At 30.7% G+C, this 1,153,433-nt stretch overlaps 89 protein-coding genes, 3 long non-coding RNA genes, 2 other non-coding genes and 1 pseudogene across 163 annotated transcripts in view; 51 read left to right on the top strand and 44 right to left on the bottom strand.

Moving 5' to 3' along the window:
- LOC109600555 (protein germ cell-less) overlaps positions 1-2,342 on the bottom strand; it is a 4,449-nt gene extending 2,107 nt beyond the window's left edge. Inside the window, exons 1-3 of one of the 2 annotated variants that reach the window (XM_020016718.2) lie at positions 2,261-2,342; positions 391-611; positions 1-329 (exon numbers count right to left, since the gene is read on the bottom strand). The exon at positions 1-329 is cut by the window's left edge and continues 121 nt beyond it. In XM_020016718.2, coding sequence (XP_019872277.1) covers positions 1-329; positions 391-469 — 408 coding nt within the window. In that variant the 5' untranslated portion in view covers positions 470-611; positions 2,261-2,342. Of the gene's footprint in view, positions 330-390; positions 612-1,777; positions 2,136-2,260 lie in introns of those variants that run through there. The other variant, XM_020016717.2, reaches the window with a different exon arrangement.
- A 44-nt stretch (positions 2,343-2,386) lies between these two features.
- LOC109600542 (cytochrome c oxidase assembly protein COX18, mitochondrial) lies at positions 2,387-3,741 on the top strand. The gene is made up of 4 exons (XM_049962380.1): positions 2,387-2,983; positions 3,034-3,306; positions 3,363-3,473; positions 3,530-3,741. Exons 1-4 carry the CDS (start codon positions 2,504-2,506, stop codon positions 3,719-3,721), a joined length of 1,056 nt encoding a protein of 351 aa, XP_049818337.1. The 5' UTR covers positions 2,387-2,503; the 3' UTR covers positions 3,722-3,741.
- A 108-nt stretch (positions 3,742-3,849) lies between these two features.
- LOC109600553 (transmembrane 9 superfamily member 3) lies at positions 3,850-8,139 on the top strand. The gene is made up of 7 exons (XM_020016715.2): positions 3,850-4,091; positions 4,190-4,385; positions 5,366-5,721; positions 6,646-6,944; positions 7,000-7,434; positions 7,498-7,728; positions 7,783-8,139. Exons 1-7 carry the CDS (start codon positions 4,020-4,022, stop codon positions 7,925-7,927), a joined length of 1,734 nt encoding a protein of 577 aa, XP_019872274.1. The 5' UTR covers positions 3,850-4,019; the 3' UTR covers positions 7,928-8,139.
- A 2,742-nt stretch (positions 8,140-10,881) lies between these two features.
- Positions 10,882-29,035, bottom strand: LOC126264489 (titin homolog). The gene is made up of 3 exons (XM_049962690.1): positions 25,638-29,035; positions 12,438-12,749; positions 10,882-12,379 (listed from the first exon to the last, which is right to left on the bottom strand). Exons 1-3 carry the CDS (start codon positions 28,795-28,797, stop codon positions 12,186-12,188), a joined length of 3,666 nt encoding a protein of 1,221 aa, XP_049818647.1. The 5' UTR covers positions 28,798-29,035; the 3' UTR covers positions 10,882-12,185.
- A 561-nt stretch (positions 29,036-29,596) lies between these two features.
- On the bottom strand, positions 29,597-34,869 carry LOC109600560 (cleft lip and palate transmembrane protein 1-like protein). The gene is made up of 6 exons (XM_020016727.2): positions 34,574-34,869; positions 33,912-34,518; positions 33,671-33,859; positions 33,417-33,616; positions 29,772-30,023; positions 29,597-29,714 (listed from the first exon to the last, which is right to left on the bottom strand). Exons 1-6 carry the CDS (start codon positions 34,816-34,818, stop codon positions 29,630-29,632), a joined length of 1,578 nt encoding a protein of 525 aa, XP_019872286.1. The 5' UTR covers positions 34,819-34,869; the 3' UTR covers positions 29,597-29,629.
- Positions 34,870-35,799: 930 nt separating this feature from the next.
- LOC109600561 (sprouty-related, EVH1 domain-containing protein 2) lies at positions 35,800-76,702 on the bottom strand. The gene is made up of 7 exons (XM_020016728.2): positions 76,543-76,702; positions 41,600-41,909; positions 41,192-41,360; positions 40,358-40,431; positions 40,156-40,297; positions 38,536-38,929; positions 35,800-38,292 (listed from the first exon to the last, which is right to left on the bottom strand). Exons 1-7 carry the CDS (start codon positions 76,560-76,562, stop codon positions 38,073-38,075), a joined length of 1,329 nt encoding a protein of 442 aa, XP_019872287.1. The 5' UTR covers positions 76,563-76,702; the 3' UTR covers positions 35,800-38,072.
- Positions 42,014-42,999, top strand: LOC126264741 (cleft lip and palate transmembrane protein 1-like protein). The gene is made up of 2 exons (XM_049963979.1): positions 42,014-42,649; positions 42,702-42,999. Exons 1-2 carry the CDS (start codon positions 42,383-42,385, stop codon positions 42,966-42,968), a joined length of 534 nt encoding a protein of 177 aa, XP_049819936.1. The 5' UTR covers positions 42,014-42,382; the 3' UTR covers positions 42,969-42,999.
- On the top strand, positions 43,014-44,128 carry LOC109600564 (cleft lip and palate transmembrane protein 1-like protein). Its single transcript, XM_049963980.1, has 5 exons — positions 43,014-43,190; positions 43,244-43,445; positions 43,498-43,685; positions 43,740-43,939; positions 44,032-44,128. Exons 3-5 carry the CDS (start codon positions 43,554-43,556, stop codon positions 44,072-44,074), a joined length of 375 nt encoding a protein of 124 aa, XP_049819937.1. The 5' UTR covers positions 43,014-43,190; positions 43,244-43,445; positions 43,498-43,553; the 3' UTR covers positions 44,075-44,128.
- Positions 76,703-79,030: 2,328 nt separating the features above from the next.
- Positions 79,031-80,211, top strand: LOC109600563 (tubulin polyglutamylase complex subunit 2). Of its 3 annotated transcripts, XM_049963978.1 has the most exons (3): positions 79,031-79,086; positions 79,289-79,768; positions 79,829-80,211. In XM_049963978.1, the coding sequence occupies exons 1-3, from the start codon at positions 79,043-79,045 to the stop codon at positions 80,148-80,150; spliced, it is 846 nt and encodes a 281-aa protein (XP_049819935.1). In that variant the 5' UTR covers positions 79,031-79,042; the 3' UTR covers positions 80,151-80,211. The 3 variants fall into 3 exon arrangements, with proteins under 3 accessions (XP_049819935.1, XP_019872288.2, XP_019872289.2); XM_020016729.2 differs by having other exon boundaries at positions 79,289-80,211; XM_020016730.2 differs by lacking the exon at positions 79,031-79,086 and adding an exon at positions 79,175-79,232 and having other exon boundaries at positions 79,289-80,211.
- A 1,018-nt stretch (positions 80,212-81,229) lies between these two features.
- On the bottom strand, positions 81,230-84,936 carry LOC109600558 (UV radiation resistance-associated gene protein). Of its 2 annotated transcripts, XM_020016721.2 has the most exons (9): positions 84,829-84,936; positions 84,644-84,723; positions 84,404-84,590; positions 83,697-84,226; positions 83,474-83,642; positions 83,130-83,363; positions 82,908-83,073; positions 82,336-82,850; positions 81,230-81,946 (listed from the first exon to the last, which is right to left on the bottom strand). In XM_020016721.2, exons 2-9 carry the CDS (start codon positions 84,716-84,718, stop codon positions 81,390-81,392), a joined length of 2,433 nt encoding a protein of 810 aa, XP_019872280.2. In that variant the 5' UTR covers positions 84,719-84,723; positions 84,829-84,936; the 3' UTR covers positions 81,230-81,389. The 2 variants fall into 2 exon arrangements, with proteins under 2 accessions (XP_019872280.2, XP_019872279.2); XM_020016720.2 differs by having other exon boundaries at positions 84,644-84,917.
- Positions 84,937-84,990: 54 nt separating this feature from the next.
- LOC109600559 (actin-related protein 2) lies at positions 84,991-87,623 on the top strand. Of its 3 annotated transcripts, XM_049963603.1 has the most exons (9): positions 84,991-85,149; positions 85,216-85,326; positions 85,406-85,420; positions 86,026-86,046; positions 86,134-86,292; positions 86,345-86,473; positions 86,526-86,714; positions 86,768-86,992; positions 87,206-87,623. In XM_049963603.1, the coding sequence occupies exons 1-9, from the start codon at positions 85,102-85,104 to the stop codon at positions 87,527-87,529; spliced, it is 1,221 nt and encodes a 406-aa protein (XP_049819560.1). In that variant the 5' UTR covers positions 84,991-85,101; the 3' UTR covers positions 87,530-87,623. The 3 variants fall into 3 exon arrangements, with proteins under 3 accessions (XP_049819560.1, XP_019872282.1, XP_019872284.1); XM_020016723.2 differs by lacking the exon at positions 86,026-86,046; XM_020016725.2 differs by lacking the exons at positions 85,406-85,420; positions 86,026-86,046.
- A 178-nt stretch (positions 87,624-87,801) lies between these two features.
- Positions 87,802-94,601, top strand: LOC109600556 (RNA polymerase-associated protein Rtf1). 2 transcript variants are annotated; one of them, XM_049963602.1, is made up of 9 exons: positions 87,866-88,021; positions 88,190-88,230; positions 88,279-88,646; positions 89,644-90,047; positions 92,677-93,026; positions 93,083-93,295; positions 93,348-93,632; positions 93,942-94,164; positions 94,219-94,601. In XM_049963602.1, the coding sequence occupies exons 2-9, from the start codon at positions 88,210-88,212 to the stop codon at positions 94,311-94,313; spliced, it is 1,959 nt and encodes a 652-aa protein (XP_049819559.1). In that variant the 5' UTR covers positions 87,866-88,021; positions 88,190-88,209; the 3' UTR covers positions 94,314-94,601. The 2 variants fall into 2 exon arrangements, with proteins under 2 accessions (XP_019872278.1, XP_049819559.1); XM_020016719.2 differs by lacking the exon at positions 88,190-88,230 and having other exon boundaries at positions 87,802-88,021.
- Positions 94,602-95,595: 994 nt separating this feature from the next.
- Positions 95,596-104,590, top strand: LOC109600544 (cofilin/actin-depolymerizing factor homolog). Of its 2 annotated transcripts, none has more exons than XM_020016704.2 (3): positions 95,596-95,744; positions 103,786-104,108; positions 104,170-104,590. In XM_020016704.2, exons 1-3 carry the CDS (start codon positions 95,742-95,744, stop codon positions 104,288-104,290), a joined length of 447 nt encoding a protein of 148 aa, XP_019872263.1. In that variant the 5' UTR covers positions 95,596-95,741; the 3' UTR covers positions 104,291-104,590. The 2 variants fall into 2 exon arrangements, with proteins under 2 accessions (XP_019872263.1, XP_049819561.1); XM_049963604.1 differs by lacking the exon at positions 95,596-95,744 and adding an exon at positions 99,411-99,437.
- Positions 104,591-106,759: 2,169 nt separating this feature from the next.
- LOC109600550 (mitochondrial import receptor subunit TOM20 homolog) lies at positions 106,760-107,748 on the bottom strand. The gene is made up of 2 exons (XM_020016709.2): positions 107,362-107,748; positions 106,760-107,295 (listed from the first exon to the last, which is right to left on the bottom strand). Exons 1-2 carry the CDS (start codon positions 107,486-107,488, stop codon positions 106,964-106,966), a joined length of 459 nt encoding a protein of 152 aa, XP_019872268.2. The 5' UTR covers positions 107,489-107,748; the 3' UTR covers positions 106,760-106,963.
- A 146-nt stretch (positions 107,749-107,894) lies between these two features.
- LOC109600551 (zinc finger protein ubi-d4 B-like) lies at positions 107,895-123,006 on the top strand. The gene is made up of 8 exons (XM_049963210.1): positions 107,895-108,024; positions 109,439-109,820; positions 109,879-110,001; positions 110,055-110,181; positions 114,526-114,984; positions 117,935-118,390; positions 122,246-122,358; positions 122,521-123,006. Exons 1-8 carry the CDS (start codon positions 107,960-107,962, stop codon positions 122,644-122,646), a joined length of 1,851 nt encoding a protein of 616 aa, XP_049819167.1. The 5' UTR covers positions 107,895-107,959; the 3' UTR covers positions 122,647-123,006.
- Positions 123,007-124,986: 1,980 nt separating this feature from the next.
- On the top strand, positions 124,987-185,569 carry LOC109600552 (protein BTG2). Of its 4 annotated transcripts, XM_020016713.2 has the most exons (6): positions 124,987-125,147; positions 130,468-130,644; positions 162,391-162,579; positions 179,569-179,827; positions 180,524-180,596; positions 182,940-185,569. In XM_020016713.2, exons 2-5 carry the CDS (start codon positions 130,523-130,525, stop codon positions 180,578-180,580), a joined length of 627 nt encoding a protein of 208 aa, XP_019872272.1. In that variant the 5' UTR covers positions 124,987-125,147; positions 130,468-130,522; the 3' UTR covers positions 180,581-180,596; positions 182,940-185,569. The 4 variants fall into 4 exon arrangements, with proteins under 4 accessions (XP_019872272.1, XP_019872271.1, XP_019872273.1 ...); XM_020016712.2 differs by lacking the exon at positions 180,524-180,596; XM_020016714.2 differs by lacking the exon at positions 182,940-185,569 and having other exon boundaries at positions 180,512-180,591.
- A 983-nt stretch (positions 185,570-186,552) lies between these two features.
- LOC109600546 (uncharacterized) lies at positions 186,553-188,951 on the bottom strand. The gene has a single exon (XM_020016706.2). The coding sequence runs from the start codon at positions 188,810-188,812 to the stop codon at positions 187,211-187,213; it is 1,602 nt and encodes a 533-aa protein (XP_019872265.2). The 5' UTR covers positions 188,813-188,951; the 3' UTR covers positions 186,553-187,210.
- Positions 188,952-189,107: 156 nt separating this feature from the next.
- LOC109600543 (uncharacterized) lies at positions 189,108-192,703 on the bottom strand. The gene is made up of 2 exons (XM_049962959.1): positions 191,286-192,703; positions 189,108-190,236 (listed from the first exon to the last, which is right to left on the bottom strand). The coding sequence occupies exons 1-2, from the start codon at positions 192,634-192,636 to the stop codon at positions 190,127-190,129; spliced, it is 1,461 nt and encodes a 486-aa protein (XP_049818916.1). The 5' UTR covers positions 192,637-192,703; the 3' UTR covers positions 189,108-190,126.
- Positions 192,704-193,135: 432 nt separating this feature from the next.
- Positions 193,136-195,938, top strand: LOC109600547 (uncharacterized). 2 transcript variants are annotated; one of them, XM_020016707.2, is made up of 6 exons: positions 193,136-193,840; positions 193,894-193,944; positions 193,998-194,048; positions 194,105-194,549; positions 194,611-194,926; positions 195,331-195,938. In XM_020016707.2, the coding sequence occupies exons 1-6, from the start codon at positions 193,399-193,401 to the stop codon at positions 195,826-195,828; spliced, it is 1,803 nt and encodes a 600-aa protein (XP_019872266.2). In that variant the 5' UTR covers positions 193,136-193,398; the 3' UTR covers positions 195,829-195,938. The 2 variants fall into 2 exon arrangements, with proteins under 2 accessions (XP_019872266.2, XP_049819256.1); XM_049963299.1 differs by lacking the exon at positions 195,331-195,938 and adding an exon at positions 195,077-195,215.
- A 283-nt stretch (positions 195,939-196,221) lies between these two features.
- On the bottom strand, positions 196,222-201,279 carry LOC109600545 (DNA replication ATP-dependent helicase/nuclease DNA2). 2 transcript variants are annotated; one of them, XM_049963429.1, is made up of 17 exons: positions 201,190-201,279; positions 200,939-201,131; positions 200,326-200,884; positions 200,055-200,274; positions 199,864-200,000; positions 199,673-199,809; positions 199,431-199,615; positions 198,768-199,375; positions 198,530-198,712; positions 198,243-198,476; positions 197,818-198,116; positions 197,520-197,764; positions 197,272-197,465; positions 197,032-197,218; positions 196,771-196,980; positions 196,521-196,712; positions 196,222-196,469 (listed from the first exon to the last, which is right to left on the bottom strand). In XM_049963429.1, exons 1-17 carry the CDS (start codon positions 201,223-201,225, stop codon positions 196,275-196,277), a joined length of 4,014 nt encoding a protein of 1,337 aa, XP_049819386.1. In that variant the 5' UTR covers positions 201,226-201,279; the 3' UTR covers positions 196,222-196,274. The 2 variants fall into 2 exon arrangements, with proteins under 2 accessions (XP_049819386.1, XP_049819385.1); XM_049963428.1 differs by having other exon boundaries at positions 200,326-201,131.
- A 126-nt stretch (positions 201,280-201,405) lies between these two features.
- Positions 201,406-308,523, top strand: LOC109604619 (cAMP-dependent protein kinase type I regulatory subunit). 5 transcript variants are annotated; one of them, XM_049962440.1, is made up of 5 exons: positions 201,406-201,707; positions 306,993-307,349; positions 307,403-307,745; positions 307,800-307,968; positions 308,081-308,523. In XM_049962440.1, exons 1-5 carry the CDS (start codon positions 201,543-201,545, stop codon positions 308,163-308,165), a joined length of 1,119 nt encoding a protein of 372 aa, XP_049818397.1. In that variant the 5' UTR covers positions 201,406-201,542; the 3' UTR covers positions 308,166-308,523. The 5 variants fall into 5 exon arrangements, with proteins under 5 accessions (XP_049818397.1, XP_049818399.1, XP_049818400.1 ...); XM_049962442.1 differs by lacking the exon at positions 201,406-201,707 and adding an exon at positions 207,813-207,890; XM_049962443.1 differs by lacking the exon at positions 201,406-201,707 and adding an exon at positions 241,749-241,922.
- LOC126264454 (uncharacterized) lies at positions 214,529-229,564 on the bottom strand. The gene is made up of 2 exons (XM_049962444.1): positions 229,392-229,564; positions 214,529-215,512 (listed from the first exon to the last, which is right to left on the bottom strand). The coding sequence occupies exons 1-2, from the start codon at positions 229,546-229,548 to the stop codon at positions 214,737-214,739; spliced, it is 933 nt and encodes a 310-aa protein (XP_049818401.1). The 5' UTR covers positions 229,549-229,564; the 3' UTR covers positions 214,529-214,736.
- A 692-nt stretch (positions 308,524-309,215) lies between the features above and the next one.
- Positions 309,216-317,933, bottom strand: LOC109604630 (leukocyte receptor cluster member 8 homolog). The gene is made up of 6 exons (XM_020021156.2): positions 317,756-317,933; positions 314,695-315,775; positions 312,216-312,810; positions 310,679-310,877; positions 310,409-310,616; positions 309,216-309,940 (listed from the first exon to the last, which is right to left on the bottom strand). The coding sequence occupies exons 2-6, from the start codon at positions 315,765-315,767 to the stop codon at positions 309,778-309,780; spliced, it is 2,238 nt and encodes a 745-aa protein (XP_019876715.2). The 5' UTR covers positions 315,768-315,775; positions 317,756-317,933; the 3' UTR covers positions 309,216-309,777.
- Positions 317,934-318,225: 292 nt separating this feature from the next.
- On the bottom strand, positions 318,226-320,808 carry LOC109604627 (U3 small nucleolar RNA-associated protein 6 homolog). The gene is made up of 8 exons (XM_020021147.2): positions 320,461-320,808; positions 320,095-320,407; positions 319,622-320,036; positions 319,220-319,570; positions 319,013-319,166; positions 318,708-318,960; positions 318,445-318,655; positions 318,226-318,387 (listed from the first exon to the last, which is right to left on the bottom strand). The coding sequence occupies exons 1-8, from the start codon at positions 320,547-320,549 to the stop codon at positions 318,284-318,286; spliced, it is 1,890 nt and encodes a 629-aa protein (XP_019876706.1). The 5' UTR covers positions 320,550-320,808; the 3' UTR covers positions 318,226-318,283.
- Positions 320,809-321,884: 1,076 nt separating this feature from the next.
- Positions 321,885-322,561, top strand: LOC109604628 (alpha-crystallin B chain-like). The gene has a single exon (XM_049963774.1). It carries the CDS (start codon positions 321,951-321,953, stop codon positions 322,422-322,424), a length of 474 nt encoding a protein of 157 aa, XP_049819731.1. The 5' UTR covers positions 321,885-321,950; the 3' UTR covers positions 322,425-322,561.
- Positions 322,562-322,714: 153 nt separating this feature from the next.
- LOC109604629 (uncharacterized) lies at positions 322,715-331,565 on the bottom strand. 13 transcript variants are annotated; one of them, XM_049963762.1, is made up of 24 exons: positions 331,380-331,563; positions 330,241-330,645; positions 330,056-330,181; positions 329,888-329,995; positions 329,684-329,747; positions 329,210-329,242; positions 328,971-329,021; positions 328,680-328,718; positions 328,575-328,628; positions 328,411-328,461; positions 328,225-328,284; positions 327,975-328,079; positions 327,833-327,907; positions 327,673-327,777; positions 326,923-326,946; positions 326,768-326,818; positions 326,633-326,704; positions 326,228-326,443; positions 326,151-326,172; positions 325,640-326,098; positions 324,953-325,580; positions 324,269-324,889; positions 323,822-323,914; positions 322,715-323,376 (listed from the first exon to the last, which is right to left on the bottom strand). In XM_049963762.1, exons 1-24 carry the CDS (start codon positions 331,434-331,436, stop codon positions 323,236-323,238), a joined length of 3,660 nt encoding a protein of 1,219 aa, XP_049819719.1. In that variant the 5' UTR covers positions 331,437-331,563; the 3' UTR covers positions 322,715-323,235. The 13 variants fall into 13 exon arrangements, with proteins under 13 accessions (XP_049819719.1, XP_049819718.1, XP_049819723.1 ...); XM_049963761.1 differs by having other exon boundaries at positions 322,715-323,379; positions 331,380-331,562; XM_049963766.1 differs by lacking the exon at positions 331,380-331,563 and adding an exon at positions 330,933-331,096 and having other exon boundaries at positions 322,715-323,379.
- A 468-nt stretch (positions 331,566-332,033) lies between these two features.
- On the top strand, positions 332,034-332,804 carry LOC109604618 (calmodulin-like). The gene has a single exon (XM_020021140.2). The coding sequence runs from the start codon at positions 332,306-332,308 to the stop codon at positions 332,741-332,743; it is 438 nt and encodes a 145-aa protein (XP_019876699.2). The 5' UTR covers positions 332,034-332,305; the 3' UTR covers positions 332,744-332,804.
- A 147-nt stretch (positions 332,805-332,951) lies between these two features.
- Positions 332,952-335,817, bottom strand: LOC109604620 (cysteine sulfinic acid decarboxylase). The gene is made up of 4 exons (XM_020021142.2): positions 335,118-335,817; positions 334,013-334,380; positions 333,515-333,675; positions 332,952-333,456 (listed from the first exon to the last, which is right to left on the bottom strand). Exons 1-4 carry the CDS (start codon positions 335,784-335,786, stop codon positions 333,020-333,022), a joined length of 1,635 nt encoding a protein of 544 aa, XP_019876701.1. The 5' UTR covers positions 335,787-335,817; the 3' UTR covers positions 332,952-333,019.
- A 4,112-nt stretch (positions 335,818-339,929) lies between these two features.
- LOC109604622 (neo-calmodulin-like) lies at positions 339,930-340,678 on the bottom strand. The gene has a single exon (XM_049962616.1). It carries the CDS (start codon positions 340,676-340,678, stop codon positions 340,163-340,165), a length of 516 nt encoding a protein of 171 aa, XP_049818573.1. The 3' UTR covers positions 339,930-340,162.
- Positions 340,679-340,702: 24 nt separating this feature from the next.
- LOC126264475 (uncharacterized) lies at positions 340,703-341,161 on the top strand. The gene has a single exon (XM_049962618.1). The coding sequence runs from the start codon at positions 340,703-340,705 to the stop codon at positions 341,159-341,161; it is 459 nt and encodes a 152-aa protein (XP_049818575.1).
- Positions 341,162-341,257: 96 nt separating this feature from the next.
- Positions 341,258-341,724, top strand: LOC109604623 (calmodulin-like). The gene has a single exon (XM_020021144.2). It carries the CDS (start codon positions 341,258-341,260, stop codon positions 341,705-341,707), a length of 450 nt encoding a protein of 149 aa, XP_019876703.1. The 3' UTR covers positions 341,708-341,724.
- Positions 341,725-341,763: 39 nt separating this feature from the next.
- On the top strand, positions 341,764-342,251 carry LOC109604626 (calmodulin-like). The gene has a single exon (XM_020021146.2). It carries the CDS (start codon positions 341,764-341,766, stop codon positions 342,202-342,204), a length of 441 nt encoding a protein of 146 aa, XP_019876705.1. The 3' UTR covers positions 342,205-342,251.
- Positions 342,252-342,312: 61 nt separating this feature from the next.
- LOC109604624 (uncharacterized) lies at positions 342,313-342,855 on the top strand. The gene has a single exon (XM_049962617.1). The coding sequence runs from the start codon at positions 342,345-342,347 to the stop codon at positions 342,786-342,788; it is 444 nt and encodes a 147-aa protein (XP_049818574.1). The 5' UTR covers positions 342,313-342,344; the 3' UTR covers positions 342,789-342,855.
- On the top strand, positions 342,839-343,360 carry LOC109604617 (calmodulin-like). The gene has a single exon (XM_020021138.2). The coding sequence runs from the start codon at positions 342,839-342,841 to the stop codon at positions 343,337-343,339; it is 501 nt and encodes a 166-aa protein (XP_019876697.2). The 3' UTR covers positions 343,340-343,360.
- Positions 343,361-343,391: 31 nt separating this feature from the next.
- On the bottom strand, positions 343,392-343,928 carry LOC109604616 (uncharacterized). The gene has a single exon (XM_020021137.2). It carries the CDS (start codon positions 343,926-343,928, stop codon positions 343,392-343,394), a length of 537 nt encoding a protein of 178 aa, XP_019876696.2.
- Positions 343,929-344,362: 434 nt separating this feature from the next.
- Positions 344,363-345,921, bottom strand: LOC109604621 (brain protein I3). The gene is made up of 2 exons (XM_020021143.2): positions 345,804-345,921; positions 344,363-344,937 (listed from the first exon to the last, which is right to left on the bottom strand). Exons 1-2 carry the CDS (start codon positions 345,853-345,855, stop codon positions 344,621-344,623), a joined length of 369 nt encoding a protein of 122 aa, XP_019876702.2. The 5' UTR covers positions 345,856-345,921; the 3' UTR covers positions 344,363-344,620.
- A 25,667-nt stretch (positions 345,922-371,588) lies between these two features.
- Positions 371,589-545,892, top strand: LOC109604968 (Down syndrome cell adhesion molecule-like protein Dscam2). 4 transcript variants are annotated; one of them, XM_049962901.1, is made up of 27 exons: positions 371,589-371,871; positions 481,191-481,517; positions 485,463-485,624; positions 499,203-499,349; positions 508,426-508,543; positions 511,889-511,992; positions 515,705-516,046; positions 523,319-523,463; positions 528,405-528,556; positions 528,787-529,059; positions 530,673-530,957; positions 531,590-531,709; positions 532,086-532,259; positions 532,315-532,539; positions 532,598-532,804; positions 537,295-537,762; positions 540,647-540,799; positions 540,950-541,105; positions 541,159-541,455; positions 541,507-542,208; positions 542,296-542,439; positions 542,497-542,637; positions 542,686-542,802; positions 542,857-543,032; positions 543,082-543,229; positions 545,190-545,280; positions 545,344-545,892. In XM_049962901.1, exons 1-27 carry the CDS (start codon positions 371,799-371,801, stop codon positions 545,585-545,587), a joined length of 5,691 nt encoding a protein of 1,896 aa, XP_049818858.1. In that variant the 5' UTR covers positions 371,589-371,798; the 3' UTR covers positions 545,588-545,892. The 4 variants fall into 4 exon arrangements, with proteins under 4 accessions (XP_049818858.1, XP_049818856.1, XP_049818855.1 ...); XM_049962899.1 differs by having other exon boundaries at positions 530,295-530,957; XM_049962898.1 differs by having other exon boundaries at positions 530,295-530,957; positions 543,082-543,235.
- Positions 403,825-413,203, top strand: LOC126264530 (uncharacterized). Its single transcript, XR_007547227.1, has 2 exons — positions 403,825-403,995; positions 412,823-413,203. It is a non-coding gene; the product is annotated as an uncharacterized LOC126264530 (long non-coding RNA).
- Positions 419,473-422,036, bottom strand: LOC109606632 (uncharacterized). Of its 3 annotated transcripts, none has more exons than XM_049962905.1 (5): positions 420,949-421,204; positions 420,637-420,893; positions 420,137-420,592; positions 419,827-420,083; positions 419,473-419,774 (listed from the first exon to the last, which is right to left on the bottom strand). In XM_049962905.1, the coding sequence occupies exons 3-5, from the start codon at positions 420,428-420,430 to the stop codon at positions 419,555-419,557; spliced, it is 771 nt and encodes a 256-aa protein (XP_049818862.1). In that variant the 5' UTR covers positions 420,431-420,592; positions 420,637-420,893; positions 420,949-421,204; the 3' UTR covers positions 419,473-419,554. The 3 variants fall into 3 exon arrangements, 2 of the variants coding, with proteins under 2 accessions (XP_049818862.1, XP_019878726.2); XM_020023167.2 differs by having other exon boundaries at positions 420,137-420,584; XR_007547225.1 differs by lacking the exons at positions 419,473-419,774; positions 419,827-420,083 and adding exons at positions 421,483-421,739; positions 421,791-422,036 and having other exon boundaries at positions 420,402-420,584; positions 420,949-421,433.
- LOC109605688 (DNA-directed RNA polymerases I, II, and III subunit RPABC2-like) lies at positions 456,532-456,995 on the top strand. The gene has a single exon (XM_020022282.2). It carries the CDS (start codon positions 456,600-456,602, stop codon positions 456,993-456,995), a length of 396 nt encoding a protein of 131 aa, XP_019877841.2. The 5' UTR covers positions 456,532-456,599.
- On the top strand, positions 464,476-464,871 carry LOC109605687 (DNA-directed RNA polymerases I, II, and III subunit RPABC2-like). The gene has a single exon (XM_020022281.1). The coding sequence runs from the start codon at positions 464,476-464,478 to the stop codon at positions 464,869-464,871; it is 396 nt and encodes a 131-aa protein (XP_019877840.1).
- On the bottom strand, positions 465,379-477,459 carry LOC109605686 (DNA-directed RNA polymerases I, II, and III subunit RPABC2-like). The gene is made up of 2 exons (XM_020022279.2): positions 477,446-477,459; positions 465,379-465,830 (listed from the first exon to the last, which is right to left on the bottom strand). The coding sequence occupies exon 2, from the start codon at positions 465,801-465,803 to the stop codon at positions 465,384-465,386; it is 420 nt and encodes a 139-aa protein (XP_019877838.2). The 5' UTR covers positions 465,804-465,830; positions 477,446-477,459; the 3' UTR covers positions 465,379-465,383.
- Positions 467,722-468,947, top strand: LOC126264529 (uncharacterized). The gene is made up of 2 exons (XR_007547226.1): positions 467,722-468,448; positions 468,515-468,947. It is a non-coding gene; the product is annotated as an uncharacterized LOC126264529 (long non-coding RNA).
- LOC109605689 (DNA-directed RNA polymerases I, II, and III subunit RPABC2-like) lies at positions 474,416-474,812 on the top strand (annotated as a pseudogene).
- On the top strand, positions 476,022-476,598 carry LOC126264528 (cytochrome c oxidase subunit 6C-like). Its single transcript, XM_049962907.1, has one exon. The coding sequence runs from the start codon at positions 476,107-476,109 to the stop codon at positions 476,368-476,370; it is 264 nt and encodes an 87-aa protein (XP_049818864.1). The 5' UTR covers positions 476,022-476,106; the 3' UTR covers positions 476,371-476,598.
- A 659-nt stretch (positions 545,893-546,551) lies between the features above and the next one.
- On the top strand, positions 546,552-548,076 carry LOC109604966 (acyl-coenzyme A diphosphatase NUDT19). Its single transcript, XM_020021520.2, has 5 exons — positions 546,552-546,725; positions 546,815-547,243; positions 547,294-547,523; positions 547,571-547,778; positions 547,832-548,076. Exons 1-5 carry the CDS (start codon positions 546,635-546,637, stop codon positions 548,008-548,010), a joined length of 1,137 nt encoding a protein of 378 aa, XP_019877079.1. The 5' UTR covers positions 546,552-546,634; the 3' UTR covers positions 548,011-548,076.
- A 181-nt stretch (positions 548,077-548,257) lies between these two features.
- Positions 548,258-554,676, bottom strand: LOC109604969 (nuclear pore complex protein Nup205). Its single transcript, XM_020021523.2, has 5 exons — positions 554,554-554,676; positions 554,339-554,499; positions 548,636-554,189; positions 548,456-548,580; positions 548,258-548,400 (listed from the first exon to the last, which is right to left on the bottom strand). Exons 1-5 carry the CDS (start codon positions 554,564-554,566, stop codon positions 548,317-548,319), a joined length of 5,937 nt encoding a protein of 1,978 aa, XP_019877082.2. The 5' UTR covers positions 554,567-554,676; the 3' UTR covers positions 548,258-548,316.
- Positions 554,677-554,903: 227 nt separating this feature from the next.
- LOC109604967 (dysbindin protein homolog) lies at positions 554,904-556,015 on the top strand. The gene is made up of 3 exons (XM_020021521.2): positions 554,904-555,467; positions 555,526-555,687; positions 555,741-556,015. The coding sequence occupies exons 1-3, from the start codon at positions 555,011-555,013 to the stop codon at positions 555,833-555,835; spliced, it is 714 nt and encodes a 237-aa protein (XP_019877080.1). The 5' UTR covers positions 554,904-555,010; the 3' UTR covers positions 555,836-556,015.
- Positions 556,016-556,726: 711 nt separating this feature from the next.
- LOC109604970 (two pore calcium channel protein 1-like) lies at positions 556,727-570,846 on the top strand. 2 transcript variants are annotated; one of them, XM_049962902.1, is made up of 11 exons: positions 556,727-556,938; positions 557,238-557,341; positions 567,442-567,732; positions 567,792-568,105; positions 568,159-568,258; positions 568,310-568,490; positions 568,557-568,775; positions 568,824-568,943; positions 569,001-569,340; positions 569,393-569,804; positions 569,858-570,846. In XM_049962902.1, the coding sequence occupies exons 1-11, from the start codon at positions 556,848-556,850 to the stop codon at positions 570,041-570,043; spliced, it is 2,358 nt and encodes a 785-aa protein (XP_049818859.1). In that variant the 5' UTR covers positions 556,727-556,847; the 3' UTR covers positions 570,044-570,846. The 2 variants fall into 2 exon arrangements, with proteins under 2 accessions (XP_049818859.1, XP_049818861.1); XM_049962904.1 differs by lacking the exon at positions 556,727-556,938 and adding an exon at positions 556,956-557,174.
- A 78-nt stretch (positions 570,847-570,924) lies between these two features.
- LOC109604965 (myosin regulatory light chain sqh) lies at positions 570,925-572,008 on the bottom strand. Its single transcript, XM_020021517.2, has 3 exons — positions 571,868-572,008; positions 571,506-571,698; positions 570,925-571,455 (listed from the first exon to the last, which is right to left on the bottom strand). Exons 2-3 carry the CDS (start codon positions 571,693-571,695, stop codon positions 571,121-571,123), a joined length of 525 nt encoding a protein of 174 aa, XP_019877076.1. The 5' UTR covers positions 571,696-571,698; positions 571,868-572,008; the 3' UTR covers positions 570,925-571,120.
- Positions 572,009-573,005: 997 nt separating this feature from the next.
- LOC109604964 (sushi, von Willebrand factor type A, EGF and pentraxin domain-containing protein 1) lies at positions 573,006-610,140 on the bottom strand. Its single transcript, XM_049963252.1, has 16 exons — positions 609,927-610,140; positions 590,928-591,104; positions 590,397-590,702; positions 588,295-588,417; positions 583,839-584,129; positions 579,208-579,357; positions 576,070-576,246; positions 575,722-576,020; positions 575,431-575,665; positions 575,205-575,378; positions 574,969-575,148; positions 574,678-574,917; positions 574,268-574,621; positions 574,037-574,213; positions 573,875-573,983; positions 573,006-573,822 (listed from the first exon to the last, which is right to left on the bottom strand). The coding sequence occupies exons 1-16, from the start codon at positions 610,003-610,005 to the stop codon at positions 573,546-573,548; spliced, it is 3,348 nt and encodes a 1,115-aa protein (XP_049819209.1). The 5' UTR covers positions 610,006-610,140; the 3' UTR covers positions 573,006-573,545.
- A 1,506-nt stretch (positions 610,141-611,646) lies between these two features.
- LOC109605154 (ras-related protein Rac1) lies at positions 611,647-616,604 on the top strand. The gene is made up of 4 exons (XM_020021726.2): positions 611,647-611,964; positions 614,249-614,501; positions 614,561-614,695; positions 614,858-616,604. The coding sequence occupies exons 1-4, from the start codon at positions 611,930-611,932 to the stop codon at positions 615,011-615,013; spliced, it is 579 nt and encodes a 192-aa protein (XP_019877285.1). The 5' UTR covers positions 611,647-611,929; the 3' UTR covers positions 615,014-616,604.
- Positions 616,605-617,243: 639 nt separating this feature from the next.
- Positions 617,244-624,146, bottom strand: LOC109605148 (zinc finger protein ZFP2-like). 4 transcript variants are annotated; one of them, XM_049963484.1, is made up of 10 exons: positions 623,864-624,146; positions 623,572-623,656; positions 623,221-623,520; positions 623,060-623,104; positions 622,731-622,992; positions 622,192-622,633; positions 620,219-620,790; positions 618,056-618,348; positions 617,677-617,995; positions 617,244-617,625 (listed from the first exon to the last, which is right to left on the bottom strand). In XM_049963484.1, exons 2-10 carry the CDS (start codon positions 623,653-623,655, stop codon positions 617,510-617,512), a joined length of 2,433 nt encoding a protein of 810 aa, XP_049819441.1. In that variant the 5' UTR covers position 623,656; positions 623,864-624,146; the 3' UTR covers positions 617,244-617,509. The 4 variants fall into 4 exon arrangements, with proteins under 4 accessions (XP_049819441.1, XP_049819442.1, XP_049819439.1 ...); XM_049963485.1 differs by having other exon boundaries at positions 622,192-622,618; positions 623,864-624,145; XM_049963482.1 differs by having other exon boundaries at positions 622,192-622,636; positions 623,864-624,144.
- A 321-nt stretch (positions 624,147-624,467) lies between these two features.
- LOC109605153 (BUD13 homolog) lies at positions 624,468-626,494 on the bottom strand. Its single transcript, XM_020021725.2, has 3 exons — positions 626,251-626,494; positions 624,775-626,192; positions 624,468-624,712 (listed from the first exon to the last, which is right to left on the bottom strand). The coding sequence occupies exons 1-3, from the start codon at positions 626,349-626,351 to the stop codon at positions 624,540-624,542; spliced, it is 1,692 nt and encodes a 563-aa protein (XP_019877284.1). The 5' UTR covers positions 626,352-626,494; the 3' UTR covers positions 624,468-624,539.
- Positions 626,495-626,609: 115 nt separating this feature from the next.
- LOC109605151 (tonsoku-like protein) lies at positions 626,610-631,430 on the top strand. Its single transcript, XM_020021722.2, has 11 exons — positions 626,610-626,730; positions 626,785-627,042; positions 627,098-627,260; positions 627,307-627,560; positions 627,616-627,786; positions 627,838-628,449; positions 628,501-629,172; positions 629,228-629,494; positions 629,547-630,057; positions 630,108-630,977; positions 631,029-631,430. The coding sequence occupies exons 1-11, from the start codon at positions 626,718-626,720 to the stop codon at positions 631,342-631,344; spliced, it is 4,107 nt and encodes a 1,368-aa protein (XP_019877281.2). The 5' UTR covers positions 626,610-626,717; the 3' UTR covers positions 631,345-631,430.
- Positions 631,431-632,736: 1,306 nt separating this feature from the next.
- LOC109605152 (xylosyltransferase oxt) lies at positions 632,737-635,827 on the bottom strand. Its single transcript, XM_020021723.2, has 4 exons — positions 635,193-635,827; positions 634,995-635,140; positions 634,770-634,939; positions 632,737-634,713 (listed from the first exon to the last, which is right to left on the bottom strand). Exons 1-4 carry the CDS (start codon positions 635,825-635,827, stop codon positions 632,917-632,919), a joined length of 2,748 nt encoding a protein of 915 aa, XP_019877282.2. The 3' UTR covers positions 632,737-632,916.
- Positions 635,828-635,973: 146 nt separating this feature from the next.
- Positions 635,974-641,097, top strand: LOC109605150 (WD repeat-containing protein 3). The gene is made up of 12 exons (XM_020021721.2): positions 635,974-636,277; positions 636,330-636,539; positions 636,595-636,792; positions 636,847-637,023; positions 637,072-637,271; positions 637,328-637,705; positions 639,326-639,485; positions 639,539-640,036; positions 640,092-640,331; positions 640,393-640,580; positions 640,634-640,856; positions 640,907-641,097. Exons 1-12 carry the CDS (start codon positions 636,107-636,109, stop codon positions 641,069-641,071), a joined length of 2,808 nt encoding a protein of 935 aa, XP_019877280.2. The 5' UTR covers positions 635,974-636,106; the 3' UTR covers positions 641,072-641,097.
- Trnal-uaa (transfer RNA leucine (anticodon UAA)) lies at positions 638,417-638,500 on the top strand. The gene has a single exon. It is a non-coding gene; the product is annotated as a tRNA-Leu (tRNA).
- Trnal-uaa (transfer RNA leucine (anticodon UAA)) lies at positions 639,062-639,145 on the top strand. The gene has a single exon. It is a non-coding gene; the product is annotated as a tRNA-Leu (tRNA).
- A 254-nt stretch (positions 641,098-641,351) lies between the features above and the next one.
- LOC109605155 (protein spitz) lies at positions 641,352-821,888 on the bottom strand. 3 transcript variants are annotated; one of them, XM_049962747.1, is made up of 7 exons: positions 821,665-821,887; positions 813,052-813,096; positions 707,091-707,210; positions 681,524-681,616; positions 645,496-645,667; positions 645,372-645,433; positions 641,352-643,742 (listed from the first exon to the last, which is right to left on the bottom strand). In XM_049962747.1, exons 3-7 carry the CDS (start codon positions 707,197-707,199, stop codon positions 643,396-643,398), a joined length of 783 nt encoding a protein of 260 aa, XP_049818704.1. In that variant the 5' UTR covers positions 707,200-707,210; positions 813,052-813,096; positions 821,665-821,887; the 3' UTR covers positions 641,352-643,395. The 3 variants fall into 3 exon arrangements, with proteins under 3 accessions (XP_049818704.1, XP_049818705.1, XP_049818703.1); XM_049962748.1 differs by lacking the exon at positions 707,091-707,210 and having other exon boundaries at positions 821,665-821,888; XM_049962746.1 differs by lacking the exons at positions 813,052-813,096; positions 821,665-821,887 and adding an exon at positions 719,512-719,994.
- Positions 821,889-822,703: 815 nt separating this feature from the next.
- On the bottom strand, positions 822,704-823,938 carry LOC109603993 (probable ribosome production factor 1). The gene is made up of 3 exons (XM_020020501.2): positions 823,669-823,938; positions 822,966-823,609; positions 822,704-822,912 (listed from the first exon to the last, which is right to left on the bottom strand). Exons 1-3 carry the CDS (start codon positions 823,840-823,842, stop codon positions 822,735-822,737), a joined length of 996 nt encoding a protein of 331 aa, XP_019876060.2. The 5' UTR covers positions 823,843-823,938; the 3' UTR covers positions 822,704-822,734.
- A 356-nt stretch (positions 823,939-824,294) lies between these two features.
- LOC109603990 (mitochondrial import receptor subunit TOM40 homolog 1) lies at positions 824,295-825,753 on the top strand. Its single transcript, XM_049962744.1, has 5 exons — positions 824,295-824,634; positions 824,685-824,947; positions 825,006-825,235; positions 825,289-825,476; positions 825,537-825,753. The coding sequence occupies exons 1-5, from the start codon at positions 824,484-824,486 to the stop codon at positions 825,674-825,676; spliced, it is 972 nt and encodes a 323-aa protein (XP_049818701.1). The 5' UTR covers positions 824,295-824,483; the 3' UTR covers positions 825,677-825,753.
- A 308-nt stretch (positions 825,754-826,061) lies between these two features.
- LOC109608249 (retinoblastoma-binding protein 5 homolog) lies at positions 826,062-828,179 on the bottom strand. Its single transcript, XM_020024661.2, has 9 exons — positions 828,019-828,179; positions 827,539-827,966; positions 827,306-827,487; positions 827,132-827,251; positions 826,885-827,078; positions 826,633-826,808; positions 826,484-826,582; positions 826,295-826,427; positions 826,062-826,244 (listed from the first exon to the last, which is right to left on the bottom strand). Exons 1-9 carry the CDS (start codon positions 828,035-828,037, stop codon positions 826,162-826,164), a joined length of 1,434 nt encoding a protein of 477 aa, XP_019880220.1. The 5' UTR covers positions 828,038-828,179; the 3' UTR covers positions 826,062-826,161.
- Positions 828,180-828,296: 117 nt separating this feature from the next.
- Positions 828,297-837,953, top strand: LOC109607230 (cyclic GMP-AMP synthase-like receptor). The gene is made up of 10 exons (XM_049962743.1): positions 828,297-828,365; positions 828,401-828,471; positions 828,894-829,011; positions 835,653-835,906; positions 835,962-836,124; positions 836,178-836,339; positions 836,392-836,535; positions 836,586-836,711; positions 837,169-837,349; positions 837,404-837,953. The coding sequence occupies exons 3-10, from the start codon at positions 828,925-828,927 to the stop codon at positions 837,805-837,807; spliced, it is 1,521 nt and encodes a 506-aa protein (XP_049818700.1). The 5' UTR covers positions 828,297-828,365; positions 828,401-828,471; positions 828,894-828,924; the 3' UTR covers positions 837,808-837,953.
- LOC126264497 (uncharacterized) lies at positions 831,784-832,500 on the bottom strand. Its single transcript, XM_049962750.1, has 2 exons — positions 832,340-832,500; positions 831,784-832,309 (listed from the first exon to the last, which is right to left on the bottom strand). Exons 1-2 carry the CDS (start codon positions 832,415-832,417, stop codon positions 831,902-831,904), a joined length of 486 nt encoding a protein of 161 aa, XP_049818707.1. The 5' UTR covers positions 832,418-832,500; the 3' UTR covers positions 831,784-831,901.
- A 55-nt stretch (positions 837,954-838,008) lies between the features above and the next one.
- Positions 838,009-843,662, bottom strand: LOC109603986 (uncharacterized). The gene is made up of 3 exons (XM_020020497.2): positions 843,361-843,662; positions 838,366-838,731; positions 838,009-838,160 (listed from the first exon to the last, which is right to left on the bottom strand). Exons 1-3 carry the CDS (start codon positions 843,395-843,397, stop codon positions 838,024-838,026), a joined length of 540 nt encoding a protein of 179 aa, XP_019876056.1. The 5' UTR covers positions 843,398-843,662; the 3' UTR covers positions 838,009-838,023.
- LOC109603987 (uncharacterized) lies at positions 838,738-839,780 on the top strand. The gene is made up of 3 exons (XR_002191847.2): positions 838,738-839,120; positions 839,197-839,504; positions 839,581-839,780. It is a non-coding gene; the product is annotated as an uncharacterized LOC109603987 (long non-coding RNA).
- A 1,148-nt stretch (positions 843,663-844,810) lies between the features above and the next one.
- On the top strand, positions 844,811-850,096 carry LOC109603994 (ER degradation-enhancing alpha-mannosidase-like protein 3). The gene is made up of 8 exons (XM_020020502.2): positions 844,811-845,272; positions 845,331-845,477; positions 845,966-846,118; positions 846,206-846,359; positions 846,560-846,957; positions 847,073-847,582; positions 847,639-847,894; positions 848,573-850,096. The coding sequence occupies exons 1-8, from the start codon at positions 845,151-845,153 to the stop codon at positions 849,800-849,802; spliced, it is 2,970 nt and encodes a 989-aa protein (XP_019876061.2). The 5' UTR covers positions 844,811-845,150; the 3' UTR covers positions 849,803-850,096.
- A 751-nt stretch (positions 850,097-850,847) lies between these two features.
- On the bottom strand, positions 850,848-911,568 carry LOC109603988 (GTP-binding protein Di-Ras2). Its single transcript, XM_049962749.1, has 4 exons — positions 911,383-911,568; positions 858,811-859,126; positions 855,731-856,039; positions 850,848-851,254 (listed from the first exon to the last, which is right to left on the bottom strand). The coding sequence occupies exons 2-4, from the start codon at positions 858,942-858,944 to the stop codon at positions 850,927-850,929; spliced, it is 771 nt and encodes a 256-aa protein (XP_049818706.1). The 5' UTR covers positions 858,945-859,126; positions 911,383-911,568; the 3' UTR covers positions 850,848-850,926.
- Positions 872,407-877,040, top strand: LOC109603989 (zinc finger protein 791). The gene is made up of 2 exons (XM_020020499.2): positions 872,407-872,469; positions 876,436-877,040. Exon 2 carries the CDS (start codon positions 876,465-876,467, stop codon positions 877,005-877,007), a length of 543 nt encoding a protein of 180 aa, XP_019876058.1. The 5' UTR covers positions 872,407-872,469; positions 876,436-876,464; the 3' UTR covers positions 877,008-877,040.
- Positions 911,569-914,389: 2,821 nt separating the features above from the next.
- LOC109608184 (brachyurin-like) lies at positions 914,390-916,476 on the bottom strand. The gene is made up of 4 exons (XM_020024601.2): positions 916,421-916,476; positions 916,171-916,367; positions 915,783-916,115; positions 914,390-915,132 (listed from the first exon to the last, which is right to left on the bottom strand). The coding sequence occupies exons 1-4, from the start codon at positions 916,469-916,471 to the stop codon at positions 914,820-914,822; spliced, it is 894 nt and encodes a 297-aa protein (XP_019880160.1). The 5' UTR covers positions 916,472-916,476; the 3' UTR covers positions 914,390-914,819.
- A 429-nt stretch (positions 916,477-916,905) lies between these two features.
- On the top strand, positions 916,906-917,405 carry LOC126264498 (uncharacterized). Its single transcript, XM_049962751.1, has 2 exons — positions 916,906-917,147; positions 917,198-917,405. Exons 1-2 carry the CDS (start codon positions 916,952-916,954, stop codon positions 917,344-917,346), a joined length of 345 nt encoding a protein of 114 aa, XP_049818708.1. The 5' UTR covers positions 916,906-916,951; the 3' UTR covers positions 917,347-917,405.
- Positions 917,399-918,827, bottom strand: LOC109608185 (brachyurin-like). The gene is made up of 3 exons (XM_049962745.1): positions 918,761-918,827; positions 918,427-918,623; positions 917,399-917,972 (listed from the first exon to the last, which is right to left on the bottom strand). The coding sequence occupies exons 1-3, from the start codon at positions 918,809-918,811 to the stop codon at positions 917,402-917,404; spliced, it is 819 nt and encodes a 272-aa protein (XP_049818702.1). The 5' UTR covers positions 918,812-918,827; the 3' UTR covers positions 917,399-917,401.
- Positions 918,828-919,053: 226 nt separating this feature from the next.
- Positions 919,054-920,203, bottom strand: LOC109604894 (NADH dehydrogenase [ubiquinone] iron-sulfur protein 3, mitochondrial). Its single transcript, XM_020021442.2, has 5 exons — positions 920,047-920,203; positions 919,927-919,989; positions 919,625-919,872; positions 919,328-919,573; positions 919,054-919,277 (listed from the first exon to the last, which is right to left on the bottom strand). Exons 1-5 carry the CDS (start codon positions 920,102-920,104, stop codon positions 919,119-919,121), a joined length of 774 nt encoding a protein of 257 aa, XP_019877001.1. The 5' UTR covers positions 920,105-920,203; the 3' UTR covers positions 919,054-919,118.
- A 521-nt stretch (positions 920,204-920,724) lies between these two features.
- On the top strand, positions 920,725-925,172 carry LOC109604892 (nuclear valosin-containing protein-like). 2 transcript variants are annotated; one of them, XM_020021440.2, is made up of 13 exons: positions 920,725-920,956; positions 921,005-921,232; positions 921,428-921,562; positions 921,772-922,067; positions 922,118-922,373; positions 922,508-922,727; positions 922,787-923,069; positions 923,125-923,506; positions 923,662-923,886; positions 923,943-924,110; positions 924,222-924,344; positions 924,403-924,831; positions 924,889-925,172. In XM_020021440.2, exons 1-13 carry the CDS (start codon positions 920,810-920,812, stop codon positions 924,970-924,972), a joined length of 2,976 nt encoding a protein of 991 aa, XP_019876999.2. In that variant the 5' UTR covers positions 920,725-920,809; the 3' UTR covers positions 924,973-925,172. The 2 variants fall into 2 exon arrangements, with proteins under 2 accessions (XP_019876999.2, XP_019877000.2); XM_020021441.2 differs by lacking the exon at positions 921,428-921,562.
- A 228-nt stretch (positions 925,173-925,400) lies between these two features.
- LOC109604898 (polyadenylate-binding protein-interacting protein 1) lies at positions 925,401-928,958 on the bottom strand. Of its 2 annotated transcripts, none has more exons than XM_020021450.2 (5): positions 928,839-928,958; positions 926,450-926,886; positions 925,868-926,310; positions 925,675-925,812; positions 925,401-925,620 (listed from the first exon to the last, which is right to left on the bottom strand). In XM_020021450.2, exons 2-5 carry the CDS (start codon positions 926,855-926,857, stop codon positions 925,518-925,520), a joined length of 1,092 nt encoding a protein of 363 aa, XP_019877009.1. In that variant the 5' UTR covers positions 926,858-926,886; positions 928,839-928,958; the 3' UTR covers positions 925,401-925,517. The 2 variants fall into 2 exon arrangements, with proteins under 2 accessions (XP_019877009.1, XP_049819024.1); XM_049963067.1 differs by lacking the exon at positions 928,839-928,958 and adding an exon at positions 927,007-927,119.
- LOC109604896 (conserved oligomeric Golgi complex subunit 6) lies at positions 927,215-930,143 on the top strand. Its single transcript, XM_020021446.2, has 6 exons — positions 927,215-927,480; positions 927,530-928,167; positions 928,221-928,441; positions 928,495-928,655; positions 929,225-929,776; positions 929,831-930,143. The coding sequence occupies exons 1-6, from the start codon at positions 927,400-927,402 to the stop codon at positions 930,062-930,064; spliced, it is 1,887 nt and encodes a 628-aa protein (XP_019877005.1). The 5' UTR covers positions 927,215-927,399; the 3' UTR covers positions 930,065-930,143.
- A 35-nt stretch (positions 930,144-930,178) lies between these two features.
- LOC109604902 (26S proteasome non-ATPase regulatory subunit 9) lies at positions 930,179-931,034 on the bottom strand. Its single transcript, XM_020021456.2, has one exon. It carries the CDS (start codon positions 930,965-930,967, stop codon positions 930,314-930,316), a length of 654 nt encoding a protein of 217 aa, XP_019877015.1. The 5' UTR covers positions 930,968-931,034; the 3' UTR covers positions 930,179-930,313.
- A 1,543-nt stretch (positions 931,035-932,577) lies between these two features.
- On the top strand, positions 932,578-956,777 carry LOC109604895 (serine/threonine-protein kinase N). Of its 3 annotated transcripts, XM_020021443.2 has the most exons (14): positions 932,578-933,118; positions 940,041-940,371; positions 942,809-943,032; positions 943,399-943,617; positions 951,292-951,782; positions 951,839-952,004; positions 953,124-953,312; positions 953,708-953,908; positions 954,117-954,275; positions 954,753-954,874; positions 954,954-955,542; positions 955,602-955,709; positions 955,766-955,906; positions 955,968-956,777. In XM_020021443.2, the coding sequence occupies exons 1-14, from the start codon at positions 933,080-933,082 to the stop codon at positions 956,109-956,111; spliced, it is 3,123 nt and encodes a 1,040-aa protein (XP_019877002.1). In that variant the 5' UTR covers positions 932,578-933,079; the 3' UTR covers positions 956,112-956,777. The 3 variants fall into 3 exon arrangements, with proteins under 3 accessions (XP_019877002.1, XP_019877003.1, XP_049819015.1); XM_020021444.2 differs by lacking the exon at positions 954,117-954,275; XM_049963058.1 differs by lacking the exons at positions 953,708-953,908; positions 954,117-954,275.
- LOC109604897 (uncharacterized) lies at positions 945,678-951,024 on the top strand. Of its 11 annotated transcripts, none has more exons than XM_049963064.1 (5): positions 945,678-945,903; positions 948,065-948,462; positions 948,521-948,797; positions 948,848-949,157; positions 949,313-951,024. In XM_049963064.1, the coding sequence occupies exons 2-5, from the start codon at positions 948,129-948,131 to the stop codon at positions 950,801-950,803; spliced, it is 2,412 nt and encodes an 803-aa protein (XP_049819021.1). In that variant the 5' UTR covers positions 945,678-945,903; positions 948,065-948,128; the 3' UTR covers positions 950,804-951,024. The 11 variants fall into 11 exon arrangements, with proteins under 11 accessions (XP_049819021.1, XP_019877008.2, XP_049819022.1 ...); XM_020021449.2 differs by having other exon boundaries at positions 948,057-948,462; XM_049963065.1 differs by having other exon boundaries at positions 945,678-945,912.
- On the bottom strand, positions 956,647-957,850 carry LOC109604903 (uncharacterized). The gene is made up of 4 exons (XM_020021457.2): positions 957,708-957,850; positions 957,579-957,657; positions 957,353-957,524; positions 956,647-957,015 (listed from the first exon to the last, which is right to left on the bottom strand). Exons 1-4 carry the CDS (start codon positions 957,720-957,722, stop codon positions 956,805-956,807), a joined length of 477 nt encoding a protein of 158 aa, XP_019877016.1. The 5' UTR covers positions 957,723-957,850; the 3' UTR covers positions 956,647-956,804.
- Positions 957,851-958,153: 303 nt separating this feature from the next.
- LOC109604900 (40S ribosomal protein S6) lies at positions 958,154-959,654 on the bottom strand. Of its 4 annotated transcripts, none has more exons than XM_020021454.2 (2): positions 959,525-959,654; positions 958,154-959,038 (listed from the first exon to the last, which is right to left on the bottom strand). In XM_020021454.2, exon 2 carries the CDS (start codon positions 959,029-959,031, stop codon positions 958,291-958,293), a length of 741 nt encoding a protein of 246 aa, XP_019877013.1. In that variant the 5' UTR covers positions 959,032-959,038; positions 959,525-959,654; the 3' UTR covers positions 958,154-958,290. The 4 variants fall into 4 exon arrangements, with proteins under 4 accessions (XP_019877013.1, XP_019877014.1, XP_019877011.1 ...); XM_020021455.2 differs by having other exon boundaries at positions 958,154-959,049; positions 959,525-959,650; XM_020021452.2 differs by lacking the exon at positions 959,525-959,654 and adding an exon at positions 959,100-959,510 and having other exon boundaries at positions 958,154-959,049.
- An 11,482-nt stretch (positions 959,655-971,136) lies between these two features.
- On the bottom strand, positions 971,137-976,479 carry LOC109606335 (UDP-glucose 6-dehydrogenase). Its single transcript, XM_020022892.2, has 9 exons — positions 976,340-976,479; positions 974,687-974,855; positions 973,493-973,630; positions 973,247-973,442; positions 973,019-973,185; positions 972,822-972,969; positions 971,769-972,067; positions 971,483-971,638; positions 971,137-971,428 (listed from the first exon to the last, which is right to left on the bottom strand). The coding sequence occupies exons 2-9, from the start codon at positions 974,843-974,845 to the stop codon at positions 971,252-971,254; spliced, it is 1,440 nt and encodes a 479-aa protein (XP_019878451.1). The 5' UTR covers positions 974,846-974,855; positions 976,340-976,479; the 3' UTR covers positions 971,137-971,251.
- An 88-nt stretch (positions 976,480-976,567) lies between these two features.
- LOC109606334 (uncharacterized) lies at positions 976,568-979,093 on the top strand. 3 transcript variants are annotated; one of them, XM_049963141.1, is made up of 4 exons: positions 976,568-976,706; positions 976,764-976,842; positions 976,896-977,067; positions 978,477-979,093. In XM_049963141.1, the coding sequence occupies exons 1-4, from the start codon at positions 976,692-976,694 to the stop codon at positions 978,670-978,672; spliced, it is 462 nt and encodes a 153-aa protein (XP_049819098.1). In that variant the 5' UTR covers positions 976,568-976,691; the 3' UTR covers positions 978,673-979,093. The 3 variants fall into 3 exon arrangements, with proteins under 3 accessions (XP_049819098.1, XP_049819096.1, XP_049819097.1); XM_049963139.1 differs by lacking the exon at positions 978,477-979,093 and adding an exon at positions 977,122-977,400; XM_049963140.1 differs by lacking the exons at positions 976,568-976,706; positions 976,764-976,842; positions 976,896-977,067 and adding exons at positions 978,015-978,063; positions 978,124-978,202; positions 978,253-978,424 and having other exon boundaries at positions 978,477-979,082.
- Positions 979,094-1,014,154: 35,061 nt separating this feature from the next.
- Positions 1,014,155-1,049,410, top strand: LOC109601886 (LIM/homeobox protein Awh). 2 transcript variants are annotated; one of them, XM_020018184.2, is made up of 6 exons: positions 1,014,155-1,014,310; positions 1,044,246-1,044,427; positions 1,048,279-1,048,493; positions 1,048,552-1,048,791; positions 1,048,851-1,048,955; positions 1,049,013-1,049,410. In XM_020018184.2, exons 1-6 carry the CDS (start codon positions 1,014,305-1,014,307, stop codon positions 1,049,072-1,049,074), a joined length of 810 nt encoding a protein of 269 aa, XP_019873743.1. In that variant the 5' UTR covers positions 1,014,155-1,014,304; the 3' UTR covers positions 1,049,075-1,049,410. The 2 variants fall into 2 exon arrangements, with proteins under 2 accessions (XP_019873743.1, XP_019873740.1); XM_020018181.2 differs by having other exon boundaries at positions 1,048,276-1,048,493.
- A 736-nt stretch (positions 1,049,411-1,050,146) lies between these two features.
- Positions 1,050,147-1,053,034, top strand: LOC109601885 (cilia- and flagella-associated protein 58). The gene is made up of 13 exons (XM_020018180.2): positions 1,050,147-1,050,236; positions 1,050,460-1,050,541; positions 1,050,594-1,050,645; positions 1,050,695-1,050,772; positions 1,050,826-1,051,054; positions 1,051,108-1,051,374; positions 1,051,427-1,051,545; positions 1,051,600-1,051,723; positions 1,051,778-1,052,100; positions 1,052,156-1,052,368; positions 1,052,420-1,052,529; positions 1,052,581-1,052,683; positions 1,052,745-1,053,034. The coding sequence occupies exons 2-13, from the start codon at positions 1,050,468-1,050,470 to the stop codon at positions 1,052,811-1,052,813; spliced, it is 1,761 nt and encodes a 586-aa protein (XP_019873739.1). The 5' UTR covers positions 1,050,147-1,050,236; positions 1,050,460-1,050,467; the 3' UTR covers positions 1,052,814-1,053,034.
- Positions 1,053,035-1,053,227: 193 nt separating this feature from the next.
- Positions 1,053,228-1,054,233, top strand: LOC109601884 (ras-related protein Rab-21). Its single transcript, XM_020018179.2, has 3 exons — positions 1,053,228-1,053,432; positions 1,053,484-1,053,770; positions 1,053,828-1,054,233. Exons 1-3 carry the CDS (start codon positions 1,053,298-1,053,300, stop codon positions 1,054,048-1,054,050), a joined length of 645 nt encoding a protein of 214 aa, XP_019873738.1. The 5' UTR covers positions 1,053,228-1,053,297; the 3' UTR covers positions 1,054,051-1,054,233.
- Positions 1,054,234-1,054,503: 270 nt separating this feature from the next.
- Positions 1,054,504-1,057,732, bottom strand: LOC109601880 (S1 RNA-binding domain-containing protein 1). Its single transcript, XM_020018176.2, has 8 exons — positions 1,057,519-1,057,732; positions 1,057,081-1,057,467; positions 1,056,796-1,057,031; positions 1,056,400-1,056,731; positions 1,056,077-1,056,350; positions 1,055,821-1,056,020; positions 1,055,571-1,055,760; positions 1,054,504-1,055,294 (listed from the first exon to the last, which is right to left on the bottom strand). Exons 1-8 carry the CDS (start codon positions 1,057,546-1,057,548, stop codon positions 1,054,598-1,054,600), a joined length of 2,346 nt encoding a protein of 781 aa, XP_019873735.2. The 5' UTR covers positions 1,057,549-1,057,732; the 3' UTR covers positions 1,054,504-1,054,597.
- Positions 1,057,733-1,058,131: 399 nt separating this feature from the next.
- Positions 1,058,132-1,069,669, top strand: LOC109601896 (SIN3-HDAC complex-associated factor). 2 transcript variants are annotated; one of them, XM_049963464.1, is made up of 5 exons: positions 1,058,132-1,058,259; positions 1,063,939-1,064,052; positions 1,064,419-1,064,572; positions 1,065,391-1,065,779; positions 1,067,078-1,069,669. In XM_049963464.1, exons 2-5 carry the CDS (start codon positions 1,063,979-1,063,981, stop codon positions 1,067,394-1,067,396), a joined length of 936 nt encoding a protein of 311 aa, XP_049819421.1. In that variant the 5' UTR covers positions 1,058,132-1,058,259; positions 1,063,939-1,063,978; the 3' UTR covers positions 1,067,397-1,069,669. The 2 variants fall into 2 exon arrangements, with proteins under 2 accessions (XP_049819421.1, XP_019873752.1); XM_020018193.2 differs by lacking the exon at positions 1,058,132-1,058,259 and adding an exon at positions 1,058,329-1,058,520.
- Positions 1,069,670-1,070,827: 1,158 nt separating this feature from the next.
- On the bottom strand, positions 1,070,828-1,102,628 carry LOC109607528 (protein phosphatase 1 regulatory subunit 12A-like). Of its 8 annotated transcripts, XM_049963450.1 has the most exons (20): positions 1,102,100-1,102,624; positions 1,095,417-1,095,666; positions 1,093,119-1,093,281; positions 1,092,923-1,093,067; positions 1,092,647-1,092,869; positions 1,092,475-1,092,558; positions 1,091,011-1,091,190; positions 1,090,890-1,090,956; positions 1,090,128-1,090,253; positions 1,089,562-1,089,681; positions 1,089,373-1,089,498; positions 1,089,016-1,089,184; positions 1,087,713-1,087,904; positions 1,085,492-1,085,666; positions 1,085,159-1,085,280; positions 1,085,033-1,085,101; positions 1,073,972-1,074,163; positions 1,073,712-1,073,798; positions 1,072,845-1,072,943; positions 1,070,828-1,072,061 (listed from the first exon to the last, which is right to left on the bottom strand). In XM_049963450.1, exons 1-19 carry the CDS (start codon positions 1,102,346-1,102,348, stop codon positions 1,072,845-1,072,847), a joined length of 2,838 nt encoding a protein of 945 aa, XP_049819407.1. In that variant the 5' UTR covers positions 1,102,349-1,102,624; the 3' UTR covers positions 1,070,828-1,072,061. The 8 variants fall into 8 exon arrangements, with proteins under 8 accessions (XP_049819407.1, XP_049819408.1, XP_049819414.1 ...); XM_049963451.1 differs by lacking the exon at positions 1,072,845-1,072,943 and having other exon boundaries at positions 1,102,100-1,102,623; XM_049963457.1 differs by lacking the exon at positions 1,087,713-1,087,904 and having other exon boundaries at positions 1,102,100-1,102,622.
- A 753-nt stretch (positions 1,102,629-1,103,381) lies between these two features.
- LOC109601895 (zinc finger protein on ecdysone puffs) lies at positions 1,103,382-1,108,279 on the top strand. Of its 2 annotated transcripts, XM_020018191.2 has the most exons (8): positions 1,103,382-1,103,530; positions 1,103,683-1,103,706; positions 1,103,769-1,104,033; positions 1,104,273-1,104,326; positions 1,105,107-1,105,504; positions 1,106,738-1,107,335; positions 1,107,394-1,107,953; positions 1,108,027-1,108,279. In XM_020018191.2, exons 2-8 carry the CDS (start codon positions 1,103,687-1,103,689, stop codon positions 1,108,127-1,108,129), a joined length of 1,998 nt encoding a protein of 665 aa, XP_019873750.1. In that variant the 5' UTR covers positions 1,103,382-1,103,530; positions 1,103,683-1,103,686; the 3' UTR covers positions 1,108,130-1,108,279. The 2 variants fall into 2 exon arrangements, with proteins under 2 accessions (XP_019873750.1, XP_019873751.1); XM_020018192.2 differs by lacking the exon at positions 1,103,683-1,103,706 and having other exon boundaries at positions 1,103,398-1,103,530.
- A 317-nt stretch (positions 1,108,280-1,108,596) lies between these two features.
- Positions 1,108,597-1,149,748, top strand: LOC109601882 (E3 ubiquitin-protein ligase MYCBP2-like). The gene is made up of 44 exons (XM_049962505.1): positions 1,108,597-1,109,040; positions 1,109,108-1,109,768; positions 1,110,260-1,110,745; positions 1,110,795-1,111,539; positions 1,111,591-1,111,852; positions 1,111,911-1,112,091; positions 1,112,144-1,112,303; positions 1,112,409-1,112,731; positions 1,112,786-1,113,044; positions 1,113,101-1,113,888; positions 1,113,945-1,114,670; positions 1,114,727-1,114,954; positions 1,115,009-1,115,203; positions 1,115,258-1,115,464; positions 1,115,517-1,115,654; positions 1,115,707-1,115,885; positions 1,115,937-1,116,171; positions 1,116,227-1,116,636; positions 1,116,694-1,116,953; positions 1,117,007-1,117,148; positions 1,141,233-1,141,641; positions 1,141,696-1,141,872; positions 1,141,925-1,142,131; positions 1,142,193-1,142,902; positions 1,143,062-1,143,189; positions 1,143,240-1,143,358; positions 1,143,413-1,143,725; positions 1,143,784-1,144,341; positions 1,144,396-1,145,054; positions 1,145,113-1,145,275; positions 1,145,336-1,145,537; positions 1,145,591-1,145,765; positions 1,145,820-1,146,022; positions 1,146,077-1,146,398; positions 1,146,461-1,146,578; positions 1,146,633-1,146,988; positions 1,147,043-1,147,306; positions 1,147,362-1,147,733; positions 1,147,789-1,147,972; positions 1,148,028-1,148,434; positions 1,148,494-1,148,679; positions 1,148,732-1,149,049; positions 1,149,107-1,149,374; positions 1,149,446-1,149,748. Exons 1-44 carry the CDS (start codon positions 1,108,970-1,108,972, stop codon positions 1,149,559-1,149,561), a joined length of 13,590 nt encoding a protein of 4,529 aa, XP_049818462.1. The 5' UTR covers positions 1,108,597-1,108,969; the 3' UTR covers positions 1,149,562-1,149,748.
- Positions 1,117,166-1,121,489, bottom strand: LOC109601888 (uncharacterized). Its single transcript, XM_020018185.2, has 3 exons — positions 1,121,130-1,121,489; positions 1,118,631-1,118,802; positions 1,117,166-1,118,539 (listed from the first exon to the last, which is right to left on the bottom strand). Exons 2-3 carry the CDS (start codon positions 1,118,790-1,118,792, stop codon positions 1,117,364-1,117,366), a joined length of 1,338 nt encoding a protein of 445 aa, XP_019873744.2. The 5' UTR covers positions 1,118,793-1,118,802; positions 1,121,130-1,121,489; the 3' UTR covers positions 1,117,166-1,117,363.
- Positions 1,123,355-1,139,647, bottom strand: LOC109601890 (uncharacterized). The gene is made up of 5 exons (XM_020018188.2): positions 1,139,392-1,139,647; positions 1,128,594-1,128,845; positions 1,128,253-1,128,423; positions 1,127,906-1,128,198; positions 1,123,355-1,125,126 (listed from the first exon to the last, which is right to left on the bottom strand). The coding sequence occupies exons 1-5, from the start codon at positions 1,139,536-1,139,538 to the stop codon at positions 1,123,878-1,123,880; spliced, it is 2,112 nt and encodes a 703-aa protein (XP_019873747.2). The 5' UTR covers positions 1,139,539-1,139,647; the 3' UTR covers positions 1,123,355-1,123,877.
- Positions 1,125,210-1,126,153, bottom strand: LOC109601891 (cytochrome c oxidase subunit 5B, mitochondrial). The gene has a single exon (XM_020018189.2). The coding sequence runs from the start codon at positions 1,125,690-1,125,692 to the stop codon at positions 1,125,333-1,125,335; it is 360 nt and encodes a 119-aa protein (XP_019873748.2). The 5' UTR covers positions 1,125,693-1,126,153; the 3' UTR covers positions 1,125,210-1,125,332.
- Positions 1,149,749-1,153,433: the final 3,685 nt, after the last annotated feature.

Below are 1,153,433 nucleotides of genomic sequence, written 5' to 3'. Positions count from 1 at the left end.
GTAGAGATCAGGATCAGCCACAAGCTTCGTCATCAACGATATTGGTAACGTTCTAATTTCAGACAACGGATGGTTGAAGTAATACGGCATCAGATTGACGAGGAACCATTGAAAGCAGACCTGCTGCAGCTTCTTGTCCCCGTATTGACAAGCTGCGTTGTAATAATCGAGGGAAGTCTTCGGATTTATAGTCTCCAGCATGACTTCAGTGCATTTCTCTATCAGTCCGTCCAGCTGGAACATGGTGGCTGTCGCCAAAATAGGTACGATTTCCATAGGGTTCAAAGTTATCTCGCAGTTGTACAGGGACCCCAAAACAACTTTGAGCGCTAAAAACCACGATCGAATTATTCTTCCTCACTTCCCTAATGACTAGAATGTGGTTCTTACAATCTATAGTGATTAATTGATCTACAACGTCGATGTGGATGTATTTCTGCGTCGTTTCCAGCCACGACCCCCCAAACATGCTGGCAAAGTAAGGACTCTGACACAGGTATATCCTGTGCAGATGGAACTCCTCCCCGAGGGCGCATACTGTCACGTCGGAGTTTTTGCCCTCTTGGAACAACGCTTGGTATATGTAATTTGCGGTTGTTGTCAACTTTTTCCTTAAAAAATGACACCAAATTATAATTGATAAATTGTCGACAAAACATGTTTTATCTGAACAATTTTAAAACTGATAATTATATAACATTGTGTAATTGTAAGATGAGTCACTAATAAAAATATTAACAAAGATTAAAGGATTATTTAATATTAATTTTATTGTGACAAAAGATACATTCCATTTTGGCTAAATTAATGAAGTAAACTGAATTTTTATGCTTATTAATCTTTAATATTAAATTTAACAATACTTTGATGTAATATTAATTTTATTGTGGCAAAATATACATTCAACTTTAGCTAAATTAATCAAATAAATTGAATTTTTATTCTTATTGATCCTTTATATTAAATTTATTTTGTTTTTAATTGAACTTAACAACACAAAATCTCAGACAAAATTAAAAACATTGGTAATTATTAAATATTCCTCAATTAAATATTAAAATGACTTTAGAGTTCAATTTCTTGTTTTAACAGTAAACATATGGCAAATTAAATATTAAAATATAATTTAGTTATGGGTAATTAAATATTTTTGTCGTAAAAAAGGAATTTTTATACATTTTAAATTAAATAAATTAATAAACATAAATATTAATTGTTTACAAAAAGCACATATTAATAAATATACATAATAAACTTTATTTATTGTACACCCACTACTGAATAACTAATTAAAATTGAAATTACCATGTTTTCTCTTCAATTTGCGACATTAATTAATTTTATTACAAATAAAGAATAAGTAGAAAATAGGTGAGTGCAGTTATATTAACCTAATTAAATGTGTATATTTAAAAAGCATACATAGATGTTTATTTGTTCAAAATATAGTTTATTTGGAAATTATTTCCTACAAATTAATTTAACAGATGCATTTTCCAAGTTAAAAATAACTTTCACAAGCCAATCCTTGAACTTACAACAATAACAATTCATGCAACTGGTTTTGTTTCTGAAATTTTATTTCACAATGGATTACTCAGAGTTAAATACATAAACCTAATCTAATTGGAATCTAGCTCAAGTGTAGGTGCATGTTTATTACGCCATTAGAACATACACTGCACTATGTGCACTAATAATTAATTATTATTCCGCATTAAAAGGTTGTAACTGATTTGTAAACAAGGTAATCACATGCAAATAGCAATAAACAAACCTTTTTGGAGTATGAAGAGCAATATCAATGATTTTGTTTACTTCCTCATCTTCTGAGTCGCAGTGCTTACGTTTCTTACCAATTACGTATTCGGACACATTTTTCATAATATTCTCAGTGGAAAAGCGTATTCCCATTTTTCACAAAAAAATAATATATATCCCAAAACCTTTACCAAAATGGGTCAACGTTTTTCGATCAAGTTTTATCGATATTTACACCATATTTATGCACATTAGAGTAATTTAACACTACATATTAATCACTTAATATTAAATAATATTGAAAAAAATCACGTATACTTTGAGCGTGACGAAAACTTATTGAAATAAACGTTAAAAACTGACAGAAACATCAACTTTCTCCACTTGTGTTTATACAGTACGACTCGTCAACACACAATTTTGTTGTTCTAGGTCAAGGCTATTCAATAAAAGAATACTTGTAAACTGTGACAATTTAATTAGTATATCTAATAATTACCTGCGTAAGATATTAGTGTGTAATTAATTAACAAAAAGTCGAATGTCCTAGTGGAAATCGTAAATTATTTCGGCGCCACTGATTTTTCGTAACACGTCCTGCATTACCGGCCACAAATACAAAACATCTGTCAGTGATGAAACTAACCTCACTACGTCATCTCTTAAAATATCCGTATTAGTGAATATTAATAAGCTTCCGGCTTTCTTACATAATGTCATAGTATTTAACCAAAACAAAGCCATGTTTACTTTACGTTTAATTCACACGTGCAATGTTAGGTTGCATAGCACGAAATTTTTGAACGCAGCCCCACATTTAAGTTACGCGTTTCACCACCCTAATACTTTAATTAAAAGTAATTCTAGTCAACGCAGAGATTTTTCCCTGCAGTCAACCATTGACTCGATTGCCAAGACCCAAACAGGTGTCTTTAAAACAATATCTGAGAGCACACCTGTAGAGTACCTGCAAAAATTGCTGTTAACTTTGCACGACACAACAGGATTGCCATGGTGGGCTTCAATAGTGTGCACAACAGTTCTGTTGCGAACCTGTGTAACTTTACCCTTGGCTATTTATCAACAGTATATTTTGGCCAAACTCGAAAACCTAAAACTAGAAATGCCAGACATAGTTAAAGAATTAAAACGAGAGACTGCCATGGCTGTGAAAATATACAACTGGGATGAAAGGATGGCGAGAATAACTTACAATAGATCAGTAAGCTCAGGATGCTATTAATGAACTTGGATTGAGTGTGTGTATTTTAGGTGAGGAAACAGTGGAATAATTTAATAGTTAGGGACAATTGCCATCCTTTTAAAGCGTCCCTGTTGATTTGGTTTCAAATTCCGATGTGGGTTTCGTTTTCAGTTAGCCTCAGGAATTTGGTGTACATGTTGCCAGAGAAGACTGTGCAGGCACAAATGACGTTCACCGAGTTGACTCTTGGGGGATTTGGGTGGATCCCCAATTTAGTGGCTGTTGACTCTTCATTGATTTTTCCTGTGGCTCTTGGTTTGTTAAATTTGAGCATCATTGAGGTAATTTTTAAACTTACCCATCAGGATTTATAATAACATGAATTACACACTTTTAGTTGCAAAATTTGTCAAGAGTTAACCCTCCTACTAGACTGCAAAAAGTTTTTGTTAACTTGTTCAGAGGTTTCAGCATTATATTAATCCCAATTTCAGCCTCAGTACCTTCAGTAAGTTCCAAAACTTAAAACTTAAAATTGGTTTTTAAATAAATTCTGTATTGCAGTGCCTTGTATTATATTGGACCACTTCAAGTGCATACGGGCTGCTCCAAAATCTTGCGTTGATGTCTCCTAAGGTGAAAAGGTTTTGTCGAGTGCCTCCCACTGTTAAAGAATTGGATCAACCCTATCAGCAAGTCTACAGTCGGCTACAAGAAAAGTTAAAGATGTTACCCAGTAGTTCTAAAGTAACATAAATATACGTAAAAGAATTTTATTGTCTTACTTTTTAACTAAGCAACATATAAAAAGTTAAATTAATTTATACTATTTCCCCCCTAGGCTAGGCAACCAAGGTTACGCAGGATTGTTTGTTTTGGTTATCCTAGTGATTTCCGAATTTCAAAAGGAAGTTGTCATACCTGCCTGTCAAAGTTTTTCTTGTCTACGTGTAGGAATGCATAATATTTGTGTATTCCGGTGATTTATGGAGAAAAACGTGTAAATCAACGTCGCATACACAGATAAATAGTGCCGCCGTCGACCGGGTCGAAAATGCACCTCCTTGGCAAACTTTTGGTTTTATCACTTGCAATAGGGGCGTTCACAGACGAACACAACCACATAGTAAGTCCGAATGTGCCGATTTACTTTTGATTTGTATCGATTTAATATCACGCCTCGACAGTTATTAATTATTTACAATTACAACGTGTACTTTTTAGTATGATGACAATGAGGAGATCGTACTGTGGATGAACACAGTGGGGCCATACCACAACAGACAGGAGACTTATGCGTATTTTTCGTTGCCCTTTTGTGTAGGCTCTAAAGAGTCCATCAGTCACTACCATGAGACCCTCAGTGAGGCCTTGCAAGGTGTCGAACTGGAGTTTAGTGGGATTGAAATCGAATTTAAAAGTAAGTAAATGTTTTCTTATCTAACATATTTATAAATTTTTCAATGTGTGTTGCCATGTGGTTTGGGTTATCACTTTTATGGTAATTTCATGGTGTTTCAAATTGGGTCTATTGTATACAGTTGTTTATAAACTATGAAGTGATTGTTCCAATAAATATATTGCTTGTTTATAGTCAATATTTGAATAATACAAACTGTTTTTAGTTTGTTTTTTAATGTGAAAGTGTAATTTACACTTTCATTTTAAACATATCTTATCAAAATTATAGGTTGCCTAATGTTAAATGTATGTTATTACCATAAATTGTATGTATTTAATATTCACTGATACCTTTAAATCACTTTTAAAGTTCAAACCAACAATTTTTAATAATCTCGTAATTATAATGAGGAAATACTTATAAGGAGTGTTAATTATGACAATTTTTATTAGTTTCTAATAAGATATTAAACAACTATTATCTTCAGTAAGATTTAATAAGTAAATTTAGATATTTATGACCTTTTCTCATTTTATATTTTACTTATATCTTAAGTGATGATAACAAGATAAAATTTTAAATGAGAAAATTATTAATTTTTGATTATTTCTCATATTTATGTTACCCATAAAATAAACACATTAAATCCATTCAAATCCTTTAAGTGTTGATAACAATATAAAATTAAATATTATATAAATGATAATTTTTATTGTTTTTGTTTAAAAATATTATACTCAAATAATTTTTGTTTTTCGTACATTTCACTAGATATGATATTTAAATTTTCCTGGCACAATTCTTATTTACAAATAAAAAGCATTCAAGGACTCTTAACTATAAAATGCCACTAATTATAGAATACGCAATTCTGGTTGTGAAAGTCCTGCAATAAAAATTATAGGCACATCTATGAGTTTATTTTATAGTCATTTTAATGAGTACCGAAACTAATTCGTTAATTTAATACTAATTAATACGTTTTTTACTATTGTTAGATAACATGAAAAAGGGGGTGTACTGCGCCCAGAAGCTGGACGAGGAGAAATACAAGGCGTTCGTCTATGCCGTGAAGAACCACTACTGGTACCAGATGTACATTGACGATTTGCCCATCTGGGGCGTCGTGGGCGAGGTGCGCGACAACCAGTACTATATCTGGACGCACAAGAAGTTCGAGATCGGCTACAACGGCAAGCAGATCATCGACGTGAATCTGACGTCCGAGGATAAGGTGCTGCTTAAGCCTAATGTCATGCTGGAGTTCAAGTATGAGGTGATCTGGAAGCCCACCAACACCAAGTTCGAGGACAGGTTCGACAAGTATCTGGACCACAACTTCTTCCAACACAGGGTGCGTATAAAGGACGAAGTGTATTATTTTTTTAGTAACAGCAGACTATATAAAAAATATCAAATTCACTATCATAAAGTTACTCTCAATTATCGTGAACGCCTTTTAAATAATCCCTCAAGTCACAACAGTTTTTAAAGAGCTTTTAAAGCTATTCTGCTTGTAGTAGCCTTTTATTAGTTAATCAGTTACAGAAAGTAGATAAAAATAAAGTTTCTTTAACATATTTTAAATGAATTATTCTCAAGAAAGACGAATTGAATAAATGTCAACTCGCAGCAACAATTCCAACTGTTTTTAAAGGGTTTTAGAAAGTATTCTGCTGGCAGCAGTATATTAATAGTTATTGGTAATAGAAAATAAATATTCACAAGGTTTCTTCAATATCTTTTAAATGTATTATGCTCCTAGGAAAGAAATTAAATATTTATCAACTTGCAGCAGCAAATTCAACGGTTTTTAAAGAGCTTTTAAAGCTATTGTACTTGTAGTAGCCTCTTATTAGTTAAGCAGTTACAGAAAGTAGATAAAAACAAAGTTTCTTCAACATATTTTAGATGAATTATTCTCAAGGAAGACGAATTAAATAATTGTCAACTCGCATCAACAATTCCAACTGTTTTTAAAGGGTTTTAGAAAGTATTCTGCTGGTAGCAGTATATTAATAGTTATTGGTAATAGAAAATAAATATTCACAAGGTTTCTTCAATATCTTTTAAATGTATTATGCTCCTAGGAAAGAAATTAATTATTTATCAACTTGCAGCAACAAATTCAACAGTTTTTAAAGTGCTTTTAAAGCTATTCTACTTGTAGTAGTCTCTTATTAGTTTATCAGTTGAAAAGATCTTTTAAAAGAATAATGCTCATGGAAGAACAATTAAATAACATATTTTAAGTAATTTAATTTATAATATTTTTCAGATTCATTGGTTCAGCATCTTCAACAGCTTCATGATGGTAATCTTCCTCGTGGGCTTGGTGTCTATGATCTTGATGCGCACCCTGCGCAAAGACTACGCCAGATACAGCAAAGACGAAGACATCGACGACATGGAACGTGACTTGGGCGACGAGTACGGTTGGAAGCAAGTGCACGGCGACGTGTTCCGTCCCGCCTCGCAGTCCCTGGTGTTCTCCGCCTTAATAGGCGCCGGTCATCAGTTGACCACCGTCGTCTTCAGTGTCATTGTTTTCGCCATCCTGGGAGAGTTGTACACGGAGTACGTTGTTGCTGTTAATACGTTGATTATTATTAATGTTTTTGCGTGTTTACAGGCGTGGTTCAATGCTTTCGACCGCCATGTTCGTGTACGCAGTGACCTCCCCCATTAACGGCTACTTCGGCGGCTCGTTGTACGCACGTATGGGCGGCAAAGTCTGGATCAGACAGATGCTGGTGTCGGCGTTCATGATCCCCGCATTCGTGTGCGGCACCGCCTTTTGCATCAACTTCATAGCCATTTATTACCACGCGTCGCGTGCCATCCCGTTCGGCACCATGGTCGCCGTCACGTGCATCTGTCTCTTCGTCATTTTACCGCTCACGTTGGTCGGCACGGTGCTGGGCAGGAACCTGGCCGGGCAGCCGGACTATCCGTGCAGGATAAACGCGGTGCCACGTCCCATTCCCGAGAAGAAGTGGTTCATGGAGCCGGGCGTTATCATCATCCTCGGGGGGGTGTTGCCTTTCGCCAGCATTTTCATCGAGATGTGAGTTGGCCCCAGGTTAATTAATTAATTAAGCAATTTACACGTGAGGTGATTTGTTGACAGGTACTTTATCTTCACCTCGTTCTGGGCGTACAAAATCTACTACGTGTACGGGTTCATGTTGCTCGTCTTCATTATATTAATGATCGTGACGGTGTGCGTGACCATCGTGTGCACGTACTTCTTGCTAAATGCGGAGGACTACCGTTGGCAATGGACTTCGTTCCTGGCAGCCTCGTCGACGTCGGTCTACGTCTACATTTATGCCATCTACTACTTCTTCTTTAAAACCAAGTGAGTACCCTAATTGTGTCTTGTAACTTAATGTTAATTTGTTGTTTTTTGAAGGATGTACGGGCTATTCCAGACAACGTTTTACTTTGGTTACATGGCTCTGTTTAGCGGAGGCCTGGGCATTATGTGCGGCACTGTAGGTTACATCGGCACAAGTATATTCGTCAGGAAAATATACTCGACTGTTAAAATTGACTGAGGTGATTGAATGAGGGGAACAGTCTGTAAATAGTTGTGTTTATTCGTTACTACTGAGTGGACTTAACATCGTCTTAGACCTTGGGTCACGTAGGGCCGACGCGTGCCCACTGATTACTATAACTAAGTGAATGTGTTATATATATAGTGCTTTTCCATTTGTTTTCTTTGTGATTTTAATTAAATATTTAATATTAAAAATATAAAACTTTATTTATAACGTTTATGTTTTACTTACCTATCATTCCAGGCTGTTTAGGTTTTACGGACGTTACTGTAGTGACAACAAAATTATTATTTATTAGTTATTTTATACTGGAATTGTAAATTTCAGAGACTGTAGTTTAAGTTATCATGTAAATTTATTATTCAGGCGTTCTCCGAGATGTACTGACTTCCTACTGTCAGGTGAAGAGTTGCGGAACAATATTTTATTGGTATTTATGTAATTATTGTTTAGGTGATTAATAAATCCAATGAAGAGCATTGGGGTGTAATTTGAATTTAATTTACCCGTTTCCTTACCTAATTAACTTACTGAATTTCTCGTACTGATATCACAGAGCCGACTGGCGAAGACACCGACGACGACAGTCAACAGACGGCCCAAGGAATGGTCCAGTTGGGTTCAATGGGCTAATATCAGCAAAGTGAAGGCGAACTTGTTGAAACCATTGTGTTTAAAGGTATGTAATATATTGATTCATCAAGAATGTTTATGTGATGAGTACTACTTCTTACAGATAATCCAGACCGGACTCCCTAGAAAACAGGAAGCAGTACCAGTGGATCCACAAGATTCTGGAGTGAAAATACACGATGATCTAGCTGTCAGTGAGAGCGAAGATGAGGGAAGGAACGTAACTCAAGAAACAACGCAGGAAGAAGAGGAAGGAGTTTAGTTTTAATTATAGTTTAGTAACAGTTTTTTATAATTATATGATTGAATTTATAGATATATATTTGTCCGATGTAAAACTTTTGTGTATAAATGGGTATTATTTTCGTAATTCATTCACCTAAGTCATAATATCCATAATAATGTCATTTTAATAAAAAAGTTACTATGTCGCATTTTGTTATCCTAATAAAAATTGTAAATTAGTTGTTAATAAAAAACTTGTTTCAAACTTTAATTATTGCCAACCATATGTTTCAAGTGTGGCGTCATCTGCTTCAAATACGATTAACTATTACAAAACGTAATACAGGTTCCTGTTATTCATTCTGAATGAGTTCGACATATTCCGTATAGAGGGCGACGAGGCGCGTACTTGGGAATGTATTATTTCTTCAATAACTATTAGAATAAAAGAATATAATAAGGAAAAACGTCACACTTTTATATTTGGCGGGTTCGATTTATCAAACTATTAAATTATCGTTTAAATAATTAAATTATTGTACGGCTTACTAGTGACACTTAACGGATGTATTAGAAACTACTGTCATGTACATTACAGATTACACGAACTGGTACACCAATAGTTTAGTTTAGTACGGATAGAGGGCGAAAGTTATAGTTTCTGTTTAATTAATTTATAAATTTCGGAAATGTGATAATTAAAAAGAACGTTTGTATTGTAGAAATGTATTGTGTATTAATAAAGACATATTAAAATTAATTTGTTGTTTTATTTAATAATATTAACCTAATACAGAACAGGTAAGTGAAAATTTAAACAAACGATACACTTTTCTGTCATCCTGATAAAAACATAAAAAATTCGTTGAATTCTGACGGTCTGTGCTAACGAAATGTGTGGAAAAGTTAAAAATCTAAATTACGTAATAGGATAACAGAAATGAGAGGAGGTGAGTAGCTCCTAATACAAAAATGGCGGGAAAATTCAAATTTTTAAAAAAGGGCGGGAAAACTCCTGATACATTTTTGGCGGGAAAATACCTCCTCGAGCTTCTGTGATCCTGATACAAAATCGCAAAATCGCCAAAATTTCGTGAGAAATCCGAAATATCAAATTTTGTAACAGGATAACAGAAATGCGAGGAGGTGTGTTGCTCCTAATACAAAAAAGGCGGGAAAATTTAAATTTTTAAAAAATGGCGGGAAAACTCCTGATACATATTTGGCGGGAAAATACCTCCTCGGGTTTCTGTGATCCTGATACAAAATCGTGAAGTCGTAAAAATTTTGTGAGAAAACTGAAATTTTTAACTTTGTAACAGGATAACAGAAATGCGAGGAGGTGTGTTGCTCCTAATACAAAAAAGGCGGGAAAATTCAAATTTTTAAAAAAAGGCGGGACACAGATGGCGATCGGGACTTGCTAGTGACATCTGTTGCATTTATGCAGAACTACTCAGATATACATTACAGATTCCTTTATTGAACGTGTTAATACGTTAAGGTTTGTTTCTACTTTATATTCTCTAATTTAAGATTCTAATGGGGGGTTTTCAGAATTTATCAGAAATAAAATAATAGGAAAAATAAAACAAAAATTAAAGAGAATATATTTTTATTTAATAATGTCTTCATACATACATTTTTTAAAAAATTAGATAAAAGAAATTCAATATTCATATATTTTATATTTTATTACTGAATTTCTCATCAACTAAAGAAATTAGTATATGAATATATTTTAATATAATTGTATTACAGCAATTTATTAAAATATATTAAGAATATGAGCTATACTACTTGAATTGAATTTTAAAAAGTAGTACGTTAAAAAACGTTAATGAATTATTTTCTTCCTTTTGTATAAGATTTCGTATAACTAATCAATTTTACTCAATTTTTGGCTGCAACAAATGTTGTAATAGACCTAAGTTGAATGATATGGATGATGTGTCATGCACAGAAAAATTTCTTGTCTGTCTTTTGAGTTATTAATCATCAAAATCGACTTATAAATAAAAAAGTTATGGGGATATTTCCATATTAAACAGGCTTACCTAAAATTTCACCCACTAAATCAATAAAAGTCATTACAGTTTTATGGTTTTTATTTTGTAAAAAATGCGGCGCATAACACCGCCAGAAAATAATATGTTTTTTCTGGATTAAATTAGAACATAGCACTTAAAAATATGTGTAATAAACTAATCCTTAAATAATACATATCAATACTAAGAAGTTATAAATAAATTATATATGTTTTCAATAAGAATGACAAAAAGGCACATGTATTTTGCTACAGTTCAAGGCACTCTTTAATTTGTTCTATGTATCACAATAAAACAAAACCCTCGTTCCAAACCTAAATATGACCATTGTGATTTTCTACATACACGTACGTTTTATTGCTCGAACAAAAATAGCCACTCCGAGAATTTAGACGGGACAAAACTAACAATTAATATTCAACAACCTAAACTGATTTCTTCAGTTCAATAATATCCAATTATTTAATTAACAAAATACATATGAGCACCTTCCATGAGTTAAATACGATCATCAGGTTTCCAATAACTGATTCTGTCTCTTTAATAAAATAGTTGGATTGGTAAATAATCTGGCAATCAGTTATTAAAGGCCTGAGCTCGGTACAGCGAGATTAACTTCAATGTGTATATTTATACAATCACTAGTTCTACATGGTAGAACAAAATCACAACAATCTATGTACATTATCCACCACTTTTAAACAAGGTTTATGTATTTGTCGCTGAGGTAAAAAAATTGCTTTTTAAGCTCGTTTATAATTGACCACTGTGTATAAAGCTTATTACATGCATGATTTGAAATTATAAAAAATTATATGTATTATTTATTGTAAGGCACAATTCTAGTGATTTTGGTAGGAAAATATATTTTATAAGTACAAAAAGTGGATATATGATAACTCTAGTTATTGCCTAACGTTATTGTCTATTGAAAAATACAAACAAAAGACGATTATTAATTTATTTACAGTTGACAATTCGTAGATTTAATAAAAATATTATTGCCCTATAAGTTGGTCATAACTATTTACTTTTAGAGCAAACAATAATCAAGGAATTGATATGTAAAAACCAGCAATCCTTGTTCTTGTATCGTCGAATAAAAATATACTACTTGTACTTACTTTTATAAATGTAAATAATAAGTTGATGCTAAAAATATTAAGCAAAGATAGTCCACACAAAAAATAATATAAAATGTATAATGGTTTACACGTTTTAAACTACAGTCTCACATTCAGTTCGTTGATAAATTGTGAGAACTTTCGTAAAGTTTTACAATCCAGCTCCGGAGTCAAAAATAAAAGATCAAGTCTTACTCAATTGTCAAAAATTTTAAGATCGCCCTAACTGTTGGCAGCGACCGCCTCTTGAGCTGGAGCAGCCTGAACTGGTTCCGTCGGTAACTTATCCTTGTGGGCCTTCTTAATGTGCTTGTCCATCTGGATCTGCCTGATGAAACCCTTCTCGCAGTAGGAGCACTTGAACGGCTTCGTCACTGAGTGCGTGAGCAAGTGTCTGTTCAGTACGTCGTTCCTTCCTGCAAACAAATCAGTATTTAATTGTGAGTTTAACTATCGTGGGTGTGGGTAACGCACCGAAGTTCTTGTTGCATATCTCGCACTGGAACGGCTTGAGGTTGAGGTGGGTGATCAGGTGCTTGCTCAGGTTGTACGACTGCTGGAACCGCTTGTGGCATATGTTGCACACGCTGGGCTTCTCGCCGGTGTGCACGCGCATGTGCCGCTCCATGTCGCACAGTTTGCCGAACTCCTTGGCGCACATGTCGCACCTGAACTTCTTGTCGACCGCCTTCGCCTTCTTCAGCACGTGGATCGGCTCGTGCTTCTCCAGCTCCTCCTTCGTTTGGAAGCCCTTGTGGCACTTTTTGCACATGTAAGGTTCTTTGCCTATAAACATAAATAAATATATTAAGAAAATTATTAACATTTTGATTATGACAAATGATAAACAACTTTTTATTATTCATTTATACGAATTAATCATGAATTACAGAAAATATTTTATTTGAGTTTGTCAGTCACAATCATTGTAACCATTTATTATTTAAATTAAACAAATATAAACTAAAAAATTGAATATTTTTAATTATAAACTTTTATAAAATTGGATGATAATATCCAAAAATACCAGAAACAATGAATAAATTAGTTAATTTGGAACCAGCAATATTTTATTTGAGTTTGTCAGTTTAAATTAATTGTAATTAAAAATGTTTGGCATTAAAATACATGATTTAATTATAAATTATGATATTTTTCTTATAAATACTTATAAATATTGATGATAATATCCAATTGTCACAGAAATAGTAAATAATTTACTAATTTAACAGTCTTTTATTTGAGTTTGTCAGTCACAATCAATGTAACCATTTATTATTTAAATTAAACAAATATAAAATAAAAAATTGAATATTTTTACTTATAAACTTTCATAAAATTGGATGATAATATCCAAAAATACCAGAAACAATGAATAAATTAGTAATTTGGAACTAACAATACTTTATTTGAGTTTGTCAGTTTAAATTAATGGTAATTAAAAATGTTTGGTATTAAAATACATGATTTAAATATAAATTATGAAATTTTTCTTATAAATTCTTATAAATATTGATGATAATAACCAATTATCACAGGAATAGTAAATAATTTATTAATTTAACAATCTTTTATTTGAGTTTGTCAGTGACAATCATTGTAACCATTTATTATTTAAATTAAACAAAATATAAAATAAAAAATTGAATATTTTTACTTATAAACTTTTATAAAAATGGATGATAATATCCAAAAAAACCAGAAATAATAAATAAATTAGTAATTTGGAACTAGCAATACTTTATTTGAGTTTGTCAGCTTAAATTAATGGTAATTAAAAATGTTTGGTATTAAAAAACATGATTTAAATATAAATTATGAAATGTTTCTTATAATTTCTTATAAATATTGATGATAATATCCAATTATCACAGGAATGGTAAATAATTTACTAATTTAACAATCCTTTATTTGAATTTGTCAGTCACAATCAATGTAACCATTTATTATTTAAATTAAACAAATATAAAATAAAAAATTGAATATTTTTGCTTATAAACTTTCATAAAATTGGATGATAATATCCAAAAAGTCAGAAACAATGAATAAATTAGTAATTTGGAACTAGCAATATTTTATTTGAGTTTGTCAGTTTAAATTAATTGTAATTAAAAATGTTTGGCATTAAAATACATGATTTAATTATAAATTATGATATTTTTCTTATAAATATTTATAAATATTGATGATAATATCCAATTATCACAGGAATGGTAAATAATTTACTAATTTAACAATCTTTTATTTGAGTTTGTCAGTCACAATCATTGTAACCATTTATTATTTAAATTAAACAAAATATAAAATAAAAAATTGAATATTTTTACTTATAAACTTTTATAAAAATGGATGATAATATCCAAAAATACAAGAAATAATGAATAAATTAGTGATTTGGAACTAACAATACTTTATTTGAGTTTGTCAGTTTAAATTAATTGTAATTAAAAATGTTTGGTATTAAAATACATGATTTAAATATAAATTATAAAATTTTTCTTATAAATTCTTATAAATATTGATGATAATATCCAATTATCACAGGAATAGTAAATAATTTACTAATTTAACAATCTTTTATTTGAGTTTGTCAGTCACAATCAATGTAACCATTTATTATTTAAATTAAACAAATATAAAATAAAAAATTGAATATTTTTACTTATAAACTTTCATAAAATTGGATGATAATATCCAAAAATACCAGAAACAATGAATAAATTAGTAATTTGGAACTAGCAATATTTTATTTGAGTTTGTCAGTTTAAATTAATTGTAATTAAAAATGTTTGGCATTAAAATACATGATTTAAATATAAATTATGAAATTTTTCTTATAAATTCTTATAAATATTGATGATAATATCCAATTATCACAGGAATAGTAAATAATTTACTAATTTAACAATCTTTTATTTGACTTTGTCAGTGACAATCATTGTAACCATTTATTATTTAAATTAAACAAATATAAAATAAAAAATTGAATATTTTTACTTATAAACTTTCATAAAATTGGATGATAATATCCAAAAAGTCAGAAACAATGAATAAATTAGTAATTTGGAACTAGCAATATTTTATTTGAGTTTGTCAGTTTAAATTAACTGTAATTAAAAATGTTTGGCATTAAAATACATGATTTAATTATAAATTACGATATGTTTCTTATAAATACTTATAAATATTGATGATAATATCCAATTATCACAGGAATGGTAAATAATTTACTAATTTAACAATCTTTTATTTGAGTTTGTCAGTCACAATCATTGTAATCATTTATTATTTAAATTAAACAAATAATCAATATAAATATTGATGATAATATCCAATTATAAAAATTGGTGATTATATCTAAAATTAACAAAATTAAAAAAATATATCAATTTAAAAGTAGCAGTTCTTTATTTGAACTTGTTTCAATTAATTGAAATTATTTGTCTATAAATAAAATATTATAAATTTGATTAATAAATATATGTATTCAATAGGTCAATGAACTTTGGCAACCCTTCTCAACCCCCAAATTAATTTAACACCTCCCTCACTATTATATAATAAAATTAAAAACTGATTTAGCTACAGATAAAATCATTTAACTAAGTTACAACCAGAGACGATTAAAAATTACATAATATGTATGTAAAAAATTTAATTTTTAAAAAGAAAATTAATAATTTAGTAAGTAAAATGAACATAATCATAATGAATCGCAGTTGATCGTCCCCTCCATAAATTGCCACCCCTCAGCCTTCCACCCCAACCGTTAAAACACACGCCGACCGGCCACCCCATCCCGAAACTGGACGGGGGTGCGTGCGCAAAATCGCGCAAGTGCCACTGTGTCAGGCGCAAAATAAACAAGCGGTACGTACATATTTTCGGGATGTGCGACCGAATCGGCAGGCCGATCAATTGGTGAACAAATTTTTTTTAAACAAACCGCATGTCAAAGTGCGAAAAGGGTTGACGCGGAATCGGTGTGCGGAAGGTAAAATGTCGGACAGTATCGATTTTGAAAGTGAACGCGGCGATTCGGACGACGTATGGATGATGCCCCAGTTCTCCTGTCTGGACATCACTTTAGAAGAACACGGTACGTTGTGTTTATACGAAGAATTTTTATTATTGAACTAAATTTGGTTGAGATAAAGTTAATTGAGAGCACGTACAATCATTTATTTAAATTAAGAGGATTTTATTTTGATTATTTAAATCTGAATGGTGATTGCAAGATCAATTTTTTTCATAATAACAGAATAAAAATGTTTTCAATTTGTTTAATTCCAATATTGTAGTGTCAAAATTATTTGTATTAAACATTTGGAGTTGTGAAAGATTGTAGTAATAATTTTCTATTATTTTCATTTGTTAGCTTCACTATTATTATTATTGAATATTTTTGTTCATGAATTCTTTCAAAAATTCAGGATAATATCCAGTTATATCAGAAATAGTGAATATCTTGCCAGTTTAGTAATAAAAAGCTGTTATTGGAGCCTGTCAGGGATAATCAATTGTAATTACTTAAACTATACAAATTTAACATGGATTATTGCATATTTTTGTTCATGAATCCTTTTAAAAGTTCAGGATAATATCCAGTTATATCAGAAATAGCAAATATCTTGCCAGTTTAGTAATAAAAAGCAGTTATTGGAGTTTGTCAGGAATAATCAATTGTAATTGCCTAAACTATACAAATTTAACATGGATTATTGAATATTTTTGTTCATGAATCCTTTTAAAAGTTGAGGATAATATCCAGTTATATCAGAAATAGCAAATATCTTTCCAGTTTAGTAATAAAAAGCAGTTATTGGAGTTTGTCAGGAATAATCAATTGTAATTGCCTAAACTATACAAATTTAACATGGATTATTGAATATTTTTGTTCATGAATCCTTTTAAAAGTTCAGGATAATATCCAGTTATATCAGAAATAGCAAATATCTTGCCAGTTTAGAAATAAAAAGCAGTTATTGGAGTTTGTCTGGAATAATCAATTGTAATTGCCTGAACTATACAAATTTAACATGGATTATTGAATATTTTTATTCATGAATCCTTTTAAAAGTTCAGGATAATATCCAGTTATATCAGAAATAGCAAATATCTTGCCAGTTTAGAAATAAAAAGCAGTTATTGGAGTTTGTCAGGAATAATCAATTGTAATTGCCTAAACTATACAAATTTAACATGGATTATTGAATATTTTTGTTCATGAATCCTTTTAAAAGTTCAGGATAATATCCAGTTATATCAGAAATAGCAAATATCTTGCCAGTTTAGTAATAAAAAGCTGTTATTGCAGTTTGTCAGGGATAATCAATTGTAATTGCCTAAACTATACAAAATTAACATGGATTATTGAATATTTTTGTTCATGAATCCTTTTAAAAGTTCAGGATAATATCCAGTTATATCAGAAATAGCAAATATCTTGCCAGTTTAGAAATAAAAAGCAGTTATTGGAGTTTGTCTGGAATAATCAATTGTAATTGCCTGAACTATACAAATTTAACATGGATTATTGAATATTTTTATTCATGAATCCTTTTAAAAGTTCAGGATAATATCCAGTTATATCAGAAATAGCAAATATCTTGCCAGTTTAGTAATAAAAAGCAGTTATTGGAGTTTGTCAGGAATAATCAATTGTAATTGCCTAAACTATACAAATTTAACATGGATTATTGAATATTTTTGTTCATGAATCCTTTTAAAAGTTCAGGATAATATCCAGTTATATCAGAAATAGCAAATATCTTGCCAGTTTAGTAATAAAAAGCTGTTATTGGAGTTTGTCTGGAATAATCAATTGTAATTGCCTAAACTATACAAATTTAACATGGATTATTGAATATTTTTGTTCATGAATCCTTTTAAAAGTTGAGGATAATATCCAGTTATATCAGAAATAGCAAATATCTTGCCAGTTTAGTAATAAAAAGCAGTTATTGGAGTTTGTCAGGAATAATCAATTGTAATTGCCTAAACTATACAAATTTAACATGGATTATTGAATATTTTTGTTCATGAATCCTTTTAAAAGTTCAGGATAATATCCAGTTATATCAGAAATAGCAAATATCTTGCCAGTTTAGTAATAAAAAGCTGTTATTGGAGTTTGTCTGGAATAATCAATTGTAATTGCCTAAACTATACAAATTTAACATGGATTATTGAATATTTTTGTTCATGAATCCTTTTAAAAGTTCAGGATAATATCCAGTTATATCAGAAATAGCAAATATCTTGCCAGTTTAGTAATAAAAAGCTGTTATTGGAGTTTGTCTGGAATAATCAATTGTAATTGCCTAAACTATACAAATTTAACATGGATTATTGAATATTTTTGTTCATGAATCCTTTTAAAAGTTCAGGATAATATACAGTTATATCAGAAATAGCAAATATCTTGCCAGTTTAGTAATAAAAAGCAGTTATTGGAGTTTGTCTGGAATAATCAATTGTAATTGTCTGAACTATACAAATTTAACATGGATTATTGAATATTTTTGTTTATGAATCCTTTTAAAAGTTCAGGATAATATCCAGTTATATCAGAAATAGCAAATATCTTGCCAGTTTAGTAATAAAAAGCAGTTATTGGAGTTTGTCTGGAATAATCAATTGTAATTGGCTAAACTATACAAATTTAACATGGATTATTGAATATTTTTGTTCATGAATCCTTTTAAAAGTTCAGGATAATATCCAGTTATATCAGAAATAGCAAATATCTTGCCAGTTTAGTAATAAAAAGCAGTTATTGGAGTTTGTCAGGAATAATCAATTGTAATTGCCTAAACTATACAAATTTAACATGGATTATTGAATATTTTTGTTCATGAATCCTTTTAAAAGTTCAGGATAATATCCAGTTATATCAGAAATAGCAAATATCTTGCCAGTTTAGTAATAAAAAGCTGTTATTGGAGTTTGTCTGGAATAATCAATTGTAATTGCCTAAACTATACAAATTTAACATGGATTATTGAATATTTTTGTTCATGAATCCTTTTAAAAGTTCAGGATAATATACAGTTATATCAGAAATAGCAAATATCTTGCCAGTTTAGTAATAAAAAGCAGTTATTGGAGTTTGTCTGGAATAATCAATTGTAATTGTCTGAACTATACAAATTTAACATGGATTATTGAATATTTTTGTTTATGAATCCTTTTAAAAGTTCAGGATAATATCCAGTTATATCAGAAATAGCAAATATCTTGCCAGTTTAGTAATAAAAAGCAGTTATTGGAGTTTGTCTGGAATAATCAATTGTAATTGCCTAAACTATACAAATTTAACGTGGATTATTGAATATTTTTGTTCATGAATCCTTTTAAAAGTTCAGGATAATATCCAGTTATATCAGAAATAGCAAATATTTTGCCAGTTTAGTAATAAAAAGCAGTTATTGGAGTTTGTCAGGAATAATCAATTGTAATTGCCTAAACTATACAAATTTAACATGAATTATTGTTTTTTTTTTCATAAATTCTTCAAAAAATTGTTGCAGATGACGAAGACAACGAGGTGTTCGGCTGCAAGAAGTGCCACAAGGGCTTCCTCTCGCGCAAATCGCTCGAGACCCACGAAAAGACGCACAAACCCTCAAAGCCGAAGACGACGACGAAGAAACGGTTCAAGTGCGACCAGTGCGGCAAGGAGTTCGGCAAGTTCTGCGACCTGGAGCGGCACAACCGCGTCCACACCGGCGAGAAGCCGAGCGAGTGCACCATTTGCCACAAGCGGTTCCAGCACGCGCACAACCTGAACAAGCATCTGGTCATCCATTTGCAGGTCAAGCCGTACCACTGTCACGTGTGCAAGAAGCAGTTCGGCAGGAACGACGTGCTGGCCAGGCACATGCTCACCCACTCGGTGGACAAGCCGCACAAGTGCACGGTGTGCGACAAGGGGTTCATCAGACAGGTGCAGCTGGACCAGCATCTGACGCGACATCACAAGAAGGGCGGGAAGAAGAGTGCGAAAAGTCAATAGGGTGTATACGGGTTTTGTAATTATTTGCGATTGTGATAAATTGTTTTGGGTTTGAGTGTAACTTTCATGTAATAAATGAATGTGTGAGTAAGGTGTTGTTTTTCTTCGAAGCTCCTCCACCATTCTCTATGACAATATGGGTGCAAAATTCACTGATTCCTCTAAATTTAATTAATAAAATGAATTTTTATTATTCAATCATATAAATTGGTAATAATAACCAATTAAATCAGAAATAATGTAGTAATTACTAATCTGGAAGAGATAATCTTTAGAGAGTGTTAGTGACAATTAATTACACTAAAAACTGCCCTTTATTAAAATATATTAATTTAAAATGATTTACAGAATATTTTTACTTATAAATTCCAATAAAAATTGGTGATAATAACCAAGTAGTAAATCAGAAACAATGTACTAATTACTAATCTGGAAGTGACAATCTTCATTTAGAGGGTGTTAGTGACAATTAATTACACTAAAAACTGCCCATTATTAAAATATATTAATTTGAAATGATTTACAGAATATTTTTACTTATATATTCCAATAAAAATTGGTGAGAATAACCAATCAAATCTGAAATAATGTATTAATTACTTATCTGGAAGTGACAATCTTCATTTAGAGGGTGTTAGTGACAATTAATTACACTAAAAACTGCCCATTATTAAAATATATTATTTTGGAATGATTTACAGAATATTTTTACTTATAGATTCCAATAAATATTGGTGATAATAATCAATTAAATCAGAAATAATGTATTAAATACTAATCTGGAAGTGACAATCTTCATTTAGAGGGTGTTAGTGACAATTAATTACACTAAAAACTGCCCATTATTAAAATATATTAATTTAAAATGATTTACAGAATATTTTTGCTTATAAATTCCAATAAAAATTCGTGAGAATACTCAATTAAATCAGAAATAATGTATTAATTACTTATCTGGAAGTGACAATCTTCATTTAGAGGGTGTTAGTGACAATTAATTGCACTAAAAACTGCCCATTATTAAAATATATTAATTTAAAATGATTTACAGAATATTTTTACTTATAAATTCCAATAAAAATTGGTGATAATAACCAATTAAATCAGAAATAATGTATTAATTACTAATCTGGAAGTGACAATCTTCATTTAGAGGGTGTTAGTGACAATTAATTACACTAAAAACTGCCCATTATTAAAATATATTAATTTAAAATGATATACAGAAAATTTTTACTTATAAATTCCAATAAAAATTGGTGATAATAACCAATTAAATCAGAAATAATGTATTAATTACTAATCTGGAAGTGACAATCTTCATTTGGAGGGTGTTAGTGACAATTAATTGCACTAAAAACTGCCCATTATTAAAATATATTAATTTAAAATGATTTACAGAATATTTTTGATTATGAATTCCAATAAATATTGGTGATAATAACCAATTAAATCAGAAATAATGTATTAATTACTAATCTGGAAGTGACAATATTCATTTAGAGGGTGTTAGTGACAATTAATTACACTAAAAACTGCCCATTATTAAAATATATTAATTTGAAATGATTTACAGAATATTTTTACTTATAAATTCCAATAAAAATTGGTGATAATAACCAATTAAATCAGAAATAATGTATTATTTACTAATCTGGAAGTGACAATCTTCATTTAGAGGGTGTTAGTGACAATTAATTGCACTAAAAACTGCCCATTATTAAAATATATTAATTTAAAATGATTTACAGAATATTTTTGATTATGAATTCCAATAAATATTGATGATAATAACCAATTAAATCAAAAATAATGTATTAATTACTAATCTGGAAGTGTCAATCTCCTTTCAAGTGACAATTAATCACAATAAACGTTGTCATTATATAAAATGCATTATATAGATTCTATAAATTTTTATAAAAAATATATTGTACCAGAAACAATGAAAAAACTTACTAATTTGATAACGTCTAATTATTTTAGAGTTTGTTAGATAATTACAAAAAAAAAAACTCCCTACTACTCATTTACACCAATTTAAAATGCATTTATATAATACAATTACTAATCAAATTAAAAACATTTGTGATATACCCATTTATATCATAAATAGTGAATGTTTTGCTAATTTAGAAATAGTAATCGTTGAATAGTGTCTGTTATTGCCAATTAAGACCAATGAAAATTATTTATTATTCAATTATAGATATTTAAAATAATTTATAATAGAATATTTTAATTTATTAAATAAAAGCTTATCGGTTTCATTAATTAAATTATATGTGAATAAGTTATAAAATCTCATCAATATTATTGATAATATCCAATTATATCAAAAGTAAGGCATAAATTATTAATTTAGGGCAGAAAATAGTTTAAATCACTGTCAACCAATATATTTAGTAAAAAACCGAAAACTTCTGAATAAAGTAACCATTGCGAAAGCTTATCACATTAAGCAAACCGTAGAAATCGTGCAGTCGGACTATTTTTAGACAAACAAATGTTTATGTTCGTAATTACCACGATTAATACTAAACACGTGTCAAACACACTGTACGTTTTCCTTTGCAGGGTCCAAAATAAATTTTAAAAATCATCAAAAAATTTTTTTTAATTGTCACCGGCGCATTCACCAAATTATTCCTTAGTTAATAATAATTGGTTTAGTAGTCAAGGTTGTTTAGTTGTAATAAATCATGTGTTCCATCAGGATTAGATTGTAATATTGTAAACATAAATCTTCATATTAATCAGTCAGTGTTTATTTGTACGTTCTAAATTTAATCTAAAGTGTGTTAATTAAATTTCAATAAGTAGGGATAAGTTTTACATTAAGGTATTTGCCTAATAATATTATTTGGACATTTATTTTGGCTTTTAGGTAATGATGGAAGTTTCAATAATCAACACACACACACACAATAACAGTAAACATTCATAAAAATAAATGTATGATGTAAACTTGCAATGCGTTCAAATCTTTCACTTTGCAAGTTCCACTGACCCAGATAAAATGGCTAAACTAAATACTATAGTTACTTATAGTTGTGTGCGTCGCAACAAAACATCAAATAATAAAGAATAATATTAATATTTAATGTTGTTTGTGAAACGTATGACTATTTAATTTATTTATTTGTTGGCCGCCTATTATTGCAATATTTAATCAAAACGGAAAGAATACAAAATAAATATTTGCGGTTTCAATCTAATCTTATCGCTTAATTTTATTTTAAAGCTTTGCCAAACGTTCGAAACGTGCACGAAAATAAATCGAAGCTTTCGAGACAACTTAAATATTAAATTAACTTGCTGATTCGTCACAAATATACTACTCGTGATAAGCGTGGTGGTACCAAGAATGTTTGTGTTGTGGATTCCTCAAGGTTAATTCATCGACACCGACGATAAAATATTTTACAAAATTTGTTTTTTACAGATTATATGTACGTGATACTTAATACGTGACACGACTCAACCGGAAGTGACATTATTAACCATGTTCTTAATTTTAATTTATTAAATTTAACTCCCAATTTATTTGTACAAATTTTATTAATTTAAATTTTAAGGCTTTTTAATCTAATTATTCAATTTTATAAGTTAATTTTTAATTATTAATATTTATATATTATTTAATCCTTTTACTATTAATTTTTTAATTTTATTATAATTTTATTAACTTAATTTTAAGTTATTTTTATTTTAATTTAATTTTTTTGAGTATTTTATGCTAATTTTAATTTACACTCAATTTTTTATAATTTAACTTTATTTTAAGTGTTTTATTCTTATTATTTAAAATTGTATTATTAATTTTATCAGTTTAATTTAATTTTAAGTTATTTTTACTTAATTTTAATTTACTCATTCAATTTTTTAAAATTTTATTTAATTTTAAGCTATTTTTATTTGAATTTAATTTTTTTAGGTTTCTTATACTAATTATTTAAATTTTAACTTTTTTCTTCGAATTTTTCTATAATTAACTTATTAATTTTATTATTTTATTCTAATTTTATTAATTAAATATCTAATTTTAAGTTTTTTAATCTAATTTTTTAAAATCTAACTCTTTAACTTTTTAATTTTGTTTTATTTATTCTAATTTCTTAAATTTCCTTAATTTTAATTTATTTATTCAATTCTTTAATTTGTATTTTTCAAGTCATTTATTCTAACTTTTTTAATTTTAGATTTGAATTACTTATTCAATTTTTTTATTTAATTCAAGTTATTTATTCTAATTTTTTTATTTTGACTTTATCTTTTTAATATTTTAAATTTATTTATTAAATTTTATTAATTTAATTTGTTTTTCAAATTATTTATTTTAATTTCTTAAATTTTAACTTTTTCCTTTTAATTTTAACATTTTAAATTTATTATTTTATTCAAATTTTACTAATTATATATCTTAATTTTACGTCTTAAAATTTTTTTAACTTTAACTTCGAATTACTTATTTTATTTTTTTAAATTTTAACTTTTTCCTTTTAATTTTAAATTTTTTATACTAATTTATTAATTTAATTTGTATTTTTCAATATATTTATTCTAATATTTCAATTTTAACTCTTTAATATTAATATTTGATTCTAATTTTACTAATTAAATATCTTGATTTTAAGTGTTTTATTATAATTTTTTTAAAATTTAACTCTAACTTTTTAATTTTGATACATTTATTCATTTTTTTTAATTTAATTTGTATTTTTCAAGTTATTTATTCTAATTTTACCAATTAAATATCTTAATTATAAGTTTTTTATTTTAAATTTAATTTGTACTTTTCTAGTTTATTTAATCCAATTTTTTAAATTTTGAACTTTTGCCTCATAATATTTTAAATATAATTTTTTAATTTTACTAATTAAATATCTTAATTTTAAGTTTTTTTATTACGTTTTTTTTTTAAATTTAACTTTGACTTTTTAATTTTGATTTACTGATTCAATTTTTTTATTTATTTTGTATCTTTTAAATGATTTATTCTAATTTTTTAACTTTTAATTTAATTTTATTAAATTCATTTCTTAGTTTTAAGCTCCTTATTCCATTTTTCAAAAATTTTAGCTTTGTAATAATATAATTTTTTCGATTTATTTTAATTTAAACTATTTATTTTATATTTAACTTTTTCTTTTTAATATTTAATAATTTTTATGTTTTTTAATTTGAATAAATCAAGATTTTTGAAATATTGTAATTTTATTAATCTAATTTCTTATTTAACTTTTCAATTTTTTATATAATTTATTGCTCTTAATTTTTTGAATAAATAAATAAATAAATAAATAAATAAAGATCAATTTAAAAATCAAAAGTACCAGAATTTTATGAATATTAAAAAAAATGTTACTTCTGGTTAAGTGAATCACCACGTATATGCAAGTAAAAGTAAATTTTTGTTTTGCTGAATGATTCAAAATTCTGGCTCACACTCAGATAAGAAAATGTAAGTGCGTAATTTAGTTGGAATGTTATTCGATTTTCCTTTATTGTTAAATGATGCAAGATTCCAACCAATGAATAAAAATACTGCAATCAAACAATTAATAAATTGTTCCCTTATCTGCTACGCATTCAAGTCAATTTAATAATTAGAGATATTACAGTCATAAAATTATAAAGTGAGTTCCTTAACTTACCTTTGTGTGCCCGCAAATGTGCGTTGAAGTCCTCGATGACGCTGAAACTCTCCGAACAAGTCGGACATTCGTACGGCTTCTCCAACGCCTCGTGCGTCCTCTTGTGCTTGTTGAGCCTGTAGTAGCTGGAGCACAGTTTCAGGCACACCTTGCATTTATATATGGCCTTGTAGGCGTCGATCTTCTTGGCGGAGAACTTCATCTTGTACTCCGCATAGTCCTCGGGCAGCCACTCCTTGTTGCTCTGCGTGTCGTCGTCGTAATCGGAGTCGTCTCCGTCTCCGTCGAAGAACTGGCTGTTGGACTCCATCAGGGGGGACTTACCCACGCTGTCGCTCTTCTGGCGAGTGGTATCCACGGCGTTTTCCTTGGGGGAGGACTGGTTGTCCTGCGGTGGGCTGGGCTTGGTGAACACGGCGTCGATTTCCGCCTGCTTCTCCTGCTTTATGCGGGCTGCGGCGAACATATCCTTCAGTGACTGCTGCTTTAAAGGCGACTTCAAAGGCGATTTAACCGGGGAAGCTGGTGCCTTAATTGGTGAAGGCGCAGTCGGGGGCTCGACAGCCACTGCCACCGTCTCCGGCTGTTTCGCCGGTGTTTTATCGTTCACCAAGTCGATGAAATCGGTGATGGGTCTCGTGTCCACCAACTTTTTGCCCTTGGAGGGCCTACCCTTGGCCACCTTGGCGGTCGGTTCAGTCTTAATGTCCGGAGTGTCCCCTGGCACCTTCTTCGGTCTGCCCCTCTTCCTAGCCGAAGGCTTCTCCGAAGGTGACTCGTCGGATGAGGCGTTTTCGTGCTTTATGGACTCGTTGGACTGGTCCTGTTTCTTGGGGGACGGCGTACGTAGAACCAACAGCTCCTCAGCTTCCGACTCGTCGAATTCGTACAAATCCTTCTTGGTGCCCTGTTCCGGCTCTTGCGGCTTGTCCTGCATCATTATGGGCTTGACCCTGGCCACCTTGGAACTGTCGTCTTTGACCTCAGTTTTTTCAGTCTTGTCGTCGCCGACGATTTCGATTTCCGGCGACTTGTCCACGTTTTCGTCCACCACCAACACTTTACTTGCGGCCTTTTGTTTGAGACTTTTCCTTTTGTTTTTGTTGCTTGGTTCCTGTTGGCTCTCGCCCGTTGGGTTGGACCTGGTGACCCGGGAAGCCTTTTTCGACTTGGCGTCTTGTTCCAGGTCTGCCACTTTGGCCACGATGGAGTTAATACGTCCGGTGGTTTCCTCAACATCTTTGCTGATGCTTTCAACGGCTTCATCATCCACAGTAACCTCAGGCAGAGACTGGATAACAGGTTTATCTTCAGGCTCCGACGATTCCGGAGGCTCAACTTGTTTCTCCATCTTATTGTCGTCCTCGTCGGGACACTCGTCCTTGGGCTGCACTTCAGACAGCTTGAACGACTTCCTGCCCCGCTTTTTCTGCACACTCAACGGCTTGGAGTTGTCGTTGACGTCGGGGATTTGTTTGGGCACATCAGTTTCGGGATTTAATTTAGCGTTCGGGTTTAAGGACCTCCTTTTGGCCCTATTGTTTGAGTCGGACGTCTCTAGTACACAATCAGACTTCAGTGACTGTCTTGTGAGGCGTCGTCCAGCACTTTCATCCCGCTGAGGAGACCCGATTGACTTCCTCAACACTTTCTGGGGTCTTACTTCTTCACCTTCAGTTTTCAACTGCTTCTTCTGTGCTTTACCCGCCGGAGTTTTGTCCTCCACAGGTTTGTCCTCAACTTTAGTATCCTTGTCCAAGGATTTGGTCCTCGGAGAGGTCCTTTCTTTCTGTTTCTCCGGAACTTTGGGCGAATCATCCGGCTTTTCAGCCTTAATCCTGGGGGAAGTGCGTTCTTTGACTCTAGGAACTTTGGCGTCCTCACCCACCAAAATAACGTCGTCAGGCTTAGTCTGCACCGTCAGCGGCTCGTTCTGAGTGGCGTTCCACAATCTGGGCGAGGTGCGCTCCTTGATTTTCAAGCTTTTAGGGCTCAACTCCGTACTTACGTAGATGACGTCGTGTTCCGGCTTTTGCTGGACGACTTGGAGGGTTTTGGCCGACTCGATGGCGGAGGGGCTGGGCAACTCGTCCGGTATTATAATTATGTCCTCGGATTTGTTGTTGTTCTCCGCCTCTTCGTCCAGAGTCTCGGATTTGATTGCCAAGGCTTTGAGGTCCATGGAGGTGTTCGACTTCCTGCCTCTGGGCTTGGGCACCTTCTCCGCCTCCGCCGGCACTTTCATCAGCGTTTCTTTGGTAAGTTCGTCCAGTCTGGGCCTTTTGGGGGTCTTAGCCGGCTCAAGTTTGCCACTCCTTTCGGGCATCTTTTTGTCTTGCTTTTCGACTGGTTTGCTTTTTACTGGTTTTTTGTCGGTTGTTAATTTTTTGGCTGGCGTCACCTTTTTGCTGGTGGTTGCAAGGGTGTTATCGGATTGTTCTGGGTTTGAGTTCAACAAGGCATTCCGGCATTCAGCCTGCTTTTGCTTCATTTTGTTTATTAAAAAGTGTACTGGGTTAATTACCTCATCAATTGGCACCTCAGGGACGGGAAGATCTTTGATGACAGTCGCCAGCAACTTTTTGGGCGAGTTTATGATTTTGTAAGTTTTCTTCTTGTTGCTGAAGTTATCCTTGTCAGGGACAGCCGGTTTGGGTTGTGGTGGTGTGGGAGACCTGGACTGGCTTTGCTTTGGCTCCATCTTGGGCTTGGGCAAGTCCTTCGGTTTCTCCTTTTTGTTCACCGGCTTGTCTTTCGTGGGCTTCTTCTTTGGTGTGAGTTTGATTTTGATCAGATTCTTTTTCTTGACCGCCTCCTTGACTTTCTGCGTGTTTTTCTTGACCCTACCTTGCGCCCCTTGCTTTTTGTTGTCCGACTTTTTGATGTCGGGTTTGGTCACCACCTTAACGGTCGGCTCACTTTTGATTTTGGCGAGGGTGGCAGCGTTCACGGGCCTCAAGTTGGCCTGTTTGGAGGGCTTGACGTCGGTCCTGAATATGCTCGGCACCGGCTTCAATCGCAAAACACCCAAAAACACGCACTGGGTTATTTGTTTGTTGTCGAAATGCAGGTCGTTCTCCTTGAGGTTCCTGACGAAGTGACGGACGCTTATCGAAGATTTCCCGGTTCTCTTGTACAGTTCCGTTTTTTTCTTCGTCATGTTTTTGATATTCAGCGTCGCATTGGGCGATCCAAGCCGTGGATAATCAGCTGGGGCTTGGCGCTTTCAGGCGAACATTTTCAACGGGGCCAGGACCGCACTACGCCCGCGACCGCAACGCCCTAACATCACAACACGGCACGGGGGAGTTTTTTCGTCACACACGTGGATATTTTTAGTAATTTAACACAAACACTTGTTGCGTTCGTCCACAGAATTTGCTGATGACATAAAATAAAATAGCGTAGATGGCGCTTTGGCGGCAAGGATTTCACGGCGTTGTCGATTCGCCTACCGGCCCGGTTTTATTACCTGAGGTCGCTTAAGGATTTAGCTAATTATATTAATGTTTTCATGGCTTACAACATTAATCTTGCTTCAACTAAACAAACAATTAATTCAAAATTGTCCAAAAGTAACGAAACATTGAATTATATCATTCCGCCATTTTGTAACAATCAGCAAAGAATGTGTTAAATTTGGATGTTTTTGAACGTTTATAATCAGTTGTAGTGACTTATGGCAGTTGCAAATGATTTAACAACAACTAATAATTGATTAATTATTAAATTAAAAATGTGACGTCACAACCGGTATTGTGATCCTGTTGGTCGCAACCAGGTATGAAATGGCTCCTAACAGCAATTCCTTTATGAATAATTTGGATTTTTCAACGCCGTTGTCTTTGATACAATTCTATTTTTAGTAATATATAATAAGTAGGTTGTGGTAAAAAGCACTAATTAATTAACAACTAAATAAGTTGCGTGCGGTAAAAGGGAAATAAAACACCTTCAACTAAATAAATAAATATTTATTAAATTCAGCAAAATTATTCCTTTTTCTTTTTAGTACCTTCCGGTACGGCCTCCTCCCCAACTTGATCATCAGTCCTGGTCTGATCCACAGGATATAACCTACAATAGAAGCGTTTAAAGTTAAGTTTGAGGCAACAGTTGTCAACAACAACAAACCATCTTTGGTACAAGTAAACAAGGAATATGATGTCGTCCCTGAAGCAGGCCACCCTGTGGGCCGTGGGCATGGTTATGATGAAGGCAAATATGTCATCGATGAAGGTGTTGAAAGCCCTGTAGGTGAAGGCACGCCACGGCAACGCAGCCACCGATTTAAGTCTGTAGTTGATGAAAAGTTGGGGCAACATAAACAGGAACCCGAAGGCGTAGACCCCATTTACTAGGCTGTTGATCGTCCACGAGTACCAGCTGGAAACGATGCCAAAATAAAGAACGGCGTGAATACGAAAGCGGCCGCAATAAATCAGTTTATGAACCGTAAAAGTTTTACGCACTTTCAAATATGGCGGATGCGCTGGCGCATTGACCTTTGGGGTAACTGTTGTGGGTTTTTTCGTTGATTTTTCATTCGCAATCGGGGCATATCCGTTTTGGCGTGTCGCCGCGGATGGAACAATTTTAAACTATTGCGGAGCACTTGATTTGGAACGGGGGTATCGAATATTTGGCGAATGCGCCACAAACAAAAAACACTTTGATAAATATTTATATAGTCCATTTAAACCTTGTGTTAATATTATTTATTGCGAGCAAAGTGCAGGGAAATGGTTTTCTATTAAACCAAACTTTATGTTAGTTCGTTTAAAACTTATACGCCAATTTTCTTGTATGAATATTTTATGAATTATTCAATTACTTTTATTATCTGTGTAATTTATACAGTTTTAGTACTGAAATACACTTAAAACCACAAATAAATACTAATTTATGTCCCAAGACCTTCTGAGAAAGCAATGTCAAAGACAATTTGTAGTTTTTCATTGTATAAATATAAAATACGTGTTAAATATACAGGGTGGTATGATTTATACTATACTATACTAGGAGACTAAAAAATATGTTTTAACTAAACTACCTTTATAAAAAATAATTAATCAATATGTAAAATTATATTTTATTATTTAAGTATCAGTATTTGTTTTAATAAAAATTTGATTTATGAAAAATTTAGACAAATTGACTTAATTTGACATAAAAAATAGTATAAAAAGATACTAATTTATGTCTCAGATCTTTGAGAAAGCAATATCAGAAGCAATTTATTGTATAAACATAAATTATAATAGGTTATATATATTAGGAGACTAAATAATGTTTTATTCAAACTACCTTTATAAAAAAATAATTAATCATAACGTCAAATTATATTTTATTATTTAGGTGTCTCTACCAAAAAAATTAATTATTTAAAATTTTATTTTATTATTTGAGTGTTTTTTTATATAAAAATTTGAACTAACAAAAATTAAGACAAATTGGCTTAATGTGACATAAGAAAGTACTATTGAAATATCTAAATTAAATATGTTTTTGTGTATTTTAAATTACTATTTTAGATTTTATGCCTTCCTTTTAAAAGATAAACCATAAAAGAAGTTATAAATAAAATAATCACTTACTGGTGATAACCAAGAAGGTCCTACAAATTGAAGGAAATTAAATAAAATTTACTACAAATGATTCAGAAAAAGAATGAAATAATAAATACTCATTGAACAGTTGTTAAATTGTGTTTGTTAACACAAAAATAAAAGAACACAAGATAAGATTTGCTTAGCCAGTTTTTGACTGTAATTAATAATAATGCATGTTATGTAAAATACGTTGTAAACAATTTATTTTTAGAACATGTATTTATGTAAGTTTTAGTTTTTAATACAGAGTTATTGCATTTATTTATAGTCACCATAAAATTATTTAGATGCAACAAAATACAATGATTTCATGAGGTGTTCAAATAAATTTAACTTATTTTTAACGTAAATTATTTATGTTGTTGTGAGCTTAAATTTATGATGGGCTTTAGTAAATTAATTTTAAAATATTAACATGTACAAAATGTTAGAGATTTTATTTTCAATTCTGACTTCAATAATTCATTTATTTTATGCTGCTATAAATTATTTAAATGCAACACGTTTTATGATGTTATTAAATGCTTTTTATTGTTTTATTTTTAATAAAAATTAATTATGTTTTTGAGAGCTTTAACTAAGTTAATTGGTTTTTAAAAACCTATATCCTAAACAAATTATAACACATTTGTTTAATACATTTTATAGTGGCTGTAAATTAATTTAAAAGCAATAAAATTACAACAATTTAATGAGGATTTTATATGAATTTTATTGTTTTATTTTATTTTTAATCAATATTATTCGTGTTTTTGAGAGCTTTATCTAATGTTGAGTATAAATAAAGTGATTATTTATTATACATATTTGTTTAATATATTTTGTAGTGGATGTAAATTAATTTATTTGCATCAAAATTATGAAGTTTTATACATATTTTGATTTATTTTTAATTAAGATTATTCGTGTTTTTGGGAGCTTCAACTACTGTTAAAAATTATTTATTTTTGTAGTCAAATGTATATAAAATCTAATTAAGAAATTCTAATTTGTTCAAGTACTTAAATAAATACTTAATTATTTTAAACAATAATTATATTTTATTTCTGTAAATAATTTACTGATATAATATTGAATAAAATATATATTCTAATTAATATTTTTGCCTTTTTTATCCTCCCAATCTTTAAATTAAATAAGAAATCAGAATAAATATGGAAGCGAATAAATTTATTCGAATTATCCGTTTTCCAGAAACAATAACGTGTGTAACAGTAAACATGTTTTCGCGTCGTAACTGCACGTGAACTTTGCACGTCCTTCACATCTGGCAACGGGATGTTTGGGTGTCGGCCGTCACGTCTGCAGTTTCTACCTGCGCTTTTTAATAGTCGTCGGGGTACGAGCCGGCCCAGGTCACAGATGCAATAAATCCCCTCAACAAAAGAATCCTCATCTGTCCCGTCAATGTTCCCCCTAATTTTTATCTCTCCATCGGGGACCCAAAAATGTAAGTTCAAACGGTCCTTACATACTCTATTTAAATTGATTTACATGATCAATTGTAGAAATAAAATATATTTTATAATTTTACTACTAAATTTATATTTTTAATAGCTGAAAAGCAATTTAAATGACTGGTAATTATAATTAGTTATGTACAGCTTCTTTTTCTGTAAATTTTTACGATTAAATTACGATTTAAGGCTGTATATAGTCAAATATAATTGTTTCTTAAGTAGTTAATTTGATTCTGTAATAAGGTTTTAATTATTATTTAATTTGTTTGTATAGTATCCCATTATTATTAACAAAATCATTAATTATACTTAATCCATAATAAAATTAAACTAAGTAAATGATGGAAAATATAAAAATAAATAAATATAAAGTGACTAATCCATCAAAATCTAACAAATGAAAAGATATGAGATAGATTGTTCGTTACTTTTAATTTTGGCGGTTTAATTTTTCATTTAAATATAAAATTTGGTGGATGCGCACAAGTAGGTATTAGATATGGTGAATGCGCATTATCTAATCTCATAAATATTATAAACACCTTGAATAAGTTCTCAATGTGTCTTCAAAGATGGCAGTGGCAGACAAAGAATTGGGGGAATTACTTGATTAATATTTAATATAAAAGTAAAATAAACATACCACAAAATATTTACCAAAACAGCTAATATCACAGTAATTTTAGAACAATAATTATTTTCATTACCTTTTATGTGACTGATAAAGTAATGAATACATTGCTGCACCAACACAAAGTGGATAGAGCAAGTAACTCAAATACTTCATGCACTCCTCATCATACTGCCTGGTTTTCTTCTCTTCTGCTGTTTCTTGTTGCATTTTATTAAATGACAGACCACTTCTCCAAGACAAACTGGTCTTTAGGACTTTGCTAACTTTCCAGAACTATAATGTTCATAAATTTGTTTACATTACTCACAGTTTTAAAAAATTTGTTACCTCTATTAAAGTGGCCACACCACTTGGTACTAAAACTAACAAAGATGTGCCTTCATCCAACAGGTACAAAAATATTATAGTCTGAGAAAAGGCTCTCCAATATAAGGTGCGAGAAGACAACCCTGCCATTGATTTCTGTGACTTCCAGAAGCTGACGTCGTTTTTGAACGACAGAAAATCCAGCAACAACTAAAACTACAACCTGACACAAATGGTGCACATTATAAATTGATTTCCTTACATGTATACTTCCAATTAACACAGTGGCACACAACAAATACAAATTAGTGTCGGCGAACACCCCTTTAACTTCATCCAGGTCCTTCTCAGTGAAGCCCAACTGAATGAACTGCAGCAAAGTGGCCTTAATTTGCAGCAAAAATCTCATTTTGCCCAGTGAAGCCGGCATGTAAGTGTATAAAAACTCAGTTTTCCTAGTATCCACGGTAATTTCCTGCAAGTCCCTCAGACGCATTTGTAAGCTGTCTTCTTCGGCAATGGGCAAAAACTCCTTCCTCATATTAACCCTAAAGTACCTGAGAAACTCATTGGGAATCTCAGCATGGGGTATATTTAAGTGTTCAGTCATCATCAATAGTGCGTATTTACTTTTCAAGTGTGTGACTGGTTTGTACTGTTCACTCTTAGTGTTCTCACTGAGTAAATTAAAAGTTGCACTAAGAGGCACTGCATATCTCGTCAACCTATTTCTAACATAGGTGGCATCTGGACTGTCAATTAATTCCCTCAGGGAGGGGTTTTTGCGTGGTTTACTGGGCAGGATAACGTTGTGAATGTACAGCGACCCATTATTCCTTGCTGGTTTTGACAGCTCAATCGGCACCACTCTAAAATAAATCAAAATTGACTAAAACACCTTGTTGTAAGGTTTATTGTCGGTACCTTTCGAACGGGGTCGTGTAGTTGAACTTCTCGAGGAATAGGATCTGGTCGAAATTGCCGGACTTGGAATTATCAGATAAAAACACGTAGAGATCTAGGTTAGGAACCTTGTTTAGGAATGATTTGTAACATATGTCGTGTTCCGCGCATGTTGGGGCCCTGTATATGCTTAGAAGGCTGTAGATGGATCTTAATATAAACAAAAAGAATAGGGCCGTAAGTATATAATTAATAACAGCCCTCATTTCAGACAGGACACGTCAACATGTCAAAACAACCGGCCATAACTTAATACAATAGACGTCTAAAGTGTAGATCTTGTAAACAAATCTATCTACCTTTGATAGGTTATGTTGTTTATATTTTTGTTTCTTGTTATAAACAATGCTTTAATTAGAACAAATTGAGTCTTATTTATAAAACTGTTGTGTGTAATAACTATGGACACCTTTTAGGGGTTGTTTAATGTATTTCATGTGATGAAAAAGGTGGGACAAAAACTGACAATGACGTTTACAAGGCATGTAATTTATTTTGTTGCTTAATTTTATTGTTTAAAATTATCGAGAAAGTGTTTTATTTATTTATTAGAACCTTGAATAAATTTTCGCTGATTATTTTACAAAATAATTATTATTTAAACTTAAATATTTCACTCGAAAGTATTGCACATCTTCTGGATCATACTTTTAAACGTTTTGAAACTGTTCACCAACAAAAAATTACTTTATTTGCACTCATATTCTGATATTTAATGTTAGAAACAGGACGTCTTTGTGCTTCACAGGTCAACATTCTATGCACGGAGTACTGCTGCTGCCATCTTTGGAGTAACAGCGACGACTTATTTAAAATCCTAAATATATTTATATTATATAATAAAAGAGTGAATTATCACAATTTTTAATAAGATTTGAAGTTGTTGTGTTTTATTACTGTTCTTTAATTATTTTTTAGAATTAAATATTCAGTTAATTGAATCTGATGAACGAGAAATGGTGAATAAATAATAGTACTTTACTTTGTAAAACTGCTTAAATAAATATTAATTTATGTGCAGATCAAACACGCATAGATTTTTTTTTGTAAATTTCTATCCCAAATTAATTTAATTAATTAATTAAAGAAAAGGGAGTAATATAAAGAATATAATAGTAGTTGAGCTACACAGAAACGGGGGAAAATAAAAAGTAAATAATTAATATTAAGAATAAAAATAAAACTCATTTATATTAACATTGTTTGTATTCTTAATATATTTAAAATATCATTCACACACATAGCGCTTCCACATATATTTACAGAGAACATTACACTGATCCTTTTAAAACTATGTAATCAAGTAAAACCCGATTGCATATATTACAATATGAATGGTGGTAAGAGATTTAAATAGTTACACGTGTAACGATTTAAATTTATTACGACAGCAACACCACAAACTTTCAAGTGAAGTCTTATTATATACAATTAGTAGTAAAAATGCAGCGTTGTCCATGTTGTGTAAATGACTTTTATTCGTGAAAACGTTTAGTTTTAGTTCCTACGGAGAATAAGTTAATTTGTAAAATACACTCTAAAACTACAATGTATACAATCTCAATTTTACACACCAACTTTTCAATATTATTCGTAAAAATTGAGACACCTATACTGAGCCCTAGAATAAGTGAAGCCAGGTTTACGACGTGTTCAACTTCTCGAAAGATTGTGTTGTCATATGTAACACACGTATGTGACTGTACATGGCTCGAGATGTTTGAAACGTTGTGCCAAAACAACACTTTCAGGCATCCCGAGTTCACTTAAATACGGCAAAAGGGACCCTGATACAATTCTTGGTATCATATATTACATGTATGTTTATCGAAAGTATTTAAATGCAAAAGAAACTGGATTGGGTAGATACACGTGTGAACAAGGCAAAAACAACATCGAAGGGTTGGTGCCGATTTACAATGTGATCCCTTTCAACATTGCTTTTTCTCATTTTTTTTTTAAAAAGGCGACATACCCGTCACCCCGAAGATGGTACATCTACAATATAAAACATTTAATGATATATGACGAACATGTCGCGTGTTTTTCTGGTTTATTAAAAACACATTCCGAGTTTTATATCCCTTTAGGTCGCCCCAAAGTCTTGAACACTCAAGGATTAGGTTTTGTCATGATTTTGCTTATATTGGTTAAGCCGTATTGTCATTACTATGCGCCATTTATATACAATATACGAATTTGTTTTCGGGTTTGGCAGTACATAGTACAAGTTTTTATCCGAAAAATGTCGGTTTAATAAATACAGTGTACATATATTGGCGTTAATTTCGTTATAACAATTTATTAAACAATGCATAAATTATATGTAAAGCCTTAATCGATTGGAACACATTAACAAGTTTAAATCTCCACGTGGAAACAAACTCAGACCACTAATTTCTTTAGTTTTTGATATACAATTTGATATACTTATATATATTTATATAAACGTTTCTTGGTGGCGATCTGGTTTTGTTCCGAGTCAAAAGGAAAAAATAAATAAATGGGATTAAAAATTTTTAATATTCACATTCTTAGCATCATTAAATGCACACACCGGATCTACTTGAAACACGAAACATACGCTCCAATCACTAATTTAAACAGTCTTTAACTTGGCATTAGTTCTTCAGGTATCATCCAAGACATGTGATAATTGTATGGATATCGCCGTTTTCAAGTAACGCCGTGCTGCTCTATACAATAGAAAAATCAACAAATAAACAGTCTTTGTTTTTAATCAAGTGATACACTTAGTTAATTTATATTTAGTGTTCACAACCCTCCAACGTTGAGCACTGTAAAACCGTCCAAACACCACACGTCTTATTTTACGATATTAATGTTCAAATAACTAAATGGACTTACGACAATAATAATAATAATAATATTAATAGTAATAATAATAATAATAGAACGTAACGGATCTTCCAGGTTGACACAGTCGAAATTAAAAACTCTAATACTATGAAAAACGCTTACATTAAAATCACAGACACTTTTCTTTATTTATATTTACGAAGTGTGGACTCGTGCCGACCCACCCCCACAACGCCGGACCAATAAACGATGGGGAACGTTCGATGTGACCAAAAAATGGAGGTGCTGAAGCGACGACGGGGAGTGGGTCGACCCCATGGAACCTATCTCACCGTCAGCATAAAAAAATAGCTTCTGTGTGGTCGAGGGGATTGGATATATAAGGGGGATGAAGCACGGCGACCGATTAACGCCTCCACGAACCTAACGGGGGGGTCGGTTACGAGTTCGACACGCCTGTACAAAAATAAACTGGTCGGCCACCGATTCCGGGGAAGGGGAACAAAGAACGGTCAGGTACTCTCGTCGTCGTGGATTTACTAAGGGGGTGAGGCATGGGGATCGGGTTGGATGGGGGTTTACACGTAGAAATCTAATATCGTAAAACGTAGATGTGGTGGAGGCGGTGCGCGCGCCTCGATCAGATGGCGTGACGGCCGCCGCACGCTCCGCACCTCACGCCGCACCAGTGGCACAGCTTGAGCGGCGGGTACAGCCACAGGCAGGGCACGAATAGAGACAGCACCGCCAGGCAGCACCACCGTCGCGCGCAGCCCTCGTCCGCCGTGCAGTCGCACGGGTGCTGCGCAAAGTCGCCTTCTCCGTCCGATGCGCAGTGGTAGAACGCGCACTGCGCACAGCTGGAAACAAACCAATCATCAATAAACTTATAATTAGACAATTTTTTAATAGAATTCAACTAAATTTTGTGGTAAAATAGACATTTTAACTTCAAAATTTCAATATTTCTTAGAATTTTTGTCGTAAAATCGATAGATTTTAAGGTTTTTCTACAGTTTAACATTATTATTCAGTAAAAGTCACAAATTCTGTACTAAAATGCACATTTTGGAGGATATATCGGTTTGAAATATGGTACTGACCATAGACAGCTGATCTTGCTGATCGCGGAGCGGCCGAGGTCGGGCGCGAAGTCGCACGCGCCCTTCGGGTTCTGCTCCTCGCTGAATATCTGGTTGCAGTAGCGGCACACGGACTGCGCCGCCTTGCCGCCCTTCTTGGTCGGCGCCGACACGGTGGCCGGGCCGCCCTTCATGTGGCCCATGCCGGACAGCGGCGGCTGACCGAGGCCCGGCGGCTGCACCAGCTCGATGCCGACGATGCCGCCGCCCTGGCCGCCGATGCCCTTTTTCAGGCTCGACGACGAGTCGCGCCGCACCATCGTCGACTTGAGGATGTGCGGGTGGTGGTGCTGTTCCTCCGCCGGGTAGATGTACTCGTGGACCGGCTGCAGCTGCACGTACGGGTAGTTTTCGCCTGGAATTGCCAAATTAAACCTTATAATTGTTGTAACACTTCAAGTTTTATGTATAAGTTATTTAATAAATTCGTATATTTTAGTTTTTATCAATATTTATTGTCATTATTTTAATGTATGTAAATAAGACTAAAAATTGTTGTCACTCAAAAATGTTATTAAATGAAGGAACATGTTAAAATTGACTAAAAAAACTTAAAATAGCCAAAGAAAAGTATTGAAAATACTAATTTTCTTTATAAAAGGATCAATATTTATTATAATTAGATTAGTATAATTAATTTTAATGTGTGGAAATAAGGCTCAAAATTGTGGTGACTTAAAAATGTTATTAAATGAAGAAACATGTTAAAATTGACTAAAAAACTTAAAATAGCCAAAGAAAAGTATTGAAAATACTAATTTTCTTAATAAAAGGATCAATGTTTATTATAATTAGATTAGTATAATTAATTTTAATGTATGGAAATAAGACTGAAAATTGTTGTCACTCAAAAATGTTATTAAATGAAGGAACATGATAAAACTGACTAAAAAAACTTAAAATAGTCAAAGAAAAGTGTTGAAAATACTAATTTTCTTAATAAAAGGATCAATATTTATTATAATTCGATTAATATAATTAATTTTAATGTATGGAAATATGGGTGAAAAGTGTTGTCCCTCAAAAATGTTCTTAAATGAAGGAACATGTTAAAATTGTCTAAAAAAACTTCAAATTACCAAAGAAAAGTATTGGAAATATCAATTCTTTTAATAAAAGGACAAAGAAAAATATAAAAAATATTAATTTCTTAATAAAATTCTAAAATTTATTGTGATAATTAATGTTACAGTATAAAAATAAGGCTGAAAAATGTTGCCAGTTAAATATTGTGTTAAATGAATGAGTAGAATAAAAGTGTACAGAAAACTTCGGCAGTATATTCGTGAAAGTTACTTTAATTTAAATTACTAACTTTATTAAAAACTGTATAACAACATAACTAATTAAAAATATTACTCGTATGATAAATGAACGAGTAGAAAATTCGAATGAAACTACGTAATTGTTGACGTGAAAAGTGCTGTATGAAATTACAACAATACGAAGCGCTTTAATTAGAAACACAAGTAGCTTTTTAATTCAAAACGTTTGTAATAAATTAACAAAACGATGTTCCATGTGAACTATTTCGAACTCGTAATTGAAATCCTGGATTTAATATATGAACGAATAAGTCACCTTTGCTGGGCTCGTACGTAGGTTGTCTGGGTTCAAGCGGTTTGTCGTGGAGATAATAGTGGATTCGATGGTGGTCGGACCCTTTGGTACTAGAATCGCTCGAACTCCTCGAATCCTGAGGTTCCTGCGGAAGATTCAGAGTCTGGAAATTAAAGCAAAATCAATATTTTATTAATAATTTCAATAAATTCAAGTAAATTACCATGAAGACATCGTCGTCACCCACGTCTTTTGGACATTTCGGCAATGGTGATGAGGGAGAGGTTTCCGCAAAACCTAAAACATCAATTTTAACATATATTATTATTGTCCCAACTAATTTTAATGTTTTATTAAGTACAATTAAGGTGATTAAAAAGAGAACAAAAATATGTCAATTTTCTGTGTTAAAACTCATAGTGATAATTAAGATAAATTAAGTAATTTAGATAAGTTAATTAACAAAAAGTTAAGACCTTAACTTGTTCTAAAAATAGATAATGGCAGTCATACGTTCGAGAAAATTAAAATGAATTAGTCAACGGTTTTTCTGTCTCCTTAGATTCTTGAAAAGGAACGTTTCAAATTCACGCCCATGCCAAAACTAAATATAGCAGTTTTATGAACGCCTTAATTTGATTATATACCATTTTTTACTCACCATGTAGGAATCCCGTAGTAGGAAAGCAATGAAAAATGTGCAAATAGAGCAGATAAGAAATATTACACCCTAAAGATTTAGCAAGGCCCATTTTATGAGAAACATTAAACCACACATTTATTAATATTAATTTATGTGGTACTAATTACAGTACAGATTGATGAATGTGATGGCCATGAATCTCAAAATCGAAATTGTAAAATCATTTAACATCTAACACTTAAAACAGGGACTATTAAAATGTCCATTCTGTCATTCTGGACTTAATTAAGTTGATTATTAAGGTGAAATAAATCATTTCAATGGTCCCTTTAGGTCACAACACTGAGAACATGGGCCGAGGAGCAGTTCCAAAGAGTTAAAACACCAAGATTAAGTTAAAGGAAGTCCCCTTACCGTCCAGCAGATCCTCAACGGCTGTCCTGACTCCCTTGTCGAAGGCCCTGGCGTCGGCGGCCGCCTGAAAGGTCAATCCGAACTTCTTGTCCCCGGTTTTCCAATGGTGGAACGTTGGCATCACTTTGTTGTACTCGAAGTCCTTCTTGATCGTGCAGCTCAACACAATCTACAAACAAAATTGGGTTAATCAATCTGAATATTGGTTGATTGGTTTATTATAGGGACGTCCGTCTAGGCGGGCACGTGTAGCCTTCCTGCGGGAAAAAAACCCGGTCCCCAGGTGACCCGGCGTTTGCGTGACGCACTCCTTTCGACTGAACAGTCAATTGAACACGGCCATCGGATTAAAACGGGGGAGGTACAGACGCGTGAACACATCAAAGGACGTTCAAAATAGACCCTCACCGAGTTGTCGGAGATCCTCTTGCCGAAGATGAGGTAGTCGTGCTTCGGTTTGGTGTCGGCGGCGGGCGCGTTGCCGGCCGTTGTGGCCGACGTGGTGTTGGTGTTGTTGGCGCCGCCCGTTGTCGTCGTCGTGGTCGTGGCGGCTGCGTTGGTGACGGACGTCTGTTGCGCGGTGGCCGGCTGCTGCTGGGGCCGCGGCCTCTTGCGCACCGACACGTTGCTGAGGCCGCCGCCGCCCAGCGGCACCCAGCCGCCGCTGCTGTCGTCCCGCGACATCACCTGTGCACGCACGCGCACCAGGTAGTTGCCACTGAAATAAATAAATAATAAATTAATCAAATAAATTAGTAATGTATTGATTTGAGGACGGAATTCCTGCCCATTGCCCTAGAATTACTACTAATTAAGGCCACTTTGAGTGAAGTGTGCAGATTTGGTAAATATTTTGTGAAAAGTTGTATATTGGGACCTTGAATAAGTTCTCGCTGTTTTTTTAATATTAAAAAAATTTCCAGTTTTGATAAATATTTTGTGATAAATTGTATATTAGGACCTTGAATAAGTTCTCGCTGTTTTTTATTTTACATAATAAAAGCTTAATTTAAAATTTAAGGGACCAAAATATTTCACTAGAAGTTTTGCCCTTCACTAGCCACTACTTTCTCCTACTTTTCTGGCAGTATATAAATCCCACGTGGGAAAATGATATGTTTTTTGAGGCTATCCAATAATGGACCAGTTTTTTAGTATCTGAAATTCCCAAGAAGTTTCTTCTGAGTTAATATGGGGAAGCAATTCCTGTTCATTGCTAAAGAAGACTGCTTACAAATACGACTAAGAAATTTACAGGAAATCACCATGGATATTAGAAAAACTGAGTTTTTATACACATCACTTGGCAAAATGAGATTTTTGCTGCAAATTAAGGCCACTTTGCTGCAGTTCATTCAGTTGGGCTTCACTGAGAAAGACCTGGATGAAGTTAAAGGGGTGTTGGCCGACACTAATTTGTATTTGTTGGGTGCCACCGTATTAATTGGAAGTATACATGTAAGGAAATCAATTTATAATGTGCACACTTTGTGTCAGGTTGTAGTTTTAGTTGCTGCTAGATTTTCTGTCGTTCAAAAACGACGTCAGCTTCTGGAAGTCACAGAAATCAATGACAGAGTTGTCTTCTCACACTGTATATTGGAGGGCTTTTTCTCAGACTATTATATTTTGGTGCCAGTTGGATGAAGGCATGTCTTTGTTAGTTTTAATGTCGAGTGGCAGTTCATTCAGTTGGGCTTCACTGAGAAAGACATGGATGAAGTTAAAGGGGTGTTCACCGACACTAATTTGTATTTGTTGTATGTCACTGTGTTAATTGGAAGTATACATGTAAGGAAATCAATTTATAATGTGCACACTTTGTGTCAGGTTGTAGTTTTAGTTACTGCTAGATTTTCTGTCGTTCAAAAACGACGTCAGCTTCTGGAAGTCACAGAAATCAATGGCAGGGATGTCTTCTCACACTTTATATCGGAGGGCCTTTTCTCAGACTATAATATTTTTGTACCTGTTGTGTGGTGTGGCCTCTTTAATAGAGGTAACAAAATTGTGAAAACTGTGAGTAATGTAATGCGGCTGAAAAATTTGCAGGAAATCACCATGGATATTAGAAAAAACTGAATTCTTATACACATTAATAGGCAAAATGAGATTTTTGCTACAAATTAAGGCCACTTTGCTGCAGTTCATACAGTTGGGCTTCACTGAGAAAGACCTGGATGAAGTTAAAAGGGTGTTCACCGACACTAATTTGTATTTGTTGTGTGCCACTGTGTTAATTGGAGGTATACATGTAAGGAAATCAATTTATAATGTGCACACTTTGTGTCAGGTTGTAGTTTTAGTTGCTGCTAGATTTTCTGTCGTTCAAAAACGACGTCAGCTTCTGGAAGTCACCGAAATGAATGGCAGGGTTGTCTTCTCGCATCTCATACTGGAGACCCTTTCTCAGACTATAATATTTTTGTACCTGTTGGATGATGGCACATCTTTGTTAGTTTTAATACCAAGTGGTGTGGCCACTTTAATAGAGGTAACAAATTTTTTAAAACTGTGAGTAATGTAAACAAATTTATGAATATTATAGTTTTGGAAAGTTAGCAAAGTCCTAAAGACCAGTTTGTCTTGCAGAAGTGGCCTGTCATTTAATAAGATGCAACAAGAAACTGCAAAGGAGAAGAAAACCAGACAATATGATGAGCAGTGCATGAAGTATTTGAGTTACTTGCTCTATCCACTTTGTGTTGGTGCAGCAATGTATTCATTACTTTATCAGTCACATAAAAGGTAAGGTAAATAATTATTGTTCTAGATTTAATGTGACATCAACACATCAAAGAATGTGGAGTTGTGGTAAGTTAATTATACTTGAATTTTAGGACCTTGAATAAGTTCTCGCTGTTTCTTCAAAGTTGGCTGTAGGAGTACTCCATGCATGAAATTTCGCATGGTATTGCACCCACAAGGAAGTACTGTATCTAGCCTTAAAATTCAGTGTATGGTAAGTCACTTTAGTATGAACAAAGTAATTTTTTACCAAATAAAGTGTACTGGATGTTAGATTCTGAGGGATTTCTCAACTTTCTACGTCCCTGGATATTTTTTAAAACTATGAATATGCACGTATTTAATCAACACATTAAAGCAACAAGCGAAATATTAAGTTTACATTAACTCAATCAATCAAAGGCGGAAACGTTGCCCGGATTTATTATAAACGAAGCAGCCACGAGCCAAATATTTACACGCAAAGTCGGATGTGACCGTTGAAAAGATCTTAGAACACCAACCTAAACTGACCCGATAAATGATCAAAAGTGAAAACGCAACGAGATGTTATGAAGATTTTAACCTGTGAATGTGCGCGAAAATAAGTTTACAAAACAGGAGAACGTGTGTTTATTTTGTTAATTACGAGCGCTGTCGTAATTGCTTTATTTTCATTCATCCGTGTTCATTTACACAAAAAAGGCATGTCAAAAATATATTGTGCGTAGTTTTATGTTCAAAGGGAATTAATTAATTATATAAAAACATGTTTGATCAATTTATTTAAGAAGCTAAAACCAGAAGTCAAAAATTTTATTTAGTTAAAGTTATCAAAATTCGATATAAAACAAGATTTCCTCAAATAAGACATTTATATTTAACACTTTTAATTCATAATAAAATTTTGACAGATTAAAATGTGTTTATACATTAACTTAAGGCTAAAAATCATATTCAATAATTATTTCGAAGGTCCAATTATCAAAACTGTGCCTAACAAGAGTTAAACTTGTGTAACAATTTAATAAAATTATTCAAGTTCAAAACAAAATTTACTATATATTGTATTTCTCAAAAAAATATATTAAAATAAGGAAATGATTATTTATATAAATTGTCTGAAACTTAATAAATTAATTAATCTATTAAAAAAGAAACAAAAAATTAAAAATGTTGAAAAAAAGTAAAAAAATATAAATACAAACGTGAAAAAACAATTTTTATATGAAAATTTAAGCTGCATTCAACACATTTTATTACTTTCACATTCAAGTACAAATATTTTGGAGATTAATCAATATTTTTTTAGTTAATTTATTAAAATATATCAATTCAATTATATGTTTAACATATTTATGTTTAAAATCTTGATTAACATTAATTCAAAAAAAATATATATATTAAAATAAGAAAATGATTATGTATATAAATTGTCTAAAACTTAATCTATTAAATAAGAAACAGAAAATTAAAAATGTTGAAAATAAATAATAGTAAAAATATAAAAAAATATAAATACATACGTGAAAAACCAATTTTTATATAAAAATTTAAGCTGCATTTAACACATTTTATTATTTACACATCCAAGTACAAATATTTTGGAGATTAATCAATATTTTTTTTAGTTAATTTATTAAAATATATCAATTCAATTATATATTTAACATATTTTTGTTCAAAATTTTGATTAATATTAATTCAAAAAAATATATAAAATAAGGAAATGATTATTTATATAAATTGTCTGAAACTTAATAAATTAATTAATTCATTAAACAGGAAACAGAAAATTAAAAATGTTGAAAATAAATAATAGTAAAAATATAAATACATACGTGAAAAACCAATTTTTATATAAAAATTTAAGATTTGGAGATTAATCTATATTTTTTTAGTTAATTTATTAAAATATATCAATTCAATTGTTTGTTTAATATATTTATGTTTAAAATCTTGATTAATATTAATTCAAAAAAATATATTAAAATAATGAAATGATTATTTATATAAATTGTCTGAAATTTAATAAATTAATTAATTCATTAAACAGGAAACAGAAAATTAAAAATGTTGAAAATAAATAATAGTAAAAATATAAATACATACGTGAAAAACCAATTTTTATATAAAAATTTAAGATTTGGAGATTAATCTATATTTTTTTAGTTAATTTATTAAAATATATCAATTCAATTGTTTGTTTAATATATTTATGTTTAAAATCTTGATTAATATTAATTCAAAAAAATATATTAAAATAATGAAATGATTATTTATATAAATTGTCTGAAATTTAATAAATTAATTAATCTATTAAACAGGAAACAGAAAATTAAAAATGTTGAAAATAAGTAATAGTAAAAATGTAAAAAATATAAATACAAACGTGAAAAAACAATTTTTATATGAAAATTTAAGCTGCATTCAACACATTTTATTACTTTCACATTCAAGTACAAATATTTTGGAGATTAATCAATATTTTTTTAGTTAATTTATTAAAATATATCAATTCAATTATATGTTTAACATATTTATGTATAAAATTTTGATTAATATTAATTCAAAAAAATATATTAAAATAAGGAAATGATTGTTTATATAAATTGTCTGAAATTTAATAAATTAATTAATCTATTAAACAGGAAATAGAAAATTAAAAATGTTGAAAATAAGTAATAGTAAAATATATAAAAAAATATAAATACATATGTGAAAAAACAATTTTTATATAAAAATTTAAGGTGCATTCAACACATTTTTCTATTTTTTTAATTAATATAATAAAATATATCAATTTAATTATTTGTATAACATATTTATGTTTAAAATCTTGATTAACATTAATTCAAAATAATATATTAAAATAAGGAAATGATTACTTAAATAAATTGTCTGTAATTTAATAAATTAATCCATTAAACCAGAAACAAAAAATTAAAAATGTTGAAAATAATAATAAAAATATATAAATACATACATGAAAAACCAATTTTTATATAACAATTTAAACTTCGTTCAATACATTTTATTATTTACATATCAAAGCACAAATATTTTGGAGATTAATCTATATTTTTTTAATTAATTTATTAAAATATATCAATTTAATTATTTGTTTAACATATTTATATTTAAAATCTTGATTGATAATAATTCAAAAAAAATATATTAAAATAAGCAAATGATTATTTATTTAAATTATCAGAAACTTAATAAATTAATATTTTAATAAAGAAATAAAAAATTAAAATATTTGAAAATATTTGAGGGATAAGGCAATATTTAAATAATTAAATAATTAATTAATTTACTAATAAATTATAAAATATTTTTATAATTTTTTGTAAACTGATAAAAACTAAATAATTATTAATTGTATTCGAAATTTTTAATAAAAATGATTTAAGCAGTGATAAACATATTAAACACCATATTTTCAACAAAAACTCACATGTTCTCCCTAGTGTTCTGGATCCTCATGGTCGGCTCCGTCGAAAATCGAAATCAAAAAAGAACCAACCACCTTCTTAATTTAGAATTTACAATCGCAATGTCACCCGCGTCCTGAGCAGAGATGAGCAGAGACCGCAGGACCGGCACGGCTTTGTCGAAGTGCCGTGCATCTATGGCGGCGAGCGCGGGCCCCCCCTTCCCCCGTCCGCCGCAACGATGACGCCAACCCACCCCTGACTGACGTCATCTCTCCCCACCGCCGGCCGGCGGAGCGCGCCTCCCCCGGCCGCGGCCGGCCAGCACGTGCCCCGCGCCCCGAATGTAGGTAACTGGGTAAGTTCAACGAACGTGTTCATCCTTGGGGAGAGTGCAGCGGCGGCGGCGGCCGCTTCCCGCTCATCCGTTCCGGACGGGCCTGCAGTTCTTTTATTTTTTACCTTCAATGGAGTCGCAACCGACGCCGCAAGCCGACCCGATCTCCGACACCGCACCGTTTAGAGGAGGCTTTCCGGACTTGTTTTATCCGTTAAATGTTTGATCAAAAGGAGAGTGAATTATAAAAATATGTATACTTTTAAATTAATTGATGAAATTATTAAATACATAAATTAAAAAAATTGAAGATTTTAATTAAATTTGATTAATAATTACAAAATATTACGGTCTAATGAAAATTATGTTTTAAAAATGTATAATAAATAAAAAAACACAGTAAGAAAATCATTAAAAAATGAAAATTAAATATCTAATATTTAAATTTTATTTATATTTAAGACTAAAAATTATCATAAATTATTAATTTTAATGAAAAATATGTTTTAATATATAAAAAATATAAATATCCAATATTTAAAATTAATTATTTAATATATAAATTATAAAAAAATGAGAATTTTAATTAAATTTTATCAGTAAAGTCCAAATGTTGTTATAAAATATTAATTGTAATGGAAATTATGTTTTAAAGACGTGTGATAAATAAAAAAATATTTTAAATACTGTAAGAACAATAAAAAAATATATAAAAAATGAGAGTTTTTTATTAAATTTTATTAGTAAAGACAAAATATCATCATAAGTTATTAATTTTAATGAAAAAATATGTTTTACAGATGTATAATAAATAAAAAAAACATTTTAAACACTGTAAGAAAAATAAAAAATTATAAAAAAAGAGTTTTATTTAAATTTTATTAATAAAATATTATCATAAATTAGTAATTTTATTGAAAAATTATGTTTCAATGATGTGTAATAAATGGAAAAATAAATAACTAATAATTAAATTTAATTATTTAATATATAAATTATAAAAAATGGGAATTTTTAAATAAATTTTATTCCAAATATTGTTATAAAATTTTAATTGTAATGAAAATTATATTTTAAAGATATGTAATATATAAAAAAAATATTTTAAACATTGTAAGAAAAATAAAAAAAAATATATAAAAAATGAAGATTTTAATTTAATTTTATTAATAAATACTAAATATTAATATAATTTATTATTTTTAATGAAAATTATGTTTTACAGATGTGTAAGAAATAAAGAAATATTTTAAAAATTGTAAGAAAATTAAAAAAAATTGGGTTTTAATTAAATTTTATTAATAAAGACAAAATATGATTATAAATTATTAATTTTAATGAAAATTATGTTTTAAAGACGTGTAATAAATAAACAAATATTTTAAATTCTGTAAGAAAAATAAAAATATTATAAAAAATGAGGATTTTAATTAAATTTTATTAATAAAATCTAAATATTACTATAAAATATTAATTTTAATGAAAATTGTGATTTAAAGATATGTAATAAATAAAAAAAATAAATATCTGATATTTAAAATTAATTATTTGATATATAAATTACAAAAAAATGAGGATTTTTATTAAATTTTATTAATAAAGTCTAAATATTATTGTAAAATATTAATTTTAAAGAAAATTGTGATATAAAGATGTGTAATAAATATTTTAAACTCTGTAATAAAAATAAAAAAATTAAATATCTTATATTTAAAATTAATTATTTAATATACAAATTATAAAAAAGTAATATTATAAAATATTAATTTTAATATTTTAAAGATGAATAAAAAATTATTTTAAACTTTGTAAGAAAATTAAAATAAAAATATCTGATATTTAAGTCTAATTAATTAATAAATATATAAATTATGAAAGAAAAGAGTTTTTATTAAATTTTATTGATAAATAAAAAAAAATAGTATTTTTTTTAATTACATTGGAAAAAATTATTGTTAGTTTATTAATCTTAATAAAAAATATATCTTATTAATTTATAGATGAAAATTATAGAAAACAATACAAAACTAATTAAACATTATTATGTTAAAATTTAAAAAAATAATAATAATTAATTGTATGAAAAATTGTATCAATTTATTTCGTTAAAATCGATTATTTTGATTTCAAAATAAATTGATTAAAACAAGAAGTTAATTCATAAATATAATTTTAAGTAATGTTTAACAAATAAATGTATGTTACATTTAAATAATTAATTAATCAATAGTTTATGGTCGATTAAGTTTGTTAAGACAATCATATTTTTAGACACAAAACCAACTTACTCATCAGACATCCTCACTAACATCCGGTGAACAACTAAACTTCCGCCAATAATCTAAATTAAAAACTACCTGATTGTTGTAAAACCACTTCCCGTCTTAAATTTGAATTTGATTGTACAACAATCAAAACTCGACTAAATATAAATTTAGGTACTTTAGAAAATTTAGTGTGGCCTTTTATTATGTAAATTACATAAAATTATGGCACAAATTGTGTTGTGAAGATTACTCAATGAAAATATAAAAATTGTTAATAATTACTGAGATATTTTAAACAAAATTCCAAATTAACTGAAAAGAATTATGTTATTTTATTATTCTTATATTTATGTACAAGTTTGTTTATTTAAAATCTTGAATTTATTATTAAAAAGCATTGAAAAATAAAATAAACTAATATAATTGATTTTTTAATTGTTTAAATATCGTTTTTTATGCGCCAAGACAAAGTAATTAATAAAAAAAACCAAAGAAAAAAGTTAAATTTATGATTGAGGGGTTAAACACCGGTCGAGCCGGTGACGCGGGACGTCGGGTCGTGGCATTTTCGGCGGTCCCCGCGGCCGCCGCCGCCGCCGTTCCCCCCGGGGCCGTGCCGACGGTGCGATATAAGGTCAAATGCGACGGCCATTATTCGGGGGCTAAATAAAATAAGGCAGGCGTGCGTGCGTGTGGGCGTCCGCCGGTTATAAAGTCTCGTCCCGCGACACGTCTTCCGAATTGGCCGAGTTTTAATTGAAACGGATTCCGGGAGACGACGGCGTTCCCGGAACGCGGATCCGGCGGGACTGATTTGTTGAACAGGTGCATGCATAATGCATTATGGTCGGGTTAAATGGGTACCGTTTGTTTGTCTGGAATTTTATAATTGTGTTGATTAACTTGGCTCATTGAAAGATGTTTTCGTTAACTCTAAATTAGCACTTTATCTTGTAATTAAGGATGAATTAAAACTTTTTTATCAATGAACATTAAGAGATATGTTAAAGAATTTTAATTATCTTGGAATTTCCATTCATAAACAAAATTCGTTGCAATTAAACGTTTCAGTTAATTGAGTATTTTAATGTAAAAAAGTATTTTAATAAATAACATATAATCACAAAATTACCATCTTAAATCATGGAGAATTATTATTAATTCTTGACAGAAGAATTTTTGAAAAAAAAAGAATAAATTTATTTAAATATTTCTAATAAATACATAAGTAATTTTATACACTTCTAAAACTAAATTTGAAATTTAAGTAAAGAGTTATTGGTTTTATTTTGACCCCTCTATTATTTATTTTATTGTAAGGAATACAAAAAAAAAATAAATAAACTTTGTAAGAGTATTTAAAAATTTGTTTTGTCCCCCTTTTATTTATTTTATTGTAAAGAATACAAAAAAAAAATAAGTAAAATTTGTAGAAGTATTTAAAAAATATATTTATTTCAATATTTATTGTAATAATTACAAAAATAATTTTACACACTTCTAAAAATAAATTTGAAATTTAAGTAAAAAGTTGTTGGTTTTATTTTGACCCCTCTATTATTTATTTTATTGTAAAGGATACAAAAAAAATAAGTAAAATTTGTTTGTATTTAAAAAATATATTTATTTAAATATTTACTGTAATAAATACACAAATAATCTTTACACTTCTAAAACTAAATTTGAAATACAAGTAAAAAGTTGTTGGTTTTATTTTGACACCCTTATTATTTAATTTAATGTAAGGGATACAAAAAAATAAATAAACTTTGTAAGAGTGTTTAAAAATTTGTTTTGACCCCCTTTTATTAATTTTATTGTAAAGGATACAAACAAATAAGTAAAATTTGTAAGAGTATTTAAAAATATATATTTATTTAAATAGTTACTGTAATAAATACACAAATAATTTTATACACTTCTAAAACTAAATTTGAAATATAAGAAAAAAGTTGTTGATTTTATTTTGACACCCTTATTATTTAATTTATTGTAAAGGATACAAAAAAAAATAGATAAACTTTGTAAAAGTATTTAAAAATTTGTTTTGACCCCCTTTTATTAATTTTATTGTAAAGGATACAAACAAATAAGTAAAATTTGTAAGAGTATTTAAAAATATATATTTATTTAAATAGTTACTATAATAAATACACAAATAATTTTATACACTTCTAAAACTAAATTTAAAATACAAGTAAAAAGTTGTTCGTTTTATTTTGACACCCTTATTATTTAATTTATTGTAAGGGATACAAAAAAAATAAATAAACTTTGTAAGAGTATATAAAAATTTGTTTTAACCCCCTTTTATTTATTTTATTGTAAAGGATACAAAAAATAAGTAAAATTTGTAAGAGTATTTAAAAATATATATTTATTTAAATAGTTACTGTAATAAATACATAAATAATTTTATACACTTCTAAAACAAAATTTGAAATACAAGTAAAAAGTTGTTGGTACCCTTATTATTTAATTTATTGTAAGGGATACAAAAAAAAAAAACTTTGTAAGAGTATTTAAAAATTTGTTTTGACCCCCTTTTATTTAGTTTATTGTAAAGGATACAAAAAAATAAGTAAAATTTGTAAGAGTATTTAAAAATATATGTTTATTTAAATATTTATTGTAATAAATACACAAATAATTTTACTCCTTTTTATTGATTTTATTTTAAAGGATAACAAAAAAAAAAAATATAATTTGTAGGAGTTTCTCATTTTTTTAAAATCATTTTTAATTTTTGGATTTTTACCCTTAATATGATGAATATTATAAAAAATTAAATAACACTTTATATGTAGAAAAAAATTAAATATTTATACTAATTTTATTCTAATTTTCAGTTTAAACAATGTAATAGTACACAGAAAAGAATGAAAGGAACATCCAAACTGCCCCCACTGATAAACATACTTATTCTATTAGTAATAGGTCACAGCTAAATCTGTGATTGTTTAAAATTTATGTAAAATAAGTGGCAAATATTCGCATTCTAAGACGCCCTCCTTATTTCCTTAATGACAAAGCAACACGTTAAAACATCTAGTCTCGGTGACAGTCCCGCAGTGGGAAGGAGTGAACTGTCGGTAGGTTCATTAAAACCTTTTCGGCGGTGGGGTGGATAGTGACGCAATCGGCGGGCGGCCGGAGACCGGAATGGGGTACGGGGACGGCTAATGCCCGACCTGATTTAATTGTCTCGCAAATGTCAACGTCGAAATTCGCGAATCGGTCGGCACAAAGGCGGACTGATACCTACGTCAATCATCGTTCGAGAGTCTCTCTTTTAATTATTGTAAATGATGTGCAAAAAATACTGTCCTTGGTGGATGATAATGAAAATGTTCTTTCTGAGATTATTAACTACGTCATTTTTTATTATTTTAATACAATCTAATAATTTTAAACAATTGTATATTTAAATATTGTTGAAATTATTTCGTATATCTTAACAATATTTATTCCTAAAGGTGTTCAATAGGGTTTAGATCGGGGGAATGAGACGGACATTCAAGCACAGTTAAGTATTTTCATTAGAAACCACTGTTTAATAATTTTAGGGGTGTGTTTGGGATGGTTGCCTTGTTAAAATATTCAACGAAATAGCATCTCTTGAAAACATGGTGTTTTTTGGTATTGAAAACGTCCCTCTACTTGAATCAAGGGTCCAATAAACAAATAATATTCCATACTTTCCTCCATAAATATAAATAATTTCGATTTATTGAAAGGTAAAATGGGAGAGTTGAGCTATTTTTTTACAAAGAGAATGTATTCAAGTCCTTGAATATTGTTTCAATCGCTCCACAGTTAAGAGAGAACGTGGGCAGACACTCTATGTTCCCGTGGAAAAATGTCATTTATACCGTGTACACTGTTATAATAGTTGCTGCCTTGAATTTAACAAGTAGTAGATACTAAAGGTTACAATGAAGAACCTTTATCAGCATTTTACTTGTGTTTACTCAATAACGCCACGTATTTATAAAGCACTTTATTTGATATATTTAGCGTCACACAATTGAGAATAGAAAATATCCAATTTACTTCGAGACAATGCAACTTTTATTACAAATTAAAATGCATAAATACGTTACGATTTGAATGGAATCTGGGCCAATCGACCCGAAGCCAATTTCCCAACTTAATTATCAACTCAATCCCCCCAACACCCACCCCCCAAACAAAAACAGGCCGAGAGAAAAACCCAACAAACATCGATTGGAAGTTTCCGAATGTGGAAACGCACGTAGGCAATTTCGCATTGTGATCGGCGAGATACAATTTCGAAATGGGTCAGGTCGAAAATAGGGGAAGCGGCGTGACGTCAATTGACAACTGAGGTAGGTCAAAGCGTGCATCAATGATGGTGCGGCCGGAGGCGCCGCGGCCCGCTCCAATTCAGTTTTATAATGCGCCCGTTTTGCGATTTACGTATAAATAAAACTGGCGGCGGGCTATGCGGATTGTTTCGCTCGGATTTCATAATGTCACAGGCCAACTGAAATGGATTTTGTTTTTTTCTGCTGCGGGATATGGGATGCAGACTGATTGAATTGTTCCATTAAATGTTATAGATATTTTTCATGTATGTTATGAGCATAATTACAATATATGGAAGCAAATTGTTGTTTAATATATTCTTGTACATAAATCAGTCTAAGGGGGCCTACCCCAGAAGAACTGAAGTATCCCCAAAGCATAATTGAACCTCCACCATGCTTCACCGTGGGTATAACCAACTATTTGTGTAGTTTTGTCCCTGTAGGACGTTTATCATGAGCAGAAACAACTTGTTGCAAGTTTTTCGAACTCAGTCAAATTTTTCCTAGCTACCACTTGGGCAGGTTCTCTAAATTATTTAATAATATGGAAAACGATGGACTTATTTAGTCGTAAACTCTTTTCTTGTTTCTCTCGGTCTTGGTAAAGCTGAATTATAATTTTTCTCACAGTTTCACTTCAACCAATGTTTAAATAATTGTAATAAGCAAAAGACTGGCAGTAAATAATTGATTTAAATTCACAGAGAGCAATGAAAGTCATAAGGAAACAATTTGCCATAATTTTGTATGGGAAACATGTGCTGAACATTTGTGAGGGTGGGCCAAGGCACCACCTAAAGAAGGAACCCACAAAACTATCACAACTGCCTCGACTAATAATTATCAAAGGTATTAATTAATAGGAACAATAGACATAAATGTACATAACCTAACCTATATTTGGCAATAGAATTTGTACCACTTTCTGAAGGCTGAATAAGCGACCACTCCATCCAACTGGAATACAGTACATCATCAACATCAACGTTAACTTTGAAGCAGGTTTAACAGACCCCCAAATATATTTTTAAATAAATTCTTAACTTGGTATTTTTGTATCGTGTTTTTTTTATATTAACTAACATTCAGAGCCTATAACTAGTAATGATATGAATGGAAAGTATATAAACAACATAAAATAAAACAAATCAAAAACTAGATCTAATTAATTAATAATTAATTTAAAATTACACCGGAGCTGTTGACATTAATTGAAATATCTACTGGTCAGTGTACCAAATGTGCACAGAAACAAATAACTCCAATACCTAAGTATAGTGAAACCTTTTGATTAAATGGAAATTAGCACAGATGCAAAAGCGACCAGAACATAAAGGGTGCGAAAGTCTTCTGTCGCATTCCGGCCATTAATTCAGCAACGATCGGGAAGATGGCGTCGGATGAATGATGCAAGACATTTAATGGCATCGATCCATGTTGCAACGATATAATAACAAGAAAAATAAACGTGCACTCAAATTACTCCTTTTCCAGCTTGTTTGAAAGTAACTGTGTATAAAAATGTAGCAGCACTAATGATGTGACATTTCTTTGTAGGCACTTACGGGAATAAATTCAAATTACAAATTGTCTTTGATTGACCAAAGATAAATTATTCTCAGAATTGTTGAGTAAGGTAAATTTTCTTGGTAACGCACTCTGATGAATTTCCAATAAAATGTTGTACTGGGACTTCATTTTAACTTAATAAAATTGTCATGTTTAGTAAATATCTAATGAAAGGTAACTTTTTTAATTACAAATTAATTCCACAAACTCAGTAAGGTACAATTTAAATAATTCCTGGAAACTCACATTATATAATCAATTGAAATGTAGTACTAATCGCTTTTTAAGGAATGGTAAGGTTAATTAAATTATGTAATATCTCAACAGTTTTGAAGTTTAAGTATTTAAATACGTGGTTAGGTTAAGTTAGGTTATGTTATGTTAGGTTAGGTTAGGTTAGGTTAGGTTAGGTTACGTTATATTAGGAAAAAATATATATAAAAAGAAATTTTTCCTCTTCAAATTTTCATTTTTTGTTCAATTCAAAATATTTAAATTAAAGAAAAATGTTATAAAACTAAGTAAATATAAGAACAAATGGTAAAAATGTAAATAAATAATTTTACAATTAAATAAAATTCAAATTAATCTTCCAAACTATATCAAAAAAGAATTTTTTAAATTTAAGTATTTCCCAAAAATTTGATTAAATATTTAATTACTTATATTGTTTAAATATTTTATAAAATATATGTATATTTAAATTATCTTCTGTTATGAGAAAATGAAATATTTATTATGAAATGTGTCCATCAATGAATGCTAATGTTAATTATAATCAATCAATTTTAACCTCCAGTAAAATTTATTACGTGTTATGGTAAATAATCTAATCAGAATCAAATCAAAGCATTAGTAAGAAATAAACATTGGCTTTGAAATTGCGCATCGAAAATGAATTCATTCCATATTGAACGTAAACAACACGAAGATTCCATTCATTCATTCATTAGTTTACCAACGTTGAGTCTTCAATGAAATATATTCTGATGTCATCAAACTTGCTGAAAATTTTATTTGACTTTATTTTAATCAACTGTCCAGTTTAATATTTAGTTGGTGTGTAATATTTGTTTTAATAAATTTAAAAACAAGTGAAGAAATTAGAAAAAATTTAAATTAATACTTTTAAAAATTGAAGTTTTAATAAATTTTAAAATAAATAAAAGGAAACGATATAAAGACTAATTAAACAACATTTTCAAATTATTTAAAACAAATTAGTTTTAATAAATATTAAAATTAAATTATAAAATATTCAAACTTTAATAAATCTAATTACAAATATTTATTAAAAAAGCAAATTAAAAATTGTTACAAATAATTGAAAAAATTAAAACAGCAATTAAACTAATATTTATAAGAAATTTTATATTTTTTTAATTAATAAAAGGAAATTCTAAATAAATAATTTAAAGAATTAATTTAGATTAATAAAAAATAATAAAATTATTAAATATAAAAAAGTTAATTAAGCAGAAAAAAACAAATTCAAAATAACTATTTTAAATTAAAAAAAATCGAGCTTTTAATAAAATTAAAAAAGTTTAAAATAATTTATTAAATATTAAAAAAGGAATTAAATTTATAATGTCAACACAAATAAAAAATTATTTTACGAAAATTGTTTAATACAATTAAGGACAAATTTAAAACAGGAATATTTTATTTAATAAAATATTTTAAGGTCATATATTATTAATAAAGCAAAAAAAAAGGAATTTAAAATTTTTGTCTATTAAAATTTATTATTGTTTATAAAATATTTAATATACTAATATTATTAAATATAAAAAAGTTTATTAAGCAAAAAAACAGCAAATTGAAATTATTTTTTATTTATATATATTAAAATATATTAATAAATAGTTTAAAAATTTGAATTTTTAATAATAAATAAATAAATTTACAAGAGAATATAAGGGCAAATATTTAAAAAAATTAAGAACAAAATATATAAAAATTAATATTTTATTTAATAAAATATTTAATAATATTTAAAATATAAAAATATTTTAAAAAGATAATTAAGCAAAAGAAGCAGATTCAAAATATTTTTTTAAATAAAATTAAAATTTATTAATTAATAATTAAAAATGAATAATTTAAAAAGTTGTTATTGTTAATAAAATATTTAATATATTAATTTTATTAAATATAGGAAGATACGAAAAAGAAAATTAAGCAAAAAAACACATTCAAAATAATTTATTTATTTATTTAAAAAAAAGTCTAATAATTTATTTATAGTCAACATAAGGACAAAAAAAATAATTAAGTGATTTAACTAATAAATGCAAAAAATTGAATATTAATAATTTTAAGAAAATATAAATAAATTTTGAGAAAATTTTAAAACAAATATAAAAATCTTTAATTACTATTTTATTATTTATTATTATTATTCAAAATAAACAATTTAAATATAATAATTATTAATTAGTTTTTGATTTTAATTTAATAATTTTAATAATAAATAAAACATTTAAAAAAATAAAGTTTTATTTGAAACAAAAAGAATAAATTAAATATTAATTTTTTAGAATTATTAAAGTGAGTTTTCAATAAATATATTAAGCTTTAAAAATTGTAAATGTAAGATAAATCATTCTGTACTAAACGTAAACAACACGAAGATTCCATTCTTTAATTTACCAACGTTGAGTCTTCAATGAAATATGTATGAAGTCATCAAACCTATCAAAATTTTATTAATTTTTTTAATATTAGCTGTTCAAATTAATATTTGCTTATAAATATTTCATAATTCCTGTCTCTTTAAATAAATAATGAAGTGTATTTGGAGTTTTACAAATTGAATTGTCAGATTCCATTCTTAAAAACGGGGCGAACATCCGCCGCATTCCGTATCAGCAAAACCGAAGCCATTGAAGAGGAATCATCGCCGAGCCCGCACCAAAAACTAGAATACGACTGACGTCACCTCAACGGCGTGCCGTGGGGGGGTCCGGAGGTTCGTCCCAACGTTTGGGGGGACTTCGCAGCTCTCCCCCGGATTGACCTAAATAAAGGTATGAATGGCCTCGATTTTAGGCTGACAGAACCCCCCCGCTCGCCACCGTCGAAATAGGTCAACAGCCCGGAGTTATATTTAGAAAGCGGCACCCCGGAAACTGGGCCACGCAGGACCTGCAGCATCCAAGACGCTGGACCACCATACATCAGTCTGTGTGTGAGTGAGTGTGTATTAATAGCCCCGACTGGATGCCGGGCTGGAGGTGAACGTCGTCCCGGTCGGGTGCACGGATTCATCCGGGCCCCGGACCCGGTTCACGGTACGCGGAACCTTCGGCGGTCCAATTTCTGAATCGTCTCCGACATCGACGTTTCCACGTGCATCTCCTGCGCCCGGGTGGGGGACGTGACGTCGCCGCCGACCCGTCAGGGGAAGCGACCCCGCGACGAACGCCGTTCGTCGGTCGGACGGCGGTGGGCGTGCCGCCGCCGGCGGTGGGGACGCGTAAACAGAATGGAAAAGCGGCCGCTGCAATCCACATGACCCACTTTCGGTATGAATGACTGTGCTGCAGAGGGTATCAACCCCCGGGTTGGCTCCCGCTGCTTGGGCAAAACTGGGTCGCGGTGTGTACATGCAAACGCAGGAGATGCGGCCGGGTTTGCTATTTTTAGCGGAGACGACCCCCGGGAAGCATGAATGGGTGCCCCCCCCGTGTGCGGTCCGGGTCGGACCACACACACCGCGGTGGCCGGGGAGGGTTTGGCGATGAGGGAAAGGACAGCGGGACGAACATGTCGCCGCCGCCGCACCGCCTTCATTCACTTTCTCGGTGCCCGGCTCCGCAACGGGGAAAGAGAGAATGGGTTTTAATTCATGGCGGGGACGCGGTGGGGTTGACAATTCGACGGATCCGGCGACGGGGCATTCGAAGGATAAACGCACTTCGGTTGACGATCGATGTCGCTGCGTTTATTCGATTAACGGGGGATTGTTAATGGATTTGTAATCGTTGAGTGTGAAAAAGGATCGTCATTCACTAAATAATCCGATATTTATAATGAATATCTTAGAATTTTCAGTGTTTATTAATTTAAAGCTTAATAAAATAATCGGTGCCATTAATAACAAAAACATATTATTAAAAAAAGAAAAAAATAATGGCTTACGTATAAAAGGCAATCTTGGATACATATTTACTAGTAAGAAATACACAATAACAACTACATAAATTTTAATTTCAAGGAAAATATGTGGCATTAATTTAATTTTATCAGTTTTACAAGTTTCTATAAAATTCTGAAAGAAATTTGAAAAAAATTTAAAATTCTGTAAGAAAACTGAAAAAAAAAACATTATAGTATAAATATTTCTTGAAAACATTAAAAATTTTATAATTTTAAGAAAAAAATTGTTAAAGTTTAGATATTTTTAAGAAATTTGAAAAATATATTTGATATTATTAAGGACAAACATTACTAAAATTCTTGAACAACAAGAAAAAATTAAAATTTTATAAGAAAACTGAAAAAAAAATGACAAAAGTATAAATATTTCTTGAAAAAATTGAAAAATTTTACAGTTTTAAGAAAGAACTCGTTAAAATTTAAATAATTTTGGGAAATTTGAAAAACATATTTAACATTACTAATGATAAATATCACTAAAATTCTCCAACAACAAGAAAAAATTAAAATTTTGAAAGAAAACTGAAAAAAATCATGAAAATATAAATATTTCTTGAAAATATTGAAATATTTTACAATTTTAAGAAAAAATTGTTAAAGTTTAGATATTTTTAAGGAATTTGTAAAATGTATTTGATATTATTAAGGACAAACATTATTAAATTTCTTGAACAACAATAAAAAATTAAAATTCTATAAGAAAACTGAAAAAAAAAAATGACAAAAGTATAAATATTTCTTGAAAAAATTGAAAAATTTTACAGTTTTAAGAAAGAAGTCGTTAAAATTTAAATAATTTTGGGAAATTTGAAAAACATATTTAACATTACTAATGATAAATATCACTAAAATTCTCCAACAACAAGAAAAAATTTAAATTTTGAAAGAAAACTGAAAAAAATCATGGAAATATAAATATTTCTTGAAAATATTGAAATATTTTACAATTTTAAGAAAAAATTGTTAAAGTTTAGATATTTTTAAGGAATTTGTAAAATGTATTTGATATTATTAAGGACAAACATTACTAAATTTCTTGAACAACCATAAAAAATTAAAATTCTATAAGAAAACTGAAAAAAAAAAATGACAAAAGTATAAATATTTCTTGAAAAAATTGAAAAATTTTACAGTTTTAAGAAAGAAGTCGTTAAAATTTAAATAATTTTGGGAAATTTGAAAAACATATTTAACATTACTAATGATAAATATCACTAAAATTCTCCAACAAGAAAAAATTAAAATTTTGAAAGAAAACTGAAAAAAATCATGGAAATATCAATATTTCTTGAAAATATTGAAATATTTTACAATTTTAAGAAAAAATTGTTAAAGTTTAGATATTTTTAAGGAATTTGTAAAATGTATTTGATATTATTAAGGACAAACATTACTAAATTTCTTGAACAACAAGAAAAAATTAAAATTTTATAAGAAAACTGAAAAAAAAATGACAAAAGTATAAATATTTCTTGAAAAAATTGAAAAATTTTACAGTTTTAAGAAAGAAGTCGTTAAAATTTAAATAATTTTGGGAAATTTGAAAAACATATTTAACATTACTAATGATAAATATCACTAAAATTCTCCAACAAGAAAAAATTAAAATTTTGAAAGAGAACTGAAAAAAAATCATGGAAATATCAATATTTCTTGAAAATATTGAAATATTTTACAATTTTAAGAAAAAATTGTTAAAGTTTAGATATTTTTAAGGAATTTGTAAAATGTATTTGATATTATTAAGGACAAACATTACTAAATTTCTTGAACAACCATAAAAAATTAAAATTCTATAAGAAAACTGAAAAAAAAAATCATTAAACTATAAATATTTCTTGAAATCATAGAATAATTTTACAGTTTTAAGAAAGAAATCGTTAAAATTTAAATAATTTTAAGGAATTTGACATTATTGAGGATAAATATCACGAAAATTCTTCAACAATCAGAAAAAATTAAAATTTTGAAAGAAAACTGAAAAAAAATCATTGAAATATAATTATTTCTTGAAAACATTGAAATATTTTACAATTTTAAGAAAGATATTGGGAAATTTAGAAAAAATTTTTGGCGTTATTAAGGTTAAATATCACTAAAATTTATCAATAACCAAAAAAATAAAATTCTGTAAGAAAACTAAAAAAAAAATCAATAAATATAAATATTTCTTAAAAATATTGAAAAATTTTACAATTTTAAGGAAGAAATTGTTAAAATTTAAATAATTTTGTGGAATTTGAAAAAATATTTGACATTATTAATGACAAATAAGAACAACCATTAAAAATTAAAATTGTCCAAGAACAGTGAAGAAAATCATTAAAATTTAAATAGTTTTGAGGAATTTGGAAAAATATTTAACAATATTAAACACAAATATCACTAAAATTCTTCAACAATCATAAAAAGTTAAATTTCTGTAAGGAAACTAAAAAAAAAACTCACTAGAATTTTAAATTTTTGACAATTTATTAAAACATTTTACAAACTAATTATAGATTATCATTATTATAAGGAAAAATACTATTTTTAAAGAAATTTGGAAACATATTTGATATAATTAAGAGAATAAAGAACCACTGACATTTATGAACGTCCATAAATAATTAAAATTCTAAAAAAAAATTGAAAAAAAAACATTAAAAATTTATATTAATTAAATATTTAAGATTAGTAAACTTCAAATATGTGAGAAGATAAAAATTATTAGAATTAATCAAAAAACAAGGTTTTCAATAAATTCCATTAATTAAGTAACAGCAAAAATGCACGTATCAAATATTAATTCGCAGCTTCTTCAGACTCGTAAGAAAGATGTCAGCCTTGATACCAACAAGCCGTTTTATTCTAGTTTTTCCTCCCCGTAGACGCACACTCACACACATACTGGCACATCGGACAGGATGTTGTAAATAATTGAAAACAGGAAACCGTATCTGATTAAGTCAACAATTATTGCCTATCGGGCATTATCAATGTGTTCGGGTCGTCTTTTTTTTTTTTCTCTCTACCCCGTCAGACAGATTACACGTTTGCACTTTTAACGTCCGTTGAGATTATGCGGGCTAATTACACGTTAATTATGTGATTGTGCGGGACTCCTAAGAGATTCATTATTTAACATATTTCTTTGTTCTTATTCATAATTCTTATAAAACTATTGTTTTTTACATGATCTTGTGCCATGTAATTTTTTTGTTTGGCCTAATTGTGGGAAACTTATCCAGTCAAGTATCCTTGAAAATGGCAAATTTGTAAAATTTTAAAATGATTCCAAAACATTCATAATTTTCATATTTACCCAAATTCTTCAATAATTTTAAATTTAAAATATTTCTTATTTATTCTGGTAAAAGTTGAAAGAAAATTTAATAAATACATATTTTTCAGTCTAATACAAAAATTAGAATTTTAATAACATTTTCAATTTTCTTTTTAAATTTAAGTCCTTTATGGATGTTTCTTACAATACTAAAGTTTTACCGATAATTTTCATAGAAAATAAACTTTGAATTATAAATTTATGTTGATATTATCAAAAAATTTAAAATCTTAATTACTTTTTTAATTTTATTACAGAATTTTAATTATTTTGGACGTTCATAAATTTTAATAATCTTTAATCTTAATAATATAAAATATTCTTCCAAATTTCTTAAAATATTTTAAATATTAATGATTTTCTTTTTGCATTAATAAAATTTTATCCAAAATGTTTACAGAACATTATTTATAATTTGTAAATTTTTTCCATTATTTAAAATTTAACGATTTCTTTTGTATAATTATAAAATTATACAAAGTTTTCAAGAAATATTTATATTTTAATTATTTTTCATTTTTTCTTATAGAATTTTAATATTTTATGGTTGTTGAAATATTTTAGTGATATTTGTCCTTAATAATGTCAAATATTTTTTTCAAATTCCTCAAAATTATTTAAATTTTAACGATTTCTTTCTAAAAAGTTCTAAAATTATACAAAGTTATCAAGAAATATTTATATTTTAATTATTTTTTCAGTTTTTCTTATAGAATTTTAAGTTTTTATGGTTGTTTAAATATTTTAGGGATATTTGTTCTTAATAATGTAAAATATTTTTTCCACATTCCTCAAAATTATTTAAATTTTAACGATTTCTTTCTAAAAAATTCTAAAATTATACAAAGTTTTCAAGAAATATTTATATTTTATTTATTTTTTCAGTTTTTCTTACAGAATTTTAGGTTTTTATGGTTGTTTAAATATTTTAGTGATATTTGTTCTTAATAATGTCAAATATTTTTTCCAAATTCCTCAAAATTATTTAAATTTTAACGATTTCTTTCTAAAAAATTCTAAAATTATACAAAGTTTTCAAGAAATATTTATATTTTAATTACTTTTTTCAGATTTTCTTACAGAATTTTCATTTTTTATGGTTGTTTAAATATTTTAGGGATATTTGTTCTTAATAATGTCAAATATTTTTTCCAAATTACTCAAAATTATTTAAATTTTAACGATTTCTTACTAAAAAATTCTAAAATTATACAAAGTTTTCAAGAAATATTTTTATTTTAATTACTTTTTTCAGATTTTCTTACAGACTTTTCATTTTTTATGGTTGTTTAAATATTTTAGTGGTATTTGTCCTTAATAAAGTCAAATGTTTTCTCCAAATTCCTCAAAATTATTTAAATTTTAACGATTTCTTTCTAAAAAATTCTAAAATTATACAAAGTTTTCAAGAAATATTTATATTTTATTTATTTTTTCAGTTTTTCTTACAGAATTTTAGGTTTTTATGGTTGTTTAAATATTTTAGTGATATTTGTTCTTAATAATGTCAAATATTTTTTCCAAATTCCTCAAAATTATTTAAATTTTAACGATTTCTTTCTAAAAAATTCTAAAATTATACAAAGTTTTCAAGAAATATTTATATTTTAATTACTTTTTTCAGATTTTCTTACAGAATTTTCATTTTTTATGATTGTTGAAATATTTTAGTGATATTTGTCCTTAATAATGTCAAATGTTTTTTCCAAATTCCTCAAAATTATTTAAATTTTAACGATTTCTTTCTAAAAAATTCTAAAATTATACAAAGTTTTCAAGAAACATTTATATCTTAATTACTGTTTTCAGTTTTTCTTACAGAATTTTCATTTTTTATGGTTGTTGAAATATTTTAGTGATATTTGTCCTTAATAATGTCAAATGTTTTTTCCAAATTCCTCAAAATTATTTAAATTTTAACGATTTCTTTCTAAAAAATTCTAAAATTATACAAAGTTTCCAAAAAATATTTATATTTTAATTACTTTTATCAGTTTTTCTTACAGAATTTTAATTTTTGCCGTTGTTGAAATATTTTAGTCATGTTTCTTATACGATTTGGCTTCTCTGAAAATATTAAAATATCAATAACTAGTCCAGGAATTTTTTTTGATTTGATTAAACCTAAACAGAAGAAACCCCGATAACAAACATGCGACCGAATTCCGACTTGCCAGTTTTCCGAAACGGAAAGCTCAAAACACTTGTTCACGTCCGTTTCCCACTAATAAAAGGGAACGTACAGGACGTCAGATATGACGATTCCACGAAACACGAATAAACTCCGCTTTTGTGAACTTGCAAATTGTGTTGCACATTTGTTTTTGTTTTTTTATTTATTTTTGACGTGCTTCTTGGAAAACCTTAAACGAGACAGAAATGTGTATTCCGGTTGACGTTCGAGGAAGGTGCTCCGGGAGAGAAAATAGAATAGTCAGTAACTTGTTACTGAGATTTCTAAAAATATTATTTATTTGGATTCTGTGAATCGTTTGATATATGCTGCATTTTGCTTCAAATGGAGACAATTGAATTTACTCCCACAAAGTGGATCACCAACTTGACACACCCTGTATAGACAGGCATCTTAAAAATATTGTATTTGTTACTGTTAAAACAAGGAATAAATTGAATAGAAAATGCTGTACTTTGGTAATAGTAACATCTAAACCATGGTACTACTTACAAACCCCCATAATGGTAAGTCACTTACCTGAAACAAAAATAAAACATTAACATATAATATAAATTTTGCAAAACAATTTGATTCATTTCTCAGGAAACTAAACGTCCATAATAAATAAAAGTGAGAATATTCCCATAAGAAATATAAAAATACCAAAACCAGTTCGTCGGGCACACCATGTTATTGGTCATAATGGCCTGATTAATTCATTAGTTAATTACGTTACTGGGGAAGTGTGTTAAACTCTTAATTATTTTAATGGTGGGAATTAAATGAAATTAATTAATACAACGCCACGGACGGATTTTTGTCATTAAGAGACATTTTCTATTTATATTTATGTATTAATCCATCAATATAATCTGCATGAATGAGATGAGAGAGAAGAGTTTTTAAGCCGGTCCCACGCAGCTTCGAATGTATCTGAACCGGCCATGGCAATATTGTGCACGATCTATTTATGTACGTTAATTAAATTTTGTTCAAACGAACTGAACGTAAATACAGGTATTCATTTTCAGATTGGCCTGGTTTGTTTCATTCATGTTTTTTGAGTGGTGAAAACCACGACGGTACCTCCGATATGACCGCAATACGGTGACAATGGTGGTGCAGATAAAAAATACTTGATTAAGCAAATATACAATACTTAAATATTTTAAACAATAAAATAATTTATGTAACAAATAATGATATAAAATCAAAATATAATATATAACATACAAGATATTCGATACTGGAAACATAAATATAATAATTTTATTATTAATTATCCAAATAATTGTCAAAAATTAATAATTATCCAGAAAATGTTCAACTCTTTGTATATTAATAGATATTACCTTGCTTGAAAAATAAAATATAATTTAAATCATTCTATAATTTTATTTAATTTAAATTATAATCAGTTTAATTAATTAAAACATACTGATATTCACAAAAATCAAGGAAAAAATTATTATAGGATTAAGTAATTATATAATAAAATGATTTAATTTACAAATAATGACATAAAAAACAAAAATGCGGAATTAGAAAAACACAAAGATTGTTGATTATTTTTTAAATATTATACTTTTAATTAAAATAAATTATAATCAGTCTTATTAATAGAAAAATATACTGATATTCACAAAAATTAACGAAAAAATTATTATGGGATTAAGTATTTGAATAATAAAATGATTTAAGTAACAAATAAAGACACAAAAATCAAAAATTTAGAATTAGAAAAACACCAAGATTGTTAATTATTTTCTCAAATATTATATTTTTTAAATTAATATAAATTATAATCAGTCTCATTAATAAAAAATATACTGATATTCACAAAAATTAACGAAAAAATTATTATGGGATTAAGTAATTAAATAATAAAATGATTTAAGTAACAAATAATGACACAAACATTAAAAATACGGACTTAGAAAAACATCAAGATTGTTCATTATTTTTTCAAATATTATATTTTTATTTAATATAAATTATAATCAGTCTCATTAATAAAAAATATACTGATATTCACAAAAATTAACGAAAAAATTATTATGGGATTAAGTAATTAAATAATAAAATGATTTAAGTAACAATTAAAGACACAAAAATCAAAAATACAGAATTATTATTTTTATTTAGTATAAATTATAATCAGTCTTATTAGTAAAAATTATATTAATATTGTCAAAAAATTCAACGAAAAAATTATTTTAGAATTAAGTAAATAATAAAATAATTTAATTAACAAATAATGTAACAGAAATAAAAAATATAGATTTAAAAAAGCACCAAGGATACTAATTATTTTTTAAAATATTATATTTTTATTTTATATAAAATATAATCAGTTTCATTAATAAAAAATATACTGATACTCACAAAAATCAGCGAAACAATTATTATGGGCTTAAGTAATTAAAAAATAAAGTGATTAAATAAGAAATGGTATCACAGAAATCAAAAATAAAATTAAAAAAAAATAAACATTTATATTGTTTATATATTTTTTTAATATGTTTTAATTTAATATGAATTTCATTAATAAGAAATATACTGATATTCACAATTAATTTACAAAATTTAAATAATTAATGATATAATTGTACAAATTTTGAGTTACAAATTAATAATCAGTTTATGTAAATTTTATTGGCATAAATATTTTTTCCTGAAACTTGTACAAAAAAACAAAAAATTCATAAAATTTTCAAAAATACATAAATAATTCTCTTTAATAATTTACGAAAATTTAAATTTTTTACATAAAATTTAAGTTATAAAAACATTTATTGGTCTCAATAGATATAGAATATAGAATATAAAATATAAAATATAAAATATAGAATATAGAATATAGAATATAGAATATATAATATAGAATATAGAATATAGAATATAGAATATAGAATATAGAATATAGAATATAGAATATAGAATATAGAATATAGAATATAGAATATAGAATATAGAATATAGAATATAGAATATAGAATATAGAATATAGAATATAGAATATAGAATATAGAATATAGAATATAGAATATAGAATATAGAATATAGAATATAGAATATAGAATATAGAATATAGAATATAGAATATAGAATATAGAATATAGAATATAGAATATAGAATATAGAATATAGAATATAGAATATAGAATATAGAATATAGAATATAGAATATAGAATATAGAATATAGAATATAGAATATAGAATATAGAATATAGAATATAGAAATGGATTGTTTTTTTCCAGTTTTTATCAGTCACGTGTAGAAAATGAAAATTTATAATTAAAATTTTAAAATTGTTCTTAATTTATTCAATAAATTTTTATCAATTTGTGTTAAAACTATTTTATAATACAATTTCTCTAATTTTATAAAAGTTTTATGTTTAACAATGAAATTTAATTTACACATTTATCAAATAAAGAAATCTATATTTTATTTTTTAATGTTTAATTAAAATGCTTTGAACTATGAACTATGCTTTGAACTATTTTTATAAAATGCAAATTAAAACATTACTTCTTTATATATAATTGTAAAAGCAAATTAAACAAACAATTTTTAATATCCTTCAGATTTTATTGCAACTTTTTATCAGCCATAAAATAAAATTTATATTACAATTTTCTACAATAAAATAATTGTTTAAAAATCAACAAAATAAATATTTGCAATTAATTAATAGAAATGTATATATTTACTTTGTATATTGTGATTTCCATTTGCATATCAAGTTTGTCTGTTTATGGTTAATTCTCACATACATGATTTTATTTTTTAAAAAAATATTTCATTTTATACTGTTATATAATATTAAACTTTATATAAATAAAATATATTTTTATGTTGGTTATTTATTTATATTTGATTGAGATGTACATAATTAAATACCCAAGTTTTACTATATATAAACATCACAGGTAAATAACCAAAGTATCTCTTCAATAAATAAGACAAATACATAAAATTATTTAAGACACGAGTATTTAATTTTTGAATCGACCAGTATATTGGCAAATTGGTGTGATTACTGCTGAAGTATCCTTGAAATAATCTAAAAATACTTAATGGAAAGAAAATATACATATTATAAAATTCACAGATAAAAATAATTAAAGTTGTTAATTTTTTACAAACATAAACATTTATTACACAAATTTGTAAACAATTTACATGTACAGGGTTATTGGTCACATTTAAATACCCCAATTATTTTTTTTTACACTCATTATATGAGATACAATGAGGGGGAACCCCCTAAATATTACAATTTTGAATAGACTTTTCTTATTGAGACTTTTTATAAAACAAAATTTGATGAACAATGAATGAATTGAAGTAAGAAAATATATTTAGAAATTTTTAATTACAAGTTTTTATTTGACTTAAAATTAAGTTAAAGGTTTTAACTTAATTTAGAAAGGTAAATAAATATTTAAGTTACTTTCATCAACAATTTTTAATATATTTATTGGAATAAATTGATAAATAACTTTCTAAAAGCTTCGAAATAAATATTAAAGAGATTAAAATAAATCTAATAATCTGGTTTGAAATAAAAGTTTTTAAACTAGATTAAATAGTAAATACAAATACCTAAAGTTAATTTGTGCAAATAATAGGTGACCTTTATTCATTAAAACTTTTAATTACACAAAAAAGTGCTAAGAGCTGTTCATTGTCCGGCATTTAATCCCTTTAAAAAAGCGTGAGCCTTTCATAAACCGCCAAATCCCCTCAATTAGGGTTCAACCTCTGGAAACCACCTTTCCCCCATCCCGGCGATTTTTCAGGAACACGTCATTGTGCACGGGTTCCGGGAACGACACAAATACACCCTACACACATACAACAAGTTCCGATGGTTTTAAACAATTTCGGAGCGTAACACCGAAATGGCAACTTCCAATTGTGATTTCCTGAATTTGATCATCGAAACGAATGGAATTTCTCGAACTTATTAAATTCTGAGAATGTTTGTGTGTGTGTGCGTGCGTGTGTGTGTAATGCTCCAAAACGGTGATTCACTCTTTGTTTCCATTTGGGATGGGAAAGTTGCGCAATTAATGCTGATATAATAAATTGTTAATTGGTCACATTGAATAGGACTGAGTTCACACACTTTTTATGTGTTACTCTATGAGTTTTATAAAAGAATATTTAATTTTAAGTAAGGAATTTTGTTCAAAAACAAGTTATGATGTAACAGGGTATCCCAAATTGGTTCATTTTGACTGTTACACAGAAAAACTGACTTAAGTTTCCAGAATGTTTCTCAGTTTCATCAAAATATAGTAAAATACACAATAATTAATATAATAATGATAATACTACTAAATACTGTGGGTTTAATATTTTTGGAAGTGGTCTCAAATACTTTAAATCCCCGTTACACATTAATTGTTTAGATATTTAATTAAAATCAGTTTTCCTTTGATTTTTTAATGTTGGGTGAAGTATAATGAAATTATTTATGGAACAACATGTTTGTGTCTCAGCCTCATCAAAATATAGTGAAATACTTCTTGTATTCTATTAATATTGTGGGATAAAACAGGATAATTAATGCAATAATGATAATACTAATATAAACTGTGGGTTTAATATTTTTGGAAGTGGTCTCAAATACTTTAAATCCCAATTACATATTAATTGTTTTGATATTTTATTAAAATCAGTTTTCCTTTGATTTTTTTATGTTGGGTGAAGTATAATGAAATTGTTTATGGAACAACATTTTTGTGTCTCAGTCTCATCAAAATATAGTAAAATACTTCTTGTAATCTATTAATATTGTGGGATAAAACAGGATAATTAATACAATAATGATAATACCAATAAAAACTGTGGGTTTAATATTTTTAGAAGTGGTCTCAAATACTTTAAATCCCAGTTACACATTAATTGTTTAGATATTTAATTAAAATCAGTTTTCCTTTGATTTTTTAATGTTGGGTGAAGTATAATAAAATTATTTATGGAACAACATGTTTGTGTCTCAGACTCATCAAAATATAGTGAAATACTTCTTGTATTCTATTAATATTGTGGGATAAAACAGGATAATTAATACAATAATGATAATACCAATAAAAACTGTGGGTTTAATATTTTTAGAAGTGGTCTCAAATACTTTAAATCCCAGTTACACATTAATTGTTTAGATATTTAATTAAAATCAGTTTTCCTTTGATTTTTTAATGTTGGGTGAAGTATAATGAAATTGTTTATGGAACAACATGTTTGTGTCTCAGTCTCATCAAAATATAGTAAAATACTTCTTGTAATCTATTAATATTGTGGGATAAAACAGGATAATTAATACAATAATGATAATACCAATAAAAACTGTGGGTTTAATATTTTTAGAAGTGGTCTCAAATACTTTAAATCCCAGTTACACATTAATTGTTTAGATATTTAATTAAAATCAGTTTTCCTTTGATTTTTTAATGTTGGGTGAAGTATAATGAAATTATTTATGGAACAACATGTTTGTGTCTCAGCCTCATCAAAATATAGTGAAATACTTCTTGTATTCTATTAATATTGAGGGATAAAACAGGATAATTAATTCAATAATGATAATACTAATAAAAACTGTGGGTTTAATATTTTTGGAAGTGGTCTCAAATACTTTAAATCCCAATTACATATTAATTGTTTTGATATTTTATTAAAATCAGTTTTCCTTTGATTTTTTAATGTTGGGTAAAGTATAATGAAATTGCTTATGGAACAACATGTTTGTGTTTCAGCCTCATCAAAATATAGAGAAATACTTCTTGTATTCTATTAATATTGTGTGATAAAACAGGATAATTAATTCAATAATGATAATACTAATATAAACTGTGGGTTTAATATTTTTGGAAGTGGTCTCAAATACTTTAAATCCCAATTACATATTAATTGTTTTGATATTTTATTAAAATCAGTTTCCCTTTGATTTTTTAATGTTGGGTAAAGTATAATGAAATTGTTTATGGAACAACATGTTTGTGTTTCAGCCTCATCAAAATATAGTAAAATACTTCTTGTAATCTATTAATATTGTGGGATAAAACAGGATAATTAATACAATAATGATAATACCAATAAAAACTGTGGGTTTAATATTTTTAGAAGTGGTCTCAAATACTTTAAATCCCAGTTACACATTAATTGTTTAGATATTTAATTAAAATCAGTTTTCCTTTGATTTTTTAATGTTGGGTGAAGTATAATGAAATTATTTATGGAACAACATGTTTGTGTCTCAGTCTCATCAAAATATAGTGAAATACTTCTTGTATTCTATTAATATTGTGGGATAAAACAGGATAATTAATACAATAATGATAATACTAATATAAACTGTGGGTTTAATATTTTTGGAAGTGGTCTCAAATAGTTTAAATCCCAGTTACATATTAAATGTCTCAATATCTTAATAAAATTAATTTGATTTCTCTCATCCTTTGACAAGAGGAAGTTTTTCCACTGATCTAATTTAGAAATAGTTATAGCAACTATTTTTTCATGTAACTTTGTTTAAAAGTGTAAAAATAGCATGTTTTATGAATACCTTATACAAAAAAGCTGATTTCAGAAATATTTATTATTTATTTGCCTGACACAAATATAAATTTGTCTACAAATGTAAAAATAGCATCATTTATGAACATTGTAGACAGCTTACAAAAAATTATAATTTAAATGCAAAACTACCTATTTGCAATAGATAACAATTACCTTGAGTACATTTAGTTAAAATTGTCAGCGTTGAATCACCACTGTAAATATTATATTTAATTTATAAAAACTATATTGACAACCAACTTTTAAGTTTGTTTTCTTAAAGATTTGGCAATGGGAGACACGCACTTTTCAGTGGTTCTTATTCACCGTTTCCGTTCAGATCGGATGTGACATCATTCACACGTTCACACACTGTTGGAATTTGAGAAACACAAGTGTTTCCTTAATGTTATATATTTTAGTACTTTTTACTAAATAAACCACAAAAACGGAAGTTATGAAAGTGTTTATAATTATATCATAACAATAATAAATATTTAATTAATAAAAATTACAAATTTATAATGACGAGATTGACAATGACATTCAAATTTTATAATTGAGGATTGAATTATGTACATAATATATTATTCTTTTAGAATTGCTTTAGAAAATCAAATATAATGATATAAAATTAATAATACAATACAATATAAAAAATAATATTGTTAATATATTTAAACAAACTTCTGTTGGATTTTGTCAAGTATTTAATAAATTATTTAAAAATATTTAATAAGAATCATTTATTTACTAAAAATAGTCAATTTTATGTAAAAATTAATATTTTAAATCAACAAATAATCACACAAACTACAAAATGTTTTAAAAAGAGTTTATTGAGATTAATTAAACTGTATGAAAATAATATTAATAATAATTTTAAACAAATTTCTGTTGAATTTTGTCATATATTTAATAAATTATTTAAAAATACTTAATAATAATAATCACACAAACTACAAAATGTTTTAAAAAGAGTTTACTGAGATTAATTAAACTGTATAAAAATAATATTAATATTTTTAAACAAATTTCTGTTGAATTTTGTCATATATTTAATAAATTATTTCAAAATACTTAAATAGAATCATTTATTTACTTTAAAATAATCAATTCTATGTAAAAATTAATATTTTAAATCAACAAATAATCACTCAAATTACATAATGTTTTAAAAAAAGTTTGCTGTGATTAATTAAACTGTATAAAAATAACATTATTAATATTTTTAAACAAATTTCTGTTGAACATTGTCATGTATTTAATAAATTATTTAAAAATACTTAATAACAATCATTCATTTACTTTAAAATAATCAATTTTATGTAAAAATTAATATTTTAAATCAACAAATAAACACTTAAACAACAAAATGTTTTAAAAAGAATTTACTGGGATTAATTAAACAGTATAAAAATAATATTATTAATATTTTTAAACAAATTTCTGTTGAATTTTGTCATGTATTTAATAAATTATTTAAAAATACTTAATAAAAATCATTTATTTACTTTAAAATAATCAATTTTATGTAAAAATTAATTATTTTAAATCAACAAATAATCACACAAACTACAAAATGCTTTAAAAGAGTTAACTGGGATTAATTAAACTGTATAAAAATAATATTATTAATATTTTTAAACAAATTTCTGTTGAATTTTGTCATGCATTTAATAAATTATTTAAAAATACTTAATAAGAATCATTTATTTACTTTAAAATAATCAATACTATGTAAAAATTAATATTTTAAATCAATAAATAATCACTCAAACTACATAATATTTTAAAAAGAGTTTACTGGGATTAATTAAACTATATAAAAATAATATTATTAATATATTTAAACAAATTTCTGATATATTTTGTCATGTATTTAATAAATTAAATAAATATTAAGTATAAAAATACTTAACAAGAATCATTTATTTACTTTAAAATAGTCAACTTTATGTAAAAATTAATATTTTAAATCAACAAATAATCACACAAACTGCATGTTTTAAAAAGAGTTTACTGGGATTAATTAAACAGTATAAAAATAATATTAATAACATATTTAAACAATTTTAGTTATAGTTGTATTTAGTCATGTATTTAATAAATTATTTATAAACACTTAATAAGAATTATTTATTTACTTTAAAATAAACAATTTTATGTAAAAATTAATATTTTAAATCAATAAATTACCACATAAACAACAAAATGTTTTAAAAAGAGTTTACTAGAATTAATTAAACAATACAAAAATAATATTAATAATATATTTAAACAATTTTCTGTTGTATTTTGTCATGTATTTAATAAATTATTTAAAATACTTATACTATATATACTTATTACTTAAAATACTTCATAAGAATCATTTATTTAGTTTAAAATAGTCAATTTTATGTAAAAACTAGTATGTTTAAATCAATAAAAAGAATAATATAAAAGGAAAAATATAATAAATTTAAACAAATTTCTATTTAATTCAATCAAGTATTAAATAATTTAATAACCTTATTAGGATTTTTTTATTGAAAAATAATTAATTTTATGTGAAAAATCAATAATTAAGCAAGTACGTTGAAAAAATTAGTAACTTTTTCACTTCCAATAGTTTTGGACACATTATTGAAACATCAAAACGTGGGAACCCCCAACAATTAACTTAAAAGTGAACCTTTTAATAAACAATACGAAAAGGAGTCCCCTGATTGGCCGGCGCACTTCCCTACCAACACGATAAACAAAAACTCTCCAGCGTCCAACAAAATAGTAAACAAATACCGCACAAATCGCAATCTTATCCGAAACCGCGGCCGCAAAAACAGATTAATAACACCATCCATTCACAGAATCAGAAATAATTAATTGAATGAAAACGGTGGGCGCGATCGGGCGCCGCACCAAACAACGAAAATAAGTGTCGCGGGGGCAACGAGGCGTGTGCCCGCCGTCCTATACCTGTGTGTACCCCCTTTTTACATAACAAGTGCACCACCCGAGGACGCGGGGCAAGTGCGGCGGAGAAAAAAATCGAAAATAAATACAACAGTGCTCCATTCACAAGTGTTGTTTTTATAATATGCACGAGGTGGGCGTAGAAATGTATAATAAACAGTGGTGGACCGTGGCGGGCGCCCGTCCATGGTATGCAGTGCAAGAAAACAGTTTATGAAGTGGAAATATTATGAATGGAGCCCATTGATTACTATACAATGAATGATCATGAAAAGTTATGACACAAATCGTATCTGTCGGACTGGCCGGACTAGTGCGGCCAGCACGTCGTCCGCACCAGCGAGAACCGTCTAAATTGCGGCGCGTCGGCCCCGCAATTGCACCGGTTTCCTGTTAAAATACGGCCGAGTGGCCGGAATGATGGCGACCGGGGCTTTGGGGTTGCAGGGGTGTCGACTGCGCCGGGGTTAAGGCCGTACTTACTCTTCAGATGAGTCGGTCATGATTTGTCTTGTGGAATATCCTATTGCTGTGAGTCCATTTGTTGTTTGACAGCCACATTTTTGCACAACATCAATCAAAACCAACTCAACAACACGGCAACGACCATTGAACTAAAATTACTGTTAGTCTGACATCTAGCGGTGCGGTGCGCGTGCGCCGACGTCTCGCGCCGACTTGTTGGCTGCCTATTTTAAAACGGCCCGCCACAATTATTTATTGATTTATTTTCGACCTAATTATAAACAATGAACAATCAACGGACGATCATTTATAAACAAACAGTACGCAAAAGGACCGACTCACTCACACTCGGTGCACGTCGTGTTGTCTTTCTTCTATACACCAAATTAACACTTTTGATCTTTGATAACACGTCCTGTATATATATATATATATATATATATATATATATATATATATATATATATATAGTGATTTATGGACAAATACGTGTTATCTATGAATTATGTATCCCGAAGGAAGTTACACAGATTTATGTTAATCAACTATTTTTGTAAAATGACAACAATAAATAAACCAATTATTTTTATTATGATTTCAGAAAATTATCATATTAAATAAATAAAACAACTAAATTTCAATAAAATTATTATATTATAGTATGAAAGTTTAATGTATATTATAATATTAAATTAAATCCTCTGAAATTGTTTAATTTTATGTAAAAATGACCACAATTATTATAATCATGATTAAATAAATTAAAATTAATAAGATTGTATTAAAATTTATTGTTTAAAGCAACCATTGTTTAAATTTCTAAATTGTATAATATTTTTAAAACATATTTTCAAATATTTAAACATAAATGAATAAAAAGTATTATTTATTTTAATTCACTAACAAAGTTAATAAGAATTAATTCTTATTTAATGTTAATATCTAAATTTTTATTGAAACAACCACATAATGGTAAAATTTTATTGAATAAATTTAACAACTAATATTTTACTTTTAGACTCATTGCAAAAATATTTAAACAAATCTTAGATTTGGTTTATATAAAATGTCTATTAAAATATTGAATTTAATTAATAAATTTTAATAAAATTATTATATTATAATATGAAAGTTTAATGTATATTATAATATTAAATTAATTTCTCTGAAATTGTTTAATTTTATGTAAAAATAACCACAATTATTATATTTATGATTAAATAAATTAAAAATTATAAGATTGTATTAAAATTTATTGTTTAAAGCAACTATTGTTTAAATTTTTAAATTATATAATATTTTTAAAACATATTTTTCAAATATTTAAACATAAGTGAATAACAAATTATTATTTATCTTAATTCACTAACAAAGTTAATGAAAATTAATTCTTATTTAATGTTAATATCTAAGTTTTTGATTGAAACAACCACATAATGGTAAAATTTTATTGAATAAATATAATAATTAATAGTTTATAAAATTTGATACACTAATTTAAGAATATTTTAAAACTACAAAATAATACTTTAAAAATTGAATTGAGTATTTCAATAACTCAACTGTTATTTTTAAAATTGTGTTTTATTAAATTATTTTTTTTAAATATATTTAATAAATTTTTAAAAATATTAAAAACTAGATATTTATTCTGCTAAATTGTAGACACATTATTAAATCATTTAAACAAACTTTTGTAGAATTTAGATAGTTGTCAAAATATTTAAAATATTTATAATTTATTTATAATTTATAATAATAAAAATATAATTCAAATATATTATTATTAAATTATTTTATTGAAATTTATCCTTTTTTTTAATTAATTTAACCTCCATTTTTATTTTTTTTTTTTTTCATTTAGGTTATTTTTTACTATTAATTATTTTTATGTTAAATATCTTAATTTATATTAATAAAACAGCACTCAAACATTATTTTTAAACCCTTGTTTTATTAAATTACATTTTTTAATATTTTTATTTTTTTAATTATGTCATTTTATTTATTTATTTATTTAAAATTATTAAGATTCAGTTTCTATTTTTAATCTTGGTTTTATTTAACAATTTCAATTAATTCAAAATTAATTTATCACTAGTATATTTCAAGAAGTAAAAAGTTAATTTGAGTAGAGTTTTAAGTAATTAATTTATAAGCCTTTAATCTAATTTAAAAATAATCATTGGTTAATAACAAAATTATATTATAATTAATAATTAACACTTACAGTTCCTGCAACTATTTGAGCTTGTAAATTTTAAATATAACATTTAATTATAATTACGCATAAAGTGACTCCTTTGAATGTTTTGTTTAATCTCAAAGGTACAGTTGTATAAAGAGACATTCCTGTAAGACTACATTACTGTTTCAGTATTAAAATCTATTTTAAAGGAATACATAATTATGTGAACATTTTAGTCAGAATATAAATACTTTACAATATAGTTTATCATTTGAATAAGTTATTAAAAGAATTTAAATGGGTGAGATGTTTGATCGACTGTCGGTTGCTATGATATCAAAAAACACCATGTTGCAAGAGGCAGCGTGCATAATGTAAGCACCATATTTATTTATTGTAGCTTTGTCATATAAATAATTAAACAATGGCACATTTAAACTACCAATTATTTTATCTATTAAGTAATGTCATAACATTCCTGACAATGACTTCTGTAAAATTTCTAGTTATTTATTATGGAGTAAGAACCGATTTAATATATTAATGAGATGGATAAAGCGTAGCTTTGTGTTTTAGTAAAACCGGATTCGTGGTTGATGAAGTCTCCGAGGAATCATTTTATCAAAATTTACTGTTGGGCATCACAAAAACGTTGGATGCCAATCCCTGCGTCAACAACATTAACTTGAAGAGGATACGCGGCCTTAAGGACACGGACATCCGGGCGTGGGAGAGTAACAACGGTGTGCTTCTGTCCGAAGACCTGAGGAACTTCTATTCGTCCACCAACGGCTTCCTTTACACGTACAACTTTTCGTACGACTGCACGGACGGCTCCGTCATAGGTGCGTTGGGCAAAATCGAGATGAATCCGTTGGAGAGTCTCGTCAGGACTTACGGCTACGAAACTAAGCCGAAGGCGGATGTTGAAAAAGTCGACAATAAATACAAGCTGTCATTGTCACGTGAGAGCAAGGTGTTCGAGATTTCGAAAATAGACGAGGCGAACAAGGTGGTACTGGTCTATCTTAATCAGCACAACCCCGCCAGCATCTGGTTATTTTGTTCCCCGTACGCGTTCTACTTCCTGGCCGAAAACTTTACGACTTATTTCAGGATGTGCATCGCCCACCTAGGAATACCTTACTGGCAGTTCATCGTGGCGCCCGAAGGAGTGCCGGAATGGTCCAGGGAGATCTTCCAGGTGATCGCACCGGGTGTTTTACAGGAAGACAGGAACTTAATAGCTGCATACAAACACGAGCCTGAGGAGCTCAACAGGATAGATGTGAGCATATTCACGGTACAAAACCAATTCATTGAGGTCGAGAACAAGGCGATGGTCAAAAAGCAAGTGTCGCCGTTGATGACCAGAAAAAAGCTGAAAAAGTGCACCAAGACCTCCACACACAATGTCAGGCACAGCAAAAGAACGTGAGGATCAAAATGTTGATTGTAGCTATTGTGTTTGTCTAATAAAAGAGTTTCATTTATAATAACACTGGCCATCAATTATCTATAAACTTTTATGTAAAATGTGTAATCATATTCATGTTTTCAATACCAAATACACCATAAACAATAAAGTATGTAATTAATAAACTTAAATATAATTTAATTAAGATTTAAATGTTATTATGTTGTTTAATAACTTTATTCAATAACTCAAATTACTAATTTCAATAAAATAATTTAAATACTTAATTTTTAATTATTTACTTTTTTGTAAAAAATGTAATTTAAATATATTCCTTAATTATTTAATTCTAATATTTTTTTATTCTTTAACTAAATTAATATTTTGAAAGTTATTTAATTTTATATGAAAATTAATAAATTAAAAATGTACTATTGCTTGATTAATGTAAAGTTCTTAATAATTTTATACACATTAAAGAGATATTTAAATAAATTTTACATGGATTTATCTATTTTATTGAATAATTTCTTATTTGACGTAATAAAAAAGAATTAAATTTAATTTTTAAATTAATATTTTAGAAATTATTTAATTTTATGTGGACATTAAATAAATAAAACAATTTAATAAGTCGCAGTCGCCTTTATTTATATCACACCATCAATTGCAATTAAATATTAAATACTTAAAATTTACAGGCTTAAATAATTGCAAGGACAAAATTGAATTCTATATTAGCATATAAACAATATTATTGCAATTTAACAGTTTATTATTATGCTATTTTTATAACATACTAATCAATTCTGTCAATAAAACACAGTTTATAACAATATTTTCAGTTTAATAAATGCGCTCAATAAATTTGCGTAAATGCTTCGACGTCAGAGATTTTATGTTATTTTAAACGACCTCATAAAATATATTAAATAGATGTTGTTATCCAAGTACATAAAACATTAAAATAAATTTCAATATGTCCAAAAAACTACATTAAATTTATAATAACGTAAAACGCACGTGATGAAGTAATAATGGACGGTTTTATTATTCAATTAATAATTCAAAAGGTCAACAAACAAATAAAACAAAGGTAATAGGGTCCTAATTTATTTAAATAAAGACAACAGTACATGATGCATAAACAACAAATACGATTTATTATATATTACATCCATAATTTTAAAAAGTAACCTAGCCTTAACGTCGCATATAAAAATATCACATAACTGAATTCTATTAGAATGAAATAATTCCCTATTGTTTCGGTCTCACCAAATTGAACGACTTGGTGTTCATCAACGCATCGGTTCTAGCTGTCAGAGGTTGGGTGGAGAAGTTCAACGACGTGCTACCTAAAATCTCGTCTGGATACAAACTCTCCTCGGAGCATACCAAATTGGGGCCGGTTTCCAGCCACTTTTCCAAAAACTGTTGCTGCCCTTGCAGACTTTTCACCTCGTCTTTCGAGTCGTTCGAGACGTTCAGCAGAGGTTCAGAGCCCAGCTCGAAACTCGTACGCAGTTGCAGGATGGTGTCTTCTTCAGTGTAAGACCCCAACGATCTGCTCAGCCTTCTGTTTTGCTTTGACTCGTCCTTTGGTAGTTGATCAGTACTGTGAACTCTCACTGTTGTCGACACTAAGGTGGACATATTCGATGATGGGTCCAATGGGTCTGTTCCTTCTTCGATTGTGTCTGTGTTAGTGTCGTGGTTAACGCATATATCACAGCTTTCAATGTTAGCTATTCCTATTTTGTTAAGGTTAATTGTTGAACTAGTTGAGGACGATCGAGATGCCGTGGAGCTTTCACCTGCAACAAAACGATACGTTATACAAACACAGAAGCCTTCTCTTACAACATTTCTTCTCAGCAAATCAGGGCAACCAGTCTACAGTTATAAATTATACGTCTAAAGGTACTTAATCTGTTTGAATTGGACAAAAATTTAAAATTTGCTCAAATTTTGACAGGTAGGTAACTAACCTAACCTAACTTAACCTAACATTTTGATCCACCATTCTGGAGACTAATTATCTAAAAACACACATTTAAAACTACAAATATACCGTTTTGTGTGTGAATTAATCAATTAAAAAATTATCTGATTATACTACATCCAAACTAGCTTGAAAAAAATGCAAAAGTAAGTGGTTTAAACTTGTAACCGGTACAACAAAATTTAAAGTTAATTAACACACCGCAGCACAGCAAGTTGCTGCACCCGTCAAGTGCCATGTTCTTGAACGAATCCTTGCTGATCTGCCTGTTGAGAAACGCCTCCGGTATCGCCAACTCCTTCGAGCACTGTCCCGTCCTCGTCCTGTGACTAACCGGACTGGCAGACCTTTGTTGCAGTCGCTCGTGTTTTAAGCAGTCTAAAATTGGATCGCATATATTCGGACTCGAACCAAAGCTACGTAAACTAACGAGTTGCTGGCACGGCAGGCCGGACGTGGAGGGCGAGTGGCGTTTGGGGTCGTCTTCTAGGCCGGCGCAGCTGAGCGTGTCCAGCAGGCCGGCGCCCGAGAACGGGGTGGTGAGTTCGACACGGTCGCGGGGGCCGTGCAGCAGACCCAGGAGGTTAGGCAGGGTTGCCTTCAGATCTGGCGTGTGAATGTAGTAGAGCCAGCGGAGCTGGGCTATGTTCTTGTTCAGGAGGTACACAGCATAGGTAAACTGCATCTTGTCTTTGCCACGGGCAAACAACGGAAATCTATCAATAAATAATCGTTAATTCCTGCTGAATCTTGTATGACTAACCTACACTTACTCCCTTTCTTTGTCGGGCAACAAGGGTGAGACATTGTCTGTTATGTACGACCTAGAACCGTAATGCAACATTGGATATCTCAAAGGTACTTGCAATATTATTGAACACATTGTTAAAATGTGTGTCACATATCCTAAAGCTACCGATAAGCCAACATCTGAACAATCTGAAATAAACAAGTAATTACAATTTCAAAAGTATTTATGAACCAAATAAACAGACCTGTAAGCACATCAGAATTGGGTAAATAAATATTGTGTATAACATATTTATTTTCTGCCTTCTTTTCTATGGGATAAATACACAGCAACTGTCTCATCAGTTGGTTCCTTCGAAACTGCACATGTGAACTCAAGTGCCGGAATATTTCCCTGTGATGCAACAAGTTTCTCTTAATCTCCTTCAGTTTTTCAGCCTCCCGACTCAAAGCATGGTAGTTCTCCATTAATTCAGAATCTATAAATATATGTCATGAATTACTGAATTACTGGTATATGTTTGAACACCATTGGATCAACAGTTACAGAAATATAGGAAAAATGGAAATTCAATCAATAAAACCTTACTCTTAATATCATTTTCTTCAACACGTGCTGCATGTTTCTGCCTCAGTTGGCGTATTAGCACCAATTTCCTGTCCCTTTCAGTAGACAACAACTTTGTCCTATAACGTGTCCGTTCTATCTCCTTCTTGAGTCTTATCATTTCCTGCTTTTGTAATGTGGTGGGTCTTTCCTGTGCAAACGAACAGTGAGTCACCAGTCAATGATATGATAAACAAACGTATACCTGCAGCATTTTATTAAGCGAATTCATTGTCAGTAGCTGCGGTTCATATCTGACATTATTCGCCCGACTAGAACTGGTTTCTGCAAACTGAACACCCTCTTTCACGTTGCCCTCGCCCTTCTGCACGTTGATCTTATCCTTAATGTGTTCCACATCCACCGCCTTATTCCTGATAGCAATCTGCAGCGCCTGCAGCCGCCTCAGCTTCTCCAACGAGTAGCTTTTGCACACCTCATTGCTTTGGGTTTTGACGGACGTTTTCCTGTACACTTTGCCCGTGCCAACGTCGCCGCAGACGTTTACGTTATCGATAAACGGGACTGGTTTCGGTAGATCGGTACGTATCGTGCGCTGGCTGCTGAAATAGCCGCCGGCGATGCAAAATATCACAGAATTGTTTTTGAAATACGAAGGCAGAATCTCGACGGCTCGGTTGCCCAGGTAGACCAGGCCGGATAAGTTGATCCCCCATGTTAATACGATTTTGTCCATTTCATTGTCTCGGCTCTGCCAAATTCTTAACACCAGAGCTGGAAAATATATAAACATTGTTAATTTTCAATGGTGTTTATCTTATGAGATAACTTATGTGATGAGATAAGGCTTAAAATCTATTTATTTTTAAAAAACAATAATATTATTACTAATGCTATGATTATTGGCAATTGTCTACACCATATCTTGTATAAACTAACTGAAAAACTTACCAGATGCAGAAGTATTGATAGTGTTTTTAACATTCAGTTCAGTCCATTTGAGATTTGGCCCTTTAGTTTTCTCACTAGTATAAAACGGTGCACACATTGGTGTCAGATGGAACGTAAAGTAGAAACTATCTGATTTCTTCGACGTAATATTGAATGCCAGTATGTGAGTGATGTGCCGTAGTCTGAGCTGTAATTTGATACAATAGGAGGACCTCCAAACAATTTAACCCGCGCACTTACTTGTTGGCTCAGTAACGGGACCCATTGTCGAGACCTTTGTCTGCCCAGTAATAGCTCCGTTGAAGGAAAATTCATGACATCTAAAAGGGAATAACATTCTTCATGATGCGACAAGTTTTTCATAGGTTATGATGACGCGACCGTAGTTTAAGGCCGATTTGATAATTTATCCTTGGATAACTCACTTTATTTCCTGTTGTTACTTAAATGTGGAAGCGAATTTAAATGATTAATTTGTTGTAAACTCATAAATAACTTCCTAGCACTCAAACTGGAGCTGTCACTTTTAGATGGCGCTGGTTTCTTTATTGACAAATAAACGGGGCGTAAGTCTAGATAACTGTTTTATCAACAACAAACGTCAAATTTGCTGTCAACTTGAGGTGTGGTAAAAAAACGAATGAATCACACGTAAAAAAATTGTTATTTAGGATAAATTAGTTGTTAAATTTAATATAATGGATAGTCAAGGTAGAAAAGTAATTGTTTGTGATAATGGCACTGGGGTGAGTCCTGAAATTCATTAAGAAATCGACGATAATTAGATAAAAACATAACCTTCTTCCTTTTAGTTCGTTAAGTGCGGATATGCCGGTAGTAATTTTCCTGCTCATATTTTCCCTTCCATGGTGGGACGACCGATAATTAGAGCTGTAAATAAAATAGGCGACATTGAAGTTAAGGTAAGTCCCAACATTAAAATCCTCCAGTCAACAGGAAGTTGTCAGTTATCGATACTCATGTCTTCTTTTTATATTCTAGGGTTTACATGTAGAAGTAAGTTCACTGATGTGTATTTGAATGTTTACCCCATGTATTTTTCCCCCTACTAATATTTTACACTGTTAACTTTTATAAACAAATGCATGTTTTGTTATTTGGGCAATTACACCTAATTCTTTAACATTGAAATTTACAATTGTCCTCATTGAATATAACTTAATAATTGTTTTTATTAAACTTGGCAATGAAGGAAAGCTTTGTGATATTTTCTAGTTACCCAAATACCACTATCTTATCTTATTGGTAAACATTTTGTTATCTTACAATATATAAACATTTATTATAGTTTTTACAATGAAGTAATTTAATTATGTTTACAAATTTAAATGTAAATATTGCACTTTTATCCCTAAATAAATCCAATGAGTTTTATTAGTTGAAAAATTTTATTTTTTATTAATGTAATGTATCAAAAAATAAAATTTTTCAACAGCCTGATTGGGTTAAACACTCCATTAATAAACCAGATTATTACCAAGAATGCGTGTGTCCCTCCAGTGATTTCTAGCTTAGTACCCCGCCCTCCCGAAAACAATTAACCACCTGAACGTAAGCGCAAAAATTTGTTAATTCTGGGCTAATTATTACATGCTTAACAGGGAGTAGCAAGCACACTTCCTGTAAGTATTACCACTTTTCCCATATCGTAGTTTGTTGCCGACAACAACGAAATCCCTTGAATTAATACGTTCTAACGTGTTTTTTAGGACCTGATGGTAGGCGACGAGGCGTCCCAGCTCAGGTCGCTGCTGGAGGTCAACTATCCGATGGAGAACGGCATCGTCCGCAACTGGGAGGACATGTGCCACGTGTGGGACTACACGTTCGGTCCCAAGAAGATGGACCTCGATCCCAAAGAAACAAAGGTGACTTGACATTAAAGTGTCTTAGGGGAAGTTGTAACTCAACTGGTTTCAGATTCTTCTGACTGAGCCGCCGATGAATCCGCTGAAGAACAGGGAGAAAATGATCGAAGTCATGTTTGAGAAGTACGGATTCGCCGGCACCTACGTCGCTATTCAGGCTGTGTTAACTTTATATGCTCAGGTAACGACACACAAAAGCCAAACGTGGGTGATAGTTACACTGTGAATTTCAGGGTCTGTTGTCTGGGGTCGTTGTAGACTCCGGCGACGGTGTAACTCACATTTGTCCCGTGTACGAGGAATTTGCACTGCCACATCTTACCAGACGACTGGATATAGCCGGTCGCGACATCACACGCTACCTAATCAAGCTCCTTTTGCTCAGAGGCTACGCATTCAATCACTCAGCCGATTTTGAAACTGTATGTAAACAATACATAATTAATACATAATATACGGTTATTTATTAATGTAGGTGAGGATGATGAAGGAACAACTGTGCTACATTGGTTACGACATCGAAACTGAACAACGTTTAGCTCTGGAAACAACAGTTTTGGTTGAACCTTACACATTGCCTGATGGACGGGTTATTAAAGTGGGAGGCGAACGTTTTGAGGCACCCGAGGCTTTATTCCAGCCCCATCTGATCAATGTTGAAGGGCAGGGAATCGCAGAACTAGTTTTTAACACAATTCAGGTAAATAACATCAAGATTCCAATAATCACCTCATATTACAATACAGTACAGTGTTTGTTTATTTGATATATCAAAAGGTGGACTTACAGTTAACAAAAATAAGTATAAAATCAATTGTTTTAAACTGTTTCTTTCAGTAATTTTGAATGTTATTGTCTTAACATAACCTAACCTAAAAAGTGTCACAAAGTACAGTAAGTTGCCTTATTCCAGGCTGCCGACATCGACATGAGGCCGGAACTCTACAAACACATAGTCCTGTCGGGCGGTTCGACGATGTATCCCGGACTACCCTCCAGACTTGAACGGGAGATCAAGCAACTGTACCTGGAGCGAGTACTTAAGAACGACACGACGAAGCTGAACAAGTTCAAAATTCGAATTGAAGACCCGCCAAGACGCAAAGACATGGTGTTCATCGGCGGCGCCGTCTTGGCCGAGGTCATGAAGGATAGGGACGCATTTTGGATGTCAAAGGAGGAATACCAGGAACAGGGGCTGAAAGTGTTGAGGAAATTAGGCACGCGAGCTGCGTAACTTATTTTTATTTATTGAATACTGTATTTTACAATATGATTTTATATATATTTTTTATCGATAAGTGCAAAGACTATTATACATTTTAACGTTATATGTTGGAACTTTATGTATACATTTTTTTCATGCATTTTAATAGTCTGTAAGATAGAATAGGCAAATTTGACAATTTTTTCAATAAACCAGTATTTTTAAGTTTAAACACTTGTATTAACATCGGAAAACTTGTTACATTCCTTCATCCAACTCGAATAAAATCCCAGTTATTTAAACTTGGCGCCTTATTATGTTTGGTACGTTGGTGATTTTGGTTTTCCCCCCAAGTCAGTTACCTGCCAAGGGTAATTCGCAAGCTTACTTTAAGAAAGTTGTTTTGAATATTTTCCAAATTCCAGTGTGTGCCTACAAAATTAAATCATGGGTAAACGAAAAAATCAAGCGTTAATAGACAGTGACTCAAGCGATAACTCAGGAAGCGACCTAGATGACTCTGTAAGTAGTCGCTTATTTAAAAACTTAACCTAACAACACTGTATTATTGCCAAAAAATAGATCCAAGTGCGTTTTATTTTTAAAACAAAAATAATCATTTTTGGCTATGACAATGATATTTATTTCCTTGTCAAATTTTAGAAATTCACTATTACATAAATGTTGTAGATTAAGATTAACCTGAAAAAATGCTCCCAGTCCCCTTGAATGTAAGTAAACCAATTTAAAATATCGTCTCCTCTCCAAATCGATTGCAGGAAATCCAAAAGCTCTCCAAGAAGAAGAGCAAGAAGAAACGTTCACCAAGATCCTCCTCAGAATCTGATTCGGGTTCTGATAGTGAGACCTCATCGAAGAACAACAAAAAGAAGCCGAAACGTGACTCGATATCGTCCGATTCCGACTCGCACAATGGCAAACGAGCGGAGGCCGCCAGGAACTCCGAGCCCGAGGAGGGCGAAGTGTCAGACTCCGACTCAGATTCCGAGGAGGAGTTCAATGATGGATATGATGATCAGCTTATGGGTGATGAGGAGGATCGAGCCAGGTTAGCCAGTCTCACTGAAAAGGAGCGAGAAACAGAAATTTTCAAGCGTATCGAAAACAGAGAAATGTTGAAAAAAAGGTGAGTCTTCACTTTGTTAACTGTTTTATTTTGGTTAGAACCTTGCAGTTCGGTTCTTAAAGGTTTGGCCTGCATCAAATTATTAAATGTCACTGCTGCATGTTTCTAAATTAATTGACTAAATTCTATTTATAAATTGTCATCAATTCTGTCAATTTGAATGACTGTAACTGTCTGGTTTTCGTTTGGCACATTTCTTCTTTATATTTCGGAGTAGACAAACTCCAGGTAAGTGGCCCACTTATTAGATTTGCCCAAAAAAACAAATATTCCTCTTTAACAGCTTCGTTTTGGGCTAAGGCGCATGCGCAGTCCAGCAGTCTGCCTTTGGATATGCGCATGCGTGATAATACCAACTTATAGTTAACAATTAATATTGGACGCCTTGATTTTAGGCACTTCTAGTGTTTTGTGTGCATAAATATTCTTGTTATAACAATTTCACGTTTGTATATATCAAGTGGGATAAACTGCTTGAAAAAAAATTGCTCATACAGTAACAATTTCTAAACAAATGTTGACAACTTTGACAAATAAAATTGGGGCCATTTGTTACTAGATTTTTTCCCAGTATTATACGTATCAGTTACGTAGTTTTCACGTCCAGATCAAGCTGCTATAAATCAGATTGGGCAGTTGAAATATTAAGTGCAGGGTTTTACCAAACTTAATTAAACATGAATATTCTAAAGAACAAGAAGAAAAGGGGGCGAATTACTGGAAAATCAAAGTAAATATGTTTTTTCTATACAACGCAATTTGTTCCCTGAACGGCCATTTGCCAGATTTTTTTTTATGTTAATCATAAATTGAATATTTTACATGCAATTATTGAAAATATCGTATTTTTTAATTAGATTTTGTATTTTGAGGTTACTCAGTTACCGTCCAGAAAAAAAAAACGAATAATTTTTCACGTATTACTTCAAAGTGACTGATAAACTAAAATATTGTCATCGATCCCCACGAGAATGTATCACAATAAATCCCATTCCAGATTCGAGATCGAAAAGAAGCTGAGACAGGCGAGGAAAGCGGAACGTGCCAAAGAGAAGCCGTTCGCCAAACCCAAAGACAGGGACAAGGAACGGGACAAGGAGAAGGATCGCGATCAGAACAGGCTGCAGAATGACTACAGTTCCATCGACCACAAGGAACGTAGCAAGGAACGTAAGAAGAACATCGAGGAGAACAGAGGCAAGGTGGACAAGCGTGTGAACGCCATGGCCGAGTTGAAGGCGAGACGTGAGGGCAAACAGAAGCGTGAGGAGGCCGAGGAGAAGCGGAAGGAGGAGCAGGAGAAGAAGAAAAAGAAGGAGGAGGAGGAGATGACGAACAAGAGCAACAAGCTGAAGGCCTCCGATATTTACTCGGACGACGACTCGTCCAGTTCCAGTGAAGGTATGGTATTTTTTAATAACCTAAATAACCTAAATCAATTGAGAAGAAACATTGTTTATTTCAATTTTAAATAGAAATTTTAGGTTTCATCTTCATCAAGTTACAGACTGATCAATTGATCTAAAATTATCTAAATAATATCCTTGAATTTAAGTTATTTAAAGATAAACTTAATTTAATGAAAAATTTCAAGTACTTTAAGACATGTTTTTGTTAACATTGCCTTTTTTCCATCATTTACATTTTAATTTAAACATCTATTATTTGGAGACAACCTATGTTCTTCCTTATTCAGTTCCAAACATGTTGATTGATCAGAAATAATCTAAATTATTGATTGAATTCCATTTTTAAGAGATAAACTTCATTTGTTGTTGATTTAATGAAACAATAGAAAACTAGACGAGAATTTAATAAAATGAATCAATACTTATTATTTATACAACGTTTAAAATTGAAACTTATTAAGCAATTATAGAATATATCAATAAAAGTTATTGATTTTGTTGGACAAGATTGTAAATAATATATTTTTAAAGCAATATTAAAGTTTATATCATAATGTCCTCTTTCTCTCTTAATACTTGAATAAATTAAGCATTTGTTACATAAGTTGAAAGACATGTTGCTTAAGATTAACATACATATATTCTCAATCAAATTACCTTTAATTACACTAGTTTACAAAATCTTTTGTGTGCATTTTATATTTTTTATTCAGCTACAAACTCTAATAAGCCTCAGCAAATTTGAGTCTCAAATATATTAAATTTTAATTGTTTTCGTAAATAAAACCTTCTGAACTTGGGGCACATTCCAACTTTTTAATTTTGAAGAGAATTGAGTCCAATTTAATTAAAATTTTGATAATGAATTATAAAATTAAGACCATATATGTGTATATTTATAATTTTATTGGATGGGCCTCACAAGATTTGAGCCTCAAATATATTAAATTTTAATTGTTGTGACAAATAAAGCTCTTTGAACTTTGGGGTGCATTTCAACTGTTTATTTTGGTAGAGAATTTAGTTCAGTTTAATTATAATTTTGAAAATAAATTATAAAATTAAGGTCATATATTGTATATTTATAATTTTATGGTACTGAGAAGATAAATAAAAAGGCCTCACAAGATTTGAGCCTCAAATGTATTAAATTTTAATTGATTTAGTAAATAAGACCTTTTATCTTTGGGGTACATTCCAACTGTTTAGTTTAGTGGATTTGAATTGTACTCAATTCAATTTAATTATAATTTTGATAATAAATTATAAAATTAGGGCAATATATTTATACATATTTAATTTTATGGTACTGAGAAGATAAATAAAAAAGGCCTCACAAGATTTGAGCCTCAAATATATTAAATTTTAATTGTTTTGACAAATAAAGTTCTTGGAACTTTGGGGTGCACTTCAACTCTTTATTTTGTAAGAGAATTGAGTCCAATTTAATTATAATTTTGATAATAAATTATAAAATTAGGGTCATATATTTGTATATTTATAATTTTATGGTACAGAGAACATAAATAGTAAAGACTTCACAAAATTTAGTCCCAAATATACTAAATTTTAATTGTTTTGGCAAATAAATCCATTTGAACTTTGGGGGGTATATTCCAACCCTTTATTTTAACCCAGTTTAATTATAATTTTGATAATAAATTATAAAATTGGGACCATATATATGACAAATAAAAAAGGCTTCATTAAATTTGAGCCCAAATATATCAAATTTTGGTTGCTTTGACAAATAAATTCTTTTGAACATTGGGGTACATTTTAACTCATTTTAGTTGTAAATTATGAAATTGGGGCCATATATTTGTATATTTTTAATTTTATGAAACTGAGAAGATACATACAAAGCCTCACATAATTTGAGCCCCAAATATATTGAATTGTATCCACATGTTAATTGTTGATTGATATTTTATTATAATTAATTTAAATATTTTAATTGTAACTGATTGTATTTGAACTTCACACATTGACAACTACTTCTCCACTCACTTTTTCTGAAAAACAATTTAGTATGCTATTTTTTTAAAACTGTTTCCATGACTTTTAAACAAAAACAACTTGAAAATTTGAAATAAAAGCAGTTGATATTTAGCAGTTGTTCATTCCAGACTTGCAGTTTTGTCTGATAATGCCCAAACGTAAGTTTTTTAAAGAATTTTAATGTCCAAGTATATTTTTTTAATATTTTAATACTTTAATTACATATTAGAATAACTACATTGTATGTATTTTTTAAAATTGGTCAAGTTATGAAAAATTTTTTTAACTTCTAGTTTTATAAATGCATATAATTATATACAGAATTAAACCATATCGTTTATATTCATATAAGAGTCAATCAAATAATAATTATGGGGGCCTATAAGTAATTTTTTTGTCATTCACTGGTTAACTAGTTAGTTTATACTGCAAATGTATTAGATATTTAATTACATATTATTAAAATATTCTAAAAAATAATATAATGGGAAATAATATGATTTTATTTTACATATGTCAAGTGTTGTCAGACGTCTAACTCACTGAACTGTCCCCCCGCACACCGAAATTCACTGGATCCATGGAACCTCCCACTGTTACTAATAGTTTGACGATTTCAGACGAAGGCAAACGTTCGCCGCAGCCGAAGCAGTCGGCCACCGCCTCCGTGCGTTCCCGCTCCAGGTCCCGATCGTCGTCGAGCTCGAGCTCAAGCGAGGCCGAGCCGGAGGCGGAAGTGCCCGAGCCCGCCTACACACCCCAACGCCAGGACCTCAACCAGATCCGTCTGTCGCGCCACAAGTTGGAGCGTTTCGTCCACATGCCCAACTTCGACAAAATAGCCAAGGGGTGTTTCGTAAAGATAGGCATCGGCCAGCAGAACAACACGTCCATCTACCGCGTGGCCGAGGTCATTGGGGTCTATGAGACCGCCAAGATTTACACCTTGGGCAAGACCAAAACTAATAAGGTACTTTGTATTGATCACAATACAGTTAATATATATTAATTTAATTTAATTTGAAGGGGTTGAGGGTGAGACACGGCAACCAGGAGCGGGTGTTCCGACTGGAGTTCGTATCCAATCAAGAGTTTACAGATAGTGAGTACCACAAGTGGCTGGAGGCAAGCGCCGCCGCCGGCAACGAGTTGCCATCCAAAAGCAAGGTCGAACAAAAGATCGCCGACATCAAGGAGGCGATCACGTACGAGTTCAACGAACAAGACGTCGAACGAATTGTAACTAACCCACAAACTAGTTTGGCTTTAGTCACGCGTTTCGATTTTCCAGCTGCGGGAGAAGGAACGGTTCAAGTCCAACCCCCACAATTATGCGATGAAGAAGACGCAGCTGATGAAGGAGAGAGACGCAGCCCTATGCCGAGGCGACGAAGAGACTGCCCGCGAGTATGCTCAGAAGCTGTCGGAGCTGGAGGAGCGTGCCTCAGAGCTGGACAAGCTGCGCACCTCCACCATTTCCAGTATATCATACATCAACGATCGTAACAGGAAGAAGAACGTGGAGGAGGCTGAGAAGGCCATCATGGCCGAAGTTCGTGCCAATAAAGGAAAGAAGGTAATGTAACTAACAATAAAAACCCCTTGTTGCCCCTTGAAGATGAGCCTACAGTCTTGCCATAAGCTGCACAGTTATTCTGAAGCTTTCTGAGTAATTAGAAAATGATTATTTCATTTACATCTTACTCCAAAGTATAAATTTTAACTATCTCATTAGTTTTCTACCCCTTGAATGACTTGTAAACCACTGCATTGTTACAGTTGTTAAATTCTGGCTGATCTCAGCAGTGATTTCTGCTGTCTGAGGATAAAAATTTGACTTATTTAAAGTTTTAAATCGTCGTATACTAATGTGATTCCATTTTAGGTTGCTGATCCCTTCACCAGGAGGTCAACCAAACCAACAATGCACTTCAAAGCCAGCGACAAAGACGACAAGTCTGACCAAGTCCTGGATTTGGTGCCCGAAGATGCCCCCTTAGAAACTGAGAATCCCATGCCCCCACCGAAGCCAGTGCAAGTGTCGTCGGACGACTTGTTCTCCGCTCATGACTTTGATATTAAAATAGACTTAGAAGTTCCTTTACCTGGTAAGTTGTGTAATAACGTGATGGGGAAACTTTGTAATTTGCTTCTTTGCCTAGAAACACCTATAAATGTGATTCCGAAATTATCCACGAGAGCCCCGAGACGAAGCTTGAATCTCCAAGACTACAAGAAAAAGCGAGGACTTATTTAGTATTAGTACACATAATTGTTTATAAACTTTACTGACTAATTGATTAATAAGACTAGTTTCTGAACGGTGTCAGTAATGCATGATTGTGACTTAAGTGATGATTTAACATTGGAAATTGTTTTATATTGTAATTTATTTATTGTTATCGTAAACAATGCCAAGATTTTTTGTATTGAAGGAATTTTAGTGTATGTATAGTATTTTCTATCATGTTTTTTCCATACATAAACCGTACCATTGTGTAGGGCAAGTTTTATTTTTATGAAATAAATTATAATTTTCATTTTATTTTAAGAGTATTATTTACTAAGATGTAAAGTTTATAATTAGGCAGCATGTATCGCATAAGGCAGTACAAGTAGAAATAAAACAGTATATTGATCATTCCAAATAATCTTTATTTTACACCCATTGAAGCTGGAAATTTGCTTGAGCACTTTCCTGTCAATATTCACTAATTATGACTAAGTGATTCATTAAAATAGCCACAAAATTAGAGACAAACTTATTGATTTGTTGTGGGACAAAACTATTGATGGGCCCCCGTATACTAAATTGTCCTATCGCAAGGTGTGAACTTATTTGGAAACTGGAAGATCACCATCCTTGTATGACTACGTTTACTCTGTTTTTTTTTCCAAAACAATGGGACTGGAACTAAAATCATTATTGCCATAAAAGGTTTATCTGAGACTCCCACAAAAAGCTCCTAAATTGGATGTCGGTGAGGAGTTTGCGATGCTCATCGCAGAGCCCCTTATCTTATCAACGAAAAGTGCCCGTCCAAGACGCCGCACGCGTCCAAATCGATGATTTTAAAGGGCGTGGCGCCAACATTTCAATTTCAAAGGCGGCCATGTTGGAAAGACTCGTTTACCTTTTATGGGCATTTGAGAGAACCGGCTCGCACATTGGTCGAAATCCGTGACTCATCCGTACCCGCAGCGATCGTCGATTTTTCCGCCGTTTCCACGTCGCCTTCCCCAAAATCGCAAACGGCTGCCGTGCGACGGATTAACCAAAAAAGTGTGGAAACGGATCCGGAAAACAATTGCGAAATTGTTTAAAAACTTTCGTCGGTCCGTTTTGAAAAAGGGCGCAAAACGTGCGCGGCGAAAAGTAACCCGACGATCTAATCGGGGTGGGCCTTGGCCGGATGGCCGGTGATTTTTTTTGAAACAAGGGAAAACGCTTGACGTTCAGGTCAATCGGGTTTCGTTGGTGATTAAGTCATCGCTCAAAACCGAATAAAATCTTTTGGAAGAACAAACCGTCGGCGTAGTAATAAGGAGACGCGCGCCTGCGCACGCACACCCGCCGGCAGATCAACGTTCGCCACAGACCTCCAAAAGAGAACAGTCGTTTAAAACTGTGTGTAACCGGCAGTTGAGTATTGTATAGTTCATTGTTCTTCTGGATTAATTCAATATGGTGAGTACTGTTCGATTATTACACTCCTAGGCCGCCGGTAGTCGAACTCGGGGGACAATCCGCGGATTTTAACCGTTTTAGGGGAACAGTAGAAGCCGGCCGCCATATTCCGCAGATTCGCAATAACTGCCAAAAATCGCCTTAATTCGCCGTTTCGGGGGTCGAATTGGAGTCGTGGCGGCGTCCTAGCCGCAATTGTGCCTGTGTTGGGTGTTTTACAGCCCCCACGTCACACTTCCTTGCCTCGCCCTAATCGGGGGGGTTGACAACTCGTTGGGTCTCCTTGGAAATCAGTTTGCAGCCCCGTTTTGCCGCCCAGTTTGTGCCCCACGTGAGGGCCACAACCGGCTTTAGTCCGATTCGGGTTCGTGGATTTATAAGGATGTGTCATTCGATATCTCGGTACGGTTTTCGGTGGTGGTCCAAGGAATGGACGAAATTAAGTCCTTAGGTCACTGCAGGAGGGTTGGGGCCCAAAATACACGCCATGTGGGCAATCTATTTTTAGACTCGGGTCTTATTAGCCAAATTTGGAATGTGCCCTAAGGCTACGTGCCTTTTTTTAAGCACGGGAGAATACCCCCACCGGTCGGGTTAATTTTATGCTTGTAATTAATCAGATTTCTGTCTAGCATAGCAGAACACCGATTTTAATTAACTCGGGTCATAATTAAACTGCTTAGACAAGAATAGTTCGACGCTTTGTACGTCGAATTGTGCGGACGTTGTTGCCAAGTCATGGTGTCTGTTCCTCCCATACAATCTTGTCAATCAAAAGCTCAAACTCGAAAGTGTTGCCCACCAAAGTGGGCAAAAATTGTCAATTAATGTTTACAACCGGAACACACACAATTAAAACAATTTAGGGACAATTTTTGCCACATTTTCTGATAGTTCTTCCAACTTAACTGAGTGTTAAAACATTCCTTCAAACTAAAACGACTTGCAAAAACACCCAGTAGTAAATTGTGACAATCCCCATCGATCTGGCAACTTCTTTAGTTGCATGCAGTAACATTTTTAAGGCGGTACTATTTATAATCAGCACGGTTGCTGCCAATGTTTGCCATGTTATTAAAATAACGGTTTAAAAATTTTCAATAAATTGTACTGTACGTTTTTTTCGTGTGTATGTGTGTGTGTGATTTAATTGCCACGGTTGAGTCCCCGTAATGAGCTGGCAATAAGTTATTCGTGACGAGGATAAGTGATTCATTTCACCTTTGTTTGGATTGATTCGAGGGGAGGCAGAGTGTCTGCACCGGGTTGAAAGATCTGGCGGACGGAGTTTAGATGAGGGGGGAAAACTAAGTTTGATTGAGATGTCTGCGAAGAATGCGTTGTTACTCGTCGAAGGTTACGGCTGTTATCTTTTGCTGTGGCTAAAAAATTCGAACGTTTTTCGTTGATGTCGAGTCATTAGCACTTTTTTCGGTGTACTTAAATAAAGTTGTACGTTTCTTTAAAGCCAAATTAGTGATTTTGATACATAAAATTTGTTTATTTATTAGATAAACTTTAATAACATAATGTAATATAATAATAATAATAATAATAATAATGTCTGTGAAAGGAGTATTAAAATTTAGGAAATTACAGTTTTCCTTCTTTTTTCAACAAAAATTTTTATAGATACTACTTACGTACTTTTTTGCAAATACAATTTTAATCGATATTTATCAGTTATAAATAATACTTCAGTAATAGAGTAAATACTAGATAATCAATTGTGACAGAAATTCAATATGTAATTGCATTGATATTACCCAATAAATTATGTTATGAAACCAACATAAACATAATTTAGTTGTTTTTGTAATTATAGTATTATTTAGAACTTTTAGAATATTTTAAATTGAAAGTTTGGTATATATTTATAATTATTTTTTTATTCTAATGACTTGAATAATCATTTTAATCAAATAAATTGTTTATTTTAAAATTCTTGATTATATACAGTTTAAATTTTTGTATACTTTTACTTATTTTGAATTAGTGAATCATTATTTGCTGAACATTGCTGATTTTTCTATATATTTAACTTTTTTGTATTTTAATAATATTTTGTAATTTTTTTTATTAAGTATACGGTTTATTTTAACATTTATTTTATAATTTATTACTGAATATCTTTATCAATAACTTAAGTTTTTATATTGGAAATTACACATTTTCTGGATTTTTAACAGTTTTTTTTTGTTTCATTAAATAAATAGTTCATTTTAGATTTTTAAAAAATTTTTCAATTTGTAATGGTCAATTTTTTCATTTTTTTCTTTTATTTTAATTTTTAACACATTTTTGCTGAACATTTTTATCAAATAATTAAATTTATTGAAGTTTCTTATGTTGGAAATTATAAAACTTCCGGATTTTTAACAGTTTTCTGTATTCTAATGACTTTTTACTAAACATTTTCATTAAATAATTGGTTTCAATTTGTAAGGGTCAATGTTTCCATTGTTTTGTTTTATTTTAACTTTTAACACATTTTTGCTGAATATTTTTATCAAATAATTAAATTTATTGAATTTTTTTATGTTGGAAATTATAAAATTTCTGTATGTTTAACAGTTTTCTGTATTCTAATGATTTTTTACTAAATATTTTTATTAAATGAAAGCTTTATTTTAATTTTTTTTGACTTTTTCATTTTAAAAGTGTCAATTTTTTTGTTTTATTTTAACTTTTAACATATTTTTGCTGAACATTTTTGTCAAATAACTAATTTTATTGAAGTTTTTATGTTGGAAATTATAAAATTTCTATATTTTTAAGAGTTTTCTGTATTCTAATGATTTTTTATTAAATATTTTCATTAAATAAATGGGTTATTTTAATTTTTTTTTTAAATTCTCAATTTGTAAGAGTCAATTTTTCCATTTTTTTTGTTTTAATTTAACTTTTAATAAAATTTTACTGAACATTTTTGCCAAATAACTAATTTTATTGAAGTTTTTTGTGTTGGAAATGATAAATTTTCTGAATTTTTAACAGTTTTCTGTATTCTAAAATGGTTTATTTTAGATTTTTTTTAATTTTTTCAATTTGTAAATGTCAATTTTTCCATATTTTCGTTTTATTATTTTATTTTTGAATTATCAGTATCAATTTTTCCATATTTTGGTAAATTTTTCATGAATATTTTATCAAATAATACAGATTTTTTAAGTTTTTTATATTGAAAATTTAGAGTTTTCAAAATTTTTAATATTTTTTGTGTTCTGATAACGTTTTACAATCAAAAAAATTGTTTATTTTAGAATTTTTGGACATTTTCAAATTATAAGTTTCAATTTTTCCATATTTTGGTAAATTTTTACACAACATTTTATCAAATAATTCAGATTTTTGAAGTTTTTTGTATTGGGAGTTTCGAATTTTCTAAATTTTTAATATTTTTTGTTTAATTTAGAAGTTTTGGACATTTTCAATTTGTGAGTTCCAATTTTTCCAAATGGTAAATTTTTACTGAATATTTTATAAAATAATTCAGATTTTTTAAGTTTTTAATATTTTCTTTCTTCTGATAACTTTAAATTATTTATTTTAGACATTTTTACATACATAATTAAAAAAAAACTAACAATAACTGTCAAATAAATTCAACTTTGACAGTTGTAGTTAATGTCAAAGTTCTGAAAGTTGTCAGTTACTGTTAAAGAAAAAGAAGCCACAAAAATGCCAGCTGGGGTGAATATTCATTCTCATTCATATTACCGTTTCTCTTGAATTTAAAACAATAATTTTTACATTTACTCTGAGTTACAATCATGCTTAGAAAATTGTTGAACCTGTGTATTGAAACACGTCGAAATTATTCCAATTTACTCAACGAATCTTTGTAATCGTCGCTTCCGAACAACTCACCAATGGCAAGGTCAACAGATACATTTATTAAACCGCAATTTACTCGAATCTGTACGTCAGGCTCCCCTGTTTTCGGAAACGACAACGGTGACGTGTCACGTACACACAACCGCCCCAAAAGATGATTCATAAACGAGAAAAACAACAATTCTCACTCAATATTTTGTGTTATCAACTTGAATAGCTGATAATTTGATAAGGTAATTAAAAGTAACTCATACATGTCAGTCAGTCAGTCAGTCAGTCAGTCAGTCGTTTGTTGTTATTCAAAGTAGTTGCTGTGATTTGTAGGCAAAAATGGTTCGTAATATTTTTGTTTATGTATTGCTAATTAACTTAATTATTTTTGGCATTGTTTGATGCAGTAAGTTATCTTGTTTAAGTGCTCCAATGTTTTCTAAAATTAAATTATCTGCCTGATAAGATCCCTTGTCTTGAATTTAAAACTTTCCTTAATGGATCATCGATCACAAAACCCCCAAACAATTTTAAACATTGTGCGTCAGATAAGATTTTGACCGTGACAGGAAATAGGAACGGGTACCGGAAGCTCGGACGTGTTGGAAACGAAATTGTCCGGTCTCCGGCATTGCGCACCCGATTGAAACGATCGTCACGATTTAACGGATTTAACAAATCGCGTAATCGTTGAATTTACAGCCGCTGGACGGTGGCCAGGATGTTTTCACGCACTTTTGCCTTCGCTGCGAACGAACGTTCGAGAGATTTAATCCTGTTTTATTATCAGTTTTGTTGCCGTTATTGGTTAACTAGACGAAACTTCGTTGGTTTATTTAATTTATCATTGTTTTTGACATTTATGTATGTATACATGTATTGTGTATGCGGTTTATTCTGCAAATATTTTCTACGATTTCGATTCTATTTCTATATTTGGACTCGGCCAGTAACAAGGTTGAAACTGGTGCGTCACAATTTAACCAACCAATAAATTAAGACATGTGCAAATGTGATTTATAGAATTAAATATTTTAAATCTTACTTGGCCTGTTTCAACAAATTGGTCTAAAATTGTTTAAATACTAAATATTCCCAAAAAATAGTTTTGAATAACGTTGTGATTTTTATAATTCCGACAAAATATAAATTTTTAAATGGGATTCCTTTATTTTAATAAATTTCCATATTTAAATTTCTTACATCAAACATTTTTATCGCATAATTCACAGTTATTTATATATTCATATAATTAATTGAATTTTTAAAATTTAATTATATAATTTTATATATATTTTAATTTTAATATTTATTTTAAACCATTAAAATATTTCTTGGTATTTTAAGAAATTTTAATTTTCTCAAAATGAAAGTTTGGTATTTTCATTTTTCTTATATTCAGTCAACTTTTACTAAACATTTTTCAATAATTTTGTTTAATTTTTTCAAATATTTTATGGTATTTTAGAATTTATTTACTGGATATTTTTATTAAATAATGTTTAGGGTTTTTTTTTTTAATTTTATTATTTAGATTATTAGATATTTCTTGTTTTTTAATTTTTTCATATTTTAGCCATTTTTTAGTTAAATATTTGGTATATATTTATATATTACAAATATTTATTACTAATAACTCATTGTTTTTCATTTTTTATATTAGACTTTTTTTTATATTTTTAATTTATAGATTTTATTTAACTTTTTGAAATTTTTAAAAATATCAAATATTTTAGGATTTATTCTTATTTTAGACATTTTTTAGTTAAATAATTTGTATTTACTTAGTTTTTTATTATAATAGGTTTTTATTAATAATTATTACAAGTAATTTATTGATTTTTAGAATTTTTTATGTTTTTATTTATGGAAATTTTTGAAAGTTTTTAAAATGTCAAATATTTTAGAATTTTTTCTTATATTAGTCATTTTTTATTTAAATATTTTGCATATATTTTTATTATTTATATTCTAATAAGATTTTACAAATATTTGTTACTAATAATTGATTGTTTATCATAATTTTTTACGTTGGAATTTTCCAATTTTTTATATTTTTAATTTATGGATTTTTTTAACTTTTTAAATTTTTGAAATTATCAAATATTTTAGGATTTTTCTTATTTTAGTCATTTTTATTTAAATAATTAGTATTTAAAAAAACTAAATTTTTAATTCTAATCAGTTTTTTACTAATATTTATTACAAATAATTTATTATTTTTTACATTTTTTATATTCTTAAATTATGGAAATATTTATGATTTTTTAAAATATTAATTATTTTATGATTTTTTAAAATATTAATTATTTTATGATTTTTTCTTATTTTAGTTAATTTTGAGTTATATAATTTGTATTTATTTAGTTTTTATTAATATTTATTACAAAATAATTTATTGACTTTTAGAATTTTTCCTTATTTTAGTCATTTTTTAGTTAAATAATTAGTATTTATTTAAATCAGTTTTTACTAACATTTATTACAAATATTTTACTAATTTTTAGGATTTTTTATGTTTTTAATTTATGTGGCAATATTTGGAATTTTTTAAAATATCGAATATTTTAGGATTTTTTCTTATTTTAGTTATTTTTTAGTTAAATAATATTTGGTCTTCTTTATTATGATCAGTCTTTTCTAATATTTATTATAAACAATTTTTATTTATTAGAATTTTTTGTTAGAATTTTCAAAAATTTTATGATTTTTTCTAATTTTAGTTATTTCTTAGTTAAATAATTTGTAATTATGTAGTTTTTTTTATTCTAATCAAGTTTTACTAATATTTGTTCTAAATAATTTATAGTTTTCTAGAATATTAAAATATAAATTTTTATATTATTAATTGTTCTTATATTCAATTGTTTCACTGAACATTTTTACTAAAAATTTTTAAATATTTTAGGATTTTATATTAATTTATTTTTTTTTTCAGTCAATTTTACAAAATAATTTTTCTTTATTTAATTATTTATACCAAATAATTGAGTTTTTCGTTTTTTATTTATTTTTTTAATTAGAAACTTTATTTTCTTGATGAAACATTTTTTAAAAATCATTGTAATAAAACAAGTCTCTTTTTAAATTGTTATTTGTACTCGAAATTAATTGTTTATTTAATCTATAACGGCATAATAATAAACAAAAATTTCATACTTTAATTAGAAATTAATTGATTATGACAAATTTCCCTTTAAGACACATTTTCAGTGGATTTGGGAGAACTAAGGAATGTTTAGTAAAGAAAAACATTAGTTTCTAAATAAAAAACAGGAAAAATTTACTTATAAAGGTTTTATTTTCATCATATTTATTTATTCCGTTGTCAAACAATATGATGGAGCACTTCTGATAAACCAGACTGAATAATTCGTATCTGATTAATGATTAAAAAAACAGGATATTTTTTATTTGCTCTAAGATAAACATATTTATACAAAATATTAAAATTGGCAATGTACAACTTAAATTTTAATGTTGTGCAACATTCCCCAAATATATTCGACCACAGTCATTTTCGAAATAAAGAACTAAACAAGTTTTCATCTCGGAGCAGCCTTTCCAAAAATAAACTGTCAACTAATTTATACATTTAGACCAATTTTCGGCAATTTCACAAGTTTACATTTGTTTTATCATCGGGTAACTTAAAGCTTCGACTTAAATCAATTGTAATATTGCTGAGAATAATTTTAGATACAGTACAGAAACTTGAAAAACTATCGTGTGTCACCACACGAAATTGTTTTACGTGAAATGTTCATTGTAAAATCCGTAAGAATACTTAATATAAATAAATTACAGATAAAACTTAACGAGCTTTCATAAAGGTCGACGACACGTCGATTTTCCCCTGAACCTTGGCTTTCCCGGACGGTTAAATGGCCCGTTGTCCCGACGAAAAATCGGCTGAATCACCGCCGGAAACAATGTTGTGTGAACACAATTGATGCGCTTGCATTATCAGTTATATGGTTTGCACAAAAAATATAAATTAGGTGGGCCTGAAGGTCATTTGATTCAGTATCTTGTGAGATAAAGGCTTTGTTTGTTTGGTTTGATAACGTTAAAATGATCGACAACAATTTAATCCAAATAGTTTAATTTAAAAAAAATATTTATCCCTGTATTTCCATCAAGAAGTTTCCTGAAGTTGTCTAGATAAGCTGATTTTTGTATATTATTGATTAATGAATGTTGTAATTTTCAGGCATCGGGTGTAACAGTGTCGGACGCGTGCAAGACCACATACGAGGAGATCAAGAAGGACAAGAAGCACCGTTACGTGATCTTCTTCATCAAGGACGAGAGGCAGATCGATGTGGAGGTGATCGGATCGCGGGACGAGGAGTACGACCAGTTCCTCACCAACCTGCAGGCAGGCGGGGCCGGCGAGTGCCGCTACGGCCTCTACGATTTCGAGTACATGCACCAGTGCCAGGGCACGTCCGAGTCCTCCAAGAAACAGAAGCTCTTCCTCATGTCGTGGTGTCCCGACACCGCCAAGGTTAAGAAGAAGATGTTGTACTCTAGGTAAAGTATATCTATTAAATAATCCAGACTTTGGAACTGACTTTTTTGTGTGTGATTCCAGTTCATTCGATGCGCTGAAAAAGTCGCTGGTGGGCGTGCAGAAGTATATCCAAGCAACAGATTTGTCTGAGGCTAGCCAAGAAGCCGTTGAGGAGAAACTCCGAGCCACCGACCGTCAATAGTGCGCACGCGTGGCCAATTTTGTATAACCTCGTGACTGTCTAACTCACGCACCGAAACTACCATGGTGTATTATTTAATATAAGATTTTCAATATTTAATATTGCTTCATTTTAAAAGTACCGTAACTGTGTAATTATTTGAGAAAAATTATATATCTGTATTTAATATGCAGTAAAAATTTTCACAGACAAATACAACCCATGTTCTTTATTTGTATCTACTAGGTATATCCATTTTTTTTTGTTTTTATTTTACCTTTCCATATTTTTTATTTAATAAAAAGAAGTATGCTAACCGAGGTTTTTGTTCTGTTATTTTGACACGTTCTAATGTCCATCCTTCCTAAATGAACGTGTTAACTACCATCACAATTTACATTAAAGTATTCCTTAATAATTTTAGCTAAATGGATTAAACAACAAATTCATAGCAGAAGTATGACATACATATAGAATTTAGAAAATAGATCACAAATCTTTTTAAAGTTAAAGTTCACTTAAAAAAACTAAATTTAATTTTCAATTTAAGTCCAAACCAATTATAACAAATTTTTAATTTAAAGTATTCCCCAATGATTATGGAAATGTTCATTAAATAAAGGATAAAATACACATTTTTATTATCTATTAGAAACTTTGAGCAAAGGTGATAAAATTAAATTATAAAATAACTTTGAAATAGTGGTTATAATTATAGCAAATTATTAAAATATGTTAAGTCAATCGTTCCCTGTATTATTAAAAAAATTAGGGCCTGACCAAGTGGTCGTTTGAAAACCTTGAAAGAAAATCGATAAGTGGATAATTCGAATGTCTAAGAGCCACCCAATCTCATAGTTAACTGAAATTAAAGCCAACCTGAAAGAAATAGGACTTCCTGAAATTAGTTCAAGGACTGTGAGACGATGTTTAGTGGATGGGGGTTAGTTTGACCATAAACCTACAAGAAAAATCTTGATTACTAAAAATGTTCAATTTGACTTGTTCAGGATCACGTTCACTGGATTACACAACAGTGGTGACGAGTCTGAAGTTATTTCATACAAAAATGATGGTTCAGCTTATGTTAAACATCCTACAGAGACAAAAGTACACAAAAAGTTAGTGATATCCACAGTGGAACATGGTGGTGGTTCAGTTATGTTGTGGGGATGCTTCAATTCTTCTGGCGTAGGCCCCCTTAGTATGATTTATGTACAGAGATATATTAAACAACTATTTGCTTCTATATATTGAAGAAATGATTCTCTTAATAAATGTATTTCAACATGAAAACGATCCTAAACATCCAAAATTGCGATGGATTAGTTAAAACACCAAAACATAGATGTTTTGTCTTGCCCTTCCCAATCTCTAGACATCAACCCTATAGAAATCTCTTTTATAACTGGATTCGACATAAAAATTTTACAAATTTAAATAAACTCATCACAATAATTCAATAAGCTTGAAGGAATGTAGGCTTATATATATTCGAAAAATGGTCGAGACTATGTCAAGGAGATGGGCCAAAATTATGTAACAAAAAGGATATTATACAAAGTGTTAAGTCAAATTAAATAACATAGATTTAATCATCAAAAATCCCTTTAAAAATTAAAGGGCTATTTTGGAGAATAAGAATATAATACTGTATAAAACAATAACAGTAAATTATTATTTTAACAGTTAACATTAAATAAGTTATGCCTAAAATATTTAACTAGTACCACTACATATAATACTATTATAATATATTTATGAATATTTTTGAAATAAATTTATTTTCTTATAAGACATCATATACATATTTTATTAAGTATTTTTCTGATAAATATTGGAAGTATTTTATAAAAATACTTAGATTTTTATTGCTAATCAAGTTTGATTGTCAATAAATAAGAAATTTTGTAATCTTCAGTGATATTACATAATATGTATTTGTAGATAATATTATCTCCATAAAAATTTATTATGAACTGTCGCATTATATAAATCATATTTTAAAATTTAAGATTAGTAATATTAAAATATGGAAAATTTAAGCTACGTATTTAGCCTCGGTTCTCAGTCTGTACACATTAAATTTAAAAATTGAAATAATATATAGTCTAATAGGATTCAATATTAAATTAACAATAATAAATAAGGAAAAAACATACAAACAAGTGATTAGTTTCTTACAAGAGCAAATACGTAGGTTGAAAATTAATTTTTAGTTTAATATTGAACAAGTTTTTATACAAATATGTATATATTGACTAATACTAAATCAATTTTATTGTGTCAGGAACTTTTGCCTTCAATATTTACATAATATTGTCTCCATATAAATTTTATTAGAATATATATTACTATGAAAAACATATTACATATCTAAGAGTAAATTAAAAAATTAGAAATTAATCTTGTTTCTTAAATTATACAAACATACACTTAATGAATAAAAATATACAATTTGTTGGGATATGATAGTAAAATAAAATTAAATAGGGAAATACTTTATATATTTCAGCGCACATCAAGTATTATTTACATTAAATAATCAAACATTCAAATAAAAACATATAAACCATAGATCATTTGTATTGCTTGATGCAACAACTTTATTACTCACGTAATAACAAGTGAAAAAAGTACAATGAAAAATAGTAATGAAACGATCTAACAATGAGACTAGCTAAGGCAACAAAGTTACTCCACATCCTCTTCCTGAAGCGAAGCGCTGGGAGCCTGTTGTGCTTTCATCAATCGGGGAGCCACCGATGGCAGTCTTTGGATCAGTAAGTGGAACACCTGTGGTTGCAGGGTCTGCTGCAACACTTGTAGCAAGTCGTTCGGCTGGCCGCACACCGCGACCGCGTTGCCCAAGTGATCGACCCCACTCTCAAGGTCACCAGCAGCCAACAGCTCTTCACCCAACTGGATCTCCTGCAAGAAGAACCGCTGCACGGCCTCGTGGTCCTTCATGTCGGGGAACACCGTGTTGACCCGCTTCTGGCTGCATTGCTTGTTCGCCCTGCGTCCTGCGAAACCGATCAACAAAACCACATTTTTAGTTTCTATTGTCTTAACCTAAAAATGTCGCTTACTCTGTCTGAGTTTCTTTTTGAAGTCCGGATCCTTGTGACGCTGGATGTCAAAGTAGATGCAGTAGCCCAGGAATAAAGTCGCCGACACGCCCGCACATATTCCGAACACCGCTTTCGGAGAGACCATTATAACGAGATTACGATTTACAATTCGCTCCCCAAAACGCTGCCGTCCATCACGCACGGTCGACCGGAAGAAAGTTTTGACTTGACAGCTCCGACTGTTCGATTTACCTAAATTTTTTCACTGCACTTTTTACCGTCTCTAAGGCGTTAATATATTTTTACAAGGCACGCGAGGACGTCCAATGATCCAGACACGCGACTTTTATATAACCAATCTATTTAAAATGGACTTGATGAGACATGAAACTGGAATTCGGTTCGGTGAATAGTCAAAATTTGATCATACCAGAATAGTAACAAAACAATTGTTAATTTCCATGGAAATCGACTCGGCAATCAACCAATTAATTAAATAAAAAATAAATGAATAAAGGCAACTCGCAGTAGTGCCAATGCACCGCGAACAACGAAATTCGATCAAAAATCCGTATGCGCGAAACCCGGTGCGCACTCGTTCAGATGAGCACCGAAAATGGCGGCCGCTGTTGTTCCCCCTGTGGCGACGAGCACCCAAACAAATTTAGAGAAAATTGAAAGGTAAGACGCAAATTTTTGTACTAAAAGTTACCAACCAACGACGTGTTTTGTTTAACGATTAATTCAAGTCGATCACCGGCGTTGGTGGGCTAAAAAAACAAGTTGTAAATATGCCAACGCCACCAATCAATAACAGACAGTCGACCGGAGTAATTGATTTATTTCTCGTATAAATGTCCTTCCACTAACAAAAGGGTACTATGTAATATAGTCAGGGTGTTAGCTAATAATAAAATTTTGAGATTTGGTCCATCCCCAGGCAATAAGTATTTAAATATGTAACTTTATTTACTTTAGCCTGTTGTGATCAATATGTATCATATACTGTTATCCTAAATATGAAAAATTATATAGTAGTATACAAATAAACATTCGTACATTTCGTACAAGTACTTATTTATAGATCTATAAGCATTCGTGACAAAACATTGGGTTAATTAAGGTGTACTCAACTCCTACACTGTATTTTTAAAGGGACAATCTCATTTAAATGTCCTATTTTATTAAAAAGTTGTAATTAAAATTGCTCTGTCTCACAATAAAATATGGAAAATGTCACATTGATTATAATTAAACATTTTGAGTATGTATTTTTAACAAAATTCTTAAGACAAAATTGGCTCGAGTATCTAAAATGAGCGGTCAAAAATTGGGAGCAGTTAGAACACTTCTAATAAAGAAAAAAATCTAAATAAAATTTTGTTCTGTTGTTCCTCCTTAAGGAAATACAGCCCCTTAAATTTAAATGTCAAAAATTGTTTTTCCCTATATTTATGTAACCTTTTGTCCAATCGTATTTAAATTTGGTATGTATTATCTCAAAATATATAGCTACAATTCAGTATAATAAACTTTTTCCATAATGTTACAATGGCCTAAATTTTGGGGGGTTCCCCTCTTTTTTCCCCTTATTTTCTACGTCACTGAATATTTTTTATAATTATTAAGCTTTTCGTATTCATTGCACAATTTGGAAAAAAAAAGGTACTCTTGATTAATTTCGAATATCACAGCCGTTTATGAGATATTTCAGATTTAATGTTCACTTTAATTTTCTTCAAACATTAAAACCAGAATATCTTAAAAACGGCTGTGATAATCAATACTGTTCAAGAGTAGTCTTTTCTCCTAAATTGTGCAAAGAAAATGAAAAGCTCAATAGTTTAACAAAATATTCAATGGGGAGGAAAATAGGGCGAAAAAAAGAGTCCCAAAATCTGCTCCACTCTGAAGGAAAGGAGGTTTTGACCACCTAATTTTGAAACACCTTATGTATATTTATAAAAATTTGTTAGTACCTCTTATTACACATTTTTATAAATATAATATTTTACTCTTATTGTACTGTGGTGCCCAAAAAATGTATAATACAATGTTGTCTAGATTGTGTGTTAAATATTCCTTATATTTTCAGTTTTATGAACGACCCCAGCTACAAGGAAATTCTCGAGAACTCGGTCAACTACAACACACGACTATGCATCGAGCGACGGCTGCGTCTGCCCTTCATCGACACTCAGACGGGCGTCGCCCAGAACCACTGCGCCCTGTTCATGAACCGGCGTCAGCGTATCCCCGGCCTGTTGCCCGGCCAAATCTACACCTACCCCCGGATGCGGTGGAGGAAGAAGCGACGCCAGTACCTTACGATGAACTCGAGGGCGTTCCAGAGGGCGGCTGACGCTATGATGGACGGTGACATGGACATGCACAGCATCTCTCAGATCGAAAATCCGGCTTTGCAAGACACGGACAGCAAAGACAGCCAGCTATTGCTTAAGGATGAAGTCTCCAAGGTTGGTCCTTAATATAACTACAACATAGAACATTTTACTTACTTAATTTTGCCCACAGGACTGGTTCTACGACGAGCAAGACATGTTGGAGATGGACCCCTACGACGAGCCAGACCCGGACTCCGACCTGGACTACGAGGAGACCTACAAGAGGAGCAAGCGAAGGAAAGGAACCGGACGTGTACGTTTCCGTTTTAGTATGAAAGCCCTTAGTTGATTAAATCGTTGTTTCAGGGTCGTGCTGGGGTTGACTCACCATCAACGCCCGGAAGGAGGAAGGGCGGCGGTCGTGGTCGCAAGAAGGCCGGCCACAGTTTCGAGCCAACGCCCGGAGATCCGGACAAACCGTTCGCCTGCGAACGTAAGTGTTTCAATGGTCAAACCGTCCTCCCTAACGTATATTTAATTTGATAGGTGATGGGGGATTTATTGGGGTCGGCAGATCAGCACGGAATTTTATCGTTGGGTTTGGTTAAATGGATCAATCAGTTCCGTTCTGATTTGTGCGACGTTTGATGCCGTTATTCATGGGACAGTGTGTTGAAATATGGGTTTTACTTAGACTTTTTAATTTGGCCTGTAATTTCAATCATTGATGTATTGGGCACATCATGTTGAATTATATATGTCTTTAGCAATTCAAATTGCTGCGTTTTGGGAATGTGGTGGTTTAGTACTTGTTTAATATTTCATGATTTCATTCACAAGGCATTTGTGAAGCATATGTTTTTATATTTATGGTTTGTTTATGGGGTATAGTTTATTGGTGGTGGTAAAAGTAGTTGTAAAATATGTGTATTACAACAGCACTCAAAATAAAATTATTACAATGGTAGATAATTAAATATTACATTAGTATCTTTTAATTATACTATTTTGTAGGGATATTTTTATTAATTAGTGAACCTATATATATATTGACATATATTGTTTATACTGATTGGACAATATTTGAATTAAATTCTGAATGAAACCACAGTACATTAAAATGGTTGGTTACAAAAAGGTCAAGTTTCCAAAGTTTTAAATCATTTTTTGAGTAATTAATTATTACTATCTTTTTGGAACACTACCAAACAATTTTAAAAAATAAGGTCCTATTTTAAGAAAAATAAGTACAAACATTAATTGATTTAGGGGTTCTTAATAACTTTCAGGACATCTGTTTTTTTACAGAAGCCATCTAACATACTTTTTATCTCTGATTTGTGTTCATATCCCACTTTTTAAATATGTAGGACCGGGTAAAATTGAGAATATCTTCTTCCCAAGTTTGAAACATTTAATCTCCTAAAATCTATAATAATTAATGTTGTAAATACTGAGTAATAAAGTAAACAAATATGAAAACATATGTGACAAAAACTGATGGTATATTTCAGCACACTGAAGCCCACATTTCACTCACCCAACATTTGTATGTTTCATCAGCCATACCGTTTATTTATTCGATTAATCCAACTCAACAATACAACCACCCCCTTAATAATAAAAACTAAACTATAAAAACTACTAAAAAAGAATTCTGTGCTTGAGCATGTCAAATTGCGATTAATACTCTTGAGTATAACCGATGAGTCAGTAGCAGATTAACTTACCTAGCAATTATTTATTACTGGTGTTGATGAGAACGCTTGATTGGCGCTTTAGTACAGCTTCTTCTTCTTAATTATTTGTTAGGCAGGGACTCGAACCGAAACGATAGATGAGAACAGTGTTGGGGATTATTTCGATGGCAGAGCCGTGAGTGGACCAATCCCCAGTCTCCGTTTTGTCGTTTCAGTGTTTGTTTTTCATTTATTTTTTTTTTAACGACGACGATGGAGCTTACGCAATAGTTTTCTTTGCAGAGCGGTCCTAAATTTCGGTTCGGGTTCAGCAAACCTGGCGCTTGGGCTCTTTAAACTACACACGACCACATACTAACTTGTGACGAATTTTGTTTACCCGTTCAGTGATCGTATTCGTTTAACGATTCAATTGAAAAGCTGTTTCTTCACCAATTTTTCACTAACCACTAACACTCCTTTTAGAACGGTCGACGTGTCCGTGACGCTTGTCGTCGTTTTCGGACGTACCCTCGCCGCCCGCCCCGTACGTATATACGTCGCACACGAAGCCGCGGACGAATTTGCCCTCTTTTATTTTTTTTAGCAAATCGGTTCCAGTCCCTTTCTGTCTTGGTTCGATTCGAGAATTGCCCTCTTCTGAATGAATTCAAGGAGTCATTTGAACGTTAACCATGAAGATTTTATTAATGTATCAATTTTTTTTAAAGTACATTTATTCATTTTTTTTCATAACTTTGGTATAATGATATATATAAATTAATGTCGTTGAAAAAGCTCCTAATTTGTAAAGATATTCTTGATAAACGTCTCATAATTTTTTCTATAATTTTTGTATATTTCAGAATTGTTGTTAAAATTCTTTCATCAATGAAATTTTTTCCAAAAATCACATTTATTTTTAGTTTATTTTGTCTCAAATCATTAATTTTTTCAAAATTTTGGTACTTTTCAGAAAGATATATAAAATTATATTATTAATAATGAACAGGAGTCTAAAAATTATTAATATTCTTGAAAAAAGCTCCTAATTTTTAAAGATATTCTTGATGAACGTTTTATAGGATATCAATTATTCAAAAAATTATGTTTATTTAGTCTCTTGTCTCATAAAAATTGAGTCAATTATTTTTTTCTATAATATTTGTATATTTCAGAAATATATTTATTAATGTTATTAAAATTGTTTCATCAGTCAATGAATTTCTACAATTTTTATGGTTATTGAACATTGAAAAGGAACTTCTCATAATTTTACATATTTTTTTTATAAATAATTCATAAAATAATATTTTTTTCTTAAAATTACATTTATTTTTAGTTTATTTTGTCTCAAATCAATATTTTTTCCAAAATTTTAATACTTTTCAGAAGGATATATAAAATTATATTATTATTAATGATCAGGAGTCTAAAAATTATTAATATTTTTGAAAAAAGCTCCTAATTTTTAAAGATATTCTTGATGAACGTTTTATAGGATATCAATTATTCAAAAAATTATGTTTATTTAGTCTCTTGTCTCATAAAAATTGAGTCAATTATTTTTTTCTATAATATTTGTATATTTCAGAAATATATTTATTAATGTTATTAAAATTGTTTCATCAGTGAATGAATTTCTACAATTTTTATGGTTATTGAACATTGAAAAGGAACTTCTCATAATTTTACATATTTTTTTATAAATAATTCATAAGATAATATTTTTTTCTTAAAATTACATTTATTTTTAGTTTATTTTGTCTCAAATCAATATTTTTTCCAAAATTTTAGTACTTTTCAGAAAGATATATAAAATTATATTATTATTAATGATCAGGAGTCTAAAAATTATTAATATTTTTGAAAAAAGCTCCTAATTTTTAAAGATATTCTTGATGAACGTTTTATAGGATATCAATTTTTCAAAAAATTATGTTTATTTAGTCTCTTGACTCATAAAAATTGAGTCAATTATATTTTTCAATAATATTTGTATATTTCAGAAATATATTTATTATTGTTATTAAAATTGTTTCATCAGTGAATGAATTTCTACAATTTTTATGGTTATTGAACTTTGAAAAGGAACTTCTCATAATTTTACATATTTTTTTTATAAATAATTCATAAGATAATATTTTTTTCCTAAAATTACATTTATTTTTAGTTTATTTTGACTCAAATCAATATTTTTTCCAAAATTTTAGTACTTTTCAGAAAGATATATAAAATTATATTATTATTAATGATCAGGAATCTAAAAATTATTAATATTTTTGAAAAAAGCTCCTAATTTTTAAAGATATTCTTGATGAACGTTTCATAGGATATCAATTTTTCAAAAAATTACATTTATTTAGTATTTTTTATTTAACTAAATATTATTTTTCGTAATTTTTGTACATATTAATATGATTCTATCAATGAATAAGAGTCTAAGATTAATTTATGTCCTCTCCCGATATAAATAATTATTCTTAGCTTATTCAATTTTTTTGTATGCTTATCATTCAGAAGATTGTAATTGTCGAATCGACAGAAATTGTTTTCAAAACAAAGACTCAATTTAACTAAAATCTGCTTTTAAAAAAAATCTCCTTAATCACATTAATGATTTCCGAAATTGATCAGTGGTTTTTGAGTGACAATTTGGCACTAAAGCATAATCTGGTGGTGAATCGATGTCTTAAAAGTCAATTGGTTACTACAAATCTTTCCACAAGACACCAAAGAATAATAATAATAATAATAATGAAAGTTGGGACACATCGTGTCATATTGTCCAAACCACTAGATGCAAAAGAAGTTGAATGAGAAAAGAAAGAAAATGTGATTCTGCACACTGAAATTGTGACTCAATTACGATAAGACAATGAAAGACGAGTGAAACGACCCCCTGGGCCCAAGAACAGTTCCTGCAACTAATTTGCTTTTAAGGCGTCGATCCGACACCAGCGGCATATAACCAGAGAGAACGAACGAAAGAACGAAACAACCCCTGCCCCCAAAAAAAACACGCACACACATTCTGCTTCCTGACGAAAATTGTCAAAATAAAATGCGATAAACCAAAACAAAAATGCAAGAAAGCAAAAAAGCCGACAGACAACTGTTGTTCCTGTTGTTTTTTTTTTTTATTTGGCAAATTTCAGTGTGCGGAGCGCGTTACAAGACCCGGCCCGGTCTGACTTACCACTACGGCCATTCACACAAAGAGGGTGCTAGCGACGAAAATTCGCGCGACAGTACCGCCGCCGGCCCCCCGCAACAACAGCCCCCGAACGTCGCCGGCGGCGGCGGCAGCAGCGGCGCCGGTGTTGGTGGTGGCGTGAGCGGCGTCGGCGCGTCGATGCCGCCGCACCTGGTCGGCGGTCCGTCGGCCGCGCAGCAGCAGCAGCAGCCGCCGCCGCCCGCCGCGCTGATGGGGGGCGGCGCCGCGATGCCGGGCGCGGTCGGACCGCAGCCGCAGCCGCCGCCGCCTCCTCCGCCCCACATGGGCGTCGTAGATCCCGGCGTCGCCGCCTCCGTCGCTAATCCGCCGCCCAACCAGGGGCCCAACCAAGGGAACGTATATCAAGATAGTTACGTTTCTTTTTTGAACCAGACACCCGGTACTGCCTTTTTGATCTTTTTTACTTTTTCTTACTTTTTTTTTATTTTATTTTGTTTGTTTTGTTGTTCTGTTTTACTGTTTTTTAATTTATTTATTTTTTTTTTTTTAACTTTTATCACGTTTTGTTGTCGCCGCTCTGTCCAGGCAAAAATTAACGTCCGTTGGTCGGATTAATTACGTAAATGCTTTATTTGTGGGATAGGTTTTTAGTATGCAAACTATACTTGGTTCTGAGCTGTGTACCCCTTTATTAATATATATTCGCACCTGTAACTACTATAATTATGTGCTTGATGGGATAAATTTTTAAATTGTTTTTTCCTTTTTATACCTTTTGTATCATACCTTCTCCATTTCAATTAAAAAATTGTATTTACACTAGTTTACTTTAAAAATATAGAAACAATTCAACATTTGGGCTATTCTCACATAGATAACTTGTTATTTGATCCTTCATTTTACTGTGACATCCAAAAAAGTCCGATTAAGATAAATACTATTTCGTTAAAAAGGTCAGTAAATCGATTGGAACAAAAATAGCTGAGTTATAACTAATGAAAGTATAAATTTTTATCTATTTTCTACCATTTTTTTATCAACGAAAAATGCCAATATTCAAAGTTTTATATTTTTAGTCGATAGTTTATCTAATTATCAACAGTTCAAAGTGTAAAATATAAAGGAAGATTTCACTGAATTTTTGTTTAATTAGTAATCGTCTTCTTAAATTAATTGGCATCATTTTAATGATGTGGTCAATTTCTTCCTAAGATACTTCATTCCAGGCCACCTCTACTTGATACTGAAGGTCCATCAAAGTCTGATTGAATGTGTTGATCAGTAATCGTCTTCTTAAACTAATTGACATCCTTCTTAGATGTAGTCAATTTCTTTCTAAGATACATTATTATTATTATTAATGTGTTGATCAGTTATCGTCTTCTTAAACTAATTGGTATCATTCTAATAATGTGGACAATTTCTTCCTAAGATACATTATTCCAGGCCACCTCTACTTGACACTGAAGGTCCATCAAAGTCTGATTGAATGTGTTGATCAGTAATCCTTTTCTTAAACTAATTGGCATCATTCTAATGGTGTGATCAATTTCTTCCTAAGATACCTTATTCCAGGCCACCCTTGCTTGACACTGAAGGTTCATCAAAGTCTGATTGAATGTATTGATCAGTAATCGTCTTCTTAAACTAATTGGCATCATTCTAATGATGTGGTCAACTTCTTCCTATGATACCTTATTCCAGGCCACCTCTACTTGACACTGAAGGTCCATCAAAGTCTGATTGAATGTGTTGATCAGTAATCGTCTTCTTAAACTAATTGACATCATTCTAATGATGTGGAGAATTTAAATCGAATATTTTCGTACAAATGTTGAATGTTCACTTTGAAGTTACCTAGCTGTAACTCAGTTACTCTTTTTCCTATGAAAATGAATTAGGTGGATGCATAATTTGGTCACTTTTCTAACTAAATATTAGTCATCTTAATCTGGACACCAATGTAAGCAAAAACACAAATTTTAGTACACTCAAATTACTCTCGAAAACTTCAAGATTATTATTTAAAAGTTACCACCTTAGTTTAGTTTTTGATACAAAAAGCTGTAGAGCTAATTACTGTTTGCATTCCTAAAAACAAATTGGAAGGTAAAAATAAAACACAATAAAAAATAAAGTCTTTATGGATAATATTTGCTTGGGCACCAGTTTTACCGGTCAGTGTGTCATTTTATTTATTTTGAGTGTTGTATTGTGCATGCATGAAATAAGTAGAAGGAATGTTGAGCCCTTTTTCTGTTAGACGGTTATTAGTTGTTGATTTTTTAATTATTTATTATGTTAACGTAGTACGTTTGTTGGATCTGTTTAATTTTTAATATTATTAACGATTAATATTTCAGCCCAGTTACTTTTTTAATTTGTTATTTTGACCTATTTTTAATTATGTTATATATATTATTTATTTATTTGTATTCATGAGTTTTGCAAAATGTTTCTATTTCTTAATCAGTACGAGTGTTAGGGAAGCATGAATGAATATTTTTCGATGCCGTCAATGAACTTATGCCAACTTGTAAGTATCCAATTAATTGTTGACTAAATTATCCATCAATATTTACTTTTTAATTTATTTAATATTAAGGATTTCACAACAAATTTATTAATTAAAAACAATTTTAATTAAAATATTCAACAGATTTTTAAAATAATATAAAATAAGCTACAGGATGTTTTAATTCAAAAATTAACCATAAAATAATTATTAAGTTTTTGAGGAATTATAAATACTTCGTTTATATTAAACTTTAGTCAATTCAATCATTTTTAATTAAATTTTATTTTAAAATGAATTATTTCAAAACTGTTATTTAATTTTAGAAAATAGATTTATTATTTTCTGACAAAAAACTAAATTTTTGAACCATACAAATAAATACAGTTGATTAAAAAAACAATATTTATAATTTACTATTCAATTTGCAAAACTTCTTCAAATTATATTAACTACAAAGTCGTTAATAATAATTTTTGAGCATAAACTGATCCATTTAACAGAGAGTAGAATTATCTTTTCTAATAAATTGTCAAAGAACAAAAGGAATCAATAACACATGTGTTATGTGATGTGTTGTGTTCTGTCCCTTATGATTAATTAATATGATTTTTTATTATTTTCATTGAAGGACCACACGATTACTATCGATCATCCCTTTAAGTTAGCCCGTGCAGATCAGTTCAGACATAACAAATCTAGACAAAAACCAAAACAAAAAGTAGTAACCGTAGTCCTGTTGGCATAGGTTCATAGTGCGTTCGGATCAATCGACCGGAGCCCGCCGACTAAAAAACTGATCATTGTATGTCCTCTCTTTTGTAGAATAAAAAGGTGGACCACCTAACACACTCTGTATCCGTACATGCTGCAGGTACACCGGGCAGACGGGGCCGTCAGCCGAACCAGCCGCCGCCGATAGTGCCGCCGGTGGTGCCCCAGATGCCGCCGATGCCCCCATCTCAGGCCCCGCCGACGCTGGCCATGAACTTGCCGCCCCAACAGCCACCGCCGCCTATAATGGCGCCGCACCTCCAACAGCATCAGCCGCAGCAGCAACCGCCCCCGATGGACGACCCCCCGATGCCGGTGCTGATGCCGGAGAAGGCCTTGGAGCCGCCGCCGCCCGTCCAGCAGCAGCAGCAGATGGCGATGCCGCCGGGACCGCCGCTCGGCGTGCCGCCCATGATGCAGGAGCATCCGATGATGACGTCGGAGAAGAAGGCGGCGCCCAGTCCGTACTGCGACTTCTGTTTAGGCGACTCGAGGGAGAACAAGAAGACGGGCGGCGTCGAGGAGTTGGTCTCGTGCTCCGACTGCGGCAGATCAGGTAAGGGCGGCGGGCACGACCGCGGCGAGGACAAGCCCAACGCCAACGGGAACAAGAAGGGGCGCAAGAAGAAGGCCGCGTAAGCTGCGTGCGTGATTCTGTGCGGTACGACTTCATTTGGGGGTTGGCCTTCGGTTGTGTCCTGAACACCTCACACAGTAATGAACCTAATAAAGTGTTATGGCTGATTTACAAACCCCAATTTATAGTCCCAATGTTGGGACCTTCAATTTATTGCAACAAGTAATAAAAGATCTGAAAATTGTTGGTAAATTCAACAAATTTTATTTGTTGACATTTTCTAGTAATTTTTTTGGTAACTTTTGGTATTATCCAATATAACCAACTTAAATTGTGTGTTTTCGAACTTTTGAAAATTATATACAGTAAAATAATCTAACCTAAAAATAAAGAAGTGTCACCCAATAAATTGAGGAATATCTTGCATGTGTAAAGGGGCTTTTTATTAACAAATACTATTGTACAAGGTGTCCCATTGTAAATAGGGTGTTTCCAGACCAGATAGAGAAAAGTTTGCTTTGGTGTTCAAGCTCTGAACATTCAAGTGAATTTTCCTCTGTCTGGGCTGGAAATCCGATTGTAACAGCCATGTGGGGCACCCTGGTTATGGTACAATATTTTAGCCTGCATTTATTTACTAGTTGAAAGAAATTGTTCAATTTATGTCCATCCAAAACAGTTGATTTGAGGTAATAGGCCACACAACCGAAGACACACAGTTTACACCCAAATAATTCGGCCGCACCACTTTTACGCCCCTTTCTTTCAACCCTTAGCTAGAGCTTGACCTTGCCACGTTACGATTTTTGAGGCAAAATCGGGGTTTCACCAATAAACAGTGTTTAAAACTCTTAATGCTAGTCGTGTTAGATTTGGATTTGTACATTTAGACGTTAACAAAAACTAAAAAAAAATGGGCATGGTATCATCGTTACTAAAATCTTGAGGTGTTTTTTGAATCTATTCTCGTTTTTTACTTTTTCTAGTCATTTCTTCGGATGAATCTCGTAGAGATTTAATAAACCTAGCTTGTACCTATGTGTGACTGTAAAATACAAAACTGGACAATCAAATTGGTGGATTTATTGTTTGATTTGCTGATTGTCCAAGGCACAAATAAATTCCAAACAAATATATTTATATATATACACATATATTATTTATACATTTTTATTCGAGCCCCTTACTTTTAACCAATTTTACTGCCTACTCTTGTGTAAGAATTGTTGGTGTATGTGATCGTTTGTGTTTTAGTAATAGTAATCTGAAACTCGTTAGTTCTTTTTGGACTAACTGTACTGTGTCTCGTTTTTGGAGACGATCTGCTAAAAATTCTATACTGAAAAGTGTGATATAATATGACACCAACTTGTAGATCTTTTTTTCATATGTATAGAAATTCGTTCCTACTATATAATTAAGACTTTATTGGTGGAACTCCCGACGACATTAGTTAAGACTTAAATATTAGTACAATTGTAATTAAAACAAAAAAAAAAACATAAGAACGGACGGGCACCAAAACACCACTTTATCAAAAAATGGCCCTGACATATTGTATATTTATGTAAGACTATTATATAGTTTTTATTAATTAAGGCATGGACCAATACTGGGCATATGCTTGTTTATGATTTCCGTTGATTTTTTAAAACTAAACCACGAGCTGCCAAAAGTGTACAAAAACAATTTTAACCGAAACATTGAATTGTCCCGCTCAAAATTCACTACTTATCTTTTTTTGTCTGTGATAACTGTATGAATGGGAATTGTTGAAATCAAAATTTATCAGTATAGTAATTTTGAGCTCGACGATTGTCTTACAATGTCCCAGTATTAATTGAAAATATGGGTCTGTTCTGTCAGTGTTAGCCTCTCACATCCATTATTAGAGATTGTACAATTATACATGAAATATACGTAACTAGGATATTGTTATTTTAATTTTTTTGGGTAAATGTTAATTGGGTTTTCATCACATGTGGTCCGCTGATTTACAATTTTAGAGGAATTAAACGTACAAAAGTAAGCTAATCAAACTTAATGACACATTTGCTGAAACGTTTGTTGATGGCTGTGCGTCGAAGTTAAATTATTTCACATTGTTATAATAGACTGAATATGTTGTTTACATTTCACTATTGAATCAACCATTGACCATATTTATTTTATGCACTAGTTAATTGGTATGTAGTGTTAAAACATTTAATCAATTGTATGCTTTATGTTTTAAGTAAAAACTAGTTAATTAACATGCCAAATTGTCGAATTTTTGGCCCGGGTACAGGTTGAACCAAGACCCAATCGACAAGTCAAACTGAATATTACTTTAAGCACCGTAAAGTACACAAGTCGATTGTCTGTGGTTCCCAATTTGTACCCCGTAAGTCCTGTTTAAAGTGAGCTAGGTGGAACTTTAAAAAATTACTGTTAAAACAGTTCCATGTCTGCTGAATTTTTATATTAATATCTAACCCAGGCACAAGTGGGTTGTCTTCCAAAAATAATTAGGGCATTCACCTTTTAAATACTAGTTTGATATTTAGTCCCAAAGTGTATTTTATTTATTACCACCGACCTATCCTCGACAATTTTTACATTGTTCCGTAGTTTATTCCAGTGGTTATTGTTGAGGATTACGTCGTTATTATTATATAATTTTTAGTTTATACATAACATACCCCCAGACTGGTTTAAATGATTTTATGTGTTTTTTAATAACTTCAAACCGACGGACTCATTTGAACCAATAAATGGGGTCGTTGTATGAGTTGTTGTGAGAACAGTTATTTTCCAAGATTATGCAAAAAGTGTATCGTGAAAAGAAAAATGGTGCAATAAAATGATGCCAACAAAAATCGAATTGTCTGTCATTTTTTCAGTGCCGAGGATTGGTGCACTTCAATTTATGTAAATTTTTCCAAATAATTTTTCTATATTTATTTTGATACAGTCAAAATAATTAAATAAAGAAAAATTACGTAACTTGGAAAGTCACTGTTCTTCGGCACTCACATTATCTCTTTCCTATCCTATTTCATCAACGCCCAATGGGGGTAAGTATTTTTTAACAAACGCGACGTAAATTTGACATAATTATGGTCATAATTTTATATTTTGGTGGAACTATCTTTGTTGTTTCACAAGTAATTTATTTATTTTAAGTAAATAATAAACTGATGAGTTAATTGCCTGAAAATTATGTTATAATTTTAACAATTATTACAATATTTTTAATAAAACGTTGGTTGAACCTTGTAACATTTGAATATGAATTTATTTTAAAGAAATGATCAAGCTGCTGACTTGGAAACTTTCCAATTAATCGACTCCGATATAAAATATCTGCAATCGCACTTATATTTCTAACTGATATTGCTTTGCTGTCTGAATGAATTTGTGTAAAAAAGCCTATCAATGAAATGACGTAGAAAATTGCATATTTCGCACGTAGTTTCTTCAATCAACCAAATTATCGCTTTCGTTTATGCGGAACGATTAGTTTTTGTGGTGTCTAAAGGGTGACCTTTATGAGGCGCATCAAATATCGAAAGGTTACCGTAAAGTTCACTTGAAATGAGATGCAATTTGCTTAAAATTAATAAATTAATTTATTCGATTTTGTCCTAAAACACGACTTGTGTTATAACTAAAGAAAAAAGTCGGTTTGATACTTAATGTAAATGTGAATTACAGCAACAAAAGTACTGTTAAATAACTAGACAGTGTTAAGTGTTTATTAGTCGGTGTACATTAACATTTGAAACGTTTTGTCAAGCCGAAAGTAACCGATAGCACGTTGATAAAATAATTCTTATTAAAAAATGATTTCAGGACACCCGAGCTGCCTCCAATTCACGCCCAACATGAAGATTTCAGTAAAGAAATACCGTTGGCAATGCATTGAATGTAAATGTTGCTCAGTTTGTGGAACTTCAGATAACGACGTAAGTAATATGGTCACAACGTCGATGATAATATTAATAATACCATGTCAACTTAAATATGAACATTACGTGTCCCTTTTCGCCCAAAGTAAACACAACGATAAAGCTTGTTGTGTTTAAATATTTTATAAATAGACTTGTTTTAATGCTGTTGTTGTGCAGGATCAACTGCTGTTTTGCGACGACTGCGACCGCGGGTACCACATGTATTGCCTGTCGCCGCCCCTCGTCAATCCGCCAGAAGGTTCCTGGTCCTGTAAATTGTGCATCGAGCAATTTCACAAATGAATTACCTCCAAATGAATTTACTTTAATTGTCCAATCATTTCGTTTAACTATATACTTCTTCCGTTCAATGTAACACTTCGATTAAGTTGTAATTTAGTATTTAGGTAAGATATTGTAAGCTATAGGTACTTAACAAGAATACTGTGAATCTTAGTACTTAATTTTTGAGGCCTATTTTTGAAGTAATTTTTATACAGAGTGCATTTTTTATTGTAGCTACCTCGTTGATTGACATGGATTTATAAATTACTTTTTGCTATGATTGTTTCATTATCAACTGTGACAATATTTTATATAAATATATTTTTCTTGTAAATTATCAACGTTATAATTTGCATGATAATAAAATAATTAAAAACACACACTTTTTTATTAATACCCTTCAACCATACGATTTTTTATCGCAAACTAAATATTTACACTTGCGCAAATAAAGTTTTGCATATCAGTGTGCATGTTGTTGTTAAGGTATGTATTATTTATTAGCTTCTTAGAAGCTTCATTTCATTCGGTTTATCTTTTATGCACATTTATACATTAACTTTGATGACATGTAAAAAGTTCTATTAATAATTATACTTGATGTACTTATAAATGTATTAAGTTTCACTCTAAGTATTTGGGTATTAAAATATATCAGATAAACTTTGGTAATCTAAATTGTCATGTAATTGCATTATGATAAGAGTACTATCTGTGTGCAAATTTATTTATTTAATATTCACAAATTATCATACATAAAAATTAATTCACAAAAAGTCATAGAAATATACAAACAAAATGTTTAAATTTACTTGATTTATTTCAAAATTTGTACAACACATTCTAGCAGCAGTGTTAAATTCATATTTTGATAACATTGTTTCAATGAATTGAATAGAATTCCAACCAGTTCTTGAACTATTCCTTTGTCTCTTATTTGGAAAACTTCTTAATTTAATATTAATAGTTTTTTTACCAAGATTATCTTAAATTAATACTGTTTCTTTTCTTTGGAAAAATGAGTAGTACTTTTTTTCAACTGTTAATTTAATATTTTCTCTTCAACCTTTAGAAAATTGTTCATTTTGTTCTTAAATTCGTTGAAAAGTATTATTTCTCTTTTATTTATTTTATTAAAATAGACATTTTACTTTTGTTCTTTTGACAAATTAAATCAATTTTATCACAGTTTTGAGATTAATATTGTTTCTTTTCTTTTGAAAATCTGTGTAGTATTTTGTTTCAGTTGTTAATTTAATATTTTGTCTTCAACATTTTGAAAAATTAATTAAAATTTTTTCAAATTCCTAAATGAATACAGTTTCTTTCCTTATGAAAATTTGAATAGTTTTTACTCCCAATTATTAAATTAATAATATTTGACATTTTTAATTGTTGAATAATATTTTCCCTCATTTATTTAACATTTTGTTTCATTTTTTTGAAAAATTAAATAGAATTTTCAGTTAATATTTAAATTGATAGTTTCTTTTGTTTGAAAATTTTGACTCTGCCCTTCTGAAAAATTAAATAAACTTTTCTCTGTGTTGCTAATTTATTTTTTTGAACAATCGAATATTTTCTCTCAATTGTTAAATTTATTAATATATTGTTTCTATCCTTTTGGTAAGTTGAATAGAATTTTCTTTCTTTTAATTAGAAATTAAATGAAATTAATACTCAATACTTTAATTTTTATTCTTTAATAATGAATATATTTTAAAATTGTTAATACAATTCAAAGAACTAATTATTAATATTTATAATTATTATTTGATATTTATTTGTAATAGTAAATGAAAAATTCTATAAATTCTTAATAAAATATTTTATAGTTATAAAATTACACATACCAATAGTCGATTATTTTATATTATAATAATATTGTTGCTAACATTCATATTTAAACAATGTTAGTTCATACAAATATGAATAAGGTGTAATCGGGTGTGCATACCTACATGTATAGGCAATGTATATTTAAAATATGTTAAATAAATATTTAAGTTGTATATTTAGTTAGTATATCACAAAGTGGAGTCAAATATTAAATATAATAATATATATTACATTCTAGAACAGTCAATAGTGAATCATTTTCACCAAATATTTATGAATTGACTAAATAAAATCAATTTTACTGGTGATTACTTACAACTCCAGCTGGTAAAGGGGCGATAAACAGAAAGAATGCCATCGAACATCGTAGTTTTTCCCCAAATGCAAATGCGACCGATAAAACCGTAAAAACAACCGTCCAAACCAGCAACGCGGGGACGATAAGGCCGCGTCCGCGGCGTCCTCCCCCCACCACCAAAATTCAAATGACGCGCTGGCCCGAACAGATGATTTCCAGTTCGTGACTCACTTCCGACCAGTTCAGTTTGCGCCGTCATTTTGTTTCGTGCTTTGTGTATTCCGTGTGCTGCCAAAAAGACAACAAAACTCTTTTAATTAAAACAAAACCATCGAAAATTCCGCTTCGTTTCGTTACAGTCGCGCGCCTTTGAACGACCAAGGTGAGTAAGCGTCGCAGTGGTGCCGAATTAAACGACCAAATATGTCACGTACCATGTCGTGTAAATGTGCTCAATAAAGTGCGTTGCAACATAAGCCGTCCGATTGCGACGATCTGTTTTTATTATTTGTCGTTTCTGGTGCGTCTGTTGAAAGGGTTGTTTCCGTTATTGGTTGTTGTTGTTGTGTGCCGTTGGTGACGCTGGGTGAGTGTGGACGGTTCTTTGTTTTGGTGCACGTCGATTTGACCCGCATCTTTCGGGCTGTGTGGGCCCGACACGTTATTTATGTGCGGCCCCAGCTGTTGTGCCTGTTTTTGTGGACCAATTATTAAGCGACGCCACGTTTATTACGGCACAATTAGTGTGCCTCCTATTGGAAGGCCTGAAATCGTTTTATTTGAGGCCCCAGGTCATTTTTAAGTTAACCGTTAGCAAAATTAATAGTCACCATTAATTGATATATCTTTGACGTTCTAACTAGTCTAGTTTTACCTACTTCCTGGCCTGGCCTGGCTTTGGCTGGCCATTTATTATTTATTACTAAAGTCTGGTGGTTAATTCCCTGTTCCCTTTGTAGTTATTTACCTGATGCCCAAGATAAAAACAAAAGGTACTATTTCTGGAGTGTTCCAAACGTTCACAGTCGCTGACGTGACTCCCAGCATGTTGGGACGGCAGCTTTTTATTTTATTTTGACTGTGTAAACCTAGTGCGTGTCTCTGCCTTTCTACTAAGTCTTTGAATATTAAATTTCCTTACGAAACTGTATACGTACCGACCTGTCTAATTAACAATTCGTCGGGGTTGTCGTTCGATAAATGATCCGTGTGCGTAGTTTCACCACTGATTACTAATTAAGCTAATTTGTAATAATAAAATGATGGAGAAGTGGTTTTATTTTCTAAACCAATTTGTTAATATTTGGTTGTTTGGACGAGTGTGATGAGCAACACTTAGTGTTGGTGTTTTATTTGCTGGAATAATAAACTGTTGAGTTTCTTTGTTCTAAAGTTAAAAAAGTGCTTGTTTGATATTAAAGATTCAGTGAAAACATAGTTAATGGTTTGAGTAATCGTTTGAGTACATAAACGAATTTTTATTCTAAACATTTTGACCTTTTTATATCATTCATTAACATCAGGTATTATAAAATTATATTTAATTAGAGAAATAAGAAAGGATCCAAATTATTTCCTTTAAAATTGTATATTAGAAATTTAATTTCAACATAACTAATTTTTTGTCCTTTGATTTAATTTTACTTTATATATTTATGTGTGTAAAATGTGTTTTTCTAATACAATACCCATATTTTCTTCAAATATTTATAATAAGAAATTGATAAAATACTCAAATACTTAAATCAAAAGTTCAACAAAAGTAATATAAGTGACTTATTGTATTTTTTATTTTATTTTAAACTTGTTCTTATTTAATAATTTCCAGTTAACAAAAATTACATTTTAACAGAGAAAAAAATGTAATTTATTTACTTTTCTCTGAATATTTAAGTTCTAATTAATAATTATTTTGTCAGAGATTTAATATTAGAAATTTAACATAGACAATATAATATATTTTTTGATGTTTGAGTTTATTTTGTTACTTCATAAATTTTTATTATATATCATTTTTTCTAAAGAAAAATGTGTTTTTTTGATATAATACTCACTAAAATTATTATTTCCTTTAAATATTTATAATAAGGAACTGAAAAAAATATATAAATAAATTTTTCTTATGAAAAATTGTAATTTTTCATTTTAATTGGAACATTATTTTTTTATTTAATATATTTTATTTATTTCTGCATTAAAAGTTGTTGTTTTATTAATAACTAATATATATATTTTTTAATTTTAAATTTTTTAAACAATTTCAATAAAAAGTTACTGCTTAAATGTTTGTAATTTATAATAAAAACCTGTGTTTTAATTTCCTAAGCAAATTAAAATATTTTGATGAGTCCATTCTATAAACAGCACGTCTTGTTTTGTTTACCAGAATAATAAACTGTAACCTTAACGTTTCTTTGTTATAAACTTAGGACTGTGCATTAGGTTTGATTTAGTTGTAAATTAGTTAATAAATTTGTGACTGGTTTCTAAATAAACGGTTTCACCATCTGTGCCTTACATAAATTATTAGGTATGTTACTTTATTAATATTGAAATTTGGGCTAATTTGTTTGCCTTTTTATATAATATGTGTTTGATGTTTCTCTGAACATATGGCTTTGATGGAAACAGTAAACTTATTAGTAAAAGTATTATTAAAAACTGGCTTAAATAAAATAAATCCTTGAATAAAGTAAATGTTAGATGAAATTTGATATTTTATTACCTTCTACAACAGTTATTTTATAAATTAATATTACCAAATAACGATTTTATACACAAAAATGATAATCAAATTATGAATATTTATTGTAATAAAGTTTCCTTATAACTTTCAGAATGTAATTATGAAACGACAAGAAAAAAAATGTACCAAGACTTATTTGGAAAACTAATATATGTACTAAAATAAAATTTTTATTATTTTCCTAATACAACAGTGCATTAAAAATTTCTCTTATTGTACATATGGTTGCAATAATTGGAGTTAATAAATCGTTTTAGGAAGTATTACATAGATAGATAATGTATGAAATATGTTCATTATTCATTCATGTGAGTTCCTAAACAGTTGTCCTTGGAAATAGCACCACTTGGTAATTACAATTATAATAAACTGATATGAAAGTTCAAAAACAAATGTTTCTATCTCTACTTCATGGTCTTCACAAACAATGCACTGTTGTTGGTTGGTATTAGTGTGTTGGTTTTTGTTGTTCGATGCACTTTCTTATCGAGAAATCATACGAATAGAAATTTTCTTTTAGACTTTTAGTTAATATGGAAAATTTTAATAATGTTTAATGTTTACCCATCTTCTGTTTTGGTTTTACGATCTGTTTTTTGTTAATTTGGAAATGTTTTAATGAATTTGTATTTAAATTAGACAAGAAATTATTTATATTTTTTCAAAAATTATTTGTAAATATTTAAAATTAGCAATTTATCACACTTCTTGTTCCAAAAAATTGTATTTTACCATTTTATTTGTTGTTTTTATTTTAACAAAGACTAATTTCAACAAAAAAAACTATTATTTTTGTATATTTAAAATTGAATAAATACTTTTTAATATTACAAAAAATGACAGTAACATAATATAAAGAATAAATTAATGATTATATGAACAATTTCAATGGAAAACTATTATTTTTGTGTATTTAAAATTAAAAATCCGTTTCTACAAAGTAGTTTTGTAGTTTTTATTTTTGAATGTTAATTTTATACATTTAATGTAACAAATCTATAAATTTTCTATATTTTTGTTTTAAATAGTTATAAATACTTCAAATAATTTTAATATTACCAAAAAATGGAAATAATATAATAAAAAACATAAATTATATGAACAATTCCAATGAAAAATAATAATTTTTGTATATTTAAAATTATAAATCCATTGAATAATTGTAACAAAAAATTTCTACAAAGATCTTGTAGTGTTTATTCTTGAATTTAAAATTTAAAATAATAAGAAATTGTCAAAAATATGGATACTATACATCATTAATTCATTTAAGAAAGCTTTAATTTGTGTTTTTTATATATTAATGAATAAAAATAATGTTAATTTTATATATTTAACGTTTTAAATTTATAAATTGTTTATATTTTTAATTTAAATGATTATAAATACTTTAAATATTTTTAATATTACCAAAAAATGGCAATAATATAATAGAAATAATAAATTATATGAACAATTTCAATGAAAAACTATAATTTTTTTTTATTAAAATTGTAAATCCGTTAAATAATTGTAACAAAAAATTTCCACAAAGATTTTGTAGGGTTTATTCTTGAATTTAAAGTTTAAAATAATAAGAAATTGTCAAAAATATGGATACTATAAATTATTAATTCATTTAAGAAAGCTTTAATTTGTGTTTTTTATATATTAATGAATATAAATAATGTTAATTTTATATGATCAATGTTGTAAATTTATAAATTTTCTATATTTTTTATTTAAATAGTTATAAATACTTTAAATATTATTAATATTACCAAATAATGGCAATAAAATAATAGAAAAAATAAATTTAAATAAAAAAATATAATTTTTGTTTATTTAAAATTGGAAATTTGTTAAATAATTGAAATAAAAATTCTAATAAAGATCTTGTAGATTTTATTATGGATTTTAAAGTTTAAAGTAATAAGAAAGTATAAAAATATAGACATTTTAAAATCTTAATTTATTTGAGAAACCAAAAAAAAATTGAGTTTTTGATTTTAATGAATAAAAATAACATCTAACGAAGTTTTTATTCTTGACTAATTAATGCCAATTTTGTATATATAATATTATAAATTTGGTAAATTTTTGATATTAAAAATTAATAAGCTTCATAATTTATTGTATTAAAAAATAATATTCATCATTCATAATTGAGTTATTTTTAAATTTGGAAATCTATCAAATAAATCTAAATTTATGTTATACAATTCTTATGTAATATACAGTTAATTAATTGTATCAGCAAAATTTTGGAGCTGTTTCTAATAAATAATATTACTTTTACTTCTTCGTTTTATTATGGGTTATTGGATAAATAATAAAATATTTTAAGGGGTATTTCACTTATACGTTTTACTCAGAATTTGTTTATTCACAATTCATTGCTAATTTATTAGTATTAATTAAAAAAATTTGACCTCAAGATTGCGACTGTAGGTTTATCTTTACATAAATCCAAAAGGTTAACTGGTAACTGGTAAGTTGCATTGAAAAAATATTACGTAATTAAACCAACAATAAATTATACAAAAATTTGAATTTTATATAATTTATTTTTTGCCAATTTTGGCAACAAAATTTTCAGGCACAATTTTGGCTAACCTACATAACTTTTGATTTTGTCAACGTGACAATCGATTAGCTTTAGTGTCAAAGAGCAAAAATTTATCATGTTTTTTTTAACAATTTTTACATTTCGTAATAATATCACCAAAACCATCACCAAAGGGCACTTACGTGTTCAAGTGCGTCGCAAACATATCACCAACATTGGAGACCGAATAATAAAAGTTCCAACACGTGTTTGTCAAACTTCACAGCTTTCTGTCACTGCCTCAATCACATTCCTATTTCAGTTTTGTGAAGCGATTTTTTTGCCATTTCTGTTTCTGACTAGTTTTTAAGGTTGGCGACGCCGGAAGCCCTCATTGTGCCCTAACGTGCCTTCCGCTTTCTGTTGCAGATAACCTTTGGCAGCCTGAAGTTTTACACCGATGTAAATTTACGATCGAACGAACATGAAGGAAGAGATTTTAGCTGCCGTTATGTTTTTTATTCGTTTCATCGAAAAAAATGGGACGATCACGAGAGATCAATTGGATAATTTCAAGAAGCATCTCACAGATCTTCTAGAGGCGAGGTGAGTACCCGTACCATTTGCTTGTTTCCGTTTCTTCTGCCTTCTACACTCTGTGGCACATATGATCCTTTCTCCGGTCTTCTGTTAATTGATGCCAATTCGTCGTGGTTTTTCGTAATCGGCGTTGGACCTTTAACTTCTTCGTTATCGGTGTGCAAAGTGACGATAAGGAACGTTGCGGGGGCTTTTGGTTGCACGTGACGTACGAGTAAGTTTGGCGTGCGTTCTTTCACTTGATGTACTACTACCAGTTTGTCAAGTTGATGTTTCTTGTCACTGCACCGTTCTGTGTTGGAATTTCCAACAATAAATTATATTATTTATTGGCAACTTAAGAAAAGTATAATTACTTTTTATTTTGTGAAAGTTTTTTTAAGTTATAGTTATATTAATATGTTAGTTTTTAATCCTCCTAAAGGTGGTGAAAATTAAAATATGAAAGTTTTGTTGTTTTTTTTACTAAAAATTAACAATAAGAACAAAAGATGTTGACGTTTAAACAATCTGGACACCTTTTTAAGCGACTTATTTAATATTGTTTATTTGTTTAAACAAATTTATGGACCTATAATTTATCATTATATAAGAAAATTGAAAAAAAAAAATCAATTATCAATTAAAAATAGGTAAAAATTAGTTGTTAATCTTAAAAAGCTTATAAATCTTATTAATATCTTGATTAATAATTTATTTTTCTTTGTAAAATTATTAAATATTTTAAAAATTAGTATAAAATTTGTAAATTATTATTGTTTATTTAGTTAAACAATGTTAAAGATACATAAAGATAAAAAATTACCTTTGGAATATTTGGAAAAATGAAGAAAAAATTATAAACTGTATTTAAAAATATTAAAAATAAAATAAATAATTATTGAAGATTGTAAAAAGTTGCATAAAGAGCATAAAAAATATATTTTTTCTCTTCTTTTGTTATTTATACTAAAATTAATAATAAGAACGAAAGATGTTTGACGTTTGAACAATTTAGCCAATTTATTTAATATAAATTATTTATTTAAACAAATTTATGAACTAATCATACTCACCATTTATTATTATATAAGAAAATTAAAAAAAATATATATTTATCAGTTAAAACTATGTAAAAATCAATTGTTAATCTTAAAAAACTTATAAATCTTATTAATATTTTGATCAATAATTTATTTTTCCTTGAAAAAATTGTTAAAAATTTATTATATATTTTAAACATTAGTATAGAATTCCAAAATTATTATTGTTTATTTAATTAAACAATGTAAAAGATACATAAAAATGAAAAATTACCCATAAAAAATTTGATTAAATGAAGATAAAATAAAAAAAATATAAATTGTACTTAAAAATATTAAAAATATAATAAATAAATAATTATTAAACACTGTAAAACGTTGTATAAAAGTTAAAGAACATTAAAAATAAATTAAATATTAAGAAATATATTTATAAAATATATTAATATAAAGTAAAAAACAGTTAAAAATGGTAAGATGATTTTTTAACAAAATTTAAATTTAAAAAAATATATTTTCATTTTTTTTTTGTTATTTTTACTAAAATTAATAATAAAAACAAAACATATTTGATGTTTGAACAATTTAATCACTCATTGTTTATTTGTTTAAACAAATTTATGGACTAATAATGCTCACTATTTATTATTATATGAGAAAATTTAGGAAAAAATTAAAATTATCTGTTAAAAATACGTATAAATAATTGTTAATCTTAAAAAACTTATTAATTGTTATTAATCTCATTAATATCTTGGTTAATAATTTATTAAATTGTTATAAATTTATTAAATATTTTAAAAGTTAGTATAAAATTCGAAAATTATTATTATATATTTTAAAAAACAATGTAAAAAACATAAAGATGAAAAATTACCTATATATTATATGTAAATTAAATTTAAAAATATTAAATATAAAATAAATAATTAAATAGATATTAAAAACTGTAAAGAGTTGTATAAAAAACATTGAGTATATTAATGTGAAAAAAAAGACAATTAAAAATAGTAAATTTCCTTTTAGCAATATTTAAAAATTATATTTTTATTAAAAAAATGGTACAAAATTGGATGTTGAGAACATTTAAAATATAAATTTTGTTACTTATTTCGAATAATTTCATTAAACAATATAAAAAATTACATTGAGATTAATTTTGAAAATTTTATAAGTATCTTAAAATGTCAAAAATAAAAAAAAATATCTATAATATGTATACAACAAAAAAAAAACACATTTAATCAATTTTAAATAATAGTTTATAAATATTTAAACTTAAAAAATACATATTACATATACATATTTTTATTGAAAAAAGGTTAAAAAATTATTAAATAATGTAAAAAGTGATGTAAAAGTGATTTTTGTACCACGACGAATATTTCAATAAATAATATAAAGAATAATTTGAATTTTATCTTAAAATGAAAAAAGCTGTACAATATATTTAATGAAGAAAAAAAATAGATTTTAAATAGTAGTTTATAAATATATAATCTTAAAAAAAGATGTTAAAAAATTATTAAATGTTATATTTAATTAAATAATGGTATTAAAGTTATAAAAAAGTAAGGAAAATTTAAATTTTGGTAATTGTTTCGTATTTTTCATCGACCAATATAAAAAATGTTAATGTTAAAATCTGAAAATAAAAATTACATGAAAATTTTAATTAAAAAAGCTATTAAAAAGTTGTTAAAAGTTACGTAAAATTTGATTTTGAAGTGTGATGGGAATGTTGAAATCAATAAGCAAATAACTTTTGGTGGTCATTGTTTTAAACAATATAAAAGGAACTTAATAACAATTAAACGTTCTTCATAAATTTATTTATACAATTGTTGTAAATATTTGTACTAATAATGTAAATTATATTATATAAGAGAAAAAAATGAGTTAAATTTATTATTGTAGTAAGAAATATGTAAATAAATGAAAAAATAAATATGAAATCTCAAAAAAACAAGTACAAACATCGTATTTAAATAAAACTGTAATTCTTGTAAATATTTTTGTTTATAAATTATCTTTAATTTAAGAAAAAAAACGTAAGGAGTTGTTAAATGTTCTAAATATTTGTATAAAGGTTACATAAAAAAGTAATATTAAATAAAAATTTACTTTTTAAATCACGACAAAAATGGTGATAATTGAGAACACTAAAAAATATAAGAATGTGTTGGGAAATATTGCTAATTGTTTTAAATATTTTGTTTTATATGTGCAAAAATTACATAAAAATCGAAAGTTTCTAAAAAATTCAATGCTTTTATTTGTTTTTAAATTGATAGAAAGGTGAGAAAATGTGAGGAAATTATAAATGTTGCTTAAGATTGTTAAAAATGTTCAAAAATGCTAAAAAATTAAAAGATAAATAAAAATAATATGGTTGAAAGAAGAAACTGAGCCAATAATAAACTGTCCCACATTCAATAAGAAAGTTTGACCGAAGATTATTTTCCACTCCCGACCTTGACAGTGATGCCAAAAATATTTTTATTTTTGTTGTTTCGAGAAACGTACGTATTTTTTCCCATTTTAAAATCACCTTTAAAAGTGCTCATTGTACGTACAAATTAATGTGTGATTTACGTGGGGCACGTGAAGTTGATTAACTGAACAATCAACACAGTTCAGGTGAAATTATCCAATAAAATGTTATCTTAATGCGCAACTTAATAGTTTAGTTAGTTTTTTATACGACGGTCGTCATTTCATTGTTTTCACAAAAAGCACAATTAGATTTGCAATAACTACATTAAATTTAATTCGTGTGTTTGTGTTAATTATTCTCTAAATGTTGACATCAATTATACTAATTTTAACAGACTATTTACAAAGTTTCAAAAAATTAATTTAGTTGCTTTTTCTAGTTTCTTATATAATAGAAAGTTTAAGTCATAAATATTTTATTTTGTTGTCCCAATTAATTATCAATCAGTTTTAATTGAAAGTTCCAAATAAATTTAAATATTTAATTAAATTATTATTCAAAATTATTTAAAACAATAAATTTTGTTCAAATCAATATAAATTTAATGCTTTAATGGATTGATTTTTTCAATTAGTTTTAGTTGGAACTTCTAATTTTTATTTTTTATTTGTTAAAATACTAAAAATTCATTATGAACCTTAAAAAACTTATAAATTATATTAGAATCTTGATAAATAATTTATTTATTCTTAAAAAATTGTTAAAAATTGATTAAATATTTAATAAAAATAATAAAAGATACACAAAAATAAAAAATTAACTATAAAATATTTGAATAAATGAAGAAATGGTATAAAAATTATAAGTTGTATATAGAAATTTAAAAAAATATTTAGAAAAAATAAATAAATAATTATTAAATACTGTAAAAAGTTGTATAACACTTAAACAACATAAAAACGCATAAAAAATGTATTAAATTTTTGAAAAATATTGTAAAAATTGAAAAAATAACTGTAAAAGATATTTAATGTAAAAAAATTAAAATTAATAAATTGTTAAAAGTTTAAAATTTACTTTTTTTAACATGACAAGAAAAGTGAATGTTGAGAACATTTAAAATAAAAATTTTGGTAATTAATTTGATAATTTAAAAATATGAAAAAATACGTAAAAATTAATTATGAACCTTAAAAAATTTATAAATTATATTAATATCTTGATAAATAATTTATTTTTACTTGAAAAATTGTTAAAAATTGATTAAATAGTTAAGAAAAATAATAAAAGATACACAAAAATAAAAAAATACCCATAAAATATTTGAATAAATGAAGAAATAATATAAAAATTTAAAAAATATTAAAAAAAATAAATAAATAATTATTAAATACTGTAAAAAATTGTAAAACAGTTTAACAACATAAAAAAGGCATCAAAAAATGGATTAAATTTTTGAAAAAAATATTGTAAAAATTGAGAAAATAACTATAAAAAATATATAATGTAAAAAAGTTAAAATTAATAAATTGTTAAAAGTTTAAAATTTCCTTTTTTTTAACATGAGAAGAAAAGTGAATGTTGAAAACATTTAAAATAGAAATTTTGGTAAACAATATACGAAAAACTATTGAAAAAATATCTTAATTTTATGTCCATGTTTTATTATATATTTTTAAAATTTATTTAATAATGCTGCACAATTCAGGAAATTATCTAATAACTTTTATCAAAAATGCATGAAATAACTTTATATTTTTAAATATTCTATGGTCGTCATTTCATTGTTTCGCAAACCAACAATTAGATTTGCAATAATTTTGATATGTGAAATCTTACAATTATTTCAGCCTTTCTAAAAGAACGATTAAAATAAAACCATTCCATTCTAAATATAAAATTGTTTTTTATATAATCAAAATGGTTATATAGAAATTATTTGATGAAAAACAAAATATACAAAATGTTTCTTAGATTCAAAAATTAAAAAAAAATACAGTTTGAATATTCTTTCATTTTAATTTATAAAATATGAAATTTATGAAATTTTGTTTGAAAATTTTACCATTTTACATAAATAAAAAATATAGATTATTTGAAAATTCTTTCATTTATTATATTATGTTTAAATTTAACATTTTACCTCAAATATTTTAAAATTTAAAAAATAAATAATAAAAAATTAAAAAAAACATTTTTTTTAAATTTAAGTAAATAAATATGTATTAAAAAATTTAAAAATATAGTTAATTTGAGAGTATAATTTTTAACATTTTTCTTTATATATTTTTTAAATTTAACATTGTACCTTAAATATTTTTTAAAGTTTAATAAATAAATCTTAAAAACTTTAAGAAAAAACATAGCTTGCATATTCTCTCATATTTTATATGATATTTAACATAACATTAACGTTATTTTCATTTTATTTTAAGAATTATTAAAATATTTAGGAAATAATTAAATTAATAAAAATATTTTTTATTGACTATTCTTTCATTTCCTTACTTATTCTTTAAATTTACCATTTTGTAAGAACGTAATTTGATTATATAAAAGGTAGAAAAATTGTTTAGGACATTAAAATAAGCGTATAATTGAAACAACCTCCACAATCTTTATTATTAAAACTGTAGAATAAGTAGAGAGTGCAGAGATTGCGGAAAACATTTTGACGTGGTCAATTTTCCACGATGACCGGACAACGAAATGTCGAAACGAGGCACAATAGAAAACACGAACTTGCGAAACGTATCGAAAGAAGGCTGAAAAAATTACGTGAATCGCCAATACGAAATAGTTCGAGCAATAAATCGACAGTATTGTATAACTGAACCACTCGGACTTGCATAATTTTACTCATATTTGAGTTTGTCGCCATTTTTTTTTTCATTTTCAATATTTGCGACAGTGAACATTAAGAAACTCGGCCTCTTGTCTGTGTGTGATATAAGATCTTTCGTTTGTTGTTCAATTTAACAACATTAGTTTTCGATAAATTAAATTTTATTCAATAAAATAACCAGTTGAAACCAAAAAAATGTTATAAACTGATAAGGGAATTTAATTTCTTCCTTTTCTCCTTCTTCTGTTGAAGGTGTCTTTGCCACAACGAAATCAGCAACAGTTTAGCAACAAATCATTAAATAAATAACGAATAATTGGCCAACAACAATGTTACGAATAAACTGATTAAAATATGTATTTTTTCTTTAATCTTCGTCCTTTGCTCTCAACTTAATATAGAACGTAACTGTTCCAGTTTAAGAGTTAGTTTTAAGATGTTTACGAAACTTACGTAAACACTTGCAACATTCAATTTGCAATGTGCTATCCGGTTGAAATGTTTAAAACGCATTTTGTTATCGACGACTACATTGTTATCGCCTCGTTAATACATCGACGTAAAAATATAAATTTATTATTATTTTACCACTTGAGATTTTATCTTAAAATTGAATAATTTGGCTATTTTTGTTGGAAACGTATGAGTTAAGTCGAAATAAAGCTTTGATCTTATATAATTATAGTCTGGGTAATACTAATTAAAATGTATAAAAACCTTATTTATTAACTGTGGTTAATGAACTTAATTGTCTTTTAAAATATTACGTATATTGGCAAATTAAAATGTTACAACAAAATGTATTAAGCGGTGAAGAAGAATTTTGCAATTGTTCATTAAATAAAACATTAATTTAAGTTAGAATTAAAGTTATTTAAAATTTTAGTTGTGTTACTTAATAAAATGTTGTTTAATTTAGTTATAAGTTAATACATCTACAAAAATAAGTATATTTAAATTGAAATATATTTATTGATAATCTTTATTAATCAATTTGTCACCCACAAGTACTTGAAATATTATTAATAATTGTCATATCAAAAAATAAATAATTCACATTTAAAAATAAAATAAAATCTTATATTTTATGCAGATAATGTAATTATTAATAAGTAATTTGTTGTAATAAATATGAAACTGACCTAAATGTTTCTAAAAAGAATATTTAGTTGACTTTGTCTGTATAGAAGTAAATTAAGTAAAAAAGTAGTTAATTCTTTAATTAGGAAAAACGTTGATGTTTAATAATTAACTTATGATATTTAATCAATTTCTGTGATTTAAAAATATTTTTTATTTCAATTAATCAAAATACCAAACTTAAAACGTTCTAAAAATTATTTAAACGATGAAAAGTTGAAAAGTTAAATATCTTAGGCTTTATAAAAATGTCTTAATTATAAAATATATTGATTAACACTTAGTTAATAAGTAATTAGATAAATAATTCGTTTGTAATAAATTTGAAACTGACTTAAATCAAAAAATTGTTTCTAAAAAGAATATTTAGTTGACTTTTTCTGGATAGAAGTAAATCATAAAAAAGTAGTTAATTCTTTAATCAAGAAAAATGTTGATGCATAATAATTAACTTTTGATATTTAATCAATTTCTGCGATTCAAAAATATTTTTTATTTCAATTAATCAAAATACCAAACTTGAAACATTCTAAAAGTTATTTAAACGATGAAAAGTTGAAAAATTAAAGATCTTAGGCTTTATACAAACGTCTTAATTATAAAAAATATTGACTTAACTCTTAGTTAATAAGTAATTAGATAAATAATTTGTTTGTAATAAATATGAAACTGACTTAAATCAAAAAAATTGTTTCTAAAAAGAATATTTAGTTGACTTTTTCTAGATAGAAGTAAATCATAAAAAAGTAGTTAATTCTTTAATTAGGAAAAACGTTGATGTTTAATAATTAACTTATGATATTTAATCAATTTCTGTGATTTAAAAATATTTTTTATTTCAATTAATCAAAATACCAAACTTAAAACGTTCTAAAAATTATTTAAACGATGAAAAGTTGAAAAATTAAAGACCTTAGGCTTTATACAAACGTCTTAATTATAAAAAATATTGACTTAACTCTTAGTTAATAAGTAATTAGATAAATAATTTATTTGTAATAAATATGAAACTGACTTAAATCAAAAAATTGTTTCTAAAAAGAATATTTAGTTGACTTTTTCTAGATAGAAGTAAATCATAAAAAAAGTAGTTAATTCTTTAATTAGGAAAAACGTTGATCTTTAATAATTAACTTATGATATTTAATCAATTTCTGCGATTTAAAAATATTTTTTATTTCAATTAATCAAAATACCAAACTTAAAACATTCTAAACATTATTTAAACGATGAAAAGTTGAAAAATTAAAGATCTTAGGCTTTCTACAAATGTCTTAATTATAAAAAATATTGAATTAACTCTTAGTTAATAAGTAATTAGATAAATAATTTGTTTGTAATAAATATGAAACTGACTTAAATCAAAAAATTGTTTCTAAAAAGAATATTTAGTTGACTTTTTCTGGATAGAAGTAAATCATTAAAAACTAGTTAATTGTTTAATCAAGAAAAACGTTGATGCATAATAATTAACTTTTGATATTTAATCAATATCTGCGATTTAAAAATATATTTTATTTCAATTAATCAAAATACCAAACTTGAAACATTCTAAAAATTATTTAAACGATGAAAAGTTGAAAAATTAGAGACCTATACAAACGTCTTAATTATAAAAAATATTGACTTAACTCTTAGTTAATAAGTAATTAGATAAATAATTTATTTGTAATAAATATGAAACTGAAATAAATCAAAAAAATGTTTATAAAAAGAATATTTAGTTGACTTTTTCTAGATAGAAGTAAATCATAAAAAAAGTAGTTAATTCTTTAATTAGGAAAAACGTTGATCTTTAATAATTAACTTATGATATTTAATCAATTTCTGCGATTTAAAAATATTTTTTATTTCAATTAATCAAAATACCAAACTTAAAACATTCTAAACATTATTTAAACGATGAAAAGTTGAAAAATTAAAGATCTTAGGCTTTCTACAAATGTCTTAATTATAAAAAATATTGAATTAACTCTTAGTTAATAAGTAATTAGATAAATAATTCGTTTGTAAATAAATATGAAACTGAAATAAATCAAAAAAATGTTTATAAAAAGAATATTTTCTTGAATTTTTTGGATAAAATTAAATTATAAGAAAGAAGTAAATACTTTAATTAGGAAAAACATTGATATATAATAATTAATTTATGATATTTTAAAATAATTAAATTATTTAAATGATAAAAAGCTGAAACAATAAATATATAAACTTGAAATTAGAATATTATGTATAAAAGAAACAATATTTGTGAAAGTAAAACTATTTAGGTAGACAATAAAAATTGGGCGAGCTCATTAACAGTGATTTAGACCCCAAAAGGGTAAAACAACCGTTCCGTCCCCGTTTACGGATTAGAACGGACGGACGGCATAGTTCACGACCGATCGAAAAAACAAAAAAAAAAAAAAAAGGGGGCCAAACAGCGGGTCGTTATGTCACGAAGAAAGTAGACGTCGCCCCCACGCCCGGTTGTGCTGGTCAAGTACAGGTCGGACGTCGAAAATATTAATCCGAATTTCGTCTCGGTCACTTTCACCGCCGGAATCCGGGTCTCCACCGACGCCGGACGGTTCGCCGTGGTGTGTCGCCGATGCGAAACGTGTTAAATTAAGTCGCGAACGAGAAAGGGAATAAAAAAGGCGAAAAGGAAGCCGGGCACATCCTGTGTAACGCCAACCTGTCCCGGCGTCGCATTTAAATTGCACCGGCGCAGCGGCTGTCAAGGTGATCGTTTGTCAGGCCGTGGTTCTTCGAAACGGCAGGATGACACGCCGACAACGTTGCGGACCACGTGTTGTCGAAGAAGGGGATTCTGGTTGTTGTTTTTTTATTAATAAGAACCACCGATGTGTTCTTGGTGCTGAGATTCGTGGGAATTTCTGAACGACTTTGCGTCTGTCGGTTGTAATAAGGGTGGATATGAAATGTGGTTTAGAAAAAATTGACTACTCCAATTTTAGAATATTTTGTAGTTAATTTTCAAAATCAAACTTTTATTAACAACAACATATTGAATGTTTGTAGTTACCTATGAATATTAAAATTCTCTTTAAAATACTTCAAACATTGACAAACTATATTTTAAAAGTGAATTTTTAAATTTATTTCATTTTCATATATTATAAACAAAATATAACATTTTTTTTCAATTTTATTTACATTAGTTCCTCCTTTGAATATTAAAAATTTTTAACATTTTTTTTTTGCTGTTTATGCATTTTATCTTTGATTTTTTATTAATCTTAACGATTTTAAGATATTTTACAAATAATTCTCAGAATTTTTTTATTACATTTTATTATTTATAATTGTCATATTAACTGGTAAAATTGTGAAAATCTTATAATTTATTTATTGAAAAGTGTGAATTTTAATATAAATTCAAATTTTTATAAAAATATTTGAAATAAGAGAAAAACTTTGATAAAACAGTTAAAAATTGTTAGTTTCCAATTTAAGTTTATTAATATTATAAAGTTTTTAAGAATTTCTAAATTTATTTTATTCTCATATTTTTATTATAAACAAAATATAACATTTTTTTTTTCAATTTTATTTACATTAGTTCTTTAAATAATAAGAATTTTTAATATTAGTTAATGAAGATCATTTTTTTTTTGTTGATTTTTATTATTATTAACGATTTTAAGATATTTTACAAATAATTCTCAAAATTTTTTTAATACAGTCTATAAATAATTTATTTTACTATTAAAAACTATGGTAAAATATATAATAACCGTCATACTGTCTGTAAAATTGTGGAAATCTTATATTTTATTTATTTAAAAGTGTGAATTTTAATAGAAATTCAAATTGTTATAAAAATATTTGAAATAAGAGAAAAATTTTGGTAAAACAGAAAAAATTGTTAGTTTGCAATTTAAATTTATTAATATTATTAAGTTTTTAAGAATTTCTAAATTTATTTTATTCTCTATTTTTATTATAAACAAAATATAACTTTTTTTTTTCAATTTTATTTATATTAATTCATTGAATGTTAAGTATTTTTATCATTAGTTTATGAAGAACGTTTTTTTTTGCTTTTTTATGCATTTTATATTTGATTTTTTATTATTCTTAATGCTTTTCAGATATTTTACAAATATTTCTAAATTTTTGTTTATTACAATCTATAAATAATAATAATAAATAATTTATTTTATTATTAAAAACTATGGTAAAAGATATGAAAACTGTCATATTATCTGTAAAATTGTGAAAATCTTATAATTTATTTATCTAAAAGTGTGAAATTTGATAGAAATTCAAATTGTTATAAAAATATTTGAAATAAGAGAAAAATTTTGGTAAAACAGATGAAAATTGGTTAATTTTCAATCTAAATTTATTAATATTATTAAGTTTTTAAGATTTTCTAAATTTATTTTATTCTCATATTTTTATTATAAACTAAATATAACATTTTTTTCAATTTTATTTACATTAGTTCTTTAAATAATAAGAATTTTTAATATTAGTTAATGAAAAACATTTTTTTTGCTTTTTTTATGCATTTTATCGTTGATTTTTTATTATTCTTAACGATTTTAAGATATTTTACAAATAATTCTCAAATTCTTTTTAATACAGTATAAATAATTTATTTTACTATTAAAAACTATGGTAAAAGATATGAAAACTGTCATATTATCTGTAAAATTGTGAAAATCTTATAATTTATTTATCTAAAAGTGTGAAATTTGAAAGAAATTCAAATTGTTATAAAAATATTTGAAATAAGAGAAAAATTTTGCTAAAACAGATAAAAATTGTTACTTTACAATATAAGTTTATTAATATTATTAAATTTTTAAGAATTTATAAATTTATTTCATTCTCATATTTTTATTATAAACAAAATATATAATTTTTTTTAATTTTATTTTTATTAATTCTTTAAATATTAAGAATTTTTAATATTAGTTATTGAAGAACATTTTTTTTTGTTCTTTTATACATTTTATCGTTGATTTTTTATTATTCTTAATGATTTTAAGATATTTTACAAATAATTCTCAAAAATTTTTTATTACAGTTTATAAATAATATATTTTTTTATTAAAGACTACGGTAAAAAATACAAAAACTAAATTGTAAAACTCTTGTAATATAATTATTTATAAGTGTAAATTTTAATAGAAATTTAAATTGATATAAAAATATTTGAAATAAGAGAAAAATTTTGATAAAACAGATAAAAATTGTTAGTTTACAATTTAAGTTTATTAATATTAATAAGTTTTTAAGAATTTCCAAATTTATTTTCTTCTCATATTCTTATTATAAACAAAATATAACAATTTCTTTCCAATTGGTTTATGAAGAACAAATTTTTATACATTTATTCTTTGATTTTTTATTATTCTCAATGATTTTAATATAATTCTTGTACCATTTTCAGTTACAATTTATAAATAGTCTATTGTATTTTTAAACATTTTGGTTAATTACATATAAAGCTATAAAATTATAATTAATCTAACAAGAAATATGAAATTTAATAATATTGCTAAAATTTTTAAAACTTAAATATCAATAATTAACAAACAATTCTTGGTAAAATGGTTACCATTACTCATAACGTGATTGGCACAATTCAATTCCAAACCCAGTTTCACAACTACACAAACTTATTAGTAAATTTGGTCGATTCGTGGGCGACAAATTAAAGCTATTAGAATATTCTGGAGCAACTGAACGTTGACATTTACATGTAACAAATACAAAACGATGGTATGAATAATTATGGCTGTAAACCACATAACAAGGTGATGGTTGACATTTATCAAATATTGTAAAGGACGAACGATCCATTATAGTTTTTTAAAAATACACACAAACGGTGTAAATTAGAATTTTGACCTTATGTGTGTGTATTATATTAATAATGCAACGTTATTGTTTTAACTTTGGACACTCATTTTGAATTCAATTTATATTTTTTTCTGTCATAACTGTTTTATTTATTTAATTAATGAGTTTTGTAACTAAACTCTGAAGACTAAAATGTGTATTCTATTTCTATAAAAAGTCATCATAACACAGGCAATAATAATTAATTGGTTAATTAGTTAATTAATTAATTAATAACGTTAAGAATTCGACCTTAAATCTTAATATAGGTTTAAAAGTAACACGTTTGAAATGATAATAAAATGGTGACCTTATCATAAATGTCAAAAGATTTTAATGATAATGCATAAATGCAATTTCTATTTAAAATTGAGAATAATAATAAAACTAAACTCATCGTTCGACCTTAAGCCAATTATTTTAATGTGAGGGCCACAAAATTAAATAAATAACATTTTCATGAGACGAATTTGAAAGTATGAACGTTCAGCTTCCTCCAACTCACAGTTCATTTGGTCTGATTTTATTTTTTACCATTTTGTCGGTTTGTGTTGGAGAGAACACGGTCTCTTATTGTAACGATTGAGGCCGTGGATTGAAGGTTTCTTGTCTCGCAATTAGAAATTACTCATTCCATCTCCCACGTATCGGTGAGCGACGTACGGTACTTCGGCCAAACAAGACACAATTTGTTTGAAAGAGTGTACACAACAATTCACTTAATTAGTTTCTCAGTTGTCATGTTAAAAAGGGTATTTTGCCAAAATATATTAATAAAATTACAAAATATTATACAGGTTTTTTGATATTCCCCTTTATTTTTTCCCTTTTTTTAAAAAATCGATTACCTTCTTATGTTATAAATTCTTATCTTTAACTATGGTATAACTTTTTGTTGTTAATTGACAATATATGTGTTAAATAATTAATTGAAATTACATCTATTCAATAATAATTACTAAATGTGACCTATCTATCAAATAAAACAAATTTATCCCACGTTTCAGGCCAATCCAACGCCTCAAACATTCCGAAAAAACCAACGAACAAACCGGAACTTAAATATTTCAAAAGCTAATTAAATTGGCATCGAAGTGCAAAGCCTTAAAAACCAAAAACCGTTCAATTCGTTTTTAAAATTAGAAAGCACTCACTCCTGTTATTGCCGTTTCGTGATTTTACAAACAGAAACATTTCGACGGTTCGCAGGAACTGTTGTTTTCATTCCTGCAATTTGCAACCGCATTAAACTATAATTAAACAAACGGTCGTGCATTTATTAAAAACGTCGTTACGTTTTTATATGATTAAGACGCAAAATATTGTGTTGGACTTTCCTGTTTACGAACAATTTTTGATGTATGTGCACATTTACGAATGCCTTGTTTACCGGTGATATTTAAACCAGTTTTAATCTGACGTAATTGCACGGATCCACTCTTATTTTACCTTTCGGGGACGCCTCCTCACTCACACCTGCCCGACATTTTCCTGCCGGCCCCGCAGTGATAAGCTGAACGATCCGGGTGTTTGTTTTTCGACGCTATTGCGTCGTACCAACGCGTACTGCGTAGAAAACTCCAAAATTTCTGACCTTGTGCGGATTCTGGTAACGCTTCGTGAGTACGTAATTGTGGTGATCGTGGAGGGAACCGTTTTTTTACATGGGAAAACGAAGATTCCGCAGCAATGTACGCTCCCATATGGCGTACCAGACCAAATTAATAACAATTTGTAAAATCCACCGTCTGTTATAATTACGCAAGTGAATAAGTCCGATGGTGGCTCTGAGGAATGTTACAATGGAACAATGTTAAGTGAGGCGTATGAACGTGGAAAATCTGGTTAATGTTGGAGTTCTTTGGCTGAATGTCAGCTGTTGCCTTAGTTGAAGGTCAATTATGAAGGAATAATGTTAACTTTTATTGTTGGCATGATGATCATCAGCTAAAACCGATTGTTAAATAAATAATTGTGGTGATAAAATGAGTAAACATCAATATTGATACTCTATCTAAATAATTGTCAGTCATTATATATATTCAAAACTATTATTTATAGAAGGTACAAGATAAAATTAAACAATTGTAAAATTACTTTTTGATACAAAAATTGACAAAGACAGATGTAAACGTCTTAAAACAATCATACAATCCAAAAAATATATTAAGTCAACTAATAGTTTCTAAGTTTCAAAGGGTTACAATAAAAATATGTGAGTTTAAAGATTGAACACCTACTTTAGTTTATCAAAAAATGTCAAAGAAACATGTAAACGACTTAAAACCATCAAAGAACTCAAAATATATTTCAAATCAACTGATAGTTTCTAAGTTTCAAAAGGTTACAATAAAAATATGTGAGTTTAAAGATTGAACAACCACTTTTGGTTATCAAAAAATGACAAAGAAATATGTAAACGACTTAAAACCATCAAAGAACTCAAAATATATCTTAAATCAATTGATAGTTTCTAAGTTTCAAAAGGTTACAATAAAAATATGTGAGTTTAAAGATTGAACAACCACTTTTGGTTATCAAAAAATGACAAATAAACATGTAAACGACTTAAGACCATCAAAGAACTCAAAATATATCTTAAATCAACTGATAGTTTCTAAGTTTCAAAAGGTTACAATAAAAATATGTGAGTTTAAAGATTGAACAACCACTTTTGGTTATCAAAAAATGACAAAGAAACATGTAAACGACTTAAAACCATCAAAGAACTCAAAATATATCTTAAATCAACTGATAGTTTCTAAGTTTCAAAAGGTTACAATAAAAATATGTGAGTTTAAAGATTGAACAACTACTTTTGGTTATCAAAAAATGACAAAGAAACATGTAAACGACTTAAAACCATCAAATAACTCAAAATATATCTTAAATCAACTGATAGTTTCTAAGTTTCAAAATGTTACAATAAAAATATGTGAGTTTAAAGATTGAACAACCACTTTTGGTTATCAAAAAATGACAAAGAAACATGTAAACGACTTAAAACCATCAAAGAACTCAAAATATATCTTAAATCAACTGATAGTTTTTAAGTTTCAAAAGGTTACAATATAAATATGTGAGTTTAAAGATTGAACAACCACTTTTGGTTATCAAAAAATGTCAAAGAAACATGTAAACGAGTTAAAACCATCAAAGAACTTAAAATATATCTTAAATCAACTGATAGTTTCTAAGTTTCAAAAGGTTACAATAAAAATATGTGAGTTTAAAGATTGAACAACTACTTTTGGTTATCAAAAAATGACAAAGAAACATGTAAACGACTTAAAACCATCAAAGAACTCAAAATATATCTTAAATCAACTGATAGTTTCTAAGTTTCAAAAGGTTACAATAAAAATATGTGAGTTTAAAGATTGAACAACTACTTTTGGTTATCAAAAAATGACAAAGAAACATGTAAACGACTTAAAACCATCAAATAACTCAAAATATATCTTAAATCAACTGATAGTTTCTAAGTTTCAAAATGTTACAATAAAAATATGTGAGTTTAAAGATTGAACAACCACTTTTGGTTATCAAAAAATGACAAAGAAACATGTAAACGACTTAAAACCATCAAAGAACTCAAAATATATCTTAAATCAACTGATAGTTTTTAAGTTTCAAAAGGTTACAATATAAATATGTGAGTTTAAAGATTGAACAACCACTTTTGGTTACCAAAAAATGACAAAGAAACATGTAAACGACTTAAAAACATCAAAGAACTCAAAATATATCTTATATCAACTGATAGTTTCTAAGTTTCAAAAAGTTACAATAAAAATATGTGAGTTTAAAGATTGAACACCCACTTTTGGTTATCAAAAAATGACAAAGAAACATGTAAACGACTTAAAACCATCAAAGAACTCAAAATATATCTTAAATCAACTGTTAGTTTCTAAGTTTCAAAAGGTTACAATAAAATTATATGTGTTTGAAGATTGAACAACCACTTTTGGTTACCAAAAAATGACAAATAAATGACTTAAAACCACCAAAGAACTCAAAATATATCTTAAATCAACTGATAGTTTCTAAGTTTCAAAAGGTTACAATAAAAATATGTGAGTTTAAAGATTGAACAACCACTTTTGGTTATCAAAAAATGACAAAGAAACATGTAAACGACTTAAAATCATCAAAGAACTCAAAATATATCTTAAATCAACTGATAGTTTCTAAGTTTCAAAAGGTTACAATAAAAATATGTGAGTTTAAAGATTGAACAACCACTTTTGGTTATCAAAAAATGACAAATAAACATGTAAACGACTTAAGACCATCAAAGAACTCAAAATATATCTTAAATCAACTGATAGTTTTTAAGTTTCAAAAGGTTACAATAAAAAAATGTGAGTTTAAAGATTGAACAACCACTTTTGGTTATCAAAAAATGACAAAGAAACATGTAAACGACTTAAAACCATCAAAGAACTCAAAATATATCTTAAATGAACTGATAGTTTTTAAGTTTCAAAAGGTTACAATATAAATATGTGAGTTTAAAGATTGAACAACCACTTTTGGTTACCAAAAAATGTCAAAGAAACATGTAAACGAGTTAAAACCATCAAAGAACTTAAAATATATCTTAAATCAACTGATAGTTTCTAAATTTCAAAAGGTTACAACAAAAATATGTGAGTTTAAAGATTGAACAACCACTTTTGGTTATCAAAAAATGACAAAGAAACATGTAAACGACTTAAAACCATCAAAGAACTCAAAATATATCTTAAATCAACTGTTAGTTTCTAAGTTTCAAAAGGTTACAATAAAATTATATGTGTTTGAAGATTGAACAACTACTTTTGGTTATCAAAAAATGACAAAGAAACATGTAAACGACTTAAAACCATCAAAGAACTCAAAATATATCTTAAATCAACTGATAGTTTTTAAGTTTCAAAAGGTTACAATAAAAAAATGTGAGTTTAAAGATTGAACAACCACTTTTGGTTATCAAAAAATGACAAAGAAACATGTAAACGACTTAAAAACATCAAAGAACTCAAAATATATCTTATATCAACTGATAGTTTCTAAGTTTCAAAAAGTTACAATAAAAATATGTGAGTTTAAAGATTGAACACCCACTTTTGGTTATCAAAAAATGACAAAGAAACATGTAAACGACTTAAAACCATCAAAGAACTCAAAATATATCTTAAATCAACTGTTAGTTTCTAAGTTTCAAAAGGTTACAATAAAATTATATGTGTTTGAAGATTGAACAACCACTTTTGGTTACCAAAAAATGACAAATAAATGACTTAAAACCACCAAAGAACTCAAAATATATCTTAAATCAACTGATAGTTTCTAAGTTTCAAAAGGTTACAATAAAAATATGTGAGTTTAAAGATTGAACAACCACTTTTGGTTATCAAAAAATGACAAAGAAACATGTAAACGACTTAAAATCATCAAAGAACTCAAAATATATCTTAAATCAACTGATAGTTTCTAAGTTTCAAAAGGTTACAATAAAAATATGTGAGTTTAAAGATTGAACAACCACTTTTGGTTATCAAAAAATGACAAATAAACATGTAAACGACTTAAGACCATCAAAGAACTCAAAATATATCTTAAATCAACTGATAGTTTTTAAGTTTCAAAAGGTTACAATAAAAATATATGAGTTTAAAGATTGAACAACCACTTTTGGTTATCAAAAAATGACAAATAAACATGCAAACGACTCAAAACCGTCAAAGAACTCAAAATATATCTTAAATCAACTGATAGTTTCTAAGTTTCAAAAGGTTACAATAAAAATATGTGAGTTTAAAGATTGAACAACCACTTTTGGTTATCAAAAAATGATAAATAAACATATAAATGACTTAAAACCACCAAAGAACTCAAAATATATCTTAAATCAACTGTTAGTTTCTAAGTTTCAAAAGGTTACAATAAAAATATGTGAGTTTAAAGATTGAACAACCACTTTTGTGGTATAAATATTAAGTGTTTTAAAAGTATCTATGATGAAAATAAAATTAAACACTATATAATAATGTGTATCTAAATTTGTATTGTTAAGATAAAAATACCAAAATCTACATAAAAAGTCCCAATTAACTATATTAACCAAAGTTGTAAGAAGATACGAAGAACCAGAAACTACTTTTTAAAAATAGTGACGCTGCAACTTTACCCACAGAAAGGAAAACTGCGTTTTAAACACATAAATTTTATGTAAACTAACGACGACATTCTAGATCTTTTTCTGAGGCATCTGTTGACCCTCCACGTACACAAAATTCAACGAAGGTTTGGTCTTAAGGCTATTATATTAAATTTTGCTTCTTACGCCTTAAATTATTAATACATCAAGGTCAACTGTGTTTTGTTTCGTTCAATAATCTCGTTACAAAGAGTGCGATTTTTACTTTCTAAACGAAAACCTCTTCATGGCAAGTGGTTCTTTTAAAACCAAGTCTTGATTTGTTATTCAATTCGAAATGCCTATGAATAACTGGAACATCTAGATTTTGCCTTTACGGTGTCGTAATTAGCGACAGTCATTTCAAAAATCCATTACAATAAACACAAATTGATTTCATTACTAATCGGAATCAGGTGGAGATATCTCTCGAGTCAACACACACACACACACACGAACTTGTACTTTTCAAAAGAGCGAATCGAACTTTCCTTCGTCGCAAACGTCCGAAGGAATTTCTCTCTGTTGTGAGGCTTTTACCCCAGTTTTTCCTCCCAAAACTGGTTGGTCTGGTGGCCTTGAAAGAACTAATGTACTCGAGTCTTGGATGAAGATTTAATGCTGACTGTTTTGTCTTTAAATAACCAACGCCGTGGCTAAGATTGATGAAGTGGAGGACACACATTTATTATCGATTTGTCATTTTTATCAGTGGCGTGAAAACAACTGATAATGGTCTGTATTTGTATCAATCACACGTGATGGAAACCGTTCAGCTGCGACACGACGCAGTTGTGTGTACATTGCCCGAGGGTCGTTTAACTCGGGCGACAAAATCACACGGATCATGTGGGCGCTTAAGGCGACTAAAAAATAAAATGTATTGTAGCCTCGACGGGTGTAAAAACGCTTATCCCGGGATGCGGAAACGGAACGAGAGCTGAGGACGTTTGTTGTTCTTGATTTCAGTTGGAAAGAGACTATTTAATTTCGTTGTGGAGAAAGTAATTGATAATTAGGAATGTTATTGCCCAATTGATGTGGTGGTCAAATGAGGAAACGAAGAACTAGGAACCGGAAGATGCTCCAAGAGCAGGATTGTTAATTTAAATGATGATTACCAATTATATCAAGATTCATCACCATTTTTTCCTCCAAAATTCAATCGAAATTAGACTAAAAATCAAGTTAACTGGGTTTAAAATATATATTGCTAATATTTTATAAGAAATAAAAGACCTCTCATTAATGTTTCTAACAATAAGTTAATCTTTTGTAGTATTAACACTGTGAAAGATATGATAATTTTTGTTATACCATTTTGGTTTCTTAACTATTTAAATTTATAATATATGATATTTTATCTTCTAAAACTCATAAATTATCAGTTGATTTAAGATATATTTTTGAGTTCTTTGATGGTTTTAAATCGTTTAAATATATCTTTGTCATTTTTTGGTAACCAAATGTGGTTGTTCAACCCTTAAACTCAGCTCAGAGCATTATAGAGTCACTCCAATTAAACGTATTGGTCATAGCTTATCTGGAGATGTCTGGTTTTGATTGAACGTTTCACAATTGCCTTTAATTTATCGGGAGAAATTATTTAAATAATGACCAAGGAAGTGCCATACACCAACAAAAATATCGACCGATGCAGTTGTAATTATAAAACGGTCGCCAAGGCGATAAACACAAAAACATGGTACAAAATATTATATTCGGGCGATGACGCCAAAGCCCGATACGTGGTTATCAGCAAATATGTTTAGTATGCAATTACTGTGATCACATTTTCAGCGATTACTGTCGTTTGGCTCAAACATATTATGTAACAGGTAACCTGGAGTGCATTCAATAGATTTACTATCATGTCGGACGTGTTCAAATTGGCACGACAATAAAACCAGGCACGTAACTTCCCCCCAACAAAAAACCACCCCACACTCAGGCGACAGGGTCAACGTTTCTGGCTTTGTTGCGTGACAGACCAACCCCAATTCATGGCACAAGGACCGTTACACTGTTGCACCGCATTAAGGAAGGAAACGATCAAACCATTGTTCCAGCGATACAAATCAATCAGTGTTCCATCTAACTAACACACTAAATCTGATCTTGTTTATGCGTCGAGAAAAGTATTATACATAACTGTCGGGTGCTGTACCGTCAAATATCATACAACTTTTCTAATTACTTAACGGATTTTAAAAGTGAACTACCGTTAACGACATGAACTCTTTTATGAAATATAGATTAGGATTGTGTGACACGACAATTTTCAACAATGTTACAGCTAAAGTTTTTGTACGTATTTGGTGATGTCCACACACACAATGTGGTATTTGCATAAATACCCACGTGTGTTCGTATTGGGTGATCATGAAGGTCGGTGTATCGATCATCCCGTCTTAAAAAAACTATAAATAACTATAAATAAACGTGCTTTACCATAAGTAGATGATACGTTTTGTTTTTGCTACCTTTTAAATTGCATCCTATATATTTTATTGCTTTAATGTCATGCAATATCAGTGAAGACCAAACTAGTTTCTAGATTTACTTCTAGCAATGCTAGGCTATGACTTATTTTAGGAAGACTTGCTGTTGGTTATTGTTGTTTTTCAATTGATGTACGGAATATTTTGATGTTTTAAAGTCGCTTATATGTTCTTAATAACCAAAAATGATTAAACTAATATTTTTTGAAATTTAGAAGTGTCTTGTTACTTCTTCTTGGAGAGTATAAGAAGCTGGGTGTTGCTTCTAAGGTTCTTAGGAGTGTCTTTCGTACCCTCAATATTTTTACAAGTAAACTGGAGAGAATATAAGAGGCTGGTGTGGCTTCAAAAGTTCTTTCTAGGAGTATCTGTCGTAGCCTCCATACTTGCTACTTCTCCTTGAGGATATCCATTTGTTTGAACACTTGTCCTCTTGGTGGGTAATCCAATATTTTTACAATTAAACTGGAGAGAATATAAGAGGCTGGTGTGGCTTCAAAGGTTCTTTCTAGGAGTATCTGTCATAGCCTCCATACTTGCTACTTTTCCTTGTAGATATCCATTTGTTTGAACACTTGTCCACTTGGTGGGTAATACAATATTTTTACAATTAAACTGAAGGGAATATAAGAGGCTGGTGTGGCTTCAAAGGTTCTTTCTAGGAGTATCTGTCGTAGCCTCCATACTTGCTACTTCTCCTTGTAGATATCCATTTGTTTGAACACTTGTCCACTTGGTGGGTAATACAATATTTTTACAATTAAACTGGAGGGAATATAAGAGGCTGGTGTGGCTTCAAAGGTTCTTTCTAGGAGTATCTGTCGTAGCTTCCATACTTGTTACTTCTCCTTGAAGATATCTATTTGTTTGAACACTTGTCCACTTGGTGGGTAATACAATATTTTTACAATTAAACTGGAGAGAATATAAAAGGCTGGTGTGGCTTCAAAGGTTCTTTCTAGGAGTATCTGTCGTAGCCTCCATACTTGCTACTTCTCCTTGAGAATATCTATTTGTTTGAACACTTGTCCTCTTGGTGGGTAATCCAATATTTTTACAATTAAACTGGAGAGAATGTAAGAGGCTGGTGTGGCTTCAAAGGTTCTTTCTAGGAGTATCTGTCGTAGCCTCCATACTTGTTACTTCTCCTTGAAGATTTCTATGTGTTTGAGCACTTGTCCACTTGGTGGGTAATACAATATTTTTACAATTAAACTGGGGAGAATATAAGAGGCTGGTGTGGCTTCAAAGGTTCTCTCTAGGAGTATCTGTCGTAGCCTCCATACTTGTTACTTCTCCTTGAAGATTTCTATGTGTTTGAGCACTTGTCCACTTGGTGGGTAATACAATATTTTTACAATTAAACTGGGGAGAATATAAGAGGCTGGTGTGGCTTCAAAGGTTCTCTCTAGGAGTATCTGTCGTAGCCTCCATACTTGTTACTTTTCCTTGAAGATTTCTATTTGTTTGAACACTTGTCCACTTGGTGGGTAATACAATATTTTTACAATTAAACTGGAGAGAATATAAGAGGCTGGTGTGGCTTCAGAGGTTCTTTCTAGGAGTATCTGCCGTAGCCTCCATACTTGCTACTTCTCCTTGAAGATATCTATTTGTTTGAACACTTGTCCTTTTGGTGGGTAATCCAATATTTTTACAATTAAACTGGAGAGAATATAAGAGGCTGGTGTGGCTTCAAAGGTTCTCTCTAGGAGTATCTGTCGTAGCCTCCATACTTGTTACTTCTCCTTGAAGATTTCTATGTGTTTGAGCACTTGTCTACTTGGTGGGTAATACAATATTTTTACAATTAAACTGGAGAGAATATAAAAGGCTGGTGTGGCTTCAAAGGTTCTTTCTAGGAGTATCTGTCGTAGCCTCCATACTTGTTACTTCTCCTTGAAGATTTCTATGTGTTTGAGCACTTGTCCACTTGGTGGGTAATACAATACTTTTACAATTAAACTGGAGAGAATATAAGAGGCTGGTGTGGCTTCAAAGGTTCTCTCTAGGAGTATCTGTCGTAGCCTCCATACTTGTTACTTCTCCTTGAAGATTTCTATATGTTTGAACACTTGTCCACTTGGTGGGTAATACAATATTTTTACAATTAAACTGGGGAGAATATAAGAGGCTGGTGTGGCTTCAAAGGTTCTTTCTAGGAGTATCTGCCGTAGTCTCCATACTTGCTACTTCTCCTTGAAGATATCTATTTGTTTGAACACTTGTCCTCTTGATGGGTAATCCAATATTTTTACAATTAAACTGGAGAGAATATAAGAGGCTGGTGTGGCTTCAAAGGTTCTTTCTAGGAGTATCTGTCATAGCCTCCATACTTGCTACTTTTCCTTGTAGATATCCATTTGTTTGAACACTTGTCCACTTGGTGGGTAATACAATATTTTTACAATTAAACTGAAGGGAATATAAGAGGCTGGTGTGGCTTCAAAGGTTCTTTCTAGGAGTATCTGTCGTAGCCTCCATACTTGCTACTTCTCCTTGTAGATATCCATTTGTTTGAACACTTGTCCACTTGGTGGGTAATACAATATTTTTACAATTAAACTGGAGAGAATGTAAGAGGCTGGTGTGGCTTCAAAGGTTCTTTCTAGGAGTATCTGTCGTAGCTTCCATACTTGTTACTTCTCCTTGAAGATATCTATTTGTTTGAACACTTGTCCTCTTGGTGGGTAATCCAATATTTTTACAATTAAACTGGAGAGAATGTAAGAGGCTGGTGTGGCTTTAAAGGTTCTTTCTAGGAGTATCTGTCGTAGCCTCCATACTTGTTACTTCTCCTTAAAGATTTCTATATGTTTGAACACTTGTCCACTTGGTGGGTAATACAATATTTTTACAATTAAACTGGGGAGAATATAAGAGGCTGGTGTTGCTTCAAAGATTCTATCTATGAGTATCTGTCGTAGCCTCTATACTTGTTACTTCTCCTTGAAAATTTCTATATGTTTGAGCACTTGTCCACTTGGTGGGTAGTACAATATTTTTACAATTAAACTAGAGGGAATGTAAGAGGTTGGTGTTGCTTCAAAGGTTCTTTCAAGGAGTGTCTTTCCCTGTTGCTTCTCCTATTTGACCTTGTCCAGTTGGATACCTACAGAAGTAAGTTTCAACAACAAATTTAAATGTTGCCTGTGCTTTCTGGGGTGAAAATATACATATTGCCCTCGTCATGGATTGCATAAAGGCTATTTATTTGAGCGTGCAACCGTTTCCGCTGCAGTAATTGATATGGAAACCCAACGAAAGAAATATGAAAATAAAATAATAACAAAAAGAACGGTCGTCACGGTGAACGAAGCTCGCGCTGGCCGAGACAATAACGAAATAACAGCCATTGTAGTCGGATATGGTATGGACGCATTCGTACACGGCGAGATAGAGACCGGTCCGCCAATAATGACCTGTCATCACCGGCCATTGCTGACCGTTTCGAACGGGCCGAAATGGCGTAATCGGTAATTTAAGAATGCACACGCCGGCTCGCCCCGATCGTACATTGAAATCCGACGTTTGTGCCATTTCGTTTCTTTTTATTCGCCTCCTCGTTGATAAGTGTGCATGTGTGTGATGTGCGTTGCACGCCGGATGCCGACGCATATGCACGGCCGGCAATTACGTTTCGTTATGGCGCAGGTGTATGCACCGTGCACACCCTCATTAAAAAGTTTCACCGTGTCCCGAGATGCGGCCACACAAAACGGCGAAACGTGAAACGAGAAATGTCGGCCTGGAGACTGTGCAGCTGTCTTGTGTTGCCGAAAATGGGCAAATAAACGAGGCCCAGACGTCAAACTACTCAAAATATTTCTCGTCGCGATGGTTTGTTTGTAGATTTTAGAAGGTTACACTAAGAAAATGTGATTTTTATGTTTGAACAACTAGATTTAGTTACCAAAAAATGATAAATGATCAAGTTTCAAAAGGTTACAATGAAAATATGTGAGTTTAAAGATTGAACAACCACTTTTGGTTATCAAAATATGACAAAGAAACATGTAAACGACTTAAAACCATCAAAGAACTCAAAATATATCTTAAATCAACTGATAGTTTCTAAGTTTCAAAAGGTTACAATAAAAAAATGTGAGTTTAAAGATTGAACAACCACTTTTGGTTATCAAAAAATGACAAAGAAACATGTAAACGACTTAAAAACATCAAAGAACTCAAAATATATCTTATATCAACTGATAGTTTCTAAGTTTCAAAAAGTTACAATAAAAATATGTGAGTTTAAAGATTGAACAACCACTTTTGGTTATCAAAAAATGACAAAGAAACATGTAAACGATTTAAAATCATCAAAGAACTCAAAATATATCTTAAATCAACTGATAGTTTCTAAGTTTCAAAAGGTTACAATAAAAATATGTGAGTTTAAAGATTGAACAACCACTTTTGGTTATCAAAAAATGACAAAGAAAAATGTAAACGACTTAAAACCGTCAAAGAACTCAAAGTATATCTTAAATTAACTGATAGTTTCTAAGTTTCAAAAGGTTACAATAAAAATATGTGAGTTTAAAGATTGAACAACCACTTTTGGTTATCAAAAAATGACAAAGAAACATGTAAACGACTTAAAACCGTCAAAGAACTCAAGTATATCTTAAATTAACTGATAGTTTCTAAGTTTCAAAAGGTTACAATAAAAATATATGAGTTTCAAGATTGAACAACCACTTTTGGTTATCAAAAAATGACAAAGAAACATGTAAACGACTTAAAACCATCAAAGAACTCAAAATATATCTTAAATCAACTAATAGTTTCTAAGTTTCAAAAGGTTACAATAAAAATATGTGAGTTTAAAGATTGAACAACCACTTTTGGTTATCAAAAAATGACAAAGAAACATGTAAACGATTTAAAATCATCAAAGAACTCAAAATATAGCTTAAATCAACTGATAGTTTCTAAGTTTCAAAAAGTTACAATAAAAATATGTGAGTTTAAAGATTGAACAACCACTTTTGGTTATCAAAAAATGACAAAGAAACATGTAAACGATTTAAAATCATCAAAGAACTCAAAATATATCTTAAATCAACTGATAGTTTCTAAGTTTCAAAAGGTTACAATAAAAATATGTGAGTTTAAAGATTGAACAACCACTTTTGGTTATCAAAAAATGACAAAGAAAAATGTAAACGACTTAAAACCGTCAAAGAACTCAAAGTATATCTTAAATTAACTGATAGTTTCTAAGTTTCAAAAGGTTACAATAAAAATATGTGAGTTTAAAGATTGAACAACCACTTTTGGTTATCAAAAAATGACAAAGAAACATGTAAACGACTTAAAACCGTCAAAGAACTCAAGTATATCTTAAATTAACTGATAGTTTCTAAGTTTCAAAAGGTTACAATAAAAATATATGAGTTTCAAGATTGAACAACCACTTTTGGTTATCAAAAAATGACAAAGAAACATGTAAACGACTTAAAACCATCAAAGAACTCAAAATATATCTTAAATCAACTAATAGTTTCTAAGTTTCAAAAGGTTACAATAAAAATATGTGAGTTTAAAGATTGAACAACCACTTTTGGTTATCAAAAAATGACAAAGAAACATGTAAACGATTTAAAATCATCAAAGAACTCAAAATATAGCTTAAATCAACTGATAGTTTCTAAGTTTCAAAAGGTTACAATAAAAATATGTGAGTTTAAAGATTGAACATCCACTTTTGGTTATCAAAGAATGACAAATAAACATGTTAACGACTTAAAACCATCAAATAACTCAAAATATAGCTTAAATCAATCGGTAGTTTCTAAGTTTCAAAAGGTTACAATAAAAATATGTGAGTTTAAAGATTGAACAACCACTTTTGGTTATCAGAAAATGACAAAGAAACATGTAAACTACTTAAAACCATCAAATAACTCAAAATATAGCTTAAATCAACCGATAGTTTCTAAGTTTCAAAAGGTTACAATAAAAATATGTGAGTTTAAAGATTGAACAACCACTTTTGGTTATCAAAAAGTGACAAAGAAACATGTAAACGACTTAAAAACATCAAAGAACTCAAAATATAACTTAAATCAACTGATAGTTTCTAAGTTTCAAAAAGTTACAATAAAAATTGAACGACATCTCCAGATAAAAGAGTTTCCAGAAAAACTATGGCTGATCTTGACTAAGTCCCAAATTCTAGAGTTGATGGATAAAAAGGATGTAGTGTAATCAACACCAAAATACAAAAAAACAAGATTTTATTGCCATTTCAAGTAAAAGGATAGGGATACCTTCCCTGTTTTTATAACCATTGGCTTCACATCCAATAATTAAATTATAGCTGCAAGTTATCGTTTCGGGGAAGCCCCAGCAACGCAGCAAGGTGTAAACGAACTCTCCAGCCGACCTTTTGCTGCCACTTATTACTAGAACCGATTGAGAAAAAATTAACCACATCGTTGCCACACTATTTAAATAGTTTTGAAGTGGAATAGCAGGCCTTCGAATTGAGGTCGCCGAATGTGGAGACAACAGTCATTATGCACGTCGTTATGGATCCATAATTATTTGTCTCATTGATTGGCTTTTTATAACGCTTCGAACCCTTCGTCATCATCCAACGTTGAAGGCAGAGACAAAGGCGGAGAGGCTGACCCATTGTTCCGGACGAGATTCGTATCGCACTTATAACAACAACGAAAAAATATAATTGAAATGTGAAAGTTGTGTATCAAAGCGGGGATTGTGATTAAAGAAAATCGGAGCCGATATGAGACAATTGCATATATGCTAATAATGTGCGAGGAGAAATTCTCTTCGCCGTCTTTCTATCTTTGTGCCAATATTGTTATTAATATTACATTAACGGTTTCCGACTCGGTCGATGTGTGGTCCGTGTTGGGGTCTTATTCAATCGTCAAAACTGTTTTTATTTTTAGGAAATCGTGAAAGTGTACGTTATGCAATTAATCTCGCCGAGTGAGACACAATTAGGATTATTAACCAAAGGCCTCACATTCAAAATGCGACCGCCATTGGTGGGTTTTTATGTAACGTATTAATAATGTCGGGTTTTGCGGTTGTAACGAACTAATTAATGACGATCTGGCGTCAGATTTTAGTCGGAAATGATTGTAAATCAATTTGGTGATGATAATGATGATGATGATGATGATAATGATGATGATAGTCCAGAGAAAGTGTCTGTGTTAGGTAAAACATCAAAACAATAAACAACAAGAAATTAATGCCCTACACTAATAATAATTGATTATTATTAATATTTTCTGAATTACACTAAAAACACTGACACCTAAATTAAAAAAAACACAAAAAAGAAAAAATGTTGAAATTAACTAGTGGCGCCACCTGTTGCCGAATAGCTGAGCCATGGACCTCCGTAGGACGACAAAAAAACAGAAACCACATTTTTTTTAATGGTTTGTAAAGGTTAATTTAGTCCTTAAAACAACAAGCACGAAACAATTTGTAATTAAACCCGACAAATCGAACACCATTCTTCCGTCCTGCATTAGTTACAGTAGTTTTTTTTTTAAATGAAACTTAATTGTGTTTGTATCGAGGCAATTTTTTGCCGTCAACGCCATCGACAATTCAATCAGGAAACCGATGGTCAAGGCCGCAGCCGAAAATCCATTAACCGCATCGCATTTCCACCGTCCCGGACCGAAGCGATTTTATTGTTAAAAAAAGAGTTAAAATCGATTTTCGCAACGGTTTTTTGCGTTACAGTTTTCGCCATTGTTTCGTATTATTTAAAGACCATTGTTGTTGCTTCGACGCAACCGTAATTATACAACTGATATTCGGTTTATTGCAGTTTCATAATAATATTTGTGTTTGTGCTGTTGGGTACATACACGTAGAATTTTTTATCTTATCACTGTAGGAAAGTGGATCTAAATATAAATACAATTGTGCGACAAATACTGATAATTAACTGCGCCGTACACTATACACTGCTCCAATAAATTAATGCACCACCCATAACTTTGTAATCAAATTTTTCTATTTAAGTAAATGGTACATTGTGTGTATTAACTTTGAAACACCTTCATAAATGACTTTTAAAGTGTTTAAACGTTTTTTTTATTCAAATGGAACTTGTTATAACATAACCAAAGTTTTACAAACTTTTTAAAAAGATTTCTCTTTATATATCATCTTACACGACACCTTATTTGGGCTACTCGACAACAGATGGCACCACCTGAATTTTGTATTTAAGCCATTTTAGATAACTAAAATATTAAAAATGGGAACAATTTTATTTTTTATTTTTTAGAAATCCAATTTTATTTTTATGTTTTTTTCTTCAGTAGTTAATCAATATTTTTTATATAACTCGTTTTTTTACAAAAGTTTAAATATGTTAGAAATATATTTAAATTAAAATTATGCCTAATTTGTTTTTAATTTTTTGATGCAATCCATTTCTTTTACTAATAGAACATTTCCTTTCTTTTCTGGTTACTTACTCTATTTAGTTCAATTCAGTTCAGAGTTAATTGTTTACAAAAGTAACGTAATTAAGGTTTTACAAATTTTTTAAGAAGATTTCTCTTCCTATATCATCTTACTCGACACCTTAGTTGGGCTACTGCACAACAGATGGCCCCATTTGATTAATTTATATCTTTTAGAAACACATATTTGTCTTAAATTTTGTATTTAAGCCATTTTTGACAAAATTCTTCTAATTGTGAAAGAATTTCTTTCTTTTTGTTATTTTTAACCTATTTTTTAAACAAGTAAAATTTTAAAAATAGGGACAATTTTATTTTTCTTTTTTTATTTTTTTTTTTGTTTGTAGTTAATCAATATTTTTTTATATAACTCATCTTTTTACAAAGTTTAAATATATCAGACATAAATTTAAATAAAAATTATGTCTTATTTTCTTTTTATCTTTTGATCCAATTAATTTCTTTTACTAATAGAACAATATTATTTCTTTTTTGCTTAATTATTCTCTTTAGTTCAATTCAGTAAGTTAATTGTTTACAATAGTAACGTAATTAAGGTTTTACAAACTTTATAAAAAGATTTCTCTTTCTATATCATCTTACACGACACCTTAGTTGAGCTATTTAACAATAGATGGTACCATTGATTAGTTTATATCTTTTAGAAACCCATATTTGTTTTGAATTTTGTAATGAAGCCATTTTTTGATAAAATTCTTATAATAGTGAGAGAATTTGTTTCTTTCTTTTTGCTATTTTTAACCTATATTTTAGACAAGTAAAGTTTTAAAAATGGAAATAATTTTATTTTTCTTCTTTTCTTTTTTTTTAGTGGCTAATCAATATTTTTTATATAATTCTCCATTTTACAAAGTTTAAATATGTCAGAAATGAATTTAAATAAAAATTATGCCAATTTTCTATTTATTTTACTTCATTTAATCTATTTGATTTTCATAATAGAAACATTTTCTGCAATTTCTTTTAATTTTCTTAATAAAATAGAAATTATTTTTTGCCAATTTTGTTATGTTTATTTAATCTTTTCATTAGCTTGTTTTTTACCAAAGGAGGAATGTCCTTATTTCTTATATTTAATATATTTCTAAGTCAATTTTGTGATATCTTTTAGAAACACCTAAAAAAGGTTCCTCTTTTTATATCGTCTTGCCTAACCCCCTAGTTGGGCTACTCGGCAACAGGTGGCGCTGGCATTAACAGAAGACCGAAATTTTTTTGTTCATACAACAATATACAGTGGGTAACAATTTTATTTGGTTCCAGATTTGACAAACATTGGTTCCCCGATGTGCCGACGAAAGGACAGGGATACAGGTGCATCAGGGTGAACGGCGTAAGTCCGGTTGATCTCACATTGGAAAAGGCGGCCGTCAAATGTGGACTGAGCTACAGCGACCTGCGGCTGCCGCAGGAACTAACAGTTTGGGTGGATCCCAGTGAAGTATGCTATAGGTAAGTGTATTTCCGGACCGGTGCGGTATTTTCGGACTGTTTTTTATTTTTGTTTACCCACCGTCGTTCGGCCGGTCTAAATTTGTACCGTTTGTTTTGGTTGCTAATATTGAAGGAGGCAAACGGGGGCATAAATTATCAACGCGGTTTTGCACATTTTAAACGGTTGACCGTGGCTTGGGCGACTGCTAATAAATACTGTAACTGGTGGGCACACCTTTGTTATCGAATTTGCCCCAGTTTGTTGTTGTTTTTTTTTACTAATTTAATATTAATCTAAATCTTACGGGTTTCACTTAATGTGGGGCAATATTCCTCACCTGTTTTTAAGTGTTTATGTGTCACATTAGCATTAATTTTGTAGATATTGTCGCAGTGATAAGACCCAAGAGAAGAGAAAGTACCCACCGATTTTAGTATATTATTATTATTATATTAATTAAACGTAGGCAAAATTTATTTACATTATTTCAGAGATCAAGTAAATATTCCTGTCGAAGGAGGAATTATGCCTATTTTCTTTTTATATTTTGATACAATTAATTTCTTTTACTAATAGAACAATTTCCTTTCTTTTTTGCTTAATTATTCTCTTTAGTTGAATTCAGTAAGGTAATTGGTTACAATAGTGAAATAACTAAGGTTTTACAGATTTCTCTTTCTATATCATCTTACACGACACCTTAGTTAGGCTACTCGACAATAGATGGCATTATTATTATTATTATTATTATATTAATCAAACGTTGGCGAAATTTATTTACATTATTTCACCAACAGAAAAAGAGATCAAATAACAGTGTCGTCGCAACAACACAATGGCCAATACTCCTCTCGAAGGTGTTATTTATTTCGGTGATCTCTCAAGGATACAATAAAAATAAATTGCGGCCGGGGCACATCTCTGCGATGCCGCCGAGGCACATTTTTTCCGATGCATCGAGATTTATCTTGACGAACGTTCCTTTGGCGTGACCGCAAATTCGTCTCTCGTTAAATATTAATTGTGATTTCGACGAAACGATCCGATTGTATTGTTTTTCGTGACTGTAATCCACTTCGCTGGGTTTTACTGTAAATTCTCGACCAAATTCAAGGATAACGTTGTTTCTCTTTTTTATTTCTTAACTTTGTTGTCGAATTGGAAAGGTGGGTAATAAAAAATTTGTATGAAAGGATTTTATTTAATAATTAACTTATCCATCAGTTTTTTATGTACGGAACAATTTTATTTTTCCATTTTTTTCTTTATTATTACTGTATTTAATCCACTTTTTATACAAACAGAATAATTTTCTGTTTTTTATCTTTGTCCTTATTCTATTTAATCTATTTTTATAGAAGTAAATTTTTAATGAAAGGAACAATAATAATTTTATTTTTCTTTTCTTTACTGTTATTGTATTTAATCTATTTTTATACCACTCAATTATAGAATAATTTTCTATACTACTTTTTTTTCTTTATTATTGCTGTATTTAATCATGTTTTATACAAAGAGAACAATTTTATTTTTCTTTTTCATTTTTACTATATTTAATCCTTTTTTAATATAATCCAATATTTTTCTTATTCACGTAAATTTTTCATAAACTGAACAATTTCCTGTTTTTTGTATTTATTCATTTTTTATTTGACATATTTTTAAAAGGGTCAGTTTTTTTCAAAAGAAACAATCTTAATTTACTTTTTCTTGTCTTTATTTTTCCTATATTTAATCCATTTTTAATAATATTCAAAATTTTACAAATGAAACAACTCATTTCCTTAATTTTATTCAATTTTATATATTTTTTATTTGAGTAAATTTTACGTAAACAGAATAATTTCCTGTTTTTTATATTTATTCATTCTCTATTTGACTTATTTTTATAGAAGTCAAATTTTTTACTCAAGGAACAATTTTATTTTCCTTTTTAGTTTATATTTTTACTATTTAATTTGTTTTTACTAAAATTCATTATTTTACACAGGGAACAATTTATTTTCTTCAAATTATTCGATTTAAAATATTTCTTATTCAAGTAAATTTTACATAAACTGAACAATTTCCTGTTTTTTTTTATTTATTCATTTTTTATTTGACATATTTTTAAAAGGGTCAGTTTTTTTCAAAAGAAACAATCTTAATTTACTTTTTCTTGTCTTTATTTTTCCTATATTTAATCCATTTTTAATAATATTCAAAATTTTACAAATCAAACAACTCATTTCCTTCATCTTATTCAATTTAATATATTTTTTATTCAAGTAAAATTTACGTGAACTGAATAATTTCTTGTTTTTTTTTTATATTTATTCTCCATTTGTGTAATGTTTATAAGAGTCAAATTTTTACTAAAGGAACAATTTTATTTTCCTTTTTTGTCTATAATTTTACTGTATTTAATTTGTTTTTACTAAAATTCAATATTTTACAATGGGACCAATTTATTTTCTTCAAATTATTCGATTTAATATATTTCTTATTCAAGTAAATTTTACATAAACTGAACAATTTCCTGTTTTTTTTTTATTTATTCATTCTTTATTTGACATATTTTTAAAAGGGTCAGTTTTTTTCAAAAGAAACAATCTTAATTTACTTTTTATTGTCTTTATTTTTCCTATATTTAATCCATTTTTAGTAATATTCAAAATTTTACAAATCAAACAACTCATTTCCTTCATCTTATTCAATTTAATATATTTTTTATTCAAGTAAATTTTACGTAAACTGAATAATTTCCTGTTTCTTATATTTATTCATTCTCTATTTGACTTATTTTTATAGAAGTCAAATTTTTTACTAAAGTAACAATTTTATTTTCCTTTTTAGTCTATATTTTTACTATATTTAATTTATTTTTACTAAAATTCAATATTTTACAATGGGAACAATTTATTTTCTTCAAATTATTCGATTTAATATATTTCTTATTCAAGTAAATTTTACATAAACTGAACAATTTCCTGTTTTTTTTTTGTATTTATTCATTCTTTATTTGAATTATTTTCAAAAGAAACAATCTTAATTTACTTTTTCTTGGTTTTATTTTTACTATATTTAATCAATTTTTAATAATATTCAAAATTTTATAAATGAAACAACTTATTTCCTTCAAATTATTCAATTTAATATATTTTTTATTCAAGTAAATTTTATGTGAACTGAATAATTTCCTGTTTTTTATATTTATTCATTCTCTGTTTAACTAATTTTTAGTTCAAGTAGAGTCAAGTTTTTACAAATGGAACAATTTTCTTTTCTTTTTTTATATTATTAAAGTTATTAAGTTTTTCCTGTTTTTGATATTTTTATAGAAGCTGTCTGTTTTTTAATTTTACTTTATTTTACCCATTATTTTAACATTTTTTTTAGAAATGGAACAAATTCTTCCTTATTTAACCTATTTCTTTAACAGATTTTAAAAATTTTACATAGATATTTTTCTCTTCTTTTTTTTTTTTCATTTTTGATAAAATTCTCTTTTTTCCAGATAATTACAACCTCTTTGTTTTTATTTTGTTTATTTTATGTTTTTTCAAATATTATTTTTATTAAAAACTTTTTTATAGATGAAATAATTCCTTTTACTTTGTTCTCTTGTCAGAATCTGACATTTTATGTTTACAATTTAGCCTCCTCATTAAAACTGTGTACATTTTTTTCTACAAACACAGTTTGTAAACCTTCCGTCGTTACATAAAAGTCGTGTTGACTGAAACCTTTCCGCGTCCGAAAGAGAGAAAGCCAACGTAATTAACGCCGTACAAATATTGAAAAAGGCCAACGTCAAAAAAAAAAAAAAACTAATAATAATAATATCGTCGTTTGAAAACGTGAACATTTCGTCGCCATCACGAACCAGTTTCATCTTCGAGAAATCAGATGATCTAGAAAACGTCTGCCTGCCACGTTCGTCGTTTGTTCACACAAATCGTCCGAGTAACGGGCCTACGTAACCGTTTTGTTCATTTACGTTTTGGCACAAGCCGAAAATTGGTCGACGAAGTCGGACGGCGATAATCCGTTCAGCGAGTCGGTGCCCGGTTCCACCCTCGGTGCAATCTCGTCGGTCGCTGTCGCAATCCAAAGACCAGTTCATGCAAGGTAAACAGCCAGATTACACACGGATTACGTTCCAAATTGAATTTTCACTGCGTTAATCAATCATTCAATACACTGTTCCATCAAATTATAATTTTTTTACCTGAGTATTACCTTTGAAACACCCTCGTTTAGGTAATTTGACTTTTAAAAAGTGTCTAATTGACAATAGGTAACGTCAAACTAGAAATTTAACTCACAAAGGGGATGCCCCAGGGGTTGTTATAGTGGAAGAAGGTTCCTGAATGTTACAAGGGGTAGATCCTACTACAATTCCTACTCAAGTTTCTTGAGAAGATGTCGTGCCTTGTGCCTCTTTTATGGGTCCAAATTGTTTACCAATGCAGGATAATGCACCCCATCTAGTCCCTCCAGCTCACTGTCCACATTTTAACCCAATAGAACATATCTGGGACATTCCTGGGAGACCTTTGAGGGACGTGGAGCATCTTCCACTCGAAATTTGGGAGAATTTTTAGACCAAAATGAAATTTAAACCCATTTTTTGAGGTCTGAGTCTGAGATTCTTAGTAGGGGTGGAACTACCCCCATATTAAGTCCAAATTTTTATTAGTTTCTTAAGAAAAACAAGTATTTTTAACAATTACAAACAAAAACAAAGAGTTGTATAGGTTTATTTTGTCAGTTTCCACAAAAAAACTAATAATAATTAGTAATTAATTTCTTGGAACAGTATTGTATTTTTAGTTTGCTCATCATATTTGGTTGACATTTGCGGCCGCCAACCGGAATATAAATGTTAAACGTTCTCTAGTAATAACACAAACGTTACAAGCGATAGCATGATAATTTCGCCGACAGTAAACAGCCAGAAGGTCTCCTAGTTAGTCAACCTCTTTTGTGCTGGGGACGCACAATTGTTTCGTTGCGATGCGACCGCAAAACACGGCCAGATAAACCTCTTATCCGTCGCTCGTCGATAGCCAAGGATTTTTTTTTTTTTTATCTTGGTCTTGGGTTTGTCGCATCCTGTTTCAGACGCGAGTCCTGTCGTTTGGGCGTACAATGACATTAATTAATTAATAAACGGAGTCCTGACTGTACTGTGTAATTAGTTCCCGGGAAATGGCATTGAATTAACCGAGGTTTTGATTTTGCTAATGACTATTTGATGTAAATATCATTTGACACATGCACATTAATTCTAGTCGTGATTTTATGTTTTGACGGATCTAATAGCACGTTTCCAACCGAAAAAATTTTACTGACGTATTGGGGACGCTTTTATTTTTAGACATTTAATCCATTTTTTTTTTCCTTTTTTGTGCATATATTATTTATCCGAATATTGACATTAACTTAATACACAAAATAGTTACAAATGGAACAAATTTATATATTTCTTTTTTACAGTTTCTTGTTCAATTTTGGTAAAATTCAATATTCAAGAATTTTTTCTGTGATTGTATATAATTAACTTTCAAAAAAATTTTACTACATTTGATTAATTTATGATAATATTCAATTTTTGGAACGTTTTCTCTTCAACTTTTTTTAAATAAAAAACAGTTTCTTTTCTTTACTCTTTTTGTTGAATCTTTTTTTATTATAAATAATTAAAAACTAAAGGAATAATTTGACTTTTCTTTTGATTTTCTTTATTTTTCGACCATTTAATCAATTTTTTTTTGTTAATTTTCTTTGTTTGTTTTGACAATTTTTTATCAAAATTGATAAAATTCAACTTTTTATAAATAAAAACAATTTTTTTCTCTATTCTTTATGTTTAATATATGTTTTACCATCAATAATTAATTAATAAAGGAATAATTTCACTTTTATTTTGTTTTTCTTTATTTTTAGAGCATCTATTCAATTTTTGGAAGGTTTTTTTATAATTTTCTTTGTTTATTTTGATAGTTTTTAATCAAAATTGATAAAATTCAACTTTTTATAAATAAAAACAATTTTTTTCTCTATTCTTTATGTTTAATCTATGTTTTACCATCAATAATTAGTTACTAAAGGAATAATTTAACTTTTATTTTAATTTTCTTTATGTTTTATACCATTTAATCAATTTTCGGAAGATTTTTTTTGTTAGTTTTCTTTGTTTGTTTTGACAATTTTTGATCAAAATTGATAAAATTCAACTTTTTATAAATTAAATCACTTTTTCTTTATTTAATCCATGTTTTATTACCGATAATTAATTACTACCAATTAATTACTTTTGATTTTCTTTTTTTTCAGAGCATTTAATCAATTTTTGGAAGGTTTTTTTTATAATTTTCTTTGTTTATTTTGATAATTTTTAATCAAAATTGATAAAATTCAACTTTTTATAAATTAAATCACTTTTTTTCTTTATTTTTTATGTTTATCTATGTTTTATTATGAATAAATTAAATACTAAAGGAATAATTTCACTTTTCTTTTGATTTTCTTTTTTTTCAGAGCATTTAATCAATTTTTGGAAGGTTTTTTTTATAATTTTCTTTGTTTATTTTGACAATTTTGAATCAAAATTGATAAAATTCAACTTTTTATTATAAATAAAAACACTTCATTTTCTTTATTAATTATGTTTAAATCTAAGTTTTATTATAAATAATTAATTACTAAAGAAACAATTTTATTTTTCTTTCCACTCCACTGTATATATTTTATCGTCAACTTTGTAGCTTAATTTAAAATTACTTATAATCAGGGGAAATCCATTGTGAGAAATTTAATTTGATAACATATTTTAGAATTCAGTCGGGAATATTTTGATAGAAATCATGACAAGAATGAGCCAATCAATTTGGAACGAACTAGGTTTGAATTTCTCCTTGAAAATTAGCTTAAATTGTCATCAAAATTAAATTGCAAATTATGGGTTGTTGCGATAATCATAATGTAATTGAGTTCGACCTGACATAAAAGCAAAATACGTAATAAACTCAATAGTGTTTTTACATTAAACGGTTTTATTACAAAATTTATTGCAAATTGGATTGCCTCAACTACTGCATTTTTTAATATCCATTAGATTATTACTACTTGAGTGTGTGTGTGTGTGTTATAAAAATAAAAATAACATTAATTCATTGTGTATTTACAGTATAATAATTTGGTGGTTGAATTCAGTTGCACATCGCCACTTTCTACTAATTCCACTAATTATGTGTGAACACGCCAACCCGTGGGTGGTGCGTGTACGGTTTTGCTTGTCCCCGTCCAAAGGGCGTACAGAACGGTTTTATCTTAATACACCCGATTAATTCGCCATTTGCTTTATAACGGCCCCTTTATCGCAACATAAGCGACAGACAAGAAGAGCGGCAGACGATTTTTAAACGGGTCTATCAAAACTTCCGGTCGGCCTTTTGGTAGCGAGGCGAAAGCGGCCTCCAGCAGCCAGACGCACCGAAATAAACTCTCGGGTGTTTTTATCGTTCTTTGTGCACGCACGCATCTGCTCCACCTTGCACGTTTCCACTGGTTTTTGTTATTGATGCTGGAGTGACTTGTGAAAAAACAACTGAGACATGGTAGCTCAGTCACTGTCGGGACAAATTTCTTGTAAACGTTACTAATTAACTGACAGAATCTTCATTCAGTTTTCTACTCTTCATTTACATAAAAATTAAATAGATATTTATGAAACAATAATGAAGTTTACGTAAAACTAAAGCATGGAATTCAAATTACTTGGAAGTTTTCTGCTGTTTATTCAGTGAGAATTCTTCATTAACACAAAAATTCAATAGATATTTATGAAAATATATGTTAATTAATGTTTTGGCAAAAGGAATTATTCACAAGAATGAAGTTTACGTGAAACTACAGCATGGAATTCAAATTACTTGGAAGTTTTCTGCTGTTTATTGAGTAAGAAATTCTTCAACACAAAAATTCAATAGATATTTATGAAAATGTAAGTTACTGAATGTTTTGACAAAAAAAATATTCACAAGAATGAAGTTTACGTAAAACTAAAGCATGAAATGTAAATAACTTGGAAGTATTCTACTGTTTATTCAGTAAGAATTCTTCTTTAATATAAAAATTAAACAGATATTTATTAAAATATAAGTTAAAGAATGTTTTGGTAAAAGGAAATATTCACAAAAATGAAGTTTACGTAAAACTAAAGCATGGAATTTAAGTTACTTGGAAGTATTCTACTGTTTATTAACTAAGAATTCTTCATTAACATAAAATTAAATAGATATTTATGAAAATATATGTTAATCAATGTATTGGTAAAAGGAATTATTCACAAAAATGAAGTTTACGTGAAACTAAAGTAAGGAATTCAAATTACTTGAAAGTTTTCTGCTGTTTATTCAGTGAGAATTCTTCATTAACACAAAAATTCAATAGATATTTATGAAAATATAAGTACTGAATTTTTTGGCAAAAGAAAATATTTACAAGAATGAAGTTTACATAAAACTAAAGCATGAAATGTAAATAACTTGGAAGTATTCAACTGTTTATTCAGTAAGAATTATTCTTTAATATAAAAATTAAACAGATATTTATGAAAATATAAGTTCAAGAATGTTTTGGTAAAAGGAAATATTCACAAAAATGAAGTTTACGTAAAACTAAAGCCTGGAATTTAAGTTACTTGGAAGTATTTTACTGTTTATTCACTAAGAATCCTTCATTAACACAAAAATTAAATAGATATTTATGAAAATATATGTTAATCAATGTATTGGTAAAAGGAATTATTCACAAAAATGAAGTTTACGTGAAACTAAAGCATGGAATTCAAATTACTTGGAAGTTATTGAGTAAGAATTCTTCATTAACACAAAAATTCAATAGATATTTATGAAAATATAAGTTATTGAATATTTTGGCGAAAGAAAATATTCACAAGAATGAAGTTTACGTAAAACTAAAGCATGAAATGTAAATAACTTGGAAGTATTCTGCTGTTTATTCAATAAGAATTCTTCTTTAACATAAAAATTAAACCGATATTTATGAAAATATAAGTTCAAGACTGTTTTGGAAAAAGGAAATATTGACAAAAATGAAGTTTACGTAAAACTAAAGCATGGAATTTAAGTTACTTGGAGGTATTCTACTGTTTATTAACTAAGAATTCTTCATTAACACAAAAATTAAATAGATATTTATGAAAATATATGTTAATCAATGAATTGATAAAAGGAATTATTCACAAAAATGAAGTTTACACAAAACCACATTGTTTTTTCACTTATAAAAACACTCATCAGCTTAGACTTGCAAATTTCAAGTGGTTTTTTCAATTAATGTTATAGTAAATTGGCGAAACCACGACCAATCCCCACGATATATTACTAATTGTCCGAAGAAAGTCTCCTTGGAACGTCAAAATTACGGACAAACGATTAAATAAATTGCCACTTATGAAATGTTGACACTTTCACATGTCCACCTGAATTGTTAATCATATTTAACTCCCTTTTGTTTATGGAAATGCGTCACCGTGGTGGTACGCGTTTTATCGAACTTTTAAATATATAAATGAGTTGCGTGATTTCTCACGATGCGTCACCGCATCGTGTCTTGGAAATAAATAAAGAAACATAAAAAAAACTATCCGTTGGTAGCATGACGTAAAGCGTCGACGTCATAGGAGGAGTTAAAAAGGCGAATTTTTGTTGATTAGTTGATTTTGGCTACTTTCAAACTTCCAAACAAAAATAACCAACTAAAAATTAAAATAAATTTGTCTCTGTAATTTTGAAAAAAATGACATTTTTATATTTTATTGTATGTTAAAATATGATAGATTGTCACATATAACTGTCATTCTATCATTTATGATAAACAATTAATGATTTATAGAGCACAGATCAGGAGACGTTTTTTCCTAATTAATTTTTAATGTATTTATTTAAATTATTTATCAAAATTATTAAATCTTAATAAGTTATCAAAGATATTATTGATAATTTTGCCATAAAATTAAAACAGTCAGATATAAAATACATAAATATATATTTTATTATTATATTTTCATAAATATCTATTAAATTGTTACGTTAAAGGAGAATTCTTTATGAAAAACTGTAGAATACTTTCAAGTAATTTAAATATCAGGGTTTGTTTTTACGTAAACTTCATTCTTGTGGATATTAACCTCCACTAAAATATTGATTAACTTATATTTTCATAAATTTCTATTAAATTTTTAAATTAATGGGGAATTCTTGCTTAAAAAACAGCAGAATACTTCCAAATAATTTAAATATCAGGCTTTAGTTTTACGTAAACTTCATTCTTATTGATATTAACCTTTACTAATATATTGATTAACTTATATTTTCATAAATATCTATTAAATTTTTATATTAATGGAGAATTCTTGCTTAAAAAACAGCAGAATACGTCCAAATAATTTAAATATCAGGCTTTAGTTTTACGTAAACATCATTCTTTTAGATATTAACTTTTACTCTAATATTGATTAACTTATATTTTCATAAATATCTATTAAATTTTTATATTAATGGGGAATTCTTGCTTAAAAAACAGCAGAATACGTCCAAATAATTTAAATATCAGACTTTAGTTTTACGTAAACTTCATTCTTATAGATATTAACCTTTACTCTAATATTGATTAACTTATATTTTCATAAATATCTATTAAATTGTTACGTTAAAGGAGAATTCTTTATGAAAAACTGTAGAATACTTTCAAAGTAATTTACATATCAGGCTTTGTTTTTACGTAAACTTCATTCTTGTGGATATTAACCTCCACTAAAATATTGATTAACTTATATTTTCATAAATATTTATTAAATTTTTATATTAATGGGGAATTCTTGCTTAAAAAACAGCAGAATACTTCCAAATAATTTAAATATCAGGCTTTAGTTTTACGTAAACTTTATTCTTATAGATATTAACCTTTACTAATATATTGATTAACTTATATTTTGTTACGAGTAATTTACCTGATATGACTTTGGTTTATTAGATATTTTATAGAAAAAGCTTCAACTAAATAATTTAGGGTAAATATTTACGAATATTTCATATCTTATTCAATTTTCCTGTTTTCTTATCAGTTTTTTATTCATATTTTAATAAAAATACAGCCAAAATCAACAAACTATGGCTACTTTCTGTTTGAAACCTTGATGGCCATAAGCTCAATGCATTTCCCCTCCGACCATGACGATTAAATCGGAAAAAAGAACCTTTAAGACAATTGCATAATTTTTGTCCAACCAGAAAAACTTTGCATTGAACAGTCTTCCTGTTTCCGGTTCGCATAAATCCAGCAGAACATAAATAAATAAATGTACTAAACATGCAAATCACCAGTTTTCGCAAGTTGAATGATTCATGCGATATAAAATGTTTGCGAAACGATTATCGCACCGATTCAGTTGTTGTAAAAATGTTCTCGAATTTAACAGGACTTTTGATCAGTTGTGTGTTGTGGACAGGTTCCACATAAAATTGTTGCGCAGTATGGAAAAACACGTTTCAAAATTATTAACCTGATTGGTGTATTGATTGCTCTGTTGATCGACGTAAACAAATGCGTGTTAATTGAAATGAAATGTTAAAAGGTGTGTTGCTTTGCTAAAACGCACTTTAAACATGGCTGGAATGGCCGGGAACTAACATAACAAGTACATCGTAGTTTTTTCTATAATAGTCTGCGTAGAAAGGTTTGACATTTGTTATTCGACTTTTGCTCTTTAAACTGTGTTTTGTATCTATTCTTTTACTTGACTTAAAAATATACACAGTAGAACAGAAAATAAAACACTTACTTGGATGGAATTATTCACGTAAATATGTTTACGTCAAGTTAAAAGTATGAATTTTATATTTCCTGTAAATCCTTTACTGATTTTTCAATAATATTTCTTCAGTAGTATTACAAAGGAACACATATTTATAAAAATATAAATTATTCAATTTTCTGTTAAATGGAATTATTCACGTAAATGAAGTTTACCAAAAGATAAAAGTCTTAATTTTATATTTCCTGTAAATTCTTTACTGATTTATCAATCATATTTCTTCATTAGTATTACAAAGAAATCAATATTTAGAAAGATATAAATTAATCAATTTTCTGTTAAATGGAATTATTCACGTAAATGAAGTTTACGTAAAGATAAAAGTATGAATTTTATATTTCCTGTAAATCCTTTACTGATTTTTCAATAATATTTCTTCAGTAGTATTACAAAGGAACATATATTTATAAAAATATAAATTACTCAATTTTCTGTTAAATGGAATTATTCACGTAAATGAAGTTTACCAAAAGATAAAAGTCTGAATTTTATATTTCCTGTAAATCCTTTACTGATTTTTCAATCATATTTCTTCATTATTATTACAAAGAAATCAATATTTAGAAAGATATAAATTAATCAATTTTCTGTTAAATGGAATTATTCACGTAAATGAAGTTTACCAAAAGATAAAAGTCTGAATTTTATATTTCCTGTAAATCCTTTACTGATTTTCCAATAATATTTCTTCAGTAGTATTACAAAGGCATACATATTTATAAAAATATAAATTACTCAGTTTTCTGTTAAATGGAATTATTCACGTAAATGAAGTTTACCAAAAGATAAAAGTCTGAATTTTATATTTCCTGTAAATCCTTTACTGATTTTCCAATAATATTTCTTCAGTAGTATTACAAAGGCATACATATTTATAAAAATATAAATTACTCAGTTTTCTATTAAATGGAATTATTCACGTAAATGAAGTTTACCAAAAGATAAAAGTCTGAATTTTATATTTCCTGTAAATCCTTTATTGATTTTTCAATCATATTTCTTCATTAGTATTACAAAGAAATCAATATTTAGAAAGATATAAATTAATCAATTTTTTGTTAAATGGAATTATTCACGAAAATGAAGTTTACGTAAAGTTAAAAGTATGAATTTTATATTTCCTGTAAATCCTTTACTGATTTTTCAATAATATTTCTTCAGTAGTATTACAAAGGAACATATATTTATAAAAATATAAATTATGAAAAATGAAATTATGAATTATTCACGTAAAAATATGTTTACGTCAAAATAAAAGTAATCTGTTAACTGAAATTATTCACATAAACGAAGTTTACGTAAAAATAAAATTATAAATTTAATAATTTAATTTCCTGTAAGTCATTTATTGATGAAATGATTAAAAGACAAACAAGTTTCATACTTAGTTTTACGTAAACTTCATTTACGTGAATAATTTCTTTGTCCAGAATAATAATATCTATTTAAATTAAAACTTTGGAAACATTTCCTTCTGAAACTGCAGCAAAAATATTAAAATTCTATCCGTCCACTATTTTTAAATAAAATTTTAAAGCCTCCGGCCTAAAAATAGCAACGACCATAAATCAAAAACGTAACGCTTTCATTACAAACAACAAATCGAATCGAGACCCAACGAAATCGCAGTTTAAAACGCAATTCGCCGAAACAAATCCATCTGATCGAAGAACGTGATGATAACAATGGTAATTAATCCGATGCGGATTGTTTTATAGCCAAACAAATCTAATTGGAGTGCCACTTTCGACGAACCAACGATTAATAAACTTTATTCGTCAACACTACGCCGAAATGTTGTTTATAAATATTACAATGGTGGTTATTAATTAAGGCAGACTCACACACCGTCTCAGCCTTGACCGTTGAGGTAAACACCGGGCTGGCTGGTCCAAAGTGCCGCATTCGGGTATGGTGTGCTCTTTGCCCACATTGCCTCGAAATGTGGTTGTAAAATTGACGCGCAATAAACGCCAAACGAAAACACCAAGTCAGTGACTTGACTGGTATTTTTGTTTTGTTCCATTCGATACGTCACTATCAAAATAATGAAGCGTTGATAAGGTGATGATTTTTACAGGCGATTTACGTTATCTGTGGTCGGTGACGTTGACTCAGGACTGGGTCAAATTTCTTTCAATTTTTGATGTTCAGTTAGTATCAGTGGTCAATTTAGTCTGCTCAAAGCTGAAGCTGAGAGTTCATCATATCTCAATATTTGGCAGTAATGGGGATGAAAAGAAATGGTCTTAAGAGACCATTTTACTGTGCCACTGTGTATATTTTTAACCAGATAAAAACACTGTTTAAAGAGCAAAAATAGAACTGCAAACTAAAGATATTATTATTCTGGTCACAGAAAATATTCACGTAAATGAAGTTTACGTAAAACTAAAAGAATGAAATTTAAATTATTTATTAATCTTTTAATCATTTCATCAATAAATTTATACTTTTATCTTTACGTAAACTTCATTTACGTGAATAATTCCATTTAACAGAAAATTGAGTAATTTATATTTTTCTAAATATCGATTTCTTTATAATACTAATGTAGAAATATGATTAAAAAATCAGTAAAGGATTTACAGGAAATATAAAATTCAGACTTTTATCTTTTGGTAAACTTCATTTACGTGAATAATTCCATTTAACAGAAAATTGATTAATTTATATCTTTCTAAATATTGATTTCTTTGTAATAATAATGAAGAAATATGATTGAAAAATCAGTAAAGGATTTACAGGAAATATAAAATTCAGACTTTTATCTTTTGGTAAACTTCATTTACGTGAATAATTCCATTTAACAGAAAATTGAGTAATTTATATTTTTATAAATATGTGTTCCTTTGTAATACTACTGAAGAAATATTATTGAAAAATCAGTAAAGGATTTACAGGAAATATAAAATTCATACTTTTAACTTTACGTAAACTTCATTTTCGTAAATAATTCCATTTAACAGAAAATTGATTAATTTATATCTTTCTAAATATTGATTTCTTTGTAATACTAATGAAGAAATATTGAAAAATCAGTAAAGGATTTACAGGAAATATAAAATTCAGACTTTTATCTTTAGGTAAACTTTATTTACGTGAATAATTCCATTTAACAGAATATTGAGTATTTTATATTTATATAAATATCTGTTCCTTTGTAATATTACTGAAGAAATATTATAGAAAAGTCAGTAAAAGATTTACAGGAAATATAAAATGCATACTTCTAACTTTACGTAAACTTCATTTTCGTGAATAATTCCATTTAACAGAAAATTCTTTCTAAATATTGATTTCTTTATAATACTAGTGAAGAAATATGATTGACAAATCAGTAAAGAAATTTCAGGAAATACAAATTAATATTCAGTTAAAAAAAAATAGTTTTGACTGTCTGTATCTTGATTTACCCTTTTTCTGTTTTCTAATGACAGATTTAAATGAAATAAATTGTCACAAAATGCAGCAGTCACTCCAGTGTTATGTTTTAATTGTATTCTGGACTTTAAACTCCAGTTTACATAAAAATATGAAATTATAATTTCTTACAAACCTTAACAACATTTCCAGTAAAAATTCTTGCCTAACATTAAGACTATAATTAATTTATGCAGTAAAGCAAAATTTTAATAATAATAATATATTTGTTTCACTGCACATTTGTTATGTAAAACAATTGTTTTATATTTTAATGACTGTCCCAATAATCCATCTTCGATTTCGTTGTTTATTTGAACCAATTACGTCCTAATTCCCGAATTAAAAAATGCGCATTACATTTAAATGAATTATTTGAACGAAAACTAGCTAAATGTTTACGGCTTAAACGACTCAAACTAATCGTTATTCAATAAAAGTCGCAGCTATATATGCGTTGACCCCGAGATGTGTGACCTAAGACAATTGTTTACGGCCTTACATGCACACTTTGCCGGGGATTCAATTCAATCATCGAACAACAGACTATTTAAACCGAGTCCCTGGCGCAATAGTTTAAATAATTTAAACGTCGTCGGTTGGGCACGTAATAAATTACATATTAATCCATTTTTTGTTTAATTACATCAAAATTCCAACCCACTTACAATTAAATACCAAATACGTGTGGTTTATTATTATCAAATATGTGATTAAACAAAGCCAATATGTAGAAATAATTATAATGACAGTAATAAAGGCATGTTTTATCGTATTCATCGTATGCAACATACATATTTTAAATATTACCGCACGTCCAGTTATTTATTTGTTGCCCATTCCAATACAATACAAGTTTGAACGTCCGTGAATTTGAAAACATGTTTTTAAATGTGACCGACCAAAACGGTTAATTTGAGCCAGGCCACAACCTGTTTTTGTTTATTTATGGCAAATTTAAACAAATATTGGTCACTCCTGTGTTACCGCTAATGTGTCCCCCCTTCAAAGAGTTTTTCATGATTTTATGTCTATAATGAAATGGGTTTGTTTCATCATGAAAACGACAAATTATAAATTAATCACGTAAGCAAAAACCCAATCACATTGTAATTATAATGAAGGATACATGTAGATTTTTTTTTATAAAGGATATTTTATTACAGGACGTTGCGAAACGGATCGTATCTCGTTTTATAATAAATTCAGAACCTTGCAACTTCGCCTCACGTCGAGTTTAACTTAATTGGGGCACTCCAACTCGAATCCTACATCATATAATTTAGAAAAAACTTTAATTTTTTAACATCCAACACTTTTATTTTTAGTTTTGTGTACGTAACTTTCTCAATATTAAATAAAATCTTAATTTTTTCATAAAATTACTATTTTTTTCAACTTAAATTTGTTAATATTAAATGAAATTAAACTATTTTTGTTTCAAAATATTCATTTTGAGTAGTATGGGATACTTTTATGTCTTTTAATGCCCCCATTGTACCAATATCAAAATGAGATTACGGAATTTTTATGCACGTTGAAAAATATTTACAATGAACAGACCCAATTTTATCTCATCCTCGTCGTTCCATTAATCTGAATCTAAAAATACAAACTGATAAATCCGGCACGGTTTTGTTTAAACAAACTGCGCATTACCCTTTAATTCAACATTTAATAATTTATTTCGTTCCAGACTTGGCGAATCTGAAGGTTCGTACTGTACACTAGCAACGTTCCCGTCGGAGAGCTCGTCGTCGTCGGCGTCGTCGTCGTCGGAAAGCACGAGTTCAACACCGACGCCGTCGCCACCATCTACACCGCTCCAGGACAAACCGAAAAAAGTACAAAAGCACATGCACCAGAGGTACCCCCTGGACTACTACCCAGTCAAGTACAGGAACCACTCTAACATGGCTGTCCCATCTCTGCGGGTGAAGCAATCGCCCCGAGAGGTACATAAAATGTTTTTATCCTTTTGGTCTTTTGTAGTCTTGTGTCCGGACCGTTTCGTACTTACTTACTTACTTACTTAGTGGTTTTGGTTTATTTTAGTTTTTGTCGAGAGAGTTTCAAACCATGTGTTAGTTATGAACTATAAATATTTTATCACATGCATGTCACTTTGCTCTAATAGGTTTTTATTTGCTCGTCCAGTTTTTAAATTTGTTTATATTAATGACGCAATCTTAATAAAACGAGTGTGTGCACAGAAAGTGGGTTAACTACGTTTAGTATTTAGTTTTTATATACAAAACTTAGACTTATTTCTCTGGCAGTGCAGCTGTTAATGAACAACGTCCACAGAAATAAATAAAATACGATGGTTATTTTCAATTGTGCTATAGTTAATGTTCCGAGAATTCCATTAACATACATTAAGACCGTATTATCATACTTGTCGGTTATAAATATGCATTTATGCTTTCTGTGTAAAGAACTCCCCGTTTGTTGTATAAAAAACAACACGTCTTTGTTTATTTTTTTTTTGTTTAATGGTAGCGTAGAGATCGTTATCCTGGAACTGTGTTATAGAAGGACGATCGATTGCATGTTTATACACGATCCGTAGTTGTAAAACGTTGCATGTCTTGTTGTCTTGTAGCGCCGAATTATTTTATTAAATAAATCAAAAACAGTCTGCTTAACAGGCCCACACCGACAGATTGACAGAAACCGTGAATGACACGTTAGCAGTTATGGCCTAGGACTTAAATGAGAAAAGTAATATGATTTTTTATTTTAATTTTTTAATATTGCGAGTTCTTGGCATGACGTACACGTGACCAACAACTCTTGTTTGTTTGTTGCCCCCAATTAACTTTGGATGCATTGTTGTTGGACGTGTTTCCCTGACCTATGGATTTGGAACGAAGCGAACTCGTTAGAACACAAGTATGCTTTTACCGATGCCAATTTACACGAACCTAAACGGTTTTTCATCGAGTTTCCACTGCGATTGGCAAATCCGAAGCGTCAGTGTACGACATGCAAAGAATTGTGACATACAATGGAGGGAAAAGTATGGAATATTCTTAAAAATTGGATTTTTAGTAGTTGAACTTTGTTGAAAACACTTGGAGTGCTCATCAAAAGCCTACAGGAGCAGTGGCAACAATTTCCTCTGGACAGACTGGTAGATTATATGCCTAAAAGACGTCAATCAGTGATAGAAGCCACAAAATATTGAAGTATTTGAGTCATTATTCCATATTCCATACTTTTTCCAGTCCAGTTATTAAACAAGTAAGAACCCATGAGTATAATGATCATTGTGATTAAGGGACCCATCTTGCAGTGAATTAGATTAGGCTACAATTTAGGAAAAACATTAAGTAACATGAGTAACAAGTACAATAAATATTCCATACGTATTTCCACCAGTGTATGTAGTAGTAGGATATCGATGTTATTCTTGCATAATGAGCTTGTTGTCCGTTTGGGCCGAACGGGGGGTCGCCGACCTGTCGCCAAACCAACCGATTTACACGGTTTAAATAATCTTATGCAAGACTAATGTGAATTTGCGATGCAACAGGAACTCTCCCGATTGTTATAAACATGCAGTTGTTCTCGCTACGTCCGAACACAAAAAATGAACGGTACATGTGGCTCGTAAACGGAAGCTTTTTGTCTGCAGCAGCTAATATGAATCTGCGTTTGACAAACTGTCGGTTTTAACATTATATAATTACGTGGTTCAACTATGTGGAACACATGTGGTTATACGGGATTAATGCGCACATGTATTTCGTTTCTGGCTTGCGTCTGGAATTTCCACTGTGTGATCGAAAATACCCGGATCACGTTACCTTACCTGGAAACTGATCAAATATCTATTTACAAACACATGATGAAATTTTGAGGTTAAGTTTAATAATGTATTTGATTAAATTTATGTATTATATCAAGTCAATAAAGATAAAGATGAAGGGGCAAACCGCGTTACTTACTTAGAAATTGATCAAATAACAACTTATTTTATCAAAACATGATCAATTGTTGATACACATTTTGAGGTTATGATTTTGATGTTTGATAAAATTTACTTATTTATTGCCAAATTATTGTTAAATAATTAATAAGGATAAATAACGATTTAAATAAAAAAGAAAGAACAAAAACAAACATCTGTAAGCATTTGAAATTTAAAAAATTAATTTCATAACAGAAGCCATTTTGTTCTAGTGATTTTCTAGGGGAATTCAAATATCAGTTGGTACTGAAAAACATAAATTAACTGAGTTTGTATGGAATTTATACTCTATTCAAACTAGGTACGAAGAAATATAGCCCATTCAGTTAAGCACGTAATCGATTACATGTTTTTTATTGGTCAATCAACGGTTGGTTCGTATTAATAGCAGCTTCATACTCAAATTTTGCCACTGTAGCATTCAAAGGTATAAAGTTTAGTACTCTTTCGATAACAATATATATTTTTAATTATTTATTCAAAATTATGGTAAATAATACCAATTAAAATGTTCATTTTTATGCTAAATTACTGAGTCCAATAGATTATTATTATAATATAAGGTGTTTCCAAAATTTGGGACAATTAGAATACTTTCCATAATTAAAGAAGTCTTAAATACATTTTTTTTTCCTGAAGAAAATACGCCCCCTCAAATTTAAATTTCAATAATTGTTTCTTCCTCTAATTTCTGAAAACTTTGGACCAATCATGTTAAAATTTAGTATAGAGTATCTTAAAATTCAATGTAATGAACTTTGTCCATATTCTGACCACTTTATTACTTATATATGTAATATTTGTTGACAATCATGTGTACTGTGACTAGAGCTTTTAGTAGAAACATATCAGTTATAAGGAATTATCAGTTATCTTGGTAAGAAACCGCAGACGTATATTAATAAATATTTATAGTGTTGGAATCGTTGAAACCGATGTACACATGCGCAGTGCTACACCGCAATTGCTTTGTCTAAGTAGTGCGCATGCGCCCATCATGTTAGATCACACAGTGGAATTTTAAATTGAACTTAAGCCCACAACAATTCGTCAGAGTTTAATACTAACGTTTTTGTTTTTATTTGTTTCAGATGAACTTTAATTTTAATCAAAATCGTCCTTTGTATAGATGTGATGGCCCCCCATATCCACTGACCCCTGCGTTTTACAGGAACATGAATTACAATAGAAATTACAAAAATGTTTTAAGAGTGTAGGTCCCACATCCATATAGGATTAACGGTAGATGGTTATTACTTGTAAAGAAAAAAAAGCAACTTATCTACAGTTTTTTATAATTAAAGTCAAATTTATATTATGAAGCAAATTATTATTTGATTTAAAATACAAGTGACTTTTCTATTTCCTAAAAAGTAGCAATGAGTTTTATTCTGGTTGGTGCTTAAAATTGGTTATTTTGAACATTTATCTTTAGGGTGCCTTGGTGTAAATTAAGTGTAGATGATTTATTATTGAATTTTGAACGATGATTCTCCTTGTGTCGATTAATTAATACATGTCCCGCAACTATAAGCAATTAATGTAGTTAGATATTGTTCAATGTTTGTATATGTTGTAAGTTTAAGTTACATTTTACTGTGATAATTTTCTGTCATGACAAATAATGCCATTAGCAGCAGTGTTGCTACTCCATTTTTTTTTAGTAGGCTCCTGTACCGTGGACTCGGCGCCCGTTCAACCCGGTGACGTGGCTCGTGCTGTGGGTAGCGACGAATCACGCCATCGGGCCAAATATCTCTGATAGTTATTGAACTGCGTGATGTGTATTATAGTGATAGTATTTTTTTATTTAACGCCACCTTAGCCCCTTGAGGGACCTCGTCTCCACCTCACCATCCACGTCATGTCTGTGCTGGTGTGGTGGAGACTTCTAGGGTTGGCTCAAGTCAATTGGGCCGCCGAGTCTAGTAATTTTTAGCTTTAAATTGCACAAACTTCTAAGTCATTGCGGATGTACAATGTGTTGTATGTGTTATGAATTGTGACTGAATTTTTATAATTAATACCAAAAATGTAAGAATCCTTTTTTTCCGGTTGGCGATATCTAATTTAATTGTGTAAATAAGGTGAAATAAATTGTGATTGCTTATAGTTGACGCTTTTATGGTAGTACAAATTACTGAAATCGTCCAAAATATGCATTTTTAAACATTCAGCAGTATTTCTCATCGGATGTCCGCGTTTTTAATCTTGTTGTTTTCTGCCATGTACATTTCCCTCACGTCCCTCTGTAAATATGTTACTACATTATAGATTTAATGTGACAACCCTAGTGTATTTGTCTCCCTCGATTGGAACAACACGGAGAGCTGCAACAGGAACTTAAACTTTGTTGCGACTGTTGCACCTTTCCGTTGTGAGAGCTTGCAACCAAACTGGAATTAACACGTTAAAAGATTGCTGGTTGACTGCCACTTAGCCCCCGCCCCCCACGTGGTTCTAATGATCTATCGTTAATCTCGAAAAAATATTGTGCATGTTTCAATTTAAATGTTTATATAATTACGATTCCTCGTGGAATTTAACTTAGTTTTCATACTATTCCTTTTTATGAATTCATGTGAATTTGCTTTTATTTTTTATGTTTTTTATATTATGCAAATGGTAACTGGTATGGTTTTTTACTACTTTATTTTGATTAGAATGTGTTTGTGCAGACAATAGATCTATAAATAAATATTTGTTTCTCGTCTACCTTTTGATAGATGTTAGAGATAGTCTTTGATGTACCTTGATGAAAAAAAAAACACTACTAAAGGCTGAAAATTTGTCTCAACATTTTCCCGCAAATGTTTGGTTTATTGCAAATGATAAGTCTGTTTCAAACAATCGATGTGGTCCAAAACTTATGACGAATATCGCTACGTCTTGTAAGTTACTATAAGATTTTTTTTACAGTAAGGTTACGGTTATTAAAATCAAGTAAAAATTTATGTATTCAGTACAGAATTGTGGATAGAAATATGTTCCTTCGCAGGAAATTGTCTCTTTAAATGTTAAGTTGTGTTATGTTTATTGATTGGGTACATAAAAAGTAGCAATTGTTTAAAGATCAATGATTTCCTGTTGATTTTTTGTATTTGTATGGAAAACTAATTTAAATAATTAAGTGTAATATATGTGTAATATAATCTTTTGACTGATATTGTACAAAACTAGATTGTGATTAAGGCAACGATGATTTATTGATATGGTAATGTTACTTAACGGGTGATTAGTTGTAAAGAAAACATCCTTGTACTACCCCCTTAATCCCACTACATCAAAATTACAAAACCTATATTCTTTAAAGAGCACGTGATTAAGGGCGCAGTGGTTGACGATGATTTCTAGGATGGATTTATTACAATTCTGTACAATACATAGTTTGTAGGTTTGGTTTTACTAGTTGGTATTGTAATTTTTCTGATATCATAAACAAAACTAACAGGGTTTTATATGACAGGTTCATTTGCATTTTTAAAAATGGGTTTACCAAGAATTATGTACATTTTTATCGAATTGCTGCATCAAGTGCAATTACTTCAAAATATGTGATATCTTTTTCCTGTAAATACAGTTCAAAATTTTATGAAATTAATTTAAGTGATTGTACATAATTCTTCAGAAACCTAAAAACTTTACTGTAGAAATTGTATGTAGAATGTTTCAATGTAATATAATATTTAAAAATATATTAATGTTAAGTATTGCATTTAAATGTTGACTTTTATTTTCTACCTCTTCATAAAATATATGATTCAAAAAATATTCATTTTATTTTTATTTTTACAAAGTTATGTTCATTGGTGAGACAAACCTTTTTAAAAATACATAATTCAAGGAGAAAATTGGGTTAAACCCCTGACTTAATTCGATGCCGGTACTACCTACTGGGTGCCGGTACTACCTACTTGGATGCAGGTACTACCTACTTGAATGCCGGTACTACCTACTTGGATGCCGGTGCTACCTACTTGGATACTGGTACTACCTACTTGGATATCAATTTTGTCTACTTGGATATCAATTTTATTTACTTGGATATCAATTTTGTCTACTTGGATATCAATTTTATTTACTTGGATATCAATTTTGTCTACTTGGATATCAATTTTGTCTACTTGGATATCAATTTTATTTACTTGGATATCAATTTTGTCTACTTGGATATCAATTTTATTTACTTGGATATCAATTTTGTCTACTTGGATATCAATTTTATTTACTTGGATATGAATTTTATTTACTTGGATATCAATTTTGTCTACTTGGATATCAAGTTTACCAACTCTGATGCCGGTACTACCTACTTGGATATCATTTTATCTATTCCGATGCCGGTACTACCTACTTGGATGCCGGTACTACCTACTTGGATATCATTTTAGCTATTCCGATGCCGGTACTACCTACTTGGATGCCGGTACTACCTACTTGGATATTGGTACTACCTACTTGCATCTATTCGAAATATTCTTCAAAGGGATTTTTAATGAAATATTAATTGGCCATGGTCTTAGTCTAGAACTACGGTCAAAGGGGATTCGCCCTGGTTTTTGTAGTCTGTTATTTATTATGAGAAAGGCTCCATTATGTGGGATTTTAGGATATGCATTAGCTTTGAAATTATTATTAAATCAGATAGTTTCAAACATGTATAAAATTTTGTCAAACGCACATCCCAATAAAACTATTACAAAATTGACTAGAATCGTTTATTAGGTACATATATAGATAGACACTTTCCAATGTCTAATTTTGTCATGCTAACAATTAAATTTATCCAAAAATACCAATCAGTGGGCAGGTGTATTTAATCTGAGTGCCAAAGTATTGGATAAACCCATTTCAGACAAATACATAAAAATCAGTGCTTTTGGACCCCAATAAATCTTAAATATCTATGGCAAAGAGTCTTACAAGTTATGAGATTTGATTTTAATAAATAGATTAAGGTACTTTCAAGATCACTAACCTAACTGGCAAACACAAACTCGATAATACACTTCTATAATACAATAAAGAGATTGTTAATAAATATTTCTTAAACACAATAATAATAATGCAGGTAAATGTAATAGAATGTTTGTTCCAGTACATTAACTCACTGAGAAGTGGTCATAAATGGCCATCAAAACTGGTATATACTTAATACTAATCATCACTCTTGTATAAAGTAGCACAATCAAAACCCACAATACTCCAACTACAAGGATTTAAACAATTAAATCAAATTATTTCCAGTGATCCTACTGGTTTTTAAAGTACCCATATTTGTATGTGCTAAGCCTAAGAAAAATGGTCTGATTTAATAACTGTGGGAGCTGATTGTACCAACTCCATTTCCATCACATTCAGCTTAATTAGGTTTGTACATTTTGGGCAGTTCCCCTTCCAGCCTGAAGACCTTGAGATACGACATCAGGTACCACGATTCCTTGCCGCCCTCCGACCTGTTCAAATACGTGCTCGTGTGGCTGATCAGCTCCTGACTGTGGTCTTGGTCCAGGTCAGCAATCAGTAGGGAGTCCTCCTGGTTCTTGTGGTCCGGTTGGCACGTGTAGTCTTCTTTCTCTTCCTTCAGGCATATTTGGGTGATGTCAACCATGCTGGCGTTGATCAGGCGGATATCCGTTGAATTGAAGGTGATCAGCATCACTCTTTCTGTTACTCTATATATTATTGAAGTGTCATTGTTTAATGGCAAGCTCCTCTTGGATTTTTTGAAAGGGTTTTGCATCTTTTTCGAGTCCATCCAGTCCCAAAGCTTCAGGATGAAACCGTTCAAATGGCCCTTTAATGTGGCGACGTTTGATTTAGTTGATTGGAATGTGAATGTCACAGGCTTCATGATGTAGCCTTTGTAGTTCCATGTTTTTAGTTGTTTTTCGGTGTCTGTGTGAAGTGTTACTATTGAATAACATTCAGGACATTTGCCATTGTTATTTACTATGAGTTTTCGGTTGCCCAACACATAAATTTGTTCTTTGTTCTTGCCCAGTTGTTTTGTTGGTTTTATGGTGAATGTGGGGTCTTTATATTTTTGCCTGAAGTTGTCAAGGAGGATTTCATAAAACTTGGCGTCACTAAGACATGAATAATTGACCATATCCTTGTTTAAAGTTACGTCTGTGATGTTGTTGCAGTTTGTTTTAATTTTTATTAGTGCTTGTCCTGTCTTGCCACACACAATTAAAAAGCTTTTGCCCTCATACACAGTGAGAAATTCAGTGACGCCATCGTTATTGAAGTCTGTTAACTTCACAAGACTACTTAAGTCACTTATTGCACCTTTAGACTCACTACTTTGTACGTGCCAGATAACAGTTCCAGACACTGTCTCGATTGCTTTCAAACCTTTGTCGTCGAGTATTAAGCAGTCATTTAGCCCATTACCATCAATGTCAATTATAGAACAGTCCATTGAAATTGGATCTGGCTCTTGATGGAAGTCCCAAGCTACAGCTCCACTAGACCCCAAAAATGAAATGACACCGTTCTTCACAGTAGTTGATAACTTACTGCCTTTATAAAGTATGGCCAGATTTAAGTTCTTCTTAAAGGCACCATGTACCACATTTACTTTACCCTTAAATTCAATATCTTCCTGCTGATACTCCCAATTAGATATCTTAATGGGACAGGTGTTGGAGTCCGAGCACGGCAACACCCAAAGGAATATAATAACTGGCAAAAAGCACAAAAGGATAGAACAAACAAATGCAGCCTTCCTCATCGTGGACATCTTGGGATTGACCCTCTTCACCTTAAGCACCTCATCACTGGCGTTGTGAAAGTTTAAATGACCGTTTTGCCTGTAGGAGTTCCTCGAGAAGTTGTTGCTTAGGCCGCTGTTCCCGTAATTCCCGCACACTGGCTCCATGCTGATCTCCTTCTCAGAGTCGGAGTCGCTCAGATTTTGGGGCAGGGGCGAATACACGCCCTGCAACGAGTTTGCCATTTTGTCTGTAATACACGTAGAATTTTTGGAACGGTCGTAATTTTGTGTGACAAACGTTAAAAATAATCAATACTCCTACATTTTCGTTTCGAACGCTTTATTTCCTTTTTTGGGGTGACAGTTGACAGAAAATGGACGATTGAACTAAAATTGTAAATGTTAAAATATGCTGCGAAACTTGATTATTATTATTTAAAATATTAATAGGGGCATGAAATTTTATAATTAAATAATTTTTATTTACCAGTGAATTAATTAATCGAAGTTTGCGGTAGTTCATATGCCCTCGAGGCAAAGGACAGGACCGTACTATGGAAATTACTCTCGTCTCTTCAGAGATGGACTTAGGAATAAATAATAAAAAAATAATTTAATAATAAAGTCGTAAAAATGTAATAAATTTCATCAAAAAAATTGACAAATTGATTCTACATACAATATTCGTCATCATGATAGTTACTTTTTAAAATGTTAAATGTTTTAGACAAAATTCTTTTATTTATTGTTAAAATAATATTAATTTACTATTGTTGTGTTATATAGTATTGAGGCTTCATAATTCGCCCCTTTTATTATTACCACCAGACATCCACTTCTATCCTTTTAAAGTATACGCCTTACTTCGGGGTACTTATGCCAATAGACCCAAACTATAGTAATTCATTTAAATTCAAATTTCTATAAACAGCTTTACTTTAAAAACCCATAAACAACCAGTTATCATCTAATTAAAGAATCTTTTGACTTTAGGTCTATTAGAATATATTCCCAATTCAAAAAGAATCATTCCTTTTTTTACAGTGATTCATTAAAATTAAACATAAACATAATACAATAAAGATAAATATAAACAAATTACGAATACTTTATAAAGTAAATGGTTAAAACTATATACATGTGGTTTCTAATATATAATAGCTGTCCACACGTCCATTACCAGTTCATAGTGAGCAATACGATACAATTGTTCTAATTTTATTTGAGTTACCAGTCCATTGTTTGCCGATGAAATCGAAGAAGGTTGGTGAATCTGCCCAAAATGATTCGGAGTGGTGATGTTGTGAGTCTCTCAATTTCCCAATCTCCCATTATCCTTTCCAACATGAACAAAATGACTTCAATGATCACGAAGGACACCATTGAACATCAGCAACATCCAATGTACTTCCAAACTTCAACGAGGTAGGAACCAAATTGGCAGAAAGATGTTTCTCCTCTAATGACCATTCAGAATGTGACACTTGGAAAGAGTGGGTTAACCAAACTGTCCAGTTCCAAACTATCCATTTCACAGACGTGAACGTCACACGAGTCTTAAAAAAGATTCTTTATGCCTTTCAGGTGAATTATCCTAACGTTCACTGTGTTGTCTGAGTCTATTAGAATCACCAATGAACTGCTATGAACCACCACCATTTTCAGCCCTATAGAAAACATCAACTAACATTTTATTGTTCATATCTTACAAACAGATTTACTTTACGATAATACATTACTTCATACAACAAATTTATGTTTACTACAATAATAAACTTTAAGGCAAATATGGTAAAATGAAGGCTAAGTACAATTTTTACTATAAAGTATTGTGGTGAGAAAAACTAACCCTTAATATTACAATTGAACAACTCTTACTTTTGGAAAACAATATTCTAATATCACAAGTAAAAACTGAATTAGACATTTATAAAAGTTAACGGAATTCGACGTTGATTTAAATTAGCAAAATGATCTATAATATTTTCTAAAAATTCATTTTCGTTAACCCGAGATTTAATTAAACACTTTTCTAACGAAATTAGGGCCATGTTACTCGACTGTGTATGACTTTTGGTGTCTTTAACATAAGTTTTAACTCGATTTAAAGTCGAATTGCCCTCTTCCGTGGAGCAAGACGTGACAGGTAAAGCAACAATTAGGCAAATTAATTTATACAATTCAGGCAGACACAAATAAAGTTCATTTTCACGAAAGTAATTCAACATTTCTAAAGGTGTGTTACAGTCTCCAATTAAATCATTCCCGTACAAGACAATAAGCTCATTTTTAAGGTAATCTGAATTAAAAAAATTGTACTGCACTATTAACTTTTTAAACAAGTCGTCCGGGAAACTTTTCCTAAACATCAGAAATTTTGACACGTTTAACAAATCAAGGATCTGTAACTTGTCTAAGTCGTTAAACCTTACTTGAATCTGACTAATAACAGTGTCGAAAATTTCGAAGTAGATCTGTTTTAATTTTAATATAGGATTGTCATAACATTTACGACGTTTCGGCTCTTGCTCAATATCTATTAATTTATTGAACATCTGAGTGAAATATTCATCAGTTCTAAATTCTAGAAGTTTATCCAAAAGCCTTTTAATCACGTTCCTAGCCACAATAACGTCCATAAGTGTGTCTTGAAAAACTGTATAAAGGACATCAGCTTGTTGGCATATTAAGGCGAACGTTTCTAAAAGAAACATACTTTGGTTGTCCTCCAAGAAGTTTCGTAAACCCACCGCCCCTCGGATAGAGGCGTCATCGAACTCTTTATTGTTTATTATGTGCTCAAAAACTTGTAACAGTTTATCTTTGTTGTTGTACACCATTAAAACGGCCCCAGAAGAAAAATTCCAAGGAGTAGTACCTCCACAAACTTCATCCAGTACTTGGGTGCGTCTGGTAGATTCGGCAAAGTACAAGGAAAAACCTGCGAGAGAGGCAAAAAATATTCTGACCACTTGATTCGAGGTGCAAGCTTCAGTCAAGACCAGATCAAACTCCTGAGCATAACTATGAGTTAGTATTGCTTGGGGAGCAACTGATTTAATTTTAGCTTGCACACTGTTTAATTCCCCCGATACAGCAGCGCCATCGTACGTCTGGGCAACTAATTTGTTTTGTAAATCTAATTTGCCGAATGTTGCCTGTAAAAACTGGTATAAATGTTCAGCAGTCCAACCCTGGGTAACGTTGTAAAAGCCCATGAAGCGCTCAACTGGTTGTCCCCTGTAAATGTAACGAAGAATAATCGACAACTGATAATCACTGACCTCATTAATTTGATAAGAAAAAAATAGTGACTCCGAAATTTCGCCCTCCACTGTTTCATTCATAGCTGAGGCAATAGAATCAATTAACTCATTCTGGATGGTGTCTAAAGTCCCAGAAAAAAACGACTTGGGGTCGCCGTCCTTTTCTAAAAATTGACGCAAGTTTGAGTCGTACTTGCTGAGCAACGTAACGAGTTGTTTGAAATTCCCGCCACTCAGTGAGTCAGGGTACTCTTGCGTGCAAAGATGCAAAGCGACATCTAGTAAACTTTTAATAATAGCCCGATTTTCTTTAACTCTACCATTAAAATCTTCGATTTCTTTCTCACGTGCCACGTCCATTGTAGCAACATTTTGCTGCTGTTTACGCATAATTAATAGCCTACAATTCGAGTGGATGTGGTCGGTGCTTTTGCTGTGTGAATTTAGGGCGCGGGACAGGTTCTTCAAATCACAATAGCCCCATTTATGCCACACATCTACGCCACTGTTCGAAAATAGGATGCACGGCCAACAGTACAATTTGTTGGTGACTGTACTTCCCGTCAGCCAATCAAATTTGTCGTACCACGACGTATTAAAAGCGCGGTTCTTTTGACCCGTGTTCGTTAAGGACGGCAAATTCGGCACTGGACGGCTCAATTCCTTGACAACGTAGATTTGGTCGTCGTAACTTAGTTGAGAGAACGCACACTTGTTTATCAAAAAATCAACCACGTCCTCGGCGGTTCTTATGTCAATTATGTTAATGAAGTCCTTCGTATCAAAGCTAGGCGACTCCATACTGTAATAACAAAGAAAACACACACAAGCACTAGATATACACACACGCACTCGACGAAGGACTTAATGAAACTGACAGAGGCACGCCTCAGCTCTGCTGAGTCACTCCCCTACCATTAAGATAATGGCGAGACCTTAAGGCGCATGCGCATTTCGATACAAAGCTACACATTTAAAAATGCTTCCGGGTGCACAAAATTATCATTTAAATTTAATATTAAAACACGAAACTATTTTAATAATTATTTAAAAATATCACGTTTTATACTACAGGCATCTATTGGCCAAGTAGCGTATCATGTGAACGCGATGGTGTAGAAAACTTTTATCTTAATAATTATTTAAAAATATCACGTTTTATACTACAGGCATCTATTGGCTAAGTAGCGTATCATGTGAACGCGCGATGTAGAAAACCTTTATCTTCCAATCCAACAGATTTTTGCTAATTTTTTAGCACTTTAGAGCTACTGCATAGAACAGCAGAACTACCAAACACATCATTTTCGGCTAATTGCTTTATTTTAATATTTTCACCATTTTAAGTGCTTATTTTGTGTTTCTAATATGTTAGTATTTAATTTTCATTACTAACGGTTGATGTCACAATTTATTTGTGAATGGGGGGTTCCCCCAGTTACAGATATCACGTAGTTCCGGACACGTTTACCAAAACGCTGCACATTCATGCGCCGTACGTGCTACAGATAACGTTATTTCAGCTAATACTGACTTTAGGTGACCACGTGTTACTTTTAAACCATGGGAAAGAAAAAGAACAAAAGTAACAAAGCTCCGGCGGGTCCGTGCATGGTCGGGATGACGATTAATCACGTAAAACCGAAGAACAAGCGCCAGTCCGAACCAGTAAATCCGAAGAAGCCTAGGAGTGCCTCTCCAAGAGCTTCACAGCAAGGTGAACCTGCTCCAAGTGCTTCGCAGCAAGGTGGACTTGCTCCAAGTGCTTCAGGCTCAACCACCAATGTTGAGATACAATCATGCGGTGATGACAGTGGTTTTGATGCCCCACAACTAAACTCTGATTCACCTAATCAAACTGTGCAGCAGCAGGACGGTATTAAATGCTACTCTGATAACAGCACTGCAGACCAGATGTACAAGCTTCAATTGTCTGAGATTGACGAAACAAGTCAAGGTACCAAGCCACAAATGGGGAACGAAAATAATTGGGACGAACAAAATTGTAAGTTTAACTAATAATTTCTGATTATAAACAAACTACAAACCTTTTTTAAGATGACGACGTTGAGTTCAAATCTGATGCTGAGCCCAATGTTGGCCCAACAGGTAAATTAATCACTTGTGGGGTGTTTAAATTACATTTAAATGGTACATTTTAGGTAAGCCCCAACAATTAAATCCAGAGGCAGCAGGATGGGGTCCAATTGAATGTAATTTCAACTCATTATCGTGTTCTAATTGTATTATAACCATTTTCAATTTTCAGGGTCGAATAACAATTCTAGCAAGTCTTTTAGGGAAGATGACAGGCATCATCAACATGTTAAGAAATCTGATTTTAATAAATTTTCATCCAGTGAGTCACAGTGGCCTTCTCATCGTTCAGATAGATATTCTGATAGGGAAGATGACTGGCGTCATCAACATGCTAAGAAATCTGATTTTAATAAATTTTCATCCAGTGAGTCACAGAGGTCCTCTCGTCGTTCAGATAGATATTCTGAGCCAAACAATTATAGGGGAAAAAATTCAGACAAAATTAATGACGAATATGAAAAGTTCGATAAAATTTATAAAGAAACTAAGGAGTACGATTGCCACAAAGTGAAGGAGCAGTTTGGGGATTTGTTTGAGATGGGCAAGGAGTATGCTCTAGCCCACTGTGTGGCTGAGGACATGAACATGGGCAGTGGAATTGCTGTGCAATTCAGGTAATTTACTTACTTGATTTAATTTACTGAAGATGTACTGAATAAAATTCTTTAATTAAAGGAAGGATTTTAAACGTGTGGGAGACCTCCTGGATCAACGACAGTCCCAAGGTGGCCTGGCAGTCCTGGAAATCGATAATCGTTACATTTATTACCTGGTGACGAAGAGGGAGTCGTCCGGCAAGCCCACCTACGAGAAGTTCTTCGAGTCTTGCAAGAAGTGGCGTGACCACGTGCGAGACAACAACGTCAAGAGAATCGCCATACCCAGAATTGGATGCGGTCTGGACCGTCTGGAATGGGATAAAGTTAAATTCATGTTAGAATATTTGTTCAAGGATGTTGACTGTGAAATTACAGTCTGTAACTTCCAACAGGTAATAGTCAATGTTTTAAATAAACATTGAAGAAGCAACAATTGTTGTTGCTCCTACAATATTTTAATGACAAACCTCTTAGTCATAATACCACTGATTAAAAACAATAATCTGTCTTGAAATTATTTAATATTTTATGTATTTTTACAGAATCATGGCCAAACTAAAAAGAAACTGCAACAGGTTTCCATCAAATCTGATAAATCAAATATAAATAAAAACAAAAAACAATTAAAAAGAAAGAAATAAGCCATTACATAAACTATTATTCATATAATATACAATAAACTGTATTGTATATTTAAAATTGTTTTCATTTTAACGTCCCCATCCACTTAAATAAAAAAGACAGAATTATTGTGGCAATAAAAATGATTTACTAGTAAAATTAAATGTGATTTTAGGGAGAGGACGATCAAGTGGCTCCTGCTAAAATTAAAAACTGCAAGGTGGTGCATGAGACTTACCCAATTGTGGATATAGCACAAAAAACCATCATTTTATATTTGTGCAGTGAAGATGGACATGTCACCAAAGAAATGGAGCAACTGGACAATAAATTCAGGTTCTTGGACCACTTCAAACGACAGAACAAAGTACTGGGTCAATGCATAAGATTTGATAGGACCAAGAACTACATCCTCTATGGCTGCACTGTGAGGAAAGGGAAGAATGATGACTTCCAGTTCGGTGCGTTCGAAAAATGCCTTCGTGAAGTTCAGAAGAAGAACAACAATGATAAATACTATTATGTGGGAATACAAGCTGTTGACAGTCGTGATCAGTTGTTAAATCTGAAAATAATCAACTTATTAAGGAACCTAATGAGGAATGTGGAGATTTATGTTTGTTGGCCTGGCGAGTTGGAGAGTCAAATTCCAGACAAGAACAGGAATTACTAATTTTTACCCTCTTTGACAATTACAATCATATATTTTATAATGTGTACTCAAAATTAAAATTTCATTCTAAGTCTTAAGCATACTGGTTTATAAAATAAAGTTTAACTACATGAAGTGTCTTATTTATAAAAATACAAGAATAAAATTTGAAATAATTAAGAATAATTACTCTTGAAGAGTATTGTTGATAATACTATTAAATTTGTAGTCAGCGACATCTACTAATCATAATCTCTAACTGACAAACAAAGAAAGACTAAATTACAGTTTTCTGTATTATTACATTTATTTATAAAAATACAAGTATAAAACATCAACAACTTATGATTATAAAGGATGTTATCAAGTCTTGTAGAAAGAAAAACATATTAAAATAATATACATAAAGAAAAATACAATAGACATAACAAAGTTATTAAAAAATAAACTTAGCATACAAAATATACCTAAGTATTGAGAATTGAGTCCCACTGAAAATCTTTGTAATCATTTAATCTAATAATATGATTTGCCAATGACGGTAACAGCTTCTTAAACGTGGAATATTCCTGTAAAGTATTTAAATCTCCAACGAAAAGCAACTTATTTTTCGCCCTGGTTATTGCCACGTTGAGACGTTTTTTGTCCTCCAAAATTTCAAACTGAAAACGACGATTTTAACACGTAAATAAAAGTATCAGAAATTAAACTACCTCCTTGTTCCCTTTAGTGTTAGTATTGTCCTTTGATTTAGTACAAGAGTAAATGATAATTTTTTTATCCTTGCCCTGAAATTGATCCACTGTGCTCACATCCACCTTAGTAATCTCAAGCAATGCCGAAATTTGGGCCACTTGCGCCCTGTATGTGGCAATTACACCGATGTGACCACTGGGCACGCCACCCTAAAACAACACAATTTTACACCCATTCAATTTGAGTCATGTTTCAATCAGTAAGTACTTTCAGCATTGCATTCACAAGTTTAACCACAGTGGCTGCCTCGTAAATGTTCACACAATCATAATCCCCGTTTTGGGGGGGTTTGTACCAGGGTACCGAATGATTGAGCTTCCACACGGCACCCGTGTCCAGAAACTGCACCGCTTTTGCCAAGGTATCGTCCAGGGCGTCCAAAATCCAAGTCTCTGACTTGTATATATCTAAAATTGCCTAAAAAATACACACATTAAAGACATCCACGAAGCAATAAATATTACCAACATTTTTTTGTGGCAGTTGTAAAGTGGCGTCGGCCACTTCGTCGCTCCCAATGAGCAACTCCCCGTTGTAAGTCAAATCATTAGCCAAAGCGGTGATGGTTTTATTCATGCGGAAGTTGAGATTCAAAGCAATGGTGGCGGCCTCGCAGTTAAGCCGGTCGAAAATGCTTTCAGTCATGCCCAGTTTGCTGAAATAATACTTTAGTGAGTACACAGGTGGGTTATAAAATTGTTAACCGACATGGCATCCGTGTTCTTCACAACCGCAGGCAACTGATCCGGATCACCGATGAGGATGAACTTCTTCGCGGCATAAATGGGCCTAATAACGGACGACTGCAGCACCTGCGTGCTTTCGTCCACTATGCACACGTCCAACGTCCTTTTGGACAGCACTGGGTGTCCGGAGCCGAGGCACGTCACCGCCAGCACCAACTAAAAACAAATTGGTTCAATAATCCTGTAATAAAACACCAGAACAACCCTCACTTGGTTGTTGTACACAGCCTTAAGTTCCTCGGGAGTTGTACAGTGCTTGGTGAGGGCGTGTTCGGAGTACGACTTCAGCTTCGGGTGTATTCGGGACGCCGAGCCGAGCCGCATGAACTTCACCCCGAAGGTGAGTAGCTTAAGGCACACGTTGTCCACAGCCGAGTGGGTGTGACTGGTTATTATCACGCTCTTGCCCAGCTCCGTCAATAATTGGATCAACGCCACAATAGTGGTGGTTTTGCCTAATAAGCAAATTAATTAAATTTCTAAAATTTAATGAAATTAACCCAATTACCTGTGCCAGGCATGCCGTTAATGAGTAAATAGTCATTGGCGGCGATGGCTTTAAGGACGGCCCGTTGTTGCACCCTGTTCAAACGTTTCAGGATGGGTGTGCCTTTGGTGGCGATTATACGGGGGAGTTTGTTCTCAAAGGTGGGCACTTTTCTGTCTATTATACACTGACGCAACTGTTCGCCCCTGGGCGTCAACTCGAGGAGCAACGAAAGGCTCGTCATGTTGAAACTTTGGATGGTGTTCGAGTCGTACGTGTCCACGTGGAAGATTTTGTTCGGGTGTTTAATTGACAAGTCCCTGAAAATTGTTATTATTATTGGATTTACTCATATAAATATATTGTTTTGTTGGGTGGTTTTCTCCACTTATGTTACTTTTTTGACATTATAATTGTTGTGTAATAAACTTTAAGGCTCAGCGTACCTGTCTAGATGTACCACCAAAGACGTAGCATCAATGGAGGTGACCAGACCAGCTGAAACGGCCGGTCTTGTATCGGTGCTGATCACGACGTATTTGTTCTCACATAAACCACTAGCTAAGAAGTTTATACTTTGACTAGGGTCGTTCTTTTCAAATGTGTGCATGTACAAGCCATTAACTGGGTCTCCCACATCCACAAGTCTTAAGTTGATGATGCACTTTCCGTCTGATTCCCTGTAAAAATATAAAAATAAATATTAAAGTACTAATTTATGTTGAATTGTTACCGTTTTTCAGGTTTTACTGTAAAAATCTCTTTGATATTTTTGTTCCCCTTTTCGGAATTACTTTCAATAGCCAACATTGAGTGCCAATGCATGATATAATCCAAATGGGCGTCAGATATATGTGCTAGGCTCTCCTCTTGGATTTTCTTCAGTGCTGTATTTGAGCAAGGCTCCTTATTATATCTAAAATGCAACAAATAGTAACATTACTAGTACTTAATGTTATAAAATTTGTTACCTAAGGTATGAGGCACATACAATGTTGTAAGGGCACTTATCACAGGCTCTGTGGTTAATTGGTTCAGGCAATTCGGGGGGCTTAACAGTTAGCTGCGAGGTCTCCGAGTCCTTGTCCATCTTGGGACGATTCCTCAAGTAATACGTCAAATCGTTGCGCATCATTATGATGTCCCTCTTTTCCTTGTGGGTCATTGGGATCTCCCTTAAGACTCCTTCCCTCAAATACAACAGTAAACCGGACGGCACGTTGTACCCCAACTTGTTCATCATCATGATGTACAGAATGACCTGTCCCCGATGCTCCAACGAAACCGTCGCCCTCCCCGTCTTTAATTCCAGAGGCATCATGTGGGTGGAGTCTGTCTCCACGGTGACGTCGATCTTGCCCTTTATTCCCAACTCCGGACACCACACGTTCTCCTCGATGTCAGCTACAGACGTAATTGTGCCCTTCCAGTCGTCCTTTTTGTAATTCTTCTTGCCTTTGGACGTAATCGAGTTGCTTTTGACGTAAGTCTCGATGAACTGGATTATTTGAGGGACGAACTTGTGGATCTCCACTTCCATTTGTTCTATGGACATGTCACACTCGTACAGTCGGGATATCTGGAATGGAACATTAAAGATTAATACTCAGACTACAAATTATACTGTTACGTACTGTTTTTTCCTCCCTAATTAGATTGTGGGCTATTTTTTCGACTTCCCCGTGGCTTCTACATTTATTTGCAAGGACAGTTTGTAGTAAATCATGGACAATTGTTCCTATTATCATGTGGTGATTTGTGGGCTCAAAACTATGGAACCTTTCTGATAAAACGCTCTTCCTTTTACAAAATATTGTATCTAAAAGTGACAATTATCAATTATATAAGACAATTAAGAGGTCAATAATAAACTTACTGACAACAGAAGTACTTGAGATCAAGTCATCAGGCTCAAACACCAACAGACCAAAATCATTATTGACAATCCATTCATTCTCAACCTTTTGAGCAATTATATGTACAGTATCATTTTCTTGTAACTGTGTGTGCATCCTAAAATCAGCAACAATCAATTTAAATAGCCTCAGTTGTTGTGTGTGAACCTACCAGAACCCTTGTAGGGTGCATTTACCCATTTCCCCCCCATTTGTAGCCTTTAAAGTTATCACAGTCTTAACAGGGTATCTTTCAACAGTTACAATTTTGCAGTGCTGTGAGTCTTGTAAGTTTAGTGAGTAATTAATCTGTAAGACAACTTCTATTATTACCAACAAATAAATATATAATTGAAAACTAACATCATCCAAGTTGCCCCACATTGAATCATCATCATCACCGAAGGCATCAGAAAAGTCTTCCTCAGTACCATTTTCAATTCTTGAACACTGGCCCAATTTGGCAGGTGAAGCTTTGAAGTCCAGGCGAGTCCTGGCCTTATTCACTGACTCCTCCAAGTTTGCCTTTTGAGGGGACTGTTTAACTGGAGTCTTCTCATTGTTACTTTGTATTAACATGCTCCTAAAAGGCACCAGTAGGAAACAAAATTAAACGTTATTTAGTGGTACTTACTTGGAGTCTCTGGGTGACATGTAATTCAAAATGGAGCACTGCTTCTTCTCACTGCTTTTGAAGATGACTTCCACCTCAGGTCGTTTCGTTGACGACTTGCTTGGGGTTATTTTGACGAAGTTCTCAATGACTTGTACATTGAAATCCTGTAGGTTTTTGGGCGACGTTTCATACAGTTTTTTGGGAGTCCTTTTACCTTTTAGTGGGGTCTTCTCGTTGCTCTTTTTAGTTGGAGTTGGGCTATTTTTTTTGACAATGTAGTCGTCTGGGTTAAACACCAATTTTTTGGCGGCTGGTGATTTTACTGGGGTCTTTTTGAAAGGGTTTTTATCAGGGGTGTGATACTCCCTTAGGGCCGAAGGCGTTAGAAGTTTTTCTGGTGTTTTGACACTTAACATTCGTTTTGTTGGGGTCATTTGTTCACAAGTGCTAGGTTTAATATCGTTACTTAATTCACTTGTTAACACTTTCTTTTTGGCTGGGCCTAATTCTTCTTTCGAACTCCCACTTGTTAGTTTTCTCTTTCTGGAATTTGGTGAATCTGGACCGGCTATAACGTCTTTTTCAGGCAAATTAGTTATTACATTTAGGACGTCATTGTAAATTGGTCTACCATTCTTATTGTTAGTGGTGTGGCCTTCATTGTTCGTGGATTTGTTATTTATTTTAGTCGGTGTCTGATTTGATTTTAACTTAACGGATGGTTTACTGACCACAAACTCATCATCACTATCGACAGCACACACAGACTTGGGTTCGATCTGTTTAGTGAAAAAACTGGATATTTTTAAATTGCCCTTGACGATCTAAAAAATGATTAAAATTGAGTACCCACTTTAAGCACTTAAACTTAGAACCACTTACATTAGCTTTAGGTTTGTTGTTAGTGGCTTTTTTCATTATAAAATAATTGAGATTCTTGTTTTCACAGGTTTGTTATTGTTGTTGTTAAATTGACATGTCAAGACTTTTCCCGCCAGTCGGCCAGTTCGAGGGCGCCCTCTCGCGGCGGGCGCCGCGCAACCGTCCCGAATTACAGACACCTGAAATAACAACAGAAACAAATAAAAAAAATTAGAACTGTCAAACCGTGTTTTGTACTTTTTAACAAATCGCCGTTTCGGAACGTAAACAAATTAATTGCGGTGCCACCGTTTGAAAGACGTCCCGTGTTTTTTTTCATTGTCGATAATTTGAGTGTTTAGATAAATCGAATAATGGCCACGAACATGGATGAGGAGCAGGCCCTACGCGAGTGCGAGGCTTACGTCCAGGCCCACAACATCCAGCAAATACTTAAGGATTGTATAGTTCAATTGTGCGTTAGCCGTCCAACGAATCCCATTTCGTTCCTGAGGGAGCACTTCCAAAAATTAGAGAGGGTGAGTCTCGCCAGCACTTTCGGCAACCCTTCTTTCAACTTTGTTTATTAACGTTTAAATAAAGGTAGTGGTTAGTGGTCGCATGTGCTTTCGTCCCCTGATTAGTTATTCCAATCTATCAGATTAATATTTGCTGTTTATTGTCAGCTGACAAGAGACAATTGCAGTGTTTTGTTGTCTTAACAATTAAACTGATTATGTGTAATTTGCCATGACAATTTACGTATGGTAAATGGAAATTTTGCATATTAAACGTGTCTACAAACGTAACACTACTTATAATTTTATTTATTTAATCCTATTTGTGTTATTTTTAATTTGTACTCTATTTATTATATTAATATTTGATAAAAAACCATTAATAATAGATCAAATTTCAATATCCCTTTAAACAACAGGGACAAACATGTTTTTCTTAGTAAAATTTAGAGTTGAGTATAATTTTTTTCTAAAATTTTGGCAAAAATGATGATATTTATATAATACAATAAGTCTATAATCTAATTGGAATATGCTAGTAAATAAAAAATTCATTTACTTCTAATTTGAATGAAAAATATTACTAAATATTATTATTAATGCAAATCAAAATGTTTTGGATTGTCAATATTGATAAACTTTAAATATTTTAACTTAAAATATTGGAAATATTTAGGAATAAAACATAACTTATGATAAAGTATGTACAGGATTCTTTTCTTATAAAAATTTTAATCACATTTTGTTTTAGAATATCCTTAAATATTCCTTATAATGTATATAAATTACCGTTCATGAATGTCATAAAAATATTTAAATATAAACACATATGAATTTTTCTGAAATTAATTATCAATAGAAAAATTTTAATTGTTGGTCATACTATAAAATTCGTAGTCTACGACATCTGCTTATCACAATATGTAACTGACGATATAAAGAGAAGACTAAATTACAGTTTTCTGTATTAAAAATTACTGTTCATAGATATCATTAAAAATATTTAAATATAAACGAATATAACTTTTTATAAGAAGAATTATCAATAAAAAATCAATTTGAAATAATTATCAGTAGTTTTTTTTATCCCTAAACGTATTTTTTAAAGTTTTATTAACGAATATGATTTTTTATAAGACTAATTATCAATAAAAAATCAATTTGAAATAATTATCAATAGATTTTTTATCCCCAAACGAACTTTTTCAAGTTTTATTAACGAATGTAAATTTTTATAAGTTTAATTATCAATAAAATATCAATTTGAAATAATAATCGATAGTTTTTTTATCCCTTAACGTACTTTTTGAAGTTTTATTAACGAATATAATTTTTATAAGACTAATTATCGATAAAAAAATCAATTTGAAATGATTATCAATAGTTTTTTTTTATCCCTAAATGTACTTTTTCAAGTTTTATTAACGAATGTAAATTTGTATAAGATTAATTATGAATAAAAAATCAATTTGAAATAATTATCAATAGTTTTTTTTATCCCTAAACGTACTTTTTCAAGTTTTATTAACGAATGTAAATTTTTATAAAATTTATTATAAATAAAAAATCAATTTGAAATAATTATCAATAGTTTTTTTATCCCTCAACTTACTATTTAAAATTCATAATCAGCGACATCTGTTGGTCACAATCTGTAATTGATGATACAAAGGAAGATTAAATTACAGTTTTCTATAATATAAATTATCGTTCATACATCATAAAACAGAATAAAAATAAAGTTTTTAATTTATTAGGAATGAATTTTTAATTTTATGAACATTTCAATTAATTTAAAATATATAAATTCTTTTAAACATAAAAACAAAAAAAAAATAATTAAAAACAGTTTTCTTTCATTTATAAGATAGAAGAATAATTAGAACTATGTTATTTATTTATATTATTTTTTAATAAAATATAATAAATTAAATAAAAAAATTGTTATAAAATACTTTTATCTCTTTTTTATCAAAATTTAAATTCATAAAGGATATAAAATTAATTAAAATTATTTTTTTAAAACATTAAATTTATAATAAAAAAATAAAATTAAACTAGCTTGTAACCACATATTTATCCAGTAAAAGTAACCCGGATAAACATTTCTTAGTGTAATTTACAGTTATTTTATAATTGTTTAAGTGGAATTTAAGATATTTGCAATGTACCACTTTTAATTTTCTTTAATTAGGCTTAATTTTTATAATTGAAAAGTGATTTTATATACTACTTTTTTAATTTAAAGATATATTGACATTAATTTAATGTTTTTTCCATTAAATATTATTTACTTATTCATCTAAATTGGATCAGTATTCAGCCACATTGAACATTTTCATTAATTCCATTAAAAATTCAATGAATATTCATAATTTTTTAAATCCTATTCCGTTTCCAAGTTATGTAAATGGTGAAAGTAATGTAATTATTGGGACAATGATAATTTAGTTACAGTAATTATTTTCACAAGCCTTTGGCGCCATTAATTAGCGTCAAATCCCATAAACGTCAATTTAATATCTGTCCTTTCAACGTACAAAAAGCTTACAATTTATTTTTTGTCCATTGAACTCCCACGCAATTTAAATTATTAATGGCTAATCAATTCCTTCATTTCAACGACCTGCCTCAGGATATTCCTTTTGTAATTTTAAAAATGCCACATTTGTTTGAAATCGATTTGGCTCTCCGCAAGCAAACGATAAAATATTTATGCTGGCTTCTATCGATTAAACACAGATGAGTTCATTTAATGGTTTCTCGTCTTCTCGGCGAACTTTTTGTTCTTCGGTGAACACCGAACGAAAGCGAAAGTGTTTGCCTTTAATGAAACCCCAATTTTTATTCCATCCACTTCTAAATTGGAGAAGCCTAAATGGAACCCCCACGCACCATCAATAATGCAGTGAGTGATTAATTCTTCCATTCTCTTTTAACCGAGTTGAAATCGTACCATTTAATTACATATTTTTGGTTTAATTACCGATTTTTTAAATGACCTTAACTTAAGACTTATTAAAAAAAGGCATTAGTGCGTTTCAATTTGGTAACAGATGTGCCAGACGTGGAATGCGAACAAAAGAATCGTTCTGGCAAATGTCCCGTTCGTTCATCGGTGACGCAGAGCCTTTTCGGCCACGCAATTGACTTTTTAAATCGTGTGACGTAAGCCTGAGTTTAAACGGGCCGTGTGCCAGTTTCGGGAAACGTTTTATTGTGATTATTATTATTGGGCAGGGCGTTTCGTAATTCGTTGCCGGGAAGACAATGGACGGGCAAAAGGTCACAAAAACGTTCATCCAAAGTTGGGAATGTTTGAAGTGGCTTCTATTTTTAATACTCGTTGTTTGACTGCTTCATTCTCGCACCGTTGTTAATTAAATTAAGTCCCAACTAACTTTGTTTGACTCTAATTAGTATATGAAATAATTATAAGACATACAATAAATTATAAATTTAATATTTGGCTGAAAAATATAAAAAAATATTTTTAATTTTTATTAATTCTATTAAAAAAAATTCGAACTACTTTTTTGTATTATAAATAAATAAAAAGAGTTATTTAATTTCTAAATATTGTATTTTTTATGTTTTGAATGTGCTGAAATGTTGTAATTTATATTACATAAAACTATAATGTATTCTTCCTTTGTAGCATCAGTTACAGATTGTAACCAGTAGATGTCGTTGATTACGAATTTTATAGTATTAACAACAATTCATACTTTTCAAATGAAACGAACTCTTTTATTAATATTATTTAAATTTTATATAATAAAAACAATTAATTGTATTGTAAAATAAATAAAACTTTAATTAACGTGTTTACTGATAAAAAACAATGGAAAACTATTGATTTTAATTATTGTAACAAAAACAATAAATCATAAATTTAATATTTTTAATAATCATAGAGAAATAAAAAAAATATTTTTAAATTAATTTTATATCCTTTTATATATTGAAATTTTGATAAATTATTAACAACTTTTCATTATTATTTTTAATTATTGACACTGTAAAAACATGAATTTATACTTATTATAAATTCATATTTGTTTAAATTTAAATTATTTATGTATTTTAAATGTAATGTAAATTAAGTATTAAAAATATATTATGATAATTTATTTATTTGCTTTATTATATTTTGTTAATTTTATTTAAAAATTATAAAATAAAGTATTTTTAATATTTTTTTTCTGTTATAAATAAAGAAATAATAAATAATGTCTAATTAGTTTGTATTTTTTGAATATACTATATTACTATATTACAGGAATCTGTAATTTAGTCATCCTTTATATTGTCAGTTTCAGATTGTGACCAGTAGATGTCGCTGATTACGATTTATGTGGTATTAGCAACAATTCATATATTTTTAATGAAATTAACTTTATTATTTCAAATTTTATATAATAAAAACAAATTAATTGTAAAATTTAAAAAAATTAATTAATATTTAAAATTTAAAAAAAACATGTTTCCTGATAAAAAACTATTAAACTCTAATTTATATTTGTTTAAATTTAATAAAACTTAAATGTAATGTAATTAATTATTAAAAATAATTAGTAATACTAATTTTATAGTAATTTTTTATTTGCTTTATTATTTTTATTTAAAAATTATAAAATAAAGTATATTTAATACTTTTTTTGTGTAAATAAAGCAATAATTAATAAATAGTTTGTATTTTTTAAAAATTTTATATATTTTGAATGTACTTTATTAGAGGACTCTGTAGTTTAGTCTTCCTTTGTATTGTCAGTTTCAGATTGTGACCAGTAGATGTCGCTTTTAGCAACATTTCGAATGAAATTAATTTTATTATTCCAATTTTTGAATAATAATAACCTTTAATTTTATTGTAAAATAAATAATACTTAATATTAATATTTTTACTGATAAAAAACTATTGATAATATTTATAATATACAATATATATTTTGTGGTGTATGAACGGTAATTTATATTACAGAAAACTGTAATTTAGTCTTCCTTTGTATAGTCAATTACAAATTGAGACTAATAGATGTCAGTGATTACAAATTTTATAGTATTAGAAACAGTTCATACTTTTCAAATGTTAAAAACTTTAAGAAGTATGTTTAGGGATAAAAAACTATTGATAATTGTTTTTTACTGATAATTAATCTTATACAATTTTATATTCCTTAATAAAACTTTAAAAAGTATGTTTAAAAATAAAACAACTATAGATAATTATTTATAATATAATATATAATATAAAACAAATAATTATTTTATAAAATAAATAAAATTTTAATTAATATTTTTATTAATAACAAATTATTGATAATTAATTTTAGAAAAATTGATATTAATTCATAAAATTATACTGATAAAAAATTATAAATAATTAAATAATTTAATATAACAATATTTCCAATTGTTTTTTTAGTGATAATTAATTTTATATAAATTTATTTTTGTTTAAATTTAAAAAAAATGTGAATTTTAAATGTAGTTATGTCCTAATTATTTTTCTGTATTATAAATAAAGATAATTTTATTTTTTTATTTTATATCCTTAAAAAGATTTTATATATTTTAAATGTATTGAAATAAAATTCTATTTCTAATAAATTAAAAACTTTATTTTTAATGTTTTATATTGTATTCACGGTAATTTATATTACAGAAAACTGTAATTTAGTCTTCCCTTTGTATCGTCAGTTACAGATTGTGATTGTAGATGTCACTGACTACGAACTACAATGTACTTTTTGTATTTGACTCAATAACGAGTATAAGGATTTCGAAATATTACAATGATATTAATTATTATTCTTATTAAATTTCATATATAAACTATTATATGGTAATAAAATGTGGCCCTCTTACATCAGACGCTCAGTATATATCCATAAAATAATTGAACGACCAAACAGATCGCCGCCGCACGAATCCCGCGAATTCCCCAACGCCGAACGGTGACGTAAATTGCGCGAACACGGTCCCGGGACGTCCTCCATCCCGATGACGTCACACCGCAACCGTTTTTCGGCTCCCGACCCGACGGCGCAAGGACGCCGGCTGCCATTCGCGTTCCGCACTCCCGCCGCCCAGAGGCCGAACGAGCCGTGCCCGAAGCCGCCTCCGTGTGTCAGTGTTGTCCGGCAGCCGGCGCGACCGAGCCCCCCCAGGTGTGCGACGATGATGCTCACCCTGACTGTGGTAAGATATGTAGCGGCACACGCACGAGACACGTAGCCGTGTTAGGGGGTAGTAGCGGGTTTTTGTGGGTAGGTGCATGGCTGTAGGGAAGAGAAACGGCGGGAATCGGCGGCGGCGGCGACGACGCCGATCGTTAGGGTAGGCGTCGCGACCTTCCGCACTGGACGCGCGTCGCTTTGTGAACTCTGGTAATTGATGCTCGCGGCGTTTCTGTACCGTATTTTTTGTTGGTTTGTTGTTAGAAAACTTTTTTGTCTGGCTCAATATTAAATACTTTGGCTTGGAGGTTTAAACTCGGGGTAAAATTCTCCGACGGAATAAATTATAATATTATTAAGAGAAAATATCTAAATTTTTTTCCTATTTTTATTAAGAATCTACAAAAATATATAAAAAAGATTTTACCTCCATATTAGTTGGCAATTTTAACTAAAAGACAGTTTTAATAATGTTTAAGGTAAATAATATTACAGAAAACTGTAATTTACTCTTCCTTTTTCATCACCATCATTACAGATAATAGCCAGTAGATGTCGCTTGCAGTTAGTTTGATAGTTTTAGCACTTTTTAAATTAAATTTAACTGAATTATTTAAAATTTTATATAATATAAGAATCTATTTATACTATTAACAATTAATTTATTTTTATATTACAAATATAATGACAGTCTTGGAGGAATTCACACTATTAAGGAAAATTAGAAACAGCTCTTTAGTTATAACATATTGTATGGAAGAATACGTGTAAATATTTTTTATTTCATTATTTTGGAATTTTAAACCCAATCAATTAAATATATTTTTTGTAAAACTTTTGTAAAATGTTTTGAATTAAAATTTCTAAATATATTCTGAGTAAGGAAGATATCCATCCATATTTTATTAATTAAAATATGATATTAAACTTTTTCTTATGTTATTTTTGATTAAATTATTGATATATTTATACTTTGAGTAACATTAGGTTACTACTGACATAAATATGTTAATTATTAATCTATTTTTATTAATAAATTGTTATAAAAATATATAAAAAAGATATTACATACATTTTAATTGGTAATTTTAACTAATAAGTAATTTTGATAACATCTATAAAAAATAAATTATATTACAGAAATCTGTAATTTAGTCTTCCTTTCCATCAGATGTGAGTTGCAACAAATTTTAAAGTAGCAATAATTCATATTTTTTGAATTAAATTTAATTAACTTATTTCAAAATTTATGAATACGAATCCATTTATATTATTAATAATTAATTTATTTATTTACTCTTTATAATATATTGTATAGAAGAATAAGTTTAAATATTTTTTATATTATTGTAACATATTTTTCAACCCCATCAATTAACTAAATAAATTTTATGTAAAACTGAGAAAATTACTCTTAAATATTTGAAAATGTTTTGAAAAAATGTAAAATTGTGTGTGGAAGATATCCATATTTCATTAATTAATAAAAAATATCACATTGAACTTCTTCTTATGTTATTTTTGTTAAAATTATTGATTCATTTATACTTTGAGTAACATTAGGTTACTTCTAATCCTTCAAATCTGTTAATTGTTAATCAATTTTCAATAAAGAATTGTTAAAAAATGTTAAAATGTATAAAAAAGGTTTTAAATACATTTTAGTTGGTAATTTTAACTAATAAGTAATTTTGTATATTACAGAAATCTGTAATTTAGTCTTCTTGTTCCATCACCATGATTACGTAAATTTGCAACATTTATTTTAGCAATTATATAATTATTAAGATTTGTCCAAAAAATACAAGGTTTAGTACAAAATATTCAATTGTTAATGGCCAAATTACAATAATTTAACAAATACGAAACATTAAAGTGCCATTATAAAACCAATTATAAATAAATATTTAGACAGAACATGCAAAATTTCTTGAGCATAAATGCCTTAACATCTCTAACAAACATTAATTACTCCAAAGGTTATATTAGTTATTTATTTTTTCTTAAGTTAAATGTTGTGGTACTGCCTTGTGTGATGTACATAACTAAAAATTACATAAAATTTATGTCTGTTGTTAGTTTTTTTCGCTAATAGACATAATAACGTAATGACACACACCACAAACTTCATATTTGGAGTTTGGAACAAACAGCAAAAAACCGTTCGGCACCAAAATGGCTGATGGCTTCTGCAATTAATATTTAATTTTTTTCATTTCAAGGAAAATGATTACAACTTTTAATTGAAAGCTAATTTTCCATGTAATTATTACTATTTTTAGAGACAACCTGTTTTGGAATTGGTCTACGAAATAACCATTTCCTCCTTCGTATCTCCAATTTCGATCGAGCAATTAAAAAGTTGTCAGAGCACGTAATAAGTGGCGTTTTAGGTCGACGATCAATTATCCACCGGGGTTCACCCTTAACCTTACACGTAAGGCATAAAGGATTTAACCTTTGGCGTAATTACCGGTTGCAGATGTGTGTTGGAGATATTATGGCGTTTATGCACAAGAAATTTAGTTTGTCACGCCGGAATATTTATAATTAGTTGTGTAATGGCATTTTTGTGTTTTGGTATTCTGTAAATTGTTGTAATTTCTTTAAACATTAACAGTTTTAATGTTTTATGTTGTGTTTGTTTTTAACTACTCTTAATAACTCTTTATTAGGGAAATAATAATTCATTTAAAATGTGAAATAATTCTAATTTAATTAAATTTTACTAATATTACAAAATTCACAGTAAGTACCATCTGTTAATTAGAATTTGTCATTGAAATTGGAAAAGGAAGATTAAATTACAGTTTTCTGTAATAATTTTGTATTTTATATATGCAGAAACTGATCCACATTACATATTTTTCTTAATTTGTAGAGTAGAATAAGATAAAAAGACTCAACATTTTTGTGGTTTCAATAAAATATACAAATTCAATGTTTTCTTAAATGAATAAATAATTAAAATTAATTAATATAGAGCTTATATAGCAGTATATACAACTCAGACATAAATTCTGTAATGATGGTGATGGAAAGGGAAGAATAAATTACAGATTTCTGTAATATTATTTACCTTAAACTTAATTTTTTTATATATTTTTGTAGATTCTTAATAAGAATAGGAAAAAAATACAGTTTTACATAATATATTAGGTAATTGGGTTTAAAAATCTGTAATATTAAAATACAAAATATTTAGATGTATTTTTCTATACAATATATTATAAAGAATAAATAAATTAATTAATTATTAATAATATAAATGGATTATATTCATAAAATTTGAAATAAGTTGTCAATCTGAGACCAAAAATCAACAATTAGATGTTGTTTAAAGTGATTGTGAGAGGAATAAATATACAGAAACAAAAAATAAACTTGATGTGAGTAACAACATTGCCCATAAAGTGGTATTTTATTCCCCATATTTGTTTAGGATCCACATAAACCCTGAAAATAATCAGACAACCGTTGCCATAACACAAAACAAATACATTTTATTGTTACACTACGAAAAGGTCCATCCAACAAGATGATACCAATGCTAATTTAACACAAATTTGTAACAACATGTTCGGGCAACCAAAATAATTGCCTTTTGTTTAAAACATTAAACCGTTAAAGGTTAATTAAAGCACCAAAATAAATTGGGCACCGTAATGGACTGTTATTTGAAGGAAAAATATAAATGCAGGGTAAACACACGCATCCCTGGATGAGAAATCGATCTCCCCAGCCCACAACACGCTTCCGCCCCCAATACTGTGACCGGGTGACCTTACGCAAAAGGTGGAAGTTACTCGACACTAATTGGATCGACTGCTCTGGTAACGAGACGGGATGGGTGTATGTTAATGAAATGGGGGATGTCGCGTGTCTCCGACGTGGAAAAATGATGTTATTATGTTACTTTGCAAGGTGATTACTGCCTGGAGGCGGGACATGTAAATCATACTTGAAACTTATACGGTGCTGAGGCATTCGCAGGAAGCAGGAGTGATGGTGCTTCATTTTTCATGTTGCATTTTGTGTGATGGAAATTGATACATTTTTTCTATGGCAAAAAGCCAGAGGAAGTTAATTAATTGCAGGCGACATCTACTGGCTATAATCTGTAATGATGGTGATGGAAAGGGAAGAGTAAATTACAGATTTCTGTAATATTATCTTCCAACTAAACTTATCAACACAAATAATTAAATAACTAGCAATAAATATCCAGTTTAATCGTGACACATCCAGTAAGAAAAAACAAAAACTAAATAGAATTAGATTTCATCATTTGATAATTTTTTTTCCCCATTAATAAACAACCAGTCAAGATAAAGAAGTCCCATAATTTGTAAAACTTTTGTCTAGATTTTAAACCGGCACGGAATGGCGCAATTAAAAATTCTTTCTCGGCATGTAAAAGTTGGCTGCGATCAATTATAAAGCCCCCACGTTTATATTTAACGTTGCACGAGAGCCCGTACGTGGGCGTAAACGTGCCCCTTTATGCACCAATTTGCATCTTCATCCTCGAAAATTGCATTAAAGGGGGAAAATATAGGTCGAGCACAAAAGGAAGGCTTTCCTGGATTTTTCTTTTGTCGTTTTAATTGGGATGAACGGTTTTGTTTTGACCATCGTCGTATTTTTATACATATTAAGAGGGTTTATATACTTTTATTCTTGATTATTTCAGTAAATTTTAATATATATTTTTTATTCTTAGCTTAGAATAAACAGTAGTATGGACTCTAAATAAAGGTAAAATAAAATAAAACTGTTTTCAAATAATTAAGTAACTAAAATAAATACTGTAAATGAAAATAAAATGAAACGAGACTGTTTTAAAATATTTTCAATAAACAGATTTGTCTCCAAACAAATGTAAAATGAAATAAAACTGTTTTAAAATTGCCCCAAGTTAAAGTAAAATAAAATAAGACTGTTTTAATATATTTTGAATAAACAGTATTGACTCTAAATAAAAGTAAAATAAAATAAAACTGTTTTCAAATAATTAAGTAAATAAAATAAATACTATAAATGAGAATAAAATGAAATGACTGTTTTAAAATGTTTCCAATAATCAGATTTGACTCCAAACAAATGTAAAATTAAAGAAAACTGTTTTAAAATTGCCCCAAATTAAAGTAAAATGAAATGAGACTGTTTTAATATATCTTGAATAAACAGTATTGACTCTAAATAAAGGTAAAATAAAATAAAACTGTTTTCAAATAACTAAATAAGTAAAATAAATACTGTAAATGAAAAGAAAATGGAACGATACTGTTTTAAAATATTTTCAATAAACAGATTTGACCCCAAACAAATGTAAAATGAAATAAAACTGTTTTAAAATTGCCCCAAGTTAAAGTAAAATAAAATGAGACTGATTTAATATATTTTGAATAAACAGTGTTGACTCAAAATAAAGGTAAAATAAAATAAAACTGTTTTCAAATAACTAAGTAAGTAAAATAAATACTGTAAATGAAAATAAAATGAAACGGGACTGTTTTAAAATACTTCCAATAAACAGATTTGTCTCAAAACAAATGCAAAATGAAATAAAACTGTTTTAAAATTGCCCCAAGTTAAAGTAAAATAAAATAAGACTGTTTTAATATATTGTGAATAAACAGTGTTGACTCTAAATAAAAGTAAAATAAAATAAAACTGTTTTCAAATAACTAAATAAGTAAAATAAATACTGTAGATGAAAATAAAATGAAACGAGACTGTTTTAATATATTTTGAATAAACAGGTTTGATTCCAAACAAATGTAAAATGAAATAAAACTGTTTTAAAATTGCCCCAAATTAAAGTAAAATAAAAGAAGACCGTTTTAAAATATTTTGAATAAATGGTACTGTCTTTAAATACAGATAAAATAAAATAAAACTGTTTCCAAATAATTAATTAACTAAAAAATACTCTTTTCTTTGAATATTTTGACTCAACTGTCGATCCCAAATTAGGGTAAAATAAAATAATAAATATATTAACAATAAACATGTTTAACTTCAAATAAAGATAAAATTTAATGAAGCTGTTTTGAAATAATTTAAATAAAAAGGTAAAATGGAATGAAACTGTTAAAGTAACCAAACTGAAGTAAAATAATTTAAACCAAACAAAAGTAAAATATTGTAGGATATTTTCTTGTTGGTTAAATAAGTTCATAATTTATAGTGTTTTATTACAAGAAAAACTTACATGAAAATATTTGGTGACATAGTGAATCCAATTTTGTGGTACATACATATAAAAATTGTATCGTAACAAAAAACACTAAAAATAACAACACAACAAACAATCGGTTTTTTTTTAAGCTATAATATACATTTATTTTAAGTAAAGTAAAACTCAACATGTCGTATTCTCTTAAAAAATAATAAGGTAACAATATAAAATAAAACATTCATTCTTACAACCTCTAAGCACAAAAATTGATTCATTTTTGCGTGAAAATTGTAAATTTTTTAACATTAATAGTTCCTAGTAAATATTTAGAAAATTACTCAAAATATATCTTGAATATAGTAGTAGTAATAGTACTATGATTTGATTATATCAAATATAGTTTTTTAATTAGACTTAGTTTATCACAATTCTTGATACATTGTATTGAGCATTGACTGAACATAAAACAATACATGAACAGTTAAAAAAAAAACATTTTATTGAAAACAAATATATACTCCATATAATAATAAACTATCTCGTATAAATATAAATAACAATACGTATAGGTATCTTCATCTAGGTAAAAATTGATCATATTTATAATTAGTTTAATAATTAAGCTAAGTACAGTGGTGGGTGGAGGGCGCGGCGGGCGTTGGTAACCTAATTAACTTGGACCCTTCAGGAGTACGCCCCTATATACTCCGGCTTCCACAACTGGTTCGAGAAGAAGTTGTTGATTTTGGCGATGTCCCGGTCGTGGTCGGGCGTCGCCGTCACCGGCGCTATGGTCACCCCGTCCGGCACGTACAGCCCCATCGGTATCAGGGGGTTGTCCACGTTGTTCCTCCTCGTGCGCGACCTCTTACCGCCGCCACCCTCCGCAGCCAACTCGGCGGGGCTCTTTGGTTCCGGACTGAGGGACGCCTCCTCGTCGTCGTCCTCCTCCATGGCGTCCTCGTGGCGCCCCCTCACGTTGATGTTCAGGGACAAAGGCAGATTAAGCGGCGCCATACTGCTAAGGTACTTCTTGATCTCCAGACTCTCGACCCGCGAGCTGGTGTGGTTGTGGTTGACCGCCGTCAAGTTGTTGTTGTTCTTGCTCCTGTTGTGGCTGCTGTAGCTGTTCAGGCCCAGGCTGGAGATCAGCTTCTCGCGCTGCAAGCGCACCCGTTTGGTCGTTATCACAAAGGCACTGACGAACGCCTTCTGGCACACCTCGACCTTGTCGTCGGACGGCAGCAGCGGCACCAGGTACTTGCAGGTGATGCGCCGGGGCGGACGCCCCGAGCCCGTCGACTCGGGCACGTTGAGGCGGGCGCGCAGGTCCATGTTGTCGCGCAGGAACTGGTTCTGCAGGTCCGCCTCGCCCAAGCCGTAGAAGTGCTTGAACAGGTTGGTGCGGGCCTCGGAAGGCACACGGTCATCACATTTTTGGGGGCACTGGCACAGCTCCTCTGGAAAATAAAATCAAATCGTCAAATTTTTGTCAAATACCAAACAATAACTAATCTTTTTGATACACATAAATAAAAAATGATAATCGTCTTGTTTTTCAAGTTAAATTAATTACATGTAATTAATCAATAATTAACAGATTTTAATAATACATAATAGGGACGATTAAAAATATATTAATTTAACTATTCTATTTGGTTTTTTATTAATTTTGAAATGAATGAAATATGAAAAATTATCTAATTTAACGCATTTTGACAATTATCTAACAATTTTTTATTAATTTTTCATTTTTTACGTCTCCTAATAACGGAAATTGTCCTGAATCTGGGTAATTATCAAATTTTGATGATTGTTTTAGGGATAATTATCAAATTTTTATTTGATTTTTTATGTAATTATTAATTTTTTTTTAAATAATCAACTAATAGTGATAATTCTTATATAGAAAAGTTGATAATGGTCTATTTTATTAAAATTTAATGAATTTTCAACACTTTTTTTATTAATTTTCAATTCTTAGAACAACAGAAAAGTTTTGAATCTACATTATTATCAAATTTAGATAATTTATCAAATTTCGTTAAATATCCAACGTTTTATATTAATTTTTGAGTATTTCTGAAGACTTACGATAACAGAAATTGTCCTGAATCTGGATAATTATCAAACTTTAATAATTATTCAGTATATTATTATCAAATTTTGATAATACAAATTAAAAACGATTGAAAATATATTTTGTTTCGTAAGTATTCAAGATTTTCTTAAAATAAACAAAATAAGTGATAATCTATAAATAAAAAAATTGATAATTAATCAGGAGTATCAAATTTTGGTGAATTTCCAACGTTTTTTTATTAATTTTGGGACTTTTTTAAGCTTTATTACAATAGAAATTGTTCTAAACATGAAAAATTATTAAATAATAGTGATAAGTCATATATAAAAAATTGATAATTGTCTGGATTATCAAATATTGGTAAATTTCCAACGTTTTTTATTAATTTTAGCACATTTTTGAAACCTTATTACATCAGAAATTGTTCTAAACATGAAAAATTATTAAATAATAGTGATAATCCATATATAACATATAGATAAGTATCTGGTTTATCAAATTTTGGTGAATTTCCAACGTTTTTTATTAATTTTGGGACTTTTTTGAAGCCTTATTACAACAGAAATTGTTCTAAACATGAAAAATTATTAAATAATAGTGATAATTCATATATAAAAAATTGATAATTATCTTGTTTATCAAATATTGATGAATTTCCAACGTTTTTTTATTAATTTTGGGACTTTTTTGAAGCCTTATTACAACAGAAATTGTTCTAAACATGAAAAATTATTAAATAATAGCAATCATTCATATATAAAAAATTGATAATTATCTGGTTTATCAAATTTTGGTGAATTTCCAACTTTTTTTTATTAATTTTAGAACTTTTTTGAAGTCTTATTACAACAGAAATTGTTCTAAACATGAAAAATTATTAAATAATAGTGATAATTCATATATAAAAAATGATAATTATCTGGTTTTTCAAATTTTGGTGAGTTTGTAACGTTTTTTATTAATTATTGGGACTTTTGAAGGCTTATTACAACAGAAATTGTTCTAAATATGAAAAATTATTAAATAAATGTGATAATTCATATATAAAAAATGGATAATTAACTGATTTATCAAATTTTGGCAAATTTCCAACGTTTTTATTAATTTTGGGAATTTTTTGAAGTCTTATTAAATCAGAAATTATTTATCAAATTTTGATGAATTTCCAACGTTTTTTTTATTAATTTTGGGACTTTTTTGAAGTCTTATTACAACAGAAATTGTTATAAACATGAAAAATTGTTAAATAATAGTGATAATTCATATATAAAAAATAGATAATTATCTGGTTTATCAAAACTTCAAAATATATCCAACGTTTTTTATTAATTTTGGAATTTTTTAAAGCCTTATAACAACGGAAACTGTCCTGATTCTGGATAATTATAAAATTTTAATAATTATACGACGTTTTTCTATAAATATTGGAATTTTTTATGGTGTTGCAACAATAAAAATCGTCCTGAAACTGGATAATTATCAAATTTTGCATAGTAATATAAATATTACATTCCCATGTACAAAAATATCTGATTTTGCCATGTTTATTTTGCTAATTTTAGGTATGTATAATTATCTATATCTGATAAAATTGATAAGTGTTTTTATATTTAAACATTACAATGTTTTTAATGTGTATTTGTTTAAATATATTGATTTATTTTGTCAACAATTTACCATTTCCTGCTGTCATCAACCAAAAAGTAATAAAAAAAATCTTTTCTGATTAAATTAAACTCTTTGAGTGAATGATTTCGATGTATTAGACGCCACTTTTTACGTGTACAAATAAACTAATTAAAAATGTGTCACGTTCATCAATGAACCGCCACAATTAATAAATATTTTTATTGTTCCACAATCTTATTATTTATCGGACATCAAAAATAATTGGAATAGTTGACTTTCGTACGCGTACCATCTCTTATCACGTCCCCGATAAGCCGTACCGCATTCGCACAGATAAAACGTTCCTCACACCACAAAAGGTGCATTTAATAACGAAAATTGCACAGCAAACAATAAAAAATTAAGTTACGTCGTGTGCACCAAATAATTCCGAGGTGCATTATCGCACTTTTATTGCCTTTTTGTCACGGACCGGGCGATACACGGCGTCTGCCAGCCTTGGACATTATTTTTTCAATTTACTGCAACGCGTCGCAGGAAAATGTTGTGCAGGTTTCCTGCTGCAACCAATTAAAAACGTTCCGTTGACGTAAGGGATTTTCTGGTTGCGTAACGCCCGACCACTCCGATCATCGCTTTAAATTTTAATTACGTGTTTCGAGTCGTTTTCATCTGTTGTGGTCGAAGATTTTAGCTGCATTTGTTGTACGCAATCGTCGGTGTATTGTAATTTTTTTTTTTTTACACGTTGCGAATAAATTAAAACGAATAGTAAGACTGACGTAAGCATTTTCTGGTTATATGTATATAAATGTGGGATATTTGTATTCAAATTACAGGCGAGCCCACTTTATTAAAATTAGATAGAAATTAAATTATAAGCACACACATAACTTTTATGAAATTTATTAACAATATCTTGTTCTTGGCTGAAGTAAAATTAAAGGTAAAGGCTCTAAAATGAACTTGAAAAACAAGATTCTACTTTAAACAAAGATAAAAGAACTTTAAGGTAACTAAACAAAGGTAAAATGAGAGAAAAATGTTCTGAAATAAGTTAAAGAACAAAATTAGACTCCAAACTGAGGTAAAGTGAGAGATAATTGTTCTAAAATACATTAAATAACAAGATTTCGTTCTAAACAAAAGGTAAAATGTGAGAAGAATGTTCTAAAGTAACTTAAAGAACAAGATTAGGCTCCAAATTAAGGTCCAAACTGAGGTAAAGAGAGAGATAATTGTTCTAAAATATCTTAAATAGCAAAATTTTGTTCTAAACAAAAGGTAAAATGTGTGAAAAATATTCTAAAGTAACTTAAAGAACAAGTTTAGGCTCCAAATTGAGGTAAAATGAGAGATAATTGTTCTAAAATACCTTAAATAACAAGATTTTATTCTAAACGAAAGGTAAAATGTGAGAAAAATGTTCTAAAGTAACTTAAAGAACAAGATTAGGCTTCAAACTGAATTAAGGGTAAAATGAGAAACAATAGTTCTTTCAATAACTTGAATCATAAAATATTTTTGATGATGAAGAATAAATAGTAAAAACTTCGACGTTAAACTTTTAATTATTCATAGTAATTTATTGGTTCTCATTGATCATGTTAAATAAATAATTAATTCAGGCGAAATCCCAATAATTAATGAATATTTATAGTAATTTAAATAATGGTCTTTTCTACTGTTTTGGAAAGTAAAATAATGTCTTGGGAAAATTTACAGTTGTGCCCCTTATTAATCTTAATTACCAAATAAACATAAATGGAAGAGTGTTAATATGGAAAATAAGTTTTTCACAACATTTCAAATCGTGGTACTTAAGTAGATTTAATGAAAATTATACAAACAACACAGTTGCACGTGCGCCAAAGACAACTTCCATCACCATCACCATTAATCTTTGTTAATTTATGTACGATTAAAAAAAAAACAATTGCATAAATTAATTGAAAAGTTGTCCGGTTTGTTTAATTTAATGAGGATGCGACTTTTGGACGTTCATTACGTGTTTTTTTTTTTGTTTTACTTTATGTGTTTATCGGTGGCATTGAAACTGTACAATTCGGTGAAATACCCAAATTAGTTTATCGGAGAATTACCGCTTTTTGCGGCAGCCGGAAAAAACGTCGTGGGGCTCTTATCTCTGACAGACTGGATCTGAATTTTGTTGTAAACAAAGGTAAACTGGCAGGAAAATGCTCTAAAATAACTTTAACATCAAAATTAGGCTCTAAACTGAGATAAACTGAGAGATCATTGTTCCAAAAATGTCTTAAATAACAAGATTTTGTTCTAAACTAAGGAAAAATGGGAGGAAAGTGTTCTAAAATAACTTAAAGGACAAGATTAGGCTCCAAATTGAGTTAAAGTTAGAGATAATTGTTTTAAAATATCTCTAAATTACAAGATATTGTTCTAAACAAAGGAACAATAGGAGGAAAAAGTTCTAAAGTAACTTAAAGAACAAAGTTAGGCTCCAAACTGAGTAAAGTGAGGGATAATTGTTACAAAAATGTCTTAAATAACAAGATTTTGTTCTAAACGAAGGAAAAATGGGAGGAAAGTGTTCTAAAATAACTTAAAGGGCAAGATTAGGCTCCAAGTTGAGGTAAAATGAGAGATAATTGTTCTAAAATATCTTTAAATAACAAGACATTGTTCTAAACAAAGGAAGAATGGGAGGAAAATGTTCTAAAGTAACTTAAAGAACAAAATTAAACTCCAAAGTGAGGTAGTGTGAGGGATAATTGTTCCAAAAATGTCTTAAATAACAAGATTTTGTTCTAAACAAAGGAAAAATGGGAGGAAAATGTTCTAAAACAACTTAAAGGACAACATTAGGCTCCAAATTGAGGCAAAATGAAAGATAATTATTCTAAAATGTCTTTAATTAACAAGATATTGTTCTAAACAAAGGAACAATGAGTGGAAAATGTTCTAAAGTTACTTAAAGAACAAAATTAGGCTCCAAACAGAGGTAAAGTGATGGATAATTGTTCCAAAAATGTCTTAAATAACAAGATATTGTTATAAACAAAGAAACAATGAGAGGAAAATGTTCTAAAGTAACTTAAAGAACAAAATTAGGCTCCAAACTGAGGTAATGTGAGAGATAATTGTTCCAAAACTATCTTAAATAACAAGATTTTGTTCCAAACAAAGGAAAAATGGGAGGAAAATGTTCTAAAATAACTTAAAGGACGAGATTAGGCTCCAAATAGAGGTAAAATGAGAGATAATTGTTCTAAAATATCTTTAATTAACAAGATATTGTTTTAAACAAAGGAACAATGGGAGGAAAATGTTCTAAAGTAACTTAAAGAACAAAATTAGGCTCCAAACTGAGGTAATGTGAGAGATAATTGTTCCAAAACTATCTTAAATAACAAGATTTTGTTCCAAACAAAGGAAAAATGGGAGGAAAATGTTCTAAAATAATTTAAAGGAAAAAATTAGGCTCCAAACTGAGGTAAAATGAGAGACAGTTCTAAAATAGACATGTTATCATTGACATTGAAATTAACAACCCAGATTCGTCCGGCGTCACACCGAAACTGCTTATCAGAAAATCACCGCTTTGTGCCGCAACCGGGGAGAGGAAAAACCGTCCGTCGGTCCCTTATCGCCTCGCGACGCTGAGTCAGAGGCATCTCGCGACGGGCCGTGCCCGCTCTTGGACCCCGCTCACCGTCCGCACACCGACGTGCAACGCCGCAATTTACCGGCCCCGCGGGACTGGATCTTCGCCGCGAAGGTCGCCGCCTGGCGAATTGGGGATAAGCCCCGGCACCGCGTTCGCCTTCGCCTTGGATCGCCTCTAATTATCTAGTTTCGAGCGATGTGGCGTTGTGCAATTTGTTGGGAAAAAATGGGCAAAAAACGGCGAAGTCGAACGGCGTAAAAATGCGCCGTTTACCGCGAACGTTGATGAGTCACGTGAAACCTTCATTGCCACACGGCACCTGTGGTGCCGTGGATTATTATGGCGATTGTGTTGTTGCCCATATATTCCGATTTGTGTGCGTTCTAGATGGACGGACGGCCTCCGAAAAGTTGAGTCGAAAACGCACGTAGGAACGGTGATGAAAGTTGGTGGAGGAATAATTCCGATGCGAATTGTGGAAGGCGTCCCAAAATTAGTTGATTTCCATCACTTAGTCTTTCTACAATGGCTATTGTGATATCCTCAACCTTTGGATTTCAACAGAATGTACAGAACTTTCTATTTTGGCATTGGCCAGCCATAAATTTGTCTTCAAAATATCAGAAAAAAGTCAAACCTTTTAAAAAATTACACTATGTTAAAATATTTGTATCAATATTTCTAGTAGTGGTGATATTTAAGGTATTTATCACAAATATCACCAAAGAAAAATATTAATATCTTTGATATTTTGCATTATTTTAAGTTTTAGTCATCATTTGTGATCCATATCAACATTAAATATCATTTAAATCACAGAAATTGTGTCATAAATACTATTTAAATACAAAAATGTTCAACAGAATTTAAACATTAATGGAAAAAATACTTAGTTTTGTTATGTCCCATAAATGATTCATCATTTATGATCAATACAAACATTAAATATCACCAAAAACTTGAAGAAATGTGACTGATATCTTTGACATACATATTTAATAGGTGTCAATTTTAAATTGTATCTAAAGTAACTGAAATAACTCTAAATTATATAAATTTAAACAAATTATATTATTATTAACAAAGATTTATTGACAATTTTGTTAAATAATTAATTTAAACACGAAAATATTCAACACAATTTAAACATTATTAGGAAAAAATACTCAGGTTTTCTTTGTTTCATAAATCACTCAATATTTATGGTCAATACCAACATTAAATATCACCAAAAACTTGAAGAAATGTGACTGATATCTTTAACATACATATTTAATAAGTGGCAATTTTTAATTGTATCAAAAGTAACTGAAATAACTCTAAATTATATAAATTTAAACAAATTATATTATTGTTAACGAAGATTTATTGACAATTTTGTTAAATAATTAATTTAAACACGAGAATATTCAACACAATTTATATATTATTAGGAAAAGATACTTAGGTTTTCCTTGTTTCATAAATCATTCAATATTTATAGTCAATACCAACATTAAATATCACCAAAAACTTGAAGAAATGTGAATGATATCTTTAACATACATATTTAATAGTTGGCAATTTTAAATTGTATCAAAAGTAACTGAAATAACTCTAAAATATATAAATTTGAACAAAATTGTTAACAAAGATTTATTGACAATTTTGTTAAATAATTAATTTAAACACGAAAATATTCAACACAATTTATATATTATTAAGAAAAGATACTTAGGTTTTCCTTGTTTTATAAACCATTCAATATTTATGGTTAATACCAACATTAAATATCACCAAAAACTTGAAGAAATGTGACTGATATCTTTAACATACATATTTAATAGGTGGCAGTTTTAAATTGTATCAAAAGTAACTGAAATAATTCTAAATTATATAAATTTGAACAAATTATATTATTGTTAACAAAGATGTATTGACAATTTTGTTAAATAATTAATTTAAACATGAAAATATTCAACACAATTTAAACATTATTAGGAAAAAATACTTAGGTTTTCTTTGTTTCATAAATCACTCAATATTTATGGTCAATGCCAACATTAAATATCACCAAAAACTTGAAGAAATGTGACTGATATCTTTGACATACATATTTAATAGTTGGCAATTTTAAATTGTATCAAAAGTAACTGAAATAACTATAAATTATATAAATTTAAACAAATTATATTATTATTAACAAAGATTTATTGACAATTTTGTTAAATAATTAATTTTAACACGAAAATATTCAACACAATTTAAATATTATTAGGAAAAAAAATACTCAGGTTTTCCTTGTTTCATAAACCATTCAATATTTATGGTCAATAACAACATTAAATATCACCAAAAACTTGAAGAAATGTGACTGATATCTTTGACATACATATTTAATATGTGTCAATTTTAAATTGTATCAGAAGTAACTGAAATAACTCTAAATTATATAAATTTGAACAAATTATATTACTGTTAACGAAGATTTATTGACAATTTTGTTAAATAATTAATTTAAACATGAAAATATTCAACACAATTTAAACATTATTAGGAAAAAATACTTAGGTTTTCTTTGTTTCATAAATCACTCAATATTTATGGTCAATGCCAACATTAAATATCACCAAAAACTTGAAGAAATGTGACTGATATCTTTGACATACATATTTAATAGTTGGCAATTTTAAATTGTATCAAAAGTAACTGAAATAACTCTAAAATATATAAATTTGAACAAATTATATTATTGTTAACAAAGATTTATTGACAATTTTGTTAAATAATTAATTTAAATACGAAAATATTCAATACAATTTATATATTATTAGGAAAAGATACTTAGGTTTTCCTTGTTTCATAAACCATTCAATATTTATGGTTAATAACAACATTAAATATCACCAAAACTTGATAATATGTGACTGATACGTTGACATACATATTTAATAAATGATTATTATAAATTTGTAACAAAATTAACTAAAATATCTCCAAATTATAAAAATTTAATTATATTATCATTCAATATCTGTGGTCAATAACAGTATTTAAATATCACCACAAAATGAGACTAATATCTTTGACAATGATTGTGTTAAATAATTATTATTATGAATTAATACTTCATGGATTTAAATGTTTATTTCTATTAACAAAATACATAAAATTTGCAAATTATGATAATCCGGAGGACATTGAAAATGTTATTGTTTGAAAGAAATCATGTGTATGTAATTAGAAAACGTCATAAAACAAAAACACATAAATAAATAAATGAATAAACTATCCAAAAAATTATCCTTAACTTTTCTTCTATGAAAGAAACTCACACTGATGTTAATTAACTGATTGTTTACCAAAGAAAAACCGCATTTACAATTCACAAAATGCGCTTGGCAAGTTCATTAGCACAAAATCAGCCAAAATTTTATCAATCGCATATTATTAAACATTAAACGCTGATGCACGAATAAATTGCAACCTAACAAATTGTTAACCCGTATCGCGATAAAGATAATAATATAAAAATCATATGCTAGAAATCTAAACTGGTCGTTTATGATGATTAAATTTTGTCCCCGATTCTTCACAAACCCAAACTTGCACCATCTAACTTTCGTTTTACGGTCACATTTGACATTTCCACGCGTGACTAAATAAAATGCAAAACAGGCGACTTCAATAAAAGTACCAACTAAATGGCCTGGCTGCGTTTTAATTGTTTTATAATTTTAATTTGTGTCACCTTAGGCCCGACACAATTGATAAGATATTAAATCTGTTGTGCAAACAACTGACAACAAAACGATACGTGTGTGAGTGTGGTGACGTCCACGTTGAATTTCCTGTAAACCGACCGTCTTATCACACAAAACTGGTGTGTGAATTCGCCAACAACACCCGAAAACTGCACTCCAAACAAACAAATCTAATCCAGTCGTGTTTTATTTGGTTTCGTTAATGTGTTCATTAAACAAACAACTTTCGGATGGACTCGATTAAGATTTTTATCGGCGAGGCTGGTATACCTGTGGTCTTGGGACTGTTCGAAATGTATTCGAAAACAATTAAGCAACGGCGTTACCTTGACGTAATCTGTTCTCGGGAAAATCGAGTGCCGATTGTTATTCCCCGCGTGTATTGTCATCATCTGCTGAAACGTGGACGGTGGACGTCACTATTTTATTTTTTCCTGCTGATTTGCATCAAGAAACTTTATAGTTGGAATAGAAAAAAAGTGGCTTAAGTGTCTAAGAGCACAAATCTTCACCTTTTAGGAGGGGCAGAAGTTTAAAAAATATATAAACCTTTCAAAAATTTTTAATAACATTATATCTGTATCAAGAAAATAATATTTTTTCTAATTCTCTGATTTTTATTGCTCATAATCTGTCAAAAAAATCATAATTTCTTTAGTTTTGGTGATATTTAATGTTGTTATTGACCCTAAGTAATGATAGTTGAGACATCTTTATTAATAATAACATAATTTGTTTAAATTTATGGAGTTTGGTGTCATTTCAGTTGATTTTAATATAAATTGCCACTTATTAAATATCTATGTCAAAGATATCACAAATCCTCTAATTTTGATCATATTTAATGTTGTTATTGATCCTAAATAATGAATAATTTATGATACATAGAAAACTCTTTGTCACTAAAAATATAATTTGTTTAAATTTATATAATAATTATTTATTTCATTTAATTTTGTCTCAGATAAGAATAACAATAACATTTTCAATTTTCTATAGATTATTATAAATTATATTGTTTAATCAATGAATTATTATGTCATTTATAAATGTGTATGTGTTTTATAAATTGAAATATACATTTTTAGTAAGATTGAAAATTATAAAGTTGTTTTAATTGGCAGGATAACTTTTTTATTAAGAGTTGTTGTAAAACTCCTTTGGGCAAATATTTTGCCCTAAAACAAAATGTATCAAAATTGCTTTAAAATAATTTGTATGACAAACTTTTAGTGTGATTAAAGATAAAATGAAATAAAACTATATAAAAACAAGTTGAATAACAGGATATTCCTCCAAATAAGCATAAAATGAACAAAATTATTCTAAAATAACTTGAAGAATAATGTTTTGCTCTAAACAAAATAAAGTATATCAAAATTGTTCTAAAATAACTTGTATAACAAAATTTTAATGTGAACAAAGGTAAAATGAAATAAAACTATATAAATATAAGTTGAACAAGATATGACTCCAAATAAGTATAAAATGAACAAAATTATTTTAAAATAACTTGAAGAATAATGTTTTGCTCCAAACTAAAGTAAAGTGTATCAAAATTGTTCTTAAATAACTTATATAACAAAATTTTAGTGTGAACAAAGGTATAATGAAATAAAACTATATAAATACAAGTTGAACAACAAGATATGACTCTAAATAAGCATAAAATGAACAAAATTATTCCAAAATAACTTGAAGAATAATATTTTGATCTAAACAAAAGTAAAGTGTATCAAATTGTTCCAAAATAACTTGTATAACAAAATTTTAGTGTAAACAAAGGTAATATGAAATAAAACTATATAAATATAAGTTGAACAACAAGATATGACTCTAAATAAGCATAAAATGAACAAAATTATTCTAAAATAACTTGAAGAATAATATTTTGCTCTAAACAAAAGTAAAGTGTATCAAAATGTTCTTAAATAACTTGTATAATAAAGTTTTAGTGTAAACAAAGGTAAAATGAAATAAAACTATATAAATACAAGTTGAACAACAAGATATGACTCTAAATAAGCATAAAATGAACAAAATTATTCTAAAATAACTTGTATAACAAAATTTTAGTGTGAACAAACGTATAATGAAATAAAACTATATAAATACAAGTTGAACAACAAGATATGACTCTAAATAAGCATAAAATGAACAAAATTATTCTAAAAGAACTTGAAGAATAATATTTTGCTCTAACTAAAAGTAAAGTGTATTAAAATTGTATAACAAGTTATACAGAGTTAATAAAGGTAAAATGAAATAAAATTATTTGAAAGCAATTTGAATACCAAGATATTACTTTAAACAAATGTAAGATGAAATAAAATTGTGATAAAACAAGTTGGATGACGAGATAAAGTTCTGAATCCGTATTAAATAATTCAAAACAAGATATTGTTTTAAATAAACATAAAACCAAACAAATCTATTTAAAAATAATATAAAAAAACACACAATTGCTCAAAACAAAGGTCATTTTGTCCTAAATAGAGATAAAATAAAATAATTGAAGGGTAAGATTTCATTCCAAACGAATGTGAAATAAAATTGTTTTAGAATAAGTAGTGTAATAAAATTTTATTTTAAACAAAGTTAAAATGAAGTAAAACAACTTTAGTAACGATGTATTTTTGTACATAAATATAACATGAAATAAAACTTTAGCTTTAAAAATTCTTCTAAAATAATTTTAATAAATTTGATTTTCCTGCAAACAAAAGTGGAATTAACAAATAATTGAAACAAACAAGATTTTCCTGTAAACAAAAGTAAAATGAAACAATAGTCTTCTAGTATAATTTATATAAATTGTAAATTCTTATAATAAAAGTAACAAACAGACAAAAGTTATCCAAAATAAGTAAAATGAACAGGAAACTTGAGTAACATCAAAAGTAAAGGAATAAAAGCTTTTTAAAAATAACTCGAATAACAAGATTGGCTTTAAACAAAAGTAAAATAAAACAAAACTGAGTAATCATCAATTATATCAAGATGTTTGTGTACTTTATCACCATGTCATTGTTTTTCTATTTAATTTTATGGATTTAATGTTTTTGTTTTCACTCAAATAATTTAGAAATATTTAATTATTATAATTATTTTATTGTGTGTATTGTAAGTAAATTTTCTCAGGACCTTCGGAGGGATTTTGCTTAATTAATTAAAATAATCACTTTAGCGGGTAGCAACCGCCAAATTCGGGGCTAAGCCAACAGGTTGCCACCGACGCCTGCGATTCCCCCCGTTTCTGTGTCAGTGTGCAACGGGAACGTGTGTGCGTCGAACAATGGACCCGACACTCCGTTGCATCACCGTCAACAAAGACCACAACACACAACATAGTGGTGCACGGTTCAAAGAACCGGCAACGCACCGACCGGACCCGACGAACGGTGTGAGGGTGCGAAAAGTGGGAGTACCCGACCGACCACGTGCCATCAACAGGTTGCAGGAATCCCCCTGCTGACTCATGCACCTCTTCGCCACCACGTGCTTCCCCCGTTCGTACGCGGGAATCGATACTAACGGATCGAACACGTCGGGGCACTGGCTGTGTTCACACGGCCCCACACGGCCTTTGACGTCATTGGGGCCCGTTGTTGTTGCGCCCGCGTTTCTACGATTTCCTTTCGGAAAGCGGCCGTTTTTTCGGCCGTTTCACAATCGATACATTCAGGTCACAAAACCTATCGGGGCAGCCTTGAACACTTCGTTGTTTGGGGGCCGTGTTTTTGTTTGTGCAAACTGCACACACGGGTTGTTTATCCACGTCACTGTTGATGTTGATGTTGCCTTCGGTCGGGGGAGAGGGGGACGCGGTCGTGTTGTAATGTCACGGTTGCGAGGAAAAAGGACCGTCGCACAATCGACGGCGTTAACGTGAACCTGTTATTGCGGAGACACGTGCCTTAGTGACAAGGCCAATGTTTGCTTGAACAAATCGAATGACCTAGATAGAGAAGGTCGGCAAAGGTACCGAAAGTTTTTTTCGGTACGTGGGGCCCCCCGTCACCCTGCCGCACTCACACACTCGGCACAATCTTATCGGGGACCGTTTCCACATGTTGATTTTTCCTGCTGGCGTCGCGGAACGGCGCAATTTACCGTATGATTCAGCGGCGTGACGTACGAATGACCCGACCGAGGCACTACAGAACTGTCACCCGTCGATATGTAAACAGTTTTTGCGGGGCGAATTTGGGGCCCCGAGACACGGCGGCACGTCTTACCTGCCACCCTCTTGGCGGGTATCAGCTTCCCCGTCCTGGATATGTAGGCCAGGCCGGCGCTGCGTAGGTGCTTCTGCAGCTTCCTCTTGGACTTGGGTATGGGCTGCGTGTCGCGACGTTGCTGTTCCATCGGAGCGGTGGACGGTACCGTCGCCATTATCGTGCACACTAACACTGCGTACTGGCAACTGGCGATCGGCGGAGCCTTTCCGGCTGGGCTGGCGCACGGTGTGACGCGGTCGCGACTCGCGGTTCGGTCGCCGGACGGCAGATGGTGCGGCGTGCACGTGGGATTTACGATGGTTTAACCCTTTTACCTTCTAGAGGGTGTTTATGCGTATTTCTTATACAACTCACTAGTCTAAGGCAAATGTCAAAACTGGTTTTGACGTTTGCTTTGTTCAGTTATCATCAATAACAACCGGTTTACGGATATTAAACAAAGTCACATTAAAATGTTGATAAAACATTGTGTTTATCTCACATGTTACGCACATTAAATAATCTGAGTAAGTAAATTGTTTATGGATTTAATGATGGCAAAAATTTATATATCTAAAGTCTAAAGTAACAACCTTTAAGACACTTTAGTTATTCCGTAGATGTTACTGGTAAGGTCTGGACGTTTCATATAATTATTATAATTGATACTTGATAGGTTTTTAATACGTAAAGTTTCCTTAAACTTCTAACCAATTGGACATTATCAAAATGACCTTTTCTTTGAATTTAGGGTGGCAATTAATAATGCTTAATCTGCCCTAGACTTTCTAAACTCTAAGACTGCGTAGTAAATAACTTAAGTGTTTTTATTTAAAACAAAAAAAAAAAATAATTTAAAATTTGAAAATAAGTAAAGTGAAACAAAAAATTCAAAAGTAACTCTCTAATTAAAATAAAATGAAATAAAATCTTCTAAAATAATTGGTATGAACAAATTTTTTCTTTGAATAAAAGTAAAATTGCCTAAAATTCTTCTAAATTTATTTAAACCTGCAAAATTTTTCTGTAAACAAAAGTAGGATGGATAAAAGTGATCTAAAATAATTGAAATAAACAAGATTTTTTTTTATCAGAAACAAAATTAAACAAAAATTTTCTAAAATAACTTAAACAGTCAAAATTTTGCTGTAAAGAGTAAAATTGATAAAAAATCTTCTAAAATAACTTAAAATAATTAAATTAAACAAGATTTTTCTGTATAAAAAAGTAATATGAACAAAAACAAGATTTTTCTGTATACAAAAGTAATATGAACAAAAGTCTTTTAAAATAATTAAAAAATATACACGATTTTACTCTGAACAGTAATAAAATTAAATAAAAATCTTTTAAAATAACTTAAATAGTCAAAATTTTGCTGTAAACAAGAGTAAAATATACAAAAATTCTTCTAAAATAACTTAAACAATCAAAATTTTACTGTAAACAAGATTAAAATGGATTAAAAATCTTCTAAAATAACTTAAACAAACAATATTTTCCTGCAAAAGGAGTAAGATCAAAAAATTCTTCTAAAATAATTAAATTGAACAAGATTTTTCTGTACACGAAAGTAATATGGACAAAAATCTTCTAAATAATAAAAAAATAAACAAGATTGTACTCTGAACAGGAATAAAATTAAATAAAAATCTTTACAAGAGTAAAATAGATAAAAAATCTTCTAAAATAACTTAAACAAACAATATTTTCCTGCAAACAAGAGTAGAATCAAACAATTCTTCTAAAATAATTAAATTGAACAAGATTTTTCTGTACACAAAAGTAATATGAACATAAGTCTTCTAAAATAACTTAAACAGTCAAAATTTTGCAGTAATCAAGAATAAAATGAATAAAAAATCTCCTAAAGTAACCTAAACAGACAAGATTTTACTGTAAATAAAAATAGATTTAATAAATTCTTCTAAAATAATTGATTTTCCTGTAAACAAAAGAAATATGAACAAAAGTTTTCTAAAACAATTAAAATAAATAAGATTTTACTCTGAATGGAAACAAAATTAAACAAAAATCTTCTGAAATAGCTTAAACAGTCAAAAATAACATGGATAAAAAATCCTAAAGTAACTTCAATGTACAAGATTTTCCTGCAAATAAGAATAGAATTAAAAAATATTCTAAAATAATTGAAATGAACAAAGATCTTCTAAAATAATTGGAAGGAACGAGATTTTCCTGTAAATAGGAGTAAAATGACACAAAATTCTTCTAAAATAATTTAAATAAACAAGATTTTTCTGTAAACAAAAGAAGAATTAACAAATTCTTGTAAAATTATTAAAATAAACAAGATTTTCCTGTAATAAAGGTAAAATGAAACAAAGATGTTCTAAAATAATATAATTTATTAAATTCCTGTAACAAAAGTAAAAAACAGACGAAAGTCTTCAAAAATAAGTAAAATGAACAAAATGTTGTCATAATTGAAGTAAAATGAAACAAAGATGTTCTAAAATAATTGGAAGAAGCAAGATTTTCCTGCAAACAGAAGTAAAAATGAATAAAAGTCCTTTAAAATGAACAAGATTTTCAATAAACAAAAACAAAATCAGACAAAAACTTGGTAAAATAACTTAAATAACAAAATTTTGCCTAAATTAAATGTTAAAGTTTTTTAAAATGAAATGAACAAGATTTTTCTTTAAACAAAAGTAAAATTAAATGATCTTTCTGTAATAAAATAACTTAAAAAATAAAATATGTATTGATCTACATAAAAGTAAATGAAAGTTGCTTTGTTTCATATCCAGTTATAAAAAATCATTTTCTTTTCTACTTCTCAGTTTCACCTTCATCATTGTAATTGTGATAAAATTTTAAATACAATACAATCCCTTAAAAACCTTATCTTTGATATATTATTTTTTAATCATGGCCAGATTTATTTATTTTTTTATATAACTTAACTTATGGTGCCTTGACCATTGTAAAAATCTATTTTTGAATTAATGTAAACTAGTGTAATTTTATGAAACATAAAATTCGCGTGTTTCCAATTAGATCCTTGTAATTACAAGAATTTAATATTTATAACCTTGTCGACGTGTACCTTGTTTAGTACAAATGAACATTCATGTAAATCTGCACCGACGTGCAATCAAACAAAACTCAAAAACACGAATACATTCGAACATCACCCGGGGGTGCGGTGCTAAAGTAACCCCACCCCAAGGTCTCCTATCGCAATCGAAATGGCAAAAATCCGCCTCAGCCTAGAACCGCGGTCAACGATGAGAAAGACCTAGAGGCAACGGCGAGGCGGCACCGAAAAAAATATGATGTAATTAATGCCCGTTCGAAACCGCTTTCACCGGACCTTCGGCAAGTGAGTCTATTAAGCAACGGCGGATGACATTTAGCCAAAACGTAATGTCGGTGGGAGCGGGTCTATTTGATCCGTGAAAAGAAATGGGGCGGTTAATCGTCTTGGGAATTGGGAAATGAGAAATTTTTGTCGAATTGAACTTTTTGTGGGTTACTGGGAAATGAAAATGCTTCCGAGTTTGGGGCTGAAATTAATTTAATATTTTTTCAATGATAAAAGTAATTTAATTATTACAAAAATTTATACAAAAATATTGTTTGGTTTCTATATAAAACTAATTGTATGTGTAATGTAATTAAATGTAACATTTACACCGTTTAAACAAATGTTTTAGATTTGTCTATTTATTGAACAATAGTTATTTATGTCAGTAAAATTACTTTTGTCGAATGAGTTAGTTAAACATATGTATTAGTAATTTTATAAAATTTTCAAATTCAAATACAAATTCGAATTATTCAAAATTGTACAACGTCTCAAAAAATTATACAAAATTATTAAGAATTTATTCAAAAGGATACAAAGGAATTTATATAAAATTAATAAAAATTATTCGAAATTGTACAAAATTATAGACAATTATAAAAAATTTTACTATTTAAGTTATTCAGAATAATTTCTCAAAATTATTTAAAATGAAACAATATTTTATAAAATTATACAAAATTATTTAAAACTATTCAAAATTATTTAAAATTTTACAAAATTATTAAAAATTATACTCAATTATTAAAACTATACAAAATTCTTAAAAATTATTCGAATTTATACAAAAATTATTAAAAATTATACAAAATTATTCAAAATGATTATTTAAATTTATATAAAATTATTAAAAACTATTCAAAATTATTAAAAACTATACAAAATTATTAAAAATTATATAAAATTATTCAAAATTATTAAAAATTATAAAAAATTATTCAAAATTATACCAAGTTATTAAAAATTATACAAAATATTTAAAAATATATAAAAAATATTAAAAATTATACAATATTGTTGAAAAATATGCAAAATTATTAAAAACTATACAAAATTATTCAAAATTATACAGAATTATTAACTATTATACAAAATAATAATGAAATAAATAAAACTATACAAAATTATTCAAAATTATACAAAATTATTCAGGTTTTTCAAAATTATTAAAAGTTACATAAAATAATTAAAAATTATTCAAAATTATGCAAAATTCTAATTAAGAATTATTCATAAATTATACATAAATTTATACAAAGTTATACAAAATTCAATATTCAAATAACTTTAACTCAAATTCTTATTTTAATTCTGATTCAATTTTAATAAGTAAAATTAAAATTAATTTCTTAAATAAATATGTATTTTTAATCTTTTTTAATGATATTTTTATTAAAATTTGCGGTCCAATGTAAATTAAAATTAAAACTAAATATATATATATATATATATATATATATATATATATATATATATATATATATATATATTAAAATAAATATTTAATTTTTAATTTAAATTATGAATAAACACCAGCATGTGTTATATTTATTAATGTAATTTATTGAAATAAAATTTTTATTAAAATTATTAATTGGTTATTAATTTTAATAAATTTGTTTCAGGTATGTATCTATAACGAAAATCGTGCTGAAATGGGTAAGAATTATACGTAATTAGGTAAAATATGTCTCATTGCAAAATATACATATTAAAAAATCATTATTATTCATTTATAAATTGTAAAGATCCCCCAGAAATCCCCGGAGTTAAATGTGTAATCTGGGTTGCCTACAATCAATGATTTAATTATATTAAATGAAATTGCACATGAGTATATCAAACAAAATCCTTCATGAATATGTATGTAATAAATGTAATAAATAAATTAACCCAGTTAATTAATTTGATTCACTGTTTCACTTTCTGTAAACAATTTAATAAATAAACAAAATTAACTGTTATTATTTTGGTTAATATTCTATTTTGGAATTGGAATATTAAATTTGCGTTATCAATTCCAGTTGAAAGCGATCTCTAATGTCCAAATCAATAAACGAATACATTTATATTACAACTGATGATTATTAATATTTATTGATTAATTTCAATAGCCATACACTGAACCAGCAACAAAACTAGTAATTACATTAATACGAAGTTGATTGTTAAATTGCATTACGTGAACAATTGATATTACAAGTTTGAAAGGTAACAATTTATTAGCACAGTTTAATAAATGAATGTTTATTACATAGTAAGCAGTTATTGTGGTAATATTTTATCGAAACAAGCAAATATTTGCTTAGGTTTAGTTTAAATTCCCTCTACACAGGTAAAATAATATTTTACCCAATTGGGAATTTGTTATTTAATAATATTTATTTAAATTTAAATACTTTGATTTATCGAGTCAATAAATTCGATACAAAATTGTTTCCATTTGTTTCATGAGCAAACATTTCCTGAATTTGCATATGTACGAGTGCGACCTCAAACACTGAATATTTCAGTAGGTCAAACTGTCCACGTAAAAGGCCCCAAAGTCCGCGGGAGTGTTTAACATGCAAACCAAATATTTGCCCACAAATACGGAATTGGGTCAAAAATATACACATTTATGCACGATGCACACTGAAACTGTCCCGAAGTAAAGTCGTTTATTTATGCACCAAAGCTTTTCAGGAAAAATGTTCGTGAGGTCGGAGTTTATCAGTTTGGTTTTAATGTGTTTTTGGTGCCGGTTAATTTGTCGTAAAACTGAATTGCGACACTAATAAAACTGAGCCGGAATCAAAACAAAAGGCAAATCTATCCACTTAAAGTAATTAAATTAATTAATAAATAAAATATTGTATATATATATACAAATATTACATTTGACAAACACAAACACTCGATGGAGTGATCGATTGGGCCCCAACGAATTCGCAATTTATTTCCACGGTTAATAGATTGTTTTTCCTACATCCGTTTACTTTGTAACCGGGTATCAATCAATTAGGGAGCCCGTGGGGCAATTCCCTAATGCAACCGGACGGTGGTCAGTAATAAAATATGAAAACGACCACTGAATCAATGGGTGGCATTCCCACGGGATGAAAATTCAACTCTTATATAAATAATGTTATTTTTTTCAAAAACGAAGTTTTTTCAATTTATCCAAAATTCAAAGTAAATATTGAACACCTCAATAAATAAATGATTAATATTTAATTTTTTTATTTGTACAAACTAAGAAATATATAATTTACTTGTTTCTTATTTATAAATATTTAATACAATCAAAATGTAAAATGGAAGAAATGGAATTTAAATTTTATTTGTACAACACAAATGAATCATTTATTTTTTTTTCCATATTTTATATTTTATTTAAAAATTAAAAAAATATGAATAATTTAATAACATTTATTATTATTTAATAACGTTTTATTAAATATCAAGTTTTATTTGATATTTAAAATTTAAAGTTTTGTTATTTATATTTTATCTGTACAAAATATTATATAAATTATTATTTAATGGAACAATTATTTAAAATATATATTTTTTAATATTTGTTATAATTCCATTTTATTGTTTATTGCTTGTTTTAATAAATAAATAGTTTCAGTTTTTGAATATTTATTCTTAATGATTATTAATTTTTTTCTGTAAATATCAAAAATTCTTTTATTTATTTTAAGCATATATAGTTTTTGAATATTTATTATTATTTATTTATTTCAAGTATTTCTTTAACAGAAAAATTATTAAAAATTTGTTTCTTTAAATATTTAATATAATTTAATAAAAATCCATTTAATTATATTATTAAATTTTGCTTTTTTATAAATAGGCAGATTTAGTTTTTGAATATTTATTATTATTGTTCATTTCAAACTTTTTTTTAGCAGAAAAATTATAAAAAAATTTGTGTCTTTAAATATTTAATATAATTTAATAAAAAACCATTTAATTATATTATTAAATTTTGCTTTTTTATAAATAGGCATATTTAGTTTTTGAATATTTATTATTATTGTTCATTTCAAACATTTTTTTGACAGAAAAATTATTAAAAAAATTGTGTCTTTAAATATTTAATATAATTTAATAAAAAACCATTTAATTATATTATTAAATTTTGCTTTTTTTATAAATAGGCATATTTAGTTTTTGAATATTTATTATTATTATTCATTTCATACATTTTTTTAACAGAAAAATTAGTAAAAAAAATGTTTCTTTAAATATTTAATATAATTTAATAAAAATCCATTTAATTATATTATTAAATTTTGCTTTTTTATAAATAGGCATATTTAGTTTTTGAATATTTATTATTATTGTTCATTTCAAAAATTTTTTTAGCAGAAAAATTATTAAAAAAATTGTTTCTTTAAATATTTAATATAATTTAATAAAAAACCATTTAATTATATTATTAAATTTTGCTTTTTTATAAATAGGCATATTTAGTTTTTGAATATTTATTATTATTGTTCATTTCAAACATTTTTTTAACAGAAAAATAATTAAAAAATTGATTTCTTTAAATATTTAATATAATTTAATAAAAATCCATTTAATTATATTATTAAATTTTGCTTTTTTATAAATAGGCATATTTAGTTTTTGAATATTTATTATTATTGTTCATTTCAAACATTTTTTTAGCAGAAAAATTATTAAAAAAATTGTTTCTTTAAATATTTAATATAATTTAATAAAAAACCATTTAATTATATTATTAAATTTTGCTTTTTTTATAAATAGGCATATTTAGTTTTTGAATATTTATTATTATTATTCATTTCATACATTTTTTTAACAGAAAAATTAGTAAAAAAAATGTTTCTTTAAATATTTAATATAATTTAATAAAAAACCATTTAATTATATTATTAAATTTTGCTTTTTTTATAAATAGGCAAATTTAGTTTTTGAATATTTATTATTATTATTCATTTCATACATTTTTTTAACAGAAAAATTCGTAAAAAAAATGTTTCTTTAAATATTTAATATAATTTAATAAAAAACCATTTAATTATATTATTAAATTTTGCTTTTTTATAAATAGGCATATCTAGTTTTTGAATATTTATTATTATTATTTATTTCAAGAATTTTTTTAACAGAAAAATCATTAAAAATATGTTTCTTTAAATATTTAATTTAATTAAATAAAAATCCATTTAATTATATTATTAAATTTTGCTTTCAATAAATAGGTAGATTTAGTTTTTAAAAATTTATTATTATTGTTTATTTCAAACAGACAAATTATTAAAAAAATTGCTTCTTTAAATATTTAATATAATTTATTAATAATTCATTTAATTATATTATTAAATTTTGATTTTTTATAAATAGGCTTATTTAGCTTTGAATATATATTACTATTGTTTATTTCAAGTTTTTTTTTTTATTAAAATAGGCAAATCATTATTATTAATATTAACCAATTTTTTATAGATAAATCATTGAACTTTTTTTATCTTTAATTACTTAATGTAATTTAACACAAATCCATTTATTTAATTTATTAAAATATAGGTTTTCTTATATAGACATTTAATTTTTTAAAATTCATTATTAATATTTAATAAAATTATTTTTAATGGAAAATTTATGTATATTTGTTCATAATTTTTAATTTTCAGTAAAACATGTGAAAGTTCTGTCTGTTTCTAATTATTTCAAGTAAATTTAAAAATGAAAAATAAGTATACATGACCAAAAAAATGAAATTATATTAAAAATTGAATTTTCAAACCAGTAAAATTAAAACAACATCGCATTTTATGCAATTAATTCTTTATTATCATATTAAATATACATACAATTATACAAATGGAAAAATAAAAATTGTTCCGCCACTCCACAATGGCCGTAACGGAATTGAAGGAACAAATTAAACCCAACCATAAAAGTTGTTTATCGTCGATCGCACTGAGATCGTTGTTTGTGGGCGATGTTATTATATAAATGGACGCGGCCGCCAAACGTTCATAATAAAATTATCAAATATTCATGTGCCATCAGAAATAAACGTGCGCCGTCCTGAACGAAAATTCTGCGAGCTTTCGATTCAACGTCGGGGAAACTCTGCCTCCAATGCCTATTTATAATGAGGATAAATTTATCAGTTCGTACTGCGTCCAATTGGAATTTTTACGCGATTATCGAAAAGGGGAGGATTCGCTTTGACGTAAACGATTTCAGAGGTTTTTTCTTCTTTCCCTCCATTTTTTTCTTCGATTTTTTCTCGTATGGCGAAATTAAAATTGCTATATTTATATATACGCACAATGCCGCGTCTGGAATTCGTTTTATTCCCGTCACTTTTTTATCACGTCAGTCAATATTTTTTTAGGGGTAAATCGATTTTAAAATATATTCTACATGTATCTATAATGTATTATTCAGAATGGCGTTTAAATATGGCGAATGCGCCGGTTTTTAAGCTCGCCCTGTCGAATTTAAAATATGTAAATATCTAAAAAATTATTTCATTAATAATTTATTTGTACAAGTTTCTAATTCAACAAATATATTAATACTAAAAAGAAATTCAAATAATTTGAATAACAATTCTTAATCTTCTTAGTATTACAATTTATATGCGAAATGTCAATTAAAAATATTAAATGAAGCTTTTAAACAATATGAATTAATATTTTTAAATTGTAAAATCAAAATTTATTGAAAAACTTTTCAGGAATATACATTATTTAATAGTTTCTTCTTAGTATTACAATTTATATGTGAAATGTCAATTAAAAATTTCAAATGAAGCTTTTAAACATTACAAATTAATATTTGTAAACTGTAAAATCAAAATTTATTGAAAAACTTTTCAGGAATAAACATTATTTAGTACTTTTAGCATCGTATTACAATTTATATGTGAAATGTTAATTAAATATTTCAAATGAAGCTTTTAAACATTACAAATTAATATTTTTAAACTGTAAAATCAAAATTTATTGAAAAACTTTTCAGGAATGAACATTATTTAGTACTTTCAGCATAGTATTACAATTTATATGTGAAATGTCAATTAAAAATTTCAAATGAAGCCTTTAAACATTACAAATTAATATTTTTAAACTGTAAAATAAAAATTTATTAAAAAACTTCAGGAATAAACATTATTTAGTACTTTCAGCAAAGTATTACAATTTATATGTGAAATGTCAATTAAAAATTTCAAATGAAGCTTTAAACATTACAAATTAATATTTTTAAATTATAAAATCAAAATTTATTGATAAACTTTTCAAGAATAAACATTATTTAGTTCTTTCAGCATAATATTACAATTTATATGTGAAATGTCAATTAAAAGTTTCAAATTAAGCTTTTAAACATTACAAATTAATATTTTAAAACTGTAAAATCAAAATTTATTGAAAAACTTTTTAGGAATAAACATTATTTAGTACTTTCAGCATAGTATTACAATTTATATGTGAAATGTCAATTAAACATTTCAAATGAAGCCTTTAAACATTACAAATTAATATTTTTAAACTGTAAAATCAAAATTTATTGAAAAACTTTTCAGGAATAAACATTATTTAGTACTTTCAGCATAGTATTACAATTTATATGTGAAATGGCAATTAAAAATTACAAATGAAGCTTTTAAACATTACAAATTAATATTTGTAAACTGTAAAATCTAAATTTATTGAATAACTTTTCAGGAATAAACATTATTTAGTACTTTCAGCATCGTATTACAATTTATATGTGAAATATCAATTAAACATTTCAAATGAAGCTTTTAAACATTACAAATTAATATTTTTAAACTGTAAAATCAAAATTTATTGAAAAACTTTTCAGGAATAAACATTATTTAGTACTTTCAGTTTTGTATTACAATTTATATGTGAAATGTCAATTAAAAATTTCAAATGAAGCCTTTAAACATTACAAATTAATATTTTTAAACCGTAAAATAAAAATTTATTGAAAAACTTTTCAGGAATAAACATTATTTAGTACTTTCAGTTTTGTATTACAATTTATATGTGAAATGACAATTACAAATTTCAAATGAAGCCTTTAAATATTACAAATTAATATTTTTAAACCGTAAAATAAAAATTTATTGAAAAACTTTTCAGGAATAAACATTATTTAGTACTTTCAGCATAGTATTACAATTTATATGTGAAATATCAATTAAACATTTTAAATGAAACTTTTAAACATTATAAATTTATATTTTTAAACTGTAAAATCAAAATTTATTAAGAAACTTTTCAGGAATAAACATTATTTAGTACATTCAGCATAGTATTACAATTTATATGTGAAGGGGCAATTACAAATTTCAAATGAAGCTTTTAAACATTATAAATTAATATTTTAAAACTGTAAAATCAAAATGTATTGAAAAACTTTTCAGAAATAAGCATTATTTAGTACTTTCAGCATAGTATTACAATTTATATGTGAAATGTCAATTAAATATTTCAAATGAGGCTTTGAAACATTACAAATTAATATTTTTAAATTGTAAAATCAAAATTTATTGAAAAACTTTTCAGGAAAAAATATTTTTAATACTTTCAGTATATTCATTACAATTTGTATGTAAAATCTTTCAAAATTTAGGATTTAATTTAAAAAATTATTAATACTAAAAAGTCATTCATTAAATGCCAATTACAAATTTCAACTATACATTATAAATTAAAATTATAATACTTTCAGCATTACATTTATATTTATGTTATATGTAAAAGATTTCAAAACTCTTAAATGTATGTTTTTTAATTTATAAAAAACCTTTTAGAAAGAAATATATTTTGTCAGTTTCAATGTGTAACATGTTACAATTTATACGCAAAAGTCGGTCACAAAGATTTAAAAAAATCGTCACGCACCCCACGTTCATCTTCTCCTCTAAATAACCAACCCCCGTTCTTGAGCGGCACTAAGGACGCCGTTGTCCGACCGTCGGGGCTTTCGCGTCCTTTCGCAGGAGCGTCAAGAAAGCGCAAGAGCAGCAGGAGTCGGACGGGCATCGGGCCAGTCGCACATTGGCGTTCGGTCCAGCGGTTCCGTAAGCCCAGCCAGTCGCGTCTGCCGCGTTCCCTTATTCGATTTCGTTCGTCCGGCCACGCAAACGGTTTCTCTTCGTCTGTTGTGTTACACTGTGTGCGTGCGTGCGGCTGCTGCAGACCGGAGGCACCATCACAATGCCCCAGGTACACCGTCCGACTAAGGACTTGGCCATTAATGGCATCGTTACAGTTTGCACTTTGGATAATTGGGTTTTTCGAATTGCTCAATTTATTTAGTTACTGTCGTTTCGTATCTTATTAAGGAACAAGGTTGCATCTATGAAAATAAAAATGTTTTATGCCACATTGGTATTTCTTTAATTTATTAATTAACCAAATGAATAAAGTTTAAATATTGTAAGAAATTAATAAATTATCAATTAATACAGACAAAAAGAGATGCTAAAATTAAAAGACTGAAAACACTTCTTCTGTACCTTAAAATCTTCCTTAAAAATGTGGTCAATCAAGTTGATATTTATTAATATTCTCTGTGTAAAACTCATGTAAGTTATTTTTGGTACAAATAAAGAGTAAATTATAAATTAATACAGACAAGAAGAGATGCAAAAATTAAAAAACTGAAAACATTTCTTCTGTACCTTAAAATCTTCCTTAAAAATGTTGATATTTATTAATATTTTCTGTGTAAAACTCATGTATGTTATTTTTTGGTACAAATAAAGAGTAAATTATCAATTAATACAGACAAGAAGAGATGCAAAAATTAAAAGACTGAAATCACTTCTTCTGTACCTTAAAATCTTCCTTAAAAATGTTGATATTTATTAATATTTTCTGTGTAAAACTCGTGTATGTTATTTTTGGTACAAATAAAGAGTGAATTATCAATTAATACAGACAAGAAGAGATGTTAAAATTAAAAGACTGAAATCCTTTCTTCTGTACCTTAAAATTTTTCTTAAAAATGTGAACAATCAAGTTGATATTTATTAATATTTTCTGTGTAAAACTCATGTATGTTATTTTTGGTACAAATAAAGAGTAAATTATCAATTAATTCAGACAAGAAGAGATGTTAAAATTAAAAGACTGAAAACATTTCTTCTGTACCTTAAAATCTTCCTTAAAAATGTTGATATTTATTAATATTTTTTGTGTAAAACTCATGTGTGTTATTTTTGGTACAAATAAAAAGTAAATTATCAATTAATACAGACAAGAAGAGATGCTAAAATTAAAAGACTGAAAACATTTCTTCTGTATCTTAAAATCTTCCTTAAAAATGTGAACAATCAAGTTGATATTTATTAATATTTTATGTGTAAATCTCATGTATGTTACTTTTGGTACAAATAAAGAGTAAATTATCAATTAATACAGACAAGAAGAGATGCTAAAATTAAAAGACTGAAAACATTTCTTCTGTACCTTAAAATCTTCCTTAAAAATGTGAACAATTAAGTTGTTATTTATTAATATTTTATGTGTAAATCTCATGTATGTTACTTTTGGTACAAATAAGGAGTAAATTATCAATTAATACAGACAAGAAGAGATGCTAAAATTAAAAGACTGAAAACATTTCTTCTGTATCTTAAAATCTTCCTTAAAAATGTGAACAATCAAGTTGATATTTATTAATGTTTTAAAGTGTAAATCTCATGTATGTTACTTTTGGTACAAATAAGGAGTAATTTATCAATTAATACAGACAAGAAGAGATGCTAAAATTAAAAGACTGAAAACATTTCTTCTGTACCTTAAAATCTTCCTTAAAAATGTGAACAATTAAGTTGATATTTATTAATATTTTCTGTGTAAAACTCATGTATGTTATTTTTTGTATAAATAAAGAGTAAATTATCAATTAATACAGACAAGAAGAGATGCTAAAATTAAAAGACTGAAAACATTTCTTCTGTACCTTAAAATCTTCCTTAAAAATGTGGACAATCAAGTTGATATTTATTAATATTTTATGTGTAAATCTCATGTATGTTACTTTTGGTACAAATAAGGAGAAAATTATCAATTAATACAGACAAGAAGAGATGCTAAAATTAAAAGACTGAAAACACTTCTTCTGTACCTTAAAATCTTCCTTAAAAATGTGGACAATCAAGTTGATATTTATTAATATTCTCTGTTTAAAACTCATGTATGTTATTTTTGGTACAAATAAAGAGTAAATTATCAATTAATACAGACAGGAAGAGATGTTAAAATTAAAAGACTGAAAACATTTCTTTTGTACCTTAAAATCTTCCTTAAAAATGTGAACAATCAAATTGATATTTATTATTTTCTGTGTACACAATAAGTTGTCAGTTGTGGAACAATAATAGAAATTGATTTAGGAGCACAGAAGTCATTGAAATTCATAATTTTTAATTCAATTTAACCGTTTTAAAGCAGTAAATTCATATTTCAGTTCACTGTTTAAATTGATGCAATATTTTTATTGTTCAAATAATCGTTTTTGTCCATGTCAATGTGAAACTAATTAACTTTTTCAGTACTTTTTAATTCTTTTTGTTCATTTATGTTCCTTATATATGATTCAATTGTGTGTCTAAATAATTTATTCTAATGTCAATTTAATTAACCAACTTTTAGATTAAATAAATTATTGAAAATTCTAAATAAAATCTTTAATAAAAGCCAGATTTACTATATATAAATTACATTTGAAGTTATCTACTGTAAAATGTACATAAAAAGTATTAATTAGGTTAATTAAAATTCATAAGTTCATTAGGAAGTTGTATTAAAAGTTTTAAAGTTATATTAAAAACACACATACTTTAATTTCCTGTTTAAATATTATAACTAGGTTATATTTTAATTATTTTATCAATAATTTATGTTCATGTGAAACCAATTAATCAACTTATTTAATAAGTAAGTTCATTAAAATTTCCAGTTTTATATTATATTATGTCAGCGAAACGACCCTCGTGAAATTACTTACTAAAATTAGCTTCAAGGAAAACATTGTTCTCCTTCGTAATTTTCATTATCCCATTAGTTTTTCTTCTTGAAGTGGTTTGCTGTTGAATTGAAGTAAATGGTGTGGTTTAATTGTCTGTTTAGACTTCGTTTCCAAACGAGCAATTGCGGTGTTAAGTCGAACAATACGTCATTTAAAATTTGCAAACGTATTGTTTAAATCAATACTATAGAAATTGTAACAATAGCTAATATTGTGGTAAAAATTTTTAATACGCAATAACTGATAATTTTATTTGAAAAAAACAACAGATTATGAACCTGTTTTAAAGTGGTTTTATTCTTCATCTTCATTATTATTTTTTAATAATTAATTAGCAAGAAATTTATATCTAATTTGTTACATGGTTTTACTTTATTATTTATTTAACATGTGGTTTTTAATTAAAGAAATATTTTTCTATAAAATTTTGTAAATTTTATTTGTTTTATACATAAATTTATAAATGTGATTTATTTATTTATATAGATTTTTTATTAGAAATTCTTAATAAAAATTTAATATTTTTTAACAGAAATTCTCAAAATTTCTTTGATACTTGTAAATATTATTGTTTATGACAACAATTAGGGAAATATTTTTATAAAGTTTTGTAAATTCAGATGAAATTTACGTTTTTAAACATATTTTTCTCTAAATAACATTTAATTTTATATAATATTACTAAATGAAAAAACTGGTTTTGTCTTGAAAGTAAGAAAATGTTTTAATTAATACATTATTTAACTTTTAAAAAGTAAAATATTAAAATTTCTTGAATAATTTAGTTATTTAAGTTTTGTAAATTCAGATAAAATTTACATTTTTTAAATATATTTTCTATAAATAAAATTTAATTTTATATAATATTTGTACATGAAAAAAAATGGGTTTATCTTGAAAGTAAGAGAATGTTTTAATTAATAAATTGTTTAACTTTTAAATAGTAAAATATTAAAATTTCTTGAATAATTTAGTTATTTAAGTAGATTTTTTAATAAAAATTTAATATTTTTTAACTGAAATTCTCAAAACTTCTTTGATACTTCTAAATTATTGTTTATGACAACAATTAAGGAAATATTTTAATAAAGTTTTGTAAATTGAGATAAAATTTACATTTTTTAAATATATTTGACTGTAAATGAAATTTAATTTTATATAATATCTGTAAATGAAAAAAATGGTTTTATCTTGAAAGTAAGAAAATGTTTTAATTAATAAATTATTTAACTTTTAAAGAGTAAAATATTAAAATTTCTTGAATAATTTAGTTATTTAAGTAGATTTTTTAATAAAAATTTAATATTTTTTAACAGAAATTCCCAAAACTTCTTTGATACTTCTAAACTATTGTTTATGACAACAATTAAGGAAATATTTTTATAAAGTTTTGTAAATTCAGATAAAATTTATATTTTTTAAAAATATTTTCCTGTAAATAAAATTTAATTTTATATAATATTTGTAAATGAAAAAAATGGTTTTATCTTGAAAGTAAGAGAATGTTTTAATTAATAAATTATTTAACTTTTAAAGAGTAAAATATTAAAATTTCTTGAATAATTTAGATATTTAAGTAGATTTTTTAATAAAAATTTAATATTTTTTAACAGAAATTCTCAAAACTTCTTTGATACTTGTAAATATTATTGTTTATGACAACAATTAGGGAAATATTTTTATAAAGTTTTGTAAATTCAGATAAAATTTACATTTTTTAAACATATTTTTATGTAAATAAAATTTAATTTTATATAATATTACTAAATGAAAAAAATGGTTTTATCTTGAAAGTAAGAAAATGTTTTAATTAATACATTATTTAACTTTTAAAGAGTAAAATATTAAAAATTCTTGAATAATTTGGTGATTTAAGTATATCTTTTAATAAAAATTTAATATTTTTACCAGAAATTCTCAAAACTTCTTTGATACTTGTAAATATCATTGTTTATGACAACAATTAGGGAAATATTTTTATAAAGTTTTGTAAATTCAGATGATATTTACGTTTTTAAACATATTTTTCTGTAAATAAAATTTAATTTTATATAATATTACTAAATGAAAAAACTGGTTTTATCTTGAAAGTAAGAAAATGTTTTAATTAATACATTATTTAACTTTTAAAGAGTAAAATATTAAAATTTCTTGAATAATTTAGTGATTTAAGTAGATTTTTTAATAAAAATTTAATATTTTTAACAGAAATTCTCAAAACTTCTTTGATACTTGTAAATATTATTGTTTATGACAACAATTATGGAAATATTTTTATAAAGTTTTGTAAATTCAGATGATATTTACGTTTTTAAACATATTTTTCTGTAAATAAAATTTAATTTTATATAATATTACTAAATGAAAAAACTGGTTTTATCTTGAAAGTAAGAAAATGTTTTAATTAATAAATTATTTAACTTTTAAAGAGTAAAATATTAAAATTTCTTAAATAATTTAGTTATTTAAGTAGATTTTTTAATAAATATTTAATATTTTTTAACAGAAATTCCCAAAACTTCTTTGATACTTCTAAATTATTGCTTATGACAACAATTAAGGAAATATTTTTATAAAGTTTTGTAAATTCAGATAAAATTTACATTTTTTAAATATATTTTCCTGTAAATAAAATTTAATTTTATATAATATTTGTAAATGAAAAAAATGGTTTTATTTTGAAAGTAAGAGAATGTTTTAATTAATACATACTTTTAAAGAGTAAAATATTAAAATTTCTTGAATAATTTAGTGATTTAAGTAGATTTTTTAATAAAAATTTAATATTTTTAACAGAAATTCTCAAAACATTTAAAGATTATTAAAATATTAGGAATGTTGTTGGTGTTTCTACAAAATGAATTCGTGATTAAAAATAGGTTTAGTAATTAAATTTTGCGTTCACCTTCTAATTTCCACTTAACTTTTGAAGCAATAAAAAAGTAAAATGGAATTCAATTTGCAGGAAACTGACAGAAAATTATGTGCATCTAAAAATATCGATTCGTTTTACATTTAGTTCCGCAGTTTAATAACAAATCTTGCTACCTACCATAAAACTGTTCAAGTAATTAGTTTTCGAACTTCAATTAGTTCATAAACTAAAGCCAATGCGTATGTTATTAAAAGACGAGACTAATTAAAATTGAGTTTTAGCCCCCAATAAAAAGTTTTAAAAGCCCTTAAAGATTCCAAATTTCTATTTGTGTCATCTGTATAATATTTAATATAAGGGAAAACTCAAACAAGTAACTTCCTCAATATGCACCCAGTGGCACAAAACTTCCCCTGTACGATGCACGTACAGTATTATTTTGCTGAAACTCGAGGGGAAAGTTACGAAATTGCTTTTCGCCATCGCCTGTCATTTGTGATGTGTTCAATTTTATACTTCGTCAAGTCCGTTACGTCGGTTTTGTACATGTGTAATTATAATTGTTAATTGAAGTATTAATTTTTCATTAAAACGAAGGTCGGACGGGATTTCGACGGTCGATGTGAAACTTTAAAGGGGTCTCACGGCCCAAACGTGTTTAATTAAATGGACGTTGGATTTATTAAAAGTCAGTTTGATTGATTTCACAGGGTTAGTCTATCGGCTATTGGTTTTAAAATATTGGATAAGTGAATTTAGTTTTGTCACAAGAAAAAAGTAGAAATCAACTTTTGTGAATTTCTGCTAAAAAGTATTAAATTTTTATTAAAAAATCTACTTAAATAACTAAATTATTTGAAAAATTTTAATATTTTACTCTTTAAAAGTTAAATAATTCATTAATTAAAACATTCTCTTACTTTCAAGATAAAACCATATTTTTCATTTACAAATATTATACAAAATTAAATTTTATTTACAGGCAAAAATATTTAAAAAATGTAAATTTTATCTGAATTTACAAAACTTTATAAAAATATTTCCTTAATTGTTGTCATAAACAAAAATTTACAAGTTTTAAAGAAGTTTTGAGAATTTCTGTTAAAAAATATTGGATTTTTATTAAAAAATCCACTTAAATATCTAAATTATTCAAGAAAATTTAATATTTTACTCTTTAAAAGTTAAATAATTTATTAATTAAAACATTCTCTTACTTTCAAGATTATACCTTATTTTTTCATTTACAAATATTATATGAAATTAAATTTTATTTACAGGAAAATATGTTTAAAAAATGTAAATTTTATCTGTATTTACAAAACTTTATAAAAATATTTCCTTATTTGTCGTCATAAACAATAATTTAGAAGTATCAAAGAAGTTTTGAGAATTTCTGTTAAAAAATATTAAATTTTTATTAAAAAATCTACTTAAATAACTAAATTATTCAAGAAATTTTAATATTTTACTCTTTAAAAGTTAAATAATTTATTAATTAAAACATTCTCTTACTTTCAAGATAAAACCATTTTTTTCATTTACAAATATTATATAAAATTAAATTTTATTTATAGGATAATATATTTAAAAAATGTAAATTTTATCTGAATTTACAAAACTTTATAAAAATATTTCCTTAATTGTCGTCATAAACAATAATTTAGAAGTATCAAAGAAGTTTTGAGAATTTCTGTTAAAAAATATTAAATTTTTATTAAAAAATCTACTTAAATAACTAAATTATTCAAGAAATTTTAATATTTTACTCTTTAAAAGTTAAATAATTTATTAATTAAAACATTCTCTTACTTTCAAGATAAAACCATTTTTTTCATTTACAAATATTATATAAAATTAAATTTTATTTACAGGAAAATATATTTAAGAAATGTAAATTTTATCTGAATTTACAAAACTTCATAAAAATATTTCTTTAATTGTTGTCATAAACAATAATTTACAAGTATCAAAGAAGTTTTGAGAGTTTCTGTTAAAAAATATTAAATTTTTATTAAAAAATCTACTTAAATCACTAAATTATTCAAGAAATTTTAATATTTTACTCTTTAAAAGTTAAATAAGTTATTAATTAAAACATTCTATTACCTTCAAGATAAAACTATTTTTTTCATTTACAAATATTATATAAAATTAAATTTTATTTATAGGATAATATATTTAAAAAATGTAAATTTTATCTGAATTTACAAAACTATATAAAAATATTTCCTTAATTGTTGTCATAAACAATAATTTACAAGTATCAAAAAAGTTTTGAGAATTTCTGTTGAAAAATATTAAATTTTTATTAAAAAATCTACTTAAATAACTAAATTATTCAAGAAATTTTAATATTTTACTCTTTAAAAGTTAAATAATTTATTAATTAAAACATTCTCTTACTTTCAAGATTAAACCTTTTTTTTTCATTTACAGATATTATACAAAATTAAATTTTATTTATAGGCAAATATATTTAAAAAATGTAAATTTAATCTGAATTTACAAAACTTTATAAAAATATTTCCTTAATTGTTGTCATAAACAATAATTTAGAAGTATCAAAGAAGTTTTGAGAGTTTCTGTTTAAAAATATTAAATTTTTATTAAAAAATCTACTTAAATAACTAAATTATTCAAGAAATTTTAATATTTTACTCTTTAAAAGTTAAATAATTTATTAATTAAAACATTCTTTTACTTTCAAGATAAAACCATTTTTTTCATTTACAGATATTATATAAAATTAAATTTTATTTATAGGCAAATATATTTAAAAAATGTAAATTTAATCTGAATTTACAAAACTTTATAAAAATATTTCCTTAATTGTTGTCATAAACAATAATTTAGAAGTATCAAAGAAGTTTTAAGAGTTTCTGTTTAAAAATATTAAATTTTTATTAAAAAATCTACTTAAATAACTAAATTATTCAAGAAATTTTAATATTTTACTCTTTAAAAGTTAAATAATTTATTAATTAAAACATTCTCTTACTTTCAAGATTAAACCTTTTTTTTCATTTACAGATATTATATAAAATTAAATTTTATTTATAGGCAAATATATTTAAAAAATGTAAATTTAATCTGAATTTACAAAACTTTATAAAAATATTTCCTTAATTGTTGTCATAAACAATAATTTAGAAGTATCAAAGAAGTTTTGAGAGTTTCTGTTAAAAAATATTAAATTTTTATTAAAAAATCTACTTAAATAACTAAATTATTCAAGAAATTTTAATATTTTACTCTTTAAAAGTTAAATAATGTATTAATTAAAACGTTCTTTTACTTTCAAGATAAAACCATGTTTTCCATTTACTGATATTATATAAAATATATAAAAAGTTTTGATGATTTCTGTTAAAAAATATTGAATTTTTATTGAAAAAAACTACTTAATTAACTAAATTACTAAATTTGTGAATATTTATTAAAAAATCTTCATTCCAAAAACAATATTTGACTGAACACTTCTACCAAAACTTATCCAGAAACAGTTGATAAGATGTTGGCCCTAAAATGGCTGCTCTGGTGTATTTTAAAAAAATCTCTCTCCTGCTAAGTTTCCGGCAATAATTAATTAATTAATACACGCACACACGAGGAAACGCACCGCATCACTCCCTAATGAATTTCATGTGCATTTTCAGTTAAATTACAATTATTACGTGCACAAACAAAATTGAATATGTAAAGTGGGGAATCAAAGAGGGGAATACCAGTTATTATAACAGAATAACAGAAAATTGATTTTACCTACTAATTAAAATTTCATTGAACTTTATTTAATACACAGTATTAATATTGTGTAACATCCTCGTAACTTTGTTAAAATGCAAAGAATTCCAACGTCTGTCATTGTTCCCCGCAAATTAACCATAAAACAATGTTGAATCACGTTCCCGTCATAATTGAAATGATTTAAATCGGTGCAATTCATCATTATCATTGGCAGTGATTTCGAATATGGCTTAAGTGCGAATGTGGACGCGTTGTTTTGTTGTTTTTATTAATAGGCCGGGCCGACTGTTAATTGTACGTAATTGCGGTTCAGTTTTTAAGGCTCGGCCTTAATTAGTCGAGCGGTTTTATTGAACAAATTGACGTGACATTATCCCACATGAATTTTATGCAATAACGATTAAAACAGTTTATTAAGAGTGCTGAAAATTCTACAATTTGTTACACAATCCAATCTAACAACACAGTTCAAGTTATATGTTTATTTTATGTATACTATTTTAGAAAATTCAAAATTTTAATTAATAATATAAAAATTTTAATATGCATATACAGTAGTGACCAAAATTATGGGAACTTATTAAAAAGTTACTATAATTATGATCACCACTGTATACATTTTTTAATTTCACGATTTAAATGTACCAAAATAATAATAATATGAAAAAAACCTGTTTGTTTTTATCAATATGTATGATTTTTTAATTTGATTTTTTTTAGAAAACTAAAAATAATATAAAAAATGAAGAGTTGAGAAAAAATTATTTTTGTATTCAAAAATTTAAATTAAAATAATTTTTAATTTATAGATTTAAATTGAAAAAATCAGTTTATGTTGTGTGAAGTATTTTATCAATTAATTTATATGTATCATTTTTAAATTTAAAAGATTTTTGATAACTGAAGAAAAATATTTAAAAATAATATAATAAATCAGAAATTGATGAGAAATTATTAAATTAATTTTTAATTTAAAAGTTAGGTTAGTTTTCATTAATTATTTTATATGTATGATTTAAAAACATTTAAATATAATATAGAAAGTCAGAAATAGAAGAGAATTAATAATATAATTAATAATTCATATAAAAATAATTTTAAATTTAAAGATATAAACTTAAAAAATCAGTTTATGTTGTTTTGAAGTTTTTATCAATTATTTTATATACAGGATTTTTAAATTTAATAGAATTTTTAACAAAACTAAAGAAAAATATTTAAAAATAATATAAAAAATTATTATAATTATTTAAAAATAATTTTTAATGTAAATATTTAAACTTAAAAAATCAGTTTATGTTGTTTTTATAAATTATTTTATATGTATAATTTTTAAACTTTAAAGATTTTTTGAGAAAATAAAGATAAAAACAAAAAAATAATATAAAAAATCAGAAATTAAAGAGAAATTATTTTTATGTTTAATAATTTATTTAAAAATAATTTTCAATTTAAAGATATAAACTTAAAAAATCAGTTTATGCTTTTTTTTTGAAGTTTTTATCAATTATTTTATATTTATAATTTTTAAATTTAATAGATTTTTGAGAAAACAGAAGAAAAATATTTAAAAATAATATAAAAAATCAGAAATTGAGAAGAAATTATTTTTATATTTAATAATTTATTTAAAAATAATAATTTATTTAAAAATATATAAGATAAAAACTTAAAAAATCAATTATTTAGTATGTATAATTTTTAACTTCAAAGATTTTTTGAGATAATAAAGAAAAATATTTAAAAATATTGTAAAAAATCAGAAATTATTATAAATTTATTAAATAAATTGTTTAAAAACAAATTTAATAAAAGATTTAATTAAAGATTTAATCCAACAATAATTTTATTAATTTTTATTGTTTTAAAAAATGTTTAGATTTTTCTAAACAAAACAATCGTATTGTTAATAATTACGTGATTTCATTAATAAAATATTCAGTAGATTTAACACAAGTTTTACTAGTTTCCAGATTTTGATCAGAATAATAATTAGCTGCATTAATTTAACTACATCCTCCAAAGTTTTAAAACTAATTAATTCAGTGGTATAAAAGTAGATTATAATTTTCCACTATTAAACCAGTTTTAATAATTTAAGACATCATAAAATTATTTATTTTCATTTTTTAATAATTATTTTTACTGAAATTGTTAAATATTTTTTTGTACTTAACTACTTTTTTACGATAAAAATTTACGTGTTGAAATAAATTTTCTAAAAACCAATTTATTTTATTATTCCAAGAAAAACTAATTTTCTATTATTATTAAAATTAATGAATTATTTTATAAATACAATAAAATTTATATAATATTGAAAATTCTTGTAATTTTATATAAAGAATACAGATAATAGAAGTTTTATACATTTTTTTAACATATTTTAAAGAGTTTTAGAATTAGATTAATTAAAATACTTATTTGTCTAAATTTTTGTATATATATCAATAATAATTCAATAAATTTTCTTCAATTTATAATGCCTATTTTAAATTAATAAAAAAATAAAATATTACTAAAATAATTGAAATTTATTATTGTGACATTTATTTTTTTAATATACCAGGTGGCCATAAAAATGGGAAGATCCCAAAGTCCTCAAAATAAAATTGTTGTGACTTTAACAACGTTTACATATCAATTTTTTCCTAAACTAACGACAACCAAGAAAATACTACGACAGTAAAAAAAAAAATTAGCATTTATTTTTAGACAGAATGACTAACTCCAGTCCGAAACAACAAACAGCAACATTTTCTCCCAGCCGAAACAAATGTGCTTGTGCATTTGTTCCAAACTTGGCGGTTTCATCTCGAAACCTTGACGCAAATCAATCGAATCTCCCGTCCGTCCCCGACGACATTGTTATTTATCGTTGTCACCTGTCCTGCATTTTTCCCATGCATCTATTTCGGGCCGCGTATTATATTTAGGAAAACGTATTTTCGGAATCCGACAACTTTAATATTTAATATTAAATTTGAGGCGTAAATAGCTGGTGTGATGTCAGCTGAATGGCGGGCCAATTTAAGGGGTTGTTTGACGATCTTATGACGCACCCTTGTCGTTGAATTAGTGCCACACAAAACTACTAAGTTTAAAATAAAATAAATTAATATAGGTATAACCTTCAGAATAATATTAACACTGATTTTTTATATTTAAATCTTTAAATTAAAAATTATTTTGTCAATTATTTATTTATTTAATTAAATAATGTTTTTAAATAAATTATTAAATATAAAATAATCTTTCTTCAATTTCTAAGTTTTTATATTATTTCTAAATATTTTCCTAAAAATTAAAATCGTTGTTGTTAACAAATTAATTGTTGTATTAAATCTCTGTAAATCTACTCAACTTTAGATTTTTCATATATTTATAAATATTTTGATAAAAAATTAAAATAAAATAAAATAATTGAAGAAACCTTCAGAATAATATTAACTGATATTTTATGTTGAAATGTTTAAATTAAAATTTATTTTGTCAATTATTTTATAATAAAAAAAAATGTTTTTAAATAAATTATTAAATATAAAATAATCTGTCCTCAATTTGTGATTTTTTATATTATTTCTAAATATTTTCATAAAAAAAAACTAAAATTGTTATCGATAACAAATTAATCGTTGGATTAAAATCTATAAATTAAAATTAAATAAATTATTAAATATATTTCTGATTTTTTATATTATTTATAATATTGTTCTCAAAAATTATTAAAAATTGTACATATAAAAAATTGGTAAAACCTTCAAAATAATATTAATTGATATTTTATGTTTAAATCTTGAAATTAAAAGTTATTTTATAAATTTTTAATTATTTTTTCTATTAAATATGTTTTTAAATAAATTATTAAATGTAAAAATAAATTCTCCTCAATTTCTGATTTTTTATATTATTTATAATATTGTTCTTAAAAAACTATTAAAAATTGTACATATAAAAAATTGGTAAAACCTTCAAAATAATATTAACTGATAATTTATGTTTAAATCTTAAAATTAAAAGTTATTTTATCAATTTTTAATCACTTTTTTGTATTAAATATGTTTTTAAATAAATTATTAAATGTAAAAATAAATTCTCCTCAATTTCTAATTTTTTATATTATTTATAATATTGTTCTAAAAAACTATTAAAAATTGTACATATAAAAAATTGGTAAAACCTTCAAAATAATATTAACTGATATTTTATGTTTAAATCTTAAAATTAGAAGTTATTTTATCAATTTTTAATTACTTTTTTGTATTAAATATGTTTTTAAATAAATTATTAAATGTAAATATAAATTCTCCTCAATTTCTGATTTTTTATATTATTTATAATATTGTTCTAAAAAAACTATTAAAAATTGTACATATAAAAAATTGGTAAAACCTTCAAAATAATATTAACTGATATTTTATGTTTAAATCTTAAAATTAGAAGTTATTTTATAATTTTTAATTACTTTTTTGTATTAAATATGTTTTTAAATAAATTATTAAATGTAAAAATAAATTCTCCTCAATTTCTAATTTCTTATATTATTTATAATATTGTTCTAAAAAAACTATTAAAAATTGTACATATAAAAAATTGGTAAAACCTTCAAAATAATATTAACTGATATTTTATGTTTAAATCTTAAAATTAGAAGTTATTTTATCAATTTTTAATTACTTTTTTGTATTAAATATGTTTTTAAATATATTATTAAATGTAAAAATAAATTCTCCTCAATTTCTGATTTTTTATATTATTTATAATATTGTTCTAAAAAACTATTAAAAATTGTACATATAAAAAATTGGTAAAACCTTCAAAATAATATTAATTGATATTTTATATTTAAATATTGAAATTAAAAGTTACTTTATTAATTTTTAATTATTTTTCTGCATTAAATATGTTTTTAATTAAAATATTAAATGTAAAAATAAATTCTCCTCAATTTCTGATTTTTTATATTATTTATAATATTGTTCTAAAAAAACTATTAAAAATTGTACATATAAAAAATTGGTAAAACCTTCAAAATTATATTAACTGATATTTTATGTTCAAATCAAAATTATTTTTTTATTAAATTTTTTTTTTTAATAAATTAATAAATTTTCCTCAAATTTTGATTTTTTATATTATTTTTAAATATTTAAATTTCAGAACAAAACAACTAAATCTTTTATGTTTAAATCCTAAAATTATTTTGTCTATATATTTATTGATATATATATTTTTTAATAAATTCATTTTTTCTAATAAATTTTTAAATATAAAAATAATTTCCCCTCAATTTCTGTTTTTTATAGTATTTTTAAATAAATATACGAAAAATGTATACGTTTATTCTTCACATTTTCATATAATATTATTAATTAAACCAATAATAAAAAACGAGATAAATTAAAAATTAACTGGGAAAACCGTTTTTTCCGTTTTAAACGAGTTTGTTTCCAATCCGGAACACCTGACCCACTTCACAGTGATTGCAACGAAAAGTACGGAAGAAGAAAAAAAAAAAAAAACACGGAGTTTCACATCAAAGCAAACGGATAATTGAATTTGCCACGTCGATGAAGAGCCACCGGGTCGGGGTGGCGGTCGCCGCCATTCGAAGGGATTCTCTCTGCGGAATTAAACGCGGGGACGGCTGTTTCGGTGTTTGCGCCTCTTGTTCGGCACCCTGGGGTAATTGGGGCTGGTAATTTATCGTTCGGCTGCAGCTTGCACCGGCCCCGTTGTTTGGATTTAATTTATTTTGCTTTTGGTGCCGTTATAAATTGTCCACGCTTGTTTATGCGATTAATCAAATGTTGATTGATTAAATTTCTAAATAGCCCTTTTTGTTTCAGGTATGTAACCATATTTTTTAGTTTAGTAAGTATTTGTGAAATAATGGATTAAATTATTTTTTATTAATCTTATTTGAAGGGTTTATGACGTTTTAAACTTTATATTAATCTTTAGATTTTTGTTATCTTTATAATAAAATAATTTTTCTTATCTGAAAATAAATTTAGTACATGTGTACCAATATTAATTAATTTAATTAGTAATGTTAAGATTTTTTTTTCATTTTTTTTTAATTAATTACTATTTTTACTATATTTTTTGATTTATTTATAAATATTTTGAATTTTCATTTATTTTTTTTTATTATTTTTAAAATCATTTCATTTTATTATTTAATATTTAAAAAAAAATACAAATCTAATACTAAAAAATTTTTAGTAAAAATAAAGAATTTTGATATTTTTACATTTATATATAAGTAAAAAATTAAATATTTTTATGACATTATATTTTAGTTATTTTTTTATATTTTTTATTTAAATTTGTTAATTATTTATTTGGTTAAATTTCAATAATTTTTTGCCATATTAATAAAAATAAGTTAATTGTCAAGATTTTTATTTTATTTTACACAATTTTTAAAAGTTTTTCTCATTGTTTTAATTATTTTTAACATCATTTAATTTTATTATTTAATATTTAAAAAATATACAAATCTAACACTAAAAATTTTTTAGTAAAAATAAAGAATTTTTATATTTTTACATTTATAAACAAGTAAAAAATTAAATATTTTTATAACATTATATCTAAAACAGTTTTTATATTTTTTATTTAAATTTGTTAATTATTTATTTGGTTAATTGTCAATAAATTTTTGCCACATTAATAAAAATAAGTTAAATATCAAGTTTTTTATTTTATTTTATACCATTTTTAAATTTTTTTTCTCATTGTTTTAATTGTTTTTAAAATCATTAAATTTTATTATTTAATATTTAAAATAATATACAAATTTAACGCTAAAAAGTTTTTAATAAAAATAAAAAATTTTTATATTTTTACATTTATAAACAAGTAAAAAATTAAATATTTTTAATTGTTTTATATATTTATATTTAGTCATTTTTTATATTTTTTATTTAAATTTGTTAATTAATTATTTGGTTAATTGTCAACAAATTTTTGCCACATTAATAAAAATAAGTTAAATATCAAGTTTTTTATTTTATTTTATGCCATTTTTAAAATATTTTCTCATTGTTTTAATTATTTTTAAAATTATTTAATTTTATTATTTAATACTTAAAAAATGTACAAATCTAACACTAAAAATTTTTTAGTAAAAATAAAAAATTTTTATATTTTTACATTTATAAACAAGTAAAAAATTAAATATTTTTAATTGTTTTATATATTTATATTTAGTCATTTTTTATATTTTTTATTTAAATTTGTTAATTAATTATTTGGTTAATTGTCAACAAATTTTTGCCACATTAATAAAAATAAGTTAAATATCAAGTTTTTTATTTTATTTTATGCCATTTTTAAAATATTTTCTCATTGTTTTAATTATTTTTAAAATTATTTAATTTTATTATTTAATACTTAAAAAATGTACAAATCTAAGACTAAAAAATTTTTTAGTAAAAATAAAGAATTTGGATATTTTTACATTTATAAACAAGTAAAAAATTAAATATTTTTATAACATTATAATGTAGTCAGTTTTTATATTTTTTATTTAAGTTTATTAATCAATTATTTAGTTACTTTTTAATAAATTTTTGCCATATTAATAAAAATAAATTAAATGTCAAGATTTTTATTTTATTATATACCATTTTTAACAGTTTTCCTCATTGTTTTAATTATTTTTAAAAACATTTAATTTTATTATTTAATATTTAAAAAATGTACAAATCTAACACTAAAATTTTTTTTGTAAAAATAAAGAGTTTTAATATTTTTACATTTATAAACATGTAAAAAAATAAATATTTTTATACCATTATATTGTAGTCTGTTTTTATGTTTTTTATTTAAATTTATTAATCAATTATTTAGTTACTTTTTAATAAATTTTTACCATATTAATAAAAATAAATTAAATGTCAAGATTTTTATTTTATTTTATACCATTTTTAAAAGTTTATCACGTTGTTATATATAATATACAAATCTATATAATATACAAATCTAACACTAAAATTTTTTTTAATAAAAATCAACAATTTTGATATTTTTGCATTTGTAAACAAGTAAAAAATTAAATATTTTAGATTACTAATATACATTTTTATTTAAATTTATTAATTTAATAAAAAAGTGTAAAATTTAATATTATAATAATAAACTATCCAACTTTTTACTTTACTTTATTTAAAATTTTTTTTATTGTTTTTTATACATAAATTTATTACATATTTAAAATTTGAAAAATTAGCCAAATCATATACTGAATTTTTTTAGAAATAATCAATTAATCAGTATTTAAATATTATTCTTTGGACATTTGTTTTATTTAATTTGTATATTAACCAAATAGTTGTTTTTAAAACTGAATCTTGTGTCTATATACATAATTATATTTTTTTATTATATTTTAAATTTAATTACCATACATTTAAATATTTTATTTGTGAAATATATTAATAATACATTAATTAGGTAATAAATATTATTTTACTATTGTTTATAATATTTCATATATACTTTTAAGGCTTCAATCATTTAATATAAATAAAAAATGAAATAAAATTTGAAATACCGGTTAAAACACATATTATATCGTTTACTTTATATTTTATATTGACGTCAACAAAGTAAAACTCAACTCCCATATGAATAACACACATATTTTATATAAAACTGGATATTTCCTTCCTCAAGGGAGATAAAAACAGACAATTGTTTCAAATATTCTTTATTTGTACTTGTGTCATTTTGTTTATCTCTTTGTTTGTGTATTTCAAAACGACAGTACATATTTTATTTTATGTTACACGTTAAAATATTGTAATTAAAAAGTACAAGAGCTTATTTCAAAAGTTTACATTTGTAGTACAAATTAGTCTCTTGTAACCTCAGCCTCTTATTACCATAATTATTAAAGCAAAATATTTGTTAATTGAATTGACAAACAAATTAGATTTGTCCCATTTAAACAAACGATAATGTTTTTATTAATTATTATTATTACAGATAAATCTGACCCGCAGTTCAACGATTGATATTTAATCCAAACAATATTCCACGTTTAATCTTCCACCGACTCCTCCGTATCGAATTATCAGGCCCGAAATATTGAACCGTTCATCTCCATTAGTCGTACAAGTGCGACACTCGAATAACTAAATCGAATTATTTATACTCGCGCATTCGTATCTGAACGATCGAACAATTGATTACATATGCAATTGTCGCAACGCCGATTATTTATCTAAAACACTCTATCGTATTTGTTTGTGTACTGTTGTCACACCGGATCGTCCGAAACTCGATTGTGACGTCCTTTTTTTAGGATTTACGACCGATATCTATATTAGTTAATTACGATTGTGTATTTATTGTGTTTGAATGTTTTATGCGGTGTTGGTTTTAGTTTGTGTTATGTAGTTTTGTTGGTCGAAGATGTTCTTTTAAATAAACTAATTATGCTCTCTTTGAAGCTCCAATTTCCCAACAAGGTAAAGATTTAATATAATTATCATATTTATTTTTATCTCCAAACTTTAGTTTTTAATATGTTGTACAATCGTGGACATTATTATAGGAATTTTTTAAAATATTAAATGTTCTTTAATGTAATGTGAACTGTTAAAATAATATTAATTTACTTCTGTATTATAAAAACTAATATATTTTTATTCTATAAAATGTTACATATATTTTTCTGAATTGTGCAGGACATAAATAAGGCAACTTTAATTTTTAAAGGGATTTTTATTGATTAAATCTGTGTTATTTAATTTAACATTAACACTTTGTATAATATCCTTTTTGTTTTATAATTTAGGCCCATCTCTGTACCATAGACTCGACCATTCTCCCAATATACAACAAGTCTATATTCCTTCAAGTTTCTTGAGTTGATGTGATGAGTTCATTTAAATTTGTACAATTTTTATGTCGATTTTGGTTATGAACGTGTTCCCCCATGTTTCCTATAGGGTTAATGTGTGGAGATTGGGACGGGCAAGACAAAACATCGATGCTTTGGTCTTTAACCAATTCGTCACAATTTTGGGTTTGTGTTTGGTGTCGTTTTCATGTTGAAACACGTTTATTAAGAGCATCATTTCTTCAATATATGGAAGCAAATTGTTGTTTAATATATCCCTAAATACATAAATGAGTCTAAGGGGGCCTTCTCCAGAAGAATTGAAGCATCCCCAAAGCATAATTGAACCTCCACCATGTTCCACTGAGGGTATAATCAACTTTTTGTATAGTTTTATTCCTGTAGGATGTTTAACATAAGCAGAACCATCATTTTATGAATTAAATTTAGACTCGTCACTAAAAATTACTCGTCCCCACTGTTCTGTTGCCCAGTGAATGTGATCCTAAGCAAGTTAAAATTGGACCTTCACTTTTTTGGTAGAAACCAGGGTTTTTCTTGTAGGTCTGGGGTCAAACGAACCCCCATCCACTAACCATCTCCTCACAGTTCTTGAACTAATGTCAGCAAGTCCCAATTCCTCCAGGTTGGCTTTAATTTCAGTTGACGATAAGATTGGATTGTTTTTTGACATTCGAATTATCCAGTTATCGATTTTCTTTCAAGTTTTTCGAACTCAGACAATTTTTTTCGTAGCTACCACTTGGTCAGTTTCTCTAAATTATTTTAATAATAAGGGAAACGATTGACTTATTCGGCCGTAAACTCTTAGATATCTCTTCTTGTTTCTCTGGCTGTTGTAACGCCGGATTATAATTTTTCTTACAGTTTTCCTTCTGCCAATGATTAAGTAATTATAATAAGCAAAAGGCCCTCAGTAAATAATCGATTTAAATTCACAGAGAGCAATGAAAGGCCATAAAGTAAAAAGTAGCTAGAATTTTGTCCATTGAATGTCACAATTTTGGGTTTGAGTTGAAGATCCTTTTCATGTTGAAACACGTTTATTAAGGGCATCATTTCTTCAATATATGGAAGCAAATTGTTGTCTAATATATCCTAGTACATAAATCAGTCTAAGGGGCCTTCGCCAGAAGAATTGAAGCATCCCCAAAGCATAATTGAGCCTCCACCATGTTCCACTGTGGGTATAACCAACTTTTTGTGTAGTTTTATCCCTGTGGGATGTTTAACATAAGCAGAACCATCATTTTATAAACTAACTTTAGACTCGTCACTAAAAATTACTCGTCCCCACTGTTCTGTTGTCCAGTGAATGTGATCCTAAGCAAGTCAAAATTGGACCTTCACTTTTTTGGTAGAAACCAGGGTTTTTCTTGTGGGTCTGGGGTCAAACGAACCCCCATCCACTAACCATCTTCTCACAGTCCTTGAACTAATTTCAGCAAGTCCTATTTCCTCCAGGTTGGCTTTAATTTCAGTTGACGATAAGATTGGATTGTTTTTTGCCATTCGAATTATTCAGTTATCAGTTTTTTGAACTCAGACAAATTTTTTCGTAGCTAAAATTATAAAATTAATATTAATAATAATTAAGGAGATATATATTTTTTGAGGTACATATTTTACATATCCAGGACAAAAATTGCGGAGGGATAACTGTATTACAATGTGGCAAAAATTGGGTTCAATATCAATTTTCTGCGGAAAAATAAACGTGTATCCCGACCGTAAAAGAACACAGTCGTTTTTATTGGCACTGCGATAAAAGTACGAAATGTCTTGTTAACTTTTATATCATCGCATATTCGGAACGACTTTCCGTTTCATTAAACCAACCAAGACGGTGGATGTCTGTATGAACTTACAATATTCTTTAGTTCTGTGTGGGAACATTCATAAAAAAATAAGACTAGTTCTAAAAAATGGATATGTTTACAACGTCACATAAATAATACATTTTGTTTAGCACCCCATCAAAGTTCAAGGTTCATTTTTGAATAATAAAAAATAAAAACATTATATAAAATATGGTGATATGAAATTTTGCAATTTAATACTAAAAAAATACTTTATTAAACTTATAAATGATTAAAAAATAGGAATTATATTCAAATATTATCATGAAAATTTTAAAATTTTGATTGAATTTCATGAAATTTAATGCCATAAACGTTTCGTGCCTTTGTGTCGTTTGTGCTGTAACACCTAAACACAGTGACACACGTCCACCTTTATTTGCTTTATTGACAAAGTGCACCACTAAAATCTATTTCCTGCAAAGTGCCCCGTATACATTTCACCAGAAACATAAAAGCTTCTTAGGCACTGTAAAGCGTACAGCGCAATTCAATTTAAAACTTTCGTATGTGCACACAAAGAGACGGAGAGAACGTTTTGGCGACACACAAAGCCCGTAAACCTCTCTTCTTTCGTCCGCCATAATTAATTAACCATCTCGGAATAATGGGCCGACGCGCTGCAACTTTAACCACCGTCATTGACGTCAAACTATCTCAACCATCAACCGCATTTGTGGCTGTGACATGCCTTAAATGTTTCGTGGCGTTGCAATTTGATACGTGATTTAATTAGGGGGTTTAAACATTTTGTGGCCTATTTAACATTTAACAACCCTTATAAGTTTTTGGGGCATAATACTTTTAATAATTGTGTAATATTAAATTCTGGTCAAATTTAGAAGAGCTAAATTTAATCTCAAAACTTCTTACTTTAATTAAAAAATTAATTTTTTTTTTAAGTTATACAATATTTTTCAATATATTTCTTTTGTATATTTAATACTGAATGTTTTTCCTGTTATTTTATTAATTAAAAAACTGTCTAAAAAACCTCGAAAATGTGTAAAAAACTAAAGAGATGTAGATAATTGTTAAAAATTTAAAAAATGTCAACAAAAATTATTTTGAACTAAGGAAAAATCACAAAAAATCAAGAAATTCCAAAAATAATTATAAATATAATAAATTTTATAATTTTAATAAAAACTAGGGATTAACATGAATTCAAATAATATTTTTTAAATTACATAAAAAAATATTTAATATATACATTAGAATAATAATAATTAATATGATACTAAAAAAATATAAAGAAACATTTTTGTGGGAATGTTATGAATTAAATTTATTTAAAAAACGTCCAAAATGTATAAAAATCCAAAAAAAAATATAGATAGATACCAAAAGCTTAAAAATTATGTACATAAATAATTTGGATCAAGGAAAAAAAATCAATAAATTCATAAAAATAATTATTAATATAACAAATTTTATAATTTTGTTAAAAATTGGAAATTGAAAAATGCTGAATAAATTTGAATTTCCAATTTTTTAAATTACATAAAAAATAGATAGATACTAAAAATTTAAAAATTATGAACATAAATATTTTGGATCAAGGAAAAAAAATCAAGAAATTCATAAAAAATAATTATTAATATAACAAATTTTATAATTTTAATAAAAACTGGCAATTGAAAAATGCTGAATAAATTTGAATTTTCAATTTTTTAAATTACATAAAAAATTATTTAATATATAGTTTAAATATTTTCAATAATAATAATTGATAGATTTGTAAAAAAACATTTTTAAAGGAATGTTATGAATTAAATTTATTTAAAAAATGTCCAAAAAATTACAAAAAAAATCAAGAAATAATTATTAATATAACAAATTTTATAATTTTAATAAAAACTGGGAATTAAAAAAAGCTAAATGAAAAAAGTAAATAACAATTTTTAAATATTAAGTTAAATTTCCAATTATATATATATATTTTTTAAATTGTATAAAAAATTATTTAATATATTGTTTAGATATTCTGAATAATAATAACTAATAAAATTATAAAGAAACATTTTTGAAGGAGCATTATGAATTAAATTTATTTAAAGAACATCCAAAGTGTATTAAAAATATAAATAAATATTAAAGTTTAAAAATTATGAACAAAATTTTGGACTAAAGAAAAATTAAAAAAAATCAAGAAATTCAAAAAATATTTATAAATATTATAAATTTTATAACTTTATAAAAATGGGAGTTGAAAAATGATGAATAAAAAAAGTATAAAATAACACTTATTTTAGTAAATTGAATTTTCAATTATGTATATTTTTTAAATTATATAGAAAAATAATTTGGAAAAACTATTATGAATTAAATTTCTAAAAAAATGTTAAATATATTGTATAAAAAAAATAACAATATTAAAATTGTCAACAAAAAATATTTTCAATAAATGTAAATAAGTGTATTAAAAATATAGATAAATATTAATGTTTAAAAATTATGAACAAAATTTTGGACTAAAGAAAAATTAAAAAAAAATAAAGAAATTCAAAAAATAATTATAAATTTTATAACTTTATAAAAATGGGAGTTGAAAAATGATTGATAAAAAAAGTAAAAATAACACTTATTTTAGTAAATTGAATTTTCAATTATATATATTTTTTAAATTATATAGCAAAATAATTTGGAAAAACTATTATGAATTAAATTTCTAAAAAAATGTTAAATATATTGTATAAAAAAAAAATAACAATATTAAAATTGTCAACAAAAAATATTTTCAATAAATGAAAAAATAATAATAATAATAATAATATAAATATAATAAATTTTATAATTTTAATTAAAACGGGGATTTTAGATTATTCATTATTATTTTTTATATTATATTTTCACAAATTTTTTGACAATTTTTATTTATTATATTATAATTTAAAGTTTCAAAATTTTAGAAATAAAAAGTGAAAATAGAAAAACAACCTAAAAATAAAAAAAAAATTGTAATATTTTATGTATTAAATATTTCTCATTATTTATGAATTTTTAATTTTTATATTCATAAATTATTATTTATCTGAAAAAAATTATGTGTACACGATTATTAAGATTTAGGTTAATTAATTAAGGGATACTTAGATGAATTAATTAATTAATAAATCATAAAAAAATATTCTTTATTTTCTAATTTATATTTTTTAAATTCTTCATTTTATGAAAAATATGATTTATATTCTAATTATTTAAAAATATAAATAGTAATAAAAGTAATCAAAAAACTGAAAAAATTGAACTTTTGTAATATTTTATATATTAAATATTTTTCAAGAAATATATTCAAGAATTTATAATTTTTATATTAAAAAATCATCATTTATTTAAAATAATTGATGTATACAAATTTATTAATATTAATTTAATGATGAAAAATCTAATTAATTATTAATGAAGTTAATAATTTATATTAAAATATTCTTTTTTCTGAATTTGGAAAATTATTTTAAAATTCTTCATTTTATGAAAAATGTAAAATAAATTATAATTATTTAAAAATATAAATATAAGGAGAAAGTTTGTGAATTAAGTTCTAAATGTTAATAAATTAATTGAAAACCTTTTAAATATAAAGTAAACTTAATTTAATAGGTAACAAAAATAAGAAAGGGAAGAACTAACTTAAATCAAAAATGAGTTTAGCTATTCTGAACTTTATCTAAGATGGCTTAACGTCCCTTGTGAAATGTATACGAATACTTTTAACAGAATATATGTCAGTGTTGACAAACTGAAGTGGACAACCAACACGAGTAACACACCAAACAATTTTTACAGCCTCAAAATCCCCGCAAAGTCGTCCCAAAATAAAAATAGCCCCAATCTCTGGCACTAAACAAGTAAATTGTAAAACACCGACTGTTACGAAAATAAGTACGCCATAATGCGGCATATTTCCTCAGGACTGCAACGACAAATTTAACGGGCGTCGAAACTTGCATTTCTTTACCAGTTTCAACCGTTCACACGTATCGTACACGAATTAATTGCGGTGTGGCATAAGTTAATAATCATTTACCGCCGCGTTTATTTATAGTGATACGGCGAGGGAAGTAATTTTCACTACGGCCCGTCACGCACACGGACGTCTAAATTTGTAATTTTCAGGAGGTGGCGGCAGGTGCGGGACGTCCCGTAAATTCCGCATTTCAAACTAACGTGTGGCGTGTTTTAGTTATTATTTATTGTTGGTTTTTTTTTTTTCGAAAAAAAAAAGGAAATGAAACAAAACACCGTTACACACACCCTGCGGTATTGTTTCTATAAATAACGGCACGTTTTCAAATGAGTTATGTTTTGTGGTCATTTGTAAAGGGATACTTTAGATAAATTATGGGGTTTGTCCGGCACAATAATTTATTTATGTAATTCCCTTGGAATTTGCAAGATATTGAGTTTTAGTCCAAAAATAGACACAATAATAATATTTGTATTAATTAAATTATACAAAAAATATGTATAATCATTATTATTATTATTTTTTTTTTTTTGGAAAATATCATTTAAACAGAAATCTTAAAAAATCTTTAATTCTAAAATAATAAAATGTACAACTAAAATTATTTGAAAAGTTTTGGATACTATTTAATTCAAGAAAGACCGAAATAACAAAAAATTACACACAATAATTTAGTAAATTTTAGATTTCTTAATTTTTTAATGATATTGTCTCAACTGTTTTGACAAAATATATTTATTAATATATATTTCATAGTTTAAATTGTCTAAGTTTTAGAAACAAAAAGGAGAATTACTAAAAAAAACTGAAAAATTTATTATTTTGTGATATTATTGTATTAAATATTTTTCATTATTAAAGAATTTGTAATTTTTATATTAATAAATAATCATTTTCTTTAAAAAGTTGATGTGTTCAAGAATATTAAATATTATTAAAAAATGTAAAATCTAATGTTTATCTTTGATTTGATTAATAAATTATATTTTATAGTTTAAATGGTCTAAATTTTCCAAATAAAAAAAGAAAAGTCAAAGTACTAAAAAATCCAGAGTTTGTAATATTTTATATATTAAATATTTTTTATTATTTAAGAATTTATAATTTTTATATTAAAAAATCATCATTTACTTAATATAATTGATGTGTACAAATTTATTAACATTAATTTAAAGATCAAGTCTAATTTTTAACTTTTTACAAATTTGAAAGGTAATTTAATTAATTAAGGGATACCTAAGTGAATTAATTAACAAATTACACAAAAATATTCAATTTTTCCCAAATTTATAAAAATTTTTTAAAATTCTTCATTTTTTGAAATTTTTCATTTAAATACTGATTATTAAATTAAACATTATAAGAAATTTTAAGAGTTTCCAAGTTCTAAATGTTAATAAATTATTAGAAAAATTTTTTTAATATAAAATAAAGTTTTGTTTAAACTTATTTTAATATTTAATTGGAGGAAGAAGGGGTCAAATTATGAATAAATTAAAATAAATTTTTTAAATTATATTCTCACAACTTTTTTGATTAATTGACCAAAATGGGAAGTGGAAATATTATAAAAAAACTAAAATTTTTCAAATTTCCTAATATTTCTTATTATTCAAGAATTTATAATTTTTTTATATTCAAAAATCATCAATTACTTCAAATAATTGATGTGCACAAATTTATTAATATAAATTTCAAAAATCAATAGTCTAATTTTTAGGTTTCTAAAGATTTAGAAGGATAATTTAATTAATTAAGGGATACTTAGATGAATTAATTAATAAATTACATAAAAATATTCAATTTTTTGAAATATATAATTTAATTCCAATTATTTAATAATTAATTAATTTAATTTAATTAGTTTGAATACTAAAAAAACTAAAAATTTCTAAACTTTGTAATATATTAAATATTTTTGATTATTTATGATTTTTGTGTATTATTAAAAGTTCAATTTTTTGCTGTCTAAAATTTTAGATGGATAAATAAATTATATTATATAAAAAATATTCAGACAACATTTTTTCTTTGTTTCATAATTTATTCTGTTAAATTAGATTAAATTCAGTAAAATTCTTAGAAAAATATAAAAACTTAAAATTAAAAATATTAATTATAAATCCTTCAAAATATTCCTAAAATTATAAAATATTTAAATATTAAAATATATGGATAAAATAACAAAAATTAACAAATATTAGTATTTACATATAGATATAAATGGAATTGGTTACAACGAAACATACATTGCATCATCCAAGAAAAATATTGAATAATTTGTATTTTATGTAAAATGATTTTGAATCAAGAAGGATGTTAATCCTCCACATCCTTCGTTAACTTCCGTTTAAATTTGTAAATAATTGAGTTATATCCTCAATTACACGTTGTTTAATTAACTTTAATCGAATTCAAGATGAAGTTGTACAAAAAAAGAGTCCGGAAATGAAATTTTAATGGTTTGTGGAAGATTGAATCCGGCCTTCAGAACCGAACTTGATTCGAACGAAACGAGATATAATCTTCAAGAACATGGCAGTACAGAGGAACAAGTGATAAGGGAAATTGTACGTTTAAAGGGACGTTCGTTCGAGAAGTAATCTCCCAGTAATCGTTCCAGCATGTCTGGAATGATTATTGACTTTAAAAATTAGTCTGCGGATTAATGGCATAGATAAACGTTGTTGGAAGTGGAGGTGTGCAAAACGCAGTTTCCAACCAAAGGTTGATCGAGATTTGGACGTTTTGCGTGCCTGGAACGCATTCACGTGACTTTGGGGGGAAGGAAATCACCTTGCATGGCTATTGCGACATTATCGAATCGATTATTAGCTTACAGGAGTTACAAATCAGTTGTGATTTTAAAATTTAAATGGCAAAGGTAACGAATGGTTAAATCTGTTGTTGACACAACTATCAACGTCCATTATTAAAATGTGTGACAATGTGCTTGTTGGAAAATATCTCGTACGTTGTTAAATCGATGTTTTAAGTATTATTATTTGTCCCCGTTCTTTGTTTAGATATCCTTGAATTATTATATTAAGGACTTGTAACTTCATCTGCTCAGAAAATGGCAAATTATTAATTTCTCATTTATCCTGTGGTTACAATTATAACAGATATTTTATTTGGGGACTATTAATATTTTACTTTAATTATTTGTTTTATTTTTTTCTACAGATTTGATAACAATTTTCAAATTTTATAAATTTTTTACGTTACCATTTATGTCAATTTTAATGCTTAATTTGATATATGTTACATATTTTAAAAATTTTAATATAAATTTTTATTATTTATTTTATTAATTCTTTACAAATTTTAAAATTTTAACTGTTAAAAAAGATTTTATACAGATATTACGAAAATTAGAATATCTCAGTATAATTTAGAGACTTCTCTATATTAATGAATATATTTATTATATTTTTATTTATTTATCAATTATTTTATCTACTTTTCCCACATATTTGGTATTTAGTTTTCAAAATGTTACAGACTTCAAAGATTTATTTACATAATTCAAATTTTATTTATTTTATTTATTTTATTTATTAATTTTTATCAAATTTTAAAATTTCTAAATGCTAGTAAATAAATTTTTATCATTTATTAATTTTTTAAAAGGTTTTGAGCTTAATTTTATAGATGTTACAGGTTATAAAGTTATTAAAAATTATAATATTTCAATATAATTTAGAGACTTCCAACTTTTATAAATTCTGTATATTAATGAATAAATGTATTCTATTTTTATTTATTTATTAATTATTTTATTTACTTTTTCAAAGAGATATTTATACAATTACAATTTTTTAAATTTTAAATATAAATAAATAGTCTTTTTTTATTTATTTTATTAATTTTTATCAAATTTTAAATTTTCTAAAAGTTAATAAATAAATTTTTACCATTTATTATAATTTTTTTACAGGTTTGGTGCTTTATAAATGTTACAGATTTTATATAGATGTTACAAACTTTTATAAATTCTGTATATTTATTTTTATTTATTTATTAATTATTTTATTTACTTCATCCATAATTTGGTATTTAGTTTAGTTAATTATAGATTTATTAAATATTAAATGTATTAAATTTTAAATATTAATAAATCTTTTTTATTTATTTTATTAATTTTTATGAAATTTTAAAATTTCTAAAACTGAATAAATAAATTTTTATCATTTATTATAAATTTTGTACAGATTTGATTCTTAATTTTATGGATGTTACATATTTTGAAGGTTTTAAAAATTAAAATGTCTCACAATAATTTATGGACTTTAAACTTCTTCTGTTTATTATTAATGAATAAATTTATTCTATTTTTATTATTTTTTTTTCTCACAAAATTGGTGTTTAGTTTATTTTTTTAATATTCGTTCTTATATTTTAGAAAAATAAATTATTTTAGATATTTTTAATTATTAATTAATAAATTTTAATAAATAAATAAACATTATCTTCATATATTTAATAATATTAATATATTAAATATTTTATTAACAATAATAATTTTTTAAATTATTCATTTTGAATTATTAATTAATAAATTTTAATAAATTAAATTGCATTAAACAATTCCTTATATTTATTTATTTATTAATTTATTTTTAAATATTCAACTTTTTGAATTATTTGTTTTCAATGTCTTTTCATTAGTTCAATCATTTAATTATTTTTTTTTAATATTTTATTTATTAAAATAAATTATTTTAGATTCTTTTAATTTCATTAAAAACTAATTTAAAAAATTATTTTTGAATTTGCCTTTTTTGCTTAATTAACAACGTTTTTTATATATTTAATAAATTTATTTATATCATATATTTTATTGTCAATGGTAATTGCTTAAATTATTCATTTTGAATTTTCCTTTATTAATGAAAAAAAATTATAAAATTTCTTATAAATATTAAACACTCATTTTTTAAATGATTTTTCATTTGTTTTGATAGTTATAATTTTAATTACTTTTTTAACATTTAGAAAAGTTTATTTTTCTTATGTTGTTAAATTTATTATTTATTATTTTCTTAAATTTATTATTAAATTGAATTTTTTCAATTATTTATTGAATTTTTAATAAATATTTGTTATTTTCTCATAAAAACTCAATTTTTAAATTATTTTGAAAACTATTTTTTAACTACACAAAAGTGAAACAAAAGCATATTTCAAAATAAAATTTGAGAGATTAATTAATCCAGATTTTCACCTGTTAAACTAATGATTTTAATATTGTCTAATCTACTATGACATTTTGCTTGAAATTCATTAATTAATTTTACATTGACCCTTCAAACCCACATTCACATACACAGTCGAAATCCCCACAAATATGCGTCCTCAGATCAGAGCAATCTCCATGTTAGTACGTACCCATTTCCTAATTAGCCTAATGGCTCCCGAAGGCACCTGGCATCTCATGCTGATCCCGATTATTAAATTACACGGCAAGGCCAGTTTGCGCAACTTGCAAGGTGCCCACAGTAAATTGGATTAGCTTTGATGGCAGTGATCGATGGACACTTAATGATCTAAAACTTACCATCTATAATACTGCAAATTGAAGAAGTTCAACGAGAAACTTTGTTGTCACAAACATGTTTGTATATTTTACAAATGCCAAAAACAAGGCAATAAAAGTTTCATCTTAGATTCCCCTTGTCTGGAATAAGGACAAAGAAATAAAAATTGATCTGCCCTTCGTTTATGCATGTTAACCTCAAAACGTGGGTGTTACATTCGACAATGTTCTCACTATACACCCCAAGTTTAACAATAAAATACGTCGGTTGGAGGGTTGTGGCTGGTGAATCTAATTAAGCTACGACATCTGGAATAACACACGTTGTATCTCACACAGTCCTTCCTCAGAATTGTCACCATTTGTGAATGACACAACTGATATTGGGTTTACAGAACTGGAGGATTATATGTGATGAAAAATATGGCACCATTAGAAATGTCTCTGTGAACTTTAGTCTCATTTCTTCGTTATGGACAGAAGACTGAATTACTTAGAAAGTACAAACGTGTCTCCAATTTGAGAAGTGAAATAAACTTAATCCCCCCAATCAAAACAGGAAACAGGTAGAGTGAATCCCCTCGATAAATCTTCGTTAAGACCCGACTGATTTAGTTCTAATATGTCGCCGATTCAGCCTTGTGCCAGTTTGGAGCATTATCTCCTTTCGCAGATATGCGTAAACATCCAATCATCAACGTCGTAAATAAACGAGGACCTGACAATTAAAGAATTTGTTGTGCTCGTCCATTATTGGTGACAGACCATTACTGGATCAGTTCCAGTTCCTTCCTTTAACTAAGATGCCAACTTAACTTAATGTTAAACACATTGGTGGATTAATTGAATATCCCATAAATCAAACCTGTACACAAAAGGACGTTAACGTTTTATGTCATTTATTCGCCAGAAGAAGGCGTCTAGCCATTGTTCTGGTGTAAAGTAATTAATTATAGTTAGTGGGAGACGTTGGTGTCGCGTCTTTGAGTCTTTTGTGTGCGTTTACCTTTTGAAGGGTTTTATTCAAAACTTAGCTAGATTAATTGCCCTCACCCACGACTGACGCTGACGACTTTTAATGTTTTAGGTGGAAGTTTTTTTTTAAGTGTCGGACGCAGAAGTTTTATCCAGTTTATAAAGAGTTTTGAAGTGGGATAATGATGTAACATAATTTACAAAAGGGTTTAAAATTTATGGAAGACTACGTAATAGTTGAAAACTTATCCTATTATTTTATAAATTATATTAAAAGTCAGTTGAAGTCACCAATTTCTCAACTTTAATTTGTAGTCAAAATATTAAACCAAACAATTAAAGACATTTTTCTTTTAAAATTTAAAAAAAAAGTATAAAAAATATCTAAATAAATTAATAATTTGTATTTTAAATAACAAATAAAATAGAAAAATGTTAAAAAATTAATATTGTAATTACACTTTTAAAATCTCTTCAATATTTTTACTAAATGACATTTCTGTATTTTTATATTTATTTTACTAACTAATTATTACTGATAATAATAATAATAATTTTATTATTTGATAATATTCTAAAAAGAAAAATTATTTTATTAATTATTTCATTTCATATTTTGCTTTTATTTAATTATACTAAACAAAAAAAAATAATTCATCTTTAAGAGTATATTTAAGAGAACTGAAAAATTCATTTATAAGAAATATTAAACATTTTGTAAAATTTATAATAATTGTAATTAATTATGAGTTAAATAAATTTATATTATTTTTCAGGTTATAAATTTTTATAGAATTGTATATTTTGTTTCTTACAATTTTAAAAATTATTTCATATTTTTCATAATTTTTTTTAAATTATTCAATTTTTTTTCTTACAGAGAAGACTAAAAATAAATAAATAAATTATTTTTAATTTTATGAATTTTATTTCATTTTTATTAATATTATTAAATTTTAAAATTTATTATTATTTTTTTACAGGTTTATAAATTTTTATTGAAATATTTAATAATCACATAAAATTTTAAATATTTTATATTTTCATTAATTTAATTATTATTATTCTTGTATTCTTAAATGATTTTTAGAATTTGAATTTAATTTTTTTTATAATTTTTAAAAATTATTTCATATTTTTCATAAAATTTTAAAAATCTTTCATTTTTTTCTCTTACAGAAAATAATAAAAAATAAATTATTTTCAATTTTAAGACTTTTATTTCATTATTATGATTATTATTAAATTTTAAAATTTAAAAATTTTTACAGGTTTATAAATTATTATTATTATTATTATTCAATTTTAAATTTTATGTCTATATTCATTTATTTTCATCTTTTTACAGGTTTATAAATTTTTATTGAAATATTTAATAATAACATATAATTTTAAAAATTAATATAATAATTTTATAATTGTATTAATTTAATTATTATTATATTTTTAATTAATTTTTAGAATTTAAATTTATATTTTATAATTTTTCAGGTTTATAAATTTTTATAAATTTGTGTCTTAATTTTTGTATAATTTGTTTGTTTTTTATAATATTTTAAAATTATTTCATATTTTTCAGAAAATTTTGAGAATTTCATTTCATTGATTTTTAGAATTTAAATTTATATGATTTTTATAATTTTTTAGGTTTATAAATTTTTAATAATTTGTCATCATATTTTAATAAATTTTTAATTTTATGAATTTTATTTCATTTTAATTATTATTTTTAAATTTTAAAATATATTTTACAGGTTTATAAATTTATTAAATAATTATATAATAAATAATATAATTTTAAAATTAATATAAAAATTATATAATTTAATTAATTTAATTATTAAAATATTTTTAATTTATATTTGTAATTATAAAAATAATACAAATTTAATATTATTTTTATAATTTTTCAGTTTTATAAAAATTCATAAATTTCATAAATTTTAAAACATTTTTCAATTTTTTTTTTTTTATAGTATAAATTAAAAAATAAATTCTTTATAATTTCATTAATTTCATTTATTATTAATATATAAAAAAAATATATAAATTGACATTTATATTTAAAATTTTTATAGAATTATAAAATTATCAATTAAATTATTATTATTAAATTATTTTTTCATTGTTTTTATGATTATATTTATTATTATTTTATAAAAAAATATTACTTTTTACTGATTAAATTATAAAATAAAGTACAAATTCTTCATTTTTTTGTTTATTTTTAAATATTTATATCTATCCTATAATTTTAAAAGACTTTACATACAGAAAAAACTAAAATATACAATAAAATAACTTTATAAATTTAATTTCTTATTATTTTATAAAATTAAGACTGTTAATATTAATTTGAATGACTTACTTCCAATGTTAAATAATTTAAAATAGCATGTTTGACATTTCAGTGCTTCCTCTTCATTCCTTTTAGAAATCTACGTTGATTTGTGTGGGAGTTTTTTCGTAAAATTTATTACATTAATTACTGTGATAGTATAATTAAAACGTGTTATACCTTAATTAACGATAACTTTATGGCAACGGCTCCATTCTTAAATGGTAAAACGCGTGTAAAAGTTAGATTAATATACTTTTTTTATTATTTCTGTATCGATAATGAATTATGTCGTGTTTTACACGCAATAAATGATTATAAGTGGTTTAACAAACACAAAAAATAATTGATAATTGTCGTCTAAACATTTACCTATTGGAGACGACGAATTCGTCATCAGACAATAAAACCTTTATAATTAATTTAAAGCAGTAAGTTTATTCTTGGACAATATTTCACACTTATAAATAGAAACATTGGACAACAATCAAAACGACTTAGTTAGCCCACTTGTGACCCATCAAATTGTAAACACACGTCTAAAATTCACAATTTACAAAAAGAAATCAAACGATTGTCAGTTAAAAATACTCATTTTTTACGGCGCACGTGTCACAACTAATATTACGAATTTGATCGATGGGGTGAATAAACGATTTTCTATTATTAGTACAGTTAAAAGCCGAATAAATATCGCCGTGTGGTTTTGTCGACTCGAGACGAGAAACTCCAAACTGATTAATTCGGTTAACACTCGATGGGACGAAATGATATTTCATTCTTGTTTTTGCCTTCTAATTGGGACTCTTCAGTCCGGGTTTCCATCGAAATCCCCTTTACCCCGCTTAATTACGTTTAATCGTCGGCTAATTAAATTAAGTCTAATTAAAGGACGAGCTTCGTATTATAAAAATTATAATACTTCACTTTAATTTGTTCAATAATTTAATTTTAATTGAGTAAAATCCATAATGATCAAGTAATTTATAAATAGGTCAAGTTAGTTAAATAAAATAATTAATATTTTTGTAAATAAAACACTTTTTAATGTTTTACAGAAGTTTTTTGTACTTTTGATTGTGTTATTTAAAATTTTACTTTTTCTGTGGCACAGAAATACTGAAAAACTTTTGTTCATAATAAAATTGAATAAGTGACTAAGATTTTTTAAATTATACCCAGATAATCAAAGAAATTAATTTATATTTTAAGTAATAATTATGTAAATAAACATCAACATTTATTTAGTTTTTTTGATATTTGTATAAAAATATACAATATATATTTCATTATAAATAAAAAAAATCGAAAATTAAATAATTTAATTAATATTTTTAACCAATTTTTATTTTTCAATTGGACCCCTTGAACACAGGAAGTCGGGGTTTCCATGGAAATTAATCACTCCCACCCCGCTCAGTTACACTTAATCGCCGACTAATTAAATTAAGTCTAATTAAACGACACGCTTTATATGTACATAAAGATCAGCACGCATTAAACTGAACGGACGATTCAATTTCTGTACAAGGCGACGTCGTAAAAAGAGAATGACATTTCGCAAGAGGTCCGCTAACATTTTTATTAAATTGCGTAATTGTCTACATCATTTTATGGATGCTGACCGTATTTTTTTCTTCTTTTTTCTTTCGTAGCTGCGTTTTTTGTGCGCCACAGTTTGTAAAATGGATCAGCGGTTTAGGTATGAGTGATTCAATATTGACATTTGTATTATAGAAATATATTTGATTTATATCTTAAAAAAAATCCTGATAAAAACGTTAATAACTATGATTATAAGAAATGTTCTAATTTATATAAATTGTTTTCTTTTATTTTGATTAATGCCTATTTGATATAAATAAAGCACTTTTACTGATTTGTTTTTTTCACTGACTAAATAAATTAATTTCAATTTATAAATTCCTTATGTATAATTCAAATGTTATTATATTAATTATTATATTATATTAATTATAAAGAACTAATTAAAATTATAAATAAAATTTTAAAAAGTACACATAAATATAATTTATATTTTTTAATATGATTTATTTCATAAAAAGACTTTTCTTCAATAAAACAGTTTTACTTATTTGTTTTTTTTACACTAATTAAATAAATTAAGTTCAATTTATAAATGCCTTATATATAATTTAAATATTTTATTGTTATTTGTGTACAGAAAAATATTGTATATATTTTTATTATTATAAAAAACTAATTCAAATTATTAATTAAGTTTTAAAAATTACATAAATTTAATTTATATTTTTTAATATGATTTATTTCATAAAAATATTTTTCTTCAATAAAGCACTTTTACTTATTTATTATTTTACACTAGTTAAATAAATTAATTTCATTTAATTAATTTCTTGTATATAATTTAAATATTTTTTTGTTATTTGTGTACAGAAATATATTGTCTATATTTTAATTATTATAAAAAACTAATTAAAATTATAAATAAAATTTTAAAATGTACATAATTTAATTTATATTTTTTAATATGATTTATTTCATAAAAACACTTTTCTTCAATAAAACAGTTTTACTTATTTGTTTTTTTTACACTAATTAAATAAATTAAGTTCAATTTATAAATGCCTTATATATAATTTAAATATTTTATTGTTATTTGTGTACAGAAAAATATTGTATATATTTTTATTATTATAAAAAACTAATTAAAATTATTAATTAAGTTTTAAAAATTACATAAATTTAATTTATATTTTTTAATATGATTTATTTCATAAAAATATTTTTCTTCAATAAAGCACTTTTACTTATTTATTATTTTACACTAGTTAAATAAATTAATTTCATTTAATTAATTTCTTGTATATAATTTAAATATTTTTTTGTTAATTGTGTACAGAAAAATATTGTATATATTTTAATTATTATAAAAAACTAATTAAAATTATAAATAAAATTTTAAAAAGTACATAATTTAATTTATATTTTTTAATATGATTTATTTCATAAAAACACTTTTCTTCAATAAAACAGTTTTACTTATTTGTTTTTTTTTTACACTAATTAAATAAATTAAGTTCAATTTATAAATGCCTTATATATAATTTAAATATTTTATTGTTATTTGTGTACAGAAAAATATTGTATATATTTTTATTATTATAAAAAACTAATTAAAATTATTAATTAAGTTTTAAAAATTACATAAATTTAATTTATATTTTTTAATATGATTTATTTCATAAAAATATTTTTCTTCAATAAAGCACTTTTACTTATTTATTATTTTACACTAGTTAAATAAATTAATTTCATTTAATTAATTTCTTGTATATAATTTAAATATTTTTTTGTTATTTGTGTACAGAAATATATTGTCTATATTTTAATTATTATAAAAAACTAATTAAAATTATAAATAAAATTTTAAAAAGTACATAATTTAATTTATATTTTTTAATATGATTTATTTCATAAAAAGACTTTTCTTCAATAAAACAGTTTTACTTATTTGTTTTTTTTACACTAATTAAATAAATTAAGTTCAATTTATAAATGCCTTATATATAATTTAAATATTTTATTGTTATTTGTGTACAGAAAAATATTGTATATATTTTTATTATTATAAAAAACTAATTCAAATTATTAATTAAGTTTTAAAAATTACATAAATTTAATTTATATTTTTTAATATGATTTATTTCATAAAAATATTTTTCTTCAATGAAGCACTTTTACTTATTTATTATTTTACACTAGTTAAATAAATTAATTTCATTTTATTAATTTCTTGTATATAATTTAAATATTTTTTTGTTATTTGTGTACAGAAAAATATTGTATATATTTTAATTATTATAAAAAACTAATTAAAATTATAAATAAAATTTTAAAAAGTACATAATTTAATTTATATTTTTTAATATGATTTATTTCATAAAAAGACTTTTCTTCAATAAAACAGTTTTACTTATTTGTTTTTTTACACTAATTAAATAAATTAAGTTCAATTTATAAATGCCTTATATATAATTTAAATATTTTATTGTTATTTGTGTACAGAAAAATATTGTATATATTTTTATTATTAGAAAAAACTAATTAAAATTATTAATTAAGTTTTAAAAATTACATAAATTTAATTTATATTTCTTAATATGATTTATTTCATAAAAATATTTTTCTTCAATAAAGCACTTTTACTTATTTATTATTTTACACTAGTTAAATAAATTAATTTCATTTTATTAATTTCTTGTATATAATTTAAATATTTTTTTGTTATTTGTGTACAGAAATATATTGTCTATATTTTAATTATTATAAAAAACTAATTAAAATTATAAATAAAATTTTAAAAAGTACATAATTTAATTTATATTTTTTAATATGATTTATTTCATAAAAACACTTTTCTTCAATAAAACAGTTTTACTTATTTGTTTTTTTACACTAATTAAATAAATTAAGTTCAATTTATAAATGCCTTATATATAATTTAAATATTTTATTGTTATTTGTGTACAGAAAAATATTGTATATATTTTTATTATTAGAAAAAACTAATTAAAATTATTAATTAAGTTTTAAAAATTACATAAATTTAATTTATATTTTTTAATATGATTTATTTCATAAAAATATTTTTCTTCAATAAAGCACTTTTACTTATTTATTATTTTACACTAGTTAAATAAATTAATTTCATTTTATTAATTTCTTGTATATAATTTAAATATTTTTTTGTTATTTGTGTACAGAAATATATTGTCTATATTTTAATTATTATAAAAAACTAATTAAAATTATAAATAAAATTTTAAAAAGTACATAATTTAATTTATATTTTTTAATATGATTTATTTCATAAAAAGACTTTTCTTCAATAAAACAGTTTTACTTATTTGTTTTTTTACACTAATTAAATAAATTAAGTTCAATTTATAAATGCCTTATATATAATTTAAATATTTTATTGTTATTTGTGTACAGAAAAATATTGTATATATTTTTATTATTAGAAAAAACTAATTCAAATTATTAATTAAGTTTTAAAAATTACATAAATTTAATTTATATTTTTTAATATGATTTATTTCATAAAAATATTTTTCTTCAATAAAGCACTTTTACTTATTTATTATTTTACACTAGTTAAATAAATTAATTTCATTTAATTAATTTCTTGTATATAATTTAAATAATTTTTTGTTATTTGTGTACAGAAAAATATTGTATATATTTTAATTATTATAAAAAACTAATTAAAATTATAAATAAAATTTTAAAAAGTACATAATTTAATTTATATTTTTTAATATGATTTATTTCATAAAAAGACTTTTCTTCAATAAAACAGTTTTACTTATTTGTTTTTTTACACTAATTAAATAAATTAAGTTCAATTTATAAATGCCTTATATATAATTTAAATATTTTATTGTTATTTGTGTACAGAAAAATATTGTATATATTTTTATTATTAGAAAAAACTAATTCAAATTATTAATTAAGTTTTAAAAATTACATAAATTTAATTTATATTTTTTAATATGATTTATTTCATAAAAATATTTTTCTTCAATGAAGCACTTTTACTTATTTATTATTTTACACTAGTTAAATAAATTAATTTCATTTTATTAATTTCTTGTATATAATTTAAATATTTTTTTGTTATTTGTGTACAGAAAAATATTGTATATATTTTAATTATTATAAAAAACTAATTAAAATTATAAATAAAATTTTAAAAAGTACATAATTTAATTTATATTTTTTAATATGATTTATTTCATAAAAAGACTTTTCTTCAATAAAACAGTTTTACTTATTTGTTTTTTTACACTAATTAAATAAATTAAGTTCAATTTATAAATGCCTTATATATAATTTAAATATTTTATTGTTATTTGTGTACAGAAAAATATTGTATATATTTTTATTATTAGAAAAAACTAATTAAAATTATTAATTAAGTTTTAAAAATTACATAAATTTAATTTATATTTTTTAATATGATTTATTTCATAAAAATATTTTTCTTCAATAAAGCACTTTTACTTATTTATTATTTTACACTAGTTAAATAAATTAATTTCATTTTATTAATTTCTTGTATATAATTTAAATATTTTTTTGTTATTTGTGTACAGAAATATATTGTCTATATTTTAATTATTATAAAAAACTAATTAAAATTATAAATAAAATTTTAAAAAGTACATAATTTAATTTATATTTTTTAATATGATTTATTTCATAAAAAGACTTTTCTTCAATAAAACAGTTTTACTTATTTGTTTTTTTACACTAATTAAATAAATTAAGTTCAATTTATAAATGCCTTATATATAATTTAAATATTTTATTGTTATTTGTGTACAGAAAAATATTGTATATATTTTTATTATTAGAAAAAACTAATTAAAATTATTAATTAAGTTTTAAAAATTACATAAATTTAATTTATATTTTTTAATATGATTTATTTCATAAAAATATTTTTCTTCAATAAAGCACTTTTACTTATTTATTATTTTACACTAGTTAAATAAATTAATTTCATTTTATTAATTTCTTGTATATAATTTAAATATTTTTTTGTTATTTGTGTACAGAAATATATTGTCTATATTTTAATTATTATAAAAAACTAATTAAAATTATAAATAAAATTTTAAAAAGTACATAATTTAATTTATATTTTTTAATATGATTTATTTCATAAAAAGACTTTTCTTCAATAAAACAGTTTTACTTATTTGTTTTTTTACACTAATTAAATAAATTAAGTTCAATTTATAAATGCCTTATATATAATTTAAATATTTTATTGTTATTTGTGTACAGAAAAATATTGTATATATTTTTATTATTAGAAAAAACTAATTAAAATTATTAATTAAGTTTTAAAAATTACATAAATTTAATTTATATTTTTTAATATGATTTATTTCATAAAAATATTTTTCTTCAATAAAGCACTTTTACTTATTTATTATTTTACACTAGTTAAATAAATTAATTTCATTTAATTAATTTCTTGTATATAATTTAAATAATTTTTTGTTATTTGTGTACAGAAAAATATTGTATATATTTTAATTATTATAAAAAACTAATTAAAATTATAAATAAAATTTTAAAAAGTACATAATTTAATTTATATTTTTTAATATGATTTATTTCATAAAAACACTTTTCTTCAATAAAACAGTTTTACTTATTTGTTTTTTTTTACACTAATTAAATAAATTAAGTTCAATTTATAAATGCCTTATATATATTTTAAATATTTTATTGTTATTTGTGTACAGAAAAATATTGTATATATTTTTATTATTATAAAAAACTAATTAAAATTATTAATTAAGTTTTAAAAATTACATAAATTTAATTTATATTTTTTAATATGATTTATTTCATAAAAATATTTTTCTTCAATAAAGCACTTTTACTTATTTATTATTTTACACTAGTTAAATAAATTAATTTCATTTTATTAATTTCTTGTATATAATTTAAATATTTTTTTGTTATTTGTGTACAGAAATATATTGTCTATATTTTAATTATTATAAAAAACTAATTAAAATTATAAATAAAATTTTAAAAAGTACATAATTTAATTTATATTTTTTAAGATGATTTATTTCATAAAAACACTTTTCTTCAATAAAACAGTTTTACTTATTTGTTTTTTTTTACACTAATTAAATAAATTAAGTTCAATTTATAAATGCCTTATATATAACTTAAATATTTTATTAATATTTGTGTACAGAACAATATTGTATATATTTTAATTATTATAAAAAGACTAATTAAAATTATAAATAAAATTTTAAAAAGTATATAAATTTAATTTATATTTTTTAACATGATTAATTTCATAAAAATATTTTTCTTCAATAAAACACTTTAACTTACAGTCGTGGCCAAAAAAATAGCACAAAATTTAAGATAAAACATTTTTAATTCAATTTTTGTCCAGTTAAAATAAAAATTATATATGTATATATATATATATATATATATATATATATATATATATATATATACATATATCAATATCCTATACTTTTGTTTGCTTCTTTGTGACTTTTGGTTGGGCAAAGAAATACCACATTTAATTGTATTTATGTTTTGTGTATGTATTTAACAACTCTCTTAATAATTACAATTTATTCTTAGTAGGATTTATATTATTTTATTAAATAAATTCACTTTCAGTGAGAAAAAAGGAACATTATCCTCCAGAGAAGAGGAAAATATTAATTAACATGAAACATAAAGGCCTAAATGTTGCTGATATCCTTAAAAACTTAATATGGTTCCTAAAAATGGTTTACAATGGTTATTAACAAATATGAAACAACCCTCTCAATTGAAAATATTGTAAGAAAATGTCCTAACAAAAAAACAACTCCTTTTATTGACTGACAAATTAAAAAAAAAAACAGTAATAGACATCCTTTCTTGTCCTTTAGTTAAACAAAAAATGAATTAATTGGTTCATACAATATCAGTGTGTCTGACAGAACAATCAGACGTCGACTGAATGAACAAAACTTGTAAGGATATGTTTCAGTAAAGAAACCATTGGTATCTAAAAAGAATATTCTAACAGGACTAAAAGTTTACACAAAAATGTATTAATTGTCCTCTACAATTTTGGCGAAGGGTACTTTGAATTGATGAATTGTGTTCAGATGGATAAAAAGAAAACATTCATGGTCCTCCTAATAAAAGTTTGGATCTTAGATACAGTAAAAAAAAACTTTGAGGCAGTGTGGAGGAAAAGTTTTGGTTTGGGGTTCCTATACCACACCATTACAAAAAATTATTATTAAAATGGACCGTTTTGTATAATATATGTTATAGAAAATTAATTAATTACTATAATTCTCTTTATTTTATATAAAAAACATTTAGCTAAGTCTCATTTTGTTCTATTTATAATTTTTATTTTTGTTTCAGGTACGTAAATTACTACACAAGTTTATACCACAGCAACATTAACAGTTGGATTTATTGCGTACAAATCAATCGAATCTAAATGGCAATAAATCGGTAAATATCTGTTTCAAAATGTGCCCGCCCATAAATAAACCTACAAACTTGTTCAAATAAAAGTTGAACTATAAATACCGTTATAAATAACAAAAATAACCCGCATGAAAATATGGTCGACAAAAATATAGGTCAGATTTTTGGCAAACACACATATTGTGTACGCATTTGACGCATATGTGACTTTGATTTAATATAACTTATTAAATAAATACAAAAAATTTGTTGAGAGTTGGAAATTAGATTTTGTGGAGTCGAATCGAATTTGTTCGTTTGTTATCGCAGTTTTAAAAAACGAAAAGTTGGTCCGGCTGCAAACACAAGTTTTAATTAAAAATGGTGTACAATTTCTCGTATTCGCTTTCCATTTATTTTTGTTTGTTCGGTTTGAACTTGTTTTCTCTGTGGACTTTTTGTTGTTTCTTTTCTTCCTTAAACTGTCTGTTTTTTTATGGAAACATACCCTATTGTTAAAGGGTTATTTGTTACATTTTGGTCCCTATTTTTATTTATTTTATTTTGGGGGATATGAAAGAAAATTTGTAAATGAAGTCTACACAAATATTTAAAACTTTATTATACCTAATTACCTTGACTAATTTTGATTGTTATAAATAATTTTTTCCTAAGGTTTCTCCTGAAGAAAATACAGCCCTTCAAATTTAATTCAGGATTTTGATAAGTATTTTAAATTATTTTTAATTGCTTTGTTAAAAAGTTTAGATTTACAATGACAAAAATAAAAAAAAAATTGAAAAGTTTAAAAGTTATGAACTATTTTACTCTAAATTTATTAAATGTGATGTTTAAATTAAATAATTACATACATTAATTAATTATTTTAATATAATTTTAAATAATTCTACAAATATTACCTTTAAATTCAGGATTTTTTAAACATTTTAAATTATTTTTAATTGCTTTGTTAAAAATTTTAGATTTACAATGACAAAAATTAAAAAATAAACAAAAAATTGAAAATTTTAAAAGTTATGAATTATTTTACTCTAAATTTATTAAATGTGATGTTTAAACTAAATAATTACATATATTAATTAATTATTGTAATATAATTTTAAATAATTCTACAAATATTACCTTTAAATTCAGGATTTTGTTAAACATTTTAAATTATTTTTAATGGCTTTATTAAAAATTTTAGATTTACAATGACAAAAATTAAAAAATAAACAAAAAATTGTAAATTTTAAAAGTTATCAACTATTTTATTTGAAATTTATTAAATGTGACGTTTAAATTAAATAATTATATACATTAATTAATTATTTTAATATAATTTTAAATAATTCTACAAATATTACCATTAAATTCAGGATTTTGTTAAACATTTTAAATTATTTTTAATGGCTTTATTAAAAATTTTAGATTTACAATGACAAAAATAAAAAAATAAACAAAAATTTGAAAATTTTAAAAGTTATGAACTATTTTACTTGAAATTTATTAAATGTGACGTTTAAATTAAATAATTACACACATTAATTAATTATTTTAATATAATTTTAAATAATTCTATAAATATTACCATTAAATTCAGGATTTTGTTAAACATTTTAAATTATTTTTAATGGCTTTATTAAAAATTTTAGATTTACAATGACAAAAATTAAAAAATAAACATAAAATTGAAAATTTTAAAAGTTTTGAACTATTTTATTTGAAATTTATTAAATGTGACGTTTAAATTAAATAATTACATACATTAATTAATTATTTTAATATAATTTTAAATAATTCTACAAATATTACCATTAAATTCAGGATTTTGTTAAACATTTTAAATTATTTTTAATGGCTTTATTAAAAATTTTAGATTTACAATGACAAAAATTAAAAAATAAACAAAAAATTGTAAATTTTGAAAGTTATCAACTATTTTATTTGAAATTTATTAAATGTGACGTTTAAATTAAATAATTATATACATTAATTAATTATTTTAATATAATTTTAAATAATTCTACAAATATTACCATTAAATTCAGGATTTTGTTAAACATTTTAAATTATTTTTAATGGCTTTATTAAAAATTTTAGATTTACAATGACAAAAATAAAAAAATAAACAAAAATTTGAAAATTTTAAAAGTTATGAACTATTTTACTTGAAATTTATTAAATGTGACGTTTAAATTAAATAATTACACACATTAATTAATTATTTTAATATAATTTTAAATAATTCTATAAATATTACCATTAAATTCAGGATTTTGTTAAACATTTTAAATTATTTTTAATGGCTTTATTAAAAATTTTAGATTTACAATGACAAAAATTAAAAAATAAACAAAAAATTGTAAATTTTAAAAGTTATCAACTATTTTATTTGAAATTTATTAAATGTGACGTTTAAATTAAATAATTATATACATTAATTAATTATTTTAATATAATTTTAAATAATTCTACAAATATTACCATTAAATTCAGGATTTTGTTAAACATTTTAAATTATTTTTAATGGCTTTATTAAAAATTTTAGATTTACAATGACAAAAATAAAAAAATAAACAAAAATTTGAAAATTTTAAAAGTTATGAACTATTTTACTTGAAATTTATTAAATGTGACGTTTAAATTAAATAATTACACACATTAATTAATTATTTTAATATAATTTTAAATAATTCTACAAATATTACCATTAAATTCAGGATTTTGTTAAACATTTTAAATTATTTTTAGTGGCTTTTTTAAAACTTTTATATTTACAATGACAAAAATTAAAAAATAAACAAAAAATTGTAAATTTTGAAAGTTATCAACTATTTTATTTGAAATTTATTAAATGTGACGTTTAAATTAAATAATTATATACATTAATTAATTATTTTAATATAATTTTAAATAATTCTACAAATATTACCATTAAATTCAGGATTTTGTTAAACATTTTAAATTATTTTTAATGGCTTTATTAAAAATTTTAGATTTACATTGACAAAAATTAAAAAATAAACAAAAAATTGAAAATTTTAAAAGTTATGAACTATTTTACTTGAAATTTATTAAATGTGACGTTTAAATTAAATAATTACACACATTAATTAATTATTTTAATATAATTTTAAATAATTCTATAAATATTACCATTAAATTCAGGATTTTGTTAAACATTTTAAATTATTTTTAATGGCTTTATTAAAAATTTTAGATTTACATTGACAAAAATTAAAAAATAAACAAAAAATTGTAAATTTTGAAAGTTATCAACTATTTTATTTGAAATTTATTAAATGTGACGTTTAAATTAAATAATTATATACATTAATTAATTATTTTAATATAATTTTAAATAATTCTACAAATATTACCATTAAATTCAGGATTTTGTTAAACATTTTAAATTATTTTTAATGGCTTTATTAAAAATTTTAGATTTACATTGACAAAAATTAAAAAATAAACAAAAAATTGAAAATTTTAAAAGTTATGAACTATTTTACTTGAAATTTATTAAATGTGACGTTTAAATTAAATAATTACATACATTAATTAATTATTTTAATATAATTTTAAATAATTCTACAAATATTACCATTAAATTCAGGATTTTGTTAAACATTTTAAATTATTTTTAGTGGCTTTTTTAAAACTTTTATATTTACAATGACAAAAATTAAAAAATAAACAAAAAATTGAACATTTTGAAAGTTATGAACTATTTTACTTGAAATTTATTAAATGTGGCGTTTAAATTAAATAATTACATACATTAATTAATTATTTTAATATAATTTTAAATAATTCTACAAATATTACCTTTAAATTCAGGATTTTTTTAAACATTTTAAATTATTTTTAGTGGCTTTGTTAAAAATTTTACTTCATTAAACTTAATTTCTAAAAAGAAAATTAATTAAATGTTTTTATAATACTTTTTAATTACATTTTTTAATATTATAATTATTAATTTACTTTTTTATTGTCATTTTATTCTTAATTAAATTTGAAATATAATCAGATTTATAGAAATTATTTATTAGTTTTTAATTTGTTAATTAAAAAAATCAATTAAAATATTTTTTTAATATTTTTTTATTCTTCTTTGTACTCATTGTAAAATTTTAGAATACAGTAAACTAAGGCCTTGTGTTTTTAGAAAATTTGAGACATTAATGTCACTATAAACCATTTTACAGTTGGAACCCAATTATCTTGATAAGGCTTGTTACAATGATTGTAGCCTAGGAAATTAAATTCGACGTTCTTTATTAAGCACTGCCAAACTGTTTTACTCACTTTGGCGAAAACGAACTCAATAACCATTATTAACTTAGTCGTTAAACTTGTTCAAGAGTTGCGGACATTTTTGTGGATACTAAAACTTTGTATAATGGAAAAAAATGTTATAAAACAAAGTTAATCTCTTACTTTGTACAAAGTAAATTTGCATGCTTCAGATATAAAACATTAGGAACGTCTAAAATTTGCATAATCCGTGTGAAAACTCGCATAATCCCCGAGCTTTGGGTGTCTCATCCATTAAAACTTACTTAGTTGTACACACAGTCTAATATAACAGCACAAACAAACTCCGAAGGAGTTGGATGAACACTACACTCGTTGCCCGTCAAGTCACAAACTCATTTTCGTCCTCTCTTTCAGCCGTTCCGGCTGATTTAATTGAAAACTCATAATTTATGAATGCGGAAATTTCAATTAGCGGCCTTATTAGCGGAGGCCTCCTCCGGCGGGCCGGGCAATCCATTAACTCCGGTGAATTAGGGACGTTTTAAGTTTCGAGAAGTTTCTCCGCTGAGTCGGAAAATAATCATTTCTTTTGCCACAGTCGTTTAGGTCTTAATGAATATTAATTAATGTGATCGATGGGACACTCACACACATTAAAATATTAGCATTGGAATTCCGCTTGTCCACGTGCTGGTTATTTTTGGGCCGCATTACATTGATTTTACTAATGGCTGGAATGTTATTCTGAAACATTCCCACCCCTTCCTGATACTGAAAGCATAATAAACTCTTTGTTGGTTTTGGAAATTTGATGGATGTACTCTACATACTATCCTTGATATTTGTGACCACAAAAAATGTATTATGTTTCTTTTGTACATGCTTTTATATTTGCTATTATGTTTATTACCTATTATTAGTAAATAATTTAATTTATATAGCTTTTAATATATGTTATATAAGCTCAATAGGTTCAAAAAATATTCAATGGCGTAGAAAATATGACGAGAAAAGTAGGAGGACCCCCCCAGAGTCTACACCAAAGTAACAAGTTAAATTATATTAACATAATGAATAAATGACTGTAATATACAAATTTAAACACCCCACTTAATAAATTTCATATATATTTTATTAAAATACTTAATGTAATCCTGAATTTAATGGTAATATTTGTTGACTTATTTAAAATTATATTAAAATAATTAATTAATGTATGTAATTATTTAATTTAAACGTCAAATTTAATAAAGTTCAAGTAAAATAGTTCCTAACTTTTAAAATTTTCAATTTTATGTTTATTTTTTAATTTTTGTTAGTGTAAATCCAAAATTTTTAACAAAGCCATTAAAAATAATTTAAAATGTTTAACAAAATCCTGAATTTAATGGTAATATTTGTAGAATTATTTAAAATTATATCAAAATAATTAATTAACGTGTGTAATTATTTAATTTAAACGTCAAATTTAATAAAGTTCAAGTAAAATAGTTCATAACTTTTAAAATTTTCAATTTTATGTTTATTTTTTAATTTTTGTCAGTGCAAATCCAAAATTTTTAACAAAGCCATTAAAAATAATTTAAAATGTTTAACAAAATCCTGAATTTAATGGTAATATTTGTAGAATTATTTAAAATTATATTAAAATAATTAATTAATGTATGTAATTATTTAATTTAGACGTCACATTTAATAAATTTCAATTAAAATAGTTCATAACTTTTGAAATTTTCAATTTTATGTTTATTTTTTAATTTTTGTCATTGTAAATCTAAAATTTTTAACAAAGCAATTAAAAATAATTTAAAATGTTTTACAAAATTCTGAATTTAATGGTAATATTTGTAGAATTATTTAAAATTATACCAAAATAATTAATTAATGTGTGTAATTATTTAATTTAAACGTCAAATTTAATAAAGTTCAAGTAAAATAGTTCATAACTTTTAAAATTTTCAATTTTATGTTTATTTTTTAATTTTTGTCAGTGCAAATCCAAAATTTTTAACAAAGCCATTAAAAATAATTTAAAATTTTTAACAAAATTCTGAATTTAATGGTAATATTTGTAAAATTATTTAAAATTATATTAAAATAATTAATTAATGTATGTAATTATTTAATTTAGACGTCACATTTAATAAATTTCAAATAAAATAGTTCATAACTTTTAAAATTTTCAATTTTATGTTTATTTTTTAATTTTTGTCATTGTAAATCTAAAATTTTTAACAAAGCAATTAAAAATAATTTAAAATGTTTAACAAAATCCTGAATTTAATGCTAATATTTGTAGAATTATTTAAAAATATATTAAAATAATTAATTAATGTATCTAATAATTTAATTTAAACGTCACATTTAATAAATTTCAACTAAAATAGTTCATAACTTTTAAATTTTTCAATTTTATGTTTATTTTTTAATTTTTGTCATTGTAAATCTGAAATTTTTAACAAAGCAATTAAAAATTATTTAAAATGTTTAATAAAATCCTGAATTTAATGTTAATATTTGTAGAATTATTTAAAAATATATTAAAATAATTAATTAATGTATGTAATAATTTAATTTAAACGTCACATTTAATAAATTTCAGATAAAATAGTTCAAAACTTTTAAAATTTTCAATTTTATGTTTATTTTTTAATTTTTGTCATTGTAAATCTAAAATTTTTAACAAAGCAATTAAAAATAATTTAAAATGTTTAACAAAATCCTGAATTTAATGCTAATATTTGTAGAATTATTTAAAAATATATTAAAATAATTAATTAATGTATGTAATATTTTAATTTAAACGTCACATTTAATAAATTTCAAATAAAATAGTTCAAAACTTTTAAAATTTTCAATTTTATGTTTATTTTTTAATTTTTGTCATTGTAAATCTAAAATTTTTCACAAAGCAATTAAAAATAATTTAAAATGTTTAACAAAATCCTGAATTTAATAAAATTATTTGTAGAATTATTTAAAATTATAATAAAATAATTAATTAATGTATGTAATTATTTAATTTAAACGCCACATTTAATAAATTTCAAGTAAAATAGTTCATAACATTTAAAATTTACAATTTTTTAATTTTTGTCAATATAAATCTAAAATTTTTAACAAAGCAATTAAAAATAATTTAAAATGTTAACAAAATCCTGAATTTAATGATAATATTTGTAGAATTATTTAAAATTATATTAAAATAATTAATTAATGTATGTAATAATTTAATTTAAACGTCACATTTAATTAATTTCAATTTTTTGTTAATTTTTTAATTTTAAAACAATTTAAAATATTTAATTTAAATTAATAATATACGTAAAATATTAATATTGAATGATTTAAGTATGTGGACAAGTTTTTATGTAAGATTTTTTGTTATGTGTTCATTTATTTGTCGGCAATTTTTATGTGGGTGTTACATTTACTCTACAAACTAATTTTTATTGTTATAAAAATGCGGTTTTCAGCAATGTTATATTAAACATTATTATTGTTGTACATAGTTCCCATTATTCATGTTCTCATTAACCTGATCTCTTGAGCAGTTTTTCAAGCGTCCACTCGAGCCCTTTGTTATTATTACCTTTGTCCGCTTACGCGCCGACGAACAATGTTTATCTCGTGTCCGACCCGCGTACCTAATCTAAATCGTCCACCCCCGCAATCGAAATCGCACTCCGTGCCACCAGACACCGCCAAAGCCTCTTTTCGATCTCCCGGATTTTGATGATTCGTGACGATAGCTGCAGACTTCCCGGATTTTCGAGAGTCATTAGGCACGGCACAAACAATGGGGGAATGGTGGAGGATAATTTTAAATAAAATCGTCGAGTCGTTTTATTTTATTTATGGGTTGTTTGCGACAAAGATATCTTTATGTCAGGGCAGGAGACAACACAAATAATTTCCCTTATTTTTTGCTGAATGTTTCAAATAACAAGACAATTAAACATCTTTTTAATAGCCATGTATGAAGGTGTTTCAAAATTTATACAAACAATGTACTTTTTATTCAAAAATACAGAGGATAACCGATGAAAATCAACCTAATTTCAGCAGGAAATCACCTCGTAAAGTAGTCGTTCAAATTTGTGTACAGGAAATGGGTTAGGAAATTTAGTGGGTGGTCGTTTTGTATGCAGTTTACTCCCCAAAATGCACATCACACATGTCTTCGGGGTATTTTCATAAATGAATATTGATGAACGATTTAGAAAATCCCGAAGGAACATCATGAATAATTTAATCAATTTTTACAATCTGGTGACAAAATGGTTGAATAAAAACTAAGAAGTTTCTTAAGAATCATTTTAATTATAAAAATCTGAACTAAAAATTAAATTAAAAATTATTTGAAAGAAAACAGAGAAATTTTATTAAACTAGATAAATTTCTTATTAATTCTAGACTCAGATTTGTCCTATTTCCTGAAACGGACGGCACAGAAACGAAATTAATTCCGCCATGTCGAATTTAAATTTTTTACGAAGCTTCACGACTCCTACGTGGAAAACGTGCAATAAAATCATCTTGGAAAAAGGACGTGCCATTACCCGAGATGGAGATGTGCGTCTCCATGATTAAACTGATTAAGAATTGATACGGGAGTGGAAGATTGTGCTCAATGATTTCCCAGCAGGCGGGATAACCATTCGCTTTCGTCTATGACGGATTACCGTTTCAGGAGCAATATTAAAAATGGGCGAAAAAGGGTAACTAAGGGGAATGTGCACTCAATATCAAAAAATTTTAATAAAATATTGTAGTGGAAATGACGTCCAATGTTGACAGAGTTTTCTATCAGTCAGTTGTCCTAATATACAAGGTGTTTCTATAAAAAGTATTATATACTTATCCTATAAAATGTTACATATATTTTCTGAATTGTGCTGGACATAAATATGGCAACTTTAATTTTTAAAGGGACTTTTAATGATTAAATCTGTGTTATTTAATTTAAGATTAACACTTTGTATAATATCCTTTTTGTTTTATAATTTTGGCCCATCTCCGTGCCATAGACTCGACCATCTTCCAAATATATGACAAGTCCTATATTCCTTCAAGCTTCTTGAATTGCTATGATGAGTTTTGAAATTTATAACATTTTCATGTCGAATTTGGTTATAAACGTGATCCCCCAAGTCTTCTATAGGGTTGATGTCTGGAGATTGGGACGGGCAAGACAAAACATCGATGCTTTGATCTTTAACCAATCTATCACAATTTTGGATTTGTCTTTGGAATCGTTTTCATGTTGAAACACGTTTATTAAGAGCATCATTTCTTCAATATTTGGAAGCAAATTGTTGTTTAATATATCCCTGTACATAAATCAGTCTAAGGGGGCCTACGCCAGAAGAATTGAAGCATCCCCAGAGCATAATTGAACCTCCACCATGTTCCACTGTGGGTATAACCAACTTTTTGTGTAGTTTTGCCTCTGTAGAATGTTTTACATAAGCAGAACCATCATTTTTTAAATTAAATTTAGACTCGTCACTAAAAACCACTCGTCCCCACTGTTCTGTGGTCCAGTGAATGTGATCCTAAGCAAGTCAAAATTGGACCTTCACATTTTTAGTAGAAACCAGGGTTTTTCTTGTGGGTCTGGGGTCAAACGAACCCCCATCCACTAACCATCTTCTCACAGTCCTTGAACTAATTTCAGCAAGTCCCATTTCCTCCAGGTTGGTTTCAATTTCACTTGACGATAAGGTTGGATTCTTTTTTGACATTCGAATTATCCAGTTATCGATTTTATTTCAAGTTTTTTGAACTCAGACAAATTTTTTCGTGGTTACCACTTGGCCAGTTTCTCTAAATTTTTTAATAGTAAAGGAAACGATTGCTTTATTTTAGCCTAAACTCCTCTTCTTGTTTCTGTCTGTCTTGGTAACACTGAATTATAATTTTTCTTACACTTCAATCAATGATTAAAACATAGAGCTTATGTGCTGATGATGTAGTTGGAGTCACCAAATTAAAAATATCTTAAATTAGTCTCTAGTTTTGGGTCATTTATATTTATTTATATTCTAATATTGATTTCTGTTTCCAGGTATGTTTACTATTTATAACAAATACAAGTTGTAAGTACTTCAAATCTTGTCAGTAACTCTCCAAAATAATTTACTGGATTGGCAAAAGTCAAGGTTGGATAAAAAATTAACTATTTACATGTTTGCACAGATTAATCACTACCCACCACACCACCAGCATCCATAACCTTATGCTAATACTAAACTAATAATATAATATGTAAATACTAGTGCACTTTTTTGCGTGTTAATTTTCCTGTTAAAAAAGGTTAAATTAAAATCGACATGTATGTGCATTTTCCCGGGGGCAAGTCGAATTATAAACTAATTATTTTAATAAAGCAGTCGCTTGACTGATAATAATGATATGAACGCAGATCGATGGTGGCTCAATTATGTTAATTTATGGTTTTTTTTTTAGTAATGAGTGGAGCGCGGCCCATTTAGCCACGTATCTGTAATTTATCGGGCCAATACTTTATTACAAAGGTTTAATGGGATAAATTATCTGGGTCATTTCGATCAGACGTGTACACAAGCTAATTTTATATTGTCAGTTCGTATTTTTAATAAGGGAAATTACTGGATAAATAAATAAATATTTATTAGAATAATTATATGTTTAAAATATAAAATATTAAATGTTTCCAATAATGTTGACAAAAAAATAAAAATATAAAATATTATTAAAAATTTGTTTACCTTGTGTTCCAAAATAATACTGTCAAATGTAAAAATATCAGAAAAAACAAATAATAATTAATTTTGACAAGTGAGTTAAAAAAAAAAACACCGGTAAACTTGTAAATTGAATAAATATTTTTGTTTATCAAAAATTAAAAATAAATAATATCCTTGAAATTCCAATAGAATTTATAAATATCTGAAATTCTTAAATTAAGTAAAACTATTAAAATATTCACATAAAGAAAATAAAACTTCATAAACCAAAAATGACAATATCAAACTTTAATTAATATAAAAAGTGTCTGTAATTTTTGAAAATATTTATCTATTTTAGAGGTTAATAATTTAATTAATATGAACATTTATTCCATATATTAAGTTTTTCCAAAGACTCTTCAAATTTCTATTGATTGACAATTAAAAAGAACAAAATTTTGTAATTTTATTGAATATTGAAGATAATGTAACAAAAAAACTAATAATAATAATAAATTTTAATATTAAAATTTAATTAACATGAAAATTACTAAATTATTAGGTTTTCCAAAGAGTTTTTAATATTTTATTAATTTACAATTTAAAAAAAATGTAAATTTATTGAATATTTATTGATATCAGAGAAAATTTCAAAATATTCATTGTTTATATTTTAAAAAAATAAATAAAAATAATGGAACTACAAAGTATTAGAATATTTACATAATTTTAAAAATTATAAATATTTATACATTGTAAAAAATAATATTTTGTCACTTTATTAATTTTAAAAATTAATTAATTGACTATTAAAAAAAACAAAATGTTATAATTTTATTTATTATTTCTTGATATTAGAAGAAACAATTAAATTAGATTATATATTATCGTAATAATAATAAACTTATAATAAAAAAATATCTGAATTTCAGGGGTCAATTTGATGTAAAATTTGATAAATTAATTTTTATTATTAAATTATTTTATATTATTATAATATTAGAACATTCTAAAAATAAAACTAATATTTGTTTAATCTACTTATATATATGTATATATATATATATATATATATATATATATTAGAACAAGTTTAATGAATTAATTAATTATATATATAAAAATATTATAATAATAATAATTATTACTATAAATTATTATTATTATTATTAAAATAAAAATGCCCATAAAATAAGTAAAACATGAAATTAATTAAGAAAAATTATAAATAAATGATACCCATGTGTCGGAATTTTAAAAGAAAATTGTACATGTAGAAGTTTCAATATTTTTAAGCTTCAAATAAACATAAATTCAACCGTAGACCATTCCCAACGCAGAATATGGCAAAGACTCGTCGACATTCTCCCATATGAAACAGAAGTTATCTCATCGATTTTTCATAACATTTCCACCGGGGAATGGCATCTTTCTCTCTCTATGAGTGTGTGTGTGTGTCAGTAGTCCATAAATCCACACCGGATTTCGTCGCAAGACATCCGGTTTCCGCGGTTCCCCCCATTGTTGTTATTTTTCTCGAGACTCCTTCGCCGACCTGGCACGGATGTCGTAACGAGATCCGAGTCCCGCGGGAATCCCCTTACGGTCGCATTCATCCTGAGCAATTCGGCCGTATTGTTCGGGCATAATACCTGTCGTTTACGGTTATTATAAATTCAAAACTGCGTTGTACGTGAACCGTTGGGTCGATGTTTCTTAGAAATTGGAGATAACCCAATTAGATCGTTCACTTTTATTAATTTCCAATTGCGTACACGTTGTTGAATGTCGGTTTTGCGTGGAGAGAAACGCTACAGAAAAGGTCACAGCAGCCTCGTCGAGTTCTTCGTGCAAGGCGGGCACAAAGTGCACCGTAAATCACTCCCCAAGTGGCACAGTGCAATTTAACAGGAGATTTTTACCCGCTTCGAAACGCATTAACTCCCGTTATGTTGGCCAATTCGAAAATTATGGACTGGCCGGATGAAATTTCAGTTACTCCTTTAAATGGACCGTCTCAATATAATGTACGCCATATATAAATGGGGAAAGAGAGAGAATAATCATCTTCATTTATGGCTTAAGCTGTATCCTTTCATATAAATATTACCTCAGGGATCTGGTTTATGCCCTGTTGTATTTAATATTTTCATTAATGATTTGACTTTGACAATTAGTCCGAATTACTAAGAGGTTCTGTAGTTATATCAGATTCCTGAAATTTATAGTAAATCCTGAGAAATGAATAGATGAATAGCTTCAGCTAGTTTTAATTTAAATTATTTGACCATAGAAGATTAATTTCAAGACAATTAGGCCAAATTGCTGAGAGACCCTGTGGTTATAGCTGATCTATTGTTACTAGAAGCTTCAAATTCTAATATGAATCACTTATTTGGTACCCATACCACAGGACCTACATTATCAAGATAAAATTACAACGATTCCTGAATTTTATAGTAAATCCTGAGAAATGAATAGATGAATAGCTTCAGCTAGTTTTAATTTAAGTTATTTGACCATAGAAGATTAATTTCAAGACAATTAGGCCAAATTGCTGAGAGACCCTGTGGTTATAGCTGATCTATTGTTACTAGAAGCTTCAAATTCTAATATGAATCACTTATTTGGTACCCATACCACAGGACCTACATTATCAAGATAAAATTACAACGATTCCTGAATTTTATAGTAAATCCTGAGAAATGAATAGATGAATAGCTTCAGCTAGTTTTAATTTAAATTATTTGACCATAGAAGATTAATTTCAAGACAATTAGGCCAAATTGCTGAGAGACCCTGTGGTTATAGCTGATCTATTGTTACTAGAAGCTTCAAATTCTAATATGAATCACTTATTTGGTACCCATACCACAGGACCTACATTATCAAGATAAAATTACAACGATTCCTGAATTTTATAGTAAATCCTGAGAAATGAATAGATGAATAGCTTCAGCTAGTTTTAATTTAAGTTATTTGACCATAGAAGATTAATTTCAAGACAATTAGGCCAAATTGCTGAGAGACCCTGTGGTTATAGCTGATCTATTGTTACTAGAAGCTTCAAATTCTAATATGAATCACTTATTTGGTACCCATACCACAGGACCTACATTATCAAGATAAAATTACAACGATTCCTGAATTTTATAGTAAATCCTGAGAAATGAATAGATGAATAGCTTCAGCTAGTTTTAATTTAAGTTATTTGACCATAGAAGATTAATTTCAAGACAATTAGGCCAAATTGCTGAGAGACCCTGTGGTTATAGCTGATCTATTGTTACTAGAAGCTTCAAATTCTAATATGAATCACTTATTTGGTACCCATACCACAGGACCTACATTATCAAGATAAAATTACAACGATTCCTGAATTTTATAGTAAATCCTGAGAAATGAATAGATGAATAGCTTCAGCTAGTTTTAATTTAAGTTATTTGACCATAGAAGATTAATTTCAAGACAATTAGGCCAAATTGCTGAGAGACCCTGTGGTTATAGCTGATCTATTGTTACTAGAAGCTTCAAATTCTAATATGAATCACTTATTTGGTACCCATACCACAGGACCTACATTATCAAGATAAAATTACAACGATTCCTGAATTTTATAGTAAATCCTGAGAAATGAATAGATGAATAGCTTCAGCTAGTTTTAATTTAAGTTATTTGACCATAGAAGATTAATTTCAAGACAATTAGGCCAAATTGCTGAGAGACCCTGTGGTTATAGCTGATCTATTGTTACTAGAAGCTTCAAATTCTAATATGAATCACTTATTTGGTACCCATACCACAGGACCTACATTATCAAGATAAAATTACAACGATTCCTGAATTTTATAGTAAATCCTGAGAAATGAATAGATGAATAGCTTCAGCTAGTTTTAATTTAAGTTATTTGACCATAGAAGATTAATTTCAAGACAATTAGGCCAAATTGCTGAGAGACCCTGTGGTTATAGCTGATCTATTGTTACTAGAAGCTTCAAATTCTAATATGAATCACTTATTTGGTACCCATACCACAGGACCTACATTATCAAGATAAAATTACAACGATTCCTGAATTTTATAGTAAATCCTGAGAAATGAATAGATGAATAGCTTCAGCTAGTTTTAATTTAAGTTATTTGACCATAGAAGATTAATTTCAAGACAATTAGGCCAAATTGCTGAGAGACCCTGTGGTTATAGCTGATCTATTGTTACTAGAAGCTTCAAATTCTAATATGAATCACTTATTTGGTACCCATACCACAGGACCTACATTATCAAGATAAAATTACAACGATTCCTGAATTTTATAGTAAATCCTGAGAAATGAATAGATGAATAGCTTCAGCTAGTTTTAATTTAAGTTATTTGACCATAGAAGATTAATTTCAAGACAATTAGGCCAAATTGCTGAGAGACCCTGTGGTTATAGCTGATCTATTGTTACTAGAAGCTTCAAATTCTAATATGTATCACTTATTTGGTACCCATACCACAGGACCTACATTATCAAGATAAAATTACAACGATTCCTGAATTTTATAGTAAATCCTGAGAAATGAATAGATGAATAGCTTCAGCTAGTTTTAATTTAAATTATTTGACCATAGAAGATTAATTTCAAGACAATTAGGCCAAATTGCTGAGAGACCCTGTGGTTATAGCTGATCTATTGTTACTAGAAGCTTCAAATTCTAATATGAATCACTTATTTGGTACCCATACCACAGGACCTACATTATCAAGATAAAATTACAACGATTCCTGAATTTTATAGTAAATCCTGAGAAATGAATAGATGAATAGCTTCAGCTAGTTTTAATTTAAGTTATTTGACCATAGAAGATTAATTTCAAGACAATTAGGCCAAATTGCTGAGAGACCCTGTGGTTATAGCTGATCTATTGTTACTAGAAGCTTCAAATTCTAATATGAATCACTTATTTGGTACCCATACCACAGGACCTACATTATCAAGATAAAATTACAACGATTCCTGAATTTTATAGTAAATCCTGAGAAATGAATAGATGAATAGCTTCAGCTAGTTTTAATTTAAGTTATTTGACCATAGAAGATTAATTTCAAGACAATTAGGCCAAATTGCTGAGAGACCCTGTGGTTATAGCTGATCTATTGTTACTAGAAGCTTCAAATTCTAATATGAATCACTTATTTGGTACCCATACAACAGGACCTACATTATCAAGATAAAATTACAACGATTCCTGAAATTTATAGTAAATCCTGAGAAATGAATAGATGAATAGCTTCAGCTAGTTTTAATTTAAATTATTTGACCATAGAAGATTAATTTCAAGACAATTAGGCCAAATTGCTGAGAGACCCTGTGGTTATAGCTGATCTATTGTTACTAGAAGCTTCAAATTCTAATATGAATCACTTATTTGGTACCCATACCACAGGACCTACATTATCAAGATAAAATTACAACGATTCCTGAATTTTATAGTAAATCCTGAGAAATGAATAGATGAATAGCTTCAGCTAGTTTTAATTTAAGTTATTTGACCATAGAAGATTAATTTCAAGACAATTAGGCCAAATTGCTGAGAGACCCTGTGGTTATAGCTGATCTATTGTTACTAGAAGCTTCAAATTCTAATATGAATCACTTATTTGGTACTCATACCACAGGACCTACATTATCAAGATAAAATTACAACGATTCCTGAATTTTATAGTAAATCCTGAGAAATGTATAGATGAATAGCTTCAGCTAGTTTTAATTTAAGTTATTTGACCATAGAAGATTAATTTCAAGACAATTAGGCCAAATTGCTGAGAGACCCTGTGGTTATAGCTGAGCTATTGATACTAGAAGCTTCAAATTCTAATATGAATCACTTATTTGTTACCCATACCACAGGACCTACATTATCAAGATAAAATTACAACGATTCCTGAATTTTATAGTAAATCCTGAGAAATGAATAGATGAATAGCTTCAGCTAGTTTTAATTTAAGTTATTTGACCATAGAAGATTAATTTCAAAACAATTAGGCCAAATTGCTGAGAGACCCTGTGGTTATAGCTTAGCTATTGATACTAGAAGCTTCAAATTCTAATATGAATCACTTATTTGGTACTCATACCACAGGACCTACATTATCAAGATAAAATTACAACGATTCCTGAATTTTATAGTAAATCCTGAGAAATGAATAGATGAATAGCTTCAGCTAGTTTTAATTTAAGTTATTTGACCATAGAAGATTAATTTCAAGACAATTAGGCCAAATTGCTGAGAGACCCTGTGGTTATAGCTGATCTATTGTTACTAGAGGCTTCAAATTCTAATATGAATCACTTATTTGGTACCCATACCACAGGACCTACATTATCAAGATAAAATTACAACGATTCCTGAATTTTATAGTAAATCCTGAGAAATGAATAGATGAATAGCTTCAGCTAGTTTTAATTTAAATTATTTGACCATAGAAGATTAATTTCAATACAATTAGGCCAAATTGCTGAGAGACCCTGTGGTTATAGCTGATCTATTGTTATTTGAAGCTTCAAATTCTAATATGAATCACTTATTTGGTACCCATACCACAGGACCTACATTATCAAGATAAAATTACAACGATTCCTGAAATTTATAGTAAATCCTGAGATAGGAATAGATAAATAGCTTCTGCTAGTTTTAATTTAGATTATTTGACCATAGAAGATTAATTTCAAGACAATTAGGCCAAATTGCTGAGAGACCCTGTGGTTATAGCTGATCTATTGGTACTAGAAGCTTCAAATTCTAATATGAATCACTTATTTGGTACCCATACAACAGGACCTACATTATCAAGATAAAATTACAACGATTCCTGAAATTTATAGTAAATCCTGAGAAATGAATAGATGAATAGCTTCAGCTAGTTTTAATTTAAATTATTTGACCATAGAAGATTAATTTCAAGACAATTAGGCCAAATTGCTGAGAGACCCTGTGGTTATAGCTGATCTATTGTTACTAGAAGCTTCAAATTCTAATATGAATCACTTATTTGGTACCCATACCACAGGACCTACATTATCAAGATAAAATTACAACGATTCCTGAATTTTATAGTAAATCCTGAGAAATGAATAGATGAATAGCTTCAGCTAGTTTTAATTTAAGTTATTTGACCATAGAAGATTAATTTCAAGACAATTAGGCCAAATTGCTGAGAGACCCTGTGGTTATAGCTGATCTATTGTTACTAGAAGCTTCAAATTCTAATATGAATCACTTATTTGGTACTCATACCACAGGACCTACATTATCAAGATAAAATTACAACGATTCCTGAATTTTATAGTAAATCCTGAGAAATGTATAGATGAATAGCTTCAGCTAGTTTTAATTTAAGTTATTTGACCATAGAAGATTAATTTCAAGACAATTAGGCCAAATTGCTGAGAGACCCTGTGGTTATAGCTGAGCTATTGATACTAGAAGCTTCAAATTCTAATATGAATCACTTATTTGTTACCCATACCACAGGACCTACATTATCAAGATAAAATTACAACGATTCCTGAATTTTATAGTAAATCCTGAGAAATGAATAGATGAATAGCTTCAGCTAGTTTTAATTTAAGTTATTTGACCATAGAAGATTAATTTCAAAACAATTAGGCCAAATTGCTGAGAGACCCTGTGGTTATAGCTTAGCTATTGATACTAGAAGCTTCAAATTCTAATATGAATCACTTATTTGGTACTCATACCACAGGACCTACATTATCAAGATAAAATTACAACGATTCCTGAATTTTATAGTAAATCCTGAGAAATGAATAGATGAATAGCTTCAGCTAGTTTTAATTTAAGTTATTTGACCATAGAAGATTAATTTCAAGACAATTAGGCCAAATTGCTGAGAGACCCTGTGGTTATAGCTGATCTATTGTTACTAGAGGCTTCAAATTCTAATATGAATCACTTATTTGGTACCCATACCACAGGACCTACATTATCAAGATAAAATTACAACGATTCCTGAATTTTATAGTAAATCCTGAGAAATGAATAGATGAATAGCTTCAGCTAGTTTTAATTTAAATTATTTGACCATAGAAGATTAATTTCAATACAATTAGGCCAAATTGCTGAGAGACCCTGTGGTTATAGCTGATCTATTGTTATTTGAAGCTTCAAATTCTAATATGAATCACTTATTTGGTACCCATACCACAGGACCTACATTATCAAGATAAAATTACAACGATTCCTGAAATTTATAGTAAATCCTGAGATAGGAATAGATAAATAGCTTCTGCTAGTTTTAATTTAGATTATTTGACCATAGAAGATTAATTTCAAGACAATTAGGCCAAATTGCTGAGAGACCCTGTGGTTATAGCTGATCTATTGGTACTAGAAGCTTCAAATTCGAATACGACAAGACCTACATTTTCAAGATAAAATTACAACAATTCCTGAAATGTATGGCAAATCCTGAGAAAGGAATAGATTATGAGCTTCAGCTAATTTTGATATAAATTATTTGTCCATAGAAGGACCAAACTGTAATGAAAGTAATTTTTATTAAAAAGTTTAACTTAACTATTTATGCAGAAATTATATTTTTGCCTCTGATGGTTTTATTATTGTTAAATAATTAGGCTGAGAAACTGGTTAAGAATTGTGACGCACCAAAAGAGAAAATAATCCAGACATCGGTGCACAAACGAAATTAATAAAGGCAATCAAGATTCCCAATAATTGAAACAAGTTGTCTGTCGGGTCGACCATAAAAAATGATTTACCGACAACAATTTGTTTTGCATTCATAATCCGTATAAATCAATTAGTATTGTATTCGATTGTGTGAATGTCAAGAGATTGCTGCGAATTCTGATTGTGAAAAAAACTGTATGAATTAAAGACCTCAACGGATTATGTTACAGTACTTTTTTTAAAACCAGTTGGTCGCCCACACGGGCACTACCCAACTCGCATTTATTTATTTTTTCTTATTTTCATTTCGTACGACCTCTCTCCACATACGTTATTTATTCGGGTCCCTTTGGCCAACACGCCACCTTTATTATTATTATGGCACGGAGAGGAACAAAAGGGCTTCTACGCCTTGGGCCTTGCCTGCATACAAATTTCTGCTTTTCGACTAGATGGAAACGTTCAGGAAGTTCACGTCGCCTTAATATTGCTTTAAAGTTTGACGTACACGTCAAATTCAGAGGGCTTTTTTTTGTCTGAATGTCAATGAGGGTCACAATTGTTTGAAAATTAAGTCTCTTAGTCAATTTTTTGATAAATTTGATCAATCACTTGGCACACATGGCTGAGTAGATGAGTCAACTTTTAATGCTAAAAGGTATTAAAATAAATTTGTTTTTATCATTATATATGACATTAATATTTACGTAACTGTATTTAAAACAGATACTTGTCATTTTCTCATATTTATTTGGAAATATGCCAAAAATTCAAAGTTTTTTCCACGACTTGATGACCTGTTTAATACCATGTTCATCAAAAATAAATGTTGATAATGAGGTATTTATACACGTTTCTCTATTTATATATAAAGGTTTTGATTGCTGGCCATAAAAAATACTGCTGACACTGTTTGCACAAATAATTTATTAAATTTTACAGTTTATACAAATATACAGTGGTGTAAATATTAATTTACTATTGTTCTCTTATACAGTATTATAAAAAAATACTATTTTGTTGTTCTATAAAATGTTACACATATGTTTCTGAATTGAGCTGGACATAGATGCTGGATTTTAATTTTTAAAGGGATTTTTAATGATTAAATCTGTGATATTTAGTTTAACGTTAACACTCTCTATAATATCCTTTTTGTTTTATAATTTTGGCCCATCTGTGTCGCATCCACCATTTTTCAAATATACGACAAGTCTATATTCCTTCAAGCTTTTTGAATTGCTGTGATGAGTTCTTCAATATATGGAAGCAAATTGTTGTTTAATATATCCCTGTACATAAATCAGTCTAAGGGGGCCTTCGCCAGAAGACTTGAAGCATCCCCAAAGCATAATTGAACCTCCACCATCTCCCACTGTGGGTATAACCAACTTTTTGTGTAGTTTTGCCTCTGTAGGATGTTTTACATAAGCAGAACCATCATTTTATAAACTAAATTTAGACTCGTCACTAAAAACCACTCGTCCCCACTGTTCTGTGGTCCAGTGAATGTGATCCTAAGCAAGTCAAAATTGGACCTTCACATTTTTAGTAGAAACCAGGGTTTTTCTTGTAGGTCTGGGGTCAAACAAACCCCCATCCATTAACCATCTTCCCACAGTCCTTGAACTAATTTCAGCAAGTCCCATTTCCTCCAGGTGGGTTTTAATTTCAGTCGACGATAAGATTGGATTGTTTTTTGACATTCCAATTATCCAGTTATCGTTTCTTTCAAGTTTTTTGAACTCAGACAATTTTTTTCGTAGCTACCACTTGTCCAGCTTCTCTAAATTTATGAATAATGCAGGAAACGATTGACTTATTTGGCCATAAACTCTTAGTCATCTCTTCTTGTTTCTCTTGGTCTTGACACTTCGACCAATGATTAAATAATCATAGTAAGCAAAAGGTCGTCAGTAAATATTCGATTTAAATTCACAGAGAGCAATTAAAAACCATAAAATAACAAGGCTACTTTGTTGTATAGTATACACAACAATACATTACTGTATAATTAAATGTAACACCTCATTTACCTATTTTCTATTAGCATTATGTCAAAAATATTGTTGGGAACAAACAAAAACGAAATTTACATTAGAATTGAATCAATATAGAACGCAGTAACAGCGGATTCGAATTGTTAATTAAATTTGCCAGCCGCACGTGTCACAAAAGTTCGCATGCATGTCAGGCGATTAACTAAATTACGCAGCCTTGTCGGAAAACAAAAAACTGATTTAGGATATGTGCCCGTTCCAAAAATGGTATCAGCTCCACTTTTTGATATACGGGCTAATTGAATTTAATCCTAACAAATAAATATAGGTCAAATCAATAATTTGATTAAACCGTCAGTTTCTAACTAGTTTTTTTATCGTACAGGAACAAGCGTTGGATGCGAAGCAACAGGCGGCCTCCCCGGAGGACACGGAGGACCTGTCCCCGTTGCCCGCCCACGCCCAACAGCCCGTCAGACGTAGGGGCGGCATCTCGGCCGAACCGGTCACCGAAGAGGATGCCACCAGCTACGTGAAAAAGGTCGTCCCGAAGGACTACAAAACGATGGCGGCCCTGTCGAAGGCCATCGCCAAGAACGTGCTGTTCAGCCACCTCGACGAGAACGAACGCTCGGACATTTTCGACGCCATGTTCCCCGTGACGTGTCTTCCTGGCGAGCCCATCATCCAGCAGGGCGACGAGGGGGACAACTTCTATGTCATAGATCAAGGGGAAGTGGAGGTACGGTTTAAAAATCAACCACTGAGTTTAGCTTAACACAATATATCCGGCAGGTTTACGTGAACAATGAGCTAGTGACCACCATCGGCGATGGTGGCAGCTTCGGTGAGCTGGCCTTGATCTACGGGACGCCTCGTGCCGCCACCGTCAAGGCCAAGACGGATGTGAAGCTGTGGGGCATAGACCGCGACTCGTATCGCCGCATTTTGATGGGTTCGACCATCCGCAAGAGGAAAATGTACGAGGAGTTTCTGTCCCGCGTCTCCATCCTCGAGAATCTGGACAAGTGGGAGAGGTTGACCGTGGCTGATGCCCTAGAACCGGTCGGGTTCGAGGATGGTGAGACGATTGTCAAGCAGGGCGAGCCCGGCGATGACTTCTACATCATCGTCGAAGGTATGTGCTCAAACTAACCAACTAAACAGTTTTATATAATTTGGTGATTCACAGGTACGGCAATAGTTAAGCAAAATAGAGCTGAGGGTGAAGACCAGACAGAGGTGGGCAGATTGGGACCCAGCGACTACTTCGGAGAAATTGCCCTCCTCCTGGATAGACCAAGAGCAGCCACTGTGGTCGCCTGTGGACCACTTAAGTGTGTCAAACTGGATAGAGCAAGGTTAATAAATCATCTTACTTTATAGGGTACACTGGTCCACATAAAACTGAAGAGAAATGTAGACCAGTGCCCCCCCTAACTCAATTAATAAACATTCGATTTTATTTTTTAGATTTGAACGCGTCCTGGGATTGTGTGCTGACATTTTAAAGAGGAATATAACTCAATACAATAGTTTCGTTTCACTCTCAGTCTAAAAATCCAACAGCAGTTCGGAATCCTTTGAAGATATTCCTTTTTAATGAACTGATTCTTCAGCCAAATTTGAAGTCTTCATTTTTTTTTTAGGAAAAATTGTTTTCATTAATTTATTGTACAGTTTGGTGCCGTCAAAACAGTCAACTTTTTTAAAATATCCACTATTTTTATACTTTTTAACATCCAGAGATCTGATTTTAAAATAAAATGCTGTAAACAACAATGAATAAACGCACTTGATGTTTGACAGCACCATAAGTTACTATTTAATTGAATATTGAGAAATATATTGTATATATTTAATATTTTATCTTCCATTAAATATACTTTAGTTTAATAATAAAGTAATATATTTGAGCAGCAGTTTATTATTAACCCAAGAATATGAACACATGAAATATACCGATTGGAAAGCCTTTGAACCTGCTGAATTTTGAAAGAGACATCATACATGACAAAGACAGTAAAAGGTTCCCACTACGGAGCAAATTTACAGACTTACTGTCTCTGTCGTGCATAACGTCTCTCTCAAAATGTAGTCGAATCAAATGCTTTTTGAATGATATACTACGTGATTTAATTTATTACTACACTTATTTAAGAAATTATTATTGTTTTTCATATTTCATAAATACTATATTTTCATTCTATAAAATATTACATATACTTTTCTGAATTGAGCTGGACATAAATAAGGCAACTTTAGTTTTTTAAAAGGATTTTACTGATTAAATCTGTCTTATTTAATTTAACATTAACACTTTGTATAATATCCTTTTTGTTTTATAATTCCATCTTTGTGCCATAGGCTCGACAATCTTCCGAAGATATGACAAGTATTGACGTCTCTTCTTGTTTCTCTCGGTCTTCGTAACGCTGAATTATAATTTTTCTTACAGTTTCACTTCAACCAAAGATTAAGTAATTGTAATAAAACGATTAAATAATAAATAAATACCATAAAATAAAATTAAGTCCATGTCAAGTGGTATAGCACATATTTTCAATGAGCTACCAATTTATTAATCAGTAATAATAAAACATCTATATTACTTAATAGTTTTTATTTAGAAAATGAAATATTATGTTTATCACTTAATAAAGGTCAACCGTAGGTTTACTTAAATAATTATATACAACGTATATACAAAAATAACAAATAGTAACAATTAAATTATAGAAGTCTTCTTATTCTTCTGTTACCAGACCACTAAAACGTGGCCTCATCAATCCTTGGAAATAAAATGTAAAGAAACGTCTTCTTAAAATTGAAACATCCTGAGGTAGATGGTGTTGGCCAAGTCGTCGAAATGGGATTTAACGTTGACGAGAAACTAGGCACGTGAAATTAGATGTGTTTATGGTGGGATTTTAACGGAAATCAACAGACAGAATATTGCGGTAGATGTTTGGTCCTTTATATCAACGTGTCGGGGATCGAGATGCGGGTGCGAGAATAATTCGAGACAATCAGTGAGGGGGCGTGTGACCGGAGAATCGCTCCGGAGCACTCATCATCTCTCGTTACCGGAAACGACACGAAACTGCACAGCCACTGGGCGGGCGCTTATCTCGTATGAATAGTCCTTTTGTGAATTAATTGAGGGGAGACTAGATGTTAGGTAAGGCAGACATGCTGCCTTTGCAATCGACAGAATCTCTGGTGTGGTCCGTGAAACTCAAAGAGAACGGTTCAAGAAATTCTAAACACTCCTCTGCTGATTTGAAAGCCAACTCTTGCCTCAGAAAGCTCACCGAAATACTTTGGCGATAGCTAAACATAAAAACACAAGTTAGAGACACGATGCTTACCACGCGTATATCGAGGAGATGTAAATATTTCTATTTTCAGTCATTTTATTATGTTAATCTCTGTGGTACATTTAATTTACATTTACAGGTGCATACCAAAGCAAAAAACGGTAAAAATCGGTACCAATGGGTGCGAAAGCTTCGATCAAAGGTGCAAGCACAAAAAAATATTTACATCCCCAAACAGCACGGTACATACGCATGAAATAGCTGAAAGAGAAGTTACATTTATATGCAGACAAATGAGAAAACGTGTCACATATACTTAATTACTGTGTACTTACTTCTGATTTGTTCATTTTTTTATTGAATTTAGTAATAAACGTTTTTAAATAATCGAAAAATTAATTTTAAATAAATAAATAAATAAAATAGGACTTAAGTAATGTGTTCGAACTTAAGTATGACATCAGTTAAGTCAAATACGCACCTTTTAATGATACATTTTAAATAGTTTTTGCGCTCTCGTTCAATGAACCAGTCGACAAGGTAACCGGCCATTAAAGGAGCACGTAGATATAGTGTAAAAAACCTATGATAATTGCCCAAACCCCACGCAGATCGTAATTTTAACGCGAACGATATGCACTCATCGGACTCTTCCTCACTGCTCAACGATTTCATTATTGTCATTATGTCTGTAACAAATTAAATAATTGTTTAATTTAATTAACTATTAATGAGTTACGTTAAGACTTACCCAAAGTGTTCTTAGTAAAGATGTAGTAGAGTATTCGATAAGCAGTGAATTCGTTTTTGTTCGCGCCCCCCACTTCACCGTACAACATTTTTAATTGCGTTTGGCATTGATTAAACTCCTCGTGGTCGCCCTTTTCAAGCGCGATTCTGGCGTGCGTTTCGTATACTTTTACCGTGAAATCGTTACGAATTCCCTGAACCTGGAACAAAATGGAAAAAGTTTAAAATCAATTCAAATGGACACTATAATTAAAATTAAAAAATATAGACCAAAATAATTGATTAGTTGAATATTTGGGGAAATAAAATTAAATTTATATAAAATATTTATAAAATTATAAATAAAAAATCAAAAATTATTTATCTGAAGACTTATTTTATACCCCTTAAAAAGGCCTGATAATTTTTTTCTTTAAAAATTAAATATTTTCCTTTCGAAGTTAATTAAAACCTAAAATTTCTGTTATTTTAGTTAATTGTTTTCAATTCATGTTGTTTTCAATGTAATATTTTAGGATTTTATTTTGTAACAAGGAAAATATATTTAACAACTAACATATTTATTACAGAAGAAGACTTATTAACTTATTTTTCTTTAAAGCAATGTCGAAAATTTAGAGACAGATAAAATAATACATAATTTAGGTTTGTGTATAATATTTATAAGTTATAAATAAAAAACTAAAAAGGATTTATTGATGTTTTAAGAAAAGCTTTCCAAAAATTTTAGAAAACTTATTTTAAAAGGTACAAAAATATATCTGATAATTTTTTATTTGAAATTTAAAATATTTTTCTTTCAAAGTTAATCGAAACCTAAAAATTTCTGTTGTTTTATTTATTTGTTTTCAATTTTAATATGTAATATTTTAGAATTTTATCTTGTAACAAGGAAAATATATTTAACAACTAAAAATATATTTATTTATTATAGAAGAAGACTTATTAACTTATTTTTTTTAACGTAATGTCGAAAATTTAGAGACAGACAAAATGATAAATAATTTAGGTTTGTGTAAAATATTTATAAGTTACAAATAAAAAGCTAAAAAGGATTTACTGATGTTTTAAGAAAGGCTTTCCAAAAATTTCAGAAAACTTATTTTAAAGGGTACAAAAATATATCTGATAATTTTTTATTTGAAATTTAAAATATTTTTCTTTCAAAGTTAATCAAGACCTAAAATTTCTGTTGTTTTAATTAATTGTTTTCAATTTTAATAAGTAATATTTTAGGATTTTGTCTTGTAACAAGGTAAACATATTTAACAACTAAAAATATATTTAGACTTATTAACTTATTTTTCTTTAAAGTAATGTCGAAAATTTAGACAAAATAATAAATAATTTAGGTTTGTATAAAATATTTATAGTCATAAATAAAAAATTAAAAAGGATTTACTCATGTTTTTTATGAAAATTTTATAAAAAAGAAGATTTTCTTGAATATTATTTAGAAAATTTTAGGTAAATGTTTTTTTAGATTGTGAAAATTATTGTAACAGTCCCTCAACCCTTACGTGGATGAAATAACCTACCGTCAGATCCTGCCTGATAGACTTGAGCTGGTCGCAGGCGTAGAAGTAGTCCTGTCGGTCGTGCCACCTGTCCTTGACGTTCTGCAGGGCGACGGCGAGCACCTCCTGCGGCCGCACGTCGCACGGCTCCGGCGCCCTGGTCAGCCGCAGGAACGACTTCTCGACGTCGCGACAGGTGCCTACTATGTGCACGCCGGACCAGTCGAAGTCGCCGCCGCCGCCGTTGGCGATCGCGTCCTCGCCACCGCTGCCGAAGCGATCGATCACGAAACCCTGGCGTCGCGACACGGCCGTCGCCGCCGTCGCCGCCCCGTTCGAGCGGCTCGAGGCGAAGCGCGCCGCCCTCTGTTGCAGCAGTTCGGCGTTCTCCTCCAGCTCGCTGCCGAACGTCGAGTAGAACTCGGCCGTTTTCTTGTTGTTCGCCTTCTGGCCGCCCTTCTGTTTCTTGTTGGGCGGCTGCTTGCCGTTCGGCTGCGGCGGCTGCTTGTTCTTGACGGCGCCCAGCCGGTCGGCCAGTTTACCTTTGCCCTTGTTCTTGTTGTTCACGTTCGGCTTTATCACCGGCCTGTAATCGTCTTCGCTACTCGAGGAATCACTGTAACGAAACAACAAACTAGTTTATTATCTAATTCCTTCATTTTTTATTTTTAATAAATTATACTATACAATTTACGTGATAATTAATAAAATAATTTTTTTTAATATATATTTTGGCTCAATTTAAATTTGTTGGCACCTAAATTGTTAATTTTAATATTTTAAAATAAATAATTCACTTTATTTTTTTCTTAATTAATTAAAATATTTCAATTTCTATAAATTTAAATAAAAATACTCAATTTTAAAGACTATTTTTTATAATTTATGATTTTGAAATAACAATTTTTGTTTATTTTTATTTAATTAATAACTTTAATTTTTCAAAATTTAATTGGTAATTTTGTATTTTGAGACTTTAAATTTTGTACATTTAAATTGCTAATTTCATTTTTTAAATTAATCTTTTAATTTGTATAAATTGAAATAAAAAAATCAACTTTAAAGACTATTTTTCAGATTTTATGAATTTAAATTAATAATTTTATTTAATTAGTTAATTTTAAATTTTTAAGTACCATTTTTTCAATTAATAACTTAAATTTTTTAAAATTTAATCGGTAATTTTGTGTTTTGAGTCTTAATTTAAATTTTAAACATTTAAATTGTTAATTATTTTATTCTTTTAAATTAATTTATACATTTTAATTTTTTAATTTCTATAATTTTAAATAAAAAAATTCAATTTTAAAGACTATTTTTTTGGATTTCAATGAATGTAATTGGTAATTTTGTATTTTAAGACTTAATTTAAATTTTAAACATTTAAATTGTTGATTTTATTCTTTTAAATTAATTTATACATTTTGATTTTTTAATTTCTATAAATTTAAATAAAAAAATCAACTTTAAAGACTATTTTTTTGGATTTTATGAATGTAAATTAACAATTTTATTATTCTTTATTTAATTAGTTAATTTTAAATTTTTAAGTATCATTTTTTTAATTAATAACATCAATTTTCTTAAATTTAATTGGTAATTTTGTATTCTGAGACTTAATTTAAATTTTAAACATTTAAATTGTTAAATTTATTCTTTTAAATTAATTAATACATTTTACTTTCTATAAATTTAATTAAAAAAAATTCAACTTTAAAGACTATTTTTTTGGATTTCATGAAAGTAAATTAATAATTTCATTATTTTTTTATTTAATTAGTTAATTTTTAAGTATCATTTTTTTAATTAATAACATCAATTTTCTTAAATTTAATTGGTAATTTTGTATTTTGAGACTTAATTTAAATTTTAAACATTTAAATGGTTAAATTTATTCTTTTAAATTAATTAATACATTTTACTTTCTATAAATTTAATTAAAAAAAATTCAACTTTAAAGACTATTTTTTTGGATTTCATGAAAGTTAATTAATAATTTCAATATTTTTTTATTTAATTAGTTAATTTTTAATTTTTAAAATCATTTTTTTAATTAATAACATCAATTTTTTTAAATTTAGTTGGTAATTTTGTATTTTGAGACTCAATTTAAATTTTAAACATTTAAATTGTTAATTTTATTTTTTTAAATTAATTTATATATTTTGATTTTTTAATTTCTATAAATTTAAATAAAAAAGTCAACTTATTTAATTTAATTATTTATTTTGTAATAACTTAAATTAATTAAAATATTTTAATTTTCTATAAATTTAAATAAAAAAAAAATTAAATACTAATTTTTAGATTTTATGAATTTAATTAATAATTTTGTATTTTGAATAATTTAAAATAAATTTTAAAGACTATTTTATAAGCATAAATTAAGTCAGTCATTTTGAAAAAATATTATTTTCCATCACTATTTAATATTATGTATTAATGTAAATCAGTAATTTTGAAGAATAATCTTCGAAATAATAGTAAAACATATACGTACGTTGACGACCGATGCCTCCGCGGACTCCTCGACCTCGACCTGGACCTGTGGTAGCTCGGCGACCTGGACCTCGAGTGCGACTTCGACCGGCTCTTCCCCCGTAGGGTGGAGGCCCGCGCGCCCAACCGTGCGCCCATCGCCGGCGACAAACCGTTCAGCTTCTTGGCCTGCGTCGGATGATTTTGATATTGGGCCAGCAGTCCGGGCACCGGCTTGACCGGGTTCAGCGCCCTCTCGCTGTGTATGTTGGGCAACGGTTCCTTGCTCCAGTCCTTGTACATCTGGTTGTTCTGGAAGGCCTGCGTGATCTTGCCCTTGAGTATGATCTCCACCTGGTTCTTGTCGATGGCCGTCTTGCACTTGGCGTAGCTCCTCTGCACGTAGTCCTTGAGGCTCTGCGGCCAGTCGCCGGCCGGGTTGTTGGCGCCCACGTCCGGCACGGCGTTCTGCTTGGCCGGTGACTCGGAGGTGGGCGGCGGCGGCGGCGCCGCGTCGGGCAGCGGTGGCAGCGGCGGCGACGGCGGCAGCTCGGGCGGCGGGGCCGGCTTGGGGGTGGTGTTTTCGGGCGGCGGCAGCGGCGGCGTGTTGAAGCTGTTCAGCTGCATTTGATTGTTGCGGTTGCGCTTGCGCTTTTTCTTCGCGGCGCCGCTGTTCGGCGACGAACTGAGTTGGGTCTGCAGCATCGCGTTATTTGTGGGCAGTCGCTTACCGTTCAATTGAAACCGTATGTTCCCGAATTGCTTGGGTGTGTTTAACAGTGGCGCTCTGGCCGGCGGGGGTGTGTTTGGGAGGGGAGGCCCTGGGGGCAGGGGAGGGTTTATCTGTTGATCCGTGTTACCTCCGTCCTTTTTCATGTTGGCGGCCTGCTGGTAATGGGCGTAGTACGGGTTCAAGCTCATGTAGTACTGGTAGTACTGCTGGTGGTACTGGGGATTGAAATTGGCGTAATACTGGTGGCCCCATAGCTGGGGCTGTTGTTGGGGTAATGGAGGCTGCACGATTCCGTTCGATACTGGAGGACTTTCCGTACCTGGGGGCGGGGGAATAGAAGACACCATTGTCTTTTCTGACATCCTAAAACCTGAAATTCGACATTGAACTATCAAATATTGGTGTTACAACACGACTTTTCACAAAAAATATACCATAAACTCTATAAATTACACTATATCTGACATAAATCTATTTTTTTTAACTTTAACTTCAATTTTTATGGATAGAGAAGCTCTGACACACAACTTATCTAAGTAAATATGTATTTTCAAGTGCTGGCAAATTAAATCTGCCTCACTAAATACCATTTTTGCCTTCAAACCAATTTCTAGGTAGACATAATTTTATGAGATAATTGTAGGATTACGTTAAGCTAAGAACACCATATAATATTAATTTCAAAAATAAAGTTCCCATAAAATGCATGAATTTCAAGAAAATATTATTATAATATACCTTTATTTTTTCTTAGCAACCTTAAAAAATTAAAAAAAAAACTTGAAATTATTATATATTTGTTACAAACTTATTATATATTTTATATATTCTATTTTTAAATTTTAAATAAAATTGTGTCTTAATATAAATATACAGTGGTGGTCATTATTATAGAAACTTTTTAAAATGTTAAATATTTTAGTCATAACTCATTTAATAGATCTGTTAAAACAATATTAATGCACTACTGTAGTATTATATTCTATTATTATCTACAAAATGCTACATATATTTTTCTCAATTGTGATGGACACAAATATGGCAATTTTAATTTTTAAAGGGATTTTTAATGATTAAATGTGTTATTTAATTTAACATTAACACTTTGTATAAAATCCTTTTTGATTTAAAATTTTGGCCCATTTCTGTGCCAGCTTTTTGAATTGCTGTGTTGAGTTCATTTAAATTTGTAAAATTTTTATGTCGAATTTGGATATAAACGTGATCCCCCATGTTTTCTATAGAGTTAATGTCTGGAGATTGTGACGGGCAAGACAAAACAACGATGCTTTGGTCTTTAACCAATCTGTCACAATTTTGGAGTCGTGTTTGGGATCGTTTTCATGTTGAAACACGTTTATTAAGAGCATCATTTCAGTCAAAGGAAGCCTACGCCAGAAGAATTGAAGCATCCCCAAAGCATAATTGAACCTCCACTACGTATCACTGTGGGTATAACAAACTTTTTGAGTACTTTTGTCCCTGTGGTATGTCTAACATAAGTAGAACCATCATTTTATAAATTAAATTTTGACTTATCACTAAAAACTACTTGTCCCCACTGTTCTGTGGTCCAGTGAATGTGATCCTAAGCAAGTCAAAAATGGACCCAGTCCCAGTAAGATTATATATTCAAATTTAGTAAATATTTCAATAAGTTGCTATATTTATGGCCACTTCTGTATATTACAAATATAAATATTAAGTGTGTTATAAAAATAGACTTGACTAATACATATAAAAGATGAATTACCATAGGATAATTGATATTATTAAAAGTAGTAGACCTTGAAAATTATTAATTATAAGTAATTAACCAAAAATCACAAGTATTTACCATTTATAATTAAAATGGAGTACTTAATTATTGATAAACATGTCAAGATAAAATTCCAAACAATAATCTAATTATTTAAGTTAATTATAACTGGATGGTGTAACAGGCACTTTTTATTTTTAATTTTGTTTGTATTAAAAGACTGAAAATTATCATGCCAAGTTATTTAGCAACTTGTGTTACTAAATTTACACCATACAGATGATCAGAGCGTTAAATATTTATTACAAAACATCAACGGATTAAAGCGGGGCAATAGAGAATAATTTATGAGGTATCAGGCAACTGATTTGGATTAAAAATACACATCAGAAGAATGGAATGTCCTAATTTTAAAACCACATAATAATATAAACGTATCAAATTTCGGCTCGAATTAAATCAGAATTTTATCAAGCTCTACGTTACAAAAACACGATAATTGCCCGATTAAACAAATAAACAACATATGGTAAAACAAATTGATATAAAAATGCCTGAACTGAACCGCCATTTTGTCAAACCGATGCTCACCTATAAAAAGAAACCTCACTATCCAGACTCCTGTATACTAAAAATTATAATCTGCAAAATTAAATTTCAAATTATGATGCACTAATAAAGTTCAATTAAAGTCCATGGGCATAATTCTTAACGCATTTTAATGATCACCAACTAAAACGACACATTCAACATTAGCCTGTACAATCGTTTTGTGACGTTTTCACGCTACTGACATGCGCGTGTCATTGGACGACAGTGCTGCTATTACAGGTAATTTTACGCACGTATTGTTAGTTTCAGTATTCGCTCATAGATGGCGCTGTTAACAGTATTTGATTATTACAATTTATAACCTAAATTTATTTAAATAATTAAGGGTTTACTAAATGTTGAGTAATTATCCCAATTATATAATTGTACTGTAACTTGTACTGTAGAGAATATTCTTAAATTGTCTCTTATTATTGACATAAGAAGGAAATTAAATAAAAATCATGATATACTAGGTATTTTTTGTTCTTTTTTTTTAAAGTAATTGTTAACAATATTATCACTTAATTACGATTTATCCTCTTCCTGCACATAGTCAGGGAACAACTTTATCTCCTTATCCATCCTGTTATTATTTTTAGAGGCGGCATTCAAAACCTTGAATAAATCATCTGAAAAAGAAATAATTTACATAACAACAAAGTCAAAAGTAACAAACTAAAACGTACTTGCTGGGTCTCCAGAGCAAATCTTGTTATACTCTTCCAAACTGATGTATTTTTCCTGAAAATCGGAGAACAACAACTTATCCAGCTTCGATTCAGCCCTTTGATAAAGATTTGACACCTCATTTGGTTTGTGTTTACTCAAAAACTGTGCGTAATTTATCCAAACGTCCACGTCTTCAGTCCCGAACTGATCACAGGCGTTTTTGTGAATCTACAACAGATACATTGGTATCCTCTTACTGATTAATAATAAACACAAATACCTTTTCAATTTCAGCTTCATCTGGTTGAAGCTGGTTGTTCTCTACCTTGAGCATGGAGTTATGTAGTTCCTTGCAGTAAGGTGTTTGTTTTGCCATTAGTTTGTATTTGGCACGTACATCCTGTACTGGCTTGTTCATACCCAACCAAAGTATGTATTGGGGCTTCAAAACGCTGCACACCTCCCTTGGGGCGTACGTGGCACTCTGATAGAACTCGTCTATAGTCTTCTCGTCCGATGACAACACGTGGAACCTAATTAAATAAATATTATGAGGGTGCAAGTTATAATAGGTCCACAAAATACCTTAAAGCCATGAGCCAAATTGGTAATGATTTGTCTTTTAAGGCTTGGATTCCACGTTTCATAGTTTCATTCACTTCCTTCTCAATATCTGTCATGACTGCAGCTTTCATGCGCAACTTCCACAGCTCCACTGAGTCTGGGATTGCTTCCAGACCTAAAAATACAAATAATAATATTATAAGGGAAACTAAATTAATTGTCTTTCACCTTTTTCCAGCACATCAATGATCTCCTCCTGAATTTGTTGCCTCTGATTTTCGTTCACCGCCTCGTCCATTTTGTTGTCAAGTAATTCAATCCACATGATATAGTGCCGATTGTCCAAGATGTCCTCCTCACAAGCGTCCTCCAAAGCCTGATGCAAAGTTGAGGTCTTCAATTTACTAGCCACGTTTGTGTTGTTCTGGAAGTCCATGAGACAGTCCAAATATCGTCGCCAGAGCGCAGTCTTTTTCTCCCCAGACAAGATTTTCAAACCTTCCTGGTACTTCTTGAAGCCCTGTTCCAGAATTTGCTTCGACGACGTCTTCTCCTGGTCCGAGTCCTTGTTGTTCAATTCTGGAACCAATTCAATTAACAAACATACATAAACTAAGTAACTGAACTTACGTTTCAACTCCCTTTGAGCCAAGGCGTGCCACACAACGTCTTCATTGCTGTGGCTCTGCAGCAACTTCTGTACAATTACATCCTGGGCGTCCTTCGTTGACGGGTACTTTTGGAGCATGTCCAGGATTTCAATGTAAAAATTGAAGTCGTTCACGTCTTGGAAAATGGTTTCCAAATAGTTTTTGAGTTTTAGATTTAAAATTTTCTCTTTGGCCAGCTCCTGTTCAGACAGCACAGCAGGTCGTTTCGTTCTGGCCTCAAACAGTTCGAATTCGAGGGCCGTGCGGTACATCTGGGGCTCCTTGTGTATCCTGAGACCTTTGTGCAAGTGGCTGATGGCATCCTTTATGTTTTTCTTCTCGTATGCATAGTATTTTGCTATCAGAATCCATGTGGCCGAGTTGTGTGAATGATTCTGAACATAAAGGGTTTGTTAAATATAACAAGTCATTGATATTAGTTACAGAACTTACTTTGATTAAGTTATTGAGGGCATACCTCAACGCTTCTGCATTGGTGGATACTTTACAGTACTTAAAGTAAGCCAAACTGAGGGCGTAGTCATTGGGGAATTTTTGTATGGCCACTTCATACAAAGTTCTTATCCTTTTCATCACTTTGGCGTCCAGGTTACCTTTTCTTTCAGCTATTTGTTTCTTGTCTCGCCTCAGTTTGATTTGTTTCATTAGATCCCTCTCATGTTTAATGTACGCTTTAAAGTCCACCAGATTTTTGTTCACACCATTCACTTTATATTCGAACTCCTTTCGGAATCTCTTTATTTTGCTGAAATTTCACGTACGTGTAAATTGTTATATAGTGCTTAATTATTCACTTACTTTATTTCACTTTGGTCAAACAATTGTAACCTTTCCATTTCGGAGAATTCATCATACATTCCCTCCAAATGTCTGCTAACGTTCTCCATTTTATTAGGTCTGTTTTACTTTAGTTTGACTCAATTAATTAATAAACACAGCTTAAATAAACGTTGAAAAAGGTAACACCACACATGTCAACAAAAAGATTTGAGGTTATGTGTCAGTCAAACAAAGTTCTTCTTCTGCTGTGCCCTTTTTGAAAAATTAAATGTGCAATTAAAAATATTTTTCATAATATTACAATGTTACAAAATATAAAATCCCTGAGGAAGCCACGGTTTTAATTGTTGTGTAAGTTGCGTCATTTTTTATTTATATTCTTGCGCAATATTTCATTTTTCTTCATATAAGACAAAATCACGTTATTTAAGGTATTTTAGAACAATTATCTCTCATTTTGTCCCAGTTTGGAGCCTACTCTTGTTCTTTAAGTTATTTTTAAACAATTTTCTCTCTCATTTTACCTTTGTTTAGACCAAAATCTTTTTATTTAAGATTTAACAATTTTCTCTCTCATTTTACCTTTGTTTAGACCAAAATCATGTTATTTAAGATATTTTAGAACAATTATCTCTCATTTTACTTCAGTTTGGAGCCTAATCTTGATTTTACAACAATTTTCTCTGTCATTTTAGCTTTGTTTAGACCAAAATCTTATTATTTAATATATTTTAGAACAATTAACTCTTATTTTACCTTTGTTTAGAACTAAATCTTGCTATTTAAGATATTTTAGAACATTTTTCTCTCATTTTAAATATTTTAAAATAATTATCGTTTAACGAAAAGGGAAATTTTCAAACAAGGAAAGTATTAAGTAATATTTTCTTTGCACCAGAGAAGTGTAAATAAATATTTTTAATTAATTAACAGTTAAAATTATTTAATTTGTTTGAATAATAAAAAAATTAAGTACTTTTGACTGTATATACAAATTATTAATTGTGATTTTTATATATTTATAAATATCTATATATAAATTTGAACTGAATCATCTGATTTGTCAAATTAAAACAGTTAAATGTATATTTTATTTATACAAAACAATTATTACTGGCTAATTAAGTGGTTAAATAACTTTAAGTACGTAATTTTATTGAGAATTTATTAAATATAAATGTCTGATGTCAATAATGCAACAAAAAATGTTTATTTTAAAATATTATTTAACGTTTATAAAAACATTGTTTACTTAGTTATTTTTCCACGTGATTCTGGACACTATTCTGGAAAATTAAGGCCTTAATCACGTCTAGTATATTCTTGAACACATTTCAAAACATTAGTTTGTTTATCCACTTCGTTCTAGAAACAAATACGCAGCAACGCGCATGCGCCGCATAAACGCGGGTGCATATAAATATGACCGGCCGGCTTATTACGTCAGTTTCAAAACAAAAACAATTAGGAAAGCGTTTACCGGTGAAAACTAAATAAGTGCGCAAAAAATGTCTCTGTTCCCGTACGTGTTGCGCGACATGATGCGACCCCTCAGGATGATGGAGAACCACATGCGGCTGGCCGAGGAGATGTTCAGGCCCGTGTACATCAACGGGCCCCGGATCGCCGTCGACTATCAGGAAGATTTCAATCAAAAGGACAAGTTCCAAGTCAGATTGGACGTGCAAGACTTCAAGCCGGAGGAGATCACGGTGAAGACCATCGACGGTAACGCCATACAAATCGAGGCCAAGCACGAAGAGAAGAAGGATGAGTACGGGTTTATTTCGAGGCAATTTGTGAGGAAGTTCGTCCTGCCGCAGGGACACGACTTGAAGGGGGTCGTGTCCACTTTGTCGTCGGACGGGGTGTTGACCGTAACCGCCCCGAAAGTTCTAGAGGAGCCCAAGGTGACCGAAATTCCCATCACTCATGTGGAGGGCGAGAAAACGGCAGCTAAGGAGGAAAAGAAGTCTGAATGAATCGTTTTGTGATATTATGTTAGCGTGTTATCCTTTTATTTAGTAGTTTAGTCCTTAAGTATGTCAATAAATTACTATTATTTGTAAAAATGTTAAATATATGTTAAATAAAAATGTTAGTTTATGTTTTACCAATATTTCTGGAATTTATATTTCCCTTCAAACTTCTAGAATGTGGTTTATGAGTTTTACTTGTTTTACCAATATTATAGAGTTATTCTCCTAAAACTCCTTGAATGTAGTTGTTTTATCCCATATATTTTGAGTTTATATTTCAATAAAACACAAACTTCTTTGAACAAACAAGTTTATTAATTTAACTTTTATAAAAATAGACCTTAATCAATATATCACAGTATAAACTTACAAACAAAATTAGATATTAAAAGAAACCTGACTTATATACTTGAAACACCATTCACAAACTGATTTTTTTTATTTGGTATAAATGTCACTACTGTAAGTTTATACATTTTGGCTTGACAGTTCTATGTTAAGTTCGTTCTAAGCATGTGGGCTTTAACTCAAACGTATACTGTAATTTTGGAAACAAACGTAAAATTGGCAAATTTTGGAAATATTAAAACATATTTAGAACTAGAACTGAACATGCTGAATTTTGGTATTCAAGTAAACATTAAGAAAATACTATATTCAAACATAGAAAACATTGAAAATTATATAATATATAAAAGGAATATAACATACACATGGAAATAGTAATAATAATAGTAATAGAACAAAAGTAAACCTATAGTATTGCTGTACTGCTCATAACTGGGTCAAATTCAGTACCATAAGCCATTCAAAATTAATGGTGGTGCTGCCTGCCCCTAGCAAGGTTTAGTTGCTCACGCAAGTGCTGCAGCATATCGAGACGATCAAGACGATCCATCCGTAGTTGAGGGTTACGTCTACCCACGTTGAGTATATCAGCCCCGTTGGCGGCTACCTGCTGAAAATAACACTTTGGGTTAATAATTAAACCAAATAATTAATATGAATATGAGTTAGTTTAATGCTGTACATGTTGCTTCAAAAATATTATTCGTTTGTACTCCCCAGTAAAATGTTTAACTTACCCCACTACGTCTTCCCAATCTAACAAATCGATTATTTCGCCCTAAAAATTTAATGTGACAGTGAAAATGTGTAATTTTGATTTCAACCCCAGCCACAAAACTGCAAATCTCCACAGGCAAAACACACGAAAACCTGCACGAAGTTAAACCGTACGAAAAGCACACAAACCCAAACAAATAACATTTTCAAAAGTACTTTAGTTATGAACATGTGCACAAGATCATCAATGATGAACGTTCCGCTTCTTCGTTGCTGCTTTGACGTGCCTTGTTAGTCACAACTTACCAAACGGGCAAGGCAACAATGAAACTTACAATTTGGAAACCTGCAAAGACAGGAGCGCGTCTTCTATCATTGCGGTGGACGGCGTTGCGTCTAAATAGCTCACGTAGTTCGGCATTGTCACCCTGAAATAAGTACATTGTGTTGCTTCCGGTTTAATGTCAAAGTACCTACATATCCTAATTGAAAAAAATGCAAGATGTGTTCCAAAATACTCTTGGCAGAACTCTTGGAATGGTGGAGACACCTACGTGTTACCATAAAATGGTACAACCATCACCTTTGGAAGCGGAGTTTTTGTCTCGATATTCATACATTAAAGACTATTAGGTACTGGAAGTGGTTCAAAATGTTGTAATGTAAAAAATTCAAATAACATTAAGTGTAACTTTTCCCGTACCTAATGCCATGAGAACAAAAACTTCCCAAGCTTCCCTTTGGAAAGCACCTTGTACCCAACACCAGGCAAGGTAACTTACGTTTAGCAAATCCATGAAGCCCTCCCTGGGCAAATTCTTGGACCTATCCTCGTAGTGCTGACGAACGTCGGCGCTTGGATCAGTCTTGAGATTAGTGGTGCCCAGCTCCTTCTTGGCGTTCTCGGCGCCCCGCAGCACGTTCTGCTCGTTCAGCTTGTTGGTGTCACTGTAAAGCGGGCACAGATGCATCCTGTCGCCGCCTATCCCGTTGAAGTGCGTGTAATCCTTGACCGGCTTGCCGCAGATGTAGCACATCATGGCGCCACAGGAGCACGTCATCTTGTTGCACCCCTCCTCCTTGAAGAAGGAGGCGCCGCACTTGTGGCACTTGCGCAGCAGCGCCTCGGTCATTTTGTTCTCGATGTAGGTGCGCGCCCTCACCTCCTCGTCCTTCTCGACCTCCTCGCACTTGAGCGGCACGTGGCTGGCCTCCTTGCACAGACGGCACGACTCCTTCATGCAGTCCGGATTCAGGCACCGGAATATCTTGTCCGCCTCGTACGGTATGGTGGCGAAGTCGCAGAACGGGCAGCTCTCCAACTCCTCGATGCCCGCAGCCTTGACTTCAGCCAAGGTCTTCTTCTGGGCTATCTTGGAGAACATCTTCGGCGGCAAACACTCCTACATTAATCAACACACCAAAAATTAGCAATTAACTTGTGCGCAGTGAGTGGGGGTACGAACCTGAAGGGTGTGCAGGGTGAAATCGGCACCGCAATCGGCCAGACAGGGGAAGTCGATCTTGCCGTCGCCGAAGGCGATCTCGCAACTCTTCAGCACGCACTCGCGGCAAAAGCCGCAGCCCTTAGGACACTCGTAGTAGTCCTTGGGCATCACCTCCTCGTCGTAGCAGCAATTGCAGGTGCGCATCAGGCCCGCCTCCTTGGCGTTGCGCCGCTCCTCCTGCTCCTTGGCCTTCATCTCCTGTATGTACTTCTTAATTTCGTCCTTGTGCTGGAGGAACGCCAGCTCCTGTAGCAGCGGTATGTTTTGGAAGTCGTCCGGCAGGCGGCAGGTGCGCCTCCTCGACTTCAGCGTGTGGCCGTTCTTCATCATGGTAGTGAGGGCCTTGTACACTTCGTAGGGACGGCGACGTTTGGCGTTCATCACTGTGGCGATGTCACGGACGGCCAGCTTGTCGAATAAGTTGCGCATGAACATGGTAATGTAGTGGGTCTCGTCCACCGTGTACTCGGGCAGAGGGCGCCCCTTGGTGGCGAATGTCTTGAACGGGTCGGGGAACAGTTGGACGAAGGCCTTGACGTCGAACTCGGTGGTGTACTGCCTCTGTTGGGCGGACAATTGCAGCCTCCTACAACATTATATTAAGTTAACCACCAATTTAAATTATATTCCACCATTAATATGCACCTGTTGTACTCCTTCAAAGTGGGATAACCCTTGTTCTCCACAGCATTCTCGATGAACTGCTTGAGCCCCTCGCGGTCGTTGCGGTAGCGCTCGCACTGCATCTGCAGGTAGGTGGGATCCGCGTCCGGCAATATCCCCTTAAGTATCTCGAACTGTTCGACCGGATCGACCTCCCGTTCCGGACTAGGTGGACGGACCGGACGGCGTGGGTACTGGTCGTTGGTGTTGAACACCATCGTCACGATGTCGTTCAAGTCCTGGAGGGTGCGGTTCTCGCACAACGAACGCAGATAGTTAGGACAGGCGTCCGGGAACATCTCCATCATTTTGATGCCTAAGGTCAGCGACTCCTGGTTGTCGACGACGGTGATGGGGGCGTTGGACGGGCCGGAGGCAGTGGCTTCCTTTTCGTTATCGGACGGCACCGCCTTGTCCACCATGTCCTTCCGTCTTTGTGGTCTAAACAACACATTAATAACTAAAATAATTCAATTTATTTTAACAAACTTACGGATTGACATCGATTACTGTGTCTGTAACAACGATAAATGTTATTAAAAATTAATGTAGTTTCAAAAACACGCTCACCTTCATCTGAGGCGTCCAGATCAAGTTCTACAAAGTTGTCGTCGGTCTCTGGGCCATTGTATTGGAACTCCAGCAGCTGGCCGACCACGTTGTCGATGTTGGCCGGCAGACCTCGTGGGCGCAGCCCCTTTTGGTAGCAGAACGCCTTCACCACCTTCCTGCTGCGGCCCGAGATGGTGGTCAGGACGTCGTACAGATCCAAGTCCGCGTCGTTTTCTAAAATGAATACCATATTTTCGTTCAATCAATGATTTTTTTTTAATTCATCAGCTTCTAATATGTATTGATGTCGTGTAATAATAATATGATTGATTGTAAAAAACATGTAGAATAGTTGATAAATTTTAAACTTCAAATGCAGATTGAAGTATAATGTGACGTGTGTCAAACAAAACAATAGATTACCTTGCTCTATTATGTCGGGCAATCCGTTGATGTCGTCCATGTTTCTTACGACAATTCTTGGATGATCCGCCGCTATAAACACGAATTAAAATCGTTTAAAATAAAACCATCATTGGTCAAATAATTGCACTTCACCTTCTTGTCCATTTTGTTTCCCACCGTTTGCTTTTCTTGGAAGCCAGAACGCTACAAATAAATATAGTAAAGTAAGGGTGAGGCAAAGCTGGAAAAAATTCATAATTTAATTAAGGCGGCACAATTAAAATGAAAAGCAACACAAATGTAATTACCTGAATGATCCTCTTCAAAGGGTACTACAACAAAAAGAAAACAAAACAGGACCTTTTTTTAGTAGCATAAAAAACTAATTATTTTAAGTAAACAATCCTTCATACACAAAGTATCAGAAAAAAAGTTAAGAAATGCATTAAGTTTTAAGAATATTCAAATATTTCTAAAATAAAAAACAAAAAGAAGCTTAAATTCATATGTTCACATTTTTAGATTAATTATATACAAAATTGTGAAAGAATTAACAGTAAATTGTAGAAATAATTTTAAACTAAAGGTGTAAATAAGGAACACCAGATCTAATCAGACTGTTTAAAAAATTGTTAAACCATTCATTCTATAGTTAGATTTTTATATTATAGTTTGGAAAAACAAGACAAAAATAAATAATGTGAGGGAAAAGTAAATGAATTTGGTCCTTCTTCATTCACCAGTTACTAAAAAAATACGGAAAGCATTAACTTTTAAGAATATTCAATTATCTGTAAAATAAATTTCAAAGAATGGCTAAAAATTCTTGTATACACAATTGAAAAAGGCAAAAATACGCAGTAAAAATTTAATAAATTGCTTAATGTTTCTTAGAAATGTAATTGTGAAACATTATATGATATACTTTCTTTATCAACTAAATGCATGTGTAAAATGCCAATGAAACTAAACACTCTGCTGCACAAAATATAAATATAATCAATAAGCACAGAAACACAAATAATTTGCAACAATTACAAACGTTAAAAATTAATCACCTGGACGAGTATATTGCTTCCTCCTGGATGTCCCTGGTAGAGACGTTGAAGGTAACACCCCCAAAGGTCCTTCAACCCTATTACCTCTTGAGGTTAAAGGCAAATCTATAAAAACAAATACTATTAAATTCAAAAGTCATCAACAAACCAACCAACTAACCCAGACCCAAAGGATGCTTTGATGTGGATGGCTTCACCTTCTTTTTGTACGTCAAACCCGATGTGGAGGGCAAATCTACGATAAAAAGCACAACAATCAACTCATACACCTTTCAACAAACTGAGGATATTTATCTAACTACCTAGAATCTTTTTAATAGCCCCTTGAGAAGCGACTAAGGGTATTGGATTTGTTTTTGATACTTCGTCAATTGTTTCGTTCATGCATGAAGACTTATTCATTTTACCTGTGTGCGTGAAGGAAGTTAATCAGTAAGTGAGTCGTAAAGACTGATGGGCGTCTTTTAAGTAAGTATCAAATATCACAATAACAATGAACAATTGCTCAAGTATTAACCAACGAAACTGACGATAACAAAATAAAATATTTACTTGTGTCTTCCTCCAATATAGGCATATCCTTGAAAGCGTGAGTGGCCCCAGCTTGGCTCCCTGTGAGGACATACAATAAACAAATTAATAATCAACTTGATGTAACTAACATAAATAAATAATAAATGTGTGCACTCTAGAGAACTATAAAGCTGCTGCGTGAAATGATCAAAAATTGTACTTTACCTGGTACTTGTAAAAAAGCCTGATTGTTTGCAGACGTTGCAAGATTGTTTACTAAGAGAAAATGATATTAATATTTAACTAAGTGTGGTATGCACTTCTTAAGCGAAACTAGGTGATAAAAAAGCGGGTTCTAAGATAGGGTAATGAACTAGGAAGTCTTTTACCTGCGTCTACCATCGAGGGGAGGCCCTGTGATGTGGTGGGCACCTCGTTCATGGCTAAAAAATTATTTAATCAGATTATATGGGATGATTTAAGATGGAGCTTACCTGTAGGGGGAGGGTTATTGTCTATTGCAGCGTTGAGTGCTAAAAGAAAATAATACATTTAATTAATATATTAAATGATTTAGCAAATTATAAAATACATGTGAATAATATACAATTTTCTTGCTTTAGTAGTAATATACCAAAACTGACCACTTATTAACATTTATAATTATATTCTCATCATTATATTACAAAATAAGGGTTAATGAATAATTGTAATATTCACTTTTGTATTTAATAGAAAATATCAGTTACTTCTTATAGAAATTGTTACTAATTAAATATTCTCACCAATATTTTCAAAAGAAAGTAGATTATTGTATTGCCAAGCAGCACCTTCTTCTAAAAAATAATACATATGTCAGATAGTTTAAAGAATACAATTATCACTAAATAATTAATTGAGAAATCTAATTTTATAAACAATCTATTAAAAATATCAATATTGTCAGAGATGTTTGAAACAATAAATTTAAAATCATGAATTTTAAGACATTTTATTTCTAATTAAATACTCAAACAATTCTTACTTTGTATGTCATTGGTTTTCGAAGAATCGCCACCTGAAAAATAAAAAAATAGTAGAAATATTAACAAATTAATTAGCAATGAACAGAAGTTTCTTGTTTAATGTCTCAATATAAATAGACTGATTTATTAAAAAATTCACATTTTATGAACAGTTTTTATCAAAAAACTCAAATATTAAACTAACAAAATTTAGTGTAATATTCATATTAAATCAGAAATTTATTGTTTATAGTCACAATTGTGGAAAAAATAATATTTTATGAACAATTTTGTCAAAAAACTGAAATAACTGACTAATAAGATGTTAGTCCAATCAGAAATTTAGGCTGATTTATTGAAAAATTCATATTTCATGAACCGAAACATCAACTAATTTAGTCATATTCATATTATTTGGATGAAAAACTAGGAATAACGTTAATTATTTAGTATGGTCATGTTATGAGCATAAAAAATTCCATAAGTAAACTTACTTCCACCAGGCAGGTTCTCCTGGTTCATCCCCTCAGGGGTGCCATATCCATCGAATAAGGCATACTAAAAATAAAATAAAGTATCACTAAATAAATCAACATACAAAACATCAAAAGCCAGAATTAGCAACCCCCCATTTATTTGCCCATTTAATGTGTTAGGTGTGTGCAAGAACAAAGCAACAAAAAAAAAATTTGATTTACAACTTGATTAACTTCCAAGTCGTCTGGTAGATTGTTTGGGTGGAGTTGGAGGAGCTCCATTACAGTGTTGTGAGTGTCGGTTTCAGGTTGTTGAATGTATTGTACATTCTGTAAGAATTTCCAACGCATTATTACAGTTCGGGGTCCACCAATTGGACAAAGACTTACGTGCATGCCTGTGGAGGTGACGTCCCCGTTGTTGGGTTGAAACTGGACGTCCAAGTCCGCCTCCCTGGTCACAGTGCAAGGTGCTGGGCGCTTCCTTGGAATGCCGGGCAAATACTCGTTATTAATCTGAGGACAACGATGGAAACCCTGTATTTAATATTTATATTGGTGCTTAGGTGTCTTACCTCGAGGTTGGGCCACTGGTTGTTGTTGACCTTAATGATTTTGTTCTTCTGAGGTGAGATGTCGGTGGAGGCCCGCTTTGCGTTGTCCTTCGGCCTCGGCTGGTTGATTATCTGTCTGACGACGATCTCCAACCTGTTCGGTATGTTGCCCAGCTCAGACAAGCTCCTGTAGAATATCATTTCGTCCATGTCAGGGAACAGCTTGCGCAACTCGAAGGCCTCATAGAGCCAGTCCCCCTCATGCACACTCTCCTTGTCATGCTGGCTGATGAAGTGCTGGATAGTAAGGATGTTGCGCTCGGTGGGTCGGCATTCCGGTAGGTTCGACATGAACTGGATTATCACCTCTTCGGACGGAATCCAGGGCAGGATCTTTCTGATTCGTTTTGCGGCCTTTTCCAGGGACTGAAATGATGTCATGATATATGTAGACCTTTTTCGTTGACTAATAAGAGATTAAAGGAGACATTTAAGCTTATTTTTAAATAAATTTCTTAAAAAAATACATAAAAAATGAAAAAAAAGTAATTCCAGTTACATATTATTTTATATAAACGATGTTAAAATTTATGTTACATATTTTTTGATGCTGAAATTCATCGTTGCACTAATAATCGACACCCAGTAAAACATAAACGTTAGTCATCAAGATAAACAAAAATACATAGTAAAAAGTGGGGTTATGTTCTTACCATTTTATTGAATGGAACAAATCAATGTTGTGGCACACTCACATATAGTTACGACATGTTTTAAATCAAATAATGCGGTTACTGAAATTAAATTAATGCCCTTATTTAAATGAAAACATACAACACAAAAATTCTGATTCTGTAGAGGACTATTGCGCATAAGGTGCGCGCAGGAGTGAAACGCGGGAAAAACGATTATCTAAATTATAAACAAATAATTATACTTAACTATTTTATAACAAAATATTTGTACTGTTTGTTAAAAATATATTTTCGGTGAGTGATTTAGGACGTCAAGTTGACACGACCAACAATCGGACTCTTTATAGACCTCATAATGTTCCCCCTTTTATTCATTTATTCAGCATTCCATAATTATAGAAAATGTATTCTGTGCCAAATTATTTATTACAATTTAATGAAATTAATTAATTAAAAAGATCTTACACGTCTCCCGTGAGCCACGGAGCACGGCTCACCCCACATGTGCATGCTGAAATACATGATGTCCACAGATAAAAATCACCACAAATTGGAAGCTTGTTTCAATAAATGCGACTGTGTAATTTGCGACCGTTGCTGCGTAACACCTAACGACCAAATTTACGGAGAACGATCTAGGACCACATGGAAATGACAAACTGCAATACTAACTAATAAATTACAAGTCACAACTGGAAACAGCCTCCTTTGTTTTATTTGTTTTCCATAGATTAAAAGATATAGATCATTTATTAATATAAACCATGATTTATTTTATGACAAATAGTATTTTATTTTAAATTTAATCATCAATACATCAATATTTTATTTATACATGTAATTATAACTCAATAGGAATAGAAAAGGGGAGGAACCCCCCAGAATCTACCCCACTGCGTCCTTATGAAAAAAATGTATTACATTGTATGAGTTTTAAGAGAATAAATACCAAAATTTCTATTCAATTTAAACTAAATTTTATACAATAAGATAAATTTTTATGATTTGCCCATAAGTTAATTAATATTAAGTACTTAATCTATGCTTGTCATTTAAAAGTCGGTTGATAAATTCATTTTAATCAGTATACATTTTATAAACAAATAAATAGTGTGAATTTAACACTAAAAAACACACAAGAGTACCATTTTTCTTCTAAATTGGACAAAGAATATTAAAAACATAACAGAAAAATATTCATTTGTGCAGAAAATGGGACAAAAAAAGAGGAGAATAACAATAAAAAGATTCAAATTTATTGTTTATTGTTTTTTTATTTGACTCCAGTTGCCAAAATTTACTCCCTTGCCGGATTTAAGTATCAAAAATTGCTTCAACAACCCACAAGTCATCAATAAGTCACAACGACGTTTGTCGTATTTTTTTTTGTCATGGAGCACTTCACCACCGACCAAATGATCCACATGAAGACGGCCTTCGACGCGTTCGACGCCGACCGCAGCAACTTCATAACAATAGCGTCCCTGCCGAAAGTTATGGCCTCCCTCAACGTGTACCTATCGGTTCAGGACATACGCGAGATTCGTGAGCAGTTCAAAGTCCACTACTGGATCGACTTTCACACCTTCCTTAGGATCGTCGAGGAGAAAATCCAGAATACTGAAAGGAAGCTGTTGTATGCCTTCAGGGTTTTCGACAGGGAGAGAACTGGGTATATTGCTGCCGACAGACTGAGGGCCATCATGCAGAATTACGGTGATAAAATGAGCTACGATGATGTCACTGAAATGCTCATGTTTGCTGACGTGGAAAGAACTGGAAGGATCAACTATGAGGACTTTGCTACATTAATTGCTGAATATATTTAAATAAAGTGGCAGCAACATATAACAACAAGCAACAACATAAACTTGATTGTAATACCCACAATAAAGTTGTTGAAATATAATATGTCTTCAATATCAATAGTAAGTACCAAAATATAAACATCCGGTGAATCAGTAGACTTAAAGTCCAATTGTGAGTTACTTCCATACTATTTTTATGGTGTCCTTAATTTAAACTAATAAAACAAGGTAACGTGCAATACTTTTATAAATACTATACAATAAATATACATATCTACATAAAACTAAACTAACAATTCACAGATCATGACCTAACCGTTCAAACTCTTCTATCAGATGCGTCATATCCGTCTTGTTGAGGCCGGAATTCTGAAAAACAATCCTGAAGAAATTAGGCACCTCCCTCAACGGTTGGTAGGTCACCATCATGGAGCCCTCCTTCATCATCCTCTCCTTGATTTTCGGAGCCACTTTGTGTAACTTCTCTTTGTAATCCGGATCTGATTTCGCTTGTCTCAAGCTGGGTGGCACGTACCAGAAGCAAATGTTGGTGCACTCCGGCTCCGGTACCACCAATTCGAAACCCGGTCGATTTTTGATTGAATCCGTGAAGTATTTGGTGTTTTCGAAAACCTTGTCTATGTGCTGTTCGAAGCCGGACGTCCCTTTGGCCTTCCACATGAACCAGAACTTCAGTACGTCTGGTCTTCTGCCACACTGGATGTGTTTGTCTCCTAAAATCATCAGCAAGTTGAATAAATCATGGTTTATATTTAAGCCTCTGGTACTCACCTAAGTCGTACTTTGTGTCGTAGAATTTGTCTTTTTGGAACAGGTATGTGGCGTTGGCGGAGTTACATTCAGCCAAAAGTCCTTCGTGTCTTAACAGCAAAGTGGAGCATTGCTGAGGTGCAGTCAGCAGTTTGTGTGGATTCCACGTTACTGAATCAGCCCTAAAAGTAATGCGGTTTAGAGAAAGGAACTTACTGAGTGAGGGTCAAACACAAATCAATATTTCTTAGTTTTGTAAGAAATAGTAATAATTACTGTAATTACCGTGCATGGAACTAATTGTTAATCTTCACCAGATACGTAAGTAGATTATTAAAACTCTTTCCATTGCTGAAGGTTAAAATACAATCTGAAGCAATTAAATATTTCGACAGAATTCCCAAGGTTCAGGTGTATTATAGAGGATTTTATGGTTTTTTACTGTTAACAACTTGATTAGCATTAATTGAAATTATGATAATCGATGCAATTATAATGCAACCGGAATTCGCTTCGTACCTTTCGACTCCTTTCAACAAATGCCGGTGCTTCTTGGACATCAGGGCGCCGCCGCCCCAGGCCGCGTCCACGTGCATCCACAGCCCGTACTTCTGACATACATCGGCGATCTCGTCCAGAGGATCGAAGGCACCGATGACGGTGGTACCGGAGGTGGCTGAAACCATGAAGGGGGCGGCGCCTTCTTCCAAAGCTCTTTCGATTTCCTCCACCAGATGTCCCACGTCCATCTTGCCTTTGGCGTCTGTGCAGATGGCGTACACGTTGTCGGTACCCAGGCCCAGGAACGACGACAGCTTCTTGATGGAGTAGTGGGCGTCTTGGGATGTGAACAGGACGAGGCGGGGGAGTGCGTGGAGGCCCTTTTTCTGTGCAAAAATACATTTTGTTCAGCTTACTATTAATTTTTAATTACAAAACACCAATATTGTCAGTACAAATGTTGTTTTATTAGTGATTACAAATATTTGTACTTGTAAGTACTTCTAGCTCCTTGGACAAAGAGACCACTGATGTAATTCATATTGTCTACATAATAAAGTTATATTGGACAAATTTTAAGTCCATATTTAAATTATGTTGCAAATTACTAAGGTCAATGTTAATTACTGTCATAAATTTTATTTATTAATTGTTAATGCAATTAACTTTATTAAATAAAGATGTTAATACCTTAATTACATCAATACAATAAAAAATTGTATCAGTATTTGATTGTATTACTAATTAACATGATTAATTTAAAAATTTATAGATTTTATAAACAATTTCATGCTTTTAATTAAATTATAATAATTGGTAGTACTAATAAAATAAAAAAAATTGATATTTTGAAAATAATTCTATCAAATTAAAAGGAGAAACTTATCTAAAACTTTTAATTAATAGAATCAGAAGATAATACTAAATAATTAGAGTGAATTGTTATCAAAAATATTAATTAATTAAAAATAATTTGTTAATTTTGAGAATGTAATAAAGAAGTCTATTTAATATTTAATGATTTATCTTTAAATACTTTTTGAAGACGTTGAAAGTCTGTGGATGAACTTAATAATCATTTGCCCACATCCCTCCTTGGTACTACTAAGCTTTTGGTACATACCTTGATGTCTGGTATAAATTTATGTCGCGCACAACTGATGGCATATCCGTTGGCCATGGAACCTCCAGGACAGAAGATGCCATCACCTTCGCCATTCTTAAAGCCGACAATGGTCCTCATCTCCCTTAGTACTTCCTCCTCCATCAGCGTGAAGACCGGCGACACCTCGTAGGTGTAAACCGTTGGGTTCAACGCGTCCGTCAACCATTGCCCAACTAATCCATAAGGATCCAACGACGAAAACAGTTGATTGACAAAGTACGGATGGCCAGTCTTGACGGAGTACCTTATGGTGTCTTTGAGTGTCTTCAGCAAATCTTCGTGGGTGGACGGAGCGGTTTTGAGTTTGAAATTGACCTTCGACTGAAGCTCCTCGGGATTGACAAAGTTGAGTACCGGGTTGTTCCTGTTGGTGCCGTCGAAGACCGCCTCCTTGAGGATCACGTCCATGCAACTCCTGATGAACTCCTCGTGATGCGCCCGGCTGGGGAGGCTCTCGAACGTCGCCAGCTTGCCGGTGGCGATGGTCGCCTTCATGTCTCTGATGCTACGTTCGTCGTTGGAGTACTGGACGGTCTCGTCGTCCGACGAGGACGCCACCGCGTCGCTGTACGTCGCCGGTTCGTCGATCAGGTGGAAGCCGTCTTCTAGTTGTCCGTTGGCCGGCATTTTTGATGCGGTAGCGATTCCTCGTGCAGAACGTAACACGACTGAATCACAAATGTCCGACGGTCGGGCCGACGGTGCCGTTTTAACTGGTGGCGTCACGTGCGAACCTTGCTTCTTGTTCGACACTTTCTCGTCAGGATGTTGGTTGGGTTGACCGTGGCGTTGGGCGGGTGGTTTTCGTTGTCGATTCCTGGGAAACGGCTTGGGGATTTAGGTTCAGGGGTTTTCACCATTGCGTCACAATATATATAATTTACTTTTAATGGGACACAATTTATTTACTATTAAAACTACGTATAAATAAAATGACTAATTGTTGTAGTCGTCATAAGGTTCATTGATGTTGGACTAACTCTGAATCAACAATAATCTATAAATGTAATGACTTGTTTGACTTTAAATGGCTTAAAGTATTTTTTAACATTGTAGCAAGTCGTTCATGTTGCAATCATCTAAAACATCTCAAGTAAAATTGTTGAATTACTTCTTAGCCATACAATTTTTGTTTAATTATTGAGGTCAAGGAATTAACTATTATTAATACTTTAATACTTTCAGTTATCAGTTAAACTATCAACAATTTGACTGTAATTACTAATTTTACTGTTAAAATGATCAATGTTATGGTTTTTGACCGCAGCTTTCCCTGTTCATCTCTGCCATGGTATTCAGGAATTCCCCATTGCATCTGCAATGAAAAAATCCCATTTACGCAGACAGCACGACACCAGCAGCGTTCAGGTTTTGAAGAACGATGGAAGAAACGTTATGAATCGAAAATATGCACGTATGCAAATCGATTTTATGTAATAAACAATTAATTGGTGCCTTTTGCAATAACCTTGTGCACAGATAATTGCAAACGTTCAGGTGATTAGATGTTAATTAGGGTGTAGTAAAAATCTTTGTGAATGGTCGAGTTAATGGTACATTCCATGCTTTAATAAATAAAATGGATTGTCGTACAATTAGATCTATAATGCTGAAAAATAATTATAAAATTTTTAAAAGAAAAATATTGGTTTGAAAGCCAAAAAAAAATTATTTACTTTGGTTGACTTAATTTTAGTCTGCCTCAAAAACAATATTTATTATTTACCTATTAACATTTTTAATGTAAATACGTTCCAAAGTACTTTTTATCTTTCAAAATCAGCAGTAGCATCCATAAAAATTGGTTTGCCAACCAACAAATATTATTTAGTTTGTTTGACTTAATTTTAGTCTGCCTCAAAGACATTATTTATTATTTATTTTTTACCAATTAATATTTTTAATGTAAATACGTCCTAAACTACTTTTTTTGTTTCAAAATCAGCAGTAGTATCCATTAAAATTGGTTTGCCAACCAACAAATATTATTTAGTTTGTTTGACTTAATTTTAGTCTGCCTCAAAGACAATATTCATTATTTATTTGTTACCAATTAACATTTTTAATAAAAATACATTCCAAACTACTTTTTTTCTTTCAAAATCAGCAGTAATATCCATAAAAATTGGTTTGCCAACCAACAAATATTATTTAGTTTGTTTGACTTAATTTTAGTCTGCCTCAAAGACAATATTCATTATTTATTTGTTACCAATTAACATTTTTAATAAAAATACATTCCAAACTACTTTTTTTCTTTCAAAATCAGCAGTAATATCCATAAAAATTGGTTTCCCAACCAACAAATATTATTTAGTTTGTTTGACTTAATTTTAGTCTGCCTCAAAGACAATATTCATTATTTATTTGTTACCAATTAACATTTTTAATAAAAATACATTCCAAACTACTTTTTTTCTTTCAAAATCAGCAGTAATATCCATAAAAATTGGTTTCCCAACCAACAAATATTATTTAGTTTATTTGACTTAATTTTAGTCTGCCTCAAAGACATTATTTATTATTTATTTTTTACCAATTAATATTTTTAATGTAAATACATCCTAAACTACTTTTTTTCTTTCAAAATCAGCAGTAGTACCCATAAAAATTGGTTTGCCAGCCAACAAATATTGTTTAGTTTGGTTGACTTAATTTTAGTCTGCCTCAAAGACAATATTTATTATTTATTTGTTATCATTAACATTTTTAATATAAATACGTTCCAAACTACTTTTTTTCTTTCAAAATCAGCAGTAGTATCCATAAAAATTGGTTTGCCAACCAACAAATATTATTTAGTTTGTTTGACTTAATTTTAGTCTGCCTCAAAGACATTATTTATTATTCATTTGTTACCAATTAATATTTTTAATATAAACACATTCCAAATTACTTTTTTTCTTTCAAAATCAGCACTAGTATCCATAAAAATTGATTTGCCAGCCAACAAATATTATTTAGTTGGTTTGACTTAATTTTAGTCTGCCTCAAAGACAATATTTATTATTTATTTGTTATCAATTAATATTTTTAATATAAATACGTTCCAAACTACTTTTTTTCTTTCAAAATCAGCAGTAGTACCCATAAAAATTGGGTTAGTTTGGTTGACTTAATTTTAGTCTGCCTCAAAGACAATATTCATTACTTATTTGTTACCAATTAACATTTTTAATAAAAATACGTCCCAAACTACTTTTTTTCTTTAAAAATCAGCAGTAGTATCCATAAAAGTTGGTTAGCCAAGCAACAAATATTATTTAGTTGGTTTGACTTAATTTTAGTCTGCCTCAAAAACAATATTTATTATTTATTTGTTACCAATTAACATTTTTAATATAAATACGTTCCAAACTACTTTTTTTCTTTCAAAATCAGCAGTAGTATCCATAAAAATTGGTTTGCCAGCCAACAAATATTATTTAGTTGGTTTGACTTAATTTTAGTCTGCCTCAAAGACAATATTTGTTATTTGTTTGTTACCAAGTAACATTTTTAATATAAATACGTCCCAAACTACTTTTTTTCTTTCAAAATCAGCAGTAGTACCCATAAAAATTGGTTTGCCAGTCAACAAATATTATTTAGTTTGGTTGACTTAATTTTAGTCTGCCTCAAAGACAATATTTATTATTTATTTGTTACCAATTAACATTTTTAATATAAATACGTCCCAAACTACTTTTTTTCTTTCAAAATCAGCAGTAGTATCCATAAAAATTGGTTAGCCAGTCAACAAATATTATTTAGTTTGGTTGACTTAATTTTAGTCTGCCTCAAAGACAATATTTGTGATTTATTTTTTACCAATTAACATTTTTAATATAAATATGTTCCAAACTACTTTTTTTCTGTCAAAATAAGCTGTAGCACCCATAAAAATTGGTTTGCCAGCCATTAAAATGTTATTTATTTAATTTTGTTGACTTGATTTTAGTCCACCTCAATGACAATATTTGTTAATTATTTCATAGTAATTACCTGTTTTACGTGAAAATGTTATATTATATATTATTTGGCAGTCAAAAAATGTTTTTTATTTTGTTTGACTTAATTACAATTAATAAAAAAAGAATGTTTTGTGATACATTATCAATTAATAATAAATTATTAGTTCAAGGCTAAATATAAATAACCCAAAATAAACCAAAATTAATCAATTTCCATACATAAAATATTAATTACACGTACTGAACCCGATCGCCAAATAGATAAAATAGAGTTCAGTTTGTTATTATTCCGGGTTTGCAGATGAAAAACATTAATATGTAACAGCCATAAACAAACTAGACATTGACCTTTATTTGGTGGAAGCCTTCCACTGTTTGGAGCCTTGGTACCAATGAATATCGGAAGTGGAAACGATTCACTCTTTGTCCATTCGCCAAAAATAGTCAATTTTATTCCGGGGCTGAATCTTAGAATGTTATGTGCATAATAGCGGTGGAATAATTTGAATTAAAAATTAGTATTGTCCATGAAATTATTGGATAAATGCAGGAAGTTAAGAGATAATTGTTTCAGCTGATCGGTTATTAACATTTATTTATTACAATATATAATTATCCTAATTAAAATATTTATATATTATAATTATGGACTGGGAGAGTAATGCATTATTTATATTTTATTAGTTATAGTAAATATTTGTTGCCAATACCATCCAATTTTTGTTTCCTGATAATTATTAATGTTATGAATGGATATGATAACATTCCTTGCTTCCAACTTAATCCAGCTAAAACCAAATAATAATAACAAAGGAAATTAGTATAATAGTTTATTGCAAGTAAAAAATATTCGACCTTCCATTTTTATAAGACCTTGTATTATATTTTACACTCGGTAGAGCACTTTTGTATCTAATTGATTAACAATAATAATTAATTTTTAAGGTCTTGAGAAATACCGTACCATAACGGAGATTATGCTCCAAAAAAGAAACATTAAATTTCATGAATCACTTACAATTCCAGTTTAGATTTGATAATGAAGATAAATTACATGAATTTTCGTAGTTTGGAATAAATGAAGGTTATAAAGTTCTCGTACATTATCTGTCCCTTTTCGTCCGGACTGGTGACCCTCAATAACTCCTCGATCTCCTCCTTCTCCAGCTTCTCACCTTTGTTCGTCAGCTGCGCAATCATCTCCATGGCGTCAACGTAGCCGGTCTTGTCCCGGTCGAAGACCCGGAAGGCCTCACGTACCTCTTCTTCAGTATCGTGTTCAGCAAACCTTTGCTCCAGAATGGTCAGGAAAAGGGGAAAATTCACGTACTGCTCATCCTTGTACAGCTCCAAGATGTCGTTCACCTCCTTCTCACTAGCCAACATCCCCAAAAGCTTGAAGGCGTTGCCGATTTCCTTGATGCGTATCTTCTTCTCCTTCCATCTGTCCACCGTGTCGAACGCCGCCTTGAATTCCTTCAGCTGCTTGTTGCTGAACGGACCCGGCTCCTCTTCGTTCTCCTCCCCTTCAGCAGGGACGGGTGGCGGTGGAGGTTTCTTGCTCATCTTACGTCATCTGTCACTTCAGTCATGTCAAACGACAAGATGAGTGCGCACTTCACCGAGAAGCAGCTGACCGAATTCAAAGAGGCCTTCGCCATGTTTGACAAGCAAGGCGAAGGGAAGATGCTCATCAAGGATATCGGCATGATTTTACGTTCTTTGGGCTACAACCCCACGGAGAAGTACATACAGGAGGTAATAAAGGAAAACTTGCCTGAAGAGAAGATCAACCTGTCAGAGTTTATTAAAATAATGGAGACTAGGGCCCCAGTCAACTGTACGGAGGAGGAGTTGCGTACGGCCTTCAACATTTTTGACAAAAACCAAAACGGCTTCATAACCGCCGACGAATTAAGGCATGTCATGGTGAATTTGGGGGAAAAACTGACGGAAGATGAGGCCCAGGCCATGATTCAAGAGGCGGACACGGATGGGGATGGCAAAATCAACTTCCAGGACTTTATTACTGTTATGTTGAACAATTAAATTACCGCCATTGTTGGTAAATTTTTGTACTAGTTACTTAGAAACGTGTTTGATTTTTATACATCATTTTTATACAATATTTTTATAAACAAAAACATGGAAGCCCTAACGGAGCAACAAATTGCCGACTACAAAGAAGCCTTTTCGGTCTACGACGAAGCCCTCACTGGCAAGATTCCAATCACCGACATCGGCAACGTGGCCAGGTGTCTGGGTTTCAACCCAAGCGAGGCGCAAATCCAGGAAATAATCGAGGAGGACGAGGAAAGAACCCAAATCGACTTCGAACAGTTTTTGGATATAATGCGGACCAAATTTGATTACGAGGAGTCGGATGAGGAGTTACGTGATGCTTTGCAAGTCCTTGATGTAAATGGTAACGGTTTTATGCTGGCTGAGGAGCTGAAACATCTTATGACAAATTTAGGGGAAAAACTGACTGAGGAGGAGGTCGACACGGTGATCAAAGAGACTGACATTAACGGAGATGGTGAAATCGATCACGAGGAGTTCATCGCCATTTTGATGGGCAACTATTTCCAATAAATTGTTATTAACAGTTACAGTTTGTTCATTTGTTAGTTATTGTCAAATTAGTCAAAATGGCAGAAAATTTGTCACGTAAACAAATAGCAAAATTCAAAGAGGCTTTCTCCTTGTTCGACAAAAAGAGGGAGGGCAAAATACTAATCAAAGATGTAGGCACATTAATCAGATCATTAGGGTACAACCCCACTCAGAAAGAAATCGAAGAGATAATCGCCGATAATGGTAAAGAAGACATGATCGACTTTGGCCAATTCCTGGACATAATGGCGACCAAATGCCCAACTATGGACAACGCGGAAGAGATCGCCGAAGCCTTTAGAGTCTTCGATAAGCACCACACAGGCTTCATCAAGGCCTCAGAACTGAGGGACATCATGTTGAATTTAGGTGAGAAGCTGACTCAGGAGGAAGTTAATGAAATGATCAGGGAGGCTGACATCAATGGGGACGGCCAGATTAATTACGAAGAGTTTATTAACATCATGATGAATTAAACCATTGTATTGTATTATATTGTAAATTACATTAATTAGTTGGCTTATTTGGAGTTTGTTGTTACAATTTATATTTTGTTCCTTGGCGTTACCATAGAAAGGCACTTTACTCAGCAATCAATCAACTCAGCCAGCACAACATGGTTGAAAAACTAACAGACGAACAAATCGAAGAGTACAAAGAGGCTTTCGCCTTGTTCGATGAAAAGGAGGAAGGCAAGATCGCTGTCAAAGACATCGGCACTGTAATGAGATCGTTGGGCTTCAATCCTAGTGAAAAGGAGTTGGCTGAAATCGTCAAGTCGTACAGCGCCGGAGACACAATATATTTCCCTCAATTTTTACGTATAATGGCGACCAGAATAACGAATCAGGACTGGATGGAGGACGCACGTGAGGTCTTCAAGCAGTTCGACATCAACCAAACTGGTTTCATACAAGCTGCACAGCTTAGATACATCTTGTTGAATTTGGGTGAGAAGATGACCGAGGAGGAGGTCGCCGAGGTGCTGCGGGAAGCTGACATTGATCAGGACGGACAAATTAACTACGAGGATTTTATAGCTAGTCTTGCTGACAAATAATTATATTAATATACATATATCATAATTAATTCATACTATTGTATAAATAAATGAGTGTTGCCATGAATGTGTTTAATTTATGTTGTCAAATCGTTGCCAAAATGGTTGAAAAGTTCACAGAGAAGCAGATCAGTGAGTACAAAGAGGCGTTTGCCTTGTTTGATTACAAGGTTGAAGGTAAGATACTCCTCAAGGATATTGGTTTGGTCATAAGAACGATTGGATTTAATCCAACCCTGAAGGAGATCGATGAAATAATTGCCAATAACACCAACGAAAAAGGTACCAAGATAGATTTTCTAAAATTTTTGAGAATAATGGCTGCCAGGAGGCCCGTCAATGATACGGAGGAAGACATTCGAGCAGCCTTCAGATTATTTGACAAAGACCTGACTGGGTATATTAATGTTGAAGTCTTAAGGAACATCCTGGTGAATATGGCTGAAACATTATCGGAGGATGAAGTTAATGCGTTCATCAGCGAAGCTGACACCAATCAGGACGGACAAATTGATTATGAAGCTTTTGTTGACAAAATGATAAGCAAATAATAAACAATAATTTATTATTAATCCAGCATGTTTTACTAAAATGTACTCTAGTTTATCCATCAGATTCATTTTCAGATGAAGACTCTGAAGAGTCCGTATAGTCATCAACTATTATCTCGTACTCCACGGGACGTAAAGCCTCGATTATTTCCTCAAAACGTATCTCACTGTCGTCGTTGATGGTAACCTCCCGGAATAAAGCGGTGACCTCTTCTTCACTAAGCTTGTTGCCGTAATTCATCAGCATGTATTTAATTTCTGCGGCCAACACAAAGCCGGTGTCTTCATGATCGAACACCTTGAGTGCCTCCCTCAGTCTGTTCTCATCCCTGGTGTCGACCAAGTACTTGTGTATATAATTCATGACACTGTTAACATTTACTACAAATTTGTCTTCCACTTTGTTGTCTTCGAAAAACTGATGGATTTCCACATCGGAAGGATGGATGGTTAATGCGGCCATGTAGTCTTTGAACTCTTCCGGTTTCATCAGGCCGTCGCCGTCGAGGTCGAACAGCTGGAAGCCCTCGTTGCAGTGGGCTATCTCCACCTCTGTTAGCTCGAACGAATCTTCTGTATCTGACACCATGTTTTAAATAATAGTGAGTAAACGTCAATGTTGACACTACGGAAGTTAATGGACCATCTAATATCAGAATAAAAAGACACGTGACCTCGTAGGCCTGATTTTGTGTCAATAACTGGATGATAAATAGGTGAAGGTTTACCCAATTGATTTTATTAAAGAGGTACTATCGCGTTCATAAGTGGTCTGCCACTTCAATGACGTCAGGCCGTAAACGGTCACATTCAGTATTACCGTGCACTGCCGACTCGATGTGGTGGGGAGTCGCCACTGCCGAGATGGCAGATACAGAATGTGACCGTTTACGGCCTGACGTCATTGAAGTGGCAGACCACTTATGAACGCGATAGTACAACAGGAAGTAATTATTTTTTTGAAACAATTCCTTTATTCTGTGTAACATGTTTGTACGTATTAATCGAGGATAAATAAAACACTTGTTATATAAAAATTTATTTAAAATTGGTAATAATCATTAACCACATAAAGTAAAGGATAAAATACATCTTAAAATACAGATCTTTCCACCTTCAGAACGTAGGTGCTAAAAAAACTTAAAAACTTATGAATAGACTACATTTGTATAATATATTTTGATAACATGTACTTTGTTAAGACCCTGTCATCTTCACACAGTAAAAGGTAGGCCAGAATAGGACAGAGTATCACATAACCGCACGGCCCAAATCACCGCCCTAACCGAAGCTGGCGCCGCAGTTGGAGCAACGCTTCTCCTTCAGCAGCAGACAGCACAGGATGCCGGCGGGGAAGAACAGTATGGCGCACATCACGCCCAGACACGTGTAGTCGTCGTGCAGGACGCCGATGCGGCACGCCGGACAGCCGCCGACCACGATCACCTGCCGCTGCTCCGGTACGATGACGGTGGTGTGGGTGGCGCCGTAGGTGGGCACCGGGCCCGCCTGCTTCGGGCGCGGTTGTTCCGTCGTGTAGACCGGGGCGGACGGCTGGTTGTGAGGGGCCGTTGGGTAAGCATAGTGCTGATGTACGCCTGAAATGTAATAATTTATTTTGTATTTGGTGTGGTATTTGGAGGTTGTCTCGTTGGTCAGAGGCACGCCTCAGCTGCCCCATCATTGAAACAATAGACAGGCTTCAAAGCGCATGCGCGAACGTTGAAACCGAATGAAAATATTCGATGTTCATTTGTGAAATGAATTGGCGCGAAGAGGCACATTTAAAAGTGCCTCTGGAAAACAAAATATTCATTTAATTTTATTGTTTAATATTGTTTAAACACTTCTAGCTTTATTTAAATATTAAGTTATATTTTATTTTAAAGAATAAAAACATAAAAAATGTATTTTTTAATATTATGTCAATTAGATCATTTTCATAGGTGAGGCACTGATATTTATTAATTTTCATACAACAAAGTGGATGAATAAATGTTCTATTCACAATAACCTTGAGAGTTGAATATTGATAACATTAAATAAAGATAATGAAACAATGTTATTTTATATTTTGATACTATTTTTACATTATAAATTAATTTTAGAATAAAAAATTACATTGCTATTGTTTATAATTACGAATTTCTTGTAGAAAGAAAATTATAAACAGAAAATATATAAATAGTTACACAAACATTACTATTTATTTATTTTATGGTAAATTAACATTTAAATTTACATAAAATAAAAAAGATAATATAAGTATGTGTCATAAATTTTACAACTTATTCTGGAAATAGCAAAAATGAATAAATCAGTCCTTGATTTACAAATATTAGTGACGTACGATTAAAAAGTACCCGATTAAGGTTATTAATAAATTATTACACATAAATAACTTGACATTCAAAGATGAAATAAAAATTTAATTAATTATAAACAAATAATATGTTTTACTTACCTACAGGAGGCGGTTCGGCGGTATAAGGTGGCGGCGGATCATAATTTTGCATTTTGTTATTTTTTTTAGACAATAACAAATCAAGTAGTCATGTATGTAACTTTGACACATTGAAAGCAGCTCCCTCTATTAAGGTTGTTGATTACTAAATTTGTACCCTCTATTGAGCATTAGTTGAATTCGTACAGGAAACTGTATTTTTTCATTCATAGAGATAATACTAGATATATCCTAGATGGTTCTACATGTACAGGAGTAGACATAATTATAGGAATTAAAACATATTAAAAATATGAGTTGTACTACTTGAATTGGATGCCTGGATCATTAATGTTTATTGCTGTGTCTACTATGTAACTAATCAATCTAAATTTATTATTTAAAAAATTGCATTGTTTTTTATTTTTTAATTGACAATTTTTTTAATTTTATAGTTTTTAATTGCTCTTTGTGCATTTAAATCAATTATTTACTGACGGCCTGTTGCTTATTACATTAATTTAAGCATTGGACCAAGACCGACATAAACAAAAGAGACTTTATAACTAAATAAGTCAATCGTTTCACATGTTATTAAAAATTTAGACGAATTGACCCCGAAAAACTTTGACTGAGTTGGAAGAACTTGAAAGAAAATCGATTACTGCTTAACAAAAATGTCAAAAATGGCTAAAATATTTAAAAGTTGCCATAATAATTTGACCACTACTGTACATACATAATTATACAGTGGCGTAGAATTTGAGGTACTATTTTAGTTTGAATATTGTGGCAAATCACTGTGACTATTTAATGATTACATTTTACAAACACAATAAACATATTGGTTTTTGGAAGTATTACAACAATGTTTAGTAATTTATTGCCCCAAAATCCCAGTGGATAATGAAACGGCTCACAATGCTATAAACGACATAATGGATTAAACAATTAATTAACGTCAGAATCTGGCATGATATACGGGCTGGTATGGAAATTTTAAATCCCCTAATACACACATAATGCAAAATTACAGTTAATTTTTGAACACGCCACATTTTTGCTCCAATTTTCTTCAACGCCATAAAATGACACCACGGCATAATTATAATAAAATAAAGTACTGATAAATTCGTCGGTCCTGGCATCGGAACATCTATTTATCATCCGAAATTACTGCGCCTCCCTCCATTAATTTCCCACCATAACGGCATAATAAAGTGATTACATTAAAATGCTGGAGGAATTTAAAGTCGCATCTAATTAAAAAATGAGTGCTTTCTTCTCCACGTCCGGACATAAATTTAATGTAGCATGAAGCGAACGGCGACAACAATTACTGGATCGGTCTTATTCGAGATCCATTAGATAAAGGTCCCGCGTTCGGTCCCAGAAGGCGTTACCGATCAATTAGTAGCCGATCCATTAATGGCGCAAAATTTAATGCTCTCGAGGACACAAGGGCATCCCGGTGGTCACACAGGACAATGAAATTATTACTGTTAAACAAAGAAATTATTTAGAATAACATTAATGTAATTATTTATACTTTAATCCTTATAAAAGATGTTCTTCATCAGCTTCCATGCTGCTGGAAGGTGGTACTCAGTCTTCATAGGTTGCTAGAAGGTGCTACAAGTACATCAATGTCCAAGGAAGAAAACGACAGTGACTTTGAAGCAAATTTAACAATCCTTTAAAGTTCTGAAGTACCTCATAAGAGACCTGAAGCTCCCAAAGAAGCTATGCAATTACTTGTCTCCAGTTTCGGCAAAAAAATCTGTATTATAATATATAAATTATATTGTTGATCTGGTTTAGGATATATTTAATGTGTTGGTTCCAAAATTGCCTTCAAATTTCGTCTATCAGCTCCAGCTTTTGAAATAAAGGCTAATTGAATTTAGTTCTGATGAAAAGCATCAGTAACGATATAAAGGTGTCTTTTGAAGAGCTATTTTTGTCTTAGAAATATCATTGGTATTAATAAGAACAATTGTAAAGAAATATCCATCCTTCAGCTGACTTCCTACGTTGCCAGATGATGGTACAGAGATCTTGAAGATCTGATTTAGGATATATTTAATATGTTCATTCCAAAATTGCCATCAGATTTCGTCTATCAGCTCCAGCTTTTGAGATGCAGGCTAATTGAATTTAGTTCTGATGAAAAGCATGAGTAAAGACATAAAGGTGTCTTTTGAAGAGCTATTTTTGTCTTGGAAATATCATTGGTATTAATAAGAACAATTGTAAAGAAATATCCATCCTTCAGCTGACTTCCTACGTTGCCGGATGATGGTACAGAGACCTTGAAGATCTGATTTAGGATATATTTAATATGTTCATTCCAAAATTGCCATCAGATTTCGTCTATCAGCTCCAGCTTTTGAGATGCAGGCTAATTGAATTTAGTTCTGATGAAAAGCATGAGTAAAGATATAAAGGTGTCTTTTGAAGAGCTATTTTTGTCTTAGAAATATCATTGGTATTAATAAGAACAATTGTAAAGAAATATCCATCCTTCAGCTGACTTCCTACGTTGCCAGAAGTTGGTACAGTAACCTTGAAGAAGTTTTAACAATTCTTTGACAACTATTGTATCAGTGTAATGTATAACCTAACCTAACTTTTTTAATCTAATAAACTTTTGTCCAAAAATTAGGGATCACCATGTATATACTCAATGTGCCAGCTCATATTTGTCCGATAATGAGCCGGTACCACCCCGGCCATTCAATTTACCTGGGATAAACAGGAAGCGAACGATAATATTGGTTGTCGGCAATAATTAATCAACAACTGAAAGCATATGTTTAGCGAACGCTTGCAACCGAATTCAATAGATGATCCCCGGTCGCTCTGACGTAACGTTCAGGCGATGCAACACAAAAAATGGGTCAATCCAGGCCAGTTCGACCTACTTCAATATTCACGGTTTAAAGAGTGGCCATTGCGAATGCACATTACGTGGCAACGTATAAAACAATATGCGGATCAATAAAAAATAATACCGAAACAAATGAGCCTTTAGTTTTTTTTGTCCGTTTTGTGTTACGCAACGTTTCGTTTAATTTAAATAAAACTGCGACAATGGAGGCCTCCACTGTTTACTTATTCCTGCTGAGACGTTCAAGTTATTTACAAGAATGTATATTGAAGGCTTAGAAAAACTAAGGGAAGAGTAAAACGTTCGCTGAGCCATAACGTTTATTTAAAAAGTTTTCATTTTGCCCAGTCGGAGGGCGCTTAAGTGACTGGGGGTCTTGTAATTTTAAGAGTTTCGTCCCGAGATGCGGCTGCGTTAGCGTAATGTGTTCCTGCATTTATTTAGACGATGATTATTAAGAAAATTGCAAAGTTGCTGCACACGTATCTCCCCTGCGGGGAATCCCTGAGTAACGAGTTTCTCTCCTTATGTTAGGTTAGGTTAGGTTAGTGGAATTAACATAATGAGATTTTGAACAATGGATAAGCAAACGTAACCGTGATGGATTTCAGTTGAAACCCATTGAAACAACCCCCGGGGAGTTCCATTGAATGCCCGTCCAGCCCGTAAGCGTTAATTGACTTTCGAGTAGAAAAGTTGATGGTAAATTTCCTTCGAGACATTGGCCGGAATCGCAAATCGTCGGACCCATTCACCGCACCAATCGGCCGTAAATCTCCGACATCGCTTTGTTGGTTGGGACTGGCGCGTTGTCGTGTCAGTCATGAGTAAATTAAAGCATCGCCTGGATGCCCGGCCGACGTGTGTGATGGGTTCGGGACAGTTCTGCGTATTGATTGACGGCCCGGAGCTACAATTTTCGGCCACGCATCTCACCCTTCTTTGTGTCTGGACGTTTTTAAACCGGAACAAGTCTTCCTGCAACCAATACAACGATTATATGCCTTTACATAAGTCAATTTATTCGATAAGATGACAAAAAGAAGAAGACACAACACAATTACTTACATTTCCTTCAGTCTTCTTCGAAGCTTCCCATGTGAGGAACTGAAAACTTCAATAATTAACCACCTAAGTCTGGACTCTAGCACCAAGGAATCAAGGATGAGCGTCGTAGCTTAAAAATTTATCGACCAATATTTCCTTGTTTACGTGAGACGGTAAATCACGACGGACTGTCTTAAAATCCGACATCCCCTTTCATTAAAAAAGACCACGACGCCGTAAATTTGATGGCGTCAATTATTCCGTTGGAAGGGAAAAAGTGCTAGACGTCACTAATTTGCTTAATAAGCGGAAATGGTCCGCGATTCGTCTGAATTATTCAGTCTCTTTAATCAGCTTCCCTAGAGTTCAATTTTTGATCATTAACTTTCAGATTTTAACTATTGTTAATACAATTATACACATATATATTTGTGTTTCATTTATTTATATATTTTCAGATGTTTTTCAATAGTTTTTAAACTATTTGCTGATGATCAGGGAGTAACTAAGACTGTTGTAGCAGGTTTTGGCTCAATGTTAGGTCTAGTTCTTGCTCGAGAAGTAATAGTAACATCTTTTGGACCAGTAGTTACAGATCTGAAAGCAGCTGTTGCTTTTAAACTTCTTGTTCTTGAAGTTCTTCAATCAATATTTGAGCATTTGACAGGGCCAACTCAACTAATATGACTCTCTTGTGTTGTGGAAGGTAGTACTCATATTGCTGTTGCTTTGTTATTCAGTAAGAAATATAAATTCATTTTAGCAACATTATTTTCTTCACATATTTTGTTTAAGAATTATTCAAATTTGTTAAGTTAGCTCTTGAATTCTGTACTCTTAAATTAGTTGTGAATAATTGACAACAAAAGCAAGATGAAAGTGTTGTATGCTGATTTAAGTGTAAGTGTATATGTATGTTATGTAAAATATTGTCCATTAACAGCAAAGGGAATGTGTAATGTTGGTTGCTTGACACGTACTTTATCTTCCTGAAAACCACTTTAATACTGAAAACAATTATGACACCTTACATTAAAATTGCATTAAATTTTTATAATTATTTAAACAAATAATTTATATTCAAGAATACGAGATAAAATAAATAAATACTGAATAAGTAACACTTCAATTTAAATTTTATGTGTGACGTGCGAATAAAAAGTTGGTTTTAAATTCGACATTATGCATTTTACCGATTTTCATTTTGATTAAATCACCGCGCGGAAAATCGTCTTGATCCAGTTCCGGCCGTGTGTATTGTAGTGAAATAATGGAAGACAGTAAAAGGGGATTTTATTGCTGTACAACGGCGGTACAAGTTGTAAAAGAAGAGAGTAAAACTATAAAATGTGAATTAAATGAAAGTATAAGGTCAAAAAGTTGTAATAGATTTACGACAGTCTGACGAAAACCTAACAATATCTCCAGAGGATTATTTTATATTTTCTAAAACGTTTTGTAAAATAAATATCTTTACATGGTCATTAAGTTTATGGCTTACTATAACCTCAAAACTATTTATAAATAATATATTACTATTTTTTAATAAAAATATTAAATAAATAAAATATTCAATTATAAAAGATGGTCGTCTATTTCATTATTGGAGGTTGGTCACAATGGGGTGCTGTCATCACTGAAAATAACCTTACTTAAGTCTTTAATGTGTACCAACTGTAAATATGTTAATAACCAATTATTAATATAAGAATTTTGCTTATTGAACAAAATCTTGTTCCATAATTTGCAGTGTAATGTGTAAAAATTAATAAACATTCTGTAATTATGATTAATGGTAAGTAATGAATGTTTTATATTTATATCTTTACATGGTCATTAAGTTTATGACTTAATATATCTTCAAAACTATTTATAAACAGTATAATATTATTTTTTATAAATAATTTTAACAATTTTAATTAAAAATTAAATTGAATTGTATGTACAGTAGTGGCCAATATTATAGCAACTTTTTAAAATTTTAAAATGTGGCACTAATATTATATAAAATATAGAAAATTGTTGAACATTTAACTTTACATTTAAGTGTCAATAAGCTACTTTCGTATTTGTATCAAGACACAGGTGTTTTATCGATTAACAGCGAGCAATGAAAGGAAAGCGTGTAAATTAAAACCCCGACGTAATTAAATCGCACTTTCTGTTCGAAAGTTTCAAAACCAAGAGAGAACAAATAAGTTTGACATTCTTGCTGGCGTCTGGTGCGTTTATCTCATTCGATTTAATTAAATCTTCCGCCATTATCCAGACATGTCGACAGTGAACAATTGTTATCTGGGCTCATATACAATACATATCACATACAGCGCAATTCAGACCATAGAATTAACCATATCTATCATGCAATATTAGTTTCCCCCACATATGCCATCGCAAAACAATGCTTTAATATAAATGAACGCATTAAACAATTGTCTTCACTGGGACTAGCTGGATATTGCTGATATTTTTCAACATATGTACACACTGGTGACTTATTAAAATATTATTAGTACTTGAATTTATTTCACTTAAATTGTTAATGTGTATACAGTATTTTATGTCGTTGGGTTGGTACTTTTTAGGTTAGATTTTCTATGGCCAACTGTCTTATTAGATAAGTCGTCCTTAATTATTTACTTATACATTTTAATTAAAAAAAATCAATTAGTTTGTACCTCAAAAACTAGAATTGATGGAATATTAATAATTGACTATTAAAATATTCACGGTTGTTACAAATTAAATTCTTAAGTAAGGTAATTCCCCGCCATGACAGCACACCAATGTTGCCAACTGGATAAAAAAATGGCTACAAATTAAATGTGACAGTTTTACACCGATTTATTAGAGTACAACAAAAATGTCGGACGCCGAAACAATACATTTTCCAGTTTCCCCGTTCGTCGCCCTGGGAATCTGCATATAAGATCTTTTAAGTAAATAACCGGAGCCTTCTGCAATTAGAATAAACAGAACTTAAGCCCACTGTTCCGTTTTCCCTTTTCAAAGTGTTCGTGAGATGGGGGTGAATTTGTATAATCCCGTGTTTTATGCCAGTCTACGTTGAATATTACAAGACCCCGATAAAGACATTGCTGTTTTTGTTGTTAGTAAAAACAATGTCGGATGAAATAGTGCGGAGCAAGGAAAGTCGCATTTTTTTACCTGTTTTTACTGACTTCTTTGATCTTTCATGGGTTTCAAAGGTTTAATTTTTTTCATAGTATTGATTAAGGGTAAGTAATAAATGTACTTATATTTTTTCCAAACGTTTTAACTTTCCCTTGTTATATATAAAACTATTTTTTAATTTTCTTTTAGTAACTTACCACAAAAAATGGAAGATATGAAAAAAATTTATTATTCAAATATAAAAGATTTCATTATTGGAGGTTGGCCACCATGACGTGTAGTCATGTCCGAAATAACCTCACTTGAGAAATTAATGTGTACCAACTGTGAATATGTTAATTATGAATTATTAATATAAAAATAGTGACTATTGAACAAAATCTTGTTCCATAATTTGTGGTAGAATGTGTAAAAATTAATAAACAGTCTGCACTGGTTTAGTTTGAAGCAAAATACAGTAATCAGTATTAAAATTTTCATTTTGTACTGAACAGTAATCCGATAACTTTTATATGGGGTTGAAGTAATACTCTAAATGATTCTATGTAATATTAAAAACGAAATGGATATTGAATAATAAAATACATTAGGGAAATAAATAATTTATCATGAAATTTCAGGTTTTAGAAAGAATCACAATCATATTTGTGTAATATTTAATATATTTTTCTCAATTAGAATCTAAATTCAACATACATATAAAGTACCAACAAAATTAATTAGTTAAAAATGTGTTTTAATACCCCAAAGTAGTTTTTAAATATATACTTTGTAATATATACAAAAGGCAATCAGAAATAGAATAATTAAAGCAATGTAAAGGGCCATAACAATTTGACCATTAAACATTTCATTATTTCGGATATTCTTGTTAAATTCCATTACAGTTAAGTTACATATTCGTTTTAAATTATTTTCTGAAGTTGTCGACAACTTATTTTTATTTATATAAAGATATTGAATACAAGAATATTCAAAGACGTCATCCTGAATATCAGTTAATAAATTCCTTTCGATGAATAGTCTTTCTAAAGTTAAATTTGACAATGATTTTGATTGTAAAACTTGAAGGGAGTTGCAAGATAAGTTGATAGTTTTAATACTTCTTCCTTTTAAAAAATCCAGGTCACAAGTGGTCACTTTTTTAATATAATTATCAGCCACAATAAATTCATTAAGACTTACTAAATTAACGAACATCTTAGAGTTTATAGATGTTAGTTTATTGTTGGATAAATCTAGTGCTGTTAAATATTTTAAATCCTTAAATGCCTCCTCCTCTATTACTTCGATATCATTACTTGATAACTCAATATTAACTAGTGTAACATTCAAGAAGGTCTTTGAGTAAATAACTTTAATATGGTTGAAGGTGGACGTAAATCGGGTTAAATTGTAGTTTTTAAACAATTCTTCCCCAAGTACCATTGTATTTGTATTAGAAATAGTAAATCCTTCAAGACCTAGTACTGGCTCTAGTCTTGTACAAAGTTTGGGCAAATCTTGGTGAACTGCATATCTATTAGAAGTCTGTATATTGTCTAATAGATTTGACGTAACATCAATCCACTTTGCCTTTTCCAAAATATTGTCGTCTACGTAACTACAGTTTAGACACTGCCTGTGCTTGAAATAAAAAATTACGATAACTATTATAATTTTCATTGTGACCTGTTGCTCAGTAAAATGACAACTAGATAATTTTAATATTGGATTTCAAAAGCAATTTTCATAATGAAATAATATTCAATTATTTAAAAATGATTTATTTTGTGTCAACAACTGATAAAGGATATTTTTTATGTGTTGATTACATCAGCTCTAGTTTTTGACATACAAACTAATTGAATTGTTTTTTGTTAAAAGGCATAAGTAGATAATATTTTGTGTTTTATACTCAAAAATTAACCAGAAGCAGTTGGTAACAAAATAGACAACCTAACCTAACTTAAGAAGTACCAACTTAACATCATAAAAGTGTTGTCGTCAATAAAAATATTCATAATAACTAAGAAATCATGATATAACTAAATTATATTATTTATAGAATTTAAAATATAAGTAATATCCAATGGAAATCATGATTATTGACAACAAAAAAACCCCAACCACAATTTGAACGTCGTGTGATTCCCTGACCAGTTCATTCTTATTATTTACTAATGATGCTGTTGAAGAAAAATAAATTTTCTGCAAGTTACAGATTTTAATCAACATTTTTTTCGATGAATTTGATAAGTTATTAAATTGTATAAAAATATTTTCTATGCAAGACTCATGGAAGACATCATCCCCTATGTCATCCAACAGGTTGTCTTCCAAATGTAGCGATAACAAAGTTAACTTTGAAAGTGATTTTTGGTGTAAACTTCTAATTAAGTTCGTGTCTAAATAAAGGCTGGTCATGGGTTTGTGTCTTAAAAAGTCTAAATTGTGGGTGTCCAACACTTGCATCAAATTTCTTGACAGAATAAAGCTTTCAAGACTTATTAAGTTGACAAACATGTTTGATTTTATTAAGGTTATATTATTATTAGATAAGTCTAAATACTTCAGATGTTTTAAGTCCTTAAATGCTGCGTCTTCTATTATTCGAATTTTATTATATTGCATATCAATTTTTATAACAGAAATGTCCACAAAAGTGTGAGACCAAATTGTTGTTATATTATTATATTGAATTTCCAACAGTTCCAATTTATATCTTTTAAATATCTCAGCTCCAAGTTCCACAGTGTTTGTGCCAATGATGTGTATTTTTTTTAATGTTAAAACAGGCTCCAATCTTGTACAAAATTTCGGTAAACTTTTATTAATTAAATAACAATCCTTTATTTGTATTTCACGTATTATATCATTATTTGTATAATTCGATCTGACATAAATTGTTTCATTTTTGTTCAGTAAATTATCATCAATGTAAGAACAGTTTAAGGACAAACTTTTCTCTAAATACAAAACAATAATTGTCAGAAAAATGACAACTTTCATTTTAAACTGAAAACCTGTGTACTTCATACAATTACAACAAAGTATTAACAATAGTTCAATTTTATAAATATAAATGTAATATAAAAAACTCATTTTTATGGACTTGAAAACATCCATCAGTATAATGACTTTAATTAATTATCATAATTATTAATAATCATTATATTCTAAACATTGTAAATTTTAATATACATGGTGTTTGTAAAATTGATTTTATTTAATGTGTACAGTAGTGGTCAATATTAAGGTAACATTCTGAAATATTTCAGCCATAACTCTTTTATTTAATGGAAGCTGTTAAAATAATATTAATTTACTGTTGTTATTTCATACAGTATATTCAGTATTATATTATATTATCATTCTATACATGTTACATCTATTTTATTAATTGAGCTGAACATAAATATGGTAACTTTAATTTTGAAAGAGATTTTTAATAATTAAATCATATTTACAGTACAATAAATCTAATTTCTTTTTGCTTTATATATTTATTAATAATTATAATGCATTTTAATGTAATACTTAACTTATTTATAAATCTTAGAATATATGAAATAAGCAATAGGAACAAGTATAATGACCAAAATATAAGCTGTAACAAAAATTGGACTATCAAATTCTTTATGGTTTTGTTCATCTAATTTATTATTACTGTCATATTCCATAACAGACAGGTTACATATTTGTTTCAAAATATTTTCTGAAAATTGGGACAGTTCATTGTCGTTTACATAAATATATTCTATGCAAGAATTCTGAAAAACATCCTCCTGAAAATCAATTAGAAAGTTGCTGTAAAGGAACAGCCTTTCTAACGTTAAATTTGACAGGCTTTTTGACTGTAAAATTTCAAGAGTGTTGCAACACAAGTTAACATTCAAAACACGTCTTCCTGTTAAAAACTGTAAGTCATTGGGCCCCACTGACTTAAGCCAGTTACCAGCCACACTAAAGTCATCAAGTCCTGGTAAATTTATGAACATCTTCGAGTTTATGTGGGTTAACTCATTGTTGGCCAAGTCAAGATTTTCTAAGTGTTTTAAATCCTTAAAAGCCTCATCTTGTATTAATTGAACACCATTATGTTGTAAGTTAATGCTTATTACACTAATATTTAAGAAGGTCAAAGAGTAAATACTTTTAATGTTGTTATGGGCAGCCACAAATCGTCTTAAGTTAAAGTTTTTGAACAATTCCTCCCCGAGTTCCATGGTACTTGTACCAAATAGAGTGAATATTTCTAAGGTTGGAACTGGCTCAGCTTTTGTACAGAATTTAGGCAAAGTTTGTTCGGCGAAATGTCTAGAAGAAATATTTACGTCTTGATTTAATGTTGATGAGACTTGAACCCATTTTGCCATTCCCAAGATGTTGTCATCTATGTAGCTACAGTTAAGACTTTCACTGTACTTGAAATTAAAACATATAATGACCATTAAAATGTTTATTGGGATCATTGTTGTAACTGTTGTAGAGTAAGACAATAACTGCATAATTCATTATGGGATTTCAAAAGCAATTTCCTTAATGAAACAATATTATATTATTAAAAAATGTGGTGCTTCAAAATATAAAAAATTCCATGAATATACACTAAATATTTTAATATAATTAAAGGTACTTTTAAATGTCTTATTTATATATCTTATAGTAAATACAATAACCAATTAGAATTAGCACATTTAACACTATAATAATATAATATGCTTTTCTAAAAACTAATTGAATTTCATTTTGTTAAAAGGCATCAGTAAATAATAAAAGTTATCTTGGATTTTTTACCCAAAAATTAACCAGAAGCAGTTGGTAACAAAATAGTTAACCTAACCTAACGTAAGAAGTACCAACCCAACATCATAAAAATGTTGGTATCAATATAAATATTTAAAATAATAAGTAAATCAAAGAAATCATGTTTTATTTGTATATTTTATTGTAAATACAATAAGCAATTAGAATTAGTACATTTAACACTATATATACTGCAACAACTATAATAATTTGACCATCAAATATTTTATGCTTTTCTTCATCTTTATTATTATTATTATTGTTATATTCCATAACAGACAGATTACATATTTTTCTCAAGCCACTTTCTGAAAATTGTGACAGATTATTGTCACTTACTGAAATAAATTCTATACAAGAATACTGAAAGACATCCTCCTGAAAATCAGTTAAGCAATTCCTATTAATATATAAGTTTTGTAAAGTCAAATTTGACATAGACTTTGGATGTAAAACTTTCATCGAATTACAACAAAAATTAAGATTTAAGAGACGTCTCCCTCTCAAAAAATTTAAATCGTTGGTCCCCAGTACTTTGATTAAATTGTCAGCCAAGTCAAATTCGATTAGTTTAATTAAATTTACGAACATATTAGAATTTATGGACGTTAGCTTGTTGTTGGATAAATCTACGTCTTCTAAATTGTTCAAATCCTTAAACGCCTTCTCCTCTATTAGCTCAATGTGGTTATGGCTTAAGTAAACTTTTCTTAGAGTGACATTTAAAAAGGTAAAAGAGTGGATAACTTTGATGTTGTTATGGTGAGCCTCAAATACGTGTAAATTATAGTTTTTAAACAGTTCTTGTCCAAGTTCTGATGTATTTGATTTAAAAAGGCTGAATGATTTTAGAGTTAGCACTGGTTTTATTTGTGTACAAAATTTGGGTAAGCTTTGTTCAACTGAGTATCTATAGCTGGTCAAATTTTGGTCTAAAAGTGATGTAACTTGAATCCATTTTGACATACCCAAGATATTGTCTTCTACATAACTGCAGTTTAGACATTCACTGTATTTGAAGTAAAAAAATATGATAACTAGCAGAGTTGTCATTATAAGACAGTCAAATGGTAACTGCATAACTTTAACATTGGATTTCAAAAGCAATTTTTAATGGGGTAATAAACTTGAAATATTTTACATTTCATTATTACTTTATTATGAAACTTTTTGTACAAATTATTATAAACTGTTGTGTTGTACCTCAGTTCAAAATGAAAGTTGCTCAACTTACAATAATTATAACATTGTATTTTAAACAAACTGAATCCCTGACATGTAGTTACATAGATGGCGACTTACTGGGCAAAGAACAAATCATTGACGTTAGATCAAACACCACAATTTATATAAACGAACTGGAAACTAGAGAGGGTGGTTATTTAATTAATCAAATTCTCCCCAAGTTTTGTACAAGACTGGAACCTGTGTTAACTTTAAAACGATTATACATTCAAGGTACAAAAACTTTGGAACTTGGAACTGACTTGTTTCAAACATACGATTTAGAAATTTTGGAAATTATGTACAACAATATAACCGTGATATTTTCTCACACTTTTGTCAATGTTCCTCTTGTTGAAATTTATTTGCGCACTAATTTGATTACGACAATAGAAAAGGGGGCTTTCAAGGACTTAAAACGTTTGGAATTACTGGACTTATCCAACAATAAAATAACTTTCATAAACTCAGGGATGTTCATTAATTTAATAAGCCTGGACATATTTATAATGACAGGGAACTTACTTAAAGTGTTAAACACCCACGACTTAGACTTTTTAAGACAAAAACACATGACTGGCGTCTATTTAAATATGAATTTAATTGGGACTTTACAGTCGAAAGCTTTGTGGAAATTAAATTTGTTGGGGCTGTACTTGCAAGACAACCAACTGACTGACATTGCAGGGGATGTTTTTCTTGAGTCGTGCATTGAAAGCATCGTAATACAGGGTAATAATCTATCAGTTGTTTCGAAACAATATTTGACTCAAATATGCCAGTTACAAAAAATTTATTTTTCTTCTCGTCCTTTTCTTGTAGATAAGAGAAAGTTCAACGTCATTCACATTGGGGCTGCAGTTTTCATATTGTCCATAATTTTGATTGGCATAGGTTACTTTTTGTATAACAAATTGTATAAATAAACATATTCATTTATAGGTACAGTGAAGTTACACAAAATCATTCCCCCTTGGTTAATTTTATATGGGATATTAATTTTTTATTAATGAAATCAAATGTAATGAGTTTTTAGTTTATAAATAATAAACAAATTGTTGCTTAAATTTATTTATTTATTTATTTGAGAGGCCATTATGTCTTCATCTTTGAAAATAATTAAATCTCACATTGCTGGGAGGTGGTACAAAGTCCTCAACGTCCAATGAAGGAAACGACAGTGATTTAGAACTAAATTTATCAATTATTCAAGGTGTTAATCAACAAGACTTGGACGACCCCATAAGAGACCTGACCTCCCAAGAGTGGTACACAAGAAATAATAATAATCTATCCCAAAAACTAGATCTGATGGATGAAACTCTTGTCCTATTTGTGTATCTTATAATAAACATAGTAGACCACAGGTACCATTGTTATTAACAATAATACACCTGCAAGAATAATTTTAACACTGCCTTTTCTACTCCTTGGCCCAACCATACTTTGATTCACAGGATCAAATCCTGCGTTAAAATAAATTTCATTCAGTCCGCATATTTTATTCAAATACCTTTTGGAGGCGTTCGATAATTTGTTGTTTTCTTGTAAGTAAATGACCTTAATACAAGAGTTTTTAAAAACATCCTGCTCAACATCAATAATACGATTGTATTCTAAATGAAGTGATGCCACAGTTAGGTCAGCCATTGACCTAGGTTGCAGGACTTCAATTCTATTTTTGTTCAAGTGAATGCTGGATAAGTCGTTGGGTCTTAAAAAATCTAAATCGTGGGTGCCCAACACCATCAGTAAGTTTCCGGTCAACATAAACACGTCCAGCATTGGAAGGTTGAGGAACATTTTGGAGTTTATGCAAGTTAATTCGTTGAAGGACAAGTTTATTGAGTACAACAACTTCAAGTCCTTGAATGCCTCTTCTTCTATTGACTTCAGTCGGTTGCTTTGCAAGTCGATGTCCTCAAGGGGCACGTTGACAAAAGTGTGTGAAGATATTGTTGTAATATTATTGAAAGTTGACACAAATTCCTTAACATTATAGTTATAAAATAACTCCCGTCCAAGTTGTGTAGTCTCGGTTGCATACAGATGTAATTTTATCAAAGTTAACACCGAAGTTAACCCCGTACAAAATTTTGGCACCGACTGAATTATTAAATAACTGTCTTCTCCGTTTAGTAGTTTCCTTTCTAGTTTTGATGCTTGGGATCTAACAACAATCTTTGGGGCCTTACCAAGTAAGTTGTCATTTAAGTAGATACATTTTAGGCACTCACTAAGAGCAAAATGTGCTGTTATTATTAGTGCTATAATCTTCATTTTTGTACAAAGTAACATCAGAATAAAATGTTGATTATTAAAATTGGGTAAAACTGAGCAATTTTCATAAGTAACCCACTCAAAACTTGTTGTAAAGTTTTAAAATCACTGAAAGCAAATTAATTATTGATTTTTATACGTTTAATTATGCATAAACTTTCTGTTTTAAACTTTTACTTCAATAAAAAACACAGATCAATAAAATGAAATGTTCTCTTTGAGTAGGAAAACAAAGATCTGAATATTTAGGATATTTTTAATGTGTTGATTCCAAAAATGTCATCACATTTTGTCTATCAGCTCTAACTTTTGAGATACAGGCTAAATGAATTCAATTCTGATGATTCTGATAAGTAAAGGAATAAAAGTGTCTTTTGAACAGTTATTTTTGCCTTATAAATAAGTTATTAATTATTAGGAATAATAGGTACAAATGAAGATACATTTCAATAAAACTTTTAATAAGATTTGTTGATCAACAATCTTGAATACAAACAAAAACAATGTATTTTAAACACATGTGCAATTATTCCCTATTATTTTCCTCCTGGCAATTATTATTAAATTTTTGACACCCCCCCCTTTGTATTTCATAATAAACACAAAACACAGCAACAATTAAAACAACTAATACAATACATGATATAATAATTATCATATTAATATCCAATTTTGGTTCTATTTGAGTTTCCTCGTATAAAATTCTAAAGGGTGGCTCTGAAACAACAACAACCATTGTTATGTTACATATTCTATTTAAATATTCCTTTGAAAAACTTGATAAATTATTGCCTTGCATGTAAATAATGTCAATGCAAGAATTTTGAAAGGCATCCCCTTTAATTTCAGTTAAATTATTGTGTTCCATGTACAACGTTGATATAGTTAAATTGGACATTGATTGTGAGTGTAAAATTCGTATGGTATTATTATTTAAGCTAAGACAAGTTATGGGTTTTGCCCTCAAAAAATCCAAATCATTAGCACCAATTACTGTCAATAAATTGTCAGCAACAAGAAATTCTTTAAGTTTGGGTAAATTCCTAAACATGTTATGATTTATGAAAGCTATTTTGTTGGTTGTTAAATCCAAATAAACTAAACATTCCAAGTCCATGAAAGCTTCCTCTTCGATTAACTCAATGTTGTTATGTCTTAACTCAAGTTTCCTCAGGCTAATATTAAAAAAGGTGTGAGACGAAATAACTTTTATGTGATTAAATAAACAACCGAATTGTTCCAAGTGATAATTTTTAAATAAATCCACTCCAAGCTCCAATGTGTTTGTGTTATACAGCAAAAATTGTTTTAAAGTCAACACTGGTTTTGTTCTTGTACAAAATTTGGGCAAACTTTTTTCAATGGGGTATCTGACGTTGTGTTTTGATCTGGCTTCCTCTTTTGGCTGAATAGAGCTGATGTCAATGAACATGGACATTTTTAGCAAGTTGTCATCTACATAAGTGCAGTTTAGGCAATAATTGTGGTCGACATAGGCGACAAGGAACGAAATAAGTGTCAAAACTTTCATTGTGGACCGTACTGCACAATTTTTATGTGAAAATAAACAAGTAATTTTCATAATGAACCCATTAAATTACAAGAAAATTATTACACTTATGACAAAAAAAAGTAATAAAGAAATTGAATGAAATTATTTTACATAATAATGTTTCATAATTAAAATTTTACTAATAATATTCAGATTATTTATTATGTATTTTATAGTAAATATAATAGAAAATTGTAACTGTAATAACTAACCAAATAAATAAGACAATGACTGTTAAATCATCCCACATTTGAGCACCTTGTTCCATTTTTAATGTTTTCATGTTTGTCCTTAAAACGAAACTAATTTCAGTTAAATTGCATATTGTATTTAAATATTGTTGAGAAAGACTGGATAAATTATTATCCCCAATTAAAATAACTTCGATGCAGGATCCTCGGAAAACATCCCCCATAATATCAATTAAATGATTCTGTTGCAACGATAGGGTTGTTACCATTAAATTAGACATTGATTTTGACTGTAAAACTTCAATAGTATTATTATCTAAGTAAATGCCTGAAGTGTGCCTTCCCCTTAAAAAATCTAAGTCACTAAAGGCAATAATTTTTAACAAGTTCCCACTTAATAAAAATTCATCCAGGCTTAATAAATTCACGAACATCTTCGAATTAATTCGTGCTATTTTATTGTTTGACAAATCTAAAACTTTTAAAAATTTTAAGTCCTCAAATGCACCCTCTTCTATTAACCGAATATCATTGTATAATAATTCAATTTGTCTTAAAGTAACGTTGAAAAATGTGTGGGTACGAATAACTTTTATATTATTATAAAGACAAATAAACTGATATAAGTTGTAATTTTTGAATAATTCTTTTCCAAACTCTTCAGTTTTTGTTTCACACAAACTAAGGGTTTTTAATGTTAATATTGGCTCAAGTCTCGTACAAAACTTAGGGATGATTTGTTCAGTTGAATAAATCATGGTGTTGTGTTTTGGTGGTGATTCCAATTTTGGCAACGTTGATTTGACGTGTATATTTTTGGCTTTTTCCAATACTTTATTATCTACGTAACTACAGTTAAGACACACATTGGGGTTAACACAAAAAACAATAATTAATATTATTATAATCTTCATTGTAAGCTATTTTGAGTCGTTAGTGATTTTTATATAGGAATTTAAAGTAATTTTTATAATGAAAATGTATTAAATTACAAAAAAAATGTATTACTTTAACTTTATGGCTGTGAAATATTGCAGTAACTTATTAGAATGAAAAGTCATTATTATTTATAAGAGGAAATGTATCCAGGATAATTATTTCTGTGTGAACACATTTTTACCATTAATTTTTACTATTTTCTTTTGTTTTCTTATATATTTTAGTCGTGACTCATTATATTATTTAATGTGAACTGTTAAAATAATATTTAAGTACTATTGTTGTTTTATGCTGGACATAAATATGGCAACTATTACTACAATTATGGCCACTACTGTACATAATCTTTGTCCAAATTGTGCCCAAATTTGTATCCCAAAATTCACACCCACAATTCAAAGTAAAGTAACAAATTAAATTAATTAAAAACACCCAACAAAAAATAATCACAGTTCCCCATATCCGAATGGGAATTGAACGAGGGACTCCGGAAGACGGCGTCGGAACGGGGCGCAAAATCAAGAACGGACAGCGAGAATCTGTAGATAAATAGCGACGCAAAAAAGGCACTGGGGGGTGGCAGGTTGCGGGGGCGGGTGTCCCCGGCGTTCGCAATCAGAACGCCGTCCGGAGGAAGCGTCGCACTGTGATCAGATCAAACAAGAAGAATTATTTAATATTAATTGTGACTTTTATTTGTGATAAATTTTGTATACTCTATAATAACAAACAAAAGCGGTACATATTAAAACAATTGAGGTCACAAAGATACTAAATATTATTTGTAGATATTTGGGGGAATTAAAAGAATCAAATGGAGTATATATAACTGTTCGATGGTCTCTGCGTCACTCAAAGACAGCTTCTTCAGCTTCGTTTCAGGAAGTAACTTTGTGCAAAACTTTGATACCGTCTGTTCTATTAATTCAGGTTTATCCAATAACAGGTCCATTTCTGATTTTATTTTCATCCGAATTTCTGTTTTGTATAAAGTGTCATTTAGGTATGTACATTTTAAGCAGTCGTTTATCACAACAAAACGTTACTAAGAATATTAATTGGTAACGAAACATTATGCACAAAATATTAATTTTACAGCTTTTTATGTTCCACTTTTATACGGAAATTATAACTCATTACTCAAAAAATAATATTAAGTAATAAAAAGAACATTACCACATTTTGAATGTGGGTTGAACGAAAAATACAGAAATAATGTCTATTGTTAAGATGAAATAATAACTTTTTATGGTAAATCATCATAAATAATATCAAATTTGCATAAACATATTATATTTAATGAAGTAAATAAATGTATTAAGATAAAATACGTGTTGCGCATTCGTCATTTTTTGAAACCATAATTAATAAAATGTATAAACTATTAAAATGAATTAATAATAATAATAATAATAATAAAAAACTTAACAAAAATATTTACAACGACTGTATTTAAATTACTATAAAATTTTATTGTCCTAATACAAAGTATTAAGTAAATATTAACAAATATTTAATTATTAAATTTAGGCGCATTCGCCATTTTTAAAAAGATAAATGTGTAAATGTTTTTTCAATTTATGAATTAATTTTGTTAGTTATTGAAATTCGAATTTATTTTCTTATTATTTTTTGTTTATATTGTAAATTTATTAATAATCATTTATATTAATTGTTTATTTAAAACATGAAAGTTAATAAAATAAATATAAATTAAATTAATTTAATAATAAATAAAATTGTTCACTATATATAGTTTAAAATAATATTTATAAATATTTGAGTTTATATTTAATTTAGTAATTTAATCTAAATAATTATTTTGAGAAATATAACAATTTATTTTAATTATTTATAAATAATCTACAATTTAGTTTTATAAATATAAATTCAGACTTTTTATAGTCTCTTTTAATAATTTTTTTTTTCAATTTAATAAATTCAATTTAGTTTGAATCATTTTAATAAGTATTTAAAATGATTTTATACTGTTTATTTATGCTGTTTTTAATGTAACTTACAAATTTATTTATTTTCTTATTTATTTTAATGAATAAAATAATTTATTTTAATTATTTATAAAAAACCTTTGAATCTTTTAACAATAAATTAAATTTATTTCACTTTATAAAATAATTTAGCTTAAAGTATTTATAATTATCATGTAATGTTTATTTATTCAAATTAAATTTAAATATATTTAATATAATAATTTAACTTACAAATTTACTTTTTTAGGATTTAACATAAAATTGTCTTATAATGTTTATAAATATATGTAAATTATATTTAAATATTTTTAATATAGTAATATAATTTACAAATTTGCTTATTTTCTTATTTACTTTAACAAATATTATAATATAAAATCTTGAATTTAATATTCTGAATATAAATTAAGACTTTAGATAATTAATATAAATTAAGTTTTTACATAATAAATTAAATTTATTTCACTTTATAAAATAATTTTGTTTAAAGTAATTTTTATAAGTATTTATAATCATCATATAATTTATTCAAGATAAATTTAAGTATATTTAATATAATAATTTAACTTACAAACTTATTTTTTTATTAACTTTAACAAATATAACAATTTTAATTGTTTATAAAATCATTGAATTTAACACTATAAGTATAAATTAATAATAAATTAAATTTATTTTACTTTAAAAAATAATTTGATTTAAAGTAATTTTTATAATTAAAATTAAATTTAATTTAACAATAAATTAAATTTATTTCAGTTTATAAAATAATTTAGTATAAAGAATTAAAAGTATTTAAAATTGTCTTATAACGTTTATTTATGCAAATTATATTTAAATAGCCTTTTTATATAATAAATTATATTTATTTCACTTTATAAAATAATTTGCCTTAAAGTAATTTTTATAAGTATTTATAATTATCATTATAAACATTATAATGTTTATTTATTGAAATTAAATTTAAATATATCTAATATAATAATTTAAATCACAAATTTACTTATTTTCTTATTAAGTTTAACAAATATAACAATTTATTTTAATTGTTTATAAAAAACGTTGAATTTAACATTATAAGTATAAATTATTAAAAAAGACTTTTTATAGTCATTTTTAATAAGATTTTGAGTATGAGCAGTGTCATTCGTAGAAAAGTTGGAAATGCCCCATATTAATTTTTAATTTTTTTTTAAAAAACAATATTTTTAAAGTATTTTTGTAACAATTATTAATGGAAAATCTATTTTTAAATAAATATACAGAGAGTGCATACGTTTATTTTTCACGTTTTCTGAACATATTATTATTATTACAGTGTATTAGAAATATTTAATTTTAATTGTGACATTTTATTTGTGATAATTTTTATATACTTTATAACAACAAACAAAAGCAGTACATATTAAAACAATTGAGATCACAAAGACATTAAATACAGTACGTTGATTAAATCCATTTTGTATATTTAGTGTATTTGAAGAATTAAAAGAATCGAATGGAGTAAATTTAATTTGATTTATTTTACAAATTGTGCTTAAGTTTAAATCATAAATGTGTGTCAAAGGATTCCTGCTGATATCTATAAGATCTATAGAAGAATCTTTAAATACAGACTGTGTTACAATAGTTAATTTATTATATTGCATGAATAAATAATTTACAGTTAAATTAGACAATGAATTTTGTTCTAAATAATCTATTAAGTTGTTGCTTAATGAAATGAAATCAAGTTTCTTGTATCTTAAAAAGTCAAAATCATGTGTGTATATTTTAATTAATAAATTGTACTCCAAATAAAGATTTTTCAAGCTTATTAAATTAACAAAATAATGTGACTTAATGTTGGAAATTTTATTGTTAATTAAATTTAACATAATCAGATTTGGTAAGTCCTTAAAAGCTTCAGCTTCTATTGATTCAATGTTACAATGTTTTAGAGTAATAGATTGTATTGATATATTTATGAAGGTGTGCTCATGTATCACTCTGATATTATTTTTTGACATTTCGAAGACTTGCAATTCGTAATTTTTAAATAATTCGGTACCAAGCTCGACGGTCTGTGTCTCGTACAAAAACAGTGACGTCAGAGTTGTTTCAGAAAGTAACTTTGTACAAAATTTAGGCACTGTTTGTTCTATTAAAATATCTCCGGCCACTATATCATCAATTTTTGAGTTTATTATCAGTTGAGTTCTTGTTTTGAGTAAACTGTCACTTAGATATGTACATTTTAAACAATCGTTTGTCACAACACAAAACGTTACTAAGATTATTAACTGGTAACGAAACATTATGCACAAAATATTAATTTTATGGCTCTTTTATGTTTCACTTTTATACCTAAATTATGAATAGATAAAAAACTAATTACACCAAAAATAATATTAAGTAATAAAAAGAACATTACATCTTTTAATGAGTTGGACGAAAAATACAAAAATAATGTGTATTGTTTGGAAGAAATTATTACTTCTTAGAAAATATTGTACAACTTTTATTTTTTGATATTATTTATCACTCTAATTCATTTTTTAATTATATTACTAATTACATTCTCCAAAATGTATTAAGTAAAACAATTTAAATTCAATAAAATAATTAAATTAATTAACACAAAATATGTGTTGGCGCATTCGCCATTTTTTTAAAAAAAACGTAATGGACAAATTTTATAAAACTATTAAAATTAATACTAATAATAATAATAAAAAACTTAACAAAAAATATTTAGAACGGATATATTTAAATGTTCTATTAAATGTTATTATTTTGAGACAAATTATTAAGTAAATTTTAACAAATATTCAATTATTACATATTTTGTGCATTCGCCATTTTTTAAAATTTAAATTCAGTAAATTATTTTACAATTTATGAATTAATTTTGCCTAAATTAATTATTAAAATTCGAATATTTACTCTTTTATTCTTTTATATTATTTATTTATATTACTTAAGCAAAATGAATTGGTATATAAAATTAATAATTTAATTTAAAAATTTATTTCCTTATGTATTTAGTTTTAGGAAAGTTTATATAATATTTTACTCATTTGGTAAACTTAACTTGTTAATGAAAGTACAAACATTTAATTTATTTTAGTGAATTTAAATGTTTGTAATGTTAAAAGTTTATTTTTAAAAATTAGTTATATTCATATTTAGTTTAATAAATATAATAATTTATTTGTTTATAATAAATCTTAAATTTAATATTATAAAACTGAATTGGAATTTTTATTGTGACTCTTTATAATAAATTTAATTTATTTCACATTAATTTGAAGTAATTTTAATAAGTATTTAAAAAAAAATATATTATTTATTTGTACAAATTAAATTTAAATATATTCAAGTTAATAAGTTGAATTACAAAATTATTTATTTTTTAATTTATTTATTTATGACAAATATAATAATTAATTCTATGTGTTTATAAATAACTTAGAATTGAGTATAATAAATAAAAAGTGGAGACTTTTTATAGTCACTTTTATTAATAAAATAAATTTATTTCACTTTATAAAATATTTTAGCTTAAAGTAATTTTTATAATTATTTGAAATACTCTTTAATTATTTATTTAAGTATTTAAAATTATTTTAAATTATTTTTTTATGCAAATTACAATTAAATATATTTAATTTAATTATCTGACTTACATATTTATTTATTTTCATATTTATTTTGATAAATTTAACAATATATCCTATTTGTTTATAAATAACTTAAATTTTAGTATTATAAATATAAATAGAGACTTTTTATTACAACATTTAATTATAAAATAAAATATTTTAAGTAATTTTCATAAGTATTTGAAATTCTCTTAAATTATTTATTTAAGCAAATTATTAAATATATTTAATATTATTTATATTAATATATAATTTAATAATGTGATTTACAAATTTATTTATTTTCATATTTATTTTGACAAATATAACAATATATTTTACTTGTTTATAAATAACTGAGTATTTTAAATAAGAAATTGATACTTTTTATTGTCACTTTTAATAATAAAATAAATTTATTTCACTTTATATAATATTTTAGATTAAAGTAATTGTTATTAGTATTTGAAATTCTCTTAAATTATTTATTTATGCAAATTAAAATTAAACATATTTAATGTAATTTATTATTTTTATATTTATTTTGACAAATATAACAATATGTTTTAATTGTTTATAAATAACCTAGAAATATAAATTGAGACTTTTTATTGTCAATTTAAATAATAAAATAAATTTATTTCATTTAATAAATTTAAAGTAATTTTTAAGTATTTAAAATTATGTTTAATTATAAAAATTAATTTTATTATAAATATATTTAATATAATAATTTAACTTACAAATTTACTTATTTTCTTATTCATTTTGACAAATATAACAATTTATTTTAATTATTTATAAAAAGCTTTGAAATTAACATTATATTATATTAATACTTTTAATATTAAATTAAATTTATTTCACTTTATGAAAGTATTTGAAATTACCTTAAAACGTTTATTTATGCAATTTAAAATTTAATATGTAACTTATAAATTTACTTATTTTTTTTATGTAATTTAACAAATATAACAATTTATTTTAATTAATTATTATAACCTTGAATTTAGTATTATAAATATAAATTAAGATTTTTTGTTGTTTTATATATAAATTTAATATAATAATTTAACTTACAAATTTATTTATTTTCTTATTTACTTACAATAACAATTTTTCTTAATTGTTTATAAAAATCATTGAATTTAACATTATAAATATAAATTAAGGGTTTTTAGAGTATGCTATAATAATAAATATAAATTTATTCCACTTTATAAAATATGTTAATTTTTGTTAATAAAGTAATTTAAAATAATCTTATAAAGTTTGTTTATACAAATTAAATATATTTTATATAATAATTTAACAAATATAACAATTTATTTTAATTTTTTATATAAAAAACTTTGATTTAACATTTTAAATATAAATTACTTAAATTTTATATAGTTTTAATAAAAAATTAAATTTATTTCATCTTATAAAATAATTTGGCTAAAAGTAATTTATATAACATACAAATTTATTTACTTCATTATTTTCTTTTAACTAATGTAACAATAGTTTATAAAAAACTTATTATTTACTATTTTAAATATAAATTAAAAGTTTTTATTGTCATTTTATAAAATAATTTAGCATAATGTAATTTTTATATGTATTTGAAATCTGAATTATATTTTATGTTACATAAAATAAAATTTTATAACGTATTTAATCATATTTTTAATTATGTTAGTATAGGTAAAGTAAATTCAAATTTTATTAAAACAATATAATTTAGATAAATTTGATTATTTGTCTATATATTTTAATCAATTATATAAATATTTATAATTTATTTCTTATTATTTTGTGTTTTTTATATTTATAATATTAAATGACACCACATTTTAATTTTTTTTCCTCATTAAACACACGCAACATCCCCGAATTTAATTGCGAATCCATAAACGATAATTGCAACGAATCAAATAAAATTAGCGGAATCAATATGGTCGGCGTAACGCACACATCCATCCAGGCGACCTATTTTTTTCGGCCGCCCCAACGCGAAATCTCCCGTCCTCGCGGGCCGTCCGTCGTTCCGCCGGAGTTTCGAGCCCGGTGCGCCGCCCCCGCCGGATGCTGCGCGTGACGCGGGCGGCGCCGCCAGCGGGGCCGCTCCAGTGTGGCGGCGGCGACGGCCTGGTACGGACGCACGACAGACGGACGTGCCGGTCGACTTCCGCTAACCCAAGCAGCCACTCGAACGGTCAGCGTGGTCGCGTCGCCGAACGGCCGCCGCGACCGGTCCCGCCGCTGAAGAGGCGGTGCGGACGTGTCCGCGACTAATAACTGCGTTTCACTGGAACTGGAACTTGTACGACATGTTTTAGACGAACTGGTTTGTTGTTGAAAGTTAGGTTTGATGTTGAAAGTTACTGGGACTTTGGACTTGACAATGACTTTGGGGTTTATTTTGATTTTTGGGCAGATTACAGGTAGGAAATAGTCTCCTGTTCATTTTTTTTTCACCTAATATATATATTTTTTAATATGCACTAATACTTTTTATATACATATACATTTAATACTGATCAGAAACAAAATAAACATACACACGTGTTTTAAGTTTATAAGGTTAAAAAAGCAAATATAAAAAAATAAAGAATTAATCATTTTGTAATAATATTTTTGAATCAAAATTGGCCACATACAAAAAACGGAAAATATTAATACACTCATAGATTATTTTTTTCAATTGTAAATTAAATTTTACTGGTAAAAAATAAAGTTAAAATAATTTACCTTATCAAATTATTTAATTTTTATCAGTTACATTAAAAATAATTAATAATATAAAAATTATGTAATTAAAATTACAAATGTATATAAAAGCATTCGCCATTTTTTTAAACTATTTGGTATAAATTGTTTAAGACTATTAAAATTTAAATAATAAATTGTAAAATATACTAGAAATATAAATTTGAATATTTAAATTAATTATTAATATATCTAATTTAATTAATATTGTTAAAATTGTTTTATCGTATCCAAATTATTTGATGAAAATAGTAAATTTATATATCGACGCATTCGCCATTTTTTAAACTATTTGTTATAAATTATTTAAGACTATTAAAATTTAAATAATAGTAAATTGTAGAATATTCCAGAAATATAAATTTAAATGTTTAAATTAATTATTATTTTATTTTAATTAATTAATATTGTTGAAATTGATTAATTGTATCCAAATTATTTGATTAAAATGGTAAATTTATATATTGACGCATTCGCCATTTTTTTAACTATTTGTTATAAATTGTTTAAGACTATTAAAATTTAAATAATACTAAATTGTAGAATATTCCAGAAATATACATTTAAATATTTAAATTAATTATTATTTTATTTTAATTAATTAATATTGTTGAAATTGATTAATTGTGTCCAAATTATTTGATTAAAATGGTAAATTTATATATTGACGCATTCGCCATTTTTTAACTATTTGTTATAAATTGTTTAAGACTATTAAAATTTAAATAATAGTAAATTGTAGAATATTCCAGAAATATAAATTTAAATGTTTAAATTAATTATTATTTTATTTTAATTAATTAATATTGTTGAAATTGATTAATTGTATCCAAATTATTTGATTAAAATGGTAAATTTATATATCGACGTATTCGCCATTTTTTAACTATTTGTTATAAATTGTTTAAGACTATTAAAATTTAAATAATAGTAAATTGTAGAATATTCCAGAAAAATAAATTTAAATGTTTAAATTAATTATTATTTTATTTTATTTAATTAATATTGTTGAAATTGATTAATTGTATCCAAATTATTTGATTAAAATGGTAAATTTATATATCGACGCATTCGCCATTTTTTAACTATTTGTTATAAATTGTTTAAGACTATTAAAATTTAAATAATGTAGAATATACTAGAAACACAAATTTAAATATTTAAATTAATTATTATTATATTTTATTTAATTAATATTGTTAAAATTGATTAATTGTATCCAAATTGTTTGATTAAAATGGTAAATTTATATATCGACGCATTCGCCATTTTTTGATTTGTTATAAATTGTTTGACTTTTAAAATTTAAATAATAAATTGTAGAATATATTAGAACAGTTTGTTTTCAGTAAATTTTTAGAAATTTAATAAACAAATTTAAATAATAAACATAAATTTAAATATTTAAATTAATTATTATTATATTTAATTTAATTAATACTGTTAAAATTGATTAATTATATCCAAATTATTTGATTAAAACAGTAAATTTATATATCAACGCATTCGCCATTTTTAAAACTATTTGTTGTAAATGGTTTAAGACTATTAAAATTTAAATAATAAATTGTAGAATATATTAGAACAGTTTGTTTTCAGTAAATTTTCAGAAATTTAATAAACAAATATAAATTACTTATAAATGGTTTAAGACTATTAAAATTTAAATAATAAACATAAATTTAAATATTTAAATTAATTATTATTATATTTAATTTAATTAATACTGTGAAAATTGATTAATTATATCCAAATTATTTTATTAAAACAGTAAATTTATATATCAATGCATTCGCCATTTTTTAAACTATTTGTTGTAATTCTAGAATATACTAGACACATAAATTTAAATATTTAAATTACTAATTATTATATTTAATTTAATTACTATTGTCAAAATTGATTAATTGTATCCAAATTATTTAATTAAAATGGTAAATTTATATATCGACGCATTTGCCATTTTTTAAAAAATATTATAAGACTATTAAAATTTAAATAATAAATTGTAGAATATTCCAGAAATATAAATTTAAATATTTAAATTAATTATTATTAAATTCAATTTAATTATTATTGTTAAAATTGATTAACTGTATCCAAATTATTTGATTAAAATGGCAAATTCATATATCAACGCATTCGCCATTTTTTAAAATATATTTTATAAATTGTTTCAAGCTATTGAAATTTAAATAAAACTTAACAAACAATATGTCACAAACAAATCTTTATATATTTCATTATATATTGTTGTTTTCTGAGAAATTAATAAAAAAATATGAAATATTATATTTAAATTAATTTTTAATGCATTAAATTTAATTAATGTTGTTAAATTTGATTAAACACACACAAATTATCTAATTAAAATGGTAAATTTATAACAACGCATTCGCCATTTTAAAAAAAAGTATTTTATACATTGTTTAAATCTTTCAAAATTTAAATAAAGCTTAACAAATAATATTGTACCAATAAATACTTATATATCTTATTATATATTTTTGTTGTCTGAGAAATTTATGAATAAATATGAATTATTATAATTAAATTAATTATTAATGTATTATATTTAATTAGTATTGTTAAAATTGATTAATTTCTTACAAATTATTAAAAAAATTATTTTATAAATTGTTTAAAGCTTAACAAAGGATATTTCACAAAAAAATCTTTACATATTTAAATAGTACCTTTTATTCAAATATTCAAATAAATATTACATTTTTATTATTGCTTTTCTTAATATGAACAAAATTGGTAAATTATGTATACATATATTTATATAATATTATTATTTAAACGAAAATTGTATATAGATGAGCATTCGCCATTTTTTTAAAATACACTTTTGTTGAATAAAAATTTAAATAATTAAAATAAAATTTATGTAACATAATTCAATAAATTAAGTCTATAATAACCATATATTCAAATAAATATTAAATTTTTATTATTGCTTAAATTAATTATTAAAAGTCAAATTTTGAAGTTTATTTTATATTGTTAATATATTTATGCAAATTATATTTAAATTAATAATTTAACTTACGAATTAATTTATTTACATATTTAATTCAATAAATATCAAAATTTGATATAATTGATTATAAATAGAATTTAGTATTAAATAGTTAATATTTTCATTTTAATTGATATTCATTTTGTTTTAATATTTTTTAATTTATAATAATAAAAAATTATAAATTTTAAAAATTAATATAAGGAGACTGATTTTTTTTTTTCACTTTTTAATAAAATAATAAAGCAGTATGAAAAAAATATTCAAACAAAAGTTTTTATTGTTATATTTAATATTAAATTGAAGTTATTTCAATTCATAACTAACTAATTTTTATCATTTGATATAATATTTTATACAATTGATTTACTTATGTCAATTAAATTTAAATACACTTAAAGCAATAATTTATGTTACAAATTTAATTTTTTTTATTTAGTTATTTTGAAAATAGCAATATTTTTTTATAATAACTAATACAATAATAAAACAGAAAATATCTATTTTAAATGTTTTATTGTAAATTAAATATTTTATTTACTTTTTTGCATATGATATTGTTAATTTGTTTACAAAGTTACTAAATTATTTACAAGTTAAAGTATTTATTCATAAAAGAATCTAAAATTTAGAATTAACTATATTTTACAATTGTCACAAGTTTAAGTGGGCATCCATAACATTATCGATTAAAAATTCACAACAAAAAACCCATTGTTCTCAAATTAACCACCGGAATATCCATCCACTCCCCTCGTTAAGTACCTGGCCCTCCAAAACGTCGTCTGTCGTTTCAGTGCAATGATTCGAAGAGGGTAGTTTACCCCGACTATTCACAGCTGACAGACGAGTAACTCATTATGGCGTACAGTTGAAATTAAACCGCGTTCAGATTGGAAAAAATATGTGTTTGTTTGTGTTGTTTGTGTTTGGGACTGTTCAAGGTACGAATATTCTTTTTATTACACAAAGAGTTATTTGTTTTTTAGTTTTAATGCGCCATTTTATTGCCGATATACGGATTTATCAGTACCGGCATAAATTTTGTAATGGAATTTCTAATGCGTTAACTGTGTCACATATCTAAATCTAAGAGTGTAATCCGAAATAGATTCAACTGCGTTTCCCACTCCGAACTCGGATTATCATGTCAAATTTGACGGGGAACGGTTAATAATAAATGGGGAATGTGAAGAACAATCATGTTGGGGAACTTTTAATCGAATTAAAATATCACGGAACTCAGTTAATTTTGACAGGGGGTAAATATTTTTAATTCCACAGATTAGAATCCCATTTTATATATTTTTTTTCCCGCAAATATTTTTGCTTTTGTTAGATTATTTTGTTAAAAAAGTTGGATTAGATAGATTGATATATTTCTTATAAATTTATACAAATTTATACTTTTATAACTTCTTATTTTGCCTTTAACAATTTTTCTTGTAAATTCACAGATTTTTAATAGTTTAATTTTCAGAAATTTGATAAATAAATATAAATAACTTACAAATATCTCTAAAAATTGAATAAATATTTTAATTGAAGATATTTGTAATTTTATATTTTGTCTTCAAAAATTTTTCTTGTAAATTCAGTGGTTTTTAATAGATTAAAATGTTCTAACTGAAATTTAAAATTCAACTTTTAAAAGTTACTCTATGACAGTTTGTTTTCAGTAAATTTTCAGAAATTTAATAAACAAATATAAATAACTTATGAATATCTCTAAAAATTTAATAAGAATTTTAATTGAAGACGTTTATAACTTCTTATTTTGCCTTTAACAATTTTTCTTAGAAATTGAATGATTTTTAATAGTTTAAGATATTCTAACTGAAATTTAAAATTCAACTTTTAAAAGTTAATCTATGACAGTTTGTTTTCAGTAAATTTTCAGAAATTTAATAAACAAATATAAATAACTTATAAATATCCCTAAAAATTTAATAAGAATTTTAATTGAAGACATTTATAACTTCTTATTTTGCCTTTAACAATTTTTCTTAGAAATTCAATGATTTTTAATAGTTTAAGATTTTCTAACTGAAATTTAAACTTCAACTTTTAAAAGTTACTCTATGACAGTTTGTTTTCAGTAAATTTTCAGAAATTTAATAAACAAATATAAATAACTTATGAATATCTCTAAAAATTTAATAAGAATTTTAATTGAAGACATTTATAACTTCTTATTTTGCCTTTAACAATTTTTCTTAGAAATTCAATGATTTTTAATAGTTTAAGATTTTCTAACTGAAATTTAAACTTCAACTTTTAAAAGTTACTCTATGACAGTTTGTTTTCAGTAAATTTTCAGAAATTTAATAAATAAATATAAATAACTTATAAATATCTCTAAAAATTTAATAAAAATTTTAATTGAAGACATTTATAACTTCTTATTTTGCCTTTAACAATTTTTCTTGTAAATTCAAAGATTTTTAATAGTTTAAAATATTCTAACTGAAAATTAAACTTCAATCTTTTAAAAGTTAATCTATGACAGTTTGTTTTCAGTAAATTTTCAGAAATTTAATAAACAAATATAAATAACTTATGAATATCTCTAAAAATTTAATAAGAATTTTAATTGAAGACATTTATAACTTCTTATTTTGCCTTTAACAATTTTTCTTAGAAATTCAATGATTTTTAATAGTTTAAGATTTTCTAACTGAAATTTAAACTTCAACTTTTAAAAGTTACTCTATGACAGTTTGTTTTCAGTAAATTTTCAGAAATTTAATAAATAAATATAAATAACTTATAAATATCTCTAAAAATTTAATAAAAATTTTAATTGAAGACATTTATAACTTCTTATTTTGCCTTTAACAATTTTTCTTGTAAATTCAAAGATTTTTAATAGTTTAAAATATTCTAACTGAAAATTAAACTTCAATCTTTTAAAAGTTAATCTATGACAGTTTGTTTTCAGTAAATTTTCAGAAATTTAATAAACAAATATAAATAACTTATGAATATCTCTAAAAATTTAATAAGAATTTTAATTGAAGACATTTATAACTTCTTATTTTGCCTTTAACAATTTTTCTTAGAAATTCAATGATTTTTAATACTTTAAGATATTCTAACTGAAATTTAAACTTCAACTTTTAAAAGTTACTCTGTGACAGTTTGTTTTCAGTAAATTTTTATAAATTCAATAAACAAATATAAATAATTTACAAATATATGTAACAATTGAATAAAAATTTTAATCGAAGATATTTGTATTTTTTTATTTTGCTTCAAACAATTTTTTTTTTTTTGTAAATTCAGTGGTTTTTAATAGTTTAAAATATTCTAACTCAAATATAAACTTCAACAAGTTCATATATGTCAGTTTATTTTCAGTAAATTTTTAGAAATATATATAGAAAAAAATATAAATAAATATCTTAAGTATATCTAAGAATTTTACAAAATTTTTTTAATGAAAATATTGGTAATTTTGTTACTTTGCCTTTAACATTTTGTTTAATTTTATGATATTTTATAATTTAAAATTTGGTTGGTCATTTGTAAATCGTACATTGTCAAACGATTCGTTAAATATTTAATAAGCCAACATACGTGGTATATCACATGTGCCACTGTGGTTCATATTATATGACTCTCATCCCATTTCCAGAGGGAAACCGTAAAACAAACATAAATATACAATAAAGCTACCTGTGAAAATTCATGTCGGGAACTCGGATCTTATAGAATTCCTCTCTTGTGTTGTCCCTTAAATAAAAAACCTTGAGCAGGAATTTTCAATCAGAAAATATGTGAGACACGTCGTGGATCAGGTATTGATCACTGATCAATTCAATTTAAACTAAATAAAGAAAACGTCTTATTAGTTATCAGGTTATTTAAAGTTCGTCTTTTGTATCTAAAATAAAATTGAGCAAATGCTTCAGTTTCTGTGGCGGTGCACGTTTTCCCTTATTCCCTCCATCACGTCCCAACGAAGTTCACTTAATAATTGCCCCACAATTTCACTTGTGCTCAATCAAATACGCGAAGTTACCAAAGTTAACACAAAGAGTAATAATTGTTGCATATTACAATGGCCAACTTTAATACTGAAGCCCAGTTTTGTGCCAAAACAGATTTGAAGCTCCAATATATTCCGATATTCTGAAGGTAACGTTCCGCAAATTAAATTTCAAAAGCAATTCACCAAATTTTAACCAAAGTGCGACAATAATTTGTTGGTTGACTCAAACTATTGTTGGTACAAATATTTTAGTCTGAACAATCGACTAGTTTAAAACAATGTAACGTAGGAGAGGCTCCCCCGGTGGCGAATAAAAGTAACCCCAGTCCCATTATAAATTAAGACATTTCGGTTGACGTATCTTCGTTTTATAGTCAATTCCCTGCGGCTTAAATAGACCTCAATTAATTTCGGATTATCCAGACGGGGAGATTAAACAGCAGTGGCGAATTTGAATTTCATCCACCGCCCCAAAACGTTGACCGTATTTAAAGTTAGATCGAAGAGGTTTAATAATAAATTGCGTCAATAATATATTTTTAGCACCTATACTTTATCTTAACCAAAATCAACACGTTGTTTAGTAAATACAATTCAAATCAATACTGTTTAAAAATACATATTCTATTACTTTCAAATTTTTTAATATAATATTTTTATTTATGTGTTAAATTTACTAGTAACATATTTATTTTTAAAACATCAAAATTTGGATCCATGAAATTAATTAATTATATAAAATATTTGAGATAATAATTTTGAAAATTAATTTTTAAAATACATATTTTATTAATTTCAAATTTTTAATAAATTTTTCTAAATATTTATATTTGTTAATTTAATTCACTAAAAACTATATCATATATATATTAATTAAGCAAAATATTTGAGATAATAATTTTGAAAATTAAGTTTAATAATAAATTTTTTATTAATTTCAAATTTTTAATGAATTCATCTAAATATTATATATATTATATATATATACAAAAATATTTTTTATGAAGACTTAAGAAAATAAATCATTAATAATTGTACAAAGTCACTTTGAAATTAATTTATTAAGCAAAATAGTTGAAATGATTAATTTTAAAAGTGTATATTTTATTAATTTCAAATTTTTAATAAATTCTTCTAAATATTTATATCTATTTATTAAATTTACTACAAAAATATATTTTCTGAAGACTTAAGAAAATAAATCATTAATAATTGTACAAAATCACTTTGAAATTAATTTATTAAGCAAAATAGTTGAGATGATTAATTAGAAAATTAATTTTAAAAATATATATTTTATTAATTTCAAATTTTTAATGAATTCTTCTAAACATTTATATTTGTTTATCAAATTTACTTGTAAAATATATTTTTGGAAAATAAATCATTAAAAATTGTACAAATTAATTGATTATGCAAAATATTTTACAATAGAATTTTTACTGAAATAGCTATAAAACAAGATGGCCGACATGAAGTCTTCAGCAAAACCGTCCAATTGAACTCCATGCTACAAAATTGTATAGAAGAAAATGTTTAAATCACAAATAACAAATATATGTATGTTATTTTGAATTGTGTGCCCAAAATTTAGTCAGAAACAGCTGTAAATTCGGTGGCACCAAAAGGGCATCATCACTTAATTTTTTGTTATATTTTCAACAATTTACAGTTAATAGTAATAAACGTCAAATAAATAATTATTGTTTGATTGTATTTTACGTCTGTTTTCAGATGAATTCCTCCCTTTTAAAAATAAAAAGCGTCACTGAAAATAAATAATATATTATCTTCTAAGTGAAGAAGCACGTTGTACGTGTTCCACAAAGAAAACCATCGGTGTTCTCGGACCACACAATTTTTGGAACCAAAACGCCACCGAAAACGACGCCAACCGACCCTTCAGTCCCACTTACCCCTCACAATGGGACAATATGAGTGGTAGACGCGCCATATCTACAAAGCACACACAATTCCATTTCTCGATGCCATAAAGGACACTTGAAGCTGCATTAATCTCGCCACGGACTCTACGTGCATCCATTTTTTCTAATACGTTTTTTAAGCTGACTGCACTCAACAATAGGGCGTCTTTTATTTGGAACGTTTGGTATTGCAACAACAAAATTTATACAAATTTAAGAAGTTGGGAACTTTACGTATTTCTGCGAAGTTTCATTGTTACAAAGCAACTCATAAATTTGTGAAACACGCAGGAATTGAACGTCAATGAAATAGGAAAGTGCTTTTAAACAGCTTTATTATTTTTCACAAAATATTTCAGGAGTTGTTCAGGAAAATGATGCAGAAGGGATCTTAATATTTGATAGACGTTAATCCGTCTTAGAAGTTGTGTTCCGGCGGTTTAATGACGGGAATAGCTACTTAAATGACAACGTAATTTGGGGGATTTCCTTAAAACGATTAAAGGATTGTATCGTAAACGTAAATATTTTTATCTATATCATGTCATAACGTTTTATGGCCTTTTTATGAAGTTTAAAAATTAGCATAAAAGGATACGTTTATTTTGTTATTAAATTATTTAGTTATTGGATTTAGATTGAGAATATTAAAGATAATAATCAAATTTAGATATCATGTAATTTTGATTGATATTTTGCATAATTAGTTAATTTCAAACTGACTTTTTTCAATTTTTAATGATTTATTTTCTTAAGTTGTCAGAAAATATATTTTTAAAATTAATTTTCAAAGTTATTATCTCAAACATTTTGCATAATTAATTAATTTAAAGGTGACTTTGTCCAATTTTTATTGATTTATTTTCATAAGTTTCCAGAAAATATATTTTTATGGCAAATTTAATAAACAAACATACAACAGATAGTGACTTTGTACAATTATTAATGATGTATTTTCCTAAGTCTTCAGAAAATATATTTTTGTATTAAATTTAATAAATAGATATAAATATTTAGAAGAATTTATTAAAAATTTGAAATTAATACAACATATATTTATAAAATTAATTTTCTAATTAATTATCTCAATTATTTTGCTTAATAAATTAATTTCACAGTGACTTTGTACAATTATTAATGATTTATTTTGTTAAGTTTTCAGAAAATATATTTTTGTATTAAATTAAATAAATAGATATAAATATTTAGAAGAATTTATTAAAAAATTGAAATTAATAAAATATATATTTTTAAAATTAAATTTCTAATTAATTATCTCAAATATTTTGTTTAATAAATTAATTTCAAAGTGACTTTGTACAATTATTAATGATTTATTTTCTTAAGTCTTCAGAAATATATTTTTGTATTAAATTTAATAAATAGATATAAATATTTAGAAGAATTTATTAAAAAATTGAAATTAATAAAATATATATTTTTAAAATTAAATTTCTAATTAATTATCTCAAATATTTTGTTTAATAAATTAATTTCAAAGTGACTTTGTACAATTATTAATGATTTATTTTCTTAAGTCTTCAGAAAATATATTTTTGTATTAAATTTAATAAATAAATATAAATATTTAGAAGAATTCATTAAAAAATTGAAATTAATAAAATATATATTTTTAAAATTAATTTTCTAATTAATTATCTCAACTATTTTGTTTAAAAAATTAATTTTAAAGTGTCTTTGTACAATTATTAATGATTTATTTTCTTAAGTCTTCAGAAAATATATTTTTGTATTAAATTTAATAAATAGATAAAAATATTTAGAAGAATTCATTAAAAATTTGAAATTAATAAAATATATATTTTTAAAATTAATTTTCTAATTAATTATCTCAACTATTTTGCTTAATAAATTAATTTTAAAGTGACTTTGTACAATTATTAATGATTTATTTTCTTAAGTCTTCAGAAAACATATTTTTGTATTTAACTTAATAAACAAATATAAATATTTAGAAGAATTCATTAAAAATTTGAAATTAATAAAATATATACTTTTACACTTAATTTTTAAAATTATTATCTCAAATATTTTTCTTAATTAATTTCAAGATAACTTTGTATAATTTTTAATGATTTATTTTCTTCACTTTCCAGAAAATATATTTTTCTATTAAATTTAATAAACAAATATAAATATTTAGAAGAATTTATTAAAAATTTGAACTTAATAACATATGTATTTTTAAAATTAATTATTAAAATTATTATCTCAAATATTTTGCTTAATTAATTAATTTCAAGATGATTTTGTACAATTTTTAATAATTTATTTTCTTTAGTTTTCAAAAATTATATTTTACTAGTAAATTTAATAAACAAATATAAATATTTAGAAAAATTTATTAAAAATTTCAAAATTAATATCTGTTATCTGTTTTCTTAAGTTTTCAAAAAACATATATTTCTATTAAATTTAAATATTTAAGTGAGTTAATAAAAATTTCAAAGAAAAACTAAACAAATTTGTCTAACAAATAAATACAAATTATAATTTGTTAAAAATATAGCAAAAATTTAATTAATCAATTACTTTCAAGGTTATTTATGTAATTTTAAAATATATTTAATATATAATATGAAACAAAATATATATTAATTAATTAATTTTCAAATTTATTCCATTATAATATTTATTAATGGGACTTCAGTAAGTTGAAAATGATGTTAAATAAATTGAAAGACCATTTTTCTTTAACACGACATGGAATTCACATAAACAGTCATCTTGGATAATCCAATAGTAGTTTGTCTTTTTTACCTGGATAAAGTATTCAATTGTTTATCCTGGATGACTGTAATTAAACAGATTCCTCCGAGGGATTCAAGTCTTTTATATGATCTTTCAGTTTTTATTAATTAAAACTACGAGGAGTTATTCCTTAGTTTTTTTCATAATAGGATGATGCTTCTGTACCATCATCCTGCAAAAGATTGTTGAAGGATGCAATGTCAATTTTTCAGAATGTGTTTCAGGTCTTTATGCTGAATATAAATTAAGATACATATATTTGTTTCTACTTTTTCTATTAAAGACAAAATTTGATGACTAAGATCATTAAAAAATATCTTAACAATTTTATTTTATTGATCTGGATAACAGAATACTTCCACTTAGATTTTTAATAACTAAAAGCAATTATTAAGCCTTAGATCCAAAAACTATTTTCCGTCCAACGTTGAATTCCGTTTGTGCTTACATCACACACAAGATAAGACATCTGCCATTTCCAATATCGAGAAAAGTGAAGCCCGAAACCTTATCCTTCAACATCCTGCGTATCGTCCGGCCGTTTACCGAAATCTTACACTACAACTCCCATTTCGGGCTTCATTTAAACCGATATCCCTCACTCGAGGTGGCAAACCCGCGTCCATTTGCGATAAGACGTCTGAAGGATCAGTCCTCCACGCCACCACCGAAACGGACTCCATTTATACACGATTGCCCAATCAATATTTACACATGCTAAATAAACTGACGCCGTTCAACCATTTGATAGTCACATGTTCGACATGGAATATTTAATGTAGCGCCACGCTGTTTGATTAATACCTCGGAATTGCCACGGTGCCGTCATTATCAACGTAATTAGATGTGCCCATCAAGATTAATTTAAGATCACTCAATCTGTTTTCCATCTATGTATTCATTTGCATGCGAAAGCGTTAATTAACGGGCCGACGAACCGAATTGTTTCGAAATATCGGCGCCGACTAATTACCGACGTTCTTCTTATCCCGCCACGTTGTTAAGGACCTTGCGGGACTAATTGAGTAAATTATTTTGGCGGAATTGGGAACGGGAGATGGACGAGGATTATCGCCTGCAAAGCTTTGATCATGCAAGCACACTTGATCAAAGAAATTATCGACACAACTTAAAAACAAATCCGTTGTAATCCAAATCACATATTTCCCCGGAAAACAATTCCGGTTTTGGCGCAGCGGTTAATAAAAGATGTGCGACAATGAAAATTGAAGGAGGACGAGGAGTTGCTTCGGGGAGAGGCTGCGTTTTACTGCCACCCATAACACTGAATATTTGATGGCTGAAAGCCATCCTAATTTACGAATGCGATAAGGGAAAACGTTTCATGATTAGGTGCAGTTCGTGGTGCGATACGACATCTGTCTTGGAGACCTGGAGGGTTCCTTTTTTATGAGGAACGACGAATATGCTCTGATCGTTTGTAGATTTGTGGCCGATAAGTGGTTACTTAGGAATAAAACAAGAAAGAAGTCAATGATGAATGATCGATTACGTTGGCTTTTTAGCTAAATCAAACTTGTCCCATTTTTATACCTATCAAATTAACAATTACAGTTCTTATACAGTTAAGACACTTTTTAAGCAACTACTCATACAGTTTAAATAGTTCTGTGCAGTTATGTATAAATCCAAGACAGAGTTTTATATACAGTTAAGTTATAAGTCTAAACATTTCTGTATACAATTAAAATAGTTGTCAAACATTCTAAGCTATTTTTCATACAGTTCAATTAACTTTAAACTTTCGTGGCAGTACTCTAAAGTAGTTTAAATCTTCTAAATAGCTCGGGAATAGTTCTATACACAAGTAAGGCATTGTACTTTTTAAGCAATATTTCATACAGTTTAAGCAGTTACAAACATATACTGTTCTGTATAAAGCTGTGACAATATGTGAAACTTTTTAAACATTATTATGTACAGTTTATACAGTTTTATTATTCTAAACAGATATGTACACTATTATAACAGTTGTAGAACTTTCTAAGCTATTTTCCATACAGTTCAATTAACTTTAAACTTTCGTGGCAATACTCTAGAGTGTTTCAAATCTTCTGAACAGTTCCCCTGAGAGTTTTACACTTTATAAATAGTTCTATACACAATTAAGGCTAAATTGTACTTTTTAAGCAATATTTCATACAGTTTAAGCAGTTACAAACTTATACTGTTCTGTATAAAACTGTGACAACATGTGAAACTTTTTAAACATTATTATGTACAATTTATACAGTTTTATTATTCTAAACAGATATGTACACTATTAAAACAGTTGTAGAAGTTTCTAAGCTATTTTCCATATAGTTCAATTAACTTTAAACTTTCGTGGCAATACTCTAGAGTGTTTCAAATCATCTGAACAGTTCCCCTGAGAGTTTTACACTTTATAAATAGTTCTATACACAATTAAGGCAGCTATTGTACTTTTTAATCAATATTTCATACAGTATAAGCAGTTACAAACTTATACTGTTCTGTATAAAACTGTGACAATACGTGAAACTTTTTAAACATTATTATGTACAGTTTATACAGTTTTATTATTCTAAACAGTTATGCACACAATTAAAACAGTTGTGGAACTTTCTAAGCAATTTTCCATACAGTTCAATTAACTTTAAACTTTCGTGGCAATACTCTAGAGTGTTTCAAATCTTCTGAGCAGTTCCCCTGAGAGTTTTACACTTTATAAATAGTTCTATACACAATTAAGGCAGCTATTGTACTTTTTAAGCAATATTTCATACAGTTTAAGCAGTTACAAACATATACTGTTCTGTATAAAACTGTGACAATACGTGAAACTTTTTAAACATTATTATGTACAGTTTATACAGTTTTATTATTCTAAACAGTTATGCACACAATTAAAACAGTTGTGGAACTTTCTAAGCAATTTTCCATACAGTTCAATTAACTTTAAACTTTCGTGGCAATACTCTAGAGTGTTTCAAATCTTCTGAGCAGTTCCCCTGAGAGTTTTACACTTTATAAATAGTTCTATACACAATTAAGGCAGCTATTGTACTTTTTAAGCAATATTTCATACAGTTTAAGCAGTTACAAACATATACTGTTCTGTATAAAACTGTGACAATATGTGAAACTTTTTAAACATTATTATGTACAGTTTATACAGTTTTATTATTCTAAACAGTTATGCACACAATTAAAACAGTTGTGGAACTTTCTAAGCTATTTTCCATACAGTTCAATTAACTTTAAACTTTCGTGGCAATACTCTAGAGTGTTGCAAATCATCTGAACAGTTCCTCTGAGAGTTTTAAGCTTCATAAATAGTTCTATATTCAATTAAGGCAGCTATTGTACTTTTTAAGCAATATTTCATACAGTTTAAGCAGTTACAAACATATACTGTTCTGTATAAAACTGTGACAATATGTGAAACTTTTTAAACATTATTATGTACAGTTTACACAGTTTTATTATTCCAAACAGTTATGCACACAATTAAAACAGTTGAGGAACTTTTTAAGCTATTTTCCATACAGTTCAATTAACTTTAAACTTTCGTGGCAATACTCTAGAGTGTTTCAAATCTTCTGAACAGTTCCCCTGAGAGTTTTACACTTTATAAATGGTTCTATACACAATTAAGGCAGCTATTGTACTTTTTAAGCAATATTTCATACAGTTTAAGCAGTTACAAACATATACTGTTCTGTATAAAACTGTGACAATATGTGAAACTTTTTAAACATTATTATGTACAGTTTATACAGTTTTATTATTCTAAACAGTTATGCACACAATTAAAACAGTTGTGGAACTTTCTAAGCTATTTTCCATACAGTTCAATTAACTTTAAACTTTCGTGGCAATATTCTATTGTGCTCCAAATCTTCTGAACAGTTCTGCTAAAATTTTTAAACTTTATAAATAGTTTTATAGACAATTAAGGCAGCTATTGTACTTTTCAGGCAACATTTTATACAGTTTAAGCAGTTATAGACTTATACTGTTCTGTATAAAACTCTGACAATATGTGAAACCTTTGAAACAATATTACATACATTTTATACAGTTTTATCATTCTAAACAGTTATGTACACAATTAAAACAGTTGTAAAACTTTCTAATCTATTTTTCATACAGTTTAATCAACTTTAAACTTTCGTGGCAATACTCTAGAGTACAGAAATTATTTTACACTTGATAAAAGTAGTACAAAAAATTATCATAGATAACGGGGTGTAATTTCTGTTGGATGGTAATTTTCCAGTTAAGAGATGTTTTGTTGTTCGCATTTTACAATTAGTTACGCGAGCCGATTGTGACGTATCGACGTAAGGGTTGAATGAATGGGGGGGTCGTTGCACGGAGCGAAAATCACGTCCGACCTATCGAGTGTAGTTTAGCCGCTGCGGTAAACAGACCGGAGGCAAAGTCAATTGAAAAGAAATCGGCCTGTCAGCGGTTTTAAAGTTGACGAACCCACCGCGCCGCGAAATTGTCGCGTTCCGGAGTAATTCGGTGACAAAAGGGGGGCGGCAAGGCACGGAAGGCGATTTCATTAACTTTTGCCCGGGACGGGCTTCAACTTTTTCCAACTGCGGACTGAACCGATTCGGTTGGTTCTATTGAAACTGTTAATGTTCGGTACGGACGATTTTCGAAAGGTTTCTGCGATTATGAGGTAATATTGTATTCAGTCGAAGTTTTTAATATCCGCGTTTTAATTAGACATTACTGTGTATTTTGTTACGAATGTTGAAGAGAGTAATGAGAGTTTACAAAAAAATCTAAATGTCTGTACAGATTAAATATTGAATTTATACTGATTAATCAGTGAAATTCTGCTGATTAAATACTGAATTTATCCTGTTAAATCTGTTTAAGTCCTGAATTTATGCTGATCAATCAGTGGAATTGTCCTGCTAAATCAGTAGAATATGGTTGATTCATCAGTGAAATTGTGCTGATTAAATACTGAATTTATACTGTTAAATCTATGAAACGGTCCTGATAAGTCAACAGAATATGGCGAATTAATAAGCAAAATTAAACTGTTTAAGTCCTGTATTTATGCTGATCAATCAGTGGAATTGTCCTGCTAAATCAGTAGAATATGGTTGATTATTCAGTGAAATTGTGCTGATTAAATACTGAATTTATGCTGATAAATCGGTGAAACAGTACTGATTAGTCAACGGAATATGGCGAATTAATAAGCAAAATTAAACTGTTTAAGTTCTGAATTTATGCTGATCAATCAGTGGAATTGTCCTGCTAAATCAGTAGAATATGGTTGATTATTCAGTGAAATTGTGCTGATTAAATACTGAATTTATGCTGATAAATCGGTGAAACAGTACTGATTAGTCAACGGAATATGGCGAATTAATAAGCAAAATTAAACTGTTTAAGTCCTGAATTTATGCTGATCAATCAGTGGAATTGTCCTGCTAAATCAGTAGAATATGGTTGATTCTTCAGTGAAATTGTGCAGATTAAATACTGAATTTATGCTGATAAATCAGTGAAACAGTCCTGATTAGTCAATGGAATATGGCGAATTAATAAGCAAAATTAAACTGTTTAAGATCTGAATTTATGCTGATCAATCAGTGGAATTGTCCTGCTAAATCAGTAGAATATGGTTGATTGATCAGTGAAATTGTGCTGATTAAATACTGAATTTATGCTGATAAATCAGTGAAACAGTCCTGATTAGTCAACAGAATATAGCGAATTAATAAGCAAAATTAAACTGTTTAAGATCTGAATTTATGCTGATCAATCAGTGGAATTGTCCTGCTAAATCAGTAGAATATGGTTGATTCTTCAGTGAAATTATGCAGATTAAATACTGAATTTATGCTGATAAATCAGTGAAACAGTCCTGATTAGTCAACAGAATATAGCGAATTAATAAGCAAAATTAAACTATTTAAGATCTGAATTTATGCTGATCAATCAGTGGAATTGTCCTGCTAAATCAGTAGAATATGGTTGATTCTTCAGTGAAATTGTGCAGATTAAATACTGAATTTATGCTGATAAATCAGTGAAACAGTCCTGATTAGTCAATGGAATATGGCGAATTAATAAGCAAAATTAAACTGTTTAAGTTCTGAATTTATGCTGATCAATCAGTGGAATTGTCCTGCTAAATAAGTAGAATATGGTTGATTGATCAGTGAAATTGTGCTGATTAAATACTGAATTTATGCTGATAAATCAGTGAAACAGTCCTGATTAGTCAACAGAATATAGCGAATTAATAAGCAAAATTAAACTGTTTAAGTTCTGAATTTATGCTGATCAATCAGTGGAATTGTCCTGCTAAATAAGTAGAATATGGTTGATTGATCAGTGAAATTGTGCTGATTAAATACTGAATTTATGCTGATAAATCAGTGAAACAGTCCTGATTAGTCAACAGAATATAGCGAATTAATAAGCAAAATTAAACTGTTTAAGATCTGAATTTATGCTGATCAATCAGTGGAATTGTCCTGCTAAATCAGTAGAATATGGTTGATTCTTCAGTGAAATTATGCAGATTAAATACTGAATTTATGCTGATAAATCAGTGAAACAGTCCTGATTAGTCAACAGAATATAGCGAATTAATAAGCAAAATTAAACTATTTAAGATCTGAATTTATGCTGATCAATCAGTGGAATTGTCCTGCTAAATCAGTAGAATATGGTTGATTCTTCAGTGAAATTGTGCAGATTAAATACTGAATTTATGCTGATAAATCAGTGAAACAGTCCTGATTAGTCAATGGAATATGGCGAATTAATAAGCAAAATTAAACTGTTTAAGTTCTGAATTTATGCTGATCAATCAGTGGAATTGTCCTGATAAATCAGTAGAATATGGTTGATTTATCAGTCAAATTGTGCTGATTAAATACTGAATTTATACTGTTAAATCAGTGAAACAGTCCTGATTAGTCAACAGAATATGGTGAATTAATAAGCAAAATTAAACTGTTTAAGTCCTGAATTTATGCTGATAAATCAATGAAACAGTCCTAGTTATCCTGAAGTGAATAAATTAACATAAATCTCTATTTAATTCAGTAGAATTTCACAGAAGAATCCTAAAGTTTCTACAATAAATAGTCTGAAAAAAATCTTTTTTTTTTAATAAATAATACAATGTAATTGAATAAATCGTGTAATTAATCCAAATACGTTAGTTTACATCTCGTAACTAATTTATTAGTTATAATGACCATTTGATATCGAAACGTGATTTCCATCAACACCCGTCATATTTGTTCAATGAGTTCGAACTTATCTTGTTTGCCAAAACTTTGATATTAACAGGAAAACTAAACAGCTGCTTCAATCCTTAATACAGTGGTAGTGTTGATAATCCAATTAAGGCTAATTCACTGAGCACAATGCAAAATCTACACAACATTTACACCTGAAAAGAAACACGAACAACTATTTCAATTAAATTAACATGCACAGCATAAATGTATGTACTAATTACTGATGGTGTGCCCTTTTTACAGATTAATTAAAATAATGTAAAACCCGTTTCGTAAATCCCCACGAAATTTCGAACAATGAATTTCACGTTTGTCTTGTGGAAAAAGATTGAAGCGAACGAATATTAAAGTGGGAACTGTTTTAAATTAAACCCGTTTTATTTTTAATTACTCAACGCTCATTGTGCTTAAATAATTAACGGCGCAGCGTTGCGTCTATTTTCACGAACTTAATCCCCGTTTCATTTTCGGGAAACGACTTCTGAGCAAAACGCCAAACAATTGCGACGTTCATTTAATGCGACGAATTCCTTTTAATATTTCATTTCGGAACGGGCTGAGGCGAAGCTAAACGGTCGGGTTGAAAAAACGTTTGGGGGAGGCTTGTCCGAAATACTAAATAAAAGCAGTGACAGTGGCCGTAACCAGATTGAGTTGAAATATCGTCGAAAGTTTGCTTGGAAGGAAAGTCCCGTACATTATTTGGTTTGAGTGCGTCCAATAAATTTCGGGGCGAGACAAAAAGAATACACGGACGGCTAACAGTTTGTTACTGTCCGTCTGTGCCGTTGAAATATGTGCACAGTAGAAATTTGAATAATCGTCGCAATTAGACTTCTTGTATTATTCATAATTTTATAGTTTCGACTGTACGCTTTGTAATGATGATGGAACGTGGATGATATTTCTGCGGAACATGTCTTCGGAGACGTTAACAAAACGTGTTGCAAATTGAAAGTAAATTTTAAGGCAACGCCGTTATTAAAAATGCAAATATTCATCAACTTCAAAGAAAAGCTAGTATACCTAAATTGTTTTAATTAAAATGTGGATTTATTCTGATTAGTCAGTGAATCAATAAAACAATCAACAACAATCAACAGAAGGTGGCTAATTCATTGATGAAGTTATATTGATTAAAAAGTGGCTTTATTGGACCAGTTAATCAACAGAATATGATTGATTCATCAGTGAAAATGTATTGATTAAAGAGTGAATTTATACTGATCAATCAGATAAACTTACTGATTAATCAACAGAACGTGTCTGATTCATCAGTGTAGTTATATTGATTAAAAAAGTGACTTTATACTGACTTACCAGAGAAATTGGACCAGTTAATCAACAGAATATGACTGATTCATTAGTGAAAATGTATTGTTATATTGATTATAGTTATATTGATTAAAAAAGTGACTTTATAATGACTTATCAGAGAAATTGGACCAGTTAATCAACAGAATATGACTGATTCATCAGTGAAAATTTATTGATTAAAGAGTGAATTTATATTGATCAATCAGATAAACTTACTAATTAATCTACAGAACATGTCTGATTTATAAGTGTAGTTATATTGATTAAAAAAGTGACTTTATATTGACTTATCAGAGAAATTGGACCAGTTAATCAACAGAATATGACTGATTCATCAGTGAAAATGTATTGATTAAAGAGTGAATTTATACTGATCAATCAGATAAACTTACTGATTAATCAACAGAACGTGTCTGATTCATCAGTGTAGTTATAATGATTAAAAAAGTGACTTTATATTGACTTGTCAGAGAAATTGGACCAGTTAACCAACAGAATATGACTGATTCATCAGTGAAAATGTATTGATTAAAGAGTGAATTTATACTGATCAATCAGATAAACTTACTAATTAATAAACAGAACGTGTCTGATTCATCAGTGTAGTTATATTGATTAAAAAAGTTACTTTATATTGACTTATCAGAGAAATTAGACCAGTTAATCAACAGAATATAACTAATTCATCAGTGAAAATGTATTGATTAAAGATTGAATTTATACTGATCTGTCTGATGTCTGATTCATCAGTGTAGTTATATTGATTAAAAAAGTGACTTTATATTGACTTGTCAGAGAAATTGGACCAGTTAACCAACAGAATATGACTGATTCATCAGTGAAAATGTATTGATTAAAGAGTGACTTTATATTGATCAATCAGATAAACTTACTGATTAATCAACAGAACGTGTCTGATTCATCAGTGTAGTAATATTGATTAAAAAAGTGGCTTTATATTGACTTGTCAGAGAAATTGGACCTGTTAACCAACAGAATATGACAGATTCATCAGTGAAAATGTATTGATTAAAGAGTGAATTTATACTAATCAATCAGATAAACTTACTAATTAATCTACAGAACATGTCTGATTTATAAGTGTAGTTATATTGATTAAAAAAGTGACTTTATATTGACTTATCAGAGAAATTGGACCAGTTAATCAACAGAATATGACTGATTCATCCGTGAAAATGTATTGATTAAAGAGTGAATTTATACTGATCAATCAGAAAAACTTACTGATTAATCAACAGAACGTGTCTGATTCATCAGTGTAGTTATATTGATTAAAAAAGTGACTTTATATTGACTTATCAGAGAAATTAGACCAGTTAATCAACAGAATATGACTAATTCATCAGTGAAAAAGTATTGATTAAAGATTGAATTTATACTGATCAATCAGATAAACTTACTGATTAATCAACAGAACGTGTCTGATTCATCAGTGTAGTTATATTGATTAAGAAAGTGTCTTTATACTGACTTATCAGAGAAATTGGACCATTTAATCAACAGAATATGACCGATTCATCAGTGAAAATGTATTGATTAAAGAGTGAATTTATACTGATCAATCAGATAAACTTACTGATTAATCAACAGAACGTGTCTGATTCATCAGTGTAGTTGATTAAAAAGTGGCTTATACTGACTTATTAGAGAAATTGGATCAGTTAATCAACAGAATATGACTGATTTATCAGTGAAAATGTATTGATTAAAGAGTGAATTTATACTGATCAATCAGATAAACTTACTGATTAATCAACAGAACGTATCTGATTCATCAGTGTAGTTATATTGATTAAAAAAGTGACATTATATTGACTTATCAGAGAAATTTATACTGATCAATCAGATAAATTTACTGAGTAATCAGCAGAACGTGGCTGAATAATTTGACATTTGAGATATCTAACTTATGTAAACAGCTTTGTCATAGTTTTTACTCAATTTCTGACATTTTTGAAAAAATATAATACTTAAACTTTTAAGTGTTTTTATGAACATTTACAATATAATAAGGAAATCCTCCTCTAATTTTGAAATGGTAAATCCCAATTTAAATAATCTCGACAGTAATTCGTAATTGGAACAAAGTTAAGCCCGGCTTAACATCCGCCTCAAATCAAATAAATTTTTCGCTCAAATGGAATTACGTAACGAAATTTACATGATCTCCCAGCACATTATTTCCATTTAATTTTTAATATTCCCCCACGCACAATTTTTTTTTCCTGCTTGGCAATGATTTAAACTCAATTAACAAGGTATAAATTCAACACCGTCACGTTGTTATTAATTAACAGCAGACAATCTAATAAACAACGTAGTCCGACATAGTTTTGAAACAATTAAGTTTGGAGGTTTTACACCTAGGTATAATTTATATGCATCCAAAACTATATGGCAAAGTTTCGGGGGTACACGGACGTACGCTCCTAAAATTAGGAGTGCCGACTCTTAAGCCGCAAACTCCAACAATTTCACTCTTGGCTGGTGTTTAGCCCAATTTTCGTTACACCCTGTCCTCCGCCAATTGAGTGCGAGTGTCCTTGTTTTCCTTGTGACTCAAAACTAACTAATTGCCAGGGATGGTTTTGGTGGAGTGGTCGTCAAACTTTGTTGCCGACGTGTGACAGTTTAAATAAAAGCCAGACGTGGCAAAATAAGTAAATAAAAGTTATAATCGGCAGCGACGGTTTTTGCTGATGTGCTCCAGATTGGCACTGATTCCGTAAGTTTTTCGCCGACTTGTCATTTAACGGGCGACAAAACAGCGAAGCAGTGGCGGGAATGTAGGCCACTTCCGATGTACCCTTTTGCTCCACGCTTCGAACATCTGACGGCGACTTTTTATTTTTCAAACTGCGCGACAGTCTCCAATCGATAGCAGACGGACAAAATAATTAAAAAGTTGTCGGATGCCGTTTTTTATCAACGGTGGCGACGGCGAAACTTGTATTCCCCGGAGGAGCCGGACCAAAGACCCGAAATCTCTCATTTAGACTTTGCTGATTAAACATTTAATTATAAAGTCTGGTTTTTTGCTTAGGCCAAAGAAATCAATATTTTTTCTTTTTTCTGACTCTAAAGTTGACTTTCGACTTCGTCCATCAACCCAAAATCTCTCATTTAGACTTTGCTGACTTCGAAATTAAATATTTAACTATAACGTCCCGTTTCTGACAGTTTACTTCTGGTTTTTTATTAACAAACTCAAGTCTTTGAGTGTGCAGGACTAAAAAATTAATATTTTTCCTTTACTCTCACTCCAACATTGATTTTCGACTTCGTCCATCATCTTGTGTTCTTGAGAGTACAAAACTAGGGTCGAGTTGAGGGTTTAGCCAAAGACGAAGGCAAAAGAAAACGAAAATCTCTACCCCCAGTCACAGCTCTCTCAAATTCGATTAAACTTGAGCCCACAACTGACTCATGTGCTTCACCAAAAGGTGGAACGCAGCTAAGTTGCTAAGAGCCGGACCAAAAACCTAAAATCCCTCATTTAGACTTTACTGATTTCGACATTAAATATTTAACTATAACGTCCCGTTTCTGACAGTTTACTTCTGGTTTTTTATTAACAAACTCAAGTCTTTGAGTGTGCAGGACTAAAAATTAATATTTTTCCTTTACTCTCACTCCAAAATTGATTTTCGACTTCGTCCATCATCTTGTGTTCTTGAGAGTACAAAACTAGGGTCGAGTTGAGGGTTTAGCCAAAGACGAAGGCAAAAGAAAACGAAAATCTCTACCTCCAGTCACAGCTCTCTCAAATTCGATTAAACTTGTGCCCACAACCGACTCGTGTGCCTCACCAAAAGGTGGAACGCAGCTAAGTTGCTAAGAGCCGGACCAAAAACCTAAAATCCCTCATTTAGACTTTACTGACTTCGACATTAAATATTTAACTATAACGTCCCGTTTCTGACAGTTTACTTCTGGTTTTTTTTTTAACAAACTCAAGTCTTTGAGTGTGCAGGACTAAAAAATTAATATTTTTCCTTTACTCTCACTCCAAAATTGATTTTCGACTTCGTCCATCATCTTGTGTTCTTGAGAGTACAAAACTAGGGTCGAGTTGAGGGTTTAGCCAAAGACGAAGGCAAAGGAAAACGAAAATCTCTACCCCCAGTCACAGCTCCCTCAAATTCGATTAAACTTGAGCCCACAACCGACTTGTGTGCCTCACCAAAAGGTGGAACACAGCTAAGCTGCTAAGAGCCGGACCGAAAACCTAAAATCCCTCATTTAGACTTTACTGATTTCGACATTAAATATTTAACTATAACGTCCCGTTTCTGACAGTTTACTTCTGGTTTTTTATTAACAAACTCAAGTCTTTGAGTGTGCAGGACTAAAAATTAATATTTTTCCTTTACTCTCACTCCAAAATTGATTTTCGACTTCGTCCATCATCTTGTGTTCTTGAGAGTACAAAACTAGGGTCGAGTTGAGGGTTTAGCCAAAGACGAAGGCAAAAGAAAACGAAAATCTCTACCTCCAGTCACAGCTCTCTCAAATTCGATTAAACTTGTGCCCACAACCGACTCGTGTGCCTCACCAAAAGGTGGAACGCAGCTAAGTTGCTAAGAGCCGGACCAAAAACCTAAAATCCCTCATTTAGACTTTACTGACTTCGACATTAAATATTTAACTATAACGTCCCGTTTCTGACAGTTTACTTCTGGTTTTTTTTTTAACAAACTCAAGTCTTTGAGTGTGCAGGACTAAAAAATTAATATTTTTCCTTTACTCTCACTCCAAAATTGATTTTCGACTTCGTCCATCATCTTGTGTTCTTGAGAGTACAAAACTAGGGTCGAGTTGAGGGTTTAGCCAAAGACGAAGGCAAAGGAAAACGAAAATCTCTACCCCCAGTCACAGCTCCCTCAAATTCGATTAAACTTGAGCCCACAACCGACTTGTGTGCCTCACCAAAAGGTGGAACACAGCTAAGCTGCTAAGAGCCGGACCGAAAACCTAAAATCCCTCATTTAGACTTTACTGATTTCGACATTAAATATTTAACTATAACGTCCCGTTTCTGACAGTTTACTTCTGGTTTTTTATTAACAAACTCAAGTCTTTGAGTGTGCAGGACTAAAAATTAATATTTTTCCTTTACTCTCACTCCAAAATTGATTTTCGACTTCGTCCATCATCTTGTGTTCTTGAGAGTACAAAACTAGGGTCGAGTTGAGGGTTTAGCCAAAGACGAAGGCAAAAGAAAACGAAAATCTCTACCTCCAGTCACAGCTCTCTCAAATTCGATTAAACTTGTGCCCACAACCGACTCGTGTGCCTCACCAAAAGGTGGAACGCAGCTAAGTTGCTAAGAGCCGGACCAAAAACCTAAAATCCCTCATTTAGACTTTACTGACTTCGACATTAAATATTTAACTATAACGTCCCGTTTCTGACAGTTTACTTCTGGTTTTTTTTTTAACAAACTCAAGTCTTTGAGTGTGCAGGACTAAAAAATTAATATTTTTCCTTTACTCTCACTCCAAAATTGATTTTCGACTTCGTCCATCATCTTGTGTTCTTGAGAGTACAAAACTAGGGTCGAGTTGAGGGTTTAGCCAAAGACGAAGGCAAAGGAAAACGAAAATCTCTACCCCCAGTCACAGCTCCCTCAAATTCGATTAAACTTGAGCCCACAACCGACTTGTGTGCCTCACCAAAAGGTGGAACACAGCTAAGCTGCTAAGAGCCGGACCGAAAACCTAAAATCCCTCATTTAGACTTTGCTGACTTCGAAATTAAATATTTAACTATAACGTCCCGTTTCTGACAGTTTACTTCTGGTTTTTTGTTAACAAACTCAAGTCTTTGAGTGCACAGGACAAAAAATTAATATTTTTCCTTTACTCTCACTCTAAAATTGATTTTCGACTTCGTCCATCATCTTGTGTTCTTGAGAGTACAAAACTAGGGTTGAGTTGAGGGTTTAGTCAAAGACGAAGGCAAAAGAAAACGAAAATCTCTATCCCCAGTCACAGCTCCCTCAAATTCCATTAAACTCGAGCCCACAACCGACTCGTGTGCTTCACCAAAAGGTGGAACGCAGCTAAGCTGCTAAGAGCCGGACCAAAAACCCAAAATCCCTCATTTAGACTTTGCTGACTTCGACATCAAATATTTAACTATAACGTCCCGTTTCTGACAGTTTACTTCTGGTTTTTTATTAACAAACTCAAGTCTTTGAGTGTGCAGGACTAAAAAATTAATATTTTTCCTTTACTCTCACTCCAAAATTGATTTTCGACTTCGTCCATCATCTTGTGTTCTTGAGAGTACAAAACTAGGGTCGAGTTGAGGGTTTAGCCAAAGACGAAGGCAAAAGAAAACGAAAATCTCTACCCCCAGTCACAGCTCCCTCAAATTCGATTAAACTTGAGCCCACAACCGACTTGTGTGCCTCACCAAAAGGTGGAACGCTGCTAAGCTGCTAAGAGCCGGACCAAAAACCTAAAATCCCTCATTTAGACTTTGCTGACTTCGACATTAAATATTTAACTATAACGTCCCGTTTCTGACAGTTTAATTCTGGTTTTTTATTAACAAACTCAAGTCTTTGAGTGTGCAGGACTAAAAAATTAATATTTTTCCTTTACTCTCACTCCAACATTGATTTTCGACTTCGTCCATCATCTTGTGTTCTTGAGAGTACAAAACTAGGGTCGAGTTGAGGGTTTAGCCAAAGACGAAGGCAAAAGAAAACGAAAATCTCTACCTCCAGTCACAGCTCTCTCAAATTCGATTAAACTTGAGCCCACAACCGACTTGTATGCCTCTCCAAAAGGTGGAACGCAGCTAAGCTGCTAAGAGCCGGACCAAAAACCCAAAATCCCTCATTTAGACTTTGCTGACTTCGATATTAAATATTTAACTATAACGTCTCGTTTCTGACAGTTTACTTCTGGTTTTTTATTAACAAACTCAAGTCTTTGAGTGTGCAGGACTAAAAATTAATATTTTTCCTTTACTCTCACTCCAAAATTGATTTTCGACTTCGTCCATCATCTTGTGTTCTTGAGAGTACAAAACTAGGGTCGAGTTGAGGGTTTAGCCAAAGACGAAGGCAAAAGAAAACGAAAATCTCTACCCCCAGTCACAGCTCCCTCAAATTCGATTAAACTTGAGCCCACAACCGACTTGTGTGCCTCACCAAAAGGTGGAACGCAGCTAAGCTGCTAAGAGCCGGACCAAAAACCCAAAATCCCTCATTTAGACTTTGCTGACTTCGACATCAAATATTTAACTATAACGTCCCGTTTCTGACAGTTTACTTCTGGTTTTTTTTAACAAACTCAAGTCTTTGAGTGTGCAGGACAAAAAAATTAATATTTTTCCTTTACTCTCACTCCAACATTGATTTTCGACTTCGTCCATCATCTTGTGTTCTTGAGAGTACAAAACTAGGGTCGAGTTGAGGGTTTAGCCAAAGACGAAGGCAAAAGAAAACGAAAATCTCTACCCCCAGTCACAGCTCCCTCAAATTCGATTAAACTTGAGCCCACAACTGACTCATGTGCTTCACCAAAAGGTGGAACGCAGCTAAGTTGCTAAGAGCCGGACCAAAAACCTAAAATCCCTCATTTAGACTTTACTGACTTCGACATTAAATATTTAACTATAACGTCTCGTTTCTGACAGTTTACTTCTGGTTTTTTATTAACAAACTCAAGTCTTTGAGTGTGCAGGACTAAAAAATTAATATTTTTCCTTTACTCTCACTCCAAAATTGATTTTCGACTTCGTCCATCATCTTGTGTTCTTGAGAGTACAAAACTAGGGTCGAGTTGAGGGTTTAGCCAAAGACGAAGGCAAAAGAAAACGAAAATCTCTACCCCCAGTCACAGCTCCCTCAAATTCGATTAAACTCGAGCCCACAACCGACTCGTGTGCTTCACCAAAAGGTGGAACGCAGCTAAGTTGCTAAGAGCCGGACCAAAAACCTAAAATCCCTCATTTAGACTTTGCTGACTTCGATATTAAATATTTAACTATAACTTCCCGTTTCTGACAGTTTACTTCTGGTTTTTTACTAACAAACTCAAGAGTTTGAGTGTACGGGGCTAAAAAATTAATATTTTTCCTTTACTCTCACTCCAAAATTGATTTTCGACTTCGTCCATAATCTTGTGTTCTTGAGAGTACAAAACTAGGGTTGAGTTGAGGGTTTAGTCAAAGACGAAGGCAAAAGAAAACGAAAATCTCTACCCCTAGTCACAGCTCCCTCAAATTCCATTAAACTCGAGCCCACAACCGACTCGTGTGCTTCACCAAAAGGTGGAACGCAGCCAAGCTGCGTAAATAAACAAATAAACGTGGCAGGAAAGTTACGAAATTTAATTATAAACAAATGCAACGGCGTGAATTATTCGTGGTCTGATCGTGAAGCGGGCGACGCGACGCCACTTCCTCCCACCCATTTCGCCCCCCAGGTTCACAACCCCTTTCTGTTTGTAGCAATTTCCGTCGACGCGAGTTTCACCGTGCCAGGAAAGAACTTTCGAGATGTCAGGGATGCTCTGTAGTGTGATCAAAATTTGGGCACAGCTAGAAATAAATTAATTTCTAATAAAAAATTAACAGAGCTTAAAAAAACATAAAATAAAGAATCAAGAAAGTAATTATGCAGTTAATAATTTGAATTTTAACATTTTGTAATGTAAATTAGATAAATTTAAGACCTAAAAACCACCAGACCACAATTCAGACGAACTTAACGAGGTTACGGGGATGATTTAATCGAAAAATTAAAGTTTCAAAGACGTAAATAACCGTCGGTGACCAAATTGCAATTTCGCTTAATCAGTTTTAACTTTAACTGTAAAATGGTTACATCAAAAGTTGCCGGTTCGTCGATAAATTACCGGTATAATTGAAATTGGATTTTCGCATTTCATGCCCATATTTTTGTTTACCGTCGCGACGAGTTTTCGTCGTGCCAACGTGAATTTTTAACGGTTTCATGAAGTAATAAAAATAAATTTTCAGGGGGGATGTGGAAATTGAATTTTCAGTTCTTTGTTGGTTCATTTCTAATGGAAATTGCCCAAATTCAATTCAATTTTCTATATGAAATTTTTTAGTACAGTGACATCTAATTTATTCTCAAAATTCACGGTTAAAATTAATTAATTCTTTTTATAAATGATATGATTAAATTGGTCTTTAAATTCATCAATATAAATATATATTTCAATAATGAATCAGCCATATTCTGTTGATATAATCAGACATAATACTTTAAATCTGAATTAGTGGAACACTAAAGATTTCCATGAAATAAATTTCATTTACTAGTCAGTATAAATTCATTATATTTAATTATTTATTTACAGTGGGTTTATATTTTAGATAACTTGCCTTTCATAAAAGTATCAGAAATTGAACTAAAACATTTCTAAAAGCTGTGACAAAATGTGTAAAGCTGTTTTCTTAAGTTAGATATCTACTTAACCCACTCAAATGTCAAATTATTCAAACTGAACCAGTTGTATGGAACACAGGTCCGTCTCGGAGGACCAATTTACAGTGAGTCCTTTTTAAAATTAGAGAAGGGTTTCTTTATTATGTTATAAATGTCCATAAAATGATAAAAAATCTTAATTTTAAAGTATATTATATTTTAGATAAGTTGCCTTTCATAAAAGTATCAGAAAGTGAACTAAAACATTTCTAAATGCTGTAACAAAATGTGTAAAGCTGTTTTATTGAGTTAGATATCTACTTAACCCACTCAAATGTCAAAATATTTAAACTGAACCAGTTGTATGAAACACAGGTCCGTCTCGGAGGACCAATTTACAGTGAGTCCATTTTAAAATTAGAGAAGGGTTTCTTTATTATGTTATAAATGTCCATAAGATGATAAAAAATCTTATTTTTAATGTATATTATATTTTGGATAACTTGTCTTTCATAAAAGTATCAGAAATTGGACTAAAACATTTCTAAATGCTGTAACAAAATGTGTAAAGCTGTTTTCTTAAGTAAGATATCTACTTAACCCACTCAAATGTCAAATTATTTAAACTGAAGCAGTTATGTGGAACACAGGTCCGTCTTGGAGGACCAATTTACAGTGAGTCCATTTTAAAATTAGAGAAGGGTTTCTTTATTATGTTATAAATGTCCATAAAATGATAAAAAATCTTTAATTTTAAAGTATATTATATTTTAGATAAGTTGCCTTTCATAAAAGTATCAGAAAGTGAACTAAAACATTTCTAAATGCTGTAACAAAATGTGTAAAGCTGTTTTCTTAAGTAAGATATCTACTTAACCCACTCAAATGTCAAATTATTTAAACTGAAGCAGTTGTGTGGAACACAGGTCCGTCTTGGAGGACCAATTTACAGTGAGTCCATTTTAAAATTAGAGAAGGGTTTCTTTATTATGTTATAAATGTCCATAAAATGATAAAAAATCTTTAATTTTAAAGTATATTATATTTTAGATAAGTTGCCTTTCATAAAAGTATCAGAAATTGAACTAAAATATTTCTAAAAGCTGTGACAAAATGTGTAAAGCTGTTTTCTTAAGTTAGATATCTACTTAACCCACTCAAATGTCAAATTATTTAAACTGAACCAGATGTATGGAACACAGGTCCGTCTCGGAGGACCAATTTACAGTGAGTCCATTTTAATATTAGAGAAGGGTTTCTTTATTATGTTATAAATGTCCATAAAATGATAAAAAATCTTAATTTTAAAGTATATTATATTTTAGATAAGTTGCCTTTAATAAAAGTATCAGAAATTGAACTAAAACATTTCTAAATGCTGTAACAAAATGTGTAAAGCTGTTTTATTGAGTTAGATATCTACTTAACCCACTCAAATGTCAAATTATTTAAACTGAACCAGTTGTATGGAACACAGGTCCGTCTCGGAGGACCAATTTACAGTGAGTCCATTTTAAAATTAGAGAAGGGTTTCTTTATTATGTTATAAATGTCCATAAGATGATAAAAAATCTTATTTTTAATGTATATTATATTTTGGATAACTTGCCTTTCATAAAAGTATCAGAAATTGGACTAAAACATTCCTAAAAGCTGTGACAAAATGTGTAAAGCTGTTTTCTTAAGTTAGATATCTACTTAACCCACTCAAATGTCAAATTATTTAAACTGAACCAGTTGTGTGGAACACAGGTCCGTCTCGGAGGACCAATTTACAGTGAGTCCATTTTAAAATTAGAGAAGGGTTTCTTTATTATGTTATAAATGTCCATAAAATGATAAAAAATCTTTAATTTTAAAGTATATTATATTTTAGATAAGTTGCCTTTCATAAAAGTATCAGAAATTGAACTAAAATATTTCTAAAAGCTGTGACAAAATGTGTAAAGCTGTTTTCTTAAGTTAGATATCTACTTAACCCACTCAAATGTCAAATTATTTAAACTGAACCAGTTGTATGGAACACAGGTCCGTCTCGGAGGACCAATTTACAGTGAGTCCATTTTAAAATTAGAGAAGGGTTTCTTTATTATGTTATAAATGTCCATAAGATGATAAAAAATCTTATTTTTAATGTATATTATATTTTGGATAACTTGCCTTTCATAAAAGTATCAGAAATTGGACTAAAACATTCCTAAAAGCTGTGACAAAATGTGTAAAGCTGTTTTCTTAAGTAACCCATTCAAATGTCAAATTATTCAAAATGATCCGACTCAAAGGACCAAAGATCTGTCCCAAGGGACCAACGTACAATGTGGCTCAATTCGTAACAGAGGAAAGAATTCTTTGTTACGTTTAATAATTTATTTGTTAAACAAATAATATAATATTAACATATTGTTAAGGGTTACTTGTAAGACAAATGTACACATTCTCAGACACAGCTTTGAGTGTAATTAAACAGGTCTGCCGTGCATTGATAGCAATTCTGGTAATACAAGACCGATCATCGAGCGGGGTGTCATTAAATCATCCCCGTGGGATCGGCATCGCCGTTTAATAGAGCAGAAACTTCGATTCGGGCCAACGGTATCTCCGAAAATGAAGTGGGATCCCTCATATCTTCTCATCAGGCTCCGTGAGAAAGTGGTCTAATTGATTGTAGCGTCTTGGCAGCATCCAAGGATTTACACTCTCTCTCTCTCTATATATATATAAAAGATAAATGATCTCGTTTAAGGGTCTGCGCCGTCGACGGGGTGTATAAAGGCCACCTTGCATTAGGGCGGCGACGCGTGACTCAATTTTCTTTGTTAATTAGCCGAAATCGATGTTTAATATGTTTAAGGGGGCGCCGTGCTGGAAATAACGATCGGGGACGTTGGGGGAATTAATTGGGGGATGGAGACGGAAAAAATCCGGTCCGTTGACGTTTCGATGGGACGCCGTAATGAGGTCTAATCTCTGGGGCAGTGTTGTGAGCAAATATTTTAATTTTGAGCCCGGTTAATTTGTCGGACTAATTTCGTGACTATTCTTTCGTTCTTTATCTGCCTTTTGAGACGTGAATGGATAAATGCACAGTTTGTAAAAGAGATTGGAGTTAATTCTTTGGTATAAGCTTATGTACCACATAAATCATCCCAATAAGGAAACACTCAGCTTCTCTATTTGCTTAAAACATTTATCATTTTCGTTCCTAGACACTTTTCCGGAATGGTCGGGCAAAAGAACTTGTTGCTTTTTATTACAACTAAGTTAATTAAAGAGCTGCCCTATTTTTATACGGAATTGCCGGAGAAATTTATTGCCTCTTCCACTTTCTATAATTTACTCCTAATTTACACAACAATTATAGTCACAAAATTCAATTCAAGGTAAATTAAAATTTACTTTTAATTATAAAGTCACCTCTTCCTGTGCCCAAACTATTCAAAAAACAAAACACAACAAAGCAACATAAAAACGTCCATTGTTTTTCACCCTGGACGGGGTTAATTAAATTTCGAAACTTATGACCTAAAAATCCGTGGCGGAAAATCAAAATTAATATTAAACGAGGGAGCGTGGGACACACTATTTAATTTAATTTTTTAAGAACCGGCATATTTCATAATGAACGTGTCATGAAACTGGGAAAATATGGAACAGGGAAAATAAATGTACATATGTATTTGGGACAGGTGAAGGTGCAATATTAAAAATGTACGTACGTAAAAGTTTTTCTGGATAATTTAAACATGAAAATATAAATTCAGATGCTTTTGTTTTTATACTTGATTGTTTTTGAAGGCATATTATAATAATTTTATGTGGATTTTAATGCCATCTATGAGCTAGTAGGAGATCTACTACTTAGTAAACTACAAGGATGCAAAACAAAAAGAAATCTGCACTATATTTGCGACTAATTGCTCTTCAATACAAATATACACCTAACATGTTACAATTTTAATTAATTTTGAGAGTCTGAACTAAAGTTACAAAATGAGAAAATGAGTAGATTGTTCAATGTTTTTGAAAGCATTTTTGCCCATTCTTCAAGATGAAAGAAAATTGATATAGTCTTCACTGCCATCTGTGAGATAGTAGGAGAATTAATACATAATATATTACAATGAAACTAGAAGAATCCTGTATAATTTTTAAATTATATTAAGAAATTAACTTTTTAAAAAATACTTCTACAATTAATAAATCAAATTTGTTTTCAATGCTTCATAAAATTATAAATGAGAAAAGTAAGGAGATTAATGAATGTTTTCAAAAGTATTTTTGTCTAATTTTCAAGATAGAGGAAATTTGGTACAGTTTTCTCTGCCATCTGTGAGGTAGTAGAAGTATTAATAAGAATAGATTACAATGATGTAAATAGTAATAAGACTTTTAAATTGTTTCTGAATACACATTAAATTAAATGAATTTAAAAAAAATTGGGGATTATACTTAATAAGTATATAAAATTATTGTTTACTAAAATTTTGCTATTTTTAATAGGTTTTATTACATAAATGGTAATTATGCATGAATTATCTTATTTAAATATACTTCTACAATTAATAAATTAATTTAGAGAGTTTTGAATGCTTCATAAAATTATATAAATTTAAATAAACATTACTGAATGTTTTTGAAAGTATTTTTGCCTAAACTTTAAGTTAGAGGAAATTTGATATAGTTTTCACTGCCATCTGTGAGGTAGTAGTAGAATTGATACAGATTAGACAACAATGATGCAAATTTAAAAGAATTCTGCATAATTTTCAAAAATAGGTAAGGTAGTAATAAGATGTTTAAATTTATTAGACAAATAATAATTATCTTTTTTAAAACTACTTCTGCAATTAATAAATCAATTTTGAGTGTCCTGAGAGCTTCATAAAATTATAAATGAGCAAAATGAAGATATTTCGAATGAGTTATTTTGCCTAATCTTCAAGATTTAGAAAATTTGATATAGTTTTCACTGCCATTTATGAAGTAGTAATAGGATTAATAAAGAATAGACTTTAAAGATGCAAAATTAAAAAAAAAGCTGCAAAATTTTTAAAAATACCATTTAGAAATATTTTATATATTAAGAGTAATTAAATTTAAAATTTTCTCAGTGTTTTAAAGTAAGGAAAGGAAAAATAAGACACTGTAAATTTTGAAATCGTTTATTTTTCTCCACATAATTTCAAGATATAAGAAATTTACTTTTGAAGGATTTAAAATAAAACGAAATATATGTTTATAACATAAATATAATATTTATAAGTTTATTAATTACTTTTGTATTGTAGTAGAAGCAGATTTCTGTAAATTTTGCATCGGTGCAGTTTACTCGTATTAATTCTCATACTATCTGACAGATGGAAGTGAAAATTACACTAGATTTACCAAATTTTAAAGAAGAATTTATTTTTCATAGAAATCACTACACTAAAACATGGAAATGACTTAATATTAGCAATTAATAATAATTTTTAAACCTAAATGTGAATTGTCAGCAAACCACTCATTTACAATGAATGTTTTCACTGCCATCTGTGAGTTAGTAGGAGAATTATTACAGAATAGGTAACATGATGCAAAACTAAATTCTGCAGAATTTTTAAAAATACAAGAGACAATTTATATAAGCCTTAACCTTTATGTTAAATAATTTATATATTTAGACTAATGGGATGTTATAATTGTTGTATAATACAAATGTAATTAAATGTTAGGTTATGGTGAAGAGAATAGATGATTAAAAAATATTATTAACAAGAGAACTGGTGACTTTTTAAGAGATAGAATTAACACCCTCATTGATATTCAAGACGTTCAGGATAATTTGAACGGTTTTATAATATTACAAATGTTGCTAACAATTCCAATTTAATCCAAATCATATAAAATCCCTTGTTCACAATTATTACTGCTGAATAATCAAAAAAGGCATTTTAATTAAAATACAAAGGCCTGATTTTTCTGACTGTCTGGTTTCGATATGTTTGATTTCACGTACGTTTCATATTTGTGATGTATCTGTAATTACATCAAGCAATTTCCTTCTGACAATTTGAAGCTTTCAATTAACTGAATAAATTAGTTTCCAACAATGGGGGGGTGTATTACATAAAATGAATTGAAGTAAAAACATTTTATTATTAAAATTTCCGGTTATTTGAAAGCTTGAAATCTTTTGTCATGTTTGAAACAGCCAGCTATGATGTATACAGCATAGTTAAAGCAAATTAAATCAAACGTTGCAGAAAATTGGCCAAAAAACGACAGAACAAAAGCCACAGCACAACACATTACAGCTTTGAGAAGTAAATGCATGTTCTGGTGAATTTGTTTCATCTACAACTAACTACGTTTAGCTGGAATGCTTAATAATACATGTTTGTCAGTTAGGAATGCGTTTAACACTTTGAAACAGGTCATGGTGGGGACAATGTAAAAATGTCAACCGTCGGGTAAATATGATATTAAACATTCTTGGCTGGTGTCGAGCGTCTGGCTTGCCCTTTGTCAAATTAAAATCGCATGAATGAGTTTGATTAAAAATTTCACCGGAATTGTTCCCGACTCGCGTTCTCCCCAGGAAATAACAATAACAATAATAAAGTGTGATTTGCTTAAAATGAAAAGCCAGTTTTTAATTTCGACGCGTCACAAAGGGCCCCTAATTATCCCCCCTGTAGAAAAAACACGCGACAATGTTTAAAGCGCCGTAACGGCCGTCGGATTGCATTCCGACTTAATGAAATCCCCAACTTAATTGGCGCGAATTTAATTAACCAAAGATGAAATTGAAGCCTCCGCAGCGGAGCCCGGTCACAATGGGCATTGTGTCGAGTGGGCATTGTCTCGTGCGGCGGGTAATTCCCCCGTTCGGTCAGCAGCCCTTCAAGGACCTCGTTCACGGAAACCCGAATCTTCGCTTTGTACGTGGGACGTGTGCACATTGTTCCGGCTTTCGTCCAGGTTGGCACCGTTGGTGAAATGTGAAATAATTTCGGCACGTTGACCATTGAACTGCCCTTATCGATTTACCCCACACACACACACACACAACTCGCACACATTTATAGAAAATGGGGCGTCCGTTATCTGCAAACCCATAAACCAAACGTGAAATCTGCAAACACATCGTAATCGTATAATATTTCAGATTTATATTCTGTCTGGCGGACTGTAAATTTCGGCAGTAATACAAGGGGTCAGATTGAAAAATTCACGTGCCCCAAAATGTTTTTATGCGGCCGTAAAAAGCGAAGGAAAGATGGAGTGTGAAATGGACACATCAACGTCAACAAAAATTAATGCAATAACTATAATCCAGAACTTTTTATTGGCTGTATTTGTTTATGAGCTTTTGACTTAAGAACAAACTTTTTTGTTAGCAAAAATTAAGGCTACAAGTACATTTGCCATACTTGTAACAACTGAATTAACTCTACGAGTGTTATTATGTTACTAGTAGTTATGGTGCGTTTGAATTTGGCGCCAATTTTTAGGTTGGTACTAAATTTAGTTACTATTTTTGAGGTTAATCATGTTTACCACCCAAAATCTAGTACGTGAATGGTAGTAGAAACAAAGGCAACCCTTATTACACCTTGATTAAAAATAAATCTTTTGAAAATTACACAAAGCTTCAGCATTCAGAATCAACACGAATCATCTTAATCAAATTAGTGCACAAGTTAAAACTGGTGGTACGTGCAGGTCTGTCTTGAGTGACACACAGTTGTACTTTTACTATACTTGTAACAACTGAATTAACTCTACGACTGTTATTATGTTAATAATAGTTATGATGTGTTTGAATTTACCGCCAATTTTTAGGTTGGTACTAAATCTAGTTAGTTTTTTAAGTTTAATTATGTTTATCACCTAAAATATAGCACCTGAATGGTAATAGAAACAAAGGCAACCCTGATTACACCTTGATTAAAAATGAATCTTTTGAGAATCACACAAAGCTTCAGCATTCAGTATCAACACGAACCAGCTTAATCAAATTAGTGCACAAGTTAAAACTGATGGTACGTACTGGTCATTACTGGTCTGTATAGTGTGACACACTGTTGTACTTTTACTATACTTGTAACAACTAAATTAACTCTACGAGTGTTATTATGTTACTAATAGTTATGTTGCGTTTGACTTTGTCGCCAATTTTTAGGTTGGTACTAAATCTAGTTAGTTTTTTTAAGTTTAATTATGTTTATCACCTAAAATCTAGTACCTAAATGGTAATAGAAATAAAGGCAACCCTGATTACACCTTGATTAAAAATGAATCTTTTGAGAATAACACAAATCTTCAGCATCTAGTATCAACACAAACCAGCCTAATTAAATTAGTGCACAAGTTAAAACTGTAACTGTAACATGTACATTGGTAAACCAATATTGTCCCAATAAATTACAATTGTAATGTGTTACAACTCTATGTATTTTAATATAATATTCACTGCCATCTGTGAGACAATAGATGTATTAATATCAAATAAATAGCAGGGATGCAAAATTAAAAGAAATCTGCATCGTTTTGCACTTCTAGAGACAAATAATTTATAAATTTAGAGTAATTGATCTATTAAATTGTAAGTGGTTGTCTTACTCCTTCAGAATTTGGTATATTATTGAATTAGCTTTGGGAAATAAAAACAAACACATCCATCGGATCAATTTTGAGTGTCTTAAGCGCTTCCCCCGACGCGATAAAATGAGGGAAACGATGCGGAATGTCGGTTATTCAGTCCGGATCGGCCGATTTAAATAACACGCCGCCCTCCGCCGAACACGACATCATTCTTTCCGCGTCGCGATCGCCCCTATGTTCCGCGTCGGCCGCACAACGTCGTAATCCCCATGCCGAATCTGCTTAAAACCGAATTTGTTACAATCAATTTGAGATGATTAAATTTTCGAACGTTTAAGTCGCATATAAAACCGTCTGACCTAGTAAAATTTATTGCCGAATTTAAGTGGCGTTGCGGCTGTTAAAATAACATTTCGCGATATAAAGGCGGGAATTAATGCCCGCGGGGGTGGGTTTTATTTTTCGTCGTCGCGGCGTATCTGTCCCGGTTCCCGGGATGTTTTATTAGTTCGGGATTAGTTTTGGCACAATCAAATTTTTCATTACATCGGAATGAGCTGGAGTCGTACATGTGTAGTGATTTACAATAAACGGGTAGCGGGAACTAAACAAAGGGAGATAAGAATTACTGCTCAGCCAATTGCAGGTTTACCGCACAATTACTTCTGCAACTCCAACGAAGTGAGAAAATTAATGCAATGCAGTGGGGGGTCCGTTCGTTTCTTCTGCGTTGCACTCCTTTGGAAATTATCATCAACAGAACGAAATAATGGAAGCAATTAGTCGTTTAACTGGCTTATAAAGTTTTCAGATTAGTAAAAGCTCATGGTGACAAGAGAACTGGTGATAAAGGCGTGCCAGAGCACATACAATAAATGTTCCTAAGGGATGAAATGGTGAGTTGTTCGAGATAAGCTCGAATGAAATTAACGCCCTCATTGATATTCAAGACGTTCATTGTAAACGAGTGGTTTGCTGACAATTCACATTTATGTTTTAAATATATATATATATATTAATAGTTATTTTTAAGTAACTTACATTTTCTTTTTATTTTTTATTGTGGATACAGTAATTGTGTTTAACTTTTATCAAAATTAAGATTTAAGATACGGGAATTTAAATATAATTTTCAGTGCCATCTGTAAGATGGTAGGCAAACTAATACAAGTAAACTACACCGATGCAAAATTTAAAGAAATCTGCTCCTACTAGAATAATAATTTATATATTTAGACTAATAAGATATTTAAAGATTGAACAATTCCTTAAGAGTTGAGTAGAGATACATTATCATGGTAATTGTTAGTTGATTGCTTTTAGAAGACGTTTAAAGGAAAACATGTGAAACTATTTCCCCGTTCAATATTAAATCCTTTAACATAACTCGCATCTTGCGATGCACGGATCGCATAACACACATGCCGGAATCCATCGGAGCTGTGCAGCTGCGGTTTTAATGCGAACTCGTCGAACGTTAATGCCTTCTTGTCCGACCGATGCAAAACTGGCGAAACGTTTGATCGACCTCCTTCCATTATCTTCCACGTCTGCACGTCTATTCCGAAGTCTTAATTAACGCCACAACCGATGTGGTTCCGATAGATTTCCCGAACGGTTGCAACTAGTATAACTTCGAGACGGTGCGGCCGATTCGGCTCTTGGGAAATTAATTCGGTTGCGTCAATGGACGGAATGGGTTGTTGCATAGACGATTTTTCATTTTTGACGAAAGGGTGCAATGTACGTTACGCGGTGGAGCCATCCAATTTCATGCCGTGATCACATTTCGAAAATTCCATTTTTGCCACAGTCTGACGCCGCACTCGGCATTCGGCGTTCATAAATTTCGTCCTGTGCACAATTTATGTTGTGTTCATTACTGGTCTGTCTAGTGTGACGCACAGTTGTACATTTACCGCACTTGTAACAACTGAATTAACTCTACGAGTGTTATTATGTTAATAATTGTTATGGTGTGTTTGAATTTGCCGCCAATTTTTAGGTTGGCACTAAATCTAGTCAGTTTTTTTGAGGTTAATTATGTTTACCAACTAAAATCTAGTACGTGAATGGTAGTAAGTACAAAAATAGGCAACCCTGATTACACCTTGATTAAAAATGAATCTTTTGAGAGTCACACAAAGCTTCAGCATCCAACATCAACACGAATCAGTTTAATCAAATTAGTGCACAAGTTAAAACTGGTGGCACGTACGTCGACAAACCAATATTGTCCCAATAAATTGCAATTGATCCAACTCCATGTAACGTCCGTTTGTTTGTTGCAGGTACGAAATACACCACAAATCAGTTGTATCGGTGAGTCCGTGAGAACTTTCCATCATTGTGCGGTGGCAGGAAAACGCCATTAACCGGACCCGCCATTGTCCATCATCAAAATTTTACTCAGGCACGGCATCTGTCGGTTTATATACACCATAAAGTTTTTTTAATTAACGCTCCTGAAACTTTCATCATGGACCATTGTTCAAAGTATTATCTTAACTTGTTCATTAAAGTTTCGGGGGTGGGGGGCGTTTTTATGAAAGGGTATAGTTCCTGCCATCCTGCTATTTATGGAACACAATATGTTTGTTAATGCGATAGCAGGACGCCCCTAGGCTTGAACACTGTTAAAAGCGTAGACAATAAAAGTGACAGGACATAACGACTAAGGTAAATCTTGAGAGTGCTGTAAAAAATCATTGATCCACTTTTTATCCTTGTACTCAAGAATAAGAAGGGCATAAAATGCATATTATAGAAGCAGAAGCAGTTACAAAAGTGGAATGTAATTATAAATTCGATGCAACTCTTGCCTTGTGCAGGAAAAAAGTAATTTAAAATTTATTTGGCGAGTTGAAGAGCACAAGTGATGGGGCTCCCAACTTATAAGCATTATAAGCGTCGACGAGGCACAAGGAAACTTCGCCAGAGCCTCGTTATTATAAGTTTAATATATTCCTGATAAATTTTCCAAAGGAGAGTTACGCTCAACTTGTTTACTGCAAATGTATACGTTTTAGTCCGGCCGTTATTTATCATAATATCGCATAAATCTTGTCCTGGAGACCATTACCGTATATCCATTTGGGATTATCTCCAAATGGAAACTGTCCCCAGCAAACACGCATTTTCATTACACCCAATTCTAAACCAGTTTGTTCGGTTGAAACAAATAACTAACAAAAAGTCCGGAGGAGTTGCACTCGTGGTGGAGTTCAAGGTCCTCATCCGAGTCTAGAGCCACTAAAAACAAGCAAAAATCTTACGCCCAGGAAACTGGGTTAAACAATGAAAGTCTCACGTGCGTTATGGCCGAGGAATTTTTATTTGATGTTCGCAGGACTATGACGACGTCCCCTTTAAACCGATGCCAATTGGAGTTTTGTGTAACGTTTGTTTTTCGAATGAATATTTATGGATTGGCGTTTCACCTTGCCGGAGGCGTTGCACAAGTTCGGCTTGTTCGTGCGGAAAATGCGTTTTCAATAAAGGAATCACGAGATCAAAGGACTGAATTCTAATAACTCATACATTTATAATGGGAGTTTTCGTTGTTACTGTTTCTCTTTATGCATTTCCTTGCGGTCAGTGATTTTACAAACAAATGTTTTCGATGGTTTTACGTTTATAATTTTTATCTACAAATTGTCCTTTGTTGTGAAAAGTTGAAAAATGTTATGGTGGTTATTTCACAGAATGAAGTACCAATTTATTTCAGTATTGTTAGTAAAAAATGGTATTAGAAGCTCTTTCAGTAGATTGTTGAAATGTTGTTATTGAAGCTAATCCAATTTCTCTAAAATTTGACATTTTAGTATTAAAAAATCTGATTATTGGTGGAAAATACTTGAAGTGAAACAATTCATACATTTAAACAAAGAATCTTGCAGTTACTTATTATTTTTACCTTTAAATTATCATCAGTCATTGTCTATAAAGTATTTTTAATTTTATATTTAAACTAACTATTTCAGGAGGTAGTGGGAGTAACGTTGTGGTAGCTAATTCAAAAAGTAAGAGGCTGGTTCATTGCTGTATACATTTATGAAAGAATCCTTGAAGTTATCACTTCTTTTTATCTTTAAATTATCATCACTCTTTATCTACACAGTAAATTGAACACTATTTTACATTTACAAAGGAGTTCATTTTGTCTTTAAACTGACTCTTCTAGAGTGAGTGGAAGTGATGATGTGGTAGCTAACTGAAGAAGCAAGGAACTGATTTATTCCAATAAAATCTACAATTTGGATATGAACAAATCTGATTATTGGTGGAAGATGTTTGAAGTAGAACAATTCATACATTTATAAAAGGAATCCTTGAAGTTATTACTTCTTTTTATCTTTAAATTATCACCACTCTTTGCCTACACAGTATTTTGAACAGTTTTACATTTACAAGAGAGTTCCTTTTATCTTTAAACTGTCTCTTCTAGAAGTGAGTGGAAGTGATGATGTGGTAGCTAATTGAAAAAGCAAGGAACTGATTTATTCCAGTAAAATCTGCAATTTGGATACGAACAAATCTGATTATTGGTGGAAGATGTTTGAAGTAGAACAATTCATACATTTATAAAAGGAATCCTTGAAGTTATTACTTATTTTTATCTTCAAATTATCATCAGTCTTGGTCCACACAGTATTTTGAATGGTTTTATATTTACATTTGATTTTTTTTTCTTTCTTGAAATTATATCTTCCAGAAACTAATGGAAGTAATGTTGTAGTAGCTAATGTAAAGAACAAAGGGATAGATAGAGCTAGAACTGATATGTAAAGCCATTTAAATATGAACAAAATATGATTTTGGAATAAGAGGTACATTTTATCTTTTCCTCCCCTTTTAATAGACATTGAAAGAAATGTTAAAGAAATTAATGCAAAGAGTAATGAACTGAATGTATTCCCATGAAATAAGTACAAAACATGATGTTTGCAGAACCAATATCCTCCCATAATAATTAAAACAAAGAACATTCAACCCCGAAGACACAGGGAACAATTGACGGGTTCGTTCACCAAGTGGCGCCTATGGCGGTGCATCCCACACGAGATTAACTATTGATTAAAAATCGTTGTAGTGCGAATAATCGTCTATCGTTCGCTGCGAGATTGTGTTTCACGCCAAACTGACAGGTGGACTGTTCCCCGTCACCCTCGCACCCCCACGTACCCGTCGACGCTTTTATCGCTCTCGCCATTGTCATGTCTTTATGTTTTTCTCGAAAAGAGGGTTGATGTGCCATTAATGAAGGTAATATAATCAGTATAATGGATGTACGATGGAAGGGGCTTAATGGCCGTCCTGATGCTCCGATGTTCGTTCGCTCAGTTTTCTAGATGAATGGCTTTATTTAACGTGAAAAAAATTGACGCCTCGTTAATTAATGTAAATAATGCTCCTTATTAATAGAACACCAAAACATGGCTCGGATGAAATTTACCGTAAATACGACAACATCCAAAAATATCCCCATCATCTTCTTTCAGTTTTCTGTTTCAGCAGCAACTCGAACGGAACTAACTGATGAATCAGTTGAGTATCAATCAACCACAGATGTTTGCCCCAACAATCCAAATAAGATTTCGGTGCAGCCAATTATAATAACGGTTGAATTCCATCTGCAGCCTAATCAATAATCAATACACTTAGTGTCCATTAAATCCGGCCGGCCTAATGGGATAATAGCCGACAAATAAATTTGAACTGTTCTAATTATGCACGTTCACGCACGATAAATATTCGGGGAATGGATGGGATCGTTCAAAAAAATTTTCGGGCACGTGTGCACCTAATTCGGGGATTTACCGGAGCTCCAAACATATTTATCCTTGAATTTATTTGGAAAAATGACAGTCTGCCTCACAAATTTAGTCCCTAATGACAGACTACAGTTTATAAACCTTTGAATATTACTGCAACTAAATTATACCACCCTAAAACTTGGCAACAAACGAGGTAAATTTCTGGAGCAGGCGAAACTTCACTACACGGTGTTTATTAATACCTCGCTTTTATGTCAGGACCCAAAATTTAATTCAAACGGTTCATCAGACTGCGTTGTGTAATCAGGAAGGTTCAGGACGTGGCTCAGATTCAACAATTTCCTTAAAAGCGTCACCACTTACGTTCCAAAAATATGCACACACAGGAAGGGCAAAAAAGAAATTTGTTTCCACCTAATAAATTCCGAAAGTTTTTAATAAACCCCACACAACGGTCCGGAGTGGCAATAGTGCGGTGTATTAATGCCCCAGACTTTAGAGTGCTTTTACGTAACATAACTGTTGGATCATTAAATTCGGCTTCGCCGCCTGACAAATTTTCACGTTTTCCAAATCTTCCGAAGGTGTTTACTTCGTTTAATTACACAAGCCTTTAAAACTTGTCGTTGCCAGTTAATTGCTGTGTTGGATGAAATAAAGGACGAAGGAGATTGGATTAATAGGGAAGCAGTTGATCCCCAAGCAGCGGGGTGGCAAAGGGGAAGTCGCAGGTTGACGTAGATTGTTGTGTAAACAACAAAAATGGCCGGGATGGAGGTTTCTATTGCAAACAAAGTTTAATTGATGTATTGGAACTTCTTCCAAGATCACATTTTATTCATATTTAAATGATTTTACAGATATATCCTTTCTTCTTGAATTAGCTACCACAACATTACTTCCACTAGCTTCTAGAAGAGACAGTTTAAAGATAAAATGAACCCTCTTGTAAATGTAAAACTGTTCAAAATACTGTGTAGGTAAGGAGTGGTGATAATTTAAAGATAAAAAGAAGTAACAACTTCAAGAATTCTTTTTATAAAAGTATGAATTGTTCTACTTCAAACATCTTCCACCAATAATCAGATTTGTTCATATCCAAATTGTAGATTTTACTGGAATGAATCAGTTCCTTGCTTTTTCAATTAGCTACTACATCATCACTTCCACTCACTTCTGGAAGAGACAGTTTAAATATAAAAGGAACTCTCTTGTAAATGTAAAACTGTTCAAAATACTGTATAGGTAAAGAGTGGTGATAATTGAAAGATAAAAAGATGTAATAACTTCAAGGATTCTTTTTATAAAAGTATGAATTGTTCTACTTCAAACATCTTCCACCAATAATCAGATTTGTTCATATCCAAATTGTAGATTTTACTGGAATGAATCAGTTCCTTGCTTCTTCAATTAGCTACCACATCATCAATTCCACTCACTTCTAGAAGAGACAGTTTAAAGATAAAAGGAACTCTCTTGTAAATGTAAAACTGTTCAAAATACTGTATAGATAAAGAGTGGTGATAATTTAAAGACAAAAGGAAGTAATAACTTCAAGGATTCTTTTTATAAATGTATGAATTGTTCTACTTCAAATATCTTCCACCAATAATAATCACATTTCTTCAATACTAAATGTCAAATTTTAGAGAAATTATTCATTTCTTTACTCTTTGTATTAGCTTCTAAAACAACATTTCCACAATCTACTGAAAGAGCTTCTAATAACACCATTTTTTCCTGAAATTACTGAATTATTGAACCAATGGTATTGGTGATGTTCAAACTAAGAAACAATAAGGGAATATTGAGAGTAAAATTTAAATCCTCCCTAAAATTGGATTATACATCAAATAAACTCTTCAAAAGAGTGCTACTTCAGTACCACCTCCTAATTTTATGAGCATTCTGTTCACATTCTTCTCCAATGGAACTCAAAACTCTAAAACTAGCATTTCCATTTTAAATTTAATCACAAATAATTAGAAAACGAGTGATGTAATAATATATCCTTAAGTTACATACATTTGGATCTCTACACAAGGTACTTTTGATTCCTGAATAATCTTACAGTACAGATGATGTGGTTCCAAATGAGGAAAGTTAAAGGAATTGAAGCTTTGTATCAGACTGATTAAATCTGAAATAGTTAATAGCCTTTTGAGGGAGTTTAAACACAATTAGGAACAACTGAATAAATGTGGCTTATCTAAAATATGTGTAATTATAATATTTCGTTTTAATTTAGTTATTTATTCAGCTCATAATTCTCCTATGAATAATACATTAGAACGTAATTGCATTAGTAAAATTAGCATTGTGACGTGATCATCCGTATCAGATACACCACATCCCATCCAGTTTTTCTAATCATGAAAAATTCATACGCCCAATTAGCACAATGTAAAGATTGGCCGATCCACGTGGAACGGAAGCAGCCATACGTGCCCCAGTTTAACGGCCAAATAGTTATTACCACCGTTCCACATTAAAGCGTTATTGCACATTAAATGCAAATTTTCCACGGTCGTTTCTAATGCCTTCGGAACCGTAAAACAATACACGGCTTCATTTCCTCCGAATCCTCAACTCCTTCCAGTCGTGCATTCAATTATTCATGCGTCGTTTTTTTTGCTGTGGATTCTATGCTGACTGGATAATTTGAGGGCACGAAAGGAAGTGTTGGTTTAAGATGAACCAAGATGGTTCTTTGTTGTTCAAAGTTAACAAAGGGTAGCAATTTGGCGATAATGGACATCAAAACTTTCACGTGGAGTCTCGTGACAAGCAAACATTAAACAAAATTAGTTTGGAACTGGATAAATCACTTGACGATGATGATCAGCTTCAAACCTACCTCTCTCACTTATTATTGTATCAGATTGTTGTCAGTTGGAAATTGTAAAGCTGGTCTGCCAATTAATTAAATGCACCAGCCTAAATCATATTGAAACACAAAGACAAGAGACGGCACAACCGCAGAGCCGATAATCCAACGTGTGTAGGTCGTGGGTCACGGACCGATAGTACGCAAACGCATTAATTACGTGTATGCAGGATGACATTGGCGCAACCGCCAATGTCCGATCGGCTTTTACCAACCGGAAATTGCACCCCATCCAGCCTCCTGGACCTCTGAATTCAACATTATTTATTGCACAAGCTCACGTAGGGACACATTTATTATCGTTCATCAAAAACAAAGTCTAAAGGGTTTGCAGGAAAATAAAGTTACTCGTCATCAAATTAATCTTCCTCGGCCACGTCCGAGGCGAGTGTGTCGTCGGTTCGTGCAAAGTCGCCGGCTTGTCCGACTTCTTTGGGCTGGTCCAGTTTCTTCCTCAAGTCGCAGCTGTTGCTTCGCACCTTTTTGGAGCTAAGCTTCTTCAGTAACTTGGATACACGCTTGGTGGCGTACCTTATGAGTTTGGCGTAGGTGTCGTGCAGGAAGAACCTGGGGCCTTGCCTTAACAACAACAATACAACAACAAACTAATAATTTAATGATAGGTACTTACTCGAGACCTCTCAGGTCAATGGTTCTAGTTACGTGCAAAATAGTAACAAGAAGGAAGGAGCTGATGAGGATGCTAATTAAGGCCCTGGTGATGGGCCCGTGCAGCCAATCCATATTAACATAGTACTCGAATGGTGGCTCAGACAAAACAGTTTCCAAATTAATAGCTAGCCTGGGAAACACTCCCAACACCGTGTCTTCCAGGGGGTACCAAAATTGCACGAGCAGCTCCTCCATGGTGAACTTAGAAATCAGCAACTGCAGACGATGGTCTTATCAATGGAGTTACAAATAAATAAGCTAGGTCTCACCTCAATACAAAGCTGTAGACACCAATGCCTCTTCAGTGACTTAAGGTTGATGCCACAGTTCCAAATGAGGAAGAAGATGGTGAGCAGGAAGATGCAACAAGACGTGCACAACTCGTCCTCCAACTTGGTGAATATCATGGTACCGTAGTAGGTTAAAAGAAATGCCAGAGCTGTGGGAGCAAAATTACCCATACTTGAATTTTGAATTAAATTAGTAATGGAAGTGTCACGAATGACATGTTGTACCGAATAACAAATGACAACGTGGATGAAACAATCAATTTTATTTAGCATTGTTTAACAATGAATTCATTAAAATTGTACCATATCGTGGGCCAATATCGTTAGTTTTGGTTTGGTCCTTTTGTGGACCTTTATTCCTAACAATTTTATCACACTCCTCCTGACGTACTTCACCATTTTTCTGAAGGGGAACGAAACACCAAAGCTAAAACTCTAACATGATAACCAACTAAACTAATTAATTTTAAGGCACTAACTGTGAGGCGTCCAAGTCAATGACTTCAGTTACGTGCAAAACGGCCACCAAAAACATGGTACTAACAAAATATTGGGCCAAAAGGTGGGTTGTTGGGTCAAACAGGAGGTAAACGTCAGAGAATATTTCAAAAGGTGGTTCCTCTAGTGTTTTTTCAATGTTTAGACCTAGGGTGTGAAAAAATAGCTGCACACTATACTCCAAGGGAAGCCAAAACTCCAGCAGGAGGTACTCCAAAATGTATTTCGAAAACACCAACTAAAACCACTAAATAAATAAAAAAGCTAAGTGCTTTAATTTAATTTAATCTCACCTCCGCACAAAACTTTGACACTCGTTGCTTCCTCAGGCAAGTGGGGTACAATCCATAGTACCACAAGAAGCGGAAGACACCAAAGAGAAACACATAACAAGGGGCGAACGGTTCATTTTGAATACCATAAGGTGCCTCCTTGAATATCATGTGGCCTGAGTGGGTGAGCATGAATGAAACAGCAATAGGAATGAGACCCATTTTACAGTAAATTTTAATGGTACTGACACTGACAATTGTTTTGAATAACTGACAACAATTGTTGACTAAACTTGGTTTAGTTTGACTTGAACCTATTTTTGAAATTGTTCAAAATTTGTCCGACTTTGGACAAATAGCAACACTCATCAATTTGATTTGGTCTTCTTAAGGTTCTTTCGTGATGGGTGAGTTGACGTTTCGTGCCAATATAGCTCAGTAATTTGTACAAGGGCATTCTTATGAGTCTGGTGAATAAGTTGTTGAGGAAGATAATAATCCCGTACCTAAAATAAAGCTGTAAAGTAAAGATTTTAACCTTGGTACTGAGCTTACTCCAGAATTCTTAAGTCAATGATCCTGGTGATGTGCAAAATAACAAACAACAAGACAACACTGATGAAGTAGTTGCAAATGATCCCCAAAGTCGAATTATACGACCAATAAATGTCCACTAGTTCTTCAAATTGTGGCTCTTCCAATGCTATTTCAATGCCATCACCTAATTTGGTGAAGGCTCCGTTTATGTTCTTCTCCAAGGGAACCCAGAACTCCAGAAGTAGCAGCTCCATTATGAACTTGATCACCAGCAACTAAAAAACTGGTTGTCCATTAATAAAATAGTTAAAGTACCCAGAACTGACCTCCACAAAAAGTTCCATGGACTTCTGCTTCCTGAGCCACCTCGGGTAGATGCTGTGGTTCCAAACGAAGACGAAAACTGCGAACAGGAACACATCACAGGGCGCAAAAAGTCCGTTACTGCTCGTGTATGGGAACTGCTTGAACAACATGAAGCCGAAATACGTTAAAATAAATGCCAGAGCTGCAGAAATAGTTTGAGCCATTTTACTGCGAATTTTGATAAGTTGACATTAAGACTAATGACAGAAACTGCTGCCAAAAGTCAAAGTTTGACTTACGAATGGATGAAGGTCGTAAACAATCGACAGCAAGATGACATAACCTAACTTAACCTAAAATAAACATACAACAACAGACAACAAGTTGACCTAACCTAACCTAACATGACCTAACCTAACCTAATATGACCTAACCTTACCTAAGATGATAAATTATGAAAAGTAACCCAACATAACCTAAAATAAACATGTTTAGACGTAAAAAAATATACTTATTAAACAAATAAAGCATTATGTGAAGAAAAACTTAACCTCACTTTTGTCACTCGAGTTGATCTTGAATAAAACGGGCACGTTTCGTTGTAACGACGTGAAAATCTCAAGTTTAATGGCCTAATTGGTGAAATATTATGGCAACAACAAGTGATAAAGATGCCGTAGGAATTTTAATTAATTTGACACCGTAAAAGATATGCTTTAATCCCTTTAACAACGTGTTACTCTTACTTACTTCATTAAACAACAAAATCATTAAGTTTGAGTGAAATTTATTCCATCCACATTTACAAAAAGCCAATTTAAAATACCCCCCAGGAGTGAAAAAAAAACGGTGGGTGTATCAAATTTAGTAACCTAATTACACCGTCGACAAAAGAATATCAGCTTACGCAGATAAATATGTTCAAACGCTAATTACTGTGTATAATGCGATAGCTCGAAGCCGACAACGGCACCTTCCCCCCGTCAACGACTGGGGGGGTGTCCCGTTACGTTGCGCCGTTAATTGGAAGCATTAGTTGGATGATTGGGACGCGGGGGCGCCGCCGTCGACGCGTGCACATGTGTCAAAACCGGAATGCGACACGTGACGGGTGTGTTTTAAAGATTAACCCCGATTCGATGTGCAAACGTTTTGAACGTTGCCAAAGCGGGAATTTATGAGGAAAAATTGCTGGTCGGTCGCTTATTGCGGACGAATGTGTCACTGGGTGTTTATGGTGATGGTTAAATTATTGGTTGGGGGTGTAATGGTGGGGCTTTGAGTTATGGGCATTAATTTTCATGCCTTCCTGGGCAAGTTGCAACTGTCTAGCACGTAGTTTACTTTGTCATCTTGGCTGGAGCCTCCAATAGTAGCTTCCATCTTTGATTCATCATCTTCATTCGTTGGGTAGAAGAGAATCAAGCCTCTTACAACAACTAATTCTTGCTGATTCAACTGAGAATGTGCTAAATCTACTTGAAAGCCACTGTTCATCTTCTTCCAGTAGCTCCTGAAGGATAAAATGGGTATATCTTTGCCCACAAAAGATATTTTTATTTCTTCATTGATGCCTTCCATCAAAACTAACCATTAATTAGTCTTTATTTCAAAAACTAGACTTGATGGAGGAAATCTGAAGGCATTTTTGGAAGCAGCCCATGGTCATAAATTAGTTCTTTGCTTTCCAGCAGCAAACAAAGTTATTTATCATCAATCTGATTGTATTGTTCATTGAATCCTTGAACCAAAACCTTTTCTTAGATATCTTAGAAACTTTTGTTTGTTATTGTTTACCGGTGTGTGGTGGGTTGCATTTATTTTGCTCTCCACACAAATTGTGAAAGTATTGCAAAATGTATTACCCCGGACAATGTTCCTGAAAACAAACAAGACCAAAGCGTGCGTCAACATGACCGTGCATTGTATCAGCCAACACAATTGATGTATTTTCCATTCAATAACTTTAAACAATGTGATTTACTGCTAAAAACATTTAATTGTACACATTTAATAACATTTAATCCCAACATTAACAACTAAAGTATGTATATTAAAAATATTTATGGAAGTTAAATTCGAATCCGGACTTTTTAACGACGCCAACAAAGCTTGGCTTGTGCTTTTAGAATAACATAAATATATAATGAAGTTGGAGAAAAGTTCGAATATTACACATCTGAACATCTGTTTCAGCTGACATGCCCGAAACTTTTGTCCACAATTCACGGCATTAATATACTTGCCCGTTTCACTTCCGGCAATAAATTATAAAGTTAAGAAAATTTCAGTAATTTTATTTAAGTATTTATCCGGACTACTTGTTGATTAAAAACGACTTATGGTGTTGCTTTAATAAATTACTAAATTGAGGCCCGTTTAAATACGTCAATGAGGCATGTGTTGTTTAAAAGTCGAAAGTGTAATTAAATTTTGTGCTATTCACTTAATAATTCATTAGTAATGAGAACAAATCAAGACAGTTGACTTGATTAATAAAGTTTCAAAAGTGTCGACCAAATTAATTTAATATTGAAGCAATTTGTGTCGAGATGTATTGGGATAGGTTATCTTAAGTTAGGTTAGGTTAGGTTAAGACGATTGTATAAAAACAAAAAGTATTTTAATAATTCAATTAATTTATTTCGGGAGAATTATGATCAAGTTAAATTATGTGAGGTTAGATAAGTTAGGTTAGATTACATAAAGATTACTTACTCCATTTAAATTATGTGAGGTTAGATATGTTTGGTTAGATTAGGTATTATTTAGATTTAGTTAAAAATCATTATATGTTCAATTTGTCATTAATATTTTAAAATTGTTTCATTGATTCAAAAGGTAAGGTTAGGTTAAAGTAGGTTATGTTAGATTTGTTTAAAAATCATAACTTTGGGAGAAAATATTAAAATTTACGTTTTAATTTCAAATTTAAATTATAAATGAAAGAATTTCGATCAGATTATTTAAGATGGAATAAATAAATTAAAATTATTATATTAATTATAATTAATAATAATATATCTCAATTGGACATATTTATATAACATTATTTATATTATTAATTTTAGTCCAAAATAATAATTTTCAATTAAAATAACAAGAATTGGTCAAGTTAGATTAATATAGGTTATGTTGAAAATATTACTAATACATTTTGGGGATTTTTTCTTAAATTCATTCATTTTTCTAACTAATTTTCATTGATTCAATGAATTTAATTCAGAAGAAGAAGAATATTCAGGTTGATAGTTTATGTTATAATTTGTTAAACATTATTTTTTTCTAATTTAATTTTGCCAAATAATGAAAATATTTATTAGTTTCATTAATTTTCACTAATTATATCAATATAATTTAAGAACTTTTAAAATTTTCATTTTTAATTCAGAAGGAATAACGTTCAGAAGTTAGGTTAGGTTAAGGTAAATTGATAAAATGTTAAATTTAACATTATTTTAATGTATAAACATTTTAAAATTGTTTCACTGATTCAATATTTTAGGTTAGGTTAAGATTTAAAATCATAACTTTGAGAAAAAATATTAAAATTTTGATTTAATTCAAATTTAAATTATAAATAAAATAATTACTATCATTGTTAATCTCAACTGCATATGTGTCACATAATAATTATTATTTTTAGTCTAAAATAATTATATTCATGTTAAAATAATAAGTTAGGTTACGTTGAAAATATTACTTATACATTTTAGAAAGGTTTTTTTTTCTAAATTAATAAACTTCATTCATTTTTCTAACTAGTTTTCATTGACTCAATTAATTTAATTAAGAAGAAGAAGAAGAAGAATATTCAGATTAGATTAAGCCAGTTTAGGTTAAGTTATATTTTGTTAAAAATGATTTTTTTTCTAATTGAATTTTGCCAAATAATGAAAATATGTGAATTAATAAAAAAAATTCAATAATTTAATTTTGAAGAATTCAGCTTAAATTAAGTGAAATTAGCAAGGTTAGTTTAATTAGGTTAGGTTGGGTTAAGACAGGTTAAGTTAGGTCAGGTTAGGTTATGTTAGGTTAGGTTGTTTACAAACTTAATTAAAATGTTGTTTCATTCTCGTTAAATGGACGCATCGGCATATATGTTCGTAAATTAATTTAGAAGAATTAAATATAACAGAAAAGGAGTTTTTCGGCATTATAGTTGAAGTCTTTTATTTACAATGAAAAAGTTAATTTCCTGCGGCGCCTCTGAAAAGAATCCGGTTTCCGTCAGTCCGTGAAACTCTCCAAACGCGACCCGATTGTTTCCCTTGTCGTGTCTATGGACACACTTGCGGAGTCAATATTTGAAGCTATCGTTGCCTCACGTCGCGGACGTGACAACAGTCCCCGCAACTTTTGCCAAACTTAATAAATAAATCGGTTATCCAATTCTTAAATACCATTAAAGTGTTCTTTGTCTTCGGAATGTTTCGTAAATTGAAGGACGGATCCGGATTTCCTCCCTCTCGTCCTCAGAGAATACACAACGGATGTGACCGCCATCTTTGTGCACAAATAGCTTCAGCTTATGCTGCACAACGAAACAAGAAACTAATAAATTAGTTTCGCAACCGTCCCCGGATTTATAAGCGCCATTGTCGACACAAACCGAGGTCGCAGCAACATGAAAAATGTCATCCTGTGCATCGTACATTTTATGAAAGGGAATATCTGGCCGGGCATTTTCTGCATATTCGGTGTCAACTGATAGCCAAACGAATTCCAGCTCCGGGTAACAGAATGCATGCACGCTAGCACGGAAAGTTTCTACTTTCATTATTTGATGTGCATGTCGTTTTGGCCGGCCCGATCTCGGCCGTTTGTTGCCGAAACAATGCACCCCGATGCAGAGAGGGAAAAATGGAAATAAAAACAAACGTTCGCATTTCCGACGTTAAATAATAGAAAAAAGTTCGACTGTGGGATAATAATACAAAAAAAAAAAAAAAAATCGTTTCGTTTAGCTCACGGAATGCGATATGCGAAGCTGGAGGTGAGTAATTACTCCAGAATGGAGTTACAAATCAGCGATATTTGCTTTGTTGGCAAACTACGGGGAAACTTTTATGTGAAAATTTAATAAAATTAAAAGTAATACACTAAGGTGCAGTTTAATTAATTAAATTTGATTTCAAAGGCAAATAAACAACTCTAAAGGAGTTTTAGAGATAACAAAGAAATTGTGTAATATATTTTCCTTTGTATATTTACACTCATAATTGCAAAGGAAATGAACAAACTGTTTAAAATTAAGTTTTAACTTTATTAAATAATCTGGGAACCGCCCCCTCAGGAGTAACAGCATTCTGTTTGATGGTTCTTTCATCTTCTTCAAATGGCTTTCTTCTTCAAGGTCTTTGTCTCTTCCTCACAGACAATTTTTTATAATTAATAAAATCAAAATGACTTCAGTAGTTAGTCTTCTAATAATAGAGGAATTAACCTTTGTTGTCAAGTCTTCTATAAGTATTAAATCTTCTAGACTAATACTGTCTAATTTCTTCAATCTTTATGCTTCTTAGAGTCTTTTAGTGTCACCACATTTTCTACAGTCATCAAGGTTCATGGAGTTTCCCTCCATTTTTCATGTAAAACATTCAGGTCTCTTGAGCCTCTATCTTCATGTAAGCTTTCATCAATTTGAAGAAGTTAATGACATTTTTAAAAATTTCTATGCATTCTGCTAAAATAATTTTATATAAATGTAAAGGAAATAAACAAAATCTTTAAGATTAACTTGTTACACTATTTTTTTGACAATATTATTTCTGAATAATCTCGGATCTATCCCCTCTGGAGCAATATCATCGCAGATTCTCATTTCCTTTGATGGTTTAAGTACGTCTTCTTCAACTAACTTTTTTTTCCTTGATTTCACTATGTGGAGGTCTTCGTCCTCTTTCTCACTGACAATTTATCCTTTATTAAGTCTCTTATAATCTTAGCATCTTCTAAAATCATTGGCTTCTAGAATCATCGTGCCTCCTGGAATCATAATGTCTTCTAATATTGCAATTTTGTTTTAGAATCACCATAATTAATAAAATTAAAATGAGTTTTAAAATTAGTAGTTAGTCTTCTAATAATAGAGCCATTAACCTTAGTTGTCAAGTCTTCTATAAGTATCAAATCTTCTGGACTAATACTGTCTAATTTCTTCAATCCTTGTGTTTCTTCGAATCTTTTAGTATCACTGCATTTTGTAGAGTCATCAAGGTTCATGGAGTTTCTCTCCATTTTTCATGTAAAACAATGAGGTCTCTTGAGCCTCTATCTTCATATACGCTTTCATCAATTTGAAGTATCAAATTTTCTGGACTTGTACTGCTAATTTCTTCAATCCTTGTGCTTCTTGAAGTCTTTTAGTATCATCACATTTTCTAGAGTGATCAAGGTTCATGGAGTTTCCCTTCATTTTTCATGTAAAACATTCAGGTCTCTTGAGCCTCTATCTTCATGTATGCTTCCATCAATTTGAAGAAGTTTATGACGTCATCAAGAATTTCTAATTGATATATTAAAGACTTCATTTTAGAAGATAACTCCTTCAACAATTATTTAAGAGTTTCAGGTATTTCATATATCAAAGATATAAATTTAAATAATTTCATTCTTTTGAAATGAAATTGTGGTAAAAGTAGTTTTGTCCACAGTGACATCTTTAGATGTAAGGTCATTCATGTGCACTAATAGACGACTTAATGATGTGTAAAATTAATCAAATGATATAGTGCCAAACAAAAAAGATCAGAAAAAGATTGTGTAACAATTAATTAAAATAAAATTTAACTTTTTATTATTGATCAGTACGGTGTATTAAACTTAAGCGTCATTTTCTAATTCGTGTTCCACTTAATACAGTCGCAGTATTGTAGAAAATTAATCCGATAAAACCCTTACGGAGTCGAATTGTCTCCGGAGCGGATCGCCGGTCCGGGAGCAACCGTTCCCGGAGCAGGCCACTAAGCATCTTATTTATTTTCGGTACAAAGTGTGCAATTTCGCGATAGCCCTGCCCCTTAAGACCGCTTACCGCTCAATGTACGGCCCGAAAATTGAAAATAAAAATGAGTTGCTGTAGATGAGATTGAAATTGGATTTCGCCGTGGTCTGCAGTGGTAATCCGGAGGCCGCATGAACGAGTTACGGGCCACGGACTGTGCCGCTCCCGGGGCCCCGCACCCGCCGGCGGTTTTTAAACATCTCCCAGTTATTTACGCTGTCGGAGTAATAACTTTGCAATATTTCGAGATTGGAAGCTGGCGGGAAGCTGGAAGTCAACGGGGTCAGAGCTTTTATTGGAGGGGGTCACCTTTTTTTGACAATCGAAATGTTTAGGGCTAAAATGTTCAAATATAAACTCAGTGGCATAGAAAATAGAACCCACAAGAACCCAGAGGTCAAATTTTATTGATTCAGTATGTATTAAATAAACAGAACATTTTAGACAACCACGATGTTCCAGACTCTCATTTACTTAATGATGGTCCATTACATCCTGAACTACCACCTTCCATGTCAACTCAACTAGATGTTGAAGCCCACAAAAGACTGTTAAAGAATGGTGATATGATTCTATAAGATCTAGTGCAGGAAGAATTGTCCATGATAAAGTAGGCAAAGATGTTCAACTCCTGAAAGGGGAGATCTTAGATTAATGGAAAGAGATGACAGACAATCCATATATTAGAATATTTCTAAACACCTGAAGAAAGGTCAGTGATTATAGAAGATGCTAGAAGTATAGAAGTCTATAAAATATGATGACTTTAAAGGATTAATATGCTATTTTACAAGACATAATGATTTCGTTATTCATCAGTACCTTTCTCCTCTACTCCACAAAAAATATAATAAAAATATAAGAAATATGGAAAATATAAGGAATATAATAAGTTCTAGATGGATATATTACCATAGAAAAGTTTACATTTATTAAAAACATAACAATTATATAAGATATAACAATTACAAGGGAGACAATAACATTAAAAATGTGTGAACATTGGATAATTTTAGAATGCATAGAGATTCTTAAAGACAATATGATTCTAGAAGACCTAGTGTCGAAAGAATTGTCCATGATAAGCAAACAAAGATTTTCAACTTCTGAAAGAGGAAATCATAAGACATGATGGCTTTAAAATATTAATACGTGTAACCGGAATATTTCGTACTCTGGGTTGCCTACCCTAGCCGAAAAGAAGGTCAACGGTCAACGTGTGTTCAACTATGTTGAGTAATCCGTGTTATGTACTTTGGTATTTTCTTACAATTAACACCAATCAGTTCATATTGTGTTCTTTTACACCATCCTGCCCTTACATATGCCACTTCTACAGAAGATATAAGGAACACATTAAGTTCTAGATAGTTCATAATAATTAAAAGAGACATAATAACAATAAAAATATATGAATACTGGATAATTTTAGTAGAAAGCATAGTGGAAGAATTGTCCATGATAAAGCAGACAAAGATTTTCAAAGAGTTAAGATTGTGTGACCATGCTACTTCTGAAGGATTAATAATCAGAAATTTGATGGTTACAGAAGATGTGAGAACTACTGAAGTCAAGAAATAGACAGGGATGTTGAATCAACTAACCCAATGGAAGATTCAGTCTGGTTAAATTCTTTTGTAGGTGCCATTTAGGATTGGAAAAAAACAAATAAAACCCTGCCGTGAGGATGTATGTGCCAGACATCAATAAACGTCAGGAAGCCAGCAAGATTTGGCGGTAACACCCGACATTCCCAGCGTCTGCGGGCCGTAAACAAATAAAAGCCGCTTCCCGAAGTCGAATTCGCCTCGAAAAAGAAAGTGCACACGTCCCGCGAGTGCGCCCCAGAGAAAATTGATAGTCACATTATGTGTATGATAAACCGACAGCCGGCGTCGCAGTCCCCGGTAGTATTTTGTGTGTGCGGCGTATTGATAAGGCCGAGTAATTGACACACGTCAGGTGCGGCGAAGGCGGCGGCGGCGGCGACGGCGTCGGGATCCGGTCCCGCGGGAAATCAAAAGGAACCAGCTCGCTCATCTCCCTGCGACCGCGTGTTCTGTGTGCCAACGCCCTCGCGTCATATTTCGATCTGGGTTTTGTGGACTGGGTTGATCGACAATATAGCACCGTAAACGGACAACGACTGATGATGGGACGGGTAAATTGGACGTTCGATGGTGTGGGGAATTTGTTGCCCGGAAAAATCCCATCGTGAGGCGACGAGTGGAACTTACGAGATTACTTCTTGGAGGCGCATAAACCTCCTCAAGGATCCCGGATGCTAATAATGTCACTGCATCTTTGGAAGCTCATCGGAGTGGAAAAACAAACATTTCACCGAATTAAATAAATCCATTTCCTAAAGCTAAACACTTAAGGGAAACTTGCAGCGTGGCACGTCGATTGAAAATCATTTGGACTTAGTCGAGTCTTTATATCGGCAGCACTCAAAAGCTGCCTGTTCGAACGGAGTTTCAATTTGGCAAACATTTAGGACAGTGGAATAGTTCTGAATTAGATATTGCTCCGGCATAGAGCGGTAACGATTTTGATTTTCAATTTAATTCTTGCACCATCTCCAGCTCCAGCAACTTGGCGAGCCGGATAATAAGTTCGGATTTCGTATTCTCGAAACGAAGTCTTAATAACTGTTCCAATAGTCGTTCGACAATCTAAATTGCAATTGGTTTCGCTGGTGTCCTATTAAAATTCAATTTACTCAAGTAATTTGTACATTCACTTTAACCACGCGTCTTTTTAATATTATTCCTCAAGACATCCATTAATTAACAATTGACACAAGTGAATATTTAGTAACATAGGAAATATAACTTCAGTCATCTCATTTTCAAAGATGTTTGTCGAAGAGTTTTGTGCTACATTTATTATTTAATAATTATTCTAAGTTAAAAGAAAGAACTTTTTCTTCTGGAAATTGCCAGTTGGATAAACCGGAGTCGAACCATTGTTTAGAATTGTGTAAGAGCATGATCTGAAGAAGGTAGTCAACGTGTAAGAGATGTATGTAAGTTCTTTTGAACTTAGGAATATTCCAATATATGGATTGTCTGTCATCTCTTTCAATTAGCCTAAGATCTAACCTTTCAAGAGTTTAAAATCTTCTAGATCTATCTAGAACATAATGTGTTCCTTATATAGTGGAGGAGAAAGGAAGGACAGTGTGTTGTAGAAGAACACAATATGAACTGATTGGTCTTAATTGTAAGAAAATACCAAAGTACATAACATGGATTACTCAACGTAGTTGAACACACGTTGACCGTTGACCTTCTTTTCGGCTAGGGTAGGCAACCCAGAGTACGAAATATTCCGGTTACACGTATTAATATTTTAAAGCCATCATGTCTTATGATTTCCTCTTTCAGAAGTTGAAAATCTTTGTTTGCTTATCATGGACAATTCTTTCGACACTAGGTCTTCTAGAATCATATTCTCTTTAAGAATCTTTATGCATTCTAAAATTATCCAATGTTCACACATTTTTAATGTCATTGTCTCTCTTGTAATTGTTATATCTTATATAATTGTTATGTTTTTAATAAATGTAAACTTTTCTACGGTAATATAGCCATCTAGAACTTAACATATTCCTTGTATTTTCTGTGGAGTAGAGGAGAAAGATTCTGATGAATAATTAAATCATTATGTCTTGTAAAATAGCATATTAATCTTTTAAAGTCATCATATTTTATAGACTTCCATACTTTTGGCATCTTCTATAATCACTGGCTTCTCTTGAGGTGTTTAGGAATATTCCAATATATGGATTGTATGTCATCTCTCTCCATTAATCTAAGATCTTCCATTTCAGGAGTTGAAAATCTTTGTCTACTTTATCATGGACAATTCTTCCTGCACTAGATCTTATAGAATCATATTACCATTCTTTCTCAGTCTTTGGTGGGCTTCAACATCTAGTTAAGTTGACATGGAAGGTGGTACTTCAGGATGTAATGGACCATCATTAAGTAAATGAGAGTCTGGAACATCGTGGTTGTCTAAAATGTTCTGTTTATTTAATACATACTGATCTATAGATCCAATATATATGTCTGTACATCAAAAATCAATAAAATTTGACCTCTGGGTTCTTATGGGTTCTATTTTCTATGCCACTGAGTTTATATTTGAACATTTTAGCCCTTTTGTTGTTACGTCTCTTGAATGTGTTATATCTTCTATAATTGTCAGAGCTTCCATAGTGATAACTTGAATGAAAAAAGAAATTACTTATTGTTAGGAAGTTACCAACAAATGTTACTCTTGATTTTATGTTTAAACTGTTTCGTTGATAATTTAATCAAAGACAAAACAAAATGTAAATGGAGAGCTTAATATAATGTGCCCCAAAACTCTCTCGTCAAATCTTCCAGTTTAATTACACAATCCGTTTATGGCACAACTGCTAGAATAATTCCAACACTCGAAATTCTATTGTATTACCCTAAATAAGTAATATTCTGAACATATTTTCAAGACTTGTGTATATACATTATGAACGCCAACGTCTAAAGTAAACTCCGCATCTGTAAATATTTCTCAAGTGTGCTGCAGTGTCGATTCCCGATTCTAACTTTAATCTCGCTTTCGTCGAGGCGAAAATGGGAAAGACTCTCTCGCCAAATAAACGAAAATATGTTATTTTTCTGACAGTTCGACGTATATAATATGGAGTTCGTCGAATAATGCCTCTGGGAAATAGTGTGATTTCCACGCTCTTCAAATTATGGCCGCGTCCAAAGCACCGAATTTCTTTTCAGGTCGAACTTAATGTGACGGTTAATTGAAGTGTGATGATAGGGGAAGTTTGGAGGAAGGGTATTTATTTTAGTTCATTAGAAACGTGACCGAAGGTCTAAAATTCATCCTTTATAGCCTCCATTAAAATATTAAATACCGGATTTTATAATCCTTTCATGCTTCCAAAGCACTTAAAGCTCCAGAAAGTTCACCCATCGATTATTCCGACAAATTAGGGAAAAAATCCAATCGTTCGGAGCATTAAAACGGCATAACTTATAAAAAGGCTGCCCCGTAAAAACGACTTAATGGAAGCGACTCAAATAATATATGTCAATAAACTTTCCTCCCCCGTTTTAATTACCACCGTCCTCCGCGCCCGGCAAAATTAATTGCGAACGAAAAATTTTTCTAAGTGGCGGCCGTTAATTTGTGCCCGTTAAAAATTCTTTGTGCCATCCCGCACGTTCCGTCCAAGGCCGGAGACAACCGGATTTTGCAGATAGACAACAAAGAGATTCATTATCTTTATGTCCGACCCATCGTTGGGTTTCGGAATAATTTAAATTGGCGCCTTAATCGCAATCCGCTTTGTATCAAAACGGTTCATCATCCGGGATTATTATAACGCGTAATCTATTTTTGGGGTTTGGAAACGGGTTAGTGTGTACGAGAGTGTGGGTGGGCGCCGAAACCTTCTTCCCTCGTCACGTCGCTCAACGTTATTAATCCGAATGTAGTTGTCTATTGTTTGTTTGGTTTTGATCCATCGTTGTGCATTGTGTCACTAAGTATGTTTCACCTACATTCTGTCGCCTAAACTATAAGTATAATGAAGTTTAATGACAACCCTCTTAAAGGTAGATAAAAGAGGTTCATATTTTTATCAACTTTATTAAAATGGAAGATAATGCATCTAAATAATCTTCATTTAACAGGAAAGAGAACAAGAAAAGAGTAACATATGTGCATATTTCATTTTTTATTTACTTATATATAACTGTGTCATGTGGGTGACGTAGGTAAACCTTTACTCCACCATGACATCTAGTAGTCAGTAGAAGAATAAAAGCAAGAGTAACATTTGATAATGGAATAATCAGTAATTCCTAAAGAATATTTAATTAATATGTCCCTATTTCATTTTTCATTGAAGTTATATAAAACTGTGCATTGTGGGTAACGTAGGTAAACCTTTACTCCACTATGAAATCTAATAGACAGTAGAAGCATAAAATCAAGAGTATCATTTAATGATGGCTCACTAATAATCAGTAATTCCTAAAAAATATTTAATTAATATGTGCCTATTTCATTTTTTATTGAAGTTATATATAATTGTGTCATGTGGGTGACGTAGGTAAACCTTTACTCCACCATGATATCTAGTAGACAATAGAAGCATAAAATCAAGAGTAACATTTAATGATGGCTCACTAATAATCAGTATTTCCTAAAAACATTTAATTAATATGTACCTATTTCATTTTTTATTGAAGTTCTATATAACTGTGTCAAGTGGGTGACGTAGGTAAACCTTTACTCCACCATAAAATCTAGTAGACAATAGAAGCGTAAAATCAAGAGTAACATTTGATGATGGTTCACTAATAATCAGTAATTCCTAAAAAATATTTAATTAATATGTACCTATTTCATTTTTTATTGAAGTTATATATAACTGTGTCAAGTGGGTGACGTAGGTAAACCTTTACTGCACCATGAAATTTAGTAGACAGTAGGAGCATAAAATCAAGAGTAACATTTGATGGTGGCTCACTAATAATCAGTAATTCCTAAAAAATATTTAATTAATATGTGCCTATTTCATTTTTTATTGAAGTTATATATATATATATAACTGTGTCAAGTGGGTGACGTAGGTAAACCATAAAATCCAGGAGACAGTAGAAGCATAAAATCAAGAGTAACATTTGATGATGGCTCACTAATAATCAGTAATTCCTAAAGAATATTTAATTAATATGTGCCTATTTCATTCTTTATTGAAGTTATATATAACTGTGTCATATGGGTGACGTAGGTAAACCTTTACTCCACCATAAAATCTAGTAGACAGTAGAAGCATAAAATCAACAGTAACATTTGATGATGACTCACTAATAATCAGTAATTCCTAAAAAATATTTAATTAATATGTGCCTATTTCATTTTTTATTGAAGTTATATGTAACTGTGTCATGTGGGTGACGTAGGTAAACCTTTACTCCACCATGAAATCTAGTAGACAGTAGAAGCATAAAATCAAGGGTAACCTTTGATGATGGCTCACTAATAATCAGTAATTCCTAAAAAATATTTAATTAATATGTGCCCATTTCTTTTTTTATTGAAGTTATATAAAACTATGTCATATGGGTGTCGTAGGTAAACCTTTACTCCACCATAAAATCTAGTAGACAGTAGAAGCATAAAATCAACAGTAATATTTAATGATGGCTCACTAATAATCAGTAATTCCTAAAAAATATTTAATTAATATGTGCCTATTTCATTTTTTATTGAAGTTATATAAAACTATGTCATGTGGGTACCGTAGGTAAACCTTTACTCCACCATGAAACCTAGTAGACAGTAGAAACATAAAATCAAGAGTAACATTTGATGATGGCTCACTAATAATCAGTAATTCACAAAAAATAATTAATTAATATGTGCCTATTTCATTTTTTATTGAAGTTATATAAAACTATGTCATGTGGGTAACGTAGGTAAACCTTTATTCCACCATAAAATCTAATAGACAGTAGAAACATAAAATCAAGAGTAACATTTGATGATGACTCACTAATAATCAGTAATTCCTAAAAAATATTTAATTAATATGTGCCTATTTCATTTTTTATTGAAGTTATATGTAAATGTGTCATGTGGGTGACGTAGGTAAACCTTTACTCCACCATGACATCTAGTGGACAGTAGAAGAATAAAATCAAGAGTAACATTTGATGATGGCTCACTAATAATCAGTAATTCCTAAAAAATATTTAATTAATATGTGCCTATTTCATTTTTTATTGAAGTTATATAAAACTATGTCATATGGGTGTCGTAGGTAAACCTTTACTCCACCATGAAATCTAGTAGGAGCATAAAATCAAGAGTAACATTTGTTGATGGCCCAGTAATAATCAGTAATTCCTAAAAAATATTTAATTAATATGTGCCTATTTCATTTTTTATTGAAGTTATAAAAGATGATGTTATGTAGGACACCTTTTCTACAATACATCATAAAAGCAAACCCTAACCGTACCCCATTTCATATGCACTCCGTGCACTTTTCTAATCCATGTAATTTAAACACGCACCCCGGCCAGAAACAACGGAGCGGCGCTCCGGAGGCGTCCGTGCCGCTGGTGGGGGAAGGGGTTGGAGGGCGCGAAACGTGTGTATGTGCGTCGGCATGTCGGTCCGTGCGTCCGAAATGCCCGTTAATGGGATCAATGTGGAGAGCCGGGATTGAATCCTGCGCATTATGCAAAGCACATTGACCTATTTACTGTACTGCCCTGGACAACACTGTCACCGTTGATACGTATGGCGGGGTGCATCGCGCCAGATGCAGCCCCCCCACTCGGACTGCTTTGACGGATGGGGGAGTCATCACTCTTGCCTGTCGTTGGAGTGTGTATGGAGATTACTTTGGTTCGTGTCACAAAGTCTCAAGTAAAACTCAAACATTTTTTGTTTTTATATTCTTGTGTGGTATGGCTTTCCATATGGATATTCACTTTGTTATATAAATATTTGTATTGTCACCTTCAACAAACAAAGTTTTTTCTTTTAATGTTTAGTTTTATATATTTATTATAATAACTATAATAATGGCAACATTGGTGATGATGGCTGTCTCAAGAAGGTACGATAATCATCAATCAGAAGAGTCTGATGTATGATTATTGGTTATTCAAGAGTGAATCAAGTGTCCATGATGGTGACGGTGCTGATTTATGATTGGTATGTACATGATGCTTGATGACAGGTTTTTCAAGAGCAAATTAAGGACTGTTGATGACTGGTGGTTGTCATTTGAAAGATTTATCAAGAGTTTTATGCCAATTTTTAACATTCTTATGTGGTGTGACTTTCCATATGGATATTCACTTTGTTATATAAATGTGTGTGTTAACACCTTCAACAAACAATGTTTTTTCTCTTGACTTTGGTCTTACATATTTAAATTTGGTGATAACTATAATAAAGTCAACATTGATGATGATGGCTGCCTCAAGAAGGTACGATAATCATCAATCAGAAGAGTCTGATGTTTGATGATTGGTTTTTCAAGAGTGAATCAAGTGTCCATGATGGTGATGGTGCTGATTTATGATTGGTATGTACATGATGCTTGATGACAGGTTTTTCAAGAGCAAATTAAGGATTGTTGATAACTGGTGGTTGTCATTTGAACGGTTTATCAAGAGTTTTATGCCAATTTTTCACATTCTTATGTGGTGTGACTTTCCATATGGATATTCACTTTGTTATATAAATATGTGTGTCAACACCTTCAACAAATAATGTTTTTTCTCTTAACTTTAGTCTTACATATTTAAATGTGGTGATAACTATAATAATGGCAACATTGGTGATGATGGCTGTCTCAAAAAGGTATGATGATTATCAATTAGAAGAGTCTGATGTTTGATTATTGGTGTTCCAAGAGTGAATCAAGTGCCCATGATGGTGATGGTGCTGATTTATGATTGGTATATACATGATGTTTGATGACATGTTTTTCAAGACCAAATTAAGGATTGTTCATGATTGGTGATTGTCGTTTGAAGAGTTTATCAAGAGTTTTATACCAATTCACTTACAACAGTTACTTAATAATTTATAATTCATGACAGTACTTCTTCCACATTACATCAAACTCTTAATGCCAATTAAATTATGTAATATATGTAATGATATAAAACTTACATGTTCTTTTCACCACAAATGTGGTCGAAAGATGGATAAAGGAAATGCCAATAGAAGCTTTATGCTTTCAAGGAAACATTAGTCAATAAGATTTATACCTGTCCCGCATCAAAAAATGGAAAGAAATACGACAAACGTTGTGTCGTCGTTTCTTGTAACTCGTATACAATTGGTTCGAAATTTATTTGTTGGAGAGATGCTTAATTAAAACGATAAATATGGGGGAGTTTCTTGTCCCTTTGGAATGTTATAAATCATGTGGAACGTGACTTTCTCAAATTATCGCTTGCTGTCACTTCTATAATATTAAAGGCTTCAATTAAAGGGATGCTCCTTTACTTTATCACTTTATCTCATCAAATACTTGTATTAAAATAAATTCTATTCCATTTTCTTTTGTTATAGTTGTACTTCTTATCTTAAATTTATAAAGTTACTCGTAATTAGTTTTGTCCATTGTGTCCTAACCTCAAAATACCTTATTGTTTCCATTGTGTTAAGCCTTCATTTAATAATTTATTAATTCCTTCAACCTTTATCTCGTTTCAATTGAACATGGTTTTAAGGATTATGCCCACATTTGTCATTAGAAGAACATTAATATTGACATGGTAATCTGGGTGATGAAACTGTGCCTCCCCCCAAAATAAACAGCTCGTATATCGCATTATCAAGCTCCCCAGATTAAATTGAAACAAGCCTCCAAAACAGCAATAACTCAAAATCGCCATATCACATTCGCCGACACACGAACTTTCATCCAGTGTGTTCGTCGCACGGATATTAGATCCGGTTTCATTATGCGAAGGAATCGCCGACCATAAATCGAACAACCGATCCGTTCGCAACGGAGGGAACAATATTATTTAATGTACGGGTCGACGGTTCTAAATCATTGCGCCGATTCAAATCCGGATCAAAACCGGGCTCTGGCTGTGACGTGGTCCAAATTCGTGCGACACACACACACACATCCTAGTCCCCCCCCTTGTTTGATGGAAGGCCTGACTGGGACAATGGAGCGCCAAATACAAATCAATATACGCGTTACGTGCTAAATTATATTGATGGCCGTGCACCTATTTATTGCCCCACAATCTGCGGGGGTGTGATAGGTTACAAGGGTTAACCTTCTTCCACCTTGTTGGACACCATGTCGTGTCTTCCTTACATTAAATAGTTTGTGTAGAGTTAATATTAAAGTCATGGCTTCTAAACCAGACATAGCTTCATGGTCCACCAGAGAAAACATCAAAGATGAAACATTAACAAGAGACAAAACACAACATTAAAGTAGTCCTCTTCCAGTGGAGACACATTAAATTTACAATAAAGATAAAAACAAACAGCACTCTTCCAATCCTGGAGGTTCTTATGAGTAGGAAGAAGCAAAGTGGCATCTAAACTACAAATGTAGTTGAGGAGACTTCATGGTATGTCTATGTGATAGAGTCAAAACCTTTTTGAATGACCAGCAACTCTTCAAAACTCTTCAAGGGTTGTAGCACAAAATAGCTGCTCCACAAGAGAAATCGAAGATATCACTGAAGCAAGACAGTTCATCTTATATTATTCTTTTCATTAAGTTTAGCAGAAAGCTCGCCATATGATATAATTACTACCAGATCATCAACTGAAAGCTTTTCATGTAAGCTTTCAGTTGATGAAGTTTAATAACATTTGGCTTTCACCTCCAACAACTCATTAACAATATGTTTTAGCTGCAACGCAACAAAATCATTTCGCAACACATAAACCATTCCATTCCCCGTTTACGACCCAAGGCACAAAGTCCATCCCGACAAATCATTCGACAAATGCCAAAGGGAATGTAATTAAAAAGGGGTCGGATATTTACCCATTCTTTTTACGGCCACATGTCGACGAGTGTCCGCGTCTCAAGTGGGGGATATTTTTGTTTACTGTTGTGCGAATGGACTTTTTAATAATTTATAACTATGTAACGTGTACTCAAACGACAAGTGGTCAAACAGTAACTGTGTTATTGTGTGTGGACTTTATAAATGCATGTACACAATCGTGAATTGTTCAGTATTTATAATTGTTCAGATTTTAAAAGGAATTTAAATGGTTTCAATTACCATAGACATATTTTTTACTTTTTAACAAGTTAATTTTTATTTTCTCTTGATTTTGTGTATTAATTTTTTAGGTATTCAGCAATAAGTAGATATAAAAAGTCCACAACTTGAGTTTCATTATTTTTTTTTATGAACAGAGGTTGTGAAGAAACTTTTGATGAAAAATAAAAGGTAAACAGTAAAAGGTTTAAAACGAAAATACGTTTTGTGCTTTTTTCTTATTACTTTATTAATGTAATTTATGACTATTAAATATTCTACTGAACAAAAAAACTTGTTAAATTGGTATTTGACTTTCATTCTTTATGAAATATTTTATAAAAGTTTCTTAATTACATTTTGAATCAATTCTTGAAACAATTTGCCATATTTAATACATTCCTGCTGCACAAAAGCTCTCTACTTATAAATATTTTCTTAGTTTTTTTACTGCTCTAGTAAAGATTTTCGTGTTCTTTATAATATTTTCTTAATCAGTTATTTCATCATATTACTGAAACAATTTTGTAAATTTAGTATATCTCTTTCTGCAGTCCAAGAACTCCTTTTGTTTATAAATATTTTTTTAGTTTTTTACTGGTTTTGTAAATTATTGCTTGTTCTTAATAAAAACCACCTTTTAAAATAGTTTTGTAACAGCTTCTTAACCAGTTACTTCACCATATTATTGAAACAATTTTCCAAATTTAATATATATATTTCTGCACTCCAAGAACTCCTCCTGTTTATAAATATTTATTTAGTTTTTTACTGTTCATGTAATTTCTTGTTTGTTCTTAATAAAAAATACCTTATAAAATAGATTTATAATAACTTCTTAATCAGTTATTTCACCATATTATTGAAATAATTTTTCAAATTTAATATATCTCTTCCTGCTGTCCAAGAATTCCTTCTATTTATGAATATTTTTTTAGTTTTTTTACTGTTTTTGTAATTTCTTGTTTGTTATTAATAAAAACAACCTTTTAAAATAGTTTTATAAATGCTTCTTAATCAGTTATTTCATCATATTACTGAAACAATTGTTCCAAATTTAATATATTTCTTCCTGCAGTCCAAGAACTCCTTCTGTTTATAAATATTTTTATAGTTCCTTACTTTTTTTGTAAATTCTTGTTTGTTCTTGATAAAACCACCTTTCAAAATAGTTTTATAATAGCTTCTTAATCAATTATTTCATCATATTACTGAAACAACTTTCCAAATTTAATATACCTCTTCCTGCAATCCAAGAACTCCTTCTGTTTATAAATATTTTTGTAGTTTTTTACTGTTTTTGTAAATTCTTGCTTGTTCTTAATAAAGACCACCTTTTAAAATAGTTTTATAATAGTTTCTTGATCAGTTATTTCATCATATTACTGAACCAACTTTCCAAATTTAATATATCTTTTCCTGCAGTCCAAGAACTCTTTCTGCTTATAAATATTGTATTGTGTAACTTAGAGTTTAACAAGAAGGCAGTTTTCTGCTTCTTTTTCCTCATGAAACCACAAATATTTATTGAATGATGAAATAACAAAGTTATTGTGCCATCGTGGCACGTGCTTATTTACACGTCTATTGACCTTTCCCCGGCACAACCTTCAGGAACCCATAAAAGGAACGTTATTTCAACACCTCCATTTCCCGTCTCCCTCCGACTGCATTGACACACCATTCCAGATAATTATCATGCCCTTTGTCAACGATTTATCCAAAGAGCCAGCACAAAATCAAACGGCGGCCGGCCTTTATGTTTTTCCACCGTGCCGTAGATAAGACGCCGTGGAACTTCAATGGAAAGGTTTTCCGTCCGGCCGTGTATCTCGTCGTTCCGTCGGCGGGCGCACACATCTGCAATCAGTCCCGCTGACAAATGCCCCTTACACGACGCTCACTAGGGGGGTGGGTGGCATTTCGGATTCGGATCGTAATCGGGCAGATTCAATAGGGCGGAAAATCATCGATTCATGCTTTTCCATCGGGGGGATAAAGGATTTACCAGCAACGGAAATGTGTTCGGTGGCGGATATTGCTCCGAGTGGAACTTCTAAGATTCTTGTCAAAGGTTTTATGCTGTAAATATTCAATAATTCACAGGTTTTGTGGCAAATGTTACATTAAGTCTTTATTTAAAAGCGTCTGTTTAAAAGTGAGAAGAAAGAAGTTGTTGGAACACTGCTAAGGTGGTAAGAAAGATCTTGACAATGACCAAAGGCAAAGCAACAACATTGCCAACTGTAACAACACATTAAATTTACATTGTAGATAGAAGCAAAGAGCTCTCTTCCATTCCTGAGTGTTCTTAAGGATAAGAATAAGCACAGTGACATCTAAACTACAAATATAGTTGAAGGAGACTTCATGGTATGTCTACATGAGTCAAAACCTTTGGAAGTGACCAATGACTCTTCAAAACAGAGTTCTAGCACAAAATGGCTACTCCACAAGAGAAATCGAGGATATCTTTAGAGGCAGGGACGACATAAGAAGAAAAAAGAAAGATCACTGGAAGAATAAAAACAATTTGAAGTGATCACCAACTCTTCTTCAAGGAGTCCTAGCAGAAACTAGAAACTCCACAAGAGAAATGCTAGGATATAATAGAAAGAGGAAGGTGACATAGTGTTATCAGTTTAACAATTGTGAGAAATGGTGAGATGAAAAGTGAGGAGTTTACAGATCAATGAATTTAGAAACAATGACAATGACGGTCCAATAATCACTTCTTACATTATTTAAAGGTTGTAAAGTTGTGACTGAAAACATATAGCTGAGTAAAAATAAATACGTCCTGATAAAAAACAACAGACTCTCTTTTTCAGGAGCCGGTGACCACAGTAAGCCGCTTAGGGAGCCGTCCCTCTTTCTACAATCCTCCTCAATAGCCTTGTTATTAGTGGCTATGGAAGAGGATTATAGAATGATGAATGGCAGATTCAACGAGGCAAAATCAATTGAAATATACGTGTATGTGTTATGCTTGGATATTGATTAAGTTTTACCATCCATTATTCCTTGTAAAAAGTGTTTTACTTTAAATTAAACATAACGAACTGACGCACGTTTTTCCTGCTAGATAATATAGATTAATTTTTGCTGAAAATTAGCCATGATTACGTGGCTAAATTCAAAATTATGAGCTGCCGTGTTTGCGGCAGTGGGCCGGGGGATTTGCTACTGCCACCATTAGTCATCGGGAGTGACAGCCAACGAGGAAATGTTTCTGCATTATCTCGTTTCGCCTGTTTAACTTTTTAGTTTGTCAGGACGGAAATCTCCGCTGCGAGCATATTCCGCCCGGAGGAACATGCAAATTGCACCTGGAACGTGGTTAAACATGACCGACGCGCCGGTTTAATGAGTGGTTTTTGTTGTAACGAAGATGTACCGTTGTGCTTTCGGAGTTATCAAATTTGTTTTGGACCGTCGGATCTGGGTGGAAGGATTATTGTAAAAATTTAACAAGCGTGCACGTTGTTATCGGCCGAAATGATCTCCATTCCTCCCCCGTGCCACTTGCCTAGCTATATATGTAAATGCTGAGAAACAAGGAACTCGAAGCACCTTGTTATGTAAGGGCTTCGTTCCACTTAACTCCGAACCAATTTGCTCACTTACGTCGATTGCACCGAAGAAAAAAGAAGCGCACATTTTTATTTCGCCTTCTATATCCAATATCCACGTTCACACCCTTCGGGAAAGTATTATTACTCACTTTACATCTGCGGCATTTAAGTAACTGTTCAAAAGGAATAATAAAATGTGCCCCCCGACTGAACTACATCCAGTTAAACCGTGACCTACCCCGATCTGCATGCTGTTGTTCGCCGATACCGGTATTAAGGATTTCGGTGTTGGGGTAGACAGATTTATTGTCGACGTAAAGTCAATGATTTATTTATTTTCCTCCCTTTCGCCCGAGGACAATCTCTTAATGGAAATATTTGTGAATAAAACCTACCCATTCGAATTTTAAATAACTATTACAATTGTTTATTAAGTATGTAAAATGATTCTTTAATACTTTATTTAAAGATTGTAACCGGAATATTGCGTACTCTGGGTTGCCTACTCCATCAAAATTTTAAATAACAACTACAATTGTATGATACTTTAATATTTTATTTGAACCATATAAATATCACAATAAAATAAATATATTGGACTTCTCAATTAATCGATTACAGCAACGACACATTCACTCTTAAATAAATGTTATCAAATTATATAATAGTTGTCAATTATTCAAATTATTCGATAGTTATCAACTATTTCAATGACTAAAGAGGTAACTCATGTAGTAAATATCTTTTTTGATTGGATTATTTGTGAATTAAATTAAATAAAATAATACAAATTGTAACCGGAATATGGTGTACTGTGGGTTGCCTACTTCATTAAAATTTTAAATAACAATTACAATTGTTTATTATGTGAAATGATATTTTAATATTTTATTTGAACAATATAAATATCACAATAAAATAAATGTATTGGACTTGTCAACTAATGGATTACAGCAACAGACACATTTACTCTTAAATAAATGTTATCAAATTACTCAATAGTTGACAATTATTCAAATTATTCAATAGTTACCAACTATTTCTATGATTAAATAAGTAACTCATGTAGTAAATATCTTTTTTGATTGGATTATTTGTGATATAAATTAAATAAAATAATATAAATTGTAACCGGAATATTGCGTACTCTAAGTTGCCTACTCCATTAAAATTTTAAATAACAATTACAATTGTTTATTAAGTATGTGAAATGATACATTAATATTTTATTTGAACAATATAAATATCACAATAAAATAAATATATTGGACTTGTCAACGAATCGATTACAGCAACAGACACATTTACTCTTAAATAAATGTTATCAAATTATTCAATAGTTGTCAATTATTCAAATTATTCGATAGTTACCAACTATTTCAATGACTAAATAGGTAACTCATGTAGTAAATATCTTTTTTTGATTGGATTATTTGTGAATTAAATTAAATAAAATAATACAAATTGTAACCGAATATGGCGTACTTTTGGTTGCCTACTCCATCAAAATTTTAAGTAACAATTACTATTTTACATAAAAACAATTATAATTTAGGCTAATCAACTAACTGAATGTATCATGATTATAAATAGTTTATCAATTCACACTGTAAAACTAATAAATAAAACAAAATATATTTAAAATGTGGTAATTATTGTAAAAAAGAGTAAATAAAAAGGAATAGGTACTTCAATCTGTTATCAATTTAGGTTTTTCATAGCTTTCCTCAATCTCTTTTTGAATTTGGTCGGCCTTCTCCTTTTCTGCCTCCTGCTCCATCTTACTGGCCTCCTTCCTGATCTCATCTCGCAACGTCTTCGGCTTCCTGATCGGCCTTACATATAACTTACGACCGATCTTCTGCGCGAACTCCGAATAAATAACGAACCCAGTCTTCTTCGGGTCGGCGTCCTTCAGAAACAGCTTCATCTCGTCCGGGTCCAGGGGGTCGCCGTAAGTCATCAGTATGTCCTTCAGCTCCCTGACGGTGAAGTACTCGTGGCCCTGCTTGTCGAAGACCCTGAACGCGTTCTCCATGTCCTCGGCGATGTCCGGCTGGTCCAAGTTCTTGGCCAAGATCTTCAGAAACGACTCGAAGGCTATGATGCCCGAGTTGGTGGGGTCCTGCTCTTGGAACGAGTACTGGAGCTCGCTCTCTGAGAATATCAGGCCGCAGGACCTCAACGCCTTGTCCAGCTCGTTTATGGTCAGTCTGCCGTCCTCGTCTTCGTCGAACAGGTCGAAGGCGTCCTGGAACTCGGCCACTTCCGAGGGGGTAAACCGGGAGGGGTCCTTCACTAGTGGTCTGGGCATTTTATAATTTTATGGTAGTAAATCTGAAATGATTGACAACTGTCAACCTTTGTCAAACACTGTTTAGATATTGAATAAAATATTTATGTCAATAAGGGACATAATCCCCACACAATAAACCCATCCCCTACGCCGAAGAAAAATAAAACTAAGAGTAGGGGAGACACGGAATGAGGATGTATTGTGCTCGGGCGTCCAGAGAGCGCAGTTCCGGCTGAAGACCGAAAATCCAGTTCGTGTTTATTGTTTTTTGGGGGCCGCACGCATTAACCCTCAGGGTAAAATCCGAAGTTTCCGTAAATCATTGTGCAGCGGCACGTTCTAAAAATAAATTGCTGCTTGGACTTCGATTATTTACGGTTTTGTTTCACTTTTTCCTCGCTTTGGTTGATGGGGTAATTAACCGGACGTCTAGAAAAATGCGGACATGAAAAGGTATCGATCTTTGTGGGTAGTAATCGAGAAATGGAGCTAGAACATAAGGGAGGAGATAAGAAGTCGGTATGCAAATTTAATCAATCTCCAGGACAAAAATATTAGGTACATAAAGCAGGGAAATAGATTGGGTAGAAGCTATAACTTGTAGCAGGTATATCTCATTTTCAAAGTTATAACAAATGGAAGTAACTTTATTTGAAATTTATCGGGGGCCGCTTCTGCATCTGGAAGGTATAAAAATTTTATTGCACCTGATACAAAACACTTTATGGACTTCTTATTATTTTTAAAACGATCTTTAATGTTGCCCTGTTAGAATGTGTTTCGCCATCTGAAATAGATTACACCCCAGACGGATTTATTTGCATAACCATCTTTACACATCAATGATACAGTGTCAGCTCTCATTAGCCAGTTCCTGAAACATTTTCCCCATCTTTAAAAACTTTTAATTATACGTTTTCTAATTATCTGTCAAAGGTATTTAAAGCAAAGTCAGGCCAAGTCTCCGTAAAGTAATTACTGAATTATAATGCAAATCCCTCAGGATTTATACAATGTACAAAGTGAATAAATTAATAAGAAAATTGTGAAAGATGAGATGGCCTAAGTAAACGCAGTTAATTTTTTATCGGGGTGGAGCAGGAACGTTTAGTTTAAAAAAGGATTATAAATGAGGGTCCTTTTTGTTCAGGTGAACTGCAGCGAAATGGGCGAATTGAAAGGTTCAAATTTGTAATTTAATGAAACTATCAATCTGAAACTATGAAAATATAAAGCATTGGAAGCATGAAAAGATAAAACTTTCCAACTGTGGCACTGGAAAACTGTGAATGTGTGAAACTACGACTAAGGAACTATGTAATTACTACTAAACTATTAAACTACGAAATTTTGAAGCTGTGATACTCTGAAAAACTGAAAATCTGAAATAATAATACTTTGAAGCTACGAAACTATAAAATTAAAAAAACTAGAGAAAGTAGAAAAACAAGTGAAATAAGACATTCTAGAGAAACAAGAGAAACTAAAGAAATTAGAGTAACTAGAGAAACTATGAAACTAGAGAAACTATGAAACTAGAGAAACTATGAAACTAGAGAAACTATGAAACTAGAGAAACTATGAAACTAGAGAAACTATGAAACTAGAGAAACAATGAAACTAGAGAAACTATGAAACTAGAGAAACTATGAAACTAGAGAAACTATGAAACTAGAGAAACTATGAAACTAGAGAAACTATGAAACTAGAGAAACTATGAAACTAGAGAAACTATGAAACTAGAGAAACTATGAAACTATGAAACTATGAAACTATGAAACTATGAAACTATGAAACTATGAAACTATGAAACTATGAAACTATGAAACTATGAAACTATGAAACTATGAAACTAGAGAAACTATGAAACTATGAAACTATGTAACTATGAAACTATGAAACTATGAAACTATGAAACTATGAAACTATGAAACTATGAAACTATGAAACTATGAAACTATGAAACTATGAAACTATGAAACTATGAAACTATGAAACTATGAAACTATGAAACTATGAAACTATGAAACTATGAAACTATGAAACTATGAAACTATGAAACTATGAAACTATGAAACTATGAAACTATGAAACTATGAAACTATGAAACTATGAAACTATGAAACTATGAAACTATGAAACTATGAAACTATGAAACTATGAAACTATGAAACTATGAAACTATGAAACTATGAAACTATGAAACTATGAAACTATGAAACTATGAAACTATGAAACTATGAAACTATGAAACTATGAAACTATGAAACTATGAAACTATGAAACTATGAAACTATGAAACTATGAAACTATGAAACTATGAAACTATGAAACTATGAAACTATGAAACTATGAAACTATGAAACTATGAAGCTATGAAACCATGAAACGAAATGAAATTATGAAACAAACTGCAAAAATTCGAAACACTCCACTATTTAACTGCGATGCTTTTTCTGTAATGATCCAGATAAGATGAAACATGTTTACACATAAAAAACACATCTCAGCGTGTATAAGAATGGAGAAACAGATGCAGCAGACGCCGTTTCCCACCGCGATCCAATTTGTAATCTCGACCCCACCCCCCTTTTGCCTAATTCGATTTTTGTTCTCCCGCTAAACCAATTTGTTCTTTTTGGTTTCATGCGAATTGAATTCGCAAAAGTAAAACGCGATCGTCCTTTAATCTCCTTTGGAACACTCCGACCGGATTTTTTTGCCGCATCAGCTGCATGTGGAATGTTAAGGGGACGGCGTCGCAGTTTTTTAATGCGACGACGTAATGAATTAAAGGGGGCGCCTCTATTCGATTAGTCCGCTCCTTTGGAACGTAGCGATGTCCTGTTTATCTGGCCGACACGTGACGGCCGTCAAACGTTTTTCGCACGGGCTTGTTTCCTGTAAATAATTGAAGAGCGGTCTTTTAATCTTGTCTGCGCAACGGAATTGAACGTAAAGCTTGACCTGAATTACGCCAGCTTCAGTCTAGTGTAAAGTACGCTGATCTCTTGTTTTTTAATGTCTTCTTTATATATACATATAAATGTCTATCTAAACGTAGTAATATTATAAAAATGTAAAAAGATCATTTCAATATATTCAGGTGCATCCACCATTTTTGGCATTCATTTTTCAAACTGAAGGCACAGAAATGAAAAGACTGAAGAAACTGAATGAACTGAAGGAACTGAAGAAATTGATGAAATTGTATGAATTGAAGGATCAGAAAGAACTGAAGAAACTAAGAGACGAAGGAAGTGAAGAAACTGAAAAACTGAAAACTTGAAAACCTGAAAACCTGAAAAACTGAAAACTCGAAAACCTGAAAAACTGAAAAACTGAAAACCTGAAAAACTGAAAATCTTGAAAACTTGAAAACTCGAAAAACTGAAAAACTGAAAAACTGAAAAATTGAAAAACTGAAACACTGAAAACCTGAAAAACTGAAAACCTTGAAAAACTGAAAAACTGAAAAACTGAAAAACTGAAAAACTGAAAAACTGAAAAACTGAAAAACTGAAAAACTGAAAAACTGAAAAACTGAAAAACTGAAAAACTGAAAAACTGAAAGACTGGAAGTCTGAAAAACTGAAAAACTGAAAAACTGAAAAACTGAAAAACTGAAAACCTGAAAACCTGAAAAACTGAAAACTCGAAAATCTGAAAAACTTAAAAACTGAAAACCTTGAAAAACTGAAAAACTGAAAAACTGAAAAACTGAAAAACTGAAAAACTGAAAATCTGAAAATCTGAAAAACCTGAAAAACTGACAAACTGAAAAACCGAGATAGTTTAATTATTGTTTTTAAAATGTATCAGTACATTGAGTAAAAATAGCAAACGCATAAATGTATAACAAAATAATCCGATAAAATTAACATAAGAAAACAAAACTCTCCGACCTCGTTCGGACCTTTTTCACGCTCGACCATACGTTCGAAGTCGGAAGCGTAGAAAAAAGAACGGAACCTGTGGAGCATAGGAAACTTGATATCCGCTCCAGTGGAAGGCAAACGGCTCTTAAACGAATGAGTAGCAGGAACGTTGGTCAGTGCGCGTTCCGTAAGCCCGTCCGCCCGTCTACAAAAAGCCCCTGCCCCATTGTAATTCAGGAGTTGGCGGCCACGCGTCCTGCATCCATAATGCCCCGCTTCACGTTCCGACAACTTTTTAATAAGACATTCTAATCCGACGTAAGACAGGAGGTGAAATAGGGCCCCGACCATCGGCTGCCGGTAAATTACGACCTTTAGGTACGCGGATGCATTACCGACGGATCGGGACTGCATCAAAATGGGTTAGAGCCGTTTAAATTGGGACGTCGATCTTGACGCTCTGATGGGGGTTGTTAAAACTTTATTGCCTTTTAATTTTTACGGAAGTTAAAAGTTTTTAACTGACGAGTGGACGTGATAAATATACACAGGAGTATAATAACTTCATAGAAATTTTTCTAGATGTTTTATTAGTAAATTATTAAACTGAACTGTGAATATTTGAACTATGACTATGAAAAAATATCAAAATAATAAAAAAAACTACAGATAAACTATGAAAAACTATAAAAAATTATGGAAAATGTATGAAAAATCTATAAAACTATGAAGATCTTTAAAGAATTATTAAGAACTATAAAGAACTAGGAAGAAGTATGAAGAACTATGAAGAACTGTAAATGACTATTACAAATTAAAATAAATATATGAACAACTATCAAAATAAAAAAACTGCATAAAACCCATGAAAAATCTATGAAAAACTGTGAAGAACTGTAAAAACTGTGAAAAACTATAAAAAATCTATGAGAAATCTATGAATAATTATAAAGAACTTTGAAGAATTATGAAGAACTATAAAGAACTATGGAGAAATATGAAGAACTATGTAGTAACATGAAGAAATACGAAGTACTATGAAGAACCATGATGAACTCTAAATAACTATTACAAACTATAAAAAATTCAAATAAAACTATGAAGAACAATGAAAAACTATGAGAAACTATAAAAAACTATTAAAATTTTTTAAAAATCTATGAAAAATCTATGAAAAGCTGCGAAGAACTATGAAGAACTTTGAAGAATTATGAATAACTATAAATAGCTATGAAGAATTCTTAATAACCATAACAAACTATAAAAAATCTATGAAAAACTACGAAAAATCTAAGAAAAATTTATAAATAACTATGAAGAACTTCGAAGAATTATGAAGAACTATTAAGAATTATGGAGCAATATGAAGAACTATGAAAAACTATGAGGAATTCTGAAGATCAATAAAAACTATGAAGAACTGTGAAAATCTATAAAAAGCTATGAAAAACCTAAGAATAACTATGAAGAATTATGAAGAATTATGAATAACTATAAAGAAGTATGAAGAAACATGAACAACTATGAAAATCTATGAAAAACTATCAAAAACTATAAAAAACTACGAAAAATCTATGAAGAACTTTGAACAATTATGAAGAACAATAAAGAACTATGAAGAGGTATAAAGGACTATGAATAACTATGAAAAACTATGAAGAACTATGAAGAACTCTAAAGAACTATAAAAAACTATGAAGAACTATGAAAAACTTTAAAAAAACCATAAAAACTTTTTGAAGAACTTTGAAGAATTATGAAAAACAATGGAGAAACATAAAAAAAATATGAAGAACTATGAAGAACTATAAAAAACTATGAAGAACTATGAAAAACTATGAAGAATTATAAAAAACTATAAAAAAAAAATATGAAAAACCATGAAAAATGTGTGGAAAATCGATGAAGAATTATGAAGAATTATGAAGAACTATAAAGAACTATAAAAAACTATGAAGAAACATGAACAACTATGAAAAACTATGAAGAACTATCAAAAACTGTAAAAAACTACGAAAAATCTATAAAGAACTATGAAGAAGTATAAAGGACTATGGGGTCACAAGAAGAACTATAAAAAACTATGAAAAATCATGAAAACTCTGTGAAAAACTATGAATAATATAAAGAATTTTGAAAAATTTTGAATAACCTTAAAGAAATATGAAGAACTATGTAGGAACATGAAGATATAAAAAATCTATAGAAAACTATGAAGAACTATAAAAAAATATGAGAAACTAAAAAAAATTTTTAAAAAATCTGTGAAAAATCTTTAAAAACCTATGAAAAAGTGAGCTTTGAAGAATTTTGAAGAACCATAAAGAATTATGTAGAAGTATGAAGAACTATGGGGAAATATGAAGATATGAAGAACTATGTAGAACCATGAACACTGAAAAACTATAAAAAACTATGAAAAAATATAAAATACTATGAAAAATCTCGAAAAATATATGAAAAATTTATGAATAACCATGTAAAACTTTGAAGAATTATGAAGAACTGTAAACAACTATGGAGTAGTATTAAGAAATATATAAAACTGTCAAAAACTATGAATAACTATGAAGAACTTTGAAGAATTATAAGGAACTATGAGGAACTATGAAGAAATTCTGAAACTATAAAACTACGAAACTATGAAACTGTGATACTGAAAAGCTATGAAACTATAGAAACTGTAGAGATGTACAAAAAAAAACTTAGAAACTATTAATCTTTCAATTTATGGAGTTATGAAGTTATGAAACCATAAAGCATTATGAATATGTGACAATAAGACCATGAAATTATGAAACTATTAAATTATGATCGTATGAAGTTTTAGAAAACTTGAGAACTACGAAACTATAAAATTATAAACCTATGAGACTATAAATTAATCTCTATGTCCCATTAACTTGTTAAGAACGATCTGAGATTAATAAACTTGATTAGTTATAGGTGAAAACTTTTCTCGAATACAGATTAATTCTTAGGTAAAGACAATTAATGTGGGCAACTTTCCCGCCTAATCCAATACACTCCTTGAAAATCCGCCATAAATAATTCCGTTATTAAAGTCAGTCAGCCGTCCACGGAATCAATTTAAGAAACAATCAATTCAGCATACGCGATCATAAATTCGTGCCCGTAACGCGGCAGCAAAAGCGGATTTCGACGGAATCTATTAACATAATAAATGGTCCGACCATTATTCCTTTTTGTACAACAATATCGATTATACATCGGGACCGTATTCAACAAGTGAACCAGAAGATTAATCCAGTGAGCCGGAGTACGGAGTCGCGGGTGCAACTAAAATATATGGTCGCAATAAAACCGAGACACAATACATCCCCTCGCAGTGCCGGGTGCGAGATACGAACGGACTACGTTCATCCCCGTGCTCCCGTTTTCCGTGTGCGAAGTAGCGGGAGTTAATGGCCGGCGCTGCAACTTACTGTTCGACAACTTTGTGTCTACTTTGTCTTACCCTCCGGTTTCGCGGCCGTATGGAAACGTACAAAGACTAAAAATTATGTGTCTGTTAAATGTGCATGAAACTTTACAGTACAGTTTCACCCCCCTTTGAACCACCGCTGTTCCTCCTGCAAATTTATTCTAACTTATTCATACATTTTAATGATTTTTTTCTTTTAATTAAAAAACACCAAATTAATGAGACAAAATCAATTCGACACGATAAAAAAAAAAAAACAATTTGCCCAATCGCAATACGGTGATGGAATATTCGGAGCAATTCAATTTAAATTTAATTGTTGTTCTCGTTATTTTTCGAGTTTTATGATTTTCACTGGCCCGGCCATTTTAACTCGCACCCTTAAAAAGTTATGGGCTGTTGTAGTTGCGAAGAATTTTCCGGCGGTGCCCTTTTAAATGTTCGGTCGTAACTTCGTCGGGTGATTGTCAACGTCATTATTGGGAAAGTTGTTTGGAAACTTGTTGGAAATCAGGTTTTTACGGCGATGAATGTCGCAGCATAAGTCTCACTTTTGATAATTCAATAAAAAGACAGATATATAAATTTTTACTTATGAATAAAGTAATATTTTTTTGAAGAATTGACAAATCTAATACTTAACTGATCATCTCAAGGTCACCATCTTGGACATTTGAGCTTCCACACTGTAACACCATCATCAATTATTGAAGAACTATGAAAAATATGAATATCTATGAAAATCTATGAAAAACTTAATGATTAACTTTGAAGAACTATAAAGAATTAGGACGATGAAGTATGAAGAATTATGGAAAAACATGAAGTAATATGACGAACTATGAAGAAGTCGCTTTGACTATTACAAACTATAAAAAATCTATGAAAAACTATTAAAAAATAAAAAACGGCTCTAGAAAAAATATGAAGGAAATAAAAAAAAACTATGAAGAACTATGAAAAACTATAAAAAAATGTAAAACGATGAAAACTTTATGAAGAACTTTGAAGAATTATGAAAAACTATGGAGAAACATAAAAACATATGAAGAACTATGAGAAAATATAAAAAAACTATGAAAAATTTTTGAAAAACTTTAAAGAATTATGAAAAACTATGGAGAAATATGAAAAACTATGGAGAAACTGAAGATAATGACTATAACAAACTATGAAAAACTGATAAACTATGAAGAACTATCGAAAACTATAAGAAAACTATGAAAAACCATGAAAAAAACTGTGAAGAACTTTGAAGCATTATGAAGAACTATAAAGACCTATAGAGATTTATGAAAAACTATGAAGAAACAAAGAAATATAAAAAGCTCTGAAGATAATGACTATAACAAACTATGAAAAACAGAAAAACTATGAATAACTATCAAAAACAACGAAAAACCATGAAAAATGTATGAATAACTATGAATAATTTTGAAGAAATATGAAGAACTATAAGGAATTATAGAGAAGTATGAAGAACTATGAAAAACATTGGAGAATTTTGAAGAACCACAAAGAATTATGACGAACTATGGAGAAATAGGATAAAAATCTATAGAAAACTATGAAGAACTATAAAAAAAACTATTAAAATTTTTTAAAAATCTATGAAAAATTTGTGAAATGTTATGAAGAACTGTAAAGAACTATAAAGATCTATGAAGAAATATGAAAAACTATGTAAAACTCTGATGAACTATTAAAAACTATGAAAATACTATGAAGAACGATGAAAAATCTATGAAAAATTCATGAGTAACTATGGAGAACATTGAAGAACTATAAAGAACTATGGAGAATTATGAATAACTATGGAGAAACATGAAGAAATATAAAAAAACGATGAGGAACTGTGAAGAACTGGCAAAAATTAAAAAAAAAACTATGAAAAACTATGAATAACAAACTATGAAAAACTGGAAAACTATGAAACTTGTTTGGAAACTTGTTGGAAATCAAGTCCAACTTTTGATAATTCAACAAAAAGACAAATATGTAAACTTTTGATTATGAATAAGGTAATTTTTATTGAAGAATTAACAAATTTAGTACTTAATTGATCTTCTCGAGGTCACCACCATAATAAGTTAGCTTTTATGGCCACTTGTGTAATTGTTAACCTCTGGTTTTAAGAAGGTGGTCTCTTACCATTATTCAAAGTGTTCACCTCCTTTAACACTTTAACACAATTTGAGCTTCCACATTGAAACGCCGTCATCAATTATTGGAGTAAAGTAAAGAACGACAGCTTTGACATGTTGAATGGAAGATGGTTGTCTTCAAGGATAAGACTAATTTCCTCTCATAAGCAAGAAACTTCATAATTCAACCCTTCCTTGACTTTAATAGACCTTCAAGGTCAAGTAGAGGTTGTGTAGAATGTACCTTAAGACTAAATTGGTCATTAATTGGCAGTTTAGTGTCTAAATCATGTTGTGAATCAGCATCCAGAGTGTATAAAATACGTTCCCTAAATTTGTTGTGATGTATTTTATTAAAATACTTCATGATGCCCTACAAAACACAGAGAAGAAGAATGTTGGAACAATAATCAATCACTTCTAAAAAATGAATTAAGATAATCAGTATTAAAGGTATAACAAAAGTACCAGTTTCAGATCACAGATTTCTATAAAAAAATGTATTAAGGTTAGGTAGTACTGTAATCGGTATAAAAAGTGAATTAGAATAAATATATCCAAAAGATCATAGGTATTATAGGTAATATATTGAATATATATAATCCACATTTGCCTAAAGAAGCATCATTCATTCATTCTCGCATCTCATTTATCATTTAAGTGTTTTCTGTGTTATTCAATAAAATTATGGCTGACGAAGAATACGATTATAATGATGCCCACGACGACTTCGATGATGATGTTGAGCCCGACAATATTGAAGACCTCGAACAACCCATGGAGGAAGGCGACACCATCGATATATTGCCACCAGGACAAGCATCTGGTGGTGTACCCAAAGATAAAAGGATATCCACCAAATACATGACCAAATACGAAAGAGCTCGGGTGTTGGGCACTAGGGCCTTACAAATAGCCATGTGTGCACCTATTATGGTGGAATTGGAAGGGGAGACTGATCCACTTCAAATCGCCATGAAGGAACTGAAGGAACGAAAAATTCCCATCATTATTAGGAGGTTTTTGCCTGATAATTCCTATGAGGATTGGAGCATTGATGAATTAATTATTATTGATCATTGAGCTATTTAAATTTTAAAAGATGTGTATAATTTTTAACAAATAAAATGCTAAAAGTACAATTTACTTGTTTAATTAACTATTTTTATTTTTCCATCATCTTCATATGAGCTAAGCTTCATATTCTTTCCTCAATGTAGAAGAGAAGTGGTACTCTTGATTACTCACAATCGTTGGTAGGCAGAATCTAAGTTACAATTACATATATGTATTAAGAATTACACAAGTAACTCTTCACCACTCTCTCTAGATGCTCTCTAGATGGTACCAAGCAACACTGGTACTGTTATATGCTGTTTTATATTCAAAATTCTTTTTAAAGTTACAACACACAACAGATTGAATCCCATTGACACCACACAAAGACCTAATCTGCACATAAAGTTGGACGGTTTACTTCACAGGTTCCCCAAGTTCGGCAACCCCCACAACAAACAATCAACCACCAATTGTTCAGCGAGGCCGAAAACCGGGCAACTTAACTGTATTAGTTTGGCTGGCGTTAATGCCGTCTGTTTATTTATTCCGAATTAATGCCCGCTGCACTTTGGCAAATGGCCCGTGCAGGCCACAATTAAAACCAAGATGGAGGACCCGCAGCCATCATTCTTTAATTAGTTAACGTGTATGCATATTCACACTGTGGCAGGCCGTGGCGTTTATTGGATTTTCCCAGTGTTTGGCGGTATAATTGGGGAAAGTAATTCCAGTTATGTAATTTTCGGTTTACTGTTTAATGAGTTTGCACGGCACCAAATATGGGGGTGTATCTTATTTGGTAATTAAGTTTTATTGTTAAAATACTGAAACTGACACTATGTATTGGTTGGATATACCTATCTACAATAATAAGGTTTAACTTGTTAATTAATCTAAATTACTGATAATAAACTTTTGTTGGGTCGTCCCACCCCCGCAATAACAGGCAAAATTTACGGCCATGCATATTTTGCGTTCGAACAACGGTTTTAATTGTGCAAGGGTCGTGACGAAATGAAAATAAAAAGTCGGGCATAACGGTGACATAGTGTGTGTGAATGGACCGAGACAGGGGGTTGAACTCACATCACCAAACATCTCCCCTTCTCGCACATTGTGAACAACCGTACAAAAAACAAAAGATTTAAAGTGTTTTAAATTTTGTTTAGGTTGGTACTGTTTAGGAATATTTTATTGTAGGTTAGGTTACTTACTCTTCTCACACATTGTGATCAACCTTTCAAAAGTCAAAAGCATTGTATTTTAAATAACATTTAAGTAGAAATAAAGTTGAAGGTTATTTCCCGCCATTTTGTTTTGGTTGGTACCGTTTACAGGTTAAGTTGTTAGTTCCCAATTCTCACACCTACAATAAAATAAACGATACCAACATAACCAAGTAAATGGCGGTAAATTCAAAATAATTCCCCACAAAAACGGTTTTATGGAAACACAAAATAAAATGTAATATGGAATATATTCAGTCCGGACGATTGGTTCCAACGTGCGTGGCAATGTCATTGGGAAAGCGACGGCGGTTATGGCCGGGGCCGCCTTTCATACAACGTCACCCTCCACATCCCGCATTCGTACATATCCGTCGGCAATTCATTATTTTCCACGCTGAATGTCCCCGTCGGTTTTCCTTTCACCATCGCGCGCACTGCCTCGCAGACATATTGGCGTTTATGCGTTTTACTTTTGTTATTTCGTTTCTGTCGCGTACCGTCCAAACGCCGCCAATTAGATTAGGTGCGTTGGTAAATTGTGGATTTTAATGATGTGGGATTGAAGTGGGAGCTTATCGGGAAGAGCTGAATCAGGAGTGTTCACATTTCCACATGTTGTTCCAGAGGCAGCCATGTTTTTTTTCATTTTGTTTGTACTGTCTGTTGTTTTTCAACTAATCCTACCTCACAATTGTTGCTTTCTATCATGAAATTTGCTTGGAGAGTCTTTCTGGAGACTCCAGCAACAGTGGCTCATCAAGCACCCATTTCATATTGAATCTGAATGGCTTCTTTTAGAGGTTGTTCAGTTTTTGACCATTAAAACCTTAAAAAATCTGCATCAAATTTATTGTGGCTTTCTTCATCAGACGTCAATGTTTCTGGAACACTTTCCAGCAGCTCAGGAAGACTCCTGAAGTATGGAATTTGTACTTCCTCAAGTTGTGGTACAGGTTTTAATGCTGAATCTGGGTTAGGATATGTCTATTGGTGTCTATTGTTCCCATTGTTCCTTTTGTCAGCTTCTGAGACACTGGTACATCAAAATTTTGAAACTAAACAACTTCGGAAGGCACAATAACATACTAAGTCAATAAGTACAATGATAGACAGAAGCTAACATAGAACTAAGGTGGGAATAAGAAGGTCGATTGAATGATAGTCAGTTCTATCTAATCTGGATGACTTCTTTGAGAGGTTGTTCAGTTCCTGCCAATTAAAATCTAGAAAAACTACTAAATCTGCTTCAAATTTATTGTGGCTTCCTTCATTAGATGTCAATGTTTCTGGAACACTTTACAGCAGCTCAGGAAGACTCCTGAAGTATGGAATTTGTACTTCCTCAAGTTGTGGTACAGGTTTTAATGCTGAATCTGGGTTAGGATATGTCTATTGGTGTCTATTGTTCCCATTGTTCCTTTTGTCAGCTTCTGAGACACTGGTACATCAAAATTTTGAAACTAAACAATTTCGGAAGGCACAATAACATACTAAGTCAATAAGTACAATGATAGACAGAAGCTAACATAGAACTAAGGTGGGAATAAGAAGGTCGATTGAATGATAATCAGTTCTATCTAATCTGGATGACTTCTTTGAGAGGTTGTTCAGTTCTTGCCAATTAAAATCTAGAAAAACTACTAAATCTGCTTCAAATTTATTGTGGCTTCCTTCATTAGACGTCAATGTTTCTGGAACACTTTCCAGCAGCTCAGGAAGGCTCCTGAAGGAAGGAATTGGTACTTCTTCAAGTTGTGGTGCAGGTTTTAATGCTGAATCTGGGTTAGGATATGTCCATTGGTGTCTATTAGTCTTATTAATGCCTTCAATAGCTTTTGAGACACTGGTACATCAAAATTTTGATAGTTACAGTTAAATCTAACTAATTAAATTTTAATTTTACCCTTTATCTAAGAAACTGGAAATGATTAATGGACCTTTTAATGTCAGTTCTTTTTTTTTGACAAGAAAAAATAATTTTATGGTCATAAAACTTAACACAACAAGTAATGTTAGTAAGTAATAACACATCAAAGGGATCTGTTTGAATAATAAAGTGAACATGGCGAACAGGTCGAGTGGAAAAAAAGGAAATCCTCACCTCCATTCGTCCAGGATTACACAGATTAAGCAAATATTTGTATTTCATTTGCTGCAGTTTGTAAAGGATTAGGAAGTCTTTTGACAAGCAACATCATTACTTTTATCTTTTGTAATTTATTCGCATGACATTGCTTCTAAATTTTTACTTGTGTGTAATGTTTAAATATTTAATTTATGTTTTCTGTTTCAGGTAAGACTGAACAATACATACAACGTAAGTTTTCCATCCAATCAAGTCGGTTTATTCAATGTTCAATACACCGTGATGTTATTATTGACCCCATTAATAATTCGTATTATGCAAATTTACACGAAATTAATTATACAAACATTAGGGGATGAAAAATGAACGGAAATTAATTTATACTATAATTAAACACGATGCTGAAATTAATAATCGGCGCAGGAAATCAGTTTCAATATGATCCGTGTAGTTGGCATTTGACACAATTCCAACCCCCCAAAAATCGATTCGATTCGCATTTTTAATTAAAACACTGTTATATCACCGTTGGTTATTTACATTTTAATCACGATTTAGTTCTATTTCTGCAACATATTGCAATTTTGAAACGTTTTGTTTCGACGATGCACATGTTTGAGAATAATGTTTACATAAGCATAAGTTTAAATATTTATGAAATACATTTAAATGCGGCAAATGTAGTTTAACGTTTTACCCTTCGATTGTAATATGGAATAGAATGTACATTGAGCACTCAATATAACGTTTTATCGACTGGAGCTAAAAAGTAACTGAACAAAAAAACAGTTTTTATTTATTCAAAACGTTACATCTATTTCATTTGTTTGGGATATCATAAAAATGGAATGATATGTGGGGTGACTTGTTGTCTATTTGAAAAAAGGTGGATGCGCCACAAATGGGCCAAAATTATAAAACAATAAGGATATTATACAAAAAGTCCAGCTCAATTTAGAAAAATATTTTATGTGGCATTTTACAGAATAAGAATATAATGGTTTTGATAATATATGTAACATTTTATAGAGTATATATAATTATAAATTCACATTTCAAATCCTATTATATTAATAATTAAACCACATTTCGAAAACATAAAATAACTTCAGAGTATATATTCACAAAATAGTTTATTTAGTTTACAAATTAATTATTTCACTGATTTTCCATTTTTCAAATATTTCATTAATTGGAGTATTGAAATGTTTATTTCAGGTAAATAAAATTAATTTAACATTGAAATTCACTGCTTTTGACAGTTCAATATTTAAAAATGATGAAAAACAATTTTAAATGTAATTTAATTATAAAGTAACAGAATATTTTACAATTTGAAAAGACTAATGCTCATATTTTAAAACAATGTTTAGCATAAATATATTCATAATATAAAAATAAATATTCTTATATTATAAATATCTTAAAAACGGCTGTGTTAATCAAAATTAATCGAGGACAACTTTTTTTCTAAATCGTGAAAATAATATGAAAAGCTTAATAGTTTTAAAAAATATGCAGTGGTGTAGAACATGGGACGAATAAAAGAGGGGAACCCCCAGAATCTACGCTACTGTATCATTATGAGAAAAGTTTATTATATTGAATTGTGGGTATGTATTTTATGTTATTCATACCAAATTTGAACACGATCGAAGCAAAGGTTACGGAAATATGATAAACAATTTTTTAAATTTAATTTTGAGGGACTGCATTTTTTTTCAGTAGGACAAAACATATTTTGGTGTAAATTTGTTAATAAAAATAATCTGTAAGGTGTTTCTAAGACAGGTGGTCAAAATTTAGGACTAATATGAAGATCTTAATAGTTTTTTTTCAAAGTTTGTCCACCATCTCCGTAGGGGAACCTTCTTCAAAGAGTCCCCCAGGACCTGAGGCATGGACACCATCTCCGTAGTGGAAACCTTCTCCAAGGAGTCCCCCAGGACCTGGGGCATGGACACCATCTCCATAGGGGAACCTTCTTCAGAGAGTCCCCCAGGACCTGGGGCATGGACACCATCTCCGTAGTGGAAACCTTCTCCAAGGAGTCCCCCAGGACCTGGGGCATGGACACCATCTCCGTAGTGGAAACCTTCTTCAGAGAGTCCCCCAGGACCTGGGGTATGGATACCATCTCCATAGGAGAACCTTCTTCAGAGAGTCCCCCAGGACCTGGGGCATGGACACCATCTCCGTAGTGGAAACCTTCTTCAGAGAGTCCCCCAGGACCTGGGGCATGGACACCATCTCCGTAGTGGAAACCTTCTTCAGAGAGTCCCCCAGGACCTGGGGTATGGACACCATCTCCATAGGGAAACCTTCTTCAGAGTGTTCCCCAGGACCTGGGGCATGGACGGAAGAAAATATAATACCTCAAATTTAAATTTCAAAAATTCATATTTCCGTAACCTTTGGTCAAATCTTGTTTAAATTTAAAATATGTACTTACAATTTTAGGATGTTTTTTATGTTTATAAAAATAAATTCCCTTTAATATACAAATATAATAATTATTATGTATACAATTCAATTAATTATTATTGCAAGCAAAATCAGTAATTAATTATTATTATTATTAATTCATGGAGCATTTAAATAATGTACTTTGTATTTATAAATTAGTTTGTTTAATAACTAATAACGTGTCAGTGTCTTTATATTTTACTTAATATTTCACTAATTAAGATAATATCATATTTATTATTATGTTTTACATTTTTATATATTTTTCATTCAAAACCCAACTTAATTAATAATTATTATTAGTAAAATCAGTAATTAATTACTTCACTATCAATTCACAAAGTCGTTTCTTTGGTTCACAAATTAATCATTTCTATGATTTTACAAGACATAAATATTTCGATTAATTATTTTTTTTTGTTTGATTCAATTAAATTTTATATATTGAGAATATTATCAAAGTTATGACGTGGAATTTATATGTATACTAACATAGTAATTAATCAATTCAAATTCAATTAAATTAATAATTATTGGAAGGGAGATCAGTAATTAATTGCTTCAAGAGCATTTAAATAATACAGAATAATTTGATAAAATCTAACAGTATTGTATTTCATGCAACTAAAATATTTTACAATTTTAATGTCCTTTATATACTGAAGTATATGAATAAATCCAACAGAAATTGAAACAAATAAATACTGCTTTTGACATTGCAATATTAACAAAAAAAAAAACAAATAAATATGAAACAAAGGAAATATTTTTCATAAAACAGTATTTTAATATCTGTTAATAAAATTTGAACTTTTTCGTGATTAATTGAAATGAATAGACTATAAAAAGTGGTATTATCCATCCATTTTTATGGCATAACCGTAACAAAGGGGATAAATCGTATCATTTTATAATATCTCAAGGAAAATACTGAGAGATTTTACTATCTTTTGATTTATTATTGAAAATAATTTTAGACTTTACGTTATAAAGTACAAGGAAATGATTCAATAAAATTGTTTATTATGATGCTTTAAAAGTGGATTAGTCACATTTTAATTAATTTTTAAAGTTAACCTGCTTTATTTTTTTTGTTTTAAATTATACTGAGAAAAACAAATAAACATTTTAATGTACTGTACTGTTTTTAGGCAGAAAGTTGGTTAAAAACACGGTCTAACATTAATAATTACTACGTAGAGACAAATGTTTAATGAAAACTGATAAGAGTTTAATTAATCCTTCACAATTAATTTGTCAAAGTCTAAAACTTTCAATAAAACAAACTTTTCAAAACCTATCACATTCTTTCGAAGTCGTACAAATTCAATTATAGACTCATCCATTCTAGTTCCAAGTGTGATAGAAAAAAAATAAATTCTTTCACCGTTCCTAACAAAAATCTTGTTAGTAAAGGGTCAAATAAAAGTGTGTAAACTGCACAATTAAGTAAAGGTTTTACGATCTTTTAATGAGAAACATTAGCGAAATTGTTTAATTCATATAAAATACAAAGAAAACTGTTGGCTCATTAATCTCAGAATGATTAGGTAATAATCGATATTAAAGGTGAATTATATAAAATAATGTAGGTATTAAAGGTAACATATTGAATATATATATAACCTGTATTTGGCTAAAGAAGTACCATCAAATCATTCTCCTTCTTACTTCGAAGAGTTCACATCTCATTCATCATTTAAGTGTTGTTCTGTATAAAATTATGGCTGACGAAGAATACGATTATAATGATGCCAACGACGACTTCGATGATGATGTTGAGCCCGACAATATTGAAGACCTCGAACAACCCATGGAGGAGGGCGACACCATCGATATATTGCCACCAGGACAAGCATCTGGTGGTGTACCCAAAGATAAAAGGATATCCACCAAATATATGACCAAATATGAAAGAGCTCGGGTCTTAGGCACTAGAGCCTTACAAATAGCCATGTGTGCACCTATTATGGTGGAATTGGAAGGGGAGACTGATCCACTTCAAATTGCCATGAAGGAGCTGAAGGAACGAAAAATTCCCATCATTATTAGGAGGTTTTTGCCTGATAATTCCTATGAGGATTGGAGCATTGATGAATTAATTATTATTGATCATTGACCTATTTAAATTTGAGAAGATGTGTATAATTTTTTAACTAATAAAGACCTAAATGTATAATATACATGTTTAATTACAAAATTTTATTTCTCCATCATGTCCATATGATTTAAATAAATAACAAACAACGAGAAGCAATGTGAAGGGGAAGGAATGTACCATGTAATAAATATAATCAAACAAAATCCTCCTGCATTATCAAAAGATTCATTCCACGTCTTGGAGAATTGCCCACAAATTATTTAGAAGCTGTCGTTTGGCGGATTGTGGTGAATTTTTTACACGCATTTTAGAAATTAGAAATAATCGCCGGCCGCTTCTTGTACGTCTGTGCCTGCGGCCAATTCATTAATCCCTGACCGTTAGGACAAATTGGTCCATTAGTTTTAATGGCGGTGCGGCGGGAAGTAATTTAAGAACGCCGTGTACGTAATTACCAACCGATGGCATTTTGTTCAGACGTTCCAATTGCACCACGTGCCCTTCGTCACCTTTCCAAGCTGTTGCTTCAGTCATTTATGCAATATAAAGGATTCTGTATTTGTACAAAAGTAATATATAAAAAATTCCCAATCCTCATAAGAATTTTCAGGCAAAAACCTTCTAATAATTATGGGAATTTTTTGTTCCTTCAGTTCCTTCATGGCGATTTGAAGTGGATCAGTCTCTCCTTCCAATTCCACCATAATGGGTGCACACATGGCTATTTGTAAGGCCCTAGTGCCTAAGACACGAGCTCTTTCATATTTGGTCATGTATTTGGTGGATATCCTTTTATCTTTGGGTAAACCACCAGATGCTTGTCCTGGTGGCAATATATCGGTGGTTTCGCCTTCCTCCATGGGTTGTTCGAGGTCTTCAATATTGTCGGGCTCAACATCATCATCGAAGTCGTCGTGGGCATCATTATAATCGTATTCTTCGTCCTCCATATCTTTATAGAATGAGACAGAACGACACTAAAATTATGTACAGATTTTTTTAGATGTCTGTGATTAATGAATCAACATTGTCCTCTGTTAGGGATTGTTAACACTAATAAACTTCTATAGTTCACCTCGTTTTCTTGTTTTGTACACTTTTTATTGTTCTCTAAGGTATTTATATATAAAAGACAAACAAAAGTGGCCCAAAAAATAATAAACACCACACGACAGGCCTTTATTATTCCAATAAATTCCGACATTTTGTAATTTCCCTGCCACAAACCGTCCGGTGCGACCGAGGGGACACTTCACTAGCTTTCCCTCCGTTGTTTCGCCCTTTTTTTTCTACCTCGAGAACGCCGAAATAAAAAGTAATGTTGCACATATGGCGTATGCGGCCGAAACAATGATTTAGTGGTTTAACGTCCGTTTGATATACCTACAGTTTTATGTTGTTCCCGGCCAAAGATTGAATCTGATATCCTTTATAAAACGCCTTAAGCACCCAGCGCTAAAGATCCAAAGCACCAGGGTGATGATAAAGCATCCCCGTCTAAGTTTTTATCTACGTTTATTACGAACCGACACGTCCGCATTATCCGCGTTACTCGCTGTAAAGTAAATGCAGTTTTTTAGTGGCTGTTAAGTAGGTCGTAAAAGGGTGCACACCCCGCTGATGTTTGTTGTAATTAAAACATAAATGGGGGCGTGCACCAACTGGTGGTGCTTCAGTGCAGCCATGGCAACGCAACTTTTGATTTCCTCTGAAGCCCGCCAAGATCCGGCTAATCCGGCCGGAGCCTGACTAATCTGCAGATTAATTCTTTAGAAAAAAAAACCGGAGGTACGCATTGTTTCGGCTGATGAGAGTGGCGGATCGATGCCGGTGCATCCAGTTAATCGGCAAAGTGGGAGCCCCACGTTGGAACTTCACCTCGGGCTGCCGACTGTTTATTATTAATGCAAAATTTGCCTTATTAATGGTTTGATTATCTTGTCGGTGTTGCACTCCGGTAACACAATGGTCACGGTGATTAATGCGGTAGCATTTTGGACCCACCTGAAAGGATATAAACGGGATAAAAAATGGTGCGCCATTATATATAAGATGATATATTTCCCCACGGCAACAACAACAAGAAAAAAAAGTATTATAAATTAATCCGGAGGAAGCCAGGCTTGAGTAAAACGCCGTGTGCCGTGTAATTAATCAGTCAGAGCTAAGGATAAAATAGGTCGCAGCGTGAGGGTCCTGGGAAAGGGTTCAAAGTGATTGACCATTTATAATCGGATAGGTCGGAAACTTTAATCATCAAACAACGTTGGAGCGTAAACAATGGGAAAAAAGTACGACGAAAGTTTTGTGGAGTTGAATGTAATCATCAATTATGTGCTGTTTTGTTCTCTGACTCTACGTTAGGTCAACAGTCATTAAGAACATTACTAGGATCTAATTACTCTTCTAGTTTTTTACTTTTACATATTTAAATTGTTTACTATTCACATAATATTAAGATTAAGTAGGGTATCTCCTTCAAATTCTATATATTTAAGTCTTTTTGTTCTTCATCTGACTAAATGTAAAGATTATAATCATCTCTCCTATTAAATTATGTAAAGGTTTATTAAGGAGGAGACAAAGAAGTGTGTATGAAAAGTCTGGTAACCATAGTTAAAAATAAACTTCTATAAATGTATGTCTCATTTGTATTTTTAAGGTTAATTAATGGCTACCACAAATAATGCTTAAAATATCTAATGTTCATTCGAAACTAGACATGTTTACATGAAATAGTTTTGATGACAATGTCCAAAACTATTTTCGGGAAGCTGTATCTATGGTACAGAACTTCCAGGATAATCATTATAATAATCATTGTATGCAACCATGATTACAATCAAATTTTAAAGGACCAGTCTAAAAAGTAGTTTTTTGGTCTTTTTAAAGAACAGTTATGTGTCACATTACCGTTATTTCTTGGAAAAATCATTGAAATTATCGATAGTGTATTCACATAAGTAACGGAATGAATTAAATAATAGGCATGCGTTGTTCAGGTACTGTGCACGTGATTGTCGACAGAACGGTACTTAAAACTACAGATTCCAAATAATATTTTTAGGCAAACATTAAAAAAATATTCTTTTGGACTCAATAATTTAGCATAAAAATGAACAACGCAATACCTGGACTGTAGGTCCTTGACTTTTTCAGCCCTACTCAGAGATCTGATGGCCGACAATGGTTTGGAGCGTTGAGGAAGCTACATTTGTAGTACAGGGTGGTTTAATACTGAATTATGTTTAATGGAGGCTTAGTTGATCAATCTCTGACGAGAAATTTTCAATACAGTTCCAAGATAATTCATTGTAAGGGCATTAGTCAGTCCTTTGTGAGGGTCTGGGGTACTAAATTACATAATTTAACTGGTCACTAGATGAATTTAAGATTTCCTAAGGATTTACAACAATATAATTTATATATTTATTGTTTCTATGACTACTTAGTTTATTTTAGTTTCAACGAGTAGGCGTAGCTGATTCTATTTTGTTTGTTTGTTTGCGGTACCATGGAAGTTTTGTGAGGTACTTGAGTTGCTTCACATCATAACTGTTTAACCCATCATACAGTCTTCCTAAATTCTATTTACGTAAGTATTGTATATCCTGTAAAATAACTTGTTTATTAATATTGAAATTTCGTTGCTGTAATTCAGATAAACCTTATAACATATTGGACTGAAGCTTAGGATTTACGCGACTGTCATGGCGTCAACTTCAAATCCCCGCTCATTGTTGGAGTTATCCGCCAAGGCCGTCGTGCAGAACAAGATAAAAGTGAACACTGGCGATATTCCTGCAACCCTGATTGACCTGCTGAATTCTGGACATAAATGCTGCAATCCCCGTTGCGATGAAATTATATTTAATCCCTTGAATTATATAAAGTCGGAAGGGGAGGACAATTTATTGCAAAAACGCTGTGACAATTGCATGAGGTATAGACGTTTTCAATGCATTCATATTACTCCCCACTTGGTGGTTATGAGAATTGAGGATACTAGGGAAACAGGACAGGAGTCTTTGCAATAAATGTACTTTAGAATAGTTGTGTAGCTTGTTTCAATACATAGTATGTCGAATTCTTAATAGTTGTATTATTTTATCATAAAAATCCTACTACAGAAGACTACATCTTCCTTTTGGTGGTACCATTTAAAAGTTGGCAATTCATGGGTAAGTCTTCAATTATGACTGCAACATTTAAGAAGCCAACCATGTCCCCATCAATTAGTCTTGACCAGTATTTAATAGAGGCGGAACTTACGTTCATACACCATTTGTTTTGAGGAGGGGGTCACTCAATCATTTCTTCCTTGCATCGTCGACAACTTTATAGTAATTGTGTAGATAGTTTCAATACATAATATTTTGAATTCTTTATGGTTGTATTATTTTATCAAGGAGTCCATACTACAGAAGACTACATCCTCCTTTTTGAGGCACCATTTAAAAGTTGGCAATTCATGGGTAAGTCTTCAATTAGACTGCAACATTTAAGAAGCCAGCCACGTCCTCATCAATTAGTCTTGACCAGTATTTAATAGAGGCGAAACTTACGTTCATACACCATTTGTTTTGAGGAGGAGGACACCCAATCATTTCTTCTCTCCATCGTCGACAACTCGTCAGACAATTTCCCTTCGGCACACGTTAATTAAAACGGAATCGTTGTCATGGGGATTTGCATAACGGCATTGAAATCTGAGATGCCGTGTAAGGGCGACTCGCAATTGTAAACCACCTCAATAGTCTGGCGTTAACGCGATTTGCAATGCAAAAATTATCCCGTTTCGGTACGCTGACTTAGTTTAATGTTCTGGCTGATGTACCTTCCTTTATCTTTTGTATTACGGGTGAAGGATGCTGTTTGAGTGGAACATATGATTTGTAATTTAAAAATGGCGTGGTGGTAACCTTAATGTTCTTTACTTTGTTAATAGTAGAGAGTTTTTAATCAGATTTCGATGCTATTATGCAAATCCCTACGACAACGTTTCCGTTTTAATTAACCTGTGCCGAAGAAAATTTGTCTGACAAATTGTTGACGATGCAAGGAAGAAATTATTGAGTGACCTCCTCCTCAAAACAAATGGCGTATGAACGTAAGTTCCGCCTCTATTAAATACTGGTCAAGACTAATTGATGAGGACGTGGCTGGCTTCTTAAATGTTGCAGTCATTATAGAAGACTTACCCATGAGTTGCCAACTTTTAAATGGTACCACCAAAAGGAGGATGTAGTCTTCTGTAGTATGAACTCCATGATAAAATAATACAACCATAAAGAATTCAAAATATTATGTATTGAAACTGACTACACAATTATTATAAAGTTGTCGACGATGCAAGGAAGAAATGATTGAGTGATCCCCTCCTCAAAACAAATGGTGTATGGACGTGAGTTTCGCCTCTATTAAATACTGGTTAAGACTAATTGATGGGGACATGGCTGGCTTCTTAAATGTTGAAGTCATAATTGACAACTTTTAAATGGTACCACAAAAAGGAGGATGTAGTTTTCTGTAGTAGGATTTTCATGATAAAATAATACAATCATTAAGAATTTTACATACTATTTATTGAAACAAGCTACACAACTATTCTAAAACACATCTATTGCAAAAACTCCACTTGTAAGTCACTACTATCATCAATTGCCATAATAACAATGTCCAAGTAGGAAGTAAGATTAATACATTTATAATGCAAATACCTTACGCAATTGTCGCAGTGTTTTTGCAATAAATACACACGTCTTTCTTCTAAGTTTTCATAATTCAAGGAATCGAATATAATTTCATTGCAATGGGAATTGAGGCATTTATGTCCTGAATTCAGCAGGTCAATCACGGATGAAGGAAGTTGGCCTGTGTTCACTTTTATCTTGTTCTGCACAACGGCCTTGGCGGATAACTCCAACAATGAGCGGGGTCTTGAAGTTGACGCCATGACAGTCACGTGAATCCTAAGCTTCAGTCCAATATGTTATAAGTTTTATCTGGATTACAACAACGAAATTTTCATATTAATAAATAGGTTGTTTTGCAGGATATACAATACTTACGTAAATAGAATTTAGGAAGACTGTATGATGAGTTAAATAGTTATGATGTGAAGTAACTCAAGTACGTCACAAAGTTTTCACAGTACCGCACACAAATAAATCAAATGAAGTCAGCTCCCCCTAGCGGTTGGAACTAAAATAAACTGAGTAGTCATAGAAACAATAAATATACAAATTATAGTGTTGTAATTCCTTAGGAAATCTTAAATTCATCTAGTGTCAAGTTAAATTATGTAATTTAGTACCCCCAGACCCTCACTAAGGACTGACTAATGCCCTTACAATGAATTATCCCGGAACTTTATTGAAAATTTCCCGTCAGAGATTAATCAACAAAACCACCATTAAACATCATTCAATGTTAAACCGTCCCGTACCACCGATGCAACTTCCCCAACGCACCAAACCATTGTCGGCCATCAGATCCCTGAGCAGGGCTGAAAAAGTCAAGGACCTGCAGTCCAGGTATTGCGTCGAGGATGGATTGCCGACGTGGAGGAAAATGGGCTTGAGGGATACGCTACTGTACTACTTAACGTTGGCGCTGCTGTTCACCGGTTTGGGACACACGTTCCGTACTTTATATGAGCTGGCGATGAAATAATGCACGAATAAATTTTATGAAAGATGCACGGAACGGTGTTTTGTGTGTTTAATGCTTTGGATGGACGTTCAGTCAAAACTAGACGTGTGCACATAAGATGGTAGACTCTATTCGTTGAGGTTATGTGCTACTATACTCCATTCAAACTAGGTACGGAGTAACATGAACAAATTAATTTGTGTGATAGGCACGTGATCGCTGATAACTGATGGGTAACAACACGTTTCTTATTGGTTAGTTCAGAAGGTTTGTCACGTGTTGATACCTATTTCATACTTAAATTTTGCCAGGGCAGCATTCAGGCATAAAGAGTATCATGCCATTCTGGTTACTTATTTATTTAATTTGTTAATTGGTAAATAATACCAATTATAATGTTCATTTTTATGCTAAATCATTGAGTCCAAAAGAATATTTTTTTAACGTTTGCCTAAAAATATTATTTGGATATCTTTAGTTTTAAGTACCGTCCTGTCGACAATTACGTGTACTGTACCTGTACAGCGCATGCGTATTATTTAATTCACTCCGTTACTTATGTGAATGCACTATAGATGATTCCAATCATTTTCTCAGGAAATAGTTTTGGACATTTTCATCAAAACTATTTCATGTAAACATGTCTAGTTTAGAATAGACATTAGATATTTTAAGCATTATTTGGGACAGCCATTAATTAACCTTAAAGATACAAATGAGACTAATAATATACATTTATAGAAGTTTATTTTGAACTATAGTTACCAGACCTTTCATACACATTTAGTAATTACAAGTTCCACAATGAAATAACAATTATGACAAGTAGTAATATGCCTTTCCAATAAAATACAATTAGTGCACATAGTTCCAAAATAGATTAAAGAGTATTCTGGCTATAAACTAAAAATATACATTTTCCGTATTCACACAACGATTATACAAACAATAAGGCAGATCATCTCTTCCCGATGGCCGTGGAGTCGAACACACCTCTGGCATGCATCCTGCTGAACTCCCGTTCGATGTCGTAGTTGGCATAGAAGTCCCGGTACTTCTTCTTCCTTCTCTCGATGTAGAACCTGTGGAAGGCGACGGCCCCCAACGTGGTGTTGATCAGGACTATGATCAGGTTCCTCTTTATCCTAGTGGCCAATATCCCGTGCATCTGCGGCTTCTGCAGCTTGTGGACGCGTGTTGGTTCCTCGCATTGCGAGGACATTTTGTCACAGCTTCGGTGTCGGTCAGTCGATGAACATGTTGCTGGTATTACTTTGGACTAAGGTTTGGAGTTGTGCTGGTGGTGGGCCGTTGCCAAGTTACCACCACAGCCTCCTATTAGTCTAATTAAAGCGTCAAACTCCTTGAATCTAGCACGTCCATAGAACTGAATGAAATATAGATACCACAAAATTGTATCGTTAGTATGTTCGGTACAAACTTGCTACAAAGATTAGTTTGTGTGTTAAAAGGGAGCATCACAAAATTAACCGCAGCACCTGATTTACGGGTTCCAACACATTTAAAAGCAACGTAAACATCTGGCATGTTTGGTAGACGGCAGCAAACATATTTAAGGCGCAGTCAAAGCGATGCAAGAAGTGGTGGCGCAGAGTGATTAGTACGTGGGTGGAGGAGAGTGGCACAGAAGTAAATGGAAGTCGGTGATTTAAGACCCGTGCTCCGTTGAAAACCGAGTAAATTTTACTGCCTTAAAAGGACTCTCAGTCCCGGTATTATCCCGTCCGTTTGCAGGCCTCTTAAGACGTATTTCGGGAGCCGTGTTGCGGGTCATTATGGTTTATTGGCATCTTTTCCGCTACTATGAGCGATACTTTCGATTGTCGAGGCTGCGAGCACAAAGAGTTGCCATGCTACATTTACATTTTCATTTAGTTCAGACGCTTTTATTGTTGGGGGAGAACATTTGATTGTCACGACTGTTAAGCGATACTTCAAGTGTAAATAAAAGTTAAATTGTGTTGGGGCTCGGTTGAATATTCAAATTTTCGGAGAGCACTTCCGAGACTGAGGCTCCGGCGAAATAATATTGTTTGAAGCTTTTAATAAAGTGGTTCGGGTTCCAAATATAATAACTGGCTTCCTCAAATCGTGCACCTTGATTCCTAATATAAGCTAGTAGATTGCATTCTCATATATGACCATTCAAAGGTTTACATGCTCCAAAGTTAACACAAACTAATTCCCAACTGAAGTTAATGACTCTTCATATTTAACAGTGCTTTTTGACCCATAAATAATTCAACGAAAGCACTCACAAAGTAATATGTGACTTTTTATCACTCTACTTTTCATCCTCGAGTTTCCAACAAAGGTAAAAATATAATAAATAAATACATTTTCTAAGGATCCGGCCTTCAGACACTTTATTAAAATTTTCATCTATAAATCACTTTCACGTCACTTAAGCCCAAAGAACCGTCTCAGTTTGTATAGGCTTTTCATTACATCAAGCGAAACGATATTGAATATTCAATAGGAAACATTAAATGTTATGAATCAGCATCCAGAGTGTATAAAATACGTCCCCTAAATTTGTTGTGATGTATTTTATTAAAATACTTCATGATGCCCTACAAAATACAAAGAAGAAGAATGTTGGAACAATAATCAATCACTTCTAAAAAATGAATTAAGATAATCAGTATTAAAGGTATAACAAAAGTACCAGTTTCAGATCACAGATTTCTATAAAAAAATGTATTAAGGTTAGGTAGTACTGTAATCGGTATAAAAGGTGAATTAGAATAAATATATCCAAAAGATCATAGGTATTATAGGTAATATATTGAATATATATAATCCACATTTGCCTAAAGAAGCATCATTCATTCATTCTCGCATCTCATTTATCATTTAAGTGTTTTCTGTGTTATTCAATAAAATTATGGCGGACGAAGAATACGATTATAATGATGCCCACGACGACTTCGACGATGATGTTGAACCAGACAATATTGAAGACCTCGAACAACCCATGGAGGAAGGCGACACCATCGATATATTGCCACCAGGACAAGCATCTGGTGGTGTACCCAAAGATAAAAGGATATCCACCAAATACCATGTCCAAATATGAAAGAGCTCGGGTCTTAGGCACTAGGGCCTTACAAATAGCCATGTGTGCACCCATTATGGTGGAATTGGAAGGGGAGACTGATCCACTTCAAATCGCCATGAAGGAGCTGAAGGAACGAAAAATTCCCATCATTATTAGAAGGTTTTTGCCAGACAATTCCTATGAGGATTGGAGCATTGATGAATTAATTATTATTGATCATTGAGCTATTTAAATTTTAGAAGATATTTTAACTAATAAAGAACTAACAGTACAATTACCTATTTTTATTTTTTACTATCTTCATTTGAGCATCTTCTTTGTACAATTTAGATTAATTAATTGATTGATGTTACTTGTTCTTAATTTGACTGAAATAGAATCATCATTGGTAATGGTTAATTCTTCAGTGAGAGAATAGAATAGAAATATTCAATAAATTTCCAGGATAATCATTGTATGCAACCATGATTACAATCACATTTTAAAAAGGAACAACCTGAAAGGTAGTTTTTTGATTTTCTCTTTTAACTCTTGTAACCAATGATTGTAACTGGAGATGATTTAATAAAAACTGATGATTTATTTCTGGATTTATGCCAATACTCATAATAAGACAGTTCTTTGTGTCTACGTAGATATTGACTTATCCACTTCACAATCTTACCTTTAATCATGCTTTGAATAAATGATGTATGCTCTTAGTATCAATGTTCTTAAGTGTATTTGTTGAATGGGAAACAAAAAATCCGAACTTAATTTAATCCGTAACTAAACGGAACACGATCAAAATTGGATGAGACTCCGCCATCGGGAACAAAGAAAGGAATTTATTCCCGAAGGAGTTTCACACATCGATGCAACGAGCATCCATTTTCGTCCATCAAATAAAACATATCTCGTTGTTCCGGACACATACATTCCGGAGCACTCTATACCTAAGCAATAAATGTTGCATACGTCCAATTTGGCTCCTTCCTCGTGCAATAAATCGAGCCAGCAGGATCCGGTCGCCGTACTGTTTGTTTCTTATTTAGTCGCGTACGTGCGCCACATTAAAATCGATGGCCGGTCCATTATTTATCCGCGCTTAGTGCGGCGGCAGCGCAATTTTCCATAACCGTAAATTTCGTTCGGCTGCACATGTTCGCGGCAGGAATTATTAGTGCGAAATTGCGTGTCTGACTATCCAACCCCCGCGCCCCATTATCAATAATACATAATGCAAAACACACACAATGCATTTGTTAACGAACTAGATTTAGAGATTGCCGTCGGGGTTGGCTGATTAATTTTTTAATCAACTAATTGGCTACCATTAAACTGATGCATGTTCCTGCGGTTTCTATATTTCCTTCAGTTCTATGGTCTAATTCAAGGAATTTGACGGTTTAATTAGACTAATAGGAGGCTGTGTTTGTCACTTGGCAACGGCCCACCACCAGCACAACTCCAAATCTTAGTCCAAAGTAATACCAGCACCATACTCATCGTCTGACCGGCACCGAAGTTGTGACAAAATGTCCTCGCAATGCGAGGAACCAACACGCGTCCACAAGCTGCAGAAGCCGCAGATGCACGGGATATTGGCCACTAGGATAAAGAGGAACCTGATCATAGTCCTGATCAACACCACGTTGGGGGCCGTCGCCTTCCACAGGTTCTACATCGAGAGAAGGAAGAAGAAGTACCGGGACTTCTATGCGAACTACGACATCGAGCGGGAGTTCAGCAGGATGCACGCCAGAGGTGTGTTCGACTCCACGGCCATCGGGAAGAGATGATCTGCCTTATTGTTTGTATAATCGTTGTGTGAATACGGAAAATGTATATTTTTAGTTTATAGCTAGAATACTCTTTAATCTATTTTGGAACTATGTGCACTAATTGTATTTTATTGGAAAGGCATACTACTACTTGTCATAATCGTTATTTCATTGTGGAACTTGTAATTACTAAATGTGTATGAAAGGTCTGGTAACTATAGTTAAAAATAAACTTCTATAAATGTATATTATTAGTCTTATTTGTATCTTTAAGGTTAATTAATGGCTGTCCCAAATAATGCTTAAAATATCTAATGTCTATTCTAAACTAGACATGTTTACATGAAATACTTTTGATGAAAATGTCCAAAACTATTTCCTGAGAAAATGATTGGAATTATCTATAGTGCATTCACATAAGTAACGGAGTGAATTAAATAATACGCATGCGCTGCTCAGGTACAGTACACGTGATTGTTGACAGGACGGTACTTAAAACTAAAGATATCCAAATAATATTTTTAGGCAAACGTTAAAAAAATATTCTTTTGGACTCAATAATTTAGCATAAAAATGAACATTATAATTGGTAATATTTACCAATTAACAAATTAAATAATATGTGACTAGAATGGCACGATACTCTTTATGCCTGAATGCTACCATGGCAAAATTTAAGTATGGAGTAGGTATCAACACGAACCAACCCTTCCGAACTCACCAATAAGAAACATGTTGTTACTCATCAGTTATCAGCAATCACGTGCCTATCACACAAATTAATTTGTTCATGTTACTCCGTACCTAGTTTGAATGGAGTATAGTAGCACATAACCTCAACGAATAGAGTCTACCAACTTATGTGCACACGTCTAGTTTTGACTGAACGTCCATCCAAAGCATTAAACACACAAAACACCGTTCTGTGCATTTTTCATAAAATTTATTCGTGTATTATTTCATCGCCAGCTCATACAAAGTGTGGAACGTGTGTCCCAAACCGGTGAACATCAGCGACAACGTTAAGTAGTACAGTAGCGTATCCCTCAAACCCATTTTCCTCCACGACGGCAATCCATACTCAACGCAATACCTGGACTGCAGGTCCTTGACCTTTTCAGCCCTGCTCAGAGATCTGAGGACCGACAATGGTTTGGTGCGTTGACGAAGCTGCATCTATGGTACAGGATGGTTTAACTTAGAATAATGTTTAATGGTGGTTTTGTTAATTAGTCTCTGACGAGAAATATTCAATAAAGTTCCAGGATAATCATTATAATAATCATTGTATGCAACCCCGATTACAATCACATTTTAAAGGACCAGCCTGAAAAGTAGTTTTTTGGTCTTTTTAGAGAACAGTTATGTGTCACATTACTGTAGACAACTCCTCATACGTCAAGCCTCGAATACCTTTCTAATATTTCAAACTTATAACATAATATACATAAAATTGCTTATCTCAAACTCCCTTTAAAACGCCCAATAAAATTATATGAGCAATAAAGCTCCATTTAAAGCATCACATCTCCAATCCCATCTCTGAATCATCATTCTTCGTCCGTAACGCTGCTCCAGCGCGAATTGAACGCGCCCTAAACAAAAGCCATTTAAGGAAGCGTATGATGTACGAGGAAGAATACATATAACTTTAATATGACAGGCGGCTCCGACGTAAAAAAAAACGAAATAAACGGCAGGAAGCCAGGTGAGCGAGGCAGCGAGACGGTTTACGACGGGCCGTATACGGCCCAGGGGCGCCGCGGATCATCAATGACAGGCACACGAGATGCGATTGCGGCGCCCGCGGGCACCGCATCGACTTGACGGCGGGGGAGCTACATAAAAACGGATATTCTAATATCTCGGTTTTATTTTTAATTTTACGCTCGAGTTGAAGTGCTGGCAATCGATAAATCTGCAGTTTCAGGTTGCTTAACAGGGAGTCCAGTTATGGAGGTAAAGCAAAGTGTACTGGAAATAATTGTGAAGGCACAGAACTGCCTGTTGTACATCTGACAATAAAACTGGGACGTTAAATTTTTAATAAAACGTTCCGACTGATCTCAGTTGCCAAGAAGCTTGTATCAGCCCGCAGGCGGGAGGGGTAAAAAGCGAGGCAAAAAACGGCAATAACTTTTTATCGTTCGGGCCATATTCAAATAAGGAATCAATGGAGTGCTGAAAAATATCTGATTTTTCATATATTTGTATCACGTTTTATCTGATTTTCCAGGCGAACGCCCCAACGCAAAAAATAACGGATGACTGGGTCTGATTGGGTAAAAGCGCTGACGCCATGAATGGAGCTGGATGTGTCAGCGTTATTATGCACCACGATACCATTAATATTCTCCTGGGTATAACAGATTTTGTTCCGGCGTTTTATATAGGTGAAAAACAAACTGCGAAAGCTACGATTTGATATTGACACCGGGGTGCATAAATTTTATTAAGCTGCTCCGTCAGCATTTTAATTAATGTCTCAGCATCGTTAATCCGATGTTGCGGCTAGACAGGTGGCAAACAACAATGTGAATTAACATATTATGATAATAAACAACTTGTTGCCTCCCCACAATATAATCAGTTCAGATTTGTTACTAACCAACATCATTTTTCCTCATCGTTACTCAATTGACCACAAAACAATGGAACCCACTTAAATACACAACCACGAAATGTATAAAAACAAATTTGCATCAAAAACAAGAATTTCACCCCCCTGAGAAGCAGTGAAGGGCGTTTATCTATTCAGCTTCTGGAACATTCGTGGCGTTCCAGTCATTTCCCGGTCTTTGTATTTATGTTTGCCGACGTTGTGATTGATCGAAAAGGGAAATGATGGAATTCCGAATATCCTACACGATTTCGCATTGGAATTTTATTATTTGTTGAATGCAAATGGATGAATTTTGTTCTGTGTGCATTTTCACAGTTTGATTTTGCAGTTTTGAAGCTGCCTCATGTTTTATTTATCGTTGTGTGTTTGCGTTAGTTACTAATAAAAGCTGAGCTTGGGAGTTGTCACCTGTATCATCAGTTACCGTCATTATTTTGGACCTAACCTCTGATGATGACCTGGATGGAGGTTTTTAATATAAAATAAAAACTGTAGAAACGATGAGTCTACAGCTTCCTTATGTATTAATTATTGATATATATTTACATTAGAAACTTACTAAAAACTCTGCATCTGCCTCTTCATTTGTGTCATCAACTATCGTCATCATTTGCACCTAACCTCTGATGATGACTTCTTAAAGTATGGAGGTTTTTAATATAAAATAGAAACTGTAGAAATTATCTGTTTTTCTTTAAATCCAATACAAAAGATGTCACTTCTAAAGAGGATGATAAACCTATTGTGTCATCAAATGATGACTGATGAGTATCATCCATTTAGTCGTCAATTTCCTATAACTTCCTTATGTATTAATTATTGATGTATATTTACATTAGAAACTTCTAAAAACTCTGCATCTTTCTCTTCACTTGTGTCATCAACTATCGTCATCATTTGCACCCAACCTCTGATGATGACTTATTAAAGTATGGAGGTTTTTAATATAAAATAAAAACTGTAGAAATTATCTGTTTTTTCTTTAAATCCAATACAAAAGATGTCACTTCTAAAGTGGATGACAAAACTATTGTGTCATCAAATGATGGCTAATGAGTATCATCCATTTAGTTATAAATTGTCTACAACTTCCTTATGTATTAATTATTGATGTATATTTATATTAGAAACTTCTAAAAACTCTGCATCTGCCTCTTCACTTATGTCATCAACTATCGTCATCATTTGCACCTAACCTCTGATGATGACCCCTTTTAATCCAATACAACAGATGTCACTTCTAAAGTGGATAACAAAACTATTGTGTCGTCAAATGAGGGATGACGAGCCTCGACAATTTAATGGTTTCATTACCGTTACAAGAGTGGCATTAAATAATTTAAACAATGGTTATTGTTTTATTTGCAAGTTTTATGTTCAATTATCACCCCACTTTGGCAGCGTTTATGTTTGAGTGATGCATATTTTATCAGTAATGTTATACAAAACCATTACGCCAGATATCGTTACCAAAACATGTTTAATAATTTTCCATGTGCAATTTTAATTATACACACACCTAAATAACAAACGGTATTTCATTTCCGCAAATGCATCATGCAGGAAGATAAATTTTCCGCCTTGTTTATGTGTGTAATTTTCCTTGCCGAATGATACACATTTAGCACTGTCTATGTCAAATATTTGCTAGTTATGGTCTGTGCTATTTGTACACGTTGGGAATCAAATAATCTTGGATCACGATGATTAAATGGCCCGTTTCCAGAAAATTGCACCTCAACTAAGTGCACAATAATGGGACAATATATTATTGGCCACACCATTGAATTTGTGACTTTTGGCTTTAATATTCAGTGGTTTTTTATCACTGAACATCAAAACATAACAGTGTTTCAACTCATAAAACAGACAGCCAGTTATTTTAAGTCCTCATTCAGAGGTCGAAGAAAAACAAACGTTTTAAAACAATTTCGCCCCCCAGATATTATCAATCATTCGGTAACGGGCTGTTTCCTCGCCATTCGGAAAACTGTAGCAGTCAAAACTTATTGAACTGTTCACATTATCTAACTGTTGCTCGTCCCGTTCCGTTTCTCGAGCTTCGCCATCCGGACACGTTCACGGCGGTATAATTCACTGATAAAAGTTGTTTCGTGAGCAGCTCACGCGTGAAAGACAACCGGCAACACCTGGCTCCACGAATCCATGAATAAACGATGATAATACAATAACTAACAAGTCCGTTTAATTGCAGCATTCACGATGGGCTTCGACTCGCACCTACGCGGACCGGCGTTCGTGATGGAGCCGCCGCCCCGGCTCGAGTTCAGCAACTCGAGCGGCGGCTGGCTGGATTGCTCGGCGTCGGGGAGTCCCCAGCCGTCCATCGACTGGCTGTCGGTGGACGGCACGTCGGTCGGCGACGTGTCCGGCATCAGGCGGGTGCTGAGGAACGGCACACTGTTCCTGCAGCCGTTCGCCGCCGCGGCCTACCGGCAGGACATACACAGCACCGTTTACAGGTGTGTGGCATCCAATACGGTAGGCAGGATCATCAGCAGGGACGTGCAAGTACGAGCAGGTAAGATGTCCACCTCTATGGGGAGGTAAAACAATTTAAATAAGCTTTGCCGACTTCACATACACCGGGGAATCCCAAAATCATTGCGTATTACTGGTTGCCTACACGAGTGTATACTATGAATTAAATACAAATTAGTTTGTTTTGTTGAGTGCAATAGATGAAAGAACACAAAAGAACACAGTTTTATTCTTAGTAGCTGAACAATTCAGTTTGAAGCAACACAAAATGAAAATAAGCAGTCTAATGTCAATGGCAGATTATAAAAGCTACATACAACGGGGAATCCCAGCACTGATTGACTCTTCAATAATCTTGTGTATTATCAGTTGCCTATATTTGTAATTCTTTGTTTAATATGAATTAAGTTTAAATTAATTTGTTTATTGAGTGCAACTAGACGAAAGATCAAAAGAAAGTAATCTCCGATTGAAACTGTTGTTTCAGCAACTTTAGCATTTCATAAAATCATTTTGTCTAAACAACTAATCACAAAACAACACAGTTTTATCCACAAAATCTAAATAATTAAGTTTAAAGAAGCACAAGAATCATTGAAACAATTTAATGTCAATGACAGAGGACAAAAGCTGGATACGATTCCCACAAATAACGGGGAATCCCAGCACTGATTGACACGTCAATATCCTTGTGTTTAATTGGTTGCCTATACTTGTAATTCTTTCCTGATAATACCATGAATTAAGTACAAATAATTTGTTTTATTGAGCGCAAAAGATGAAAGGTCGAAACGAAATTAATCTTTGATTGGAAACAGTTGTTTCAGCAACTCTGGCGTTTCCTAAAATCAATTCGTCTCGTCTAATCCGCCGATCCGATTCGTCGGAGGCGACCAAACAACTCAAAAACTCCGCACAATACATTTAACGTCGACAATTCCCGTCTGCGAGTTTAAACGAAAGTCAAAAAGTTTCTTAAATAAGACATCCGTAAAACTCGTGGATTTCGAACTGGCAAACTTACCCGGAACGGATTTGCATAATGTCCATCCATTCCAGGATTTTGAACCAAAACAAATAACGTCGTTTCCGCGTTATTTGTCGTGCATCTTGCCAACTTTATTTGCATATGCATAAATTTATTATTACGAGTATTGTATTTGTTATTTGCACTATGACGCTGTTTTCTCGGTTTGTGGAACTATGCATTAAATTAAAGTTAATTTAAGCACGTATTTCGGTGAGGCCCCAGCAAAATTCCAACGTACAACAACAATTTAAGAGATATTTATGTGACGCTACTAAATCTTAATTTCAGTTCGGTTCTGCTTTGTCCTTAAAGTGAACCCGGTGATGAATTTCCCAGTTTTAACCTTCGGCACAAAGAACAAAGCAATTATAGAATATTTTCGAACTAGGAATCGTTGGTGCGGGTAAGCCGCAATATGCTTGATTAAATTGACTGCGTTTCTTTATACGTCTGGTCTCCATAATGGTCGGGGAGCGACAATATTTCCCCAAACGGGCCGCACTGCTCCGTAATCATTTAGTTTTTCGCCGACTTTACGATTCCCAGTTACACGCTCCACAAAACTTCCGTGGCATTTTCTGTGTGTACACTTATTCTTTATTTTCGACTCCTTTCAGGTTATTCACGAGACCCGTAACCACGGCAACGGTCTTTGTCGCTTACCTAAAAACGGGAGCGACGCCTCACCGTCGATGTCGCAATTAGTCGCCCTCTAGAAAGGGTATTTCGTTATTCTTTCAAACTTATACGCCGACACATTTCTCTCCGTTCCACGGTGCTGAGGAAGTAAAGTTTTTGGCTTAATTAGACCTGATGAAATCTGGTTATTGAGATTTTGTATGGCGTCACTATCTAAGGGAGAACGTTGACCCAATTAGTTGTTTATTTGTCGACTAGAGTTTTTCCTACAAAGCGAATTACGGGCAGGTGAAAGGAGCTACCGACACAAGAGGCTGTATTAGAGAGGAGAACGAGATTATAGAATGGGGGAGTACAAAGGAATAAAGTAAAATGAGAAAACTAACCGCAACGTTAATGACAAGTGTTCTGGTTTCGAGTATTTTTATGTACAGTCCATAATTTTACCTCGGGGATTTCTTTATTCATCACCCACGTTTTTAGGACGAATTCATAGTACTATCAGCAAACAAAGAATTATAAGTATAGGCAACCAATTAAACACAAGGATATGACGTGTCAATCAGTGCTGGGATTCCCCGTTATATGTGGGAATCGTATCCAGCTTTTGTCCTCTGTCATTGACATTAAATTGTTTCAATGATTCTTGTGCTTCTTAAACTTAATTATTTAGATATTGTAGATAAAACTGTGTTATTTTGTGATTAGTTGTTTAGACAAAACGATTTTATGAAATGCTAAAGTTGCTGAAACGACAGTTTCAATCGGATTTAACTTTCTTTTGATCTTTCGTCTATTGCACTCAGTAAACAAATTAATTTATACTTAATTCATAATATTATCAACAAACAAAGAATTACAAGTAGAGGCAACCCATTAAACACAAGGATATTGACGTGTCAATCAGTGCTGGGATTCCCCGTTATATGTGGGAATCGTATCCAGCTTTTGTCCTCTGTCATTGACATTAAATTGTTTCAATGATTCTTGTGCTTCTTAAACTTAATTATTTGATATTGTAGATAAAACTGTATTATTTTGTGATTAGTTGTTTAGACAAAACGATTTTATGAAGTGCTAAACTTGCTGAAACAATAGTTTCATTCGGAAATTAACTTCCTTTTGATCTTTCGTCTATTGCACTCGGTAAAACAAATTAATTTATACTTAATTCATAATATTATCAGCTAACAAAGAATTACAAGTATAGGCAACCCATTAAACATAAGGATATTGAGGTGACAATCAGTGCTGGGATTCCCCGTTATATGTGGCAATCATATCATCTATCATTGACATTAAATTGTTTAAATTCCTCTTGTGTTTCTTTAAATTGATTTATTTGGTTATTATTTATATTTTTAAAGATGTTTCTCAACCCTTTTCCAACTAATTCTTGTCGAGACCCTCATTCATGTAGTATCCTTTATAAGAATATTATAAATAGTACCATAGGCAATTTTTTAATCATCTCTGACAGTTCTAGAACAAGAACTTTTCCTGCATACTTATTACATTATTACACAGCATTGAAGGTGAAGAAGGATTAACTTCTTAACAGGACCCTTCTTCTTTATATTTATTGTATTCTTGATAAAAATCAATGTTTGGGACACTTTATGTTATATGAAATCACTCAATCTCCAAATGAATTTTAAGTAAACCTATTCCCTTCCACATGACTGTGCAACAACAGTCTACCCAGGAATGTTATTGCTCAATAACAATGTGTTGATATTACAAATATTACAGTGCTATCTGGTCCAAAGGGAAAGCGTTATCTCCTACGGAGCCGTTTAGAGTAAATGTGGTCATTATGCAGTTGAATTTCGTACAATATTCTCTTATCTGGCTTATAATTGTTCTGGAAGTGAGCCAACTAAGACAATACAGGGAAATCGTCAGTACCTGCTGTTGTACGAGCGATTTCATAAACAGACGACTGGATGCGATAATGCCCTCTGTTCGGCATAAATTGCGCAGCCAATAAGATACACAACAACGTGAACGGGCTTCAGACTTCATTTAATTCAAAGTTCGTCGAACGGAACTCATAAAAAAGTTTAATAAGCACAAAGTTCAAATTTGGATGCACATCAATTTGAGACGTCTAATGTATCCCATAAGCGTGGACGTAATGTTGATTTATTGCTCGTGATTTACATAGTTTTCAATAAGATTGATGGGATTTTTAAATCAAATTTCCTTACGCCGAAGTGACTAACTGTTTGTTATTTAAGCCCAGACGGGTCTGGGTTGATGTGTTGATTGATATTGAGCGGGAATTAACATTTGAAAGCTTGTTTGTTGTTGCAGTGGTGACGCAGGCCTTCAAGGTGGACGTGGAAGTGATCGGGGCAGCCCGGGGGTGCACCGCCGTGCTCAAATGCGTGGTGCCCTCTTTCGTCAAAGACCTAGTGCGCATCATATCGTGGGTGCGTGAGCCGAACTTTTTTATCTACCCATCGCTGCAAGGAGGTAAGCAACCCTTAACGAAATCCATTAATAAACAACCAGGCCATTGCCGTAATGGAACGCCACGACGGCATTCATTGCATTTCGCGGGGACAGACGTTTAAACAAAAGCCGAGCACTTCAAACAACAAAGGCCGTGTAAATTATCCCGGAATTTTTCCGCGAATAAAATGCAACGTATCAAAAGAACGGCACTGCTCGACAATGGGGAAATATTCCTGCAACTATTTAAAAGTGGGGGATTCATTCCCGGAGCGAATGTCTCGGACGAGGAGAGAGGCTGCTTTGTGAACGAGATTTGTTAACAGACCCTGACTATAAAACTGAATACCGTACACTCACACACACACACACACACACACACAAATAGTGTTCCGCCATTCGTCTATTCTGCGGTCGCCAAATTGAAATTTTTATATATATATCACACGTTTACAATGGAGATGAAGTGAAATATGTTTGTAACATTCGGTCGCCAATATTCTCTTTGTCGACTTTATTGAAATTGATGTGGAGCCGACGTCACACAAGCTGATACAATTTCGGTCTGTTCAGACATAAATTTTAAACGTGTGGGAAACATTTCCTTCCTAATTCATTTTTTCATATATATAATTGACACTCTGTTTCAGCCGTATTGATTGGCTTCATGGAAATTGTTTCCGGCGTTTTCTTTTTTCCAATTATTATTTGATTCTTTTCGTCATAATAACTGACTGAAGGGGAAACGGTTCGTTCCTTCTTTTGTCTCTTGTCAATTATCATTACATTTTTTATAATATGGTGTGATGTAATACAAAGAGAGAGAGAATTTTTACTAGTTGCCTACCTGAATGAACATTTTTATATTTTCTTATACCTTCTTTCATTTTAACTTGCTTCCTATCATTATTTTTTATAATATGACTACTAATCCATATCTTCTCTTTTTAACTAATTGTCTATATCAACAATATTTTCTACTATTTTCATTCTATTTATTAGTTTGAGAAATAACACAAACTCTCTTTTCTTCATAATAACTAGGTCTGGAAGAAATGTTTTCTTCTTCTTTTTTCATTATAATTAGCATTACTTTCTTATAACTAATCATAAACACATGTTCTCTTCGTGGTCAACTGTCTAGCTAAGTGGATACTCTTATCTACTTTCTTTCTTGACAACATTTCACCTGTTGACCAGTTATGTGAACTATATTTTGTTCTATTTTATTCCTTTCTAATTATCATTTTTATTTTTTAATTTGACTAGTGATACACGAACTCTCTTTTCTTCCTACCAACTAGATGTAGAGGACATGTTTTCTTTTTCTTTTTTTTTAATATAGTTATTATTTTTTCTTATAACTAGTCACAACTAGTAAGACACATCTTCTCTTCGTGACCAAGTGTCTAGTTTATGGACACTCGTCTCTATTTTCTTTCTTTCTAATTATCATTACTTTTTTTACAACATGACAAGTATTTCACCAATTGACCAGTTATGTGAACTATATTATCTTCTATTTTGTTCTTTTCTAATTATCATTTTTATTTTTTAATTTGATTAGTAATACACGAACTCTCTTTTCTTCCTACTAACTAGATGTAGAGGACATGTTTTCTTTTTCCTTTTTTATTCTAGTTATCATTTCCTTCTTATAACTAGTCACAACTAGTAAGACACATCTTCTCTTCGTGACCAAGTGTCTAGTTTATGGACACTCGTCTCTATTTTCTTTCTTTCTAATTATCATTACTTTTTTTACAACACGACAAGTATTTCACCAATTGACCAGTTATGTGAACTATATTTTGTTCTATTTTATTCCTTTCTAATTATCATTTTTATTTTTTAATTTAACTAGTGATACACGAACTCTCTTTTCTTCCTACCAACTAGATGTAGAGGACATGTTTTCTTTTTTTTTTTTTTAATATAGTTATTATTTTTTTCTTATAACTAGTCACAACTAGTAAGACACATCTTCTCTTCGTGACCAAGTGTCTAGTTTATGGACACTCGTCTCTATTTTCTTTCTTTCTAATTATCATTACTTTTTTTACAACATGACAAGTATTTCACCAATTGACCAGTTATGTGAACTATATTATCTTCTATTTTGTTCTTTTCTAATTATCATTTTTATTTTTTAATTTGATTAGTAATACACGAACTCTCTTTTCTTCCTACTAACTAGATGTAGAGGACATGTTTTCTTTTTCCTTTTTTATTCTAGTTATCATTTCCTTCTTATAACTAGTCACAACTAGTAAGACACATCTTCTCTTCGTGACCAAGTGTCTAGTTTATGGACACTCGTCTCTATTTTCTTTCTTTCTAATTATCATTACTTTTTTTACAACACGACAAGTATTTCACCAATTGACCAGTTATGTGAACTATATTTTGTTCTATTTTATTCCTTTCTAATTATCATTTTTATTTTTTAATTTAACTAGTGATACACGAACTCTCTTTTCTTCCTACCAACTAGATGTAGAGGACATGTTTTCTTTTTTTTTTTTTAATCTAGTTATTATTTTTTTCTTATAACTAGTCACAACTAGTAAGACACATCTTCTCTTCGTGACCAAGTGTCTAGTTTATGGACACTCGTCTCTATTTTCTTTCTTTCTAATTATCATTACTTTTTTTACAACATGACAAGTATTTCACCAATTGACCAGTTATGTGAACTATATTATCTTCTATTTTGTTCTTTTCTAATTATCATTTTTATTTTTTAATTTGATTAGTAATACACGAACTCTCTTTTCTTCCTACTAACTAGATGTAGAGGACATGTTTTCTTTTTCCTTTTTTATTCTAGTTATCATTTCCTTCTTATAACTAGTCACAACTAGTAAGACACATCTTCTCTTCGTGACCAAGTGTCTAGTTTATGGACACTCGTCTCTATTTTCTTTCTTTCTAATTATCATTACTTTTTTTACAACATGACAAGTATTTCACCAATTGACCAGTTATGTGAACTATATTATCTTCTATTTTGTTCTTTTCTAATTATCATTTTTATTTTTTAATTTGATTAGTAATACACGAACTCTCTTTTCTTCCTACTAACTAGATGTAGAGGACATGTTTTCTTTTTCCTTTTTTATTCTAGTTATCATTTCCTTCTTATAACTAGTCACAACTAGTAAGACACATCTTCTCTTCGTGACCAAGTGTCTAGTTTATGGACACTCGTCTCTATTTTCTTTCTTTCTAATTATCATTACTTTTTTTACAACACGACAAGTATTTCACCAATTGACCAGTTATGTGAACTATATTTTGTTCTATTTTATTCCTTTCTAATTATCATTTTTATTTTTTAATTTAACTAGTGATACACGAACTCTCTTTTCTTCCTACCAACTAGATGTAGAGGACATGTTTTCTTTTTTTTTTTTTTAATATAGTTATTATTTTTTTCTTATAACTAGTCACAACTAGTAAGACACATCTTCTCTTCGTGACCAAGTGTCTAGTTTATGGACACTCGTCTCTATTTTCTTTCTTTCTAATTATCATTACTTTTTTTACAACATGACAAGTATTTCACCAATTGACCAGTTATGTGAACTATATTATCTTCTATTTTGTTCTTTTCTAATTATCATTTTTATTTTTTAATTTGATTAGTAATACACGAACTCTCTTTTCTTCCTACTAACTAGATGTAGAGGACATGTTTTCTTTTTCCTTTTTTATTCTAGTTATCATTTCCTTCTTATAACTAGTCACAACTAGTAAGACACATCTTCTCTTCGTGACCAAGTGTCTAGTTTATGGACACTCGTCTCTATTTTCTTTCTTTCTAATTATCATTACTTTTTTTACAACACGACAAGTATTTCACCAATTGACCAGTTATGTGAACTATATTTTGTTCTATTTTATTCCTTTCTAATTATCATTTTTATTTTTTAATTTAACTAGTGATACACGAACTCTCTTTTCTTCCTACCAACTAGATGTAGAGGACATGTTTTCTTTTTTTTTTTTTTAATATAGTTATTATTTTTTTCTTATAACTAGTCACAACTAGTAAGACACATCTTCTCTTCGTGACCAAGTGTCTAGTTTATGGACACTCGTCTCTATTTTCTTTCTTTCTAATTATCATTACTTTTTTTACAACATGACAAGTATTTCACCAATTGACCAGTTATGTGAACTATATTATCTTCTATTTTGTTCTTTTCTAATTATCATTTTTATTTTTTAATTTGATTAGTAATACACGAACTCTCTTTTCTTCCTACTAACTAGATGTAGAGGACATGTTTTCTTTTTCCTTTTTTATTCTAGTTATCATTTCCTTCTTATAACTAGTCACAACTAGTAAGACACATCTTCTCTTCGTGACCAAGTGTCTAGTTTATGGACACTCGTCTCTATTTTCTTTCTTTCTAATTATCATTACTTTTTTTACAACATGACAAGTATTTCACCAATTGACCAGTTATGTGAACTATATTATCTTCTATTTTGTTCTTTTCTAATTATCATTTTTATTTTTTAATTTGATTAGTAATACACGAACTCTCTTTTCTTCCTACTAACTAGATGTAGAGGACATGTTTTCTTTTTCCTTTTTTATTCTAGTTATCATTTCCTTCTTATAACTAGTCACAACTAGTAAGACACATCTTCTCTTCGTGACCAAGTGTCTAGTTTATGGACACTCGTCTCTATTTTCTTTCTTTCTAATTATCATTACTTTTTTTACAACATGACAAGTATTTCACCAATTGACCAGTTATGTGAACTATATTTTCTTCTAATTGGTTCCGTTCTAATTATCATTTCTATTTTTTAATTTGGCTAGTAATACACTCACTCTCTTTTCTTCCTACTAACTAGATGTAGAGGACATGTTTTCTTTTTCCTTTTTTATTCTAGTTATCATTTCCTTCTTATAACTAGTCACAACTAGTAAGACACATCTTCTCTTCGTACCCAAGTGTCTAGTTTATGGACACTCTTCTCTACCTTCTTTCTTTCTAATTATCATTACTTTTTTTACAACACGACAAGCATTTCACCAATTGACCAGTTATGTGAACTATATTTTGTTCTATTTTATTCCTTTCTAATTATCATTTTTATTTTTTAATTTGACTAGTGATACACGAACTCTCTTTTCTTCCTACCAACCAGATGTAGAGGACATGTTTTCTTTTTCTTTTTTTTTTAATCTAGTTATTATTTTTTTCTTATAACTAGTCACAACTAGTAAGACACATCTTCTCTTCGTAACCAAGTGTCTAGTTTATGGACACTCTTCTCTAAGTTCTTTATTTCTAATTATCATTACTTTTTTTACAACACGACAAGTATTTCACCAATTGACCAGTTATGTGAACTATATTTTGTTCTATTTTATTCCTTTCTAATTATCATTTTTATTTTTTAATTTGACTAGTGATACACGAACTCTCTTTTCTTCCTACCAACTAGATGTAGAGGACATGTTTTCTTTTTCTTTTTTTTTTAATCTAGTTATTATTTTTTTCTTATAACTAGTCACAACTAGTAAGACACATCTTCTCTTCGTAACCAAGTGTCTAGTTTATGGACACTCTTCTCTACCTTCTTTCTTTCTAATTATCATTACTTTTTTTACAACACGACAAGTATTTCATGAATTGACCAGTTATGTGAACTATATTTTGTTCTATTTTATTCCTTTCTAATTATCATTTTTATTTTTTAATTTGACTAGTGATACACGAACTCTCTTTTCTTCCTACCAACTAGATGTAGAGGACATGTTTTCTTTTTCTTTTTTTTTAATCTAGTTATTATTTTTTTCTTATAACTAGTCACAACTAGTAAGACACATCTTCTCTTCGTAACCAAGTGTCTAGTTTATGGACACTCGTCTCTACCTTCTTTCTTTCTAATTATCATTACTTTTTTTACAACACGACAAGCATTTCACCAATTGACCAGTTATGTGAACTATATTTTGTTCTATTTTATTCCTTTCTATTTATCATTTTTATTTTTTAATTTGACTAGTGATACACGAACTCTCTTTTCTTCCTACCAACCAGATGTAGAGGACATGTTTTCTTTTTCTTTTTTTTTTAATCTAGTTATTATTTTTTTCTTATAACTAGTCACAACTAGTAAGACACATCTTCTCTTCGTAACCAAGTGTCTAGTTTATGGACACTCTTTTCTACCTTCTTTCTTTCTAATTATCATTACTTTTTTTACAACACGACAAGCATTTCACCAATTGACCAGTTATGTGAACTATATTTTGTTCTATTTTATTCCTTTCTAATTATCATTTTTATTTTTTAATTTGACTAGTGATACACGAACTCTCTTTTCTTTCTACTAACTAGATGTAGAGGACATGTTTTCTTTTTCCTTTTTTATTCTAGTTATCATTTCCTTCTTATAACTAGTCACAACTAGTAAGACACATCTTCTCTTCGTGACCAAGTGTCTAGTTTATGGACACTCGTCTCTATTTTCTTTCTTTCTAATTATCATTACTTTTTTTACAACATGACAAGTATTTCACCAATTGACCAGTTATGTGAACTATATTATCTTCTATTTTGTTCTTTTCTAATTATCATTTTTATTTTTTAATTTGATTAGTAATACACGAACTCTCTTTTCTTCCTACTAACTAGATGTAGAGGACATGTTTTCTTTTTCCTTTTTTATTCTAGTTATCATTTCATTCTTATAACTAGTCACAACTAGTAAGACACATCTTCTCTTCGTGACCAAGTGTCTAGTTATATAGATAATATTTACTTATATTTTTTTCTTTCTGATTATTATTTTTTTTTTTTTTTTGTAAAATAGTTTCTTTTAATTATATTCTTTTTCTTGTTTATATTATTACTTTTTTATATTATAACTAGTTCCTTTCACCATATTGATTAGTGGTCTTTCTATTCAAGAAATTTTTGTTCTCTTCCTCTTTCAGTTTAAACCCTTACAAGTCTTCTCGCAGCTTTCTTAAAAAGCCGTCCGCGAACCCGCACAAATTCCCAACCTCATTAAGCGACTATCGCTATTTAAACGTTGCCCGGCAATCGAACAATAGACCGCCGCCCCACAAAATTGCAACCGTTCACGCAACCCCCGCGCCTAAGTTTTGACGTGGCAACACCACCGCCGTCGCACGGCTTCGCCCGCCGCCTTATTAATTAAGGGTTCATTCAGGTCGGCTCGGCATTTTTCACTGATTTCGGATTCAGCACGCTCGTTAGCGGCGCCCGTGCATTTTGATTTATTCAACTGTTTCGCGCCCGTGACCACTCGACGAATGTGGGTCGCGTCTCCGCGAATTAACGAGGCCATTTTCAAAAGAAACCGGATGCGCTAACGAATTTTCAACCCGGGCCGCCTGGCGGGGCTTCAATTGCGTACTTACCGCGTTTTTTATTTACGTCACAATGGCCGTGATTCGTACATAAAACAATGTCGTATGGAAATGGAGGTTCCACTGGTTTCAACCCGGTTAACAATGGGATGTCTTCATTTGGTAAAACTGGAAATTTACTCTCCTGCACATCAGAAATTTATACAAAACGTATTCCATGTTGGGCTCAACAACGTTGAATATTTCACTTGGGAAGTGCCACTACAACTTGTCAACGTCCAACGTTGCGTAAATAACGAAATTGGCACCGCCGTAAACTTTTTACTGGTAATTACAGAAGACAGCTTGTCGAGCAAAGGCATTAACCATCAGAATGTTGCTTTTTTCTCGTCGACCGTGAGTTTCAAGTGTCGCGTCTCCGGAATGAGTTTGGTCATGCCATTTAATACCGGATATGTTTTATGCATCGAGTGTTTAAAGTGCAGACTTTGATTGCTGCGGAATATGAGAACCGTAAAAGATACGTTGGCAATATAATTTTCATCTCGGTGGATACAGAGATAAAGTTTCATATACCGCCATTAACTCTAAATATTAATGGGTGTAAAGTATTAATTCAAAATGGTTCCTTAAAGTAAGTAAAATCTTATAGAATGTGCTTAATTTTATAACCACTTACGTGACCACAAACATTTTATTTCGTTCCATTTTGTCTATTACATAACAGTCGGACGGTCTGTTGGGGAATTCCCCGGCTTTCATCTTTCGTATGAATTTCAAATAAGCAAATGTGAAATATTAAACTTATGTGTCATATTAACATATGACAAATAATACATATCTGCTCTTTTTATCATATACTTACCTAAATGGACAATATTTCTTTCAATTTTTACTGTAGTTATCATTACTTTTTATAGATAATATGACTAATAATACACCATTTCTTTTATCATCAATTAATAAGTTATACAGAAAATAATTCCTTCCACTTTTTTTTTCTTTTTAGCCATCATTGTTATTTTTATAACGTCCCTTTTCATGAATTGACCAATTATATCGACAATGTTTGCTTCCATTTTGTTTCCATCTAATTATAATTTAAATTTATTTAAATTTTAATTAAATAATTTGTATGTAATTAATCAGTTTTAACAATCTTAATTGAGTTTAATTAATATATTATAATTAAATTAAATGTAATGATTTATATTTATTTATTAATCTCTCAGATAAAAGCAATAGTTCCTCATCATGAAAGATTCTCCTTCATTTAAAAAACAGAAATAAACTATTTTTATATACATCATTAATTACTATTAAACAAATTCTGAAAATAAATTGATTATATTAAAAGTAATTTATTTTATCCACTGTTCGATCCATTTTTAACAGGTAGTATTTAATTTTTTTTAATTTATCAGTAAAGTAACTTTTAAAATACCATAAAAAATATGATTTTGATGTTTAATAAATGTTTAAACATCGTGACTGCGCAAACAAATTGTATAATTACAACTACATTCAAAAGGCAATTAATTTTATGTTTTCAAATATCTTATCCTAATTCATTTGAATATTTTATTTAAGTTTTTTTGTTGCGCATCCACCATTTTTACAACTGTTGTTAAAAATGGCGAATGCGCAATAAATCCGATAATTAATTATTATTAAACAAATTCTAAGAATAACTTGATTATATTAAAAGTAATTTATTTTATTTACTGTTAGATCCATTTTTAACAGGTACTATTTAAGTTTTTTTAATTAATCAGTAAAGTAACCTTTAAAATACATAAAAAACATGATTTTGTTGTTTAATAAATGTTTAAACATCGTGAATGCGCAAACAAATTGTATAATTACAACTACATCCAAAAGGCAATTAATTTTACGTTTTCAAATATCTTATCCTAATTCATTTGAATATTTTATTTAAGTTTTTTGTTGCGCATCCACCATTTTTACAACTGTTGTTAAAAATGGCGAATGCGCAACGAATCCAATAATTAATTACTATTGAACAAATTCTAAGAATAAGTCGATTATATTAAAAGTAATTTATTTTATCCGCTGTTAGATCTATTTTTAACAGGTACTATTTAATTTTTTTTAATTAATCAGTAAAATAACCTTTAAAATACTATAAAAAACATGTTTTTGATGTTTAATAAATGTTTAAACATCGTGAATGCGCAAACAAATTGTATAATTACAACTACATCCAAAAGGCAATTAATTTTATGTTTTGAAATATCTTATCCTAATTCATTTGAATATTTTATTTAAGTTTTTTGTTGCGCATCCACCATTTTTACAACTGTTGTTAAAAATGGCGAATGCGCAATAAATCCGATAATTAATTATTATTAAACAAATTCTAAGAATAACTTGATTATATTAAAAGTAATTTATTTTAACCACTGTTAGATCTATTTTTAACAGGTACTAATTAATTTTTTTTAATTAATCAGTAAAATAACCTTTAAAATACTATAAAAAACATGTTTTTGATGTTTAATAAATGTTTAAACATCGTGAATGCGCAAACAAATTGTATAATTACAACTACATCCAAAAGGCAATTAATTTTATGTTTTGAAATATCTTATCCTAATTCATTTGAATATTTTATTTAAGTTTTTTGTTGCGCATCCACCATTTTTACACTTGTTGTTAAAAATGGCGAATGCGCAACTAATCCGATAATTAATTATTATTAAACAAATTCTAAGAATAACTTGATTATATTAAAAGTAATTTATTCCAACCACTGTTAGATCTATTTTTAACAGGTACTATTTAATTAATTTAACCTTTAAAATACTATAAAAAATATGATTTTGATGTTTAATAAATGTTTAAACATCGTGGATGCGTAAACAAATTGTATAATTACTACTACATCCAAAAGGCAATTGATTTTATGTTTTCAAATATCTTATCCTAATTCATTTGAATATTTAATTATGATTTTTTTTCTTTGATTTTACATATGAATAAAAAATTTAATAACAAATATAAATATTATGTAGGTATTATATTTAAATTATATATTTATGTACAGTATTATTTCAATTTTAATTAATGAATGAGAATTTTTTTATATAAGAAGCAAAATTTAAAAAAATATATATTAATGTAGTATGTGTAGACAACATATATTTTCAGACCTGCATTATAAATCAGAGGGTGAGTTTACCAGACAGTGTAATTGCGGCTAAGTCAACTGTAGAAGGAAACCATAAAATGTACAAAACCCACGTTTTATTTTTTTTTAAAAACTCCACACACAAATATAAGAGTGAATTTGAGATGATGACACAGTTAATATTTAATTTTAAAACCAATTCCAAGTGCGCTTGTGTTAATTTATGTTACAAGTGAATAAGTTCAACGTATCAGTATCAACGTATAATATTTAGAAACACAGACACACACACACACATAACAATATCAAGGGGACCGTCCCCGCGTTTCCAGTTAGTTACATTCGGTTATTTCCCCTTTAAATCTGTTTATAAAACTCGCCCGCTCTCTTCCAGGCCCATAATTTCATTTGGCCTCCGTCCCAGGGCGATAAAAGACCCGGCGGGTCCGTTGTATTCCTCCGTTAATACGGCGCATAGGTTTAATATTTCACACTTGCTTATTTGCAATTCATACAAAAGATGGTGGCAGGGGGATTCCCCCCAATGTCTGTCAGGACGCGACGACAAGATGGGCACGAGAAAATGGATCGAAATAATAATATGTCTGCGGTCACGTAAATTATTTAGAAAATTGAACACATTCTTAGATTTTTCTTAATTTTATTTACTTTACTGATTAATTAAAAAAAAAATAAATGGTACCTATAAAAAATGTATCTAACAGTGAATAAAATAAATTACTTTTAATATAATCAATTTATTCTTAGAATTTGTTTAATAGTAATTAATTATCGGATTTGTTGCGCATTCGCCATTTTTAACAACAGTTGTAAAAATGGTGGATGCGCAACAAAAAACTTAAATAAAATATTCAAATGAATTAGGATAAGATGTTTGAAAACATAAAATTAATTGCCTTTTGGATGTAGTTGTAATTATACAATTTGTTTGCGCATTCACGATGTTTAAACATTTGTTAAACATCAAAAACATGTTTTTTATAGTATTTTAGAGGTTAGTTTACTGATTAATTAAAAAAAATTAAATAGTACCTGTTAAAAATAGATCTAACAGTGGTTAAATTAAATTACTTTTAATATAATCAAGTTATTCTTAGAATTTGTTTAATAATAATTAATTATCGGATTTGTTGCGCATTCGCCATTTTTAACAACAGTTGTAAAAATGGTGGATGCGCAACAAAAAACTTAAATAAAATATTCAAATGAATTAGGATAAGATATTTGAAAACATAAAATTAATTGCCTTTTGAATGTAGTTGTAATTATACAATTTGTTTGCGCATTCACGATGTTTAAACATTTATTAAACATCAAAATCATGTTTTTTATGGTATTTTAAAGGTTACTTTACTGATTAATTAAAAAAAATTAAATAGTACCTGTTAAAAATAGATCTAACAGTGGTTAAAATAAATTACTTTTAATATAATCAAGTTATTCTTAGAATTTGTTTAATAATAATTAATTATCGGATTTGTTGCGCATTCGCCATTTTTAACAACAGTTGCAAAAATGGTGGATGCGCAACAAAAAACTTAAATAAAATATTCAAATGAATCAGGATAAGATATTTCAAAACATAAAATTAATTGCCTTTTGGATGTAGTTGTAATTATACAATTTGTTTGCGCATTCACGATGTTTAAACATTTATTAAACATCAAAATCATGTTTTTTATGGTATTTTAAAGGTTACTTTACTGATTAATTAAAAAAAATTAAATAGTACCTGTTAAAAATAGATCTAACAGTGGTTAAAATAAATTACTTTTAATATAATCAAGTTATTCTTAGAATTTGTTTAATAATAATTAATTAACGGATTTATTGCGCATTCGCCATTTTTAACAACAGTTGTAAAAATGGTGGATGCGCAACAAAAAACTTAAATAAAATATTCAAATGAATTAGGATAAGATATTTGAAAACATAAAATTAATTGCCTTTTGGATGTAGTTGTAATTATACAATTTGTTTGCGCATTCACGATGTTTAAACATTTATTAAACATCAAAAACATGTTTTTTATAATATTTTAGAGGTTACTTTACTGATTAATTAAAAAAATTTAAATAGTACCCGTAAAAAATGGATCTAACAGTGAATAAAACAAATTACTTTTAATATAATTAACTTATTATTAGAATTTGTTTAATAGTAATTAATTACATATTTAAAAATAGTTTCCTGTTTTTTAAATGAAGGAGAATCTTTTATGATGAGAAACTATTGCTGTTGTCTGTAAAATTAATAAATACATATGAATCATTATATTTAAATTAATCATAAACATATTAAACTCAATTAAGATTGTTAAAATTAAAAGCACATCCATTGTTTAAAGCTATTAAAATTTAAATGAAACTTAACAAAAAATATATTATAAAGAAATATTTATATATCTTATTATATATTGCTGTTTTCTATTTTTTTATAAAAGAAACTTCTTTATTTATAAAAACAGGATTAAACTACTTGTATTTCACTTTTGACTTTTACAGGAAAAAATGGAGGGTTATAAAATAGGTTTTTTTCTTTAATACGTTAGATTTGGTGATTTGAATGGAGGTCTATTATATTGTATCTCTATTTTTATTTTTATTTATAAACTTGATGGTACTTTATCTCGACCATTTTTTAAAGCTATCTCAATATTATATCCTTTCCTATACACAACATGTGAACTTCCTTGTCGTCAAGTTAATCACACGATCCACGAAAATTTAATACACTTTCTGTCCAATAATTTAATATTATCTGAACACAGATAAGGCCTATAAAAAGAATCTCATGAAAGTATCATCCATCCCCCAGGGACCCGTATATTATGCCCAAAGTGCCCTAACGAATTCCGAGACAGATACATTTAATGTCGGGCTTTTAAGTTCGTCTGGATTCGCGTTTCGTCACCTCCCCCATAACATATTTGCTCAGACGGCGTACAAATATTTGATCAGTCTAATTTACGGTGATGTTCTCTTTAAAGTGTTCAGGTGGAACTTACACAAATTAAATTCTAACATCACCTACAAGATAATAAGTTTGTGACGATTTACAGATGGAAAGTTCCACCAGCTGCCCTCCGGCGAGCTGCTCATCCATAATCTGGAGTTCAGCGACCAGTTCCCGATGTACCGTTGCAGGACGATGCATCGTCTGAGCAGACAGGTCGTGGTTAGCAGTCCTGCCAGCGTTAGAATTACGGGTGAGTAAATGCGCCAGTTTAGTGTCGCCGGCCACGGCACCAATATGTTGCACGTAATAAGTTCGACGGGGCCGGGGAAAAACCACCCCGGCAATTCGGCTCTGTGCGTCCGGGTAATTTAATGCCGGTGCAGGTTTTTGCCGTCAATGTTACTAAGTATATTGTGGATACTTTTTACAAAGTGTACTTCCATAAGTTGGTCAATGTACAAACTTTTAGAGGACAAGCAAGGATCATTTGATCTGTCATTTCTCTAATTGTTTAGATATTTTAATTTTACTAGAATCTCCCAGATCGTTCATATCAGTTAGTTTTTATAAATCTCTAAATTTTTCTCATTATTAAGACGTGAATTCCAAAATTATTCGAATTTCTTAAAGTCTTCTTAACTTTTTATACATTTTAAGAGATTTTTTAGGTTAAGTTATCATAAATAATTTAGATTATTAAGATATTTTAGAGAATATGTTACTTTTTGACCCTTTACAGTCTTTTGAACTTCACACCAGGTTAAAAACTAAAGAATAACTTAAATTTCCAACATTTTCTCTAGATTTTCTAAATAAATAACGTCCATTATACTCATCAGACCTCTAATGACCTTGAGTTTTCAGGATTTTATAATTGTACAAGTCTTTCAGATCTCTAGGGACTATTACATCTTCCAAATCTTTAAAATTCTTCGAATTCATTAGAAAATTCTTAAATTTTTAAACATTTTATGAGATTTTTTAGGTTAGATTATGGTAAATAATTCAGATTGTTAAGATAATTTAGAGAATATGTTACTTTTTGACTCTTTACAGTCTTTTGGACTTCACGCCAGTTTAAAAACTAAAGAATAACTTAAATTTCCAACATTTTCTCTAGATTTTCTAAATAATTAACGTCCATTATACTCATCAGACCTCTAATGACCTTGAGTTTTCAGGATTTTATAATTGCACGAGTCTTTCAGATCTCTAGGGACTATTACATCTTCCAAATCTTTAAAATTCTTCGAATTCATTAGAATATTCTTAACTTTTTAAACATTTTATGAGATTTTTTAGGTTAAATTATAGTAAATAATTCAGATTGTTAAGATAATTTAGAGAATATGTTACTTTTTGACTCTTTACAGTCTTTTGGACTTCACACCAGTTTAAAAACTAAAGAATAACTTAAATTTCCAACATTTTCTCTAGATTTTCTAAATAAATAACGTCCATTATACTCATCAGACCTCTAATGACCTTGAGTTTTCAGGATTTTATAATTGCACGAGTCTTTCAGATCTCTAGGGACTATTACATCTTCCAAATCTTTAAAATTCTTCGAATTCATTAGAAAATTCTTAAATTTTTAAACATTTTATGAGATTTTTTAGGTTAGATTATAGTAAATAATTCAGATTGTTAAGATAATTTAGAGAATATGTTACTTTTTGACTCTTTACAGTCTTTTGGACTTCACACCAGTTTAAAAACTAAAGAATAACTTAAATTTCCAACATTTTCTCTAGATTTTCTAAATAATTAACGTCCATTATACTCATCAGACCTCTAATGACCTTGAGTTTTCAGGATTTTATAATTGCACGAGTCTTTCAGATCTCTAGGGACTATTACATCTTCCAAATCTTTAAAATTCTTCGAATTCATTAGAATATTCTTAACTTTTTAAACATTTTATGAGATTTTTTAGGTTAAATTATAGTAAATAATTCAGATTGTTAAGATAATTTAGAGAATATGTTACTTTTTGACTCTTTACAGTCTTTTGGACTTCACACCAGTTTAAAAACTAAAGAATAACTTAAATTTCCAACATTTTCTCTAGATTTTCTAAATAAATAACGTTCATTATACTCATCAGACCTCTAATGACCTTGAGTTTTCAGGATTTTATAATTGCACGAGTCTTTCAGATCTCTAGGGACTATTACATCTTCCAAATCTTTAAAATTCTTCGAATTCATTAGAAAATTCTTAAATTTTTAAACATTTTATGAGATTTTTTAGGTTAGATTATAGTAAATAATTCAGATTGTTAAGATAATTTAGAGAATATGTTACTTTTTGACTCTTTACAGTCTTTTGGACTTCACGCCAGTTTAAAAACTAAAGAATAACTTAAATTTCCAACATTTTCTCTAGATTTTCTAAATAATTAACGTCCATTATACTCATCAGACCTCTAATGACCTTGAGTTTTCAGGATTTTATAATTGCACGAGTCTTTCAGATCTCTAGGGACTATTACATCTTCCAAATCTTTAAAATTCTTCGAATTCATTAGAAAATTCTTAAATTTTTAAACATTTTATGAGATTTTTTAGGTTAGATTATATTAAATAATTCAGATTGTTAAGATAATTTAGAGAATATGTTACTTTTTTACTCTTTACAGTCTTTTAGACTTCACACCAGTTTTAAAACTAAAGAATAACTTAAATTTCCAACATTTTCTCTAGATTTTCTAAATAATTAACGTCCATTATACTCATCAGACCTCTAATGACCTTGAGTTTTCAGGATTTTATAATTGCACGAGTCTTTCAGATCTCTAGGGACTATTACATCTTCCAAATCTTTAAAATTCTTCGAATTCATTAGAATATTCTTAACTTTTTAAACATTTTATGAGATTTTTTAGGTTAAATTATAGTAAATAATTCAGATTGTTAAGATAATTTAGAGAATATGTTACTTTTTGACTCTTTACAGTCTTTTGGACTTCACACCAGTTTAAAAACTAAAGAATAACTTAAATTTCCAACATTTTCTCTAGATTTTCTAAATAAATAACGTCCATTATACTCATCAGACCTCTAATGACCTTGAGATTTCAGGATTTTGTAATTGTACGAGTCTTTCAAATTTTAGGTTAGATTATTATAAATAATTGAGATTATTAAGGTATTTTAGAGAGTATGCTATTATACTTTTGTACTTTTTGCAGTCTCTTGGCCTTTACAACAGATTGGAAACTAAAGAATAACTTAAGTTTCCAACATTTTATCCAGAGTTTTCAAATATTTAATATCCATTATGAGTTTTTTTCAGGATTTTATAATTGCCAGATCTTTCATGTCTATTTCACCCTGTAAATCTTTACAATTATTTGAATTCATTAGAAATACAGACAGCACTTCTGTACTTCTAATAAAGACAAGGAAGGAAATATGAGAATTTAGATGACTTTCAGATATTAAAGTATTTGCTGTAATTAAAAACGAAAGACCTGCTTAACATATAAAAGTCTATAAAATATAAAAATGTAAAAGATCAAAAGGATATTAAATAAAAATGTAAAAAGAATACATATTAAAATCGTCAGGAAATTTAGAAACCAATTACTTGCAAATCGTATCTGCTAAAAGCACCGAAGCCGTAGATATTTAATAAACGTTCAGGAACTATGTGAAACTAGTAAAGAATTTAATTTATACAAACAACATGTAGGGTGGGAGGGTACGGTGGAGTTTCCAAGTTAAATGTACAACGTCGGAAAGTTGAACGGAACAGAACTAAATGATAACTTTTCAGTCAAGTTTTTGATTGTGCCCGGAGAACAAAGCCGGTCGCATTTCAATCGGCCATTCCCTTTAATTGGAACGAAACAGGGATGCGAATTTCGTTCCGGGGGCAGGTCCAATAAGTAAGAGATCGACGAAACAAATAAAATGCAAAATCTGTTCGATACGGTGGCAAATGTTTCCCGGCGGGGAATACGGAACGAGGGACCTCTTCGATTTCTACTTTATACCCTGTTTTACATTGGCGTTGGCGAGTCGGGGCGCACACACGATGCGTTTTTAAAAAACAACGGCGATGATGGCGGGCTTATTTGGACGTCCTTCCGCATACGAATGTGCCGCAAACGCCACGTAAAATTTTATTAACGGAAACGTAAAATTATTCAATGTTTTTATACCTTTCAGACATCGTTCCCTCTGAGGGATCCACACAAACAGATTGAATAATTTCGGGGGTATCAGCATAATGTTTCTATTTTCACAAGAAATTTCTTTACAATATTTAAACGAAATAAATATTTTACGGAGCAAATGCTGCTGTATCTCAAAAATATTAAAATATTTTTAATTTCATTATGTCTTCTTTAGATTTATAAGGCTAAATTTAATATTTTTTAGAAACTCAAGATCATTCTGATCTAGGAAATCTCTTGATCCTTTAGACAGTTCAGTTTTATTAATAGTTGAATCTTTAAAAGCTTTGTGTTTTCTGGTTATATTATGTCTTCCTGACAACTATTGTCTGTTAGACTCTTTAACTCTTTAAAATTCTCTAGATTTATTAGACTAACACTCCAAATTTAATATTTTTTAGAAACTCAAGTTCCTTCAGATTTAGGAAATCTCTTGGTCCTTTAGACAGTTCAGTTTCATTAATTGTGATTGAATCTTTAAAAGCTTTGGGTTTTTTAGTTCCATTATGTCTTCCTGACAACTATTGTCTGTTAGACTCTTTAACTCTTTAAAATTCTTTAGATTTATTAGGCTAACACACTAAATTTAATATTTTTTAGGAACTCAAGATTCTTCAGATGTAGGAAAGCTCTTGGTCTTTTAGATAGTTCAGTTTCATTAATTGTGATTGAATCTTTAAAAGCTTTGGGTTTTTTAGTTCCATTATGTCTTCCTGACAACTATTGTCTGTTAGACTCTTTAACTCTTTAAAATTCTTTAGATTTATTAGGCTAACACACTAAATTTAATATTTTTTAGGAACTCAAGATTCTTCAGATGTAGGAAAGCTCTTGGTCTTTTAGATAGTTCAGTTTCATTAATTGTGATTGAATCTTTAAAAGCTTTGGGTTTTTTAGTTCCATTATGTCTTCCTGACAACTATTGTCTGTTAGACTCTTTAACTCTTTAAAATTCTTTAGATTTATTAGGCTAACACACTAAATTTAATATTTTTTAGGAACTCAAGATTCTTCAGATGTAGGAAAGCTCTTGGTCTTTTAGATAGTTCAGTTTCATTAATTGTGATTGAATCTTTAAAAGCTTTGGGTTTTTTAGTTCCATTATGTCTTCCTGACAACTATTGTCTGTTAGTCTCTTTAACTCTTTAAAATTCTTTAGATTTATTAGGCTAACACACTAAATTTAATATTTTTTAGGAACTCAAGATCCTTCAGATGTAGGAAAGCTCTTGGTCTTTTAGATAGTTCAGTTTCATTAATTGTGATTGAATCTTTAAAAGCTTTGGGTTTTTTAGTTCCATTATGTCTTCCTGACAACTATTGTCTGTTAGTCTCTTTAACTCTTTAAAATTCTTTAGATTTATTAGGCTAACACACTAAATTTAATATTTTTTAGGAACTCAAGATCCTTCAGATGTAGGAAAGCTCTTGGTCTTTTAGATAGTTCAGTTTCATTAATTGTGATTGAATCTTTAAAAGCTTTGGGTTTTTTAGTTCCATTATGTCTTCCTGACAACTATTGTCTGTTAGACTCTTTAACTCTTTAAAATTCTTTAGATTTATTAGGCTAACACACTAAATTTAATATTTTTTAGGAACTCAAGATCCTTCAGATGTAGGAAAGCTCTTGGACTTTTAGACAGTTCAGTTTCATTAATTGTGGTAGAATCTTTAAAAGCTTTGGGTTTTTTAGTTCCATTATGTCTTCCTGACAACTATTGTCTGTTAGACTCTTTAACTCTTTAAAATTCTTTAGATTTATTAGACTAACACTCTAAATTTAATATTTTTTAGAAACTCAAAATCCTTCAGATGTAGGAAATCTCTTGGTCCTTTAGACAGTTCAGTTTCATTAATTGTGGTAGAATCTTTAAAAGCTTTGGGTTTTTTAGTTCCATTATGTCTTCCTGACAACTATTGTCTGTTAGACTCTTTAACTCTTTAAAATTCTTTAGATTTATTAGGCTAACACACTAAATTTAATATTTTTTAGGAACTCAAGATTCTTCAGATGTAGGAAAGCTCTTGGTCTTTTAGATAGTTCAGTTTCATTAATTGTGATTGAATCTTTAAAAGCTTTGGGTTTTTTAGTTCCATTATGTCTTCCTGACAACTATTGTCTGTTAGTCTCTTTAACTCTTTAAAATTCTTTAGATTTATTAGGCTAACACACTAAATTTAATATTTTTTAGGAACTCAAGATCCTTCAGATGTAGGAAAGCTCTTGGACTTTTAGACAGTTCAGTTTCATTAATTGTGGTAGAATCTTTAAAAGCTTTGGGTTTTTTAGTTCCATTATGTCTTCCTGACAACTATTGTCTGTTAGACTCTTTAACTCTTTAAAATTCTTTAGATTTATTAGACTAACACTCTAAATTTAATATTTTTTAGAAACTCAAAATCCTTCAGATGTAGGAAATCTCTTGGTCCTTTAGACAGTTCAGTTTCATTAATTGTGGTAGAATCTTTAAAAGCTTTGGGTTTTTTAGTTCCATTATGTCTTTCTGACAACTATTGTCTGTTAGACCCTTTAACTCTTTAAAATTCTTTAGATTTATTAGGCTAACACTCTAATTTTAATATTTTTTAGAAACTCAAGATCCTTCAGAACTAGGAAATCTCTTGGTCCTTTAGACAGTTCAGTTTCATTAATTGTGGTAGAATCTTTAAAAGCTTTGAGCTTTTTAGTTCCATTATGTCTTCCTGACTACTATTGTCTGTTAGACTCTTTAACTCTTTAAAATTCTTTAGATTTATTAGGCTAACACTCTAAATTTAATATTTTTTAGGAACTCAAGATCCTTCAGAACTAGGAAATCTCTTGGTCCTTTAGACAGTTCAGTTTCATTAATTGTGGTAGAATCTTTAAAAGCTTTGAGCTTTTTAGTTCCATTATGTCTTCCTGACTACTATTGTCTGTTAGACTCTTTAACTCTTTAAAATTCTTTAGATTTATTAGGTTATATTAGATATAAAATGTGCCATTCCATAAATTACAACAATACAATAACAAAATGGTCATAAATTAGGATATTATAGTCAAATTGTGGTAATTTAAATTATCTAAATTGATAATCTAAAATTAAAAAGGGCGGCAAATACTTCCGTGACGTATCTGCTGGGCGGAACGAACCGTATTTCAAAAAACGGCTTACATTACTCCTCCAATTTAAAAATGAGGCAATTTAAAAACCACTTTACAAGTTTCACTGCTAAACCGTAATAATGGAATAAGAGCGGTACGTGAGACGGCCGCGAACCGTGTTCCGACCGTTTCCCACGCTAAAATATTGATATGGCGCTCATTGTGCATTGAAAGTTGATAAGTTTTATAAGCTCGCGGCCCAGATAAGTCCCACGCTCTCGTAAACCGTTCACAGAGGATCTGTCGTAATCACTTTCGGAAAACGATGCGGAAGGGATGGAGGGGTGCGTGTCTTGGGACGTCGAAGATGTTTGGGAGACGATTTATGGAAAGGTGATCCACTCAGTCGTGTCGACGAATAAATTAATATTACTATCACTTTTTCTTTCAATGTTTTTACTAAAGTACAGAAACTTTCTCTTGAATAAAGTTTGTATTTAGGGTTTTACTCGAACTAACACCCAAAGTGAACAGCTGTCTGAACCACAAAGAAGCCACTTTGAGGTAATAAAGAAAGATAATGAATTGGATCAGATGAGATGGTGAATCTTGTCCTGAACACTCAAAGTGAACAGCTGTCTGAACCACAGAGAAGCCACTTTGAGGTAATAGAGAAAGATAATGAATTGGATCAGATGAAATGGTGAATCTTGTCCTGAACACCCAAAGTGAACAGCTGTCTGAACCACAGAGAAGCCACTTTGAGGTAATAGAGAAAGATAATGAATTGGATCAGATGAGATGGTGAATCTTGTCCTGAGCACCCAAAGTGAACAGCTGTCTGAACCACAGAGAAGCCACTTTGAGGTAATAGAGAAAGATAATGAATTGAATCAGATGAGATGGTGAATCTTGTCCTGAGCACCCAAAGTGAACAGCTGTCTGAACCACAGAGAAGCCACTTTGAGGTAATAGAGAAAGATAATGAATTGGAACAGATGAGATGGTGAATCTTGTCCTGAGCACCCAAAGTGAACAGCTGTCTGAACCACAGAGAAGCCACTTTGAGGTAATAGAGAAAGATAATGAATTGGAACAGATGAGATGGTGAATCTTGTCCTGAGCACCCAAAGTGAACAGCTGTCTGAACCACAGAGAAGCTACTTTGAGGTAATAGAGAAAGATAATGAATTGGACCAAATGAGATGGTGAATCTTGTCCTGAGAAGTTACAGAATTTACTAAATGTATGCCTTGATGTCCCACACGAGTTCAATGATGATAAGTCCTAAGATATAGCTTGCCATGGCTACAAATTTGCTTCAAAATGTTAGAAACACTCAAAGATAATGATAAAAAGCATTTTTTCTTCAGTAGATCACTGGTGACAGTAGTCTCGTCTCTGGTTTTTGATGGATTTCTTCCTGAACCTTTCACACGTCGTTCAGGAACTTCACCTAGCTAAGCAGTAGATGATGATAGCTCAAATTCAGCAATTTATGACGATAACAATCCTCTATTCTCTTAATCTCATCTTTAATCGACAATTTATTTAATCACTAACTCGATCTACAGCAAAGTTATTAAAAAACAAAGATGGCACCCACCTGCACAACGTTGCAGGAAACAGGAAGCTCACATCGACGCCACATCCCATTCAAAGATATAAAAGTAAAACAATGTATAGTTTGATGAAGCCGTGTCTGTGAGGAATAAGCTAATGGATTTACGGCCCATCGCGGCATTAAACGGTTTCATTATGAAATATACGTGGGACTAAAAGCATCCACCAGTCCCGTATTTCACAGTTTTAAATTTGCCGAATGACGACCTTCGCACTTTTAATATATTCGTTTAATTTACAGCCCCTAATGAATATTTTATGGGGGCAAGAAAAAAGGGGATTTAATACCCGCGAACGGAAGGCTGAGGTTTATATAAAACGATATATTGCTTCTGGGGATTATTCTCACCTTCGTGGTTGGTAACAAACTGTTCTCTTATATATGATAAACATTTTTATGTGTTGTGAAGCTAAAGGTTGCCTCTATCTTTGCAGAGCACAGAGGAATAGTGTCGCCGGTCATAGTGGAGAACTCGGGGACTGTCACGGTGGCTCAAGATGAGGGAGCTGCTCTAATTTGCGTTGCTCAAGGTTGCCCAGCTCCAGAATATAGGTAAGCAGCTATAGAAACTATGTTTACAGCTACAAAGTTACTGATGTTGTCTTCATAAGACTTAGATGTGTCTGTACCATCTTCAGGCGAAGAATGGAATTGATATTCCTTAAGATGGTTTCAGTCCTGAAGCTACGATTCTTCTTTATCTTTCACTTATACTTTGAAGAAAGCTTCTCCATCTCTTTCAACACCTAAATTTTCTTTAAGGAAAACCAAATGACTGAAGAAAAAATGTATCTTAATCGTCATATTCGACCTTTGTAGCTATTTGTTAATGCTTATATCCAACTGGGGCCTTTGTATTAACTCTAAATCCTCTTAACCACTCTCTGAAATGATTCCAAAAGCTTAATTTTTGAAGACCATCGAAAATATCTTCTTCAATTTTATGTTAATACTGAAAATTTGTCTTTCAGGAAGTAAATTCTGCTGAAATATATTCGTATTGTAGAGAATTCATTCATAAAGCCAGACAAGATTTACTCAGCTACATCTGCTTGTGGATGGTTTCAGTCCTGAAGCTACGATTGTTCTCTCTCTTCCACTTATACTTTGATGGAAGCTTCTTCATCTCTTTCAACATCCAAATTTTCTTTGAAGAAAACTAAATGACTGAAGAAAAAATTCATCTTAATCGTCATATTCGACCTTTGTAGCTATTTGTTAATGTTTTTATCCAACTGGGACCTTTGTATTTACTCAAAATCCTCTTAACAACTCTTTGGAATGATTCCAAAAGCTTAATTTTTGAAGACCATTGGAAATATCTTCTTCAATTTTATGTTAATACTGAAAATTTGCCTTTCAGGAAGTAGATCCTGCTGAAATATATTCGTATTATAGAGAATAAATTCACAATAACGTTTTTTCAGTGTGCTCTAATTTGTTATTAACCATTTTAAGTACCCGCCCAACACAGTCATTTAGTGTGATGGCGCCACCAGGAAATGATGTTCCATTTTCAGCAATCCATCGCACGGAACATCACAAAACGGGCGATTAGTGCAAAAGTTATCTACGCATGGTCCATTAGGGCCGATTTAAAAACTTATGAAAAAGGTAGCCATGACAACGCGCTTACGTCACGCTGTTTATGGCCGAACGGCAAACATGGGAATGGCGGAATCAATCACAAAGCGACTGGCTGGAAATAATTTCACACCGGCACGTCGGCATTCAGGTCGATTTGACGGTGTCTTTTGTACCATGGCCGCGAATGGCCGTCGACGTTGTTTTGGAAAGGGCAACGTTTACGCCATTTTAATTTTACCATTCTGTCAAATAAAACGCTTGTAAAATTATTTGTATTGCTCGTGCATGAGATGAATGGTGCTGTAAATTTAGGTCAGGGGAATCACACTAGATAAATAATTAATTTATTAATATTTAAGAAACTTTGAAAGTTTATTAAGAGCTTATTACAGTGAATGTTGATATTTAAAACTGAAAGATAAAAGATTTTTGAGAACTGTGAAGTGAGAACTGAGAAATGAGAAGTGAGAACTCGCAACTGACAATTGACAACTGACAACTGATAATTGACAATTGACAACTGAGAACTAAGAAATGAGAACTGAGAAATGAGAATTAAGAACTGAGAACTGAGAAATGAGAACTGAGAATGGAGAATTGAGAACTAAGAATTGATAACCGAGAATTGAGAACTGAAAATTAAAAACTGAGAATTTAGGAATAAGAACTGAGAGTTGAGAATTGAAAGTTTAGAAAGATCTTATTAAAATGAAGGTTATTTAAAATTAAAAGAGGTTTAAGAGAACCTTAAACTTAGAACTGAAAATTGACACTTGACAACTGACAACTGAGAAATGAGAACTGAGAAATGAGAATTGAGAACTGAGAACTGAGAATGGAGATTTGAGAACTAAGAATTGATAAGTGAGAATTGAGAACTAAAAATTAAAAACTGAGAATTTAAGAATGAGAACTGAAAATTGAGAACTGAAAGTTTAGTAAGAGCTTATTAAAATGAAGATTATTTAAAATTGAAAGAGGTTTAAGAGAACTTTAAACTGAGAACTAAAAATTGACAATTGACAACTGAGAACTGAGAACTAAGAAATGAGAATTAATAACTGAGAACTGAGAAATGACAATTGAGAACTGAGAACTGAAATGTGAGAATTGAGAACTAAGAATTGATAACTGAGAATTGAGAACTGAAAATTAAAAACTGAGAATTAAAGAATGACAACTGAAAATTGAGAACTGAAAGTTTAGTAAGAGCTTATTAAAATGAAGTTTATTTAAAATTGAAAGAGGTTTAAGAGAACTTTGAACTGAGAACTGGAAATTGACACTTGACAACTGACAACTGAGAACTAAGAAATGAGAACTAATAACTGAGAACTGAGAAATGAGAATTGAGAACTGAGATGTGAGAACTGAGAATGGAGATTTGAGAACTAAGAATTGATAACTGAGAATTGAGAACTGAAAATTAAAAACTGAGAATTTAGAATTTAAGAATGAGAACTGAAAATTGAGAATTGAAAGTTTAGTAAGAGCTTATTAAAATGAAGGTTATTTAAAATTGAAAGAGGTTTAAGGGAACTTTGAACTGAGAACTGAAAATTGACACTTGACAACTGAGAACTGAGAACTAAGAAATGAGAATTGAGAACTGAGAATGGAGAATTGAGAACTAAGAATTAATAACTGAAAATTAAGAAGTGAGAATTAAGAACTGAAAATTGAGAACTGAGAATTGAAAGCTTGGTAAGAGCTTAATAAAATGAAGGTTATTTAAAATTGAAAGAGGTTTAAGAGAATTTTGAACTGAGAACTGAAAATTGAAAACTGAGAACTGAAAAGTTAGAAGTGAGAACTAAGAACTAACAACTGAGAAATAATATCTGAAAGGTAGGAACTGAAATCTGAGATTTGAGACCTGAATTATAATTAAATTAGAACTTTAAATATGTTTCCATTAAAGTCACTTTAATTAAAAAGAAACGTTGCCCAAACTAATGAAGATTCCAATAAACACGTGTAGAAAAGAATTCGTCCTATTTCTGTGCTAATACCAAATAGAAAATTTAATTAACATTAAGGCTTGGATCGATGTCAACGTGTCCCCGATAAAAGCTCCACAGGTTTGTCGAGATTAAAGTGTAAATCCACATTAATGAGCTTAAATCGCTATTCTGTTTGTTACTCAGATCTTGGATTTCTGAACGCTTCTCAGTTGTGTGACCCGGGATTTGCCCGAGGATTTTAGTCTGCACCACTCAACATTAAGGCATTAAAAGCAAAGGATATTTATCCACGTATAAGTATATTTTACAAATTGGGTTAGTTATGGCGTTTGTTGCGTTGTTTCAGGTGGTACACTCACGCGGGAATGGAGCCCAGTTTGATTGTTCCGGGACCCAGAGTTAGACAGTTAGGTCCCGTTTTAGCCATTGAAGCTGTTACTCCGGAAGACGGTAAGACTTTCAGTATATTGGGAAACTTTCGAAACTAAATACATTAATTTCGAACTGAATTACGGTGCAACGTTCTAATCGTCCCTCAGACTCTTTGTTTCTTGGGTGGGGGTGGCAGTCATTAAAACTAGATCTGGCAAGGAAAAGACTTGACGAATCTGAATACTTTAAATACAAATTACTTACAATCTATCTGCAATTTAATAAATTTATTGGTTGGAATCGATTCTGGAGTTTCCAGGGAAATAATCTTCGGGCGTTGGGGTATCGCATTTAAATTAGCAACCCCCATTGTAATCCCCCTCAGTATTCCAACGAACTGGGATTGGAATATTAAAATAGAAAGTACCGGTAATCGGTATTCGATGAACGAATTTGTTCCCTGGTTTTGATCACGTTGCACAAACGTCCCCTAAATTCATAATTAATTAATAGAAATTAGTTGGGTGCATTGAACAACTCGATACAATGATAAAAAATGTGATATTTTAGTATTTAATAAAAATTTTATGACATTTTAATAAAAAAACATCGAAAGGCCTTAATTAAATTTCAATGCACATGACATATTAAATTTTACCAATTTTTATGATCTATTAAAATAATTGCCGTTTCCGCAAAAACAATATTAATTGACATATAATAAATTCCGGGCAATTAATTTGATAAAAATTAATTTCGAAACATTCGTATTCAATATACGGTCTGAAAGCACTCAGAACGTTGTAATGGACATATTTAATACGTTCAAATGATTTATTGATGTGTTTCGAAATGTGTTTCACGTTGAAATAACACGGTGCTGTTTAACTTTAACAATGTTTTGTAAACACGATAAATTTTTAATAAAATACCAAATTAAATGCGAAAGCATTTACAAATGGAGTGTTCCAATTTACATTAGCAACGTTACGTAATTTGTAATGTTTATCGTGAATATTTTTGTTTATTTGTAAATTGAAATAAAACTGAAATTGTAACAAAAATTCTTGAACTAGAGTAAGTGAATTGAAAACTAAAAACTGAAAAATGAAAACTGAAAACTGAAAACTGAAAACTGAAAACTGAAAACTGAAAACTGAAAACTGAAAACTGAAAACTGAAAACTGAAAACTGAAAACTGAAAACTGAAAACTGAAAACTGAAAACTGAAAACTGAGAACTGAGAACTGAGAACTGAGAACTGGAAACTGGAAACTGAGAACTGAGAACTGAAAACTGAACACTGAGAACTGAAAAATCTGAAAACCTGTAAAATCTGAAAAAACTGAAAAAATTTAGAAACTGAATACTGAAAATTTAACATAAAACTGAAAACTAGAAACTGATAACATGAAAACTGAATATAAATATGGAAATGAATATTAAAATATGGAAACAAAGATCAAAGGAGGTGATAAAATGAAATGAACACAAAATTTCTTAAAAAAATTCATTTAATTTTGACGAGTTAAGAATTCAATACTCACAACACAGAATAGAGAACTGTGAACATAGAACAAACAACTGTCAACAGATAACTGTGAACAGAGAACTGTGAGGAGAGAACTGAGAACGTAGAACTGAGAACAGAGAACAGAGAACTGTGAACAGACAACTGTGAAAAGAGAACTGTGAACAGAAAATTGTGAATAGAGAAATGTGAACAGAGAAATGTGAACAGAAAACTGTGAACAGAGAACAGTAAATAGAGAACGGTGAACAGAGAACAATGAACAGAGAACAGAGAACTGTGAACAGAGAACTATGAACAAAGAACTATGAACAGAAAGCTATGAACAGAAAACTGTGGACAGAGAACTGTTAACAGAGAACTGTGAACTCTGTACAGAGAACTAAGATCAAAGAACAGAACACAGAGAACTGTGATCAGAGAATTGTGAACCGAGAATTGTGGATAGAGAACTGTGAACAGAGAACTGTGAACAGAAAACTGTGAACAGAGAACTGTGTACAGAGAACTGTGGACAGAGAACAGTGAAACAGTGCACGGAGAACTATGAACTGAGAGCAGTGAACATAAAGCAGTGAACAGGGAACTCTGATCAGAGAACAGTGAACAGAGAAATGTGAACAGAGAACTGTGGACAAAGAACTGTGAACAGAGAACTGTGAACTGTGTACAGAGAATAGAGCACAGAGAACTGTGGACAGAAAACTGTGAACAAAGAACTATGAACAGAGAACTGTGAACAGAGAACAGTGAACAAAGAACTATGAATAGACAACTGTGAACAGAGAACTGTTAACAGAGAACAGTGAATGGAGAACTATGAAGAGAGAACTGTGAACAAAAAACTGTAAACAAAGAACTGTGTGCAGAGAACTGTGAACTGTGAATAGAGAACTGAGATCAGAAAACAGAACACAGAGAACTGTGATCAGAGAATTGTGAACCGAGAACTGTGGATAGAGAACTGTGACGAGAGAACTATGAACAAAAAACTGTGAACAGAGAACTGTGTACAGAGAACTGTGGTCAAAGAACTGTGAGCAGAGAACTGTGAACTGTGTACAGAGAACTGTGAACAGAAAACAGTGAACAGGGAACAGAGATCAGATAATAGAGCACAGGGAACTGTGGACAGAAAACTGTGAACAAAGAACTATGAACAGAGAACTATGAACAAAAAACTGTGAACAGAGAACTGTGTACAGAGAACTGTGGTCAAAGAACTGTAGACAGAAAACTGTGAACAAAGAACTATGAACAGAGAACTGTGAACAAAAAACTATCAACAGAAAACTGTGAACAGAGAACTGTTAACAGAGAACAGTGAATGGAGAACTGTGAACAGAGAACAGTGAACAGAGAACTAAGAAAAGAGAACTATGAACAGAAAATATTGAACAGAGAACTGAGGTCAGAGAACAGAGCACAGAGCACAGAGAACTGTGAACAGAGAACTATGAACACAGAACTGTGTACAGAGAACTGTGAAAAGAGAACAGTGAAACAGTGAACAGAGAACTATGAACTGAGAGCAGTGAACAGAGAACTGTGATCAGAGGACAGTGAACTGAGAACTGTGAACACAGAACTGTGAACAGAGAACTGTGAACGGAGAACACAGATTTATTGATTCTCTTCAAGATAAAAAGTGAAGTGCAGACAAAATTTCGCATAAATATCGATTTAATTCGAAGCTTAAAAACTGCAGTACAATCAAACTACCCGCCGTGGATTAATACGAAGAATTATCAACCCCCCAGTTTGTAAAAGTAATTTGAATGCAAAATTCGCGGCAAATACGATCGTAATCCAGACGTTATTCATACAGATTACACGGTGAAAAATGATGTGCAGACGCATAACAAGTTTTTGAGATTATGCGCTTTCCCATTTCGACAACATCCAATGGGAAGTACCCGCAATGGGTTATTGCGTCGTAAAATCGTAATGAAGGACTGCCACGCAAAAACCGCGTTTGAATAATTCGAATTAGTGTTTTTTTTAGTAATGGCTGTTGTAATTGCGTTCGTTTTCATAAAATCCATGAAAAATGGATCCGTAAATGCACGTTTCAGTCACGGGGGTGTCATATTTTAACGAATAAACTACCGGACTGACGTAATTTAAAATATAAATCAAGCTTCGTTTTAATGTTGTATTGTGACAAACAGAAATTATAAAATGGATGGTGGGTGATCATTTATGAACTGTTGTTTCCAACTTTTGGCCGTGGCTATACGTATAGTTTGTCTTTTTCAGGGGGAATCTATCGTTGTTCTTCGTCTAATGCCGGCGGCGAGTCGAGCGCCGAGCTCCGGCTGATCGTGTCGACGGCGCTGCACGTCGAGATCTCGCCGCCGATGCTGAGCGTGCACATGGGCGGCAGCGCCGAGTTCCGGTGCGTCGTGTCGGCGCCCGGCGGCGGGCCGCACCTCGTCACGTGGTACAAGGACGGGCGACAGTTGCCGAGCACCGGACGAGGCTCGAGCGAGAACCTGATGGTCAGCAACGTGGGACGGGAGGATAGGGGCATGTACCAGTGCGTGGTCAGGCGGGCGGAGGGCGACACCGCCCAGGCCGCTGCTGAACTACAGCTAGGAGGTAAAATTAAAAATTCAACTGAATCATTGATATAAAAACATAAATATGGCTTAAATTATAATAAATAACTTGTTGTTCATACCCTCATCATCTTAATTATCATCAGAAACTAAAATTTTAGACAAACACATAGATAGTAAGAAATATAGAAAGATATCTTCTATTTATTTAAAGGTAAATTACGAGTCCAATAATAATAATTATTTCTGATTCAATGGAAAAGAGATGAGTCCACTCTGGACGTTAATTCAACTAAATCATTGACTTAAAAACATAAATCTGGCTTAAATTGTAATAAATAACTTGTTGTTCATACTCTCAACATATTAATTACCTTAAAAAAGTAAGAAAAATTTGTAAAACTGGATCAGAAATTAAAATTTTAGACAAACACATAGATAGTAAGAAATATAGAAAGATATCTTCTATTTATTTAAAGGTAAATTACAAGTCCAATAGTAATAATTATTTCTGATCCAATGGAAAAGAGATGAGTCCATTCTGGACATTAATTCAACTAAATCATTGACATAAAAACATAAATATGGCTTAAATTGTAATAAATAACTTGTTGTTCGTACTCTCAACATATTAATTACCTTAAAAAAGTAAGAAAAATTTGTAAAACTGGATCAGAAATTAAAATTTTAGACAAACACATAGATAGTAAGAAATATAGAAAGATATCTTCTATTTATTTAAAGGTATATTACAAGTCCAATAGTAATAATTATTTCTGATCCAATGGAAAAGAGATGAGTCCACTCTGGACGTTAATTCAACTAAATCATTGACATAAAAACATAAATATGGCTTAAATTGTAATAAATAACTTGTTGTTCGTACTCTCAACATATTAATTACCTTAAAAAAGTAAGAAAAATTTAAAAAACTGGATCAGAAATTAAAATTTTAGACAAACACATAGATAGTAAGAAATATAGAAAGATATCTTCTATTTATTTAAAGGTAAATTACAAGTCCAATAGTAATAATTATTTCTGATCCAATGGAAAAGAGATGAGTCCATTCTGAACGTTAATTCAACTAAATCATTGACTTAAAAACATAAATATGGCTTAAATTGTAATAAATAACTTGTTGTTCGTACTCTCAACATCTTAATTACCTTAAAAAAGTAAGAAAAATTTGGAAAACTGGATCAGAAATTAAAATTTTAGACAAACACATAGATAGTAAGAAATATAGAAAGATATCTTCTATTTATTTAAAGGTATATTACAAGTCCAATAGTAATAATTATTTCTGATCCAATGGAAAAGAGATGAGTCCACTCTGGACGTTAATTCAACTAAATCATTGACTTAAAAACATAAATCTGGCTTAAATTGTAATAAATAACTTGTTGTTCATACTCTCAACATATTAATTACCTTAAAAAAGTAAGAAAAATTTGTAAAACTGGATCAGAAATTAAAATTTTAGACAAACACATAGATAGTAAGAAATATAGAAAGATATCTTCTATTTATTTAAAGGTATATTACAAGTCCAATAGTAATAATTATTTCTGATCCAATGGAAAAGAGACGAATCCACTCTGGATGTTAATTCAACTAAATCATTGACATAAAAACATAAATATGGCTTAAATTGTAATAAATAACTTGTTTTTCGTACTCTCAACATCTTAATTACCTTAAAAAAGTAAGAAAAATTTGAAAAACTGGATCAGAAATTAAGAAAGATATCTCCTATTTATTTAAAAGTCCAATTATAATAATTATTTCTGATCCAATAAAAAATAGATGAGTCGGTTCTGGATATTAATTCAACTAAATCATAGATATAACTACATAAATATGGCTTAAATTATTATAAATAACATAATAAAATTTGGCATTTTTGATGGAAAAATGGGATTACTTAATTTAATGATTAACTAATGAATTTGTAAAACTTCCATAAAAATGTTTATAAGCAGGACAAATATAAAAAAAAACTTTAAGAAAACTTGGTAAGTTTCAACTGCACTTTCAGTCCAACGTTTTATATTCTCAATGTAAAGCGATTACTCTCAGGACTTCCAAAGTTTCCGGAAACTCGCATTTTTATTGTTGCTCCAGATGCGTCTCCCAATATGCCGTACATATTGAAGCAAATTAAGTCCCTTTATTCTTCCTCTCCGTTCTATTAAGTCTAGTTCATTAAACATTAATAATTCCATTGTGAATTACGTTCCAGTTAATGTATAATTAATTCAGTTACACGACTAATACTTATTAACAGCGAATTATTTCTTCATCCGTGACGGTCGCATGATGAAAAGCAATTAAAACATGATTATACGATTATTGCTGCTTAAATCCGGAGCCGAGGACGTTTTATTACTATACGATGCACTCGAACGGACCATTGAATATCAATGAATGCACAAGAGCCACTTAACAGGTTAACTGGGATAGTGACCTGACTCCAACAATCCACTTTCGGGGCATACATTTGCCTGAATTGGTCTTCGATTTCCTGCTGCGCATCCGGATTAACCGCGATTTATTAACTGCCGGATTCTTTACTGCGAATACCAGATTGAATTGGTCGTTACATAATTTCCAGGCCCGTGTCCCATTGTTGGTTATGGACGAGGGACGCATTTTTCAAGTGCAGATAAAAATGGGGAATTGAACTTCAGCTTCTCCACTCTTAGTTTTTGTATGAACTGTACAAAAAGACCAAATATAAACTATGTAATTGTCATGTCAGTTTCAGCAGGACAGGAAATTTCAGACATCTTTAATTAAGGGCGGTGACACAATCCTTTCAGTTGAGTCGGTTCATTAAGTATGAAGTGTGTAATCACGGAATTCCGGCACGACCTAATTCCTTTTCAAAAATCTTTTCGAAACTAACAAGCTGCCTTAAACGAAGCCTAATAATTACACGTCGTTTCAGCCACCGGGACACAAAGCCAAAATTTAGGTCAGCCATGTAAATATCATTGTGCCAATCTACATAATCAATTATCCGGTACACCTACACGTGCACCATCCCACCGTTGACCCTCAGCCATCAAAATCCGTCCGAATTAGTGATTCTCATTGTACAAACGTTAAATAAACACGTCCCGAGATTTATATCGAAAGCTGCGTTTGATACTATAATTGTTACCCTTATCGTTGCCATTCGAAGACGTCTCCGGTCTCCACCGGGACCTTTGTTCAAACAATGGCTCTGATACCTTGATGAACAATTGAATTAATTCAGAAACACCATTCGCCCAACGTTTTGGGTATGCGATGATAATTAATGGACATCTTAATTAAGAGGACATAAATTCTTAATATTTATTAAGTATTTGGATCACTTTACTAATTATTAATTAATTCTTTTGTCACTGTTTAATAGTTTAATTAAAGAAGTATATTATTTAATAGATTCTTTCTTAAGTCTTTTTTATTTAAAAAGTTATTTAAAATATAGATACAGACTACAATCTTTAATAATATTTGATTTTTAACATAAATCCTTAATATTCAGTCAATATTTGTATATAATTATCATGTTACAAATTATTAATTAAATCTTTTGCCCTGTTTATCAGTATTTGTCTAAAAGTTTTAAGAATTCACTGTTTACAAGTTTAATTAAAGAATGACATTATTTAATATACTCTTTCATGAGTCTTTTTCATTTTAATAGCTGTTTAAAATATAGATACAGACTACAATCTTTAATAATATTTGTTTTTTAACATAAATCCTTAATATTTAGTCAATATTTGTATATAATTATCATGTTACAAATTATTAATTAAATCTTTTGCCCTGTTTATCAGTACTTGCCTAAAAGTTTTAAGAATTCACTGTTTACAAGTTTAATTAAAGAATGACATTATTTAATATACTCTTTCATGAGTCTTTTTCATTTTAATAGCTGTTTAAAATATAGATACAGACTACAATCTTTAATAATATTTGATTTTTAACATAAATCCTTAATATTTAGTCAATTACAAATTATTAATTAAATCTTTTACCCTGTTTATCAATATTTGCCTAAATGTTTTAAGAATTCACTGTCTACAAGTTTAATTAAAGAATGACATTAATTATTATACACTTTTATGAGTCTTTTTCATTTTAATAGCTATTTAAAATATAGATACAGACTACAATCTTTAATAATATTTGATTTCTAACATAAATCCTTAATATTTAGTCATTATTTGTACATAAATATCATGTTACAAATTATTAATTAAATCTTTTGCCCTGTTTATCAATATTTGCCTAAAAGTTTTAAGAATTCACTGTCTACAAGTTTAATTAAAGAATTACATTAATTAATATACTCTGTCATGAGTCTTTTTCATTTTAATAGCTATTTAAAATATAGGTACAGACTACAATCCTTAATAATATTTGATTTTTAAGATAAATCCTTAATATTTAGTCAATATGTGTATATAATTATCATGTTACAAATTATTAATTAAATCTTTTGCCCTGTTTATCAGTATTTGCCTAAAAGTTTTAAGAATTCACTGTTTACAAGTTTAATTAAAGAATGACATTAATTAATACACTCTTTTATGGGTTATTTTCATTTTAATAGCTATTTAAAATATAGATACAGACTACAACCTTTAATAATATTTGTTTTTTAACATAAATCCTTAATATTTAGTCAATATTTGTATATAATTATCATGTTACAAATTATTAATTAAATCTTTTGCCCTGTTTATCAGTACTTGCCTAAAAGTTTTAACAATTCACTGTTTACAAGTTTAATTAAAGAATGACATTATTTAATATACTCTTTTATGGGTTATTTTCATTTTAATAGCTATTTAAAATATAGATACAGACTACAATCTTTAATAATATTTGATTTTTAACATAAATCCTTAATATTTAGTCAATATTTGTATATAATTATCATGTTACAAATTATTAATTACATCTTTTGTCCTGTTTATCAGTATTTGCCTAAAAGTTTTAAAAATTCACTGTTTACAAGTTTAATTAAAGGATGACATTATTTAATATACTCTTTCATGAGTCTTTTTCATTTTAATAGCTGTTTAAAATATAGATACAGACTACAATCTTTAATAATATTTGATTTTTAACATAAATCCTTAATATTTAGTCAATTACAAATTATTAATTAAATCTTTTGCCCTGTTTATCAATATTTGCCTAAAAGTTTTAAGAATTCACTGTCTACAAGTTTAATTAAAGAATGACATTAATTATTATACACTTTTATGAGTCTTTTTCATTTTAATAGCTATTTAAAATATAGATACAGACTACAATCTTTAATAATATTTGATTTCTAACATAAATCCTTAATATTTAGTCATTATTTGTACATAAATATCATGTTACAAATTATTAATTAAATCTTTTGCCCTGTTTATCAGTATTTGCCTAAAAGTTTTAAGAATTCACTGTCTACAAGTTTAATTAAAGAATTACATTAATTAATATACTCTTTCATGAGTCTTTTTCATTTTAATAGCTATTTAAAATATAGGTACAGACTACAATCCTTAATAATATTTGATTTTTAAGATAAATCCTTAATATTTAGTCAATATGTGTATATAATTATCATGTTACAAATTATTAATTAAATCTTTTGCCCTGTTTATCAGTATTTGCCTAAAAGTTTTAAGAATTTACTGTTTACAAGTTTAATTAAAGAATGACATTAATTAATACACTCTTTTATGGGTTATTTTCATTTTAATAGCTATTTAAAATATAGATACAGACTACAACCTTTAATAATATTTGTTTTTTAACATAAATCCTTAATATTTAGTCAATATTTGTATATAATTATCATGTTACAAATTATTAATTAAATCTTTTGCCCTGTTTATCAGTACTTGCCTAAAAGTTTTAACAATTCACTGTTTACAAGTTTAATTAAAGAATGACATTATTTAATATACTCTTTCATGAGTCTTTTTCATTTTAATAGCTATTTAAAATATAAATACAGACTACAATCTTTAATAATATTTGATTTTTAACATAAATCCTTAATATTTAGTCAATATATGTATATAATTATCATGTTACAAATTATTAATTAAATATTTTATATCTTTTAATTAAACAATTCAATAGGATATTTTACAAAAATTACTTATACTTGTAGTTAAATAACGACTGATTGTAAATTTGAGTACAAATTTTAATTAATAATTATTCCCTCAGAAATTATTAATTAAAACTTCAATTCAGTTAAATTAAATATTTGTATTACGTACACAAAGATTCAATCAAGATATATTTAACTTTACAAGTTTCATTTCTTGATAATTAATTGACACACATTAAATAAATATTAAATTTAACAAATAACTAATTAATTTTGTTGTTATACTAAAGTTTATTTCCTCAAATAGTAATATTAGTTTAATTTTGTGTGAAATTTAATTAAGCACAAATTGTTGCTTTTTTGTAAAATGAGCAAATTACATTTTACGTCAAAAGCGATTTGTGCTCAATTTACATTTGAATTTACGAGTACTTTTTTGCTTTTATTTATAACAATGGAAATATTTTTCTCTTCCAATTTTATTATAAAATGTAAATAAATACGATTTTATTTGAAGTATTTTTATTTTATAAACGTAAAATGTATTAAAATTTGTTTAAAAGTTACATAATCTATAAAATTACAGATACAATATTTTAAAAAGTACTTCATGATTACAAACAAAATATATGTAGTGGATTTGTTTCAATTAATTATTGTTTTATAAAAACAAACTCAATAACAATGTTTGAAGGGCTTTAGGTTTAAAATTAATTAATTAATTAATTAATTAATTAATTAATTAATTAAAATATATTAAAATTGTTTGAAATAGTTTTATATATAAATATAATAAAATAGTCTCACTGTGATATAAAATTAATTAAAATAAAATTTTAATTAAATATTTTTGTACTAATATTAAATGAAGGATTAGTTAAATACAAAATATTGTAGCTTTTAATACGTTCATGAAGTGCATGTTTTTAATTAACTTCAAAGTTTTATTTTCTATTAAAATATACAGGAAAAGTTTACTGCTATTAATTAAAATTAATTACTCAGAAAACATTTTATAAATTATTTAAGACAACATCCTTCCCTCTATAATGAATGAAGTAACAGTGCATAAAATTCCTCAACCCAACGCACCCCCGATTATGCGTGACCAAAGGTCCATCCGCATCACCATCACAATTACAAATTAAAATTAAATCAACCCCCACGTAATTCCCCGTTTATCTGTTGCAGATGCGCCACCCATCCTGCTGTACAGCTTCATCGAGCAGACGCTGCAACCGGGTCCGGCCGTGTCGTTAAAGTGCAGCGCGTCGGGGAACCCCACGCCCCAGATATCGTGGACGTTGGACGGCTTCCCACTGCCCAGCCACGGACGGTGAGTTATGTCCCTTGCCTTTAATTTTCCGGACCGTTGTCGCTGATAAATTCACGGGTCACCATTTGTGTCTGTGTTTGTGTGGGTGTATTAATTTGGGAAACGTCCTCAGCTTAAGGGTCTGAGGAAGGGTGGTAACGTTAATGGAGGATAAGAAAAATACTTTTCTACACAGGATAATACAAACAAAATTCAATGTTTATGTTTTATGACCTCATTAGTTGTACCAAAAACAGACATACCTCTGAGTTACAACACAATGTTTCAAAAATAAGTACATAACCTCTAATTTTTATCATCGCCATCTTGTTGGCCATTAAAATATATAAAATATTGATCTCTTAGTCATCTAAGTAATATATAAAGGTAGATAGAGGACAAGAGGAGAATTATTGACTTAAAAGGGACAAAAGGAAGTCTGAATAACGCCTTGAACATTGTTGGAGAGGTTCAATCACCAACCAGTGACTTATAGAAGAAGAAAAGCTTCTTAACCTGCATTTACCACCTCCAGTTTGTGTTTTCTCTCAGATTGTAACATTGTCTTCAAAAATTAAAGAGGTGGAGAAGAAGACATCTTTGGGATAGCAAAAATAAAATACATAAACTCGTAATTTTATCATCACCATCTTGTTGGCCATTAAAATATCTAAAATATTGGTCTCTTGATCATCTAAGTAATATATAAAGGTAGTTAAAGAACAGGAGGAGAATTATTGGCATAAAAGGGACAAAAGGAGGTCTGAATAACGTCTTGAACATTGTTGGAGAGGTTCAATCACCAACCAGTGACTTATAGAAGAAGAAAAGCTTCTTAACCTGCATTTACCACCTCCAGTTTGTCTTTTCTCTCAGATTGTAACATTGTCATCAAAAATTAAAGAGGTGGAGAAGAAGACACCTTTGGGATATCAAAAATAAAATACATAAACTCCTAATTTTATCATCACCATCTTGATGGCCATTAAAATATCTAAAATATTTGTCTCTTGATCATCTAAGTAATATATAAAGACAGGTAGAGGACAGGAGGACAATTATTGGCTTAAAAGAGACAAAAGGAGGTCTGAATAACGTCTTGAACATTGTTGGAGAGGTTCAATCACCAACCAGTGACTTATAGAGGATGAAAAGCTTCTTAACCTATATTTACCATCTCCAGTTTGTGTTTTCTCTCAGATTGTAACATTGTCATCAAAATTAAAGAGATGGAGAAGAAGACATCTTTGGGATGTCAAAAATAAAATACATAAACTCCTAATTTTATCATCACTATCTTGTTGGCCATTAAAATATCTAAAATATTGGCATCTTGGTCATCTAAGTAATATATAAAGCTAGGTAGAGGACAGGAGGAGAATTATTGGCTTAAAAGAGATAAAAGGAGATATGAATAACGTCTTGAACATTGTTGGAGAGGTTCAATCACCAACCAGTGACTTATAGAGGAAGAAAAACTTCTTAACCTGCATTTACTACCTCCAGTTTGTCTTTTCTCTCAGATTGTAGCATTGTCATTAAAAATTAAAGAGGTGAAGAAGAAGACATCTTTGGGATGTCAAAAATAAAATACATAAACTCCTAATTTTATCATCACCATCTTGTTGGCCATTAAAATATCTAAAATATTGGCCTCTTGGTCATCTAAGTCATATATAAAGGTAGGTAGATGACAGGAGGAGAATTATTGGCTTAAAAGAGATAAAAAGAAGTCTGAATAACGTCTTGAACATTGTTGGAGAGGTTCAATCACCAACCAGTGACTTATAGAAGAAGAAAAGCTTCTTAACCTACATTTACCATCTCCAGTTTGTGTTTTCTGTCAGACTGTAACATTGTCATCAAAAATTAAAGAGGTGGAAAAGAAGATATCTTTGGGATGTCAAAAATAAAATACATAAACTCCTAATTTTATCATCACCATCTTGTTGGCCATTAAAATATCTAAAATATTGGCCTCTTGGTCATCTAAGTAATATATAAAGATAGGTAGAGGACAGGAGGAGAATTATTGGCTTAAAAGGGACAAAAGGAGGTCTGTAGAAGATAGTGAACATTTTGATGTAAATTTATTGCCATGGCCAGCAAGGTCTGGTAATTCATAAACTTCCTCCACATACTTCAACTGACCTCCAGTGTCAAAAAGAGGTGACATGGAGTGACAAGGTGTACCTGGATTATATTGAAGATCTAACTCACTGTAATATTGATTCACCCTGTAAAATATTTAATGCACAAATTCAGTGACAAATTTAGTTTGTAACCTGCAACACGAAATTCCAAGAGGAAAGATTGATCGTGCTGCTGACTTAAACAAATTCAAGCGATAGAATCTAATCAGTGAATTAATGAATGGCGAAACGGAGTTAAGCGACTAAAAGTTGGTCTCCGAGACTCCCTCATAACTTCCTACTAATGAACCGGAACACGTTAAAGCAAAACAACACCAACACACACCCCATTGTAATTAAACTGAGTTGGTCAGATTGTTTACAGTTTATACGTGCCTGATGTAATACCATTTTGAATTGCAGCTTTATTGGGAACATTTTAAACGATGAACGCCCGAAAACTTTTCATTATCGGAAAGTTCCACCTTTCATACACGGCTACAGAATGGAACGTACAACGTATCTTTGATGGGGATTTATTCCCTCGCCTACTCCGGGACGTTTCTTTTCATTCACGTTGAATGCGGAGTTGTCGACGACAAACACTCGCAGTGCTTTGAAGAATTCCAAATATCTCAGCTTTTCACTTTTAACACACGAAACATCGGGCCCGAGCGGGAGTTCCTTTTGCTGAATTTCACTATTTGTACGTTTTAAAGGGGATAATGCCCGGAATACGTCTAATAAACGGGACAAAGACGAACGAAATTTAATCCGGATCAGGATCTTTTCCTGATTTTAATCGAATAGAAAGGGATAAAAACAGACAACTATTTTTTAAATGTTGTTAAAATATATTTCTAATATCATTATACATTGTAAAATTTATTAGCATCCAAAATTATCCATTAAACTAATTAAGTTAGGTTAGGTTATTCATTATACATATCAAAAATGGGGAATACAATTTGACGAACTCCTGTGAGAGTCTTCAACTATCAGCTTCAAATTCTCTATCAAATCATTGGTGAACTTTTATGAAAATATATTTTCTTGGTCTGCAGCTTCTGTTTACTGAATATTTTATGATGTGACTGTTGAAGCTTGTGAAAGTAGTGTAAATTCTGTTGTTTAATCTGGATGCAAAAATTTCAGCAGATCCCTGTAAGAGGTTCAAGGTTAGTTGCTGATTAAAATGTGGAGGACTCGTTGAAGCTGTTTCAGTTACTGTCACTTCCTTCATTGAATGTTAATGTTTCTGTATATTCTTCCAAACTGCTGAAGGAAGGAAGGATTACTTCTTCAGAATGTCTGTTTTTGATAGATTCTTGGTTTCCTCCAAAATCATTGATGAACTTTTATGAAAATATATTTTATTGGACTGCAGCTTCTGTTTACTAAATATTTTATGATGTGGCTGTTGAAGCTTGTGGGAATAGTGTAAATTGTGTTATTTAATCTGGATGAAAGAATTTCATCAGATCTCTTCAAGAGGTTCAAGGTTAGTTGCTGATTAAAATGTGGAGGACTCGTTAAAGCTGTTTCAGTCACTGTCACTTCCTTCATTGAATGTTAATGTTTCTGTACATTTTTCCAAACTGCTTAAGGAAGGAAGGATTACTTCTTCACAATGTCTATTTTTTATAGATTCTTGGTTTCCTCCAAAATCATTGGTGAAGTTTTATGAAAATATATTATCTTGGTGTGCAGCTTCTGTTCACTGAATATTTTATTATGTGGCTGTTGAAGCTTGTGAGAATAGTGTAAATTGTGTTATTTAATTTGGATGAAAGAATTTCAGCAGATCCCTCCAAGAGGTTCAAGGTTAGTTGCTGATTAAAATGTGGAGGACTCGTTGAAGCTGTTTCAGTCACTGTCACTTCCTTCATTGAATGTTAATGTTTCTGAACATTCTTCCAAACTGCTGAAGGAAGGAAGGATTACTTCTTCACAATGTTTATTTTTGATAGATTCTTGGTTTCCTCCAAATTAGCTCTTCTCTATTGTGTCTGGAAATACTGGACCAATTCATAACATCCTCAACAGTAAATTAGATAGTGCAAACTATCTATCGTAAGTGTCAGATTCTTTATTGAAAATTTATCCAGACGATCACAAAATAACTTAATAACCTTCTTGAACTTTTCAAACCACAATTTTAACAATCAGCGAAACGTACATCAAATTAGGCCCCCTTATATTGCATACCATCTTCCAGCATCGTGCGTCGAAAGGAAAATGTATTTTACATGAATGCCGGCAAATAAAGTTTCTGTCGAGTCGAGGCGAAAAGGAAATCAAAAGAAATTTAAAAAAAAAAAGTACCGAAGGGGCCCTTGATTGGCTCCATTTATATTGAAATCAGTCGGCCTCAAACTCGGTTAAATGTTTTTCTTGTTGGAGTGTTGGGAATTAAGATATTTATGTGCGAGGATTGATTCAGTTTCGTTTTATCCTCGACGGGGGACTCCATTAACACGTTTAATGGTGCAGCATCTTGAACAAGATTTATGATAGTGTTTTTGTCTGGCTCTCAAACACAATACACCAGTAATTATAACGCTGGCAGTAACAGCATCGTCTTGCGCTGCATAATTAAAATAAATTATAATACACGCCGGAGGCGGAAATAGTTTCGGTTAGCTGCATAAAGTTGTCCATTAGTTGGGAACTGTATTCGGCAATAAGTACAAATACGGATAATGCCACGGCTAATGAAGATAAGTAAGTTCGTGCGACGGACCCGGAACTCCGGGGCCAATGTTTTATCATTAGCCGGGGTTTATGGGACCGAAGCTGAAGCACATTGATTGCCTCCTTTTCGTTGTAGGTTCGTCATCGGGCAATACGTAACGGTGCACGGCGACGTGATCAGTCACGTCAACATCAGCCACGTCATGGTGGAGGACGGCGGAGAGTACACCTGCACGGCGGAGAACCGGGCCGGAAAGAGCTCACATTCGGCACGGCTCAACATCTACGGTAAATCTCTATAAATTAAACGCGATGGGGTTAATGGTAATCAAAACGTTGGGTTGTGGGACCGCAGTTCGTGATGCATCTCGGCCCGAATCCCCGAGACGAAATTAATTACGCTGCAAAATTAATTACCCGAGGATCTTGCGGTGTGCACGTTAATTCCCCATGCCAGATGCAATTAGGTGTTGGTCGGGAAGCTGAGACTTTCAGTTTTAACGTTGAACGGCTTCCAGGCATGCCATACATCAGGCTCATCCCCAAAGTGACGGCGGTGGCTGGCGAGACACTACAGCTCAAGTGTCCGGTGGCCGGCTACCCCATCGAGGAGATCCACTGGGAGAGGGCGGGACGTGAGCTGCCCGACGATCTGAGACAAAAGGTTTTGGCTGATGGAACGCTTGTTATCACGCCGGTGGAAAAGAAGGCCGACTCGGGGGTCTACACGTGCTGGGCCAGGAACAAACAAGGACACAGCGCCAGGAGGAGCGGGGAAGTCAGCGTTATAGGTCAGTGATTACCCAATAATTAGCTCCAGATATAAATTTTTGAATATTAATTAATCCACATTCCAATTTGACTTAATATTAATATGGATCCATAAAAGGCACCAAAATAAAAAGGAAACAAACTCAATTTAACTTCGCCCTTAACTGAAGACATGAATCAGCAAGAATTCCAATTACTTTTTGTACAATTTATCGAGTTCATTTAAATTGCAAGTTGAATTCATATTTCATTTAATAATACATAGCGAAAGAGTCTAATCAAACTTTTATAATATAATTGAACATTTAATACAAACAAACTTTTCTTATTGAAGCTGAAACTCGGCCGGAATTGACTCCAGTAACTTTGTTCATTATTCAAGTGGGCCAGAAAAAATAAGATGGGAGATATAATGAGCGATTATTCTTGTTAGCTCTGTGCTCCAAATAGATAGAGAAAATTACTAGCAGGCAATAAACTATCAGTGAATATTTCATAACCATCCTTTATTATAAACTTTAGTGAAGCTAAAACTTCCATTTCACTGATAATCAAGTCTTCATCAGTTCTTAAGGGCGCCCGGAGGTTATGCAACCCACATTGATGCTTAAAGTTACTTTTACTAAAATTTATTGCTAAAACAACAATTATAATAAAAAAAAATGTAACAACACTTTCTACTAATGGTTTTCTAAAGTTTTTCAGCTTTAGAAGAAGTAGTTCGTCCGAATCAAGGCCCAAATACTATTTACTTTTACAGTTTTTAGATTAAGAGGCTCCACACCATTGCTTCACATCAATAATTAGACTGTTTGATAGTTTACTTATGTATTTATTCAGAAGATATAATGAGGAAGAGGAGTTAAGGCATTGTGATGCACAGATTGTTGTTTATTATTTGTTAATTTATGTACAAATCCAAAAGGAAGACAGGATGAGCAAGAGGAAGCTGGATGACTTGTTTTTTTTTTTAATTTGGTTCAAGAATTAGACTGTTTTTATAGTTTATTTATGTATTTATACAGAAGATTTAATGAGGAAGATGAGTTAAGCCATGAGGATGAGAAAGGGGAAGCCTTAGGAAGCTGGATGACTTGTTTTTTATTTTAATTTGGTTCAAGAATTAGACTGTTTGATAGTTTGTTTATGTGTTTATACAGAAGATATAATGAGGAAGAGGAAGGGGAAGCCCTAGGAAGCTGGATGAGTTGTTTTTAATTTTAATTTGGTTTGTCTTACTAGTATTTCATTGCAGTCCCGCCAAAGCTTAGCCCGTTCTACGTGGAGGACAGCCTCCACGTGGGCGACCGCGTAAGCCTGACCTGTTCGGTGAACAAGGGAGACCAGCCGTTGACGATCTCGTGGCACAAAGACGGCAGGAGCCTGGAGGGCGGCCAGCTGATGCCCATCACACAAGTGGACCAATTTACTAGCATTCTAGTGATAGAAAGCCTGTCGCCGGAACACAACGGCAACTACTCGTGCGTGGTCCGTAACTTGGCCGCCGAGGTGTCGCACACCCACCAGTTGGTAGTGAATGGTAATTGGGTGCGCCGTGACGCACGTCCTTTATTTGGTTTTTGTTACGATTTTTCTTTTCTACTCTCTGATGTTTGTTTCTCTTCTCTCTCAGTTCCTCCTATTATTGAGCCCTTTTCCTTCCAAGACGGGCTGTCGGAAGGCATGCGCACCCGTACGGTATGCGGCGTGAGTTCCGGGGACCCACCCCTAGTGGTGTCCTGGCTCAAGGATGGTCAGCCGCTGACGCCGTCGCTCGGCGTCAACGTATCGGCCCTTGACCCCTATTCTAGCCTCCTCAGCATTTCTAGCCTAGACTCGAGACACTCGGGAGACTTCACGTGCGTGGCCAGCAATCCGGCCTCCGAGGTCAGATACACCGCCAAGCTCCAGGTCAAAGGTAACCAACCCCGGCCTGTATCCCACCCACTTCGTTTAATAAAACCCCTCCTCGCCCGTACCCCACCACAACACCTTCCGTTGCTTTTGGCACATGCGTCGACTGGACCACCAAGGTCAAGGTACTGTTGCACCCTCTTTTGTTCTATGTCTCTCTCTCTCTACTACTACTTCTCTATCTCACTTTCACTAAGTAGGTTGGTTGATGTATGGTTTTTTTACATGGCATGCATATTTTGTAGCTGTTGACGTTTGCGCACAAGCGCCCCCACTTAACAAGCTTCAAACAAACAAGGATGAGTGGGGGCACCTGTGCGCCCCACCACGACAACAACGCACCCACTGTCCTTGCCCCGCCGAGGACATTCGGTCCGTCGTTGTCCCCCGATTATTGTTTGTAGTATGGCGACCCGGTCGCCGCTTAAAATGTTCACACCACGCCACGTTATAAGAAGATATGTCCCTCACCAGTAATGCTTCTTGCAGCAAATAACCAATAATCCACCCACCCATAAACCGTGTAGAGTGTGGTCAGTGTTCCCACCCACCACGGCACAATTTATTTGCAAAACAAAACTTGATGTTGTCCGACAAGTGCGGCTCGTGTACTAATACGCCCCGATGTTGTTCCAGTGCCGCCCCGATGGCTGGTCGAGCCGTCGGACGTCAGTGTCGAGAGGAACAGGCACGTGGCGCTGCACTGTCAGGCGCAGGGGGTTCCCACGCCCACCGTCATCTGGAAGAAAGCCACAGGTCTCGGCATTTCCTTTTCTAGGTTTCCCGTAGCTGTGCGGTGCAGTCTGTACTTGTTTTTCAGCTTAGACTTTTTAGAAAATAGGCTCCGACTTTTTGATTTCGTTTTCTTTGGTTAATTTTTAGTCTTAGCCTTTAGTGTAGACCAGCTTCCACTATTTCCAAACACAAACTCAGTTACACATTAGATTAAATCAAAGTAACAACGTTAGACGGTAAATTTACAACCAGTTCATAAACGTACAATTCATCAGACCCAAACCCACCTGATAGAGCCTTAAAGAATGCCCGTCGGCCGTCCAATTTCACGGCCCGTTAACCGTCGGCGAAGGGCCGCATAAATTCGACGGTTATTGATGTGAGTTTGTCTGTTCAGCCAGTAAGTCCGGGGACTATGAGGAGGTGCGGGATCACATGTACACGAAACTGCTGGGCAACGGAACGCTCCTGCTGCAGCACGTCAAGGAGGACCGGGAGGGGTACTACTTGTGTCAGGCGGACAACGGTATAGGTACCGGGATTGGGAAGGTCATACAGCTGAGAGTCAACTGTAAGTACACCACAGGAGGTCATCTTTGTAATAGTAATACGACTGGTGGTTGCAGCTTCGCCGTACTTCTCGGCTCAATCCAGGTTGGTGACGGTGAAGAAAGGTGACACGGCCCTGTTGCACTGCGACGTGAACGGCGACAAACCGATAAGTGTGACGTGGCTGAAAGGTGGCAAAATAGAACTTCACCCGTCCACTAACTACAGGGTCAACCTCAAGCAGGACGTCACTCCTGACGGAGTGGCAGCCGAATTACAAATCGTCAACGCTGACGCTTCCGGTAACCAAAGACACTATTTAACGGCACCATTTATTTAATTGTTAATTTGAATTTACAGATAGTGGTCCATATTTTTGTAAGGCCAGCAACTTGTACGGTAATGAGCAGCAGCTGGTGCAGCTTCAGGTGCAAGAACCACCCGGGCCACCTCAAAGGGTTGAGGCTGTGATGATCAGCAGTCGTTCGGTGGAATTGAAGTGGCAACACAAAACTGGTGACTCCAACGAGGTCTTCAAGTTCATCATTGAGTACAGAGAATTGGAACGTAAGTCATTCATTTATATCTTCCTTTTGTATTTCAAGCAAATAACTAAAGAATTGAGGTAAATTTATCATAAACTAGCTTAATTTTTCTATTTTTACTCTTAATCGCACTTGTTTTGCTTTGAGGAGTGGTTTCATGTGTCTCCATTATTGGTGACTTAAGTTCATCACCAAATGGGTCATAGTAAGTTATTCATTTGGATCTGAATTTTTAATTATAAGCTGTATAAGTCTTTTAACACCTGTTTATTGTAGAGTTAAGACAAAATAATCAAAGTAAAACTTAATTCTCATCTTTAGTTATCACGCCATTTTGGTCTTGCTTTGAATAAATGATTTTCTGTGTTTCCATTCAAAGGAGCATATTAAGCTGGAAAATTCTCATGTTTCCCTGGCATTAATAGCAACTTAAAATAAATAATGGTGTCGTTTTAATTTAATTAGTTATAACGTTGCCTCAATGACGCTTTAAAAGTTTCCAAACTGGTCGCTTATAAATGGAAGCTGTTTCAATAAAAGCAACGATACTTATTATTTCATCCACTGCATTTTAAAGTGCATTTCTGTGCCTCGAGAAAGTCGTCTAATACTTTTTTAATTCAGGCATTCCATTTACATTACTTAACTTTCTTGAACACAAGTTTTAATTATGAAAATAATGGAATGTAACAACTGAAATCGATAAAAGACGTTTGGCTTGACTAATACGGAATTAATTACACACAAAGAACGAAGTTAATTGCTTAATTGTTTTCTCATTTAGGCGAGTGCAAACGTAAAACAAGATTGGGAAGTTTCCTCGTTACTTCCGAAACAAAGTAAGTGCAACTTAAGATAAATAACTGTGTTGCACTAAAAACAATTAACAAACCCCCCATTTAGTTATATTTATCCTTTATAAATAGTAATAACTAAATGGTGGTTGAACAGATTAAAAATTTAAACAACCCCCATTCGTCCGAAGTTCCCCTCGTTTATAAATATTTACAGTCATCACTCGGTTGATTTACGCACTACGTGGGGAATTTAAAACCGACGTCGGAACAACTACGGTGCGAAGTTTATAAAAGCGGTTCCGACATTATTTAAAACGGGCGTTGCGTTCACGAACTTCGTACCGAACATGTTAAATAAATGTTTCAAAGTTTGAAGTCGGTGAAAGTGGTGGGAACGCGGGGGCGATTATTCTTCGCGTCCGAATCCCGGTGGGGGCTGAAATATTTCAGCGAATGTGTGTTCCTTGTTTTAACAGCTATTTTGGACTTTGTGATTATTATTTATTTTTTAACTTTCGGTTTTGTTTATGTTGCAATAGAAATTTTTGATTATCTACAATAACTGTTTTAAACCTGCCAATTTTTTTTCAATACTTTTAATAATTTTTGATGCTACCAACATAAATACACAATCTAATCTAAAAATAAATATGTTGCCAGCACTGGTAAATTTGATACATGTGTAATACACAAAATACTGCCAATAAATTGGGCAATAAATTATGCAATATATACAATATATAATTAAAAAAAAATAAAATATACAATAATATTCACAATACAATAATTTTATGTGCCAGACTAAGAAATGTAGGATTAAAATACTTCCATTAATTATTTTATATATTATATTCCATGTATACCAACTGTCAAAATTTATAAGAAAACAATCAGTGGATTGAATGAATCCATCAATTTAAAGACTAATTTATAACAGAAATTGGTTTTAGTTGTTATTAATTGGATTTTTTCTACAAAATTAATATTTAAAAATGAATATTTTTAAGTTTTAAACTAAGGAATGTTGAATTATATTGTACTTTCAATAATTATTTTATATTTTTTCAAGTAAGTTATGCCAACTGTCAAAAATTATAAGAAACAAAAATGATTGGACTTGGTTAAATATGAATATTCGAGGATAAATCTATCAGGTATAATCAAAAAATCTTTTATGTATTGAATAAGTTGATTATATTAAAAGTAATTTATTTTGTTAGATCCATTTTTAACAGATACTATTTAATTTTCAGTAAAGTAACCTTTAAAATACCATAAAAATTATGATTTTGATGTTTAATAAATGTTTAAACATCGTGAATGCGCAAACAAATTGTATAACTACAACTACATCCAAAAGGCAATTAATTTTATGTTTTCAAATATCTTATCCTAATTCATTTGAATATTTTATTTAAGTTTTTTGTTGCGCATCCTCCATTTTTGCAACTGTTGTTAAAAATGGCGAATGCGCAACAAATCCAATAATTAATTACTATTAAAGAAATTCTAAGAATAAGTTGATTCTATTAAAAGTAATTTATTTTATTCACTGTTAGATCCATTTTTTACGGGTACTATTTAAATTTTTTTAATTAATCAGTAAAGTAACCTCTAAAATACTATAAAAAACATGTTTTTGATGTTTAATAAATGTTTAAACATCGTGAATGCGCAAACAAATTGTATAATTACAACTACATCCAAAAGGCAATTAATTTTATGTTTTCAAATATCTTATCCTAATTCATTTGAATATTTTATTTAAGTTTTTTGTTGCGCATCCACCATTTTTACAAGTGTTGTTAAAAATGGCGAATGCGCAACAAATCCAATAATTAATTACTATTAAAGAAATTCTAAGAATAAGTTGATTCTATTAAAAGTAATTTATTTTATTCACTGTTAGATCCATTTTTTACGGGTACTATTTAAATTTTTTTAATTAATCAGTAAAGTAACCTCTAAAATACTATAAAAAACATGTTTTTGATGTTTAATAAATGTTTAAACATCGTGAATGCGCAAACAAATTGTATAATTACAACTACATCCAAAAGGCAATTAATTTTATGTTTTCAAATATCTTATCCTAATTCATTTGAATATTTTATTTAAGTTTTTTGTTGCGCATCCACCATTTTTACAAGTGTTGTTAAAAATGGCGAATGCGCAACAAATCCGATAATTAATTATTATTAACCAAATTGTAAGAATAACTTGATTATATTAAAAGTAATTTATTTTATCCACTGTTAGATCCATTTTTAACAGGTACTATTTAAATTTTTTTAATTAATCAGTAAAGTAACCTCTAAAATACTATAAAAAACATGTTTTTGATGTTTAATAAATGTTTAAACATCGTGAATGCGCAAACAAATTGTATAATTACAACTACATCCAAAAGGCAATTAATTTTATGTTTTCAAATATCTTATCCTAATTCATTTGAATATTTTATTTAAGTTATTTGTTGCGCATCCACCATTTTTACAAGTGTTGTTAAAAATGGTGAATGCGCAACAAATCCGATAATTAATTATTATTAAACAAATTCTAAGAATAACTTGATTATATTAAAAGTAATTTATTTTAACCACTGCTAGATCTATTTTTAACAGGTACTATTTAATTTTTTTTAATTAATCAATAAAGTAACCTCTAAAATACTATAAAAAACATGTTTTTGATGTTTAATAAATGTTTAAACATCGTCAATGCGCAAACAAATTGTATATTTACATCTACATCCAAAAGGCAATTAATTTTATGTTTTCAAATATCTTATCCTAATTCATTTGAATATTTTATTTAAGTTTTTTGTTGCGCATCCACCATTTTTACAAGTGTTGTTAAAAATGGCGAATGCGCAACAAATCCGATAATTAATTATTATCAAACAAATTCTAAGAATAACTTGATTATATTAAAAGTAATTTATTTTAACCACTGTTAGATCTATTTTTAACAGGTACTATTTAATTTTTTTTAATTAATCAGTAAAGTAACCTTTAAAATACTATAAAAAATACGTTTTTGATGTTTAATAAATGTTTAAACATCGTGAATGCTCAAACAAATTGTATAATTACAACTACATCCAAAAGTCAATTAATTTTATTTATTTAAAAAATAATTTACCACATTAATTGATTTTAGTTGTTATTAATGGGATATTTTCCCCAAAATTAACATTCAAAAGTGTATATTTTTAATTCCAAACTAAGAAATGTAATTAATAATTTTTTCATTTAAGTTATCACTGAATTTGATTAAATGATGATGATTATTGCCTTATTTGTCCTTGAAATTTCCCTTGCATAAATCAGTCTGGTTTAATTTAGTTAAACTAAACATTATTCTCAAGTAAACCTTTTTGGATAAATTCCAAAGTCTGTAAAACACAATGATATTAAACTTAATTGCGCAAAACCCAATTAATTGTTTTATATGTGTCCGGTTGAAATAGAGTAGCAACATAAAACTGCGTCAAACGATTTGTTCCTTTCTAATTGCAAGTTGACATAAATAATAAGACCGTAATTTTTATTCGGCTTAACATTGTCTTAACGGCGCACTTAAAGCTGCAAAGCTCGTTCCATTTAACGAAAACAGTTTCAATAAAACTCACAAGAATTATTATTGCATCCGTGATTGCGTTTTTAAGTGCCGAAAGTGTGTTATGAATTTTTAACGTGACGTTTAATTGCAGGAACATGGCACCAGATCGAATTGACAGACACACCACTGCCGTACGGGGCCCTGATCGACGACCTAAAGCCGGCGACCAAGTACGCCTTCCACGTGATAGCCGAAGGGCCGGCGGGCAGGAGCGTGCCCAGCGAGGACCTGATCGTCAGGACGGAGCCCCAGAGGCCGGCCGGGCCGCCGCTGAATCCGGCCGTCAGGCCGGTGTCCTCCACGGAGTTCCTGGTGACGTGGAGTCCGCCGTTGCCGGAGGTCAGACACGGCGACATACAGGGCTTCAACGTGGGCTTCAGGACCTCGATAATGAACAACTATAACTTCACGTCGGTGAACGGCGACGGCGAGGACGGCGGCGAGCTTCTTCTGGGAGGTCTGGCTAAGTACACCAGGTACTTCGTGGTGGTGCAGGCGTTCAACGAGGTCGGTGCCGGCCCCCTGTCCGACCCCATTTCGGCCCAGACCATGGAAGACGGTAAAGCATGTTGTGTCCGGCTTCGTTTACTTGTTTGCCACGTCACTGAGAGCTTTTTATTAACGCTTTGATCGTTGCATGGCGGATTTTTTTAGCGGAAAAATATGTAATTGAGTGAACGTCGGCGATTAATTAATGTGATCGATAATTGGGACTGACATTTTTGGCGGACATGATGAAAGTCAAAGCGGAACCGACTATTAATTTCCTTCGATGCTATTTCTGGCCAGAGTTTTAATCAAACTTGAATTTGTCGCGAATGTGTGATTATGTAAATGGTCGGTGAAATTTCAAGTTGGAGGCCATTAATTTTGATTGGGGTTGGAATTGGTTTTGATAGAAAACTTGATTTGGAATTTAGATTCATTTTTGATGTTAAGCATTTTGTCACTGTTACTTTTAATTCTACTTCATCAAATAGATGTTCAATATTACTGATATTTATACAAGTCATCAACAAGCATCACATACAGAGTGACCCATTTAGATAGAAACACCTCAGCAACTTTTTTTAAAAGTATTTTACTTAGTATTTTATTTAAAGTTAAACCTTAAAATAAAATGTCAAAATATTTGAGGATATCATTTTGTGACTTAGATTTTAGTCTTCAAAATCAATTTCAGTTGTCAATTTTGTCTGTTTGCCAATTAAACTCTTAAAGATATTTTAAGAAGCACCATTCAGTTATTTTTTTAAAATAAAATGTTAAAATATTTGAGAATATTATTCTGTGACTCAAAATTTTAGTTTTAAAAATCAATTTCAGTTGTCAATTTTGTCTGTTTACCAATTAAACTCTTAAAGATATTTTGACAAACACCATTCAATTATTTTTTTAAAATAAAATGTCAAAATATTTGGGGATATCATTCTGTGACTTAAAATATTAGTTTTAAAAATCAGTTTCAGTTGTCAATTTTGTCTGTTTACCAATTAAACTCTTAAAGACGTTTTAACAAGCACCATTCAATTATTCTTTTAAAATAAATTGTCAAAATATTTGAGGATATCATTCTGTGACTTAAGATTTTAGTCTTTAAAATCAATTTCAGTTGTCAATTTTGTATGTTTACCAATTAAACTCTTAAAGATATTTTAACAAGCACCATTCAATTATTTATTTTAAATAAAATATCAAAATATTTGAAGATATCATTCTGAGACTTAAAATATTATGTTTAAAAATCAATTTCAGTTGTCAGTTTTGTCTGTTTACCAATTAAACTCTTAAAGATATTTTAACAAGCACCATTCAATTATTCTTTTAAAATAAAATGTCAAAATATTTGAAGATATCATTCTTTGACTTAAAATATTAGTTTTAAAAATCAATTTCATTTGTCAATTTTGTCTGTTTACCAATTAAACTCTTAAAGATATTTTAACAAGCACCATTCAATTATTTTTTTAAATTAAAATGTCAAAATATTTGAAGATATCATTCTGTGACTTAAAATATTAGATTTAAAAATCATTTTCAGTTGTCAATTTTGTCTGTTTACCAATTAAACTCTTAAAGATATTTTAACAAGCACCATTCAATTATTTTTTTAAATTAAAATGTCAAAATATTTGAAGATATCATTCTGTGACTTAAAATATTAGATTTAAAAATCATTTTCAGTTGTCAATTTTGTCTGTTTACCAATTAAACTCTTAAAGATATTTTAACAAGCACCATTCAATTATTCTTTTAAAATAAAATGTCAAAATATTTGAAGATATCATTCTTTGACTTAAAATATTAGTTTTAAAAATCAATTTCATTTGTCAATTTTATCTGTTTACCAATTAAACTCTTAAAGACATTTTAACAACCACTAGTCAATTATTTTTTTACACAAATTAAACCTTAAAATGGTGAATATTAAAAAAAAGGAAATCATTTTATGGCTTTTTTAAGCTTCATTAAAATCCATCTTAAATGGGCCACACTGTATATATAAAATTAATGTTTATTAAGCATATTTGATTATTTTTATTGCTTGTACAATATGAGCTTTTACAAAAAGATTTAAATACACTTTTTTCTTGCTTTTATTTATTGGCTGTTTCTTTGTTCTGTTAATTAAATTTGTTGTTATATGTACAATTTAGTAACAAATAAAATTTCCTATTTGTTATATATTATTATATTAATGCTTTTCGATATTTATTATTATTATTATTATTATTATTATTATTATTATTATTATTATTATTATTATTATTATTACATATTATTAAAGGGAAATATTTTCCTGCTTATTAAAATTTTGATTGATTTTTAATATTTTATTTTATTGGCAATAAATATATGACAAAACAAACTTATAAATGAGGTTTGAATTAAAATTTAATTCTTTTTGTATCTATTTGTACTTTTATTAATATTTTTAAATTTACAATTTTTAATACTCTGTGCTATTTTTCTATTTGGCTTAATATAAACTTTCTCTTTTGTCTTCTATTTAGCATTTATGTGATAAATTCTATTTAATATTTGTATAAAATAGCTTTTTATTGTAATTTTTTATCAATAAACTTATTTGCTATGCTTTTTTTATATCTAAACATATTTTCATTACACTTTTGAAGTAGAAGATGCTTATTTCTCATATAAGTTTTAACTCTCAGCAATTTATATTTGCCTTTTTAAAGCTTCTCGTTATTTCTTTATTTTAAAAATATATTCATCATCTTTTTAATTTCCTTATGCATTTTCTCATACTTTTATGGACCTAAATATTCCTTTAGTTTTTGTTTAGGCTTTCATATTTAATTCCATATTATACTTTATATACTTTATTTCTGCTGTGTTATATTTATTAATAAATTTTACAATCGATATTTTATACGTTTGCCTCTTTTCATTTCTGTAGCTGTGTGTCGCACCATTTTCAGTGCCCAGCATGCCGCCGGAGGACGTCAGATGTGCGGCCCTCACCTGCCAATCTCTCCAGATCAGCTGGCAGCCTCCACCGACCGAGCACTGCAACGGCCTCCTGCAGGGCTACAAACTAACCTACGAACCAGTCCTGGACGACAATTGGAGAGGTAACTAACCCCCTTTACGTGCCAAAGGTCTTCGTCGCGGGCAACGTTAATTACATCTTAGTATGCGGACCGACACTTGCGCCCCAATTCGATTAGTCGCCGTGCAGAAATGCATTTAGATTAAGGGAGTTTATAAATTGCAATTTACAGGCAACGACGAGATGGAGACGAGAAAAACCACAGGACTGACAACAGTAATTACCGGACTGCGGAAGTTCACGAACTACAGCTTGCAGGTGTTGGCCTTCACCAAAGTGGGGGACGGCGTCTTCACCACCCCGACGTATTGCCAGACGGACGAGGACGGTGTGTATTCAGTTATGATTGATAATCCAATTAAGCTGGATATGTCTTTGTAGTTCCAGGTCAGCCTGTTGATATTAAAGTGGTGGTTAGCTCGCCGCAGTCCCTGAAGGTCTCCTGGCTGCCCCCTATCGATCCTAACGGCATAATAACCAAATACAACTTGTACAAGCGCAGCATGGACGGGAGGAAGGAGGTGGACCACGGGAAGCAGACGATTTCAAGTCAGCACTTCAACTTCGACGTGAAGGGAGTGCAGTCCCACATCGAGTACCAGTTCTGGGTCACGGCCTCCACCAGAATAGGGGAGGGGCAAAGTTCCAGGGTTGTCACTCAAATTGCCACAACGAGAGGTAACACATCGAATAACAACAACGACCACCTTTAATAACGTGTTGTTACAGTGCCGGCCAGGATCGTGTCCTTCGGAGGAGTAATAGTGAGACCCTGGCGCAGCTCCGTGTCGTTTTCCTGCGAGGCAGTCGGCTCACCCAGACGTGAGTGGCTCAGAGGCGAGCAAATACTCAAAGGTGGCGCCAGCCACAACCAGCAACTCCTGGACACCGGTGAACTGATCCTGTCCAACCTCCAGCTGGCGGACTCCGGCAATTACACCTGCCAGGTGGACAACGGCCAAGGGTCGGATCGGATTACCTACAATTTAATCGTGCAAGTGCCCCCTTCGGCCCCCCTGCTGTACGTCACCAGTGCCACCAGCAGCAGCGTCCTGTTGCACTGGAAGGCCGCCAATAACGGTGGAGCCCCCGTCAGTGGCTTCACCTTGAACTACCGCAAGGAGCACGGGGACTTGGATGAGGTGCACCTGAGCAGACATGCAACCAGCTACGAACTGAAGGGGCTTTCCTGCGGGACTACATATCACTTGTACCTGACGGCGCACAACAAAATAGGCAGCTCACCGGCGAGCATGCCCCTTCAGGCCAGGACGCAGGGTCATCCGCCTGGAGTACCTTCAGCTTCCAGCTTTATCACGCCTAACTCCACCACCGTCACGCTAAGACTGCACCTGTGGCCGGACAACGGTTGCCCCATACTGTACTTCATACTTCAGTACAGGAAAGCTTCGGAGTCACAATGGACTTTAGGTAAGACTTCTACTGAAGAGTACAACCTGGAGGCGCCTCAATATTTGAGTCATTTATTGCTAGTTATTTAATGTGTTTATTGTTTAGTGTCCAATGCACTGAAACCACAAAGGAAGACATCGATAACTGGACTAACTCCAGCTGCTCAATACGTAGTCAAGTTAGAAGCTCACAATGTGGCCGGATATTCCACTGAAGAATTTGCTTTCATGACCCTTACAAAGGATGGAGGTAACGTGTTGTTATGTCAATAACTTGATATAACACCTTCGTTTTATTATATTGTAGATGTTCCTCCTCCAGACTTGATGAAACTAGGAAATGACAGTGGTCCATTTTACACCGATTTAAAAGTTGTTATTCCCCTTATTGTATTAGCATTAGCAATAATCGTTTCCGTTTCCGGAGCCCTGCTCTGCATGAGACATCGTAAGTAGATAACAAACTAACATTACTAGTTGTAAACGTGTGATTTAGGCCAAAATGATGCTGCCAAAGAACAATTAGATAATCAGCAGAACGCCGAGGCTCAAAGAGAAAGATACTACGCCACCATCCACAAGGTGGCGTTGCAAGCTGGTGAGAAAATTCCAGGTACGACCCCAGTCACCCTTGTTGAATGTATCCTTAACAAGTTTTGCCCAACAGAAACTTCCGAAGACATATCACCTTACGCAACGTTCCAACTGTCGGAACCAAGTACTCTGCCGCAGAACACAATGTTGCACAGTTTCATGTACCACGAACATCCAATGACTGAAGGGTGCGCATCGCCACCACCTGCTACCTCATCAGTTCAACGAAATTCCCCGTATTATAATATCGTAAGTGTTTGGTCTGTTGAAGGTGTGTGTTTGACTGGTGGGTTTGCAGCAAAAATTTCAAAGTACAAAAGGCCACGGTCGACGACGTGCCAACCGAAAAACGGACGTGGACAGTGACGATAGCGAATCCGATCAGGATCAGTTGACATCAAGCAGAACCGAGTCTTCCAATCAGCTAGACATGAAACATAAACACAGTAAGTGTGAGTAATGTTTATCAGCTTCACTAACGTCCCCCTTGTGTGACCTTTTTTCACTACTAACGCCGAACAAAATTTCAATCAATACCAAATACTCGTTTTGGTCCAAATTAATACTATTAACATCTGGTATTCTATTTCAGATTACACTAAAGTGTATTACAGAAAATGGTAAAGAAAAGCAAATCAAATTTAACATAATTTCAAGTCTTAATCAAATTTTTAATAACAGCATATTATTAATCTTGAATCAGGCCTACAAGTAGTTAAAAAATGTATAGATCTATAATGTAGTTTTGAGACTTACCGTTACTTTCCAGGTTAGCTTAAGGTAATTGCATATGTAATATTACCTACACTTTATATTCAGTACTTCATGCACCCCTCTTCTTCAGCTTCAGAGATTTTAGTTTTGAAAGTAATGTGTCTGAGGGAACGGCCTTTAATTTAATTATTTACATCTCTCAGAAGTATAATACCAGTTTTCTAAATTCTAATAAGAACAACTAAGAAATCTGAAGTTCTATCATAGAGCATCTTCACATTTCTTTGCTTCCTGCCTTTCTATATGTGAAGCATCAAAATACTAAACTACTAATCTGGTTTATTGACTTTTTATGATATTTTTTAAGGTTTTTTGGATATATATTGGAGCCAGTCATCAATCTTTATGTATAACAGTCCATCTGCCTTCTGGACTTAAACAGCTTCTTATGCTAACTTGTCCATATTATACACTTCTTTGCTTCCTGCCTTTCCATATGTGAAGCATCAAATACTACTAAACTGGTTTACTGACTTTTTATAATATTTTTGAAGGACATATATATATTGGTGCCAGTCATCAATCTTATGACACAGGTCATTCAATAATAAATGTATAACAATCCATCTGCCTTCTGGACTTGAACAGCTTCTTCTGCTGATGTGTTCATATTATACACTTCTTTGCTTCCTACCTTTCTACATATAAAGAATAAACAATTACTAAAATGGTTTACAGACTTCTTATATATTTTTGAAGGTTGAACATACAAAACTTTCTTCTCATTTGTCATTTCATTAATTACAACAAGATATTTGTAGATGCTTACAACATAACGACTTTACTTCTTCTGTTTAGAAGAAGCAGAATAGACCCAGGCCACGTCTAGAGTTGTCCCTCGTTGAAAACCTGAAACAAACTGACGCATCCAGCCTTGACACCCTCATATTTATTTTCGTTGGAGACAATCTGCCTCCTGGACTGGGCCAGCTTCTTCTGCAGACGTAACTTGTGTCCATACTTGACGGCACCTTCAACAAACTCCTTGAAGTCCTTCGTGTACTGAGCCTCAACATTCGCTTGACGACTTGCGTCCTCAATGAGGAGGGCGATTTCAATCGTCCTCATCTTCACGTACTTCATCCGTTTGGTCTGGTCGTTGTACTGGTCAGCTTGTTTCACCAGCTCCTCCAGTTTTTGAAGGCCTATTTGGGATTTAGTCTTGAGAACGTTTTTTTGTTTGTTTTCTAGTTTTCGTTGATCCTTGACGGTGGTTTTGTTGACGTTCTTTGATTTGTTTTCCACTCCACGCAGCTCCTTGGAGGTTTTTGGGGTGGTCAGGGCACGAACCATTTTATAAAATTTACTGTTTAGATGCAAGTTGTCTTCTCAAAATGTAATTGATGATTTGAATCTGATAAATTGGCTTTATACATGAATTTTATACCTGGAGCGAGTTTATACCTGGACTTAATTTTAAAAAAAAAAAAATAAAAAATTAGTGGGATTTATTAATTTACTTTGATGCTCTACATATATGATTTAAATTATTGAAAGACTACAGGTAATGTAAATATTAGTTTATTTTAATTTGATGAGTGATTTGTAGTCTTTGTAATAATTGAGGAAATAACATTTTCAAATATCATTGTTCTTGTCACGATTTGTATATTTGATCGGCTAATTTTTTAGATTTTATATATCACGGAGCTCAGTCGAGTACATCTTCGGACATATCGCCGATGTCGGAGCAAAAGTCTCTGCCACGGAGGAATAGATCGAGGTATATGAATGCAAAAGAGTTGCACGCTCAATCTATTCTTACGAAAGACAACCTTACCCGTAGGTGGTTGGCCCAGGGAGGCAGAAGTGCCTCCCAAAGGCAGATGCTGCCACTGTCGGTGGCGGAGACCGTTTTCACGGAAAGACCGGCACCGCAAACGGAACAAAACACCCCCGATCGCCCCGAGCTTAGCGAGGCCGAATGCGACATCGATACGCTCAAGAAACTTAAACTAGGTCTGCGGTCCACCCTTTGGTCTAGACCAAGCGGTTCCAACCAGCCCTCGGATTATTCCATTGCGGTCTAAGGACTACATATTAATACATATATTGTTTTTGAATATAATAAATCAAAATTATAGTTAAATATTTTATACAAAAAAAATTATTAGGACTATTAAGTTTGTATATGTTTATGGAGATAAACTTTTGGACAGATTTTATAATATAATTTCGATAAAGACTAAAAATTCTAGCAGATAACTTTCTTCCATAAGTCGGTGTACCAAATCTACAATCAATGTCTGATCAAATCAAAACTGAACCCCCTCCCTCAATAACTGTAAACAGTATAATGTATAATAGTTCAACTTAAATAAAATTTATTGTAAACCTTCAACTAAATGTGTTTTATTTCTTAGTACCTCAGTGCATTTAATTTATAACTTTTTGGCTCATATGTGGTGTTTCAAGTACTATAATGGTTTGTTAAGACAATGAGTACTTAAATAAAATGAAACATTTACTCAAAAACACTCAAAGGAAATTTCAAATTATTAATAATTACAAAGATTTACACGTTTTTTGGCTTATAAAAGATTCAAGTACTACAATGATTGGTTGACTTAAATAAAATGAAACATTTACTCAAAAACACTCAAAGGAAGTTTCAAATTATTAATGATTACAAAAATTTACAAGTTTTTTGGCTTATAAAAGATTCAAGTACTATAATGATATATAGAGACAATGAGTACCAAATTACCAATAAGTGAAAAATTGCTGCCCTCTAGTAAAGAATAGCTAAACCCGGCATAAACTTTCTAGGTACCCCAATAATAATAATAAAATGTATGAATTGAATTATTTTAATTACTATTAATTTTCCCCACAACGTGTTCACCATTACAAACAATTCGAATGAATTATTTAAACCAATCAAAATAAATATTGATTTCTATGGTGTGTAAGTTTGTTTATTTAAAAGAATCTACTTAAGATAATTCATGTTTACTACCAATTATAGATAACATCTATATTACTTAATAAATGTACTATGTATAAAGACAAGTGTGTATTCAATTCCTTGTTGAAATCGGCTACTTTATCTGCAACCACATAACCACGCGCATTTTATGGTTAATAAGCAAGGTAAACAATCACATAATTTTCGTAATCGACCGATAATATTTTGCGCAAGCAGCAAGGTTGACCGAAGCGTCCAAGGTATGTTTGTCACAGTACTATTATTAAATTTGTTTAATGTGCGTGTGATACAAGCAAAAAGAAAACAATAACAATTTATCACTGCGTAGGACAATTAAATAGCGACAAGGTCGTGCAAATAGAACGCAAGATCATGAGCGCTATTTTGAATAAATGGCGCGAATCGGCCAGTCTGATTGTGGCAGCCAAAACCGCCGCCGGGAATCCCCGAGGCTGCAACTATAAGATTATATGTTTGAAACGGAGCTCCAAAAGTGGTTTCATGCCGAACAATTACGTGTTCCCCGGCGGGAATCTGTCCAAAAGTGACTCGGACCCCAAATGGATGGAGCTGTTTCAAAAAGCTGGCTACGGCCAAAATGAACTGATTAATTTGAAGCCAACGGACAACGTCCCTTTAATTTTTAACAACCACGTCTCCAGTGGCTTACCTAAGTATATCTCGTTAAGGATTTGCGCTATCAGGGAGGCGTTTGAGGAGTGTGGAATACTAATTTGTAAAGGAAGCGGTGACGAAGGTAAGTTATGGGGTGCTTAAGTGCCACAACAACAGTTGTTTTATTTGTAGACGACCCGGGAATACTCAAATGGCAGCACAAGGTCCACGACGACCCCAACCAATTCATAAACCTGTGCTCCAACTTCAAAGTCGTTCCAGATGTTTGGTCGTTGAAGCTGTGGGCAAACTGGATCACTCCTCCGAGTATGCCCGCCTTGTTCAACGCCGTGTTCTTCATCACTTCTTACGACAACATACCCCAGACTCAAGCTGAAGAAACTGAAGTCCAAGATATTAAAGTAAGGAATTGTTTCTAATTTGTTGAATGTTCATTGAGGGGTTTCAGTGGTGCGATCCTGAGGAATATTTGCTGATGAACCGGGAGGAGAAAGTTATATTCCCTCCGCCCCAGTTTTATGAACTTTGCAGATTAAACAACTTCGCAACTTTTGAGGAGTTAACTAAGTATATTAATGTAAGGACTTTGTCAGGCTGTGAATCGTATTTTGTACATAAAGTTAAGACTCCAGAAGGTGTATGGTCTATTTTGCCTGGTCAGTAACACTTTAATCTCCTGACGCAGATTCATTAACTACTTTACTTGTAGGTGATGATTTGTATCCAGAAAGAATAGACGAGGAAAACAAAGAAATGACGAAAATGGATAGGTTGCCAGATGTTGAAAGGCACAACAGAATGTTACATAAATCAGCTTACAGAAACGAATTGTATATAAAAAATTTTAAGCCCAAAGCTGACCATTTACCTCCAGTTCCTTTTAGATGACATCAGTTTATTATCAATATTTGTTTTGTCACATTTATTTAATAAATTATATATTTATATTAATAAGTTCTATAAATGTGTATTCCTGTGTTATAACTGCATGAAGTTTAATAAAAAATCAGCACAAATGCATTATAAATTATTATTATCAACAAATTTATTTAATATTTTATGTATTTGAAGTATCAATTCATATTTTAATGGGGTCAGGTATTATATCTTTTCTGCAGTACACAAATAAGACAAAAAACTTACAAATTATTTATTTCAACAAAGTAATGAACATAAACATACAAAAATACACTTTTACTTAACAGGCACAAACTGAACGAGTCGTTTTATTTTCCTTAAAAGTGCCTCTACTAATCCAATGTCAGATTCTGACTGGCCCTGGAAATAAAAAATCATAGATTATATAATCTAATGATATAATTTAGTAATTTACCTGAGCAGTCTCCAATAATTGTTTGCTGAAACTGTCGTTGAAAAGTGAGACTAATCCTTGTTTCAGTTCGCTGATAACGTCTGTGGATATTTTCCAAGTGGCTTCTGATGAGGATGCTAATGTAGCTAAAAAATGATCATTAAAACAATGGTTTAATTATCAACTAACAACTAAACTTACTATCAGCGTTTAAACTTGCGTTGGAATGAAGTAAGTACCCATAAGTCTTCGGTTTTGGAATTGCTTTGAGCATGTAATAGTCTAAATGCACCCAAATTATGAAGAGGGAATTTTCAATGATAAATGCACAGTACTCCATTTCCTTCTTCTTTTTCTCCAACCTCTCGGATATGATTTCGTAAGCCTTCTCCCTCTTGCTAACCAAATCCGTGCACATATCCAATGAGGTGTCGATCAAGTTCTTCAGTTCGGCCGAGTTCATCTGCGGAACCTCGGACAACCGACGCACCAGCATGTCGTAGGTGACCTTCTCCTGATGCTGATAGTTAACGGTGCTGAGCAACTGCTGGACAATCACACCCAACGACTGTTCCTGCTCCATGTTGGCGTTGGAGCTCAGAAACCCGTTGTAGCTCACTTTGTTCTGTCTGGAGGCTGCGGAGCTCATCAGCGGGTCACTGAGGGTGGGCAAGAACACGACCCCGACGCCGCTGTGTTCGATGCCGTGGTTGGCGATGATGTTCCTCGAGTAGCACAGGAGGTTGGCCATGATTTGCATGCCGTACAACAATCGGTCGGAGGTGACCGACTTTTTGTCTGAATTCGAGTCGTCGTCGGAGTCCACGCCGACGTTCAGTCTTTTGGTGTTGTCGTCTGAAAGGATGAACTTAGGAAGGAGGGCCAACATCAGTTTTTGAATGCGGAAGAGCTGCGCCCTATTATTGTGGACGATGTTGGGGTTTTCCAAAACGTTAATCAAGTCGTTGTTGGCGGTTCTAGAAAGGACGGACGTCAATAGAGCTAGTTCTTTCAGTGAAACGGTCGATAGGTCGGGGTGGCCGGACCTTAAAATCAACTCGACAACGTCCAGATGACTTAACAAGAAGTACATAACTTGAACCACTGCTGACTGGTTTTCAGTGCCAAGTGTGGTGAGGATTATGTTACAGATATCCAAGGTGGGCATCCAGATTTGCAAGTACTGTTGTTCAACTGGTGGCAAAAAGTCCTCCAAGTCTTCATTGTCCTCGTCTGAAGTCTTAGATATTTCCGGATGCAGGGTGAAGACGTTCATGTTACTAAAACAAGATAGCAGCTTGTGTTCCAGCAAAAGCTCAGCCCCGGCTCTCGTTCCGGCCACCCTGGCCAACAAAAGTATCTTCGCCAAGTATAAATACAAGGGCTTAATGTTGTCGGTGTTTGGTTCAAGCATGTTCCTTAACTCGTTGTCGCTGTCCAAAATACTTTGAATGATGTGCTTGAGGTAACCCTTGCCGGACATGTACAGAATCCAATTGACGTTGCCGGATAAAGTCATCAGATGACTGAAGCTGGACATGGCCAGAATTTTGCAGATTTCCTGCCCACCAATACAGTCGTGGCACAAAATTTCTATGAGTTTTTCGCCGAACGTGGACAAAATGTCGATCTGCACGTTAGAAGCTTCACTGCTACTTAATCTTGAGCTGTCCAATCTGCTCACGTAGGTGCTGTTTAAAATCAACGAAGAGGTGTCGATTTCACGCCGTTCGTTGGCGTTGTTGTTTAGCTGAAGGAACGTCACAAGGGCGGCATACAGGTTTATTCTTAGTTCCCCATCAACCACGTCTGAAATCATGATCCATTCAACCAAGTTCTCGACTATTTCCTTCAAAGTGTTGCCCTTGTATAACTGCAGCACGTTCTGGGCCACAGGGTTGTTCAAGTTGTGGTCCTGTTCGAACGTAATCCGGGACATATTCTCCAACTTTTGGTCCCTCAGGTAGCAGTTCTTTAAAGTGTCCATCATGAGGAGGATCGCCCCGGACAACAACCTGCTAACCTCCGGCAGCAACAAATTGATCAGCTTAACAACAGTTTTAAGTAAATTGCTGATCATGCACAGACAGATGAACTGTTGCTCGCTGGTGTTTAAGACCTCCGGCGGCATGTAAACCACCAAAACCTCTATGACTTGCCGCCAGGCGTTCACGAATTGGACCACAGCGGCACGTTTCTCGCTCCTCTTGTTCAATTCCAGGGCGTAGTTTAAAACCTTGGGTATCTCTTGGGTTATGGACTGTATTTGTCCCATCACCGCCGTTCCTTGCAACGTCCTCAGCTCCTCGTAGAGGATTTGGTGCAGCTTTTTCAAGTCTATCAGCTGGGGCACCTTGGCGTTGGTCTTCAGCTGGCAGCTGGCGAGCAAGTTGTTGAGCACGTTGCTGTCGAAGAACTCCCAGTCCGGCACCTCCACCGGGGGACTCTTAAAATCGAAATGGTCGATGAGGCTGGTCAGGAAGTTGGTGGTCTGCAGCTCCTCCCTCGGTTCCATTTGGGTGTCCTCCGGATTGTTGTCCTGCATGGTGAACGCGTCGGTCGTCTCGGCGTCCTCCAACGGTATGTTAACGAGGAACGTGCAGTTCTGCTTCAAGTACGACACCTGTTTGGCGTTGCACGACACTTTCAGCTCAATAGCCAAGGTCTTCATCAGCCAGGAGAACTGGTTGAACTCGTGCAAGCCGTTCTCGAGATGTTGGTGCGCCTCCTTCAGATGGTCCATGTAGAACCTCTTGTTCAGCCGCACGAACCTCAGCACCGGCCCGGAGGTCTTGCCGTTGGACGCCAGCAGGTAGAGCAGGTGGCAGGCGGACTCCAGAAGGACGGGCGTGTCGGACGTGGCCACGCTGCAGCCGCCGTTGCTTTCGATTATGGAGATGAGCGAGTGCAGGCAGGTCCTGGGGAAGTCGAGGACGCCGGGCAGCTGGAACTCGGTCCTGGAGATGTCGCGCTTCAGGTCGAAGCCCAGGAGGAAGTGGGCGAGGTTGGGTGCGTTGTACGACAGGCACAGTTTGATGAGTTTGAGGATTTCTATTTTGGTGGCGATGACCGTTTTCGGGTCGTCCTCGCCGGCCGAGTCCAGACATTCGACGAAGCCGGTCTTGACGGCCCGCTTCGACTCCTCGCACGACACCAGGATGTTGGCGAACTGATTGTGGGCGGCCGGCGAGCTGGTGACGTGCATCAGTATTTTCACGGCCATTCTGGCGTGTGACGGCATGTACAGTTGATAGGTGACGTACTTGGCGATGTTGACGCAATGATCCGGCTTGCCGCTGCGCCTGTTGATCGTCAGCAGCAGCTTGCCGATGCTCGTCAAGATTATGGAGGCGGACGAGTTGCCCAGATAATAAAAGAACTTGGGCTGAAGTGCCAGCGCCCTATGCACTATATTGAGGCAACACAGAGTGCAGTCTCTAAGTAAATTGTGTCCTTGGAACGACAGGTAGGTGTCGAACTGACGGTTGCCTTCGTCGATTATGTCCAAAATCACGTTCAACAACTCGGACTTGTTGTTCAATTGAAGCATGAGGTGGAAACCTGGCGGTGCACTGAATTCAGTGGTGGCACCCACGGATTTGGGAAAGTCGCCCACTTTCGGGTCGTACTGGTTCAACAGCTTTTCAAACAGCTTCAGACACAACAAGGCGACCTGCCATTTCTCCTGTGGGTGCCTGTAGAGGCGGGCGTGGAACTTCAGGAACACGGAGTTGATGATGAACGAAAGGTAGGGGTCGAAACCGGGCTTCCTGGGCCCCGCCCCCAGAGTCCTGGGAATACCAAAGTCTATGAGTACGTCCAAGAGCGTCAGCAAGGCCCTGGTGAGCGGGTACTCCTCCATTCGGGACTCGATCTCCTCCAATTCAGTCTGTATGCCCCTGGGTGCGTAACTCGAAGTAGTAGGGATGGTCATTAAGATTTGTGATGCCTCCAGGTTGCTCCACATTTGATAGGCGTTCTCTGATGAATTGGAAAGGGCGGCCAACGTCAACAACAAGTCGGCCTTTAGGGGAATGGGTACGGAACAACTGACGAGCCCCAGGAGGACTGTGAGGGGCGACCAGGCGGGATGTTCGCACAGAGCTAGACGTGAGAACTCGTCCTGTTCAGCCACGGTGCGTACCAGCAAAAGGACGGCGTGCAAGCCGGCCAGCTCGTGCGGGGACACGCCCTTGTGTATACCTCTGTTGCGGTAAACGGTGTCTGCCACCGGAGGCGCCTCCTGTCTCAAATTGGTGTAGTACTGAGTGAACGACATGAAGAAGTGATCCCACGACAAAGTGGGGGAGAGGTGCGACCCGACTTGCTTCAACATGTTAAAGCAGTGACGGGCAGTTTTCTGAGACGACGACAAACCGCTCAGCATCGTTATGTAGGGGACGAACAGGCACATTGGCAACATGTCTCCGGCTAAACGGACGAATTTGAACAACGAAACGGCCCGGGGGGGCGCCCTGTAGGATCCGTGCTCCCTGTTGTTGCCAGACTTGTTATCGTGCGGTGGCCAGTAGTCTTCTTTGTAGTTGGTTTCGAGCTGATCCTTGGAGTATAATTTGCCGATGCTCAGCAGCAAGAATTCGAAGTAACGGGGCATCGGGGGCGCCTCCAAGCCTTCGCGGCTGTACACCTGCACCGTCCTAGCAATTTCGTCGGCTTTCAAACGCAAATCCTTGATTTTGGGGTACATGTAGACAATAAAATCCGACATTAAGTTGTGCATCCTTTTGTACGTAAACGCATCCTTGTACAAAGTGTCGCTTTCGAGTAAGTTATTATACATAAACTCGAAACAGTTCAGTTCTATGGCCGCATCTATGAAAAATTCCTCCTTGTCGATCGCCTCTTGGAATTGGAAATTCTGCGGTACAACCTTAAGGGAGGCCAGACAAACGGACAATCCGAACGCCGCCACAGCTTCAATACCTTTGGAGTTCCATGAGGGCTTCTCTCCAGACAACGATTTAAATTCGTTCAAAACAGCAGGTATGTAGCCCTCATCGGCTAGTATGGGCAAAGACTGTACGACCTCCTCTCCGTCCTCGTGTGTGTGTAAAACACTCAAGTCCACAGCACACAGGAACGCCATCAGGAGATAAAAATTAACGTCGTCGATTTTTCCCGACGGTTCCTCAGTAGTTTTGGCCTCCTTCAGATAGTTAATGAGTGATATCGTGGCGTCTTTAGGCAGACCGGTTTGGGCCGACCAAGAAAATACAATGTCGGCGAGTATGTTCCTGATATCGTTGAACAAATCGGTCACCTGCCGTCTGTGCTTCGGGCCGCCCAACGCCACGTTTTGTTGCAGCAGTTCCATCTCCTTGGTCAAGTCCAACGTACGCAACAGTTCGAATATTCTGGTGAACAGTCCACCTTCCATGAGCTGGTTGGTGTAATCTGTTATGAAACTCTCCAGGTCCGGTTTCACTTTGACGCTCCACTGGACGCCGCTCCGTGCCTTTACCAAGTACAACAAGGTGGAAACGAGGGCCTTCCGGCCATCGTAGTAGAGTAGGACTGCCACCAAGCCTCTGGGCAGGGATGGGTAGTACGGCATTTGTATTTGGGCAGTGCACAGCAGATCCAAGGCCATGAATTCATTAATGTTGAACATGTCAGACAGGATGATGGCCTCCTGGTACAATTCTTTGGAGAGGATTTGATGACCGATGCCTTTGACTGTGATTCCATCCACCATGCCTTTCTTGAGTTCCTCTCTGCTTTTGGCGTTTTTCGGCTGGGCAAAATTACACAGTTTTTACTTATAATATTAGATAAAGACATATTAAATACATCACAAATTATGTAAACACAAATACTCAAACAATTATATGTAATTTACATCTCTATGATTACCATTAACTCAAGGAAGGTTTATTTACTTACAGCATTTTGTAGCATGGAGAAAAATGTTTGCTTGTGTTTTCTCAGGATGTTCTCCAATTCAACGTGTGGTAAACTGTCCCCATCCTCGCTCAGGTGTTTACAAACAATTGTCTTAAGTTCTCTGTAAGGGTTCCACAGATCCTCGGATTTGGACATAACCGCTGCAATCGTAATCGAATTTAATAATTATTATATCAAAATGTAGTACACTTTACCTTCACCCATCATTGTGTTGCTAACGCATGAAAACTGTTAATAAATGCACATGTAAATATTTTTAAAACTAATAGATTTTAAACATTGAGGTTATGAACCGGTAACTGACAAGCGAGGCCGCCAATTTCCTCTAATTTATTCTTCTTCTTCTTCTTGTTCTTATTATTTATATATGAAAATAAAAGAAAGGCCAATCAAAACATGCTAGTTATTTAAATAAATGTATGTGGCTGATGTAAATATATAAAGACATAACTTTTATTTATTTAGAACTATAATAACTTAAAACCTCGCTTTTAGAAAACTAGTTATTATATCCAATGGAAATTTGAGACGGGAGCAGCTGTCAAAGTTACGTGACGTTTACTGATAGTTTCCAAAACATTGTTATCGAAAATGTGTTTTCAGTTTGTGTGTGCAATGTCATGATAAATCCATCCCAAAACCCAATACGAAATGTTATCTAGTTTAAGAGAAAAGCTGTTTAATGTCAAGAAAAACGTCAACATTTTTAACACCAACGACGAGAGGCCCCAAAAGTGCAACACAAACCTGAATCCTAACGCAGGGGCGGAGATATTATCCAAATACCAAGACCAATGGGCGGAAATCCATAAATCCAACGAGGAGAATGCCGAAAGTGCGGCTAAAATGGCCGTGCAAATTGATGTGATGGCCAAACGAGCAATTAATGACAAATCGAATGCTGAGTTGATCACCTACATTTTGAAGCAAAGCAACTTGAGAACCAACATATCGAATTGTTTGGCTCAAATTCAAACACTCTATGACACATGTGAAAAGGTTGAGAGAGGCTTAATTGTGCTTGAAGATCTGATTGAGGAAAAAGAGTTTTGTAAGATAAAAAAGCAGCACAGTTTCCACTTGAAGCAATATGAATCAAGGCAACAAGGTAACATATAGGAATTTGACATTGTTAAACATTTAATTACGTGTGCATTATTATTTAGATGCCTTAGAAGAATATAAATTAACGTTGGAGAATGAGCACAAGAAAAAAATTGTTGCACATGAAGCCAACAAGAAAAAAGTTTCGGAAGAGAGGCAAAGGGTGTTTCAGGAAGCATTCAAAACTGATTTAGAAATTTACAAAAATTTGGGGACAATTCCTAGTAAGTTTCAATTAATTTAATAAGTAACTAGTGAATCTAATTCCTTATTTTAGAGGTGGAATTGCCTAAAAAACAAAGTGCCTTACTGGAAGAAATTCAATTAGATTATGATCAAAATGAACTGGATCAGTTTTTCAATGAGAATTAACCTAAAGTGCAATTTATTGGATATTTCAGAAGAACTATGTATACAATACATTTGTTAATGGTTTAAGGGAGATTTGCTGTAGGATTAAGAGATTCAGATTATATATGTATTTTTATATGGTTACTGTTATATTGTTATATTTAATCAGTTATTTGTATATATAAATTGTTTTTAAATAATTATGTATAATTTTATTGAATTTGGCCCAGAAATAAGTACAAAATCAAGTAAAATATGGACCTCAAAGCAAAATATTGAAATATTTTAAATAATTTTAAAGTCGTAATTGTTTCTAGTATAAACTAGAATCAATTTTAACTAGTTATTGTTGAAAATTGAAACTGGTATTGAAATATGAACTTCTTATCGTTCGTTCCTATTCAAATGACTGTTTGATTATCCTATCTCATAATAAGTTTTCAGTATTCCTCCGTCTCATGTTTATACGACAGTACAATCCAACTGTTTCCAGGACTGAAAGTGATTCGTCTGTGTCATATCCTCGACAAAAGAATGTCTCAACCAAAATACAAATCCTGTGGGTTGCACGACAAAGAATTTTTAAATAAAAGTTTTATTTTTAATATTTGTGGGAAAAATGTCAGAGGTATGTACGCATAATGTTCAATTTGAGCAGTTAGTTAATTCAAGCTTTAGAACTTGATTTAAAATTAAAAATTACTTCATCTTTTATCAGTATGCAGTAGTAGTCATAATTATAGCAATTTATTAAAGTGTATTAAAAATATGAGCTGTACTGTAAAAAGTGTTAATGTTTAATTAAATAACACAGATTTAAGCATTAAAATATATAAAAATAATATAATAAAATATTTAACATGTTGCTATAATAATGTCCACCACCGTATATTCATTTCCTTTAATTCGCCGGTGAATGTCCGAGACGCCGCGGCGGTGAGTCATCGCGTGGTAGGCAACGCAGATTGCACGGGGTCGCCGAACAAAAATAGATGTAAACACGAATGCCGTTCTAGTTGTTTGACAGTTCCCAATGGCTTCCCAAAGGGAGTCGCCGGACGACGACGGCTACCAAAAGTTCATACAGAATGCGAAGAACACGTCCTACGGCTCCAACATGCCGAGTAAGTAAGCGCAAACTATCCGAAACGCGTCCCCTTATCGCACTTATCACCGAACATATGACCGCTCAGTAAACAGTCCTAACGCCCACGTTCGTTAAGGCTCATTTTCGGATGGCCGCAGTCCTTAAGGAGGATTTCAAAAATTGTTTAACAATTGTTGCAACAATGATTTTCATACAGTTGGAACATGTTGATGGTACCGCAAAATATTGTCGCAGATTCCATAATATTGCGGGGCACGTATTAATCGACAATAATTTAGTTTAATAGTGCTCATTTACGTTAATTAATGATTTCAGATCCGTTGGAGGAAATGGGCTCCAGGTCCAGCCTCAGCAGGGAAAATGAAACTGAAGCTGATCATTGGGAGATGAATTATCATGAGGCTTCGATTTTTTTAGAGGTAACAACTCTCACTTGGTTACTTCATTGGAAATTAATTTCTAATTGTTTTGCACTAATAAATTACTGTGTTCACTGTTTACAAAACATGTTGTGTTGACTCAGATTTGCTGAATGTGTGATTAACTTATTCACATAATCGTTTTGCGTTTATCAAGCATATTGATTAAGTAGTTAGTTGACACTTTATAAATATGTGTTATTTATTAATAATATTATATATTTTATTTTATTAACTTAAAAAGTCTAAAGTTATATTTTAAACTACTACATTTATTAAATGGTTTGTTCATTGCCTTAATTTAAGATTACAAACAATTAAATTTTGAGACTGAGTCATTCATATATTTGATTAAATCATTTTCAAGGATAAACAAACGATGTATGTATGAAATAAGTTTGTTTTAGTTTTACCAGAATAAATTAAAACATACAATGTTAAATTATATGTAGTTCTAGTTGTAGTTTTGGACAAATTTAATAATTTTACAATTTAGGCAGAATAAACATACATAATGATGAACATTAAGAGTGAACACTTCAAATTTTTATTGTGTTCTTAAATTAACACAATTGTATTATGAAATTAATTACTTTAATTTTATTTAAAATGTGTTTCTTGTGGGTATTCAAAAATTTTAAATTAAACACAGTTTGCTATACAATTAAATATATTTATAATTAACATACATATACAAAATTTATTTTATTACATTATTATTATTATTTAACATAGAATATATACAATATATTACAATTAATAAATTTCAAAATTGCTTTATAATCTGAACTACACTGTTCTTTACTCAAAAAATATACATAAATTTTATAGAAAATAATACATACACAATAAAGTTAACATAAAATATACAAAAATTACAATTAAGAAGTATTAAGATTGGCTTATAATCTGAACAACTTTGTTTCTGTCCTCTTTACTAAGATTTTTATTTTTGTGTAAATAATACCATATATTGTTTGGTCCAGATTTATCTTCCCTGGGAATTTCTCCACCAACTTCAATGAAAAAAGATATTAAATGTAAACAATCTTTCGATATATACTCTAAGGCCAACTTTAACGGTGTAACTCCATAGAAATCTCTCTCATTTATTAGTTTTCGTCCATTTTTGATTAAACTAGGTTTTAATGTTGAAATCACCATTTCAATTTTTATTTTATTTTCATTTTTAAATAAATAGTGCAAAATATTTTGTCCATTCTTATCTCTCTTACAAATATTTGCACCATTTTCAATAAAATATTTATATAAATGTATAGATTCATCTTTCGTTTGTTCAAGAGCTACCATTAAAGGTGTGACTCCGAATATATCTTTTTCATCAATTATAAGTTGTATATTTCTGATAAAACCTGATTTTAATACGGATATGATATATTTAATGCCTTCATTATTTAAATTTTCGTTAAGGCTTAAGTAGTGCCAAATATTCTGTTCATCTTTATCTTTCTTGCGAATATTACAGCCATTTTCAATGAAATATTTAATTAATTCTACAGAATCATTTCGTATTTGTTGAACAGCCATCATCAACGGCGTGATCCCTTCTTCATTTTCTTTATCAATCATGTCTTGTGCTTTTTCACTGAAACTAGATTTTAATACGGATGTGATATTTTTAATGCCTTTATTGTTTAAATTTTGGTTACAACTTAAGTGGTGCCAAATATTGTTTCCATCTTTATCTTTCTTGCGAATATTACAGCCATTTTCAATGATATATTTAATTAATTCTACAGAATCATTTCGTACATGTTGAACAGCCCTCAACAACGGTGTGATTCCTTTTTCAGTTTCTTCATCAATCATGTCTTGTGCTTTTTCACTGAAACTAGAGTTTAATACGGATGTGATATTTTTAATGCCTTCATTGTTTAAATTTTGGTTACAACTTAAGTGGTGCCAAATATTGTTTCCACCTTTATCTTTCTTGCGAATATTACAGCCATTTTCAATGAAATATTTAATTAATTCTACAGAATCATTTCGTATTTGGTAAACAGCCAACATCAACGGTGTGATCCCTTCTTCATTTCGTTCATCAATCATGTCTTGTGCTTTTTCACTGAAACTAGAGTTGAATACGGATGTGATATTTTTAATGTTTTCATTGTTTAAATTATTGTTAAAGCTTAAGTGGTGCCAAATATTCAGCCCACGTTTATCTTTCTTGCGAATATTACAGCCATTTTCAATGAAATATTTAATTAATTCTACAGAATCATTTCGTATTTGGTTAACAGCCAACATTAACGGTGTGATCCCTGCTTCGTTTTCTTCATCAATCATGTCTTGTGCTTTTTCACTGAAACTAGAGTTTAATACGGATGTGATATTTTTAATGCCTTCATTGTTTAAATTTTGGTTACAACTTAAGTGGTGCCAAATATTGTTTCCACCTTTATCTTTCTTGCGAATATTACAGCCATTTTCAATGAAATAATTAATTCTACAGAATCATTTCGTATTTGGTAAACAGCCAACATCAACGGTGTGATCCCTTCTTCATTTCGTTCATCAATCATGTCTTGTGCTTTTTCACTGAAACTAGAGTTGAATACGGATGTGATATTTTTAATGTTTTCATTGTTTAAATTATTGTTAAAGCTTAAGTGGTGCCAAATATTCAGCCCACGTTTATCTTTCTTGCGAATATTACAGCCATTTTCAATGAAATATTTAATTAATTCTACAGAATCATTTCGTATTTGGTTAACAGCCAACATTAACGGTGTGATCCCTGCTTCGTTTTCTTCATCAATCATGTCTTGTGCTTTTTCACTGAAACTAGAGTTTAATACGGATGTGATATTTTTAATGCCTTCATTGTTTAAATTTTGGTTACAACTTAAGTGGTGCCAAATATTGTTTCCACCTTTATCTTTCTTGCGAATATTACAGCCATTTTCAATGAAATATTTAATTAATTCTACAGAATCATTTCGTACATGTTGAACAGCCCTCAACAACGGTGTGATTCCTTTTTCAGTTTCTTCATCAATCATGTCTTGTGCTTTTTCACTGAAACTAGAGTTGAATACGGATGTGATATTTTTAATGTTTTCATTGTTTAAATTATTGTTAAAGCTTAAGTGGTGCCAAATATTCAGCCCACGTTTATCTTTCTTGCGAATATTACAGCCATTTTCAATGAAATATTTAATTAATTCTACAGAATCATTTCGTATTTGGTTAACAGCCAACATTAACGGTGTGATCCCTGCTTCGTTTTCTTCATCAATCATGTCTTGTGCTTTTTCACTGAAACTAGATTTTAATACGGATGTGATATTTTTAATGCCTTCATTGTTTAAATTTTTGTTAAAGCTTAAGTGGTGCCAAATATTTTGCCCACATTTATCTTTCTTGCGAATATTACAGCCATTTTCAATCAAATATTTAATTAATTCTACAGAATCATTTCGTACTTGTTGAACAGCCCCCAACAACGGTGTGATTCCTTCTTCATTTTGTTCATCAATCATGTCTAGTGCTTTTTCACTGAAACTAGAGTTTAATACGAATGTGATATTTTTAATGTCTTCATTGTTTAAATTTTTGTTAAAGCTTAAGTGGTGCCAAATATTTCGCCCAAATTTATCTCTCTTGTATATATCGGCACCGATTTCAATAAAATATTTTATTAATTCTATGGAATCATTTCCTACACATTGAACAGCCCCCAATAATGGTGTTATTCCATGTATTTCTCCTTCATTAAGTTCATTTAGACCATAATTACATAACGTGTCAATAATGTTTTTTAATTCTATATTATTAAAGTGTTTGGAACAAAAACCCATATAATGCCAAATATTTAATTTATCAAATAACACAATGTTTGCACCGTTTTCGATGAAACTTTTTATTAATTGTGCACTATTTTCCCCAAATTTGAAAATATCATCTAGAGACTTTGCATAATCTTGCATATATTCAGATTCATCACTGCCAGAATGTAGTAAATTATCGTTATAATTCTCTAAAATATTACTTATAGGTCTTTTTAACCGAACGTTGTCTTTAAGCTTAGATCTTAGTTTCTCAGACCTCAGACTTAGTTTTTCAATTAATTTAACATGCGTGTTTCTTTCATCACAAATAATTTTCAACAACGGCTGAATATTATTGTTATCACAATTGTTAATTAAGTGTTTTGCTTCTTTAAGATAGGTACATATAGACGAAATTATTTCGTTGTTTGCTAAATTGTTACTTGCAAAATAATGCCAAATATTACAACTTCTTTTATCCACAATATCTAGACTTGCCTTATGTTTAGTTAAAATAGAAATGAAGTCAAGAGACTGTTTAGAATGTCCGTATTTTACTGCCAACATTAGAGGAGTTGTTCCATCTTCATTTACGGAATCAACGTAGGTAGAATCATGTGCTGTTAGAAAGTTTGATAACGTTTCAATGATTACATTGTTGGGATCATATCCAATGTTATATGCCAATTTGTGCAAAATATTTTCTTCATTTAGTTTCCTATAAACATCAGTTGCTTTATTTGTCATTAACATTGAAATTGAAGAAGCATATTTTTGTCCCTTTGAAAACACATTCCAATAATTAACTGCTGTTTCTAAAGCAGTTAACTGACCATTTCCTGCATTATAACGTTCGTTGACTTCGAATAAACCTTTCTTTAGCATTGTTTCCAACACCTTTACACTTCCTTCTCTGGCACAAATGTTACTTAAAAACCATTTCTCTGTCCTTTCATCTTCCACATTTAAATAATTGGAAAGCTTGTTTTGAAAGTCTGCATCAATGATTGTCTCGGTAAAGTTTCCACTTTGTTCTATTGAGTTGAACAAATGGGGATAATCATAAACAGCAGCGACAAAAATTAATTCTACGACGTTCTTTCGGTCGTCACAAGTGAAACATTTTGGGAATTTGGAAATCAGTTCTTCCAGAGAATCGAAGGACCTAGTTTTCGTGGCATAATCCCAAGGGTAATTATCCCAAACGTCTGTAGAGAATTGTGTTTGAGTCCTTTCGATAACAGAAATTAATTGTTGGAGGATATCTTGAAAAACCATAAATTCTGTTTCGGTTCTGTCTAAGTGAGATTGTAACGATTGGCTGTGGTGAAAATATCTTGAATGTATTTGACTATGGCGACGTCCGTATGACAAAGCTAAGTGCAACGGTGTTCTATTAAACTTATCCTTTTCTTGTAATTTTTCTAATAAAAGTTCACGATCCTGTTTTATATTTAATAGTGATTTAATTTGGTTAGACTTTTTCAATAGTATTGCTGAATGGAGTTCTAAATTTTGACAAATTATTATATCAAAAAAGTGTCTAACCTTTAGTAGATTTTCTTCTTTAAGTAACCGATCAATAACCAAAGATGAAAGTCTTCTTTTTCTTGCCAAATATTTAGCACATAAGAATTCTGCGTAAGTTCGATGAATAAATTGTGGTATATCGTTATTAAATCCGGTAATTATAAAATTTTTAACATTCTCATCTTTAAATTCCAATACCAGGGTCTTCCACTCATCTTCGTCAATCCCAAGATATTCTTCCGAAAACTGGGTATCCATCAATAATACACAAGCACTTTTTTCAGTAAGTAATTCATTTATTTTTTTTCCCTTATCAAATACATTTAAATGTTTTTCTATGAACTTTTCATACAGAAAGAGAACATTAATATTATCTATTTCTTCAAACAGTTTGTTAATATCCGAAAAAATTTCAACAACATGTTTCGTTTGCAAAGGAATGGTCATCAGAGATGATTTTATGTTTTTATTAAGAATTTCGATAATTTTGTCGACTTTTTCATCCTCCACATTGCCGTAGTGAAACTTAAAAAAATCTTTTTGATCTTGAGAAGTGAAGGTCATTAATGTGAAAGCCAAACACTGGCAGTGTTCAAGGATAGGCTGTAGCCGGTGCATTCTTGTTGTTATTATTACTTTTATGTGTAACGATGAAAAAAAATCGATGACTCTAAAATCTAACGGCGCTTCATCGAAGCCATCCAAAAGAAGGACAATTTTTCTCCCTTCTGTGTTATGCTTTAAAGCACTCTTAAAAAAATCCAGTGTTTGTGAATCTATAGTTTTGTCGTAATTTCCAGTGAATTTGTCAGCCAAATAGTCGGTCAGAGATGTCAGGTCTTGAGGTAAATTGTTCAATTCTTCACAAGTGTCTCCTAAATTCAAATAAATTGGTAACAATTTCATGTCAAATAGATATGACACAGCATTTTTTAGCAAATATGTTTTTCCCATCCCTGCATCTGCCGCAATAATGTTTACCATACTTAGATTGTCCATTATTTTATTTTCTGGAAGCTCCTCTTCTTGAAAATATTCTTCCAAACTTGATAATGGCCCTTTATATCCATATACCATATAATTATCTCCGAATTGTCGCAATAAACAGTAGTCACGATTAATAAACTTCATCTTTTCCTTTGTTTCAAACAAAGACAATTTGGAATTGATCACATTTTTGTTGGAATATTTTTCTTGGTCACCCAGATAAGTCCTAAAATCTAGTTGGGATTCGTCATTGTCTATTACAAAAAGGAAATTAGATGTGGTCAATACGTCCTTCTTTAATAATTTAATTTTTACTTTACGTGGTACATAAATGGGTGCTTCTTCCGCTATTTTATCAACGTCAAAGGAATTACATAACAAAGAAATTAACACGTCTGTTGTTATCTTGTTTATTGATGAAATTTCCTCACCGATAAATTCGTCCAACTTCCAAGTGGATTTGCCTATTTTGATATTAATTTGTTGCATAAATTCTTTCCTTGTAGCTTCATCGAAACTTGTTAGATCTCTAAGTATTGAAACGTTTGTTGGTGGTGCTTGTGAATGGTCGTTCACAATTAAAGTAACGGGTCCATCATCTTCAGCAACGAAATGGCTCATTGAAAAGTCAATTTGTTTTTTGAATTCACTGTAATTGAGTGCAATAGGTATTTGGCCGATTTGCCAAAGTGCAACAAACAAATGCTCAAAGATGTAAGGCGACTCATTTCTTTTTAGAAGAATTCCAACATCTTTAATTTGATTAACTTTGTCAAGAAGTGACTGGGGAATTTCTTCTTTACAATTAACTGCTGTATTAAATTCCAAGTTATCAAGCACGTTCTGAGTTATTATGTCAAGCAACAGATTCTTGTATTTTTCTGTTACAACAATTAATTTAAATGACAACAAATTTTTAAACAACATTGGATACTTATTTAACGTTAGGATTTTAGCGTCGTTAAACAACATGGCAGGTTTTAAGATGAACAAATTTAGAACTTTAAGTATCTCTTTTTTGGTAAAGGGTTTGGTTCGTCCAACAACAGCGTCTTCGAAATAGTCATAAAGTGCTTTAATTTGATCTATTTCAACTGTTCCATTCAAGTCGTTGAGTAACATGTCTTTATATTGATAGCAAGCAGATTGTTTAGAAAATATGTATAGGTTTTTGTAAAATTCTTCAGTGCCATTGGCCCCATTTTGGTGTGCAATTTGAAAAACTTCTCCCTTCCCAGTAAAAAATTTTTCATTTTTTTCATCTATGGGTAATTTCTTCATGTTTTTTGGAATTGGAACGTTTGCGTTGGATAGGAAAATAATTTTCAATTTGAAACCTCCTTCAATTTGCTTCTTGTACTTTGGCAAAAGTATTTTTTCGTAAGTACATTCGTAGTTGCCATATTCTGGTGTAATATTACACATCCGTGCTTTATGTTTAAGTTGTATAAAAGTCAGCAACTTGTCCTGACGAACTATAATATCGTCCAAATTTCCATGATCTTTTGCGTTGAACGTAATCGCAAAATCTTTAACAGTTTCGTCCTTTGCACAACAAATTGCCACGTGAGTTAAAATTACAATTTCATATCGATCTCCCATCTTTGCCGCTTTCTGAAATAAACATGTCACCGTAATTCAATCTAACTTACATCTATGAGGTGTCTAACAATTGATCTCAAGGTTGGAATCATAGTTTACAGCTGAAGAAATCTAAATTAAATCTAAAAATACACTTACCGGATCGCCCTTGGCGTCATCAAATTGGTCATCCTGTAAAATAAATCATTTCACATAAGCATTACTTGTTTTAACATAAAACATAAATCTCATAATTTATTTTGCCTCAAAAAAATATAGTAGATAACAGTGGTGGCCAGAGAAACTTTAATTAAACATTTTGGAACATATTTTATAAAAAGACTTCATTCAAATTTTGTCCTCATACGTTTTCTTTCTCACACATCTTAAAAACGATGGAGAATTCTTAAAACTCAAGATAATTGTTCCTTTGAGACTACTTTAAATTGAATTTTAATTGCATAAATATCTTCAATGCTCAATTTACATTATTTATTGAAATTTTTATTTTACATTAGTTTAAGAAATGATACTGTTCAGTATATTTAATATTTATGTCTGGAGTCACACCAAAAATCTATATAATATGTCTATGTATCCTGTTTTATACTTTATTGATAATATTATCACAAATTTACATTTTTTGCAATTTTAATTAGTATAATTTAAGAAAAATAAATGTCTAAACTTATATATGGGGTTCCAAACAGATTCATATTTTTTATTTTGTATTAAATGTCCAAATCCAATTTTATCTAAAATATAGATTAGTATAAATCACGAGTTTATGTGTCACCGTTGCAAAAATATCAATGATAGATTTTGAATATGCATTTTCCTTTCAAACAAATCAAAATAAATTAGATTGAGTCTCCAATCTGAATTTACACCGATGTGGCATTAAATTTATTTATTATTTAATATATTCTAATTAAGAAAATTTGTTTGATTTATGACTGTATAAAAAGTAAATAGGTAAAATAATTTATATAAACTTACTGGTTTATCATTTTCTGCCATATTATAGAAAGCCAAGAAAAATAAACAATTTTTAAAGAACAAAAATTTAATTAGAACACCTTTTTGATATGTTGATTTGACTGATTGATTATTTGTCTATCTTTCTTGAAGATAAGATTAATAAATATTTGCTGATAAATTACAAATTATATATTTCATATAAAACTTGAAATTTAGACTTAATTAATTTTTACACATACCTTTCTTAAATTGGCAGTTTTAATTGGAAACTCGAAGTAATTATTCCTTTAAGACTATTTAAAATTAAATTTGAATTGCATAAATATCATCAATACCCAATTTACATTATTTATTGAAATTTTGATTGCACATTATTAGTTTTAAAATGATACTGTTCAATATATTCAATATTTGTCTGAACTCACACCAAAAATCTATATAATATAAGCACTGTATCTATGTATCCTGTTTTAAACGTTATTGATAATATTATCACAAATTGACATTTTTTTGCAATTTTAATTAGTATAATTTAAGAAAAATAAATGTCCAAACTTATATATGGGGTTCCAAACAGATTCATATTTTTTGTTTTGTGTAAAAGAAAGAGGAAAACTGACTTAAATGTCTAAAGCCAATTTTATCTAAAATATAGATTAGTGTAAATCACGAGTTTATGTGTCACCGTTGCAAAAATATCAATGATAGATTTTGAATATGCCTTTTCCTTTCAAAAAAATCAAAATAAATTAGATTGAGTCCCCAATCTGAATTTACACCGATATGGCATTAAATTTATTTATTATTTAATATATTTTAATTAAGAAAATTTGTTTTATTTATGTCTGTACTTAAAGTAAATAGGTAAAATAATTTAAGAAACTTACTGGTTTATCAACTTCCGCCATATTATAGAATGCCAAGAAGAATAAACAATTTTTAAAACACAAAAATTTAAGAGGAACACCACAAATTCACACCTTTTTGATATGTTCATTTGACTGATTGATTCTCTGTCTATCTTTCTTGAAGATAAGATTAATAAATATTTGCCGATAAATTACTCATTATAGATTTCATATAAAAGTTTAAATATTTATATTATTTTATATGCAGAACATATACAAACCTTTCGAAATGAAAATATTGATCTAATATTAATTAATTATATTTATACACAAGAAACAGTTTGACGTCCAAAGTTTAAATTATAATAATCCCTTTCAGGAAGGGGGCAACAACGAAAAATTCGATTCCCATCCGAGACACCCGTCAGCACTTCCACCGTACTTACTCGTGCACAACTCATGGTACTACGGACTGGACCTCACATTCTCCATAGTCCTCATACTTTTGGCCCTGGTTGAAAAACCATCGGTTGAAAACTTCGAGTTGCCGGTCGCCGTGCACTCGACCATCGAGCTAGTGTCTCTGGGCGTCATCGCCATCGAGCTGGCCCTGAAACTGAGATGGATCGGCTGGACCACCATATTCAATCACAAGAGGACAATGATAAAGGTACTTGTTGAGTCGTGTTCTTAATGGAATTGTGCTTATTTTATTCGAATATTTTTCAGTGCATTACGCTTGTAATAATGTTGGTGGAAGCAATAACAGTTTTAATAAGACAATCGACGCATTTTCGTGTGACCAGATCGCTGAGGCCAATTTTTTTGGTTGACACCAGAGCCTGCGGCTCTGTGAGAAGATACTTAAGGCAAATTTTGCAATCTTTGCCTCCTATTTTGGACATGCTAATACTCATATTGTTTATTGTTTGTTGTTATGCCTTGTTGGGGTATTTTCTATTTGGGAACAATCCCAAAAATCTATATTTTCAAACTTTAGGCGACAGTTTTGTTAGTATGTTCGTGTTGTTAACGACAGCCAAGTAAGTTGATGTTTATTGGTGATTTTACATCCAAGACGTATTATTTTGTTTAGTTTTCCAGACGTCATGATGCCCTCTTATGCCAAATCAAAGTGGTACTCTATCTTCTTTATTTCGTACATATCCATAGTTTTGTACATAATCATGAACTTGGTAAGACCCGGAAACGCTTCCAAATTGTTCTCTAACATTCTCTAATCGTAGATGTTGGCCGTCGTCTACGAGACATTCACGGCCGTAGAGAAAAACAAATTTCGCAAGCTCCTGTTGCATAAGAGGCAGGCGTGCAAACTAGCATTTAGGCTACTGGTCAGCAGACAAACGCCGGACGGAATCAAGTTCAAGCAGTTCCACGGCTTGATGAAGTACTACTGTCCGCAATCAAGTAAGTCCCGGTTGGTGGTTTGAGCAAATCTCACACCGCCTGACACTAACTCATTCAAATTTCCAGGCTTAAGAGATGTGGTGCTCATATTCCGGTACTTAAACAAGTCAGAAACTGGCTATTTATCCGAGGAGGAGTTCTTGAACGTGTTCGACGCCGTGAGTCTCAGGTGGTACCCCAAAGACATGACCGATCCGTGGTTTTCGGCAGCCTGGCCGCCACTTAGGGCCCTGTGCAGGACCACGAGGGTCATCATCAGTTGGCCCCACTTTGAAAACATTATTTGTCAGTGACTAATGTGTAAATTATTGTACACTCACACCGCCATTTCAGATTTGTTGATTGTTTGCAATGGAGTCGCCATGCTGGCGAGGGTACTGGAGCCGACGCCCAACTTGGAAGACAAGGCGAGGGAGTTTTGTGCCTCCTGGGACACATTCCTCTTCCTAGCACGTAAGGACTTAAATCTTAAATACTAAGTTGTGCTAAGGTTTCACGTTTATCTTTCAGTTTTCTTCGTGGAAGCCCTGATGAAAATCATTGGGTTGGGCTGGGCTGAATACATTTCTTCTGGGTGGAACTTCTTCGACTTGTCGGCGTCGCTTTTGGCCCTAGGCGGAGCCCTGTTAATTCTGGCCAAGCCAGCTTACACGTTCGTGGTGATCCTCAGACCTATTAGGTTGTTGAGGGTGTTCAAACTTAAGAAGCGTTACAGGGATATATTCGGTACTTTGGTGCTGTTGTCGCCTTTGATGTGCAAGACTGCTATTGTCATGCTTGTTATGTACTACTTCTTTGCTATAATCGGCATGGAACTATTTGCGGACGTACCCTTAAAAAACTGCTGCGTGTAAGTACGGTACAACTTTTAATCAACAACAATAACTGTGATGGTGTTTCAGAAATACAACAGTGGAAGACTTCTACCACTTCACCCAAAATACAACAAACAGCGGAATTTACTATTACTATCTGAACAACTTTTCAAATTTGTTGACCTCAGGCGTGACCCTTTTCGAACTGACGGTGGTCAACAACTGGTTCATTATTATGGACGCGTACGCCTCAGAATTTTCCCCCTATTCCAGATTGTTCTTCATGTTGTTTTACCTATTGACTATGGTGGTGGTGACCATAGTCGTGGCTTCGGTGCTGGAGGCCTTCAGGTTCAGGATCCAGTACAAGAAACAGACTTCAAAACGTGACGAGGAGATGATGTTGCACGAGAAAATCATCCTCGACTGGCACTACATGCAGAGGCTCATTCAAGACGCCCACATGTTGGATGCTGCGAGGAAAGAATTCGCCTTTGTTGTATGTATAAAAGGTAATAAACAGTTTTGTGGGTGCTTAAATTTTTATTTTAGGATGTGTGTGCGTATATTGGGAAGCGTCGCAGGACAAGGGATGTTTTGGAACGTCACATGTATGCGACCGAAATTAACCAATGGTTGGAGGATGCCAAGAACGACGATGTTGGGCATTTGAACGCCCTCATTGAGGAGGAGGCGCAGCAAATCAACGTAAATTCGGAACATCTACGGATCAACTAACTGGGGATTAACGCTACGGCCCTTAACATATAGATAAATTATTTATTTTTGGCTAAACAACGTGCCAATTAATTTAGATATGGCCGTACTGTCCTCTTGAAATATTAGGTGCAATTATTTTTAGAGTAATTTATAAAAGGATTAACTTGCCCATACAAGTATTTAAGTCAATTATTTTTATTTTATTCGTAGTCAATCTAATAGTTGTTTTACACGCGCCAATTTATTGTAAAATTTTAAATTTATACTACCAACTTAAGAACAAAATTTGTTTACAAACGTACACGTGTTGCATATACTAAAATATCCTAACCTATAAATAAATATGTTGCCCACCCTGGTAAAAAATGTTTACCTACAAATTGAACAGTAAATTAATGTGTGTAAAATAATTTCTGAGCACAAATTTATATGATGGATTATTTTATTGTGATACATTTTTATTTATTTCATTTCCATGTAACTAAAGCACTAATTGTAAGTGATAACCAACAGAGATTTTAGCTATTAATTAGTACCAAAACCTTTATATTAACTGAGCTTAAAAAATTGTATTATAGAGAATTTAGTAACTTAGTGTTATGTATACTAAAAAAGATAGTATTTAGCTCGTTAAATATATTTTTACCAAATGACCATCAAGCATGTTACCATTGCAGGAAATATATAATTTTATTGTTACCTTTTTGGTTCAAAATGTAGGAGTGAATAATTGTAAATTGTGATATAATTTATGGTAAGTTCATTTACATTTGTAGTATACATTAATTTATTAACAGTAATAAACGTTTTTTTGTAAATAATTTGTCTTGTTTACTTCTACGTTTTATTTATCTTGTAAAAAATGTATTTAAAAATTGGCAAAACAAGAAAACAAACAATTTCCATAAATATTTATTTCAATAAGTACAAAAACATTCAAAAATTTATCTATATAGGCTGATAAGTCGTTAAATATATACATGTATAAAAACTTTTAAGCACTAATATGTCACTTTATGATCTAAAAAGAGCCTGCAAACCAATGGAATACTGTTATATTATTTCCCCAAATAACAATAGAATATTACAATCGAATTATTGCTCATCCTTATCCTTGGCTCCGTGCTTCAAAATGCGAGTGAATTCAACATAATCAAACAATCCGTTCTTGATCGGAGCCTCGCGGTACATCTCGTCAACCTCGTCGTCGGTGAAGCGGTCCCCCATGGACGTCAGGAGCTCGCGAAGCCTCTCCTCGTTAATCACCCCCATGTTTTCCTCATCGAAACAACCAAAGGCGTTCTTGATGACGTCCTCCGGGTCGGTGCCTTGGAGACGCTCCCCAAACAACGTCAAAAACATGGTGAAGTTGATTGGCCCGGGGGCCTCGCTCATCATGCCGTCCAAGTATTCGTCGTTGGGGTTCTTGCCTAAACACACATTATTAGAGCGTTGACACAAACGGGACGATTGTGATTACCCAGGGAAGCGAGCATGTCGTGCAGGTCTTCCTTGTCGACGAATCCGTCGTGGTTTTGGTCGATCATGTTGAAGGCTTCCTTGAATTCGGCTATTTGGGCCTGGTCGAACATGGCAAACACATTCGAGGTGGCCCTTTGGGCGCGCTTTTTGGTTGTGCCCCTTCTGCTTACGGTTTTGCGGGAAGACATTGTCTGGAAACAAGTCAACACTCTTTATCCTACTGGACTGATGACTAATGTTTTATCAGTTAATATGTAAACAAATTTCCTAGTGCCAATTAGACAACATATCGACGACTAAATTCAATAACAACATGAAATTGTTAATTGAACACTTACTACAGACAAAAAAGGAACTTACTCGGGTAATTTATTACGATATTCAAGCACAAACGATCACAAATCTTGGTGAGCGAACACTAAATTTGACAGTTGGAATTTCTGACTAATCGCCTCCACACCTAACTGTGTCAACCAATCACAGCGCCGCATTTTAATCGGTTTTACGCGGGAATTTTTAAATACTGTTTAACTTTGTGTTAATTTAGTGAATATTTTCACATATTATACTATTTGATTGTTAACGAATACGTTTTATATATTAACATAAGTGAAATTAATTGTTGTTAATGTGTAATTTTTTTAATATTTATCATGTGCGTCCGAAATGAAATGAGGTCGATTGAAAGACATTGCCATTTATGGTAATGCACCAAATCAACATGTGCAGAACAGTACAATGTCGTAAACGCAGTTTGTTTATTTATTTGGTCAATCTAAATCTAAATAGTTTATAAGCAAAAATAATTTCTACAATAACAACAATATAATATACTTGTATTACTCGTATTAAAATAGTTTAAATATATTTTTAATGATATTTTAAATTTAGGAATGTTTTCTTTTGTGTTATCTTTTTAAATACGGTAATGGCAGTAGCTACAAGATTAGATAACAAGTAAAATGCTTCAAAATTTAAAATGGCTCAGGTAAATTCCTACTGATAACTCTGAGTTTTAATGGCTTTTGATTAAAATTGGCTTTTCCGGTTTATATCAGTCGTGCCTACTCAAAGGAGGCAGGTGAGGCTGTGCCTCACCTATGGGAATATTAAAAAAATATATTTTCTTATGTTTTTATTCTTTAAAATAGAATATAACATAATATTAGAACTAAGATGTTGTAAAAAACCTACAATTAAATAAACAACAACAGTTTGATATTAAATTTCAATGTATATTTGATGTGGAAGTTCTCCAGAGGCACCTTTAAATGTGCCTCTTTGCGTCAATCCGCTTCATAAGTAAATCTTGAATAGTTCTATTGGATTCCGACATGCGCATGCGCTTTAAGGTTGTGTCAGTGGTGGGGGACTGAGGCGTGGCCAAGCGGAAGTTTCCGAACAGTACCGATTCTTCAATTTCAAATTGTGGTAATCTAAGAGTTTTTAAAAACTTTTATTAAAATCAAAATAGGTGGTAGAAATAATACACCAAATGTTTACATAAATATAAAACTAGCATTTATTATTTTTACAATTACCTACAAATATTCTACAATTTTAATACAAATTGAGTATTTACAAAATTCGATCAGGAAGATCGCAATTATACATCACACATTCAGGACTAAAAATTTACTTAGTTTAAATACAATATATTACAAGGTGCCGTTTTATAAATGAGAAACATGGTAGACATATAAAACAAACGTTATTCATATAAATTAAATAAAAAACTTAAAAAGTCTATGCGACAACAAAACAACAAACGCCTTTTCCAGCTTCACACCACAAAACCTCGATAAAATTGATCACTGTTGGGGCAGGTCTCGTTTATTTCTTGAATCAATTTAGTCCCACATTTGTTCGTGTCCGTTCAACTTTGTGTTGTGTACAGCAAAATATATAAATTTATAGTTTGGGACCGTTAATCAACTCAGCTTTGGCAGTCTTTCATCAATGGGGAAAGGGGGTTGGAAAGTAGGGACGGGGACCGGCAGGAACTATCGTCAACAACTAATGCCAGGCAGTACAACATCTATCGCACTGCGACACCGTTGATGGTCACGACGTTTCCGTTGGTTCTTCCAACTGGTTCCGGCTCGTAGGTACCACTATCCCTACTAGTCTCTTCGTATGGTGCATCGTACATGTTCTCGTCGTGGATGTTCTCGTAAATGTTGGGCGGCAGATGTGAATGTGTGTAACCGTTCCTGTCGCTCAGGGTAGCGTAGCTCATCACCGCCGCGTTTCTGTCCTCCTTACGTTCCGCCCCCTCCACGTTCTCAGTGTTTTTCACCGCAATGGGTTTACGCCTACAATTATTTTATTGATTAGTGGTTAAAATGGACCATGGTAGTTACTTACAGCTTCAGATATATCAAACCCAGGAGCAGCAACAGGAAGACCACAACTCCAGCTCCAATTCCGATGTGGGTGCCCAAGTTTGAAGGCTCTTGTGGTTCACCGGTGGACACTAATGTGAATAGTATTAATAGTCGTAGAAGTGTTTGATGGGTTATTACTTACTCTCGCATCTGGGTTCCTCTCCCGACCACTCCCCATTATCCATACATTTACGCAAGTAGGGCCCGATCCGTTCGAAATTAGGGACGCAATGGTATTCGATGGCGCTGTTGTAGGTGGTGCCGTTCATCACTATGACCCTGCCGTTCTGAATGTTGCCCGGGTGTTTGCAGTCAACGGCTACAACAATCACCAACGTAGTGACCATAAGTAAATCAAACCAAAAAGGCGTACCTGTGCAAGTAGGGGCCGATCCGCTCCACACGCCCTTCTTCAAGCAAATCCTCGTCGAGTTGCCGTGCATGTTGTGGCCTCTGGGACACGAGTACTGGGCCACGCCGCCCACGCTACGGGTGCTGACTTTGAACGTCACCCCCTCGAGCGCGTCCGGGTCCTTGCACTGGATCTCCCGACAGGCCGGGCTGTCGGAGCTCCACGTGCCGTTCTCCAGGCACAGCCTCCTGGAGACGCCGTCCAGTTCGAAGTTGGGGTCGCACGAGTACAGGGCCAGGGCTCCGTAATACGAGGCGTTGGACGGCAGGGTTACCTTGCCGTTGGTCACCTTCTCCGGGTTGCCGCAATCGACGTCTGCAATTAATGGATTGTCAATCACAATTACAGGGGGGGGGGGTTGTAAGGCTTACATTGGCATTGGGGGACGTCACCGCTCCATTGTCCGGTGTCCTCGCAGGTGCTGAGGGGCTCTCCCACCACCTTGTAGCCTCGTTCGCACCGGTATTTGGCCAGGGCACCTATTTTGTACGTTTGAACTGCCACACTGGAGGACTCGACGGTTTTGATGATGGTTCTGCCGTACATTCGGTCGTTGCCGGTCACTGATAGTATGCTGTGTTCCGCCAGGACCGGCTCCGGGCATCTTATTTCTGAAAAATGATGAGTTTGAGTCATTGCTTCAATTGGGGTTGTTTTGTTACCTTCGCATTTTGGTGACACATCACTCCATTGTTTGCTTTCCAGACAGATCCTCTTCCTTACGCCGTTCAGTCTGTAGTTTTTGGCGCAGGAGTATGTAATTTCGCTTCCCAAGTAGGTGGTTCCGTTGCTGTACTCCATGTTGCCGTAAAGTAGTGACGGTACCTTTCCACAATCGATATCTATAATAAAGGGACAAATGAAATACCATGCTTAAGCTTTAATAATAGTTGTTTACAGTCACAAACTGGTGTTGTTCCACTCCACTCCCCTTCTTTGGTGCAAGTGTGGCTTGGTTCACCCCTTAAAATGTGACCCACTTCGCAGTGGTACTCGATGGTTGAGTGCACGTTGAAGTCGTAACCCACCACGTAACTTCCTGAAGGTACATCCGGCTCATCGCAGGTTATAACTAAAAATTAATCAATTAATTAGTTGTTGTGGAGTGTTTGATGGGTAGTTACGTTCGCAGGATGGTGCGTCTGATGACCATTTCCCTTCTCTCGTGCATTTTTGCACCTTGTCGCCCTCCAACCAATAGTCCTCAGAACAAGTGTACTGTACTATGCTGTCGACTGTTGTGGATCCATTGATTAGGTCGTACCGTCCGTTGTCGATGTTCGGCGGGGCACCACAGTCCACGTATTTACAACTGGGGGCTTTGCCTGACCATTCCCCACCCAATCCACAAGACAGGACCTAAAGCAACAACACGCCTTAGTGGCAGATCACCTGGGAACGATTCTCTTGCTCACCCCTTGGCCGAAGATAATATAACCAGCTTGGCAGGTGTAGGTGGCCGTGTCCCCGGCCCTGTGACCGGTGGTGGTGACGATTCCGCCGTGTATTTCGGGCGGGTCCGGACACCAGTCGAACAAACACTGCGGCGTCGAGTTGGTCCATTTGCCGTCGTCGCCGCAGGTCCTCACCTCGTGCCCGATCAACGTGTAGTTCTCGTGGCAGCTGTACACCGCCCTTGCGCCGTGACTGGTGCGGCCGTCCTTCAGGACGACGGAACCGTGGTCCAGGTTTGGTAGGTGGCCGCAGTCGACGTCTGCAACGGGTGTTTTACTTTTGGCTTGGTGGTGTCGGTTGGTACTTACATTTGCATGTTGGCGCACTGCCTGACCAAAAGCCTTCCTTGTCGCAGTTTCTTTTCGAGTCGCCCACTAGTCGGTGGCCTTCTGGGCACTTGTATTCAATGGAGGCCCCCAGGTTGTAATTGTTTCCTACGATTGTTGTGTTGATTTTCTTGTCTGGGCTGCCACAGGATGATGGTGCTAAAAATAAATCACTCTATTAGTTTTAAACCACTATTTGGTGGTGCTACAATAAGATCATGGTACCATATACGTGTAATTTAACAATTACAGTCACTTCCTTGTACGATATTTGACCTAGGTGTTGTCGAAGAACCGAATTAGGTCAACGTCGATCGTATGTGTGACTCATGTTTGCCATAATGTTTGAACTTATTCAGAAGTCAAGGTTACGAAACTGAGACCAAGAAGTGGTTTTACTTTTTGACCGCCTTTATGAACTTAATTATTAAATGAAATATTTATGCGGACTAACGGCTTATTTTTGGATAAAGTGACCTGGATATTAACATGTAATATTTAGTGTCATTTTCCTAGTTTGTCTAACATTTCACAATTTGTTATTAAAATAATATTCGTGACGTTGTTCTTTAGATGTTTATCTTGAGTTTTTCGTGATGGTCTGTTTTCTTTTACTCGTTTGTTGACGAAGATGGTTTCTCCAAAGGCAATTTAAAGTATTAAACGTTTGAAGGTTTATTTATGGACGTAAAGTTTGTATAAATCAAGAATATTACGACAAATGATAAATAAATAGTGTTTTCACTTATTTCATAACGTGTACTGATGTTGGTGCTCAAGCTGGCATAAAAATATTCACAAAGACGCACTTTAACAAACATAATTACTGAATTTTGTTTGGAAAACGCCTGGGTTCACTTCCTTTAAACAATGACCAATAATGGAATGGACTCCGAAGCGGAACGATTATCCAAACAAAAATTTATTCCTGGCTTTGAATAAAAACGACATCTTAAATGTTAAACGTCGAATAAAATCCCCTTGTTGACTTTTAAGAGGCGTATAATTGTAAATTTATTGCTTCCTCTCTAAGAAAAAAATTGAGAAAAAAATAAATTTATATTTTTATTGCTAAAATGTTAAGAATAATTGGAAGTTTATTTATTGCATCCGGTTATTAAAAATGTAAATCAGTGAAACAGAAAATAGTGATGCAAAAATTGTCACTACTCATGATTTATAGAAGAAGGAAGGCTTCTTCCCAAACTATTATGGGATGGTACAAAGAACAAGAGCTTTAAAATGAGGAATAGAATGATGTTTTGGTTTTCAGTGATGAGTTTCGGTTTAGTTTGGCCACACATGTTGGTCGAGTAAGTTGTGGAACAGCTGTAGTTTGAGGTACCATTGTACCCAACCTAACCTCCAATTTCTATGCAGGTAATTGATTCGCCCAAGAAATTGTGGAACCCCATTTGCTGCTGCATCTAAGGGCAATTTTATAATCTAGTTTTCTTATGTCTGAAATTCATATGTAAATATGCCCTACTCATGATTAACAAAAGAAGGAAGGCTTCTTCCCAAACTATTATGGGATGGTACAGAAAACAAGATTTTTTAAATGAGTTGTAGAATGATATTAGGGTTTTCAGTGATGAGTTTCGGTTTAGTTTGGCCACACATGTTGGTCGAGTAAGTTGTGGAACAGCTGTAGTTTGAGGTACCATTGTACCCAACCTAACCTCCAATTTCTATGCAGGTAATTGATTCGCCCAAGAAATTGTGGAACCCCATTTGCTGCTGCATCTAAGGGTAGTTTCATAATCTAGTTTTCTTATGTCTGACATTCATATGTAAATGTGCCCTACTCATGATTAACAGAAGAAGGAAGGCTTCTTTCCAAACTATTTTGGGATGGTACAGAGGACAAGAGTTTTAAAATGAGTTATAGAATAACATTAAGGTTTTCAGTGATGAGTTTCGGTTTAGTTTGGCCACACATGTTGGTCGAGTAAGTTGTGGAACAGCTGTAGTTTGAAGTATCATTGTACCCAACCTAACCTCCAATTTCTAAACAGCTAATTTACTCGTTCAAGAAATTGTGGAACCCCATTTGCTGCTGCATCTAAGGGTAGTTTCATAATCTAGTTTTCTTATGTCTGACATTCATATGTAAATGTGCCCTACTCATGTTTAACAGAAGAAGGAAGGCTTCTTCCCAAACTATTATGGAATGGTACAGAGAACAAGAGCTTTAACATGAGGAGTAGAATGATATGTTGGTCTTCAGTGATGAGTTTCGGTTTAGTTTGGCCACACATGTTGGTCGAGTAAGTTGTGGAACAGCTGTATTATTGTACCCAACCTAACCTCCAATTTCTATGCAGGTAATTTGACTTGCCCAATGTGTGTGGAGCCTTATTTGCTATTTATCTAAGAATTCTTCATAATTTAGTTCTCCATTGTAGTACGAGGGTTGCTTTGGAGTGTTTCCAACCTTCTTATGTAAATTTATTATCATGGCTAGCTTGATCTTAATACTTATCAGGTATTGAACACTTGTAAGAAGGAAGCTTTCACAGACTTTGACAGTACATAGTCAAAAAGAGGTGCCATGGTCCAACTGATGGTTAATCACCTCCATTACCCCAAAAATCATTTTATGTCACTGAATTTATTGTTGCACAACCTAAATTGGAATTAATATTGTTCAGATAACTTCCACACTTCCTTTTGCATCACTTTAAAGTAATAATAAGTCTTCGAAACATAATACAAGTAAGTAACTTCGATTTTATGTAATATTCCTCGTCAATCACTGTTATTACAGCTTAACAATTTTATAAGTACAGATCTGTGAAACAATAACTGTTATATAACCATACATTACACTTTACCACCTGTTAACAATTGTGTATTGAAGACGTGCACACTTTTTACCATAAAGAAACTAGTCGATGTTGTTGGTCAATTGAAGAAGCAGGAAATGTTATTGCCAATTAATCTTGCGCAAGTGGATAATGAGGTTATTTGAATATTTCCTTGATGAATCGACAACATTTCCAACGAACGAGGTGGTTTTGTTGTGTTTTTTGTAAAAATTGAGTTAGGAGCACTCCCACAAACATTCCTAGGCGTTGCACTGGAACGGAGAGGAGCCATTTATATGATTATACTCACTGTGCTGGCATATCCAGTGTAAATAGTCGAGATTGCATCCCACGTCATTCCACAACCATCCACGGCCACCATCCAGTACCACGCAGTTCTGTTCCCCGTTATAATTGTTCGGTTGATCCTTCCCCCATGCGGGACGCTGAACCACATCACCTACGCACAAAAACAATAATTATTCAGTGCAATTCGTTACAAATGAACCCGATATCCTTAATAATTGGTAACCTCGAGGGTGGTGTGGGATGTAAATGTTAAGTTTTTAATGGTAAACGCGATAGTTTCGTGCCGATAGTTAAATGCCAAACTGAAAGTGTGTCGGTTCGTTCGAGAAGTAAGAAAAAAATCGGCAACGAAACGTTGATTGGCTGCTTTCGGTTTACCTAATGATTTATTTTCAAAATAATTCATTCGATGCCAGTGCGCAATTTCGTAATTAGTTATGGAGTTATGAGAAATTGTTTGGGTAATGTTTAATAATGAGGTGGTTCTGGCAATATTCTCATTTTGTAATGGAAGATATAAACAATTGCAATTATTAGCGTTTTTGCACACTTCTTTGCCATTTCAGATATGTGCTAATTTTAATTATTAATATTCAGAAGATTATTACACAATAATGTCATATTTCATGTCAAATGGTACTTTTATAAGACATTATATGTACAAAAAACTATACTTGTATGAAACTGTTTAAATTATACATGAAAACTTCATTTTACAATGTTCAATTTATTTATTGAACCATCTAAGTTATACGAAAGCTTTGTTGGACAGTATATAATGTTCAATTTGTTTAGAAGATTATTTGCTGTACATTCAACTGTTCATCCACGTCAAATGGTTCTTTAAAAGTCTTATATTTGAATCATTATTGTATATACAAAAACATTAAAGCACGTCACATCTATTGAACCACCTAAGTTATACGAAAGCTTTGTTGGACAGTATATAATGTTCAATTTGTTTAGAAGATTATTTGCTGTACATTCAACTGTTCATCCACGTCAAATGGTTCTTTTAAAAGTCTTATGTTTGAATCATTATTGTTTATACAAAAACATTAAAACACGTCACATTTATTGAACCACCTAAGTTATACAAAAGCTTTATTGGACAGTTTATAATGTTCAATTTATTTAGAAGATTACTTGCTGTACATTCAACTTTTCATCCACATCAAATGGTTCTCTTTAAAAGTCTTATGTTTGAATCATTATTGTATGTACAAAAACATTAAAACACGTCACATTTATTGAACCATCTAAGTTATACGAAAGCTTTATTGGACAGTATAGAATGTTCAATTTATTTAGAAGATTATTTGCTGTACATTCAAGTGTTCATCCACGTCAAATGGTTCTTTAAAAGTCTTATGTTTGAATTATTATTGTATATACAAAAGCATTATAACAAGTCACATTTATTGAACCACCTAAGTTATACGAAAGCTTTATTGGACAGTTTATAATGTTCAATTTGTTTAGAAAATTATTTGCTGTACATTCAAGTGTTCATCCACGTCAAATGGTTCTTTAAAAGTCTTATGTTTGAATCATTATTGTATGTACAAAAACATTAAAACACGACACATTTATTGATCCATCTAAGTTATACGAAAGCTTTATTAGACAATATATAATGTTCAATTTATTTAAAAGATTATTTGCTGTACATTCAAATGTTCATCCACGTCAAATGGTTCTTTTAAAAGTCTTATGTTTGAATCATTATTGTATGTACAAAAACATTAAAACACGTCACATTTATTGAACCACCTAAGTTATACGAAAGCTTTATTAGACAGTATATAATGTTCAATTTATTTAGAAGATTATTTGCTGTACCTTCAAGTGTTCACTCACGTCAAATAGTTCTTTAAAAGTCTTATGTTTGAATCATTATTGTTTATACAAAAACATTAAAACACGTCACATTTATTGAACCACCTAAGTTATACAAAAGCTTTATTGGACAGTTTATAATGTTCAATTTATTTAGAAGATTATTTGCTGTACATTCAACTTTTCATCCACATCAAATGGTTCTCTTTAAAAGTCTTATGTTTGAATCATTATTGTATGTACAAAAACATTAAAATACGTCACATTTATTGAACCATCTAAGTTATACGAAAGCTTTATTGGACAGTATATAATGTTCAATTTATTTAGAAGATTATTTGCTGTACATTCAAGTGTTCATCTACGTCAGATGGTTCTTTAAAAGTGTTATGTTTGAATCATTATTGTATACATAAAAACATTAAAACACGTCACATTTATTGAACCACCTAAGTTATACGAAAGCTTTATTGGACAGTTTTTAATGTTCAATTTGTTTAGAAGATTATTTGCTGTACATTCAAGTGTTCATCCACGTCAAATGGTTCTCTTTAAAAGTCTTATGTTTGAATCATTATTGTATATACAAAAACATTAAAACATGTCACATTTATTGAACCACCTAAGTTATACGAAAGCTTTATTGGACTGTTTATAATGTTCAATTTGTTTAGAAGATTATTTGCTGTACATTCAAGTGTTCATCCATGTCAAATGGTTCTCTTTTAAAGTCTTATGTTTGAATTATTATTGTATACATAAAAACATTAAAATACGTTACATTTATTGAACTACCTAAGTTATACGAAAACTTTATTGGACAGTTTATAATGTTCAATTTGTTTAGAAGATTATTTGCTGTACATTCAAGTGTTCATCTACGTCAAATGGTTCTTTAATAGTCTTATGTTTGAATCATTATTGTATACATAAAAACATTAAAACACGTCACTTTTATTGAACCACCTAAGTTATACGAAAGCTTTATTGGACAGTTTATAATGTTCAATTTGTTTAGAAGATTATTTGCTGTACATTCAAGTGTTCATCCACGTCAAATGGTTCTCTTTAAAAGTCTTATGTTTGAATCATTATTGTATATACAAAAACATTAAAACATGTCACATTTATTGAACCACCTAAGTTATACGAAAGCTTTATTGGACTGTTTATAATGTTCAATTTGTTTAGAAGATTATTTGCTGTACATTCAACTTTTCATCCACATCAAATGGTTCTCTTTAAAAGTCTTATGTTTGAATCATTATTGTATGTACAAAAACATTAAAATACGTCACATTTATTGAACCATCTAAGTTATACGAAAGCTTTATTGGACAGTTTTTAATGTTCAATTTGTTTAGAAGATTATTTGCTGTACATTCAAGTGTTCATCTACGTCAGATGGTTCTTTAAAAGTGTTATGTTTGAATCATTATTGTATACATAAAAACATTAAAACACGTCACATTTATTGAACCACCTAAGTTATACGAAAGCTTTATTGGACAGTTTTTAATGTTCAATTTGTTTAGAAGATTATTTGCTGTACATTCAAGTGTTCATCCACGTCAAATGGTTCTTTAAAAGTCTTATGTCTGAATCATTATTGTATACATAAAAACATTAAAACACGTCACATTTATTGAACCACCTAAGTTATACGAAAACTTTATTGGACAGTATATAATGTTCAATTTATTTAGAAGATTATTTGCTGTACATTCAACTGTTCTTCCACGTCAAATGGTTCTCTTTAAAAGTCTTATGTTTGAATCATTATTGTATGTACAAAAACATTAAAACACGTCACATTTGTTGAACCACCTAAGTTATACAAAAGCTTTATTGGACAGTTTATAATGTTCAATTTATTTAGAAGATTATTTGCTGTACATTCAACTGTTCTTCCACGTCAAATGGTTCTCTTTAAAAGTCTTATGTTTGAATCATTATTGTATGTACAAAAACATTAAAACACGTCACATTTATTGAACCACCTAAGTTATACGAAAGCTTTATTGGACAGTTTATAATGTTCAATTTATTTAGAAGATTATTTGCTGTACATTCAACTGTTCTTCCACGTCAAATGGTTCTCTTTAAAAGTCTTATGTTTGAATCATTATTGTATGTACAAAAACATTAAAACACGTCACATTTATTGAACCATCTAAGTTATACGAAAGCTTTATTGGACAGTATATAATGTTCAATTTATTTAGAAGATTATTTCCTGTACATTCAAGTGTTAATCCACGTCAAATGATTCTTTAGAAATCTTATGTTTGAATCATTATCGTATATATAATGGTTCTGAGATTTTATTATATATATATATATATATATATATATATAAACATTATAAAATAAATATATTGTACCATATGGTACAAAAAGTGATGAACTCGTAAAATTGATGTACAAATCTAAAATTAAAGAACGTGATTCAAGTTTCAGCCCATTAATTTTACTTTTAACGATCACTGATTATTGGTTGCTTTAAAATGTCAATGAAACACTATAACTATGCCATAAAATCAGAGTCAATCAGAACCGTAATTTTAAATGCATTACGCTCAATAACCATCTGATTAGTCCAAATTAAAGCCTGTCTGGTATAACTTAAACTTATCTAATCATCTGTTTCAGCAACCGCCAATTATCCATTATTTACCAACAAATCCACGAGAACTGTAACAACAACAGTCGATCTTCCCACAGTTAAAGCCGATCTTAACTAGGTTCGAGAATCTCGACGCAATTCAATTCAATCATTAACCAGCAACTCACCATTGACCCATTTCCACGTCCTCGACGTCAGGCCGGGCTCCTTCTGGGCGCCGATCCACACCAGCTGCGTCTTCAGCATGGGCTTGCGCCGTTCCAGCTCGGCGTACAGGAACGACGTCGAACCGGGCGACATGCCGTGCGCCAGGTCGCCGTTGTGGCTCTGACAGTAGGCCCTGGCGTCGGCGAAGGAGCCGCCCCGGTTCACGCCGAACTCGTAGCAGGTGCGGGCGAACGCGGCGATCTGGGCGTCCTCCGAGGCGGTCTTCGGGGCGCATCGGTCCACTGAAAACTCTGGAAACGAAATGTTTTTTTGTTAAACCGGTGATGTCATCGTTAACTTGTTTTGTCCGGGTCAAGAACTGTTTTGTTGAATTAATTTGCATTCGTATCATCCATTTTTTTTGTTGTAAATATGCATTAAATGTAATTGAAGAGACCTATGATTGTCCAATTAGAGGAGACCTTCACACGTTAATCTTGTGTCTATCAAAACACTTAATACCTTTGATTTAATTGAAGGACATGTAAAATTAAATAATTTTAAAAACTTAATAACAGCTGAAGATACTTTAGATAAAAGTAATGATAGACCCATTAAAAGTGAATAAAACTGAAAGCAGGAAACCGTGTAGAAAGTAAGAAGGAACCAAGTTCAAAAGTGCAAAACCGTAACGAACCAATATCAGATCGGATTCCGCCTTTGTTCGTGCCAATTTCTTGTCGTGCTCTTACATTGTTACCGATTTAATTCAATGATTCAATGGGCGGCGATAAAGTTAAATGGTAATTTCAATGCATTTCGATTGTTTTCGTTTTGTTAATTGGCTTAAGTAACTTGTTAATTGATTAATGGTACATATTTTGCTAAATGATGATGATGATGACATCACCGAGATTGTAGATTAATTGGCATTAAAGTTATGCATAAAACGAAGGTCTCTTTTAATTGAATAAATATACTATCACTTCTGATTATCATCCATTTTGGTACAATAATAACAAATTGTGGCCTTACAAACTTACTGAATCATCAATTTTTATTATATTACTTTAATTACAAACTAATAAATGTTCTCATTATTTTTGTTTGGGTACTTAATTATAATAAATTATGTAGGTCTGTAAAAATACAGTGCCTGAATATTTTAAATCCCTTTTTATTTAAATGATTTGATGAATGAATGTTTTATCCAAATATTTATTTTATTACAATGTTTTTGGCAGTTAAATTGTTGTTAATTTAAATAACTTAACAATAGTTATGTTTATTTACGAGTTTATTACTTTGGGATTGAATAATTATTCAATCATTTGTTTAGGTTTAGAAAGACAGGATTATTTTGTATCAACTGAATAACTGAATAATTCTAATAGGTTTTATTTAAATTATTTTATTGATTCCATTAAATATCTGTCAAATCAAAGTGTCTTTTATACAGTTAAAATGTTGCTACAGTAAATAAATTTATAATAATTATGATTAATTACTACTTTAATAGTTTAGGACTGAATAATTTCTTAATAAATTGTTTAGTTTTAGAAAAGAACATAATTATTTTGTATCAATTGAATAACTGAATAATTCTAATGGATTTTATTTAAATTATTCTATTGATTCGAGTAATATTTATCAAATCAAAGTGTATTTTTACAGTAAAAATGTTGTTACAGTAAATAATTTTATAATAATTATATTTAATTACTACTTTAATAGTTTGGGACTGAATAATTTCTTAATAAATTGTTTAGTTTTAGAAAAGCACAGAATTATTTTGTATCAATTGAATAACTGAATAATTCTAATGGGTTTTATTTAAATTAATCTATTGAATCGATTAATATTTATCAAATCAAAGTGTATTTTTACAGTAAAAATGTTGTTACAGTAAATAATTTTATAATAATTATGTTTAATTACTACTTTAATAGTTTGGGACTGAATAATTTCGTAATAAATTGTTTAGTTTTAAAAAAGAACAGAATTATTTTGTATCAATTGAATAACTGAATAATTCTAATGGGTTTTATTTGAATTATTCTATTGATTCGATTAATATTTATCAAATCAAAGTGTATTTTTACAGTTAAAATGTTGTTACAGTAAATAATTTTATAGCAAGTATGTTTATTTACTACTTTAATAGTTTGGGACTGAATAATTTCTTAATAAATTGTTTAGTTTTACAAAAGAACAGAATTATTTTGTATCAACTGAATAACTGAATAAGTATAATGGGTTTTATTTAAATTATTTTATTGATTCGATTAATATTTGTCAAATCAAAGTGTATTTAATACAGTTAAAATGTTGTTACAGTAAATAATTTTATAATAATTATGTTTAATTACTACTTTAATAGTTTGGGACTGAATAATTTCGTAATAAATTGTTTAGTTTTAAAAAAGTACAGAATTATTTTGTATCAACTGAATAACTGAATAATTATAATGGGTTTTATTTAAATTATTTTATTGATTCGATTAATATTTGTCAAATCAAAGTGTATTTAACACTGTTAAAATATTGTTACAGTAAATAATTTTATAATAATTATGTTTAATTACTACTTTAATAGTTTGGAACTGAATAATTTCGTACTAAATTGTTTAGTTTTAAAAAAGAACAGAATTATTTTGTATCAATTGAATAACTGAATAATTCTAATGGGTTTTTTTTTTAAATTATTTAATTAATTCGATTAATATTTGTCAAATCAAAGTGTATTTTTACAGTTAAAATGTTGTTACAATAAATAATTTTGTAATAATTATATTTAATTACTACTTTAATAGTTTGGGACTGAATAATTTCTTAATAAATTGTTTAGGTTTAGAAAGGAACAGAATTATTTTGTATCAATTGATTAACTGAATAATTCTAATGGATTTTATTTAAATTATTCTATTGATTCGAGTAATATTTATCAAATCAAAGTGTATTTTTACAGTAAAAATGTTGTTACAGTAAATAATTTTATAATAATTATGTTTAATTACTACTTTAATAGTTTGGGACTGAATAATTTCGTAATAAATTGTTTAGTTTTAAAAAAGAACAGAATTATTTTGTATCAATTGAATAACTGAATAATTCTAATGGGTTTTATTTGAATTATTTTATTGATTCGATTAATATTTGTCAAATCAAAGTGTATTTAATACAGTTAAAATGTTGTTACAGTAAATAATTTTATAACAATTATGTTTATTTACTACTTTAATAGTTTGGGACTGAATAATTTCGTAATAAATTGTTTAGTTTTAAAAAAGAACAGAAATATTTTGTATCAACTGAATAATTGAATAATTCTAATGGGTTTTATTTAAATTATTCTATTGATTCGATTAATATTTATCAAATCAAAGTGTATTTTTACAGAAAAAATGTTGTTACAGTAAATAATTTTATAATAATTATATTTAATTACTACTTTAATAGTTTGGGACTGAATAATTTCTTAATAAATTGTTTAGTTTTAAAAAAGCACAGAATTATTTTGCATCAGCTGAATATCTGAATAATTTTAATAGGTTTTATTGAAATTATTTTATTTCTTAGTCTAAATAATAATAAATGATTTGTATTAAGTTATTTTAATACAAATTTATTTGATATCAATTTTACAGTTCACTGTAATACATACCTCCTTCGAAATTAGGTCACAATCAATTAATTTGTTAACTTAATCAGTAACATAATTTTTTAGTAATCTACCATAATTAATATAAATTGAAATCCTTTCCATAATAATTGGATTATTTCTATCAGTTTTTACATGAATTCAACCTTCCCAACTGAACCACAAAAACAATACAACCGTTTTCATTTGTTATTTATGTTGATATGGTATAATTTGCGGTGTAAATTTGAATGTGTTTCAGTTAGACCACAACAAATCATAAATTTGATCAAAATCAGTATACTTTATTGCTTCCTTCGACCGTTTAAAACAGCTCAAGGCTAAAACCTGGCTAAATTATGAAACTTTATAAAAGTATAAAAAAAAATCGAAATTTTCCACGCTGCAAGGTAAATTGTCTACTGTTTCTCATAACACATGCATTGAAATACCGTTCCTAACATAAGTAATAATCCCCATAATTACAGTAATAAGTTCTAGGTAAGGTTCATAAACATGTTTCTATGCCAAGTTTACTATAAGTGATCAATTTAATAAAGGCGATCAATTAAACACACATAGATTATTCTTTGAAGGAATTTAAATCAAGTTCATGGGTTCGTTGTGACTCGTTACCGGTTTATGTGCTTCTGGTATTACGGTTATTCTTCGATTTATTGGTGGTAACATGTAAATAGCCACACATGGTGTTAATTTCATTTTTTTTCGGATTATTGTCAGGGTAATAATTTACTTTAATGGATCACATACATCATTGATTTCTGGTTTACTTTAGTTTGATGGATAATTTCCGGTATATTTCAGTGCTAACTTACCGTCGGTTGTGAATACCTCCACTTCGCATAATGACAGGGAACCTTCCACTCCGACTAGCTGCAGGAAAACGTACTGGCCGATTAGTGATCGGGCGCAGGTGAAGGTTTTGGTCACTCCTTCGTCTGAAACAAATAGACAAATACTGAAGAACTTGTCTTTAACTTGTCACTAAACTATTTCTAAATTATCTTTACTTCTTCCTTAAGATGGTCTAAATAAGTTGACCATCAACAGTCTCAAGAAGCTATTTGAACCTTCAATGATTGTTTAGATTGTGTGAAGGAATCTATAAAGTATGCCAAGAAGTTAAGACTACAGAAGAGATTGGGCCAATTGAAAAGCCAGAATGAAGCTTTTTCAGTACTTAGAAGACTTAATTGTTTTGATAAATTATAAAACTAGTTTGATAAATAGAAGTATAAAATAAATAAGGAAGATTTTACATTAATTATACGTTGATTTTTCGTAGACGTTTGTAAAATTCAGTAAACTCTTCAATTTTATTATCTACATAATTAACTTGTCACTAAACTACTTCTAAATTGTCTTGACATAAGCATTCTTTACTTCTTCCTGAAGATAGACGGTCCAAATAAGTAAATCTCAGTTAACCATCAACAGTCTCAAGAAGCTATTTGATCCTTCAAAGATTGTTTAGATTGTGTGAAGGAATCTATAAAGTATACCAAGAAGTTAAGACTACAGAAGAGATTGGTCCAATTGAAAAGCCAGAATGAAGCTTTTTCAGTACTTAAAAGACTTAATTGTTTTGATAAATTATAAAACTAGATTGATAAATAGAAGTATAAAATAAATAAGGAAGATTTTACATTAATTATACGTTGATTTTTCGTAGACGTTTTTAAAATTCAGTAAACTCTTCAATTTTATTATCTACATAATTAACTTCTCACTAAACTACTTCTAAATTGTCTTGACATAAGCATTCTTTACTTTTTCCTGTAGATAGATGGTCCAAATAAGTAAATCTCAGTTAACCATTAACAGTCCCAAGAAGCTATTTGATCCTTCAAAGATTGTTTAGATTGTGTGAAGGAATCCATAAAGTATACCAAGAAGTTAAGACTACAGAAGAGATTGGTCCAATTGAAAAGCCAGAATGAAGCTTTTTGAGTACTTAGAAGACTTAATTGTTTTGATAAATTATAAAACTAGTTTGATAAATAGAAGTATAAAATAAATAAGGAAGATTTTACATTAATTATACGTTGATTTTTCGTAGACGTTTGTAAAATTCAGTAAACTCTTCAATTTCATTATCTACATAATTAACTTGTCACTAAACTACTTCTAAATTGTCTTGACATAAGCATTCTTTACTTCTTCCTGAAGATAGATGGTCCAAATAAGTAAATCTCAGTTGACCATCAACAGTCTCAAGAAGCTATTTGAACCTTCAAAGATTGTTTAGATTGTGTGAAGGAATCTATAAAGTATGCAAAGAAGTTAAGACTACAGAAAAGATTGGGCCAATTGAAAATAGAGAACGAAGCTTCTTCTGCCAAAGTCAGAAAAGAAACTTATTCAACAATTTTATAATTTAATAGGTCAAGAAACTGAGTGAGTTGTAAAAGGATATAAATCAAACAAAGAAGACTTTACAATAATTTATATCAAATTCTTCGAGCGTAGAAAATTGTATCGACACAACCTATAGTTTAAAATCGTGCTTTTGCACCACGAACCGTATCGACTAAACTACAACAATGGAATCGATCTCAATTGAACCAAATAATCCTGAATGGTGCGAATTTTTGTATAAGATGAAGAGATCAATTTTCTTCTGAAAATTGGACTGTTTTTTTTTTTAATGTTTAATGTTGTTTTGATTGTTGGTAAAATGTGACGGACAAAAGGAATTAATGAGGTGTTTGACTCTTTTCCCAAGGCCAAAATGAGACCATTATTCACACCTCCTTTTCGGCGTAATTAGATTCCATTGTGGATGGGCTCGAATTAAAACTTGTTACTACTTTAGAAGTTTGCAGGTGTAATAAAAACGTGCAATTGTTATTGTACTTGTTAATTATAATTCATTCAACTTTGTTTTAACGAGAATCATGTTGATCATAAAACTTACCTATGGTACCAGGAAACCAGGCACAAAGTGGGTTCCTCTGCAGGTCGCTGCTGCTGTTTCCCACTCTTATTTCCAAGTCCTGAAGTGGTTGATGGCCGCAACATCCCCTGGTCGTCACCCTCACCACTTTGACGGCGTAGGCCCGGAGAAGGTCCACTTGCCACCACGGTGAGGCTTCCTTTTGGGTTTCGGAGCAGCGTTTGCCATCGTGGTCGGTGCTTTTCTCGCCGTCGTTGGCGTTCAGGGCACTACCGCCTCGCACCGTTGTGGATTGATTGGCTGGCTTTCTGTAAGCTATGTTAGTGCCTGGAACAAGACCACAGACTTGCTAACACGTCTTCTAAAGACCTGAGCCTTTAAAGTGTCTTATTGGTGGACTGTGTGATGAAATCACAGAAGCTTAGTGGACAATTTAAAGGTTTCCACCATGATAAACTGTTCCCAATGTCGTGACACTCTTTGCCAGACTAAAAGGTCAGTAAAAACTGGGCGAAAATCGATTGCCCCAGGTGGTGAACGTGTGGTACTCACCGCAAAAGGGCAACTCCCCCGCCCATTGGCCCGAGGGCGAACACGATATCTGCGTGTTGCCGAACGTTTCGTACCCCTCGTCGCATTTGTACGTGGCTATCGTGCCCGGACCCAGACCGGATGAGCTGAGGCTGACCCGCGCGTTCACCGGAACCGCCGGATGTCCGCACTTGGTTTCTGTAACAAAATATCCAAACAATATTAGTATACGGACTGGGAGGAATGTGTTTTAACTTGATTAAAGCACTTTGTAAACGGGGCATACAAATTGCATAGTGCAAGTGTGGTTTATTTACAGTACGAGCTACTGTTGGTTCATAAACCGGTCAAATTGACCACAGTAACGGGTCGCGTTTCTGTTTCGTGACAAAAACGTTAAAAAGTCAAGCACATTAAATCGCCATGCATGGGAATTTTTGTTGGCTGTGCGGCTGTATGAATAATGATTTTCTTTGGAATTCCTAAGTGGGAACTCCTGAAAAATCAACGTTGTTTAGGAAGAGGACAAGAACTGTAGCAATTACAAAGTTCTATAACTTTTCATCTGAGGTTATTCGATTAATTTAACCTAACTAGTTAAACTAGTATAATAAACAGTAATATAGAAATTTTTACACTAATTATACAAGTTGAATCTCGTAGATTCTTTAAATTTATTATATGTATAATTAACTTGCCACTGAACTACTTCTAAATTGTCTTGACATAAGCATTCTTTACTTCTTCCTGAAGATAGATGGTCCAAATAAGTAAATCTCAGTTGACCATTAACTCAAGAAGTTATTTGAACCTTCAAAGATTGTTTAGATTGTGTGAAGGAATCTATAAAGTATGCCAAGAAGTTAAAACTACAGAAGAGATTGGGCCAATTGAAAAGCCAGAATGAAGCTTTTTCAGTACTTAGAAGACTTAATTGTTTTGATAAATTATAAAACTAGTTTGATAAATAGGAGTATAAAATAAATAAGGAAGCTTTTACATTAATTATAAGTTGATTTTTCGTAGACGTTTGTAAAATTCAGTAAACTCTTCAATTTTATTATCTACATAATTAACTTGCCAAGAAACTACTTCTAAATTGTCTTGACATAAGCATTCTTTACTTCTTCCTGAAGATAGACGGTCCAAATAAGTAAATCTCAGTTGACCATCAACAGTCTCAAGAAGCTATTTGACCCTTCAAAGATTGTTTAGATTGTGTGAAGGAATCTATAAAGTATGCCAAGAAGTTGAAACTACAGAAGAGATTGGGCCAATTGAAAAGCCAGAATGAAGCTTTTTCAGTACTTAAAAGACTTAATTGTTTTGATAAATTATAAAACTAGTTTAATAAATAGGAGTATAAAATAAATAAGGAAGCTTTTACATTAATTATACGTTGATTTTTTGTAGACGTTTGTAAAATTCAGTAAACTCTTCAATTTTATTATCTACATAATGAACTTGTCACTAAACTACTTCTAAATTGTTTTGACATAAGCATTCTTTACTTCTTCCTGAAGATAGACGGTCCAAATAAGTAAATCTCAGTTGACCATTAACAGTCTCAAGAAGCTATTTGAACCTTCAAAGATTGTTTAGATTGTGTGAAGGAATCTATAAAGTATGTCAAGAAGTTGAGACTACAGAAGAGATTGGGCCAATTGAAAAGCCAGAATGAAGCATTTTCAGTACTTAAAAGACTTAATTGTTTTGATAAATTATAAAACTAGTTTGATAAATAGGAGTATAAAATAAATAAGGAAGCTTTTACATTAATTATAAGTTGATTTTTCGTAGACGTTTGTAAAATTCAGTAAACTCTTCAATTTTATTATCTACATAATTAACTTGCCACTAAACTACTTCTAAATTGCCTTGACATAAGCATTCTTTACTTCTTCCTGAAGATAGATGATCCAAATAAGTAAATCTCAGTTGACTATTAACAGTCTCAAGAAGCTATTTGAACCTTCAAAGATTGTTTAGATTGTGTGAAGGAATCTATAAAGTATGTCAAGAAGTTGAGACTACAGAAGAGATTGGGCCAATTGAAAAGTCAGAATGAAGCTTTTTCAGTACTTAGAAGACTTAATTGTTTTGATAAATTATAAAACTAGTTTGATAAATAGGAGTATAAAATAAATAAGGAAGCTTTTACATTAATTATAAGTTGATTTTTCGTAGACGTTTGTAAATTCAGTAAACGCTTCAATTTTATTATTTACATAATTAACTTGCCACTAAGCTACTTCTAAATTGTCTTGACATAAGCATTCTTTACTTCTTCCTGAAGATAGATGGTCCAAATAAGTAAATCTCATTTGACCATTAATAGCCTCAAGAAGCTATTTGACCATTCAAAGATTGTTTAGATTGTGTGAAGGAATCTATAAAGTATGCCAAGAAGTTGAGACTACAGAAGAGATTGGGCCAATTGAAAAGCCAGAATGAAGCTGAGAATTCCTGAAAAATCAACATTACTTAGGAAGATGAGAAGAATTGTAGCAACTATTATTTTTTAATTAAAGTAACGTAACCTCTTGCATTAATTACAAAGTTTATTATTATAAAAATGAAAGTAGATTAATTTGTCCATGTCATCTTTTGATTTATTAACTACAAATTGATTACAACAGATTTGTACCAGATGGCTTCCTGTTAATGATTGACGACTGTGGTTACCAAACTTCCTTCTGTTCTGATGTTGATTGTTGTGTGATTATTTGTTGTAAAAATCTATTGCAATAAAAGCTTTTTGTTCAAGATTTACAAATAAGTGAGAATAATCAATTAAAACAACAAATTTTGTAACAATAAGCTGAATAATACAATAGAAAGATCCAGTTTTAATAACTTTATAAGATTTAGATTAAATAGCAATTAATTGAAAGATAATAGATAAGGAACGATTATAATTTGTTTCTAATTTATATTAAATTGTTAATAAATACAGTTGTAATGTATTTATTTCATGTTATAATTAGCAATTAACTGTTTATTGACCCTACAATTAAATTAAAACATTTAAAAGACATGTTCAAATGTATTTTAGTTCCAAACAACTTTTACGTGTATCCATATTCATTAATTCTTGATTAATGTTCTAACAGATCCAATTAATTTGACTCGATTATACTTTTACAATGCTGTCGGTAAAATTTGAGAAATTTACATCCATCAAATACAAATGGGTATAATTAAGAAGTCATTACAAATAGAAAATGTGACTAAGACATTAAATTAATTATATATTTTTAATTTAAAATACACATCAAAGAAATGGTTCTTCAATTATTTATTATTCCAGTTATAATTACTATTACATTAAGACTAGCTTCTTTTAATTGAAATTTCTTTTATCTTTCAATGTTAAATAAATTGTTCCAACCATAACTTTTATCAACTGCAGCTTCTTCTAACTATAACTTCTTTAACCTTCGACGTTCTGTTGACTCATCTTTCAATTATAACTTCAGTAACTGAAACATTTCAAGAGTAACTTGGACATTAATTGTAAAAATGAGACTAATCTATTGTGTATGAAATTATAAGTTATGAATTGTGCCCGTCTGAAGCCAATTATGCCCAAAGATTGACAACTCAATTAAATCCAGCTAGATAATTGCTGTCACTACTGTTTCTTAATTGGTCGTGCACGATCCAATTTTGGCAAACGTCCACCCACTTAACAAGAGACTTTCTAAATCGTCGCGCGAACTTCTTCGTGTCACACTCGATGAACATTACGCCGACCAAAATCGAAAGAACAAAGAAACCATAACTCGTTACATAAATATTAATTAATGTTTGTATAACGCCACAATTTGGAAATGGTGATTATTTTGTCGCCGGCTTTTGGTCATATGTGTTAGTTGTCACATTGTTTTTATTTACATGCTAATTTGTTGTAAGCTTTTTAGTTTAACGCTCCGCCAAGCTTCAAGTTTATCGAATCATTTTAATTTTGTTGTGTGATTAGAATGAGATCTCGGCTTTAAAAAGTGTAAGTGAAAAAATTATAATAAAGTTAATGTTGCATAAAAGTGTTGAAGTGTGACTTCTTGTAAAATTCATTAATATTTATGGCAGAAGGCAATAAATAAAAAAGGAGAATGCTGCAATTTAAAATTACTGTACTGGTATGTGCTTTCTAATTCTTTTTCACAAAAAAAAACAAATATAATATACATTTTTTGCAATACGTGAAAGTTGACATTGGCAAATTTAATAATTTTCAAATATTTATCACTAAAAAAAGTTATGAATGAATCGCAGTTTTATTCAGGAAGCTCTTTATAAATCTATAGTCCATTCAACACATCACACCCATAATAATTACGTATTATTATTAATATTTTCTGAAAAGGGGGAAAATAAATGTACACACTCTTTGTATATTTATTTAAAAAATAAGTTTTTATTCATAATTGTTGCAAAAAATCTTAAAAAATATTGTTTTTTAAGTTTATAAATGGGGGTGTTTCAAAGTTAATACAAACAATGTACCATTTTCTTAATAATTTAATAATTTTCTTATATTTATCACTTAAAAAAAGTTATGAATGAATCCCAATTTTATTCAGGAAGCTCTTTATAAATCTATAGTCCATTAAACACACCACACCCATAATAATTGGGTATTATTATTAATATTTTCTGAAAAGGGGGAAAATAAACGTATACACTCTTTGTATATTTATTTAAAAATAGGTTTTTATTTATAATTGTTGCAAAAAATCTTAAAAAATATTGTTTTTTAAATTTATAAATGGAGTTGTTTCAAAGTTAATACAAACAATGTACCATTTACTTAATAATTTAATAATTTTCTTATATTTATGACTAAAAAATTATGAAGGAATCCCAATTTTATTCAGGAAGCTCTTTAGAAATCTATAGTCCATTCAACACACCACACCCATAATAATTGGGTATTATTATTATTAATATTTTCTGAAAAGGGGGAAAATAAACGTATACACTCTTTGTATATTTATTTAAAAATAGGTTTTTATTTATAATTGATGCAAAAGATCTTAAAAAATATTGTTTTTTAAATTTATAAATGGAGTTGTTTCAAAGTTAATACAAACAATGTACCATTTACTTAATAATTTAATAATTTTCTTATATTTATGACTAAAAAATTATGAAGGAATCCCAATTTTATACAGGAAGCTCTTTAGAAATCTATAGTCCATTCAACACATCACACCCATAATAATTGGGTATTATTATTATTAATATTTTCTGAAAAGGGGGAAAATAAACGTATACACTCTTTGTATATTTATTTAAAAATAGGTTTTTATTTATAATTGATGCAAAAGATCTTAAAAAATATTGTTTTTTAAATTTATAAATGGAGTTGTTTCAAAGTTAATACAAACAATGTACCATTTACTTAATAATTTAATAATTTTCTTATATTTATGACTAAAAAATTATGAAGGAATCCCAATTTTATTCAGGAAGCTCTTTAGAAATCTATAGTCCATTCAACACACCACACCCATAATAATTGGGTATTATTATTATTAATATTTTCTGAAAAGGTGGAAAATAAACGTATACACTCTTTGTAGATTTATTTAAAAATAGGTTTTTATTTATAATTGATGCAAAAGATCTTAAAAAATATTGTTTTTTAAATTTATAAATGGAGTTGTTTCAAAGTTAATACAAACAATGTACCATTTACTTAATAATTTAATAATTTTCTTATATTTATGACTAAAAAATTATGAAGGCATCCCAATTTTATTCAGGAAGCTCTTTAGAAATCTATAGTCCATTCAACACACCACACCCATAATAATTGGGTATTATTATTATTAATATTTTCTGAAAAGGGAGAAAATAAACGTATACACTCTTTGTAGATTTATTTAAAAATAGGTTTTTATTTATAATTGATGCAAAAGATCTTAAAAAATATTGTTTTTTAAATTTATAAATGGAGTTGTTTCAAAGTTAATACAAACAATGTACCATTTACTTAATAATTTAATAATTTTCTTATATTTATGACTAAAAAATTATGAAGGAATCCCAATTTTATTCAGGAAGCTCTTTAGAAATCTATAGTCCATTCAACACACCACACCCATAATAATTGGGTATTATTATTATTAATATTTTCTGAAAAGGGAGAAAATAAACGTATACACTCTTTGTATATTTATTTAAAAATAGGTTTTTATTTATAATTGATGCAAAAGATCTTAAAAAATATTGTTTTTTAAATTTATAAATGGAGTTGTTTCAAAGTTAATACAAACAATGTACCATTTACTTAATAATTTAATAATTTTCTTATATTTATGACTAAAAAATTATGAAGGAATCCCAATTTTATTCAGGAAGCTCTTTAGAAATCTATAGTCCATTCAACACACCACACCCATAATAATTGGGTATTATTATTATTAATATTTTCTGAAAAGGTGGAAAATAAACGTATACACTCTTTGTAGATTTATTTAAAAATAGGTTTTTATTTATAATTGATGCAAAAGATCTTAAAAAATATTGTTTTTTAAATTTATAAATGGAGTTGTTTCAAAGTTAATACAAACAATGTACCATTTACTTAATAATTTAATAATTTTCTTATATTTATGACTAAAAAATTATGAAGGCATCCCAATTTTATTCAGGAAGCTCTTTAGAAATCTATAGTCCATTCAACACACCACACCCATAATAATTGGGTATTATTATTATTAATATTTTCTGAAAAGGGAGAAAATAAACGTATACACTCTTTGTAGATTTATTTAAAAATAGGTTTTTATTTATAATTGATGCAAAAGATCTTAAAAAATATTGTTTTTTAAATTTATAAATGGAGTTGTTTCAAAGTTAATACAAACAATGTACCATTTACTTAATAATTTAATAATTTTCTTATATTTATGACTAAAAAATTATGAAGGAATCCCAATTTTATTCAGGAAGCTCTTTAGAAATCTATAGTCCATTCAACACACCACACCCATAATAATTGGATATTATTATTATTAATATTTTCTGAAAAGGGGGAAAATAAACGTATACACTCTTTGTATATTTATTTAAAAATAGGTTTTTATTTATAATTGATGCAAAAGATCTTAAAAAATATTTATCACTAAAATGTTATAAATGAATCCCAATTTTATTCAGGAAACTCTTTAGAAATCTATAGTCCATTCACCACACCAATAATAATTACGTATTATTATTAATATTTTCTGAAAAAAGGGGTTATAAATGTAAATTTTTATTTATAATTGTTGCAAAAAATCTTAAAAAATATACTTAAATAGAAAAAAATTATTTATTTAATTACGAGTGGTGCATATAAATTGATTACATGTTAATAAACAATTAAAAGCATCTTCGCAACAAACATTGAAAGTTAATTATCATTAAAAATCGACGCACAATTAACGCTGCACCATCTGAATAAACAATAATGCATTTGAACGCGTTAAAAAAAAAAAATGGTGAAAGCGATGCAACAATTAAAATTTTATAGACGTAAAATGATGGAAAGCCAACGGCCGCCGGACTGTAAGATAAGCGCCGGTTCTGATTTGTTCAGTTTCTGTTTAATTAATCAAACAATAAGCTTCCCAGATCGGTTTTCAATAGCGGGAGTGAGAAGTTCTGTCATTCTCTTCGCCGCTTTCTAATGCAATTAACTTTATCTCCTGAATATTTTAAGTTCGATGATAATTGTTGCTATGTTTATAATCTCTTGTGAGAACTTTTTTTAATATTTTAATGTTAATATTTAGCACAACTGTGATTAATTTTATTTGAAACACTTTTGAAGTTATAACTAGTTAAAAATGACAAATTTTAGGATTATTTAATTAAAATTTTAGGAATATTAACTGGTTAAAAAAAGATATATAGTTTTGTTATTAATAAAATTAATAGTTAAAAGTGAAACCCTACTTTAAAGTATGTAAATTATAGAGTAAAAAATTACGATTTAATTATTGGAAAATAAGAAACCATCGAGAGAGTGAACATTTAATTATCACCACCAATAAATTGACTTAAACACAGCTACATTAATTACTTAAACTTTGTATTAAAACACAATATGTGGATATTTGAGGGTCAACTTTTGATCGTTGCTTTCTACACCTACTAAGAACAAGTGTATTTTATTGCACAATCAGTTTCTATCGTTCAACAACACAACGCCCCATGTTTATTTCTAAATGAACTTTCGACATTCGCACACAACAAGATTCGTTGCATTCCTCACATTCTATATGTAATTTGTAATAAAGTAAATCAACAGTTGTAAAATTCGTTTAAATCTTCGTTATGTAATTAATTAATTAATTTTTTTTTTAATTTTATTGTGGTTATCCAGTGTGATATTTATGCAGTTAAAAAAAATGTGGTATTTATAAACTAGTGGTTATATAATAATGTAAATAAAGACATTTAACAAAAATGTGGGCTTAAAAATACGTAATATATAATTAAAGAGTCGCATATTGGAAAAATTAAATCGATTCTAAGAGACTTCAACATAGGATAAAACGTGAAACCCCAACGCTTAATTTATTTATTATTTATTTGCCATTGTATGTTAATAAACTATTAAGTTTACCTATCATTTTCCTTTCCTTATAAAAAATTTAGATATCTAAATTCTGAATTATAATACAATTAAAATATTTATTAATTATACCATTTTCTTTAACGTTTTGCATATAATAAGAGGCAATTTTGTTGCCATTGAGTTGTCTTGATTTCAGTGCGCATTTTTATCTTAATAATTGCTTTAATTATGAAAATGAGCTGCATTTAACATCGTTAACTGATAAAAAAGAGATAAACAAAGGGAATTATTTTAAGATTAAGGAAATAATATAAATATTTATTCAATTGTGATTAATTTTGTTTAACTTAACACTTTTAATTTAAAATTTCAATAATATTAACTGATCAAAATAGATAGGTAGCAGAGTTAACTGCAGTTAATTTATTTTAAAATTCGGATTTTTATCATTTAACTTAAAATTTTAGCAGTATTAGCTGGTTAAAAAAGATGAAGTAAATTCTAACTAGTTAAAAAAATATTATTCTTGATATTTAATATAATATTTAGCTGAGTTAATTGCTTAAAAAAGGAGATAAAAAGGGGCATTTATTTTAAGATTTCAATCATGATATTTAATTTAATATTTAGCTGAGTTAATTACTTAAAGAGAGAAATAAAAAGTGGCATTTATTTTAAGATTGAGTAAAATAATATAAATATTATTAAATTGTGATTAATTTTGTTTAATTTAACACTTTTGAAGGTTTAACTAGTTAAAAATGACAGATTTTTATTATTTAACTTAAAATTTTAGCAGTTAGCTGGTTAAAAAAGATGGAGTAAATTCTAACTGGTTAAAAAAATGTTAATCATGATATTTAACTTAATATTTAGCTGAGTTAATTGCTTAAAAAAAGAGATAAAAAGGGGCATTTATTTTAAGATTCAGTTAAATAATATAAATATCATTAGATTGTGGTTAATTTTGTTTAATTTAACACTTTTGAAGGTTTAACTAGTTAAAAATGACAGATTTTTATTATTTAACTTAAAATTTTAGCAGTTAGCTGGTTAAAAAAGATGGAGTAAATTCTAACTGGTTAAAAAAATGTTAATCATGATATTTAACTTAATATTTAGCTGAGTTAATTGCTTAAAAAAAGAGATAAAAAGGGGCATTTATTTTAAGATTCAGTTAAATAATATAAATATCATTAGATTGTGGTTAATTTTGTTTAATTTAACACTTTTGAAGGTTTAACTAGTTAAAAATGACAGATTTTTATTATTTAACTTAAAATTTTAGCAGTTAGCTGGTTAAAAAAGATGGAGTAAATTCTAACTGGTTAAAAAAATGTTAATCATGATATTTAACTTAATATTTAGCTGAGTTAATTGCTTAAAAAAAGAGATAAAAAGGGGCACTTATTTTAAGATTCAGTTAAATAATATAAATATTATTAGATTGTGATTAATTTTGTTTAATTTAACACTTTTGAAGGTTTAACTAGTTAAAAATGACAGATTTTTATTATTTAACTCAAAATTTTAGCAGTTAGCTGGTTAAAAAAGATGGAGAAAATTCTAACTGGTTAAAAAAATGTTAATCATGATATTTAATTTAATATTTAGCTGAGTTAATTGCTTAAAAAAAAGAGATAAAAATGGGCATTTATTTTAAGATTGAGTTAAATAATATAAATATTATTAGATTGTGATTAATTTTGTTTAATTTAACACTTTTGAAGGTTTAACTAGTTAAAAATGACAGATTTTTATTATTTAACTTAAAATTTTAGCAGTTAGCTGGTTAAAAAAAATGGAGTAAATTCTAACTGGTTAAAAAAATGTTAATCATGATATTTAATTTAATATTTAGCTGAGTTAATTGCTTAAAAAAAGAGATAAAAAGGGGCATTTATTTTAAGATTCAGTTAAATAATATAAATATTATTAGATTGTGATTAATTTTGTTTAATTTAACACTTTTGAAGGTTTAACAAGTTAAAAATGACAGATTTTTATTATTTAACTTAAAATTTTAGCAGTTAGCTGGTTAAATAAGATGGAGTAAATTCTAACTGGTTAAAAAAATGTTAATCTTGATATTTAATTTAATATTTAGCTGAGTTAATTGCTTAAAAAAAGAGATAAAAAGGTGCATTTATTTTAAGATTCAGTTAAATAATATAAATATTATTAGATTGTGATTAATTTTGTTTAATTTAACACTTTTGAAAGTTTAACTAGTTTAAAATGACTGATTTTTATTATTTAACTTAAAATTTTAGCAGTTATCTGGTTAAAAAAGATGGAGTAAATTCTAACTGGTTAAAAAAATGTTAATAATGATATTTAATTTAATATTTAGCTGAGTTAATTGCTTAAAAAAAGAGATAAAAAGGGGCATTTATTTTGAGATTGAGTTAAATAATATAAATATTATTAGATTGTGATTAATTTTGTTTAATTTAACACTTTTTAAGGTTTAACTAGTTAAAAATGATAGATTAGAACTTAAAATTTTAGCAGTAAATAAATATAAATATTATTCAATGGTGATTTATTCTGTTTAATTTAACACTTTAGGAGTTAAATAATGTAAATATTATTCAATGATGATTTATTTTATTTAATTTAATACTTTTTAACTGGTTTATCTAGTCAAAAAAGTATTTACAGGGATTGTTTTTAGAATTGGTTTAAATAATATATTGTGTGATTTGTTTTATTGAATTTTTAGATGGAGATTTATAATTTCCACAAAATGAGTATAATAATATAAGATTATTTAGTGGAAAAAGATGAAAAGTATTGAATTTAATAATGTAAATTTTATTTATTTTATTTAATAAACCTAACATGTAAATTGAAAATTAATTTGTTGCCTACATATTAAACAGTGCAAAAAAATGTTAATAAGCCATTTATAAATATTCAAAAATCTAAATTGCAACGCAATATCTTGTGAAAGTGTATTGGTAAATAATGTATAAATGACGGTGTCAACATGTACAACAAATACATTCGCCATTGTGTCTGTAATATGTTTAAATTAATATTTCTTGCGGGTAAAGGAAAAACGCAACGTGTCCTATCGAAAGTGGAGCGCCTTCAAACACTGTTCCCATCATATCACATCAGTATTTGTGATTGTTTCCTAATTTTCCAAACGCATAAATTGTTCTTTTCTCACCACACAGTTTCCACACGACGAATAACAATTAATAAATGTGATTTTTTGAATCACCAACTAATAAATGACAGTAAATAGCCATTAGATTTTCTCCCTCATCTTTCTTCATGTTTCTATACCATCTTCCAGCTGAGCAGTTGGCTGCTGAAGAATGGGATGGGTAGTGTCAATTGTTCCTGCTCCAGCTCTTTCCCATAGATTCATCCTGGTCAAAATATGCTAGATAGATGGATAAGGTTGAGGTGGACAGAAATATGGAAGTTGATCTGACGGCACCTTTGGAATCATCCCCCCAAAATATCCCAAACCAGTTTTTGACACGTCCCCTTCACAGTTATCCTTTCGGGAACCCCGTCACGTGCCCACATACACATGTCCACGGAATCGGGGCCGATAAAACGATGTTTTTGCGTCCGTGAATTGATTGTGTTGTGGGTGTTTCGTGGGGTCATAACGGTAACCGGACGATTTGCGAGTCGCACGTCGCCTTTTCACCAGAAATCATGTCAATGAGTAAGTGTCTCGATTTTATAAATAAACGCAGATATGCATATTCATCGTACGTGGTTAATTATTTGCGGTTTCTGGGAAACTGGCCGTTATGCGATTGGTCGATTGTTTGTGTGGAAGAAATCGAATCCGTAACACATATTTATGCATATTTTAATATTCAACATATCAAGAAAGTTATTAGCTTTATTTAAATAAGTAAAAAATAATAATAACATATATAGTAACCAATATTTTAATACTAATTTCAGGGAATCAATTGTTTTTATCATCTTTCCAATTAAATTAGTTAAAATATAGATAAATATTATTGAGATTCATCGATTTAATTAATATTTTATTCCTTGTACAATTTATAAAAAAGGTCCTCTTGACTAATTTTGATTAACACTTGAGATATTTCAGTTTTAATGTTGTTGTGATATTACTGAAAATGAAAAAATAACTTTTGAAATTTAAATTTGAGTGGCTGTAAAAACTTTAGGGAAATAAATTATTTAGATTTTCTTCATTATTTAAGATGTTCCAACTAATCCCAAATTTTGAAGTCACTTTTCATATATATACAGAGTGTACCAAAATATGTGGTGTCCATTATGAGCCCAAATCTCCATAAAGAAGGTCGTAGTCGTGTCATATTTTAGTTTTTGATTTAAAAATGAAAACAATTTGATAAAAAAAATTAAAAATCAAAAGTAGTAAGTAAAGGAAAATAAATAAATCAGTTGATAAAATTTATTTATTAATATTTGATACACATTTTTATGAAAAATCTGATACTTTTAACATTTTCTTTTACAAAAACACATTAATTTAATACATATTTATGGAATTTAAAAAGAAATAACTAAATAAGTTTGTGTAAACAAAATTAATGTAGTGAATATTACAACAAAAATATAAATAGATGTGGTAAAAAACTCATTTGGGCAACTCGTCCATAGTAATTCGTTACAAACAGCTTTTATTAAGTAGTAGATCACCTTGTGGGTCTCCGCTCACTTTTCCAAAATGCTGAATGTCATTGTCTGGTGTACGAATCGTCGAACAATTACATTACCTCTGTTAGAAACTAAACGAAAAGTAAAAGTCCAATTGAACTGACCATATATGACAACAGCAATCGAGTCAATTTTTGTGGCCGGAGGTTTGGATTAGTTTTAAGTCGATCAACGATTATGGCAACGTTCTGGACAAACAAAGAGAAAGTGTTTGTTTAGCTGCACAAAATAAATTTATTTTGTGATTTTTTCAAGTTCCCCAACAAAAATGAAAGTAACATGTGGCGTCCTCACAGCGAAAAAACCGTTCGATTGATACATATCAATTAATTGAGGCAATTATAAAATCAATTGCAGATAAATCCAGTCGGTGCGAAGGTAACTGGGTGCGCTGTCAACTTTTCTTGCCTTGATAAATATGCTTGGGAGCAAGGCCACCGGAATGTCTTACCGGAACATTTCTGGTTATCGTTTTTTTATATTCTGATAGGATCATAAAAACATTGCACAAAACGCTGGTTTGACGAAACCTGATATTTGAATGTCCTTTGACAGTTGTTGTGGCTGAGGAACACCCACAACAACTGTGCTCACCGTGTTGGTATTCAACATTGTAATCTTCTTAATCTACAAAAATTAGCAATTTCAGGTTGAGGAACACCTTCAACGACAATGGTAACCAAGTTGGCATTCAAAATGAGGATTTTCTTGGCCAATAAAATGAAGTTATTTACCAAAAAATTACTTGTAATCATATTAAAGGACAAAAATTGGCAATTTAAGACTGAGGAATACCTTCAACGACAATGGTAACTGAGTTAGCATTCAAAATGAAGATTATTTTATGGTCTTTGTCTCCTTATTCTTCTTTTATTAAACGACCAGAAGCTAAACATAAAGAAAGGCATATTTTATGTCATCTTGTTCTTTGAGATTAATTGAAGGAAAAGTTACGGGCCATCGTAAAGTTTAATTTTTAAATAATAACTGTACAAGTTATTGTTGTGGCATTATGCAACTGTGTGCTTTAGAAATCAATACAACAAAAATGTTATTATTGTTTCTTGTTCACACTACAATAAGAGAGTATAAAGTTTCACATCCTTGTTGGACATGTCTAAATAATTACAGTTTTCCAATAGCAACAAATTGAGTTTATACACTTAATCAATTACACACATTTTTTTAAGCTAGTTAGATTTTTACGGTTATATTTATTCATCCGTTAAATAAATTATTTTTGTTTTCAGCAGTATTTTTAACACTTTTGTAACAATGTTACCGTTAACCTGGACTTGTTATAAACTGTACTATGAGCTACTTTTGACACTTATCACGAAGACGTTAATTAATAATTTACACACGTACAGAATTTACACAAGTTTACCAGCATTTAACAAACAGTGAACCAATTGAATACTTATTTCCTTCATTTTAACCGTTCAAACAGTTTTTTGAAATGTAATAATAAACTTAGTAGTGCCTGATTATTTTTCCTTTATAAATATTTTCTAAAGACTAATTTCCACAATTGTATTTTGTTCAATTTTCATAGTATTGTATTTAATTTTGTTCAATTTTCATATTTTTTATATATATTTTGGAGAATTTTATATTGCATTTTATTTAATTTGTAAACTTTCTTCTTATAAATATTCCTGAAAGAATTTTCACTAAATTAACCATCTTATATTACACTTCTTGAACAATTCTGTCTATATTTTCTTGTTTTATTTTATTTATAATGATTACTTTTATATTTATTCGATGTCTAGTTTTAAATCTGATTAAACTTTATTGAATTTTGCTCAATTTCCATATTTTTATGTATATTTTAGAGAATTTTATATTGTATTTTGTTTAATTTAAAAACTTTCTTCTTATTAATATTCCTGAAAGAATTTTCACTAAATTGACCTTCTAATATTACATTTATTGAACAATTCTGTCTATATTTTCTTGTTTTATTTTATTTATAATGATTACTTTTATATTTATTTGATGTCTAGTTTTAAATCTGATTGAATTTTGTTTATTTTCATATTTCTTATGTGTATTTTAGAGAATTTTATATTGTATTTTGTTTAATTTAAAAATTTATATATATTGAATCATAGAATTTAATTAATTTTTGTACAAATTGACCATATAAACATTTTTATATAATTTAATTGTCAACATTGAACACTATTGTATTCCATTTTACCATTGATGCGTGTAGAAAGTGGAGAAAGGTAATCATGAAATTAATTCTATAAAATTTTATGCATGAGACGTTCCAATTTCTATTTCGTTCGAAGAACACAACTATTTCGGGTCTGGTGTTTCACAATAAAATGAGGCAAAATAAATATGCAGTTCAAATTCAACTGTACAAATCTAATAAGTTTTACAGTAAAAGTAAATTAGTTTACCTATATTTTGTGTTACAGTAAATAATTAATAAAAAAGTAAACATGTGTACAAAGTTTCTGGTTTGCAATTAATTATAACTGGCAGTTTAATGATTGACGATAATGGCATCTCGTAAAGAAGATAGACGACAACTTCCTGACGACTCAATCCTGAAGTGATGCAAAACAGGAATTCCAATCGTAATTCATACCAGTTTGAAATTGTGCACATGTAACAGAGTAAAGTTTCAGTTTTTGTGCCTGTATTTAATATATTATTCAATCTAATTGTGATTCCGACTAGGTATTACATAACAGAATGTGTAACGTGTTACTGGGGCAAGTAAATGCATATAATTCACTAACTGTTTAGAATATTAATCGTTTCGCTCCCTGAATACGATAAGCATTGGACCCATCCTCAAAAAAATACGTTTTTTATGTATTATTTAAGAATATTATTGCCCACCCTCAAAACAATTGTGTAAGGATTGAATATTAATTAGGTATTCGAATGGAATGGTGATTTGGGAAGCTTGTGCACGTTGTTGTTGGTAATCCATCTAGAGAAATTCCAAGGCTCCACCTGCCACTCCTTCCTGGACTTTTAAACGCCTCAATTCTAATAATAAATTATTCCTCTCATTGTTGTTAGGCACGGTTTTGGTACAATTATTATTTGTATGTTTGTTTTACTTAATAAAAAAGTTACTTGAGGCTGTTCAGCATTTAAATTAATTCAACGAGAGTGTGTGTTAGTAGGATAAGCGTCATTCCTTATTAATTTACATAATTGTATTGTTGTCTGAGTTTTAATTTGATTAATTTTCTGGTACAGTACAGTTAGATTATCCTTTATTTGAGTTGAAGGCGAAAACGGTTGAATTTTAAGAATGTCAGGTTTTAAACAACCATTTGATGACCGGAGTTTCCGGCTATAATAATTAAAATAGAATTAACCAAGATATAAAACCAATTACACCACTCCAATTATCAATATTTAAAAGAAAAACATCTTAATTATCTGCCCTTGGTGACACGTCAATAAATTTAACGTTCATCCTCGATTAATTAATTTATTTATTGCGATTAAAAAACGGTCTTTAGAGCCGGTGCGAAAGTAAAAGTCGTTTAATGCACATTATGCACGAGTTTGCGTCTAATGTGTAAATAATTTTTCGGGTTCGGGCAAGAAATGGAAACGTGCAAGCTATTCAGCACGCACAACTTTCACAAGAAATATTTTAACATAATAACGGAGCACGAGAATTTGAAAAATATTGGCGCTACAATTACAATTGTAAATAATTTATGGAATTATAATAACAGTTGTCAATCTGGTACGTGGGCATAATTAATTTACCTGTTGGGGCACGATTGGTGCCTTTGGTGCAACCGGATAAGCACTTTTGCGCCGCACTGAACAATGGGATGTTTATTTTTTCTACAATATTAATAATGGAGATTTTATCTCAGACAGGCATATTTTTTTGCATATCTGAGTAACGTTTCCTGTGAGATTTCGTCGATAATTCTGCTGATCCGTACCTTGAAACAATGAAATTGAGCAAGCACAGCAAACTTTTACTTTTTTGAGAGTATTTTTAATTTAATTTTAGGTTATGTTAGGTTAGGATTGTTGTTTACCTTTTCATAACCTAACATATATTGTACTTCATTCCCTTTTTACTTATTGTACTCCATTCAAACTAGTTGCGAATAACGTAAATCTATACTCCATTCAAATAATGTCCAATTTTTATGTATTAATAAAAGATATTTTAAAGAGTACTTTTTCCTTATGAATTATTTCAACAATGTCCTTAAAAAGGAAAGGTTTAATGTTACAGTTAAATTAATTCAGAAGGTCAAGTTATAATAGTCTAAAAATATAAATTCTAAATATAGAATAAATAACTATTAATTAAAATAATTTATTTAAATTAATATATGCTGAATTTGCTCCACTGGCACAACATTATAAAATTCCTCAAAGAAAAGTAAATTTCAACATATCCTTTATCAAATTCGAAACCGTTACAAGTGAATTCTCGAAGCAATAATTATTCAAATTTCATTATAAATTGTCTCCGAGCCATCTAATGACATTATAATAACCAGCAACAAAACAAACAAAGATATTGAAATGCTCATTTCTGAACCAAATTGGATTTTAATGCTGAGTTTCCAGGAACAAAACGAAGCTTGTGCAAAAAAGTGTTTCCTAGTTTGATAAAAACTTAGAAAGTAGCCAATAAAAACTGGAATAATTCGTGTAAATCGAGTGAATAAATTATAGTTCTTTGATGTGATATTTATGCCATACGTTTTTCGCGTTGTGAAAACAGGATTCACTGAAGTGGAGCTACCTTAAGTGGAATATTTCGTGTCATTTGACTGATTTTATTCAATATAATTAATGCAACGATTAAAAATCAATATCGAGGCGAAACCAATCAGCAATAAACTAATGGGAAATCACGGTGACTGCTCAAAAAAAGTACATACTCGGTGTGTAATTAGGTTTATTTGCATTTTTGAGTGGAAATTTCAACAGTAGGTCAAGAGACGAGCCTAGATTCGATTCATTTTATGGAAGTTAGGAATTTGTAAAGGAGAAATTCGGCGATTCATCAACGAGAAGTGTACAAACTTTTGTTAATTAATATTATTTATTGCTGTTTACATCAAAACACCGTAAACATAATGTCTAAATTTTAAGTAACTGTGTGAACATTTCAATCAAGTCAAGGTTGCTTCCAACTTTTAGACAATTATGACTAAATTTTGTAATAAAAATGTACTTGTATTTACAAAAAATAGTCTAGAATGCAGAACTGAAGGTTTAACTAAGCATGAACATTATTTTATGGAGATATTATCATTTTATTATTTCCTCAGAGAAAGGTAATAACGTTGTAAAGTCATTGACTGAGTCAAAAATCAATTTGTTGTGGAGGTAAAAGAAATGCGGAAATAAAACAATTTATAAAATTTGACTTAAGAAAGTTTGTTCAGTCCACTTAAACCACTGATTTTATTCTGGTTTATGAATTTTAAAGTTCATTTAAGGTTTATTACATTTAATTTCAATAAATATTTATTATTAAAGTTAAGATGAAAGAGTTTCTAAAGCTTACTAAAGCTTTACAGTTGATATGACTTAAATCACATTATTATTTTTATTTTTATTTGTTGTACATTTTATTTATTTCCTATAAATAAAATAAATTTGATATGCAAAAGTATAATTTATAATAGAAACTGTGAAAGTAAAAGATCAAGGATAAGTTGCCATACCGGTGCGAAACTAATTCCTGACAACTTAGCCCCCGGTACCACCCGAAACGCCGTTGAATTTACCTTGACAATCGGTCCTGCGAATAAATCCAAACAATCCAATGGCAACAACACAGCGAACGAATCTGTTAAGAAACAACATCGCTGAACGAATCACGCACAACGGGCACAACAACACATAACACACAGACCGATTTTCACGTTTGCACCAACACGAACCGGGCCACTGGGTTCATTACGTTTTAGCGAGACACGCGGAACTCGGAGTACCACTGGGTGCCGCGACCGTTCGTGTCACGGGATTGGAGCGATAGAAAGTTTCGCGGCAACGGAGAACCGTTCGTCGGGTCGCCCCGCCGATGTGGTACCGGGCGACAGGTGGGAGAGACGGTGCCTTAACTCGGCCGGTTCTTAAGGGTGGCAAATGGCAATTAAAAAGTCCCATAAATATATAAATAAATATACTTTTTATTTAGAATTTCTTTAGTTGTACAATTTTTTAAATTTGTTCAAAAAACGAAAAATACATTGAACATTTTGTTTCAGGAAATTGGTGATTTGAACATTTCTTAAAATCTGTAAAAATATTACATTAGTTAGTTGTTAATAAAGAATAATATTAAGAATAATACAACTGAAAATTATTATTATTTTATTTAAAGTCCAAATATTAATAAATAAGTATGTAGTCATAATGCATAATACAAAAATATATTTGAAAAACCCAATTATGTAAAAGTAGGCAACCAGCATTACGTAAGCAGTTCTGTTTTATTAAATAATCAAACATTTAGTTATTAACTTGGAAATATTACACTTTTGAATATTATTATTACTTATAATTAAAAAAGTTAGAAATAAAAACTGTTTTATAAATTTAGCATATTGTATAATATGCTCCATCTATCCGTGGGGGGCTGAACTACATATTCAACCAGAAATAAATTTTGAAAATTTTGTATACACGTACACTTTTAAAGGCGCCCTCTATTGATAAATAGACACTGAATTTCGAAATTTGGAATATTTAACTGTATATGATTGAAAAAAAAACATTTAGCAACAATAAATACACAATGTGGACTAGAAATTTCATAAAAAATTATAGTAAGTTTTACTTTATGGTCTTTCGTTGCTCTCTGTGAATTTAAGTCGATTATTTATTGGCGGTCTTTTGTTCATTATAATTATTTAATCATTGGTCGAAGTAAAACTGTTAAAAAATTAGAATTCATCATTACCAAGACCGAAAGAAATAAAAAAAGATGGTTAAGCGTTTACAGCTACGTAATACGACAGAAAACGTTTTTTATTTACTTTAATAAGTTAAGAACCAAGTACTTATAAATATTAAATTACTAAATTACATTATTAATATTATTATTATTGCCAATAAGTTATAAATGTATTTAGACATTTATTTATTGGAATAAAAAATTATTGTATATTTACATTTATACAATTTCAATTCTTGGTTATTAATTATTAAATATTAAAATTCAAAATTAATTTCTATAATTAATCTATTTGTTAATTAGTTATTTTATTATAATTTTATTTGAATATTTTAAAATTAAAGAATTTTTAGGTACCTAAATATCTTTTAGTCAATTTAATTTGTTTAATAATTGAGATTTAAAGTGTTATTTTGTGTTTCTAAATACTTTTGCAATACAATTTAATCATATTTTAAATGTGCACCAGTTAGACAACCCAGATGACACGGACGCGTCTGGTGCCATTCCCAATTGCTCCGTCATGCGCGGCTGGCAGCACTGCGAGCAATCGTACTGTCAGTTTTGTGTTGTTCGCTTGACGTGTGGTATTCTAAATGATAAAGGAACGTCGTTAATTCGCAACGTAAATAGTGATGAGGATCCGTTCAGTTTTATAATGTTGAGGAGGGATCGCGCATTTTAACTGAATGTGTATCAGTGCAGTTTGTCGGTGGCCTTGTACTGTCCCATCCATTTTGACACATACACACACACCCATTACGTACTGTCGCAATTAAACAACATTCCCGTCTGATTACACGATAGAATCGCACCGATAATTGGTCGAAGATGCAGGCGATTAAGTGTGTGGTCGTTGGTGACGGGTGAGTAGATATGTATTTGTTTTTACGGACTTATTTTGCGCCGGACCAATGTGGCATGGTACACCTACGTCTCTATATGGGGAACGTGTGTGCGAGACAAAGACGGTGTCAGTGGTGCGTGTCGCGATTAGACGTACGAGCGCATAACCTTTGGATTAAATCACTTGTAGATGTAACTAATCATAAATGATAATTATATTATTCAGTGCTGAACTCGGCGTTTTCAACTCGGTAAATTGGTTTGGATATGATTCATAAAAGCGTTTCCACATCCTCCATTTGGGTACCACCCTCTTGTAAACAATACTCTTGTACTGATAACAGCCACTTTATACTATAATATTTAATGTCTTACAGGAAATATAATTGACATTATTTTGCAGGGTGTGTTCATAACACCACAACTTATCACAGAAATCTAACTGGAATTATATTCAAATCAACAGAGGAAGGGGCACAAATTTGATAAGCCATATTTATATTAAAAGTGAATTCAACAAATAGATAATTGAAACCTTTTGTGTAGGTTGGATAAAATTTCAATCTAATACTGAGCTAAACTAAAACAGAAGTTACAAGCCTTATTTAAACAGTGACAGGAAGTATAAACTGTTGAATGTTCATAGATTTACTATCAGTTAACAATGAGGGGTATAAATTTGATAAGCACATTACATATTTAAATAAAATGAATTCAATTGATAAATACTTTATGCATGTGTTGGAAATATTGCATTTTATCAAATAAGTAAATTGAAAATGAATATTCAAGTTTAATTAAAAATGTCTGGTATTTTTTAATTTAAACCTACAAATAATAAATAATATTTTTTACTGCCAACTTTTTGTGATAAGGGTTGTGCACAAGTGGTTGTTTCATATCCATAAAAACTATGAACGTTGACGGTTTATTTTATGGGGCAATTAAATAGTTTTTGTTTACAATGTATCGTTCAAGGGTGTACTCATAAAAACAACGTTGATTTTAAGATTATTTACAATGTTTATGCATAAAATTTGTGTGTTGATGTTTATGTAACAGTTTAGAAATAAATTATATGCCAACAAATGACCTCCAGTTTTAAATCTCTTAAATTGTAATTGTTTACTTTATGAAAATTAATTAGAGATCATGGTGAGAATGAAATTATAGATGATAAGTAGGTAGTGCAATAATTAGCTAATTGTTTTTATTGTCTCTAAATAATAATAATGATATTGTTGTTATATTATCCTTGTTTTTAAGAACAGGAAATAAATCATAGTTTTGAGGAAGAAAATATTACATGAATGACTAAATATGACTCAAGTATGTATATGATTATATTCCAAGAACATTATTAAACTAAATCATAATTGGAAAAATATATTTTTTAATTTTATTTTATTATATTATCAGCCTAATGGTTTGTGCCTTAATTCATCATCTAAAAGCCATATTTATCTCCATTTTCTCAACACTTTTATTGTTTAAATGTTCAGAAATCATCATCAATCATTCATATTATTTTGATTACAATATAAATTGTTTGTTTTTGTCTTTAAGTAATTTTTTAACGTAATTAAAACAGTATGGACTATAAAGTACCTATAATAAATCGATAAATTTTATAATTACTATTTTTTTAAATAATTTTTAATGTCCCATTTGTTTTGTACATAATATGGATACCGTATAATTTATATAACGACACCAGACTAACTATTATCTCGACAATTTGGTTGATTAAATTCTATTTTTGTTGAAGCTACGTGTATTAATGATATTTAGGGAAGTACAAATTAATTTCAAAATTATTAAAGGATATCATAATTGGAGAAATATATTTTTTAATTTTATGTTAGTATATTATCAGTCTAATGGTTTGTGTCTTAATTCATCATGTAAAAGCCACATTATCTCTATTTTTTCAACACTTTTGTTGTTTAAATATACAGAAATCATCATCAATCATTCTTATTAATTTGTTTTCAGTAAAAATTGTTTGTTTTTGTCTTTAAGTATTTTTTAAAGTAATTTTAAGAACGTTAAAACTGTGAGGAACATAAAATACCTACAATAAATCACTAAATTGTATAATTACTTCTTTTTTAAATAATTTTTATTGTCCCATTTGTTTTGTACACTTTATAGATACCGATTATCTCGACCATTTGGTTGATTAAATTCTATTTTGGTTAAAACTTCTGATATAATTAATGTAATCTAAATTTTATTAATTCGTTAACTGTATTTAATAGACTTATTTGCCAATACTAACGTAAATTCTTTTATTAATTCCAGTGCGGTCGGTAAGACATGCCTGCTGATCTCGTACACGACGAACGCCTTCCCCGGCGAGTACATACCCACGGTGTTCGACAACTACTCGGCGAACGTGATGGTGGACGGCAAACCCATCAACCTGGGCCTGTGGGATACGGCCGGCCAGGAGGACTACGACAGGCTGCGACCCCTCTCCTATCCACAGACCGACGTCTTCCTGATATGCTTCTCGCTCGTCAATCCGGCCTCGTTCGAGAACGTGCGTGCAAAGGTACGTTGATTGTTTCAATTGTTTTTTGTGTGTTGTGTATTAATGTTGGGTTGTTGCAGTGGTACCCAGAAGTGAGACATCACTGTCCGCAAACGCCCATAATCCTGGTAGGGACGAAGCTCGATCTGCGCGACGACAGGCAAACAATTGAGAAGCTGAAGGACAAGAAACTGTCCCCCATCACCTACCCACAGGTGTGTAATAAACACTGTTTACAAACAATACAGTTTACATGTACCAAAATAACCTAACCTATAAATAAACACGTTACCCACACTGACTGAAGTGTTGCCAACAAATTGTGCAATAAACCTAAAAATACGCACGTTGCGTTCAATGCAATTTTATTTTTGTAGGGTTTGGCGATGGCGAAGGAGATAAGTGCGGTTAAATACCTGGAGTGCTCTGCGCTGACGCAAAAGGGACTGAAAACGGTGTTCGACGAGGCCATAAGGGCGGTGCTCTGTCCCGTGATGCCGGTCAGACCGAGACGCAAATGTGTTATCTTATAATCCTAAAACAACTGCCTAAAAATATCAAATTGTTGCCACCCTTTTTAAACCAAACTTTGTTCACCGGCCCACTAAAAGGAAACAAGTTCTGGACCACTTTTAACTTTGTCTACAGTATGGTACTTAGATGAATTGGCTTTTGGATTTATAGATTGTTCGTTTTACTGTATTTCGGTTGGTTTAAAAAGGTTGTTGATATGCACAAAATACACTTTTTAAAAGATGATGTGCGTTAAGTAATGTGATTATGTTTGTTTTTGGATAATTTTTAATTAAGTATAATATTGCGAATATTAGGTAACGAGTTATTTACATTATTTCTGCATTTATCTAGATAACAAGTAATTCAAGTTGTATGGATGTGGCACGATGAACATTTTGCCAATTTTAGCATAATAAAATATGTGTTCACTCTCTATAAGATGCTAAAATATTTTTTATAGATTGAACGGCTCTCGTTTTCACTATCAGTCTCCATTATAAAATGTTTAGTACAAACATTATTGATCATTGAATTTTGTTATATATAATAGATATATTTTATTTTGTATTAAAGTTATTATTGTTCAAATAGATAAAGTGAGGTAATGAGACTGGCAGCTGAAAAACTGCCCTATATTTTGAAAAATTAACACAAATTACATGACAAATAACTAAAAGATTGCTAATATTTTTATCCGAAACAAAGGACAGTATGCATATCAGATATTTTTGCAAAAATTACCCCCCCAAATTCCGTTTGCCATTAACCACAGCAGCCAGGAAATATTAGCAAGTGACGCACTTTCGAAATATAGAGCAACAAGACAAATTTCCAGAGTATAGTTTACTAGGAACAGCTCTAAGAGAAGTTGACTTATTTTATGTGCTACACGGATAAACACAATTATCTGGTGAACTGCTTCTATGTAAATACTCTAGCTTATCATTAAATATACCTTATGTTAACTGTTTAGTATTTTAAATTTTATTATAAAGATTTCTACTTATTATTATTATTATTATATTGATGTACTGAGGGTGTATGATACATTCTACATATATTTTTATAATTGCCCATCATTTAATTATTATTAATTAATATTGTTATTATAATGAGCGTTGCAGTTTAAAGGAATCATTTCCAGTGTGCAATATGGTCTATAAAGGTTAATATAAGTGTTTTTGATTTTATTATTTTTACAATTCTATAATATATACTTGAATTCTTAAATATTTGTTATTCAAAACGTCGAAACTATTATTTCGTACAATTTACCAAAAGGAAACGCCCAACAACTGTATATAAATCAACTTATGGACCATCTTACACAAATAATTACGTACTAAAAATGTTGTTTCAATTGCTGGTTGTCAACACTTAGTTTCGCTGAAACTAAAACGAGTCAAATCAAATTGGATACTTTAGTTTTAATTGTATTAAATGTGTTTTCACCAATTGTTAATGTTTGGAATCAGCATTGTTCACAATTGAAAACTAAAATAACGATTAAGTGTAAGATTGTGTCATAACAGGACTGTGTGTATTTTGTAAATACTAAATATTATAGGTAGTATAAGATTTATAGAATAAATATGTCATAAACAAAGATTTCAACTTTATTTTGTTATTTAATGTAATTTTATCTTAAAATTTCTGAATTTTTTATTAATAATTTAGAAACTGGCTGATTTTTTCATTAATTTCTCAAAATTTTATGATTTTTAATAACAATTAGAAAACCTTAGTGAAATTTGTCAATAAAATTGTTGATTTTAATGTAATTTAATCTTAAAATTTATCTCATTTCTGAAAATTTCATTATTTTTAATAATAATTAAGTAATCTTGGTTAAATTTTTCTCGGAAATTTACAATTTAAATTAAAATTTAATAAATCTAAACAGATTTTTCATTAAAATTCTAAAATTAAGTAGAAATGTATAATAAAATTATTTAATTTCTCAAATTTTTCACTTTTTATTAATAACTGGGAATCCTGAGTAGAATATGTCAATAAAATTTGTCGATTTTTATGTAATTTTATCTTAAAATTTATCTCGTTTCTGAAATTCATTATTTTTTATTAATAGTTAAATAATTCTCACTCAAATTCCCAATTTAGGTGAAAATTAATAATTGAAATATTTAATTTTTGAGGTATTTCTGATTTTTTCTTAATAATTAAGAAATCTTGGCTGTATTTTGTAAATACTAAATATTATAGGTGGTATAAGATTTATAGAATAAATATGTCATAAACAAAGATTTCAACTTTATTTTGGTTTCTTGGCATTTACAATTTAATGATTTCATATACGTATTTTTACAAACTGGCTTACACAATTAGAAATATCGCCGCAAATTAATTAATGATTACTATTACATAATTTATCAGAAGGGGTTGCCACTATAATAACTAGGTGTTAAAGTCCTTATAATACAATAATTATAACTAAACTCATACATCAGTATAAATACATCAGTTAATTAATTAATTAACTCTATAAACTAGACTTATTCTGGAACAATTTTTATCCAGGTTTCCTCTTCTTCACCGTTTTCATTCGGTATCCTGACTTTAACCAGCTGGACTGGCCCGTCTGGAGTCTCAATGATCTGAGTCTCTCCACCTAAAGAAAACATTTTATAATTGGTTCAACCATTTAATAACATGTACTTACTAGCAAGGGCGTGTCCGTTGATTATTTCCTCGTAGTCGCCCTCACCAATCACCACCTGTTCAATTTCGTCAACAATTTCACCGTCATCGTTGTTCTCCTCCTCGTCAGATGCTGCGGTGGTAAAATTGATTTGTTGCCCGTCAATCAGAATGTGTTCGGTACCGTCAGCTATGTACAGCTTCGATTCCGCCGGTATGGAGGAACCCGACGCGTCGACGATCTCCATCTCACCGGCGGAGTTGACGGTCACCAGTTGGTCGTCGTCCGTCGTCAATCTCGGCTGGTTCACCACGATGGTGTCGTTCAAGTGTCCCTGCGACTGAAATTAATTTATCAACAAAGTTAATAAAGCTCTCGAACCTCCGAGGCAAGTTATTACCTGCATGTGCTGGTAGAGGAGCGGTTTACGCATGAATCCGGCACCGCAAACCAAACACTCGTACGGCTTCTTGTCCGAATGCACGAAACGGTGGGCGTTGCGGTTGTCGCGGCTGTTGAACGCCTTGCCGCACACCTCGCACAGGAACGGCTTCTCGCCGGTGTGGATGCGACGGTGCTTCTTGAAGTGCTCCGGATACACGAACGTCGCCTCGCACACGTCGCACTTGAACGGACGCTCGCCGGTGTGGGCGGCCTTCACGTGGTAGTCGAGCAGTCGACGTCTCTTAAAACCTGTGAAAGGGGTAGTTTTAATGTTAAGAGTTTGTGACTATGTATTATATTTATGTACTGAGGGAGTGTGATAAATTCTACATACAATTCCTAAATTAAGTGGAAATTAATCTTAAAAACATCTAATTTTTATGATATTTTATATAATTTTAATAATTTTATGTTAAAATTTATCTTATATTTGAAAATTTCATTATTTTTTATTCTTAAATAAGAAATCTTGGCTGAATTCTTCTTTGAAATTTTCAATTTAACTGAAAACTTATCATAAATTACCCAAATTTTGAAAATTTCATGATATGTTATTAATAATTGAAATTAATCATAAAAATATCTGATTTCTGAATTGTTCATGATTTTTTATTAATAACCTTAGAATTTATCAATAAAATTGTTAAATTTAATGTAATTTTATATGAAAATTAGTTTAATTGAGAAATATTGGCAGATTTTATCATTGTAATTTATGAATTAAGTGAATATTAATTATAAAAACATCTAACTTCTGTAATGTTCATGATTTTTTATTAATAATTAGGAAACCTTTGAATTTGTGTATAAAATTGTTGAATTTAATGTAATTTTATATCAAAATTTATTTCATTTTTGAAAATTTCATTATTTATATTTATATAATTAAGGAATCTTGGCTGAATTCTTCTGTGATATTCTCAATTTAGCTGAAAACTTATCATAAATTACTCAATTTCTGAATATTTCATGATTTGTTATTAATAATTGAGAAATATTGGCTGATTTTTTCATTGTAATTCATGAATTAAGTGGAAATTAATTATTAAAACATCTAATTTCTGAAATGTTCATGATTTTTATTAAAAATTGGAAAACCTGTCAATGAAATTGTAGAATTTAATGTAATTTTATATCAAAATTTATCTCATTTTTGAAAATTTCATTATTTATATTTATATGATTAAGGAATCTTGGCTGAATTCTTCTCTGAAATTCCCAATTTAGCTGAAAACTTACCATAGATTACATAATTTCTGAAAGTTTCATAATTTCTTATTAATAATTGAGGAATATTGACTGATTTTTTCATTGTAATTCATGAATTAAGAGGAAATTAATTACAAAAACATCTAATTTCTGAAATGTTCATGATTTTTATTAATAATTGGGAAATCTTAGAAGGATTTGTTAATAAAATTGTTGAATTTAATGTAATTTTACTTAAAATTTAACTTATATCTGAAAATATCATTACTTTTCATTCATAATTAAGATATCTTGGCTGAATTCTTCACTGAAAATTCCAATTTAGGTGACAATTAATCATAAACTTGTCTGATTTCTAAAAATTTCGTGATTTACTATTAATAATTGGAAAATTAATAATAAAAATATTTTATTTCTGAAAGGTTCATAATTTTTCATTAATAATTGAGAGACCTTTGAAGGATTAGTTAATTAAATTGTTGAATTTAATGTAATTTTACTTAAAATTAAACGTATTTCTAAAAATTTCAATATTTTTCATTCATTCAATTAAGAAACCTTGACTTAATTCTTCACTGAAAATTTCAATTTAGCTGAAAACTTCATAAATCACCCAATTACTGAAAATTACTCGATTTGTTATTAACAATTGAAGAATATTAGATGATTCTTTCATTGAAACCTTTAATTAATTGTAAAAATATCTAATTTTTAATAATAAGTACAATTTCTCAATAAAATTGTCGTTTTTAAAGTAATTTTCTCTTCAACTTCTGAAAATTTCATTATTTTTAATTAATAATTAAGTAATATTGATTAAATTTTAACTGAAATTCTCAATTTTGTTGAAAATTAATCATAAAAATGTCTAATAAAGAGTTTGTGACTGGTTATTGTTGGTGTAGCTCACCTTTCCCGCATTCCTTGCAGATGTACCGTTTGTCATCGTAATGCGTGGCCCGCTTGTGCGACTGCAAGTTGGACCGCTGACTGAACGTCGCGCCGCACATCTCGCACTGGAACGGCCTCTCGCCCGTGTGCGTGCGCTCGTGGTCCCTGATCTCCGCCTTGCGTGCGAACTTCTTGCCGCACTCGCCGCACACGAACGGCTTGACGCCCGTGTGGACGATCGAGTGCACCTCCAGATTGTGCATCGAGCCGAACTGCTTGCCGCACAGGTGGCACGCGAACTCCTTGAGGCCGCTGTGCGTGCGCTCGTGCTGCGCCAGGTTCTGGTGGCTGAGGAACGTCTTCGGACACTGGCCGCAGCTGAACGGCCGCGGTCGCACCTCGTGCGTCTTCTCGTGCGCCTTGAACGTGTACTTGCTGGCGAAGTTCTTGCCGCACAGGTTGCAGACGTACGGGCGCAGGCCCAGGTGCGTGTTCACGTGCTCGTCCAGCAGGTTCTTGCTGCTGTACTTCTTGCCGCACGTCTCGCACGTCCACGCCTTGTTGTGGGGGTAGTGCATCCTTCTGTGGATCCTGATTCAAGACAAAAAAATTAATAGATTAATTAATTTTCATTAAAATTATGATCATTATTATTAAAATTTATAATAATATTTGTCAAATATCTGAAATTTTCAAGACATTTTATTAATAATTGAAGAGAATTAGAATTTATCCATAAAATTATTGATTTTAATGTAATTTTATCTTAAAATTGCATTATTTTTTATTTAAAATGAAGGAATATTGGATAATTTCTTCAGTGAAATCTCTCATTTGGGTGAATATTTGTCATAAAAATATCTAATTTCTTAAAATATCATGATTTTTCATTAATAATTGAGAAACCTTAGAAGGATTTGTTAATAAAATTGTTGATTTTTATATAATTTTATCTTAAAATTTGACTTGTTTATAAAAATTTAAATATTTTTTATTTTTAGTTAAGAAATCTAGGCTGAATTCTTCACTGAAATTTTTAATTTAGGTGACAATTCATCATAAAATTGTCTAATTTCTAAAAATTTCATGATTTACTATTAATAATTAGGAAATCTTAGTTCAGTTTGTCACTGAAATTCCCAAATTAAGTGGAAATTAATAATAAAAATATCTTATTTCTGAAATCTTCATTATTTTTTATTAATAATTGAGAAACCTTGGAAAGATTTATCAATAAAATTGTTGAATTTAATGTAATTTTATTTAAAATGTAACTTATTTCTGAAAATATCATTATTTTCCATTCATAATTAAGAAATGTTGGATGAATTCTTCACTGAAAATTCCAATTTAGGTGACAATTCATCATAACTTGTCTAATTTCAAAAAATTTTGTGATTTACTATTAATAATTGGGAAATTAATAATAAAAATATTTTATTTCTGAAATGTTCATACTTTTTCATTAATAATTGAGAAACTTTGGAAGGATTTGTCAATAAAATTGTTGAATTTAAATGTAATTTTACTTAAAATTTAACTTATTTATAAAAATTTCATTATTTTTCATTCATAATTAAGAAATCTTGGCTGAATTCTCCACTGAAAATTCCAATTTAGGTGATAATTCATCAAAAACTTGTCTAATTTCTAAAAATTTTGTGTTTTACTATTGATATTTGAGACACCTTAGAAGGATTAGTAAATAAAAATGTTGATTTTAATATATTTTTTCTTAAATCTCAACTTAATTCTGAAAATTTCATTATATATTATTTATAACTAATGAAATCTTGGCTGAATTTATGACTAAAATTGCCAATTTACTTGAAAATTCATCATAAAATTATCTGATTTCTGAGAATTTCATAATTTGTATTTATAATTGTGAAATCTTGGCTGAATTTTTCATTGAAATTCGTCTTCAACAAGAGTGCATTATTCAATTCGATATTTAGTTAAATGGCCAACTAAATAATAGCAACGTAATACCTGAACAATCTAAGATTGTTGAAGATGCGATTGCACACCTCGCACTGGAAGTCGCCGTCCTCGGCGGCGACGTGCTCATCCAGATGGGCGGACAATTCGTTCCGTTTGCGAAAATCTGCGCCGCACACGTCGCAAATGTAAACCCGCTGACCGTGCGCCGCCTTAATGTGGGCGGCGATCGCCTTGGCCTCGCCGGCGATCACCTCGTCGCCCTGGCACAACAGGCACGTGTAAATTGAGCCGTCGCGTTCGACTAGCGACACATTGGGTCCCAGCGTGTCCTCGCGCTGCTTCTCCTCCAACCCGTTCATGGTCGAGCTGGTCTTTTTCTTCAGTATGTTCGGCTTCTCGGACGACTGGTGGGACGAGGACGAGGAGGGGGCGCTCACCTCCTCGATAACCGGCTCCAGTTTCACTCGCACACCATCTACGGACACATATTCTACTAATATTGTTTCAGTAGAATGTTCAGTAAGGATTAGCGGTGTTTTGGTCACAGTTAAAGTAGGTGGTTAACCGCTTGTGCAGCCTAAACTTACCCATGATGTTCCTCTCAGCCACGGCGGCAGCCTGTACCAGGATGTCTTCGCCGTTTTCGCCTTGTTCAAAGTCCGACTCAGATGAGTGCTCCCCCGTGTTCGACTCCATCATGTCGCTTGTGGCACTGCTTGAAAATGTGCGGGAGTAGCTCTCGCTGGCCACCTGCACTCCTTCCTTACTTTCCTCCTCTGCCTCACCATGGATCTTCACCAGCTCCATTTCTATGTCTTCTATTGTGTGGAACGATTTCTCAGTATTGACCTATAAATGACGGAAAGTTTATGAGTGATTTATCCCAATTTTGCTTTTTAATTCAGGCTTTTATTACCTGATATTCATAAGCGTGGTCATCAGCTAGATAATGCTTCTTTACCTAAAATATATGCAGGTAAAGAATGATGGATTTGAGAACAATTTATGTGCACAGTGTTGCAATTGTCAAACTTTTTATCATATGACTTAAGTAAACATCAAACTTCTAAAACTTACATTAGTAGTGTCCTCATCCGATGATGGTATATCCAAAATCTTCTTGGGCACCTCAGCCTCACTGATTGGCTCAATCTTGGTCTTGTCCTCATCAAACTCTTCATCCTCCTTGTCCGACTTAAAATTGTTAAGCACCTCCGTCTTGATTTCCGTGACCCTGCTCTGCAGTTCGTCCACCTCGTTGCACAACTTGAAGCACTTTTTACACAGCAGTTGAGTCTGTGAGGGGTCCTCCTTGATTTCCCTCTCAACCAACTGGGACACTATTGTGGCCAAAGGACGGCCAGAGTGGGTGGCCACCTGGAAGTTAATTAATTAATTGCAAGCCTCGACTTGTTTTGGCACACTTACATCTTTGCTGAATATGTGGATGGAATTCCTGCTGGATATACAGTTTCCACGACATATCATGCATTGTGTAGTCACGGCGGACATACTAAAAATAAAACGGCTTAGTTAACTGGGATGTGCATAAGTTAAAGCAGGTTCTCAAAAGCATGTTTACCATTTCGTAACAGGAACAAGTAGGTTATTAATTTGATAAATTAATCGGCGATTGCAGCCGTAATTGTGATCAAAACTCAACACTGACAAACTTAAGAAACTAAAATACAATGCTGACAACGCTTAATTTTATGTTTACCTTTTAAACTGGTCGAAATGTTTAGGGAAACATTTATTTTCGCCGAAAACAGGGCTGCTAACAAATGCTGCCAAGCTTCAGAAATGACGCGATGAAAAAGGTTGATCGGACGAGGTTCGTTTGGAGCGTTGGCAACGCACGGCGCAAACTCAACACAAAATGGCGAATACTTAACAGATATTTTCCACTTTTCACTATTGAAAGCGCATCAAAGTCGCCCGGCACGTTTTTAACAAATGGAAAGTTTAATTTTCCTAGTGTTTTTTCTGTAGTTATGGAATTTTTACAGGGCGTCCAATCGTTTTTTATTAGTGTATTTCACAATTGACCACGGCACATCTGCTCTTCCTGTTTACAAATGGTGGGAAATTCAAAATTATGGCCATTACCATTAGTGTTGATCAATATTCCTATTAAATATTTATACTTGATTTGTACCATCTATAAACTAATGGAAGGCAAATTTGTTTAACTTATATTTTCTATGATTGTTTAAAATTGCTTTTACTCTCCTTATCCCCTTGAATTGTTATTTTCAAATCCTTGACTTCATACATACCTTAGTACCTTCCTTCCAAAATTGTTATAATGTTCTAACAAAAACTGACACATTAAATATTGTTTTATTATATGTACATATATATTAAATAAAACATAATTATAATATAAAAAGAGTCTACATGTCTTCCGTGGACCATTTATAGGATTCCTCCAGTTCAGCTTTCTTGGTATTTTGTACTGTAAACCATTTCTTCTCATATCCATTGGACCTATCAACACCATCCCATCTATAACCAGGTCGAATGCCAAATCTGTTTGGCATAAATTCACCTTGATACATTGGTTTTTCTAAAAAATGGTAACACATACATATAACGGTGATAAAGGCAATATAAATAATAAAAATGTACCTGGAACACCAGCGTCAACAGCCTCCTTCTTCTTCTTTTTCCTAATGTAAGCCAACATTGGATCCCCTTCTCTTTCTTGTTCTTTGAGGTACCTTTCCAAATCTTCATCATCCCTGTACCTTGCCAGCGGCTTGCTCATTTCGTACAACTCCTGTGACATTCTCTCATTCATATCCTCCACCTGCTTCAACCCTCTCCCCCATTTACTGTACTTCTCCTTCATCTCCCTTTCTTTCTCCATCTTCCTCATCTCCTCCTCCGGATCCACGGGCTTCTTGTTTCTGACAACGGTCTCGGCATTCCTGCCGGACACGTCAGCCGACATCTTCTTAAACATTTCGTCCTCCCTCTGTTTCAGTGCCATCGTTTCTTTGGCCAGTTCGGCGGCGTTCTGCAGCCCGGCCCTCTTTCCGTCCAACGTCTCGGACATTTTCTTTTTCGGCGGCGAGTCATCCCTCCTCGGCGGCGAAGCGTCTCCGAATCTGGAACGTCCTTGCTCTTTGAATCGCCGCTTCCTTGGTGGGGAAGAGTCGGGTTTGTTTCTTCTTGGAGATGAGTCTGGTCTGTGCCTTCTTGGAGACGAGTCAGGTTTGCGCCTTCTTGGAGGGGATGAATCGGACCTGTGTCTTCTTGGAGGCGATGAGTCCGAGTCTATTCTCGAAGTACTGGGTTCATCCTGGTTTCGTGATGAATGTTCAGTTCTCCTTCTGGGTGGTGATAAGTCCTCTGTTTTAATTTTTCTTCTAGGAGGTGAAGAGTCTTCTGTTTTAACATGTCTTCTGGGGGGACTTACATCATTGTGCCGCCTTCTGGGTGGCGATAAGTCCGAATTTGTTCTTCTAGGGGGTGAAGAATCTTCATTTTTAATGTTTCTTCTTGGTGGAGAAGAATCTTCTACTTTTATATGTTTCCTAGGGAGAGAGCAGTCTTCATTTTTTACCCTTCGAGGAGGTGAACTGTCACTATTCCTTCTTCTAGGAGATCTCTCCACTTTAGGTCTTCTGGTTGGTGAGTTGTCACCATTACTTTCTGATTTAATCCTTCTAGGTGGGGAAAAGTCTTCATCTTTAATTCTTCTTCTTGGTGGCGTATTATCATCATTGTGTGGCGGCGACAGCTTTTCGACTTTAATCTTTTTTAAAGAAGTGGTTTCACTGGATTTCTTTTTAAGTGCGTTGGATTTGGGTATTGTTTTTTCACCCACTTCCAATTTTATACTAATGCCACTACTTGCGGCACTTGTACTGGCCGTTTCACCAATCGGTTGCCATAGTTTGTTGTGCTTTTCATCAACCCTCAATGATGGAGGTCTTTCATCAATAATGGCAACTATTTGGGGTGCGTCTTCGTCAGGACCTTTGAGGTCTTCCTGAATATCATTGGAATGTAAATCAATGTCATCATCAATAATATGCACACTGTAATTACAAAGACGTTTTAACAACGATTTTATTGTGGATTGTTATTTTTACTTACGTTTTAGATACAATTTTCTTTTTTTTCTTCTTCTTTTCGCCAGGATTTTTGCCTATACCTAAATATTTTTTTAAATACTCTTTTTGGTTTATAACAGACATTTGTTTGGTTTATTTTTCAAATGGTTAAATAAGGTTTTTTTAAGGGTTAAACTTCTTCTTCAGTGAGTGTCTTTTAGGTGAATTCTTGTTCCTTTTTCACACTTATTGGTACATTTTTAACAATAATAATCTCCACAATTATTAACAACTACTTATTACCACATTGAGATATCGCAATATTAATAATATATTATCAAAGAAGTAAACAAGTTTAATCAAAATATTGGTGTATAAGAAACACCGGGAATCTAACTAAACTCATGCTAACCTAAAAACAAAATAACCTCCAATATTTGACAGTTGGCGCCAAGTGTTGATTTACAAAAACCGTGTAAATATGTTATAGAAATTTATTAAAATATCAAAATGGATGAGCAAAGTAAACGTTAACAATTGTAATAAGACATAATAACCACCAACCTCCTTCTTTTAGAGCTTCTGAAAAGGAAAAGGAAAGCAACCCTTGACAACAACAAAACACTACTAACAACAGTTTGCACAGATTTGGCTGAGCTGTACGCAGCTGAAGGCAGGTACCGTTTAGCTGTAGACGAGTACAAAACGTTGGCTGACATATACAAGGCTGGCAAGCAACAAATTAGCTATGCACAGGCCAACCGAGGTATTGGGGAGGCCTATTTGGGACTACATGAATTTCATAAGGCACTTGAACACCAACAAAAGTATTTGGGTATATGAACCAGAATAAAATAAGTGAAAGTTTTGTACATGTGTTAATTTTATAGAAATAGCCAAGTCAGAAAATGATAAGTTGGAGGAACAAAGAGCTTTGGCCACAATTGGACACACCTATTTGTCTTGGTATTTGGAAACACCACAGAATCCGGACAAAAATAACTTGCATATGGCTTTTAAAACATTCATGAAGAGCTTAATAATTTGTGAAAGGTACTGTGTACATTTGTCCTTACTTATAATAATTTTATAATTTTAGTTTGAGTGATATTGGCAAGTTGGACAAGATGGACATGACTGCCAGATTGTTCTGCAACTTGGGAGTTGTACAAGATTGTTTGGGCAACTTCAAAAAGTCACTAGAGCTTCTGACCAAATCCATACAAATATGTAAACAGCATGACATTTTTGAACAACTTTATCGTAGTTATTTTGCAGTTGCTTCACTCTATGAAAAAACTAATGACTATAAGAGTGTCATACTCAATTATAATTTGGCCATAGAAGTTGCAAGTAAGCTACACCATTCATGCACACTAAAAAATATAAATCTTAAGTAAATTTTCAGAAAAATTCCGTACTAAACCTGACATGCTGTGCTCAGCTTTATTCTCAAAAGCTGCAACCCTCATTAAGCTGGGTGACTTCCACAGTGCCAAACCAGTACTCTACAAAGCTTACAAGATAAATTCACCAAATGAGGAGGACAGAAAATCCATTGAGCATTATCTGCGAGTTGGTAAGTGTTACAAGCACCTAAATCATTAATAATAACATAACATTTTTGTAGTTGTGGTGATTTGCAGAACTGAGGATCAATTAGTCTTAATGGATGATCAAGTTGAAGTTAAAAAACTGTATGAAAAATTGGGAGACTGTGCCTGTGAACTCAAAAACTACAAAAAAGCCGTTGACTACTACAAAAAGATGTTGGAAACTGCGGAAAAAAGTGGGTGCAGCAAACGAGAACTGGCTACTTGCTATTACAGTTTGGCACAGACTTATAAAGACTGTGAATTGTATGATCAAGCAGTTGAGTATTTTGAAAAGGAATATAGTATTGTCCGGGACAAATTAAAAGACAGCCTAAACACCTTGAGTCAAATAGCGGACGCCAAAGAGTCGGCCTGTAAACCTTTGGTGGAAGTCAAAGCTGTATATGAAAGAGCGTTTGAGGACTGTATAGCTAGGAAAAACTCAAAGGAGGAGAGACGAATGGTGGCCAGATACTTGGAGTATTTGAGGCGGTCCAAAAATAACACAGAAGCCTTCAAAATTGAACAACATTTGAACAAATTAGAGGAACAGGATCAATGCTACTCATCATCGGACTCTGAAAGCATTGATACGGACGTTCTAAGTGGGAATATTGGAGAGGATGTCTGTTTAGATAATCTCACAGGTAATACACTATACAAATCATTAGTTCATTAGTTGCTAATTACTTGTTTAGACATGTCCGACGACTCGGACAACGACAACTTGAACGCCGACGGAGCCAAGACGGCGAGACCCAAGCGCAAAAGGAACATAGTGGTGAAGAACAACAAGGGAGAGACGAAGCTTCATTTGGCTGCCATCAACGGCAACTTCCTCGCCGCCCAAGTGCTGGTGGACCAGGGCCATCCGGTCAACATAAGAGACCACGCCGGTTGGCTGCCGATTCACGAGGCCGCCAACAACGGGCACCTGGATATTGTGCGGCTTCTGGTCGACAATGGGGCCTCGATAAACGACAGAGGCGACAAGAACGGCATCACTCCGCTACACGATGCGGCCTACAACGGACACGTGGAGATTATGGAACTGCTGCTGGACAAGGGGGCGTCGGGGATCACCATGACAGACGAGGGCGACACCCCTTTGCAAGCTCTACAAAACTGGATGAATGGAAATGAGGTCGAATCCCACAGGGAGGCGAAATTTAAGGACGTTTTGAAGCGGTTATCGGAGGCGATGGAGAAAACTGGTCAGCAAGTCAAGGGGGTGGCAAACAGTCACGTCCCAACGTCTCTTACCGTTGTTGACAAGGAGAATATAGGGGAATCACAGGCATCACAGAAGAGGACGTTCATTAGGAGGAATCAAAGTTTTAAGGACGACTATGATACACCACACACCCCAGGTACATTATTTGTTAACTAAATAGTATATTAAAAAGTCAAAACCTCTAATTACAGAGAAGTCAAGGACTGAATCTTCAGAGGAAGGCGCCTGTGAATACAGGAAAGTAATGGAGACACTGAAGAATAAGAACAAGAATCACATCAGCACATCTAAACAAGGAAGCGGCACCAAACGACCTGCCTTAATTCCTGCAGAAGAAGACACTTGGGACGACTGGCTTGAGGACGACATTGGAACGAAGCACAGCAACAAAAAACGCAAGTTTAGTTTGTCCACCAATACATCACAAGTCCGAAATGTCCCTCGCAATCGAGTGTCTGGTAAGTTTCTTCAAAATTTAAGGAGTATTTTGATAATTTGTGTAATTTACAGTTGACTCAAATCAAAGCAGTGACAGCAATGATACCCCCAACGAATATTTGACTGAGTTCGGTGATGACGACATGGAAATAGTAGACGTGTCACCAACACCAACGTGTTACGGAGCTAGACCTAACACGGGCTCCACAGTTAAAAAGAAAACGAATCAAGGGTCGTTATTGGACGCCGGCTTTAGTAAATCCACCACGTCAACGAACCAATTGAACGTAATTAAAAAGAAGACACCTCCATTAAAGGCGAAGAGCAAGCCATTCCAACTCAAGATGACCAACCCACGTTTCAGCGATCCCCACGAGTCGCCCGTGAAGGAGTTGCGACGATCCGACAGTTTTTCCAGCGACGTATCCCAACCGTCGTCGCAGAACATCACAATCGCAGATCCCACTTTGTTCGTGGACGTGCGGATCGAAGGCAGGTTGTACAGGGTGCCGGTGTTGCTGTCTCAGGTGCAGACCCAGACCATCAAATGGCTGGCGGAGCAGGCTGCCTACAGATACGCAAGGTTGGCTTGTATTCTATTCCTAACACATAATTTAATGCGTTTGATTTCAGTAAGGAGTCAATGAAGCCCACCCTGGAGCTGGAGACGAAAAGTGGGGCCGTGCTGGCCGACGAGGACCTCCTGAGTTTGCTGTTCCCGATGGGTGCGATGCAGGCGGAGCCGGTTGAGGCACGTGTCTTGAGATGGAGCCTGCCACCACTCATCGACAGATATGTCGAAAGTTGTGCCCATATGGAAACAGGACAAAACGACTACTTGTCTAAGCTGGCGCAGGAGCTGTCGGACGTCCTGAACGTGTCCCATAAGGGTCTTAGGGGTGGTGTTATAGCTCCGTTTTGCAGGGCAATAAACCACCAAAGTAATCTACTGGAAATCAACTTGTCAGGGAACTTTCTGAGTCTGGAATGCGTTAAAATGTTGTGCTCCAGCTTGGGGTCCCTCACCAACTTGCAAAGCTTGAATTTAAGTTGCACCGGCTTACAAACTAGCCACCTGTCATTAATAAGTAACGCGGTGACTTCAAAGAGCCTAACGAAAGTCGATTTAAGTGACAATAGATTAAAAAATGAATGTTTGCCACACCTAAGCACTTTCACCCAGAAATTGCTGTTAAAAAGCCTTAATATATCAGCGATAGGACTCAGGAGCGAGGTGGATGACGTTCAGTTGCATTTAAATCATCTACAAAGTTTGGACGTGAGCGACAATGATATAACAAAAGAGGACTTGAAGAAGTTACTCAAAACGTTAAATACAAGCACGATAAAAACTTTGAACATATCAAGACTTCGCCCTACAAACTGTCAAGTTTTGCACACGTTATCTGAGGAGATTTTTAAACTTGAACCCATACAAAACTTGCGCACCATTAATTTGTCCCGGTGCAATATCCATGATGCTGAATTATTTAATATTCTATGGTGAGTTACTCTATAAACTATACTAGAGACTTAATAAAATATATATTTTAGGTACCACACTCAAGTTCTCACGTCCATGGACTTGTCATACAATTGTGATTTAACAGGATTATCTTTGAAAAGATTGTTGAAGCATGCATCATTAACTGATATTAATTTAATTGGATGTAGGAACATATTCAACAATTTTCAAGATGACGTAATTATTAATAAAGAACAGAAACGTGAAAGGTGTCTTAAAACTTATGTGGACGACGAAATGTCAAGTCGAAAAATTGTAAATATTTTTAAGAGCAATTTTGACAATGAAAACGTTATTGTGAATGAACTACCTAATTTTTTAGAGATTAGGGTTGTATATAGGTGAAGTACCACTTATTTACACATCATGTAAAATGAATTTTTATCTTGTACATATATTAATTAAGTTATCAAATAAATATTTCATTTTTATCTTGATTTTGTTGTACCAAACTAATAAAATAAAACTCTTTTGTTGAATACGTGATTTATATTTTCGAAATATAATGGCCATTATTAAAAAATATATTTTTATCGTTTTTTTTTTTAAATAGTACATAGTCAACATTTACATACATATACGAAATAGAACAAATGTTTTCTGCCATTTAGATTTGATAAAAACAGCAAACAACATTTAGATTTGAGCATAATGGCTTAATTATAACAAAGTAAATAACTTGCCCTAGTTATTTCATTTGTCAATTATGATTTTCAAGTATTTATTTGGTAAAATTACTGCCAAACGGTTTTGATATTTTATTTACTAATTTTGTAAATTCTATTCAGCAAAAATTGCTCGACGGAAATTTTTTATATACCAAATAATTACTTTGATGGGTAACTTAATTTTATATATATATTATAGTTGATTCCAACTATCCCCCATGCATTTCATTGCTCAGTCTTATTAATAATATATTTTTATATTTTACAAATGGTATTTTCTAGGAACACAATTAATCTAACAATAAAACAATAATGCAAAATTATTACTATTAGTTTAACAACAATATATTGAAAATCTGCAGCATAACTGTATTTAATTTCAGATACACCGTTAGCTAGATGGACAAAATTGGATATATTTGTAGATGGCAAAAATATATGGCCTATTAGAGTTTCTTATAGTATAGTGATAAAGTTTTAAAGAATTTGCCCGAATACTACTTTCATGTAGTGTTGTAGCTTACGTTTTAAGATCAATATATTTACAAATATTACATTACAGGTCACTCAAGTGAGTCTATCAGCTTAATATTTACTTTGTTTTCCTCTTAATAAATTATTATAAAAAAATAATCAGTTAAAAATTATAAAAATAATAAATATAAAATGTTTAAAACGAAATAATTTGGTAAATTGCAGTTCACAATATAAATAAATAATTTTAGAGCTGTTCTACACATACCAATTTATTGTACAGTAGTAATGGACATTAACTTGTTGTAGGTGAGGCAGTGCGCATGCGCATTAAAGTCGGGCTATTGCTTCTATGGTGGGGGAGCTAAGGTGTGCCCATAGCCAATGAGATAACTCCAAATACCGACACGCACGAATGTTCCCGAACATTGCCGATTCTTTAGTTTCAAAAACTATTTGATGGTGTGTATGTGTATGTTGTTAATTATGCGTAAATAAAAATAAAATATTGTTTTTGTCCTTTTTTTGTTCCACATATAATAAATTGGTGTGTAAAACAACTATTATACTAATTAAATTTCGAGTTTTTCTAGTCTGTAATAAAATAAAACTGTAAAACTTGTGTAAATCGCCATCGTGACCATAAAAAAATAATAACTTAGCACCAATATGTATCACAAGATTTTAAAATGTAATGAATTTTCATGGACATTTCCTAAAGCATAAACCTATTATACATAATGTAAAGCCGGTCCAAGATTCACCACATTGTGCCCTACCATATGTAAAACGTCCCGTTAGTCCTATCAACAGTATCCCTATCTATGGCACTTTTTGGGTCGGGAGCATACGAACTCCAAGACGTCTCAACGCATGCATCAAGATTATGACCACACACATTCATTCGCTCCCTATTTACAACACACAACTTCTCAATCGAATAAAACTTGTGGACCAAAGAGTCGATCCACTCGTCCAGATCCGCGTCGAAACGCTTAGCGTTGGCGACGGCCGCATTCTCCATGACTTGCCTCTCCTCCGCGGCGGGCAGAAACGCGTCGAAGCTTCCGGGGAACTTCTTCTTGACGTAGTGCAACGAGTGCCCGTGCAGGAAGTCCACCTGCGCCGGCGACACCGGGTTGCCGGACAGATACTGCAGTGGCACCACCAGGAACTTGACGGTGGCCAGCGTGGCCGTCTTGTACGCCAGCTTCATCGTCCAAACGCCGGGCAAGATTGGCTGTTTCAGGTTCGACTTGGCGTTGCCGATCAGCGAGGACTCGTCGACGGAAATGTCGGTCACCTCCTCCAGATAACCGGCCGGGTTGATCCACAGGCAAGATATGTTGTAGACTTTGGCAGTTTTGTGGGTGTTGAAGTGGTACACGAAGTTGGGGTCGGAGTACGGCGACATTATTTTAAGGAAGTTCCTCGAGATCTGCTCTTTGGGGTCGTAATCGGTGCTGACTAGCATGTAATTCAGGTGATCCATCAGAGGTGAGGGCTTTAAAACTGATATTTTGTTCGTGGGTTTAATGGCTATTTCTAGGTTTCCCACTGAAGTTTGATAATGCAGCAAAGTGTACTTGTATACGTCTTTGGTGTGGTACGAGTTGGCTTCGGTAAATTTGTATACTTGTACGCTACATGTGGAGTTTTCTAATAAACCCTGAATGCGCCGCCCAAAGCTGGCACCTAGAGTCAACAAGCCATCATCTTTGGTGGCACCCACATCCAGTTGATTATAAATGCTCTGCCAGTAACTGTGCAAATTGGGGACGAAGTGTGAGGGCTTGTCTAAGCCGTGTATCCAAAGCTCCAGCTGCAGAATAACAGCTTGATTGATAATGGGTTCGAATTTCCTAGCAAAGTATAGCTGCCTGGACTGGGTGTTTTGAATTCTTTGCCAGTCGTCTGGTCGGAAATCGTTGGGGCTGCACCCACACCAATCCACCACGTGCTTGTACTGACATTTACAACCCAACTTCCTTTTCCAATTGGTCACGTGCAGGTTGTTGTCGACGTAGCTGCTGCAAAACTTGGAATTCCTCAAAACCGTATGGAAAAATGACTCGGCGGGCAACAGGGTGTACTTAAAAATGCTCAACAAGCCAGTTATCAAGTCGTCCTGGTCCACGGCCACATAACGCACCAGAGGCTTGGACAGGGCAATCCAGTCGCTGCCCCCATCGACCTGTATGCCTGTCGGCAAGTTCCTATCACCTATCCGCCACATTCGGTTCTCGCACTCGACGAAGGTCTTGTCCAAGCCCTGTTTTTGAATGAACCTCTGCACTTCCCTGCCGTGCGACTTAACAAAGTTCCTACCTTTGTTGGCGGTCAGGAAGTCGGTTAGTTGTGCCACACTCTTAACAGGGAAGTCTGACTCGCTCAGATTCAAAACGAAGTCCCACTTCCAATCTTTAAGCTCCAACAGCTCTTTCATGCACGACAGCAGCATTTCCAGAAGCGAGGCCCCTCCCCAAATCGTTGCGAAGCGTTTCCTCGTCAAACGCACGTTAGGAAACTGTCGCTCCAGCGGCAGCAGCTCACGGAACAAATAATCTTGACGCTGGAAGCCAACAAAATGATTTTAATCGGTGTTGTTTTGGTGTTTTAGTTGCTTACCACATCGATATGTATGTAATAATAGTGGTTGGTCGTGTAGAGGATCTTTATGAGCCTCTTAACCTGTCTTAAAGCTCGCCCGTTTAGAGTTAATAGGAACACGATTCTGACACTCTTTTTTTCATCTTCTTCATGTGCGAAATCCGTTTTGGCAATTTGTGAGGAGAACTCTACAAAATTACATTACTTTGAGGTGTTGATTGTTTAATAAGAATAAATACTAACTTTTGATGCCAGTTTCATAGATATTAATGGTGAAATACCCCCCACAGGTCTCCGATAAGTCTTCAATGGGGCACTTCATGTTGCAGGACGAGTCAGGAAGTTTGGACGTCGAAGGAGGCTCCTCATTGCCACAAAAACACTCAGTTCTAAAACACATATGCCATAACTAATGTTAAACGAATTGTTTATTGACCTCACCTGTATTGGACACCTGCATATTGAAATCCTGACTGAAGGCACAGATTCATGCAGTATTTTGGCGAGTTTTCCTTTTTGTTGACCCCATAGTAGCCGCTGAGTATCCTGAAGTTCTTTTCATCCTTGTAACAACCTAAGGGTCTGCCCTCGCTGTAATTCCCAGCAGGACAAGCCCCTTTCAATTCCTTTGGATACAACTTGTTGTCCAGGGACAGACAAGTTATGTTGGCCAATAATTGTTTGCATTTTTGTGTTTTCGCCCTGTGTATTGCGGACACCGCCTCTTTGCCGGTTATGTGACAGGCCGGGACAAAGTCCAGCTCCTCAAGCCTTAAAACGCGGCTGTTGTTTGGTGCAATTTTCGGCGGTTCTTTGATCTTGGTAATTTTGGCATCTTCGTCGTCCAGTCGGTCGTTTTGCCCCTTCCTGGCGGAGTTGATTTCATTTTCTACGTAACTATTTGATAAATACTCTTCGTTCTGTGGCTCCCATTGGTTGTCATCGGTCGCCCGGTAGATCGAAACGAAACGTACGGACAGGAATATTTGTATCGAAAGTATAATAAGGCCGCAGATGCAGTAAAACCTGTAGCGACGTATCCATTTACTGTTTTTCACACTTTTAACGTTAACCATTTCAAATTCGAGGATGAGACCATAATACAAAAAATTTTGATTTTGAACATATCCCACTTTTATTTCAGGAGTACGTTTCAGAAGTGGGTTGTTTGTTTAAGGGCATTTTTATCTATAAAACAGGCAGAAATCACAAAAATCAACAATCGGATTAAATTTGACATAATTCAAGTGACAACCTTAGAAAACCGAAAACCCTACGTCAGATAGATTTATATAGGTTATGTCGTGTTTTGAATTTTCACGTGTTATTTACGTTCATGCGTTTGAACGGTGAAAATGGGTTTAACGAAACAATATTTGCGTTACGTGCCTGCCGGTAATTTTAATATAATCGCCTCGCAGAATTGCAATGTGGTGTTCGTCACGTTAGAAGGACAAGAGGGCCGGTTTGTTGCTGTCGGCGCATGTGAACATATAATTATATGGGATTTACGTCTGGGAGAAAAGGTATTTTTCACGTTTATTCTTTGGACATTTTACTATGTATATCCGTTTTTAGGCACAAGTTTTGCCGGGGGAAAAGTCCGCAGTTACATCATTATGCACAAGCCCTAATAAAAGGCACCTGGCTGCTGGCTATGCCGATGGTAATGTTCAAGTGTATGATTTGAAAACTGCAGATGTGGTCAGTATATTTTCTGGTCACAGGAATGAAGTTACAACTTTGCAGTATGATAGTTTTGGACACAAATTGGCATCCGGCTCAAAGGTAATGTATTGATCCAAACTTTAGTTACATTTTGTTCAAAGTTTGTCATTTGTAGGACTCTGATGTAATTGTCTGGGATACAGTTGCAGAGGTTGGTTTGTGTAGACTTACAGGACACAAGGGTCCAATAACTGAGCTTAAATTCATGACACAACAGCCTGTACTGATATCTAGTTCCAAAGATACTTTCGTTAAGTTTTGGGACTTGGATACACAACATTGTTTTAGAACTTTAGTTGGACATCAAACAGAGGTACAACTTAATTTATCATTCAGTATCCATTAATTAATTAATTTATTTATTTAGGTTTGGGGTATCAGTTTGATGAAAGATGACAAATATTTGGTAACAGCATCAGGAGACGCTGAATTAAGGGTGTGGAAGCTTTCACAGAAAGATCCAGACAGTGAGAATAAAACACCAGTAGAACATTTGGCTACAACTTTGGAATTGGCTACTTTAGATGACAATGATGACCCAACTGTAAGTGTAAAATATTTCATAATGAAAGGTACTTAACAAAGTTTGTAGCATCCACTTCAGTGTCACAAAGCTGGGTCAGTACTTAGGGGTGGCAAGGGTCGAGTTATTTCACTGTTTAACGACGTCAGTGGGCAAATTGTTGGATGCCATGGTACTGACATGCAGGTGGAACTGTTTTATTTCTGTTCAGACGACGAAGCCCAAACCAGACTAAAAAAGAGAATAAAAAAGGAAAAAAAGAAAGAGAAGTAATTTATAACATAAATAATAAATACATTAGGAGTACAATTATGTTGTGTTGTAGAAAAGAGGAAGATGAGCAAATGGAAACAGACACACTGTCAGACAACATGCAGTTAAGCCTGAGGGACGAGGTGAGACGTCTCAGCTCCATAAAATTGTCCAACAAACCAAAATCATTTGACTTGGTGCTGGGTAATGGGGGCGAACTGCGTGTGGTGATCACACTGGCCAACAACACAGTTGAACTGTACACCATGCAGACTTCCACTAAGGACACCATAGCCAAATGTCTGCGTTCCATCGTGCATCACGGACATCACAGCGAAGTGAGGGCGGTCAGCTTTAGCAGCGACAATTTGGCGATTGTGTCCGGCAGTGGGGAGTCGATTAAGATGTGGAATAGGCCGTCGCAGACTTGTCTCAGGACTGTAGAGACTGGGTAAGTTATGTGTGGAAGCGAGTATTTTGTGTTGTCTTCAATTAAAGCATTATAATTAGTAGTATTATGTATTATATGTACAGGGTTGTCCATCTAAAATATAATGTGGGATATTACAAGTTGGTCAATTAATACCTCATTAAAAAGGGCCACAGTTGTCATTGCTGGATTTCTCACTATCTAATGAATTTCCTTAATTATTTCAGCTGATTTACTTACGTTAGTTTATTATACAATTTTGAGACCTTCAATTTGTTGTTGTTCTAATTTTTATTAATTTTCTAATTATTTTTGATAACCTGTTTTTAATTTAAGATACCAACTTACCAACAGTTTTTTTACTATGTATATTGCTTGCATATATTAAAACACAATCTAAAAATAAACGTGTTGCCAGCACTGGAGGGGGGATTACCTTAAATTGTACAAAACTTAATAATAATAATAACAGACGAATATCTTTAAATACTATTTTCGTATGATTTATACCCAGTATGTTTAACACAGTTGTACAATCTATGGAACTCATCGAAAATGCTAAATTACAAACCATTTAAGTGCCTGTTACTGTTACAAGTACTTAAAATACAGTTCTATAGCCTACATAGTACTAAAACGCACACTTTTTCAAGTTGTATAACTTTGCACAACATTGAACGACACTGTGCAATATTGCTTGAATATCTCGTCATAATGAACATTTCGTTTCAAGTCAGGTTGGCCGAGCGGTCTAAGGCGCCAGATTTAAGCTCTGGTTCTCGAAAGGGAGCGTGGGTTCGAACCCCACATCTGACAAAACTTTTATGTTTGTTTATATTTTTTTTCCATTTCCTCCATAAATGTATAATATGAGATAAAATGAGAGAATTACTTTGTAAATAAATAAAATACGCATGTATTATTATTACCCTGTGTTGTGCAATTTAAAGTAACTCAATTGTATGGAGAACCCCGTGCCAAATTGGCCAGCTTTAAAATTTACATAATAAGATTAAAATATTAAGAAGTATTTTTTCTTCCAGTTATGTTTAAACTTTAAACAAATTTAGATTACAGGAAAAAAATCATTTTATATTGCCCAATGTTACATAATGTTATTGTTCATTTTAAATACTATTTTTGTATGATTTATACCCAGTATGTTTAACACAGTTGTACAACCTATGGAACTCATCGAAAATGCTAAATTACAAACCATTTTAGTGCCTGTTACTATTACAAGTACTTAAAATACAGTTCTACAGGCTACATAGTACTAAAACGTACATTTTTTCAAGTTGTATAACTTTGCACAACATTGAACGACACTGTGCAATACTGGTTGAATACCTCGTTATAATGAACGTTTCGTTTCAAGTCAGGTTGGCCGAGCGGTCTAAGGCGCCAGATTTAAGCTCTGGTTCTCGAAAGGGAGCGTGGGTTCGAACCCCACACCTGATAAAGCTTTTTTATGTTTATATTTTGGTACCGTTTCCCACATAAATGTATAATATGTGATAAAAATGAGAGAATTATTTTATAAATAAATAAAATACGGATCTATTACTATTACCCTGTGTAATAAACCATTTCTTAGTTACTTAAATTAAATAAAATATTAAGGAGAATTTTTTCTTCCAGTTATGTTCTTTCTACAATATTTGTGCCTGGTGATCGACATGTTTTGGCCGGCCTAAAGGACGGCCGACTCCTAATCATTGACATAGCAGCCGGCGACATTCTCGAAGAAATCCCCGCCCACGCCAAAGAGCTGTGGTCGATTTGCCTGCAACCCGACTTGGTAAGCATACTGCCAAAACAGTCAACATTAATTAACTAATATGTTTTTTACAGAGGGGCTGTGTGACTGGCGGCGGCGACAACACCGTCAAGTTCTGGCAATTCGAGCTGGTGCCCGACGAAAAGGGCGAAACCAAAGCCAAAGTCCTGTCGCTGATCCACACCCGCACTTTAAAGCTGGAAGACACGGTGCTGTGCGTCAGGATTTCGCCGAACAGCAAGTTCATCGCGGTGGCTTTGCTGGACTCGACCGTCAAGATCTTCTTCTTGGACTCGTTTAAGTTTTACTTGTCGTTGTACGGGCACAAGTTGCCCGTTCTGTGCATGGACATTTCCTCGGATTCCACGTTAATAGCTACCGGATCGGCGGATAGGAACGTCAAAATTTGGGGCATGGACTTTGGTGACTGTCACAAAAGTATATTTGCCCACGACGATTCGGTGACGGGGCTGCAGTTCGTTAACAAAACCCACTACTTCTTCACCTGCGGGAAGGATGGCAAAGTTAAAGAGTGGGACGGCGACAGCTTCGACAAAATTGTCACCTTGCAGGTACTAACACTTGTGTTTTGTCTATAATTTTACTTTATCTTGTATTTTTTTTAAGGGCCACATAGGTGACGCCTGGTCATTAGCGGTCAGCCCTAATGGCCAACATTTGGTCTCCTGCGGTGCCGACAAAGTGCTACGTCTCTTCGAAAGATCTGATCAGACTTTAGTACTACAAGATGAAGAGGAGGAGGAGAGGGAACAACAAGAAGCATTGGCCACAGGACAGGAAACGACCATTCCTGGGCAACCTGGCCTAAATTTACCATCAAAGAAAACAGTGGGCAGTGAAAGAGCTGTATGCATTTACTTCTTCAATACTCCAATAAGTTTTTGTTTAATTTGAATCTGTATTTCAGGCTGAAAGTATATTGGAATGTTTGGAAGTCTGTGAAAAGTACAAAGAACAACTGGCTGAGCATCAGGCCTTGCAGGCGGCCTCCTCACAAACCTTACCAGTACCTTTACCTCCACCATTAATGCAAGCATTCAATGCGTCAACCCCTGACGACTTTTTACTTGAGACCATCAAAAGAATCAGGCCAAGGTAAGAACACCTATTAAACAGTTTCATTGTTTAATTAATTGGTTTATTTTCAGCGACTTAGAAGAGGCCTTACTAATATTACCCTTTGGAACAGTTTGTGAAGTTTTAAATATGCTCCCACCCTTGATTATGAGGGGTGACCACATAGAACTAGTTTCAAAAGTAGCACTATTTTTGTTAAAGTTGCACCACGCCCCAATTGTTGCAAACAACGTTTTATTAACCACCTTGCAAAATATCCAGAAATTACTTTCATCAAAAGTAACAGAATTGAGGGTAAGTTTGTTGTTTTAAAAGGTTTCTTGTGTGCTCAAATTTTGTTTTAGGATATGGTGGGGTATAATTATTATGGTATGCAATATATGCAGAGGGAAATTGAGGCGGCTGAAGGAGTACAATTATTCAGGGATGCCACAGTGGAAAAGAAGAAGGGTGATAAAAAGAGAAAGCAAAGGGAGAAACTGAAAAGATCCATTATGCTTCTCAGTTAATTTGTAAATAAAGTTTTTAACATTAATTTGTTGTTTAATTTAAGTGGATAATTAAAAAAAACATTTTTAGCGTGGAGTTAGTAGTTATTCTGTGGAGTACATTTTTCAGGAATTGTTTTAGCTAGACTTTCTAGTTGATTGATTATACCCACAGTGAAACATGGTGGTGATTCAATTATTCTGTGGAGATGCTTCAATTCTTTTGGTATACCATCAATAAATGAATAAAGGTTTAATTAGATATTCTGGTTTAATTAACGTGGATAATAAAAACATCATGTAAATTTTTAGCGTAGAGTTTTATTATTGTTTTTATTTAAATTTATTACATATGTGAAAATAAACAAATAAGTATTCAAACATTTGTTCATCAAAATTATATACAAGTATTTAGACAAAATAATTAAAAAAATATTTTCGCCAAATTAAAACTACGCCTGCGACAGCAGTGTAGGGATAAACGCTTACAAAAAAATAACTATTAAGAATATTAATACTCGAAGTCTGAGATTGTACACTTTATGCGACACCAATGCTATTTTTAAGCTCATCACTGACGGATCTTTTGTATTTTTTAACCGTAACAATTAATTAATCAGGGTAAAACTCACATTAAAACAACTCGGGGACCGTAAAAATCATTTGTGTGGCATAAAACGTACGTTTAAGGGCTTTGGTTTGAGCGTAAATAAAATTATATTTTACAACTGGCAAAAAGTTTTGGCCAAACACCAAACTTACAAATATCGGGGGGGCAACAATAAATAAATTGGTGTTGTTAATACTTCATTAATTAATCAATTAAAATCATAACTATAAGGTAAAAGATATTTGTGAATTTGGTGTGCTGAATGCGGTTTTCTAAAATGATGGATTCATCTCCATAACCAAGGTAAATGGGTTACCTGTATTTTGTTGCAGTTTAGCTTGATTAATTTAGGTTTCGTTTCTACAGCGTGTGTGATTATTATATTGGAGAGGTGTTGAGTGAGGTGTTTCACTTTGGTTATGGAAATTAATACGACAGAAAACGTTTTTTATTTACTTTAATAAGTTAGGAACCAAGTGCTTATAAATATTAAATTACTAAATTACATTATTAATATTATTATTATTGCCAATAAGTTATAAATGTATTTAGACATTTATTTATTGGAATAAAAAATTATTGTATATCTACATTTATACAAAAGAATACAATTCAATTCTCGTTTATAATAGTTATTGTGGCGTCAACGGTGCAAACCCTTCGTAATTCGGGATTTAATAATAATTATTTTGATTATTGTTTGGAATTAATTACAACTGAAGGGTTTAGGCCCACGCCAGTAATAAATCAATATGAAAAATTAACAAGTTAACAATAATAACAAATGTTAGCGAGGTTTTGATTCAACGAATACATCCGGGAATGTAATAATTTTTCAACATAAAGTAAAAAAGGAAATTTAAAAACCATCTGCACATTCAGAACAAAATTATCTGTAATTTATACAATTGCATTTATTAAAATACCTCCGTGGAGGTACGTATATACATAATATTTTTTAAATAACTTATATAATTTAAAGTTCAGCCTTACGTATATCAGACTTGCTGTACATATACACTGTTTTTTTTATTCAAATACAGTTCTTGCTCACTCTTGGAACACAATACGTCATAGCTAGCACAAAAATTGGTTGCAAACACGGATTTGCAAAGAAAAATAAACGTTTAAAAATACACCAGTAGCGTGGTGTCTCACAGAAATATAAAAAAAACACACGGTATTCATATTTAGTCATCCTGATACATGATAGGTTCGGGTTTTTTTCCAAATTTCCGTGACACACCGTCCTACTGCACGAACGCGGCCGTTCCGACACGCGGAGGGGGCTAAATAAAATTTGTTAATGTTAGTTTATTAACATTACTTTTATTCATCATCGACTCGGGTCGCATAAATATCGGACACAAGCTGCATGGGGGGGGGTGGGGTGTATATAAAAAAAAAGGAATAAAAATGAGTTAGCGAAGCTGCGTATAACAAAGTGCTATTCACTTCGAGGGACACAAAATTTCATACAACGTATAAATTTAGTCTCTGTGGTAAATTCACGGGGATCAACAGTCCTTCCTACACGATTAAAGCCGTTCATCACTATTAATTTGTTAGAAACAACGCGGTGCGGCTGCGCCCACCAGTTTTACAAAAGACAATCAACGGCGTTGCTTAATTTTAATTAACAACGAAATACGGTAATGAGGTGTGGGGGGCCAGCCGCACGTGAGGTCCTGGCTAGCTATTGACCGGTCCGTTGGGGGGGCTTTGCGCACCACCGTCACGGGTCGTACGGCGCCGCCATCGCCGGCGCCTGGTGCGGCTCCGGCTTGCCCTGCTGCTGGTGGTACTTGACGTCGCCGCGGTCCTGCTGCACGCGTATCGCGACCACGTCCAGCGCCGTCGTCTGCGGCGTCTGCGGCGGCGTCCGCCACCGCGTCCCGAACGTCGGCTGGATGGCGTTCAGCTGCGTCGACGCGCCGTCCACGCAGTCCGACGAACGTTTCGACTTCGCGTGCCGCTTGATGTGCAGCCAGACGACCACGCACAGTATCACCACGAGGAAGACGGCTATCGTCGCGCCGCCAGCTATGCTCGCCGTCTCCAGCATGAACTTCCTTTGGGACGCTGCAACAACAATACATTTTTAGTCATACATTTCACAATTTGGTGGAATATTAAGATGATTTATAGGAAAACATGTCCTAAATTACACTAATACATGTTTTCACATTCAAATTTATTCAACATTCTTTACAAACATTCAGAAGTTGAGATTATTCGATGGAGATGTACCATTATTTGTTAAAGAATTCTTTTAATTAACTGTAGCTATGTTAAAATATTGTTTTGGATGATAATTTAGAAGAATAAATTAGTTTTTTATTAATGAGACTGATTATAATATGTAATAAATTAACTTTATAAGTTATTTAACTTATTTTTTACCCTGTATCTTCTTTAACAATGAATTATCTTTTTAAAATAAATAAAATAATGATTTTAAATTTATCAAAAATTGAATTATCAAATTTTGATAATTATTGAATACTTTTAGTAATATTAATCCTTGAAATAGTTTGATCATTAGCTGTCCATACATTAAAATATTATTTTGGGTGATAATTTAGAAGAAAAAAATAATTTTCTATTAAATATACTGATTATAATATGTAATAAATCACTTTATAAGTTATTTAACTTATTTTTTACCTTGTATCTTCTTTAACATTGGAAATTCTCTTTAAAATAAAGAAAGTAATGGTTTTATATTTGTCACAAATTGATAATTATCAAAATTTGATAATTATTGAATACTTTTATTAATGTTAATCCTTGAAATAGTTTGATGAAGTTGTACTATTATTTAGTAAAAACATTTTTAACTGGATCATTAGCTGTCTATACATTAAAATATTATTTTGGGTGATAATTTAGAAGAAAAAATTAATTTTCTATTAAATATACTGATTATAATATGTAATAAAGGAACTTTATAAGTTATTTAACTTATTTTTTACCCTGTATCTTCTTTAACAATGAATTATCTCTTTAAAATAAAGAAAATAATGGTTTTATATTTGTCACAAATTGATAATTATCAAAATTTGATAATTATTGAATACTTTTATTAATGTTAATCCTTGAAATAGTTTGATGAAGTTGTACTATTATTTAGTAAAAACATTTTTAACTGGATCATTAGCTGTCCATACATTAAAATATTATTTTGGGTGATAATTTAGAAGAAAAAATTAATTTTCTATTAAATATACAGATTATAATATGTAATAAATCACTTTATAAGTTATTTAACTTATCTTCTTTAACAACGGAATATCTCTTTAAAATAAAGAAAATAATAGTCTTAAATTTGTCAATAATTAATAATTATCAAATTTTGATAATTATTGAATAATTTTATTTATATATTAATTCTTGAGAAAGTTTGATGAAGTTGTACTATTATTTGTTAAAAGCATTTTTAATTAGATCATTAACAGTACATGTATTAAAATATTATTTTGGATGATAATTTAGAAAAATAAACTACTTTTTTATTAATGAGACTGATTATAATATGTAATTAAAGAAGCTTTATAAGTTACTAAACCAATTATTTATCTTATATCTTCTTTAACAATGGAATGATTCTCTAAAATAAGGAAAATAAAAGTTCTACATAGATAATTATTATAAATAATGGCCTTTTTAGAAGTCTACTTGAATGGTTGTCGATTCTTGTTAAATACTTACGTAAATATGATCCGTCCAGATCTTTGTATTCACATCTTTGACCCATATAACCTTCTGCACACCTAAAAACGACAAAGCTTGTTAGTGGAAACATATCCTAAAGGTTCTGGGGGTGTCAACTTACTCGCAATTGTATAGGAGCGTGTTCCCAATTTTGACTGTAAAGCACTTCGCATCGTTAAGGCAGTACCAGGCCGCGTAATTCGGCGGACATTCGTACGTGTGGAATGTGATGTTGGGCCGCACCGTAGGAACTGGAGGCCTAGGTTTTGGTGTTGTACGTGACGAACAAGCATCTGTAACAAAAAAAGTAACAGATTAACAATCAGGTCGTGTATAAATTAATCTGGTAAATCAGCGGGAGGTTGACAATAATTTTGCCAAGCATCACCATTAAATGGGAAGCGTTGTTCCACGGTACTATTGTTTAAGACAATTACTTCGCCGTCGTTTTATGGGAACTACAACAAAAGTTCTGTGCATAAATAAGTCGCCGGTGATGTTTCTTAATCCGTTGAACAGTCCCGCGTACCTTAATCTAATAACCGAACAGTACCGGTCGTATTGGGGGGCATTGTGCCCAAATCTCACGGCACCCGAGTGCAAACAAAAATTTTTGCGCACGTTTTTGTATACCTGTCATTTCGTGTCCCGATGTCCAGATTAAAGCGATCCGTTTTTCGTCGGGGGACAAACGGCGGCACAACGAAAATATCTTTTATGTCTCGCAGCACCACTCCGCAATGCCACAATGCCCATTCAACCCTACGTACACACACACACACCGACCGCATTTGTACGATCGGATAAATCAAGTGAAAGAAACGACTCTCGAGGAATTCTTGAATGCAACGGGGACGTACAACAATGGGGGGCCGAAGTGGCCTTTGAAATGTGCTCAAATATTTGAGGCATTGCCAACATTGAGGGCAATTTGTTTAAAAATTATTCCACTTTCAACAATGAAATAAAGTAGGGACGTTTACACAAGAGCAAATATCTCAGGTTTTACTAAGTGGACACTAAAATATTTTATATCAAATTAAAGCCAATTGTGTCCTCTATTTATCTCCTTTACAACATTTTTAAATTAAATTATCGGTTTAGGCATTATTTAAATAAATATGCACAGTTTTGAGTTACCACCAGTTAAAATTAAGGAAAAAACTGGATTTCTCAGCAAATTACTCCAAGAAAAAACATTTTTGACCCCAATTTTTTATTAGATGTTGAAATTTAATCTATTGCAGAGTATGTAAATGTCTGCTTATTAAAGTCGACTTTAAATATAGTAGTTAACACCTAAATATTTAAGTTGAAAAGAGGTTTTACTTAGGAGCAAATATCTCGGGTTTTACTTAGTGGACAGTAAAATTTTTATATCAAATTAAAGCCAATTGTGTCCTCTATTTATTTCCTTTACAACATTTTTAAGTTAAATTATCGGTTTAGGCATTATTTATAAAAATATGCACAGTTTTGAGTTACCACAAGTAAAAGTTAAGGAATAAACTGGATTCCTCAGCAAATTACTCCAAGAAAAAACATTTTTGACCCCAATTTTTTGATTAGATGTTGAAGTTTAATCTATTGCAGAGTGCATAAATGTCTGCTTATTAAAGTCGACTTAAAATATAGTAGTTAACACCAAAATATTTAAGTTGAAAAGAGGTTTTACTTAGGAGCAAATATCTCGGGTTTTACTTAGTGGACAATAAAATTTTTTATATCAAATTAAAGCCAATTGTGTCCTCTATTTATCTCCTTTACAACATTTTTTAATTAAATTATCGGTTTAGGCTTTATTTAAATAAATATGCACAGTTTTGAGTTACCACCAGTAAAAATTAAGGAAAAAACTGGATTTCTCAGCAAATTACTAAAAGAAAAAACATTTTTGACACCAATTTTTTATTACATGTTGAAATTTAATCTATTGCAGAGTGTGTAAATGTCTGCTTATTAAAGTCGACTTAAAATATAGTAGTTAACACCAAAATATTTAAGTTGAAAAGAGGTTTTACTTAGGAGCAAATATCTCGGGTTTTACTTAGTGGACAGTAAAATTTTTTATATCAAATTAAAGCCAATTGTGTCCTCTATTTATTTCCTTTACAACATTTTTAAATTAAACTATCGGTTTAGGCATTATTTATAAAAATATGCACAGTTTTGAGTTACCACCAGTAAAAATTAAGGAAAAAACTCCAAGAAAAGACTTTATATAACTTTGTAGTGGTTTAAAAAGTTAATTCAGATATTTTTAGTAATCCACTAACTAGAAAGTTGAGTAAAAACTGAAATTGTTTCACCTCAGAACCTCCTAACAGTGTGAACCAGCTTAAAAAATGTGGATATTATATGAGAACCAAAATCAGGTTACACAGAAACACAAAACACGGACATCGGAACATGCGGGACGTGAAAAGAAACCGGTGGCTGAGCAAAAATCGCCGAATCTAAACAATGCACGGGCCGAATTTCAATCATCGGCCAATAATACAACCGGCCCCCCCCGACCGGATCACCGGTCGAATTTGATCCATTAATCTGGCCAGAAAAATGGGCCTTTTCATCGCATTTTATTATTGGCACTGACGGCTGACCGATGGCTTTCCTTGCGCACCACAATGCAGGACAACAAAGCCGGTCGTCCGGAGGGATGATAATTGTGCGTGGGGCACGACCCCCGCGTGCCACATGGCCCCCGAATCGGACGGTGGCTCAATTAAAAGCCGGTCCCCAAAACGGCGGAAATTTGAATACAAAGTACGAATAAACTACTGTCGCCGTCGTCGTCGTCGTCGGTGGTACCTTTTTGTTTTCGGGTCGCGCAATTTACCGGCCGAGATCGCCGAGATATATAATCCACGGCATATGCGGAGCACCCTCCCTGAACATATGCCTCCGTATAAATTGACTTTTCTAATAAGCAAAGAGAAGCTAATTTCGCCAGGCCTGGTTTTTTTCCCCTGTGCACAACTTAAATAAAGGTGGGCTATTTTTTTTTTAACGTCTTCGTGCCCCGCGCAACAGATGCCACGGGGGGCGCAGAGCATCGTTCCGAGGGGATGAAACCTGGCAAGGGTCATTCCATCAGTTCTTCACTTCCAAAGTTTATCATAAACGTTGATTGTGCAGGTGCAAAATCACTATTTATTTCATCATTTAAACGTAATAGTAACTGAAAGTTGTTTTCAAAATAAAATTCCGAAAGTTTTACAGCAATAACAGCACAATAAAAGTCACCCATTAAGCACCACGTGAATTACATTAATAAAAACCCACAACTTAGTTCAACAAAGAATGGGGGGGTGGTACCTCAGTTGGGTGGTGGAATGTCCCCAAGACAACACTTAACAACCATAGTACCATAGAGTGTGCGTACCTTTTTTCCAAACACATGTCGCCGTCCTTATGGGACAATCAATTTCATTTTTTATTGTTGCAACGGGGATTTGGTGAAGGCGCCCCTATAATAAATATTTATCGGCCGCCGCGGCGTTCAAGTGCACTTTAATTGCGGCCACGGCAGCCTCTACCTGACGTGGACCGTAAAAAATCGACACAAAGACCCAGAAATGTGTGGTGTTTAATTTTTATAATTGAATACTTTTATTATGGCACCCCGTACTGAAAAGTATCTTAACAAGATTAATTTTTAGTTAAAATCTTTGTTAACAAGTGAATTTTATGAGTCAGAACTTCACATTTATCATAACAAGATAATTAACACTGTTAAAATTAAGTCAGAACTTCATTTTTATAGTAACAAAATACAGTTTGGACATTTAATTTTGTCCTCATACTAAAAACTCAGTTAATAAGTAAATTTTATGAGTCAGATCTTCATTTTTATCGTAATAAGACAACAAACATTATTCCAATTAATATAAAAGACAATTTGGACATCTAATTTTATCGTCATATTAATAAATTTGTTGACAAGTAAATTTTATGAGTCAGAACTTCATTTTTATAGTAACAAGATAACTAACAAGTAAATTTTATGAGTCAGACCTTCATTTTTATAGTAAGAAAATATAGTTTGGACATTTAATTTAGTCCTCATACCAAAAAATTGTGTTAACAAGTAAATTTTATGAGTCAGAAAGAGTTTTGCTGAGATTTATGTGTCCAAATAAATTAAAATATGTGCTTGGTCTAAGAGTAATCTCGGTGTAAATCACACGAACTAATTTGGACTCATTTCATTGTCATCCAGTTGAATTATCATTCCGATTTAATTTTGATTATGTGCATTGAATTGGCCGCCGCCTCGTGAAATGGTAAAAAGTCACCGGTCATCGGATGGAGCAATGTAACGCTGAATAATAGTAATTTTAATGGTGGGAAACCGTGAGAAGTTGGTCGTAAATAAATAATAAAAGTAAAGAGAGGCCTTTTAAATTTATTCATGTCTCCCGACACACATAAATACGTCGGAATCGTCGATTTTAAATTAAAACCGACCGTGCACTTAACTGGTTATTCATTTAGGTGAACTATTTTAATTAGGACCAATATATCAATTTTTTCGGGCTGCCCCGTAATACTACTTGGAGGCATTTTAACATTGTACGAGGGGCAGGTAGCCGGTTTCAGTTAGTTAATCGGCCGTGCACACACAAATCATTGCCTAATAACAGGTCACGGTACAATATAGCCGCCGTGCCAGATGACTTTTTAATTTACCCAATTCACATTTTATAATCGAATGCAAAAACATTCGGGACCCACAAATGCGGCGTTAAAATGATTGATGCTGTATCATACAATAATCCCAAAACTGAACTTGTGTGTGAGTGTGTGTTTTCTGGAATCTGAGCATCAATAAAAGTTTATCCGGGTGATCGGTGTCACATTTATGGCCCATACGTGACCGCCAAATGCGACTTTCGTGGCGGTCGACTGCCATTTGCGGTGACATCTTTTAGTTAATACGAATGTCATTCGGTGTGGGTGGGATCATTAGAAAACCAAAGGAATGTCAACTAGACAGTGGAACGCCCCAAAAACTTCCAATTTCCATACTTTTTAAATGTAATGTAATTATTTAGAACAGACTTCCTGACAGAATTTCTACCTACAAAGTGGTAATTGTCTATTTTGGGGCTGATGAGTACGATGGTGGTGAAGAAATTTTGAAAAATTGCGCCAAAACTCTCTTAAAATGTAGTGTGATTATTTAGAAGGCTGATCTTATTGTCTTCTTCAGAGAATTACTTCTTAAAAGTTGGTGGTTGCCTACTTCGAGGTTACTAGGTACGATGGTGGTGAAGAAATGTTGAAGAAATGACTTCAAAACTTTAAAAATGTAAGAAAATTGACCTACTAACTTCATCTTGGACTTGTAAATCACCTATTTTGGAGCTAAAATTGACACCAGTGGTGCCACTTTCCTCAATAGGAATCTCATTGTGGACGGTGTCATTAGAGCACCAAAGGAATTCCACCACGTCAGTTGCATCGGCCGATTATTTGTTTATTCGGACCCGGAATGAACAAGAGGCGATAAATAATCAAATCAATTAACAGACGGCAATTCGGTGAGACATCCGGTAAGAATGTGCACGATTCAAGATTCGGGTACCGTGTTATCTTAATCGTTTCCATATCTGGGTAGCAGGGACCCGGTACAAGAACCATTTAATTCCGAGATATCCAGGTCGTGGACGTCCCGAGAATCGGACAACACCGATGATTAATTTACGGGCCGCTTATCGCAAAAGAGGCACTTGATCCTTTCCCAACACCGATCCAACGACATATTCCAATTACGAGATAAACATGTGAGCCGTGGCCTCTTGGGAGTCCTCGTTCACACAATCAATCAAGACGGTAGAAATAATTGACTTTTTACCTAACTAATGACGTCCACCGCAATGTTTATTAAACGAAATCAACCGTGAAAACCGTGAAGAAAAAACCCGGGCACCGGTTACGTAACCCACATTTCTTTCTTTTTTCTTTTTTTTTTTTTTTTGTTGTTGTTGCTGAAGAAACCGTGAAGAATTTCGCGATTTGGAGCCGAGTGAACGGGGCGCACGGTTTCGATTGCCACCGCATCAAATAAAATAATAAAAGGAGTCGGATCTGGACCACCGTCGGTGGTCGGTGTAATTCAAACGAGATGAAATATCGCGTGATGAACAAAATAGAATGCGGTGGTCGACGAGACCTATTTAGAAAGAAACAGTCGTTTTATTGGAAAATGTATTAAATATTAAGTAATTGTGCTCCATAAAAACGGCTGATGTTGGTTACATTTTATTACTCTTGTATGCTTTTACAATGAATATTCGTTAATGGTTATCTAAAAAATTGGTTAATGACTATTTCGAGGCTACTAAGTACGATGGTGGTGAAGAAATTTTTGGAAAAATGCGTCAAATCACTTTAAAAATGTAGTGTAATTATATAAAAAACAGGTCTCATAGTCTTCCCCACAGAATTTCAACTTAAAAATTAGTAATTGCCTATTTTGAGGTTGCTAAGTACGATGGTGTGAAGAAATTTTGAAAAAAAATGCGTTAAAACACTTTTAAAATGCAACGTAATTATTTCTAAAACCGAATTCACTGTCTTCCTCATAGAATTTCTACATAAAAATTGATAATTTCCTAATTAGAGGTTGCTAAGTACGATGGTGATGAAGAAATTTTTGAGAAACCGCTTCAAAACACTTTTAAAATACAGTGTAATTATTTATAAAGCTGAATTTATTGCCTTCCTCACAGAATTTCTACATAAAAATTGATAATTTCCTAATTAGAGGTTGCTAAGTACGATGGTGAAGAAGAAATGTTGGAAAGAATGCTTCAAAACTTTTTTAAAATGCAGTGTAATTATTTATTAAACTGAATTTATTGCCTTCCTCACAGAATTTCTACTTAAAAATTGATAATTTCCTAATTAGAGGTTGCTAAGTACGATGGTGATGAAGAAATTTTTAGAAAAATGCTTCAAAACACTTTTAAAATGTAGTGTTCAGATTTCCTCTCGAAAATTTTATAATAATTTTAAAATAATTTATTATTTATTTTTTTATAATTTATAATTTTTTTTTATTTAATTTATTTGGGCAGTTTATCCTAATTATTGCTGAGTTGCCACGTCGATTATCTTAATGCATGTAATTCGGCGGAAACATCTGTGTTTTTGAATAGACTTATTAAACTTAGGTGCACATGTACAAAGTAAATGATTTTTTATTAAACAAACATTTTTTTAATTAATATAAATTAAGGAAAAATAATGAGAAATTCCCAGTTGAAACGATTAACTTGGCAACGTTGCCCTCAAGTGTCAGTTTCCAATACTGGAGGGACCCATACAAATACAGGTAATTTCCAATAATTTCAATTAATGTTTGTCTGGGTCGTTATTTATGTGCACATTAAACTGTCTAATTAACGAAAATAATCAAAACAAAAGGTAATCAGCAACTTTATAATAGGTTATGTGCGCCAAAATTTGAGGTTATCGGTCAACTTAGTAAACAATTATTAATTTCTTTAAATTACAAATTAATTATGAATACAATGAAATAAACCGATTGAAATTACTAATATCTATGTTGTGTGGTGCCCATAAATCGTTTGCGACTGTCTTTAAACTTAAATAAAACGATTGTGTGAAAGAAAAAGTTTGTGCATGTCCCCAACAATTTGATGGGTTAATCCAGACAAACAAGATGCCAGATAAAACTTCGGTGCCGTTTGACTCGATCAGCCTTCATTTAATAATGGGATTTGGTCGACGTGGCCGTGCATTCAATAATCTGTCCCGGTCACAGGATAATTTATTTGTCGCCCAGGTAAGCACATTAAACGGTATCGATGCGCGTCCTTAATACGTCGAGTGTTCGAATTGATCCCCGAATAAACATAAATCGTGGGGCTGTCGACAGACGTTGTCAATTTGAAGGGGGCAAAAGAGGCTCATTATCAATCGGTGTCGATTTGTTGTGAGTGGGACTGGCCCGCCAGTGATTTGGCACCCATAATTAGAACGGGGCCGGGCCTGTAATCAACGCGGGGCGCACTATGGGGCCCTGGTGGTAGGTGGTCCTTATTCAAACTCACAAAAATCTAAACCCAACACGAACAAATTTAGATGTCACAATTTTATAAGTACACAAACGCACTGATTTATTCGAATTCCGGGCACTAACTGTCTAGTTTATGTCCCTCATCATTTATTCGTACGCCGTGTAAACACCTGTGGCCGGTCATTCCATTAATTAATAATTTATTGGACGTCCCAGCAATTAAACTCCGAATCGGTCGTAAAAAAATGGCATCCTTGATTTGTAGGGATGGAAGGCGGAACACCTGACATTATTTCCCACTGATTTGGTGCACGACGTGCTGAATATACATTATTAGCGAGACAACAATTGTACATGAATTAGGCACCTGCCAAGCAAATTTAGCACCCACAATTGATAACCTGCGAAAAATCCACACACTTTCGGTCCGACTTCAAAGAGGGGAATTTGTTTATTCGACGCGGACGTGCAGGAATTTTGAGACGCCATAATCGCACGAAATATGCCTGGTAAACAACCGATGGGAAAAAGTAGGCCTTCATCAAAACACATTCCAAATCGGCCATTTTTTACTTTTTTATCAATCAATCACACCTATGTATTTATTTTAATGTTGTATGTTTTGTCTTGTAAGTGGATATACAATAAAGCTTTTTGTATAAGAAAGATGCATATTAGGTACTTACAGTTATAACGTACCAAAGAAATTTAATATAAACATGTACATTTCCTTTAATTTTGTATTTTCTGTCTTGTAATTGGATATACAATAAAACTTTTGTATAAAATAGACGCATATTAGGTACCTACAGTTATAACGTACCAAATAAATTTAATATAAACATGTACATTTCCTTTAATTTTGTATTTTCTGTCTTGTAATTGGATATACAATAAAACTTTTGTATAAGATAGACTCATATTAGGTATATACAGTTATAACGTACCAAATAAATTTAATATAAACATGTACATTTCCCTTAATTTTGTATTTTCTATCTTGTAATTGGATATACAATAAAACTTTTGTATAAGATAGACTCATATTAGGTACTTACAGTTATAACGTACCAAATAAATTTAATATAAACATGTACATTTCTTTTAATTTTGTATTTTCTGTCTTGTAATTGGATATACAATAAAACTTTTGTATAAGATAGACGCATATTAGGTACCTACAGTTATAACGTACCAAATAAATTTAATATAAACATGCACATTTCCTTTAATTTTGTATTTTCAGTCTTATAATTGGATATACAATAAAACTTTTGTATAAGATAGACTCATATTAGGTACATACAGTTATAACATACGTAATATATTTAATATAAACATGTACATATCCTTTAATTTTGTATTTTCTGTCTTGTAAATGGATATACAATAAATATGGTATACCTATATCATAAAGAATGAGTAAAGTAGTACCATCATCACTAATCAAATAAAAATCTTAAACTTTGTTGAAGAATTTTTATAATCCTACACCATTTATTGTGGCAAATTTAGTGGAAACTGTATGGCCGGATTATCAGAGATGTTTTTATTAAACAACAATCCGTTCTGTGTAATTACACGGACAGCACACAAATGTGGGTGGCTTCGGGTACGTATGAATAGTTTTTGTGTGGACACCAAGCATGCATATCTAATGCAATAACGAGAAACGCTCATTGAACGGCCTCCGCTGGACGTAAGTCATTTAAAAACTCCCAACAGCGAAACACCTTGAGCGAGGCGAGCGACGCATTCCGAGAAATAAAACCGTTTAGGCTCTCTAATAAAGTTATAAAAACGTGGACGACGTTCCGATGTAGGTAAAGATAGCTGCGTTCCCAATGACCATTTCCGATAATTAGACCGGGGCATAAATCTTCGACCAAACCGGGGCCGAGGCGAGAACTGCTGTGTCAATGCGACCCCAACACCCGCTTAAATTCCACCACACACAATCACCGCGCGACTCCGGTACTTCGGGTGGTACTTCAGTTTAATTAAAGTCCGAAATCACCGAACGGCCATTAGCGATTTTTTCGGTAAACCGCACGACATATGGTGACCCGGCGGATCGCCCAGAGAGGCCGGGCCGCCCTGCAATTATCTGCGGTACCCCAATGACAACACGGCAACACGCTGACGTCCTAATCGACCTATTTACCCCGGCGCAGACAGGATAATTGCCGTTTCGGTACGCCCGCACAAACACGGCCGATTGTTTTGTTTTCGGCCTTTTTGTGTGTGTGGCGGAAAACAAAGAGCGGGTACTACACACGCGGGCGACCGAAAATTGGGGCCCGGGTGAGGACCGCAGAGGAGGAAATCGGGCTGTGAGCGCCGCGATAAATTGGGCTGCGGTCTGGCGTTGATTGGACGGTTTCTGGTGGATTAGTACGCCGGGCAGATTGGTTAATGGGAGGCTGACAAGTTGCAATTAGGGAATTCGGGGTGACGTTCTCAAACATTCGATGTAATTGTGTTTGGAAAGGAACATTACTTGCTTTTTGTTGGCCCACTTCAACATTCTTCATTTGATTCTCGACTACTAACATGATTAGCACTTTGGTGGTATATCAAAATTGAAGACAGACCAGTTGTAATCAAAGAATTTTGGGTGGCATCCTCGAATATTCAGTATAATTGTGTTGGAAAGGAAGATAATTTGCTTAAAAGGAACATTATTTGCTTTGTGTTGGTACATCACAACATTCCTCATTCAATTCTCGACTACCAACATGATTAGTACTTTGGTGGTGTAACAAAATTGAAGACAGACCAGTTGTAATCAAAGAATTTTGGGTGGCATCCACGAATATTCAGTATAATTGTGTTGGAAAGGAAGATAATTTGCTTAAAAGGAACATTATTTGCTTTGTGCTGGTACTTCACAACATTCCTCATTCGATTCTCGACTACCAACATGATTAGTACTTTGGTGGTGAATCAAAAATGAAGACAGACCAGTTGTAATCAAAGAATTTTGGGTGGCATCCTCGAATATTCAGTATAATTGTGTTGGAAAGGAAGATAATTTGCTTAAAAGGAACATTATTTGCTTTGTGCTGGTACTTCACAACATTCCTCATTCGATTCTCGACTACCAACATGATTAGTACTTTGGTGGTGTATCAAAAATGAAGACAGACCAGTTGTAATCAAAGAATTTTGGGTGGCATCCTCGAATATTCAGTATAATTGTGTTGGAAATAAAGATAATTTGCTTAAAAGGAACATTATTTGCTTTGTGCTGGTACATCACAACATTCCTTATTCGATTCTCGACTACCAACATGATTAGTACTTTGGTGGTGCATCAAAATTGAAGACAGACCAGTTGTAATTAAAGAATTTTGGGTGGCATCCTCGAATATTCAGTATAATTGTGTTGGAAAAGAAGATAATTTGCTTAAAAGGAACATTATTTGCTTTGTGTTGGTACATTACAACATTCCTCATTCAATTCTCGACTACCAACATGATTAGTACTTTAGTGGTGTATCAAAAATGAAGACAGACCAGTTGTAATCAAAGAATTTTGGGTGGCATCCTCGAATATTCAGTATAATTGTGTTGGAAAGGAAGATAATTTGCTTGAAAGGAACATTATTTGCTTTGTGTCGGTACATCACAACATTCCTCATTCAATTCTCGACTACCAACATGATTAGTACTTTGGTGGTGTAACAAAATTGAAGACAGACCAGTTGTAATCAAAGAATTTTGGGTGGCATCCACGAATATTCAGTATAATTGTGTTGGAAAGGAAGATAATTTGCTTAAAAGGAACATTATTTGCTTTGTGCTGGTACTTCACAACATTCCTCATTCGATTCTCGACTACCAACATGATTAGTACTTTGGTGGTGTATCAAAAATGAAGACAGACCAGTTGTAATCAAAGAATTTTGGGTGGCATCCTCGAATATTCAGTATAATTGTGTTGGAAATGAAGATAATTTGCTTAAAAGGAACATTATTTGCTTTGTGCTGGTACATCACAACATTCCTTATTCGATTCTCGACTACCAACATGATTAGTACTTTGGTGGTGCATCAAAATTGAAGACAGACCAGTTGTAATTAAAGAATTTTGGGTGGCATCCTCGAATATTCAGTATAATTGTGTTGGAAAAGAAGATAATTTGCTTAAAAGGAACATTATTTGCTTTGTGTTGGTACATTACAACATTCCTCATTCAATTCTCGACTACCAACATGATTAGTACTTTAGTGGTGTATCAAAAATGAAGACAGGCCAGTTGTAATCAAAGAATTTTGGGTGGCATCCTCGAATATTCAGTATAATTGTGTTGGAAAGGAAGATAATTTGCTTAAAAGGAACATTATTTGCTTTGTGTTGGTACATTACAACATTCCTCATTCAATTCTCGACTACCAACATGATTAGTACTTTAGTGGTGTATCAAAAATGAAGACAGACCAGTTGTAATCAAAGAATTTTGGGTGGCATCCTCGAATATTCAGTATAATTGTGTTGGAAAGGAAGATAATTTGCTTAAAAGGAACATTATTTGCTTTGTGTTGGTACATTACAACATTCCTCATTCAATTCTCGACTACCAACATGATTAGTACTTTGGTGGTGTATCAAAAATGAAGACAGACCAGTTGTAATCAAAGAATTTTGGGTGGCATCCTCGAATATTCAGTATAATTGTGTTGGAAAGGAAGATAATTTGCTTAAAAGGAACATTATTTGCTTTGTGCTGGTACATCACAACATTCCTCATTCGATTCTCGACTACTAACATGATTAGTACTTTGGTAGTGTATCAAAAATGAAGACAGACCAGTTGTAATCAAATAATTTTGGGTGGCATCCTCGAATATTCAGTATAATTGTGTTGGAAAAGAAGATAACTTACTTAAAAGGACCATTATTTGTTTTTTACTGTCACCTAACAACATTCCTCATTCAATTCTCGTCTACAAACAAGGTCAGCACTTTGGTGCATCAAAATTGACGACTAACAACCAGAATTTAAATGTATTTCAACAACAAACAAAACATAACTTGTGCCTGTCTAGTACATTGTAACATTCCCCATTTAATTTCCATCTAGGTTTCTTCGTGTGAGCCCCAACAATAAATTAAAAAAAAAGCCTACATGGGATTATTATCGGGCATTGTAAAAGTCCGTAACAATGTTGAAATTTACTGTTTTATTGACTTCCTGTAGTGGCATCAACAAGGGGCTGATCATGAATGGATACAAACACTGGAGCACACATTTATGGTGGCCATAAACATTCTGTACTTATTACTAATTGCACTGGCGCATTTCTATGCGACGTGAAGGAGGAATGCTGTGTGACTGATCTAAAAATACCTCAACACCGGTTGAAGAACGAGATCACTCCTTTGTTTCGATCCGTTCCCATGATTTAAGGTGGTACCACTTTTATTGATGATGAAGGTAAAACCGACGTGATGCAGTACCATTAGAAGTTGCTTGGTTAATACGAATTAACTGTAAAACGACGAATAAAGGCCAAATTCCCTCTTCAGGAGCCGTTCCTCCCGTTCCAATAACTAGACGAAATGAACAGTATGTGTGTACTCGACCGTTGCGTTCGTTTTCTACGTGCGCACGTTGCACCAGCAAATCGTATTCCGTCCATTCAATATCAACCAGCAACCGGTACTTATTGGTACCGGCAGCACCTGTGCCACTATGTGTTGTGTGTGGGAAAATGTGCTTTCGTAACTTTCGATTGCACAGCAAGCAGCTAAACCACCAAGTTAACGTCATTAATTGCTGACGATTGGTTATAATAAGAGCACACTCGTCTTCACCACCGAAGGTTGCCTACGCCAAAACAAGTCATTATTTCATTAGCAAGTCTTTCGCAAAAGTTGGCAGGTGTTGCACTTAAGCAAACAATAATCGATTCCGACATGCGAGACGTGACCTTGCACGGCCTTGGTCTGGGTGAAAAAAATGCAATCGCTGTCACATCACGGCAACTAATTGGCCATTTTGGGCACCTCATTTGCGTCCGCACAAAAGACTGGGAGCGCATAGTTGCGGTTTCGAAAGGAATGTCCGAAAATCCGCGGTCGGGTGACTGAATCGCCTAAACTAGATGCGGGACAGACCTCATTTGTATTCCGTGGAAGCACCGAAGCACGGTGGTACCGAAACCCGAAGCACCACTGTCGATTGTACTAACTGCAAGACGGGCAAGAGGCGGCGAACTAATCCAAAGAGACGGTTAATTGGTTGGCAGAATGCGGCCCCGATCTGGCGACCATTAGTGATTTCCCAGAACCACCCAATTTGTCGGTCGGCCGTGGCACGGTTTTAGCGCCCCACCGTGCGACGGCGGCTACTTCTAAATGGCCGGGGCATCCGTGATTCGTTATAAATGATAACATCAACGGCGGCGGACCGGTGTCCGCTGACATATCGAAGGTGTTCTTGTTTTTTCAATAACGACTGTCCGTGTCCAGATTTATTAGATCTCCGACACCAGACGCCGGGGGGACAGTACCCGGCGACCCGGTACACGACAAACGCATTCGGCCGCATCCAGCGACCCGGGCCATTCCACCTCTTCAAAAGGGGCCAGCTTTGAGAAGAGTCCTATGGTAATTTTGATTTGATTTGATTCTCGGCTACCAACACGATTAGTACTTTGGTGGTGCATCAAAATTGAAGACAGACCAGTTGTAATCAAAGAATTTTGGGTGGCATCCTCGAATATTCAATATAATTGTGTTGGAAAGGAAGATAATTTGCTCAAAAGGAACATTATTTGCTTTGTGCTGGTACTTCACAACATTCCTCATTCGATTCTCGACTACCAACATGATTAGTACTTTGGTGGTGCATCAAAATTGAAGACAGACCAGTTGTAATCAAAGAATTTTGGGTGGCATCCTCGAATATTCAGTATAATTGTGTTGGAAAGGAAGATAATTTGCTTAAAAGGAACATTATTTGCTTTGTGCTGGTACATCACAACATTCCTCATTCGATTCTCGACTACCAACATGATTAGTACTTTGGTGGTGCATCAAAATTGAAGACAGACCAGTTGTAATCAAAGAATTTTGGGTGGCATCCTCGAATATTCAGTATAATTGTGTTGGGAAGGAAGATAATTTGCTTAAAAGGAACATTATTTGCTTTGTGCTGGTACATCACAACATTCCTCATTCGATTCTCGACTACCAACATGATTAGTACTTTGGTGGTGCATCAAAATTGAAGACAGACCAGTTGTAATTAAAGAATTTTGGGTGGCATCCTCGAATATTCAGTATAATTGTGTTGGAAAGGAAGATAATTTGCTCAAAAGGAACATTATTTGCTTTGTGCTGGTACATCACAACATTCCTCATTCGATTCTCGACTACCAACAAGATTAGTACTTTGGTGGTGCATCAAAATTGAAGACAGACCAGTTGTAATTAAAGAATTTTGGGTGGCATCCTCGAATATTCAGTATAATTGTGTTGGAAAGGAAGATAATTTGCTCAAAAGGAACATTATTTGCTTTGTGCTGGTACATCACAACATTCCTCATTCGATTCTCGACTACCAACATGATTAGTACTTTGGGGGTGTATCAAAATTGAAGACACACCAGTTGTAATCAAAGAATTTTGAGTGGCATCTTCGAATATTCAGTATAATTGTGTTGGAAAGGAAATAATTTGCTCAAAAGGAACATTATTTGCTTTGTGCTGGTACATCACAACATTCCTCATTCGATTCTCGACTACCAACATGATTAGTACTTTGGTGGTGCATCAAAATTGAAGACAGACCAGTTGTAATTAAAGAATTTTGGGTGGCATCCTCGAATATTCAGTATAATTGTGTTGGAAAGGAAGATAATTTGCTTAAAAGGAACATTATTTGCTTTGTGCTGGTACATCACAACATTCCTCATTCGATTCTCGACTACCAACATGATTAGTACTTTGGGGGTGTATCAAAATTGAAGACAGGCCAGTTGTAATTAAAGAATTTTGGGTGGCATCCTCGAATATTCAGTATAATGGTGTTGGAAAAGAAGATAATTTGTTTAAAGCGTTAAAAAGACTTCTTTAATTAGCTGGAGGTGGCTAAAAGTCTAAGAAGTTATATTATCATCAACATAAAGTCAAAGTTGGATCTTAATAATTGCATCAAATTAATGATAAAGGTCACACATAATAGTGTTAATTTCAATAAAACCCAATCACCATTAATCTTTGACATGCCTATTTAAGCTTTAACTGCTGTTAATTGCTTAACAGCTTAGCATCAATCAGTTATTCACACACAGTTTCGTAGTGGAATATCCCAGATTGGTATCTGTCTCTTCTTAATGTTCATTTAATTAAAGACCAACCCCTTAGACGGCGGACCACAACGGCAGCGTAGAGATAAAAGGTGTCAACGAAGAATTTCAACAATTATAAATTAATCTAATGTTGTGCCAGGACGTCGGCAGCAACGACAAACAAGAATGTCTACACCACCGTCAGATTAACCTAGCCTAAGCCTTAATTGCTTCATTATCTGCTGCGGCATTAACATAAACGCAATGAATAGTGGACGGGGGATCCCCGATTGCGGCCCCCATCTACAGATGCACATCAGCAAACCCATGAGAAAATAGTATTGTGGAGGAATGCAACGGTGTGTGACCTCCGCCACGTTTTAATAGCTGAGCAAACAGTAGCAGTGTTTGCGGGCAAATGTTTGCCTAAGCCGTCGGGACGACCAGGGCGGCGGCGTCGCTTCCCCGCACCCGTGCGCCGTTGGGGATGCTTCGCCGAAGTACTCAATGATTCCGACGGACGCCGCAGTCGCTCCATTCATAATGAGCCGCATTCTGCGGGCGTTAGTCGCGACCTCGGACCTGCACGGCGGCGCAACGCGGCGACAATCGAAGAGCGACCAGTCCAGACAGGTTGTGCATTTATGAATGGCTCGGGCCGATCGGACCGCGTCAACAACAAACACACACGCAGAAACGATGGAGAGTGTGACGCGGTGGAGAGATTGTTGGGTTTCGGACGCGCCCATCTCCGCACCGCCGCCGGTTACTTCCTGCTGTTCCTGCGTTCGTCTTTGCTGCTAGGTTGGCAGAATGGTGATGGTAGTACCTGCATTTACATGATCCAGTACCATGTGTTTTTGTTTGAACTTGTAGGCCATCAAAAATCAACTTGTATATTTGATAATTTATCATAATTAACATAAAACCGTAAAAATTTCAAGAAGGAAAAGGTTTTAAAAACAATTTAATAATTAAAATCAACAAAATCTGTATAAAAAATCAAAATTTTGATGTTTGTTTTGAAAATTTACACCAAAATATGAGTCTTAAGAAAGAACCTTTTTAAAAAAATGAAACATTTTTTTCAATTTTGAGAATGATCATATTTTTAAGTTATTAAAAGCATCTTGTAAATATGAAATTCTGTAAGAAAGTTTAAAATATTATAAAAAAGTCGGTAGGAACTCTTAAAATTTTACATGAAACAATAATTGTTAGGTAAAAATGATAAAAACACATATTAGAATTTGAAATTTTGTAAGAAAAACAGAAATTTTATATAAAAATAATAATTTTCAGTCAAAAATCATGAAAATTTTACGTTTTAATAAAATTTTTAGAAGAGATATACAATTTTTTAGACAAATCATTAAAAAAAACAATTTTTAAGATTTTAAATTTTGTAAGAAAAATGAAAATTTTACTTAAATTTATAATTTTAAGGCAAAAATTATAGTAATTATACATGTTCTCAGAAGAGATTTACAATTTTTAAGACAAGTTACGAAAAAACACATTTTAGAATTTGAAATTTTGTAAGAAAAATGAGTAATTTACTTCAATTTATAATTTTAAGGCAAAGATCATGAAAATTTTAAATGTTTTAATAACATTTTCAGAAGAAATTTAAAATTTTGAAGACAAACAATAAAAAACATCTTTCAAACTTGAAAATTTGTAAGAAAAATGAAAATTTTACTTAAAATTTATGATTTTTAGGCAAATATTATAAAAATTTTACACGTTTTAATGAAATTTGCAGTAAATATTTATTATTTTGAAGATAAATTGCAAAAAAACTTTCTTTAGAATTTGAAATTTTGTAAGAAAAATGAGAATTTTACTTAAATTTATAATTTTAAGACAAAAATCATAAAAATTTTACATGTTTTAATAAAACTTTCATAAGAGATTTACAATTTTTAAGACAAATTATGAAAAAACATTCTATAGATTTTGAAATTTTGTAAGAAAATGAGAATTTTACTTAAATTTATAATTTTAAGACAATAATCATCAAAATTTTACATGTTGTAATAACATTTTCAGAACAGATTTAAAATTTTAAAGACAAATAATAAAAAAAACATACTTTATCATTTGAAATTTTGTAAGAAAAATGAGAATTTTAGTTAAATTTATAATTTTCAAGCAAAAATCATAGAAATTTTGTGTTTTTTAGCAAATATTTACAATTTTTAAGATAAATCTTGAAAAAACATCCTTTAAAATATGAAATTTTGTAAGATACATGAGAATATTACAAAAAATTGTAAGTTTCAGGCAAGAATCATACAAATTTTACATGTTTTAATAAAATTTTCAGCAAAGATTTACAATTTTTAAGATAAATCATGAAAAAACATCCTTCAAAATTTGAAATTTTGTAAGAAAAATGAAAATTTTACTTAAATTTATAGTTTTCAGGCAAAAATCATTAAAATTTTACATATTTTAATAAAATTTTCAGTAAAGATTTAGAATTTTTAAGATAAATCATGAAAAAACATCTTTAAGAAATTTGAAATTTTGTAAGAAAAATGAAAATATTACTTAAATTTATAGTTTTCAGGCAAAAATCTGAAAATTTTACATATTTTAATAAAATTTTCAGTAAAGATTTAGAATTTTTAAGATAAATCATGAAAAAACATCTTTAAGAAAATTGAAATTTTGTAAGAAAAATGAATATATTACTTAAATTTATAGTTTTCAGGCAAAAATCATGAAAATTTTACATACTGTAATAAAATTTTACAATTTTTGTGGCAAATCATGAAAAAACACCCTTTTAAAATTTAAAATTCTGTAAGAAATATGAAAATTTTATATAAAATCCCAATTTTCAGGCAATATTTAACAAAACTTTCAGCAGTGTTACAGTTTTCATGATAAAAATAATGAAAGAAAGAAAACTGGAATTAAAAATGGAGTATAAGGTTTCAAGTTTAATAAACTTTCACGCGGTGAGATTATAAATATGTTGACATTGGCGAATTTCTCAGAAGTGCTAATATATTCATTCATTTGCGTTTTAGCAGACTGTGTCGTAATGACAGCGGTAATTGCGGACCATATTTATGCCGGTTTAAAAATACATTCGTCCCGAGATCCGTTTTTATGAATGAACCGTCACCGGCTCCGACGAATCAATCAAGTGTCGTTGTCCACTTTATCTCGGACCGAATGATTGAATTTCGAGTATGAAGATTAATAATTTCGGCTGTCACTTTGTGGTTTATTAATGCTGACCATTAATCAGCGCCGAATTGTCCGGTTGTCGCCGGGGTGTTCTCTGGTCTAATAAAAATGTGGATGGTGATATATTTGGCTGTCTTTTATGATGAATAATATCATCCAAATACAGCTTCGTTCCTTTTTGGCTGAAGTACACGGTAATAGTATCCATCTCACAGTGTTTTAAATTAAAACAAACATACAAACGGTTTTGTTTGCTTTATCTTCGGGTCCGCTTTGTTAATGTACACAGTTTAGTGTGAAGAGTAAATCTCCATTAGAAATGTTATTCTTGAATCTATTTATCACAAAAGTAAATCTACTGCTGAGTTCTTTGATTTAATCCTGGCATTAAAACCGATTACTGGCCGTAGATATTTACTTAAGTAACCACATGTGCATTGTTTACATAAGTGTACTTGAATTGATACGTTCACCTTATACAACTGTCAATAGATGACTATTTATGATCAACCTGATTTACACGATCCACCATTGTGTGTGTTTATGGTATGGACAATGTCTGGACAAACTACAAACTTGAGAATAAGAATTTAAGACTAGAAAATATCAATTAAAACTAATTTTATTGGAAATTTGACATTTTCAAGAATATAATCATCAAAAATTAGCAATTTAAAGAAAAAATTAATTAATTGTCTTATATATTTATAATTAACATCACTATTGTTCTAAAATTTCAAATATTTTTATTAAAATGGTTTCCAAAAATGTGAAATTTTGATGATTTTTGATATATCTTTTGAATATTGTGAAATTTTCAATGTTCTTACAGAATTTTAGAATTTTAATTTACATATTATGATGGATTTTATTGATTTGTGACCTTGAAAATGTTAAATTAATTAGAAATTTTGAAATTTTCAATGTTCTTACAGAATTTTAAAATTTTAATTTACATATTACGATTAATTTAATTGATTTGTGACCTTGAAAATATTAAATTAATTAAAAATTTTGAGATTTTCAATTTTCTTACAGAATTTCAAAATTTTAATTTACATATAAAAATGGATTTTATTGATTTGCGTCCTTCAGAATATCAAATTATCTAAAAATGTTGAAATTTTCCATGTTCTTACAGATTTTCAAAATTTTAATTTACACTTTATGATGAATTTTATTGGTTTGTGACCTTGAAAATGTTAAATTAATTAAAAATTTTGAGATTTTCAATTTTCTTACAGAATTTCAAAATTTTAATTTACATATAAAAATGGATTTTATTGATTTGCGTCCTTAAGAATATCAAATTATCTAAAAATTTTGAAATTTTCAATGTTCTTACAGAATTTCAAAATTTTAATTGACATATTATGATGGATTTTATTGATTTGTATCCTTGAAAATGTAAAATTATGTAATTTTATCCATTTAATGATGACCCATAACGTATTTGGACTAAGGAAAGTAGACAGAAGTGGGCCAGTAGACCCAAAACTTTCGATTCCTCAGAGCTGCCGCCGTAAATCAAAAGTTGATCGTTCCCAGAAATTTATGGGGGATCTCGCGAATCTCTGGCGCAAGCCTATTATTAGACGTTCGGGAATGCCGGACAGAGAGGGCCGGAGTCTTCCGGCGTCGCGTGGCTATTTTCGTTGACAAGGACGCAGACGTCTAGACCGATGCGATGCCGCGGCGTCGCCTCCGCGAATCTCAATTCGGAACCGGCTTTTTGTACTGCTCCAGTATGGGCCACGTCGCCGCCGCCGCCGCCGCTGCCGCCGCCGAAATCTTATTAACACAGATACGGGACGACGTGGCGGCGATCCACGGTCACGATTTCGGGGCCAGTCACCCCGCCGGTCGAATTTTGGGGGAAACGTCGATACATAATTCGGCTACGCATTAATCTTTTTCCGTCATAGTTCCGTTCCGTTTGTTTGAAAGCCGCTTCCTAACTTATTCACAAGGGGAAATACATATACTGAACTTTTCTTACAGAATTTTGAAACTTCATAACTTATTTTTGGACAAAATTAGAAAATTTGATACTTTCAAGGACACAAGTCAATAAGATTCATCATAAAATGTAACTTAAAATTTTGAAAATCTGTAAGAAAATTTCAAAATTTTTAAAAATTAAGGCTAAATTTACCAAAATTACACCATTTCCACCAAAATATTTACAGAATCTTACAGATATTAACAAATTTCCAATAAAATTTATAAATTTTAAAGGATTATTTTGAATTATTAAAAAAAATTAAATTTGAAATTCTGTAAGAAAATTAAAAATTTCAAAATACTTCAAAATTTAAAGCAAAAATGATCAAATTTTTAAATTTTTGGTAATCATTTTTACAAAAATATTTAAAATTTTAAGATAATAATTAAGAAAATTAGCAATATTTAAAAATTGTTAATAAAATTAATCTATTTTAAGGGATAAAGTCATTAAATTATGAACATTTTGTATAGAATTAGGTAGTTTGACAGTTTCAAGGACATAAATCATTAAAATCATAATAAAAAATTTAAATTAAAATTTAAAATTCTGTAAGAAAATTGAATATTTCAAAATACTCAAAAATTTAAGAAAAAAATCAATAAAATTTTATGTTTTTTATAAACATTTCTACAAAAATACTTAAAATATTAAGATAATAATGAAGAAAATTAGCAATATTTAATTTTTTTTACTAAAATTTATTCATTTTAAAGGAAAAAATCAATAAATACAATAATTTTCAAAATTTTTAGATAATTTGATATTCTGAAGGACGCAAATCAATAAAGTGTAAATTAAAATTGTGAAAATTTGTAAGAACATTGAAAATTTCAACATTTTTAGATAATTTGATATTGTGAAGGACGCAAATCAAAAAAATACATCTTTATATATAAGTTAAAATTTTGAAATTCTGTAAGAAAATTGAAAATCTCAAAATTTTTAATTAATTTAACATTTTCAATGTCACAAATCAATAAAATTCATCATAAAGTGTAAATTAAAATTTTGAAAATCTGTAAGAACATTGAAAATTTCAACATTTTTAGATAATTTGATATTCTGAAGGACACAAACCAATTAAATTCATCTTTATATGTAAGTTAAAATTTTGAAATTCTGTAAGAAAATTGAAAATCTCAAAATTTTTAATTAATTTAACATTTTCAATGTCACAAATCCATTAAATTTATCATAAAGTGTAAATTAAAATTTTGAAAATCTGTAAGAACATTGAAAATTTCAACATTTTTAGATAATTTGATATTCTGAAGAACACAAACCAATTAAATTCATCTTTATATGTAAGTTAAAATTTTGAAATTCTGTAAGAAAATTGAAAATCTCAAAATTTTTAAATAATCTGACATTTTTAAGGATAAAAACCATTAAAATTCACAATAAAAAATGTAAATTAAAATTTAAAATTCTGTAAGAAAACAGAAAATTTCAAAATACTCATATAAAAAATTGATAAGGATGAACATTATTTAAAAACATTTAATACTTTAAAACTTTGTAAGAACCACCGCGATGATGAATTGGCGAATGCAAATTCCACAACTAAACGGGCCTAATTTAGTGTGAAATCGGCGTGCTCATCACTTGTACTTACACACCCGAAAAATCCACACAAACGAAACGTAAAAAAAGGAAGGAAGGAATCCATAATTGTTGGCGATTAATGTGCCGATTAGCCGGGCCAACACAATCCGCACAAAACGTTTTAATTCCTCCACGTACACAGATGAGGATGGCCGATAACACGGGCCGACGATTAAGGCCGTTTTATCGTCGAAACACACGCACATTTTTTAACGAAATTTCCCGATTTCCCGGACGGAAAACGAAAGTCGTCCGAAGTAAATTCAAATGCCGTTGTTGGGTCTTAGTTTTTTTACGACCCGCGAGTCGTGAAAATAATTGTGGTGCGGTGTAATTATGGGGAATTTAGTTTCGCATTCATTATTAAATGTCAAAGAGTTTTGTCGGTAAATGAAATATTATTAATGGGTAATTACAGAGGAATGGACATATAATTCCCGGCTCTAATATAACGTGTTGAATGAACGATGTTAGAAATTTGTTGCCTGAACTAAAATTGTATAAAATTGCTTGTTGCTTTAAAAATGCATAGAATAAATGCCGCACATTAATAAAACAGTTTATGTTACAGGGCATAAAAGACGCTTTTAAATTATTCTTTTTCATTTCGTTTTTAAATTATCTTCTTGTTCTATAATATTATATTATATTTTTATCATTTTTGGACTAATTACAATATTTTCTATTTAATTGTTTTCGAATAATTTATTTTTCCAAGTTGAGTTGAGAATATTTTCTTGATTTTAATTAATTCTTAGCCTAAGTTAAACCTCAATTATCAATAAATTTTTACATTTCTAAATGTATTTCCACGTTATAAGAAGTGTAAGATCTTTCACCATATTTTTAATTTGACAAATTGATTTTTGATATTTCTTGTAAGAGTTTTAATACATTTTATTTTATTGATCCATTATTAAATTTTGAAGAAATTTCAGACATTTTCACGTGTAAAACCTTTAATATTTTTTAGTTCCCTACGTATTGGTATGTTGTAAGAAATGTAAGTTTTTTCATCAGTTTAAAAAATTTTAAATTGAACTGGGATTTGTTTACAGATTTTGTATTTATAATTATTTTCCTTTACAATATTCTTTAATGTTTTGTATGATTTGTAAGGTTATTAATGTATTTAAACCTGAAAAAAACATTAATTTTTAATGATTTCAGACATTTTCACGTGGAACAACTTTAATATTGTTCAATTTTATCACACATTTAAATGTTGATTTTCTACGTATCCGTACGTTGTAAGAACTGTAAGATTTTTCATTAGTTTATATATTATTAATTTGATTCGAGATTTATTTACAGATTTTGTATTTTTAATTAATTAGCCTGTTCAATATTATTAATTATTTTTCTTTTCAATATTGTTTAATGTTTTGTAAGGTTATTAATATATTTAAATCTCAAAAAAAAAAACATTCATTTTTAATGATTTCAGACATTTTCACGTGGAACAACTTTAATATTTTTCAATTTTATCACACAGTTAAATGTGGATTGTCTACGTATTCGTACGTTGTAAGAACTGTAAGATTTTTCATTAGTTTATATATTCTTAATTTGATTCGAGATTTATTTACAGATTTTGTATTTTTAATTAATATTATTAATTATTTTCCTTTGTTTCGTATCATTTGTAAGGTTATTAATATATTTAAACCTCAAAAAGAAAAACATTCATTTTTAATGATTTCAAACATTTTCACGTGGAACAAGTTTGAGATTTTTCATTAGTTTTTATATTTTTAATTTGATTCGAGATTTATTTACAGATTTTGTATTTTTAATTAATTTACCTGTTCAATATTCTTAACATTTTAATGTTTTACATGACTTGTAAGGTGATTAATATATTTAAACGTTCATTTTCAATGATTTCAGACATCTTCACGTGTAAAGACTTTAACATTTCTCAATTTTATCACGCAATTAAATAACTCTTTACGTATTTGCACGTTGTAAGAACTGTAAGATTTTTCACCAGTTTATATATTTTTTATTTAAGAATTTTTCACGGATTCTAGGCTTTTAATTAACTTGTCCTTTGAGTATTTTTAACAATTTTAAGTGTTTTATGACTTGTAAGGGTTATTAATATATTTAAATCTATGTATGTATAATGTTCATTTTCAATGATTTTTTACAGTTTCACATGTTTTAAAAATTGTAATATTTTTCATGATTTCAATTTTATTGAACCAGAGTAGATTTTGATAACTTTCTACGTATATAGTAATAATTTGTAAGAATTGTAAGGTATTTTACCAGTTTTCATTGACTTTTAGATAATTCTTTCAATAATTTAATATTTTGAAAGAAAAACATTGTAAGAAAATATTTTGTAAGTTTTTGTAAGAATTACAATTTTTTGTAAGTTTTGAGGAATTTTATAAAAAAGTTAAAATTTATTGGTTTTTAAAAATCTTACATCTGAAATTTGTATTACTTTTATTTGTTGTATGTCCTGTAAGAAAAGTAAAGTTGTTATAGATCTTGATATTGTAAGAATTGTTTATTTATTTTGTTATTTTTTATAATTTTCTATAATTTATGGTTTCTGTAGTTTCTGAATAAAGTTTTAACGGTTTCTTATTTATTGAAAAGCTTGTAAGAAATCATTAATTATTGTAAGGGTTTTCACATCTTCGTTAAAGTAGACTTGCAACATTAAAAAGCAGCCGTAAAAGAAAATAATTAGAAAGACCCGTTCCTAAATAAATTCGGGCGAATTGTTAAAATAATTATGCATAATATTCGTGCAACATCCGACGTCTTATCTGCCGAAGCACCCATTGTACGTCGTCCATTTGTTCTAACGCCATCGTTAGGCGATTAATTAACGTAACGGAACCCCCCCTCGGATAATTAATTACGAAGAAACGCACGACTTTTCTGCCAGCAGATAAAGAGCAAGGTAAAAAAAAGCTGCGTAGACGGTGGCGTCATGGTGCACGGTTCCCTTCGTTTATCGGGAACGGGCAACGCCGAAGTATTAATACAAAAATAATTAATTATGTATGATTCCGATACGGTCAACGGCTGCACGAAAACGGGTGGCTGTTGCTCTTCCAGCGAGAAAACGAGGAATCCCGTCGGGGTGCGACGTGGAGCTAGCCAATTGGGGCCGGAAAGCGGTCTCGCAGATCGGGTTCGGGTGTTGCGACAGAGACGGTGCGACGAGGAAGTCTCCCGGACTCGTACGTGGTGGCCGAGAGGTTAACCACGGTCAATGGTCACCAAGTCGTGTTCAAATCCCGGCCACTAACTAATAAATGGGTTATGCACTACAACTAGACAAGATGCCTTCATAATTCAACACGTACGAGCCGCTAAACACACTCATTAGGCCGCGGGTGTTGTATATTAAGAGCGTTAATACGCCGGGCAAAAGCCAATCAGTTGGTAATTAAGTGCGTCGGTTATTTGCGAAACGGCACAACAAAACGAATGTTACCTACACAACGTTGTTAGACGGACGGGCACGAATTCCGGAGAGGATGTAGCTACCTGACAGATATAATAAGACCGGATGCTTGACAAATCATTCGAGACCCAAACAAAAACTCCAAACGTTTCCCATGTGAAGAGTCCCCCAAACTAGCTGCCACAAGTACTTTTTACCATCTGGTAAATATTACGTTTCCACACTAGAAAACGTACATTCCTGGTACTTAGCACGCTGTGAATGTGAACAAACTGTACTTTCCTAGCTCAGTTGTGGTCTATGATCATCGGGACTATGTGAAGAAAAAAAAAATAAAATAAAAGATTTCTTCCTTGTCCATAACATCGCATGCAAGTAGATAGCAATCAGTTTAATTTTCTAGTTTGTTGACGCCAAGAATTCGTTTCGCCGCTTGTCGGCCTTTCCAGCAAATCTGGAAATCATCTTGAAGAGATAAAGTTCCGTGAAACATTTCAAATTGTTCAGAATTGCTGAACATGAAGAATTTATAAGGTTAACTTTAGGTTACCCTGTATTAATTTGGTGGATGGACTTTGGAGAAAAAAATCAAATAATTATTTTTTTATTACAACATTAAATATCACCAAAATGGGTATTTCAATATTTTATAAGTGATAATTTTAGATGGTTAAAATTGGCTGTAATATCTCATAATTTTTATATAGATTTTGCTCCACCCTATATATAAAAACAATTTGTAACTGAAGAATATTTAACAATAAATGTTTTAACAAATAATTCAGTGATATTCATCAAAAAGTAAACATGATTTGGTAAAATAATGTCAAGGCATTTATGTTACACAAGTTATTCATTATTTATGATAAGTGACAACATTAAATATCACCAAGATGTGTGATTCAATATTTTATAAGTGATAATTTTAAATGTATGTTAAAACTGGCTGAAATATCTCATAATTTTTATAAAGATTTTGCTCTACCCTATATATAAAAACAATTTATAACTGAAAAATATTTAACAATAAATGTTTTAACAAATAATTCAGTGATATTCATCAAAAAGTAAACATGATTTGGTAAAATAATGTCAAGGCATCTATGTTACACCAGTTATTCATTACTTATGATAAGTGACAACATTAAATATCACCAAGATGTGTGATTCAATATTTTATAAGTGGTAATTTTAAATGTATGTTAAAATTGACTGTAATATCTCATAATTATTTTATAGATTTTGCTCCACCCTATATATAAAAACAATTTATAACTGAAGAATATTTAACAATAAATGTTTTAACAAATAATTCAGTAATATTCATCAAAAAGTAAACATGATTTGGTAAAATAATGTGTCAAGGCATCTATGTTACACCAGTTATTCATTACTTATAATAAGTGACAACATTAAATATCACCAAGATGTGTGATTCAATATTTTATAAGTGATAATTTTAAATGTATGTTAAAATTGGCTGAAATATATCATAATTTTTATATAGATTTTACTCCACCCTATATATAAAAACAATTTATAACTGAAAAATATTTAACAATAAATGTTTTAACAAATAATTCAGTGATATTCATCAAAAAGTAAACATGATTTGGTAAAATAATGTCAAGGCATCTATGTTACACCAGTTATTCATTACTTATGATAAGTGACAACATTAAATATCACCAAGATGTGTGATTCAATATTTTATAAGTGGTAATTTTAAATGTATGTTAAAATTGACTGTAATATCTCATAATTATTTTATAGATTTTGCTCCACCCTATATATAAAAACAATTTATAACTGAAGAATATTTAACAATAAATGTTTTAACAAATAATTCAGTAATATTCATCAAAAAGTAAACATGATTTGGTAAAATAATGTGTCAAGGCATCTATGTTACACCAGTTATTCATTACTTATAATAAGTGACAACATTAAATATCACCAAGATGTGTGATTCAATATTTTATAAGTGATAATTTTAAATGTATGTTAAAATTGGCTGAAATATATCATAATTTTTATATAGATTTTACTCCACCCTATATATAAAAACAATTTATAACTGAAGAATATTTAACAATAAATGTTTTAACAAATAATTCAGTGATATTCATCAAAAAGTAAACATGATATGGTAAAATAATGTCAAGGCATCTATGTTACACCAGTTATTCATTACTTATGATAAGTGACTACATTAAATATCACCAAGATGTGTGCTTCAATATTTTATAAGTGGTCATTTTAAATGTATGTTAAAATTGACTGTAATATCTCATAATTATTTTATAGATTTTGCTCCACCCTATATATAAAAACAATTTATAACTGAAGAATATTTAACAATAAATGTTTTAACAAATAATTCAGTAATATTCATCAAAAAGTAAACATGATTTGGTAAAATAATGTCAAGGCATTTATGTTACACAAGTTATTCATTATTTATGATAAGTGACAACATTAAATATCACCAAGATGTGTGCTTCAATATTTTATAAGTGATAATTTTAAATGTATGTTAAAACTGGCTGAAATATCTCATAATTTTTATATAGATTTTGCTCTACCCTATATATAAAAACAATTTATAATTGAAGAATATTTAAAAATAAATGTTTTAAAAACATAATTCAGTGAAATTCATCACAAAGTACACATACATAAATTATTCATTATTTATGATAAGTGACAACATTAAATATCACCGAGATGTGTCTCCAATATTTTATAGGTGGTTAAATATCACCACAGCAAGAGTAATGTCAACTTGACGTAATAATTTCATCGTTTCAGTTGTTGCAAACAATTTAAGACAGCAAAACGAAATCTAACCAACATGGTTTCGACACCTGTCCCATTTTGAAGGCCCACTTCCCACCGCCACATGTGTCCCAGACCCGGGGGATTGTCAAATTAAATCGAAATTCCGGTGGAAAGGCGACACGTCAGGAAACAAATCATACCCCAAAAGATGGCGATGTCACAAAAAACAATAAGCACGTACGCCCTTTGATTGTGCTCAACGGTTAATTAACTTCTGACCGTACGTGAATTGACGGCGTCTCAGTCTAACAATCCGGATAATCGGCCACGACATTAGTACGAAAAAACAACTTAATTGTGCGTTTTGTAATTAATGGTAACAATTAAATAACCGGGCAATCAGTCACAGAAACTTCGTGAGGTAATTAATTAACCGGCACCGATTGAGTTATGCATTTTTTGAGTGTTGTGTCACGGAAACGGTTTTTGTGGCACACATAAATACCTGGGGGAGTCCATTTGGTTTATTATTTCATTATCAGATACATGTTAATTGTGGCCAGTTTATGCGTACGTCGGAATTTGCCAATAAAATTAAAAAACTAAAGGGCAGATGATGCCCGTATCAAACCGGGGGATTTATCATCCCGATTACGGTCATTAAGTTACCTCCAAATTGGCCGAATATTATTAAAACTGGTCGGCATCTTAGTCTGGACCAATTTCAGCCGAGTAAAATTAGAATGAATGAGCGTGTGCCGATTCACATGCGAGTTGCGTAATAAATCGAAGACAGAACAGGGTACGGTCCAATCCAATGTCAACATATTTATGCGTCTAGCCGTCTCGGCGAAAACCGATCCTCCGGCCAACCTCGTTCAAGAACGCCACGCTCTTCGGAGCCCTTCGAGTACCACCATCAGTCAAAAGTTTATCCTTCGACTTTAGATCTCCATTGGGTACGACTTCCTGAAGAAATTCCACTCCAAGACTCGAAGCAGAAGCTGATGGACTTAATCTTCTGTTCTAATTTAAGGCTCCACAAGTAACAACAGGTCCGGTACCCACACGAATGATTTACGACGAGTGGGTACGAACACAGACATAATTAGCATAACATATTGAATTAAAATTTGGCATTTGTCACAATCGTTTCTTATTGTGTCTGGCGAAATTCCGTTCGGTCCTCCGCTGGACAGGTGCCAAGGCGACTCCAGACATGCCCCGTCTGACGTTGCCAAGTCGCACGACGGTTCTCTCGCCGCTCTTCGGGTTTGCAGTTTATTATTCGTAAGCTATAGGCCATCGTCGCTTAATTTGTAATGAGCGTTACAAATGGTGGTGCATTAGTAAACGCTTGGTGATTTATTCGGCTGGATTGGAACGTTGGCAACGCGGCTATCAAACTATTTATGCGTTTCCGACTGTCGAAAAACAAGGTATGACTCGAGGGTGGCCTCTTCCTGTTCATTAACCGTTGCTTCCATTACGAATTCCGTCGGCATCTTTTGGATGGGAATGGGTTTTTTTTGGTCCACACAAGTTTTTGGACTAATTTTTACTATTGGCTCCGTTATGAGGTCAATTTTAGGTGGCAACAAAGAGAGAATGTGTCTTGGCCACCTCCACTAGTAACATTTTGATGAGCCCACGCCTCTAACACGCCTCCAATTAAACTTATCAATAAATTTAACTGAATAAGATAATCATACATCTTTAAATATTGGATAAACTTTTCAATTTATAAGTTTATAAGAAGAAGGCAGCTTATTGACATTTTGAGAAGCTATAGAAACTTTGATGATGAGCAATTTAGTTTTTTAGTACAATGGATCAAGATCTGTCTTTAGCCACCCTTTTATAGGTGATGCTAGTGATGCCAGAGGAGGTGATTCCTTCCTTATTTATTAACTTAAGAAGGTGCTTATGGCTTCTTTATTATAGACACATTTATATCAATAATTATAAGTGAATAAGATGAATATACATCCTTAAATATTGGATGTACTTTCCAGAAAATACTCTTCAATTTATAAGTTTATAAGAAGAAGGCAGCTTATTGACATTTTGAGAAGCTATAGAAACTTTGATGATGAGCAATTTAGTTTTTTAGTACAATGGATCAAGATCTGTCTTTAGCCACCCTTTTATAGGTGATGCTGGTGGTGCCAGAGGAGGTGATTCCTTCGTTATTTATTAAGATAAGAAGGAGCTTATGACTTTTTTACTGTAAACACATTTATATTAACAGTTATAAGTGAATAAGATGAACATACATCCTTAAATATTGGATGTACTTTCCAGAAAATACTCCTCAATTTATAAGTTTATAAGAAGAAGGCAGCTTATTGACATTTTGAGAAGCTATAGAAACTTTGATGATGAGCAATTTAGCTTTTTAGTACAATGCATCAAGATCTGTCTTTAGCCACCCTTTTATAGGTGATGCTGGTGATGCCAGAGGAGGTGATTCCTTCCTTATTTATTAACTTAAGAAGGTGCTTATGGCTTCTTTATTATAGACACATTTATATCAATAATTATAAGTGAATAAGATGAACATACATCCTTAAATATTGGATGTACTTTCCAGAAAATACTCTTCAATTTATAAGTTTATAAGAAGAAGGCAGCTTATTGACATTTTGAGAAGCTATAGAAACTTTAATGATGAGCAATTTAGTTTTTTAGTACAATGGATCAAGATCTGTCTTTAGCCACCCTTTTATAGGTGATGCTGGTGATGCCAGTGGAGTTGATCCTTCCTTATTTTTTTAAGATAAGAAGGATTCATTATAAACACATCTATATCAATATATTTAGTTATAGAAACTTTGATGATGAGCAGTTGTTTGGTTCAAGGGAAGAAGATCTACCCTTGATACCTTTGTAGGTGATAATGATGATGCCGTAGGAGGCGATTCCCTTCGCATCTTTACTTTAACATATTTAAACAGTAATATTTAAGTTATAAATCCATTTATTGAGGCTGTGACTTCTTGCCAACTTAGCCTGTTGGTCTAGGTGCCCAAACCAAAGCAGGGTGAGAAGCACGAGGAAGCTGGCACCCAGGAAGTGCGGATACGACCGAAGACCCGTTAGTCAGGATTGATGGCTGCCACAGAAGTGGCGTTTGTGTGTGTGTGGAAGTGATGGAACATGAAACACGACCGCTCCGGCCGTTTATTAATTCCCAATTAGTACACTCATCTCGCACCGGTCGCGAACGTACGTAATGACGTGATATTTGCGACCATTGGATTAAAACAGGTTAATTTACCGTGGCCGCTAATCATATCGTTGCACCTTGCTTGTGGCGGTGATTATTTGCCGCTAGGTACGTTGGAACGCGGGGAAAGGGCCGTTTTATTGTCGCGGCCATAACTATTAAGTCACACTGTGGCGTTTTGTTGAGTCGGCACAATGCGGACGGCCGGTATGAATCTGGCACTTGATTGTCAATTAACTGTTAGACGTATAAATAGAACGTCTTCAGGAAATTGCGTCTTAAGCCTCCATGCGGTTGTGTCAGAGCTAGAAAAGCGTTTCGGCAATGGAACATCCGGCCCAGCTCCTTCCTTCTAAAGTGGCCTTGAGACCGGATAAAAGGGAGCGGAGTCAATAGAACAAAAAACTAATCTGGGTGTCGTACAAGTATAAACCACAAACTTGGCTGGGGTAATAAATCTGCGGTCCAACATATAACCACATTTTTTCAAGGACCAGTGGCGTAGCTCCAAAGCCACCCTTCGCCTACACTCCCAGATCAGTCAGTAAGTCTGATCAATTAGTAGTAATAGTATATGATCTAGGTTTGATGAAGGGTGACTTGTTATACACTGAAGGAAGCCTCCTAGTCTTCCTCCTCAGGCGTTAGCCCAGATTCAATCAATCAACCAAATCACACACGCCAATGAACGTGGTGGATTTAAAAACCATTGGCATTTCGAGATCGCGTGTAACCCTGTACCCGGTGACGTTGTTGTACGGTTTCCGCGGGGGCATTATGTTTCTCAGCTCGACAACGAACGAGGGCTGAACAATCCGACGTAATTTCGGGGGAGATATTCGTCGTAGTATTGTTTCATTATGTCTTGAGATGAGGCCATTAGGAAGGGTAAACACTTTGATGCGTAATCGATGCCCAGATAAGAGGCTGGGGGGTGAATTTCATCTGAAGAGTGTCAATGTTTTGGCAATTTGGCTACGAAAACATCATTAGCATCAATATTTATTATGACAATTGAAGACTCAGTATGAAGATTTTTCAACTGATAAACTTTATTAATCGAGACACATTATGTCTTGAGAAGGAGCCATTAGGAAGGGAAAACACTTTAAAGGGTAATCTATTAGAAAATAAAGACTGGGGATGGATTTCACAGCTAATTTGACCTTGAAGAGTGTCTATGTTTATGTATTTTTGTTCAATTTCGTCAGGAAAAGAGTTTTAATTATCATAATTAAGAGCCTAATAGGAAGAAGACTCTTCCACTTAGGTTTTAAGTCAATGGAGCTACTCCACTATTGTCTGGCATAAAATGAAGACCCATTATGACTAGAGGAAGAGGCCATTAGGAAGGTAAAACACTTTGAAGAATAATCTATTAGGAAATAAAGACTGGGGATGGATTTCACAGCTAATTTCACCTTGAAGAGAGTCTATGTTTATGTATTTTTGTTCAATTTCGTCAGGAAAAGAGTTTTAATTATCTCAATTAAGAGCCTAATAGGAAGAAGACTCTTCCACTTAGGTTTTAAGTCAATGGAGCTACTCCACTATTGTCTGGCATAAAATGAAGACCCATTATGACTAGAGGAAGAGGCCATTAGGAAGGTAAAACACTTTGAAGGGTAATCTATTAGGAAATAAAGACTGAGGATTGATTTCACAGCTAATTTCACCTTGAAGAGTGTCTATGTTTATGTATACTTGTTCAATTTCGTCAGGAAAAGAGTTTTAATTATCACAATTAAGAGCCTAATAGGAAGAAGACTCTTCCACTTAGGTCTTAAGTCAGTGGAGCTACTCGACTATTGTCTGGCATAAAATGAAGACCCATTATGACTAGAGGAAGAGGCCGTTAGGAAGGTAAAACACTTTGAAGGGTAATCTATTAGGAAATAAAGACTGGGGATGGATTTCACAGCTAATTTCACCTTGAAGAGTGTCTATGTTTATGTATTTTTGTTCAATTTCGTCAGGAAAGGAGTTTTAATTATCATAATTAAGAGCCTAAGGGGAAGAAGACTCTTCCACTTAGGTTTTAAGTCAATGGAGCTACTCCACTATTGTCTGGCATAAAATGAAGACCCATTATGACTAGAGGAAGAGGCCATTAGGAAGGTAAAACACTTTGAAGGGTAATCTATTAGGAAATAAAGACTGAGGATTGATTTCACAGCTAATTTCACCTTGAAGAGTGTCTATGTTTATGTATACTTGTTCAATTTCGTCAGGAAAAGAGTTTTAATTATCACAATTAAGAGCCTAATAGGAAGAAGACTCTTCCACTTAGGTCTTAAGTCAGTGGAGCTACTCGACTATTGTCTGGCATAAAATGAAGACCCATTATGACTAGAGGAAGAGGCCGTTAGGAAGGTAAAACACTTTGAAGGGTAATCTATTAGGAAATAAAGACTGGGGATGGATTTCACAGCTAATTTCACCTTGAAGAGTGTCTATGTTTATGTATTTTTGTTCAATTTCGTCAGGAAAGGAGTTTTAATTATCATAATTAAGAGCCTAAGGGGAAGAAGACTCTTCCACTTAGGTTTTAAGTCAATGGAGCTACTCCACTATTGTCTGGCATAAAATGAAGACCCATTATGACTAGAGGAAGAGGCCATTAGGAAGGTAAAACACTTTGAAGGGTAATCTATTAGGAAATAAAGACTGAGGATGGATTTCACAGCTAATTTCACCTTGAAGAGTGTCTATGTTTATGTGTTTTTGTTCAATTTCGTCAGGAAAAGAATTTTAATTATCTCAATTAAGAGCCTAACAGGAAGAAGACTCTTCCACTTAGGTCTTAAGTCAGTGGAGCTACTCGACTATTGTGGGGCATAAAATGAAGACCCATTATAAGTAGAGGAAGGACTGTGGATGGACTCCACAGCTAATTTCATCTTTTAGAGGTCAATATTTATGTAATTTAGCCCAGTTTCAGGAAGTAACCTTAAGGGAAGGCTCAGTTCCCATTCAAAAATTGATTCAACTAATAAAAAACTACACAAATATGTACAGTGGCGTTTCTAGATCTTTAATAGTGGACGCTGAAGGCGAAACAATTGAGTGCGAATTTGCACAACCGAAGTAACGGTCCGATTTACCATACCCGAAGGCGAAACACTGTCTCAACCTTTTCTGGTCCGTCGTATCTGGTAATTGGCCGTCACGTCGTACAATACCAAAAAAACCAGATAACGTAGAAACTGAAGCGGAGCCCCGATCGGGAGTTTCGTAACATACCGGATCGATATGGTTATTACCAAGGAGTTTAACGATTGTACGCGACGGGGCACGGGTCACATAAATCAGCCGGGGCAATTTCCTAAAAGCGGCACCACAACAACATGGTGGCGTGTTTCCAGACTCTGGTGAATATTTATGAAAAACAATAAAAGCCGAGGCGATTCGTTTGTCTTGGCGGCACGGAATCGTACGGCCCTTTCGGGTGTGCGGCGAGATTTGAATGCCAAGTCGTTGGGTCGGGAGGGGGTTGGATTTGATAACGGTAAAAGTAAAATGAGCGGGTGCGACTTACCTACTATACTAGTTAAAGAGGAGATTATGACTAAAACTAAGAAGGCCCAAGGCGGTGGATATTTGTGGTGGTGCATGTACGTTCGTCTTCGACCTGCAACAAATTAGAACGGATTATTAGTGTGAGCAAAAGACTTTCACCCAATAAATTGTGTCTGTTAGTCTGTTGTACATTGTTTAATTAACATCCTCGTACGAGTTTCACAACCTCTCACAATACCCGAGGTCTAATAATACGTTTTTTTGGCGTGGTCTAGCCGGGCTATTTATAAACCAACAAGTACAAAAATATACGTACGTAAAGTTTTTCGAAAATACGGAAACTACATACACTTAACTCGACTTAAACCAGTCTGGCTCACAAATGAATGGACGTCAAGGTTAAAGAAACCCAACAACAACCTAAAAACTCTTCCCCATTGTACCTTACGTCGGGTATTAGTGCATTTGTGACAGCCCCGAAATAAATGATATCTATAATGGATCGTACGGAATCTATTTTGGTGTATCATTTCCTCTTTCGTCCGCACGTTGTTTTATTTTCCTCCATCCAGTTACGCCATTGAAGGGTTTCCTCGAGATAATTTATGTGGGTCGATGAACCCCTTCGATGGGTGCCGTGTCCCATATCTGGAGGCACGTTTTGTCGAAAATGCTGCTTCGGGGACGGAACACGCCAATTTTTGTGGGTTAATCTGGCTGAGTTGTTTGTCAGATTTCGGAAGCGTCGATAAACTATTCACATCCCGGCTCGTTTGTCGTTACGACTCTGTTATTGGGAGAAAGTCCCAAACAACACGGTCGTAAATTCAATTGCCACGATGGACTGATTATTCATAATATAAGAGATTAATTAAATAAAATATTAAGGATTTATTTTTTCTTATAAGAAATTATTAATCCACATATATTTTGAGTTAATTTTGTTTTTTTAAACAACTTTAAAATGGCAAATAACTATTAAAAACATCATTTTCAAGGAAATAACAAAAAAATATTATATCATCATGTTATCGTAGTTGCCTATAAATAGAACAGAAGGTGCTGCCACCTTTTTAATGGTGGTATTAATAACTAATGTATCAACATTTTATATTACACAGACATCATTTACTATTCTTTTGATTATTAAATTTAAAGTAATTTTTTTAATAGTAAATATTAGTTAAAAAAATTATTTGAAGGAAATGTCAAAGAATTTTATCTAGATTCATTTTTCCTTACAACTCTGTCAATGGAGAAAGTCGAATGGAAGGCAGCAGAGTAGTTTTAGATGAAGTAATTCAGGTGAAACATGACGAGAAACTTCACTGACATTTTGGACTCATTATTACATATAAAAAAAAATAAAATATTAAGAAATTGTGATTTATTTTTCCTTATAAGAAATACACTCTATAATTTATTAAACAAGATAAAGTAAATATTAAAAAATGTTTAGTTAATTTTGTTTTAAACAACTTTAAAATGGCAAATAGCTATTAAAAACATCATTTTCAAGGAAGTAACAAAGAATATTATACCATCATGTTATCGTGGTTGTCTATAAATGAAACAGAAGGTGCTGCCACCTAATTAATGATAGCAATACCTATTAATAACTAACATATCAATATTTTAAGTTACACAGACAACAATTATTATTCTTTTGATTATTAAATTTAAATTGTAATGAAGCACACAAAATTTTACAATTTAAATAACAACTTAATAATTAAAATATTTTTTTTATAGTAAATATTAGTAAAAAATATTATTTGAAGGAAATATCAATAAATTTTATCCAGATTTAGTTTTCATTACAACTTTGTTAATGGAGAAAGTCGAATGGAAGACAGCAGAGTAGTTTTAGATTAAATAACTCAGGTGAAACATAATGAGAAGCTCTATGAACACAATAGACTGACTATTACATATAAAAAAGGATAATTTAAATAAAATATTAAGATATTTTGATTTATTGTTCCTCATAAGAGATACAAGCTATAATTTATTAATCAACATAAAGTAAATACTAAAAAAATCTTTGGTTAATTTTGTTTTAAACAAATGGCAAATAATTATTAAAAACATTATTTTCAAGGAAATAACAAAGAATATTATACCATCATGTTATCGTGGTTGTCTATAAATGGAACAGAAGGTGCTGCCACCTAATTAATGATAGCAATACCTATTAATAACTAACATATCAATATTTTAAGTTACACAGACAACAATTATTATTCTTTTGATTATTAAATTTAAATTGTAATGAAGCACACAAAATTTTACAATTTAAATAACAACTTAATAATTAAAATATTTTTTTATAGTAAATATTAGTAAAAAATATTATTTGAAGGAAATATCAAAGAATTTTATCCAGATTTAGTTTTCTTTACAACTTTGTCAATGGAGAAAGTCGAATGGAAGACAGCAGAGTAGTTTTAGATTAAGTAATTCAGGTGAAACATGATGAGAAGCTCCATGGACACAATAGACTGACTATTACATATAAAAAAGGATAATTTAAATAAAATATTAAGACATTTTGATTTATTGTTCCTTATAGAGATACAAACTATAATTTATTAAGTAAATACTAAAAAAATCTTTAGTTAATTTTGTTTTAAACAAATGGCAAATAATTATTAAAAAAATCATTTTCAAGGAATTAACAAAGAATATTATATCATCATGTTATCGTGGTTGTCTAAAAATGGAATAGAAGGTGCTGCCATCTTTTTAATGGTAGTAATAACTAACGTAATAATATTTGTTTAAATTTTAAGTGTTTGTACAGCTAACAAAAGTTAAAATATAAATTGGCCAGAAATTGCTACTCATAAATAGATGGCAGCACTGTATGTTCCACTTATTAGGCAATCATTATTGCATGTTGTTATGAATTAATTATTTAATTATTTGTAGAAATAATTTAAATTCTTCTTAATATTTTGTTTATTTTATTATTTATGTTGGTTGAGACGATTGTGTTTGAGACCGCTGGCCCAGAGAACGTATAAAGCAGTGCCGGATACTCCCGTGTTCAGTTTTAGGTCGGCCGCGCGCATGACGTCACGCGTAGAGTAACTTGCATTACGGAGATATGAATTTTATACGAATATTCTCAGAAATGTGTTTATTTTCACAGTTTACAAAAAAATCTAATATAAAAAATGCTTGTTATGCCATATTTTATAAATTAAAGATAAAAAATTATTTAATTTAGCGTAACTGTGCTATAAAATGCATTACTGTTGCCGTAAAAAAATTTTTACTTAAAAGTTTATTACAATAAAGTTTATTAAAGTTTATAAGGATAACCAACCATGGTTTTAAATATAAATTTTTATTAATACATTTTGACAGGTAAACATAGAACAAAAAACATAAAAACCTAACACTTGAATCTACGAAACAATTTTTTTCCATTTTCTTTTGCCGATTGATTTGTCTCTTAAAGCCCTGTTGAGTTCCTTAATTCTGAAGAACATTCTAGTTCTAAAAAAAAGCTGTTTTGCTTGTATAGGACAATCAATTTTACTACTTTTCATTAAAAGATCATGGATAAAATTTTGTTTTTCGGTTACTATGAGTTCACCATTAACTTCGAGAAACACTTTGTTTAATTCTTCAACTTGAGACATAAAACTTAACGATGGTTTTGATAAACCACCCTCAGTGAGGTGATCAATCCATGACCATGATTGACTTGGACTTTGTAAGGTGGAATCTTTTAGCTTGTAACAAACAAACCCTGCCAAATTTTGTAAAGCGTCATTTTCAAGCTCACTAAGCTCCGCGCTTAAAGTAGCGCTTTCCTCAGTAGAATCTGTTGATTCTTCTGATGAAATTTTTAATTTCTGAATTAGTGATCCACTAAGAGGAATATCAGGAGTATCATCAGATTCTACGTTAGAAAATTCCGAAATTACTCCCTCGTTCTTTCCTAAAATATAAGATCTCAATCTATATTTAAATTCTAGCGGGCTTGGATGGTCATGGAGGCCACCTTTTGCCCTGATCACCCCAAAGAAGTTTTCTAAAACGTCTTGATTTATTCGTCTTGTTAATAAATAATCTACGTTAAAACGACGTTTTAGATCTTTCAAGAGCATTTGTAAACCTGAATTCGACAGCAAAATACCTAAAAAATGCATGCTTGTTATTATAATAAAAATATATTGAAATTTAATTTTTTTACCCTTTTGAAATGGAAATTTTGTTCTATTGCCAATGACCTTTAATTCATTTATCACTTGAGACATTTCATTAAGAATTCCATTTTGTTGGTCAATGGCTAGCCCATAAGCCCGATTTCTTGCCCGGGAGTCACTCACCGGAGTGCTGACATTAAATATATCAAACCAGTCATTTACCTACAAATACAAGTTGATTAAAAATATAAAATTATTTAATAAGATTGACGCACCAATTTAAAAAACTTTGCACATTCCATCCAATTTTCAGAAGTTAAAACACCAAGTGTACCACATCTGGATATAGCTCTTGACATGGTGTGCGAGAACAATTTAGTAGCATATTTCACCCTTTGCCTTTGGGGTCCAGAAACATTGAGTTGATTAAGTGTAATTTTATTAATGATTTTTAAATCTGAACTCGATGTTGCATTTATAACCTGTTCTACGATTTCCTTTTTAATTGATTTACCATCAATTAAAAAACCGTGATCAACAAAATTGTTTCTAATCAGCTTTACCAGATGTGGGACATCAGCTAGCACAAAAATATTTTCTTTCGTACTGGGATTTTCAAAATATGGTTTAGTTTCTGAAATATTCAATTCCTTGTGAAGCGCCCGATTTGAACCTCCCAAATCTGACACCATGGCAACAACATGAAAACCTACAACTAACTTCATGAAGAATGTATGTTACTTTTATTAGAACATTGACTCATACCAGAATCCTCCACGAATTTAATAATTTCCATTAAGATAACCGATGTCATTTTACAATCGAAATTATAAAAAACGGGCTGCTTCCATGAATTTAAAATTCCTTTAATAAGAACAACTTGTACATAATCGTAAGGTTTTATTATACAGTCATTGGCTTGGTCGTATTGGTACTCCTTTCGGACTTTCATTTCATCAAATACGATTGTACATATCCGCTCTTTTTCACTCATGTTGGCAAACTGGGCAATTTTTAGAGTATTTTTTAAAATCCCTGGATTTATCTTAATTTTTGCTAGCCATTTTTTTAATGTAGAGACTGCCGGATATGGAAAACCCCTTTTTAAATTAAGTCTATATGCTCTAGGGCCAGCAGCGTACATCGATATAGCACTTGAAATTTCATTTACTGACCACTTTATTCTTTTTTGGCTGTTCATTTTTTTAATTTGATTTTCACTAAAAACCCGTTTAATTGCAGCAAGTTGTTTTTTAAGTTGTTCATTTTCAAGTGCGAGGTCATCTAAGTTTTTCCATGTTTCGTTTGTTTGAACACTAAAATTTTTAACACATAAGCAAATGATATGATAAATGATTTATAGAAAAACCATTACCCCTTTTCCAAAGTAATATTTGATTCCACTACCATATTATTATCTAAATTTTCCTCCACCTTACAATCATTACTAACTACAGGCTGAGCTGCCCTTTCCCCAACCCTGTTAAGCAAAAAGATAAGCTAGTCTCATACAATCAAATCAACACACCACCACAATTTGATATTTCAAAAACTTACGTGTTTTCAGCCTCAAGCATGTTCTTTATAAAACGTGCTGTTTCTCTTTTTTTGTACGCAACTTTTCTTCTTTTTCCAGCTCCAGAAGTTGAAGGTGATTGTACAACTGATTGGGGTAAATTTTGCGTAGGAACAGCATCATCTTTCAGTGCGCGAAAATTTTTAGGAGTGTAACCCAGAAGGATATGTTTTAAGTTAACTTTGTAATCAGTTTCACAGAAATGTTTGGAACACATTACCGCGTTTTTTGTGTTTACTTTGTCTTTTCTCTTTGTGAGATGTAACCACGTTTTGCATAGATTATTGTCTTTAGGAAATCTAAAAAATCTAACGTTTCCGATAGGACTACGTTTAGACTGGTTGTCAGAATTACATCCTACAACAGCACACCGCATTTTTATCACTTTAATACACAAATTTAATCCAGAAATTATGTACAAAACAATACACACAGAAACAAAACGCCGAAAAGAATACCGTACATATGTTAAATAAGTATATGTATGATAGATTAGCGACTGTTAATCTGTCTTTTTAGTTTGATTAAAACTCTAAATTCACAATAATACGCTTTATTTCAACAAACGTACTTTAACCCTCGACATCTAAAGCTTTACTGCCTGGTTCTTTCTTAAGAACTGCCCCGATTATTAAATGTAAACAAATACTTCAGATTTGTTTATAAAACAAAACTAGTCTAAATAGATGTGAGTACGTCGCATTGGTCCATCGGTGAAGGTGAAGACGTAAGCTAACATGTATATTCAACTATTTACTTTTAATAATGCTTATTGAAACAAAATTGCCAAAGGGCATAGTAATTCGCAGATTATAGGTCAAAATCATATTGTTCAGTTCAAAACTACTCTACGCGTGACGTATTCGCGCTAAAATAAGCACCGCCCACCATGCGCAATATCCTACCTTATATTCAGTGTATCATGGTATAAAGTCTGCGCCTAAGTTACGACGGTGTGGGTGTTCATTTGAATATAAACGCCACCAGTCAGTTTGGTCACACCGTGTGAAGATCGCACCAACGAATCTAAATTGTTTTCTGACAATAAATTTGACCGGCCGGCCGACAGGTTTTCTCCTTGTCTTCTTCTTTAGGGGGGCCCCGAGTGTCTACGTTTTCGTGCCGGCCGGTCGCTCTCTCGCACACACACACACACACGCTCGTGGTTTTGAAAAACGGGCCGCCGCACCGATCCCTGCGGCAGACGCCCGATATTTTATGCTAACTAGGATGGATGACATCATTGAGGTAAAATCAATGGCGGTTGCGACATAAAATGCGATTTTTACGGTCGATGATAAAATCGATGTGACGCCGGTATGATGTTTTCCCTCGGCGTTCCGGTCGTGCAGTCATTTTCTGATAAGGAAAGCGCCGTTGGCGTACAACTTAACAACCTCTAGTCTAGTTTGGGCCCCACACAATTAAAACAATTCGGTTAATTAAGCACGGATGCTTTTGGCATAAGTGTACTTATTTAAATAATTCGTGAATACCATTATCTTAATATCGTCGATTATTATTTAAAACAATACCTCTAATTGTTTAAGCCGGTTTCGTAAGGAATCTGTTAATGTTGCGTTAATAAATTCTTGTGGGAAAAACAATTGATCGTCCCCTTATCTTATCTTAATTTCACTGACGCATCTTTGTACTGGTGTGAATGTTTAATTAACGGTTTCACACCGATAACTTTGTCGACTCGGACATTTTTCAGAGATTTACCTAACAAGCCGGTTCCACGGCATTTTCCACCACTATTGCACATTCGAATTCGTGCAACAAATCAACGGAACAATGGGCCAACTTATCGAAAAAACCAACGGCGAAAGTGGTGCCGGATTTTTGCCAGTCACGTGTGTGGTGCACGAAACAATAAATCCTGTTTTTTTTTTGCAACACCACGTTAATAATTGCGTATTTCGCAGTTTCAATAGAACCCAACTCATTATGTTCTGTTTGTTTCGTCGGGCACACTTTCACCCGGCGTTTCCTAACAAATCGGACAATTAGGTGGATTGTTAGCCGAAAACGAATTTTTTCCATGTTCGGGCTGATTTGCATTCAGTCCATTGTGCCGATGGAATTTACGATCGTGTAGATATCTCGTGTATTACACTCCATTCGTCGCATTCCGTTTGCTGATACAGTTTTTGATCGCGTTTAGCTTCGGTTGTAACTTTCACCCGGGTTACTTCATCCAAAACGACTCCATTCGACTTTCTCCAACAACAGGGTTGTAAGGAAGAATGATTTGGTGTCAAATTCTTTAAAAACGTCATTAATTTCAAAGAATTATTAGTGAATTTCATAACTGGAAGCAATAAGGGTTGCCTATAAGTGAAACACCCAGTGCTGCCATCTATTTACCAGTAGCAATATATATTTATTTCAATATTTTAAAGGACAGACCAATTTATATTTTACCTTTTGTTACTCAGACATCAATTGTTTTCTTAACTTTTTAACTATTAAATTTTTATTGAAATCAGCCGAACACTTAAAATTTAAATAGAAAACAATTTAAGTAAAGTATTGTGAGTGTTCTTGTCTATGAGGACATAAAATTATAATTTCTTAAAAAACATCAAAGTAAATGCTACAAAAACCATTAGAAGACAACCACACAACTGTAAGTAACAAATAAAACATTCATTTCAAAGAATTACTTGAGAATTTCATAACTGGAGGCAACAGTGATTGCCTATAACTGGAACATCCAGTGCTGCCATCTATTTATCAGTAGCACAACAGATCATTAATTTTAATTTTTGTTATGCAGACATTAATTGTTTCATTATCTTTTTAACTATTAAATTTTTATTGAAATCAGCTGTACAAACACTTAAAATTTAAATAACATTTGAACAATTTAAGTATTTTCAGTGCTCTTGTTTATGGGGACATAAAATTATATTTTATTAAAAAAAAAACATCAAAGTAAATGCTTCAAAAACTATTAGAAGACAACTATACAACTATAAGTAACAAATAAAACGTTAATTACAAAGAATTACTTAACTGGAGGCAATGGTGATTGCCTATAGATGGAACATACAGTGCTGCCATTTATTTACTGGTATTAATACTTAGTTAACCCAACATTTTAAATATTTTACTAATTTATATTTTAACTTTAGTGACACAGCTATTAATTATAAGTTTCTAGCTATAAATATAGGTTGAACACTTACAATTTAAATAACAACTGAACAACACAAGTAACGTCTCTTGAAATTGGCAAACAACCATTAAAAATATCAATACTGAAGAAACAACAAGAGTTAAATGACAGCATGCAATCGTGGTTGCCTACAAAAGAGACAGGCAGTGCTGCCACCTATTTAACGGTAGCAAAACCGGATAGATAATACACTAATTTACAATTATATGTTGGTGGTCTCTGGTCATGAAGGTATTTTTCGTCGAGATGACCTAATGGCCGGGCCGAGGTTGTCGGAACCGGCACACAGAACGTGTTTTTTTATATTTATTTAAACAGTCTCGTTTCCCCGTATAAATTCAATTAACCAAAACGAAATCATTACGTAGACACGAAAGGCATTAACTACTAGGTGTTTGGTTGGAGGAGTCGTAGTAACAGTATTCGCAAACATGAACATCATCATAAAAAATTGTTGTACGTGAATAATGAAAATAATTAAGCCGGAGCCATGGGAACGATTATCGTTGAAAATCACAATTGCATGTAACGCCGAGATAAAAATGTTGTTTGGATCGTAGTACTACTTAACAATATTCCATTAAGCAAAGTAGAGGCGGTGGAAAAAAAAGGCGACTACATTTATGAAACACAAACGTGAGAACGATCCACAAAACGGACAACAATTGATATATATATATATATATATATATATATATATATATATATATATATATATATATATATATGTATTAAGTTTGAACTTTTAAATCGGCTGGATTAAACTGAAACTTTTGTGTTGTGTCTGGTGGTTTAATAATATGCGTTTACATGTTATTATTACCTCACTGCATCCTGGTGCACGTACCAATTAAAACAATTACCTTCATGTGTTGCCACTTTTAAATCCTTAATGAAATTTATTATGGAAAGTATTGTAATGCCGTCGCAAGGTTCGGAAAAAATGAATACTTTCAAGCACAAACACGACGACTGATTAATTGTGCATGATAATCTAATAAGCTGTCTTTACATAAATGCTCCCCGATGTAAAACAAATTCCCTTCGCATGTCTCGGGGCTGTTTTGCTATTCCTGGATGTTTTTATTTTAGTTCCCACTGGGTGGTTACGTAAGGAAAATTTTAACAATGAATTTTCTGTTGTCGTGCTCATTTTCATTTTGTATCGGTGCATGCAAACTGGTGATGTAATTTACTCTTTGTCTTAGATGTAATCTGGTTGTTAAAGAAGTTATTTTTTAATTATATAAGATTCTGTTACAGTAATAGGTTCGGGGAATTGTTCTGTGTTGTGACCTCGTGCCCCGCAAAAGTATTGTTACATTTAATAAACATTTTTAAAGCATTACTTGTATGTGTGCACACTGGGTTGCCTAATTGGGGACGGGGAAGTGTGACGCCCTCTACCAATGAGTAGCTAAGGTTTATTGTTGGTGACATCATTAAATTAATTTATTTGGCTTAATTTGAATAGTTCACATCATGTCGTTTCTCACAGAACGCCGAAAGAATAACTGGAACCGAGAACGTAATCGAATTATGCGCCATAAAGCGAATTAATAGAACAAATCTAATTTCACAAACTGTGTACATTTACCGTTGGCCGCGGTACGGCACGTTAAAGTGGAAGATTAAGCCCGACGGAACTGTCCCGCCGCTTCGACTCAGCTCAGCAAATTGATTCGTTCAAAATTCGACGTCGTCGCGAGGAAATTGGCACACGCAACGTGCCCGTTCTGTGGAAGCGTACGCATCAATCTTTCGCCGTGCAGCGCGACTGGAAAAAATGTCCCGGCCATTCCTGCACGCATGCATTTTTCACCGGAGCCCGCCGGTCAACCACCCCACAGTTGGTTGGCACTTTTCGCGACGATCTAATCGGCCGACCTTAATGGCGTTATAAAAACGTGAACTTTGCATACGCACACATGGAAACGGAATAAATCGCCGCGTGGTATTTGCATGGCCGCGATCAATTTCGCCTCGTGTGTGTGTGTGTGTGTGTGTGTGTGTGTGTGTAAGAGTGGAGCGGAGTCGATTGGCGAAGTGAAAGAGGCGAGTTATTTGAAAGGAAACGAGGTAAATTGCGGTTTTTGTGGACGGTGTGAGTGGAAGAAATGTTCGATTAAACGAATAAATAGAGGCATGACAGATTACAGAAAGACCTGCACATTGTGGAGGCACGAGATGAAGGGAAAATCGTCTTTATTGATGAGATAAATGATTTTAAGTTAGATTAAGGAGATCAAGAAGACAAAAATAGTAAATTAAGCTAATTGGTAGTACTAGATAGAAAATATGACATTATTCATCTGTTAATTTATGGTTAAATGAAGATGAGATAGTCATCATAGACGACACAAGAGGAAGACATACAAAATTAAGAAAATAAATGGAAGCATAATGGATGAACGAGGGACCTACACAATATGGTGAAAACAGATGAAGGGAAAATTGTAGTTTATTGATAGGAAGGAAATCCAAACTTTATAAAATTAAGAAAATGAAGAAGACAAAAATAGAAAATTAAACCAATTAGTAATAGTAGATTGTAAATATGACATTGTTCATCTGTTAATTTATGGCTAAATGGAGATGAGATAGTCATCATAGAGGATACAAGAGGAAGACATACAAAATTAAGAAGCATTGGAAGCATAATGGATGAACGAGGGACCTACACAATATGGTGAAAACAGATGAAGGGAAAATTGTAGTTTATTGATAGGAGAGAAATCCAAACTTTATAAAATTAAGAAGATGAAGAAGGCAAAAATAGTAAATTAAACCAATTGGAAGTAATAGATAGAAAATATGACATTGTTTATCTGTTAATTTATGGCTAAATGGAGATGAGATAGTCATCATAGACGATACAAGAGGAAGACATATAAAATTAAGAAAATAAATGGAAGCATAATGGATGAACGAGGGACCTACATAATATGGTGAAAACAGATGAAGGAAAAATTGTAGTTTATTGAGAGGGAAGAAATCCAAATTTTATAAAATTGAGAAGATGAAGAAGGCAAAAATAGTAAATTAAACCAATTGGAAGTAGTAGATAGAAAATATGACATTGTTTATCTGTTAATTTATGGCTAAATAGAGATGAGATAGTCATCATAGACGATACAAGAGGAAGACATACAAAATTAAGAAAATAAATGGAAGCATAATGGATGAACGAGGGACCTACACAATATGGTGAAAACAGATAAAGGGAAAATTGTAGTTCATTGATAGGGAAGAAAACCAAACTTTTTAAAATTAAGAAGATGAAGAAGAAAAAAGGCAGAAAATATGACATGGTTTATCTAAATAGCTGCTCCCTGACCACACAACTCCAGATCCGGTTCTCGAGGACCAAACTGTCAACTGGCAAAAAAAGATGCTGATTAAACATCAAATTTCGCGGCCGTCGAACGAATCCATAGGTGTCACGGACAATTAAATCGGTCTTATTGTGTCGGGTATCATGACCCCGCTCAACACACTCGGATTGAATTATCCGACTTACTGGACCTCTTCATTGAGATAATTGTATCGCCTATTAACCCACAACGTCACCGGTTAAATCAGGTTGCACGATTCGACTGCGAGTGTGCGTCTGGTCTCGTGGTGGTGGGTGGTCTCGGAGACCGTCGCCGAAGGCAAGGACGGTCCGCGGCTTTTGCCATTTTCCTCCCCCAATTTCTGGTGGTGCTAAGAGGTAAAAATAAACGTGTTGCCTCGCAATACTCGGCGTCCATTTAGACTCGATTTTATGGTTAAATCAACATTATTTTTGGATTACACTGGATGCGATACATCATCCACACTAATATTCCACAGCCAGTACATAAACCATGTACTTTATTAGTGGACATGACAGCTGTATATTTACGACTGATGATTTATTGGATTTATGAACTAAGCAACAAAATCAGAGCGTTCTTCCAACCAGAAACATTATGTTTCATTACTTTTTGTAACTATTTAACGTTTCACATCCATATTTTTAGATGGATCAATACTAATCACTAAATCTTTGTAATTGTTTGAGTCTGGCGCATTAATAAAACACTCAATTCATGGTTGTCATAACTGCAATTAAATTTTAATAATTAATTTTGTAGGGACTGGAAAATTTGCATTGAATAATTCTTACCAGTATGGTCACGCAATCACACAACATAACCCTAAGTGGTATTGTAATATTTATTCCGCCACTCATTGAGGTGTTTTATATTGCTTTGGTGTTTGTCTGGTCAACAGCTTTAAAGAATAATTAAAGTCCTTGGGCTTCCTCCAAAATGGAGGAAGTTTGAACTTGTCTTTCTTCAGAAAAGTACTGTTTTCCTTTATTTATTTTTACCACGTTATGTAGGTCCCTCTTTTATCCACTATGCTTTCATTTATTTTCTTAATTTAATATGGGTTCCTCTTGTATCGTCTATGATGACTATCTCATCTCCATTTTGCCATAAATTAACAGATAAACCGTGTCATATTTTCAATCTACTACTACGAATTGGTTTAATTTACTGTTTTTGTCTCCTTCATCTTCTTAATTTTACAAAGTTTTCATTTATCTTCCATCAATAAATAGGATTAAGACATAAATTGGTGATCTAGTACTGAGTATGAAGTTAAGATGAATCAATTCAAAAGGCAAAGAAGAAGAAGACATGTAAGAGGAGGAACAAAGTCTTCCAAGACTAGACAAAGCCGACTAATAGATTAATGAAGAGTTAGAAGCACGTTCCTTCCCCTTCCAGCTAAACCCAAATCACAGGATTAAGACCTTGTCTGTAGTAATGAAAGTGATGTACAAATAAGGACGATGGTGTAATATTACAAGCATGGAAAAACCTCAGCAAAATCCATTTGGAATATTAATCAGGCAATCAATTAAAATTTTGACCCGAGGACTATGAACCTGTACAACAATCACCTACTGATGTATGTTCGCCGGTTGTCTGTGTGTGTGTGTGTATGTGTGTGTGACGCACAGTTTTTAATATTGTTTAGTTTAGTGAAATAGTTTTTTTTCGTCAGTGGAACGTACACGGAAACGTGATTTGACATTGCATTCGTTCGCGGAGCGAGTTAATTGACCCATAACAAACGAAAAGATGTTTCGCCGCACCGTCCGTCTGAAACACCGCATTTACATACAATTAAACTCCAATGCGATCTTAATTGCCCCCGCAGTGGGTCCGAATTAAATTAATAGCTTCGCATTTTCATCCTTCATTTACCTTAATTAGGCGATCTGATAAGGACAACTCGATTAAAGCGACGGCGGTGACTTTTTTCTGGGAATCCCACACGGGGTGGGGGGACTGGGGGCTCATTAATAAGTTGCACGGGACGTGTAATCTGATGTAACGTTCCTGTACGTTTGTAATTTTGTAAAGATCATACGGAGTCTTTTTCCAACCGGCTTAATTGTGTGTTATTTGCACAACAGCTAATTGCACTTTATTAGAGAATGTGCAATCAATATGGGGGGACCGTCCCCTTCCAATCATAGCTTCCCCCTTTGGCGCACTCGGACCTATGTCATAAAAACTATAATTAATATTCCTCCATTTAATTAAAGATTGGGGCAACGTAATCATTATGTGGCGCATCAGAAATAATTACAATTTCAATATATAAATTCGCAGGACGCCCACCACTTACTGCCAACCACAATTTTATCGACTATTAAATAGTTTTTAAGGATCGTTAAAAGTGTGTTAAGTTTACGTTGGGAAATGGGTCTGTTTAGGTTTTAATGTCATTGTCAATGGGCAACACAGCTATTAAGATGTGGTATTAATCTAGCACCGAAATATCTGGACGTTTTGGTGTCAACCGTTCTATATTTAAATCGATGTCACCTACACGCAATCTATTGTAATAGTTTATGCGGATACGACACAGGTAAAAACAAAATAGGACCAACCGAGACTAATTTAGATGCGGTGAATTATGCTCCCCAATTTTGTTAAGCTAAAATAAATTGACGTTTACGTCGGTAATGTAGATATCTAACTTTAAAAGAAACTTTAAGAAAATCAATTAAAGAAACTGTTTGTTATTTTTTTTTTTTAATTTTTATTTTTAGTGGTTACTAAATATTATTTTTCTATTTTTTATATTCTAATTATATTTTCCATTTATTTATTTTAATTTTTCAATTATTTTTGTATATTTATTTATTCAATTTATATTTTTTTTTCTGTAAAATTGTCAGTTATATAAGTGTCTGTCAAAAATCAAAATAATTTGAGGTTAGGTTTTTATTTTAGTGGTTACTAAATATTATTTTTCTATTTTTTATATTCTAATTATATTTTCCATTTCTTTATTTTAATTTTTCAATTATTTTTGTATATTTATTTATTCAATTTATTTTTTTTTTTTTCTGTAAAATTGTCAGTTATATAAGTGTCTGTCAAAAATCAAAATAATTTGAGGTTAGGTTTTTATTTTTAGTGGTTACTAAATATTATTTTTCTATTTTTTATATTCTAATTATATTTTCCATTTTTTTATTTTAATTTTTCAATTATTTTTGTATATTTATTTATTTAATTTTTATTTTTTTTCTGTAAAATTGTCTGTTATATAAGTGTCTGTCAAAAATCAAAATAATTTGAGGTTAGGTTTTTATTTTTTAGTGGTTACTAAATATTATTTTTCTATTTTTTATATTCTAATTATATTTTCCATTCCTTTATTTTAATTTTTCAATTATTTTTCTATATTTATTTATTCAATTTTTATTTTTTTTCTGTAAAATTGTCTGTTATATAAGTGTCTCTAAAAAATCAAAATAATTTGAAGTTAGGTTTTTATTTTCAGTGGTTACTAAATATTATTTTTTTATTTTTTATATTCTATATTTTCCATTTCTTTATTTTAATTTTTAAATTATTTTTGTTATATTTATTTATTCAAAATAATTTGAGGTTAGAGTTGGTATAGTACATATCTATATAGAAAACAAGGAAATTCTAGTTAGACATTTAGGAAAACTATTTTATAATAGTTTTATATGAAAGTTAATTTATTTTTTTATTTCTATCTTTTTATTTTTAATTTTAATGATTATTAAATATTATTATCCACATTTTTATAATCTAAATTTTTTTTCTGCTTCTTTATTTTAATTTTTAAATTATTTTTATATATTTATTGTATTCCAAATTTTATTTTTTTATTTTTTTTTTTTTTGAAAAATTGTATGATATATAAATGTCTGTCAAAAATCAAAATAATTTGAGGTTAGGTTTGACATAGTATAGTACTTTTATTTTAATTTTTAATGGTTATTAAATATTATTATCTACATTTTTATATTCTTATTATATTTTGTGTTTATTTATTTCAATTTTTAAATTATTTTTGTATTTATTTTTTTTCTGAAAAATTGTATGTTATAGAAGTGTCTGTCAAAAATCAAAATAATTTGAGGTTAGGGTTGATATAGTATAGTAATTTTTATTTTTATTTTCAATAGTTATTATATATTATTATCCACTTTTTTATATACTAATTATATTTTCAATTTCTCTATTTTAGTTCTTGTATATTTTTTATAATAATTTTTATTGAAGGGCAAAATAATTTGACGTTAGAGTCGGTATAGAAGATATCTTTAAAGAAAATAAGGAAACAATATATTAATTGGTATTTACTTAATTTCTTTGTTAATTTTCTATTTTTTGCTTAATTTTCTGTATTTTTTGATAATTACATTATTTTTAAATAATATTTCTGATTATATTTTATTTTTTGACATTTTAATTTTGTAATGATAATACTTTGAGGTTAATGTCGGTAAAGTAGATACTTAATTTTCAAAAAATAGTGCGCCATTACTAACAGTAAAAAATAAAAGCTTATTTAATTGGAACGAGGAAAACGGTCATAAGTCAAGAAAAAAAAAAAAAAAAAACGTTCGGCACTATTTTTGCGTCGTGATGTAAACGCCAATAGTTACGTTTGTAAATATATATTTGTGTTTGGCAGGTTAACGGCCTCGTTTCGCTAACAAGGAATTAATTGGTGGCTTCAAAGCCAGATTTCTATTGCGACACGAAAACGTAACGCCTTCTCCGCGGCTAATTGCGTTTGTTAATCATGTCACAAGTCCATTTAATTATATTCCGCGTTGTGTGTTAACCTTCGGGGCCCATTGTTTAGTCCGGTAATGCATCCCGACTGTATTGTAGTCTGGGAGATTTGGTCGTTTTCGTTTCGTCCGTTAAGTGCACTTGTTCTATGAATGTGCGAATAAATTAGACGCGATGGACCAATAATCGTGTCCAGTTTCGTGTCTAGGACGTGTTTAATTAGCGGCGCACACGTTGCTCCGTGTGCCCGGTTTCCAACTCTCCGGCATAGCTACGCCAATTATCTCCCCCTCTCTCTGTTTGAGCGTTTACAACTGGTACGTAATTGTGCACGGATTTATTATTTTAATGGAATCGCAGTCCTGCCCGTCACATTCAGTGGAAGAAAACGCATTTTCCTCAGCATTCCAACAGGTGTGCACGACCTGGTTGACTCATGCACGACCAACAGACGTGTTACTGGGCTGGAGACTGCTCCAGACCAATGACGAAAGGGTACATCATTGGTTTACTCCGTTAAAAGTCTTCATCACATGCTACTCCAAAGAAAACATCAATTAATGGATGAAAAAATGAAGTATAAAGACGTAAAGAGTGCCTAAACGTGTGTACGTAGCTTCCTCCAATTCCTTTTTATTGAGTCCAGACCTAGGGCAAGCTCCTGGTACTTGCCAAGACTAATTTAGCCACTGTTTTATTGTTAAAAGAAGGAGGAAGCACTTCTCTTCTATTATATTAAGACCTCAACTCCAGAGACAACAGCATCAGTAGAATCAGGACGTAAATGGATGGAAAATAAAGTGATTGTCCAGTATAAAGATGTAAGGAGTGCCTAAACGTGTGTACGTAGCTTCCTCCAATTCCTTTTTGTTGAGTCCAGACCTAGGGCAAGCTCCTGGTACTTGCCAAGACTAATTTTACCACTGCTTTATTGTTAAAAGAAGGAGGAAGCACTTCTCTTCTATTATATTAAGACCTCAACTCCAGGGGAAACATCATCAGTAGAATCAGGAGGTAAACGGATGGAAAATGAAGTGATTGTCCAGTATAAAGATGTAAAGAGGGCCTAAACGTGTATACGTAGCTTCCTTCAATTCCTTTTTGTTGAGTCCAGACCTAGGGCAAGCTCCTGGTACTTGCCAAGACTAATTTAGCCACTGTTTTATTGTTAAAAGAAGGAGGAAGCACTTCTCTTCTATTATATTAAGACCTCAACTCCAGAGACAACAGCATCAGTAGAATCAGGACGTAAATGGATGGAAAATAAAGTGATTGTCCAGTATAAAGATGTAAGGAGTGCCTAAACGTGTGTACGTAGCTTCCTCCAATTCCTTTTTGTTGAGTCCAGACCTAGGGCAAGCTCCTGGTACTTGCCAAGACTAATTTTACCACTGCTTTATTGTTAAAAGAAGGAGGAAGCACTTCTCTTCTATTATATTAAGACCTCAACTCCAGGGGAAACATCATCAGTAGAATCAGGAGGTAAACGGATGGAAAATGAAGTGATTGTCCAGTATAAAGATGTAAAGAGGGCCTAAACGTGTATACGTAGCTTCCTTCAATTCCTTTTTGTTGAGTCCAGACCTAGGGCAAGCTCCTGGTACTTGCCAAGACTAATTTAGCCACTGTTTTATTGTTAAAAGAAGGAGGAAGCACTTCTCTTCTATTATATTAAGACCTCAACTCCAGAGACAACAGCATCAGTAGAATCAGGACGTAAATGGATGGAAAATAAAGTGATTGTCCAGTATAAAGATGTAAGGAGTGCCTAAACGTGTGTACGTAGCTTCCTCCAATTCCTTTTTGTTGAGTCCAGACCTAGGGCAAGCTCCTGGTACTTGCCAAGACTAATTTAGCCACTGTTTTATTGTTAAAAGAAGGAGGAAGCACTTCTCTTCTATTATATTAAGACCTCAACTTCAGGGACAACATCATCAGCAGAATTAGGACGTAAATGAATGGAAAATGAAGTGATTGTCCAGTATAAAGATGTAAAGAGTGCCTAAACGTGTGTACGTAGCTTCCTTCAATTCCTTTTTGTTGAGTCCAGACCTAGGGCAAGCTCCTGGTACTGGCCAAGACTAATTTCACCACTGTTTTATTGTTAAAAGAAGGAGGAAGCACTTATCTTCTATTATACTAAGACCTCAACTCCAGGGACAACATCATCAGTAGAATCAGGACGTAAACGGATGGAAAATGAAGTGATTGTCCAGTATAAAGATGTAAAGAGGGCCTAAACGTGTATACGTAGCTTCCTTCAATTCCTTTTTGTTGAGTCCAGACCTAGGGCAAGCTCCTGGTACTTGCCAAGACTAATTTTACCACTGTTTTATTGTTAAAAGAAGGAGGAAGCACTTCTCTTCTATTATATTAAGACCTCAGCTCCAGGGACAACATCATCAGTCGAATCAGGACGTAAATGGATGGAAAATGAAGTGATTGTCCAGTATAAAGATGTAAGGAGTGCCTAAACGTGTGTACGTAGCTTCCTTCAATTCCTTTTTGTTGAGTCCAGACCTAGGGCAAGCTCCTGGTACTGGCCAAGACTAATTTCACCACTGTTTTATTGTTAAAAGAAGGAGGAAGCACTTATCTTCTATTATACTAAGACCTCAACTCCAGGGACAACATCATCAGTAGAATCAGGACGTAAACGGATGGAAAATGAAGTGATTGTCCAGTATAAAGATGTAAAGAGGGCCTAAACGTGTATACGTAGCTTCCTTCAATTCCTTTTTGTTGAGTCCAGACCTAGGGCAAGCTCCTGGTACTTGCCAAGACTAATTTTACCACTGTTTTATTGTTAAAAGAAGGAGGAAGCACTTCTCTTCTATTATATTAAGACCTCAGCTCCAGGGACAACATCATCAGTCGAATCAGGACGTAAATGGATGGAAAATGAAGTGATTGTCCAGTATAAAGATGTAAGGAGTGCCTAAACGTGTGTACGTAGCTTCCTTCAATTCCTTTTTGTTGAGTCCAGACCTAGGGCAAGCTCCTGGTACTTGCCAAGACTAATTTTACCACTGTTTTATTGTTAAAAGAAGGAGGAAGCACTTCTTTTCTATTATATTAAGACCTCAACTCCAGGGACAACAGCATCAGTCGAATCAGGACGTAAATGTATGGGAAATGAAGAGTCCAGACCTAGGGCAAGCTCCTGGACTTTTCTACCATTTCATAGTTAAAATAAGCAGGAGATACGAGTACCAAAATGGTTCATGGTCCACTAACGTCTAGAAGGTTTTTAATTGCCAATCGTGTGTGTGTGTGTGTGTGCCTGAGGACCGGGTGAACGCCCCCAGGTTGCCATTTCGTTTATTGCAGCCTTTAAAATAATGGTACGGGCGCAACTAATTCGCTTGATTTCTTTTTTAATGGCATTATTCACTTGGCCATTGCATACACACTCTTGGCGGATGTTTATACGTTAATAAAAACGAAACTAAAATGAAGTAAATATAGATCGGCGCACTCGGCAACCGAATTCCATCCTCTTACATCAATTCAATCGTCGGGCGACAGTGCGAAAATAAAAATTAAATGGGGGGAAATCGTTGTTGCACAAGTTTGTGCAAACGTCCATTATTCAGTCGGCCGCCCGTACGCCGTTCCGAAATGGAAATCAGGCTTTGGACTATTTTAAATTATGCTGTCATATGGACTTAAAAATTGAGAAACAGCTCGGCATTGACATTAAATCAACTTTACCTACAGATATTCGTCCTACATACGGATACACACACACTGGTAATCATTGCCTAGTTCAGCGTAGTTTGTCACTGATATTTTAATGGTTTTGGTTTCGTTTTACCGTTTTGTCGCAGACTAAATTGACCGGTCGATAAATCCTTATTGAATGGGCACGATCGTGTGTATTTATGTTTGGATTTGTGGCCGTCAAAACACTTGAAAACGACTTATAATTGTGAAAGCTTTATTCAAATATTAAGATATAATCAATACTTAATTTATCTATGTATAAGTAAAATCTACAAGCAATTATAAATTGTACAAAACATTCCAGATGATTGAAGGATCAAATCAAATCTGAAAGTAAAAGTTAAAACTTTTGATAAAAAAATATTTAATACAATTATTTCAAGATTTTCAAGAGCCAATTTTATATTCATTACTCATTTAATTATGAAATTTTGTATATTTATGTTTAAAATAAAAAGCCCAGAACTTTACAGATGATTAATGGATTAATAATAAACCTAAATGTGAAAGTGAAAATTAAAACTTTTGATCAAAAAAGGATTTAATACTATTATTTCAGGACCACAATTAAAATAAAATGTTTAAAGAGCCAACTTTGATTTTGCTTGTTTATTTTTCTTTATTGCTCCTTCAGTAATTATTTCAAGTTAGAAACCACCTTATACATTTAATTATGAAATTTTGTATATTTGTGTTTAAAATAAAAAGCCCAGAACTTTACAGACGATTAATGGATTAATAATAAACCTAAATGTGGAAGTGAAAATTAAAACTTTTAATCAAAAAAGTATTTAATACTATTATTTCAGGACCACAATTAAAATAAAATGTTTAAAGAGCCAATTTTGATTTTGATTGTTTATTTTTCTTTATTGCTCCTTCAGTAATTATTTCAAGTTAGAAACCACCTTGTACATTTAATTATGAAATTTTGTATATTTGTGTTTAAAATAAAAAGCCCAGAACTTTACAGATGATTAATGGATTAATAATAAACCTAAATGTGAAAGTAAAAATTAAAACTTTTGATCAACAAAGTATTTAATACTATTATTTCAGGACCACAATTAAAATAAAATGTTTAAAGAGCCAATTTTGATTTTGATTGTTTATTTTTCTTTATTGCTCCTTCAGTAATTATTTCAAGTTAGAAACCATCTTGTACATTTAATTATGAAATTTTGTATATTTGTGTTTAAAATAAAAAGCCCAGAACTTTACAGATGATTAATGGATTAATAATAAACCTAAATGTGAAAGTGAAAATTAAAACTTTTGATCAAAAAAGTATTTAATACTATTATTTCATGGCTAATTTTGATTTTAAGTACTATTCTTCATTACTCTTACATTAATCATTTGTTAAAAATATTATATTATTTAATAAAAAAAAACTTTGTGTTCTGGTGCTAATGTTTTTAGTAAGTTTTTTTCTAAAAAATATAATTTATATAAAATACATGTACAGAAATTTGTTGGATTTGTTCAATCAAAAAGGTGTTCAGTCAAAACGCATCGATTTTCACGTGAAGCTCGGCTGTGTGTATCGAATAAAAAAGGCCGGCCGGAAGTGGTTGTTATTTAATTCGCCGGGACAGGAAGTCACGATCAAATACACATATTATTTTATATTATTTTCACCAGTTTTTTTTGGTTTTAGTTTTAGTCACTTTCGGTCGCAGCCTCCGCATCAGCCTCTTTGATCGACAACAGGAAGGCGGTCTATTTTTAATGTTTCTGTTGACTACTGTATTAAAAAACTGAAAACTATTTGTTTTAAATCAATTTTCGTTGGGTTTAGCGAACACAGCGATGAGAATGGGCGTATTATTAACTGCAACATTACGTAATTTCGAGTAAATAATGGACATTAGCCGGTTTACGTTTCGATCAATTAAATCTGTGGGTGGCGGCGGCAATAAATTATTGTACCCCGAAGGACGGCCGATAAAATTACATAAATTGTAACTGCGCACCGCGAAAAAGTGGACGTTACGCGGCCAATTGGCCGTTTCCTAACAAATAAGACGTTTAGATGCGTCAACGGACTGGGAATGCGTAAATTTTTCCCTTGAGGAAGTCACCAATTGCGGGCACGCGTGGGCGGCGTTAAAAGCGCGTGTTTCGTCAATTAAGACGCCTGTTTTAACACTTCCAAAAAGGGGTCAAACGGTCCAAAATCTACATGTGGCGCACCAACTGCTTTTGAAGGTTGTTTTGACTCATAAATAAATAAAATTTGAAACAGAAAATAACTTTTTTAATTGAAAAAATAATGATTTGTAATGATTTTGATTTAATTACTTAAGAGAAATTGAGTAAAAATATTTGTTTTGACTAAAACTTACGACTATAGTTTATTTAGTAAGCAAATAAAATTTATATGTGCTACATTAACAACTTTTGAAGGTTGTTTGTGATTAATACCCATTTACTTATTGTTAGAAGTGAAAATACATTAAAAATATTTTAAATACTGTCAATATTTTGTTTTACTTATCTATTTTTAGTTAAAAAAAATCCAAATTGAGTTTAAATATATAATTACCATTTATTTATTAAATATTACGGATATTTAAATTTAAAATAAATATATAAATATCATTAAATTTAAATATGAGAAAAAAATTTCATTATTATTATTATTTTTGGATTAAGCAATCAATTTTAAATAAATATTTGTCATAAATTATTTTTTTAACATTATGAATTTTAAATTTAAAAAATATATGTTCTATCTTAAAAAATAAATAAGGAAACGTAAAAAAAAAATAGTTTTTTTTAATTCACAAATATATATTTTTATAAATTTAATAATTTTTTAAAAATACAAAAGATTACAATAGAACAAAATGAAAAAAATCCAATTTGACTTATAAATATTTATCGTAGTTTATTTTTTTTTTAAGATTATGTATTATATTAAAAAATTATATGTTCTAACTTAAAAAATAAATCAGGAAACGTAAAAAATATATTTTTTTAATTCACAAAAATATAATTTTATAAATATAAATTTAATTACTAATTTTTCTGAATAAAATTGTTAAATTAATTTATTAATTTGCCAATTGTTTATAAATAAATTTAATAATTTTTCAAAAATACAAAAGATTACAATAAAAAGAAGAAAAAAATCCAATTTGACTTATAAATATTTATCATAGTTTATTTTTTTTTAAAGATTATGTATTAAATTAAAAAATATGTTCTAACTTAAAAAATAAATCAGGGAATGTAAAAAAAATATTTATTTTAATTCACAAAAATATAATTTTATAAATATAAATTTAATTACTAATTTTTCTGGATAAAATTGTTAAACTAATTTATTAATTTGCCAATTGTTTAAAAAAAAAATTTAATAATTTTTCAAAAATACAAAAGATTACAATAAAAAAGATGAAGAAAATCCAATTTGACTTATAAATATTTATCGTAGTTTATTTTTTTTTAAATTATGTATTAACTTAAAAAATTATATGTTCTAACTTAAAAAATAAATCAGGAAATGTAAAAAAATATTTATTTTAATTCACAAAAATATAATTTTATAAATATAAATTTAATTACCAATTTTTCTGGATAAAATTGTTAAATTAATTTATTAATTTGCCAATTGTTTAAAAATAAATTTAACAATTTTTCAAAAATACCAAAGATTACAATAAAAAATATGAAAAAAAATCCAATTTGACTTATAAATATTTATCGTAATTTATTTTTTTTAAGATTATGTATTATATTGAAAAATTATATGTTCTAACTTAAAAAATAAATCAAGAAATGTAAAAAATATATTTTTATTTTAATTCACAAAAATATAATTTTATAAATATAAATTTAATTACTAATTTTTCTGAATAAAATTGTTAAATTAGTATATTAATTTTCCAATTGTTTAAAAATAAATTTAATAATTTTTCAAAAATATAAAAGATTACAATAAAAAAGATGAAGATAATCCAATTTGACTTATAAATATTTATCGTTGTTTATTTTTTTTAAGATTATGTATTAATTTAAAAAAATATATATGTTCTAACTTAAAAAATAATTCAGGAAATGTAAAATATATATTTATTTTAATTCACAAAAATATAATTTTATAAATATAAATTTAATTACTAATTTTTGTGGATAAAATTGTTAAATTAATTTATTAATTTGCCAATTGTTTAAAAATAATTTTAATAATTTTTCAAAAATATAAAAGATTACAATAAAAAAGATGAAAAAAATCCAATTTGACTTATAAATATTTATCGTAGTTTATTTTTTTTAAGATTATGTATTATATTGAAAAATTATATGTTCTAACTTAAAAAATAAATCAGGAAATGTAAAAAAATATTTAATTTAATTCAAAAAAATATAATTTTATAAATATAAATTTAAGTTTACTTTTTTTTTTTAAATTATAAATTTTTTTAAATTCATTGATTATATTTATTATTTATGTAGTTTTTTTTAATAAAAGGTAAAAATCCAATTTGATGTTTAATAAATATTTAATTTATTTAAATTTAAATTTTATGTAGTTAAAAATATAAAAAGTAATTTAATAGAATAAAAGAAATTAAAGTTAACGTCTGTTAAAAAGAATAAAACGAAGCATTTCACCCCCTCAGAAAATAAATTAAACCATCCAATTTACCATTCCCGCCGCCCCCATTTGAAATTCACACCGCGCACCGCCGCCTCCATAAAACGCCGCGCCAAAAAGGCGAAAAAGCACCCAAAACCGAATTACGTAAAAATGCACCCAACTCACTCACACACACACTCACACACACACACACAGAAACACAGAAAAGGGGGTTACTGACCTGAGAATCTCGCGAGGAAACGATGGAAGCCCGTGTAGAGCAGTTGCGCCAGGCACCGCACCGCGGGAGGCAGGGGGAAAGGCCGCCCCCAACCCCATGCCGGCCACATCACGTGCGCCACTGAAACATAAAACAGGACCAAATCACCATCGGAATTCCGCCACCGGTCGGAGCAACAGGTCGCTCCTCTCAGTCTATTTCGTTTTTATCAATCAATTGGCTGATTTTCGTGGGGGGGTTGGTCACCCCTCCAATTAACATTTACGTCCGGATTGGGACGCAACGTCTGAACGTGTCGGTTGTGTGGACATTTCGAACAACGTCACAGACAATAAAAGGTGAGCCATAAAATCTAATCGTTAAAAAACATTTTAACGACACAATTTTTCTATTTGGTTTGTTATTACGTGTTTTAAAACGCATAGATTGTGGTTCCCTTAATGAATTACCCATTCCGTTTGTTACAACGAATAAAGAAACATCGTTTAAGACGCATTTTATAAGTTACAAAAGCAGCAAAAGCGGATTCGTGCCCACAAAACACTGCAAGAGCCGTTTTGAACGGACACAGCTCGTGTGCGTGTGTGTGTGTGTGTATGTGTGCACTTCAAGGTTATGGGAAACATTTTCAGTTCAATGGATAAACAAAACGGTGATTCAATTCAGCGTACACTTACGCGCAGAACGCACTATGGCTGCAATTAAAGTCTTTCAGCACTTGGCTTATGTTATTAAATTAAAAGAAAATCTGTTTGTAGGAATTGGATCAAGTTTTTTCCATTAAACTCTTTGGAAATGGATGGGGAACGTTATAAATGTCTGTTTACTGAATTCAGATCAAACTCTTCCTATTTTTAAACTCCTTAAAACTCATTTAAAGATGTATAACAACCAAGATAAGACAGACAAATATCTTTCAACTGTTGGTCACATTACTAATTTTTTAAAGAAACCTGTTTACACAGATCAGATCAAATACTTCCTATTTTTAATCCTTTAAACACTTTAAAAATGGATAAGAAACTTTAAAACCAATTCATTTAAAGATGTATAACAACCAAGAAAAGACAGTCAAATATCTTTCAACAGTTGGTCACATTACTAATTTTTTAAAGAAATCTGTTTACACAGATCAGATCAAATACTTCCTATTTTTAATCCTTTAAACTCTTTGAAAATGGATAAGAAACTTTAAAACCAATTCATTTAAAGATGTATAACAACCAAGAAAAGACAGACAAATATCTTTCAACTGTTGGTCACATTACTAATTTTTTTAAAGAAATTTGTTTACACAGATTAAATACTTCCTATTTTTAATCCTTTAAACACTTTGAAAATGGATAAGAAACTTTAAAACCAATTCATTTAAAGATGTATAACAACCAAGAAAAGACAGACAAATATCTTTCAACTGTTGGTCACATTACTAATTTTTTAAAGAAATCTGTTTACACAGATCAGATCAAATACTTCCTATTTTTAATCCTTTAAACTCTTTGAAAATGGTTAAGAAACTTTAAAACCAATTCGTTTAAAGATGTATAACAACCAAGAATAGAAAGACAAATATCTTTCAACTGTTGGTCACATTACTAATTTTTTAAAGAAATCTGTTTACACAGATCAGATCAAATACTTCCTATTTTTAATCCTTTAAACTCTTTGAAAAAGGATAAAAAACTTTAAAACCAACTCATTTAAAGATGTATAACAACCAAGATAAGACAGACAAATGTCTTTCAACTGTTGGTCACATTACTAATTTTTTAAAGAAATCTGTTTACACAGATCAGATCAAATACTTCCTATTTTTAATCCTTTAAACTCTTTGAAAATGGATAAGAAACTTTAAAACCAATTCATTTAAAGATGTATAACAACCAAGAAAAGACAGACAAATATCTTTCAACAGTTGGTCACATTACTAATTTTTTAAAGAAATCTGTTTACACAGATCAGATCAAATACTTCCTATTTTTAATCCTTTAAACTCTTTGAAAATGGTTAAGAAACTTTAAAACCAATTCGTTTAAAGATGTATAACAACCAAGAAAAGAAAGACAAATATCTTTCAACTGTTGGTCACATTACTAATTTTTTAAAGAAATCTGTTTACACAGATCAGATCAAATACTTCCTATTTTTAATCCTTTAAACTCTTTGAAAATGGTTAAGAAACTTTAAAACCAATTCGTTTAAAGATGTATAACAACCAAGAAAAGAAAGACAAATATCTTTCAACTGTTGGTCACATTACTAATTTTTTAAAGAAATCTGTTTACACAGATCAGATCAAATACTTCCTATTTTTAATCCTTTAAACTCTTTGAAAATGGTTAAGAAACTTTAAAACCAATTCGTTTAAAGATGTATAACAACCAAGAAAAGAAAGACAAATATCTTTCAACTGTTGGTCACATTACTAATTTTTTAAAGAAATCTGTTTACACAGATCAGATATCAAATACTTTCTATTTTTAATCCTTTAAACACTTTGAAAATGGATAAGAAACTTTAAAACCAACTCATTTAAAGATGTATAACAACCAAGATAAGACAGACAAATATCTTTCAACTGTTGGTCACATTACTAATTTTTTTAAAGAAATCTGTTTACACAGATTAAATACTTCCTATTTTTAATCCTTTAAACACTTTGAAAATGGATAAGAAACTTTAAAAGCAATTCATTTAAAGATGTATAACAACCAAGAAAAGACAGACAAATATCTTTCAACTGTTGGTCACATTACTAATTTTTTAAAGAAATCTGTTTACACAGATCAGATCAAATACTTCCTATTTTTAATCCTTTAAACACTTTGAAAATGGTTAAGAAACTTTAAAACCAATTCGTTTAAAGATGTATAACAACCAAGAAAAGACAGACAAATATCTTTCAACTGTTGGTCACATTACTAATGTTTTAAAGATATCTGTTTATAGAAATAAGATCAGATTATTCCTGTTTTTAACCCTTTAAATTCTTTGAAAATGCTTAAGAAACCATTTTTAAATCAGATCAAACTCCTTCTGTTTCTAAATCTTTAAACTTTTTTAAAGTGGATTAAAATCAATTCGTCCCAAGTTGTATAACAGCCAACGAAAAAAACAGACAAATATTTTTTTTTGGTGACTTAATTGTGTGGTATAAGCTGGGGCATTGTCTAAAAACAATGAATAATAAACATAATATGTAAAACAGCGTTTAAACATTTGGCGTGGGCCTTCGTGAACACCCAAGCCTTCGGTCAAGAAAAAAAAAACTATAATAATAATATTCAGAGTTTACCAAACTAATCATCGCTTGTTTTACAACGATTACAATGGGTTTTGACACTGTGACATAACGTCCATATTTCCATATTCAACAAGTCTGACATCCAAATTGAAATTTAAGTAAGTTAGTTAAAGGTAACTTAAGTTAAGTTGACTTAACGTGATTTAACATAGTTGGTTGGTGATTCTAAAATTAGCCACTCGTTTACAACATTACACAATAAACAATAAAAATAGGCATTTCACAATCGACAATAATCGTTATTATTCCACTATACAATCCAGTTTTTCCTTACACGCCGATAATTGTTGCGCTGATTAATTAATAACTTAAAAAATATATATATCTGGAACATGGGAATTGACTCAATTACACCGATCTGAGAGCTCCGATTGTCGTGTGGAAAAACAACCGCTTTATTGTTTGTCAATTGAGACAATGCACAATCGTAATCGGACATATTTAATTCATTTTTTTTTTATTATTATTCGGAGGAGGATTTGTGAAAACGTCCAATTAAAAAAAAAATAATAACGATTCGTTATTTTTATGTTAATTTTTATGGTTGCATATTAAATTGAGTTTAATAAAAATAAAAATATATAATTTTAACTTTTATAAGTTCCTTATCTGTTCATTAAAATTAATTTAATATAAAACTATAAATTCAAATGTTTAATTGTATTAAATTTTAATTAAGGGAATAAAAATTGACTTATCTGTATAATCAATTTTATACACAACTGTAAAATTATAGTAAAATAATAATTTTCAATTGAATTAAATTAATTTTAATGAACAGCTAAGGAAGAAATAAGATACTTATGAAGTTGTAGAAAAATTAACTTATCTTTGTAAGTTTCTTATGTCTAAATAAGCTATTTTTCAAAGTCAATTTAATATAAAACTTTAAAAATTATCATAAAAATAATAATTCACATTTTTAATTGTATTAAATTGGTTTTAATGAAAGGCTGACGAATAAATAAGATACTTATGAAGTTGTAGAAAAATTAACTTATCTTTGTAAGTTTCTTATGTCTAAATTAGCTATTTTTCAAAGTTAATTTAATATAAAACTATAAAAATTATCATAAAAATAATAATTCACATTTTTAATTGTATTAAATTGGTTTTAATGAACAGCTGAGGAAGAAATAAGATACTTATGAAGTTGTAGAAAAATTAACTTATCTTTGTAATTTTCTTATGTCTAAATTAGCTATTTTTGAAGTCAATTTAATATAAAACTATAAAAATCATCATAAAAATAATAATTCACATTTTTAATTGAATTAAATTGGTTTTAATGAACACCTGAGGAAGAAATAAGATACTTATGAAGTTGTAGAAAAATTAACTTATCTTTGTAAGTTTCTTATGTCTAAATTAGCTATTTTTAAAGTCAATTTAATATAAAACTATAAAAATTATCATAAAAATAATAATTCACATTTTTAATTGTATTAAACTGGTTTTAATGAACAGCTGAGGAAGAAATAAGATACTTATGAAGTTGTAGAAAAATTAACTTATCTTTGTAATTTTCTTATGTCTAAATTAGCTATTTTTGAAGTCAATTTAATATAAAACTATAAAAATCATCATAAAAATAATAATTCACATTTTTAATTGAATTAAATTGGTTTTAATGAACACCTGAGGAAGAAATAAGATACTTATGAAGTTGTAGAAAAATTAACTTATCTTTGTAAGTTTCTTATGTCTAAATTAGCTATTTTTTAAAGTCAATTTAATATAAAACTATAAAAATTATCATAAAAATAATAATTCACATTTTTAATTGTATTAAATTGGTTTTAATGAACAGCTGAGGAAGAAATAAGATACTTATGAAGTTGTAGAAAAATTAACTTATCTTTGTAATTTTCTTATGTCTAAATTAGCTATTTTTCAAAGTCAATTTAATATAAAACTTTAAAAATTATCATAAAAATAATAATTCACATTTTTAATTGTATTAAATTTGTTTTAATGAAAAGCTGACGAATAAATAAGATACTTATGAAGTTGTAGAAAAATTAACTTACCTTTGTAAGTTTCTTATGTCTAAATTAGCTATTTTTCAAAGTTAATTTAATATAAAACTATAAAAATTATCATAAAAATAATAATTCACATTTTTAATTGTATTAAATTGGTTTTAATGAACAGCTAAGGAAGAAATAAGATACTTATTAAGTTGTAGAAACATTAACTTATCTTTGTAAGATTTTTATGTCTAAATTAGCTATTTTTCAAAGTCAATTTAATATAAAACTATAAAAATTATCATAAAAATAATAATTCACATTTTTAAATGTATTAAATTGGATTTAATGAACAGCTGAGGAAGAAAATAAGATACTTATGAAGTTGTAGAAAAATTAACTTATCTTTGTAAGTTTTTTATGTCTAAATTAGCTATTTTTCAAAGTCAATTTATTATAAAACTATAAAAATTATCATAAAAATAATTATTCACATTTTTAATTGTATTAAATTGGTTTTAATGAACAGCTGAGGAAGAAATAAGATACTTATGAAGTTGTAGAAAAATTAACTTATCTTTGTAAGTTTTTTATGTCTAAATTAGCTATTTTTCAAAGTCAATTTATTATAAAACTATAAAAATTATCATAAAAATAATAATTCACATTTTTAATTGTATTAAATTGGTTTTAATGAACAGCTGAGGAAGAAATAAGATACTTATGAAGTTGTAGAAAAATTAACTTATCTTTGTAATTTTCTTATGTCTAAATTAGCTATTTTTGAAGTCAATTTAATATAAAACTATAAAAATCATCATAAAAATAATAATTCACATTTTTAATTGAATTAAATTGGTTTTAATGAACACCTGAGGAAGAAATAAGAAGTCGTAGAAAAATTAACTTATCTTCGTAAGTTTTTTATCTGTTTAAAAGTTAACTAAAAAATTAAAATAAAAATAATGACTCAACTTTACATGTTACTTCTGAGGAATTTGACCCAAAACGAAGAAAAAAAATGAAAAGAAACCATCACAAACTGGCTTGCATGTCTGTCAATTAGTTAATTAAAACTGTGTACACAACGAAATAAAATAAAAAGTCGGGTATACAAATTAGCGAATTTGCGACACGCCAACATTTGATTATGAATACCACAGAGAAAAACGTAAGGATTTCATTTAAAAGTCGCTTTCACCGTATCCGTCGTACCGGATTTGAGTGTCGCGATTAGTAATCGATTTTTCGAGTGATTAACGTGTCCGAGAAAATCGATTGGGCAATAAAAAAACGGGGTTTTCCTGACTTAGGATAAAACATTCATAACTGACATTACACTAAAAATTTACGGTTACATTAAATTAAATATTTAAGATTAACAATGGGAATGCGACAACTGTGTTATAATGGTTGCATCAATTATTCAAAAAAAACCACCTATCCACCCACATAAACATAATTAAATTAATTGGGTGATGAAAGTGGTCTTTAAAGGGGTTATAAGAGCGCCAAACCTCCCCCCCCCCAACACCCCAGCGATAGCCATCAATATTTAACATAACATTTCGTACGGCAGACGTGATTTATGAAACTGTACCCGTTATCTCAGAATCAACTATTTGCATAAACATTTATAGTTAGTGTAAACTACGCGCCAGTGAAAAACGACGCGTGAAATCTTATGTTTTTCTTTAAAATGGCCGCCTTTTCTTTAATTGTGGCTGAGGAGCTTGAAATGTGGTACAAGGCCCCATTTGGTTTTACAATGGGGCGACTAATTAATTGGCCACAACTGCACGTGAAATTGGGGATTTTAAAATAATTGAAAGATTAAACTGGAAACTTTTTATTGTTGATTTTATTACTCATTTTAGAAGTTGTTTGGTTTACTTATGGTCAAATTTATCTTTATATGATGTTTACTTGCATAAATCATTTAAAATGACAAGATTTATATTAAATTGTTTTTGAATTTAGAAATAAGAAGCTTATAACATAAGTCAGTTTTTATTCAACTTCATAAGTATCTTATTTCTTCCCCAGCTGTTCATTAAAACCAATTTAATACAATTAAAAATGTGAATTATTATTTTTATGATAATTTTTAGAGTTTTATATTAAATTGACTTTGAAAAATAGCTAATTTAGACATAAGAAACTTACAAAGATAAGTTAATTTTTCTACAACTTCATAAGTATCTTATTTCTTCCTCAGCTGTTCATTAAAACCAATTTAATACAATTAAAAATGTGAATTATTATTTTTATGATCATTTTTATAGTTTTATATTAAATTGACTTTGAAAAATAGCTAATTTAGACATAAGAAACTTACAAAGATAAGTTAATTTTACTACAACTTCATAAGTATCTTATTTCTTCCTCAGCTGTTCAATAAAACCAATTTAATACAATTAAAAATGTGAATTATTATTTTTATGATAATTTTTATAGTTTTATATTAAATCGACTTTGAAAAATAGCTAATTTAGACATAAGAAACTTACAAAGATAAGTTAATTTTTCTACAACTTCATAAGTATCTCATTTCTTCCTCAGCTGTTCATTAAAACCAATTTAATACAATTAAAAATGTGAATTATTATTTTTATGATCATTTTTATAGTTTTATATTAAATTGACTTTGAAAAATAGCTAATTTAGACATAAGAAACTTACACAGATAAGTTAATTTTTCTACAACTTCATAAGTATCTCATTTCTTCCTCAGCTGTTCATTAAAACCAATTTAATACAATTAAAAATGTGAATTATTATTTTTATGATCATTTTTATAGCTTTATATTAAATTAACTTTAAAAAATAACTAATTTAGACATAAGAAACTTACAAAGATAAGTTAATTTTTCTACAACTTCATAAGTATCTCATTTCTTCCTCAGCTGTTCATTAAAACCAATTTAATACAATTAAAAATGTGAATTATTATTTTTATGATCATTTTTATAGTTTTATATTAAATTGACTTTGAAAAATAGCTAATTTAGACATAAGAAACTTACAAAGATAAGTTAATTTTTCTACAACTTCATAATTATCTTATTTCTTCCTCAGCTGTTCATTAAAACCAATTTAATACAATTAAAAATGTGAATTATTATTTTTATGATAATTTTTATAGTTTTATATTAAATCGACTTTGAAAAATAGCTAATTTAGACATAAGAAACTTACAAAGATAAGTTAATTTTTCTACAACTTCATAAGTATCTCATTTCTTCCTCAGCTGTTCATTAAAACCAATTTAATACAATTAAAAATGTGAATTATTATTTTTATGATCATTTTTATAGTTTTATATTAAATTGACTTTGAAAAATAGCTAATTTAGACATAAGAAACTTACAAAGATAAGTTAATTTTTCTACAACTTCATAAGTATCTTATTTTCTTCCTCAGCTGTTCATTAAATCCAATTTAATACATTTAAAAATGTGAATTATTATTTTTATGATCATTTTTATAGTTTTATATTAAATTGACTTTGAAAAATAGCTAAATTAGACATAAGAAACTTACAAAGATAAGTTAATTTTTCTACAACTTCATAATTATCTTATTTCTTCCTCAGCTGTTCATTAAAACCAATTTAATACATTATTAAATTATAAATAAATAAGTAGTTTTTTTCTATTTATTTAATATTTGAAAATTTCTTCATAAATAATACTAAAACATGTAAAGAATTTAAACATCAAACCTAATATAAGTAATGTTAATAAAATTTGCTTATTCCGACACGTTCATATCTAATAATAAATAAAGTTTAGAGATAATAAAACACTTGTATTTCATGACCAACAAGACTTGTAATATTTATTTTATTAAGGAACACAAAAATAAACGATTTTATTAAACTGATTGACTCATTTTATGCACGATGTGAGAATTGTGAGTGTTTGCAATTTTTCATGATGCAATTTATCAGTGTAATTTATTATTAAATTTATCCTAAATCACAAAAATAAAATCTGGCAACTCAACTTTTGGCCAGGCACAACTTTATAATTTTATTGCCCAATTTCACTGTCGATTTTCAGAAAATTATTTTATTTAGTGTTTTGTAGTTATTCAAAAGATATTTGATCTGATTAGAAACTGCAGTGAATTCGTGGCGAACGCAAAATAGAACGAGAATCGGAACTTTCTTTTTTTAATTAGACACAGCTATTAATAAAAATTGTATTTAAACACTTTACGCTGTGATGGACGAGATATTTAATTCACGTTGGTGTAATTAATTTTAAAACGGTGTCTTTCGTTAATTGCTCAGCGCAGAACAGTTTCGGAGAGGATTCCAACAATTGACAGGAATCGGGCAACGTTGCGTAAGTGTCAAAAAATTAAATGCCCAGTTTAATTGGTAAAACAAGCACTGGTCGTCCGATGGACCGGTTGATGGGATTAGATGGTACGCCGTGTGAGTTTCGAAAGTGGACGCCCACGCAATTTCCAAATTTTTCTGTGTTTATTGATGGGCGATGAATGGAAACAAAATATTTGATTTCTTTGGTCATTTACCAACGACTTGAGTCACCATTTTTGGCATTTAAAGTCTTGGTGATGTTAAAATTTAGCTGGGAAAAGATTAAATTCATTGGTATTCAGAGAGTAGAACCAAAATATTTGATTTTTGACCATTTACAACAGGTTTGAATTGCCATTTTTGGTATTTAAAGTCTTCCTTACGTTAAATTTGAATTGAAGAAGTTGTAGGTAATCAATTAGTGGCTAAATTTATTGATATCCAAAAAATGGAAGCAAAACATTTAATTTTTAATCATTGACGACAGACTTTCATTACTATTTTTGGTGTTACAGAGTCTTCAAGATGTTAAATTTAACTGGAAGAAGTCTGAGGTGATCTATTAGTGGTTAAATTCATTGATATTCAAAGAATAGAAGCAAAATATTTAATTTTTAACCATTTAACAGAGGGTTGAGTCACCATTTTTGACATTTAAAGTCTTGGTGAAGTTAAATTTAGCTAGAAAAAGTTGGAGATAACCTATTAGAAGGCTAAATTCATTGATGTTCAAAGAATAGAAGCAAAATATTTGATTTTTAACCAATTTTCAACAGGTTTTAGTTGCCATTTTTGGTATTTAAAGTCTTCCTGACATTAAATTTGAATTGAAGAAGTTGTAGGTAATCAATTAGTGGCTAAATTTATTGATATCCAAAAAATGGAAGCAAAACATTTAGTTTTTAATCATTGACGACAGACTTTCATTACTATTTTTGGTGTTACAGAGTCTTGAAGATGTTAAATTTAACTGGAAGAAGTCTGAGGAGATCTATTAGTGGTTAAATTCATTGATATTTAAAGAATGGAAGCAAAATATTTAATTTTTAACCATTTACCAGAGGGTTGAGTCATCATTTTTGACATTTAAAGTCTTGGTGATGTTAAATTTAGCTAGAAAAAGTTGGAGATAACCTATTAGAAGGCTAAATTCATTGATGTTCAAAGAATAGAAGCAAAATATTTGATTTTTAACCAATTTACAACAGGTTTTAGTTGCCATTTTTGGTATTTAAAGTCTTCCTGACGTTAAATTTGAATTGAAGAAGTTGTAGGTAATCAATTAGTGGCTAAATTTATTGATATCCAAAAAATGGAAGCAAAACATTTAATTTTTAATCATTGACGACAGACTTTCATTACAATTTTAGGTGTTACAGAGTCTTGAAGATGTTAAATTTAACTGGAAGAAGTCTGAGGTGATCTATTAGTGGTTAAATTCATTGATATTCAAAGAATGGAAGCAAAATATTTAATTTTTAACCATTTACCAGTGGGTTGAGTCACCATTTTTGGCATTTAAAGTCTTGGTGAAGTTAAATTTAGCTAAAAAAAGTTGGATATAACCTATTAGAAGGCTAAATTCATTGATGTTCAAAGAATAGAAGCAAAATATTTGATTTTTAACCAATTTACAACAGATTTGAGTTGCCATTTTTGGTATTTAAAGTCTTCCTGACGTTAAATTTGAATTGAAGAAGTTGTAGGTAATCTATTAGTGGCTAAATTTATTGATATCCAAAAAATGGAAGCAAAACATTTAATTTTAAATCATTGACGACAGACTTTCATTACTATTTTTGGTGTTACAGAGTCTTGAAGATGTTAAATTTAATTGGAAGAAGTCTGAGGTGATCTATTAGTGATTAAATTCATTGATATTCAAAGAAAGGAAGCAAAATATTTAATTTTTAACCATTTACCAGAGGGTTGAGTCACCATTTTTGACATTTAAAGTCTTGGTGAAGTTAAATTTAGCTAGAAAAAGTTGGAGATAACCTATTAGAAGGCTAAATTCATTGATGTTCAAAGAATAGAAGCAAGATATTTGATTTTTAACCAATTTACAACAGGTTTTTGTTGCCATTTTTGATATTTAAAGTCTTCCTGACGTTAAATTTGAATTGAAGAAGTTGTAGGTAATCTATTAGTGGCTAAATTTATTGATATCCAAAAAATGGAAGCAAAACATTTAATTTTTAATCATTGACGACAGACTTTCATTACTATTTTTGGTGTTACAGAATATTGAAGATGTTAAATTTAACTGGAAGAAGTCTGAGGTGATCTATTAGTGGTTAAATTCATTGATATTCAAAGAATGGAAGCAAAATATTTAATTTTTAACCATTTACCAGAGGGTTGAGTCACCATTTTTGGCATTTAAAGTCTTGGTGAAGTTAAATTTAGCTAAGAAACGTTGGAGATAACCTATTAGAAGGCTAAATTCATTGATGTTCAAAGAATGGAAGCAAAATATTAGAATTTTAAGAGGTTTGAGTTACCAATTTTGATATTTAAAGTCTTGAAAGCTTATTAAAAAGCTAAATTCATTGATATTCAAAGAGTGGAATCAAAATATTTGATTTTTGTAGATCTAACACAAGGTTGAGTATCCAATTATGGTATTTAAAGTCTTGGTGACATTCTAATTAAGTTGAAAGAAGTTGTATCTGCTTCAGCATCCTTCGGGACACATCAGCGTTACCATTTTAGGTGTTTACAGTACTTGGTGACGTTGAATTTAGATGCAAGAACTACAAGATAGTCCATCAGTGTTTTTTTTTTCGAAACACCCACGAAACATTTCATACGTACATTGTAAAGACTTCAGTAACATGAAGGTGGCCCAATGTTCACATTAAATAAAAATCCCATAGCACCTGGCCTGTTGAGAACCATCACAAGAGCAAAACAGAATCAAGTCCCGCAAATCATCGTTGCGAGAACGATCTCATTACACCCGAACTTCCAAAATCAAATTGGAAATTATAAAACGATTTACACCACACAACAACACTTCCCGTTTTATCGCGGATTAATATAACATTAAAAAAAAAAAGAACTAAATTAATAATCAAACACCATCGTCGTTCGTGTAGTCGGATTGTTTAAAAAGTCGCCGCAGCCAAACCGGGCCGGCCCCAAAAACCAACGGCGGACCGTCGTGTGAGTGTGTGTGTGTGTGCGAAGTTGTTTTTTTCACATCCACACGATCCCCCCAAGTCGGCTACGTTATTCGGCGTGGCACACGGAGGACAGGACGATCGACCAGAACGTAACCGTTCGACTCGTGCGCGTGAACTGAGCGACAGAAGAACGGCGTGCCATGACCGAGAGCCGACCGGCACCGAAGCGGCGGCGAGAGGAGGCGAGCGACACGAAGAAAGTGCAATTGTCTCGTCACCTGAGAGAGGGAAGCCGGGGACTAATGATGTGCCTTCTACCTGTGGACGCTCGCTCGCCTCGCTCCCGCGCCGGGGCGAGTCGCGCTCTCTCGCTCTCGCTCGCTCGCTGGTTCATCTCGTGCCGGTGGCGGAGGGTACGTACTACGTATGTACGGTACGTGTGTGCGAGAGTGCGTTCTTCGCTTGGGGTACCGCCGGTCGGGACGCCACGACGGGTTGGGAACGGGACGGGACGGCGATTCGGTGGGCCTGACACGTTGATGCGAGGTGGAGATGAAGGGCCCTCTTGCGATTCCGACAAGATGAGCGTTTTTGATTAAAATGATGGTTGATTTGCTTTCAGCTCTTCTTCTGTTGGAATTTCTCAACAATTAAGGGATAAATAAATCAAATACATTGTTTTTTATGAGCTTGTTTTGGCAAAATAAATGAAATTAATATATATAAATATTTAGAATTAGTAAAAGTATGTCCTTGAATAAATTATTCACTCCAGAAGAATAAAGTTACTTCTTTCTGTAAATTTTCAAAATTAAAAATCAAATTTTGTTTTTCTATATAAAAAAGGAAGAAAATATTAAATAATTGCTAAGAATAACTGTAAAACATTGGAAGAAATTCAAATATTTAAATGATTTCATTTCTTCAAATTGGAAATATGTAAATCAAATATTTATAATTACTAAAAATATGTCTTTGAATAAATTATTCAGTCCAGAAGAAGAAAGTTATTTCCTCTTGTAATTTGTCAAAAGTAAAATACATCAAAAAAGAAAAAGAAGAAAGTATTAAATAATTGTTGAAAATAACTGTAAAATGTGGGAAGAAATTCAAATACTTAAATAATATCTTCAAATTTGAAATATGTAAATCAAATATTTACAATTAGTACAAATAAGTCCTTAAATAAATTATTCAGTTCAGAAGAAGAAAGTTATTTCCTCTTGTAATTCATCAAAATTAAAATTCAAATTTTGTTTTCAAAAAAGAAAAAGAAGAAAGTATTCAATAATTCTTAAGAATAATTGTAAAATCTGGGAATAAATTTAAATATTTAAATGATATCTTCAAATTTGAAATATGTAAATCAAATATTTAGAATTAGTACAAATAAGTCCTTGAATAAATTATTCAGTCCAGAAGAAGAAAGTTATTTCCTCTTGTAATTCCTCAAAATTAAAATTCAAATTTTGTTTTCAAAAAAGAAAAAAGAAAAAAGTATTAAATAATTGTTAAGAATAATTATAAAATAGGGGAAGAAATTCAAATATATAAATGATATCTTCAAATTTGTAATACGTAAATCAAATATTTACGATTAGTACAAATAAGTCCTTGAATAAAATATTCAGTCCAGAAGAAGAAAGTTATATCCTTTTGTAATTTGTCAAAAGTAAAATACAAATTTTGTTTTCAAAAAAGGAAAAGAAGAAAGTATTATATAATTGTAAAGAATGACTGTAAAATCTGGGAAGAAATTCAAATGTTTAAATGATATCTTCTTTAAATTTGAATTATGTAAATCAAATATTTACGATTAGTACAAATAAGTCCTTGAATAAATTATTCAGTCCAGAAGAAGAAAGTTATATCCTTTTGTAATTTGTCAAAAGTAAAATACAAATTTTGTTTTCAAAAAAGGAAAAGAAGAAAGTATTATATAATTGTAAAGAATGACTGTAAAATCTGGGAAGAAATTCAAATGTTTAAATGATATCTTCTTCAAATTTGAATTATGTAAATCAAATATTTATAGTTAGTACAAATAAGTCCTTGAATAAATTATTCAGTCCAGAAAAAGAAAGTTATTTTCTTTTAAAATTCCTCAAAATTAAAATTCAAATTTTGTTTTCAAGAAAGAAAAAGAAGAAAGTATTCAATAATTCTTAAGAATAATTGTAAAATCTGAGAAGAAATTCAAATGTCTAAATGATATCTTCAAATTTGAAATATGTAAATCAAATATTTACAATTAGTACAAATAAGTCCTTGAATAAATTATTCAGTCCAGAAGAAGAACGTTATTTCCTCTGATAATTCCTCAAAATTAAAATTCAAAATTTGTCATTGTCATTTGTCATTTGTCAGTCATTGAATAAATTATTCAGTCCAGAAGAAGTAAGTTATTTCCTCTTGTAATTCTTGTTATTTCCTCTTGTAAATTTTATTTTACAAAAATGAAAAAGAAGAAAGTATTAAATAATTGCTGTCCTTTTGAAACAAATTTCCATTCTTTACTGAATTAATAAATTTCAACTCTTAAAGCCATAAATAATTGAAATTGTTGTATTAATATTGGAATTTTGTTAATCTAAAAATTAGAGATTATTATTTCTTTCAATTGGTTCCTGACGAGTGCCATTCTCCATTTCCAAAGCTGGTTCTAATCCCACATTGGTCGCCAAACAAATTGGATTACTCCGAAATTGAGCCTGAGAAAGTGGCAAAAATTCACCAGGTTTAATCCCGACATGCACTCGTCCATTACAATTAAATCTGTCTGAGAAAAACCTTGAAACTTCCTTCTCGTTCAACGACAATTTTGACTCGTCAAAGATCCTCGTTGTGGCACTTCCATTCAAGGATCACGTAGTTATTACGTCTCGCATAACAAAAACTGGTACTTCCTATTATCGGATGTGTTAACTAGGTAAAAAGAGACCCCGATTTTGTGTTTTGACAATGGAGTTTACTGCACTAGGTGCACAAAGGAAGGAAGGAAACCAAAGTTCCAATTAACAGGTATTAAAGGATGACGTAAAACAGCAACAACATCAACAACAATTAAGAGTGATCTAGGGCAAATTCTAATAGAAAAATCACTCCAATTTGTTTGTTTGCCACATTCGTGACGGTTCCGAGAAGTTTTATCCGCGGGCGGGATAAATTCGATAATAGGCTATATCCTCGTTAGGTGGACAAAAGCCTCGTGATAAGGCACGACGTTATTATCGTGTTATCGCGGCGTCAGAAGCGCCAGGGATAATTTTTCAATTGGTGACTCATTGGAGAGTAACGCAAATCTGATTCTAGTTGGCAAAATGTTTGACAAATTATTGTGCGATGACTCCTTTCAGGATTTGTAGGTGTTTATCGGTTTTCTCGTGAATTTTAGTCCTTACTTAGAAAAGAGAATAATAAATATGGAAGGAAAACAGAGATTATTAAAGAAATATGTTCTCTTGTCAATTTCTTCAAGAAATTTAGTCACTTTACTTCTTCTTTATGGTGAATAATTAACAAAGGGAGCTCACTTTAGGCCTTGTCCAGGTTTACTCATGAGTTTTAGTCATCTGATTTCTTACTTCATGATGAATAATTAACTATAAAAATATTTAATTGGATTACTACAAAAATTTTAAATTTTAATGTAGTAATGAGGATTTTATAATTAGTTTAAAGACTCAAAGAATAGAGGGTGGTAAAAAAGTGACTGCATGAGGTTATTAAAGAAATATGTTCTCTAGTCGATTTCTTCGTTAAATTTAGTTACTTTACTTCTTCTTTATGATGGTTAATTAACTAAGGAAGCTCACTTTAGGCCTTGTCCAGGTTTACTCATGAGTTTTAGTCATTTGATTTCTTACTTCATGATGAATAATTAACTATAAAAATATTTAATTGGATTACTAAAAAAATTTTAAATTTTAATATAGTAATGAGGATTTTATAATTAGTTTAAAGACTCAAAGAATAGAGGGTGGTAAAAAAGTGACTGTATGAGGTTAATTAAAGAAATATGTTCTCTAGTCGATTTCTTCATTAAATTTAGTCACTTTACTTCTTCTTTATGATGGATAATTAACTAAGGAAGCTCACTTTAGGCTTTGTCCAGGTTTACTCATGAGTTTTAGTCATTTAATTTCTTACTTCAAGATCAATAATTAGCTATTAAAATATTTAATTAGATTACTACAAAAATTTTAAATCTTAATGTAGTAATGAGGATTTTATAATTAGTTTAAAGACTCAAAGAATAGAGGATGGTAAAGAAGTGACTGTATGAGGTTATTAAAGAAATATGTTCTCTAGTCGATTTCTTCATGAAATTTAGTCACTTTACTTCTTCTTTATGATGAATAATTAACAAAGAGAGCTCACTTTAGGCCTTGTCCAGGTTTACTCATGAGTTTTAGTCATCTGATTTCTTACTTCATGATGAATAATTAACTATAAAAATATTTAATTGGATTACTACAAAAATTTTAAATCTTAATGTAGTAATGAGGATTTTATAATTAGTTTAAAGACTCAAAGAATAGAGGGGGTAAAAAAGTGACTGTATGAGGTTATTAAAGATATATGTTCTCTTGTCGATTTCTTCATGAAATTTAGTCACTTTACTTCTTCTTTATGATGAATAATTAACTAAGGGAGCTCACTTTAGGCTTTGTCCAGGTTTACTCATGAGTTTTAGTCATTTGATTTCTTACTTCATGATGAATAATAAGCTATAAAAATATTTAATTGGATTACTACAAAAATTTTAAATCTTAATGTAGTAATGAGGATTTTATAATTAGTTTAAAGACTCAAAGAATAGAGGGTGGTAAAAAAGTGACTGTATGAGGTTATTAAAGAAATATGTTTTCTTGTCGATTTCTTCATGAAATTTAGTCACTTTACTTCTTCTTTATGATGAATAATTAACTAAGGGAGCTCACTTTAGGCTTTGTCCAGGTTTACTCATGAGTTTTAGTCATTTGATTTCTTACTTCATGATGAATAATAAGCTATAAAAATATTTAATTGGATTACTACAAAAATTTTAAATCTTAATGTAGTAATGAGGATTTTATAATTAGTTTAAAGACTCAAAGAATAGAGGGTGGTAAAAAAGTGACTGTATGAGGTTATTAAAGAAATATGTTCTCTAGTCGATTTCTTCATTAAATTTAGTCACTTTACTTCTTCTTTATGATGGATAATTAACTAAGGAAGCTCACTTTAGGCTTTGTCCAGGTTTACTCATGAGTTTTAGTCATTTGATTTCTTACTTCATGATGAATAATAAGCTACAAAAATATTTAATTGGATTACTACAAAAATTTTAAATCCTAATGTAGTAATGAGGATTTTATAATTAGTTTAAAGACTCAAAGAATAGAGGATGGTAAAGAAGTGACTGTAAGAGGTTATTAAAGAAATATGTTCTCTAGTCGATTTCTTCATGAAATTTAGTCACTTTACTTCTTCTTTATGATGAATAATTAACAAAGGGAGCTCACTTTAGGCTTTGTCCAAATTTACTCATGAGTTTTAGTCATTTGATTTCTTACTTCATGATGAATAATAAGCTACAAAAATATTTAATTAGATTACTACAAAAATTTTAAATCTTAATGTAGTAATGAGGATTTTATAATTAGTTTAAAGACTCAAAGAATAGAGGGTGGTAAAAAAGTGACTGTATGAGGTTATTAAAGAAATATGTTCTCTAGTCGATTTCTTCATTAAATTTAGTCACTTTACTTCTTCTTTATGATGAATAATTAACTAAGGGAGCTCACTTTAGGCTTTGTCCAAATTTACTCATGAGTTTTAGTCATTTGATTTCTTACTTCATGATGAATAATAAGCTACAAAAATATTTAATTAGATTACTACAAAAATTTTAAATCTTAATGTAGTAATGAGGATTTTATAATTAGTTTAAAGACTCAAAGAATAGAGGGTGGTAAAAAAGTGACTGTATGAGGTTATTAAAGAAATATGTTCTCTAGTCGATTTCTTCATGAAATTTAGTCACTTTACTTCTTCTTTATGATGGATAATTAACTAAGGAAGCTCACTTTAGGCTTTGTCCAGGTTTACTCATGAGTTTTAGTCATTTGATTTCTTACTTCATGATGAATAATAAGCTACAAAAATATTTACTTAGATTACCACACAAATTTTAAATTTTAATATAGTAATGGGGATTTTGTAATTAGTTGATTTTTGTATTTATTTAAATTACATCACATTTGCATATTTAACAGTAATAATGAGTTTAAATTTAATAAATGAATTAAAGGTGTCAAAAATTATGAATGAATAATGATAAAAAAAATTATTGGTAGATGACTCGTTCAGGATTTGTCCGTGTTTATCGGTTTTCTGTTGAATTTATAAATTTTAATTCTTAGACTGAGGTGAATAATTAGCAACGAGAAGATTTTTATCCATTACTACATAAATTTGAAATTCTAATTTTAACGAGGGGGATAAATAATGACAAATTTCATTATAAAATTTAATCAATATATTTCATAAAAAGTAAATAAATCGTATATAATATGTCGGGGTGGTTTTGAAAGGGAACGTTAAGAGGGGGAAACAAACTATTATGTTTTATGATTTATTGACGCAAATTTTTATGTCCACATAAACTAAAATTTATAGTATAAAAAGTATGAAGTCAGATTTATTTGTGGCAACGTTAAAAATTAATTGATTTATTCGTTGATCGTTGTTTGTTTATTGGCAATTAACCATATTCATAATTAAATTAGCATATAGTGCACATTTTCGTATTCAAATGAGCAATGATGCCGTAATTATAGTTTTTATAAGTTTATTAAAATAATTTAATATTGTAATGTGTGTGTTTAAGCGTGCCCAATATCCAGTTACGAGATAATTTCAAAGATTAACTTCGAATGTTGTGTGTGCTAATCATAATTTTATAATTACCTTCAAGGCTTGGCAAAAAATAATAATAATAAAAAAAATGGCTGGTGCACAAGTCGAAAATGTTCCAGGCGAATTTTCCTGTGAGAAACAAGTTTATTGGTTTTAAAAACATAATGCATTACATTTATTACTTTCCAGCAACCACGGAGTCTTGTCGACGGTCGTATAAATATTAATGGCGTTAAGAAAGTAACATATTTTGTCATAATTAAACTATTAAAAATAATTATGGTCGTCGTAAAAATCGTAATATATTCGGCGGCTTGTTAAAATTTCATAAAATGCTTATTTAATTAAAAATTTGCACTTTGCACACACAAAGTGAATCACACTTATTTGACGGTATTAACATTTTTGTTGAAATGCACAAAACAGTTTCACACCTATTATTATCAATGATTAAGCGAGTTTCATAATGTTTTCCCAAACATTCCAGTTATCCTAAACAGTATACACCATTAAAAATAAACAGCAAAATCTTAAATTAAATAGTTATCTTAATTTTATTTACATATTTCCAATTTGAAGAAATTAAATTATTTAAACATTTGAATTTCCCAAATTTTACAATTACTCTTAACAAATTATTTATTTAATACTTTCTTCTATATAATTTTTGAAACACAAAATTGAATTTCTTTTTGAATAATTTTTTTCTTTTGGACTGAATAATTTATTCAAGGACATATTAGAGAAGAATGTTTCTTTCCTTTTCAAATTACTCCAAAAGGAAGATTTTTTTAATTCAGTTCAATACGATATTAATCTTAATGAATATCAATCAATGTGTTAAATATTAAAAAAGTAATATTTTTAAGATGATTTAACTTGATTTTAACAAAATAATCAGAAGGAAACATCTTAGTGATAAAGTTATAATTAAATCAAAATAAATTTATAAAAATTATCTCATTTTAGAGTAAAAGGATTAATTTACTTAACATTTTTATGGTTTTAAGGGTTGAAATTAATCTACTTGTTTCAGAAATCTTTTTAAAACCATTAGATAAATATTATCAATTCAGTAAAGAATGGAAATTTGTTTCAAAAGGACAGAAACAAAATCAAAACGTTAAAGAAGAATGTTTCTTTCCTTTTCAAATTACTCCAAGAGGAAGATTTTTTAAATTTATTTCAATACAATATTAATAGTAATAAATATCAATCAATATATTAAATATTAAAAAAGTAATATTTTTAAGATGATTTAACTTGATTTTAACAAAATAATCAGAAGGAAACATCTTAGTGATAAAGTTATAATTAAATCAAAATAAATTTATAAAAATTATCTCATTTTAGAGTAAAAGAATTAATTTACTTAACATTTTTATGGTTTTAAGGGTTAAAATTAATCTACTTGTTTCAGAGATCTTTTTAAAACCATCAGATAAATATTATCAATTCAGTAAAGAATGGAAATTTGTTTCAAAAGGACAGAAACAAAATCAAAACGTTAAAGAAGAATGTTTCTTTCCTTTTCAAATTACTCCAAGAGAAAGATTTTTTAAATTCAGTTCAATACCATATTAATCTTAATAAATATCAATCAATATGTTAGATATTAAAAAAGTGATAATTTTAAGATGTTTTAACTTGATTTTTACAAAACAATCAGAAGGAAACATCTCAGTGATAAAGTTATAATTAAATCAAAATAAATTTATAAAAATTATCTCATTTTAGAGTAAAAGGATTAATTTACTTAACATTTTTATGGTTTTAAGGGTTGAAATTAATCTACTTGTTTCAGAAATCTTTTTAAAACCATCAGATAAATATTATCAATTCAGTAAAGAATGGAAATTTGTTTCAAAAGGACAGAAACAAAATCAAAACGTTAAAGAAGAATGTTTCTTTCCTTTTCAAATTACTCCAAGAGAAAGATTTTTTAAATTCAGTTCAATACCATATTAATCTTAATAAATATCAATCAATATGTTAGATATTAAAAAAGTGATAATTTTAAGATGTTTTAACTTGATTTTTACAAAACAATCAGAAGGAAACATCTCAGTGATAAAGTTATAATTAAATCAATATAAATTTATAAAAATTATCTCATTTTAGAGTAAAAGGATTAATTTACTTAACATTTTTATGGTTTTAAGGGTTGAAATTAATCTACTTGTTTCAGAAATCTTTTTAAAACCATCAGATAAATATTATCAATTCAGTAAAGAATGGAAATTTGTTTCAAAAGGACAGAAACAAAATCAAAACGTTAAAGAAGAATGTTTCTTTCCTTTTCAAATTACTCCAAGAGGAAGATTTTTTTAATTCAGTTCAATACGATATTAATCTTAATGAATATCAATCAATATGTTCAATATTAAAAAAATGATAAACTTAAGTCGGTTTTAACAATTTTTTCATTTGTATTGGATATTTTGCATAACAAAATTAAATTATCTTTAGTTATTGAAGGCCACAAATGTTTATTAATAGTTTTACTCCTCGTATTGTATGCAGACTTGAGATTTAATTATAATTACCATGTTCTATATTAGTATTACAACAATTATCTGGTAAAAAAATAGACGCATAATAAGGAAATTGTTGTATTTTATGAGAAAGTATTACTCATTCAGCAAGTCGCGCCTTGAAATATTAAAAAGGCATTAATTACCCATTAACTACCGCAAACAAAACGGAGCTTAGCAAATTTTGGAAAAACCGAACCTGCCAAGTGCCATTCAGCTCCGACCGATAATCCGGAATAATCCGGCTTCCACATCTTTGACTTTTCACCGATTTATGAATTTATGGCAGCGCTAACGCGATTTAATTAGTCCGCATTGTGGTGTTTTAATTGGGACAGGCGTATTACTTTCATGCACACATTTTGTTGTAAAAAAATCAACGACGCGGGGCTATTTCCATTGCGATTGTGTGGGAAAGCAGTCACATTTAAACGGTCACATGCAAAACGCTTTCGATTTCATGTTAATTGTTTTCCATTTTAGCGGCAATTTAGCTGTTTTGATTTTTTTATGGATAGACGTATTGAATGTGTATAACAAAGGAATTAGATTTTGTAATTGTATTGATTTTTTTCTCTGCTGCCGTTCTTGAGAAACGGTTTTCTATTCTCTATGTCGAATTTATAAAAGTTATCTGATTGTTTTACAGGAATTTTGAAAGTATTATACAAATTTTAACTCAAGGAATAAGAAATAATGTTACTAACATATTGCTTTCAGATCCTTTGATTTCATTTCTGCCTTTTTGAAACAATTTTCCATTTTTTATTGAATTGATAATATTTACCTGATGGTATTAAAAAGATTTCTGAAAGAAGTACATTAATTTCAACTTTTAAAACCATAAAAATGTTAAGTAAATGAATCCTTTTACTCTAAAAAGAGATAATTTTTATAAATTTATTTTGATTTAATTATAACTTTATCACTGAGATGTTTCATCCTGATTGTTTTGTAAAAATTAAGTTAAAACATCTTAAAATTATCACTTTTTTAATATTTAACATATTGATTGATATTTATTAAGATTAATATGGTATTGAACTGAATTAAAAAAATCTTCCTCTTGGAGTAATTTGGAAAGGAAAAAAACATTCTTCTTTAACGTTTTGATTTTGTTTCTGTCCTTTTGAAACAATTTTCCATTCTTTACTGAATTGATAATATTTATCTGATGATATTAAAAAGATTTCTGAAACAAGTAGATTAATTTCAACTCTTAAAACCATAAAAATGTTAAGTAAATTAATCCTTTTACTCTAAAATGAGATAATTTTAATAAATTTATTTTGATTTAATTATAACTTTATCACTGAGATGTTTCATTCTGATTATTTTGTTAAAATCAAGTTAAATCACCTTAAAAATATTACTTTTTTAATATTTAATATATTGATTGATATTCATTAAGATTAATATCGTATTGAATTGAATTAAAAAAATCTTCCTCTTGGAGTAATTTGAAAAGGAAAGAAGCATTCTTCTTTAACGTTTTGATTTTGTTTCTGTCCTTTTGATACAAGTTTCCATTCTTTACTGAAGTGATAATATTTATCTGATGGTATTAAAAAGATTTCTGAAACAAGTAGATTAATTTCAACCCTCAAAACCATAAAAATGTTGAGTAAATTAATCCTTTCACTCTAAAATGAGATAATTTTAATAAATTTATTTTGATTTAATTATAACTTTATCACTGAGATGTTTCATTCTGATTATTTTGCTAAAATCAAGTTAAATCACCTTAAAAATATTACTTTTTTAATATTTAATATATTGATTGATATTCATTAAGATTAATATCGTATTGAATTGAATTAAAAAAATCTTCCTCTTGGAGTAATTTGAAAAGGAAAGAAGCATTCTTCTTTAACGTTTTGATTTTGTTTCTGTCCTTTTGAAACAAGTTTCCATTCTTTACTGAAGTGATAATATTTATCTGATGGTATTAAAAAGATTTCTGAAACAAGTAGATTAATTTCAACCCTCAAAACCATAAAAATGTTGAGTAAATTAATCCTTTCACTCTAAAATGAGATAATTTTAATAAATTTATTTTGATTTAATTATAACTTTATCACTGAGATGTTTCATTCTGATTATTTTGTTAAAATCAAGTTAAATCACCTTAAAAATATTACTTTTTTAATATTTAATATATTGATTGATATTCATTAAGATTAATATCGTATTGAAATGAATTAAAAAAATCTTCCTCTTTGGAGTAATTTGAAGAGGAAAGAAACATTCTTCTTTAACGTTTTGATTTTGTTTCTGTCCTTTTGAAACAATTTTCTATTCTTTACTGAATTGATAATATTTATCTGATGATATTATAAAGATTTCTGAAACAAGTAGATTAATTTCAACCCTCAAAACCATAAAAATGTTGAGTAAATTAATCCTTTCACTCTAAAATGAGATAATTTTAATAAATTTATTTTGATTTAATTATAACTTTATCACTGAGATGTTTCATTCTGATTATTTTGTTAAAATCAAGTTAAATCACCTTAAAAATATTACTTTTTTAATATTTAATATATTGATTGATATTCATTAAGATTAATATCGTATTGAATTGAATTAAAAAAATCTTCCTCTTGGAGTAATTTGAAAAGGAAAGAAGCATTCTTCTTTAACGTTTTGATTTTGTTTCTGTCCTTTTGAAACAAGTTTCCATTCTTTACTGAAGTGATAATATTTATCTGATGGTATTAAAAAGATTTCTGAAACAAGTAGATTAATTTCAACCCTCAAAACCATAAAAATGTTGAGTAAATTAATCCTTTCACTCTAAAATGAGATAATTTTAATAAATTTATTTTGATTTAATTATAACTTTATCACTTTGATGTTTCATTCTGATTATTTTGTTAAAATCAAGTTAAATCATCTTAAAAATATTACTTTTTTAATATTTAACACATTGATTGATATTCATTAAGATTAATATCGTATTGAAATGAATTAAAAAAATCTTCCTCTTTGGAGTAATTTGAAGCGGAAAGAAACATTCTTCTTTAACGTTTTGATTTTGTTTCTGTCCTTTTGAAACAATTTTCTATTCTTTACTGAATTGATAATATTTATCTGATGATATTATAAAGATTTCTGAAACAAGTAGATTAATTTCAACCCTTAAAACCATAAAAATGTTAAGTAAATTAATCCTTTTACTTTAAAATGAGATAATTTTTATAAATTTATTTTGATTTAATTATAACTTTATCACTAAGATGTTTCCTTTTGAATATTTTGTTAAAATCAAGTTAAAACATCTTAAAAATATTACTTTTTTAATATTTAATATATTGATAGATATTCATTAAGATTAATATCGTATTGAATTGAATTAAAAAAATCTTCCTCTTTGGAGTAATTTGAAAAGGAAAGAAACGTTCTTGTTTAACGCTTTGATTTTGTTTCTGTCCATTTGAAACAAATTTTCATTCTTTACTGAATTGATAATATTTATCTGATGGTACAAAAAAGATCAGTTTCAACCATTAAACATGAAAGTCAAGTTAATTGAAAATAATTTGGTAACGAAAAACTGTTCAATAATAAAATACTTCATCGTATTGATTAATTTGCAACAATTCCATGTTAATGTAGGACCGTAAAGCAGCAATAAACGTCAACGACGGGTCCAGCCAGACGAGCTAGGCAAGCTAGGCCAGCCAGACGAGCTAGATGCGTTCCCACAGTCCCACAGTCTCGCGGGCACTTGCTCCGTGATTTTTCGACAGGTACGGTCGGCCGCTTACCGGGAAACCGGGCCGGGCCGGCTCTCACCTGCGGGACGCGCAAACCGCCCTCCGAATACGTGATGCGGAATCGGTTTGGCGCATTAGTGCGCTCCCGGAGTTCGCCCGTCGACAATGGGGGTACGGATATCGGCAAACACCGTTTTACTGCACCCGCTGCACCCGCAAAGTTATGGATATTGTTGTTGTTGTTGCCGTTGTTTATGGGCGGTTTGATTTTATTTCGTTTTCAGTCACTTGTTTTCGGGGACCTGTCCGCTTTATTGACGATCGGCATTGAGAATGGAACGTCTCTCAGGTTCTTAGGTTGTCAGGTTCTTAGGTTCTTAGGTTCTTAGGAATGTCAATAGATGCTGGACAAAATAAATTATCAATCTATGTTAGAACGGCTTAAAGGAAATATTATATTTGTAATCTCTTAAGTGTTAAAAGTTACTTCAAAAATTTCTTAAATAAACATTGAAGAAATCAGAAAAAGAATTTTGCTAATAACTAATAAAAAATATACAAAATTATTACATATTTTATCTATTTTATTTTATTAAAATTATTCCTTTTTGTCATGAACTTAGTTCATCAGGAAATATTTTTATTATCAAATTATTTATATTATTTAATATTTAATATATTAAAATATTTAAATATTTAATTGTTTATTTAAAATATGCATAATGGAAAATTGTCATTGCATATTTTAATCTTTTTATTTTATTATTAAAATATATATAAACATGTTAAATTGTCCAAATTTTATATTTATAATTTTTTAAATCTAATAAAAATACAGAAGTGTCTTAAAAAATATATTTCTTTATAAAATGGGGTGGTTTTTAAGAAATTATTGTCATTATGAATTTAATCCATCAGAAAATATTTTTATTATCAAATTATTTATATTTTTTACCATTTAATATAATAAAATATTTAAATATTTAATTATTTATTTAAAATGTGTATTAAGAAAAATTGTCATTTCATATTTTAAACATTTTATTTTATTATTAAAATATATATAAATATGTTAAACTGTCCAAATTTTAAATTTATAATTTTTTGAACATAATAAACATAAAACAGTCTTAAATTATTATCAAAATATTATTATTATTATTTTAAATAATAATAGTATAAAAGAATAAAATATTTTAAAGTAAAAGAGTAATAATTGAAATGTTTTAATTGACTCATAATAAAATGAATTTCATAGAAGTAAAGGAAAGATAAGACAAGACGGAATGGGAAAACGGTTCCGGAATGCGACGTTTCGTTTTCAGTCGAACGTTAGAAACAGATCGAACCGTGTCCGTACGCTCATTTCAATCCGAAACGATTTTTCAACGTTTTTAAGCGTATCTTAACCTGTTAATTCCTAGATTTACCGCTAAACGTTGCAAACAACAATGCGAACGTTAATTGCTCAGAAATGCGTTAATAATCCAGTAAAACAAGTTACAATTCACCATTTCGAACGTAATACGTAAAAGCGTTCGTGTGAAATGGAAAAATTTATATTATCTACGTGTATGTGGACTTAACAATGAGTTTAACAAGGAGTTTAATGAATTAATGGGACTTGCTGAGGCATTAATTAAATCTATTAACTAATATGGATAAATGCACCACAATTTCCATCGTTTTTCTTTGCATAAATAATCATTTATTTGTTGTTTTGTGTTTCACTTTATTATTAAAGTATATATATAAATATCTAATCTGAGCTCTGAGTTTTTGGAATTGGAAAAAAGATCAACCTCAGTGTTGACTTCTTCAGAATTAAACCATTTAATACATAAAACATAAGTAATAGTGTCATGGAGAGACATCTGTACTCTGTGGTTGGTCCCATTTAACATTTTGAAGCTTCCTTTGAGCCTCTAATGCGACAAGTGGTCTTGCGTTGTGATGAAGTAGCAAAACTCCTTTTCTATTGACTGAAGCTCTACTTTGACTAAGTAGTACAGAGGTAAAGTTTTACTCGAAAGTCACCATACTGTCATCAAAATCTTTCTTGGATTAAGACTCTTTTAAGTATTGTTTCAACAGGTTTACTAGCTTTAAGAAGCAGAAGGTCCTTTTGTACGTTTTCATTTGCTTCTTGGTGAACTCCCAGTATGTAAAACTTCCCTCGTTATCAAGGTGAGATATTAATGTGAAAGACTACTTCCTAGTCGCAATGGATTTATGTCTGAAGCTTTTACATCCAAGTTCCCAGGCCTAGGAATTGTTCAATCGTTCTCACACCTCCATTAATTCGGACTTGATCAAGAAACGCTGGAAGAATGGTGGCTTATTCCAGCCCATCCCATTTCAAAGACACCACCTCGATACTAATCCAGGTTTTATATTTTGACGGAACTGACGTATTAGGTACGTTGTACAAGCATATTTGTGCTATGAAAAAGCTCTGGGTTTTTGGAATTGGAGAAAAGATCAACCTCAGTGTTGACCTCTTCAGAATTAAACCGTTTATTAAGTAAAACATAAGTAATAGTGTCATGGAGAGACATCTCGACTCTGTGGTTGGTCCCATTTAACATTTTGAAGCTTCCTTTGAGCCTCTAATGCGACAAGTGGTCTTGCGTTGTGATGAAGTAGCAAAACTCCTTTTCTATTGACTGAAGCTCATCTTTGACTAAGTAGTACAGAGGTAAAGTTTTACTCGAAAGTCACCATACTGTCATCAAAATCTTTCTTGGATTAAGACTCTTTTAAGTATTGTTTCAACAGGTTTACTAGCTTTAAGAAGCAGAAGGTCCTTTTGTACGTTTTCATTTGCTTCTTGGTGGACTCCCAGTATGTAAAACTACCCTCGTTATCAAAGTGAGGTGTTAATGTGAAAGACTACTTCCTGGTCGCAATGGATTTATGTCTGAAGCTTTTACATCCAAGTTCCCAGGCCTAGGAATTGTTCAATCGTTCTCACACCTCCATTAATTCGGACTTGATCAAGAAACGCTGGAAGAATGGTGGCTTATTCCAGCCCATCCCATTTCAAAGGCACCACCTCAGATACTAATCCAGGTTTTATATTTTGATGGAACTGACGTATTAGGTACGTTGTACAAGCATATTTATGCTACGAAAAAGCTCTGGGTTTTTGGAATTGGAGAAAAGATCAACCTCAGTGTTGACCTCTTCAGAATTAAACCGTTTATTAAGTAAAACATAAGTAATAGTGTCATGGAGAGACATCTCGACTCTGTGGTTGGTCCCATTTAACATTTTGAAGCTTCCTTTGAGCCTCTAATGCGACAAGTGGTCTTGCGTTGTGATGAAGTAGCAGAACTCCTTTTCTATTGACTGAAGCCCATCTTTGACTAAGTAGTTCATAGGTAAAGTTTTACTCGAAGGTCACCAGACTGTCATCAAAATCTTTCTTAGATTAAGACTCTTTTAAGCTTTGTTCCAACTGGTTTACTAGCTTGAAGAAGCAGAAGGTATTTTTGTACGTTTTTATTTGCTTTTTGGTGGGCTCACAGTATGTAAAACTTCCCTCGTTATCAAGGTGAGGTGTTAATGTGAAAGACTACTTCCTGGTCGCAATGGATTTATGTCTGAAGCTTTTACAACCAAGTCTCCAGGCTTAGGAGTTGTTCAATCGTTCTCGCACCTCTATTCATTAGGACTTGATCAAGAAACGCTGGAAGAATGGTGGCTTATTCCAGCCCATCCCATTTCAAAGACACCACCTCAGATACTAATCCAGGTTTTATATTTTGATGGAACTGACGTATTAGGTACGTTGTACAAGCATATTTATGCTACGAAAAAGCTCTGGGTTTTTGGAATTGGAGAAAAGATCAACCTCAGTGTTGACTTCTTCAGAATTAAACCATTTAATACATAAAACATAAGTAATAGTGTCATGGAGAGACATCTGTACTCTGTGGTTGGTCCCATTTAACATTTTGAAGCTTCCTTTGAGCCTCTAATGCGACAAGTGGTCTTGCGTTGTGATGAAGTAGCAAAACTCCTTTTCTATTGACTAAAGCTCATCTTTGACTAAGTAGTACAATGTAAAGTATTGTTTCAACTTCTTGTTCAGACTATACAGTTAGAAAAGACAATTAAAATATACAATTTGGAACAAAAATGTAATAATATAATAAAGCAATTCATTTAAATAAATCATAAAGCACATGCTTAACACAAATCACCCACAATTGTTCATTGAAGACGTATTTAAAGTAATTACAGTAATAAACGTTTACATAAAATATCGATGGAATCTGAGAATCGTAAACGGTGGTAAAAACTACCCGCGAATCGTTACCGATATTTTATTTAACAATCGAACAAGCGTTGCAGTCACGAAGTGTAATTACAAGGCGCTACTTAAAAATGGAGTAAACGCAATTATAGTTTTTGTAATTAACATTGCTCTCCTTTTAGATTCGCCGGACGGATAATTATAGTGGTGGTGGTGAAAATAATAAAAATAAAAGAAAAAATAAAATTGATAATTTATATGCATTGGTTTTATGAAAATTGAACGGTGAAACTTGTTTAGATTGTGATCGGGTCTTGGTTGAATCAAAAGGCCGCCACTTTGAATTTTTATACTTGTATGTGTTCATTAAAATCGCCACAATTTTTATTTCGTACCAAATAAATCATCGGTCTCTGTGGCACCGTTTTTATGTTGTTTATCTTGATAATTAAATTATTTATATTTATGGTCTTGATTACCATACGAAATATAGATTAATATTTTTAACTAATTATTTAATAGTTCTTCTACTTTTTACAAGAAACTTTGCTTCTTTAAGACCACCATTTAGTCTTTGTTTATAACATTTCTCTTCCAGGATGTGGCCATGATGAAGTGTGTCCTCCTCCACAAGTTTCTTCATCATGTGACTATTATTGAGTTAATTAATTATAATTAAAACATTCCAAAAAAGCACACACTGAAGTGAAGTAAGAAAGTAAATGAGCGATGAAATTTAAACCGGAACGGTACCACGGAAACAGTCCGGGTCGAAGTTCTTCTCCGGTTTTTAATTGTTACGAAATCTGTTGTTTACTTCCGCAATCGATTAGTTTAATGTTGCCTGACATAATTGCATGCGAGTTTTGCATGGTTAATGGGACGGTTTAATGGATAATTTAGTCGATGAACCCGTCCAACCCAGATTAGTTATTTCGTGTTGGATTTGGATCGTTTCTAAAACTATAATAAAGTGGTGCTTATGGTGCATCTGGTTAACTGTAAAACACAAATTAATTGTTTAGGAAACTGTGTAAAAAATTTTATTTAATTAAATTACTTACAGTGGTGGTCAATAGTGTGGCAACTTGAGCTGGACATAAATATGGGAACTAGGCGATTTTTATTGATTAATCTGTGTTATTTAATTTAACATTAATACTTCGTATAACATCCATTTTGTTTAATTTTAATCGGTGATCTAATTACAAATCTAAACATTGCTCAACACATTATTGCTTTACAACCGTCAAAAAATAACTACAAAATGATTCGTTCATTACAACCCCCCCCCCCCCTTCATGTTATTTAACCGTAACGACCGTTTCCCCGAAATAGAAAAAAAAACCACCAGAATCAATCAAGGAGCGTCACATTTTTCGGCTTCCTTTTTCTGGATGCGTACACGAGATTTTCGTGAATGGGTCGACAATGACGCAGCGGGACGCACCGAACTATTCCAATAATGCGTCCCCTTTTTACCTTCCGGTTTTCCTTTGCCATCGATATGTTTTTGGGTGGTACCTGTTTGTTACACCGGTGGTACTGTTGGAGCTGGACAGTCCATTTGGTTATCATTGCGGCACAAGGCCTGATTTGTCTTACTTTTTGTGTACCGGTACTACCGTGGTGACGTACCATAAAAAAACTACTTTTGTTTAGAAAATTAAGTTTATTATCAAGTAAATTTGTTTAATAAAAATAATAAATACTAAAAATATTATTATATATTAAAAATATTTCATATATTAAATTTATTTTTAAAGAAATATAAGTAAAGATGTGTATTTACAATAAAAAATCTTATTCAACATTTAAGAAATAAGATTTTATTAATATAAAATAATAATTGATATATTTGCTCTTGTCCTTACAGTACTAGACATAATTATAGGAATCTATTAATATAGTTATAATAAAAATATGAGCTGTGGTACTTGAATTGGACGCCAGTACCTATAATGTTTATTGTTTCTTTTGTTGTTGTGTCAAAAATGTTAGTTATGACTATCTAATATTATAACTTTTTAAAATGTTGCTATAATTTTGTCCATCATGTACATTTTCAGGTCATGATATTTTAAATTGTATTTATTAAAATTAAAATTAAGTAACATTTAAATGAAAATTTATTACAAATTACATTTATTTTTACAAAATGAAATAAAAAATTAGTTAATTAGAGTCAACAAACTTAATTGAAGCAATAAATTTGCAATTAAATATAATAATTGTTAAATTACTTTTCTGATTATGCATTTAGATTTTGAAAATGGCCAATTCTAAGTTACAAAGATGGGCCAAATTATAAAATAAAAATTATATTATACAAAATGTTAATGTTAAATTAAATAACACAGATTTAATAATTAAAAATTTCCTTCAAAATTAAAGTTCCCATATTTATGTCCAGCCCAATACAGAAAAATATACGTAACATTTTATGGAAAAGGAATATAGTAATTTTTGTAACAAAGTATAAAACAACAACAGTAAATTAATTAATTATTTAAACAGTTCACATTAAATAAAAAAGTTATATCTAAAATATTTAACTTTTTAAGAAGTTGCTAAAATTTTGTCCGCCATTGTATATTTTGAGGTGAAAAAGGATAATTTTTTAAATTATATTTAATTAAAACTAAAGTAAATAACATTTAAATGAAAATTTATTATAAATTATGTTTATAAGACAAACAAAATGGGATAAAAAATAAGTTAATAACAGATTTAATAATTAAAAATTCCCTTCAAAATTAAAGTTCCCATATTTATGTCCAGCCCAATACAGAAAAATATACGTAACATTTTATGGAAAAGGAATATAGTAATTTTTGTAACAAAGTATAAAACAACAATAGTAAATTAATTAATTATTTAAACAGTTTACATCAAATAAAAAAGTTATGACTAAAATATTTAACTTTTTAAGAAGTTGCTACAATTTTGTCCACCATTGTATATTTTGAGGTGAAAAAGGATAATTTTTTAAATTATATATAATTAAAACTAAAACTAAATAACATTTAAATGAAAATTTATTATAAATTATGTTTATAAGACAAACAAAATGGGATAAAAAATAAGGTAATAACAGATTTAATAATTAAAAATTCCCTTCAAAATTAAAGTTCCCATATTTATGTCCAGCCCAATACAGAAAAATATACGTAACATTTTATGGAAAAGGAATATAGTAATTTTTGTAACAAAGTATAAAACAACAATAGTAAATTAATTAATTATTTAAACAGTTTACATCAAATAAAAAAGTTATGACTAAAATATTTAACTTTTTAAGAAGTTGCTACAATTTTGTCCACTACTGTATATTTTGAGATGATAAAGGATAATTTTTTAAATTATATTTATTTAAAATTAAAATTAAGTAACATTTAAATGAAAATTAATAAGATAAACAAAATGGTATAAAAATAAGTTAATAACAGTTAACAAACCTAATTGAAGCAATAAATATGCAATTAAACATAATTAATAATTATTAAGTTACTTTTCTGATTATGCATTTAGATTTAAACATTCACAATAAGAAATTATTTTGTTTTAGTCAACAGTTTCTAATTAAGTTTTGAAATTTTCACTCATTAGATTAAGATAAACCGAATTTAAATAACTTAATTTATTTAATTGTGTAAATTAATTTAGTTGAAAAACGGCAAAACGGTCCCCGTACATCTCTCCAATAAAAAAAGAAAAAAAAAGCAGGCGTTCTGCATGCTCAAGCACAATGTACGAGTACCAGTACGAGTAAGAGTGCACCATAATCATAACACTGGTACCACGTCTCCACCGCCTTCCATCAAAGCTTAAATAACATAAAATCCGAACCACGAAACGCATTAATATTAATTAGATTACGTTTTAAACGGTAAAATTATGTCATTTGCATTTAAATGGTGGACTTTGTAAAATGCACTCAATCGGACATATATTTACCGGGACTTAATTATTATAATTTTCGTTTAATTAATTGGTTGTTCGCAGTCAGCGGCGTCGTAGGATTTTTCGCATTTTCGTCTCTTTCCCTTTTTCACCACGCCGATTCTGTTCGCACACATTATTATTTATCATGTTTCCCTATTTAGATTGAATTAACAAGACCGTTCCATAATTAATTAGTACTAATGTTTAATCGAATTGCCTTATTAGATTTACAAGTTTCTTTCGATCACACGGTGACGACTTCTGTGTACTTCCTGACGTGTAACATAAATTATATAATTAATTGTCGACTCTCAACTAAATTAAATTAATATTTTTAAACAATTAATATAATGTAAGTGATGCAATTTATCATTATTTAAAATTTATTAATTAATTTCTCTTCTATTACATTAAGACTTACAGTAAAATCAGGACGTAAATAGATGGAAATGAAGTGATTGTCCAGTATAAAGATGTAAGGAGTGCCTAAACGTGTGTACGTAGCTTCCTCCAATTCCTTTTTGTTGAGTCCAGACCTAGGGCAAGCTCCTGGTACTTGCTAAGACTAATTTTACCACTGTTTTATTGTTAAAAGAAGGAGGAAGCACTTCTCTTCTATTATATTAAGACCTCAACTCCAGGGGAAACATCATCAGTAGAATCAGGACGTAAATGGATGGAAAATGAAGTGATTGTCCAGTATAAAGATGTAAGGAGTGCCTAAACGTGTGTACGTAGCTTCCTCCAATTCCTTTTTGTTGAGTCCAGACCTAGGGCAAGCTCCTAGTATTTGCTAAGACTAATTTTACCACTGTTTTATTGTTAAAAGAAGGAGGAAGCACTTCTCTTCTATTATATTAAGACCTCAACTCCAGGGGAAACATCATCAGTAGAATCAGGACATAAATGGATGGAAAATGAAGTGATTGTCCAGTATAAAGATGTAAGGAGTGCCTAAACGTGTGTACGTAGCTTCCTCCAATTCCTTTTTGTTGAGTCCAGACCTGGGGCAAGCTTCTGGTACTTGCCAAGACTAATTTTACCACTGTTTTATTGTTAAAAGAAGGAGGAAGCACTTCTATTATATTAAGACCTCAACTCCAGGGAAAACATCATCAGTAGAATCAGGACGTAAATGGATGGAAAATGAAGTGATTGTCCAGTATAAAGATGTAAGGAGTGCCTAAACGTGTGTACGTAGCTTCCTCCAATTCCTTTTTGTTGAGTCCAGACCTAGGGCAAGCTCCTGGTACTTGCTAAGACTAATTTTACCACTGTTTTATTGTTAAAAGAAGGAGGAAGCACTTCTCTTCTATTATATTAAGACCTCAACTCCAGGGAAAACATCATCAGTAGAATCAGGACGTAAATGGATGGAAAATGAAGTGATTGTCCAGTATAAAGATGTAAGGAGTGCCTAAACGTGTGTACGTAGCTTCCTCCAATTCCTTTTTGTTGAGTCCAGACCTGGGGCAAGCTTCTGGTACTTGCCAAGACTAATTTTACCACTGTTTTATTGTTAAAAGAAGGAGGAAGCACTTCTCTTCTATTATATTAAGACCTCAACTCCAGGGAAAACATCATCAGTAGAATCAGGACGTAAATGGATGGAAAATGAAGTGATTGTCCAGTACAAAGATGTAAAGAGTGCCAAAACTTGTGTACGTAGCTTCCTTCAATTCCTTTTTGTAAGTCAGACCTAGGGCAAGTTCCTGGTACTTACGAAAACTAATATAAATAATATATATAAGTTAATTGGACTAAATATTAATATTAATATATGATAAATTTTAATGAAAATAGCAAAATTTATTAAATGGAGTAAATATAAATATTAATTAATGTTAATTTATAAATAAAACAATAAAATTTTAATTAATTGTCGACTCTCAACTAAATTAAATTAATATTTTTAAACAATTAATATAATGTAAGTGATGCAATTTATCATTATTTAAAATTTATTAATTAATTTCTCTTCTATTACATTAAGACTTACAGTAAAATCAGGACGTAAATAGATGGAAATGAAGTGATTGTCCAGTATAAAGATGTAAGGAGTGCCTAAACGTGTGTACGTAGCTTCCTCCAATTCCTTTTTGTTGAGTCCAGACCTAGGGCAAGCTCCTGGTACTTGCTAAGACTAATTTTACCACTGTTTTATTGTTAAAAGAAGGAGGAAGCACTTCTCTTCTATTATATTAAGACCTCAACTCCAGGGGAAACATCATCAGTAGAATCAGGACGTAAATGGATGGAAAATGAAGTGATTGTCCAGTATAAAGATGTAAGGAGTGCCTAAACGTGTGTACGTAGCTTCCTCCAATTCCTTTTTGTTGAGTCCAGACCTAGGGCAAGCTCCTAGTATTTGCTAAGACTAATTTTACCACTGTTTTATTGTTAAAAGAAGGAGGAAGCACTTCTCTTCTATTATATTAAGACCTCAACTCCAGGGGAAACATCATCAGTAGAATCAGGACATAAATGGATGGAAAATGAAGTGATTGTCCAGTATAAAGATGTAAGGAGTGCCTAAACGTGTGTACGTAGCTTCCTCCAATTCCTTTTTGTTGAGTCCAGACCTGGGGCAAGCTTCTGGTACTTGCCAAGACTAATTTTACCACTGTTTTATTGTTAAAAGAAGGAGGAAGCACTTCTATTATATTAAGACCTCAACTCCAGGGAAAACATCATCAGTAGAATCAGGACGTAAATGGATGGAAAATGAAGTGATTGTCCAGTATAAAGATGTAAGGAGAGCCTAAACGTGTGTACGTAGCTTCCTCCAATTCCTTTTTGTTGAGTCCAGACCTAGGGCAAGCTCCTGGTATTTGCTAAGACTAATTTTACCACTGTTTTATTGTTAAAAGAAGGAGGAAGCACTTCTCTTCTATTATATTAAGACCTCAACTCCAGGGAAAACATCATCAGTAGAATCAGAACGTAAATAGATGGAAAATGAAGTGATTGTCCTGTATAAAGATGTAAAGAGTGCCAAAACTTGTGTACGTAGCTTCCTCCAATTCCTTTTTGTCGAGTCCAGACCTAGGGCAAGCTCCTGGTACTTGCCAAGACTAATTTTACCACTGTTTTATTGTTAAAAGAAGGAGGAAGCACTTCCCTTCTATTATATTAAGACCTCAACTCCAGGGAAAACATCATCAGTAGAATCAGAACGTAAATAGATGGAAAATGAAGTGATTGTCCAGTACAAAGATGTAAGGAGAGCCTAAACGTGTGTACGTAGCTTCCTCCAATTCCTTTTTGTAGAGTTCAGACCTAGGGCAAGCTCCTGGTACTTGCCAAGACAAATTTTACCACTGTTTTATTGTTAAAAGAAGGAGGAAGCACTTCTCTTCTATTATATTAAGACCTCAACTCCAGGGGAAACATCATCAGTAGAATCAGGACATAAATGGATGGAAAATGAAGTGATTGTCCAGTATAAAGATGTAAGGAGTGCCTAAACGTGTGTACGTAGCTTCCTCCAATTCCTTTTTGTTGAGTCCAGACCTAGGGCAAGCTCCTGGTACTTGCCAAGATTAATTTTACCACTGATTTATTGTTAAAAGAAGGAGGAAGCACTTCTCTTCTATTATATTAAGACCTCAACTCCAGGGAAAACATCATCAGTAGAATCAGGACGTAAATGGATGGAAAATGAAGTGATTGTCCAGTACAAAGATGTAAGGAGAGCCTAAACGTGTGTACGTAGCTTCCTCCAATTCCTTTTTGTAGAGTTCAGACCTAGGGCAAGCTCCTGGTACTTGCCAAGACAAATTTTACCACTGTTTTATTGTTAAAAGAAGGAGGAAGCACTTCTCTTCTATTATATTAAGACCTCAACTCCAGGGAAAACATCATCAGTAGAATCAGGACGTAAATGGATGGAAAATGAAGTGATTGTCCAATATAAAGATGTAAGGAGTGCCTAAACGTGTGTACGTAGCTTCCTCCAATTCCTTTTTGCTGAGTCCAGACCTAGGGCAAGCTCCTGGTACTTGCCAAGACTAATTTTACCACTGTTATATTGTTAAAAGAAGGAGCAAGCACTTCTCTTCTATTATATTAAGACCTCAACTCCAGGGGAAACATCATCAGTAGAATCAGCACGTAAATGGATGGAAAATGAAGTGATTGTCCAGTATAAAGATGTAAGGAGAGCCTAAACGTGTGTACGTAGCTTCCTCCAATTCCTTTTTGTTGAGTCCAGACCTAGGGCAAGCTCCTGGTATTTGCTAAGACTAATTTTACCACTGTTTTATTGTTAAAAGAAGGAGGAAGCACTTCTCTTCTATTATATTAAGACCTCAACTCCAGGGAAAACATCATCAGTAGAATCAGAACGTAAATAGATGGAAAATGAAGTGATTGTCCTGTATAAAGATGTAAAGAGTGCCAAAACTTGTGTACGTAGCTTCCTCCAATTCCTTTTTGTCGAGTCCAGACCTAGGGCAAGCTCCTGGTACTTGCCAAGATTAATTTTACCACTGATTTATTGTTAAAAGAAGGAGGAAGCACTTCCCTTCTATTATATTAAGACCTCAACTCCAGGGAAAACATCATCAGTAGAATCAGAACGTAAATAGATGGAAAATGAAGTGATTGTCCTGTATAAAGATGTAAAGAGTGCCAAAACTTGTGTACGTAGCTTCCTTCAATTCCTTTTTGTAAGTCAGACCTAGGGCAAGTTCCTGGTACTTACGAAAACTAATATAAATAATATATATAAGTTAATTGGACTAAATATTAATATTAATATATGATAAATTTTAATGAAAATAGCAAAATTTATTAAATGGAGTAAATATAAATATTAATTAATGTTAATTTATAAATAAAACAATAAAATTTTACCCATTATTAAAATTTAGAAAACTACTTTCACAGTTATTGTTTTATGTAAATTTTTAATATTTGTTTCATATTTTATTAATTAAAAATAATTTTTCTTAAATGCTGCCAAAGTGAAGGAATAAAATTTTATAAAATAAACAAGATAAATAATTTTAATTACCGTCCTCTACTTAATTAGATAAGATATCATTTATTTCACATATTTTTTATTCAGTTATAAAATTACTTAAAACACAAAGAAATAGGGTATAAGATACATCTCAATTATATGAAAAAAAAAAAGACAATAAAATTTGATGCGATACCGATAACCGGACGCTTCCGCAGCAATCGAAAGAAATTAATTAAAAAACAATAAAACCAGGTAAGCACCCTTATCTAATCGACAGCGGGCATATTTTCGGGTCACCCGCTCGTGACACTCCAACCACCCCGTCCACACAAATTGGAAACCTTATCTTTATCACTATTAATTATGACGCATTAAAATTCTTCGCCTGTAACCACCGCAATCTATGGCTGCGAGTTATTTTTATAGGAGCGAATTCCGGACGATAGACAAACACACGTGGGTGCATCGCACCCCATTTTGGTTATATTAAATTTATCGTTGCGGCACTTTTTTTTTAATGCGGCGAACGATTAATAAAAACGGATCAGTCTGACGTTTGTCGGTGGGGATAAATCAGTTAATCCGTTCGTAAAATAAATTAACTCCCTGGTTACAAATAGGCTTTCAAAAACATTAATAAAATCATAATTTTAATTTACAATAATATAGCTAACACATTTAGAAAGTTTTTGCCACTTTTTATACAAATAAATATGCAACAAATTGAACTTTGTATATGTATATCTGTATAATTAAAGTACTTCTTAATTAATTAATTCATAAAAATACTAGAAAGTTTAATTACTTTTCATACAAAAATATTCAACAAATTGTATTTATAGATATATATCTTTTTGTATAGTTAAAGTACTTCTCAAATATATTATATGAAATAACCCTAAAAGTGTACTATAGTTTAAATTTTAAGTAAACTGGATAGTTTTATTTCTTTTCATATAAAAAATATTCAACAAATTGTATTTTTAGACATATTCCTATTTGTATAGTTAAAGTACTTCTCAAATAGAGTATTTAAAAATAACCCTAAAAGTGTACTACAGTTTAAATTTTAAGTAAACTGGAAATTTTTAATAGTTTTCCTACAAAAAATAATCAGCAAATTGTATTTTTAGATATATTTCTTTTTGTATAGTTAAAGTACTTCTCAAATATAGTATATGAAACTAAGCCTAAAAGTGTACTATAGTTTAAATTTTAAATAAACTGGAAAATTTTATTATTTTTCATACAAAAATATTCAACAAATTGTATTTTTAGACATATTTCTATTTGTATAGTTAAAGTACTTCTCAAATATAGTATATGAAACTAACCCTAAAAGTGTACTATTGTTTAAATTTTAAGTAAATTTGAAAATTTTATTATTTTTCATACAAAAATATTCAACAAATTGTATTTTTAGATATATTTCTTTTTGTATAGTTAAAGTACTTCCCAAAAGAAGTTAATACAATAAATGATTCGTATTGGTTGGTCAAAATTGTTCTTAAAAGTATTGTAAGAAAAAAATACTCAAAACTATTTGTGCTTTTTTAATAAAATTAACAGCTTAAATTTTAAGAATACTAAAAAGTTCAATTACTTTTTACACAAAAAATATACACAAGTATTTAAACTTTAAATAATATTTTAATATATTTAAATGATTAAATAATTACTATTAATAAACCACTTACCAAATTTGATTATATTCATGTAGTAAAAAGCAAAGAACAAAATTATCCATTTGCAATAACTATTTTACCTGAAACCAAAACAAAATATTAATTACAATTATAAGGACACATTAAATTAAAAACAAAAATGCAATATTTGATTGTTTAGCACAAATTAACATTAATTATAAAAATACTTGTTAAAAATTTTGGTGGATGCGCCGGTATTTTTAATTAAATTTTGATTAAACAACAACAATTACGGTAAATTTTCGGTGTTTAAACAATTGCCAAATAAAAATAAAACATAATATTAAGAGTTTCAAAACATTATTATATATATGCTTTGTTTGAAAGCTTTTTTATGTTTTTTGTAACCATGATATTTTTCTCATCATTGTCCTGGAAATGTGCTGGAGCAATACTTAACAGGAAGTCTAAGACTGGGTAGTCAAAGATGAGCTTTAGTCAATAGAAAAAGAGTTTTAACACTTCATTATAAAGCAAGACATGTCCCATTAGAGGCTCAAAAGAAGCTTTAAAATGTTAAATGGGACCAACCACAGAGCCCAGATGTCTCTCCATGACACTATTACTTATTTTCTCCAATTCCAAAAACCCAGAGCTTTTTCGTAGCATAACCTTCTGTCATAAAACCATTGCGACGAAGAAGAAATCTTCACATAATCAAAATGGTTCTCCAAGACATGTTGTATTAGAGACCAAAGAAAGCTTCAAAATGTTCCACTTCAGTCACTATATAATCCAAATATTTATCTATGTTTATCATTTTTGGTAACATTTGTTGTTACATTTATCTGTATTTGCTTTAACAGGTTTAATTTATGAATTAGTTTCATTCATCCCATTTTCTCTGGACCAGCGACGCCGTCCAGGATGTGGTAACTGGCAGGTGGTTCCCGTAACCGGGCAGGTGATCGGATTGTTTAATCAGCGGTGCCGTACCGGCAGGATGGAGATTAGGTGCCACCGTGGCCACGCGACCGCGTTCCTTCTCGCTTCCCTTAATCCGGCACCTTGCTTGCGGTCGCGTTCTGTTTGCTCTTCCGTTAACTCGTCACTCGGTCCATTGGCTTCCGCCTGACGCTCCGACTCCCAACCTATCTATTGCACAACGTTAAAATGTTAATTTCGTCCTTGTCCGATTGTTTGTTGTGTCTGGACCTTGCCGAGTGGTACACCCACATGTTGTATATTAAATTTGGGGGCCAGATAAGAGTTTATCGAAGCAGCCAAGTTTGTTCATCAACTACGAGGATTATCTGCTGTCGCGGCGACATAAAACTACGACGGCAATAAATCGGGGTGGGCAGCCGTTTGTAAAAATGCACCATCGACGGTGATGGCAACGCGCCACGACGATCGTCCGTTCCGGTTCCCGGTCCGCTTCACGCTGGCTGCACTTTAATTAAAATTGAACTTGAACGTCTGAATCTGTACGTGATGCACGTTCATTTTTTTTCTTTTAAACTACAAGGCAGTACCAAAATTCTTCGTGCGTTTTATATTCTTTCACCATCTGGCAACGGTGCTTATATATTGATGGAACTGACATATTAGGTACGTTGTGCAAGCATATTTGTGCTACGAAAAAGCTCTGGGTTTTTGGAATTGGAGAAAAGATCAACCTCAGTGTTGACCTCTTCAGAATTAAACCGTTTATTAAGTAAAACATAAGTAATAGTGTCATGGAGGGACATCTGGACTCTGTGGTTGGCCCCATTTAACATTTTGAAGCTTCCTTTGAGCCTCTAATGCGACAAGTGGTCTTGCGTTGTGATGAAGTAGCAAAACTCCTTTTCTATTGACTAAAGCTCATCTTTGAATAAGTAGTACGAAGGTAAAGCTTTACTCGAAGGTCACCAGACTGCCATCAAAATCTTTCTTAGATTAAGACTCTTTTAAGTATTGTTCCAACAGGTTTACTAGCTAGAAGAAGCAGAAGGTCATTTTGTACGTTTTCTTTTACTTCTTGGTGGGCTCCCAGTATGTAAAACTTCCCTCTTTATCAAGGTGAGATATTAATGTGAAAGATTACTTCCTGGTCGCAATGGATTTATGTCTGGAGGTTTTGCATCCAAGTTCCCAGGCCTAGGAATTGTTCAATCGTTCTCACACCTCCATTCATTCGGACTTGATCAAGAAACACTGGAAGAATGGTGGCTTATTCCAGCCCATCCCATTTCAAAGACACCAGCTCGATACTAATCCAGGTTTTATATTTTGATGGAACTGACATATTAGGTACGTTTTACAAGCATATTTGTGCTACGAAAAAGCTCTGGGTTTTTGCAGTTGGAGAAAATATCAACCTCAGTGTTGACCTCTTCAGAATTAAACCGTTTATTACATAAAACATAAGTAATAGTGTCATGGAGAGACATCTGGACACTGTGGTTGGTCTTATTTAACATTTTGAAGCTTGAAATAGTATGAAATAATAAGAAATATTATGAAATAATTTGTAATAATAAAAAGTAATACAAAATAATGTAAAATACCATGAAATAATATAAAGGCCTCGTATAAGAATACGGTGGCAGTTACAGTTTCACAGACACCCCTCGGTGGAAATAAAAAACCAACGGAGAGACACGCAGGCGAAACGGCCTTCATGGGAATCGGACGTCGGACGAAATTATTGTTTTTATGCCCGGCAAAAAGATTATACGGTACGCTCATCAACGGTCAATAATTACAATTTAGAACGTTCGGTGCGTCGAGTCATTTTCACCGGGGTGGGTTAACGTAATTAAAACAATGCCAAGTTTTTCGTGACAATTGATAGCAGAGTATACTGAATATGAAATATTAATTAAGCAAAGAGAGGCTCATTAGAAAACCACTTCGAAGATGTTAATTGTTCAATTAGTAAGTCGTGGTGACCTCAATGTTTCTTGGTCTTAATTAATATTTAAATTAATTGAAATAAGTATAGAGTTTGGGCCGGGCATCGATCCGCAATTAATAATTTATGTAGGCTGAAATGTTTCGGAGAAAAAGTTCCTGTAAATTCACCTTTCTCTTCCAACTAAATCGTTATAATTGTTTATCGGGAAAATGACAATGAGGTGATCATTGGAAACACGATCTGGCCACACTAGAATAATGTTCAATGTGGAAACGGATCATCTGCACACGCTCTATCAGTCTGATCGTTTTAGGCATCGATCTCATCTCAGGCACTTTTAAGAGAAGGGCACGTGCAGGACCACCCTCACCTTAGTGCACCATTTTACACATAATGACACTCTATTGTTTGGGAAATTTTAAACTACTTATAGTCCATCAGGTCGTCTAATATAGAAAATAAATTTTAGATATCCATAGAGTTATTATCTTTCTTTTTAATTATTATTTACTGATGTTACTGTACTGTTGGAACAATACTTAAAAAGTGTCCTAATCTAAGAAAGATTTTGATGACCTTCGAGTAAAACTTTACCTACGTACTATTTAGTCAAAGATGAACTTTAGTCAATAGAAAAGGAGTTTTGCTACTTCATCACAACGCAAGACCACTTGTCGCATTAGAGGCTCAAAGGAAGCTTCAAAATGTTAAATGGGGCCAACCACAGAGTCCAGATGTCCCTCCATGACACTATTACTTATATTTTACTTAATAAACGGTTTAATTCTGAAGAGGTCAACACTGAGGTTGATCTTTTCTCCAATTCCAAAAACCCAGAGCTTTTTCGTAGCTTAAATATGCTTGCACAACGTACCTAATACGTCAGTTCCATCAAAATATAAAACGTGGATTAGTATCGAGGTGGTGTCTTTGAAATGGGATGGGCTGGAATAAGCCACCATTCTTCCAGCGTTTCTTGATCAAGTCCGAATGAATGGAGGTGTGAGAACGATTGAACTATTCCTAGGCCTGGGAACTTTGATGCAAAACCTTCAGACATAAATCCATTGTGACCAGGAAGCAATCCTTCACTTTAATACCTCACCTTGATAACGAGGAAAGTTTTACATACTGAGAGCCAACCAAGAAGCAAATGAAAACGTACAAAAATACCTTCTGCTTCTTCAAGCTAATAAACCAGTTGGAACAATACTTAAAAGAGTCTTAATCCAAGAAAGATTTTGATGACAGTATGGTGACCTTCGAGTAAAACTTTACCTACGTACTACTTAGTCAAAGATGAACTTTAGTCAATAGAAAAGGAGTTTTGCTACTTCATCACAACGCAAGACCACTTGTCGCATTAGAGGCTCAAAGGAAGCTTCAAAATGTTAAATGGGACCAACCACAGAGTCCAGATGTCCCTCCATGACACTATTACTTATGTTTTACTTAATAAACGGTTTAATTCTGAAGAGGTCAACACTGAGGTTGACCTTTTCTCCAATTCCAAAAACCCAGAGCTTTTTCGTAGCTTAAATATGCTTGTACAACGTACCTAATACGTCAGTTCCATCAAAATATAAAACCTGGATTAATATTGAGGTGGTGTCTTTGAAATGGGATGGGGTGGAATAAGCCACCATTCTTCCAGCGTTTCTTGATCAAGTCCGAATTAATGGAGGTGTGAGAACGATTGAACTATTCCTAGGCCTGGGAACTTTGATGCAAAACCTTCAGACATAAATCCATTGTGACCAGGAAGCAATCCTCCACTTTAATATCTCACCTTGATAACGAGGAAAGTTTTACATACTGAGAGCCAACCAAGAAGCAAATGAAAACGTACAAAAATACCTTCTGCTTCTTCAAGCTAGTAAACCAGTTGGAACAATACTTAAAAGAGTCTTAATCCAAGAAAGATTTTGATGACAGTATGGTGACCTTCGAGTAAAACTTTACCTACGTACTACTTAGTCAAAGATGAACTTTAGTCAATAGAAAAGGAGTTTTGTTACTTCATCACAACGCAAGACCACTTGTCGCATTAAAGGCTCAAAGGAAGCTTCAAAATGTTAAATGGGACCAACCACAGAGTCCAGATGTCCCTCCATGACACTATTACTTATGTTTTACTTAATAAACGGTTTAATTCTGAAGAGGTTAACACTGAGGTTGACCTTTTCTCCATTTCCAAAAACCCAGAGTTTTTTCGTAGCTTAAATATGCTTGTACAACGTACCTAATACGTCAGTTCCATCAAAATATAAAACCTGGATTAGCATCGAGGTGGTGTCTTTGAAATAGGATGGGGTGGAATAAGCCACCATTCCTCCAGCGTTTCTTGATTGAGTACGAATAAATGGAGGTGTGAGAACGATTGAACAATTCCTAGGCCTGGGAACTTGGAAGCAAAACCTTCAGACACAATTTCATCGCGACGAGGAAGTAATCTCTCACATTAATATTTCACCGCGATAACCCGTTCGGTTAAGTAAAATGGATGGGCATTTTAATAGCCCGATTGGGCGTCCAGATACGTTCATCTCGGAAATTATGCAATGTCTTAATGTCTGCGTTGCGAATGCCTCATTTTTTTTCCCTTCTTCATCTAGTATTTCGCTTCCAACGTGGAAATTTATTATCGCATATCCGCTTCGTGCTGACGACCTGCCTGCCTGCATAAGTGAGCATTATGTTAACAGGCGAAATGCATGTCGTTTTATTAAAGAACTGTTAAATACATAGTGCAGAGTTATCGGGGTTAATTGCCGTGTAATGACGTCAATGGTGGATTGTTGTTTGAGAAATTCTTAATCGTTATAAAATTGCCAACTAAATGGGACGCTTGTACAAAATAATGCAAGATGTTGTAGATGTAAGTAGGAAATTGTTGAGGCTCTGACGTAAATCAAACCACCGTGGTTTATTAATGAAGACAAATGCAATTTATTATGTTTCTTAAATGGTAATCTCCAAATTTTACACTTTTATGTTCAAGATATTCATCTGGGGAAATAATTTACATCAACAATTTTAATTCAAAAGCTTTATGAATCAAAAAATTTATCTCCAAATCCAAAAATTTTGAATAAACATCTCAGAAATTCTTTCTTTAACTGAAAGAATAACGAAGGGATCTAAATATTTTCTAATTTTTGTTCAGAAAACTTTCTAAATTTATCTTCAAAACCAACAAAACTTTTTAGTTCTTGTTGGATGAATTGGAAATTGATAATTAATATATAAAGTTAAAAAATGGACTAAAGAATTTGGAAATTTTCAAGAAATATCTTCAGTTAATTTTGTACTATACAAATATAATAATACTTTATATAATGTAGATAAATTTTAATTCTTTGAACAAAAAATTTCTTGTTCCTTTGAATTATTGAGAATACTGTAAATCTTATGAAAAGTAGAGGAATCTAAGAAATTTTATTCCAATACAAGAATGTTAAAGAAAAATTAGAAAACTTAATTTTTCTTTCTTGATATTTAAACTGATATGGAAGTTGACCTGAAAAACTGAAAGATAACAATTTAATGAAGCTGAATCTTTCTTTATTAAATTTGTACAAAATTAACTGAAGAAATATTCAAGAATCAAAATAATTTACTGATTTTTGTTAAAAAACTTACTAAATTTATCTTCAAAAACCAACAAAACTTTCCAATTCTTGTTGGATGAATGGAAATTAATAATTTTATACAAAGTTAAAAAAAGGACTAAAGAATTTATGAAATTTTCAAGAAATATCTTCAGTTAATTTTGTACTCTACAAATATAATAATGCTTTATACAATATAGATAAATTTTAATTCTTTGAACAAAAAATTTCTTGTTCCTTTGAATTATTGAGAATACTGTAAATCTTATGAAAAGTAGAGGAATCTAAGAAATTTTATTCCAATATAAGAATGTCAAAGAAAAGTTAGAAAACTTAATTTTTCTTTCATTGATATTTAAACTGATATGAAAGTTGACCTGAAGAACTGAAAGATAACAATTTAATTAATGAAGTTGAATCATTCTTTATTATATTTGTACAAAATTAACTGAAGAAATATTCAAGAATCAAAATAATATACCAATTTTTGTTAAAAAACTTACTAAATTTATCTTCAAAAACCAACAAAACTTTCCAATTCTTGTTGGATGAATGGAAATTAATAATTTTATACAAAGTTAAAAAGAAGACTAAAGAATTTGTGAAATTTTCAAGAAATATCTTCAGTTAATTTTGTACTCTACAAATATAATAATACTTTATACAATGTAGATAAATTTTAATTCTTTGAACAAAAAATTTCTTGTTCCTTTGAATTATTGAGAATACTGTAAATCTTATGAAAAGTAGAGGAATCTAAGAAATTTTATTCCAATACAAGAATGTCAAAGAAAAGTTAGAAAACTTAATTTTTCTTTCATTGATATTTAAACTGATATGAAAGTTGACCTGAAGTACTGAAAGATAACAATTTAATGAAGCTGAATCTTTCTTTATTAAATTTGTACAAAATTAACTGAAGAAATATTCAGGAATCAAAATAATTTACTGATTTTTGTTAAAAAACTTACTAAATTTATCTTCAAAAACCAACAAAACTTTCCAATTCTTGTTGGATGAATGGAAATTAATAATTTTATACAAAGTTAAAAAAAGGACTAAAGAATTTGTGAAATTTTCAAGAAATATCTTCAGTTAATTTTGTACTCTACAAATATAATAATGCTTTATACAATATAGATAAATTTTAATTCTTTGAACAAAAAATTTCTTGTTCCTTTGAATTATTGAGAATACTGTAAATCTTATGAAAAGTAGAGGAATCTAAGAAATTTTATTCCAATACAAGAATGTCAAAGAAAAGTTAGAAAACTTAATTTTTCTTTCATTGATATTTAAACTGATATGAAAGTTGACCTGAAGTACTGAAAGATAACAATTTAATGAAGCTGAATCTTTCTTTATTAAATTTGTACAAAATTAACTGAAGAAATATTCAGGAATCAAAATAATTTACTGATTTTTGTTAAAAAACTTACTAAATTTATCTTCAAAAACCAACAAAACTTTCCAATTCTTGTTGGATGAATGGAAATTAATAATTTTATACAAAGTTAAAAAAGGACTAAAGAATTTGTGAAATTTTCAAGAAATATCTTCAGTTAATTTTGTACTCTACAAATATAATAATGCTTTATACAATATAGATAAATTTTAATTCTTTGAACAAAAAATTTCTTGTTCCTTTGAATTATTGAGAATACTGTAAATCTTATGAAAAGTAGAGGAATCTAAGAAATTTTATTCCAATACAAGAATGTCAAAGAAAAGTTAGAAAACTTAATTTTTCTTTCATTGATATTTAAACTGATATGAAAGTTGACCTGAAGTACTGAAAGATAACAATTTAATGAAGCTGAATCTTTCTTTATTAAATTTGCACAAAATTAACTGAAGAAATATTCAAGAATCAAAATAATTTACTGATTTTTGTTAAAAAACTTACTAAATTTATCTTCAGAACCAACACAACTATTCAATTCTTCTTGAAATAATTCGAAATTAATAAGTTTATACAATTAAAGAATACTAAACAATTTGTGGAATTTCAAAGAAATATCTTTGATAAAAAAATCCAATTTTTTTTTTTGGTTATTTAGAAAATAATAATAATATTGAATAAAAAGGTTATTAACTTCAGATTTATATGAAAATTGTTCTTGAATTATATTATTAAAACACAAAAAAATCAATTTCCCAATTTGATTAACACATTAATAAGTTTTGCAACCTAATCTGATTTTAAAGGCGACAATGACGAAACGTTATTTTGTTCCCAATTATAATAACACCAATTTCAATAATGACTTAATTGCATGTCACCCACTACGAAAAATTTGAATAATTCCCTCTTTATAAATTGATATGCACAACGTAACAATGTGTCCACTTTCACAAAATGAATAATTCCATGGCGAGAATTGTATTATTTACGAAAGCACATAAAGCGAACTGGAAAATATCTTGTTGGATGCTTTAAATGTTTAATAATATTACTGGCTTATTCCAGACTGTTGAAAGCACAAAAATATAACCTGGAAACGTCTCTAACAAAATAAAAAGGTATCCACTTAAAAGCTCCGACCCATTTTAACCGTCGAACAATAAAATTACAAACAACCAAAAAGATAAAAAAAAAAACTTTCGCAAACTCACGTACCGTCAGTGCACAATGGAAACGCATCTCGTTCGTTTCCAATCAATTAGACAAGAGGGGTGGCAACTGTTCGCGTAGATGCCATGTGTTCAACGGTGGGACTTGAAGTGTTCTTTCGGGATACCTGAACGTGTGTGTGTGTGTGTGTTATTTTTTGAAATGTTAGACGGGAGTCTGCCACGCGTCTGCCTTATGCAGCTCCTTTCACTCTTGATTAAGCGGATCGGGGGATTAATTTGATCGAGAAGCTTTAGAAGTTTACGGTCACGCTTTATTGGTTCGGTGGTGGGGCTGAAAATTCGGGAGATTCAATGTAAAATACACTGAAAAAGTGTCGAGGAACCTGAATAACTTCCTATTTTTTAATGAGAAATCTTTGTTTTCACAATCAACCCAACTTTCTACTTTTTATTGGATAATTTAATCAATTTGAAGAATATATTAGAGTAGTGGTCAAGGGAGAGACAAGAGGCAACTTCTTCTTAAGCCAACTGTTGCTGTTGAAGACAATATCCGGGTTGTTGTTGTCTTGTTTCTTCAGCAAGGTGTGTAAATTTAGTTGTAGATTGTTGAGGCACATTAATTTGTTCCTCTTGGTGTTGTATTGGACAATATGAATTATTGTACCAGGGACTAAACTTCGATAAAAAGTTGTTTTTAATTTGCTGCTGTTGAGCTACAACTTAGCTTTGTTCAAAAACAGGCAACTGACACTGTTAAGCAATTAGATTCAACTGTCAGTCAAGGGAAAGACAAGAGGCAACTTCTTCTTAAGCCAACTGTTGCTGTTGAAGACAATATCCGGGTTGTTGTTGTCTTGTTTCTTCAGCAAGGTGTGTGAATTTAGTTGTTGGTTGTTGGGGCACATTAATTTGTTCTTCTTGGTGTTGTATTGGACAATATGAATTATTGTACCAGGGACTGAACTTTGATAAAAAGTTGTTTTTAATTTGCTGATGTTGAGCTACAACCTAGCCTTGTTCAAAAACAGGCCACTGACACTGTTAAGCAATTGGATTCAACTGTCAGTCAAAGGAAAGACAAGAGGCAACTTCTTCTTAAGCCAACTGTTGCTGTTGAAGACAATATCCGGGTTGTTGTTGTCTTGTTTCTTCAGCAAGGTGTATGAATTTAGTTGTTGGTTGTTGGGGCACATTAATTTGTTCTTCTTGGTGTTGTATTGGACAATATGAATTATTGTACCAGGGACTGAACTTTGATAAAAAGTTGTTTTTAATTTGCTGCTGTTGAGCTACAACCTAGCCTTGTTCAAAAACAGGCCACTGACACTGTTAAGCAATTGGATTCAACTGTCAGTCAAAGGAAAGACAAGAGGCAACTTCTTCTTAAGCCAACTGTTGCTGTTGAAGACAATATCCGGGTTGTTGTTGTCTTGTTTCTTCAGCAAGGTGTGTGAATTTAGTTGTTGGTTGTTGGGGCACATTAATTTGTTCTTCTTGGTGTTGTATTGGACAATATGAATTATTGTACCAGGGACTGAACTTTGATAAAAAGTTGTTTTTAATTTGCTGCTGTTGAGCTACAACCTAGCCTTGTTCAAAAACAGGCCACTGACACTGTTAAGCAATTGGATTCAACTGTCAGTCAAAGGAAAGACAAGAGGCAACTTCTTCTTAAGCCAACTGTTGCTGTTGAAGACAATATCCGGGTTGTTGTTGTCTTGTTTCTTCAGCAAGGTGTGTGAATTTAGTTGTTGGTTGTTGGGGCACATTAATTTGTTCTTCTTGGTGTTGTATTGGACAATATGAATTATTGTACCAGGGACTGAACTTTGATAAAAAGTTGTTTTTAATTTGCTGCTGTTGAGCTACAACCTAGCCTTGTTCAAAAACAGGCCACTGACACTGTTAAGCAATTGGATTCAACTGTCAGTCAAAGGAAAGACAAGAGGCAACTTCTTCTTAAGCCAACTGTTGCTGTTGAAGACAATATCCGGGTTGTTGTTGTCTTGTTTCTTCAGCAAGGTGTGTGAATTTAGTTGTTGGTTGTTGGGGCACATTAATTTGTTCTTCTTGGTGTTGTATTGGACAATATGAATTATTGTACCAGGGACTGAACTTTGATAAAAAGTTGTTTTTAATTTGCTGCTGTTGAGCTACAACCTAGCCTTGTTCAAAAACAGGCCACTGACACTGTTAAGCAATTGGATTCAACTGTCAGTCAAAGGAAAGACAAGAGGCAACTTCTTCTTAAGCCAACTGTTGCTGTTGAAGACAATATCCGGGTTGTTGTTGTCTTGTTTCTTCAGCAAGGTGTGTGAATTTAGTTGTTGGTTGTTGGGGCACATTAATTTGTTCTTCTTGGTGTTGTATTGGACAATATGAATTATTGTACCAGGGACTGAACTTTGATAAAAAGTTGTTTTTAATTTGCTGATGTTGAGCTACAACCTAGCCTTGTTCAAAAACAGGCCACTGACACTGTTAAGCAATTGGATTCAACTGTCAGTCAAAGGAAAGACAAGAGGCAACTTCTTCTTAAGCCAACTGTTGCTGTTGAAGACAATATCCGGGTTGTTGTTGTCTTGTTTCTTCAGCAAGGTGTATGAATTTAGTTGTTGGTTGTTGGGGCACATTAATTTGTTCTTCTTGGTGTTGTATTGGACAATATGAATTATTGTACCAGGGACTGAACTTTGATAAAAAGTTGTTTTTAATTTGCTGCTGTTGAGCTACAACCTAGCCTTGTTCAAAAACAGGCCACTGACACTGTTAAGCAATTGGATTCAACTGTCAGTCAAAGGAAAGACAAGAGGCAACTTCTTCTTAAGCCAACTGTTGCTGTTGAAGACAATATCCGGGTTGTTGTTGTCTTGTTTCTTCAGCAAGGTGTGTGAATTTAGTTGTTGGTTGTTGGACACATTAATTTGTTCTTCTTGGTATTGTATTGAACAATATGAATTATTGTACCAGGGACTGAACTTTGATAAAAAGTTGTTTTTAATTTGCTGCTGTTGAGCTACAACTTAGCTTTGTTCAAAAACAGGCAACTGACACTGTTAAGCAATTAGATTCAACTGTCAGTCAAGGGAAAGACAAGAGGCAACTTCTTCTTAAGCCAACTGTTGCTGTTGAAGACAATATCCGGGTTGTTGTTGTCTTGTTTCTTCAGCAAGGTGTGTGAATTTAGTTGTTGGTTGTTGGGCACATTAATTTGTTCTTCTTGGTGTTGTATTGGACAATATGAATTATTGTACCAGGGACTGAACTTCGATAAAAAGTTGTTTTTAATTTGCTGCTGTTGACCTACAAACTAGCCTTGTTCAAAAACAGGCAACTGACACTGTTAAGCAATTGGATTCAACTGTCAGTCAAGGGAAAGACAAGAGGCAACTTCTTCTTAAGCCAACCGTTGCTGTTGAAGACAATATCCGGATTGCTGTTGTCTTGTTTCTTCAGCAAGGTGTGTGAATTTAGTTGTTGGTTGTTGGGGCACATTAATTTGTTCTTCTTGGTGTTGTATTGGACAATATGAATTATTGTACCAGGGACTGAACTTTGATAAAAAGTTGTTGTTAATTTGCTGCTGTTGTGCTACAACCTAGCCTTGTTCAAAAACAGGCAACTGACACTGTTAAGCAATTGGATTCAACTGTCAGTCAAAGGAAAGACAAGAGGCAACTTCTTCTTAAGCCAACTGTTGCTGTTGAAGACAATATCCGGATTGCTGTTGTCTTGTTTCTTCAGCAAGGTGTGTGAATTTAGTTGTTGGTTGTTGGACACATTAATTTGTTCTTTTTGGTGTTGTATTGGACAATATGAATTATTGTACCAGGGACTAAACTTCGATAAAAAGTTGTTGTTAATTTGCTGCTGTTGTGCTACAACCTAGCCTTGTTCAAAAACAGACAACTGACACTGTTAAGCAATTGGATTCAACTGTCAGTCAAAGGAAAGACAAGAGGCAACTTCTTCTTAAGCCAACTGTTGCTGTTGAAGACAATATCCGGGTTGTTGTTGTCTTGTTTCTTCAGCAAGGTGTGTGAATTTAGTTGTTGGTTGTTGGGGCACATTAATTTGTTCTTCTTGGTGTTCTATTGGACAATATGAATTATTGTACCAGGGACTGAACTTCGATAAAAAGTTGTTTTTAATTTGCTGCTGTTGAGCTACAAACTAGCCTTGTTCAAAAACAGGCCACTGACACTGTTAAGCAATTGGATTCAACTGTCAGTCAAGGGAAGGACAAGAGACAACTTCTTCTTAAGCCAACTGTTGCTGTTGAAGACAATATCCGGGTTGCTGTTGTCTTGTTTCTTCAGCAAGCTGTGTGAATTTAGTTGTTGGTTGTTGGACACATTAATTTGTTCTTTTTGGTGTTGTATTGGACAATATGAATTATTGTACCAGGGACTGAACTTTGATAAAAAGTTGTTGTTAATTTACTGCTGTTGAGCTACAACCTAGCCTTGTTCAAAAACAGACAACTGACACTGTTAAGCAATTGGATTCAACTGTCAGTCAAGGGAAGGACAAGAGACAACTTCTTCTTAAGCCAACTGTTGCTGTTGAAGACAATATCCGGATTGCTGTTGTCTTGTTTCTTCAGCAAGGTATGTAAATTTAGTTGTAGATTGTTGAGGCACATTAATTTGTTCCTCTTGGTGTTGTATTGGACAATATGAATTATTGTACCAGGGACTGAACTTCGATAAAAAGTTGTTTTTAATTTGCTGCTGTTGAGCTACAAACTAGCCTTGTTCAAAAACAGGCAACTGACCCTGTTAAGCAATTGGATTCAACTGTCAGTCAAAGGAAAGACAAGAGGCAACTTCTTCTTAATCCAACTGTTGCTGTTGAAGACAATATCCGGGTTGCTGTTGTCTTGTTTCTTCAGGAAGGTGTGTGAATTTAGTTGTAATTGGATTCAAGTTAAAATAAAGATATTTCATGAATGGTTAGTTAGTTTTAAAATTGTGTAAAACATTTCTGACTTTAAATCCAACAAATTACTCAACGTTGAATAAAAACAAAATATTTTTATTGTTTGTTCAAATATAGAGATGACCACAGACAGAATATGGTAAACACAATTTTAAAACAATCGTTTAAATGTAATTTCTCATTGTTTAATAATAAATGTCTGTTGTTCAACCAACAGATAAAACAATATGTACTGTAATTAGATTTAGTAACATTGGTTCGTGCATTGTACGGTAACTATGATTTCTATAATTAATTGCCGCCGTTTTAGCATTAAACTTAATGGAAAATTACCAGTTCCATAATAAGCCATGTGAAAAACAAGCAATCCATCGATAATAATAATAAATTCGTTATGTCGAAATTATTTATCGACATTTTCCCTCTTCCCTTCCACCTCCGATTATAATTACACTTAATTACACATCTCTAAACGTGCATTAAAGTTAATGAACGTACGTACGATAATTTAATTCCGAAAGTAAGCAAAAACGTTTAAACTAGCAGAGATAAGGTGGAGAGGAAATTCAGATGCACTTTATGGTACTGATCGTGGTGCGATAAACGAAACATGAATTATGACGTGTGTACCTTTCGACCGGGTTTTATCATAACACAACAGAAATTTAAATAATACGAGATAACCGAGTCTTTTGGGGCACCGCCTCTGAACACGCAGAATGAAGACACGACTTTTTTCACAATTAATTGAAAACTATTCCCAACTACGAAATTGGATTTTTCGGTGTTTCTTCGACATTACTCAACATTATTCCAAAAATTCACATTTTTTTTATTATTAATTTTAATACTTTATTATTTTTTGTCACAAATTCCATATTTATTAGAATATTTTTTAATTGGTACCACCAATTATACGTATATCATATATATGTATATATAATTTTTATTTAAATTTATTTATTATTTGTTTGTAGATTTTTATTTATTTTTCATTTTACCATTTTTTAATATATTCTTGTTTATTTTTTATGATTTACAACATTATTAATAATGATTTACTAATTTTACAGATTTTTAAAAATATTCCAAACCAATTACACTTGTACTGAAAAATTTTATTTAAATTTAGAAATTTTTTCACCTTTCTATCATTTATAAAAATTAATTTTAATTATAAATTTAATGTTACAATTTCCACGTTTATCAGAATATTTTTTATTCATAAAATTCTACTTTTTCTCCATTTTATCATTTACTGATTTACTTTTTTTTTAAACTATTATCATTATTCATTGCTTATTTTAATTTTCCAAATTTTATATCAACATGTTTAATACCAATTAAATTATTTTATTTATTATATTTTATGTCACAAATTCCACATTTACTAAAATACTTTTTATTTGTAGATTTTTATTTATTTTTCATTTTACCATTTTTTAATATATTCTTGTTTATTTTTTATGATTTACAACATTATTAATAATTATTTACTTTAATTTTACAGATTTTTAAAAATATTCCAAACCAATTACACTTATATCGAAAAATTTTATTTAAATTTAGAAATTTTTTCACCTTTCTATCATTTATAAAAATTAATTTTAATAATAAATTTAATGTTACAATTTCCACGTTTATCAGAATATTTTTTATTCATAAAATTCTACTTTTCCTCCATTTTATCATTTACTGATTTACTTTTTTTTTTAACTATTATCATTATTCATTCATTCATTCAACATGTTTAATACCAATTAAATTATTTTATTTATTATATTTTATGTCACAAATTCCACATTTACTAAAATACTTTTTATTTGTAGATTTTTATTTATTTTTCATTTTACCATTTTTTAAAATATTCTTGTTTATTTTTTATGATTTACAACATTATTAATAATTATTTACTTTAATTTTACAGATTTTTAAAAATATTCCAAACCAATTACACTTCTATCGAAAAGTTTTATTTAAATTTAGGAATTTTTTCATCTTTTTATCATTTATAAAAATTAATTTTAATTATAAATTTAATGTTACAATTTCCACGTTTAACAGAATATTTTTTATTCGTAAAATTCTACTTTTCCTCCATTTTATCATTTATTGATTTACTTTTTTTTTAACTATTATCATTATTTATTGCTTATTTTAATTTTCCAATTTTTTTTATCAACATGTTTAATACCAATTAAATTATTTTATTTATTATATTTTATGTCACAAACTCCACATTTACTAAAATACTTTTTATTTGTAGATTTTTATTTACTTTTCATTTTACCATTTTTTAATATATTCTTGTTTATTTTTTATGATTTACAACATTATTAATAATTATTTAGTTTAATTTTACAGATTTTTAAAAATATTCCAAACCAATTACATCGAATTACATATCGAAAAATTTTATTTAAATTTAGGAATTTGTTCACCTTTACCAGAATATATTTTATTCGTAAAATTATACTTTTCTCCCATTTTATCATTTATTGATTTACTTTTTTTTAACTATTATCATTATTTATTGTTTATTTTAATTTACCAATTGTTTTATCAATATTTTTAATACCAATTAAATTTACTAAAATATTTTTTATTTTTTAATATGTTCTTGTTTAATTGTTATGATTTATAATATTATTAATTATTTTAATATTTTCACCTTTTTATTAATTATAAAATTTAATTTTAATTATTAAATGAACGTTACTTAATGTTTACAATTTACCAGAATATTTTTTATATGCAAAAATTTTACTTTTGTCCATTTTAACATTTATTAATTTATTTTTTGTTTATAGACTTTTCTTTTTCTTCCATTTTATCATTTTTTAATATATTTTTATTTATTTTTTTTATGATTTACAACATTATTAATAATTATTTATTTTTATTTTACAGATTTTTAACAATATTCTAACCAATATTCATTATCTCGAAATTAACAAGAAAAGTTATATCTTAATTTAGAGATATTAGGATGTATTTGACATATTTAACTACAAAAAATATTATTTTCGAAATATTTAATAAACAACAACATCAAATATCTCGAAATCAACTTGATTTATCATTGTATCTCAAGTAGAGATAATTTAATATATTATTACCTTATTTTTGAAAGCTTTAATTTTTTGTCTCTCACCATTTTAAAGGCAAATTCGACCAATTGAAGTAGGTCAACGGTAAACATTTTTAATATTGATCAAACAAATTAATACGGCCGTTGCGTTCTCGAAACAGAAAAGAGATTTATGCCCCACACGTCTCGACGGAACACGCAAACGCCGAGGCAAAAATTCTTTTAATGCCCCTTCGCCGTCGACCCGATTAAATCCTTAAGCTGATAAATATTGCTTTTTACACGGATCCGGCGGCTTATCTGTTATTTTCGGGGCCAATTACCGGATAAAATTATCTTAGTTCAACACAAATTAATTTCAGTCCGTTAATAAAACGTGAAAACCTAATCACTTTATTGTGAGAGTCGTTTATTGTATTCTAATTTACGTTCCGACTACAATGGATGTTTTATTGTCGGTCGGCCAGATAGAAATTCAATTTGGTTACAAATATGGATGATTATCAAGTTTAAATAAGTGGAGAAGAAATTATCTGTGCTAATTATGCGCTAATAAAAACAATTTTATCGTCGCATATGTATATATTTTTAATTGTGCTGAACAAGACATGGTAATTTAATTGTTCTAAATTCATATTTTCACAGGTGAATTATTATATTTTAATTGTTAACAACTTAACTGTGTATTTTAATAATGTATTCAATAGTTTATATATAAATAAAAATACGACCTTCAAAGTAGTACAGAATAAATGTAATAAAAATAGTAATTAATAATAAATATAAACTAAACTACTGAAACTACTGAAATACTAAAACATTGAAATACTGAAACATTACTGAAATACTGAAATGCTGAAATATTGAAACATTGAAATACTGAAATATTAAAACACTGAAAAACTGAAATATTAAAATACAGAAATATTGAAATATTGGGAATACTGAAACATTGAAATACTGAAATACTAAAATTTTGAATCATGGAAATATTGAAATACTGAATCATTGGGAATACTGAAATACAAAAATACTGATTTATTGATATACTAAAAAACACTGAAATACTGAAACATTAAGATACAGAAATATTGAAATATTGGGAATACTGAAACATTGAAATACTGAAATACTAAAATTTTTAATCATTAGAATATTGAAATACTGAAATATTGAGAATAATGAAATACAAAAATACTGATTTATTGATATACTAAAAAACACTGAAATACTGATACATTAAAATACAAAAATATTGAAATATTGGGAATAGTGATACATTGAAAAACTGAAATACTAAAATTTTGAATCATTGGAATATTGAAATACTGAAACATTGGGAATACTGAAATACAAAAATACTGATTTATTGATATGCTAAAAAACACTGAAATACTGAAACATTAAAATACAGAAATACTGAAACATTGAAATACTGAAATACTAAAATTTTTAATCATTAGAATATTGAAATACTGAAATATTGGGAATAATGAAATACAAAAATACTGATTTATTGATATACTAAAAAACACTGAAATACTGAAACATTAAAATACAAAAATATTGAAATATTGGGAATAGTGATACATTGAAAAACTGAAATACAAAAATACTGATTTATTGATATGCTAAAAAACACTGAAATACTGAAACATTATAATACAGAAATATTGAAATATTGGGAATACTGAAACATTGAAATACTGAAATACTAAAATTTTTAATCATTAGAATATTGAAATACTGAAATATTGGGAATAATGAAATACAAAAATACTGATTTATTGATATACTAAAAAACACTGAAATACTGAAACATTAAAATACAGAAATATTGAAATATTGGGAATACTGAAACATTAAAATACTGAAATACTAAAATTTTTAATCATTAGAATATTGAAATACTGAAATATTGGGAATAATGAAATACAAAAATACTGATTTATTGATATACTAAAAAACATTGAAATACTGAAACATTAAAATACAGAAATATTGAAATATTGGGAATACTGAAACATTGAAATACTGAAATACTAAAATTTTGAATCTTTGGAATATTGAAATACTGAAATACAAAAATACTGATTTATTGATATACTAAAAAACACTGAAATACTGAAACATTAAAATACAGAAATATTGAAATATTGAGAATACTGAAATACTAAAATTTTGAATCATCGGAATATTGAAATACTGAAACAACAGTTCCATAAGTGACGTTTCGTCACCTCTCCTGTGCGCCTCGCCCTCGAAAATTACGGGGGTGGTTTGCGGCGACGTTTCCGTGAGACGCGTCTTCGGGTGTTTGGGCAGGTGTATTTGCGAGCCGCAAACCATCTGTCAACCCCGGACACATTCTCAAGTGCACTTTTCGCATATTAAACAAATTAATGATCGTCGTTCACTCTCAATTTTATGGAAATGGAAATTCTAATGTAAAAAAATTGAAAGTAAAATATGGATATAATTCTATGAACTATATGAAATCTGTAACAGCTGTAAAATCTATAAAACTGTCAAATTTGCTTAAAATACATAAGGATGTATAAAATGCACAGAATGTATAGAATGCATAGAATGTACAGAATGTACAGAATGTACAGAATGCACAGAATGTACAGAATGTACAGAATGTACAGAATGTACAGAATGTATAGAATGTACAAAATGTACAGAATATACAGAATGTACAAAATGTATAGAATGTATAGAATGTATAGAATGTATAGAATGTATAGAATGTATAGAATGTATAGAATGTATAGAATGTATAGAATGTATAGAATGTATAGAATGTATAGAATGTATAGAATGTATAGAATGTATAGAATGTATAGAATGTATAGAATGTATAGAATGTATAGAATGTATAGAATGTATAGAATGTATAGAATGTATAGAATGTATAGAATGTATAGAATGTATAGAATGTATAGAATGTATAGAATATATAAAATGTATAGAATGTATAGAAATTATAGAATGTATAGAAAGCATAAAATGCATAGAATGTAGAGAATGTATAGAATTCATAGAATGTATAGAACGTGTAGAATGTGTAAAAGTATAATTGTATAAAGACAATTAGGATTCATAATTACATATAACTATTTGTTCAATATATATTAAATCTCGAAGATTTTGTTAAAATTGTATGTGAATTAATTAGACCGTTTTTTAACTAATTCTTGGATATTGGGGTCCCCAAAGGGGGACGTCAATGCCGCCGAACACGCACTTGTTAAACCGAATATAAATTGCACATTATTATGTACATCCCCCAAAACGGTGTCGTTCAACTTTTATTGCGTGCATTTCGACAATTTCGCCTGACTGCTAAAACGTTTTCGTCTAGTGAAAAAAATTACAGGGGGGCCGTGACCTTTTGCCGAAAGTTTCACATCTAATTTAGTTTTAGTGGAAGAATTATAATATTTAGCTCCGATGTAATTTACCTTAAACATTTAACATTAAAATAACTTTTTTAACAAAAATACTGAAAACTGTTCCACTGAAATAGTGAAATACTAAAATATTGAAACACTAAAATACTGAAAACTGATCCACTGAAATATTGAAATTTTGAAACACTGAAATGTTGAAATACTGAAAACTGGTCCACTAAAATAATGAAATACTGGAGTACTGAAATACTGAAATATTGAGATACAGAAATACTAAAATTCTGAAATGCTGAAGTGCTGAAATATTGAAACACTAAAATATTGAAATATTAAAATACTGAGATATTAAAATATTGAAAACTGATCAACTGAAATATTGAAATACTGAATTTCTGAAATACTGAAATACTGAAACACTGATATACTCAAATACTGAAATACTGACACATTGATATACTCAAATACTGAAATACTAACATACTGAAATATTGACGTACTGAAAACTAATCCACTGAAATACTGAAGTAGTGATGTACTGAAAGATTGAAATAATACTGAAATTCTGAAAAACAGAAATACAGAAATATTTAAATACGGAAATACGAAAATACTGAAATACTGAAATAATGAAATATTGAAACACTGAAATACCAAAATAATGAAAACTGATCTACTGAAATAATGAAATACTGATATACTCAAATACTGAAATACTAACTTACTGAAATACTGAAATACTGAAGACTAATCCAGTGAAATACTGAAATACTGATGTAGTAAGGTATTAAAATATTGAAATAATACTGAAATACTGAATTACTGAAATACTGAAATAATAAAATATTGAAACACTGAAATAGTAAAATAATGAAAACTGATCTACTAAAATAATGAGATACTGATATACTCAAATACTGAAGTAATGAAATAGTGAAATAATACTGAAGTACTTAAACACTGAAATATTGAAAAACTGAAAAAGTGGAAAATTGAAAAACTGAAAAAGTGGAAAATTGAAAAACTGAAATATTGAAAAACTGAAAACTAATCCATTGAAATACTGAAATACTGATGTAGTAAAGTATTGAAATATTGAAATAATACTGAAATACTGAATTACTGAAATACTGAAATACTGAAGTATTTAAAATATGGAAATACGAAAATACTGAAATACTGAAATAATGAAATATTGAAACACTGAAATACTAAAATAATGAAAACTGATCTACTGAAATAATGAAATATTGATATATTTAAATACGGAAATACGAAAATACTGAAATACTGAAATACTGAAATAATGAAATATTGAAACACTGAAGTACTAAAATAATGAAAACTGATCAACTGAAATAATGAAATACTGATACACTCAAATACTGAAGTAATGAAAAAGTGAAATAATACTGAAGTTCTTAAATACTGAAATATTGAGAAACTGAAAAACTGAAAAATTAAAATATTGAAATGCTGAAGTGCTGAAACATTGATACACTAAAATACTGAAAAATGATCCACTACAATAGTGAAATAGTAAATTACTGAAAACGCAGAGAGAGTAAAATACTGAAATAGTTAGAGGAAATAAATTTTAATGTATGACTGCAAATAATGTATACCTTTATATTTCCCAACGAAAAAAATTAATAATGATCAACTATTATTGTCGTGGTACGTTAATTTCTTGGAGCAGTGTGGTAACCTATTAACTGTAATTAATAACATAAATTAGTGCGTCCCAATTTGAAACTGGACCACTGCGGACATTAACAACACACCGTTGCGGAATTTAATAATAAACATTCCAACGAGAAATTACATTAAAAAAATAAAAAAAAAATCGTGGTTATTAAGCAACTGCTATCGTGCCCTATCGCGATAAATCGAAGCCGTTGCGGCCAAAGCAATTCGTTCCGGGTACAGAAAAAAAATCGCCGATACGAAACATGGGTCGCTCCGCATACGTGGTGAAATCGGGGATAATTCACGTGCTAAAATTAAGAGGTGCGGTCACGAATGTACCTCAAAAATAGACCCTCAACTTCCGAGTGCGATAAAACACTCGCAAAACAATCGGCCAGTTTGGGCTTAGATAAGTCTCGGCTAACTTACGAGTCAGGGACACGAAATCGACGTCGACGTCAACTTCAAACTTTAAATTGGGCTGTCTCGGGGATGTTTGAAGCTGTCGTGGCGTCCCCGGAGGTTTCCGACAATGAGCATTGTGAATTGTTGGGGATACGTAGAAAGGAATGTCGTTAAGTTAATGCTGAAGTGGCTGAATTATGAACAGATGAATTATGAAGTCGGGGGATAATGCGGGAAAGAATTTCAACGTTTCCCACATTATCTTTGCGGCGTATTGAGACACACGTACGAAAAAACAATTTACGAGCCTCATGATTCACAATCCCGGAAAAGGATTTGAATTGTAAATTAAAAAGCGTTCAAACGTTTTCAAGAAAGGGATTGTTCTAGTGATGTGAAAAATGGGATAATTTTATAATTCCTACTGAACAATTCAATCATTTTAGAAATTAAAATAGAATCTCTATAGAAACAGAGTTTGATTATTTAGGAAGTTGTGATAATTCTAGAATACGAGATAATTCTAAAGAGTGTGATAATTATAATATGTAAGTTGCTGTAATTCCATAATAGATATAATTGTGACATCATGGGACAATTCTAGAAAACTAATTTTAAAAATAAAATAATACTAAATGTTGTGATAATTTTAAAACTCTTTCTAATTCTGAAGTGTTCGATAATTTTACAAATTAAGATAATTCAAAATGTGACCTTTATAGAATTCTTATTAATTCTAAAAACATTAATTATTCAACTCTAGAGAGTTCATAATTTTAGAAGTTGTAATAATTCTAGAAGACATGGTATTTATAAAGAGTATGACAATTCCAGACAACTGATATATTTAGAAATTAAAGTAATTCTGGATGTTGTATTAATTCCAGAATTCTTACTAATTTTAAAGAGTATATTAATATTAGAGCTTGTAAGAATTTAAGACGTGATAATATTACAGGACTCATAATTTTAGAAATAAATCAATATTAAATGTGATAATTTTACAAATCCTGCTAAAGAATTCGATCATTTCAGATTAATAAAATAATTCTAAAATTTTTGCTTTCTGTAGAAACAGAATTTGATTATTGTGAAAATTGTAATAATTCTAGAATGCGAGATAATTCTAAAAAGTGTGATAATTTCGTAAGTTGTTGTAATTCCATAATAAGTATAATTGTTACATCATGGGACAATTCTAGAGAAGTAATTTTGTAAATAAAATAATACTAAATGTTGTGATAATTTTAAAACTCTTTCTAATTCTGAAGTGTTCGATAATTTTACAAATTAAGATAATTCAAAATGTGACCTTTATAGAATTCTTATTAATTCTAAAAACATTAATTATTCAACTCTAGAGAGTTCATAATTTTAGAAGTTGTAATAATTCTAGAAGACATGGTATTTATAAAGAGTATGATAATTCCAGACAACTGATATATTTAGAAATTAAAGTAATTCTGGATGTTGTATTAATTCCAGAATTCTTACTAATTTTAAAGAGTATATTAATATTAGAGCTTGTAAGAATTTAAGACGTGATAATATTACAGGACTCATAATTTTAGAAATAAATCAATACTAAATGTGATAATATTACAAATCCTGCTAAAGAATTAAAATAATTCTAGAATTCTTGCACTCTACAGAAACGGAGTTAGATTATTATGGGAGTTGTAATAATTCTAGAAAAGATGATATTTATAAAGAATGTGACAATTCAAGACAACATTTACAATTAGATATTAAAATAATTCTACTTGTTGTAATAATTCTAAAATTCTTACTAATTTTAAAGAGTATAATAATATTAGTATAAATATTACAGCAATAATTTTAGTTGTAATAATTCTAAAAGACATGATAATTATGAGTGATAATTCTAGACAGCTGATAATTTAAAAAATTAAAATAATTTTAGATGTAACTATTCTAGAATTTCGGCCAATTCTAAAGAGTTTGATAATTATAGTAATTGTGATAATTCTAGAAAGTTTGATAATTTTAAATATTCACTTTAAAAATTGAAATAAATCTATAAAGCTGATAATTTCAGAAATTAGAACAATCTACATGTTATGATAATTCTAGAATTATTCCCATACTAATTATAGAAGTTGTGATAAGTCATACAAATTCTTCATTATAATTCTAAAGAGTTTGACAATTTTATAAGTTGTAATAGTTCTATAAGTCGTGATAATTTTAGAGTGCTGATAATTGATGAAATTAAAATAATTCTAAATGTCTTGATAATTCCAGAATTCTTGATAATTCGTTGTAATTTCAAAAGTTATGACAATTCCAGAAAGATGAATAATTTAAACATTGCAATCATTCTAGAATACGTTTAATTTTATAACAAATGATAATTTTACAAAACTAGGAATAAAAATAATTGTTGATGTGATAATTCGTGTTAATCTAAAGATTCTGGAAAACTTGATTATTCTAGACTTTGGTCTCAGTTGATTATTTTAGAAATTTAAATGTTAAATTAATTCTAGAAAGAGAGGTAATTCTGGATTTTAAAAATTTATTATAATTTTATAATTCTAGCCAATTCTACAGTTTGATAATTTGAAAAGTTGTGATTATTTTAAAATTCCAACTATTTCTAGAGAGTTTAATAATTCCTGATGTTGTCATAATTCTATAAAGTTGATAATTTTATAAATTCTTGATAATTCTAGAGTGTGAAATAATGTGAAAAGTTGTGGTAATTCTTAAAGATTTGATAATTTCATAAACTGTGATCATTCGAACGGTGAACCAAAGGAAATTTGTTGATCCTTCTCAAGATTAATATCCATAAAATGTAGTAAAAGAGTCTTTGAATTGAATCTCAGTTACTTCTCTAAAAAATTAATACGATTATTAAGTGGAGGTGTCGACCAGATTGAGGGCTCGTGCTTCCTAACCGGACAGCTGGCTCATTCCTTTAAACGGTCCCCTCCGTTCCTGCCGGTGGTTGCCGGCGAGTCTCAAAGGTCATAGGGCACAAGGGCAATAATACACACACATGACTTATGACTCCCTTTTCAATCCTTGTCCATCGTCTAGACCTGCACCTGGTGGGCAGGCTCAGTCTTCTGGTCGGAAGTCGGTTGACGTCTCAGCACAAAGGCGCAAATTCCGTCGTTTAAAACATTAACAAACAAAACCGAAGCGCACGTTCCGATTGCAATTACCCCAGCAATTTCAATTCCGACCTGGCGGATGGATCGGATTAAAAAAACGGCCGAAATCCGGCCAGACGCGACACGTTCAAGCCCAATTTGTCCCGCTTCCGGGCCGGACTGTTCCTGCGACGTCTGGTCATCATCGGTGCACACTTATTCGCCGCCGATTTTAAATATAGCACCGTTTTTGACCACATGTGCAGACGTTCGATTTGTTTGTCCTCGAGGGCGCATTTAACGTAAGTGGTTTATGTGTTTGAAAACCGATAAACACGTGCGAATCAGTTACGAGTTTACGATGTTTGTATTATGCAGCTTTTGAATTTGTGGCACCCCTGTTTTGGGACGGGTCCAAACTTCCGACAACCAATAATTTATAATTGTTGTTGGGGCAAATGTTTGTCTTTCTGTAATTTTATATATTAAATTATTCTTAATTTACTGAAATTTGTCGAGGGTCAAATACTTATATATTATTTGGAGTAGAGATTTATAGAATACGTCATTAATAAATTGGGAAGGGGGAAACTGCCCCTCTTTTCACTTCTCATCTTTTCTTTATTTATTTCGATTCTATTTCTTTTTATTTCTCATCATAATTTTCTGCATATTTTATTTTCATATATTTTACAACCCCTTTAACATCTGAAATTTTCAGTATTTTTTGGAAAAAGTTAATAATTTAATATTTATTTAACAATTAAAAATATATATATATAATATTATTAAAATTAAATGTAACAATAATTTATTTTTAATATTTTAATATTAAATTCAATTAAAAATATAAATTTAAATAATAAAAAAAGGAAAATTTATAGTTTAGTTTAATTAAATTTTATATAGAAAATAAATCAGATATTTTTCAGAAATAGTAAATTATTTTATTATATTATTCTTTATATTTTGATTGATTTTCAAGAATAATTATTTTAATAACTAATATTAAAATATTTTAATGTTCAATTAATTAAAAATATAAATTTAAATAATAAAAAAAGAAAAGTATATAGTTTAGTTAACAAATTTTACATAGAAAATAAATCAAATATTTTTTAAAAACACTAAATTATTTTATTATATTTTAATTGATTTTCAAAGAATAATCATTTTAATTTTATAAATTTAATTAATATTAAATGAGATATTTTATATTACATATATTATTAATAATTATTTAATGCATACATAAAAATAAAACAAAACTAATAAATGTATAAAAAATTATTTGTATTTATAAAATTTTTGTTGATTTCAATATATTTTTTTATTTACTTTCATTGTCTGAAATTTTCAATAGTATTTTTCCTTAAAAATTAACGTATAGTAAAAGTTGAACCCTTAATTTTTTATTAATTTATAAACATTAATATTAATAAAAAATATATATAAAATTATTAAAGTTACGTGTAACAATAATAAAGTAAATTAGATATAAGTAAACCATTTTTATTCATTTTTATTATTTTAATGTTTAATGTTGTTTAATAAAAACAGTATATAGTTTATTTAACAAATTTTATATAGAAAATAAATCAAATATTTTTTTAAAAACAGTAAATTATTTTATTATATTATTTTTTATATATTAATTTATTTTAATTTTATAAATTTAATTAATAAAAAATGAGATATTTTATATTACATATTTCAATAATAATTATTTAAAACATAAAATAAATATAAATGTATAAATATTATAATAATTTTATTTGAATATTAATATTTAGATGTTTTTCTTTATGTTGTTAATTGTTATTAATATAAATATTATTTTTGTTTAATTATATTTAGCTTTATTTAGTTAAAAAATAGTTTGTATTTAATTATTAAATATTTTTTATTATTATTTATTTATTTAATTAGATTTTTATTTTTTAATTTTTTTTTTTTAATAAATTAAATATACATAATATTAAATCACATATTTTTGGCTTAATTCAGTTAGATATATTATAATTTTATTTGAGTATTAATATTTAAATGTTTTTCTTTATGTTGTTAATTGTTATTGATATAAATATTATTTTTGATAAATTATATTTAGCTTTTTAGCTCTATTTAGCTGAAAAATAGTGTAGTGTTTATTATTATTAAACATTTTTAACTTCTTAAGTAGGTTTTTATTTTAATATAATAATATAACAATAAAAAATCACACATTTTTAGTGTAATTTAAATAGATAAAATATAATATTATAATATTTTTGATATTTTGATAAAATTTTATATTATTATTTTCTAATTAATGTATATTTTTTGTATTGAAAAAATATATATTATTAAAAAAGTTATTTTTAATTTTCAATTTTGAATTTAGTTGTTATAATTAATTAATTAATAAAATCAAAAATTATTTTTTTTTATTTATGATTTATAGATTTAAGATTTTAGTTGGATTTAATTTAGTTACTTTAGTTATATTAAAAAAAAATCAGCCTAACAATGTTGAAAATGTTAGTTTTATTTTTTTATTTAATTTTTATATATTTCACGTTTAACTTTATTTATAGATTTTTTATTGAAAGTACTTTATTTGCTGTAATTCTGAAAAATTGTTTATGTCATAATATTTCGAGAGCAGGAATTTCGAATTTTAAACCATTTGGAACCACATCAAGTACCTAAATATAGAACGAACCGAAGTGGTGACCCGGTGACCTTATGTCTCAGCCGCTGCATTTCCGTCCGTGTTAATGGCTCGATCAACCCCCTATTTTTGGCACTAGAAACTTCCAGGAATATTATCAAAAAATAAATATCAGTAATTTTTGACTAATTTAATTTTTTATTGTCCTCTTTTTTTGTCATTCGTTCTCCCTTTTGTTACGAGAACTTTTTACATTTCTGGTCAACCCTTACTTGTTTTGACAACCAATAATTTATAACTGTCTGGATAAATATTTGTCTTTAGGTGTTTGTTCTTAATTCTTGGTTTTATTGATTAACTTGAAATATTTATATAATATTTACTTTTGAATTGGGTTAATGCGAATATTTCATGACTAATGCAACAGGGTCAAATTGTACCTTATTTAAATAGAAAAAATCCGTTTTTGTAGTGGAATAAAATACAAAACAACTTAATTAATTTATTAATGTATTAATTATTTATATTATTATACTGATTACTGATTGAATGTGCGTTGAAATCGAGACGCACCGTCCCCCAATTAGCCCCCCCCTACCCACCATTACCCGTCTCATTGTCCGCCTAATTGCCCCGTGATCTATTAACCCCCCCGAAATTGATTCGCACCGACGTGCCCACTGTGATTGACCACCGGTGCGTGCCGCACACAGGTGGCGGCCGACCACCCCTGTTTTTCGGGGGTCGCATTATCGAATTAACGGCGCAACGTCATCTGGGCCGTTTTTGCGCGTTTCGCATTGTCGGATTATCGGTTTACGGCCGAATTTATGCCGATGCATGTGTGTGCTGCTATGTCACGAAGGGGGCCGGCTAATTAGGCAGGGTGCGGGGTGCAATGCGCCACTGATAAATTGCCGGTTGGTTTGGGGCGGGAGTAATTCACTTTACGTGTACTGGTTAAATGGAATATGTCGATGATGGTGGTTAGGCATTTTTTTATTCATAAGAGTTAGTGAGTTTAAAACTAATTTATTTAAATGGACTATTTTATTTAAATGAAAGTTGAACAACGTATCAGTTTAGTAATTAATATTAAATATTCAGTAACTTAATTTTTTTTCGTGTCAATTAACGATTTCCAACGTACAAAGTTTTATGGTGGAAAAATAAAGTAAGTTATTAATAATTTATAAATTAAATTTCCACAAATTTAAGTCATTTGTAAAGACTATAATTAACAACAATTATCTAATAAAATCTCACTTAAATATTAACAGAAATTTCCAGTTAAATTATGCAATTATGACCGGTAATCAATATTCATAAAAGAAAATTTCAGATGCAAATTGTTCATTTAAAATTAGTTTATTATATGGGTGTGCACATATTATAAATTTATGAATTAAAATCTTTGAAAATCGATCAAAATATAAAAAATAATATAATAAACACGTATCTAATTTACTTTATTATTGTTACACGTAATTTTAATAATATTACATATATTTTTAATTGTTAAATAAATAATAAAGTTAAAAAAAATAATAAAAAAATTAAGGGTTTAATTTTTAATATACGCTAATTTTTAATAAAAATTACAAATGATTAAATAAAATAACAAATTGTTAAATAAATATTAATGTTTAAAAAATTAATAAAAATTAAAGGGTTAACTTTAACCACACGTTAATTTTTAATGAAAAATACTATTGGAAATTTCAGATGATGAAAGTAAATAAAAAATATATCAAAATTAATAAAAATTTTACAACAAATATTTTTAAATTAATCTAAAAATGTGATTTATTATTATGCATTGTTATTTATTAAAAAAATAATAAAAATCTAATTAAAGAGTTGAAAAATATTAAACAATTAAATACAAACAATTTTTAGCTAAATAAAGCTGAAAAGCTAAGTATAATTTATCAAAAATAAATGTCACAATAAGAAAAAAATCTAAATATTAATATTTAAATAATATTATAATATATCCAGCTAAATTAAGCTAAAAATATGTGATTTATTATTATGTATATTTAATTTATTAAAAAATAATAAACTAAAAATTTAATTAAAGAGTTAATTAAGTGTTAATAATTAAATACAAACTATTTTTTAGGTAAATAAAGCTAAAAAACTAAATATAATTTATCAAAAATAATATTTATATCAACAAAATAAAGAAAAACATCTAAATATTAATATTCAATTAAAATTATAATATATTTAGTTGAATTAAGCTAAAAATATGTGAATTAATATGTATATTCAATTTATTAAAAAATAGTAAAATAAGAATCTAATTAATGAGTTAAAAAATGTTAAATAATTAAATACAAACTATTTTTTAACTAAGTAAAGCTAAAAATCTAAATATAATTTATAAAAAATAATATTTATATCAATAATAATTAAAAATATTAAGAAAAACATCAAAATGTTAATATTCAAATAATATTATAATATATCTAGCTAAATTAAGCTAAAAATATGTGAATTATATACAATACAAACTATTTTTTAGCTAAATAAAACAAAAAACCTAAATAATATTTATATCAATAACAATTAACAAAATAAAGAATTATTTCTAAATATTTGTATTCAAATAAAATTTAGCTGAATTAAGCTAAAAATTTGTGATTTATTATGTATATTTAATTTATTAAAAAAAATAAAATAAAAATCTAATTAAAGAGTTAAAAATGTTGAATAATTAAATACAAACTATTTTTTAGCTAAATAAAGCTAAAAAGCTAAATATAACTTATCAAAATTAATATTTATAACTTATAATTTATTAAAAAATAATAAATAAAAATCTAATTAAACAGCTAAAAAATGTTAAATCATTAAATACAAAATAGTTTTTGCAAAATAATGTTAAAAAGTTAAATATAATGTATATTAAAAGATTGATCATGTAAAAATGTCTTTTTTTAATTTAACATTTTTGAGAATGTTACTTTTAAAATTTTGGTTTAAAACGAAAAATATAATTACTTCATGTGTCTTTTTTTGTTAAACATTCATAATTAGATGTATATTTAGGATTTTTTATTGATCATTTAAAATATATTATTTTTGTATATAATAACATATACAAAATTATTACTTAAACTTTGCGTAAAAAAATAAATGAATTAATATTAAAATTTTTTAATATATATAAATGTTATTTAAGTTTATATTATATTCTGCGGATGACGAAAAGTTGTCGTCATCTTGGGGCAACTGTTAACCCACATAATTGTGTGGTATCCATAATAGAATTATATATATTTATCGTTTTGCGTTAAAAAGTGCGTTTCCCGACTGGATTCCCGGTAGCACGTCGACAATGGCATTAGAAAATGTGTTAGATCAAAATTGAATAAAAACACAATAACGACGTTTCGGTCATTGTGTGCCAGTCACGGCGACTAATCCCTCTCGTACCGTTCCCATTCATCCGACCGAGTAACCCGATACGACGGAATCCACCGATATTCGTACGGACAAACTGCTTTCGAAAACATCCCAATATCGTCTAATTTCGATCGGATACAACCGTATCGTTTATAAAATATTATCGGGCCGTGCGATCTGGCCCCGGTGGGTCACCTGCCCGTGCCATATGGGGCCCGGCCGGCCAGATAAATGGACATTAAACGACCCTAAACGACGCACTGCTCCTCTACCCTCTCAAGGTGGATGTTACTTGATATCGGGGACAAGACGAAAGCAACAAACATTCTAATTGCTTCCTATTTGTGTAGTGGCACACAAAATTATCCAATTTTAAAATTAAATACGGAGACGGTAAATATTGATGACACGTACCCCCTAAAATTCTTCAAAATTTTGAATTTTTCAACATTTTTTTTAACTTTTAATTAGAATTTTATTTGATTATATTTTAATAAATTAAATATACATCACAACATATTTTTATATGATCTTAAATATACATCTAATTATTAAATATTTAATAAAAAAAGAAACATTCAGCAAAAAATATATTTTTTTTAAATTTTGAAAGTAACATTTTCAAAAAAATCAATTTAAGAAGTAACAACATATTTTTATATGATCAGTAATAAATAATTAATAAATATTTAATAGAAAAAGAAACATTGAGCAAAAACATATATATTTTTTTTTTTTTTAAATTTTGGTATTGAATAGTAAAAATTTTAAATGTAACTTTCTCAACAAAATTAATTTAAGAAGTCAAAGTATATTTTTATATCTAATTATCAAATATTTAATAATAAAAATGAAAATTTGAGCAAAAAAATATATTTTTTTACATTTTATTACTAAATAGTATAAAATTTAAAAAAGTAACATTCTCAACAAAATTAATTTAAGAAGTCAAAGTATATTTTTATATGATCATCAAGAAAAATCCTAAATATACATTTAATTATCAAAAATTTAATACAAAAAAGAATATTTGAGCAAAAAAATATATTTTTTTTAAATTTTATTATTAAATAGTATAAAATTTAAAAAAGTAATATTCTCAACAAAATTAATTTAAGAAGTCAAAGTATATTTTTATATGATCAGTAAGAAAAATCCTAAATATACGTTTAATTATCAAAAATTTAATATAAAAAAGAATATTTCAGCAAAAAAATATATTTTTTTAAATTTTATTACTAAATAGTATAAAATTTAAAAAAGTAACATTCTCAACAAAATTAATTTAAGAAGTCAAAGTATATTTTTATATGATCAGAAAGAAAAATCCTAAATATACATTTAATTATCAAAAATTTAATACAAAAAAGAATATTTGAGCAAAAAAATATTTTTTTTTTAAATTTTATTACTAAATAGTATAAAATTTAAAAAAGTAACATTCTCAACAAAATTAATTTAAGAAGTCAAAGTATATTTTTATTTGATCAGAAAGAAAAATCCTAAATATACATTTAATTATCAAAAATTTAATACAAAAAAGAATATTTGAGAAAAAAAATATATTTTTTTAAATTTTCTTGCTAAATAGTATAAAATTTAAAAAAGTAACATTCTCAACAAAATTAATTTAAGAAGTCAAAGTATATTTTTATATGATCAGTAAGAAAAATCCTAAATATACATTTAATTATCAAAAATTTAATACAAAAAAGAATATTTGAGCAAAAAAAATATATTTTTTTAAATTTTATTATTAAATAGTATAAAATTTAAAAAAGTAATATTCTCAACAAAATTAATTTAAGAAGTCAAAGTATATTTTTATATGATCAGTAAGAAAAATCCTAAAAATACATCTAATTATTAAATATTAATAATAAAAAAGAAAATTTGAGCAAAAAATATATTTTTTTAAATTTTATTACTAAATAGAATAAATTTTAAAAGTAACATGATCAAAAAAATTAATTTAAGAAGTCAAAATATATTTTTATATGATCAGTAAGAAAAATCCTAAATATACATTTAATTATCAAATATTTAATAAAAAAAAAAGAAAATTTGAGCAAAAAATGATATTTTTTTACATTTTAATACTAAATAGTATAAATTTTAAAAGTAACATTCTCAACAAAATTAATTTAAGATGTCAAAGTATATTTTTATATGATCAGAAAGAAAAATCCTAAATATACATTTAATTATCAAAAATTTAATATAAAAAAGAAAATTTGAGCAAAAAAATATAATTTTTTAAATTTTATTACTAAATAGTATAAAATTTAAAAAAGTAACATTCTCAACAAAATTAATTTAAGACATCAAAATATATTTTTATATAAGTGAGAAAAATCCTAAATATACATCTAATTATCAAATATCGAATAAAATTAATAGAAATTTTATTAAATAACTAAAAAACTCAGCTAGAAATAATGTTTTTAAAAGCAAACTGATATTTACGATACAAACTGATATTATTAGAGATCCAATAAAATTAAAATAACCAAATATAAATCCAATATTTGTGTAACTCTTTTTAAATAAAATCGGCATAAATCTGTCCGAAAAAATGTTTATGTAAAGGTCGTCCAGGACCAACATAAGCATCTAAAAATAAAATTAGACAAAATAGAGACGTAGGTAATGTCCTACTTTCCGATAAAAATATACCCAATAAGTTAAAATCTAATTTGAAACATCACAACAACAATAAACAACGTGACGAAATAAACAATGTTTAATTGTGCACCTTTGTCGGTCACAAATTGTGCCTTTACTGCGTTCCACGCCATTTGATGTGGAACGTTCGTGATGAACATAAAGGCGCAAATATCAATAAACGCAAACGGTTCGTGTCGTTCGACTTTGCACGCTCACTTTTTAACCACCCCATTTTTCAGAATCATCCCGACTTATAATGGCAACAAGACTTACCCAATTTGCCTCGGATAACTTACCTGGAAAAAATAAAATACAACTTTATTATAAACGGTATATTAGTAAACTGTTTAAGGGATGGAGGGCAGTGATGTTTATCTCGTTTGTGTATTTGTGTCGCTGGGGAACCTGTGAAGTCGCTTTGTTGTCGCATTAGGCTGAAATGGACCCAATAATTCCGTCGTTCAAAGGGTTTATAAGAAGATTCCCAAATCCACCCCATTATTCGGTGCCATTGTGGACCGTTGGTAGCCAGACGTGCCATTCAAATAATTATTTAATGGGGCTTGTGGTTCGCATGAAAATTATTTTGTTGGCAAACTGTGTCGAATAATGGGGAGGGTGCGAAATTTTTCGTACAGTCACACAAACAGTTATTGGGAAAAATGAATTTTTACGTTCACATTGGTTTGATTATGGCTTATTAACCTCCTAAATTTAGAATGGATAAATGTAACTGAGCTGAGCCACCCTTAAATTTATGTAACTCATTAGAACAACTCAAAAAACAAAGGTCTTATTCGAAGAAACCACCTTATTGTACACTAAAATGACGAAGGTGTTAAGGTCAAAACAAGAACAAAAAGTAATGTGATTTAAGTCCAACAATCATTCATCATCACCTTAATTGAAATTGAATGAAGGGAATGAATGAATCGGTATTGATACTCTTTCAAAAAGGGGGATTAAATGCTGTGGTGTCGGTATAATTAATCTGAACGCCCCTTCATCCATTCACCGTCGATATGAACACATAAATATAACAATAACAATGTGTCTTTGTTAACCAGCATCTGATGGCCATTATGTGGGGTCTTATAAATCTTATTGAATGAATGCCACATCGACAGTAGCCTTTATCGGGAACTAATTAATTTTTCCCACCTATACCGTATAAATCCATGACATGAGAACTTTAGGGTGACAGTCCAAAAGTTCTCGTGGCTCAACAGTCCATACATTGAGCTCGTTAATTAAATATGTGCTCAAGGACAGCGCCCCGCCGCGCCCCTTAATAAACGGAACCGTTTTTTCCACGTCTCCTCCGGGTCCGAGACGTGCACATGTAAATCTGGCCGCGACGGTTCGGCAGCTGCACGACATCCGCATTTGCGCTACCTTGCGAGGGAGGTGCACCCCTCGCAGTGGCCGGCGTGCGTTGGCCCCCGTTTCACGGTGCGTGAGATTGCCGGAACGCAGTTTCGGTTGTCTGGGGTTCGAGATGGAACCGGTCTTTCGAGAATCGCATCGGCGGCCTGATGAAATCTTTGCCACTGACAACCAGATTATTGGTTAGTCATTATGGGGGTCTTTGTGAGGTTAAGTGGGGAGGATGAGTGTGGATTGATGAACCACCCTTACACTGATATAACTCATTAAAACAACTAAAAAAACTAAGGTCTTATGAGAAATCAAAGTGTGAATTGATGAGTTACTCTTAAATGTTATAAAAGACACGTGGCTTGTGACTTTGATTCTGATTTGAAATCAGAAAAAAGTACTTCAATAAGATTCCTTAAAATATTTAATCAGGTTTCTACCTCAAAAAGCAACCTGAATCATTCTTGAATTGCTCATCGATTATGATTTTGTTTTAAATCAATTCCTGAACTTTGTTTTCAACTCATCTGATTTGAAATCAGAAAAAAGTACAATTTAGTAAGATTCTGCATCATGTTCTTCATCTTCCTGTTACTTAAAATCAGTCGAAGTATACTTTAAAATATTTAATCAGGTTTCTACCTCTAGAAGCAACCTGAATCATTCTTGGATTGCTCATCCACTATGATTTTGTTTCAAATCAATTCCTGAACTTTGTTTACAGCTCATCTGATTTGAAATCAGAAAAAAGTACAATTTAGTAAGATTCTGCATCATGTTCTTCATCTTCCTGTTACTTAAAATCAGTCGAAGTATACTTTAAAATATTTAATCAAGTTTCTATCTCAAGAAGCAACCTGAATCATTCTTGGATTGCTCATCGACTATAATTTTGTTTCAAATCAATTCCTGAACTTTGTTTACAGCTCATCTGATTTGAAATCAGAAAAAAGTACAATTTAGTAAGATTCTGCATCATGTTCTTCATCTTCCTGTTACTTAAAATCAGTAGAAGTATACTTTAAAATATTTAATCAGGTTTCTACCTCTAAAAGCAACCTGAATCATTCTTGGATTGCTCATCGAATATGATTTTGTTTCAAATCAATTCCTGAACTTTGTTTCCAGCTCATCTGATTTGAAATCTGAAAAAAGTACAATTAAGTAAGATTCTGTATCATCTTCCTCATCTTCCTGTTACTTAAAATCAGTCGAAGTATACTTTAAAATATTTAATCAGGTTTCTACCTCAAGAAGCAACCTGAATCATTCTTGGATTGCTCATCGATTATGATTTTGTTTTAAATCAATTCTTGAACTTTGTTTCTAGCTCATCTGATTTGAAATCAGAAAAAAGTACAATTTAGTAAGATTCTGTATCATGTTTTTCATCTTCCTGTTACTTAAAATCAGTCGAAGTATACTTTAAAATATTTAATCAGGTTTCTACCTCAAGAAGCAACCTGAATCATTCTTGGATTGCTCATCGATTATGATTTTGTTTTAAATCAATTCTTGAACTTTGTTTCTAGCTCATCTGATTTGAAATCAGAAAAAAGTACAATTTAGTAAGATTCTGTATCATGTTTTTCATCTTCCTGTTACTTAAAATCAGTCGAAGTATACTTTAAAATATTTAATCAGGTTTCTACCTCAAGAAGCAACCTGAATCATTCTTGGATTGCTCATCGACTATAATTTTGTTTCAAATCAATTCCTGAACTTTGTTTACAGCTCATCTGATTTGAAATCAGAAAAAAGTACAATTTAGTAAGATTCTGCATCATGTTCTTCATCTTCCTGTTACTTAAAATCAGTAGAAGTATACTTTAAAATATTTAATCAGGTTTCTACCTCTAAAAGCAACCTGAATCATTCTTGGATTGCTCATCGAATATGATTTTGTTTCAAATCAATTCCTGAACTTTGTTTCCAGCTCATCTGATTTGAAATCAGAAAAAAGTACAATTTAGTAAGATTCTGCATCATGTTCTTCATCTTCCTGTTACTTAAAATCAGTCGAAGTATACTTTAAAATATTTAATCAGGTTTCTACCTCTAAAAGCAACCTGATTCATTCTTGGATTGCTCATCGACTATGATTTTGTTTCAAATCAATTCCTGAACTTTGTTTACAGCTCATCTGATTTGAAATCAGAAAAAAGTACAATTTAGTAAGATTCTGCATCATGTTCTTCATCTTCCTGTTACTTAAAATCAGTCGAAGTATACTTTAAAATATTTAATCAGGTTTCTACCTCAAGAAGCAACCTGAATCATTCTTGGATTGCTCATCGACTATGATTTTGTTTCAAATCAATTCCTGAACTTTGTTCCCAGCTCATCTGATTTGAAATTAGAAAAATGTACAATTTAGTAAGATTCTGCATCATGTTCTTCATCTTCCTGTTACTTAAAATCAGTCGATGTATACTTTAAAATATTTAATCAGGTTTCTACCTCTAGAAGCAACCTGAATCATTCTTGGATTGCTCATCGACTATGATTTTGTTTTAAATCAATTCCTGAACTTTGTTTCCGGCTCATCTGATTTAAAATCAGAAAAAAGTACAATTTAGTAAGATTCTGTATCATGTTTTTCATCTTCCTGTTACTTAAAATCAGTCGAAGTATACTTTAAAATATTTAATCAGGTTTCTACCTCAAGAAGCAACCTGAATCATTCTTGGATTGCTCATCGATTATGATTTTGTTTCAAATCAATTCCTGAACTTTGTTTACAGCTCATCTGATTTGAAATCAGAAAAATGTACAATTTAGTAAGATTTTGCATCATGTTCTTCATCTTCCTGTTACTTAAAATCAGTCGAAGTATACTTTAAAATATCTAATCAGGTTTCTATCTCAAGAAGCAACCTGAATCATTCTTGGATTGCTCATCGACTATGATTTGGTTTCAAATCAATTCCTGAACTTTGTTCCCAGCTCATCTGATTTGAAATTAGAAAAATGTACAATTTAGTAAGATTCTGCATCATGTTCTTCATCTTCCTGTTACTTAAAATCAGTCGAAGTATACTTTAAAATATTTAATCAGGTTTCTACCTCAAGAAGCAACCTGAATCATTCTTGGATTGCTCATCGAATATGATTTTGTTTTAAATCAATTCTTGAACTTTGTTTCTAGCTCATCTGATTTGAAATCAGAAAAAAGTACAATTTAGTAAGATTCTGTATCATGTTTTTCATCTTCCTGTTACTTAAAATCAGTCGAAGTATACTTTAAAATATTTAATCAGGTTTCTACCTCAAGAAGCAACCTGAATCATTCTTGGATTGCTCATCGACTATAATTTTGTTTCAAATCAATTCCTGAACTTTGTTTACAGCTCATCTGATTTGAAATCAGAAAAAAGTACAATTTAGTAAGATTCTGCATCATGTTCTTCATCTTCCTGTTACTTAAAATCAGTAGAAGTATACTTTAAAATATTTAATCAGGTTTCTACCTCTAAAAGCAACCTGAATCATTCTTGGATTGCTCATCGAATATGATTTTGTTTCAAATCAATTCCTGAACTTTGTTTCCAGCTCATCTGATTTGAAATCAGAAAAAAGTACAATTTAGTAAGATTCTGCATCATGTTCTTCATCTTCCTGTTACTTAAAATCAGTCGAAGTATACTTTAAAATATTTAATCAGGTTTCTACCTCTAAAAGCAACCTGATTCATTCTTGGATTGCTCATCGACTATGATTTTGTTTCAAATCAATTCCTGAACTTTGTTTACAGCTCATCTGATTTGAAATCAGAAAAAAGTACAATTTAGTAAGATTCTGCATCATGTTCTTCATCTTCCTGTTACTTAAAATCAGTCGAAGTATACTTTAAAATATTTAATCAGGTTTCTACCTCAAGAAGCAACCTGAATCATTCTTGGATTGCTCATCGACTATGATTTTGTTTCAAATCAATTCCTGAACTTTGTTCCCAGCTCATCTGATTTGAAATTAGAAAAATGTACAATTTAGTAAGATTCTGCATCATGTTCTTCATCTTCCTGTTACTTAAAATCAGTCGATGTATACTTTAAAATATTTAATCAGGTTTCTACCTCTAGAAGCAACCTGAATCATTCTTGGATTGCTCATCGACTATGATTTTGTTTTAAATCAATTCCTGAACTTTGTTTCCGGCTCATCTGATTTAAAATCAGAAAAAAGTACAATTTAGTAAGATTCTGTATCATGTTTTTCATCTTCCTGTTACTTAAAATCAGTCGAAGTATACTTTAAAATATTTAATCAGGTTTCTACCTCAAGAAGCAACCTGAATCATTCTTGGATTGCTCATCGATTATGATTTTGTTTCAAATCAATTCCTGAACTTTGTTTACAGCTCATCTGATTTGAAATCAGAAAAATGTACAATTTAGTAAGATTTTGCATCATGTTCTTCATCTTCCTGTTACTTAAAATCAGTCGAAGTATACTTTAAAATATCTAATCAGGTTTCTATCTCAAGAAGCAACCTGAATCATTCTTGGATTGCTCATCGACTATGATTTGGTTTCAAATCAATTCCTGAACTTTGTTCCCAGCTCATCTGATTTGAAATTAGAAAAATGTACAATTTAGTAAGATTCTGCATCATGTTCTTCATCTTCCTGTTACTTAAAATCAGTCGAAGTATACTTTAAAATATTTAATCAGGTTTCTACCTCAAGAAGCAACCTGAATCATTCTTGGATTGCTCATCGAATATGATTTTGTTTTAAATCAATTCTTGAACTTTGTTTCTAGCTCATCTGATTTGAAATCAGAAAAAAGTACAATTTAGTAAGATTCTGTATCATGTTTTTCATCTTCCTGTTACTTAAAATCAGTCGAAGTATACTTTAAAATATTTAATCAGGTTTCTACCTCAAGAAGCAACCTGAATCATTCTTGGATTGCTCATCGACTATAATTTTGTTTCAAATCAATTCCTGAACTTTGTTTACAGCTCATCTGATTTGAAATCAGAAAAAAGTACAATTTAGTAAGATTCTGTATCATGTTTTTCATCTTCCTATTACTTAAAATCAGTCGAAGTATACTTTAAAATATTTAATCAGGTTTCTACCTCAAGAAGCAACCTGAATCATTCTTGAATTGCTCATCGACTATGATTTTGTTTCAAATCAATTCCTGAACTTTGTTTCCAACTTCATCTGATTTGAAATTAGAAAAGTGACAATTTAGTAAGATTCTGTATCATGTTCTTCATCTTCTTGTTTAAAATCAGATAAAAAAAACCATAAAATCTCACAAGAAACAGCATTGGAGGACAAAGTAAGTATAATTCTTCTTTTAAAAGGAAAAATCAAAATAAATTCACCTTAAAAAATCTGATCTGTTGCCACAGGAAGTGACCTGAATCATTCCTCAACCACTCATTGTCTGCCACACAAACGTGCCAAAACCCGAGTCCGATAAACTGTGTATTTTCTCTAAAAATATACAATTACATGGTCTCGTAGCCACAATGGAATAATATTGGCGGATGTTCGAGTGGCAAATTGTGCGGCACATCAAATTATTACATATTTTTTATTTGGGTGCATCTGCCCCAACCACTTTTAGGTGCAACATCGTTGTTACATCCCGGAATACCTGTACATGTGTGGACCAATTCACTAAGCGAATTAATTCGCATAAATGAATGGCCACGCTCACACAACATTACGTAAGACGTTTGTGGGAAGAAGGAAATGGATCCGCAGCGTTTACACTGTGGCCTACATTTTCATTCATGACCGCGTGTGAGTCACTCCATCCAACAAACTGCGTCGCAACTCTCTTAAGCAACTCGACAATTCTCCCGATCGGCGATCAGAAATCGAACGGGTACTGCCCCACATCCAAGTCGGCGGTAATATGAGTTTACCGTCGGGGGTCGGTGTTCCGGAATGGCACCAGGCAGCATCTGTCGCCGTGCAAACATCGTAAACCGAAACCCGACACCCACCGCATTCGGAAGTGGCACAAGGTGTCTACCATAAAGTGTCCACCGCCCCTCCACACCCCCCCGTGGCGGTGTTACCTCAATCGAAGTGATTGCGAACAAGTACGCCGCTTCCTGGGGGAATTTCGGAGGATGTAAATTCGATTTGGTCCTAATAATAATTAAAAAAAAAAACACACAAATCACGTTCCAGCAGGTGATGCTTCCCACTGGAGTTCCCCGCACTGTGATTGTCAACGCATCTTTAATTTTTTTTTTTTCAGGTTTTTTACGAGGTCAAACGGGTGTGAATTGATGACCCACCCTTAAATGTCACCTATTGAGACGTAAACCCAAAAAACACGTGGTGTTTGTACAAGTTTTTCAGCCGCACATCTTTAGACGAAGATAAACTATCACCTTTGTTTTTTTTCTTAATACACAGATATTGAGTGTGTTAAGTACCACTTGGCTCAAGTGGTAAATTGCGACCTAAGTCCATAGTAATTTGCTGTTTGCTTTGTTTGTCACTGAATTAATTCACGGACCTACGTTAGGAATTTTATCCGGTCGAATCTGAGGGTGAGAAGCGCCGGCAATTCATCAAAAAATAAAAAGTGATGTGAATTGTGGCTTTAAAAAAATGATCCCACCATAAAGATGTCATATTTTCGCAGTGGCTGCGGAAGGGTCCGGCGTTATCGGGGGTGTGATCAATGGGCGAATAAAAACGTCGACAAATTTGGGGAAACTCTTGCACCAGATCTTATCTTAAGTACCGTGATAAAATGGAATATTAACATGTGAGGTGTGAGAAAATATCTGGAAAATAAATTTTTGAGAATTCTGTATTAGTACCACTACGTTTTCAAGAGTGTAGTACTTCCTCTGATTAATTATGAATGTCATTTCTGTAGTAGACACAAAAGGTCTCCATTAATTAATATGTATGGATATTATAGGCTGATGTGTGGCTTCAGGTGATCAGTTAATCTAGATTAAATAGGTTTGGAGATAGATTTTTGAGAATTCTGTGTTGGTACCACTACGTTTTCAAGAGTGCAGTACTTTCTCTGATTAATTATTAATGTCATTTCTGTGATAGATATAAAAGGTCTCCATTAATTAATATGTATGGACATTATTGGCTGATGTGTGGCTTCAGGTGATCAGTTAATCTAGATTAAATAGGTTTGGAGATCGATTTTTGAGAATTCTGTGTTGGTACCACTACGTTTTCAAGAGTGTAGTACTTCCTCTGATTAATTATGAATGTCATTTCTGTAGTAGACACAAAAGGTCTCCATTAATTAATATGTATGGACATTATTGGCTGATGTGTGGCTTCAGGTGATCAGTTAATCTAGATTAAATAGGTTTGGAGATAGATTTTTGAGAATTCTGTGTTGGTACCACTACGTTTTCAAGAGTGTAGTACTTCCTCTGATTAATTATTAATGTCATTTCTGTGGTAGACACAAAAGGTCTCCATTAATTAATATGTATGGACATTATAGGCTGATGTGTGGCTTCAGGTGATCAGCTAATCTAGATTAAATAGGTTTGGAGATAGATTTTTGAGAATTCTGTGTTGGTACCACTACGTTTTCAAGAGTGTAGTACTTCCTCTGATTAATTATGAATGTCATTTCTGTAGTAGACACAAAAGGTCTCCATTAATTAATATGTATGGACATTATAGGCTGATGTGTGGCTTCAGGTGATCAGTTAATCTAGATTAAATAGGTTTGGAGATAGATTTTTGAGAATTCAGTGTTGGTACCACTACGTTTTCAAGAGTGTAGTACTTCCTCTGATTAATTATTAATGTCATTTCTGTGGTAGACACAAAAGGTCTCCATTAATTAATATGTATGGACATTATAGGCTGATGTGTGGCTTCAGGTGATCAGCTAATCTAGATTAAATAGGTTTGGAGATAGATTTTTGAGAATTCTGTGTTGGTACCACTACGTTTTCAAGAGTGTAGTACTTCCTCTGATTAATTATGAATGTCATTTCTGTAGTAGACACAAAAGGTCTCCATTAATTAATATGTATGGATATTATAGGCTGATGTGTGGCTTCAGGTGATCAGTTAATCTAGATTAAATAGGTTTGTAGATAGATTTTTGAGAATTCTGTGTTGGTACCACTACGTTTTCAAGAGTGTAGTACTTCCTCTGATTAATTATTAATGTCATTTCTGTGGTAGACACAAAAGGTCTCCATTAATTAATATGTATGGACATTATAGGCTGATGTGTGGCTTCAGGTGATCAGCTAATCTAGATTAAATAGGTTTGGAGATAGATTTTTGAGAATTCTGTGTTGGTACCACTACGTTTTCAAGAGTGTAGTACTTCCTCTGATTAATTATGAATGTCATTTCTGTAGTAGACACAAAAGGTCTCCATTAATTAATATGTATGGACATTATAGGCTGATGTGTGGCTTCAGGTGATCAGTTAATCTAGATTAAATAGGTTTGGAGATAGATTTTTGAGAATTCAGTGTTGGTACCACTACGTTTTCAAGAGTGTAGTACTTCCTCTGATTAATTATTAATGTCATTTCTGTGGTAGACACAAAAGGTCTCCATTAATTAATATGTATGGACATTATAGGCTGATGTGTGGCTTCAGGTGATCAGCTAATCTAGATTAAATAGGTTTGGAGATAGATTTTTGAGAATTCTGTGTTGGTACCACTACGTTTTCAAGAGTGTAGTACTTCCTCTGATTAATTATGAATGTCATTTCTGTGGTAGACACAAAAGGTCTCCATTAATTAATATGTATGGACATTATAGGCTGATGTGTGGCTTCAGGTGATCAGTTAATCTAGATTAAATAGGTTTGAAGATAGATTTTTGAGAATTCTGTGTTGGTACCACTACGTTTTCAAGAGTGTAGTACTTCCTCTGATTAATTATGAATGTCATTTCTGTAGTAGACACAAAAGGTCTCCATTAATTAATATGTATGGACATTATTGGCTGATGTGTGGCTTCAGGTGATCAGTTAATCTAAATTAAATAGGTTTGGAGATCGATTTTTGAGAATTCTTTGTTGGTACTACCACGTTTTCAAGAATGTAATACTTCCTCCGATTAATTATTAATGTCATTACTGTGGTAGACACAAAAGGTCTCCATTAATTAATATGTATGGACATTATTGACTGATGTGTGGCTTCAGGTGATCAGTTAATCTAAATTAAATAGGTTTGGAGATCGATTTTTGAGAATTCTTTGTTGGTACTACCACGTTTTCAAGAATGTAATACTTCCTCCGATTAATTATTAATGTCATTTCTGTGGTAGATACAAAAGGTCTCCATTAATTAATATGTATGAACATTATTGGCTGATGTGAGTCTTCAGGTGATCAGTTAATCTAGATTAAATAGGTTTGAAGATCGATTTTTGAGAATTCTGTGTTGGTACCACCACGTTTTCAAGAGTTTAGTACTTCCTCTGATTAATTATTAATGTCAATTCTGTGGTAGATACAACATTTGAACATTTTATAAAATAGTATAGTTTTTTAGCCCTTCAGGATCATCTTTTTGTGGTGAGAGATTACAAACAACCCTTCCAAACCTAAGTACATTTATCCTTAGGGTTAGTTAGGTGTTAGAACAAACCTCTGCTCCAGTAAGTTCCTTCTTTTTTACTCCAACCGCTGGTAACATTAAAAAACTACTGAAAAAACTCATGTTAAAAAAAAACAGTATTTCGTTTTGTCCCCAAAATGAGCCTATTACAAGAAGGTGTGTATCGGTCTCCAGATAGCCATCTTGGCTTGAGGTGTCCCATCATCTACCTGTCCCCGGAGATAAACTCGGATATTAATTTCGGGGACGCCTTTATTATATACATTCGGGCGTGCCTGTGCGTCCCAACAAAGGACTGTGACGCGATAAAATAATAAATCCACCGTCGTATTGATTCGCCGCGGCGATAAGTATTCAAAATTATTTTTTGGAATTGCGTTCGAATCGGTTATGTTAATGCGGGGATGGAAAGAACACCCGAGATGATGGCACAGCGGTTGACAAATTGGGGGACCCATTCAAGTTGAACGGTTGGAGGTTTTATCTGGTCCGAGTGCGATGAAGGGGGTTAATTTAAGCGTTTTGGTTGTAACAGGCGGATCAGGGGCATCGGGGAATTGGAATGTATCGACATGACGACAAGAAAGGTGACATGAGCGGGAGGATGCGATATGGGCCGGATGGAAACATAGACGAGCGGTCTGTCGCGACCAGAATGTTAACACCGTTGGGCTCGGGGCCATTCCGATGCGACATCAGGGGCGTAGCACCACAATTTTCTTCCTTTCATCACTCTTCACTGTTTGTATTCCCTTCTGATGGTTCCCATTAAAGACAAGATGGCAAAGTTGTTCTGAATTAGAGTCTTCATCACAATCTTGTCTTACTTTACAACAGCCTTTGATACAAGGTACTAAGTTGGTACGTAAAATCAACACAATGGTACACCTCTGCTTATGTTTAGTTATGCAAATCCCGTATCAAAGATTTTGATACTTACACTTGTAGTGATGAGTCAGTGATTCTATTGGCCAATAATAGCCGCACATATTAATTAATGGAGGAGCACGATTTATGACCATTTCTACCTACCACAGAAATATACATTAAACGCTAAACGGAGGAAGGAAGTACTGCACTCTTAACGTGGTGGTACCAATACTAAATTCCCAAAAAACAATTTTAAAACTTGTTCAATCCATATTAATAGGTCACCTGAAGCCAATAATGTTCATACATATTAATTAATGGACACCTTTTGTATCTACTACAGAAATGACATTAATAATTAATCAGAGGAAGTACTACACACTTGAAAACGTGGTGGTACCAATACAGAATTCTCAGAAATCGATCTCCAAACCTATTTAATCTAGATTAACTGATCACCTGAAACCACACATCAGCCAATAATGTCCATACATATTAATTAATGGATAACTTTTGTATCTACCACAGAAACGACATTAATAATTAATCAGAGGAAGTGCTACACTCTTGAAAACGTCGTGATACCAATACAGAATTCTCAAAAATCGATCTTCAAACCTATTTAATCTAGATTAACTGATCACCTGAAGCCACACATCAGCCAATAATGTTCATACAAATTAATTAATGGAGACCTTTTGTATCTATCACAGAAATGACATTAATAATTAATCAGTGGAAGTACTACACTCTTGAAAACGTGGTGGTACCAATACTGAATTCACAAAAATTGATCTCCAAACCTATTTAATCTAGATTAACTGATCACCTGAAGCCACACATCAGCCAATAATGTCCATACATATTAATTAATGGAGACCTTTTGTATCTACCACAGAATTGACATTAATAATTAATCAGAGGAAGTACTACACTCTTGAAAACATGGTGGTACCAACACAGAATTCTCAAAAATCGATCTTCAAACCTATTTAATCTAGATTAACTGATCACCTGAAGCCACACATCAGCCAATAATGTTCATACAAATTAATTAATGGAGACCTTTTGTATCTACCACAGAAATGACATTAATAATTAATCAGTGGAAGTACTACACTCTTGAAAACGTGGTGGTACCAACACAGAATTCTCAAAAATCGATCTCCAAACCTATTTAATCTAGATTAACTGATCACCTGAAGCCACACATCAGCCAATAATGTCCATACATAATAATTAATGGAGACCTTTTGTATCTACCACAGAAATGACACTAATAATTAATCAGAGGAAGTACTGCACTCTTGAAAACATGGTGGTACCAACACAGAATTCTCAAAAATTGATCTCCAAACCTATTTAATATAGATTAACTGATCATCTGAAGACACACATCAGCCAATACTGTCCATACATATTAATTAATGGAAACCTTTTGTATTTACCACTGAAATGACATTAATAATTAATCAGAGGAAGTACTGCACTCTTGAAAACGTGGTGGTATCAACTCAGAATTCTCAAAAATCGATCTCCAAACCTATTTAATCTAAATTAACTGATCACCTGAAGCCACACATCAGCCAATAATGTCCATACATATTAATTAATGGAGACCTTATGTATCTACCACAGAAATGACATTAATAATTAATCAGAGGAAGTACTGCACTCTCGAAAACGTGGTGGTACCAACACAGAATTCTCAAAAATCGATCTCTAAACCTATTTAATCTAGATTAACTGATCACTTGAAGCCACACATCAGCCAATAATGTTCATACAAATTAATTAATGGAGACCTTTTGTATCTACCACAGAAATGACATTAATAATTAATCAGTGGAAGTACTACACTCTTGAAAACGTGGTGGTACCAACACAGAATTCTCAAAAATCGATCTCCAAACCTATTTAATCTAGATTAACTGATCACCTGAAGCCACACATCAGCTAATAATGTTCATACATATTAATTAATGGAGACCCTTTGTATCTACCACTGAATTGACATTAATACTAATCAGAGGAAGTACTGCACTCTTGAAAATCTGATCTATAAGCCTATTCGATCTTGATGAGTTTCTAAGGAAGTTTCCACTTTTGATGACGTAGTAGTACCAACTAAAACTTGTCAGAAACCATCACAAATCCCATTCAAACTAGATTAACGGATAACCTGAAGCCACACATGTCCGCATGTATACCCACCCCCCATTCATTCAAAAAAAAAAAAAAAATTATTCCACCCAAATCCCTCAAGGTGCCCGCTCGTGTCTGAAATACTTTAAATTTAAACCAAGCAGCAGCACGTGCTTTCCACGCACTGGTCCGGATTCAAATTCCTTCCCTTTTAATGGCCGACGAGCTGGTTTTCGGGGTTCGCGTGATCCACCTTTTGCGCCTCAAATTAACCGCATACAAATCTTGAAACGATATTTGTCGGGTAATGAGATAATTTCGGCCCTCGTCTCGTACAATTTGCGTAGCCAGCAGGACTGGACGTTAAATGAGAGGTGCCGTTTGAGTAAATTGGTGGAGAAACGTTTGGCGGAAGAAGAGGCTGCAGCCGATTCGGGTCGCGACGTGCACACGTGTTAACCAACCACCGTGTGCGTCTCGCCACCCCAAACAAGAAAACATCTGTCGGTGGCGTTAACCTTCGTCTTTAAGTCTTTGGGACTTTGAGTGTCGTAGACTGACACCGAATATTACAGTTTAATTCACTTTAATTAAGGATTGTTGTTGAAGGGAAGACCAATTTTGTGTTACAGCTCCTGAGGAGTGCTCTCCGGGGCCCTCCATCAACCCCTTCAGGGTTCTTCAAGTTTTTTCAACGTCCTTCAGTTTGTTTGTGGTTGAGTGGGTCGTTTTACAGAAACCACACGCACACATTTCAGTAGAAAAACATACTTTGTTCCGTCTAGTAAATGTCAGGTTTGACAAATTCCTGAAGGGATGTGACTGGTGTACCCCTCTCTCTCTGTGCCCCGACGGTTTAATTAGTGTTTAATGAGGTTGTATCCAAATTATTTGACCAGATAAAGACGTAAGTTGGTGGTCATAACGGGGTTAACAATAAGATTCTTCGGCACAACCACCCACTTCCCTTTTGTGCCAAATAAAGCATTGCACACAAAAATCTAGTCGGGCTCCCGTTTTGTAAAAACGAAGCAGGTGTTCCCAGAAACAAGTCCCGACGTGCATCCGAGATTTCCGGCCGCGGGATTCGCACATGCCCCCATTAAACGGCCGCCAAATATATGGACACCTCTCCGTTTCCGTTCGACGACTGAACGATACAAACGAACGGGCACATTGTGTGGGATTTATTGGAGATGAACGCATCTTGATGAGGAGAGTGGAGTTTGACCTCGGATGTCGGGGGGGTTGATGCCATTGTGACGGGTCGGAACGCCCCTTCCGGTTGCCGAAAAATCGGTGCACCTACGTACATAATGTACATTACGTTTATTAGCGCCAAAGTGCTCCACATTTTATTCTTTCTTTCTTTCTTTAAGATCCGAGTCGGTGGAGGTTGGTTTTTATTGGGAGCAGATGTTCGGGTTGGAATGCTTTTTGTTTTGGGGGTTCGGAAGAGATTGAATTTAAATGTGGAGTGGTTCAATTAAAAATGGTTTCTTGGCGGGATTGTGATGAGATCTAATCGGGTAATTTGTGTTGGTGTGTTAAGACTAATTAGAAGAGCTTAACTTATAAATAACTATGATATTTATTATTATTCCAATATAATAATGACAAGAAATTTCCACAGTTTTGTTGTAAATCATTTGTTAAAAGATTATTTATATACAAAAATATTTTAATTCATAATATTATACTAAAGTCATAATTGTTATATTGTTTTTATATTTTAATTTATTCCAAATTTTACTTATATAATTTTAAATTCTGATGTTTTCAATATAATAAATTTTTTTATTAGAAACTAATTTTTTAGTCAAAAACTTTTTAGTTTTAATTAATAAATAACAAAAATTGTAAACATTTGTAATATTTTTATAACACTATATTAATTAATATTTAATTATATTCATATAACTAAATTTTGTTGGAAATATGTTATATTCAATAAAAATTATTTGTTTTAAATAATTATTTTATTCTTGAAATACCTTTATTTAAACATAGTTAATATTTAAGACAGACTACTTATTAAAATTTACACTCAAAATTGCATTTTCTAAATTTCTAAAATTGTTTAAATGTGTCTTAATGAGGAAATTGAAACGATTTTTAATTAATTTTTAATTAATTAAATTCAGTGAAAGATTTAAACAGAATTATCAATAATTTATTGAATAAACTACAACAATTAATAAATCATATTTAAAATTAAGTCCATTCAAGATTTTGAAGAACATTAATTTTTTAGATGTTTAATATATAAAATACTCTCAAAATTGTATTATTTTCAAAATTGTATAAAAGGTTCTTAATGAAAAAATTGAAACGACTTCTAATTACTTAAAATCAATTAATGTATGTAATTTATAAAATATCAGAAGTTCAGTGAAAGATTTAAACAGAATTTTCAACAATTTGAATATGGATGTTAATAATTTTAAAGTTTATATTAAAAATTAACTAAAATTTGATAATTATTATTGTCTATTCAAGATTTTGAAGAACATTAATTTTTTGGATGTTTAATCTATAAAATACTCTCAAAATTGTATTATTCCCAAAATTGTGTAAAAGTTATTATTTAATTTTAAGTAAAAATTATATTATTTAAAATATTATAGCAATTTACATTAAAAATAAAATAAAATTAAAGTTAAAAAATAAATAATTTCTTTAATAAAAATTTTTTTTTATAAAATTCAAATTATTGGAAAAAAAATTAATTTATTCAAATTGAAAATTTTTAAGCATAAATTATTTAATTTTAAATAATTACGTAATAAATTCAATATTTCAAAAATTTAAAATGTTAAAAAAATACTTAATTTGTTTATTTAATTAAAAAATAATAACACACCACAAATAAATTTTCTATAATTTTTTTGTGGTGTGATTCATTTTGAAACATTTGAAAAAATGATACATTAATTATATGAATTTTACATTACACAGACAGTAAATTTTGATTTTATCTGACATATTAAAGTAAATTCATTGAGACACTCTGTTCTTGTAAAAATGCGAGGGTGGAAAATGTCGTTTTGATGTAATACTTTCCTGTCATGTGGCTTTAAAGTGTTTATATGACGAAATCTGAATGTAATTTGCCTCCAGGTGTTACAACCAAAAAAGTACATTAAAATAAATAAGCAAAGATTTGTGTACACAAATAAGTAAATAAAAAATAATATTTAATAATAAACTATACTATTTTAAGGTTGAAGAAGTTGAAGCTTATTATAAAACCCTTTCAGAAATGTTTAATTCATAAAACGAATTAAATGAAATTAAAAATTTGGTCCGTCCTCAATTACAGTCACTAATTAATTTAATATTTCGGGATTTTCCGGTCGTAAAATCGGAACTTCCTCAAATCGAAACTGTCACCAGGTGTTCATTTTTTCCGATAACAGTTGAATTTCGCATCCGATCGACTGTGCGACTGTTTATTCGTCCGATGCATATTGATTAACGTTTTGATTAATGGCGCCATTGTTTCTCAATTACCGACAAAGATTTTCGCCATGTGCACACGATATCCTTTCATGACTCACATTATTTACTTGTTCCATTGAGAAATCCGTTTGATGTTTGTTTTATTGTGATTGTTAATTTCATTCTGGTGCCGAATCAAATTTGGATTGTTTCCATAATAGTTTAAAAGGTTTTCTATTGTTTTCTATTGAGAAATTGAAAAGTTTTCTTGTCTGTTCAAATTAAAAAATATATATAATTATATTTTCAATAAAACATTACTTTCAAAATGACCCTTTAAAAGAGTCTTAATGAGGAAAGTGAATTAATTTCTTGTTCACTAAAATAAACAAAATTTTTAATAATTTGAATGTGGATGTTAATAATTTTAAAGTTTTAAGAAGAATAAGCTACAACCTTTAATAAATCATATTAAAAATTAACTAAAATTTGATAATTATTATTGCCGATTCAATATTTTGAAGAACATTAATTTTTTGGATGTTTAATCTATAAAATACTCTCAAAATTGTATTATTTCCAAAATTGTGTAAAAGGTTCTTAATGAAAAAAATTGAAACCACTTCTAATTAATTAAAATTAATTAATGTATATAGTTGATAAAATATCAGAATTTCAATAAAAGATTTAAACAGAATTTTCAATAATTTGAATATGGATGTCAATAATTTTAAAGTTTTAAGAAGAATAAGCTACAACCTTTAATAAATCATATTAAAAATTAACTAAAATTTGATAATTATTATTGTCGATTCAATATTTTGAAGAACATTAATTTTTTGGATGTTTAATCTATAAAATACTCTCAAAATTGTATTATTTTCAAAATTGTGTAAAAGGTTCTTAATGAAAAAAATTGAAACCACTTCTAATTAATTAAAATTAATTAATGTATATAGTTGATCAAATATCAGAATTTCAATAAAAGATTTAAACAGAATTTTCAATAATTTGAATATGGATGTCAATAATTTTAAAGTTTTAAGAAGAATAAGCTACAACCTTTAATAAATCATATTAAAAATTAACTAAAATTTGATAATTATTATTGTCGATTCAATATTTTGAAGAACATTAATTTTTTGGATGTTTAATCTATAAAATACTCTCAAAATTGTATTATTTCCAAAATTGTGTAAAAGGTTCTTAATGAAAAAAATTGAAACCACTTCTAATTAATTAAAATTAATTAATGTATATAGTTGATAAAATATCAGAATTTCAATAAAAGATTTAAACAGAATTTTCAATAATTTGAATATGGATGTCAATAATTTTAAAGTTTTAAGAAAAATAAGCTACAACCTTTAATAAATCATATTAAAAATTAACTAAAATTTGATAATTATTATTGTCGATTCAATATTTTGAAGAACATTAATTTTTTGGATGTTTAATCTATAAAATACTCTCAAAATTGTATTATTTACAAAATTGTGTAAAAGGTTTTTAATGAACAGTATTTTCAATAATTTGAATATGGATGTTAATAATTTTAAAGTTTCAAGAAGAATAAACCACAACCTTAAATAAATCTTATTAGAAATTAACTAAAATTTGATAATTATTATTGTCTATTCAAGATTTTGAAGAACATTAATTTTTTGGATGTTTAAGCTATAAAATACTCTCAAAATTGTATTATTTACAAAATTGTGTAAAAGGTTTTTAATGAAAAAAATTGAAACCACTTCTAATGAATTAAAATTAATTAATGTATATAGTTGATAAAATATCAGAATTTCAATAAAAGATTTAAACAGAATTTTCAATAATTTGAATATGGATGTCAATAATTTTAAAGTTTTAAGAAAAATAAGCTACAACCTTTAATAAATCATATTAAAAATTAACTAAAATTTGATAATTATTATTGTCGATTCAATATTTTGAAGAACATTAATTTTTTGGATGTTTAATCTATAAAATACTCTCAAAATTGTATTATTTACAAAATTGTGTAAAAGGTTTTTAATGAACAGTATTTTCAATAATTTGAATATGGATGTTAATAATTTTAAAGTTTCAAGAAGAATAAACCACAACCTTAAATAAATCTTATTAGAAATTAACTAAAATTTGATAATTATTATTGTCTATTCAAGATTTTGAAGAACATTAATTTTTTGGATGTTTAAGCTATAAAATACTCTCAAAATTGTATTATTTACAAAATTGTGTAAAAGGTTTTTAATGAAAAAAATTGAAACCACTTCTAATGAATTAAAATTAATTAATGTATATAGTTGATAAAATATCAGAATTTCAATAAAAGATTTAAACAGAATTTTCAATAATTTGAATATGGATGTCAATAATTTTAAAGTTTTAAGAAAAATAAGCTACAACCTTTAATAAATCATATTAAAAATTAACTAAAATTTGATAATTATTATTGTCGATTCAATATTTTGAAGAACATTAATTTTTTGGATGTTTAATCTATAAAATACTCTCAAAATTGTATTATTTACAAAATTGTGTAAAAGGTTTTTAATGAACAGTATTTTCAATAATTTGAATATGGATGTTAATAATTTTAAAGTTTCAAGAAGAATAAACCACAACCTTAAATAAATCTTATTAGAAATTAACTAAAATTTGATAATTATTATTGTCTATTCAAGATTTTGAAGAACATTAATTTTTTGGATGTTTAAGCTATAAAATACTCTCAAAATTGTATTATTTACAAAATTGTGTAAAAGGTTTTTAATGAAAAAAATTGAAACCACTTCTAATGAATTAAAATTAATTAATGTATATAGTTGATAAAATATCAGAATTTCAATAAAAGATTTAAACAGAATTTTCAATAATTTGAATATGGATGTCAATAATTTTAAAGTTTTAAGAAAAATAAGCTACAACCTTTAATAAATCATATTAAAAATTAACTAAAATTTGATAATTATTATTGTCGATTCAATATTTTGAAGAACATTAATTTTTTGGATGTTTAATCTATAAAATACTCTCAAAATTGTATTATTTACAAAATTGTGTAAAAGGTTTTTAATGAACAGTATTTTCAATAATTTGAATATGGATGTTAATAATTTTAAAGTTTCAAGAAGAATAAACCACAACCTTAAATAAATCTTATTAGAAATTAACTAAAATTTGATAATTATTATTGTCTATTCAAGATTTTGAAGAACATTAATTTTTTGGATGTTTAAGCTATAAAATACTCTCAAAATTGTATTATTTACAAAATTGTGTAAAAGGTTTTTAATGAAAAAAATTGAAACCACTTCTAATGAATTAAAATTAATTAATGTATATAGTTGATAAAATATCAGAATTTCAATAAAAGATTTAAACAGAATTTTCAATAATTTGAATATGGATGTCAATAATTTTAAAGTTTTAAGAAAAATAAGCTACAACCTTTAATAAATCATATTAAAAATTAACTAAAATTTGATAATTATTATTGTCGATTCAATATTTTGAAGAACATTAATTTTTTGGATGTTTAAGCTATAAAATACTCTCAAAATTGTATTATTTACAAAATTGTGTAAAAGGTTTTTAATGAACAGAATTTTCAATAATTTGAATATGGATGTTAATAATTTTAAAGTTTCAAGAAGAATAAACCACAACCTTAAATAAATCTTATTAGAAATTAACTAAAATTTGATAATTATTATTGTCTATTCAAGATTTTGAAGAACATTAATTTTTTGGATGTTTAAGCTATAAAATACTCTCAAAATTGTATTATTTACAAAATTGTGTAAAAGGTTTTTAATGAAAAAAATTGAAACCACTTCTAATGAATTAAAATTAATTAATGTATATAGTTGATAAAATATCAGAATTTCAATAAAAGATTTAAACAGAATTTTCAATAATTTGAATATGGATGTCAATAATTTTAAAGTTTTAAGAAAAATAAGCTACAACCTTTAATAAATCATATTAAAAATTAACTAAAATTTGATAATTATTATTGTCGATTCAATATTTTGAAGAACATTAATTTTTTGGATGTTTAATCTATAAAATACTCTCAAAATTGTATTATTTACAAAATTGTGTAAAAGGTTTTTAATGAACAGTATTTTCAATAATTTGAATATGGATGTTAATAATTTTAAAGTTTCAAGAAGAATAAACCACAACCTTAAATAAATCTTATTAGAAATTAACTAAAATTTGATAATTATTATTGTCTATTCAAGATTTTGAAGAACATTAATTTTTTGGATGTTTAAGCTATAAAATACTCTCAAAATTGTATTATTTACAAAATTGTGTAAAAGGTTTTTAATGAAAAAAATTGAAACCACTTCTAATGAATTAAAATTAATTAATGTATATAGTTGATAAAATATCAGAATTTCAATAAAAGATTTAAACAGAATTTTCAATAATTTGAATATGGATGTCAATAATTTTAAAGTTTTAAGAAAAATAAGCTACAACCTTTAATAAATCATATTAAAAATTAACTAAAATTTGATAATTATTATTGTCGATTCAATATTTTGAAGAACATTAATTTTTTGGATGTTTAATCTATAAAATACTCTCAAAATTGTATTATTTACAAAATTGTGTAAAAGGTTTTTAATGAACAGTATTTTCAATAATTTGAATATGGATGTTAATAATTTTAAAGTTTCAAGAAGAATAAACCACAACCTTAAATAAATCTTATTAGAAATTAACTAAAATTTGATAATTATTATTGTCTATTCAAGATTTTGAAGAACATTAATTTTTTGGATGTTTAAGCTATAAAATACTCTCAAAATTGTATTATTTACAAAATTGTGTAAAAGGTTTTTAATGAAAAAAATTGAAACCACTTCTAATGAATTAAAATTAATTAATGTATATAGTTGATAAAATATCAGAATTTCAATAAAAGATTTAAACAGAATTTTCAATAATTTGAATATGGATGTCAATAATTTTAAAGTTTTAAGAAAAATAAGCTACAACCTTTAATAAATCATATTAAAAATTAACTAAAATTTGATAATTATTATTGTCGATTCAATATTTTGAAGAACATTAATTTTTTGGATGTTTAATCTATAAAATACTCTCAAAATTGTATTATTTACAAAATTGTGTAAAAGGTTTTTAATGAACAGTATTTTCAATAATTTGAATATGGATGTTAATAATTTTAAAGTTTCAAGAAGAATAAACCACAACCTTAAATAAATCTTATTAGAAATTAACTAAAATTTGATAATTATTATTGTCTATTCAAGATTTTGAAGAACATTAATTTTTTGGATGTTTAAGCTATAAAATACTCTCAAAATTGTATTATTTACAAAATTGTGTAAAAGGTTTTTAATGAAAAAAATTGAAACCACTTCTAATGAATTAAAATTAATTAATGTATATAGTTGATAAAATATCAGAATTTCAATAAAAGATTTAAACAGAATTTTCAATAATTTGAATATGGATGTCAATAATTTTAAAGTTTTAAGAAAAATAAGCTACAACCTTTAATAAATCATATTAAAAATTAACTAAAATTTGATAATTATTATTGTCGATTCAATATTTTGAAGAACATTAATTTTTTGGATGTTTAATCTATAAAATACTCTCAAAATTGTATTATTTACAAAATTGTGTAAAAGGTTTTTAATGAACAGTATTTTCAATAATTTGAATATGGATGTTAATAATTTTAAAGTTTCAAGAAGAATAAACCACAACCTTAAATAAATCTTATTAGAAATTAACTAAAATTTGATAATTATTATTGTCTATTCAAGATTTTGAAGAACATTAATTTTTTGGATGTTTAAGCTATAAAATACTCTCAAAATTGTATTATTTACAAAATTGTGTAAAAGGTTTTTAATGAAAAAAATTGAAACCACTTCTAATGAATTAAAATTAATTAATGTATATAGTTGATAAAATATCAGAATTTCAATAAAAGATTTAAACAGAATTTTCAATAATTTGAATATGGATGTCAATAATTTTAAAGTTTTAAGAAAAATAAGCTACAACCTTTAATAAATCATATTAAAAATTAACTAAAATTTGATAATTATTATTGTCGATTCAATATTTTGAAGAACATTAATTTTTTGGATGTTTAATCTATAAAATACTCTCAAAATTGTATTATTTACAAAATTGTGTAAAAGGTTTTTAATGAACAGTATTTTCAATAATTTGAATATGGATGTTAATAATTTTAAAGTTTCAAGAAGAATAAACCACAACCTTAAATAAATCTTATTAGAAATTAACTAAAATTTGATAATTATTATTGTCTATTCAAGATTTTGAAGAACATTAATTTTTTGGATGTTTAAGCTATAAAATACTCTCAAAATTGTATTATTTACAAAATTGTGTAAAAGGTTTTTAATGAAAAAAATTGAAACCACTTCTAATGAATTAAAATTAATTAATGTATATAGTTGATAAAATATCAGAATTTCAATAAAAGATTTAAACAGAATTTTCAATAATTTGAATATGGATGTCAATAATTTTAAAGTTTTAAGAAAAATAAGCTACAACCTTTAATAAATCATATTAAAAATTAACTAAAATTTGATAATTATTATTGTCGATTCAATATTTTGAAGAACATTAATTTTTTGGATGTTTAATCTATAAAATACTCTCAAAATTGTATTATTTACAAAATTGTGTAAAAGGTTTTTAATGAACAGTATTTTCAATAATTTGAATATGGATGTTAATAATTTTAAAGTTTCAAGAAGAATAAACCACAACCTTAAATAAATCTTATTAGAAATTAACTAAAATTTGATAATTATTATTGTCTATTCAAGATTTTGAAGAACATTAATTTTTTGGATGTTTAAGCTATAAAATACTCTCAAAATTGTATTATTTACAAAATTGTGTAAAAGGTTTTTAATGAAAAAAATTGAAACCACTTCTAATGAATTAAAATTAATTAATGTATATAGTTGATAAAATATCAGAATTTCAATAAAAGATTTAAACAGAATTTTCAATAATTTGAATATGGATGTCAATAATTTTAAAGTTTTAAGAAAAATAAGCTACAACCTTTAATAAATCATATTAAAAATTAACTAAAATTTGATAATTATTATTGTCGATTCAATATTTTGAAGAACATTAATTTTTTGGATGTTTAAGCTATAAAATACTCTCAAAATTGTATTATTTACAAAATTGTGTAAAAGGTTTTTAATGAACAGAATTTTCAATAATTTGAATATGGATGTTAATAATTTTAAAGTTTCAAGAAGAATAAACCACAACCTTAAATAAATCTTATTAGAAATTAACTAAAATTTGATAATTATTATTGTCTATTCAAGATTTTGAAGAACATTAATTTTTTGGATGTTTAAGCTATAAAATACTCTCAAAATTGTATTATTTACAAAATTGTGTAAAAGGTTTTTAATGAAAAAAATTGAAACCACTTCTAATGAATTAAAATTAATTAATGTATATAGTTGATAAAATATCAGAATTTCAATAAAAGATTTAAACAGAATTTTCAATAATTTGAATATGGATGTCAATAATTTTAAAGTTTTAAGAAAAATAAGCTACAACCTTTAATAAATCATATTAAAAATTAACTAAAATTTGATAATTATTATTGTCGATTCAATATTTTGAAGAACATTAATTTTTTGGATGTTTAATCTATAAAATACTCTCAAAATTGTATTATTTACAAAATTGTGTAAAAGGTTTTTAATGAACAGTATTTTCAATAATTTGAATATGGATGTTAATAATTTTAAAGTTTCAAGAAGAATAAACCACAACCTTAAATAAATCTTATTAGAAATTAACTAAAATTTGATAATTATTATTGTCTATTCAAGATTTTGAAGAACATTAATTTTTTGGATGTTTAAGCTATAAAATACTCTCAAAATTGTATTATTTACAAAATTGTGTAAAAGGTTTTTAATGAAAAAAATTGAAACCACTTCTAATGAATTAAAATTAATTAATGTATATAGTTGATAAAATATCAGAATTTCAATAAAAGATTTAAACAGAATTTTCAATAATTTGAATATGGATGTCAATAATTTTAAAGTTTTAAGAAAAATAAGCTACAACCTTTAATAAATCATATTAAAAATTAACTAAAATTTGATAATTATTATTGTCGATTCAATATTTTGAAGAACATTAATTTTTTGGATGTTTAATCTATAAAATACTCTCAAAATTGTATTATTTACAAAATTGTGTAAAAGGTTTTTAATGAACAGTATTTTCAATAATTTGAATATGGATGTTAATAATTTTAAAGTTTCAAGAAGAATAAACCACAACCTTAAATAAATCTTATTAGAAATTAACTAAAATTTGATAATTATTATTGTCTATTCAAGATTTTGAAGAACATTAATTTTTTGGATGTTTAAGCTATAAAATACTCTCAAAATTGTATTATTTACAAAATTGTGTAAAAGGTTTTTAATGAAAAAAATTGAAACCACTTCTAATGAATTAAAATTAATTAATGTATATAGTTGATAAAATATCAGAATTTCAATAAAAGATTTAAACAGAATTTTCAATAATTTGAATATGGATGTCAATAATTTTAAAGTTTTAAGAAAAATAAGCTACAACCTTTAATAAATCATATTAAAAATTAACTAAAATTTGATAATTATTATTGTCGATTCAATATTTTGAAGAACATTAATTTTTTGGATGTTTAAGCTATAAAATACTCTCAAAATTGTATTATTTACAAAATTGTGTAAAAGGTTTTTAATGAACAGAATTTTCAATAATTTGAATATGGATGTTAATAATTTTAAAGTTTCAAGAAGAATAAACCACAACCTTAAATAAATCTTATTAGAAATTAACTAAAATTTGATAATTATTATTGTCTATTCAAGATTTTGAAGAACATTAATTTTTTTGGATGTTTAAGCTATAAAATACTCTCAAAATTGTATTATTTACAAAATTGTGTAAAAGGTTTTTAATGAAAAAAATTGAAACCACTTCTAATGAATTAAAATTAATTAATGTATATAGTTGATAAAATATCGGAATTTCAATAAAAGATTTAAACAGAATTTTCAATAATTTGAATAGAGATGTTAATAATTTTAAAGTTTTAAGAAGAATGAACTACAACCTTTAATAAATCATATTAAAAATTAACTAAAATTTGATTATTATTATTGTCTATTCAAGATTTTGAAGAATTTTTTAGATGTTTCATTTCTGAAATACATTCAGATTATTTGGATTATTTCCAAATTAATTTAAAAAATTCTTGATTAGAAAATTACCTTATTCTGTATATAAATTTGTTTATTCTGTACATATATCAGAAGTTAAAATAGATGTTGAGCGGTTGTCGAAAAAGATGTGAATGGTATCTCGAGTGGGCGCCGAGATGAGTCAGTTCGGATCGCGTGCGGAGGAGATCGGGCCCCGCGCTCTCATCAGCACTCCCGGGCACGACTCTCCCCGGAGACAGCGAGGATATCCGCCGCCCAGGTCCGCGGACGGTGCCCGTACGGGCCGGCGACACCGCGGCCCGTCCGTCGGCCACATTCACGTGCCAACACCCTGTGCTAAACTAAAAAGAACCTTTTGCACACGTTATACACAATATTGGAAATAATACAAATTTGACGGTATTATTTTATAGATTAAACATCCAAAAAATTAATGTTCTTCAAAATATTGAATCGACAATAATAATTATCAAATTGTAGTTCATTTTTAATATGATTTATTAAAGGTTGTAGCTTATTCTTCTTAAAACTTTAAAATTATTGACATCCATATTCAAATTATTGAAAATTCTGTTTAATCTTTTATTGAAATTCTGATATTTTATCAACTATATACATTAATTAATTTTAATTAATTAGAAGTGGTTTCAATTTTTTTCATTAAGAACCTTTTACACAATTTTGGAAATAATACAATTTTGAGAGTATTTTATAGATTAAACATCCAAAAAATTAAAGTTCTTCAAAATCTTGAATCGACAATAATAATTATCAAATTTTAGTTAATTTTTAATATGATTTATTAACGGTTGTAGCTTATTCTTCTTAAAACTTTAAAATTATTGACATCCATATTCAAATTGTTGAAAATTCTGTTTATATCTTTTATTGAAATTCTGATATTTTATCAACTATATACATTAATTAATTTTAATTAATTAGAAGTGGTTTCAATTTTTTTCATTAAGAACCTTTTACACAATTTTGGAAATAATACAATTTTGAGAGTATTTTATAGATTAAACATCCAAAAAATTAATGTTCTTCAAAATATTGAATCGACAATAATAATTATCAAATTTTAGTTAATTTTTAATATGATTTATTAAAGGTTGTAGCTTATTCTTCTTAAAACTTTAAAATTATTAACATCTCTATTCAAATTATTGAAAATTCTGTTTAAATCTTTTATTGAAATTCCGATATTTTATCAACTATATACATTAATTAATTTTAATTAATTAGAAGTGGTTTCAATTTTTTTCATTAAGAACCTTTTACACAATTTTGGAAATAATACAATTTTGAGAGTATTATATAAATTAAACATCCAAAAAATTAATGTTCTTCAAAATCTTGAATAGACAATAATAATTATCAAATTTTAGTTAATTTTTAATATGATTTATTGAAGGTTGTAGTTCATTCTTCTTAAAACTTTAAAATTATTTACATCCATATTCAAATTATTGAAAATTCTGATTAAATCTTTCACTGAACTATATAAAAAGTATAAATTAGTAATATTTAATTAATAAAAATACATATTTTTTAAACTAATTATTGTTTTTTTGGGATAATTTAATGATAAAATTATGGTCTGATTTTTAAAAGATGATATTCGAACAAAATTTAAGTACGACGAGTACACCCTCATAATAAAAAGGGCACCTGATTTGAAGGCAAACAAACCGACAAGAAGCGGCTTCTTTGCCGCCAGGTTTATTTGCTTGGATAAAAGCCCCATTCGAACACGACAATCATCAATTCCCGAAACGACGAATAAAAAGCGGCCTTTTTACGGGGCGCTTCCGTCCACACAGGTCCATAGGTAAATAAGTGCGTTTCGAAAATAGATCGGTGTACCCCGGTTGTTGCACTGTGTCGTTATCATTTCCGTCGCCGCGTCCACATTTACGTCAGGTGACGATGCGGGGGTGTAAAGATGTTTGTGCAATAAAAATGCGCCGTTCGTTAATTGAAACCCACTTATTTTGTTAATTTATTGCATCGTGCGAAGGAGGTTTTTATGATTGATGCTATGGTTATTAACTTACTGAGTTTACAGTACAGGATGTCCCAAATTGTGTCTTTCCCTGTTGCGAAGCACTTCCAGACCAGATAGGGCAAAACTAACTGTTTTATTCCTTTTTAAATAATCCTTAAATTATGGATTAAAAAGATTTGAAGACTAGATTCAACTAAGCAAAACATAAAATTCCTTAAAATTTTATATTAAAAAAAAATCTAAATTTCAAAACATTAAGTAAATTTTAAGAGTAAACTTTTGTTTAAATTTATTTCAATTTTGTAATTTTTTAATATTTAAAGAATTATATTAATAATTAATAATACTACTAAAGAAATAATAAAAATTGTTTTATTAGAAAATTATTGTTAAGAAAATTATTTATTTTTAATAAATAATAAAAATAATTTATTTTAAATTAATTAATTTTCATAATTTTTATAAAAATTAATATATAAATTCTTTTAAATTAAAAAATTTCAGTTGAATTTTCTAAATATTTTTTTTATTTTTAACAATTAATAAAAATTATTTTATTATTATATTGTCATTAAGAAAATTATTTATTTTTTATTTAATTTTTAATAATTCTGTTAAAAAAATTTAAAATTATTAAAATAATCTCTTTTTTATAAAATTTAAAATTTTCTAAAATTGACAATTCTAATTTTTATTTAATTATTTATTTATTAATATATAACAATAATTTCAATTTTTTAATAAAAATATTAGCTAAGATTATTGTTTTTATTAAATAATTGTAATTAAATATTCGAATATCAATAAAAGAATTAATTAATTTTAAAATAAATAATTTACTTAATTTTTGTAAAAATAATTATATAAATTCATTTAAATTAAATATTTTAATTTAACTTTCTAAATATGTCAATAAAATTTTCTGTGTTTTATTAAAATTTTTAATAAATAATAAAAATTATTGTCTTATTATAAAATTATAGTTGAGAAAATTATTTATTTTTATTTAATTTTTAATAATTCTGTTAAGTGGATTTGACAACACAATATTATAATAATTTTCTTATTAATAAATATTAAAAATAATCGATTTTGTAATAAAAATATTTAAGATATTTTTGTTAATAAATAATTATAATTAAAAATTCGAATTTCAAAAAAAAAAAAATATATATATAAAATATTTCAATAAAATTTTCTATTTTTTATTAATATTTTTAATAAATAATAAAAAATATTGTTCAGAAATATATTTTTTATTTAATTTTTAATAATTCTTTTAAGTATTTAAATTTTTGTAGATTTGACAAAATAATATTATTTAATATTATTAATTTTTAATTATTTTTTATTAAATAATAATAATAATTATAATTATATAATTTGAATGTTTTTTTAATTTAATTTAAAATAAATAAATTTCTTAGTTTTATAAAAATTTTAAATTTTAATTTGAGAACTCCAATTAAATTAAAATTATATATTAAAAAACGACATTAATTTTATTTAATCTTACAAAATGAATTTAATTTTTAAAAATTACAAAAATTTTTTTTTTATTTTTTAATAATTTTTAAAATAAATAATTTGTTTTTTTTTTTAATTTTTTATAAATTAAAAACTAAATTAATTTCTAAAAATATTATTTAAGAACATATTTTTTAAATATTTTTTATTAATAATACAAAATTGTCAAATAATAACTAATTATAACTTTTAACTTTAAAATACACTTTTTTATAAAACAATTTTTAAGATTTGATTATAAAAATAATTTCTCTCTGATTTCTCCACTGTATGTTAGTGTTAAATGTGGGAATAATAATCTCAATAATTAATAAAATAAACATAATATTTAAAAAATTCCAATAATAGAAACTACACCATATTTTTTAATTAATTTCTTAAATTTTTGCATTTTAAACAACGTATTTTAACATTAAACATGCATTAAACATATTTTCAAATAGTAATAACATTAAATAATTAAAATTTTAGCTAATTAAAGCCGAAAATCAGTTAAAAAAAAGAAACATTTCTGATGTGCACTCACCTCGTGACAGTTTCGAATTGTACCAGACATAGTCGTGTCGATTCCCTGAAAATATAATGAAATTACTAATTAGTATACGTAATAATAATAATTAAGGCGGTTAGATGTGGCGTGCGATAATCGCGGACTTCGTTACCGCTCGTTGCGAACTGAGCAAAAACGCAAAGACTTATTTATTATAATTAGGTAACGACCTCGCCATTATTATTTTCTAATGGGAATGGACAAACATCACCTGCCTGATTTATTTATTTAAAAAAGAAACTAAGAAAAGGAAATTTACTTGTTGTCTCGTGCTTCGGAAGCTTAGTCACGGCACACGGGGGACTAATAAAAATCATCCCCCACGTTCCGCACCCCAGAGATCACTTGGTCGCAGTCATTTTTCAAGTGGCCCCCCCGATCGGCGGACGTGCGAATAAATTATTAAGTTTCGGCATGAACATTCTTTCGCTGACTGGTGAATGGTGAATGGTGAGGGAATTTAATGGACGGTCCGTTGCTTAATCCTGTTATTATCTTATTAGGCTGTTCTTACGTGGGGGTGGCTGAACGTGGCCGGGGGAGAACGGTGAATAGTTCCAAAATCAATTTTCTGTTCACATTAAACAACAGAAATTGCAAAATTGACAACAATTACAATTAAATTAGACTAAAAATTTTAACATTTTGTAGAAAAAATGTTAATATTTTATAAAAAATAGCAATTTTATTTAATTTTTTATAATTGAATTAACAAAAACTGTAGTTTATAACATAATTTGTAAAAATTTATAAATATTTCTTGTGAATTAATTTGCTAAATCAATAAATAAATATATAAAAATGTCCTAGAAATAAATAAAAGTTCTTAGTAATATTCGAAATATTTTAAAAAATATTAAAATTAACTAATAAATTAATAATTAATTATTTTTAAAAAATTAAAATATTTAATTTTTACTTATAATATTTGAAATCAAAAGTTAATTAATTTAAATTAAAAAATAAATAAAATATTAAATATAAATTTATAAAATTTTATTAATTATTAGGCTTAAAAAATTAAAATTAAGCAATAATTTAAACTTTAAAAGATAAAATATTTAATTTATATTTATAATACTAAATAAAAATAAGATTTTAAATTTTTAAAAAACAGTATTTTTTCTAATTTAAATTTATAATTTTTAACATATTAGGCTTAAAAATAACCACTTAAATTTAAATATTAGGCAATTTTATTTAAATAACAATAATAATAATAAAAATAACAATAAAATATTTAATTTAAATTTAAAATCAATTAAAATATTTAATTTAAACTTACAATATTTGATATGAAAAATTAAAATAAAAAATTAAAAATAGGTAATTTTATTAAGAAAAAATAATAAAATATTTATTTTAAGTTTATAATATTTGAAAAATTAACCTCAAAAAATCAAATTCATAATTTAAATTAAAAAAAAAATTAAAATACTTAATTTAAATTTATAAAATTTAAAATATTAAACTTAAAAATTAAAACTAAGTAATTTAAACGTAAAAAAATAAAATATTTAATTTATATTTACAATATTTGAAATCTTAAAAAATAAAAATTTTAAAACATTTTAAAAATAACAAAAATAATGAATAATTTAAATTTATAATTTTTAAAATATTAAGTTTAAAAAATTAAAAATGAACATTTAAATTTTAGACAATTTTATTTAAATAATAAATAAATATTTAATTTAACGTTACAATATTTGCCACATTAAGTAAAAAATTAAAAATAACAATTGAAGTTAAAAAATATATATAATTTGAATTAAAAATATATATATTGAATTTAAATATATATTATATTAATTATTAGGCCTAAAAAATTAAAAATAAGTAAAATTTAAAAAAAAAATAAAATATATAATTTAATTTAAGTTCAGTTTAAAATAATGAACATTAAAAAATAAATATAATAATTTAACTATTTAAATATATATTTAACTTAAATTTATAAAATTTAAAATATTTTGTTAAAAAAATAAAACAAAGTAATTTAAATTTAAAAAAATATATTTAATTTATATTGATAATATTTGATATTTTAACTTTAAAAAATAAAGAAATACAGTTTAAATTTAAAAAAAATAATAATAATTTTTTAATTTAAATTTAAAAATAATTAAAATATTTTATTTAAATTTACAATATTTGGCATATTCAGTTCTAAAATAGAAAAAGACAATTTTCTTAATAAAAATAATTTAAATTTATAATATTTGGAATATTAAGCTTAAAAAATTGAACAACAATTGAAATTAAAAAAATAAATAAAATATAAAATTTTGAAATATTAAAAATAAACATTTAAATTTTAGTCAATTTTATTTAAACAATAAATAAATATTTAATTTAACGTTACAATATTTGCCACATTAAGTAAAAAATTAAAAATAACAATTGAAGTTAAAAAATATATATAATTTGGATTAAAATATATATATTGAATTTAAATTTATAATATATTAATTATTAGGCTTAAAAAATTAAAAATAACTAAAATTTAAAAAAAAAAAAATAACTAAAATACGTAATTTAAATAAAAAAATATATATATTTAATTTAAATTCAGCTTAAAATAATGAATATTAAAAAATAAATATAATAATTTAACTATTTAAATATATATTTAACTTAAATTTATAAAATTTAAAATATTATGTTAAAAAATAAAACAAAGCAATTTAAATTTTAAAAAAAATATATTTAATTTATATTTATAATATTTGATATTTTAGCTTTAAAAAATAAAGAAACACAGTTTAAATTTAAAAATAATAATAATTTTAAAAATAATTAACGTATTTTATTTAAATTTACAATATTTGGCATATTAAGTTCTAAAATAAAAAAAAAAACAATTTTATTAATAAAAAATAATTTAAATTTATATTATTTGGAATATTTTTTTAAAAATTATAAACAACAATTGAAATTAAAAAAATAAATAAAATATAAAATTTGAATCAAAAAATATATATTTAATTTAAATTTATAATATTTTACAAATATAAATATAATAATAAATGATAAAATAAAAATAACAATTGAAAATTGTTATATATATATATATATATATATATATATATATATATATATATATTATTTATATATATATATATATATATATATATATATATAAAAATAAAATATTTAATTTAAATTTATAATATTTGGAATATTAAGCTTAAAAAATTAAAAATAACAACTGAAATTAAAAAAAAAATAAAATATGAAATATCCAAAATTTTATACAGGGTGTTTATTATTATAGGTTTAATTTTGTGCATCTTAAAGTATCAATAAAATTGTTATTTTCAGTAGAACACAGTTTTTGAGTTATTAATTTTTTCCAAAAGAGCTACAACGGCACCAATTTAGAAGTTGAGAAGTTCATTTTTGGCACACACGTTAACCAAAAACCATTCTGTAAGGTGTGAATATAAGTACTGTCAAATGTTATACAGGGTGTTATTTATGTCTAATTTTGTACATCTAAAAACAACAATAACTTTCTTATTTTTAATGAATCACCATGTATATTTTGGTTTAAGTACATTGAATATTAAAAAACCTTTCGATATAAGTATAATTATATTATTTTAATTAAGGATTTCACCCTAATAATGCCTTTTTATTTAAAAATTTGATGAAAACTTTTAATAAAATACAAGTTGGTAGTAATTAACAGGAGAATTTTTGAAATTTTCTTAGAAATATTTTAAATAATTTGGGAAAATCCTAATTTATGGTAAATAACAAACAGTGTATGATGTCCCCCACTTGCACCAGCACCTCCACCGACCCAGGCGGGGTTAAATCGAAGGTTGATCCGAAATAAAACTTGCATGTCGACGGCCAATACCCGTTTTTTCGTCATTCCGGCCCAGTACCATTAAAATTTTCCGATATGTCCGCCATTAAATTTGCATGAGGCCCTGCCCCGGTGCCGTAATTGCACGCCGCATCACAGCAATTGATCCGGGCACGTGAAAAAACGAATCGAACACCCTTGACACGTCCGTCGAAATTTAAGCGGCGTAAAAACGGTTTGGCGGCCTAAACGAATTTCGTGTGCGATTCGAGATAGTTTTGGTACGGTTAATTTTGCGGCCGAATTAAAACAGGTGCACCGTTTTTATCTGATAAATGAATTAAATTACTTAATTTGCGGATTATTATGGTTAATTACATTTTTGTTGTGATATCTTGTAATTACAAGTTGCTGTAATTAATGGGATAAGTGCGATGTAAGGGCGCATGAAATTAACAAGTTCTAGATTGTCACGTCAAGAATATGATTTATACTTTTGATAATTTGAAATCCGGTGGGTCAGAACCAACAAAATTAATGTTGAAATCAATTTACTTCTTCAGATTTCAAAGAAATTCTAAATCCATTCCATAATTCCATCAATTCTGTTAATATTCATTTTATGTATAGGGAATGCTTATACTAATCGAAAGGTTAGTTAATGCACAATTTAATTATGCCAAAATATACAGGGTGTTCCATTGATATTACCAAAATTATTGGTATTTTAAGATGCACAAAATTAAACCCAAATAACAAACACCCTGTATAAAATTTGGGAGTACTAATAATGGTTCCTTATATGATGGTCCTTAATTAATGTGTGAACCAAAAATAATCTTCCCACCATCAAAATTGGTGTCTTTTCAGACACTTTACTTAAACCATGAGTCAAAATTTTTGTAAAAAATTAATAAATCAAAAAGTATTGAGTTTAGGTATAGGACATGGTATAGCCACTTTATTTGCAATTACATATATAACCAAAAAATCCAAAAATATACAGGGTATTCCATTGATAATACCAAAATTATTGGTATTTTAAGATGCACAAAATTAAACCTAAATAACAAACACCCTGTATAATATTTGGGAGTACTAATAATGGCTCCTTATATGATGGTCCTTCATTAATGTGTGAGCCAAAAATAATCTTCCCACCATCAAAATTGGCGTCTTTTCAGACACTTTACTTAGACCATGAGTCAAAATTTTTGTAAAAAATTAATAAATCAAAAAGTATTGAGTTTAGGTATAGGACATGGTATAGCCATTTTATTTGCAATTACATATATAACCAAAAAATCCAAAAATATATAGGGTGTTCCATTGAAAACAACAAAGTTGACGTCAACTTTTGTTAATTAATCCCTTAAATTTTAATTTAATTTCGAGTCAAATCCTCAATTAATGTAAATAAAATAATTTTAATTGAGTTAATTCATCAATCTGGCAAAAGAAAAAAGGAATTCGGGTAAAAAAAAAAAAAAAAAAACGTAATTTTTTTTCATGGGAAGATGGACGGGCACAATTCGTTAATTTTTCAATGTGACGTTAACGACGTGCAACTCGAGCGGTAATCGACGACTAATTGCGTCGCCGGGGTGGGCAGGGACCTTCCGCCCGGTAACGAGATCGAGTTGCGGACCTATTTTGAATGTGCACCCCGAATGTTTTTTTTTTCTTTTCTCTTCGTTTTTTTCTTTTTTGTTTGGTGCCGTTTCCATCGCGAATTGTTAGAGCAGAACGAATGGTTTGAATTGTCGGGGGAAAAATTATTTTTTTAAAAAGATTTCATATAAAATTAAAAATAAAATATATGTTATGTTATTATATAATTAATAAAATAAAAAATTTTTCTTAATTAATTAACATTTTATGTAACAAATAAATTAAAATGAACATTTATTTAAAACGTTATAAAAACAATACATTTTTTCTTATGTAAAATAATATTAAATATTAATTATTAATTATCTAAAAACAATTTTTTACCAAGTTAAAGGTTAATTTGAAAATTTTATTACTAAATAAAAAAAACACTGAAATTAAATATTTGATTGTTTATAATAAAAATTGATTTTAAAAAACACATTTTATAAAATTAAATTGTTAATTACAGAAAAACACAAATAATTCAAACACAAAAATACTTCTCTAATAAAATTACTGATATTAATTTGTATTCAAAAATAAATAAATAAAAAATAAAATTTATGTTAAAAGATAATAATAAAAAATTGCATTTAAATAAAAAAATTGATTTAATTTAAATAAAAAAAAATATATAAAATAATCAATTTTATATTTAAAATAATACAAAATATTTAATTAAAATTAAAAAATATATAAAATTATATTATTATTATTATTATTATTATTATTATTATTATTATATAAAATTTATATCAAAAAACTAATAAAAAATTTAATACAAATAAAATATTGAAATATTTAATTTAAATTTATATTTAAAAAACATAAGTAAAAATAAAATTTATATTAAAAAAAAATAAGAAAAAATGCATTTAAATAAAAAAATTGAAATATTTAATTTAAATTAAAAAATATATATATAAAATAATCAATTTTATATTTAAAAAAAAGTTAAAACATCTAATTTAATTTTAAAAAAGTATAAAATATTTAATTACTTAATCAAAATTAATGAAATATAAAATTTATATTAAAAAACTAATAAAAAATTAATTCAAATAAAATATTGAAATATTATATTTAAATTTATATTTAAAAAAAATAAGAAAAAATATATTAAAAATGATAAAATACTTAATTTAAATTAAAACAAAATAAAATATTTGATTATTTATAAAAAAGTAAAAAATATAATTTATTTAAAAAAAAAATAATACCACAGAATTTAAATTAAATCAAAAAGTATACCATAATACAAAATTTAAGTTAAAAAATTAAAATACTTAATTTAAATTAAAAAAAAATAATGTATTTAATTTAATAAAGACAAAATATTTTGTTTAAATTAAAAAAAAGTTGAAATATTTAATTTAAAATAAAAAAAATTAATAAATTAACAAAAAATAATATAATATATATTTAATAATATAATAATAATTTAATAAAAAATAAAAATAAATATTAAATTTAAATTAAATTAATTATTTTTTATAATTTTAAATAATATTTTATTTTTTTAATAAAAAAATAAAAACTTGATTATTTTATTATTTAATTTTAAAGTAAATATTTTATAATTTTTTTTTAAATTTAGTATATTTTTTTATTTATTTTTTTTATTTAAATTAAACATTTAATTTTTTTAATAAAATATTTTATTATTAAATTATTGTTACATATTTCTGGTTAATTTTTATAATAAATAAAAAAGTTAATATTAAAGTACTTTGTTTCATTAAAATTTTATACACTCATGACTAAAGGATATTAAAATACATAAAAGTTAAATAAAAAATATTTATTTAATAAAATGAACATTAATTGTTGAAAATAGTTACAGAGAATTGTTCTCAATCAATCTCAATAATTGGTGAACATTAATTGTAAAAATTGAGTCTTCTAACTTAGAGGAACTCAAGATATTATCTTATTTTTACTTACAAACTATTAAATAAGATAAAGTGATTATTAAGGAAACTTATTTTATATTTATAATTGAAAAGAGGGCTAAAAACAATATATTAAACTTTAACAATTAATTTTAAAATAACTTATTAAATCTACTTAGTCATTGAAAATTGACATAAAACAATATTTCCTGTTTACTAATTTTTATAAAATATATTGTTAATTTATATACCTTTAAATTAACTATCACATTTTTAGAAAAAAATAAACTTAAACATTACATTTAATAAAATTATTTTTTGCTGTCCCCATCGTTGGAAAAGGACGAAGGGAATTATATTATTCAGCAATTTCAAAGGTGTTAGCACTTGATCTGGCAACGCGGTGCCGGATTTAAATAGCCATTCCTGCAATACGCCAAGTTGCGGTCAGCTCTAGCATGTCCTGGCTCAAGGATTTATGCAAAACATGCAAATATCCTTTTCGGCGTGGTGCGAACGCGAAACTAAACCAAAAAAAAAAATAGGTGTGAACCAATTTCCCTAATTGAATTCCACAAAAAAGAAAAGAACTGAGTAATTAATAAACAGCTTTTGTCCCAGCAGCGGAAATTGGAAGTTGCGGTTTCAGGACCACGCTTCGATTCGCTTCCCTTGCCTGCGGAGCATCTGCCCCGACTGTCGGGGCGTCCGATTCGATTACGGGCAAGCTGTTCTGCGGTTTCGAACGGCGTTAAGGTGTTTCAAATCTTGGAAGTTTTTGGGCCACAATTTTTCACTTTAAACTTTAAATAACTGAAGGCGGAATTTGTGCGGTGCGGCTGCCAAATAGCCCAGGAATTAACGCGACCAACGGCTAGAACTGCACCGAGCAGGTGTACTCCAATGGTTGTTTTATTACGGTAAATCTAATGGGCATTTTAAAAATCGTCCATCGGACCTGTACAGTCGTGGACCTGGTGCGGGCGTCCGGGCACCTGTTGGATCCGTTGGACGACTGGTGCGGAGGTTATGTCATTAGAGAAAATGTGCATTGTGTCGCATTTACTTTGTGGCTTGTGTTTGGCAGGAAAACGCTCCGACATTTCGGCACTGACATTAAATTGTTTATGCAAATTGCGGGTTCACCCCCACGTCCGTTGCCCCCTGATGTTGCCAATGTACTTCCTGAATTTACAATCAACTTTTTTTTCAATAATTGTTACTTACCGGTTGTTTACTGTTAATTTTTTTCAAATAAATCCGGAAACAAATTGAACAATTCAGTATTAAATAATACGTGTCACACTTTGTAACAGTCCTGTGGCACTACATAACACTGTTTTTATAAAGTTGGTCGCGAAACTGTAATTTCGTTAAAACTTGTTTAATTTATTATTATTAAAAACTTCACAAAATGACAGAAAATACACATTTAACATCGCCATTTTTCATTTCAAATTGTGCACGGTGGCGACATCTAACGACAGTCATCGGAACTACAGCTAAATATTTACAGGACTATTTTTGTTTTTGAAAGTTTGGCACTTTTTAAAATATTTAAATAAATACAAAAATAATCGATTAATTTTATTCTTTAAACAAAACATTAAGGTTAGCTTTTAGTTTTTTATAAAATTTTTTAAATTATGAATGAAGCTAGGAAAATAAAATTATTAATAATTTTCAGTTAATTTTACAAATATATACAAAAAAATTAATATATATTTTTTATATACAGTAGTTATCATTATTATAGCAACTTTCTAAAATGTTTTCAAATTTGTGTAATTAACTAATTATTATTAGTATTTTTAAATTAATATCTACACTACATTCACATAAGGTACTAAGTGAAATAAACTATAGTCTATTCACATGTGGTTGGTCTAATTTTTTAATTTTCATTAAAAATATATTTCTGTTATTTTAGTATTAATCAGAAAATAATTATATATATAATTAATAATGAATGATGAAGCACATTTGTTCTGAGCATCATTTCTTCAATACATGTAAAAAATTGTTATTTAATATATCTCTGTGCATCTCCAATAGCATAATTGAATCTCCTCCATGTTTTCGTCATATAACACACCTTTTTTTAGTTTTGTCCCTCTAGAATATTTAACATAAGCAGAAATTAATATTTTTAATCTATTTTAAAAGTTTTTTATAATTATGGACACTATGTACTATTTATTTTTAGTGTGAATTACTATTTTTAATTGAAATTTAGTGGGTATTATTTATTTCAGGAATAAAACAATTTAATACTTATAATAAAATATTTATTAACATTACAAAAAGAATTTCCTCCTGCTTGTCTCCATTTTATGCCTTCTTCCTTCAATAATCCATTCATATTGTCCATATTTACTGTCAAATGTGCCCTTCTGCAACGACCTCAATTTTAAGGTAAACCTTGGCCCCAACTCTTTTAATCTTGCTCTCTTACCCTCACTGTCAAATGTGTACCTAAAAAATTACCAATTAATTTCTCCACAATTAATAGTTAAAGTAAAATTTACCTATAATGCCTGAAAAATATAAAATCTCTCTGGTTGTGAAACGTTACAGCTCTCTGTCCCACAAACTCAGGATCATAATGGAAAATAGCACCCAGCATCCTACCAACAGTTAACCCCAACCTGGTGGTAAAATTATTCAAAACCACCTCCGGCCTGTGCGCAGTTATGTGCCTGTAGTTCTTCCTCAGTTCTGTCGTAATTCTGGGATTGCTTATTTTAAAATGTGCAGTTGGCCCATTGGGTAAATGAATGAGCAACAAACCGTCTGGTTGTTTTTTGTTTTCATTAATTACCAAGATGTCCGTGAAGTCCCTTTTCGTCGCACTTTTCACTATGGACTTAATGGAGGCGTTGTTACGATACAGCGACACCGAATTGGGAATAATCCTGCGCAGCTCCCTGCCAAATATTCTGGTTTTCTTCAGAGGCTCCTCCGTGTAAGTTATAAGGACTTTAGGTTCGTACGCGTGCTTATAATATTGACTAAATTCGTCGTGTTCTATGTCTTCCTTGACCAACTCATTGCCTTCTTCTTCTATGTCAACTACTGTTGTTTCATCTTTTTCCCTCAGACTTTCAATTGTATGCGGCTGCTTTTTGGGGGCGCCTTCCCGTTCGCGCTTCTTCTTCGCCTCCTTTTTCGCCTGTAAACCACACCAACGACTTTAAAAGGTGCGACAAGATAAATACGAGGTGTACTAACCTTTTTTAGTTCACGTTGTGTTTTTTGAAATTGTTGAGTGCGCACTTGTTTGTTTTTAATGTGGGCGAATTTGGTTTCGTTCGGGAACAGAACTTCGCCGGATTTTGACGGTTTGATGTCCTCATCGTCTTCTATTTTAATTTCTTTAATATCCATGTGCTCATCATCGGACATTTTTGGAGGTTATGTTTATGGTCAAATGCGCCTTCAACTGTCAACCGGTGAATAATAAAAAGCAGTGGCGGCTGTGAGGGTATTGAAAATATAACTTTCTAACTAAATCCATCAAAAACGCACACGATTAAGTAACTAAACAATTGTCAACGTTACATTCTTTTTTAAAGGATAAAAACGTAAAAAATGTATTTTATAATATTAACGTTATGTCAATAAAATCAGGAGAGTAGCCGCCACTGTATTTATTAATAAACATTTTGGAATCAAAACTAACAATAAACACACAGTAAACTTTAGAACAATAGAGTTAATAAAATACAACACGATTTACGATAATAATTTAAATAACGTTGATTTCGTTATCAACATAAAAAATCGAAGCGTCTTTCCCGCCTATATTCAAATTTCCTATGCACATGGCCGTGGTCGATAAAATTAACGTCTGCATTATCTGTCACATTTGTCAATCTTTTCGGGATAATTTTATCAAAAATGTGTAATACTCTATTGTGTTATCGCTTTTGATGTAAAATATCTCGCTTCAGTTATTCGAAGAGCACATGTGCAGGGCACAATAGAATTCGAAAGCACTTATTACATAAACAGTCCCCGAACCTCGTATAAACTTTTAAGTCAAAATGGGTAACGTACACGCTTATTCAGCTCCGGCACCGCCGCCGCCGCCGCCTTGCCCCAAGCCGGACGTAACCAAGAAAACGGCACCGGCCAGCTGCAGAGAGAAGCTCGAGAATCCGGGTCCCTTAGAGGATATCCACACAAAATGCAAAAGTAAGTTGCAGTGACATAACCTCAACAAATTTAAACACCCAATTGTCCAGGCGTCTTCCCAACATGCTTCGAGGGCGCAAGGATTATGCTCACGCGCGGCCTGAGCAACCACTTCCAGATATCGCACACCATCAATATGAGCTCGGTGACTCCCAGTGGCTATAGGTTTGGTGCCACTTATGTGGGGACGAAACAGTTGTCCCCCAGCGAGGCCTATCCGATTTTGCTCGGCGACATCGATCCATCGGGCAATCTTAACGCCACTATCATTCACCAGTTGCAGAGCAGGCTCCAAGCCAAATTTGGGGCCCAGGTACTAATTTAAATCTTGTTGGATGATGTTTCAGTGTAAACACTTTTGTTTTTTATAGGTCCAAGGATCTCAGTTTACAGTAGGACAACTAACAATGAATTACAAGGGAGATGATTTCACTGCCAGTTGTACAGTAGCTAATCCAGACATTATTAATGGGTCTGGTGTGGTTGTGTTACATTACTTACAGTCGGTGACTTCTAAATTAGCTTTGGGTTCCGAATTAGCGTATCAGAAGGGTACAGGAATACCAGGAGGAGAAATTGCTCTTTTGAGTATTGCATCCAAGTAAGTTTTCTCAATTTATTGCCCCTATTAGTTCTGATTATTGTTTTATTTAGGTATACCACAGAAAATGTTCAGTTGTCTGGAACGTTGGGAGTTTCCGGAGTGCATTTGTGCTATTATCAGAAAGCTAGTAAACAATTGCAAATTGGTGTGGAACTGGAGGCAAATCACAGAATGCAGGAATGTGTTGCTTCAATTGGTTATCAAGTTGATTTACCTAAAAGCGAAGTGGTATTCAAAGGTAATTACTTTTATCTCTTTTTTTAGCTTGCAATAGGTTCCTTGTTTTTTTTGTTTTTAGGACACATCGACTCAAACTGGTCAGTGGGTGCAGTGTTAGAAAAGAAATTGAGCCCCTTGCCTTTCACCTTAGCATTTAGTGGACTTATGAACCATAGTAAAAACCAGTTTAGACTGGGTGTTGGTATACTTATTGGTTAAAGGCATTTAAAGAGAGCATTTTCGACAACTGAATGGAAAATTCATTGTTGAACTAGATATTAAAAGTTTCTACTTCATTCACATTTTTATTTAGTCATTATTTAATTTTGTGCTGTTGATTACGCCCCAGTAACATATTTTTTTCTGTATATAACTGTTTTTATTGTTTGCAAATTGCAATTTGCATACAAACCGTTCTATTATTTTAGACTGTACTTGGTATTATTACATGTCTTTTTTATGATAATAGATCCCTCAACACGGCACTAGTTTATAATGTCAGAGTGCAATTTTTCAAAGATTTCGTAATTTTTGAATTGTGTTGTTACATCAACCATAATGAAAAGTTTTGTTACTTTTTTTACACTGTAAATTAAAACCAATGTAAAATAGTAGGACAAATATATTGTTGACAAAACAATGTTATTCATTTCTGTACCTAAACTGGTGTAAAAAGCAATTTATAACAGTACAAGTATAATTTTTTACTTTCGTGGCCGTCCCGCACTTTTCTTTCCTCCACCCACCTGTTTATCCTTTGTCTTGTTACTCAAAAGGGGATGGATTTCTGAAAACAAAAATTAATCTTATGCAATTACGTAATTTAATTAAACATACCTCCATCACACGTATTTTCCAGAGCTATGTCGTAAGACTTGTACTTCTTTTTCTTTGGTGGTGGTGGCCCATTTCCTTGGTTTGTAGGGGGAATGTTGTCAGAGGCTGTCCAATTATCTTCAGGGTCTTCAATCTGGATGTAAATTAAATAGTTAAAATTATTAATGTAAAATAAATGTAATTTATTACCTCTGGGGCTATGGGGAGGAATTGTAGACAGTCAGTATTTTCATTTTCCTCGTCTGAGCTACAAAAAGCAGCAACTGGTTCTACAGCACAAACGTCGACCTAAAATTCCAACTTGTTGTGAACGTATCAAGTAAATTAAATATAATTACCTCTAAATCCGTGTCTTCTTTGTCGTCACCACCACTTGCAATTGATTTATCCTCATCAGTTAGGTCAAATTCGCTTTCTCGCTCTTCATACTCAACGTTTTCGTCCAGTTCTTTGAAGTCGGGGGCGAAAGCAGACCAATTTTCTACCTGGTTTTGGGCCCATATACTCACAACACCTTCAATCATATGCACACTATAAATATTTTATTGTTTTGATTATTTATTTGTATTTTACAATTGTTCCCTTTATACCTGATGAAATACTAGCAATTATAGGTCTAACTGGATGCCAGGCGACGTCCAAAAGCAATTCTCCCTTTGTACCATGCAGAATTTTCACCAGGTTACCCACAGACCTTTCCCAAATGTACAGTGCATGTTGTCGGGCTGAGCCAGCACAAATATATTCGCCATCGCCTGAGAAGCAACACTTTTTCCACATTGTCCTACAATACACAATGTTAATGGGTTTAATTTTGTTGTTTAAATTGGTAAATACCTGTTGACCAAGTCTTGTAATTTTTGTAGGGGTTCTGGCTCACAATCTTTCCCAAAGGCTAAGATTTCCTTACTATTGTACACCCTTATGACTCTGTCTGCAGTGTTAATAAGAAAGCAACTGAAAATGTTGTTAAAGTTAAAATACTGGAGTTATTTTAAATGAACTACTTACTCTCCTCTTCGAGCAAACTCTATACTTCTTACAGCAGCTGCACTTGATGATCCCAGAACAATTCTGAAACTGGCTTTGACTTCCAATGTTCTAGAATCCAGGACTAGCACTTTACCTCTTGCGTTCCCTGTATATACATAATCCCCCCTTCTATCAAAAGAGGCAGCTATATTCAAGTCACCCTAAAAACAGAAAGTTTCAACTTTGAAACAACTCCTAATACAATTAATTACATCCTCATCCACTGGTAAAACCTGATGCTTGCCATTTACGTCAACCAGAACAGCCGCATGCTTCAAGGGACACACCAACAACCTTTCCATGTTCCGAGGCTCGAACTGCACCTTAATAACAGGACAGGGGAACCTGTACTTCTGTTCACACTCCCCAGACAACACATCCCATATACAAACAGTGTTGTCAGTGGAGGCTGAGGCCAACTTGTGCCCATTCCTGGACCAGCTAATGCTGCAAACCGGATGCACGTGCGCCGATATTATTTTGGCTATGCCCCTCGTTAGGAAATCCCATATTACAATCCTGCCGTCGTTGCACCCTACCGCCAACAAAGTGCCACGCTTGTTGTACGCACATGTAACCGCTATCGAGAGTGAATCTAGAATGCCGTCGAATTCCTCCGGGTAATTCTGTCCGAACGATTCTGTAACAGAGTTTGGTTAAGTGGGCATTAGGGAAATAACCGGGAAACTCACCTAATAGTTCCAAATTCATTGTTACCGCGCTTCACCTTCGGGATATCTCAAACTAAACAATAAATCGCGTAAAAATTCATCTGTTTTCCTTATTATCACTGTAATTTAGTTGTTTAAATCATTTATTATTGGGTTGATTAATAAACAAATCGTCTGTCAAAATTGTCAAAATCGTGTTTGTAAAACAAGCGTTCTTGCGACCATGCAACCAACATTACATCAATTTGCCGTGTCAGCGTTTCCTGTATTTAATCTTTGCGACGTGTTTTCTCTCATAAATAGAATGAATATTTGACGACGTTATATTGTAAGTTATTAGTACACACCGGACGTGATTTCTTAGATAAGTTGGTGATTACAAATGGTTCACGTCGGTTCGTAGTTACTGTGTGTTTCCCCGAAAGGTTATTGTGTAATTTTGTTGTATGGTACTTCTTTAAGTGACTTAAGTATGTACGTATGTGTTTATATTATATAACATCTATTAACTAGTAAAATAAAAAACATATATTTATTATTATATTCATTACTAGACATGTGAGGTTATAGCTTATTAATAAATTATTATTGGATTATTTAATATTACTAATTATATACTATTTTAAATTAAAGTTTAATATTGAAAAACAATACAACAATGTAATTTAATTTGTTAAGATAATTTAAATTATAATTATAGTAATCATTATGTTTTCCTTATTTATTTTTATTGATAATAAATATGAATATTAAGATAATACTTCAACCAATTTGATCAAATAATCAAATATTCTCAGAATCTATGATGCACACAAATTGTTTATTTTTGATAAGAATTATGATGATTTATGATCTTATAAGACTCTATAATGTTTCATATGTTTTATTTATTTCAGTTTTCATTTTGTACATTGAGATAATTTTATCATGGAGGCGGTGTTAACAAAAATAAATGAAAAATATATCAGGTTACCGGATATAGAAACAAAGATTTACAAAAAAATTAAATCTCATGTAAGTATTTTCAAATCAATATTTAATTATATTTAAAAATGGCTAATATGAAACAATGGTTTAATTGAATTTAAGTTTCTTTAAACACCCTGTATAAAATTTAGGAGTACTGATAATGTCTCCTTATAGAATGGTCCTTGATTAACGTGTATGCCAAAAATTAACTTCCCAGCATCAAAATTGGTGGCTTTACAGACATTGTAGTTAGACCATCTGTCAAAATTTAAAGAAAAAAATTAATTACTCAAAAGCTATTGGGTTTAGGTATAGGACATAGTATAGCCATTTTATTTGAAATTATATGTAAAATTCAAAAATCTAAAAATATACAGGGTGTTTCATTGAGAATAACAAAGTTATTGGTGTTTTAAGGGGCACAAAATTTAATGTAAATAACGGACACCCTGTATATAATTTGGGAATACTAATAAGGGCTCCTTATAAAATGGTCCTTGATTAACGTGTATGTCAAAAATCAACTTTTTAGCACCAAAATTGATGTTTTTAATTAATCCATCAATATGTCAAAATTTTTGAACAAATAAAGTTAATAATTGAAAAATTATTGGGTTTAGGTATATATGGTAAAGCCAATTTATTCGCAATTATAAATATATATACTTAAAAAAATTATTTTCTGATAAATCTTAAATTTAAATTCATGGTTTCAACCAATTTCCTTGGTTTTTAGCAACAAATTTAGGTGATTATAAATAACGCACATAAATTGTTCACTGTTCATTCAATTAGTTTAAATAGACTTAGAAACAAGGTTCAAATAATAAATTGTTCTTACCTATCCTGTTACTATTGGTCTGTTAAATATTCATATAAATAAATTAAAACACAATTTGCAATTATAAATAGTATACTAGAATTTTACATTATTACAATTGTCAGAAAATTTCCCAAACAAAAAAATTATCTAAATGCAATCACTGTTTACGATAAAAATCCTGGAACCTGGACTCAGCCAGCATCTGTTCGGCCTTCTCCTGATCGGAGATCGTGTGCGACGTCATCACCGACACCGGATCCGGAAACGGCTTCGCCAGCTTGGACAGCTTCAGCGGCAATGTGACGTTCTTGTACGTCGGCGACACCATGAAGTTGCCGTAGCGTTTCTCCATTTTCGGTCTGGCCAGCTCCTTGGTCTGCACCGGCTCCGTCGGACACTTGTAGTACGGCGTCCTGGACATCTCCGGTTCGTACGTCTTCTTCGGCGCCGGCTTCTGCATGCTCAGGCTGCGCAGCGACGTGGCGTCCTGGGCGACGCTGAAGTGCACCTTCACGTTGTCCATCGGCGGCTCCGTCTGGTCCGTTGCTTTGGGGATTTTCACTTCCACTTTTGTTGAGAAGGGCCTGAGGTACAATTTGGTTAATTTATTGCGGAGGAGGGCCATCGGGACGGGATGCGTGTGCGTTCTATTCGGATTGAATGTGAAATGATTTGGAACCCTACCTTGGTTACCGTTGATGTTACTCCCGTTGCTGTGGTTACCAATTTGTTTATTAATACAACAACAATTTTGTTTACTTTTATATTTAGAATAATGTCACAATACATTACAAACTGTGAATCTTCAACAACAATCAATATTATTGTATTAAGTTCTTAAATAAAGAGTGCAGTTTCGACTCCAGCAACATCAGGTCAGCCTTTTCCTGGTCAGATACCACGTGCGACCTCATAGTGTTGACAGGTTCAGGAAAGGGCTTCGCCAAAATTGACATTTTTAAAGGCTTAGTTACGTTCTTATAAGTGGTCGAGACCATGAACTCCCTATACTTGTTTTCTGGTTTCTTTTTGATGTGTTTGTCTTCGGGGGCCTGGGGGGGCACATCCACAACTTGATTATAAAACTGTGGACCATTCTTCTTGTCTCTAGTCAAGCCCACGTTGATTTCTTTAGACTTTTTCCTCCACAAAGCTGTTATGCAGTTCAGCTTGGATAAGTTGAAGATTTTGCTGCTGTATTGTGACATGGTCAAAAATTTACTGTTACATTATGTACGTCATCATTTCTAAGGCAACCACAATGATAAATAAAAACACATCGTCTAATGCGGACTGTTTTATTCCAAACTGAAAGGCAGGAACTTTAATTTGGACAAGTACATGAGTGATTTAACAAACATAGGGGTTAAAAAAAGAACGATTAAATCAATGAGCCTAAATGAAAATGATTGAAATTACTGTTTGCGGTACAGGGCTTGCATCTTGGAGTCGTTGAGCATCTGCTCAGCCTTGTCCTGATCGGAGACAGTGTGCGAGGGCATAACCTTGACGGGGTCGGGGAAGGGCTTCGCCAACTTTGACATCTTCAACGGTAACGTCACGTTCTTGTATGTGGTCGACCTCATGAGTCTCATGGTCTTCTCCGCCTCGATCTTCTCGTTCGGCTCCGCCTGGTTCTGCGGCATCTCCGTCGGACACTTGTACACCTGGCGTTGCATCGACGGCTGGAGCTCCTGGAGCTCGTTGGACAGTATCGGCGGTATGCTCGTCTTGGACGTGTCCAGCTTGTGGTAGACCTGCGAACGTTCCTGGCAGACGGTGTAGCGTAGGTTGTTGGTCTTGATGGGCGCCGTTTCGGGCTGCTCTTTGGTCTTGGCAGTCTTGTGGTCCGGCTTGGAGGACAGGCGCCTGGCGCACAACTTGTACACTTTGCTTCCGTACAAAGACATGGTTAATTTTGCGAGGTGCTCGTCACGGGATAATTTTTAATGTCAAACTTTGAAATTAGTGACAAACGTCAATAACACACACCATTGTTGTTATATTTCAAATTTTATTTGAGTTACATCTGGTACGTTGATCTACATTATTTTGTTTTGTTCACATCGAATTTTACATAAGTGAGGTCTAAAATTGATTAGCAAATTCACACTATTTACGATACAAAGCTTGCATCCTGGAGTCGGCCAGCATCTGCTCCGCCTTGTCCTGATCAGAGACGGTGTGGGAGGGCATAACCTTGACAGGATCCGGGAAGGGCTTCGCCAACTTGGAAGTCTTGAGCGGCAACGTGACGTTCTTGTAGGTGGTGGAGGCCAGGAAGTTTCTCTTCTCCGCCTCGTGGACTATTTTCTGTTTGGTCTGGGCCTCGTTCGCCTGGTTCTGGGGCATCTCGGTGGGACATCTGTAGACGTGGGGCTGCAACGACGGTTGCAACTCCTGCAGTTCTTGGCATATCTTGAGGGGGGCCTGGGAGCTTTTGGTTTCGATCTTGTGGAATGTGGGCGTCTTCTTTTGGCACACGGTGTAGCGGATGTTGGGCCTGTTCTGGCCCACCACCTCCTGGTGGCCGGTCTTGCGGGCCACCGCCTTCTGCTCGGGCTTGGTGGAGTAGAGCAGGCGGCATATACGGAAAATTTTGCTGCTGTACAACGACCTCGACGCCATTTCGGTGCGGGCTCGTCTCACTTGACAATTTATATGATTTGACAATATTGAATAACGAAAAAACTGACTGTAGTGATTTATGAAGGGTTCACATTTATTTATCTATTGTAATCAATTGACAATCATAAATGGACACAACGATTTTGCCATTGACAAGTTTGAAATTTGTCTTGGCCAGCTTCTGGTACGTTTTCTCTTTGTCGCAGACAAGGTTGAGGGCTTTACTAGTTTGGACATGTTCTTGTACGTGATGGTGTCCTTGAATCGTCTACTTCCATCGTTCTCCCGGCAGTTGGAGTTGTTGCCTGTCAAAGGTCACCTTTTTGTAGCTGATTTGGTGACTTTACCCTCAAAATTTCATAAAATACTTCAATGACAAACTAAATATCAGTGGTTCATAACTTTATTTCAAATTTATTCCAGCATTACAATTAATAAATACTACTTAAGAGTTACTATCTTGTAGAATTTGGCTAATTTCCAAAAAAACTTAAACCAGCTAGTAGTTTCCAAAGACTGGGGCCAGCCTGGACTCGGCGAACATCTGATCAGCCTTATCCTGATCAGAGATGATTTGCGACGACATGACTTTAACGGGATCCGGGAAGGGTTTGGCCAGCTTGGACATCTTGAGGGGCAACGTGACGTTCTTGCACGTGGTCGACACCATGAAGTGCGTGTACCTCTTCAGCGGCTCCGCTCCGGTCTTCTGCTTCGCCTGCGCCTCGTTGGCCCTGGTCTGCGGCAACCCCGTGGGTCCGGTGTAGATCTGCGAGTTCATCGCCGGCTGCAGCTCCTGCAGTTCGTGGCTCAGCTTCGGGGGTGCCAGCGTCTTTTGGATGTTGAGCTTTTGGAACGTCGGAGGTTTGTCCTGGCACACGTTGTAGCGCACTTTGGTGTCTTGCGGGTCATTCGGCTTGGCCGGCTTCTTGGCGTCGATCTTTGTGGACAAGAGTTTGTAGGTGGGGAGTCGCCAAATTTTGCTTCTGGTTATTATTATCAACTTATTCATGCTGCGACTACTTTAATGACCGACAACAAAATTGCGTCAACACAAAATGAAAGATGGGGAATATCTATGCCAACTTGTTTATTTAAAATCAATCAAAATCAATGTACATTACAATTTACAACAGAGATAATTGTTAATCAAGTTAGCTCCAAAACAATTTGGTTATGTTTAACGGTTCTTCTCCTTCTTCATCATCATCTCCTTGTCCTCATCCGTTGCCAAGTTCTTAGGTGGGTCTTGAAACTGCTTCGCCACTCTGGAGGTCTTGACGTTGGCAGGAGTAATTTTCATCACGTTCATAGATTTATATTTGGTCTGTTCGTTGGCACGACTGTAGGAAATTTCTGCGGGGCTCGTGTAGAACGGGGTCTGCATTGAGGGCTGGAGTTCCTGCATGGACAGCTTCTGCGAGTTCAGTTCCAGCTTACGGAAGGTGGGAGTCTTTTCGCGGCAGACGTTGTACCTGAAGTTGAGGTGATTGGGTGTTGCTTCGGCCATATTGATGGTCTTGGCTGCCAACGCCTTCAGGTCGGGCTTGGTGGAGAATCCACGGACGAAGAACGACAACATTTTACCTTTTATTAAAGCCATTGCCCCAATTTTGCGCGACTAGTAACGAGTGGATCAAACACGTCTAAACCATGAGTCAATAAATTTTGACCAGCAACGTCAAAAAACAAAAGTATACCTTGGCCAACTTAACAGACAATTCAAACTCAAGACTACAAATTTTAATGTCATTTTTATTGCCACCACAATTTAATACATTTTACAAAAATCAGACAAATCACAACAAACTATAGAAGTTTATTTAGACACGATCGGATATTTCCTCAAGGCAACCGACCTACCTCACAAATAGGTCGCAGTTTTCCTCACAAATAATTTATAATTGTTTCAAAAAAATAGGAACTCTTTCGCACAGTCACTCCTTGTTGAGGAACTTGGGCACCATTCTCGGTTGCAGCATCTGAATCGCTGACGAATTGTTGTTCTTCTCCCTCACCATCGTCTTGTGGACTGGCACTTGGTCGCCGCAAACGTGGTACCGGAACGGTATCTTGTTCTCCTTCACCTCGACGGGGGAAGCCTGTTTGCTTTTCTTCGGTTTCTTCCAGAAACCGGTGGTGGCGGCGGCGAACGATCTGCGCCCGAAGATCGAGCCGAATCCAGCGTTTTTGGTCAATAGTTTGTCCATATTATCCGAATTTTGTATGGCAGTGGTAAATCGTGTAAATAATTTTTGTTATAGTTTGTTGTCAAGGAAGTCATAAATTGTCAAATTCGTAAGTTTATGGGAATCCATGGTTACATCCACAGACCACTTGGTAACCTGAAGATCACATAATACACCATTTATTGGAATTAACATCAATGACCTTCCATTCTCTGACCTCTTACTTCGCAACCTTTTGGGTGGATGTCAAACAACAGCTTTAAATTCACTGGTTGAACTTACTTTTAAATGACAAGCTTCTCTTTTGTTAATTTTCTTAAAAACACTAACTAATATTAATTTCTTAAACTTGTATTTACTCTGATTAAAACAAGAAAAATATTCTGAGAAGATGAATGTCACAGATTCATACTCATACTCTATTTTAGATGATAAGCTTCGCCTTTGTAATCTTCCTGAAACCTTTAATGTGAGCTTCATAAGAATATGTAGCAACGTTTTAAATCTGAATAAAATATAAAACAACATTTTGAATGGATGAATGTCAAAGAACAGCTTTAAATCTACCATCTCATACTTTATTTTAAATGACAAGCTTCGCCTTTGTTAATTTTCTTGAAATCACTAACATTAATGTCTTAAAAAAAGTAGAAACTTGTATTTAATATGTTTAAAACGAGAAGAAATATTCTAAGGTGATAAATGTCAAAGAACTGTTTAAACTCTACCATATCATGCTTTATTTTAGATGACAAGCTTCGCCTTTTTAATCTTCCTAAAACCTTTATTGGGAACTTCATAAGAATGTGTAGCAACTTTTTAAATTTGAATAAAATATAAAACAACATTTTGGATGGATTAATGTCAAAGAACATCTTTAAATCTATCTTCTCATACTTTATTTTAAATGACAAGCTTCGCCTTAGTTAATTTTTTTGGAATCACTAGCATTAATTTGTTAAAAAGTGTAGAAACTTTTAATATGTTGAAGACAAGAAAAAATATTTTGAAGCTATAAAATCTATACAAATTGTTATTACTTTTAGGTGGAAGAAAAGGTGAAGGAGGAGCTGTTGAAAGATGAGACTTTCAACGGATTGTTTGAAAGGTTCTTTTACGGAGGTAGTTTCTATGACGATTTAAAAGTCGGCAAGGCGGAAGAGTACGATTTGGATTTCGTGTTCAATTTGCCCGTATGCATCAAACCCAAAATCGAAGTCAGTGATAAACATGGCTTCGTATATTGCAAGATCCACGATTTTGCCAGCATGTTAAAGAGACCCGAAAAGGACAAGTTTCTGTACGTTGGCCACAATTCCCAGAGTACTTATTTTACAACGTGCGATGTTTTTCAGAAAGTTGTACGATTTCTTGGATAGCGAGAACTATCTATCGACCACCAAGGTCTTCTCTTGGCTTCAGGGGGTGTTACAGAAAGTCAAGACAAACCTGGACGGCACAAATGATAAGAACGAATTCGTTATATCTCTGAGCGAAACGGAGACGGCCACGTTTCATGTAAGTGTGCTCAAATTAAAGGAGAACCAATCAATTTTCGAATTCCCTTCAAGACTACCTGGAGCATCAAAGCACCAGCTTTTACAGTCAACATTTCGGGCGTACATAACGGAAGGGAAATGAAGATGGACGTTGATTTTGTGCCTTGCTTTCAATTTTTGTGTCAAACTGACTGGCCCGGAAGCCCTTACAGGAAAAATCCAATAACAAACAGGGTAAACTGTCGGGAACATCAATCACCAAGGTCTATGCATGAAACTGTTGCAGGATAAATTCTTAATAGTACCAAAAAAACCCACCAACGTGGACAAAAACATAGACCGTTATTGGAGATTGTCCTTCCAGGAACAAGAAAGGGAATTGTTCAAGGATGACTACAGGGCATTCAAACCAACATTGAAACTAATAAAGGTTTTGGATATGTAGTTAAAATACTAGTGGTTACTGTTTACTTTTTTCAGAAATTACGTGATCAACAAAATCATTCCAAGATTGCCAGCTATTTTATCAAAACTCTTTTCTTGTGGCAGCTTGAAGCCACGGACAAAAAATATTGGCACAAGCCTCTTGCGGACGTATTCATGGATGTAAATAAATTTCTATATTAGGTAGTGGAAAAAGTATATGATTATAATAGTCTGGATAGTGGGTTGGAATTGAGGAACCAGGTATAATTCTTAAGCTTAAGACAGGATGAGACTGAATAAGTCCATGGGAAACTTACTTAGAGTCTATGAAATAGGTGTTCTGCTTCTTCATGGCAACACAAGTCCATTCATTGCATTGGAGGCTCAAGGAAAGCTTCGAAATGTTAAATGGAAAGCCTTTAATGATGATTAAAGGCTTTTCATTTATTTCCATTATGCCCACATAATCCAGACTATCATTATTTGCGTCATTGTCTAATATTTATGTAATAATGAAGGAGAGGATTGAGTGACATCTTTCCTTCAGTTGTTAAAAACTTTTTCCGGTACCAAATACAATAATATAATTTCACCAATAATTATAATAAACAAGGAGTATTCAATATGAGTATTCCAGATGTTAAAAAAATATAAAGAAGCCCTAGATGGCAAAAAAATTCCGTACTACTGGAACAAAAAATTTAATCTTCTTGAAAATGTGAGAAGCGACACTCTTGCTGGTTGGGCAAATCAAATCAATAGAATTATAAACAATATTGAAAAAAGCGAAGATGCTTTAATAGTAGCCAACTATCTCTGTAAGTATACATATACTATAAGATGTTATAAACATTTTTATTCATGAATTTAAGTGACATCTTCGGAAGTGGCGGAAATAAAGTTGTCACTCGGCAACGTTAAAAAGGTGGCACTGGGCAACGTTAAAAAGGTGTGTGCCTCGCCACAAAACAATAATCCTGTTCCATTTGCTCAGCTTCTAGACACCGAGAGCAACTTATTTAACAATCCTTTGACTTTCAGTCCAAGCTTTAAAAACATAAATGTTGCTCCACCTACTTCTTTGGACTTCAAAATGGAGAAAATTTTGGAAAAGTTGGATATGGTGCTGTCAAAGGTTGATAATATTGATCGGAGGCTGAAAGTGATTGAAGATCATGTTAAGCCACCTCAAGTAAACAATGAGAATAATATAATTGATGATTTGCTTTCATTTAGGTCACTAACATTGACTCCTACAAATATTAATAACATGTAATATTTTAATATTTTTTTATATAAACATTCAATTTATGTTGTTGATATATATTTGTTATACATATATCACTTAATAAACTTTTAGTTTTATATTTACTTTGATCAGTGATGTATTTTTTTAATAAAAATAGTTTATTTGTTTATTTTTATTCCCATTTTGAGTAATAAGGGGGTGTTGTGAGCATCAAAATAAAATAAAGGCGATTTTAAAAATTATTTAATATAAAAATAATATACATTTAGAAATAAATAAAACACTAATTATTAAAATTTTATTATATATACAATGACTTCCTGATGACATTAGCGGTGTTTGTATGGTGGTTGTGGTAGTTGACGTTGTAGTCGTTAATGCTAAAACAACAGAAAACTATAAAAATTAAACAATTAACATATAAGTATATTTATTGGGTACTTTGTGCGAACAGCCTATGGTATACCTTTCAATACGTTAAGTGAATGCACTATAGATATTAATTCAAAAATACTTGATTAGCTAATTACACAAATTTGAAAGCCTTTAAAAAACGACGGGCAAAGAACTGAACGAACAACATACCGGTGGGCTCAACGGGCACGACTTTGAGGTCGCCAAAACTGGAGACGGTGGGAAACGAGGGGGCGTCCAGCGTGACCTCGCACTTGTAAATCCCCGCACTTTTGGCCGTCAGGCCGCTCAACGTCAGCGAACAGGAACTGGTCACCGGTTCCGTGTTGTAAACGTTGACGCCGTCCGCCGGGTAAGTGTGGACGCCCTCGTCGTTGCACCGCAGGAAGTTGTGGTCGTCCTTGTACCACTTGACGTCGTACAGCTTGCCGCCCTCCAGGTCGTACTGGCAGACCAGGTGGGCCCAGTGGGCCTGGGCGGGTGGTACGGAGAATTTCGTCAGTTTCAGGGGGTGCACTCGGTCCAAATTTATGATCCCTAAAATTTACAGTCAATAAAGAGACTTAGAATCTGTGTGTCTTTCTATTTAGTTAAGAAATTTCAGTAGAGTATATGTAGGTACCATCAGGACATTTAAACTATGACCACTGAGGTAATCAGCAACTTATATCTCAAAAACTTTAAAGTCTGATTTATATAGGTACCATCAGGACATTAAAACTGTGGCTGATGAGGTAACCAGCAACTTACACCTCAAAAACTAGATCTGATAGACAAAATCTAATGACTGTTTTGGTTTCTGCTTTCCAGACCAATTGAACAATCGTTGGCATAAAATAGCTGTGTCTGGCTCAAATAAAACTGATGTTTCAAAGGAATCTGCTTTATCTAGGTACCATCAGGACATTAAAACTATGGCTGATGAGGTAACCAGCAATTCATATCTTAAAAACTAGATCTGATAGACAAAATATAATGACTGTTTTGGTTTCTGCTTTCCAGACCAATTGAACAATCGTTGGCATAAAATGGCTGTGTCTGGCTCAAATAAAACTGATGTTTCAAAGGAGTCCGCTTTATCTAGGTACCATCAGGACATTAAAACTATGGCTGATGAGGTAACCAGCAATTCATATCTTAAAAACTAGATCTGATAGACAAAATATAATGACTGTTTTGATTTCTGCTTTCCAGAACAGTTGAAATATCGTTGGCATAAAGAAGCTGTGTCTGACTCAAATAAAACTGATGTTTCAAAGGAGTCTGCTTTATCTAGGTACCATCAGGACATTAAAACTATGGCTGATGAGGTAACCAGCAATTCATATCTTAAAAACTAGATCTGATATACAAAATATAATGACTGTTTTGGTTTCTGCTTTCCAGACCAATTGAACAATCGTTGGCATAAAATAGCTGTGTCTGGCTCAAATAAAACTGATGTTTCAAAGGAGTCTGCTTTATCTAGATACCATCAGGACATTAAAACTATGGCTGATGAGATAACCAGCAATTCATATCTTAAAAACTAGATCTGATAGACAAAATATAATGACTGTTTTGGTTTCTGCTTTCCAGAACAATTGAACAATGGTTGGCATGAAATAGCTGTGTCTGGTTGTTTTATTTCTTGACCCAAATTAGAAATTTCAATTAGTTTTAGAGTTTTAGGTTGATTTGAACTTGATATTTAAATTATAAACATTAAAACCCGCATTACAGTTGCCGCAGCAGAACGGTTGAATTGGCTTAATTAATGTAAATAACAAGATCGCAATGTTAATTTTTAATAGCCGTTTGTAAAGGCATGAATCAACAACTGTCTTCAATTGTGCTAGACAAGAACTTGGACAACGCATAATAAAATATAGTTAGTTGACTATAAACCGTATCAAATTATGTTTTATTTCAATAATATTTAATGATTGTCCACACTTTTAAATGGGAACAACAGGATGTCGATAAAAAATCTGACCTTATGTAAATTTGAAAAACGTAAAATTGGTTGGCCGTGTCAAATTATTTATACAACGTGATTGCATCGGCAAATCCTGTTAATTACAAAGCCGGAACTGTCACATTAATTAATCCGTCCATTCGGCTTCGCCTCATCATATTAAAACATTGATTAGCACAAATATTTCATTAAGAGGGCGCCGAACGACGTAAAATATGTACTATGTGTGAAACGGTGCATTATCCAAATTAAAGGTAATATGTTTGGCCGTCGACTTTACGGCATCAGCAAAGGATGGTCTTGCAGACTTGGAAGGAGTGCCCCTTCCAATTGTTCGGTGATTGAATGGCAAACGAAATTATTACCCCTTCGTGACTTATTATTTATGTGTTTGTTTGGAATACTCAAAAATTACACACCTCACATTTAATGTGTTTAAACATAAAACTTAAATAAGTAAATCGTGTGGGGGTGAAATATTTTATTATTGCGAAGTTTTTGCTATATGGTGTTGTGATTTGCTAAATTGACTGCAGTGTGAAAAATTAGATTGGAGAGTAGGTGTGACCTTCCTGAAGGAATAATAATCAATTACGGTTACAATGTCGTTTATGGACATTAAGCCCTGACGCTTATCGTGTTAACACGTGGGGGTGCGGTCCATACTTTCGCCTAAAACGTCCGTACTGATTTTTCGCCGTAAATAATCTTTTCAATGACGTTTCGCCACGTTAATTAACATTATTTTCCAATTAATTAATTCGTGACTTTTGATTTAATATTAATTGTTTTCTTTACATGCAACAAAATAATTAACATGCATTTTATAAATTAGTAACATACTTTGTTTTTTATTATATTTTACGTCTTTTAAAAATTAAATGAGAGATTTTTGTATTATTTTAAATCACACATGATGAAATAACATTATTTTAGTGTCTTTTGATGATTTACAACACAATATAATTATTTAAATTTAATCTAAACTTCAGTTTAACCATTATTTATTATAATTTATTAGTTTTTAATGAACATTTATGTTATAATTTGCAATTATAAAACATATTTATATAAAAAATATAAAAATAAGTAATGAACGTTAGAATTTAATTTATAAACCTTTCAAATAAATAATAAATTAAATTTCTAAATAATTCTGATCATTTACTTTAAATACTATAAAATTATTTCTCATATTTTAATTATTTTGAAAATTAAATTATATATTAATATTAAATTAAATATCATATGTTACAATTTTAATAATTATTAATAAAATAATCTCATAAATTTGGTATAATATTCATATATCAATTATTGATTATATAATTGTTTATATTTAAATTTATGAAAGTTATTTATATAAAAAAATAATAAAAAACAATAAACAAGTTGTGTTAATTATATTTTTTTTCTCATCTTGTCCTTTTGCCAATTTTTTTCTATTTCAGATTTAAAATTTTATTTCTTTTTTATTATTTTAATGGAATAATTTTCTTTTCGTATCTCTTTTTATAATTTAAACAATATATAATAAGTTTAAATATTATATATTACAATTATTGATAAAATTATATAATGAATTTGGTATAATATTCATAAATCAATTATTAATTGATGATTTAATATATTTTTTTATATAATTGTTTATATTTAGAGTTATAAAAGGTATTTATAGAAAAAAATAACAAAAAAACAATAAACTAGTTGTGTTGTAAGTTTTCTTAATAAATTTGTTGATAAATTAGTGCCCATTTTAATTCAATTCAATATTCAATAATTTTCTTTAAATTCAATAAAATTATTAATTTTGAAAATACAAAAATTCATTTTTTATGCATTTAGTTATTAAATTTTTACTATTTTTAAATTATTTTTTTATTATTATTTATATATTTTATATTGGTGTATTTTTAAATTGTTTATACAAAATATAAATATAATGCTTTTTGTTCCAATTTAAACTGAAACCTCAGTTTAAAGATGGTATATTATTATTAATTATATATAATGATATAGAAAAATAAATTGTTTGTTGTTTAGAACATTTTTATTATATTTTTCTTGTTTTGCCCCTTTATCATTTTTTTTCTATTTTTTTAATTAAAATTATATTTATTTTATATTATTTTAATAAAATACTTTTATTTTTGTACCAGTTTTTATAATTTAAAAAATGTAAAATAAATTTAAATATTATATAGTGTAAATTTAGTATATATTAATAAAAAAAATATTAATAATATTCATAAATTACTTATTAATTGGTTATTACGTTATTTTATTATATAATTGTTAATATTTAAGGTTATAAAAAGGTATTTATATAAAAAAATAACAAAATAATAATAAACAAGCTGTGTTGTAAGTTTTCTCCAAATTTAATAAAATTATTTATATTGAAATGACAAAATTTCATTTTATATACCTTTAATTAATAAATTTTTATTATTTTTAAATTATTTTTATTATTATTTATATATTTATTCCAATTTAAACTAAAACTTCAGTTTAAAGATTATATATTAATATTAATTATATACAAAATAATGTGTAAAATTTCACAGGATATACAAATAAATTCTTTCTTGTTTAGAACATTTTATTATATTTTTCTTGTCTTTTGGTCATTTATTATTTTTTTAATTAAAATCATATTTATTTTTTATTATTTCATTGAAATAATTTAATTTTTGTCCTTTCAAAATGTTATGTTATAAAGTTTTCTTAATAAAGATTGATGAATAAATGTCCATTTTAATTAAATTTAAAAAATTCAACCATTTTCTTTAAATTCAATATAATTATTGATTTTGAAATGACAAAATTACTTTTTTATACATTTAGTTATAAAATTTGTATTATTTTTAAAGTATTATTATTGTTTACATTTTTTATACTAATGTATATATTTAATGGTTTATAAAAAATATAAATATAGTACTTTTTATTCTAATTTAAATTAAAACCTTAGTTTAAAAATTATATATTATTATTAATTATATATAAAGACATAAACAAATAAATTGTTTGTTATTTAGAACATATTTTTTCTCTTTTTTTAACTTAAAATTATCTTTATTTTACTTCATGACTGAAAAATATAATTTTTTTAAAAATTTTCTAAAAAAGTTATAAATCTATTTTTGTATAATTAATTTTTTATAATAAGAAGTCGAAAAAGTGCACAAAAAAATTGAAAAACTCACCGAAAAGGAAAACAACAAGACAGATCGCGTAGTCCATTTCAAATCGGGCAACTCCTAAACCAACAAACACCGAAATTAACAGATCAACTCAAATCCCACACCGAGTTTGTTTACAGCCGTCCGAAGACGCCTCGCTCCGCTCGCAACACCATCAATTAAAAGACCGTTTCGTTATTTGCTGGCCTGTTAAGGAGTCGCATTGGGAAGGGTCAATTGATAAATTTGTGCCTCCACCGAATAATTAATGTCGGACGGACATGTGAGCAGAAAAAAAAAATAGCGTAATTGATTTCGAAGCGAAACGCTTTCGACGCCGCCCCGTGCGAGTGTGTGTGTGTCCAGAAGTCCGGACTGATTTTTAAATGCGGACACGTTTTGATTTCACCCTCCATTTCTGGTCGCAATTACCGAGCGATTCGCGGCACGGCTGGAATTCCTGATGCGGTCTTTGTTGGGACCATCTTCTGGATGAGTTTATTGTCTGTCCGTTAAAATTTTATTGTTCAGACAATGAGTTTGAGGAAATAATTATAAATCTATTCTTAAACATGTTATTTGGTACAAAGAGTATTTTAGTTTTTATAGTGTTTATATGAGGGACACGGATGGAGGCGTTTTAAGTGAGCCCAATTGAAATCGTCTATTAATTGATGTATATTTTTATTTGATTGAATGTTTCGTGTTTTGATGCACAAGTGTTAATAAATTGATGCAACAACCATAATGGAATGTACAGATTTATTAAGATAAATATTTAATAAACATAATTAATTTATGTATTAATTATTAAATTAAAATACAAGTTGTTAAAATTATATATACTCATAAAAATATATTTTTGAAAAATTATTAGCATTTTTTAGCGCTCAGTATAAGTGTCCTTGTAATAAATGTCTAATTAAACTATTTTCTGTATTACACTGGTTCAGTGCTTACGTTTTTATTTGAAAAGCCCGCCCACAAACACAGAAAGAAAACGGTAGAGTATGCGCAGACGAGTTGTGCCAAAGATATCAGACATTGCTAATTTCTGTATTACACAAGTTCTGTGCCTATGTTTTTACCTGAAGATCCTGACCAGAGAAACAGTTGGTATTAATTTTAAAGAGAAATTTACTTATTTAAATAATATTATAATATAATAAACAATCTTTGAACAAATTATATTGTTAAATCGTTATTTAATTAATGAATTTCATGATTTTTGTTTATATTTTTACCTGAAAAGCCGGCTCAGAAACAGTTGGTATTACATTTGAATAGAATTTATTCTGTTTTTTAACATATATAATTGTTTCAACCCATTAGTATTTTTAAATTAATAAGTACAACCCTTTAATGTAAACAATTTAGATTTTTTTAAAATTATATTTATTAACAAAATATTTATAAGATAATGACCACTATTGCGCAGGCGTCTTGCGCCGTCAGCAACAAGAATTGAGCTAATTTCTGTATTACACATGTTCTGTGACTATGTTTTTATTTCAAAAGTGTAACCAGAATATTGACAGTTGGCATCAGTGGTCCCTAGTCCGCTCGACCAATCAGGTGGCGTCGAGTAGCACCACCTCCGAACCGTCACCGTCTTTTTGACGACGACTTTGACAGCTCTTGTATTTTACACTTTTATGATGTTAACCGCTTCGAAAACCCGAAAAATCACAAGTGCAACCGTTTAAAAACCGACGAACCGGCCGTGAAATGCCGCGCCACAATCGTCACGAACAGTTTTAAGGATTTTATGTCACTGATAACAGTTCCTTATCACCGTGTTTTGGGTCGTGCGAATGCAATATGTTACATTCCTGATATCAATTACGATGCCTTCACTCCCGTTGATATTGAGCCTGTTCGTCACCGCGTCCCTGTGCCAGGAACCCATGACCAAAGAGGAGAGGCACCAGCTCAGGTAGGTCACAAATACACCCTTAACTTTATAAACAAACCACTGACAACGCGGGTTCCAGGGAGGAGGCCCGCGACATGTTCTACCATGCCTACAATGCCTACATGGAGAACGCCTATCCGGCTGACGAGCTGATGCCACTTAGCTGTGCAGGGCGGTACAGAGGACGGACTCCAAACCGTGGTGATATTGATGACTGTCTTGGGAAGTGAGTGCTCACTTTATTTGTCCACTATTCTGGTTCAATCTGAGTCACCAATTTTTACTACCATTCAAGTAAATGACAACTCTAAATGTCATGTAAAATAGACAAATGAAAACCTCAGTAATTGACTATTTAAACTTTTAATTATTTACATAATGTTTTATTATAAATAAATATTATAGGACACTTAAATAGAACTAATTGAAGCTAAAGTAAATGATTATCAAAACATTATGTACAATGATTTAGTTTAAAACATTGTAAGTCCAGAAAATGAGTTGATTTTTAATTCATTTGGGTCACAGTTGTGACAATAAATCAATAAGTACCATTGAATAATTTAAAAAGCATTTTAATTGCCCGTTTTAGCTAATTGCATGTAAATTTATTTCCATTTTTTACTGATAACAAGACTTTTAACAAGCATATTGCATGTAACAAGTTTCTTATAAATATTAAAACATAAGTTTTACTTTAATTTTATATTTCAGTTTCTCGTTGACGTTGATCGACACCTTGGACACGTTAGTTGTTCTTGGCGACCTGGAGGAATTTGAACACGCCGTGAAACTAATAATAAACGACGTGTCATTCGACAATGATGTCGTCGTTTCAGTTTTCGAGACCAACATACGTGTCGTCGGGTAAATGGGTTATTTTATTTTATTTTTTTGTTTATTATTTAATTGCTGACCTGTTCGATTTTTAATTTAAACAATTCATATTTGTAGGGGACTGTTGTCTGCGCACATTCTCGCCGATTATTTACAACAGAGGGATGGAATTATGCCCTGGTACAAGGGGGAGTTACTCTCGATGGCCAAAGACGTCGGCTATAGGTTGATGCCTGCTTTCAACACCACCACCGGAATCCCATATTCCAGGGTGAATATTTTTTTATCATTTAACTGTTCAGTTTTACACCAACACTTCATTTGATAAGGATGCTATAAATAATTATTAATGCTTTCGTCATAATGCGGTGTAAAGATAAGAATGTACCATAAAAATAAATTGAATGTAGGAAAACAGGATGTGCTTCCTGTGTACATAAGGTGTATTTTCAAATATGTCTCTGGTCACAGGTTAACCTGAAGTACGGTATCAAGAGCGACCGGCTGGAGGCGCTGCGCGAGACGTGCACCGCCTGCGCAGGCTCGATGATCCTCGAAATGGCCGCCCTGTCGCGCCTCACCGGCGAGCCCGTCTTCGAGACGAAGGCGCACAAGGCGATGGACGAGCTGTGGAAGATGCGACACCGCAGCTCCGACCTGATGGGCACCGTGCTGAACGTCCACTCGGGCGATTGGGTGCGACGCGACTCGGGCGTCGGCGCCGGCATCGACTCCTACTACGAGTACTGTCTGAAGGCCTACATACTGCTGGGCGAGGACAGGTATTTGAACAGGTTCAACCGCCACTACAACGCGGTCATGAAGTACATTTCGCAGGGGCCGATGCTGCTGGACGTTCACATGCATCGGTGAGAATATTAATAAATATATTGACACGTAAATAAATAAATTTAGGAAAATAACATTTTTTATATTTTTCTTAGTCAGGATTACTATATTATTTTTATCTATTTATTCGTTTAGACCCCATACGAATTCCCGCAACTACATGGACGCCCTGCTCGCCTTCTGGCCCGGCCTGCAGGTGCTCAAGGGCGACATCAAGCCGGCGGTCGAGACGCACGAAATGCTCTACCAGGTGATGCGCCGCCACAAGTTCATACCGGAAGCGTTCACCACCGACTTCCAGGTGCACTGGGGCAACCACCCCCTGCGGCCCGAGTTCCTCGAGTCGACGTACTTCCTGTACGGCGCCACCAACGATCCGTACTACCTGGAGGTGGGCAGGACGGTGTTGCGCACGTTGCAGAGGTACGCGAGGGTGCCGTGCGGCTACGCGGCCGTCAACGACGTGCGCACGGCCAAGCAGGAGGACCGCATGGATTCGTTCGTGCTGTCTGAGACTTTTAAATATCTGTTTCTGCTGTTCAGCGACAAGGAGGACCTGATTTTAGACTTGGATAAGTTTATTTTCACCACCGAGGGGCACCTGTTGCCTCTCTCGTTGGCTGGACGCCACATAAATGGGACCAGGTAAGTTTGGCAACCAATTTGGGACACCCTGTACAATGTAATAATTCACGTTCAAGGTCGAGCCACGACACGGAACCGGACGACTCCGAGTTCGCACGATCCTGCCCCAACACCCTCCAGTTGTTCCCGGAGTCGGTGCGCAAGCCGCTGCAGAACATGGTGGACGGCGTGTGCCCGAAGAAGCGGCGCCGACTGACTGCTGCCGAGTTCTCGGCCGCCAACGTCAACCACCTGAAAACCCTCAAGGATATGGGCATTAACATCATTGCCCTGAACGACGGACGGGTCCAGTTGCTGCACACGTTCTCAGCCGTGAGTGCCTTGCAATTAGTCCGCCTTGCTATGGAACGGGTCCTCTTGTTTTCGGACATTAGGGCCTATCCTAAAAGATAATAAAGATTATTTAATGTGTATATTTATATTTTAATTGACAATCTTTATATGGTTTTGTAAAAAAATATTTAAAAATACTTCTAATATTCCCAAAATTTTGACATATAATAACTATATATGTATTAATGAATAGTTTTATAACTATGGGATTTATGCTTGGTTATAGTTGACCCAGATATATCCATTTACAAATATAAAATGATAATAAAATTGTGTTAAAACAGTAAATATAGTACATATTGATTTATAATTTGATGTTAATAGAAAAAAAATATTTTTAGACCCACCAGAAATCATTAAAATTGCTGAAAATTTGTCCAAATTTTATTTAGAATTATAAGTTTCACTTTGACAAATGACCAAATAATGAGTGAAAGACTATAAAGTAAAAAGTTACCATAATTTTGTTAATTGAAAAATGATACATTGTTGGTAGCACAGTTCATATTTTTAATATATTTACGGCCACTATTGTGTATTTTATTAAAACATGATACAAATAACTTAATTAAAAAAATTAATAATAATAATGGTGATTTCATGAAATTTAAATTTAATAGACCACCAGGAGGTGCTTTCAAATGTTTTGTTTTCTAGGCGAGGTCGGCCGCCGACGCCGAGGAGGGCATGATGTTCATGCACGAGATGGTGGAACTGTCGAAGCTCCAGTCCCGCCCCACCGAAACGACGCCCCAAATCGTCTCGTTCCCCATACAAACACCCACCGGTGAGCAGACGGTCAGCGTGCAGGCGGGCCCGTCGCACTTCGGCAAAAGCCTGAAGCAGGACGAGCTGGTGAAGGCCAGAGCGGTGATCGTGTCCCCAATAAGGGGATGCAAGGACATCGAACAGGGCGACGCGCTGAAAGGGAAGATCGCAATCATGGAGCGGGGCGACTGCATGTTCGTCGACAAGGTGAGGGCGGTGGAGAAATTCGGTGCCGTGGCGGCTATAATCATCGACAACGTGCCGGGCACCAGCGCCATCAGTTCGCCCTTGTTCTCGATGTCGGGCGACGGCAGGAACGACGTTAAGATACCTTCCGTCTTCCTATTTACCCAAGACGCTTCCAAATTGAGACTGGCCCTGGCCAAAGATCCGAGCATCGAGGTCACGATTAAAGAGATGAAGGGCGAGAGTGATCTGTGGACGCAGAACGAGGAGGAGAGCATGTTCCAGAAGCTGAAAGTGTCCGTCCAGGAATTCTTGAACAAGCACACCGGCATTGATTTCAGTAAGGCGGTGGAGGTGGGCAACTTCGTGGCCAACATCGGCAACGACAAGATTCGCATCACCTACAACGAGAAGACGAAGGAACCCGCCAAAATACCCGTGGAGGAGACGGCGAATTATCAGTGGAGCCAAATTAGGAAGGGCTTGCTCAAGTCGATCATTCATTCCAGCACCAAAGAACTGTACGTTCCCGTCAACATATTACGAATTTATTATCAAACCTTAAGTGGTGCTAGTATAGAAGAATTGAAAGCTTTGGACGTTGTAAAACAGACGGAATGGCTTTTGAAAGAACTGCTGATTGAACACCAAAAGACTGACGATGACGCCCTGGTTAAACTGGAGGAGGATTCGGGTGTTTCGATATTTGCGGACTTGAAGCAACTGTCCGAATTAGAGAACGCGAAGGAGAACAATAATAATTTGGAAACGCTTAGTAGTCTTTTAGAAAGCGTTTCAAATGTCATGTCTCCGTCGTACAGTAATGTGATAAATAATTTGGATGGTGAATCCGTCGATGATATTGTCGTGAGTGACAGTGATAAAAACGCAGATGAGGATGTGAAAAAGAGTCGTGCAGCCGACGAATTATGATGGGAATTAGATAAATTAAATTGAAATGTCTAAAGGAGAACCTAGACTTAACTTTTTTAAGTGTAATTTATCAAGGTTCTCTACCAAAATTTATTATTTCCACATATCTGTTCAATACTGTAAATATCTAAGCTTAGAACTTGATACGTGCATTAGCATCCCTGTACATTAAATGTACATAAAATATTTATATGTAAAAAATGTAAGAAATTATTTTTATATACATATTAAAAATTTGTTAAGTGTAAATAAAGTCTACTTGGCAAGCTACTTGAAAGTGTTTTTGTTTATTTATTTTGTGTTTTATTTCAAAATCTATCCCCTTTTTATTTTCATCTATTATCCTTGATATTAAATATTAATAAATAATACTATTCAATTCAAAATGTATTAAATATTTATGCAGAATACTCCCAAATTAGTTCTCCACTCTATAAAGAAGATAAGTACCAGGTTGGTGTCATCCCCATCCTCAAAATGGCCTTAAGTCTTCTTGTTTATAACGATTCATAATTATTTGTTAATAAAATATTTTATATATATTTTGGAGCTACTCCCCAACTATCAATAAATATCTGAAGTATGTGATGGTTAAGATAGTACTTCTAATTACATTTTGAAGCTTTCTTTTAATCTCGAATGCGTTATGAGGTCTTTTGTGTGAGCATAAAAAGGCAGAAACTGTTTCTATTAACTGAAGAAGGTACAACCATAAACATTTACATTCATTAAAGTTTTTTTTGAGTCTTAACGTAACTTAAGTACTGTTTCAAGAAGTGTACCAGCTTCAACCCAACCTTATTGTTTAATTTTGTTATCCTAACTTTATTTATGTCAAATACATTTGTTCAACATTGTAAAGAGATTTAATGGTGAAGCCTTAGCCCAATTTCCAATCGTCCAGTTTCAAGACAACCTTAATTCAGGAGAAACCAAAATTGTGGAAGTTTCTCACCTAGAGTACTATCTTCAAATACATGGTGTGACCCTCATTGTATGATAGGTAATAGGATGGGTGAATTAAATAAAAGTCAGGGTTAAATCATCAAATTTTTGATTAATATTGGTACGTATACGTTTAATAACAATAAATGTCACAACACAAACACTTATATAAAAAAATATTAAGAGATGTTGCATTTGTCGGTGTCGTTCGCGCTGCGCATCTGCTGCTTGGTCTTCTTGCTCGCCCTGCGGATCAGGGAGCGGGATCGCGGCTTCGCCGCCCCGCTCTCCGCCTCGTCCGCCGATCCGGACGGCTTGATCTTCTCGACGGCGCAGTTGGCGGCCCGTCGCCGTCCCTTCGTCGCCGACACGTAAGCGCTCGACTGTCTCTTCAAGCCGGAACTGTCCTCCACGTCCCTCGGATAGATGCGGGCCAGCGTGAGGAACGTGCGGAATATCTCCTTGATGTTGATGTCGTCTTTGGCCGAACATTCGAACAGTTTCACCCTGAAACAGTTGTTCTCATTAATCATTATAATATCAATTGCAGAGAGTATGGGATATATAAATTCAGTGTTCCACCTTAAGACCCTTTAATATCCAGTTTCTAAGTGGATAATGATATTGTGAAGACTAATTAGCATTTTATCCTTCCTCCATAGACTTTGGTGGTCCTTCAGAGCCAGAGAAGTGAGGTAGTGCCAACTATACTCGCCCAGATGAAGCCAAAAAATGAAGTAAATTATCAATAGGATGAATCTGAGTGGAAGTATCGTCTGGAGTTGTTGGAAAGGGTGGCCTGAAGAAGATGCAGGAGGCCTAAGAATACAACGTCCAACAAAGAAATGTCAATTGTCCCATTGTGGTTTATAGGAAGGGTGAAGACTTCTGTCATCCAGGAAACAGAGGAGTTCCACCTTAAGACCCTTTAATATCCAATTTCTAACAGGATAATGATATTGTGAAGACTAATTGGCATTCTATCCTTCCTCCACAGACTTTGGTGGACCTTCAGAGCCACAGGAGGCATAGAGTGAGGTAGTGCCAACTATACTCTTCCAGATGAAGCCAGAAAATGAGGTAAATTATCAATAGGATGAACCTGAGTGGAAGTAGCGTCTGGAGTTGTTGAAAAGGGTGGCCTGAAGAAGATGCAGGAGGCCTAAGAATACAACGTCCAACAAAGAAACGTCAATTGCCCCATTGTGGTTTATAGGAAGGGTGAAGGCTTCTGTCATCCAGGAAACAGAGGAGTTCCACGTTAAGACCCTTCAATATCCAGTTTCTAACAAGATAATGATATTGTGAAGACTAATTGGCATTCTATCCTTGCTCTAGAGACTTTGATGAACTTTCAGACCAAGAGGAGGCATAAAGTGAGATACCTCAGAAGGAAATTGACCTCACTAGATCAGTGAGAAGGCTATTCAATAAGTCTGAGTCATCGTGGAGGTTATTACTTTAATAAAATGGCACTGATTAAGATATTCGACTCTTGTATTTGAATTTTTTACCAACAAATAGACCAATCAAAGATCTTATTTCGATATACGATTACAAAAAGCTCCGAAATACGCTGGAGACTTTTACGTACATTGATTTATTTCAATTGGCTCTTGTGATAACAATGCAACAAAAATAAAACATACGAACCGTTGCAGCAGGGTCGAGTATATATTTATTTATGTTTCCACCGAGCTCAGGCAAAGAACAACATTTTGATTCGTATCATGCTCCAGGGATTTCGTAGTGCGCCTCCAAAGAAACTGAACACAATGATTCGTGTGCGGAAAATTGATTTCACTCTAAACTGGACACACGTTTATGCGACATGAAATATTCTTATATCAGTAAAAAAAATGTTTCCAAGTTTGTCCGGCATTTGAATAAATGTCAACAGTCTGTTGAGATTTAGAGAAGAAAAAAGAAAGACAATTTATATTCTTCTTGGTTAATAATAAAACAATTTTGATTTAAAAATTTGTTGATTTTAAGATAAAAATTTAGTTTTAGTAACAAAATAATTTAATTAATAACAGAAATTGGTAATAATAATGATTAAAATTATCAAAAATAGTCAAGTTTTTAAATCAAAAATAAATTGTTTTATTAACTAAGAAAACTACATTTTATTTTCTATTTTCTTCTCTATTTAATCCAATTTTTGTCATTAATTATATTAGTTTATTATTAAAATTATTTTTTTTTTTTTTAAATGGACCAAATCTATTTCTCATTTATTGCTAAACGTCCAGATTCACGTCTCCTGATCTCTTGTGCACAATCAGAAGAGGAAATGATGGAATGGACGTTGAAATTTGTCAAATATTATATTTTAAAAAATGGCGAATGCGCCACGTGTGTTAATTTTGGTGGATGCGCATAATGAATTGGGCAATTAATAGATGTGAGGTTGTCCAAATATTGTTCATTAATCCAATTTCTGTCATTAGTTATATTATTTTTTTTATTAAAATTAAAATTTTCATTTTAAAATCGTCCAATTTCTATTAAATCATTATTCATACCAATTTCTGTCATTAATTATGTTATTTTATTACTAAAATTAAAATTTCCATCTTAAAATTAACAAATTTTTAAATTAAAATTGAATTGTTTTATTATAAACTACGAAAAATACAATTTGTACTTCTTTTTTCTTCTCTAAATCATAATTAAAACCTATTTCTGTCATTAAATATATTTTTTATTATTAAAATTAAAATTTATTCCTGTTAAAAAGTTTTTAACTCAAAAATAAATTGTTTTATTAATTAAAAAAAACTACATTTTATTTTCTATTTTCTTCTCTATTTAATATAATTTCTGTCATTAATTATATTATTTTATTATTAAAATTAAAATTCTGAGTAATTTCTGTCATTAATTATATTATTTTTTTTATTAAAATTTTAATTTTCATTTTCAAAACAATATTTAAATTTTTAAGTCATTATTAATACCAATCTCTGTCATTAATTATGTTATTCTATTACTAAAATTAAAATTTTCATCTTAAATTCAACAAATTTTTAAATTAAAATTGAATTGTTTTATTATTAACTAAGAAAAATACAAATTGTATTTCTTTTTCCTTCTCTAAATCATAATTAAAACCAATTTCTGTCATTAAATATATTTTTTATTATTAAAATTAAAATTTATTCCTGCTAAAAAGAAAATTTTAATTTTAATGATAAAATAATATAATTAATGTCAGAAATTGAATTAAATAGAGAAGAAAAAAGAAAAAAAAATGTAGTTTTCTTAGTTAATAAAACAATTTATTCCTGTTAAAAACTTGACTATTTTTAACAGGAATAATTATGATTTAGAGAAGAAAAAAGAAATACAATTTGTATTTTTCTTAGTTAATAATAAAACAATTCAATTTTAATTTAAAAATTTGTTGATTTTAAGATGAAAGTTTCAATTTTAGTAATAAAATAACATAATTAATGACAGAAATTGGTATTAATAATGATTTTTAGAAATTGGTCGATTTTAAAATGAAATTTTTAATTTTAATAAAACAATAATATAATTAATAACCGAAATTGGATTGATGAGCAATATTTAGACAACCTCACATCGATTAATTGTCAATTCATTATGCGCATCCACCAAAATTAACATATGTGGCGCATTCGCCATTTTTTTAAATATAATATTTGACAAATTTCAACGTCCATTCCATCATTTCCCCTTTTGATTGCGTACAAGAGATCCAAAGACGTGAATCTGGACGTTTAGCAATAAATGAGAAATAAAACAATTTATTTTTTATTTAAAACAGGAATAAATATAATAAATTTTAATAATAAAAAATATATTTAATTGATTGAATATGGGTGTTTCAACATCGAAAGATCGGGGTATTTATAGAAGACAATTAAAGGGAGAAACTGCGGAAAGTTTCCCAACAAGTTTTCACGGCTTTTCGACGGAGATGCGACCCGATCGAATTCGCATTATTTGTCCAATCGGTGTCGAGATTAGATGGCTTCAGTGTAAACATCAATTGTTGCCGTTCCAGGAAACCCTTTCGTGTGAAACTTTTACCAGACGTGAACATTTATTTATTAAGCTTCATCATTAATGTTTCATGTCTTTGTGAGTGTGAGCAAACGTGTACAATAAGAGGAAAGAGGACCAAAAGATGGAGACAAAAGGACAAAAGGAGAAGATATTTTAATTAAAATGGGTAAACTGAATATGGAAACATCAATTTTACTTTAGGATCCTTTGGAACAGATAAAAAAGCTGAGTTGCACTTGATAAAATTACTGTCCAAACTACATCAGTCATTTTTGTTACTTGAAATAAGACCAAATTTTAATTTCTTCCCTTCAATAAAACAAAACTGACATTAATGAGTAAAGAGAAATTTTGCCACGAACAACAAAACGTGATTGGGGTCAGAATTTCAATGCTCAAACCTTTTCATACATAAATAAAACATGAACAATAATTAGAAACCGTCTGTTTTACTTCAAACCCATGAACTGTGTAAATTGTTTGTCTGTTTTACTTTGTTATCTAGACGAATTTAAATTGAATTCGGCAAAGAAACAATTTTTTGTTTGCTGTAGGAATCCACTAAATACCATTCTTGTTTAATCAGTAATACGAATGGAGAATGAACGTTTTGGATAAACGGACGGTTTATTTAAATTAATCGTCGGATTCCAATCTGGTAAGTGGCTTCAACTGAACTCGCTGTATCTTGTACCTCGAAGGTTACACGAACAGAGTTTGTGTTTAAATAACTTACAATTATGGTTAAAATTGAGGTGCATAAAAATATTTAAGCCCTAAAACACTTCACCATAAACTGAGCCAATGAATAAGCAAGATCTGGGTTAACAAGATACGGAGAAGTGAGACCGGCAACATGGTCACGTCGTAAAATCCAATTTGCTGAAAACTTTACGGGTTGTTTTAACGGGAATTTACGCCGGACACATTGTCTACATTGTGTACCTCAACTTGGGGAGTTCGCAGTGGACCCACTCGGACACGTCCTCCTTGCTGATCTCCCGATGGGTGCTGGTCAAGTCCAGCTTGTTGCCGGCGAAGACGATCGGTATCTCCTGGAAGTCCGCCCTCTGTTCCTTGATCTCCTCGAAGCATTGCTTAATGGCGTCGAACGAGGGGGCCGACGTGACCGCGTAGACCAGGAGGAAGGCGTGCGCAGTGGCGATGCACAGTTTACGCATCGCCGGGAACTGCATGTCGCCCGCCGTGTCCAGGATGTCCACCTTCAGGGTCGTGTGGCCTAAGTCGTACTCCCTGAAACATTAGATGTGCTCAATTTCAATCAGTAAACACTGAACAACAAAAAAAAAAAATAAAAATTAGTTGTTTCTTCATTAGCTGGTAGCTGGTCCCAATAGTTATAGTCTAGATTGAGATTATACACTCAAAATTTATTCAGGAACATGTCAATTCTTATCAAATCAAACATCTGGTGTTGACAGACAAAGGAAGGGACTAATGGAGGTGACTTTGAAGCTGATTTAACAAATTCCTTCAAATGTTTTCATCATAGATTAAACTAAAGGAATCTATTTGAATGAATTACTTGTGGAACTATTTAGAAATAGTGTTTTCGTTGCTTCTTAATTAGCTGGTAGCTAATCCCAACAATAATAGTAATAAGTTATGAATAAAACGATGAATAATAGGCTATGTTGGATTCTATACTCAAAATTCATCCAGGAACAGTTGACAAATCATTAGAATAAAAATGGCTGTTGCCTTGTGTTGTTTATTTGGTCACAAACATGTCAACTTTCATCAAATCCAACATCTGATAAAAAGCTAAGATGTTGACAGAAAAAGGAAAAGACAAATGTAGGTAACTTTGAAGCTGATATAACAAATTCCTTCAAATATTTTCATCATAGATTAAACGAAAGGATTCTATTTGAATGAATTACTTGTGGAACTATTGTGAAATAGGGTTTTCGTTGCTTCTTCATTAGTTGATAGCTGGTCCCAACATTAATAGTAATAAGTTAAGAATAAAATGTTGAATATAGGCTATGTTGGATTCTACACTCAAAATTTATCCAGGAACAGTTGACAAATCATTGGAATAAAAATGGCTGATGCCTTGTGTTGTTTATTTGGTCACAAACATGTCAACTCCCATCAAACCCAACATCTGATAAAAAGCTAAGATGTTGACAGAAAAAGGAAAAGACAAATGAAGGTAACCTTGAAGCTGATATAACAAATTCCTTCAAATATTTTCATCATAGATTAAACGAAAGGAATCTATTTGAATGAATTACTTGTGGAACTATTGTGAAATAGTGTTTTCGTTGCTTCTTCATTAGTTGGTAGCTGGTCCCAACAGTAATAGTAATAAGTTAAGAATAAAACAATGAATATAGGCTGTGTTGGATTCTACACTCAAAATTTATCCAGGAACAGTTGACAAATCATTGGAATAAAAATGGCTGTTGCCTTGTGTTGTTTATTTGGTCACAAACATGTCAACTTTCATCAAACCCAACATCTGATGAAAAGCTAAAATGTTGACAGAAAAAGGAAAAGACAAATGAAGGTAACTTTGAAGCTGATATAACAAATTCCTTCAAATATTTTCATCATAGATTAAACGAAAGGAATCTTTTTGAATGAATTACTTGTGGAACTATTTGGAAATAGTGTTTTCGTTGCTTCTTCATTAGTTGGTAGCTGGTCCCAACATTAATAGTAATAAGTTAAGAATAAAACAATGAATATAGGCTGTGTTGGATTCTACACTCAAAATTTATCCAGGAACAGTTGACAAATCATTGGAATAAAAATGGCTGTTGCCTTGTGTTGTTTATTTGGTCACAAACATGTCAACTCTCATCAAACCCAACATCTGATAAAAAGCTAAGATGTGACAGAAAAAGGAAAAGACAAATGAAGGTAACTTTGAAGCTGATATAACAAATTCCTTCAAATATTTTCATCATAGATTAAACGAAAGGAATCTTTTTGAATGAATTACTTGTGGAACTATTTGGAAATAGTGTTTTCGTTGCTTCTTCATTAGTTGGTAGCTGGTCCCAACATTAATAGTAATAAGTTAAGAATAAAACAATGAATATAGGCTGTGTTGGATTCTACACTCAAAATTTATCCAGGAACAGTTGACAAATCATTGGAATAAAAATGGCTGTTGCCTTGTGTTGTTTATTTGGTCACAAACATGTCAACCCATCAATCCCAACATCTGATAAGAAGCTTAGATGTTGACAGAAAAAGGCAAAGACAAATGAAGGTGACTTTGAAGCTGATTTGACTGCTGCAACTTCAACTTGATGCAGTAACCAGGAATAATTTTCTTGTTCTTGAAGCTTTAATAACTTCTTTCTCTGTCATTTTCTGGGAAGAAAAGTAATTGGCAGAAGAAAAAATGCATCCATTATGTCCAATATTGAATTAACAACTCTTTCTGACATAACTGTTTCATTTTTCATCAGTTCTTGGTCTTCCAGGACTTGGAATGGTTGTAATTCAATAACTAGTCTAGAAAATGACTCAAATGATGAAAATATTTAAAGATTCAGCTATTCTTCGTCCAATGGAAGGGAATTTGAGTCTAAGTAACAAATCTGGAGTATATTCTTAATACACCAGTACTTAGCTGTGACAAACTGAGTCCTCCACACCCACGTCAACTTAAAAAACACCGAAGAGAACATTACCTTAGCTCGTGAAATTGAAATTTGTAAACTCATTGCAATTTAAATCCGATCAAATGGCGAAGTTGTACAAACTATTAAAACTTCGGACGCGTGTCCATTAAAACGTTTCCGTTTATTTAACTCCAGTTCCAGTGTTTGTTTTCGGGAACTTTCCATCGGGAGATTTCGATCAGAAACTTGCCAATTTGTGCACGAGCTGCGCTTTTTATTTTACGTTGAATTGAACGTAAAAGGTGCAGCAAACATCAAACGTAAACTTTACATTTATGTTGTTGTTGTTGGGCTTTAACAAATCCCGTTTTGGATTTCGTAATTACTCCCTGAATAAAGGATTAATTAGGGAACGTTTACCTGTTATATAAATCCTCGACTGTGCTCCTGTACTTGTCGGAGTAGGTGTTCGTGAGAAACCTCTTGATGATGCAGCTCTTTCCAACGCCTGCTCCTCCCAAAGTCACCAATCTTATTCTCTCGTAGTCAGACATGTTGGTTCAGTTTTTTGCTGGTTGTAAGAAGACGTGTGCGAAGTGTAGAATGGGAAAGTGCCCCTTAAAACTGTGATGCAGTGCTGAAACTATATCAGACTCACATCTGAACGATTTACTTGTGCTGACGCCTGAAGGTTGATCATTTTAGTTGGTGATGGTGACCGAGTGTGGATGCATGTCTGAAACAAACAGCGGTGCCGTTAATTAACTTGTTTCAGCCGTAGTTTCAGCACGTTATAATTTTTCTCTCGGTTGGCGTAGCCTAAAATTACGATGTATGGGTTTCAAGTTATTTGATTACAATTGCAATTTGCCGGAGAGAAAATAATTGGGGGTCGTCTAATTTCGTAAATTGCTTATCAGGCGTGTAATTGCCGTGGAGCACTACACTTGATAATTTAATGAGGAAATTAAATAAACGATGGATTTTACTTCGTTAGCTCGAAGCTCTGAAGCCGAAACCTGAAATGAGTGTCTAACGTGTGCTTGTTCCTCAATCATTTAGTTGAATGAATTTATTATTAATCTTTGTTTAAACGGCTCACGATAACACTAAAGTACATGTAAAAGGTAAAATGATAATATTCCATTTTAATTATACTTTACTTAAATTATGTATTTTGTAAAAGATAAATTTATGTTTGAAATGTTCAAATCAATATTTTAAAAAGTAAATATTTTGTAATTATATATTGTTTTTTATATAATATTATATTATAAATATAAATATTAATGTATTAATTTATAATAAATTAATTTAGAATATAATTAATATTTTAAAATTAATTTTAAACATTTAAAAATGATAATTAATAAATTAAATTTAAAATAAGTAACAAATTAACAAATAAAATTTACAATAATTAAAAAATTAAAAAAAAAATTATATTTAATATGTTAATTAGTTAATTAAATTAAAGAAAAAATTGAAATTAAAACAATTTAAACAACTAAAATTGATAAACCAAATTTTAAACATTAGATTTAAAATCAAAAAATGGAATTAATAAATTAAATTTATAATATTTAAAAAGTTGAAATAAGAAAATTAAATTTAATAAGACAAATTCAAATAAAAATAAATTAAAAACAAATTGGTAATCTAATTATAAAAGAAAAACAAAAAAATATAAAATAAAATACTAAATTTTAAAAGTTGGAATATTAAATTAAATGTTTTAATATTTTATTAATTTAAATTACATATTTTTTTTACATATATATATATATATATATATATATATATATATATATATATATATATATATATATATATATTGTTATATTTTTAATTTATATACATGTAAATATTTTTTTTATTTAAATTAAATATTTTATTATATATTTAAATTTTATATTAATTATTTTTATTTTTATTAAATATTAATATATTTATTTAAGTTATATTAAATATTTTATATATTTTTTTTTTAATTTTGAATTGAATATTTTATTTTTTCTGAAATAAATTAAATATTTTATTATATTTTTATTTTTTTTTATTAAATATTTTAATTTTTATTTAATTTAAATTAAAAACTTTATTTTATTTTAAGTAAAAAATTTATTACCTTTTAAATTAAATATTTTATAATATTTTATTTTTATTTTTTTGTAAATTTAAACTAAATATTTAATTTTTTCTTAATTTAAATTAAATATTTTATAATTTTTGTTATAATTTAAATGAAATATTTTTTATTTTTTTAATTTTTATATATATATATATACATATGTAAATAATTTACTTTTTGGTTTAAATTTTATTATATTTTTAATTTTTTTATTAAATATATATTTTATTTTATTTAAATATTTTATTAAATTCTTAATTTTAAATTTAATATTTTATTACATTTTACCTTTTTTATTTAAATTAAATATTTTCTTATTTATTTTTTTTAATTTTAATATTAAATATTTTTATTTAGTTTAATTCAAATATTTGATTTTTTAACTTATATTAAACATTTTATTTTAATATAATATTTTTTTTTAACAAATATTAAATATTTCATATTTTTTTAATTTTATATTAAATGTTTTATTTATTTTATTTTAATTTAATATTTTATTATAATTAAATTTTATATTAAATATTTTTATTTTTATTAAATATATAATTTTATTAATTTTAAATTAAATATTTTATTATATTTTACTTTTTTTAAATTAATATATTTTATTAAATTTTAAATTTTATACTAAATATTTTAATTTTTATTTAATTTTGATTATATTTTATTTTATACTATTAATAAATTTTTTTTTTCTTACTTAAATTAAATATTTTATTATTTGCTTAATTATTAATTAATTTTTTTAATTGTAATATTAAGTATTTTATTATATTTTAATTTTTATTTAATTTATATTAAATATATAATTTTTAATTCATATTAAAAATTTTATTATTTTTAATTTTAAATCAATGATTTAATTTTTTTGTTTAATTTGATAATTTTATAGTTTGTATTTACTAAATTTTATAAATTCTTAATACATTTTTTTGCGAAATTTGAATTTTGAATATAATTTTTTCAAATTTTTGAATTTTCAATATTTTTAAGAATTTTAACAGTTTTTATAAACACTTATAATTAATTAGGATTTTAATTTTAATTAATTTTAAAATTATTAATTTTGATAAATTTTTTATTATATATTTATATGATAACAATAATTTTTATCCAATTTTTTAATAATTTTTAGTAAATTTTATAAATTATTAATTAATAAATATAATAATTAAATTAAATATGCTTAAATAATTTTAATTCAACAAAATGTAAATTTAAATTGAATTTATATAATTTTTTAATAATTATTTAATTTTTTGTCGTCAAATCTAATAATCTTTAAGATATTTTTAATTATATTTTATTTGTTTTATTTATTTTTCCTAAATGTATATATTTACTCAGAAGCATAACTAATTTACTGTTAACAACTGTAAGAAAACAAAGAGATTTTAAATAAATTTTCATTGTAGGAGAAGAATAAAACTTCTTACGTCCTGTTTTTTTTCTTATTCGTGTACAACATCTTGATAAAAGATTCAACAAGCTCACGTGCATTTTCACGTGTACCATCCACGTCATTTATTCCACGTTCCTTCGTTCAATTCCCGTTTACTTGAGTTGATGTCGAACGTTCGAACGGCCCTTAGTCATACAATGAATTAATAGATCAAGAGGATTGCTTCGATGTACGTCAGTACGTCCTTAAAAAGTTCTATTTCAGGATAAGCTGAACAGGAATATATACAGGGAATTTTACAAACAACGTTACCTAATTTTATTTCGTTGTCTATTTTATATTTATCGTTTTATTTTAAAATCTATTTTAGGATAAACTAAATTAATTTCACATTGTTGTCCAACTCCAAAAAGAAAAAAATAATTTTGTTGGTTTGTTTAATTAATACAGACTAATTCAAGTTAAAAACTGACCCATCTTAGATGTTTAAATTTGACCCGGAAACGGTAACAAGTTTCGAAAGTTCGCATCCGGAAAATGCGATTTTAACGACCGCGTTTGCATTACGTCTAAACAGTGCAGTACGTAATTCCATTTTGTGCCATCAAATCATAATTATCTTAACGCACCACATATCCATAACATGTATGGAACGAATGGGAATTTTAATGAGATGTCGATACCCTTCTGTTTCAACCAGTTCAACCCCCGTTGGTTGTTTTGTTTATCCATGAGTTATGGGGTGTTATTAACAAATTAGCCTTGGCGAAACAATTTATTTTAACACCGCGAAACGAGGGTGTGCAGATTTTTGAGGGTACCTTCGGGGCGGCAATCGATTATACAAATTAGCCCGTTGTCATCGGTTAAATCCCGGGGATTACGTGTTGCGGCCCCAACGGCAAACATTCAACTTGCTGCTACGTCGGAAATTTAATCCGGCGTGAAGCTGTTACGGTGACGGCGTCAACAAGACGTCAATTAAGGAAAAACTCATCACGGATCTCATAATTACGTAATTATTATTAAAATTTTTATTGAATAATGAATAATTTAATATGGAAATGGGTTCATTTATTTTATAAAGACAATCACGAATTTAGAAACTTCTTCGTCCCTTTTTCAGTAATGATTTAGGGGTCTAAAATAACGTTTCAAATTTTTAAATAAAACTAATCAATTAAGTTATATTAAATTTAATGTAATTTAATATATTTTAATATAATTTCATGTAATTTCATATAATTTGAAGCAATTTAGTGTAATTTACTAAATCTAATGTAATTTAATGTACTTTAATGTAATTTATTGTAATTTAATGTATTTTAATGTAATTTAATGTAATTTGATGTATTTTAATATACTTTTATATAATTTAATTAATACACTTAATTTAAAATAATTTAGTTCAATTTAATATGATTTATCACACTTTAATGTAATTAATTTAATTATTTTAATGTAATTTAATATAATTTGATGTATTTTAATGTACTCTTATGTAATTTTATAGACTTAATTTACAATAATTTAGTTCAATTTAATATGATTTATCACACTTTAATGTAACTCAGTGTAATTTACTTAATTTAATGTAATTTGATGTATTTTAATGCAATTTGAAGTATTTTAATACTCTTTTATTTAATTTAATTAATATACTTAATTTAAAATAACGTAATTTGATATATTTGATTTGTATTTCATTACAATTTAATGTATTTTAATGCAATTTGATGTATTTTAATACTCTTTTATTTAATTTAATTAATATATTTAATTTAAAATAACGTAATTTGATATATTTGATTTGTATTTCATTACAATTTAATGTATTTTAATGCAATTTGATGTATTTTAATACTCTTTTATTTAATTTAATTAATATACTTAATTTAAAATAACGTAATTTGATATATTTGATTTGTATTTCATTACAATTTAATGTATTTTAATGTAATTTGATGTATTTTAATACTCTTTTATTTAATTTAATTAATATACTTAATTTAAAATAATTTAGTTCAATTTAATATGATTTATCACACTTTAATGTAACTCAGTGTAATTTACTTTAAATAAAGTAAATTACACTCAGTGTCATTTACTTTAAATTAAGTAAATTACACTGAGTTACATTAAAGTGTAATTTACTTTAAATTAAGTAAATTACACTGAGTTACATTAAAGTGTGATAAATCATTTTAAATTGAACTAACTAACTTTAACGTAATTTGATATATTTGAGTTGTATTTCATTACAATTTAATGTATTTTAATGCAATTTGATGTATTTTCATACTCTTTTATTTAATTTAATTAATATACTTAATTTAAAATAATTTAGTTCAATTTAATATGATTTATCAGACTTTAACGTAATTTGATATATTTGATTTGTATTTCATTACAATTTAATGTATTTTAATGCAATTTGATGTATTTTCATACTCTTTTATTTAATTTAATTAATATACTTAATTTAAAATAATTTAGTTCAATTTAATATGATTTATCACACTTTAATGTAACTCAGTGTAATTTACTTTAAATTAAGTAAATTACACTGAGTTACATTAAAGTGTGATAAATCATATTAAATTGAACTAACTAACTTTAACGTAATTTGATGTATTTGATTTGTATTTCGTTACAATTTAATGTATTTTAATGCAATTTAATTAATACACTTAATTTAAAATAATTTAGTTCAATTTAATATGTTTATCACACATTAATGTAACTCAGTGTAATTTACTTAATTAAGTGTAATTTGATAATAAGTTAGTTAATATATTATATTGCAATATTTTAATGTAATTTAATGTAATTTAATGTAACTTAATGTAATTTAATGTAATTTGTCGCATTTTAATGTAGTTTAGTGTAATATACATACTAATTTAATATGACTTAATATAAAATTAATTTATTTAATATATTTAAATTTAGTGTAATATATCCTAATTTAAAATAATTTAATATAATAATTTAATGTATTTTTGTGTAATTTAGTGTAATATATCCCAATTTAATGTAATTTAATACAATCTCATATAATTTAATATAATTTCAATTAATTTTAAATAATTTATTGTGATAATTTAATGCAATTTAAAGAATTTAATGTAATTTAATATAATAATTTAATGTATTTTAATGTAATTTAAAAAAATTCAATATTTATTTATTTCTTTGTTTGTTTATTTATTTATTTATTTATTTATATATAAGAAATTTTAGAAAAAAAATATTTGTAGATTAAAAAAATCCTGCAAATAGTCATCGCCACTGCAAAGATAACAAAAGCAGGAAAGTCGTCGACCTCAAATTTAAAAAAAAAAAGACAATGTAATTAACACACCATCAATTCCCATAAGCATCTAATTGAATTCGACGAGAAACAAAACCGGTCACGAACGGCCACGTTGAAACGTTATCGGTCCGTCGACTTCGAATGCGAATCAATCAGTTTATTTGGTGCGAACTTAATGAAATGGCCAGTCGATAAATTATTATGGCGTTCGATTAAAATTTATATAAACTGCCGTTTTCGGTGGCCTCATTAACGCTGATTAATTGGCCGGAATGTGATTTATTCGATTGGTGCGACTGAAATCCGTTATTTTCTTAACAAAGCTTCGATGTCCGTGTTCCTCAATAATTAAACTGTGTGAAGTTATTGAAGAATATATTTTTTGTCATTAAAAAATTATTTCAAATGGTGTTTTATTAATTCCAATTTGAATGAATTAAAAAATAGTTGATTGGTAATAAATGACGATTGATTGACCGAATTATAATTCATAAATTCATCGGATTATTTTACCTGAAAACGTCAATATTTTGCGACAGCATTCCAATCATCCCCCGACGAATTTATCAAATTCCATTCCGACAGTGGCACAGAACAACGAACGAATTGATATCCTCCGGACACACAAAGCGGAGTCCAGACAAAGAGATTTTTAATAACGATCGGACATCGCAAATTCCCGTTAAGCCTTTCGGCGATATTGAACCAATTTTAAGTGCGTTTTTAATTTCATGTGGACCGTGTTGCTCGTTAGTTACCGTGGAATACTTTGAAAGGGATTGTACTTTGTGGCACGAACGCCGTTTTCCCATTTTTCAAATGGAACACGCATTGGGGAAGACAATGGGAAGGAACACACAGAGAATTCGGCCGTTCATAAATCCTCCCCCAATTCAGCAAAACATGCAGTAATTATTACATAGGTTACAGCCATTGTGGTGCTGTAACTGTTTTTAAATGTTTTTTGTACAAAATACAAAATAATTGTGTCCATTCCCCCATTTCCCTCCATTAACTCATCAACTTATTATTATATTACTCAGCCAAATTCTATTAAAACAAAGATATGAACTAAACCGTGTTCAAAACTTTCAAGTTTATTGAAGAGAATTAAAACACATTAACGAATTCTTTGAAGTTTTCCTCACGAAACTTTGACACCGAAGAAACAAATTACAACGTAACTCATTTCGCCGTTTGGAAATTATAATTCTGCGAAGGTTTTCCTATTTAAAGTGGCGTGAAAATTTAATTGCAACTTTCCGAACAACAACCGGGCCCCGAAAAGTCAACAAAAATTGAATCGTAAATCGTCCAGAATAGAAAAAAAAAAAAATAAAAAAATAAAAAAAATTAGGGAGAATCTACAAAGTTATCCAATTAGATTGGCCCTCGGTTGAGGGTAAGTTTTAATCGGTTTTTTTATGTGTTCCTGGTTAATTTTTAATTTCCACCGTAAAGTTAAACGACTGATTTTCCATTAATAATTATTATAAATTATAAAATATTGAATTAACTTATTAATTAATTACATTAATATTATATTTTATAATATATTAAATACTGAAATAATTATAATAATAAATATTATTATTATTATAATTGTTATTTCTATGAATTTGTGTAGTCTATAAAATATATTAATTAAGTTAAACTTATTAAATTAAATTAAAATTTCAATTAATCAAATTTAATTAGAAAATAATAATTTTTAAAAAATTACATTAATCTTTATTAAAATTTTAATTGACATTTATTAAGTTTTAATCGGTTTTTTATGTGTTCCTGGTTAATTTTTAATTTTCACCGTAAAGTTAAACGACTGATTTTCCATTAATAATTATTATAAATTATAAAATATTGAATTAACTTATTAATTAATTACATTAATATTATTTTTTATAATATATTAAATACTGAAATAATTATAATAATAAATATTATTATTATTATAATTGTTATTTCTATGAATTTGTGTAGTCTATAAAATATATTAATTAAGTTAAACTTATTAAATTAAATTAAAATTTCAATTAATCAAGTTTAATTAGAAAATAATAATTTTTAAAAAATTACATTAATCTTTATTAAAATTTTAATTGACATTTATTAAGTTTTAATCGGTTTTTTATGTGTTCCTGGTTAATTTTTAATTTGCACCGTAAAGTTAAACTACTGATTTTCCATTAATAATTATTATAAATTATAAAATATTGAATTAACTTATTAATTAATTACATTAATATTATTTTTTATAATATATTAAATACTGAAATAATTATAATAATAAATATTATTATTATTATAATTGTTATTTCTATGAATTTGTGTAGTCTATAAAATATATTAATTAAGTTAAACTTATTAAACTAAATTAAAATTTCAATTAATCAAGTTTAATTAAAAAATTACATTAATCTTTATTAAAATTTTAATTGACATTTATTAAGTTTTAATCGGTTTTTTATGTGTTCCTGGTTAATTTTTAATTTGCACCGTAAAGTTAAACTACTGATTTTCCATTAATAATTATTATAAATTATAAAATATTGAATTAACTTATTAATTAATTACATTAATATATTTTTTATAATTATAATTATAATTTTTTATAATATATTAAATACTGAAATAATTATAATAATAAATATTATTATTACAATTCTTATTTCTATGAATTTGTGTAGTCTATAAAATATATTAATTAAGTTAATTAAATTAAAATTTCAATTAATAAAGTTTAATTAGAAAATAATAATTTTTAAAAAATTACATTAAACTTTATTAAAATTTTAATTGACTTAATTTATTAAAAACTTTGATAATTAGATGGTTTTTATGAATTTCTAATTAATTTAAATTAATAAACATGTTTGAGAAATTTTAGTTTTCTCATAATTTTTAATAATAATTAGGTTAATTATGTTTATTAAATTTTTTATAAATTTCCAACTTACATTAATTTTATTTTAGATTTTTTTCTAATTTTAACAGATTATTAAATTTTTAATTAATATTCAATACTATCAAAGACTTTAATTGATTAGTTTATTTTTATGAAATTTTAATTAATTTTGAAAAATGACAATTTTAATAAAAAAAAAATAAGAAAATTTTCTTAATTTTAATTAATCATCTTAAATACTTTTTTAGTTTTAAACGAATTTTCGAAAAAAAAAAGTATTAATGGATATTTTTGTTACACTGAGTTCTTCGACGGTGATTTTTTCAGTCGGCGATCGATCAAAGTGTTTTTTTTTTTTTGCGAATGGAGAAATAGTTTACTTCAGAGAGGAGAATCAATAAGTTATCGGGCTGTAAACGAATTGAGAGGAGCCATCGGAGCGTCACGTGTCGCTTTATTACACACCATATGCTTAATTAAAATATAAACCCGTGTCCATATAACCAAACTAACCCGCTGAAATAACACGTCTAATAATAATAATAATAATAATAATATAATAATGTGTGTTACTTTTGTTGTTAATCATGTGCACACTATAATTTTAACGAGGCCGAAGGGGGTGTATCGTAAATTTGGGGCTTTGCAAAATTGATATGTGTCTTTTGTCGTTTAAACATGATGAATCGCCGCGATATCCTCACCCTCAACCCGAAATTGTTATTCCTGGAGCGGATTTCCTCGACACACGGAACTTTGTTATCATATCGAGTTCCCGTCTTTAATTTAATTCGGCCAAGATAAACGTGCTACACAGTTTACTCGGTTGTTTATTTTACTCCTGTTATTTATGGTTGAATTTTCTATTGAAATATATAAATACAAACTTAATTAATTAAGAAAAATTTACAAACAATTAAAAAATAATAATATTTTTAATTATTATAAAATTTTTAAAAATTTTGAGGCACGTTAATTAATTAAAATTATAAGAAATATTATTCAAAAATTTAAAGTATTTAAAGTATAGTAAATATTAAAAAAATATATATTTACTAAAAATTAAACAAAATATTTTTGAAAATAAAAATTTGTCATTTACTTAATTAATTAGTTTTTAAACAGTGTAGATAAAATTAAAAAATAAAATTATAGCAAAAAAAAACAATTAAAAAATTAAAGTTTCTTCCAGAAAAAATAACAAATATTCAAATTAATTAAATGATTAATTATTGATTTTTTAAGAATTCAATAATAAAATTACATAAATATTTAATATATTTTTATTAATTAATCTATCCTAAAAATTAATAATATTTTAATTAAATTAAATTAATAAATAAATAATATTCCATAAAATTGTTAATAATAAAAAATAGTGTCAAACAAAACTAAGTAGTTAAACAGTAATATATATTTTTAATTATCTTATTACTAACACTAAAAGATAATACCAAATTTATTATATTTTTATTTAAAAATTATAAATTATTAAAGGTTATTTCTAAACAAATAATTCAAATTAATGACAATTTTGAAATTAAGTGAATAGTTATTATAATATAAATATTAATAAATAAATAATGTGACCATGAAATTATCAACAGTACAAAATATTAATAAATTTAATATGATGTATATGTATTTAAATATTACAAAATATTAAAAAGACAAGATATTTTCCAGAAAAATCATTAAAGTTAATAAAAATTCAGTAAATAGTTAATATAAATATTTTTAATTAAACCGTATTAAAAATTCAGAAGATTTTAATTAAATTGTCTAATAAATAAATAATATGTGTTCATGAAATTTTTAACAATACAAAATATTAATGAATTTAATATAATATATTTTTATTTAAATATTATAAAATATTAAAAAGACAAAATTATATCCAGAAAAATCATTAAAATTAATGAAAATTCATTTAAAAAACTAGAAAAATGAAGAATTAGGTGAAAATTAATTCATGGAATTTCCTTAAATTAAGTAAATTGTTAATATAAATATTTTTAATTAAACCTTATTTAAAATTCAGAACAATTTAATTAAATTTTAATAATAATAAATTTAATATAATATTTTTATTCAAATATTATAAAATATTAAAAGGGCCAAATTATTTCCAGAAAAATCATTAAAATTAATAAAAATTCATTTAAAAAATTAGTAAAATAAAGAATTAAGTAAAAATTACTTCATGGAAATTCTTTAAATTAAGTAAAAAGTTAATATACATATTTTTGATTAAACCATATTAAAAATTCAAAACAATTTCAAACATAATACAAATATTAATAAATTTAATATATTAATATTTTTAATATGATATATTTTTATTTAAATATTATAAAATGTTAAAAAGACAAAATTATATCCAGAAAAATCATTAAAATTAATGAAAATTCATTTAAAAAACTAGAAAAATAAAGAATTAGGTGAAAATTACTTTATGGAACTCCTTTAAATTAAGTAAATAGTTAATATAAATATTTTTAATTAAACCTTATTTAAAATTCAGAACAATTTAATTAAATTGTCTAATAAATAAATAATATGTGTCCATGAAATTATTAACAGTACACAATATTAATAAATTTAATATAATATATTTTTATTTAAATAGTATAAAATATTAAAAAGACAAAATTATTTCCAGAAAAATCATTAAAATTAATGAAAATTCATTTAAAAAACTAGAAAAATAAAGAATTAAAGGAAAATTAATTCATGGAACTTCCTTAAATTAAGTAAATAGTTACTATAAATATTTTTAATTAAACCTTATTTAAAATTCAGAACAATTTAATTAAATTGTCTAATAAATAAATAATATGTGTCCATGAAATTATTAACAGTACAAAATATTAATAAATTTAATACAATATATTTTATTTAAATATTATAAAATATTAAAAAGACAAAACTATTTCCAAAAAAATCATTAAAGTTAATGAAAATTCATTTAAAAAACTATAACAGTAAAGAATTAGGTGAAAATTACTTTATGGAACTTCTTTAAATTAAGTAAATAGTTAATATAAATATTAAACCGTATTAAAAATTCAGAACAATTTAATTAAATTGTCTAATAAATAAATATTATATGTCCATGAAATTATTAACAGTACAAAATATTAATAAATTTAATATAGTATATTTTTATTTAAATATTATAAAATGTTAAAAAGACAAAATTATTTCCAGAAAAACCATTAAAATTAATTAAAATTAATTTAAGAAAAACTATATAAAATAAAGAATTAGATGAAAATTGATTCATGGAACTTCCTTAAATTAAGTATTAATATAAATATTTTTAATCAAACCGTATTAAAAATTCAGAACAATTTAATTAAATTGTCTAATAAATAAATAATATGTGTATTTCCAGAAAAATCATTAAAATTAATGAATATTCATTTAAAAAATTAGAAAAATAAAGAATTAGATGTAAATTAATTCATAGAACTTCCTTAAATTAAGTAAATTGTTAATATAAATATATTTAATGAAACCGTATTAAAAATTCAGAGCAATTTAATTAAATTATCTAATAAATAAATAATATGTGTCCATGAAATTATTAATCAATATAAGGTATTTTTATTAAAGTATCATAAATTTTTAAAAAATAATTGAACTCATATTAAAAATAAACTAGAAAAAGAATTAAATGAAAATTATTTCATGGAACATTAAATTAATTAAATAATTAACATATATTTCTTAAATTAAATGATATATAAAATTTGCGTCAAACATATTAATCAACTTACGATTTAATTAATTATTAAAATTCCGTTTCCTCTTTTGCATTCGCACAAAATCAAGGTAAAAACAGATCAATATTTACATCCAGGTCGTACGAAAATCGCCGCACGGTCATCCGAAGTGACCGTTCAATTTTTCGCTTAAAACTTAACACCGTAAGCCGGAAAACAATCGGAAAATGCAGCGTCCGTAAAATGCATCTGACGAGAGGGGGGGGGGGACGTTCGAGATTATTTTCCATCGATCCGGGTTGTTCACCCCATAAATATTGCCTACTAATGACCTCTTTTACCGTGGAAAACTCCCGTCGTGCAAATTTTTCCTCTTGTTTCCCCCCTCTCCTTTAACGTTATCGGGTCGGCTTTATTTTTTTTTTTTTTTGAGTGGCTCTATTTTTATCAATCAATTTCCGTCCCAATAACCGGAAAGGTAAGTACGAGTTTATTATTGATTCGACTGTGCGTTTAAAAAACGTAATTGAAAAAAGTTACAATATATCATTTCGTGTTTGTTCCGTCGTACAAATCGGGGATCAAATTGAAACGGTGAGTCAATTAGGGCATATTAAAAATTAACACCAGATTAATCCCGGACAATGTTTGTGATGTATGTTACTGTTTTGTTATAAATGTTTTATTAATGTTTGTTTACACGTGTGTATTTATTACGTTTTCAGGGGATGATTTTTGATTAAATAATTAACTGAAATGGTCGAATTTCATAAACATGACATTATGTGTTATTGAGTATGTTTATATTATGTACCTGAAACACTGATTTATTTTTTTTATTAATCATTTAATTTATTTAATAAATTGTTTAAATAATATTTTGTTTAATTTTTTCATATTATTTAATTAATAATATATTACTACATTTATCATTAATATTTCTACGTTTTAATAATTATTATTTTCATTTAATTGGCATTTTTAATATTTTAAAATTAATTATTAAAATTAATTAATCATTTGAAGGTTCCAATTAAAAATAAATATTTACTACAGTAATTAATAAAATTAAACATAAATGAACAAAATTTTAATTATACGAAGACAATATTACAACATAAAATTAAATTAATCAATACCAGTTGATACTTTATTATTATTTATCAGTTTAAATTAAACCCAACAGAACGTATAAAATAGGAATACAATATACGTATCCATCCAATGAATTTTGTTTAAAAAGTTTAATACGGCTGATTTTTCCATTGTGTGCATTATTCAAACCTTCATTTCGCATTTTATATATGTAATAATTTTAATATTTTCCAGTTTTAATTAAATTTAAAATAGCACAAACAAAAGGGTAAAATAATTATTATTATATTTTTTAAATTAATTATTACGCTTTTATTTGATGAATTTATTTTATATAAATATTTAACGTACATAAATTTTGCATTTTATGTATTATTTATATTATATATATATTGCAAACAAATATAAAAAGTTTATTACTTGAAATGTTTTAATATCATATTACATTTATAATTATTAATTGAAATTATGAAACAATATCCCCTCTTTATTTTTATATATTTTTACAATAAACTCTCTTATTATAATATTTATTTCTAAATATTAATTGATAATATATTATCTATATTTCTAATTTATTAAGCTTATAAGGAATTAATTGTTTAAACATTTAATTACCAAAATTTGGGTTATGTACATTATTTCAGCTTTTATTTTGATTAATTTTATTTGGAGTATTTGTACACTGAAAAGCATTTAAATGAAATAAACAAAATTTTAATTGCATCAAACTGTTTTAATATAATATTAATTTACAAATATTAGTTGATAAATTATTAATTATCACATATAATTAAATCAGGGATATTGTTCGAATGATACGAAATAATTATGCTTTTAAGGGGTTAATCTTGTTTAAATATTTAATAACCTAAATTTTAGGTTATGTACATTATTTCAGCTTTTATTTTTACAAATTTTATTTGGAGTATTTGTACACTAAAAAGCATTTAAATGAAATAAACAAAATTTTAATTATATCAAACTGTTTTAATATAATATTAATTCACAAATATTAGTTGATAAATTATTAATTATTACATTTAATTAAATCAAGGATATTGTTGGAATGATACGAAATAATTATGCTTTTAAGAGGTAATTCTTGTTTAAATACTTAATAACCTAAATTTTATTTTATGTACATTATGTCAGCTTTTATTTTCACAAATTTTATTTGGAGCATTTGTACACTGAAAAGCATTTAAATGAAATAAACAAAATTTTAATTGATTGAAACTATTTTAATATAACATTAATTTACAGATATTAGTTTCTACATAATTAATAATCCGTTTTAATTAAATCCAACTGTAAATTAACAAACTAGTGAAGTAATATCTCCTCCAATTTTCTAAAATGAAGTGCACTGATTACATATTTCAGTAATAATATTATAATACGTAATAGTAACAATGTTTAATTTACATTTAATTTACATTTAATTTACATTTAAATTACATAAAATTGTTTTAATTACAAATATTAGTTATTTTTTAATTAATCATCAGTTTTAATTAAATCCAACTGAACACCAACGAAAATAGTGGAGTAACATCTCCTCTATACATTTAAAATTATTGTTTTTCTTTCGGGTCGTTTTACCAAAGGGGTTCGTATTAATTAAATTTCTCTTTGTGAAATTGCGATTTTTTCCCCCCGTCAGTGGCTGCAAAGCGACTTCAACGTTTTAAGGGTTGGAATATTTCACTAGGAACTTTTGCCAGTTTCGAATTTCTTGAGTGCTTTGAGTGTGTTTATCCTTTACCTTTAATCATTCCTTATTCGACGCCATCAAAAAGTGTACTATTAAATTTTATAGAGAAGAGAATTTCAAAATTCTTTAGCACATACAAAAAAGGTAAGCGAAACTAAACTGATTACCAGGTGGCAAAAAAGCGAATCAGCAAGGGGGATAATGGGGGGTGGAAAGCTGTTTAGAAAATCGTAGTTTGCTTAAAGGAAACGTGCACCGTTCATTAGAGTCGTAATTCGAGACCTGAGACGTATCGTTTTCCATTAGATGGAAAAAATTGTTATTATTCGACGGCGTAAGACGATAAAACCCTCATTTTCAATCGGAAAAAGTCGGTGGATTTTGGGTTAATCCGGCTGCGTCGGTCTCAAATATTTAACCGCCCTTTATTTCGAGCAATTTGCTACCCTCGTCAGGTTGGCTTGGACGATTTGAATACACCAATTAATGCACAAATTTAATTTGTTTTTATTGCAGCTGTCGGTTTATTTTTGGTAAACTTTTAAGGGACGCTGCAATTAAATTAATATATAATTACTGACTTTTTCTATATATATTTTGGTAGTTTTATAAATTATTATAATTTATTTGTCAATTTATATTGATTTATATAATCAAATTATAAAAAAAAATATTAAATAAATATTAATACAGTTTCAAGTATTTAATTAGTTAGTTAATTAGTTTATTTCATTTAAATGCTTTTCAGTGTACAAATACTCCAAATAAAATTTGTAAAAATAAAAGCTGAAATAATGTACATAACCTAAAATTTAGGATATTAAATATTTAAACAAGATTAACCCCTTAAAAGCATAATTATTTCGTATCATTCGAACAATATCCCTGATTTAATTAAATGTGATAATTAATAATTTATCAACTAACATTTGTAAATTAATATTATATTAAAACAGTTTCAAGTAATTAAAATTTTGTTTATTTCATTTAAATGCTTTTCAGTGTAAAAATACTCCAAATAAAATATGTAAAAATAAAAGCTGAAATAATGTACATAACCTAAAATTTAGGTTATTAAATATTTAAACAAGATTAACCTCTTAAAAGCATAATTATTTCGTATCCTTCGAACAATATCCTTGATTTAATTAAATGTGATAATTTATGATTTATCAACTTATATTTACAAATTAATATTATATTAAAATAGTTTCATTTAAATCAAATTTGTAAAAATAAAATCTGAAATAATATACATAATCTAAAATTAAATAAAATAAAAGCTGAAATAACCTTCATAACCTAAAATTTTATTTATCACTTAAAAATATGTTTCTTTCGTATAATTCGAACAATATCCCTGATTTATTGTAATTAAACATGATAATTATAAAATAAATAAACAGTTTTCTCATTTTACTTTATGCAGTTTTATCTGTTCAATTCAGTAAACAGTTGTTCAGTTGTCACTTGCAGACTTTTCTTTTTTTTTTCATTTTAAATAAACACCACTTTCAATAACGCCTTTGAATTTATGTAGTTATTTTGTCGAGTTTTCAGTGGAGCATTTATGATTTTGCATTGAAACAAACGAGGTCAGGAATTTAAGTTAATTTCAAAGAGTTTATGGAGCTGTAACATGTTGGGACAAAGACGAATGCAATTTATTTGTGATGTGAATTTATTTCACAAACAAAACGCTTTGAAGTTTAGAGGAAATTAATACATTTTTATGTTGTTTGTTTCAGGACACTCAAAAGAAACTTGCACAAATAAAATGGATGTCAAGAATCTTAAATCAACAAATTTAACACCAGATGAAAAACAAAAGGCACCACTCATTGATTTGGAAGCTATCAGCAAATATTTGTCGATGTGTCCTTCGCAGTTGCCAAACTTGGAGGAACCCAACTCAAATCAAAAGTCCAAAGACAACAATCAACAGATGTACGAAGACTTTCTGTCGACGTGCAAATTCATTTACGCCAACACGGACAAAATCCTTAACTACGTCAAGTCCAACGAGGCCCCTAAAATTAAAAAACTGAAAAACAAAAAGCTGGGAAGAAAAATCACATCAAAAAACGACAACCAGTTAAGACACGTCGACGGGAAGCCCTACAAGTGCAACGAGTGCAACAAATCCTTCACGTTCAGGGGCGACCTGAGCAAACATTTAATTTCGGTCCACCAGGCTAAATCGCTTCCCTATTGTTGTATGTTTTGCGGTGGGGTGTTCATAAGGTCCGATTATCTGAAAAAACACCAGATCCGGTGCAAATTAAAGATGGAGAGGAACAAAAATAAATATTTACTTTGAATGTTGTGTTTAATATATTTTTAGTTATTTGAATTTGGTGTTTCATTTTTTACTTAAATTTTGAGAGTTTTATTGTTTCTGAAGAAGTTGTCGTTGTTACTGTCCACAACAGTGGATGACATAAGAGAAAAAGGAATGGTTCTAAAGAGTAAATCTTATCAATCAAATACCAAAGAAGCCATTTCTTAGTAATTTGGCGATGAGAAAGAAGAAAGACGATTTCAGGAAAGACAGTTCTCTTCTTATTGACAAAATAGGTAAAAATTAGGCAGGAAATGGCAAATCAGTAATGAAAATTAAAGATTGTGATTATATATACCAATAATAAAGAACAATGTGATGAATTTCTCAAAATTGAGGACTTTAATAATATATCTGTAAATGTATCTTCTCATATTTCATTAAATTACAGTGAAGGTGGTACTCCCTGCAGAGATCAGCTCAATTGACAATAGAAAAATAGCTGAAAATTTAAATATTTCAGAAGTTATAGGTGCTAAAAGAATGGAAATTAAACTAGGCATGTATGAGTCCATTTCAATTCTTTGGACGTTCTGTTACCACATTTATATAACTGTTTGAATTCAATGTTTAACTATTGATTTACGTTTTGAAAGATTTATTGTTTTTGAAGCAAACGTCGAAAATACAACAATGTATGACAAGAGAAAACAAGGAATGGTTCTAAAGAGTAAATCTTACCAATTAAATACCAAAGAAGCCATTTCTTAGTAATTTGGTGATGAGAAAGAAGAAAGACGATTTCAGGAAAGACAGTTCTCTTCTTATTGACAAAATAGGTAAAAATTAGACAGGAAATAGCAAATCAGAAATGAAAATTAAAGATTGTGATTATATATACTAATAATAAAGAACAATGTGACGAATTTCTCAAAATTGAGGACTTTAATAATATATCTGTAAAGGTATTTTCTCATAATTCATTAAATTACAGTGAAAGTGGTACTTCCTGCAGAGATCAACCCAATTGACAATAGAAAAATAGCTGAAAATTTAAGTATTTCAGAAGTTATAGATGTTAAAAGAATGGAAATTAAACTAGACATGTATGAGTCCATTTCAATTCTTTGGATGTTCTGTTACCACATTTATATAACTGTTTGAATTCGGTGTTTAACTACTTATTTACGTTTTGAAAGTTTTATTGTTTTTGAAGCAAACATCGAAAATACAACAATGTAAGACAAGAGAAAACAAGGAATGGTTCTAAAGAGTAAATCTTACCAATTAAATACCAAAGAAGCCATTTCTTAGTAAATTGGTGATGAGAAAGAAGAATGACGATTTCAGGAAAGACAGTTCTCTTCTTATTGACAAAATATGTAAAAATTAGGCAGGAAATGGCAAATCAGTAATGAAAATTAAAGATTGTGATTATATATACCAATAATAAAAAACAATGTGATGAATTTCTCAAAATTGAGGACTTTAGTAATCTATCTGTGAAGGTATCTCCTCATATTTCATTAAACTACAGTGAAGGTGGTACTTCCTGCAGAGATCAACTCAATTGACAATAGAAAAATAGTTGAAAATTTAAGTATTTCAGGAATTATAGGTGCTAAAAGAATGGAAATTAAACTAGACATGTATGAGTCCATTTCAATTCTTTGGACGTTCTGTTACCACATTTATACAACTGTTTGAATTCGATGTTTAACTATTGATTTACGTTTTGAAAGTTTTATTGTTTCTGAAGCAAACGTCGAAAATGCAACAATGTATGACAAGATAAAACAAGAAATAGTTCTAAAGAATAAATCTTATCAATCAAATGCCAAAGAAGCCATTTCTTAGTAAATTGGTGATGAGAAAGAAGAATGACGATTTCAGGAAAGACAGTTCTCTTCTTATTGACAAAATATGTAAAAATTAGGCAGGAAATGGCAAATCAGTAATGAAAATTAAAGATTGTGATTATATATACCAATAATAAAGAACAATGTGATGAATTTCTCAAAATTGAGGACTTTAGTAATCTATCTGTGAAGGTATCTCCTCATATTTCATTAAACTACAGTGAAGGTGGTACTTCCTGCAGAGATCAACTCAATTGACAATAGAAAAATAGTTGAAAATTTAAGTATTTCAGGAGTTATAGGTGCTAAAAGAATGGAAATTAAACTAGGCATGTATGAGTCCATTTCAATTCTTTGGACGTTCTGTTACCACATTTATATAACTGTTTGAATTCAATGTTTAACTATTGATTTACGTTTTGAAAGATTTATTGTTTTTGAATCAAACGTCGAAAATACAACAATGTATGACAAGAGAAAACAAGGAATGGTTCTAAAGAGTAAATCTTACCAATTAAATACCAAAGAAGCCATTTCTTAGTAATTTGGTGATGAGAAAGAAGAAAGACGATTTCAGGAAAGACAGTTCTCTTCTTATTGACAAAATAGGTAAAAATTAGGCAGGAAATAGCAAATCAGAAATGAAAATTAAAGATTGTGATTATATATACTAATAATAAAGAACAATGTGATGAATTTCTCAAAATTGAGGACTTTAGTAATCTATCTGTGAAGGTATCTCCTCATATTTCATTAAACTACAGTGAAGGTGGTACTTCCTGCAGAGGTCATCTCAATTGACAATAGAAAAATAGTTGAAAATTTAAGTATTTCAGGAATTATAGGTGCTAAAAGAATGGAAATTAAACTAGACATGTATGAGTCCATTTCAATTCTTTGGACGTTCTGTTACCACATTTATATAACTGTTTGAATTCAATGTTTAACTATTGATTTACGTTTTGAAAGATTTATTGTTTTTGAAGCAAACGTCGAAAATACAACAATGTATGACAAGAGAAAACAAGGAATGGTTCTAAAGAGTAAATCTTACCAATTAAATACCAAAGAAGCCATTTCTTAGTAATTTGGTGATGAGAAAGAAGAAAGACGATTTCAGAAAACTCTTCTTATTGACAAAATAGGTAAAAATTAGGCAGGAAATGGCAAATCAGAAATGAAAATTAAAGATTGTGATTATATATACTAATAATAAAGAACAATGTGATGAATTTCTCAAAATTGAGGACTTTAGTAATCTATCTGTGAAGGTATCTCCTCATATTTCATTAAACTACAGTGAAGGTGGTACTTCCTGCAGAGGTCATCTCAATTGACAATAGAAAAATAGTTGAAAATTTAAGTATTTCAGGAATTATAGGTGCTAAAAGAATGGAAATTAAACTAGACATGTATGAGTCCATTTCAATTCTTTGGACGTTCTGTTACCACATTTATATAACTGTTTGAATTCGGTGTTTAACTACTTATTTACGTTTTGAAAGTTTTATTGTTTTTGAAGCAAACATCGAAAATACAACAATGTAAGACAAGAGAAAACAAGGAATGGTTCTAAAGAGTAAATCTTACCAATTAAATACCAAAGAAGCCATTTTTAGTAATTTGGTGATGAGAAAGAAGAAAGACAGTTCTCTTCTTATTGACAAAATAGGTAAAAATTATGCAGAAAATGGCAAATCAGAAATGAAAATTAAAGATTGTGATTATATATACCAATAATAAAGAACAATGTGATGAATTTCTCAAAATTGAGGACTTTAATAATCTATCTGTGAAGGTATCTCCTCATATTTCATTAAACTACAGTGAAGGTGGTACTTCCTGCAGAGATCAACTCAATTGACAATAGAAAAATAGTTGAAAATTTAAGCATTTCAGAAATTATAGGTGCTAAAAGAATGGAAATTAAACTAGACATGTATGAGTCCATTTCAATTCTTTGGACGTTCTGTTACCACATTTATATAACTGTTTGAACTCGATGTTTAACTTTTGATTTACGTTTTGAAAGTTTTATTGTTTCTGAAGCAAACGTCGAAAATACAACAATGTATAACCACAGAAAACAAGGGATGGTTCTAAAGAGTAAATCTTACCAATTAAATGCCAAAAAATCCATTGAAATAAACTTCCATGAGTTAATTTGAGTTCTTTGAACATTCCCTTAATAAATTTATCCAGTTATTCGACATAGACGCCCCATTTTTGATTTGCCTTTCGGGAAATATCATCGTTCCACCGGCCAAACGTCTAAAATATCCCACGGGACCGGGTGCGGTTGTCGCATGGACGATCAAACGCGGACGTCCGCATTTCGGGGGCGTCGCGGCGCCGTCATTAATTACACGCCGCTTGTTTTAGTTATTATGCGGGGCTTAAATTTAACACGGCCCACCTGCGTTTGTTTCGCACGTTCCGTGAGCGGGACGGGGGCACCGCCGAAGGGACGCGTTAACAACGGCCGGATGGTCTTTGAGGACACGGTTTCGGTGATGCGCGTCCATTAAAAGGATCGCGGTCGGATGAGCCGCGATCGGATGTGTTTATGGTACTATGCCGCGGATTCAAAGGGTCGTTTTAATTAATTAACGGTCGTGGATTCCGTTTTGTGCGACTGATTCAAATTATCTTCTTTATTTTATCTCTGTATAATATATTAATATAATATTATGTTTACACATATTATTAATAAATAATACATTATTAAATAATATAATATAATTTCAAATCATAATTATCAATTTATTTTCTAGATTCTTAAATTTTTATTTTTTAGTTTCTACATATGGTTTCATTCAGAATTTCTTTGACCCTCCCTAATCTTTAGGTATTTTAAATTTTCATATAAGTTTAATTTCCATTCTTTTAGCACTTATAACTCCTGAAATACTTAAATTTTCAACTATTTTTCTATTGTCAATTGAGCTGATCTCTGCAGGAAGTACCACCTTCACTGTAGTTTAATGAAATATGAGGAGATACCTTCACAGATAGATTATTAAAGTCCTCAATTTTGAGAAATTCATCACATTGTTCTTTATTATTGGTATATATAATCACAATCTTTAATTTTCATTACTGATTTGCCATTTCCCGCCTAATTTTTACATATTTTGTCAATAAAAAGAGAACTGTCTTTCCTGAAATCGTCTTTCTTCTTTCTCACCACCAAATTACTAAGAAATGGCTTCTTTGGCATTTAATTGGTAAGATTTACTCTTTAGAACCATCCCTTGTTTTCTGTTGTTATACATTGTTGTATTTTCGACGTTTGCTTCAGAAACAATAAAACTTTCAAAACGTAAATCAAAAGTTAAACATCGAGTTCAAACAGTTATATAAATGTGGTAACAGAACGTCCAAAAAATTGAAATGGACTCATACATGCCTAATTTAATTTCCATTCTTTTAGCACCTGTAACTCCTGAAATACTTAAATTTTCAGTTATTTTTCTATTGTCAATTGAGCTGATCTCTGCAGGAAGTACCACCTTCACTGTAGTTTAATGAAATATGAGGAGATACCTTCACAGATAGATTATTAAAGTCCTCAATTTTGAGGAATTCATCACATTGTTCTTTATTATTGGTATATATAATCACAATCTTTAATTTTCATTACTAATTTGCCATTTCCCGCCTAATTTTTACATATTTTGTCAATAAAAAGAGAACTGTCTTTCCTGAAATCGTCTTTCTTCTTTCTCATCACCAAATTACTAAGAAATGGCTTCTTTGGTATTTGATTGGTAAGATTTACTCTTTAGAACCATCCCTTGTTTTCTGTTGTTATACATTGTTGTATTTTCGACGTTTGCTTCAGAAACAATAAAACTTTCAAAACGTAAATCAAAAGTTAAACATCGAGTTCAAACAGTTATATAAATGTGGTAACAGAACGTCCAAAAAATTGAAATGGACTCATACATGCCTAATTTAATTTCCATTCTTTTAGCACCTGTAACTCCTGAAATACTTAAATTTTCAGTTATTTTTCTATTGTCAATTGAGCTGATCTCTGCAGGAAGTACCACCTTCACTGTAGTTTAATGAAATATGAGGAGATACCTTCACAGATAGATTATTAAAGTCCTCAATTTTGAGGAATTCATCACATTGTTCTTTATTATTGGTATATATAATCACAATCTTTAATTTTCATTACTGATTTGCCATTTCCCGCCTAATTTTTACATATTTTGTCAATAAAAAGAGAACTGTCTTTCCTGAAATCGTCTTTCTTCTTTCTCATCACCAAATTACTAAGAAATGGCTTCTTTGGTATTTGATTGGTAAGATTTACTCTTTAGAACCATCCCTTGTTTTCTGTTGTTATACATTGTTGTATCTTCGACGTTTGCTTCAGAAACAATAAAACTTTCAAGACGTAAATCAATAGTTAAACATCGAATTCAAACAGTTATATAAATGTGGTAACAGAACGTCCAAAAAATTGAAATGGACTCATACATGCCCAATTTAATTTCCATTCTTTTAGCACCTATAACTCCTGAAATACTTAAATTTTCAACTATTTTTCTATTGTCAATTGAGCTGATCTCTGCAGGAAGTACCACCTTCACTGTAATTTAATGAAATATGAGGAGATACCTTCACAGATAGATTATTAAAGTCCTCAATTTTGAGAAATTCATCAAATTGATTTTTATTATTGATATATATAATCCCAATCTTTAATTTTCATTACTGATTTGCTATTTCCTGCCTAATTTTTACCTATTTTGTCAATAAGAAGAGAACTGTTTTTCCTGAAATCGTCTTTCTTCTTTCTCATCACCAAATTACTAAGAAATGGCTTCTTTGGTATTTGATTGGTACGATTTACTCTTTAAAACTATTTTTTGTTTTATCTTGTCATACATTGTTGTATTTTCTACGTTTGCTTCAGAAACAATAAATCTTTCAAAACATAAATCAATAGTTAAACATCGAATTCAAACAGTTATATAAATGTGGTAACAGAACGTCCAAAGAATTGAAATGGACTCATACATGCCTAATTTAATTTCCATTCTTTTAGCACCAACTCCTGAAATACTTAAATTTTCAGCTATTTTTCTATTGTCAATTGAGCTGATCTCTTCAGAAAGTACCATCCTCACTGTAGTTCAATGATGAGTTACTTTCACAGTTAAGTTGGAATTTTTATAATAATTATAACGAACCTACAAAATAAATTAATAAACTTTTTGTATCCAATTCGAAATTTCCATTAATACCGTCAATTTGTTAAAATTAACGAGCCCAAATCAATTTGTGTCCGCTTTTTTACGTGGGTTTCCCTCTCTTGAAATTGTTTTCGATTAAAACCGTGCTGAACAAATATCCATTGAACGTGCACTGATAATATGTACTATTACATTGTTTAGCAGTGCTGGTTTATATTTTTTTTACTGTAGAGATTAGATGTTTTATCTTATGATTACAGTAAATATTATGAAGTGTGTGAACAACAAAAATAATCACGGATTTGTTATATAATATTTTTTACATATAGATTTTATGTTGGAAGCGTCAAAATAAATCTATAATAGTGTTTATAATTAATGTGGGGTCAATTCTATCCTTATTTGAATAGAGTATATAAGTTTCCGTTTGTGGTGTCTATTTATCATTGTCCTTTTTCCATTTGTGTTAATGCCAATATCATGTCTGCATCGCTAAATAACCGAAACGCTTTAAAATAGTTGATAAATGTATCACAGAAATTTATTACTATCGTGTTTATTATTGATTTATTATGGACATTGAGTAATTACAAGTTAATGTTTTTGATTCAGTAAATGGTGCATTAAAAAAAGACTTATTTATAATTTTTTTGTTTTAAATTGTTAATATTAATACTATTGTTAATTAAAATTACTTAACCTGACCTAACCTAACCTAACTTAACCTAACCTAACCTAACCTAACCCAACCTAACCTAACCTAATCTAACCTAATTTAACCTAACCTAATTTAACCTAACCTAACATAACCTAACCTAACTTAAAAACCAGTTGTTTGACATTTTAATTAATTAGGGGGTTTATACCATATTTAATAAATTGTAATGTTTTTATGACGAGATTTATTGTTGCTTTTTGTTGTTTTAAATTGACAAAATTAATACAACAAATTGATTAAAATTACTTCACCTAACCTAACTTACCCTAACCTAACCTCACATACCTAACCTAACCTAACATAATATAACCTAACCCTGAATATTTATTTCAGATTTTTTGTTTGTCATTAATTTAGAGGATTTTTAGCATTTTTAATAAATTGCAATTTTTTTTTAGGAGGAGATTTTTGGCAGTGACATTATTAAAATCTCAGTACCCCCAAAAATAAAGTCGGGCAATAAAACCTGTCGCAGTGTCTCTCCCCCCTTTCGGTCCCAGACATTTTAATAAATTACTCACAGAGCAGCCTCAACCAATAAAACTTTAATATAGCCGTAACGCCGTTATGGAATTTCCACTTCTCCTCGTTTAATATCATTGAATAAGTCATAATTCTCGGTGAGGGATTTTCGCACGTGGATCCGCATCGTTTCGAACTGTTTTAAGATATCTGTTTGATCTGGATTTCTTGAGTTTGTTTCCCTACTTCGTTGTTCGTTCTGCACCCTCTGGGGCATTTTAAGTTGCAATTAAAATGCAGATGGTGGACTGATTATTACTTGTTTATCTCCTTATGAAAATATACTTCTCTCATTTTAATAAATAAACAAAGCAATTTTTTTAATTGTGTGTTTTGAATCAGCTTTTTATTTAACCCTCCACCCCAAAAAAAGGTAAGTAAAGCATAAAAATAAGTTAATTTGATGTATTATCTATGGTTTTCAGCCTTCGTTGACAATAATGTATTAATTAAACAACAAAATATCAATAAATATATTGCACAAAGTAAATAAATTCTTTTGTTACACATGATTATCTGGAACAAGAACATTAATTGATATCTACTCAGTATTCATGGTAAATAATCAATAACAAACACGATTGTAATAAATTTCTGTTATACATTTACCAACTGTTTTAACACATTTCGGTAATTTAGCGACGCGACTCAAACACGATATCGACATTAACCAAAATGAAAAAAAAGGACATTGATAAATTGTGGCCGCAGGCGAAAATTTATACATTCCTGTATTCAATTCAAATAGAGATACACGGCAGTGTTTATTAATTATAAATCCGGGATAATTGTATTACGATTTATAATTCAGTGCTTTATAATTCAGTTTGTTTAGATGTTTCATAATTTGAAGCTTTACATTTGGATCGAGATTAAATAAATGAATTAATAATCACCAGTCAAAATTGTTTTCATTTTTAGAATATATTAATTTGTTACATAACATTTAGATAATTTTAATTGATTTGAAATTAATTTTTTTTATTTTAAATACTTTTAAATTCTTTAAATTCTTCAAATTATTTAGTTTTTTTTCTTCTAATAATCTTCAAGAATCTTAAAAGTATCTCTCTTTTATTTTTTAGACCATACTTCAGAATTATATAGTCTTAATTAAAGCTTTTCTTTTAAATCTTCAACAAACATTAAAACAAAATATTAATATAGAATTTTTAATAAAATTTTTGAGTTAAAGTCTTAAGTTTTTAAAGTATTTTAGATTTATTTGAAACTCAATATTTTAGGTTCTTAACACTCTTTAAAATCTTCACATTATTTAATATTTTTTATTAATATATCTTCAAGAATCTTAAAAGTATCCCTCTTTTATTTTTTAGACCATACTTAAGAATTAAATGGTCTTAATTAAAGTTTTTCTTTTAAATCTTCAACAAACATTAAAACAAAATATTAATATAGAATTTTTTAATAAAATATTTTAGTTAAAGTCTTAAATTTTTAAAATATTTTAGATTTATTTGAAACTCAATATTTTAGATTCTTAAAACTCTTTAAATTCTTCACATTATTTAGTATTTTTTATTCATATATTGTCAACAATCTTAAAAGTATCTCTCTTATTTTTTAGACCATATTTCATAATTAAATAGTCTTAATTAAAGCTTTTTTTTAAATCTTCAACAAACACTAAAACAAAATATTAATATAGAATTTCTTAATAAAATATTTGAGTTAAAATTATAAATTTTTAAAATATTTTTGATTTATTTGAATCTCAATATTTTAGGCTCTAAAAAATATTTAAATTCTTCAAATTATTTAGTTTTTTTATTAAAATATTTTCAACAATCTTAAAAGTGTCTCTCTTTTATTTTTTAGACCATATTTCAGAATTAAATAGTCTTAATTGAAGCTTTTCTTCTAAATCTTCAACAAACGTTAAAACAAAATATTTATATAGACTTTTTTAATAAAATATTTGAGTTAAAGTCTAAAATTTTTAAAATATTTTAGATTTATTTAAAACTTAATATTTTAGGTATTTAAAACTCTTTAAATTCTTCAAATTATTTAGTTTTTTTATTAATATATCTTCAACCATCTTTAAAGCATCTCTCTTTTATTTTTTAGACCATATTTCAGAATTAAATAGTCTTAATTGAAGCTTTTATTTTAAATCTTCAACAAACACTAAAACAAAATATTAATGCAGAATTTCTTAATAAAATATTTGAGTTAAAATTATAAATTTTTAAAATATTTTAGATTTATTTGATTCTCAATATTTTAGGCTCTAAAAAATCTTTAAATTCTTCACATTATTTAATTTTTTTTATTAATATATCTTTAAAAATCTTAAAAGTTATCTTCATTTATATATTTCAGACTATATTATAGAATTGAATAGATTTAACTAAAGCTTTTGTTTTAAGTTTAAGAATACAAATAAAAAATAATATAATAAAGAAAGATTTGTCAATAAAAATTGTAAATAAAATTCCCTTTTATTTATTCAATATAGTTTAAAATGTAATTTTACTCTAAATTGAATTTATTCATATTAAATGAACAAATAGTTGGAAATATTTAAAATTAAATTTTCCATATAATTATTCAGTCTATATTCAATAAATTGAAACATTTATGTGAATATATTTATTTAACCCCTATTTTTTAGGGTCACTTTTGAACAGATTATTAAAAATTTACACAAACTAGACATTTATTGATGATTAAACATGTAAACATTAATCTTGCCCCGATTGAGTCGTTAATAGAGAATCAAACGTTGGTTTAATGTCAATAGGTACAGATGCATTATCACTTAACACAATACTACCCCCATTGTTCATGTCCAATCTGTCGCATTAATCTGGTGAAATGTGTATCCGTCAACCTGCTGATTGATCATAACTTAATTGCGACTTGCTAATTATCTACTTTGATCAAAACTAAACGTTTGGCAACACGTTAATTAGTCCAGTAATTCCCTTTCTTTGTACAACTTAAACTCACACGTCGTTTTGCCCCAATAAACAAAACGAAAGGCACAAACAGTTCGTGTTTTTCCGGTACAATTGAACACACAACGTGCATCGGGAATGCAATTAAATAAAACCAACTTTCGGTACGGCAGAGAAAACAATTTACGGCACAATGGTTCGCAATTTGTTTGTTAATAATTACAAAACAGTTTCCGATCATTTGTAAATATGAAATTCATTCGACGATATTTTTATACGGAGCTAATAAACTCGTTTAGTTTATAAGGGGGGTATAAATTCGACGGGAATATAAATAATTCATGGACGGATTCCCTGTTTTTCTTTTGGAGGAAGGACAGGATTACACGGAACAATATCTAATACATGCAAAAAGGGCACAAGGAAACCAGTTGTTCCATGTGAATGTACCGTAATGTTTTCATATGAAATAAGGTTTCCAGATTGTTCTCGTATTCGTTAAAATTATCAAATTTTATAATTCAATAACTTCTACATATACAAAATATATTATTTAGATTCATAAATTTAAAATTCTTCAGTTTTTAATGCTTCATATTTCCAACTTGTGAGAAATAACATATTAAAATTAGAATTAATATAATTATTAAAAATGTAATAATAATTAAATGAATTAAAAACATTACCGCAATTTTAAATGAAAATGAAAAATGTTAAAATTGAAATAAAAATATGATATAATTGAATTGTGTTGGAAATTAAATATGTTAAAGTTTTAAAGTACGTTAAACAAAGAATGTATGTTGGAACTAAATTATGGTAAAACAGGAATCTGTTGAAAACAAACTAAACTTTTATAATTATAATTTTTGTTATTGTATTAATTTTATTTTAGCTTAACTTTAATATTTATTATTTGAAGATATGAAAGAGTTTTTTTAAAAATGGTGGATGCGTCTAAAATCTTTGCACCATAAATAAATTGTACACACTGTAGGATTTATATATATAAACTAATACACATTAATAATATTAATTGCAGTTTTAGTTTTTGGTTGACAAATGAAAAAAAAAATGATTTTTAATATTTTTATTTATAAGTAATAAAAGTTTTTTTAAAATGGTGGATGCGCCTAAATTCTTTGCACCATAAATAAATTGTACACACTGTAGGATTTATATATAAAACAAATACGTATGAATAATATTAATTCTAGTTTCATTTTTTGGTTGTCAAATGAAGAAAAATGATTTTAAATATTTTTATTTATAAGTAATAAAAGTTTTTAAAAAATGGTGGATGCGCTTAAATCCTTTGCACCACAAATAAATTATACACACTGTATGATTTATATGTAAAACAAATACGTATGAATAATATTAATTCCAGTTTCAGTTTTAGGTTGTCAAATGAAGAAAAATTATTTTTTATATGTTTATTTATAAGTAATAAAAGTTTTTTTAAAATGGTGGATGCGTCTAAATCCTTTGCACCACAAATAAATTATACACACTGTATGATTTATATGTAAAACAAATACGTATGAATAATATTAATTCCAGTTTCAGTTTTTGGTTGCCAAATGAAGAAAAATGATTTTTAATATTTTTATTTATAAGTAATAAAAGTTTTTTTTAAAAAATGGTGGGTGCGCCTAAATTCTTTGTACCATAAATAAATTATATACACTGTTATTAAGATTTATATATAAAACAAATACGTATAAATAATATTAATTCCAGTTTCAGTTTTTAAGGTTCCCATAATTAATTAGTTTCTACAATTTGTTTAAAATCTCAATATTCTCAATAGGTTCTTTAAATTTTCAGGATTTTTCAGGTTTGCTAGATTCTGGAGTTTATTTAGATTGTCTAGATATTCAATAAGCCTTAAAATATTCTTTAATTTAACAATTATTTAAGATTCGCAGAACTTTTTAGGTTCTAAAAATTGTTTAAAATCTCAATATTTTTCAGAGGATCTTTAAATTTTCAGTATTCTTCATATTTTTAAGGTTGTGGAGTTTATTTAAATTGTCTAAAATATCAACAATCTTTAGAATATTCTTTGATTTTACCATTTTTAAGGTTCATAGAATTTTTAGGTTCTAAAAATTGTTTAAAATCTTAATATTCTCAAGAGATTCTTAAAATTTTCAGGATTTTTCAGATTTGCTAGATTCTGGAGTTTATTTAGATTGTCTAGATATTCAATGAGTCTTAAAATATTCGTTAATTTAACATTTTTTTAAGGTTCATAGAACTTTTTAGGTCCTAAAAATTGTTTTAAATCTCAATATTCTTCAGAGGATCATTAAATTTTCAGTATTCTTCATATTTTTGAGGTTGTGGAGCTTATTTAAATTGTCTAAATTATCAAGAATTTTTAGAATATTCTTTAATTTTATAATTTTTAAGATTCCCATAATTACTTAGGTTCTACAATTCGTTCAAAATCTCAATATTCTCAAGAGGTTCTTTAAGTTTTCAGGATTTTTCAGATTTGCTAGATTCTGGAGTTTATTTAGATTGTCTAGACATTCAATAAGTCTTAAAATATTTATTAATTTAACATTTTTTTAAGGTTCTTAGAACTTTTTAGGTCCTAAAAATTGTTTTAAATCTCAATATTCTTCAGAGGATCTTTAAATTTTCAGTATTCTTCATAATTTTGAGGTTGTGGAGCTTATTTAAATTGTCTAAATTATCAAGAATTTTTAGAATATTCTTTAATTTTATAATTTTTAAGATTCCCATAATTACTTAGGTTCTACAATTCGTTCAAAATCTCAATATTCTCAAGAGATTCTTTAAGTTTTCAGGATTTTTCAGATTTGCTAGATTCTGGAGTTTGTTTAGATTGTCTAGATATTCAATAAGTCTTAAAATATTTATTAATTTAACATTTTTTTAAGGTTCTTAGAACTTTTTAGGTCCTAAAAATTGTTTTAAATCTCAATATTCTTCAGAGGATCTTTAAATTTTCAGTATTCTTCATAATTTTGAGGTTGTGGAGCTTATTTAAATTGTCTAAATTATCAAGAATTTTTAGAATATTCTTTAATTTTATAATTTTTAAGATTCCCATAATTACTTAGGTTCTACAATTCGTTCAAAATCTCAATATTCTCAAGAGGTTCTTTAAGTTTTCAGGATTTTTCAAATTTGCTAGATTCTGGAGTTTATTTAGATTGTCTAGATATTCAATAAGTCTTAAAATATTTATTAATTTAAAATTTTTTTAAGGTTCTTAGAACTTTTTAGGTCCTAAAAATTGTTTAAAATCTCAATATTCTTCAGAGGATCTTTAAATTTTCAGTATTCTTCATAATTTTGAGGTTGTGGAGCTTATTTAAATTGTCTAAATTATCAAAAATTTTTAGAATATTCTTTAATTTTATAATTTTAAAGGTTCCCATAATTTCTTAGGTTCTACAATTTGTTCAAAATCTCAATATTCTCAAGAGGTTCTTTAAATTTTCAGGATTTTTCAGGTTTGCTAGATTCTGGAGTTTATTTAGATTGTCTAGATTTTCATTAAGCCTTAAAATATTCCTTAATTTAACAATTTTTTAAGGTTCATAGAATATTTTAGGGTCTAAAAATTGTTTAAAATCTTCATAAGAACTTTAAATTTTCAGTATTCTTCATAATTTTGGGGTTGTGGAGCTTATTCAAATAGTCTAAATTATCAAGAATCTTTAGAATATTCTTTGATTTTACATTTGTTAAGGTTCATAGAATTTTTTAGGTTCTACAATTCGTTGTATTTTCCACTTTGGTCTCTAAAAAATATTATGAGGCACATTTATATATAAAAAATTGAAACGAGCAAATAAAACGTAATTTAAAATATATTACATATAAAATGGGGGTGGATAATAATAAAAAAAAAAAGTTATTTTCCAAACGAAACGAGTTATTGATTCGTTCTCGTCTCGATTTGTTGTTCGCACATAAATTAACTGGCCGCATTTCCGAACGTCAATCCGTGCGAGTGTTTTAATTAATTTTCAATCATTTTTGACGCCCGAGACCTTTATTATTTTTAGTGAATGTCCGATTATTACATACAACTCCATTAAACGCCAAAACTTCCAATCTGTTAAGGTGCCGGACGATTGAAACGTAATTAAAACACTTGTTTTCGATTAAACAAATTCAAAGGCACGTTGTCATTTAATCAACGGCCACGAACGTTTTCAATAATCGATTGGACACATTTCCTAGTTGGAAATACTTAAAACAGTTTCCAAGAATCGGAGTGAAAATTTCAATTAAGCAGTTTGCAGATGTAAATTTCTAATTAATTGGTGTGTTAATTAATGGACTGTCAGTTGTACAAACACAAACACACTGTGTAATTACTCCCCCACCGGATCCCACTTCAAACATCGACGAAATTTGATCACCCCTAATTACTAACTAACACACATTTATCTATACTTTATTAATAATTAATTAAACAAATTACGGTCCTTTTAAAGCTTTTCCATTTAGTGCAGGTAGTTCTGTTTGTTCGTGCAATAAATTGTCCGACCTTTTGTTTTAATTATGTTGAGCAGGAGTTTAATTTTCTGGAGTAGGTCGTTTCGAATCACTTTAACGATCCACTTTTCGAACACTCATTTACGTACAATTTGATGCACTTCACCTTTTTTTGGACAATTTTATGGTGGAATAAACTGAAGTTTGAAACAAAAAGTTTAATTAACAACTGCTCTAATGGGTAAATTATGTGAACAGTCTGTTAAAGTTAGAATTTCATGAATAAAAAATAATCTAACGAATTTTCAATTAATAAACAAAATAAATTATTTACTTATTTGCTTACTTATTTTAAGAATACACAGAAGAAAAGAATATAAAAAATTAAAAACATGGATATAATGCAAAAATAATAAGTGTTAAATAAGCTCCACAACCTCAAAAATATGAAGAATACTGAAAATTTAAAGATCCTCTGAAGAATATTGAGACTTTAAACAATTTTTAGAACCTAAATAGTTCTATGAACCTTAAAAAATTGTTAAATTAAAGAATATTTTAAGGCTTACTGAAAATCTAGACAATTTAAATAAATTCCAGAATCTAGCAAATCTGAAAAATCCTGAAAATTTAAAGAACCTCTTGAGAATATTGAGATTTTGGACGAATTGTAGAATCTAAGTAATTATGGGAACCTTAAAAATTATAAAATCAAAGAATATTCTAAAGATTCTTGATATTTTAGATAATTTAAATAAGCTCCACAACCTCAAAAATATGAAGAATACTGAAAATTTAAAGATCCTCTGAAGAATATTAAGATTTTAAACAATTTTTAGAACCTAAAATATTCTATGAAGCTTAAAAAATTGTTAAATTAATTTATATTTTAAGGCTTATTGAAAATCTAGATAATCTAAATAAACTCCAGAATCTAGCAAATCTGAAAAATCCTGAAAATTTAAAGAACCTCTTGAGAATATTGAGATTTTAAACAATTTTTAGAACCTAAAAATTCTATGAACCTTAAAAATTATAAAATCAAAGAATATTCTAAAGGTTCTTGATATTTTAGATAATTTAAATAAGCTCCACAACCTCAAAAATATGAAGAATACAGAAAATTTAAAGATCCTCTGAAGAATATTAAGATTTTAAACAATTTTTGGAACCTAAAATATTCTATGAAGCTTAAAAAATTGTTAAATTAATGAATGTTTTAAGGCTTATTGAAAATCTAGATAATCTAAATAAACTCAAGAATCTAGCAAATCTGAAAAATCCTGAAAATTTAAAGAACCTATTGAGAATATTGAGATTTTAAACAAATTGTAGAAACTAAATAATTATGGGAACCTTAAAAATTATAAAATCAAAGAATATTCTAAAGATTCTTGATATTTTAGACAATTTAAATAAGCTCCTCAACCACAAATATATGAAGAATACTGAAAATTTAAAGATCCTCTGAAGAATATTGAGATTTTAAACAATTTTTAGAACCTAAAAAATTCTATGAATCTTAAAAAATTGTTAAATTAAAGAATATTTTAAGGCTTATTGAATATCTAGATAATCTAAATAAACTCCAGAATCTAGCAAATCTGAAAATCCTCAAAATTTAAAGATCCTCTTGAGAATATTGAGATTTTGAACAAATTGTAGAAACTAAATAATTATGGGAACCTTAAAAATTATAAAATCAAAGAATATTCTAAAGATTCTTGATATTTTAGTTAATTTAAATAAGCTCCACAGCCTCAAAAATATGAAGAATACTGAAAATTTAAAGATCCTTTTAAGAATATTGAGATTTTAAACAACTTTTAGAACCTAAAAAATTCTATTAACCTTAAAAAATTGTTAAATTAAAGAATATTTTAAGACTTATTGAATATCTAGGCAATCTAAATAAATTCCAGAATATAGCAAATCTGAAAAATCCTGAAAATTTAAAGAACATCTTGAGTATATTAAGAATTTAAATAATACAAATGTTGAACCAATATTGTATGAAACAAATGTTTAAGTAAATTATTCACAATTCAATTTATTTCCAATTTATTATTCAAACAATATTTACGAAATTTTTCAGTACACAAATTAAAATATTAATTGAACCATACCAAAAGTTGAAAAACATCAAACTGAATTAAAATAACAAATGGAATATGACTCCATGAAAAAAAGCAAATCTAAATTTGCTTTGAAAATATGAAATGTGCAATTTAAAATATCAATTTCATGTTTGTATTTTCCCCAGGCACGTAAAATGGTACGAAATATTGAAACAAGAAAATTTAATCGAAAGATTTAAATAATCCAACTTATATTGAAACTGAAAAATGTAAAATGTGACACGTTTAAATTTCTTATTATCAAATTGAAAAACCGGTATCGCAGCAATATGGCGGAGTTTAGTTGCATAAAATGGAAAACGTAACGTTCCTCACTTAATAGAAGCTACTGAAATTACAAAAAGCTCAAATTACAATGAAATTACTGAAACGGAAATTAACAGGACTGTTTGAAACGTGAAAACCCGATCGGGTGTCAAAACAATGCAACCATTGTGCATCCTGCAACATCAGATTACGGTGGGACTTTTGAAATCGGAACGAACGTGTAAATGCAGGATCTGACCTTTCAGATAACCCTGCGGCACTTTTAAATCCGCCCCGATAAATTTTCAATTGTTTTTTCCGTCATAATTTCCCTCTATTAAGATTCAACTCGACGTATTTTATGTCGTTTTATTCGAGTGAACCTTTCAGGAATCCATTTTACTTTAAGGCTTAGGCACATGAATAATATAGGTTCCTTCAACTTTACGTGCTTATTATTTTCATTCGGCGGATTTGTTCCGTCGAACTTCTCTTAAGTAATAACCCCGATAAACATTAACCCTCCATCAAACATTTAAAAGGGTAACAAGCCTTTTTACCTCCGGGAATTTTCGTTTAAAAATCCTGAAGTGTATTATTCTTCTCGATTATTTCATGTGAAAACTTTACGATTCGTTCACACAACTGGTTTTCTTGTGTAGGTCCTTTTTGCATGCATTAGATATTGTTCAGGGGTAAGTTTGTGGTCTCCCCAAAAAAGAAAACAAGAAAGTTGAATGTGACTTATTTTTATTTTTGTTGAATTTATACTTCTTTCGTGAATCTAAACCTTAAAAATCAATATTATACTCATAAACTTAAATAATTTAAGAGTTTTGAAGTTCTTGGAAGTTTGAAGCTGAAGAATTCTGTGAATTGAAGGTACCTAACCCATCGTAAGAATATTAATTTCAATAATGAAGACAATAAAAATAAAAAATGTTAGTTCAAATTAACAAAATAATCTTAATTAAGTAATTAATTTTAAAACAAAGTTAGCCATGATTATTTTTACGTTTTGAACTGAAAACATCAACAAGAAACATCCATTTAAATTTTAATTGGACCCCATTATCATAAACGTTATCGTACTTTTTAATAATTGCTACAAGTGTACCTACATCCCCCCCTTCCATTGTACCCCATTAAATTAATTTCATTTTAATTTCGCCCCGATTAACACGACAAAACTCAGCAGAAAAAACAAACGTCAAAGAATAAGATCAAAAGCGAAACGGAATAATTTACGGTGAATGTTTCACGTGACGCACAATTTCATTTTTCACCCCGTTAAAACACCGACACAATTAGTGAACGTTGCTTTTTTAACTGGGCACTTTAATTGCTCAAATTAAGGGGGTTTTATTATTTTTTATACGTTAAATATACACATCAATGTTGACAGAGACATTGTACAAGACGGAGACAGTAAAAGTCCCCCACCTGAGGTCACACTGTCTTTGTCATGTAAGACGTGTCTCTCTCAGGATTTAGACAGATCAAACGTTTGTCGGTCTGTATAAATTAATTATTATATAATTCCTACAAACTTATTTGTGTGTTATGGATGACGTGGAGTCTCTGCATTTGATGGTTTGAAATGTACGTTACTAAGTTTGGAGGGGGGAAATTTCGGTCAAACTTATTCAATTATGTTTTGGTGTTTCCTTGAGGTAAGTTTACACAGTCCAACAACTGAACTAATACAATTTAATTATTGTAAAAGGTGCATTTAAAATTAAAATCCAATTAGCCACATATTCCTTAGATGAAAAGGGTCCCTGGAAGGAAGTAATCTCCGCTCTAGGCTACTTTCTTCTCTCCACCCTTTATCCAACCCCCATTTTGACGTTATTTGGTGTTAAAACATTAAATACAAGAGATGTAACTAAGTAAATCATCCAAACCACCCTTTTATAAGGTGAATGTTTGATACAATGGACCCTGAGAAGGGACATAAACATCAAAGGTATTAATTAAAGTTTGTACAAGCCCAGATTCAGCAATGAGATCTGGACCAATTCCATCCTTCAGCAGTCTTCCTGCACCACTAAAAGATGGTACAGAAACATCAACGTCAGATGGAGACTTTGCACAAGCACATTTAGCAATTCCAGAACGTTTCAATCAGCAGAAACTGAACGATTTAGACCTGAAGAGTCTACTTTTTAAATGAGTCTCTCTTTTAAGGCCAACAACTGAACAATTAGAATTGAATTCTTAAAATTAAAATCTAATTAGCCACATGTTCTTTCAATTGACCATGATTTTTAGTACAAGAAGGTACCTGGAAGAAAGTAATCTCTTCTCTAGGCTTTTATTTTCTCTCTACACTTTACCCTACCCTTATTTTGACGTTGTTTGGTGTTCAAACATTACACACAAGTGTCGTAGGTAAGTACATCATCCAAACCATTTGTGAGGGCAACATTTGATACAATGGACCCTAGGAAGGGACATAAACATCAAAGGTATTAATTAAAGGTTGTACAAGCACAGATTCAGCACTGAGACCTGGACCAATTCCATCCTTCAGCAGTTTTCCTTCACCACTAGAAGATGGTACAGAAACATCAACGTCAGATGAAGACTTTGAAGCACATTTAGCAATTCCTGAACGTTTCAATCAACAGAAACTGAAGGATTTAGACCTGAAGAGTCTACTTTTTAAATGAGTCTCCCTTTTAAGCCCAACAACTGAACAATTAGAATTTAATTTTTAAAATTAAAATCTAATTAGCCACATGTTCCTTCAATTGACCATGATTTCTAGTACAAGAAGGTCCCTGGAAGAAAGTAATCTCTTCTTTAGGCTTTTATCTTCTCTCTACCCTTTACCCTATCTTTATTTTGATGTTGTTTGGTGTTAAAACATTAAACACAAGTGTCGTAGCTAAGTAAATCATCCAAACCATTTGTGAGGTGAACATTTGATACAATGGACCCTGAGAAGGGACATAAACATCAAAGGTATTAATTAAAGGTTGTACAAGCACAGATTCAGCACTGAGACCTGCACCAATTCCATCCTTCAGCAGTCTTCCTGCACCACTAGAAGATGGTACAGAAACATCAACGTCAGATGAAGACTTTGAAGCACATTTAGCAATTCCTGAACGTTTCAATCAACAGAAACTGAAGGATTTAGACCTGAAGAGTCTACTTTTTAAATGAGTCTCCCTTTTAAGCCCAACAACTGAACAATTAGAATTTAATTTTTAAAATTAAAATCTAATTAGCCACATGTTCCTTCAATTGAACATGATTTTTAGTACAAGAAGGTCCCTGGAAGAAAGTAACTGTTGTAGCTAAGTAAATGATCCAAACCATTTGTGAGGTCAACATTTGATACAATGGACCTTGAGAAGGGACATAAATATCAAAGATATTAATTAAAGGTGGTACAAGCCCAGATTCAGCAATGAAACCTGGACCAATTCCATCCTTCAGCAGTCTTCCTGCACCACTAGAAGATGGTACAGAAACATCAACGTCAGATGAAGACTTTGAAGCACATTTAACAATTCCTGAACGTTTTAATCAGCAGAAACTACTGGATTTAGACCTGGAGAGTCTACTTTTCGATTAATTTCATAAACTATATCTGACAGACTAACTCTAATGGCCATTTTGTGTTCTGAATTGGCACCAAAATGGCTGTTGGACCGCGTTATTAACGTCGACGATGCGGCTTAATCAAATCAAAATTTCCCCATCGATACTGATGCCATTTCCTTCAAATCTAATTGTATTGTCAGTCCAAAGCAGATTCCGTGGGAGCGGGATTTTCCCTAATTAAATTTTTGGAGGCGTCCCGAATCGATGAAGGGACATTACGTGTGGCGTGGTGCCGGTGTGCGGCAAAACAACCAGACCAACGGGAATGTAAAATAAGCGAAACATGCACACAAAACGATTACAAGGCAATATTCCGTTTCGCCCGGCTGAAAATAAACTTTGTAAACGTGTCGAGGGTGGAACTGTGACTGAAAGTTGTCTGGCACAACTTTGTTCCACGGCTGCTTTCATCTCGGATGTGTTAATTTAATAGTTTTTTGCTTTGGCTGCGACATTTGCCTAAATAGACTATTGGATTCGGGTGGCAAAGCGTCGAAGGGAAGCGGGAGATTGAAAAGTTTCGAAACAGCCCGATTATTGGATAAATCACATTGGAAATATTAATTCCCAAAGCTTTTTGGCACTTTTTTCACTGATCATAATTGGCATTTAAAGTAAGTTTTTATTATTAAGTAAAAATAAAGTACATTAACTGAAATCAAAGTCTGAAATTCGCCCTTAGATATTCCGTTTCGGCGTCTCCAATAAAATTAATCCGTTAAGATCCGTATCAGATCGATAATTGGGTAATACTTGCGGAGTCTAGTGAAATCGGTACGGTCCGTATGATTCGAATGATTTTGGTCAACCGCAGGTTAAATTAGTTCCACTAAAACGCCAACGTTCCAATTTGCACGAACTCAATTTCATTTTGTGCGATTTGTTTCGTTTATGATCGTCCCTTCTGGAACTTTTATGGATTTTGCAGTAAACTTTTTTTTATTGGCAAATTAGCGGTTTTATTATCCACTTCATTATTGTGTGTTGTCAAATATTGATTTAACGTGATGTACTGTGTTTATTTAACTTTCTTTGCTGTATTTGATTTGTTGTTAATGTTAAAAGTTTACTCTATAAAAAGAAAATAATGTAATACATTGATTTATCTAAAAAATTGTTGAGAAACTAAAGAAAATCTCAAAAACATGTGAACAAAACTTTATTTTAAGCTTCTTAAGACTTAAACTAGTTACTAGAGACTAAACTAGTTATTAAGTAAAGATAATCTAAAAATAATTCTATAATAAACTGATTAGAAACTAAACTGTTTCCTTAAAAATAAAACCATAGGGTAAAAAATGATATATTAAATTTGTTTCTAAACTGTTTAAAGACTAAACTAAAGACTATCTATAAAAATTTTGAATAACCAGCTGAAGAACCATCTATAAATTAAGTTTGTTTAAAAACTAAGCTAATTAGTTACAAACTAAACATAATCGAATGAAATGTATATCAAAATGTGAATAAAATAGTTTAAAAACTAAACTAGTAAATTGTTGAGAAACTAAAGAAAATCTCAAAAACATGTTAACAGAACTATATTTTAAGCTTCTTAAGACTTAAACTAGTTACTAGAAACTAAACTAGTTATTAAGTAAAGATAATCTAAAAATAATTTTATAATAAATTGATTATAAACTAAACTGTTTCTCTAAAAATAAAACCAAGGAATAAAATATGATATACAAATAGTTTTGAGTTGAGTGTCAATAAAGCTTTATTTTAAGCTACTTAAACTAGTTGTTAGAAACTAAACTAAGTTATTGAATATTGAGAGAAGTTAAAATTTAGTAATAAATTAATTAGTCACTAAATTAAGTCTCTAAAAATTAAACCAAAGAAAATTTTTGTAGTTGTTTAACAAAATTTGATGGTGTGTTGCTTAAAAACTAAACCAGTAGCTTAAAAACTAAACTAAAGGAAATGAAGATATTTTATAACAAAGTTGATTAATGAAATAAAAAAGTTTTACTTATTATTGGAACCTTTTAAAATATTTTCCGTTTTAATTTGACAAGTAAGCTTTATCAAAAAGTAAAAAAGGGCTAAATCGAATCGAATTAAAAGCATGTAGAACATCGATGCGACATTTTCCGTTATTCGTTTTAATTTAATTGAATGGTAGCGGATTGAAACCGAAACCGACAATGCAAGTGATGGATAATTGAAATTTCCATCTGATGCGATGCAATGCGGACCTAATAATAAAACGAAACGTCTGCTACTACTAGCTACCCCTGCATCTGTGCGATATTATTTGCGCCCGTTCTCTCTATTAGAGGAACGGGCCTTTATTATTCTCTTCCTTTTAATATCTATTTTTAATGTGGCCGCGGGACGTGCGAAGAAAAATCGATGCGGAGGGCTGAATGAGGAATTATTTTAATACAATTGTCTTTGGTTCTATTCTAGCAGGAGTTGTACATAATTTCCATTATCCCTCAAATTGTTGGTTGGATGCTCATTGTTAGGTTATGTATATATTTTTAATGAAATTTAATAAAACCAAAGAAATATAACATTAAACTGATTTGATATTTGATTCAGAAAATTGTAGATATTTAAATTTGATGGACTGTAATTTCTTCAAGAGAAACTTCAGCAAAGATGTTTTACTCAATACCCTAATCTAACCTAACTTATTGTGTGTCAAGCAACACAAGTTTATGATGATACATAAGTTCCATTATCCTTCAAATTGATGGTTGGATTCTCATTGTTAGGTTATGTTTGTATTTTTAATGAAATTTAATAAAACCAAAGAAATATAACATTAAATTGATTTAATATTTGATTCAGGAAATTGTAGATATTTAAATTTGATGGATTGTAATTTCTTCAAGAGAAACTTTAGCAAAGATGTTTTACTCAATAACCTAACCTAACCTAACTTATTGTGTGTCAACCAACACAAGTTTATGATGATACATAAGTTCCATTATCCTTCAAATTGATGGTTGGATGCTCATTGTTAGGTTATGTTTGTGTTTTTAATAAAATTTAATAAAACCAAAGAAATTTAACATTAAATTGATTTAATACTTGATTAAGGAAACTGTAGAAATTTAAATATGAGGGACTGTAATTTCTTCGAGAGAAACTTTAGCAAAGATGTTTTACTCAATACGTTAACCTAACCTAACTTATTGTTTATGATACATAAGTTCCATTATCCTTCATATTGATGGTTGGATGCTCATTGTTAGGTTATGTTAAAACCAAACATTAAATTGATTTAATACTCAATTCCGGATATTTTAGAAATTTAAATTTGATGGACTGTAATTTCTTCAGGAGAAACTTTATAAAAAAAGTTTTATTTAACAAACCTAATGTCACATAACCTAACTTATTGTGTATTAAGCAACATAAGTTGATAATACTTAATAAAAAAAAGTTATATAGTTGATAAACACATTATTGATTTTTCCATTACATTTACCACATTTTAGTTGTACCACATTGCTTAACCACTTGTTGATCGTCCATTAAATCACACCGAAAACGCAGCAATTATCCACCCTTTTGCACTTTCACCCCTTAAAATCGCAATAAACACGGAAATATGATTTAGTGAACAGGAACAAACAATAAAAGAACACTTGTGACTTTTTAAAGAGTCTAGTTTTGAATGAAAATACCATCCTGACGAAAACTGAAAACTAGAAACTGAATAAATTTGCATTAATTTAGTTGGTGGATCATATTTAACTGTCCCCCTTATGAAAATGGGAATGATGGATGAATTAAATACCTGTCTCGTTCACTAAACATTGAAAATTGATGGGAATTTCAGCGTTTCAGTTCATCTTGTTCAGTTTGGTCCAACAGTCTTAACTCGGTTTAAACGAAATGTCATTTTAAATTAAACTGTTGCAAGTTAACTTAATTTCCCTTAAGTGATACAATTATTTAAAAGACATTTAACATAAAATTATTGTCCTCTAATTTATGCCCCAGTCGATTAATTCAAGTTCATGAAAATTCAATCAGAACTCAAAGTCGCACTTAATTGAAAAACTTTTAATGGTTTTAGTGAACACCTACAAAACCTGCACATGTAAACGAGGAATAATTTACCAATAATTAAAATGATAAACCAGTTTTCCGCAACCGGAGACTCAGCGGGGGCTGATTGCGAACGGGATTGCGTATTAATTAAATCGGGAACAATCGAAAACATTTGCCAGTCGGACTTTTATAAATTTCATCAGCTGCAACCGGAATAAGTGATGCTGAAGCCGCAAATGAGGGCGTTGTCAACTGTTAGACTGAAATTCTTAGCTTGGATGTGTGTCAATGAGGTGACGTCAGTAAAGTGAACTAAAACCAAATCATAAAAACATTTTTATTATGTATGTGCACTTTGAAAGAAAATGGGAGACCCATTTCTGACTGAGAGAAAAGGAATGATCTGTCATTTATCTGAAAAAACAAGACAAATGTTGAGCATTTACCTGAGTGCCTAAACTTTGGCATATCAGTGATTTGGAGGACAAGTATCAAAAATAATTAATAGAAACAATAGGCACAAATAGACATTCTGAAGAAATCCAATCCTTCCTTCAGCAGTCAGAAACATTTAATGAAGAAAGTGATAGAAAGAACTGAACTATCTCATAAGAAACCTGAACCTTTCTTCAGCAGTCAGGAAAATGGTACAAAACCATTAACTTCTGATAAAGAAAACGGCAGTTACTGAAACACATTTAACAATTCTTCAACATTATAATCAGCAACAACTAAATTATCTCATAAGAAACCTAATTTCTCAAAGGAATCTGCTGAAATTCCTGCTTCCAGATTAAACTTAAAGAAACCTTCATTCTTTCCTTCAAAAATCAGGAAAAAGGTACTAAATTATTAATTTTGGATGAAGAAAACGACAGTAACTGAAGCAGATTTAACAATTCCTCAAGACTGAACCTTTCAAAGAAAACTGAAAAATTATAAACTTTTAAACCCTGACTGGAAACATTTAGTAACTCTGAAGCCACAGATGAAAGAAAGATATATCCATGAAAGTTTACTTATATAAAATGTGTTAAAACTGATACTTCTAAGCAATTGTTTCTTGTGTTAACTTAAGTGGTTTTAAATGTAATTAGAAGTTTAATGCTTTGTCCAATTATCATATTAAAACTTTTGGCCCCATTTTCTACATTACAAACTTGTTAAGGGATAATTTTGACATATATTTTAAAACAAAATATCTTAAGAATACGATATGGAGCATTTATCATTCTAAAAATGTAAAACATCCTAAAACAGCCCTTTATTTTGTTTGTCTGAGTTTTAAGTATATTCAGGATGACTTACCTACTAAATCAGCATCTTGGATTAATGAATAATAATTAATTAATTAATAACTGTGAACAGGATACTGTTTTCAGCTTGGAGGTATACTATGGAAGAACATAACCTAACAATTCACATCCAAAGTTGTTTGGTACCTCCAATATACATGAAAATGTAAAAGAGAATGTTTTGTGTGTGATAAAAATAATTAATGAACATATAATAACAAAATAATTGTTCGTTGATAATGTATGTTACACTCGATTAATTAATTTTAATTAGTTTTTTAATACAGTGCTGTAATTCAAAATAACTGATCAATCGATATCCAATTATAATTTTAAATTATTTAATAAATTAGTTTTCCTCATTAAAGTATACGATGAAACCAGAAAACTTTCAGAACAAATTTCCGTACACTTTGAGGGATTTTAATTTAATTAAAACCGAAAGCGAAAAACTAATACGAAATTGCTTTTACATATAATCTGCTGGGACAATTTTTATTTTCCCACACGCTGAATCTTTAAGAAACCCAATAACGCAACGCAACGCGTCCCTTAATGAATTGCGGAATGCTTTCAGGGTATTAAGTAATTTTTTTCCATGAAAATTCCATTTCAGATATGGATTTCTTCAGTGCGTTTGAGTTATTCGAGTTGTAGGGTTGCTACCGTTATTTTTCTAAAGTTTGAACGACTTTAATAAATGTTCCGTGGGGTTAATAAAACATGGCGGCACAATATTCTTGGTAACGCAGTTAAAATTAAATCTAATCGATATTACACCCTTAAAATTCGAGGAGTTTTTCACTTTTTCGTATAAAAGCACAAAAGAACCTCTCTCCACATCGTTTTAATTAATATATTAATTCATTTGTCGTTTCTAGTGGCAACCATTTTGAAATTGATTAATTTTCCATAAGCTAATTATTGAAATTATTGAAAATAATAATGATAAAAAAGTAATAAATGACATACATTGTGTATTCAAATAGAACCCTTTAAATATTAGTACAATTTTGAATTCCAAGTACCCACAACTCTGGGTCTGGAATGTTAGGTTATGTTCTTTCTTGTTGTACCTCCTTGTTAACAAAAGAATATCCTGTCCACAGTTATCTATAGTATTCCAAGATACTAAACTCTGGATATGGAAAAAATGGTCACGAATGCCTCAAACTTTACTCTTTCCCACTTTAAATGTCTAGTTTCTATAATTCACTAAAGATGGCCAACAAAATGAGCCTAATTTGGGATGATAAATGCTCCAAATTGTATTCTAAAGATTTTTTATTTCAAAATTATCTTGTTTGTAATGTAGAAAAAGTGGCCTGAAGTTTTAATATGATAATTTGACAAAGTGTTACACTCCTAACTACATTTAAAACCACTTAAGTTAACTTAAGAAACGATTGCCTTAAAGTATCAGTTTTAAGACATTTTATACAAGCTAACTTTTATGAAAATATGTTTCCTTCATGTGTGGGTTCTGCGTTACGAAATGTTTCCAGTCAGGGTTCATAAATTTATAAAAGTTCAGCTGATAAATGTTTTCGACAGTGTGTATTGAAAATGTTAGTTGTACTTCTTTGGGATTTCAGTAAAATTTGATAATTCCTACTTATATTTTTAGTTCTGAAACAATACACAAAAAATAAACGAGAATGTTAATTAAAAGTTTAAAACTTTTTCGTATTTGACGATGAAACGATTGACTAAAAGTTTCAGTTTTTATGCATTTCACAGGCAAACTTTTATGAAAATACCTTTTCTACATCTGTGGCTTCTGTAATACGAAATATTTCCTGCAGCAGCAGGAATTTATAAAAGTTCAGCGGAAAATAAATTAAAAATATAATTTAGAACCAAATTTATTTTTTAAAAACATATTTATATACACATGTATTAATATTATTAATGTAAAATTATTGTTTTATTAAAATTTGAATATTTTATATTATATTTTTATAAAAGACATCACATTTAAAAATTTTACAAGCAAAATTTTATGAAAATGTTTTTCCTTGGTCTGTAACTTCTGGTTACGAATATTTTATGATGCTGCTGATAAAGTTTATAAGGACAAAGCAATTTCTTTTAGAGGTTTCTTATGAAATAGTCCAGTTCTTGTTGATTAAAACATTCATTTTACATTTTTATGCATATTGGAGGTGCCAAACAACTTTGGATGTGGAATGTTAGGTTATGTTATTCCATGGTAAACAGTATCCTGTTCACAGTCATTAATTAATTAATTAATATTCATTAATTCAAGATGCTGATTCAGTAGGTAAGTCATCCTGAATGTACATAATACTCAGACCAACAAAATAAAGAATTGTCCTTTTCTTCATCAAAAGTTAATGATTTTGTACCATCTTGCTGACTGCTGAAGAGAGGTTCAGGTTTCTTTTGAGATAGTTCACTTCTTGCTGATTAAAACGTTGAGGAATCGTTAAAACTACTTCAGTCACTGTCGTTTTCTTCATGAAATGTTAATGGTTCAGTACATGTTTCCTGTCTTCTGAAGGAAGGAATGGGTGTTTCTTCAGAATATTTGTTTGTGTCTATTGACCCTATTATACCTCTTGATTCCTTCCAAATCATTAGTATACCAAACTTTAGGCACTATTTCTTTCTCAGGATCGACTGTAGCAAATGTTCAGCATATAGATAATGTATATATTTTACATACATACTCTAAAGAAATACCTATTCCATCCTTCAGAAGCCTTCTTACACCATCACAAGATGCTACATCACCATTAGCGTTTGATGAAGAAGACGACAATGACTTTAAAACAGATACTCAACCTCTTCATGAAGAAGCTGAACCTTCTGCCATAGTACTTGTATCCAAATTATCTTTCAACCAGACTCCATGCATCATACAACAATGCCATGGCAACAGAAAACATGGCAAAAATAAATAACAGACCCATAAAATTGATTAATTAAAATTTACCAATAATAAAACGTTGATATGGTTAATTCACACAGTATTAAAACGATAAACTGTGATACAAACACGAATGATGATAGTGGAAAATTGTCGGCTTAACTAACAGTTGTTTATCACAAAATGTACGTACATGTGCCGAATTGAATGCAATAACTTCCATGTGTTATAACGTTCGTGCATTAAATCATTAATTTGCGAAATTTGAATGAGAAATGTGGGAGATTTGAGCCACGAGGTAAATCGATAACTTTCTTCGCAGCACTTAAATTCAATACGTTGCGAAGACAACACACACAAAATATTCACAGTAGACAAAGGGAAATTTGTAGTTTGTGTACGTAGAACTGGTTGTAATTATAAGTTGTCGAAACAAAGAGATATGCACCATGTTTATATGTAACACGTACGAGTGGGAACTATATCGAATAACAAACTTAATTAATTGCCATTTCGAACCGCGAAAATTCCGTACATGTTGTGAATTTGCCCGAGGCTATCATTAAATTTTAGTCACGGAAAACTCCAATAACCACATGGATTTATTATTAATTAAAATCTATTTACATCCTAAGCAAGTTATTAAATATTATTTCAATGGGAACTTTTAATATTATTAAATATTTGTTTATTCTAACCTTTGTACAACATTACAAAGGATATAACCTAACCTAACATTACCTAACCCAACCTAACCTAACTAAATAAGTATCAAAATAGTTTTAATATTGAGAAAATGTTCATGTTGTTTAATGTATTGATAACTTTGCACAAATTATTGGTTAATCTAACTTAAAATTTTGTATGACAGTTCAAAGAATCTAACCTAACCTAACTTAACCTAACTAAATTAAGGTATTAAAATGGATTTAAAATGTTAATTAGAAAAACAAAATCAAATTTTATTAGAAGTGGGTGAGAAATGTTCATGTTGTTTAATGTCCTGATAATTCTGCACAAATTATTGGTTAATCTAACCTAAAACTTTGTATGATAGTTCAAAGAATCTAACCTAACCTAACTAAATTAAGTCTTAAAATGAATTTAAAATATTTATTAGAAAAACGGAATTAAATTTGGCCACAAGTGAATAATAAACTATTGACACAGTGACATTCCTTTTTTAAAGATAATTAAAACTTAAATATTATTAATTATTTGTTTAATCTTACCTAAAATTTTGTTCAACAGTACAAAGAATTTAACCTAACCTAACTAAAACCCACCTAACCTAACCAAATAAGTCTTAAAATAGTTTTAAAATGTTAATTAGAAAAACGAAATCAAATTTTATAGAAAGTGAGTAACCTTAAGAAACCTAAACTGAACTAACCTAACCTAACCTAATCTATCCTAACCTAACCTAACCTAACCTAACCTAACCTAACCTTACATAACCTAACCTAATCTAACCCAACCTAACCTAACTAAATTAAGTTTTAAAATGGATTTAGAATATTTATTGATTTATTTATAAGAAGTGAATAAGAAATATAAAAATAATTTTTGTTACAGTAAAATCAGTGGCGTGCCTTTCCTCTTTAAAAATAAATTATTTTAAAATGTACGAAATTGTATGAAATATAATGTACAATCTATAAATTAACCATAATGAATGTCTTATTTAATAAAACAAGTTTACGTCCTTACAAAATACCGACGCAAACCATATCTAATATATCGTTTGCCGGTTATGAACAATAAAACATTGTTCGGATTATTTCGTTTCCACCTTCAACATTTCCCTCACGCTTTTCTTGATATAAATTATTTGCGGGTGAAATTTATGAACGCCAATAACCGTTAAAAAGTTCAGTGCACGTTTATCTTATCACGGTTTTCAATATATATGAAATATAAACAAGTTAATAAACTAAATGATAAATTTTTATGTGATCCCTTTGAAATGACAGCACGGCATTCACGAACCGGATAGGATTTTTTCGTCAGTTCAATCCACGTTTAATTTAAACAGTTTATAAATAAATATTGGTTAATTGGAGTTGTGGGGTGGAATTTTATGTAAGAAGAAGGTATTTGTGGGGATCAATACTTGGAATGACTGCGTTTGACAGGTGATGCTAAAAATATTTGTAAAAGTGCGTTTGGGAAAAAATGAGTACAGGAAAAGAGCATTTCAGAAATCATTGTGCTTATATATATATATAAAAAGAATAAGAAAACAAATAAATAATATTATATTTGTAAGAAAAACTAAAACGTGGCCAAAATCTATTAATTTTATTTATTAATGTGAATAATAATATCAAGCTAGATAAACAATATTAAAACAATGAAAAATTAACCTTTTAAATTATTGGTGACTTAACAAATAATATTTCACTCTTTGTAAAAAAAAATAAGATGTAAGCATTTTTGGCTAAAATAATTAATATTGTGTTATAATTGTAAATAATAATGTCAAGCTGGATAAACAATATTAAAACAATGAGAAATCAAAGATTTGCTACAACACTTATTAAATTATTATTATTACACATAATGGTTATTACCCATTTAATTTATTGGTGACTTGACCAATAATATTTTACTCTTTGTAAGAAAAAATAAGACGTAAGCTTTTTTGTTATTGGTGACTTGACCAATAATATTTTACTCTTTGTAAGAAAAAGTAAGACGTAAGCTTTTTTGTTATGGGTGACTTGACCAATAATATTTTACTCTTTGTAAGAAAAAATAAGACGTAAGCTTCTTTGTTATTGGTGACTTGACCAATAATATGTTACTCTTTGTAAGAAAAAATAAGATGTAAGCATTTTTGTCCAAAACAATTAATACTGTTTTATAATTGTAAATAATAATGTCAAGCTGGATAAACAATATTTAAACAATGAGAATTCAAAAAGTTGCCACAACACTTATTAAATTATTGTCTGACACATAATGGTTATTACCCATTTACTTCATTGGTGACTTGACAAATAATATTTTACTCTTTGTAAGAAATAATAAGACGTAAGCTTTTTTTGTCTATAACAATTAATATTGTTTTATAATTGTAAATAATAATTTTAAACTGGATGAACAATATTAAAACAATGAGAATTCAAAGAGTTGCCACAACACTTATTAAATTACTATCTGACACATAATGGTTATTACCCATTTAATTTATTGGTGACTTGACCAATAATATTTTACTCTTTGTAAGAAAAAATAAGACGTAACCTTTTTTGTTATTGGTGACTTAACCAATAATATTTTACTCTTTGTAAGAAAAATTAAGTTGTAAGCATTTTTGTCCAAAACAATTAATACTGTTTTATAATTGTAAATAATAATGTCAAGTTGGATAAACAATATTTAAAAAATGAGAATTCAAAAAGTTGCCACAACACTTATTAAATTATTGTCTGACACATAATGGTTATTACCCATTTACTTCATTGGTGACTTGACAAATAATATTTTACTCTTTGTAAGAAAAGATAAGACGTAAGCTTTTTTGTCTATAACAATTAATATTGTTTTATAATTGTAAATAATAATTTTAAGCTGGATGAACAATATTAAAATAATGAAAATTGAAAGAGTTAATGACTGTTACCCTTTTATTTTATTGGTGACTTGATAAATAAAATTTCACCCACTTAGGAGCACATTAAAACGAAATCAAAACAAAATTTCAGAGACAGTTAAATTAAAAGATAGGAATTAACATGCCCTCACGTTGTCCAATGAAAGTCGCCTAGTTTTTGCTATAAAATTGTTTAATTGGATGTCTGGAACAGGTGGCCTTTGGCTCAAAGTCCATTAAAATTTGGATTACTCGCCTCGGAACTTCATATTTAAGGCCCCCCCTTTGAAGTTTGATCGGCGTCTATTATGAGTTGACCGAACATGGAAAAATTGGATTTTCCTCTATTTTTTCCCCTTTTTTTTTTGTTTTTTATTGTTTCGGACGGATATTGGGCTAATTATGGTTTAAAACTGTTCGTAAAAAAGGTACAAAATACATTGTTACCAACTAATGGGGATTTGGAACGTATTCCTTTGAGCTTTTTAAGTTTTGTTTGAACTTTTTTTATAGAAAAGTTTTCAATATTCCATTCGTGAACTATTAATATTTACATTAGTCAAAAATTGATTTTTATATATATAAAAAAACATAATAGTATTTATAATTTTATATATTTAGTCCTTTGTTACAAACAAAGGGTTAATTAATTTTTGTTTACATGACATACAACTTTAAATTAAACCCAATATTGGTTTATATTACTGATTTATCATATATCATACGTATCATAAATATAATTTGCATAATTAATAAAAGCATACACCACATTGATTATGCCAAATTATAATTAACAGTTAATATTCCTGCTGCAAATTTATTCATGGCATCAAATAAACATCAGTGATTATAATTTACATTTTTATTTATAATAAATGTTGCTTAATTTACCTGCATCAGACGCTACGGAGAGATTCCTGCCAACTCAAAGTTTCCGCTCTTCGCCGAAAAGCACACACGAAAGTTTCGGTGCAAGTCGAAGCGTGGACAAGTGGAGCGAAAGAGAGACAGAGATTGGGAAAGGCTATAGCTAGCAGAGAGAGCGGCGCGACGGAAGAGGAGCGGCGCCAGAACCGATGCGAAACGGTCCCCGGTGATAGCACGACTGATTTGGGAAAATCTGGAAAGCGTCGCGACGCGCTTTCGCACGGGACGCGCGCCGCCTTTCGCCTTATCACCATCTTGTTTTGTTGCAATTATGGTCGTTGGTTTGTGGTTTGGTGGTTCGCACAATTGTTTCGATTTTACATTTTGTGAAACTGTGTTGAAGTTAAAATTTGGTCCTAAGGGCAAAGTTATATCATATTTGAAACATGTGTTAAAATTACATATTAATATGCATAAGGGGGAGCTTTTAATACCCTGTTTCGAAACGTTAAAAACTTCCTGAAAAAGTTTTACGCTTTACATGCAAAGTTGAAGATTACTTATCTCCAATACCAATTTTGTTTTAATTTGTGAGTTTATGTGAGTTATTTAAAAAAAAGGTTTTCTGTTTTTTTGTCAATAAGACCTTTTTTCATTTTAAAATATAATATTTGAAGAATTATTTGATCAGGAAGATTCTTTGTCTTTTTAGAAGGATATTTTTGAAGAGTTAAATATCACTAAGAGTTTCTTCTTTTTTCTCTACATTTTTTGTTAATTCTAATACAAAAAGGTTCTTATTAAATCTTAGAATAAATGTGAAAAGAATTACAGTACTGAAAATAAATTATTCACCAAAAAGAATTTTGATTTTGTTTAGTAAGACATTTTTGAAACATTATATATCAATAATCGTTTCTTTTTGTTGTTCCTAATAAAAAAATCATCAAAAACTTCAATTAATTACATAAATAAATACAAAACTGTACATTGGTTATCAACAATAACAATGTTTTTCTTTTATGTGGCATTTTTGAAGAATTATTTGTCAACCAGAAGAATTAAACAAAGATTTTCTGTTCTCCATATGAAATTAAAATTTACCAATAAGACTTTGTGTCATTTTAAAATATAATTTTTGAAGAATTGTCTGATCCAGAAGATTTTTTGCCTTTTTAGAAAGATATTTTTAAAAAGTTAAATATCACTAAGAATTTCTTCTTTATCCTTTACTCTTTTTGTTAATTCTTATACAAAAAGAACCTTATTAAATCTTAGAATAAAAGTGAAAAGAATTACAGAACTGAAAATAAATTATTCACCAAAAAGGATTTTGATTTTGTTTAGCATGAAATTTTTTTAAACATTATATATCAATAATCGTTTATTTTTGTTGTTTCTAATGAAAAAATCATCAAAAACTCCAATTAATTACATAAATAAATACAAAACTGTACATTGGTTATCACCAATAACAATGTTGTTCTTTTATGTGGCATTTTTGAAGAATTATTTGTCAACCAGAAGAATTAAATAAAGATTTTCTGTTCTCCATGTGAAATTAAAATGTACCAATAAAACTTTGTATCATTTTAAAATATAATTTTTGAAGAATTGTCTGATCCAGAAGATTTTTTGCCTTTTTAGAAAGATATTTTTAAAAAGTTAAATATCACTAAGAATTTCTTCTTTTTCCTTTACTCTTTTTGTTAATTCTTATACAAAAAAATTCTTATTAAATCTTAGAATAAATATGAAAAGAATTACAGAACTGAAAATAAATTATTCACCAAAAAGGATTTTGATTATGTTTAGCATGAAATTTTTTTAAACATTATATATCAATAATCGTTTATTTTTGTTGTTTCTAATGAAAAAATCATCAAAAACTCCAATTAATTACATAAATAAATACAAAACTGTACATTGGTTATCACCAATAACAATGTTGTTCTTTTATATGCCATTTTTGAAGAATTATTTGTCAACCAGAAGAATTAAATAAAGATTTTCTGTTCTCCATGTGAAATTAAAATGTACCAATAAAACTTTGTATCATTTTAAAATACAATTTTTGAAGAATTGTCTGATCCGGAAGATTTTTTGCCTTTTTAGAAAGATATTTTTAAAAAATTAAATATCACTAAGAATTTCTTCTTTTTTCTTTACACTTTTTGTTAATTCTTATTAAATCTTAGAATAAATGTGGAAAGAATTATAGAACAGAAAATAAATTATTCACCAAAAAGAATTTTCATTTTGTTTAGCATGAAATTTTTTTAAACATTACACATCAATAATCGTTTATTTTTGTTGTTTCTAATAAAAAAATCATCAAAAACTTCAATTAATTACATAAATAAATACAAAACTGTACGTACATTATTAATTATTATTTAATTTTCCCTTTAGAAAAATAAAATATTGAAACAGTTTATTAATAAATAAACAACTCTAAGTTAAGTATCATATTCCAGTCTAAAAAATTTAAAAGAAAAAGCGTCACCAGCAGAAAATTGGTTCGGAAACAAAATGGACATCGTGACACACATAGAACACGGATAATAAACCGGCGAATTCCTTCCGTAATATTTGACAATTCGGTCGGACTTATTCTCCCACTCGGAATTCATAATGGCACTTGTCGAAAGTCAACGACCCCACCGGATTCCCGGATTCGTTCCCGGAACTACGTCCCGCATAACCAACCCCGTTAATGGTTTCTTTGTGTATAATATTTTGCATATATATTTTTTTTTAAATTGTTTTATTAAATTATGCGTTGACGTTTAAAAGTTGTTTGCGTTGTAATTAAATTTATTCCGTAATTGATTTTTAAATACAAACATACACAAAGCATTTTCTATTGCGTTGGTCACGAAATTTAAATTTTATCGTAATATCATATATATAAATTAAAACAATCCTCAGTAAACATGTTTCCTACTTGTTCATTCTGAAAGCTTTTAAAACAAACACTAAAAAATCATATTTTTTATTAAAATACATACAAATTGTTTAAATGTATTCAACAAAGTGTTCTTGTTGATGTAATTTTGAAGACGTAATTATATTTTTATGTTGATATGCCCCCATAAAAATGGTAATGAAATAAACCCCATAACACAACAAAACGGTCCAGTTTGAGTGGCTTTACTTGTAATAATCGTTTTACGGGCATTAATACGTAGAATATCGGCTAACTCACGAACAGATGTTTACGAAAGTTGAATTTAACACAAAGTGGAGTCCCATGGCGCCCGTCCGAAATTTCGTCGGGCTTAAACGAGGATTTCCAGACGGCTGATGTCGTAAACAATGAGCCTGCCGACCCCCAAAAACAAATTCATCATCCCTTTGATCATTTTCATGGCAACAAGTTTCGTTCCAGGCGATAATGAAGCACCTTATTGTAACATTTAATACGGTTATAATCAATCAAAATCAACATTATAATATTTTTACAGGCAAAGAGCCAAAACGGCCAAAACTAGGACGCTCCCCAAAGCTGGAAGGGCGGCAAACACCCCTTCACTCGTGCGGTTTTTCAGGTCGGTGTTTTCGTCCAGCCAGTCGTAGTACTTGGCGACGTTGGTGTAAACGGAGGGGGAGCAAATTTCGCACAGGGTGGTACCGAAGGATGTGATTCCTATTTGCTTTTTGTCGAGGATCAAGGGACCTCCGGAGTCGCCTTTGCACGTGCCTCTGTTCCTGTAACCCGTTGTGCAGATGTTCAATTCGTTTATTAGGTCTGGACTGTTTCCGAAGAATGACCTGGAACAAAACGGGAACACCTTTAGGTACTGAACAAAGAACTGCACTAGTTTACTATGTTTTTAATTTAATTTATAAGATTAAAGGTGCTCTGAAGATGTACAACGTCAATGCCATCCTGAAACATGAAGAATTCTTCCCATTGGACCATTAGAAGGATGCTTCATGAAGAGAATTGGTATGGATAACACATAAATTAAGTGGACAATGGACTGAAACTAGTAATCTGATGGAACAGTCAGTTTTTAAAGAAATTTACTGAAGAAACTTTATAATTAAAAGTACTCTGAAGATGTACAACATCAGGACCATCCTGAAACATGAAGAATTCTTCCCATTGGACCATTAGAAAGATGATTCGTGCAGAGAATTGGTATAGATAATACATAAATTAAGTAGACAATGGACTGAAGCTGGTAATCTGATGGAACAGTCAGTTTTTAAAGAAATTTACCCAAGGAACTTTATGATTAAGAGTGCTCTGAAGATGTACAACGTCAAGGCCATCCTGAAACATGAAGAATCCTTCCCATTGGACCATTAGAGAATTGGTATAGATTACATATAGATTAAGTAGATAATCTCATGGAACACTCAGCTATTTTAAACTTAAATGTTAAAAAACTTGAGTTGTCTAAGCCAAAACATACCTGCAAGATTCCAAATCCAGAACAGTAACGTTAGTGTACATCAAAACCTCAGACTTTTCAGGCACATGCTCGTCGGTGAATCCCCAGCCGAGAACGACAACGCCACCGTTGTTGTGTGTGTCGTTCTCGTGAGACCGTTCAGGAAAATCGACTAATTGTATAAAATCATTTATCGGCGCCTCAGTTTTCAATTTTAAAACGGCAATGTCATTTTGATAAGTCCCCGAATCGAAGTCCTCGTGGACCGTTATGTTTTCTACCTCCATTCTAACCTGAGTCGACTCGTTTTTATAAATATTGTGCACGCCCAGTATAACTTCCACTGTTGACATCCTAAAAAGTCAGTCACAGTTAAGTTCTACACAAACTTGTCAATTAGGACACTCACGCAACGGCACAATGGGCGGCAGTTAACACGTAATTTTTAGTTAGAAGGGTACCACCGCAAAAAGCGTTTTCGTTTATGACCAAGCCCACAACAAATGGGTACGAATGCGGTACTGCTTCGTCGCCACCGATTATCCTTAATTGGGGCAGCTCTATGGGCACATAGTTGTTCCTAAATGATTTCCAATCTACACCACCCTGAAATAACTCTTCGCTGTAACTGAAAGTTAAATTAAATTTGAAATACTTACAGAAAATGTTGGAATAAATAATACAATTAGGAGTGAAGTGATTGGAATCATGTTGTTGTGACAACATTCGTAGATGGTCTAATTTTGTGAGTGTTACTGATTAAACTTGTTAACTATTTTATCTATAAATCCGGTAAAATTAAAGTTTTAATATTAATAATTATTTGTAGATAATTCAAGTAATTCACTCTATAATTTAGATAAAGTAATCACTACTATAAGTATACGTATATTTATATTGTTTATATCATCCTTAAACTATTAGTAATATATTATTTATTGTGTTATACATCCATATAATGGTGCAAAAGTACTTCCTTTTTAATTTGTGGTTCAAAATTAAGCTTTTTATATTAATATTCCAGATTAACTCTTAATAATTTTAATATTTTCTCATATAAATTATGAGACACCCTGTATTCTCTATTTATCTTAGTTATTACCATAGATATAAACCATAAATTTCCATAGAAACTAGTATCCACCCTTCACAAAAGTTACATTTCAAAGCAATACTGAAGATAATTTAAAATGAACAGGTTGGCAGAGTTTATAACATACATTACTCAACACGTCGTAAGTATAGAGTTAACAATAACCCCTCCTTATGTTGGTGTCCTCCTCATTGCTTTCTTTACTGTAATTGTACCCAACATTTTAATCATGGAGATTGACACATTTATTAGACGTGTTAAGGTGAATAAACAACTATTAGAGTGTGGAAGAGGTAAGGATGTTTAAAACCTGTTGCTTTTAATTAACAGTTATTTATTTTAGAGTTTTTAAAAGATCTGCAAGACACAAGGAGCATTAGTTCGAACGAATCATTCACTATAACCTTATCTGATACTGAAACAGACGCAGAATACAAACGTTTAGTCAATACGACTCCGGAGGAGTACATACGCTTACACCGAAACGATTAAAGCCACATACATATTATATATTAATGTATTTTTTACAAATAAATTAACAGTAATATTAATTTTTTATAACGACATCGGAGTTGTCCCCAATCCAGTCCAAAAACTTGCCAACGTTGGTGTAAACCGAGGGCAGACACATCTCGCACAAGTCACTGCCCATGGACACGACCCCAATCTGGGTGCCGTCGTGCACAAGAGGGCCCCCCTGATCGCCTTTGCACGTGCCCACGTTCCTGTAACCGGAGGTGCAAAGATTCGACTCAGTAACGTACTCCATGGTACCACCGAAGTAGTCGCTGCACGTATAAACATCCAAAATGGTCAGACTGACCTCCCTCAAGGCCTGACTGGGATCTGAGCCGTCTTGGGACAAGCCCCAACCGGCCGCCACTACGGTTTCAGCAAAGTAACTAGAGTCGGCGTCAGATCTGGCCGGTAAGGTGGCCACCTGAATGTTGGAGTTGAGGGTAGGCGCACTCACTAGGTGCAGAAGGGCTATGTTGTTTTGCAAGGACGTTTCGTTGTAGTCCGGATGGATTGTCGTGTTGTCTGCCTTAATGTGGACTTGGGTGGCTTCGGAGGTCGTTATGTTGTGGGCCCCCAAAATCACCTCCACGTCTTCACCTCTGTAAATTAATTAATTAATTAATTAATTGATTATAAAAACAATATTTTAGTTTAATTTGCTTTAAATAGAGTTACTTAACGTATATATCAATTAACTCGAGTTATTTTGAGAAGATCAAAAGGAGTGATTGGACACGTCCTGGCGCTTAACTAAACTCCGACATCAAGTAATTGCATGTAGCCGTTTTATGTGCCTTCAAATCGACTACTTCAATTAATACGAACATTAAACGGTCTTTTACGGTTCTCTGCCATTTAACTATTAACTATTTACGAGATATTGGTCAATAAAGCCCAATAACGATGTCAATGAAATTATTCAGAGGTTCTCGCATCGGGACCGTTTAAATTTATGTTTAATTAAGGCATTTTTCCCGAATAATTTATTATTTAATTGACGAAACCTCAAAATGTTCCTTTAATATATCAAATTAAATAATAATAGGGCCTTACAGAGAAGCACATTGAGCGGCAGTAAGGACATAATTAGGAGATATAAGAGTTCCAGCACAAAATGAGTTTCCATTTATGACTAATCCCGCGATGAATGGAAAGGAATGAGGTGCAGCTTCGTCTCCCCCTATTATCCTGAATTTCGGGCTCAGAATGGGAACGTACCGTTCCAACTTCGGCGAGGGAATTTCACAATGCTGGAAAGAAATTGTCTTCATTCACGAATTTTTAATTTCACCAAAGTTTTTTAAATATTTGTCTGTTGGTTACTCAAAAATTAATGAAATAATTGTAATATATGGACGTTTACTTTTTTTTTAAATACATCACTTACTGTTAAAACACTTGAGAAAAATAGGAACAAAAAAAACTTGAGGATAGACATTTTACTTCTGTCTAGTATTGACTAATAAACTATTTATGTCTAAATGAGATCAATTTGATAAGGTTTAATTAAAATTAAGGATAGCAAATAAATTGTTTTATCTTTGAGATATAAATGATAAGCTTTTTAATACTTATATTTACTTATTTAAAATGCATATAGAACTATTATTTTAATCTTTTATATATTTGTAGTATCAGTATTATTTTAGTTAAATTAAATAATACATAATAAAACAAAAATCAGTTTTAACTTTTATTTATATTAAACAATAATTACAATCTTTTACATGGAATTAAATTAACTATTAAGCTTTCTTTTCAACGTCAACTTCTTCAGCTGCAGGTGGAGCATTCCTGAAGTTGGGGAACTGTTCCCAAGGTGCTGACAATTCGAATTTCCTGAATTCCTGTGCCAACTCCAGTGGTTCCACCACAACCCTCTTCTTTTCATCATCGTACCTCACCTAAAAAATTAGTCATTAGCCAAAACTAAGTGTTATAGTTTGGTATTTACTTCAACATATCCACTGAGGGGGAAGTCCTTTCTGAACGGATGTCCTTCGAAGCCGTAGTCAGTGAGGATCCTCCTCAGGTCGGGATGGTTGGCGAAGAACACGCCGTACATGTCCCAAATTTCACGTTCGTACCAGTTGGCGGCCTTGTATATATCATTGCAGGACTCGATGGGTGTCAATTCGTCGGTGTAAGTTTTCACTCTGATGCGTGAGTTGAATCTTAGGGACAGGATGTTGTACACCACCTAGGAAATTTATTTAAACCTTGTAAGTAGTTAGCAACATGGACAACTTACTTCAAATCTGTATTCACGACTAGGCACATCAACACCAGCGATGTCAACCAAATTGGAGAACTGCGCGTTGTGGTGGTCCTTCAGGAATTGAAGCACGGGTAGAATACCTTCGGGGTGGATCAGCAGCTCGAGTTCGTCGCCCGCAGTGATTTGAACTTTCTGTATGTATTTGGGTAAACATTCTGCGCAGTATTTACCGAAATCCTTCAGTTGGGTTCTTGCTACAGCATCGAATTTCCTGACGGTGGCTAAAATTAACTCGAGTTATTAAACGTGCGTTTATTAAATGGTGTGGTTGTTACGTCTGGTTTCTTTTGGTACATCCACAGCTTCGGTGGTCTTGCATCGGACTGCGGTCAGGCTCGCTGTAATTAACAATGGATAATTTTCCAACTGAAGGACGTGTTAAAGTCGTTTAGTACCTGCGTTGCGGGCCGTGGGTATTATAGTTTTGGCAAATTGTCTTAAAATCGAAGCCATTATTTAATTGTTACCTAATACCTAACCTTATTTATTTTTGACAACTGTCAAAATAAAATATTCACAGTTGCAGCGCTACTTGTGGTTGAACTGGAAAACATACATACAGATTTGTTTTTACCCCACTCTTAATACAGGACTTCCTGGGGTCATTAAGATTTTGGAGTGCTAGTTTTCGTTTACTACGTTCGGCAAGTGTCGGCTTCCGAATCGAAACGAGACTGTCATGGAGTCGCATCCAGTGCCTCACCTATGAAAATGATTTTATTGATTTAACGTTAATATTAATAAATATATTTCTGAATATGAACATTTTGTACGTAAAGTCTCCAAAGGCACCTTAAAATGTGCATTTGAATTAAATGATATTAATTATGCGTAAATAAAAATAAAATATTGTTTTTTTTTTTGTTCTACATATACTGCCCCACAAAACTCAAACCTTACGAGTCGCCACTGAGTCACCCCTATCCCAAACATCATTCTAATAATGCAATAATGCACCTTTCGATTCGGAAACCGACATGTGCCGAACGTAGTAAACGAAAACCAGCACTGCAAAATCGTTTTGGATACAGAAAGTTGGGTGATTAACACCTAGGTGGCACTTGCAACCAAAGCGTTGTACGTCTGTCAAAAAGCGCAAAGTTTTGAGCGGTCTAATTTCGATGGAATCCAGCGGCGTTTAGTGTTTTTATTCCTCTAATGGGAAAGATCCACCGTAGGGACGAACTGGAGATAATACCGTTAACAGAGAGCATACAAAACAGACGCAGCATACAGAGGAAACGGTTGAAAATGCAGAGGACACCGTACATGTCCGATCCCTCGATCCTTCCACGCGTACAGAAGGTAAAAACAACAAACGGCGGTGAATTTGTGTTGAACGTTGGTTTTTAGTACCTGGAGTCGAATTTGGACAAGAACTACGTGGACATTAATGCGATGGCGGATGAGCTTCAGTCCCAGTACAGGGAGTATGCCAAAAGGAAGCGAAGTGCTTTCAGGGCTGCAGTCAAGAAGGCTTATTCGGTGGTGCTCAACAACTACGGGAACGACGACAACGGCAGCACCGAAGACGACGACGACGACGACGAAGAGGAGGATCTACCAGAGGACCATCGATATGTAAGAATGCACCTAAATTATTGTGTCAGTGTCGTTAACCCAAGAATTATGTGTTAGTTGTGACGGAAACTGGAGGTTCTGCGGGAAAAGAACTATAACAATTATTATTATTTAGTTCACAATTTTTAATTTTTCCCCAACGATTTTAGATTATTATTAAAGTTATTAAAAGTCTAAGCCAAATCGATTTTGTAGTATATGAACCCACTAAATCGATTGTCAAAGAAACAATCCCATGGGGCGTCCAGAGATTTCTATTCCCAGTTGCATCACTTACATGAACTTGAAGCTCATCCCATTAACAGACAAAATCAAATGCACAGTCATAAGGTAAATGCTTTTACACCCCCAAAACCCCCGACAAATTGTACAGTTTGAGAAATTATTTAACATATTTATATTTGCAAAGCGTACAAAGACACTGAGGCATGAAAAATGTGTTAACTGTCCGATTTGGGCTGGGACAAGTCGTTTTTTGTTTAAAAACACATCGTCCACCACATTAACTCCACTATCAATAACTGTGTCTCTTGCCACAGAACAACACGATGAACTCACAGCTGATGAACCTGTACAACCGCAGCGGCAATCGCCCTCAGACGTCCAGAGGTAAGGAGATCGAGGACAGCGAGCTGATCGTCGACATCAGCAGCGACGACGATTCGGAGAAGACGAAGGACATGAACAGCACGAGACCGCCCAACGGCGCCTCCACCTCGCACATGCCCTGTTTTCCCGCTGGCAAGCGTGTGGCGGACCCTGAACCCCTGGAAATTGCCGTCAACCCGTACGAGATGGCCACCAGGAAGAGGAAGTTCGAAAATTCCAGTCTCAAGTATGTTTCCACTCTATTAGTTGCCCCTTCATTAACCCGTTGGATTTCAGCTCTAATAATCAAGCACAGACAAACAACATACCAAATGCTAAAAAGAAAAAAGGTGTGTCCACGCTGGAGAAGTCCTCGATCACTTTTAAAGACGTGGGAGGCATGAACAGAGTGTTGGAGGACGTGTGTAAGCTGTTGCTTCACATGAAACACCCCGAATTGTACAAAAACATTGGGATCTCGCCCCCCAGGGGATTTCTGTTGCACGGCCCCCCGGGCACCGGTAAGACTCTTTTGGCCAACGCCATCGCCGGGGTGAGTAAAATTTGACATCATTAATCAACTTAACTAATAATTGTAATAAACGTAGATGTGGCAAGCTAGTAATTAAAGTAAGCTTAACGTCTGTACTAATTTACTTTGTAGTTAATTATGGTTTAACGTTTCAGGAGCTGAATATTCCGCTGCTGAAAGTGGCTGCCCCGGAACTGGTGGCCGGAGTTTCCGGCGAAAGTGAGGAGAGGATCAGGGAACTGTTTGATAAAGCTATGGCGTCGTCGCCCTGCATTCTGTTCATAGACGAAATCGACGCCATCACACAAAACCGACAGAACGCCCAGAAGGAGATGGAACGCAGAATAGTCGCCCAGTTGTTGACTTGTCTAGATGGTGCCTTTTAACGTTCCTTTAGTCAATTTATTTGTAAATTAATTTGAACTTTCATTTAGATTTGGGACAAAACGAATTGGGCGACAGGGTGCTGGTGGTTGGGGCCACGAACCGGCCTGACTCAATAGATCCAGCCCTGCGACGTGCAGGACGTTTCGACCGTGAAATCTGCCTGGGTATTCCGGACGTGGCGTCCAGGGCGCAGATACTGAAGGTACTCACTAGGGGCTTGAAGCTGGCCGAAAACTTCGACATGGAGGCCATCGCCAAATACACTCCGGGCTATGTGGGCGCCGACTTGTTGTCGTTGACCCGAGAGGCCGCCATGTCGGCTGTGAACAGGTGACTTATTTTGCACCATATTAGGTGGGCAGTTACTAATGAAGTTTTACAACAGGGTTTTCAATGAAATCCGGGAGACGCGCAAGTTGTTAGAGGCTCAACAGTCGGCGGAGCCGACCCCCGTCCCCACAGAAGTGACCAATGATCTGACTGTCAACAAAGTGGGCGAGGATAACGACTCGGCCGAGGGCAAAGACGGTGGCGTCTCTAACGACAGTAGCAAAAGCGACGCAGAGCTGCAGGTCGTGGTGGACGACGAGACGTCTAAGGATGAATGCGTGGTGGTGGTCAGCGAAGCCGAAGACGGTGGCAAAAAGGTGCCATCGCCGTCGACTTCGACAACAGTCAACGTGGTCGACGACAAGGACGACAGGTCCTCGGTAATCGACGTCGGGGACAATCAGCAGGAGCCGATGCCCGTCGACACCGTGGTGAAGGTTTGTAATCTTTACTATTGTGTAATTGGCATGCTGTTACTGGTCGCAGTTGCCATAATGGTCGTTTCACTCACTTAAATTAGTTGAGAAGCCTCCACAAAGGGTAGTTTAGATAACAAACACTGTTGACTAAAATTATCTTATTGTTTTTTAAGGACTTGTCACCGTTGGAGGAACTAATCTCGTGGCTACATGACAAGCGGTCGCTGAGCCCGGCACAGCTGCACAACCTCTACATTACAATGGAGGACTTCGGCAAGGCGCTGAAGTGCGTGCAGCCGTCGGCGAAGCGAGAGGGCTTCGCCACCGTGCCGGACACGACCTGGGCCGACGTCGGGTCGTTGAACGACGTGAGGGAGGAGCTTCAAATGGCCATACTGGTACATTATCTCCACCACAATCTTACACATTCATTTTAATACTTTAATGTTTCTAGGGTCCAGTTCGGCATGCGGAACAATTTGAGGCGTTGGGCGTTAGCGTGCCCACTGGCGTTTTGCTCTGCGGGCCGCCTGGCTGCGGTAAAACCCTCTTGGCCAAGGCCATAGCCAATGAAGCCGGAATCAACTTCATTTCGGTTAAAGGACCTGAACTGTTAAATATGGTAATGACTCTAGTTTACTGCCAAATTATATATATATATTAATATTAATAAATTAGATATTAAATTGGCTTAAATTGACAATATTCTTAAACCAGTGAATGTTTTTTCTAGTATGTGGGTGAGAGCGAAAGGGCAGTACGTGTGTGTTTCGAGCGGGCAAGGAACTCGGCGCCCTGCGTCATTTTCTTCGACGAATTAGATGCCTTATGTCCAAAGAGGTCCGACTCCAGAGAGGTAACTCCTTTGTTGTTGGCGTGTTAGTTTAATGTTACAACAAATTGTTGGTTTAAAGGGCGGAGCCACGATGCGGGTGGTGAACCAAATGTTGACGGAAATGGACGGCGTCGAAGGCCGACGTGGGGTCTTCCTGCTGGCGGCCAGTAACCGGCCGGACATCATAGATCCGGCGGTACTACGTCCTGGACGTCTGGACAAAATCATCTTCGTGGGTCTGCCGACCGGGTCTGATCGTGTGGACATCTTGAGGGCCATCACCAAGGAGGGCACGAGGCCGCAATTGGCGCCGGACGTTGATTTGACGGCGGTTTCGGAGACTTGCCAAGGATACACCGGGGCGGATCTGGCAGCTTTGGTCAGGGAGGCTGGTGTGGAGGCGCTTAAGGAGTTTATGTTGCACGGAGATTCGCAGCAGCCCTTGATGGTTGGGACTGAGCACTTCAAAAAGGCGGTAGCCAAGATTCGACCCTCTGTGTCTGAAAAAGTAATTACTCTACCACTGTTGTTGTATCTCAGTTACACCATTAATGATTTGTTTTAGGATCAGAAACACTACGATAAACTGCGGAAAGTCTACGCTGCAGTTCCAGTCCAAACTGAAGTGGAGGAAATGGAGTACACCTAGAATTACTGCACATTGCAAGAAAGCTAACCAAAATTGTTGTAAATATCCCATGTTGACAAGGATTGTTGGTTTTCCTTTAAGTCTTTTAATTCAGAAATTTTATTGATTTTATTATTTTTACAGGAATTGAACCTTTTTAATCTTTTCAACTTCAGTAGAATGTATTTTATATTTAGATAAAAGTTTCGTAAAAACTTAAATTTTGTTTTATTCTACAATTAAGGCTTGGAAAGGTGGGAATAAATAACCCAAACAGTCTATAATAAAATTTAATATAAAATAACTATCAGACACATATAAAAAATAAGTCCAGCAAGTAAAGAATTCAATGCATAACTACTTAATTCAATACAGAAATCTTATCAATTGAATATATATAACATATATATATATTCATTCACATTAATCTATTACATAAAACGAGTGACCAAAAAGTCTAAGCCTTTATTAAAAACTTACGTAATATAGTCAATAATTTAACATGAAAAACTAGAAAAAAATATGAATTTACAGTATATACAAAAAGATAACAGTGACTTTTAAGACTAACGTTTACTCAATTTGACAAATTCTTTGAAAGCAGCTTGAATTTCTTCCGTCATTTCCGGTTCTGGGTCGCACAACTCGTCCGGATCCTCCCCATCATCGCTGCAAAAAAATTAATCAACAACATATATGAAAGACATAAATACGTCGACTTACAATATAAATTCTTCGTTTGAATTCATATGGGCGGCCAAAAACTCGCTTTCTTCTGAAGAATATTGTTCCCCATTGGCATCATAGAAGACTGCGTTCTGTGGTTCCGAATAATACGCATCCAAATCATCCTCGGAACCGCTGTAACAAATCAAGGTGTTAGAAATTAAGGGTGTTAGTGAAACAACTGTTGTACCTAGTGGTGCTGGTGTCGGTTTGGGGGATGTGGCCCCAATTGTTCTGTCTCAAATTGATGACCGCCTCAAGCAGTGACAGTGCCGAGCCACTCAGTGTCGCCTTAATGCTTTCTAGCTCTACGAACAACTCGTCGACCGCAGCCTTATTGTCTTTCTCCAAGGAGTACCCAGTCAGCTTCAACGCCTGACAGATACACTTAACATTATCCTGTCCCTTTAATAGCTTGCGGAAGGACTCCACCAGCAAGGTACCGTAAATGCTTTGGTCCTGGAGCTGGGTGTAGATTTCGGCGATGAACAGCAGCACGTTCTGCTTGTTCGGATTGTCCTCCAGTTCTTTGGTGCAGAGCAGGTGGAGCCCCGCTCTGAATTCAGGGCAGTACTCTTGGACAAAGGAGCACAGACGTGCGCCCGAGTAACGGAAGTTTGGATAGTTAACTGCCTAAAAAGTCACATGAAACTGGTGCATTCTAGTCTGAGCAATTACTTAAACATTCCAGGATGTATAATATCTAATTGATTTGCATGATTCATTTAATGTTGTGTTAAATTAAGTTATTGAGAACCTGAGAAACACTTACCTGATTGAAAAGCAACCTGGCACAGTCGTGCAATATCATTAGGTCATTCAAGTACGGTTGAAGGGTCTCCATGAATATCTGGAGCAAGTCATCGAACTGCCCCGGATCGCCCGTCAACGTGTTGACGATCTGCTGCAATCGCTGCATGTCCATCTCAGCTGATGAACAAGGTGGCTCCGGCTCAGGCTTCTGTTTGTGCACCTTCAGCCTGTTCTGGACGGACTGGACAACCAGCGGGGCCGACTGTACGGCAGGCGGTGCGTTATAATTCCTCGGCACGAACTCCTTGGCGTTCGCCGACAATTGGTTCTTTCTGGTGTTGCCGGCATTGTTCGATATCGCGTTGGGTTGACGCAATGTCGTCGGTATGTTCAGATCACTGTTCCACAGTTCGACCGTGTGATCCATTTTGTTTGTTACGTGGTACAGGTTTTTATCTGGAAAACATCAACGTTGAATTTGCACACTTCAAACAAACATACCCATAACTGAACGACAGTTTCCTTTGACATTGTCAAAATTTTCTCAGTATGTTGCCACGTTTATAATTTACTTACTGCGTATAAAGTCCTTGCGGCATGTTTATTAAACAGTTTATAACAATAATGCCACACTTATGGTTGTTTATGCACGTGATGTTATTTTAAATTGACCCACTAGGTCAGAAAAGTTTGTTGATTCCAGTGTTGCCAGTTTTACTACTTCACTAATATTTGTTTACAAATTATACTTTAAATAAACAAAAATATCAGATTTTAAAATACCTAAACTATATTACGTATTATAATATAATTATTCCTAGATATATTGTTAATATTATTTAAGAATCTTGATGAGGCCGCCACTTTGTGCTAAAATTCGTTTGATTATCTATTATAACCTCTTCAGTGATGTGACGTTTAAACGTCAAAATTTTGTATGTGGCTGTTTTGTAAATAAAACAATTTAAAATGCCAGAGTCACCGCAAAAAGACCACGTATTGTCGAAACGCCTGAACAAAATCTTGGAAATGCGTTTCCAAAATGACCAGGTTAAATCTCAACAAATAAAAATTAACCCTAACACAAAAATAATTTTAGGACACATTGGAAGCCCTAAAACAACTGTCGACGTTCTACAAAGAGAACACGATACAGGCCCGTCGTAATTTGCGCAGCCAGGTAGAAAAACGCAGCCTGGAAATCAACAAAAGCGTCCTGAATTCATTCCATGAAGTGAAGACTTCGTTTGACTGTTTATATAATGAGATTTCGTCAATGAACAGTGCGATTCAAGACATGACGTCCCGTTTGCAAAACACCAAGTTACAAACTAAGCAGCTGCTTCAACAAACTAAAGTACTCCAAGAGGAGCGAGATAAAAATGTGATGCAAGAAAATCTATCCTCTATGTTTTTGGAGAAGTACCAGCTGAGCCCTGAGGACATAATTGCTTTGCATGGCAACAAAAATAAAAGGGACATGGTTTTGACCAACGACATTTATACCAGCTTAGATCACGTACAAAACATCCACAATAACTGTAAACTGTTGATGCAAAGTGGGATGCAAACCTTAGCTGTTGACATAATGGAGCAGATGACATTGCATCAAGAAGGGGCACTTGAGAGGCTCTACAGGTGGACATTAAATCACAGCAGGAATGTCGACAATCCTGACCTGACTGACACAATTGCTAAGGCAATGAACAGGCTCCAAAACAGGCCACTGCTCCTAAAGTAAGTGTTTTTAAATATCACTTATTAATATACCATTTAAAATAACTCTTTAGTTACGTCTTGGACGAGTATTGTGTGGCAAGAAGGAGTATTTTGGTGTCAGAATTCATAAATGCATTGACTAAAGGTGGCCCTTCAGGAAATCCAGCTCCAATTGAACTTAGAGCTCATGACCCACAAATTTACGTCACTGATATGTTAGTTTGGCTCAGCAAGGCTATTCCAGTTGAAAAACAGAATCTGTGCTTGTTGGTCAGAGAATGTGACACCGCAGGTAAACAAATAAAATCCTCATTTTTTCTGATACTAATTAGTTAAAAATTTTAGGTTTGGTAGATAAATTGGCAACAACTTTGGTGAATATTTGTGAAGGTGTTTGTCAGCCCTTAAGGAGTAGGATAGAAAAAATATTAAATGTTCCAACACAAGCTTCAATTTTGTATGCTGTTACTAATTTGTTGAGATATTATAAGAAATGTATATTTCGGGTGAGTATACTTCATTTTCAAATAAATAATTTGTTAATAAAAATTGTTCTAAATATTAAAATTAATCTAAAAATTTACCAGCTTAAAACTGATTAATTTTAATGACATTTAGTGTGTCACTACAGAGAAAATGATAAATATCTATGTTATAAATGTGATTAAATTATAAATGAGAATACTCACAGTTTCTTTGTAGTAAAATACGTGTTTTTCATGTACACTCTTTCAATTTAGAAAATTTCTATCGCCCAATAATGTGTAATTTGTATACATTAAACAAAAATTGATGTTGCAATTGTCACATAAAATAACAAATAAGTGAAATTGTTAAGTTGTCTTAGAGATCACTAAACAACAATCAGATAAATTTTTATTGATTTTAAATAGGATCTATTATTAAATTCATAATTTTATCTATGTTATATACACAAAACAATTATTATTAGATATATCAATTTTTTTTGTATCCATTAAACATTCCTGAAATAAATAAATTAACTATCAATTATAATTATAGTTAATATATATGTAATTATAATAATAAATATTTATTTCTTAATTATTTATAGATAGTGAAAGGAGGTATTTTGGAAGAAACCCTCGATCAGCTGCAGAAGCAAAGCGAAACGGTGTTTCTGACCTCGCTTCAGCAACAGGTGAACTCGATGCTGATCAAGGTGGAGGCCCCGCCCCGCGACCTAAGCCCCACCCCCGCGATAACGCACCTGCTGTCGATCATGCGCGACATGCTCTCGACGGCTAGTATGAGCGAGGGCCGCGAGGTGGACATGATTAAGATCGCCAACTGCATCATGGAGCCGATTCTGAGGGCGGTCAACGAGCAGGCGTCGCGTCTGCCCACCACCGACATGGCTGTGTACATGCTGAACTGCATGTACGCTATGTACACGTGTCTGGAGCTGTACGAGTTCATGGACGAGAGGCTGGAGAGGTTGCAGGCGCAGTCCGACGCCCAGATCGACACCTTGACGTCGGAACAGGCCAGCTCATTGGTGGCTAATTTGAGTCTGGGACCTATCTATACCATCCTGCAAGATCACAGTCAGGGGCCTCTGTCCTTCATACCTGGGATGGAGCCCAGCAACTTGAAGAAAATCCTTGTTAGTTACATATTTTATAGACGAAGTTCACTGTTCTATTACTTATGATTTTAGGCCAGGCTTAATTATTTGATTGGAAATCCAGATTCGGCACTTCTGCCCCAAATAAATATGTTGTCTTCGTCGAAGCATAAAAAGGCTGTGCAAAAGAGGTCGTTTGAAGTCTTGTTGGCGATTTATACGCAGCTGTATGAAAGCGTGCATAATCCCGAAAGCCAATATGAAAACCCAAAGGATATTTTGAATATCTCTCCTGCAGAACTAGCATCATTAATTACTGATAAATAATAATATAATTTTGTTGTGTACTGTTACTTTTAAATTTAATTGTTAAATAACATTTTAAATAAAATAATTGCATTTTTTATTCATCTGGAGAATTAGGAAGGAGTGAATACAAAATCAGATTTGAAATCTTTTATTAATTATAAGTGTTCAACATTTACATTACTGTTTTTGGTAAAAAAATAAGCTTAAAAAATGTACAGACTACAAATTTAGATATACAGAAAAGTAATTATAATACATAATAACTGTCTACAAAGCTGAAATGCTGCATCCAAGCATTCCTCTTCCAGCCCACCTCTTGGGAACCAACACAAGATTGACAAAGCGGCCACCCCGCTTCAACCTAACATCAATCTCCACTCCTTCAGAGTGCTGAACAACCGTGGCAATATCAGTTATGTCCCTGAAGTTGTCCGAATTAACTGAGCCAAACTTAACAACCTCATCCCCAACTTCAAAGCCAGCGAGCTCAGCTGGTGACCTGTCACTGACAAGTGTGACTTTGGCAAAGGGTGTCGTGCGTTCGGGCTCGGCAGCTCCGACCTGGGGAGCCGTCGGGGTGTCACTTCTGGTGTTGCTGGTCGAATAGTACCCGATCAGTCCGTTTTCGATGCGTCTCATTATGTCCTTGTGATCGTTCTGCAGACAGATCAACCTTTGTCTGGCATGTCGTACCTGATAGACGTCGACGCTGCTTATCGGATACCCTTCGTCGTCGACCAACGGCTCGGTCATGCCAATTCCGTTTTGCTGCAGGATTTCGGTCTGTTCACGTATACGTCTCTCGATTTCGATTTTCTCGTCCATTAGCTTGAGGACGTCGGACCTGATTTCCTGGTTCATGTCGGAGATTGACAAGTCTTCCAGTTTCATTTTAGTTTCGTTTAGTTGTTTATTTACCATCAATTTGTTAAGTCATTCGAGTTTATTTTCACTCTGCACATTCAAAACTGTCAATTGTCATGTATACAACGTTGATCAGCTTCACCGGTGTACCATATGCAACCCAGATTACACAAATTTGAATATGAACCAAAATATTTTTTGAAGCTCATTAGTAAGAGAATAATATATATGAGAATATGATAATTTTCTTAGTCACTTATCTGGGACTCATGGTGCTGCAAATTTTCGCCTTCTCTTGGTACGCCAACAAAATTAATGTTTGTGGTTTTAGAGTTTGGCCGTTGCTGATGCGATTTATGGACACAACTGGTACGAACAAACTGCTTCCATCAGGAAAACTCTGCTGTTGATGATGTTGAGGGCTTAGAAGCCCTTAACTCTGACGGTTGGGCCATTTTATGCCATGACCAATAAGACATCATTGATGGTACTAATCTGTATTAGTAATTCTTTACCTTGTTATTTATTTTCAGATAATGAAAGCAGCATATTCATATGTAACTTTGATGACCAGATAGATGGAGGAAAATAACTTGAAACTAAACAATACTAGTGAAATAATATATCGTTTTTACAAAAGTATCTATTTAAGAATCAGTACTAATAATAGAAAAATAATCTGTTGTTTTCGGAGTGAATTTTATTACACTAACACCCACTTAACTATATTTATATTGACACCAATAAAAAGGCGCAATTAATAAACATATTAGCTGTATTTGTTGTTCTAGTAATAAAGGAAACAGCGAAATAATATCTTTAATGTTTTTAGATAGATATTAAGTACCCACTTCAATACTAGACAAAATAAATATGTTGTTTTTAAGGGAGTATTTTGTCACACTTTCATACATTTAACTATTTTTATATTGACACCAATAATAAGACGTAACTAATAAACGTATTAGCTATATTTGTTGGTGCAGAAATTAAGAGAAGCAGAGAAATAATATCTTTGGATTTTATTGCTAGAAAAAATAAATATGTTGTTTTTAAGGGGATTATTTTGTCACTTTTATATGTTTAACTATTTTTATATTTACACCAATAATAAAACGTAACTAATAAAAATATTAGCTATATTAATTATTGCTGTAATAAAGAGAAGCAGAAAAATAATATCTTTAATGTCTTTGGATAGATATTAAGTACCTGTAATGTTAGAAAAAATAAATATGTTGTTTTAAGGGAGTATTTTCATTTCTATTTGAAAATAAAAGACATGGTCAGTATTTGGAGTCATCTTATTGGCCAGAGGCACGCCTCAGCTCTCCTACTATTAATAAAATAGCTCGACTTCAAAGCGCATGTGCAAATGTTGAAATCCAATAGAAATATTAAAGATTTATTTATGAAAGTAATTAGCACGAAGAGGCACATTTAAAAGTGCCTCTGGAGAACTTGCGCACAAAATATTCATTGAAATTTAGTTATCGCTTATTTATTTATCGGTTTCACAACATATTACTTCTATCTTGGTTAAAATATTAATTTATTTTAAAGAATAAAAAATAAAAATGTATTTTCTGAGTACCCGCCACTGATTTATTTTGACACCAATTAAAAGACGTAAATAATATACATATATTATTTATTATATCCTCCTTGTTTCGATAAATATTGTGAAAAATTTATTTTTTGGAACTGTCCATTAATACATAAATTGGAAGAATGTCCCAGAAAAAAAGTCGACCGCGAATAGAAAAGTAAACACAGTGATGAAGATAAGAAAGAGCCCAGCATCCGAAGCAGGAATGACAGATGCGATTCGCGCATGTTTGCGTCCTTGTCGGGCCCGCGCAATCCACCTGTTGTGTCTCGGTCTCATCGGGTCCGCGTGGACCAATCGCGACGGCGCAGCGCGCCAGTCGTCCGTGTGCCGGCAAAGCAGTGCGCGCTGTAATGTGATCCACCGTGTGTGTGTGCGAAGTCTCGTGGCGGATTTTCACCTAATCGGGAACAATTCGTTCGCACGTATCGTCGTTGTTGTGCGCCCGTTCGTTTTGTGTACAGACGCGATTGCGGACATGGACGCTGCGTCCGTTTGAGTCGGCACGTTCGGGATAACGAGGAGTTTTTGTTGTTTGGTTGTGTTGATACTGATTCAAGATGGCCGACCCTTATTATCCGTGTCCGGATAATTACCAGGTAACTGCATCTCGTACGTAGTTGTGCGGACGGGCTTTCGTCTCGCCACAAATTCAATATGTTGCTGATTTTTGCTGCGACTTTTCGTGCCCGTGCGACCGTTACGTACGTACGTTTGGTCGACGGACAAAACAGGTTATTAACAAATTGTTGAACTTGTCTGAACCCAGTTTTTCATTATTGTAACGGACTTTTTTTCGTCCCGACCACATTTTTGCGTTCGTAGGGGTTCGTCTGTTCACTACCGTTCTAATCTCCGCATTTTTGCCTAAACCACTTAAAAATCAACTTATAACTCAATTAACAGCAGTCAAAGTTAAAGGGACAGAAACGTCAAAAATGACAACTAACTAAAACTGTTATTTACAACTGGCAAATTACATAAACTTGAGTATTATCTCATTCATACCGACAGCAACAAATTGCTTGACTAAATAATTGAGTTTTTGCCAATTAAACAATAAACCAACCACAAAAACACAAATATTTTCGTCTGGAATTATTGTTCACCTGTTGATTTGTGCGCAAGCCCTTTGCTGTTGGGGTAGAAACCCCTGAGTCACGGACAGTGCGAGACCGACTGTCCGCATAAGAAGTGCACAATGCCAAAACTGAAACTGGGATTGTCTAAAAAGAGCAACAAATTCGACGTGAGTAATGCGAAATTGTTATAATAAATGGTTGTTTTGTAAAAGTTTGTACAGTGACTGAGATAGGTGAGACGAAAATTGTTTTTGTAGACCCAGCCTTGGGTACGTTTGGTTGGTTTGTTTTTGTGTGTGACATTACGGTTTTGAACTATTTTTAAACAAATTATTTTTAACCTATTAAAAAATGCAACACATTCTCTTAACGGTCGATCTTGATTTATTTCGATTCGATTTTTGTCTGGGTTTGTTATTTATTAATATCTGTTGCGGCATAACAACTTAAATAAATGATAAAATTGTGTATGTAAATGTAAATTGTTAAAAGAACATATTCAAATATAAATAAATGAAAGTTATCCCGTGATAAATTCAGAAATTATACCAAAAAATATCAACAGATAAAATTAATCATGATGAATGATAAATTAATTAAAATTTAAATTTAAAGTACTGATATTAAACAAAATAAAAAATTTGAAAAATGATAATAAAGGAGAAATAAGTAATAATCTGGAAAATCTACAAAATATATGGAAAAAATATTGAATATTGTAATAAACAATTCTAAAAAAGAAATAATAAATAAAAAATATGATAAATGATAAAACAATAGAAATTAATCTAAATAAGTAATAAAGGATTTAAATGTCACACATTTAAACAAATTTTCTAATGATCTGGAAAATTTTTCAAAAAATGAAAAAAATGATGAATTTTAATAAAATATAAATAAAATTAGTTTAAGTTAGTGTTAAAATTTAGGATAATTAAATCAATCATTAAAAAATACTGCTGTAAATTATTAAAATTGAAAAAATATGTTAAAAATAACAAAATGAAGGAAAAATAAATATTTACAAACAAGAAATATTGTGGTAATCATGGAAATTGTATCAAAAATTATATATTCAATTTATTATCTAATAAATTTTTTAAAGTAATTATTAATAAAGTTGGAAACTAATAAATTAAACCAGATAAACAATAAAATATTTAAAAATCAGACTTTTAAACAAATTTCCTGATAATATTGAAATTTCTACACAAAAAAATGGAAAAAATCTGAAAACTAAAAATATTTAAATCTTAAAATTAAACCAATATAAATGTTAAAATTCAGGACAATTAAATTAAAAAATGCTGCTGTAAATTATTAAAGATGAAAAAATATATTAAAAATGACAAATGAAAATAAAAATTTACAAACAAGAAATATTCTGTTAATAATGGAAATTGTACCAAAATTTATATATTCAATTTATTATCTAATAAATTTTTTGAAATAATTATTAATAAAGTTGGAAATTAATAAATTAATCCAGATAAATAATAAAATATTTATAAATCTGACTTTTAAACAAATTTCCTGATAATATTGAAACTTCTACACAAAGAAATGAAAAAAATCTGAAAAATTGTAATAAAATATATTTAATTCTTAAAATTAAATCAATATAAAAGTTAAAATTCAGGACAATTAAATCGAATATTAAAAAATGCAGCTATAAATTATTAAAGATGAAAAAATATATTAAAAATTGGCAAAATGAGGGAAAAATAAATATTTACAAACAGGAAATATTCTGTTGTATATTTTGTATAATTTGTTTGAAATAATTATTAGTAAAGTTGGAAATTAACAAATTAATCCAAGTAATAATGATTTAAAAATCACACTTTTAAAAAAATTTCCTGATAATATTGAAATTTCTATACAAAAAATTGAAAAAATCTGAAAAATTATAATAAAAAATATTTAAATTAAGGAAAAAAATTAATTTTGATAAATTAATAATAATTTTTGTAAATCATAAAAAATAAACAAAAAAGATGATAGTGATTAATAATAATTTACAAATTAAAAATATTTTAGTAAATATGAAATTTTTTATATAGATAATAATAAATAAGCAAATTTAATTCATATTAAAAAACTCTCAAAAATTAAATTATGAACCTAAATAAAATTGTTGGAATATTGTTAAAAATTTGAAAAATTAAAGTAAATAATTATTAATAATGTTGTATATCATCACAGAAATATATTAAAAAGTGATGACATAAAAATTTAAAAATAAAAAATATTTTAGAAGGTAATTTAAAAATAATAAAAATAATTGATATATTAAAAATATTGTCAAATAATTTGATAAAATGAAGTAAACAATTAATAATGTAAAAAAGAAGAGTAAATTAATTAATGGTGGAGGAAAAGTAGAATTTTACATGTTAAAAATATTATGGTAAGGGTGCAAATTGTAACATTAAAATAATTATTAAAATTATTATTGATAAATAATAAAAAAATCCTGAAAATCAAGTAAAATTTTTTGAGCTGAACAAAATTGGAAATACTGCCAAAACTAAGTAAATAAAAAACGAAATAAAAGTAGACAGACATTCTTAGTTTACATTAGCATAAATTTCTTCCAGTGAATGGTCCCTGGACAAAACAAACCCACGAAAATTACACAATAAACTTCTCCGTACAATAAAACCGTGGTTAATTCATTTGGGCTCGTCTTCCGCATCCTAATTTAAATCGTCGCTGATTGTATAAGTAGTAGGTTGCCCGTCTTTTTATTCCCGTTTCGTTTTTATTCTTTGTTGCTATTATTTTAACTGGACAATTGTCTCCGGTTAACGAGTCGAGGGGGCTCCGTCTATTTGCGCATTCGCCTCTTTATTGTCTACGGTATCTTATCTCCGAATTATTTATCTCTGATCAACGTTAAACATTCGATTAAAAGTCGGACGTCGGATTGTTTCCACCAGTCAATAATAATGGAAGTGATGCGACGTTTGGGCTGCGCCTACGGCGACCTTTACGAAGTGAGTTGTTTGTTTTTTCGGAAACGATGGTTCGTGGAAGTTGTGTGTTTGTGCAGTAAATCCGTTGGTCGGGTCTATTTTAATAATCCGTTTTGGTTTGGAGGCTTCTCCCACAATTTTACGTTTCCCACAAAGTAACGTTGTTAATTGAAGGCGTTATTCTCATTCTCACCGACCGGTTGCATTGTCCATTGCGCCCCATTCACATCGGTTTTATTGTTCCGGTGGTTCGTGTGCGTTTTTCGATTGCGTCGACCGTAAATGTTGAAGACTGATTAATTTTTATTGTGATTCATGGTCCTGATAATGCTGTTTGTTTATGCGATGTTTGATTTTTAGTTTTGGGTATTGTTTCAGGCTTGTTGTTTGATATTTGTGGTTGAATGAACTTGGACGGACTTTAAATATAATGTGATTGTTTAATTTGGATGTGTAAACATTTTAAATGGTGCAACTTACTAAAATTTACGAATGTTAACTTGATAAAAGTTAATAAACTATGAAAAAATTATCAATGATAATATTGTGGATTAAAAATCTGACAAAATTAACACAAATAGTATTTAAAAAAATAATTAAAAACCAACGTAATAAATCAAAGTTCAGATTTTCTAATAATATTGGATATTGTAACTTGAAGGACTGTTAAAAATCATAAAAATTAAAATGTAATTATTTGCTGTAGTTAAAAATTAAAATTAAAATTGATAAAAGTAAAAATTTAATTTAACTTGGAAGTTTTAACATAAAAAAATAATGAATTTAATTAATTTAATTAATATTATTAGTATACAAATATAAATAAATTTGTTATAAACGTGAAATTGTAGGATTATTATTTAAAAAATAATAAAAAAATATGTTAAAAATATATAAAATAAAGAAAAAATAAAAATAAAATAAAAATTTATAAATATCCTGTAAACGTAGTTTAAGTTTAATTGATTGATTTAATTAATATTTTTTAATGACAAAATAAAAATATATTTTACAAAATATTCTGTAATAAAATCATTATTTTTAAATTACTAAAACAATTTAAATAATCCCAAAAGATCTGGAAAATAAAAATAAGTAATTGTTTATTAATAATGTTACAAATGATTAATTAAAAATGTATAAAAAATTAAGATAAAATGAAGGAAAATATGCTGCTAAATCTGGAAACAGCAATATAAAAAATTAAAAATGATTAAAAGAATTAAAAATTCTAAAAAATCTGTAAAATTAAAATAAATAATTGATTATTTTTTACTAAAGTTATAAATAAATATAATAAAAGTATTCTGTAAAAGTGGAGATTTTAACATAAAAAACAATAAACAAAATTAATAAATATTTTTAAGATAAAATAATTTTAAAAAGTCTCAAACTTAAATAAATTAATTAAAAAATAAATACTAATAATATTGTAAATGATTAAATGTGAATAAAAAAATGATATGAAAATAAAAGGGAAACAAAAATTTACAAATAAAAAATATTTTCCCAAACTTGAAAACTGTAATATTAAAAAAATAATAAATAAAATCTTTATTTTTAAATGATAAAAATATTAAAAATAAAAAATCTGGTAAATTAAAATAATCAACTTATAAATTAAGTTTTAAATTAATAAAAAGGAAGAGAAAAATTATAAAATGATGAAAAAATAAAAATTTACAAATAAAAATATTCTGTAAAATTGGGAAATTTAAAATAAAAACAATAAACAAAATTAATAAACTTTTTTAAGATAAAATATTTAAAATATCTTCAAATGTAAATAAATAATAAAGTGACAAAAGTGAACTTATTGACTTATTAATTAGAAAATAAATATTATTAATATTGTAAATGATCAAAAATGAATAAAAAATGATAAAATGAAGGAAAAACTAAAATTTACAATTAAAAAATATTTTGCCTAACTTGGAAATTGTAATTTAAAAATAGTAACAAATAAAATCTTTATTTTTAAATAAAAAATCAGAAAAATTAAAGTAATCAATTAATTATTAATAATGTTGTAAGTGATTATTAAAAAGGAAGAGAAATATTATAAGACCAATAAACATAAAAAACAATACATAAAATTAATAAACATATTTAAGATAAATGAATCTTCAAATTTAAATAAATAATAAAGTAATAAATGTGGAATTATTGACTTATTTATTAAAAAATAAATATAATCTTTATTTCTAAATGATAAAAGTATTAAAATTAAAAAATCATTAATAATGTAATAAATGATTAAAAAGAAAGGAAAAAATTATAATAAAAATAAAAATTTGTAAATTTTAGGAAAACTAATAAATATTTTATAATTAATATCTTATATTAATATTTTATAATAATATAATAAATTGTTGGATTATTGATTAAAAATAAATAATAATGTTCTAAATGATAAAAAAAATGAAGAAAAAATATATAAAACGGAGAAAAAATAAAAATTTCTATTTTTAAATGATAAATAAAGAAATAATTTTTAAAAAAATATAGAAAATTAAATAATTGCTGTTAAAAATTATTAAAAATCAAGACTAAATAAGTAAAATAAATGTAAATTAGAATAAGTTATAAAAATTTAAAAAACCTGAATATTAAAAAAGTGTTTTTTCTAACACTATTATTAATTTGAAATATTGTTAAAAATTAAAAATTAAACAAATATGGAAACTTAAATAAAAATATGTATAGAAAAATATAAAAAATATATATTTTTTAATATTTATAATTTATAGTTCTTCAGTATGTTTTTCTTCAACAAATAATAAGATTTATTGTATGTATTTGTTTAAATTTCTGTTTTTTAAACTTATATAATAAATAATTTTTAAGAATTTTAATCAACTTTTTTTTATTTCTTTCCTGAGTATTCATTTTTAATTTTACAATTAATTAATATTTTCATTAAATTTAAAAAACAATAAAAAAATGAGACTAAACTAGTTTGATCAATAAATAAATTAGTAAAATTTGTTTTTTAAATGTACCAAAATTAAATCATTAACAAATAACATTGTAAATTGTTAAAAATGAAAATAAACAAAATAAATGTATTAAAAAATCCCTGAGTATAATTACTAGAAAATTTTTAACGTTGCAAATATTTTAAAGAGATGCTAAAAATCATAAAACAAGTTCTTGGCATAGTGTTTTAACGTAAAAAGTATCTTAAAATCGCACCGCTGATTAAATTTATTATTCAATCAACCTAAAGTTGTTCACGCCAAAAAAGTCGTGTAAAATGAGAATATAATTAGAATACCTACGGCATAATTAACGAACTAACGATATTTTCAATGAAAACAGGTGTTTTCAATTAACGCACGTACGGTGTTGCAACATCGAACGTTCTCCTGAGTGGGAACGTATTAGGAACACGTGAATCACAATCAATCAAACACACATACAACAGTACAGTACTCATTGTCGTTTTATTCTATGTGCAGGTCGAATACATAAAACACCCGGTCCTGTACGAGCTGTCCCACAAGTACGGCATCCAGACGGACAACTGCAACGAGCTGCAGCTGCACGTCAAGCTGGAGGAGCTCAAGGACATCATCAAGAAGGAGATCAGGCGCGAGCTGAAGATCAAGGAGGGCGCCGAGAAGCTGAAGGAGGCGTCGACCGACAGGAAGTCGCTCAGCCATGTCGCCACGCAGATCAAGAACTCCAACTGGAAGCTCACCGAGCTCAAGAACGAGCTCAGCGAGCTCGAGTCGCAGATCATCCTGTCGCAGGGCCAGACCACGCCGACCACGCCCTCCATCAACGGAGGTGATTGTTGTTTAGCTTGCGTAACACGCGGATTATTCGATCACACGACGTGATCGAACTCGTACAAATCGCATCGAAGCCGTACCAGCAATTTAAATCCATTTTCCTTTTGTGATTGATACAGGGATATTTTACAGTTTGACCCTTCTCTATTATTTTATTTGAATAGAAATTTCATTCATTATTTATTTAAACATAATTTGAAAGATTATATTAATTTAATTTTAATATTTTTTACTTTTTTTCAAAAAATATATATTTTTTATTTACTTTTTTTTAATTTCATTGGTTAATTTTAATTTTTAAACCTCAATATTTTAAAAATATAAATTGAGAGCTTTATTTTTATACATTTTATTGTTAATTTTAAGTTCATTTTTAATTTTTTTTATTAATTTAATTTATTAATTATTTTATTTTTAATTTAATTGATTATTTTTAATGTTTAAGCTTATTTTTTCTTTTTTTAATTAATTTAATTAATTTTATAAATTTAAATTGGCAATTTAATAATTTTTAATATAATTGATTTAAATTTAATATTTTACATTTATTTAGTTCAATTACTTTTTTAAGCTTGTTTTTTTTTTATTTTTAATTATTTAAATTATTTGAAATTTTATTTTATTTAGTTTAATTGTTAATTTTTGAAACTTTTTTTTTTAATTTTTAGAAATTAAGATTTTTATTTTATTGGTTATTTTGAATTTTACGCTTAATATTTTTAAATTTCTTTAGTTAAAGTAATTTTTTAAACTTAATTTTTAAATTATTATAAATTTAAATCAATAATTTTATTAACTTTTTAATTTTATCGGTTATTTTTAATTTTTAATCGAAATTTTTCATCTTTTAGTTTTTATAAATTAATAATATTATTTGTTTTTTAAATTTTTAAGCATAATTTTATGAATTTAAATGAACAATTTAATATTTTTAAAGTTAATTGATTTATTTTTAATATTTTTACAGATATTTAGTTAAATTAAATTTATTAAGCTTAATTTTTATTAAATTTTATAAATTTAAATTAATTTTATTATTATTTTTTTAATTTAATTAGTTAATTTTAATTTTTGAAGCTTAATTATTTAAATTAATGTTCCATTTTATAAATTTAAATTAATAATCTTTGTATTTTGTTAATTTTATTTATTATTTTTAAATTTTCAAGTTTAATTTTATAAATTTAAACTGACAATTAAATAATTTTAAATTTAATTGATTTATTTTTATTTTTTTTACATTTATTTAATTAAATTATATTGCTTAATTTTTTTAAATTTTATAAATTTATATTAATTTTATTATTATTTTTTTCAAGTTTGTAAATGTTTAATTTTGGGAACTTAAATTTTTAAGTAATTAATATTAGTTTTTTAAATTTTATTAATTTAAATTAACATTTTTTTAGGTTTGTTCAATTTTTTAAATATAAATGGTTATATTAAATTTTTAAATTATTATTATATTTTTTTAATATTTTCATATTTAATTTTATTTTATTTTTATTTTTTTAATATTTTTTATTGTAATTTTTTTTTATTTATTTATTTAAAAACGCTCAATTTTTTAATTTTTACAAATTTAAATTAATTATTTTATTATTTTTTAAGCTTAATTAAATTTTTAAAATCTTATAAAATTAATTCAATTACTCTTTTTTTTAATTTTATTATTTATTTTTTATTATTATTATTATTGATTTTTTATTATTTTTTAAATTTTTAGGCTTAAATTTAGTTTTATAAATTGAACAGTTTAATAAATCTAAACAAATAATCTTATGACTTAATTGGTCATTTTAATTTATTAATTAATTTTTTGATATTTTATGTGTTATAATTGTTAATTTTAACTTTTGTAAATTGGAATTAATAATTTTATTATTTTTTTAATTAAAATGGATACTTTTAATATTAATTTTTTATATTTTTAAGCTTTATTTTTTAATTTTTATACATTTAAAGTAACAATTATTGTTCAATTTAATTGAACATTGTCATTTTTTTAAATTTTATTAATTTAAAATAATTATTTATAGTCTCAGAAAGAAAAAATCAAAAGTACTCTTACAAATTTTATTTAACATTAAACAATTACACTGTACAAACGTGTCTGTTTCAACTGGTTATATAAATAAACAGCGGAAAAGCAGACAATGTCGTTCCCCTTTAAAACAGATCCGTAACTTGATGTTAGTCAACTGAGGCGACAATGCGACTTGTTGTTTAATAACGTCGACAAGATTAGATACATTGTAACGAGTGAAGGACGGAAATTTCACTCCCAAAGTATCCGTTCGAAATGTGTCAGTAGCCAAATCAGATTGTTTCACTTATCGTTATTAATTAAACAAACAATCGTTACGTGCAAACACAGTTTCAATGCAATATGATATAACATGTAACGTGATCGTGTTATTTATTTATTTTAGATTCGCTACAACGAGCATCACTGGAGGAACACAACAATGAAAAGTACAACTTGAGCCTCAAGAATCTGGAGAGGCAGCTCAACATTGAATTGAAAGTCAAACAGGGCGCCGAAAATATGATACAAAGCATCACTGGCAAAGATAAAAAGTTACAAACTGAAGCTCAACAAATGCTCAAGGACTCTAAGAAAAAAATAGAATATTTAAAGATGAAAATCACTAAAGTAAGTGGTTTAAGGTTTTTAACCATCATGGTTTGTTGTTGATGATAATAAATAAATAACTTAACTTTATTATGGTATTAAATTACTTTATATGATTAATATTTATGAATAATGCTAATACAAGTGCAATAAAAATCTTGTTATTTAAATATAGTCATTTATTCATTTTATATCTTGTATCTTTCAGATTACATACAAACTCATTGTTTGTACATACTGATAATATTTTTGCATTTTAAATTGAAACTAGTTATTTCCAAGATTAGAAATATTTTACTATTTAATTTACTTCGTAAAATATGATTAATAAAATAATTAAATAAGTTCTATTTAAAGCAGAAAATTTAATATAATGAATTGTTTTAGATGAAGCATGATATTAGCTCAAAACAGCGTGGCTCAATGCACGACCTGACCTCAAACGGTGGAAGCCACCCTCCCGGTGAGCCGTCCCTGGAAGACCGGATTGAGGAGCTGAAACATCGGCTGCGGATCGAGGGGGCGGTGGTCGAAGGGGCGAAGAACGTCATCAAATTATTGTCGAACGGGACGCGCGAGAAGAGCGACAAAAAGGCCCTGTCCGAGGTGAGTAATTTGATTGTTACCGACGTTTTATTGTACTGCTGGATCAAACTGGAGTGATTAATGTTTAAATTGAAGAGTATAATCTTAAGTGCAATAATTTTCAACCTACGTTTTATCTTGACAAAATCTGGAGTAAATATTGATAAACAAGTTTAATTAAGATTATATATTTTTTTAATATAATCTGTTACTTCCATTTTAATAAACCTTACTATATTTAAAGTATTAGTAGAACAAGTAAAATTTGATAAATTTTGATTATTCAATTAATTTTAATAATTTCTTAAATAATAATTTTCAAATAAAATTGAAAATATTTGTTTTTAATATTTTCTTTTGTCTTGAACCATTTTTAATTTTTAACAGTTTTATGAAATTTATTATTTTATAAATTTACGTAAATTGAATTGTTTTTTTTTTTAATATTCCTAATTTATAATAAAATATTTTATTATTAAATTGGTTACTTTAATATTCAGGAATATTTATTTATCCATACATTATTTTGAATGTTTTATTTTATTCAAAATTACTAAATTATGATTTTTTATTTAATTTTTATTAAGTAATTTTCTGTTTTATCATCAAATATATTTGTTCTTAATATTTAGGATAAAAATTGTATCTTAAACTTAATTTAAAAGATTTATTTTATTTATTCTTTAAATTATTTAAGTTTTTCTGATTTTTTATTTACTTTTTATTAAGAAATTTTCTGTTTTATCATTAAATATATTTTTTCTTAATATTCAGAATAAAAATTATACCTTAATATTTCTAAAACTATCTAATAAATTGTATTAACTTAATTTATAAGATTTATTTTGTTTATTCTTTAAATTATTTAAGTTTTCCTGGTTTTTTATTTACTTTTTATTAAATAATTGTCTGTTTTGTCTTTAAATATATTTTTCCTTAATATTCAGGATAAAAAATGTACCTTAATATTTCTAAAATTATCTAATAAATTGTTTTAACTAAACTAAATTTATTTTATTTGTTCTTAAAGAAAAATCTAAAAAATTAAAGACATTTGTTAATGTTAATACAAAAATGTTGAAAACGTGAAAAAATTTACAGAATTTTCAGTTCAGAAAAGTAGATTTTATGCAGAAGTGCTGAAATTTTAAAAAGGTGCCAATTTTACTCCAAAATTAGAATTATTTTATAACAAATTTATTTAATAAATGTAATTTTTTAAATAGAAATCCAAAAAATTAAAGACATTTGTTAATATTAATACAAAAATGATGAAAACGTGAAAAATTTCACAGAATTTTCAGTTCAGAAAAGTAAATTTTATGCAGAAGTGCTGAAATTTTAAAAAGGTGCCAATTTTACTCCAAAATTGGTATTATTTTATAACAAAATTAGTTAATAAATGTCATTTTTAAAGAAAAATTCAAAAAATTAGACATTTGTTAATATTAATATTCAAAATTGTACCTTTCCTCGTTTTTTATTTACTTTATATTAAGTAAGTTACTGTTTTCATTAAATATATCTTTTCTTAATACTCAGGATAAAAAAATGTACCTTAATCTTTCTAAAAGTATCTAATAAAACATATTAACTTAATTTATAATATTTATTTTGTTTATTCTTTAAATTATTGAAGTTTTCCTGGTTTTTTATTTATTTTTTAAATTATTTTAATTTTTTACTTATTTCTTTTTAATTTTAAAAATATATTTGTTTTAATTTTAATATTTTTTATACTTTTTTAAGATAATTAAAAGTAGTAATATTTTTTTCTAAAATTATAAAAAAATTAATTAATTTGAGTCTGATAAGGAAAGCAGTTTATTTTAGAAAATAATTGTTCAGTACAAATAATAAGTCATACTATTTGTCAGAGGATTCCCCTAAAAAAAATAGAAATTATTATTATTTTTCTATTAAATATGTCCCGTGACTTATTTTTAAGTAATAATCAATCAAAATGCAAACGACATGCCTCTAAGCTAATTAGCAGCGGCGTACGTGTCGTCCGGCACTTTTGAATTGCGCCGCCTCCTTAGGCGAGGAAACGCGTGTGCTGGTCCCGAAAACCGCACGCGGAAAATAGTTGATGACCGGTGCCAAGTGCGGATAGTTCGTCGTCGAATCGCTCTCTCTGCACAACGTGTGTCGGTGTGCGTGTTGTGCTGCCGTTCCTCCACAGTTTCCGTGTGCACCACCTTAGTGCAGTGTTGTATTAGTGAGTGTGTGCTGCAGAGGCTTCGCCCGAGGGGGTTGCAAAGCTGAGGGGGAGTGCTAGAAGCGGCGGCCAGCTGATTCGAAAATGTAACGCAGGTGGGACGGGCACCACCGCGACGACGACGACGACGACGACGACGGCGAAACGGTGTCATTCAGGCCGACGTCGCGTTTAAAATTAGACCAAGCGCTATTTCGGTTGAGGCCCGATAGCCCGATCGATGGTCCAACCGACAGCGGGTCGTGGTTCCCTCGAAGAAACACACTTTAACTTTCGCAATTGGACCCGAAAATAAGACGGTGGCGCATTCCTGGGTTTCGTAATGGGTGCGCACCTGTATTAATATTGGTAACGTTCACGTGGTGACGTGGGAATTAAATGTAACGTGCCCGACCTTCTATAGGTTTTCCTCGGTTTTGTTGGCACCGTTCGCCGTTTTCTTGGATACGGTTTTCGCTTTGTTTCGTCGAGGGAAACTACGATCTAATTTGTGGTTTTCAAGTGTGACCGTTCATTCATTCATTTTTATATTTCATTTTACATGCGTGATTTTAATGGTCAGATAAGTTATCAATATTTCATGATGTTTATCTATTGAATTGGATTTTTCTGTGGTATAAATTTTTTACGATTAAATATAAGTATGCGGTGGGACAAAAATAACTGACTAATTTAAGCACATTCAAACAAGTTGGCAGTAAACAATATTCAACATCTGGTTTGAAAATTAAAAAAATCTAGATAATGTTGTCTCAGAATAAATAAATTCGACGTTTTTCCTTTGTTCTCAGTCAGTACAGACCCCCTTATTATTTAATATAATTAAATTAAATAACATATTATTCATAAAATATGATTTAATCAAAATGTACATTAAATTTTATTAAAAATTGTGAAAAAAGCTGAGAATTATAACATTTTAATACAAAATTATGAAAATTTTATTAATAATTCTAAGCTAAGAGATGAAAATTTAGCTAAGAAATATTAATTTTTAAAGGAAAGTAAAGAATATTTGAGAATTTTTTAATATAAAAATGTGTAAATTCTTACAAATGTAATGGAAACATCAAAAATTGTCAATTGTTGTTAAAAAATATAGAAATTTCACTACAAATTCAACTAAGAAATGTTACTTTTTAAAGAGAAAATTGTTAATATTAAGACAAAACTGATTAGAAAGATAAAATTTACACTGTAAAGCTGAAATTTTAAAAAGGTGCCAATTTTATTCCAAAATTGGAATTATTTTATAATAAATTTAGTTAATAAATGTCAATTTTTAAAGAGAAATCTAAAAAATTGAAAGACATTTGTTAATATTAATACAAAAATGTTGAAAACGTGAAAAATTTCACAGAATTTTCAGTTCAGAAAAGTAAATTTTATGTAGAAGTGCTGAAATTTTAAAAAGGTGTCAATTTTACTCCAAAATTGGAATTATTTTAATAACGAATTTAGTTATTAAATGTCATTTTTTAAAGGGAAATTCAAAAAATTAAAGACATTTGTTAATATTAATACAAAAATGATGAAAACGTGAAAAACTTTACAGAATTTTCAGTTCAGAAGAGTAAATTTTATGCAGAAGTGCTGAAATTTTTAAAAGGTGCCAATTTTACTTCGAAATTGGAATTATTTTATAACAAGTTTAGTTAATAAATGTCATTTTTTTAAAGAGAAATCCAAAAAATTGAAAAACATTTGTTAATATTAATACTAAAATGATGATAACGTGGAAAATTTCACAGAATTTTCAGTTCAGAAAAGTAAATTTTATACAGAATTGCAGAAATTTTAAAAAGGTGCCAATTTTACTCCAAAATTGGAATTATTTTGTAACAAATTTTGTTAATAAATATCAATTTTTAAAGAGAAATCTAAAAAATTAAAGACATTTGTTAATATTATTACAAAAATGGTGAAAACCTGAAAAATTTACAGAATTGTCAGTTCAAAAACTAAATATTGACACAGAATTATTGAAATTTAATTATGAAAATAGTTTTTGGCTTACAATTAATCATAATAAAAATATTTATTGTTTAATCAACATTTAAATATTTTCTTTGCCTCCTAAACAGGAATTTGTTTAAATATTTACAACCTGTTCCTGTTTTTTATTAATTAAAATATCAGAATTAATAAAATTATTAGTTGTCTCTACATTAAATATTTATTTTTACAATAGACATTCAATTTCGCATTCATCGGTCACACTTTAAAACCCAAATCACAGTGTATCAGTGCCAGTGGATCCCCCGAACCCGCAAATAATAAAAAACAAAAGAGACCAGCATAAAATGCAAAGATGTACGGCGACAAACCGCCCCCGAACGAGCCGCAACAGTGGTCGGTGCACGCCGAATTCACAATCTCCCATCCGGGCGCCACCGACCCGGACAACGTGCCGCGCACCCACACCGAACGCAACGAGGACGGCGTCCGCATGACGTACACGTGGACACCACCACCGGCCCCGCCGCCCTGGACCAGCCCGCCGCCTTCGGCGTCCGCCAGCAAGAGCTCCATAGAGAGCGGCGACCGTCCGGTGCGGTACGGCTACCAGAAGGGCAATCTGTTCTTCACGTCGACGCCGCCCTCGAAGCGGTACCGTGAGGGTCTACTCACCGAGAGGATTGCTGGTGAGGATCCACGAGTTACTTGAGAGTTTGCCAGTTGGGTAACTGAGTGGGGTTTTAGGTACGGGAATCCAAGATTCCTCCGGCTACGGCAGCGACCTGCTCTCCCCCAACTCGTTGGCCAGTGGCAGCCTGCCGCGGCCGATCCTGCCGTACAATCGCAAGTGCCGCAGCACCTGCAACATCACCCTAACGACCAACCAAACCAACCAACCGGCCTCCAATCCCTCGTCCGTCTGCGGACGCACCCAAAGCCTGAGGTGCCAGACGCCAACTGCCAAGTGCGACCATCAGGAGAACTATTACGGGTGCGGCGACCCCTGGTGTCACCACTTGAGGTGAAGCTGCGGTAACGCAATGAAACAATCAAAGCAATGAACTGTTTTAGATACGGGGACGAGTTGTCGTGTCCGGGACGTTGTTCTCCGGTAATGGAGGCGTGCGAGAGCTGCATCAGTGGCTCCACACAGAAGCTGCCGACCAGAGCTAGCACTTTCTCCACACCGGTGCAGAGGGAGCTGTCGAAGAGGGATGCGTGCGTGCAAACGACTGAAATGATTGACAAGTGCACGTCGCCGTTCCTCAAGATGGGTTACGAGGGTGGCAAAAGGAAGTACACGAGGCACAGAACGGAGCCTATACACAGTCGAAGGCATTCCCCTGGTGTGTACACACCTGATAGTTTGGACTCTTCTCAGGTACTGGAACTAGGGTCAAATGGACCCCGAGTTTGACAAGAGGCAGAATTTTACTTTACAACAATTATTAATTGTACAAAATTCTGATCCTTGGCGAATTCAGTGTCCTTTGATACCGATTTATTAAATTATTATTATATATTTTACTATTTTAGCACATTTCCGGACTGTCAAAGTCGAAATCACTCCGCAAATTGACGGCAACACAACCCGAAAACCTGTCCGACCACTCAAAAGCAAGTGACTCGAGTAAAAAGCCTCGCACCGTGCACATCGACGTCTATTGCACCGGAACAGAACTGGAATCCGGTGACAGCTTGTCCGAATCGGAGAACGACACCGCCTCCACCCCACAAACTGTGTTCGAGTCGGGCAAAGTGTGTGTGACTCACAAAAAGGCCAACGAGGATGACCTGCCGTTCCGTTTACAAAAACAGTCCAGCAGGGACATCAACAAGCTGGTGGAGGAGAGTAAGCAGGTATCCGATGATGAAAGTGTGTCCTATCCGTCGAAGATCAGCTCCTATTCGACCATCAGAGACTTTTCCTCGAGCATTTCCAGCGTCCCTAAATCGTGGACCGACTATTCGAGTTCAAGAATGACGGTGCCCGACGATTGTGATTCAATCGCCAACACCTCGTGGAAGGACACGTTTTCTGACGTCGATAGTTTGTTGCAAAGTCGCTCCAGCATTGCCCAAACTGATAGTTATGACCTGCTGAACAGGAGGCTGTACAACTCCAACAGCATCGACGAAACACCCGAGTTTGAGGGCAAGAAGTTCTTGGACACGCCCAGTGCCACCAGCCTCCAATACAGTGACAGTTTTGAGTACGCCAATTCGGAGGACAAGTTGCGAATTAAAAAGATGGAGGACTTGTGGAAGAATAAGGCGCAGCACAACAAACAGTGGAAGTCGCCGCAGACTGAAAGGAAGAACTTGTTGGCCCAGCAGAAAAAAATGCAGGATTACATCGCCAACAAGCTGAAAACTGCCAAGAAGTGGGACTCCAGAGACAGCGACTCTGATGGCAGCGACGACTCCGTTAAAGGTTGGACGTTTGTTAAGGGCCAAGACGTCGAGAAGTCTGGCAGCTTTCGGCTGAATCCTCAGGAACCTACTAAGCCTGCGATACCAGCACAATATTTTGCCCCTGTTTGTCCTTTGGCCCCTGAGGTGCCGAAGCTACAACACACACAAGAACCGGAGCCACATAAACTGCAACAACTAGCCCCGCCCCAATTAGACCCGGAACCACCGCAGACTGAAACTAAAGTATGTGATAATCCTCCGTCTCCCAACACGAAACACCTCATGCAACGCATGAGCCTGGACCCGACGTTGCGCACCCCCTTCGCCCTGTTCCCGGGCTTCTACACGGAGCAACGCTACATCGCCAACCGGTTCGGGACGGTGGTGAACGTGCTGCGCAAGCCCGGCCACCACATCGGCCCGGCCAAGAACCCGGACTGCACCTGCGAACACTGCACGAGACACTTCGAGAGTCTGGGCAGGTTCAGGACCAGATCGGTGGGGGACTCGCCCACCTTCCAGGCGCCCAACTGGAAGGCGCAGTTCAAAAGGGACGTCAAGTCGACGGATCGCACCGTCGAATCGCCCGCCGTTATGTACACGGATTTTTAGATGTTGTTCATGGTTTATATGTTGTTTTCGTTGTGCGATGATTATCGATGACTGCTTAATTTAGTTTTTTATATATAAATACGAATAAACGACTGGTTTTTTACGAAGAGGTAAATTGATGGACGTTTTCTGCAATGTTTGGTTGGTTTCTAATGCTGTTATTGTTTGAGTTAACATAATAACAAGAGGAAGCTTGTTGATAATAAAAGTATTCCACCTGAGATGTCTTGTTTTATTTAAATTTTAAGCTTTTATTAATATGAATTTATTCAGTGGTTCAATTAAATAAAGCTTTGTTCAGTATTTGTAGTAAAAATAAGAAAATAAATTCCAGAACTGCAATTTAATTATTTATTCTAATGAATATCTAATATACAACAAGCTTATTAGCTAAAAACATAAAGTTATTAAGAGTCTGATTCAGTGGCACAATAAAATAATGTAATCAACGTAGAAGACGTGTTTTTTATTGAGTGAAACGTTCGCAGGCGATGGAGAGCCAACGCGCCAGCAGCGAGAAGCTGGACCTGCTGCGCAAGTCGCTGGAGCTGCGCAAACAGGAGCTGCCCGCCGACTCGCCCATCGCCATCCAACTGAAGGAGGAGCTGACGCATGCGCAGTCGCTCAGCCCGACGCCCGTCCACTACACCAGCCTGCAGCCGTTCCGCGACAGGCCGCACGGCGGCAAGTCGCCCTCGTACTCGTCGTCGATGAGCCGCTGCGCCGCCGTCACCGGTACGCTGGAGGTGCGGCTGATGGGCTGTCAGGATTTGCTGGAGGACGTGCCGGGCCGGTCGAAGCGCGACGGCGACTCGAACGTCAGCAGTCCGATGGACTTGAAGTTCTTCAAGAAGGGCTCGCGCAGCTATATTGTGAAGGAGGAGGCCAGCGACGAGATTATGGCGGTGTTGAAGCTCGACAACACGACCGTGGGACAGACCAATTGGAAGCCGTGCTCGCAGCAGGCCTGGGATCAGAGGTAAACCGTTTTTCACTTCTCCATAACTTGAACCGGTTATAATAAATGTATTTTAGGTTTTCAATTGATTTGGACAAGTCGAGGGAATTGGAGATCGGGGTTTATTGGAAAGATTACCGTTCGTTGTGCGGTGTTAAGTTCCTGAAACTCGAGGAATTCATAGACGATGACCGACACGGCATGGTTCTGCATCTGGAGCCGCAAGGTCTTCTCTTTGCAGAAGTAAATATTCTATTTAAACATATTTTGTTACTTTACATCGTTTTTGTCACTAATAATGTACTTGTAGGCAAATATTCCCATAAATAATAGTAAAAAATACTAATTTTTTGGTAATCCAGTATTTTGTTAGACTTTAATGGAGTAAATACGAAAAATAAATATGAATTTAAAGACAAGGTCAATTAAAATATGAAATTTCAACTAAGGAAAGTCAAATTTTACTGAAATTCTAGCAAAAAAATATAAATTTTAAGCAGACATTCTCAAAAAGTATTAAATTAAATAACAATATTCATCATATTCCCCGAAAAATGTAGAAAAGTCAATTTTTAAACAAAAAAGACTAAGACTTCTAAATATTCTGCTAAAAAATATAAAATAAGTATAAAAATTATCAAAATTTTCAAATTTAATGAAATTTTTTATCAAATTTTTAGAAACTTATTGAAATTTATCAAATTTACGTCAGTAATGGTGTCAGTCATCTTATATTTTTCAAGAAACTATTTAAAAAATCAATTTTTATACCAAATTCAAAAAATTCAGTTAAAATGAGTTAATTTTTACTCAAAAAATTTAGGAAATTCCATAAAAATGTATAAGCTTCAAGTTTTATTTTAGTTTTTGTGAAATTTCAAGAAGAAAATCAAAAAAATTAAATATTTATACATAAATCCTGAAAATTTCCAAAATTCATGTAAGAAAACTCAATTTTTAATGCTGATGATTCCAAAAAATGTCAATTTTTGTATAAAATCAGAGAAAATTTGCTAAAAACATAAATATAAGACAATTCAGCTAGAAACATTAATAAAAGCCATATTCAAAAGAAAATTTAAGCTATAATAATTTAATTCAAGTTGTTTTATTTACTGAATATGATTTTTTTTATCAACAAATGTTTGTTTTATATTTTAAAAAATATATTACTTGGACAGGCTAATCTGGTACACATTTTTAGAAATATTTTCTTTTAGATATTTTGTAGAACTAAACAAATTTACCATTAATAAATTTTACTGACTAAATATGACTCTGTTTTCGAGAATATTTGCCTATAAATATATTTTACGTGAGTGAAAAAGAGGAAAACTATAGTTGTTTTTCTGTCCTATCCAGATCAAATTTTTAAACCCGATGATATCGAAACGCCCCAAGCTGCAGCGACAGAAGCGTATATTCAAACAAGGTTTGCCCAGAGCGAAGCAGATGAACATAAACATCGTTACGTGGGGCAGGTGGATGAAACAGTCCAATCGTGTGCCCAGCAGGCCCAATCTTGCTCAAACACCCAACGAAACAGTCAACGTGAGTTACTGTCCTAAAGATGAGGACACCATTAAAATTAGTATTGTTAGCGTTTGCTTTTCGTGTTTGAATTGTGTCCGATATTGTGTCAGGGATGTTGAACAAAAGTTAAATTAAACAAAAAATAATTATCATATCTGTCCTGGAGATTAGATTAAAACTAATTCTTCTTTACCTGGGAACAATTATGATTCTTGGGTTTAGGACAAAACTCGACAAATTTAACGGCAGATTAAGGTAAAATTCGTTCATTTCTAGACATAAATCTGATAGAAACCCTTCTAATGTTCACCCATTGAATTGTGCTCATTGGTGACCAACATCCCTGCCTTATATATCATTAAGTTTGTCCCTTGTGTAAACGTGCCGTGTTTTCTGTTCCGCCGCCCCCGCAGTTAGACATGGCGGACGACAAGCCGGAGACGCCGGGCGAGGCGCCCGACCCGCAGCTGTGCGGCCTCGGCGGCCAGCGTCCCCTGTCGCTCGTGATCGGCGACGTGACGCCGTTGCCCACGGCACCTACGCCACCGCCACCTGTCGCCCAAAAGAGGATGTCGATCACGCCGCCGCCCCTGCCGCCCAGGCTCGACCCCGAGGTAACACGATCGGTTTAGGGTTTCTAATTAATTTGGTGGGATAAAACACGGTAACTCTAATAAAATAATTTCCGGTGACTGAGTTTAATTAACAACGTACTTACAACAACGTCCAACTGTGTTACTGTGTTTTTTCGTACGTTCCACCACCACGAGTTTATGATGTAACTGTGGCGGATAGAGGGAGAAAGAATGTGTTGTCTTGCAGAGTGCCGCACTGAAGGAGTTTGATTTCTTGGAGGACCAGGACGTGTCGCGTCCGGGGCCTCTGATAATACCCACCGCACCCTCTACACCCTCTACAATTCCCCCTGAACTGTTGGTTCCGCCTAGTCCCCAGCCCGTAATCGAATTTCCAGACGACGAGGTACTTTTCGGTCTCTATTACTCGACTGGTTTTTTTATTTGTGTTCTGCTTTGTGCATGCATGTATTTTTTGTTTTTATTTTTCGCCGTTACGTTTCTCCGCTTTTTCTTTGTCAAAGCATGGTTTTATTTAGACAACAAATCTTATATGTTATTGTAAATTGTACCTACACTCAGTAACATAGTAAATTGAGCACATAGATCCTGATTTTGATGGTTTAATCAAAATCATCAAAGATGAGTGAGCAAATGATTCAATAATGGATCTATGTGTCCTTTTAACAAATATATACACCAGATTTACACTTGCGCATGGTTTTATAGATATCAAACAGGTTTATTCTTGTACATACTTAGTAACTAACTGTTTTAATTCTTTTAACATCACTAACTCTATCGATCAAACATTTTTGAGCTTTCGTGCGCATTTTGGAGTCTCCCATTTTTGATTATTTGTGTTAAAACGATGGTGTTGCAGCCGGTGTTCGAAGAGAACGTGATCCGCAGACCCATGATAAGAGAGATTGGAAGTCACAGGGACAGTGCTTACGAATCGAAGAGACACTCTCAATACACCGGAATGAGCATCGACAATTTCAGGTAATTAAATTCATTTTTAATAAGTAAATTCTGGACAAATTGTTTAAATATAATCGGGTAAATTAAATGTTTTTTCCAGATTGATCAGCGTGCTGGGCCGCGGCCACTTCGGCAAAGTGATCCTGTCCGAGTATCGCAATACGGGCGAGTATTTCGCCATAAAGGCCCTCAAGAAAGGCGACATAATCGCCCGCGACGAGGTCGAATCGTTGCTGAGCGAGAAGCGCATCTTCGAAGTGGCCAACAGCATACGCCACCCGTTCCTCGTCAACCTGTTCGCCTGCTTCCAAACGGACGCGCACGTCTGCTTCGTGATGGAGTACGCGGCCGGCGGCGATCTGATGATGCACATCCACGCGGACGTGTTCACCGAACAGCGGGCCGTGTTCTACGCGGCCTGCGTCGTCCTCGGTCTACAGTACCTGCACGAGAACAAGATCATCTACCGCGACCTGAAGCTCGACAATCTTCTGCTGGACACCGAGGGCTACGTGAAGATTGCCGATTTCGGTCTGTGTAAGGAGGGCATGGGTTTCGGCGATCGCACCGGCACGTTCTGCGGCACGCCCGAGTTCCTCGCGCCCGAGGTGCTCACCGAGACCTCGTACACGAGGGCGGTCGACTGGTGGGGCTTGGGCGTCTTGATTTTCGAGATGCTCGTCGGAGAGGTGCGTAAATTCTACACACCACACCGCCAGAACTTTAATGCGTTTATTTATTGTTGCAGTCACCGTTCCCAGGAGACGACGAAGAGGAGGTGTTTGATTCGATCGTGAACGACGAAGTCCGCTACCCCAGATTCCTGTCGTTGGAGTCCATAGCGATTATGAGAAGGGTAAGCTCCAACTAACCCGCATTAAGCACAACTAATATGTCTTGTTCCACCCCCAGTTATTGCGTAAAAACCCGGAGAGGCGTCTAGGCTCGAGTGAGAGGGACGCGGAAGACGTCAAGAAGCAGGCATTCTTCCGGGAGATACTGTGGGACGAGCTGTTGCACCGCAGAGTGCCGCCACCATTTGTGCCAAGTGTTGTAAGTTATTACCTCCAATTAGGTGGACGCAGTGTCTTTAAAACTGGTTAAACCGTTGCAGAGTTCGTTCGAGGATGTGAGCAACTTCGACGAGGAGTTCACGTCCGAGAGGCCGCAATTGACGCCGCCGAAGGAGCCGCGACCGTTGACCAGCCACGACCAGAACCTGTTCAGGGACTTCACGTACATGGCGGACTGGTGCTGACACAGCTAGACTCTTTTTGTTTTTTCTTGACGGGATTTTCAACTACTATTATTAATTTTTATTATTGATTGATTATTATCGAAACATGAACAAATTCAATGCTGTATAGTTTTAAGATCTCATTATCGAGGAAATCATTTTATTTTAGCAAATGTTTATATTTTTATAACGGCGAGATTTCCGGTTTTCTAATTGAATTGTTGAAGATGTTTAACTACTATTTATTTAATTTATAGAATCTTATTTAGTATTACAATTCTTGACAGTTGTATTTTGTTGTATAAATATTTTATTTGATAATTGTTAAAACTGATGATTATTTTTATCTATTGTGCTTTGCAATTGCTCTTCCATATTTCAATAATATCACAATAGTAAGACTGTAAATTTTAAGTTATATAAGATGAAAATATGTGGTTTGTGGAAGTGCCTGTTTTAAGTGATTATTAGCTTGTTGTAAATAGTTACTAACATTAAATTCGTATTAATATTTTTTGAATATATTTATATACATATACAATACTGAGAAAGCTCATTCTGTGAAAGATGTATTGATGAAATCATCGTTCGTAATACAATATATATTTACATCATAACATGTATCAACTGATTATTATTAATATTTATATTTTACATCACTAAATATTAAAAATTGTTTTTCTGAAACTGGTTTCACTTATTTTAACCCCCAAATCACTTCTTAGATTTTGTACTTAAGCACACTGGCATTCCAAACATTGCTGCCTGCTCCAAGTTATTCTGGTGCTTCTTTAGTTCTGCGTTGATTATTTCATGCTTATCTTCTTTTAAGTGCTTGGCCTCAGTATCTGTCATTTCAGACAATCCATCAGATATTTGGTAATAAACGCACGTTGAATCTGGACTAACAAATACCAAATAAACCCTAAAAATTTAAGTAAATATCAGAACAAATATATAGATTATCCTACTTTATAATATTTAAACCAATCTATAGTACTAAATTTGATGAAATGGGACTTATTAAATCAAATTGAGTTGGTAATTATTAATTATTTTGATGGTTGGCTCAAATTGTTGAGTTTTAATTTAATTTTTGATCTTTTAAACTGTTCTTAAGGTAAAATTCGACTAAAAATTAATTATCAAATCCTGTCACCGCAGATTTCAATTATATTTAGCTTTTCATTAAGACAAATGTGGTTAAAATACAATATTTGATTCAGATTCATAGTCATACTGTTAAAATATAATTAAGTTACCTAGAGTAATTATTATGCTGCTGAATTATTTGCTGCATTTGCATAAAATCAAAAGTTTTACTAACTGGTGAAGGTACAAAGCATTCCTTGGGGCCAGATTTTGTTTTAGATCCAGTTACAAAAGGACCAGATTCTGATTTATACTCATAGGTCACGTCCCAGTACTTTTTTACTAAAAATGAAACTTATTTCAGAAATTACTATAAGTTAATAGTAATTTACGTACATTCACACAATTCTAGGTAAACTTGGGAAGTAATTACAGCTTCTAATTGGGAACATCCAGTTTTGAGTATGTCTTTAATCTGTAAATGTAAACATTAAACATGCAACAATGAAAAATGTTAAAACACACCAGAGAGTCACTCATTGTCTTATGAAACGAATAAACAATAACTATACGTATTTAAGCTGTTAAATGTAATAAATAAACATATTTTTAGTTTAGTTATAAGTCCTCAATTTATAGGTTAGTTTTATGTTTATACAGTCTGGCCAACATAACAGTTTGAATTCATCAACAAATATTTTTAACCTTTCTTTATTGTTATTGTTTAAAATTGTATTTTGTTTAACGTAAGTAACTTTATTATCTTTAATTACATGTAATAAACTTTTAATAAAACGTATAAACCCTACATAAGTATTTGTAGGTTAAAAATTAGGATTACTTATATTTTCAAGTAAAAAATGTACTAAATTTACACCAGATATAAATAAATGCAGTAAATTGCACTTTACTGTGTTCAATAATTTGCACTCGCTTTATTTATAAATAGATCCGCATAAATAGAAGCACTATTTGACTTTAGAAAACCTTTATTAAACTAGAACACAACTTAAAATACATTCTGTTAAACAACACAACGTTAGAAAACTCTTATCACTAAAGAACAAAATTAACATATTAGAAAAGGACTAGAAAAATATGTCAAGATTTAGCTCTCCACGCTGCTCTTGCTCTCCCTCAAGCTGGCCGACCGGCGCCTCTTCATCTCCTGCCTTTTCTGCTTGGACTCCTTGAGCCGCTGCGCCAGCAGCTTCTTGTACGCGTTGGACTTCTCCTTGCGGTCCAGGCACCGCTTCTTCTTCAACGCCAACCGGTGTCGCTTGCGCTGCAGCACCTCCGGCGTGATCAGACGCTGCACCTTCGGCGCCTTGAAGCGCTCCTTCTGCTTGCCCTCCTTGAGCGGCAGCGGACGCTTCACCACGTACTGACGCACGTCGTCCTGCTTCGTCAGGTTGAACAGCTTCCGGATCTTGTTGGCACGCTTCGGCCCCAGCCGCCTCGGCACGTTGGTGTCCGTCAGTCCGGCGATCTCCTTCGTCCCCTTCTTGACGATGATGAGGGAGAGGACGCTGAGGTTGCTGTCGACGATGCAGCCGCGTACCGACTTCCTGCGCCGCTCGCCGCCGCGTCTCGGCCTGAAGCACGAGTGGTCGCCGGAGAGGAGGAGGCGGACGCGACCGTTGGTCAGCACGCCCTGCTTCATCGGGAAGCCCTGCTTGTCGTTGCCGCCGGTGATCTTGAATATGTAGCCCTTCCAGTCCTCGTCGAGGGTGTCGGCCGGCACTTCGGCGCCGATGCGCTTGTCGAAGAAGATGCGCAGCTTGTGGTCGTCCACGATCTCGAACAGCTTCTGGCAGCCGGTCGCCGGGCACGAGATGTTCAGCTTCATGTCGCTTCTGAAAGTTTACTAATTATTGGGTTGACGTTTGATGGGGACAATTTTGTTAGAATTAGTACCTTGAAACGTGTATTAGAATTTAAACTGGTGCACAAACCACTTAACACAATATGCGACTGACACGCAACTGACTGTTGAATTTAGCATGTTTTGTAACGTGCTTTACGCACAATGTGAAAGTGACGTTTGTCTTCGGTATTTTTGACGCTGACATTAGTAACGTCCCAGACAAATCGATATTTTACAGAAATGCGCGGGAAAGTCCTCTTTACTTTACTGCAAATTACAACTCAGCAATCTAATAAGAATATTATACAAATTTGACGAATAATAAGTACCAAAAATCTTGACCAATCCACACAAACGGTTGTTGGAACAAACATCCAGTCAGAAATAAACGTTAACCACTCATGATTTAATAACGCACTCAAACAAATATAAATAAACAAGGATTAAAATTAGACAATTAGAAAAAAGTACTCACCTCTAACGAGAGCCGGTTTGAAATGAACTGACTGGACTGTTTCTGCAAAGCGGCTGCGCAGAATGTCACCTGAGCAGGAAGTATAGTGGTGCCACCTAACGTTTCAAAATTGGATATGTTTAAATATTAATTAATTGTGTTAATTTGAAATTAAATTTAATGTAATTAGATTTGAATAATTATAATATTTTAGCCAATGTTTTATTGTATTTTCAGTGTTTCTAAAAATATATATTTATATTTTAAGTTATTTAAATAGTTCCTAATTATATTCGTGTGTATTTTGTAAAAATAATTAATTGGGAATAAATTATTAATTAATAAAAGTAATAATTATGTTTTATTTAAAAAATCGTTATAAAAAACCACATATACTTATTATTTTACAACAATATCCAACATTAGTTATAAATACTAATTACTACAAGATGTTTAAACGATTATTTAACACAATTTGTTAATATAAAACTGGATTTTTTAATGAAAAATTTGATTTAAGATATATTCCCAATGCACATGTTTTTATGTACAAATGGTTGTAAATAACAAAATAAAACAATTTAAAGTAAAATGGAATATGTTGAAGTTTAAAAATATTGAGAAGATACAAATATTGTCCTTTTTTACTGTTTTTTGCAATTTTATTACATTAAACTAATTAAATTGTTCTGTACTTTCAATATTTTATTACAAAAAGGATTTAAAACCACAGATATTTACTATTTAACAATAATATATAACATTAATTAAAATTATTAATTACTTCAAGATGTTTAAACAGTTGTTTAACACAATTTGTTATTAATAAATCGGATTTTTAATGGAAAATTTGCCTTCATGTAATTACATAAACCTCAGCGTTGACCATCACACCACCTCAGCCATGTGACTCATGTACCTTGTTTATAAAATTAATTTAACTTTAACAATATGTTATATTAATTATAATGATTATAATAACATATAAACAATTAAATATTATTATTATAAAACAATAAGTAAATTTTTAAATTATTATTTACACATATTGTTAATTTTTAACGTATTTAATTAAATATATTTATATATTTTTACAATAAATTTTATGATATTATTTGTATTGAACAAATTGTTGTATTTTCTTTGTTTATTATTATTTACTTTCGATTGAAATGAATCTATTGTTTATAAATTATTAATTATAAAATTAACTTAACTTTAATAATATGTTATATTAATTATAATGATTATAATAACGTATAAACAATTATTTATTATAAAACAATAAGTAAATTTTTATTATTAACACATATTATTAATTATTAAAGTATTTAATTATATAAATTTAGGTTATTATTTATATCGTTCAAATTGTTGTATTTTCTTTGTTTATTATTATTTACTTTCGATTGAAATGAATCTATTGTTTATAAATTATCAATTATAAAATTAATTTAACCTTAACAATATATTATATTAATTATAATGATTATAATAATATATAAACAATTATTTATTATAAAACAATAGGCAAATTTTTATTATTATAAACACATATTATTAATTATTAACGTATTTAATTATATATATTTATGTATTTTTACAATTTTGGATATTATTTGTACCGTTCAAATTGTTGTATTTTCTTTGTTTATTATTATTTACTTTCGATTGAAATGAATCTATTGTTTATAAATGATCAATTATAAAATTAACTTAACTTCAACAATATGTTTTATTAATTATAATGATTATAATATCATATAAACAATTATTTATTATAAAACAATAGGTAAATTTTTATTATTATAAACACATATTATTAATTATTAACGTATTTAATTATATATATTTATGTATTTTTACAATTTTGGATATTATTTGTACCGTTCAAATTGTTGTATTTTCTTTGTTTATTATTATTTACTTTCGATTGAAATGAATCTATTGTTTATAAATGATCAATTATAAAATTAACTTAACTTCAACAATATGTTTTATTAATTATAATGATTATAATAACATATAAACAATTATTTATTATTGATATTTGTTTAAAATTCAAATATTGCATAGGAAAAATTTCAATTCGGTTGAGAATATTCTCGATACGCACGTAATAAAAAAAACTCGTCGTCGACCAATCAGACGCAAGGGGTGAGTCGCCGCCATTCGACCCCGCGTCACTCAGTCCAGTCAGTCTGTTATCGATCGTCGTATCGATCGGTCGGGTCGGGCGGGACGGGGTGGTGGTCCGCGACACCATACCCTCCAAGTTAATTCGGTGGTGCAGTTCGGTTTAGTGTAGTGACTTGTGTGTTGAATTAGTGTTGTGATTAGTGCCCTATTGGATATACTGGATACAACCGTTGATTGCAAGGTAGGTGCCTTTTTGTTACAAATCAATTGTTTACGGGGTTATACAATTATTTCATTTCAACGGCACATTAATGTTGTTCTTTTATTACAATCATATTTTGAAATTATTTTATACCAATCCTTAAATTTAATTAATTATACTGAAACTTAAATACAATAATTACTATAAATATTATTTATAATGTCGGTTATATAAGTAATAATTAAAATATTAAAATTATTTATATTAATTTTAATTAACCCACCCATAATTAAGAATAAAATACAGTGTAACTAGTTAATGGTGTGTTTTTATAATTACAGAAGTCGCTAATAATATAAATAAATAATCAATTCTCAATGTTTTAACTATTGAAAAAAACAATTGAATGGTTAATAACAATTAAAATAATAAATGCATTCATAAATATTTGCACGTTCATAATAAATGATAAAATAATGAAAATAAATAAATTCTACTTGGATTAAGTAGAGTATTGATCAATTAAAAATAAATGCATGGATAAATATAGCATAGCTTAGGTTATAAGAATAAATGCATGATTAAAATGATAAAATCATATAAATAAATCAACTCTACTTGGATTAAGTAGAGTGAGTACACATCATTTAAGAATAAATGCATGAATAAAACTTTGCATGGTTTAGTTCATAAGAATAAATGCATGCTTTAAATGATAAAATCATAAGAATAAATCAACTCTACTTGGATTAAGTGGAGTACATGAGTTAAGAGTAAATGCATGAATAAAACTTTACATGGCTTATTTCATATGAATAATTGCTTTAAATGATAAAATCATAACAATAAATCAACTCTACTTAGATTAAGTAGAGTGAGTATACGTGAGTGAAGAATAAATGCATGCTATAAACGATAAAATCAAAAGAATAAATCAACTCTACTTGGATTAAGTAGAGTGAGTATACATGAGTTAAGAATAAATGCATGAATAAAACTTTGCATGGCTTAGTTTATAAGAATAAATGCATGCTTTAAATGATAAAATCATAAGAATAAATCAACTCTACTTGGATTAAGTAGAGTGAGTATACATGAGTTAAGAATATATGCATGCATAAAACTTTGCATGGCTTTGTTCATAAGAATAAATGCATGCTTTAAATGATAAAATCATATGAATAAATCAACTCTACTTGGATTAAGTAGAGTGAGTATACGTGAATGAAGAATAAATGCATGCTATAAACGATAAAATCAAAAGAATAAATCAACTCTACTTGGATTAAGTAGAGTGAGTATACATGAGTTAAGAATAAATGCATGAATAAAACTTTGCATGGCTTAGTTTATAAGAATAAATGCATGCTTTAATTGATAAAATCATAAGAATAAATCAACTTTACTTGGATTAAGTAGAGTGAGAATACTTGAGTTAAGAATAAATGCATGCTATAAACGATAAAATCAAAAGAATAAATCAACTCTACTTGGATTAAGTGGAGTGAGTATACATGAGTTAAGAATAAGTGCATGAATAAAACATTGCATGGCTTAGTTCATAAGAGTATATGCATGGTTTAAATGATAAAATCATAAGAATAAATCAACTCTACTTGGATTAAGTGGAGTGAGAATACATGAGTTAAGAATAAATGCATGCATAAAATTTGCATGGAAATTCTCTAGTTAAAACATTGAGAAAAGATGTTTTGTTAAATTCTTCGTTGATCGTCAAGACCTGCTCACATCTGGACCATGATGACCCAACCAACTATTGGAAAGACGATAAGGCAACAGGGAAAGGGCATTAAAGGTAATAATTCATAATTTTAATTATCAATGAAACAATGATATTAATTGAAAGTTTTTGATTAATTTCAGGTAGGTCCAGAACGAGACTAGTTAACCTGGCAACTGGCAACGCAAAGTAAGTTTTTGAACATATTGATTTTAATTCTAAATCTTCGTGCATCCTCATGTTTTAATTAATATATAAATATGTTTTTGAAAAATGTAAGAAGGTTATCTTTTAGGATTTTCAGGAATGGTTTATTTTTATTTTCTTTGTCTAATCTAATCAGATATTCTTTTCAACTCAAATAAATGAGAGAACATTTTTGGGTTTTTAAACAGTTCATTCTCTGGTTAAAATATTAAAAGAAGATTTCTTGTTCATTTCTTCATTGATCGTCAAGACCTGCCAACACCTGGACCATGATGACCCAACCAACTATTGGAAAGACGATAAGGCAACAGGGAAAGGGCATTAAAGGTAATAAATCATAATTTTAATTATCAATGAAGCAGTGATATTAATTGAAAGTTTTTGATTAATTTCAGGTAGGTCCAGAACGAGACTAGTTAACCTGGCAACTGGCAACGCAAAGTAAGTTTTTGAACATATTCATTTTAATTCTAAATCTTCTTGCATCCTCATGTTTCAATTAATATATAAATATGTTTTTGAAAAATGTAAGAAGGTTATCTTTTAGGATTTTCAGGAATGGTTTATTTTTATTTTCTTTGTCTAATCTAATCAGACATTCTTTTCAACTCAAATAAATGAGAGAAAATGGTTGGGTTTTTAAACTGTTCATTCTCTGGTTAAAACATTGAAAGAAGGTTTCTTGTTCATTTCTTCGTTGATCGTCAAGACCTGCCCACATCTGGACCATGATGACCCAACCAACTATTGGAAAGACGATAAGGCAACAGGGAAAGGGCATTAAAGGTAATAATTCATAATTGTAATTATCAATAAAACAATGATGCTAATTGAAAGTTTTTGATTAATTTCAGGTAGGTCCAGAACGAGACTAGTTAACCTGGCAACTGGCAACGCAAAGTAAGTTTTTGAACATATTGATTTTAATTCTAAATCTTCTTGCATCCTCATGTTTCAATTAATATATAAATATGTTTTTGAAAAATGTAAGAATGTTATCTTTTAGGATTTTCAGGAATGATTTATTTTTATTTTATTTGTCTAATCTAATCAGACATTCTTTTCAACTCAAATAAATAAGAGAAAATTTTTGGGTTTTTAAACAGTTCATTCTCTGGTTAAAATATTAAAAGAAGATTCTTGTTCATTTCTTCATTGATCGTCAAGACCTGCCAACACCTGGACCATGATGACCCAACCAACTATTGGAAAGACGATAAGGCAACAGGGAAAGGGCATTAAAGGTAATAAATCATAATTGTAATTCTCAATGAAACAATGATGCTAATTGAAAGTTTTTGATTAATTTCAGGTAGGTCCAGAACGAGACCAGTTAACCTGGCAACTGGCAACGCAAAGTAAGTTTTTGAATATATTGATTTTAATTCTAAATCTTCTTGCATCCTCATGTTTTAATTAATATATAAATATGTTTTTGAAAAACGTAAGAAGGTTATCTTTTAGGATTTTCAGGAATGGTTTATTTTTATTTTCTTTGTCTAATCTAATCAGACATTCTTTTCAACTCAAATAAATGAGAGAAAATTTTTGGGTTTTTAAACAGTTCATTCTCTGGTTAAAATATTAAAAGAAGATTTCTTGTTCATTTCTTCATTGATCGTCAAGACCTGCCAACACCTGGACCATGATGACCCAACCAACTATTGGAAAGACGATAAGGCAACAGGGAAAGGGCATTAAAGGTAATAATTCATAATTGTAAGTATCAATGAAACAATGATGCTAATTGAAAGTTCTTGATTAATTTCAGGTAGGTCCAGAACGAGACTAGTTAACCTGGCAACTGGCAACGCAAAGTAAGTTTTTGAACATATTGATTTTAATTCTAAATCTTCTTGCATCCTCATGTTTCAATTAATATATAAATATGTTTTTGAAAAATGTAAGAAGGTTATCTTTTAGGATTTTCAGGAATGGTTTATTTTTATTTTCTTTGTCTAATCTAATCAGACATTCTTTTCAACTCAAATAAATGAGAGAAAATGGTTGGGTTTTTAAACTGTTCATTCTCTGGTTAAAACATTGAAAGAAGGTTTCTTGTTCATTTCTTCGTTGATCGTCAAGACCTGCCCACATCTGGACCATGATGACCCAACCAACTATTGGAAAGACGATAAGGCAACAGGGAAAGGGCATTAAAGGTAATAATTCATAATTGTAATTATCAATGAAACAATGATGCTAATTGAAAGTTTTTGATTAATTTCAGGTAGGTCCAGAACGAGACCAGTTAACCTGGCAACTGGCAACGCAAAGTAAGTTTTTGAACATATTGATTTTAATTCTAAATCTTCTTGCATCCTCATGTTTTATTAATATACAAAAATGTTTTTGAAAAATGTAAGAAGGTTATCTTTTATGATTTTCAGGAATGATTTATTTTTATTTTCTTTTGTCCAATCTAATCAGACATTCTTTTCAGCTCAAATAAATTAATACTAATAATGATACAGTTGAGTTAAATGTTTGTTCTGGTATGATTTTCAGGAAATTTTTATTTATTTATATGTCTTTTAAATAATACTAATAAGGCCTTCTCTTTCAGCTTAAATATATAAAAGAAAATTTGGTAAGTTTTTAAACATGTTGATTTTATTTACAAATCTTTTTGCATCAACATGTTTTGATTAATATATAAATATGTTTTTGGAAAATGTAAGCAAGATATCTTTTATGATTTTCAGGAATGGTTTATTTTTATTTTCTTTTGTCCAATCTAATCAGACATTCTTTTCAGCTCAAATAAATTAATACTAATAATGATACAGTTGAGTTAAATGTTTGTTCTGGTATGATTTTCAGGAAATTTGTATTTATTTATATGTCTTTTAAATAATATAAATAAGGCCTTCTCTTTCAGCTTAAATAAATAAAAGAAAATTTGGTAAGTTTTTAAACATATTGATTTTATTTACAAATCTTTTTGCATCAACATGTTTTGATTAATATATAAATATGTTTTTGGAAAATGTAAGCAAGATATCTTTTATGATTTTCAGGAATGGTTTATTTTTATTTTCTTTTGTCCAATCTAATCAGACATTCTTTTCAGCTCAAATAAATTAATACTAATAATGATACAGTTGAGTTAAATGTTTGTTCTGGTATGATTTTCAGGAAAATTGTATTTATTTATATGTCTTTTAAATAATACTAATAAGGCCTTCTCTTTCAGCTTAAATAAATAAAAGAAAATTTGGTAAGTTTTTAAACATATTGATTTTATTTACAAATCTTTTTGCATCAACATGTTTTGATTAATATATAAATATGTTTTTGGAAAATGTAAGCAAGATATCTTTTATGATTTTCAGGAATGGTTTATTTTTATTTTCTTTTGTCCAATCTAATCAGACATTCTTTTCAGCTCAAATAAATTAATACTAATAATGATACAGTTGAGTTAAATGTTTGTTCTGGTATGATTTTCAGGAAATTTGTATTTATTTATATGTCTTTTAAATAATACTAATAAGGCCTTCTCTTTCAGCTTAAATATATAAAAGAAAATTTGGTAAGTTTTTAAACATATTGATTTTATTTACAAATCTTTTTGCATCAACATGTTTTGAGTAATATATAAATATGTTTTTGGAAAATGTAAGCAAGATATCTTTTATGATTTTCAGGAATGGTTTATTTTTATTTTCTTTTGTCCAATCTAATCAGACATTCTTTTCAGCTCAAATAAATTAATGCTAATAATGATACAGTTGAGTTAAATGTTTGTTCTGGTATGATTTTCAGGAAAATTGTATTTATTTATATGTCTTTTAAATAATACTAATAAGGCCTTCTCTTTCAGCTTAAATAAATAAAAGAAAATTTGGTAAGTTTTTAAACATATTGATTTTATTTACAAATCTTTTTGCATCAACATGTTTTGATTAATATATAAATATGTTTTTGGAAAATGTAAGCAAGATATCTTTTATGATTTTCAGGAATGGTTTATTTTTATTTTCTTTTGTCCAATCTAATCAGACATTCTTTTCAGCTCAAATAAATTAATACTAATAATGATACAGTTGAGTTAAATGTTTGTTCTGGTATGATTTTCAGGAAATTTGTATTTATTTATATGTCTTTTAAATAATACTAATAAGGCCTTCTCTTTCAGCTTAAATATATAAAAGAAAATTTGGTAAGTTTTTAAACATATTGATTTTATTTACAAATCTTTTTGCATCAACATGTTTTGAGTAATATATAAATATGTTTTTGGAAAATGTAAGCAAGATATCTTTTATGATTTTCAGGAATGGTTTATTTTTATTTTCTTTTGTCCAATCTAATCAGACATTCTTTTCAGCTCAAATAAATTAATGCTAATAATGATACAGTTGAGTTAAATGTTTGTTCTGGTATGATTTTCAGGAAAATTGTATTTATTTATATGTCTTTTAAATAATACTAATAAGGCCTTCTCTTTCAGCTTAAATAAATAAAAGAAAATTTGGTAAGTTTTTAAACATATTGATTTTATTTACAAATCTTTTTGCATCAACATGTTTTGATTAATATATAAATATGTTTTTGGAAAATGTAAGCAAGATATCTTTTATGATTTTCAGGAATGGTTTATTTTTATTTTCTTTTGTCCAATCTAATCAGACATTCTTTTCAGCTCAAATAAATTAATACTAATAATGATACAGTTGAGTTAAATGTTTGTTCTGGTATGATTTTCAGGAAAATTGTATTTATTTATATCTTTTAAATAATACTAATACGGCCTTCTCTTTCAGCTTAAATAAATAAAAGAAAATTTGGTAAGTTTTTAAACATATTGATTTTATTTACAAATCTTTTTGCATCAACATGTTTTGAGTAATATATAAATATGTTTTTGGAAAATGTAAGCAAGATATCTTTTATGATTTTCAGGAATGGTTTATTTTTATTTTCTTTTGTCCAATCTAATCAGACATTCTTTTCAGCTCAAATAAATTAATACTAATAATGATACAGTTGAGTTAAATATTTGTTCTGGTATGATTTTCAGGAAAATTGTATTTATTTATATGTCTTTTAAATAATACTAATAAGGCCTTCTCTTTCAGCTTAAATAAATAAAAGAAAATTTGGTAAGTTTTTAAACATATTGATTTTATTTACAAATCTTCTTGCATCAACATGTTTTGATTAATATATAAATATGTTTTTGGAAAATGTAAGCAAGATATCTTTTATGATTTTCAGGAATGGTTTATTTTTATTTTCTTTTGTCCAATCTAATCCGACATTCTTTTCAGCTCAAATAAATTAATACTAATAATGATACAGTTGAGTTAAATGTTTGTTCTGGTATGATTTTCAGGAAATTTGTATTTATTTATATGTCTTTTAAATAATACTAATAAGGCCTTCTCTTTCAGCTTAAATATATAAAAGAAAATTTGGTAAGTTTTTAAACATATTGATTTTATTTACAAATCTTTTTGCATCAACATGTTTTGAGTAATATATAAATATGTTTTTGGAAAATGTAAGCAAGATATCTTTTATGATTTTCAGGAATGGTTTATTTTTATTTTCTTTTGTCCAATCTAATCAGACATTCTTTTCAGCTCAAATAAATTAATACTAATAATGATACAGTTGAGTTAAATGTTTGTTCTGGTATGATTTTCAGGAAAATTGTATTTATTTATATGTCTTTTAAATAATACTAATAAGGCCTCCTCTTTCAGCTTAAATAAATAAAAGAAAATTTGGTAAGTTTTTAAACATATTGATTTTATTTACAAATCTTTTTGCATCAACATGTTTTGATTAATATATAAATATGTTTTTGGAAAATGTAAGCAAGATATCTTTTATGATTTTCAGGAATGGTTTATTTTTATTTTCTTTTGTCCAATCTAATCAGACATTCTTTTCAGCTCAAATAAATTAATACTAATAATGATACAGTTGAGTTAAATGTTTGTTCTGGTATGATTTTCAGGAAAATTGTATTTATTTATATCTTTTAAATAATACTAATACGGCCTTCTCTTTCAGCTTAAATAAATAAAAGAAAATTTGGTAAGTTTTTAAACATATTGATTTTATTTACAAATCTTTTTGCATCAACATGTTTTGAGTAATATATAAATATGTTTTTGGAAAATGTAAGCAAGATATCTTTTATGATTTTCAGGAATGGTTTATTTTTATTTTCTTTTGTCCAATCTAATCAGACATTCTTTTCAGCTCAAATAAATTAATTCTAATAATGATACAGTTGAGTTAAATGTTTGTTCAGGTATGATTTTCAGGAAAATTGTATTTATTCATATGTCTTTTAAATAATACTAATAAAGCCCTCTCTTTCAGCTTAAATAAATAAAAGAAAGTTTGGTAAGTTTTTAAACATATTGATCTTATTTACAAATCTTCTTGCATCAACATGTTTTGATTAATATATAAATATGTTTTTGAAAAATGTAAGAAAGATATCTTTTATAATTTTCAGGAATGGTTTATGTTTATTTTCTTTGTCCATTCTATACAGACATTCTTTTCAGTTGAAATAAATTGATGATACAGTTGTGTTAAATGTATGTTCTGGTATGATTTGATTCTGGTCTTTTAAATAATACTAATAAGGCACTCTCTTTCAGCTTAAACAAATAAAAGAAAGTTTAGTTGCAGGAATTCATTATAATTAATTATTTTAGTTTATTTATAGTTAATAGAATATTTAGATTTTAGTAAATTGTAACTTAGTGTAGGGCTGCATTTACTCAGCGAGGATTAGTATTTTTAAATTGAATAATTTTCGCCGTAAATGCAGCGACAAGCCCACCCACAAATTACTAACTCAAAATTGTATTTTTAAATTGTAAGGCTTGTCATAGGATTTTCTAAATTGTACTTCTACTGCAGAGCTACAATTTTGAATTGTGTCCTATCTGATGACGCACGAAATGCAGAAACAAGCGGAAATGGAAAATATTTTTTTTCTATTTCCTTTTTTTATTTATCATTATACACTTAAAAATACAATAAAATATTGGCTAAAAATATTATAAATAATTATAATAATTTAAATGTAATCCAATTTTGAAACGTTACGTGGCATTACTACACTTCCTGCTCAGATATATCTTTCTTCAATGGAGGGATAAAATAATGATTAAAAGAAACAGAAAATTAGGCACTTGCTGTTAATAATTAATAAAACATTATAAGGTTAATAAAATTAATTATTTATTACTTTTATTCTTAATTAATAATTTATACCCAATAAATTACTATTACAAAATACATACAAATCAAATTAGGAACTAATTTAGGATAACAATCGGACAACCGAATTAAATAATTTTTAATAAGTATATATATATATTTAAAAATACTTAAAAAATACAATAAAATACTGGCTAAAAAGGATAAAATGCGTAGATAAAAAGTCGTTTAAGTACGGATACAATAAAATACAGATAAAATTTCACAAGTTTGTTCTGGCGCTCCAACACCTAGTTATCGGCTGTCTCTCCAATCTTTTGCCGATAGTCTGCACGTGGAAGCCGATTTCAATCAAACTCTGATGGTCCAAGATCTTCCTGCCGTCGAAGACGTAGCTGGGCTTCATCATTCCGTCGTAAATCTTGTTGAAGTCCAACGTCTGCAACAAAACTCAAAGTTAGTTATTGAAGTAAGTTAATAAATTGGGTCTTACAATGAACTCGTCCCATTCCGTGCAGACCACGATAGCGTGACAGCCGCTTGTGGCGGTGTACGCGTCCTGGAACACGTGCGTGAACTGGCGCACCCTTTCGGGGGATTCACAGACGGACGGGTGGGTCAGGTCGTCGAAAATCTGAGCCTCGTCCACCTACAAAAACACGTTCACATTATCCTTACTTAGTTAACAACTAAACAATCACGACATACTTTACATTGTGACAAAATTTCGGATCTACAAACTAATAGACTTTAGATTAGCAACCACATCTGTTAATTACCTTCGGATCGTAAATGTTTATGGAAGCACCTTCGTCCAGCAGGGTTTTGGCGACGTGAATGGCGGGACTTTCGCGGGTGTCGCCGGTGTTTTTTTTAAAGGCAAAGCCCAGTATGCAGATTTTCTTGCCGCTGACTGTGTTGAAGAGGGACTCTATTACCTTTTGGGTGAACCGTGACTTCTGGTATTCGTTCATGTCGATTACTTGTTGCCAGTACTTGGCGACCTCCGGGAGGTTCAGGCACTCGCAGATGTACACCAAGTTGAGGATGTCCTTCTGGAAGCAGCTTCCACCAAAACCTATGAATTTGAATTTTTTAATAATATAAAAATTTACTGTATTTTTCATTTTAAAAACCATTTAATAGTGTTAATAAACTTTTTAATGAAATGTTATTAATAAATTAAGTCTGAAATCCTTACTGGACACTTTTTAGTGAAGAATTAGATTAAATAAACTATGTAATTCTTATTGAAGACTTTGAAATTTATTTTTTCTTTGATTTACACCTACGACCTACAAAATTGTAACTATGTCTTGATTTTTATTAAAGTAAAAGTACTACAAACTGATAAAATGGAAATATGTGCAGTTTATATGTGAATATTGAGTTAGAAAATACATTGTAATAATATTTATATCCATTTTCCTGTATCTATTCATTTCTCAAAGCATGTATTAATGATAAAAGACTTTTTAGTGAAGAATTAGATTAAATAAACTATGTAATTCTTATTGAAGACTTTGAAATTTATTTTTTCTTTGATTTACACCTACGACCTACAAAATTGTGATTATGTCTTGATTTTTATTAAAGTAAAAGTACCACAAAATGATTAAATGGAAACATGTGCAGTTTATATGTGAATATCAAGTTAGAAAATATATTGTATTAATATTGTTATAAATTGTAATCAGATCTTGATTTTTAATTAAATAAATATTATATATTTAGAGTGATTAAGTGGTACTTAATCCTATCCTACTTATTATAGATTTATAATAAGTTATTCATTAAATACGTTATCATATTGTGTCAAAAATTATTAATACCTATAGACGCCTGCAAAAATTTGGATCCTATCCTCGTATCATAACCGATTGCACGTGCCACTTCCGAAATGTCAGCTCCAGTCGTTTCACACACCGCTGACAGTGAATTTATGCTGGATATTCTTTGGGCCAGCATGGCATTGGCGGCCTAAATTAACAATTAATACAAACAGTCTTAAATTAGTATAATTACTTACAAGTTTAGACAATTCCGAGGACCAAGTGTTGGTGGTGAGGATTTTTGACCTCGGTATCCAGTTCTCGTAAATCCCGCACAGCTCTTCGATGGCAGCCTGGCCTTCTGGAGTTTCTTCACCTCCGATTAACACTCTGTCGGCGTTCAGCAGGTCATTGATGGCTGTGCCTAATTGTTGACAAAGCAACCATTAGTTAAAGTTAGTTAGTTTTTTGTTTGTGGCGTTTACCTTCGGCTAGAAACTCGGGATTGGAAAGAATCTGATAGGTGATTCCGGCCGTTTGATTGGCCCTGAGGATTTTTAATATGCTGTCGGCCGCACGTACGGGCACCGTGCTCTTTTCCACGACGATTTTGTCGCTTTGTGCTATCTCGGCGATCATCCTTGCCGCACCTTCTACGTACGTTAAATCGGCGGCTCTTCCCTACAAAAATTTATTTAATTTCTCATTCCTTAGAAGGATTAATAAGTTACCTTTCCATTGCCAATGTTTTTTGTTGGTGTGTTAACAGATATAAATATTAGTTCTGCTTCCAGGATGGCTTTCTTGACGTCATTGCTGAAGAAGAGGTTTTTTCCCCTGCACAGTTTTACGATTTCGTCCAAGCCAGGCTATAAAAATATGATTAAGTTCCGTTAAAATTACTGGTGACGTATTTGGATATTTGCAAACAATTGTGGTTTTAATTCCGTTAATCTTGATGATTGTATCGAAGAATTTTTTATAATCGAGTTGTTTCCGTTGTGTGTGGGTGTATATGTATAAAAATATTAATTATTATCAGATCTGCCAAAGTAAAGACAATTTTTTGAAGAGATTTTTCAAAACTGAATATTTACTATGATTATTTCGGTTTGAAAGAGATATTTTACAACAAACAGACATTTTTTATATGCTACTTTAATACATTTTCAAATAATTGAATATTTTCAATGTAAATAACTCACGAAACTATTTTTTTCCTTTCTTAATTCGAAGAAAAACTGTAAGAAAACTATAAGTAACCTAGTAAAATTATATTTTTCTTTACTAGCAGACTAATTTTGTCTGTTTTTTGAACATAAAAAGAAAAAGGTATGGCCAAAGTAATGACAATTTTTTGAATACATTTTTTATAACTGAACATTTACTATGGATAGTTTGAGTTTGAAAGAGATAATTTACAACAAACATATATTTTTTATTGGCCATTCTAATAAATTCACAAATAAATTAATATTTTGGAAGAAAATTTATAACTAACATAGTAAAAAATGTTTTTCTTTGATAGTATTTGTATAAATTAAATATGCCAATAAGTAAAAACAATTTTTGAGATAAAAAATTAATATTTATGACGGAAATATTTTACTAAACAATTTTTTGAAAAATATAATGTTAAAATCTAAAATTTGTTTATATAAATAATATTATTTTGTGACGCTGTTTTTACCGTTATGGGAGCTTGATCCAGTTGGGCAATAAAAATTGAATTATTCTGTCACATACATATTTCGGAGGACACATTTGTAAATCAATTGGAATTACACACAATTGGTTGTAAAACGATTACAACATAGTATAATAACGGCTTAAAATCGTGATAAGAATATTAAAGTAATCTTTGATAATGATATATGCCAACAATAGCCCAGTTACTTGATTTATTACCAAAACCAATTAATTACCTCGTAAATGGGCAACTTGTCCGAGTTCCACTGGGCAATCCTCTCCACACTCAAATCGGCAACGGTGACTTTGATGTGGGGACACTTGTAGGCGATGACGCTGCACGTCGGCCCCCCAACGTAACCGGCCCCCAAACAGCAAACGTTCTTGATCGTCATCCCGAATCACCTGAAAGTGTGCACGTAAAATTAAACGGAATCCAGCACTTATCTAAAATCGTTCCTGGAACTTTTATCGGGCAAACAAAACTAAGATAATAAATACGAAAATAATCTGCCATTTGGCTGCCACATGGAAGCACCCTCACCAACGAATTCCCAGAAGCCTAAAGCACAATTAATTTGTTGCCTGTACAACTGGCTCAGAAGGTCCTCTTCTTCTGCAGGTAGTGCTTAATTTGCTGAAGAATTTGCTCAGTTAATTCCAAATTAACGAGTTTTTGATGGAACCACATGAACAGTTGTAATATTTAGTTGTATAAAATTATGGCTGAGTTACAATAATAGATTTATTGATCTCATAGACAAATGTTTACTCATGTTATCACAATGTTTTTTTGCAATAATGTTTTGAATTTTACAACTGTTGTTTAATATATTTAATTAAACAAATTGTCACACGATTTAAAACAATTATAAATGTAAATATACATAAGTACATCCACGTAAAAAAAATGACTTTGTTATCACCCGCACATTTTTTTGAATACATTATATAAATTTCTAGGTAATTTAACATTGAATTAGTGATAACATTAACTAGAACAAAAAATAATATGGATAATTACATTTAATTTCTCAAATATCCCAACTGTAAACTCTCCTCTTTTGTTTAAGTTAATTAATCGATGCCACAGGTGCTAAATAATGAAGCAATAGAATAAAATAGGAAATTGACTAATCCTTGACGAAAGATGAGTTAATTAGTAATTAAAAGTACGTGGTCTTGAAATCATTATTTTAAGCAGTGATGGCCACTCTGCTGAGGCACATAGAAATGACTAACACAACGTTAATATTAAAAAATACATTTTATTGTTTTCATCTTTTAAAATAAGTTAATATTTAAACAAAGGGTAGTATGTGGTAAAACCAACAATTAAATAAGGAATAACAGTTTCACATTAAATTTTAATGAATATTTTGTGCTGTGTTCTTCAGAGGCCCTTTTAAATGTGCTCTTCCCGCCTATTGGGGAATTGAAATTTTGTTTTTGTTTTTTTTGAGTTGTGTATATAGACACACTCAACCCTGACGAGCCACCACTGGTTAATAATAATTAAAGTATTGAAATCATTATTTTAAAGTAAAATATCTACACACAAAAATATTTTATGAATTAAAAATTATTTTTATAAGTTTGTTTTAAGTAACTAGTGTAAATATTTTATTTATTCAGTGCTAACAGATACGACAGTCTTAAATTAGAAACATAAACATTACTATAAACGATTTAGGCCAAAAACACAATTAGAATACAGTAGAATAAATTGCACCAGAGACATCAGACTAATCACTACCTCCCTTGAGATTAAACCAGCCACCACTTTCTGTTATCAAAACAAAACAACCCCCCAAAAACAAGAACTAAATCCTATCGCAGTTACCTGCGACCAAAACAAAAGCACGACAAGTTAAATCGATCATACTAACCGAGCGTTGTCTCTCAGACGAACACAGCACACTGACACGTCCGCAGACGACTGAAGACGCGCTCCGCAGATACTCCCCGACACGAAATCACTGATCGACTGACGTTTTATCTAACCTTACTTTGTGTTTGTATTGGTGGCTGAGGCTGCGTTGTGCGGTCTGCGATTGGCACGTGAACCGGGGTTGTACATTCTGCCGAGAGTTATCTTAGGCCATTAATTATAAAAACTGATTATTAATAATTGCTTTTGTTTAAACATTATCGAAGTGTTTTGGTAGGTTACGTTGCTCACATTGACTGACGTAAGTTGGCAGAACTGTCGGTATAATTTTCAAAAACTTGGACGACGAAATGGTTGAGTTGCGGGTTAGTATATAATTTGTAATAAATAATAAACCGTACTTAATTATTTAATGATTACAGTACGTGGATTTGTTGCGAATAGGATGCAACAAAGAAGAAGCGGAGATGACATTAAGGGTGTACGACGATTTGTGCAACGGTAATCTTTAGATATTAGTTGTGTATGTTTTGTATAACGTTTTATTGTTTCAGGCAAAAAGTATTCAGATATAGCAATTGAACACAAAACAGGGTTCGGCCCATTTTTGTATGGGGCAAAAACAGGGGCTGATCTGGCTGAGTGTTTCGTCCCATTGCTTACAGGGCAAATTAAATTCAGCCTTCAAACACAAGAAATATTAAAGGAACACGAAAATTACGCCAGGTATTTATTTGTGTTGATTTTGGTGATTTGTTCTAATCACAAACTTGGTTTTAGTGTTCACATAGTGATCGTTGGACCAGATAAGATGTCTTATTACCAGATCTCCTCCAATTTGGCACATTTAAAGATGACTCAAGCAATAGACTTTGAAAAGTATAAGCGCAATTTAATCTGCACAGAGATTAAAAAGCACATTAAAACTTTGGAACAAATGGATAAACAGGACAAAAAGAAAATTGAGAAACAGAAGAAAAAATTTCTCTAATCCTTACAATTAATTTTATCAACAATAAGGATTGTAAATAGTTAATTATCAATATACTGTTGCTAAGATATTTGAAGTTTCATTCTCCCACAAGATACTTGATTAATCTAAAGGTGTATTATGGGTTGCATATATCACTTAGTATTTGCTGAACATTTTCAAGTCGGCAAATTTCACCAGTTTATTCAAAAGCCCAACTGCATATACATTAGATCAATAAAATGTAGAGTTAATTTATGTTGCTTAAATTTATTTAAGTCGCATTGATTTTGTTAAATTATTTTGTGATATATAAATAAACTCTTAATCTCCTACTGAATAAATATACAAATTAAGTAATTTTTATTGTTATTATAAAGAGTTTAATTTATTAAAAAATAAATACTAATGAAATTTTACCGTTTATGTGTTGTAAATCAAATAATGTAAAAAATATAAGTATTTTAGAGTTTGTCTTGGGGAAAATAACAGTCCCTCAAATTAAATTTTTAAAAATTGTTCTTTCCCATATTTTCTAGTTTTTAAAACTTCAACTTTTCATATTCATTTCATTACATTACACATACTTTTTATAACAAAGAGTGTTTATCTAAATGTAACTCGTAAAAATTATTTTTGTTTAAAAATGAAAAATTTAAAGTTGGTACCATCACGAAGTAAGTTGGTAGACCTGTTTGTAGAATTTTGAAAAAGATCTGCGATTGACATTGGACAAAATGGTTGAGTTGCGGGTTTGTGTATTATTTAACATACAATAATGAACGACATATAACATTGTTTAACAATTACAGTACGTTGATTTGTTGCGGATTGGGTGCAACAAACAAGAAGCGGAGATGACGCTGAGAGTTTACAACGATTTGTGCAACGGTAATACTTTAACTACTCGTTCATGATTTATTTTGATACTGTACTTTCAGATAAATGTTATTCGGATGTAGCAGTTGAACACAAAACAGGGTTCGGTCCATTTTTGTACGGGGCAAAAACTGGAGCTGATCTGTTTGAATGTTTCATTCCAATGCTTTTGGGCCCCCATAAGTACAGCCTTAAAACCCAAGAAATATTGCAGGAACACGAAAATTACGCCAGGTATTTTTTTTTTTTTTAATTGTTTTAGAGATTTTTGCACTTGCCCTTTTAGTGTTCATATGGTAATTGTTGCACCAGATAAGATCTCCTATCATGAGATTTCATCCAATTTGGTTGACTTGAAAAAGAGACAAGCGGAAGATATTGCGAAACATAAACGCAATTTGATTTCTCTGGAACTAAAGAAGCATGTAAAATACCTGGAACAGTTGGATAAAATTAGGAAATTGAAGAAAATGTCTCATTAGTTTTGCCAATAGATTATATGTGTATACATTGCAGTATATCATTGACAAAAATAATTGTTTATTATTTATACATTTAAATTTAATTGAATCTGGTATAGTTACATACTACTAGTTATACAGTACACAAGTTCAAACATGTTTGTAAATATGTAATCTTTGTTGCATATTATTGAACTGGGAATAGAAGATTTTACTATATCAATTGGTTTGGTTAGATGAATATTACAATTAACTGTAAATATTCAGAGAGAGAATACAATCAGTTTTTGTTTTGTAACACTAGTGACACAATGTACAAGTTCAAACACAAACTATGTAAGTAGGTAATCGGTGTTGCATACTATTGAAATGGGGATATGTAAAATACCTTCTTATGAAAGTGAAATCATGTATATTTATTAATACAGACACACATTAAATATATCTTGGTAGTGCGTATTTATATATTTGTTTAAAACATAGAATTTATTAAAAAAAATACTAATATAATTTATTTTCTTGTACATATGATGAAGAATGTTGATAAAGTTGTTGAACTGAACAATTAATTTAACTTAAAGTTATTTACATAGATTAAACATAAATACTAATTTACTATTTAATAATACTGACGCTAATATTTTTAAAGCATTATCCTTGAATTAGCTAGACGATAAAAATCATCTACATTGTATCTAAATGATGTAAAAAAAGCAAAACGAATAAAACCTAAATTACACATAGCGGCGTGTTCCGTTTTGATTGTCCTAAATGAACAATTCCGTTTTTACAACTTGAAGTTTCTGGAATTTTCTATCATTAAAAATGTTTACGACTGATAAAATTGCCGGTTTCGCCTCATGTTTCTTGCTTTTATTGCGTGTTCATGCACGTTTCACGTTCACATGTTACAAATTAAAGGACTGTCATTATAATTAAGGGTTCATTATTGTTTATTTGCTTCTCACAAAGACACACGCTTAATTGTTAACAATTCTCCCAGCCAATTTAAAATATAATATTTATTCACAATCAAACTTTTCGTCCTGAATTTATAAAGGGCACAATTAGTTACCTTGTTTCGGGCAAGTTAGCCCTATTAGGGCGCGTTTTAGGGTCGAAATTCGCCCAACGTGCGGACGGGCAGGGAGGTAAGGGGGCGTGGATCCTGCTGCGTTCGCAGGATCGGCACTGGGGGCGGACGAACAAGTGAAAATCAGCGCCGGTAACTCAATCAGAGCGGCGGCAGGATATTTCAAAGTTTGCATGTGTACAAACGAAAAATACCCTCCACTTGCAGGATTGTTTCTTTTTTTTCTCTGTTTGATATTAAATCGAATTACACATCTAGGACGGGCTGGATGGGAAAAAATGAGGGGGACGTTTTTGAATGAATTGAGTTAATTAATGGTTTTCTGAAGTTGGTTAATGTGGGGAAACAATCTTGAAGGTGAATTCGGCCGACGAATTATTAAAAGTGTAAAAAAGTTTTGTGTAAGTGTAACATTTAATAATATTAGGTGGCAATAAAATAAATGAATGAATAGAGGCACACTTCGTGCGGTTTGGCCCTAATTAAACATTTGTCCTGCATCATAAAATCGCAAAACATGTCAACAACCCCCAGTATGCGAAGCCGGGGACATAATAATGTAATTACAGCGTCGCGTTGGCCGTCGGTAATCACATAACCATATCAATTGATGCCTAATAACATCCTCAGATGCAGAGGGTGATTCTGGGAGGGGGGGGATAATGACAAACCTTAGCCGGGAACCTTGATCGAGCTATTGTGCGCCACATTGTGGGGGATTCACATGCACGTACCCCAAAGTAAAGGGCCTATATGTGCGGATTAGGGGGCGGTTGTGTTGTGACATGTATAATTTCCACGCGATTCGTTACTGTGGGTTCGCAAATTGTGTGTGGGGATTTTATCAGTTCAGACACGACTTCAATTTTTTTGTTCATTTGAAAATTATTATTTTATCTGGCTTTACATGTGAGAATATGTATTTGATAAACAATTTTTATAATTTTATATCTTATCTACATTTTATTATAAATAGAATTAAATAAATAAGTTACTTTGATAATTTACTTACATTACCTGATTATTATTTTTTCACAATCTAAATATTACATTGTAATAACATAGAAACGTAATAAAAATAATGTTTTAACTATATTCATTCAATTTCTTATAAAAATATATAATAATAAAATAAATAATAAAATTTTTATATAATATAATATATATTTTTTTAATTTTTCAATTAATTTGCCATAATTTTTAATAAAATCCTAAAACAAAGTGTTGATATATATTAAAATTATAAATGTAGGTCTGAAAAATAAGTTTCTAATATGGCCGCTAGGGGGTCTAACACCACTGACTGTAAAATCAATTTGCCAATTAATGGTGCATTATTATTATTACTAAAATCATTTTATTGTATCTCTTAAAACAAAATGATGGTAATGCATTTAACATTGAAACAGAAAAAGCAGCATAATTCCACTTTGGCTCAACCAAAATCTGTACTCCACATATACATTGACTTTCTAAAGATTAAATAAAGGTGAATCAAGATTACATGAAGTCCTCCACTAAAAGTTTCAAAGTTAATTCTAGTCATTCCTCATTAAAACTAACAAATTCATACTGAACATCTTTTTAAATGAGTGGAGTGTCTCACTCTTTAGATTAAAGTTGTTTTTCTTGGGGATTAAATAAAATTTCTTCTGACTTTTCTCATAAAATGACTCTGTACTGTATCACGTGGCTTAATAGTGAAGATTGTTGTTTATAGAAATATTTGATTAATGATAAATGGAGGCCTAAAAATTATTTTTAAGTTTCTAATGTGGCCGCTAGGGGGTGTAACACCACTGACTGTAAAATCAAATAGTCTATATAATTTGCCAGTTAATGGTACACTTTAGATACTTGACTAGTTTCTCTTTAAAACTTAATAATTTCAAATATTCTAATATTTGAATAATAATTTTAATATTTAATAACATTTTTAATGTATCATATTAATTATATTTTAAAAAATAATAATTATTATATAGTATAATTCTAAAAACTAGATTAAAAAACTTTAAATTTCCAAAATTATGATGAATGTGCAAAGTTTTGTGTACTTCATGATTCATATTCAGTCTGGATATCTCAAAAATCTTTTTAAAAATCGCTACAAAATTCCACGTTTCGTTCCAAAATCGAATAAAACTCGATACCGAAGCAGAGCTTGCAATTTTTATCAATTCCGTCGTCCGTAAACAGTGTTGATTGAGTCAACAAACAACCGTTTTGTTTAGCAATGTGCCGTCGCCGATCCGGGGTCCCGTCCTCCCCCCGCCGGATTGTTCCTGCAGGAGGGCTCTCCTGACCCGTAAAATCAACGGAGCCTGTAAAGGACGGCCTAAACGGATTATCGTGCTCAGTCGTTCGGACAATGTTGTTAGGCTGGGGGAGGTGGTTCGTTCCCTTTCACCATACCGTCCTGCCCGCTCGAATGCACTGCCTCCCTCATTACCGTAATTAAATTATCGCTATTGATTTGTTGATATTTTATTGCTCGTCCGCCGACGACCGGATGGATTTCCACCCTCGGGGTTTTACGGAATATCGTGCGCTGCCAATTGGATTTCAATTTTCTTTTATTTTCCCGTCTATTTATTGTGTTCTTCTGTATCCATACACTGCCTTAAAACTAGACGAATTAATCTTTTTACTATCTCGGCAAGATTATACACACAAAAAAGCCTCAAAGATAACGGGGAGATAAAAATATGTATGACTGTATGAAACATTGTTGTATCACTTGAAAGGGGTAGTTTACAAATTGACAGTGATAAACATCGACATGCAGAGAATAAATTCGTAGATGAAATAAACTATTAAATTGATTTATTAAAACTACACGTGTGTAAACAATTATTTCAGATTTTTACCCTTTCAAGTTGACAGGTGTCTCCAACAACTGAAATATAATATCAATTTTTGTAAAATGTACAAGATTAAACTTCTTTTATTAATAATAAGATTAAAGACTTGATGAACTGAGACTTTTGTTCATAATCAAGTCACCTGATACAGCACTGACTCAAATCAGGAGAAGTGGCCAATAAAAACAACCTTGGTTCAATGAGTGACACACTCCATCCCTTAACGGACATATTAGAAACTTATAAATAATTCTCAGGCCTCTATTTATTATTTCTATAGTTATTCAATGAGTAATTTTTGAGATAAAATCATCAATTTTCTCTATTGAGGCACCTGATACAGTGCATAGTCATTTTATGAGAAGTCAGAAGAAATTTTATTTTATTTATTTCTCCAAGAAAAACAACTTCAATCTAAAGAGTGAGACACTTCACTCATTTAAAAAGATGTTCAGTATGAATTTGTCAGTTTTTAATGAGGAATGACTAGAATTAACCTTGAAACTTTTAGTGGAGGACTTCATGTAATCTTGATTCACCTTTATTTAATCTTAAGAAAGTCAATGTATATGTGGAGTACAGATTTTGGTTGAGCCAAAGTGGAATTATGCTGCTTTTTTTGTTTCAATGTTAAATGCATTACCACCATTTTATTTTAAGAGATACAATAAAATGATTTTAATAATAATCATAATACACCATTATTACAACACGTTGTTTTAGGATTTTATTCAAAATTATGGCAAATTAATTGACAAATTAAAAAAATGTTTTTAATGAGGAATGACTAGAATCAGCCTTGAAACTTCTAGTGCTCTTGATCCACCTTTGAAGGTTTGTCAAAATGTGGATGGATGGAGTAAAGAAATCTCTTTCGTTTAGTTTTTGGTTGGGCCAAACTGGAGTAATGCAGTCTAGTTTAAGAGAATCGACCCTGAAACTTAGATCTTGATTCACGTTTAATCTTCTGAAGATCAACAAAGAGTGCAGACTCTACAACGGTAATCCCCCGATTGTTCACAAGGGTGTAATTGGTTCTTCAAACATGTAAAATCGCCTAAAACCCCCGTCCGAAAAGGATTATGCCCCCGAAAACAGCGGGACCCGCACCGACACCAGCAACAATAAAAAAAATAAGTAAATAGCAAGTGGCGAAAGGGCTGGACGGGGGTGGTGGTAATTTTATTCTGCAATTATGTATCGCAAAAGAACTATGGGACATGTGTAATGCCGTGTAATTCTAATCCCGTTTCGTTCCAAATCCTTTACACATCTGCCGGCTTCGCACCGCCACCACCCCCTAACCAGTTCACTATATTTGCATTAGTTACTTTGTGGGATTGATCAAAGGCCGTTCTGTCCGTGCGGCGTCTAATTACAACATTTTATAAATACCGAAAGCGAATTAATTTAATCTTTTCGTGTCTCATTTGTATGTGGCTCCTGTCAGCGATACTGGAGGTGGTAAAAATTGTTTTCGGTATCGAGGGGAAGAAGTGTCGTCGATTTCCATGACAAAGGGCGCGTCACCCGCGGCGATGGAAGTGTGAAAGCCCGGCCACGGGCGATGCTAATGTCGTGGATCCGGTGATTGGCAACAATACTGGCGGAGTCAACCGCGAAGCTCCGGGTCGGACGCGGCCGGAATTGTTAAAAACCGTCGCGTTTCGGGATACATATTGCGATGGCAATGTCTGCCGGTGGCGCCTCGGTTTAATGTAACTGTTCGGTAGTCATTAAAAACCATTAGGGCCGCTTCGTAGGTCGGACCCGAAACGTAAATCAGACCGGGGCTGATGAGGCATTAAAATCCTTCAGTCCGGATTTATTGTATTGCAGAAGATCGTCAGTTTGTCTGTCACTGATTAAAAACGTTTAAAAACGAAGACGCCGTTTATGATTCAATCGTAAATCAATTTTTACAATTAAAAAGTTTATGGTTGGGCATCAAAATAATAATTGGTTTAAAGTTATCTCAGATTGTGTGTTAATCTATATTTTTAGACAATTTATTAACTTTGAAATAGGGTTTGATTATTATTAATTTTGAAATAATAATAATAATTAATATAAAATACTTTTTCTATTATTACTTCAGATGATGGTGTAGTTGAATAAGTAACCTTTTCTAGAAATACACTCGCATTAATTATTTACTTACCATGCTAATGTTTCAAATTTCATCTATCTAATTAAGTTTTATAGGTTTAAATTCACTAATTTTAAAATTTCACTTGTTACTTAATTACTTTTTCTTTTACTATTTTTATTTATTAGATTTCTTGACTAAACACTTATTTCTAGAAACATAAGTAAATTTATTATTTAACTGGTTAAGAAATATTTTCTAATTTGATCAAGCTAAACAATTTTTGAATCTTTTAGTTTATTATTTTTATATGAGATACATTTTTAAACACATTTTTCAAATATTAAATTACTTTTTCATTTACTACTTTATTCATGTAATGGTTTTCTTGAGAAAAAAACTGTTTCTTGATACAGACAAGTCGTAAATTAATTTTTACAATTAAAACGTTTAGTTAAGTCTCAAAATAATAATTGGTTATCTTATCTGAGATTGTGTGTTAATATATATTTTTAGACATTGTAGAAATTATTGAAAACATTCCCAAATTATCTATTCTGAAATATGGTTTGATTGTTATTAATTTGGAAATAGTTCTTTAATATAAAATACTTTTTCTATTATTACTTCAGATAATGGTATCGTTGAATAAGCACCTTTTCTAGAAATACACTCATATTAATTATTTACTTACTTACCATGTTAATGTTTTCAAATTTTATCTATCTAATTAAGTTTTATAAGTTTAAGTTCACTAATTTTAAAATTTCACTTGTTACTTAATTATTTTCTCTTTTACTATTTGTATTTATTAGATTTCTTGACTAAACACTTATTTCTAGAAACATAAGTAAATTTATTATTTAACTGGCTTAGAAATATTTTCTAATTTGATCAAGCTAAACAATTTTTGAATCTTTTAGTTTATTATTTTTATATGAGATACATTTTTAAACACATTTTTCAAATATTAAATTACTTTTTCATTTACTACTTTATTCATGTAATGGTTTTCTTGAGAAAAAAACTGTTTCTTGATACAGACAAGTCGTAAATTAATTTTTACAATTAAAACGTTTAGTTAAGTCTCAAAATAATAATTGGTTATCTTATCTGAGATTGTGTGTTAATATATATTTTTAGACATTGTAGAAATTATTGAAAACATTCCCAAATTATCTATTCTGAAATATGGTTTGATTGTTATTAATTTGGAAATAGTTCTTTAATATAAAATACTTTTTCTATTATTACTTCAGATAATGGTATCGTTGAATAAGCACCTTTTCTAGAAATACACTCATATTAATTATTTACTTACTTACTATGTTAATGTTTTCAAATTTTATCTATCTAATTAAGTTTTATAAGTTTAAGTTCACTAATTTTAAAATTTCACTTGTTACTTAATTATTTTCTCTTTTACTATTTGTATTTATTAGATTTCTTGACTAAACACTTATTTCTAGAAACATAAGTAAATTTATTATTTAACTGGCTTAGAAATATTTTCTAATTTTATCAAGTTAAACAAGTTTTGAATGTTTTAGTTTATTATTTTTATATGAGATACATTTTTAAACACATTTTTCAAATATTAAATTACTTTTTCATTTACTACTTTATTTATGTAATGTTTTTCTTGAGAAAAAAACTGTTTTTTGATACAGACAAGTTGTAAATTAATTTTTACAATTAAATCGTTTAGTTAAGTCTCAAAATAATAACTGATTATCTTATCTGAGATTGTGTGTTAATATATATTTTTAGGCAGTGTAAAAATTATTGAAAACATTCCCAAATTATCTATTCTGAAATGAGGTTTGATTGTTATTAATTTGGAAATAGTTCTTTAATATAAAATATTTTTTCTATTATTATTTCAGATAATGGTGTTGTAGAATAAGCAACCTTTTCTAGAAATACACTCATATTAATTATTTACTTACTTACCATGTTAATGTTTTCAAATTTTATCTATCTAATTAAGTTTTATAGGTTTAAGTTCACTAATTTTAAAATTTCACTTGTTACTTAATTACTTTTTCTTTTACTATTTTTATTCATTAGATTTCTTGACTAAACACTTATTTCTAGAAACATAAGTAAATTTATTATTTAACTGGCTTAGAAATATTTTCTAATTTTATCAAGTTAAACAAGTTTTGAATGTTTTAGTTTAATATTTTTATATGAGATACATTTTTAAACATGTTTTTCAAATATTAAATTACTTTTTCATTTACTACTTTATATATGTAATGTTTTTTTTTTTAAAGAAAAAAAATGTTTCTTGATACAGACAAATTGTAAATTAATGTTTACAATTAAATCATTTAGTTAAGTCTCAAAATAATAATTGGTTATCTTATCTGAGATTGTGTGTTAATATGTATTTTTAGACAGTGTAAAAATTATTGGAAACTTTCTCAAAATATGTAATCTGAAATAAGGTTTGATTGCTAGTAATTTTTAATATAAAATACTTTTTCTATTATGTATATTTATTACTTACTTACCTTGATAATACTTTGAAATTTAAATACTTGAGGTGTCTGTTTTCAGAAACATAAATGTTACTTACCTTACTTATTAACCTGACTATTAATTTTTTTTTTTAATTCAACATTAAACATTACTTTTGATATTAAATTACTTTATATTTGTTAAATATTAAATATCTGTGTCAAATCGTGGAAATTGTAGAACGACTGAAGAATGTAAAAAAAAACCTTGACTCAAATAAACAAATATTTCTTGATGGACCCCCTCGAACCCAAACTACTGTTCACCAAGTTGGGATACGGATCTGATCGTTGGTGATAAGAGGAAAGACCGTGATTAGTGTTATTATGAACCGGCCGCCCTTCATGGATTATTAATGGTTAATTTAGACAGCACTTGTCAATATGAAAATATTGATTTAACAATAAAATCTCCGATATCATGCAAAGTAAATACATGAGTTTGAGACAAGACGAGACGGTTGATAAATGTATAAGACCTGTCATTGGGAGTGACACAACAGATTTTATCTGAAACGTACACCTAGTGCACACACACACACGAAATTTAAATGGTCCCCTTGTATTAAAACATTTATTATGATGTATTGTTTATTGTTCGTCGTTTTATTCAAATGGAACACACTCAGTGATGCAGAAGATATAAATGGATAGTTTTGTACCAGAATTATCATACTTTTAATTTTATTTGTCCTAAATTTTATTTTCTAACCATACTCAGTTGGTGTTAAATATGGAAGTGGTGCACAAGAAGTAAATTAATTAAATTAACAAAGTTTATTAAATAATTACAATAAATTTTACAATAGTGACATTGTTTTTAACAAATTTATTTCGTGAATTAGTCCTCAATTAGTCATCGAAGTGCTGATCCTTCCTCATGCTGCTCTTCATTTTGAAATCTGTTTATATCTGGTGTTGAGTTGTTGCCAAGGTAGTCCGTTAAATTGCTGACTGATTTAAACATTGTTTTCAGCAGTAACTTTGAGTTTCTGATATGAATAATAAAACTAAATATGCTAATTTATTAAAAAAATATTTATTATTCTAACTAACTAACTAAAAGAGACTAACAAGACAAAATTATGACATATATTATATTAATATTATTTTAATTTATGTTTTAACCAATATTATCTTCCAAATATTTGCAACTTTTAGTAAGAAATAATTACACAACAGAATAAGCCAATATCAACTGTATCAGGTACAGTGAATATTGTCCATGCTGTCATTATTAAGATTTTTATTTACAGTTAAAATTTATAAGATTCAATGAAATATTTAATTAAATCTACAAAATTATTTCTTATTTATACAAGAGTCATCGTTACGGATTTTCTTCCCTCTCCATCTGCTTCATCAAGTGTATCTCATCCACCAAAACCATCTTTTATTAACGAAATGATCTTTACATACAAGTCTTCATTTTTAACATTTTTATTTACGGTTAAATATTGCCAAATGTTTCGTCCTAATTTATCCTTCTTTTTAACATCTGCACCGTTTTCAATGAAATATTTAATTAATTCTACAGAATCATTTCTTATTTGGTGAAGAGCGTACATTAATGGTGTTCTTCCCTCTTCATCTGCTTCGTCAAGTGTATCTTGTCCATTTTCACCAAAAGCCTCGTTTAAGATCGAAATTATCTTTGCAAACCCTTCATTATTTAGATTTTTATTAAATGTTAAATAATGCCAAATATTTCGTCCTAATTTATCCTCTTTTCGAACATTTGCACCTTTTTCAATGAAATATTTAATTAATTCTACAAAATCATTTCTCGCTACTTGAACAGCCAACAGTAACGGTGTTGTTCCCTCTTCATTTGCTTCGTTAAGTGTATCTTGTCCATTTTCACCAAAACCCTCTTTTAAGATCGAAATTATTTTTGCAAACCCTTCATTATTAAGATTTTTATTAAATGTTAAATAATGCCAAATATTGTGTCCTAATTTATCCTTTTTTCTCACATTTACCCCCATTTCAATGAAATATTTAATTAATTCTACAGAATCATTTCTTATTTTATGAAGAGCTAACATTAATGGTGTTATTCCGTATTCATCTTCTTCGTTAAGTGTATCTTGTCCATTTTCCCCAAAACTCTCGTTTAAGATCAAAATTATTTTTGCAAACCCTTCGTTATTAAGATTTTTATTAAATATTAAGTAATGCCAAATATTGAATCCTAATTTATCCTTTTTTCTCACATTTACCCCCCTTTCAATGAAATATTTAATTAATTCTACAAAATCATTTCTCACTTGTTGAACAGCCAAGAGTAACGGTGTTCTTCCCTCTTCATCTGCTTCGTCATGTGTATCTTGTCCATTTTCACCAAAACCTTCGTTTAAAATCGAAATGATCTTTACAAACCCTTCATTATTAAGATTTTTATTAAATGTTAAGTAATGCCAAATATTTCGTCCTAATTTACCCTCTTTTCGAATATTTGCACCCTTTTCAATGAAATATTTAATTAATTCTACAAAATCATTTCTCACTTCTTGAACAGCCAACAGTAACGGTGTTATTCCCTCTTCATTTGCTTCGTCAAGTGTATCTTGTCCATTTTCACCAAAACCCTCTTTTAAGATCGAAATTATTTTTGCAAACCCTTCATTATTAAGATTTTTATTAAATGTTAAATAATGCCAAATATTTCGTCCTAATTCATCCATTTTTCGAACATTTGCCCCCATTTCAATGAAATATTTAATTAATTCTACAGAATCATTTCTTATTTTGTGAAGAGCGGACATCAATGGTGTTCTTCCCTCTTCATCTGCTTCGTCAAGTGTATCTTGTCCATTTTCACCAAAACCCTCTTTTAAGATCGAAATGATCTTTGCAAACCCTTCATTATTAAGATTTTTATTAAATGTTAAATGATGCCAAATATTTAGTCCTAATTCATCCATTTTTCGAACATTTGCCCCCATTTCAATGAAATATTTAATTAATTCTACAGAATCATTTCTTATTTGTTGAAGAGCTGCCATTAATGGTGTTATTCCGTGTTCATTTGCTTCGTTAAGTGTATCTTGTCCAATTTCACCAAAACCCTCGTTTAAGATCGAAATTATTTTTGCAAACCCTTCATTATTAAGATTTTCATTAAATGTTAAATGATGCCAAATATTTAGTCCTAATTCATCCATTTTTCGAACATTTGCCCCCATTTCAATGAAATATTTAATTAATTCTACAGAATCATTTCTTATTTGTTGAAGAGCGTACATTAACGGTGTTCTTCCCTCTTCATCTGCTTCGTCAAGTGTATCTTGTCCATTTTCACCAAAACCCTCGTTTAAGATCGAAATTATTTTTGCAAACCCTTCGTTATTAAGATTTTTATTAAATGTTAAATAATGCCAAATATTTCGTCCTACTTTATTCTCTTTTCGAACATTTGCACCTTTTTCAATGAAATATTTAATTAATTCTACAAAATCATTTCTCACTACTTCACCAGCCAACAGTAACGGTGTTGTTCCCTCTTCATCTGCTTCGTCAAGTGTATCTTGTCCATTTTCACCAAAACCCTCGTTTAAGATCGAAATTATTTTTGCAAACCCTTCGTTATTAAGATTTTTATTACCTGTTAAATAATGCCAAATATTTCGTCCTACTTTATTCTCTTTTCGAACATTTGCACCTTTTTCAATGAAATATTTAATTAATTCTACAAAATCATTTCTCACTACTTCACCAGCCAACAGTAACGGTGTTGTTCCCTCTTCATCTGCTTCGTCAAGTGTATCTTGTCCATTTTCACCAAAACCCTCGTTTAAGATCGAAATTATTTTTGCAAACTCTTCGTTATTAAGATTTTTATTACATGTTAAATAATGCCAAATATTTCGTCCTAATTTACTCTCTTTTCGAACATTTGCACCGTTATCAATGAAATATTTAATTAATTCTACAGAATCATTTCTCACTTCTTGAACAGCCAACAGTAACGGTGTTACTCCGAGTTTACTTGCTTCGTCAAGTGTATCTTGTCCATTTTCACCAAAACCCTCTTTTAAGATCGAAATTATTTTTGCAAACCCTTCATTATTAAGATTTTTATTAATTGTTAAATAATGCCAAATATTTCGTCCTAATTCATCCATTTTTCGAACATTTGCCCCCATTTCAATGAAATATTTAATTAATTCTACAGAATCATTTCTTATTTTGTGAAGAGCGTACATTAATGGTGTTCTTCCCTCTTCATCTGCTTCGTCAAGTGTATCTTGTCCATTTTCACCAAAACCCCCGTTTAAGATCGAAATGATCTTTGCAAACCCTTCATTATTAAGATTTTCATTAAATGTTAAATAATGCCAAATATTTCGTCCTGATTCATCCATTTTTCGAACATTTGCCCCCATTTCAATGAAATATTTAATTAATTCTACAGAATCATTTCTCACTTCTTGAACAGCCAACAGTAACGGTGTTGTTCCCTCTTCATCTGCTTCGTCAAGTGTATCTTGTCCATTTTCACCAAAATCCTCGTTTAAGATCGAAATTATTTTTGCAAACCCTTCATTATTAAGATTTTTATTAAATGTTAAATAATGCCAAATATTTCGTTCTAATTCATCCATTTTTCGAACATTTGCCCCCATTTCAATGAAATATTTAATTAATTCTACAGAATCATTTCTTATTTGAGGAAGAGCTAACATTAATGGTGTTATTCCGTTTTCATCTGCTTCGTCAAGTGTATCTTGTCCATTTTCACCAAAACCCTCGTTTAAGATCGAAATTATTTTTGCAAACCCTTCGTTATTAAGATTTTTATTACATGTTAAATAATGCCAAATATTTCGTCCTAATTTACTCTCTTTTCGAACATTTGCACCATTTTCAATGAAATATTTAATTAATTCTACAGAATCATTTCTCACTTCTTGAACAGCCAACAGTAACGGTGTTACTCCGAGTTTACTTGCTTCGTCAAGTGTATCTTGTCCATTTTCACCAAAACCCTCTTTTAAGATCGAAATTATTTTTGCAAACCCTTCATTATTAAGATTTTTATTAAATGTTAAATAATGCCAAATATTTCGTCCTAATTCATCCATTTTTCGAACATTTGCCCCCATTTCAATGAAATATTTAATTAATTCTACAGAATCATTTCTTATTTTGTGAAGAGCGTACATTAATGGTGTTCTTCCCTCTTCATCTGCTTCGTCAAGTGTATCTTGTCCATTTTCACCAAAACCCCCGTTTAAGATCGAAATGATCTTTGCAAACCCTTCATTATTAAGATTTCCATTAAATGTTAAATAATGCCAAATATTTCGTCCTGATTCATCCATTTTTCGAACATTTGCCCCCATTTCAATGAAATATTTAATTAATTCTACAGAATCATTTCTCACTTCTTGAACAGCCAACAGTAACGGTGTTACTCCGAGTTTACTTGCTTCGTCAAGTGTATCTTGTCCATTTTCACCAAAACCCTCTTTTAAGATCGAAATTATTTTTGCAAACCCTTCATTATTAAGATTTTTATTAAATGTTAAATAATGCCAAATATTTCGTCCTAATTTACCCTTTTTTCGAACATTTGCACCTTTTTCATTGAAATATTTAATTAATTCTACAAAATCATTTCTCACTTCTTGAACAGCCAACAGTAACGGTGTTGTTCCCTCTTCATCTGCTTCGTCAAGTGTATCTTGTCCATTTTCACCAAAACCCTCTTTTAAGATCGAAATTATTTTTGCAAACCCTTCATTATTAAGATTTTTATTAAATGTTAAATAATGCCAAATATTTCGTCCTAATTCATTCATTTTTCGAACATTTGCCCCCATTTCAATGAAATATTTAATTAATTCTACAGAATCATTTCTTATTTTGTGAAGAGCGTACATTAATGGTGTTCTTCCCTCTTCATCTGCTTCGTCAAGTGTATCTTGTCCATTTTCACCAAAACCCTCGTTTAAGATCGAAATTATTTTTGCAAACCCTTCATTATTAAGATTTTTATTAAATGTTAAATAATGCCAAATATTTCGTCCTAATTCATCCATTTTTCGAACATTTACCCCCATTTCAATGAAATATTTAATTAATTCTACAGAATCATTTCTTATTTGAGGAAGAGCTAACATTAATGGTGTTATTCCGTTTTCATCTGCTTCGTCAAGTGTATCTTGTCCATTTTCACCAAAACCCTCTTTTAAGATCGAAATTATTTTTGCAAACCCTTCATTATTAAGATTTTTATTACATGTTAAATAATGCCAAATATTTCGTCCTAATTTACTCTCTTTTCGAACATTTGCACCGTTTTCAATGAAATATTTAATTAATTCTACAGAATCATTTCTCACTTGTCGAACAGTCAAGAGTAACGGTGTTATTCCATTTTTATTTGCTTCGTCAAGTGTATCTTGTCCATTTTTACCAAAACTTTCGTTTAAGATCGAAATGATCTTTGCAAACCCTTCATTATTAAGATTTTTATTAAGTGTTAAATGATGCCAAATATTTAGTCCTGATTTATCCTTTTTTCGAACATCTGCACCGTTTTCAATGAAATATTCTATTAATTTTACAGAATCATTTCTTATTTCGTGAACAGCCCACATTAACGGTGTTTTTCCATACACGTTTTCCTCATCAAGTTTGTTTCGTCCATAATTATACAGCACATCACAAATTTGTCGTAATTCATTATCATCAAAATAAATAAGTCCCAAATAATGCCATAAATTAGTTTTATTGGACAATTCAATATTTGCACCATTTTCGATAAAATTCCTTAATAAGTCAGGAATATTTTCCCCATATTTCAATACAGAGAAATTTGAAGAATGTAAATATCTTTGCACATCTTCAGATTCTTCATCATCTATGGAGTTACAATCAAGATCAAACTTTCTTACCCGACTATTCTTTTCTCGTTTTGTTAAATTTTTTTTTAGTTTTTTAATTAATGTAATGTGTGTGTCCCTTTTAGTAAATAAAATACTAAAAATTGGTGTAATTTTATCTTCGTTATAATCATTAATTATTTCTTTTGCTTTTTCAAGACAATTGGATATGGATGATATTATTTCAGACTTTGCTAAATTATTACTTGCGAAATAATGCCAAATATTACAATATTTTCTATCTTTCATACGCAGATCTGCTCCACGTTCAATTAAAGCAGAGATGAAGTCAATAGACGGTTTTAAATGTCCATATTTTACTGCCAGCATTGCAGGTGTTGCACCCTCACCATTTATCAAATTAACATAAGTATGATCATGTAGTTGTAAAAACTGTGATAACATGTTTATGACTATTCCTTCTGAATCATATCCTATTTTATGTGCCAGTCTGTGTAAAATATTTTCTTCACCTTGTTTTGAATAATTATCTATTGCTCCCTTTTTAATTAACATTGAAATTAGACGTGGATATTTACTTTGATCTTTGGAAAATATGTTCCAATGAATGACAGCAGTTTCCAAAGTGGTTAACTCACATTCTCCCGCATTATATTGTTTGTTGATTGTAATTAAACATTTGTTTAACATTGTTTCTAATATGTTTATGCTCCCACTTCTGGCACAAATATTGCTCAGAGACCATTTTTCTACTTCACCTTCTTCTTCACTAAAGTATGTGGAAATAATATTTTGAACATTTTCATTAATAATTATGTCATTAAATTTTTCCATTGTGTTAAACAGATGGAGATAATCATAGAGAGCAGCCACAAAAATTAGTTCTGTTGCATCCTTTTTATCGTCACAAGACAAGACACATTGTGGAAATTTGGAAGAGAGTTCGTCAAGCAAATCGAAAGATCTAGTCTTAATTGCGTAATCCCAGGGGCAATTCTTCCAAATATCACTAGAAGATTGTTCATCTATACTTTGGGTAACGGAAATTAATCTTTGGAGGATCTTTTGGGACACCACAAAATCGGTAGATGATCTGTCCACATAAAATTGTACTGTACCTGTTTGAGAATATCTTGAAAGTATGTCACTATGGCGAAATCCGTAGGATAATGCAAGATGTAGCGGTGTGCGACCAAACTGATCTGTTTCTTCTAAATGGGTCGATAGAAGTGTTTCTACATCATCACCTTTTCCCAATAAGATTGCTGAATGTAATCGGAAATCTTTACAAATTATGAGATCAAAGAAATATCTAACTTTTACTAGACTTTCTTGCTTGAGTAATTCATCAATAACAAGAGGTGAAATATTTTTTTTTCTTGCTATATATTTAGCACATAAAAATTCGGCGTAAGTTCTGTGTATAAATTGAGGTGTATTATCATTAAATCCCGTAATAATAAAATTTTTAACAATATCTGTTTTTAATTCTGAGACGTCTTCTTTCCAGTCATCTTCATCGAGTCCGAGAAAGTTTTTCACAAACTTGGAGTCGATTAACAACATACAAGCACATTTTTCAATAAATTTTCTAAATAATATTTTCCCTTTTTCAAATATATTTAAATGATTTTCTACAAACATTTCATATAGAAAAAGAATATTAATCTTGTTTATGTCTTCAAATAATTTGTTAATGTCAGTATATATTTCAACAATATGTTTGATCTGTAATGGAATAGCCATAACAGAAGAATTCACATTTTTCTCAAGAGTTTCTATAATTTCATCCATTTTATTATCATCCACATCCTTATAATAGAACTTAAAAAATTCTTTTTGGTCTTGAGAAGTGAATGTTGTTAATGTGAATGGCAAACACTGAGAATTTTCAAGAAGAGTTTGAAGTTTGTGCGTTCTCGTGGTTATTATTACTTTTATGTTCAACGATGAAATAAAATCAACGACTTTGTAATCCAACTGCACTTCGTCAAAACCATCCAAAAGAAGAATAATTTTTCTTTCTTCGATGTTATGCTTTATTACTTCCTCAAAAAATAGTTGGAAACCTACTTTCTTGCAATAACTTTCAGAAACTTTTTTAGCCAAATAGCTGATCACAGATGTGGGGTCACGTTGAAGGCTGTTTAGTTCTTGACAGGTGTCTCCTAAATTCAGATAAATTGGTAACATGTTCATATCAAAAAGTGTGGTCAATGTATTTTTTAATAAATAAGTTTTTCCCATCCCAGCATCCGCCGCAATGATGTTTATCAAACTTAAATTCTCCATTATTTCATTCTGTGATAATTGGTGCTCTTCAAAATGTTCATCCAAATTCGATATGGACCCTTTACATCCATATACCAGGAATTTATCTTGGAATGGTTGAAGACAACAGCAGTCACGTTTAATTAGTTTAATCTTTTCTTTAGTTTCAAACATAGACAATTTGGAATTTAGAACCAAGTTTTCGTTTGAATATTTTGATTGGTCAGCAAGATAAGCCTCTAAGTCCAGTTTGGATTCGTCATTGTTTATTACGAACAAAATATTAGGCTTTTTTAGTACATCCTTCTTTAATAATTTAACTTTTAGTTTACGTTTTATATAAACGAGTGATTCTTCTGATATATCAAAGTCGAATGCATTGTTTAACAAACAAACTAACACATCGGATGTTATCATCTTGAGAGTTGAGTCTTTTTCGCCTATCAAGTTCTTTAACTTCCAAGTCCGCTTGCCCATTTTGATTTCGATTTGATCCAAACACTGATCTCTTCCATCTGTATCGAAACTTGACAAATCCCTGAATATTTTAACATCTTCTGGAACCTGTGGTTGTTCGTCCCCGATTAATAACACAGAACCTTTATGTGTTTTGGTAAAATGGTTTATCGAATAATCAATTTGTTTTTTGTATTTGTTGTAATTGACCACAATGGGCACTTGTCCGAGTTGCCAATGTGCAATTAGGAGGTCTTTATAAGTTGGAAACTTTTTACTCATTAAATATTTGGCAATATTTTTGTTTATATATACTTTATCAAGGAATGACTTAGGAATTCTATTATTCCAACCAATTATGTCGAATTCCAAGTATTCCATTGCACATACATTTACCAAATCGTAGACGAATTGTTTGTATTCTTCTTCCACTTTAATTAAATTAAAAGTCATTAGTCTTTTAAACACCATTGGATATTTAATTATTTTCGATGTTCCTGGGTCTTCAAATAACATGGATGGCTTTAAAATGTACATGTTGAGGACGTTAATTATCTCGTCTTTGGTAAATGGTGCAGATCGACCAACAACTGCTTCATTAAAGTGGTTATAAAGTTCATTAATTTGGTCCTCGTTGACAACTTCACTTAAATCATTCGTCACCATATTTTTCCATTGGGAATAACCAAATTGGTTAGAAAATATGTATAAATTTTTATAAAACTCTTCGGTGTTTTCGGCTCCACTTTTGTGCACAATTTGGAAAACCTCTCCACCCCTAGTAAAAAATTTTTCATTTTTTTCATCTATGGGTAATTTACTCATGTCTGGTGGAAATGAAACGTTTGCATTAGACAAGAAAATAATTTTCAATTTGAAACCTTTTTTATTTTTTTAAAAGTATATCTTTGTAGGTTGTTTTGTATTTATCATATTCTGACCTGATATTATAAATAATATTATATTATAATATCCAAATTTAAACTCTATTTAATGATCATTACTCCACATATACAGGATAGTTCATTTAAGAAGCTGTATCAGTAGATAAAGAAGAAAAAACTTTCTGCATTTTATTATATAAACTGTTTCCTACATTATCTGATTAAGATAATAACATATACCACTTTTATAATAAAAAAATTAAATTATATTTCATAATAATGTATAGTGTAGTTCATTTAAGAAGCATCTCAGAAGATAAAGAAGAAAAAGCTGTTTGGATGTCATAGAAATTGTTTCCTGTCTCATCTTGTTGAGATAACAACATAATTTACTTTTATAATATAAAAATTAATGTTTTTTTAAGACCATCAGTCCACAAATACAGTGTAGCTCATTTAATATGTAACAGTCCGAAGTTAGAGAAGGAGTAACTTTCACCAAATTATAAAAATTGTTTCCTATATTATATCATTGAAATAATATCAAATTCTGTTTTTATAATATCCAAATTTAGACTTTATTTCATGGTCATTGCTCCACTTATACAGTGTAGTTCATTTAAGATGCAGCATCTCAGAAGATAAGGAAGAAAAAGCTGTTTGCATGTCATAAAAATTGTTTCCTATCTCATCTTGTTGAGATAACATAATTTACTTTTATAATATAAAAATTAATGTTTTTTTAAGATCATCAGTCCACATATACAGTGTAGCTCATTTAATATGTAACAGTCCGAAGTTAGAGAAGGAAGAACTTTCACCAAATTATAAAAACTGTTTCCTATATTATATCATTGAAATAATAACAAATTCTGTTTTTATAATATCCAAATTTACACTTTATTTCATAATCATTGCTCCACATATACAGTGTAGTTCATTGAAGAAGCAGTATCAGAAGGTAAAGAGGAAAAAACTTTATGCATATTATATAAACTGTTTCCTACATCATCTTATTAAGATAATAACATATTCTACTTTTATAATAAAGAAAATTAAACTATATTTCATAATTATTACTCCACATGTACAGCGTAGTTCATTTAAGACGTATATCAAAAAAAAAAGAGACATAAAAATCTTATTGAAATAATAATATATTTTATTTTTAAACTCGTAAATACTAAAACCACTTTACTTTTAAATCTACAAAAAAAATATTACGAAATATGCCAAATATTATCAAAAAATTATCAAATAAGTTAAGTTATCAGAGCTATTTTATTGTGATAATTTTTCTTGCATTAAAAATAAGTAGATAAAATAAAATATGAAACTTACTGGATCGTTGTTGTTGTCTGCCATATTGTAGAATTCTAAAAAAGAATAAAAAATGTATTACTTCATATAATAGATGTAAATTATTAATTTAAAAAATTGAATTGTATGTACAAACCTCGATATTTGTAATTTTAAGTAGAAATACGCGTTTAAATTGAAAGAACCACACGTTTTAATTAATCGAATGTACAAACAAGACTGATTATAAGTAATATGATATATATATTTATATCCTACATAAGTACTAAGATAAAGAATTTATCTATGATAAATTCTCTTAAATATCATATATGTAATGAAAACATCAAAATCGACCACCCACCATTTATTTAATGATTTGCAAGTCGATTACGAACCACCGTCGAAACTAAGTCGAGTTAATAAAAAAAGAGGGAGTCGACCGGGCACATCAAAAGTGCCTAATTCGCGGAGGAATTATGAAAAAAAAAAGAGCGCAAAAGGAGCATTCCGGTGTGAAGGCCTCAATTTTCCGTCCGGATAAACTTATCAGCAATTTAAATTTCGTCCGGCCCTTTCATATTCATGATGAGCTGCGTGAAAAGTTCCGCCGTTGTTGCCCCACATTTTACGGCAAACCGTCCGGCTCACAATTATCACAGATCGCCGTAAAAATACTCGTAGGTCTGTTCCGAGCTGGAACCAGTCGAACGACGAATAAAAATGGGCACTTGGGAATGATTTGCGATCGACTTCTGGGCGGACCGGCGAAAGAACACTCGACGATGGCTTATTATTTATTATGTCGGGCCAATTAAAATCTAACTAATAGCTCTTGGTTTGTTCTTATGTTTTTCTTTGTGGTCTTAACAGATCCGCTCACTGACTGTGAAACGGGATAACCCTTTTCCAAGTGAACATACAATTTTGCAATATTAAAATCAAAAGTTAATATTTATTTTATGATTAGTAGTCCACATTACACAGTTGTCTAACCTATTTAAGGTGCAGTAGCTCAGCAGATAGAGGCTAAAAATATCCCTGAATGTCATAAAAATTGTTTCCCATATCAACATAATGAGGCAATGGCATAGTTTACTTTTATAATATCAAAAATTAAAGTTTATTTCATCATCAGTCGTCCACAAATGCAGTGTAGCCCATCTAAGATTCACTAGCTCAGAAGATGGAGGATAAAAACTCTCTGTATTCTCTGTATGTTATAAAAATTGCTTCCCATATCATCTTGTTGATATTATTTCATGATCAGAAGTCCACATATACAGTGTAGCCCATCTAAAATGTACTAGCTCAGAAGATGTTGGATAAAAACTCTCTGTATGTCATGAAAATTGCTTCCCATATCATCTTATTGAAGCAATGACATAGTTTCCTCTTATAATATCAAAAATTAAAGTTTATTTCATAATCAGTACTCCACATATACAGTGTAGCCCATCTAAGATGCACTAGCTCTGAAGATGGAGGATAAAAACTCTCTGTATTCTCTGTGTATCATAAGAATTGCTTCCCTTATCATCTTATTGAAGCAATGACATAGTTTACTTTTATAATATTAAAGATTAAAGTTTATTTCATGATCAGAAGTCCACATATACAGTGTAGCCCATCTAAAATGTACTAGCTCAGAAGATGGTGGATAAAAACTCTCTGTATGTCATAAAAATTGCTTCCCATATCATCTTATTGAAGCAATGACATAGTTTACTCTTATAATATCAAAAATTAAAGTTTATTTCATAATCAGTACTCCACATATAGAGTGTAGCCCATCTAAGATGCACTAGCTCAGAAGATGGCGGATAAAAACTCTCTGTATTCTCTGTGTATCATAAGAATTGCTTCCCTTATCATCTGATTGAAGCAATGACATAGTTTACTTTTATAATATCAAAGATTAAAGTTTATTTCATGATCAGAAGTCCACACATACATTGTAGCCCATCTAAAATGTACTAGCTCAGAAGATGGTGGATAAAAACTCTCTGTATGTCATAAAAATTGCTTCCCATATCATCTTATTGAAGCAATGACATAGTTTACTCTTATAATATCAAAAATTAAAGTTTATTTCATAATCAGTACTCCACATATACAGTGTAGCCCATCTAAGATGCACTAGCTCTGAAGATGGAGGATAAAAACTCTCTGTATTCTCTGTGTATCATAAGAATTGCTTCCCTTATCATCTTATTGAAGCAATGACATAGTTTACTTTTATGATATCAAAGATTAAAGTTTATTTCATGATCAGAAGTCCACATATACAGTGTAGCCCATCTAAAATGTACTAGCTCAGAAGATGGTGGATAAAAACTCTCTGCATGTCATAAAAATTGCTTCCCATATCATCTTATTGAAACAATGACATAGTTTACTCTTATAATATCAAAAATTAAAGTTTATTTCATAATCAGTACTCCACATATACAGTGTAGCCCATCTATGATGCACTAGCTCAGAAGATGGAGGATAAAAACTCTCTGTATTCTCTGTGTATCATAAGAATTGCTTCCCTTATCATCTTATTGAAGCAATGACATAGTTTACTTTTATAATATCAAAGATTAAAGTTTATTTCATGATCAGAAGTCCACACATACATTGTAGCCCATCTAAAATGTACTAGCTCAGAAGATGGTGGATAAAAACTCTCTGTATGTCATAAAAATTGCTTCCCATATCATCTTATTGAAGCAATGACATAGTTTACTCTTATAATATCAAAAATTAAAGTTTATTTCATAATCAGTACTCCACATATACAGTGTAGCCCATCTAAGATGCACTAGCTCTGAAGATGGAGGATAAAAACTCTCTGTATTCTCTGTGTATCATAAGAATTGCTTCCCTTATCATCTTATTGAAGCAATGACATAGTTTACTTTTATGATATCAAAGATTAAAGTTTATTTCATGATCAGAAGTCCACATATACAGTGTAGCCCATCTAAAATGTACTAGCTCAGAAGATGGTGGATAAAAACTCTCTGCATGTCATAAAAATTGCTTCCCATATCATCTTATTGAAACAATGACATAGTTTACTCTTATAATATCAAAAATTAAAGTTTATTTCATAATCAGTACTCCACATATACAGTGTAGCCCATCTATGATGCACTATCTCAGAAGATGGAGGATAAAAACTCTCTGTATTCTCTGTGTATCATAAGAATTGCTTCCCTTATCATCTTATTGAAGCAATGACATAGTTTACTTTTATAATATCAAAGATTAAAGTTTATTTCATGATCAGTAGTCCACATATACAGTGTAACACATCTAAAATGTACTAGCTCAGAAGATGGTGGATAAAAACTCTCTGTATGTCATAAAAATTGCTTCCCATATCATCTTATTGAAACAATGACATAGTTTACTCTTATAATATCAAAAATTAAAGTTTATTTCATAATCAGTACTCCACATATACAGTGTAGCCCATCTAAGATGCACTAGCTCAAAAGATGGAGGATAAAAACTCTCTGTATTCTCTGTGTATCATAAAAATTGCTTCCCATATCATCTTATTGAAGCAATGACAGTTTACTTTTATAATATCAAAGATTAAAGTTTATTTCATGATCAGAAGTCCACATATACAGTGTAGCCCATCTAAAATGTACTAGCTCAGAAGATGGTGGATAAAAACACTCTGTATGTCATAAAAATTGCTTCCCATATCATCTTATTGAAGCAATGACATAGTTTACTCTTATAATATCAAAAATTAAAGTTTATTTCATAATCAGTACTCCACATATACAGTGTAGCCCATCTAAGGTGCACTAGCTCTGAAGATGGAGGATAAAAACTCTCTGTATTCTCTGTGTATCATAAAAATTGCTTCCCATATCATCTTATTGAAGCAATGACAGTTTACTTTTATAATATCAAAGATTAAAGTTTATTTCATGATCAGAAGTCCACATATACAGTGTAGCCCATCTAAAATGTACTAGCTCAGAAGATGGTGGATAAAAACACTCTGTATGTCATAAAAATTGCTTCCCATATCATCTTATTGAAGCAATGACATAGTTTACTCTTATAATATCAAAAATTAAAGTTTATTTCATAATCAGTACTCCACATATACAGTGTAGCCCATCTAAGATGCACTAGCTCTGAAGATGGAGGATAAAAACTCTCTGTATTCTCTGTATATCATAAGAATTGCTTCCCTTATCATCTTATTGAAGCAATGACATAGTTTAATTTTATAATATCAAAAATTAAAGTTTATTTCATGATCAGCAATTCACATATACAGTGTAGCCCATCTAAGATGCACTGGCTCAGAAGATGGAGGATAAAAACTCTCTGTATTCTTTGTATGTCATAAAAATTGCGTCACATATCACCTTATTGAAGCAATGACTTAGTTTACTTTTATAATATCAAATATTAAAGTTTATTTCATGATTATTACTCCACAGATACAGTGTAATCTATTTAAGATGCAGTAGTTCAGAAGATAGAGAAGAAAAAACTCTCTGCATGTCATAAAATTGTTTCCTATAATATTCATATAATGAAAATTATTTTCTATATTGTCACATTGATATATTTCACATTTATCATAACAAAAGTAAAAGTATCGTTAAAAAATCCCATTCCCACAACATTCACTGATGCAACAGAATCGCAACAAACGTCCGAAGATCAAGTGCGGTGCAAACGGCACAAAGGGACACAAAGGACGGCACACTGTCTCAAATCAAATGGAAATTAAACAGGGAGGCGTGTTAGTAAAGTTAATGTAACGTTTCCGGTGTGCACGTGCCATTCCACTTCTATACACATCTTTTAATCCTCAACGCACTTGATTCCCACTGATTCAGTGGTGTGTACCTCTCATCGAATTCGTTCACTTCATTTTTGTTGTTAATTCATTCTAATGTTTAATTAAAAGGTAAATGAAGTCCTTTAAACTGTTCAGTTTACTTAATTTATTAATTTAAGTTTTTTAGTTTAGTGAATTTAAAGAGCCAGACTCAATAAAAATTGGGCCCACAAAGGAACCTACCGCACGCACATCCATGGCACAATTATTAAAATAAAAAAGAGTGAGTGACACGTTGCCTAATGGGCAATAACGAAACGAAAACCGATGGGAATGATTTAGAAGGCTGTGGTCGTGGTAGCCGGAACCCGGGGCTAAAAGTCGGACGTATCGAGGGCGGTCAATCTTAAATCATGGTCCCATATCGCGGTAATTAGTGCTTCTGAACGGAGTGCGGCTCACCGTGGGCAGATTAAAACGGTGTTCCGCGTGCTAATTGGCCACCAATCGATTTATCGTCGATGGGATCGTGTAGATATTGTCGTCGATTAAATTGGTGGATCTGCTGCGTTTGGTTTATGTCTTTCGTATCTTGGGCCAACGGTTCGGAATGAACAAGTGGTTCTTTAATTTTGTTAAGTGCTGCTCTTTTTGCCAAGATAGTTTCTTTAAATTGTTTCCAATATTTACACATATTTTAGGACGTTTAAAGTTTTATATTATATGTAGATATTCTTTATAATATTTTTAGATTTCTAATAATTATTTAAAATCTTTAAATTATCTACAAACATTAAAGACTCTTTAAAAATTTTGCCATTTATGAAAAATTTCATTTCTTCTTTCATGATTCTTCTTGATCATTAATTAGAAATTATTATTTTCTTTAACTTTTTCAGTTTCTGAGAAAGTATCTCAAATTCTTAAATTAAATACAAGAATTTAAAGATTTAAAAGAATTTTGTCATTATTGAGATATTTTAAGTTCTTTTACTTTGTTGATTTTCCTGAAACTTTAATTAGGAATTAAATTGTTTATTTTCTTTAAAAGCTTTAAATGAAGTTTCTCAGTTTCTTTCAAATTCAGTTAATCTTCAATTCTGTAAAGTTTTCAAGTTTTAGTTTTTAACTTTTTCATTCTCCAATAACTTTAAATAACTGAAACTGTTTAATTACTTATTAAATTGAGATTTTTCTGACTGAAACACAAGTAATTATTATTAATTACTAAAATCATCAAATTAAATACAAAAATTTAAAGATTTTAAAGAATTTTGTCACTATTGGAGATATTTTAAGTTCTTCCACTTTGTTGATTTTCCTGAATCCTCAATTAGAAATTAAATTGTTTATTTTCCTTAAAAGCTTTGGATGAAGTTTCTCAGTTTCTTTCAAATTCAGTTAATCTTCAATTCTGTAAAGTTTTCAAGTTTTAGTTTTTAACTTTTTCATTCTCCAATAACTTTAAATAACTGAAACTGTTTAATTACTTATTAAATTGAGATTTTTCTGACTGAAACACAAGTAATTATTATTAATTACTAAAATCATCAAATTAAATACAAAAATTTAAAGATTTTAAAGAATTTTGTCACTATTGGAGATATTTTAAGTTCTTCCATTTTGTTGATTTTCCTGAATCTTCAATTAGAAATTAAATTGTTTATTTTCCTTAAAAGCTTTGGATGAAGTTTCCCAGTTTCTTTCATATTCAGTTAATCTTAAATTCTGTAAAGTTTTCAAGTTTTAGTTTTTAACTTTTTCATTCTCCAATAACTTTAAATAACTGAAACTGTTTAATTACTTATTAAATTGAGATTTTTCTGACTGAAACACAAGTAATTATTATTAATTACTAAAATCCTCAAATTAAATACAAAAATTTAAAGATTTTAAAGAATTTTGTCACTATTGGAGATATTTTAAGTTCTTCCACTTTGTTGATTTTCCTGAAACTTTAATTAGAAATTAAATTGTTTATTTTCCTTAAAAGCTTTAGATGAAGTTTCTCAGTTTCTTTCAAATTCAGTTAATCTTATATTCTGTAAAGTTTTCAAGATTTAGTTTTTAACTTTTTCATTCTCCAATAACTTTAAGTAACTGAAATTGTTTAATTACTTATTAAATAGAGATTTATCTGATTGAAATACAAGTAATTATTATTAATTACTAAAATCCTCAAATTAAATACAAAAATTTAAAGATTTTAAAGAATTTTATCACTATTGGAGATATTTTAAGTTCATCCACTTCGTTGATTTTCCTGAAACTTTAATTAGGAATTAAATTGTTTATTTTCTTTAAAAGCTTTAGATGAAGTTTCTCAGTTTCTTTCAAATTCAGTTAATCTTATATTCTGTAAAGTTTTCAAGTTTTAGTTTTTAACTTCTTCATTTTCCAATAATTTTAAGTAACTGAAATTGTTTAATTACTTATTAAATTGATATTTATCTGATTGAAACACAAGAAATTATTATTAATTATTAAAATCCTCAAATTAAATACAAGAATTTAAAGATTTTAAAGAATTTTGTCACTATTAGAGATATTTTAAGTTCTTCCACTTTGTTGATTTTCCTGAAACTTCAATTAGAAATTAAATTGTTTATTTTCTTTAAAAGCTTTAGATGAAATTTCTCAGTTTCTTTCAAATTCAGTTAATCTTAAATACTGTAAAGTTTTTAAGTTTTAGTTTTTAACTTTTTCATTCTCCAATAACTTTAAATAACTGAAACTGTTTAATTACTTATTAAATTGAGATTTTTCTGACTGAAACACAAGTAATTATTATTAATTACTAAAATCCTCAAATTAAATACAAAAATTTAAAGATTTTAAAGAATTTTGTCACTATTGGAGATATTTTAAGTTCTTCCACTTTGTTGATTTTCCTGAATCTTCAATTAGAAATTAAATTGTTTATTTTCCTTAAAAGCTTTGGATGAAGTTTCTCAGTTTCTTTCAAATTCAGTTAATCTTCAATTCTGTAAAGTTTTCAAGTTTTAGTTTTTAACTTTTTCATTCTCCAATAACTTTAAATAACTGAAACTGTTTAATTACTTATTAAATTGAGATTTATCTGATTGAAACTCAAGTAATTATTATTAATTACTAAAATCCTCAAATTAAATACAAAAATTTAAAGATTTTAAAAAATTTTGTCACTATTGGAGATATTTTAAGTTCTTCCACTTTGTTGATTTTCCTGAATCTTCAATTAGAAATTCAATTGTTTATTTTTCTTAAAAGCTTTAGATGAAGTTTCTCAGTTTCTTTCAAATTCAGTTAATATTATATTCTGTAAAGTTTTCAAGATTTAGTTTTTAACTTTTTCATCTTCATTTTACATACACATTAATATTATACATTAGGACTTTAATGAATTTTGCCATTCTTGACCCTCTCAGTTCTCTCAATAGTCTTTAACTTCTTCATTTTTTTATATAATTCCTAAGATTTCTATTTTATAGTTCCTCCTAAATTATTTTTAGTAATTTTGTAGTATTTTGTAGTTTATACTTAATTAATTTTATTATCCAACTTTTGACACTATCTAATCAGATGAATGAGTAGATATATTGATGCTCCTGGAAGTAGGCCACCTCGTTCACCTGATTTGATGCCTCACAATTATTTTTTATGAATTACCCCAGACCCATAAATAACAAAGAGGAATTTTGGAGACATGTGTCCTTTTCCTTTTATGTGGTACCATCTGAAACCTTTGAGTAGTTGATACAAGACTGAATCTTTGTTTCATCAACCCTCCCCCGGTTTCAAGTTCATTTGTTCCGGCCCAACAAGCGTATATTAAAATGCGAGACCGACATGTTCGCGAATAAGTAAATAAAAGCGAACCGCCGTGGCAAATGCAGCCGGAACGGCGCACCGACGTAACGAAGTTGAGCGTTCCAACGGCGGAATACGGATGGATGGAACGTCCGTGCGTTACGCGACCGACGGCAGCGAGCCCGATTCGGATAACCGGCCGGAATACGAATTGGCGAGCCGGTAATTCGGTAATCCGGTTACCGGTGGGCGTTTTACGGTGGCTGACGCGTTTTCGTTACGCGGCTATCGCTGAAATGCACGTTGCATATTCATGACGTTCGCGGATGCGAAAGAAAAACGGGAGCGGGCCGAAACGGCGGTCCAATTATCGCGGATACCGGATCAGATTTATTCGCACATCCAATTTTGTCCCGAAGTAACTCATTCTGACTTGACTCTGAAGGTTTGCTAAAGTCTGTGGAGGGAGGGCTGAATTTGAAAGTTTTCTGACTCTGATGTTCCATACAAGTTCAATCAGTGATAAGTGTGGAAATGTTGCTGATCATGGCAACAAATTTAGATGGAAATGTAGAAAACACTCCAAAATATTACTCGCAACGTAAAGTCAGAGCAAATCCTGATGGGAGACTGAGTTATGAAGAGCCCACAAGTAAGACAACAAATGAGGTTTACAATTTCCTGTATGTACCTCTGGATGGTCACATTGTCTCCAATAAAAATTAAAGGTGACTGACTACTACAGACAGAGGCACCTCAAATTATATCTCCAGCTGGACAATGTCAGACCTTTTCACAAAAAATTGTGTGTCCAAAGATGCCTCATTCCCTGCCACCTCTACTTGATGCTGAAGGTCCTTCACAATCTGTAGAGGGGGGGCTGAATTTGGAAGTCGTGACTGTGATGTTCCATACGTGTTCAATCAGTGATAAGTCTGAAAATGTTGATGATCATGGCAACAAATTTAGGTCGAAATGTAGAAAACACTCCAAAGTAATACTCGCAGGGTGAAGTCAGAGCAAATCCTGATGGAAGACTGAGTTATGAAGAGCCCACAAGTAAGACAACAAATGAGGTTTTACAATTTCCTGTATGTACCTCTGGATGGTCACATTGCCTCAAATGAAAATTAAAGGTGACTGACTACTACAAACAGAGGTACCTCAAATTATATCTCCAGCTGGACAATGTCAGACCTTTTCACAAAAAATTGTGTGTCCAAAGATGCCTCTTTCCATGCCACCTCTACTTGATGCTGAAGGTCTGTCACAATCTGTAGAGGGGAGGCTGAATTTGGAAGTCGTGACTGTGATGTTCCATACGTGTTCAATCAGTGATAAGTCTGGAAATGTTGCTGATCATGGCAACAAATTTAGGTCGAAATGTAGAAAACACTCCAAAGTAATACTCGCAGGGTGAAATCTGAGCAAATCCTGATGGAAGACTGAGTTATGAAGAGCCCATAAGTAAGACAACAAATGAGGTTTTACAATTTCCTGTATGTACCTCTGGATGGTCACATTGCCTCAAATGAAAATTAAAGGTGACTGACTACTACAAACAGAGGTACCTCAAATTATATCTCCAGCTGGACAATGTCAGACCTTTTCACAAAAAATTGTGTGTCCAAAGTTGCCTCTTTCCATGCCACCTCTACTTGATGCTGAAGGTCCTTCACAATCTGTAGAGGGGGGACTGAATTTGGAAGTCGTGACTGTGATGTTCCATACGTGTTCAATCAGTGATAAGTCTGGAAATGTTGCTTATCATGGCAACAAATTTAGATCGAAATGTAGAAAACACTCCAAAGTAATACTTGCAGGGTGAAGTCGGAGCAAATCCTGATGGAAGACTGAGTTATGAAGAGCCCACAAGTAAGACAACAAATGAGGTTTTACAATTTCCTGTATGTACCTCTGGATGGTCACATTGCCTCCAATAAAAATTAAAGGTGACTGACTACTACAGACAGAGGCACCTCAAATTATATCTCCAGCTGGACAATGTCAGACCTTTTCACAAAAAATTGTGTGTCCAAAGATGCCTCTTTCCATGCCACCTCTACTTGATGCTGAAGGTCTGTCACAATCTGTAGAGGAGAGGCTGAATTTGGAAGTCGTGACTGTGATGTTCCATACGTGTTCAATCAGTGATAAGTCTGGAAATGTTGCTAATCAGGGCAACAAATTTAGGTCGAAATGTAGAAAACACTCCAAAGTAATACTCGCAGGGTGAAATCTGAGCAAATCCTGATGGAAGACTGAGCTATGAAGAGCCCACAAGTAAGACAACAAATGAAGTTCCACAATTTCCTGTATGTACCTCTAGATGGTCACATTGCCTCCAATAAAAATTAAAGGTGACTGACTACTACAGACAGAGGCACCTCAAATTATATCTCCAGCTGGACAATGTCAGACCTTTTCACAAAAAATTGTGTGTCCAAAGATGCCTCTTTCCATGCCACCTCTACTTAATGCTGAAGGTCCTTCACAATCTGTAGAGAGGGAGCTGAATTTGGAAGTCATGACTGTGATGTTCCATACGTGTTCAATCATTGATAAGTCTGGAAATGTTGCTGATCATGGCAACAAATTTAGATCGAAATGTAGAAAACACTCCAAAGTAATACTTGCAGGGTGAAGTCGGAGCAAATCCTGATGGAAGACTGAGTTATGAAGAGCCCACAAGTAAGACAACAAATGAGGTTTTACAATTTCCTGTATGTACCTCTGGATGGTCACATTGCCTCCAATAAAAATTAAAGGTGACTGACTACTACAGACAGAGGCACCTCAAATAATCCTGAAGGTGACGTCATAGTTTCTTGAAGTACTGTATTATTATTGAAAGATATTTAACTTACAATTACAAGATTTGTCATAATGGTATAAGAATTAAGTAAAAGAATCTTTTATATCTTTTATTGTCGATAAAAAAGTGTAGCACAAAAGTTCCACCCACAACCTTCAAAATCTGATAATTTTTTGTTTTAATATCTCCACAAGTTGAAACTGGAATTGTTTTAAAACGTTAAATGGTCGAAAAGTGGATGTAACGGAAAAGGAGAGTAAGTCTCCCGACGAAATCCCATCGTGATTGCGGGACAAAAACACGAAGTTAACGGTTGCCACGGCGACGAACCGTGGTGCGGGGTCTCGAAACTCGGGGGCGGCACCGGCGAATCGTGCGAGGGGTGTTCACGGGCTGATTGTAAATCCGGAAACGAGCGTCTGAGACGTTCGCAGTCAGCAATTGAACGACAAAAGTCCGGTAACAAGGGAACACTTCCTGGATGATGGCGCGACTCATTATCGGCCGTCGCGACGGTTGATTCACGATCGCGGGGGCGGCTGATGCAAATTGGCGGTGTCGCTGACAAACAGGATTCCGGCTGGATTCGGTTGGGGAAACGTGGAATTTCATTTTCTGTCTTTGATTAAACGTCACTCCTTCTTACTATATGATTACATTAAGAAACTGTCTTAGTAAATTTAGAAAAATACCTTATTTTTCTTGTTGCATATTTTTTTAAATAATACAACAGATTAGAGTTCCATTTTTTTTATTTTACTTACAACCAATTCAGTTTATAAGTAACTTATTATAATATTAGTAATATATTTATGTATTTTTAGATGATTTACCATCGAGTTCATCCCTCTATCCTTTTATTTTTTAATCCCATTACATCCAACCCCATTAACCGACCACAAAAACCCAGTTTCGTCTGCCACATCCGTAAATAGTCAACAGGAGGTCCTGTCAACGAACCAGAGAACAAACACCCGTAAGTTATGGCACCACCTGAGTCGAAACTCACCTCTTTCACCTCATCTTCTAAACGGTCACCTTCCCTTTATTCGCTCTTTCACGCCAAGAAATTTATTATGTCTCACATATTTATGAGATATTTTTTTATTATTATTTAATTTGTGATGGAAAAACAAGCATTTGTGCCAAAAAACCGATTGTTGTTGTTGTTACATTTGTTTTCTTTTTCTTGGGTGGTACCATAGAGTTGGGTACGTAGGCGATATTTATCACGACGATTTAAATATGCAAAGCGACTTAAATCTTGTCACAAACAATGGTGGATTTTTTATCGGGATTTATTCAAAGTTTCAAGTGTGTTTGGTGACGTGAAGCAATCTTACAGCATTCTTGGCATAAATGTAAGTGATAATTAAATTATTATAAATAAAATTAATAGTTTATAATAATAATTTTAATAAAATTAATAATTTATTTATTTTATGTTTTGAAGTTTAAATAAAATAAAATTAAAATAAAATAAAATAAAATAAAATAAAATAATAAAATTGAATAAAACTAAAAAAAATTGAATAAAATTGAATAAAATTTGAATAAAATTGAATGAAATAGAATGAAATAGAATAATATTGGATAAAATAGAATAAAATTGAATAAATTTTTATAAAATTGAACAAAATTTAATAAAACTGAATAAAATTTAACAAAATTGAATGTAATAGAATAAAAGAGAATAAAATTGAATAAATTTTTATAAAATTGAATAAAATTTAATAAATTTGAATAAAATTTAACAAAATTTAATGTAATAGAATAAAAGAGTATAAATTTGAATAAAATGAAAAAAATTGAATGAAATAGAATAAAATAGAATAATATTGGGTAAAATAGAATAAAATTGAATAAATTTTTATAAAATTGAACAAAATTGAATAAAATTGAATAAAATTTAAGAAAATTGAACGTAATAGAATAAAATAGAATAAAATTGAATAAATTTTCATAAAATTGAATAAAATTTAATAAATTTGAATGTAATAAAATAAAGGAGAATAAAATTGAATAAAATTGAAAAAAATTGAAAAAAATTGAATGAAATAGAATAAAATAGAATAATATTGTATAAAATAGATTAAAATTGAATAAATTTTTATAAAATTGAATAAAATTTAACAAAATTGAATGTAACAGAATAAAAGAGAATAAAATTGAATAAAACTGAAAAAAATTGAATGAAATAGAATAAAATAGAATAAATTGGATAAAATAGAATAAAATTGAAATAATTTTTATAAAATTGAATAAAATTTAATAAAATTGAATAAAATTTAACAAAATTGAATGTAACAGAATAAAAGAGAATAAAATTGAATAAAACTGAAAAAAAATTGAATGAAATAGAATAAATTGGATAAAATAGAATAAAATTGAAATAATTTTTATAAAATTGAATAAAATTTAACAAAATTGAATGTAATAGAATAAAATAGAATAAAATTAAACAAAATTCAATAAAAATGAATAAAATTTAATAAAATTTAATAAAATTTAGTAAAATTTAATAAAATTTAATAAAATTAAATTAAATTGAATGAAATGGATCAAAATAAAATACAATAAAATTAAATAAAACAGAATAAAAATTAATAAAATTGAATAAAATTTAGTAAAATTGAATAAAATTGAATAAAATTTGATAAAATTGAATAAAAATAAATAAAATTGATAAAAATTGAATGAAATAGAATAAAATAAAATAGAATAAAATTGTATAAAAATGGATAAAATTGACTAAAATAGAATAGAATTGAATAAAGTGGTCTAAAATAGAATAAAATAAAATAGAATAAAATTAATAAAGTTTAATAAAATTTAACAAAACTTATTATTTATATTTAATTTTTTATTAAAAGTCAAAAAAATATATATTTGTAAACATAATTTAAATTATCTATATTAAGACAATATTTTTACTGTTTTTAAAGGAATAGTTTTTGAAAAATTTAGTCAATAAACATAGTTAATTATGATTAATTTCAGAAAAAATTAAACACATTAAAAATAAATAAATAAAAATACAATTAAAAATTATAGATTCAAAAAAAAAATACTAATGCTTTGTTTTTTTTGACAAAAACATTTTTTCTACTTTTAATAATTGAAAAATATTGTTTTTTTTTTAAATGCACAAACAACACACCCAAAATACTATTTTAAAATCATAATCTTACTTATAATAAAATATTATTAAATAATTATATGTTATATTAAAAACTTGTCTACATTTTAAACATTTATGAATAAACTGTCATTTTAAAAGGTGCAACTATTGATTTCATTGTTGTACGTTCACGATAAAAATTAAATAACCGCTTCATCCCCAGCGTGGGAGGCAAACACCATTTAAAATCTTCGTCGATCGAACGGAATTTTTAAATTCGCCAAATCACGCGCCATCGCTAAACAAAACAATCCGCTCGCGTGCACAGACGCCGCGTCCGGCCGGCGTGCAAAAACGCACGGGGAAAAAAGTGTCCATTGCCCGACTTGACGGTGCGATCGCACAAATCATTCGTGGCCGCGCGACGAGGGGGGCGGCGCGTGCGGCCCCCGAATGGGGCGTGTCGACCAATGGGAACGGGCCGACTGTCCGCACCGTTCGGATGGTGGATGGGCCGGTCGCTCGTCGGCTCTTCGGCCGGACAGTCGGTTGCGCACGTCGGACGCGGGACGGTGGATACGTGACAATTGGTTTCTGCACGCCGGATCTTTGATCTTCGATCTGGGATCGATGCGGGACGTTTGACTTGCGGACGGATTGTTGGTTTTCACTCTTGTTGGTGGGATTTTTTTTTTATTGGTGGTTGGTGCAATTTCGTTGTTATTATATTTGGTTTGATTTGGTGGTAAGCTGGAGGCGATAAGTGAGATACGTTGCGGAGAAATGAAGGTGAGTTCATAAATAAAATATAATATACCATAAATTATTGAATTTAATATACCATACAAATATGTACAATTTTTACAAAATAATGTAATATATTATTAAATTTTAACAGTTTAGTAAAAAAAATAGTAAATTTTTAATATTATACATAAACTTATGTTTTTATTAAGTTGACTTGAGAGAATAATTAAATTAAAACACCACTATGTTTTTTAACAATTAAGAATTTAATAAATAAATAATTAATTTATAATTAATACATATTAGTACCTACATTATGAACAAATTATAAATATTTATATTTAGATATAAGGAAAAAATGTAAAAATAAGAATATATTTTTATTAAAAACATACAAAATACTTTAAATTTATATATAAATAAAGATATATAACATATATTAAACATAAAAAATAATTGAATATATTGTTATAATTAAAAACATACAAAAACCATTCGTTCATTAAATAATTAATATAATATTTTTAATTAAAAACATAATTAAAGAATATTTTCTCTATATTTGTAAACATTTCTTTATCAAAAATATTAATATAAAAATTAAATTAAATAAATTTAATTAAAGTAAAAATTATTTAAGAACAAAATAACAAATACAATGTGTACAATTCAAAATAATAGTTGTTTAAATTTATATTCTGATAAAAATATATTTTTGAAAAATTTTTTTATATATTTATTCATTTAAAATGTTAACTGTATATAAAAAATAAAACAAATTAATTTAATTAAAATAAGAACTATAATTTTTGATTGAAAACATACAAAAAAATAGTTATTTAAATTATATGTTTTTGATTATAATAAAAGAATATTTTCCAGATTAAATTAGTATATAAAAAGTATAAAAAATAAATAAATTAACAATATTATTATATTAATATTAAATATAAAGAATAAAACGTTGCTGATAAAAAATAAATAAAATATTATTTAATTAAGAACATACAAAATACAAAAAATAGTTATTTAAATTCATTTTTTTTATATTTATAATTATTTGAATTAAAATTCGTTTAAGAAAAATTAATAAACATAATATTTTTTAGTTAAAAACATACAAAATTCAAAATATAGTTATTAAAATTCATATTTTGGTTTATAATAAACGAATATTTTTCCATTAATTTTATTCAATCATTTATAAAAATTTATTAAATGCAACAAATAAAGTAATAAATTATATTAGAATTTAAATTCGTTCAAAATAAAAATAATAAATAAAATATTTTTTTAATTAAGAACATAAAAAAATCAAAAAATAGTTATTTAAATACAAACTTTTTATATTTATAATTAATTGAATTAAAATTCGTATAAGAAAAATTAATAAACATAATATTTTTTACTTAAAAACATACAAAATTCAAAAAACAGTTATTTAAATTTACATTTTGGTTTATAATAAACGAATATTTTTCCATTAATTTTATACACCCTTTTATAAAAGTTTATTAAATGTGACAAATAAAATAATAAATTTTATTAGAATTTAAATTAGTTCAAAATAAAAATAATAAATAAAATATTTTTTTTTTTAATTAAGAACATAAAAAAATGAAAAAATAGTTATTTAAATACAAACCTTTTATATTTATAATTAATTGATTTAAAATTCGTATAAGAAAAATTATTAAGTAATATTTTAAAAACATACAAAATTCAAAAAACAGTTAATTTAATTCACATTTTCGTGTATATTAAAGAAATATTATTTCAGTAAGTTTATACATTCATTTATAAAAGTTTATCAAATGTAACAAATAAAATAATAAATTAAATTAGAATTTAAGTTCGTTCAAAATAAAAATAATTAAATAAATTATTTTTTTATTAAGAACATACAAAATTCAAAAAATAGTTATATGAATTCAAATTTTTGATATTAATAATTAATTGAATTGAAATTCCTTTAATAAAAGTGAATAAACATAATATTATTTTAGTTAAAAACATACAGAATTTAAAAAAATAGTTATTTAATTTCAGATTTTGTTAAAACCTTCAATTATTAAAATTATTAAATAAAAAATACTTTCATTTAAATAAATATTAAACATAAAAAATAATATTATATAATATAATATTTTTTAATTAAAAAAATACTTATTTAAATTCACATTTTGTAATTAAAAACATACAAAATAAAATAAAACAGCATAATAAATTATAGAAAATAAATATAGAAATAAATTATAGAAAATTAGAGTTTCAACTAAAATTAAAATAAATATGTAGTTAGTTAAAGTTTAGTTTTGTTTGTTTATGTGTGTTATAACTTATTAGTGTGGTCAGGATAGAAATCTATGAATAATTAGTCCTCTAATTTCAACAAAAAAAAATTAAGAATGCAAAACAGTTAAATAGTTAGAATAGTTATCACATCATCGTAGTAATGATTATTTCATTAATATGTTGCTATCTATTCATTTATCATAACATTTATTCGATGGTTCTTCAAGATTTATTTGATTGGTCCCCATTAATTCAACAATTTCAGACAATTTAACCTTTAATAAGAACAGTGATGAGAATTCTAAAAAAAAAATGTATTGGTACTCATAATTTTTAATAACATCAGACATATTTAACATATTGTTGTCCAACCGTTTTACGTCATGGCGTCGCTTTCGAATGGCAAAGGGCACAAAGGGTGCATTTCATGTTCCGCACTTTTATTGGCCAAATTTACACATGTAATGATTTACGATTTTACCTACAACGTTTCAACCCTCGGCCATTCTTATGGGGTGCATATGTAATTTACTTACGACAATAAATGCCCTTACTTGTTTTACTCTCTTCTCTGCTTCGTGTTTTCGACTTTTTGTGAATTTAAATAATATTTTTTGTGAATAAACAACTGTCGGTTTTCTAGTTGAGGAACATGTGTTGTACCATCTTAAGTTTTGTATGATGTATTGCTCAATATCAGGAATAATTACTTCCTCAATTATCTTTTATTTCAGCTTTAATTGCATTTAAACGAGTTTCTTAATTATAAATATATGCAAGAATCGAATATTATAAATTTTGTAATTAGACAATTTTTAACGCAGCGGGTGGTGATTTTTTTTTTCGGTGGTAATTTTCAGTCTGTAACAGTTGGTTATGTGTTTATGTCAAATTAATCCAGTTACTAACAACTTAATTATATTGAAATACATAATTTCAAATTAGTTGAAAGTTTAAAATACATACAGGGTGTCCCCAATATCCAATATCTTAAAAATATTGAGATAATGTGTAACTTTTTTTATCTCAAATAGAAATCATGATTAAATTTGCCTTTAAAATAAATGTTAAGAATAAATCATGATTAAAACTTTCTACAGTCATCTTTACTTACCTAAAAAGACAATAAATTTCCCAAATATTTTGAGATAATGTCCAACTTTTTTCAAATTTCTAATAAAAGTTAATTAGGATATATTTAAATGTATTTTTAATATTAATTGTCACCAAAATTATCAGAAATATCTTAGAGATAATTTCACAAATTGTATATTTTTGGCAAGCTTCTTTTTTTTAGCAGATTTTCGAAAAGAGTAACATTTTTGTTTATTTTTTTTATTTGATAAATCACAAAAACTTATAAAAGGCATTTCTACTTACCTCAAGTAAAATAAATGTCTTAAAAATTTCGAGATAATGATAACTTTTATATTTCAAATAGAAATCATGATTAATTTGTCTTTAAAATGTTGGAAATAAATCATTCTTAAAACTTTCTACAGACATTTTTATTTACCACAGAAAAAAAACAATAAATTTTTCAAATATTTTGAGATAATGTACAACTTTTTTCAAATTTCAAATAGGATATACTTAATGTGTTATTAAATATTAATTGTCACCAAATTTACCAGAAATATCTTAGACATTATAAAAAATTATAAAGGCATTACTACTTACCTCAAAGAAATTAAATCTCTTAAAAATTTCGAGATAATGTGCAACTTTTTTTATTTCTAATATAAATAATAATGATTAAATTTGGCTTTAAAATATTAAGAATAAATCATTTCTACAGACAACTTTGCTTATCTCAAAAAAATACAATACATTTTCCAAATATTTTGAGATAATATCCAACATTTTTCAAATTTCAAATAAAAGTTATCTAAGATATACTAAAATATATTATTAAATATTGATCATCTCCAAATCTACCAGAAATATCTTAGAGTTACTTTTTTGGAAAAATTTCAAATATTGTCTTATTTGGCAGATTTTCAAAAGGGTTAATAACTTTTTTGTTTATTTTTTTATTTAACAAACAATAAAAACTTATACTTTTCTACTTATCTCAAAAAAAATATCTAAAAATTCTGAGATAATATACAATTCCCAAAATAAAATATATCTCTTAAAAATTTCGAGATAATGTGCAATTTTTTTTATTTAAAATGTAAATTATAATTAAATTTGCCTTTATAATATTAGAAATAAATCATGTTTTCTAAAAATATATAATTTGAGATATATTTAAGATATCTTTGACTAAGATATTTGATAATTCTGATAAACTTTGAGATATTTAACATTTCTCTTAATACAATTAACCAAAAATTGTGATAGTACTGTTGTCAAGTGAGTTAATTTTAACACACTCCTGTAGAAAGTACTGTTTTTAATTTTTATAGAAGAAAATGTTAAATATCTCAAAATTTATTGGCCAATTTAATGTACCACATAAGTACCTGAAGAAAGTTTTATTATTTATAAAGAAAACAAAAAAAGGAATTGAATGAGTATGAAAAGATAAATGAATTAATAACATAATAATTTGAAAAATAACCGACAATCTAATGGACAAAAGTGAGATATTAATTACGGATGGAAAGAGGAAAATATCTTAACTATGCGCTTTGAAAGTTACAAATCGGATGCATATTTCACCGCAACGCCTCTTATTTGTGTTCACCGGATTTGATTAATTGCGCCGTTTAAGATTTGAATGATTTTCGAATAAATTTTAGGGAAGTGCCCAATTGTGCGACGCATGGGAACATATACATACAATGTTCTTCGGCGACTTTATGTCTTTTATCTTTTACCAAATCAACATTTAAAATATATATTTTATTTGGTATGTTTTTAATTTATTTTATTTTTGTTTTATATTTTTTTATTATAATTAAGGATATGAATTTACATTAATTATTCTTTTATTGGTATATTTTTATTGGTATGTTTTTAATTAATTAAAAGAAACATACTTAATTATTTTATTTAGTATGTTTTTAATTTACTTTATAATATTTATTTTAATTTTGTTTTATAATTTTTTTTTGTGTTTCGTTTTATTAATTAAAAAACATTACATTAATTATTCTTTTATTGATATTTTTATTTGTATGTTTTTAATTAATTAAAAAAAAACATACTTAATTATTTTTTTTTGTACTGTGAGAATTGTTAAAGAGACAATGGTGATTGAATAGCATTATTCACTCGATTGATAGGTCCTCGGATTTGGGATCTAGGTGTGGCCCGTTCCGGCGGTGGTAGCGGCGGCGGCGGCGGCGCCGCCGCTCCATATTACGGACGCGGGCGCATTATTATCTGTCATGATCGGAGGTGGAGCAAACACCGACGATTCAATAATGCTCTGCTTATGTTGCATGTTTGGTACGAATGTATTTAAATATTCGAATATTCTTCAAATATATTTTGTTCATTCAATATAAAAATATTCTAAATTATATCTAATTATTCGAAAATTTATTTAAATTAACTGATATTAAATTAATTTTATATAAATTTATATTATTCGAATAATTATTGTTCATTTAATGAATATCATTTAGAAATTTTGAGATATCTAGAAAATCTTAGAAAATATAAGAGACTTTCTATGATGAAAAGGATTCGAAAAATGAATAATTTAACGAATTTAATGACTGTAAAGAATAAAAAATGTATATAAATATAGAGAAACCTGCAGAATCTCAGAGAATTTAAAGAATCAAAAGTAACTTGATAATTAGAAAGATTCAAAAACTCTAAAGGATAATAAAATTAAATAATATAAAGGATTTAAGAAGAGTTTCAAGAATTTAATGGCTTTAAAGAGTGAAAAATCAATAAAAACCAATTAGAAATTTTGAGGATTCTAAATTGTCTTAGAATATATAATGGAGAAGAATCTGGTGAGTCAAAAGGATTCAAAAACTTTAAAGAACAACAAAAATGAATCATCCAAAGGATTCAATGACTTTAAAGGACAAAAACTTTATTATATGTTGATAATCCACCAAAAAATTGACAGAAATGTACAAAATTTTTTAACATTTAAGAGATTTTAATGAAAAAAATTCTGAAGGATAATAAGAAGGAAGAGTCACAATGATAATCCAACTAAAAAATTTGATGAATTTAGAGAATCTCAAAGAATATATGAGATTCTAAAGACTTTAGAGAATTAAATGGATTCAAAAACTTTAAAGAACAACAAAAATGAATATTCTAAAGGATTTAATGACTTTGTAGGACAAAAAATTTAATAAATCTTGATAATTAAACTAAAAAATTTAGAGAAATCTATTAAATTTTAGAAAATTTAGGAGATTCTAAAGAAGGAAGATAAAAACTCTAAAGAATAATAAAAAGAAGAGTCTCAAGGATCTAATTACTTGATAGAGTAAAAAATCTGATTAACTTGATAATCCAACTAGAAAAATTGAGGAATCTAGAGAATCTCAGAGAATATAAGAGATTCTAAAGACTCCTGAGAATTAAAAGGATTCAAAAACTTTAAAGAACCACAAAAATGAATATTCTAAAGGACTTAATGACTCTGCAGGACAGAAAACTGAATAAATCTTGATAATTAAACTAAAAAATTTAGAGAAATGTATAAAATCTTAGTAAATTTAGGAGATTCTAAAGAAAGAAAGACAGAAACTCTAAATAATAATAAAAAGAAGAGTCTCAAGGATCTAATTACTTTATAGAGTAACAAATCTTGATAATCCAACTAGAAAATTTGAGGAATCTAGAGAATCTCAGAGAATATAAGAGATTCTAAGGACTCTTGAGAATTAAATGGAGTCAAAAACTTTAAAGAACAACAAAAATGAATATTCTAAAGGATTTAATGACTCTGTAGGACAAAAACTTCAATAAATCTTGATAATTAAACTAAAAAATTTAGAGAAGTCTATAAAATCTTAGTAAATTTAGGAGATTCTAAAGAAAGAAAGACAGAAACTCTAAAGAATAATAAAAAGAAGGGTCTCAAGGATCTAATTACTTGATAGAGTAAAAATAATTGAATAAATTTTGTTAATTAAACTAAAAAAATTAGGGAAATCTATAAAATCTTAGAAAATTTGAGAGATTTTAAAGAAAGGAAGACTGAAGAACAATAAAAAGAAGAGTCTCAAGGATCTGTAGGGATTGAAAAACTAATAATCTAAAGAATCTATTGACCTAAAAGAATAGAACATCTAACTCGTCTTAATTGTCCTTTTGATAATCTAAAGAGAATCATAAATGACAAGAATCAAAAAACTCCAACAGCAGATAAGACGACGAACCTTTTATTAATTTCGCAGTGCATTTTTATGGAATGGCCAAAATTAGTGGAGCATCGTCGATTTCCCACTTGTTTAATAATAAACTCTCGGATGAAGGATACAACATTAAAAAAATAATGATAATAATGAAAATGCCAGTTAACACGTGTTTTTTAGTCGGCACCGTCGACAATAATTCCATAATTCCAGGTATCACATCGCCACACCGCATAAAAGAATACGAAATAAGTCCGGGGCCCCGAACCACACACACAAAATATGATGAATGGTTTTCGAAATTCCACTCGGATTCCGCTCTCGTATATGCATTATGTTATGTTACATCGTGTTTCGGTGGCTTATTCGGCACCCATCTCCCTCTTTCTTTCGCACTTTATTATAATTTTTGTTTTTTTTTTCTATTTATTTCGAGTTAAATTGATTTATATCGCTTTAATGCTCCCGCTATCATTATTTTAAGGACCGTGTAAAACGTGGTCGGATCGGTTTTTGGTGCCTTTTATGTTGTGAGTTATTGGTTTTTTAGATTTTATTTTTTTTTTTTGTGGGGCTCAGTTTAATATATCAAAAATATTTTAAGTTATCACCAAGACTTGTGTCTTCTTTCTTTAGAATCTCCTAAATTTTTGTAAATTTCTTCAAATTTTTTAGTTTAATTATCAAAATTTATTGAATTTTTTGTCCTACAGAGTCATTAAATCCTTTAGAATATTCATTTTTGCTGTTCTTTAAAGTTTTTGAATCCTTTCAATTCCCAAAAGTGTTTAGAATCTCTTATATTCTCTGAGGTTCTCTAGATTCCTCAATTTTTCTAGTTGGATTATCAAGATTAATCAGATTTTTTACTCTATCAAGTAATTAGATCCTTGAGACTCTTCTTTTTATTATTCTTTAGAGTTTCTGACTTTCTTTTTTTTAGAATCTCTTATATTTTCTAAGATTTTATAGATTTCTCTAAATTTTTCAGTTTAATTATCAAGATTTATTGAATTTTTTGTCCTACAGAGTCATTAAATTCTTTAGAATATTCATTTTTCTTGTTTTTAAAGTTTTTAAATCCTTTTAATTCTCAAGTGTCTTTAGAATCTCTTATATTCTCTGAGATTCTCTAGATTCCTCAAATTTTCTAGTTGGATTATCAAGATTAATCAGATTTTTTACTCTATAAATTAATTAGATCCTTGAGACTCTTCTTTTTATTATTTTTTAGAGTTTCTGTCTTCCTTTCTTTAGAATCTCCTAAATTTTCTAAGATTTTATAGATTTCTCTAAATTTTTTAGTTTAATTATCAAAATTTATTGAATTTTTTGTGCTACAGAGTCATTAAATCCTTTAGAATATTCATTTTTGCTGTTCTTTAAAGTTTTTGAATCCTTTCAATTTCCAAAAGTCTTTAGAATCTCTTATATTCTCTGAGGTTCTCTAGATTCCTCAAATTTTTTAGTTGGATTATCAAGATTAATTAGATTTTTTACTGTATAAAGTAATTAGATCCTTGAGACTCTTCTTTTTATTATTCTTTAGAGGTTCTGTCTTTCTTTCTTTAGAATCTCCTAAATTTTCTAAGATTTTACAGATTTCTCTAAATTTTTTAGTTTAATTATCAATATTTATTGAATTTTTTGTCCTACAGAGTCATTAAATCCTTTAGAATATTCATTTTTGCTGTTCTTTAAAGTTTTTGAATCCTTTCAATTCCCAAAAGTCTTTAGAATCTCTTATATTCTCTGAGGTTTTCTAGATTCCTCAAATTTTTTAGTTGGATTATCAAGATTAATCAGATTTTTTACTCTATAAATTAATTAGATCCTTGAAACTATTCTTTTTATCATTCTTTAGAGTTTCTGTCTTTCTTTCTTTAGAATCTCCTAAATTTTCTAAGATTTTATAAATTTCTCTAAATTTTTTAGTTTAATTATCAAGATTAATTTTCGACCACATTTTCTTTATATTTCTTCTTTATGCCCTTTAGATCCTTTAAGATTTTTTTTCACTTTTTAGCTTATTAGTTTCTACATTAAATCAAGTAGAAAATCATTAATAATAATACAAATAAAAATAAATCTGCCATAAATTTTTAACAATTTTACACATTTTTTAGAATAGTGTTTATATTTTTTCAGTCACCATTCAAAACTAGTTTTTTTTGTATTAAATAACCACATATCAATGGTGAGTAACGATAACTCTTTACAACTGTCGAAAACCAAAAGAACATTTGTCATTTTTCTGACACTCACAGCTGTTCACTAAAACCAAAAAACCACTTGTCTACCTAAACCCAAACTGTTCACCAGATTTGTTCAGATTTTATTTGTGTGTTAAATAGAATTACACCAAGAAACCATTAATAAAATAAATTTTTATTTTGACAATTAATCAAGTGGTAAATTTGAAAAATCAGTCGTAATTGTTTCAAATTCTTGTAAGTTTGGAAGTTGCAAAACAGCCCTTAAATCTCCCAAATGTAACCGTGTTTCCCCTAATCTGCTCAAAACTTCCCCCAAAGCTGAAAAAGCGGCGTTACAACGAATTCGTCAGAAGTTCTCAAGGAAATCAGCATAATCCACCCCTCCACGATGTTCACCCGCTAATAGAGTTAAACAAACGAACCGAATGAACGGAGTGGGGTGGCGGGGGCGCGTTTGATCGGTCAATTTTTGGGGGCCCAGTGGTGGTTCGGTAACGAGTGGTAATGAGCGCAGATAACACATGTAAGTGTTAGGTGACTGGGTGGCGGACGGGGGGTTTCGCCCCCGAGCGGGCGCACAATGGGGACCCCCTCCTGGTCCGGCTCGACGCACCAGCTGAACGTTCACGCTGCGGACCGACGGATAACGTCACGGCGGATCAATCAAATCTTATAGTGTTTCGATAACTTTATTCTAAACGCCATTCAAAAAAAAAAATTATTATTTATAATTTCTTTGACAAACATTGTCTACCTAAATATTTAAAAAATGACTTTTCGTCAAAAAGTATAACAAATTAAATGTCCAAATAATTTAAAATATCTTAAAAATCAAACAAATTTTAAAAGTTAATCGTTTCTTGGGAATTAAATAATTCAAAATCTATAAAGAATCATAAAATTGAGAGTCTCAAAAATCTAATGACTATAGAATAAAAAAATTAATTAATCTGGATAATCAGTCTAGAAATTTTAAGTATCTAGAAAATCTTAGAGACTATAAATGATTCTAAAGACTCAGAGAACAATAAAATAGAATATTCCAACAGATTTAATGACTCTAAAGAATAAAAATATTCATTTAATAAATATTGAGAAATATGCAGAATTTTAGAGAATTTTAAGAATAAAAAGTTTCTTAAGAATCAAAAAAATTCAAAAAGAATAATAATAATTAATAATCTAAATAATTTAAGATTTAGAGAAATCTATAAAATCTTAGAAAATATAAGAGATTCTAAAAAAAAGAAAGTCAGAAACTCTAAAGAATAATAAAAAGAAAAGATTCAAGGATCTAATTACTTTAGAGAGTAAAAAATCTAATTAATCTTGATAATCCAACTATAAAATTTGAGGAATCTATAGAATCTATGAGAATATAAAAGATTCTAAAGACTCTTGAGAATTAGAAAGATTCACAAACTTTAAAGAACAGCAAAAATGAATATTCTAAAGGATTTAATGACACTGTAGGACAAAAAATTCAATAAATCTTGATAATTAAATTAAAAAATTTAGAGAAATCTATAAAATCTTAGAAAATTTAGGAGACTCTAAAGAAAGGAAGACAAAAACTCTAAAGAATAATAAAAAGAAGAGTCTCAAGGATCTAATTAATTTATAGAGTAAAAAATCTAATTAATCTTGATAACCCAATTAGAAAATTTGAGGAATCTATAGAATCTCAGAGAATATAAGAGATTCTAAAGACTCTTGAGAATTAGAAGGATTCAAAAACTTTAAAGAACAACAAAAATGAATATTCTAAAGGATTTAATGACTCTGTAGCACAAAAAATTCAATAAATCTTGATAATTAAATTAAAAAATTTAGAGAAATCTATAAAATCTTAGAAAATTTAGGAGACTCTAAAGAAAGGAAGACAGAAACTCTAAAGAATAATAAAAAGAAGAGTCTCAAGGATCTAATTACTTTATATAGTAAAAAATCTAATTAATCTTGATAACCCAATTAGAAAATTTGAGGAATCCATAGAATCTCAGAGAATATAAGAGATTCTAAAGACTCTTTTGAATTAGAAGGATTCAAAAACTTTAAAGAACAACAAAAATGAATATTCTAAAGGATTTAATGACTCTATAGGACAAAAAATTCAATAAATCTTGATAATTAAACTAAAAAATTGAGAGAAATCCATAAAATCTTAGAAAATTTAGGAGATTCTAAAGAAAGGAAGACAGAAACTCTAAAGAATAATAAAATGAAGAGTCTCAAGGATCTAATTATTTTATAGAGCAAAAAATCTAATTAATCTGGATAATCCAACTAAAAAATTTGAGGAATCTAGAGAATCTCAGAGAATATAAGAGATTCTAAAGACTCTTGAGAATTAGAAGGATTCAAAAACTTTAAAGTACAACAAAAATGAATATTCTACAGGATTTAATGACTCTGTGGGACAAAAAATCAATAAATCTTGATAATTAATTTAAAAAAATTAGAGAAATCAACAAAATCTTAGAAAATTTAGGAGATTCTAAAGAAAGGAAGACAGAAACTCTAAAGAATAATAAAATGAAGAGTCTCAAGGATCTAATTATTTTATAGAGCAAAAAATCTAACTGATCTGGACAATCCAACTAGAAAATTTGAGGAATCTAGAGAATCTCAGAGAATATAAGAGATTCTAAAGACTCTTGAGAATTAGAAGGATTCAAAAACTTTAAAGAACAACAAAAATTAATATTCTACAGGATTTAATGACTCTGTGGGACAAAAAATTCAATAAATCTTAATAATTAAACTAAAAAAATTAGAGAAATCAACAAAATCTTAGAAAATTTAATAGATTCTAAAGAAAGAAAGACAGAAACTCTTAAGAATAATAAAAAGAATAGTCTCAAGGATCTAATTACTTTATAGAGTAAAAAATCTAATTAATCTTGATAATTCATGAATAATAAATAAATGTAATAAGTCCATTTGGAAATGTTGAGGAACTTAAGAGAATGTGAAGACAGTTGAAAATTTATAACAATGTATAATCTAATGTTATCTACATTTTATATATGATTGAAACCCTTAAAAAAACACTCGGGACATTTCGTCCCATCAAAACATCGATTTCATTTATCTAACAGGACAGTTTACAGTACAAAACCGTTCATTTTTAAAGGATAATAGCATTGCTGCGTCATACAAAACGAAATGTGCATTTCATATAAAGGAGTTTGATTAATGAAGAGTGGGCTTGTTCAAAATGTTTGATTAATCTGTTTCTTCCACGTTATTTCACAACAATGTTCCTGTTATTTTTCTTTCTCTTTGTTTATCTTATCAATAACCATCAAGTTTATTGGAATATTCTCCATGTTTTTAAAAACAAATTACACCAACGTTCTTCTTTTTTATCTTTTTCATCTTCACCTTCAATAAATTTTTAAATATTTCCTTCCTTCCTTCCTTTTTCTTCTTCCTCCTCCATGGTAAGAATTTGAAAGACGTACGGAAGACCGAAGTCTGCGACCAACAAAGTCGCAGGTGAAAAGCGGCACAGGTCCAGAAAAGAAAAATAAACAGTTAAAAAAAGAAATCAACCCGACGATGATACTTGTTCTCGTAACACATCCACGGAAAACCATTAATTATACCGCTGACGTCCATTATGGGCAGAGGTGAACCGCCGCGCTTTCGTTTCCATCAGTTTCGGCCGCTTTGTGCCGATAAATTATGTCCCGAATGCATAATTCTTACGTATTACATCAAAATCCAGGTATAATAACGTCGGGGAGTTCAGGGATTTTCGGGTTCCAGTTCCGTTTCTCGGTTTCAATTAATTGGACTTCGGGGCTAATTTATTGATCGTTACGTCCAATAAAATGAAATTAAATTGTCCAACTTACGGTCCAATTTCTGTTTAACGAATGTTAATTTTATCATTAGAATAAATTAGGACAAAAACCAACAACTATATTGGATTGCTTGAGTAATTAATTTTGACAAGAACATGTGGAAGCCATTTATATTAATATGAAGTCTGGGAATTGAATAAATATTTAGACATTAATTTTTTGTGTGTTTCGTAACTTAAAAAAAAGTCTAAAGTATACAATTAAAACAGAACCAAACTTTCTAAGAAGTTATGTTTATAATGGAAGCAAAAACTTTTTATTTAAAACTTCTTCAATAATTCTGGGAAAGCTTTTAACCAATTCTGTACAAAATATAAACAGTTCTAAAGTTTTTAAGTAATTCTGTACAAAAGTCACAAAGTTTTGAATCTTCTTATTTAGTTCTGTATATAATTTCTGTGATTGTGTCATTAAATAAACAATTCTGGACACAATTTAAATAGTTTAGAGCTTTTTAAATAATTCTGCGAAGCTTTTTGAAGAATTCTATATAAACTTTAGAAAATTTGAACCTTTATAACTGGATTTATAAGTTTAAACAGTTCTAAAGTTTTTAAGTAATTCTGTACAAAAGTCAGAAAGCTTTGAATCTTCTTAATTAGTACATATATAATTTCTATGGTTGTGTCATTAAATATACAATTCTGGACACAATTTAAACAGTTTCAAGCTTTTAAAATAATTCTGTGAAGCTTTTATAATAATTCTATATAAACTTTAGAAAATTTGAACCTTTATAACTGGATTTATATGTTTAAACAGTTCTAAAGTTTTTAAATAATTCTGTACAAAAGTCAGAAAGTTTTGAATCTTCTTAATTGGTTCTGTATATAATTTCTGTGATTGTATCATTAAATAAACAATTCTGGACACAATTTAAACAGTTTCAAGCTTTTTAAATAATTCTGCGAAGCTTTTTGAAGAATTCTATATAAACTTTAGAAAATTTGAACCTTTATAACTGGATTTATATGTTTAAACAGTTCTAAAGTTTTTAAGTAATTCTGTACAAAAGTCACAAAGTTTTGAATCTTCTTAATTAGTTCTGTATATAATTTCTGTGGTTGTGTCATTAAATAAACAATTCTGGACACAATTTAAACAGTTTCAAGCTTTTTAAATAATTCTGGGAAGCTTTTTGAAGAATTCTATATAAACTTTAGAAAATTTGAACCTTTATAACTGGATTTATATGTTTAAATAGTTCTAAAGTTTTTAAGTAATTCTGTAGAAAAGTCACAAAGTTTTGAATCTTCTTAATTAGTTCTGTATATAATTTCTGTGGTTGTGTTATTAAATCAACAATTCTGGACACACTTTAACAGTTTAAAGCTTTTTAAATAATTCTTCAAAGCTTTTATAATAATTCTATATAAACTTTAGAAAATTTGAACCTTTGTAATTGGTTTTATATGTTTAAACAGTTCTAAAGTTTTTAAGCAATTCTGTACAAAATTCACAAAGTTTTGAATCTTCTTAATTAATTCTATATATAATTTCTGTGGTTGTGTCATTAAATAAACAATTCTGGACACAAATTAAACAGTACTGTTCAGTACTGATGCTTTGAAGCTTCTAATTCAGGTATGAAAATTCTTAAGGAATATTGTACCCAATTCCAAATTCACGTTGAATGAATTCAGTTAATTTTAAAACAATTTCTCTGTGTCTTTAAACGAAACCAAATAGTACCCGATTTAAATTCGTGAGGTGTCCGAACAATGGTTTTTTTCACGGACCCCCTAAAGTAAAACAGAGTCGTGTACAAAACGATATGGTGTCATGTGTGGTTTTGGATGTCATTTTGAATTTATAAGTGGGTCTTAACCCTTTCAAGTGTCAAGTTTTTCGGTAAATTTGAATTGTCGATTTACATATCCACCGTGTTGGGGGCAACAATTTGTAACATACATATGTATGTCGATTGTGGACGAAATAAAAGTATCGGGTGACCTGTTTGATATTCTGTTTTACGTTTATTATAGATTTTTAATAAATATTTATGTTGTGAAATGGCTATAAAAAAATCTAGATTTTTTATAAATGTTGAAATAACAATATTTTAGACAGACTGTTAACCTTTTCGTTGAGGAAGTTTGACCATCAATAGATCAAGATTATTCGCAGGTCCAACGACAGATTATTATCCAAACTAATTTGTGGTAATCTAATGTTATTAAATTTATAAATCGTCTTAATTAATTGTATCCTTTTTATCTATGCTAATCCACACATAAATATTAAAAACTTAATGATTTATTAATTTGTTGAATTTAATTATAATACTGATATATTAGGTTCCGGAAACATTTAACTTTAAAACAACATAATTTACTCCAAAATAACTTTTATTCAAATAAAATAATCAACAACTTATTGCCAACGTTGGAGAAGAAAAAATTAACCTCACTTTTGACCTCCAATATGGCGGATGAAGTTTTATTTTTAAGCTTCCTTGTCACAGTCACCATAAGATGTTACTTAATTTCTTCTTTGGTACAGGATTCAGATGACCTTGATGTTGCTCATCTTCAAATCAAAATGTCCATCACTTCACTTCATCTTCATCTCATCTCTTTAACCAAAAATGTGTTACATACACAATGTAGGAGTAAAGTAAATAATATATACAGTTTAAAACAATAAAATATAAGCAAAAAGGTAAATTATTTTTATCTTGTAAGTCATATTAATATAAAAAATAACATAACATACTTTGAAACAACTTTTATTTAGCAAAAAAATCACAATAATGCAGTTTATTGCCAACCAAAATAGAAAAATATTAACCTCACTTTTGACCTCCAATATTAAACAATAACAGTAATAAATAATAGTTACATGAACATTTATTTAGACTCTTTGGTGGATGATCATCATCTTCATCTCATCTCTTTAATCTGGTTCTTGAAGTTTTAACATTTTGAAGCTTCTTTTGTGTCTCTAAGGTCACGTGTGGTCATGAAGAAGAGCTCATCCTCCCTTGGTGACACATGTTAGAAAGTTTGAATTTGTATTGTATAAAAAAACTGATTAGAAAGTTTCACAACTATCTAAATTGTGTAGGAAAATCTTTAGGAAGTTTGAAACTCTCTAAGTTGTTAAAGAAATATCCTAATTGTATAGAAAAATCCGAAAGATTGACATGTCTAAACTGATTTCATGAAACCTGAACAAGAATAAACTACTTAAAAAGTAGTGGGTACTTTAAGGGAACCACAGTAGCATGTTAATCGTTTGTTGTTTATTGTCAATGGTACCCATTTAAAACGAAATATAAATGCGGTTTAATCGGTAGGAATCCTTATGCAGATTTGTAACCCTCTTGTCAGAAATGTGTGAAGTCCGGACACCGGCACAATGGGCCGAACACTCGAAATCCCCGAAAAATTCCGTTAACGTGTAATGATGCGTGGCCGAGCCTCCTCTCTTTTACCAAACGCACACACACACACACAGATCTAATAATAAATAACGAAACAGCATCCCCTCGCTTTTGACACGGGACATTGTGTCAGCCCACTCTATTATATCGCACTTTTCGAACACATTGACTTTTACAAGGGTGCGAGACACGGATATTTATCGACGCCGTGCGACTTTATGACACGGGAGGCGAACCGCACACACACACCGCAAAATCCATTGTCTATGGCCAGGCAAAACTCGGAAGTGAACATATTTATTGGGCGGATGAAAACAAATCGGTTTCGAGTGGGTCAATGAGGTTTTAAGTGTTGGGCCCGTTCGCATAAAAGGTGTGTTATCAAACAATTGATTTTCTCACTTCCACTCTGACTTTTATACTTTAATATTACTTATAGGATAAAATCTAAACTACCTTTTTGGTTCATGATTTAACTGAATATTATTTATGTCCTACATTGTATATAAAACACAATTTTTTGGGTTAAATGAAGTATTCAATTTGTACTACTACTAATTAATTTTGGGTACAATTAAGGGAGTTTTAAACTTTTACCCAAAATTGAAACAATTGTGCAACTCCTTAAACTATTCTGTATACAATTTAAAGAGTTACAAACTTCCTAAAGATTTATGTACAAAATGAAGACAGTTATGAAGCTTCCTAAGTAATTTTGTATACAATTCAGACTGTTTCAAAGTCCCTAAACATTTGTGGTGTACACAATTAAGACAGAAATGAACTTTACTAATCAATTTCGTATACGATTTAGGGAGTTTTAAACTCTTTTAAGATATCTGTACAAAATTAAAACAACTGTGCAACTCCTTAAACTATTCTGTATACAATTTAAACAGTTACAAACTTCCTAAAGATTTATGTACAAAATGCAGACAGTTATGAAACTTCCTAAGTAAATTTGTATACCATTCAGACTGTTTCAAACTCCCTAAACATTTGTTGTGCACACAATTAAGACAATAGTGAACTTTACTAATCAATTTTGTATACAATTCAGGGAGTTTTAAACCCATTTAAGATATCTGTACAAAATTAAAACAATTGTGCAACTCCTTAAACTATTCTGTATACAATTTAAGCAGTTTCAAACTTTCTAAAGATTTCTGTACAAAATGCAGACAGTTATGAAACTTCCTAAGTAATTTTGTATACAATTCAGACTGTTTCAAAGTCCCTAAACATTTGTTGTGTACACAATTAAGACAATAGTGAACTTTACTAATCAATTTTGTATACAATTCAGGGAGTTTTAAACCCATTTAAGATATCTGTACAAAATTAAAACAATTGTGCAACTCCTTAAACTATTCTGTCTACAATTTAAACAGTTTCAAACTTCCTAAAGATTTTTGTACAAAATGCAGACAGTTCTGAAACTTCCTAAGTAATTTTGTATACAATTCAGACTGTTTCAAAGTTCCTAAACATTTGTTGTGCACACAATTAAGACAATAGTGAACTTTACTAATCAATTTCGTATACGATTTAGGGAGTTTTAAACTCTTTTAAGATATCTGTACAAAATTAAAACAACTGTGCAACTCCTTAAACTATTCTGTGTACAATTGTAAACAGTTACAAACTTCCTAAAGATTTATGTACAAAATGCAGACAGTTATGAAACTTCCTAAGTAATTTTGTATACAATTCAGACTGTTTCAAAGTCCCTAAACATTTGTTGTGAACAAAATTAAGACAATTGTGAACTTTACTAATCAATTTTGTATACAATTCAGGGAGTTTTAAACCCATTTAAGATATCTGTACAAAATTAAAACAATTGTGCAACTCCTTAAACTATTCTGTCTACAATTTAAACAGTTTCAAACTTCCTAAAGATTTTTGTACAAAATGCAGACAGTTCTGAAACTTCCTAAGTAATTTTGTATACAATTCAGACTGTTTCAAAGTTCCTAAACATTTGTTGTGCACACAATTAAGACAATAGTGAACTTTACTAATCAATTTCGTATACAATTCAGGGAGTTTTAAACCCATTTAAGACATCTGTACAAAATTAAAACAATTGTGCAACTCCTTAAACTATTCTGTATACAATTTAAGCAGTTTCAAACTTTCTAAAGATTTCTGTACAAAATGCAGACAGTTATGAAACTTCCTAAGTAATTTTGTATACAATTCAGACTGTTTCAAAGTCCCTAAACATTTGTTGTGCACACAATTAAGACAATAGTGAACTTTACTAATCAATTTTGTATACAATTCAGGGAGTTTTAAACCCATTTAAGATATCTGTACAAAATTAAAACAATTGTGCAACTCCTTAAACTATTCTGTATACAATTTAAGCAGTTTCAAACTTTCTAAAGATTTCTGTACAAAATGCAGACAGTTATGAAACTTCCTAAGTAATTTTGTATACAATTCAGACTGTTTCAAAGTCCCTAAACATTTGTTGTGCACACAATTAAGACAATAGTGAACTTTACTAATCAATTTTGTATACAATTCAGGGAGTTTTAAACCCATTTAAGATATCTGTGCAAAATTAAAACAATTGTGCAACTACTTAAACTATTCTGTATACAATTTAAACAGTTACAAACTTCCTAAAGATTTATGTACAAAATGCAGACAGTTATGAAACTTCCTAAGTAATTTTTTATACAATTCACTGTTTCCAAGTCCCTAAACATTTGTTGTGTACACAATTAAGACAATAGTGAACTTTACTAATCAATTTCGTATACAATTCAGGGAGTTTTAAACCCATTTAAGATATCTGTACAAAATTAAAACAATTGTGCAACTCCTTAAACTATTCTGTATACAATTTAAGCAGTTTCAAACTTTCTAAAGATTTCTGTACAAAATGCAGACAGTTATGAAACTTCCTAAGTAATTTTGTATACAATTCAGACTGTTTCAAAGTCCCTAAACATTTGTTGTGTACACAATTAAGACAATAGTGAACTTTACTAATCAATTTTGTATACAATTCAGGGAGTTTTAAACCCATTTAAGATATCTGTACAAAATTAAAACAATTGTGCAACTCCTTAAACTATTCTGTATACAATTTAAGCAGTTTCAAACTTTCTAAAGATTTCTGTACAAAATGCAGACAGTTATGAAACTTCCTAAGTAATTTTGTATACAATTCAGACTGTTTCAAAGTCCCTAAACATTTGTTGTGTACACAATTAAGACAATAGTGAACTTTACTAATCAATTTTGTATACAATTCAGGGAGTTTTAAACCCATTTAAGATATCTGTACAAAATTAAAACAATTGTGCAACTCCTTAAACTATTCTGTATACAATTTAAGCAGTTTCAAACTTTCTAAAGATTTCTGTACAAAATGCAGACAGTTATGAAACTTCCTAAGTAATTTTGTATACAATTCAGACTGTTTCAAAGTCCCTAAACATTTGTTGTGTACACAATTAAGACAATAGTGAACTTTACTAATCAATTTTGTATACAATTCAGGGAGTTTTAAACCCATTTAAGATATCTGTACAAAATTAAAACAATTGTGCAACTCCTTAAACTATTCTGTATACAATTTAAGCAGTTTCAAACTTTCTAAAGATTTCTGTACAAAATGCAGACAGTTATGAAACTTCCTAAGTAATTTTGTATACAATTCAGACTGTTTCAAAGTCCCTAAACATTTGTTGTGTACACAATTAAGACAATAGTGAACTTTACTAATCAATTTTGTATACAATTCAGGGAGTTTTAAACCCATTTAAGATATCTGTACAAAATTAAAACAATTGTGCAACTCCTTAAACTATTCTGTATACAATTTAAGCAGTTTCAAACTTTCTAAAGATTTCTGTACAAAATGCAGACAGTTATGAAACTTCCTAAGTAATTTTGTATACAATTCAGACTGTTTCAAAGTCCCTAAACATTTGTTGTGTACACAATTAAGACAATAGTGAACTTTACTAATCAATTTTGTATACAATTCAGGGAGTTTTAAACCCATTTAAGATATCTGTACAAAATTAAAACAATTGTGCAACTCCTTAAACTATTCTGTATACAATTTAAGCAGTTTCAAACTTTCTAAAGATTTCTGTACAAAATGCAGACAGTTATGAAACTTCCTAAGTAATTTTGTATACAATTCAGACTGTTTCAAAGTCCCTAAACATTTGTTGTGCACACAATTAAGACAATAGTGAACTTTACTAATCAATTTCGTATATAATTCAGGGAGTTTTAAACCCATTTAAGATATCTGTGCAAAATTAAAACAATTGTGCCACTCCTTAAACTATTCTGTATACAATTTAAACAGTTTAAAACTTTCTAAAGATTTCTGTACAAAATGCAGACAGTTATGAAACTTCCTAAGTAATTTTTTATACAATTCACTGTTTCAAAGTCCCTAAACATTTGTTGTGTACACAATTAAGACAATAGTGAACTTTACTTACCAATTTATTGTATACAATTCAGGACATTTTCAGATAGCTGTACAAAATTAAAACAATCCTTAAACTATTGTGTATATATTTTAGACAGCTTCAAACTTCCTAAAGATTTCTGTACGAAATGCAGACAGACCTTCTTCATTCTGTCATGATGATATGACTGAAATATACAGAAGATATTGTAGCTTCAGGAAGAACCAAATGATGGCTGATTATTTTTGGTTTCTTATACAAGAAGCTGAAATTCTTGATACGGTACAAGGCAAATGAATAATCATTAGTAACTTTGGTTTGGTCTGGTCATTGGTCATTTTTTATGACCTATAACTTCATTTTATTCAGTCCAAAATTTAGAATTGGTTTTTGGTGGTGACGTTGATCAGTATTGTTTCCGAATTATCAGAAACCAGGTGATAACATTGGATGGAAAGTTGAACAAAAGCAACGTTGATGGGTACGGTCGTCAGAAGTGGCCGGGCCCAACAATGGTGCGAACGTAAAAAGTGGTCGTGGAGGGCTCGTGGTCGAATCGGTCCGTTTCCGAGGTGGACAAGTGGCACTAAAAGGTGCTTTATCGGGCGCGATTGTGTCTGAAAGGCCGCTGTAAATATCCAGATTATCATACGATACGTAGTCGGTCTCGGCGAGGTGTGATCTATGCACGCCATAATTTTTTACTTTAACGTGCCGAACGGGCGCGTTTCACTGGATTTATGGTAGCTTAACCGACGCGTCCGTCGCGCTAAGCCACGCTTATTCTCAATGTTTATCGTTATTTATTGCCGCGTTTCGGCCTATTGTGTCGGATTTTCAAATGTTCTCGATTGTCAACTATCAAACGCTCTTAAAAATGTCAAAATAACTATCAGGATTGTCATGTTCGTGCCGTTTTCATAATGTGTTTCTACTTACGTGCATAAACCACTCCGTGTTTTGTTTAATAAACATTATTTTACTTTTTTTATGTCTAAATTTTAAGTAAATATACTTAGGAGGTTTTGCAATTGTCTTAACTTTGTATACAATATATTGATTCTTCCTGAAGCTTCGATATCTTCTTTATATTTTAGTCAAGTCATGACAAAATGAAGAAGAGACATGTATTTAAATTAAACTTCTAAATTTCTGTATCTTTCATCCATTTTAATAGTATAAAGAGCTCCAACTTGACGTTTTATTATTGAAACGTCTTGATTAAGGAACCAGCAATAGTCAGCCAACATTTGGTCCTTCCTGAAGCTTCGATATCTTCTTTATATTTTAGTCAAGTCATGACAGAATGAAGAAGAGACATGTATTTAAATCAAACTTCTAAATTTATATGTCTTTCATCCACTTTAATAGGATAAAAAGCTCCAACTTGACGTTTTATTATTGGAACTTCTTGATTCAGGAACCAGCAATAGTCAGCCATCATTTGGTCCTTCCTGAAGCTTCTATATCTTCTTTATATTTTAGTCAAATCATGACAGAATGAAGAAGAGACATGTATTTAAATTAAACTTCTAAATTTCTGTATCTTTCATCCATTTTAATAGTATAAAGAGCTCCAACTTGACGTTTTATTATTGGAACTTCTTGATTAAGGAACCAGCAATAGTCAGCCAACATTTGGTCCTTCCTGAAGCTTCGATATCTTCTTTATATTTTAGTCAAGTCATGACAGAATGAAGAAGGGACATGTATTTAAATTAAACTTCTAAATTTCTGTATCTTTCATCCATTTTAATAGTATAAAGAGCTCCAACTTGACGTTTTATTATTGGAACATCTTGATTTAGGAACCTACAATAGTCAGCCAACATTTGGTCCTTCTTGAAGCTTCGATATCTTCTTTAAATTTTACTCATGTCATGACAAAATGAAGAAGAGACATGTATTTAAATTAAACTTCTAAATTTCTGTATCTTTCATCCATTTTAATAGTATAAAGAGCTCCAACTTGACGTTTTATTATTGGAACTTCTTGATTAAGGAACCAGCAATAGTCAGCCAACATTTGGTCCTTCCTGTAGCTTCGATATCTTCTTTATATTTTAGTCAAGTCATGACAGAATGAAGAAGAGACATGTATTTAAATTAAACTTCTAAATTTTTGTATCTTTCATCCATTTTAATAGTATAAAGAGCTCCAACTTGACGTTTTATTATTGGAACTTCTTGATTTAGGAACCAGCAATAGTCAGCCATCATTTGGTCCTTCCTGAAGCTTCGATATCTTCTTTATATTTTAGTCAAGTCATGACAGAATGAAGAAGGGACATGTATTTAAATTAAACTTCTAAATTTCTGTATCTTTCATCCATTTTAATAGTATAAAGAGCTCCAACTTGACGTTTTATTATTGGAACATCTTGATTTAGGAACCTACAATAGTCAGCCAACATTTGGTCCTTCTTGAAGCTTCGATATCTTCTTTAAATTTTACTCATGTCATGACAAAATGAAGAAGAGACATGTATTTAAATTAAACTTCTAAATTTCTGTATCTTTCATCCATTTTAATAGTATAAAGAGCTCCAACTTGACGTTTTATTATTGGAACTTCTTGATTAAGGAACCAGCAATAGTCAGCCAACATTTGGTCCTTCCTGTAGCTTCGATATCTTCTTTATATTTTAGTCAAGTCATGACAGAATGAAGAAGAGACATGTATTTAAATTAAACTTCTAAATTTTTGTATCTTTCATCCATTTTAATAGTATAAAGAGCTCCAACTTGACGTTTTATTATTGGAACTTCTTGATTTAGGAACCAGCAATAGTCAGCCATCATTTGGTCCTTCCTGAAGCTTCGATATCTTCTTTATATTTTAGTCAAGTCATGACAGAATGAAGAAGAGACATGTATTTAAATTAAACTTCTAAATTTCTGTATCTTTCATCCATTTTAATAGTATAAAGAGCTCCAACTTGACGTTTTATTATTGGAACATCTTGATTTAGGAACCTACAATAGTCAGCCAACATTTGGTCCTTCTTGAAGCTTCGATATCTTCTTTAAATTTTACTCATGTCATGACAAAATGAAGAAGAGACATGTATTTAAATTAAACTTCTAAATTTCTGTATCTTTCATCCATTTTAATAGTATAAAGAGCTCCAACTTGACGTTTTATTATTCGAACTTCTTGATTAAGGAACCAGCAATAGTCAGCCATCATTTGATCCTTCTTGAAGCTTCGATATCTTCTTTATATTTTAGTCAAGTCATGACAGAATGAAGAAGAGACATGTATTTAAATTAAACTTCTAAATTTCTGTATCTTTCATCCATTGTAATAGTATAAAGAGCTTCAACTTGACGTTTTATTATTGGAACTTCTTGATTAAGGAACCAGCAATAGTCAGCCAACATTTGGTCCTTCTTGAAGCTTCGATATCTTCTTTATATTTTAGTCAAGTCATGACAGAATGAAGAAGAGACATGTATTTAAATTAAACTTCTAAATTTCTGTATCTTTCATCCATTTTAATAGTATAAAGAGCTCCAACTTGACATTTTATTATTGGAACATCTTGATTTAGGAACCAGCAATAGTCAGCCATCATTTGGTCCTTCCTGAAGCTTCGATATCTTCTTTATATTTTAGTCAAGTCATGACAGAATGAAGAAGAGACATGTATTTAAATTAGACTTCTAAATTTCTGTATCTTTCATCCATTTTAATAGTATAAAGAGCTCCAACTTGACGTTTTATTATTCGAACTTCTTGATTAAGGAACCAGCAATAGTCAGCCATCATTTGGTCCTTCCTGAAGCTTCGATATCTTCTTTATATTTTAGTCAAGTCATGACAGAAGGAAGAAGAGACATGTATTTAAGTTAAACTCTTAAATTTCTATATCTGTCATCCATTTTTTTTTTAGTATAAAGAGCTTTTAGCTAAGAACTTTAAATAAATTTATCAAAATGTGTTCCTACATCACAAAGAAACTAGTGAGTGTTATTGATTCACCTGAGTTTCGGAGTGACACGTCAAGAAAGGCGAAATAAAAATCGACGTCCCGATCGCGGCATGGTGGTGGTGGAGATAAGGCAGAAGGTGGTTGGCACACCCGCGGCGCGAGGATGTCGCACCACGCGGACACGATTTGTTAACTCCGCAAGAGGCAACCTAATCCGATTTACCGATTATTCCGCACCGATCGATTCACACTCCCTGAATTTCCGACCACTGTGTCACATTTATATCGGCTTGCACCGTTCTTGTCTTGATCCCAAAGGAAGATACTGGAAGAAATTGTTCATTTGTGCCTCCTGGATGTCTTTGCTAGCTTTGGCCTTCTTCAGCATCCAGAAATTCCCATCAGAATCAAAAAAATCCCTAAGCAAAACACGAATGATTCATTCAAAGAGCACATTCGCAGCTCCACCATTGTGTTGTCACAACCGCACCTAAAATATACGATCAGAAATAAAAATAATTCAATCATAAACAGTTGCATTTGAATACGAAAGCCAGTGACGGGAATAATGAGCTGCCCCAGTGAAAAATAATCCGGTCTTCATTAATTATGTGTGTTACACATCAAAGTTGTTTTTTTCTTAGTTAGTTGGAAGGTGATTTATTCTATGCAACCTCGATATTTACTGCTGCACAGAATGGGCACGTCAGCAACTAAAAATGGGCTTCAATCAATATTAAATCGACTGTTTTCACGTTACAATAGATGAACTGATCAAGATTTATCTGTGATCCAGATTGCGAGATATACAAACATCCAAACGTAACAATAACAATATTTATTGCCACGTTTTTAATTGGGTTAATGAAAAAACCAATGACAACGACCGAAACGATCGAGTAATTGACATGGAGGAAAAATAACGCTTTGGATCGTTGATGAGCACGTCCGCTTCGATAAAGGTGTCCCGCAAGGTGCGCAGCACGACACTCGATTGTGCCACGGACAATTATATTCACGTATTAATGTGTGCACTTCCACCATCAACTTTAATCACACCCAACAAATCTAATTATTGTCTTAATAAAAGTCCACATTCTTCCTCTTCTTCCTCGTCTTCAACTTGTAACGCATTCCGATTGTGATTGATGGCATTGGTACGTTTTTGATTCTCATCTCAATGATCATGAATTTTGTTTTCAGTATTGTGTTGCAGCACTATTTCAGAAATTTCAGTGTTATCTTCATTTTACATAAAATCTTTGGGAGGGCCTTAATATTGTATTAAAGTTTCAAGATTGTAGAAGATAATTTTGTATAACCCACTTTAAGAAACTTAAAAACTGTCTCAATTTTATACAAAACTGTTTCAAAATTGTCTTAATCTTGAATGACTCTCTTTAAGAAACTTTAAAACTGTCCCAATTTTATACACAACTGTTTAAGAAGTTTCAAAACTGTCTTAATCTTGTATGACTCACTTTAAGAAGCTTAAAAACTGTCCCAGTTTTATACAGAACTGTTTAAGAAGTTTGAAAATTTTCTTAATTTTGTATGACTCTCTTTAAGAAACTTAAAAACTGTCCCAATTTTATACAGAACTGTTTAAGAAGTTTGAAAATTGTCTTAATTTTGTATGACTCTCTTTAAGAAACTTAAATACTGTCCCAATTTTATTCAGAACTATTTAAGATGTTTCAGAATTATCTTAATTTTGTATAACTCTCTTTAAGAAACTTAAAAACTGTCCCAATTTTATACACAACTGTTTAAGAAGTTACAAAATTTTCTTAATTTTGTATAACTCTTTAAGAAACTTAAAAACTGTCCCAATTTTATACACAACTGTTTATGAAATTTCAAAATTGTCTTAATTTTGTATAAAGATCTTTAAGACACTTAAAAACTGTCCCAATTTTATACAGAACTATTTAAGAAGTTTCAAAATTGTCTTAATTTTGTATAACTTACTTTAAGAAGCTTAAAAACTGTCCCAATTTTATACAGAACTATTTAAGAAGTTTCAAAATTGTCTTAATTTTGTTATAACTCACTTTAAGAAGCTCAAAAACTGTCCCAATTTTATACACAACTGTTTATGAAATTTCAAAATTGTCTTAATTTTGTATACATATCTTTAAGAAACTTAAAAACTGTCCCAATTTTATACAGAACTATTTAAGAAGTTTCAAAATTATCTTAATTTTATATAAATCTCTTTGAGAAATTTAAAAAGAAGTTTTTTAATGATTTTTATATAAAATTAAAGCAATTTTAAACTCTTTAAAAAATCCTTTATAAAATAATAAAAGTTTTTGAAACAGTTCTGTATAAAATTAAGAAAGTATTAAAGTTTTTAAAGAGAGTTGTATAAAATAAAGATTTTTTGGAACCTTTTATAGAGTTTTAGATAAAAAGAAGTGTGCTGAAATTTAACACAACAGAATATTTATTTTTACTTTACAACAGTCGAAAATAATTCATAGACATTTCAGTGATAAATATTTTTGGTATATTTGTAGCAATTGAAAATGCAAATGATTTAGAATGTGCAACTCCGAATTCGTCATTGGAATTCATTATTCTGATGATTGTGTGACGTGAATATAAACAGAAATAAAATATACAAAGCCAAAAATTCAATTTGATAATTTATACATTACATTCGAAATAACAAATGGGATTTAATAAATCAGTCAAAGCTGAAAACTTTAAACACAACGCCGTTTTTCATTGTTAAACAAGAAACCAAATCAAATGTTGGTTTACGTAACCCACGGGACAAGTTAATTAGACAATCAATTCGAACAGATCAATCACATGATGTGTAAAGTAACTGTACCTGCAGCACCTTTCATCACACAACGTATGACTTATGACCGCAATCCATATCGGCTGAAACAAACGGAAGAAATGACGCTTCTGATGCATTGAGAAATGCGTGTTTTGACCTGCAACTCCGGCCCGAATCCGTGTAATGGTCGCCGATAAGTCACCCGGGTTTCACTGAATGACAGGTGTTGTGTATTCGATTTTTATCCACATCTTGTTATTGTAACGTAAAACGCACAATAAAACGGATTTTGATCGATGATGCCGTGCCAGACAAGATGAAATATCCGACGGCATTCCTATCATTTCGCCTCCCTGATCGCACTTAATTAATATCCACCCATTCACCGTTTAAAACCGTTCTTGTTTTTTATCTAGGTTCAAATGGATCGTCTAAATTTGTACGAAAGTATGTAAAAAATATATAATTGAACACTCTGTAGATAGTTAGGTGTGAGGCCTTCGTAAATTAGTTAATTAACAACGTGCAACACCCGCTGTGTCCAGTTAATGCAGCATCTTTGATCCGGACTTGATGTTCTGTAAAACCATCCATCTATTCTCTTTAATACTCGTATTACTTTGTTAAAAGTACATTTTTTGGTAACACCTGTAAATTAATATTCAATTTAAAGAACTAGAACTAAAGTAATGTTTGGTAACTCCTTAAAAAGTTCAGAAACTTACTAAATATTGTATTCTATAATATAATATAAGATTAAGACAAATTTGGGACAGTTTTTAAATATATTAAAGAGAGTTACTCAAAATTAAGGCGATTTTGAAACTTCTTAAATAGTTACGAAACTTAAAAACTATCCCAATTTTATACAGAACTCTTTAAAAAGTTTCAAAATTGTCTTAATTTTGTATAACTCACTCTAAGAAACTTCAAAGCTGTCCCAATTTTATACAGAATTGTTTCAAAATTGTCTTAGTTTTGTATAACTCACTTTATGAAAGTTAAAAACTGTCTCAATTTTATACAGAACTATTTAAAAAGTTTCAAAATTGTCTTAATTTTGTATAACTCACTTTAAGAAACTTAAAAACTGTCCCAATTTTATAGAAAACTGTTTAAGAAGTTTCAAAGTTGCTTAATTTTGTATAACTCACTTTAAGAAACTTAAAAACTGTCCCAATTTTATACATAACTGTTTAAGAAGTTTCAAAATTCTCTTAATTTTGTATAACTCACTTTATGAAAGTTAAAAACTATCCCAATTTTATACAGAACTGTTCAAAAAGTTTCAAAATTGTCTTAATTTTGTATAACTCACTTTAAGAAACTTAAAAACTGTCCCAATTTTATAAAGAACTGTTTAAGATGTTTCAAAATTGTCTTAATCTTGTATGACTCTCTTTAAGAAGCTTAAAAACTGTCTCAATTTTATACAGAACTGGTTAAGAAGTTTCAAAATTGTCTTAGTTTTGTATAACTCACTTTATGAAAGTTAAAAACTGTCCCAATTTTATACAGATTTGATTAAGAATATACTTAAACAATTTTAAAACTGTCCCATTTTTATATAGAATTATTAAACAGGTTTTAAAATAATATTATATAAAATGTTTTAAAACTGGTGTAATATTATATAGGTGGAGAAGTTTTAAAACTGTATTTTGTATAGAACTTCAATTGTTTTAAGAATATTGTTTAAGAAATGTCTACAATGTGAAATTATATGTTCTGTTTTGCATTTCAGACTGAATTTAGGATATGTTCAGCGTGCAATGAGCCAATCAGCGACAAATTCCTGCTGGAAGTATCAGGACGAAGCTGGCACGCCCGATGCCTGAGATGCTGCGTGTGCCAGCTTCAACTGGACCGACAACCGTCCTGCTTCATCCGCGACAGAGCCATCTATTGTAAATCCGACTATGCCAAGTGAGTAATCCACATTTAATAATCCAAACTCGATAATGGAAAGCAAAAATATTATCTTAGGCGCAACGTCATTAAGATATCACGTTCCAAAGACCCAATTGTCCATTAACAACGCCTCGAAAAGCGTTCCAAGCACACACACACACACCCGGGGATTATTCAAATCGATCGAATGCATATTCATGCGGGGATTAAAAAGTCGTGGAGAGTACCCGAAACCTGTCGGACCGTTCACATGTGGCCAAAAAAGCACACACGTACCACAAGACGTCGAGGAGTGAACGGCGGCCGTTGTTGGGGCCCAAATGACTGGCAACAATCGTTATTTTCATTTGTCATCCGTTCCCAGTGACACCTCATCTTCGGTCGGTGCTCTTGCGTCAGGTTCCCACCGATCCAACTCCCATGGTACCGATCCAAAACAAACGTTTGTTTTCGTATTGTGACCTACGGTGGTTTTCGATCTAATCCGCTTTTTAAATAAACATTAACGTCAGCACCGGGTCTGGAAATACTTGAAGATGATGCGTTTGGATGCTGGGCCAACATATGTTGCTTTTCCTTCATTGTTTTTGGACTCTGTTGGTTTATTTATTTAGTTTCTTCGTTTTAAAAGGCTATAAAACATTGGTACTTGCCCAACATAATCATTATCTGACAGTGATGGTCACGATTAGATTATCCACTGACAAAAGTGAAAGGAATATCGACCGTTGATTGTTTATTATCATTTCAACACCTTCAAACGTAAATAAATCGTTGAATTTCATGTGTCGAAACACCTCTCCACAGGAAAAAGCCAACAAAAGCACTAAAGGACGTGCAGAATCTCGTGGAAACCGAATGGGTTAAGGAATAAAAGCAAAGAAGACGAGAATCAATCTGAATATTCATGAATGGAGACCTACGCATCAGGTGGCTGACAATCGTGCCGTGTATCTTTTAATGAGTGTTCTAATTCCCCTAATTCAAGTAAAGGGACGGGACGATTTTTATTCGGGACACACGCGAACCCGCAGGTCGGACACCGAACTTCAATTTGGTGGGTTTTAAGTGCGTGTCTTTGGCGGACGCGCGACCATAAACCATGTCCAACGGCGCGCCGTTGAGACCGACTACCGCAATTTGATAATTGTTTCATTAACATTTTACATGGTGGAGGACGCTGGATGGTCGCCCACCGTTCGGCTCCCTGAATTCGAACCGATTAACATTTCAAATTCGATTCCAGTTTCAGCTTGTTACACGGAGCTTTTTTTTTTTCTTATTTGTTTCTTTGCCTACAAACTATTTAGCACTATTTACAACTGCCACTATTTAGCATTGTCTTCTTTATTCTCTTTAATATCATCTTTTTTACCCCCTATCTTGTAATTTAAAGTTCCCTTTTAAGAAAAACTATTTTATAAACTGTCTTATATCCTTTTATTGTAAATCTAAAGGAAAAATGCACTATAAAAACATTCTTCTTCAGATTACTATACGGTCACCTTCATTCTCTTCAATATCGTGAGTTTTTACTTCTAAAACTTATGTATATTGGCACTTTTTTACTGAAATTATTCTATAAATTATATATTCTCTTATTATAAATCTATGTAGGTTTGTAATTATCAGGTTATTGTACTTCTAAAGCTTATGATTTAAAGTTCCCATTTGGTAAGTTCAATCGTGGTTCTTATTTGATGTATATTGGCATTACTTGACTGAAATTATTCTTGTTCTTAAGTTCTTTTCTTATAATATATTTGCCAACAATTACAGGAACCAATAATATTCGATAACGTTACCATTATTCTCTTTAATACCACATATTTCTTCATCAAAACCTTATAATTTAAAGATCCCATTATACATTGGCACATTTTCACTGAAATTATTCTATAAATTATATATTCTCTTATTAGAAATCTACACAGGTTTGTAATCTTTATTCTCTCTAATATTAGGTTATTTTACTTCTAAAGCTTATAATTTAAAGTTCCCATTTGGTAAGTTCAATCGTGGATCTTATTTAATGTATATTGGCATTATTTGACTGAAATTGTTCTTGTTCTTAAGTTCTTTTCTTATAATATATTTGCCAACAATTACAGGAACCAATAATATTCGATAACGTTACCTTTATTCTCTCTAATACCACATATTTCTTCATCAAAACCTTATAATTTAAAGATCCCATTATACATTGGCACATTTTCACTGAAATTATTCTATAAATTATATATTCTCTAATTAGAAATCTATGTAGGTTTGTAATCTTTATTCTCTCTAATATCAGGTTATTTTACTTTTAAAGCTTATAACTTAAAGTTCCCATTTGGTAAGTTCAATCGTGGTTCTTATTTAATGTGTATTGGCATTACTTGACTGAAATTATTCTTCTTCTTAAGTTCTTTTCCTATAATATATTTGCCAACAATTACAGGAACCAATAATATTCGATAATATTACCTTCATTCTCTCTTATATTATATATTTCTTCATCAAAACCTTATAATTTAAAGATCCCAATATATATTGACACATTTTCACTGAAATTATTCTATAAATTATATATTCTCTTATTAGAAATCTATGTAGGTTTGTAATTTTTATTCTCTCTAATATCAGGTTATTGTTCTTCTAAAGCTTATAATTTAAAGTTCCCATTTAGTGAATTCAATCATGGTTCTTATTTAGTGTATATTGGCAGTACTTGGCTGAAATTATTCTTGTACTTAAGTTCTTTTCTTATAATATATTTATCAACAATTACAGGAACCAATAATATTATATATTATAAATCTTATTTATAATTTAAAGATCCCATTGTATATTTTTACATTTTCACAGAATTTATTCTTGAACTCTTTACTACAAATTATATATTCTCTTAATGGAAATCCATCTAGATTTGTATCCTTTGTTCTCTCTAATATCAGGGTATTTTACTTCTAAGCTTCTAATTTAAAGTTCATTTTTATTATTTAATGTATATTGACACTACTTGACTAAAATTATTCTTGTACTTAAGTTCTTTTCGTATAATATACTTACCAACAATTACAGGACTAATAATATTACCTTTATTCTCTCTAATATCATATATTTCTTCATCAAACCTTATAATTTAAAGTTCTCATTGTATATCAGGACATTTTCACTGAAATTATACTTAAATTCTATACTATAAATTGTACATGATATTTATTTCAAAGAATTATCTTTAGGAAAGATTAATTTATATATTCGTAGTTGAATTTCTAACGGCCGCATTGGCAAAAGCATGACCCCGCAATTTCGTTCCGTCTCACATTCAATCACCGAACAAATCCTCGACGAATCACGTGTATTTACCTCCGAAACAATGATATCGTGAAGCGGATCTCACTCCGTTCCGAACGATGACTGGCCGAATCGGCGACGGACCTCCGCGTAGAAAATATTTTCCTCTATTTATTCATAAGAACAATCGGGGATTCATTCGATCCGTTGGTGCGCACATGAAAGCCATGATCGGTCGTCCATTCACGATGTTCAGATGGGAATAATATCGTTTGACATCAATATCTAATCAATTAATTATTTTCCGAGTGCATGACTCTGATGGTTTTTAGACGTTTTTTTTATCTTGGTTGGTTTAAATGGTAATGATAAATTGTTGCTTCGTTTGTGTGTCAGAGTTCGTTCCAATTTCCTTCCAATCGACTCACACATTTGTTTCATTTAAAAGTGACAGACAAAAAATCAACGTTCCAATTAATGGTTGCTTTCTAACATTGTGGCGTTGCTTCCTCAATTCTTTGCTTAGAATTAGTTCCTCGAACGTGTGGAGTTGTTGTTTCATGTAATCCCGTTCGTTCCAGAAGTTTCGGAGCCAAGTGTTCGGTGTGCGCCCGCGGCATCTCGTCCAGCGATTGGGTGCGGAAGGCCAGAGACCACGTCTATCATCTGGCGTGCTTCTCGTGCGCCGCCTGCCACCGGCAACTCTCCACCGGCGAGGAGTTCGCCCTCCACGAGGACCGGGTGCTGTGCAAGGCCCACTATCTCGAGACCCTCGACGGCGGCACGACTTCCTCGGACGGTAAGCCATCAGTCTTAACCCAAAAATTAATCGACTAATAATATGTTTCGATTCACAGACGGTTGTGATGCGGAAGGCTACCACAAGAACAAGGCGAAACGTGTCCGCACCACGTTCACGGAGGAGCAGCTGCAGGTGTTGCAGGCGAATTTTCAGTTGGACTCGAATCCGGACGGTCAGGATTTGGAGAGGATCGCCCAGATCACCGGATTGAGTAAACGGGTGACCCAAGTTTGGTTCCAGAACTCGAGGGCAAGACAGAAAAAGCACATGCACACGGGAAAAGTCAAAACGCCACGTAAGCATTTATTTAATTGTACCCTATGCGCAATATTACAATATTGTTATTGCTTTTAGTACATAATGGCCGGGACGACTCCTTCGGAAGGCACATTAACCTGCACTTGAGCTACTCCTTCCAGCAAAACAACAACAAAGGATCGTCAATATTTTCACAACCTGGTAAGGAACGTTAAAAATGTTTTTAAGCGTTTAATTAATGTATAACTTCATTTACAGATTCCAGTTTGGACGAATTGTCTCAAGAGTCAACCCTGCACTGCATGCAGAACGAAGTGTAGACTTCCCCGTACATTTTTTTTCGTCGTACTGCTCATCCGTAAAAATGAAGAGAACGATTCTCTATAAAAAACGAAGTCATCTAGTTGAGTGAAATGGATTTAGCGTAGCCCAGTCTGCACCTAAGAAAACGGATATAAAATAAAACAATTGTTGGATGTGTATTCCAATTTAATTCGTGATTTTTTAATTGTACTGTACTTAGTATTACTATATATTGTTAGTCCTATTTATTTCGTTACACTAGCTAAAAGAAAATATTAATATTATTCGCTACATGTTATACTCAAAGTTGATTATTGTACTGTTGTAAGTGTAATACAATTTTAATAAACTTATTTGCTTTTATTTGTATACCCTTAATACAAGGTGTTTCTAAAGTAGTTGAGCACCTTCAATTTTCTCCTGAAGAAAATAGAATAGAAAAAAATTTCAATTCAATGTAATAAACTCTTTCCATAAGGATACTGTGTACAGATTCTGGGGGTTCCCCTATTTGTATCGCCTTATTTTCTACATTACTCAATATTTTTTAAAATTATTAAGCGTTTATATTCTTTGTACAATTTAGAAAAAAGTTACTTTTGATTAATTTTAATTAGCTGCTTCTGAAATATTTATATTTAAAATTTAATGTGATTCCAATCAATTACAAAATAAAGTAGGTATGATAAGGTACTTTTAATTTGATAATAAAGAATAAATAAAAACCATTTACTGTATTTTTTTATCAATTTAATAAATATATATTACATTCATATATTACACATTTAAAATCACTTATAAATATTAAATAATTTCGTAATTTTAGATTAAATTAGTATAATTTTTAGAGAATTATACAAAAACAAAAAAATATTACTATAAAAATTTTAAAAAAATTAATTGCACCTTATATAATATTTTAGATTATAAAATAATTTAAATTAATTAATAAAAATGTACAAAATTCATTGTTGCACAAATAACATATGCAACCACTATTTCATTATGTATTAAGAAGGTTGGTGCTGTTATAGTAACTGAAGTTGGCAATAGATTCAAAAATTGTTTGGCTCTCATGTCATGTGTGTTTATGTAGTTAACCGTTTTTAGAACATTCTGAAATAAAAAGAATCCGTTTTGGTTACTTTACAAATTTTGCCTTTGGTCAGCCCAAAATAAGTAAGTAGAACGTTCAAATCAGTCGGATAGGTACTGTGGAATAATTATATACTTACACAAACATTCAACAAATTGGATTATTTTGAAATCAATTATTGTAACCAATACAAAAGATAACAAAGAAGTCAAAGTGTTTGCTTTTTGTTCATTCCTAATGAAAAACGTTACAAACTGTACATTTCATTTTAAAACCAAATTTTATTAGATGATATAACTTTTTTAGCATCAAAAATGAACAGAGCAAAGAGCTTCAGTCTTTTGCCCCAACCCCGACACACCTTTGGGCGCTCCTCTTCAGGCAACAGGTAATGAATACCATTACTGACAGCTTATCATTCACATTTATTGTGTTTTCAGACTTAGTGTTCGTGATACCCCAATTTCTTCACGCCTTTCAGCAACAAGAAAGGTAATAAAGCAACAAAACAATAGTTCTTTTATTAATTTATTATTTCTAGTTGTCTTCTGCCCAAAAGCCACCTTCAGTTTCCAGATTAACCAATGACAAACGTTGGGTTAATGAACAACATGCAAAGGTAAAAAAATATGTTTATTTGCAACAGTGTTTTATAATTTATTAATGTGGCAGGTAATTGAATTCATTGAAGACAATGCAGAGCTGTTTGATTCCCAAATAGTAAATGTAAACAACCTGAAGCCAATGACAACGAGTGCTTTTGTACACATTATGTCTGTGTTGTTTCAAATAGTCTTACCAAGACGTAAAATCGCCATGGACAATTACAAGGAAGTGATCCCACTCCAACTCAAAATGCTCAACTTCCCCGGACAAATTTCCAACAACACAATCAAAGCAGGTCAGTTTTGTGCTCATGGTTTAATATTGATTTTATATTTGAGACAATTTCAGTCAACACAATGCACGCGTTCCCACAAGTCGTTTCGATGATGTCATGGCTGATAAAGTTGGTGAACGTGTTGAACTCCCAAGGAAGACCCACAAAACATTTGTCACCAGAGGACAAGAAAAAAGTGGCCGTCACTCAGGCCTCATTGAAGTATTTAATAGCCTCCCATAGCAACTTCAACAACAATTACTCAGAGGAAGGGGATGGAACCAATGATGAACTGGACAGGAACCAGGAGAGGCTGGACCAGCAATACAGGGAGGAAGTTGGTAATAATACGAAACAACTTAATATTCACAAATAATTACGTCGTGATTTTAGCTGCCGCCATCAACTTAGATCTGAACACCCACAATACCATCAAAGATGAGTTGCAGAGAATGGAGGAGAAGCTTAAGTCACAGGAAAGTTTGTTCATGAAGAAAAAGGACCACTGTCAGGTATTGTCCACAACTTACTCAACAAATAATTAAATTATAACCCATATTATTTAGAAAATGGAATTAAAAACCTCAACACTTCGTGAACAAGTGTCCCAGTTTTATGCCGAAGACGCCACCAGAGAGCAGGCAATGGAAGAAACGCTGAACAAACTGAACCAGAAAAAGGCCAAACAACGTAAACACCCGGTAAAATCAACGAGATACTTAATATTAAGTCAATAATTTGCAGTTGAGCAAATACAACAATGCAGAGCCGACATAGACCAGCTGCATGAGGTGATGAAGCACCAGCCGTGCACGTACAAGGAGAAGCGCGAGCTGCAGCAGCAAATCGAGAGTTTGAAGTTCAGCAATGGCCTGAAAATGGAAAAGATGGAGGTGATGAAGAAGGTCAAAGACGAATACAACTTTAAATTGACCGAGTATTTGAGGGACATGGAGAAAATGGTGCACAAGTGGAACAACAGCTTGATCAAACTAACTGTGGAGTGTCCAGACATTAAAACGTGCTTGCTCAGGGAAAAGGACTTATGCAATGAGGATTTCATTCAAGTAACTAAATTTAATGTTAACTTCCATGGGATTTATTAAAGTATTGGATTTGTAGGAAATTGAAGACATCCTAAAAAAGGCTAAAGTCTTGAAGGAAAGCTACGAGACGCAAATCACCAAAATGCACAAGCTTAAAGAGACTGAAACTATCACTGTTGAGAAGCTTAAGTCCCAAATTGCTGAAAAGAATGAACAAACTAAAGTATTGGAAAAATTGGTCCATGATGGCAAACAAAAGTTGCAACAAGTTGAAGAAACTGCAGAAAAAGTGAGGGTAAAACTAATGTGAAGTACAACACATTATTTTTATTATTTTCAGAGGAAGAATGAGCTGGAGACGAAAATGATTGTAATCAACCAGCAGATTCAAGAGTTACAAGAGGAGAACTTTGAAGATCTTGAGAATAATATCAGAGAATTGAAGACTATGTAAGTAAAATTCAAACTAACATAATTTCCAAACATAATGAACATTTTTAGGAACGAAAATTTACGACGTGACGTCGAGGAGTACAGCGCAAAGTCTTTAAGTTTTTTTGTTCAATTCCACAAGCAGGTCATGCAAAATTTAGCTAAAATGGATGTAAGTTCTTTATTATACCATAATAAACATTTGTTAATGATAATTGTTTTATAACTTTCAGAAGATAAAAGGTGACATAATCCAATCTGTCTTAACTGGAATTATGGAAAGGCAGAAGTTTATAGAGTAATTTGTTCTATTGTAAAGATTATTGAAGTGAAACTATTATTTTATTAACACCATGGCTTACAGAAGTGATATCATAAAAGGTTAGAATATTTGGTTTAACCTTGTGAGTCTGTTTATTCTATTTATATAAACAAATTAATTGAAATTGAAGTGAATTGGATGAAATTCTTCGAGTATATTAAGTTGAAATACATAATGTAAATAAAAATTTAGTTAAACGCATTTTTTATTTATTAAAAAAGTTACCTGGGTGTTTTCCTGTACTATACAATTTGTTTTCAGCAAATTACAACATGTAAAATATGTTTAAATCATTGTAAAACATATTTTCCTGGTAATTTGACGTTTTGTTTATTTACGAATAAATCTAGTAACATTTTGCCAATGTTGCCGCCACCTGTCACGCCCACAAAATTCCCCAGAAACAGCTGATTATAAAAATGCATTTTTATCCGGTTTTGTTTTCGTACTAGTAAACACATAAAATGGCATCGCCGGCCAACGGCGCCGTGAAAAACTACAAAGTCGTTCTGCTGGGCGAGGGATGCGTCGGTAAAACCAGCCTCGTCCTGCGCTACGTCGAGGACAAGTTCAACAACAATCACATCAGCACTGTCCAGGTACAAATCATAAACAAACATCCAATTCGACTCTAAACGTGAGTGTTTTAGGCCGCATTTTTAAACAAGAAACTTAATATCGATGGCAAACGTATAAATCTGGCGATTTGGGACACGGCCGGTCAGGAGCAGTTCCACGCACTGGGCCCCATTTATTATAGGTCGTCGAACGGTGCCATTTTAGTGTACGACATCACCGACCAGGATTCGTTTCAGAAAGTTAAGAGTTGGGTGAAGGAGCTCAGGAAAATGTTGGGCAAGGATGTGAGCCTTGTTATTGCCGGCAACAAAATTGATCTGGAAAAGGACAGGAATGTAATCTTACAAGATGCAGAGGAGTGCGTACAACTTATTTCCTTCATTAATATGTATTAATTACTGATAAATTGTTTTAGATATGCAAATAAAGTGGGGGCAATACACTGTCAAACATCAGCGAAACAGAACACTGGGGTGGAAGAGATGTTTATGGCTTTAACAAATAAAATGTTGGAGGTCAGTGAGGAGAAAGAACATCAAACGTCGCCGTTAAGCAGGCAGAACTCCCAACGTCGCAACGTCATCATTGTTGATGATGAAGTGGCGTCGCCAGCAAGCAAAAGTTGTTGTGGAAGTTAATTTTACCACGTTTTATCCCTGTAAATAATCAGCCTTTTTATTATTGTTTTATAAGTAATAATTTTGCTAGATCAAGCAGTAACAATGACTCAGTTGAATGATTTTATTTTCATACTGATTATGTTGTTGTATGTGATATATTATTGATGATATACATATAAAGTTATACACTATTGGATTTTATATTGTTGTTTTCTTTGTGGCCCGTTTACGGAAGTAATTTTTAATATTATATTATTGTAAATAATATTAATGTAATTAATTAATCAATCGCCTTTTTGAACAAGTCTAAATTTGCGAAATAATTTTATTAATACAATAATTTGTTGTAGTACTATGATTTTTGTTTTAATAAATTTATACACACTAACAAAATTAGCCTCTTGTAGGCATTTTTATTAATTAAGGTACTTTTAGTTAGTTTAGTTCCTTATCCTTAACAAAAATAAACGATTTTGCAACTCAAATCATCATTTTATTGTAATAAATATGTAACAAAATTTCAAAAACACAAGAAACGAGTAACAAGAAAAAATAGAATTGAAATTTAAAGCTTCTTAACAGCCTCCAATTGGATTCGACCCTTCTCGACGTCGACAGAGACAACTTTAACTTCAACCCTGTCGCCGATTTGTAGGTCGAGTCCGTGCGTCTTGCTGCAGTGTATCAGCCCACTGGTGCCGACGCCGATGTCCACGAACACGCCGAAATGTGTGACGTTCGTGGCCCTACCCGTCATTTCGGTGCCCGGCCCTATGTCGTTGATGCTGGTCAGACCCTTCTTGAACAGCGGCTCCTTGGAGACCTCCGTTCGTAGATCGTAGTTGAGGGGTTTCGACAACGCGTCCAAAATTAAATTCAGCGTCGCCTCCCCACAGCCCAGCTCCGAGCACATTTTACTTTTGTCCATTACGTCCGCCTGTCTTTTAATTTTATCAATAAAGTCTTCGTCGCCAACGTCTTTTAATTTTAATTTTAGTTTCTGTAGCAGTTTTTTGGTGGTACCGTACGATTCCGGGTGGATGTAGGTGCAGTCTAGTTTTGTGGTGTCTGTGTCTTTATAAAAATCTACAGCTTCGTCTTTGTTTGTTGGTCCCACCCTTAAAAATCCGGCGCATTGTTCGAAGATTTTGACGCCGATTCCCTTCACCTTGGTCAGTTGCTTGCGGGTTTTAAATTGTCCATTTTCTTCCCTGTATTTGATTATTTGGCTGGCACGCTTCTCGGTGAGTCCGGCGATTCGACTGTTAATAAAAAATTACAATTAAAAGTGTTTTTATTGGTGTATTTTGAGTTTAGATAAGTGTGGCTTTATTCAATTTAAAATATCACTCCAATTAGAAAAGTGTAAACTTGGTGTGTCATGTTATCTTTATTTCTTACCGTTTATTAGATTAGAGATCAACACCTACAGAAAAATCTGAGAAGAATCTAAAAATTTCAAATATATAGATTCAACACTCAATATTTTATGTTAAAAATATCTTGTGTAGAATATAATTTTACTGCAACAAAATTACCGTAGTAAACACTCTGAGGCGGTGTTCAAGTCGACGCCGACGAAGCTGACACACTCGGACACAACTTCATCGAGCGCCTCGTCCAGCTGCTTCTTCTTCAGGTCGTGCTGGTACATCCCGACGCCCAAATGTTGCGGCTCAACCTTCACCAACTCGGCCAGCGGTTCCTGTAGTCTACGTGCGAGTGAAACTGAAAAATAAATTAAAAGTAATGAGCTGGGTCGTTTAGCCAGTAACTGTAAGCATTTACTGGCACTAATTATGTTGGGGTCGACGTCAGGGAACTCTTTTTTGGCTTCCGGACTGCAGGAATAAATGGAGACGCCGTTCTCGTCTACGATCGTGTATTTAACATCCAGAGGCCTAAAGACACCGTTCTGTATGTGTCGGGACAGCCAAGTTTCGGTCTCCCGACAAGCTGTGCCGTTCCCCAGGGCAATCAGTTCACAACTACAACGAAAAACCTGTTTATTCTTCAGGTTAATGTAATATGTTTAAATTATTACTTGTGCTTCAGCAGCAGGTCTTTAATAACTGTTTCCCACTTGACCTTCTTGGTGTGGGGGTAGATGACAACGTGGTCCAACAGTACGCCAGTCTTAGTTACCATGGCCACCTTACAACCATTACTGAACCCTGGATCAATGCCCAGGATAGGTTTGCCCTTTAACGGCGGCGCCAGTAATAGATGCTTGAGATTCTTGGCGAAGACCTCACAGGAAGCCTTGCAGGCTTTCTGCTTCAGCTCCGCACGCACCTCCCTGATTATCAACGGCTGGACTGAAACGGAAACATGTAAAAGTTGTACAAGTTTGAGTTTTATACCCACTTAATCTTGTGTAGCAATCTTGAATGGCCTCCATAATGAGTCGCTTTCTGTTCCCATCGAACGGGCCGACATTCATCCACTTGCCGATGCAGAAGTTGGAGAACTTGTTGTGGAGGAAGTCCGGCACCACGATCTTCACGCTTAAAACCTTCAGACTTTCACCCCGGTTTATAGCCAAGATTTGATGGGGTTTTAGAAACTTTGTGGGCGATTTGAAGTTGAAATACAATTCGAATTTGAATTCCTTTACTGGTTTGGCCGGTTTTGTGGACTTTACGTCGACTTTCGCATGGGATTTTTTGGTTTCCATCAAGAAATTCACTTCAGTTCGTCTAAATTGGACAAAATTTAATCATTAACTAATAGATTTTCTATTAAAAGTTAAAAATTACTTACAAATTCCTTAAATATGACAATAGGTCTGTGTCAGAAGATATAACGGATGCTATAATATGTATTACACCTTGTTCAACGTCTTGTAGTTTACTTAATTCTTTAACGTTTTTATCAACAAAACTATTTAAATTGACTGGGCCTGTATTGTTTAATAATTTCATAGCTACTTCCTCCAGGCCTAACTTTTTTGCTCTCTCTGCCAATGTCTTCCTACCTTCAGGTTTAAATGGTGCATACTAAAAACATTAAGTTAAAGAAATGTTATTTAATTTTTTATATACTGACAATTAGTTCAAGTTCCTCAGCTGATCGAACTGAGACAATAGACTTCCTCAATTTAGGATTTAATTGCCCCATTTTGTTGACAGTTTGAACCACAGTGTTGATTTTACTTTTCAAGTCACAAATCTCCTCATAACACTCTTTGACATCCCTCAAATCCTCCGGGTCCATGTTACCAGTGTCTGACCTTCTGTACCGTGCAATAAATGGAATGGTGTTGCCTTTAGAGAACAACTTTATAATGTTTTCTGAAATAATGAAGTCCAACTGCTTCTGCTCAGCCAACAACTCATAATCTCTCCATTCAGGCTCCACTTCCGACGAGTCTTCTTCCAGTTTTTTGACTTTTTTGGAGGTGCTGGGCTCATCTTCACTGGTAGTTTTCCTTTTCTGTAACGCTATCATTAAAGGCTGTTCTAGTTTGTGATTTATTGTTTTTACCTTCGCTTTGCTGGGGGTGTTTTTGTTCATGTTTTTGTTTATAAATAAGGTCTGGCGAATTTTTAAAATGGCAGGCTGGCAAACTGTGCAAGGATGCAACCTAAACGGAAAACACTAAGGCAAATGTTTATTATAATATAAAAGTACTAATTAGAACTGTAAAACTAACTTAATTGTACTACATAATTATTTTTTGCCTAGGAAGTGTCATTATGATGTTGTTTTTGAAATTTTGGCAGTTTGGAGGTTTATTCCGTGTTGCAAATAATTTTATTTATTAAAAATCAGCTGTTCCTGGGGGATTTTGTGGGCGTGACAGGTGGCTGTTTCCCTCGCAAAACAACTAAATTCAGCTCCCACAATTACTGAAGCGGTTAAAATAAGCCTTCAACAACTTGCTTAACATTAAAACGACAGGTTTCAAAAGTAAATAGGGCAAACACGGCCAAAAAATCGATTTTTAACACAAACGGCGGGAAATATTTGAATGCAGTGGGATGTGACTCGGTTAGTCAAAACATAGGTAGGACGCACTTTTAGTTTGATATTAAAGAAGTCTCCACCGTTATCATTGTTGTGGAGTGTAATTATTAATAAAACAACGAATTGTGCCCGTTAAATCGGCGTAAATTAACCCGAAACAGCGATATATTTTTAAAAAACACTGAACAAAACTTTCGGCTGCGCAAACGGTTGCGCACTACCGCATAAGTGTTTCCAGCCGTCATCTGTGTTATATTGGTGAGTACATTAACAATTTTATTTGCCGGATTTCCATTAAAATACGCCGATTTTAGTGTTGATTCGCGTTGTAAGTGTGGCGTTTGTGTGCGAGGGAGGTTTGTGCGTGATTGTCACTCGCGATTATCGTTCCGTTCATTTAAAATCGGCCCGATTTCTTTGGCGTCCCGTCGCTTTTATCGCCAAGCGTTGCATTCGCCGTATTTAAGCGGCGTAATCGGGTCACAGCTTTGGTTACGGGTTCGGTGGCCGATTAAAAGGGTAGGTTGCGAGTTGCTGGCGATGTTTCAGTGAGTTTTGGGTTGTAGAGTGGTTGGTTGGGGACGGCGGTTAGGAAAGTGCCATGTTTCATTTTCACCCGACGTTTGGCACGTACACCAAAACTTTCTCTGTTATGCACGTGTGTTTTGTGCCCCAATTCGATTTTCCCACGTCCAACAACTAGTTTAGAAGGGTGCATTTGGTTCATTGATAACAACTTTAAGTGGTGGCATAATTTGGTGATTATTGTCAATTTACTTGGCGACCCAACAGTCGGAGTCCAATTAAATGTATGTAAAAAGGGTTGTTTACACGTAGATCCGAGGCAAAATTGTGCTTTGTCGCCGGACAACTGCGATAAGCGTCGGTTATCTCGCCCTCCCGTGAACTTGGCCGCCTGTTGTGGCTCAAGAAACAATCACCAGACGTCCCAAGAAAACCCATTTTCTTTCGACTTAAAAGCGGCTTTTTCCCGTTCGTCCAGTCAATGAAAGGTCGATGTGCACTTGACACAGTTAGTCCCGTCGGAGGCGTCGGGTTCACGTCCCCGGCGTCCGTTGGGGGGGTTGATTTTTGGGGTGGTGGTGCGTGTGCGTGTGCATGTGTGTCGGTCGGTGGGTCCGTGATGGCGGCTGGCGGGCAATCGATCGCGCCAGATGCGAGGTGGCCCGGAGGCTGTTGCCCCCGCGTGCACGCTTGCAATGTCGCGTACTTGAGGTTTTCGGGTGCCCGATTTTTTGGGTCGGGGATTCTTTAAATGCGACAAGTCACGGTCGGTTTTGAATGTGCGACGTTTACGGTTAGGTTCCCCTTTTGGGCTCAGTCTCCTTTGTGGTGATGGCGGTGGTTGGGTCTTTGTTTTTATTGTTACATTTGTCCTACTTAAATAGTTCATAGTTACTCATAGTTAGTCCTGATTTTTATATTTTGCGAAGTCCTTTAATTTTTTAGTAGATGTCGCCACCCATTTAAATTTTAATGTGTCAAAAGGACTCATTTATTTACATTGTTTTTATTAAAATTTAACTAATTTCCTTATAAATCTAATGACCAATAAATTGAGTGCACTCTTTACAACATTTCCTTGAACAAACCAGATTGCCATGGAGTTTCAAACTGTTGCTTAAAAATTATGTCCGGCATTTTGAATCTCAGTGTCACAAAACCAATAGGATAATATAATATAATATAATATAATGTTGTTAATCGTTTTCCAGGTAAATCCATTAAATTATCGTTATTTTCTAATAAATTTTAAACAATCGAACAACAAATGCAATCGACCTGATAACATTGTCAGCAAATCTCAATTATCTAAACAAAAATTCATTAATTAAATCTCTAATGCGATTCTAATGAGAAATTCTACAAACACTTATAAATTAAATGATTATAATGGTAATAAAATATGTGGGAAACATAATAGGGGTGAAGGACACATACATTTTTGTTTATTTCTACTGTTTTCTTACTTTGAAAGGAAAATAGCCAGTTATTTTTTGGAAAAAAGGGGTCTGAGACATCTTACACCTACTGAAATTAAAATTTTTGTAATAAAATGTTCTTTATTAACTTAAATTTTAAAAACTGAGAAGAGGAAGTCCATAAAACGTTGTTTAATAATGAAATACTGCATTCTTAGAGTTTGAGAGGAAAAAATCCATAAAATATATATTATATTTAATATTTTTTATTAATTATTAATTAGACATTAAAGTCATCTCAATTTTAATCTGAAAGTGTCATTCTTAGATCAAAGAAGAGGTCATTTTTTAGGAAAGCCCTTCAGCCCTTTAAGACTAAGTCTGACACATTAGAAACCATTTATTTAATTGAAAAAACAATTTTATTAAGAAAAAGAAATCTTAAGTCGATTTTATTTATTTTTTATTATCCTTAAGAATTCAAAATAAATTGTTCTGCTAAGATTATTTAGATAAATACTGCTTTAGTTGACGTATTTGTTAGTTGGTGTTGTGGTAGCTCTATCTTTTGTTGTGTTTACGTGTTGTGCCGATAAAATTTGTGTGTTGAAACGTTGCCTGCATTTCGGGGACGGGACGGTGGAAGGGAAATTCTGGAACTTTCAATTCGGCCATGGAAGACGTGCATCGAGTCACGTGCTTTACGAACTGATTGATGCAACTGTTGATTCTTTACGGGCTCTAGCTGAGATTCTTTCACTTCATGCATTGATTGGACAATTAACTTCACTGGCACTTTAAATAATTAAAGATTTGGTACAATTTTATTGGGTATTCGAACATGTTTTTATTTGAAATGGTGCCAAAGAGTCATATTATTGAAAATTGAAGCTTGTGATGGCACATATTTGTCTGCGAAATAGGTATTTTTAATTGTTTTTTAGCTACATTTTATTTTAAATGTGGACAAAATATTTTAAAACATTTTATGTGTCCTTAAATGTGAGTCTTCAATAATTATGAGTAGTTAAATATAGAAAATAACTCGTTTATTTAATGTGAACCATTAAATATTAATTTACTATTGTTGTTTTATGGAGTATTTCCTAAACTACCATGTTTTTATTCTATAAAATATAAAATCTATTTTCCTCCAAACAGCTTGAATTGCTGTAATGTGTTCATTTAAATTTGATAAATTTTTATGTCGAATTTGGGACGGGCAGGACAAAACACCAATGCTTTGGTCTTTTAATCAGTCACAAATTTGGATTTGTGTTTAATTTGTTCAGATATATTAAAATTATTTAAATACTTGCAGTATAACAGCATTTCTAACAAGAAAAACTAATGAAAAATTGAAAGAAATGAACAGAAACTGCTAAATTATAATACAAAAACATCTTTTATTCATAAATTTTAAGGGTACATTTAATAATTTCTATAATATTTACAAAGAACTGTTTAATTTGTTCAGATATATTGAAATTATTTAAATATTTGCAGTATAACAGCATTTCTAACAAGAAAAACTAATGAAAAATTGAAAGAAATGGACAGAAACTGCTAAATTATATTACAAAAACATCTTTTCCTCATAAATTTTAAGGGTACATTTAATAATTTCTATAATATTTACAAAGAACTGTTTAATTTGTTCAGATATATTGAAATTATTTAAATATTTGCAGTATAACAGCATTTCTAACAAGAAAAACTAATGTAAAAGTGAAAGAAATGGACAGAAACTGCTAAATTATAATATAAAAACATCTTTTACTCATTATTTTTAAGGGTACATTTAATAATTGGTGTAATATTTACAAAGAAGTGTTTAATTTAATACAAACATATTTTTTCCTCATAAATTTTAAGGGTATACTTAATAATATCTATAATATTTATATATATTTTATAATAATTTACTTGACGATAAGATTGTATTGTTTTTTGACATTCGAATTATCCATTTATTGATTTTCTTTTAAGTTTTTCGAACTCAGATAATTTTTTTTCGTAGGTACTACTTGGCCAGTTTCTCTGAACTCTTAGCCATCTCTGATTATTAATGCCATGAACTTTAATATTAAAAACCCATTAAAATCTTTGTAATACTTCTAAGTTAATGTTTGTGTCTTCTTTATTTTGTGTATTAGAGCACAAATTGTTGATTTTATCCATGGATTTATTTTTAGTACAGTGTGCCAGATAAATTTGTGTGTCGTTCAAAATTGATAAACACTGTTTTTGTTATTGCATTCCTACCGTTGCATCGAAGGTGACAACAACAACCTATATTTGTTTCGCAATTGCACACACACACACACACACACAGACACACACAATTTATGTTACGTAGCAACCTTGATGGTTGTCTTTTATTAAAAAAAATATAGTAATTAATTTATAACGTACAACTATTAATAGGACGAAAATTTTGTATCCCCCAACAAACCTACTGCGACCGTTGTTGCGGCCTGTCGAACCTCCAGAGCGGCCGCCGCAAGAAAACAAGATGGTTTATAAATAAACGCGGCGTTTCGTACTTTCATTGACACCGGGTTTTATAAATAGAACGCGGACCGGTCGCGCTCTCCGCTCTTGGGATCTTGCGAAATGTGGCGCGAGCGCGCGCCTCCTTTTTTTTTTATTTCCATTCTCGGCGTCCTTTTCCGATGATTTTTTGGTATTTCGAGCGTGGTGCACACTTGTTGCACGCGCGCAAAATGCGCAGAACGGCGGGACTAATGGCTCCTGCGGAATGTCGCCGACGATGGAACGGGGGTGGATTTTAAACTGGTTCTAATGTTGGATTAGGTTCTGGTTTAGGAAACTTGCACGTTTATTTATTATTAAATTGTCGTGGGAAATGGAGAAGAACTGGTTTTAAATGAAATTGATCAAATAAAACTAATATAATCAAAGAAATGAGGCAAACATTATCATTCATTTAATAATTTCACCCCCAAAAACATCAATTTGTTCATATGTATTAAAATTATTTAAGTACTTGTAGTATAACATCATGTCTAACAAGAAAAACTTATGAAAAAGTGAAAGAAATGGGCAGAAACTGCTAAATTATAATACAAAAACATCTTTCCCTCATAAATTTTAAGGGTATATTTAATAATTCTTATAATATTTACAAAGAAGTGTTTAATTAGATCAGATATATTAAAATTATTTAAATAACTGCTGTATAACAGCATTTCTAACAAGAAAAACTAATGAAAAAGTGAAAGAAATGGACAGAAACTGCTAAATTATAATTCAAAAACATCTTTTCCTTATAAATTTTAAGGGTATATTTAATAATTTCTATAATATTTACAAAGAAGTATTTAATTTGTTCAGATATATTGAAATTATTTAAATACTTGCAGTATAACAGCATTTATAACAAGAAAAACTAATGAAAAAGTGAAAGAAATTGACAGAAACTGCTAAATTATAATTCAAAAACATCTTTTCCTCATAAATTTTAAGGGTATATTTAATAATTCCTATAATATTTACAAAGAAGTGTTTAATTTGTTCATATATATTGAAATTGTTTAAATACTTTCAGTATAACAGCATTTATAACAAGAAAAACTTATGAAAAAGTGAAAGAAATGGACAGAAACTGTTAAATTATAATACAAAACGTCTTTTCCTCATAAATTTTAAGGGTACATTTAATAATTTCAACAATATTTACAAAGAAATGTCTAATTTGTTGATGCGTTAAAGTTATTTAAATACTTTAAATATTTTTGAATTAATGATACACTGAATAATATAAAAATAATAATTCTGAGTTCTGTAATTAAATTAAATGTGAAACCTTCATCAACACGTAATTAAAAAAGTCAAAAAACAATGAAATAAATTGATCAAACAAAGAAAAGACCGTGTTTGGACCAACGCCCAGAAAAACAGTTGATTCTTAGAATTAATTTTCGTCTTGTGTTGTTCATCGATAACTAATTTTTTGTTTGTTCTGTTCCAGGTTTTGTTTTCGCTAGGTTTACCCACCCACGTCACCCATCATGTTCTCATTTCACAGGCCCAAAGTGTATCGGTCGTCGACCGGGTGTTGCATATGCAAAGCCAAATCCAGCAGGTACACATGACAATTTAACAATTATTAGTTCACGCACGTGTCTTGTCATTATTGTTGACAACAACAATTTTTAAAGCAATTTGAGCAATTGTAATTATTAATATGTGTGAGGTGGTTTTAATAATCAACTAATTTCTAACAAGAAATTGTTTTTGCCTCTTTAATTGGCAGGAAATTGAAAGTAAATAGGATAAGCTTTTTATAATTATTCTAAATGTTAATATATTGCATTCCAATAAGATTTCATTGTAAATTAACAGGAAATCAGACGTCAAAACTGTTCATTAAGTTATTTATAATATTTCCAATAGAATTTCAGTAATAACTATGAGATTAATTTAATGACTTATTCCTGTTCATTTTTAGTTCGAGATTTACGGACAGCAAGAAATACGAGGATGACTTCCTGGAGTGTTTCAAACTGTCGTCTCCACGCCAGGGCGAGATTTGCAATGCTTGTGTCTTGCTGGTCAAACGATGGAAGAAACTTCCGGCTGGGTCGGACAGAAATTGGCAGCACGTAAGTTTATAATATTGAATAAAATCGTTGTTGTATTAACAACATTTTAGTCTAATATCTCGTGTATATTTGATCATTTACTTTAGTTGGGGCAGCATAAATATTGACAATAAGCATATCGTTCCCAGCACGTTTAGAATATTTTATTTAACACACAAATATTGATAATATTCGAATGGTATTATTGGTGAGAAATGTTGAAATATGTTTTTTACCGAAATAACGTAAATATACACTAGTTGTGTTTGCTTAATTCAAGATTAGTATGAATAAGATAATGATTAGTATTGTAAAAAGTATATAATATAAAAATTTCCTGATAATTTCTACTAAATTAATTGTTTCAATATTATATAGTTAATTAATATGTTTAGATGTATTAAAATCATTTAAATACTTACAGTATAACAGCATTTCTAACAAGAAAAACTAATGATAAAGTTAAATAAATGGACTGAAACTGTTGAATTATAATACAAACCATCTTTTACCCATAAATTTTAAGGTTATGTTTAATAATTTTGATAGTATTTACAAATAAGTGTTTAATTTGTTCAGATATATTAAAGTTATTTAAATATTTAAAGTAAAACAAGATTTTTATTATTTTAAATTTAAATACTTACTGAATTTCAATATTTTTGTTTACTCTCAAGACATCAATGAGTGCTGCCAACCTTTAATACCAAAAGATTCTAAAAAGTTCTTGTAAAATCCCCTAATCAAGTTGGCTATGAAAACAGTTGAAGATCACTGTGTGACGATCAACAATGTCCGACCAATATCCCGATAAACTAATAGAAATGGATTTCGAACAGGTTGTAGACGCGCGAGCCGGCCCCGGCATGAAGAGCATGACCAAGTTCAAGAGCAAGAACAACGGCACGAAGAAGAACGACAAGTCGGCCGCCGACCAGCCGCTGCTCAAGAAAAAGAAGAAGGAACGTCGGTACGTGCGTGAGTACAGCCCCACGCTGTCCGACAAGTCGGACAACAGCGACGACATGGACATGGAGATAGCGGAGGCGAACATGGGCAGCGCGAGGAGCGGCCGCTCCAGCTGCTCGGCGAGTCCGGGCGGCAGCGACTGCGAGGTCGAGCTGGTCGCGGTGAAGAGGCGGCGGCTGAACAGGCGCTTCAGGCATCCCGTGAGGCGGGCGGGCGCCAAGCGCGTCGGCGACTTCATCGATCACGATTATTGGAAGAGGTTTGTGCTTGTTTCTTTAATACTTTAGGGGGGGAAAAGTCTCAGACTCTCAAGAGTCCAACAAAAACTTGATAATCTCTTTAATAACTATTTCAGTAACTTAGGAATTTAAAGAATCTCAGTAATTTAAAGACTGTTGTGTTGAATGAATTTCAACGGTATCTATTGCCTAAAGAAACTGAAGACTTTGAGCAATCTAGAGACTTCTTCAAACAATAGGTTCGGGGATCAAGACTTTCAGGTGTTTAATTTGTTCAGATATATTGAAATTATTTAAATATTTATAGTATAACGGCATTTATAACGAGAAAAACTAATGAAAAAGTGAAAGAAATGGGCAGAAACTGCTAAATTATAATTCAAAAACATCTTTTCCTCATAAATTTTAAGGGTACATTTAATAATTCCTATTATATTTACAAAGAGGTGTTTAATTTGTTCAGATATATTGAAATTATTTAAATACTTGCAGAATAACAGCATTTCTAACAAGAAAAACTTATGAAAAAGTGAAAGAAATGGACAGAAACTCCCAAATTATAATACAAAAACATCTTTTCCTCATAAATTTGAAGGGTATATTTAATAATTCCTATAATATTTACAAAGAAGTGTTTAATTTGTTCAGATATATTAAAATTATTTAAATACTTACAGTATAACAGCATTTCTAACAAGAAAAACTTATGAAAAAGTGAAAGAAATGGACAGAAACTGCCAAATTATTATGCAAAAATATCTTTTCTTCATAAATTTTAAGGGTACATTTAATAATTTCTATAATATTTACATAGAAGTGTTTAATTTGTTAAGAAGACTTTCAGGTTAAAGAAATTACATATAAGTTTATTTTTAAAAAAATATATACACCATAGAGAGGAGACTATATGTCTAAACAGGTTAAAGAAATTGAGATGTCTAAATTATTTGGAGACTTGAATAATTTTGAGTGTATAAAATTTCAAGAATCCAAAGTTTTAATCTTTAGAAATCTGGATTCTAATATGTTTTTAAAAATACGTACACCTTAGAGAATATTGAGAAAAAATATTTAAATAATTTATAGACTTTCAGGTTTCTTTTCAGGACACTACAGAACTAAAAATCTCAAAAATAATAGTCTAAAAGATGCCGAAAACAAGATCAATACAATTTTAAGATGTTCCTCAGTACCTTAAATAATCTAAAGAAATCAAATAAAGGAACTACAAATTAAATACCAGTTGTATAAAGAATTAGTTTGGAAACCTTTTGGAAATAGAGTCAAACTCCAACTCACCGCATTCATTTCATTTCAGAGAGACCATCTGTTGCGGTACCATCTACCGCGGTCGCAACAACGAGATAATAGTGGACCCGAGACTGCTGAAGCCGTGCACCGCCCGCATCGAGATGTGCAAGCGTCTGCAGCCGGCCGCGCCGGTCCAGGCGGCCGCCACGTCCGCCGCCACGCCGGTCGACAGCGGGGCGTCGCCCTCGTCCAAGACGTACAGCGACAGCAGTTCGGATTCCGGTTACGACGAGTCGAGCAACCAGAATCTGCCGGAGCAGCACGCGTACAAAAAGACGGCCGAAACGACCGGGAGCAGTAGTTGTATAGGTGTCGGCGATAATTAATACGTATACGCTCCGCCCATCGACTTTTCTGCTTCTATTCTTTAAGATTTAGGTTGTTTATAATTTATTGATTGATATACGTACGTATTATATATATTTATATATATATGAACACATTTGTTATGTTTGTGGATGGTTTATGCATTTCTTGCATGAAAACGGTTTTGAATTTTATTAGGTGATTTATTTTAGTTTGAATACTCAATTGTGAATTGTGTTTATTGATGTAATTACTGCAAGAAACGCATAAATCGCGCTCTTGCCGACAGTACAAATAATTATTGTATATTGAAATTGTTCGATATTTCATTGGAAGCTGGCGTCTTTGATTTGCGGGCTGTTTTCAACAAAACCACTCGTTTTGCCCTATAAACTTTGAACATACATTACAAGCTCTGTCTGTATGGGGTACTTATAAAACCAAACCTAGTTTTATAAATACCCCTTTAATAGACAAAAACTTGAATGTACTTTGAAAGTTAACACAAGAGGAGTCGTTCCAGTGAAAGGTGATTAAAAATCACTTAGAAATTCAGCCTGCGAATACGACACGCAGCTTCACTGTCCAGTTAAGGAATATGGGATAGATTTCTGCGTTCAAAATTTTAAAACAAAATTAAATTGGGGTCCAAATAATTCAATATATTGACACCATTAAAAAATGCTGATGATTATATTTAAATTTAACAAATAAGACTTGAATGTGTTGCAATCAGTTAAACTAAAGCATCTCAGACTAGTCATATTGTTTTTGTGATAGTTTTTGTTTTTGATGGAAAAAATCGATTAATTATATTATCTGATTTGCTTTGCTTTGACGTAAATACTCGAATATCAAAATAAAAAAAATGAAATTCTAACAAATCAAGCAATATAGATTATAAAATCAGATCCATATCATGATTGTGGTGTCTTGACTTACTGCCAAAACCAACCTGTAAATCTAGTGTTCCTCTTTGATGACACAAATTATATTAAGAATTTTTGTAAAAAATGAAAACCTTAAATACATTTGTACATTTTCGCCAGTAATTTAATTAATTTCGTTCCATGGCAGCAATATTTTTTAAGTGCTTACACTTCCGTGCATTAACTACTACTAGTAATTCTATATCCATGTTACATAGTTTATATTTTACAGATAATTTTTATATTATAGATGACTAATATATTTGTTTTTTTAAGACATGCCGAGAGACTGCAAGTCTAGTCGTAATCAGTTTCGAGTTTCCTTAATTTTAAATGCATTTTTTTTTCGACCGTTTCGGACGCCACCGCTTGGTGTGTTTCTGGGGGGGGTTGCGTCCCCATCGGTTGGTCGAATCTCTGTTGTATAAAACAAAAAAAATTAAATAGTAATTTTGTGACAAACTGCCATTAATTGTACATTATATTTTACAGACTTAAAAAGGTTTATTGATTGTATTTATTGTGAATATTGGTTGTATCCCCCCACGCAGTAACAACCATCCCTAGTGTTCGGGAATAATGTGGATGGTTGTTGCCGTAGTTTGGATACGCGAAGTGGATCTCAGATTTAGTTGTGAAACGCATACATTCTTAATTTCACAATTTAATTTAATAAAGTATTATATAATATATGCTTAAATTTAGATATTATAATTATGTATGATAGATTGTAGAAATAGTTATATTTATTTAAAATTTAGATGGTAAATCAATTTGGCTGGCTCGCGTTTGGTTGTAAGTTTGGCCGTAGAGCCAAAGGACGAATCTTCCACTTACCAAAATTTAGTCCCCGGTTTGTTTAGCCCTGGGCTTTTATACATTTTATAATGGAATGAGGGTAAAGACTATTTTTGATAATATTCGAGGTAACATCAGAGTTTTGTAAAAAATAATTATAGCTAGCCAATGTGTATGTGTAGTAAATTGAAGGGAGTTTTTCTATAAAAAAATTAAATATATAAAATTGGATGAAACTTGTAAAAGCCAAATTGTTACTAAATGCAATAAATGACAGCAATTGTTATTTGAATCACAGATGTTTGCGGTTAACTCTAGGATAATTTAGATTTTATAAAAGGGAGATGTGGAAACAAAGTTTCCGGACTTTTAAAGTCGACTTTTTATCCGACGACCTAAAATGTCTGTTGTGTTTGATTATATTGTATAATTATTTAAATGAAAACTTTAATTAATTACCTTTATATTATCTAAATTGTACATTTTTATTGTAATTCAGTGTTTTATATGCTATTGTGACCCGTTGATTTATGTACAACGTATTTATCAATAAAATTTTACATATATTTTAACCTTTTATGCCCTCCCAACGTCGCGTCAAAGTTGTTCTTGAGATGGTCGGTCCCTTAATCATTTTCTAAACATGTCCCAGATATATTCAATAATAATAACTAAATTAATAACAACAATAACAAGCAAAATATGAAAGAGAATCGTAACAGAAAACTGATTTTTTCAATTTGCTCATGTTAAATAACGCCAATTATTAAAAAATAATGTTACTCATGTTATCGTCGTAATTGTTTATAATAAAATTAATATAATTTGTATTGCCATTGTATATTTTCTTTAAGTACACAAGAGAATATGTTGATATTTGATAAAATAAAATACGCAACAAACTTATTTCCATTTTTTGCTATAAATTATAATTAAATTAAAAATTAATATTTTATAAGACAGCATTACATGATACAGTGGCGACCTCTACGCATAAGGTGATTAACCAATTAATTGACAAGAATTTAAAAGTGAAAAAAATAAGGTGGCGCCATCTAGTTCAGTTATGCCCAACCCGGCAATTAAATTTTACAGATTAATGTACGATATGCAGTGGCGACATCTATATATTAGGGGCTCAACTAACAAGTAGCGTACCACAAAAATCTGTAATTTTTTAATGCAAGGTTGGGCCTAATTGAACTAGATGGCGCCACCTTACTTTTTCAAATTATGATTTCATACATTATAAAACAGCATTACATGATACAGTGGCGGCATCTACACGTCAGGTGATTAACTAACTATATAACAAAATTACCAAAGTGAAAAAAGTAAGGTGGCGCCATCTAGTTCAGTTATGCCCAACCCGGCAATTAAATTTTACAGATTAATGTACGATTTGCAGTGGCGACATCTATGTGTTAGGGGCGCAATTAACAAGAAAGATACCACATGAATCTGTAATATTTTAATGCAAGGTTGGGCCTAATTGAACTAGATGGTTTCACCTTACTTTTTCAAGTTTTAATATTTTCTTATTTAATTAGTTGAATATCAGATGTGTAGATGCCGCTGTAGGTTTTTCGTGGTTATGCGTGGGAAGAGATATTGAATTCAAATTCATTAAGTAATTAATGAAAATATTGACACTATATTTTTATGTTTTATTTTCAGGAGCTATTTTAATCACACAGTGTTATTTACAAATGAATAAGACACAATGAAAAATTACACGTAATATTTTATTATAGAATCAGCTATAAAATGACTATACACAAGGATTTGGAGCTTCTAAAAACAATAAATACAAGGAATAAATTACACAAAAACTACAAAATAACATATTTATATATATATAATGGAAAGCAAGGCACAAGTTCGATGAAACAACATTAAACTGCATTTGAACGTAATATATACAAGACTTTTTATTTATAAACAAATATAAAATAAATAGAATTTATTAACAGTTTTTTTATTAACCTTTATCACATATGCATTTATTTAACACGTTATTACGCTTCGTCAATTTAAATTAAGTAACTAATCGATGACTTTACGTCCAATTAAAGTTGAGAAAGATCAAAATGATGCATATAATTTTAATTAAAAAATAGATAAAGGTTATAACAAGGGTTATATTCGTATTAATCAGCACCTTTATACACTTTTGTGTTGTATACAACAAAAGTTATTTTAAAAGAAATTTAGTTAATAAGTCGCAAATGGGTTTTTTGGACTAGATTAAAAATTCATAAAAGTCAACTAAACAATTTTACTATTAATAAGGCTGTGGAGGTCTTACAAATAAAAAATTTAGATACATTAAAATCACAATTATTGTTAATATGACAAGTTATTCACAAATATACTATAATTAGATACAATTGTATAATACAATAAAATTTTTACAAAAAATATCATTCAAAAATTGACATGTATGCAGTATATGTATATAGTTTGATTTGTATTGTAGAACTGGTTACGTTGGTGTCTTTTTATCATATAAACTATTTTAAAAACTATCAAGTTGAACAAACGGATTATTTATTATTAATTAATAGTAAAATTAAACACAAGGAGCAAATATATCACACAGTCAATAAACTTCATATTGTCCAATTAACACAGAGAGACAGACTGACATTTTCCTTACTTAAATCTGTAATAAATGGACACAATCATATGCACAAGTAAACATATAAATTACTAACAACTGATGCACATGTTAAATAAATAAAAAAAAGAAACTAACAGTAATACTTGGTTACAACAAAGTGCTTTTTCAATGTTCGATAAATAAATAAATAAACGCTTCCTCTCTCGGCGTACATCAAATTAAAACTTAACTAACTGAACTTAAAACATTCACTTCGACAGTTTACTGATGACTCTTATCAGCGCTCCGTTCTCGTCCTTCAGCCTCTGGTTTTCAGACTTCAGTGTCTCCAGGTGCTGAAACATCATTCAATATTACACTACGTTTTAATTATAACTTGAGGCGTCGAATACATAAAGCAAAAACGAAGGGCGACAGTACAAAAAGCTTTTTTGTATTTTGCTACAGTCTACAATTTGTACGTGTGTGTGTGTGTGTATGTGGGTGGAGGGAGTGTGGGTGGTTTGGTAGGGTAGTAAATAGCTACATCTACAGTAAACTAAAACAACAATATATAAATAAATTCTATGATGCTCTCACTAAGGTATGCATAGTGATGGTGATTAAATAAAGGGGGGTAAACAGAAGTATTAAATAAACAAAACCAAGTCAAATAATTGCACTTAGTTACCACTTTGTTTACGAAAACTTGAATAGTAGATAGACAACAGACACAGTCTTCAAATTGGACATGTTTCAAGCGCGTGACCAATATACTAAAGCAACTAAATACACTGGTACAAATTATAAAGAAACACAATTACTTCACTAGTTATAATTAAGGCTCTGGATGGTCATAAATTGTGTTTCGATGGTTTGAAACAGTGCAACAAGTAAACATTTATATAATTAGTGTATTAAACAGCAAACAAAACCAACTCGATTAAGATGTGTGAAGAAAAAAGCTGGTTAAAGTCTTAACAACGACAAGTCCATCATCAACAACCTAAACTAAATTAAAAACACAAACAAAACTCGGACAAAAATGATGATGCGCAAAAAATTCGATAAATGACAAAATTAATAATAAAACTAAATAAAAATAAAACAACGGAGAAGGCTGCGTTAAACATGGTTACCTATTTTTTCGCAGAGTTGGTAAGTTTGTTGATGACACGTGTGAGCGATCGATTATCGGCCTTTAATCGCTCGTTGTCGGCCTTCAATTTTTGCAATTGCTAAAACACAATATGCGGTCCGATTTTAAAATCTCTTTTGGTGCAGACGCCGTGAGAATTTTAAATTTTGTTCTATTGATTTTTATCCTGCGTTGCCGTTTGATGGTGGAAATTTGGCCAGTGAAGGCTACCAATGACTTAGACCGTAGAACACACAGATCCAGTGGCCAGTTTCATTGATTTTGGGCCCACAGGGAATCCTGAGGTAGCTCATTCTAGGCTACCTCTATTTAACATTAAAATTTATAGAGGAAAAGCTGAAGCCTCTCCTCCATGTTGTTCTACAATCATCAACTGATGATAAAGGAATTGAAAGGGTCCAAAGGGGGTTCCAGAATCCCGAAAAATGTCACTGAAGGTGCCCTCAATCCAGTCACATCTCAAAGATGTGGTTCTTCATGCCACTCCAATCCATGTGTTCTATTTAGTAAGTCACTGGGTATAACAAAGAAGTTGTGAACGTGTGATTTGCTTTCCACCATCATGTCTTTACTTAACTAAAAATATAGTCACAATTCGTTCAAAAATAAGGGCAAAATCCAACACAAAAAACGCACTGTGCAATTCTTTGACTTTCAGATATCAACAGGCATTCCAAAAACCAAAAACTGTAAAAGAAACTGAGTGAGGGGGCAAAGTAAACTCAAAAACCGGTGTGTCAGTGAGTCGGTGCAGAACAAAGTCGGAAGAGTAAACAAAAGAAATAATAGTAGAAAATACTTAAGTGGAGGAGTTTTTTTTTTGGAAAAGAACCGGTGGGACGCTTACCTTCAGTTCCTCCTCCATTTCGCTCAGTTTCCGTTCCATCGCTCGCCGTTCCCGCTTCTCCAGTTCCGACAGAGAGTTTTTACTGGTCTGTCGAACAACAAACACGATTCATTTTGTGCTTCTAATCAAATTACTAAACTAAATGTTTCTAAGACCTAATCACAGAGAAATTAAACCACGGAGACCGCACGGAATTCTGAACTATGGGGCCTTGGGAACGAGTTTGAGTGGTTGAAAGCTTGAAGCCGGTGGATACTTACGACGAGGTTGATTTTCTCCAGTGTCTGTTTGGTCTCGCGCAACTCCTCCTCGGACTTCTTCAGCTTGTCCTTGAGACGGTCGTTCTCGGCCAGCTGTTGCTCGTACAGTTTCTTGTAGTCTATCTCTCCATTCTCGTTGCGGATGTCGCTGTTGCTGCCGGTGCGCGATCTGCTGTTCCTCTCTACGCCACTCTAAAAATATAATAAAAAATAATTATCATTTAATAATATTATTATATAACACACGTTTAAATTTAGGTGGTATAATTATGTATGATACATTGTAGAACTGGTTATATTTATTTAGAATTTAGATGGTAAATCAATTTGGCTGGCTCGTGTTTGGCTGTGGAGCCAAAGGACGAATCTTCCACTTACCAAAATTTAATCCCTGGTTTGTTTAGCTCTGGGCTTTTATACATTTTATAATGGACTGAGGGTAAAGACTATTTTTGATAATATTCGAGGTAACATAAGAGTTTTGTAAAAAATAATTATAACTAGCCCCAATATGTATGTGTAGAAAATTGAAGTGAGTTTTTCTATAAAACAATTAAATATATAAAATAGGATGAAACTTGTAAAAGCCAAATTGTTACTATATGCAATAAATGACAGCAATTGTTATTTGAATCACAGATGTTTGCGGTTAACTCGAGGATAATTTATATTTTATAAAAGGGAGATGTGGAAACAAAGTTTCCAGACTTTTAAAATCGCTTTTTATCTGACTACATAAAAAGTCTATTGTGTTTGATTATATTGCATAATTATTTATAAGAAAACTTTAATTAACTACCTTTATATTATCCAAATTGTATATTTTTATTGTAATTCAGTGTTTTACATGCTATTGTGGGTGGGCTGTTAATTTATGTACAACGTTAGTCATCAATAAAATTTTACGTATATTTTAATATTTTATTTTTATGTAATCAAAAATTATTGACCAATAAATTACCTCCCCTTCCAAAGTCACATAAGATTAAATAAACACCTTTTAATATTTTTATATTATATATATGGAATGTCCAACACCAATCAATAAAAATATTTGGTTCCAACATTTTTAAATATTATTTTCTCTTGAATGTAAAATCAGAAAATTTATTATAAAATGTATTTTTGTCCAAAAAATTCATTTTTAGTCTTCCTTTTAAAGCTTTTTATCTGCAATTTATTGAAAATTCCACTAAACTGAAGGGTCTTTCTATAAAAAAATTATAAAAATGAAACATTTTATACCAAATGTTTTATACAATTTTTTTTGTTTAAAAATATATCTGTTATTAAAAAAATATATTTTATTAGTTTAGTAGTAGTAATATTTTTTCCAAAAAAACTGATTTTTAGTCTTCATTTTGAAGTTTTTTGCCCGTAATTTATTGAATACTTCACTAAATTGAAATTTTATTCAATTATCTGTTTTTAGAGTATGTTTTTATTTTGGGTATTAAATAAATTGAAGTCTTTTTATAGAACAATTATAAAAATGAAGCACTGCTTAAAAATATTATTATTTAAATTATTTAAAAAATATATTTTATTACTTTAGTAGAAGTATTTTTTTCAAAAAACTGATTTTTAGTCCTTTTTCCTTTCGTTCTATTTTATAAGCCCCTGAACATTTTTAAAAACTATTAAACTTGTCATATTCTTTGCGTAATTTAGAAAAAAAGGCGCTCTTGATTAATTTTAATTAACAAAGCCGTTTTTGAGATATTTCAGTTTTAAAGTTCAGAAAATTAAAATAAATATTAAAACTGAAAATATTTCAAAAACGACTGTGTTAATCAAAATTAATCAAGGAGACTTTTTTTTCTAAATTGTGCAAAGAATATGAAAAGTTTAATAGTTTTTAAAAATGTTCAGGGGCGTAGAAAATAGAGCTAAAATAAAAGGGGAATCCCCCATAATATATGTTACTGTATCATTATGAAAACAAGTTTATTGTATATTATAATTTTTAAAATTCAAATTTGAGTGGCTAAGAACAAAGTTTTATGTTGATTTTCTTCATTATTAGATGTGTTCTACGTGTTAACAAATTTAATGCTGTTTAATTAATAAAATTGTATCAAAAACTAAAAATATATTAAAGATATTATGTCCAAATTGCTCTAAAATTAACATAAAATACTAATTAGGGCTTTTATATTGTTAAATTTAAAAAAAGTCGATTAGATACATTGTGATAAAAACTAAAATTAGCACAAGTTCTTGAAAAAAAAACCAAACATTTTATTACTAGGGCAAATTTTTTTCAAGGTAAAGGTGTGCCAGTTGTTATGTACTTAGTTAATTAATCAACGACGTAGATAAATAGTGTAACTCAGGCGAAATTGGGGATGGTCAAACAAAAAATACTTTGGCAAATTGTCCCAGACGATAAGTGTGATCTCACCTCCAATTAATTTGGACGGTGTCACGCCAATTCGAATCGAATAAACAAACACACCGTCACGAAACTAATGGCAAACATTATTATTGTCATTTATGATAATGCAGACGCAAATACACCTAAATTACATGAGACGTCGTCACCGTTATGAATGTGATATTTAGAAGGATGCTTACAACGTATCCCTCGGAATTCAACGATGTGAGACTCAACGACCGCGACCCCATCCCGCTGCTGGCCAACGAATTCCTCGACCTCGACACCGACCTGTCCCTGGTCTGGTAGTGACCGCCGAGCGACCTCGAGCTGTCCCTCCTCGACCTGTGACCCCCATTCTCGCCCTTGTAAGGGTTCTCGTACGACTTGCTTGCCGAGTAACTGTTCACCAACGACTTAGCCGGAATAGTCAGGCTGGCGTAGCCCGACGACCCTCTGTAACCGTTCGGGAAGTACGGGCTCTGATAGTTGGAGGTGTAGGTGGAGTTGTAGCCCGAGTAGCTGGACGGCGTCGAGTACGGGGAGCTGTAGCTGTTGGTACCAAAAAACCCGAGACTCCTCGGCCTGTTGTACCCGGAGGTGGAGGTCCTCACCGCCGACGTGGACCTGTGCCTCGACGGCACCACCGGCTGTTTACTCCTGAACGACATGGCACCGACAGACACGCGGGGCCGCCACAGTTATGTAAAACGCAGGCGGAACGACACCGGGAACGTTCTATTTAAAACTGCGTGAAAACGCGGTAAATAAGCGAAATGCCGACCAGAAGTTCGGCTGGGGAACACGCGCACACGCGAGTCACGCGCCTATTTATACGTGTTTTTTTTTCTTCTCTGCTCTTCGTTTGTTTCGTTCGATTTGATGGTGCGCCGTTCAAGTGCAGGGATGCAGTTCGTGGGGGCGGGCGTCCGAAGGTTGGAATGACACACCGGTTTTTCCTTTCCAATATATTAGAAATTTGCGTTGGAAGCACACATATACTCAGAGACATAGAAAGCAAAACATCTCAACAAAATTTGATGTCTACACTCATCCACATCAAGACAAAAAATGATATTTTTCTACAAGTAATTGGTAATCTTTTTCCTTTTGTTGTCTTCAGGGGATTCTTTCATTCATTTTCAATGTCTTTAGTACTAGAGAGTGAAAATTTTAGACATCTAATTAAGTTTAATGGAGGGTGAATTGCTGGAGGACGAAAGTCTGCTGCTGGAGAAGTGGTTTACAGAAAGAAGGCTTCTTTCCATGAGCAGTAGAGCCACTTTTGAAGCGGATAATCAAAAAATCTGATGTAAATTTGTTGTCATAAACTGATGTGGGACATCACAAGCAGAAGACTTTGAAATTTAGACATCCCTCCTCAGAATTTAGGAGACCTTTAGCTTCAATTAGATCATTAAATCAATGCCAAGGCAGATCAATGAGTCTGAGATCAAAACTGAACGAATATTAGATTGAGAGTTATTTGTAGAAGATTTACCAAAGCTGTATTTACTTCTAACACTTCTTACCGATTAAACTGACCTACATAATATTCTAATATTGCTGTTTCAATGAAAAAGAAGGAGGATGGACATATGTATTTTAGAAAAATGGAGTTTTGCATTTATAATAGTGGCCAAAATTATAGGAATTCATTAAAACATATTAAAAATATGGGCTGTAACACAAAAACTGAACTATAAGACATTTTTCATTGCCTTTAGTTTGTGCTTTCTCTCATATTGGAAGAGATAGGAATGCTTTCAAAAGTCTAATGAAATAAAGTCACTTGATTCAGAAGGTGAAACACAAAATCGACCTTTTTATGGAAAGTGTGTCTTCTAATTTCCAACGATTAACTTAGGAAACTGAAGGACCCATTTGCTCCTTTTCGTAGGACCTTTAGAAGACCAGTTTTTAAACATTCTGATATAAATTTATTGTCATGAATAGATGTGGGACATCACAGACAGAAGACTTTGAAATTCAGCCATCCCTCCACAGAATTTAGAAGACCTTCAGCCTCAATTAGATCATTAAATTAATTCCAAGACAGATCAATGAGTCTCTCCTCTCAATGACCCTAAACAGCAGACCAAAACTCAACGAAAATTAGACTGAGAGTTATTTGGAGAAGATATTCTTCTAACTCTTCTTATTGACCAAACTGACCTATATAATATTCTAATATTGCTGTTTCAATGAAAAAGAAGGAGAACAGACATATGCATTCTACAAAAAATGGAGTTTTACATTTATAGTAGTGGCCAAAATTATAGAAATTTATTAAAATATAGTATAAAACAAAAAGGATATTATACAAAGTGTTAATGTTAAATTAAATAACACAGATTTAACCATCAAAAAACCCTTTAAAAATTAAAGTTACTATATTTATGTCCATCTCAATTCAAGAAAAATATGGGCAAGAATATAGTATAAAAAAACAGTGATCACTGAGTGTACGAATACAGTTAAAATAAATCAAATTTATTCATTCCCCGCCAGAAAAGTGTCCGTGGTCCATTTGTGAACACGCCTACGTCACCAGCGTCTATTTCCAATAGTACCTGGCACTGTTGTGATGAACTGCCGTGCCCGAAATGTACAAAAATACACCCGTCCCACGCGCCAACACGTTGTAGTATAGAAAAAAGTCGCTTGTCCACCAAGTACAACACCAGAAAAGCCTTCGTTGAATGAAAAACGACATTGGCAGGAAAAACTACAGCCTGGCCGATTGCCACACTAAGTGGCCAGACCAAGCACCTGGTTCCTTAGTTCTTAAAAACTGATTCGGGTCGATGGTTAAATATTGGTCGGAGTTACGAGGAAAACTTCATGGGCCATTTCGCAAGACGAAGTCCAATGTGACATATTTATTAAATTAAACAAGAACGAAACTTTTAAGTTGACGAAATGTGGAAACACAACATAATGGTGTCTAAAATTAAACTCAATTACAGACGGACTAGTTAAACGAATTTACTAAAAATAAAATCTGACTGCGTTGCATTATTACATTTGTCATTGTTAATTTTATTAAACACCAAAATTTAATTGATACTAGGATGAAAATGTCAGATTTATTGTTTCAAAATTAGATGAGTTATTTTCACAACAAAAACTGTTGTTCAACATTCTGGTTTGGGCGTTTGTTTTTTATACAAATGAAACCACAATTTAAACATAAGAATCAAATGGTTTTGTCATATATTTCAAAAAGTCTAAACAACCATTTTCTTCTCTTAATTAATTTATATTTACATTCAAAATTTTTCTTTTTACCCACATTGTTGTCTCAAGTTTTCACATATTGAAAGTTATTAAGATTATGATTTTTACAGAGGTCAATTTTCAAAAGACATTCTTCATTTCATCCTCTAAATCCGTCAATAACACAAATAATTTGAGAGTAGTTTTATGACAAGTTTGGAAAATGTCTGAATCTACATTTTCCTCTTAAAATGACATAAATATATACTTTAAATTTCTCTTTTTACAGACATTGTTGTCTCAAGTTTTCACTTGTTGAAGCTTATTAAGATTATGACTTTTATAGAGTCAATTTTCAAAAGACATTCTTCATTTCATCCTGTAAAATCTATCAATATCACGAAACATTTGATAGTAATTTTATGACAAGTTTGGAAAATGTCTGAATCTACATTTTCCTCTTAAAATAACATAAATATATACTTTAAATTTCTCTTTTTACAGACATTGTTGTCTCAAGTTTTCACACGTTGAAGCTTATTAAGATTATGACTTTTATAGAGGTCAAATTTCAAAAGACATTCTTTATTTCAGTCAATATAACAAAACATTTGAGAGTAATTTTATGACAAGTTTGGAAAATGTCTGAATCTACATTTTCCTCTTAAAAATGACATTAATATACACTTTAAATTTCTTTTTTAAAGACTTTGTTGTCTCAAGTTTTCACATGTTGAAGCTTATTAAGATTATGACTTTTATAGAGGTCAATTTTCAAAAGACATTCTTCATTTCATCCTGTAAAATCCGTCAATATCACAAAACATTTAGGAATGGCTTAATGACAAGTTTGAAAAATATCTAAATCTACATTTTCCTATTAAAAATTGACATAAATATACTCTCTTTTTACAGGCATTGTTATCTGTTGGAGCTTATTAAGTTCATGACTCCGATAGAGGTCAATTTTCAAAAGACATTCTTCAGCCAGTTCCATTAAGATATAAAGTAATGACAAGACAATTTGTAAAGTAATACGCCACAGTAAATTTACACAGTATCTTGTCAACAATCAATTCGATTAGTGCGTCCGTTATTGATGTCACTTTCCTAAATAAAAACCGGTGACATTGAATTCGCACCTTTTACAGCCCATCACCGTCACACCACCATCGATCGTCGTCGTCCGCGAAAACGAAAACGGTCGCGTGCACATGCACAATTTCCAACCCGTCCAAAAATAGACAGACGACCGTTTTCCAAACGCGTCTCGACGCACAATTTACGGCATCCGACGTATTTGGGTTATTGTGTTTCGTTAGAACGCCATTGACAACGTCGTAAAACGTTTTAATCCATATTGTATGTAAACCTCAAAGATAATATTTGGTTTATAAGTCTGAGACGCCTTTATTTTTATTAATGGTCGCGACAATTTGTCTTGCAACACATCTGCTTCTATAATTAATTAATAAACGTATTTGCTCGAGTAAAATGCTAATAGAATGTGTGTGCATCACATTGCAAACGTATAAACAAAACATTCGGTGCTGTTAACAGCATCACATCCATTTGATTAATTCATGGTGGCACTTAATTGATTTAGAATCGACTGGAATTTTCTTACAAGCGTGTAAACATCTATTTTCCGTGTATTTTTGGTTTCACTTAGTTTCTGTTTATTTGTGCAGTAGTAATTTTACTGAACTACATAAATACGTAGAATTTTCTTAGTATTTTTTCACCTGCAAAATTGGTCAAATAAAATTGTGGACTCCCACACGCAGTTCGAACCGCTGGTCATTTACATCGTCGTTCTCGGTAAATAAACAGAAATGATGGAGTGTGTTTCTGACACATTTTATTTTCATATGTTTTCCCACGTTGGAGTTCGTTAATTTATTAGGATAGTAACTCAATTTTCATAAAAATGATTTTTATTACGTGTTGTAAACACATCAACATCACAAACGATTGATTAAATTTTCGTTTTTACAGACATTGTTGTCTCAAGTTTTCACATATTGAAGCTTATTAAGATTATGGCTTTTATAGAGGTCAATTTTCAAAAGACATTCTTCATTTCATCCTGTAAAATCCGCCAATATCACTAAACATTTGAGAGTAATTTTATGACAAGTTTGGAAAATGTCTGAATCTACATTTTCCTCTTAAAAATGACATAAATATACAATTTAAATTTCTCTTTTTACAGACATTGTTGTTTCAAGTTTTAACATGTCGAAGCTTATTAAGATTATGACTTTTATAGAGGCCAATTTTCAAAAGACATTCTTCATTTCATCCTGTAAAATCTGTCAATATCACGAAACATTTGAGAGTAATTTTGTGTCAAGTTTGGAAAATGTCTGAATCTACATTCTCCTATTAAAAATGACATAAATATATGCTTTAAATTTCCCTTCTTACAGACATTGTTGTCTCAAGTTTTCACATGTCGAAGCTTATTAAGATTATGACTTTTATAGAGGCCAATTTTCAAAAGACATTCTTCATTTCATCCTGTAAAATCTGTCAATATCACGAAACATTTGAGAGTAATTTTGTGACAAGTGTGGAAAATGTCTGAATCTACATTCTCCTATTAAAAATGACATAAATATATGCTTTAAATTTCCCTTCTTACAGACATTGTTGTCTCAAGTTTTCACATGTCGAAGCTTATTAAGATTATGACTTTTATAGAGGCCAATTTTCAAAAGACATTCTTCATTTCATCCTGTAAAATCCGTCAATATCACGAAACATTTGAGAGTAATTTTGTGACAAGTTTGGAAAATGTCTGAATCTACATTCTCCTATTAAAAATGACATAAATATACACTTTAAATTTCTCTTTTTACAGACATTGTTGTCTCAAGTTTTCACATGTCGAAGCTTATTAAGATTATGACTTTTATAGAGGCCAATTTTCAAAAGACATTCTTCATTTCATCCTGTAAAATCAGTCAATATCACAAAATATTTGAGAATAATTTTGTGACAAGTTTGGAAAATGTCTGAATCTACATTCTCCTATTAAAAATGACATAAATATATGCTTTAAATTTCCCTTCTTACAGACATTGTTGTCTCAAGTTTTCACATGTCGAAGCTTATTAAGATTATGACTTTTATAGAGGCCAATTTTCAAAAGACATTCTTCATTTCATCCTGTAAAATCCGTCAATATCACGAAACATTTGAGAGTAATTTTGTGACAAGTTTGGAAAATGTCTGAATCTACATTCTCCTATTAAAAATGACATAAATATACACTTTAAATTTCTCTTTTTACAGACATTGTTGTCTCAAGTTTTCACATGTCGAAGCTTATTAAGATTATGACTTTTATAGAGGCCAATTTTCAAAAGACATTCTTCATTTCATCCTGTAAAATCAGTCAATATCACAAAATATTTGAGAATAATTTTGTGACAAGTTTGGAAAATGTCTGAATCTACATTCTCCTATTAAAAATGACATAAATATATGCTTTAAATTTCTCTTTTTACTGACATTGTTGTCTCAAGTTTTCACATGTTGAAGCTTGTTAAGATTATGACTTTTATAGAGGTCAAATTTCAAAAGACATTCTTCATTTCATCCTGTAAAATCTGTCAATATCACAAAACATTTGAGAGTAATTTTATGACAAATTTGAAAAATGTGTGAATCTACATTTACCTATTAAAAATGACATAAATATACACTTTAAATTTCTCTTTTTACAGACATTGTTGTCTCAAGTTTACACATGTTGAAGCTTATTAAGATTTTGACTTTTACAGAGGTCAATTTACAAAAATATTCTCCACTTCACCTTGTAAATAAAGTACTCAAAAGATTCGAGAGGAAATTCATAAATATAAATTAAAGCCTCTCTGTCTGGACTCAAATAACATTGCAAAACATTTGAAAAATGCTTTTCAGTGATTCATCTCCCGAAACAATACTAAAAAGCAACAGTGACGAATGCCATTGGATCAGTGCCTGCAATTTCGTCCTTGTCCGTTACAAATTTTTCAAGAACCTTTTACAAAAGTGAAAAACACCACCTGCAATAATATCAGTCAGCTGTTCTTTAATAGTAAACACAACAAATGCAACAGTTTTTGATTCAAAAAACCGCTGTTGTTGCTTCACTAACATTTCCCTGAAAACCAAATTCTATTTTTGGTCGGTGTAAGTTAATGAAAATCGATCGTTTAATTAGAATTTGCGGACGCACGTGGCAGTTTTCCAAATGCGTGATTTCTCTATTACTTATCCATTTAACCGACGGATTATTTTTCATTTTTGGTCGAACAAAAACGATGAATTAACTAAGCGGAAATGTGCCAAAACACCAACACAAAACACATCAACAACATGACAATGGCTAAAAATATTTTATACTCAACTTAAACGTCTTAGTATCCTGAAAGGTACAAAACGACAAATTTTCAAACAATGAATCACGGGGCGCTACTAAATTCGGTGCATGCCCAATTTATTTTTAATGAGACGACGCCAACGCATCGACGAAGACGATCTTGATCTGTTATCTAAATTAATAAACGAATTAGCATAACGTTTGTCATATATGAAATCGTCCTTCAGTTCAGTATTTCAGCGACGATTGTGCGTTCAACTACGCAGTTTTGTGTTCAGTTATTCGCATTTCACACATTTTCATCCACCATTTCTGATAAGTATTATTATTTATTGTTAAAGAACAAATTAATATTAATAATAACATAAGTTTTCTGGTTAAGGAGGACTTAAAAACAGCTTATTTTGTATTTTATTAAAAAATATTTGTCATACTTAATAATTATTGAATATTTTATGGATTTTTTAATTATAATAAATAATAAAATTAAATTAATCATAATTTATAAAGAAAAAGAATATTTTGAAGGATTTTTTAATGAATTTATATATTTTTTTGTTGACAGGAACATACTCAAATATGATTTAAAAATTGTTTGTAGTTTTACTTTATTAAAAAACTTTTTAGTGTTTACTTCAAAATTAAAATTTTTGATATTAATTTATCAAAAATAATATAATTTTGTGGTATAAATTATTAATAAAGAATGAACATGTTTTAAAGGATTTTTTAATGAATTTATACATTTTTCTCTTGACAGGAACAATTCTAATAAGTCCACCACTTAAATATGATTTAAAAACTGTTTGTTGTTTTATTTTTCAAAAAACTTTTTAGTGTTAACTTCAAAATTAAAATTTTTGATATTATTTTATCAAAAATAATATAATTTTGTGCTGTAAATTATTAATGAAGATAAAAAAAGGATTTTTTAATGGATTTATACATTTTTCTGTTGGTAGTAACAGATTTTAATAATAATAACCACTCAAATATGATGATGAAACAAATAATAGTCTTAGACCATATTTAATACACATTTTTATAGCATTCCTAAACAAGCCCACAAATTACATTGACCAGTACTCACCTCTTGGTGGTTGATCTTGAGATCATCATAGTCGCCAGCTCCGGAGGACTCTTTGTCTTGGTCGCAGTCCTTGAAACAAACACCCATAGTTAAACAAAGCGACAGAGCATAAAATCAACAACTTACATCCACATTGTCGAAGTTTACAACTCCGGTGGACCGTCGTTTCGGTCGCCTCCTTCGCTGGATGGCCGCCTGGGTGGCCAGAGTGGCTTGAGCGTTTCGCACGTCGTTTTCTTTGTCCTGATCTGGAACACACGTGGTAAAAACAGAAATTACACACTTTTACCTCGCTTGTTAAGTTAGTTAAAAGCAATTAAATTCGTAAGTGACATCAAATGTTTATTGCCAACCATAAAGTTAAGTCAACAAAGTAAGTCCACAGCGAGACAGTTTTATTTCCAATCAAATAATTAATACAGGATTCATTTACAGATTGTTAGCACCGGTTCCTCTCACCTTTCTCTTCTAGGCTCTTCGGTCTGCGCAGCGGCAACGTGACGGTGGCGTCGGCCGTTTCGACTGGCGCCGACGTAGGCCGTTGGCCGCCGCCCCCCGTGGCGGCGGCAGCACGTCTCACGAATGAGGGCGTGCTCGGGGGTTCCGCCGGCTTTGTGGCGTCCTCCAGCTTGAACTGAAAGCACATCACAATAAAAATCACTGTCTTAATTTAAATTATTCTAGTTTTAAAGATGAATACTCGGCAAATAAATCGTAATTATGGCCATTCCGTACAAGATTCGTTATGTTTTACGAGGAAAACCTGCGAATAATTATAATAAGGTTAACTAAAAATGTTACTTTCGTCAAGATAAATTGTTAAAATGATAAGAGATTAATTTTTTTAAAAGGTAAGTATTTTAGTCACTAAATCAAATCAAGTAAATACAATATATAAATAGTTTGATTATTTGAATTATATAATATAATAAAATAAAGTAAAAGTAAATACAAATTTACGAGACAAAATATGACAAAGAAATACTTAAATATATTTTTTCAAGTTTCCATTTTATGTTTAAATGTTTATTTAGATTATTCACATGTTTTAAATATGATTTATAATCAAATTAAATAAAGTAAATATTAAATAATCAAACTTTCTTGTATTATACAAAGGAATATTAGAATAAATTAAGACCAAACACGACAAAGACATAAATTTTTCCGAATATTTCATGTGATCCTTTAACTAAAATTAATAATTAAATTAAATAAAGCAAATATAAAACAAATGGTGTTTATTTAAATAATCAAACTTTCTTGTATTAATAAAGAAACATTAAGACATCACATGAAAAGTGACTTAAATATAAGTTAACTTATTTTTAACATTGACCAACTCAACAAACATGACTTGTAGACTTAAAATAAGACCGTGAGACCATAAATTTTTCCAAAAAAGCAAAGGAAAAAACAGTGCTTACTTAGTACCAGTAGAGACATCCATTGAAGAATAGACTTACTAAAAAATACTGCGTCGCAGGTCACTGGAAATCTATTGTACATTTCTTATATGGATTGTGCCCATATATGTTTTTAGTAATAATAGATATTAATCTTGTTAGGACAACAACATCTAAATACAACAGAAACCATTGTTATTGATATAGTTTTATTAATTATTAATTAATTGTATAAATAGAAGTTTTATTTATGTATAAATTTGGCAACAAATACTGATTAATAATAATAATAAGTAAAAAAGCGTACTTATACTAATACTGGGTAAATAATAAATATATATATTAATTAAATATACAAACACTAAAAACAAATTAACTAATATATCAAACGTTTACAGTAACAGATAAGTAGAAGGACGAGAAGAGATAGTATATGCTGTATAGGGTGGCACACAAAATACAAGCTTAGAAGCAAAACCATTAGGATAGGGCATATCTGAAAATAAAGAAAAAACTAAACTAATCGGGAGCAATTAATCCGTGACACGTCGTCTGATTATGTGGACACGGACATCCTGTTAAGATGGTCGGAATGGTTAGGTGATTGTCTGACGTGTGGATTAGTGCCGTACATACACAGACCCCGGAAACTCACCCCCAGGGAAACGACTCGGGACGCTTACCACCGAACAACGAGGATAAAGTTTCGTCACAAGCAATAACTAAACTCAAATGTTAAGTGGCACAGAAGACAATGATGTGCAATTAAATATTAATTTTAGTACAAATGTGTGACTCAATCAATTGTGGGTGAGGTTTTATCAACTGGACCCTTTATATAAATGGTCATTTTGTGGTTAATACTCTCCCATATAAGTTTCTATTACATTTAATTACTATATATAAGCTGAAGTTATTATAATTTATATATTTTTAATGATTTCCTTCATTTTGTACAAGATAAAACATAAGAAACATTAAAAAAATGAATGAGTTTTGTTGGGTAATATAATTCATTAAGAAAGACTATTTAAGGACCCTAAATTATGATTATTTGAGGAGATTTAGATAGAAAATTTTAATTATTTATATAATTTTTGAATAAATTTTATAGAGGATTTAATTGAGAAACCCCCACACAAACATCACAACGCCAGCCCCAAGTGCAACAGTTACACACATCGTTAGTGGTGGCAAGCAAGACACGGTACCATCGACAAATGAAAACACAGTCACAAAACCACGCGTGCGCAACACGTAACGATCGTACTCACTTTGCAGGTGCCGTTGTCGACGCGCAGCCGCCACGAGGGCCGACGCTCGTGGGTGGCGGCGGCCGCCGCGGCGGCAGCCGCCTCGTCCGCGCTGTCCCTCGTCGTCGGTACGGTGGGTGCGGCCGTCGTGATCGTCGCGGTCACCGTCTGCGTCGATCCGCCGCCGTTCGCGTCGCCGTTCGGGCCCGACGACTGTTTAGTGCACACGTACATACATAATTGTGGTGATTAGTCGATGTGCGCGTGTGCGAGTGATCCGACTGATCATCGTCGATCGGCGCGTTAATTAAACTAATTTACGTATCTATCAGGTGTGCAGGGACCACAACTCACAAACAATTGTTTCAACCAATTATTTAATTAATACTGTTGTTGTTGTTGCATTGTGTGACTTGTGCTCTCGACAAAAGCAGTCTTAAATACCCTTTAATTCCAATTCTACCTTTGGTTGTAAATAAATCATACACTCTTAAAGCGTGTTTATATAATTAATTATGAAGGTAATAATTAAGCCTCTCATAACAGTAAAAAATACGTAATAAAATATTTAAAATTTGTTGAGAAATCGAAAATATTAATAGTTTTGTAAAGTTAATCCTTATACACTAGAAAGCCAAATTGGAAGACATGGATGGACATATTGGTTTGTAAAAACTGTACTACTCATGAGAATTTGATCTGGTTTTATTTTAAATGGTAGAAGGAAGATACACCAACATTTTACACCATTATAGAACCTCTGTGATAATTAAGTGACTATGATTAATTAAATAAGTAAGTAGTTACTTCTTTGTCTTCTATTCCATATTTTCTCACCTTCAGACAGTTAGTTACAGGAAATGGACCAAATAAAATCATTTGATTATTTAATATTACAGAGAGCTTATTTAAGGACATTTTGAGTCCCATAAGATCGATACAATTATTACTTTTTTACATTGTTTTTGGCATATATTTTACTGTCAGAGAAGCTCATACTATAAACATTATTAGTTACTGTAATTACTTGCATTGACGAACCAAGTTGAAGTGAACTAAACCTATCCAAACTACTCAAAACTTGATACTTCCACATTACATGAATTTAAATAAAAAATAAGTGCCCAAGTTTTAAGTAGTTCAACCTGGAAATAAAGCCCAACAAATCTAAACTAACAATAAAATGGTAACACGTCCGGATATACCCTAACAACAAATGGCAATGTTTCCTGCGCCTCCCTCTCGACCAGACTGGATCTCAGTCGTGTAGAAAAACGAAAACGGACAGGATACAAATAAAACAGCCGAGAAAACGGTATCTTACTGTGTCTGTTTTGTTGTTGTTCGTCTGGCTCTTCTTGACGTACTGCTCGGCCGACTTGATCTCCTCCAGCGTGACGCCCTGTGTAGACCGCCTCGTTTCGCGTACGCGTTTCGCATGGGCCTTCCTCTGCGTCTCGCTCTCCTCATCTCTCACCGGTGGCACGAACGACCTAAACCCAAAAAATCAATCAAAACCACTCCCAATCACTAACAGTAATACTAAGTTGCTGTACAGGTTGAGTTAAACGGTGACAAAACAAAGCCACACACTTTAGTTTCCTTAAAAAAAATATGTACATAATAAAAAACCACACTGCAAAAACAAAGGAACCAAAAAAACAGTGCGCAAAAACCGTACTTGAAGAAGTTCTTGAACATCTGCAATCGGGTGCCGCCGGGCGTTGTCGGCGTGGTGGGCGTGGTCGACGTTGTCGTCGTCGGGGTGGAGGGCGTGGCCTCTTTGCCGATCGGCAGTTTCAAGCCGCTGACGTTCGTCACAGACACGTTATTATCAGGGGGGGGGGACCAACTTAATTGACGGACTTACCTTCTGAGAGTCTGGGCTGCGGCAGGTACTGGACTAGAAGCTGGCGACGTTTTGCTCGGCGTCGACGTTGTACTGGTTGTGGTGCTCACGGAGTTCTGGGAGTCCGATTTCTCTTCCTTACTGTTTAGAAAATAACGGTCGAGTTAAAGTTTTGCAATAAAAATAAATTCGCCAAGGTCATGCCAACAAACACTTAAAGTTTTGGGTACCTCAAAAAATAATTTAAGTTTTTGGTCCATATTAAAAACGTAAATTAGTTTTTCTGGTATTTAATAAAAAGAAATTAAATACGACTTGTTAGTAGTAAAATGATTAATGAGTAACCTCTATTAGTAATTAAACCCAAATATTTTTAAAAAATGCTCTGATTAATTCACTACCATGCATTAATTAATATTAATGTAGAATTCTGATTTAATCCATTATATTTAATTTAAGATTAAATCACAACTCCTTATTAAAAAAACTTGAAAGGGTGTGAGAACTTATAAAATATTATCTCAGCCCTCACACCCCTGATTTATAATAATAATAATAATAATAAATAAAATGGTTAACATGCATACCTGTCGACCTTTGGTTTAAAAATAAGGATAGTGTCGGAGTTAGGTCGTTTGGAATAAGGAATGATATCGCTTTTATTTTTATATGCCTGAATGCGTTCATGCAGCGTCTTATTTCTCGTATAGGACCTAAACATACAAGCCTGCTGTGAGATGCGTTAGAGAATGCTGATTCCGATTAATCAGTTCATACTACTTATATAAACGGTGGTGTGCGTGTGTCTCTAATTTTTTTAACGATAACAGAACAGGATAATACATAAAATTTCCCCATTTATGGTATGAAATATGTTTAAGAAAGGTATATATTAATTAAAAATTGGTGTTCTTCTTCTTAAACATGCTTCATACTGTTAATTTATGTTAAATAATAATTTTAATTATATCCCTTTTATTCTTATATTCATTTTTATTAAACCCTACGTAAAACTGGAGAACTCTAATGTGCCCAAAATTCTTGTGTAATAAAACAAAAAACAAAAATAATAATAATAATAGAAAAACCAGCCAATTCCAAACTCTACCCAACCTACAAGTAGTACAAACTAATAATAAAAAGAATAAAAATCGGAACTATTAAAAAAGTCACCCCTCTTGGCAATAATGAATGAATTAATACCTAATTAATTAAGCCGCAGCGAAAACAATTAGTAAACCAAGTAGTTAATGTTCGCCAGATGTCGTTATTAATGCCTTCATTTTGCGAAGAAGTAGTTAAATGAAGAAAATAGTGTTAATCGGTAGTAAATCAACAATCACACTTACTTCTCCTCGCCCAGACTGTTGCTCCTCCTCAGCGTCACTTCGTCTGTGTCGCCGTTGTTTTTCACAACTGCACCGAAATTTTGATTAAACAAAAAGGGGAATGTAAAAGGCGCAGACTTACCGAAACTGGCAGTTTTGGTGGGACTTTCCGGTTTGTTTTTGTTCAGACCTTTCCTCCAAGCCGGCGTCTCCTCGGCGTTGTTCTCCACGATTTGTTTTTGGCCTGTGGGCGGCAGTCTGGTTATGGTGTCCACGTTGTTGTGTACCGTGTCGGTTAAAACGTTCACGCCGTTCTTTTTCTCTGAAAATCATTTGTTTTATCAAAATTTTGAAACAACAACATTTATTTTTTGTGAGTACTTGTGGTGCAATTATTTATTATTAAATTAATCGACGGGTAAACCTGAAAATTCGACAATCATAAAAATCATGCTCGATGCTTTAAAAACATTAATAACAAAGATGTTATGAGTTCACTGACACATAACATTAAGGTACAATTCTAATAAGTTTTTTGATTGAAAATTTCATTTTAAAATGCGTCATTAAATATCCGGGAATTGTTGAAGGTATTTTTACGATGTACACATGGTTAGTGTTTACAATTCATGCAGTAATCTGTTATAAACATCAGTGCGTTTTAAATATTTGTTATTTTGTTCAACTTTTACGGGAACGTCAGTGTTTTTCCAGAGATATACTAATTAGTTGATAATGCTGGTTTACAGTGTAACTTCTTCTATTAAAACACTCATTTCTTTCTTATTTGGACTAATTTCTAGATAGTTTACACAATTACAAACATCAGTCATATCAGACCAAGATGGGATTAAACAAGAAGATTTTATGGCAGAAATAAGAAAAGATGAGCATTCAAATTTACTACTGAATCTATGACAGTATATTATTTATAACAGCTATTTTACACACATCAATTTATTGACATCAATTGGTGTATTACCAATAAATTGGACAATTTCTGTATTAGACCTGGTAATAAAATCTGAAAATTGGACAATAAATTGGCCTGTGTGTTGGTTCTATATTTCAGCAACTTTCTGGTTGATTAAAAATTGGGCAATAAATTGGTCATTGGGCTTGTTCTATCTTCTAGCAACTTATTGGTTCATTAAAAATTGGACAATAAATTGGGCAAATTCTGTATTAGACCTAATAATAAATTGAAAATTTTAAAATTGAACAATAAATAGGCCTGTGGGCTTAATTTATCTTCTAGCAACTTAATGGTTGATTAAAAATTGGACAATAAATTGGTCAATTTCTGTATTTAGAAACAAAGAAAGAGAAACAAATTGAAAATCTTAAAATTGAACAATAAATAGGCCTGTGGGCTTATTCTATCTTCTAACAACTTATTGGTTGATTAAAAATTAGACAATAAATTGGTCCAGTTTTATATTATACTTAATAATAAATTGAGGGTCTTACAATAACTTGGTGTGCATAAAACAGCTACAAAATTGAAATTTGTAAACCAGCGAAGTAAGTCAATATTTGTTGTATGCTTTTAGTAATTAGAATGATTAACAAACGATACTGTAAACATATAGAATTGCACAATTACCATCTTCACTACTGCTCGACTCTGATTCCGAGCTGCTAGTCTCCGTTTCCGATTCCGACTCACTTTCGCTTGTCACGTCCATTTCTTAATTAATAATCGGTCGGCATGAGGGAAAACAACAAATTTTTTTTTTGTGTGTACAAAACAAACGCCGTGAAAACGCGACACTTACCGACGTTCTCGTCATTCTTCTTGATTGGAGCGGAATCGTCGGCGCCGGTGATCTCCACCTCCACCTTCTTGAGCTTGGTCGGCGTTTCGGCGTCGGAGGCGCGGGTCTCGGCCCGCTTCTTGGCCTGCCGCCTGTTCATCACCTCGTCCGCGTTCTGCTTCTTCTTCAGCTCCTCGAGGAAGCGGAACATGTCCGTGTCCGACACGTCGAACGGCGTCTGTCCCTGTTCGGAGGAGACAATTAAAACAGTTGGGGGACACGGAGGTTGGAACTTACGACGAAATTTTTGGCGTCCAGGTCGGCCAGTCCCTCGGCCAGCAGCTGGCACGCCTCCTCTTGGCCCCAGTGGGCGGCCGCGTGCATCGCCGTCCATCCGTCCACGTCCTGTGCGTCCACGTCCGCACCGCACTGGAGCAGAATCCTACGGGAAGAACGTTAGTAGGTCGATGAAATGTTGGTCATTTACACCTACTTGATGACGTCCGAATATCCTTTGGCACTGGCCACGTGCAATGGTGTGGCGCCGTGTTTGGGGTGTGCGTGGTTTACCTGTGAACTCTTCGTCGCCAGCCATTCTTTCGCGTCCCGCAGCATGATGCGTTCCTCCTCGTTGCGGGCCGCATCACAGTCGATACCTGAACAAAATTTTGTTTAAAAAATGTACATATTACAGTAAAAATTGAATATTTCGCTTAAATAATTGACCAATTAAGTTTTTATTAACTAATACCAATTAATGACGTCGATATGGAATAATCCTCTTTCATTAAAATATTCTATAATTATCAATTTGTTGGCATTGTTATAGAAAATATAAGATAAAAATGATAATTATTTTTTTTTTCTCAGTGGTTAAAAAGATAAATTTGGAAATATAGAATGAGACAAATCTTTATGAGAGCTTGTTTTTATTTGTTACGTAAGAACACAATTTTGTACCTGGCCAAAATATGTTGATCAAATATAATTATGAAAACGTGTATCACAATATAATTTAAAATAACAATTTATTAATAAAATAAATATAATTAAATAGTTTTAACAGATTAATTTGTAGGCAAAATATCGAGATTTTTATTAAGTTTTAAAATTAGCAAAACTTTTCAAAATTATCATAATTTTAGAGTATTTAGAGAATTGCCATTAAATTTATTCAATTTTAAGATAAAGAGAAGCATTTAAGATGAAAATTTGTTGATTTGTAGGCAAAATATTGAGAGTTTTAAAGAAAAATTTAAGAAATAAATTTAAAATTAATAAAAATAATAACAAGATTATGTAAATTATACATTTTATGTTGTATTTTTCATTATTACAACATTTTTGTTGTAATTTAAATGGGAACAAATGAGTTTACTTGTTGATAAAATAAATAAAATCAAATAGGTTTAATAAATTCATTAGAAAGAATTATGAGATTAATCACACGTTCAAATTTTAACAAGATAAATTTGAAAATTAGCAAAAAAATTTCAAAATTATCATAATTTTAGAGTGTTAAGAGAATTACCATCAAATTTATTCAATTTTAAGATAAAGAGAAGCATTTAAGAAGAAAATTTGTTGATTTGTAGGCAAAATATTGAGAGAGTTTTAAAGAAAAATTTAAGAAATAAATTTAAAATTAATAAAAATAATAACAAGATTATGTAAATTATACATTTTATGTTGTATTTTCCATTATTACAACATTTTTGTTGTAATTTAAATGGGAACAAATGAGTTTACTTGTTGATAAAATAAATAAAATCAAATAGGTTTAATAAATTCATTAGAAAAAATGATGAGATTAATCACACGTTCAGATTTTAACAAGATAAATTTGAAAATTAGCAAAAAAATTTCAAAATTATCATAATTTTAGAGTGTTAAGAGAATTGCCATCAAATTTATTCAATTTTAAGATAAAGAGATGCATTTAAGAAGAAAATTTGTTGATTTGTAGGCAAAATATTGAGAGAGTTTTAAAGAAAAATTTAAGAAATAAATTTAAAATTAATAAAAATAATAACAAGATTATGTAAATTATACATTTTATGTTGTATTTTCCATTATTACAACATTTTTGTTGTAATTTAAATGGGAACAAATGAGTTTACTTGTTGATAAAATAAATAAAATCAAATAGGTTTAATAAATTCATTAGAAAGAATTATGAGATTAATCACACGTTCAGATTTTAACAAGATAAATTTGAAAATTAGCAAAAACCATAAATAAAATAAAAGACAGATACATTCATTAAAAGATTGATAAGATTAAACAAACATAGAGATTTTACTATAATAAAATTTCCTATCTATGTATATAAAAATAAGGAAAAGATAATGTAATAATTAATAACTTGAGAATTCTAAAAATAAGTATGATCTAGTAACTATCTTACAGTTAAAAAGTACAATGGTACTTTTTATCTCATTAAAAAATATTATAAAATGACAATTCAAATAAATAATAATATGTTAGTGAGCAAATTTCAGTGAAAATTGATAAGTAATCATCAGAAAATAGTGACTCCAACGCACAAATCGACAATCTTTAGACTTTGTAACTTATTGCAAACAATCTGCAGTCACCATTTTTCGCTCAGTGACTCAACAGCCAAATAAAAAACACAAAAACCAACAGATACATTATTTACATGCACGTGCCAGTCGTTGCATTATCAGGGAAAACGTCGCGTCGCGTTGCGCAACCGAAATCCCGATTCGACGTGATCAGAGCGTTCTAAAAATATGCAGGAAATCGGCATCGATTAATCAAAACCCACCTCTTTTGTCGACCTCGTCCTGCAGCAGGTTCTTCATGCGATCATCCTCTGCGATGTCGATCGCGAGCTCGCCGTCGTTGTTGACGGCGGCGACGTTCGCGCCCTTCTCCACCAGGTATTTGGCGATGTAGAGGAAGCCGCAGCTGGAGGTGGCGTGCAGCGGCGTCCAGCCCTCGTTGTCGCCGCGGTTCACGTCCGCCCCGTGCTCGACCAGAAACTCGACCATGTCGAGGTTGTCGTCGATGCATGCCTACGAACAAGGTGTATAAATAAAATTAAAATTACTTGTCTAAATGTGGACGAATGTGACGGATAGAAAAATCCAATTGCAATTACGTATTTTATGTTTAACTGTTCTAATTATGGTCGTCTGAGTGTATTTCTGAATCGAGTTAAAAATATCGGAAACACAATTGTCGGGTCGATCGTTTTTTGCATCGGAAACTCACATTACCAAAATATATTTAATTAATTCATTCGATGTAAGAATGATTTTTATTGGAACAAATGAGAACAAAATCATAATTAAAGACAATTGTAGAAAAATAAAATTGATTAAAATGTTACAACTTTTTAAACAAAGAATAATATAGTATAAAAAATAAATTTGAAACAAATAAAAATAAAAGTTTTATATAAAAATTAAAAAAAAAAATAAAATTTCATTCAGTATTTCCCAAATTCAAAGAAAAAATTAAATTTGATCATTATGTAATAAAATTGAACATTTTAAAATGGAAAAAAATTTAATAATTTAATGTAACAAATCACAAAAATTTTAGGTTTTTAGGCAATTAATTAATATTAATATCTTATGTCTATTAAAAAATTCTAAGCTTAGTCGAATTGTGGGATAATTCACAATCAGTATTTTCATTTGAAGCATTTCAAATAGAACTGATCAAATACATATAGAATTTTTAAGTTCCAAATAGAAATTAAGAGGAGAAAATAATAAAATTTCATGAAAATATTTCCCAAATTCAAAGAAAAAATTAAAATTGAACATTGTGTAATAAAATTGAGCACTTTAAAATGGAAAAAAACTAATAATTTCATGTAACAAATCACAAAAATTTTAGGTTTTTAGACAATTAATTAATATTAATATCTTTTGTCTATTAAAAAATTCTAAGTCTAGTCGAATTGTGGGATAATTCACACTCAGTAATTTTATTTAAAGTATTTCAAATGAAATTGATCAAATACATATAAAATTTTTAAGTTCTAAATAGAAATTAAGAGGAAAATATTAAATAAAATAATAAAATTTCATGAATATATTTTCAAAATTCAAAGAAAAAATAAAAATTGAACATTGTGTAATAAAATTGAGCACTTTAATATGGAAAAAGTCTAATAATTTGTAAAAAATCACAAAAATGTTTGGATTTTAGACATATTAAAAGCTTTAAAAGAAAAAGAAAATATCAGAAGGAATTTAAAGTAAAATTTTAGTAATATAAATATTTATTACTATATATTTTAATTATTATATGCACTAAATATTGTGTTAGGTTCACAATAAATAAAACAACAATATACTCGTTAATCACTAAGGTATATTTAGTAATATATATATAATGATTATAATAAAATTACAATAAAAAAAATTAATATTTTTAATAACAATATAGATCAGTCGGACATCTCCCTGTTGTACCTCTTGATAGCCCCAAACAACATCATCATCAGGCTCACGCTGGTGAACATGGTCCCATAACCCGAGTCCGGCAACTCCACGTCCGGCAATATCCTGATGGGTTGCTTGCAATCGAAGCGGGGACACGTGATCTTGCGGGCGTCCCGCCTGCACCTCAGCAGCCCGTTGCACGTGCACTTTATATACATCTTGTCGCCCGTAGGTTCGCGGAGCGGCGTCACCTCACCGCAACGCTTGCACTGGATGGCGCCCTGTTGGCGGTCGTTCCGCAGGTACAGGCAGAAGCGACACACGCGACACATGACGGCCTTACGTCGCTCGCCGTCCTCGACGACGAAGAACGGGGGCGACAGGTTGCAGACGCGCAGGCGGCGCAGCATGACCGGGTCTTTGGGGTCCACCACGGGGTACATTATGGGGTCCATGGTGAAGGTGAGGAATTAGAAGAATTAGGTGACAAAGTTTCCTTAGGTGACAAGGTTTCCTTAGGTGACAAAGTTTCCTTAGGTGACAAAGTTTCCTTAGGTGACAAAGTTTCCTTAGGTGACAAGGACTGCTTAAGTGACAAGGACTGCTTAAGTGACAAGGACTGCTTAAGTGACAAGGACTGCTTAAGTGACAAGGACTGCTTAAGTGACAAGGACTGCTTAAGTGACAAGGACTGCTTAGGTGACAAGGACTGCTTAGGTGACAAGGACTGCTTAGGTGACAAGGACTGCTTAGTTGACAAGGACTGCTTAGTTGACAAGGACTGCTTAGGTGACAAGGACTGCTTAGGTGACAAGGGACCCTTAAGGTGACAAGGGACCCTTAAGGTGACAAGGGACCCTTAAGGTGACAAGGGACCCTTAAGGTAACAGAGATTCCTTAAGGCGACAAAGATTCCTTAAGATAACAAGGTTTCCTTAAGGTGACAAGGATTCCTTAAAGTAACGAAGACTGCTGAAAGTACTAGTGACTATTGAAGGCACTTGATGTTGATGGATGAAACTTCTTTGAGATTCTTGGGTTAGTTCTACACTTTGGGGTCACATGTCTGGAGATTTTAAACGCTTCGACTGTTACCTATTCTTACCTGTTTTAGGCTCATCTTAGAAGTAATAAACTTAATTATTGTATTATAAATTACTATGGTATTCAAACAAATCCACATTAAAAGTATTTTTCCTATTTTAAATAAATGCGACTTATATATCTTTTGTTTAAACAAGCGCAGATAAAAATGGATCGACTGGAAAAATTATGGCACGGAATTTTGAAAGGAAATATATGTGTGAGTGTGTGTAAAACTGAACGGAATAATCGAACCTACTATTTATAGGCGATTCGCGTTCGAAATTAGTCGGTGGATATTAATAATTTTTTCACGTCGACGCGTCGAAAATACGAGGGAACAAGAATTAGATTAGGGACTATAGATAATATCACATAAAAAACTATTAAAAAATAATTAATTAAATTTTATAAAAAGGTAAAAATAACATATTTATAAATGATAAGTAAAATAAACATCATAATAGGGGAAATTAATAATTAATTATATCTTAACTAGTAAAACAATTTACAACAATTGTTTATATTAATATGTAAGAAATTTTTTTATTTGAGAAAGCATCTGTTACAATGAACTGACTTTCTTGAAAGAATTATTAATTAATTAAGATTATAATTTTAGTATTTAACAAGACAACATTTAATTTAATATAATTATAAATAAACTTGAAGAATTTTAAATATTAAATTAACTCATTAGCAAAAACTTAATTAATTAGTAAAGTAAAATTATTAAATGAATATATTCAAATTTAATACTTTCGGAGAAATTAAATAAAATGAATAATTTTCAAAGAATTAATCAATCTGCTTACAAGATTACTTTACAACGCATATAAAATTCAATTATTATTTGAATTAGGTATAAATAAATAGTTTTATAGAAAAATTTATGAAATAAATCTAAAATTAATATTTAAAAATAATGAAATTTTGTAAAAATTCATTTTATATGCATCTAAAATAAAAAAATTTTTTAAAATAATATTTTTAAATTTTATTTTATATCATAATTTAAAAAATTATAATTTAGCCTAATAAAATATTAATAATAATATTAAATAGTGGTAATAAATTCATTTATAAATGGATTAAATTAACCAAGAATCGAAATTTGGGAAATAATTACAAGATTTACAGACAAATTTATGAAATAAATCTAAAATTAATATAATAATTTTTTTTTTAAATAATATTTTTGAACTGTATTTTATATCATAATTTGGTTCAATAAAAAATTAGTAATAACATTAAATAACGGCAATAAAGTTTCAATTGAATCAATCAATTTTAATTATAAAGTAACCATTAAATATGAAAATCGGATGCTTTTTAGGAAAGAATTAAAAATTTTACAGAAAAATTTAAGGAATAAATCAAGAATTAAATAATAATAATAAAATTCTGTAATATATTTATAATTTAAAAGAGGATACATTAGAAAATAATAATATTAAATAGTAATAATAAATTAATTCAAAGATAGATTATAATATAATAATTTTGTAATTATTAAAAAATCTATTTACATAATTATTTTTTACCATAAAATTCGAATAAATAAATGGAAATTGATTAAGGGTTTTAATATGAACAAATATATTGTAATAAGGTGAAAACAAATACATTCACTAATTTTGTTTATATTATAATGTTGTAACTATTTAGTAATTAGTGAAGCGCTCAAATATTTAGAGTGATAATTTGTGACGCATATTTTAGATATGTTAATTGATAACTTAAAATTTAAACCCAAATTTATAATTTATAAATTAGTTGTACTGGAAATATTTTTCTAAACTTTAAGTATATAAAAATAACAATTATTAACATAAGAAATAACATAAAATTAATGCTGTAAAAGAAGATATTAATTATTATTCAATCATAAATTAAAATTACACTTTACAGCAGCAAATCCGATGAATATTCATTAAGACCAACCACGAACGTGTAATTTCTAATTGCACACAGCATGAAATTTCGTTGCATAAAATCTTAATTAATTAGAAAAATTGTGTTATTATAACGTGCAATTACTATTTAATTATCCTGTTACAAATACCGTTGCTTCCTTTTCCACAAAATTACAACTCTCACAATAATAAAAAAAATGAATCTCTCTTCTGTTCACCCCTGTATAAATATAAATAGGTGTTCACATACACATATGTCACGTCCACCTACTTAATTACAAGAAAGATAACGATTATTAATATTTCGTCCACGTATTTTTGAATGGCCCAAACAAAATCGTTTCTATAATTTTATCAATGTCGAATCTGTTTACTATAAATAATGTGAAACGTTTTAAAAATAACAAAAACGTGTGAGGTTTAAATTATGAAGATTTATATGTAGGTGTGAATATATTATATATTTTTCAAAATGTTTTAAGTGAACACATGAAATTTAGCTATATTATTTGTCTCACTTGTATTTCGTCACATAACTGTAAATATGCATTTTCCACATGAATGCTTGATTAATTAATCACCCACTTGTTATACAAGATCAATAACGGATTAATTAATCGTTAATTAACGTTGATTTTAATGGGCGAATTGATTTTACACAGTTCTCAAGAGCACAACATATGTCGCAATATTTATTCTGATTGTTATAATTCATAATAAATTGTTTATTTTTTAACGACCATCCAGTGTCAAACTTATCGAAAAGTCAATAAACTTTACAACAGAAACTTTGTAATTTTAATAAAAATTGTCCAATTTCTATACGACTAAATTATGTGATTTTTTACAAAAATTTAAATCCAAAAATATATATGTTATATTCTTTTAATTTTGTTTAAGAGTAATAATAATTAATAATTTCTAGACAATTACCAGGAAATCTTTTACAATGCACAAAGAAATACCAAAAAATTGTATAAATCATGTTTTGAATCGTCCAATTTAAGGAAAATAAATTTTTTTTTTATCGACCACATTGTGTTAAAGGTTTAATAAAATTTATCGAAAAGTTAATGAACTTTTCAATCGTTTTTTACGTTTATACGTTACACAATGTAATCTTTTAAATTCTCTTTGTACTTTAAATATAAATGTCCAAGCAAATTGTTTGAGATTTTTAACAACTGTTCAGAGGACATCAATTTCTTCTTAAAAATAACGATTTCTTTAGTATCATGATATCGTGATTTTTCAGAAAAAACGTACAAAATATGTATTTAAAGCCAAATATGAGTATGTTTATTTAATTTTGTTTAAGAGCAATAATAATTAATTTTTTTGGAAAATTACCAGGAATTCTTTGTAAATGCACAAATAAGTATTAAAATATTGTGTAAAATATAAAATAACATGTTTAAAACCGTCCAATTTGAGGTGGATAACAGTTTTATGATGTATTTCATCAAGTATCTAATTGGATGTGTAATTGAAACAGATAATCACAACAATTGTAGCGAAAGCATAATTTTTATAACAGTTATGACAAGTTTATTTATATAAAGTGACGAGTCAATAGGCAAATTTTCAGTTGTTTACACAATTAAAGCTCCTCAATTTTCGATTCCTTCATGAACTGAACACTAACGTCAACAATGTGAGGAGAGTGTCAGTGTCCATTGGTAATTTGTCAACAGTGTAACCATACAATTGTCAAACGAAGAAGCGTAATTAAAGCAGTAATTAGATAACCACAAGAAAAATAAACGTTGCATACATGAAACCTTAATGACAGCTTCCGACATGTTTATTTACATGATGTGACGCGTTACCAACCCAAATATGAGCATTATTCCCGTACGAAAAACACATCGGCCCATCAGCCAGGACGGCACGGGCGAAAATATCGACGGGAAAGCAAAGGAATCGGTCAGCTGTCGCAGCCATATTGACCCGCCACTTTACGTCACTGGATCGAGGGCACCGTGACGGCGAGTCGCGTATCGCCACAGGTGGATCGCCCAAAAGGGTACGCGGCCACAAACACCACTGACCTGATGCAGGGCGGTCAGCCCGTCCACATTGGCCGTGTCGATGTCGGCGCCCTTCTGCAACAGCCCCAGCACCTCGTCCTTGTCCCCGGAGGCGCAGGCGGCCAGGAACACGCATCCGGACGAGAACTTAATCTTGCGCGACTTCTGTTTGGGCACGGGCGGCTCGCGGTTCGTGTCCGATTCCTCCCAACGCTTCAGCTGTTCGGCCCTCTTGAAGAGCGCTGAATTCGACCGGGTCTCCAGCGACATGGTTATTTAAGACACTATGGCCACCATCACGATTGTAACCAAATTCTTTTTCTGTTTGGCTGAGGGTGCGGTTGGTAAAATAGGGACGCGCGAGCGACATCTGCCGCCGATAACCTTCATCCGCACTACTTGTAAATATTATAAAAAAATCTCACTTATTATTCTTTACTTTAATTAAAGTATCATATAAACACCGTCCCTTTATCTGTACATCTATTTAACACACCCTAAATTGATACATTATTAATAATTGTCAATGTTTCACAATAAATACACATGATAAAAAAGGTAGTTCTAATGACTCGAGTCACTTACTAGTTTTGACATTTAAATTAATATTCCAATAGTTAATATTTAAATATTTAATTTATACGATAATTAAAAAGAAACAAGCCGATTGTTGTAAATAACAATTTTCAATCTTATGTAATTTTTCTTTAGGTATTAATCACATTATTCCAAGACTTAAATCGCTGCGCCATCTTAAAGCGAATAGCAAAATTAACAATGCAGCGCCACCATAGAAGTTTGAAAAGAATAATTTCAAAAATGGTAGAACATGTAAACACAATTTTCCACAAAATTACACTAAAAAATTATAAAATTAGAACCCTTTTACAGCTTTGTTAATACCTAATAAATAAAGGTAGGCATTTTTTTGCATAATATTTAGTATAAACAATATATCGATATAAATTACATACGTATCATTATGTAGATGGCGCCACCATAGTTTTTTTATATTTTCAAAAATGTAGAAATATTTAAATATTTTAAAGATAGTTTTCAACCAAACAATGCTGATAGCATAAATTTACAATTTTTTAAAAAACAAATTGTAAAAAATTATTTATAAGAATGTTTTTTCCAGGACAATGTATATTTTATTTTCCGATTTTCCTTATAATAACCCACATGGATATTTACAATAAAGTTTGTGGTTTTTCGAGTATGTGTATATTTATTAACATTAAACACTTACAAATACATTTTTTACTGGTACAAGTATTTTTAAATTTCCCACCATAAATTTCGTCACAAAGGTTGCCGTCCTGCACAGCATAGACGCCATTTGCCGGATACATTTGACTTGAGTGGTAGGTGTCCGCAAATTGAAAAAACAAACCACAAAGTGCCAGCAAATCGCACCCTATCGACCCCAAAGCGAAGCACCAACCCAAGGTAAGTCGCACCCTTATTACGCACCTGTCCACCAAACATCAGATCACCACTGACGTTAACGTGGCTATTCCGTCTGACCGTCGCTTGTGTATGTGATTGTGTGCGTGCGTGTGCGTGAGCCATCCCCGTACTGAAACTTGTCTGTATTTCAGTGCGATGAGTTACTACAATCCTAGGTGAGCATTGCGCGACATCAGACAAACCCCAACAACACCACCTAACAAACCCAAACTAACAGTTTCAGCCAGACGGTCGGTATGACGCGGGGCGGACGCGGCGGCGGCTTCTCGCCGCGCGGGAACTCGTACAGGGGATCGTCGCGCGGCTCGCCGTGGGGCGGACGCGGCGGCGGCGGCTACTCGCCGCGCTCCAACAGCGGGGGCGGCAGGTTCAGCAACTCGTCCATGCCCTCGCCGTACGACAACAGGAGCAAGTTCGGAGAGGACAGGTTCGGGAGCGGCGGCTCCAGGGGACACGGCGACAACTACAGGAGGAACTATAGGGTAAGTCCTGACTAGTCCTAGATCGTGACCTTTGAGTTCGACTCATTGTTTGATTATAAATGTATTTGCTCAAGTACGGCTGTGTTGATCATAGATAAAGATTTTTTTATCAAACTAGAGAATTAACAGACTACTTATTATAGGCTGTGACTCATAATAAATAAAAGATGTAATGACAAAATTCCTAAATAATTAAATTAAAGTCAATAACCCAAGTTGTAACAAATATTTTGTTACAGGACAGCAGTTACGGAAGAGACAGATCGCCAGACCGCAAACGCTTGCGTGTAGAGGTATAAATCTTTAAGATAAACCACTAATTTTTGCAGGTCTCTTATCGAACAAACATAAAACCAACAGACAACCCATAAATAACCAAGATTAAATGCAAAATGCAACAGATTAGGATTTGAAACCTGTTTTTAAAAAAATTACCCTATGCAACTGGCAGATTTTTGGCCTTTCAATCAAAAAGTGCAAATTTGTCTCGTGTGATCCAGTAGATTTGACAGTCTGAGGATCAAAACCAAAACCTAGGTGTTACAGAAATTTGGCAGATGTGTGGATAGAAAAAAGTCCTAATTATTACCCATTAATGATTACGGCTGTGTAGTCTAGGTTTTTGGGCCGAGGCAGTTTTTTGATGTGATTATTCGAATGTATCATGGAAATCTTTTTGGCAATGGCAGAAACTGTTAATTAATTAATTTTTTAATGTAGAATGAGGAATATTCCTGGTAAGTATTGGATGGAGGATGGACATGGGAAAATATTGAAAGAATTTTTGTGGTTACGTGACGTGAAAAGCAATAAATTAGGGTAAGCACATTAAAAGATGTTCTCTCGCACTCTTTCCTACACTACATAGTTGTTTGTGTGTGATTAAAAAAGGGACCAGCAGAAAAGTTCAGATAAGATAATGAGACAATCCGATTGCCCAATAGATGCGATTATCTGAGGGTTGTTTCGATAGTAAAAAAACCCAATTAGTACAAAAAAAAAAATAAAAAACAGTAAAATGCAACCAAAAATGCTGATGAATGATGTTACTTTTGTTACTTATGTCCAAACAGGCCCCTAGTTCACGTCACGATAGTTATGGAAGCGGTGGTGGCGGTGGAGGAGGAGGAGGTGGTGGCGGCGGCTACGGCGGTGGCGGCCGTTACACGGATTATTCGGAGCGCAGGAGCTTCTCGGGCGACCGCCACTCCTCCGGATCGATGTCGCGGACAAGGGACGAGTTCCGCCGGCCGTCTGGTCCGCCCCCGCCGCCCAGAGGCGGCTACAGGGGGCGGCTGAACACGCGCGGTAGCGCGTCCGCCCGCTCGCTCAAGCCGCGAGGCGGCGAGAGGGGACCGGGCGGACCGCCGCCCCGTCGCCGTCTCCTAGACAGTTCGTACGCGGTGCGCAAGCGGGTCGTGCCGCGAGCGTCAGACTTCGCCAGGAGGCTAAAGATATCCAAGCTGAGGAGGTAATTTATGCATAAATATATAAAAATATGAACGGAAATCCGAATCGTATTGTCGCGTGCGCACTTTCTATTGCGCACCATTTTACTACTACTACTACTACTACTACTTTACTACAACTACAACAAATCTACCTAGTACTACTACTACAACAACAATGTGTCAAGTAAGATTGTAATTTTTTTACTTCAACTACATTTTTGTGTACCTAAGCGTTGGACAACACCAAAGGAGTGTTTATTTGAGGGAGAAAATAAGTAAAAAAACCTAATGGAGTACTTGCCCTAAGAATTTAGTAGAAAGAAGCGAAATTCCGAACGAGACAGTTGCATGGACAGACCACAAGACACATAAACACATGTGCCGTTGAGTGTGCGTGTCCTCGACCACCTCGATTTGCTTCACCTGTGATTGCCGTTTATTGTTTACATGCTCCTGTTGTTAATTTTTATTTTTTTTAAATGTTTATTTGATTTATTTGTTTGTTACACCTGAACGGAAGACGAGTTCGTTTGAGGACAGGATTTGGGGAAGCACCGAGCTCTAGTTCCACACTTATTTTGCACTTGGCTTTGTGTTTTGTCGATTTTTGGGGGTGGGAGCTTTTGTTTCTTATTTAAGCTTTCAAGTGCGTATTTTTTGATTTCTATTATTAGTTGATATCCTCTTGTAATTTGAAAAGTTCTTCGTTTTTTTCTATAAAATGAATGACAAATATTTTATTAAACATTTTTTAAATAATCAGATCAATTATCGTCCCAGAAATGGATTAATTAATTGACTTTCTTGATCATCACAATATTTATTCTTTGTTATTGTCTCACATACTGTAAAATTGATTAAATATATTTTTTTCAAGGATAACTTAAACATTTAGATGTTTTATAGATAATCATCAGGCAAAAATGTCATACTGTTCAAGTTTTTGATCAAGAAATAGATACATTAATTAATTTTCTTGATTGTGAGATGAAATCACAGAATATTATCGTAATATTTATTCTTTGTTATTATCTCATAGGCTGTAAAATTAATTAAATATATTTTTTTCAAGGATAATTTGAACATTTAGTCATCAAGAGGATATTTAAACTTTTAAAATTAGAAGTAAAAATATAGACCATTTGTCTTGGGCCTGTGAGCTGTCGTGTAAAAATAAAATCAATATAAACTAGTGGGACTAGGGCTTGATGAAATTCATCGTTCACTAGTTAATGCCGTTTTGAATTCTGCAGTGCAATCGCACGCCGTTCCAAAAAGAAGGACAAGGACACCTCGATCAACGAGGACGATGAAAAGGAGTCGACCAAAGACGCGAAGAAAGAGGACGTAGAAGTCAAGGAGGAGCCTAAAACCGACGACGACAAGCCGAGCGTCAAAAAGGAGAAAGACACCGTCGACAAAGACGACGAGAGCGCCGAGGAGGACGAGAAGAGTCCGCCGACGAAGCGCAGCTACATCAAGTTATGCTGCCCGCACTGCAACATAAAGGCGTTCACGTTCAGGAAGTACGACATGCACTTGGCTTCGCGCGTCCACGTGCTCACCATGCGCAAGATCGCGATGAAACAGAAGTCGATCCTGGCGCAGATGCGACAGGCCCAGAGGAACACGCAGAACGAACTGGAGAAGAGCAGCGACGACCTGCAGCCGCGCACCAACTTCTGCCCGTTGTGCAAGCTGAATTACAAGCAGCGCAAGTCGGTGCACCAAAGTTCGGAGGCGCATAAGAACATGAAGAAGTTCTTGATGCCGTACTGTAAGGTGTGCAATATCACGTTCAAGAGTCCGATGATCTATGAGAGCCACTGCTGCTCCATCGAGCACATCAAGGTAGTTATCCGCTGCGTTTTTATTCAGGCTTGAAATTAATTGTTGTGTTGATTGGCAGAGGAAGCAAAGGACTGAGAACAGCAACAGCGAAGCCTCAGACGTGGAGGATTTGGAGAACTTCACCACCATTGATTCGGTGGGTGACGTGGACGAGGCGGACTCCAAACAAGAGGAGGCTACCAAGGAGGTGGTGAACGTTGGTCTGGAACAGATCCGCAAGGTGGAGGCTCATTACTGTGAGCTGTGCAAGATGTACTTGCCACGCGCCGACGATTCGGAGATGACGATGATTTTGCAAAGGCACTGCAAGATGAAGGTGCACATGTCCAGGTATGTTAGGTTCAAGGATCTGGAGAGACGCGCCGAGAAACTGCAGAAGAAGGAGACGGCCGAGAAAGAGGCCAAGAAGAAAGAGGATGCGGAGGCCAAGGAGGCCAAAGATGACAAGTCCGATGATATTGGCAGTACGTCCAAGGAAGAGGAGGAGGCGACTGAAGATAAGATTTGGGAGGATGTCGATAAAGATTTGGGCGATATTATTGCTGAAGCCGAAAGCGGCGCCAAAAGTTCCGATGAAGATGAAGATGATTCTCACATGAATGGGGAACGATATGATAGGTAATTAATTAAACTTTGTTGTTGTCACATTATATGACAAAATATGTATTTAATAATAAAATATTTGTTGCAGATTTAAGTTGAGTGAGAAGAATGGAGAGGAAAACTTGGAGAATGAAAAGAAGGAGGATGTTGCAACAGAAAAGGTTGCCGAAATTAAGGAAGAGAAGAAATAATTTGTGAATTTGTAGCTGTATTCGTGTAATTTAAGAATTATACATACTTGTGTTTTGTAATATGTTACAAATAATTTGATGTATCTATGTCGCCATTTTTAATAAGAATAGTTTTATTGTTTAATTAGTAATAAAGTTTTCGATTTCTAATTGGTATTTTACTTCCTCGTTAAGTAAGTCTTTAATTTTTCCAACGGTAAGTAAAGTAAAATTTAATTTAAATATTATTAGGCTCAAATTGAAATTTACTCTGAAATAGTTCACATTTGGTTGTGAATAATAAGTTAATTAAAAATTCGCACTGAGGTAGATGGTAATTAAAAGAAATATGTATATATAAAATTTATTTAAATTGATATAATTAATTTTAATATTAATATAAAAAAGTCGCATTTGAATTATTTAAATTCGGGCGCATGCGCACGTGTAACTCCTAATCGCATTTATATTTGGAGATTAGTCAATATTTGAGGGAAGTATTTGGTTCCTTTTGATGCTATGCTATTCTATATAAACATAAATAACACTCATTTAAAATTACTTTTTAATCAAATCACAGCCTAAGTTTTCTGTGATTCCTGTTGGACATCAGCGCCATCTGTAAGTGCATACCTTATCGATTTTTAAATGTTTAAATTTGAATGTTTAACTAATCCCGTCTAATTTCATAAATTAATACATATGTTTAATCTTTTCTTGCTTGAGTAACACGTAATCATAAAATATCAGTGTTTCGTAATTTTCAAACGAAATCAATGCGAAATCGACCAACGATGAGTCATAAGAAATAATTCAGAAAATCAATACAAACAACAACATTATTCTAGTGCAGTACGTAAAATGCTACCGGAGTCGGAGGATTTCGCCTACTTTTTCTACGAGGCATTCAAAGTCCTGCCCGACAATCTAAAGTAAGTAAACCACAACGAGTTACATTTAAATGTACATCCAAAGTCCTAACCTCCAATTTGTCCACAGAAAAAGCCTGGAATGGAAGAAAACGAAGAAGAAACTCACCAAACAATACAAGCAAAAAAAGTCGGAAATAATGTCGACGACCCAAAGCCAAAACCCACCCGAAATCGAGCTGCCCTGTAATCCGTCAGCCTTTGCAGTGTTCGCCTCCATTCGCCTGGCGGTGCTGGACCGATGGATGAGGCAAGCCAGTCAAGAATACCTGCAGAGCAGCTGCAGCATCCCCTTCAACGATCAAAGCGAAATAGACAGTGACACTGAGGACAACACTCAAAGTTCCATCTACCTACCCCTAAAAATATCCAAAGTTGTTGGTCTGGGGCTGAGATCAGTGTTCGAGTTGATTAAAGAAAGCAGAATTTCACACCCAGTCTTGTGCACTAAAGCACTGAGTGCTTTGCTTGATGTCTTACAAGGACAAATCCCTGAGGGTCTTAAATCTGAACCCATGGATATTGTTGACCCACTTTTTGATCTCCTATTGGATCTCACAACTTTACATGGCCCAGAAAGTTCTGTGCCTAATGATGGTACTCATTTAACAGCAATAGCTTGTGCCTGTTTGTTGTCTCTTGTTGTGGTTCGTGGGGATACTGGAAAGTGTTTATCTGCTGCTGCAGCTTTGCTTATGTGTCCTAGGGCACTTTCTGTGCAGAATATTCAGGTAACCTGTTGTAGTTGAGCACTTTATAATTGTTGTTTTTGCACATTTTGTATTTTGTTAGAATATTTTACAGTATTTATTTGTTATTTTTATATTTTCACTGTGATATTTTATTTGCAATTATAGTTATTTAGTATATTTATTATTATTATTTATGATTTTAATAAATTATGTAAGAAGGTTGTATAGTATTATTTTTCATATTTATTTGTTGTTATATTTTTCACTGTTTTAATTAATTTGTAGCCTTTTATTACCTATATTATTATTTTGTACATGTTTGTTATTATTTATAATTTTAATAAATGATTTATTTTTATGAATTATGTTTTATTTTGTATTATGCACTGAATATCATTTTTTAATATATTATTTTTATATTTTATCTTAAATTTATTAAAGGAAGATGAATTTTAAATAAAAATTGGGATCCGTTTATTCTTCCTAAAGATTCACATACCTTCTTTGTCTCAAAACTGTGACATTTTTAGATGCCAACAGTATTATCATCCCTCCAAAGAAGCGTGCACGGCGTCCTTTTAGGCAAAACGGTCCGCCCTGACTGGATAACGCATGGCATCCCGGTCAACACTAAACTGGACTCGTTCCAAGTCCGAATGCCCACCGAACTCCAAACCAGCAGCCTAATCCTAAAATCCCTCGCTTGTGACGGACAATTCCTTTACCTTTTCACGTCCAAAGGCTTATTTAAAATAGGAAGCGGCTACGGTGGCACCTTAAAAGGCCATATTTCTATTTGGAAGCCGGATTTCTATCCTAACGACAACGGCACGTTGGTGTTTTGCAACGGCAACTTGTACTTGAAGTTGTGCGGACGAAGAGGAGGCGAGTTCTTGGTAGTGGAGAGGAGCAACCTCCTGATTTCGGGGGCTGTCGCCCTCCACTCCAGAGATGCGACCGCCTCGGTCGTGTTTTCCGATGGGGAATACCTGGGTACGATTTCCCCAGCTAAGGATGTAAGTTATTACATGTAATTTTAAGTATGGGCCTAACCTGAGGTTTCAGGATGGCTTCGTGGTCCGCCTTTTAAATCAACACACCGCCCCAGCTTCGGTAGTCAGTGAGCTACCCCTAAAGTTAGCCAGGAAGTGTGTGGACGTGTTTGGGGTCGCCGCCTACGACGAAGAAGGCGGCACCCACACCTTAAACATCGGCACCGAGGAAGAGGTGGCCATGATATGCGCCGGCAAAGAGTTTGGCCTTGTCAAAACCGTCAACGGCAAAGTATTGTACTGCGGCAAAGCCTCAGCTCTGGGTATTAAACAGGTGGGCGTCAGGAACGGCAAATGGAACGACCTACTTATAACCAAGGCACCTAAGATCAACCACATCGCCATGGGGCACGACGGACTGCATGCCGTCCTAATTGCTGAGGACGGCTCCGTCTTTTTTACTGGCACAGCCAAACGCGGTGAAGACGGAGACCAGAACAAAGTCAGGCGACAACCCAAACCTATTAAGCCCAAGAAGATGATCAAGGTGGAGGGTCAGCAAATTGTGTCGGCCGCCTGCAACAACGGAACCACCGCTTTGATAAACAAAGACGGCAAACTGTTGATGTTTGGCAAGGATACCGCTCATGCAGACCCCAATACTGGCCTGATAAATTCCCTAAAGGACGAGTTTATTACGCAAGTTGCCTTAGGAAAAGCCCACGCCCTGGCACTGACTAGCAAAGGCCACATTTATTCATTTGGTATTAATAATAAGTATCAGTGTGGTCGAGACTTTGTTAATCCAGTTAAAGAAGGTAAGTGTCATCAACCCTCAAGTCCAAGTACCATTTGTAAATATTTCAAAGGGACGAATACCAATGTGGTGGCAATGGACACGTGCGGCATCCAGGAAGAAGGGGAGTTGTACGAGGAATCCGAGGAGAACGACAAAGGCAATAATCTGGTGGAACCAGAGGAGAACATCCTTGAACAGCAAAAGAACATGTGCCCGTCCGGAATGCACATGTGGCACGACGACATGTGCATGATTTGCACTGTTTGCAGGGAATGCACCGGATACTCCATCAGTTGTTTGTCTTCTATCAGTTCCGACAGGAACCCCGGAGAGTTAGTACACTTTAACGAATTTATTAAACCTTTTCTTTATGAATATTTTGATAAACAGGGAGTGTGGGTGTGGAGAAGGAGACAGCGGCTGCTCCATATGCGGATGCTGCAGGATTTGCGCCCGGGAGGTCGTCGACAATTCAGAACTGGCTGATCTGGCTGGAATGATGAGGTTGGACTTGATTTTCAGGGACAAAATGCTCATTCCCCCAAGGCAACGTACCAAACTACAAGAACAGGTACAATCTTATATATAGTCACCAAAATTTTGTACTAGTCAAGGATCTTTAGTTACAGTCACGTTTGGAAGAGAGGAAGAACAGAAGTAGGAAGGCGTCGGCCAGTTCAAGTAAGCCCTCAGTTAAAACTAGATGTTCCAAAACTCCAACATCACCATCACCAACTCATAGATCTAATAATGCAATTAAAAAGTCTAATATGCTTGGAGCAGGTATGTTGTTGCATCACCGCTTGAATCAAACTTAAATCGTAAATCATTTTGTGTGATGATCTCGTTTTGACTTGACCCGAACACGGTTCATTTGAATTGTTGCAGTTAAAGAACAACCAAGTTCAGACGTTGAACGAGACACCACCAGAGTTGCGAGTCTATCTCCGGCTAAAATACATCTACCATCCGAAAGTCCGGTTGTTCAAATTGCTTGTGGACTTCACCACAGTGTTTTACTCCTGCAAAACGGCCAGGTGTACACGTTTGGTTCAAACATGTACGGCCAACTAGGCTGCGGCGACATTTTAACCAAGAGCAGCCTACAACTAGTTAAACTTCCAGCTCCTGCCATCCAAATTGCTGCAGGAAGCAACCACACGGTCGTCCTCACTTCTAAAGGAGAAGTCTACACCTTTGGCAACTACCAGGTGAACATCCATCAATTTGTAATACAATTTCACACAAGTATCCAACGTTTTTAGAAGGGACAGTTGAGCAGAAACTCTTCCACCTTCTCACAAGACCCTCAGCCGGGGCAAAGCAGCAGTTCCCGTTACATAAATCCCAGAACTCCTTGGTACAGCATTCCAGGTTGCATACCTAATATTGGAGCAGTACACGGCAGGAGAGCCACTTGGGTCGGCGCTTCCGGTGATCAAACTTTCCTCAAGATCGACGAGAGCCTCATAAACTCAGTGTCCATCGCCAAGTCCACCGTCACCGCCAACAAACATTCCATTGGTAAATTGCCTTATTAATTAATTAATTAAACAAAATATAAACTTTTTTGTTGCCAGTTTTCATCCCGAACCAAGAGGAGAACGCCCGCAACTTTAAATGTCTGGTGATCAATAAAAAGGATGGTAACTGCAACTTCTTCAAGGGCAAAGACCAAATGGACTTCTACAACAGTATAGTATGCATGGATCCAATTTACAACGTGATCTGGTCTTTCAACTCCTTAACACTGGAGTTGTCGTGCTTCAACGTGATCTTCTCCGAGTTGCAAGTCAAAAATGTGATCAAGACTGCCTCAAACAAATACTTAACTAACGTCAAAACTTTATCCAGTGGCCACTCAGAAGCTGACAACAAGGTGAACCTCACCGCAGTTTTGTCCCCGGAGTTAGCCCTGCCTGTTCTGACCAACTGTCACATTACGAGGTTTCAAGCGGCCATAAATTTGTTGTGTTGTTTGGACACGTTGACGATGGCTCACGAGTGCCAAATCACCGCCGTGTCTGAAGACATAAGTGATATGCAGTTGGTGTCGGGGAAACAGTACTCCAAAGAGGACTTCCAGGCGATAAATCGTTTTGAGAGCCACGGCGGAGGCTGGGGTTACTCGGGCCACAGCATCGAAGCTATACGTTTTATGTCGGACACTGACATACTGTTGGGGGGCTTCGGGTTGTTTGGTGGCAGAGGAGAGTACACAGCAAAAATTAAACTACTGGATATTGGGCCTGACGGTGGTGAACAAGAGGGCGACGGTGACTTGTTGGCGGAAACGGACGAGATCCCGTACGAATGTGGGCCGAGACAGAAGTTTCCCATGTTGTTTGAAGAGCCGGTCCAATTACAAGTAAGTTACTATTAAATATTAATAAAGAGGTTTATTTAAGTGTCATTTTGGATTAGGCCCACCGATGGTACGTTGCTTGGTGCAGAATCAGCGGCCCCAGCAGTGATTGCGGTTCCTCAGGCCAGACTATGGTGACCACCGAAGACCAAGTGCTGTTCTACTTCAAGTCTTCAAAGAAATCGAATAATGGCACCGATGTAAACGCCGGTCAAATCCCCCAGCTTCTGTACAAAATTATAACGCCAGAGAACAAGACCATTCCACGCCAAATGGATGTTCTAGAGCCGGTTCACATGTTGTCCAAGGATTTCTCCAGGACTGTCACCAAGGAGTGCTTCCAAAGCTTGCTAAGCTTGTTGCAGTGGTCTTGGAACACTTTCAAGTGGGGGGTGATAGAAGGACAGTCCAGCAAGAACATGTACACCACCTTGGAGCTGGAAAAGTTGGTGTACATTAGCAAGGCTTCCCTTCGATTAATCCGCACTTACATCAATGAAATCTACCCGAACCAAGTCAACAGGAGGCTCCCCCTGGAAAACGTGCACTTAGCAGAAAGTATTGGTGACGTAAGGCTCCTGCTGAAGCAGATCCTTTCAGACAACATCCCCAGTCACATGCACAACAAAAAAACGACGAGCAAGGGCAAAAGTTTTGCCTATAACATGATGAATAGCTTATTGGACGAGTGTCACGGCACTTTCGTCGCCTGTTACCACGCCTTCTACCCCACATCCTATTTAAAATGGACCAGCCTGTGCGACCTGCTCGACGACTCCGACAAGGTAATTAAAACCCCGAAACGAATTCTGATATTGATTTTTATGTTGTGTTGGACCAGGAGAGCAGAACGAATAACCAGCGCCTGTTGAGCGCCGTCCTGTGTGCACTCTGCGGCCCGACGGTGCGCCTGAGAAGCACGTTCCCGCTTCTGGGGCACAACGTCAGTTCCGAGGGCTCGTTCCATCGGGGACTCAGCCCTTCCGACAACACCGGTCTGCCGATGATGAGCGTCTCAGATTCGCACCACTACCCTATTTTGGTTGAGCAGATGAGTTACAAAAGCCAGGTGATAGCTAATTTCTATTAAAACTGAAGTAAACTAACTGATGTTATGATGTAGATGGAGAGTAGTGGGAATACGACGAATTGGCAGTGGAGGGAAATCCTGGACCAGCTCATCAAAATAATCTCTGAGCCGGTCAACAAACGCCTACACAAAAACAAGAACTTACCTTTGCACAGTCTCACCAAACATTGCTGCCATTTACTTGCCAGAGTTGTTGCTGAGCTTGTTCACCAATGTAGCGTCATAGAAGTAAGAAACTTGTCCATTTTTATCTACTTTTGATGCTCATTTAACAATTTCAAGGACGACATGCAAGGAACCTGCGGCAGGACCTTGCACATGACTCCATCAAGGTTCACAAGAACAAACCAGTCCAGAACATGGAACACAGGAAACGGAAGTCCGGACGCAATTTGCTTCCAAGTGGATCGTCCAGGAATTACTGTTGTTGGAGTTGGAATCTACGGCGGAATCGGCCATTACGAATACGAACTAGAACTTCTGGAAGACGTAGGTTTTACAATATTAAACTGAGTATTAGTAAAAACTTTGGATTTTTTAGAGTTCTGTGAGCAACTCCGAAAGTCATGCGCATACTCACAGATGGAATACTTTGGAAACCATCAGAGGCTCATTTGGACCTGAAGATTTTGCTCCTGAAATCATTGAAATCAAGTTTGAAAGGCCTGTCCCAATTAAAGTATGTAATATGCTAAAGAAGGAACAATTTTTTAACAACTTAATTGGTTTAGGAAAACGTCAAGTACGCCTTGAGGCTCAGAAACCACGGAGGGAGAACCAATAATGGTGATGGAGGCTTGAACTTTGTTAAAGGCTCTGATAACACCACGTTCACTTTTTCTACATGTCCTTTGAGCTTCAACGGAACCACTTTGACTCGGGGACAAATACCCATAATTTTATATTACAGGTATTAATTAATAATTAGAAATATTTTACCAAGCTAAAATGTTGCTTTTAGTAAGCCAATTGAGTGTGGACGTCCATCAACAACAAAGCTGGAACACCAAGCTAGAAAATCGGCCCTTTCTATAGCAAGTATAATCGTCCAAAACACCTGCAAATTAATGATGTTGGCTCGAGAGAAGGCTGACGAAGTACCGTCAGCTGAAATACTCAGCAACTCCTGCATCGTCACCACTTTACTACCTCTGGTACTCGCATATTTAAGTCCCTTAGCTTCGAGTGATTCAAGGGTAACAATTCGATTTTAATCTTTACAAACATCTCACCGTTTTTGTTTATTTGTAGAGTTCCGTGTACATTTTGAATTTGATTCAAGATTTGCTGCCCCACGTCGCAGCTTTAAACCTTGTCAGTTCATCCAGTAAATCAGCTGTTTCATCCAGCTTGTCCAACTACTTGGATTTAGAGCACAAGGCGAACACAACAAGTAATCATTACACCTGGGTGCAAAGTGACCACCCCTATAAACCTTCCACAGTTTACAACTTCAGGGTGAAGCTTCCGGAGAATGTTAAATGGATGTCTATAGAATTTGACCCATTGTGTGCGACAGTACAGCCGGAAGACTCGTTGCAATTGTACGTTCCTTCCGTTGATTACATGATTAATAAGCAGGACGCCAAAGCTTTAGACTTGGAGGATGACGACGGCTCACCCTTGCCCTACTGGCCTGTGTTACACAAATTTAACAGCAAGTAATTAACTTTAATAACCCTCCATAGTTGAATTTTGAAGCTGTTTTTGTATTTCAGCATGCAATGGCCGACTAAGTCGGTGATACTCCCAGGTAACGAGGTGATTTTCTCTTTGGAAACAGCTTCGGATTACCTAAAGGACGACAGGGCCAGCTCATACGGGTTCAAATGTCTGGTGGTGGGGTACGAGTGGCCCATGGAGGCTAAATGTAACGCCCTTCAAGGGCTCAAGCACTTAGAGGCTGAACTGGCTTTTCTGGGCGGGATGTGCGCTGCCAATTTGATGAAGAAGGACCTCATGTTACCTTCGGCAGGAGGTAAACTATTGATTGATAGTTTTATACTGTTGTAATTACATTTAATGTTTTAGATGAGGGTGATGTCGACATAGAAATGGCGGAACTGGTGACGGCTCAAACTTTTAAGCAACACTCGTCGTTGCTGTCCAAAGGATTGTCTTTGAGCAACCCTCCGACTGTCAATCAGGCTTTGGATGGACTTCTTCCTTACAGGTAAGAAATAATATTAATAAGCTGTAGATTTTTTATTAATTGAAAAAACTATCCTACAAATACTATTTACAAAATAAGCGTTTAAATAAATTAATGTCATTAAATCACAATTCTTTAAATACTTCTTAAAAGTCTTTTAAATAAGAACACACATTAATAACTAGTTCGTTTAACGTTTGATTTATATCACAGTCGATTGTCTATTTTGATTTGTCTTACAAATCAGTTGTTAAGAGGTCCGTTTTCTCCACGATGACATGAAGCTCAGTTTCCCTGTAAGTCCGGCCGTCCGGCACAATTAAACTCAACTGTCCCTTTTTGGATTGCTTATGGCTACCGTACTTGTCACTTCGGAAGTGTCTTCTGAGGAAAAACACCAAAACAGTCACCGCTAAAATGGCCAACACGCCAACCACGCTCAATATCACGATCAGATTCGTGTTGCTGGACAAAACTGAGCAATAGCCAGTCTTGAACTCCTGCACCGTCATGTATTGCCCGTCCTGCAAGCAATGTATGGAGGCGTAATACTGTTTGTCTAAGTTGTGGTCGATTTCGTAGCAGTCGCAGGACTTGTTCAGTTGTAACCGGTCTAAATAGACGGTGCCTTCGGGCAGCTGCAAGGAGTCTCTGGTGATGTGCGTGAAGGTGTTGCCCTCGAGCTTCAACAACAAGTTTTTGCCCGGCCTAATGCCGTAAAAGGCGCCATCGTTGACGTACTCTATACGGTTATCTTTGATCAAGACGTTTTGTGCCTCCGTAACGACTAAACCTTCGGCGCTCAGCTGGCGGATGTCTGAGTTAAGTATTTGTAGGCTCCTGGGGCTTTTTATTACGAAGGCGGAGGAGCGTACGGTGTCGAATTTGCAGTCTTTGATCAGAAACGTGTCGGTCACGTACACGTCCGACATCATGCGACTGGGAAGCACGTTGGCCGTCACATTAATAAGTTCGAAACGTTCGGTGGTGAACTTCTTGAACGTCTGTAGCTGCACGTTATGGAAGACGGTGTTCTTGATTTGCACCAGGAGTGTTTGCGTCAGGCTGGAGAAGGCGAAGGAGGATGTGTCGCTGACGGTGGCGCCATCCAGCACAATTTCGCCCACAATGCCACTGAAGGCGTGGCTTCCTATTGTAGTTATGCCACTATCCACCACCTCGATCTTCAACGAAGAGATGCTCGGGTCCAGTTCGGTGTACAGGTCTTTCTTGTAGCCCTTCCAGGCCAGGCTGTAGTCCTCCAGCACCAGCTCGGTGATGTTCTCCAGTCGCAGATTGCGTAAATTCGTCAAGAATGAAATGGAGTTGGGTTTGAAGGTGATGCGTCTACAGTTCTTGAAGTCTATTGAGGCTGTATCGTAAGGCGGGATGTTGGAGTCGATTATCCATTCCTAAAACAATTTTAAACCTTGTTAGTTACTAACCTTGGCTGCTGCTAAATGGCAACAGTGCTCCCATACATGTAATCTGATTACCAATTACCTTGTCACTTCTACAACTACAAGTCAGATGACCCATGGTCGATCCCCCCTGCCAACTACAGCCGAACTCCCTCTTATTCGTTATGTCTGTTAAAATGGCCCCGCAACTCCTCAGTAAGTAAAGCTGCAGCACCAGGATGATCCCCTTCTTCCACACCATCATGTTGGTCTTCCTGTATTAAAAAGAAACGGGTTTAAGTGCGTTTATTATTTGTGCTTACGTAATGAGTTACGTTGTACGTTGTGATGCATGCAAGGTTGAAGTTGAAACGATTAGATACAAGTGCAATTTGTGCGGCTAGACTGTTAAGCAATTAACGTGTATAAATCATTGATTGATTGTAGGAAGTAGTAAAATGTAAATTTTATCGATTTTGCCTATAAAATCCTTTGTTGTCTGGTGTTTTAATAATTTAAAAGTATAAAAATTCACCTCTAAATATTGCCTCAGATTTTTTTTTCACTCAAAACACACAAATTTGTTGAAGTTGTTGTTGTTGTTGGGACACCTACCAGTTAACTGCTTTAATTTTTCATGAATGATCATCACTCTTATCATATCACACATTCGTGGTAAATGTTTGAAAAACCTAAATGAAAACACTTCCTCGTAACTGCTCCAGTTTAAATCGTTAGTCACGCACAATCACGAAATAAAATGAATGACAAACCCACAACTACACACGTATGAGAAAACGATAAAACCGAATGTGCAAAGGGAAACGAATTACAAACGTGCAGACCGCAATTTCATAATGTCTTTTTATGGCTTATTTATTACTCAAAACTTAATAATTCCTCGGTTCCACGAAAGGGTTTTTTTTTTTAATTAACTCACGTCCATAATTGTTTTTTTATTAACAACCTTTTGTCTTTTTACATGGGGAAAATCAAAGATCTTTGATGTTTTAGTGCACAAGTGTTTTTTGGGCAGGTTACAAATGCCACAAGAGTCGTCAAACATTTACTTTCCGTCGTTGTTTACTTTAGACAAACATAAACATGTTGTTTTAAGTAATTACATAAAAATTTCCTGTGTCAAAATTGAATATTTTACGTGAAAATATTATTTATGGTTGTTTCAGGCAAGTGAATCAGGTTCATGTGATCTAATTTAGTTGTGTCACTTGAATTTATTAGGAATCGATGGTAATTCTGGTGGTACTAAGTAATTTTGGGCTGTAGAATCCTTTAGATTTCATTTATCAGAATTAGATTTAGATATTTTGATGTAATTTAACTGGATAGTCTCACTGAAGATTCCAACAATGACATTCTATAGTTTTTTTGCCCTTGTGAAACCCCCTGAAGCTTTTAAACATTGCTTCATAAGTCTCAAGTTAATGTGAAAGGGTGGAAGTGAAAATTTCATTCTGTTTTTTACTAAAAAAGTAGTATTATGGGTTTCTTTGATTTAAGAACCATCAAATACAACAACTTTCAATTTTTTCGAAGTACCCAACACCTTGAAGCTTTTAAAAATTGCTTCATAAGCCCTAATTTAATGTGGAAGGGTGGAAATAAGGTTTTTTCTCTTACACCATTATATTTTGTTATCCTTAAATGATGACATTTCTTAAAAGTTAATATCTGTTAACCCAGTACTGCTTAATAACTCTGTCATTTCAAAAAGATTAAAAATACAGATATTAAGTTGTCACCAGTTTTAAATTATATAAAAAAGTTGATCAGTGTGTGAAATTGCCAAAAATAATTCACTGTTGTTTAGGAAAACATTTCTGAAACCATCTCCAAGGTAAATAAATTGTTGGTCAGTGTTAAAAGGTGTTGATCATTCAATTAGCTCTGGAGGAGTTCGTTACCTTTTAATTAACACCTTCTGTCAACACTTGGGTGATTCACAGGCAATAATTCTCAAAAACTACATCTGATTTGTTTAAAAACAGAATTATATTTATTGTTCATTGACTTACTGCAGACATAATAAACAAACTTCTGCAAAATATTGTGCAAAATGTGGTTTCAATCACATGCTAGTGAAAATCGTCATAGACCATTTAATATTTACAACATTTACTCTTATATATTCTTCTATATAATATTTATATATTTAATCGGAGCTTGAAAGAAAATGTATTTCTTAGAAATAATTGCAAAATGTGTGAGTAATTCAGTTTGTCAGCGATAAAAAACAATAATAAATAAAATTGTTGGCTTAAATTAGCCTGTTTTCTATTTAAATTTGGTAAATATGCGTCTGTTGTCATGAACTAGTTTTCATCCTTGGTTTATCTACTTAAAAAGTTATCACGTATGTAAATAATTAAAAAAACTGGAATGAAACGCCACAAAGAAAAACAATTTCCTTATCAATTTATTGATTTTTATTTGTGTAATCTAATCTCAGGGATAAAACCATAATTATTTTATATAAATTTAATTTAAAATGGAGTTATTACAATGACATGACTTTTATTGGCAAGGAAAGGTTTGGCAAGGCAAGATTGGTTGATTAGTGATGAATAGTTTGAAGATTTACCTTGATGTACTAATTAAAAAGCCACCACAATTCAAATTGGAACCACAAAACCCATCACAAACCTCACAACTCCCAAACCCAAACTGCGAAGATGCGAATCCCCCCGTTTATCATCAACTGATAAACGATACCTTACGTTCGTGACACAGTTGATAAAATCGACTCGGTTGCCGGCAACGCATTGTATGTGTTTCAGGTCTGGGTTTCGTTGTGTCAGCGAACGTCTCACTACTTCACCTCGCACCTAAGCAAACACATCCGAACCGCCGCGAAATATGGGTACCAGATATTTGACAGGATAAATTTAGTTTTCATTGCCAACGTTTTGTATATTTTATTATCGTCGTCGTTGGTAGAAAAAAATTACGGGAGCGCTTTGCCGCCTCGGCTGGCCGGATGAAAAGTAAATGAGTTAGTTGTTGGTGTGTGTGTTGGTTGCCACACTACACCAGTTAATCAATAAATGTCTGCGACTTAATTTGTTAAGGTCCGCTTTATTGCTTGGTTCAATTAGGTGCAGTTCTAAGGCAATCACTGCACAAGTGTTTTTAACACATGTATTTGGACATAATTGGGACACAACTTCGTTTCGAAGGACACATTACTATGATAAAAAACTGTTTCGGTTCGATATCATTGATATAATGACATCATTGAGCAAATATAATATACGGGGTATAAATAGAAAGCCATCTGCTATTTATTTTAATTTGTTTACGCTGCTAAAAACTGGTGCCAAATCTGTTCTCTTGTTATTACACAATTCGGACCTGGACGTGTAAATAGATGATTTAATCGCTGAATCATTGTTTAAACGTTGTGACTAAATTGTTTAAATAAAACCATAAACGATAGAAAATCCACACTTGTAAATATCCTTTAATTACTCACTCACATAAAATATAGACCTTTCAGTCAAATTTGGGGTAATAGACATGCTTTAATATTGATATAATGAGGACCTGAGGTACCTCAATTTGTGCCACCTCTATTGGATCTTAAAGGTCAGCCAAAGACTGTGGAGAGAGGCCTGAATCATCAAATATAATGTGTAAATTGTCCCACAGGTGTTCATTTGGTGATAAGTCCTTAAATCTTGTTGGTTATATCAACAATATTACGTTAAAATGTTGGAAACACAATAAAGAAACCCTCATAGTTTGAGGTGGGGCATAATCCTGTTGTATAACTTGATTTTAATGAGTCCAAAAGTAAGGCACCAAATGAGGGCATATAAATCTGTTTCAATTACTCATTGACACAGAAAATAAAGCCTATTGGATAACTTGATTTAAAATTTAGGAACAATATTGAATACATTTGTTAACTCATAATCTCCTACTCATTGACTCGTCCTAGCATTGACCTAATGAATATCCAGAGGTACTTCTTCGTGTGCCATCTCTATTTAATACTGAAGGTCAGCCAAAGACTGTGAAAGAAGGCTTGAATCTTCAAGTTTCTTGTGCATGTTGCCCTACATGTGTTCATTTGGTAGTAAGTCCTAAAATCTTGTTGGTAATGGCAACAAATTTACGTTAGAATGTTAGAAATACAACAAAGTACCCTCACAGTTTGAGATGGGGCATTCCTGTTGAATAACTTGATTTTAATGGGCCCTAAAGTAAGACGCCATCGCTGAGGACAACTTTTGACCAAAGTCAGTAAGAAGCCTCCTTTTAAAGACTATTGACTAATTTGACTTTAGTCACCCTTTTAACTATTGAACACACACGAAAGTTGTAGAAAAAGAAGATACCACCAAAAATCTTTGGTCTAATATGTCCTCATACATTACTTGTACATCAAATTTTATTAAAATTGGACCACTTCATAGATCTGCGTCTTTTCAAGGCCACTGAGACTATTAATAGGACTTGTATTACATAATTTATATGTAAAATGTTAATTAATGCATGCACATTATTCCCAATTATATATATTATTATTATTATTATTATTATTATATTGTGGTTATTAAACAAAACCACTATTTAAAAAGACTAATAATAAGTAAAAATGAGTAGTAAAAATTGTATCTTACCTTTTTGAAATTTATTAAGCACTTACTAAATGATTACTGCCCCAAAAAACAAGAGCTTGTTGAGTAAACACCCAAACAACTGACATTTAATCCACTGCACCATGGCCAAATAATTGCATAAAATAGTTTACAACAATTTGGTTTGTAGGAAACTACTGAAAATATTGATTTAAACTCAGAATTTGCTACAAGTACTTTTATTGATCAATATAAAATACAATTATTGCAAAATATACAGTTATTACATTACTTTTAGACTAAACTAAAACGAAACGAGAGATATTCAATAAAAAAAAGTTCGTGTCTACCTCGTCCGCCACGTATTTACACTATCACAGTTAACAGGTTAATTTGCAGTTAATTCAGCGTGTAAAACTGTCTGGTGTGAATGGATAAGTACCGAGTACTTTAAGTGTCTTTATCAAAAAATTTGCATTGATAAATCGTATGGCATTACACTATAAATTGGATGGATCAAAGTAGTGGTAAAACAACAAAAAAATAACAAATAAACCTTATAAAATAATCTGTACAAGTCTGATATGCGAATATTCTCTTTGATGAATATTTACAGGAGTTCGGCATAGATAATCTTTTAAATCTAGACAACATAAATAGATACATTTTTTCTATAATAATAATAATAATAATAATAATAAACTGAAACCTTTACTATTTACAACAAGGGGGGAAAACAACGAGATCTAGTGATTACTTTTTGACGGGCCTGCCTCCATGAAAGTCTCCTGGGGCTGGCTGGGCAGGGGCCTGTTGCTCAAGTCCAGGTTGGACTTCTTCACCGTGCCCGTGTTTTGGTTCTGCTTCAGCTCCGAGTATAGGTGAACGGCTGCGTCCGACGGCTCTGAGTACTCGGACGTCATGGAGGGCTTAGCTGATGAGTCCTCGTCGTTGTTGTCGAAGTTGAGCCGCTCCTCCAACAAGTTGAGTATGCTCCTGGCGCCGTTCGTGTTGTTGTTCTGCGGCTTGTCCTCCTCCTGGTACGGAGGCGGGGGCATATTGGCCAGTTCTTCGTACAGGTGGGCGTCCTCGTGCCGGTTGTTGTCGTAGTTGTCGTCCACGATGAACATCTCGTACAGACGCTCGATCATCTCCGAGGCCTGTTGGTGGGTGCTGGGGTCGTCCAGCTTCTGCGACAACTGCTGGAGGAAGTCCAGGGTTAGTTCATCCGGCATTTCCAGGGTTTCGTTGTAGTCCATGGTGACCATGGTGTTCTCGTCGTCGTGGCTCGTTTCGTTCGGGTTGTAGTGGATGTTCCTGAAGTAGCCTTTGCGCTTCAGCCATCTACCGCCACGTACCAGCATCACGGCGAACGTGCACACGATCAGGGCTATCAGTACTCCGGTGACGGTCAGGATCACTATAAGCCAGGTCTTGCGATTGGAGTCGTCGGGGAAGAAGATTTTGCTTGTGGTGTTGATTAGGCGCACCTCCCCCTTGTACGGCTCACACTTTATGGTCTTGTTGCAGGAGAGTTTGGTGAAGTTGGTGATGTTGATCAAGCCCTCTTCTAAAATTAGACACTTGGCCATGTAGTCACTGACTTTGCAGAAGCTCGTTTGTTTTATGCGGTCTATTTGGTTGCTACCGTTGGTGACCTTCATCAACCAGTCATCCATGGAACAATCACAAGAGGTGTTGAAGTAATTGTCATCCACATACAAAATGGTGTCGTCCAGCTTGCTCATGAAGCTCAAGGCGTTCTCCTCAACGTTGTACAAGTCGTTGGCCTTGAAGGTGAAGTTTTTGTTAATCTCGCTGGGCAACACGTCGATGAAGCTGGACTCCAGGTTTTTGATGATGTTCTGCTTGAACGTGATCTTGTTCCACTTCTCGAACTTGAATCCTTCGGCGTGGAAGTCGGCGATTTCGTTCCCTACAATCTCCACGTTGGCGACTGTGCTGGACACGGCGTTTTTGCCTATCACCGTAATTCTGAAACAAGAAAATGTGTCAATGAATGGTTTATCTAAGTGTAAAATAAGTTTGTGACCAATTTACAGAGTATACAAACGAAAGTTATAGGAATTATCCTTTATTTATCAACTACAACTCATGAATAGTACCAAAATTTGACGTTCAAAAGGGAAGAGCAACTAAAATACAGTAATTTCCTGATAAATTATAAATGAAAAGGTTGTTTATAGAGGGGCCTTGTGCACGAGACAGAACCAGTGTCCGCACTCGCATCTCTTGGGCTCGCCCTTGTGCAGCCACATCCAGGAGATGCTGGTGGACTCCTCCTCGCAGATGCAGCCGATGAGACGGGCGTCGAAGGCGGACGGTATCTCGTTCGGTGTTTCCTTGGTGCCGCAGCCGCGTTTTATGACCTTTATGTCGAAGGGGTTCTCGTTGCCCGACATTTTGGCGAGCATCTCGCGCTTCTCCAGGCCGGTGGCGTGCTCGATGGGATCGCCCATCGAGGTGTGCTTGGCGGCCAACATAAAGCGGATGGGTTTTCTTGCGGAGGACGACAAGATTCTTGCGCAAAGGGCGGACATTTTGCCAATTGACAAGTTATGTTGTCACTATTTTTGTCGTGCTGACAACAATGACTACTTTGATGATGTACGGTTGTCAATGTCAAATTTAATTAATTAAAGAAACTACGACTAAAACTCTTAATTCTGAAATTACTGAGATAATCTAATAATAAAATTACTGTTGATAATAATTTTGAAATAAGACAAATGGTCATTTAAGACTATTCTTGTTGCCCTCCTACAAATAAAATAATTTAAATGAAAATAAGCAAGTACAAATTATCTCAGAAGTGATAAAACTCTTTGTTATTTATGTATTTAACTATCTAAACTTATTTTACATTATAACAATGTAAAAATACAAAATAAATCATCTGAAATAATGTTGATAACCATTTAAGACGACACTCGTACTTCTACTATTAATGTAAATAATTTAAATTAAATGGACATTTAAAAATTGTCTCTGGAGGTATAAAATTCTTTGACATTTATGTATTTAACTTATATAAACTTATTTTACTCTATAAAATAGTAAACATATGATATAAACGCTTTGAAATAAGACAAATGATCATTTAAGACTATTCTTGTTGCCCTCCTATAAATAAATTAATTTAAATGAGAATAAGCAAGTACAAATTGTCTCAGAAGTGATAAAACTCTTTGTTACTTATGTATTTAACTATCTAAACTTATTTTACATTATAATAATGTAAAAATATAACATAAATTATCTAAAATAATGTTAATAACCTTTTAAGGGGACACTCGTACTTCTACTATTAATGTAAGTAATTTAAATTAAATGGACATTTAAAAATTGCCTCTGAAGGTTTAAAATTCTTTGACATTTATGTATCTAATTTTTATAAACTTAATTTACTCTATAAAATAGTAAACATATGATATAAACACTTTGAAATAAGACAAATGGTCATTTAAGACTATTCTTGTTGCTCTCTTACAAATAAATTAATTTAACTGAGAATAAGCAAGTAAAAATTGTCTCAGAAGTGATAAAACTCTTTGTTATTTATGTATTTAACTATCTAAAGTTACTTTCCATTATAAAAATGTAAAAATATAAAATAAATCATCTGAAATAATCTTGATAACCATTTAAGAGGACTTTTACTATTAATGTAAGTAATTTAAATTAAATGGACATTTAAAAAATTGTATCTTGAGGTATAAAATTCTTTGACATTTATGTATCTAACTTTTATAAACTTATTTTACTCTATGAAATAGTAAACATATGATATAAACACTTTGAAATAAAACAAATAGTCATTTAAGACTATTCTTGTTGCCCTCCTACAAATAAATTAATTTAAATGAGAATAAGTAGTACATATTGTCTCAGAAGGGATAAAACTCTTTCTTATTTAAGTATTTAACTATCTAAACTTATTTTACATTATAAAAATGTAAAAATATAAGATAAATCATCTGAAATAATGTTGATAACTATTTAAGAGTACACTCGTACTTCTACTATTAATGTAAATAATTTAAATTAAATAGACATTAAAAAATTGCCTCTGGAGGTACAAAATTCTTTGATATTTATGTATCTAACTTTTATAAACTTATTTAACTTTATAAAATAGTAAACATATGATATAAACACTTTGAAATAAGACAAATTATCATTTAAGACTATTCTTGTTGCCCTCCTACAAATAAATTAATTTAAATGAGAATAAGCAAGAACAAATTGTCTCAGAAGTGATAAAAGTCTTTGTTATTTATGTATTTAACTATCTAAACTTGTTTTACATTATAAAAATGAAAAAATATAAAATAAATCATCTGAAATAATGTTGATAACCATTTAAGAGGACTCTCGTACTTTTACTATTAATGTAAGGAACTTAAATTAAATAGACATTTAAAAATTGCCTCGGAAGGTATAAAATTCTTTGACATTTATGTATCTAACTTGTATAAACTTATTTTACTATATAAGATATTAAACATATGAAATAAACATTTTCAAATATGACAAATAGAGATTTAAGAATATAAATAAATAATTTGATATGACAAATAAACATGTAACAACATTCTTGTGTATCTACCAAGACTATAAATAATTTAAATGTGAATAAACAAGTCTAAAGTTATAAATCTCTTTGTCGTTTATATAAACTTATTCTATGCTTTGACGTCCACCGGTTAATTTATTAATAAAGGTCAGACTTCAAAAGGGAGGGACGTTGTACCTCGAGTGTTGTACGGCGAAATTATTAAATCCAGCCATAATCGCCCCGGGTTCCAACCTCTCGATGGTGCACTTGTCAATCAGAAAACTGGTGACCAACGACCGCCCCAACAGGGCGCTCGCCTCCACCGTTCCAATAGACGTGTTGCTTATTCTTATGGAGGAGATGGTCGTCGCCCTGAACGCCTCCTTGTGTATCCTCTGGATTTGTGAGTTGTGAATTTTGACTTCGTTCAGCGAGGAAAAGAACGTCTCCTTTGGTATTTCATTAATTGTCGCGTTTTCGATGGTGATCTACAATCAAAGAGGTGGTAAAAATTGCCAAAATTAAAGGAGTTGTGGCCTTACGTCGGTGACGGGACCGTGCTTCCCTATAGACCCCTGATTCTGGAGCTCAAACGTGTTCTCGGAGAAGTCCAGGTTCTCTATGTTTTCGAACTTGCTGGAGAGCAAGCGATTGAAGGCAGACTTGCCGATGGACACGGCGTTGCAGTTGTACACCTCGAAATCAACCAGTGCCTGAAAGCAAATAACGCAATCGACGATTAAATAAGGAAGGAACTTTCACGGTTCATTTACGCAAACGATTTACTAATTGATGCGGACGTGCGTCCGCCCAAATGAATTTTAATCGATCTTTTTTTGGTCGTGCCGCAGGTTAATGCACCCGCCATAATCGAATTACTCACTTGCATGTTGTCGAATGCGCCAGTCTTAACGGTAACTTCATCACAGTCTTTGATTTCGACCAGCAGCTGACTAGAGTTGATGCTCTGGAAGGATTTAGTGTCGATTTGGACCAGGTTCACGCCGTAGATGCTGACCAGGGATAATGCGGGAACGGAACCGAAGGCGCCTTGCAGGAACTGCACCGAGTTTCCGTTTATTATGTACACTTCCATCAGGTTGGCGTGCAGCATGTCCCGTTTTATTTGGACGTCCTGTAAATACAGAAAACAATTTAATACATCTTTTATACACTGTAGAATTTGAAAATGTTAATAGTTTTTGGAAAATCTATCTAAAAGTTATCTTTATCCTAACTTGAGGACCTCGACAGTTTGTAGAAACGGTACTTCTGATGAAAATTTGCTCTGGTTTCATTGTAAATGGTAGAAGAAATATATACCAACATTTTAAACAATTACTCAACCTCATAACTATGGCAAATAAGGGACCATGATTAATTGAATGTACCAAGTCACTTTTTCGTCTTCCATTTCATATTTTCTCACTTTCAGGCACTAATAGTTACAGGAAATGGACCAAATAAAATTTTTTAATTATTTGATGTTATAGAGAGCTTATTTATGAACATTTTGAGCCCACAGACATACGTCTAGTTTCATAAATAATATAAATACAGCCATTTTACTGGAACAGTGTATTGAGCTTCTTTTCGCCCTTATTTTATTATTTTGAGCTGTAACAAGAATAAAATCAAGTTGACTTGTATAAAAAATAAATTTTCTGAAGTAAAATTATCCACAGAATTCGAAAATATTAATAGTTTTTTGCAGTTAGTCCTTGTTTTTGAAATATCCACAAGAAAGTCATGTTTTTCCAAATTGGAGGACAGGGAGGGACATATTGGTTTGTAGAAACGGTACTTCTGATGAGAATTTGCTCTGGTTTCGTTGTAAATGGCAGAAGAAAGATATACTAACATTTTAAACCATTACACAACCTTACAAGTATAATAATTAAGTGACTATGATTAATTGAATGTACCAAGTCACTTCTTCGTCTTCCATTTCATATTTTCTCACTTTCAGGCACTAATAGTTACAGGAAATGGACCAAATAAAATTTTTTAATTATTTGATGTTATAGAGAGCTTATTTATGAACATTTTGAGCTCACAGACATACATCTAGTTTCATAAATAATATAAATACAGCCATTTTACTGGAACAGTGTATTGAGCTTCTTTTCGCCCTTATTTTATTATTTTGAGCTGTAACAAGAATAAAATCAAGTTAACTTGTATAAAAAATAAATTTTCTGAAGTGAAATTATCCACAGAATTCGAAAATATTAATAGTTTTTTGCAGTTAGTCCTTGTTTTTGAAATATCCACAAGAAAGTCATGTTTTTCCAAATTGGAGGACATGGAGGGACATATTGATTTGTAGAAACGGTACTTCTGATGAGAATTTGCTCTGGTTTCATTATAAATGGAGAAGCAAGATATACCAACATTTTAAACCATTACACAAGCTTACAACTATGGTAATTAAGTGACTATGATCAGTTGAATGTACCAAGTCACTATTTGATGTTATAGAGAGCTTATTTATGAACATTTTGAGCCTATATACATTAATTAAGTAAGATAAATACAGTAATTTTACTGGTACTACTACTACTCCATAATTTCTTCAATTTGTACATTAAATAAAATTATAAAAAAACTTGACTGGGACAATTTAAAGTTTAAAACGACCCTTATAATAAATAGCTGAAATGCCTGGCTTAATTTTTGTCGTGACTCAAAGGTCAGCAATGCTTCTAACCCGGATCATTTGAAGAACTGACTGTCGTTCATTGTCTCTATTATCTCCGCTAATTATTATTAGTTGGTGTCACTATTGATTGGTGGCAAATGTGTTTTGTGCTATTTATAACTTAAATTTAATATTTCATGCTTGTTTTAATTCGTTAATTTATTTGTTAATCGTACCGGTGTGTGTTTTAATGGACGTTGCGCAACAAGTTATGCATTTGAGCAAGTGAATAAAATGAGTTGCGCACTTCCATAAATGGACGTTGAAATTGCGACCAGATTGGTGATTTTTCACCGTAACTGCATCAAGGAAAACTGTACTACGGTACGACCGGTTTATTACTGATTAATTATTAACCAGACTTATGCTAATTAACTGATGTGGCACATTTCTAAGGAAAAATGTTGTATGTAGTAATTTGTTGTTGTTTGTTGTGTCGGAAATGGTGTGTTTGAAAACTATTAAATAAATTAAAACTGAGAACAGGTTCTGGAAGCATAATGGGACGATTAAAATAGCGAAAAACGGAATTGGTGGATTGTACGCGTCTCACATTCCAGACTGCCAAATTTAAAATGCCGTCGCGGTATAAATACACGGTTTTTGAACGCTTTTAACTGTGGACACGCACAATTCGTGATTTAAAAATGGGTTTGTTTTGGGAATTCGACGGATTGTTCTTCACTTGATGACACTAAATAAACGAAAACGTTTCTTCGCAGAGTTTTATCGCTTCGACGGAACATTCTTTCTCACGTTGACACAGTGACTAATTGATTAAAACAAAAGGACCGACAGGATATGATTTGAATAACTGGAACAACTATCATACTTTACAACTTTTTTACACAAGCATTTACAATAGTATTTTAATTATTTGTGCTTCACATTGTGTAAAAATTCTATCTATTAAAGTATTCCCCTCTTTATCTAAAAGTTCTTAAAATGTTATAAATATTATTAATACTTTAAATTTTATATTAATTTACAAAAAGGTAATAAAAAAAGTTCTAAATAAATCTAATCTTCAAAATTGGCGCCCAACTTATTTATATGGTACATTTAAAACTCAATTTAAGATACACATGTGTTTTAAAATTGTTTATAAATTATTATTCTTAAATTTACAATCAAATTACACATCAATTTACAAAAAAGTAATAAAAAAAGTTCTAAATAAGAAAATTAAGAAACTTAAAAATTGGCGCCCAACTTATTTATTTGGTATATTTAAAAATTATTAAAATTTTGCATTTTTTATTTGAAAGTTTTCCTCAAAATGTTATAAATATTATTAGTACTTCAAATTGCATATTAACTTACAGAAAGATAATGAAAAAAGTTGTAAATAAATTAAGAATTTTTTAGGAATCTTCAAAATTGGCGCCCAACTTATTTATATGGTACATTTAAAATTCTATTTAAGATACACATGTGTTTTAAAATTGTTTATAAATTATTATTCTTATATAATCATATCAATTTACAAAAAAAAGTAATAAAAAAGTTCTAAATAAATAAATAAGTTTTTTAAGAAACTTTAAAATTGGCGCCCAACTTATTTATATGGTATATTTAAAAAATATTAAAGTTTTGCATTTCTTATTTGAAAGTTCTCCTCAAAATGTTATAAATATTATTAATACATCAAATTGCATATTAATTTATAGAAAGGAAATGAAAAGAGTTCTAAATAAATTAAAAGTTTTAGAAATCTTTAAAATTGGCGCCCTTAACTTATTTATTTGTGTCCTCATTGTTTGAGATTTCGTTTAATTATACAGAAAATTGATTAGATTTAAAGTCCTACGTATTTTTACATAATTGGTAATCATCAGATTGGTTATAAAAACTTAATTTCACGATTATATTTTATGTTCTCCACTTTTACTTTTTACCCATACAACATCCATTCAAAATCTAAAAATACACTCGATCATAAAACCAAATCAGCAACGCAAAGCACCGTTACAAAAGCACAGAGACAGAAAGTAGGAAAAATGGTAAATGAATTTTAATTCGTCGCTTCCTCTCCGTCATTCACTGCGGATAATTTACGTTTACGGTAGTAAATCTGATTTAAATGCGGATGCAGTGACGGCCTAAAAGGGCTCTTTTCGATGGTTATCTGCAGTTCTCGAAACTGGTCTGGCCGGTCACTTTTCCAAAACATCGGATCACTGACACTGCATTTGGAATTCTAATCTGTTATCGAGTCTCCTCTGGTTATCTACCATATAGTTGTTTATGAATAAGAGTAATTATGTATGAGTACATGCAAACATAATTATTAATTGATTTGTTTATGGGAACAACAAATTTTTACATAACAGATATTTTGACAGGCCTGTAACTCGAGATAACATTGTTTAACTTTATGAACATCACAGTTGATTTCTTGCCAAGCCAGATTATTTATATTTTTACATACCAAAAAATTCCATGGACAAAACGTAATGTTTATTATCCATAGAAAAACATGTGCATAATATTTATTTACAATAAACGGGAAGAATTAACAAATTATGTGGCAACACGTCGAAAATTTTAAACTAGACAAATAAACCCTCGAAAAGTACATCCTCGCCACTGCGAATATTTTCGTCCGGTCTGTTTTGTCTCATTTTCTGTTAACCTGCACAAAATAAACCAACTATGGACTTAAAATAGAACCGGGCTTGGATTCTTCTTACCCGTAACTAGACTTGGTCGTGCACTTAAAATTACTTACTTAATTGTGCCGAAATTACTAATTCTTATTAGTGATTCATTGCGGTGAGTAAGTTGTCTGATAAGGAATACAGAATAACTTCCCGTTTCTTGGTGGGAGATAAAAAAGTAATTAGTGGCTAACCAGGTCAGTGTGGGGAACACGTGTTTATACGCCACGATAAACGCATAAATTCGTCAGAGTTCAAAATATTTGTTATAAATTACAAGTTCCAAAGTAACATCGTTAAAAGTCTATAAAAAACCATTAAAAAACTAGAAAATTGTCTTTGGTTTATTTAAATTCTCATAATTTTTATTGTGTAATATAAATTAAATCTTGAGAAGTATTACTTTTATGACAAAAATTCATCACAATAAACAAGAATTCATCTATAATTCATATTTAAGTAGTTTAATGCTAAATTAAAATTAAGAAATTCAATTACCAGAAGAAGGAAGAAGTTGAAGACTTCAATTTTTAACCAACTGAACTACAGCCATCTAAAATAAGTAAGATAGTCATATCGATAATTTAGATAAAACATTGATACATTAGGAATAAAAGAACGGCCGATTGGATCCATGGTATAATTTTAGATGGGTGAACTTCCTGTTGATAAAAACGCATCGGGGTCCCAGTTATTTCGAGAGCATGTGTCCCGTCGCATCGAACACGTTGCACTCACTCAAACAAAACGTTTATTATTCCGTTTTTGTTGTTTTGTCTCCGTACACCCCGAAAACTACATAATCAAACAGGAAAGGAACATGGATTTTTTGATATTTTACAGCATAAATAATTCGACAATAATTAAAGTTTCCGGCTTGTTTTCCATTTCCTCTTTTGTTATGGTAAATGTTTTAAATACGTGACCGCATTTTTAATTACTTGTAATTAGATGGTGATGGATTGAATAAATATCTGCCAGTTTTTGGTGTAAATGACAAGATTCAATAGACAATTCTCGACTGTGTCATAAAAACTTAATACTTTCGATTTCATTTTATATTCTTCACTTTTACTTTACATCACTTCAGTCTAAAAATATCCACATAATAAACTCAATTAAAAACACAAAATACAGTTAACAAAAACATACAGACAGAAAACTTTTTATCTAACATTAATTATTATAAATTTGTAACTGGGACATTATTAAATATGACCAATTGTCATTTTGAGTGGAAAATATATTCTATAATTTATTTATGTTTAAAATATTATTTTTAAATAAAAATGTTATATTAAACATTAAACAAACAATTTCCTGGGTTTTATTCATAATTTTTTCATTAGAATTCTCACAGTTATTCTAATGAACTTTTGTCACAAAACGAATACTTCTCAAGACTTTTGGAAAATTAAGATTTAATTTAAATAATTCTTAATTTTTCTGTAAATAACTCACATATTAGAATAAATAATCTCTTCTTAGAGTTCTGGATAACAAATAGGGGATTCCAGAACTCATTTTAATGTCTTTGTTCACAGAATATTTCTTCTAGTATTTGAAAAATTACAATTTCTTGACCTTAATTTATTATTAAACTAATTAAATATAAATTACAGATGGATTCTGTTTAGAGTTTTGGAAAGTAAACGTAGAATTCTCACAGTTATTGTAATGAATTTTTGTCACAAAACGAGTACTTCTCAAGACATTTGGAAAATTAAGAATTAAATTAGATAATTCTTAATTTTTCTGTAAATAACTCACATATTAGAATAAATAATCTCTTCTTAGAGTTCTAGATAACAAATAGGGGATTCCAGAACTCATTTTAATGTCTTTGTCCACAGAATATTCCTTCTGGCATTTAAAAAATTAATTGTCTTTAGACATTTTCGTTCAAGTTCTCCTGATTGTTATATAAATAGTTTACATTAAGTACCCTAAATCAATCAACAGTGTAACAAAATAAGCCTCGTAATCCTAGCTTAACAGTGTTGCGGTATGCGGCGTTTTTGTGATTTTAATTCGATTCCAGGGGGTAAACAATATCGTATAACCCAGCTGTTTGTAGTCAATCCACCCGCCCGACCATTGAACGTATCTATTCTCGATTTCCTCCCCCTTTTTTTTCAGTATATTTGGCGCAGATGAACCTGAGATGGGCCCCTTAACCAGGTGTTTTAACCCCGGCTAGTATGAAATTGTTGTTTCCATCAATATGTATCGAAGTCGCCTTTAATTGATGATTGTTTTGTTTATTTATATAAGGATGGAGTCTGACAATCGGCTTCCTTTTTGGGTAGCTAGACCAGACGACCATTTACTGTTACAAGAAGGGACGTGGGAACAAATGTAGCCAATACTATTAATTAATTAATTAATTAATATTATTATAACGTGGTATTTTAATTGATTATAAGTAAATAAAGGCAGCCCAACATATGGTGACCGTCCAGAGAAATCACTACTTTTACAAATAAACTTTCATGTCGTTTACAATACAACAATAATAAAGTCTAACGTCTATTTATGTTCGTTCTTTTCTTGATCCAGATGAGTCAGACAAATGTGATCTTTTGTGGAAACAATACCAAGCGAAAATACTACGTTTCAAAATATTCCAGGCAAAACCAAGAATTTATTATCGTTTACGAAGACTTCGAGGCACATTTTGTCCATCGTTTTAAAACAATAAACCGTCTGTTCTAAAAAGTAGGCCTGCAAGTGTGGTACGGTTCGTTTTAACATTCGAAGCCACTGCGACACATGAAATGATGACTAAATAATTTATTAAGCAGATAAGCAGGCTTTCTACTTCCCAGAATGTCTTGGCTGTGCAGTTTCATGAACTCTGTCAACTGCTTTTGGAATTATGGTTGTTTCTGCTCATTCGCCAATAATTATTTTAGGAAATCAATCAATAAATCAATGCACAACACTATAAAATATTTGTAATTTCATATATTTAAAATTACCGACTATTTTTAAGGGTGTCAAACACTTTTTTTAAAGCATTTTTAACAAGAACAATTAAAACTCAATTATGTTAATGTTAATTAATTGACACACAGCTAATAATTTTTACAGTAAATTTCACAACCCATTAAAAACCTGAAACCGTCGACCTGAATTGTGTTTAAAAAAAAATAAACAAGCCAGCACTAAAATCCGAAACCGCTTCACACCAACATTAATGTTGGATATAAACAAAATAAATTCAGGAATTTTAAACAGTCTTTCACCACACATTTGTAAAATGTAAAATCCGGTTAATGCACCCGTGTAAAAATACTTATCTCGGAAGATAAGTACGAAAAGCAACGTGAATAAGTAATTGGTTGAGTGGCCGGAAATTGATATAGGAGGAATGTCCATGTCCTTCGAAAAATAATTACGTTATTAAGGATTGGGGGCTTGGTACGTTCTGCTTGTGCAATATGTAATTAGATTTGCTTACATGGAACCAATTTTCAAATCAATTCACACAATAAATTATGTTATATTCTGGTTATGCTATGAGGAAAACATTTGAGTTCTGAATAGCAAAGAAAGAGACCTGGAGTTCTTGGCACAGTATTTCAACAGCTCTAGTTACTATATTTAAATGTAATAATAGTTTGTTCGTAATTTTGAGTATTTGTGGAGTTTAGGATACATTTTTTAAAGATTTACAGACAGTTGTAAGTCTTATTTCAATGAGGTTTTTCTGGATAACAAATGGGGGCTTCTAAAACTTCCTCTAATGTATTTTTCCATAAAACTTTTATTCCTCTTCAAATTAAAAAATTAAGCTTTCAATTTAACAATAAATGAATTAATTAAATTAAATTAATTCTCTTTAGAAATCTGAAAAGTCGACGTAGAGTACTGAAACTTGTCCTAATGAATTTTCTTCATAAAACAAATATTTCTCCTGATATTTAAGATATTAAGATTTGACAAAATTTAAATTTTAAGATTGACAACTTAAATATTAATAAAATGAATCCTCTTTAGAATTTTGGATAACAAACAACAGACTCTACAATTAACTTTAATGTCCTTTCCAAAAAACTAATATTTATCTTGAAATTGGAGAATTAAGTTTTCAATTTGACAATGAATTAATTAAATAAAATTAATTCTCTTTAGAATTCTGGAAAGTAAACGTGGAGTTCTAAAACTTATTCTAATGAATTTTCTTCATAAAACAAATATTTCTCCTGATATTCAATATATTAAGATTTGACAAAATCTAAATTTTGAAATTGACAACTTAAATATTAATAAAATGAATTCTCTTTAGAATTCTGGATAACAAACAACAGATTCTACAATTAATTTTAATGTCCTTTCCATAAAACTAATATTTATCATGAAATTGGAGAACTAAGTTTTCATTTTGACAATGAATTAATTAAATAAAATTAATTCTCTTTAGAATTCTGGAAAGTAAACATGGAGTTCTAAAACTTATTCTAATGAATTTTCTTCATAAAACAAATATTTCTCCTGATATTCAATATATTAAGATTTGACAAAATCTAAATTTTGAGATTGACAACATAAATATTAATAAAATGAATTCTCTTTAGAATTTTGGATGACAAACAACAGACTCTACAATTGACTTTAATGTCCTTTTAATAAAACTAATATTTATCTTGAAATTGGAGAATTAAGTTTACAATTTGACAATGAATTAATTAAATAAAATTAATTCTCTTTAGAATTCTGGAAATTAAACGTAGAATTCTAAAACTGAATTTTCATCGTAGGGATTCTAGAACTAATTCTAATGTCGTTTTTTCCTCAAAAAATGGCACTTGAATTGCATTTAAATTTTGTTTATGACGGAAAAATTGTTCCACAAATAAATTTTACGATGCTTTTACCAAATATTGGTTAACATTAGTTCGTCAACGGAAACGATTATAAATATACATGTTTACCGAGTAAATTTGGATTTCCCCCATATAAAAATACACGTGATAAATCGAACTTAAATTAAGTCAAGCCAAAAACCATCACAGTAGAAAAATATGGAACGAAACGTTGACGTGATACAATTCAAGCAGACAACAAACTCGATCTGGGTCTGTGGGTTTTGTAACATTATAAGTTGCGCCTCCGGCCGTTTTCGACCTCAAGACATTCAACAATACCGAAAAAATTACAATTACGACGAATAATTTATTTTGCTGCGCCTAATTTGGTTGATTAAAATTAAATTGTAAGAGTAAAAAGTGAAAGGATGTTGCTTCTTCACTTTCGTACGCTGATTAAATTGTAATCAGCAATTAACCCTGTTGGTATTCGATCTTTAGAAAACAAACAGGAGATAAACACTAATTACTATTATGTAGTCTCGTTTGTTTCTAAGAAAACATTCATCATTCATCACATAATGGTTGTTCTATTGTTGTGACATGTGCTTATCTTCTTTGTATTCAAGTAATTGTTAATTTGCAGCTTATTATAAGTCCACTTTTATATATAAACATAAAAATATTGAGTTAAATTTGCATAAATCCAATTTCCAACCTCGTTTGACATGTTAATTAGTCATTCAATATGTAAATTAACATTAACTGTAGTTTACAACAAGATTTCCTTACGTTTGTGTATTAGGCAAGTTTTCACTTGTTGTTACTGACGTCCAAAGTCAGTTTCACAAAGAAATTACGTGGTTCTATGTATAGAAGGAGCACAGTAGGTAATAAAGGTTTATTGCCCAACAGAAAAAGGATCGTTCCTCAGAACAGGTTCAAGCATGTCAATTTATTGTTAACCGAGGCCTGGCAATAAAACAAAACAATGGGGTATATGATGAGCATCCCCCAACAGTTAATTGATTGAAGGTACCAATAATGTGGGCTTGGGAACAGATGCTCAATTAATCCTACACTGTTTTTGACCTATTACTATTGGTAATAAATTATTCTGGTGTTGAAATTGTGTTTGGAAATTGCAACAGGATATTTGGTACCAAAAAATGGGTAACAATTGATGGAACAAAAGGTTAATTCCCCTTTCTGACCCGGTGTAACAGTCTGCCGGTCTATTCTTGGTGCACCATGAGTAATAATCTCCGCACGGTTATAATTAACTTTAATTAATCGAAATTACTTGCCTCTGTTTAGCTCAATACCCAATTATATGTAGGTATGTAAAGCTAGCAACTTTCTGAGCAGGTTTAGGGGTCAAGTTGGAACTTGTGACCACTCAATCAAGTTATTAAAAACAATCTTAAGATTAAATCTTGTCTATAATATAATTTTTATAAGCAACGTTTCTTCCACTACAAAAGGGGAGCCTTAAAAAAGGGTACTAGCCTGGCTGGGTCCGAAGGTACAGTTGACTTTCTGCCAATTGGCCGCGATCTTAGAGCAGCCGCATCCCTCCACCTCACAAATACTACCACCATCCACTAACACCCCAAACAGTATGAAGAACGCGGCGAGAATGAGTCTCGTGCCCATTTTCTTCGCACATTCTCCGACAAACTGAAACTACATCACTTCAGGGTACTGATCCATTTGTTGTTGTTGTTGTTGTTGTTTTGATCGGCCACGCACTGATACGCACACACCGGCCGTGCTCACAAGACTGGACGAGATTCGGTTGATGCTGTTACGGTACTTCTCCGGGGCCGTACCAATGTATAGGTCTGTCTTTGTTCGGCGCTTGCGGGCGGGCTATTTGCGTCCTTTGTTGCGGGGGCAGTGGCGTTGATGAGTCGCTGGCGTAACAGGCGATTGGGAAAGGAATTCAAAATCAAATTTTTGATAATTTTATGTTTAATGTGTATTTAGATAAAAATAATCAATATGTCAATAAGTATATATTTCAGAATTAACAATTTTGGGTTAATTATTTATATACAATTAATGTTTATTCTTGCTAAATTGTCTTTTACTCTGAAAATGATAAGAAATTCAAACAAATTATCCTAAACTATTTATCAATAGTCAAATAGTAATGTCAGGAAACATATCCAATTATAATTTATATCGATAATTACTTATAAACATTTTATGATTTATATTTAATTATACTATAAAAGGAAAACAGACGCATAAGCAGATATTACAGTCAAATTTGGACATGTATGAACATTATTCTTAAAACAGAGTAAGCAGTTATTTTTACTAAATATAACTGTGAAAAGATAAAAATAGGTAATTTACAATGTTTCATAAGAAATATTTTATAAGAATTCTTTGTCATTAAAAAATGATAACAAATTCAAACAAATTAGCCTCAATTATTTATCCGTAGTCAAATAGCATTGTTCATAAATATATCAAATTATATTTTTTATTAATAATTGCTTATAAACTTTTAATAATTTATATTTAATTATACTATAATAGGAAAACAGACTGCGCATGAGCAGATGTTAGTCAGACATGTTTGGACATTGATTTAACCTTAAAATAGAAATAAGCTCTTATTTTTTACAAAATATAACTAAAAACAATTTTATTATACTTTATTAAATATATTTTATGAGACTTTTTAATGATTAATTCTGCCAAGAATTTCTTTGTGATTTAAAAGTGATAACAAATTAGTAATTTCTAATTTGTGTGACTAATAAGATGTTAAAAATATTATTAAATTAAACATAGTCCAATACTAGTTTACTCACTATATATTACTAATAAAGATTATTATTAATTATTCTTAGAATATTTTCATTTTCTTACTTTTAACATGTATCAGCTAAAATAATAATAGTAATTAAATATATTTTTTTTATTTATGTGGAAAATATGTATTTAATATTAATACTGAATGACAAAATATTAAATCAAACAAAATAATAATAAATAACAGTTTAAATGATTCTAACAGTTTAATATTCACACCAAATCTCAGCCATTAAAATAAATTAATACATCAATTTGGACAAATACAAGGACCATTAAAAGAAACAATGCCCAACGTATGGGCGGGGCCATTGATTCATTCAGTTGTTCGTTCCTGAAATTGCTCAATGGAACCGTCCTAAGGTCAAGAAGTTACTTATTGTGATGCTCCAAACATTGGCTAGTAGGCAACTCAGATTACACTGCAACAGTTTCTTCTGTACAGAGAGTCTTAATTAGTTAGTTATTTTTGAATATTCGAATATACATATTAAAAAACATTAAAACTATTTTTCTTTTAGTGTCCATTCAAATGAGCGCCTGTTCCTGCGGGACTTCGTGAACTGCGTGGCCGGATCAAGCGGCGGAAGACTAGCCCAATGGCTCCAACCAGGAAGTCGCGTCGACCCAGCAAAGTGTCAGGTTTTGTACTCCCGGGAAGATCTGCGGTGCGGATGGCCTGCCATCATCACCATCGTCACCAGGGATCAATATTCCGACTTGGTTCACGTACCAAACATGAAGGTGGACGTAAAAGCTCTTCCGATCGACAAAATGGAACTGGGAGAGTCGGACATTGGGAGGAAGATGAGGCGGGTGAGCCAACAGGATCCGTTGACTTTCGGTGGGCTTCCTCCGCCACCCCTGTATCACGTCTACGAGCCCACCATTAGGGAGAAAATGTGTTTCCACTCAATAACTGTCATGAAAGTACGTCATTTCAAAACACATTAATAAATTACTGAGTTAATTATTAATTTTTAGCCTTATCAAAATTATTCGTTTGAAGAGTTGAGGTACTTTTCTCCTCCAGTGAAGCGATTCAGCGAAAGCATGCTTGTTAGGCCAAACTGTGATGGTACTTATAGCGCCACTTGGACACCTGCTTCTGTTGGTTGCTATTCCATTGTTGTTAATATTGATGGATACGACATGGAAGAGGTAATAATTAGGGATCCACATAATCAAATCAATTCATAATTTTATATTGTAGATTTTTAAAGTGGAAGTGGTGGAACCACCACAAGGTATGACACCACCAAATCAAAACTTGGCCAAAAAGACCAACCATCAACCAAACAAACTGAGAAAGTTTGTGGCCAAAAACTCCGCAGGTTTAAGAGTCAGAGCTCATCCATCTTTACAAAGTGAACAAATTGGAATAGTACACGTTAATGGTACCATTGCTTTTATTGATGAAGTAAGTGACAACCTATTGAATTCACACCTTTTACTATTGGTTAATATTTTTTGTTTATCAGATCCACAACGACGATGGGGTTTGGTTGAGGTTATCAGCAGACACCATCAAGCAGTACTGTAACGATTCCTTCGTGGAAGCTTGGTGTTTGCAGTACAACCAGCACCTGGGTAAAACTTTATTGCTACCAGTCCAAGAACCCAAATCCATTTTGGACCAAGTCATCACCGACGCCATAATGAGGAACTCCCCTCAAATCCACAGACCCAAAACCAACTCATCTAAATACCAGGTGATAAAATGCGGTGCGTCAGGCCACAACATCCGCAGCCACCCCAGCTTAAAGGCACCCCCCATTGGTATGCTGATTCTTGGAAACCGCATCGGAGTCAAAGAGTACATCGTCAACTCGGACGGTTGCTGGGTACTTTTAGACCAACCGACTAGAGACAAGTATTGCTTCAACACCGACGGCGACGCCTGGAGTCTGGCCATGGGACACAACAACGTTTTATACCTCGGAAGTTTAATTGAACAGTTATCAGATGGGGATGTGCACGGTTCACCCAAACGGGGCTTCGACTTTTCCCCAAAGCCTTTGGAGTCAAACTTTTCGTTTGACTCCAAAGGCGACAGTCCAGCGGAACAGGTTTCCACCAACCCCTTCGTTTTTGGTGAGAGTTACAGGCCTGGCTCACCAAAGTTCCCCAAGAGGGAAAACACGGACGGGAACAGTGTTCCGAAGTGGTTTAAGGCAGACGACAGCAAAAGGTAAATCAATCATTATTCATTTGTGGTAATTGTTTTAACTCCTTTATAGAATCCAATAGAATAAATGACTTGTTTCAATTCATAGAAGATTGGAACTTACTTTGGTAAAGATTTAGAAATCGTTTGATTAGGATTTTAATTGTTTCTTTCTAAAACCAGTGAACTAGATCATCCAATGAAGGAAAAAAGACAGGTATCAAATGGAAACGGTTGCACTCCTCCGGATACTCCAAAACATCTACACAAAACTGGCGGCCAATCACCAAAACTTAAAAGCAGCTTCATTCGTAAGTTTTCTTATTTTTAATTAACTTCTTCTTGACAAATGACTTTTTAGTGAAAAAAGAGCATCACGTAACTGATCCTTGGGATGTACCTTCTCAGTCCAAAAGTGGAGCTTCAAGTTCAGGAAGTAGCAGCCCTCAAATACCTCCACCTGTCAAAAAATTGTCTTCTGTAAGTCTTTCATTATGTTTTTTTTGAGAACACCCATAAATATATTGATTTTAGGAGGAAGAAGCTAACTTAAAACAATTGACTCAAACTGGAACTCAAACTTCTCCAGAAAACGTCAACAATCCACCTATAAAAGGCCACTTTTCAATTGGTGCTTTGTGCAAAGAAGAGAAGCTGTCACCAAAGATGGCCAGAAAAGATCGAGTAACTGGAAAAGTGCGTCCAAAAAGAGTAATTTCTCCGGCCAACCTGCAACACGTGCCTTCAAAGGCGAACTTCCCCAGCAGTGAGGTTGCTAAAGAAGCTATGAGTCCTTCAGTAGCTGAGTCTTTGAGAGCCGTATTTGCCGCCTTCCTTTGGCACGAAGGTTCGTCCAATTAAAAATGAATGTATTAATTAAAGTAACCGTGTTTGGGTTTTTACAGGAATAGTTCATGATGCCATGGCTTGTGCGTCTTTCCTTAAGTTTCACCCGACTCTTCCGAAGCAAGGGGCTTTAGTGGTAACCCGGCATCCAGATCTTCCTTTAGACAAACGCAAGCACGCCCTCACCAAAGAGGAGAAGGCTCGACAGCGTCACTCTGTGGAGGTTTCCAACGCTGGTTACTACCTCCACATCCAACCATCAACTTTGGAGTCACTTACAAGGTCAGCCGCTAACGCTAGCGCCAATAGAAACAGGAAGAAGATCACTGAGGGGATGATAAAAGAGGAGTCTGGGGAGAGACTTTCGGAACAAACGTACCAAACCAAATCAGTGTTGCCGCCCGCCCTTAAATCTCTGGTGGTACTTTGGGAGGAGCTGACCGGACAATGCTTGCAGGCGATTTCGCAGCAGATCATCGAAAATGCTGGCAACAAACAGAAGAGAGGTGACAAAAGTGATTCAAGCAGCAGGAACGAATCAAGAGACAAGAACTGCTCCAATGATAGAGAAAGCAAGAAAAGTAGGAAGAAGAAGGTGCCCTCCAGAAACTATTTAGGTAACTAAGTTGATTATCCTAGTTACTTCTAATCTAAGTTCTTGTTATTTGTAGAAGATATAGGTTTGTCAAGTTACTTGCATCCAAGTGAAGGTGACACGATATGCGAACTCTGCGGAGATAGCTTCCCACACCCAGTCACCTATCACATGCACCAGATGCACCCGGGTTGCGGCCACCATGCCGGAGGCAAAGGCTACAACTCCGGAGGCAACTATTGCTTGGGCTGGGCCGGAAACTGCGGCGAAGGCGGAACAGCCGGAAGCTCCTGGTACCTTCTGTGCGAACTGTGCCGCGACAAGTACATGAAGTCCGTCCGTTCGACCAAACTGAAGAAGAACCGGACGATCCACCGACGTTCGAAACACGACGACAAGTTCCTCAACTCGCCCGCCTCCCCGAACGCCATGGAGCCGCACACCATCATCAAGAACAACGCGATGTTCCTCTTGGACTTGGCTAGTTCGGCCGACACGAACATAACGCACCAAATACGCGCTGGGTCGGGGCTGATGCCGTCGGTTTCTGAGAACAACTCGCCTCCGGATGTTACGGGGCCGTTTGCTCCGGTACCGCCCTTCCAGTGTCTGCAGGCGTTGGGCGCCAATCAGAGTTTGGATGAACCATCATTTTATGAGGAGGTCCTGAGGCAACAAATCACACCTACAGGTTTTAACTCGGGATTTTCTGGTTTCACCAATTATTCACAGAGGGTAAGTCAGTGTTGTTTTGGTGGAAATCTTAGTTAAGCCGCATTTTATTTGTTTACAGCCTCTCTCCGACATTTCTGATGATGTTAACTTCAACAAAGGCTTAAGATTTCATAGATCTGTCTCCATGGGTACCAACGGTATTCCTTGGTGTAAAGGTGGAATAGATGGAAGGGTTATTATGATGAGAAAAAGGAACAACAGCAGTGGGGAAATTGTTAATGGCAAGTAATTACACTTTTTAATTTGAGCAAAGTAACTAAACTCTCTTGATTTTACCATAGAAGGTGGAACTTCTCTATTGTGTAATCCATCAAGTGCTCTTCAAAAATTGGTACCCAAAAAGGACGTTGACCAAGATGGTGGGTTAAAAACAGAAGGGAACCAGTCGGAAGTAAACTTGTTGATGGAACGCCCAGTTATACAGTTCCTATTCCACAATCACGATTTGGAATCGATGCAGCTTGCCATGAAACATGCCCTTAGGTAAAATATTACAAAATTTAATAAACATATTGTATAACTTCATTATTTTATAGAAAAGCCATGTGTAGAGTTTATGCAATGCAAGCTCTAAATTGGTTATTGCACTCAGTCACCCAACCCATTTGCTTGCACGACCTGTTGTGGTGGTTCGTAACTTCCCTGACACCAATCAACATTGAGACTGAAAGCGAGGAAGACAATCGGCCTTCACGTAAAGTCGAAGACCAAGTAAGACCAATTCACTTCACTCAGCCCTTTAATTAATCTGTGTTTTACATTTAGGACACCTATGTTTGTGAACATCCCCTTTCCGACCTAAAAATAGCCGGAGATGCGGTTCATCCTTTGCCCAGCACCTTCCACGCCCTCCTCCAAACCATAGCGGACATCATGGTGCTGTTGCCAATCGGGTCTTCGCTACAACAAATGGCGGTGCGGTGTTGGGGCCTCAAATTCGAGCCGTCCGACCACTCCTTCCTCCACAGGTACTAACCATAACAATAAACATAACGTAAACACATTTTTGACACCCAATTTAGGTCGCAGGTGTTCAGCAACATCAGCAAGATACTCTCGAGAAGCGAAGAAATGGAGGACTGCACCGTTTCCATGCACGAGAGCCACCAGGTCAACAATCCAAGCACTGTGGTGGAGTGTTTGAGGGATTTGACGTCCTCCATTGAAATTAAGGCGTCAAGTCGGCAGGCTATGGTCGGAAGCTTAACCGATGGTTCCACAGAAACCTTCTGGGAGTCTGGGGATGAAGACAGGAATAAAACTAAGAGTATTACTATTATTTGTCCTCAGGGTTGTCATCCTTACATTGTTTGTGTGCACATTGATAACTGTAGGGACTTAGGGGTAAGTTTTTCTTGGTTGGCATTCCTTCCCTCATTGTATTAATTATCATTTTTATTTTACAGAATAAAGTATCAAATATTTTGTTTTACTCAGGACTAAACACTGATGAGCTTCTAAAGATAAGAACCATGGAGGTTGAAAGTAGACTATTAGGTGGTTGGGTTAACTGTCTAATACCCAGTAAGCCTCCAACATTAATCTTATATTCACAATTATATTAAATCATTATTGTAGATGTGAACGACAGCGTCATTCGTTTGGAGTTCAAAGGCCCAGACAATTCGGTAAGAGTACGCCAGATAAAGGTACTAGGAAAGCTAGAGTCAGAAAGTTTGAAAGTGGGCAAACAATACAGTGCCCTAACCATCCAACAAAGGAACTGCGAGTCCGAAACTTTGAGGGTTTTCCGACTGATTACGTCACAGGTTTTCGGTAAATTATTGCAAGGAGAAGAAGGTTCAGTGACCAGCGACAACGGCTCCATGATCAACAACGAAATGTCGGATTTAATGGAGGAAAATAACGACTTGAGGGAACACATGGTTGGAATTTTGTTCAGCAGGAGTAAGCTGACTCATTTACAGAAACAAGTAACACATACAATTGCCTCAAACTTCCACACACTCATAAATACAATCTTTTAGGTGATTGTCCATATAGTGGCAGCTATAAGGAAGGAAACTGAACGGGTCCACGATGAGTGGACCTCAATGCTTTCGTCGATGGTGTTGTCGAATCAAAGCTTGGAGATTAGCAAAAGCTCCGACACTTATTGCTTCGAAATGTTATCCATGGTTTTGGCTTTGTCTGGAAGCAGCGTTGGACGATTTTATTTGTCGCAACAAAGTGGCTTGTTGTGTGACGTGCTCAATTTGTTGCACACTGGAAGTGCCCGAGTGCAAAGACAAGTAAAAACACCAGCACAACAAATTGATTAATCACTAACTCTTTATGTATTTAAAGGTGACATCACTGTTGAGGAGGATGCTGCCAGAAATATCACCAGAAACCTTCGCCAAAGTTACTGGTGTCACTAACTTACCACCCAAAGATTTCAGCATAATTTCAGTAACCAACAAAGACTCGGATTCTTCGAACAGTTTCAGGTCCGGCATTTTGGATCAACTTCTGAGCATAATCGCTAAAGCTCTAACTCTTCAAGTAAAAATTAAAGGGAAAAACGGAGGTGGCTCCCAAATGAAGGAAGTCAGTACCATAACTTTAGCTGCGACAATATCCCAAAGCACTGATTTGGGTCGCCAATGGTGGCTAAGAGGTTACGTCAATAGGAAATTGGCTGAGGTCATCATCAGCCTCATCAAAGACATGGCTTTAGTACGTTACTCTTCAGAATTTACATTAATGGCATTAACTAAACACTTTTTTGTAGGGGAAGTTGTCTGAAGCTTGGGCGAACGTAACAAAGGCAGCAATAGCCGAGAACATCTTGCACCTGACCCACCTATCAGAGGAGGAAAGGGTACCAAGCACTTGCATTAAAACTCCAACGTTATGGCTGGCTTTGGCCTCACTCTGTGTCTTAGACAAAGACCACGTTGAAAGGCTATCATCAGGTGGGCACCAATTCAACCTCATCAACCTCAATAATTGACTACTGTTTTGTTTTAGGCCAGTGGAGCAACGCCGAGGGCCCAACACCCCCAAGACCGACGTGCACCAACCACGACGACGGCGAAACCAACGCCGTCATACAGTGCAACAGTTGCGGCAACTTGTGCGCCGACTGCGACAGGTTCCTGCACTTGCACAGGAAAACCAGGAACCACCAGCGTCAGGTGTGCAAGGAAGAAGAGGAGGCCATCAAGGTGGAGCTGCACGAAGGTTGCGGAAGGACCAAACTGTTCTGGCTTCTAGCCTTGGCTGACTCGAGAACCTTGAAGGCTTTGGTGGAGTACCGGGATGGAGGCACGCGTACCAAAGCTGCGGGAATAAGTGGAATCTGTCGCTTCTGTGGGACGACCGGAAACTCCGGAATATTGGCTATTGGGAACATATGTGCTGACCAAGAATGTCAAGTAAATATCCTAGTTTAATTCTTGTTATTAACGTTATTAATTTTTATTTTTGTCAACAGGAGTATGGTAAAACTGCCTGTCAGAAGCTACTAAATTGTGGCCACATGTGCGGCGGCGTAATTGGAGAAACCACATGTTTGCCATGCCTCCATGGGTGCTCCAAAAACTCCAGTTTGAAGCAAGACTCCGATGACATGTGCATGATTTGCTTCACCGAAGCTTTGTCATGTGCCCCAGCCATTCAAGTAAGGCTTTAAGAACAAAATTTAAAACCAGGTACACCGTGATTTGTTTTAGTTAAAATGTGGGCACGTTTTCCACCTTCACTGCGCCAAAGCAGTACTGATGAAACGCTGGGTAGGCCCAAGGATAACCTTCTCGTTCTCCTTGTGCCCAATTTGCAAGGTGGAAATGGAACACGAGACTTTGGAGGAGTTTTTGGTGCCCATCAGGGAATTGTACACAGACGTCCACAGGAAAGCTTTAATGAGGCTGGAGTACGAAGGATTACATACAGTTGAAGCTATTGTAACGCCGGGAGCTCGTTTCTTCAACGATCCTGCAGCTTATGCCATGGATAGATACGCTTACTATGTCTGTTATAAGTGTAACAAGGTACATACAAGCTACACCTCTTAAATTTACCTCTTTATTGGTATTATTTTTTATTAGGCGTACTATGGTGGAGAGGCACGTTGTGACGCAGACGTAGGCGAGAACTACGACCCGACAGAACTAGTTTGTGGGGCCTGTTCGGACGTGGCACGTGCCCAAATGTGTCCCAAGCACGGCACCGACTTCCTGGAGTACAAGTGTCGGTACTGCTGCTCCGTCGCCGTCTTCTTCTGTTTCGGTACGACCCACTTCTGTAACCCGTGCCACGACGACTTCCAGAGGGTCACCAACATGTCCAAGGATGAGTTGCCCGTTTGTCCTGCAGGTACTTTATTATTATTATTATTATTATTGATTGGGTCAAGTTGATAAACTTAACTTAATAATTTTTTTCAGGACCCAAAGCCAGACAGTTGGAGGGTGATGAGTGCCCGTTGCACATAAAACATCCACCTACCGGTGAAGAGTTCGCCCTCGGCTGTGGAATTTGCAGAAATGCTCACACCTTCTAGTCACCCCCCACGATATTATATTTATATGTGTATACTAAATCAAATAAATATATTCATAGCCCTAATGAAACATTCCTATACATATACAAATTAAATGGATTAAAGCTAGAAATTTAAAATTTTATAAAAATTTACTCGTTGTCCATTTTTCAAATGTAACTCGGACTGTAATAAAATATTTATGTCATGGTGTGTGTGTTATTTAGGTAATCTGCGCCCACGTAAGGAAATAGTAAAAAAACGTTACACAGTTCGGGAATAAATTAATATTTCAAAAGGTTCTTACAATAATACCTTTGATAGTTAATTAAAGTACATAATAGAAAGAGAATAAATAGATCAAAAAATATAATATAAAAAAGGGAAATCAAACTTTATTTAATATTTTTTATTTCAATTTAGTTTTCAGTAGTTACTAGAAAAATTGTAAATAAATAATAAATGAATAAAACCAGAACAGGTGTTTAAAATAAAAAAAACAATGATAATGATTAAAAAATAATAAACTTACTATAATATAGTAATTCTAAAATTGTAATACTGAAATACTAAAATAATAAAATACTGAAATATTAAAATATTGAGATATTTTTAGTTAATCTATCTTTAAAAAAGTAAATTATTATTATTTATATATCTATTTTTTAATTGATTATTAATATATTATATATTATTTCAGAAAAAATATAAATATACATATATTAACTTTTTAAATAGATTTTAAAAGATTAAAAAAAGTTAAACACAAAAATATTGAAATTTCAATACTGAAATAAATATTTAAATCTTGAGATTATTCAGAAATATACTGAAATATTGACGTACTGAAATACAGAAATAGTGAAGCACTGAAATTAGAAATACAGAAATACTGAAATACTGAAATACTGAATATTGAAATACTGAAATACTGAAATACTGATATACTGAAATACTGTAATACTCAAATACTGAAATACTGAAATAAAACAGAAATATTGAAATATTCAAATACCAAAATACTGAAATATCAACATACAGAAATATTAAAGTACTAAAAAACTGAAATCTAAAATAATTAATTACTGAAGTACTGAAATACTAATCTAATGAAATAGTAAAAATATCTATATTTATATATTTTTTCAATTAATTTTTAAATATTATATGTTATTTCCTAAAAAATATAAATATATATTAAATTATTAAATAGATTTATAATGAAATACAGAAATATTAAGACACTGACAATCAGAAATACTGAAATGTTGAAATACTAAAACACTAAAATATTGAAATACTTAAATACGGAAATACGGAAATACTGAAATATTGAAATACTGAAATACTGAAATACGGAAATACTGAAATACTGAAATACTGAAATACTGAAATATTGAAATACTGAATTAATACAGAAATACTGGAATATTAAAGTACTGAAAAACTGAAATCTAAAGTACTGAAATACTGAAACTATAAAATACTGAAATGCTCAGATACTGAAATATTCAAATACTGAAATACTGAAAAACTGAAGTACTGAAATACTGAAATTTTGAAATACTACCAGAAAATTGAAATATTTTATGTAAAATATCTTAAATTAAAAAAAACAATGATTATTAAAATTTAGATATTTTCTGAAATAAGAAAATATTGATGATTTTTTTAATTTAAAGAAAATAGTTTGAAGAAATATCTTAGATTAAACGAATAATCATTAAAATTTAAATATTTTTTAATAAAAAAGTGTAAATGAAAACTAAAATTTGTCTAAAAATATATACCTAAATATGTAAATTTAAGAAAATATATAATAATATATAATATGGTGACATATGTAAAGATAATTTAATAAATTTTATTTATTACAAATTAATATTACATATTATATAATAAATAAATAAATAAATAAATATGCAGCAATACAAAGTTTCAGAATATTTCAGTTTTAATTCTCCCAATTATTTTATAGTAAATAAGTAAATAAATCAAAGAAATAAAAAAGTAATTAATTAAGCAACCACAAATAGGAGAACAGAGGTTTGTGGAGAATCCCATAGCCTCATATTTATCGTACCAAATCCGGTTATTGTAATAGAAAAAAGGCCCATAACAAAAGTAAATTGGCTTAATGAAAAAATCCATAGGCTTGAGCCGAGAGGATGCGGGAGAGCGACGGGGCGACGGGGCGACAGAGCGACATCGGGTCGCGAGCAAAGTTAAACGAAAAGTGACATCCCAAGTGGGGCGGAGGCGGGAGTGGACCGAAGGGGGACGGCGTCGGCGGTGGCGGCGGTCGAGGTGCTGATGAGTGATATGTACTGAACTGTACGTCCCTTGTGGTTTTATAATCAATCCAACGGTCAGGTGTCAAGTTCCCGTTTATAGAAGCTAAGGTGCTGAATAAAAGAAGAGGCGCTTTGCCGGTGTTAAAAGCAACGCGCTTCAAATATTAATTTACTGCTTGACCCAACCTGCAACATCTGCTCAAATATTTAATTGTTCCGCCACTCATCAGCAACCAGTGATTTGTTATGTCAAATGCTTATTTACTGACGCCGTCGACACGGCTCGTTCCGGAGCTGCCGCTGCCGCCGCCGCCGCCGCCGCCGGCGCAACTTTTATAAAATATTACTTTCTTAGTGCGCGAGTTCGGCTCTCGGGAAACCTGTCATCGTGCTTATTACGTTAATTTCGATAAACGAATGAATATTTTACCACATTCGGAATACTGGATTTACTCACTGAACTTACTTTTTTCTAACGATACTATTTTTGATATGTGTTCATTTTGAAATCTCTGCATGAATTACATTTAATTGGTGAAATTAATTTCATTAATTATTAAAAATTTATTAAATCAAATTAGTTTTTTTACCAAAACAAAGTATAAAGTACTTAAATGAATTAAAACTAATAGATAACATAATGTATAATTTTAATAAAATTAAAAAAATATAGTGAATTTAAAATCGTAAAAATTAAAACAATTGTAAGAAATATATAAACGTACAGAAATATTGTAAAATAAAATTAAAATTTTAATAGTTTTAAAATATGAACAATATATAATTTATATAAAAAAAAATAATAAACATTAAATATAAATATAAAAATAAAATTATGAAATGCTACTGAAGTATAACAAATATTTATTGTTATAGTTTATAGTTTATTTCAGTATTTCAGTATTTCAATATTTCAATATTTCAGTATTTCAGTATTTCAGTATTTCAATATTTCAATATTTCAGTATTTCAGTATTTCAGTATTTCAGTATTTCAGTATTTCAGTATTTCAGTATTTCAGTATTTCAGTATTTCAGTATTTCAGTATTTCAGTATTTCAGTATTTCAGTATTTCAGTATTTCAGTATTTCAGTATTTCAGTATTTCAGTATTTCAGTATTTCAGTATTTCAGTATTTCAGTATTTCAGTATTTCAGTATTTCAGTATTTCAGTATTTCAGTATTTTAGTATTTCAGTATTTCAGTATTTCAGTATTTCAGTATTTCAGTATTTCAGTATATCAGTATTTCAGTATTTCTGAATTTCAGTATTTCAGTATTTCAGTATTTCTGAATTTCAGTATTTCAATATTTCACTATTTCAGTATCTCAGTACTAAAAGTAAAAAGAAAATATTAGAATACAAATTTATATTTATAAACATAGCAAAAAAAAATGAAATATTGGAACATTGGAATATTGGAATATTCCGTAATTCAGTATTTCTTTATTTTAGTATTTAATTATTTCAGTACTTCAGTATTTTAGTATTTCAGTACTTCAGTATTTCAGTATTTTATCGTTTCTTTATTTCAGTATTTCAATATTGCAGTATTTCATCATTTCATTATTTCAGTACTAAGAATAGAAAGAAAATAT

This window comes from Aethina tumida, chromosome 2 (assembly GCF_024364675.1).
Source record: "Aethina tumida isolate Nest 87 chromosome 2, icAetTumi1.1, whole genome shotgun sequence".
Lineage (NCBI taxonomy): Eukaryota > Metazoa > Arthropoda > Insecta > Coleoptera > Nitidulidae > Aethina > Aethina tumida.
Note: the sequence above shows the minus strand (reverse complement) of the source record. Positions and strands in the feature narration are given on the sequence as shown.

What these genes read in the sequence shown, in the direction of transcription:
- LOC109600546 (XM_020016706.2), bottom strand. Translation starts at nt 188,812, where the DNA reads ATGGCAAACTCGTTGCAGGGCGTGTATTCGCCCCTGCCCCAAAATCTG.
- LOC109608185 (XM_049962745.1), bottom strand. Translation starts at nt 918,811, where the DNA reads ATGTCTATCCTCAAGTTTTTTTTGTTCCTATTTTTCTCAAGTGTTTTA. An exon ending in TTTTCTCAAGTGTTTTAACA is followed by an intron (nt 918,624 to 918,760) that starts GTAAGTGATGTA and finishes ATTTCTTTCCAG; the next exon opens with CATTGTGAAATTCCCTCGCC. An exon ending in GCCGCTCAATGTGCTTCTCT is followed by an intron (nt 917,973 to 918,426) that starts GTAAGGCCCTAT and finishes ATTAATTTACAG; the next exon opens with AGGTGAAGACGTGGAGGTGA.
- LOC109604892 (XM_020021440.2), top strand. Translation starts at nt 920,810, where the DNA reads ATGGGAAAGATCCACCGTAGGGACGAACTGGAGATAATACCGTTAACA. An exon ending in TCCTTCCACGCGTACAGAAG is followed by an intron (nt 920,957 to 921,004) that starts GTAAAAACAACA and finishes GTTGGTTTTTAG; the next exon opens with TACCTGGAGTCGAATTTGGA. An exon ending in AGCTTCAAATGGCCATACTG is followed by an intron (nt 923,887 to 923,942) that starts GTACATTATCTC and finishes TAATGTTTCTAG; the next exon opens with GGTCCAGTTCGGCATGCGGA.
- LOC109604630 (XM_020021156.2), bottom strand. Translation starts at nt 315,767, where the DNA reads ATGTCAGAAAAGACAATGGTGTCTTCTATTCCCCCGCCCCCAGGTACG. An exon ending in CGGAGGCATCGGTCGTCAAC is followed by an intron (nt 312,811 to 314,694) that starts GTACGTATATGT and finishes GTTTCGTTACAG; the next exon opens with TGATTCCTCGAGTAGCGAAG. An exon ending in TTAAAATGTATCATTAAAAG is followed by an intron (nt 309,941 to 310,408) that starts GTGCGTATTTGA and finishes TTTTATGTTTAG; the next exon opens with CTATCGCCAAAGTATTTCGG.
- LOC109605150 (XM_020021721.2), top strand. Translation starts at nt 636,107, where the DNA reads ATGGGTTTAACGAAACAATATTTGCGTTACGTGCCTGCCGGTAATTTT. An exon ending in ATTTACGTCTGGGAGAAAAG is followed by an intron (nt 636,278 to 636,329) that starts GTATTTTTCACG and finishes ATCCGTTTTTAG; the next exon opens with GCACAAGTTTTGCCGGGGGA. An exon ending in CAGTGGGCAGTGAAAGAGCT is followed by an intron (nt 640,332 to 640,392) that starts GTATGCATTTAC and finishes TCTGTATTTCAG; the next exon opens with GCTGAAAGTATATTGGAATG.
- LOC109603990 (XM_049962744.1), top strand. Translation starts at nt 824,484, where the DNA reads ATGGGTAACGTACACGCTTATTCAGCTCCGGCACCGCCGCCGCCGCCG. An exon ending in TATCCACACAAAATGCAAAA is followed by an intron (nt 824,635 to 824,684) that starts GTAAGTTGCAGT and finishes CCAATTGTCCAG; the next exon opens with GCGTCTTCCCAACATGCTTC. An exon ending in AAGCCAAATTTGGGGCCCAG is followed by an intron (nt 824,948 to 825,005) that starts GTACTAATTTAA and finishes TGTTTTTTATAG; the next exon opens with GTCCAAGGATCTCAGTTTAC.
- LOC126264528 (XM_049962907.1), top strand. Translation starts at nt 476,107, where the DNA reads ATGTCCTCGCAATGCGAGGAACCAACACGCGTCCACAAGCTGCAGAAG.
- LOC109600550 (XM_020016709.2), bottom strand. Translation starts at nt 107,488, where the DNA reads ATGGTCTCTCCGAAAGCGGTGTTCGGAATATGTGCGGGCGTGTCGGCG. An exon ending in CAAAAAGAAACTCAGACAGA is followed by an intron (nt 107,296 to 107,361) that starts GTAAGCGACATT and finishes TCGGTTTCGCAG; the next exon opens with GACGCAGGGCGAACAAGCAA.
- LOC109603993 (XM_020020501.2), bottom strand. Translation starts at nt 823,842, where the DNA reads ATGTCCGATGATGAGCACATGGATATTAAAGAAATTAAAATAGAAGAC. An exon ending in CACAACGTGAACTAAAAAAG is followed by an intron (nt 823,610 to 823,668) that starts GTTAGTACACCT and finishes TGTGGTTTACAG; the next exon opens with GCGAAAAAGGAGGCGAAGAA. An exon ending in ATATTTTTCAGGCATTATAG is followed by an intron (nt 822,913 to 822,965) that starts GTAAATTTTACT and finishes GTAATTTTTTAG; the next exon opens with GTACACATTTGACAGTGAGG.
- LOC109604900 (XM_020021454.2), bottom strand. Translation starts at nt 959,031, where the DNA reads ATGAAGCTGAACATCTCGTGCCCGGCGACCGGCTGCCAGAAGCTGTTC.
- LOC126264498 (XM_049962751.1), top strand. Translation starts at nt 916,952, where the DNA reads ATGAACAGGTTGGCAGAGTTTATAACATACATTACTCAACACGTCGTA. An exon ending in ACTATTAGAGTGTGGAAGAG is followed by an intron (nt 917,148 to 917,197) that starts GTAAGGATGTTT and finishes TATTTATTTTAG; the next exon opens with AGTTTTTAAAAGATCTGCAA.
- LOC109600558 (XM_020016720.2), bottom strand. Translation starts at nt 84,766, where the DNA reads ATGAAAAACTTGTCGCATCATGAAGAATGTTATTCCCTTTTAGATGTC. An exon ending in TGAAGAAAATGATATTAAGA is followed by an intron (nt 83,364 to 83,473) that starts GTAAGGTTTTAT and finishes ATATATTTATAG; the next exon opens with ATTCTGAATTAATGGAGAAC. An exon ending in CAATTCTGATGTGCTTACAG is followed by an intron (nt 83,074 to 83,129) that starts GTCTGTTTATTT and finishes TGTTTATTTCAG; the next exon opens with ATTGTTCAGATGTTGGCTTA.
- LOC109604623 (XM_020021144.2), top strand. Translation starts at nt 341,258, where the DNA reads ATGGAAGCCCTAACGGAGCAACAAATTGCCGACTACAAAGAAGCCTTT.
- LOC109600551 (XM_049963210.1), top strand. Translation starts at nt 107,960, where the DNA reads ATGGCGGCCGCTGTTGTTCCCCCTGTGGCGACGAGCACCCAAACAAAT. An exon ending in CAAACCGTTCGCCTGCGAAC is followed by an intron (nt 110,182 to 114,525) that starts GTAAGTGTTTCA and finishes GGCAAATTTCAG; the next exon opens with TGTGCGGAGCGCGTTACAAG. An exon ending in GTGGAACTTCAGATAACGAC is followed by an intron (nt 122,359 to 122,520) that starts GTAAGTAATATG and finishes GTTGTTGTGCAG; the next exon opens with GATCAACTGCTGTTTTGCGA.
- LOC109604965 (XM_020021517.2), bottom strand. Translation starts at nt 571,695, where the DNA reads ATGTCTTCCCGCAAAACCGTAAGCAGAAGGGGCACAACCAAAAAGCGC. An exon ending in CGACATGCTCGCTTCCCTGG is followed by an intron (nt 571,456 to 571,505) that starts GTAATCACAATC and finishes ATGTGTGTTTAG; the next exon opens with GCAAGAACCCCAACGACGAA.
- LOC109604970 (XM_049962902.1), top strand. Translation starts at nt 556,848, where the DNA reads ATGGCTTCCCAAAGGGAGTCGCCGGACGACGACGGCTACCAAAAGTTC. An exon ending in TGTACATAATCATGAACTTG is followed by an intron (nt 568,259 to 568,309) that starts GTAAGACCCGGA and finishes CTCTAATCGTAG; the next exon opens with ATGTTGGCCGTCGTCTACGA. An exon ending in GGAAAGAATTCGCCTTTGTT is followed by an intron (nt 569,805 to 569,857) that starts GTATGTATAAAA and finishes TTTTTATTTTAG; the next exon opens with GATGTGTGTGCGTATATTGG.
- LOC109601885 (XM_020018180.2), top strand. Translation starts at nt 1,050,468, where the DNA reads ATGAACAGAGCAAAGAGCTTCAGTCTTTTGCCCCAACCCCGACACACC. An exon ending in ATCAGAGAATTGAAGACTAT is followed by an intron (nt 1,052,530 to 1,052,580) that starts GTAAGTAAAATT and finishes GAACATTTTTAG; the next exon opens with GAACGAAAATTTACGACGTG. An exon ending in AAAATTTAGCTAAAATGGAT is followed by an intron (nt 1,052,684 to 1,052,744) that starts GTAAGTTCTTTA and finishes TATAACTTTCAG; the next exon opens with AAGATAAAAGGTGACATAAT.
- LOC109604898 (XM_020021450.2), bottom strand. Translation starts at nt 926,857, where the DNA reads ATGGATCACACGGTCGAACTGTGGAACAGTGATCTGAACATACCGACG. An exon ending in ACCGACACCAGCACCACTAG is followed by an intron (nt 925,813 to 925,867) that starts GTACAACAGTTG and finishes GATTTGTTACAG; the next exon opens with CGGTTCCGAGGATGATTTGG. An exon ending in TCAAACGAAGAATTTATATT is followed by an intron (nt 925,621 to 925,674) that starts GTAAGTCGACGT and finishes ATTTTTTTGCAG; the next exon opens with CGATGATGGGGAGGATCCGG.
- LOC109600561 (XM_020016728.2), bottom strand. Translation starts at nt 76,562, where the DNA reads ATGACCGACTCATCTGAAGA. An exon ending in CGTTGAGGATCTGCTGGACG is followed by an intron (nt 40,432 to 41,191) that starts GTAAGGGGACTT and finishes TTGATGTTTTAG; the next exon opens with GTTTTGCGGAAACCTCTCCC. An exon ending in TACGTACGAGCCCAGCAAAG is followed by an intron (nt 38,930 to 40,155) that starts GTGACTTATTCG and finishes TGGCAATTCCAG; the next exon opens with GCGAAAACTACCCGTACGTG.
- LOC126264489 (XM_049962690.1), bottom strand. Translation starts at nt 28,797, where the DNA reads ATGACGAAGAAAAAAACGGAACTGTACAAGAGAACCGGGAAATCTTCG. An exon ending in ACATTTGCGGGCACACAAAG is followed by an intron (nt 12,750 to 25,637) that starts GTAAGTTAAGGA and finishes TTATGTTTATAG; the next exon opens with GCAAAGAACCTTACATGTGC. An exon ending in GATATGCAACAAGAACTTCG is followed by an intron (nt 12,380 to 12,437) that starts GTGCGTTACCCA and finishes ATTTGTTTGCAG; the next exon opens with GAAGGAACGACGTACTGAAC.
- LOC109604896 (XM_020021446.2), top strand. Translation starts at nt 927,400, where the DNA reads ATGCCAGAGTCACCGCAAAAAGACCACGTATTGTCGAAACGCCTGAAC. An exon ending in AACAGGCCACTGCTCCTAAA is followed by an intron (nt 928,168 to 928,220) that starts GTAAGTGTTTTT and finishes ATAACTCTTTAG; the next exon opens with TTACGTCTTGGACGAGTATT. An exon ending in ATAAGAAATGTATATTTCGG is followed by an intron (nt 928,656 to 929,224) that starts GTGAGTATACTT and finishes AATTATTTATAG; the next exon opens with ATAGTGAAAGGAGGTATTTT.
- LOC109606334 (XM_049963139.1), top strand. An exon ending in GTACGACGATTTGTGCAACG is followed by an intron (nt 976,843 to 976,895) that starts GTAATCTTTAGA and finishes TTATTGTTTCAG; the next exon opens with GCAAAAAGTATTCAGATATA. An exon ending in GAACACGAAAATTACGCCAG is followed by an intron (nt 977,068 to 977,121) that starts GTATTTATTTGT and finishes ACTTGGTTTTAG; the next exon opens with TGTTCACATAGTGATCGTTG.
- LOC109606335 (XM_020022892.2), bottom strand. Translation starts at nt 974,845, where the DNA reads ATGACGATCAAGAACGTTTGCTGTTTGGGGGCCGGTTACGTTGGGGGG. An exon ending in AAAACATTGGCAATGGAAAG is followed by an intron (nt 973,443 to 973,492) that starts GTAACTTATTAA and finishes AAATTTTTGTAG; the next exon opens with GGAAGAGCCGCCGATTTAAC. An exon ending in CCTCGGAATTGTCTAAACTT is followed by an intron (nt 972,970 to 973,018) that starts GTAAGTAATTAT and finishes TTGTTAATTTAG; the next exon opens with GCCGCCAATGCCATGCTGGC.
- LOC109604618 (XM_020021140.2), top strand. Translation starts at nt 332,306, where the DNA reads ATGGAGCACTTCACCACCGACCAAATGATCCACATGAAGACGGCCTTC.
- LOC109604897 (XM_049963064.1), top strand. Translation starts at nt 948,129, where the DNA reads ATGTACGGCGACAAACCGCCCCCGAACGAGCCGCAACAGTGGTCGGTG. An exon ending in ACTCACCGAGAGGATTGCTG is followed by an intron (nt 948,463 to 948,520) that starts GTGAGGATCCAC and finishes GTGGGGTTTTAG; the next exon opens with GTACGGGAATCCAAGATTCC. An exon ending in CCCTGGTGTCACCACTTGAG is followed by an intron (nt 948,798 to 948,847) that starts GTGAAGCTGCGG and finishes GAACTGTTTTAG; the next exon opens with ATACGGGGACGAGTTGTCGT.
- LOC109605687 (XM_020022281.1), top strand. Translation starts at nt 464,476, where the DNA reads ATGGCTGACGAAGAATACGATTATAATGATGCCAACGACGACTTCGAT.
- LOC109603986 (XM_020020497.2), bottom strand. Translation starts at nt 843,397, where the DNA reads ATGGACTACGCGATCTGTCTTGTTGTTTTCCTTTTCG. An exon ending in TCTTGTTGTTTTCCTTTTCG is followed by an intron (nt 838,732 to 843,360) that starts GTGAGTTTTTCA and finishes TGTAAATTTTAG; the next exon opens with GGATCATAAATTTGGACCGA. An exon ending in CGTGCCCGTTGAGCCCACCG is followed by an intron (nt 838,161 to 838,365) that starts GTATGTTGTTCG and finishes CTGTTGTTTTAG; the next exon opens with CATTAACGACTACAACGTCA.
- LOC109600564 (XM_049963980.1), top strand. Translation starts at nt 43,554, where the DNA reads ATGAATGGCAGGGTTGTCTTCTCGCATCTCATACTGGAGACCCTTTCT. An exon ending in GTGTGGCCACTTTAATAGAG is followed by an intron (nt 43,686 to 43,739) that starts GTAACAAATTTT and finishes TGAATATTATAG; the next exon opens with TTTTGGAAAGTTAGCAAAGT. An exon ending in CTTTATCAGTCACATAAAAG is followed by an intron (nt 43,940 to 44,031) that starts GTAAGGTAAATA and finishes CTTGAATTTTAG; the next exon opens with GACCTTGAATAAGTTCTCGC.
- LOC109601888 (XM_020018185.2), bottom strand. Translation starts at nt 1,118,792, where the DNA reads ATGATGGTGTGGAAGAAGGGGATCATCCTGGTGCTGCAGCTTTACTTA. An exon ending in GTAGTTGTAGAAGTGACAAG is followed by an intron (nt 1,118,540 to 1,118,630) that starts GTAATTGGTAAT and finishes AAATTGTTTTAG; the next exon opens with GAATGGATAATCGACTCCAA.
- LOC109601890 (XM_020018188.2), bottom strand. Translation starts at nt 1,139,538, where the DNA reads ATGGGCACGAGACTCATTCTCGCCGCGTTCTTCATACTGTTTGGGGTG. An exon ending in GCGCATTCGACAACATGCAA is followed by an intron (nt 1,128,424 to 1,128,593) that starts GTGAGTAATTCG and finishes ATTTGCTTTCAG; the next exon opens with GCACTGGTTGATTTCGAGGT. An exon ending in AGCACGGTCCCGTCACCGAC is followed by an intron (nt 1,128,199 to 1,128,252) that starts GTAAGGCCACAA and finishes CTTTGATTGTAG; the next exon opens with ATCACCATCGAAAACGCGAC.
- LOC109607230 (XM_049962743.1), top strand. Translation starts at nt 828,925, where the DNA reads ATGGAGGCGGTGTTAACAAAAATAAATGAAAAATATATCAGGTTACCG. An exon ending in TTGCGGACGTATTCATGGAT is followed by an intron (nt 836,712 to 837,168) that starts GTAAATAAATTT and finishes TGAGTATTCCAG; the next exon opens with ATGTTAAAAAAATATAAAGA. An exon ending in AATAGTAGCCAACTATCTCT is followed by an intron (nt 837,350 to 837,403) that starts GTAAGTATACAT and finishes CATGAATTTAAG; the next exon opens with TGACATCTTCGGAAGTGGCG.
- LOC109604617 (XM_020021138.2), top strand. Translation starts at nt 342,839, where the DNA reads ATGAGTGTTGCCATGAATGTGTTTAATTTATGTTGTCAAATCGTTGCC.
- LOC109603989 (XM_020020499.2), top strand. Translation starts at nt 876,465, where the DNA reads ATGGATGTCAAGAATCTTAAATCAACAAATTTAACACCAGATGAAAAA.
- LOC109601896 (XM_049963464.1), top strand. Translation starts at nt 1,063,979, where the DNA reads ATGTTCTCATTTCACAGGCCCAAAGTGTATCGGTCGTCGACCGGGTGT. An exon ending in TGCAAAGCCAAATCCAGCAG is followed by an intron (nt 1,064,053 to 1,064,418) that starts GTACACATGACA and finishes GTTCATTTTTAG; the next exon opens with TTCGAGATTTACGGACAGCA. An exon ending in CGGACAGAAATTGGCAGCAC is followed by an intron (nt 1,064,573 to 1,065,390) that starts GTAAGTTTATAA and finishes GATTTCGAACAG; the next exon opens with GTTGTAGACGCGCGAGCCGG.
- LOC126264497 (XM_049962750.1), bottom strand. Translation starts at nt 832,417, where the DNA reads ATGGCGTCGAGGTCGTTGTACAGCAGCAAAATTTTCCGTATATGCCGC. An exon ending in CCACCAAGCCCGAGCAGAAG is followed by an intron (nt 832,310 to 832,339) that starts GCGGTGGCCCGC and finishes GGCCACCAGGAG; the next exon opens with GTGGTGGGCCAGAACAGGCC.
- LOC109604969 (XM_020021523.2), bottom strand. An exon ending in TCTCCATGCTACAAAATGCT is followed by an intron (nt 554,190 to 554,338) that starts GTAAGTAAATAA and finishes AATTTTGCCCAG; the next exon opens with CCGAAAAACGCCAAAAGCAG. An exon ending in AATTATTGGAGACTGCTCAG is followed by an intron (nt 548,401 to 548,455) that starts GTAAATTACTAA and finishes TTTTATTTCCAG; the next exon opens with GGCCAGTCAGAATCTGACAT.
- LOC109601880 (XM_020018176.2), bottom strand. Translation starts at nt 1,057,548, where the DNA reads ATGAACAAAAACACCCCCAGCAAAGCGAAG. An exon ending in TTGTCATATTTAAGGAATTT is followed by an intron (nt 1,056,732 to 1,056,795) that starts GTAAGTAATTTT and finishes TGTCCAATTTAG; the next exon opens with ACGAACTGAAGTGAATTTCT. An exon ending in GACCTGCTGCTGAAGCACAA is followed by an intron (nt 1,056,021 to 1,056,076) that starts GTAATAATTTAA and finishes TTTTCGTTGTAG; the next exon opens with TTGTGAACTGATTGCCCTGG.
- LOC109605686 (XM_020022279.2), bottom strand. Translation starts at nt 465,803, where the DNA reads ATGGAGGACGAAGAATACGATTATAATGATGCCCACGACGACTTCGAT.
- LOC109604619 (XM_049962440.1), top strand. Translation starts at nt 201,543, where the DNA reads ATGGCCACGAACATGGATGAGGAGCAGGCCCTACGCGAGTGCGAGGCT. An exon ending in ACTTCCAAAAATTAGAGAGG is followed by an intron (nt 201,708 to 306,992) that starts GTGAGTCTCGCC and finishes TTTATCGTACAG; the next exon opens with GAACAAGCGTTGGATGCGAA. An exon ending in CTTCTACATCATCGTCGAAG is followed by an intron (nt 307,746 to 307,799) that starts GTATGTGCTCAA and finishes GGTGATTCACAG; the next exon opens with GTACGGCAATAGTTAAGCAA.
- LOC109600547 (XM_020016707.2), top strand. Translation starts at nt 193,399, where the DNA reads ATGGGAAAGAAAAAGAACAAAAGTAACAAAGCTCCGGCGGGTCCGTGC. An exon ending in GCCCAATGTTGGCCCAACAG is followed by an intron (nt 193,945 to 193,997) that starts GTAAATTAATCA and finishes GGTACATTTTAG; the next exon opens with GTAAGCCCCAACAATTAAAT. An exon ending in GGAATTGCTGTGCAATTCAG is followed by an intron (nt 194,550 to 194,610) that starts GTAATTTACTTA and finishes CTTTAATTAAAG; the next exon opens with GAAGGATTTTAAACGTGTGG.
- LOC109607528 (XM_049963450.1), bottom strand. Translation starts at nt 1,102,348, where the DNA reads ATGTCGCTGGAGACCCGGTCGAATTCAGCGCTCTTCAAGAGGGCCGAA. An exon ending in ACAACAACAAAACAGACACA is followed by an intron (nt 1,087,905 to 1,089,015) that starts GTAAGATACCGT and finishes TGCACTAAACAG; the next exon opens with TCGTCGGGCCCGAACGGCGA. An exon ending in AAATGGAGGAGGAACTGAAG is followed by an intron (nt 1,072,944 to 1,073,711) that starts GTAAGCGTCCCA and finishes ATTGTGTTTTAG; the next exon opens with CAATTGCAAAAATTGAAGGC.
- LOC109600545 (XM_049963428.1), bottom strand. Translation starts at nt 201,225, where the DNA reads ATGAAAAAAGCCACTAACAACAAACCTAAAGCTAAT. An exon ending in TGTGGGGCAACTTGGATGAT is followed by an intron (nt 200,001 to 200,054) that starts GTTAGTTTTCAA and finishes GTTGTCTTACAG; the next exon opens with ATTAATTACTCACTAAACTT. An exon ending in GTATGTGCCTCATACCTTAG is followed by an intron (nt 198,713 to 198,767) that starts GTAACAAATTTT and finishes GTTGCATTTTAG; the next exon opens with ATATAATAAGGAGCCTTGCT.
- LOC109604628 (XM_049963774.1), top strand. Translation starts at nt 321,951, where the DNA reads ATGTCTCTGTTCCCGTACGTGTTGCGCGACATGATGCGACCCCTCAGG.
- LOC109601884 (XM_020018179.2), top strand. Translation starts at nt 1,053,298, where the DNA reads ATGGCATCGCCGGCCAACGGCGCCGTGAAAAACTACAAAGTCGTTCTG. An exon ending in ATCACATCAGCACTGTCCAG is followed by an intron (nt 1,053,433 to 1,053,483) that starts GTACAAATCATA and finishes TGAGTGTTTTAG; the next exon opens with GCCGCATTTTTAAACAAGAA. An exon ending in ATCTTACAAGATGCAGAGGA is followed by an intron (nt 1,053,771 to 1,053,827) that starts GTGCGTACAACT and finishes AAATTGTTTTAG; the next exon opens with ATATGCAAATAAAGTGGGGG.
- LOC109604622 (XM_049962616.1), bottom strand. Translation starts at nt 340,678, where the DNA reads ATGAGCAAGAAACCTCCACCGCCACCCGTCCCTGCTGAAGGGGAGGAG.
- LOC109604620 (XM_020021142.2), bottom strand. Translation starts at nt 335,786, where the DNA reads ATGCCGGCCAACGGACAACTAGAAGACGGCTTCCACCTGATCGACGAA. An exon ending in TTGTTGAAAGGAGTCGAAAG is followed by an intron (nt 333,676 to 334,012) that starts GTACGAAGCGAA and finishes CATTACTTTTAG; the next exon opens with GGCTGATTCAGTAACGTGGA. An exon ending in CGACACAAAGTACGACTTAG is followed by an intron (nt 333,457 to 333,514) that starts GTGAGTACCAGA and finishes TGATGATTTTAG; the next exon opens with GAGACAAACACATCCAGTGT.
- LOC109604903 (XM_020021457.2), bottom strand. An exon ending in TTACCTAGAATTGTGTGAAT is followed by an intron (nt 957,525 to 957,578) that starts GTACGTAAATTA and finishes TTTCATTTTTAG; the next exon opens with TAAAAAAGTACTGGGACGTG. An exon ending in CAGCATAATAATTACTCTAG is followed by an intron (nt 957,016 to 957,352) that starts GTAACTTAATTA and finishes TTAAATTTTTAG; the next exon opens with GGTTTATTTGGTATTTGTTA.
- LOC109603988 (XM_049962749.1), bottom strand. Translation starts at nt 858,944, where the DNA reads ATGTCTGACTACGAGAGAATAAGATTGGTGACTTTGGGAGGAGCAGGC. An exon ending in GTCGAGGATTTATATAACAG is followed by an intron (nt 856,040 to 858,810) that starts GTAAACGTTCCC and finishes CTAATGTTTCAG; the next exon opens with GGAGTACGACTTAGGCCACA. An exon ending in TGCGAACTCCCCAAGTTGAG is followed by an intron (nt 851,255 to 855,730) that starts GTACACAATGTA and finishes CAACTGTTTCAG; the next exon opens with GGTGAAACTGTTCGAATGTT.
- LOC109600556 (XM_020016719.2), top strand. Translation starts at nt 87,947, where the DNA reads ATGGGTAAACGAAAAAATCAAGCGTTAATAGACAGTGACTCAAGCGAT. An exon ending in GCAAGACCAAAACTAATAAG is followed by an intron (nt 93,027 to 93,082) that starts GTACTTTGTATT and finishes TTTAATTTGAAG; the next exon opens with GGGTTGAGGGTGAGACACGG. An exon ending in CTTAGAAGTTCCTTTACCTG is followed by an intron (nt 94,165 to 94,218) that starts GTAAGTTGTGTA and finishes TTCTTTGCCTAG; the next exon opens with AAACACCTATAAATGTGATT.
- LOC109601882 (XM_049962505.1), top strand. Translation starts at nt 1,108,970, where the DNA reads ATGCTACCGGAGTCGGAGGATTTCGCCTACTTTTTCTACGAGGCATTC. An exon ending in AAGAGCCGGTCCAATTACAA is followed by an intron (nt 1,113,889 to 1,113,944) that starts GTAAGTTACTAT and finishes ATTTTGGATTAG; the next exon opens with GCCCACCGATGGTACGTTGC. An exon ending in GTTGCCCGTTTGTCCTGCAG is followed by an intron (nt 1,149,375 to 1,149,445) that starts GTACTTTATTAT and finishes AATTTTTTTCAG; the next exon opens with GACCCAAAGCCAGACAGTTG.
- LOC126264475 (XM_049962618.1), top strand. Translation starts at nt 340,703, where the DNA reads ATGTCAAACGACAAGATGAGTGCGCACTTCACCGAGAAGCAGCTGACC.
- LOC109604629 (XM_049963761.1), bottom strand. Translation starts at nt 331,436, where the DNA reads ATGTATTTCAGCATGCACATGTGGGGTGAGCCGTGCTCCGTGGCTCAC. An exon ending in GGAGAACCTGCCTGGTGGAA is followed by an intron (nt 329,243 to 329,683) that starts GTAAGTTTACTT and finishes TTTATTTTTCAG; the next exon opens with GTGGCGATTCTTCGAAAACC. An exon ending in AAAGCATCCTTTGGGTCTGG is followed by an intron (nt 327,778 to 327,832) that starts GTTAGTTGGTTG and finishes TTGTTTTTATAG; the next exon opens with ATTTGCCTTTAACCTCAAGA.
- LOC109600559 (XM_049963603.1), top strand. Translation starts at nt 85,102, where the DNA reads ATGGATAGTCAAGGTAGAAAAGTAATTGTTTGTGATAATGGCACTGGG. An exon ending in GAGTAGCAAGCACACTTCCT is followed by an intron (nt 86,047 to 86,133) that starts GTAAGTATTACC and finishes CGTGTTTTTTAG; the next exon opens with GACCTGATGGTAGGCGACGA. An exon ending in ACTCAGCCGATTTTGAAACT is followed by an intron (nt 86,715 to 86,767) that starts GTATGTAAACAA and finishes TTATTAATGTAG; the next exon opens with GTGAGGATGATGAAGGAACA.
- LOC109606632 (XM_049962905.1), bottom strand. Translation starts at nt 420,430, where the DNA reads ATGCTAAATAAAATTGATTGTTTCATCCACGTTGTCATTTGTTATTCG. An exon ending in GTCTACAGCTTTGTATTGAG is followed by an intron (nt 420,084 to 420,136) that starts GTGAGACCTAGC and finishes CATCGTCTGCAG; the next exon opens with TTGCTGATTTCTAAGTTCAC. An exon ending in ATTGACCTGAGAGGTCTCGA is followed by an intron (nt 419,775 to 419,826) that starts GTAAGTACCTAT and finishes GTTGTTGTTAAG; the next exon opens with GCAAGGCCCCAGGTTCTTCC.
- LOC109604968 (XM_049962898.1), top strand. Translation starts at nt 371,799, where the DNA reads ATGTTGAAAGTTACTGGGACTTTGGACTTGACAATGACTTTGGGGTTT. An exon ending in CCACTGCCCAGCCACGGACG is followed by an intron (nt 523,464 to 528,404) that starts GTGAGTTATGTC and finishes TTTTCGTTGTAG; the next exon opens with GTTCGTCATCGGGCAATACG. An exon ending in CGCCAAGCTCCAGGTCAAAG is followed by an intron (nt 530,958 to 531,589) that starts GTAACCAACCCC and finishes ATGTTGTTCCAG; the next exon opens with TGCCGCCCCGATGGCTGGTC.
- LOC109605151 (XM_020021722.2), top strand. An exon ending in TGATACACCACACACCCCAG is followed by an intron (nt 629,173 to 629,227) that starts GTACATTATTTG and finishes CTCTAATTACAG; the next exon opens with AGAAGTCAAGGACTGAATCT. An exon ending in GCTGCCTACAGATACGCAAG is followed by an intron (nt 630,058 to 630,107) that starts GTTGGCTTGTAT and finishes GTTTGATTTCAG; the next exon opens with TAAGGAGTCAATGAAGCCCA.
- LOC109605152 (XM_020021723.2), bottom strand. Translation starts at nt 635,827, where the DNA reads ATGGTTAACGTTAAAAGTGTGAAAAACAGTAAATGGATACGTCGCTAC. An exon ending in CTATGAAACTGGCATCAAAA is followed by an intron (nt 634,940 to 634,994) that starts GTTAGTATTTAT and finishes GTAATTTTGTAG; the next exon opens with AGTTCTCCTCACAAATTGCC. An exon ending in ATTACATACATATCGATGTG is followed by an intron (nt 634,714 to 634,769) that starts GTAAGCAACTAA and finishes GTTGGCTTCCAG; the next exon opens with CGTCAAGATTATTTGTTCCG.
- LOC126264741 (XM_049963979.1), top strand. Translation starts at nt 42,383, where the DNA reads ATGGGGAAGCAATTCCTGTTCATTGCTAAAGAAGACTGCTTACAAATA. An exon ending in TATTAATTGGAAGTATACAT is followed by an intron (nt 42,650 to 42,701) that starts GTAAGGAAATCA and finishes TTGTAGTTTTAG; the next exon opens with TTGCTGCTAGATTTTCTGTC.
- LOC109600560 (XM_020016727.2), bottom strand. Translation starts at nt 34,818, where the DNA reads ATGAGGGCTGTTATTAATTATATACTTACGGCCCTATTCTTTTTGTTT. An exon ending in GTGTGGCCACTTTAATAGAG is followed by an intron (nt 33,617 to 33,670) that starts GTAACAAATTTT and finishes TGAACATTATAG; the next exon opens with TTCTGGAAAGTTAGCAAAGT. An exon ending in CTTTATCAGTCACATAAAAG is followed by an intron (nt 30,024 to 33,416) that starts GTAATGAAAATA and finishes CATCGTTTCCAG; the next exon opens with CTGGTACTCGTGGACGATCA.
- LOC109600544 (XM_049963604.1), top strand. An exon ending in AAGAAGATGTTGTACTCTAG is followed by an intron (nt 104,109 to 104,169) that starts GTAAAGTATATC and finishes GTGTGATTCCAG; the next exon opens with TTCATTCGATGCGCTGAAAA.
- LOC109605153 (XM_020021725.2), bottom strand. Translation starts at nt 626,351, where the DNA reads ATGTCTGTTATAAACCAAAAAGAGTATTTAAAAAAATATTTAGGTATA. An exon ending in AAGAAAATTGTATCTAAAAC is followed by an intron (nt 626,193 to 626,250) that starts GTAAGTAAAAAT and finishes TTGTAATTACAG; the next exon opens with TGTGCATATTATTGATGATG. An exon ending in TGTTGACGCTGGTGTTCCAG is followed by an intron (nt 624,713 to 624,774) that starts GTACATTTTTAT and finishes ACCATTTTTTAG; the next exon opens with AAAAACCAATGTATCAAGGT.
- LOC109608184 (XM_020024601.2), bottom strand. Translation starts at nt 916,471, where the DNA reads ATGATTCCAATCACTTCACTCCTAATTGTATTATTTATTCCAACATTT. An exon ending in TATTTATTCCAACATTTTCT is followed by an intron (nt 916,368 to 916,420) that starts GTAAGTATTTCA and finishes GAGTTATTTCAG; the next exon opens with GGTGGTGTAGATTGGAAATC. An exon ending in CTGGATTTGGAATCTTGCAG is followed by an intron (nt 915,133 to 915,782) that starts GTATGTTTTGGC and finishes GTTTTGTTCCAG; the next exon opens with GTCATTCTTCGGAAACAGTC.
- LOC109604616 (XM_020021137.2), bottom strand. Translation starts at nt 343,928, where the DNA reads ATGGTGTCAGATACAGAAGATTCGTTCGAGCTAACAGAGGTGGAGATA.
- LOC109608249 (XM_020024661.2), bottom strand. An exon ending in TTACAAGACTTGGTCAACAG is followed by an intron (nt 827,079 to 827,131) that starts GTATTTACCAAT and finishes TGTGTATTGTAG; the next exon opens with GACAATGTGGAAAAAGTGTT. An exon ending in GGAAAATACGTGTGATGGAG is followed by an intron (nt 826,245 to 826,294) that starts GTATGTTTAATT and finishes TTTTGTTTTCAG; the next exon opens with AAATCCATCCCCTTTTGAGT.
- LOC109601895 (XM_020018191.2), top strand. Translation starts at nt 1,103,687, where the DNA reads ATGAGTTACTACAATCCTAG. An exon ending in ACTACAGGAGGAACTATAGG is followed by an intron (nt 1,104,034 to 1,104,272) that starts GTAAGTCCTGAC and finishes ATTTTGTTACAG; the next exon opens with GACAGCAGTTACGGAAGAGA. An exon ending in GCAAACGCTTGCGTGTAGAG is followed by an intron (nt 1,104,327 to 1,105,106) that starts GTATAAATCTTT and finishes ATGTCCAAACAG; the next exon opens with GCCCCTAGTTCACGTCACGA.
- LOC109605688 (XM_020022282.2), top strand. Translation starts at nt 456,600, where the DNA reads ATGGCTGACGAAGAATACGATTATAATGATGCCCACGACGACTTCGAT.
- LOC109601891 (XM_020018189.2), bottom strand. Translation starts at nt 1,125,692, where the DNA reads ATGTCCGCCCTTTGCGCAAGAATCTTGTCGTCCTCCGCAAGAAAACCC.
- LOC109604621 (XM_020021143.2), bottom strand. Translation starts at nt 345,855, where the DNA reads ATGCAAAATTATGATCCGCCGCCACCTTATACCGCCGAACCGCCTCCT. An exon ending in CGCCGAACCGCCTCCTGTAG is followed by an intron (nt 344,938 to 345,803) that starts GTAAGTAAAACA and finishes ATTACATTTCAG; the next exon opens with GCGTACATCAGCACTATGCT.
- LOC109604966 (XM_020021520.2), top strand. Translation starts at nt 546,635, where the DNA reads ATGGTTAATAAGCAAGGTAAACAATCACATAATTTTCGTAATCGACCG. An exon ending in GGTTGACCGAAGCGTCCAAG is followed by an intron (nt 546,726 to 546,814) that starts GTATGTTTGTCA and finishes ATCACTGCGTAG; the next exon opens with GACAATTAAATAGCGACAAG. An exon ending in TGTATGGTCTATTTTGCCTG is followed by an intron (nt 547,779 to 547,831) that starts GTCAGTAACACT and finishes CTTTACTTGTAG; the next exon opens with GTGATGATTTGTATCCAGAA.
- LOC109600543 (XM_049962959.1), bottom strand. Translation starts at nt 192,636, where the DNA reads ATGGAGTCGCCTAGCTTTGATACGAAGGACTTCATTAACATAATTGAC. An exon ending in CTTCTTGGAGGACAACCAAA is followed by an intron (nt 190,237 to 191,285) that starts GTATGTTTCTTT and finishes TGTTTTCTATAG; the next exon opens with GGCTGAAAATGGTGGTGGTT.
- LOC109604624 (XM_049962617.1), top strand. Translation starts at nt 342,345, where the DNA reads ATGGTTGAAAAACTAACAGACGAACAAATCGAAGAGTACAAAGAGGCT.
- LOC109605155 (XM_049962746.1), bottom strand. Translation starts at nt 719,533, where the DNA reads ATGTTACTGAAGTCTTTACAAT. An exon ending in CTCTTTAACTAGTATAGTAG is followed by an intron (nt 645,668 to 681,523) that starts GTAAGTCGCACC and finishes TTTTTGTTACAG; the next exon opens with ATGCTTGTTCGTCACGTACA. An exon ending in ACGCTCCTATACAATTGCGA is followed by an intron (nt 645,434 to 645,495) that starts GTAAGTTGACAC and finishes TGTCGTTTTTAG; the next exon opens with GTGTGCAGAAGGTTATATGG.
- LOC109605148 (XM_049963482.1), bottom strand. Translation starts at nt 623,655, where the DNA reads ATGTCCGCCGTGACTACACAATGCATGATATGTCGTGGAAACTGTATA. An exon ending in TCCACATATTCAGCAAAGAT is followed by an intron (nt 623,521 to 623,571) that starts GTAAGTGTGCCA and finishes ATTAACTTCCAG; the next exon opens with GTGGCCACCCACTCTGGCCG. An exon ending in ACCACGCTTATGAATATCAG is followed by an intron (nt 622,993 to 623,059) that starts GTAATAAAAGCC and finishes CGTCATTTATAG; the next exon opens with GTCAATACTGAGAAATCGTT.
- LOC109600542 (XM_049962380.1), top strand. Translation starts at nt 2,504, where the DNA reads ATGTTTACTTTACGTTTAATTCACACGTGCAATGTTAGGTTGCATAGC. An exon ending in GAATAACTTACAATAGATCA is followed by an intron (nt 2,984 to 3,033) that starts GTAAGCTCAGGA and finishes TGTGTATTTTAG; the next exon opens with GTGAGGAAACAGTGGAATAA. An exon ending in TAAATTTGAGCATCATTGAG is followed by an intron (nt 3,307 to 3,362) that starts GTAATTTTTAAA and finishes ACACACTTTTAG; the next exon opens with TTGCAAAATTTGTCAAGAGT.
- LOC109600553 (XM_020016715.2), top strand. Translation starts at nt 4,020, where the DNA reads ATGCACCTCCTTGGCAAACTTTTGGTTTTATCACTTGCAATAGGGGCG. An exon ending in CAGACGAACACAACCACATA is followed by an intron (nt 4,092 to 4,189) that starts GTAAGTCCGAAT and finishes TGTACTTTTTAG; the next exon opens with TATGATGACAATGAGGAGAT. An exon ending in GCCAGCATTTTCATCGAGAT is followed by an intron (nt 7,435 to 7,497) that starts GTGAGTTGGCCC and finishes ATTTGTTGACAG; the next exon opens with GTACTTTATCTTCACCTCGT.
- LOC109605154 (XM_020021726.2), top strand. Translation starts at nt 611,930, where the DNA reads ATGCAGGCGATTAAGTGTGTGGTCGTTGGTGACGG. An exon ending in TCGAGAACGTGCGTGCAAAG is followed by an intron (nt 614,502 to 614,560) that starts GTACGTTGATTG and finishes GGGTTGTTGCAG; the next exon opens with TGGTACCCAGAAGTGAGACA. An exon ending in CCCCCATCACCTACCCACAG is followed by an intron (nt 614,696 to 614,857) that starts GTGTGTAATAAA and finishes TTATTTTTGTAG; the next exon opens with GGTTTGGCGATGGCGAAGGA.
- LOC109600563 (XM_020016729.2), top strand. Translation starts at nt 79,043, where the DNA reads ATGATATCAAAAAACACCATGTTGCAAGAGGCAGCGTGCATAAT. An exon ending in CAAGAGGCAGCGTGCATAAT is followed by an intron (nt 79,087 to 79,288) that starts GTAAGCACCATA and finishes TTTGTGTTTTAG; the next exon opens with TAAAACCGGATTCGTGGTTG.
- LOC109603994 (XM_020020502.2), top strand. Translation starts at nt 845,151, where the DNA reads ATGCAATATGTTACATTCCTGATATCAATTACGATGCCTTCACTCCCG. An exon ending in CCGGAATCCCATATTCCAGG is followed by an intron (nt 846,360 to 846,559) that starts GTGAATATTTTT and finishes CTCTGGTCACAG; the next exon opens with GTTAACCTGAAGTACGGTAT. An exon ending in CTGGACGTTCACATGCATCG is followed by an intron (nt 846,958 to 847,072) that starts GTGAGAATATTA and finishes TTATTCGTTTAG; the next exon opens with ACCCCATACGAATTCCCGCA.
- LOC109604895 (XM_020021443.2), top strand. Translation starts at nt 933,080, where the DNA reads ATGGCCGACCCTTATTATCCGTGTCCGGATAATTACCAG. An exon ending in CACGCCCTCCATCAACGGAG is followed by an intron (nt 940,372 to 942,808) that starts GTGATTGTTGTT and finishes TATTTATTTTAG; the next exon opens with ATTCGCTACAACGAGCATCA. An exon ending in TCGAATTTCCAGACGACGAG is followed by an intron (nt 954,276 to 954,752) that starts GTACTTTTCGGT and finishes ATGGTGTTGCAG; the next exon opens with CCGGTGTTCGAAGAGAACGT.
- LOC126264454 (XM_049962444.1), bottom strand. Translation starts at nt 229,548, where the DNA reads ATGGCGACGGTACCGTCCACCGCTCCGATGGAACAGCAACGTCGCGAC. An exon ending in ACCCGCCAAGAGGGTGGCAG is followed by an intron (nt 215,513 to 229,391) that starts GTAAGACGTGCC and finishes TTTATTTTCCAG; the next exon opens with AGGAGCTGTGCCAGTGCCCC.
- LOC109604967 (XM_020021521.2), top strand. Translation starts at nt 555,011, where the DNA reads ATGTTATCTAGTTTAAGAGAAAAGCTGTTTAATGTCAAGAAAAACGTC. An exon ending in ATATGAATCAAGGCAACAAG is followed by an intron (nt 555,468 to 555,525) that starts GTAACATATAGG and finishes ATTATTATTTAG; the next exon opens with ATGCCTTAGAAGAATATAAA. An exon ending in AAATTTGGGGACAATTCCTA is followed by an intron (nt 555,688 to 555,740) that starts GTAAGTTTCAAT and finishes TCCTTATTTTAG; the next exon opens with AGGTGGAATTGCCTAAAAAA.
- LOC109600552 (XM_020016712.2), top strand. Translation starts at nt 130,523, where the DNA reads ATGAAGGAAGAGATTTTAGCTGCCGTTATGTTTTTTATTCGTTTCATC. An exon ending in ACAGATCTTCTAGAGGCGAG is followed by an intron (nt 130,645 to 162,390) that starts GTGAGTACCCGT and finishes ATTTGGTTCCAG; the next exon opens with ATTTGACAAACATTGGTTCC. An exon ending in TGAAGCAATCGCCCCGAGAG is followed by an intron (nt 179,828 to 182,939) that starts GTACATAAAATG and finishes TATTTGTTTCAG; the next exon opens with ATGAACTTTAATTTTAATCA.
- LOC109601886 (XM_020018181.2), top strand. An exon ending in CGGCACGACTTCCTCGGACG is followed by an intron (nt 1,048,494 to 1,048,551) that starts GTAAGCCATCAG and finishes TTCGATTCACAG; the next exon opens with ACGGTTGTGATGCGGAAGGC. An exon ending in GGGAAAAGTCAAAACGCCAC is followed by an intron (nt 1,048,792 to 1,048,850) that starts GTAAGCATTTAT and finishes TATTGCTTTTAG; the next exon opens with TACATAATGGCCGGGACGAC.
- LOC109604902 (XM_020021456.2), bottom strand. Translation starts at nt 930,967, where the DNA reads ATGGTAAATAAACAACTAAACGAAACTAAAATGAAACTGGAAGACTTG.
- LOC109604894 (XM_020021442.2), bottom strand. Translation starts at nt 920,104, where the DNA reads ATGGCTTCGATTTTAAGACAATTTGCCAAAACTATAATACCCACGGCC. An exon ending in TGTACCAAAAGAAACCAGAC is followed by an intron (nt 919,873 to 919,926) that starts GTAACAACCACA and finishes AGTTAATTTTAG; the next exon opens with CCACCGTCAGGAAATTCGAT. An exon ending in GTCGTGAATACAGATTTGAA is followed by an intron (nt 919,574 to 919,624) that starts GTAAGTTGTCCA and finishes TAAATTTCCTAG; the next exon opens with GTGGTGTACAACATCCTGTC.
- LOC109604626 (XM_020021146.2), top strand. Translation starts at nt 341,764, where the DNA reads ATGGCAGAAAATTTGTCACGTAAACAAATAGCAAAATTCAAAGAGGCT.
- LOC109604964 (XM_049963252.1), bottom strand. Translation starts at nt 610,005, where the DNA reads ATGTTGTTTCTTAACAGATTCGTTCGCTGTGTTGTTGCCATTGGATTG. An exon ending in AGACGCACCATCCTGCGAAC is followed by an intron (nt 575,379 to 575,430) that starts GTAACTACCCAT and finishes ATTAATTTTTAG; the next exon opens with TTATAACCTGCGATGAGCCG. An exon ending in ATCGGCCCCTACTTGCACAG is followed by an intron (nt 574,214 to 574,267) that starts GTACGCCTTTTT and finishes TGATTGTTGTAG; the next exon opens with CCGTTGACTGCAAACACCCG.
- LOC109604627 (XM_020021147.2), bottom strand. Translation starts at nt 320,549, where the DNA reads ATGGAGAACGTTAGCAGACATTTGGAGGGAATGTATGATGAATTCTCC. An exon ending in ATGAAGCTGAAATTGAAAAG is followed by an intron (nt 318,656 to 318,707) that starts GTATTTGTGTTT and finishes TATCTGTTGTAG; the next exon opens with ATTCACAAAAACGCCTGTGA. An exon ending in TTGCTCTGGAGACCCAGCAA is followed by an intron (nt 318,388 to 318,444) that starts GTACGTTTTAGT and finishes TTTCTTTTTCAG; the next exon opens with ATGATTTATTCAAGGTTTTG.